This window comes from Aphidius gifuensis, linkage group LG2 (genome assembly GCF_014905175.1).
Source record: "Aphidius gifuensis isolate YNYX2018 linkage group LG2, ASM1490517v1, whole genome shotgun sequence".
Taxonomy (NCBI): Eukaryota; Metazoa; Arthropoda; class Insecta; order Hymenoptera; family Braconidae; genus Aphidius; species Aphidius gifuensis.
The window spans coordinates 24,651,245-25,788,914 of record NC_057789.1 but is presented as its reverse complement, the minus strand read 5'-3'; the positions used below and the strand labels follow the sequence as shown (position 1 = coordinate 25,788,914).

General features: G+C 25.0%; 138 protein-coding genes, 6 long non-coding RNA genes and 1 pseudogene across 212 annotated transcripts; 84 read left to right on the top strand and 61 right to left on the bottom strand.

Annotated features, from left to right (window-relative positions):
• The first annotated feature begins 29,625 nt into the window (after positions 1-29,625).
• Positions 29,626-33,434, top strand: LOC122849841. Of its 2 annotated transcripts, none has more exons than XM_044148683.1 (4): positions 29,626-30,045; positions 30,551-30,825; positions 30,912-31,128; positions 31,225-33,434. In XM_044148683.1, the coding sequence occupies exons 1-4, from the start codon at positions 29,801-29,803 to the stop codon at positions 31,349-31,351; spliced, it is 864 nt and encodes a 287-aa protein (XP_044004618.1). In that variant the 5' UTR covers positions 29,626-29,800; the 3' UTR covers positions 31,352-33,434. The 2 variants fall into 2 exon arrangements, with proteins under 2 accessions (XP_044004618.1, XP_044004619.1); XM_044148684.1 differs by having other exon boundaries at positions 29,659-30,045; positions 31,200-32,689.
• A 33,438-nt stretch (positions 33,435-66,872) lies between these two features.
• On the top strand, positions 66,873-68,169 carry LOC122849840 (probable transcriptional regulatory protein NAMH_0626). The gene is made up of 4 exons (XM_044148682.1): positions 66,873-66,993; positions 67,076-67,259; positions 67,347-67,753; positions 67,823-68,169. The coding sequence occupies exons 2-4, from the start codon at positions 67,085-67,087 to the stop codon at positions 68,051-68,053; spliced, it is 813 nt and encodes a 270-aa protein (XP_044004617.1). The 5' UTR covers positions 66,873-66,993; positions 67,076-67,084; the 3' UTR covers positions 68,054-68,169.
• Positions 68,129-70,854, bottom strand: LOC122849839 (probable ATP-dependent helicase PF08_0048). The gene is made up of 4 exons (XM_044148680.1): positions 70,586-70,854; positions 70,384-70,506; positions 70,093-70,282; positions 68,129-70,013 (listed from the first exon to the last, which is right to left on the bottom strand). Exons 1-4 carry the CDS (start codon positions 70,656-70,658, stop codon positions 68,330-68,332), a joined length of 2,070 nt encoding a protein of 689 aa, XP_044004615.1. The 5' UTR covers positions 70,659-70,854; the 3' UTR covers positions 68,129-68,329.
• A 795-nt stretch (positions 70,855-71,649) lies between these two features.
• On the bottom strand, positions 71,650-81,597 carry LOC122849838 (probable serine/threonine-protein kinase nek3). Of its 2 annotated transcripts, XM_044148678.1 has the most exons (8): positions 78,756-81,597; positions 78,535-78,680; positions 78,179-78,467; positions 77,197-77,298; positions 75,054-75,460; positions 74,096-74,983; positions 73,747-74,014; positions 71,650-73,669 (listed from the first exon to the last, which is right to left on the bottom strand). In XM_044148678.1, the coding sequence occupies exons 1-8, from the start codon at positions 79,156-79,158 to the stop codon at positions 72,303-72,305; spliced, it is 3,870 nt and encodes a 1,289-aa protein (XP_044004613.1). In that variant the 5' UTR covers positions 79,159-81,597; the 3' UTR covers positions 71,650-72,302. The 2 variants fall into 2 exon arrangements, with proteins under 2 accessions (XP_044004613.1, XP_044004614.1); XM_044148679.1 differs by lacking the exon at positions 77,197-77,298 and having other exon boundaries at positions 78,756-81,596.
• Positions 81,598-82,759: 1,162 nt separating this feature from the next.
• LOC122849836 (piwi-like protein Ago3) lies at positions 82,760-86,717 on the bottom strand. Of its 2 annotated transcripts, none has more exons than XM_044148676.1 (3): positions 86,619-86,717; positions 83,345-85,941; positions 82,760-83,269 (listed from the first exon to the last, which is right to left on the bottom strand). In XM_044148676.1, exons 2-3 carry the CDS (start codon positions 85,925-85,927, stop codon positions 82,937-82,939), a joined length of 2,916 nt encoding a protein of 971 aa, XP_044004611.1. In that variant the 5' UTR covers positions 85,928-85,941; positions 86,619-86,717; the 3' UTR covers positions 82,760-82,936. The 2 variants fall into 2 exon arrangements, with proteins under 2 accessions (XP_044004611.1, XP_044004612.1); XM_044148677.1 differs by lacking the exon at positions 86,619-86,717 and adding an exon at positions 86,373-86,438.
• A 6,600-nt stretch (positions 86,718-93,317) lies between these two features.
• Positions 93,318-99,907, top strand: LOC122850659 (heterogeneous nuclear ribonucleoprotein A3 homolog 1-like). Its single transcript, XM_044149791.1, has 7 exons — positions 93,318-93,353; positions 93,787-93,964; positions 94,136-94,438; positions 95,241-95,468; positions 97,834-97,887; positions 98,011-98,106; positions 99,729-99,907. Exons 1-7 carry the CDS (start codon positions 93,318-93,320, stop codon positions 99,905-99,907), a joined length of 1,074 nt encoding a protein of 357 aa, XP_044005726.1.
• Positions 99,908-113,794: 13,887 nt separating this feature from the next.
• On the top strand, positions 113,795-114,582 carry LOC122850658 (piwi-like protein 2). The gene is given in 3 exon segments (XM_044149790.1): positions 113,795-114,263; positions 114,266-114,329; positions 114,414-114,582. Coding segments are annotated over 3 exon segments (702 nt in total).
• Positions 114,583-117,245: 2,663 nt separating this feature from the next.
• On the bottom strand, positions 117,246-117,895 carry LOC122849835. The gene is made up of 3 exons (XM_044148675.1): positions 117,766-117,895; positions 117,377-117,681; positions 117,246-117,296 (listed from the first exon to the last, which is right to left on the bottom strand). Exons 1-3 carry the CDS (start codon positions 117,803-117,805, stop codon positions 117,291-117,293), a joined length of 351 nt encoding a protein of 116 aa, XP_044004610.1. The 5' UTR covers positions 117,806-117,895; the 3' UTR covers positions 117,246-117,290.
• Positions 117,896-127,754: 9,859 nt separating this feature from the next.
• Positions 127,755-136,648, top strand: LOC122850657 (sugar transporter ERD6-like 6). Its single transcript, XM_044149789.1, has 7 exons — positions 127,755-127,871; positions 127,963-128,054; positions 129,782-130,569; positions 135,376-135,485; positions 135,563-135,646; positions 135,709-136,020; positions 136,108-136,648. The coding sequence occupies exons 1-4, from the start codon at positions 127,755-127,757 to the stop codon at positions 135,423-135,425; spliced, it is 1,047 nt and encodes a 348-aa protein (XP_044005724.1). The 3' UTR covers positions 135,426-135,485; positions 135,563-135,646; positions 135,709-136,020; positions 136,108-136,648.
• A 1,110-nt stretch (positions 136,649-137,758) lies between these two features.
• LOC122849834 (cGMP-dependent protein kinase, isozyme 2 forms cD4/T1/T3A/T3B) lies at positions 137,759-160,252 on the bottom strand. 3 transcript variants are annotated; one of them, XM_044148674.1, is made up of 9 exons: positions 149,612-149,830; positions 148,091-148,472; positions 146,207-146,373; positions 139,962-140,181; positions 139,821-139,884; positions 139,568-139,740; positions 139,235-139,381; positions 138,217-138,653; positions 137,759-138,125 (listed from the first exon to the last, which is right to left on the bottom strand). In XM_044148674.1, exons 2-9 carry the CDS (start codon positions 148,366-148,368, stop codon positions 138,019-138,021), a joined length of 1,593 nt encoding a protein of 530 aa, XP_044004609.1. In that variant the 5' UTR covers positions 148,369-148,472; positions 149,612-149,830; the 3' UTR covers positions 137,759-138,018. The 3 variants fall into 3 exon arrangements, with proteins under 3 accessions (XP_044004609.1, XP_044004607.1, XP_044004608.1); XM_044148672.1 differs by lacking the exons at positions 148,091-148,472; positions 149,612-149,830 and adding an exon at positions 159,152-160,252; XM_044148673.1 differs by lacking the exons at positions 146,207-146,373; positions 148,091-148,472; positions 149,612-149,830 and adding an exon at positions 144,168-145,236.
• A 639-nt stretch (positions 160,253-160,891) lies between these two features.
• On the top strand, positions 160,892-190,853 carry LOC122849833 (paired box protein Pax-6). Of its 4 annotated transcripts, none has more exons than XM_044148668.1 (5): positions 160,892-160,989; positions 181,797-182,025; positions 185,504-185,709; positions 187,371-187,786; positions 189,673-190,853. In XM_044148668.1, the coding sequence occupies exons 2-5, from the start codon at positions 181,941-181,943 to the stop codon at positions 190,166-190,168; spliced, it is 1,203 nt and encodes a 400-aa protein (XP_044004603.1). In that variant the 5' UTR covers positions 160,892-160,989; positions 181,797-181,940; the 3' UTR covers positions 190,169-190,853. The 4 variants fall into 4 exon arrangements, with proteins under 4 accessions (XP_044004603.1, XP_044004602.1, XP_044004604.1 ...); XM_044148667.1 differs by having other exon boundaries at positions 185,486-185,709; positions 189,673-190,843; XM_044148669.1 differs by lacking the exon at positions 160,892-160,989 and adding an exon at positions 166,368-166,683 and having other exon boundaries at positions 185,486-185,709; positions 189,673-190,312.
• A 10,627-nt stretch (positions 190,854-201,480) lies between these two features.
• On the top strand, positions 201,481-206,570 carry LOC122849831 (microsomal triglyceride transfer protein large subunit). Of its 2 annotated transcripts, XM_044148665.1 has the most exons (5): positions 201,481-201,695; positions 202,149-202,172; positions 203,144-203,337; positions 203,829-204,479; positions 204,543-206,570. In XM_044148665.1, the coding sequence occupies exons 1-5, from the start codon at positions 201,641-201,643 to the stop codon at positions 206,301-206,303; spliced, it is 2,685 nt and encodes an 894-aa protein (XP_044004600.1). In that variant the 5' UTR covers positions 201,481-201,640; the 3' UTR covers positions 206,304-206,570. The 2 variants fall into 2 exon arrangements, with proteins under 2 accessions (XP_044004600.1, XP_044004601.1); XM_044148666.1 differs by lacking the exon at positions 202,149-202,172 and having other exon boundaries at positions 201,535-201,695; positions 204,543-206,549.
• A 51-nt stretch (positions 206,571-206,621) lies between these two features.
• On the bottom strand, positions 206,622-207,763 carry LOC122849830 (bone morphogenetic protein 10-like). Its single transcript, XM_044148664.1, has one exon. The coding sequence runs from the start codon at positions 207,666-207,668 to the stop codon at positions 206,622-206,624; it is 1,047 nt and encodes a 348-aa protein (XP_044004599.1). The 5' UTR covers positions 207,669-207,763.
• Positions 207,764-217,874: 10,111 nt separating this feature from the next.
• LOC122849827 (long-chain-fatty-acid--CoA ligase 1) lies at positions 217,875-222,541 on the top strand. Its single transcript, XM_044148661.1, is given in 9 exon segments — positions 217,875-218,033; positions 218,236-218,359; positions 219,561-219,599; positions 219,602-219,851; positions 219,913-220,381; positions 220,821-221,111; positions 221,469-221,690; positions 221,761-222,078; positions 222,160-222,541. Coding segments are annotated over 9 exon segments (1,926 nt in total). The 5' UTR covers positions 217,875-217,958; the 3' UTR covers positions 222,298-222,541.
• Positions 222,542-222,806: 265 nt separating this feature from the next.
• On the bottom strand, positions 222,807-223,848 carry LOC122849829 (vesicle transport through interaction with t-SNAREs homolog 1A). Its single transcript, XM_044148663.1, has 4 exons — positions 223,747-223,848; positions 223,505-223,563; positions 223,088-223,435; positions 222,807-223,024 (listed from the first exon to the last, which is right to left on the bottom strand). Exons 1-4 carry the CDS (start codon positions 223,838-223,840, stop codon positions 222,866-222,868), a joined length of 660 nt encoding a protein of 219 aa, XP_044004598.1. The 5' UTR covers positions 223,841-223,848; the 3' UTR covers positions 222,807-222,865.
• On the top strand, positions 223,626-225,444 carry LOC122849828 (denticleless protein homolog). The gene is made up of 2 exons (XM_044148662.1): positions 223,626-224,135; positions 224,206-225,444. The coding sequence occupies exons 1-2, from the start codon at positions 224,093-224,095 to the stop codon at positions 225,378-225,380; spliced, it is 1,218 nt and encodes a 405-aa protein (XP_044004597.1). The 5' UTR covers positions 223,626-224,092; the 3' UTR covers positions 225,381-225,444.
• A 160-nt stretch (positions 225,445-225,604) lies between these two features.
• LOC122849826 (protein ERGIC-53) lies at positions 225,605-228,134 on the top strand. Its single transcript, XM_044148660.1, has 6 exons — positions 225,605-225,838; positions 226,143-226,199; positions 226,271-226,541; positions 226,626-226,725; positions 226,795-227,078; positions 227,193-228,134. The coding sequence occupies exons 1-6, from the start codon at positions 225,637-225,639 to the stop codon at positions 227,827-227,829; spliced, it is 1,551 nt and encodes a 516-aa protein (XP_044004595.1). The 5' UTR covers positions 225,605-225,636; the 3' UTR covers positions 227,830-228,134.
• Positions 228,135-228,650: 516 nt separating this feature from the next.
• LOC122850656 (trypsin II-P29-like) lies at positions 228,651-234,144 on the bottom strand. Its single transcript, XM_044149788.1, has 4 exons — positions 234,141-234,144; positions 229,426-229,801; positions 228,949-229,222; positions 228,651-228,859 (listed from the first exon to the last, which is right to left on the bottom strand). Exons 1-4 carry the CDS (start codon positions 234,142-234,144, stop codon positions 228,716-228,718), a joined length of 798 nt encoding a protein of 265 aa, XP_044005723.1. The 3' UTR covers positions 228,651-228,715.
• A 9,431-nt stretch (positions 234,145-243,575) lies between these two features.
• LOC122849823 (talin-2) lies at positions 243,576-269,143 on the top strand. 6 transcript variants are annotated; one of them, XM_044148652.1, is made up of 11 exons: positions 243,594-243,745; positions 248,707-248,835; positions 258,042-258,234; positions 258,313-259,489; positions 259,811-259,908; positions 260,226-260,314; positions 260,885-261,343; positions 261,431-261,466; positions 261,596-264,466; positions 265,652-266,290; positions 266,553-269,143. In XM_044148652.1, exons 3-11 carry the CDS (start codon positions 258,096-258,098, stop codon positions 268,242-268,244), a joined length of 7,200 nt encoding a protein of 2,399 aa, XP_044004587.1. In that variant the 5' UTR covers positions 243,594-243,745; positions 248,707-248,835; positions 258,042-258,095; the 3' UTR covers positions 268,245-269,143. The 6 variants fall into 6 exon arrangements, with proteins under 6 accessions (XP_044004592.1, XP_044004587.1, XP_044004591.1 ...); XM_044148657.1 differs by lacking the exon at positions 261,431-261,466 and having other exon boundaries at positions 243,576-243,745; XM_044148655.1 differs by lacking the exon at positions 248,707-248,835 and having other exon boundaries at positions 243,623-243,745.
• LOC122849825 (spermidine synthase) lies at positions 268,799-271,914 on the bottom strand. The gene is made up of 6 exons (XM_044148659.1): positions 271,788-271,914; positions 271,059-271,209; positions 270,871-270,991; positions 270,544-270,790; positions 270,242-270,471; positions 268,799-270,163 (listed from the first exon to the last, which is right to left on the bottom strand). Exons 2-6 carry the CDS (start codon positions 271,187-271,189, stop codon positions 269,990-269,992), a joined length of 903 nt encoding a protein of 300 aa, XP_044004594.1. The 5' UTR covers positions 271,190-271,209; positions 271,788-271,914; the 3' UTR covers positions 268,799-269,989.
• Positions 271,915-273,751: 1,837 nt separating this feature from the next.
• On the top strand, positions 273,752-274,317 carry LOC122850655. Its single transcript, XM_044149786.1, has 3 exons — positions 273,752-273,868; positions 273,945-274,108; positions 274,192-274,317. Exons 1-3 carry the CDS (start codon positions 273,817-273,819, stop codon positions 274,315-274,317), a joined length of 342 nt encoding a protein of 113 aa, XP_044005721.1. The 5' UTR covers positions 273,752-273,816.
• A 17,253-nt stretch (positions 274,318-291,570) lies between these two features.
• Positions 291,571-293,445, top strand: LOC122849820 (protein odd-skipped). Its single transcript, XM_044148647.1, has 2 exons — positions 291,571-292,283; positions 292,378-293,445. The coding sequence occupies exons 1-2, from the start codon at positions 291,760-291,762 to the stop codon at positions 292,721-292,723; spliced, it is 870 nt and encodes a 289-aa protein (XP_044004582.1). The 5' UTR covers positions 291,571-291,759; the 3' UTR covers positions 292,724-293,445.
• Positions 293,446-325,771: 32,326 nt separating this feature from the next.
• LOC122849819 (protein sister of odd and bowel-like) lies at positions 325,772-328,137 on the top strand. The gene is made up of 2 exons (XM_044148646.1): positions 325,772-327,079; positions 327,470-328,137. Exons 1-2 carry the CDS (start codon positions 326,070-326,072, stop codon positions 327,810-327,812), a joined length of 1,353 nt encoding a protein of 450 aa, XP_044004581.1. The 5' UTR covers positions 325,772-326,069; the 3' UTR covers positions 327,813-328,137.
• A 30,468-nt stretch (positions 328,138-358,605) lies between these two features.
• Positions 358,606-366,180, bottom strand: LOC122849822 (protein drumstick). Of its 3 annotated transcripts, none has more exons than XM_044148651.1 (4): positions 365,663-366,180; positions 363,343-363,404; positions 362,726-363,150; positions 358,606-360,801 (listed from the first exon to the last, which is right to left on the bottom strand). In XM_044148651.1, the coding sequence occupies exons 3-4, from the start codon at positions 362,953-362,955 to the stop codon at positions 360,786-360,788; spliced, it is 246 nt and encodes an 81-aa protein (XP_044004586.1). In that variant the 5' UTR covers positions 362,956-363,150; positions 363,343-363,404; positions 365,663-366,180; the 3' UTR covers positions 358,606-360,785. The 3 variants fall into 3 exon arrangements, with proteins under 3 accessions (XP_044004586.1, XP_044004584.1, XP_044004585.1); XM_044148649.1 differs by having other exon boundaries at positions 358,606-360,302; positions 365,663-366,177; XM_044148650.1 differs by having other exon boundaries at positions 358,606-360,302; positions 362,726-363,146; positions 365,663-366,177.
• Positions 366,181-379,586: 13,406 nt separating this feature from the next.
• LOC122849821 lies at positions 379,587-380,186 on the bottom strand. Its single transcript, XM_044148648.1, has 2 exons — positions 380,093-380,186; positions 379,587-380,026 (listed from the first exon to the last, which is right to left on the bottom strand). The coding sequence occupies exons 1-2, from the start codon at positions 380,163-380,165 to the stop codon at positions 379,671-379,673; spliced, it is 429 nt and encodes a 142-aa protein (XP_044004583.1). The 5' UTR covers positions 380,166-380,186; the 3' UTR covers positions 379,587-379,670.
• A 1,418-nt stretch (positions 380,187-381,604) lies between these two features.
• Positions 381,605-385,827, bottom strand: LOC122849818 (protein bowel). 2 transcript variants are annotated; one of them, XM_044148644.1, is made up of 3 exons: positions 385,002-385,827; positions 383,743-384,546; positions 381,605-383,503 (listed from the first exon to the last, which is right to left on the bottom strand). In XM_044148644.1, the coding sequence occupies exons 2-3, from the start codon at positions 384,528-384,530 to the stop codon at positions 382,507-382,509; spliced, it is 1,785 nt and encodes a 594-aa protein (XP_044004579.1). In that variant the 5' UTR covers positions 384,531-384,546; positions 385,002-385,827; the 3' UTR covers positions 381,605-382,506. The 2 variants fall into 2 exon arrangements, with proteins under 2 accessions (XP_044004579.1, XP_044004580.1); XM_044148645.1 differs by having other exon boundaries at positions 383,743-384,548; positions 385,005-385,827.
• A 6,531-nt stretch (positions 385,828-392,358) lies between these two features.
• LOC122849817 (gamma-2-syntrophin) lies at positions 392,359-404,091 on the bottom strand. Of its 2 annotated transcripts, XM_044148642.1 has the most exons (16): positions 403,232-404,091; positions 402,177-402,595; positions 401,043-401,335; positions 400,216-400,958; positions 399,985-400,129; positions 399,564-399,921; positions 399,107-399,476; positions 398,470-398,691; positions 397,881-398,399; positions 397,523-397,813; positions 397,138-397,429; positions 396,792-397,064; positions 393,324-393,784; positions 393,059-393,244; positions 392,651-392,997; positions 392,359-392,467 (listed from the first exon to the last, which is right to left on the bottom strand). In XM_044148642.1, exons 1-16 carry the CDS (start codon positions 403,388-403,390, stop codon positions 392,416-392,418), a joined length of 5,130 nt encoding a protein of 1,709 aa, XP_044004577.1. In that variant the 5' UTR covers positions 403,391-404,091; the 3' UTR covers positions 392,359-392,415. The 2 variants fall into 2 exon arrangements, with proteins under 2 accessions (XP_044004577.1, XP_044004578.1); XM_044148643.1 differs by lacking the exons at positions 396,792-397,064; positions 397,138-397,429; positions 397,523-397,813; ... (7 more) ...; positions 402,177-402,595; positions 403,232-404,091 and adding an exon at positions 394,835-395,508.
• Positions 404,092-417,400: 13,309 nt separating this feature from the next.
• LOC122849816 (potassium voltage-gated channel protein Shaw) lies at positions 417,401-439,531 on the top strand. Its single transcript, XM_044148640.1, has 5 exons — positions 417,401-418,190; positions 423,327-423,793; positions 430,483-430,677; positions 433,041-434,028; positions 435,404-439,531. The coding sequence occupies exons 2-5, from the start codon at positions 423,467-423,469 to the stop codon at positions 435,499-435,501; spliced, it is 1,608 nt and encodes a 535-aa protein (XP_044004575.1). The 5' UTR covers positions 417,401-418,190; positions 423,327-423,466; the 3' UTR covers positions 435,502-439,531.
• A 3,271-nt stretch (positions 439,532-442,802) lies between these two features.
• On the bottom strand, positions 442,803-449,595 carry LOC122849815. Of its 2 annotated transcripts, none has more exons than XM_044148639.1 (7): positions 449,303-449,595; positions 449,034-449,187; positions 447,443-447,592; positions 444,620-444,780; positions 444,414-444,516; positions 443,884-444,311; positions 442,803-443,049 (listed from the first exon to the last, which is right to left on the bottom strand). In XM_044148639.1, exons 2-7 carry the CDS (start codon positions 449,176-449,178, stop codon positions 442,834-442,836), a joined length of 1,203 nt encoding a protein of 400 aa, XP_044004574.1. In that variant the 5' UTR covers positions 449,179-449,187; positions 449,303-449,595; the 3' UTR covers positions 442,803-442,833. The 2 variants fall into 2 exon arrangements, with proteins under 2 accessions (XP_044004574.1, XP_044004573.1); XM_044148638.1 differs by having other exon boundaries at positions 449,034-449,454; positions 449,522-449,582.
• A 1,251-nt stretch (positions 449,596-450,846) lies between these two features.
• Positions 450,847-453,273, bottom strand: LOC122849814 (origin recognition complex subunit 2). The gene is made up of 5 exons (XM_044148637.1): positions 453,052-453,273; positions 452,834-452,896; positions 452,697-452,756; positions 451,967-452,628; positions 450,847-451,896 (listed from the first exon to the last, which is right to left on the bottom strand). Exons 1-5 carry the CDS (start codon positions 453,152-453,154, stop codon positions 450,871-450,873), a joined length of 1,914 nt encoding a protein of 637 aa, XP_044004572.1. The 5' UTR covers positions 453,155-453,273; the 3' UTR covers positions 450,847-450,870.
• Positions 453,274-460,274: 7,001 nt separating this feature from the next.
• Positions 460,275-473,893, top strand: LOC122849813 (kinesin-like protein unc-104). The gene is given in 19 exon segments (XM_044148636.1): positions 460,275-460,771; positions 463,602-463,773; positions 464,078-464,841; positions 464,944-464,946; positions 465,035-465,192; positions 465,277-465,416; positions 465,603-465,641; positions 466,366-466,497; positions 466,670-467,319; positions 467,466-467,583; positions 467,862-468,034; positions 468,104-468,282; positions 469,025-469,162; positions 469,234-469,352; positions 469,426-470,984; positions 471,085-471,402; positions 471,692-472,000; positions 472,002-472,135; positions 472,205-473,893. Coding segments are annotated over 18 exon segments (5,226 nt in total). The 5' UTR covers positions 460,275-460,771; positions 463,602-463,673; the 3' UTR covers positions 472,398-473,893.
• A 3,429-nt stretch (positions 473,894-477,322) lies between these two features.
• Positions 477,323-478,195, bottom strand: LOC122850654. Its single transcript, XM_044149785.1, has 3 exons — positions 477,911-478,195; positions 477,718-477,847; positions 477,323-477,625 (listed from the first exon to the last, which is right to left on the bottom strand). The coding sequence occupies exons 1-3, from the start codon at positions 478,063-478,065 to the stop codon at positions 477,323-477,325; spliced, it is 588 nt and encodes a 195-aa protein (XP_044005720.1). The 5' UTR covers positions 478,066-478,195.
• A 2,545-nt stretch (positions 478,196-480,740) lies between these two features.
• LOC122849812 lies at positions 480,741-482,199 on the top strand. The gene is made up of 4 exons (XM_044148635.1): positions 480,741-480,971; positions 481,044-481,106; positions 481,177-481,282; positions 481,367-482,199. The coding sequence occupies exons 1-4, from the start codon at positions 480,879-480,881 to the stop codon at positions 481,753-481,755; spliced, it is 651 nt and encodes a 216-aa protein (XP_044004570.1). The 5' UTR covers positions 480,741-480,878; the 3' UTR covers positions 481,756-482,199.
• On the bottom strand, positions 482,175-489,885 carry LOC122849811 (6-phosphofructo-2-kinase/fructose-2,6-bisphosphatase-like). Its single transcript, XM_044148633.1, has 4 exons — positions 488,213-489,885; positions 484,789-484,953; positions 484,337-484,497; positions 482,175-484,259 (listed from the first exon to the last, which is right to left on the bottom strand). The coding sequence occupies exons 1-4, from the start codon at positions 488,379-488,381 to the stop codon at positions 483,177-483,179; spliced, it is 1,578 nt and encodes a 525-aa protein (XP_044004568.1). The 5' UTR covers positions 488,382-489,885; the 3' UTR covers positions 482,175-483,176.
• Positions 489,886-491,982: 2,097 nt separating this feature from the next.
• On the top strand, positions 491,983-492,671 carry LOC122850653 (probable cytochrome P450 6a14). The gene is made up of 3 exons (XM_044149784.1): positions 491,983-492,095; positions 492,175-492,203; positions 492,285-492,671. Exons 1-3 carry the CDS (start codon positions 491,983-491,985, stop codon positions 492,455-492,457), a joined length of 315 nt encoding a protein of 104 aa, XP_044005719.1. The 3' UTR covers positions 492,458-492,671.
• A 1,040-nt stretch (positions 492,672-493,711) lies between these two features.
• LOC122849806 (probable cytochrome P450 6a14) lies at positions 493,712-495,833 on the top strand. The gene is made up of 4 exons (XM_044148628.1): positions 493,712-494,902; positions 494,972-495,416; positions 495,507-495,535; positions 495,618-495,833. Exons 1-4 carry the CDS (start codon positions 494,038-494,040, stop codon positions 495,788-495,790), a joined length of 1,512 nt encoding a protein of 503 aa, XP_044004563.1. The 5' UTR covers positions 493,712-494,037; the 3' UTR covers positions 495,791-495,833.
• Positions 495,834-499,429: 3,596 nt separating this feature from the next.
• Positions 499,430-502,133, top strand: LOC122849805 (cytochrome P450 6j1-like). Its single transcript, XM_044148627.1, has 4 exons — positions 499,430-501,253; positions 501,323-501,767; positions 501,847-501,875; positions 501,959-502,133. Exons 1-4 carry the CDS (start codon positions 500,389-500,391, stop codon positions 502,129-502,131), a joined length of 1,512 nt encoding a protein of 503 aa, XP_044004562.1. The 5' UTR covers positions 499,430-500,388; the 3' UTR covers positions 502,132-502,133.
• Positions 502,134-502,433: 300 nt separating this feature from the next.
• LOC122850652 lies at positions 502,434-506,769 on the top strand. Its single transcript, XM_044149783.1, has 9 exons — positions 502,434-503,351; positions 503,455-503,899; positions 503,997-504,025; positions 504,106-504,263; positions 504,900-504,941; positions 505,008-505,956; positions 506,031-506,183; positions 506,250-506,501; positions 506,575-506,769. The coding sequence occupies exons 1-9, from the start codon at positions 502,484-502,486 to the stop codon at positions 506,736-506,738; spliced, it is 3,060 nt and encodes a 1,019-aa protein (XP_044005718.1). The 5' UTR covers positions 502,434-502,483; the 3' UTR covers positions 506,739-506,769.
• Positions 506,770-507,104: 335 nt separating this feature from the next.
• On the top strand, positions 507,105-509,045 carry LOC122849803 (probable cytochrome P450 6a14). Its single transcript, XM_044148625.1, has 4 exons — positions 507,105-508,126; positions 508,229-508,673; positions 508,766-508,794; positions 508,873-509,045. Exons 1-4 carry the CDS (start codon positions 507,259-507,261, stop codon positions 509,043-509,045), a joined length of 1,515 nt encoding a protein of 504 aa, XP_044004560.1. The 5' UTR covers positions 507,105-507,258.
• A 180-nt stretch (positions 509,046-509,225) lies between these two features.
• Positions 509,226-511,189, top strand: LOC122849807 (cytochrome P450 6A1-like). 2 transcript variants are annotated; one of them, XM_044148630.1, is made up of 5 exons: positions 509,270-509,318; positions 509,391-510,336; positions 510,406-510,561; positions 510,628-510,879; positions 510,953-511,189. In XM_044148630.1, exons 2-5 carry the CDS (start codon positions 509,415-509,417, stop codon positions 511,114-511,116), a joined length of 1,494 nt encoding a protein of 497 aa, XP_044004565.1. In that variant the 5' UTR covers positions 509,270-509,318; positions 509,391-509,414; the 3' UTR covers positions 511,117-511,189. The 2 variants fall into 2 exon arrangements, with proteins under 2 accessions (XP_044004564.1, XP_044004565.1); XM_044148629.1 differs by having other exon boundaries at positions 509,226-510,336.
• A 70-nt stretch (positions 511,190-511,259) lies between these two features.
• LOC122849804 (probable cytochrome P450 6a13) lies at positions 511,260-514,486 on the top strand. The gene is made up of 5 exons (XM_044148626.1): positions 511,260-512,937; positions 513,001-513,156; positions 513,220-513,442; positions 513,529-513,557; positions 513,624-514,486. Exons 1-5 carry the CDS (start codon positions 512,016-512,018, stop codon positions 513,803-513,805), a joined length of 1,512 nt encoding a protein of 503 aa, XP_044004561.1. The 5' UTR covers positions 511,260-512,015; the 3' UTR covers positions 513,806-514,486.
• Positions 514,202-516,122, top strand: LOC122849810 (PI-PLC X domain-containing protein 3). Its single transcript, XM_044148632.1, has 2 exons — positions 514,202-514,560; positions 514,950-516,122. Exons 1-2 carry the CDS (start codon positions 514,407-514,409, stop codon positions 515,876-515,878), a joined length of 1,083 nt encoding a protein of 360 aa, XP_044004567.1. The 5' UTR covers positions 514,202-514,406; the 3' UTR covers positions 515,879-516,122.
• On the bottom strand, positions 516,018-518,462 carry LOC122849809 (PAT complex subunit CCDC47). The gene is given in 4 exon segments (XM_044148631.1): positions 516,018-516,661; positions 516,720-516,927; positions 516,930-517,626; positions 518,383-518,462. Coding segments are annotated over 4 exon segments (1,326 nt in total). The 5' UTR covers positions 518,392-518,462; the 3' UTR covers positions 516,018-516,249.
• Positions 518,463-518,475: 13 nt separating this feature from the next.
• LOC122849802 (kinesin-like protein KIF3B) lies at positions 518,476-522,019 on the top strand. Its single transcript, XM_044148624.1, has 2 exons — positions 518,476-519,011; positions 519,094-522,019. The coding sequence occupies exon 2, from the start codon at positions 519,116-519,118 to the stop codon at positions 521,426-521,428; it is 2,313 nt and encodes a 770-aa protein (XP_044004559.1). The 5' UTR covers positions 518,476-519,011; positions 519,094-519,115; the 3' UTR covers positions 521,429-522,019.
• A 232-nt stretch (positions 522,020-522,251) lies between these two features.
• LOC122849801 (uncharacterized protein CG7065-like) lies at positions 522,252-528,704 on the bottom strand. Of its 3 annotated transcripts, none has more exons than XM_044148620.1 (6): positions 528,458-528,704; positions 527,178-527,297; positions 526,260-526,975; positions 525,975-526,075; positions 525,739-525,844; positions 522,252-525,665 (listed from the first exon to the last, which is right to left on the bottom strand). In XM_044148620.1, exons 2-6 carry the CDS (start codon positions 527,247-527,249, stop codon positions 522,446-522,448), a joined length of 4,215 nt encoding a protein of 1,404 aa, XP_044004555.1. In that variant the 5' UTR covers positions 527,250-527,297; positions 528,458-528,704; the 3' UTR covers positions 522,252-522,445. The 3 variants fall into 3 exon arrangements, with proteins under 3 accessions (XP_044004555.1, XP_044004556.1, XP_044004557.1); XM_044148621.1 differs by lacking the exon at positions 528,458-528,704 and adding an exon at positions 528,326-528,451; XM_044148622.1 differs by lacking the exon at positions 528,458-528,704 and adding an exon at positions 527,770-527,788.
• Positions 528,705-530,253: 1,549 nt separating this feature from the next.
• On the bottom strand, positions 530,254-530,773 carry LOC122849799. Its single transcript, XR_006373599.1, has 3 exons — positions 530,661-530,773; positions 530,382-530,572; positions 530,254-530,302 (listed from the first exon to the last, which is right to left on the bottom strand). It is a non-coding gene; the product is annotated as an uncharacterized LOC122849799 (long non-coding RNA).
• Positions 530,774-531,557: 784 nt separating this feature from the next.
• LOC122849798 lies at positions 531,558-534,207 on the bottom strand. The gene is made up of 6 exons (XM_044148619.1): positions 534,008-534,207; positions 533,729-533,925; positions 533,586-533,643; positions 532,003-532,140; positions 531,729-531,922; positions 531,558-531,629 (listed from the first exon to the last, which is right to left on the bottom strand). Exons 1-6 carry the CDS (start codon positions 534,072-534,074, stop codon positions 531,585-531,587), a joined length of 699 nt encoding a protein of 232 aa, XP_044004554.1. The 5' UTR covers positions 534,075-534,207; the 3' UTR covers positions 531,558-531,584.
• Positions 534,208-534,642: 435 nt separating this feature from the next.
• Positions 534,643-555,123, top strand: LOC122849797. The gene is made up of 3 exons (XR_006373598.1): positions 534,643-534,859; positions 535,959-535,992; positions 555,018-555,123. It is a non-coding gene; the product is annotated as an uncharacterized LOC122849797 (long non-coding RNA).
• A 16,739-nt stretch (positions 555,124-571,862) lies between these two features.
• Positions 571,863-585,006, top strand: LOC122849796 (speckle-type POZ protein). The gene is made up of 8 exons (XM_044148618.1): positions 571,863-572,660; positions 580,246-580,390; positions 582,777-582,898; positions 583,366-583,517; positions 583,684-583,811; positions 583,999-584,176; positions 584,260-584,581; positions 584,690-585,006. Exons 1-8 carry the CDS (start codon positions 572,560-572,562, stop codon positions 584,832-584,834), a joined length of 1,293 nt encoding a protein of 430 aa, XP_044004553.1. The 5' UTR covers positions 571,863-572,559; the 3' UTR covers positions 584,835-585,006.
• A 10,946-nt stretch (positions 585,007-595,952) lies between these two features.
• On the bottom strand, positions 595,953-596,977 carry LOC122849795 (huntingtin-interacting protein K). The gene is made up of 3 exons (XM_044148617.1): positions 596,731-596,977; positions 596,351-596,458; positions 595,953-596,259 (listed from the first exon to the last, which is right to left on the bottom strand). Exons 1-3 carry the CDS (start codon positions 596,884-596,886, stop codon positions 596,164-596,166), a joined length of 360 nt encoding a protein of 119 aa, XP_044004552.1. The 5' UTR covers positions 596,887-596,977; the 3' UTR covers positions 595,953-596,163.
• A 982-nt stretch (positions 596,978-597,959) lies between these two features.
• Positions 597,960-599,360, top strand: LOC122849794 (NADH dehydrogenase [ubiquinone] 1 alpha subcomplex subunit 8). Its single transcript, XM_044148616.1, has 3 exons — positions 597,960-598,249; positions 598,628-598,803; positions 598,873-599,360. Exons 1-3 carry the CDS (start codon positions 598,121-598,123, stop codon positions 599,087-599,089), a joined length of 522 nt encoding a protein of 173 aa, XP_044004551.1. The 5' UTR covers positions 597,960-598,120; the 3' UTR covers positions 599,090-599,360.
• Positions 599,361-600,409: 1,049 nt separating this feature from the next.
• On the bottom strand, positions 600,410-603,574 carry LOC122849793 (alpha-1,3-mannosyl-glycoprotein 2-beta-N-acetylglucosaminyltransferase). Of its 3 annotated transcripts, none has more exons than XM_044148612.1 (9): positions 603,474-603,574; positions 602,562-602,689; positions 602,392-602,500; positions 602,194-602,315; positions 601,513-602,123; positions 601,338-601,442; positions 601,169-601,259; positions 600,930-601,103; positions 600,410-600,858 (listed from the first exon to the last, which is right to left on the bottom strand). In XM_044148612.1, the coding sequence occupies exons 2-9, from the start codon at positions 602,664-602,666 to the stop codon at positions 600,745-600,747; spliced, it is 1,431 nt and encodes a 476-aa protein (XP_044004547.1). In that variant the 5' UTR covers positions 602,667-602,689; positions 603,474-603,574; the 3' UTR covers positions 600,410-600,744. The 3 variants fall into 3 exon arrangements, with proteins under 3 accessions (XP_044004547.1, XP_044004549.1, XP_044004550.1); XM_044148614.1 differs by lacking the exon at positions 603,474-603,574 and adding an exon at positions 603,116-603,233; XM_044148615.1 differs by lacking the exon at positions 603,474-603,574 and adding an exon at positions 602,781-602,871 and having other exon boundaries at positions 600,628-600,858.
• Positions 603,575-603,826: 252 nt separating this feature from the next.
• On the bottom strand, positions 603,827-617,012 carry LOC122849752 (atypical kinase COQ8B, mitochondrial). The gene is made up of 9 exons (XM_044148561.1): positions 616,879-617,012; positions 616,501-616,706; positions 615,883-616,431; positions 615,607-615,823; positions 615,331-615,455; positions 605,494-605,578; positions 605,287-605,402; positions 605,060-605,222; positions 603,827-604,986 (listed from the first exon to the last, which is right to left on the bottom strand). Exons 2-9 carry the CDS (start codon positions 616,690-616,692, stop codon positions 604,355-604,357), a joined length of 2,079 nt encoding a protein of 692 aa, XP_044004496.1. The 5' UTR covers positions 616,693-616,706; positions 616,879-617,012; the 3' UTR covers positions 603,827-604,354.
• LOC122849767 (toll-like receptor 3) lies at positions 613,783-615,324 on the top strand. The gene has a single exon (XM_044148580.1). It carries the CDS (start codon positions 614,120-614,122, stop codon positions 615,296-615,298), a length of 1,179 nt encoding a protein of 392 aa, XP_044004515.1. The 5' UTR covers positions 613,783-614,119; the 3' UTR covers positions 615,299-615,324.
• A 13-nt stretch (positions 617,013-617,025) lies between the features above and the next one.
• LOC122849750 (vacuolar protein sorting-associated protein 41 homolog) lies at positions 617,026-620,265 on the bottom strand. The gene is made up of 4 exons (XM_044148559.1): positions 620,150-620,265; positions 619,945-620,085; positions 617,549-619,873; positions 617,026-617,468 (listed from the first exon to the last, which is right to left on the bottom strand). Exons 1-4 carry the CDS (start codon positions 620,168-620,170, stop codon positions 617,415-617,417), a joined length of 2,541 nt encoding a protein of 846 aa, XP_044004494.1. The 5' UTR covers positions 620,171-620,265; the 3' UTR covers positions 617,026-617,414.
• Positions 620,266-620,296: 31 nt separating this feature from the next.
• LOC122849774 (non-structural maintenance of chromosomes element 4 homolog A) lies at positions 620,297-622,479 on the top strand. 4 transcript variants are annotated; one of them, XM_044148590.1, is made up of 6 exons: positions 620,297-620,408; positions 620,728-621,094; positions 621,173-621,274; positions 621,337-621,467; positions 621,532-621,970; positions 622,037-622,472. In XM_044148590.1, exons 2-6 carry the CDS (start codon positions 620,977-620,979, stop codon positions 622,204-622,206), a joined length of 960 nt encoding a protein of 319 aa, XP_044004525.1. In that variant the 5' UTR covers positions 620,297-620,408; positions 620,728-620,976; the 3' UTR covers positions 622,207-622,472. The 4 variants fall into 4 exon arrangements, with proteins under 4 accessions (XP_044004525.1, XP_044004523.1, XP_044004526.1 ...); XM_044148588.1 differs by having other exon boundaries at positions 621,155-621,274; positions 622,037-622,357; XM_044148591.1 differs by having other exon boundaries at positions 620,321-620,382; positions 622,037-622,479.
• On the bottom strand, positions 622,465-625,544 carry LOC122849759 (ATP synthase subunit beta, mitochondrial). The gene is made up of 4 exons (XM_044148568.1): positions 625,362-625,544; positions 624,013-624,489; positions 623,135-623,934; positions 622,465-623,050 (listed from the first exon to the last, which is right to left on the bottom strand). The coding sequence occupies exons 1-4, from the start codon at positions 625,456-625,458 to the stop codon at positions 622,877-622,879; spliced, it is 1,548 nt and encodes a 515-aa protein (XP_044004503.1). The 5' UTR covers positions 625,459-625,544; the 3' UTR covers positions 622,465-622,876.
• Positions 625,545-626,323: 779 nt separating this feature from the next.
• LOC122849785 (vesicle-associated membrane protein 2-like) lies at positions 626,324-633,767 on the bottom strand. The gene is made up of 6 exons (XM_044148605.1): positions 633,642-633,767; positions 633,232-633,323; positions 631,878-632,083; positions 631,597-631,676; positions 631,478-631,529; positions 626,324-627,373 (listed from the first exon to the last, which is right to left on the bottom strand). Coding segments are annotated over exons 2-6 (522 nt in total). The 5' UTR covers positions 633,234-633,323; positions 633,642-633,767; the 3' UTR covers positions 626,324-627,191.
• Positions 633,768-633,852: 85 nt separating this feature from the next.
• On the top strand, positions 633,853-637,323 carry LOC122849789 (synaptobrevin-1-like). Of its 2 annotated transcripts, none has more exons than XM_044148610.1 (3): positions 633,853-634,065; positions 635,266-635,588; positions 635,872-637,323. In XM_044148610.1, exons 2-3 carry the CDS (start codon positions 635,270-635,272, stop codon positions 635,916-635,918), a joined length of 366 nt encoding a protein of 121 aa, XP_044004545.1. In that variant the 5' UTR covers positions 633,853-634,065; positions 635,266-635,269; the 3' UTR covers positions 635,919-637,323. The 2 variants fall into 2 exon arrangements, with proteins under 2 accessions (XP_044004545.1, XP_044004544.1); XM_044148609.1 differs by lacking the exon at positions 633,853-634,065 and adding an exon at positions 634,732-634,885.
• LOC122849749 (chloride channel protein 2-like) lies at positions 636,834-647,887 on the top strand. 3 transcript variants are annotated; one of them, XM_044148557.1, is made up of 8 exons: positions 642,015-642,194; positions 642,284-642,368; positions 644,351-644,636; positions 644,707-645,414; positions 645,484-645,837; positions 645,908-646,138; positions 646,459-646,682; positions 646,741-647,887. In XM_044148557.1, the coding sequence occupies exons 1-8, from the start codon at positions 642,046-642,048 to the stop codon at positions 647,698-647,700; spliced, it is 2,997 nt and encodes a 998-aa protein (XP_044004492.1). In that variant the 5' UTR covers positions 642,015-642,045; the 3' UTR covers positions 647,701-647,887. The 3 variants fall into 3 exon arrangements, with proteins under 3 accessions (XP_044004493.1, XP_044004490.1, XP_044004492.1); XM_044148555.1 differs by having other exon boundaries at positions 641,904-642,194; positions 644,707-645,837; XM_044148558.1 differs by lacking the exons at positions 642,015-642,194; positions 642,284-642,368 and adding an exon at positions 636,834-637,597 and having other exon boundaries at positions 644,707-645,837.
• Positions 638,841-640,656, top strand: LOC122849768 (uncharacterized oxidoreductase YjmC-like). Its single transcript, XM_044148581.1, is given in 3 exon segments — positions 638,841-639,173; positions 639,386-639,737; positions 639,740-640,656. Coding segments are annotated over 3 exon segments (1,155 nt in total). The 5' UTR covers positions 638,841-638,855; the 3' UTR covers positions 640,225-640,656.
• Positions 647,888-648,085: 198 nt separating the features above from the next.
• LOC122849754 (carotenoid isomerooxygenase-like) lies at positions 648,086-653,355 on the bottom strand. Its single transcript, XM_044148563.1, is given in 9 exon segments — positions 648,086-648,608; positions 648,867-648,965; positions 649,027-649,497; positions 650,834-651,161; positions 651,163-651,182; positions 651,277-651,421; positions 651,486-651,632; positions 651,693-651,907; positions 653,038-653,355. Coding segments are annotated over 9 exon segments (1,752 nt in total). The 5' UTR covers positions 653,173-653,355; the 3' UTR covers positions 648,086-648,416.
• Positions 653,356-656,002: 2,647 nt separating this feature from the next.
• On the top strand, positions 656,003-660,264 carry LOC122849757 (annotated as a pseudogene).
• Positions 660,265-661,431: 1,167 nt separating this feature from the next.
• Positions 661,432-664,694, bottom strand: LOC122849792. The gene is made up of 6 exons (XR_006373597.1): positions 663,964-664,694; positions 662,924-663,110; positions 662,621-662,782; positions 662,456-662,536; positions 662,263-662,376; positions 661,432-661,515 (listed from the first exon to the last, which is right to left on the bottom strand). It is a non-coding gene; the product is annotated as an uncharacterized LOC122849792 (long non-coding RNA).
• A 2,942-nt stretch (positions 664,695-667,636) lies between these two features.
• LOC122849791 lies at positions 667,637-668,513 on the bottom strand. Its single transcript, XR_006373596.1, has 3 exons — positions 668,280-668,513; positions 668,012-668,205; positions 667,637-667,933 (listed from the first exon to the last, which is right to left on the bottom strand). It is a non-coding gene; the product is annotated as an uncharacterized LOC122849791 (long non-coding RNA).
• Positions 668,514-669,206: 693 nt separating this feature from the next.
• Positions 669,207-670,777, top strand: LOC122849772 (ribosome biogenesis regulatory protein homolog). Its single transcript, XM_044148586.1, has 5 exons — positions 669,207-669,474; positions 669,581-669,839; positions 669,944-670,245; positions 670,350-670,538; positions 670,640-670,777. The coding sequence occupies exons 1-5, from the start codon at positions 669,332-669,334 to the stop codon at positions 670,755-670,757; spliced, it is 1,011 nt and encodes a 336-aa protein (XP_044004521.1). The 5' UTR covers positions 669,207-669,331; the 3' UTR covers positions 670,758-670,777.
• Positions 670,778-670,864: 87 nt separating this feature from the next.
• On the top strand, positions 670,865-675,497 carry LOC122849764. 3 transcript variants are annotated; one of them, XM_044148577.1, is made up of 5 exons: positions 670,865-671,677; positions 672,493-673,222; positions 674,345-674,497; positions 674,587-674,707; positions 674,781-675,497. In XM_044148577.1, the coding sequence occupies exons 2-5, from the start codon at positions 672,707-672,709 to the stop codon at positions 675,230-675,232; spliced, it is 1,242 nt and encodes a 413-aa protein (XP_044004512.1). In that variant the 5' UTR covers positions 670,865-671,677; positions 672,493-672,706; the 3' UTR covers positions 675,233-675,497. The 3 variants fall into 3 exon arrangements, with proteins under 3 accessions (XP_044004512.1, XP_044004511.1, XP_044004513.1); XM_044148576.1 differs by having other exon boundaries at positions 674,560-674,707; positions 674,781-675,316; XM_044148578.1 differs by having other exon boundaries at positions 670,865-671,691; positions 674,781-675,316.
• An 11-nt stretch (positions 675,498-675,508) lies between these two features.
• On the bottom strand, positions 675,509-676,817 carry LOC122849779 (nuclear transcription factor Y subunit B-4-like). The gene is made up of 2 exons (XM_044148597.1): positions 676,533-676,817; positions 675,509-676,458 (listed from the first exon to the last, which is right to left on the bottom strand). The coding sequence occupies exons 1-2, from the start codon at positions 676,636-676,638 to the stop codon at positions 675,920-675,922; spliced, it is 645 nt and encodes a 214-aa protein (XP_044004532.1). The 5' UTR covers positions 676,639-676,817; the 3' UTR covers positions 675,509-675,919.
• A 546-nt stretch (positions 676,818-677,363) lies between these two features.
• Positions 677,364-680,103, top strand: LOC122849755 (kelch-like protein diablo). The gene is given in 5 exon segments (XM_044148565.1): positions 677,364-677,406; positions 677,862-678,163; positions 678,238-678,825; positions 678,827-679,592; positions 679,663-680,103. Coding segments are annotated over 4 exon segments (1,740 nt in total). The 5' UTR covers positions 677,364-677,406; positions 677,862-677,969; the 3' UTR covers positions 679,855-680,103.
• A 148-nt stretch (positions 680,104-680,251) lies between these two features.
• On the top strand, positions 680,252-684,171 carry LOC122849762 (protein hu-li tai shao-like). Its single transcript, XM_044148574.1, has 3 exons — positions 680,252-681,811; positions 681,902-682,027; positions 682,100-684,171. Exons 1-3 carry the CDS (start codon positions 681,500-681,502, stop codon positions 683,156-683,158), a joined length of 1,497 nt encoding a protein of 498 aa, XP_044004509.1. The 5' UTR covers positions 680,252-681,499; the 3' UTR covers positions 683,159-684,171.
• A 1,086-nt stretch (positions 684,172-685,257) lies between these two features.
• On the bottom strand, positions 685,258-686,534 carry LOC122849783 (facilitated trehalose transporter Tret1-like). The gene is made up of 2 exons (XM_044148603.1): positions 686,061-686,534; positions 685,258-685,971 (listed from the first exon to the last, which is right to left on the bottom strand). The coding sequence occupies exons 1-2, from the start codon at positions 686,274-686,276 to the stop codon at positions 685,624-685,626; spliced, it is 564 nt and encodes a 187-aa protein (XP_044004538.1). The 5' UTR covers positions 686,277-686,534; the 3' UTR covers positions 685,258-685,623.
• Positions 686,535-687,083: 549 nt separating this feature from the next.
• On the bottom strand, positions 687,084-687,643 carry LOC122849790. The gene is made up of 3 exons (XM_044148611.1): positions 687,585-687,643; positions 687,273-687,490; positions 687,084-687,203 (listed from the first exon to the last, which is right to left on the bottom strand). The coding sequence occupies exons 1-3, from the start codon at positions 687,634-687,636 to the stop codon at positions 687,153-687,155; spliced, it is 321 nt and encodes a 106-aa protein (XP_044004546.1). The 5' UTR covers positions 687,637-687,643; the 3' UTR covers positions 687,084-687,152.
• A 7,572-nt stretch (positions 687,644-695,215) lies between these two features.
• LOC122849777 (complement component 1 Q subcomponent-binding protein, mitochondrial-like) lies at positions 695,216-696,667 on the bottom strand. The gene is made up of 5 exons (XM_044148595.1): positions 696,327-696,667; positions 695,962-696,112; positions 695,698-695,879; positions 695,531-695,619; positions 695,216-695,417 (listed from the first exon to the last, which is right to left on the bottom strand). The coding sequence occupies exons 1-5, from the start codon at positions 696,538-696,540 to the stop codon at positions 695,268-695,270; spliced, it is 786 nt and encodes a 261-aa protein (XP_044004530.1). The 5' UTR covers positions 696,541-696,667; the 3' UTR covers positions 695,216-695,267.
• A 2,013-nt stretch (positions 696,668-698,680) lies between these two features.
• On the top strand, positions 698,681-700,371 carry LOC122849776. Its single transcript, XM_044148594.1, has 7 exons — positions 698,681-698,762; positions 699,007-699,183; positions 699,280-699,438; positions 699,553-699,648; positions 699,774-699,884; positions 700,029-700,172; positions 700,259-700,371. The coding sequence occupies exons 1-7, from the start codon at positions 698,728-698,730 to the stop codon at positions 700,344-700,346; spliced, it is 810 nt and encodes a 269-aa protein (XP_044004529.1). The 5' UTR covers positions 698,681-698,727; the 3' UTR covers positions 700,347-700,371.
• A 1,037-nt stretch (positions 700,372-701,408) lies between these two features.
• On the top strand, positions 701,409-704,204 carry LOC122849781 (calcium channel flower). Of its 2 annotated transcripts, XM_044148601.1 has the most exons (6): positions 701,409-701,573; positions 701,778-701,898; positions 702,042-702,249; positions 702,423-702,530; positions 702,726-702,903; positions 703,351-703,459. In XM_044148601.1, the coding sequence occupies exons 1-5, from the start codon at positions 701,571-701,573 to the stop codon at positions 702,853-702,855; spliced, it is 570 nt and encodes a 189-aa protein (XP_044004536.1). In that variant the 5' UTR covers positions 701,409-701,570; the 3' UTR covers positions 702,856-702,903; positions 703,351-703,459. The 2 variants fall into 2 exon arrangements, with proteins under 2 accessions (XP_044004536.1, XP_044004537.1); XM_044148602.1 differs by lacking the exon at positions 702,726-702,903 and having other exon boundaries at positions 703,351-704,204.
• An 821-nt stretch (positions 704,205-705,025) lies between these two features.
• LOC122849751 (protein hu-li tai shao-like) lies at positions 705,026-728,800 on the top strand. Its single transcript, XM_044148560.1, is given in 15 exon segments — positions 705,026-705,729; positions 717,157-717,294; positions 717,391-717,961; positions 717,964-718,528; positions 718,622-718,739; positions 720,133-720,156; positions 720,842-720,955; positions 721,025-721,117; positions 721,207-721,540; positions 721,630-721,701; positions 721,927-722,073; positions 722,293-722,367; positions 727,715-727,782; positions 728,448-728,592; positions 728,694-728,800. Coding segments are annotated over 13 exon segments (2,418 nt in total). The 5' UTR covers positions 705,026-705,729; positions 717,157-717,186; the 3' UTR covers positions 728,577-728,592; positions 728,694-728,800.
• On the top strand, positions 722,378-727,118 carry LOC122849748 (protein PFC0760c-like). Its single transcript, XM_044148554.1, has one exon. It carries the CDS (start codon positions 722,809-722,811, stop codon positions 726,925-726,927), a length of 4,119 nt encoding a protein of 1,372 aa, XP_044004489.1. The 5' UTR covers positions 722,378-722,808; the 3' UTR covers positions 726,928-727,118.
• A 1,838-nt stretch (positions 728,801-730,638) lies between the features above and the next one.
• On the bottom strand, positions 730,639-732,442 carry LOC122849763 (tubulin alpha-1 chain). The gene is made up of 2 exons (XM_044148575.1): positions 732,295-732,442; positions 730,639-732,056 (listed from the first exon to the last, which is right to left on the bottom strand). The coding sequence occupies exons 1-2, from the start codon at positions 732,295-732,297 to the stop codon at positions 730,707-730,709; spliced, it is 1,353 nt and encodes a 450-aa protein (XP_044004510.1). The 5' UTR covers positions 732,298-732,442; the 3' UTR covers positions 730,639-730,706.
• Positions 732,443-733,079: 637 nt separating this feature from the next.
• On the top strand, positions 733,080-736,194 carry LOC122849756 (probable ATP-dependent RNA helicase DDX56). The gene is made up of 7 exons (XM_044148566.1): positions 733,080-733,344; positions 733,457-733,853; positions 733,916-734,359; positions 734,435-734,694; positions 734,764-734,956; positions 735,035-735,336; positions 735,407-736,194. The coding sequence occupies exons 2-7, from the start codon at positions 733,764-733,766 to the stop codon at positions 735,765-735,767; spliced, it is 1,650 nt and encodes a 549-aa protein (XP_044004501.1). The 5' UTR covers positions 733,080-733,344; positions 733,457-733,763; the 3' UTR covers positions 735,768-736,194.
• A 216-nt stretch (positions 736,195-736,410) lies between these two features.
• LOC122849769 lies at positions 736,411-738,772 on the bottom strand. The gene is made up of 8 exons (XM_044148582.1): positions 738,481-738,772; positions 738,083-738,254; positions 737,714-737,884; positions 737,462-737,617; positions 737,234-737,344; positions 736,991-737,116; positions 736,702-736,848; positions 736,411-736,615 (listed from the first exon to the last, which is right to left on the bottom strand). The coding sequence occupies exons 1-8, from the start codon at positions 738,653-738,655 to the stop codon at positions 736,522-736,524; spliced, it is 1,152 nt and encodes a 383-aa protein (XP_044004517.1). The 5' UTR covers positions 738,656-738,772; the 3' UTR covers positions 736,411-736,521.
• A 176-nt stretch (positions 738,773-738,948) lies between these two features.
• On the top strand, positions 738,949-741,146 carry LOC122850651. The gene is made up of 8 exons (XM_044149782.1): positions 738,949-739,220; positions 739,452-739,623; positions 739,793-739,963; positions 740,044-740,199; positions 740,308-740,418; positions 740,533-740,649; positions 740,807-740,953; positions 741,038-741,146. The coding sequence occupies exons 1-8, from the start codon at positions 739,052-739,054 to the stop codon at positions 741,144-741,146; spliced, it is 1,152 nt and encodes a 383-aa protein (XP_044005717.1). The 5' UTR covers positions 738,949-739,051.
• Positions 741,147-741,561: 415 nt separating this feature from the next.
• Positions 741,562-742,062, bottom strand: LOC122850650 (phosphate carrier protein, mitochondrial-like). The gene is given in 3 exon segments (XM_044149781.1): positions 741,562-741,801; positions 741,881-741,933; positions 741,936-742,062. Coding segments are annotated over 3 exon segments (420 nt in total).
• A 292-nt stretch (positions 742,063-742,354) lies between these two features.
• On the bottom strand, positions 742,355-743,440 carry LOC122849786 (protein PBDC1). Its single transcript, XM_044148607.1, has 4 exons — positions 743,298-743,440; positions 743,100-743,165; positions 742,975-743,034; positions 742,355-742,907 (listed from the first exon to the last, which is right to left on the bottom strand). The coding sequence occupies exons 1-4, from the start codon at positions 743,316-743,318 to the stop codon at positions 742,542-742,544; spliced, it is 513 nt and encodes a 170-aa protein (XP_044004542.1). The 5' UTR covers positions 743,319-743,440; the 3' UTR covers positions 742,355-742,541.
• Positions 743,441-743,509: 69 nt separating this feature from the next.
• Positions 743,510-745,126, top strand: LOC122849770 (translation initiation factor eIF-2B subunit beta). The gene is made up of 6 exons (XM_044148584.1): positions 743,510-743,694; positions 743,768-743,854; positions 743,940-744,221; positions 744,290-744,446; positions 744,531-744,925; positions 744,989-745,126. Exons 1-6 carry the CDS (start codon positions 743,627-743,629, stop codon positions 745,059-745,061), a joined length of 1,062 nt encoding a protein of 353 aa, XP_044004519.1. The 5' UTR covers positions 743,510-743,626; the 3' UTR covers positions 745,062-745,126.
• On the bottom strand, positions 745,079-746,024 carry LOC122849784 (TM2 domain-containing protein CG11103). Its single transcript, XM_044148604.1, has 3 exons — positions 745,706-746,024; positions 745,555-745,645; positions 745,079-745,493 (listed from the first exon to the last, which is right to left on the bottom strand). Exons 1-3 carry the CDS (start codon positions 745,828-745,830, stop codon positions 745,164-745,166), a joined length of 546 nt encoding a protein of 181 aa, XP_044004539.1. The 5' UTR covers positions 745,831-746,024; the 3' UTR covers positions 745,079-745,163.
• Positions 746,025-746,273: 249 nt separating this feature from the next.
• LOC122849778 (ribosome biogenesis regulatory protein homolog) lies at positions 746,274-747,386 on the bottom strand. Its single transcript, XM_044148596.1, has 4 exons — positions 747,150-747,386; positions 746,818-747,070; positions 746,443-746,732; positions 746,274-746,349 (listed from the first exon to the last, which is right to left on the bottom strand). Exons 1-4 carry the CDS (start codon positions 747,239-747,241, stop codon positions 746,298-746,300), a joined length of 687 nt encoding a protein of 228 aa, XP_044004531.1. The 5' UTR covers positions 747,242-747,386; the 3' UTR covers positions 746,274-746,297.
• Positions 747,387-747,477: 91 nt separating this feature from the next.
• Positions 747,478-751,026, top strand: LOC122849753 (prestin-like). The gene is made up of 10 exons (XM_044148562.1): positions 747,478-747,703; positions 747,807-747,917; positions 748,014-748,286; positions 748,362-748,534; positions 748,626-748,796; positions 748,860-749,098; positions 749,153-749,315; positions 749,372-749,572; positions 749,690-749,938; positions 750,035-751,026. Exons 1-10 carry the CDS (start codon positions 747,691-747,693, stop codon positions 750,464-750,466), a joined length of 2,025 nt encoding a protein of 674 aa, XP_044004497.1. The 5' UTR covers positions 747,478-747,690; the 3' UTR covers positions 750,467-751,026.
• A 1,016-nt stretch (positions 751,027-752,042) lies between these two features.
• LOC122849765 (adiponectin receptor protein-like) lies at positions 752,043-755,041 on the top strand. The gene is made up of 5 exons (XM_044148579.1): positions 752,043-752,442; positions 753,221-753,494; positions 753,576-753,674; positions 754,042-754,213; positions 754,299-755,041. Exons 2-5 carry the CDS (start codon positions 753,237-753,239, stop codon positions 754,994-754,996), a joined length of 1,227 nt encoding a protein of 408 aa, XP_044004514.1. The 5' UTR covers positions 752,043-752,442; positions 753,221-753,236; the 3' UTR covers positions 754,997-755,041.
• Positions 755,042-758,596: 3,555 nt separating this feature from the next.
• LOC122849758 (asparagine synthetase domain-containing protein 1) lies at positions 758,597-760,684 on the top strand. The gene is made up of 3 exons (XM_044148567.1): positions 758,597-759,748; positions 759,821-760,230; positions 760,297-760,684. Exons 1-3 carry the CDS (start codon positions 758,744-758,746, stop codon positions 760,469-760,471), a joined length of 1,590 nt encoding a protein of 529 aa, XP_044004502.1. The 5' UTR covers positions 758,597-758,743; the 3' UTR covers positions 760,472-760,684.
• Positions 760,685-760,704: 20 nt separating this feature from the next.
• Positions 760,705-762,405, top strand: LOC122849773 (malate synthase, glyoxysomal-like; the record flags this gene model as incomplete). Its single annotated transcript, XM_044148587.1, has 2 exons — positions 760,705-760,933; positions 761,002-762,405. Coding segments are annotated over 2 exons (1,599 nt in total), but the record flags the coding sequence as incomplete, so codon positions are not given.
• Positions 762,406-762,595: 190 nt separating this feature from the next.
• LOC122849775 lies at positions 762,596-763,827 on the top strand. Of its 2 annotated transcripts, none has more exons than XM_044148592.1 (2): positions 762,596-763,056; positions 763,117-763,827. In XM_044148592.1, the coding sequence occupies exons 1-2, from the start codon at positions 762,887-762,889 to the stop codon at positions 763,796-763,798; spliced, it is 852 nt and encodes a 283-aa protein (XP_044004527.1). In that variant the 5' UTR covers positions 762,596-762,886; the 3' UTR covers positions 763,799-763,827. The 2 variants fall into 2 exon arrangements, with proteins under 2 accessions (XP_044004527.1, XP_044004528.1); XM_044148593.1 differs by having other exon boundaries at positions 762,901-763,056; positions 763,122-763,827.
• Positions 763,828-763,838: 11 nt separating this feature from the next.
• LOC122849761 (rabenosyn-5) lies at positions 763,839-765,984 on the bottom strand. 2 transcript variants are annotated; one of them, XM_044148573.1, is made up of 6 exons: positions 765,704-765,983; positions 765,497-765,634; positions 765,059-765,433; positions 764,779-764,962; positions 764,315-764,711; positions 763,839-764,256 (listed from the first exon to the last, which is right to left on the bottom strand). In XM_044148573.1, the coding sequence occupies exons 1-6, from the start codon at positions 765,837-765,839 to the stop codon at positions 764,041-764,043; spliced, it is 1,446 nt and encodes a 481-aa protein (XP_044004508.1). In that variant the 5' UTR covers positions 765,840-765,983; the 3' UTR covers positions 763,839-764,040. The 2 variants fall into 2 exon arrangements, with proteins under 2 accessions (XP_044004508.1, XP_044004507.1); XM_044148572.1 differs by having other exon boundaries at positions 764,041-764,256; positions 764,779-765,433; positions 765,704-765,984.
• A 123-nt stretch (positions 765,985-766,107) lies between these two features.
• On the top strand, positions 766,108-804,758 carry LOC122849780 (Kv channel-interacting protein 2). Of its 3 annotated transcripts, XM_044148598.1 has the most exons (7): positions 766,108-766,467; positions 771,189-771,272; positions 772,588-772,857; positions 802,413-802,482; positions 802,579-802,649; positions 802,730-803,002; positions 803,074-804,758. In XM_044148598.1, exons 3-7 carry the CDS (start codon positions 772,693-772,695, stop codon positions 803,119-803,121), a joined length of 627 nt encoding a protein of 208 aa, XP_044004533.1. In that variant the 5' UTR covers positions 766,108-766,467; positions 771,189-771,272; positions 772,588-772,692; the 3' UTR covers positions 803,122-804,758. The 3 variants fall into 3 exon arrangements, with proteins under 3 accessions (XP_044004533.1, XP_044004534.1, XP_044004535.1); XM_044148599.1 differs by lacking the exon at positions 771,189-771,272; XM_044148600.1 differs by lacking the exon at positions 766,108-766,467 and having other exon boundaries at positions 769,804-771,272; positions 772,591-772,857.
• LOC122849771 (ADP-ribose glycohydrolase ARH3-like) lies at positions 766,666-768,274 on the bottom strand. The gene is made up of 5 exons (XM_044148585.1): positions 767,982-768,274; positions 767,743-767,900; positions 767,321-767,655; positions 766,986-767,217; positions 766,666-766,904 (listed from the first exon to the last, which is right to left on the bottom strand). Exons 1-5 carry the CDS (start codon positions 768,166-768,168, stop codon positions 766,737-766,739), a joined length of 1,080 nt encoding a protein of 359 aa, XP_044004520.1. The 5' UTR covers positions 768,169-768,274; the 3' UTR covers positions 766,666-766,736.
• LOC122849788 (ADP-ribose glycohydrolase ARH3-like) lies at positions 771,476-772,357 on the bottom strand. Its single transcript, XM_044148608.1, has 3 exons — positions 772,125-772,357; positions 771,790-772,021; positions 771,476-771,708 (listed from the first exon to the last, which is right to left on the bottom strand). The coding sequence occupies exons 1-3, from the start codon at positions 772,160-772,162 to the stop codon at positions 771,541-771,543; spliced, it is 438 nt and encodes a 145-aa protein (XP_044004543.1). The 5' UTR covers positions 772,163-772,357; the 3' UTR covers positions 771,476-771,540.
• LOC122849760 (dynein regulatory complex subunit 5) lies at positions 798,073-802,271 on the bottom strand. Of its 2 annotated transcripts, none has more exons than XM_044148569.1 (9): positions 802,173-802,271; positions 801,817-802,089; positions 801,556-801,741; positions 801,311-801,487; positions 801,076-801,214; positions 800,777-801,014; positions 800,507-800,662; positions 800,302-800,416; positions 798,073-798,344 (listed from the first exon to the last, which is right to left on the bottom strand). In XM_044148569.1, exons 1-9 carry the CDS (start codon positions 802,217-802,219, stop codon positions 798,131-798,133), a joined length of 1,545 nt encoding a protein of 514 aa, XP_044004504.1. In that variant the 5' UTR covers positions 802,220-802,271; the 3' UTR covers positions 798,073-798,130. The 2 variants fall into 2 exon arrangements, with proteins under 2 accessions (XP_044004504.1, XP_044004505.1); XM_044148570.1 differs by having other exon boundaries at positions 798,129-798,344; positions 801,088-801,214.
• A 10,777-nt stretch (positions 804,759-815,535) lies between the features above and the next one.
• LOC122849746 (vinculin) lies at positions 815,536-823,282 on the bottom strand. 6 transcript variants are annotated; one of them, XM_044148548.1, is made up of 15 exons: positions 822,969-823,282; positions 821,335-821,442; positions 820,163-821,260; positions 820,036-820,056; positions 819,074-819,961; positions 818,901-818,988; positions 818,725-818,769; positions 818,426-818,545; positions 818,246-818,314; positions 818,000-818,038; positions 817,736-817,860; positions 817,413-817,652; positions 817,254-817,344; positions 817,001-817,036; positions 815,826-816,412 (listed from the first exon to the last, which is right to left on the bottom strand). In XM_044148548.1, the coding sequence occupies exons 1-15, from the start codon at positions 823,023-823,025 to the stop codon at positions 816,243-816,245; spliced, it is 3,195 nt and encodes a 1,064-aa protein (XP_044004483.1). In that variant the 5' UTR covers positions 823,026-823,282; the 3' UTR covers positions 815,826-816,242. The 6 variants fall into 6 exon arrangements, with proteins under 6 accessions (XP_044004486.1, XP_044004488.1, XP_044004483.1 ...); XM_044148549.1 differs by lacking the exon at positions 820,036-820,056 and having other exon boundaries at positions 815,827-816,412; XM_044148550.1 differs by lacking the exons at positions 818,000-818,038; positions 820,036-820,056 and having other exon boundaries at positions 815,828-816,412.
• Positions 823,283-824,247: 965 nt separating this feature from the next.
• LOC122849745 (insulin-like growth factor-binding protein complex acid labile subunit) lies at positions 824,248-826,178 on the top strand. Its single transcript, XM_044148547.1, has one exon. It carries the CDS (start codon positions 824,264-824,266, stop codon positions 826,175-826,177), a length of 1,914 nt encoding a protein of 637 aa, XP_044004482.1. The 5' UTR covers positions 824,248-824,263; the 3' UTR covers position 826,178.
• LOC122849744 (insulin-like growth factor-binding protein complex acid labile subunit) lies at positions 824,860-829,364 on the top strand. 3 transcript variants are annotated; one of them, XM_044148545.1, is made up of 3 exons: positions 824,860-824,945; positions 827,043-827,206; positions 827,277-829,364. In XM_044148545.1, exons 2-3 carry the CDS (start codon positions 827,059-827,061, stop codon positions 829,283-829,285), a joined length of 2,157 nt encoding a protein of 718 aa, XP_044004480.1. In that variant the 5' UTR covers positions 824,860-824,945; positions 827,043-827,058; the 3' UTR covers positions 829,286-829,364. The 3 variants fall into 3 exon arrangements, with proteins under 3 accessions (XP_044004480.1, XP_044004481.1, XP_044004479.1); XM_044148546.1 differs by lacking the exon at positions 824,860-824,945 and adding an exon at positions 825,604-825,704; XM_044148544.1 differs by lacking the exon at positions 824,860-824,945 and adding an exon at positions 826,779-826,911.
• A 617-nt stretch (positions 829,365-829,981) lies between these two features.
• On the top strand, positions 829,982-835,127 carry LOC122850649 (chaoptin-like). Its single transcript, XM_044149780.1, has 6 exons — positions 829,982-830,112; positions 830,475-830,592; positions 830,665-831,221; positions 831,297-831,634; positions 832,663-832,820; positions 832,891-835,127. The coding sequence occupies exons 1-6, from the start codon at positions 830,056-830,058 to the stop codon at positions 835,125-835,127; spliced, it is 3,465 nt and encodes a 1,154-aa protein (XP_044005715.1). The 5' UTR covers positions 829,982-830,055.
• Positions 835,128-836,551: 1,424 nt separating this feature from the next.
• LOC122850648 (insulin-like growth factor-binding protein complex acid labile subunit) lies at positions 836,552-839,424 on the top strand. Its single transcript, XM_044149778.1, has 4 exons — positions 836,552-836,699; positions 836,839-837,544; positions 837,587-838,696; positions 839,409-839,424. The coding sequence occupies exons 1-4, from the start codon at positions 836,552-836,554 to the stop codon at positions 839,422-839,424; spliced, it is 1,980 nt and encodes a 659-aa protein (XP_044005713.1).
• Positions 839,425-840,136: 712 nt separating this feature from the next.
• LOC122849743 lies at positions 840,137-840,930 on the top strand. Of its 2 annotated transcripts, none has more exons than XM_044148541.1 (3): positions 840,137-840,320; positions 840,395-840,588; positions 840,680-840,930. In XM_044148541.1, exons 1-3 carry the CDS (start codon positions 840,278-840,280, stop codon positions 840,773-840,775), a joined length of 333 nt encoding a protein of 110 aa, XP_044004476.1. In that variant the 5' UTR covers positions 840,137-840,277; the 3' UTR covers positions 840,776-840,930. The 2 variants fall into 2 exon arrangements, with proteins under 2 accessions (XP_044004476.1, XP_044004478.1); XM_044148543.1 differs by having other exon boundaries at positions 840,683-840,885.
• Positions 840,931-841,403: 473 nt separating this feature from the next.
• Positions 841,404-842,105, top strand: LOC122849742 (U6 snRNA-associated Sm-like protein LSm8). The gene is made up of 4 exons (XM_044148540.1): positions 841,404-841,528; positions 841,616-841,656; positions 841,727-841,854; positions 841,927-842,105. The coding sequence occupies exons 1-4, from the start codon at positions 841,498-841,500 to the stop codon at positions 842,015-842,017; spliced, it is 291 nt and encodes a 96-aa protein (XP_044004475.1). The 5' UTR covers positions 841,404-841,497; the 3' UTR covers positions 842,018-842,105.
• A 299-nt stretch (positions 842,106-842,404) lies between these two features.
• On the bottom strand, positions 842,405-850,355 carry LOC122849738 (protein suppressor of sable-like). 3 transcript variants are annotated; one of them, XM_044148531.1, is made up of 3 exons: positions 848,568-850,355; positions 846,292-846,700; positions 842,405-846,195 (listed from the first exon to the last, which is right to left on the bottom strand). In XM_044148531.1, exons 1-3 carry the CDS (start codon positions 848,609-848,611, stop codon positions 842,641-842,643), a joined length of 4,008 nt encoding a protein of 1,335 aa, XP_044004466.1. In that variant the 5' UTR covers positions 848,612-850,355; the 3' UTR covers positions 842,405-842,640. The 3 variants fall into 3 exon arrangements, with proteins under 3 accessions (XP_044004466.1, XP_044004468.1, XP_044004467.1); XM_044148533.1 differs by lacking the exon at positions 848,568-850,355 and adding an exon at positions 847,675-847,795 and having other exon boundaries at positions 842,406-846,195; XM_044148532.1 differs by lacking the exon at positions 848,568-850,355 and adding an exon at positions 847,010-847,344 and having other exon boundaries at positions 842,623-846,195.
• A 362-nt stretch (positions 850,356-850,717) lies between these two features.
• LOC122849739 (DNA repair and recombination protein RAD54-like) lies at positions 850,718-853,881 on the bottom strand. The gene is made up of 4 exons (XM_044148535.1): positions 853,675-853,881; positions 852,231-853,593; positions 851,999-852,164; positions 850,718-851,929 (listed from the first exon to the last, which is right to left on the bottom strand). Exons 1-4 carry the CDS (start codon positions 853,675-853,677, stop codon positions 851,104-851,106), a joined length of 2,358 nt encoding a protein of 785 aa, XP_044004470.1. The 5' UTR covers positions 853,678-853,881; the 3' UTR covers positions 850,718-851,103.
• A 105-nt stretch (positions 853,882-853,986) lies between these two features.
• LOC122849740 (integumentary mucin C.1-like) lies at positions 853,987-856,530 on the top strand. Of its 3 annotated transcripts, none has more exons than XM_044148537.1 (4): positions 853,987-854,207; positions 854,440-854,934; positions 855,005-855,148; positions 855,228-856,530. In XM_044148537.1, the coding sequence occupies exons 2-4, from the start codon at positions 854,443-854,445 to the stop codon at positions 855,276-855,278; spliced, it is 687 nt and encodes a 228-aa protein (XP_044004472.1). In that variant the 5' UTR covers positions 853,987-854,207; positions 854,440-854,442; the 3' UTR covers positions 855,279-856,530. The 3 variants fall into 3 exon arrangements, with proteins under 3 accessions (XP_044004472.1, XP_044004471.1, XP_044004473.1); XM_044148536.1 differs by having other exon boundaries at positions 855,225-856,527; XM_044148538.1 differs by having other exon boundaries at positions 855,202-856,527.
• Positions 856,531-856,844: 314 nt separating this feature from the next.
• Positions 856,845-859,484, bottom strand: LOC122849741 (HMG-Y-related protein B-like). Its single transcript, XM_044148539.1, has 3 exons — positions 859,354-859,484; positions 857,731-857,973; positions 856,845-857,638 (listed from the first exon to the last, which is right to left on the bottom strand). The coding sequence occupies exons 2-3, from the start codon at positions 857,953-857,955 to the stop codon at positions 857,504-857,506; spliced, it is 360 nt and encodes a 119-aa protein (XP_044004474.1). The 5' UTR covers positions 857,956-857,973; positions 859,354-859,484; the 3' UTR covers positions 856,845-857,503.
• A 2,154-nt stretch (positions 859,485-861,638) lies between these two features.
• On the top strand, positions 861,639-867,187 carry LOC122849734. Its single transcript, XM_044148526.1, has 6 exons — positions 861,639-861,763; positions 862,175-862,284; positions 862,371-862,527; positions 862,629-863,071; positions 863,156-863,462; positions 866,571-867,187. Exons 2-6 carry the CDS (start codon positions 862,192-862,194, stop codon positions 866,927-866,929), a joined length of 1,359 nt encoding a protein of 452 aa, XP_044004461.1. The 5' UTR covers positions 861,639-861,763; positions 862,175-862,191; the 3' UTR covers positions 866,930-867,187.
• LOC122849735 lies at positions 864,807-870,153 on the top strand. 3 transcript variants are annotated; one of them, XM_044148528.1, is made up of 5 exons: positions 864,807-864,922; positions 868,505-868,614; positions 868,701-868,857; positions 868,952-869,394; positions 869,458-870,153. In XM_044148528.1, the coding sequence occupies exons 2-5, from the start codon at positions 868,522-868,524 to the stop codon at positions 870,088-870,090; spliced, it is 1,326 nt and encodes a 441-aa protein (XP_044004463.1). In that variant the 5' UTR covers positions 864,807-864,922; positions 868,505-868,521; the 3' UTR covers positions 870,091-870,153. The 3 variants fall into 3 exon arrangements, with proteins under 3 accessions (XP_044004463.1, XP_044004464.1, XP_044004462.1); XM_044148529.1 differs by lacking the exon at positions 864,807-864,922 and adding an exon at positions 868,004-868,128 and having other exon boundaries at positions 868,269-868,614; XM_044148527.1 differs by lacking the exon at positions 864,807-864,922 and adding an exon at positions 868,016-868,128.
• Positions 870,154-870,639: 486 nt separating this feature from the next.
• On the top strand, positions 870,640-871,753 carry LOC122849737 (U1 small nuclear ribonucleoprotein A). Its single transcript, XM_044148530.1, has 3 exons — positions 870,640-870,773; positions 870,915-871,156; positions 871,239-871,753. Exons 2-3 carry the CDS (start codon positions 870,920-870,922, stop codon positions 871,689-871,691), a joined length of 690 nt encoding a protein of 229 aa, XP_044004465.1. The 5' UTR covers positions 870,640-870,773; positions 870,915-870,919; the 3' UTR covers positions 871,692-871,753.
• A 137-nt stretch (positions 871,754-871,890) lies between these two features.
• LOC122849733 (U3 small nucleolar ribonucleoprotein protein IMP3) lies at positions 871,891-873,076 on the bottom strand. Its single transcript, XM_044148524.1, has 4 exons — positions 872,714-873,076; positions 872,313-872,627; positions 872,163-872,235; positions 871,891-872,075 (listed from the first exon to the last, which is right to left on the bottom strand). Exons 1-4 carry the CDS (start codon positions 872,848-872,850, stop codon positions 872,052-872,054), a joined length of 549 nt encoding a protein of 182 aa, XP_044004459.1. The 5' UTR covers positions 872,851-873,076; the 3' UTR covers positions 871,891-872,051.
• A 1,665-nt stretch (positions 873,077-874,741) lies between these two features.
• LOC122849732 lies at positions 874,742-890,685 on the top strand. 7 transcript variants are annotated; one of them, XM_044148522.1, is made up of 9 exons: positions 874,742-874,939; positions 877,868-877,978; positions 878,041-878,671; positions 878,941-879,098; positions 879,846-880,039; positions 880,277-884,799; positions 885,014-885,088; positions 885,582-889,473; positions 889,560-890,685. In XM_044148522.1, the coding sequence occupies exons 3-9, from the start codon at positions 878,429-878,431 to the stop codon at positions 890,207-890,209; spliced, it is 9,735 nt and encodes a 3,244-aa protein (XP_044004457.1). In that variant the 5' UTR covers positions 874,742-874,939; positions 877,868-877,978; positions 878,041-878,428; the 3' UTR covers positions 890,210-890,685. The 7 variants fall into 7 exon arrangements, with proteins under 7 accessions (XP_044004457.1, XP_044004452.1, XP_044004456.1 ...); XM_044148521.1 differs by having other exon boundaries at positions 874,899-875,785; XM_044148517.1 differs by having other exon boundaries at positions 874,743-874,939; positions 879,846-884,799.
• A 2,916-nt stretch (positions 890,686-893,601) lies between these two features.
• LOC122849728 (gastrula zinc finger protein XlCGF53.1-like) lies at positions 893,602-897,492 on the top strand. 2 transcript variants are annotated; one of them, XM_044148512.1, is made up of 4 exons: positions 893,602-893,719; positions 894,234-895,256; positions 895,325-896,188; positions 896,499-897,492. In XM_044148512.1, exons 2-4 carry the CDS (start codon positions 894,267-894,269, stop codon positions 896,793-896,795), a joined length of 2,151 nt encoding a protein of 716 aa, XP_044004447.1. In that variant the 5' UTR covers positions 893,602-893,719; positions 894,234-894,266; the 3' UTR covers positions 896,796-897,492. The 2 variants fall into 2 exon arrangements, with proteins under 2 accessions (XP_044004447.1, XP_044004448.1); XM_044148513.1 differs by having other exon boundaries at positions 895,325-896,104; positions 896,499-896,989.
• A 5-nt stretch (positions 897,493-897,497) lies between these two features.
• LOC122849729 (bifunctional peptidase and (3S)-lysyl hydroxylase JMJD7) lies at positions 897,498-898,757 on the bottom strand. Its single transcript, XM_044148514.1, has 4 exons — positions 898,642-898,757; positions 898,085-898,573; positions 897,768-897,999; positions 897,498-897,707 (listed from the first exon to the last, which is right to left on the bottom strand). The coding sequence occupies exons 1-4, from the start codon at positions 898,700-898,702 to the stop codon at positions 897,518-897,520; spliced, it is 972 nt and encodes a 323-aa protein (XP_044004449.1). The 5' UTR covers positions 898,703-898,757; the 3' UTR covers positions 897,498-897,517.
• On the top strand, positions 898,684-899,329 carry LOC122849731 (small integral membrane protein 8). The gene is made up of 3 exons (XM_044148515.1): positions 898,684-898,801; positions 898,881-899,013; positions 899,076-899,329. The coding sequence occupies exons 2-3, from the start codon at positions 898,888-898,890 to the stop codon at positions 899,232-899,234; spliced, it is 285 nt and encodes a 94-aa protein (XP_044004450.1). The 5' UTR covers positions 898,684-898,801; positions 898,881-898,887; the 3' UTR covers positions 899,235-899,329.
• Positions 899,330-899,457: 128 nt separating this feature from the next.
• On the bottom strand, positions 899,458-901,886 carry LOC122849726 (aspartate aminotransferase, cytoplasmic). Its single transcript, XM_044148510.1, has 7 exons — positions 901,763-901,886; positions 901,481-901,608; positions 900,892-901,182; positions 900,564-900,820; positions 900,221-900,498; positions 900,014-900,156; positions 899,458-899,945 (listed from the first exon to the last, which is right to left on the bottom strand). Exons 2-7 carry the CDS (start codon positions 901,593-901,595, stop codon positions 899,797-899,799), a joined length of 1,233 nt encoding a protein of 410 aa, XP_044004445.1. The 5' UTR covers positions 901,596-901,608; positions 901,763-901,886; the 3' UTR covers positions 899,458-899,796.
• Positions 901,887-901,968: 82 nt separating this feature from the next.
• Positions 901,969-903,719, top strand: LOC122849727 (DNA polymerase interacting tetratricopeptide repeat-containing, protein of 47 kDa-like). Its single transcript, XM_044148511.1, has 4 exons — positions 901,969-902,156; positions 902,334-902,613; positions 902,677-903,493; positions 903,574-903,719. The coding sequence occupies exons 2-4, from the start codon at positions 902,349-902,351 to the stop codon at positions 903,662-903,664; spliced, it is 1,173 nt and encodes a 390-aa protein (XP_044004446.1). The 5' UTR covers positions 901,969-902,156; positions 902,334-902,348; the 3' UTR covers positions 903,665-903,719.
• An 8,005-nt stretch (positions 903,720-911,724) lies between these two features.
• Positions 911,725-992,798, top strand: LOC122849725. Its single transcript, XM_044148509.1, has 6 exons — positions 911,725-912,708; positions 941,389-941,465; positions 969,732-969,772; positions 987,459-987,622; positions 988,113-991,851; positions 991,942-992,798. Exon 5 carries the CDS (start codon positions 988,885-988,887, stop codon positions 991,792-991,794), a length of 2,910 nt encoding a protein of 969 aa, XP_044004444.1. The 5' UTR covers positions 911,725-912,708; positions 941,389-941,465; positions 969,732-969,772; positions 987,459-987,622; positions 988,113-988,884; the 3' UTR covers positions 991,795-991,851; positions 991,942-992,798.
• A 1,666-nt stretch (positions 992,799-994,464) lies between these two features.
• On the top strand, positions 994,465-996,490 carry LOC122849724 (glycerate kinase). Of its 3 annotated transcripts, none has more exons than XM_044148505.1 (2): positions 994,465-994,534; positions 994,871-996,490. In XM_044148505.1, the coding sequence occupies exons 1-2, from the start codon at positions 994,488-994,490 to the stop codon at positions 996,432-996,434; spliced, it is 1,611 nt and encodes a 536-aa protein (XP_044004440.1). In that variant the 5' UTR covers positions 994,465-994,487; the 3' UTR covers positions 996,435-996,490. The 3 variants fall into 3 exon arrangements, with proteins under 3 accessions (XP_044004440.1, XP_044004441.1, XP_044004443.1); XM_044148506.1 differs by lacking the exon at positions 994,465-994,534 and adding an exon at positions 994,616-994,689; XM_044148508.1 differs by lacking the exon at positions 994,465-994,534 and having other exon boundaries at positions 994,871-994,976; positions 995,083-996,490.
• A 2,597-nt stretch (positions 996,491-999,087) lies between these two features.
• LOC122850647 lies at positions 999,088-1,003,556 on the top strand. The gene is made up of 7 exons (XM_044149777.1): positions 999,088-999,190; positions 999,308-999,484; positions 1,002,447-1,002,617; positions 1,002,749-1,002,847; positions 1,002,970-1,003,068; positions 1,003,194-1,003,358; positions 1,003,454-1,003,556. The coding sequence occupies exons 3-7, from the start codon at positions 1,002,541-1,002,543 to the stop codon at positions 1,003,554-1,003,556; spliced, it is 543 nt and encodes a 180-aa protein (XP_044005712.1). The 5' UTR covers positions 999,088-999,190; positions 999,308-999,484; positions 1,002,447-1,002,540.
• Positions 1,000,084-1,000,668, top strand: LOC122849723. The gene is made up of 3 exons (XR_006373595.1): positions 1,000,084-1,000,175; positions 1,000,314-1,000,478; positions 1,000,568-1,000,668. It is a non-coding gene; the product is annotated as an uncharacterized LOC122849723 (long non-coding RNA).
• A 771-nt stretch (positions 1,003,557-1,004,327) lies between the features above and the next one.
• On the bottom strand, positions 1,004,328-1,008,025 carry LOC122849722 (small G protein signaling modulator 3 homolog). Its single transcript, XM_044148504.1, has 4 exons — positions 1,007,501-1,008,025; positions 1,005,419-1,007,428; positions 1,005,176-1,005,336; positions 1,004,328-1,005,113 (listed from the first exon to the last, which is right to left on the bottom strand). The coding sequence occupies exons 1-4, from the start codon at positions 1,007,567-1,007,569 to the stop codon at positions 1,004,921-1,004,923; spliced, it is 2,433 nt and encodes an 810-aa protein (XP_044004439.1). The 5' UTR covers positions 1,007,570-1,008,025; the 3' UTR covers positions 1,004,328-1,004,920.
• A 190-nt stretch (positions 1,008,026-1,008,215) lies between these two features.
• LOC122849720 (RNA-binding motif protein, X-linked 2-like) lies at positions 1,008,216-1,008,641 on the top strand. The gene has a single exon (XM_044148503.1). The coding sequence runs from the start codon at positions 1,008,216-1,008,218 to the stop codon at positions 1,008,639-1,008,641; it is 426 nt and encodes a 141-aa protein (XP_044004438.1).
• A 42-nt stretch (positions 1,008,642-1,008,683) lies between these two features.
• Positions 1,008,684-1,010,100, top strand: LOC122849719 (GDP-fucose transporter 1). Its single transcript, XM_044148502.1, has 4 exons — positions 1,008,684-1,008,794; positions 1,008,882-1,009,086; positions 1,009,151-1,009,289; positions 1,009,349-1,010,100. Exons 1-4 carry the CDS (start codon positions 1,008,727-1,008,729, stop codon positions 1,009,933-1,009,935), a joined length of 999 nt encoding a protein of 332 aa, XP_044004437.1. The 5' UTR covers positions 1,008,684-1,008,726; the 3' UTR covers positions 1,009,936-1,010,100.
• Positions 1,009,976-1,011,739, bottom strand: LOC122850646 (glutathione hydrolase-like). Its single transcript, XM_044149776.1, has 5 exons — positions 1,011,339-1,011,739; positions 1,011,192-1,011,268; positions 1,010,881-1,011,135; positions 1,010,480-1,010,816; positions 1,009,976-1,010,411 (listed from the first exon to the last, which is right to left on the bottom strand). The coding sequence occupies exons 1-5, from the start codon at positions 1,011,737-1,011,739 to the stop codon at positions 1,009,976-1,009,978; spliced, it is 1,506 nt and encodes a 501-aa protein (XP_044005711.1).
• A 69-nt stretch (positions 1,011,740-1,011,808) lies between these two features.
• LOC122849718 (molybdate-anion transporter-like) lies at positions 1,011,809-1,013,513 on the bottom strand. The gene is made up of 2 exons (XM_044148501.1): positions 1,013,312-1,013,513; positions 1,011,809-1,013,189 (listed from the first exon to the last, which is right to left on the bottom strand). Exons 1-2 carry the CDS (start codon positions 1,013,312-1,013,314, stop codon positions 1,011,918-1,011,920), a joined length of 1,275 nt encoding a protein of 424 aa, XP_044004436.1. The 5' UTR covers positions 1,013,315-1,013,513; the 3' UTR covers positions 1,011,809-1,011,917.
• An 892-nt stretch (positions 1,013,514-1,014,405) lies between these two features.
• Positions 1,014,406-1,018,338, top strand: LOC122849717 (venom acid phosphatase Acph-1-like). 2 transcript variants are annotated; one of them, XM_044148499.1, is made up of 8 exons: positions 1,014,406-1,014,867; positions 1,015,373-1,015,441; positions 1,015,536-1,015,627; positions 1,016,721-1,016,819; positions 1,016,888-1,017,127; positions 1,017,198-1,017,383; positions 1,017,443-1,017,778; positions 1,017,856-1,018,338. In XM_044148499.1, the coding sequence occupies exons 2-8, from the start codon at positions 1,015,390-1,015,392 to the stop codon at positions 1,018,033-1,018,035; spliced, it is 1,185 nt and encodes a 394-aa protein (XP_044004434.1). In that variant the 5' UTR covers positions 1,014,406-1,014,867; positions 1,015,373-1,015,389; the 3' UTR covers positions 1,018,036-1,018,338. The 2 variants fall into 2 exon arrangements, with proteins under 2 accessions (XP_044004434.1, XP_044004435.1); XM_044148500.1 differs by lacking the exons at positions 1,014,406-1,014,867; positions 1,015,373-1,015,441; positions 1,015,536-1,015,627 and adding an exon at positions 1,016,539-1,016,655 and having other exon boundaries at positions 1,017,856-1,018,201.
• A 1,333-nt stretch (positions 1,018,339-1,019,671) lies between these two features.
• LOC122849716 (pescadillo homolog) lies at positions 1,019,672-1,021,727 on the bottom strand. The gene is made up of 3 exons (XM_044148498.1): positions 1,021,532-1,021,727; positions 1,019,866-1,021,457; positions 1,019,672-1,019,785 (listed from the first exon to the last, which is right to left on the bottom strand). Exons 1-2 carry the CDS (start codon positions 1,021,553-1,021,555, stop codon positions 1,019,871-1,019,873), a joined length of 1,611 nt encoding a protein of 536 aa, XP_044004433.1. The 5' UTR covers positions 1,021,556-1,021,727; the 3' UTR covers positions 1,019,672-1,019,785; positions 1,019,866-1,019,870.
• A 168-nt stretch (positions 1,021,728-1,021,895) lies between these two features.
• On the top strand, positions 1,021,896-1,025,755 carry LOC122849715 (lymphoid-specific helicase-like). Its single transcript, XM_044148497.1, has 3 exons — positions 1,021,896-1,022,296; positions 1,022,395-1,022,448; positions 1,022,549-1,025,755. The coding sequence occupies exon 3, from the start codon at positions 1,022,659-1,022,661 to the stop codon at positions 1,025,128-1,025,130; it is 2,472 nt and encodes an 823-aa protein (XP_044004432.1). The 5' UTR covers positions 1,021,896-1,022,296; positions 1,022,395-1,022,448; positions 1,022,549-1,022,658; the 3' UTR covers positions 1,025,131-1,025,755.
• Positions 1,025,756-1,026,051: 296 nt separating this feature from the next.
• LOC122849714 (lymphocyte-specific helicase-like) lies at positions 1,026,052-1,029,660 on the top strand. The gene is made up of 3 exons (XM_044148495.1): positions 1,026,052-1,026,453; positions 1,026,532-1,026,795; positions 1,026,879-1,029,660. The coding sequence occupies exons 1-3, from the start codon at positions 1,026,366-1,026,368 to the stop codon at positions 1,029,311-1,029,313; spliced, it is 2,787 nt and encodes a 928-aa protein (XP_044004430.1). The 5' UTR covers positions 1,026,052-1,026,365; the 3' UTR covers positions 1,029,314-1,029,660.
• A 393-nt stretch (positions 1,029,661-1,030,053) lies between these two features.
• Positions 1,030,054-1,033,036, top strand: LOC122849713 (lymphocyte-specific helicase-like). Its single transcript, XM_044148494.1, has 3 exons — positions 1,030,054-1,030,423; positions 1,030,501-1,030,539; positions 1,030,614-1,033,036. Exons 1-3 carry the CDS (start codon positions 1,030,306-1,030,308, stop codon positions 1,032,953-1,032,955), a joined length of 2,499 nt encoding a protein of 832 aa, XP_044004429.1. The 5' UTR covers positions 1,030,054-1,030,305; the 3' UTR covers positions 1,032,956-1,033,036.
• Positions 1,033,037-1,033,193: 157 nt separating this feature from the next.
• On the top strand, positions 1,033,194-1,035,342 carry LOC122849708. The gene is made up of 7 exons (XM_044148485.1): positions 1,033,194-1,033,497; positions 1,033,692-1,033,875; positions 1,034,115-1,034,285; positions 1,034,408-1,034,566; positions 1,034,692-1,034,796; positions 1,034,912-1,035,082; positions 1,035,238-1,035,342. Exons 1-7 carry the CDS (start codon positions 1,033,341-1,033,343, stop codon positions 1,035,326-1,035,328), a joined length of 1,038 nt encoding a protein of 345 aa, XP_044004420.1. The 5' UTR covers positions 1,033,194-1,033,340; the 3' UTR covers positions 1,035,329-1,035,342.
• A 158-nt stretch (positions 1,035,343-1,035,500) lies between these two features.
• On the bottom strand, positions 1,035,501-1,038,096 carry LOC122849702 (uncharacterized protein KIAA1841 homolog). The gene is made up of 3 exons (XM_044148481.1): positions 1,036,018-1,038,096; positions 1,035,758-1,035,954; positions 1,035,501-1,035,683 (listed from the first exon to the last, which is right to left on the bottom strand). Exons 1-3 carry the CDS (start codon positions 1,038,054-1,038,056, stop codon positions 1,035,568-1,035,570), a joined length of 2,352 nt encoding a protein of 783 aa, XP_044004416.1. The 5' UTR covers positions 1,038,057-1,038,096; the 3' UTR covers positions 1,035,501-1,035,567.
• Positions 1,038,097-1,038,794: 698 nt separating this feature from the next.
• LOC122849704 (GPI mannosyltransferase 3) lies at positions 1,038,795-1,041,286 on the top strand. Its single transcript, XM_044148483.1, has 2 exons — positions 1,038,795-1,039,476; positions 1,039,542-1,041,286. Exons 1-2 carry the CDS (start codon positions 1,039,169-1,039,171, stop codon positions 1,040,707-1,040,709), a joined length of 1,476 nt encoding a protein of 491 aa, XP_044004418.1. The 5' UTR covers positions 1,038,795-1,039,168; the 3' UTR covers positions 1,040,710-1,041,286.
• LOC122849707 lies at positions 1,041,154-1,043,344 on the top strand. The gene is made up of 6 exons (XM_044148484.1): positions 1,041,154-1,041,638; positions 1,041,846-1,041,958; positions 1,042,188-1,042,582; positions 1,042,648-1,042,840; positions 1,042,909-1,042,990; positions 1,043,058-1,043,344. Exons 1-6 carry the CDS (start codon positions 1,041,355-1,041,357, stop codon positions 1,043,263-1,043,265), a joined length of 1,275 nt encoding a protein of 424 aa, XP_044004419.1. The 5' UTR covers positions 1,041,154-1,041,354; the 3' UTR covers positions 1,043,266-1,043,344.
• Positions 1,043,345-1,043,396: 52 nt separating this feature from the next.
• LOC122849711 (SAYSvFN domain-containing protein 1) lies at positions 1,043,397-1,044,302 on the bottom strand. The gene is made up of 2 exons (XM_044148492.1): positions 1,043,863-1,044,302; positions 1,043,397-1,043,733 (listed from the first exon to the last, which is right to left on the bottom strand). The coding sequence occupies exons 1-2, from the start codon at positions 1,043,964-1,043,966 to the stop codon at positions 1,043,397-1,043,399; spliced, it is 441 nt and encodes a 146-aa protein (XP_044004427.1). The 5' UTR covers positions 1,043,967-1,044,302.
• A 65-nt stretch (positions 1,044,303-1,044,367) lies between these two features.
• LOC122849703 (pescadillo homolog) lies at positions 1,044,368-1,046,629 on the top strand. Its single transcript, XM_044148482.1, has 3 exons — positions 1,044,368-1,044,554; positions 1,044,631-1,046,222; positions 1,046,340-1,046,629. The coding sequence occupies exons 1-2, from the start codon at positions 1,044,531-1,044,533 to the stop codon at positions 1,046,215-1,046,217; spliced, it is 1,611 nt and encodes a 536-aa protein (XP_044004417.1). The 5' UTR covers positions 1,044,368-1,044,530; the 3' UTR covers positions 1,046,218-1,046,222; positions 1,046,340-1,046,629.
• On the bottom strand, positions 1,046,264-1,049,162 carry LOC122849710. Of its 3 annotated transcripts, none has more exons than XM_044148490.1 (5): positions 1,049,050-1,049,162; positions 1,048,466-1,048,727; positions 1,048,039-1,048,305; positions 1,047,651-1,047,860; positions 1,047,059-1,047,161 (listed from the first exon to the last, which is right to left on the bottom strand). In XM_044148490.1, the coding sequence occupies exons 2-5, from the start codon at positions 1,048,691-1,048,693 to the stop codon at positions 1,047,069-1,047,071; spliced, it is 798 nt and encodes a 265-aa protein (XP_044004425.1). In that variant the 5' UTR covers positions 1,048,694-1,048,727; positions 1,049,050-1,049,162; the 3' UTR covers positions 1,047,059-1,047,068. The 3 variants fall into 3 exon arrangements, with proteins under 3 accessions (XP_044004426.1, XP_044004425.1, XP_044004424.1); XM_044148489.1 differs by having other exon boundaries at positions 1,049,013-1,049,158; XM_044148491.1 differs by lacking the exon at positions 1,049,050-1,049,162 and having other exon boundaries at positions 1,046,264-1,047,161; positions 1,048,466-1,048,933.
• A 75-nt stretch (positions 1,049,163-1,049,237) lies between these two features.
• On the top strand, positions 1,049,238-1,050,128 carry LOC122849712 (28S ribosomal protein S18c, mitochondrial). The gene is made up of 3 exons (XM_044148493.1): positions 1,049,238-1,049,426; positions 1,049,525-1,049,610; positions 1,049,743-1,050,128. Exons 1-3 carry the CDS (start codon positions 1,049,390-1,049,392, stop codon positions 1,050,043-1,050,045), a joined length of 426 nt encoding a protein of 141 aa, XP_044004428.1. The 5' UTR covers positions 1,049,238-1,049,389; the 3' UTR covers positions 1,050,046-1,050,128.
• Positions 1,050,129-1,050,139: 11 nt separating this feature from the next.
• LOC122849709 (uncharacterized protein PFB0145c-like) lies at positions 1,050,140-1,052,239 on the bottom strand. 2 transcript variants are annotated; one of them, XM_044148488.1, is made up of 3 exons: positions 1,051,506-1,052,239; positions 1,050,733-1,051,437; positions 1,050,140-1,050,669 (listed from the first exon to the last, which is right to left on the bottom strand). In XM_044148488.1, exons 2-3 carry the CDS (start codon positions 1,050,924-1,050,926, stop codon positions 1,050,273-1,050,275), a joined length of 591 nt encoding a protein of 196 aa, XP_044004423.1. In that variant the 5' UTR covers positions 1,050,927-1,051,437; positions 1,051,506-1,052,239; the 3' UTR covers positions 1,050,140-1,050,272. The 2 variants fall into 2 exon arrangements, with proteins under 2 accessions (XP_044004423.1, XP_044004421.1); XM_044148486.1 differs by lacking the exon at positions 1,050,140-1,050,669 and having other exon boundaries at positions 1,050,784-1,051,437.
• A 2,935-nt stretch (positions 1,052,240-1,055,174) lies between these two features.
• LOC122849701 lies at positions 1,055,175-1,056,769 on the top strand. Its single transcript, XR_006373594.1, has 4 exons — positions 1,055,175-1,055,501; positions 1,055,617-1,055,892; positions 1,055,964-1,056,111; positions 1,056,320-1,056,769. It is a non-coding gene; the product is annotated as an uncharacterized LOC122849701 (long non-coding RNA).
• A 2,336-nt stretch (positions 1,056,770-1,059,105) lies between these two features.
• LOC122849700 (TBC1 domain family member 7-like) lies at positions 1,059,106-1,060,835 on the top strand. 2 transcript variants are annotated; one of them, XM_044148479.1, is made up of 5 exons: positions 1,059,106-1,059,515; positions 1,059,732-1,059,986; positions 1,060,052-1,060,336; positions 1,060,413-1,060,542; positions 1,060,613-1,060,835. In XM_044148479.1, the coding sequence occupies exons 1-5, from the start codon at positions 1,059,481-1,059,483 to the stop codon at positions 1,060,700-1,060,702; spliced, it is 795 nt and encodes a 264-aa protein (XP_044004414.1). In that variant the 5' UTR covers positions 1,059,106-1,059,480; the 3' UTR covers positions 1,060,703-1,060,835. The 2 variants fall into 2 exon arrangements, with proteins under 2 accessions (XP_044004414.1, XP_044004413.1); XM_044148478.1 differs by having other exon boundaries at positions 1,059,637-1,059,986; positions 1,060,613-1,060,833.
• A 3,132-nt stretch (positions 1,060,836-1,063,967) lies between these two features.
• Positions 1,063,968-1,071,053, bottom strand: LOC122849698 (hippocampus abundant transcript 1 protein-like). Of its 3 annotated transcripts, none has more exons than XM_044148474.1 (7): positions 1,067,898-1,069,395; positions 1,067,181-1,067,582; positions 1,066,892-1,067,113; positions 1,066,537-1,066,823; positions 1,065,938-1,066,208; positions 1,065,699-1,065,855; positions 1,063,968-1,065,444 (listed from the first exon to the last, which is right to left on the bottom strand). In XM_044148474.1, the coding sequence occupies exons 1-7, from the start codon at positions 1,068,030-1,068,032 to the stop codon at positions 1,065,338-1,065,340; spliced, it is 1,581 nt and encodes a 526-aa protein (XP_044004409.1). In that variant the 5' UTR covers positions 1,068,033-1,069,395; the 3' UTR covers positions 1,063,968-1,065,337. The 3 variants fall into 3 exon arrangements, with proteins under 3 accessions (XP_044004409.1, XP_044004410.1, XP_044004411.1); XM_044148475.1 differs by having other exon boundaries at positions 1,064,852-1,065,444; positions 1,065,720-1,065,855; positions 1,067,898-1,068,200; XM_044148476.1 differs by lacking the exon at positions 1,067,898-1,069,395 and adding an exon at positions 1,070,442-1,071,053 and having other exon boundaries at positions 1,064,859-1,065,444.
• A 229-nt stretch (positions 1,071,054-1,071,282) lies between these two features.
• LOC122849699 (phosphate carrier protein, mitochondrial) lies at positions 1,071,283-1,073,927 on the top strand. The gene is made up of 6 exons (XM_044148477.1): positions 1,071,283-1,071,406; positions 1,071,518-1,071,685; positions 1,072,536-1,072,696; positions 1,072,780-1,073,016; positions 1,073,082-1,073,378; positions 1,073,460-1,073,927. The coding sequence occupies exons 2-6, from the start codon at positions 1,071,547-1,071,549 to the stop codon at positions 1,073,685-1,073,687; spliced, it is 1,062 nt and encodes a 353-aa protein (XP_044004412.1). The 5' UTR covers positions 1,071,283-1,071,406; positions 1,071,518-1,071,546; the 3' UTR covers positions 1,073,688-1,073,927.
• Positions 1,073,928-1,111,038: 37,111 nt separating this feature from the next.
• Positions 1,111,039-1,124,019, bottom strand: LOC122849697 (zinc finger protein with KRAB and SCAN domains 1-like). Its single transcript, XM_044148473.1, has 6 exons — positions 1,123,512-1,124,019; positions 1,121,792-1,122,088; positions 1,121,193-1,121,414; positions 1,120,572-1,120,810; positions 1,116,851-1,117,001; positions 1,111,039-1,111,695 (listed from the first exon to the last, which is right to left on the bottom strand). Exons 1-6 carry the CDS (start codon positions 1,123,516-1,123,518, stop codon positions 1,111,409-1,111,411), a joined length of 1,203 nt encoding a protein of 400 aa, XP_044004408.1. The 5' UTR covers positions 1,123,519-1,124,019; the 3' UTR covers positions 1,111,039-1,111,408.
• Between the last annotated feature and the right edge of the window lie 13,651 nt (positions 1,124,020-1,137,670).

Here is a 1,137,670-nt window from a genome sequence, read left to right as displayed (position 1 = left end):
ACCGAAATAAAACAAGTTTGCATTTTATATTTACACTTCACATCCTTTTCAATTACGATAATGGATCAACTTTAAAAATAGCCTATTGACGAAATACAGATGCAGTTTGTTATAGAATTTGAATCGATATAAATTTATAAATTTGATGCAGCAAGTATATATACTTATTTTAAATTTGAATAATCAAAATTTATATATTTTTTAATGTCTAAATTGAGAAAAGAATAAAAAAAAAAACGAAAAAATTCAACTCCAGTATCTTCCAATTTTACAATCTGCAAATCTTTGTACAAAGTGAAGAAAAAAAAAAAATATAATCTCTCTATATATATATGAAACAAAACGATATCCATCGACTTATACATGAAAACTTTACGAGTATCGATAATGGACAGATTTATGAGACGGCTTATCGATTCTTGGGTAAATCCAATTTTCGAGGTCGACACCCGGAAGGAAGATTCGTGTACGAGTAAAAATAAAAATAAAAAGAATGAAAAAAAAAAGCCAAATTCAAAAGTACAGAAAAAATGAGGAAAAAAAAATTTTGAATAAGTGAGAAGAAACTGCATAGAGATGAAGAAAAAAAAAACAAAAAAAATTACATGAAAAAATATAAGAAAAAGAAAAAGAAGAAGAAGATTGGTGAATTGCAAGAGATGAAAAATGAAAAAAAAAAAAAAAAGACCAAGACTTGTAACATGCGTTTTTCTTATTTTTTTAACACTATTGGATATATATAGATGATGGCCAATAGGAAGAGGGCCAAGACAGCGGCAAATTCAAATCGATAGTACATGGCCAGCCTCTTAAATTGATCCTAACCAATTGGAGACTATCCATCGTACTGTATATATATTTATTTTTATCTATTGTTCATCCTGTATCGCGGTTTATTGCCTCAAATGGACCAAAAAATAGTTTTTTTTTTTTTTTTAAATCTCTTTAAATTGCCATTACACTACTATTGTAAAAAAAAAAAAAAATGAAATAAAATATGAAAAAGAAAAAGAGATAATAGTAATTCTTGAATATACTTGTTACTTTTTTTTTTTTTTTCAATGGAAAACTTTGATTTATATATGATTTTTTTTTATTTAAAAGTTATAAAGTTGTATTTTTCATTTTTATTTTATTTTTTTGACAATACAGAAATATCGAAAAACTAAATTGAATTTCAACGGTTGAAGTGTAAAAAATGTGGATGTCATTGAAAGTCTTTTCGGACAGGATGATATCGCGAATGCTGCAACGAATTTTTACCGTCTACTGGTAGAACTAAGTTAAGGGCAACCGTGCGATGAAATAAAACAAGAAAAAAAAATAAAGCGTGAGAGATAAAAAGAGATAGAGAAATAAAATAAGATAAAAAAAAAATTAAGAAATAAAGGAATGAGAAGGGTAGGTGACTGACGACGAGGCAAAAGATCCCCTGTGAATCCAGAATCACTTTTGAGACAAGAAAAAAATACGTTTTGAATCGAACTAATTTGGGTATCCGAGTGTTTTCCTCTTTTCATCTCTTATCCTCAACATCCTTTTATTTTATTTTTTTTTTGATTTTTTATTTTTATCCTATTTCACTAGCCTCATCTCTTTTTCAACTCTGTCGACTTTTAACAATGAGTGCCTCACAAACAGGCGATTTGACTCACGAGAGAGTTGCATTAAAATAAATTAATTTTCATGAGATTTTCCGAAACATTGTAGAAAATTTTAGTATTCCTGAGGATTTAGAAATAATAAATTCGCCAAGCTGAAGTTTCATGATAAAGTTAAAAAGACAAATTTACATTTAAACCAAAAAAAAAAAATAAAGAAAGAATTTTACTTTTAAAAAAATAAAATGTTTCGTTGAAAAATGCAGGATGTTAGTTTGTGTTTATTAGTTTATTTGTAGTTTTTTTATTTATTTATTTTTTTGATTGTCGAATAAAATGGTTTTTGACACTGGCTTTTTAATATTCACGTTGCGTATAAAGCGACTGTTCATATGAAGGAGCCAGTATGTGTATATATTTGTTTGGCTTATATATACCTGCATTTTGCTAAAGTTGTGATGGTTTACGCGGGTGCAAGTGGTACGTGTCCAGCAATATTTTTTAACAATCAAAAGCGAGAAAAAAAATTTATACACAACACTGAACAAAATCGGTATGCCAAGTGGGCAATAATTTTTTTTTTTTTTTTTTTTTTTTTTTTTTTTTGTTGAAAAAAAAAACACTCAAATTTATTTCTATTGACGAGTTTGAATATTCCAAATAAAACTCACTCATGAGTCATCTAGGTGTTTATTTTTTTTTTGTAAAATATAAAAATTTTAATAATAACAATTATTATTTTATCAATTAATTAATAATAATAATGAAAAAAAAAAAAAAAGAAAAAACAAATGTGGTTTTTAAAATTGATTGATTTTTCTATACACAGCTTTTTTTTTCAAAATCTACAGAAAATGGGTTTTATATTTTTTAGCAATTTACAAAAGCACAAAATATCTATATTAAAAAATATGAAATTAACTCATAAAATACAATACTTATTTTTTCTCACTTGGCAAATATCAAAGTGAAAAAAATAAAAAATTTAAAAACATGAAAAAGATTACGATATCAAAAAAATAGAAAAAAAAAAGACTCAATTTCAGAGTTAAAGTGTAGAATATAGAGATGCCGAGAGAAATGAGTTTATTTCGTGTTTGGTATAGAAACTCAAAGAGGGTCACCAGAGACACACACAGAGTGTACACCAGTGGGTTTTACTGAGAGATGGTGATAGAAGTTCAAGGGAGAAAATCAAGAACTCGTGGGAAAAGTTTTGGCATGTACAATGTATATATATATACACATCCTCGGTTGAGTAATATCAAAACGATTTCAATTGCATATACTGTCTCTATATAGTCACACACAAACACACACACACAAAATTATATATGTATCATAATTCGCAAGGTTTGAGTGTGATACTTCAAGCCCTCATGATCGTTGGTCAGTTTGAGGATACAAATATATATATAAAATAAAGTGAAACACAGTTGTATAACTTACCAAGCTTCAAAATTTATCTCATGAACAGAGATTCACCAGCAATCAGTAAAACTAGTATCCCCAGTAGTCACATAGACGACCCATGGTTATCCGGTTTTAACCTCGAATATTCAAAATGTGTGTAATCCTTGTATTTCCTCTCAAGTGATTAACTATTTCATTTTGTAAATATCACTCCAACACTGTCATATAAATTCTGTAAATAAACAAAATAATATTTAAAAACAACTTCAATACATTATTCAGTAAAATATAAATATCAAGAAATAAAAAATTATATAAAAATTTTTGTAAACGTTAAAAAAGCATCTGTATATGAAGTGAAACTGACCTAGGGATTTGCCTAAAGCCACAAGGGTACCATTTCCATTTTATATATATTCTTTTTTTTTTCATATAAAAGTTGAGAAATTTTTTCGAGTTTTAATCAACTGGGAAACAAGTAAAAACAAATAAAATATTTCTTTTATGTTTGTATATGAAAAAAATAAAAAAATAAAAATAAAAAATACCCAAGAATTTAATATTCATGACAATTTTATGCTATAAAAATTATTTTTATTAAGTATATAAAAAAATAAAAAAAAAAAATAATAATTTAATATAAAATTAATTACTAAAAATTTTTTTTATTCCATCAAAAATGGGTTTCAGTTGATTTTGCAATTTTAAAGTTTAAAATATAAAAAATGTTATTTTTCAAGTCGACAAAAAAATAAAAAAACTTAAAACGATTTATATTTTTAAAAAGTTTCTTGACTTATATGTATATCCAGAAAATATTTTTCCAGATGATTGGAAGAAGTTTGGTTGAAGCGATTCACAGCGAAGGTATCGAATTGAGAAATATGGCCTACAGCGGGGTGGGGGAGGAGGGGAAGGAAAAACCACAAGATCAAAAACCACTATAGCAATAACTCCTGACCACCATCTAAGACGAAAGGCAGCTTCATTCAAAAACCACGAGTGAATATCGATCTACTCAAAAACCCTTTAACTTGTGAAAATCACAAGTTAGAAAATAAAAGCACACATATATATGACGATGGATAAAGTTCAAGTTGGGGAATTTAATCAAGCATTTTCTGGTAAATTATTACGCAATTTGTAATACCAAAGCAAGTAGAAATACATTTTTTACTCATACCACATATTTTCTTATATGGCTTTATAGTTTTAGATGATCGTTAAATTTTTATTGGTCAGATAAAGACAGAAAAACTATATACCACATCATGTTAACGCATATACATTTTTAATATATCACATATAATTTAGCTCACAATAATATATTAAAACTTTTAATAATTATAACCAATGAATTGTCTTGCTTTCTTGATAACAGTATTATGTCATTTTTTTTTTAATACATAATATCTTTTGTAAAATATAATAATAATAATTACAAAGAGGTACTTTAAGATGGGTAAAAAAAAAAAAAAACTTTTTTAAACAGTCTACCACACAATAATTAGTTACATTCTCAGGGTAGACATTTTACGATCGGTCGCTATCTTTATTGCCACACAGCTGAAACTTTACTACTAATTGTTGCCAAGCGATAAATATAAAATACTGTGTACGAAGTGTAAAATATATAAACAGATGAGATATTAAGGTATAGTAGAAAGGTGATGTTTAAAAAGCCAGCAAGGGGGAGGTAAAAAGAAAAAATAAAAGAAAAATAATAATAATAAAAAGGGGTTGAAAGTTGAAAGAAATTGTGTGGATGATGTTTGCCAAGTTTTCTGACTGTAAATTGACTTTGTAATTCACAATTTTTTTTTTTTTTTTTTCAGTTGTAATTCAATATTCTGACATGTTTCATCTCTTTGTTACTTTCACACACCACAAAATTCATATATAAATATATTAACAGTCTTTTGTTTTAATTTTTTAAATGATTATTATATTTATTGAAAAAAAAAATGTATAAAGGAGAAATGAAAATATATAGAGGCAATTTGAAACGTGTGAATTTCTTGGCTCAACCAAAATGACATTTACGAGTTTGAATACTGGTAGTAGCAGTTTAAATCTAAATGCATTTCCGTTGAACATGTGTGCTTACACAAAATGTATTGTATATATATAAACATCCAAAAGCAAAAAAAAGAAAATAAATAAATAAAGTTCAAGACACATTCAAAGATGTGAATTTCTCTCAGTGTATATATATTCTTTGGTACACCCAGTTATCCATAACATATAACCCAGAAACGACCAAGTGTTTACAAGAGCTATTCCGGGGTCTAACTAAAACGGGCTAACATAAGCAAACTTCAAGCAATCCGAGCAACTCTGACTTAACTTATGTATATGTAATTTTTGCTGAAAAGCTCGAGAGAATTTTTGCTCATTCTATTGCTCGAGCTTAATATTTTGTCTCTTTCTATTTCAGCAAGTGTTTGTAGACTATTGTATTGCAATGGAAATGCGCTTATATATGAATTATATACAACATCATAAAATAAGTAAATAAATTTATCGAATATTTGTGTAGCAGGTGTAACAAGTCGACAAAATTTATATTTATTTGAAAGTAGAAAAAAAATATATATTTGATCAATAAAATATCGTAATAAATAAAATAAATTGATTTGAAAAAATTTAATTAATTGAATATATGATTTAATAATTATATATTTATAAAAATATTATAGTTGTTGAAACATTATCTCATATAGTTTGAGAGAAACTCTAGTTTAGATAGAATCGAATTTGTGGTTAACCACGTCACGTGGCATTGCACTGCTTTTGTCCAAGCTTTGTAGGTGTATATAACTTGAATTTGTATATATACACAATGGTATGGTTGAAAAGCCCCATTGGTTATGTACAACATTGTGTGTATCTCAAAATGTGACCATCTCACTCTTATACTCAATAATATACAGCCATATGTCTCGAGTATTCACACACACATAAATAAATATATTTGTGTATGAGTTATGTATTACGCAGAGAATACAGATTCATGAGTACGATGGACCACGTTACTTGGGTATTAATTCCATTGTGGTATATTTTGATACTGGCGTTTAAAACCCCATTGCATAAATGTGTATATATATATTTTCGGAGAATAGAAATTGAGCCTCGTGACCAAGTGAATCACGTGTTTAACCTGATCGTTGGATCAAAGTAATTTTATTTTTTTAAAAATAAATTTATGCAACATCAGCTCTTGTATATATTTGATTAATATTTGGAAAATAAAAAATTACAGGCTTTATGTATTGTCACTCACGACCTGAATTAATTAGAAATTGTCATTTTTTTTTTTGATAGAAATTACGAATCAATTGATGATGAATTTTTATGATAGAAAAAATTTTTATCAATAGTAATTTTATACGCAAAAAAAAAAAAATGATAAATAGAAATTAATTTAATTAATTTAAAAACCATGACAAAAATTGTTTTGTATATTTAATATTTATATATATATGAATGTAAAATATTATTGATCCAAAACTAATTTTCCCCAATCTTTGTATAAATCCATAAATTTACTATATATAAATTATTCTGGCAATTCGTAAAATAACAATACAATAACAACAATAGATTGTTCATTTAAGTATAATAGAACATGCTTGAGTTTGTCTTGTGAATATTCGTTTAAAAGCAAATTGTTGTGTATTTTATATCATCCAGGATTTAAAACAACCAAAGGATACACACGTATACACATTCATACACATGTATACAGTAAAATAAAACAATAATATTGTTTTGTGATGAATTGAGAATACCTGCATTATGACATATATCCAAAAACCTAGCTTGTCACTTTTGTTTTATATATATTATATAAAAAAAAATGGAAAAACATCAAGTTCATATATACGATAGCTTAGGGTCACGTGACATTTAAGAGTTGACATTAAAACCAACTTCCCAAATGGCCAAAAAATAATAATAAAATAATGCGAATGTGAGTTTTAGAAGATAGTGTATTATAACATGAAAAGACATTATACAGTCGACACGGATCACGTCATTTCAAAATTCGTTTCAGCATTTTGCTAATGTCACTAGGTTCTAATGCTTCCTTTTCAAGAGGTAACGAGACCCATCGTTTTTTTTATGACATATTTTACGTCGTCTTTTAAGATCATCGTGTGCCTCGTTTTTTTTTTCTTTTTTATTTTTTTAAATAGTACACTTTGCCACTCCCTACTATAGACTATTTTTAACAGTCATATAATAATAATGGATAATAATAATAATGAATAATAGAGGATGTCAAATTGTGCACAGTATTGTTAATACCTCGTTATTTTCTTTTATATTTTTAAAATAAGTACGATTTTCATTAGGATTTTAAATTAATAGAATCAATACATTGTTATTATATGATATTAGAAAATCAATCAATAATAATATGATATAAATTCAAATTCATGCAAGATGTAATTAAAATTAATAAGTTGTAACAAAAAGTTTATATTTCAATTTAATTTAGTAAAGACAATTTATACAGTTAACAAAATATTTAACAGATAACAAAATATTTAATTTAATTAACAAAAAGTAGAATTTAACAATTTAATTAAAAAGTACGCAATTTAATTATAACATGCTTTAATTTATTTAACAATATAACAAATATTTAAAATTGATGAAATAAACATATATTATTTATAGTCAATACTTAAAAGCTACATCTTGCGGATGAATTTGAATTCAAAAATATTATTATTGAATGTTAATACATATGTTTTTACATAATAAAATTAATGACTATTCATTTAAAACTAATTATGTAGCTTATAAAAGTTCTTAAAATATTGTATAACTAATTAGTAATGATGCATAATATTTTAAATAAGATGACATTTGATAATAGCAAAAGAGGATTATACGTTGTGTCTCTTTTTATTTATATACTTAAAAATGATGCATAAATTTTAGAAAACTTTTAGGGTGATTTAAATATTATTTTGAATTTTACAGTGGTTAAAAAATATACATCTAATATTTCATTTGTGTATAAAGTTCATGTTAACATTCCGTGACAAATTGTTCAAGAGGGTTAGAAATATTATTTTATATTTTTTATTTTGTGTAAAAAATTTAATAATATTAAAAATCAATGAAGCATGATATTTGTACCTCAAGTTAATATCAAGTATAACGTAAATTTTGTAATTGTAAAATTTTAATCTTCTTATGAATATATGTATTTAATAGTGATTATAAATTTAAGATAATTTAAAGATAAATATATAAGTAGATTTTCAAAATATAATTATACATTATATACAAATTATAATTATTATTAAATTTATACTCAAGATTTATATCAATACTTGTAATTTATTGCAACAAATATCGAGAGAAAATTTGTAGAGCAAATAATTTAAAATTAAATTGAAAACTTTGTAATATAAAATTGAAAATTTATTAAATTGAAAATTATAAAAGTGACATTTTTAAATTTATATTTAAATATACAAAGTCAAATATTATATATTATTTTAATTTTTAAAAAAACATAAAACATATTTTTTATTTTTTTTATTTTTCAATTATAATTGCTTTTATCATTTCTTGATTTCAAAGTAAAAAACAACAAAATATTTCAGGCGTATCGAAGCCAGTGGCCTCATTCAACGAGACATCCAATATTCTCTATATTTACCTCTCTATTTTTTTACTCTCTTTCTCTCTTACCCGATACTTATTGATCCCAATATACCTTCGTCAAAGTCACCGCGAATTTTCAAGGAGCAAATGCGAGATAGAATATAACCTCAACTCTTGATACTATATCTTCATTTTTTTTTCTAATTAAAATCAAAAGAAAAATATATATATTTCTCTCTTATTTTATATCAATCAATTGAAACTTGATGGCGATATTATTGTGGTAATAATGATGAGAAATTTTTTCATATAAAAGTTCAAGTGAATTTATAAATATACATGCAGATATTTGATGATGAGAAAAAATATGTATCTATCGTTCAAAGTAAAAATTTTACAAGCTCTAAAAATTTAATACACAAGTCGTCAATCAACTTAAATTTACATTGTTATACAAATGTTAAAATAACACATGTTCATGGCTGAAAATGCGGATATTCAATTCCCCTTAACACATTCGTTAATAATCACGATAAAATTTTTGCATTTTGTACATATTTATTCATGGAAGCAAGCCACCATCGTCAATATCATCCTAATCGATTTTCAATATTTTCCATCTATGAAAACATTAAATTCATATACAGCATTTATAGTCACATGCAAACCAAGACACGAATATTACTGTTTGTAATATCATGATATATATGTGTATACACATTGCCTGGTTTCAATATAACGAGCAAGTACGTGAGACAGAATTACTTATCCTTTTTGACCTAAATAAATTTTTCATATGAATACTAATATTCTATTATTTTACCTTTTAAATTTATGCTTATAAAAAATATAAAAATTTATGATGATATATTTTTTTTTTAAATGTTATATTCATTGATTAAAATAATTTTATAAATTAAAAAACACGTGTGTACGATATTTGATATTTGATGAGAGTTTATAAACAGAATAAAAGATAAAAAAAAAAAAAACTAGTAAATTTTGTAAAATGCAAGAATATATAGCACTATTGTAAATTTCCTTAATGAAAGTCTCATGGGTATATTCCAGAATGATATTAAACCTGCAAAGCTGCTAAAAGGACTTTATACACATATAGTTGGCCATCGCCCTTGGGACACGACATTGAGACTTAATACAAATTCATGGGATTTAAATTTACTGGACCATTGTAATTATTGTTTTATTTTTTAAATATTTAAATTACTTGATTATATATATTTTTAAATATATTATTAAATTTTTATATAGACTTTGGACTGCCGTGGCTGGATGCTCCGTTAACCACAGCTAATCGATGTCTGTTTATTTATTTATTATTTTTTTTTATTTTCATTTATATATCTTACTCTGTTTTACTGAATAAAATTCACTATGTGTCCTACGTTATTTCGATCAACGAGAGAGTAAACGTACTCATTCGAGCCTACAAAATATTATTACATGCTTCAATGAATTCGATTGGTTTGGGTTTGGTTGCGTAAGCTCTTGTCAGCCACAGATACATCGTACTTGGGTTATAACGTCTTGTGTTTCTAGCTGGAAAAACGATGACGACAAAATATATATATTTTTAAAAATTACAACAGACAAAGAGAAATTGCCAAAATACATTTACGTCATTTCATTAATATCAAATTGTTATTATTATTTTTATTAGAGAGAAAAAATAAAAAAAAAACGAGAAAATTATTGTTAACATCGAGTATCACTTTAAGTATATACTTGGTGATTTTAATAAAATCATAAAATCAATAACTTTTTTCCTTGTTTTACTTTGAATTTTATTTTATTCAATTTTCTTTTTTTTTTTTTTTTATTTCAATTGTAGTAGTTATATAAATATATTATTTATAATACGATTGAAAAAGTCTTATGAATAATAAAAAAAAATAAAATGTTCAAAGGATTTTTTTGTTGAAGATTTTATTTGAAACATGAAAGAATAAAAAGTCACATTGTTTTATTCATGATTCATTGAAATTTCATTATATTTTTCTTTTGCTTTTTTTATTAATGATAGAAGAATTTTTAATTGAACCCTATCAGTGTATTGTTTAATTATTAAAGCATGAAGATAGAGAGAGGATTGATTTAAGCTGTTTCGATTTTTTACTGTACTACAATCTAACACTATTGTCATCAGCCACTATTACAATCAACCGACGAGACGTGAATTCATGTTTGGGTTAAGATCTAATTTTGATAATTAGGAATACACCAATATCTAACAACAATTTAATTGTCATCAAGAAATTTCTTGAAAGTGAAAGGTCTTAAAATATATTATAATTTATATTTCAACTTTACTAATTGCAATTAAATTTTTATCATCAACTTCAATATTTTGAAATAAATAAAATTGATAATATTCTACTGTAAATTTTATAAAACAACTTATTAAATTAGAAAAAAAAAATGAATACAATGTGATGATAAAAAAAAATACTTACACGTATGAAAATAAAATACAAACTTATTTTTATTTATCAGTCTTGAAGTATAGGTATATAAAAAAAATATAAATGTCATTCAAACGAAAATGAGTGCACAGTAAAAACTCAGATGAAAAGGGAAAAAAAAAAATGTCAAGTGATTGGAAATAAAATGCGAAAAAAAGAAGAAAATAAATAAATAAAAAAAATATAGTTTCAAGCAATCAATTTTTCTTCAAACAATAGTGATTAAAAAAAAAAAAAAAGATTCAAACTAAAACAATTTTATGTGTTCATATATTTTACTAGACAATGCTGTCTATCTAAATTTTGGGTCAAAATTTGTCGAGTAAAAATAGAAAAAAATATATCAGTCGAGTAACAATGACATGTTGACACTTTTCAAGTGTAATTTTGTTGCAAAATAAAACTATAAACCATTCTGGTTAATCTTATTAAATTCTACGGTTGAATTATAGCAAGTACTTGGACATCAAGTGTCAATACTCAATTTGTTAGAATGTCTTGCTGAAAATATCATTGACAAAATTTTTGTAATAGAATAAATTAATAGTTTCATGAAATTTTAATTTAAAAATATTTTTTTTGGAACAGATATCAAGCATAAATACAAAAAACCCAGCAAATTATATACAATTAAAAAATGAAAATAAATGAAATTAATTTTTAAAAATAATATTTTCATCTTATTTAAATATTAAAAGCATAATTTCATAATATTTTTGCCTAGAAATATATATTTCCAAACAAATATGACTCCCAGCCAAAATAGCGTCGGTCATATAAATATATAAAATTCGAATTTCGAAAAAAAAATAAAAATAATTGAAATTAAATTCTAAAATTTTCAGGGCAATTATATTTAAGTTCTGTTTAAATATTAGAAGTATAATTTTATGAAATTTTTACGTGGAAATATATTTTAAATTAAACAATGGTCTGAAAATACCAAATTTTGGCAAAATATAAAATTCTAAAAAAAGAATAATTATAATCGAAATAAAATTCTGTAATTTGTAGAATAATTAAATCTCTCTTTTGTTTAAATATTGGAACCATAATATCATAATAAAATTAAAATAATCCTGTACAAATACAGCACTGTGTTAAAAACTTTATCAAAAAAAAAAAAAAGTTCTCGTAATAAGAATAATTGAGTCAAATTAATGGACTTTTCGAAAACTGATCTTACACAGTAGCCAAATAATATTTCTAATAAATACTTCACTATGTTTCAAACAATAAAAAATAAAAATAAACAAATATTGTTGTTTTTGTTTAAAAAAAAAAAAACAAAAAACAAAAAAGATCATACAAAATTTATTTTTTTATCTACCCACAAAGTATTTGAACTCTTCTTCTAAAAATTCTACAAGAAAATAAAAATAAAAAAAATGAGAATATATAAACTAAATTATATTATCAAGGTAAATTTGTTGAGTATATATATAACGTCACGTTTATATACCTTGTTTTAGATAGTGTATTACTCTAAAATGATGGATTGTATAATATAAAGTTTTAAAGTCAAAAAGTTTGTTTTTAAACAAAATGAACTATGCAACATCCGTATATATTGTATATTGGAATGAGCTAGCTCTTCTTGGCAATATTCGAAACACGTAATCGTATATATATTTTTTTTACTATAGGGATAGAAAGAGAGTAACTAAACTATAAAAAAAAAAAAAAAAGAAAATAAATAAATATAAAACAACAGTCGAAATACAATACAATACATTTACGTTTTTATATGGAAAACAAACTGCACTTTTGGTGTTCCTGATGGTCAAAGCACCAACCATTATCGGTGCTGAGTATATTTATCGTGGCCAACATGCTCACACGAGTTTCCGGTGTTAACGTTTATTTATGGCATTTGGCTTGAGGCACCAGGACTAGTCTGCGCGTATTACCAATGACTTTTCACTATTTATATATATGTGCACACACGTGTTTGCCTTTACAACATCAAATAATATCAGTTTTTTTTTTTTTTATTTTAAATTTATACATTGGAAAATAAGTAAATATAAATAAAAATATATTTAAATTTAAAAAGAAAATGTTTTTATATCGAAAATAAAACTTTTTGTATTTTTAAATTAATATTTAATTTACATTTTTTTTTTTTTTTGTTTGATAAATTAATTTTTGTTTTTGTTTCAAGTTGAATATAGTGTAGTAAAGAAACCCTGATAAATCACGTTAGTTAGTGAAGCCTTAATGCTTCATTTACTTTTAAGAAACTATAGAGTGAAGAAATAAAAATAAAAAAATAATATTGTGAATAAATGACAAGCGTAAGTTTAAGGCTTCACATTGACGACTTGAAAAATATATACAGACACTGTTCGATAATCATTTATTTTTTAAAAGATTTTATTTTTTGTTTTTTGTTTGATGGTCTTTGACCTTTGATATCTACTATCAAAAAAGTTTTAAGAAACCATATGAAAAACTTTTCTAGTTTAATTCATCATTATAAACTAAAATAGATTTGCCAAAAGTTTTAATAAAACAGATTGACGATAAAAATAACACAAGATTTCACCAAGTATAATAAAATTTAAATGTAACAAAATGGCTTGCATATATATAGACTTAAAAAAAATTCAAAATACCAGTTTAATCGACATTTTTAGCCTCTTAAAAAAAATTCTAAAGTTGTTAAATTTTTTGAGCACGTAGTTTTTTATATTTCAAATTAATTCCCAAAGAGATTTTGTGAGTATAAAAATAATTGTATATCGACAGGTAAAAAAAACAGCCTTAAAAATTAAAATTAAAATCAAATAAATTTCTTAAATTACCTTTGCTGTAGTTGATGATGGAAGCTCTGGATTAATTTTTTTTGTCCCATAGAAATTTCTATCATCTGCAACAATAATGAAAAAAAAAACAATTGGTCAAATGAAAAATTCTCCAACATTAATTATCATTTTAAAAAAAAATTGACAATAATTTTTGCTTGGCTATAAAAATTTTTAAGTATGTTTTGATATTGTGTATTTGATATTTGTAAATTTTCTCAATTTCACATGAAATGTTATAGACGTTAATATAAAGGATATAGTTGTTTGACTAAAGGTTACTTCATGGGGTAAAATGGCCTAGGCTCAGCGATCAACCAACATACAATCATACTGCTATGAACACAAAACTTATATATGTTTGATGACATTTTCTAGGTATCAAAGAACCTTGTGACTAAATATATACATACACGATTAAAGTTACTCGTTAAGGCAAGCATGTTCAATAGTTTGCTTGAGTAAATCAATAAATTTAATGGTCCCATCAGAACCATAAAACGCACATCAACATGTTTCGTTAGTTGTATTATTTTTTTTTTTTGTATTGATTCAATTCACTATCAATTCTATCCATCAAAAATAAATTGTTAAAAATAATTTGTTTACTTTTTTATAATGAGTTAATATTATAAACATTTAAAATAATTTTTTCATATGGAAATTTAAATATAACAATTGAAATATATTTAAAAAAAAAAAATATGCATATTTCGATATTAAAAAATAAAAGTACTTGTATAAAATAAAAATAATAAAGTTACTGAAAAATATATAGCACTTGAGACAATTGAAAATGTATCCAATATCAATTTAAATTGAAAAATAAAAAAAAATAAAATATATATAATATATAAAAAATTTTATTCAGATATAACACGTCTGTATATTGAAATAATATATATCGAATATAATCTTGATAAAAAAAAAAAAATAATAATAAATAAATATACAAGCGCATGTGTACAGTAAAAAATTGATGTTATTATTTGACAAATAAATATTTCATGAACGGATTTGGATTTTTTACGTGACATATATTTTTATATTTATTGTTGTATATACAAGATGATGATGAAAAATAAAAAAACAATTGTTATATGATGGAAAAAGAAGAGGAAAAATTATGCAGAGTGACACGTGCCCATTGACTTTAAGATAAAGATATTTATTTTCCAGGTAGATATAAAATTATAAATATAGTTTTTCAAGAGTATCTATGCCAAATGCACTGAAGGAAAATATATAAATTTGTATTGTGTATATACATGGGGGTGATATAGAGGTTCTTTAAGCAACAGCTGTCGAGTCACCTGTTCAAACAGCCATTTTGTTCCCAATATCAATTTACATTTACTGGGTTGCCATCAGGCTTTAAACATTTCCCGCATTTAAAACTTATCCTCAACTATTTTTTATTTATTTATTTATATATTAATAATTTAATTATTTTATCAATTAAATTTTTAATATATTATTTTTAAATTTTTTGTATTTTATTAACTGAAAAAAATATAGATCGTAATTTGTTCAAAAAGTTTTTTATTTTTAGAAATATATTCAGTAGCAACCTAGATTTAGTGAGTTCACTCAGTAACTCACACTGACACTTTGTTTGTAAATCTGTACTTGCTTTTTATTTTTACCTTTTTCTTTTTTTTTCAACCCCCTCTCCCCCCCTCCCTCCGGGTTTCAACAACTACCATCAAAACATTTTCAACGTGCAATTTTCACTACCCTCTCTCATACAATATTTTCCCTATTTTTTGCTTTTAATTAAAACCTCCTGCCCTCTCGACCTCGTTTTTTTTCTTTTTTTATAATTCACAATGTACAACTTTAACCTCTCTTAATTTTTTTTTTAGATTATTAACTTGCCAACTTGATATACCTACCTTAATAAATTTTTTGGAAATATCATATTATATATATGTGAGGACTGGGGAGGTGGGTTGTGTTGTTTTTTGAGTGACAAGCATTGTTGTTTGTTAAATTAAAATGTTCATTTTTTTGTCGTATATACGGAAATATAATTTAACGAGTAAAAATAATACAAAGTAGATTCGTTGGATAACCATCTGCCCGCATGACCAACTGATGCTTCAATAGATTACCCGGTTTGTTCGTTAAACGCGATGCGAATTGAAAAACAAAATTTAAAAAAAATTTGAAAATAACATGGTACACAGTTGAGTGAAATAAAAAAAAAAATATTTTCATAATTTTAAAAACGGAAAAACAATAATTATAACTAAACGTTGATGGACAAAAAATGAAAAAAGAAAATTTTTTCAAAACTAGTTATTAATAATTATTATTAATAATTTTTTTTTATAAATATATGGAAAATACGGGGGATTGATTGAATAACTTAAATACGTTATTATCAGCTGTTGACACGTGACACTGTACCACGTGCAATGGCAGATGTCTCATCCATGAGTTGAACACACACACACACACCTTGCAACCCTCAAAATTCTACCGCGTCAGTTAATATGCCCCACGCACAGCTGAATATAAATAAATAAAATTTATTTATAAAATAACAGATATGATTACAATGCAATTCATTATTTTAATTTATTTTTATTATCATTATTTATGTTGATATAATTTTTAAAAATAACTCATTTCTTTTTTAATTTATATAAATTAAAATTAATTATTTTTAAAACTCTAGGATTAATACATTTGTTTGAAAAATTTTAATTTTATTTTTTTTCTATGAATATATAATATTATATAATTTTATGAAAAAGATATTATTAAATTATATTGAAAAGTACGCGGTAAAAAGATGAGTCCTACTTTCAGAATGATAATTTTTTAAATCATATTAATTTTTTTAGCTGCTATTATTAAAACTAAAAAACTCATTGGTTAATATTTATAAAAATATCAATTATATACATCCTGATTATAAAAAATTTATAGAAAAAAAAAAAAAAAACTACATCAAACTTTCTTAATTTAGTTTTTTTTTTTTTCTTTTCAATAATGCAGCTGTAGTCTTGACACAAAGATTGCCGGGATATTGAATTTTCTTGGCAATAAAAAAGAAAAAAAAAAAAATGAAATAAACTAGAAAAAATAAAAAATAATAAATATAAAAAAAAAAAAAGCTTTATTCTTGAACGACAGTTTAATTTCCACTCTCAAAAAAAAAAACTTTTCCATGGTAACAAAAATTACAAAAATTGATATTTTTAATATATTTGAATGCGCATTTTTTTTGTATTACTATACAACGACTATTGAGGGCAAGAAAAAATGTATATTATTTAGTAATAGATCGATCAGTTATCCAACAAGAATATACACAAGGAACAAGGATAGTCTGGTTTAGTCATAGACAAGCACCTGGCTTAGCAGCAACCCTAAAATACCCAATAACTTCCCCTACATAGCCAACACCCCCTTTTCCTCACTGCAACCCTCCTCAAAAAGTCAATCTTCATTACCAGCCAAAGTCTAAAGTTGTAGGCTTGGCTCTTTCTTGTGCATTGAGATACCAATCTGTCTATATATATAATGAGAAATGAAGAAGACGACGAGCAAGCATCAAAACCCAAAGAAAACTAAACACATACACAACTCATATCTTTAATAACACTGATACTTTATTTTCAACTTCAATATAATATCAAAAAAAAAGGGCATAATAAAATGTTAAATCCCTAAAAAGTCAGTGAATCAAGCACGCAAGTTTGCGTGTGTTTTTATATTGAAAAAAAAAAAATAATAAAATTTTCCTGGGTGAAATAAAAATAATAATAATAAATTAGACAAATAAAAAAGCTTTAAAATTACTTGTAATTATAAATTAATATTAAATTTATTCAATTAATTTATATATGAATTTTAGTCAACGATTTTTAAATGTGTTTTACCAATACCACCACCATCAACATTGTAGATATATGTTATTTAATCGTGACAACAAAAAAAAAAGGGAGGAAATACGATAGGGCTTGGAAAGAGATAGTAAAATTTTGAAATTCACATACCCATGGTATTGTACACTGAAATTTTGTGTACATATATGGAGTAAATAAATATACAAGTATATGTGAATGTATTTTTGAGATAATGAAGTTTTACCGTCACCCCACACACAAAATATATTGGTGTGTGTAATGGACTCGCAATATTCTGTATAACACAACAAAATTTTCATATGACACTTTATGTATATACACAAACATTATATACAAGTACACATATTGTAATTTTCATAAATGTTATGTACAGATTAATTAATGATAATGTAAAAAAAAACAAAAAACAAAAAAATCAATTTAACAAAAAAAAAAAAAATGGTAATAATTAAAAATCTACCTTGTATAATTGATGTTGAAAAAAAAAAAAAAAAAAACAATTTCAAAAGAGTACAGGAAAAAATAAAAAAGGGTAATAACTTTTAGATTATGATTGCGTGTTGACGCACCCTAAAATCTTCCAAATGAAAATTGACTCTCAGTTAATTTTTATGATTATTTTTATGAAAAATCATTGAATATTAAATGAAAAAAAATTAATTGTTTTTAATATTTTTTTTTTTAAAGCACATGGTGTGAATAAAAAAAGTGAAAAAAATTGTTGTTTATATATAAATAATGAAGATACTACAAAGAAATTTTAGACAAAGATTTTACAGCAATGTGAAAAATAAAAAAATATAAACAACAAGTATATGAGCGGGAATAAGGTTTGTTGAAAAATACAAAAAATAGAAACAAGGATATTGTGCTTTGTTGGTAACGGTGATGGTGGTGGTGGTGATGATGATGATGATGATGGTAATGTTGTTGTTGGTGGTGGTGGTGGTGAAGAGTAAAAAGAGGCACAAGATATGGCAATAAACAATTACTTAAGGCACACGTGGCACACCCACGCATTAACCAGAGTAGCCATTGCCGCACCCATTTAATTTATATATATGTATTTATAAAGATAGAAAAAGAAGTTGGGTTGGGCCGAGGTTTTCTCCATTAGTTACCCAGACTAAATTCATGTGCATCTATTATAAAAAAAAAAAAAATGAAAAAACCCCACTACATTTTAAATATAAAAAATATTGATTTTATTTATTGATCAAAGCTACTGTTAAAAATTATAATTATATTTAATTCAATTAATATTTATGAATCACAACATCAAGCTTAATAAATTATCAATAAAAAATTAATATTATTTTTTTTTTGTTTTTCGATTATAACTTGACCTTAATCTGTTGATAGTAAATTCATTTTTTTTTTTTATTGTAAATTGATTATCAGAAGAATTGATTGTCAATAATAACGAAATGTAAAATTAAAATGGTTAAACAACTACTTCTGGGTATAAATTGATTGTTCAATTATTACTGTGTCCTCAATTTACTCCAAATATATATATACATATACAGGCAGTAGCAATATAATACACACGTGATCTAAAATCCCGAATATTCTCATGGCTATAACTGAAATCCTAGTTAGCCGATTGTAAGTTGAATGTGCACCTGAGTCTCATTATCCTCATGGTCCTTTAATACGCATATATATATTTTACTATGTTGTGAAATAAAACCTCCAACTATAGTATATATCCTCCTCTTTTAATCACTCAACAGATTAACTGCTGATAAAATTCGTATACTATTTTTAACTACATACACATTCAACACCTTTATCCTCAATAAAAAAATAAAATATTAACACATAAATTTATAAATAAATATATAAACTCATGAAATAATAAAACTTTTTTAAATTTAATAAATTAAATATTTAATTTGAATCCATTTTTACGAAAATAAATGTTTTAAAAATTTTATTTTTTTATAATTTGATGTATATTAAAGATAAAACTGACGGTTAATTTTAATAATTAAAACAACAGACTGTTAATTATGTAGAGATATAATTTGAGTGAGATCCGGGGGAGTATAAATATATATAGTGACAGGGTGAAAAGTTCAGAGGTCCAATAGATCCACCCCTCTCGAGTGATCACTTTGTGTATACATCAGACCAGGTCGCTATGAACTCTCAGTCTCTCCCTCTCTCTCTCTCTCTCTTGGCTAATATATATATATGTTGTTGTTTTCAACGTCATCATCACTAATAAGCTCATTAGTGTGATAAACTGTACATATAAACATGCGTGCCATGCACATACGATATGTTGTGCAAGAGACAACGTCATTTATTACGAAAATCACTTGTGACGTTTGTAAGATTAATGATTATTTAAAAGCACTTTGAGTAAAAGCATTTTTCTTTAATGATAATTTTTTTTATTTTTGGATTAAACGATGAGTTAAAAATAAAAAAAAATATATATGTTATCTGTGTGAACGATAAGTAAATAGATTTTTATATAAAAAAATTTATGAAAAATTTTTAACGTTTTTTTATTTTATTCATTTTATTTGAAGATTAAAATTGAAAGAGAATTTTTAAATATAAAAAAAAAAAATTAAATATTAAAAAAGAGGCATGCTGTTAGATCGACACATTGAAAATTGACACGGGCTAGTTAGACACATAAAATTTACACGAATAAAAAAGACACAAATTAATTAGATACAGTTTAGAACGACACAAATTGAATTCCCACGTATTAATCGGACACATAATATTTTAATTATTTTATAAGACACATAAAAATATTATACTCATAGTTAGACACAAAATAATTCGACACAAAATAATTAATAAAAAATATAATAGACACATATTAATTATTATTAGACACATAAAAATACAACAAAAATAAATTAAACACATTAAAAATAGAAACATTGAAGATAGACACATAATTAATCGACACGTAATAATCGGACACATTAAAATAAAAAACTTCAAAGAACGACACAATAAATTAGACACTATTTAAAATGACACAAATTAAATTTACATGTATTAATCGGACACATAATATTTTAATTATTTTATAAGACACATAAAAATATTATACTCATAGTTAGACACAAAATAATTCGACACAAAATAATTAATAAAAAATATAATAGACACATATTAATTAATATTTGACACATAAAAATACGACAAAAATTAATTAGACACATAAATATAAAAATATCAAAGTTAGACACATAAAATATTGACATGTTTTAATCGGACACATTAAAATAAAAGAACGACACAAATAAAATTTAAACTTAATAGTTGGACACATTTGAGTCCCACATAGACAAATTCGTCTATTACAGTGTGTCGGTAATTCAGAAAAAAAATGAGAGATGGCACTGTATGTGTTTTTCTCTTTTCAAATGGTCAATGTTTTAAAAATTGAACGATTTAATTGAATTACATAATTAAATATCACATATTCTTTGTCTTTCAATTATGTTATTCAATTATTTTTGCAATTAATTATGTAATCTAATTAAATTAATTCAATTTTTAAAACGTTGACCATTTAAAAAGAGAAAAACTGCATTATTTTCTCATTTTTAAAATTACACACTGTAAATAATTTTGTAACTATGTATGAACTCTATGTGTCCAACTATTAAGTTTAAATTTATAATGTCGTTAATATTTAATGTGTCCATTAAAATATGTCATATTTTATAGCAGATATTTTTATATTGTGTCTAATGTTACATGCTTATTTTGTGTCAAATATTAATTAATATGACATATATTATTTTTATTGATGCATTATCGGTATTGATATATTTTATGTGATAATATAAAATATTAAAATATTATGTGTCCGTTAATACGTAATTTTGTGTCATTTTAAATACAGTCTAATATTGATAGTTAACGAAGTACAATGTGCCGCGATGTGTTTCTGTCAAGCTATTTATTGGTTTATTATGATGATGAATAATAATTATGTGTCTATTATTTTTTGTCAATTATTTTTCGAATATTATGTAATAAGTGTATGTGTGTTATAAAATATTAAAAAATTATTGTGTCCGTAATAAATTGTATTTAATTTTATCGATGAATAAAATAGTGTAAATTTATGTCTAACATTTAATTAAATAATTGAAAAGAATTTTAATCAATAACTAACAGCATGCAAAATTTATTTTCTTTTTTTTTTTATAAAAAATTAATATTATATATTAAAAAAAATGAAAAAAAAAAAAAAAATTAGAGTCGATTGAATTGAGTATTCTATGTATTTTTTTTTTTTTTAAATTCATTCAATGATTTTATTTTCATAATATTTTAATTAAATAATAAAATATTTAATTATTAACTCAAAAATTTTATTTGGTATACGGAAAATTGTTTTGCATTTTTTTTTTTTACTCCAAAAAAACAAAACAAAAACAAAAATATTTAGGGCGTGTGTGAAGTGTGTATGTGTGGGTGCATTTACCGAATACCAATCACACATGCAAACAACCTTGATGGATGACGTAATTTATTTATTTTTTTTTTTTGCGGGGTGCAAAAAGGAACGCCGTGAGAAAAAAAAAAAAATGAATAAAAAAACTCACTCAAAATACTCCGATAAATAGAAACTCGGAAATTGACAATAAATAAAAATTAACAATCGTTAAAATATGTAATAATTAATAAGCCAAATATGATAATTAATAATTATAAAATATGAAAAAAAAAAAATATTAACCCTCATACCTTGTTTTTCCAAAATCCAGTGAATTAAATAAACTTTTATTTATTAAAAGTATTAATTTCATATCAATAAATTAATTAACACTCAATATAACCGAAAAAAAAAAAATACATATATTCACGAGCACTTTATCCCGCCAAGGACAACTTCAATACTGTGACATAAAATGGCCGGCAATGTCAAATAATTTTTTTTGCTCACAGGGGGGAGGTGACGAAAAAAAAAAAAAAAAGTGCCGAAATTGAAGCGTCATTTGTCAATGAAAATTAATTAATCAATTCAAAATTTTTATAAATAATTCATATTGTAAATAAAATTAAAATAATAATTAATTAATATTTACAATTATATTTTTATTATATGTAAAAACCACATGGCAAGATTTTTTTTTTTTTTTTCTCACCAGCTCCATGAAATACACTAAAATTATTATTTCTAAATTACATCAAGAATATTTCTCACTATCAAAACGACTGAATTATTATGTTCTTATAATATACATTATTTTTTAACAATATAATGATAAACAATTTATTAATAATAATAAATAACAATATAAAAATCACGAGCGACCGGACCTTTGCGCGTGCCACAGGCCAACTGATTTTTTTGTTTTTTTTTTTTTTATTTTATCGGAGTGGGGGAACGGTTGAATACTGCAACTACGAAGAGAAACAAAAATAAAAAAAAAAATTTTTTTTAAATTTTAAAATATTTAAACAATAATAATAACAAATGAAGAAATTTTTGTGAAAATTTAAATAAATAAATAATAAATATAAAAAAAAAAATTATTGAAAAAAAAAAAAAATATAAATGAAAATGATTTATGTTTGTGTGTTGTGAGCAGTAAATTTGAGTAAAAATATTTAAAAAATTTTTTAAAAAATAGTATTTATAAAAAAAAAATTTTAATTTAATTTAAAATATATATAAATTAAATTTTTGTATTTATTTTAAGCCAATAAAAAAGTCTTACAAGTAAAATTATTTTTCCAATTTTGTGTATATCATTAAGAAAATTTTTTTTTTTCAAGTTAAATATATGAGGGTTAATAATGGGTGTTTTATGTAGTCACATAAGCGTGTTAAAATAAAAATCTCTGTACCCGACAAAGGCAAAGTTCAAACACAGGAAATGTATGATCATCCAAATGTAACTTCCGTTTTTACACGTTACGTATCGTTGAATTTTCCTCCACCTTATACCAATAAAAAATTTATATACACCCATCAGTACACCATTAACTTTGCACTTTATTTATTTTTAAAATTTATTATTTGCATTGAAAATATTATATACCCACACAGCTCGTCACATGAAAATATTGTTTTTTCATTAAATTATTTTCTCTGAATTTTTTTTTCATATATAAACCATAATAATGAAGCAAATAAAATGCCATGTAATGGAGGAAAAAAGTAAATAAAGTGACGATTAAATTGTATATATTCGTCAAATAAAAAATAAGATATTAAAATGCAGAAATAAAAAGAAAAAAATAAAACAATAAAGAGATATTTTTCACTGAGAGCGATATACATAAAAAGCCTTTATAATCCTGTATAATGTCCAAAAGAAAAAGCTTTTTAACGTGAAAAAAGATATTTTTAAAAATGTGTGTTTGTTAAATGATAGAAATTTTTCTAACGATTGTGTCTTTTGTTGGTTTGTGATATATAATCACAAAGATAAAACGCGATGTCAACACAAGCTGGCTCTAAAAGGATTTTTATATTTTTTTTTTTTGGCAAACTGCCACCTTAATCGTCAATCTGTAAATCTGTTTTGCGTAAACCGCACAATTTATTTTCCTTTTTTTTTTTCGTTTAATAATTCAGGGAATAATAGCGATATAAGGTGAGGCATTTATTTATTTATTTTTTATATATACATACACTTCCTCGACAAGGAGACTTTTAATGTGACAACAATGTTGCTGTTGTTTTTGTTGTCTTAAATATTTTTTTAATATTATTTATTTATTTACCTAGGGTGTGCCGTAAAGACAGGAAGTACCATGCCATTAGACGACATATAATTTCCTCGTCCTTCAAGGATGATTGCCCTGAATAATGTCTTTCTTACCATTAATAACATCCTTTTTTTTTTTTTTTTTTTGTCTTCACAATTGATCATCAAAAGCAAATTTAAAAATAGCAAAATTAATTTTTAAAAAGTATAAATTACTTGGTTAAAAAATAAAGTTATAATTTCATTTTACATAAATATAAAAAAATTCAAGGAAAAATATTTATGATATACGTTAAAAAAAAAAAAAAATTAATGTTAACAAAGCTTCATGTACTTTTATTATACATTTTCTTTTTTTTAATTTAATTTTTTTTTATTTTCTCTTTTTTTTCTCATGATTTAAAATATAAAAAAATATATAAAGTTAACAAAGTCTTTTTCTCTCCTGCGTGTCAGAATGTATACACAGTCCTTTGCTCAGTAAAGTTAAAAAAAAATAAAATAAAAAGGGTGAATAAGACGAGCAAAAAAAAAAAAAAAAAATGAAATAAATACGAAAAAAAGAGCTTCACGCTCAAGTAGTTGAGAAAAGTATTTGCTCGGACCAAGAGTGTAATCTCAACAAACCACCTGGCTCGTTGTTATTAAAATTTTACCTTGAAAAAAAAAATATAACACTTTTATCAAATGTGTATGATAAAAAGTCAAGATACAAAAAAAAAAAATAAATATAAGTCAAGTGTGAATGAAATGAAAATCAAAAAAAAGAAAAATAAATATAGATATATTTACATAAAATTGAAAATAAAATTCACAATAAAGTGATGATAAAAATAAAACATTAATATAAAATCATGAGTAATGAAATTCATGAGTGAGTTGATATATATTTTGCTGGAATTTTAATATCAAATTTAATAAATTCCAATAGTAACATTTACAAATTGCAGTAGTCGCATGAGACATTGCAGTTTGTGATATTTCTAACTCATCAAGAAAATATTTAGAATAACGTATTTCCTTTATCCATTCTCTAATTTATCCAGCAACTATTCATCCCTCTTAATATAACTACTACATAATCCCGAGGGAACATTGAAGCAACCCGCCCAAAACTGGTTGTACAAAATTACCATAGAAATTGGCGTCAGATGTGAAACACCAACCTAGTTACTCTATGTCCATCCATTGACGTCATACAAATGACAAAATAGTTTTACTCAAATTTATTTATAATGCATTTGTGTATATACATTAAACATGATTGTATATATATATTTTTTAAACACACTTTTAACAAATTAATAGCTCCAATTACTTTGAAAAAAGCATTATCATGTTATATCGATTTGATAAAAGTTTTATTTAATTTAACCGATACAATAGAAAAATAAATTTACTAAAACTTTATTACAAGTCCAGAATAATGGAATATAACAATGACAATATTTTGAAAAAAAATTAATTAATTAATTGAAAAACAAAAAAAAATATAAAACAAAGATTTGTTTTTTTTTTCTTTTTCATTGAGTTTTTTCTTTATCTTAATATTATCCATTATATAATAATGGAATATTATTATCGAAAAAGAAATTAAGACTTCAATTGTTGATAGAACAAAAGATGGTGAAACGAATTTAAGTTGTAGAATCGAATTTAGGTGTATATAACTGAGTTAATCATTTGGAAAATTTACGATGAATTTGTAACGAAATTTTTGAATAGAATCAGTGAGTTAATTTAATATGGTTTGTGTGTGTGAGTTATGATAATCTATATTGATAATGAAATGACATGTGTTCGTGTGTGTATATTTGATAAGTTGGTTGTCATCTTTGTTGCAATTTAAACTGTCAATTGGCTGATGGATAAATCCAATGATATTGTATGTAATCAGGCGAATAGACTGTCAATAAATCCATGAAATTCATTGAAATATAAATATTAAAAATAAAATCAAATAATATATAAATGTTTTTTTATTTTTCTATGTAATTAAATTTTTTTTTATTCAATTTTTTTTATCTAGTATTGATAAAATACAATTGAATTTTTTATTTTATATGAAATCCGATTTTCATGATGATGATATTGTGTATAATAAAAATATATATTTTATTTTTAATATATTTCAAAAGATTTTTAAAAATATAATAATTGGATTTATTTTTATTTAAAATTTTTAATTTATTATTTATAATTACAGTTAAATTGGTATTTATAAATATAATTGTCAATTAATATTATTTTAAAATATAAATTTAATTAGCGGAAATAATTTAAAAATAGAAAAAATTATTTTTTTTTTGGTTATATAAATTGTAAATATATAAATTAGATTATTATTTTTGGAAAAAAAAAATAAATTGTATTTTTAATTACAAATAAATGATTATTTTAAAAATTAAAATTAAAAAAAATATTATGTATTTTTATTTTTAAAAAATAACATTTAAAAAAAATATTTAATTAATAATTAAATTTATATTTTATTATAATTGATAATTTAAAAAAAATATAAATTTAATTACCACCTCAATTAATACTCAATAAATAAATTTTTCAAAAAAATATTTCTTAATTAATTCATAATAAACAGCTTAATTAAAATCTATATCAAAGCTCAAAAAAAAAAAAAAAAATGAATAAAATATTTGTTATTTTTAATTACAGTTAAATCAATAATAATTTTCAAAAAAATTATTTATTTATTTATTTATTAATAGAAAAAAAAAATTTATCAAAAAAAAAAAGATTTTTTTAATAGTCAGTTGCCTGGTTGAATGTTGTACCGTCTTTATTGATCGAAAGCTCAGAGGAGCATAGAGTTACAGGCCACTGGCGCGTCAGCCCTCTTTCTACATATACACATACACAAGTGAATACTACCATCACCATTCCAATACTCTCTTGACGCCTCCCTCAAATACTCCCTCACAATATATATATATTTATCTCTTTTCCTCTCATTTCATCCCTTAACATCAAACTAGATACATATATATTCAGATTCAACACACAAAACTGATGCTGACACGTAACACACAACACATTGCCAACAAATTTTCATGATTTTCAGCTCCACTAACCTTGGAAATTTCCATCAGTTAAATTCTAGTACCCGAGTCATAAACTCGATTATAAAACATGAAAATAATAATAAACTTGTATATGATGATATCCATATAATTATATCAAGTTTATTTCTGATAGATTGTTAATGAAGAAACGCATCAAGATTATTATATTAACACGCAAAAACTTGTATATAACGTTTATGAATATATATGAAAATATTACATGTTGTTTTCCAAGATGTCTACTAGGCGACAAATATTTCTTGATGAGTTTGCAATGAAACGTGCAAAGGGTTAAATCTCATTTACTATTTTTTCGTCAAGATAAATGTCAAAATATAAATATAAATAAAATTTAAATTTAAAAACAATTAATAAACAAAATAATGGCAATTATATTTTTTATTTTGCAATAATAATTATTGTACTCTTGTAAATTGTAACGGTTGATTTTATTGAATTTTTTTTTTTTTATGTTTTTTTTCTACATCGTTTAATGGATAGTTTAAATAAATAAAAAAATTATGTGATTCGCCATCTTGGGATATAGTTTAGTCCAGTATATATAGCTTATATCTCTTGGGAGGTACATTGCTTTGGGTGTGGCGAGTATAATTGGACGAAGGCACTCGTAATTGCTTTGTTAAGTAATTAGCCGGTCGGTTCGGCACGAGCCTCTTCTCTTACCCAGTGCTAATTCCGGCAATTTGATTTTAAACCTAACCCATCCACCCATCTCTACTATCTACCTGGTCTAACCATCAAAAAAAAAAATAACAGTCATTGTGTTGCTTTTTCTGTCGCATGTATTAATTAATTTACAGAAAAAGTTAAATCTCTAATTGAACTTAAAAACTTTGAAATTTTTATATCAAACATTGGATTAAATGTATTTTTTATTTTCCCAATTTTGTATAATTGTTTTTTTTTTTTTTTTTAATTATCTTTGTTGTCTGGTTTGTCAATACATTCATTTAAAATTTAATAGATTAATATTTGTATTTTGAGAGAATATAAAAATATATTTTTATACTTGGAAAAATTTATGTATGTCATTTGAAAATTGTTTCTTTTTTTTTATTATAAAAAAATTGTATGAAACGTCAAAATGACGCTTGGGGGGATGAACGTTCAAAAATCTTTTGTAAACTTTGAAAAAAAAAAAAAAAAGATAAAAATGCAAGGAAAAAAGAAAATAAATAATAAAAAAAAAAAAAAAAAGTGCAGATATTGAAGAAAAATATCGTGGCCCATTTTCTACATCTGGAATGCAAAGTGGAGTTGGATCGATCAAAGTCACGTGCGCCCGTGTTGCGCTGCGGTTGCGAATTCACCTCCCTTAGCAACAGCCTGTTTTTTAAAAGCATCAATTTTATTTTCAACCTCCAATGACAAATATATATACAATCTATTTTGTCTTGAAAGATGAATTTTATTTTTAACTCAATTTTAATTACACTGGCGGCTAATAATATTAAATGATAAATTAATTGTCGACTATTGGAAAAAAAAAAAAAAAAAGATATTACATTTTTTTTAAATTTATTTTTCTTGTTAATTTCTTCCTACTGTTTTTACTTGAAATATTAATCAATCATAAATACATCAATTAATTAAAAAATTATATTAATTTAACAACACGATCAAAACACCAAAAATAGACTTAATTTACGAGCGTTTATTTTATCGCATCATTGAATCATCCAATTAGGCAACCTACGCTCGTTCCATTGTCCATTTTTTAATGATGAACAAAAAATAAAAAAAATATATATTTTTTACAAACCATTGATTAATCTACCCACACAATAAATAATTTTTAAAAACAACATAATTATATTGAGAATATATATGTTTAAAAAAAATCAACAAATGATCAAGGTTGTAAATTAACTGATGATCATCATCAATTGACAGTTTCATAAAAAAATGAATAACATAAACCTTCATGGTTGGACAAATTAATATACGATTGTTAAAATTTTATGACATTTTTTTAAATATAAAAGGCGAGTCAATATGTGCAAGGCGAGTTCAGTGTAGCAAAACAAACTAACCAAAGACGTTTACATTTGTCCTCGATGAAAAAATAAAACGATATATTATAATTTTATATTTCTTGTGAATCCTTTGTAATCCACAACATAAAGACAAGCCTATCTATTAAATTAATTTATAAAATTTGCCTATAAAAAGAATGTCGCAACAAGATATATTAGTCAGTGTAAATAACGACAAGGATATGTCAACATCAAAAACAAATTCATCATTACGTCTTAATCAAGAGGATTTAATTAATCCAGATAGAGATTGGCGTGATCATGATAATGATTCGGAAATAAGTGAAAATGATTTTTTAACAAAAGGAGCATTTTTATTGACACCAAGTCATGAATTATCAATGGAAAAAGCAGCAACAATATGTGACAAAATGAATTTTCGGTAAGATATTTAAAAATATATATTCATTTTTCATTATTGTCATCATTATTATTATTTTTTTGAAATGCCTAATCATCATTATCATTATTGTCAACTAGCACAAGCTCAAGATGCATCCATTCCACCTAATCAAGCAAGAACATTTGCAAGAAAATGAACTTCCTGCTAGGCTTCACTTGAATCACCCTCTTCAACATCTTCAACTTTAACGATATGCTCCCTAACCCAGCTGCATCAGCCAACCACTTTTTCATCCTTCTAACTTTTTTTATTTTCTCTCTTTTTTTTTTTTTCTTTTTTAACCATTTAATCTTCTGTTCTTTCGTTATATTTCTTTCTTTTTTTTTTTTTTTTTTTCTTTTTAATTTTCTACATCGACACTTGCACTAATAAATGCATATTCTCTCAACTTGCTACTTGGTGTTTTTCAAGTATATATACTTGATGCTGATGGGACATGAAAAATTTTCTATTTTATGTTTTTTTTTTTTGCAATTATTTACAGTGGTCCATTTTCATTGACTAAAACAGCAACTGGTATACTTTTTAAATTTAGTAGTATTGATGATTATCAGGCTGTTTATAAAAAAGGATTTCACAAAGTAACTGGTGCAAGATTTTATAAAAAAATTGCAATACCATGTAGACCAGCTAAAACATTTACTGTTTATGTACTTGATGTACCAGAAGAAGTACCAGAAGAAGATATAAGACATGCACTTTTTAAGTATCGTTCAATTGTCGAAGTTATTAGACTACCATTAAATACTGGAACTGCTGGTAAGTTAATTATAAATTAATAAATTATATGAAAAATCAAAAGCAATAAAATATATATTTTTTATTTTGTTTTTTTTTTTAAATAGTCAAAACAATTAATGATAAAATTAAAGCTGAAACACAAAATACAAATGAACCACCGACAATTTATACTGGACCACCAGTTATTCGTATAACACTTGCAAATGTTGAAGAAACATCAATGCTTTTGGGACGTGGTCTTGATTTTTATGGTGCAACATATTTTCCAACTGAAACACCAAATTCATCAACTCAAGGTTTTGGAAAATACAAAAATAGCAGGTAATAATTTATTTTTTAATTTCAATAAAATATTTATAAAAAGAAAAAATGATTTGTATATTGATATGTAGGCTTGATGAACAATTTCATTAACAGATGCTTGGAATTAGCTGCTGTTGGTGCTGGTCAACGTGTACGTGATTTATTACCAGTTTTTGATAACTCAGGATTTAGTAAATTACCACCACCAACAAGCAGAATAATTAAACCACAACGTAATTAAAATATATATGTATAACTTGAAGAAAATTACGTAAATGTTTTAACTACCAATTTTCGAAAATTCAACAGTCTACATTTTGTAATTCTCTATATAAATAACATTCTTTTGTCGTTTGTTCTTCATGACACGCGACTAGAGAACGATTCGTATTAAGGGAGTTACAATTAAGACCAACCCCGTTTATTTTGACTGTCCTTTCTCATCGATCCATGACCCACACTAAAGACCCAGGCAATTGTTTAACTGTTTCTGACAAGTGGCGAATAATTACTTATTGTTTTTTCCTTTTTTTTATTTCTTTTTTCTAAACTTTATGTAACTTAATAAATTTACTATTCAATTTTTATTACATCTAACATAATTAATATATGTAATTTTTATTGTAGAATATTTTAAAAAAGCAAATAAATTAATTAAAAAAAATTAATTGATATTATTTTTTTATTAGTGGATAATAAGAATAGAAATATACACACAATGACTCAAGCTATGACGTCAAATTCAATTACACAATAACATGAACATGCTGTCCTCGAAATCCCTGGGCGGTCAATTTCTAGTGAATCATATTGGAAAATAATAAAATTTCTCCTCTACTAATAATACTTCTTTTATATTTTATTTTATTTTTTTTTTTTTTTTCATGAAAAAACGATAAGTACTAATTACTTGAAAATAGAAAGAAAATTATATACATGAAAAATCCTAATATAAAAAGGACAAACATCATCGGTCTTCCGGACATTTGATTGGTCATTGTTTTTTTCTCACTTACTCTCATACAAATTTCTTTCTGTTTGCCTTTTTCTATTATTTTTTTATTTATTTCGTTAGCAACGAAAAAACAACAAAAAAAAGCGAGTAAACAAAATTTTTTTTGATATTTTTTATATTTTTTTTTTTTAAATTGACATATTAAGCTAGCACAACTTTTTTAATAATTATTAGATCTTGATGCAATTAGGCTTGGAATTTTGTGCAAATTATGTGTTTTTTATGTGTGAAGAAATAAATTTGAAAGAAAATTTTTTTAAATATTTTTTATAATTTTTTTAAAAATTGACATATTAAGCTAGCACAACTTTTTTAATAATCATCGGATCTCGATGCAATTAGACTTAAAATTTTGTGCGAATTATGTGTTTTTCATGTGTGAAAAAATAAATTTGAAAGAAAATTTTTTTTTTATTTTTTACATTTTTTTAAAAAATTCAAATATTAAGCTAGCACAACTTTCTCAATAATCATCGGATCTCGATGCAATTGGGCTTAGAATTTTGTACGAATTATGTGTTTATTATGTGTGAAGAAATAAATTTGAAAGAAAATTTTTTAAAATGTTTCCTATATTTTTTTTAAAAATTGACATATTAAGCTAGCACAACTTTCTCAATAATCATCAGATCTCGATGCAATTGGGCTTAAAATTGTAGGCGAATTATGTGTTTTTTATGTGTTGAGAAATAAATTTAAAAGAAAATTTTTTTTTTATTTTTTACATTTTTTTAAAAAGTTCAAATATTAAGCTAGCACAACTTTTTCAATAATCATCGGATCTCGATGCAATTGGGCTTAAAATTTTCTGCGAATTATGTGTTTTTTATGTGTGAAGAAATAAATTTAAAAGAAAATTTTTTAAAATATTTTTTACATTTTTTTAAAAAATTCAAATATTAAGCTAGCACAACTTTTTTAATAATCATCGGATCTCGATGCAATTAGGCTTAAAATTTTGTGCGAATTATGTGTTTTTTATGTGTGAAGAAATAAATTTGAAAGAAAATTTTTTTTCTATTTTTTACATTTTTTTTAAAAATTCAAATATTAAGCTAGCACAACTTTTTCAATAATTATCGGATCTCGATGCAATTGGGCTTAAAATTTTGTGCGAATTATGTGTTTTTTATGTGTGAAGAAATAAATTTGAAAGAAAATTTTTTTAAATATTTTTTATATTTTTTTTTTAAATTGACATATTAAGGTAGCACAACTTTTTCAGTAAACATTCAATCTTGATGTTATTAGACTAAAAATTACGTGTGAATTATGTGTGATTTATGTGTAAATAAATAAATTAAAAAAATTTTTCGTTAATTTATTTATTCTTTTTTTTTTTATGATAATACTTGTGTTTATAAAATCAATGAACAATGAACCTTTTAGAAGGTATAGATACAGGCGCGCGTATAATAAAATATGACAAATATCTTTTATTATTGTGGATATTTTTTTTTTTTTGTTGTATCTTTTGATATTACAAAAAAAAAAAATAAAATAATAATAAAATAAATGTTAACGACTGAAAGGCAAACTTGGTTATACTGAATTCAGTTACAGGATGAACACAACCCTCTCTTCTTTAAACCGGAAATTGCAGTGAGCAGTATAACGATAAACGTAAGTTTGCAAATGCATCGTTAGTAGTATTGCCAGAGGCACGATATACCAACCCTTTTTTTTTTTTTTTTCTCTTTTTTTTTAAACCCTCAGCACTATGGAGATTGGCTAATTGCTATCAACTTCATTTCATCCACCACTTTGAATGTTAAGAAGAACAAAAAATAATCATAAAAATTTACAAACAAAAAATCAAGAATATCCCACTTGACCTCACTGCACCACTGAATAAACAAAGAAAAAAAATTACCATTTTAATTTTTATTAAAATGAATAAATTTATCAAGATAAAAAGAATAATAAAATTAGCAAATTAAAATTTTTAAAAAACGAATTATCAATGTGCAGTAAAAAAGCTTTCAATTGACATAAAACAATAATGAAATAATTATTTTTAAAATAAGGTAATACCTGTTTCGTTGGATTGAATAAGTATCTCTTGAATATTTTACATGAAAATAATAAAAACCTTTTATGAAAATAATCCAAAGATATTAGACAAGTTGGTAGGGTTCTTGAAAACACCGATGAAACTGTGCACATAAAACAATTGACAACAAGAAGATATTTCTAGTGCATGGTAAATTGACAACCATGAAAAGGAAGTAGGTAAATTTTCAAGTTGAAAACCAAGCTTCTAGAGATGTTGGCATGATGTTGGATTAAATATATATGTCTAAGAGATTTTGAATATTCTTGGTATACAAAATTTTGATAAGCGTCAACATAAAAAAAAACTCCAACACCAGTTACACCACCCTCATTTGCCATTAAACTATATGCAAACTTTATATGACAATCTCTCTTCTTTATCCTTGCCTTCATACCTCAAAAATATTTTTATCATATTGATATACTTCAACATTTATAATCACGCAAAAGTATCAAATATATATTTTTGTATTTTCTCACTTGGATTGGTATTATCATATCGCACATGTAGCAAATATTCACAATCTTTTAATATTTTTTTTTTTTCTTTATTTTCAACTCCCTTTTTTTCCATCAAGAAAGGCTTTTGAATTGTTTACATGGTTTTGCGTTGACGCAAATATAAATCCATGACACATATATGATAGATAATCCGATGGAATATTCGTATGCCCAGTCATGCATAAATATGTATGGTAACAAAATACAAAGGTTCAAGTGAGAAAAGCTCAACACATTGGCCCGTATATACTAAACAAACCCTTCAAAAACCCTTTATCCTCAAAACCCATCTCTATTTCTACACATGTATAAAACTTAACGCTATCTACTCGTTGCCTGTCTGAATCCCTTTGCATCGGTTTTTCGTTCATCCGTCAATCTCTCTCTCTCTAAACCATCATTTTGTCTCTGTGTATGTATTTATATAAAGATGTTCATGTGTGTATTTGATGTACACACCAATACATATCAACAATTCATTCCGTACCGGTTGCCACGGATAACCCAGATGCATCGCATGATCTATCATGCAATATTTGCAACAATAACTCCAATGCCAAATCTAATAATTCAATTCGGATGACAAAAAATTGAGGTTGTTTGTTTATTTTTCATTTTTTGTTATTGTTTACAACTTTAAATGTCGATGAATAATAAATTTATATGAAAATATTGTGTCCGATTTGAGGCATCCTAATTTTCGTATGGTAAAAAGTGTTTATTTTTTTTTTTTTTAGCAATAAATAATGCTTGGAATATGACGAGAATTTTTTTTTTAATAGTTGAAGGCTTTCTTTTATTGTGTGCGAAATTTGAAAAATATCTAACGATGCGTTTTCTCGGGAGAATTTTTTAAAAAATGGTCGGAAAATTCATTATAATATTCTTGTAAAAATTTTAAAAAACTTTTTTAATTTTTTATATGAAATTTTAAAATAATAAATTATTTATATGATTGTTTTTAAAATTTAATTTATTTTATCAAATTATTAAGACAATTTTATTTAAAAATTCAATCAACAATTGTTAAATTTTTATTATTGTATAAAAATTTTTAATGAAATAATAAAAAAGTAATTTATATAAAAAAAAATAGTATGAAATTATTTTATATATTTTTTAGTAAAATAATTAGTAACTCCACAGGGTTTCAACCAATTTATATATGTAATATAATTCATGCTGGGTAAATTTTTTTCTGTCATCTGTTCATCAAATGAAATTATTTGAAATTTATTTTATCAAAATTGATTGAACATCCTGTACGGGGATTATGGGAGTTTCAATATTATTATTATTTCTGTTAATTATTATAGAAATGAAAATTATAATGAAAAATGATAATATATAAAATGAAAAAAAAATAATAGTAAATTGTTGAAGATGAGGTTGCGTTAGTGCAGTGTGATAGTCTAGCTGATGGCGTCCTAAACACAAAAAAAAAAAAAATATAAAAAATAAAATTGTCTTGCAATACCGTTTAATCTATAATCCGCTTGCGTCACCCTGGTGTCCATGGGAACCAACTCAGGTTTATATAAAATAAGAAAATAAAATAGTAAAAAAAAATAGTAAAAAAATCTTACAGCAACTGAAAGTTGCTATAGCGATCAAATTTCATGATTAAAATTTTTTTAAAATCAATATTTTAATTATTTTGTTAAACAATTTATTTATTTTAAATTTACAAAATTATTATTAAAATAAATATCATATTTCTCTCTATTAAAATACATTATTTATAAATTTTAAAAATAAATATAAAATACTATATTAACATTTACATTTAATATAAAAAAATTAAAAAAAAAAAAACATTATTATATCATGTCGAGTATTAAATTTCTTTTTATATAATTAATGTAAGTATAATTAAATATACATGTAAAACATGTAAGTTTAAGGGTTAATAATATAAACGTATATAAAATTCGTCGAAATATTATTTGTTATCATGGTTTTGCATAACAGTTCAAAGTTAAATTTAAATTAAAGCCTAGATTTTGATCTAATACTGATGAGAGAAAATGTATATGTAGCTGTGATGAAGAAGGAAATATGTACGTGCCTATTTGAAATACCTTGGGTAAAACTAACCCGAGGGTACTTGGGTAAAAGACGGAAACGAGAAATGTGCACATTTATATAGGGATGTTAAAATTCGTGAAATGGATGGAGAATGGTTTCGTTCAAGTCCAACGATAAAAAAAAATTTTAAAAATTTAAAATAAAATTAAAATAAAGACAAGCTATATATATATTTCTAGAATATGAAAAAAAAAAATAAATAACAGCCAGAAAAATTCTAGAGATGAATTTTAAAATCTTAGGTTGCTAGTAAATTAATTTTCAAGATATTTTATTTCTACCGCGCACGAAGCAGCCATATTTTTTTTTTTAATTTTTTTTTTTTTCTATCCTCAATCTCATTTTTTCATTTTCTTCAATTTTTCCTTTTTTTTCTTTCATCAATATATAGCTATATATTTTTTTTTTTTATTCAACTATATAACAACTTCTTTTTTTTTGCTTTTTTGTCGTTCACTTTTTTCACACCTATATAGTCTCAAACTACCACCAACACAATCACTACCCACTGAATATTCATCAATCTTACCAAACACATCATTTTTTATTTTAAAATATTATTATTATTATTTCATGTATTTTTTTATTATCCTTCTTTTGACACGTCAGTTTACATGATTTTCTATTGAAAAAAAAAGAATTTTATATATTCATAAAAAATTGAGAAAAATAAAAAAAATTATGTTACTTCAATCAGACTGTCTACGATATTTCTCCGACAGTTCTCTACTTTTTTCCGAAAATGACTCATGGTTGGAGAAATGACGGAGGAATTTATGTATAACTCTGGTGAAAATATTTCTCCGCTATTACTCCAACCTTTTTCCACCTAAAGTTTTTTGCTGTAATATCATTTACTTTTTTTTTTTTTTAATTTGCAACATACGCGGTTGATACAGTGTTCATGATAATTGTTGAACTAATGTGGAATATAATTTGTTTTGGTTTTATTGTTTTAAATTATGTAATGAAAAATTATTTTTATTATATATTACTCTGTGATTTTTTCTTTTTTTTTCTTAAAGATTATTTTTATAACAAAATCGAATTTTTCATTGTGGGATATTTGAATATAAAGAATAGACATGATGTCGAGAATTTTTGTTCTAAATACGTTTTTTTTTATTTCAATTAAAAATGTTTAACAATTTATTTCAAAGTTTTTATTAAATTTGAAGTTTAAATTAGTCAATGATTAACCAATAATTAAAATTTAAATTAAATTGCTAAACATTTTTAATTGAAAAAAAAAAAACTAATGATAATAAATCAATATTGCTTATGTTAAACTTCAAATTAAATTGTTAACAATTTTTAACATAAGTTCATTCGATTTTAACATACGAGATCAATGGGAATCAACTCTGGCTCTCAACAATATTTAATTTCGTTATTGAAAGTAAAAGCATACATTATTTTTACTAAATATTAAATATTAATAAATATTTCTAACAATATAGTTTACAATAATTATTGCGAGAAGCAATCAAATGAATCGAAGCGAGGCTTTATTTCTCGTTTTTATAATAGAAGAAGATTTAATAATAATGGAACATTATGTTAAGTATTTTAGAAATAATAAAATAAAAGTAATAAAATGATTTACTATTTTTTTTTGTTAAAAGTTTTTGAGTGGATAAAAGAGATTCTTGTTCATTGATTTTGGTTTTGTCCTTACTTTTGTTGAATTTTTATTCTCTTATTTTTTACTGGTACTTTTGTGATGTCCACTTTAAGCCATTCTTTGATTTCGCCTGTTGCCAGGGGCTAAATTTACACGATAGGGATGAACTCACACATTGCTAAAAAATTTCAAGAAAAGAATTCCAATCGTCTTACTATTTTTATATATAAACCATTTATTCTTTTCGACTTTTTATTTATTTTTAACTCACACTTTTTATCTGAAAGTGTACTCTTTAGTGAGGGTGGAGTTTCCGGTTTGAAAAAACAACCCTTCCGGACTATATAGTCTCTTTCTCGAGCGTCGATAAAACCTGTTGCCGAGAATCGCAAGTCCATCATCCAAGACAAACCCTTATTTCCCTTTTTATTTTTTTTTTTATTCAATTTTATTTCATTTTGATTCTATTCAAACTTGTCAACTATATAATATAAATTTTCAACTCTCTGTATACATTTTTTCGTCTGTAAAAAATTACCCTGTCAAAAGAAAAAAATAAAATAAATAAATATTTATCCAGAGGGAAATAAAAATATATACCTATAAAAAAAAAAAAAGTCTGCATAGAATTTACAAATTCAAGTTAAAAAAAAAATAATAAAAAATAAAAATAAAGTTATTGATGAACAACAAGGGATGAAGTGATTTTTTGAATAAAAAATAAAAAAAAAAAAAAAAAAACTTTACTTATATTTCTCTCAACAGCATTATATCACAAGATGATTTACAACCCTTCGAGAAAGTCTTGGCAGACTCTTTGGGAGCATCGAACGCAACTTTTCCACTCCTCCCTTTTTCTTATATATATAACCCTCAAAACTGTACATTCTCTTACACCCTCAAACCACCTTTTTCATGGCCCCTTTTGCGTGCATAAGTTACGAGCAACGTGCCTTCCAAAAGCCCGACAATTAACATGATCTATTGCGTGGATGTAATAACGCTGCACTTCCGTACTATAACGTAGACTTTTTAAGTATTTTGTTCAAACGTAATGCGACGATGAAATTACGTGTGAAAATAAAAATAAAAAATTACACAAAACAAAAATTCAAGCTATGAAATTAAATATAAAAGAAAAAAAAAAAAAACATAAAAACTCCAAGACAAATGGAGTTAAATTAACGTAAAAAATTTTCTAATATAAATATATTTTTTTTTCATATATATAAAGTACATTTAAAATACCAACAATTGAAAATAAAATTAAAAAAATAATAAAAATAAATAAATAATATATGAAATTTGTTGTAAATAATAAAAAAAAAAATATTTATGAATAGAGTTTTAATGATTGGATTGTAAGAGTAACGAGTCCCAGTGGATTTAAAATGTCGATGGGGGTTGATGAGATTTTTGGAATGAGAAAGAGGACAAAATGGGTGGATAAAATCAGAGAATTTTCAAAGAGGAAAAAGAGGGAATGAGAAAATGGATTTAGCGTATATCGTGAACGTTAATGGCCAATACATCGTGGCCATTAATTTTCTGGTTGTATAATTACTCGAAATTTGTGGTGATACACACATGTAATGACAAAATAACAATATCCATGCTTTTATATTATAAAATATGTAAAAACATTATAATTCGTTATTTATTTTTAATTATAAATTATATTAAATACACTTGTCATTTGTTGATTTATTTATTCTGATAATTATTATCAATTGAATGTCATTAAAAAAATAATAATAATAAAATTTAAATTATTATTTTTATATTGATTAAAATAAATATACATTTTTTTTTATTTAAACATTTCATTGAGGAGTTATATAACATGATATAAAATAAAAAATAAAAATGTGAAAGTTGAGATTTAATAATAGGACGCGAGGGGAATGTACGACCCTTAATTTGTAACGAAATACTCAAAGTAACGATACAACCTGGTTTGCTATTTCTTATATATAAAATAATAATAATAATAAATTATTGAATAAATTGATAATAAATATTTTAAAATAAAAAAATAAAAGAAAAAATAAATTATTTTTTTATAAAAAACTTTTTCAATTTTAGATAGAAAATAATTTTTTTTTTCTAAATAATTATAAGGATAATTTTAAGTGTAAAAATTTGTTAAATGAAGGATTAAATCTTTGGGACACCCGTTGGTGGTTATCTGGTTGATAGCAGACGCCATCTTGTGGCTTCATTTTAACTGAATACTCAACACGATAACCGAGTAGTTGTGCAAAGGGGTTGAGACAAAAATATATATATAAAAAAAATAAATAAAAAGTAATATAAAGTGGTAAAAGTAGAGAAAAGTTTTAGCAAAGATATTCTCAGTAGAACGCCATGGGGGTTTGTTATAATAATAATTATGATAATTGGGCAGCATTCCATTTCCATTAGTTGAATTTCATTTCAAACCCGAAATCTCATTCTCCAAGTTTTTTTATTATTTCTATTAAAATCGAACGTTGGTACTTGTAATTTTATTTTACTTTTTTCTTTTGTTACTTTGCTAAACTCACAAGTATCCAAATAATACCATAAAAAATAAAAAAAAAAATAAACACTATGCAAAATAGTAATTTTATCATTTCCAATTTAAAAAAGTATAAAAAAAAATGTAAATTTTTTAAATTTAATATTACACATTCAGTTCAGGATAAAATATCTCATATATATTTTGTAAAGAAGGCAGCACACTGGCATTCCAGAGATGTGGTTTTGTGCTGAGATGAAGAAGAACTCATGATAGTAAGGTTGGACGATGTGATGATGCACGTTATAAATATATATATATATAAAACTTGAAAGAGGTATAGTAGTTGCATCAGTATGATGATGATAAAGAGGGATGAAAATGAGAAAATATATATGAAAGTTTTGTGTGTGTGTGTGAGCAAGAAGAGATACGAGAAATTTTGTGGGAAAATAGTGAATAGATGTAATTTGAATTCCGAATGAATTGAGTTCCAAAGCTTGTTCGAAAAGTCGTTTGAATTTTCAGAGGCCAAATGAATGCCCGGTTAACTCGAATGGACATTCAAAATTTTTGCATGAATCCCAGTTGTATTAAAAACTTTTAAATATATATATTAAATTAACAAAATTTACTTGTTATATTATTATTATTATTTTAATTTACTATTGTTATTTAATATATCATATTGCTTTAAAAAAAATCATGTATATATATTTATGAAGTGAATGAACGTGCACGCAACTTATGTACATCAAGACCCTCGACGCACTCAACCACAAACGACAAGTAGTAGAGACCCGAGTTGTGCCAGACAAGTAGTACAACCTATCTTTAGTATTTTTTTTTTTTTTTTATTATTATTCCATTCTTTTTTGGCCCTTATTCAACCTGCTTTTGCCTCGGGGGTTTGACTCGTTTGACGAACGAGACACGCTACTTCACCTCACCGACAATGAGTAAGCAATGACTTGAATTATTATTTTTAAAAATAAATTAATAATAAGTTAAAATAAAAAAAAAGTATTTTCATTTTAGAGCTTTGGTTTTCATTTATTATACATGTTATAAAAAAATATACTCTTTGATAAATCTAAGCACGAAAACAAGATGCAAAGTATGAAAAAAAAAAAAAAAAAGTCAAATAAAAGGTTTGAAAAATATAAAAGTTGATGGAGTAGGATTTTTATTTTAAAAAGCCAAACAGTATATATGTATAAGTAGTACATGTCCCTCTGTAGCCATACCACAAAACCCTTGGAAAAGAAAATTCTCCCTGATTACGTATGGTGAGATGAGACTACTTCAAAGACAAGAGCCCGCGGTGTCTAAAATTAAAGTAGAACTACCAGCTTGTTTTACAAAATCTTTAAATATTTTTTTTTTTTTTCAAATAAAAATACTTCCCTACCGTTAAAAAAAAAAAAAAAAATTAAACTTAAAAGTTTTCTCGTATATACAAAATGTATTTTCACTTCAATTAAAAAATACATAACGAAAAGAATTAATGTGTTTTTTTTTAAAAAATTTTAATTCATTATAAAGATTGAAAATTTAAAATATAAGTTGATTAATTAATTTGGTTTTAATGAATACAAAATAGTGGTTTAAAATCAGTAGATAAATATGATAATGGTCAGACGATAGAGAATTAATTTAATCTTCTTTGTAGGAAAATTTTAAACCTAAAAGTTTCAATAATGTAACGTCAATCTTGCAAGTAATTTAATCCCTTTATCGACAAACTCATATTTAAATTTTTCATTGAAATTAAATCTACCGTTTTGTAGTAAATATTTAACAGATAAACATATACAATATAATTTTTTATCTCTTGCACTTTGAACTACTTTTTTTTTTTATATTTTTTTATCATACAAATATTTTATTCATTTTTATTTTTATTCATTCTACCATCACCACTCGTATAAAAATTTTTTTAATTTTTTTCTGGTTGTCTGTCGGTAACGATTTTCATTTTTTATTATTTTTTTTTTTTTTTCATTCGACCGTTAAAAGTTATGTTCGCGAGAGAGCCGCGACGGTTGTACTGTGCACGTTTATGCCTGATTAAAATTTTTCCCCAAATGAAACTGTTTCTAATGAAAATAAAAAAATAAATAAATAAAAATAAATGATAATAAAAAATTATACAAAGAGAAAGACAGATAGATGAAGATAAATTAAATATAAAAGTTCACGATAATTGCTGATATTTTTTTAATAATAAATCTTAAAATTGTTAGATAAAAAAAATATAGACTTGAATTAATTTATTTATTGTTTTTTCATGCCAAATAAGCTGATTAATTAAATAAGCTTTAAAATGCTTATGAGTTAAATAAACATAAATAAATAAAATTTAATCTCAAGAAAAAAACGCTTACATTGAATTTTTTGTTGACATTTATATGAAAAATTTTAACAATTTATATTTTAATTATTCATTATGAAATCTTACCTTGTTAAAGTCAATGAAATGTATGATTTATTCATCTTTATCTTGAAAATTGTTGTCAATAAAATTCTGTAATCATAGAAAAAATATAAAATTTTATTTTACAAGTATTCAATATTTGAAATAACTGTTTAAATAAAAATTGATCCGTAATAAATATAAAAGAAAAAATATATGTCGTTTTATATTTTATATACACACAAGTAGAAAAACGTGAATTATTAAAAAGTAAGATTGAGAGAGAGTAAAGAAAAAAAAAAAAAAATAAAGAAAAAGGCCATATTGCAAAGGGAAAATAAAAACCGATAGAAAAATATTTTTCGTTTGCTGTTGACTTTGGCATGACACCAGGGGGTTGCATATACTCGTGAAAGGATTTTTCGATCTTGGATATTGAGACGAAAAAAAAAGGGGTTGATATGTATAAAAGCAACGAGGGTGGACGTTAAATGTGTGTAAGAAAAAAATAAAATAAATAAAACTTGGATAGATTGAGAAAAATTTTGTGTACAAAAAAAAAAAAAAAATGCAATGTATTTTCCATCACTCTGGCGTCGAATTTCTCGTAACATGATATGCCTCAGTGTCTTGGAAAATGTGGTGCTTTTAGTGTTGTCATCAGACTGTTCATTTTATTTTTTTTTTTATTTTATCTAACGTCAAAACCCTTTTGCTGATATTTTTTTTTTTTTTCGTAAATAAAACTTGATAACAATTTTATATTTTGAAAAATAAAATTTCAAGATAAACAATTACCCAAAGTAAATGAAAAACTTTGTATCATTTTAGTATAAAGTTTTACATTGTTATATATTTATTACACTTATCCAGCTTAGCTGTAATTAATTATTGAGACTAGTAATTTTGTAATTTACCAGAGGGATTTAATACTTGTCAGTGTATGCATTTAAAATTTAAGTACATACACTAAGAAATATAAATGACAGTATTAAAATATATTTTATGATCAACAAAAGACAAATTTATATACAAAAAAATTTTTGGTTATCCACGAAAATCAAACTATGGTCGATTAACTTAATCAAGCAATCGTCTAATGAATTTTTATTTTACGATGGAAATAAAGTAATAATGTATATCCATAAATAATAATGAAATAATAAGAAAATAAAATTATATAAAGCCACAAGGGAGACTGAATATAACTTGAGATATTTTAGCTGTGTATTTTTCTATTTGTCAAATAGAAAAATATATATTATATTGGTTTTTATCGATCTTAAAAAAATAAAAAACAATCAAATGCGGTTAGAACAATAAAATACAAAAGAAACGATTTAACGATACATTATCGGTTTTTCCCGTTTGTACAACTATTCATTTTTTTATTTTTTTTTTTTTTTTGTTCACTACTACGTTAACAGCATTTTGTATTTTATAAATATATTTTTTATTTTTGTTGGATTTAAGTTTTATATAGAAACGAGAAAAATGGCTGGTCGAAGGATAAGGTGTACAAGGTGGTGGTCTCAACCGAGTGTTTTACGAGCACCTACCTACTTCAACTTGAGCATAAAAATTCAACGTTTTCTCTTTTTTTTTTTTTTTTACCACGTATACCCCCTGACCCATCACAGACGGTTATGTGACTTTTGTGCAAAGTTTCAAACCACCTTTCAACTCTCTTTCTGGTTTTTTTATTTTTTATTTTTATTCAACACCCTCAGCCTCTATCGATCTTCAATTCAGACTCCCTTGTGAATATATATATGTGCATGTGTATTAATAAAACTTTTTTTCATATGCTTGTATTTTTAAAAGGGCTTTAGTTAAAATAGTGAAAAACTCTTTTAAATATTTCATATAATTATAATTTTAAAAATGAAAAATAAAGCACTTTTATTATAATTATTCATAATTTGTATCTTTTTAAATACTGTACTTTTTCAAAATTCTTTTTATAAAATTTAAATACTACAAATTTCTCTGTATGTTAAATTTATAAATTTAAAAATTTAATAATATCAGTGAGGTTGGTAAGACAATGTTAACACAGTATCTCTAGATGACAAAGTCATGAATTTTTTAACATTAAATCACCCTTGACTTGACAGAGAAAAAAAAAGGGCTTTAAATATAAGGGACAAGAAATAACAGGGAGTTAAAAGGGGGTAGGTCAAAAAGGGGGTGCAACAGGTTACACCCTGATGTAAATATACAAAACCTACCCTACATAAAAATCTTATATGCACTTTGTAATGTGCGCGCGCTTTCCTCCACAAAATTCAATCTAAAAATTATTGTTTAAATATTGTATTATGTAACAAAAGTGAAGCCATTTTTTTTTTTTATTTTTTCACTCATCAAATTAGTGCTCAACAGGTGTACAAAATTTGGTAAATTCTGTATAATATAAATGTAATTTTATTTGTAAATTTGCTCGATTTTGTCATTTATTTTTGCTGAATTTTCTTCTATAATCTTAAAATTTAGAAAATTGTTTTTTATATTTACACGATTTATTTATCCCAAGTAAGATAATTTTACTAATGTTATTTAAATGTTATGTATAATAATGTTAAAACAACTTTTGCTTGATTAAAATCGATTAATTTAAATTCAAAGTTAATAGTCAAACTATTGCTCTTCACGTACATCAAATAAGGGTTGTGGACTATTTACTCAAACTCACGTTTATGTTTCAAATATGCTCGCACACACAAACACACAGACTCAATGTATATACAGACAAAAACACGAACACTCTAGCAAAATTTTATATTACACTTGTTTTTTGTTTTTTTTTTTTTTAACAAAAAAGCTTTATGCAACAAGTATACTCCAATCAATCCACTCCCAACTATAATTTTCTATCTCTTTTCAGTTGAATGCAAAGAAGAGAAAAAAAAAGAAAAATTAATTATAAATATTTTAAATTTGGAAAGATATTATTTCCAATTGATAAATTTGATTGAAATTATTTTTTTTTTTTCTCAATTTTATTGTAAATCAATTATATAAAATAAAATAAAGCAACAGGTTAATATTTTTTTAAATAATAATATAACTTTGTGAAATTTAAAAATTTATTTGCTTTTTGATGTAAATTTAAAATTTATTGGTTATATCGTTAGTGGAGTTTTAAAAAATGGTAAAAAAAAAAATTTTGATTAAATTGGTCAGTCAAGTTGTTGGTGTGGGTTCAAATGTGTGTGTACATATTTATGTGAGTCAGTATATTTAAAAGTGAAAATTAGATTGCAACAGGTAGTTTATCTATTGATAAATTTAATTGAAAAATATTAAAAAAAAAGAAAAATAAATTTTAATTGATTTTTAATTTAATTTTAAAAATTATTCAACAGAAATTAATTTTATAATTACGGTATTCATATGTTAAATATAAATTGTATAAAATATTTTAATAATTACTTTTGTATTATTTGAATTTTCAAACAAATGTGCAACGTAACGGAAAAAAAAATAAAAAAATAAAAAAAAGCTCGAGTGGATTACAGGTATGCGATTGTGCTTTTATATTATTTTTCAATTCGTGCACAAGATGATCACTCAAAGTCGACGCAGCCACCCCATTCTGACCAACGCACTGAGCCAGTGTTCGATATTGCAAGAACAGTTATATAATCTCCCCTCTCTGACTGTAATTTCAACGCCCCGACGGCGCCGTTACCACTATCATCGGCCAGTGCAATGTTTGACAAGACAAAATGGCCGACAAACTCACCAAATATCATATAAAAATATAGCGCTTGCGCAAAATCATTAACTTCTCAGCTCAGTTCAAACATAAAAAAAAAATATTATTCATATATCAAAAACTTCAATTATTTCTTCATTTTTTACTGTTAATTATCAGCTGCTTTTTTTTCTACAAAAGATTTTCAAAAAATAACTCAACAAAGAGTATCAATGTAACCTACATAAATATTATTTTTTTTTTTATTCCAATTACAACGATAGAAGCTTTTTATTTTTGATTGAATGATTTTTATAATAACATAACCACAAAATCATTGTTGCGTAATCAAGTAATTTTCCTATAGATTTATATAAATGAATTACATAACTTTACAATAGTAGTTTCTCATCTTGACAATTAAAAATAATTCAATTTTGCATGAATAAATTTTATAGCATGGCTGACTAAAATAAAACTTCATCACTGATTTTGTTTGTTTTTTTTTTTACATTTTAAATTTGCATGCATGTATATAGTTTTTTTTTTTTTTTTTTTTGATAATAAAAATTATTATTCTGTAAATGATGGATATAAAATATAGATTTGCTTTTTTTTTGGTGAGGACACCACTTGTTGGCAAGGGGCACTGGGATATTTCCAAAGTAAAAGGATGAGGGGAAATGAGTGAGTAGTGTGGTTGTAAAGGAGCAACAGATGCCCTCCGGGTTTGAATCCGGGCTAGTCATAGAAGTTGAGGTTGAGATATACTTGGATGGCTTTTTCTTTGGTCGTTGGTCGAGCATAACACCCCTATATTCAACGATTCCTTTCGAATTCCATTTAAGAGTCTTTATAAACTCTACCAATTTTAACCATCCAATTGCATATACAAGTTTTCTCCTTATCCAGGGACTCTCGTTGTCATTTACGATCGTCTGAATAAACTTCCGATTATTATTCCCAGATCGTATATACCTTCAAAGTCTCCAATTTCCACCTCAATTCACTGTAATTTTCTCTGTTTTATCGAATTTCAATATTCCATTTTGTTTGACAAAAAATGTAATTTCAAAATACTTTTCTAGTTCATATTTTAAAAACTTTTTTTTTCTTATATATATACTTAAAGGTCATATGAACGTTTTGAAATTGAGTGCACATCGAGTGTGAATTCGATTTTAAGTGTGCAAGACTTTTGAGTAGGTAAAAAAATAAAAATAAAATAAATAAAAAATTTGAACAAAGAAAGAGTAAGAGGAAATGAATGATATAAAGCAAAAAAAAAAAAAACGTAAAGGGTCGTAGAATTGATAGAAGGGGATGTTTCAAGCTCCAGCACGTGAACTAGGTCAGTAACACTTTCTACAATAATCTCCTTGGCTACAGTATCGCCCTTCGCAACACACTCTGTCTAGTATGCGCCTGTGCATTACCACATGCCTCTATTTCCTTTGTTAAAAAATCCAAAAAAAAAAAAAAAAAATCCACTAATATAATCTTCAACATTAGCTCATTCCCTGAAAATAAAAAAAAAATATTAAAATAAAGATTTCAAATAGAAAATAAACAGTCAAATAAAAAGTCAAGCAACACCTAGATGTCATGAATTTTCCAGGCATCTTTTCATGTTTTATATAATATCATTCAAATTAAAATTAATAAATATATATTAAAAGTTTTGAAAATAACAAATTATCATATAAAGAAAGGAAAAGTTTTAAACGATTTGATTTTTATTTATTTATATTTTTTCAAACGATTTCAGTTAAGGTATATGCAGAAGGGGATTGAATGAGGAGAGAGGAGAGACATTGGTGTGCGCAGCCCTGCAATCAATACGAGCCAGTTCACTCTCGTGTTGAGGTTAGTACTCCTCTTTCTCTCCCTCTTTTATCTGGCTCTTTTACCTCCACTACTATGCACCCTCAATTTCTCATTCTATCTCACCCACTTGCCCACCTTTATATTGACTGCTTCTTTATCTTCTTCATTGTCTCACTCTTGTACTTTTCATTCCATTTTCTCTCTCTCTTGCTTCAATTTTATATACAAGCATTGGAATCCTGGTCATATATATTATCGTGCACACATGCAGCCATGTCATTGGCGTATTGGAAAAATATCCCTCGGTCTGGTAAAGCATAATATATAGTAACCTATACATACAATGAAAATTTTGTATATATGGATCTGTGTCCATAGTTAAACCGGCTGGCTTGAGTCACCGTCGATTTTGCAACAATAAATTTATAAACTCCATAAAATCGAATACTTTTTTTCTTTATTTTTTATAAATATATAGATAAAACAAAACAAAAATTATAGACAAAAGTTTTCGATATATGTACTTTATATTTCTTGCATTTTATAAATTATTTCTTTTTATTCATTTTTGAAGACAGAAAAAAATTTACTTTATCTGACAAAAACCTCACATTTTCTTTTCCTCACTCATCACAGACACACGTACATATTCATCTTGAGTTTGCCTTATTTTTTTTTTCCACCCCTAACATCTGCCACTTTGTCCTTCTATATTTTTTTTTTATTTTATTTTTTCATCTCACCACTTGTACAGCTCACTGGCTAAAACCACTTGATGTATATGAACTCACTGTTTTAGCCTTCATTCCTTACAATTTTTTATTTTATTTTTTTTATTTGGGGAAAAATTTAGTGACAGTATTTTCATCATCAATAGCTGTATCATGTAATATACATTTTTAAAATAGAGCAAAAAAAATTGCCAATATAAATGCGTATCGAGGCAATCATTATTGTAAATAGAATGGGATTTAGTTTAAATGCAAATTTTGTAGTGACGTAGAAAAGAATAATCGGATAATGTTGAAAGAGTTAAAAATGAAAAAAGAAGAGGATTTTTGCCTATTTAACAAAAGCCAAGGGAACAACGAGACGAATTGTGATGAGGGGTGTCATTGTGCAAGGTAATCCTGTCGACTTAACGAAGGATTAACGAGGCAGTAATTGGCACAGAAACTGTAGGAGGCTGAAAATGTTAACGAAAAGAATGATATAACAAAGCTTTGACTTTTTATTCAAAGGGCAACAACAAAAAACAAAAAAACAATCTCATCGTTATTCGCTTGATAATCAACTAGTTGTATTTATAATTTCTGATAAAGTTCATTTTGTTGTCACTTGCTGAGATACGCTGTTCATCTATTTTGCCAATGACTTTGACATGGTAATCACTATTTTGTCTTTGTAAATTAGATTAGCAATGAAAAATATGCTAACAAATCAAGAGAATTTAATTTTAAAATTGATAGCATGATAATTTTATAATTTTAACAGTTATTTAATATTTAAAATAATTTGTATAACTTTTTTGGTTGCGATATTTATGCACATACTTTATGAAAATAAATAACAATAATTATCAGTGTCTATTTAAGAACAAATCCCATTGAGAGAACAAGGAATGATTGTGTTAGTTTATAGTTGGTTGAATTTCCTCCCTTACTTGATCAATGTTCAGCCAAGTTAGTCTAAAATTTATTGATCACGAATAGTCCTTCATGTGGTCAGATAGCCCATTCAGAAGTGACAAGTTACACCGTCCAAGACAACCAATATATGTCAGTATTAGCATATTTTATTAGATCGTATAAATATTAAGGAATATAGATAAAAATACCTTCAAAAAAAAAAAAAAAAAACCTCTCAGCTAGTTATAATATCCTAATACAAGTGATCAATTGAAAAAAAAAAACAGGAAGACTGTAAAAAGAAAAACTTTATAAAACATTAAATACCTCTTTGCCGATTATATTCTCCTAATACGAATTGAGCATTTTTTTTGAAGAATTGCCGGATAAAAATTTAATTTTATTAGGGAATTATAAAATAAAAAAGGTAAAACATAAAAAGAAAAATTTCTATTTGAACAGGATCATAGAACAAACGAAGAAGTATTTAATTTAATGTCTAGTTCACCTCCTGCGTTACCTGCTTTCCTGATATTTTAAAAATAAATTTTATTTCTTTAAAATCAATTAGAAAAAAAATAGTGGCGACATTAATTTTTTAACAGGATCATAGAACAGGCAAAGAGGTATTTTAATTTATTTCTAGTTCACCTCCTGCGTTGCCTGCTCTCCTGATATTTCAAAAATAAATTTTATTTCTTTAAAATTCAATAAGAAAAAAAAATAGTGGCGACATTAATTTTTTTAACAGGATCATAGAACAGGCAAAGAGGTATTTTGTACAATTTCTAGTTCACCTCCTGCGTTACCTGCTCTCCTGATATTTCAAAAATAAATTTTATTTTATTGAAATCAATTAGAAAAAAAATAGTGGCGACATTAATTTTTTAACAGGATCATAGAACAGGCAAAGAGGTATTTTATTTTATTTCTAGTTCACCTCCTGAGTTACCTGCTCTCCTGATATTTAAAAAATTAATTTTATTTCTTCAAAATAAATTAGAAAAAATAGTGGCGACCTTAATTTTTTAACAGGATCATAGAATGAGCGAAGAGGTATTTTGTACAATTCCCAGTTCACCTCCTGCGTTACCTGCTCTCCTGATATTTCAAAAATAAATTTTATTTCTTGAAAAACAATGAGAAAAAAAATAGTGGCGACATTAATTTTTTAACAGGATCATAGAACAGGCAAAGAGGTATTTTATTTCATTTCTAGTGCACCTCCTGCAATTCCTGCTCTCCTGATATTTCAAAATAAATTTTATTTCTTCAAAATTAATGAGATAAAAACTAGTGGCGACCTTAATTTTTTAACAGGATCATAGAACAGGCAAAGAGGTATTTTATTTTATTTCTAGTGCACCTCCTGCAATTCCTGCTCTCCTGATATTTCAAAAATAAATTTTATTTCTTGAAAAACAATGAGAAAAAAAATAGTGGCGACCTTAATTTTTTAACAGGATCATAGAATGAGCGAAGAGGTATTTTGTACAATTTCCAGTTCACCTCCTGCGTTACCTGCTCTCCTGATATTTCAAAAATAAATTTTATTTCTTTAAAATCAATTAGAAAAAAAATAGTGGCGGCATTAATTTTTTAACAGGATCATAGAACAGGCAAAGAGGTATTTTATTTTATTTCTAGTTCACCTCCTGCGTTGCCTGCTCTCCTGATATTTTAAAAATTAATTTTATTTCTTCAAAATCAATGAGAAAAAAAATAGTGGCGACCTTAATTTTTTAACAGGATCATAGAATGAGCGAAGAGGTATTTTGTACAATTTCTAGTTCACCTCCTGCGTTACCTGCTCTCCTGATATTTTAAAAATAAATTTTATTTTTCAAAATTCAATGAGAAAAAAAATAGTGGCGGCATTAATTTTTTAACAGGATCATAGAACAGGCAAAGAGGTATTTTATTTTATTTCTAGTTCACCTCCTGCGTTACCTGCTCTCCTGATATTTCAAAAATAAATTTTATTTCTTTAAAATCAATTAGAAAAAAAATAGTGGCGACCTTAATTTTTTAACAGGATCATAGAACAGGCAAAGAGGTATTTTATTTTATTTCTAGTTCACCTCCTGCGTTGCCTGCTCTCCTGATATTTCAAAAATAAATTTTATTTCTTCAAAATCAATGAGAAAAAAAATAGTGGCGACCTTAATTTTTTAACAGGATCATAGAATGAGCGAAGAGGTATTTTGTACAATTTCTAGTTCACCTCCTGCGTTACCTGCTCTCCTGATATTTCAAAAATTAAATTTTATTTCTTTAAAATCAATTAGAAAAAAAATAGTGGCGGCATTAATTTTTTAACAGGATCATAGAACAGGCAAAGAGGTATTTTATTTTATTTCTAGTTCACCTCCTGCGTTACCTGCTCTCCTGATATTTTAAAAATAAATTTTATTTTTCAAAATTCAATGAGAAAAAAAATAGTGGCGACCTTAATTTTTTAACAGGATCATAGAACAGGCAAAGAGGTATTTTATTTTATTTCTAGTTCACCTCCTGCGTTACCTGCTCTCCTGATATTTTAAAAATAAATTTTATTTCTTTAAAATTCAATAAGAAAAAAAATAGTGGCGACATTAATTTTTTAACAGGATCATAGAACAGGCAAAGAGGTATTTTGTACAATTTCTAGTTCACCTCCTGCGTTGCCTGCTCTCCTGATATTTCAAAAATAAATTTTATTTTTTCAAAATCAATTAGAAAAAAAATAGTGGCGGCATTAATTTTTTAACAGGATCATAGAACAGGCAAAGAGGTATTTTATTTTATTTCTAGTTCACCTCCTGCGTTGCCTGCTCTCCTGATATTTTAAAAATAAATTTTATTTCTTTAAAATTCAATAAGAAAAAAAATAGTGGCGACATTAATTTTTTAACAGGATCATAGAACAGGCAAAGAGGTATTTTGTACAATTTCTAGTTCACCTCCTGCGTTGCCTGCTCTCCTGATATTTCAAAAATAAATTTTATTTTTTCAAAATCAATTAGAAAAAAAATAGTGGCGGCATTAATTTTTTAACAGGATCATAGAACAGGCAAAGAGGTATTTTATTTTATTTCTAGTTCACCTCCTGCGTTGCCTGCTCTCCTGATATTTCAAAAATAAATTTTATTTCTTCAAAATTAATGAGAAAAAAAATAGTGGCGACCTTAATTTTTTAACAGGATCATAGAACAGGCAAAGAGGTATTTTATTTTATTTCTAGTTCACCTCCTGCGTTGCCTGCTCTCCTGATATTTCAAAAATAAATTTTATTTCTTTAAAATTCAATAAGAAAAAAAAATAGTGGCGACATTAATTTTTTTAACAGGATCATAGAACAGGCAAAGAGGTATTTTGTACAATTTATAGTTCACCTCCTGCGTTACCTGCTCTCCTCATATTTTAAAAATAAATTTATTTCTTCAAAATCAATGAGAAAAAAAATAGTGGCGACCTTAATTTTTTATCAGGATCATAGAACAGGCAAAGAGGTATTTTGTACAATTTCTAGTTCACCTCCTGCGTTACCTGCTCTCCTGATATTTTAAAAATAAATTTTATTTCTTCAAAATCAATGAGAAAAAAAATAGTGGCGACCTTAATTTTTTAACAGGATCATAGAATGAGCGAAGAGGTATTTTGTACAATTTCTAGTTCACCTCCTGCGTTACCTGCTCTCCTGATATTTCAAAAATAAATTTTATTTCTTTAAAATCAATTAGAAAAAAAATAGTGGCGGCATTAATTTTTTAACAGAATCATAGAACAGGCAAAGAGGTATTTTAATTTATTTCTAGTTCACCTCCTGCGTTACCTGCTCTCCTAATATTTCAAAAATAAATTTTATTTTTCAAAATTCAATAAGAAAAAAAATAGTGGCGGCATTAATTTTTTAACAGGATCATAGAACAGGCAAAGAGGTATTTTATTTTATTTCTAGTTCACCTCCTGCGTTGCCTGCTCTCCTGATATTTCAAAAATAAATTTTATTTCTTCAAAATTAATGAGAAAAAAAATAGTGGCGACCTTAATTTTTTAACAGGATCATAGAACAGGCAAAGAGGTATTTTATTTTATTTCTAGTTCACCTCCTGCGTTGCCTGCTCTCCTGATATTTCAAAAATAAATTTTATTTCTTCAAAATCAATGAGAAAAAAAATAGTGGCGACCTTAATTTTTTAACAGGATCATAGAATGAGCGAAGAGGTATTTTGTACAATTTCTAGTTCACCTCCTGCGTTACCTGCTCTCCTGATATTTCAAAAATAAATTTTATTTCTTTAAAATCAATTAGAAAAAAAATAGTGGCGGCATTAATTTTTTAACAGGATCATAGAACAGGCAAAGAGGTATTTTAATTTATTTCTAGTTCACCTCCTGCGTTACCTGCTCTCCTGATATTTTAAAAATAAATTTTATTTTTCAAAATTCAATGAGAAAAAAAATAGTGGCGACCTTAATTTTTTAACAGGATCATAGAACAGGCAAAGAGGTATTTTATTTTATTTCTAGTTCACCTCCTGCGTTGCCTGCTCTCCTGATATTTTAAAAATAAATTTTATTTCTTTAAAATTCAATAAGAAAAAAAATAGTGGCGACATTAATTTTTTAACAGGATCATAGAACAGGCAAAGAGGTATTTTGTACAATTTCTAGTTCACCTCCTGCGTTGCCTGCTCTCCTGATATTTCAAAAATAAATTTTATTTTTCAAAATTCAATGAGAAAAAAAATAGTGGCGGCATTAATTTTTTAACAGGATCATAGAACAGGCAAAGAGGTATTTTATTTTATTTCTAGTTCACCTCCTGCGTTGCCTGCTCTCCTGATATTTTAAAAATTAATTTTATTTCTTCAAAATCAATGAGAAAAAAAATAGTGGCGACCTTAATTTTTTAACAGGATCATAGAATGAGCGAAGAGGTATTTTGTACAATTTCTAGTTCACCTCCTGCGTTACCTGCTCTCCTGATATTTTAAAAATAAATTTTATTTTTCAAAATTCAATAAGAAAAAAAATAGTGGCGACATTAATTTTTTAACAGGATCATAGAACAGGCAAAGAGGTATTTTATTTTATTTCTAGTTCACCTCCTGCGTTGCCTGCTCTCCTGATATTTCAAAAATAAATTTTATTTCTTCAAAATTAATGAGAAAAAAAATAGTGGCGACCTTAATTTTTTAACAGGATCATAGAACAGGCAAAGAGGTATTTTATTTTATTTCTAGTTCACCTCCTGCGTTGCCTGCTCTCCTGATATTTCAAAAATAAATTTTATTTCTTCAAAATCAATGAGAAAAAAAATAGTGGCGACCTTAATTTTTTAACAGGATCATAGAATGAGCGAAGAGGTATTTTGTACAATTTCTAGTTCACCTCCTGCGTTACCTGCTCTCCTGATATTTCAAAAATTAAATTTTATTTCTTTAAAATCAATTAGAAAAAAAATAGTGGCGGCATTAATTTTTTAACAGGATCATAGAACAGGCAAAGAGGTATTTTATTTTATTTCTAGTTCACCTCCTGCGTTGCCTGCTCTCCTGATATTTTAAAAATTAATTTTATTTCTTCAAAATCAATGAGAAAAAAAATAGTGGCGACCTTAATTTTTCAACAGGATCATAGAATGAGCGAAGAGGTATTTTGTACAATTTCTAGTTCACCTCCTGCGTTACCTGCTCTCCTGATATTTTAAAAATAAATTTTATTTTTCAAAATTCAATAAGAAAAAAAATAGTGGCGGCATTAATTTTTTAACAGGATCATAGAACAGGCAAAGAGGTATTTTATTTTATTTCTAGTTCACCTCCTGCGTTGCCTGCTCTCCTGATATTTCAAAAATAAATTTTATTTCTTCAAAATCAATGAGAAAAAAAATAGTGGCGACCTTAATTTTTTAACAGGATCATAGAATGAGCGAAGAGGTATTTTGCATGGTAGAAGTACTACAGGTATGGCAGTAGTCCATGCTTTTTTCGTCGCGTTCTGCGCAGCCTTATTTTTTCAACCAATCAACAACGCGCCATCGAGCTGTTTTGCTTTTCTTTCTAACACGCAATCTCTATTATAAGAGCCTCTCTCTTTAACATACTGTTTTGACAACTATTTTTTATATATAACAATATATTGTTGTAAATACTAATAAATATATGTGGAGCATGTTTATAAAAAATCAGAAAAATAAAAAAACCAAGACAGTTTAACAAATAAATTATAATATTTTCATTATTGTTGTTTTTTTTATGCCACAAACAATGGAGGTTGTGTTGTATTTATTATACTTGGATTTATTTATTTAATATAAATAATTAATTTTTAGTTTTGATGTATGTGAATCATTATAAAATATACCAAATCTAGTTGAATAAATATGATAACTTTTGAAAAATTTAAAAAAAACTTGAAAATTTTCTTAACAAATTTGTATCGCGCGCGCATAAAGTCTTCCATTTTTGTGGCGAGAAGGCGATCTTTTGATTGGTCGATTCACAGCGGCCAAACCAGGCTGCGCACTGCCATACCTGTAGTATTTCTACCATGGGTATTTTGTACAATTTCTAGTTCACCTCCTGCGTTACCTGCTCTCCTGATATTTCAAAAATTAAATTTTATTTCTTTAAAATCAATTAGAAAAAAAATAGTGGCGGCATTAATTTTTTAACAGGATCATAGAACAGGCAAAGAGGTATTTTATTTTATTTCTAGTTCACCTCCTGCGTTACCTGCTCTCCTGATATTTTAAAAATAAATTTTATTTTTCAAAATTCAATGAGAAAAAAAATAGTGGCGACCTTAATTTTTTAACAGGATCATAGAACAGGCAAAGAGGTATTTTATTTTATTTCTAGTTCACCTCCTGCGTTGCCTGCTCTCCTGATATTTTAAAAATAAATTTTATTTCTTTAAAATTCAATAAGAAAAAAAATAGTGGCGACATTAATTTTTTAACAGGATCATAGAACAGGCAAAGAGGTATTTTGTACAATTTCTAGTTCACCTCCTGCGTTGCCTGCTCTCCTGATATTTCAAAAATAAATTTTATTTTTTCAAAATCAATTAGAAAAAAAATAGTGGCGGCATTAATTTTTTAACAGGATCATAGAACAGGCAAAGAGGTATTTTATTTTATTTCTAGTTCACCTCCTGCGTTGCCTGCTCTCCTGATATTTTAAAAATAAATTTTATTTCTTTAAAATTCAATAAGAAAAAAAATAGTGGCGACATTAATTTTTTAACAGGATCATAGAACAGGCAAAGAGGTATTTTGTACAATTTCTAGTTCACCTCCTGCGTTGCCTGCTCTCCTGATATTTCAAAAATAAATTTTATTTTTTCAAAATCAATTAGAAAAAAAATAGTGGCGGCATTAATTTTTTAACAGGATCATAGAACAGGCAAAGAGGTATTTTATTTTATTTCTAGTTCACCTCCTGCGTTGCCTGCTCTCCTGATATTTTAAAAATTAATTTTATTTCTTCAAAATCAATGAGAAAAAAAATAGTGGCGACCTTAATTTTTTAACAGGATCATAGAATGAGCGAAGAGGTATTTTGTACAATTTCTAGTTCACCTCCTGCGTTACCTGCTCTCCTGATATTTTAAAAATAAATTTTATTTTTCAAAATTCAATAAGAAAAAAAATAGTGGCGGCATTAATTTTTTAACAGGATCATAGAACAGGCAAAGAGGTATTTTATTTTATTTCTAGTTCACCTCCTGCGTTGCCTGCTCTCCTGATATTTCAAAAATAAATTTTATTTCTTCAAAATTAATGAGAAAAAAAATAGTGGCGACCTTAATTTTTTAACAGGATCATAGAACAGGCAAAGAGGTATTTTATTTTATTTCTAGTTCACCTCCTGCGTTGCCTGCTCTCCTGATATTTCAAAAATAAATTTTATTTCTTCAAAATCAATGAGAAAAAAAATAGTGGCGACCTTAATTTTTCAACAGGATCATAGAATGAGCGAAGAGGTATTTTGTACAATTTCTAGTTCACCTCCTGCGTTACCTGCTCTCCTGATATTTCAAAAATAAATTTTATTTCTTTAAAATCAATTAGAAAAAAAATAGTGGCGGCATTAATTTTTTAACAGGATCATAGAACAGGCAAAGAGGTATTTTATTTTATTTCTAGTTCACCTCCTGCGTTGCCTGCTCTCCTGATATTTCAAAAATAAATTTTATTTCTTCAAAATTAATGAGAAAAAAAATAGTGGCGACCTTAATTTTTTAACAGGATCATAGAACAGGCAAAGAGGTATTTTATTTTATTTCTAGTTCACCTCCTGCGTTGCCTGCTCTCCTGATATTTCAAAAATAAATTTTATTTCTTCAAAATCAATGAGAAAAAAAATAGTGGCGACCTTAATTTTTTAACAGGATCATAGAATGAGCGAAGAGGTATTTTGTACAATTTCTAGTTCACCTCCTGCGTTACCTGCTCTCCTGATATTTCAAAAATAAATTTTATTTCTTCAAAATCAATGAGAAAAAAAATAGTGGCGACCTTAATTTTTTAACAGGATCATAGAACAGGCAAAGAGGTATTTTATTTTATTTCTAGATCACCTCCTGCGTAAGTTTAAGAATATAAACTGTATATTGGAAAAAAAAAAATAGTTTCGTAGCTTGGTGTAGATGATGAAGATTCACGTCAAAATTCTTTCGGTTAGTAAAATAGAATCGCTGGATCCATCGACCTCCTGGCTCGCCTACTCGTTTTTCTATCCAAGAACTAGTTAAAGGTGGTGCCACGATGAGATACGACCTGCAATGGATAAACTCAAGAAGAAAGAAATAACAAAAAAAAAAAATAAATAAAGCTGAAAGAGGTTCTGTCTTCTAGCAATACTCCATATTCCATTTTTATTCTTTATTTTTCATTTTTTACAAGCTTCATTTTCTTCTTCATCTTCACTTTTCTCTTTCATCATTTTATATTCTTTTTCTCACTCCAAATAGTGACTCTATTATTTTTTTTCTTCATCATTTTGCCATGAATTTATTTTACCCTTTATAAAAAATACCAAAATAAAACTTCAATATATTTTATGGTATGTACAAAAATTATAATGTCGAGCAGCTGGAATCAACTGTTGATTTTCAAGAACCTTTTTCAAGAAATTGGTATACTATTTTGTATCAAAGTTTTTTTTCTCTTTTTGATTTGATCATTTATTGGATTTGATGTATATATAACGAAAAAAAAATATAAAAATATATATAGACATGGTGGCATGATAGAAAGCACCCTACTATTTTTGTTTTTATTTCATTTTTCTTATTTATTTCTAAATGGTCACATGCTGAGATGTTGAGTGCCTTTTTTGCTGACATATGTATATGTATGTGTGTTTTCTTGTGACTTGGTATATATGTACACGAGATACTTAAGTGCAATCAATTGACTTTGAGAATCCTAGCTGAAGAAGATCCTCGAAAAAGACGCCAATTGTAGAAAATTTCATTTATAAACGAGTCAATAAGGTGCTAGAATAATGTTAAAAACTCAAATGAATTATTTAATGTTTATTTTTTCAACAAACGAAATGATAAAATTATTTGAAATGTTTACTAAAATTTACTCGATATACAATACTAAAAGAAGACACCATTATTTTGTACTCGATTTGTTTTTTTTTTAATCATAAATTGCAATTTTAAATGGTCAAACAACTAACAAGATATCTAGTAATAACAACTCATTTTGAGTGTTCAAATACTGTCAAACAAGTTCATTTAAATAATTGAGATCATAGTTGTCATACTTTGTGTCATCTGTCATTTCAAATCAATGTTTTCTACAACTTTTCTGTCTATCAATTTCAAAGATTACAATTTGTTTTTAATAATACATATTTTCCTTTATGCTGTATATTTTTATTACATATATTTTTGTATTCATCAAGTTCCAATTGAGGAAAAATATTCAACTTTGAAAAATAAAATTAAAGACATCAAAAAAATTATTCATTCAATTGAAATTAATAATCTAGTTCTGTTATTTTTTTTATTTTTTCATTTCATCAAATTTATACTTGTTGGAAAGATATGAGTTGGTAAAAAGTATAAAAAACTGGTGTAAATATATATCTGTATAAGGAATGAAATATAAAAATGGGAGTGTACATGACTGTGGAAATTACAGATCTCATTAGTTTGTCTCGTAACCCACAAATTATTAACCCAACCCTCAGTGAGGGAGAGTCCAACCCTTGTTTGTTGAACATTCAAAGGTGACAGCCTACATGAACATCACGACTTTTTTTTCAACCCTCAATACTCTAAATTCACACTATAAATTTAAAATAAAAAAACTATATATACTCTCTTCAATAACTAATTTATATATATCATTTTTTTTTTTGTGTCTCTCCCTAAAATAATTTACTGTAAATTAAATTTTACAAAATTACAATATATATTTTATTTTCCAGCAATATTATTTCAATAGCCATGAAACAAGTCATATGGTCAAATCCAATAAAGGCAAAGTTAACGATCAGGTCGTTAAGTTAATAAACCATAGAGAAACATCGTTAAAAAAAAAAAGGGCTATAATTCTGGTTGTTAAATAAAAAAAATAAAAAATTACATTGACAGTGTTTGAAAATGGCATTTTGTATATTTACTCTGTATTTACTCCATGAAATAATTATAGCCATGTTTGTCATCAAGTATATTAAACCCAAGCTATATCAAAAAAAAAAAAAAAAATTTATTTACAATAATAAATATATAAAATGAAAATTAATATTATTGAGCAATCGATTAGTTAAATTTTAACAATATTTATACAGCTAAAATTTAATGGTATGTTATAAAAAGGAATTTAATATGACACATTAATAAGTTGTTGCAAACATAATAAAAATGATTAAAATTGTCATTAATATTTTTAACCCTTAAAACTAAAGTCTAAACTCAACTGCTCATCAACGAGTGAACAATTAAGCAACGTTAATTGCGGTACACAACGAGGACTGACTATTCAACTAAAATGAATTGATAAACACTTTATTTACTTATAAATACTTGAATATTAATAAAGTAAAAATCATGAATTTATAATGATAATTTTAAAATTCAAAGATCATTAACAAGATATTTAACTGCAAAATAATGTCTTTTATATTTAATTTTAATTTTTTTAGATTATAAATATCTGTACAAGCATTATTTTGAAAATAAGAAAAATAATGAGTTTTACATTTTTTTTTTTTTATTTTTAGTATGAAAAAAAATAAAATTGAATTAAGTTTGGACGTTATAAAAAAGCTTAATCATTATAATATTAGTCTTGATAAAGTGAAAAAAATTAATAATAATAATGTACGTTAATATTATGCAAAATAAAAATTTTTTAAAATAAAATTGTCGTAAAATTGATAAAATATGTGAAGACTTAAAAATAATGAAAAATATTAAATTGCAAATTTTTTTCAAATTTATTAATGATAAATAAATTGTTGAAATAATTTTAATTAAAATAAAAAAATTTTACTTTTTTTTGAATTTTATTTTTATTGAATAACATAAAAATAAAATTCAAAAAAATAATAAATCAAATGACAAATTTTACTAGCCGATAACCCAGCTTTGCGTGAATACTAAAAAACTAAAGTTTATATATATGTATTTAACCCTCTATAAAAAATTCTACTGAAGATTGAAAAGTTTTTCAAACATAACTGCCACTTTATTATGATCTCAGAATAACAAAAAGTAACCCTAATAAATTATTTAAAAAATGATTATTTATTTAAAAAATAAAATGACAATAATTAAGTTAAAAAAATTAATTATTAAAATTTTTTTCTTGAATTTTTAATGTATATTAATTTAAATATTTTCCAGTTGAAAGAAAATTAAATTTTACATTCAAGTAAAATTTTAATTAGCAAAATGAAAACTTGTCAGATAAAATTAATATAATATTATACTAAAATATATATTTTATCAATCGAATATTCATATTAAATCAAAATTGTGGTTACAGATGTTACACACAAATGTGTAATAATAACACAAATGTTTGTAAACTTTTGGTGGTAAGTTAAGTGGTGTAAAATTGTTGGAAAGAATAATGGTTATGATGTTTTAATTGACCAACGTTAAATTTTTATTTGAGGATTGTAAATTTTACCAGTATGATGAGTTTGAAATACTAAAAAAAATAAAGCAAGATTAATAGAGAATGAGAGAGAAAAACAATTATTGATAAAACGATATGATATGCGCAAAGTCTGTAGAGAATTTCAAAATGAAAATACCAAAAAAGGGAGTTAAAATCAACATTTAATATAACTGTAACTTGTAATATAAATTTATGATGATATACCAAATATAACGAGTGAAAAACGTAGAAAATAAAATGATACAGTGGTTAAGTAAATTCATCCGTGACCAATAATAAACTTTACGATTTGATATTTGGAAAATTTATTTGTACAAACCATTCCACAAAAGGATTTTTTAAATTATTATTATTAAACTAGCATAAATAATTTTGCAACAACACATCAATGATTCATCAAAAATGCACCAATTCAAAAAAAAAAATCAAAGCACAAATATGTTTAAAAAGAAATACAACACAACATAGCAAGTATGTTGATGTGACGAGATGAGAATGATGAAAAAATATATAAAAAAAAAAAAATAAAAAAACTAGATTATATGGGTTGGAAGAAGAGTTGTGTATACATCGCAGGGTTGATAGGCGTCCAGACGGCGGGCGTCGGCGCTAACTAGCATCCCCATACTTGTTTATATCTCTCTACCCCTCATCAGTAGGATTTTTTTTTATTTTTTATCACACACACAAAAACATTGTATACACATAAACAAATACAAAATGCAGTATCTAGACAAGAGGAACATTGTTGTATATATCCACGCCTTTATTAAATGTCCTGTCGTCTACTTTATCCACATGTGTATATATACACTTTTATAGTACACATTTGCCTTTCGCAAAATTGAACGCAAGTGTGACACATACAGAAGGCTCATGTTTGGTATTACGTTTGAAAATGAAGGAAAAATATGAAGGAAAAAAAAGGATAAGATATATAATAAAATAAATTTATATAAATTTATTAAAAAATCCTTGAAGGATTATCTGTTTGACCATGAAATGAAAAATATAAAAAATTTAGAAGAGTGATACTTATATTCACTTAAATGAAAAATGATAATAATAAAAAAATAATATATATTATCTTGGCGTTTGTAGAATTTTTTAATTAGAGATTTAAAAATATATATTTTTTTTTTTATATTATTTTTTCTTCATTTTATATCTTTATTACTATTTTAAATATTTCATAATGATTATAGTCTAGATATAAATATTTTAGCAGTCACAATTAATGATTTTAAAATATGCAATATAAAAATCCTTTTAACTTGGAAAAATGTATAAGGAAATAAATATTAAATTAATTTTTTTTTTTTTATTTATAACGATAGAAAGACTATTTTTTTTCAAATGTAAAATTGAGTAGAACTTTTTAAAAAATACAAAAATTCATGTACATAACTCAGTTGATAGTCAGAAAAAATAGATAAAAAATAAATAAATAAAATGGCATATCAAGTAACTTTATATGAAAAAAAAATAAATAAATAAAGCGACAAAATAAACGATTAAAAAATAATATAAATAAAAGAAATCTTAATAAAAAATATCAACAATTTAGTTTATCGAGTAAAAAATGTATTTTTTAAAAACCAAGTTTCCTGAATATTTCATCTATACAAAGTTTAAAAATTTTTGTTATTTTTTAAAACTTTTTATTTTAATTTTCTATTTTTTTTATTTTCTCGGTTAGAAAGTACATAAAAGCAATTGTAACGATAAGCAAATTTATATGTATTTGTGAAGAAACAAATAGAAAAAAAAAAAAAAAACTAAAAACTCTTGGTCTCTTGGTGAACAAGTGTATGATAAAATCCGAAATCGATATAGTTTTAATCCGGAGGATCCATGTTTTGTTATCGAATTTATATATTTTTATTTCGAAAAAAAAAAAAAAAGAAATAATAAAAATGTTCAATGGAAATGGCATATATATACTTTGAAAGAAGGAAAAGGATATAAAGAAACCAGAGGGGTTGAAAGAGGGATGGTATTGCGGATATAGAAATTCAAAGAGGGAGGACAAGTTGTAGGTGAAATTGAAGTACCTAGATGTATGTTGTATCTAGAATCTAGATGAAGGTAAGGGTGGATGATGGAACAGAGTTGGTGAGGACAACAGCGACAAGAGGATAATTTATGTTTTGCAGACCGCCATTACTGAATACTACTGCAACTGTTGCTGAACACAAATTTACCAAAAAAAAAAAAGAAGAGAAAAGAGATGCTTACGCAAGAGAGCTTTTGCATTCAATGTGTGGTGTATATCCACACACTCTGCATATCCTGTCGTAACAAAATTGATTTAGGTCGCAAATATATGAGGAAAATCACATGCATGACAACAACAACACACATGCATCAAGTATACTATTTATGATGATAATATAACACACATACTTTTATCATATGCACGAGATGTTATGTCAAAAAAGATATTTGCTAAATTCAAAAAGATGTACTCGAGATTTTATTGGATCTAGGTCATTGTTATTAATTTATGAAATTCATATTTTTTTTAATTTTATAAAAATCAATCACTGGTTTATTAATTTTATTTTTTAAAAAAGTTCTACCGGGATTTTTTTTTCTTATTTTCATTTACATTGATGGATAGTGATTTTTATGTTCAGTAAATTATTTGAGTATTTTTATTTAAATTCTAAATCATAAAATAAATTAGAATATATATAAAAATACAGTTCAAGAGGTCAATTTAATGGCTAAATATTTTTAAAGAATTTTTAAAAAATTTTCAAAATGATGTTATTGACAAGGAAAATACGAGAGATCATTGAATTCAAATGGGAATTCAAGAGTGTCTCTTCATCATAATTCACCAGTCATTAAAATAATTTTTATATTTATTATTATCATCTGAAATAGCTTGATACACTTTAAATATTATTTATATTACTTTGAAAATTATAAAGATAGATTATTTTTTTTCCTAAAAAAGAAAATAAAAATAATTAAAAAAAAAAAAAAAAATTACTTTATGCATTTTATTTTATGAAGGATATACTTTTCGCCTGATTGAATTGGTTCATTGGGCACTCGAGAACTTTGTAATATATAAAATATGGTTTAAGTACTGTAAAAAAAAAAAAAAAAAAAAATAGATAAAGTTAATAAGGGAGTAAACAAAGTAAAAGATTGTCTGTGTGTGTGTGTGTGTGTATTGGTATGTATCGAAAGAGGGTTGAACAGGGTTCAAGCAAAAAAGTTTATTTTTTAAAAAACTAATTTTTAGTAGATATCATGATTCATCGTTTATAAAAAAATATAAAAAAAAAAATACAAAAATAAATGAACGTAACTGAAAAATGAAGGAATAAAAAAATAGTGCATATTTCCGAAAGAAAATTTTTACCATCATCATCCTTCATGCCTCGTCATTTTTCTTTTCAAATATATATTTTTTGGTTTTTTTATTTATTTTTTTTTTTTTATGCTTTTTATTTTCAAATGCTTATATGAGCCACTCCCTCTTTACCGATTGCCTCACCTTGGTGGAATTTTTTTATCGGAAAAAATATATTCAGACCGGATGAAAATGAATACCAAGGGATAATATCAACTGTCATTTTTTTTAATGTCATCAAAATGACAGGATGTGTTATATCAAATTTTGTAATTTTCAATTTTACAAATATCATTTTTTTTTTATTTTTTTAAATTAAAATTTTAATTATAATATCAAGTTTTGAATGAGTTTTTTTTTTGTCAATTAAATTTTATATTCTATTTATTTATTATTTAGTAAATAAATAATTTTTTTTTTTTTAATTTAAAATAACAAAGATATTAATAAAATTTAAAAAAACATTTAATCAATAATTTTGTTGAATAATTTATCAACGAATTATAAACTTTTTAAAATATTTAATTTTTTTCATTGAAAGTTAATTAATTATCTTAATTAAATTATTAAAAAACGAGTAAATTAATTATTTTAAAAATATAATTTACGTATTATCAAAATGACAATCTATTATGTGATAATTAAAAAAAAAAGAAAATTTTTTTAATTACTTAATAGTGTGCTTAATAATGAGCTGTTTAATTATGCAATTAATTTGAAAATTTCATTTCGAAATAGTAAAACCATCTGTGGTTTAAAAAAAAAAAAAATTTTCAAATACGTTGCTTGTATCGATACTGTATCTCTTCTTGATAAAATTACGAATCGAAATATTTTTCTACCAATCGTAGTGGCAGTCTTTTCTCGTAATGACAAAGTTGACAATAAAAAAAAAAAAATAACAAAAATAACTATTACCACATTTTTAACAACATTGTGTAAAGTTTAAAAAATAAATTCACTTGTTGACAGTAAATGTTTTGGACAATCAACAATTGATTTATTTTATATTTTTACCAAGTTAGTATATTATTATATTTCTGTAATTTTTAAGTAACATTAACTTTTGTTAAATCAAACAAACTGTTATAATATTTTTTAGGTTAAAAACATGTATCATTTAACAAGACTATGTGCAAGATCAACTCGTGATGTTTATCGTCAAGAAAAAAGATTTGCTGGTCATAGTAAATGGGCAAATATTAGACATACAAAAGCAGAAAAAGATGGCGAAAAATCAGCAATGATACAAAGTTATGTTAAAAGAATGAAAGTTGCAATTGCTGGTAAATATAAAACATCATCATCATCAACAACAACAAACAACAATAACAACAGTCAAACTAATAATTGATTAATTTATTTTTAAACAGAGGGAAAAAGTGCAAAACCATTGGACAATTTAAAACTAGCACAAATAATTGAAGAAGCAAGAAGTAAATGTGTACCACTAGCAACAATAAATGGAACATTAGAAAAAGCTGAAAAATCTAAAACAGCAACACAATCTGAAATTGTTGATTTTCGTGGTCCAGGAAATGCAAAATTTGCTGTTAAAATATTATCTGATAATTTATGTGCTGTTAGAATGAATTTAAATACAGTATTTCGTAAATTAAATTGTACTGGTGGTGATGGAAAAATGAAAAGTATATTTCATCATCAAGGATTTATAATAACTGAAGCTAAAGATAATTTAGATACTGCAACTGACGATGCAATAACAGTTGGTGCTGAAGAAGTTGAAGAATATCAAGAAAACAACAAGACATATTACAAAGTAAGTTGATTAAACACAAATTCATCAATAATAATGGCATTTTAAAATTAATTTAATTATCATTTCAAGTTTACCTGTGATCCAGCTCAAGTTGGAAGAGTTGCAAGTCAAATTAGAAAATTAAATTACAATATTTTGACAATGGACGATGAACTTTTGCCAAAAGTAACATCAACACTTGACGAGGAAACATTAAAAACAATTGAAAAGCTATTTGAAAAACTCAAAGAAATTGATGAAGTTGTATCTGTATTTCACAACATAGTAGAAGCTGATGGTTCCAACGAGTCTAAATCGTAAACTACAAAAATTTTAGATGATTTTTAATAATTTGGCAAGCTGTATAATATAGATAAAATTATTATTATTTTTTTTTCTAATAATTTAACAAATAAATTTTGTTGATTACTTTGAAATACTTGATAAAATTATCAAATCATTTTTATTAATTTTTTTTTTTTTGTTTTGTTTATTCAAATTCAACCCATGATTATTGATAGAAAAAAAATATCGAAAAAATATTAAAACAAGCATATTTATAATTGTTAGAAAAAAAAAAAAAAAAAATACTTATACTTAATTACCATAACCCACGATGTCATTGATGTTTGATCCATTGAAATTAAAAACTGGAATTTTAGTAAATGATTTTTTTAACTTTTTACGAGTTGTTGGATGTTCTATTGTTGTTGAAATATTTTTATTTGGTATTTTAGCTTCAGTATTTTTAATTTCATCAATTTTCGTTTGTTTTTCTTCATTATTTTCTTTATTGATTTGTTCATTATTAACTTGTTGATTTTTAGATTTATTTTTTTTATTTTTCTTTGATTTTTTTTTATCAAGCACAGTTGTATCTTCATTATTTTCTTTACAATCAATTTTTAAAACTTCATTGTTGTTGTCAATTTCCATAATTTCAACGTCATCTGTTTTTTTATTTTTTTTCTTATTCTTTTTTTTTGTCTCTTCTTCAAGATTAATTATTTCAATGACATCATTGTCATCTTGCTTGACAATTTGACTTGGTGATTTTTCATTGACATCAATAGTTTCAATGGTATTATTTTTCTTTTTTTTCTTGGGTGGTTCAAGATTATCTTTGTCATTTGAATTTTGACTTGATTCTTCTTCAGGTGTTTCTTCAATTGTCTCTAAATTTGACAATCTTCTGTCTCTTTTTCTTTTAGATTTTTTACTCTTCTTTTCATTTGCCTCGTTGTCATTGACTTCTTCATTGACAATCTCAACATCTAGGGCTTCATTAAAAAATACATTATCTTCAACAACAATAACATCTTGTTCTTTATTTTTCTTTTTCTTTTTTTTTTCTTTTTTCTTTAATTTTTCATTATCAACTTCAAATTTATCTAATTTTGCTTTTGTTTTCTTTTTTTTCTTAGAAGAATCAGTATTAAATTCGAGTTTGTCGTTAAATGTCACACGTCTTTTACCATTTTTTTCGTCAGTTAAATCAAGAGCATTATTTTCAAGACCTAAATTTGATCTTGATACTTCAAAATTATTACAAGATAATGGAGTTTCAGTTTTAATATCAATTTTAGTATCTAAATCCAATGCACTATTTACAAAACCCTCAGCTTCAATTTTATCTAATTTTCTTTTTGTTTTTTTTTTCTTTAAAGATTCAGATGTTAATTCAAAATTATTATTTGATATAACATGTTTCTTATCAACTGTTTCATCAGTCAAATCAAGTCCATTATTTTCAAGACCATTATTTAATCTTTTAACTTCAAAATTATCGCATGAAATTGGTGTATCAATTTTATTTTCAAATTTAATTTCTACGTCCAATGCATCATTAACAAAACCCTCACTAATATTTTTATTTTTCTTAATTTTTTTCTTTTTAGGTGATTCAATTTTATTGTCAAATGATTTAGAATCTATTTTATTATTTTCTGAATCATTTGTTGAAGAAGAAAAACCAAATCCAAATCCAACATACCTTTTGTCATCGTCATCTTCATCATCATCACTTGGTTTCTTTAATAAACCCGTAAAACCACCAAGTTTATTTTTAAAATAATCAGCCATATTTCCACCTTTGTATGTCAATACTCCACCAGTTTTATCTTCTGCACCAATTGGTGCAATAACACTCTCTTCAGCTTCTTCTTCTTTTATAGCTTTTTTTTTAATAACTGGATCTGATAAATCTTTTTTACCAAATATATTTGCAAGATCTTTTGCACTGTATTTATTAACATCTTTGCCACGAGTAAATTTACGATAACTATAAAAAAAAATAATAGCAATAAAAACAAAAAATGACAAATTATTTTGTTAATAAATTTAATCGAAAAAAAACTTACTGTACTCGAGCACGACTTTGTTTTGATTTTTGCTCCAATGATACACCACTTAGATCAGTATCTTTAGGCTCAATTTTAACACTTGTACTTGTTGATTCATCAGCAGATGCAAGTCTAGCTAAAAGTTCGTTAAAACTTTCTTGATGTTCAGTCCAATTATTATCCTGATCATCTTTGGAATATCCAATGCCTGAATTTGTTTATTTTTTTTTTTTATTTATTAAGCAGATGTTTCAACAAGGTCACAATTAAAAATTCAGTTGAATTTTGAAAAAAAAAGCATATATTTACCACCACTGTCGTCCTTGAATTTAACTCTGACATGTTCAACCATTCCTTGTTCATTTGCACCAAGGCCTTTACCACTTGTCCAGCCAAATTTTTCTAGCATTTTTTGACCAAATTTATTGGAGTCTAAAAAAAAAATTTATTAACATATTTTAATTGATTATTAAAGCACAGGTGCAAAATAAATAATAGTAATTTTTTTTACCATCACTCCATTGTTTGCCTCGTGGATTAAGCGTCCATTTTTGTTTTCTTCGAGGTTCAGCTAACATAGCCATTGTTAACTATTTTATTAGATACAATTAATTAAAAATTAAACACTTAATTATAATCCAGTATTCACACGTTGAACCACCGATTAAAATATATAAATTATAACCAAAAATCACACCACATTTTTAACAGAAATAAACAGTTGTAACTGTGGCCAACATTGACAAACGAAAACTCAGCCATCAATGACAACAACAACAGACAAGAACGTTAACCGTTAACAAAACAGTTTGGATTTACACCACCAAAGTGGCGCTTGATGTAAACAACAACAATGGCGGCTTCAAGGATTGTGCAATATTTAAAATGTAAATAAAAAAATTAACAACAATTAAATTAGACAAAATTTCAAAACAATATTTTTATAATAGCTTTATTATATTTATTTTTTAAAATTAATTAATTAATAAATAAATTCAGCGTAACATTCTATGCGTTTATTTTCCTTCAATATTATATATTTATTATTTATAGTATGTATATATATAATATATATATTTTCATTAATTTTTATGCGACGACTTAGCTAAAAGGGATTTTTCTTTTTTCGATCTTACAGTTATTTTTTTTTTTTTTTTTTATTATTTTTCATTTTACGATTTTTTTTTTAATTTTAATTTTTTCATCAAATATGTATATTATTTATAAATTCAACTGGGATATTTTAAATGTTAATAAAATATCCAAGTATTTTTTTTTTCTTTTAATCATTAATAGTATTAATTTTTATTTAAATTTTTTTTTTTTTTTTTTTATCATTTTTTTCTTTGTTTATCTCAAAAAAATTTATCTCAGTATTTTTTTCATCATAATTTTAAAAAATATAATTTATACGAAACCAAAAAAAAAAGAAAAAAGAGTAAATTATATATATTTATTTATATAGGAAAAAAAAAGTTTTTAAAAAACAAAAACAAGCACGATAATAACAAATTTTATAACTAAACACTGTTTTTTTTTTTTTTGTATTTTTTTTTTTTTTTTCTTCAACATCTATCCAAAGTTCAGTGATAACGAACTTCTACGAACAATAGTATTTTAAATTTTAATTTCATTTACTCTAAATCGTGATTTTTTTTTTTATCAAATTTTTATTTAATCTTAGCAACAAAAAATATTAATTAAACAACACTCTAACCGATTTCTATAGCACCAGAAAGAGAGGCAAAAGTCGCACAGTAAATTCCAAAAAAAAAAAAATAAAAAACAAATTGCCAAACAAGGCAGTGATAAAATCGTATATATATGTAAAAAAAATAATAATAATATACGATTATTTTTTTATCGAGAACTTTGTGTTCAATAATGTACAAGATTTCATTAGCTTTTTGCATTATTTTTTTTTTTAAATCTTAAATAAATGTAACTATTTTTTCTGTGAGCTCAACACAACATTCGGAATCAATCCATCAAAAAGTTCTCGACTAGAGCCAATATTTCTGGCTAAAAAAAAAAAAATCTATAACTCACTTAACAATCTTGACACGAGAAAAATTTAAAAACACAAAAATAGCCGCCACTTTTTTTCCTTTGCCATTAAATTATTTCAATTCCGACATAAAAAAAAAAAAAACAATGAACGAAAAAAAAAAATATATATATATTTATATTAATTAATAATAATAATTGTAAAAATAAATAAAAAGATTCTAATTCTGTTTGAGCTTTGCGAAATCAATTTCCGCATACCTGAAACCATCCTGAGCTGGTGTTGGTGATAGTGGTGGGACAGATGATGATTCAGGAAGATCGAGACTTGCATAATTGCACATCGTTGCACCTGGTTGTAATTTTTCATATCCCTCAGAGTCAAGTTGACTTGATGATGATGAAGATGATGTTGTTGTTGATGTTGTTGTTGTTGTAGCTGCTATTGTAGCTGTTGTTATTGTTGGCGCCGACGATGATGACGACGACGACGACGAAGATGATGTTATTGTTGATGTTGTAATTGTATTTACATTTGTTATTGTTGCTGTTGTTGTTGTTGTTGCTGATGACACACCACCACCACCATCATCATTGCTATTTTTCAATGTTTTAGTCGGCAATATTTTTAATTGTCCAATTAATGTTGGACTTGTATTTGGTGATGAACCAATTAATTTTGTTTTTGATATTGTTAATTCAGTTAATTTTTTAGTAACTGGATTTTGTAATAATAATTCATTTGTTGTTTTTTTAAAATCACGATTTGTTGAATTTATTATTTTTTTATTAATATCATTTGTTAATTTTATATTATTATCATCTTTTAAATTATTATTATTATTTGATGTTACTGTTACAGGACTCGTTGTATTTTTTGATAAATTATTTTTCTTTTTAATTGTCAGGTCACTGAGTTTTTTATTTAATGGACTTAATGATAAGTCATTATTATTTTGTTGTTGTTGTTGTTGTTGTTGTTGTGGTGAAGTTTTAATATCATTTTTTTGTAAATTTAAATTTTCAATAATTGTTTTATTAATTGTTTGTTTTATTGGACTTTCTGGTCTATTAAATAATTTTTTATCATTATTTATTTCAATTGGTGATGATATTGCTGTTAATGGATGCTTGACAGATGTCATTAATGCATAATCACCAATATCTGGTGAACAATCAGATGATGTTGGTGCTGATTTATCACTAATGTTAAATGATTTAATTGGACTTTGTGGACTATTTAATGTAAATGGAAATATTGTTGTATTTGAGCCAGTTGGTGTTGTTATTGATTGTGGTGTTGATACTGGTGTATTATCAGCACTATCAGTTGATACAATATTATTATTACCATTTAATTGTAGGAAGCACGAATTTTTTGTATATTTTGTTGATATTGAATGTGAACGATTACATTTATCTTTACGACTACCAGCACGTTGATTACGACGATATTTTGATGTATTTTCAATACTCATATTCATATAATTTTGTTCTAAACATGGACGTGTTTTAAATGACATTTCAACATATCCCTCTGGTGGTTTACGAGGTTGAGGAAGATCAACTGGTGGTGTTCTTGCAATTCCTTAAACAAAAAAATAAAAAAATAAAATAAAATAATTACAAATTAATTAATTTGCATGAATGAAATTTTTTTTTAACCTGCTGGTCCTTTTGTATTTAGATAACTTTCTGATTGTTTGGGAATTGTCTCTAATTTTGGCCATTCATCTTGTAAATTATTTACATGATTACAGTTTAAACCTTCAGACTCAACAACTGGCATTAATGTTTGAACAATTGGCTTGTGTGCCACGACTGAGCTTGGTGGTGTTGTTGTTGTTGGTGTTGATGTTGCTGTTAATATTGTCGTTGATGCTGTTGTCATTGTTAGATAATTATGATTATGATTGGCAGTAGTTATATTGGCCTAAAAATAATATTAAAATAAAGTTTAATAAATATAATTATTATATAGATATTAAGATAGCTAAATAAATAAATAACAAACCTTGTTAATTCGAGACCTGTCAATAAATGAGGCAGTGGTTGTAACTGTTGACAGTCCAGGTATCATATCAACATAGGAACTAGTATCAATGGCAGTATTTATTGGTAATTGTGTATTAAAAGAAGACAATGGTGATAATATTGTTGTTGTTGGTGTTGTTGTTGTTGGTGGTGGGGTTGCAATTGTTGTTGGTGGTGTTTTTGAAAAATCCATTTCCATAAGATCTTCCATACGATCAGATGCAACTGAATTATGACCCCATGAACTTGATAATAATGGTGCTGAATTTGATTTATTTGGATTAATATTTTCAACACTTGTTTGTTTTTTAATAATCATTGCATTTTGTAATCTTGATAATTCAGGATGTTTTGTTCTTGAACCAACTGAAAATGCACGTACACGTGATGTATCATTATTAAATGGTTCAAAACGATTTTTACGTGATTGATCTTGTCTTGAACCAACAGAATATGCACGTGCTGGTCTTAAATCATCAATTGGTGGTAAAAAACTTGTAACTTTATCTAATGAATAACCAATTAAACGTGAATCAGTACTTGGTGTACCAGATGTTACTGAGCATGTACTACCATGTTGTGACATATCATCAGAATAATGTCCATTATTATGATTACTTGAACGATCCATATCAATATAGCCAGTATTTGTAATTGGTAATGGTGCCATTGGTACATAACCATCACCTGATAATGTTATATCTTCAACAAGTGATGATGTACGTGAATGATTATTATTATTATGTTGATTATTATGATGATGATGATGATGATGAGTTGCTGGACTCATTGGTAAATATGAACTTAAATCACCACCTTGACCAGGACTTGAATTTGATGGACTATGCATTTCAACATAGGAACTTTGCTGTAAAATTAAATTAATAATTATTATTTTTAAATCAATTTATTTATCAATTTATTTGTCTATTTATTACCTGACAAGGTGAATGTGATTTAAAATTAAGCGAGTATTTTTGCATTTGATTATCATTTGACCATATTGCATAATCATCATTTTCTTCAAATATAACTGGTTCATCGGGTGTTAATGAATGTCCATATCGTGATATTGCTGTTTCTTCAATGGCATTATTATCACAATTATTATCATCCATTGATAGAGATGAACCAGCTGAATCTGTTGAGCATGATGCTGGACTTATTGGCATTGATGTACCTGGTGGTGAGTATGATACACCACGTCCATACATTGAATGTGGACGTGTTGATGTATGGGGTGCTAAATGTACTGTTTTATTGTGTATTGGCATTACTGGATATCCCTCACTGGTTGTACGTGCACGCGATGGAAGACTATCACATCTGTCACGTGTTGTTGTGCCTGTAATATATCAATGTTTACTATTAATTATATTAATCTTTATTTTTGGTAATTTTAAATAATATTTTTATTTTTTTTTAAATTTATTTTCAACAAGTTTTTAAAAGCCAATATCATGATCTCAGCATAATAAAAAAAAAAAAAAAACAAAATTTTTTATTTAAACTTTATTTTATAGTCATGATATTTGTTTTAGTTTTTTTTTTTTTTTTATTGCAAATATGATATGTGAGTGGTTAAACGTCAAGCTAAATAATAAGCACAATAAAGCAAAAAAATAATAATAGTAAGCAGTTAATAAAAACAATATGTTGATTGTCGTTTTTTTTTTATTTAAAAAAATTGCCAAAAATTACAATCAGAGTGGGATTAACGGCAAGCGGCAGGTGGCAAAACAAGCAGGTGATAATAAACTGAATAATCAAAAATAAAATATATACTGAAAAAAAAAAAACAGATATTAAATTTAACAATGCGGATGCAATGCATTTTGAAAGAAGAGAATAAAAGCCAGCTGGTTGAGCTTGGCAGGTGAAGTTTAAAATGTAATTCAACAAAATAAAAAATCATTGCAAGATTTTTTTTGTCAACAAAAAGATTTTAAATATAAATAATTCAACTAGTTATTATTTAAAACATGTACTGAGCAAGTTTCATTTAAAAACATTGATAAAAATTGTTTAATTAAAATCAATTTTGATTTTATTATTGAACAAAGTTGGATGATTCGAAATAATACAGTGCTTATGTAATTTTTGTGATGATTTATTGAAAATGACAAGGATAACAACAGGATATTTCAATGAATTTTTGACATGATTTTTATGATAATAATTGTCAATTGTTGTGTTGTTATAAATAATTTTTAACATCATCAATTAAGTATCATTATAAACACTTGTATTTATGATGATTATTTTTTATTGCATCTGTATGTCGATTGGATTTTTTGTCAAGTAATTTCAAGGCTTCATAAACCCGCACCAAGTCACCAACTGCTAATCAATTTTACGACCCATTTTAGCAGACCCATACAAACACACACACGCAATAATAAATATCACCTTATTTAATCTTTCATCCCCCCAACATCCACACACACACATTGATTATTATCTTTTTAATAATTATTTTAGTATTCCAAGAAAAAGTCACTGGATGACTCAATTTCATTTAAAAAAAAAAAATTAATTATCATCAATTGTAAGTATTAAATAAAAATATTTTCCAATGACTTTTTTTATCGATCAAATATCATTCATTATTATAATTTCAAGGCAAAATATTATTAGAATGTTAATTGGTATTAATTTATGTTGTTATCATCAGCACTGATGGAAAAGATTTTTTTTTTTTTTAACGCCTGGTATTGTTTTGTTTACACGATAGACAAAATAATAATTTTATAATAAATAAATTAAAATTGAAAAATAGAAGATGAGAAATTTTGCGAAGCATTTTTTTGGTTTTTCATTTGAGCGACAACATTCCCAGTTTTTTAAAAAAATTAATTAAATCCCAGTTGAATCAGCAATAGATGAAACACTATCTGATAATAAAAAAAAATTTTTTTAAATAAATAAATAATACTTTGCTTAATTATATTTGAATTATTTATTGATAATAGAGAAAAATAAAAAGCATTTTCATAAATATATTGCTTCTAGAGATAAATTAAATAATAAATTTAAAAAAAAAAAAAACAAAAAAAGTATAATTGTGACAGAGGAACAGACCAGTGAGTGTATTGCCAGAGGATGTACTCTGTGAATGGGAAGATGCTGTGACGTTTTGTTCTTGCAATGGTTCACTCTGATCCTTGTTGTCATTTAGCTCTTCTGTAAATTACCCACAGGCCAAACCCAAACTCAGCGTTAACTTTTTAACTCTCTTTATATATCAAATATACTTACATAATTATTTTTTATAATATATATTTAAAAAAAAAAACTCTGAGACAATTTATCATAATCCAAATAATCTATTTGTTTTTTTATTTTTTAAATATTCTATTTTTAATTTTTTCATTAAAAATAAATTAATCTATTCGAAAACAAGATATTACTATCAGAAATAGATATAACCTAATCAGTTGAAAATAAAAAAACAACTTTTTTCGTCAAAACAATACCCGGAAAAAAAATATTATTTAAAAAAAAAAAAATAACAAGATAAGTAAATTTATTAGAATAGGATTTTTTTTTTTTTTTTCCTTTTAATTATTTAGTGACGTATTTATCGCTTGTAATATATTGTTAAATAAAATATCTAAATTAATAAATAAAATCTATCTACCTTTGTCAATATAAAAATAAATAAAAAAAAATTCCCCAAAATGTTTAAAGTTAATTGGACATTGAAGCAGTAAACAACAATTATTTAACTCAATGTGTGTCACTTGAAATAATTTTATAAATAATAATTTCTAATATCTATAAACATAATGAGTAATGTTGTATTGAAATAAATAAAATTAATAAATTAACAAAGTCAACAATAAAAAATAACAAATATTATTAACTAATGAGACAACTAACTAGTTAGAAAAAATATTTTTTTCATTTGATAATTATCAACACTAATGTATAAATGTTATATAAAAAAATAAAAAAAAAAACACAATAGTTATATTGCTAGGCACTATGAGTGCATTGATAAATTAATAAATGATTAACTATGCAATTATAAATAATAAATGTAGAAAAAAATTAAACTTACCAACTGGTGAAAAGCCAATTTTTTGACCAGTATGACGACGTGGAATAAATGATATTGGTTTACTAGCTTCATTTGCTGATGAACTACGTTTTCTAGCTTGTGGTAAAATATCATCTTTATCACGTTCTTTTGATCTAGTCATTGCATTCATTATTGCAAAATGCATATTTGTTGCAATATTATTATCCTCAGCTTTCATCCAATAATCACCCTCACCAGTCATTGCTGATCTTCCAACTTCCATGTAAAATATACGATCCATACATCCACATCTTCGTATTGTTGTCAACTATAAATTTATAAATAAATGTAATTTAAATTATTGAATTTAAAATAATAATAATTTATAGACTTACTGGAAATTCAAGATAATCAGAATTTTGTTCATTTGTTATTTTAGTCATTGACAATGTTTTATCAGTCAAACGTAATCTAAATGGTCCATGAAGATTTTGTTTTTCACCAAGTCCTTTTTTTTGTAATGACACATGCCACACATGTTCTGTAAAATAAAAATAACAATAATAAAAAACCAAATTCAATTATAATTAAATATATTTAAATAAATTGCAACAACCAAAAGTAGGTCGAGGCTCTTCACCATCCGGTCCATCACCAGTTAGACTTTGAATTGCATCAAACCATTTTTTAACTTCTTCTTCATTATCAAATATTAATGATACACATTCTTCTTTAGCATATAGTGCAATAACACGTTTATTTTTACTTAAATCTTTACGACTAATATCATAACATCCTCTTAATTGTATACATCTTTTTGGCGGTTGTTGATTTATAAATTTTTTTTTACTATCATAATATTCAAGTGATGGTGATTGTCCAGGTCTATCACCACGTAGTACAAAAAATTTTTTTCTCACTGATTTAACTGATACAATTGGTATTGAACTTGCTTTTTTTAATTGTCCAGATAATATTATATTATCTGAATTTGTTTCATTTATTTTATTTGACGACATTTTTTTATCTTCCTTTCAACAATTATACACAAAAAAAAAAACAACTTAAAATAAATAAAAACTTAAAAAAATTGATCACAAAACTCAAGGATACATATTTTTTATAAATCTACATTTTTAATAAAATCAAAAATTTTATTTTTTTTTTTTCAAAATCATCTTTCTCTCTCTCTCTCTCTCTCTCTGTTTACATGAATATTTTAAAAATACTCAAATATCTTTACTCAATTTTTTTTTTTTTTTTATGTTAAATTAATATATCTTGTTGAAATATAACTCGACAAAAAAAAAAAAAAATAAAAAAATAATTTGACACGTGTCTTATTTTGAAATCATCAAGAGGTAAATAAAAACCACCATATAAAAAAAAATAGATATATTCGTCATTTAAATTAACACCTTAATTTTATTATTATAATTATTTTTACACTTGTTAATTCACTCTCACTAAACTCCAAAATTTTGTATATATTTATTCATTCATGAATTATATATATATATTTTTTTTATCAAGATGATTTCAAGCTTATGTGATTTTTATATATTTAAAAAACAAAAAATAATAATTATTTAGCACTTGTTGTTTTTATTATTATGACATACTTATTAATTTATTAAACAGCCCTTATTTATGTTATTGTTATTATTGATAAATAAAAAATTTTTTATACAAGCAATGTTGTGTATTTTCCAATCTACTTGATCCCATTTCCGAGGTTAGGGAACGCCTTTTTGGTCTACACCTTTTTTTTTATTATTTTGCTGGTTCTTATTCGTCTTCTCTTTTTCGTCTTGTTTTGATGCGTCTTCTCTACAAGTTAAATTTTATATCTTTTTCTATTAAATACGTGTTTGTATGTGTTTGTATAATACTGTCTCACTTTGTAACACGCATTTCACTGATATTCATTATATTTGTGTCTTTATTTTGTTATTTTCTTGTACGTCTCTTTTCACCCTCAGTCGCCAGACATACATACATTTACAAATCACATATACATTTATGATTTAAATATATATATACATGCTGACAAAAAATATGCCTTTGCTTGGTTGCGCCTGTATATATAATTTTTTTTTTTTTTTTTATTTTTTTTTCCCTTTCCTTGATACTTCTCCTGTCTGCGTATGCCACGAAAAACTTGGAAGAATTACTTCTCTATATACTTTCTTTCTCGTTTCGTCTTTCACTCACATTTTTTTTTTTTTTTTATTATTATATATTTTATTTTTTTATTTTTTCTTGGAAGGGGCGGGGGGACAAACAACCCTCGTCACGCACCTTGGAATTTTTTTATTTTTATGTTCATCTAATAAATTATTTTATCAACAGAAAATTTATTTTTTAATTTTATTATATTATCGTCTAGACATAATCAAGTAATTTTTTTATATAAACTTTTTTTTTTTTTTTTTGAGAGAAAATATAGAAAAATTCAAATTTTATTATAAATTTTAATTTTTTAATTTTTTTTCAATGCCGCAAAACACGCGCTTTCCCTCTCTTAATTTTTTTTTTTTTTTAAATTATTATTATTATTTTCGTCACTCTTGTTTATTTCCCGTTTCACGACAACACATTAACGTACTCTTATTTTTTTTATTTTATAATTTCGTTAAATGTCGTATAAAAATTGACATGGAAAAAAAAAAAAAAAAAGAAAAAAATTATAATATATAAATAATGTTGATCTATTTATATTATTATTATTATTATAAATTAAATATATATCTGCGTGATAATTACTGGGAGGAGTTGAGTAATGTTGATTTGTTTTTTTGTTGATTTCATTCAGTTATCACTTCATTTGTCTTCATATACATTTTGATTTCAAAGCAAAATGAGATGATGATGATGATGATGGCGAGATTTAGAGGGGGGAATAAAAGGTATATTACATCTCTTTTTATAACACAAATATTATTGTCAATCTGTCTTTATCATTTATATTTTTTTAGTGTTTTTATTATCTCACTCAAAACACAAACTGAGACATAATAACAGCGTCACTCACAAATAATATATTAATTTACCACCTGGTTTGACAATAATAAATTAAAACACACAAAATATAATTAAATTAATTATTATTATTAATAATAAATGCAAAATAATATTTAATTATTTATATATTATATTTTTTTTTACACACTTTTCATCACTAAATATTTTTATTTATTTATTGTTAATTGTTTAATCATAAAATAAAAAAAAAAAAAAAAAAACAATTATTATTATTTACGTAAAATGTTTATCAATATATATTTTTTATTATTTATTTACGTCGCACACGCGGTGTTATTTGGAAACCCACGAATGGGGTACTTGTGTCCATCTTGAAAAGGTCATGTGTGTATTGTACGCGAGAGAGCTCCTTCGCAGTTGTAAACAAGATGTGCGCAAGCGTTAAAAAATTACCATGAGAGTGACAAGGAGAGATTGATAAAAATTACGTTTATCGAGATATATATTTTAAATGTGGATTGGAGGCCAATGGCATTGAATTTTTAACAATAGTGGGGATATAGCAATATGCGACAAATATAACCAATTATATTTAAGAACCAAGAGAATTCAATTTTTTTATTGGTTTAAATGTACCTTTTTTTAACCAATTGAAAATAAGCGCGCGACTTGATTATCATTGAATTTTTCTTGTGATATGACGCAGTTTTTATTTGAAATATACTGTATAACTGTGAAATTTTTTTTTGCGCAGTTTAATTTAATTTTAATATAATTAATTTACATAATTTAAATAATATTTTTTTTTTATATTTATTATATATTGTGAGGAGAAAATAAAATTGACTCTATTCAAATTTTTTATTTGTATTTTTTATTATGAAAATTATATTAGTTGTTACATTATTTGTCAATGATTCTTAAATTTTATTATTTTTGTTTACTTCATTATTAAGGCACCTTTTATTATAATCACGTTAGGATATATATATTGGCCAAAATATATTTCGTCATTCATTACAAAAATATTTTTTTATTATAAAAAAAAAATAATATATATATTTGTTGTTAATCATATTCGATATGATTAATATATATATGTTTATGAAAACCAAGGGCTTTTATTTAGCAAAAAAAATAATAACGTAATGAGTTATAATTTATTGTAATCACTGGATTTAATTGTTGTACAATTATCATCAATGGGACGTATTACTTTGTAATCTTGTCAACATTTTTTATTATATTTTCTTTTTTTTAAACTCAATAATAAATATTGTATACTTTATTATTTTTTTAAATTAAATAACTAACATTCATGAATTAAATGAGGTAAGTAGTTTACTTATTTGCAAAAATAATTTTAAAGAAAAAGAGTTTAATAATAATAATAATAAACATAATAAAATATGTTTGTTGTTACAAGATATAATGTATTTTTTTTTTTTCTTTTTTTTTCTTTGTTTATAACAAATCTAATGTCAACATCAGTTTGCAATAAATTCCCCATTTTTTATTTTACTTTTTGGATAATTTTTCTTTGGGCAATATATATTATTATATATTTTTTTTTCATCAACAAAAGAAATTGCAGTCATAATATGACGTAAAAAAAAAAAAAAAAGAAAAATTAACTCGAAAATAAAAGAATCGAACGACAATATAAAGGATTTACCTTTAACAATAATAAATATTTAAATTTAAGTAGAATTTAAAATTCCGAATAATTATAAAAAAAAAAAAAAATTATAATGCAAAAAAATAAAAAACAAAAATTATAAGAAACGAAAAAAAAAAAAGAATAATAATAATTTATAAAAAGTAAAGTGTTTCAGCTAAGCATTCACTGGGTTTAGCTTGGATATTTTGACCAACAAGACTAGCAAGTTTATGAGCATATTGACAAGGTGCTGGAACGCGAATAGTACCTGGCCAATTGTAGTAAAGATGACACAGTTTGTAAGTCAAACGTTGTAAATGATCTGTCTTGAAATTAGCATCATCAATTAAAACAATATAATGAACTGGTGTAACTGTTCCTTGACGTGCAGTTTGTGGTACCAAAAAAAAATCATACCATGATTTTCTTGTAACCATTGAATCAACAATTGTTCCTGGTAATGGATTATTCAATGTTGAGCCTCTCTAAAATTTATAAAAATAAAAAAACAACATTAATCAATAATTTTAATATCACAAATTAAATAATAAACAACTTACCAATGCCATAATTCTTGTGTTAATTCTTTTTTGTACAATAATCATTGTTATTTTTGGCTCATAACTTCTTTCAACAATTTCAAATGCTTTTTTCAGCTGTTCCACTTCATAACCAGCAACAAGTGATAACTGTCCATCACCAACACCATCACGATAAATAATAATTCTATTTGGATATATACCTCGATATCTGTGATATGCTTTAATTGCTGTTACAAGACATACTTTTAATAAATCAATTAATTCTTGTCCAGGTGCTTGATGACATGTATTTGAATGCCATGTTGTCATATTTTCATCAAGACTTGCAATAAAACCAGCAACACTTGCTGCTTTTTGTCCAACACCAGCATGAAATACATCAATTCCAACAACCATAACATCAGTAAATGGCATTTTTAATGCCCATAATGCACCACCCATTTTACAATTCATTTGTAATGCAATTTTTTCAGTAACACTTTTTACTTTTTTTTCATTTGATATTGTTTTTGTAACAATAACTTGTGATTTTATTGGTGATTCAACACAACATAATTTTTTAATTGCTGAATATCTATCAGCTCTTATTGTTGGTACAACACAAACAACCATTTCTAATGATGGATTAATAACTTTACGTATTTCATTAATATAACTTTGTGTTGAATCATTTTTTAAACCAACAACTATTGGATCTTTGACAATCATACCCATATCACGTGCACATATTTGTAATAATTTAACAAATTCTTTTGCAAATTTAGCATCACGTTCTGTTGAACATATAAACCAATTTGATAAATTGTGTACTCTTAACATTGGACTTTTTGTTGTTGGTCCACCCCAATCAGCTTTATCATTGACAACTGTACGTTTACCACCACCATGTATTATTGTATCTGGATCAAGTGTTCTACCTTTGAATTTTGTTAAATCATTAGCCATTTTTAGTCCCCATGATCTCAATAATTCACCAGCAACTTCATGTTTTTTAACATCATCAATAAATTTTTTAATAACTTGACGACGTGCTTCTGGTACAACTTGTGTTACAGTTGCTAAATCACGCATTATTTTAAAATCTGATCTTATTTTGTCAGTTAAACCAGTCATGTAACATAACTCTGGTATTAATAATATTTCTTCTTCTTTAGTACCACCTTGTGTTAAACGTTTTTTAGCACGATGAAGTAATAATGGTTGTTTAACATCTTTTATTGTTAAATTCCAATGAACTTTATAATATTCAGCTAGTGTTGTTGCTTTTCCTTTACAATCAAATTCAAATAATGGATTTTTATCCCATACAATATCATCAATACGATATGTTTCATTGTTGTATCTTGTTAAAACAGTAACACCAACAAGATCACCAAATACAGTATCACGTGGATTACCACCACGACTTTCTTGCATTGTTAATTTAATAAAATCATAGACTGTATCTGTTCTCATAACTCTATGATTTGCATCAATATTTAATTTTAAACCACCTTCAACTTCTTCAATTGCTGTTATATAACCTGGCCATAATTCCATACGATGTTGTTGTATTTTATGTGCACATCTTGGATTAAAATTATTACGATTAATACGTACCATTTGTAAACAACGCATGACTTTATTTAACAACACATTAAAAAATTGCATACTTTCATGTGGTAATTGTTGACGTTGAAATATAACTGTTATTTCAACTTCTGTTTTATCATGACGAAGTGATACTAAACGTGTTATACGTTCTGGTAATTTTGTTGGTAGATACAATGTCATACCATCAAATGTTTTTGTTTTACCAAGTTGTTCAAGATGTTGATTTAACAATGCATTACGTATTTTTGGTGAATCTGTTTCTGGACTATATTTAACTTCATAACGAAATATTCCTTTACCATCAACAAATTCAAGATCAATATAATTTGACATAATATCAATTGTTTTACCACTTTCACCTTGTCTACATATTGTTAATGATGTACCAGATGTTGTTGATAAATTATCAATATTAAGTAATGATAATGGTCCAGTAACACCAAGATTATCACCAGATGATGGTGGTAAAATTTGTGAGCCTTTTGCTGCTGGTACTGGTATACCAACTTGACTCAATTTTTTACTAGAGCCATCATCAGATGATGCTAGTGAACGACTTAATAATGTACCTCTACCAACACCAGGTGCATCATATACAGATGATGCAACTGAACCAGGTGATACTGGTGGCACATTACTCAATACAGAAGCAAGGATAGTACCACGTCCACGTGGTATTGTTGCTGTTACTGGTGTTGGAGATGGTGTTGGTATGGATGGTGATGGAGTTGATATTGTTGGCGATGGAGTTGCTACTGTTGGTGGTGGTGGAGGTCCTGGAGGTGCTGATACTTGTTTTAATGATGCAAGAAGACTACCACGACCACGTGGTACTGCTGGTTGAGCTGGTGTTGGTAATACAGCTGGACTTGGTATTGGTACTACACTTGGTGCTGGACCTGGACTTGGTGCTGATGATGCATCTTGTGCTTTACGCATTTGATCGAGAAGAAAACCACGACCCATTCCTCGACCAATGCCACCACCTCCACGTCCTGGATCTGCCATTTTTTATTTATTTACTAGAAAATTAAAATTAATTATTAAAAAATCAATCAACAATTAATAAATAATTAAAAACTTTATATCTATTTTTTTTTTTTAATTAACGAATTTTTAATTTTTAAAAAAAACAAAAATTAAATTGCTTTTTATTGAATCTAAAAATTTTAAAATAATATTAATATTATTCATCAAGACAAGAATAAAATTATGGATTTTTTAAATTAAAAGTACATGCACATAAAAAAAACTCCATTAAAAAAAAAAAAAAAATTATGATTAAAACGCAAAACCACGTGAAGCCCTTTGTTCTCGCGTACCCCTTTTTTTTCGACACTAAAATTCATGCAGCTATAAAAATATTTCTATACATTAATTTAACACAATAATTAATTATATACCTATAATTGTTTATAAACAAAAAGAACACAATTATTCAATTTTTACAAACGTTTTATTATTTAGAAGTAAATAGAAGCTTCCTGAGAAACAAAAGAACTCGATTTACAATGTGATTCTAGGAAAAAAAAAAAAAAAGAAAAAAAAGACTGATAAATAAAATGACAATAAATTTGATATGTCATGAATGAAAATTAAATAAAAATAGCGTTAAACAATAACTAAATAATAAGTTAATAATTTTTGGATAAAAAAAATGACACTTGACAGCTTTAATTAGTGTAAAATCAGAACTTACTGTTTTTCCGAATGAAAAAAATATGCCGGTTATCACTTCTCATTTGTTCTCTTATTCAACGAGTCTAAACATGCTCTTATTCACCCCTGTCGTGACGCCGCAGAGGAGAAAAAAAAAAAACATAAAATCCAAGTGTAGCCGCTCTCTCGCGCAAACAAAGGAGCATAAATTACATCGCGATTCGTCAGTTCCAGCAGAATTCAACCAATCATCAAACTCAACATCTAACTTTAACTGAGCAGCCAAATATTTTTTTTTTTTCTATTACAAAGATTAACATTTTTAATTGTCATTTCATTAGTTAATTATTATGTGAAATTGATAAGTAAATTATCAATATTTACAAGTGATAATTGTTATATTTTTTTGTAATAATAATAAGTTTTGTTTTGATTAAAATGTTGAAAAAAAAAAAATAAATAAACAAAATAATTTATCGACTGAATGAGTGCAGGTAAGGTAGAAATTCTAAGGCTCCTCAAAAAATGGCGGAATAATTTTTTTTAAATTTAAAATTCAATATGTATTTTTTTTTTACACCAAAAAAAAAATACATAGAATAAAAAAAAAAAATATATACTATTAAATTGAACTTTAAATTCAGATGAAAAATAAGCTGGTTTTTTTTAAATAAAATTTTCTAAACAATTTATTTATTTAAATAATAAATAAACAAAAAAAAAAATGAAATTTTTTTTTTTTTTTTTTTTTATTTAAAAATAAATGAAATAGTGATATTTAACTTGATTATTACGTAATAAAATTATTTATATTTTAATGATATAATATTATTCAAGTATTATATACAAAACCACAAGATGACCTTTCACTCTCTCTGCCTTTCTCCATTGAAATAAAGCATTAAAATATATATCTAGACATTCCCACCAAAACTCGACACACTTACCTGTTACACATCTTCATATAATTATTTTTCTTATAAAAAAATAAATCCATTAATCATGATGTTTTTTTGATAAAATTTTATATCAACAATCAATGAGAAATAAATAAAAAAATATATTCAAGGAAGCTTGTTTTTATTTGTTTGTTTAAATGTAGTGGGGAAATTATTATTTATTCGAAATCCGGGTTATTCTATTAGGTGGGGAGTAGAAAAACCAAGGCAATAAAACAAATGTAATATTGAAATGATGTAGATTGAAGTTGCAACAGTCATTTAAAGTCACGTATTGAGAGTGGTTGACTTGCCACGACAAGTGGTGATGAAAAAAAGCAAAAAAGAATTTTTTTAAATAAAAATATCAAGTTAAACAAATGTTCAAGATAGCAAAACAAGATAAGACATTTGTAGACGTGCAAAAACACAATATTTAAAAAATATTTATATATATTATTTAATAATAAATATAAATTTTATATACAATTTTTAAAATGGAACCTTGGCAAGTTATTTTATCTTGGCTTGTTGTTATAACAATGCTTGTTGGTGTTGTACTTTTATTTTCATTGTTACACACAAAATATTGTTCTAATGATTATAAAAAAAATCATGATTTATCATCGGATAATCAGAGATCACCTACTTCATATTCCATCAACAATTGTAAGTTCAAATGACATTATTAATTTAGTTTTTTTAGTGTAATTAATTTTTTCATTTTTTGTTTTTCAGCTGCACCGTAATAAGTGATGATTTGGCTTTTCATATTAATATACACCATGGTATTTTTTTTACTAATTTAATAATTAATTTATACTTCAATTGGAAAACGTAATTAACAATATAAATTTATACAAATTATTTTTTTTCTTTTTTTAAATAATTTTTTTATAAATATTTAAAAATAATATAAAAAATTTATAAAATGAATCTAAAATATGTAATTATTATTCTTTTCTTTTTTCTAAATATTTTTCTATAAATATACATCATGAAAATTAATTAAAATCGTGACAATATTTATTGTAATAATTTAAAATTAAAAATCAATTTCAAGTTGATATTTGTTATTGAAAAATAAAATTAATCTATCATTTGATTATTTATAAAAAAATCAAGTAAATAAATTACAAAACAATGCATAAAATTTTAATAATAAAAAATAAAAAATTGTCAATTAAATGCAATATTAAAATGAATCATCAAATCCAAATGTATTTGTCAAAATATATACAATAAAGATTTCCGTTTCGATATCTGTAATCAAGGCTTGTCAAGCTGATAACAAACTCTCGAATAATGATTTACTATCACACACAAAGTAACATTTTTAAAACCAATACACAAAAGGAAAAAATAAAGAAAAAAAATAATAAATAACACAATGCCACGTATGTTTGCTTCGTCAATCGGTCTTAAATAAAATAAAGTCTTCGCACTCAACAACAACGTCAATTTAACACGTGGAACATAAATGAAAATTATGTTGTTATTAATCATTAATTATTATTTATTAAATAAATATTATAACGTATAAAATAATTGGCAAATTTATATAAAAAAAAGTGGCAAATTGTTATGTGAATAAATTGTGAAAATTTAAATATTAAAAGATAAAATTTATTAAAGAAAAAATATGACAAATTTTTGTGAAAAACATCCATCAATTCTTATCATTTCATTGTTGATATATTTTTGGTTATTATTTTCATATTTATTTAGAAGATTTGAAATTAATAATGCAAATTATGTTGCTTCAATTTTTGTTGTTATAATTGGTGTTGTAATTTTGATTGTTATTATTTATAAAAAAATAACAAAAATATATCCAAGTTTAAAGTATTCTGGTTTTTCAATACCTGGAAAAAAAATTGGCATCAAGTATATTAATAACAGTAAGTTTTATTTAATTAACTAATAAGCTAATTAATTTTTTTTTTAGCTGATGCTATTTTTTATTAATTTATTTTTATTATTATTACAGACAATGAAATTTACGAAACAAATAGAGAAAATTGGGAAAATTCTGTTCATGTATAAAGTATTTATTTATTGTTAAATAAATAAATTAGTTGAAATTTATAAATAATCAAATTACTCATAGTCAAGTGGAAATATTGGGTATTTTTTTTTTCTTTTTTTTTTTTCGTTGACCAATTCTTAGAAGATAAGAAATAATAGAAATCTAAAAAAGATAAAAATCAAATGAATATTTTTTATTGTTAAAAATAAACTAATAAATATTAAAATATTATAAATGTATTATTTTATAAAAAAAATAATTGTATTTTATTTTATTTTATTTATAAAATAAAAAATTTTGTAAATGATTTTTTTGTTAAATAAATTTATTTGTCCTAAATTATTTGTAAAAAAAATCATAGGTAAGCAAAAATAGTTTTACAATAATAGTTGATAATTTAAAAATCATTAATAATTTATTTATAAAAATTTAATTGATTATTTATTATATAAATAAAAAAAACTGCTCGAGTCAGGTGATCGGCTAGATGTTGATGGATTTTTTACATCTATTTCTTCAAATTGTTTGATAAAATTCTAAAAAAAACTAATAACAATTTAATGCGATGTAGAAAAATAAAAAATCAGCTGATTAATTAATGATCATGTTGGCTTGATGAAGAAATAAAAAAGCTTCAATATCATTTATAATTAAGAAAAAATATCTGTCGATATATAATTCTCGTGAATTTTTAAATCAGTTGATTTTTTTTAATTTTAAAAAACAATATACAAGTATATTAATTTGTGAGAAAAAAAATCTCAAAATGTCAGACGAGATTAGGTCAATTTTATTGATAACTTTGATGGTGTTTATAATTGGATTGTGTGTATTATTGGCGAAGTTAATGTATAAACAATTTTGTACAAATGAATATGACGTGGATTCAATTACTGGCACTTTTCACAGAGGAGAATTTACCACTTCATCATTAGATGGTTAGTAAATACAATCTAAAAAATAAATAATTCATATGGATATTTATTATTTTGATAATTTTTTTCATAATAATCAAGGTCGTTCAGCTCTCATGGGAACCGTTGATAATGGACCTCGTGGAACAACTACACTTGTATAAAATACAACAAAAATATTAAAAATATTTTACAATGTTTAATAAACAATTTTTTTGAAAAATAAATTTGTTAGTATATGATTTAAATTACATAAATAAAATTTATGATCATTCAAATTATTTTATTTATGTTTTTTTTTATTGATAAATAATTATTTAAACATGACAATTATTTCATTATTGATGTATTAAAATATTATTTTAAAAATTTATATAGTTTAAATAAATAAATGAAATAGTTATTTTTTAATATTATGATTAATAATTTTTGGGAAAATTTTATTTGTCACATACATATGAATCATAAATTTAAAAAAAATATCCTCTTTTAGAAGTTCAGTTAAAGGAAATTCATCTTAAATTAATTTATTTACTCTGTATATATGTATATAAAATAACACCCAGTGATTGTTGAAAGACAAAAAGCTGGTGTGGCTTTTTCTGTATTGAAGCTAATATTTTATTGTTAAATTGAATAATATAATTAACCATGGAGTTGATTAGTATTATGGAATGGATATTATTGATATTTGTCTTCGTAATTATACTTTTGTTTCTTGTTCTATTAGGCTATGGTGGTTATATTTTTTTCTGGTATCATTGCTTGTCTAATAAAGATCAGGGTGAGTAAGAATCCTAATAATAACATAATATATTTATCAACGATTAATCAAATAATAATCCGTTTATAGAAAAATTATTCTCTAACTTTATACTTTTTTTAAATTTATAATTTTAGGTGATTATGAATGCCTTGGGTACCTATTGTTACCATTCATAATCCTGTATTCTTTATTTCTTTATTGGTTTGGAGTATGTCTAGATGTTGTTTGTTGTCGCTGGCTATGTCGAAAAAACCAGCCTCACTCTCCTCAAGAAACTACTCTTCTTTCTTCACTTTAAAAATTATTTAAATTAAAAAACAATAATAAAACATTTTAAAAATACCACAGTAAAAAAAATCAACTTGTTAACCTGACAATTATTAATTCCATCAGACAAAGAAAATAATATGTATTGATATTTTTATCATGTATTAAAATATTATTTTAAAAATTTTCAGGAAAATTCATTTGTCACATGTATATATAAATCAGAATATATAAAAAATAAATTTAAAAAAAAAATATCCTCTTCTAGAAAAATGATAACAAATTATTAATTCTTTTTGTTGAATTAACAATTTGTTTTGTCCGACAGTTTATCTCGTTCAATTGAAGGAAATTTATCTTGAATTAATGTAATTACTCTGTGTATGTATAAAATTACATCTAGTGATAATTGAAAGACAAAAAGCTGGTGTGGCTTTTTCTGTATTGAATCAAATATTTTATTGTTAAATTAAATAATATAACTAATCATGGAGTTTGCTAATATTATGGGATTGATATTATTGTCATGTGTCGTCGTAATTATACTTTTGTTTATTCTTCGGCTATGGTGGTTATATTTTTTTCTGGTATCATTGCTTGTCTAATAAAGATCAGGGTGAGTAAGAATCCTAATAATAACATAATATATTTATCAACGATTAATCAAATAATAATTCGTTTATAGAAATATTATTCTCTAACTTTATACTTTTTTTAAATTTATAATTTTAGGTGATTATGAATGCCTTGGGTACCTATTGTTACCATTCATAATCCTGTATTCTTTATTTCTTTATTGGTTTGGAGTATGTCTGGATGTTGTTTGTTGTCGCTGGCTATGTCGAAGAAACCAGCCTCACTCTCCTGAAGAAACTACTCTTCTTTCTTCACTTTAAAAATTATTTAAATTATAAAAAACAATAATAACATTATAAATTATTTAATATATATTTTTTTTTATTCATAAAGAAATCGTTTAAAACACAAGATTATTTTAATCTTATGATTTTGATGAATAAAATAATTTTTTAATATTACTATGAATCATTTTTAATAAAATTCATTTGGTACATATGAATATGTAAAAAAAAAAATATATTCTATTTCATAAAAGTGATAAAAATAATCTAATCTTTTAGTAAAATTAACGATTCATTTTGGCTGATATAGTTAGTTCCGTTCGATATGAGAGATTCATCTCTCGAGTCACTAAATTTTTTTTTAGTCACTAAATTTTTCAGTACAAGTAAACATCTAACTCAGTATATAAAATTTATAAAAATTAATTAAATTATTTATTAAAATAGCTTATTTAATTATTTAAAAAAAAAAAAAAATAAAATTGCATTTAATTTATTTTTGAAAAATACAAGTTTAAAAAAAAAAAAAAAACAAACGTGAGAATGCAGCACATGTAAATTCTTGAAAAAAAAAAAATACCACACACTCACACACGCAATTATGTGTTTATTATTTTCTAAGTTTTTTTTTTTGTCTTCAGTTTGTTTATGATTTATATATAAAAATACATGTGTATATAGATGTATATTTGTTAATTACCCAAATTAAGATAAGATGGTTTTTGGCTAAAATACACAAATAGAACAGTGCCGAATAGTTGACTGTTATTTATTATAAAATAAAAATATAAAAGAGAAGAGTGTTGTTTGTGTGTAGTCAACTGAATTTACAAATTATTGTTTCACTCAGTTTCGACAAATCAGTGATAGACCACGTGTTTTTTGCTGACGTTAAAAGACAAACTATTTTATCTATATCATTTTACAGCTGTCATAAAAAGCAAAAAACATTAAATAAAATTAAAATGGATAATTATATGGAGCTATCAACTTATTTACAGGTAAAATTTATTATTTAAAATAACAATATAAAAATAACGTTAACTGTCTTTATTAAACTAAATATTTTTAAACTCTTTTTTTCTTTTTTTTTTTACAAGTTAATATTCTAGAAATAATATCAGACTAATTACATAAATAAATAAATATAAAATTTAAGAAAAAAAAAAAAACGATAAGAAATAAAAATATTTACATCAACAATAAGTATAAAGATATTCGTTATATATTTAAAAAATAAAAAATGAATTTTACATATTTTTATCATTGTTTAAATATTGAATTATAAATATATTTTTTTTTTGGATACAAAAAATGATTGCTCATATCGTTAAAATAAATATCTCAATTAAAATTTTATTAATATTTAGAAAAATTGACAAAGATAATGTATAAAAATTTATTAATAATATTTTGTTTTTTTTTTTTTTAAAGCCTGATGTTGTTGAGTTAAAAAAACCAACACCACTGAGACCAACACCAGGAATACCTTTTCCAATAATGCCAATGACACCACCACCACCAGCACCAATATCAGATTTGGAATCTGAATTACTTGATCAACTAATAACAAAACAAATTAATGACAATCTTGCACTTTCATATATTAGAAGTATTGAAACAACATTTAAATATAATAATCCACAAATATACAATGAATTTATTGATTCAATGAAGCTATATAAATTTAAAAAAATAACATTTGAATGTTTACGTGATAAAATAAGTTGGCTATTTAATAATCATCCTGATTTAATTATTGGTTTTAATACATTTCTACCAGAGCCATATAAAATATCAATGGAAAATAGAAAAATTCAAGATTATCAATTGTTACCAAGTGCAGAATCAATTGCACCAGGTCTTCATTCAGGAATGTTGTTTGATCATCATTTAAATAATTACTCAGGAGTACCTTCAATGTCATATTTATCACCAAATAATAATTACGATTATAAAAAACTAAATATTCAACAACATAATTCAATTGTTCAGTCACGTTTTCATCCATATGTTTACACACATGATAATATCAATTCAGCATTTATTGATCCACGCTATGAAACTATCAGTCCAGATCAATCAAGTGCTTTTTATTGATATATGGATTTATTAGATATATATAAATTTTTTTGTATAATAAATTGTTTTGTATTTTTAAATTGATTGAATAAAAAAAAAAAAATGATAATAGATTTTCTTGGAAATAAATTAGAAATTTTAAAAAGCTCTGAAGCTTTAAGCTTTTTTTTGTTGTTTAAAGTTGAATAAATGTGTTGTCCAGATGTTGATAGATTGTATGAATGCTGGATTATCTAAAAATATAAAAATTTACTTTGTATTTTGTTTTTTTTTTTTTTGTTTCTTTTATTTAATGATTCACCTGGGATTTAATTTGATGGTTGGTAAACTTTGTCATGAATTTTTAAAAGCTTATAGTCATTGGGATTTTAAGGCACACAGAATAACCTACGGGATAGAAATTTTTTTTCTATGGCTATTAGAAATGGCATGGATTATAGCATGGACATACCTGTATAATTCTATACTATGGTCAACATAAGTTAATTACGATATATTTATATGAATCACGTTAGAAGCTGTTGAGACACAGAATTGTTGACATCGTCTACTTTGAATTAAATATTTTGTTAAAAAAAAATAATAATTCATCATGGATTGTGAAATTATATTGATACTTACCGGTATATGTATTGTAGTCGCTATTTTCTACGTGTGCTCTTCATTGTGTTTGAGCCAAACCAATAGTGAGTTAACAAAAAAATTATAAATAAATATATTTATTGAAAAATAATAATCATTTATGTTGTTTCAAGTATTATAATTAATTTTCTTATTTAATTTTTTTTTTTTAAATATAATTTCAGGTTCTCATGGTCGCTCTGGATCTGGTCGTGATGATGGTGGTCGTGTAGCCTATAGTGGTGGAAAGTTAAGCAGTCTTACCGGTGTTGCTGTAGTTGCTGGTGGTGGATATTTGATGGGTAGACACTCTGGTGGTATGAACTATGGTGGTGGAGATTGTGGAGGAGGTGGAGACTATGGTAGTGGAGATTGCGGTGGAGGTGGAGATTGTGGTGGAGGTGGAGATGGCTGTACCCAAATTCAGCCCCGTGGCACCCCGTAGTGCCCCCCATGGCGGCTCATCGTGGATTATTAGCCTTTCTACTATCCGTATTTCCCATTGCCTTCATCTTGTTTTGGCTAGTTTTGCCAAGTTTCAAAATACGGGACTTAGTTTTTTTTCGTGAAAAGTTTTTAAAAAATATAGCTAAGGGAAAAACTAAGCTGGTAAAATTATGTAGATATTGTGTGTCTGGCTATAATTGACGCTAAGTAAAAAATCTAGCTAAGTCCAAAATCTAGCTAAGGAAAAGATGTGGCTAAGGAAAAAATTAAGCTGGTAAAATTATGCAGATATTGTGTGTTTGGCTATAACTAAAACTAAGTAAAAAATCTGGCTAAGGGAAAACTTAAGCTGATGGTAAAATTATGTAAATATTGTGTGTTTGGCTATAATTGAAGCTCAGTAAAAAATCTAGCTAAGTAAAAAATGTAGCTGAGGAAAAAATTTTGCTGGTAAAATGATGTAGATATTGATTGTGTGGCTACAATTACAGCTAAGTAGAATAATGTAGATATCTAAGTTTTTTTATTTTTTAAGGGACTTAGTTTTTTTTTTGTAAAATTTCATTTTTTTTTCTAAGTCCATTATTTTGAATTTGGCAAAACTAGACGAAACTAGTCAAAGAATAAAAATGACTACGGATGGTCATGGAAACCAGAATGGACGATAAGTCACGTCCCTCACCATGGGAGTGCCACGGGGCTGAATTTGGATATTGCCGTGGAGATTGCTAAAATTCCATTGTTTTATGCCACATTATTATAATATAGAAAAATAATTTTTAGTTAAAAAAAATATCAACAAATAACCGTAATAATAATTTTTCGAAGATCAATTACTTATTCATTAATAAAACAATTAAAATTATCTATATCATTATCAAAACAATAAAAATATTATTGTCAATTTAATAAATATACAATTTAAAAAAAAATTAAATTCAAACATTTCTTATTGTACAAAAATAAAATGTGTTATTTAAAAAAGGAAATTTCTGTAAATAATTAAATGAATATATTTTAATATTAAATAAAATTAAAAATAATAAAAATGATAAATAATTAGTCATAAATAGTGTAATGAACATTTTTTTTTTTTTATTTTTGTTTTCATTTCGGCGAATCACGACTTAGCTCTTATCATATTATATATTTGATGAATTTTTTTATTTGTGAGTTTAGGACAATATATTTTTTTTTTTTTATAAATTTTAATGCTCAATTCAGAGCAACCAGTTCGGTATCAGCCGTCTGGAGTTTATTGAAAAATTTTTGTCAGCGTTATAGTTATACTATATATTCGTATACGAAGCACGTTAAAAGCTGTTCTCATAATATTGTTACATTAGATAAAATGGATGCAGTTGATTATGGAAAACTAGTAATACTCTTTTGTATCTTAATATTTCTTTTAATTATTGCACTTAGTTTATTGTGTGCTTGCGTGAGTCTAGCTAGATTAATCATCCGTGAGTAAAACCAGAAAGCATTTTAATTTTTTACTTTTGTTTAAATTCATTATTTTTAGATCCTGATTGTTGTAAAAATTGGATTATCAACTGTTGCGAAAAATTGAATGATTGCAATGATGGCAGAGATTGCATTGGTTGCAGAAATTGCGGTAGTTGCTGACTTTTCATGTTGTTAATAAAATATAAAAAATAAATTATATACTTAAAAAAATAATAACATTCAAAACATCAATAAATCATAAAAATTATTATTTTTTAAAGGTAATTATTTAACTTTGAAAATTTAAAAATTAAAATATAAAATTTTTATAGCTTTAAATAACCGTTATAATAATTTTCAAAAACCAATTACCTATTCATTAATAAAAGAATTGAAATTGTCAATTTAATAAATATATACAATTTATTTAAAAATTAAATTCAAACGAAAATAAAATGTATTATTTAAAAAAGAAAATTTCCGTAAATGATTATAAATAAATATATTTTAATTTTAACTAAAATTAAAAATAATAAAATAATACAAATGATAAATTATTAGTCATAAATAGTGTAATGAATATTTTTTTTTTTTATTTTTTTCATTTCGGTGAATCACGACTTAGCTCTTATCATATATCTGATGAATTTTTTTATGTGTGAGTTTAGGACAATAGATTTTTAATGCTGAATTTAGAGCAACCAGTTCGGTATCAGCCGTCTGGAGTTTATTGAAAAATTTTCGTCAGCGTTATAGTTATACTATACTCTTATACGAAGCACGTTAAAAGCTGTTGTCATAATATTGTTACATTAAATAAAATGGATCCAGCTGATGAAGGAATACTAGTAATACTCTTTTGTGTCTTTATATTCTTTTTAGTTATTGCACTTAGTGTATTGTGTGCTTGCATGGATACAGAAACATCAACCATCAGTGAGTAAAACCAAATAATAATAACAATATATATTTATCGATATAAAGAATAATGATCAAGCATCATCAAGGTGGTTCAGAGCATTATAATTTTTTATTTTTGTTTAAATTCATTATTTTCAGATCTTGATAGTTATGGTTATTGTATTATCTGCTGTTGCGAATCATTGGCAGAATGCTGCGTTAATAGCAGAGATTGCAGTGGTTGCGGAGATAGCGGTAGTTGCTGACTGTTCATGTTACTGTTAATAAAATATGAAAAATAAATTATATACTTAAAAAAAAAATAACGATCAAAACATAAATAAATCATAAAAATGATTATTTCTCAAAGGTAATTATTTAACTTTGAAAATTTAAAAATTAAAATATAAAATTTTTATGGCTTTAAATAATCGTGATAATAATTTTCAATAACCAATTACTTATTCATTAATAAAACAATTAAAATTAATAAAAATATTATTACAATTTATCTAAAAAATAAATTCAAACATTTCTTATTGTACAAAAATAAAATGTATTAAATGAATATATTTTAATATTAAATAAAATTAAAAATAATAAAAATGATAAATTATATTAGTCATAAATATAGTGTAATGAACATTTTGTTTTATTTTTTTCATTTCGGTGAATCACGATTTAGCTCTTATCATATATTTGATGAATTTTTTTATTTGTGAGTTTAGGACAATAGATTTTTTTTCAATTCAGAGCAACCAATTCGGTATCAGTCGTCTAGAGTTTATTGAAAAATTTTCGTCAGCGTTAGTTATACTATATTCTTAAACGAAGCACGTTAAAAGCTGTTGTCATATTATTACATTAAATAAAATAGATGCAGCTGATAAAGGAAAACAAGTAATACTTCCTTTAATGAAAAACTAAATATTCAACAACATAATTCAATTGTTCAGTCACGTTTTCATCCATATGTTTGTTCACATGATAATATTAATTCAGCATTTATTGATCCACGCTATGAAACTATCAGTCTAGATCAATCAAGTGCTTTTTATTGATATATGGATTTATTAGATATATATAAATTTTTTTGTATAATAAATTGTTTTGTATTTTTAAATTGATTGAATAAAAAAAAAAAAAAATGATAATAGATTTTCTTGGTGTTGATGATTTTCTTGGAAATAAATTAGAAATTTTAAAAAGCTCTGAAACTTTAAGCTTTTTTTTGTTGTTTAAAGTTGAATAAATGTGTTGTCCAGATGTTGATAGATTGTATGAATGCTGGATTATCAATAAATATAAAAATTTATTTTGTATTTTGTTTTCTTTTCTTTCTTTTATTTAATGATTCACCTGGGATTTAATTTGATGGTTGGTTAACTTTGTCATGAATTCTTAAAAGTTTAGTTATTGGGATTTTAAGGCACACAGAAAAACAGGAAAAATCTACGGGATAGAAAATGTTTTTCTATTGTCTATTAGAAAGTATGCCTATGGACTATGGCATGGACATACCTGTATATTTCTATACTATGGTCAGCATTATATAGCTACGATATATTTATTTGAACCACGTTAGAAGCTGTTGAGACACAGAACTGTTGACATCGTCTACATTGAATTAAATATTTTGTTAAAAAAAAATAATAATTCATCATGGATTGTGAAATTATATTCATACTTATTGGTATATGTATTATAGTCGCTGTTTTATATATGTGCTCTTCATTGTGCTCGAGCGAAACCAATAGTGAGTCAACAAAAAAATTATTAATAAATATATTTATTAAAAAAATAATAATGATTTATGTTGTTTAAAGTATTATAATTAGTTTTCTTATTTAATTTTTTTTTTTCAAATATAATTTCAGGTTCTGGTCGCTCTGGATCTGGTGGTGGACAGTTAAGCAGTGTTGCTGGTACTGCTGTAGTCTTTAGTGGTGGAAACTATGGTGGTGGATATTATGGAGGAGGTGGAGACTTTGGTGTTGGAGATTGCGGTGGAGGTGGAGATTGTGGTGGAGGTGGAGATTGTGGTGGAGGTTTCTAAAATTCCATTGTTTTGTGCATCGTCTTCACTTCGATTATAGAAAAATAATTTTTAATCAAAAAAAAAATATTGATAAATAACCGTAATAATAATTTTTCAAAGATCAATTACTTATTCATTAATAATACAATTAAAATTATCTGTATCATTGTAAATTAAAACAATAAAAATATTATTGTCAATTTAATAAATATACAATTTTTAAAAAAATTAAATTCAAACATTGCTTATTGTACAAAAATAAAATGTATTATTTAAAAAAAAAAAAACATTTCTGTAAATGATTATAAATGAATATATTTTAATGTTAAATAAATCTATTAATCTAAAAATATTAAAATTATAAAAATGCGATAAGTTATTAGTTATGGATAGTCTAATGGACTTTTTTTAAAAATTTTTTTTTATTTCAGTGAGTCATCACCTTTGGCTATATCAACTTGGCTCTTATCATATATTTGATGGATTTTTTTTTTTTTTTTTGTAGATTGAGGACAATAGATTTTTTTTTTTTTTAAATTTTAGTGCTCAACTCATAACAGCCAGTTCAGCAGGGGTATAGCACTACGTGTATTTTGGTAGGGGGCAGTTCAGTATCAGCCGTCTTGAGTTCGTTGAGAAATTTTTGTCAGCGTTAGTTACCAATTACCATATTCTGACGAAGCACGTTAAAAGCTGTTGTCATATCGTTTACATTGAATAAAATGGGTGCAATTGATGAAGTAGTAATGGTGGTAGGACTAATTTAAAAAAAAATAACATTTAAAACATCAATAAATTATGAACGATATTATTTTTTAAAAACAATTATTTAACTTTAAATACATATTTAAATGTTATATGAATTTAAAAAATTAAAATGTAAAATTTTTATAGCTCCACTGGTCTATTGTGAATATTAGTATAACAAAAAATATTTTTATTTAAAAAAAATAGCAACAAAATGATCTTGATAATAATTTTTAAAGACCAATTACTTGATCATTAATATAAAACAATTAAAATATTATTGTCAATTCAATAAATATACAATTATTATTTAAAAATTAAATTCATACAAAAATAAAATGTATTATTTAAAAAATAAAATTTCTGTAAATGATTAAATGTGTAGGTATATTTTAATGTTAAATAAACCTAAAAATAATAAAATAATAAAAATGATAAATTATTAATTATGAATAGTCTAATGGACGTTTTTTTTTATTTTTTTTATTTCAGTAAATCTCTATACTAAGAGTCTAAAAATGCTTCCTATCAGTTCTTATCATATATTCGATAATTTTTTTTTTTTTATTAATTTTAACGCTCACCCAAGAAGCTGACTAGAGGTTTTTAGTCTTCATGCGCTCACCTCGTATCGCGGCAATGTTAAGGAAGAGAGAACTCGCAAAATTAAAATAGGGGTGTATAAGAAAAAGGAGCGATGGGAACCGATTTTATAATACAATATTTAGTAACACCCCGGGAACTATATTTGCTATAATTCGTACAAGATGGTTTCTCTAGACTTCTTGAATTTGTATTGGAACCAGTTCTGAACAATTGGGTCTCAGTTATGTACGTAGTTGCAATGTTGCCATATTCTGACGAAGGATACGTTAAAAGCTATTGTCATCGTTTAAAATAAAATGGATGTAAATAATGAATTAGTAGCGATAATACTTATTGGTACCTTTGCATTTGTTTTAACTGTTCTTCTTGCATTTTGTTTGTATTTTACTAAATATTTTTAACTAAAGTAATGACTACATTCCACAAAAATAATATCAATAAATTACAGAGTCAATAATTTTTTAAACTTATTTAAAACAGCAACTAAAAAAAAAACTGATGTTTTAAAAATTGCTGATAATAAATTCAAGTAATTATTTAAAAAATATAATTCAATTGTTGATAATGATTATCGTAATTGTTAATTTATCACAAATAAATGACAATAAAAAATGAATCAATTACTGTATATTTATTTTATAAAAAAAAAATAAATTATTAACAAGTAAAATTATGTATCAATAAAATTTCTATTATTATTCGTAATAGATATTTATATTTATTTACAAACTTTCATCATACAAATAATGAAAAAAATATTAATAATAATATATATATTTACGAAAATAATATTTTTAATAATTATTTTACATATATTTTACATTATAATCCGAAAAACATGATAGTAAATATGAGCAAGATGATTAGAAAAAAATAAAATTCTACTATATTTCTAGTCTTTATCAAATGACGTATACTTATTTCTTTTTACTATAGTTCTAAAAATTTGTGCTGGGCCATGACGCCATGTTTAAATTCTAACACTAGTGTCTACACTAGTGTAGACTGGTCTAAGCTCTAGCTCAGAAAACTAAAGTTTGTTCTTGATCTGTCTTGATCGCTTGACAGTTGACGTGAGCACTGGCCACTGAGTCATTAGTCATTTCTTGCTATTAAAATATAATTGTTGGCGTTGTGATTAACATTAAATTACATATTATATTGAAATTAAATAATAATTCATCATGGATGATAGTTCAGTATCAAGGATTTATCTATATTTATTTGTCGGTTTACCTGCAACAGTGATAGTTCTCGTATTGTGTCGTTGTTTCTTAAAACAGTTTAAACCATTTATTGGTGAGTAAAAAAAAAAATAATAATCAATGTCATCATCAGTAATTTTTTTTGTAAATTATAATTCCAGAATATGTAGAATACGGAGATGATGATGAAGAGATGGAACCTCCTATGATATTTTGTTCGTTTGGTGAACCTGTTGAAAGAAAAGAATGCAAAGGATATACAAGATATAATTTTTTTTGTTTACCTGATTAAACATACCTGGAACGTGGCACGTGTCTACTACGTCCATCTTGAATCTTGATATTACAACAACAATATTTTTATCTAAATTAATAACTATACTCCACAAAAATAATGTCAATAAATTACAGAGTTAATAATTTTTTAAGCTGAAATTATATGGTCATTATTAAATCCATAAAACTGATGATTCATCACTATCTATTTATTTATTTATTTATATAACGTTATAAAAGCAGTAAAATTTTTAACTAAAAATATAAAAATTTTAAATATGTTAACAGAATAAAATCTATTTAATAAATATTTTTTTAAAGCTTAATAAATTTGTAATAATTAAAAGAAACTCATGTTTTAAAAAAAAATTGCTGCAATAATAAATTTAAGTAATTAATTCAATAGCAAAAATAAAGTTAATAATAATAAAATTAATAATTTTTCACATAAATATTAGTGAACGAAATTATAATTATTTAATAAATATTTAAGATTGGTCAATTTTCGTAGCTGATAATTATTGAAATATTATTGTTTATAGGCATGATCAAAAATGGTCAGAGATTGTTTGGAAAATATGGCTAAACAAGTGGAACAGCTCTTGGTACTCTATTGTTGATAAATATATTTAATATTTGTAATCTATTTTTTTTTTTTTTTATTTATTCAACATTGTTAAAACATTATTGTTTAAATCGTTTAAAATAAAATGGATGTAAATAATGAATTAGTAGCGGTATAATACTTGATGGTACCTTTGCATTTGTTTTAACTGTTCTTCTTGCCATTTGTTTGCATTTTATGGATAGGGATAGATCAACCAACAGTGAGTAAAACAAAATAATATAATAACAACAATATATATGTATTTATCGACAAAAAATAATGATTGAGCATCATCGATGCTGTTAAGAACATTACAATGTTTTACTATTATTATTAAATTTATAATTTTAGATCCTGATGAAGCAGATTGTTGTTCTTGTCTTATTAACGATTTTAAAGGCTGCTGTCAATGCTTTATTGTTACATGTGAATTATGCAGTGTTTGTGTAGATGGCATAGATGCTGCCTCTTCATGTTGTTAATAAAATATAAAAAAAAATTATCTTCTTGAAAAAATAATAACATTTAAAACATCAATATATTTATAAATCATACAAATTATTATTTTTTTAAAGGCAATTATTTAACTTTAAATATTTAATTGTTATATAAATTTAAAATTAATATAACAAATAATTAGATAGCAAAATAATTCTTTCACAGGATCATAGAACAGGCAGAGGTATTTTATGTAATTTTTAGTTCACCTCTTCTTTTACCTGTTTGCCTGATATCTTCAAAGGAAATTTTATATCGTTGAAAAAAATTAGAAAAAAAAAAGTAAAAAAATTAAAACCTCATGGAAATGTTAAGGGAGGAGGTGCTTAAATTTAAAATAAGGGTATATTAGAAAGAGGGGCGATAGGAACTAACTCGAATACATTATGCCCCGGGAACTAATTTGGAGAACAGTTCTGTCTCAGCTGCCTTGAGTTCGTTGAGAACTTTTTGTCAGCGTTAGTTGCCATATTCTGACGAAACACGTTGAAAGCTGTTGTCATCGTTTCCCTTGAATAAAATGGATACAAATAATGAATTAATAGCGACAATACTAATTTGTATCTTTACATCTTTTATATTTGTTCTTTTTGGATGGTGCACTTACATGGATTTGAAAAAATCAACCGACAGTGAGTAAAAAAAAAAATAATAATAACAATATATATATTTATCGACAAACAATAATGATGGAGCATCATCAATGCTGTCCAGAGCATTATAATTTATTTTTTTTTAATTTCATAATTTTAGATCCTGATGGAGTATATTGTTGTTTTTGTTCTACCAGCTGTTTCGATAGCTGCTCATGCTGCCATGATACATGTGGTGATTGCAGTGGTTGCGGAGAACGCATGAATGCTGCCTGTTCATGTTGTTAATAAAAAATATTTTTAACTAAAGTAATAACTACATTTCACATAAATAATATCAATAAATTATAGTGTTAATAATTTTTTAAACTTATTTAAAACGGCATCTAAAAAAAACTGATGTTTTAAAAATTTCTGATGATAAATTTAAGTAATTATTAAAAAAATATAGAATTCAATTGTTGATAATGATTATTTTATTTGTTAATTTATCACAAATAAATGACAATAAAAAATAAACCAATTATTGTATATTTTTTATAAAAAAAAAATAAATTATTAACAAGTAAAATTTTGTATCAATAAAATTTCTATTATTATTTGTAATAAATATTTATATTTATTTATAAACTTTCATCATACAAATAATGATAAAAATATATTATTAATAATATAAGTATGTACTTATTTAAAAAAATAATATTTTTAATAATTATTTTACATATATTATAATCTAAAAAAACATGATAGTAAATACGAGCAAGATCATTAAAAAATTATAGAATCCTTCTAGTCTTTATCAAATGACGTATAGATAACATGGAACTTTTATTTTCTCTTTCCCTCTCTCTTTACTATAGTTTCAAAAATTTGTGCTAGGCCATGTCTAAATTCTAATACTTACTCAAACTGAGGTGTGTCATTGTTTGTGAGAACTTGACATTATAGCCACGTGAGCATTAGTCATTTTTTGGTGTATAATTGTTGGCGTTGTGATAAACATTGAATAAAATATTATATTAAAATTGAATTAATTAATTCATCATGGATGATAATGCAGTACCAAGGATTTATCTATTTTTATTTGTCGGTTTACCTGTAACATTGATAATTCTCGTGACGATTCGTCGTTTTTTAAGAAAGTTTAGGCCATTTATTGGTAAGTAAAAAAAATAATAATGATTGTAATCATCATTAATTTTTTTTAAATTATAATTTTAGAATATGTTGAATGCAGAGATCATGATGAAGAACAAGAACCTGGTATGATATATTGGCCGTGTTGTAAGTTATGAAAAAGTACCATGAACAAGATTAGATTTTTAGATTTTTCACAATGAAGAAGATCAGTAACTTCAAGAGACACAGATTTACCAGGCCAAAGATTATTAATTTCACTGAACCATCTTTTTTTCAAATGCATCGTCAAATAAATTTAAAAATGAGTTAAATAATAAACATTATTTTAAATTAGTTGAATTAATTTTTAAAATAATAATAACTGTTGTTGATTGAGTATTAACAGGTGTTATACATAAAATATTTTATGTTTTTTTGACTTTTTATAGTCTTCTTGAGTGAGTTTAGTCTTCAAGTCAATATCAGTCAACATGTTGAACCTATTTCAAATCATTTTAATTTACAATGAAAAAGGCAAATATTGAATAATGAATTTATATATTTATAAATATATGAATAATATTTATTACTTTAATTATAAATCATAATGAATGAAAAAAAAACAAGAATTAGATGTATTACTGAAACATTTGATAACAAGAATAATAATTATTTATCTTGACTGTGATGATACCATCTTTATGTCAAAGGATGATCATTCTTTTTGAAAATTTTCCCTTTTTATAAATGGACATATATATACAGCTGGTTCTTCATCATCTAAATCCAATTGAATCCAGAGTTCTTGTTTTATAAGTAATCTGTAAAATAAAAAATAATATTAATGATGTATATTTTTATAATAATTTATTAGAAAAAGATTTTAAACTATTGACTAATATTGTAATTACTTATCATCTTCAGGATTTCTTCTTTCCAGTAATAAATCACCACAAAGAAGTAAAATATCAAATTTACCAATTTTTGATTTTTGAGTTTTTACGGTTTTATCACCAATTTCTTTTAGAGCTTGAAGCTCTACTGTATGGTAAATAGTAAACCTGTAAAATAAAAATAATATTGGTCATTAAAAGTATATCAGAGATATAATAAATAATAATATTTTAATAAGACAATTAAAAATTAAATATAACTTACGATTCACCAGTCTCATGTATTTTTACCACCTGACAAAAACCTTGTACAAAAATATTCATGGGATATTCTAGTTTAATTTTTGCCGAATCATCATAAGTTTTTCTAAATAATAAATAATCAAAACTCATAATAGGTCATTTTTTTAAGGATAAAAGTATTAATTAAATAATTTTAAAAAACAAAACATTTTGATACAAATAATTAATTAATAATCAACTTACAATTCATCTTCTTCCATGCCTTCTATTCCAAATGAATATAAATTTGGTGAAGTTGGAAATTCTTCTTGAGGATCGAAGACTCGATCACTAGGTAATAATGGTAATAATAAAATTATTAATAATGTAATAATGTAAAATATTTAATTGAAGATATATAAAAAAAAATTAATTTATTCGTCACTCGTAATAGATAATTGTTAATTATATAATTTATAATCGAGTAATATTTAACTTACATCTTGCCTCCTTTTCCATCTCGTAATTGGAGCAGAGCAGGGAAGGTCGTGATATCTTTTATGATTATTTGTGGTAATTGTTTTATACTATTATATACCTGACTTTCGTTGGGTTTACTATCAGCATTAATATAAAGTGCATGATTCAAAATAAAACTGTAATATAAAAATAATATTATTAATAATGTAAAGGCCTAACTATAGTTATCATTTTAACGTTAATAACTTACGTTTCAGCACGATTATTGACATTTAATTTCAATTTATAACCATCAATTGCAACACTCAACTGATCAACTTTAAATGATATTGTCCTTTTATCTTCAGCAGCAATTTTATTACTGAGTGGTTTAATTGATACTCCATTTAATGTTGTGTTGAATGCAACAGGCAATATAAAACTAAAATTATTATTACAAGTTTATTAAAAGTTGTAGTTTTCATAACTTTGTCACTTAATGTTAAGCATTAAAGTTGAAAATTATTTATAGAAAATTCCACTTACTTTTTCTCAGTTTTTTTTATGATCAATGCTATTTTACTAGACTCAATTGAAACAATAAAACTGCCAAGTTTTGATGATAATACTTCGTCGTCGTCATCATCATTTTTTTTGTATAATTTTGATATTAAAATTCTTGAGGCATCTCTCATTTTCATAATAAGACTTGTAGATTTATTTTTACCTATTAAATAAATAATTTTAAATAAATAATAAGATTTATTTTGGTCTGAAGGTAAATGCTTGGTGTAAAAAAAAGTATAATCAGACCTTGGGTAATTTTTCGCCCTTTATAATAAATCATTGTCGAACCTTTTAACGACATCGTATCTTCATGGCGATAATAAGTCCTGTGACCCATTAATTGATAATTGGTCAAAATATTTGTGGCATATTTTGTTGTGCCAGCAAAACGCAATGTCTGTAATATTCCACTCATTTTTCTCACTATATTTATTCCAATTTTGTCTGCTAAAAATATATCATTAAATAAATTGAGTATGTTATTTAAATAGAAAATATATTTTTCTAAGTAGATCAGTAAATTTTTGACCTCGTTTTCATATTTCAGGGACACTCTGTGAAATCCTAGAGCAGTGAGTCATTTTATTGAAAAAAAAAAAAAAATTTACAAAAGACGAAAAATTCCAAAAGAGAAGCTTTTCAATGGCGCCAACAATGTTGTAAATATGAAAGTTTGTTGAAGTGCATCGTATCGTATTTATTTTTTTTTTTTATTTTTTGAGTCCTTGTCATTTTTTGTGTCTAGAGTTTAGTGACAATTGGGGGTCTCTAAAGTTACGTGGTCACCAGTCGATGGCTAACAGTTGGTGTAAGAGAGATGAAATATTTTGGGTCAAAAATGCAGAAAAAAAAATAGACAAGCTACACAGTTGCAGTGTCTGCATTATTAGTTACAATGTAAAAGAAGAATAAAAAATACCAGGGGATCTTTTGAAGCACATGACGTCAAGGACGACACAGTATTTAAGATTTTGCAAAAAAAAAAAAAGATCCTTCCTTTTTTTTTCGCCTAAATATTTTTAAGCTCTCTTGTAAATATAAAATAAACATAATTGTATTTAATATGATCTATTTGTTGGTTAATAAATATGTCATTATTGTTTTGTTATTAATAAGGGTGATGATGTTGTCCTCACCAACTAACATAAACAACAATCAAAACTTGACAACAATGTCAATAAAAAAACTCGATAAGCAGTCAAATGTGTATCAAAAAACAATCGATATTAATGACAATCATCATAAGAATATAATTAATTGTTAGAATTAATTATGAATATAAAAAAATAATTAATTTAAACACTCTTAGAGAAGCTGGATCAAAGAGACACACAGGTTGAAATAATGAGCAAAAAATTGTGTTGTTTTCAAGATGTTTACATGTGTGTGTGTGTGTGTGTGACAAAAAATCACACCGATATACTCACTTTTTTTTAACAAAAAAAAAAAAAAAAAACAGTATAATTGATTAATTGAAACTATTGTTAGTTAGTTTGTTTAAATATAATAAAAATGAATAAATTAAATTAATAATAAAATAATAATAATACGTACATGACAATAAATAATAATAAAGGAAGTGTAAATACTCCAACAGCTTCGGCTGCTGACCAAAATGTAAAATCAAAGCTGATAAATTGATAAAAATAATCAATTATTTCACTCCATCCAATTGATATTTATTAAAAATATGATTGTCCTTGTGCTGGGCTTTCAAAATATATTAGTTTGGTAATTGATTTCTGTCAATTAATTATATAGAAATGACAAAACTGAGAGCGTCCTTTTTCGTGACCTAGCACTGATATTTATTACGCAGCATTAATGTAGGGTTGTGCAAAATGGCGAACCTTGTTTTTTTTTTTTTTTTTTTTTTTTATTTTTTAATGGCGCGCAAAATAATTTTGAATTTGAAAATTATAAATTAAAAGAAAAATAAAGTTTTTAGAATTTAATATAAAAATAATACCAATTCAATAATTAAATTATGAATAATCAAAAAAAAAAAAGTCATTTTGATAAAAAATTGTAAATTGGGTTTATTAATTATTTAGCAAAAAATAATCATCAGCCCATGACGAAAATTTTTTTGAGAGTCATTGGACTTAGTCTCTATATTCTCTACAAATTTGAAAAAAAATTATCGTTGCGTTTTCTCAGGAGAATTTTTATAAAAGAAAAAAACTTGAAAATACGTTTTTTTTTTTTTTTTTGCAAACGACGATATTCTTATTTCAATAATTAATTAATTTTAATAATTTTTTTTATAGATAATTAGTCAATTATAATATTACTTGAAGCACGTAAAATTTGTCATATAATGTCTTAAAAAAAAATTTTCAAAGAATCTAAATGTTTTTTTTTTTAAACAAAATAATATATGGTCCAGGCGATAATGAGCGTTACAAGTATTTTTAGGAAAAAATAAAAAAAAAAAAAAAACATATCCTGATGGCCTTCAATGCCGATGATCATGGTCATTAGGAAATGTCTAAGGTTGTTGTCGGAAGTTCTTTAGGAGGCAGACCATGAAAGTCTAAAAAATATTTGGTCAAAAGAAATCCCATTGAGTGTGAGGCAAAAAAGTATAAAATAAAAAAAAAAAAACGACCTCCAGCGTTCAATTTGCCTTACTGGGGGTCTCGAACTCTGAGTGACCCCTCTGAGCTAACATATCTTCCGGTATTTTTTCGTAAAAATAAAATAAAAAAACAAGAAAAAAAAAAAAACCAACACACAATATAAATGCTTGCAACAACAGGGGCCTAAAGAGATTCGTCAACGCCAATACTTCCATGTCGATCGAACAAAAAAGAAAAAAAATGTTAAAAGTTAAAAAAAAAAAAAAACGAGGATATTGCGCGTGCCAAGTCACACTTCCTTGTAACTCAGATGAACAAGACATATATAGGTAGGATATATATTTTTTTTGCTCTGTTTTTTTGGTTTTCGGTAACTTTGATGCTTTGTTATTGCAAGCTCCAAGGTCTCACATTCATTTTCAGTAGCTTCCCGATTCTGGTGGACCAGGCATTACGACATGCCGACGAGATGAATAAAAAGAAAAAAAAAGGAACACTAAAAAAAGGGCACGAAAATAAACTAAAGCATATATATTTTGGGTCCATATTATACTCCCTTTTTTTTTAATATATTTTTAAACAAGCATTTCATCAAGATGAAACTTCAAAAGCGTAACATAGGCGCGTCAAAGTATTTTGTTTCAAGTAAACATATCCTAAATCAAAATATCGACAATTGCAAAGTGTCTAAAAAATTTTTACCTTAAAAAAAAAAGGTCATTTTCAAGTTGTATGTCCAGGAGGTGACAAACAAAGCAGGAAAAAAAAAAGATAGCTTAAAATATACTTGTAGCTCTAGAGCAAATATTTTTTCTTTCATTGTGCTAAAAACATGAGCAAAAACATACGTGACCTGATGACACATATATTTTACTAAAGATATACACATGTTTTACGTAAGACCGTTGCAATATAGTGTAACGACCGTTTATTCAGTATCACGATAGGAGGGCCCCACGGAAAATCATCCAAACAATAGAAAAAAAAAAGATACAAAAAAGATATGCTGACACTATTATATATGTAACAAGTATAACAAGGACAAGAATTGAATTCAGTGAGTGACTAAACTACTAAGGTAGTAAAATAGTTTAGTTTCACGACAAAAAAAAAAAAATAAAACTAGATGTTGACCTCGCAATTTTTGACATCTCAAGCAGATAATTTGACCTTTTTCATGCATTATTTTTATTAAATTACACACAATTGAAGGTTACGTACATTTTTTTTGTTTGAAAATAGTTTTTTTTCTTTTTTATTTTGTTAAAGAACAAAACATGCTCTGGAAAAACATTGGACTATATTTTCTAAAAAGCATTGTAAATTTTTTTTTATTTAAGGTGAAAGTTTATTTGTCATGTTTTTAAAACATGCTTTATATTTTAGAAAGATTTAGAAAACATTTTCTTGTCTACAAATTGTTCTGAGTGTCTTTTAAAATTTTTTTTTTTCTATTCCAAGTATATAGACAATAGAATTTTGTTGTGTCACGAAATATTACAAATGATTTAAATCTGAGATTTGATTTTTTTTTTAGATAAAAGATCAAGGGGTCATGTTGAAATCGTGATTGGTATCGCATATGTATGGATGAAAAAAATATCATGGATACAATTAATAAACAAATATATAAAAAATATTATAGATTACAAATAGAAACATATACGTGTATAAAGAAAATGAATAGAAAAAAAAATAACAACAGCAAAATAAAAATTGGTGAGGGTGTTTTAATAAGGGGCTGATTAAGAAGCGTAGGTTTTATAATGTTTACGGAACATGTTCCATATCAAACATGATGAAGACATACATATGGGCTTTGGCTAGACTTATGTCCATCGTAATATATTTTTTTATATGGAAAATTGAGTCATGTTTACGTAAATAAATATAAACATTCGTAAAATTAATGACACATAATTAAATCAAACAGTTCTCTATGCTCCATGTACAATGGTGATTAAAAAAAAAAAAAAAAAGGAAATTTTATACATCTAATTTAATTAAAATGTCATTTGTTTATTTATAATTTTGTTATAATTTATGAAAAAAAAATATTTATAATATGACATGTATTAGTTTGAAAAATTGATGGAAAAAAAATTTTAAAAATTGGTATTTATTTTTTTTTGGAATAAATAATGATTGGCCAACGATGGGAATTTTTTTGAGACTAGCTGGAGTCAGTATCTCATTGCTCTAGAAATTTAAAAAAAAATTACCGATTGGTTTTCTCAGGAAAATTTTTATAAATTCAAAATATTGAAAATACAATTTATACTTGTTTTTTGCAATAAACAATTGCTCGAGGTGAAAATAAAAATATTATAATTTTTAAAATAATGAAAACTTAATGTTAATTTATGCTGAAAATTAATTTTTTATAAAAATAATATTTTCAAGGATATTTTGACTATATTTCTAAAAAATATACAATATTCTTCATAATAAAAAAAAAGAAGAATAATATTTAAATTTTCATATATTTAAATTTTATTTAAAAAAAAAAAAAAAGCGTATGTATTCTCTTGGCTAGATAAGCTTGGTATAGTCAGCGGGATATACCAGGATAAAAGCCAATTGAATTTAAATCATGAATACGAATGAAGCGAGGAGGAACTCACGGAATAACGTCGGCAATCTGGTGGCAGCTTTGTACCCTGTAATGGCTTCAACATTCTCTTTACTATACGCCCCTTAAAACTCTTTTCCCTTCAACCCCCTTTATCACAAGTATATACACATTCAACATCTCGATGGTGCCTCCTCTTCTGATTTAACCCTAAGGCTAAACTACCCCCTCCGTGATTTTAAACCTCTTTGACTTCATCCATTATGGAAAATTTTCAAACTCCAATATTTCCATATACATATTTTATCGAAATATATATATACATTTAATTTTATCCTCTAGTTTTCATCATGAATATATTGATTAACAATTATATTATTTATTTCAAATAAATTAAACTAAAAAATAATTATTTAGAATAGTTTATTCAATTATTTTCTAATAATTGAAACTCTATGCTTTTTTTTTTTTTAAATAAAAAAAATATGTACAACTTTTAGTCGGTAGAAATGTTTTATTTTTTTTCGATTTATTTGGAAATAGCGAAAAAAAAAAAAAGGAAAAACCCGGAAGCAAAATCTATTGAACGACTCTTGGATTATTGTTTATTTTATTATTTTTTTTTTTTCAAGATAAAAGGAATAGTCTCGCTGCTGGAGATCTTTTCACGGTGCTATTGATGACTAAATAATCTCTATAACGATTTACGTGAACGGAGTGTTACAAATTACATATAGAGTGTAAAAAATTTGAATAAATTTAAAAAACGTAAAATAGATATATGATAAATAAATTATCCTATTTAAAAAAATCACTTTTTTTCAGCTAACTTCACACTGAAAGGTTTTTATTTTGTTATTATTTTTTTTGTTATTATTATTTTTTGAACCACGTGGTTCTTGATATTTTGATCATGACTCCACTGAAATATAATAAAACTAAGTTTGACTTGATAAGTCATGCGTTGTTTACAAATGGTACGTATTAATCGTAATAATTTTAATCCAAGATGTGCACATAAAATACAACAACATCGTATGGAATTATGGCCAGGTTATATAACAGAAATTAAAGAAGTTGAAGGTGGTTTAAAATTAATCATTGATGCAAATCATAGAGTCATGAGAACAGATACAGTCTATGATCTTATTAAATTAACAATGCAAGAAAGTCGTGGTGGTAATCCACGTGATCTTGTTGGTGTTACTGTTTTGATAAGATACAACAATGAAACATATCGTATTGATGATATTGTATGGGATAAAAATCCATTATTTGAATTTGATTGTAAAGGTAAAGCAACAACACTAGCTGAATATTATAAAGTTCATTGAAATTTAACAATAAAAGATGTTAAACAACCATTATTACTTCATCGTGCAAAAAAACGATTAACACAAGGTGGCACTAAAGAAGAAGAAGTATTATTAAACCAGAGTTATGTTACATGACTGGTTTAACTGAAAAAATTGAAAAAAAAGGCCCTGATCAAACGTAAGTTGACCAAATAGTTTTTCATCAGATGAAATATCGTTAACAGCTATACATTATTAATAAAATATTATTTTTATTTTACAGTTTTATTTTAAATCACGCAGTTCACGTTGAAGCTCAAAAACCAGCTGAAAGTCTAAAAGATGATGGTATTAAAAACCCACTGCTAATAATTATTGATACTATTACAACTTATCCAGCTAAATTGAAATTAAAACACAAAAAGGCGAAGAAGAGTAATATTTCAAACTAATTTTTGGTCTATTAACTCTTGATAAAATGGTCTTGATAAAAAAAATAACATTATTAACCTATTATCATTTTTTCTTTTAATTTTTTTTTTCAGTTTACATTGAACTGTTTTTTTTTGGCTTTTTTTTTGATCTATTTGAAATTAAATAAATTATTCAATATCTTGTTTTTTTGGGTTGATATTCGCTCTTGCAGGACATTGAGGAATAATGATAATAGAAAGAAAAAAAAACTAAATTTAAATTTTTTAAAAATAACTTGCAGCTTTTACTGTAAGTTTATTTATTTATTATTTTTTTTTTAAATTCAAATAATCGCGTTTTTTAATTAGTTTGAAAAGGAAAAAAAAAAAACAGGGCCTGTGATAAAATTAATTTGGCTGATACACATGCCTGTGCATACAAATTTAAATGTAAAATTTATTTATAAACAAAAAATAAAAATTGATATACTTTTTAATGTAACAAAAAAAAAAAAAATTAGGATTATTATTACGAAAAAGAAAAAAAAAAAAAAAAGAAAAATTATTTGACTGATTGTGCCAGTGTGTCAAGTGCCATTGATAATTGTTAACAATTATTATCCTCATACGATTGAGATAGAAAAATAATAAATATTCTTGGGCAATGTCAAATTTAAAATTAAAAAAAAAATACTGGCAGTATGATCTTGCCAAGAATAATACAAATCAAAAATTATTGCAAACAAAAACAAAAGGAAAGAACTATCATGTAAAGCTTCCAAAAAGAAAAAATTTGATAAATTTGTTGTTTGATTCGTTTTTTAGAGTTTATTATTAATTATTAAACATATTATTTTTAATATAATGTTTATCTCATATATATTATTATTTTTTTCATTATTTGTATGATGAAGGTTTGTAAATAAATATAAATATCTATTACGAATAATAATATAAATTTTATTGATACAAAATTTTACTTGTTAATAATTTATTTTTTTTTTTATAAAAAATATACAATAACTGGCTTATTTTTTAATTGTCATTTGTGATAAATTAAAAATTACGATAATCATTATCAACAATTGAATTCTATTTGTTAAATAATTACTTAAATTTATCATCAGCAATTTTTAAAACATCATTTGTTTTTTTTAGTTGCTGTTTATATAAATAAGTTTAAAAAATTATTAACTTTGTCATTTAATAACGCTAATATCTATGTTTCAACAGCAAAAAATGACTAATCCTAACGTCAAGTTTTAACAAACATTATTTATTGATTTTTTAAATATTATTAATTTTTTAAGTATATAATTTTTTTTATATTTTATTAACAATTTGAACAGGCAGAAATAGAATTCATGCATTCACATGTACCAAAAAAGCATTGACAGCCAACGACAAAGCAATGGCACATTTGGCAGCCATCGGAATCGTTGGAAGGACCAAAACAAGAATCTACTTCATCAGGATCTAAAATTATAAATTTATAATAATAGATATAATAACAATAAAACATTGTAATGTTCTAAACAGCATTGATGATGTTCAATCATTATTTTTTGTCGATAAATATGTATTGTTTTTTTTATTATTATTATTTTGTTTACTCACTGTTAGTTGATCTATCACTATCCATAAAATGTAAACAGAATGCAAGAAGAATAGATAAAATAAATACAATGATAAAAATGAACATTATCACTACTAATTTATCATGTGCATCCATTTTATTTAATGCAATTTAATGTAAACAATATGACAACAGTATTTAACGTGTTTCATCAAAATATGCACAACTAACACTGATGAAAATTTCCCAATGAGCTCAACACTAGTGTTAGAATTTAGGCATGGTCCAACACAAAATTTTGGAACTATAGTAAAAAAGAGAAATAGAGAAGGAAAGAGAACACAAAAGTTCTATGTACTATTTTATCTATGTATACGTTATGTTGTCATTTGATGGAGACAAGAAAATAAGAAATATATGTACTAGTATTTTAATTTTTCTTGTAATCTTGCTCATATTTACTATCATATTTTTCGTATTATAATGTAAAATGTATGTAAAATAATTATCCCTAAATTTTTGCTTGTAATTTTTATAATTCCATTTTAAAAATACATGATCTTTGTTGAGTATTAATTGTCCTTGTTGATCAACTATTTTTTTAAAATCTTGTCTCTCATTTGGATCCATTTATTTTTTTTTGTTATCAGGGTATTGTCTTGCAATTTTAAATGCTGTCATTACTTGAAGCCTAAAATGTATGTGAAGACAGTAGATGTATTTTTTAAAATTTGTTGCATCAAGAAACCCAGGTCTTCTTAGAATTAATTTAATAATTATAAATAATATATAATTTCAATTATTTTAAATTAAAAATTAAAAAGAAAAAATTGTTTTATATCTATTGAGATGATTATAATATTATCAAGTAATATTTAATTGTTAGATTTTTTTTTCTATTATTATTTTTGATAATATTTATTGTAATTATATTTTACTTACTTGTTTTATTTTAACACTTGGAATATTTTTTTTTTATTCTAAATATATATTATAAATTATTATTTAAGTTGTATTATTGTTTGACATTGGCTTTATGAAATAAAAGAACACTTTTTTTATTTTTTTTTAACTCCATAAATGGTATTTATATTATTAAATTAATTTATTAGATTTGTTTTTGTTCTTATACATTTAATTTGTACTTTTGAGTGAGACAAACTTAAACTCTTTAGACCTGGTAGAAAAAAAAATATATTTTAATTAGAATATATTATTGTTTTTTTTTTTATTGAATTTTTGATATAGACTACTTACTTTTTCAATGTTTTTTTCAGGTAATGACATCTTATCTGATTTTGGTTTATCATCTTTCTTTATGGTACGAATCATGTAGGTTATTGACACTCCCAAGAATAACGTAAGTAAATAATTTTTCAAAAAAAGATTCAGCTTATCCCAAAATGATTTCTCAATAGTGACATTAATAACCTTTGCATCTTCAAATTTGTGTGGAAATCTTCTAGCACCTTCTGCATATTTTGATAATTGTGATCTTGGAATAGGATTGATTAAAACTATTTTTGCATTTGAGGCAGTTGTAGTTATTCCTCTTGTAAAAACTGATGGCAAACAAAAAACTTTTAATATTAGAAATAATAGAAATAATAATATTTAAATATATAATCTATTATAATTCAATTTACCTTTGTTGATATTACGAAGCATGGTTATGTTTTTTGTCATTTTTTGTTGACCTTGTGCATCTATTGAAATACAAATTACAATAAATAATAATAAATAATAATAATAAATTGCCACTGGGCACTGAAATATAAAAAATAAACAATAATAATAATAAAACTGGAAGGTGAACTCGATCCTATGCTCAGCTAATGCACGGACGTGTCGCCAGAGGTAGCTACATACCGGTGGGTATATTTTAAAACTTATTTTTCTCTTCAAATAAACAAATAAATAAACAAATTACCCAAATTACTTGCAAAAAAATTTTACCATTTGCAACAGCTATTTTAATTTATTTCATTTTTTTTAAATTAAACATTAAAAAAAAAAAACTATTTTATACCCATTTAGATGATTATAATACTATTAAGTAATATATAATTATGATTAGATTTTTTTTTTGTTATTATTTTTGATAATATTTATTTTAATTATATTTTACTTACTTGTTTTCTTTTCACACTTGGCGTGATTGTTTAGCAGTTCTATTTTTTTTTTTATTTTAAATATATGTTTATAATAAATTATCATTTAAGATGCAATTGTTTGACAACATCTTACATCAATAAATATTCAAGAGTTATATTAATAAAAGTTAATTAAATTTGAGATAAATAATTGCTAAAAAAAAGTGCTCATTTTTTTAAATTTATGTTTGATTATTTATTTAAAAAAATACAAACAATTAAATTATAAATTTTAATAATTTTTGTAATTTTTTATAGAGAAAAGAAATATTGAAAGTTTTTTTTTTTTTTTATTCAATTATTGTTTTGTTCGAAATCTCAATCGAAATTTATTAAAATTATGATTAAAAATTGATAAAAGTTTAGCACCCTGGCGAAAATATTTCTCCGTGATTTCTCAGCGATTACTCCGAATTTCTCCCAAATTGACCCATGCGAAGAAATGAGTGGAGAAAAGTATCCAAATTTTTTTCCGCATTTTCTCCGAATTGACTTGGGTGAAGAAACGTTCGGAAATATTTCTCCGCAAAAAAAAACACACGCGGAGAAACATATGAAAAAAATAATTTTACCGAGAAGTTCTTCCGAAATTAACGACGAGGAGAAATTTTTTCCACTCCTTTCTCCGCATGGGTCAATTTGGGAGAAATTCGGAGAAATATTTTCACCAGGGTTGGTTCAATTCTGCTAGCACTGACGAATTGTGACGAATCGCGATGCAAATTATATTCCTTTGTTTGCGCGAGAGGAGTTATAAATTTTATATATTTTTTTCTTTCTTTTCCTCTTCGGCGTCCAGCGGCTTCACAACAGGGTTAAATATTTAGCAATCTTCGATAATATTATTAATCAAGACAGATGGATAAAATTATGAATTTTTTAAATAAAGCCCATGAAAAGCTCCATTAAAAAAAATAAAAAATAATGCCTAAGTCTGGCGCAGTGTAGCAGCTCTCACGCAAACAAAAGAATAGGTTTTCACGGTGGACTATATGTGTTAATAGTATATATTGCATCGCAATTCGTCGGTTACCGGAGATTGTTACTTAGAAATCGATTATTTGATGTTGAAATGAGAATTCCATCGTCAGAAGATTATAACAAATTTGGTATCGTACGCTTTTCAGAAGATGATGTAATGTAAGTTGATTAATTATCAATTATTTTAAACAAAAATTTTTAATTAACATTTTGATTATAAAAAAAATTATATATTATTTATTATTCAGAAAAACTGCTGATGACCCTGGAAAAATAGAGATACAGTATCCGATGAATATTCAACTGCAAGGATACAAACAAATGATTGCAGGGGAAGAAACCAAAGAAATATAAGTTGAATATTATTCAATAACTTTCAATTAGTTTTGATTAACTTATTAAAGGTTTATTATTTATTTGTATCTCAGATATACTTTCAATGACAAATTTTTTTTTTATTTTACAGATACACTGTCTATCCGACAGTATAAGCAGTCAAAGAATGGCTGGAAAATTCAGAAATAAAACTGCTGATGAAACAGAAAATAAAAAACCAAAGATTGGTAAATACGAGATACACCCTGGTAGAAATATTTCTCCGACTTTTCTCCAACTTTTTTCCAACTTTTCTCCAGCCATGGGTCATTTTCGTAAAAAGGTGGAGAAAGTTGGAAAAAAGACGGAGAAAGTTGGAAAAAGTTGGGGAATATTTCTACCAGGGCAGCTTATGAGTGGGAATTTATTACTCGAAACACGTAATTCTGCAAACAATACGTAAGTACAATATTACCCTGGTGGAAATAATTTCTCCGTAAAACTCCGGAAAAACTCCGTAAAATTCCCGAAAATTCCGTATAACTCCGGAATTGGCCCATTAAAATTTTTCGGTCATTTTTTTTCCTTCATTTTACACAGAAATTCGAGTATTTTGGAATTGCTACCGATTTTTCGTATTTTTCCGAATTTCTTTTAAGTGAGTCAATTCCGGAATCACCCGGAGTAATCCGAAGCAATTCCGGAGAAATATTTCCACCAGTGTAGTTAATAGTTTTAATACTTTTTTTTTTATTAAAAAAAATTATTAGTTAATATATTTATTGAATAATTGTCTATTTTTCCCCGGGTTCCAAATGGGTCGAAATCTTTGGAAGATTGTATTTGGGGTTTATATAATCGACTTCTAGGTAATAATAATATTATTAATAATGTTAATAGACCAAAAATTGGTTTAAAATAATTGAGTAATATCTTCGAATTTTTATGGTTTTAATTTTAATTTAGCAGCATATGTTGTTTGTAATATTATCAATAATTAGTATACTAATCCACTATAGTGGATTTTTCATACCACCATTCTCGAGACTTGCGGCTGGTTTTTCATCACAAGTAGCTTGTTACTTGTTGATCACCAGAAATAAATTAGTCAAACCAATTAATTAATATTATCCATCATCGATTTATTGTATAAACAAAATGCTTTTATTTAAACGTTAACAATAAAAAATAAATAAATATTTATTATATGATTGTGAACATGTTTTTATGATATTATAAAGATTCAACGACAATAAAAATACCTGAATAAAGTCAATTTTATTTTATTATTATTCAAAAATTATGTCTTGTCCTTAATAATATTTAATTACAAACTTAATCAACAACAATTATTATAATTTTAAAAATTAATTTAAGTAATTTTAAATAATGATTTTTATTTAATTTATTTTTAAATTTATTCTTTATGCACTTAATTTATTATTTAAAAAATAATAAAAAAAATAAAACATTTACTCCAAATTATGTGCCGTAAAATAAAAGAGCAATAAATATAAATATTTTTTTTTGATAAAAATAGAACAACAAAAAGATGATATTAATATATTTTTAATTTTAAATTCAATATGTTGCGTTTCAACTTTAAATGATGAGCACGTGGATTAAACTATGAAACTTAATTCGATGCAATAGCTTTGTAAGGAAATAAAAAAATTAATTAAAAAAAAGTAATGAGAAGGGCTAGCAAGGATTAAAACGTGATTTGACTGGACGACATTGTACAGCTGGAATTTTGCTTAGTCAGTTAGTCTTGTCTTGGTGTCAACTGATACGTCACCACCATTGAGACTATTCCTTGATTATTTTTAATATATTAATTTATAAATTTAATTTATTTTTAATTTTTTAAAACTTATTTTTCTTCAAGTTTAAATAAACAAATTACTTGACGATCGATGCATTTAAAAAAGTTCAGTGAAAAATTTAAATATACCAAGATATACTTGTTCTTGGTACTTCTTCTTTCTTCATTTAATTTTTTTTTTTTTTTGTTATTTTTTTCATCTTTTAACTTACATAATTAAACACTATTAATTTATCCAATTACATATTGTAATTTTTATAAATTTCGACGCATTATTTATACTTTTGAAAAGCATTAACGTTATTTTTAATATTTTTCTTTTTTTTTTGTGGTTTATGATGTCCAACAATAGCTTTAATTTATATCACAAAAATATTTCAACAGTGTTGAATAAATAAAAAAAAAAAATAGATTACAAATATTAAATATATTTATCAACAATAAAGTACCAAGAGCTGTTCCACTTGTTTCGCCTTATTTTCCAAATAATCTCTGACCACTTTTGATCATGCCTGTAAACAATAATATTTTAATAATTATCAGCAATAAATTTAATTTCATTCACTAATATTTATGTGAAAAATTATTAATTTTATTTTTGCCATTTAATTAATTACTTAACATTATTTATCGCAGCAATTTTTTTTAAAACATTACTTTCTTTTAATATTGTTATTACAAATTTATTAAGCTTTAAAAAAATATTTATTAAATAGATTTTATTCTGTTAACATATTTACAATTTTTATATTTTTAGTTGAAAATTTTACTGTTATTATAACGTTAAAAATAAATAAATTGATAATGATGAATCATCAGTTTTATATATTTATTGATAACCATTTAATTTGAACTTGAGAGAAAACTATAAAGTCTGTAATTTATTGACATTATTTTTGTGGAATATAGTTATTAATTTAGATAAAAATATGTTGTTATTGTAATGTCAAGATGGATAACATAGACACGTGCCACTCACGTTTAATCGTCTGCACAAAAAACATTGATATTTACATGTCCTCCACGGCCACCATTGTTACAAGTGGTTTTCAGTTGGTGCATTCTCGGGCTGTTTATCGGGCCAATATTGGGAAACATCATCGGGCCATTCATGGCAGCCGATATTAAATTAACGTAACGCTCCAGGTCTGGCGCATTAATGGCGCATTAATGCTTGCCAATGATTGGCGGATGTTTTACAAGCATCGGCCAAGGCTTGGCCATGTTGTGTTCTCCTACACGGGATATCAAATCAGCATCAAATGATCTTGCTTTTATAATCATAAATTTGTAATATTGTTCGTTAATTTTTATTTTTGGTCGATAAATTTGGTTATCGTAAAACGTGCATACGAGATAGCTAAAGTAGATAGCTACAGTAGAGAAAGTTTGGATCCAGAATCTGGATCCATTACTGATCATGTATCTTTACTACAGGCTGATCAGGTATCCTGATCCATTCTGGATCCGGTCCTTACGAAAAATCGTTACATCGTGATCAGATTCGGATCCAGTATCTGGATCCAGACTGGATTTGAAATCAGGCAAGCCTGATCAGCTCTTGATCTGAACGCGCCATCTGTTTTTTTTTCAGGAACTATAGAGGTAAAACATTTAAAATGAATAAAAAAAAAAAATAAAGTGTTGTATCAAGGTTGAAGAACAAGAAGAGAGGTATTTTTTGAGTTAATAAGTTCAGCGCCATCTATTGTTTTTCTAGGAACTATAGGCTGAAAACATTTAAAAATAATAGAAAATAATAGGCTGTTGTATCAGGGGTATAGAACAGGCAAAGAGGTATTTTTTGAGTTTACAAGTTCAGCACCATCTATTGTTTTCTACGGAAACTATAGGTTAAAAACATTTAAAAATAATAGAAATTAATAGGCTGTTGTATCAGGGGTATAGAACAGGCAAAGAGGTATTTTTTGAGTTAACAAGTTCAGCGCCATCTATTGTTTTTCTAGGAGCTATAGGTTAAAAACATTTAAAAATAACAGAAAATAATAGGCTGTTGTATCAGGGTTATAGAACAGGCAAAGAGGTATTTTTTGAGACTTACTACGAAGCGCCATCTATCGTTTTTTTTTTTTGGAACTATAGGGGACAAACATTCAAAATCGAAAAAAAAAAAATGTTTTGTATTAGGATAATAGAATGGGCAAAGAGGTATTCGATGTTTTTAAAAATTCACCTCCTCTATTTTATATTTCCTTTATCCAAAAAAAAAAAAAGTTCGATTTGTATCAGAAACATAGAACGACTAAAAAGGTATTCGATGTATTTGAAAATTTATTCTTTGAAGTTGCCGGAAGAATATCAAATTTTATAATTTAATATTTATAAGTCAATAACTTTATTGTTATGTTATGTGGTATTTAATAAGAGGTATTTAATAAGTTATGATAAATAAAAACTGATTGAAAAAAATTTCAATTACGATGAATAAAATGGTTGCGATAAAGACACATTAGAATATATAGAATCGCGTGCCGAAGGCACGGAGTCGCTCTTGTTTAACAAATAGAATTCATTCGTTGAAAAAGATTATAATAATTGTTAATTTATCATAAATAAAAATAAAATAAGATAAAATTATTTTTGGCCTAGCGGGCGGGAATTGCCCGTTTGTCGCCCTAAATTTGTGGCGCAAAGTATGTCTTTGTCGCCCTACAAATTGCGGGCGACAAACGGGTGTTTCCCGCCCGCTCGACCAAAAAATAGTATGTGCCACGCGGACGCAATATACTATATTGGAATAAAAATTTAATCAGTTAGTTGTTTTTTCGAGCCAGATTTTTTATTTAGCTTTAATTATAGTCAAACACACAATATCTACATAATTTCCTCAGCTACATCTTTTCCCGAGTAGAAACTTGTTCAGGATAGCCTGAACACTGACCCAGGCCTGATAAGGATATCGTAAGGCTATCCCTATTCAAGTAATTCCATCCCATCCTGATCAAGCCTGGATCAAGCACGTACATCTTTTCCTTAATAGGGATGTCCAGAACAGGACTTGATCAAGAAAAAAGTATTCAATTTATTTTTTTTTCAACTAATTTAAAAGAGTACGCATGTTACTATAACAAGCCTAATACGAAGTCTCTATTACCATTGCATCACGAGTTATAGGTTGCCTAAAAAATGAGAACGACACAAGCTATAACTCAAGACAAAGCAGTCGCAGAGGTTTCATATTAGGTTTAAAAAAATCGTTTTCCAAACCCGGGATAAAATTTCGAGTATAAAAAACAAACCCGAAGTCTTTACGACAATTAGTTCGGAAGTTATGAACGTTCTTTTTTTTTTTGGGATAAATCCAATTCTACGAGTGAGCCTTTTTGGCTCCTAGCCTCCGTAAAAGTCATATCTGGAAATATTTCGTTTTAATCAACGAAAATAATACCAGATATGGACAGTGTAATATTTGTTCAATTAACTTGCAAATGCATTCATTAATAAATTTTATCCAGACAAAATATATCATAAATTTGAGTATAAGCAAATTCTGATATAAATAATAATCAGTTAAGATTATTTTTATAATCGTTCATCAATAAATAATTGTCGGTACTAATTTTTATTAATAAAATTCATATCAGATTTTTTATATACTCAAATCTATAATATATTTTGTCCAAATATAATTATTTGTGTAGTATTTATATCTGTATTGCATTTATATTATCATATTAATACGTGGGCCCTGTCAATAAATTTCATCTGTTGGGACTGACTTTTAAATAAATAAATAAATAAATAAATAAATATTTATTCAAAAGAAATGTATAGGCTGTTATTTTTTGTTAAAAAATGAATAAAAATTTATATTCTTTTCATTTAATTTATTTCAGTAATAGAATTTAATCTGTGTCATAAAAGAAGAATAATTCGAGTTATTCGAAATTCGAATAGTTCGAATAGTTCGAATAGTCTCGAATAATTCGGTAATCGAAAACTCAAATTATTCGAGTTTTCGAATATTCGCACACCTCCAAAAATAAAAATAATAATTGTATGTTTTTTAATTAATTCTTTGAATTATCAAATAATTTGTTGGATAACTTTGCAAAATTATTATTTACACAATTTTGATTTACAAGATAATTTTGTAAATAAAAAAATTAATAAAATTATTGAATATAAAAAAAAAAATTGACATTAATTAATCCAAGGTTTTAAACATGTCACTCAAAAATGAAAAATTCATTTGCAAATTGTGTAAAAAAATATAAAACAAATTTTGACAAGCCGGAAGGACATAAAAAACTTCCGTTCTATATGTTGCAAATGAAAAATTAAAAATATCCTTGATTTAAACTTAGTCATATCATGAGTAAATACTTTGAACTAACAAGTTAAATGATAAAATAATTGCAAAAGAGGGCAGCAACCGATCAACAGCTCAGTAAACAAAGGTAAATATTTTTTTTTTATTTGTTCCGCCTTCATTGCATATAAAATATACAATATTTTATTTTTCAAATTTAATCTTAATCTTTTTTTTATATCATAACATTAAAAAAAATAAATAAACAAATTGGATAACAATTTTTGTATCTTGGACAATCAATGTGATACTGACAAACAACCAATATATCGTTAACCAACAAGCAAAATTATAAACAAACAAAATATTTTTAAAAAAAAAATCTACTTAACGTTAATTAATTACATTTTCAATTAAATATTTATATTTTTATTATTTTTTTTATTAATGATTAAACGTATTAATTATTGATAATATTAATTAATTTTTTGTCGGAATACTTTTATCAATTTTTAATTAATTAAATTTCGATTGAGCTGTTAATAATAAATTTTCAAAAATATTTTATACACGACATTGAACGACATGTATATTTTTTTATTTATTCATTATAAATTGTTTAATATATAAACAATTTTTTTTTATAATTCTATTCAAAGAAAAATCCGTTTTCATAATATTTTTCATACGGAAATGATTATTATAAATGCCTTAAGGCTGTTAAAAAAAAATAAGAAGAAATGTTTATCTAATTGTAACAGACATAAATAAATATATAAGGTTTTTTTTTTTTCCTACTATAAAAAGGAGAACGAAGTCTCTCTTCGAGTCATTTGATTGGTTCTCACATTAAACAATGATTTATAATGATATCATTGACATATGTTTCATTTGTTTTTGTTTAATTAATTAATTTTTTTTATTAATGTTGTTTACCCGTTGCTAAGTGACAGTTTTTTTTTTTTTGTTGCATTGATAAATTAAAATTAATAATGTCATACATGGGGTCTCAAGCTGAAAACAAATTATAAAAGGCCAATTATATGAAAATAATTACGGGAGGTGGTTTAGAAATGAATAAAGATAATGTAGGATTTTTTTTATGATTTTTAACGTGATCGGTCAGGAGTATAGGTTGGTGTAGGGTCAGACTTGAACGCGGTTTTTCCGGTAATTTTCAAAGATATAATTTTTTTTTTATCAGATAAAGGGCTGATTATATAAAAAGAGGTGATTTAGAAATAAATGAAGATAATGTAGGATTTTTTTTATAATTTTTTACGCGATCGATCAGGGGTAGAATGGGGTAGGTTTAGATATAAACTCGGTTTTACAGGGATTCTTCAAGAAATAATTTTTTTTTAATTAGATAAAGGGCCGATTATGTAAAAATAATTACTGGAGATGGTCAAGGAATAAATAAAGATAATATCAGATTTTTTTTATAAGTTTCTACGTGATCGGTCAAGGGTAGGTTGGGGTAGGTTAAGACTGGAACGCGATTTTACTGGAAATTTTAAAATGAATAATTTTTTTTTAATTAGATAAAGGGCCGATTATATGAAAATAATTACTGGAGGTGGTTTAGGAATAAATAAAAGTAATGTTGAATTTTTTTTATATTTTTCTATGCGATCGGTCAGAGGTAGATTGGAGTAGGTTTAGATATAAACTCAGTTTTACAGGGATTCTTGGAGAAATAATTTTTTTTTAATTAGATCAAGGGCCGATTATATAAAAATAATTACGGGAGGTGATTGAGGGATAAATAAAGATAATAAATGTTGGATTTTTTTTTAAATTTTTTACGCGATTGGTCAGGGGTGGATTGGAGTAGGTGTAGACTTGAACGCGGTTTTTCCCTGACCGATCGCGTAAAAAATTATAAAAAAAAATTGTACATCATCTTTATTTATTTCTGAACCACCTTCTGTAAATATTTTTATATAATCGGCCATTGATCTGATAAAAAAAAAATTAAAACCCACAAAGAAACGCGCGCGAAGCGCGGGTATGAGCTAGTAAATATTAAAAGTATAATATTTATATTGTTGATATAAATGATGGTATCAGTTTGATGTGTCTATGATGTGTATATCATATACACATCTTATACATGATGTACCAACAAATGTACCAATGCTTTATACGGGAAGATTTATCAGTGGTATTGGTACTGGAATGGCTAATGCACTTTATCTATACGTCACTGAAGTTATTGAAAATACATAAATAAAATAATTATAATATCTCACATAAAAATAATACCTGTACTTTAAAATAATTATTATTTTAGACAGCAGCACCACATCAACGAGCATGGTTAGCAAGTTCTGGACCAATTTTAGTATCACTTGGTGTATTGGGTAGTTATGTTCTTGGTACCAGGTAGGATCCCACAAGGGTGAACGGCCGTGCCAGGCTTGTTACAAGCTTGTGTTTCCTAGCCTTGGTGGACTAGAATGTGCCTAGCTTGGCACAGAAAATTTTTCCAGTCATTGCACAAGACTTGTTAATCTAAGCTTGTACCAAGCCTGTGTCGATTGTTATTTCCAAGCCTCACACAAGGTTAAAAATTCCAAGCTCGTGTCAAGCTTGTATTTGCAGTCATTGCACAAGACTTGTTATTCCAGGCTTGTACCAAGCCTGTGACAATCGTTAATTCCAAGCCTCACACAAGGTTAAAAATTCCAAGCTTGTGTCAAGCTTGTATTTACAGTCATTGCACAAGACTTGTTATTCCAGGCTTGTACCAAGCCTGTGACAATCGTTAATTCCAAGCCTTACACAAGGTTAAAAATTCCAAGCTCGTATCAAGCCTGTATTTACAGTCATTGCACAAGACTTGCTAGTCCAGGCTTGTATCAAGCCTGTGTCAATCGGTAATTCCAAGCCTTAAACAAGGTTGAAATTTCCAAGATTGTGTCGAGCCTGTATTTACAGTCATTGCACAAGACTTGTTAGTCCAGGCTTGTAACAAGCATGTGTTAATCGTTAATTCCAAGCCTCACACAAAGTTAAAAATTCCAAGCTCGTGTCAAGCCTGTATTTACAGTCATTGCACAAGACTTGTTAGTCTAGGCTTGTACCAAGCCTGTGTTAATCGTTAGTTCCAAGCCTCACACAAGATTAAAAATTTCAAGGTTGTGTCAAGCCTGTTTTTCCAGTCACTAGACAAGCCTTGTTAATCCAGGCTCGACACAAGATTGTCCCCTTGATTTTTCCCGCCCTCACACGAGCCTCGTAATACAGCCTTGTTTCAAGCTGGTGCCCATTGTTTCACCAAGCCCGACACGAGACTTGACTTAAGCATATATTTAACTCAAAAAAAAAAAATTATAGTAATTAGATATATAAATTTAATATAAATTTCAAATAAAAATTATTAGGCTTTGACTATTGTGTGAGGCATTCGCGAGGACTGTGTGTTTAGTCTCAATAGAATTTATTTATATAAAAAATTTTGACGACCACTTTCATCAATACCCCGCACCCGTATTCAGAGGATGTTCTCATTAGGGCGTTTTTTTTCCGATGGTGGCGTTTGTGAAGCCTTTCTACATGAAATCTATATAAAAAAAATTTTGTCAAGCGCCATCAGCGGAAAAAAAAAGCCCTAATGAGAACAATTTTGCCCCATATTTTATACAATTTAGGGCTTTTTTTTCCCCACTGATGGCGCTTATAAAAATTTTTTTATATAGATTTTACATATAAAAGCTCCACAAGCGCCACCGGTGGATGAAAAAAGCCCTAAATTGTAATGCCCTGTGAATACGGGTGCAGATGGTCGACATGATAGTGCATTGGACTTCCACGTGAGAGGCCCCGGACCGATCCCGCGTCGCGTCCCTAGTTTTTCGTTTAATTATTATCGTTTAATTGAAATGTCTGAATTTTAAAATAACAATGTCGGAATTATTAAATTAACAATAATAATAGATTAACCATAATAATTTATTTATATTTTTTTTTAAATTGTTTTTGGAAGCTTGAGTCAAGCCCGAGGCACAAGCCTGGAATACGAGTCTTGACACGAGGCTGGGACACGAGCCTTGGCACAAGGCTTGTCATCAAGCTTGTAACATAGGCACATTTCCAATCACTTAACAACCTTGGCACAAGCTTGTAGCACAAGCTAGACACAAGCATGTGAGCCTTGTGCACAAGCTTGTGCCAGGCCTGGCACAATCGTTTACTCCTACCTGGGGTGCATTAACAACTTGGCAATGTACTGCTGCAATAAGTATTATTCCATCAATATTATCTCTGGCTCTAGTCAAATTTTTACCAGAGAGTCTAGCTTGGCTTGCACGTCATGGTCATTCAAATGAAGCTAAAAAATCACTTCTTTGGCTACGTGGTCCTGGTATATCATATGAAAATGAATACAAAGAATTATGTGGTGATGCATCAATTGAAAGACGTAAAAAAAATTCAAAAATTAAACTTAAAACAGCATTGCTCCTACCAAATGTATGGAAACCATTTTTAATATTAATAATTTTTTTTGGTCTTCAACAATTATCTGGTATATATATTATATTATTTTATGCTGTTAATGTACTTAAAGAATTTGGTGCAGATATTGATGGATATATTGGTAGTATTGCTATTGGTCTTGTTAGACTTGTTGCATCAATTATTAATGCATTTCTTGCTGGTCATTTTGGTAGACGTCCATTGGCATGTACAAGTGCAATTGGTATGACAATATCATCAATACTTGTATTATTAATGAAATATAATAATTATTTTTTATTTATACCAAAAACATTACCAATTATTTGTATTGGTTGTCATGTTGCATTTTCAATGATTAGATTTTTAACATTACCATGGGTATTATCATCTGAATTATATTTATTGAGATTTCGTGGTTCTCTTGGTCGTCTTACAACTGGTAAGAAATTCATTTTATTTATTACTAATATTTATGTGAAAAATTATTAATTTTATTATTGTTAGCTCTATTAATAAAGAAAATTAACCCAAAAACAGAATTCATTTTAATTTTTTTTAATTTTAACATAAAGTTTAATAATTTTAAATATTTTATTTTACAATGAAAAAATTTAACATTAGGATATTTTTTTTTATTAACTTATACAATGTGTGAATATAGCAACTGACAGTTTACCAAAGAACGTCTTGAAAAAAGTGGGGTTATACACGTTGTCATATGCGTCTATGAAAAGTTTGGTAAATTGTATGTTCACAACTTTTATTTTATTCGGATTTTTGTCCACTTCCGAATTGCTGTAAAAAAAAAAAAAGGTATAAGTTGATAATACATTGTCAATTATTAAAAAAAAAAAAAAAGAGGCTGATGAATATAAAACTTACGTCTTCTAAGAATGCGTATATGCAGTCGTGAGTAATTTTAGTCACAACAACAAAACCACCCCAAAAAAAGATGGGTTTTAACCATGACGTTTTCTCGCCATGATGGATACTCCTTCCATATGATCTTTGGAGTACTCTTGGAATTGGTTGTGCAACATTTTTGCCACCAACTAAAACAATGAATCAATTATCGAGTATTGATTTTGAAAAATTTTAAAATTAGCCTAGAAAATATTAATATACTTACACTGTGCAATTTTAACAGATTTTATTAATGGTTGACGTAATAGGCCCAACATTTTGACTGATATATTGACTTGAAGACTCAACTAAACTCTGCTCAACTCTCAAAAAGGAAATGGAAGAGAGGACGAGCTATCTCGTGCTAACTCGACTGAACTCGACAGTCGACATGAACTTATTTACTAGACAAGCATCGATTAAATAAAAAACGACTGCCGCGCTACCACGCAGTAGGAACATCAATTGTCGGTAAATTTATCATCAGTGCCATATCACTAGAAAATTACTGAAAAAAAAGCAACAAGCCTTTATGTAACTTACATGATACATCCCAACAAAATACATAGGTTAAAAGATAGAGAGATATTTATCAAAAACTATCAGATAATACGGGAGAAAAATACGAACAAATATCGTAATAGCACGTAATAGTAATAGTTATTAACAAGGTCTGTCGATTAATGCATCAATACTGAGGTTTACGGCCTGTATGAAAGCGGTATAATACCTCTAGAGTTTCATACTATTGAAATACATATATATTAGGTGCTTTCTTTTGTGTATTTATTTTTTTTTCTATTTATTTTTGCGCATGCACAGTTGAGTACGCAGTCAGCAAAAAGTCAGTTTGCAACAGCGTAGGACATGAGGGATTGGATCAGCTATGTTTTAATTGTTGATTTTTAAGAATTATTTGCTCGACGCCACTGTTCTCTCCTCAAGTTTGCATGACATGCGCATGTGCATGATCATGCGTATGAAAGTGAAAAAAAATAAAAACACAAAAGAAAGCACATTTTTCTTTTGGTGGTTCATTTTTTTTCACTTCGATGCGCATGATCATACACATGAGCACATTATGCAAAGGCGAAGAGAGAACAGTAGGTGCTTTCTTTTGTGTATTTATTTTTTTTCAATCTAATGCGCATGATTATGCACATGTCATGTAAACTTAAGGAGAGAATAGTGACGTCGAACAAATAATTCTTGAAAAATAAGAGTTGAAACATGGCTGATCCAGCCCCTCATGTCCTACGCTGTTGCAAACTGACTCTTTGCTGACTGCGCATGCGCGAAAATGAACAGAAAAAAAAACTTACTAGGTGCTTTCTTTGGTGTATTTTTATTTTTCCTATTCATTTTAGCACATGCGCAGTTGAATGCGCAGTCGGCAAGTAGTCAGATTGCAACAGCGTAGCACATAAGGGGCTGGATCAGCTATATGTCAATTCTTATTTTTCAAGAATTATTTATTCTACGCGACTGCTTTTTCTTCATGTTTTTATAATATGCGCATGTGCATGATCATGCGCATTAAAGTGAAAAAAAATAAATACACAAAAGAAAGCACCTAATATCTCTGGGGTTTGTTCAGAAAGTCTCTTTTTTTCGGATCTTCAAGAAGGCGGACATCAGTGTCTATCTAAATTACTGGGCTGAGTTTCCACCATCTTAAAGATCCGTAAAAATGAGACTTTCTGAACGGACCCCAAATTGTTTTTGAAATATTAATTATTGAAAATTGAAAATATCGATATATTTATATAGTAACGAGTTATAACTAGAAAAAACTAGATTCCGTAGTTATATTTTGATTTGGATGGAGGAAAATGTTATGCTTAGCCGCCACATCTTTTTCATAGCGGCTAAATTTTTAACTCAGCTAAATATTTTACTTAGCTACATTTTTTCCTTAGCTAAATTTTTTACTCAGCTGAATATTTAACTTAGTCTCAATTATAGCCAAACACACAATATCTACATAATTTTACCAGCTTATATTTTTTTCATCTACATCTTTTCTTTCACCACTACATCTTTAACTTTGTCGCTACATTTTTTACTTTGCTTGATATTTTTGTCACTAGAAAAAACTGGACTTCATAGTCAATAATAAATATTTCAAAAACAATTAGAGATATTGAACTTATATAATCACCATTGTTTTCTCCGTAAAAAACCCTTCTAAAATTATTATAAATATTTATTTTTTTTCAAATTTATTATAAAAACTATAGTAAAAAATAGCAAATTAATGAAAAATTTCGATATTTTTAACCTTTAAAGCTTAATATCTCGGAAAATATTAAAGATACGATATTGATGTTCATTCCATATCATTTCTCGGAGAAAATACTATTGAAATCGATCCTTAAATTAATTTTTTTCTGAACCATTTATTTATAAAATGATTGACAAAAAAAAAAAATTCGATATATTGTTTTTTCGATATCTCGAAATTCTGTTGCTGCCATCTTTTGTTCGAAAAGACTGCAAAAGATGTTCTAATTTCAGTCATAAAATTTTGTCGCCACGGATATCGTAATCTTGCCTGGGCTCCGTATACTTGGTTGGCAGGATTATAAAAAATAAAAAACTGAGATATAGAATCGTTTGGGAATGATTTGGGAACATTTGGGAAATGATTCTCATAATTTGGGAATGCGTAGTTTATTGATATTCACGGAAACCGGGTGGGGACATGCACGCTTGCTTGCCTTTTTTGCCTGCTCGCCGCGCTAGCAAGCAGAGAAAGCAAGGAAAGCAAGCAGGAACTAATAGAACTAATCCAGTTTAATTATTCATAGAAACCACGGTGCACAATAACATCAAATGCTCAGAATATCTAATGAGCATTTGATGTGTATTTGACCCTTTTTTGCGGTTTCTATGAGATTTTTTTAACTGGGAATATTCTCGCGTATAATGGAGGCGTATATCATCATATATACCTTACATACGCCCTTATAATTATAATTGGTTTGCGGCAGGAAATACAGACACAACCCCTAACTCGCCGTAATCTGTTCTGCTGCATTTGGCGTTTACAGTGATGGCGCACGCCTGCGCACACGGCGCGGCGGCGGCTAGCACGGCGCGCAAATGAAGTTACTACCGCCATGCGGCGATCATATGAAGGGAACGGTTTTTTGAGGCAAGTTCGTCCTCCTGTATTTCTAGTCTTCTTGCATGCACATCTTCCTGCTTGCTTGCTTGCATAGGAATGAGCAGGAATGAACTGAGCAGGAAAATAATTATAATGGCTGCTTTCATTCATGAACTTGGTGTTCAGAACATTGATGTGATCCCCATCAGCGCACGCATAGGCGCAGATACGCAGAATTACTTATTTAAAAATAAATGACGGGGCATTGGCGCCAGCAACCACTGGCATTATATTTATCTTAACATTAGTTTGTCAAATTTCTGTCTTTGAGGATTTAGCATTTTGTTGTATCAACCAATTGCAACTGAAAAACATAAACAATTTATTTAAAATAAAATGAAACTACCCCAAAAAAAAGTATATTTACAAAACCAACAATTTCAATATTTTTAAGTTAGTATACATATGTCAAGAAAATTATAAATATAATACCGGCGCCAATGCACAGCCATTTTTTTTTTAAATAAGTAATTCTGCGCATCTGCGCCTACGCGTGCGCTGATGGAGATCACATCAATGTTCTGAACACCAAGTTCATGAAAGAAAGCAGCCAATATTTCTAGAGAAATAGCACTCACGTGCTTTTTCACCTTTGCGCAAATGCGTGGTCTGACCCGCTAATATAAGGTGCTTTCTTTCGAGTGTTTATTTTTTTTCCTGTTTATTTTCACGCATGCGCAGTTAAATGCGCAGTCGGCAAAAAGTCAGATTGCAACAGCGTAGGACATAAGGAGCTGGATCAGCCATGTTTTAATTCTTATTTTTTAAGGATTATTTGTTTTGACGCCACTGCTCTCTCCTCAATTTTGCATGACATACGCATGTGCATGATCATGCGCATTAAAGTGAAAAAAAATAAACACCCAAAAGAAAGCACCTATTAAGTTCATGAAAGAAAGCAGCCAATAAACACCCAAAAGAAAGCACCTACTTACAAACATTTGAAAACTCACGTGTTTTTTCACCTTTGCGCAAATGCGTGGTCATGATGCGCTAAAAAAAAATTGACGAAAGAACGCTGCCAATGATACTGTACGATACAGTGTATGATACTGCTGTATGATACATTGGTATCATACCTACCCAACACTGACCTGCACTGACCACCCTGACCACTCCTCACTGCTCCTCACATTCATAGACTGTTCATAGACCTCCATGCTCACATTCTAGATAGAAAACTAAAATTCATTGTGAATTGCTTCGGACGTCTATATATTTGAGTCTTTTTGCTTGAACAAAGCTGAAATTCTTGTACATAATGTCTCGTGTAACTAAATCAGGTAATAGTCATAATCTAGTTTTAATAAACTTATTTATATAGTCAAAAATTGTTTAATTAATAATAATTAATTCGTAGTGTTGGGTGTTACCCGTAAGCTGATCAAGAGTGATGGAAAACTGCAAACTCAATTGTTGCCCAACAATGGAATGATGAATTCAAGTATGTAATAAATAAACAATTAAAAAAAGAACGTCATCTAATAAGTATTTATTTTATTACAGTGTGTCGACAACTCGGCACAAGCGGATTGAAAGGTACACGCTTCATCAGCTGCCGAGCTACTCTCAAATTGTGGCTTAACAAGAAGACCACAAGAAAGACATTTAAGTCTACTTTTGAAGAGAATACACCAGCACAAAACATACTCAATTTTGACAAAAAAACACAATACTCTGATGATCTGTTGAAATATTTACGTATTGTAGCAGTGTTTCTAACTATTGTCGGTGCTTTAACAGCTTACGAATGGGCAATAAGTGAACATATTAAAATTTTTTATGGGATGCTAAAAAAGTTGGAATACATTAAAAAACGTAAGTAAATATATTTAATTTTTTACCCAGAAAAACGAAATTTCAATTTTTTTAATTTAATGTATTCAATTTTTTCTTAAAATGTAGTTCATGATGAAAAAACATCAGCAGAAGATAAAAAGACATAAAAAAAATATTTATGATCTTTATAAAAAAATAAAAAAATCATGCACAAATCCACATATGAAAAATCAAATAGATATATTAAAAAAAACATCAATTAATCATGTTTTTAAAAACTTGATGTTATGAATATTTTTTTTGCATAATAATATTGGAGTATTTATATTATATTAATATTTATTTACAAAAAAGTGTTGATTAAGTTATTATGATGTTTATAAAAAAAATAATCAAGAAGTAAAATTTAATTAATAATAATGTAATGTGTACAATGTAACCGGTAAATGTATATACACATTACACACACACACGTATTTACTATTTACACACTAAAAACGTCACAGTCATTATTTATTTACATATGAGAATAAACAAATAAACAAATGAAGGAAAAAACAAATAAATAAAACATGTATTTTTAAAAATGAAATTATGAAAATTACTTACAACAATTTAAGAATAAAGTAAAATTTTGTATCAATAAAATTTATTTTATTATTCGTAATAGATATTTATATTTATTTACAAACTTTCATCATACAAATAATGAAAAAAATAATAATATATATGAGATAAACATTATATTAAAAATAATATGTTTAATAATTAATAATAAACTCTAAAAAACGAATCAAACAACAAATTTATCAAATTTTTTCTTATTGGAAGCTTTACATGATAGTTCTTTCCTTTTGTTTTTGTTTGCAATAATTTTTGATTTGTATTATTCTTGGCAAGATCATACTGCCAGTATTTTTTTTTTTTTTCATTTTAAATTTGACATTGTCCAAGAATATTTATTATTTTTCTATCTCAATCGTATGAGGATAATAATTGTTAACAATTATCAATGGCACTTGACACACTGGCACAATCAGTCAAATAATTTTTCTTTTTTTTTTTTTCTTTTTCGTAATAATAATCCTAATTTTTTTTTTTTTTGTTACATTAAAAAGTATATCAATTTTTATTTTTTGTTTATAAATAAATTTTACATTTAAATTTGTATGCACAGGCATGTGTATCAGCCAAATTAATTTTATCACAGGCCCTGTTTTTTTTTTTTCCTTTTCAAACTAATTATTGATTTTGAAAAAAAAAAAATAAATAAAAAACAGTACAGAAAAGCAAGTTATTTTTAAAAAATTTAAATTTAGTTTTTTTTTCTTTCTATTATCATTATTCCTCAATGTCCTGCAAGAGCGAATATCAACCCAAAAAAACAAGATATTGAATAATTTATTAAATTTCAAATAGATCAAGAAAAAAAGAAGCAAAAAAAGCCAAAAAAAAACAGTTCAATGTAAATTGAAAAAAAAAAAAATTAAAAAAGAAAATGATTTGAAAAAAAATTGATTTTAAAAATCATCGTCCCATCCTGATATGTCATCTGGTGGTGGTGGATCAGCATCTGGAGGATAGTCATCAAAGTTACCAGTGTCAATGGCATTTTGAACACGTGGTAAAATTGGTGGTTCTAATGTTCTTGATCTTAATCCTTCCCAATTAAATCCATCAAACCATCTAAGCAAAATAAATGCAAAAAAAGTTTATCAATAAATTATTAAAACCTAATTTCAAGCAGTTAATAATAAATTAAAATAAATAAATATACTAACTTGTGTTTTTGAATTTCACTAATTCCACCTTTTTGATAACCAAGACGCTCAGCTGGATTATCTCTACATAGCTTTTTAATTAATACAGTTGCATTTTTAGTAATTGTTCTTGGAAATTCAATAGCATCAATTCCTTTTAATATAATATTATACGTTTTCATTGGATCAGAACCAGTGAATGGTGGTGTACCAGTTAATAGTTCAAACATAAGTACACCTAGTGACCAATAATCAGCACTTATATCATGTCCTTTATTTAATATAACTTCTGGTGCAACATATTCAGGTGTACCACAAAATGTCCATGTTTTTCTTCCACCATCAAGACGTTTTGCAAATCCAAAATCAACAAGTTTAACATATCTAAAAAAATAAATAAAACATACAATTTAAATGATTAATTAATAAATAAAGAACATTGTTAATAATTTAATATATATTCATATTTTTATACCCTCGACTATCAAGAAGAAGATTCTGGACTTAATATTTTGAATGTAAATAATCAAATGCTTGTAAATAATCAAATGCCAACAAAATCCAAAAAATGTTGTACTATCATCAAAATATCCTTTGTCACGAAGTACTGTCCATAATTCACCACCAAGACATGCTTCCATCAGCATATAAAGATATTTTCTATCTTTAAATGTTTTAAATAATTTAACAACAAATTCACTATCAGCTTCACCCATAATACGTTTTTCAGACATGATATGTTGTTGTTGACGTGTCTCAACAATTTGAGATTTTTTCATTTGTTTAAGAGCAAATGAACGTGATGAATCACCATTTATTTGTACCAATTCAACTCTACCAAAACCACCAACACCAAGAGTTGCCAATGATTTAAGATCTTGAAGACGTAAATCTCGAAATTCTTCATTTAATCTATAAAAACAAAACAATTAATTATTAATATAAAATAACAAACAATAATTATTTTTAAAAAAAATCCATCAATTTTAATGTTGTTGTTTTTCTTATTTTCACTATTAATTTTCAAGTTGGAAAGTAGAAATCATACAACAAATAAAAAAACCCATTTCTCATACATTAATTTATCTCTCATAATATTAATAAATTATGCATGTAAAAACAATAAAATTACAAGTAAAATAATAATAAAAATAATAGTTTCTTTAAATAAATTTTCAGGTCAACAAGTGATTTTCTATTGATCAATATTCAATTTGTTGTAGCTCAAGTGGTGAAAAAAAAAAAATAAAATAAAATATAAATCTTTCAAGTAGGTCAAAGTAATTTAAAAAATAAATATAGATAATTTTTTTTGTTAACAATCTAAACATGATGTACCTGACATTTCAATGTATAAATAATATTTCGTGACTTACTGTATTTAAAATATATCCAATATTCTTTATGCATGAAAAAAAATGTAATATTTATATTTAAAGCTAACAATATTTGTTGTTTAAATTAATTAATAAATATATATATATAATTTTTACCTTCTACGTTCAACAAGTTCATCTTTATATCTTGTTCTAATTTCATCAAGTGATGAAATAAGTTGATTAAATGTTTCTCTATCAATGACAAGACAACTAACACCTTCTGGATCATCAGCAACAATATTAGCTGTTCTTAAATCGTCTCTGTATGAATTAAACAAAAAATCTAAATTATTTATAAATAAATGAAATGGAGGACTCATGTTTGTCTGTGTTGCCATTGCAGTAGACCTACCAATTTCAATTATTCATTAAATAAATAATGGGGTTAGTATTGTGTTTTAATTTGTTAGTTGATGATTTATCAATTTAAAATTTTTTTAAGCTTACCCTTGAAGTGCTTTTTCACCAAAAAAATCACCTTTACCAAGTGTACGAATGTATTTTTCATCAGTTGTGTCTGGTTGTTTTATTGTTACACGTACTTGACCTCGACTAATTATAAAGAATGTATCACCACGTGCACCTTGACGAATAATATAATCACCATTGTTGTAAAATGTCTAAAATAATCAACAACAATAATTGATTATTATTATAATTAATAAACAATATACAATGTATTTTTTTTTCAATAAATTACCTCTTCTAAAACGTCAGATATTTTAATAAGTGTCTCTTCTGGAAGATTTTTAAATATTGGCACACTGTAAAATAATAATTATTGTTATTAAATATTATATTTATAATAAAGATAATTGTGTTGACATGTTGTTGTAATTACCTCTTGAGAAAATCTGTGTATTCAGCTTGTCTTGATAAACCAGTTCTCATCATAATTGTTTGAAAACATTGACGATCAATTGCCCATAATTGACAATCAGTTGCTGCTGTTATTGTTGCTGTTCTTTTGCAATTATATAATATTGCAAGTTCACCAAGTACTTTACCTGGTGCAAGGGTGCTGAGATATTTTCCATCTCTAGATACTTCAACCTTTCCCTCTATAAAAATAAATAAATTAATTAACAACATATTTAATAAACTTTTAATCAAAAATTTCTATTATTTTTTCTAACTCATTTTATACATTTTTTTTTTATTTTTATAAAATTTATTTGTTGTTATATTCAATAACAACAACCTTTTTTTTTTAACGGTTTTTTTTTAGTTCTTTTAATTGCCGCATCACACCACGAAAAAAAAAAAAAAAAAAATCAAGGTCAATTGGCCATTTTTCATTTGTTTTTGATAGTGTTGTGTCGCGAAAAAAAGAGTAAAATATTCGTCCTGTTTTTTATTAATTTTATATAATTTTTAAGTATAATTAATTGTTAAAAATATTACTGGTTAATAGCCCCGGTCAAATTGACTAAGTGAGTGTAAAAAAAATGTGAAAATTTGTGCAAATTTATTATTTTTGTGTGAGGATAATGACGTCATCGATTGATGTTGATAAATACTCATCTCGTTCATCCTGTTTCCACAAAATGTGAGTACTAATTTTTACATAAATTATTAACATAATAATATATCTAATTTTTTCTATACATTAATAAATTCCAAATGAATTTTATAGATATTTTAATTAATAAATTGTAAAAAAAAAAAATATATTGAGTTTTGCTTTGAAAAAAAATTGAATTGTCGTTTTAAAAAAAAAATATTTACTCAACATGCTTGAAATTTTTCAACTTAAAATATAATTATTCTTGAAGTTAATATAATTATTTATAATAATAACAATTGACAATGTAGACCGGAAATATTTTTTAACTCGTTTGTCTTGAGTCAAAAAAAAATAAAAAATAAATAAGCCATGGAAAATGTGCGTGGGCCAATAGTCTCCGGTTATTAGACCTTGTTTATTATTAATTTATTAATCGTCGTCGGGGAGGCAACATCCGTTTGCTTATTGTTAAAATTGTCTGAGTCAAGAAAAAAATATTTAAAATTAATACATATTAAATGATGAAGAAAATAATGATATTTTAAAAATAAATTGAGATAAAAAAAAAAGAGCAAGATCCGCATTGTTAAAAAAAAATAAATAAATAAAATCGTAAAATTCTTTTAGCAATAATAATCAAGAGCATGAAAAAACTGTAAAACTAAAATCACGTAATAAAATTATAGATATTTATTTAAATAAAAAGTAAAATAATAGTTAAGAAGTTTTTTTTTTTTTTTTATTTTTCAATTGGCTGTAAAAAATTCTGATGATCATAAAAAAAATACACAGATTAATCAATAATTGTCAATTAAAAAAATCATTAAACATAGAAAAATTGTCCGTTAATTATCATCATTATTACCGGCATAAAAAATCAAACCTAATTGTTAAAAATAAATTATAAAAATAAAAAAAAAAAACAAGATGAATTTAGCTGTAATTTAAAACAAGTTTGTAAAAAAAAATGTGGAGATGATTTCCTGGATGATTTGACCCAGAATGTTGATAAAACAAAGAGGCCAAAGAAGTCATTTAATGACGTCTATCAATACTTGATTTCTTTGGTAAAATAATATTATTAGAATCATTATTTTTATGATAAAATTTCCCGATGAAAAACTAGGTTGGATAAATTTCTTGTTGCAAGACAACCTTGCCAGTCTAGATAAATTTTATTTTATATTTTTTTTTTCACACGAGATATTATGATGGACATAAAAAGCAAACCCACTCGAGTTTTAAAAGATTTAAATTACCATTACAAATTATATTTAAAAAAAAATAAAACACACAAGGTCAATTAATATTAAATGTATTATTTGATATATTTTTTATAATTTATTTTGATGAATTATTTATTAATGTTTGAAGGACAAATGACTTTTTTTTTTTTTCAAATATTGATGACCCAATTTTAGCTAACACTTTTAATAGTTTTATTGAAGATTTGCTATTTTATCCGGCAACGGATGTTACCGTTAGTACATCATAGTCTAGAGAAAATATTTTTAAATTAACTTGCGTAAGTCACTAGTTGACTAGTTGATAAAAAATAACAAAAAAAAAAAATTAAAAAAAAACCGTATTTGCAATAATAATTAAAAATTATTTTTGATATTTTATTATTAGTTTAAATTTAAATATACATTTGAAAGTGCAATTTTAAAATGCATTTAAATTCAATATTAAATTACATAAATTTGAATATTTTTAAAAAATAAGTGAAATGTTAAATTTTAAATGGCTTTAATGGTTCGACAAACTCGTGTGGCCTTCCAAGTTGACATGAAAAAAAAATATAAATAATCAAGTAAAATTTAGCAAGATAATATTGCAATAACAATTGAACAAAAAATAATAATAATAAACAATGAAAATATACTTTCAATTTATTTATAAAACAAATTTTTAAATAAAAAATAAAAAATTATTAAATAAAATTACGAGAGTTGTTATATTCTCTTATGGAATATTTTTTTTTTTTATTGTTTCGTAATATGTTTGGGGAAATCCATTCAATGCAATATAATTTTCATTGGTTGAATTAATTAAACACAATAAAAATAATAATTTAAAATAAAAAAAAAAAGTTGAAAATTTATTTTAAAATATTTTAAACCAATATCGATGGGAATTTTAGAGGATGAAATATCAGAAGATTTTTAAGAAGGGTAGTAAAATAAATATTTATCTAAAAAAATATAAACAGAATAGCAAAAAAATAGAAGGGGGGCAGGGGGAAAGACAGCAGGTTGTTGTGAGGATTCCCCTGAATGCGAAAAAGTTATTTAAAAAAAAAATCAGACAGGTCATCTTGTGAAGCCCATCTGCTTCCTCTTCAGCAAAAAATGATAAAGAAGAAGAAAGGAAAAAATAATATTTATGCTTTTAAAGCAACTGGTGGCCATGACGACATATAACAGGACAAAGAAATTCATGCATCGCATACGATATACTTGTTATATTTATATATTTATTATTTTTATTAATGTAATTGAATCCATACGGTAAAATCAAGATTATTATTTCCTCAAAATAATATTTATAATACTTTGCAATATCCTATTTACAAAATGAAAAAGAAAGGAGTATTTAATTTATTAAATTATATTTATATGTATGCACTTACAAGGTGGTCAACCCTGGATATTGTTAAAGAGAAAAAATAATATATTGATGTAGGAAGAGTATATCAAAATTAAAATAAAAAAAAATATATGTATTCTTTGTCGAGAACGGAAAGAGACTTTTATTACGACATTGAGGCGTGTGAAAGCAGCCTCAATAAATGGCATGTTATTTTATATACAATATATAAAAAGAAGATTGAATTGAAAAAAAGAAAAAACATTAAGAAACACAAAAATAGATTTTCATTAATAGCTTCCGGTTTTTTTTTTTTTTTTACTTTATCAGTGATGAAAAAAATGATGAAATTTCGTCGATTAAATTTGTAGTAAAAATGAAATAATAATATTAATTTAAATTGTTTAAATAATGCCTTTTTATTTAAACAATATTTATTTATTTGAAAAAAAAATAGCTAGAAAGTATATTTTATTTATTTAAAAAAAAAAATACAATTTGAAATTCCAAAGTTGATTTTTTTTAGGTGAAAGAGCAGTGAAAGTTTAATTTTAAAATAATTTAAACTATTATTATAAATGCAAAAAAAATAATAATATATATATTTAAAAGTCTAGACTTTAAAATCATGAAAATTGATTTTTAAAAATAAAATTTCTTTGAAGCTATTATTAGTTGTAAAAACTTTCACCATATATGATAAATTATATTCCAAAAAATTCTACAACTATTTATTTTCTAAAAAAAGATTAGATCATAAAAATAAATTAATTTTATCACCACAGATGATCTTAACATCAACAATATGTTTTTATCATTTTAATTTTATAATTTTCTAAACAATGAAAAAAACAATTGATATCCTTTTTTTAAAATTCCCATGAGTTATATCACCTAAATAATTAAATTTTCAAATTAACAAAACAATTATTTATTATATAAATAATATACCTTCACGATTTTTTTTACGTGGTATTGGTGCACCAGTTCTACGTTGTCTAGCATAAGTATGAACTGGAACAATGAGTCTTGGTCTAGGTATAACAAAACCACCACTATTTTTATGAATATTTTTATTATTATCAACAATTAATTTAATATTTTCATTGTCTAAATAATCATCACTATCTGTTGTTGTATTACTACTAGATCTTTCTGATCTATTGTCATTATTATTTTTTGATGTCAATGAACCATCAAGTACATCCTCCAATTGATTTATCACATTTACATATGGTTTTTTATATTCATTATTATCATTTAATAATTTTTTATTAATTTTTTTATGATTATTTTGACTTGACCAATTATTATCACATTCACGCCAACTTGCTTCGTATAATAACTCCATGGCTCTTCCTCTTGTTGCATCTGGATCAAGTAATAATTCTGGATCCTCGAGGACAGCTCTCCCAGGATAATTTCTTACTCTCATCATTTATTTATTTTTATAAATTATCACAGATAAACATTTAATGTATTTTTGTTTATTTCAAGTTTAAGACTTTATCATTTTTTTAAAAAATTATCTAGTTAAACAAACGTCATGATGATTTTATTTTTTTTTTTTTTTTTGTAAATATACAAAGACAAAATAATAAAATAGTAAACTTGGTAAATTTCCAATGTCAATTAACTAAAATAATTTTTTATTATTTCATTTGCAATTTGGCAAATATTATCACAGTTATTTTTATATATATATTTTCAACCCACGTAATTAATTTAAATAAAAAAAATCACACTGACTCACACTCACTTTTAAATATGTATTATAAAAATATAATAGTTTTTTTTTTAAATTTAATAATAATAATTTTATGAATTTTAAATAATTTTTTTAGCATTTGGTATATGGTTTTTTTTTAAAAAAGGTAGTTTACACTCTGACACAAAACGTTGACGCTTCACGACTGCTTGATACTTGCAACAAAACTGTTGGGCTTTTGTATCCCCCGCTCTTTTTTTAAATATATATATATTTTATTTTTATTATAAATTTTATTATTCCCTCTCAAGTATAAATTCTCAATCTCGACTGACAAGTGTCTGTCTTATATGGTGGTCAGCAATATTTATTTAAAAGTTTATAGAGAAAATTTATCTAGGTCTTAGACCTCATCTTTCTATTTAAATGGAAAAAAAATTTTTAAAGTTCATTGTTGACAATCACAGGTAGACAACAATAATTATTTCGATTGGAAAAAAATATTTTTATCTCTCAGAGATATTCATAGAATAAGGGATGATAGTTTTTTGTATCATTGGAAATTTTTTTAAAAGTGAGAACCAATGGTTTATAATGGTCCATGATTTTTTTTCTTTTCAATTCTCGTTTTTTTTTGTGTTGGAATTTTCTTTACGACCTTCGTCTTACAGGAAGGAAAATCTATTTGTTAGTTTTATTTATTTTCAAGGACAAATATAGCCTTTTTTTAAAAAAAATATTTTAATATATTTATTTAATACAGATTGTTGAATATTTTTAAAAATTAATTAAATACATGAATTTTTTTTTTTTTTTATGATTCATGGTTTTTTTTTTTTTTTGTGTTTATTTAACTTTTCGGTGTTTAGATAGATGGTTAATTTAAATACGTAGTTTAGAATCATAGAATTTTGTTTGTAGATGGCTAACAAATGATTAAAAATAAAAAAAAAATAAAACTGATAATAAATATTTGAAAATTTAAAAAAAAAAAAAACCAAGGTTTCGAAAAAAACTTGGATAAAATTTTTTTTTATTTTTCAAGACATAGATAATTTCATAATAATTTTAATGTAAATAAATGTGTTTATTATTGATAAAAAAATTTCGGCGTAGATTAAGTTGATGATATGAAATAAAAGTGGCTCTAGTGACGAATATTAAAAATACATAAATTACGTAACGTATTTTGTTTTTTTATATAGCATTTAATCATTTTAATTTTTTTGATTGATATTATTATCTAAAAATAAATGTGCTATTATGTAATTTGATAATTTACCTTCCATAACAAAAACCGTTGAACCGACATCTCCTTCTCTGATGATAATTGAACCAGCTGGAAATGATACTGGATACATGCAATCAACGATTTCTCGTATTTGCGTCAACTCCAAATTTTTCATAAAATCATTATCCAAAATAGCTGCTTTAATAAGCTCTCGAGACCTTGAATAAAAACGTTAAAATAAAATTAATAATTATCAAAATACATTTAAGATAAAATATTCAAAAATACATTTATCATTTTATTTTTTTTTTTATTTTTAAAGTTCAATATACTATCGATTGATCGATCGAAATTAAGATATCAATGGAAATTTTTTTCACTCAAAAAAAGAGAATAAAACAATCATTAAAAAAATGCGATAATTTAAATAATTTTTATATAAAAGTTTTTAAACAATTAACGAGAAAATTTAAAAATAATTATAAAATTTTTTTTTTTTTTTATATATGTTTTATTTTGAAATCACGACACACTCGATTGACATTATTTTTAAAAAATATCGTCACACGCAAATTACCTCACATATGTAGAAATATCGTGCAAAATTATATTTAAAAAATTGACATGCAAAATTCATTAAAAACATTCCAAACTGTCGACCTATTTATGCAATTTTTTAAAAAATTTTTTTTATTTTATTTAACTGAGAAAATTACTCATTAAGAGATGCGTGTAAATAAAAATGATAATTTCTTTAAAGATCTCGTAACAAAGATACGTGTTTACATATATATTTATACGATTAAATAAAGAAAAAATAGTAATAATTTGAAAAAGAAAATGAGAGCACAGAAATAAATGTGAAAAAAAATATGTAAAATATAAAAACAATTGTTTCAAAAATAGAAAAATAAATAGTTAATTTGTTTTTGATTATTATTTGGAATTAAATCTATTGTTAGAAGCTAAATTATTGGGCAATATATTTATTGAAACAATTGTGAGGCCTTGGCCATACGAGTGGGTCAACAGAAAACAGAAAGGAAAGTATGAGCCCTCATACATACACGCATGGTTTCACTTTTAACAACTCTTTTAACTCTATTTATAAATTATTCATCATGTTTTTTATTTTCAACCTCTAAATTTTTAATTAAATAAATATCAAGTAAATTAATTTTCAAATTTTTTACCCTTGGTTAAATGAAGATTAGCTGTTGTTAAATTTGTCAATCTTCAACATGTAGTTTATAAAAAGAATTAATTAAAATTAATTAAAAGCTGGGCTGGGTATTTTTTTCCATTCACTGGCAATATTTTCAAATGGCTAAAATCAATTTATAATGTTTTTTAATCATATAGAGTGTTTAAAAAAATCAACGCAATTGAAGAATTAAATTTTTGATAATTTTAAATATTATTGCAGTGTTAGTTTGGCTATTTTACAGAGTGTGTAATTTAATTTTTTTAACTAGATGTGATTTTTTAAATGTGTTGATTAATTTTGAATATAAAAAAAAAATTAATTAATGTGACATGAAAATATAGATAGCTTCGTCGACAATTATTTTAATACGAGCTACTTAAAGTAACGAAATTAAAGAAAGTCTAGAATTAAATATCAACATAAAAAAAATAATTAATTTATAATTATACATTATCATTGTGCACTTTAATATGCACTGCAATTATTTTAGAATACATTGAAGTGCACAAAGATAGTAAACATGACTAAACAGGTGTTCTGTTTATTATTAAACATGATGATAATTTTAACGAGTTTTAACCCTCTTTTCTCTCACAATTTGAAAGAAAAAAAAAATAATTTAACAATAGCTAATGATTGGCCAATTAAAATACATTAAAAAAAGAAAATTAATATGTTTGTTGAAGATTTATTGGATAAATAATTTGATGTGTATTGATTTTTAATACCTATTTGGTTTGTTGAATTTAACAATTGGCTTTGTATCATTTCTAAGTGGTTCAGCAGATATTGCCAATCGTTTAAATCTTTGACGTGTACCAAGTGCACCATTTGACATTGATAAATCAACAATTTGACGAAATTTATCAATTTCATTTTGTAAATATTGTATTGTTGCATCACGTTCATTTAATGTTTTTTCAAGTTTTTCAACAAGTTCATCTTTTTGTTTAAGTGTCTCTGTACGTTCATAAAGTAAACGTTTTAAATCACGAACTGAATCCATCTCGTTTAAATTAAATAATCGAGTGGAAGCACAACACTTTGTACAAGATTGCACTTTCACTCTGCACCACGTTGTACCAATTTTGAATAATATTTAAATCATCACTAAAAAAAAAATACAAATAACAATAACAGCTAATCAATTGATACAAATTTATTTTCAAGACAAATTCATCTGCAACAAGATGAAAAGTTAAAATGATTCTAACATTATGATCACTGATTTAACAAATTTATATTTAAAATAATGAAAAAAAAAAAAAAAAATTACGTAAGCCACAATGTCGACTGAACAATAAACTCAATCAATTTATAAATTTTCTTGGAATTTTTAATTTAAAAATTTTTTTTATAACACTGATGCTAATAATAATAATAATTATTTATTTAAAATAAAATTATTATTTTAATATGTATTTATAAAATAAAAAAAAATAGTTTATATATTTTTAATGTTAATTATTTTTGTTGATGATTGAGTGACAAATTGAAGCGAGTATGTTGAAAAATAAATTGATGAAATCAAAGAAGATTGTCTCGAATGGTTTGATGACGATCACAAGTCACGAAATACGATGATTGCTATCGGTATATATAAAAATCATAAGATCATTTAATTTCCCTCCACTCGGTTCAACAAGTATGATCCAATAAGAATGGAATGAAGAAAAAATAAATTACATTTAAAAAAAAAATAAACTAGAAAAATATTTATTTTAAAATTAAATTGCAAAAAGCTGGGTAATGTTTTTATTTTTTTTTTTCATTTATTATTTTCGTCTAATACTTGAAGAATTTTTTTTTTTATAAATAATTAATAATTAAAGTCCTTGATATTCTGTTGATGATGTCAGATTGAGGGGTAAATTTACACTGAACAATTTAAACCACATACACATTAATTTAACAAGAAAATTCATTCGTATGAAAAAATTTTTTAACTCTTTTATTTTTATTAAAAAAAAAAAAAAAAATATCAAGTAACTATTAATAATTCCACTGACAATACGATGATAAATTTATAATTATCATGACTACACTAAAAAAGCAGCCAATTAACTCTAATTATTTAAAAAAAAAAAAAAAATCACAAGTTAAAAAAAAAAAAAATTAAATTAACACAATTTGGTAGTTTTATTTTTCGTTGTTGATAAATTAATTAGATTTTTTTTTTTGTACTGATATTATACGTGAGATGCCAAACATCAAATGAACAATTTAAAAAATATATTGTGGATATATACCATCACGATTAATGGTGCTTCAATGTCTGGTCACGTTTTATTCACACACATATAAATTTTCCCCTCAAAGCACACGTACTTTTTATATTTTAAAACACTATTTTTTTATATTAATATATATTCAACCTCAACCCAAGGAACACAAGGACTTGATAGACATTTTAAAATGTCCTACATATGACAAACCGGCTCATTCAACATTGATATACCTGCAGGCAAATAAAAAAACCGTTCAAATCTCAACATTATCTGGACACAAATCAATTCTTTTTATTATTTTTTTTTTTTTTTCATATATTTTTTTAATCTCATTTTTTTATTTCACTCTTTTTTTATACACTTGGTGTGTGTTTCGTAAAATATGATACACTTTGATTGCGATAAGTTGGTTTTTTTTTTATTTTTTTTTTATCGATAACTTATTGGTTATTTTACAAAAGTTAACAGGTTGAAACTAATTGAAACACATGGACATTTTAAAAGCAAATTTAATTCCACGTAGATTTATTATAATTCACAAAAAAATCTGTAGGTGTCGAACAGTTGGACCAATTTGTAGAATAGTCTTTCGGAATTTTTTCAAACATCAATTAATCATTCAATAGAATTTTTTTTGTAAATTTGTTATTCAATAGTAACATGTGGTTTTTAAATTTTTGCTAAATATTTACAGTGATTTATTTTTTTTTTGTTCTGGTTTTAAATGGTTTTTAGTGTGTGCTATTATTATTTATCTAATTTCTAAAATTATATTGCAAAATTGAGGGATTATTTTTTATTTTTTTATTTAAATTTTTATTACGAAATTTATGTATATATATGGACACACATTATGAGGCCTTGCCTCACTTTCGATACTTTGTCGTCGTTTCTGGTCGTTTTTTTTTTCCGAACAAGGCACGTGTTCTAAAACTTCTCGTATCCCTCTCCCAATTTTGAATCCAGCTTATTATGATTAGCACGTTTTAATCATTCGCGCAGTGAAATTTAATTTTATATTTATCAAACTTCCCTGTAGTGTCTTGCTATCGTTGTAAATTCTAATTTGACCTAATAATTTTTTTTTTTTTTTTGTGTTTTTATTATTATCTTATTTAAATTTCTAAACAAACATAGACTTTTAAATAAATAAAAAGCAAAATACTATTTTATTATTTTAAACTGTTTAAATTTATATTTTACATTGTTGTTTTTTTGTTAAATATTTATTTTTGATTGTTAACGGACCAGACGAAAATAACAAAAAATGAATATTATTATTAAGTTATTTATTCCATGGTCAATGGCTAAATTAAGAAATAGACTTGGTCCATATCAATAGAAATAAATTCAACAGATGAAAAAAATTTATTTGAAGCAGTAGTTGAACCTTGAATAGGTCAAATAATTATACCCTATTTTTGTGCTTTTAATGTTTAAAAATTTGATGTTGATTATATTTATTTATCAAGATAATTTGTTGTTATTATTTTCAAATAAACATTCAAGTATTTTATCTGAAAATTATATAAAAAAAATTATTTATACTTGATGTCGTCTAACAAACAATTAATTATCTGATAATTAAAATAAAAAATAACATAAAACTGGTTCAATATCAACAATTGAATCTCGATTAATTACATTTAATGATAAATGCATTTATGTAAGTCACTTGAATATTGCTGCATTACATTATCATTTGTACAAGATTAAATTATTGTCAAGCTATCTTTATACGTGGCTTATCAGTAATAAACTGTTATTGTGATAAAAACACCTAAAAATAGTCTTTGTACAACAAATATTTGTTGAAAAAAAATAAAAACAAATTTTAAATAAACAAAAAAATCAACTGGATAAATTTAGGATAATCTTACAAATAAATAAATCAATTTATTTATCAATAATTATTTATTATTATAAATATATTTTTATTATTCAAGTAAATTTTTAGAATGTGTTTTTAATATGAAAAATTAAATAAACAATTTTTTTTTTCTATTTAATTTATCATTAAAGATATGAATTTTTACATCGATCGATATTTTATTGATTATCTAAAATCAATTGAACACAAGGGTGCGCTACTTGTCAATGAAAAAAAAATTTTTTTATAAATTAATATAACAGATGTCGCCACAAGGTTGATTGGTAATTTAAAATTTAAAAAAAAAATGTTGTATATCGCCTCGATTCCCCTCCTTGGCAATATCTCTCGCGAAGATCGTAATTCGCGGTTTTCGTTTGTGGCACACGAGGTTTTTTTTAAAATGTCGCCAGTGGCCGTGACAACTGGGTATTTTTAGACTCAGTGAGATAAGCACCACGGGACGAGTTTTACAGAGAGAAAAAAAAAAAATAATAAATAAATAAATAAAAATGAGAGGGAGAGAGAGAAAAAGAGGAACAAGTAGTGTGGCGTGTGGCTTGCTGCTTGATGACGGAGAATTCGCGTTTTGCGGGGACCATAAGGGGGAATTTAAATTATATTAAAAAAAAAAAAAAGATAAAGAGGAAGGGAATAGAAATATTTAAATGATAAATCAGAAAAAGATCCAATAGAAGATGAAAATATTTAAAAAAAAAAAAATATCATCATGATAATAAATTGAATGATGTCGTTGAAATTTTAAAGACAAATATAATAATAATATCTATGTATTTATTAAAAATAATAATAATATAGTTAGGGGAATTAGAGAACTAATTATTTGTGACGTCATTCAACTGGTTTTCATCCTGATCACGAGTTGCATTTCTATGGAACCCGACAAAGTCAACTATATATAACAAATTAAATCATGAAATTGCAGACATACGTTTTACGAAAAAAAAAATAATTAAATATATATTTCATGGGAATTTATTTTTTCATCGAATAAAGAATTTAATTATGAATAATTATTTGTAAATGGCTTTTTTTTTTTTTAATTTTTAAATTTAGTATTATATTTTTTTTTTTATAATGAAAATTGAAAAAAAAAAGGAATTTTTATTTTTTATTTTTTAAGTTTAAATTATATTTGTTAAACTTGAAAAGGGAATGTCTGTATTATGTACAAATATTAAATACAAGTTCATGCGTCAGTAAAAATAAAAAATAATAATATTTTGTGTTTAAAAATAGATTTGATAAAACAAACATAAGTTAAATTTTCCACAAGTGTAAAAAACAAAGAAAAAATAACAATAATATATTTAGATATTGTTAGTGTACAAGGTAGATATAAAAATTGACAAATTTGTGAGTAAATGAGACAGTGAAAGACGTTTTTAAAAATATAGACTGTTTAAAAAGATTGACAATGTTGCGAGTAATGGGGCCTTATTTGACAAGATCAGAAGACGAGCGCGTATACATTGCGAGATGTCGAAGATGGCCATGACGGCTATTTTAAAGTTTCATCTGGATTAGTAATGCCAAGTAACAGTTTTTTTTATTTTTTTTAATAAAAACCAAATAAGAAAAGAAAAAAAAAAAAAAAACCTTACAATGTTATATATAAAATTACCAGGTAATTTTCACAAGGCCCAAAATGTTTTTACTCCATTGCGAATCAAACCCAAGAATATATATATAACATCAAGGTCGTGATTAAATTTTTACATTTTTTATTTTCGTTTAATCTTGGAAAGTTTTCAGATATATTTATTCAAAGATATATCATGATATATTATTTATACTGGCCCAAATAACACCGCCCTAAAAAAGCGTTAAAAAAAATAATTTTTCAAGGTTTTTTAAAGCTCATTATATCTATTAAATATATATTTAATTTTTAATAATTTTTATATATTATATTTGAAATATTAACCAAGTTATTTGAACAAAATTTTCAACTGAATTTATAACTATATATTCGTGACGGGTTAAAGGCCACTTTGGCGAATCTCCAAAGTTTAATGTAATAATACAAAAAACATGTGGTTTAATTTTTTATTTAAACCATAATAAATAAAATGAAATTGGATTTATTGATTGCAATTTTTAATGTCATCAAAGCTTGCACAAGATAAAAGCAAATATATAAAAATCCTTGGATAATATGTCAGCTAAAAGAATAAAATTATAAACTTTATTATTTTCTATTGTAAATTTTTTCAAACAATAAAGGGGAGATTTAAATATTTATAAATATAATATAGATAAATAAATTGTCACTTTGTTTTTATAATTTTATTTAACCTACTCATGTATATACCTAGCCCTCAGCTTGCTTCAGCTCTTCGTAAATTTATCGCTCAATGGCAAAATTATCGCGCCCTCCACTTGCTGTTTTGCGTGTTTTATTATCTTTTTAGAAAGCGTACAAGGCTGTGAATAAAGTCGCATGGCAATATAACGATGGAATTCGAGGAGTGCCGCGTTTGCATTTCACGTGATAGAGGGCTCTTCCTATATCATTTTTAAATTTATTATATTCTCTCCTCCTTAGTCCTCCTACTTTATATATAATTCTTTTTTTATTATTAAAATTTTTATTTCACATGTTTGTATTTATTTATATTTATATATTTTACATCCTAATTAAAAGCAGGTAAATCGAGTCAAAAACAGGTTGACTCTCTTTGCATATATATTAATAATAAAAATAATATAAATTTATTTTTATATAATGACAATTTTATACACAAGAATTATTCACAATAAAACTGCACAAGTCTGATAACGTCCTATCTCAATTGAGCAAAAAAAAAAAATATAAAAACAAAAAATGACGTTATGCTAGACGTTTTTTTTTTTGCTTCTTTAAATAGAATAATATTTTTTTTTTTACTGCTTATCTACATATGACAATATTTAATTTATTTTTTGATTTTATTATAGAATTTATCTGTGGTAATTTCCACTATTATATTTAGCAAAAATTAAAATATTAAATGTGAAATTTATTGATTGTTAATATTGGTAAAGATCCAAAATTAATCAATAATTCGTCATTTATATTTATCATCTAAAATTAAAATGAAAAATATTATTTATTTTTTTAAAAATTATTTATTTAGTTTATATATTTATTGTATTTATTTAAAATGTTTATTGCATTTATATATATTATAGAAAATTATTTATTTCTGGCAACGAGCCATATATCGAAAAATATACATCGAGGAAATTTTTCATGTTATGAAAATGGCATATAATAATTTCCTCAGATATTTAAATAATTTTTTTTTTTTTTTCTACAAAATACATATACACTTGAGTATATGTATAAATTTAAACTGATGAAATCCAACTGCAATCAATTTAAAAGGTCACGCTAATAATAATTTATATAAAAAAAAAAAAATTCTGAACGTTCGAGAAATTAATTTTAAAAAAAATATTCAACTAAATAAAATTTGTATAATATATTAATTCCAAGAAAATAATTTTTATATTTAATTTATATTTAATCACGTATATAAATATTTTTTTTATTCATTGCAATTCATGAGAGTGTTGATAGTTGATGAATTGGAATATAAATTTGCAAAAGAAAAAAAAATATAAAAATAAAATATTGATGATAAAAATTGCAGCAACAAAATGGACCAATAGAAAATTGAAGATGACTTAAAAAATATATCCGGAAAACAAGTTTAAATATATATAAATTTAAGATAAATAAATAAATAAATATATGAACAAGTCAACCGGTTCGTGTCAAAGTTAAAAAGAAAAAAAAATACATTTAAAAATGAATACAACACGAACGTGCCATCAACCCTTTTAGCAGGTGTTTGTTGATTCCTGTCTTTGCAAAACACACTCTCTCTCAAGTCTCATGGATATACACACACACTCATGATAATAATAAACAACATAGTATTTAATGCACAATACTATGTGCATATCCATTAAACACAAAAAAAAAACCAACCAAATATCTCAAGACTGCAACATTAAATTTATAAATTTCAATATATTTTTATCCTTCATTATCAAATTGATCTTCAAGTATAAAATATCCAACGAAAATTAACATCAAAGAGTTAAATTTTACTTTAAATAAATAATTTATTTTTAATCATTTGTTGACAATTCAAGTTGATATTTAAATTGCCAAAATGCATTTATTTAAAAGTCATTTGTGAATACACAAAAATAAACTCTAAAATTATGCGCAAATTAGACATTCATATATATATTTTTTTTTAAATATATAATTACAAGTGTGTATTTAATTATTGCCAATAATTAATGTTAATAAATAAATCTATGAAAAAATAAAATTTGTATATTTTTTAAATGAAAAAATTCAAAGGATTTTTCGAAAATTTAAGCAGAACTTTTCAAAAGTTTCAGCAGAACTTTTCAAAAGTTTCAAAGGATTTTTTAGAATTTCAAAGGATTTTTAATATAATTTGCTTTGATAAATATTAAAAATCAATATTTATATAATATGTAAAAATTATTATAAAAAAAAAAATTAAATGAATAAATATAAATAAATATCGAGCACATCCTTTTCACTTCATTCTCATGTCCAAGTGGTATTCTCTGCACTCTAAGTAGGCGTGATTTAACGACTGGACATAAATAAGATCGAGGGATATATATTATAAATATATACATATACAAGATAAAAATTGCACACATATATAAATATAATATGCGTATACATATAAATATATATAGACAAAAAGGAAACCAAGTGGCAGGACCGGTCGATGGCGCCTTGGACTTCAAAACTTTTTTTTTTTTTTTTATATATTTTTCATCATATATATATCGTTTGTTTATATGTGAACAAATATATATGTATAAATTTCTTCTCACTTAAATAAAGTCTTATAACCAGTTGAGAGACACTGGTTATACTTTGGAGGTGACCCCTTCAGAGCTGCTGTCTCAGGCAACTCTTTAAACAGCTAAAACGAAGACAGAGATATTTAATTCGCGAATCAGTCCTCAACAGAGTCCAATAGCAATAAAATAATAAATATTTAATTCTCTTGTATATTATACATACACAAGCCTTTTTTTTTCTTTTTAAATATCTTAAATTTAATTTCATCAGAATGAAAGAAAAAGTAATTTTTTTTTTTTTAAATTTTTTATCATCATCAAAGAATTTATGCAAAAAAAAATTTAATAAAAATTTTATTAGGGTCAATGTATTATTGAAAATAAAACAATGATAATTTATTTTTTTTTAAATTAAAAAAAAAAGCTTGTATTTTGATTTTTTTTTTTGAATTGCTATTACTAAATTTTTTTTTGTAAATTTTATTTGAATATTTTATTTTGAAATAATAATTTGACTGAAAAGCTTTTAGTGAGAATTTTTGGAGTCATGTTACTGTGCGTAGTTTAAATTAAAAAAAATAAAATTCGCAGAATTTTTACAAAAAGGGCCTTAAAATACCTTTGTAAGTGGTGTTGGATCGATCAAGGATGGCGCCTGTAATGACGCCTGAGTTTTGTGTATATATAACGTGAAATTGAGACAGGTTTAGTGTGAAGATCATTGGTGTGCTTTTTGCACATGATGTTGATACAACTATACCACTTGGTCTCATGATGACGTGCATGGTTCAATAACCATTTTAAATATAATTTTTAATTTTTTCTTTTAATTTTTTTCACATAGATCAAAGATCTATATTTAAATATTATTTTAAAATGCAAAAAGCATCAAGAGCTTTTTTTTAAATTGTAATTTTATATATATATTTTTTTTGGAGATAATAGTTGTCCACCACGCGATGACTGTCATGTGTGATTTAATGAAAGTCAAATTGCCGCAACAACGATGAAGATGACGTCAATAGACGGACACTACTTGTTGACAAGTTACCAGACAATTGTCATTACTGTATTTTATTCAATGAAGATATATAATTTTGACATAAAAAATTCACGATGAAATTGAATCATATATATTTTTTGTCAAGTCTACAAAAGTTTGTTGACTTTTTATTTTTTTTTTTAAATTCAACAAATGATAAGAAATAAAATATACAAGCAAATTTGATTTAATATATTTTTATATATACAATAATTTAGTGCTTTTAAATTGTCATTAATTTTTTTTTTTTCCACAACATTTTGTAATATAGATTTTTGACCTCGAGAATAATTTTGTGGAAAAAAAAAAAATGAATAAATATTTAAAATATAAAAATAAACATAAGGAAATGTAAATTTTTAAAATAATAATAAAAAAAAATGAATTGTAAATGCAAGTGCATGTGTATATTTACATGTTGAAAAATAAAAATATAAAAAAAAAAATGATAGTTATCGCGTTTGGGTTTACAACTCTGCTCCGGATGCAGTTGAGTTTCATCTGGAATACAATCTGTCCATCCGTTAAACTCACATACATTGTGTATATATATGTAAAAAAAAAAATATTCATCGATGGCATTTGTAGTATGCGTTGTATCATGCACTATTGTGCAAAGTCAGATGCCCTCTTATCGAAATGAATATATAAAAATAAATAAAAAGTGAGCGCATGTTAGTCAGCACTTTAACACCGGTATAATGTTAATGTCGCTTATTTGGACTCGTCGGAATGCAAATAAAATGTCTGGCTATATATACACATAAAAAAAAAAAATTAAATTAAATAAATAAATCAATTTATGAGATAAAAACTAGAACAAATCAGCGAAAAAAATTATTATTGCCATTAAAAATCGCCAATTGCTTTAAAATAAATTTAGAAAAAAATTTTACATATACAAATATAAATAGAGCATGTGTTTTTGCAAAAAAAAATAAATAAATAAATAAATAAATAAATAAAAAGAGTATTGCCCTGTATGCGTATAGCAAGCTTACTTGTCATTTTATTTTTGCGCAACTTGTTGCTTCACAGTCTAACCTCTAACGAACTCTTTAAAATAAAACCAAATAAAAAAATTCAACACATGCATAAACCGATAATGAAAAATAGTCTTGCTTATCTTTGACAGATGTATATATGAGTAAAATTTATCAACGACAATAACATTGATCCATTGAATTAAATCAAAACATTTGTCCCTCATTCATCGATATTTTAAAATGGATATATTAATTTAAAAAGAAAAAAATATATGGATTTTAAATTTGTTGATTTTGTTGACTATTGATCTAGTTTATTTATTTATTTATTGAGATAGTTGATATTAACGCCTATTTGCTAGTCACGATACTCGTCGTCGTGACCTGTGCATGCGGAAAACCACTGATTATAATCATCGTCACAGATTGAAATTAAATTGCCTCGTATTTACACAATGCATTTAACAAAAATATATAAATAAATCGAATAATGAAAATGATTGTTTGATAGAAAAAAATAAATTTTAAATTTTTCAATTTAAAAGTACAGTAGTTGTATTGTAAAAAATTTAAAGAGAAAAAAAAATCACGAGTGATGCAATAAAATTGCCAAAACAAAAATAATAATAAAAACAGAATTCTTCGTGTTTGAAGAATACACAGCTGATGGCCAAAAATAAAAAAAAAAAAAGAACAGGTAAAAATAAAAAACGAGTTAAAAGGACTTGGACAATGTGGGAGATGATATGATGAAAATAATAATAAATAAAAAGAGCAACACATGAGAGACTAACCTTTCATTCTTGTCGTAAAAAACAAGGGGTGCATTATGTTGTGGTGGTAATGGTGGTTCAGCTGATATACCCTGTGCACGTTGTTTTCTTGGTCTTGGTTTTGTTGGTGTTAATGGTGATTTAAATGGCAATACACTAAGAAATTTATCAAGATGACTACGTAAATCTTGTATTTCAGCATCTTTTTGACAAATTAAATTTTCTAATTCATCAATTTTTTCATCTTTAATACGTAACAATTCTTGTAAATCACGTAGTGTATCCATTGATGTTGTTAATCTTGTATTAATTTGATTGGGCCCAATCATTTGGGACCCAAAATTATCAGCAATTGTTGATGCCAGTATTGTGCCGGTATTTTGTACACTTGTTGTTTCAATAATTTGTGTTGTTGTTGTTGTTGGTGTTGTTGTTGTTATTATTGTATTTTGTAAACGTGATGAGTCTTCCTCGTCGGCGAGCCTTGGCTGCGGCGACGAGAAGCAAAAATTATCAAAACACACTCGCATAGACACGCAGGCGTCACTTATCAAACCACACTCACCCACCCCGCTCATTCACTAAATATTTTTATTTCTTTAAATATTTTATTTATTTTTATAATTTGTTATAATGCCAAAATATTATTATTATTTTTCTTCTTGGCAATAACGTATTTTTTTTTTAAATTAAAAATTATAATTTAAACTCTTGCTATGACAGGATCAAACAGATCAATACAACAATTGGATCATTATAAATAACCAATCACTAAACTTTTATAAAAATTTATTTTTCTAATTTTTGCTTATTTTTTTATTTATTTATCTATATTTTTATTTTAATTCTCACAAGTTGGGATAAAAAACTTGTCACGTGATTTGGAGTAAAACTTTGAAAATAAATAAATAAATTTTTTCAAAAATATTACTATTATATTTAAAGATTTTTGATTTAAATGAAATTTTAAATTTTTAAAAATAACTTGTTTTAAATAATATTGATAATAAATATTTATAAATTTTATTTGAGATGACAAGATTTGCGTTGCCCGCAACAGCGGCCACGGGCGCCACTTCCAAGTGTCTGATGCATCGTTTCAGAGTCTGACGGTAGCTGGAAATTCAGTGAGCATGAGGTGGGGCTATTTTACCCTCACTCTTAAACTCATCTTGTATATGTATATATAAATTTTTTCCCTAATACACTGGTCCTTACTATGTTTTTTTTTTTTCTTTTTTTTTAAACAACTATCTCACTTTAATGGTCAATGTCTCTGTTAAATATTATTACATAAATCCCTGAAGAGGCGCTTGGGTATTTTATTGAAATTACGCATGCGCAAGTGATCTTGTCTTGTGTGTGTGTGTGGTATCCATAAATGTACATAAATGATTTGACTTTGTATGATACCGTTGCACTTGTTGAATTTTTTTTTTTTTTACTTGTAAATCTACAGTGGTTATTGGAAGTTTTTTAAAACTAGAAGGTAGCGGCATCTTACTTTTACTTTGTACAAATAATACAATGATAAAACAATCAACGAATGATAAGAAAGTAGATACTATTTCTGGCTGATGATATAGACTGCATAAATATTTTTAAATTAAAATAAGACTTGTTTTATTTGTAATTTTCTAACAAGTGTTTTACGTAATTCACTTGTTATTTTTAGCTCAAATATTTGCCAATTAATTTCACATAAATTATTGATAACATCAATATAATCTGAGTAAAAATATTTTTCTTTGTTTCAGATTAAATTGATAAATCAAAGAGTCATTTTTTAAAATTGAAAAAATATACAACTATCTTCCAATCATGCTAGGAGTCATAAGCAACGAGACAAAACACAGCAGGTATTTAAATAAATAAAATAATTTCAGTAGTACAAGTCAATAATTGTCAGACAAAAAAAAATGAAAATTATATTTATAATTACAATGAAAAACCGAGTGATTAGTTGAGAGATATATAGGGATATATATGCATATAATATCTTAATAGATATTTGTAAAGGAAAATTGCCTAAGGCAATTGGTATGGGCATTGTCTCGCGTGCATGGGTGGTAGATAGTTACCGAGTTAGCTAATTGTATGCCCTGAGGGAAATGATGAAGATACTATGTACAATATATGTTGTGCTAGATAAATAGACACCCAATAAGCGAGTGAATGAATGAGTTGGTTAATGCATGTGTGATAGAACAAGAGAATGATATATATAATTTCATAATAAAATAGCAATGTTAGTAGTACCATTGCCAGATATGCCAGATAATATCCTACCTTGGATATAACGATAGCATATATTCAACGATTACAAAATTTCATTTATGTATTGTTGATGCTGGTGGGATTGACTGTTCAAGAGCGTCCATCGTCCAGAGTCGTTTCAATTTGCATTACATTGTCTACTCGTTATACATCCATCTGTCCTGGCGTCGTTCCCACTTCTCATATATATAAACTGATTGAGTATATATCAACCGAGAACCAGCAATCAAAATGAAAACTATATACCAAACGCTATATATATCTATATCAAACCCCTGAAATTATTTACCCTTCAGAATAAAAATTTCTTTATGTTGTATTTGGTGTTTCTTTTTCTCTTTTTATTTCAGTCCCAAATTTCATTTATGATCCTCCATTGGGAACAAAAGCAGCCCTCTTTGCCAGAAAACCCCCGATTCGATTATCCATTTTTGGCATCGTTATCGCTTATTAGTTGCTCCATCGCCCAATTTATATATCAAATACACACACTAATCCATTTATTTTCACAAATTTTCCATCACACTTTATCACCCTTGTTAATAATCTCTCTGTTTCTCTCTCTCTCTCTTTCTCTGTTTCTATATCTTTCAATTGCCAACAAATAAAATTTAATCAACAATTCACGTGATTTATAATTTTATTTTTTATTTTCTTTTACAATACATAATTCATTTGATTTTTACATCTTGTATAAAATACAAAATTACAAATAAATAAAGTATATATATTTTTATAAATTATAACTATTTTTTTGTTGTAAAAAAAAAAATCATCTGAATCATGTAAATTTTACTAGCCCAAGGCGACAGCTATATGCTGTATAGAATTTTTTATTATTTTTTATATTCGTGTAGATATATATTTATTTTTTTTTTTTTTTTTTCTTTTTTTGAAGTCTCGTCCGGGATCAGATCAGATCACGAATGCAAACACTTTTGAATGTGTAAAGAGAAAGAGGAGGTGGTGCTTGGCGACGAAGAATAGAAATTGGGGATGAGAAAAAAAATATATATATAAATTTAAGCTGCAGTATAGAGCAAGTGGAAAGAGGAAAAATAAAAAAATATATACAGCAAGAGAGGTTACCCTCACAGCTTTGATCTCTACCTTATTTTTTACCCCTGGTGCCTCAATCTCTTTTTATCCACCCTTCATCCCTCAGTCTACCAATGTCTATATCTGTTTCACTCATTTTTCCTCTATTTTTTTTTTTTTTCATAATCCCCACTGCGACAACATTTCAATTTTTTTATCTCTCAGTCACTCCTCTTCTTGTATCCTCATTTTAAAATATATCAACTAAACGATAACCACATTTATTATTCATTCAGTTTGTATTACCGTTTCAACCTGCAAATCCACCCTTTCTTTAGAAAATTTTCTTCCATTATATTTACAAAATTCTTTCTTTCTTTATAAAAATAAGGTTTTTTTTTTTTAAAAAAACTTTTTATCTTTATATATGGATTTATTTTTAATCTTACCAATGAGATACGAATTTGTGGTGAAAATAAGAATTGTCTAGAGATGTAAGAAAATAAAAAAAAAAAAAATTGATTTGGAAAACTGTGAAATTGATAGAAAAGAAGCTGTATTTCCTGGAAATTGAGTTACGGATTTTTATGTTGGATGCTTCACGAGGTGAAGGATCGATGCTATGAGATTGATAAAAAAAAAAATACGAGGGGAATGTAGAAAAATCCTTGATATCAATTACCTTATTTCTATCGTTTTATATGACGTCTATGGAAATGGATTAATGGTGAACCTTTGAAATTCACTGATATTTTTCATCTGATTTTTTTTTTCAAATAATAAATTAAATTATCATATTATTGATTTTAAAAATTAAAGCTTTTATATAAACTGGATTATAATAAAATATTTTAAAATCACAATGTTGATATAAAATTTTTAAAATGACACTTTAATTTATCTGTCAATTTGTTTAGTTATTTTGATAAATTAAATTTTCATTTATTAAAACACTGGGGAATTGTGAGGGATCGATCGTGTTAATCTTCTTTGTAACTTTCAAATAAAGTTAACATATTGTTGTAGATAAATTTGATGTATATTTTGTGGTATAAAAGAAGAAAAGAAATGACAAATAATAAATTACAACAAATTGAGTTGTAAAACTTTTATACCATGTTACATAATTACATATACTTTTTTTTGTTATTATAAAATAAAATTGGTGGTTTCAAATTTTATTAACGCTGCTTCTATAGAAGTAAGGAGAAAAGAAAAAATAAATTTTTATACAATCATATAGCTTCTGATGTATTGACAGAGGGTGACCCTACGTTAAATTATCTGTCAAAGTGTATCATTATAGTTATACAAGTCTCAAGAGGTTACAGAGAAACCTGTAGTCCCCAGATGTCTGTTTCCTGTCACTCCTTTTGACCCTGAGCCCTTTTTACGTCAAGAATCCTGTCTAAGGATGACCTATTGCTTTCGCACTTGATTCTAAATATCATTGTCTCATCTGATAAAATACACAATTGCTTTATTCTAGTGCTAATCAAAATACTGCAAATGACATTCCAAATTATAATTTTTAAAAATAATTAAAAACGAAAATTTACTTTAGAGTGTAGATCAATATTTCATATATATTTTTTTTTAATAAACCATAAAAATAAATCCCATTGTGTTTTAAAACAACAAACTAAGCTTTTTTGTTGAGTAAAAAACGTTGTCTGGTTGTCTCATCCTTCTTGGATCAAGTGGAGCAAAAGAAGAACATGGCGTGCGTGTGTTACTGTATAGAAAAGCCGCTCCCTGATATACCATCAGTCTCTTTCCGTTTACTCTTATTTTTTTTATCTATTTTTTTTTTTTTTTGGCTCTCTTCTTTTTTTTTTTTTTTTTCTGTACCAACCCCGTCATGCTTTCCTCCTTCATAATGTCGCCCCCTCGTTCGAATTTTAAATCAAAGCCCGGAGGTAACGCAATCACCAGGCATCACGACGCTTCCACAATTTTCTACTTTAAGCTACTTTATGTATTAGCATCCCTTCTCTTCATCCCTACAGCTTTTTTTTTTTTACTTCCATCTTTATTTTTCAATCCTTGTTTTTTTTTTATTTATCTTTATCACTCTCTAGTGCCTCTTCTCTGTTATTTTTCTTCCCTCACAGTATCTATGTAATTTTATTTTTTTAAATTATTTTCTCATCTAGCAATGTGTATTTATTATCTATCCTTTTTCCACCACTACCTGTCTTGGCAGTAGCCAGTATTGCAACGGGACAAGTATATTCTTTTTTCTTTCTAATTTCTCTTCATTTTGACAGACCTTCCTCGCTTCGTACATTAATGTATCTCTCTCTCTCTCTCGAGATCTCTCCTTTTTTTATCTCCTTTACATTAGCGTTTTTATCCTTCTCACACTCGCGGCAAATTTCTTTCTCGGCAATCATATAAAACTCTTGCTATTTCGTGTACTATTTTTTTCTTTTTTATCTATCTATCTCTCATTCTTTTTTCCCTCACCTTCATTTCAGACCATCTCATGAACACGTCCATCACAAACACCAGTGTAACGAGATTATTTTATTAAACAACCTCATTGCTGTACACTCGCTTTTTATCTTTACTATCCAGTATATATATAGACAACAACAACTCAAATCAACAAATTAAATTATATAATCCACGTATTTTCCTTTTAAAAAATTCTCTTTTTTTTTTATTTCATTTCTAATTTTATACATAAATAAACATTAAAAATTTACTTATCAATTAAAATGAATTTTTATATATTATTCGAGTAATCAATTTGTAAATTTTTTTGGTCATTATAACTACCTGCTAATAATAAAATTAAAATAAATTTCAGTAGTACAAGTCAATAATTGTCAGACAAAAGAAAAAAAAATTATTTTCCTCAAAATTTTGTAATTTGGCTGACAGTATTTCCAATTGTTGAAAAAAATCAAAATATATTGATGATTTTTTCAAATCAATATACCCTAGATATAAAAAAATCTAAAAAGAAAAAAAAAATTGTATTTTTAAACAAGAAAACAAGAAGACAAAACAAAGCAAGTGGATTGTTACAAAAAAAAAAAAGTAAATAAAAAATAAATAAAAAAAGTTGTGTATATAGAATGGTGGTTGTTTTGGAGCCAATATACAAGGAATCACTTTGGACGAGAAGTAAATACGATTTACACCAAAACATAGACCATCAACTTGTCTTATACATTGAATGTAGTTTATTTTCTCAGTGTGTACACACAGGCACACAAAGAGATAGAGAGAGAGAGCGACATGAATGTATTTATAGAGTATACAACATGCAACACAACTGAGCCATAAGACTCAACTGTCTCACTTTAACCAATGTGACATTTACCAACTATGTCCTTTATGATATACATGTATAAAGCTAGATGGGTATATATATTTGTCGTTGACGTTATTTGCCCAATAAAACCACGTGTAGAACCATCCCCACGTTTTTCCACGAAACATGGTGGGTTTTATTTGATAGTAGATATATAATGATGAGAGGGGAAAAGAGCTTTTATCATAAATACGCCCAGTTTTATATATTGCGACTGCGTGAACACGCCTACAATATTATACCAGCATGCTTTTAGTACACTTTTTACATTCCAGACTAATGCACACGTTGCAGTACAACTCATCATCTCACACTAGATGAGACACTGTAACTTTGTACAGACATATTCATTTAAAAAAGAAAAAAAATTAAATCTTGTTTGTTATTTTTTTAAATTAATATATTAATTTTTTTTTTCAATATTATATTAACTGAGTGTTTTTTTGTGAATTAAAATTAAATTAAAATAAAAATTAAGTGTTGTAATAAAATAATGTGTTAAATATTAAAAAAAAAATATTATTAAGTTTATAATTGATTTTTTTGTGATTATAAATACGATTGACTGTTGGTACAATATAAAATTAAAGTGTGAAAAAAAATAGTAGAAGATAGAATTAATTTAAAAAAGTGTTTTTTAAAAATATTAAAAATTGAAAACGTAAGCCCAACGGTTTTAGAATTATTTGCAACATTTTTAAAGCATAAAAACGAATACGAAGGATCTGAAAGACGTGTGTGGAGATCGTGGGAGGTCCGCGAATTCGCGGAGGAGATTGGAAAAGTGTTGTTCAGTCACGAGTCCAGGATTCTCACCCCCGGTGGTGGTTCTATCTCGCCCGGGGGCGCCGGGCCTCCAGCGAGTCCTTCAACCGGACATTATCAAACAAGTCACAGTCCACCACTTACCAAGGTAAAATAAACAAAATAATATTTCAATTATCCGACGGGTTAATATTAACTTTGCAGTGTCATGACAAAATGATGGATTTAATTTATCATTCAGAGACAAGTGCAATTTGATCTAGCTAAAAAAAAAATAATAAAATATTATATCAAATATCTTATCTATCTATGTCCACATACAATCTGTCTGTCCAAGTATTTTTCTAACAAAAAATAAAAATATGTGTGCATGCGGACAGAAGATCAAATGAAAAAAAAAAAAAAACAAAAAATTGAGAGTACAGTGTAACTCAACGATGACGATGATGGGTATAAGGGTGTCTGTCACAACTTATTTTCATCAAACTGCATTCCCCGTGTCTGAATTTCTCTTGGGACTACACCACAGCTGTCTGCGGCTAAGCTTTACCCCCCCCCCCCGTAAAGCTCGTCAAAAACTTTTACAATCAACCCCTATACCCAACTAAATAAATAAAAAATTTTTAACAAAATTTTTAATTCACTATACATAAAAAAAAAAATTGATATACAATCAATTAATATATTATTATTTTTACATTCACATATTTAATTAAAAAATATTTATTTAAATTTCCATTAATAATTATTTTATTTAAAAAATAAATTAATTTAAAATGTAAATAAAAAATCAATTCATTTTGAATGTTGAATATCAAACTAATGAATATAATGATGATAAAAAATAATAATAATTTATATATATAATAATTTTAAAAAAGTCAATGCGGCAATGTGTACTCTGTCTGCCGTCCAATCCTGACAACTTAACCTCATTAATAAATTAATTAAATATTATTGTGTTGGCAGTCAGGGCGGCAGCTGCGGGTATCTTTTCTCTGTCTTTAAATAAAATATATATACTCGCTCACACAATAACAATAAATATATATTTGTCTTTGTTCATTTGTCATATATATACGCGGTTAATATATTTCATAAAAAAATTAAAAACAAGTATGTATTATTTGGACACCAAGACAAACTTACTTGCAGATATGATGTTTTAAAATATGAATCAAGCAGGTCAGGACCTACTGACGTCATTTCTCATGTTTGCTATTTCACTAACATTATATTAACGCATCATAAATTTGTGTCTTGTTAGAAAATTTTATAAAAATTAATATTGTAGTTTTTTTTTTTTCTTTTCTGAGTTCAAGTGATGTCCTGTAAACCCCAGCGTATAAATATATAAATAAATTGGTTATTCAGTTAGATTAGGTTAATACTTGTCACATTTTGCTCATTTTCATCAACTTGATCGAATAGTTTTTTTTTTTTTTTTCATTGTATGACTGACGGGAATGGAACCCTTATACTGAATTTTTTTCTCCAAGAAAAAAAAAACGATAAAATAGGTTTTAATTTTTTTAACAGCAAATAATGCTTGAATCGTGATGAAATTTTTTCTCAGATTAGTTGAAACTCAGCTCTATTTGCCTGATTTTTTTTGAAAATTTCTATCGGTGCGTTTTTGCAGGAAAAATTAGGATAAAAATGCAGTTTTTAATTTTTTTTTTAACAACAAATATAAAGCTCGGGCTATGATGAAATTATTATTGATGAAACAAGATTATAACTTGGACATAGTATAAATTAAATGTATAATTTTAATCAACAAACATTTATTAATTTATATAAATTATATTTTGTATTTTAATATGAGCTGTATATACTCGGTATAAATTAGAGCAGTGATTTTGTAAAATTTACTTTATTGAATAAAGTATTATTAACTGTATGTTATAAGCTTTCTGGTATGTCTCATTATCCCGACACACGGTTACAAATGTTGATAATGATAAAAAAGCACATGCAGCATTATCATTTCAAAGTGTATAATATTAAACTGTAGGGGGTCAGGATTAGGATGTCGGCCATTACCGCGCGTCACTGACCGTTTATTCTGCGCCGCTTTCGCGACACGGTGTGTCGACTTCCTCTGTAAAATTCATACACATATATATATAACACATATATAAATTTGAATCTTTGTTTCAACTTTTAATTTTTTTTCATATCAATCAACTTATATATCATACAGTAATATTATTAATTAAATTTTATATACAATATAAAATATAAAAAGGAATTAATTTAAAAAAAAAATAACAAAATTTATTCAATAAAATAATAATGATCAAATTAATTGTGAATGATTAATTTTATTGAATATGTTGGATCATGAAAATGATAAATAATTAAGTAACAAGTGCGTATGAGTGTCATTTGATGTTTGTAAATTGATGATGATGATTTAAAATGGTTAATCAAAAATTGCCACATAAACATTGGACTTTTATTTTAAAAAATAGTAAATAATTTTGATGATGTTGTTGATGATTATGGTGATGATGATAATGGTGTATTTTTGCCACGAGCCATTTTCTTTCCCTCTCATTTATACTGTAACTAGATTGAGCATGCTTCAATCCTCATCCAGCCCAAATGAAATTAATCAGTCAGCTATTTCCATCAATTTGTTTCGCAACGCGTCAATAATAAATGATCTAGATGAGACATTTTAATTCAACCGCTATATTCACAATAATTATTTACCCTTATTTTTATATTTAAATTATCATTAATTCTATTTTTTTTTTTTTACTCTTTTGGATCTATATGACAAAATAGTTTTACTCTTTTATTTTTGTAAAAATTAGTTTACGTTTTTATTGAATATTTAAAAAATTTAAATGGAAAAGCAGTGTATGCCACAGACAAATGAATAATTGGCTATGTTACAAAATAAATTTGACGATGATTTGTGAATCCGCTTGGTTGTATGTATATTGTATATTCCAATCGGCATTTAAAGAGTGAGAGGGAAAATGTTGTCATTTATTCAAACTCTACTTTTGCAGTTGTGAATTTTTTAAATTTTTTCAAACAACTTTGAATTCTCTCATTGCCAATACATGATAAAACATTAAAAGTAATTAAATTAATTTAAATTATACATATATTTTTTAATTTATAAATATAAAAATATTAATATTTAATTTATATTTTCCAATTAATTTTTGCTTGATGGGTTAATTATCTATTTAACACATTTTACAAATTTTTTTTTTTTCCATTATTCAGTTGAATAATGGGTCTGTAAAGTTATTAAAAAATAACCATAAAAAATATTGAAAAAAAAAAAAAAAGAATTTTATAATAAATGTATAAAAGTAAAATGAATAGTGGGATGTTGGAAGAAAAACTATGGTTTTAAAAAAAATAGATAAAAAATATAAAATATTACATTGTCGGATCAGCCGGGTTAATAATTTTTTTTTTTTTTTTGAAATTTATTATTCATTTTTTATGGTATTATTTAATAAAAATAAAATAAAAAAATAGAGAAAATAAATTGCTAAAAAAAAATTGACAAGGATCAAAAAAATTGTTGTAATGTTTTTTTATTTTTTAAACATTATTTAAACATTTATTTATTATTCTTGATAAAATTCTTTTATTTATACTTTTTCAGTTTTACGCCTTTCGATTTTTTCAAGATTTATAACCACCGCTTCCTTGCTAAATCGTTTTCAGGACAAAATTTACGACCGGAAAATAATACTGAGTGTGTGCGAGAGAGAGTGTATGTATGTTCAACTGTACATAGATTGTGGGCGATCATTTTCACGGATGTTTCAAATGGTGTATCGTATATATATAAAACTGATCCGTATAAAAAAAAAAAAAAAAACAAAAAAAGCTCAAAGATCAGAGTACATTGACCGTGCCAAAAAATGACAGAATAATCACACATTTATTCCTAGCACGTAAAGCTTTTTACCAACGACTCAAACAATCAAAATTTTTATCCTTAATAAAAATATAAAAATCAAATAAAATAAACAACTATTTTATAAATTTAAATATATTTATATAAAATTTTTAAAATGATTTTGTTGATAGATAATTCCCTGATGCATCAATTGTGAAACTAAACACCTTTCAAAATATGTCAAATTTGCATGATTGATTTGTATGCATGACAAAAGTCAATGACAAGTAAATTGTTATAAAAAAAATGACAATGTCAAACATGAAGATAATAATAAAGTTTAAAATAAAATAAAAACAAGGGTGCAGTATTTATTGAAATTGTGGGAGTTGAATAAACTAAAGACGCATGTCTGAGTAAATTGAGCTTGCGCTGTTTAAATTTTTGGTCTAGATGGCGCAACATATTGAGTTAAATTGATGCATATAAAATAGGCAAAGCAATTGGAATATATTTATATATATACGCATGACTATGGTACTTTATCCCTGAAGCAATATTCCATTGGAAATTGTTGGCCCCAGGGTGAGACCACAAGGATTCAAAACCCCTCGACCACATCCTCTATCTTACCCTCAAATTTACAACCCTCACTTACTCATATATATAAATCTATACACTTGTACAAGAGCTAGCTACCCTTTCGATATATATTTTTATTTTATATATATACTTTTTAGCCTGTGGCAAATTTATACTCATTTTACTGTATCAATTCACCATCTCACAAATTTTCTCATCATTCAAATAATATATATCATTATACTTTGTTCAATTTGAATGATGTAAATAAAAAATAATAAAACTATTATTATACCTATAAATAGATTTATTTATTCTTAATTTAAATATATATATATTTTTTTTTATTTTCTAATGTAGCTATATCTAAAATTTCCAAGAAATAAAATAGTCGATTTTTCGAAAATTAGAAAATTCAAGTTGAAAAAAAAATCTAAAATAATTAATTAATTCAATATATAATTATAATTAGTAAAAAAAAAATATAAAGTATTATTATTTAAGTTGAATTATCCTTAAATTTAAATTTAAAATTAAAAAAAAAAATTAGTAGAATTCAATTTTTTTCAATTTTTCTTTTACAAGATTTAAATGATATTATTATTATTTAAAAAAATTCGTAGATTTAAATTATAAATGAAAAAAAAAAAATTTTAAAATATATTTAATAAAATTATATTGATATAATTTAATATATTTTTTAATTTAAAAATTCAGACAATTTAATTGAAATTGTAATGACCTCATTTATATATATATTTCAATTAAAATGATAAATAAATAAATGACATTTAAATTTGATAAATATCAAAAAAATTAAATTGAATATATTTTCTCGAATAACATGAAAAAAAAAAACATTTTAATTGTGTTGATTTTATGAAAGACAAGTCAAGAGATGTAATGACATAATCAATATATAAAATTCTTGTCTTTGGTGGTGCATCAATTGAGCTTGTTGAATCAGTGGTTGCGTATGCTTAACACGCTCACTGGTTAATCAAGCAAATACTCAATAAACATAATATATATATTTCAATTCAAATGTTATAAATCACTAGACAAGCAATACACATATTCTGCAGTATTAAATACTCTCATGTTAAATTGTATGACCAAAGCCTGATCAATAAACACATGTGTACTTTGCCACCAAACAAATTCATCTATATAATTGGTAAATTGAATGATTAATTTAATCAATATAATAGAAATTTGTCGACAGATTTTCCATGTAAAATATAAATAAATAAATATAAATTGCTCAATTTTTATATATATTTGTCACAATCAAAAATAAAATAAAAAAAAAAAAAAGGCAATGCGCCAATTCAAATGCAAATAAACCACCAGTAAAAGAGCTTATAAACTGAAATAAAAACCTGACATTTTGGCTTACCCTTATATATACAAAAACATACAGGGTTTTGTCTGATGGGAGTTTTTACTATTTTTTTTTTTTTTTTGTATGTAACTTTGGATTCATTCGTGCGAGTGCACATCGACGGCTATGCGGGAACGACAAAGTAGTAGAGAGTATAAAAAAAAAAAATAAAAATAAAAAAGAGAGAGAGTGAGAGACAAAGGGATGATTTTATTTTATATATATGTATAAAAGGAGCTAGTGCGAGACGCGCGGGCGTAATGCGGTGGAATCGAGTGGATGTTTTGGGGCTGGAATAACACACAGAGTCGAGTGGCTCTTACTGGTGAGGAGCTTAATCTATATATAAATGTATATGTGATTGTATGTGAAGGGATCTCAATCGTATTTTTACCCTCTCTCTCTCTCTCTCTCTTTTGTAAAGATACTAGAGAATCCGGAAGTAAATTGAAATTTCGATGGCCCTTGGAATAAATCCAACGAGTAGAATTACAGCTATACTCTATTACAGCTCAATTGGCTCAAATCACGTGTCAATATAAATCACTATACTCTATTAAATAAACAAATATTAAAAATATATTTTTCATTAATTTTACAAATTTATTTAATTTATATCTATACAAAAATAATTTTTTTTTTCATTATTTAAAATTGTTTAACAAAAAAAAAAATTAAATGATTTTTATTTTTTTATTTTATTTATTTTAAATTAACTGAGTGTATAAAAAAATTATTAAAATCACAATAGTTAAAATTAATTTACTGTGTACACAATATACTGATGACAATAAAATAAAATAATTTTATTGTTGGGGCGTCTACCGGGCATTAGCCAAATGGACAAGGGATGAATATTTTTTCCGCTTTGAGATAGTCAAATTTGTCATGGATTTTTGATTTGAAAAAAAATATATAATATCACCCCTTATAAATAATTCAAGTGTGACACAATATTCTCATCATGATGAGTTGTAAATATAAAAATATAAAATATTAACTTATATTGTATATTAAATATAAAAATCAACAGCATCATCATGCATCAATCAGTGATAATAATGGACAAGACGCAACATAAACTCGTTAATTGACTTGCCCGCGTATACACATATTTATATATATTATAATATTATATATATACATGCAAAATTAACCTCTATTAAATACGTTAATTTAACAAGGAGAATGATGGGGTCGAGATGCGCTTAACCAAAATACATTACAATAAACTTACTTGATACATAAATTCACCGACATTATGCTGCAGGCACGCGCTATATAAAAATTCACTCACTAAAAAAAAAATTCCATCATCATGAAATAATAATAATAATAATGAAAAAAAATATAACTTAATAATTTTAATACTCATAATATTATATTAATAAATAAATTAATAATTAACAAGTTAAAATAAATAAATAAATATAATTTTTTTTTTCTTTTACATCGCGTGTGACTGTTTAAATAAAATTCAACAACATACGCATTATATTTTCTTTTAAAATATAATTCTCAGAAAATAAATGAAAAAAAAAAAGACAAACATAATAAAAAATTTACAAGTGACTTAAATAGATAAATAAATTCTTGTGATCCCGCATGATTAGTATAGAAAAATAAAAAAAAAAAAAAATATGAGAATTTTATTAAGCGGGTCAGAGTCACAAATTCATACATAAAATAGAATTAAATGAATAAAAAAATATATCAAGATATTGTGGGACATAGTCGACACTTTATTAAATTGTGTCATCTCAACGAATAAGGGCCTTAATATGATGCATCAAATTTGTGATGCTTAATTAATTTCATACCCAACTCAACGCGGGACTTTAGAAGCGAGACTGTTTTAGTTGAATATATATATATGACCACAAAGTGTATCCAACAACTATTCATGTATTATATCAAAGACCACATACATGTATAATGTTTATGTAATAATGCCAACCAACCAGCCAGCATATAGACACTGTTTAAAATACGAAGAGAGACAAGATAAAGCGCCGACGCAAACGCCACATATTGGCTTTAATGAAATCTTCGTTAATCTCAACTGACCAAATTGATTTATATTTAATTCTACATCTATATGTATGCTGGTTTATTTTTTTTATTTTTAATTTTTTATGTTGCATAGTTATTTGTTAATATTTTTATTTTATTCAACTCGAATCAATTAATTATGATTAAATGTAATTTTAAATCGTGAGAATAATATAAATAAATTAATTTGATATTGAAATTAATAAAAACAATATATGGAGGATAATATATGCGTTTGATATTAATTTACAATCAGACAAGTAGATGATTAATCTTCATCAGGACAAATTAATATATAAGGCGATGGAAAAATTATTATTTTTTTTTTTATGTTTTATTTATTAAAAAATATTACGAGAGATTCAGGGCACACGTGATTGTTGGATATTATTGTACTTGTATATAGACAAGTAAAGTCAATTAAAAAATTATTTTTTTTAATTTAAATTTGTGTCATGTATATTTGTTTTTCTATTTTATTTTTTTTTATGTCGCGTGCCAAATTGTTGATGATGTAATGCAATATTCACAGTTGAAAGTGTGGAATTATACTTTGTTCAGTTGACGAGTTTATTATTGTTTAATTATTGATAATTAACAGTGTTTATAATTGTTGTAAATTGGTATAATATCTAAATAACATTTATAATAAATTTCTTATGAAAAATGATTTTTTTATTTTTATAAAATGATATTAATTAGCAATTAATTATTGTTTTCAAGTTTGGTATTTGTTTTTTTAAATTTTCCTGAGAAAAAACATCTCTAGATATTTTTAAAATAATAAAATAAATATTTATGAAAATAATTGAGTCTATTATAATACTATAATCATGATAAAAATAATTTCATGCTTAAGTAAATTTTTAAAAATAATAAATCTCAGCTAAGTGTCAATAAGTAAACATATAATACTTAAAATCCCAGAACAATAAATTAACCATGTTTCATATGTAGACTAAAAATAAACTTGTAATGCTTAAGGCCAAGTTGAAAAATCGAATGATTATGTACAATATAAAATTGGGGTATTAATATTCACCCTATTGTCAATGGGGTACCGCAAATATCGCCTTCCATAGACCACATGCTGTACGCCTTCTTCAACAGGGTGCCCCTCAAAATAAAAATGTTTTTTTTTTCTACTTCTTCTTGTAAAACTGGACCAGTAAAAAGGGGGGAAACACCCACCCTTCAAAAATGAAGGGATTAGTCTCGCTACATTTCATCCCTTCTGTCGACGCGTATGTTAAAATTTTTAAACTGCCTCGAGTAGCGCCACCTTGGCATTCATCATCATCATCATCAAAAAAAAAATAATGTATTTAATAATAATAATGGCAAATCTTGATACAACACAAGGGTAAAAAGTTCAAATATTCAACAATTTTTTATTCGCCTCTCAAGAATAATACATGTCTATTAAAAAAAAAAAAACCTCAATCGATTAAGCAAACCCCCTGGCCTCTTGGCCGATTAATGGCCCGGGACCCCATCGAGTACTTGGCACCACTCTTCAAACATTGTGGCTTATAAACCCTTTTTTTTTTTTTTTATTTTTACATTTTTTTTTTTGCCTCAGGAAAAAGGGATAAATACTTTTTACAATAATTTAAAAATTTCACGCTTATTATAAATATATTTTTATAAAAAAAATTTATACATAGAGCTTTATGGTATTATATAATATAAAATACACTGAAAGCAGAGCAAGGACACTTTGAATAATTTAAAACCTTATGAAATTTGAGTTGGCCGTTGTGTAAATTCATTCGCAAGCAGAGATAAAACTACCCTCAAATATCATCATCTCCCCTTTTTTGTCTATCCCAAGAAAATTGATAAAATTTAGTTAAGTTTCGTCAGCAATTACTTTTGATATTCGACACGCGGATAGTGAATATAATTATGATTTTGTCAAGAGAGAAAAAAAAAGAGAGATGTAAAAAAATATATTATAAACATACGAATAAAGTGTTGTGTCAAGGTGGATAGACAGATATGAAAAAAGAGAGATAGATCAGAGGAAAGGGAGATTTATAATTCGCTAATATCAATTTCAAATTTCAATTAGTATCATCTCGGCGACTGCTCTCCAAGCTCGACGTTGTACTCCCTGGACGCTACGACGAGGCATGATCTAAAATTCAATTTGTCGCTCTTACTAATATATACATGTATAAAATATATTTTAGTAAATGTGTTGGTATTATTATTCAAGGGAATACAGTGATATAAAAATAATTATCGAAACAAAAATAAATTAATAATTCAAAATAATACACTGATATTTTTTTTTATAAATATTTTAATAAATTTTTGAGAGTTTTTATAATTAAATTTTAATAAAATATATATTTTTTAATTACATTATATTAATAATTTTAATTTAATTTATATTTATTTATTTTAATTTTTTTTTTTAGTACAAATACAAATTTGAAATTTATTTAATCAAAGTTTATTTGAGTAAAATAATTACTTTTCTTTGTGTACATTTGATGATTTTAATTATATTATTAGTTTAATTAATCCTTGAAATTAAATTTATATTTATTTTTTAAATATTTTATAGATATTTATTAAATTTTTTTTTTTTTTGGTGGATTAGTTTGACATAAAGTCCCATTATAAATTTAAAATAAACCGGGGCCTGTTTATTAAATTTATCCAATATAATGCGTGTAGTATGATGGTATGAGTTGTAAATATACACGCTCTTTTATACTCCCCACATTTTAGACATTATTTATTTACATGAATTTACAATCCCTATGTCGATAATGGGAAATATACAAGACCCTTCAGGATCAAAATATAATACTCCAAACTGCCATGTACCATGGGGTTTTTAATTTTTTTTTTTTTTTTAAATTTATATATGTTTATTTGAATTAGTTATGTTGTTGTCAAGATCTAAATACTAATCTAAAAATATTTAATCTGAAAAAAGGAAATGGGATAAACTTGATTTTAAAAATTTTTAAAAATTATTTTTCATAAATTGAAATAAATAACTATTTAAAATTTAAAAAAAAAAAAAACACAAAAATTATTTATTTAAGCATTTTATTTAATACATATAATTTTTAAAAATTACAAACTCAAAATTATCATAATGGTATATTTTTATTTTTTAAAAATGACAAAAAAAAAAACAATTTATTTTTTGAATTTTAAAATGAAGAAAAAAAAAAAAAATAAATATATATTTTTTATATAAATTTTATCTAATTTTATTTAATAAAATTTCGATAATATTTTCTAAATTTTAAAATATATATTATAATTTATCAATATGTATAATTAAATTATACAAAAAATTTTTTTGATAAATATATTGTTGATGAGTCATTATAAAATTGTTATTAAAAAAAATTTAATAATTAATTTTCATCATCAGTTGAACAATAAATATCTGGATGAATATTTGGTAAATCTTGACTTGGTAAATTTTTATAAAAATCATGACAATCACTGTCAACATGTTCAAGCAATGATAGCAAATCTTTTTTTTTATCATTACTAATAGCAACAGGTTCATTAAATTTTTCAAGAATAATTTGACTATAGTGTGATTCACTTTGTAAATCAATATATTTAAATACTTCATCTTTTTTAAAACTCATTTTATATTTAACAGTACCAACATTATCACCACATGTATACTGAAACCACCTGATCAATCGTAAATTTAATTTTTCATTTTTAATATTTGTTGCTGGTTTTTTAAATGGTCCATCAACATCAAATAAATTCATAAAATTAAATTGTTTATCAGCTTCCATAACATTAACTCTAAATCTTTCACCAATATTACGTACCAAATTATAATAATCACGTGGTACATAATAAGATTGTGTTTTCTTTTTGGCTTTATTAATCAAAATATGATCATCATGTGATTCATTTTTAGTATGTCCTGAGCATAAAATTTTATGATTAATTTTTTTAATTGTTTTTTTATTTTTTAATGCAATTGTAAACATAGCCATGAGTGATATTATATCATCAATATCATTTGATAAATCAGAATAAAATGTAACTTCTTGTACATCATTTGATAAATTAATTATAAAATTATATATTGCTGATGATATTTGATTGTGATTTCTTGGTGCCATTCCTTCATGCCACATAAAATTATCACTTTTTTTTGTAACACAATTATGACATGTTACATTGTACGTCCACAATAATCTTTTTTTAAATATTGGTGTTCGTAGCATTGGTGATGGCATACATTTTTGTATACCAATTGTTATCATTAATTTTTTATTTTTACTTTTTTTAGCAATATCTTTGTCATTTTGTTTTTCATCATTTGTCAATGCTGCATTTATTTTATGATCATTCAATTTTTTAATAATATCTAATTTAATTGAATTATCATCAGCATGTTTTTCAGATATTGATAGTTTTGAACATGTATTACATGGATTTTTTTTATCACCTTTAACATCTAGACCTAAATTATAAAATTCACGCTCAAATGACCAACGTGATGATGGTGTATCATTCCCATTTAATTCAAGATAATCTTTATACATTTCAGACAATGTTAAACCTGGTAATAATGTTTTTTTATTTTTGTTATTTTTTGATTCATATAATGGGTATGATAGAATATGCTCACGCATTTTTCCCACTTTTTCTTCAGAATATTTTTGTAATATTGGCTGTTGATATTGATTATTTTCACCTGTTACATCAGCTAGATCATTGATTTTTTTGTTAATTACATTTTCAATGAATTTTTTTGTTGCACCAAATATTTTTAAAAAACAACCTTTACATATTAATATGTTTTTTGAATTAATGGTTATTGTATAATCAACAGAGTATTGACGATTACGTTGTTTTGATGGTGAACATTCAGATATTCTTATTGATTTTTTTTTTTTCAATGTTATCAGCGGTGACATAAATAGTCTTTTTGAATAATCATCTGGTAATTTCCAATATTCTTCATGTATTTTTTGTACTTCATTATTGTTTATTTTTTTACAACATTTTTTACGACACATTGTTAATGGTTCAAATTTTCTTATCTTTTTTTTTTTCATTGATGATTCTTCTTCGCTTTCAATTTGTTTTTCAATTTGGTTTTTTTTTCGTAATTTTATTTGTGATTTTGGTTTTTCTTTGCATTGTTTTTTTTGTTTTGGTTCAGTTGTGAGTTCTTTTTTTGTTGTTTCTTCCAAAAAAGTTTTTGAATTCTGTTGTTGTAATTCAGGTGCTGTTGAAAATTTTTTTTATTAATTTATTATTTTATATGGCTGAACAAAAATTAATAATTTTAAATTTTTTATAATAATGGAAATTTATAAAATAAAAAAACAATAATATTATTAATTTACTCGGATAATTTTTATAATGATAAATTCAATTTAAAAAATATTTATTTTACTTGAATTTAATTTACAATTAAATTGTTTTTTCATTTTAAATTAATAAATTTTTGTTTAACTTTTTTTTGAGTTTTATAAACAAAATAACATAATAATTTTACTCACTTTTGATAATTGGACTTTCATTTATCTCTGGCTCCACAAAATATCTTGCATATTTACGTTTTTTCGGTGGAATTGAACTCGTCAAATTATTTTCGTTGACCATGTTATTATCTCTGTCGTCTACAAAAAAAATTAAATAAATTATTAAAAATACACTGACAAAAGAAAAAAAAAAATATATATATTTTCTATATATTAAATTTTACAATACACGTGATTATCAAATTTTACTTGATTTTTTATTTTTAAATACTGTTATGATATTTTTGTCGATGATTTATTATTATGATTATTTTTTATCTCTACATTGTCCCTCATTCCTGATGCTATTGAAATAAATATGAAAAATTTAAAACGCATTTTCTCCTATTTTCGTTGATCAAAATTTATAAATATTTTTCATAAATTTAGAAATAATCACATAAATAAACGAATAGATAAAATATCCTCCAGCAATTATTTTTTTTCTTTCGTCATTTTTTTTTTTAAGGCAAATTTAAAATATATACACAATGAATATTTACAAATACATATAAAATATACATGTAGTTAATTAACTATTAATAAATCACGTCGAATAAAAAATTAATTAATATTGATTTTATTTATTTTTATATGTCAACTTGTCTTTTTTCAATTAAATCCAAGTTAATTTTAATTTAAATTTATATATTTAATAAAAAATGTTTATATAAATATTTAATAAAAAAATTACCAAACATGTTTTAAACTTTTAAATATAATTAAATTAATAAAAATGATAAACACAATGCACTTGTTTCAACCACCGAGACCACTCAATCACTGTTGATTTTTAAAATGGTTGAAGAAGTTCACTTGTTGTTTCCAATCGATTAGTCATTGTATGATAAAAGCCAAAAATTCTACACACACATACATGCTCAGGTTTAGTGGTGAATAGACTGTTATCTAAATTTTGAATAAAGTAATTTTGTGCCACGTAGAAATTTGTTATTTATGACTAGCTTGACAACAACGACACCTCATGTTTACCACAATAAGAAACTAAAATAAATTTTATATCTTTAATTATCACTAGAATTTATTTATACACTAATGATTTTATTTTCTTTGCATTTTTTCATTTAACTTTAATCAAATTTAACTAATAATCTCAAATTTTTTAGAAGAGTTAATTTTGATTTTAATTAATTTAATAAAATTATTCAGCTGGATAAATTTTTTTTTTGTTAATTTTTTAATTATTTTATTAACCAGTTGATTATTATTAGCAGAAAAAAAAATTAATAATTATTGTAATATTTTTTAATACATGGATTTTTATGTCCCTCACCTTATTGTAAATGAAAAATTTTTAAAATTTTTATGATTTTTCCACGTCTGCCACAGTAGTTATGACAAAAAGAAATTTTTTTTTTTCTAAATAATTAACTTGTCGTTGCTTTTTATACCCTGATCATAATCCTATGTCACTTTCAACGAAAAAAAAAAAAAATAAAATATCTTATCTTATTTATATAAAAAAAAAAAAAAAAAAAAAAAACCAATCAACAAAAGTAAATTTTTTTTTTTCTTTACTCGTTTCTATTTTCATGGAAAATAAATTTTATGTATTTATCATTCCAAAAATATAGATCTTGTACTAAAATTTTAAATGCCTTATGTTTTTTTTTTTTTTTTATTTCAAATAATTTTATTTCAATGTTTTTATTTCAAAATTCTTAAATTATCTGTTTTTTTTTCCATCAAAAATATATTTCCACCGCAATAATTAATAAATAAATGATAAAAATATGCAAAAAAAAAAAAAACCTCGCTATTTTTCCAAATAATTAATTAAAAAAAATTAATTTATAATTTTTTAGATTAGCTTGGCACACAGTCATCATTCCCACTCAAGTCCACAACAACAATCAACATCACCACAGCCTCAGACCCCGGTGGCGGGGTCCGGATCAACAGCCGGGGGACCTGGAAATAATCCAGGTGTAACATCAAGAGCCGGTGGTATGTTTTGTTATCATTGTCCACCAGGTCTCCCGGCACCAAGATTACCACCAACACTTGAATATTCATTTGCTCCAACTCATCCTTGTAAGTATATTATTAAATTAAATTTTTTTTTCCATACATACAACGCTTAAAAAAAAAATAAAATAAAACTATCCCACATATATTTTTTCATATGCAATCTATATACTTACAATATATATAGATACCCATCAAATTTATAACTCGTTTTACGTTTTTCAATTTCCCGGGCGGCCTCAATTCTTTATTTCATATATATTTTTTTTTCCCATCTCTGATATACTTTTATATTTTTATTACTAGCCCCATCATGTACAAAGTACTTTAAATTTCAAAAACCCGGGCGTTGGCCATATCAACTCAAACCCCCCTTTTCCTCCCTCTCAACCCCTAACATGTTTTATTCAGAGCAACATTCTTTAAATCGTTGGCAAATTGAACAAAGTGAGCAAGGAAAATTGATACAATAATAAATACACACAAAGCCAAGGTAAAATTCAAGAAAATAAAAATAAAAAAAATATATATACAACAAAAGTGATCGATGAAATGGAATTGTGACCCCCTTCTCAATTTTTTTTTTTTTTTTATTCTCTCTTATTTTACAACCCCCTTTAAAATAATAACCATATTATTCATGTATATACATATAATAGGGTATATTATTTGGTGAATTATTAATCATCAAGCAGGAAATGGCACTTGTGATAAATTATGCGATTATAATGTATCGCAAAATATGACAGTGTGTCTAGTATATACATATATTTAATATGAGGAGTTGAAATTGGTGGTAACTGTTTCTCTGTTGCTTGTGTAAAATATATTTATATGTATAGAGACTTACAAAGTTAATAATGATAGGGACCATCAGAGATGAGAGCGAGGTGGTTAGATTGATTGTATAAATGTATATGTATATATTTTAATATATTTAAACATATTTTTCATATGTGTGTGTGTGTGTTTTGTGAACTGATAATGCGACCCCTAGCCGGACGGAACACATCGATGATGATGATGATGATGTTACATTACCGGGGGGCATGAGGTAAATTTACAAAACATTGCAGTTAAACTATTTTATTATTTTTAAATATATTTATTATATTAAAAACAATGGCTATTTGTTGTTATTAAAAATTTAAAAAGTTGAAAATAATTGGTGAATTTAATACGACAAGTATGCGTATGAATTTGTATAAATAATTTAATTGAATAAACCAAGTGAAGTAGACAACTGGTGTATGATGATCAAATGACATCAAGATAGTTTTGTATGATGGACAAAAGTTTGACTGTATATGTATAAGGTCAGGGAATCGAGAGGTATATATCCCAATGGGTATGTACATCCGGGGCACCCTTCAAGCCACTTCTGCCACCCTGTTGGGATAAACAGATTAGGTAACTACGTGATAAGTCGGTAAGTGGGTTCACTCAATCCACGGTCTACAGCACGACTAGTTTTCCCCCTTTATCACTAATACAACAACATCACCAAGAAGAGAAAAAAATATATATAATATAATATACATACATGCGGCGAGACATTGATGGTGTATGTAACATTGCCCCCCTCAGGGCGGACGCACCAACATTCATTTCAACATATAACTACCTCGTTAGTGTCATTAGTGACGGTCCGAGTGTCATTAGATTTTGTTCTTGCTACGTGTATAGTTTTTCCACTGGCAACTCATACACCAAACTCACCAGCAACTTAGTTACATCAAAATGTGCTGGCTCATGTATTTTTTTTTTTTTTTTTATTACTAATTGTAATTCTCTTGTCCTGATGGAAAATTTAATAATAAGTTATTTTAACCGAGTACAAAATCCAAGTTTATCTTGTAAAATTTAGGATCATAATTTAACTTTTGTTTGATTTTTTTTTTTTTTTTTATTTTTAATGCTGTCATTTTGTGACACACTAAATCACGATAATAAATTGTCAACTCAATAGTACTTGTGATGATACTTGAATAATATAAATATGCTATCGAGCACGTATTTCAGTTAACCATCTCTTGTCCTCCCTTTTTCATTGAAATAAATATTAAAAGAGTCAAAGGATATATCCACTTTTAAATCTTTTGACAATTTTTTTTTTTTAAATAGAAATAATAATGTATATAGAGTCAAGTGTCATCCTTTAAAATAACAATTTTTTAATTTGATTAAATATAGTAAATAAATTAATTGTCAAATAAAATTAAATTATATTTTTTGGTCAGATAATACATTTTATTTTAAATTATATTAAAATATATATCATGAATACTTTTGGTCTATATCAAAAGCTCTGTAGTAAGTTACCTTTATTTAATTTTTTTTATTCTCTTTTATCAAATTGGATCAAGTTTTCGTTTGTCTCGCTTGCATCTTGCTTTCAGTCTTTTTATTTCTCTCTTACATATAATTTTATAGATAGATATATATACCAATATATCCAGGCTTTACTTTACCAAACTCTAATTCAAGATCTTGAGTGGATTTTGGATGGGAGAGACGAGAAAGAAAGATATACTCTTGAAAAAATCAGATTGTACCTAAGGACTTGATCCTTGACAAATAAATTTATCCTCTACTTTTTTTAAATTTTATTTTTTATTATTTAAAATAATAATAATAAAGTCAATTAATTTTTGCAAATATTAAATTTATATTAATTAAGTAAATATAAATTTATTTAATTAAAAAAAAAAAAAATCTCAATATAATTTGAATATCTTTTGTGATAATATTACATTTGTTTTTTTTTTCAATTAATTATTTAATTATTTCAAATAATTATGATATTTTATTATTTTCAGTATAAAATTTAGGAAATTAATTTGTCTTTTTTAATTTACCTGATCCTTGAAGCTCAACATTGTGGTAATTAATTGCGCTGATTGCGTTGAATGATTGATGAGAATATGTGCGCTTTGCTGCTGGTGTATAATCCTTCCATCCATTTCCTGCAAGCTTGAAACATCCATGCTCTTGGCTAGTTGGCTTTGTAGCAAGCTTTCAAAAGCTCCCCCTATATTTCTCTCTTGGTTGATTTTGCATATATATATACATATACAAGTGCATTGCCGCAGTTTCAAAACCACACGATACACAATTTATGTACAAAGGTGATCTACCAATTAAAATTCCATTATCGATAATAATTATTATTTGTATATGGTATACATTAAATATAAATACATCAAACACATGAAATTTATATGCAATTATTATTTACAAAAAATATACATTGACGTTAATCAATTTTATATTCAATTAAAGCACTTGCTTAGATTGATTGAATAAATTTAAATTTATTTATTATCATATAAATAAATTATTTTTTTGTTTAACTAAAAATTATCCTAGAAAAATACATCAGTTTATGAGACAATTAGAAATATAGGCTTTAATTATTTTTTAAAAAATTCCCATCGTAAGTCAAGCATTATTTTTTAATTTAGATTTTATCAAGAAAAAAAAAAGAAGAAATATTTATAAATTAAATATAAAAGTTTTTCTGTAGTTTCATTATTTTTTTCAGACACAAGTTATTCAGCTTATCATCCAGCACTTCATGGTGTTGGTGAAGATTCATTTGTACGACGTAAACAAAGAAGAAATCGTACAACATTTACATTACAACAATTGGAAGAATTAGAATCAGCATTTGCACAAACTCATTATCCTGATGTATTTACTCGTGAAGATCTTGCTATGAAAATTAATTTAACTGAAGCCAGAGTACAAGTAAGTTAATCAAAATAAACATACACATATATAAAAAATTTACATATATTTTCTCAGTTTTAAAATTATCCTCTCATGTGATTTTTCAACACCTTCAAACTAACTTAATCTTTTACAGCATTAAGCTCTTAATCTCATGGATTATATACTCATGACGTCTGACCATAATAAAACCCTGACTACTTTTTTTTTAAATTTAAAAACACAATTAATCTCGTGAGCTATTTAATTTAACTTTTTTATAAAAAATAATTTTAACGTATCAATGAGTAACTAACAAGAGACTCAGTAAAAATTAAAAAATAAAATTTTTATTACAGTGTTAAATAATAATTCAATTGTAACAAAAAAAAAAAAAAACAATGCTTTAAAATAGACACACAAATGTTTAAGTAGTTTATATGTTAAAAAATAATAATAAAAGTGCTAGAATAAAGCAAAATTTATAGAGAGAGAAAAAGGAGAGACAAAGAGAGCCAAGGATTTGTTGAGTGTGACGCAATTACAGCGCAGACTCATTGTTTCATTAGTAAAGAACAAAGAGAATTTAAAATAATGGACAAATAGGCGCGTTTATATAGTGCCTTTCTCCACATTAACATCTTCCCCACTTTTCACTCCAATTAAGGGACTTTTGGGATCAGGGTACATACCCCCCAACAAGGCACGTACTCACGTCTCACTCAACATTTATAAAAATAAAAAAATAAAATTCATTATATCAAAACAAATTTTACATTTAGCTAATTATTAAATAATATCAAATTTGCTGCATCATTTGCTTTAAATTATTGATAAATCTGGATTGATGTTTTTTGTTTAAAATTATTTTACTTTTTTTTTATTTTGGAAAAGACATAAAGATTATTGACGTTACTATTAAATTCACATTGATGGTTAGTTGTTATATATTATATAAATGTAATAGAAAAATACTCTTGGAAAATTCCCTGGAGATATGTGGCTTTGTTCCTGGCTATTACTCGCTCTGGCAACCCTTATGATATTATTATATTTTATCCGTCTGCCATCAAAATCAGTCTCACCCTTTTCTAACATTCTGACACTATAATTTTTTATTTTTCAATTCTAAATTATTATTTATTATTCATCAATGATTACACTAGTAAAAAAATATTTTTTTTTTTTTTAAATTTAATTTATTTTTAATTTAAAAAGCTAGTATTGTTTAATTTTTATTATTATTAATTTGTAAAAAAATTTCAATTGTAAATTTAGTGAATTGTGTGACTGTAATTTTTGGCATTATGTCAAGTTAGTCTCGTTAGTAAAACTTGAAACACTTAGATAATAATAATAAATTTTTAAAAAATAATATAAATAAAATTTAAAAAAAAACACTGAGTGTTGGTGTGGTTGGAGCATGTTGGCTCGTTGAACATGTACGTTCTCCATATATGTTTTTTTTTATCAAGGCTCGTTTCCCATCTGGGAGTCTTGTCGCCTTGGGCAAAAAGTGTAGTTTCAGTACATGCAATTATATCATCATATAACTCTCACCTGACAGATTTTTTTTTAACTCTTTATTCTCTCATATTTTTCTTCTAATTAATATCAAAGAAATATTTAAAACTTGTATTATTATTTTATAAATATTAAATTAAAAATTATGATTTATTAAAAATTAATTTTAATTAAAGGTATGGTTTCAAAATCGTCGAGCAAAATGGCGGAAAAGTGAACGATTGAAGGAGGAACAACGTAAACGTGAGGGTGGAAGTTTACAAACAAGTAGTAGTAGTGGTGGTGGTGGTGGTATTGGTGGTAACGGAGCAACGACTATTGAGGGTGGATTGCCGCCATCTTCTTCAAGTGGACCAAGCCCAACAAATCATCATGATCAAATTGATAATGTTAGTGGTGAGGGTGAAGATAATGGTCAAGATGGTGGTGTATGTTCACGTAGTCCAAGTACAACATCAGCATCAGTTAGTCCAAGACCACAACAATCACAAAGTCAAGCAACATCATTAAGTGGTGTTGCAACACCACCAACACCAACAACACCAGTTAGATTATCATTACCATCAAGTAGTCATGGTCAATCAACAGACAGGTAAAAATTATCAAATGTATATTAACAAATTATTTTATATATATATATTTTTTTCTTGTCATTGATCAAAGAGAGACAGTTTATTTTTTTATATTTAAAAAATAATAAATATTGTTGGTGGTGAAGCGTGGAAAAATAATGAGACAACTATCATCCAATGAAAAGAATTTCAGTAAATTTTGTGGCTATACACCCTTGGGTCAGACATTGTCGCGACAATTTCTATATTTTTTTTTTTTTTTTATCCAACGTAAATGTAGAGATCACACAGTTGGGGGTCCATGGACCACCCGCTGTTAGGTGAGCTTTTAGCAGCTATTCGTATTTACGTCTTTAGGAAATATCAATGCGCTTATAAAGCATCCAACACTATTATTATTATTATTATCATCACCATCATCATCATCAAGTCTATGTGTATATTTCGAGGCTGTGAGTGTGTTCAGTGCAGAAAGTAAACCGAGCGATGCCGGATGTTAGACACGCACCATTAAATCCTGCAACTTTCTTCATTTTTATTTTTTTTTTTTTATATAACTTTGTTTCTTTCTCTGTTTAAAATAATCTTTCTCTCCCTCTGTATATAAGATAAACCAATGTTTTGAACTCTTGGTATTTTTCATAGCCAACTTACTAGACGCATATAACTTTTATGAGGGATGAAACCGGACATCTCACTACCACCCTTGGCAATTTATTTCACTCGATTAATCGCAATAATTGTCGCCTATATAGTTGTACTCAATTTTATTATTCCCCAACAAATTCATCATCAAATATACTTGAAAATTTTTTATATAATAACATTTCATTTCTCAATTACAATTAATTTTTTATTAAAAAAAAATTAATTAAACTTTTTTAATAAATAAATAAATAATAATAATAATTTCTATCGTCAACTTTTGATGGAAAAATAATAATCAGGAAGGAAAAAAGCTTAGCTGTGTAGAATAAAAAAATATAAGAAAAAAAAAAAAAAATGAATGCGTTGAAGGTTTATATAGCGCTGTACTCTTCTATCGTCTTCACCGTTGTAATTTATTTAAAACCGCTCGCCGTAAATATATCCTTATAATTTATTCAACTGAGTCTTGGTGTACTCACCCTGTTTGTTTCTTGATGGGCCAAGTGCGAGGGAAAACATCAAGCTTCTTCTCAAAATATATATAAGGTGTATCCACATGTACATGTATACGATAATATATATTTTTCTTCTTCTTTTTCTTACCCCTTTGTATATGAATCCAGACATCTTTTTACAACATCCACCAACTATCTATATAGCCATTATTTTTTTCGTTGAGTAGATCCTCTAAAAGATCCTTTTTTACATCAGTGAAAAGTCCACTTATCTCTACCAGACGGGATTTAAACTTGAATAAATAAATTCATTATAAAAAAAGATGGATGGAATATAAAATAATAATAAATTAATAAATATATTTAAAGTAAATTATGTCAATAAATTGAATTATCATTATAGTCTTGGTTTTCACGTTAAATCGAGCAAAGTGAAAGTGGGTAAACGTTTGGAAATTGGTTGCAATGTAGGTGTGAGCTAAGCAGTAACGTAATCGGATCCTAGAAATCCCTCGGGCAAGGTTACACACTCTCCGTAATAGTCTCACGTGAGGGCTTTTCCATATATATATTATTTTGATCATGAGTTAACTATGAGCATGGTATGTGTGTATGCGAGAAAATTAAGCAAAGAGCTTTTATACTTTGTGCATCTAATTGCCGTTAATTATAACACTTGTATCTGGATTAAGACTCCGCAGGCACTATTTTATTGGCCACTACTTGAATCAAATTTATCTTATAAATAACATATTTTAAATCACGTTAAATCATTAAATTAAATTTTGATATTTTTGTTACAGTACAACAATAACATCAGCTGGATTTAGGCCAGTTGAAACACCAACATCATTATTTTTTTCACCTCATTTAGCTGCTCAATTTTCACCACCAATGTTTGGTAATAAAATTGTTGGTACAACATCAACATCATTAACATCAACAACACCAAATATATGGACAACAAGTGATCATAGACCAGGTAGTTTACAAGATATGTTATCATGGTCACCAGCTGGATGGCCAAGTACATTATGTGGTTGTTGTAAACCAGGAACAAATGATTTACATAGAAGTAGTAGTCTTGCTGAATTGAGACGTAAAGCACAAGAACATTCAACAGCAACAGCATTACTTGGTGGTCTTGCTGGTTTTCCTGGTGGTTTACCATTGCCTTTATCATTACCACTATTACCACCACTTCTTGGATTATCAAGAAGACCAGAACATCATCATCATCATCATCATTTACCAAGTGTCGTTCATCAAATACAACCTAGTACTAAAGAAAATCCTTAAAAATATATTATTTTTAAAATTAATTCAAGTTCTGCAATATATTCATATAGACCACACACACACACATAATTTTTAATCAAAAATTAAATTGTATTCTTTACAATAATAAATAAAGATATTGTATAAATCAGGACCAAGTTTTTCAATGTGCCTGGTCATTGATTTTTTTTTTAAAAATAAGAAAAAGGTATTTTCTTGAAAATTTTATTTAAATTATATATAAAAATTAATGAAATTAAAATGTTAATTTAAAAATATAATATTAATAATAATTAATAATAATAATAGATTTTCATAGTGAATATTTTGTTTTTTAATTTTAAATTTGTTTAAAAAATTACCAATGATTATAATCAACAGCCAAATAATATTTACCAAAGAATTTTAAAGGAAAAAAAAAATTTAGATATTTTAGCAATGATTTAAAAGCAAAGTTATATTTAAAATGAAAATAAATTTGTATGATAATTTTGCCCATTATAAATGTCAGTATAATTGACAAACAATGTAATAAAAAAAAGTAAATAAATAATTAAAAAAATAAAATAAAATAAACAATTACATAAAATTGATAATAATGTATAATAATATTTAGAATAATGAATTAATAATTTAGATAATAATTGTAGAATATATTACACACAGTAGCCATAACAAAAAAAAAAAAAAAATAAACTTGTTCTCGTGATAATTATGTTGGATTTTTAATTACCTATATATTATTTATCAATTATCATATAAAATAAATCACGAATAATCTGACAACCAATTGAAAAAATATTTCTTGAATTTTATATGTCGCGTGCCATCAAACTGTATAGAAAAAAAAAAAGGTACTATACATATAAAAATAATCTTTTCAAATTGTACCAAGAAATTTTTATTATCCAAAATTGATGAAAAAAAAAAAGAGTAAAAAAAACCAAAGTCCAAAAATAAAAATAAAATAAACAAACAGATAAAACCATAAAAAAGTATAAAAATAAATAAAAATAAAAACAAAAGAAAGGTAAAAAAAAATAAAGCCGGAAGAAGGTCGGACGAGGGTTGTTGGGGCAATCAATGCTTCTCTGAAGAAAAGCTTCTTTCTCGTTTGCTCTTATACACCCCTTACAATATCACACAGTTATATTCTCTTTTAGAATTTTGATATATAAAAGCTGCAAGAAGGGGTTGGTCGTATTCTCGTCCAATCAGACTCGAGACGCCATTGATCGGCACGTGGCTTGGTTTAATACACAGTGGGGGAATTTTAGATACGTTTTATATACCATCAAAATATCTATATATATATTTTACTAACTCCCTCTCTTTGATGATGGGAGGGAATTGAATTTTATATATATGGAGGGGACACTGTGAGCGTTTCTGCACACTCCGTTACACTTACTGGTAAACCGTATTAATCAACGACATCATGGTTTATTCCCCGTGCCACCTTAACCAACCCCCCCTGAAATTTCATCCCTCTATTTTATCCACCTATACTATCAAATACCTATACATTCGTATATTCAACATAGATTCAACATACTTTTATTTACTGGCTACGTTTTTTTATTATTTTTTTTTTTCCTCCACTTTCTTATATATATTTTCTTTTTTATTTTTTTTCTCATTTTAGCTACTTACCCTTCGCGTCCCGTTACTGAAACTCCCACAGCATTACTTTTCTCTTGCAGAAAAAGCTTTTTTATATATACACATAGACAAACGCCACTTTGCTTGCCAACATTTTTAACTATTCAATTTTTTTTATCATTTAATTTTTTTTTCTTTTAATATCAATTTACTTGGGCTAATTATTTAAGTTAAAATTTTTTTAAATAAAAAAAAAAAAAATTATAAATTAAATACACGATAGTTTTAATTAATTTATAAATTAATAAATTAATTTATATTTTAAATTAAAAATTAATATAAAGTTTTGTAAAATTTTTTAGAAATAGAAAAACTTTTTGAATGTCCAATTTTGAGGTAAATTTAATTTTTAATTTTAAAACTATATAAAACTTTTTAAACAAGATTTAGGAGAGAATTTGAAATCAGGAAAATGTTTGATCAAATTTTGCTTGTTTAATTTAAGTTTTATTATTGTAATATGAGAAGCTGGCTTTTAAATAATTTGATGAAAAAATCAAACCAACTAGATCAATCAATTTTCAACTTAAATTTTTGAATTTTTATCTCGTTTAACAGATGATCCGATATTTAAACAACCCTCAAGGTAACATGACAAGAAGGGTAAAATTCATGTCAATAGAAAAGTGAATAAATAAATTCGTGAGACTTAAGAAAATCATAAAAGTAGACAGTGATTAATACCAAGACGTCATCTCTTATTTCCACAACTTGATTTTAATATTATTTTTATTTTTTTACTCCATCTTTTTTGTGATGATCCTCATGTACCATTTATTCATCTTATTTTTTATATGATGTACTACATCTAGCATCACACAAAGCCTACACAAATTCTTATTACATTTCGTTGAAAAAAAAAAAAAACAAATTCATATACACAAGACAGGTAAAAGGTTTTACGAAAATTCATTGTCAGACAATTTGCATGTCAAAGCATTGAAAATTTAGTTGAAGTGAGTGAGAAAATGTGTTTTCTTATTCTTCTTTATATATATTTTGTCTCATATTATCTTTCTCTCACCTTCTGCACTTTTGATTAAATTAACTCAAAAAGTAACGAGAGTACTTTATGCTTGAGTTGAAAAAAAAAAAAAAAATTGAGACAAGAAAATACATGAATTTATATTAACCATTTTTTAAAAATAAAATTTCATAAAGATATTTAATAAGTATAATGTGCCTGTTCAATTTATATTCTGCTTGAAAAAAAAGATGAAATTCTAGTCTGTGTCCCGAAGGATCTTGATAAAAAAAATTTGACTGATAGTAAGGGTGAAGGTGAATTTATTGCAGCTGCCGGTGAAGCTAAGGGGATCAAGAGCCGCAATGATTTTCAATTTTAAAATCCACTTTGAGATTCAGTGCTCAATATACCTTTTTATTTAAAAAAAATATATTTTTTTATTCTTGAATTGTGTATTTTTTATCAAATATCAAATTGACATTTATTTATTTATTATCTATCATGAAAATATTTTTTTTTTCTCTAATTGACTAAATTATAAATTTACTTTTTTTTATATTCAAAAATTTAATCAACCAACTGGCTAACATTATAATTAAAAATTAAAAAATACACTTTTATTTATTATAGTTGTATTTTTAAAAAATAATAGACATTATGACAGGTGGTGAAGAGATAAAAGGGGTTGCCAGCTGAAACACAGCAGGAATTATTGATACTCTCACTAAGCAATCTAACGAGATTTTAATGGTTAGTTAAATCCACCACGAATTGGCTTTGCACACATGAGCATCATTTGCCAATTCATCCTTTGATCAACCAACATATCACAAAAACAAAAAAAAAAACCAACATTTTCCAACACATTATCTATCAAGTAAATCAAATTATTATACAATTTTTTTTTACATTTAAACCAATCAACTTAAAACTCCATTAAAAAAATAGCTTTACGTAATTATATATGTATTTTTTTATCATCTCTTTTTTTTTCATCTTGAACAAATTGCTTTTTCATATTTCATTATATATTCATTTTTAAATTGAAATATGAATGAGCCTTATTGACCAGGTACAAAGTATACCAAAAGAATATTATTTAAGTGATTTATTTAATATTTTTTTTTTCAATTTTATCTGCAACGTTTATCGAAAATTCCGGCAATTTTATATCAGTTTTATTTTTTTATAAATTGATATTTATATACATGATAATATTTGAGTTAAAAAAAATTTTCTGGTATTCTAAAATTTTATTTGAATTTTTATTCCAAAGGTAGACTATAGTGACCGCTAATTATTCAGCAAATGTTATAATTGGCGCATTCCATTACTGGTAATGGATCGCACTTAGCCGGTGGTGGTGTGATTGGGGATAAAAAGGACAGAGATATTTCAAATGAAAGGGGATTTTGCGTGAAGGGTAATCATGTTGATGGTAGTGGTGGTATACTACTCGTCGTGGTGGTGGTGATGGTGATGCAAGTAGGGGTTTTAAAACGAGCGGGTTCAGGTGGAAAGCTTGCTGGAACGTTGAACCAATCTCGATAATACTGCAGCTTGTTACTACATCTATTTTAATATATATATATAAATTTAGAATGGCTTCCACTTGCCATACACACTCATCCGGATTAATTGAAATTCATATTATATCTCATTCGGTCTATTTGTCAACGCTTTTTAGCTTCCTTTATTCAATTTTCAATTATTTTTATTTTTTCCAATTTTTGTTTGATTTAAATTTTTTAAATATATTTATATTATGAATTAATTATATTTATTATTATTTTCTAGTTTAATAATATAGTCATATAAATAAATTTTAAATTGATTTATAAATAACAAGTGAAAGTTATGGAATATTATCACTTTGTCAAAACAAAAGTATCACATATCACATGGTCTCAGATGTGTTTTGTTGTTTAGCTCTTGAATTTATAATTCCATTAGAATTGAGGGGGTTGTGTATACAAAATTTTAGCACGTGCCACCAAACAATATTCACATTCTCACTGTGTTCAAGTGGGGTGCGCGTGTGACGTTTCTGTCACCCGCCACGCGACCATACTCTATGGAGATACATATACAGACCCAAGGGGAGAGATTTATTTTTTTTCTATATATATTGCTCAATCGACAAGCTGCACAACAACAAAAAACATGTTTGTTGTTTTATTTTTATATTATTAATAACCCCACATGAATAACAATTCAAAAATTCAAAGACGATTTATTTAAAACAATCAACTGATTAATGATACTTGCTTGTATCAATGATGCACTATTTAAATTTATACTTTTGTTTTTTTTTTTTATTTTATAAATATTGTATAATAGCAAATAATAAATATTAATTTCAATTAAGAAAAAACAATGGAAAATTGAATTTTTAATTTTAAAGAATTCTTTGAATTTTTAAATATTTTTTGTATAAATTATTTGGAATAAATATATTAAATGACACAACATATACAGAAAAAAAAAAAAATAAAAACACTTGAATAAAAGTCAATGAAAAAGCCCTCTTTTAGGGCAAATATTAATGGCTGTTTTTTTTTGTTAGTTATAAGTTTATCACAAATGAAATCAGTGATATTTATTCGCACGTGTCTTGTACTATTTTATTTAGCTTGTCACGAAGATACTCTGATTACATCCGGGAATTCAACATCATTGAGTTGTCTGTTCACTGACATTTTCTTAATGTCTTCCGTATTTCAAGATGACATTATTTTTTTACAAGATTTTTATTAAAATCAATACTGTTATTACTGGCACATGTGTCAACAATTTATTCATTTATTTATATATTTTTATTTTAAACACAAAAGACTTGATGACAAAAAACATAATGATAATATGACTAACAGGGATGTCCTGGTTGAGTCAAAATTTAATATACAAGCTTGGGAATTATGAAAAGTATGAGAAAACTTGACTGAGGAAACTCTAAAATTAAATATTAATATGTAGAAAATAATTAATTTGTAATTATACATATATTATCTTTATACAGGCTAATGTACTTTTGAATAATTGTAATTATTAATGAAAATTATTAATTACAATTATACGAGAGTACATTATAGTATATTCAAAGATAATAAGTTTCTCGTGGAATCTAAAATAATATTTAAGTGACTTATGCTAAGATGATATTTCAAGATGATGAATTTAATTTTAGTAACATCAAAAATTCTGACAGATTTGAGGTAATTTAAAATAAGATAATTCAAGTTGAATTTTGACCATTTAGATATTAATAATCAATTTTAATATTAATACAAAACTTTATTTTAAAATGATTATTAAATTTAAATTTTACAAGTATATATATTTTAAAAAATTGTATTTATTTTTATAAATAAAAATTAATATAAATTGTAATAAATTATTGTCTAAATTTTAGCTTTGTTATTTATCATTGTAGACACGTGTCTACGCCCAGTCACTTTTAAACATCACATTTAATCACAAAAATAAACAATTCAATTCAAGAATTTCTTAATGTAACTAATATGTTTAAATGTTGAGAGTCCAGTTGTATTTATTACAAACAATACAATACATTTATCACTAAATAGAAAAAATAGAAAATAAATTGTCCAGGATATTTAACAGAATAGTATATAGATAAATCGAAATCCATTGTCTGCATTATTATTGTCTAACGATTTAGCTCGTATCATTTACCCCTAACTTCCGTCTTGACAAATTAACAGAAGCTTTTGTACGCCTCGTTGATTATCATAATCATATATTCTATATATACAAAGAGGCTTAATTGTCCAACATCAATTAATCAGCCATGAAATTCATCCATTTCATATGTTGTCGATAGTTGATACCTGTGGAAGTCAGCAATAGTCTCCCACCCACACAAAAATGATATATACAATTTATATATATTTATATATAAATTGTATATATCATTTTCGTGTGAGCAGCATAATCAATATCACCTTTTATTTTAAGTTTCACTGTTTATTACATTCAGTTTTGTTGAAACAATCAACGCGTTAAAATGAGCAGATTTTTATCCCGGGGAGTGAAGAATTACTTAAACAAGTAACAAGTAAGTTGATATTTTTTATGTTATTTTTTATGTTATTATATTATATTATATTTATAAATACATCTTAATTAAAATATTTTTTTTTTTAAGAAAAAACTCAATTGATTTTGTAACACCAAAGTTGTACGCTCAAAAAAATGACAATGTTTACAAAAAACCAGCAAAAACAATTGTTTATTTGTTTTTCAAAAATTACTTCGGCATTACTCCGACTTTCTCCGGCATTATTCCGATTTTCTCCGGCATTACTCCGTTTTTGGCTCATTCCTGAGAAATTACTCCGGCATGAAATTGATGACGGAGAAAACACTTGACATGAGATCAATGCTGAAGTTTTTTCTCCTTCATTTATCTCATGCCAAAATAATTTGTCTGGTAATAATTTCATGGGCCAAAAATGGAGTAATGCCGGAGAAATATTTTCACCAGAGTATAGGTAAAATCATCTCCTTAAATTTTGATTATGATGGAATTAAGAAATCAATGGAAAAAGTTAGGTTTTTGTATTTTTTTTATTTATAAATTATAAAGAAATATTATCAATACCAATTTCCTCAACTCCAAAAATATTATTATTATTAAATTTTGCAACAAAAAATATATTATTTTTATGATTATCAAGTAAATTAATAAAAATTTAAATAACAAATTCATCATGCAATTAAAAAACAAATTACCCTTTCTAAAAAAATAAAAATCTTATATATTTTATTATGCAATTAAAAAAAACTGTATAAAAATGATTTTCAAAAAAAAAAAAAAAAAATCTCATTTTGCCAATGTACATACACTTTATGATTTTAAGATTATATTTATTTTTTTTTTTTTGAATATAAAACAATTTTAATGTTCGACAATGTATGTATTCAATGAATTATGATTAATTCTAAAGTTGCAATGTCACCTTATATCATAAAAGAATATGAATAATAACAATGATGAGATGACGATGATGATGATGATGATGAATAAAAGGGAGTTGATGGTTTACTCAAAAGGTTGCTACAATATATATAAAGTTATTCTATACTACATCCGCAAAGCTATTATAACCGCTCGAGCGAATCTCTATTAAAACGTGTTTACACTGGCTTAGGGGTTGTCTCAAGCAATCCCTCCCCTAGATTCTTTGGTAGATTTTTTTTTTCTTCTTATTTTTTTACCTCGTTGTTGAAGCATTTATGTATACATGTGTTTATCCTTATCATAGTTGTAGTTTTTCGTCATAATAATCCTTGTTGAAATATGTGTGTGTGCATTGGTGAATAGTGAATATATACTTGTGATGATTTACTTATCTGTGTGTATATATGAATATGTAAATACAAGGCCAATGTGCGAGAGGCCATCCAACATATTTCCATGTACAGAGTAATGCCTATCTAATTGTCGCGTGTATGAATAGTGAATCCCAAAGCACTTGAGGCTATGAGCCACATCCAAGCCAACCATAAGGGTAGAATATTATCTATGTATATATATGAGCTAATCTATATTATGATATAACCAAAACTACCCTTGTCTGTAGGGTGAGAATCGGTGAGAAGATATATGAAATAAACTTATGCTTTATTAAAATAGAAAAATTTTTTAAATATAAATTTTTATATAAAGAAAATGTGTCAATTTTATATTTATATATTTAATTAATACGTAGATTGTCAGTTGTAAAATTTATAAATAAATTATTTAAATAGAAAATTTAATTTTGATAAAAAGGATAAATATAATATTAAATATAAAAATAAAATATTATTTAAATATTGAATCAATTAAAAGTAAAAAAAAAATAACTCCGCATTTAATTTATCTTTTAAAAAATAAAAAATAAACAAAAAGTAATAATAAAAAATAAATAGAAAATTAAAAAGAGGTGAGAGGTTTTTTTTTTTTTCAATTCACTCTTAAATTCTATATGCATATTACTGAATAAGCATCTGGCCATCAAGTGAGTTGAGGATACCAAGGTGAATGCGAGAAGGTTGTTGCAACGAAAAAAAAAAAAAAATAAATAATAATAGAAAGGGGGTTTAAGGGAGTTGAAGGCGAATGATAAAGGGGGAGGGTACTTTGGGCTGAATAATTAAAGCTCTCATTAGGGCGACAAAAGCACCCTGATGGATAGCTGCTTGGACCAACTGGATGTAGTTGGTAACTGTCACCCACTTTTCTCTTTTTTTCTCTTCTTAACTACACAAACCCCATTGCATTTATTTTTTAATTCTAAACGTAGTCTTCAGCATCTCGTCTCGTTAAGAATTTTTATTATTTTCTCTTCTTTTTTGGACTCTGTATATATATTTCAAGTCCAGATATGCGCTTTCGGTGTGCAAACAAAAACCACCCACTTCGAGTGCCATTCAAAATTGTCATTCAGTTTGTGTATGTATATTTTTTGTAAGTATTTTAAAAGTGGGGAGTTAGCGGACTTGAAAATTATAAAAAAAAGCTTATAAAAGAGTCAAGGTATATCTTTATATATATAACAAAAAATAAATATGAAAAAAAATTTACTCAACATGAAGCTTTTGTTTTATTTGAAATGTTCTTTCATTTCTTAAAAGGTTCTCCGATGATAATTAGTACAATGTACGATGGCATTAATTATTTGTCGGTGTAATTACCAGAGGATAAATCGTCAGAAACGAACAACATTACAAGAGGGAGGTGCGAGAGTGAACAAGTAAATATACAAGCCAACTTACGAAAAGCAAAATAAAGTAGTGGCCATTATCGTTATTGCTAAAACAAACGTGATACAACAACAACAACAACAGTTACAACAATGATTAAGTGATAAAGTTATATACAAATAAATTTAAAACACATGCGTTGCTGCGGAAAATAACTTTTCTATTTTATTTTTTTAAATATATAAAAAAAATGGGTAGAAATTTTTGTGTTATATATACGTTTTAGAGAAAATTAAATTCTATATTTTAATTATTATTGCTAAATTGCACAATAACTGTAGAATTTTTTAAAAATATTTTTAAATAAAGAAAAAATTTTAAATTAATAAAATTTTTAAATGAGATAAAAATTATTAACAATGACTTTTAGTGGAAATTAAAATTTTATATTTTAGTCAGTTGATAAATATAATTAACAGAGCTTTTTTTTTTATTTTTATAATTTTTTTTTTGCAATAATAAAGCTTGAAATAATTAATTTTAAAAAAAACATGTCATTTTTTTTTAAGTGTACATTTTATATGTAGATGATATTATCAATTATAATTTAAATAATAATTTTTATAGATTAATAAAATTATATCAAGGCTTATATTATATTTGATATAATTTATAATAATAATTTTATATGATGCATTGTACACAGTATGTATACATGAATATGTCGCACATCGTGTCATATCACTCAACAACAATTGCTTCCGTCCGCCCGTATTTGACAAGAAAATCGCTTATTTAATTCGCCAAGTTCCGAAACAATATACTCTATATAATATTCATAATGAAAATAATAAAAATTAAAAATTAACTTTATTAATTTAATCAATCAAAGTTATGAGTTATAAATAAAAAAATTAATTTAATCAAAAAAATTAATAAAATAATTTACAATTTAAATTTTTTCATACTTTCTATCATTCTTTGAGCATGTGATATTAAATTGAATATAAAAATAATAATTTTAATCAATAACGAAAACAAAGTAAATATAATTTTTTTTTTTTTAATTTATTTTTAAATAAATATTGAATATAAATTTGTTTTTTTAATGATTTTTTTTATAGATAATTTGAGTGTTTATTTAAAAGTTTAAATAGTAGATGTAATTGTGTGTGTGTCAATATTTATTGATGAGTTTGTAAAATTGTTATAGTATTGAGTTGTTTTGGTGTTATGTGTCAATGGTATCAATCTTGTGCATAAGGTCAAAGGCTACATTCAAAGATCAACTTCAGGGTTGCTCAGTAAAATTTTTAGTAAATTTATTCAATCATCTATGTCTATTTTCTAATATTTTTCACTAACAACCATAACCCTTGATACATTTTTAAATAAACAAAAAAATATACATTTTTTTTAGAGGTAATAATTTGTGATTAAAAAATATTTATAAATAAAATTATATTTAATTCAAACAGTAAAATGAAAAATAAATTTCATTCATTTTATAAAACTTGTATAACTGGTTTTTCCTCATTACAAGTTACACAACTAAATTTTTTTAATTTAATTTTATTTAATCTATATTTCAAATATAATATTCAACAAGAAAATAGTATACAAAGATAAAAAAAAATGGCAATATAAAATGATTTGAAAATATTTTCTTTTTAATTATTAATTCCAAGAAAAGTGAAAATAGTATTTAAAAAAAATGCATTTTTCCTTTTGTTGGAAGATTTTTTCAGCACACAAATGACACAAGATAAATGACAGCCAAAAGATAAATTTTATTATTATTATTATTTTGAGTATAAGCCATTTATTTACGCACGTTTTAAAATTTAAAAATTTCAAAGTCATTGTGATTTCTCAAGGCCATCTTTGCATGCTGTGTTTCTGTGAATATTTTAATCACCCAAAGAAAATATATCATTAAAATTATTTAACAATGAAAAACATGTTTTTCTTTTCATTTTATTGTGAAAAGAGGGGAAAAATATATAACGCTGTGGAGTTTGCATGAGCGTCTAATTATTCGTAAATGAAGAAGGAGTGTGGATGTGAACGGTCACAACAAAACGGAATACCAAGAAAATACCAGTTGATCAGTTGTTGTAGTAGTCATCGTTGTGGTGCAACAACGTGTAACGATGATTTTACTCTTTAAATTATTTACTGTAATCATTTACATCACATTAATTTTTGGTAAGTTTATTTTAATCAAATTAAATCATTTAAATAAATTTTTAAACATCAATTTAATTTAATCATTTAATTATAATCATTTTTTTTGTCAACAAATATATTAACTAAATATTAACTGTTTAATTTTTTTTTTTCTTTTTATTTTTTTTATGGTTTTAAAACTCTTTTTTTCCCGCGTTTTATTTTTTTTTTTTCTTTATGTCTTCGGGCATTATGGTTATCGTTTTTGCCGGCTAAAGGTCCATCAAATTTCTATCAAATTAAAAATATCAATTGTCAATAAAAAAAAAAGGGAAAAGGGTTTTTAATTAAATTAATTTAAATTTATTATAATGGGTTAATTTAAAAGACCGGATAAGAGTAATCATTTTAAAAATAAAATATATTTACTATGTGCAATAAAATTATAAATAAATTAAAATTTATAATGTGTTTTTATTGTTTTTTCTTCAGGTCCCAACTGTCAAACAGCACCAGGTAAATATAAATATCACGTGCTGTCATTTGCACACGTGTTTTTTTATTTTTTTTTAAATAAAAAAATATATATGTCGGTATGTTAATTATTAATAAATGCGTAAATAACGGGACGAGACAATTCAAATAGCTCCGAGAATTTTTTTTTTTTTTTTTCTTGCCCAGTAACTGTTGGAATATTTTATTTAAAAAAAAAAAAATAAAAAGACATCAACTTATGTGCATATTGCCCTCGACAAAATGCAATAAAAAAAATTTTTAAAAATAAATTAATAATTAATAAATAATTCTATATAAAGAAGAAGAAAGAAAAAATTTTTTTTTAAATCTTGACCTTGAAGAAATAAAATCAAATGAATTTTAAAAATTTATTTAAATACAGAAAATGATTGCAGTTGAAATTTATCAATGGAATTTAAAGAGAAATAAAGATTGTCAAAATAAGATACCATATAAAAATGAATTTAAACTTATTTTTTTTTTTTTATTTATCAAAACCAGAGAAGGAGGATGAACACTTGGTTGATTAACGGTTCACTGAATGCACGTCGTAAAGTTTTTCCCCCTCGTCACACGCATTCTCTCACAGATTTGGGGTTCTTATGATTGTATTATATAAATATATATATGTAGTTTTTTATATGACCATCAAGAATGTCCAACAAGAGTCCAAAAGCAAAACGCAATGTGTTAAACAGTGGTAGAACCAAGTAGAACCGGCAAACGCGCCTTGTCTGTCAGTTGTGTCTTGACTGTCTTGACTCTTAAAGCCACAAAGTTTAATTTAAAATTTAAAAAAAAAAAATATAATAATAAATAAAAAAAAAACAATTGATATAATACATATTGAAATGAAAATTTTAAAGCTTTAATTAATTTTTTTTTAGCTGTTATATTTTGTGTTTTAAATTAATTGATAAATATTTAAAAAATGTTATCGTTCAAGTATCAATTATTACTATTGATTATAGCTATTGTCGAATCAATTAGAGGATGGACAATTGGTCATGGATATAAATATGAAATAACAACAATTGTCTTGTCTCGTGAATCAGGCATAACAAAATCAGGTGGTGACGTTGGCTTTCAATTGACTGGTCAAATAACAGTCAATCCTGTATGGCAAGATCCAAAAGATCTTGAAACAATACTTCTCGAAATTGAGGTAGGTTTATTTTATTTTTTTTTATCAATTTTATTTTTATCTGTTAAATAATTCAGCTAATATTAGATTTATGATTGTTATCTATTTTTTAATATTCATATTTTATTTTTTTTTTATCACCAATGATAATAATGGGACATAGAATATATTTTTTAAATGATAATATTTAACGCTCTAGTTTTATTGATGGATAATAAACATCAAGGTGATAATTACCAACACTGATAAAGAAATAGAAAATAAAATTGCATAATTGCTATTTTTTCTGATAAATAATATGAGCCTTGTAAATAAAAATTAGCAAGACTGTTAAATAATTTTAATTTCCATAGTAAAAATTAAAATTTCGTTTTATATTTTTATATATTAAGGGTTATCACTTGTTGGTATTTAACATGACCTTCAACATTTGATAAATAATTTAAAGACTTGAATTTAATATTTCATTGATAATTATTTTTTTAAAATATATGTTAATTTTATACTTACAGTTTACATCACCCCAACTTTGGATAAAATCAAGAAAAGCACCAGAGCCAGAAGGTTTTATTGAGCACTCGTCAAAGCTAGATGATGCATCAAAAAAGCCAATTTATATACTGTGGAATAATGGTGTTATAATAAAATCATATTTGGGACAAGAAGAGACAATATCATCATCAAATTTAAAACGTGGTATTGCTAGTATATTTCAATATCGTGTTCATGATGGTGATTATCGAGAGTATGATTCATCAGGTGGTTGTAATGTAACATATCAAACAATTGAAAAAAGTAAAATAAGAAAAATTAAAAATTATTGTGATGAAATAAGTCCAGCAAAAAAAGATGAACATCCAAATCCAATGTTAAGTGTTAATTTACATAGTAAAAGAATAACTGATTATAAATTAAATTCAGCATTGATACCAACATATATTCATGAATTTGAACAACATGAATTAACACTTAAAATAAAAACAGAAGTTGGATCAAGTGTAACATCAGAAAGAATATTAAATGAAATATCAATTGTTAAAGGAAAAAAAATTAAAGCTAAAAATGTTAATGAAGCACTTGCTGATTTACAACCTGGTTATAGAGAAATTAAAATGGATTTACAAATTGAGCCAGTAACATGTCCTGATACTGGATGTCAAACAGTAAGTTAATTATTATTTTTTTTGTACCAATTAACCTATCCTAATTATGTTTATTTTATTTAGTTGGAACAAGCAATTGATGAAAATCGTGAAGCACTTGAAGATTCATCCTTGGGTACAGCAAAATCAGCAGCAGCATTTTTAAAACTATTACCACTTAGTAAAGAAGCAACAGCTGATGATTGGTCAAGAGTATTAAAAAGTCCACGTTATCGTACAGTTAAAACTCAGCTGTTAGATATACTTGGTTCTGCTGGTAGTCCAACAACTCATCAAATAGCCATGAAAATATTACGTCAAGATGATTTTGGTGATGATACTGAAAGATATTTATGGGCATTGTCAATGTCACCATTACCACATCCAAGTGTCATCAAAGATATTCTAACAAGATCTGAAGAAACATTACAAAATGATAAAGTATCAGAGACACTTGCAATGACAGCTGGTGCAATGGCACGACAAACAAATAATCCTGCAATTATTGAAAAAACAAGAATAAGCCTTGAACTAGGACTTGATACTTGTACTGGTGATGATTGTCGCCTAAGATTTCTACGTGGTTTAAAAAATCTTAAAAGTAAAAATTCAATACCAATACTTATTGATTATATTAATAAAGGAACAAAATTAACAAGTATTGTTGCATGGCAAACACTTGGTTCACTTGATGATAAATATATAACAGATAAAATTAAAAATTTAGCTAAAAGAACATTCTTTCAAATTGGTGGATCAAAAAAAGATAGTACAATAAGAACACTTGCTGCTGATATTATATTAAATAATAGACCATCAATTGATGATTTAAAAGAATTTTTAGAATATTTAACTCATCATGATTCAATGTATGAAGTTAGAAAATATATTAGTCAAAGATTGGAACAATTGGCTGATAAAGATTCATCATTTAAGCATAAACTTAATACAGCAATTACAGAAAAATCAAAAAGTATTAATAATTATCATGTTATGGCACATCGTGGACTTAGTACAGCATTTACAAGACAATTTTTAAAATCATCAACAAGTAATGGATCATTAGTTACAATACAAGAAGTTAATTCTGGTTTATTAAAACGTGGAATTGTTGATGTTGTATTAAATACAAAAACACAAACAGAATTATCTGTATTTTCACTTGGTTTATTTGCTGGTGGTCTTGGTAATTTTGTATCATCAAATAATGATAATGATATTGATGATAATAATAATGAAGAAGATGATATTGCAACAGCTGGTATGGAAATTGGTCTTCTTGGTGTTGGTATACGTCCATTTATATTTTTTTCTGGACAAGGTGAATTAATGGGACATGTATGGTCTGGTACAGCATCAGAAAAAACACCAGCATTTCAAGTTATTGCAAATTTACATCATCATCGTGAATTAATACCATTATGTAGTGGTTTTATTGCTGATATTGAAGTTGATGGTGCATTAAGTTTTGATTTATCTGGACAAATACAATTAAGTTTATGGTCAAGAAATGCACAATCACTTGTACAAATGAATTCTGGTATTGCAATACGTGGTGGTTTTAAAATTAAATCTGAATTAGTACAGAGTAAATGTGAATTTGCATTAACTATTGAACCAAAATTAGAGCTATCAACTGATGTTGATTTTTCTGGACAAGTTAATTTATGTATGAAACTAACACAACCAGAAACATCAATGAAATATCAATTTTATAAAGTTGAAAGAATACCAGGTAGTAGACATAAATTAAGAAAAACAAAAAGACTTGTTTTACCATCACCACCAAAATCATATTTTCTTAATAAAAAAAATAATGAAATGTGCACTCAAGTCTTTAGTTAAAGACATTTAATACAGACTGAATGTTTTTTTTTTTTTTTAATTTTATATACATCACAATATTATTCTAAAGAAAAAAAATTAAAAAAATCCATTTGTACAGTGTTTTTATTTTTCAATATTAAAATTAAACAAAAATAGAAATAAATATACTGAATGAAAAATATAAGATTGTTGTTGTAGATAATGATGATAAATATACCATAGTTTTTATAAATAAATTTCAACACTTAAAAAAAAAAAAAAAAGGTTTAATTTAATTTTACATTTGTATTTTTTTTTTTAATATTTATTTTTACTTGTGATGTAGATTGAAAAAGTTCATCGACATCCACACTCAACAACTACCATATCTTCATAACCATATTGATAAGTAAGTGTACCAGTTGAATCTAAATAAAGTAAACTTGTTGGTGCAAGTTTAGTTGGTACACAACATACTTTTGCAATTTGTTTACCATTATCAATACCTTGTGATGCTCCATGAACAAGTGCTTGTACAACAGCATGTTTTGTTGGATTTAAATGTTCACTAAATGGAAAAAAACATTTACCAACACATTGATAAGCATCATAACCAGGTGGTGCAACAATCCATTCATCATAATTTATTGATGCAAAATCAACATACAATGGACGTTTTCTACATGGATTTTTTTTTTTTTTTCTACCATCATTTATTAATGCTGTAAATGATGAATCATCATTATCATCTTCATTAATTGATCTTGTTTTTCTTCTTTTTTTAGGTTTCATATAACTCAGCAGCAAAATTGGACCATCACTATTTGATTGTACATTAACTCTACCTCGTACTAGAAATTTTAATGAATCACCACTTCTCATTTTAACTGGTATTGTCACATCAAATGCTCTCCATAAATCGTCTCTTCTTGATGTTGTTACTTCTGATATTATTGGTCTATTATTATCAATTGTTTTAACTCTCATAATCATACCAGCTGTACCCATTAATTCAGCAGCTTCAAGATACTCATCATTATTTACTGGTGGAATGTTAAATTTTAATATTCTTCCACCACCATTTAATTGTACTGGTGATGTTATGTATATTGGTTTAAGTGCACGTACAATATCAGCATTTGAATGACGATGATAAAGTTGTAACATGTAACGTGATATTCCAGCATGTTTTTTATTTTTATTATAAATGTTTTTTAATTTATTTGATACATTTAAATAACGTTGATGCACTATTGATTGTTTTGGTAATGATAAGTCAACTTTTATTGATGCTTTTGTTACAACACTTGGGCTATTTAAATTAATTATTGGAGTTTTCCAAAAAAAACATAATCCTACTGTTACGAAAATTAATATTAACCAATTTTGCGAAGGATTTATCATTGCTGGGTTGTATTATTTTTATGTATTCATTCTGTGACTATACTTTGCAGACTGAAATGTTTAAATCTACTGCAAGAATATTTTTGTGATCCCAAATAGCAACCACTCATAATTTTAATTTTTACTTATCTTTCAATCCGGTACTTGACGATATTTTTAAGCTATATTTTTTTATTTTATTTATTGAATTTGAATTATTGAAATATCAAATATATACATCAGGTTAAATAAAAAGAAAACATAAATTAAGAAAATTAAAAATAAACTAATTATATTTTAGGGAATAATTTAAGCTTGAAAATGAATAAATAGTTACTGAATATTTATTTTATGACTTTAGCGATTGACTAATATGGAATGTTATATAAAACCTCAACTCTTTCATTTTAAAATTACCTGATGAAGAAAAATTTTCGTCTACCAATTTAGAGAACAATTGGGAATTAGGATTTGGAAAATATAATTGGCAAAAAGGTATTTTATACAGTTTTTAGTTCACCTCTTATAATACCTGCTCTCCTGATATTTTAAAAATCAATATTATTTTTTAAAAAACAATTAAAAACAAATAGTGGCGATATTAATTTTTTAACAGGATCATAGGATGAGGAAGGAAGTATTTTATGAGATTTCTAGTTCACCTCCTGAGTTACCTGCTCGCCTGATATTTCAAAAATAAATTTTATTTCTTTAAAATCAATTTGAAAAAAAATAGTGGCAACATTAATTTTTCAACAGGATCACAGAACAAGCAAAGAGGTATTTTGTACAATTTCTAGTTCACCTCCTGCGTTACCTGCTCGCCTGATATTTTAAAAATAAATTTTATTTCTTTAAAATCAATTAGAAAAAAAATAGTGGCGGCATTAATTTTTTAACAGGATCATAGAACAGGCAAAGAGGTATTTTATTTTATTTCTAGTTCACCTCCTGCAGTACCTGCTCTCCTGATATTTCAAGAATAAATTTTATTTCTTTAAAATCAATTAGAAAAAAAATAGTGGCGGCATTAATTTTTTAACAGGATCATAGAACAGGCAAAGAGGTATTTTGTACAATTTCTAGTTCACCTCCTGCGTTACCTGCTCTCCTGATATTTTAAAAATAAATTTTATTTTTTAAAATTCAATGAGAAAAAAAATAGTGGCGACATTAATTTTTTAACAGGATCCTAGAACAGGCAAAGAGGTATTTTGTACAATTTCTAGTTCACCTCCTGCGTTACCTGCTCGCCTGATATTTCAAAAATAAATTTTATTTCTTTAAAATCAATTAGAAAAAAAATAGTGGCGACATTAATTTTTCAACAGGATCATAGAACAGACAAAGAGGTATTTTATTTTATTTCTAGTTCACCTCCTGCAGTACCTGCTCTCCTGATATTACAAAAATGAATTTTATTTTTTAAAATTCAATTAGAAAAAAAATAGTGGCGACATTAATTTTTTAACAGGATCATAGAACAGGCAAAGAGGTATTTCGTACAATTTCTAGTTCACCTCCTGCGTTACTCTCCTGATATTTTAAAATAAATTTATTTTTTTAAAATTCAATGAGAAAAAATAGTGGCGACATTAATTTTTAACAGGATCATAGAACAGGCAAAGAGGGATATTTTATTTTATTTCTAGATCACCTGCGTTACCTGCTCTCCTGATATTTTAAAAATAATATTTATTCTATTTAAATCAATGAGAAAAAATAGTGGCGACATTAATTTTTAACAGGATCATAGAACAGGCAAAGAGGTATTTTATTTATTTCTAGTTCACTTCCTGCAGTACCTGCTCCTGATATTTCAAAAAAATAATTTATTTTTTTAAAATTCAATGAGAAAAAAATAGTGGCGACATTTAATTTTTTAAACATGGATCTACAGAACAGGCAAAAGTTATATTTTATTTTATTTCTAGATCACCTTCTGCGTTACCTGCCTCCTGATATTTTTAAAATAAATTTTATTCTATTTAAATCAATGAGAAAAAAATAGTGGCTGACTTAATTTTTAACAGGATCATAGAACAGGCAAAGAGGTATTTTATTTTATTTCTAGATCACCTACTGCAGTACCTGTTTCCTGATATTTCAAAAATAAATTTTATTTTATGAAATTCAATAAGAAAAAAAATAGTGGCGACATTAATTTTTTAACAGGATCATAGAACAGGCAAAGAGGTATTTTATTTTATTTCTAGATCACCTCCTGCGTTACCTGCTCTCCTGATATTTCAAAAAGAAATTTTATTTTTTAAAATTCAATGAGAAAAAAAATAGTGGCGACATTAATTTTTTAACAGGATCATAGAACAGGCAAAGAGGTATTTCGTACAATTTCTAGTTCACCTCCTGCGTTACCTGCTCTCCTGATATTTCAAATAAATTATTTTTTTAAAATCAATGAAAAAAAAAATAGTGGCGAATATTTTATTTTTAACAGGATCATAGAAGAAGGCAAAGAGGTATTTTATTTTATTTCTAGTTCACCTCCTGCGTTACCTGCTCTCCTGATATTTTAAAAATAAATTTTATTTTTTAAAATTCAATTAGAAAAAAAATAGTGGCGACATTAATTTTTTAACAGGATCATAGAACAGGCAAAGAGGTATTTTATTTTATTTCTAGATCACCTCCTGCGTTACCTGCTCTCCTGATATTTTAAAAATAAATCTTATTCTATTTAAATCAACGAGAAAAAAAATAGTGGCGACATTAATTTTTTAACAGGATCATAGAACAGGCAAAGAGGTATTTTATTTTATTTCTAGTTCACTTCCTGCAGTACCTGCTCTCCTGATATTTCAAAAATAAATTTTATTTTTTAAAATCAATGAGAAAAAATAGTAGCGACATTAATTTTTTAACAGGATCATAGAACAGGCGAAGAGGTATTTCGTACAATTTCTAGTTCACCTCCTGCGTTACCTGCTCTCCTGATATTTTAAAAATAAATTTTATTTTTTAAAATTCAATGAGAAAAAAAATAGTGGCGACATTAATTTTTTAACAGGATCATAGAACAGGCAAAGAGGTATTTTATTTTATTTCTAGATCACCTCCTGCGTTACCTGCTCTCCTGATATTTTAAAAATAATATTTATTCTATTTAAATCAATGAGAAAAAAAATAGTGGCGACATTAATTTTTTAACAGGATCATAGAACAGGCAAAGAGGTATTTTATTTTATTTCTAGTTCACTTCCTGCAGTACCTGCTCTCCTGATATTTCAAAAATAAATTTTATTTTTTAAAATTCAATGAGAAAAAAAATAGTGGCGACATTAATTTTTTAACAGGATCATAGAACAGGCAAAGAGGTATTTTATTTTATTTCTAGATCACCTCCTGCGTTACCTGCTCTCCTGATATTTCAAAAAGAAATTTTATTTTTTAAAATTCAATGAGAAAAAAAATAGTGGCGACATTAATTTTTTAACAGGATCATAGAACAGGCAAAGAGGTATTTTATTTTATTTCTAGATCACCTCCTGCGTTACCTGCTCTCCTGATATTTTAAAAATAATATTTATTCTATTTAAATCAATGAGAAAAAAAATAGTGGCGACATTAATTTTTTAACAGGATCATAGAACAGGCAAAGAGGTATTTTATTTTATTTCTAGTTCACCTCCTGCAGTACCTGCTCTCCTGATATTTCAAAAATAAATTTTATTCTATTTAAATCAATGAGAAAAAAAATAGTGGCGACATTAATTTTTTAACAGGATCATAGAACAGGCAAAGAGGTATTTTATTTTATTTCTAGATCACCTCCTGCGTTACCTGCTCTCCTGATATTTTAAAAATAAATTTTATTCTATTTAAATCAATGAGAAAAAAAATAGTGGCGACATTAATTTTTTAACAGGATCATAGAACAGGCAAAGAGGTATTTTATTTTATTTCTAGATCACCTACTGCAGTACCTGCTCTCCTGATATTTCAAAAATAAATTTTATTTTTTAAAATTCAATGAGAAAAAAAATAGTGGCGACATTAATTTTTTAACAGGATCATAGAACAGGCAAAGAGGTATTTTATTTTATTTCTAGATCACCTCCTGCGTTACCTGCTCTCCTGATATTTCAAAAATAAATTTTATTTTCTAAAATTCAATAAGAAAAAAAATAGTGGCGACATTAATTTTTTAACAGGATCATAGAACAGGCAAAGAGGTATTTTGTACATTTTCTAGTTCACCTCCTGTGTTACCTGCTCTCCTGATATTTCAAAAATAAATTTTATTTTATGAAATTCAATAAGAAAAAAAATAGTGGCGACATTAATTTTTTAACAGGATCATAGAACAGGCAAAGAGGTATTTTATTTTATTTCTAGATCACCTCCTGCGTTACCTGCTCTCCTGATATTTCAAAAATAAATTTTATTTCTCAAAGTCAGCCAGAAAAAAAATAGTGGCGACATTAATTTTTTAACAGGATCATAGAACAGGCAAAGAGGTATTTTATTTTATTTCTAGATCACCTCCTGCGTTACCTGCTCTCCTGATATTTTAAAAATAAATCTTATTCTATTTAAATCAACGAGAAAAAAAATAGTGGCGACATTAATTTTTTAACAGGATCATAGAACAGGCAAAGAGGTATTTTATTTTATTTCTAGTTCACTTCCTGCAGTACCTGCTCTCCTGATATTTCAAAAATAAATTTTATTTTTTAAAATTCAATGAGAAAAAAAATAGTGGCGACATTAATTTTTTAACAGGATCATAGAACAGGCAAAGAGGTATTTCGTACAATTTCTAGTTCACCTCCTGCGTTACCTGCTCTCCTGATATTTTAAAAATAAATTTTATTTTTTAAAATTCAATGAGAAAAAAAATAGTGGCGACATTAATTTTTTAACAGGATCATAGAACAGGCAAAGAGGTATTTTATTTTATTTCTAGATCACCTCCTGCGTTACCTGCTCTCCTGATATTTTAAAAATAATATTTATTCTATTTAAATCAATGAGAAAAAAAATAGTGGCGACATTAATTTTTTAACAGGATCATAGAACAGGCAAAGAGGTATTTTATTTTATTTCTAGTTCACTTCCTGCAGTACCTGCTCTCCTGATATTTCAAAAATAAATTTTATTTTTTAAAATTCAATGAGAAAAAAAATAGTGGCGACATTAATTTTTTAACAGGATCATAGAACAGGCAAAGAGGTATTTTATTTTATTTCTAGATCACCTCCTGCGTTATCTGCTCTCCTGATATTTCAAAAAGAAATTTTATTTTTTAAAATTCAATGAGAAAAAAAATAGTGGCGACATTAATTTTTTAACAGGATCATAGAACAGGCAAAGAGGTATTTTATTTTATTTCTAGATCACCTCCTGCGTTACCTGCTCTCCTGATATTTTAAAAATAATATTTATTCTATTTAAATCAATGAGAAAAAAAATAGTGGCGACATTAATTTTTTAACAGGATCATAGAACAGGCAAAGAGGTATTTTATTTTATTTCTAGTTCACCTCCTGCAGTACCTGCTCTCCTGATATTTCAAAAATAAATTTTATTCTATTTAAATCAATGAGAAAAAAAATAGTGGCGACATTAATTTTTTAACAGGATCATAGAACAGGCAAAGAGGTATTTTATTTTATTTCTAGATCACCTCCTGCGTTACCTGCTCTCCTGATATTTTAAAAATAAATTTTATTCTATTTAAATCAATGAGAAAAAAAATAGTGGCGACATTAATTTTTTAACAGGATCATAGAACAGGCAAAGAGGTATTTTATTATATTTCTAGTTCACCTCCTGCAGTACCTGCTCTCCTGATATTACAAAAATGAATTTTATTTTTTAAAATTCAATTAGAAAAAAAATAGTGGCGACATTAATTTTTTAACAGGATCATAGAACAGGCAAAGAGGTATTTCGTACAATTTCTAGTTCACCTCCTGCGTTACCTGCTCTCCTGATATTTTAAAAATAAATTTTATTTTTTAAAATTCAATGAGAAAAAAAATAGTGGCGACATTAATTTTTTAACAGGATCATAGAACAGGCAAAGAGGTATTTTATTTTATTTCTAGATCACCTCCTGCGTTACCTGCTCTCCTGATATTTTAAAAATAATATTTATTCTATTTAAATCAATGAGAAAAAAAATAGTGGCGACATTAATTTTTTAACAGGATCATAGAACAGGCAAAGAGGTATTTTATTTTATTTCTAGTTCACTTCCTGCAGTACCTGCTCTCCTGATATTTCAAAAATAAATTTTATTTTTTAAAATTCAATGAGAAAAAAAATAGTGGCGACATTAATTTTTTAACAGGATCATAGAACAGGCAAAGAGGTATTTTATTTTATTTCTAGATCACCTCCTGCGTTACCTGCTCTCCTGATATTTCAAAAATAAATTTTATTTTTTAAAATTCAATGAGAAAAAAAATAGTGGCGACATTAATTTTTTAACAGGATCATAGAACAGGCAAAGAGGTATTTTGTACAATTTCTAGTTCACCTCCTGCGTTACCTGCTCTCCTGATATTTCAAAAATAAATTTTATTTTTTAAAATTCAATGAAAAAAAAAATAGTGGCGACATTAATTTTTTAACAGGATCATAGAACAGGCAAAGAGGTATTTTATTTTATTTCTAGTTCACCTCCTGCAGTACCTGCTCTCCTGATATTTTAAAAATAAATTTTATTTTTTAAAATTCAATTAGAAAAAAAATAGTGGCGACATTAATTTTTTAACAGGATCATAGAACAGGCAAAGAGGTATTTTATTTTATTTCTAGATCACCTCCTGCGTTACCTGCTCTCCTGATATTTTAAAAATAAATCTTATTCTATTTAAATCAATGAGAAAAAAAATAGTGGCGACATTAATTTTTTAACAGGATCATAGAACAGGCAAAGAGGTATTTTATTTTATTTCTAGTTCACTTCCTGCAGTACCTGCTCTCCTGATATTTCAAAAATAAATTTTATTTTTTAAAATTCAATTAGAAAAAAAATAGTGGCGACATTAATTTTTTAACAGGATCATAGAACAGGCAAAGAGGTATTTTATTTTATTTCTAGTTCACCTCCTGCAGTACCTGCTCTCCTGATATTTCAAAAATAAATTTTATTTTTTAAAATCCAATGAGAAAAAAAATAGTGGCGACATTAATTTTTTAACAGGATCATAGAACAGGCAAAGAGGTATTTTATTTTATTTCTAGTTCACCTCCTGCAGTACCTGCTCTCCTGATATTTCAAAAATAAATTTTATTTTTTAAAATTCAATGAGAAAAAAAATAGTGGCGACATTAATTTTTTAACAGGATCATAGAACAGGCAAAGAGGTATTTTATTTTATTTCTAGTTCACCTGCTGCAGTACCTGCTCTCCTGATATTTCAAAAATAAATTTTATTTTTTAAAATTCAATGAGAAAAAAAATAGTGGCGACATTAATTTTTTAACAGGATCATAGAACAGGCAAAGAGGTATTTTATTTTATTTCTAGATCACCTCCTGCGTTACCTGCTCTCCTGATATTTTAAAAATAAATTTTATTCTATTTAAATCAATGAGAAAAAAAATAGTGGCGACATTAATTTTTTAACAGGATCATAGAACAGGCAAAGAGGTATTTTATTTTATTTCTAGTTCACCTCCTGCAGTACCTGCTCTCCTGATATTTCAAAAATAAATTTTATTCTATTTAAATCAATGAGAAAAAAAATAGTGGCGACATTAATTTTTTAACAGGATCATAGAACAGGCAAAGAGGTATTTTATTTTATTTCTAGATCACCTCCTGCGTTACCTGCTCTCCTGATATTTTAAAAATAAATTTTATTCTATTTAAATCAATGAGAAAAAAAATAGTGGCGACATTAATTTTTTAACAGGATCATAGAACAGGCAAAGAGGTATTTTATTTTATTTCTAGATCACCTACTGCAGTACCTGCTCTCCTGATATTTCAAAAATAAATTTTATTTTTTAAAATTCAAATGAAAAAAAATAGTGGCGACATTAATTTTTAACAGGATCATAGAACAGGCAAAGAGGTATTTTATTTTTTCTATATCACCTCCTGCGTTACCTGCTCTCCTGATATTTCAAAAGAAATTTTTATTTTTAAAATTCAATGAGGAAAAAAATAGTGGCGACATTGATTTCTAACAGGATCATAGAACAGGCAAAGAGGTATTTCGTACAATTTCTAGTTCACCTCCTGCGTTACCTGCTCTCCTGATATTTCAAAAATAAATTTTATTTTTTAAAATTCAATGAAAAAAAAAATAGTGGCGACATTAATTTTTTAACAGGATCATAGAACAGGCAAAGAGGTATTTTATTTTATTTCTAGTTCACCTCCTGCAGTACCTGCTCTCCTGATATTTTAAAAATAAATTTTATTTTTTAAAATTCAATTAAAAAAAATAGGCGATTAATTAATTTTAACAGGATCATAGAACAGGCAAAGAGGTATTTTATTTTATTTCTAGATCACCTCCTGCGTTACCTGCTCTCCTGATATTTTAAAATAAATCTTATTCTATTTAAATCAATGAGAAAAAAAATAGTGGCGACATTAATTTTTTAACAGGATCATAGAACAGGCAAAGAGGTATTTTATTTTATTTCTAGTTCACTTCCTGCAGTACCTGCTCTCCTGATATTTCAAAAATAAATTTTATTTTTTAAAATCCAATGAGAAAAAAAATAGTGGCGACATTAATTTTTTAACAGGATCATAGAACAGGCAAAGAGGTATTTTATTTTATTTCTAGTTCACTTCCTGCAGTACCTGCTCTCCTGATATTGAAATAATAAATTTTATTTTTTAAAATCCAATGAGAAAAAAAATAGTGGCGACATTAATTTTTTAACAGGATCATAGAACAGGCAAAGAGGTATTTTATTTTATTTCTAGTTAACCTCCTGCAGTACCTGCTCTCCTGATATTTCAAAAATAAATTTTATTTTTTAAAATTCAATGAGAAAAAAAATAGTGGTGACATTAATTTTTTAACAGGATTGTAAAATGAGCAAAGAGGTATTTCATTCAAAAATCAGCCGTTTTTCTACTATAAGGGTGAAATTATTGTTGATTTCTTAAACCCTCAGGGTATATATTATAAAATAAAAAAAGTTGTTTATCCTATGTTCCTGATACGAACTTTCTTCTTTTAAAAAAATACATAGTCGACTTTTAAAAATCTCAAGGTTTTATAATATAAAAGAGTCAATTTCAATTTATTTTTATCAGGAATACAGAATGGTAACGAAGGTATTTTAACATTTTTCAAATACTCACTTAACATAAAAATAAGTTAACTATTCAAATAAAAAAGCAACTTTTGATTGTATATTTACTTTTGTATATTTTAATTACATTATAACCATTTCATTCATCATAATTGTTATTTTTATCAATCACTTTTATTATTTTTCAATTTTGTAACCCAAATACATTAATTGCCGAAAATAATTAAACGCCGCAATCACAGAACAACATTCAGTAACGTGTCAATGTGAGAGAGAAAATAATAAAAGGGTATAATTATAAACAAATGCTCAAAAATTATCATCTAACAGATTACGAATAAAATACAGTCAAGTTTCTTTTCTATAATAGAGAGACAAAAAAGAAAATTATCATACTTTTGTTTGAAATTATTGAACTCGTGACCTCTCACATTGATGATGATGATTACCTGATGATCATAAAACACCTGACGTCATCAACAAGTTCTCTGTCCAAATCAAATACGCTTATCGTATTAATTTTGGCATTTCTCCAATTGAATGAATTGCCAGCCAGGGGCTCTTTCATACATCTTACTATATTTAAATCTTCCTAATGAAATATATAAGTGTTTTTTTTTTTCTTCTTGTTTTTTACCACCGGTGGATGAGTTTGTAATATACTTGTATATTCGACAGTTTTTCTTCGGAGCATCGTGAGTAAGCGCGTTAATTTCGCAAACTCGTGACACAAAATTAAAAAAAAAAAAAAATACGTAGTTTTAAATTCTTGTAATAATTTTGCATGAGCCAAATTAAATAAATAAAATAATAAATAAAATTAAATAATTTAGTTTGCGCCCGGGCGCGCATTTGCCCGTGTATTATTTTGCAAAAAAAAAAAAAAAAAAACTTAATTGTTTAATTATTTTTAAGCAGCTAATAATTGTTTTAAAAAATATTAATTTTTATTTCAAATTGTGAATTGTTTTATTGGCAATATATTGTTGTTATTTTAGTGGATATTTTTTTTTTTTTTTTAGTGAATTATTTAATTGTGAAAATTAAAAACAAAAGATGCCTGGGTGCAGTAGTTTTCAGCCAAATGTTAGTCCACCCATCAGCCTGAGTGACCAGTCGGATACAATAAAGGTGTTGTGAAAAATTTTTAAAATACATTTCATCATTTAAAAATGAAAAAAAAATATATATATTTAAAATTATTTATATTATTTTAAATTAAAGCAATTTGATATTTTTAAATGAAAAAAATATTAATTTGTTTATGAAAAATAAACTGGCTTTTACCAGACGAGTTATAATTTTATCTTTTAATTATTTTATTTTTTTCTAGGGTGCTGATTTTATTCGCGTATCGAAATTTTATACCGATAGTAAAGACGGTAAATTCATAAGTTTTATTCATGATGATGTCAGAACACTGTATGATTCATTTAGAAAAGGAGCCAAAGAGTCCAGTAAGTATTCTATTTATTATTTATACATATTATTTATTTTTTTTTTTACATTATACAATTAAAAAAAAAAAATAGAAATTTAGAAATTACCAAAGTTTACTTGTACTATTTTTCGATTTTATTTTCTATTATTTTTCTAGTCAAAGATTGACGAATTAAATTTATAAATTATATTTTTTATAATTTACATTATAATATTGTTGTTAAATACATTATTTAAATAAATAGATACTTGTAGAAAAAAAATTAGACAAACTGTAATTTTATATTTCTGGCGGAAGGAAATATTTCGAGTATTTATTGTTGTGAGATAAACATCAAATTAAAATAAGCAAAATATACTACCGGTTTTTTTGATTCATTACCAAATGACACACACAAAAAACACACGTGGAATTTATTTTAGTAACACTTTGTTGCTTATTAAAATTTAAATTTGAAAAAAAAGAGAAAAAAAATTTAATAATCTATTAATTTTTCGATTGATTTCTTTAAATTTATAAATATTTAATTTTTTAAAATAAAAATTAACTTTTGTTATCATTAAAAACCTGATTGATCATTGATCTATTTATTTAATACATTTTGTAGTAAAAAATATCAAGTTTTTATGATGAACAAAGGAAGCATTGACGTTGATTTTGTTAATAATTTATTTCACCGTCTAATAATATATTACCAACTAGTTGTTGTAAGCAATGTACAATTTAATGGTGCTTGAACTAAAGTTGGCATCAACCTGCCAGTGACCCTGAAGATCCAATGTTCCTCTTCCGCGTTATAATTTTTTTTTTTTTTTTTTATAAAACAAATAAACTATTAAATATCAAAAAAAAAAAAAATTATTAAAATTCAATCCTCAATGTACCAATAAATAATGATTTATTTTATAAAAAAAAAAAAAAATTTCAATTCACCTTGAAGTTTATTTAAATAAAAAAAAGAAACTACATATATATTTTTTTTTTTGCAACTTATTTTTAAAATAGAAATAATTTTAAGATAGATAGACGAGACATTGAAGAATTCTTTCAACACCCACGTTTATTTTTTTAAAATTTTATATTTATTTTATATATATATTTTTTTTTTTCATTTTTTTAAAATACTGTAATTTGATATAAATATATATTTATATTAAAAATTCCATTCAAGGTTATTTAAATAGTTTAAAATTAATTTTTAATATTTTATTATTTAGATAATGGACCATGTCTTTTGGGAATATTAAATATATTATTTTCGTTGGTTCTGGTCTTATTTCATGTGGTTTATCACCAGGACCACAAACATTAATTGGTCTATACAGTCAAAATTGTCCTGAATGGATATTAACTGAACAAGCATGTTATACATATTCACTTGTTGTTGTACCACTTTATGATACACTTGGTCCAGATGCATGTGCATATATAATAAATCAAGCTGACATAAGTATAGTTGTTTGTGAAGACGATAAAAAATGTAATTTATTATTGGATAAAGCACCAAGGTTAGTTGAAAATATTTAATTAAATTTTAAAAATTTTAAATAATAATTTAATTTAATTTAGATGTTTAAGAAAATTAATAGTCATGAAAGAAACACGTCCAGCAACAAATCAACGTGCTAAAAATCGTGCTGTTGATATATTAAAATTTGAAGATGTTGAACGTCATGGTGCACATAAAAATCATCAAGAACAACCACCAAAACCAACAGATTTATGTACTGTTTGTTATACATCTGGTACAACTGGTAATCCAAAAGGTGTTATGTTAACACATCAAAATGTTATGGCTGGTATATCAGCTGTGTTATTACAACTTGGTGATGATAAACCAACATCAAAAGATACAATGATTAGTTTTTTACCATTAGCACATATGCTTGAAAGATGTTGTGAAAATGGTATGTATGCTGTTGGTGGTTCTGTTGGTTTTTATAGTGGTAATATTAAAACATTACCAGATGATATGAAAGCACTCAAACCAACAGTTATGCCTGCTGTACCAAGACTATTAAATAGAATTTATGATAAAGTAAGTATTTAAAATAATAAATTATTAATTTTATAAAAACAAAAAATTAATTTATGTTTATTTAATTATTATATTATTAATTTTTCATAAAATTACAACTCATAAATTACGTTATTTTATAAACTTATAAATTTAAATTATTAAATTACTCGTTAAATTGTCATAACACAGTTTTATTTTATTGTTATTTTATTAATGTTTTATTGTTTGCCAAAAAATTATAGTTTTTTTTTTTTTATTTTTTTACGTTGATGAAATTAAAAGCAGGATGTTTCGGATCAAATTAAAAATATAAGTTGATTCAAGTTTAAAGACAGAAACACTTAATGCAATGTCATCAACGAGGTCACATTGACCAGAATAAATATAACAAAACTGTTACTATAAATATAAAAAATAATAATAATGTTTTGCTTTTTAAATTATAAAAATGTTCCAGGTACAGGCTGAACTACAAAATTCATTTTTTAAAAGATTAATACATAATATGGGAATAAGATCAAAAGAAGGAGAAATTAAAAAATGTATTATTAGAAATAATAGTATATGGGATAAGCTTGTATTTAAAAAATTACAAGAATCAATGGGAGGAAAATTGAGATTAATGCTTGTTGGATCAGCACCATTAGCTGGTAATGTGCTAACATTTACAAGATGTGCACTTGGTTGTCTTGTTGTTGAAGGATATGGACAAACTGAATGTTGTGCACCAATAACACTATCAATTCAGGTAAAATAATATAAATTTTTCCACAAATTAATTATCAAATTGATCAATAGTAATAAAATCAATATTAACAAAATATAATTTATAGCCTTGCTATTATTCTTCAACTCATTTAAAATCCCTACCACATAATAAAATCTATTATTAAATTTAAAAAAAAATCATCTAAAATCACACGATGTAAATTATTTCGTCATGATTTCACGTGTTGCTGATGATGACATCACATTTAAATTAAAAATAACAATAATTTCTTTTGTTTAAAATGAAAAAAAATAATAATCATTAAATGCTGTATGACAATGATTGATGATGTAAATATAATTGATGTTATTTTGTTTTTGTTTTTACATTTAAAAGGGTGATCATGTGCCTGAACACGTTGGACCACCCGTTGCCTGTTGTTGTGTTAAATTAGTTGATGTACCTGAAATGGAATATTACGCATCGAATAATCAAGGTGAAGTTTGTGTCAAGGGTACAAATGTTTTTGTTGGATATTATAGAAATCCAGAAAAAACAGCTGAAGTTATTGATGAACAAGGTTGGCATCATACTGGTGATATTGGCATGTGGCTACCAGTAAGTATAATATTTAATTATTTAAAAATAAATATATTTATAAATTTTATAATTAAAAATATATTTACAGACTGGTACACTGAAAATAATTGATCGTAGAAAACATATATTTAAATTATCACAAGGTGAATATATTGTACCAGAAAAAATTGAAAATATATATATTAAAAGTCAATATGTTCATCAAGTATTTGTACATGGTGAATCATTGAAATCTTGTGTTGTTGGAATTGTTGTTCCACATGTTGATGTTGTAAAATGTTGGGCATTGGAAAATAAAATACCAGGTACATTAAGTGTACTATGTGCAAATCCAGAAGTTAAAAGACTTATTCATGATGATATGATTGCTTGGGGAAAAGAAGCTGGTCTCAGATCATTTGAGCAGGTTGTTAATTAAAATTATAATAAATAATGCTTTAAATAAAAAAATTAATTATCTATGTATGTTTTTTTTTTTTTTTTTCAGGTAAAAGATATCTATCTTCATCCAGATCCATTTTCAGTACAAAATGGATTATTAACACCAACATTAAAAACAAAACGACCACAATTAAAAGCATATTTTAAACCACAACTTGAAGATTTATATCAAAATTTAAACTGATGATTTAAAAAGCTAGAAAATAAAATAAAATACTTGTTTGTTTTATTTTTTCACGAATTTATTAGCCACGTGCCTGCGAGGATTTATCGTTGTTTAAATATTTTATTATTTGTTATCTATATAAATAATTTTCACTGACGAGAATAAGCCAAGATACATTATTAAAAAAAAAAAAAAACAACAAATAAATTATTAAATATTTAATCTACATGATTTTCTTCGTTGAATAAATTAACTTTTAAACTCGTCAGTGTGATTATTCATTGTCTACCTAATTAATTTCTATGTACAAATTATTTTTCTTTTTTAAAATGCCATTATTATTTTCTTTTTTATATAAGATCTATCATTAGCACGAGTTTAGAATTTTATATATTGTATATATATTCGATTTAAAGAAAAAAAAAAAAGCGAATAATAATAGTTATTGGAATGGATTCGTCATATCAAATTTGGCATGAGCCTTGTCAATTTGTTTTACAAACAAATATTGTCAATAAATAATGATTAATAGTAATTTTTCTAAATATACATACGTAGATGATGAAGATGATGATGATGAAGATTATTAACTTTTTGATGTAAAGCTAAAGTAAACAACTAGACATCCAACAATTATTAGAACAATAGTAACACCAGCTAATATAAGTCTTTGTTGAATTGCACGAAATATCATTGTTGATAATATTCTTGATCCACGACCTAGCTCTGCATCTGTTTCTCTCAACTAATATAAATAAATAAACAATTATTATGATAAGCTAATGATTATTTTATAATTATTATTTACCCTCGCTCGTGATCTTTGAATTGTTTCTCGTTGATCACTTAGATCTTTTAATACTTGTGATCCAATTTCTTCAGTTTCAAGTACCATTCTATATCCATTTTGTAATGTTCTACCAGTTCTATCAATTTTTTCTGATGTATCTAATAGTCTTTTTTTTTGATCCTCTGTAACACCATTATCCCAATTGTCATCATTATCAATATCAATAATATCTTCTCTTGGTTTTTTAGCTAATTTAAATTCATTTGCCAATCTTTTTAATTCAGCACGATGACTTTCAACACGACCACGTAAACGATCACGTTGATTACCAGCAATTCCACGTACTTCAAGTTCCATTTGTTCCAACTTTAATTAAACATCATATATTTATTTATTTAATAACAAATTTATAATGAGTTTTTTCTTTTTTCTTACCAACTCTTGGGCTTCTTCAAGTTGTCTATCAACATCTTGGATAAATTGTTTTTTTTCTCCTATAACAAAAAAAAGTAAATACTAAATCACTAAATGTACACCTATATGACGTCATGTGTTTATTGATTGTTGTATGACAGCCACGAAAAAGTAACTCTTGTTTGGTTTGATAAATAATTTTGTAGGCAAATTAATAGACATATTTATGAATAAAAAAAGTTTAATTAATTTATAATAAATACCTCCGCTTGTAACTGATATTCGACATATTTTTGCAGTTATGTCAGCTGTTAAAACAGCGTATTGTTGTTCATAGTTGTCAATAAGCGTCGCCATATTTTTTATTGTAATGACGTTTATTTTTTTTCTCTTTCTATGAAATAATAGTTTATATATTTACTAAATGGCGCTAATGTCAGAAACATTAAGAGACATTTACACCAATTTACACCTGCTCTAAAAAAAATGAAAAAATAAAACAAAATACCTGTGTTGACGTTTTAAGTTAAGCACGTGTTTGTTAATTAATTTAATAAGCAAATTTTGTTAATTAATAATTACCTATAATTAAATGTTATTTAATTTATTATGAGTTGCATAGATTATTTAATAAAAAGAAAAACTGGTTTTGGTAAGTTTTAATTGTTAATATTAAATATAACAATAATCATATTATTTATAACAATATTTATTAATTTTAGCATCAGCTGAACAATGGGATATTTCAATTTATCGTTTACAATGTTACAAAAAGTATGATAAATCAATTGGAAATAATGGAAGTTTTAAATGTAAATTTTCAAAGTCAAAAAAAAATTTACAAGTCGCTGTAATTGATAAATATATAAATGTATTCAATGTAAAAAGTTTGAGACACAATGAAATCTATCATTACAATAAAATGACATTGCTACAAGATTTTTATTGGCTTAGTGATCAAATCTTGGTGCTATTGAGTGGTTCTGAAATATATCTTGCAGATCTAGAAATAGGACTTGCAGGTCATGAGAAAACCATAACTTCTACTTTTAGCAAAAATTTTGAAAAAGGTATATTAAATCAAATAATAAATCCATGTCATCAGGATATTATTGCATCTGGATGGGATGACAGTTCAATTGTTCTTCGTGATATGAGAACTCCACAAGAAAAACCAGTTGATTCAATATTTCATACTCATTGTGATGAAAAAAATGTACCACAATCTTTAACTGATCTGATATATTATAATAGAACAATTATATCTTGTTCATTGAATGATGATACAATAAAATTTTGGGATATTAGAATGATTTATCATTCAAACAAACGAAAAACAGAACCATTTTATCAAATAACTGGTACAAATAATAATGCTAAAAATAAAACAACTGGTATTTCTTCATTGTATCTAAATCCAATTGATAAAACAATTTATGCAAATTATATGAATGGAAATATTGATTCATTTAATATATCATCATATGATTATGATGCTCTACCAATTGGTAAATACTATGGACACAATAATTCATCATCATTAATAAGTTCATGCTTAAGTCCAGATGGTAAATATTTACTGAGTGGTTCAACTGATAAATTTGCATACATTTGGCGAACAAATAAACCAGGAAGTCCAATTGTCAAATTGTCTGGACATGATTATGACATGATAACATCAGTTGATTGGTCTGGTTCGACTGATGAAACATGGATTACCACTTGTTCAATGGATTCATCAAATATTTATCCAAATAATTGTTCTCTTCATGTATGGCGAGTTGGAACTGATGATGACAATGATGATGTTGATGATATTGGAAGAGCTCAACAAATTAAAAATCCAATATTTCATAATGAAGATTCAACAAAAAAATACTTCATAATACAGCAATAAACCTATCAAGTATTTTTTATATATTTAAAATTAAATATTAATTAATAAAATGTAAATAAATAAATTTTTTTTATCATTTTAAAAATGTGTTTTTTATGTATATATTTATTAATTTAAAAACTTTATCTATATGACGATAGTAGATGGCGCACCATTTGTACAAGGACACGTCAGATAAATTGAACGAATCAGAGACAAGTAAAAGCACCTTTCTAACAAATATTATATTTATCCAATCGTTAAACAACAAGTTGACATGCGTGGCTCATTGACAATCATTCAGTCAAAAATGAAAATGGCTGCAGAGGTGAGGTGGCTAACATTATTAATTGTATTTACAATAATTAATTGTTTAAATGCTGGTGAACCACATATTAAATTTGAATATAAATATTCATTTAAACCACCATATCTTGCACAAAAAGATGGAAGTGTACCATTCTGGGAATATGGAGGAAGTAAGTTAATTTTTTTATATTTTTTTTATTTAACCAAAATTTATAACTTCCACGTAGACTGTGTTTTTTTTTATTTATTTTTTGTTTATGTCAATTGATTATTAATTTAATAATTTATATTAATTGTAATGTATTTTCTAATTTTTTTATTTAACTATTTGACATGTATTTTTATTATTTTTATTTAACACATGTTTGTTTTTTGTGTCACCGTATGGTTGATCCCGGTCTTTATTTTTTTGACAGCAGTCAATTGACTTTTGGATTTTTAAAACTGATTATTAATTGTGTTGATAATTTACAGATGCTATTGCAAGTTCTGATAGTGTCAGAGTAGCACCATCACTTAGAAGTCAAAAAGGTATGTTGTTTATTCATTAGAAAAAATATATTAATACAAGTGGAAATTAATTATTGTTGTGGTTTTAATAGGTGCAATATGGACAAAAGAACCAGTTAATTTTGAATGGTGGAATGTTGATATGGTATTTAGAGTATCTGGAAGAGGAAGAATTGGTGCTGATGGTCTTGCATTTTGGTATACAACAGCAAAAGGTGCTTATGATGGTACTGTTTTTGGAAGTTCTGATCAATGGAATGGTCTAGGTTTATTTTTTGATTCATTTGATAATGATAATAAACATAATAATCCATATATTTATCCAATTGTTAATGATGGTACACAAATGTTTGATCATTCCAAGTAAGATTATATATTTTCATTATTTAATCAGTTGTTTTTGTTTTTTTTTATTTTAATATTTATTTATTTATTTTATACTTGTAGTGATGGTGCAACTCAGTTACTTCAAGGTTGTCTTCGTGATTTTCGTAATAAACCATTTCCAACAAGAGCAAGAATTGAATATTATCAAAATACTCTCACAGTAAGTTTATCAAAGCTTTAATTAAAAAATAAATTGATTTATATTTTTATTAAATTTAATTTTTTATAGGTATTGATAAATCCAGGATTAACAAACAATGAAAAAGATTTAGAAATGTGTTTCCGTGCTGAAAATATATATTTACCAAAAGGTGGTTATTTTGGTGTATCAGCAGCAACTGGTGGTCTTGCTGATGATCATGATGTATTTCATTTTTTAACAAGTTCAATACATATACCTGGACAAATTTCAACAGATGGACCAAAGGTATCAGTTGCTGAAGAAGCTAAATTACAAAAAGAATATGAAGATTATGAAAAGAAATTGGAGCAACAAAAAGAGGATTATAGAAAGTACGTTTTTATCGACAGTTAACAAGTTACTTTAATAAGATAATATTATCAAACGAAAAAAAAAAATCTTCATTTGAACATACAGATATTGTATTAATGATATTTTAATTTTAGGAGTCATCCTGATGAAGCAGGTCAAGACAAAGAAGATTTAGAATGGTTTGAAAGTGCAAATCAACGTGAATTAAATCAAATATTTGAAGGACAAAGTCAAATATTTGATCAAGTACGTTTATTAAGTAATAAATTGGATGAAATTGTTGGTAGACAAGAACGTACACTCAGTATGTTATCACAAGTACAAGTTGGTGGTGGTGGTGGTGTTAATGTACAAGGTGGTGGACAACCAATACAAATGATTGATACAATAAGAAGACAAGAAGTTGATGCTGTACTTGCAAATCAAAATGTTATATTAAATACAGCACGTGAATTAAAGTCATTTATTGGTGATGTTAATTCAAAAACAGAAACAATATTAAATAATCAAGCAAGACAACCAACAGCTCAAGTACAACCAATGGGTTATGATTATCAATCACTTATATCTGAAATGCGTGATGGTCTTAATCAAATAAAACGTGATGTATCACATAATAATAAAGCTGGTGGTAATGTTGCTGATTGTCCAACTGGTAATTGTTTAACAACAACAATGTTCCTCATCTTTCTTGCTATGCAAATGGTTATACTACTTGGTTATAATATTTACAAGGACAACAAGGAAGCACAAGCTAAGAAATTCTATTAATTACAAGTGACAAGTTAATCATTTAAAAAAAAAAAAAGAATTTATTTTAAATTTATAATACACTTTTTGTGTCCAGAGACTTATACGAACAATCGATTTATTATATATCGTACGTTCATTTTCCAGAATGGCCGAGTAATTATCTAATTTTTTTTTTTTTTTAATTTTTTTCTCCATTCATTCCTGCAACTATTAAGATACACATTTTTCTAAGTAATTTTTTTTTTTTTTTCTTTTTTTGCTAATTTTTTTAGAGCAATGATCAAGCAATCATTTTATCATCAGTGAGATTCATATATTAAACGGTCAATTAATTTACCTTGAACTATATTAAGTATCTTTTTATTTTTTATTTTTCAATTTTTTCAACATATGACTATTGTTTCTTGTATATTTGAAGTTCAATATAATTTTTTTTTTGTTTATTTTCTATTTTAATTATTTTCAAATAATAATTACGCACAAGTGGATTATTAAATTGATAATATTTTTGATTTTTTATTAATTGAAATTTACATTATTTATTTATTATTTGATTTATTTTTCTTTTATATATATTAAAAATAATTGTGAATATATATGTGTCAAGTCATCATATGAATGTAAATTATCATTGGATTAAATAATGTGTGAAATTTTCTATATGTTAAGTATTGGATGATAATTATTAAGACACAATTATCAAATTCCATTGCATTTGTAAGAGTTTATTGAAAATAAATAAATAAAATTTGTAAAAGATACGAACAATAAATAATAAATAAATAATGTCTGAAAAAAAAAAAATATAATTGAATAAAATTTTTAAATTAAAGTTTAAATAATTGCGTAGCAAAATTTATTATATTTTTTTTAAAAAAACATTGACATTTGATAGATTAATTGATTAATATTTTTCAATTGTTTCTTGGATCCATCGAACATAACGCCACACTTTTGTATAAACAAATACATTTTTTATTGTTGGTACATGTAATGACATGATACCATTAATATAAACAGTATGAATAACTCCACCACCACTGTCTCCCTATTGAAAAAAAAATATAAAAAACATTTATCAATTTAATCAGCTATAAAAAATATTTATCAATATAAATTTTATAATAATTTTTTTACCATTTCAATGAGCCCATCTTTTTCGTATGATGTTACACAACCTTGTGAACGAGACATTGTAAAATGAAATTCATTAAAATATCTATTACACGTTGCTGTGCTTTGAAATTTTGCATAAATAACTTGTAAAAATCTTTTATGCTGATTGTTGATCAGATCATAGCTATCACCCCAACCAGTAAATGGAAAATTACCAGCTGATAAAAAAAAAATTGGCATATCAATATTCTTACGAGTATTTGAATAATTAATTGGATTAACCAATTTTAATATACTGAAAATAAATAATATAACAATTAAAATTTTAGCTTTGAAAAATTAAAATTATTTTAATAATTTTATTGTTGATATTTAGATGTAAAAAATGATTGTTTTCTGATCAGCAAAATTTCATAATTAATTTTAAAATAATTATCAAATATCAACAATAAAAATACATTAACATTTTAATAATATAAGGTGTTTTTTTTTCTATACCATATGTCATGGATCCAACCAGCTTTTGGATCATATTTTGGATGATAAATTACATAATTAACTTGGCTTAAATAATCAGAATTTGATGCATCAAATTGATCATTTGTTCCACTTAATACTTCAACATTTGCTGGTAATGCAACGAGTTCATATAATAAACAACTTGCTGTTGTTAAAATGTGGCTTTTTGATATTATACTTCCAGCACATATATGTCCATCTTTCCAGCGTAATGACACTTGACTTGGATGTAACTCAATAGCAACTGTTTTACCTCCAATTATTTTACTTTTTTTCTTTCCATTTACAACTAATTTGGCAATTAATATTTTAATTATATTTATTGTTATTTTATTTTTATAGTTGTAGGGTATGACTTACCATAAATACCAGCAAAAATTATCATCAGTAAAATTTTAAATCTCATTTTTGTGATGGCTTTTTGTCAACTAGATTTATTTTCTTTACCTTGGAATTTTTTATATTCACAGTTTTTGATAAAAACGACATTGTGTAAATATAAAATTTATTAAAATTTATTCATACATAGTTTGTTTTTTTTTTTTATTGAGATATGAGATGCTGACATGCTTATCTTGAATTTCGAAATATAAAAAATTATATATTGTTCGTGTATAGATTTAATTTTTTTTGTTTGTTTAACTTTGAAATTGTTTACACAATAAATAACAGTTTTAAAAATTTAAATATATTTTATGTAATTAATTATTCGAACGAGCTTGAAGTAAATTTGGCAATAATGTGAAAAAAAAAAAAAAGAATATAAATTTGGCGTTTGTTTATGGTTGGCTCGAGCACGAAGCGAACATTTCGAGTATTTGTGGGGTCAAAATTGAGATTTATGACAGAGGGTACGTATATACAATTGCATAAAGTATAGTCAGCACAGTAAATACGAGTTTTCGGTAAGTTGATGTCTCAAATCAACAATGAATCAAGCAATTTTACTTCCAGCTAATGGAACAATTCTAATTCTATTGTCTACACTTGTGAAAAATTAAATTATCGAGTTATCAATAAGCACTCACTGAATAAACCTACTGAATGTAGGTTTATTTTAATCTAAAAAAATCAAAAAATTATCTAAAGTTGAATTAAATCATTGAGAACCAAACTAGATAGCTGTTAATTTTTTTAAGCTGTAATTTTTTTTCAAAACAGAAATTTTATTTCTTAGAAAAATAAATCGAAACTGAAACTAAAAAATTTCGATTTCGATTTTTTTATAATTATCCAAATAATCACAAATTTCATGAAATTTTTATTTTATTATTATAATAGAAGCTAGGAAAATATATCCCATCAATTTTAAAATTTAATTTCAATTATTTTTATTTTTATTTTAACTTTTTATTAATTTTTTTCGATAAAAAATTTAAAAAATCTATTAAATATATTTTTATTTTAATTTTCAGATACCTTTTTATGAAAAAAAAAAAAACATTTTCAATTCAAGTATGTCAGTTGCATGTTTTAAATTAGCTTGAAGAAATAATTTTCTATTTTTTTTTTTAAATTATTGAAACGTTAGACAAAACCTTTAATAAAAATTCAATTTTTTTTTTCACAATTTAATTATTATTTTAACATACTTTATATAACAGCAAAATATCTTTTTTTTCGTTTCCATTTATTTTTATATATATAACAATTGTATGATATTTTTTTTTCGATGATATAAATTCATAAATCCTTGAAAAGTATTTTTTTTATTATTTATTTTTTTCTATGATTTTTTATCATACTGTTATTGCAAATTTTTTTTTGTTATCTTTATCGGCAATTGGGGGTTGTGGCAGCCATCGTGGTTTCCATCCCCTTGTCAAAGAGGAAAGTGCAACCCTCCGGAGGTTTCACCGACCAATAGTATTATCAATATCTCGAGCGCAGAATCCAAAATATTCACCCTCAGTTATCGCTAAATATGATAACAACTCTCATTGGCCAAGTGTCTTATCCAATCGAAATTTACTAAAAAATATATACGTAATATTGATCACGACGCGTTCAAACTATTAAAATTTTTTTTTTTTAAATTTATTTATTTTTTTATCATCTTTTTTTTCTATCTCCAAAGTTGTAAAGTGTTTTATTACCCTGAATATACTATGTTGGTGAATTGTGGATAAATTTATTTCATATTTTATACGATGCCATCAAAAATATGGAGCATTAAAATCGTTCACTGGAATGTTGAATAATAATTTTCACAAAGAAATATATAAATAAATTAATATCAAAATATATTTATTGATTTTTTTTTAATGGATAATATATTTTCATAAAATATAATATGAAATAAAAATGAAAATAAAAGGTGAAATAAATATTTATTATTTTGATAGGTAAGTGGGGAAAGGGGTCTTTAAATAACAGGGTTAATATATATTTGGGATAATATTTTAATAAATAAACCATTAGCAGCACTTAGCTATGTAAATATTAATTTAAAAAAAAAAAAGCCCTTTGAATTGACACTTTTGTCATTGTGATCCCTTTGTTTGTTCAAGGGTTTCATTGTTGATATTAAAAATAAAAAATTGTATCAAATGGACAAAAAGAAAAGCCATATTCGTTTAAAATTTTTTTAACCAAAAAATAATGTTTATATTTCTTTGAGAAATTAATAAACTAGCTTTTAGTTTTTTAAATTTAATGCAAGATTTTCTTTGCAATTTATTTGACGAAAAATTAAACAAATAGAAAATTTAATTTTTTAAAATTTACAAATTGTTTAATTTAATTGTTAAATTATTTCATCGAGATTAATTATTAAAATGATCAACAAAAATAAATTGATATTTCATTTAATTTAATGCAAAAAAAAACACTCGAAAATGTCTATTTTTAAACATAGCAGATAATTATTAATTTATAAATTTTTTAGACGCATACAGAAAATCAAAAAAGTGTGAATTTAAAATTTGATACTACTTTTACAACAGTACCTCAACTTACTCGAGTAATAAATTTAAAAAAAAATTATCAATTTCTATTTAATAACTAACTTTTTTCTACGTTTATTTTACTTTGAATATTTAATCGTGATATCAACTCAATTCATCAGAATCCAATTGATCACAATAGCGATATATATAAATTGAAAATAAATTTATTTTTCAAATTTAAAATTCATTTTAGCGGGTATACTGTCACATATTTAATATAATATATAAATCGTCCAAGGGGGAATTGAAAAAATGAAAAGAAAAAAAAAAATAATAATAATAAAAATGCACACCAATACGAATTTCATTTGAGATAAAGTTGAACATTCGTAGACACTCGCTTTTCATATTCAAACAATAATTCATTGTTGATGCACGGGCGTGTCGAATTATCGATAGTGCAAATCTATAAAAATACAAATACGTATATGAATTAAATTCATGTATTCCCTGTATCATACAAGCGAGACAAATCAATGTCATTTATAATTTTGCTTGACTTCCCAGGGTGCAGTCAATGATGTTCTAAACCCCAGGTTTAATCGTGTATGTAAAAATTTTTTTTTTTTTCATTTTTCTAATACACTAAAATAATATCTAAACTTGTCTTATTTTTTGCAATAAATAATAATATAATAATTAATTTAATCCAATCGAAATTGATTCAATTTAGACATAAATTTTTAATAATTAAATTTAATTTATTTTTGTCTTTCAATCTAAAAATTTCGCTGCTGATAATACTTTTTTTTTCTATCGAAAAAATAGTTGATTGTTTATTTAAATTAAAATCATTGATGTAAAACATTTTTTATTTATTACTCTTGATCCAATAGAACGTATAATTTTCTAACTGATTTGATTGATTAAATTGTTCCCCCTAATATTTCAAAATGTTTTCGATTTACTTTATCTACAAGTCAAAAAGAGCAATGTTTCATTTTCCAATATATGGTAGAAATAAAATTCTATATAAAGTCACGTGTCCTCGAAATATATAAATATATATTGAGTGCTTCTTTTATCCAACAGATAATATATATAAAAATCTTGAAATTCATTTGTACAAATTTTTTTTGTTGATAGAAAATTTGATAAATATTTGATTTATAATTAATAATTTATTTTTAATCTTTTACATGACATAAATATCAAAATTAAATGAAAAAAAAAATTTTTTAAATATAAAATAATTACTTTATATTAATAGTAATTTATTTACATATTTTTTTTTTTATAAAAATATGAAAATTAAATTTATTATTGAGTAAAAAAAAAATATTTAAATTCGCAATAATTATTTGTTAAATTTATATTTTAATTTTCCATAAAAATATAAAAAATAAATAAATAAATTTTCGTTAAATTGTATTTTCATATAAAAATTAAAATATAAAAAATTAACGATAAAATAAGACCAGGATATACGTCAAGTAAAGCTTGGATAATTTTCAACAAAGAATTGTTACCCCATCATCATTTTTTTTAACTTAGTGTGTCTCCTCTTTTAAAACCTTTTGTACATACATAAGATGATATAAAAAAAAAAAAGAGAATAATAATAATAAAAAACATTCATCTCATAAAGTTTCTTTTAAGGGACATAGATCAACGATGTTTTTGCACAAATGACTGGGGTGTATATGCGGCTCGTATAAGTGAAACTAGACTAGAGTTTAATTATAATTAATAGTCGTTGGCAGTCGTGCGATTTAAAACGCTTGACAGCATATTTTTTGTATATACACATTTTGTCTCAACTAAAACCAATTCATGCTTTTTTTTTTTAATAATATTTTTTTTTGTTTGCTTAATTTTTATTTACTCCGGTTATATTTTTTTTTAATCAAATGTTTTTTATTGAATTTAAATTTTTAAATGTCATTGTCATTTGTCAAGATTAAATTGTTAAATTCTTGAGATAATCATAATGATTTTTAATTGAAATAAAGATGAAAATATATATAAATTAATCAAATGAAAAATATAAATTTTAAAAGGATCAATTTACAACATAAAATTGGCTATTAAATTAATTTTTTTTCAAGAATAAAATTCCAATTTTAATATTGTTAAATTAATAGTTAAATAATAATTATAATTTATGAAAAAAAAAAGAAGAAGGCAAGTAAATATTTCAGCAGATTTCGTATTTTATTAGACAGAAAAAATGTTTGAGGATGAAAATAATCCCAAGGTATATCTTGGACAAAATAGCAAACTAAAAAGATCAAAAGAGATCAGGTAGTGGCTAACAGGAAAAAAAAAAAAAAAAAAGACCTTGAATTTTCTATGGAATAAAAAGAAAATAACAATTTCCATTGGCTAAAAATTATCTACACAGAAATTCAGTTGACATGGGTTATATCTTTGAACCAATATTTTCCTGCAGCATTTAGTTTTGCCAAGAAGCGTATCCAAAGGGATTTCTTAAGTTTCAATGGTGTTGAGATTTTCCTTTTTTTCGTTGGCAAAAAAATAGCCTCTCAAACAGGTTCATTTTTCTCGTAAAACTCTCCATGGAAAAGCAAAAAAAAAAGATTCAGTTTTTAATGTGCTGTTGAAGAAACCAGCAGCCATTGCTTTAATTTTTTTTTTTAAATAATACTAAAAACGGTATGTTTTATTTAATAAATTATATGTTTAAGTGAAAAAAAAAATTAAAATAATTATTCAATTAACGAGCTAATTTTCTTGTGAATATAATAATGTGATTTTTATTTTTTTAAATATAATATTTCAGCAAGTTTGATAAATTTTTAGTGTATAGTGTTTATTGCATTTTAAATTTCTATTTTCTCGATTGCTCAATTGTAAATTAAATTAATGAAAAAAAAAAAAATAAATATACATTTTCATGATGTTTAAATGAAAAAAATAATAATAATTTGTTTTTTTTTTTCTTTTAATTTAGTGTAAAAATAATGGCTCAATTATTAAAAATAATTATAACAGTATTATTTTTTGGAGCATTAGCATCTGCTTATCAGCAAGAAGATTATGCAGTTCAAGAAAAACGCCAAGATAATAGTGACACTCCATTGGTAACACTTGCTAAAATGACTGGTTCAATGATTAACTTGATGCATTCAGCACCAGGACCAGCGACATCATGGGCATCATTACTTGTTACATCAGTTGTACCATTTGCAAATTATTTATATGCATATGGTGGTAAAGGAGCAATATTATTGAGTCAATCAATATTAGTTATTGTTGTTGGTCTTATTATTACATGGACCATGTGTACAATGACACCATTTTGTACAATTAATTATGGAGCTATTGGTTTTGGAAATCCAAATGGTCCAAGTAAAGTTATGGAGTACAACAAAATGTTCATGTCTCCAGATGGTATCAACTCATTGACAGCAGCTGTTGCTCAAGCCATTGACACTAATGGACCAAGAGTACCAATTCCAAATTACAGTCAAAGTTATTATTAAAATTTAAACAATAATCTAATAAATTTATAATAAATTCTTAAAAAAAAAAAAAAAGAAAAAATTAACTTTCTTTTTTTTTAATTTTTTGATAATTTATAATTTATAAATTATCAATTTTTTTTTGTCATTTTAATTAATTTAAAATTGTAAATAAAAAGTTAATAAAAAAAACAAGGATAAAATTAAAATAAAGCTAATATTTTTACATTTTTTAAATAATTGAAAAATAATATTACAAAAATTTATAAAATTAAAATGATACTTAATATTTATTTTCTAAAAAAAGTATTTACTTTTTTTTTTAACTTTTTTAAAAAATAAATTACAGTGGATTAAAATGAATGAAATAGCATTTTTAAAATCATTTTTCATATATTTTTCAATGACAATAACGAGACTCAACTTGAAGCATTTTCATTTTTCTTTTTTTCGTATTTTCATTGTTCTTTTATTTTTTTTTTTTGATAAAAACAATAAAAGAAAATTTGAAAGGCTATATGAATTAATCTTCCCTATCATCTCGTATGATTTATTGACAACGCTGACGTAATATTTTCAGAATAAATTCATTTTTGTAAGAGGTTTTGCTCGTTCAGTAAACTAAAGCAAAGTACGTACTTATACTGTTAAACCAAGCCCCAAAAAAAAAAAAAAACCAACGCTTCATTGAATAAATTGAATCAACTAAAATAAATCACTCAATTCAAAATATTTATTTATTTTTCATTTATCCTTTTTGTTGGAAAAAAAAAAAAACCATGTCACTGAACATTTAACAATAAAAAAAAAAAAAAATACTTTAGACATTATAAAAAATATATTTCTGTAAAAATAAAAAATGTTAAATCACCTGGAAAAACAGGATCATAAAATTTCAACATACCGTATATTTAGATTCAGCCGATATTAGCACCCTCTGAAAATTTTCAAGAGTCACTATTCTCTCTGCATTATTCATATTTAGAAATATTTCTAGCTCATATAATTTACGATTGTGCATAACCTTTACTATCCCCCAGTATATAAAAATATAAAAATCAAAAATGTAATAGATACATACACGAGTACGCCCATTCACTACGTAGTGTAACATGACAATGAGAATATTTTAAAATCAAAATATCACTGTGATAAGGGGGTGGTATAAAGGGATGATTTGACGATTAATTTACAACCCCCTCTTTATAAATCTCAGCATCATTTATTTTTCAAAATAAAAAAAAAACCAAAAATCTACATGAAAAAAGTAATATAAAAAATACATCATCAAGTTTATGAAAATTTGATAAAGAAAAAATTCATTTGTACAATAAAATAATATAAAATTAAAAGGATAAAAATAAATAATAAATAAATGAATAATTATTTGATGAAAATAAAGTTCTTTTGAATGTGCGGCACGTGGCTTTGACAAATGGTAAATATCCGATGGATTCTTTTTGGAATAAGTGGACCACTCACGTTTTTATCATGTTGCTGATAATGCAAAAGTAAGATGTAGCTAAATGACGTCCAGAAAAAAAAGCAGTAGCCATTGATTTCATTGAGGAAAAAAAAAAAATAATACATAAATAAAGAAGGAAAAAAAAATGCCGAATAAAAGGCAAAAAAAAAAAAAAAAAAGGAAGATTCCCCTTCTGACAAATGACTAACAGTGATTCTCGGTTTGGCGGATATCTACCCAAAAGTCACCAAATCACTGGCACCCCTTGTACAAGCACACGCTTCCACGCTTTCTTTATTTTATTTATTTTTTTTTTTCTACCCTTGTATTTTGCACAGGCCCACTGTACGCTTTTCGCATCACTGAATTTTCAGATTTCATAGAATCATCTTCTATATATTCTCTACAAGTGATGTTATATTTTTAGATAAAAATACAAAAATTGAGGAAGGGGAGAGGGGGGGATTAAAATAACGACAACGACGACGTATAAAAATCACTAACGGAAACGGATACAGGAAGTCAACGACGACATTTTTCTCTACCGATCAAATGTAACCCCTCGATTTTCTAGGGGGTTGTTTTCTACCCCTAAAAGATTTAAGGGTACAAAAAAAAATTTTATTGGATAAATTTTATCTCAAGATTTTTCTTGATTTTTTTTTTAATATTAATTTTTGTATATTGAGAAAATTATGTAATCAGAATATATCTAACCCCTGGGGTCAATTAAATACTCAAACGATACCCATGAAATTCATTTAAATTATAACGACAATTTACTCGCACGCGTCAATTGACACATTTTAATAATTATAAAATTAAATGACAAAAAAAAAACATCAAGCAAACATAACGATAGGGTGATGTAAATTTTTTTTAAAACCACCCAAGAGAATAATTATAATAATCATCATAAAAATTTAAAAAAAAAAAATAAAAACTTTTTTTTATATTAATCTCAAGATTTATTATAAATATTTTTATATATTTATCAAAAAAAAATTTTTGATTAAATTTATTTTTATATTGATATATATTTTTTTAACAAATACAAAGTGTGATAAATATGATTATTGAATGCTTCATAAAATATAACATTTACATTTGTAATTTAATATTCATTTTATAAGATTGGATGTATATATTTATAAATCCCCTATATTCATTACTTCGTGTTAACAGTTGGTACTTGGATTTATACAATATCTATTCTCCCCTTTACAAGTTATTTTGGTGTATATTATGGTATCGTGTGTAATGGCAACCGTGGATTTGTATATATGTCGATGATCTATGATGAGTCTACCAGGGCTAATGCACCGCGCGACCAAATGTTCAACTCGATTTAAATGCCAGGGTTGTTAAGTAACATTACTCTTTTATTTATTTTTTTTTTTTTATTTAACTATTTCTCCCCTTCAATACCCTCACTGCACCCCTTTTAAAATAAACACCTCTCCCTCATCACTTTTTCATCTCTATTGTTAACTGAGGATTTACGCAAGTCGTCAAACAACACCCTCTAAAATCCTGCCTTGTCATTTAATGTATTTTTTTTTTTTTTAGTGTTCTGCCTATTTAGCACCTTAACACCGTTGTGAATATAATTAAATAACTTCAGTAGCGAGACTAATAAATACATGAATGAGATGTCATTTGTTATATTGAAAAGTTTAAATTTAATTAAATTGAATAATTTTGCTGGAAAAAATTTAAATTTTGAATATTTTTTAGTATTTTTTTTTGCAGTTTTTTGGATATTTTAAGTGGAAGCTTTTTTTTTATCTGGCAGATGGATTTGATGATTTAATTTTGATTAAAAATGGTCAATGAAAGAATATATGAAAAATAAAAAAAATTATTATTGATGATGAATCACTTGAATTAAATCAGGAAAGTTAAATATGTTAAATTCTTAATACGAATCCCGAATATTTTAACAGATAATATATATAAAAACATTTGTAAAATGTTTGCAGTTGTACTTGTGTATTTACTGTCAAGTATAATAGTTGACAGAAGGGCATTTTTGGTTTGTGAAATGAAGATTTTGCTGTTGAAAAAAAAATAAAATAAACCATTGACCGTGAGTTATTTACTGACCAAGAAATACGCCCATGGGGGTTCGTTGAATGGAGTGTTGTCCAGAGGGTGAAAAACCGAAAAAAAAAAAAACTATTTTATATATTATCTTTTATAAAATGAACACGAAGATTTAAAAGTAACGAGAGAAAATAAATAGCTGTCTAATGTGTTGTTAATTTGTATTGTATTTTTTTTTTTTAATTTATATTTTTTAAATCAAATTTGGAACTTTAATTAACATTTTATTATAGATATTTAACAAACACAAAGCTAGAAAATTCTGAAAATTTTTGAATCGATAAAGCAAAATTTGGAGATATTTTTTTTAATTTAAAAAGCATTTTAAATTTTATTTTTTTTACTTTAAAAATATATATTGTATTTTAAATAAAAAAATACAAAACTTTTGAGTGAGATATTGGTGACATGGTACCACACAGTACACAAAAGTAAACCAAGAATTTATGAAAGAATGATATCCGGAAATGTCATACTTTTGCCTTGGAAAAAATATATATAAAAAACAAAAAAAAAAATGATAATAAAAATGAAAATAAAAACTACGAAGGATGGGCAATTCACATTTTGTGCAAAAGTTTTTTATCTATCGATGGTGGCAGTGTGGAAATAGAATGGGAAGGTTGAATAAGAGTTTGAATTTGTTGGCTCCAGACAAACTGGCGTCGTCTAGTCGCTTCTCAAAAATTTTGGCAAAACATCTACCAAACTGCCGAGCTAGAACGAGTGTCTAGCTCTTATTATTTTTTATTTTATATATCTCTTAAAAAAAAAAAATATTTCTCTTTCTTTTTCATACATATTTTTTTAAGTACCACCAACAGATGAATACACGAATTGAAATCTCTGTTTTTACATTAACTTCTCTCTAACCCAATTCAAAAAAATACCCACTGATATTTTTATAAAAAAAAATACTCAACAAACATATTTTAAACTTGTAAAAACAAATTTAAATTCACAAAAAAAAAAAAAGTCCATGAAATAGTAAAAAATAAAAATTATTTGAGCAAAAAATTACCAAAATTTTTCTCTTCAATGATTGATATTAAAAAAATGATAAGTCTTACTGTTATATAAAATAAAATAAATTATGATTAAAAGATAAAAATTTGATGTTAATTAGCTCGTACCAACTGCACCAAGTAACCAAGTTTCAATAATAAATTGATCTTTTTTTCGTTTGAAATTGTCATGAATTCAGTAGCTTGGAATAGCTGAAAAAAATAAATAAATTATCTACGTCATTGGGTAATCTAATCTTAAGTTTCTTGAAGATAAAAATCAACTCATTTTCGAAATTGTCTCCCCTTTATTGGTAATAAATAAATACAAAAGAAATAGCAAATATTTTATTTCATCGAAAATTATTCTTCAGCCTGTTTTTATTTTATTTATCTTCTTCATCAGTATATCATCATTATCATTACACAATATCTTTTAGAAAATAAATAAATACAGAATTTTATTTTTCTCTTTTGTCATTACATGGAAAAAGTCTTCTCATTATTTTTTTTTTTCAAAACTACTGTGTATTACGTAGCATTGGCCAAATCGATTTGCGAGTAAACTTTTGTCATTAATACAGTCAGAAATTTTATTGCTACACTTTAATATTGTGTTGGCTCCCTTTGACAACTATATATAAGACGACAATCGTAAAACCAAATTGTCCATTGAAAGTTATTGCTCATCTTTAGATTCCATTTCATCTAAAAATTATATTCAATAAAAAAAATTATTCTCATTAACAAATTAGCTTGTTAAACTTGTTAAACTACTATTTTTAAATAATTGCAATTTTTTTTTAGCTAAAAAAAATATTGTCGTTATTATTTCGGGATAATTTTGTATTTAAAAAATTTTCTCCAGTTCACTCCAGTCAAGCAGATAGCGCAATCTGTTGTCTGAATAAACGAGCTTACTTCTCCGTTGATAAAAATGTATTAAAAAAAAAATTAAAACACACTATACGCATGTGCCTCGATAAAAAAAAAAATAATACAGGCGGTTTATTTGATTGCCAAATAATATTTATTATTTTTTCTCAAAATATAAAATCCGCTTTTTTATTTATAAAAAAAAGAAACACAAATAAAAAATTGGTTTATATACGAAGCTTTGAAACGATGCCAGACGCTTTTTTATTTATTTTTTTTTTTTTGTTTAAGTAAATAGAACACAGCATCATTCAATTTTTATAAAAAATTAAATTTACTAAATTTTACTTCTCGTTAAAACTGTCTAAATTTTCCCAAATTTATTTTACAAAAATAACCTGAAGAAATTGTAAAATTAAATTGATAAATTTTTGTGAAAAAATATTTATAAAAATCGAAAAAAATTATCAATATAAATTTACCATTTATATAATGTTTTTTTTAAATTTCCATGTGTTTTTATTTTTAAAACTATGAATAATAGTATAAACTATAATAAAATTTCATACGGAAAATTTCTACGAATGTGTGGGTTGGCCTGTTTTTGCAATAACCGGGTGTAATAAACCCACGTTTATTTTAACATCTAATACAGGGTAACTGGGTAACTGTAACCCATCAAAAAAAAAAAAAAATAAGAATAAAAAAATGTCATATAGTAAAAGGAGAAAAAAAAAAAAGCCTCCACATGTTTGTTTCACAATCGTGAGTTTTAAACAAGTGCACATACAAATCGCGGGGTATTTAAGAGTATTTCGACCTCGACCGAGGCGCCTACACTCATAACAGCCTTGCCTTTTTTTTTTTCAACTCCACATATTGCATTTTTGCTTATATTATTTTGATAAGACTGTCTCTTTCTTTTACACATTGTTACAAACTCATTTTTTCAAATTTAAAAACACTTGTTCGCTAATGAAAAATTAATTCATCGAATTTTTTTCATTCGACATATTTCCATTCATTTATTGTTATTAATGTTTTTTTTTATTTTTACTATTACTATTTTTGCCTTGAAATATCATCAATGAATTTACCAATATATGTGTAAATTTATTTTTAACATAAATTGTAATTACGAGCCGACAAAACGTGTCCTTTTTTAGAAAATAAATATTCAACTCGGAAGAAATTTTTTTTTACTTTTATTCACATCATGATTGAACCTTGACCATAATAATTTGATATAAAATTTAAAATTAAATTAAAATATAATCCACTGATTTAAAATAAATGTCTTCATTTATAAAGTTTTTTTTTTTTTAAAGTATATTAATATTTCGCAACAACACATGGTCTTATATATCTATTTAAAAATGATTTTTTTTATATCAGCTATTTTTATGCTGTTGATGTTGTTTATGCGATATACTCTGGCTCAAAGATAAGATACGGTATTTCAGTATATAGTGAATTGCATCATTGGGGCCCTATGTATACGTGAGTGTTGTCTGTTAAATTGTATATATGTTTTTTTTTTTTTTTATTTACAAGAGGGGACAAGAGATATGACGATGCCTCGCATGACCAAATTTGGCGCGTTCTTGTCTCAATCGTATTATTATTATGACACCCAAATATATTCTTCATAACTAATTTATAAAATCAAAAAAAAACATTATTTACAAACAAATAAATTAACTCAAATATTTGTGATGTCATTTTCATTAATATTATTTATTTTTTTTAAACTGTTTGTATGTGTCAGTCAATAAATAAAAACAACAAAAAAAAAAAAGATAATTTTGCATATTTAAAAGGATGACGATATCCGTTACTCATTGAAATAATATATTGTATTTCAATGAAGTTAAAATTTAAAAAACTGTCATTTTAATGAAAAAAAAATGTTCAAAATTTAACCGAGATTTATCCGGGTCATCTGGAATAAGGGTAAAAATTTAAAAAAAAAAAATTAAAATATTCCCACGTGATATATCGGAGCTTAAAAATTATATTTTTAGAAAAATATAATGTTTGTTTGGATTGGCTATATTTGCATGTGTTCAGGCAAGAAACATGTCTAAAATTCACCTTAATCATAAATATAATTATAAAAAAATAAAATATAATTTTTGAAATTAAAAAAAATTAATGGATAAATTTTATTTATTAAAAAAAATTTATAAATAAATTTTATAATAAATATTTTATTATGGAGTTTTTTGTTATTATTGTAATTTAATTTTTTTTTTTTGAGTTGAAAGTAGTTGAAATTGTGATTGTTGATTGGTACGTCCCTGAGTTTTACTCAAGTAAAGGAACATTGAAATTGGACTGGCAAGAGAGTCACAAGAGTGTTGTGTTCGAACGAGTGTAAGGTTGTGAGAATAAAAGTGACAAATTGGTTTTTAAAAAACAATAATAAAATATAAATATTATAATAAATAATATCATACATGGATAATTTAAATTGTAAGTTAATTAATATAATATTTCAATTATTTAAATAACATTTTAATGATAAAATTAGAACTTGGTATTATTGATTTTTTTAGAATTGATAGGTAGACAGATGGGCGTGCGCCGCTTTAGCTCATCTCGTCACAAATATCTTACTTTCAACTTCCATATCTGTTGAACGACTATATTTTAATTAACATTCAAATACCCCCATTAATTTCAAATAACAATACAATATTAATAACAAAAATTCAATAATTAAACCAACTTATTAACAGCGTAGCTAATTTTTTTTTTTCTCAACTCTTTCGAGTAAGCTAACCTCCAAACATTTCATCTTAAAAAAAAAAAAACAAATAATAATTTATTATAAATATATAATAAATTAACATTAATCATATATTTTTATTTAAAAATAAAAATGATTCATTGTTAATAACAAATGATTATCATCAAAACAGGATTTCCTTTTTCCTGAAAATTTTAAAAATAACATTCGAAATTTTTTTTTTATTTAAAAATAAAAAATTTTCATGTCAAGGAAATTAATGTACTTTAATAGTAAATATTTTTCTTTATAATATTTTAACCCTTTTTCTAAAAAAAAACAAAAATATTCACATGTCAAAACAATAGAACAGGAAAATAAAAAAATAGTAAAAAAAAAAAAAAAATCAATAAGTGTTGAAGAGGTTAAATGGACTTGTCTCTATTTTATCTAATTTTTTTTTTTTAATTGTACATATATTAGTGACACTTTTCCAATGTCTGTGTGACAAGTAAAGTATGACAATGTAGAAATTTTTTTTTGTTTGCGTATATAAATAAAAATATACATTGCAAATTGTGTTAAGGTGAAATAATATTTTAATGTATGTGTGTATGTCTATAAATTAAATAGTAGATAAATATATTTGACTGTGTGACACACGGAAATGCAACTAGAAAACTGTCCCTTCGTGGTAATTCATTATTGGCATAATTACACAATGCACTCAGATCATTATCTTCAACAAAATTTACTCCAAAAAAAACGAAATAATAAAATTAATAATTCCAATGGAAATTTCAATTCATATTAATTGATAAAAATTATTTTCATTATTTCTAATTGATTGATTTTGTCTTCATTTAAATAATTAGTTGGAAAGAATATTAAAAAAAATTAATTAAATTATTTAATTGGAAAATATTAGTGTGAAAAATAATTATGTAATTTTTTTCGTTTTATCAAATTGTGGTTAATTTATTATTATTTATTATCAATAATACAATAACAATATTGATAAATAATTATTATCTTGATGGATATTAAGAAAATACTTTTTAAATAAAAAAAAAAAAAAATTAGCACGGTGTGTTGAGTGAAACGGAAAGTCAAGTTCCGGTTGATGAAATAATATTATAAATAGCTTCCAAAAAATTTATGTAAAAAAAGGTTTGTCGTTTATTGGTTTCTTCCTTTTTATCTCCGATTTTTACATTTTTTTATTTTTCTATTATTTCCTTTTTTACATTTTTCTTTTGAGGTATTTTTTTTTTTTGAATTAATGATGTTTAAAAAATAGTGGACACACTGTTCGCATGTGTTTAACAAATTTTACGCATGCGTTGAAAAATAACATCTCAATAAATACAAAAAAAAATAAAAAAATAAATAAAAATATTTATTTTATTTATTTAACTATTAACAATATTTTTTTTTTTACTTTTTAAAGCTGTTAAAATTATTTTTCCATTTTTTTTTTTCATAAAGAAAAATTAAAAATACAAAATTTAAATTACAGTTTGATTATTTAATTTTTTTTTCAATTAAATAAATTTTATTTATAAAAAAAAACAGAAGAAAATAGCTTTTAACAGTTTTAACAATAAAAAAAAATGACTATTTATAATTATTATTATTTTAATTTAAAAAAAAAACAAATAATTTAAAAAAAAAAACATAAAAATTTATTTAAAAAATATTTAAATTGATTACAAATATTTTAAAATAATAATTTAGCGAATAATTATTTTGCTGTGTCATATATATATGCACACATTTACACATGAATTATAACAATTGTATCGATTTAGTCATTTATGAGTAAGCAAGCATTTAGCCTCAGTTGCACTTAATCATCCTCCACATATACATTGCAGTTAATTTTAATCTCTGACACATATAACTACGTAGTTGCAACTTAAATTTTTAAAAAAATTTATTATATTTATTTCAATTGAATTGATCAAGCACAATCAATGTCTTTCAACAAATTTCTCTGCACTAAAAAATAAAAAATTCACAATATCAAAAACACAAAAAATGATGAATAATAATTGACCATGAAAATGATGTCATCAAAAATAATGTTGACGGTCAAGAAATAAGTAAAAAAAAAATCATACATTTCAATACCAGATAAATATATTTTTAAAAATTATAAATTATTTATGACCAGATGCTTGTTGCAGAAACACAGTGATTGGTAGCTTGACATTTTACTTGTAAGGGCTAAAAAAAAATAATAAAATTGTAGGGTTTAAATGAGAGAGAAAGAGAAAAAAATAAAGTAAAAGTAAAGAGGGGTTGATGATATCTGATTTTCAAGAGAATTCATCGTCCTCATCTTGCTTTTTCTATATGATTTTTAACTCACTCACTCAGTCATCTCTCACGATACTTGGTTCATGTGTTTTTTTTAAAAAAAAGAGGGTTGAAATTCAAAGCAATTTCATGCAATCATCCAATTCCGTTTGGTCGCACATGGCTTGTACTCTTCTCTCTGGCAATGTCACGTCTTTCATATCTTGATGCAGTAAAATACATACTCTTGCTCTCTTAGTTATTCACTAAAATAAAAAAGGGGGATAACAAGCCAACCTCTTTGCTTTATATATAACTTTGTGTTAATAATAATAGTCAAAAGGTGCACATACATGTACAATTTTGTGCAGCAGTGTCAAACATTTTGTGAGATATATAGACTGGACTAACCTGCTTCCTCTTTCAAAGGAAACAAATGGATTCGTTAACCATCCTCTTATATATACTTCATCACGATACTATCCAGATACTAAATTATATAATTATAATAATTTATATACTTAAATATATCATTAAATTCATATTTTTAATATCAATTATCTTTTTTTTTTTCTATTTATTTATTGGAAAAAAAAATTGAACGATTTTATCAAGAAATTTTTATTTTTAAAAGCTTTTTTGCGGTGTGCTTACTTGATTTTTTTCGAGATTGAATGATGAAGATTAGACGTTATTTGAGGGGTAAATTGTAACTTTATACCAAGATGCATTAAATGAACATTTTTTTTTTTTTTTTTATTCAACCCTCTATTTTAATTGAATCAAGATGGTTTGTTTATTTATTTACTGATGTAGATTTATATGTTAAAGTGGTATTTTTTTTAAATAAAATAATATTATTGTTTTATTTTATTGAAGGTTAAATAATAAAAAAAAAAAATCAATACATGTGGAATAATTTTATGATTATTATTTATATTATGTAATTTAACAACACACCTGGTCATCAAATTACTTTTGTCATTTATTATACGTATAATTTCGCAAGCTTTTAGCTTTGGATCATCGTATGGATCACAAAATTTTCTTTTATTTTGTGGTCCATTCGTTGGGGCCACGTTTAATCCCGTGGACCACCCCTTGTTTGTCTAGTTTTGGGTTACAACTTGGCTAATGGATTATCCTTATTTTTCTCTATATCACTGGCACTTTTCTCATTTTTTTTTTTTTTTATATTTTTTCACTTTTCCCCATCATATACACTTATTTTATTTTTTTTTTCTTTTATAATCTATAAAACTTTGTGTGTATATATCCACATAAACACAATTCATAAAAAAAAAACAATAATAATTATAATGGGACAAGTGATTTTTCTTATATTTATTTAACTTATTAGTTTCAAAATTTTACAAAAGATTCATTGACTAAAAATATTATCAATATATAAAAAAAATAAATTATAATTTAAAACGTTTTAATTATTTAAACAAATTATAAAAAAATTGATAAATACATTTTTTTTAATTCAAAAGATTTTTTTTTATTTTTTATACTTGTGCTTTAATCCAACACTGTAATTTATGTTAAAAAAAAAAATAATTAAAATTTTTTAGACACAATAATAATAGTGTATTACTATAGTCATTATTATTATCATTGATTTTTTTTAGTTTGTAAAAATATTGAGGTAAAATTTGTGGTACAATGAATTTTAATTTATTATTTTTGTCTGTATATATATAAATAGTAACATGTTGTGCGTGTAAAAAGGGGCAAAAATATTATCATTTGATTGAACTGGATTGAGTTGGATTTATGAGCAATATAAATGATTGTCATATCGAAGTACGTGTCTAACGAGACCATTACAAGATTACGCATAACTGTCTGATGAGTACCTTCCTTATTATCATCATCAGTCTTTCTCTTTTATTTATTGTATTAAATTCTTTTTTATTTTTTTTAATTTTTTTGTTGTATTACAAAGTCGTAATGTGGCTTGTTAAATATTTATTTATATTAAATAAATCTTGTTAAATTAACTCAAATAAATTATTAGAAAAAAAAAATATAAATGATAAATTTATTTATTAGTTTGACAATGATTTGTTAAATATATAATTATCACAGGTATATGCGTTTGTTAACAATGTTTGGGCGTCTCTTGTCAAGTGGTGGCTGATGCTGAGGCAAAAGAGGAGAAATATATATATCAAAGGCGCCAAAGCGTCGCGGCGCCACCCCTGGCGTCCGCCACATTGACGCCATACTCACCCCTTTCTTTATTTTGCCATTTTTTTTTTTATCCAGCATCCATTTTCAACCCTCTCTTAACTTTGTCTACTCTTCTATACTTTCTATACATCGTTTCACAAAATCTCTTGTCTTTTACGACACATTTTTTTTTCAACTTAAATTTTGCATTTTTTTTTGATTTCAGGTAATACTAGTTGAGGGATCAATTGAGCAAGGTGATCAGCAAATTTTTTTTTTTTTACATCAATTTATTTGATAAAAACCGACAAGGAAAAAGAAAAAAAAAAAAATAATTTTTTTTGTTTTTTAAACTGTGAGTAAATATTTTTTTATTAATTTTTTTTTTGTTAATTAAATTATCTGGCTGATTTTTTGAATATATATATAATTTTAAGAGGAAAAAATAAAATGACATAATGATGTCATTGAAATATAGATATAAAGGCAAAAAAAAAAATATATATTTTTCCTTGTTTTTATGTTTATTTTTTATTTGTTGATAAAAAGAGGCTGAAATGAGTGAGTCATATTGTGAATGATAAAATCATACAACCCCCTCTTCTTGAATGGTTTCATGAGGCACGAGCCAGTCATAAAATTGTCTCTTTTATACGATATATAAAACATAAATCCTTCCCTATTTATTACTTCCAAATTTTCAAGTACCACATCTTAAAAATTATTATTATATATGAAATTCAACAAAATGCAATGTATATAACCAATATGAGAAAATATTTTTGCGTCGTCAAGCCACTAAACATAACACTTAATTGCGACAAATATAGACCGTTAAATTTGAATAGGCATGCAATGATGAAGTGAGAAAATTTACAATCTTTCTCATTTTAAAACAACCCTACAAATTTAATATATAGACAAGTTGAATTGTTTGGAATTAAAAAGGGAGAATATATTTTCACATTGAAATATACATTAAACCCATTATTATTATTATTAAAATATTTTAAGGGTTATAATATTCTTGAATTTTACATTTTCAATATAATAATAAATATTTAATGAAAAAATTTTTTTATTAATACAAATTAATAGTAAAATTTAAAAAATAATTTTATATGAAAAAAATAGGAATAATCATGACTATTTTTCAAAGCTTGAATGTGTCTCATTGCTTGGTGTCCAGATGACGCTCGTAAATTCAATACGTTCGATAAAATAGATAAGATCTTTTGTGCAATTTCACAAATATATCAAGAGTTCATTTTAACTTCATTTTAACTAAGTGAATATAACGACATATACACCAGGCATCATCAAACATAAATAAATATAAAAGTTTAAAAAATTTTTATCGACAATATTAAACAGACAAAAGTATTTCAAATATCCCCTTCAAAAAAAAAAAAAAAATAGAAATAGCTAAACCCCACACGTATTTATTTTTATCATTTTTATCTTTAATTGTAATCTACTCATCAGAAAATAGCAACATCTGTTCATTGACTTGACAAAATGTGTGTGTTTTGATGAGCATATAATTTTTGATTTAAATAAATATATATTTAAAATAAATAAATTATATAATTATATTTAAATAAGTAGTCAAAGTTACGTAATAACTTTGATAGATAAATATCAAAGTGGGATATTGTTTGTGGCCAATCAGAGCTCAGACTGTTTGGCGCCAATCGTATGAGCTTTCTCGGAGCCAGGATGTAACAAACAATCTAACTTATTCTATTCTCCCAAAACCATCTTAACATTATTTATTTTTTTATGTTTTTTTTTTTTCACTGTACTACTTCCGTTTTTTTAAAAAAATACACCCTCTAGCTCCTTCAACCCCTTTAACCCCTGAATTGTGCCAGTGTATTGGAGGTCAAATGAGCTTTACGTTGTGCTTTAATTTTCTATATGTTTATCCTCAAATTTTCAACTTTTTTTTTTTTTTTTGAATTAATGAAAAACCTTTTGACCTTTATCTTTTCATCTTTTGTATATTCATCCATATTTCATCCCCGTTTCACATCAATAATCATGAGGTATTATTATGAATTTTATTTTTTAATTATTTCACGAAAATATGTAATTATATTTTCATATCGGTGAATAATTTTGCAGAAACATTATCTCAAAGAAACTCAAGAAACAAATTTTTTTAGAATCAAACATGCGTATTGTTGTGGTCAAGCCACATTTAGATTGTCAATTTAAAAATTATTAAGAGCTTTTTTTTTCATATAATTTTTTTTTGATTATTGGTTGTGAATTTATTGAAGGGTTGTTTAGTAAAAAAAAATATGTCATTATATGATTGTAAAATATTGTTAATGATTTTATTTTTTTGAACTTTTAACTGCAGTCATTTTGGATAAATCACAATTCTCTGCGTTTGACAGTTGTCAACAACTGCAGCATGCAATTTTTATATTAATTATATATTATCATTATATAATACAAATAATTAAATTATAAAATTTGCAATTTTATTAAATATTTAATTATCATTTAATTAATTTAAAAAAAAAAATTTAAATACATTTATTCATATACGATAAATTTTTGAGAGTACGAAAAAAATTAATTACATTGTCATTTTGATTAATCTGTTCGATGATGAAATTGATTGACACTCAATGTCAACTTGACAATTTTATTTATCAAAAAAATAAAAAATTTATTTATCCCTTGTTTGATGATTAGATTTTGAATTGAGCTTGATTAATCAACATGAAATTTTCATGTTAAAAGAATAGTTGTATATGTTTTATAAAAAAAAAAAAATCAACCTTTATGACGAAGCACACGGCATGATGCCACGAAATCCCCCTCAAATATCCGGGGGAAAATACTGCTGCATAAATTCCCGGTACATCTCAATTCACCCCCAATGGTGACCATTTCTTTACACGTCGTGACTCGTGAGTGACATCTTGTACTCTCACAACCCTCTTTTTTTTTTTCTTTCATTTTTCTTTCATTTTTTTTTTTTATCAGTGAGCTGTTATTTTGATAGTGTCTTTTCCATTTTCTGGATATTGTCAACTCTATCACACACTGCTGGATATTTTTTTTTCTAAATATATCCAGCAGTGCGTTAAGCACCCTTTTTCCTTCGAAAATCATCCCTTCAATTTTTATTTATTAACTAATTTTTATTTCATTTGATTTGATATTTATTTTTTTCCTCATTTGGTAGAATGATTTTCAAATTTTCAAAGTAACTATTTGGCTTGAATATTTAAAATCAAATTGTATATTTTGCGGATATAATTTTAATTTTTTTTAGAGAATGAAAATGTTCTTTTTTTTTTTTGAGGAAAAGTAGGGATAATTTTGATAATATGATAGTGGGGTTGAATATAGCAACGTATTTATTTTTAAAAGAAGGGGATGATCACCAATGGGGGTAGTTTCGGCGCGCGCAAATAGGACAAATTCACGGCTGGGTGTCGCGGGTTTTCTCATAGATGCATCACTTCTTTGGCGACAGCCTTCGGGGTAACATCCTCGTTCTCTCTATCCTTATATTTCTCTATCCCTTTAATTTCCTATTACAAATATTTTTATTTTTTTCCATCATTCCATTATCATACTTTGAATTTTGTCGGTTGTACAATTATTTTTATTTTTTCCTTCCTCAGTCTTCAATTGGTCCTTGATATTGTTCTTCATTTTTTAATTTTTTATACAATAATTATTTTAAAAATTTTATTAAATATATTTTGTAATTTTTTTTCGTTCCATTATTAACTTTTTTTTTTTTTTTTACATCAATTTGTGCCTCGAAATATTTCGGTATCGGTTGTCGTGATCGTTGTGCCTTATAACTGCCGTCCAAACGTACATTCAGGTTGGTGCCAAAACAAATATTTAAAATTTTTTTATTATATAGTTTTGAAATTTTAAATATTATTTTTTTATTTTTTCATCGATGATTTTTAAATTTCCCGCGTTATTTTTTAACGTGTTAATTTATATTTAGTTTATAATTTTTTATTGTATTTTTAACTATGATGCCTTATTCTGTTTAAGTCACCCAGTAGCCTTGTAATTTTTTTATCTAAACTGATAAAAAATTATATTTTTATTTTTTCATTTCAAGTTTATATTTATATATAAATATTTTATTGTCTTTTTTTCATTCCCCTTGCCTCTCATACACCTTGTGTGCCTTTTTATAATAAAAAATTATTTTTCTAATACCTTTTTTTTTTACCGGTATAAATCCGTCCTAATTTTTTACATTCCTGAGAGTTCGATTAGTAAAAAAAAAACAAGTCAATATAAAAATCAAATAACCTCGACAATAAAATCTTGATAAAAAATATTTAAAAATCAAAAAAAAAAAAACTGTGAAGCTGAAAATCTTTGAATCATCATGATGAATAAAAATTGGTAAGTCATTATTAAATTTTTCAATGTTGTTTTTTTGTTTGTTAAAAGTGTAGCTTAATTAATGATAAATTACTAAAAAAAAAAGATAAAAAAAAATATATATAATAGGTATACTAGAGAGTTAAAAACAAAAAATCCTTAAATGAATAAAAAAAGAAAAGGAAAAAGTTGAAAGGTTGGATTAGGTATTTGTAACGAGTTTGCTACGATTAGAGGGTATCTCTTGTGTGGCCAATAAATTAGGCTCAATTGTCCCTAACAAGGGGTCTTGTTTGTACTTCTCAATTTGGCTTGCTTCGAAATTTACTATAGGGTGCTAAAAGATGATCAAAAAAGTAAAAAAAAAAAAAACGATATAAATAAATACGAGAAAATAATTGAGGTATATATGAGACAATTAGATAGGGGAATAGAGTAATCAAATATGATGAGTGGTTTTTAGATTTTGAAATTGAATATCATAATTGTAGTGTTAATTTACTGATTGAGGGTTTTATGGTGTTAAAATATATACAATTTGATATACAACACACCAATTTAATGATATATAATTAAATTATTTTTATCAAATAATTGTTTGAATATTTTATTTGTTTTTTAAAAATGAAAATTATTAGTTGGCTGGTTATTTATTTATGTATTTTATTGTGAATTGTAAGGGTTGATAAAATTGAATAACTGAAATGGTTGCAAAATGAGGGTAAATAGTGTTATCCAGTCACGCTATCAATCTAAACCAATGGTTGGTATATCCGATTTCCTTGACTGCCCCAACACTTGCACAAATATATTTACTCAAATATATTCATGCAAACACACACAGATAAAGAAAACCGCGAAAATACTTTACGCAAAGGGATTTTCAATTGGCTCAATCTCATTTTTTTTTATTTTTTTTTCTCATGTTTTCCCCATGAGAAATGAGCCGGAAATAATATGCCAGATTTACTAAAAGTACTTTTCTTTAAATTATCGTAAATAAATTTTAAAAAAATTTGACAAATAAAATGTATATTTTTTAAAATAAATAATAATAAAAAATATTTAAATATAAATTTTCTTCTATTTTTATTAAATAAATAAAGGTAAAATATTAAAAAAAAAAAAAGAAAATAAATTTGATAAATGATAGAAAAATTGTGTACTAAAAGATTTTTTGAATGAATTTTTGATTGAGGACTTTGGATATACAGAATTATTAAATAAAATAATAAAAAAAAAAGTGATTTTTTTATTAAGATCGGGTTACTGGGGCAGTTGTGCGCAGAAGCCTGGGCATTTTGACTCGATTTTACCAATTCTCTACCCTCTTTTCATTTTGCTTTTCATCCCCTAGTCTCTTTCTCACAAACTTTGTACACTTTGGATATGTTTTTTCTCTGTTAAACTTCCCCTTTCCCTGTTTTGCTTTTTTTTTTTTCTTTTTTTTTTCCCGACAACCATCAGGTTATACCCTCGGACGGTCGCGCAACCCCAAAAACAAGGGGTGGTTCCCTGATATTTCTCTCAGTTACGATTCGGGCTTCGACCAGACTCGATGCCACTCGTATCCAAGCTTCATCACCATCATCATTGTTAATATCAAACAGTGCTACGATAAATATTTTTAAAATTCAGTGATACAAAGTAACAATTAAATAAAGTGATTTTTTTAAAAATTATTTTAATCGTTTAAATGAATTACTACAGTATTTATTCAATAATTCAATTGAATTTAGTGAAAATTAAAAATTATCTATTTGAAGTAACTTGACATTTTCAAATTATTAAAATTTTAAATACAAAAATATACAAAAAGCTTTTAAATTTAATTAAAGTGTAATTAAATATTTTCAATATTGATAAAATTATTTCGTTGGATATATTTAAAATTTTCATCATTGTTTATAACTATTGTTTACAAAATGAAGGACAGTTTATGCTGTACTTTTGTTGGCATTGTAAATTATATTTCATACAAAAAGTTTAAATATATAAAAAGACGTCATAATGCTGAAGAAACATCAAGCATCAATCACGGGTAAAAATAGCTAAATAAATTACAAATAATACATACATATAAATTACATAAATAAAAAAAAAGTTTAAGTATTGTATAATAAAGTACAACAGTATATAAATTCACTCAATGAAACTTTTAAAACAATTTTTTTTTTATTTTCTCTTAACGGTCTATAAACTTTGATACTTTGGAATTTCTGAGGTTGCAAAAGAGTAACTATATATGGGGATGTTAAAAATGTAAGGTAGTTTAAATCTGTCAACTACTAAATCAGTAAAAAAAAAAAAAAAATAATAAAAAATATGACTTACTCAGTAGTACACTTGTCATAAACTTGATAATAATTTTTTTTTTTACCCTTGTAATATTTAAAAATAAAAAAGAAATATTCTGCAAGCTTTATTGTTTGATAAAAAATATTAATATATTCTCTTGAACAATTTAAATATATTATTTTACATCTTAAACATGTTATTTATATTTTTTATATATGAATTTGATTTAACAGATGAATGAACGTTGTGTTTATACGTCCTAGATTAATCACAATACACTTATCAATCGATCATAATGTCGATGAAGGCTATAAGAAAAAGAGAGAGGGATGATAATGATGATTATGATGAAGGGTGAGAATATCATAGAATACATAACGCATAAATATATCCCTCTCTTAAAATTTTAGTCTCGTCATTCAGGCGTATATAATCTTGTCTTCAAGGGGCCACTGACTAATATAATAGACAAGGGATGAAGAGAAGAGGGGCTAAAGCGTGAGAGCAATCAATGACAACGATTAATCTGGCGTCATTGAACTGAAATTCAACGCCTATTTTCAAATAAAATTTATCCATATTTATTTATCAATTTATTGTTTTTTTATTTAGTTTATTATTTTATTAATTTATTAGTTATTATAAACTCAATAAATTTATTTTATTTTTAAATAAAAATGTTTTTAATTTAAAAAGAAAAAAAGGTAAATTGGATTAATGAGTAATACATTTAGTAGGGGTTTTATTTTATTATTATTATTTTTTTTTTTTGTGATTAAATTAATGAGGAAATGGGTCAAATAAAAGGTGAGAAAAGGCGTGGATTTTGTAGATAGTTTTAGGAGGGTAGTATTCTGTGGACACAAGAGAGACGATGAAACTTCCCAGTGATTTAATTTCCCACTAGAATACCGCATTACTTGTGTTATCACACATCCATGGCTATCCTTCTTCTATTTTTTTTTTTTTTTTATAATTTTCCTTTTTTTTTTTTAACTCACGTTTGTCATTTTCACCCAGCCCATCTAGCTAACCGGGGCTATAAATTATTTTTGCATATATAAATTTTATTTTTCCACCAAAATATTTGTAGAAAATTTGGTCATACTTGGAGATTATCAATAATAAATCAACATCATCCATACGTTAACATATTTTTTGACCCTCTTGTTCAATTTTCGTTTAAATTAAATTTTATATATTTGCAAACGATGAATCGATTTGATGTTGAGGTGACCACGTAACAATTGGGTAAAAAAAAAAAAGAAATTTATATATATAAAAAAAAAATTGAATATATAGAATGAGGAGGGGTATGATGGAGGTGAAAAGAGAAAACGAGATGAAAATAGGGATCGGTTGTGCTTGAGTTTGACACAGTAAGAGCAGGGGTTGCCTGGCAACTGTAAGGGTGGCTTGAAGTAGTTTCCATTGGCGTGGATACTTGCACAAAATTTATACTCGTGATGGTTTGTGTCAGAGGCACCTTTATATATCATCTACCTCATTCCTTCTTATCGCTACATCAAAATCTATGAGTGTCAACGACTCAAACAACGTCTCAGTCTCTGTATAACTGGTCATCTTTTTTTTCTTCTCTTACTTTATCTTTGACGCAAAAAAAAAATGTGTTTAAATCATTTCAACTCTTTTTCTTTTTTTCCTTGTCACGAAAGAAAAAGTTACTTTATCATTTTCCATTAGTTGTATTCTCTCTTTTTTTTTTTCAAGCTCTTATTATTGTGAGCCACAAAAAAAAAGAAATGGAAAAGACTGCCCATCAAATTCTCGTAATTATTAACAATTAAATTCGTGACAAAATACTAAAATTGAGGATAATTATATTGTATATATTTATTTTAAAAGTCACCCTTCTTCTTGAGAAATAAAAAAATAAAAACCTTCTTTTATATATATAAATTAATATATTAAGTAAGTTAAAAGTAAATAAATGAAATAAAAAGAGAAAAAGAGATAATAAAATAAGAATATTCTTGAAAAAGTATTTGACAAAAATTTCATCCCTCTAATGGTGAGAGTTATTTCCTGAAAAACCTTTCTGGACACTTGGGATTATTTTTATTTTTCTCCTTTTTGTGTAATTTTATTTTCCTATTTTAATTAGAGAAAGAAGCAACACACACAAACAGGAACTCAATTTAAATTTATTTGAAATATATTTTTTTTTTATTTTGTCGTTGTTGTCTGGACGTATTTTATTTTTTTTTATTTTTATGGGAATAGTTATGCAAATGTCTGGACCACTTGAAAGTGAGGTAATGAAAGTGACTTGAAAATTTACTCATGTTGATAGTTGGATCGGTAAAAGCACGTGACTATGCATACAAATTGTTTATTTAAAAAAAAAAAATACGATAATAATGTTAATAAAAATAGATAAAAAATATATATGTATTGAAGAAAATTTTATGGGGTGGTGGGTGAATGGTAAACGACTTAATTGGCAGTCAGAAAAGACAATTTATTTTTATTAGTACATCGACCCCCGGTGGCCACAAAACTACGTCCCTGGAAGCCTGACTGTCGTTTTCCCCATGTCTATTTTTTTATTTTTTTTTTTTATCTTGTTGTATATATATATATGCACAGCTGTGTCAGACTTGTGGGGAAATTTTAAACAGGGTATATATGCACCCAACAAGATCGATATATAGATGCAGAAGTCCCAGAAATGCTTAAACATTTTTTTTTTTAAATTTTCAATTCAGTCTATATTTACCACTCGACACTTATATATAAAATTTATTTAAAGACTATATTTAATATTTTTCAATTGCTCATTTATCAGCCAGATAAAAAATTAATTTAATCAAGTGATTTTAAATTGATTTATATATAATTTATTATGTTTTTTTTTAGTCAAGTTATTCAAGAGATTTTTGGATATAAAAAAATACACCATCAACAATTACAATGGCAACACTTTCATTACGTATCTCCATACCGGAGAAAAATGCAACCAAAATGATGCAATTTGATCCACAAACATCGGTTTATGATGCATGTAAAATTATCAGGGAAAAACTTGCCGAGGCCAGCAACATGGGACAACGTGAGTACCATATTATTATAAAATAATTGAGTTGATAATTATTGTATTTTATAAATTTTTTGTTTATACAATATACAGCACATGATTATGGTATATTTTTGTCCGATGATGACGCAAAAAAGGGAGTTTGGCTGGAACCAGGCAGAAGTTTAGATTACTACATACTTCGTAATGGTGATTTATTGGAGTATCGTCGTAAACTACGTACCCTTAGAGTCAAAATGTTGGATGGAACATTAAAAACTTTATTAGTTGATGATAGTCAACCAGTTGCTAATCTCATGGTTGTTATTTGTACAAAAATTGGTATTACAAATCATGATGAATATTCACTTGTACGTGAATATATTGATGAAGATAATGAAAATCAAAAACCTGGTAATTTTGGTACGTTAACATTAAAACGTAAAAAAGATGAAAAAGGTGAAAGAGATGCTAAAATGGATCAGTTAAGAAAAAAACTTAAAACAGATGATGAAGTTAATTGGATTGATCCAAGTAAAACATTAAGAGAACAAGGAATTGATGAGACTGAAACAGTTTTATTACGTCGTAAATATTTTTTTTCTGATCAAAATATTGATAGTCGTGATCCAGTACAATTGTCATTATTATATGTACAAGCACGTGATGCAATTGTTGATGGTACACATCCAGTAACACAAGAAAAAGCATGTATATTTGCTGGTATACAATGTCAAATACAATTTGGTGATTATAAAGAAGATAAACATAAATCTGGTTTTTTAGATTTAAAAGAATTTTTACCACAATCATATTCAAAAGTTAAAGGAATTGAAAAAAAAGTATTTGCTGAACATAAAAAACATACTGGTTTATCAGAACTTGATGCTAAAGTTGTTTATACTAAAACAGCAAGATCATTAAGTACATATGGTGTTACATTTTTTTTAGTTAAAGAAAAAATGATGGGTAAAAATAAATTAGCACCACGTTTATTAGGTGTTACTAAAGATTCTGTATTAAGATTAGATGAAAGAACTAAAGAAATATTAAAAACATGGCCATTAACAACTGTTAGACGTTGGGGTGCATCACCAAATACATTTACACTTGATTTTGGTGATTATTCTGATCAATATTATTGTGTACAAACAACTGAAGCTGAACAAATATTACAATTAATATCTGGTTATATTGATATTATATTAAAAAAACAAAAAGCTAAAGATCATTTTGGTATTGAAGGAGAGGAAGGATCAACAATGGTTGAAGACAGTGTATCACCACTCAAGTAAGTCAATCATCACATCTATCTTATCTCAATTTATTATTTTATTTACACCTTTCAATTTGAATTTATTACTTGTTGATGTTACTATACATATTCAACTGTAAATTAACACTTGATTAGATTAATTATTTTTATAACAACAATTGTCAATGAAACTCATTAGAGTTTCGTCTAAATAATATCATTAAACATGGAAGATTTTTTAAATACTAAACATGAAAATTATTTAAAGAAAAAAAAGTTAATTTATTAATTTTTTGTTTAGTTAAATATTATTTATACTTGGTTGTTAATTTAGGTTTGGTTTTTTTGATATTTCAGAGCAACAATCATGCAGCACGAGACGAGTAATGTTGGAAGAGGTAGTGTTGAAACTATGTCACTTGCAATACCAGCTGTTATGAGAGCCGGTGGTGATGGTAAGATAATTTTTATTAATTAAAATATTTATCAAAGTTTTCTAGCATCGATCGATCACTGCCTAAATGTTACAAGCACAAATTGTCTTTTTTCTTTTAAATTATTTATTTCTACTATCACTTTTATATTGTGAAAAATTGAAGCAAGCTTTTCGTGTCATTCGTGAATTAGATGAAAATTTATCCAGCTGATGAGGAGAAATTGGCAGAATCAATCGTCGCTAGATATCAATTTTATAATATAGAAATTTGTAAATGTAAAAATATGTATTTAGAATAGATTGTTGATGTTTTTTGCATGTTGAAATTATTTTTAGGTGCAAGACCTTATGGACATGGACATATGGGAAGTGCTCAATACACAACAATCAGTGGACAAGTCAACATTGCTCATGCTGCACCAATGGTAAGATGATTCTTTTTTTTTTCTTCAATTATTTCTAGTAATTTTATTATTGATAAATGTTAGAAGTAAAATTGCAGATAGATTGCTTTTTTAAAAGAATTATAATTTATTGAAAAAAAAAAAAAATATATTCAGTCGTTTTATCGACTAATTTACAATTCAATTTATTTTCATGCTAGGCGCCTTCTATTGCGGACAAAAAGTAGGTAAAAAAAAAAAAGTAAAATGGAATATAATAATTCCAGTAAAAAAATAAAAAAAATTGTAAATGTAATTTCGGCACAATTTTAATATATAAAATGAAGCAAAAATATATTATTTTTTTAGCACATTTTTATTTTATTCTGTGCACGGTTTAAAAAAGAAAAAAATTATATAATTTTTTAATAATTTTGAGGGATTTTTTTTGTTATTTAAATATTTGCTGATTGAATTTTTTTTTGTTTAATTAATTTAAAAACAGTATTAATTTGATGAAAAAAAAAAAAAAAATGTAGTATTTATTGTTTGTTAATAATTAATAGAAGGATAATTAGTTTTAATATAAAATCAATAAATTAATTGCCGCAGATACAACAAACAAAAGTAACATCAGTTCTCAGTGAGCCTCAAAGAGCTCTTGTATCAACAATAACATCAGGTCATGAGATAATAGCATTTGCGGAAACAGAGCTTACAACAAAAGCCCAATTACCCGAGTTAGGTAATGATCCAGCATCAATGAAATGGATTGCACAAACTATGGTTACCCATAAAAAAAATATTGGAACACAAATTGCTGAAATGAATGCAGCAACAGCACAAGTTGTTACATTAACATCTGGATCAATTGAAGAAGTTGATCATACAGCAATTGGTGATGCAATATCAACAATTGCATCAAATTTACCAGAAATGACAAAAGGTGTTAGAATGATTGCAGCACTTTTAGAAGATGATAAATCTGGTGAAAAACTTTTAGATGCAGCTCGTAAACTTTGTACTGCATTTACAGATTTATTAAAAGCAACTGAACCAGAAACAAAAGAGGTTTGTCATTTATTTTTATCTATTATTAACATTGTAATTAATATTTTTAATGATGATAATTTTCATTGAGGACTTTATTGTCCACAGCCTTTCTATATTACCTCAACTTTATATGGACAATATGTAAGAAGCTCTATTAAGCTTCCTAATATTTTTGTTTGTTTTTTTTTTAAAAATTGCCATTTAATAATAATTATTGATGAAAAAAAAAAAATTATATTTGTAGCTAATAAAATAATATTTATTTTTCAGCCAAGACAAAATTTATTGAATGCAGCATCTAGAGTTGGTGAAGCATCACATCAAGTATTAACAACAATTGGTGAAGAAAATGATTCAAATCGTGATCTTCAAGATATGCTATTGGCACTTGCAAAAGCTGTAGCAAATACAACAGCTGCACTTGTATTAAAAGCAAGAAATATTGCAGCAACATGTGATGATTCACAAACACAAAATCGTGTTATATCAGCAGCAACACAATGTGCATTAGCAACATCACAATTAGTTGCATGTGCAAAAGTTGTTGCACCAACATTACAATCACCAGCATGTCAAACACAATTAATGCATGCTGTACGTGAAGTTACAAAAGCTGTTGAAAATTTAGTATCAGTATGTAATGATACATGTAATGATGATAATTTAATTCATGAATTAAGTTCAGCAGCTGCTGATGTTAGTCGTACATTAAATGATTTATTAAATCATATACGTACAGCAACAAAAATAAATCATGAAAAAGCTAAAGAAATATATCATGAAGGTGCTGTTGAAACAATAATATATGCAACAGATAAATTATGTTCAAGTAATGGTGATACTGGTGAAATGGTTAGACAAGCTAGAATTGTTGGACAAGCAACAGCACAATTAATACAAAATATAAAAGGTGAAGCTGAAAAACAAACAGATACTGAACAACAACGTAAATTATTAGCAGCAGCTAAAATACTTGCTGATGCAACAGCTAAAATGGTTGAAGCAGCACGTCAATGTGCAAGTTCACCAAATGACATTAATATGCAACGTCAATTAAAAAATGCTGCTGAAGAATTACGTAATGCAACAAATACAGCAACAACACCATCATTATTAAATAAATTAATAATTAAAAATGATGATGGTATTGTTGATAAAACACAATTTATACGTGCAGCACAAGCAATACATACTGGTTGTGAAAATTTATCAAATTCAAATTCAACAAAACAACAAATATTAGAAGCAGCAACAATGATTGCAAAACATACAAGTGCATTATGTAATGCATGTCGTTTAGCATCAAGTAAAACAAATGATCCAGTATCAAAAAGGCATTATGTACAATCAGCAAAAGATGTTGCAAATTCAACAGCAAATCTTGTTAAAGAAATTAAAACACTTGATAAAGATTATTCAAATTTAAATAAAGATAAATGTGATAAAGCTATTGAACCATTATTATATGCTGTTGATAATTTATGTGAATTTGCTGGTTGTAATGATTATATTAAAACAACAACAACATCAACAATAGCAACAGCACAATTAACACAAGTTGAAGAAATAATAAGTGGTCCAGAAAAAGCTATTATTGATGGTGCATATTCAATGGTACAAACTGCTAGAAATTTACAAGCAAGTCCAAAAGATGAACCAACATGGCAATTACTTGCTCAACATAGTAAAAGTGTTAGTGATTCAATTAAATCATTAGTTGCATCAATACGTGATGATAAAATTTTACCAGGACAAGAAGAATGTGATTCAGCAATTGAAAAATTATTAATTAAAATACGTGAATTAGATTCAGCTAAATTATCAGCTGTATCACAAAATTTATTACAAAAAAAAGAAAATACACAAGAAGAATTTATTGAACAAATGGAATATTGTGCAAATGAATTAAGAGATAAACTTGAGCCATTACGTGTATCATCAAAATATGAAGCTGATAATATTGGTAATTGTGTACAACAAATAATGAATAATTTTGAGCCACTTGTTGCTAATTCAATTGGTGCTGCATCAAACATGTTAAATTCAAAACAACAAATAATTTTACTTGATCAAACTAAAACAATTGGTGAATCAATATTACAATTAATATATATTACAAAAGAAACTGGTGGTAATTCAGATGCAATACCATTACATGCAGAAATTGATGAAATGATTGATAGTAGTAAAGATACAATACGTGAACTTGAAGGTACACTTGAAGTTATATCAACATCACAAGGTGTTGTTAGTGGTTTAATTGATACAATATCAAGAGCAATGGTTAGATTAGATGAAACAAGAATATCAATTGATTCAGTTGATTCATATGTTGATTATCAAACAAGAATGGTTGAAGCAGCTAAAGAAATAGCACGTTTAGCACAAGAAATGTCAACAAAATCAAGTACAGATGCTGCAAGACTTGGTCCACTTGCTGTTGATATATCACATAAATATACACAACTTGCTAGAGATACTGCTGGTGCATCAGCAGCAGCATCAAATGCTGATGTATCACAACGTTTACGTAATAGTGTACAAGATCTTGGTAAATCATGTGCTGATATTGTACGTGCATCTGGTATTTGTCAATTATCACCAATTAATTATGATAATCAACGTGGTGTATCAGAATATGGAAAAATTGTTAATGAAAAAGTATCACAAGTACTTGCTGCATTACAAGCTGGTTCAAGAGGTACACAAGCTTGTATTAATGCAGCAAGTACTGTATCTGGTATTATTGGTGATTTAGATACAACAATTATGTTTGCAACTGCTGGTACATTACATGCTGAAAATGAAGGTGATACATTTGCTGATCATCGTGAAAATATATTAAAAACAGCTAAAGCACTTGTTGAAGATACTAAAACACTTGTTGCTGGTGCTGCATCATCACAAGAACAACTTGCTGTTGCTGCACAAAATGCTGTTACAACAATTGTACAATTATCTGATGTTGTTAAGTATGGTGCTGCTTCATTGGGTAGTCAAAATTCTGAAGCACAAGTTATGCTTATTAATGCTGTTAAAGATGTTGCATCAGCACTTGGTGATCTTATTCATGCAACTAAAGCTGCTAGTGGAAAACCAATTAATGATCCTAGTATGGCACATCTTAAAGATTCTGCAAAGGTCAGTTTTTTTAAAATACATTTATCATTTTCTTCTAACTGAAATGTGATTATCATTAGTTGTTAATATTTTCCAAACTATTATTACTAATTTTTTTTACAAATTAATAGCAACTATCCAATTAAATTTATAGCATCACAAACTTACGTAAATTTAAATCTGCCACTATTAGTTGAGGATTATCTCTTCTGTGAATTTACAAATTTAATAATTCAATATATATACAAAACATTTATCTTTCTAATTAAATTAATGAAACAATTAATTCTTTTTTTTCTTTTTAAATTTTTTATTGTTATACGTCTTTTTATTTTGGTGCCAGGAAAATTATTTTGTATTTATTTATGAATGTGCTTTGGGGTTGTCAATTATTTAAAAAAAAAATTATATATTTTATTACGGTAACTGTATGAAATGATGAGAAATTTGTGGAAAATTTTGATGGGACAGTAGGTTGTTCAACAAGAGGCTAGTGACAATGGTGGCTCCAAGTCCAAGTGGATTTTATCTGACAAGAAGAAATCATGAGAATTTATTCATCCTCACAAACAACACTCACACAATGTGTAGCCAAACTTTTTTTTTATATTTATTTTTTAACTAAAAATAAAACAAACAAAATCTAATATTTAAAATTTTTTTTAAAAAAATTTAATTATTATTTAATTATTTTAAAGAAAAAAAAAACAGATTTTTTATTCGTAAAAGTTTTATCTAATAATCAAAGTTTTTTTAAGTTAAAAAGTTTCAAGAAATTTTTCATCAACACACGAATTATATTATTATTTTAAAAATTCAATTTAAAAAATATAATAATTTTACTTTTTAAGCTTTTCTAAAAGTTGATTGTCTTGTTAATTGTTTGAAAATTAGTTTTAAAAAAATTCCCTGTATACTTAAAAGTTGAATATAAATTTTATCTGACATAATTAAAAATTCAAATAGGTATGTACATGAAAATGTCAAAAGTCCTGTGTGTTGTGTATAATAAAATTGAAAAAAAAATTACAACTAATTACCTCAAATTTTCACAACTCAATTTTGATAAATTGATGATAATGTTTGACTAATGAAAATCACAATTTCAGTTATTTAAAAAAATCAAAAAATTGCACATTTATTAAACACTCAATGTTAACTCTAAAATATAATTCATACTAATATATTTGTATATTGTTAAAACAGGTAATGGTGACAAATGTAACATCACTATTAAAAACTGTAAAAGCTGTTGAAGATGAACATACACGTGGTACACGTGCCTTGGAATCAACAATTGAAGCAATTGGACAAGAAATACGTTCATTAAATAGCCAAGATTATCATCGTACAAATGTAACACCAGAAGATCTTGTTAGATGTACTAAAAGTATAACAACATCAACAGCAAAAGCAGTTGCTGCTGGTAATTCATGTAAACAAGATGATATTATTGCTGCAGCAAATATGGGAAGAAAATCAATAAGTGATATGTTATCAATATGTAAATCAGCAGCATATAATTGTGCTGAAACATCTGAATTACGTGATCGTACATTACAAGCTGGTCATGATGTTGCAATGACATATCGTGAATTATTACAATCAATATTACAAATATCATCAAGATCAAGTGATGTTAAACATACATTACCACAAATATCAAGAAAAATTGCACAAAGTGTTACTGAACTTGTTGCTGTTGCTGAATTATTAAAAGGTAGTGATTGGATTGATCCAGATGATCCAACTGTTATTGCTGAAAATGAATTACTTGGTGCTGCTGCAAGTATTGATGCTGCTGCTAAAAAACTTGCTAGTTTGCGACCAAGAAGAAATGTTGAGGTAAATATATTTTTTTTGTATTTATTTATTTCTTCATTGCTTTAGGTAAATTTTAATAATATTATAATGTTGACTTTACCACAAGATATGTTTGATATTCTTGGTTGTTAATTTAATATCGACCAGGAATCAAACATATTATTATGGTAGTTGACTAAATCATCATCAACATCATCAATTAAATAAAAAATATTTTTGTTTCCTTCTTTTTTGATACAATATTTGTATGTTGCTTATTTGTATTTGTTTTTTTGTTTAATAGGAAACAAGTGAAGATATGAATTTTGATGAAATGATACTTGAAGCAGCAAAATCAATAGCAGCAGCAACATCAGCATTAATTAAAGCAGCAAGTGCAGCTCAACGTGAATTAATAACAACTGGTAAAGTATCACGTGAACCAGTAACATCATCTGATGATGGACAATGGTCAGAGGGTTTAATATCAGCAGCACGTTTAGTTGCTGCAGCAACTCATAGTTTAGTTGAATCAGCAAATGCACTTGTACAAGGTGTATCATCTGAAGAAAAATTAATATCATCAGCAAAACAAGTTGCAAGTTCAACAGCTCAATTACTTGTTGCATGTAAAGTTAAAGCTGATCCAGATAGTGATAGTACAAAACGTTTATTACTTGCTGGTAATTCAGTAAAACGTGCAACAGATAATCTTGTTAAAGCAGCACAACAAGCTATTAAAAATGAAGAAGAACGTTCATTAGTATTAAATAAACGTATGGTTGGTGGTATTGCACAAGAAATAAATGCACGTTCAGAAGTATTAAGAATTGAAAAAGAACTTGAAGAAGCACGTGGTAGATTAACAGCAATAAGACAAGCTAAATATAAAAATCGTAATGATTCATCTGATACTGAAAATGATAATGAACAAATTAATTATGATAATAAAAATGATACAATTAAATCACCAATACATTTAATGAATAATACACTTGAACAATTAAAACCAACAACACAACAAATAAGTCATATTGCAAATGATCGTGATAAACTTGTTAGTCCAGAAAAAGTTTATTCAACACAATCAACACTTGAGCGTAAAATGAAAAATGATCATGTTACATTTAATAAAACAAATATTAATGATAATAATAATAGCTATGGTAGTTTAGGAACATCAAAATATAATAATGATTATAAATATCAAATTGATACATCACCAACACCATACACTGTTACTGATCGTATATTTACAACTGAAAATTCACCAGCACAATATAGCTCAATTGAACGTAAAATAAATCAAGAATTTGATACAACAGAATATAAAAATTCTAATTATGATAATAAAAAATATAACAATGATATTATTGAAGGACCATTTGCTCCATTATCATCACAAATTGCTAAATCAATAATACCAAAATCACCAAATCGTAAAACATTTGATACACATGAACAATCATCATTTAATAAATTTACAAGTGAAATTAATCATTCAAATATTGATAATCGTAGTTATGAACAACGTACATTTGGTATTGATCATACTGATGAAACAGATTCATCAAAATATTATCAAACAAATGATAAATATCAGAGTCCAATGAGTACATTTAAAAGTGATAGATCATTAATTAATGATCAACGTTCTCCAATAACACAAAATCAAAGTTATAAAAATATTGAAAATAATACAATACCTGGTGGACATAGTGAATCAATAACAACAAGAATATATACATCAACACCTGGAAAAACAATGTCATCATCAAATTTTGAAAAAACAGAACATCAAGAATTTACATCAACTGGTAATGACATGAAAACATTTAAAAGTTTAACAGATAATAATAATATTGGAAAAAATTTAAATGAATTAATTAAAAAAGAATCAGTAACACAAAAAATTACTGAACAAAAAACAATAACAACAAAAGTATCAAAACATCTTGAATCACATACTAAAACATTCAGATACGAAGGTAAATAATTATTTTAATGTCAGAATAATTATTTGTATTTTTTAATTTATTATATATTTGTCAATTTTTATATATATTTAAGCAAACGATACTTATATAACGAACGACGTCAATTTTTATTAGTTGATATTGACTTTAACCAATACTATAATTATTACTGGTCAATGTCCTTTTAGTCTATTGACGAAATTAATATATATATATATTTTTTTTTGTTAGACAAATATGCGTGTAGATAAGTGTCCTTAGTTAGACAATAAAACCGAAAATAATATGTGCTTTTAAATTAGCCTTGTAACGTGATTGCCTTGATAAGGACAACAAGTCCAGTTTAAAAATTAATAAAAACTAAATTATATACAAATTAATAATAAAATAATTTATAACGAGGATAATTTATATTCGTTGAATGATAATGATAATTTTAAACCACATGATTGGTAAATTAATTTCAATTTATTTTTTTAAATTAGCTTTTTCGTCCCGCAGAGTCTCAAATAATAAAATTTAGATCAATTTACGCACAAAAAAATAAATAAATTTTATTTCTTTTTTTTTTTTAATTATTATTAAATACTTATTTAATATTATTTTTTATTAATTTAATTTTATGCTTTTATAATTATTAAGTTCGTTGAGAACGCAAGACGTTTAACACATGAGAAACGACATATCATTTAATTTTATTGATTTTCTGAAATTACGAAGATGCCATGTGGCTCCGTGATTCCCTCATTATTATTTTTTTTTTTTTTGACAATATACTTTATTAATACAAAAAATTATTTATATATTATTTTTTATGATTTATTTTCAATTATATTCTTTTTCTTTTTAATTAAACCCAACTGAATCTCATTTTTTTAAATTATTATTTAATCAAACACTTGCGGTCGATGAAAACAGCAGCTTTTTTTTTTCTAAAAATTCAAGTGCAATTTTAAATGTTCCTTGATAAACCGGGACAAGTGATATATAAAATTTACAGTGATTAAAAAAATTTTCTACAAAGAATCAAAGAATTTATGAGATAAAAATCATGAAAAAAAAATAAAATAAACAATTTTTTTTTGTCAATTTATTATACACACATTGGGTTTTATAAAAATTAAATTATTTGCTTAACTAATAATTATTAAACACAATGTATAAAATATTAAAAAATTTATTGTTTATTATTAAAATTTAATACTCAATAATTGTCAATTGATAATTTATTGAATTTAAATTTGGTATACCTTGACGAGCTTGCCACAAAGTCAATCAACTAATTCGAGACTAATTGATGATTTAAAAAAATTATACTTATTCGTAATAATATTATATGTATACACTAGTACATAAAAAAAAAACCACAAAAATTAATGTCAATTTTTATTCTATATACAAGCTTTCAACGCGCAAAAATTGCATAATTTTATTATGTTAAATAAAAAAATATTTTTTAGATAATCTTTGTATTTATATTCTTCGATAAAAAAAAAAAATAAAAATGCCAATAAAGCCTTGTTAATAATTTGCAATAGAATATAAAAAAAAATGAAAAAAAAAATCTAAATTTATGTGTCAATACTGTGAAGTGTTAAATAATTTTATTTATATTGTTTTTACATTAATCATTTCTAACAATTTATTGTACTATTGTTGAAAAATTCATCGAGTTAAAATTTAATAATTAATAAAAAATGAAAAATAATAATTAAAAAAAAAAAATAATGCATAATTTATTTGTCATAATAAAAACCTTTATTCTTCATGAAAGACTTTTTTCAAAAATATGATTATTTTTATTATTTGTTAATATTTTATCAACAAATCTTGGTAAAACAAATGCACCACGATGAATTTTATCATTGTAATATCTCATTTTCATATCATCAAGTTGTTTATCAGTAAATACTTTGATAGGTTCTCTAAAGTTTGTTTCCTGTTGATAATAAAAATCCATAAATACCATTCAATAAATCAAGTTATCAAGTTATAAATAAAAATTGTGAATACATACAGAATTAAGACTACCAAGAACAAATCCAATTTGTCCAGTTGGATATGTTGGTACAGATGCAACACCATAAGCAGCAACTGGATAAATTGCTTTACAATGAGTCAATGTTTCACTGACATGACTTAAATTAGCCCATGCAGTACCAGCTTGACTGCAAATAATACCACCAGGTTTTAATGCTGTCTTCATCAATGCAAAATAAGACTCTTGAAAGAGTACTTCAGCTGGACCTAAAATAATAATTTATAAATAACAAAACAACAAGATTTATCAATAAATTTAAATGTCATTTTGGTTCTTACCAACTGGATCACTACTGTCTGTAATAATAACATCAAATTCATTTGAATGATTTTTCATAAATTGAAAACCACAACCAACATTAACTGTTACCTTTGGATGATCTAAACCTGATGCCATAAATGGCAAAAATGTTCGTGATACTTCAAGTACAGATTCATCAATTTCAACTTGTACAACTTTTTCAACTAATGGATGTTTTACAACTTCTCTAGCAACACCACCATCACCACCACCAACAATTAAAACCTGATGAAAATTATTAGTTTATTATAAATATTAAAATAATTTATTACATGATTATTCATCAATATATATTGTCAACTTACATTTTTAGGATTTGGATGACTACATAATGGTAAAAATGATATCATTTCTTGATAAGAAAATTCATCATGTTCTGTACATTGAATTATTCCATCAAGTACCAATGTTTTTCCATGTGCTTTTCTATAAAATTAAATTAATAATAAATATTTTAGCATAATAATATTTATTATTATTTATAATTACTTACGTATCAAGAACAAGTATATCTTGATATTTAGATTTTTCACGATGAAGAACATCAGTAACTTCAAGAGACACAGATATACCAGGCCAAAGATCATTGATTTCACTGAACCATCCTTTTTTAAATGCATCCATCTTCAGAAAATTTGTTTATACTTGAAAATAAGTTTTAAAAAATTAAATTTATAAATTAATATAACACACAGCCTCAATGGTGGCGACGTATCAGTTGATACCAAGGCAAGACTAACTGAGCAACACACCGATTAAAAATTCCAACTGTACAGTGTCATCCAGTCAAACATGTTTCAATTCTAGACCCCTCTCTTATTTTTATTCTTTTTTTATTTTTAATTTATTTATTTTTTATTTCCTTACAAGGCTATTGCATCGAATCAAGTTTCACACTTTAATCCACGTGCTCATCATTTGAAGTTAAAACGCAACATATTGAATTTAAAATTAAAAATATATTAAAATTATTTTTTTTTTAATTCTATTTTTATAAAAAAAAAAATATTTATATTTAACACTTTTTTATTTTATGATACACAATTTGGAGTAAATGTATTTTTTTTTTTAAATAATAAATTAAATGCGTAAAAAATAAATTAAATGATGAGCATTATTTAAAATTAATTAAATTAATTTTTAAAATTATAGTGATTGTTGTTGATTAAGTATTAACATATGTAATATAATATTTTATATTTTTATTATTATTATTACTTACAACACGTGGCTATCTGGATGTGGCGTGTGTGCGTTGATGACTTGATGAAAGTCAGTTGGATACTGATGGCACTGAAGTATGTCGAGCAGCATTTTGCCTGATGATACAAATCACTTGATAATTATTTTATATATTAATTCAATTTTACACTAATTAAACTATAAAAATATCATAATTTTTTATAAATAATTTGATATTATTTAAGGCAAACAATAACTTTTAAATAATAATAAAATAAAATTGATTTTAATCTGGTATTTTTGTTGTCGTGGAATCTTGATAATATCATGTTGATAATCATATAATAAATATTTATTTATTTTTTATTGTTAATGTTTAAATAAAAGCATTTTATTTATGCAATATATAACGATGATAAATAATATTAATTAATTAATTTGGGTAATTTACAAGCTAATTGTGATAAAAATTTGATGAAACTTTTTGTTAAATTGCTTGGCCAGTTGTTAAACAATTACTTAATAATAGTAAATATCAATTTTTATTATCATAATATTAAATAATGATTTAGTAATGAAAACAATTAAATAATTGGCGTTATCTAGGTAAATTTTGAGTACTTTTCTCTCTCTTTTTTTTTATCTTATCAATTAAAAATTAAAATTAACTGTTGTTTATTTTTATTTTTTTATTAATAAACAAACACCGAGTGGTAAAAATGTTAACTAATGATGGTAAACTAACCGACAATTAATAGTTGATGTTCTTAATACGTGGTGGCGTCGCGATTGTTTTCCTAATAATCGATGGCTTGTCTAGTAAAAAAAATAGTTTCAGTTGGAAAAAAAAATAAATCTATACAACAAATTTTGTTAATGTTTGTTAACAAATATTAATAACATTCTTGATACATTGATAATTTATAAACATCAATATACATAGTTTTCCTGAGGATTCTTGAGTGAGTTAAATCTTCAAGTCAATATCAGTCAATATGTTGGGTCTATTTCGTCTGCCAATATTGAAATCTGTTAAAATTGCACAGTGTAAGTATATTAATATTGTCCAGGTTAATTTTAAGATATTTTTAAAAACAATACTTGATTATTGATTAATTGTTTTAGTTGGTGTTAAAAAATTTGCACAACCGATTCCAAGAGTACTAAGAAGATCATATGGATCAAACGGTCAACGGTTTGTAAATGGACCTAAAGTGTCAACACATGAAAGAATACTGTCGTGGATAGAAACCGAATTATTTCGCATGTATGTCTTCATTTCCGTACTCGCCTTCTTGACAAAAGTAAGTTTTATATTCGTCAATGTTTTTTTGTTTTTTTTTTTAATGACTGACAATATATTATCAAGTTGCTTTTGTTACAGATCATAAATGCTTCACAACCAAAACAACCTGAAAAATATGTTGAAGATATTACCAACTTATAAACATCAGTCAACAAAAACAATGTTAATCTAATTTATATTTTGATAAATAAAATTTATTAATTTAACATGGTTAACAATAAATAAATGGTCAAAATAAAGTGATTAATTCAATGCGTTTAATTATTTAAATTAATAGGAAAAAAAAAATACTAAAACAAATTAAAATGCATGGAGAAAAGAAAAAAGAAAAAATTAGAAATTATTGCTGAAAAAAATCACAAGATTAGTTGATAGTCATGATGAAAAATCAAAATATAATATGAAAAACCTCGTGGTAGTCATGGACAGCCTAAAAAAGCTGTTGTTGTTGTTGTTTTTTTTTATTGTGTTTATTATATACAAACGCCGAAGTGTTTTTTTATTTTTATAATATATGTAAACAAACGCCGAGTGGTTAAAATGTTAACTAATAATTCGGATGGTAAGCTAACCGACAATTGATAAAGTGACGTTCTTAATACGTGGCAGCGCTGTAGTCGTTTTCCGATTGATCGATGGCTTGCGATGGCTTATCTATTAAAAAAAATATAAATATAATATATATTTGAGTCGTGCAAGCACATGCAAGCACGTGCGAGAGAGTTCTTAAAAGTTGAGACTTCCAGTCAATATATCAGTCAACATGCTGGCCCTATTACGTCAACCATTAATAAAATCTGTTAGAATTGCACAGTGTAAGTATATTAATATTTTCTAGGTAAATTTTAAAATTTTTTAAAATAATACTTGATAATTGATTAATTGTTTTAGTTGGTGTTAAAAATTTTGCACAACCGATCCCAAGAGTACTCCACAGATCATATGGAAGCAATAAGTGGATTGACTGTGTGGATCCAGAATTTTTAACACGCGTCTTTCTTTTTGGATCATTTATGATAGTTGTCTGTAGGGCAACTGCCGCCCAATTAAAGGAGGTAACTTGTATATTCATCAACCTTATTTTTTTTTTTTTAATAACTGACACCATATTATCAACTTACCTTTTTTTTGAAAAAAGGAATCGGAAATGGAACCGCTACCCGACGATTCGAAAAAAAGAATATCCACCCCGATAGCCAAAAGTGCAAACGCCAGTGAATGTACATGTACATGTACATGTAGCCATTGTGCACACAACGTATAGTCATCACGATGGGCATAGTGTATTCACCGTGCTTTCAATGCAAGTGTTCTTTAAAAACTTGAAAACTTGAAAATAATAATATTATAATAATAAAAGACTATTGAACAACAGATTATTTTTAAATTGAACAATATTTTTTTTTTAATTTAAAAATCATTATTGAGCTAATGATAATTTAACAAAAATAAAAAATTATTTATAAATAAACAATATTTTTTTGAGCCATTTGTTGATAGCTTTTTATTTATTTAAACAAATTAAGAACCGATGGCAAATGGCTAAGGAATGGATGTTGCTTACCTGTTAATTTTAAAAGAATTAATTGAGCCGAATAAATTTACTGTTAGTTTTTAGAAAATTAATATAGTCAAATAAATTAACAGGTGAGTCACATCCATTGGTTATCCATTTGTCAATAGCTTTTTAATTTATTATGACTATTGTAACTAAGGGATTAATGAAGACTGCTAATTGATTTATTTGGCTACATCCTTTCTTAATAAGTACATTTGCCAAAATTGATTAATATTAAAAAATATATTAGCAAATGTTGCTGAGGAAAGGATGTAACCAAATAAATCAATTCCTAATTCAAATTAATTCCTCAGTTATCTGACACAATATTTTCTATAATCAATTACTTGAGTCATGATCAAAATATCAAGAACCACGTGGTTGTCAATTGTCATGGACAGCTGTTGTTTTTTTTTTATTGTGTTTATTATACACAAACGCCGAGCGGTTAAAATGTTAACTAATAATTCGGATGGTAAGCTAACCGACAATTGATAAAGTGACGTTCTTAATACGTGGCAGCGCTGTAGTCATTTTCCGATTGATCGATAGCTTATCTATAAAAAAAATATAAATAATATAATAATTATTAATAAATACATTTGAGTCGTGAAAGCACGTGCCACGTGGGACTTGGGAGAGTTCTTAAAAGTTGAGACTTCAAGTCAATATATCAGTCAACATGTTGGGCCTATTACGTCAACCATTAATAAAATCTGTTAAAATTGCACAGTGTAAGTATATTAATATTGTCTAGGTTAATTTTAAAATTTTTTAAAAATAATACTCGATAATGGATTAATTGTTTCAGTTGGTGTTAAAAATGTTGCACAACCGATTCCAAGAGTACTCCAAAGATCATATGGAGGCCGTATCGATCGTGGCGAAAAAACACCATGGTTAAAAAACATCTTTTTTTGTGGTGCTTTTATTGTTGTGACTAAAATTACTCACGACTGGATATACGAATTATTAGAAGAAGTAAGTTTTATATTCATCAGCCTTTTTTTTTTTTTTTTTTAATAATTGACAATGTATTATCAACTTGGACCTTTTTTTATAGAAATTCGGAAGCGGACCAAAATCCAACGAAATAAAATGTTCGTCATGCAATCAGCTTATTAAGTAATTGAATCAACTTTATCTAATTTGTATTAATTAATAAAAAAAAAAAAAATTATATTAGCTTTTTTCATTATAAATAAAATAGTTGAAATTAATTTTTATCTTGAAATTTATATGTTTATTAATAATATTTAATACTACAATTGGAGTATTTAAATAAATAGACTAATACTCAATTAAGATTTATTAATTAATTTTAAAAATAACTTATCTTTTTACATAAATTGTTGATTATAGTAAAAAAATAAATTATTTGCATCCTAATAATTTTTTTAATTAATATTTTAGATTTTAAAATACTGACTGAGTGTGAGCATTTGAACAAATTGCTTTATGAATTTCGTAAAAAAAGTAAAAGGGCTTCTGGTCAATTATTTAACCCCTACACATTCAAAAAAAATGCCTTAATTACCTCAGTACTTGAAGAAATTCACCATGCGTTCTTTGAACTATTTTAATATAATTTCCAATTTATTTTTTCATATTCTACTGCAAGCACAGCTTTAATTATCATCAATAGTTTTTTTAAATTATTTAATTTATTTATCATATCTATTTTACATTTTTTACATTCGTTCGAATTTTTTACACTCTATATGTAATTTGTAACACTCTGTTTACGGAAATCGTTATAGAGATTATTTAAAGAGTCATCAATAGCACCGTGAAAAGATCTCCAGCAGCGAGACTATTCCTTTTATCTTGAAAAAAAAAAAAAAATAAAATAAAAAATAATGGGTTCCAAGAGTCGTTCAATAGATTTTGCTTCCGGGTTTTTCCTTTTTTTTTTTTTTCGCTATTTCCAAATAAATTGAAAAAAAAATAAAACATTTCTACCGACTAAAAGTTGTACATATTTTTTTTATTTAAAAAAAAAAAAAGCATAGAGTTTCAATTATTAGAAAATAATTGAATAAACTATTTTAAATAATTTTTTTTTAGTTTAATTTATTTGAAATAAATAGTATAATTGTTAATCAATATATTCATGATGAAAACTAGAGGATAAAATTAAATGTATATATATATTTCGATAAAATATGTATATGGAAATATACTGGAGTTTGAAAATTTTCCATAGTGGATAAAGTCAAAGAGGTTTAAAATCACGGAGGGGGTAGTTTAGCCTTAGGGTTGAATCAGAAGAGGAGGCACCATCGAGATGTTGAATGTGTATGTACTTGTGATAAAGGGGGTTGAAGGGAAAAGAGTTTTAAGGGGCGTATAGTAAAGAGAATGTTGAAGCCATTACAGGGTACAAAGCTGCCACCAGATTGCCGACGTTATTCCGTGAGTTTCTCCTCGCTTCATTCGTATTCATGATTTAAATTCAATTGGCTTTTATCCTGGTATATCCCGCTGGCTATACCAAGCTTATCTAGCCAAGAGAATACATACGCTTTTTTTTTTTTTTAAATAAAATTTAAATATATGAAAATTTAAATATTATTCTAGTTTTTTTTTATTATGAAGAATTTTGTATATTTTTTAAAAATATAGTCAAAATATCCTTGAAAATATTATTTATATGAAAAATTAACTTTCAGCATTAATCTACATTAAATTTTCATTTTTTTAAAAATTATAATATTTTTATTTTCACCTCGAGCAATTATTTATTGCAAAAAACAAGTATAAATTGTATTTTCAATATTTTGAGTTTATAAAAATTCTCCCAAGAAAACTAATCGGTAATTTTTTTTTAAATTCATAGAGCAATTAGATACTGACTCCAGCTAGTCTCAAAAAAATTCCCATCGTCGGCCAATCATTATTTATTACAAAAAAAAATAAATACCAATTTTCCAAATTTTTTTCCAGGCAGCTTTTTCAAACTAATACATGTCATATTATAAATATTTTTTTTCATAAATTATAACAAAATTATAAATAAACAAATGACATTTTAATTAAATTAGATATATAAAATTTCTTTTTTTTTTTTTTCTTAATCACCATTGTACATGGAGCAGAGAAAACTGTTTGATTTAATTATGTGTCATTAATTTTACGAATGTTTATATTTATTTACGTAAACATGACTCAATTTTCTATATAAAAAAATATATTACGATGGACATAAGTCTAGCCAAGGCCCATATGTATGTCTTCATCATGTTTGATATGGAACATGTTCCGTAAACATCATAAAACCTACGCTTCTTAATCAGCCCCTTATTAAAACACCCTCACCAATTTTTCATTTTGTCGTTGTTATTTTTTTTTCTATTCATTTTCTTTATACACGTATGTGTTTCTATTTGTAATCTATAATATTTTTTATATATTTGTCTATTAATTGTATCCATGATATTTTTTTCATCCATACATATGCGATACCAATCACGATTTCAACATGACCCCTTGATCTTTTATCTAAAAAAAAAATCAAATCTCAGATTTAAATCATTTGTAATATTTCGTGACACAACAAAATCCAATTGTCTATACTTGGAATAGAAAAAAAAAAAATTTTAAAAGACACTCAGAACAATTTGTAGACAAGAAAATGTTTTCTAAATCACTTTAAAATATCCAGCATGTTTTAAAAACATGACAAATAAACTTTCACCTTAAATAAAAAAAAAAAATTTACAATGCTTTTTAGAAAATATAGTCCAATGTTTTTCCAGAGCATGTTTTGTTCTTTAACAAAATAAAAAAGAAAAAAAACTATTTTCAAACAAAAAAAATGTACGTAACCTTCAATTGTGTAATTTAATAAAAATAATGCATGAAAAAGGTCAAATTATCTGCTTGAGATGTCAAAAATTGCGAGGTCAACATTTTATTTTTTTTTTTTGTCGTGAAACTAAACTATTTTACTACCTTAGTAGTTTAGTCACTCACTGAATTCAATTCTTGTCCTTGTTATACTTGTTACATATATAATAGTGTCAGCATATCTTTTTTGTATCTTTTTTTTTCTATTGTTTGGATGATTTTCCGTGGGGCCCTCCTATCGTGATACTGAATAAACGGTCGTTACACTATATTGCAACGGTCTTACGTAAAACATGTGTATATCTTTAGTAAAATATATGTGTGGCACATCAGGTCACGTATGTTTTTGCTCATGTTTTTAGCACAATGAAAAAAAAAATATTTGCTCTAGAGCTACAAGTATATTTTAAGCTATCTTTTTTTTTTTCCTGCTTTGTTTGTCACCTCCTGGACATACAACTTGAAAATGACCTTTTTTTTTTTAAGGCAAAAATTTTTGAGACACTTTGCAATTGTCGATATTTTGATTTAGGATATGTTTACTTGAAACAAAATACTTTGACGCGCCTATGTTACGCTTTTGAATTTTCATCTTGATGAAATGCTTGTTTAAAAATATAAAAAAAAAGGGAGTATAATATGGACCCAAAATATATATGCTTTAGTTTATTTTCGTGCCCTTTTTTTAGTGTACCTTTTTTTTTCTTTTTATTCATCTCGTCGGCATGTCGTAATGCCTGGTCCACCAGAATCGGGAAGCTACTGAAAATGAATGTGAGACCTTGGAGCTTGCAATAACAAAGCATCAAAGTTGCCGAAAACCAAAAAAACAGAGCAAAAAAAATATATATATCCTACCTATATATGTCTTGTTCATCTGAGTTACATGGAAGTGTGACTTGGCACGCGCAATATCCTCGTTTTTTTTTTTTTTTTTAACTTTAAACATTTTTTTTCTTTTTTGTTCGATCGACAAGGAAGTATTGGCGTTGACGAATCTCTTTAGGCCCCTGTTGTTGCAAGCATTTATAGTGTGTGTTGGTTTTTTTTTTTTTCTTGTTTTTTTATTTTATTTTTACGAAAAAATACCGGAAGATATGTTAGCTCAGAGGGGTCACTCAGAGTTCGAGACCCCCAGTAAGGCAAATTGAACGCTGGAGGTCGTTTTTTTTTTTTTATTTTATACTTTTTTGCCTCACACTCAATGGGATTTCTTTTGACCAAATATTTTTTAGACTTTCATGGTCTGCCTCCTAAAGAACTTCCGACAACAACCTTAGACATTTCCTAATGACCATGATCATCGGCATTGAAGGCCATCAGGACATGTTTTTTTTTTTTTTTATTTTTTCCTAAAAATACTTGTAACGCTCATTATCGCCTGGACCATATATTATTTTGTTTAAAAAAAGAAACATTTAGATTCTTTGAAAAATTAGAGTACTTGAAGTTTTTAGTCAAATGCTTTAGTTTTATTTTATTTTTTTTTAATTTTAAATACGACAAATTTTACTTGCTTCAAGTAATATCATAATTGACTAATTATTTATAAAAAAAATTATTAAAATTAATTAATTATTGAAATAGCAATATCGTCTTTATTACAAAAAAAAAAAAAAAATATATTTTCAAGTTTTTTTCTTTTATAAAAATTCTCCTGAGAAAACGCATCGGTAATTTTTTTTGAAATTTGTAGAAAATATAGAAACTAAGTCTAATTACTCTCAAAAAAATTTTCATCATGGGCTGATAATTATTTTCTGATAAATAATTAATAAACCCAATTTACAATTTTTTATCAAATTTACTTTTTTTTAAAATTATTCACAATTTAATTATTGAATTGGTATTATTTTTTTATTAAATTCTAAAAACTGTACTTTTATTTCAATTTATAATTTTCAAATTCAAAATTATTTTGCGCGCCATTAAAAAAAAAAAAAAAACAAAAACACAAGGTCCGCCATTTTGCGCAACCCTACATTAGTGCTGCGTAATAAATATCAATGTTAGGTCGCGAAAAAGGACGCTCTCAGTTTTATCATTTTTATATAATTAATTGACAGAAACCAATTACCAAATTATATTATTTCGAAAGCCCAGAACAAGGACATCTATATTTTCAATAAATATCAATTGGATGGAGTGAAATAATTGATTATTTTTATCAATTTATCAGCTTGGATTTTACTTGTTTGTTGGCAGCCGAAGCTTTTGGAGTATTTACATTTTCCTTTATTATTATTTATTGTCATGTACGTATTATTATTATTTTATTATTAATTTAATTTATTCATTTTTATTATATTCAAACAAATTAACTAACAATAGTTTTAATTAATTAATTATCTTGTTTATCTTTTTTTTTTTTTGATGAAAAAAAAGTGAGTATATCGGTGTGTTTTTTTGTCACACACACACATGTAAACATCTTGAAAACAACACAATTTTTTGCTCATTATTTTTTTAACAAATTTTAATATAACAGAATCATTTAAATAATTGTTGTATTGTTGTATGAAAATATTTAAAACAAGCTTAATTAATTTTATTATTCTTTTTTAGGAATTTGTCAAGATATTTTGCTGATGAAAATTGAAAACCTGTGTGTCTCTTTGATCCAGCTTCTCTGTGAGTGTTTAAACTAATTATTTTTTTATATTTATATATTCAATTTTAATTATTAATTATATTCTTTTAATGATTGTCATTAATATCGGTTGTTTTTTGGACACATTCTACTGATTATCGAGTTTTTTTATTGACATTGTTGTCAAGTTTTGATTGTTGGTTATGTCAGTTGGTGAGGACAACATCAACAAAACAACATCGACAAATTTATCAGCCAACAACTAGATCATTTTAAATACAATTATGCTTATTTTATATTTTCAAGAGAGCTTGAAAATATTTGGACGAAAAAAAAGGAAGGATCTTTTTTTTTTTTTTGCAATATCTTAAATACTGTGTCGTCCTTGACGTCATGTGCTTCAAAAGATCCCCTGGTATTTTTTATTCTTCTTTTACATTGTAACTAATAATGCAGACACTGCAACTGTGTAGCTTGTCTATTTTTTTTTCTGCATTTTTGACCCAAAATATTTCATCTCTCTTACACCAACTGTTAGCCATCGACTGGTGACCACGTAACTTTAGAGACCCCAAAAATGACAAGGACTCAAAAAATAAAAAAAAAAATAAAATACGATAAGATTCACTTTAACTAATTTTCATATTTACAACATTGTTGGCGCCATTGAAAAGCTTCTCTTTTGGAATTTTTCGTCTTTTGTAAATTTTTTTTTTTTTTTTCAATAAAATGACTCACTGCTCTAGGATTTCACAGAGTGTCCCTGAAATATGAAAACGAGGTCAAAAATTTACTGATCTACTTAGAAAAATATATTTTCTATTTAAATAACATACTCAATTTATTTAATGATATATTTTTAATAAGGAAAATTGAAATAAACATAAAATAAATTTAAAAAAAAAAAAGTCAAAAAAGCACAGTATTTATCTGATTTGATTGATGAGGATAATGAAAGTGTTCCCATTCACATTAACGTGCCTTTAACTTAACAAACGACAAGTTAAAAAAATATATTTTTTATTATTATAATTTTTTTTTTTAATATACTTGCTTGTTTTCAAGAATAAAAAGATGAATGATGGCACGCGTTATCGAATTATGACTTTGCAGGGAGCCATAGGGACCATATCCACAAGTCTTTTTATTTTAAAAAAATTTTTATTTTATCTTTTTTATTTGTTGCTTATTTTTTTAATGCTTTGAAGATGAGGCAAATGTTACCTACGTGACCTGAAGGCCAGACAAGCACACGATTTGTGGTCCGGTTTATTTAATTTTTTTTTTTTTTTAAACATAACATCGAGTGACACGCTGCAGACCACAATATACAACCACATAACCCACCCACGCATATTAAGATTTTAACATTCCCGCAAAATTGTCCTAAAGTGGTCATACATAATTTTTTTTTTTTTTAAATCTGTATCGTTTGCTTTTTCATGATCGTAATTTTTGTTATTATTTTTACCTTTTTTTTTGCTGTAAAAAAAAAAACAATTACTCGGTAGTTTTATTTTTAGTATTTTTAGTTAATAAATTATTGTTAATTATTTTTAAAAATATTAACAAAAATTATTTATCATGAAAATAGAAAATAACATTTAAATTTTAATTATTATAAATTTATTTTTTTTTATTTTTAAATGAAAAATATAGAATGCAATATTCATATAAAAAAATAAATAATATTTATTTATAATAAATAAATTATTAAAAGATATTTATTTAAACAAAAAATATTGACGTTGAATTTTGTTATGTATTTTTTTTGTTCTTCAATTAATAAATAAATAAAATTTTATAAACAGAAGCTATGCTTATCATACGATTATAAAGACTTTATCAAGAAAAAAAAAAATAAAATAAAATCCGTAATATATATATTATCAGATATATTTTTTAATTCTCTGTATATTATTTCACTTGATGCTGGGCAAGATGCGCTATTTCTTTATGATACATGAGTATCCAAAACAGCTTATCACAAAAGTTTCGTATTTTTTTTTTTTCATTTAAATATTTATCTAATCATAATAAGAATTATAGAAATAATAATCCATCAACAAACTTGGTATTCACTTTTATTTTTCCGAGAATTGGTTCTTTCCGCAAATCATCAAAGTCTTCCGCATATATTTTAACAAAAACAACACCAAACTGTTGCCACCTTTTATTTTTTTGGGGGTGTTAAAAAAGCAAAGGGTGTATTTTATTTATTTTTTTATTTTTTATTTGCACATGAAGATAAGATTTGCCTCACAGCTCAGCCTATGTACACAATATATATCCTAAAATTTAAAAAAAAAAAAAAAAACGTTTTACTTTATATAATCTTGAAATCTATATAAATTTTATTTGCATTTAAAAATTTAATTTCAAAAAAATATTAAAATAACAATTTTTTAAAATTAAAAAATTGTTAATCTATTTTTTATAAATAATATATATATAAAACTATATAAAAAAAAATTAATTAATAAAATTTTCTACTTTTTTATTATAAAAAAAATAATTTATCATTAAATTTTTTAATATTTATTTTTATTTATTTTCAATGATAACTCTATTTAAGTATAAACATGTCATCTTTAAATGTTGACAATCTTGAATGGACTTATATCCCCACTATAATCATTGACTTTGTGGTGTATATATATTAAAAAAATACATAGTGGTAAAATAAGGATGGTTTTGACGGTTAAAAACATCAAAAGACACCGCTATCGACTTTTAACTTACTTCGCGACACGATGCCGCTTTATGCTCTCTCACTTTGTATATGCGGTTACGTATAGCTTATATATTTATATATTGTTCTTTTGACATACCACCGCGACCAACTTTTGTCATCTTTATATACATGTATAGACGTCAAACGGATATTGAAATCTATAAATTTTCTACGATTTTATATACATTCTTCTTTCAAATATTTACCTGAATAAAAAAAGTAAAAAAAAAATAAATCACTTTGCGATAATCAATAATCAATATTTTACAACAACAAATGAGCCATATTTATTAATAATTTTTTCAAATAAATAATAGACCAAAATTATTTTACTATTATTTCTAAATAAAAATATATATTTTTATTTTTTTCAACTGAGTTTTTATATTGTCTAAAAATGACATAAATTAATATACGATAATAAAAATTAAAAAAAAATGTTAAACACATGCAGTTTTTTTAAAAAAAATTTTATTTTTTTTTTTGATAATCTTTCAAAAGAGTTGACATCTTTACGACAAACTATAGACGTTTAGTCGCATGCGAGCTAGCATATGAAAAAAGGAGGAGAATATATTTTTTAAGAGGTTCAAGGAGTTGGTAATAAATTATTAGAATATATCATGAACAAGTTTAGTATATCGTATAAAACAACATATAGAAAAAGATAGATATATTACTGAAATAAGAGAACACGGAAGATTTAATTTCTGTGTGTGGTATTATATATATATTCATATGACTTTGCAATAGGCTACACGACACCATCCATAAAAAACAAGAAAATATATTTTTTTATATTTATTTAAAATAAACTTGCTTTTATGTATAAACAATTTAAGTTTAAAAAATTTTTTTTATTTTTCAATGAATAAATAGTTAATGCGTGTACATTAAAGTCTATTAAAATAGACGAAAATAAAAATTATTAAAATAGACGCAGTTAATTGTACAAAAGAAGTATTTATTTTATATATTTTTTTTGTTTTATAATTGTTTTTCAAGTGTGTTGATCATAATCACGTGTTAAATTAAATATTCTTGGAAAAAATTAAAATAGTAAATTGCATCATTGTGAAATAATTATATGGTATTTTATGATGCAAAAAAAAAAATATTATAAATTGTTTATTAATAGACAAATGATGAAAATTTATATTGAATAAATTTGAGATTTGAGGCTTTTTGGAGGGAAGAGAATCAGCTTGTTGGTTTATTTATTTTTGAGCTATTCGGGTATGATGAAATTAATGAAATTTGAAATGTGGTGATAGATAAAATCATCCCCAATAATATTTGACGCAGTCTAAACAATCCGTGAAATTTGTAATTTTTAAATGGGCCATGAAAAATTATTAGAATCAAAATCGAAACATATGAATAAAAATGCCAAGCATATGTTTTTTAAGATTTTTTTTTTTTGAGACAAAACAGATACACATAAGGGGTGTCATTTAACCCCCATAAAATTTCATCCATGACCACCCGTGTGTTGTCCACTAAATGTAACCGAAAAATAAAATATATAGACCATAGTCTATAAAATAAAAAAAAAAAGAAACATTTGTGGTTTTTTTTTCTTTTTAAAGAAAAAAAATAAAATATTTAGATCGTTTTTCAATTTTTATGATTTTTCTAGTGACTAAAATAAAAATTAAAAAATTTTTAAAACGACTATTTAAAATTTATAAAAAAAAAAAATTATATTTCAAGTGTTTATTTAAACAATTTTATGTTTTTTTTTTTTCAAAGAAATTTAACCATCTATTTTTCCTTAATTTCGACAATGTAAAATGTCCAAGTATATCGAGTGATAAATTATTTGAAAAAAAGTACCGTTACAATTTTATACTTTCTATTTTTTTTGTTTTTTTTTTCTTTATGCTGAAAAATTAGTGAAATTTTCACTGTAACCCCCTGTTGTAAAAACCATTAAGTGTAAAAAAAATCCAGCTAAAAACTGCGGGAGAAATTGGGTCAACTGTTTTCTTTAAGGCCATTCCATTATTGCAAGTATCATTAAGTCAAACAAACAAGTATCCTCCCAACATGAAATATTTGCTCATGTTGATTTTTAAAAATCTTAAAACCCTCTTGGCTACTTTTTCTCTATATATTTTTATTTTTTTTTTATTTTTTCTTTTTCTATTTCTTTTATAATACTGAAAAACGGATGCAGTTTAAAATTTACCAAACAATGAGTTTACTATTTTTCATTGTTTAGCTCACCTGTCGTCACTAACAATACCATTTATTTTATGGCTTTTTTCTTTTTTTTTTCTTTTTTTTTGCAATTTTAAATTTATGACGTTTTTGTGTTTAACTAAAAGACAGCTCTACTTGAAATGTCAAAAAATTTCATGCTCGAATTTTGTGTGTGTCTCGAGGACACATTCTCAAATAACATTTTAGTTTTTACCTCTAAGCTTTAAGATTAAAATAAAAGAAAAAGAATTTTTACAAATAAAAATTATTCGAAAAAAAAAAAAAAAAAAAGAAATAATGAAAGGGTTCAATTCCCCTGTTGTGAGGTTTATTGTAATATTTCGTGTTACAGCATGTTACATCCAGTTGTCATGACATTGATGAATTTTTTCTTTAACTTCTTTTTAATTTTATTGTATCAATTGGTCTCTGAGAAATAATTTAGAGCATATATTCTTGTAACCCTTTTAACAAGTAGTCATGTAACCTTAACATTTACATTTGTTATTTATTGTTTCTTTTTATGCGCATTAATGTGTGTGACTGACATTTTGTACCTGATGGCTTTCACTGCTGCGTATTTCTCTAAAACGATATCTTTTCTTGTCTATTTTCCAACAGTGTGTTTTATCGCAAATATTGTAAAACGTGCCCTGTGATATCTCTAAAGGTAGAAAAATAAAATAAATGAAAAAAAAACTCACCGCTGGACACTTGGTGGATGTTTGGTGTTTTAACTTTTATATAATCCTGCAAACAAAGAATTTATGTTTATTATTTTTACCGAACTTTGCAGTAGTTTGTTTTAAAATATTTAAAAATTTTTTTTTCCCAAAAAAAAAACCATCGGATATTTTTATTTTCCCACATCAGTATATATTTGCCTCAGTGACACATATTCAAATATCATTTAAAATTTTGCATCTAAAAATATTTACTTGGAGAAAAAAAAAAAAAATATCACGTAATAAAATTTGAAGGATTTTTCTTTATTTCTTATACGCGTTGACACCCGCTAAGGGTAAAAGGTTTTTTTTTTTTTTTTATGGTGTTGAAAAGGTGAAAATTTGTTTTCTATATTGCAAGCCGTTAAAAAAAAAAACCCTTTGTACCTGAATACAACAATAAAAAAAAGAGTGACTAAACGACCCAAAGACCGAGTAAAAAAAGAAAAAAAGTGCCGTTTTGAAAATAAAAAAAAAAAAAAAAAGTTTTTTATTTGTTTCCCCTATCATCAGGGGTTGTGTAACCCTCTGTTGACCATTTTAAAAAAATAAAATGATTTTTTTTTTTCTATTCTTTATCTACTGGATAATTTTGTTGAGGTTGCGTTGCACAAAATTTTTCAGGGACAAGATGACTCAAAAATATATATAAGGGTGCAAAATATGAAATGAAAAAAAAAAAAAAGAAAATAAATTGTCAGCTAAGTAGTAGTAGTTATATGTGTATGGAATTTCAAGGTAGCTAAAAGATTCAAGCATTTATTTTATTTTGTTACAATAGAATAAATGGATTGGTTAAAAATTCGTCAGACACACTACACTCTTTCTTATTGTGTGTACCAATGGTACTTTCTAAACGCCTTGTAAACACAATGGGGTAATTTTCATCTATTTAAACGGAAGGATGAAGACAACACTTTGACATTGATTTTTACTGAAAACTTTTTTTTTTCTTGGCTCCTGCTGTTGCTTAAAATAATTTGTTACGCTTAACTCCTTTAGTATCTTATTGAATATTTAACAAAAATTCATGGTCATTTTAACAATATATAAATTACCTCACAAGAAAATTACAGAAGAAAATTATTTTCCAGTTAAAATAAATATATATTATTTTATCTTTACAATTTAAATTATCGTTAAATGATTTTTACAAGAAAATTTAAGTTTTTTAATTTTAAAAAAAATTTCTAATAATTATTTTGCGGAGGTTTTTTCCTTTTTAACGTTTGTGTCCAGCCTGAATTTAATTTTTTACATTTATTTCTTTGCATTTCACGTTTAGATTATCAAAAGATAAATGTGTGTTCTTCATGTTCTTTCAAGAAACAGGCAATTAGTTATAAAATTTATTTCACCAACTAGTCTGTCCTCTCAACACTTTCTTGTTTTTTTTTTAAATATTTTTTTTTGTTTTCTCTGGATATTCATTTATATACCACACATAGTTTTTACTTGTGACCTTCAACAAATTATCTTCATCTTCTCACTGTTTCAAGTGGACCTAAAAATGTTGTATCTTCAAAACGAATATATATATAAAATCGTCATGCAGTCTACTCTCTTGTGTCCACTTGAATTTTTAAATCAAAAAAATATATTCAAATAAATATAAATTTAATAATTATTTCCTTTGTTCAATCAACTCGTTATTATATTCATTTTAAACTCTAAACTATGACGTTTATTTTAGTACATAAATATTTTATTTTTGATAAATGAGAATTGTTGAAAACAAGGGATGATAGAGTTAGAAAAATGCCAAAGAGAAATATAGAGAGATGAGAGAAAAACTTTGAATCAAGGTGAAGCAAAATACATTGAGTTGTTGAACGAGTCACAGGAGTTGAATCATAAAAGTAGGATGGGTGTTTGTCTGATGGATATTTTAAAATTAAATTAACAACCCCTCTATCTCTTGGGTTATATATTTTTCTTTGTTTTTTTTTTATACCCTCTCTTCTTGTTGCCTTTGGGGCGTGCGCTTATATAAACGCTATATATATTTTACCATGGAAAATGTTTGCAAACTCATCTCCGCCTCCATTATATTTGTCTTTGTATGCTAAGCGATTTCAGAGATTACACCAAACAAAATTGTTTTTTTTTATATATTATCAAACTCAATGATGTACAAAGTTGTATATATCAAAAGAGTGATCAAATATTTTTATTTAAAACAAAAAATAATATACATAAATTTATAAATTAATATTAAAAGATAATTGAATGCTATATTTTTTTCTTTTTTAAACTTTGATTTTTATCAAAAATCAGGTGACACGCAGTCTGTCTTTTTGCGAGTCATATAAATCGATAAAAAATATATTTCAACATCAAAGAAATACGTACCGTTTATATTCGTCATTTTGATAAAACAATAAGCCGTAAAATCATAAACAAATATTAATGATAAAAAAAAATTTATATATCTATTTATTAGTGTATATATTTATTTATCATACTCAGCATCTTGCAGTATTTTATTGTTCGACACAAACAGAAGAGAAATAAAAAAAAAAAAAAATAATGAAAATAACAAAATTAAACATTGAATCATTTATATACACTGGCTCTTGTCTGAATTTAATTAACTCGGCACTCATTAAATCAGTACATAAAATAAAAAAATGATAAGTCTGATCGGGAGTCTTGGTTACACCCAATATCCAGCTGCGCAATGTTGTTGACGCATAATGAGATTACTAATGCAGAGGCGTTTACAGGTATAAAAAAAAAAATAATAATAAATATAATGAACAGAGTAATGGTTGTATAAAGAAAACGATGAGGTTTTATGTTAAACAGTGCAAAAAAACATGTTCCAATTAGCAGTATATATTATATTGCCGATCACTTTTGGTATATGTATATTAAGACCTTGCAAGTGTTGTTATTTTATCATGTGTTATTCACCTTATACAGAAGTAACATGTTTTCATGTCATCTTGTCTAACATACATGAAAATAATAAAACATAACTCTAGTGTTTTAATTTAAATATCCATATAAATTTTTAGAAATATGTTTTATTATATATAATTAATTAATTACTTTTTAAAAATGCTAACAATACTTGTGATTTTTTGATTCTTTTAACACAATAATATCGAAATAATATAATGAAAATTTTTTTTTATTTATATTTATTTTTTTTATTAATAGAAAACGATAACTTCTGAGGACAAAAAAAGTTTATTAGCATTCTTATATCCAACGAGTATTATAGAAAAAAAAAATATATATATAAAAAATCATTTTAAATATCCAGATGTCAAGAGCATCAGGTTGTTGTTGATAATAATCAAGTCCAGCAGTCCTTCTGTCACCAGCCATATGATTATTATTTTTTTAAAAACTTTGAAAAATCATTATGGAATATAAAGATTCTAGTGTGTTCTTGAACGTTAAAAAAAATGAAATACATTATAGATATAATCAGAAAAAAAAAATAATAATCGTTGATGACTGGTAAATGATATTCATGTGTGTGACATATTTATTATTATCAGATAAATATAAACTTGTGGCTCCTGTCGATCTTTTCAAGAATTGCGCACATGACTTGTACCGCGTAAATATTTTTATATATTTTTTTTTTTAAAATGATATTATACTCTTTGAATCATTGAATCATAATTCAAAGACATTTATTTAGTGAACACCAAACAGACCAACTGATATGTGTCCAGGCCAATTCCTTACCCCTCAAGTGTCATAAATAATTCGGTGAATTTAATCTAAATAAAATAAACGATAAATGGCGGTATTTTTTTTTTTTTTTTTTTGGTTTATAATCTTTCTCTTATTATATTTTTTTCACGTGTTGGATTTTTTTTTCTTTGTGATTCATCATCACGTGTATATATCAATGAATAATAACATAAATGTGTACATAGAAATCCGACTGTTATCATAAACATTTGAGTCTATTTTATAAACAGTCAAAAGCTGCACAGTTTAAAAATTTTTAAGTATATTATTTAAACAGATATATACACACTGTTATCAATTATTTCATCGATAACGATTATTTTTTTATGTTATATAAAATTTCAAGTCGCAAAAAAAATAAATAAAATAAAAAGGAAAATTGAGACAAAAGAATTAATGGTATCTATTATTGAAAAGTTACTAATATTTTCTTTTTTTTTTTTTTAAATGAAAATTTTAATTTTCATTGTTCATTTTACAATTAAATAATTTAATACTTAAAAAATTGATTAAAAAATATTTTTACTTTTCTAAATTACAGTTGATTTTTTTTTCAAATTTAAATTTAAATTATTTATCATTAAAAATTGATAAATAATTGCAATATTAGCTTGAAAATAATAACAAGAAATTTTAAATTATGACAGAGATAGATTTTATAATAACAACTATATAGAAAAAAAAAATATATATATTTTTTTAACTAGCATTATGTTTCGCGTGGGAGCTTGCAGCCCAGGGCATAATACTTGGTATTTTTTTTTTTATTAATTTATATATATATATAAAATCAAGTAAACATAAAGGTAGCGTCGCGACGCCTGAAGGGGCAATCAGTAAGAAAAGAATGAAAGAGTATGAGTGTCTGAAGAAGGCTCCGCCCCTGTAGAAGTTGTTCACCCAACCGGGAGCAAAACGAACAGGAGGAGGAGCTCTGACTGCTGGATCCCCTGACTGTCTCTCATGCCTGGATAACATTTCATCTCTTCAGTATCTCCTCAGACCTCGAGTCAAACAAACTGAGAGCATAATTTATTATTTTCTTTTTCTAAAAAAAAAAAAAATAACAATTTAAATTTTTTTTTTATAAGAAACATTCATTTCCGTATTTGAAAATATTTTGCAACATCAATTTGCTTTTGATTATATAATTTTCATTTTTTTTTTTTAATAATAAAAGTACTTTCTTTTATTGCGTGTATAAAAAATTATACAGTTAATTTTCGTACAGTGATTTTAAGTGATAAATAGTGATCAATTGAGTTTTTTTTTTTCTTTAATTTCACAAAATTGTGACAAGTGTATTTTGAAATTAAAATTAAAAAAAAAAAATGATGGATACTAAAATGGAACCATTAACACCACCACATACACCACCATCGGGTATACCACATATACAATCACCACCAAGATGGATTAGAAATCAAATACCTGGACATCATCAATTACAACAATCACATCCAACAAATAATTATCATGCTGCATTTTTTGATCATTGGTTACGTGGTGCTGCAATGATGGCTGCTAGAAATTGTTGTCCAACAACATCACCACATCATTCACATTTACAACAACAACAACAGCATCATCAACAGCAACATCATCAACAACAACAACATCATCATCATCATACAATACATCCTGGACTTGGTGTACCACCACCAGCATCATTTTTAACACGAAGATTACCTGGACAAAGACCAAAAAAACAATTTATTTGTAAATTTTGTAATCGTCATTTTACTAAATCTTATAATTTATTGATACATGAAAGAACACATACTGATGAGAGACCATATTCTTGTGATATTTGTGGTAAAGCATTTAGAAGACAAGATCATCTTCGTGATCATCGGTAAGTTTTAATATTATTTTACAAAAAAAAAAAATACAATATATGTAAATTGTAAATTTTAAATTAATTATTTCTATTTTTAAATTTGTTATAGATATATTCACAGCAAAGAAAAACCATTTAAATGTAATGAATGTGGAAAAGGATTTTGTCAAAGTAGAACACTTGCTGTACATAAAATTCTTCATATGGAAGAATCACCACATAAATGTCCAGTTTGTGCTAGAAGTTTTAATCAACGTAGTAATTTAAAAACACATTTATTAACACATACTGATGTACCACAAGATCTTCGTGTTGATACACAATTAACAACAGATTCAATAAATTCAGTTAGACAAGTTACAAGTACGACAACTGAAATTACAATGCCAAGTGTTAAAACAACAACGATACCAAGAAAATTAGGTTTCAGCATTGAAGATATTATGAGACGTTAATATATTATATAATAGTAGAGTATTATTTTTTTCAATTTAAACAATAACAAGTTTCTTAATTTGAATTTATTTCAAATTTTTTGACAACGATTCAAGTGATAATTTTTTTAGATCACAATCTGTATATATTAGATAGTTTTCTTTTTGTTTAATTTTTTTTTTTTCTCTTAAATATTTATTACTAAAATAAACTAGAAAAAGAAGAAGAAAAAAAAAAAAACATCTGCAGGTATTTGAATAAGAAAATTTTCTGGGACAATTGAAAATGCTAAAGAGTTTTTAGATGATGATTATCTGAGGTGCGAAAGAAACACAATTTAGTTCTGAATTGACAGTTTGGGTTTAACTGATGGACCATTAAATTCATAAAACATATTGTCGACTTAAAAAATTAGGTTTTTTAAATCAGATAAAATGTATTTTTATTTGTCATGTATATTTTATTATATTTTTTTATTTTTCAACAGTTTATTTTTTATTATCTTTTTTTTTTTTTTTTTGGGTTTTCCTGTTTCTTGAGTTAGCTGTAAATATTAGTCGCACCCTTAACATACGAAAAACAAAGAGCATAAAATAAATAAAAAGAAAAAAAAAAAAAAAGGTCGTGTTGGACCACCCATACTGTTACTTAGGGGCCTTATTTCAATCGTCATTTTGTCTATTATTTTTATTTTGATTCACAATCTTTTTATCAGTATAAATGAGAAGCTTTTAGTCCTCAGGTGTTACCACTAATTTAGCCTGTATAAATTTATTATAAAAAAAGAAAATTTAAAAAAAGCAGCAGCACTGTTTGATAGTAAAAATATATTATATTTGTGTGTGCATTATTTAATGCACTTAAATTTCAAATGTAATATCGATGTATAGCCATTATTATAAAAAAAAAAAAAAATAATGAAAGAAATTATTGATAAAGTTACCAGTGTTCTTTGTGAATATTAAAAATTATTATATTACACTAAATGTTATTATGTAATTTAATAATTAAAAATACCAAAAAAAAAAAAAAAATTAAATTAATAATAATTGACTATTGGTAGGTTTAAGAAATTTAATCTCAGCCTAGTCTTGTGTATTAAAAATTTATATTGTTAATTGTGACTGGTAAAATTATTTAAAAAAATAAAAAATTATCTCATAAAATAATTGTATTTTTTTTTTCCAAAATATCCTGCATTTAATTTTCCTATTTTTAATAATATAATTTCGTAGAAAAATTATATTATCATGTCTCTTTTTAAAAATAATACCTTTTAACATTTCATGACAAAAAAAAAAAAATAGTCTTTGAAATGAAAGAAATGTTTTTGCATGGTGGTGATAATTTTTAGGGCTTTTTTTTTTTTTATTTTCTTTTTTCTGGATAAAGTGAAAACAGGTTAGGGTGGTGTGTATTGTGTTCTATAGAATTTATACACCATATTCGTGGGTTGAAAATGTTTCTTTATATATTGGTATTCATTGATTTTTTATTGTTGAAATGTACAATACACTCTTAAAGCAAATAATGGCAACCTGTGTGACATATTTTTAGATCAATCGTGTTATTTCAATTATAATTGATGAGTTGTTAATATATTATGTCATTTAATCCCCTCTGATTTACACACATGTTTTATTATTAAATAACAATATGATATTTTTTGGAAAATTTATGGCTTTGTCAATAAACTTGTTGACCAATTAAATTTTGTCCCTTCAATTAAAAATAGGGCTGTTAAATTTTTATTTTTTTTGTATGAGTTAATATGTGTTATGAGGGTATGACAATTTAATGTCATTAAAATATTTACTTGAATGAGGGGGTTTTTTCTCGATACAAATTAATAAACTATTTTATATTTATTTAAAATCTTGAAATTGTTTTTTTTTTAAAAAAAGCTAGAGTTATTTAAATTGCAAAAAAAATTTATTAAATAATAATATTACGAGTGCTGAGGAATTTTATATTGATTTCATTTTTTTTAATTAACAAAAATATTTTTATACTGCTAACATGGAGTCATTCAAGTCACTTAAAATCACAACGATCTGGAATTTTTAAAACGATCCCTTTAGAACCCCAAGGAATCATTAAACCATCAAATCAATTTTCAGCTCCGTGAAAAATCACTCCTGTCAAATAATCTAAAATATCTTGATGGATAATTTTCCCCCAAAAAAAAAGCCTGTTATTAGCTCGAAAAAAAAAAACCGGTCATTTTAAATGACGATAATTAAATAAATATTCCATTTAAATTATTTTTTTTATTCAAATTTGAGTCATTAGAACAACAACTTAATGTTATTATTAAAAAAAAAATTTATAAAATATTTAATTTATATTAAATACTTGTTCTTTAAATATATTTTAATTATTAATTTTTATTTTTTTTATAAAACTATGCGATTATGTAATAATTTAAAAATTATTTTTTTTAATTCCATTTAAAATTGTATTTCATATATCACTTTGTACTTTTTCATTTGATACAATTTGATATCATATAATTATAATTTTGTGATTTATTATTATTTTCATCCAAATATATATATACAAAATACATAATTTCTATTTCTATAAAATTTTTTAAATGAATATAATTGGCATATCTGTCGAAAAAATAAAAAATAAAAATGGGATAAATATATATATTCTATTTATGTATCCCATGATTTTTGTTTTGGCTAATAGTAATAGTGTGTCTGTGAGAAGCAGGTAGCGATGGGATAAAAAAAATGAATCACTTTAATTACAATAATCGGGACACCCGCGGTTCTTGGTATATTGTTGATGGCTCCTCCTTAAATATATTTTTTTTTACTTCTGCAAAGTGTGTAATCGGTTTTTAAAATCGACCGAAATATTATATAGAAAAAGTCACACAATAGAAAAGTCTTCGCAGGTATATATATAAACATATTCACAAGTATATAATATAAAAAAATTCTGCTAGTATTTTTAAAACGATTTTTGGTTTTTTTTTTTTTATCTCGATTTTTTTTTCTTTCGTCGCGTCGTTGTTGTATTCTTCGTTTTTTTTTTTTTTTTTTCGTTAAAAACCTTTGCCCATTTTTCTTTTTCAAACCCTCTCTCAGACCAGTGCATTTTTTTTTTTTTTTTGGAGCAACTTGCCATCACTCTTCATTATCTTTTCAAAAGATATTTTGTTGTATATTTTTTAATCTCATAGAATATTGTTGGGCTTTTGTTAAATAATAATTTTCGATGGTTTTTAATCGACGGTTTTTTGGTTTTTTAATTTTTAATCATTTGTTTTGGCATGGACAAAAAAAAGTTTCAAGTTTTTATATTCTCACTCACATGAATTGAGGGTATTTATTTATTTATTTTTTTGTTGTCTCGGATAGATAATTTTAAAGGAAGGTAGCTAATTTTTCAACATGACAACTGTGAAGCTAAAACAAATGATGATTTCTATGTGAAAAAAAAATTTGACAAATTAAATTTGTAATAATAGCTGTGCAATAAATATTTTCAGGGTTAATTATTTAATTTTTGTCCAAAATTAACTTCAAAATCACATGAAATCGTATAGAAAGTCAATAAAAAAAATTTGAATTATTATAAAATAAGAAGAAAAAAATTTATTATCAGCACCTTTTTTTCTCTATTTATTTTATAATTAAATAATTATTCTCACCAAGTCATTCGAGTCATTTATAAATGAGTTAATTTTATTTAAAAAAATCTCTATATTATTTCACTAATCTGTTGATAAAAAAATCCACCAAATTTGATATTATAGTGCTTCAAAAAATTTAATATCAATGCTCAATATAAAAAAGTCTAATTGTCTATCATAATAACCCAAGTTTTTTTTTCTGCTCAAAATTTAAATTAAATTTCTATGATTTCAAGTCAATGAGTAATTTTGATTTGCCTAGAGATAAATAAGTGAGGAGCAAACCCTCTGGGTTCTTAAAATTATCCCGTGGATATATATATTTTATTTTTTTTTTCCATTCTAGCCCTTTCTCACTCATCAGCGAATATTATTATGTACTCTTTCTTCGCATGCGCGTTATAAACAAAACGCGGTGTTCTCTGTTTAAGTTTCTAAAATGTTAACCACAGTGTGCATGGTTTAGTATTGCAAATTCATATTGTTTTGAAGTTTAAGTTGGAACCTTCGAGAAGCCATATGTGTATACCCACTTATTAGGGCGTGGGTCTTATCTAAAGGGTCACCGGGCGGCTGCGACCCCAAAATCGGGTCCCACAGAGGCCCGGAGGTCGAATTCCAGGAGTTGCCTGTGTGTTGCACTGTTTTTCTTTATATATATCTTTATTTTTTTTTATTAAATTTTAAACCTTTCTTTTTTTCATTTCGAAAACCCTCCGGCGCCACTAAGCGCGCCAATCACGCCCCTTTTTGCACTTGATCGGCGTGCGACAACCTCTGATCGTTATGCAATCACTATTCTCATAGTTAACCAATACAAAAAAACAATCAACTTTCTTATTATGTTTTTAGCAATATTACTTTTTTCTTCGACATTCTTTTGTGCAATTATATTTAACACATGAAATTCAGTATGTGATTTTTTTTTTTTTTTCTTGCCAAAATTTTTATTCTTCTATATCGTAAAAAAAAAAAAGAACACAATGCAGAGATAAAGTTGCAGACATATGAATTGGCGAAGAACTCATAATGTTTCGAATGAGGTCCCTTGCGGGCCTGTGGTTAGGGCGGTACACGATTTTTTGTGACCGGCAATTAGGTAAACGTCTCACGACTCTTCGGGACTCTCTTCATCTATATATATTGTGTTCACATTGTAGAGAGTAGACACATTTCTAGGAGGAAAAAATATCCAATATAAGCCTACTATTATTTAGTAGTGTAGCTTTAATTTTAACGTTGTGAGAGATCTATCGAAAATCAAAAAAAAAAAAAATTATAGATAAACAAGGATAATATACTAAGATAGTGGTCAGTTTGTATATATATAATTTTTTTTTTTTTATCTACCCAAACCCGCACTAATTCCCGGTTAACCCATATACGTCTACTGCCATCACATCTTCTATACAAAAAATATATTCTACACAAGTCCTTTCATATTTAATATTTTTAAAATTATTATCATTAAAAATTCTCATTAGTTTTTGTTTTTTTGGGACTTCTTTTTATTATTATTTATTTGAAATTTTTTTTTTTTCCTCAATTTAAAGATTGTGAAGATTTATAAAAGCTTGCCCCGAAAAAAAAATTGTCATATCAACGGCAGAAAATAGGTATTACCGACCGAGTTGACTAAGGTAAATGAGATGATTCTTGTAGTTTTGATATTCACGTTTGGAAGCCCGGGTGTCGCGCATGTTTTAACAATCATGTTTTTAAAACCTGAATTTTCTACCTATTCTTCTAGCACCCAAATGATCCGCCAGGTGCTGCCACCTGGCGGTTAAATTTTAAAGATTGAGAGCTTTTTTTTTTTTTTAAGTGATATAATTTTAATATGGTCAGCATAAGAGGTAGGCAGTTTATCCCGTGGGAACAACAGGAGTAATTGGAGTAAAATCTTGAGTATTATCTTCCCTTTTTTTTTTTCGTATGTATTTATTTTTTTGCTACAATGTTTGACGTCGTGGTAGCAAAATAAGAGTCAAATCCTTGAGGGCTTTTTTTGGCACACACAACTTGATTTTTTTTTGCTTTTTTTTTTTTTCTCTATATAAAACGTCCCGTGCGAAAAAAGAGTCTTGGGTAGGCGTGACGAGTGGCTATTCTACTATATTGTTATTTAGTATCTCTTTCTTGCTAAAATATATATATATATTTTTTTTCATTTATTTATTTATTTAGTTATTATTATTTTTTATGAAAAAAAAAAAAAAAAAGCTCTGGGCTAAAAACACCCAAACGACTTTTGCGCGGTAGAAAAATCTTTAGGCGATTTATACTACCTGCCGTCGCGTAACGAAGTAATTGTAGGTATATTCTTTGGGGAGGTTGATGCCCTCCAGGAATTTTTGATGGGTTCTGAAAACGTCAGAAACTGAAACTAACACCCGAATCTACAGTTGATCATAAAATATTGTTGTACTATACAATTCATTCTCATGTAAATTATTATTATGTGCTGCGTTTTTTTTTTTTATTTTTAAATTCTTTGTTTCTTTTTCAAGTGTTAAAAATGATAAATTAAAATTATATTAGCTTGGTGAATTATCTTTGAAACAATACTAAGGAATTTTTCGGTATTTTTTTCTTTAAAGAATTCAAAAATAATAATTGCAGCACATCATTTGAAATAGTTCTTTTATTATATACTTTTAGTTGATGCGTTTTTTAACTGAAGATTATGTTGCTTTAATATAATTATTTTTAAAATTAATTATTAATTTTTAGTCAATTGCAATTTGGTGATAATTTTATTGACAATAATATTGTAATTTTAAATTAATAATTTTCACTTGGACAGTCATTTAAACTATTTAAAATTTTTATTATTCTATGAAGCTCAATAATAAATTGAAATAAAAAATAGCTCAGTAGTAATTTAATTATAAATTAAATATATTACCGTTAATACTTGTAAATATTATAATAATATTTATTTAAAAATAAATAAAATAAAATAATTTTCCATGGGAATGGTAATCAATTGATGGTCTGTAACCAAGCATGAGAAGCAAAAAAAAAAATTTTTAAATTAGTTTGTTGAACATTATCGTTATTATTATTTAAAATAATAAAATTATCGTTATTATATTTAAAGAATATTAAAAATATTAAATTATTTTTATTATTTATATCTGTCTTGATTCGATAAATCTATATTTTATTCAAGTTTGTTTTTGGATTTCTATATGTATATTAAGTTTACTTAACCCATCGTTTTATATTTTATCTTGGGTTCACGATTTGCCCCACCCTTTTTAATCTCATTTCCCGCAACTTATTTAAGAAAAAGGTATAATGAGATTTAAGCTTTTTGATTTTTTTTTTTTTCTTTTCTTTCAGTATGTATATAGCTGAATATACTTTTTTTTTTTTTCTTTTTCATTTTGGTAATTTAAGTTTTATGATTTTTATGTCTCGAGTACTTTCGCAGACTTTCATAAATTTTGAAATATATTTTATGCGAGGTAATAAGGCGCCTTTGTTAAGTGGAATCGGTTGAAGGGATAATTGAGTCAATGTTTTTTTTTTTAACCAATGATTATTATATATACACTCACTAATTAGTTCAAAGAACTTTTAACCGTTGATTTCTTATCATACTTAATTAAAACCTATATTTATAGCACTTTATGTTTGTTTTTTCATTCTTTTTTTTGCACAATTTTATGGATTTATTTTACCGCGTAATATTAATGAGTTATAAAATAAATTATTTATTAATTTTTATTATATTAAAAAGCTTCTTTTACTATATATTTTATAATTTATTTGATGGATTTATATATTTATGTAATTATTGATATTCCAAAAAATTTTAAATTTATTAATTTAGACTATTTTTTTAATGGTAAAAGTTAATTTTTTAAATTTTATTCATTCAAAATTCATAAATTATTTAGACATTAATTTAGAAAATAAATAAATATATTTTTTTATATTTTAATGTCTTAATTTGAAGCCAACTGATAAATCATTGATAATCAATTTTATATACATATATATTTTTGATATTTAATAAATCATACTTCAAATTAGGCAAATTGTGTTTATAAATTGCGATAAAAATATAAAATTTTTAATACAGTCGATAAATTTTTATAATTGACTTGAAATTTTTTTCGTTATGAGCTTTTTTTTTAAAAAAAACTAAATAAACACAAGTATTACTGATTGATCTAAAAATTTATTTTGCATTAATTGCTAATGACCATTTTACCCTTGTACTCGAAACGAAAAAAAAAAAAAGAAATCTTATATCAAAATGGAGAAAAGAAAATTACTTCATGTTGTATATCTTGCATCGTGTGAATTCCCTTCGTGACTGTTACATTCTCTCTCCCACTATCAAAATATTCCCCCTGTATATTGCCCTAAAGGCACGCGCTCACCAGCCACGGGGGATCTCCTTCGTCTTTCACCTTATACATATCTTTTTTACTCTCGCAGATAGGCATGCGCGTTAAGACGTCCATTCGTGCGCCATATTTCATCGTACCTTTTGCAAAATAAAATAAAGATAAAAATCTCATACTGTATATATATATATACTAACAAACGCACATATGTATGTATAAACTTATTGGTCCTCTTGGAGCAACCAACTCACATATCACTTGGCAAAGAGGTAGCTAGTAAAATTAAATAACGACTTCATGGAAAATATATACATCGACATGTATTTTGCTATATATAATAAAATAAATATATTAATATTTATCTTGACTTATCAAAACAAAATTGATTTTAATAAATATTTATCATTTTAATGGTTATATAAAATAACTTTCATGCTGCGCTCAAACAACATCTCCAAAACATGAGCATTAAATTCTTTTTTTTTTTTCAAACTTCAATTTAATCTAGTGCTGATAAATCCGTCAAAAATATATTACTCACATCTCTTTCTATCAAGAAAAAAATAAAAATATTTATTTTTTCGCATACCAATATAAATTCTGTCGGTCATACGGAGAAACTTAGGTAATGAAAGGGTTGAATCAGTAAAACGATGCAAGAGAAAAGAAAACAAAAAAAAATTCACCAAGAGAGAATGTTGTTGAAAAAAAAAAAAATATACTGTGTGCGATATAGTTGGTAAGGTTTTTTTTTTTTTTTTGTTGGGTCTTACTTGCGGGTAAGAAGGCCCAACAATAAAGGGAAGAAAAGGGGAGTTTGTAGGTGGGTTTCACGTGGTAAAATGTACAGTGCAACAGAGAAAGAAGCGAGATAAGAAAAATATATAAAAAAAAAAATATAAATAAGTATAGAAGGGGGAGGAAAAAAGAAAGATTCATCGGGGACTGACAATGTTATAAAGGAAGGGGTTAGTTGGGCGCGTGGGTCCATGCACACGTTCCCACGGTTTCAAGCCATATTGCACCACAAACCCCACCCTCTGAATTTTGTTCGCGACCTCCCTTCTCCCTCTGAATTTAACATCCACCACCTTACAACTCCATATATATATATATACTTTTTCTTTGAGCTTTTGCCTCCTCTTCAAACGTTTGCCTCTTATTTATTTATTTATATTTTTTTTACATTCGTTGCCTAGCGTTGGCGGCGCTACAAAATGACCCTTGATCCCCCATTACCCTTAGTACGCCAGGACTCAACTGACACGACTCTTACGGATACATAAATATACCCAAGGCACATGTGCCTCGTGCACCCGTACTCAAAAAAAAATTCATTTCTTTTTTCATTATTGTATTTATACATTGTCTTTGCCAATTTATTTGGTGTTGAGAATTTTCTAAATTTATATTTATTTAATTTTTTTTGGTAATGGGAAAGGTATTAAGAAATTCCAATGAAAGTTTTTGTAATTTTGCAAAGAAAAAGAAGAAAAAAAAATTAACAAATTGTCGTTATGAGTAATGTAATAGTGATTAACCTCGAGATGAATGCTGAGAACCTAAAGCTTCTGGGCAAGACGTGAAATTTAACCAAGATAAATTCTTCATAAAGAAAAAAAAGTATATATGTATCCACCCACTTCTCCACTTTTGGTGAGATCGTTAGGAGATCTTCGTGTTGGTGGCTATTGCCTTAACTACCATCATCCTCGATCTCTTTTTTAAGTATTATTTTATTTTTTTATTTTTTATTTGACCACTTTCCTGAGAAGCCTACTGATGATCTGGCGGCAGTGGTAAACTCCCGAATGAGTTTAAAACATTGTTGGAATTGTATATATACTTTGGCACAAAAAATCAGAAAAGCTTTTGGGTATGTTTTTCAGCTACAAGTTAAAAAAAATTACTATATAATAAAAATTATTTGGGGGAGTTGTATATATGTATACTGCAGGGAGCTTCTTCGTCAGTCCCAAGTGGCGCCTTTTTTATACTTTTGGCATATGTATGTGTATTTTTAAAAAATATTTGTGTATATCCTCAAGGGAGTGAAAACGAAAACCAGGCAAATTAAACAACAACCAAATGATGAGCCACTCATTCCCAAGAGCTTAACCGAGGTCACTCCTCTTTATGAGGAAACCCTCAGGCACCAATGACAACTATTTTTTTTTTTTACCACAATATTTTCCCTCATTCTTTTAATTATTTTTTTAAAACTTTATAATATAAAACAAAGTGAAAAAGAAAAACACTTGATAATTTTTAATAGTAGTAGCAATTTCAAATTTATTTGACATTAAAAATTTGATTTTTAATAATTATTTTATATAAAATATGATTATTTTTTATTTACAAGTTGTATTTATATCGTTAAAATTAACGATTGAATATTGCACCAATTATCAAACTGTTTGGAGAACACAAAACCGCATCAACAACATTTTAAGTAGTATAAATTTTATTTCATCTGGCATGTAGTGGTGCTGTTTTTTTTTTTTATTTTTATATTTTTTATTTTTAATATCCCAGTGGCTAATTAAGACCGTTATCTTTACCATCATTTACCATAAAAAATAAATAAAAATAAAAATTATATTTAAATATATATATGAATGTATATACAGAAGAAGATTTTAAATGGCTTAAAAATTTTATTTCATCAAGATGCACACAGAATGAAAAATATTGTGTATCGTAAAAACCAAGACAATCATCATGCTTCATAATTTTTTCGGTTTTTTTTTTTTTTCACAAGTTTGATTCTTTTTTAAGTATTTTTTGTAAACATCTTCGACAATATTTGTAATTGACCTGTATATCTTAACGCTATATCTCATGCCTACAAATTTTATATTTGCGCTTCTGTATCGAAAACCGGCTTTAAGTGTGTCCGTGCATATACAGAACACTAACATTACTGCTTCAAGTACTAAACAACTAAATTATATGCTTGTGTTTGAAATATTTTTGCGTATAACTTGCCGCGAAAGCAATATTTTTTAAACTTGAATAACTTTTAAAATTGTGTGCAAACAGAACTTATATTTCAAATTTTATTTAGTTTTTTTTATTTACAAATTGATAGAAAAAAAAGTTTTCAGTGAACAACGAATTACTATATATATTAAGAAAAAAATTATTTCTTAATATTCTCGTGTATAAAAAGTTGTCACTTTGTTTCATTATCTATAAAAGCCGAGGCAAAAAAAATTGAAATAAATTGTCAAGATAGATAATTATTTCATTTAAAAAATAAGCCTAATTAAAAAAAAATCGAGTAGAAACTCAAATATTTACAAACAACCTTAAGTATATTTGCATGGATACTTAATCTTTTATACAATTGCTCTTGTAATTTTTTTTATTTGTTTTCTTCACATGCGGGTTATGTACAAGTGCCGATGAACAACATTTCATCATGTATATATGTAGAACAGACACGTGTATGTATATATGAATTTACTTGCTGAAAATTACTTGGTAGCAAAATGAAGAACATTACAAGTATATCATTATTTTTATTATTAATAATAATAACTTGAAAACAATAATAAAAAAAAATTAAAAGAATTCAATGTTTGGAAATATTTTTTTTAAACAGTAATAACTTTTAGCGAGTAGCGAATTTTAGAAATTAAATTTCAAAAATTTTAGAATAACTGTATGTCGACTAATTACTAGAAGCATAATTTCATGAAATTTTTATTTAGAAATATTTTTTTATTTAACAAATATAACCTGAATAAAAAAGTCCGGAATTTTTTTGAGTTAAAATATATATTCAATGAAAATTATAATATCGATAAAATATATATTCGATAAAAATCAATTTTTCACACTTTCAAGTGGGTGTCATGTTGGTGATGAAGGTCCTGCATTATGTGAAATATATAACAGGTGTTTGAATAAAAACCCCCATTGTCATTTATTCAGTTGTAAAAAATAGGCGTTTTTTTCTTCTCTCTTTGTGAAATAAATATACATTAGCCGAGGCGCCAAAAAAAAAAACCATGCTTCAAAATTGAATGAAGCTTTTCTTCGAAATTTAAAATACAAAAAAGCTTTATATAAATACAAGTAGTGTGATTGATACTAAAATAATAATAATGACAATGAAATATTTAACCTGGCAAAATTTTTAAATGAAGTATCAATAATGAAAATATTGATGTATAAAACAAAGTGATGTTTAACTCACGCTGAGTTGATTATTTAAAAATATGTTCGACCCCTAGTGTTACGACCTCTACATGCCATTAGACACCCCATTGACTTACTCAATACATCAAACCAATATTAGATTATCGCATCAATAACAATATGAAAAAAATAAAATCAAAAATAAATTAGAAAAAAAAGAAATGATCGATAAAGGTGGTGAAGAAATCATTGGGGTGTTAAACAAGCCTCGATGATTATTTCTTGCTTCCAAAATATATTAAATACAACAACGCAATTATTCACACCTGATTAATATCAAATATTATTTATTTAAATTATATACATGATTTTTTATTTTTCTATTTCATTATTTTCATTATAAAAATGCTGATTGATTTCAATATTTTTATGCTGACAAAGCTATCAATAATTCAGTCAGTTACAAATTGTTTACAAAAATTATACCAAGTATTATTTTCATATCATTGATGATATATAAAATTGCATTAAATTACTTTGAAAATATTTTTTGTCATATTCTTGTCTTCGTTCTCATTTAATTTAATTTATTTTTTGTTAAATCACAAAAGCTATCAGGTAATATAAAGCAACGACATTTATCCACACTTGAAAATAAAAATAAAATAATTTTTTAACATTTAAATATAAATAAAAAAAAGTATACCTTGGTGATGGCGTGGGTGTGTATCCCCCGAAGACGACAAGCGACGTTAGAACACGGGACCAAGTTCTCCTTCCAGTAATATGCATGGGTTTGTGTCCCGGCGGGGCGGCGTAGCTTTGTAACAAACCGGGCTTTTGACTCGATTAATCTTGCCGATATATATTCGCCGCACGCTGCGACCGCCGATATATCAGAAATAAAGTGTCGTGCTGCGCCAAAGGGACCTCTTCTTCTTTCTTTATTTCTTAAATTTTTTATTATTATTATTATTACTTTTTTATCCTTGCCTTTTTATTCAGTGTATTTTCTTTCTTTCTCAAGTAGAAATAAAAATATATAGGGTGAGAGAAATTTAGGGAAAAGGTGCTTGATGGGCGACTGACTAAAAAATAAAAAAATTGTGAATTTAATTTTTATAATATATATAAACCTATTCTATGAATGAAAATTTTTAAATTGCCTCTTTCTTTTTTGTTAAAAGAAAAAGAAAAAAAAAATATATATCCAGAGAATTTCTGTTGTTAAATTATATTTGTGATATGTCATTGATGATTCAGATGCTCGTTGATGAGTCAAAGGTGTTGAAGAGGAAAAAAATAAAATAAATAAAATGAATTTTAAAAATTTCAATGACATGTAAAAAAGAGAAGAAAATTATGATGATAGAAATAATATTTATGAACAATGATTTTGTATTAGTGTAAGAAAATAATATAAAAAAAAAAAAGGGGAAAATTAAGGGCGGATGATATAGTCGACAGTAGAGAGTATCCATGATCATGCAAATTCATTTAGTTTGACGGGGGCGTGTTGAGGTTTATAACCGCACAGTGAAGAGGTCAATGCCGGCTCATTACTGGCAATTGTGTTGAGATGAGACACCCCGCAGTGGACTACGTTAGCTATATAACCACACATATTATCAGCACCACATACTAACATGACAACAGATTTTAATTGCCCTATCAATCATTATATTTAACTCAATATTTATCGATATTGATATTGATCTCAATATCAACTGGTATTTGTGAACATCTGTCTTTTAAAATAAGAAGAGAAAATCTATATAATGAATATAATTAATAATTTTACTTTTTGAATTCATTAGAAGGTTTGAAAAATTAGAGAAAAATATTATTGATTGGTACATTTTCAGGTGATTTCTCTTCTTTTTTATACTAAACATGCACATTGGCGCGCTACGCGCGCCTGTATCTATACCTTCTAAAAGGTTTATTGTTCATTGATTTTATAAACACAAGTATTATCATAAAAAAAAAAAAAAATTAATAAATTGACGAAAAATTTTTTTAATTTATTTATTTACACAGAAATCACACATAATTCATACGTAATTTTTAGTCTAATAACATCAAGATTAAATGTTTACTGAAAAAGTTGTGCTACCTTAATATGTCAATTTTAAAAAAAAATATAAAAAATATTTAAAAAAATTTTGTTTTTGAATTATTTCTAGGGCTTCATGCGGTACCGAGACTAGTCTCGGTCTCGCATGCGTCGTCTCGCGAGACGCGAGACCGAGACCGAGACCGAGACCGCCTTGAATCAATAAAACGATACCGAGACCGAGACCGAGACTATCGTCTGAAAGTCTCGCTAGTCTCGCGAGACTCTGAAAATTTTAAATAATATTTTTTTTTTTTTTTTTTTTTTCCCTCTTACCGTATCGAATCATATTAAAAAAAAGGACTGTTATATTCCTGCACAGTAAGACACTGCACAGTAGGGCACTGACGCCAGAGTCACAAGATATTTACAAGCCTTATGTATCAATGAAAATTGTAAAGACTTAAGTTACGCCAATTATATTTTCCTCAACTGATATTTTTTGTATTTGATGTTTCAAAAGCAATGATTTACTTCTTGGAAAAAAAATACATATCGATGAAGTAAAAGAAAAAAAAAAAAGAAAATATACTATTTGTTTATGGCATTTCTAAAGACTTTTCTCAGACTAATTTAAAAAACTTTGGTTTAGAATCGGAAGTTCAAGGTATTACAACTGATAACGCCTCTTCAAATATGACATTTGTTGAAGAACTAGAAAATGAGATGGAAAAAATAGGATACTCGATAAAAAACAAACGTCGTATATAAAAATAATTCTCGTCATAATTTTGTATGATTAATCAATTTTATTAATATTAAAATTAATAATCAATTTATTAATTAAAACAATATTCAATTTATATATATTAAAAAAATTAGGTAATACAATATTAATTGTTTTTATTTTACACGAATTTGATATACATGGTATTATTCAATCACTTTTTTTACTTTACTTGGACGAATAAATATTAGTATAAAAGCGAGACCCGGCGATACTTGCGAGACGAGACCGAGACCGAGACCGAGACCGAGACCTAAAATCTTAAAATTGCGAGACCGAGACCGAGACCGAGACCTGGTGCGAACGAGCGAGACCGATACCGAGACTCGTCGAATCTCGTCTCGTCTCGTACCGCATGAAGCCCTAATTATTTCTTCACACATAAAAAACACATAATTCGCACAAAATTTTAAGCCCAATTGCATCGAGATCCGATGATTATTGAAAAAGTTGTGCTAGCTTAATATGTCAATTTTAAAAAAAAATATAAAAAATATTTAAAAAAATTTTCTTTTAAATTTATTTCTTCACACATAAAAAACACATAATTCGCACAAAATTTCAAGCCCAATTGCATCGAGATTCGATGATTATTGAGAAAGTTGTGCTAGCTTAATATTTGAATTTTTAAAAAAAATATAAAAAATTTTCTTTCAAATTTATTTCTTCACACATAAAAAACACATAATTCGCACAAAATTTTGAGCCCAATTGCATTAAGATCCGATGATTATTAAAAAAGTTGTGCTAGCTTAATATGTCAATTTAAAAAAAAAAATATAAAAAATATTTAAAAAAATTTTCTTTTAAATTTATTTCTTCACACATAAAAAACACATAATTCGCACAAAATTTCAAGCCCAATTGCATCGAGATTCGATGATTATTGAGAAAGTTGTGCTAGCTTAATATGTCAATTTTTAAAAAAAATATAAAAAATATTTAAAAAAATTTTCTTTCAAATTTATTTCTTCACACATAAAAAACACATAATTCGCACAAAATTTTGAGCCCAATTGCATTAAGATCCGATGATTATTGAAAAAGTTGTGCTAGCTTAATATGTCAATTTTTAAAAAAAATATAAAAAATATTTAAAAAAATTTTCTTTTAAATTTATTTCTTCACACATAAAAAACACATAATTCGCACAAAATTTCAAGCCCAATTGCATCGAGATTCGATGATTATTGAGAAAGTTGTGCTAGCTTAATATTTGAATTTTTAAAAAAAATGTAAAAAATAAAAAAAAAATTTTCTTTCAAATTTATTTCTTCACATATAAAAAACACATAATTCGCACAAAAGTTTGAGCCCAATTGCATTAAGATCCGATGATTATTGAAAAAGTTGTGCTAGCTTAATATGTCAATTTTAAAAAAAAATATTTAAAAAAATTTTCTTTTAAATTTATTTCTTCACACATAAAAAACACATAATTCGCACAAAATTTCAAGCCCAATTGCATCGAGATTCGATGATTATTGAGAAAGTTGTGCTAGCTTAATATTTGAATTTTTAAAAAAAATGTAAAAAATAAAAAAAAAATTTTCTTTCAAATTTATTTCTTCACATATAAAAAACACATAATTCGCACAAAAGTTTGAGCCCAATTGCATTAAGATCCGATGATTATTGAAAAAGTTGTGCTAGCTTAATATGTCAATTTTAAAAAAAAATATAAAAAATATTTAAAAAAATTTTCTTTTAAATTTATTTCTTCACACATAAAAAACACATAATTCGCACAAAATTTTAAGCCCAATTGCATCGAGATTCGATGATTATTGAGAAAGTTGTGCTAGCTTAATATTTGAATTTTTTAAAAAAATGTAAAAAATAAAAAAAAAATTTTCTTTCAAATTTATTTCTTCACACATAAAAAACACATAATTCGCACAAAATTTTAAGCCCAATTGCATCAAGATCTAATAATTATTAAAAAAGTTGTGCTAGCTTAATATGTCAATTTTAAAAAAAAAAATATAAAAAATATCAAAAAAAATTTTGTTTACTCGCTTTTTTTTGTTGTTTTTTCGTTGCTAACGAAATAAATAAAAAAATAATAGAAAAAGGCAAACAGAAAGAAATTTGTTTGAGAGTAAGTGAGAAAAAAACAATGACCAATCAAATGTCCGGAAGACCGATGATGTTTGTCCTTTTTATATTAGGACTATAAAATTTTATTTGACGCACAAGTTGGGCTGATTAATTTATTTTTATCGAAAAAAAAGGGTCTGTTTTGATTTTTTTTTGCTTTAAATTGTTTCTCAATTGGTTATTGTATTTTCCAGTAAATTTTTAAGCTAGAAAATAGAAAATCCAGCTTCTGAAATTTTGATTTTTAAATTAAAAAAATTATTTCATTTAAAATTTTATAAATGAATTACTAGACTTGGGAGCTTTTGACATTACTAGATCCAAAAATACATTCATCCAATTTTATTAAAACCACCAACACACAAATAAATATAAATAAAACGCATCAAAAAATCTTTTAACTCTTTCATTAAAATTCTAAGAAACAATCTGTTAAGAGTTGTGCTATACGTGAATGGCAAAACGTAAAAAAAAACAAAAAAAAAAATAAATAAAAACTTGTATATTTTTCCCACGTGGTAAAGTCGTTGTTGTCGTCGTTGTTGTCGTCATCGTCATCATCATAGTCAATGAAAGAGGCATATAATTTTATGCGGCAATAAGGAACAACCATGAAAGATTCGTTGCGGAGTAAGATTTTCAACGAAACCAATTATTAGATGCGACTTTTGTGAATAAAAAAGGGGATGGTGCGAGAAGATGAGAATAAGTCTAGCTTTAATAAATGAAAAAGACGAATGAAGCATTTAAAGAAATAAGAGGTGCGTTATATATTAAAAATTGGAAGAAGAGAAATATAACCAATACCAAAATACAAAAGACGGACACATCATCCCGCGAAATAGGACTGCGTTATAACCACCGTCCTGTAGAATTATTATGAAATAGGTCTTCTATTATTCTTGGTCACACCAAACCCAACCATTATTTATTTATTTTTTTTTTTTTTAATTTCAAAAACCATAGTTAAAAAAAAAACGAAAAACGAAATTCATCTTTTGAAATGAATTGAGTATAGAAATGAATTTATATTTGCATCTTTATATTCAGTAATATAATAATTTTAATATTTATTTATTTACATATTTTTTTTATAAATATTATTTTTTTTTTTTCTCTTGATATACATATTTACTATGCATTTATAATTTCTTTGTCGGCAAATGATTTCTTGAGTGAAAGTACAATAATATATAATGTACGATCAAATGTTAATAATATGAATTTTATTCTTAGCTCCACCCGTGATGTAAATATTACAAATATATATATATATATATATTTTGTCTTTCATCCCTCATATTCTTTCGACTTTTTATCTTTTTTTTTTCCCACACTTGTATGATGATAATGATGATGATAATGGTATGTGTCTTTTCATGTGTATAGTCGTAATATAATTTTTTAACAATTATAACTGCTTACATGTATTTATATACCCAACTAAAAAGGACACATATTACACTGAGTTTATTATTTTCTTATGTTAAATTCTTTCAACAATAAAGCACCATGCAGAGAAAGACTCTTAGTATATTGTCAGAAGTCGACGCTATTAATTGTGTCTTTGTAAAGTCAGAATGACCATTCAACTTTTTTTTTTTTTTATTTTTTATTATTATTCTTTCATCGTTATATAGGTTCCAATAAAAAATTCATTTATATATTTTGATGATTTAGAAAAAAAAAAAAAGTAATAAAATAAAATTATAAATAAATAATATCATCTTTAAATAATTTATCAGAAATCAAAACACTAGTAAAATAAAAATATAAAAAAAAACTTTGATTATTAAATTCTTGTCTCTTTATTAAAAATCAAGTTTTATTTTTTGAATTATAGTTTGATATAAAATAATATAAAATTCTATATTTAGTATATCACAGAGGATAATTAACATTTGTCCTTTAGGGCTTATATATTGTAGCTTATCCAGTGTCTAAAGAATGGAATTTAAAAATTTTATGTCGGTTAATATATAATAAAATGCGTGACGGCATAAAAATTAAAAAGTCCAGTCAAGTGTTTCTTTTTTTTTTTTTTTAAATATAACACATAATTTTTAAAGAATAAAGGGATGCAGATATGCACTATTATGTGTTGCAAAAAAATAAAAAATATTAAGTATAAAATGTAGATGAGTAATATTATTTCCCATCCCTCGTGGAATGATTAAATAATTCTCTCAAATATGTGTGTGCCATGATTTCAAATCACGTATATGTATTTTATTTATTTATTATTTTTTTTTTTTAAATAAAAAATTAAATGAACTTGCAAAGAACGAGGGTGTCGCGATTCCCTGCTGTGTTTTGATGGTCTCATCTAGTGCAGGGCCCGCAAGGATCTACCTGTAATTATCTTCTGAACTCATCCTAAAAAAATTTTTTTTTTTCTTTTTTCTTTTCTTGTTCTTCTCTCTAGCTTAAAGTCCTCAAGGTATTTTCAATTATCCTTGAAACTTTTCAACAATATATTTGTATAATAATAATTATAATTTTCATTTAATCTATATATTTATATCTGTCAATATCTATCAATATATGATTGAAACATTTACATATATATTTGAATTTTATTTATTTATATATATATTTATTTTTTGTAAAATACAAATTTCAAATGTTAGTATTTGTTTTTTTTTTTAATTGTTTTTTTTTGACGTCATTTATCAGACACATTGTAAAAATAATTATTATTGGTTAGTTTAAAAAATAAAAAGAATATTGAATTATAAAGTTTATGTAAAATGGAATGTGCTTAGAATTTACCATTGACCTTTTACTCCAACTTGATATTTTTCTTCAGTTTTTCCACTAAAATCTTTATCAACACCGGCTTTAGCATAAACTTCGATATTGTCATTAACTTGATGATTGCAATTTGGATTTGACAATGGTGTAAACGCAGAAGCTCATTTTCAAAGTTATGATTCCCGTCATTATGCAGGTGGTGGAAGTGTAGCCTGCTTTACCACCTGCATAACTGACGATATCACTGAAAATAACTTTATCAAATCATGATCCTATGGCTACTTCCACCACCTGCATAATGACGGGAATCATAACTTTGAAAATGAGCTTCTGCGTTTACACCATTGTTAAATTCATGATTAACTTGTCCCTGAATAGCTGGTCCATGACCCATTGATCCAGAAGCTTGAAAATTATAACCACCATGTCCAGGTCGAGCATGAGCCAATCCAATTACCACAAGTAAAACACAAGTTTCAACGAAAAATTTCATTTTTGTTTTTACTGCAATTAAATATAAATTTAAAAAAATATTTGTTTTTATATTTCTAAATCAATTTACAAATTTATAACATTTTTTTATAATTTTTTATTACTTACATGTGATGTGTTGTCAAACAGCAATTCAGCAATTATTATTACAAATTATAATAACAAATTGACTTAATTTATGAGATCTAATAAACCGTGACCAGGGTAGGTAGTTTATTCGAATCAGAAATCAGAATGAATTTGAGGAAAAAAAATTGGTGTTTTTATATGCTAATTTTCAGGTCAAATGACGCACTTATCGTCTCAAATAGTCGTTATCTAAAATGTTTTAATGTTTTTCAGCTAAAAATAAAAGAATTGATGAACTTTAATTTAGCTTTAGGCATATTAATTATCAATACTTATATAATTATATATTAATAGTCATACACCTCATGTCCAAATATTTATATAAGTCAAAGTTTTTATATAAGTTATTAATTTGAATTTTATTATTGCTAAAATAAAAATATTATTTTTAGACTGTTGTTGATAAATAATAAAAAAATATATATATTTTACACTGTGTAATAAAATTTGAGAGTATGGATGTTTTATTAATTTAAATAATAAATTATTATTATTATAATAATTCATAATTATTTTTAATTTTGTTTATAAATTTTCTCAATTATAAATTTTTTTTTTTTGTTCAAATTATACCAATAATTTTTTAACACTGCGCCTGATAAATTATATCACTCACACAGTCTAAAAATAATATTGTTATTTTAGCACTAATAAAATTCAAATCAATAACTTATATAAAAACTTTGACCTATATTAATATTTATAGACATGAGTCAATAGACTCAAAGTATAATTATATAAGTATTGATGATGAACATGCTTAAAGCTGATAATCAAAGTTCATCAATTCTTTTATTTTTAGCTAAGAAAATTTTCATTATATTATTACTTTATATATTTATTCAAATTGAGTAGTAAATTTAGTCTAAAAGTGACCAAATAATGTCGTAGGGTAATTATTTATTATATATTTATAAATAAAAAATTATTAAAAGTTGAAATAATAATAAAAATGATTTGGCAAATCACGGGTTTCATCCCCGATCGATTCTCTCATTGGGTCTAGACACACTGGACACAGGGGGATAAGTTATGACTGGTCGAATAATTACACGGTCCCACTCTTTCAAATATATATATACCGGATTGTGGTCAGCGGAAGGCAAAAGACAATTTTACACAGCGGGATATCCAGTAAAAAAAAATGAAAAAAATTTGACCAAGAATCATTGGTGTGTGTAGACAGGTACCATGGTTTTAGTTTTAAAAAATTGACAGACATGATATTCGTCAACATATATAAAACAAAAAACATCTTGAAAAATATTTTCATATTTTATTTTTCTCAATGAAACATTGTACATTATAATTTTTTAATGTTGCATTCAGTGTATATAACTGAACAACAAGTGGGAGAGAGGTTCAAGCAAGGTTGTATATATTTTTTTTACAAGGATTTACAGTCAATTAGTTTGAACTACATATATATAACAGAAATCTCTATGTAAATTAGTTTTAACATACACGTAATTGGCAGCAAACTAATAAGAAAAAAAAAATAAAAATAAAAAGCTAATTACTGAAAAATCTTTGTGGGCTGAAAGAATCAACAGAAATGATGAGGCCATCAGTGCACAGCAGGACGTCACGACACCCAATTCTATACTCTCAAGACTAGACACAAATTTTTATAGGATACAAGGCCCACCTTTTTTTTTTTTTCTTTTATTTATTATTATTGTTATTTAAAAAAACTTGGTGGTATTATTTATAATCCAACGGACATTTTGCATCATCACATATAGACTTGATAAATTAATGCTGTTGATTGGTTATTAATTTACGTACATGTTGATAATCAAAAAATAAAAAAATTCAAATAACTGTCAATTGATCGATCGTTGATGATGATGATGACTATGGTAGCTCAATAATTTTATATATTTTATAATAATTTTTTAAACAAATATGAAAAATGAGTTATAATTACGTTGCACATAGTTTTGATCTTTTGGTACTGCCCCTAAAAATAATAAAAAAAAATAATTCTTCAAAGATCAGCAGGGGGCCAACAAAATTTAAACTGCCTTAGGCATATGCATTCTGCATCGAATTGCCAACCCCCCCAACCCAAAATATATATATATAATAAAACAAGTTGTCCCTTTTTTTATTTATCTTATATTTTTTTTTGATTCATCTTTTTCTATTTTTTCATATCATCCTTCTGGTGCTTGAATAGGTGAAGGTGTTCCAACTTTCGATGACTACTGCATGCTCTCCGCCTGGTTCTTTAAAAAACAATTTAAAAAAGAAAAAAAAAAAAAATTATTAATCATTGTCCGTTTGCTAGAAAAAACATTGATGTCGGTAAAACCGCCTCCGTTGGAATCCCAAAAAAATTTTGATGCCACTATTCAGGTAGCTTTTAATAACGAATATAGAAAATATAAGCCAAAAAAAAAAAATTGATATATACTGACCATTTTTAAAGATTTAAAAAAAACCATATGATCCATCCAACAACTGACCCCTTGATCCTACAACATGTGCCTTCTGTCTTATTTTATATATATTTTTTTTATTCTATCCATAAATGAAATTCCAGCTTCTTTTGACTTCTTTCCGGGCTAACACCGCGTTCTCGCGGTGGCTGATCATCATGGCACTCGTGCTCACAACGGGCGTGGTAGTAGTGACCCTTTATTGATCATCATGGTTGTACATATATTCTATTCACAGCTCATTCCTTGTTCACCTTGAATGGTCTACGAAATAAAAAGAAAAATATAACAATAAAGAAAATAAAACTATAAATGATGTATAGTGTTGAAGAGGTGAAAGAATGAAAAGATGTAAAAAAAATAATAAAAATAATATTGGAATTAATAAGTGACATATCTTGAAAAGGGCTTTACGCGTTTTTTCGTGAGAAGGAGCCGCCGGGCGTGTGATGATTCTTCTTCTGGTCTTTGTGTTGTCTTCGCATCACTTGTATCTTGAGTATTTTTTAACTGCATATATTTTTATATATAAAAATTCACTGATTATTATTTCCCAACTGACCATCATAGACTTCTTTCGGCTCTTTTTTTATCTTAGACCCATATAAGACACATCAAACTGCATTTTGTTGTATTATTTTTTATTATAATCATCAATTCTTTCTTTCTTTTTTTTCAAAAAGATTTTTTTTTTTTAATTTATCATTTACTTGCGGTTAAAGAGTCATTGTTCTTTTTTTAAATATTGAAGTGAAAATGATGCCAAGTAATTTTGATAAACGAGCCATACCATTTACAATTAATAATTTTTTTCCTCTCTCTTCAATTGATTTGGCTACAAAGTCCAAAGAGCTTTGTAATATACAATTTTAATTGAATACAGCTTTTTTTTTTTTTAATGTATATTTAAGGAAAATGATAAATTAATCATACGCATTTATTTTATGCTTCCCATTTATAATTAATCACTATCAATTTTTATTTTTTTTTTTAATTCTGTAAGCTTGAATGTTACACTTGAGATATGAGCTTAATGAAATTTTACATTACAACTAATTAATTTATGTTGTTGTCAATTAGGGGCATTAATTTTATACTGATTTTAGACATAAAATTATTACTGTCCAACAAAATAGTCAAAATTATAATCTATATTCAAGAGAAAAAGAACAATAAATAATTTTAAAAAATAAAGAAAAATAAATTTGCGAAATATTTTTTTTATTATTTTGCAATGGATGCAAGTTAACAAGAGGTGGAACCATATATAAAAACAACGTGGCAAGTTGAACGAATTGCTTCCCACGAAGTCGATCGTATACTTCAACTCTTCTCCCACATACACATACGTAAATTTATCCTCATTACATTGAAGGAGTGTTGGCCCCAATTTGGGATTCATGCGGAGGTTATACTCAGAGGTCACACGTCGTCCTGTCATGTCACTTGCAGGGCAGGAAAGACGTCGATTTAACATTACGTGAGAAAATAAAATTGCGCTATATATTGTTTATTGAAGCATTGGATTAATTTAATATTATTAAAACAGAGGCATGATAAATGCCAGATCAACTAGACACATCTATAATTAACTAGAAAAAAAAAAAAATACAATATCCTGATCAGTTTTGTAGCCAATGATAATTATATTATTTAAACTCAATTAGATTCAATTAAAGTTTGTAGGGAGGAAGTTCAAATCATTGAATCTTCATCAAGTTGTTGTAAAAGAAATATAAAAAAAAAATTTATCAAGTCATTGGACTTGAGGAAGCTACTAATCAGGTGTTTTGTAATTGGAAACTATGGTAGTTGATTATCTACCCAGGTAAAATTGAAACTCCTTCAATTAGTCTTGGCAATTGATATAGCCAACATCATCTACCTGTTTGTTTTATCATCATATTACAAATTTAAACCGTGAAATTAGTGTGTTCATTAAATAATTAAAAAACAAAAAAAAAAAAGGTACATGATGATCATGTATATCGATAGCCGTATCAACCAATCATTTAAATAATCATATATTGAAAATTGCAAGACAGCAGCATTTAAATTTTTGACTAATCATTTTGTCTTCATTAAAAAACAAAAAAATTTTTTTTGTACAATCACGCAAATTGATAACGGTATTTTAAAATAATATGCTGAGTTGTTATATATTGATGAATCATATTGATTTTTGACTCTCAAATTTTAAATATCATTTTAAATTCTACTTTTCACCTAAACCCTTCACAAAACAGCAGGGGTATTTTACCACAAAATAAGTAGCATCATCTAAAAATTCTATGAAATTCTCTATCATCTTTTGATGATGAAAAATAAAAAAAATATTATTTTTTTTTTTTCTGTTTAGCTCGTTATGCTTGACCGAAAAATCATTCCATCTTTTTCATATAATTCTTTTTTTTTTTATATTTTTTTTTATTCCGTTACGATTCTTTTATTTATTTAGTTTTTTTTTTTTTCTTTTCTTCGATAACTTCCATCCCTTTTTTTTCAACCCACACGAGTTTATTTTTTTATGAAACCGTCACTCCATTCTTCATATATATAAATGCATATATAAATACCATCATCACTCCCCTTGCCTCGCTCATCTGGCTCACAAGATATACGTATATAGAGTTGCCTGCAACCCCAGTGAAGGATTCATAAATTATTTTTTGGAAAAAAGAAGGAAAAGTATTTCCAATTACAGTTTTTTGTGAAGGGTTGCCGCGGGCCACACAGCAGGGGGTCTGCTTAATGGCGACCCGTGACTATATCGTTCCTTTTTTTTATTCATATAGTTCTAACTTTATTTTTTTTTTTTTTCCTTTCTTTCTCATTCTTCTTCATCGTTGTCTGAATTTTACCTTGTTCCATCGACTAACACTGTCTCTCTTATTTATTAAATTTTTTTTCCTCGCTTATTTTCAGTTGGAACTCGGGTCTGACACTGTTGATAACTCTTTTTTTTTTTTGGCTTTTTTGTAACAACCCTTTTATTTCTTAATTTTCATATTCGCACGATCTTCGAAAATAAAAATCATCTACTAAATATTTTTAAAATTCTCTGTGTTATAACTCTCGGTAATTTTATTATTTCAAAAATATAAAAATGACGAGTTGTAGAAATTTTCGCACCAAGGTTAAATTCCTTTTATGAGTATATAATATTTTTTTTTTTTTTTAATGATATTTATTATTTATTTTTTCTTGTTGATATATTCTTGTTTTTATTTTTTATTATTATTTCTAAATGTTGTGGCTCTCGACTGTCCAAATGAAAAAGAATTGAGTCTGGTGAGTCGATCGATGGTTCGATCTCAGTCCAAGCCGCGGGTGATCATGTTTCGTCCAAAGTTCCTGCTGCTCTTTTCTTTCTTCATGGATATACCAACGACGCAAAATACCGCGGCGATGGACCATTCAAACCACCACTACAAAAACACGTATAGAATATATATTCAACGACAGATTCCGGCGCCCTCTTTATGATCGTCTTAACTGCCGGTTAAATTACGACGAGGCTCGTATGCTAGTGAACTTTACTGACCCCACAATACGACCTCCTCACTTTTTTTTTTTTTTAATATTTTTTCTTCTCTGTAATACCTCTTGTATAACCCTCAGTTCTTTTAAGCAGAATGCAAAAAGAGAAATATAAAAGAATGGAAAGAAAATTTTTTGAAAATTACTTTCAATGTGATTTTTTTTTTTTTTTGTATTCTTGGTAATATATACAAATGAACATAATTTAATTTTTATTTTAGTAAATTATTATTGTAAAAAATTGATTTAACATTGTGAATATAATTTTTTAAAGACTATTCAAAGTGTTAAAACGTAAATAAGGCTGTAAAATTGTATGAAGTAAAATTAAGTACTTCAAACATGTACTAAATTTTATATCAATTTTGTAAAAGAAATTATATTGGAGTTTTATGGTTTTTTTTTTTTGCAGAGAATATATATTGTATATATATTCTCACTTTGTTCTGGTACTTTACGTGACATTTAAAAATAAATATAATGATGGCTATATACATTGAAAGCAATATATGAGAAAAAAAAATATAAATAAAAAAATGAAATAAATGTAAGAGCAAAGACGAAGAAAGCAATCTTCTGTACACACATATTTTCGGGTGGAACGGCGCCTGGTCATGTATCGCCGTGGGCAACATATTCATAACTAATAGATCGAAAAGGTCCGTGTGACAGAGCAATACATTTACGTTATTTTTTTTTTACTCTTTAATATCACCGATATTCAAGTCATTTATTTTTGTTTGTTCTTGGTATATATAAAGATAAGATTCCCATCGACCACGATGATACTCTAGATTTTGAAGATTATTAATTGTGAATTTATCTTTTTTTTTTCGTCGATTATTACATGGTTTTATGGTGAATTAAATATCATAGATTAAACTTTTTCAATAAATTTATCCCCTAGAAAAAATAGAGATATTTTACTAGGAAATTTGTGTCTAGGAAATTTTTAAAAACTTTACTTAAAACTGTAATTATATCGAGCTTTTTTCCAAGACCCTTTGAAATCATAAGAAAAATAATGACGAATAAATTCCATAGCCTTTTTTTTTTATATTTATTTTTAATCATAATGTAATTTTTTACATATTCTGAATATAGTTTATATGTTTTGTCTTGTAGGCCGGCAAAATATGTGTTCATATACAAATGGGAGGATCATTTCTTATTTTACTCCCTTCAACCATCTACAGATCACGAAGTCGGCATCTCATTATCGAATTTACCGCGCGCCCAGTACCTCCCTCCGTTTATCGATATTTTTTTTTTATTCATATTATTTTTTTTTCAGCTAAAATAATAGTTATCAAAATTACGTAACATCCCCTATGGAATGCCATATGTTTTTTTCTACCCTATCAAATGCATTCTTCAATATTTTTTTTATTTTTTCTCAAACTTAAATGCTTCAATCTTAATTTAAAATTTGTATCTTATTCAATTTTTTTTTTTGTATTGTTATTTTATCATTATTATTATTATTTATTTTTATTTTATTTTTGCTGATCTCTCATCTATTTTTTTTTTTTTTTTTGGTCAAGATATTTTCAAGTTGCAGGCTTAACATTGTCTGGACTTTCTCACAGCAATAAAAATTTCTTTTGAGACTTAAACTACCGGGGTCCAGCGTCGAAAAAGCCTAAAATTATTAATGGTAATAATAGCCAGACGTGCGTCCAATGTTACTTGAGGTTAGGAGCCTCTGCTAACTATAAAGCTCTTTTAAAACAAAAAAAAAAAAAATATATATTTTATTTTTACAATATACCAAATGTATCACGAGAACAACAGTCGTGTATTTTCTCTTTATTTTTTTTTTGTTCAACAAACAACAAACAGTCCTAAAATTTTTGAAACAACTGGTGTTAAAAAAAAATTTAAAAAAATAAAAACTTCGAACTCCTGAGTCGTGAGATTTGTGTTCCAGTAGTCTGGTAACTATTATGAAAAATTTTTCCATGAATTTTTATAAATATTGAGGCTTAAAATTATAGCTGTTGTATATTTGAAACTAAAAAAAAAAATATAAAAAAGAGCGATAATAGTTGCTGAAGAGTGAATAAAAGTCAGATATATAGAAAAGATGAAAGAATGGCTACTCGATGGGTACACATAATTTTACAAGATGACCCCTGTTGTGCTAGTGCTGCCTAATCATTCTTTAAACGTGCATAAACAAGTCAAGATGGCAAGTTGTTGAAAAAAAAATATATATATATAAAAAATAATATGAATAGTGTCATTCCTGAAGTGGTTTTTTACTGGCATATATAGTCCCGAAGCAAGTGTATAAGATTGCCCTATCCTCATCAAAAGAAATCTATATGAAAAAAAAAAAAAATAATAATCATCAAGAGAATCAAAAATAAAGACAAAGATAAAAGAAGCTATAAAAGCATTGGACCCATTGGTAATAAAAAAAGGATAGAAATAAAAGTGATAAAAAAATGAAATAAATAAAAAAAAAAAAAAAAACATAACCATGTGCCACTATCAGGCGCGGCAGCCTAAATCTAAAATGCAAATATACTCAACAAATCACAATCGGTGACAGGTATTCTGACTTTCAAAAAGAGGAAGGAGATACCGGTGGAAGACCTCCTGCTAGGGGTTTTGTTGCTGCTCGCGCGTAGGGTCACGAAACCACGGGACTTCTTTTATCTCAACCCTTTAATTTCATTTATTTATTTATAAAAAAAATTGATGATTTTTTTGGTACTATAACTATACTACTATTTTCATTATCATCATAATCATCATCATCATTATGAGCACTAAAAAAAAATTGTTAATTAGTCCAGTAATTTTTTGTTGATGCCTTTTTTCTTTTTATTTTTATTATTTTAGCTCAAATCCAATGATAACTACCTTGAATATTCTCATTTATAAATTTATAAAAAATGGGCCTTATGTGTCTCTTGACTTATAATAATAGGGACCCCTCATTTATACCTCCCACGTTCTCAATTTGGACATTCCAATTCGACAGAATCATCTTAACGACTTTAAGAATTTTTATCTGGAAATTTTTTTTTATTTATACCTCATCTTACAATTGATCCGGATCAAGCTTTTTTGAGACTCATGAGGGCTGATACTTAGTTATTATTATTATTATTGAAAAAAAATTCTTATATAGATATATAAAAAATTATATTTTTTAATGTCTATTTTTTATTTGAATTTTTGAGTTTATGTATATAACATTGAGTTTGGCTTCTTTGTTCCGCGTAAAGTTACAAAAAAATAAAAAATAAAAAATAAATATGTCCCAGGTCATATAGTGAATGTGGTGTTATTTATGGTCCCAATGACTTGGTATGGACCTGGTAAAAGCAAAGAGGTGGTGGTGCTGAAAGTATCACATTTATTTCATCTCATGGGACCACTCGGTGGCGCCATAGGTGGAGTCGGCGAGATGGCACTTTATCTAGTTGTTTGGGACAAAAAAAAAAAATAATAAAATGAATATAAAAAAAAAAAAAACAGTAGGGGACTTGAGTATAATATTTAATAATATATTTATGTATAAATTTAGAAGGATGAATTATTTGAATTTTGAATTAAAACTGCGGGTGCTTTGTACCAACCACTCCCGGAACTTTGTTGTGGTTTGATAATTAATAATTTTAATGTATCTTGCACTAACACTTGTGTGTACCGTTTTAATAGTTTTATTTAAAAAAAAATATTTAATAAATAATTATCAATTACTCATTGACAAAAATTCATTTACAAAACATTTTTCTGTATATAAAGAATTTTTTAATTTTCTCTTGCTTTGATTAAGAATTGTTTTTTTTTTTTTTTTCACGATTACTAGCATCCACAGCAGGTGAAAAATCATTCACTGCAGCTAACGAATCGTTTATTATTTTATTTATTATTTTTTATTTTTTCTCGCTATCATTTTAGCTAACAAATTGTTTAATTCAATGTGTCAAGACTACAGGGGGCTCTTTTCATTTAAAACTTTTTTTTTTATTTATAAATTTTTGTGCATTTGTGCGTGAGATAAATAGACTTGTTTAATTTGATTCAAGTGCAAAGAGTATTACATATTATTTTAGCTAAAATATTTACTCAAATATTTATTTTTTAATTATTGTTGCAGATGCAGATGTGATCTTCAATGGGACCAGTTGCTGGTATCAATTCAGAGTTTCCATCATCAACTCCAGTAAAAGTGAGTTAAGAATTTTTTCAAATTAAATTTAATATTTATATTTTGATTTTTAAATAATTTCAAATTTTTTTTCTGTTGAATTTTTGAGTTATTCAAACACTGCACTTGTTTGTAGCAAAATAATATTTATATTTTCAAAATTTCGTGTTGATTTTGACCTTTGTTCAAAAATAAATAAAATAAAATCTTATTCCTGTAGCGAAAGATTGTTTAACATAATTTGAACGAATCAATCTCGCGTTAATCCAAGCAGGGGTTCCTCAAAATATTAGTGAATGATATCTCCATGTGTTTTTTTTTTTTTTATTGTAATTTACTATCTAAACTGCAGTTGATGTTGTTGGCAGCGTGAAAAAACCTTTCACAAGCGTGTAAACTAAATAAGCGATTGTGCACATGCGGTGAAGTGAAGATGTGCGTCAAAAGTAAAGATGCTTAGTAGCGATCTAATTATCTACGCGGTTGGAAGTCTTGGCCTCCTCCTGTGAACCATATCAAGAATAAGAGCGATATATTTACAATGAAAAGTCTTAATAAATACATGCGTTTTGCGGGGCCTCATATAAAGTTTCAATGAGAAGTCTTTCCTACTTTATTGCACCCCGGGTAGTTTTATTAAAAGAAAATTATCCGCTTGTTTAAATCGATAATTTGATTGACCATAATTTATATATTTTATTTTCAATATATTTAGTAAATAATTTAATAATTTGACTGGGAAATTTGTGCTCAAAACTTGCCGCATCTATAACTTTTTGAGACACAGGTTGTTCTATATATATTTCGTTCGTGTGGATCACTCAGTAAGTCAGTTAATTATTAACCTTGTAAGAATAGAAAAAAAACTGAAAACAAATTATATATGCAAACAAACAAACAAAACAAATGCGAAAAAAGAAATAAAGCTGCGGCTGATTTTTTTTTGTACTATATTATGAACTTTGAAGCGCAAATGGCCATCGAGAAAGCATTCCAACTTGAAAATTGCATAGTGAAACGTCCAGATGTGAAAAGAGAGAGGGAAGGAACCGTCCCGGGTGACGGTCAGCGAGCGCGAGCTGACCCTTGACCCATTGTATGTCTCGTTCCGCATGGTTTTACCTCGTCGCACCCGTTAAACTTTATCCTGGCTGTAGTGTGGCGTGGGTGAATTCGCGGGAGGGGTGCAAGTTGGCCCGCGGGCGTCCCAAGACCGTGAGAACACCACCTATAATATTATTTAGTCTGCCCGTGCTCAGTTTGCTTCATTCCTTCTTTCCTTCTCGCTTCACTTCTTTTTTATATATTACTTTTTTTTATTTTTATTTTAATCTTTCTTGCTTTCTTACACCAGCACCATTACACCATTATATATATTTTCTTATATATATATATATTACTTTCTTGATGTTGCTCGTCTCCTAAAGATCACTGTTGTTGGGCCCATGGGCACTATGGATATACACGGTTTACTCTTGAGCGCATTAATTGCCGTCGTAAATTATTGCGGTCTTTGCAGTCTTAAAGACACAAAATGAAACGATATTACGCTTTCAAGTAATATACGTATAACAATGGGCCTTATGAAATGATGAGAAAGATCAACAAATAAATTGTTAAAGTCTCGTTTAAACTCAATCTTTGCGTCATTGAATATATTTTTTTATTTTATTTTATTCATTTTACTATTTAACAATTGTCGCATTTTATATGATAAACGTGCATTTTGTATAAATGGGCCTTATTATTATTGTATTACAAACATAAATATTAATCAAATAGAAATTGTTTTTTTTTTTTTATCTAGCATAATAAATCGTTCAAGTAATGCTATTAAATATACACACTTGTATACCTTACAATAATAGAAATTAAAAAATAAAAAAAAAAAAACTATATATACTAAACAGATGGGGCCTTATACAATTACAATATATAATACAATAGTTTTTTATTTTTCGTATATTCATGTAAAGCGTTAAGTCGACTATTTTAATTGTCGACAAGCTGGTTCGATTAGCAGAGTAATAAATCTGACATGCGCTACGTCAATATTTTGCGGGGGCCCTATACTCACTATGGGGGTCCCAATATAAATATATATATATTGAAGTTGCGTGATATAGCGTATGCACAAGCGCGCACGCTTATGAATACGCCAGCGGGTCGATATTTTTATTTTCATTTTTTATTCATAAAACTCCCCCGCAAGTTTGGCATGCGCGTGTGTGTTACCAGGCAATGGGACTCATGGATATATAATACATGCTTCTCGTATGCCCAGCTGTCGGGGTCCACAGGCCCCTCATATTCTATCTCACTTTTTTTTAAATTTTCTGTTTCTGTTTTTTCTTGTATAAGCTAAACGCACACGTTAACCACAAGTCCCACCATTGTCTCAAATAATCGCCACCAGGTGGCTTGCCCAGGAAACCTTCGCACTGTGAACACTGTCTGTTTTAAATTGTGTTTCTATTGTTTAATTTCCAGCCGTTTGCCGGCTGGAAAATGTACGTTATAAAAATTTAATTGTGTATCATCAATGTTAATTAATTATCTGTGATTATTATTATATTTTTTTTTTTCAACTTGAAAAATTCAATAAAGATTTTAATTTATTATTATTATTATGAGTGATGATTATAAACATTTAATTGGGAATAATATATTTTGTTTTTCAACAAAATAAATAAAACAAAGTGATTAATGAAAAATAATTAAATAAAAAGTCAATTTAATGGTGACTAGTGAGCTAAATAATAATAATAATATAGTGATAATGCAGGAAGATAGACAAGAAACACCAACAATAACAAATTCGTCATCAACAACAATGACATCATCATCAACAGCAACAATGGATTATAGAAATGAGATTGATTCATCAAATGAATCACTTATGATTGATTCAAATTTACCAAATTTAACACTACAAAGTGTTGCACTTGGTTTACAAGGTGTTATATTAGCAGCATTACAACGTGCTGCATTATTACCACCTGGTCCAGCAGCAGCTGCATTAAATTTACAAGCACTTGATACATACATAGCACTTCATAGATTTCATGCAAATAATAATGCAACAGTTAATATATCATCATCACAAAATTCTAATTTTATTTTACCTGGATTAACAACATCACAAAGATGTACATCACTTAATGTTACAAATTTAAATCCTACATTAACAACAACAACAACAACAAATACAAATACAACATCATTAAAAAGTGATTTAGATATTGATATATTACAAACAACACTTGATGATGATATTGATGATGATGATGATGGTGTATCACATCTTGATTTTGTAACTGATCCAGAAGAAGATTTAGCATTATTAGAAGAAGAAGAAGAAGATAATTTAATACATGAACAATCTAAAACAACATTATCAATAGCAACACAAAATGATAAACTATTACATCGTATTTCTGATGTTAGTCAAACAACAACAACAACAACAACAAAATTAAATTTACCGACGGTATCACAAATAATAATTCCATCAACAACAACAAATAATTCTACAACAACAACAATATCAACAGACAATTCATCATTACCACGTAATTGTCGTGCATCAAGACCAAAAAAACAATTTATTTGTAAATTTTGCAGTAGACAATTTACCAAATCTTATAATCTATTGATACATGAAAGAACACACACTGATGAAAGACCATATTCATGTGATATTTGTGGGAAAGCTTTCCGACGGCAAGATCATCTCAGAGATCACAGGTAAATATCAACACATACTCTATACTTTCACCATATATATTTAAGCTTTTTTTTCTTTTATTATTTTCAAATAAATAAATAAATATAATAAACGCATAAAAAAAAATTCATGGTTTTATATTTATCTTGTTTATATATACGTGTAGCAATTTAGGAAGTACCAAGCCTCAGTGTAGAAATATTATACTTCAAATAAGATGATGATTATATTTCTTGCACTAAACTTTCGCTTGCAGGTCTCTTTATGATCCGTATCAAATTGAGTTTTGCTCGGCTCGTTATATACACGCCTTAGTCTTTTTTTTATTCAATTTTTAAATTTATTTATTTATTTATTTATAATATTTATTTGTTTGTATAAATTTAATAATATTGTTTTTTTTTTTTTAGGTATATACATAGCAAAGAAAAACCATTTAAATGTGCTGAATGTGGTAAAGGATTTTGTCAAAGTAGAACACTTGCTGTACATAAAATTCTTCATATGGAAGAATCACCACATAAATGTCCAGTTTGTGCTAGAAGTTTTAATCAACGTAGTAATTTAAAAACACATTTATTAACACATACTGATATCAAACCATATCATTGTGCATCATGTGGTAAAGTATTTCGTCGTAATTGTGATCTAAGACGACATTCATTGACTCATAATTTGGGAGTTTCATCATCACCACCACCTGGTATTTCTGTTGCTGGTACAAGTACAGCTGTTCTTCAAGAAACATCTTAAAACAAAAAAAAACGATTTATCCTTTTTTTTTTTTATTATTATTAAAAAGAAAACGTTATTTAATTTAAAAATTATTTCATGACTTTTTTTTTATTTTTCTTGAAAATAGACTACACATATTTTTTACTCCATCTGTGATCTTTATCATCAGATTTTTTTTTGTTTTATTGCAATTTTATATTATTAAAAAAATTATTATTGATTTTATTTTCTTTAGAAAAATTAGGCTCGTGCTCATGTAGATCTGTAATTAATCAAATCACAAAATTACATTTGTAAAAAAAAATTTTTATATATTTATAATCATATTTGTTTATGATCATTTGGTGTGTGTATGTTTTGATATATATTTTTTGTCTGTGTTTTATTATTACGATTATTATTGATATTATTATTATTACTATTTTGTATACGTAAAAAATAAATATATTGCTATTTTTTAAATTTATAAATATTAAGAGTTTAAAAAAAAAAAAAACAAAAAAAAAATATTTAACAAGTTTATTTATTTATGTAAAAAAAAAACCATAAATATATTTATTTATTTATTTATATATTTATATTTAAAAAATGATAACCGTAGAGCTTTATGAATCCATGAAATCATAAATGATAATTAAGTATAAGGGCAGAGTTTATTAATTGACCACTTTTGTGTGTTGCCTTTAAAAATTTTACGACTGATCAAAAGAGCGTGTTTGTGAGTTAAATATAAAAATGAAATATAAAACAAAAAAAAAAAAAAAAGGATGATGATGATGATAATATATATGAAGAAAGAAGAAATGCAAGAGACGAAAAGGTGGCTCGTGTTTCAAAGGGCAGGTACCGCCAGGTGCGCGTCATGGACATCAACTCTGGTGATACGATGTCTAAGGTTACGTTAATTTTTATTTATATTTATTTTTTTCAAAGCCATTATCGAGATACCTCAACCAAAAAAATTTTGGTTATTCCTTCTTAAAGTACGATAAGACGTATACAATCGTGTGCGGTCATTTCTCACCTTAACTTTGGAACGGATATCCCAACTTTATATACATACAACTCATCCTCCACATTTTTTTTTTACCGGTCAGTCTTGTTAGGTATCATGAGTAATATCATGCATGATGGTGTGAACTATCCATATATATATTTATCCTTTTTTTATAGTTTTTCAGGAGGGACATTTTTTTTATCTTTTTAGCTTGACTTGAAAATTGATTGTCCAGTTTTAAATAACGTGATAAATAAAAAATAATTTAAATCAACAAAATAAAAAAAAAAAACATCATTTACTAAAATCTTGAAAATTAAATGAAATAAGATCTTTAAATTGAAATAAAAAAAAAAATTTTTTTTTTATATATAAATGTATTTTATTTTTTCGTCACTCATGGGCAGTTGAAATTCACATTAATCGTCACCACATAACATGTTAGTGAAAGATTAGCATTTAGAATAAATCAACGATTCACTAAAATAAAAAAAAAAATAAATAAATAAAATGTTTTTTTTCTCACCTCGTGCGTGTGTGATCTTATCTCATTGATAGAGACCACTTCTAAAAATAAAATATCTCAAGTAGCTTTAGCGGCATGGAGAAAAAAAATAAATAAAAATAAAAAATATTAACAAAGGGTGTCAACGACAGAAAAATCATGGCTCATCATTTTGTATATATAAAATAAAATAAAATATCTCTTGGATTTAAAATATATATAAAAAAAAAATTAAAAAATTCAGCAACAGTGAGATATATATGTATGTAATCTAAAGTTTGTTCTGGCAAAGGTGTGGACATGCCAACATTACAGTGAACATTCCACAAGTTAGCACGAGCATGTCCACATACATGGCTTTTTTTTTTTTATACTCGTGTTTGTGTTTAAAAGACGTAAGACATTTTTAAAAGGCCCAAAAAATATCTTGCAAATCTAAAACACAATAAGTCAACAGAAAAAAAATAAAACTAATTTGCGTTTTAGTGAAAAAAAAAAAAGGAAAATATTGTCGCGTGTGGCCTCTGTGAAATTATATCAATTGGTAGTGGTGTAATATCAAGTATATAAAATTCAGTAAATAAGTTAAACAGTGGGGGTAGAAATTTTTCATAAGGACACACAGGACCACACGCACGCGCCGCCCACCAGATAACCTATCACTTGCAACAACTAACGTGATATCAATGCGCATGTAATTTTTTTTTTTTTTTTTCTTTCCTTCATTTTTAAAACAAGATAACTGCATGAAAATATATTGTAAAAATTTATATTATGGTTTTTTGTTTTAGTATTATTATTTTTTTTTTTTCTATATATTTAATTTAATTTAATTTTATCTTTTAAATCCCTTATTTTAAACAATATCGTTAACATTGAATAAAAGTGTTGATGGTAATTTTTTGCAATCATCATAACCATCAATTTTCCAATTCAAAAATACAAACATACCGTAATCCAACGATAGGTTGTTTTAAAATATATTTTTTTTTTCATTTTTATTGTTATTTTTATGTATATTGGTTTTAAATTTATTTATTTTTCGATTTCTCTTGTTTTTTTTTATTTTTCAAACGAGAAATAGAAATATACTAAATAAAAAAAAAATATATATATTATCAAAAAAGACACACGCATACAGACATTAAACGAGATGCTTTTTTTTTTTTATTTATTTATTTGCGTAGGTGTCCAGATGGACCGGTAAAGAATCGATTTATTTGGCGAAAATATTTTTGGAAATTCTTGAAAAAAAAAAATGTTCTTGTTATCTTTTTTTATAAAAAATATTTCGAAAAAAAAAAAACTCAATGCTCAAGCATTTGAGATAAAATGTTGGAGGCAAAACGTGTGTGTACATTTTTTTTTTTTTTTAAATTTATTTCACGCCTGATACAGTTGAGGGAAGAAAAATAAAAAAAAAAAAATATATACCAGACGTTCTTATTGACCGTGTTGCACTCTGTTACACGAGTGAATGGTGTTACCTGGAGTCTGGACGGTATCCCATTTACACGAGGTATGGTAAAAGCAATGAGAAAAAGATAAAAATAATAATAAAAATAAAGATAAGTGTGTTGAACCTCACACGTATAGTGCGAGCGTAACGTCTCCATACAAACTGAACGAAGTTGTACTTGCCGATATACGATCAGAGATGGTCTTTCATGCGCGCAACTCTTGTTGAGTACGGAAGGAAGCCCACCCGCAATATACTTGAGACCTTGTAAATATAAGATCTAAGTAAGAGAGTCAAGAATGAATTTACAACTGGTGACAATATTGTAATATAGAACCTGGATACATACAAACTTACCATTAACATTTCTCTTTCTCGTGTTAATTCATTTGAAAACAATTTTTTTTTTTTCTTCTCTTTTCTTATTTCCATTTCTGCAGCCAGGCCCACATAAGATCCCCATACTTTATTATATACAGTTTATTTTTTATTTCATTATTTTAATTTTTTTTAATTTTTTTTTATTATTTTTATAATTTGTTTTGTGGTTTTTTGTGTCGTCTTGCATGAGGTGACGAAATACATGTCGGAAAGTTTAAAAGAAACTATAATTCATGGATTTTAATCGGTACTATTTTAAAAATGTGTATATGGCGTAGCCAAATTTTTATGTAGGCGCTTTGGTGTGGACAGTGGTATTGTATATATACATATAGATCTACGAAAAATATATGGATACAGGCGGGTACAATATAATGAACGGGACAATATGTACGCCCCGGGCGCTTGTCGCGCGACTTCTTTTGCGACACACCAGTTTTTAAACTACCCACACACGTGAACTTGTCTGGGGGAAGAAAAAAAATCTTTATGAATGCATCATGTATCCTCTATGATTATTTTTCTATTAAAAAAAATATTAAAAAACATGAACGTCAGCTAACTAATTAACTAACCAACGTTAGCTAATTTTTGATGTAAAGTCTTTTTTTGACTTGTTCAATCAAATTTGGATCAGATTAAACAAATTTATAGCTCCATAATAATTTAGTGATTGTTTTTGTCTTGATAAATCATCTTTTCAACTGATCCATTACAAAAAAAAGTAAAAAACAATCTAATTATATTGATTTCCATTATTTTTTTGTCATCATCACGATATGTTTCATATGCAAAATTTCTCCCTGGCTTCTCACATATTCCCAGTTCGTAATAGTAAGAAAAAAAATGCCAAAATATCTTTTAGTTATATGAAAAAATTTATTTCATCCATATATGATTTGATTGAACTAGTATTTATAGGTATATATTGCATGTGCAGTACATGGATATGAAACTCTTTCTCGCCGCAGTTTGTAATCCATCGCGTATACACTCGTGTCATTTATTGGACCCACAATAATAAAAAAAAAATATTTATTATTATTTTTTAAAACAAAAAGATCAAGAGAAAATGTTGGTCTGTAAAAACGATCTTCATGTAATACGTTAGAACCTGTGGTTAGAAAACTATATATGTTCATGAATTTTGCTTGTTTCTCGTATAGTTCGTTTGCTTTCTCTTTGTCTTAGAATCATCGCTAAAAGTCAATAAAACAGCGAAATAATATTGACAAATAAAAAATATTGATCTGTTCTTTATTTTACAATATAATAATTTCAATTTTAAAGCATATATAATTTTATTTTTAACTCATCCAACTGTGCAATACCGCAATACCATGACGAATTGAAAAATAAAAAATATATATTTATTGTGGCTGTTGTATATATACGACTATCATGAATTATCATTTATCAGACATATTGTGTAAAAAAAAAAAAAAAAAAAAAACATAAATTAAAATAAAGGAGAAAGTATGGTTAAATAAATAAACAGATTCATGATAGAACTCGTTGAGAAAAAGTTCATGAATAAAGTAAAAATAAAAAATGTTTCTTTTTTTAAAAAAAAGATGACCAAAGCCATGTTTTGCAGACGATCAATGGTTCAGTATGGCAGGGTAAATAGGTGTGTGTATATAAGTATATTCATTGGATACCAGTTTTTTTTACCTGCCTCCCAGGGTACCATGAGATAACATTATCTCGCGTGTGAATGCTCCGAGGCGTGGAAGAGCAGGTACCAGGGCTCAATAATGTCGAGATAGCGGTGGTCCGATAATTTACAGAATGATTCGTGCACGGTCGCCAAGAGAATGTCAAGATTAATTAGAAAAAAATATACAAAAAAGAAATTTTTAAAACAAGCTATATAAATATCAACAAAATTAATTGTTTTTATATTTATTTTTTTTCTTCAAATATATAAAAGATATTTCTATATGGAAAAATATAGCAAATGATTTTTTGAAGTTTTTTAAATCTCAGAAAGAAGTCATTAATTGACCGGAAAATGGTAATAAACTGGTCATGAATATGTAAAAATTTATATATACAAAAGATTGATAAAAAATGAAATAAAAAAAAAAAATGCCTTTTGGTTTATTGGAATATTAACCAACGGGCGGGCAATGACGAGACAAAATTTTTAATATTTACCAAAATCAACCCCCGTGGATTAGTAAAATTAATAAATGCTATCATGTAGCAAATAAAAATCAATTTTTATTTAACAATTATGTATTTTTGTATATTTTTTAATATTATTATTTTGACAGTATAATAGTTTTTTTCAAAAAAAAATATCATTTTATAAAAATTTAAAAAAAAAAAAAAACATTCATAAAATCTAAAAAAGGAATCAGAGCTTTTTTTTCGCTTGATAATATACGTCAATTAAATTTTTTTTTCATATTATATGAATGAGTCAATTTAATCCGGATAAAAACAAAATTAACTGTAAACATTATGATGGGTTAAAAAATGAAAAAAAAATAAAGATAAAAAAAAATTTTCCAGTCATTCAAAAGAAGATGAAATAAAAACAAAAAAATATATATATTCAGTGGTACATAGTCACGCGCTGTGTTGTGATGATGCGTGGTGTACCAATATGGTAATAATGTGACATGGTTGTCGGTCGCGCGTCGTCAGCTCGCCCCAGGAGGCCGTGATCTCACGTCGTGGTACCGATCAAGAGCTGGACCCCTGTGTTGTAACATACAGAATTCTCTTGATGGCACGCGGTACACCCCCTCATGTCACGCGGAATTTTAAGATCCACCAAAAATAAAAAAAAATATGATCAGTCATCACCTTGCTATAAACTGTCTTCGATGAATACCGCAAGCCTTTGACCGTACTCCTTCGCAAAATCATTAAATAATATTAAAAAAGCAATTTTTAAAAGATACTAGAATAAGTTGCAAATTTTTTCAAGTGCATTTTTATTCTTTGAGTCGGTTTAATCGTTTTATTTTTTTTTCTCGATCATTGTTGAACACAAGACGAATGTAAAATCTTGCACAAAAAAAAAAAAAAAAACTACATGCCAGCGGCGGCAACATCATCAACAGAATTTATCATTTTGCTGGTCATCTGACATTTCGATATTTCTATACTGTCATTCTGAACATTGGGGGCCTCGGACACTTCAAAGCTCAAGCTTATCTTATTTTAAATAGAACCCACAAAATTTTTATTATTATTTTTTTTTTATTTCTAATATTCAGATTGGTATCAGGATATTTCTTGCATGCCCAAAAAATCAAGACAAATATATATACAACGAAATAAATAAAAAATAATAAAACCATTGTTGAGTTGTCAAATATATTATCAGTATAAATCTGAGAAATATATAAATAGGATATTGACAGATATATATAATTTTTTGTATCCTAACTTTTTTGTTTCAGGTAAGCTTTAATAATCAAGTGTCAAAATGTTGTGTGCAAAGAGTAAATAGTATTTGGGTTTTTGATCTATCTACCAGTCAAATAATAAAGGACAATGTCAACAAGTGATATACAGCTTATCTACAGGTTATTCTCAGGTAGTGTTCAAAAATTTTACTCAGAATTATATTGTTTTCTTTTTGTGTTATTACAACGAGACCTAAATAAAAAGAAAAATATACATATCAAGTAGTATAAATACGGAAAAGTCAGACAGTAAATAAAATTCTCATTTATATTTTTTTGGTGAGATACAAATCCATTAGTTGAAAGCACGAATTGACTTGATAACTTTTAAGTATATTATTTTAATGAAAGAATATACTGTAAAAAATTTTTTAAAATTACCAACAACCATTGAGAAATCTCGCGAGTTTTAAATATTCGTTTTTTTGGCTTCCCTCCTTTCAAATCGTCACTCATTCTTTCAACCCAAATTCCCATACAAAGATGTCATACCGATAAAAATCTTGTGTCTTTTTTTATTGTCTACAAAACTTGTGTCTTCAATATTTTTTAAGAATTTTTTTTTTTTTATTTTTGTCCACTTCATCTGATTCTACCGTAAGTTCCAAGAGCAATTCATTTAAACATTCCCTGAGGTGGTCGCACGACAAATTACTCTACACATGGAAAAAAACCATCAGACCCTACACAATTTACATTAGTTAACACATTCACATATACACACCATGTCTCCATTAAGTATTTAGCTATGAATAATATAAAAAAAAAAGTATCGTCTTTCTTTAACGAGCTTATTGCTCGTAAATTTTATTTATCTGTTTGACACATTTTTCACTTAATCGAATTAATTTAAATTTTTTTTTAGTCTCAATATAACAAGCCAATTATATTAATTTATTTTTTTTATAAACATGACAAATTTGTCAATGTTTATTTATTCATTGTAATTAAATCAAATTAATTTTCATGTTAATTAAATAACTATTTACGTTTGTTAATTATTTATAAAAATTAAAAAATTAAATTCAAAATTTCGTGGTGGTTTGAATTAAATTAACTAATTGAAAGAATTTTTTTAAATCACGTATGACAAGCACGTGCTATTAGATTTATTAATTTCATTATAAAAAATTTAAAAAAATAAAATTTAGTGGTTATTTTTTACGTCAACAAAGCTGTGTGGTGTGTTGTATGTGGTGGGTCTTTTTATTTTGCTCTGTTTTTCCAATGTTTCCCAACCTTTCAAACTAAAATAATTAAGTGCCACAAATTTATATTGGACGTGATGCTAATCGTTCAGAATTCAACTTAATATGTATACATATATATATAAAGTGGTTCTGGCAATACACATAAAAACTGATCACAATCTAAAACCGACGAACTTCGACCGAAGAATTTATTTTTCGCACCCCTTCGAAAAAAACACACACATTCTAAACTTTATTTTGTCTGAATATATCTACAATGAATTTGAACAAGTTTAATCTTGAGATATAAACTTGTATATTGAATATATATATTCACAATTGGATACCCTATTTTGTTTTCAAAAAACTTATGGACCTGGCGGGAGACGGACAGCTTCCGGAAATTTAGAGATATATCGATCAAGATTAAAATAACGTCGGGCGTCGGGTATCCCATTTTGGAATACCGTAAGACACATCAGCAATATACAGGTATATTTATATACACACTGTTTAAATTAAAAAATAAATAAAAAAAAGTCCATATATATTATTTTATTCTTTTTTTTTTTTCTTCTGAATAAAATGTGATTGGAGAATATAAATAAAATAAATAATCTCTCAAAAAGCTAATTGAGCCAAGACACACAAAATGACTTAACCATGAACTCTCTCATTTCATATATACTTTATTCTTTGATCAATTTGATTATCTATGTGTGAATCGACCACCCACTTAAAATTTTTAAAATAAAAAAAAGCCCACACACTTTACACAAAATTTAATTTAAAAAAATAAATAAAACAAATTACAAAATTATTAGATAAATGACCGTAATTTAATTCATTCAAAATTATTTGTTTCATAAATAAAAAATGTATTATAGTTTGTATTATTCATTTTTATATATCTGGACCCTGAACTTGTGGTTCATATATTAATTATGTTGTATTATATATCGATGGGAGTGGGAGCGTGAATAAACGTAAAGTAATAACCAACGACAATATATATTCACATAGTAATAATAAAAAAAAAAACACAAAATTATAATTTTATGTTTATTATTATTATATATATATATATATTTTTTATTTTTGTTATTTTTTAAATTCTGGGTTACGCCTCCAAGTGGCACGAGTTTGTCGCATTATATGTCCCATACAAATTGTATGTGTCTTGTGTGTGCGCAACGGACCCCATTATTACGTGAATATGGCGTGGCAAAATACAAGAGAACCCCAAATGGGTGTCGGAAATAAAATGAAAGATATGCAACAACAGACAACAGGATGAGAGAGTGAAATAAAGGTCTTAGAGGTCACATTAAATCGTATATACACACTATCATATATAAAAGGGTCGCAAAGTCTCTCGTCTTGAATGCACAAGTTTTAAAAAAAAATATAAAAATTACATCTCCCCAGGCAAAATGTTCTTTTACTTTCAACACATAGATTTACATATCTGATAATTGCAATCAAATGAAATTTGCAATGTAATAAGGTGCAGCTAAAAACCATCAGGGATTATTTTATAAATTTTTTTTTTTTTTATTTATTAAATTTAACTAATTATTTAACAATTCAAAATATATATCAACAAAATTTATTTTTTATTATTAACGATAAGAATAAAAGAAAAAATAATAATTATTTTCAATTTTTTCTTTTTTGGTTTTTCTAAATAATTTTTTAAAATTTAATATTGCTTGTTTTTTTTTAAAATGAAAAATTTTTTTAGAATGACACTTATGTCTTTTTAATGCTAGTATATTTTTATGGTAAATTTGTTTTGTTGCATAATTTGTGAGACCTCCCCTGATGCTTGTGATATCAAAGATCGATATTACCAAAGTATATTGTTCTCGAGGAAAATAAAAATATGATTATGGTGGCAAAAAAAAAAAAAACAATACATACGCATTGTCTTATACATACGCTTATAGTGATGAAAAAAAAAAAAAGAAATTTCGATTTTAAAAATTTTACCCACGCATATATGCGTCGCCAGGATAATTGCACGATAGTCTTCTTCTTCTTATTTTTTTTGTTGGTGTATTTACGTATTCTTGAATCATTTGTATGTGATTTTTGTTGGCAAAGAAGGAGGATATAGTAAATAAAAAAAAATAAAAAAATAAGTTTAGGATGGAGAAGAGACGGTAGAGAAGGTCAGAGGTCAGTTATACTCGACGAGGTAGATCCAACGCCCACCAAGCGACACCCACGCAAAAATGCCCTCGTCCTGTGTACTTTTAAAAAATTTTTTATTTTTTTATCATCATCTTCCTCTTCTTCCTTTTAAAGTTCTTCTTGATTTTCTTCTTCCTTTATATTTATTCTGTCTACAAACAGATGATAATTCTTTCTTGCTTTATTTTATATATGTGCATTCACTCACTGCAAAAGGTCTTGCTTCATAATAAAAACCTGCTTACTTATGCCGCACCCAATTGCACTGAGGAAAAAGAGATCCTCTTCTTCTAGGTCGGTTGAATATTATTAATAATAGCTCTAGGGCGTACGTGTGGGCTTGGTGTTATACTAAAAAATAAATAAAAATCAAAAATATTATTTTTTTTTTTTTAAAACAGTTGATTTTAATACTCATAGTTAATATATAATAATGCAACGAGAGAGTATCATGGGAGTTGACTTGCGGTGTATTTAAATGCTCAACAATTTTCTATTTATCCATAGTGAGATTATGACCTTTGACGATCCGTTACTGACGATGAGTACACCGTGACATTCGTACTTGCATATATAGTTATCGTATTGTTGTTGTATATTACATTTATAAATATTATTTATAATAATTTATATTGCTAAATGAAAAATAAAATAAATATTTTTTTTTTAAAAATTATTCCATTGTGTGGTAGAAAAAAAAATCTCTGTACATGTTATAAAAATTATATTTAAAAAATTCTTTTTCATTTAAATAATCATTTTTTATCATCTACCTTTTACTTTTGTTGGTTGGTTGGTTAGTCTGACATGTACCTGTCGAAACTCGTTGATACTTTCGCCTCCTTATCTGGTATATATATACTCTATGAGATATTAAAAAAATCCCTCCAGGTGTGGATGCTTGTATTTAGATTATGATCTTGGTATGAGTTTAAATCCCAGTGTGTATATATTTATTGTTAAAAGGCTTCTTGGCTTGATAAATTTAATATTTCATAATGAATTTAATTGATTAGTCATTTTTTAAATTTTATTTTTATAAAAAAATACTTGAATGTTTTAATAAATATATTTATTTTATCTATTTGATCAGTATCAAATTTAAAAAAGACTTGATCAAGGTTTCATAATTTCATTAATGAATCAAATGTAATTTTTTAAATGTCATCTTCTTTGTCTATTAAAAGATTGATCTTGTCTTGTAGTAAATAAAATAATTTATATAATGAAAAGATATTCAAGTGGAAAAAATAAGATGCTTTGAAAGATTTATATAATTGAATAATCATATTAAATATTAACATCTGTAACCAAGTAGCTGTAGATGAGCCATCAACGAAAATCTCAAAATGATAGCCATGAAAAATCTAATGACATTATAATATACAGTCAAATGTGTTCCGAATAAATTGAGTTATTTAAAATATATATTTTTTTATTTCTTTTATATTTAGAATAATAAAAAAAAAAAAAGGTAGGCAGTGTATAAACGGGAGTTCATGACAAGTGAATCTGATGGTTGACAATGAATTATATATTTTACACTGCACTCAAGTGAGTATTCAAATTTACCATTGTCCCAGCTAGAGATGAATAGACGACAAGAAAAAATAAAAAATGACATATTAAAAAAAATAAATATATATAAGAATGGGCAAGACACAATTGAGATGAGACCCAAGAAAGGATTACACCAGTAAGCTGGGACTAACTGGCATCCTGACGTCATAATCTTGTGAAAAAAAAAATGAAATATTTTGTTGTTGTGTCCAGCACCATCAGTCTCTAACTCCATGTATCTCACAATGTATTTTGCTAGTTACAACAAAAAACATGAATTGATAATGTTCAAGACATTAAACAGACACAAAATATATTATTAATATAATTTTAACATACTCCTCCGACAAAAAAAAAAAAAAATAAAACTAAAAATGATTAATGATCATGGTGACTTTATCAATGACTAAATGTATTTTATGTCACTGATGACTGCTCGAGATTTCATTCTCTTTCATTTTTCATTTTATTTTTTCTAAAAATAGTTATAGTTAATTTTTTTAAAAAATTTATTTAATTTTTTTTCAAACTTATATATAAAGAAAAAAAAAAGATTAGAGAGATTAGAGAATTAAAAAAAAAAAAAAAAATTTTTGATGATGACATGCCAGTGAAAAGAGGAAAAAAGTATAAGAAATAAGAGACGAAGATCATGCCTTTAGGCAATCACTACGATTTTCGAATCGATCAATTAGCAGCGTGTGGGAACCGTCGCTCTCATCCAAAAATCCATTCATCCGTGAGACGTCTCAACGATCGGTACCAGATCACCAGATCTCTCCGCAAACCTGTAATCCCTTGTGGAATCCTTCGATCCTTTTCCTCCTCATGTTCACCTTTTCAAAATTTATATATATTTTTTTTTTTTTTTTATATTTATACTTCTTTGTACTTTATTTTTTTAATTTTATTTATATTTTTTTTTTTAATTTTGCTGATGAATTTTTGGCGATTATTGCAAACCATAGATTTTTTTGTTTCTTAATATGAAAAAAAAAAATTAAAACGAACGAAATGAAATTCTCATCGTGTCATCTATACGAGTCTGATCCTTTTCAGGCATCATATTCAATTTCTTGTCATCTTTTGATCCTTTGGATTTTTTTTTTTTTTATAATAAAATTGTAGGATAAATTATAGCTGATGTCATTTAAATTTGCTTCTAGCAATATATCCTCGTATTATTAGTGAAAAAAGCTCAATGGGTATTTAGAATTTCTGAAGAAAGCTTCCTTTCTATTTTGACTTTGAAAATATACACATCCGCAGATAAAAAAACAATTGATATTTTATTTGTTGATTTAAAGATTCAAGAAAATATTTATATTTATTTATATTGATATTACAACATATCAATAGATGTTAAAAAATAATTCAAATCAAAATAATGGACCACCAAAAGTGTGTTGCTGGATGAATGAATTCCTTCACTTGAAATTAATATTGATCATTTCAGTGAGAATATTAAATCCTTGTAGATTGATTTGCAAAAGATATGGCTTGTAAAGGGATGAAGAAAGGTAAAAAAATGTCAACTAATATATATAAGTTGAATGTCTCAAGTCAATGCAACATTGGTTATTAAAAAAAAAACGACTCTGTCGAGAAAAAAAAAAACACGGGGTGGTCTTTCGTCAGTCTAGTGATCATACCGCTATTATTATTTTTTTTGTGCAAGTATCCTGGAAGCAAGAGATGAAGGTTCCTGGACGTGAGTGTATAAATATATTTTTTTTAAATTATTTTTTTGCAGTCACTGCACGTAACCCACCCGCCTGACTTTTATTCTCTTTCCTTTTTTTTTTTTTTATTCTTTCTATGTGATGTAGGTAAAAGAGATTTATATATTTTCATATAAAGATAGAAAATTTGTGTTGTAAATAAGTATATAAATACAAATCTCAAAAGCATTGTGATTTAATTACTGACAAGGGACAACCCACACACCGGAAAAATCTGACTGATCGTTTACCTAATTGCTGGAAAGTTTTTTCATTTTATTTTTCATCTTGGTGTATATATAGATATATTTATTTGAAAAGAAAAAAAAAAACTATATAGTGAAAAACATCAGATGTTAAATAAAAAGATAAAAAAGAGAAAAAAAAATAAATAAATAAATAAAAAAAAAACAAGAAGAAATGTGGCAAAGACACGAATATTCACAGAGGAAAAGAACAACTTGTGTCGTGAAAGGACAAGACCTCGTAAACCAGTAGATTAAAATCTGAAGACTTGGGCCCACCCACTCTGGGGTCCAAATGCAGTTTCATACAGCAAGTTTTATTTGTCGACATTTTTGACTACACTATGGCGACAATTAACCGTAAAACGTTGACCCAACTTTATTTATATCATTCTTCCATCTCTTCATCCTAAAGTTTCTGTGAGTGCGAGAAAAAAAAAAATAAAAAATGAATAAAAAAATAAATACACATATAAGCTTCAGCAAACCAACAGATTGTCTCTCTGATATAAAGATACTTTGAAATCTATATTGAATGGAAAGTCTTTGTAGCGTGTGACTAAATCAAAAGAAGCAATTCATGTGCACCCATTGCTCTCTTGGCAGAAAGAAAAAATAATAATAAAAGCATAAAATGAACATAATAAAGCTGCAATGTAAGTATACATTGGATGAAAAAAAAAGAGAGACAGATAGTGGTGCTTGACGTACAATGCGCCAACATATACGATTCTCATACGGGGACTTTTGTCATGGGGCCTTATAGTTGTTAATAATGCATTATAAATATAGGCACGCACGCATGAACACCGCAACACAACGAACGCGTGCTTGGCATAGCTTGCACATTGTCATGAAGATTGGGCATGAGAAGTGGAAGATGAAAATGGGCCTCGTGCTGAGTTTTCTCTCTTCACTCTGTGTATTTTTTTTTTATAACATCTCACGAGACATGTTGGGTCCCAGGACACACTCAAGTGTATATACAAGAATAGCGGATAAAGCGAGAAATAAAGAGGGTAAGGAAAAAAAAAAGAGGAGAGGATGAAACAGGACCAACAATCACATTCATCGAGAATGAGGAGAACCCACAATGCTAATCATAAAGACGCCGCCTATTATGGCAATTCACAAGGGGATACTACAACATATGAAGATGGGACTTGCGTACAAATTTTTTTTTTTTTTTTAATTTTTTTTTTTATTTCTTATTTCTCGTTACCTCCCACTCTTGACATTTATTTCTTTATTTTATTTGTATTTTTTTATTCATATACGAAGAAACCACATTTTTTTTTTTTTTTTTTCTTTTAATTTTGTTATTTGGTTATTGTACACGCAGTACAAGTTGACGTTTAAAGAGCCAAGAAAAGTTTATTCATCTGGTATACCAAAAAGAAGGGCCTCAGGCCCTTTCATCCTTTGTCGCTTGTTGTAATTGGTAGGTACGCGTGAAAAGTCGACACAATTAGTGGCATATCATTTTTAAATTCTTTTTTTTTTTTTTTTCATTATATATTTTTGTTTTGTGTGTGGTTTATTATTTATTATTTATTTTTTTTTTTTCAAATATATTTAACAATAGTTTTGATGAAAGACGCACACGCACACTCATGATTGGTGGGTCTGTTGATTTTAAAAAATATATATAGAGGTGCGGCTGATAATGCCAGTGATTTTTATTTTATTTAATCATCAAGTTATCATTAAATTTGGAGCTCAATTTGGTGATGATATTCGATAGATTTTATATTATTAATTGGAGAAGAAAAACAGCATTGAAAAATTTATATACACTTGAGTTTTTGCTTCTGTAATTCGATATGGTAGGCTATAGTTATTTTGAAGAGCTTCAACAATTGTTTAGATAATATATATTTCGATTTTTGAATATTGCTTTTTTGTGATAGACCCTTGAGAGTGGACAGAAGTGGAAAGAGACTCCCTGTGGATAAATGCATACGGTAGCTCTTAGAAGTGTCTCCGCCTTGAGACCACCATGACATTTTCCACCAAAGATTTATCCTTTTTTTTATTTTTTTATTATTTGAATATATATATACGAAAAATATATGTATAAAAAAAAGAATACAAAACGAATGATTTTAAAGAACCTGCTCGATCTTTTTCATTCTCATCTGCGACTTACATTGTACTCAATATACTTCATTCGTTTCTTTTTTTTTTTTTATTTATTCTTTTATAACGTTTTATATTATTATTATATTTTTTTTTCTTGCGGTTCATATGTTTGGACAATACTAGCCATTGACCAATCTTTTGAAAAATCGTATGGCGTTTTCTTATATATCACAGTAGGGAACAAATTTTTTTTTTGGGGGCAGTTTACTAAATTTTTTTATTCTTTTTTTTTTTTTTTTCATTTTGCTATTGTCAACTTTGGTCCAAACGTTATACCCGTGTCAGGCGCCAACTTGCGTGAGCGTGAATCTTACTTTATAAAAAAGAATTTAGAAAAAAAAAAAATATAATAAAAAGACATTTATATAAAAAAAAAAAAATGTAGCTATATAAGAAAAGAATAAAAAAAATTTTATATAGAAACATTGGTGGGCTGAAGAAATAAGATGATCGTGCTAGAATGAATTCTTTGTGTGAATATTTTATGTCGCCTTATTGCGGTTATTTATAAGTGGTATTTGAGGTGTCGATTCCACAGTCGAGTTGAGAATATTTTTTATAATACGATCTTGTTTTTTGCTTGAATGCGTATATTTGCCACTTGAATTTGTCCACTGGACTAAATGCACAAACAAATTTAACAATGAAAAAAAAATTTTATATCCAATATTTTTGGTGGTCTCTTCCATCATCACATCAGGAATTTACAAATCAGTATTTAACAATATCGTTTTTTTATTTATTTATTTTTATACTCGGATATGGTTTTACTATTATTATTTTTATTTAGTTTTGTTGCTCATGTGGCTGTCTGGCAGCTATTATATATATATTGATCACAAAATAGTCTTGCATTTCGAGTTTTTCACGTGAAATATATTTATTGTTGTTGTAGAGATAATATTTATGGAAGATACCTGTCACTCACACCTTACCAATGTGTCTAGCTACCCTTCAATTATTTCCCTTCTCATTTTAATTGCCAAATTGACGGCAATTTTCTAAAGAATGATGATGATTTTAGAAGGATTTTATAACCGTTAAGGCAACATCTATAGCTATGGCATTTTGTTTAATTACGTTTTTGATATTTATTGTGTTGGCAAAATGGCGCCATCATCATTGAGCCAACACACACGTCTTTAAAAAATTCCAACCGAATTTTGTTAACTATATACATGTCTGTTACAAAGTGATTTCTCATCTGAAATTTTTTTTTTTTTTTATTATTCTTGGAAATGACCAATTAAGGTATTTTTTTTTTTTTTTCTTCTAATTTTTTTTTGTTAAATTATAAAATTAAAAATTAAAAAAAAATATATACAAATTATTTATAGAATTGTGTCTGTTTGAAGTTAAAATAAGCTAAAATAAAATTGCCATTAATCTTGGAATTGAAAACTGGATTTACGCAGCATGATTTTAAATCAAAATTTAATAATGTCGGTAGTTTTTTAGTTAACAAAGAAATATAAATGAATTGATACACTCAGCAATCTTTTATCCACCTATATCCCAGGAAATAGCCAATAATTATAGACATATGAGCTCCTCCAGAAGATGTAATAACCAATCGATAAATCTTTAAAATAAAAGTAAAAAAAAAAAAAAAACCACAGGGAATCCGCAATCTACTCTCCAACATGACGATATATATACAAAAAAAAAAAAAACGACAAATATCTGCAGCAAAAGATTCAAAGCTTAAACAAAAATTATCGAAAAGAAATTTCTAAAAAATATAAAAATTTGTGATGACACCTTTGAAGCAAGAAGCCAAGAAATCTTTGTAAAAAACCAATAAGTCCCAAGTTGAAAAAACCAAGAAAGGGCGTGTATTTTTATTTTTTCAAAAAAATAACAAATAATAATAAGCAACATGAAGCTGTGATCTTTGTCCGCCGAAAATTTAAGTTGAAGCTTCTGAAATATTTTTTTTTTGTTCTGAAAACTATATACATAGACGATTGGAATTATAACTGAGCTACCTTTATCTGTTTACGACTTTGTGACGAGAGCATGAAGGCGCCTGATTTCTATATAAATAAAAAATAAAATAATAAAACTGGTTGGTGTATAAGTTAAAAACATAAAAAAATTCAAACAAAGACAAGCGGTATAATTCATTCAATAGTTTACAGTCCTGATTTCTATTCATCCATTCAACTGATTTAACCAACATATATGTGATTCGACGAGAGAGTTCATGTACAAATAACAAATCCAATAAGTTTGTATCCAATATATTTGAATGTCATTTGGACAATGATGTGTCTGATCTATAAATGAGTTTATTGCAGTGTAAATATGTTAGTCATCAAGATAAAAAATTAGCGATGACTAAAAATTGTATTGCTTGTTGGGCCCGTATGTTTCAAGTGAGCTAGGCGACGGTCAATATTTTGTAGTCACATTTAAACATGTTGATCGTGTATTTTAAAAAAAATCCAAATATCAAATTACAAGTCGTAAAATTTATCCAGGAAGTCACATATATAGACAAAAGTATTGTGAATATATTTAAAATAAAAAATTTTTTTATCTCGTTACTTTGTCGTGAAATAGAAAAAAAAATTAGATATAAACAAGTCATACATTTTTATACAGTCATTAAATTGCATGTCAATAAAATAAATAAAAATAGACAAATGATTTAATAAATAAATAAATTAGCAAGAGCTTTTTTAAGTAAAATATATAAATTTTTTGACCAATTGACTAAAGATATATACGATAATAAAAAAAATATATATAATATTATCTTTTTTATAATAATTATATAAATTTGTAATCACGAAACTAAATTGGGCCTATTCAAGTAAAAAATATATGATTTTTTTTTCATCATTTTTCAACTAAATTTAATGAAGAATTCTTGTAAATTGTTTTTTGTTTTTATATATATATATTTTATTATTTTTGTCATCAAAAAAAAAAAAAAAATTTAATGGAATTTGTAAAAACAGCAGCTCATTTACAGGCCCAATTACCCAAGTGACTCAACATTATATACATGATTGTAAAACAAGATCCATTTGAAAATGATGCTTCAGGTGAAGTCATAACCCAACTGAGTAATTGGATGTTCCCACGTATTAATTGGATACTTTAAGTAAAGCCCTGAAGATCTGCAGAGCTCGACTCACTGCGTTCAGCTTCTTGATTGTTTGACGATTTTGTTATATTGTCTTTCGTTGTTGTAAAATAAAATATAAAAAAACAAAACGTTGAAAACTTGAAGCTTTATATACATGATGCTTTGTTACAGACATACTTGACAGACAGTATGATAGTTTCGTTATACCCTGTGATTCAAAAAAAGGGCCCTAGTTTACGACCTTAGTTCCCAATTTTTTTTTAAAAATTATTATTTTTTTTTAAAGAAGATTGCAGAAGTTAGGCCCGAGGGGAACAAGTGAAGGGTAGAAAACATGGGATCGATGACTTAAGAACTGTAAGATGCCAATTATACGCACTAAGATGACTTCAGGTTGTTTTGGGATGTTATTCTAGAAATTGGGCCTTATGCGGACTAAACATATTTATTTATTTTTTTTTTAATTTTTAAGCTATTTATTTTATTTTTTTTATGTCAAAGTTTTTCCGATTACGCATAGCTCCTCCTTCTCGTTTATAAGCTACCTTTGAATTCCACTGGGAGCTAAAAAAAAAAGGCCATATCATATACAAGCACCACAGGGCTATAGATGAGAATTTTTTTATTTTTTGAAAGGTCCCAAAAATGTAAAAAATATGCCTACCATATAATTGTTACGTTATTAAATACCGCTTAAGTCAGCAGGGCCATGAGATTATAACCAAGGTAAAATCATATACACACATCTTGCAACAGATATATATTTTTCGTACCGTGATATTTTGTTTTTTATTTATTTTTTGTTTTTTTTTTTTTGGGACCAACCTTAATTGCCGGGGTCAGCTCATAAGGCACGTCCGTTAAATATCCAGAAAAACGGAGTTTTGATAGACACAAAAAACTTATCGAAGGACAAGATCAAAAAAAAAATTAAAAAAAAATAGACTAAACAATTTTTATAATGCTCAATTTAGACTTTTCTTTATTACTAAAAATTTGTAATATTTCTAAATATTATTATGAATATAATTAGTCGAAAAAATAATTATAAATTTGAAATTTTAAAATATATAAATTATGATTATTCAAGTTAATGAAATTGAAATAAAATATTAAAAAATATATATATAAAAAGAAGATTAAGAAAAATAAAAATATCATGACAAGATGAAGTGCGTCGAATGGTTAAAAACTCATAAATTAAAGTCAAACGACCACTACTCTTGGAGTGTATTACATCCGTGACCGTTAAATTATTTATTGCCGACACAACAACATCACTGGCCATCTTTGTGCGTAATGTTATTATTTTTTTTTTCTTTCTTATACACTATGAAAGTTTTTTTAAATAAAAAATATTAACCAAGACGCTATATACTCTTGAATATCCATTGTCAATATGCAATTTTATCCAGGAAATAGTGTATTTTTATATTTAAAAAAAAAAAACACGATAATCTTATAACCGTGCAGCACTTACCACTCAATATTTTATAGCCATAAGTAGATAGATATTGTCTCAACATTGTTGACTATATAACATACAGAATATATCAGTTGTAGATATTTTTATGATCTAAAAAATATATATATTCATGGTGGTCTGTTATTGGTAATAAGGGTGTGGTATATAATTTTATATACCTCTTAAATTTCAAATATTTTAAGTTAAATGAAAATTCAATCATTACCACAAGTGTGTTATTTTTAAACATTAAAAAATTATACTGAATTGACTTTTAGAATATGTCTCTTTATAAAAATTTTACACTCAATATATTTAAAGTAAAAAAAAAAAATTATGTATTAATATTTTTTTTGTATATTACAAAGGTATATACGCGCACAGTCGCCAAGGTCATGCCTCTGTTGTGGCCTCCTGCCGGGAGTCATGGATAAAGCGGGGCCTGATTTATACGAAATTACGTTACCTGAGTATCTCTCTTTTCTCACTGTCCTCTGGGGGCTAACACTGTGTGTTACCTAATTGAGAAACGCAATGGCCGGTGAGTTATCGCGTTTGCCAAACGAACGACTCTCACCAACTCGATTCTATCCTGTCTGTCTCCACCTCTCGCCCAACTCTCATTATACACATATATATACATTTATTTATTATTTATTTATTTCTTTTTTTTCTTTCATATATATATATATTTTTTAAATTATTTTTTTATTTTATTTTATTCTCTTTATCTGTTCACGAATATATAGTTTTACGACTGAGACGAACCGTTCGCGAAAAAGAAAGATTTGCATTGGTTTTAAAAATAAATGAAATAAAAAAAAAAAAAAAAAATGAATGAGAAAGAATGGAGGGATGTGGTGATGATGATGGTGGTGGTGGTGGTGATGATGGTCACCAAAGAACTTGGATCTTTCCTCTTTTCTTCGTGTTCTTTAGTTTTGCGACCACACGCGTCGACAAGTAGATAAACTGATTGAAATACGACCGGCTTTCTCTATATCCACAATATGTTTATATGGTGGTGACGTTGGTGGTAATGTCACCCTCTTCAGTTGAGTTAACGTGTGTTATTTTTTATTTTATACTTCATTCACAAATCTTCATGGCTCATCAAATTTTATATATTCATTTATTTTTTAATACAAAAACAAAATTATTTAAAACTTAAAAAGTATATGCAATTACACATTATCTGTTTGTTTTTTTGATATACAAAAATATATTTACACACACACACTGTTGCGCACGTGGTATGGTTGTTTTTAAGACAAGGTGGTGACCGGTTCGTGGCTTCTGCTTCTTCATCTTTATACCACTACCTCATATCGTAATTAATCTCGTTTAAAATTTTTCCTTTTTTTTTTAACATGATTAATCCATCGTATATCTCTTGTAAAAAACACACACACATATAGACAGTTTATTTTTTATACAAGTAAAATTTACTAGCTTGTCGATGTGTGTGTGTGTATATATTTATTGACACCTTCTATAAGAACAAACAAGTATTTCAAAGTATCCGTTAGAATTTAAGTAGCTCATAAATTAACATACAAATTTTTTCATACAAAATTCAAATTAAAATAAAGCTTGAGTTGTTTTTCTTGTTTATGAATCAATACAAAATACTTTGGTGCATTAAAATCAATTTTTTCGTGATTTTTCTATATGAAATTTTTTAACAATTATCTAGTCCACATGAACTCCAGTTTAAAGCTCATTTTTTAAAGAAAAAAAACGATCTAGCTGAGCTGAAATTTTCAAGTTCAAATGTGATTTATTTTTCTTTAGATAAAAATATTTTTTTAATTGTTTTTAAATTCATTTTTATTTTATTATTTACATATTGATGATGGAGTTAAATCGTTGTACTATATATACCTCTGGTCAATTTACAATCACATATTTGTATAATATTATCTTTGTGATTATACAGTCGTTTTAATATCATCATTTGATTTACGATATAGTCAAAGAAATGGCAATTTCAACGATGCAAAACACTCCAAACAAATATTAAAATCACATATACATAAACACTTATTATATTCATTCGTAGATTTACATCCGGCATGCAGTTGAATCAAATGAAAAATGTCTTTGTGTAAACACAATATTAAATTGCACATACTTTCCTTTAAAACACAAAAATATACTCAGTATATTTATAAAACAATAATATATATTTATAAAAAATTATGTGAGAAAAAAAAATATCCAAAAGATTTATAAATGTATATATAAAAAATAAATAAATATAAAATTGTTGCGTTGGGCTCCTGACTGTCCCATAAATTTACGTTTGGTCAGTGTTAGCATACAAAAACTGTCACTGGTATACTTTGGTTAACAAAGTAGTCAAACGTCACACATAATTTTTTATATTTTTTAAAAATACATAAAATTTGTAAAAAAAATAAATAGTCATTCTTTCAATTAAACTGATTATTAATGAATTTGATTTAAAAAAAAAAACATTTTCCAATGACGAGAAGACAAAAATTTCTTAATATTAAAATACATTTATAAAAAATTAAAATTATTCATATGCGTATATATACACACCCAACAAGAATATTTATTATCTTGCACGATCAAATGAATTGCCAATCGATGCTATTCGATAGTCAGCGCCATGGACTTGTCTGGTTGTTTTGGAAGAGAGACGACACCCCGCAATGCGAACCGCCTGACACATACAATAACTTAACAAATGGCTGTTTTATATGTCGATGAAGAAAATGAAGGGACCATGACATGATGATTTTTTAAATACATCACAGATAATATTCAAAAGGGGGCAGGGAGATATCCAAGAATGTTGATATAGTCAAAATGTTGATAGTCAAAAATAAAATAAATAAATATATTTATTATAAATAATAGAATATTAATAGAAGATAAGAAAAAAAAAAATATTTAAAAAAGGGAGGAAGAATCTATATGATTTTTTATTTATTATTATTTTTTTCGTTGATGAATTCGAGGTGTTAGTTGTCAGTTGGGCCCTGAGGCAATGACAGCCGTATAGCTGAAGAATTAGCATAGGATAATGGAACGTTGTTGGCACCCCTGACGGAGACCAATGAGCAGCCAAACATCCAAACAGAAACACAGTCATTCTTTACAACAATATTTTTTTATTTATTATTTTTTTATTTTAAAATATCTCTGAGTCATACAATAAAATTTTTGGAATGCATCAAGCGTGTATATTTTCCAGCGTTGAATGTATATTATTTAGAATCCGACGAAAGGTAAAAGTCAACACGTATATCTTCTTAATATAATCCGATTTATAATATTTTAATGTGGTTAATTTTTTTTTTTTTTTATGATGAGAATAATAAGTGGATTTTATATTGGGTCATATTAATCAGTAAAAAATATATACAAAATGATTATGTTTAATAAATTCATCAGTTTTTTTTTTTTGTTTCTTGCAGATTTTTTTTTGAATCGAGTTATTGAATCATTACAGAAATATGTAAAAAATTAACAAGGTCAATTAGCTAAGATGAGAAAAATTAATTGACCATTTTATTATATTTATTTATTGATTGAAACAAAAGGAAAAAATAGTTTAAATAAATTATAAATATACAACTGACTGACACCTGATGTGTCGGATTTTTGGTGACGCCCAATTTACACCTGGTAAATTGTTGTAGGTGTCTATTTAACAAGCCTCAACCATGCTATCTCCCAGTATTGTTTTTTTTTTTTTTTTTTAATATACATATACTCCCCACTAAAAAATAAAATAATAAAAAAATTATCATCAGCACATATACAACAACATCACACCCACATTCTTTGATGACGAGAGAGACTCGATCACACTGGAACCTGATAAATAGTCATCAGACCAACAACACAAAAACACCTTCTTTTATTTTACCTTTTTTTTTTTTTTCTATCTTCATACGTATATGCACAACACCCACATACTAAATTAAAAATAAAAAAAATGTCGTTTACAATATATTTTTGGGATCTAGGGTGTCTTGAAATCGAAAAAAGAAAAAAAAAAAAAACGCCATTATCGTATATTTATATGTTTGGTTAAATAAATATAAAAATGTTAAAATCAGCATATAAAATAAATTGAAATTGTCTACATGTTCAGTCTTGTTTCATCATTGTTAACAATTTAACGATTCAGATCGAGTCGTATGTTGTTTTGTTGACTCTCTCGTTCGAATTAAACTTTAAATTTTTTTTTTTTATTTTTTATATAACCAATACGTATAAACACATCAATTGAAATGAGCTAGGCGCTTAGGATATCAACCATTTATCATTGTCCATTGAATTTGGCTTTGTGTAAGATTCGTGATGCGAATTTTTAAAAAATTTTGATCGGTAAAACTGATAACACACATGGCAATGATAATTTTTTAATATTTTTTTTTTTTTTATTTATTCTTATTTATTGCTCTTTTTATTTATTTTTTTTTTTCGACAGTGGCTGAATTGACTTTCAACCTTAAAGCCAAACGTCATATTAACTATCATTTATTGTGATAAATTTATATTTTTTATCGTTTATATAACTTCATAATTATCAAATGACATTGATGATGAAAAAAAATAAATGAAAAATTATAAAAATGCTGAGTTTATTTAATTGTTTTTGTCATCAAAATTATTTATTAATTTTTTTTTAAATATTTAAATGGACTTGGAACCCAAAAAACAGATAATTTTCAAGGATGTTTAGGAAGAAAAAGAGAGGTCGTTTAGCACAAATTGCCAAGAGGGTTTTGCTGTTAATTTTTTTTTTTTTCATTTTTTTTTTACAACAAATAATACTAACCTGATGATCCCCCTTGGACAAACTCTACTTTGGACTTCCGTGTAGAATATAATACATCAGAAAATGAAAAAAAAAAAAACGAACAAATTTGTAAAAAAAAATATTTATCCTTAGGCAACCCGTGCTACGCGTAAGTAGTCACCATATTGTATATGATTTTCTCACAAAAAAGCTTCCTGAAATGACCATTTCATTGTTGACGTGTGCAAAAATAAATACATGAAAATTAAAAAATAAATAAATATCAAAAGTTAAAAAAAAAAACATATTTTAACTATTATAAACACGCAAGCACGCGATCTCTTCACGGTATATAATACGTCACTAATTCTTAGCTACTATGAACACCGGAAGCCCCAGAGGGTGGTCCCAATGTCTACAATCAAAGTTCTATATATTTCTCAGACTGTTAGGTGTCCCTGATCCAAAGATCTCACGCTTTTTTATATTTATTTCAAATAGATAAAATTAAAATAATATGCGCTTAAAGGCAAAAACATAAAAACAAAAAATAAAATATCTAAGAAGAAAAATTAATAAATAATTATCATATCTATTTATGAAAAAATGTTAATCATTTGAATATTTTATTCAGTGGCATAATTATCAGTTGACGATTACTACCTACATCATAAATCAACTAACAAAACAACAAATCATAAAACAACTTGTGTATAAATTTTCATATAAACAAAAATGATAAATTGAAAATATATTTATATATAAATATTTATAAAAATTTTTTTTTTTTATTTATAAAATTTATACTAGCATTATTTAAATATTAATATATAATTTTAAATAAATAAAATTTTTTTTTTATCATATGGAGTATATTTGAAAAGTGAGGATGATGTTTAAAATTGCCTCTGGTTATAACAGACGGTCTGTGCAAATCAATGAGAAATAAGAAAAAAAAAAGATATATACTAATCAGATTTGCATAAGCGTGTTGGTAATAATATAATGCTCTTGTTGGTAAATATATTTATACTCAAACAAGAGATGCGGTAGCTGATCATGTATAAGTGTGCCATGGCCGTGGTTATTATTTCGCGTGCTCACGGCGCAAACGTTTTATAAGTGCAGGTTTTAAATTTGGCACAAATTTTTTTGACCTTTATAAATATAAAACATATACTAAACTAATAACTTGATATTTTTTAATATTCATATTTAAATTTTCAAACTAAAATATATTTTAATTTATAAATTGCCACATGGGGTCTTATTGAAATATAGATTTTTTTTGGTATTATAATTTTTTGTTATTCAAGATCAAAAGGCCGGTTAATGCTGCCGGAATATTTAAGGTTCTCTGAACTTCACAAAAGTGTGCTCGTAAAAATGCTAATATCTGGGAATCCAGTGTTTGGTTATAGGGTCATTAAGTTTTTTTTTTTAATATTTTTTATTATTATTATTGACAGTGTTTTAAATTTGAAAAATATATTCTTGATCAAATTGAATATGTTTCATTGAAAAAGCTATTTTTTTTTTTCATTTAAAACACAAGGATAAAGACAAAAGTATAAGTGGGGGGTTGAAAAAAAAATGTATATGTTTAAAATGAAACGGGTTGATCAGAAATTTTCAACGATGAAACGACATGCTAAGTGTCCGCCTTGGTGGAGCCTTAAATGTCATCGTCGATGGTCTACCGGTATATTAATAATTGTTATTATCAAAGTTGCCAATGATTCTGGTTGTCGTGATGATTCTTCTTAAGGTTTTTTTTTTTTTTGTGAGTCAGAAATTTTAAATTTTAGAATAGCTAAACGCAGAGAAAAAAAAAAATAAATTAATATTTAAAAGGACAACGAGAAAAGTAGGAGGAGACGCGATGTTGCCTTGTAATTTATAGATTGAAGCAAATCATCTATACCAAGATATAAAGCAATAAAAAATAAAACAAAAGTACAAAATAACACACAGCAGCTAAAAAATATTGTATTATGTTAATTCTAATATTATTATTTTTTTATATATTTATTTAATTATATTTTTTTAGTGGATAAATTTTTTATGTTTCGTGAGAACAGAAATCAAAAAGAAGAATCGTAATATAAAAAAAAAAAAAATTCTCTATAAAAGGCGGTATGAACTTGAAAGTCGTTTAAACATTTTAACCTTTAAAAATATATTTTTTTTTCATCTCATAAAATTTTTCTATTCTGCCACCAATCTATCAAAGATTCTGTAAAATTTTTAAAAAATTTTTATAATTTAATTAATTGACAATCTAAATTTAAATCCTAAAAACAAATTGTAAATTTTTAAAATAGCTAGACATTTTTTAGGCTAATTTTTAAAGTCATTTTTAAATTAATTTAAATGAAATTATGACATTTCTACGTGGTACCATGTAATCAGCAAAGTTTTTCATATATTTTATATTTTTTTCTGTTTTTTTTCATGTCTTTATTTGATCAAAATTAATATATAGATAAACCAGAGAGTTGTTTATACAAGTAGCATCACCAACACCATCATTGCATAAACCTATATATAACATGCATAACATTGATGGGAACCATATTGCCTCTGTATTCACATATTGCATAAATATATATCAACAATTAGGTGAAAGGCGTGTTCTCACAAATGCAATATCATTTATACTTTGTGCATCTAATTCCATCATCAGTCGTTGTTTTTATTATTTATATATATATAAGCAACAAGTTAAAAATAAAATTTAAAATAAAATATACATGTTAAATAATGAGGCTATATGGTATATAAACCTGATCATTTAATACAAACACCATGTATTGAATAAAATAAAATAAAAAAATAAAAAAAAAATTCTTTTCATCTCGAGCGTGAATTTACAAACATATTACAGTCTGTAGATAGTAGTTGAAAGCAATACTATATAAAAAAAAAAAAGAGATAAAAAATTATGAACCTCGTGTTAGCCCAAGGCATACTAATCTGCTCGAGTCTGCAAAATGATTTGATCCAATGATGATCGTTGTGTTGCAGTTTTAACCTTTAGGACACCTTTTAAATTCCACCTTTTTCTTGTTCAATGATCACTAATGCCTTCTGTATGTATCAATTTATTTTTTATTATTTAAAAAGTCAATTTTTATATATACAATCAGCATGTAAATAAACTATATCATAATATTATGTCTAAATTAAATAATATTAAAATCAACAAAATTAATTTACGTCTTTCTTTTTTGATTTTTTTATCAATAATATAAAATTATAACTCTAACATTTCGTATCATTTAATGATAATTGAATTTAAAATTCACATGTAATCAATGCTCATTTATGATGTCAATAATCATTATCATATTGAGTGAAACAAAAAATAAAAATAAAATCAATTTGATATGGATTATCAAGTCACATTAAATTGTAATTTTATTTAAATTGTTTTTTTTTTTTACTACAATTACGAAAATACAAATAATCTTATGCACATTATTTTGTATTATATATATAAAAAAATATATATATTTATTATTATTATTTTTAAATCGTGTGTGTAGTTGTAATATCGTATTTATTCGTGAAGTTCAGTGTATGCCTGAGGAGGTGAGAGTCCATGGGAAGCTTCTGCCCGCTACTTTAACATGTCTAATACACAAGTTTCTATTTTCCTAACTGCATAGATATCAATATCTATTAATAAAAATAAATTAAATTTATAAATGTATATTTAATCTAAATGAATGAAAAATAAATTATCATCATCATGATATTATTTATTAAAAAATTTTAAATACAAAGAGAAAAAAAATCATAAAAATTAACTGTTAATTTTGTATTATTTTTTACGATATAAAATATATTACCTTGATCTGTAATATGATCTTGCAAAATTATGAAAACCTTTTTTTTTAAATTTTATATATAATTTTCAATTATTTTATATTATTTTTTATTTGCCACTGTAATTTACGTTACTTTCTTGTTAATATAACCAATGGCAAAGATCAGGATTATAAATAATAATGATTTTATGAGAAAACTTATTGGCTTCCAGTCTTTTTGTCACCTTGGAACACCCACGTTGCTATTTGAGATAAGAATTCATGACAACAGTTGTATTTTTTAATTTTTATTTTCATTTATTTTTATATAAATTTATATTTTATTTACTTTTATCATATGCATTCAATGAAAAAAACATTAAATAAGAAACTTGTTTCTTCTTTTTTTTGTTAATGTATGATCATGTTTTAAATGTGTGTTTGTGAAAAGATATTTTGTTGAGGCATTATGCAATAATAATGAAGCACTGGTTGCACTTAATCACCAAAAGGTGTTTTTAAACGAATGAAATTTGGAAGTTTATGCTATTTCTTAAGCCCTTGTTCATGGGGGGTCAGTCGGTATTTTTTTTTTTTGTTGTTGTACTACATTTTATTATTATTATTTTCTTTTTTTAAATGTGCCTTTTATATATTTTATTGTTGTCCATGACTCTGAGTGTTATATTCAGAAATCTTACGAGTTCCTAAATGTCTAACAACCAACTTGAAGTGACCATAAATTTGAATTGAATGAAAAAAATTTACCTTACCTTTTTTTTTTTTTTTCCTCTATTCTTTGAAGTTTTTTTTTTTTTCATTTCTTTTCTTGATTTTTCTTTGAGAAAATCAGTGTGTGTGTTTTTTTTTTTTGCTAGTTCTTTTTTTATATTTAGAGCATTATTTTTAGACTATAATTTTTTATGAAAATAATAGAGTGTTTAATTTAATTAGCATTAATATATAAATTTGTTGTTTATGTTATTTATAATTGAATGATCATTATGTATACATTATATTTTATATACTAATTTGTAGCTGAAATGATGATTCAATTATAGAAAGAGAAAAAATATATATAATTTATTTATTTTACTATTTATTTTATTAATATTTTTTTTTTTTTAAATTTTATAGATACGTGGATGTATTTCTTCAAGTTAATATGATGATTGGCAAATGAGTGTTTACCCATTACCAACATAATGCCGCAGTTTTTTTTTATTTCTTGGCTTGAAATATAATAAATCACTGGCTTTTTCAGTATGCTGCCCAGAAAAAATCCTGATAAATTGGTGTAATGAAAGGTAAAAAATAAAACTCATTTTTTTTTTAAATTTAATAATTGTTATAATTAATAAAATTATAATACTAGTGAGTTGGTCATATAAAAAATTAAAAATAAACAATTTTAAATATTTTTTTTCTTTTTTTCATTTTATAATATGACCAACTATTTCGATAATATATATTTATATAATATGATAATTGTGAAATAATATTATTTGATTGATAATATAATAATTAATAATAATAATAATATAATAGTAATATAATAATATTAAAAACACAGTAAAGCTATATACAAAGTGCGACTACAGTCTCATTTTTTTTCTTCTTCTTTTTTGAATAAATTTTTTTTTGTGCTTTTTTTTTTATCTGCAAAAACAATTTTGTATTTTAAATATATATATGGTTTTTTTTTAATTTTTTTTTTTTTTTTTATTAATTCGATGAATATATACGTCGTCGCTGTTCCTAGAGTTACCCGAGAGTTGACTTAATATTTATATGATGACATTTGATTATATATATTTTTTTCTTTCATATAAATTTTTTTTTTTTTTTTCACGTTTTATTTAGGCTGAGATGCTATAATATATCTCGATAAATTCTCGAGTCGCTACAACCACTTAAAAGCATTTTAATATATATTTTAAAAAATATATTTTCTTTATACATTTCATAAAAATTATTGAAATGATATATAACGCGTATAATCTAGTGTCACCAGTGTTATTTTTAAAAAAAATTTTCGACTCAATCGAAAGTCAATTGTGAATTTAATAACAAGTTAACTTTGAAACAAAAAAAATATATTTTTCTTCCTGCTTTGATGTTCATTTAATATCTATCGTTATATTGAAAAAAAAAAAAAAAAACAAATTAATAATAAATAAATAAGAAGCATTAGAAAAAAAAAAAAAATAATAGAAACTATATACTTGATTTTCAAGGCTAACACTCCTATGATTATTAATTAATTTTTTTTTAAATTCTTTTGTTATTATATATTGATGTTTTAAAAATAAAATTATTCATTACTCTTGACATCTGTGTATTTTATACAGAACAACAACAACAACAACAACAACTGACTCTTGACGACCGGTTTTCAAGTCACAAATTAATATGAATATTAAAATTAAAAAAAAAAATTTTTTGTAATTAATCATTTGTGCTGTTCCAATCGATCGATTTCAATTCACATTGTGAGACAGTTGTAGCAGCAAAAATTAATGTGACAACGATCTTGCTATTTATCATGTGGAAAGTATAAACTGCGGGATCTCGCATAACTCGGTTTGCTGGACCACCATGTTGATATTGATTCCCCATCTGTATATATCAAGGTCAACCATCCATAAAATTATTGAACAAGTTTGTCATTGACATGATCAAATGAACGATATTCATATAAATTTTCATTTTATTCCAATAAAAGAAAATATTATTCTTCAATTTATGATTCAATAAAATATCCATGTTAATTTGCAGATTGTTGATAAAATAATGCATCCAAAATAAATACCAGTAGCATTTAGTAAGGCCCAACAAATTCAGATGGTACAAAAAGGGGGGAGCCCAAATGTCGCCCGGGGCCTGGGCGTGGTTCCACAGTAGCACTTCATTGCTACACTTCAGTAGCAAAATTTTTTTTTTGTAACGCCCGGTTATTACGCACTCCAATTTATAATATTTGCCTCAAGGAATTTTGTCATTTGTTTTAATATTTATCCAATAATGCTCCAATAATAATTATTTTTTTCTTCTCGTTGTTGATGATGGTGATCACGATGACGATGATGATGATGATGCACGCCATTAGGTATGATAGGATATGATTTTTTTAATTAAAGGAAAATGAATTTAAGTGGAAACAGGACATGTTGAGTCAGCCAGTCTCTCGTTGTCACATTGTTGTCGTCTTCGTTTGTCAAATCTCGTTTGTATTTCTTTTTTTTTGTTGTTAATCCTCTCGGGTGTCGTAGGGGTTAGCTGAAGGTTGGGTTAAGGTTTTTTTTTTTTTTTTTTTTCAAATAAAAACTACAGATATAGTAGAATGAAAAAAAAAAAAAAAAAATTGATATTAAAAAAATATATATTTAAAAAAAAAAAATGTCTACTAAAGGAATTTGGGGTAATGAATTGGAATGTCGGCTGGATTTGGCTTCTAATACCTAGAGTAGCCATTCGAATAGCCTTTCGAGTATCCATTGGAGCCCTTGTAAGGAACGGAGTGTATGCTCCTGGAACAGAGATAGACCGAAACATTGGGAATAAGGATATGCTTGTTTGTTGTCATCACGAATATAAATTTATTTTTATTTTTTTTTTTGATTTTTAAATTTATTAGATACATGCAACGATTGTAAATTAAAAGTTATTTGCATGCTGGGTGACAGATATTTGTGTCTATATATATTTTTCCTTTTTAATAATAATAATAATGTTTTTTTTTTTTTTCAACAATATTGTCTCGTCTAACCCGGGTGTGTTTGTATGTGTATTTTTTATAACCGAATGCTGATATATTTTTTTTTTAAATTATATATTGTAAAATCAGTTGTAATTTATTATTTGATTATAAGGACAAAGTTAGAAAGAGGGTGGAGGGCCGGGAAATCACATCTGCTTGATATATTTTTTTGATTTTTATCTCTCGTTATTTTTTTTTTTTTTAATTTATATTTGATGTTGTGTGAAGGTGCAGGGGGTTTCAGAGCTCCCGCTCACCGCCACCCACATCTACAACAGAACAGAAAACAAGGCCACCGCCGTTATAAACAAGGTATCAATTAGTCTACCACCGTTAAATCATTGATTTATATACCATCCCTCAAAAAAAAAAATTAACTTTTGTAATATAAATTAAATATTTCGCGCTTCTGCCCCCCAGTTGTCTTATATATTTTTTTTTTTTTTACACGAGTACTTGCAATGGTTTATCACACACTATACATGTTAAATTTAAAAGGCTCTTTATCTTGTTTTGTAGCAATGTTACCATTTGATTTATTATTCACGATTATTTCTATTAAATTCTATTGGCGTTATTGTGAAAGTATAAGGGAACTCTGACAGTATATTTTAAATGAAATTTAACGATTTAAAAAATTTATATTTCAATAAAATTTATAAAATTATTATTTTATTTTTAATCTAGGTCAAATGAAAATTATTAATTTATACTAGATACTGATGTTAATGATGAAATATATAATTTAATTAGCTATTTATAATTAATCTTTTAAATATCATATATATATTATAAATATAATGTAATAAATTATTTTAATGCTTGACTTATTAACCCATAAAATATAAAAATTATGACTCAATTAAGTGAATTAAATGTGACTTTAATAATATTGTTGACTCTACAGGATTATGGTGATGACAGTTGGATAGAAAAAAAAATATAAATAAATAAAAAATTAATAAGATAATAATAAATAAATGTATAAGTAGGATGGCAAAATATACCGAATATTTAAAAATCATGAGATTTATGGCTGGTGGCCCAGAGGACATTCTTATTGTCCCGACGGACAGTGCGTGAAAGCAAAAAACGCGAGAGCTAAATATTGTGGACTAAAGTGAGCGGTGCTATTCCATTCTCACACAGTCTTAAAAAAATAAATAAAATATTAACAAATAAAGAAGAAAAAAATTAACCTACGAATTCACTATGGGTCCAAAAGCTTCATTGCAAATTCGTCCGTCGTTTTTTTTTTTTTTTTTTTTTGACTCTCATCGACTATCGCGATTTGCAATTTTTAATGAAAAAAATCAAAGTCATCCGACCGGTTTTCATGATATCGTGTGCACTATGTGTGTTGCATACATTTATTTATTTATTTATATTTACAAATGAAAAATACCCTGCAGGCCCATCGATCTTTTGCCTCCCTCTTTTTTTGTGTCGTGCAATTGTCACCCTCTGGGCCCATCAATGATACGGAAATTCAGCTGATCTGTACAATAATAGCCCTGACCAAAAATCTTGATTCTTTTCACGATCAAAATCAAATAAATAAATAATATAGAGGTCAAAAATAATAATCATATAAATAATGAAAAAAATTTATGTAATTCTACATCACAGTACTCGATCAAAGTCAAAAAAAAAATATATATTAACTAGGTTTATATGATTGAGAAAAAAATTTATGTATCAAGCTGAACAAAAGCAACAGTATCATATGGAGTCTATAAACACACCGGTCCCATCAAACTGTCATCATCACACAACCATACCGACGGATCGTCTAAATATCTATCAACCCAAAAAATTAAATTGCACTTCAAAAAATATACCCGACTATTATTTAAATAAAATTATTCATTTTAAAAAACATTTTATATTAATGATGATTTATATGATATAAATATTTATTAATTTTTTTTTTTTTTTTTTAGTCACGTTGTATATTTAAATAAATTGAAAAATGACTCACAAATTTTTTTTTTTTTTTTAGTCATCACGTTATAGAAAAAAAAAATTAATAGAAAATATGTAATAATTTTTTAAATATACATACAACACATGTAAAAATAGAGAGAAAGAAAATTAAAAAACTAGTATAATATTAAAATATAAATTTGACTAATTAAATTATTAATAAAAAAAAATGGAGGAAAAAATTTTTTAAAAAATAAATATATGTACCTGTGCTGTTTAAGATTGTCCTGTCGTTTGAAGGACTTTCCGCAGACCTCACAGGTGAAGGTCACGTCGTCCTTGTGACTACGTTCATGTATCATGAGGTTGTAGGGCTTGGTAAAACGCCGTTGGCAGTACTTGCAAACGAACTCAACTGTGCACTTGGCGCGCATCTTCTGCCGGCGGCCGAACTCCCTGCCGTGCCCCTCTGTCTCCATTGGCATTATCGCGAACATCCTTATAATATTCCCACCGCTTCCTCGCGCTTGCTCGATACAGACTATACTTCTCCTCCGTCTATTGCCCGGGGTATATCCCTCTCCTTTTTATTTTTTGTTTTTTTTTTTTTCCTCACAAATCCTCTTCTTAGGCTATATATATTCCAACACACCTCGTTGCTTGTTGTATCAGTTTGACTTTTACCTCTCTGTCTTTAACACACAATCACCAATATATATATACATATAATACACCTCTTTTATTATTTTTTTTTTTTTAATCAAAAAAATTGTTTTCTCCTCTTGCGCTTTTAATTTTACACTGCAGTTGTTTTAATATAATTTTTTTTTATAATATCTCTTTTGCTTTTTTATTTTTCAATATGTATACGTGTGTGATCTCACCTCGATTTGTCTCTTCCTCTTTCTCTCTCAAGGATTATCTCTCTTGTACAATTGGCTGCTACCTGAGAAACATTAAGATGAGGTCAATTGCTTTGCCACAACGAGATGATCAATGATTTAAGATTGTAGCTTGAAATAATAAAAATATTTCAAATAAAAAATAAAAAAAAAAAGATTTTATCATATTGTGAAGAATTTATACAAGTATATTTCCAATGTGTTGCTATATATATAAAACAACTTGGACACTTGTTTTGGAATTTCATTTATTATTTTAGTTTCTTTTGCCCCTTAAAAATATATTTTTAAAAATTTTATTTGGTTTATTTTTTTGTGTGTGGTAGCAAAACACATAACAGCGATTTTGGCAAGATTAGATTGTCACTTTGGAATTCCAGCTTCGAACCAATAAATGTGTTATATAGATAGTCACTAACACTCATATACAACATTGAGAATTCCAATGTTAAGATAAGACACTCTCTCTCTACCCCGTCTACCGTTTTTTATTTTTATTTTTTCTCACATCTTTCTCTACACACAATAAAATTAAATAATAAAAAAAACACCTCGAAAGGTAAAAGGTATGGATTTTTAACACCTCTTTTAATCTGATTGGAAGCTGGAATTTTGACTGGTGACATTTTCATCATCCCATATGATTCCTCAATATACATATACATAGCTTATATAGCTACTGAGGTTCATTGCCACTGTCACTCACACTTGATCATTCAAATATAAATTATTCAATCATTTATTCTACACTCCTTCAAATATATCAACAGATAAATAAACATCAAAATTAAGATAGCATTGAATGATCATTTAGAGAAATTTTTATATTTTTAAATTTCAGGTATTAACTATATCAACTGTAAAAGAATAAAAATGAAAAAAACATAATGATATGAAGTAAAATGAAATTAACAGTTACCCTCCTACGGACATATATAGTCATGGGGGCGGAATAACTTCAACAAAGATGTTATTCACATGAAATAATAATAACAAATAAACGAACAAAAAATAAATGAAATAGAATGAGAAGATGATGATGATGATGATGATGATGATGAGGTAAGAAAAATAAAGAGCAATTATTAAAATTCTAAATCCTAGTTATTGTGCTTTAGCTACTGAATAGTGGATAGAAAGGACATAAGAGGATATATATATGTGTAAACACACTCGAACAAAGTGGCTTGTCCAAATGTTGTGTATAAAAATAAAAAAAAGAAGCGTGCCGGGGCGTATCCCAGTTGGTTAACAAGCCTAACGGCGATGGACTCTAATTGGACAACCGTATTACGCACGCAAACAAAATGTCTTTCTCTTAAAGTCTTAATTTTTTTTTGAAACTATTTGCATGGTGATAGTAGAGTAATTGATTGAATTTGTCATTTATGAATTTTGAATTTATGTATGTAGATTAATTTATTATTAACAATGTGAAACAAATGATGGAAAAAAAAATTGAAATGGTGGTCAAGATAAAATAACGCGTATCAAAGTTTAATATACGAATAAGAAAGGAGTAAGAAGAAGACTGAGGTGAATGAAGGTGAGGTCTTAGCCAACCAAAGAACAGCTACTGTGCAACGCCCTACGTTAAAATGGAGCTACCGGTTTTTTAGGCGGCTACTGGTGAAGAAGACCAACCGCCGCTGTTTCTGCCACTGCCACACGCCGCGGGGACCACACCCTCCCCACCCTGAACACGCGAGCTGATTGTAATGCCACAAGGGCTCCAATAACGCGTCTTTCTATATCATCCTACTTGTATTTGATACGCTTTAAAATGGTGGTTAAATATACACATGCCCCAATAATATACAACAGCTTTTATTTTTCAATACTAATATTTGTAAAAAAAAATATTTTATTAATTTTAAAAATTTTTTATGTTATAGTTTTTGATGATAATCATCCCTCTAATGACTTGGAAATATATGGCCGAACCCTCGAGTGATGCAGGGCAAGTATTGAATGATCATTTTTATTTTTTCGTTTGATAAATGGTCAAATTTACGTTTACACTTGAGAAAAAACTAAACTAGGGATTAATTGAGCGAAACGAATTGGACATTATACGGTTTCGAAAATATCAACTCATCACAGAAAACAAAAAATACAAAATTAAGATGTTTTTTTTTTTTTTTTTGGGTTTTTCTCTTGATAAATTGATGGTTTTTGTTTGAAAAAAAAAAATAAAGAAAATAAACAATTTATCGGTTGCCAAATTATAAAAATAAATACTCGAAAAAAAAATAAAATATATAGATAAATATTATTTAATTAAATGTTTTATTTGACTTACCAATTTAACGTTGTTTAAAAACAGCAAAATAAAAAACTTCAATAATATCCGATGACGTCAATATTATCCTCGATTTAAAATAAAAAAAAAAATTTATAATTTGTTCTTGAATAAATATGAATATATATTTTAAAAAAAAATAAAATAAAATAATAATACTGTTGCACAAGAATTGAATATCGATGTGAAAAAAAAAAAGTTAAATAAATTACAAGTATTGTAATTTACATAAAATAAAAAATATGTTTTCTTATATGACACAAGTATTAAAAAATTGTTAGGAAGGCCTGTTCACAGGTCTGGACCGTTTGGACGCACGGAGTAGACTGAACCTTTGGGTCTCGACGGGTCCGGTTGGTTGGTTACTGCTTCTCCGGCTTCCACGCTCCTTGGTACTTGGTAGCCCGAATATAGTAGACACCCGAAGACAGTAGACCGTTCCCGCAGTGTATAAAGCACCACCAAGATATCCTCTTTGAGCTTCCACTCTGCACTTGTGGAGGAGGGAATCGTTTGTCCTGAATCAAAAATAAAAAAAATTAACGAAAAAAATTTCATATAAAAAAATAAATAACAAAAAAAAAAAAAAAGGGGGGTAGAGGGAAAGGGAATAAAACAGTGGAGGGAATATATATATCCAGGGTTACCTCCCTACCGAATTCGAGCGACTCCTTCCATGCCCTAGCTATATATTCTACCATGCATACACATAACCCTCCCCAAAAATAAAATAAATAAATAAATAAAAAAAAAGTCCACACAATATTCAAAATTGTGTTATAGTATTGGTGCGAAAGACGCTTTAGTGTAGCTCCTTTTTTTTTTTTCTTTAACTTTCTTTGTTGTTGTTGTTGGCTTTTTCCTTTTTTTTCCTGTATTCTTTTTCATTCAAAAAAAAAAAAAATAAATATATATATCCCCTGGTTCGTGCACGGTCCTCGAATAGCAGACGCGCTTATTCACAAATCCTTCGTGAAGGTGGCTTCTTGGTGGCTCCTGCTTGTGAGATTCAAGCTGTAATTTTTAATCCTCACCCTGTCCCTCATCCATCCCTTCTCTTATTTGTTTACAATTTTGGGACCGCCCTCATATCAGGAGCATCCCTCTTTTTCTCCCTCTTACATCTATAAAATTTTCTGCATCATCATCATCATCATTATTATCATCATCATCATCGTCATCATCATCTTGCGACAGAGGTAAACTGTTACTTTGAAACTTTCAGAAGAAGAATAAAAGACACAACTTTATGTGAGGGTTACTTTACCCCCTACTGAGGGGCAGTAGCATAAATATCCTGGCGCCCAAAAAAAAAAATTTTTTCAACTTTTAAAAGCCTTCATTACAATGCTATATAATCATCAAATTTTATTAATTTCTATTTATATATTTTTAAATTCCAATAAAAATAATGTCGAGCTTATATACCATTGACATAAATATATTTTATAGTAGATATATACGTGAATGACATATTCATTTATTCCATCAAAAAATAAAAATAAAAAAAGCATACATCACATTGATATCTTAATTTTAAAAAAATAAATAAATTATTCTCAATGTTAAATAAAACTTCTGTAATTTTTATCAAAATGAAATATTGAGTAATATATTTTTTTTTAGATGAAAAATAGAAATCGCCAATGAATATCAAATACTGCGCAGCTTCTTGAAGGTGATATGTTTGTGAATTGATGTGCGCAGTCTTCCTCATCACATGAGTCCCAACTCTTTTTTAACTCAAGACATGTATGTGTGTGTATTTAAATTGTCTGTGTCAAAGAGAAGAAAAAAGGACAATATTACAATATATAAATATATTGTTTGTATATGTATTTGTGACTTTATACATATATTAGTTATATGCGGCTTGAAGAGAGAAAAAGAGAAAGGCCGCGAAGACTGAAAATATATATATATATACGTATGCGGGGGCCGTGCTCAGTGGAGTTTGCCGCAAGGGTTCCCAGGGCACGTGGGAAATGCACAGTAGTCTTGAAAACAGAGGCTCTCTCTCCCCCCACTATTATTTTTGTTACTAAAAAAATTGGAAGGCAGCCTAGTGGATATTTACTCCCCGCCAAGTTTAACTGTGTACGGCCTCGTGTGTTCCATCAGCAGCATCTTGAAAATAAGAAAAAAAAATATATATATATATAGCCAACAAGAGAGAGGGAATTTATATACAACTTTTACAAACCACAATAATAATAATATTGTTAAAAAGGGGGGTTATATTATTGAGAATAAAAAAGAGGTGGATAACCACGCCTTGTAAGATCATTCACAATCATTTGATTGGTTGATTCTCATATGACTCCACACATTTGTTGTTCAATATATTGAAGAAGCCGCGACAGGGCTGGTCAATACACAAAAGAGACAACAAAAAAATTAAAGGGGTTGATCATACACATACTTGGAATGTTTTTTGATGCACAATGAAACTTGAAAATTTGAATTTTTTTGGTAGATCATATCACCTGCAAATAGACAATATATTGTCTCCAAAAATTCATAAAATATGATCATTATTTTTATCAAAATGTCTCAGAAAGTTAATGAGCTTGTTAAATTATTTTTATGTATATGAAGCCACATGCTGGCTTTATATTTTTGATCAATATGTAGCCACCACCATTGCAATTCTTAAGATCCATAGAGATCCTATTTTTTTTTATTTTATATATCGTTTCTCCACCTCCGCAACTATTACTTGAACGTGACCACAACGTCTCGCGTAATGAACCTTTCTGATATGGTCGTATGGGAATCTCAGCATATATTGTTGCCTGGGGCAGCTTCTGCCAGGGGTATACACACTATCTCTTGGTTCGGCCACACTGATTTTCGTCACGGCCTCTCTTTTCTTTTATATATATAAAACTACCAACAGAACAAAAAATAAAAAATAAAATATAAATAAATTTGTTATATAGCCACATTGCTATATCTCTTTGCTCTTTTCTTTAATGCGCTCTCAGGCATCAAACCATCATGGGCCGGTCGGTATAAGAGAGGAATTGGGTGTGGGATAAAAATGTGGTTTCCCTCGCATGCCGAGATGACCGGGCAATCCGATCGGCCAATTTATTCCGCGTGAGAAAGTTAGTTTGATCATTGGGTGGTAGGAAGTCTGAAAGACTGATTCACATTATTTAGTCTTTTTTTTTTTTTTTTTCTTTTTAAATTTATTTTTTTTTTATTTTTCTAACCATCTATGCAAATAGTTTACCATTGAACTTGTAAATCATTTGACAACCAGAACAAAGAGTTTTCAATTGAAATAAAAATACCAGAGCAAGGTTAATATCCTTTTGATTTTATAAATAATTTTAATGATAAATAATCTGTAAAATATATTTGTGCTTCAAGCCACTGTGTCATCATCTTCCTAGTTTGCCAACAACAACAACAACAACAACAAAGCACATGCAGGTTATTTCTTCCAATCTAGAAGAAGAAAAAGATACCCAACATTTTTTATTTCATTTTTTTTTTTTCTCAGCTCTAATGAGATTGTATTCAAGGATAAAAGAAAATATGAATGGAAATAATGATGATGATGATAAGAAGACTCATCTTTTTATTTAAACTATCTTTCGGTGGGTTTTTATTTTTATTATATACATTTATATAAGATAAAATGTACAACAAAACGAATAATGATGGTTGACACATTCCACATGAAAAATATTTTTGAGTTGTCATTTCACATTGGTCTTGGAAGTGATCATAGGTACCGCCATGTTTACTTGAACAGCGATAATACATAAGTTAAGGTATATTTTAATGTGTGACCGTACAGGAAACGGAAATTGACGGAAACAAAAGATCTCGGTAAATATAGTATAGTTGAATATTACTCCAGCAAATAATGTCTGTCAGTTTTCATCATCATGGGTTTTTTTTTTTTATTCTCTTTTTCTTTTTTCCTATCAGTGATAGTTATTTTTAGTCTTGAGTAACAAATATTGTCACTTCAAAGTTTAAATGAATGAACAAGCCTCTTTTGGCTCCTCAAATAATTATATATATATAAATATAAATAAATGCGTGTTTTGTAGAGAGCTCGCCCGTGTCTGAACAAGTCGGCATTAAAACCTTAGGGAAGATAACGAGAGGTCGATTAACAACCAGCGAATAAGCAGGTAGTTAAACCCCAACTGAAGCTTTGATTTATACAACAAGATATTTTTATATATGTATTATAATCAAGTCTTCAAATTTCTAATTGTCATATGAGTTTATCATTTATTTTATTTAATACTTTTTATATATAAATTATATATTTTAGCTATGATTCATGAAACAGTCATAGACATTGGTCATATGGCAAATAATAAAAATAATAGAGTTTGTATTTTATATATATATATCGTTACCATATAAAACATGTATTATATTTTGACGATGAGGTAGGCGGCACCCTCGGGGACACACACATACAGATGACTCCTGAGACGATGATAATATCTGTCCCCCGCGACGGCGGCTAACATCAAAGCAATGTTACATCTCCCTTCTCTCAACTATACCCCCCCCTTTTTTATTTTTAACGTACTTGTATAAACACAAATATATGTGCACCATGAAAATAACGAGTTGAAGAAACATTTGTTTGCAAATTCCTAATAACAAAATTTACTTGACAAAAAAAAAAAAAAAAATACCTTACATCATTATTTCAACAATAAAAATTCCATTAAAATTATTTATGATTGTTAAATAATTATTTTATATTTTAATTTATATTTATTTTACTTTTTGCTTGAAAAAAAAAAATCATCTTTCAACATATCAATGCGGCATGTTTTTTTCTCTACCTTGAATTTTTATTATTTTATTATGTGAAATAAAAAAGTTAGTGGCATTTTGTTTTTTACTATTTTAAAAAAAAATTTTTTTATATTATTGTTTTAATTTAATTTAATTTTTGATATACATTTATATATATTTATTTTTTTTTTTTATTTTTACATTCATTTTATGATGATTATTTTTTTTTTTTTTTTTGTTTTTAAGTGGATAGGTATATCATTTGATGTATACGAAGAATTTTAGGATATAAATGGAAATAATATATAGATAGACTTTGTTAAGGACAATTTTTATTTTTTTAAATTTTTTTATTAACGAAAGCCGCACCTTGGGGCCGTATATGCTGGTGTGTCATGCTCCGCCCGCAAAACACAACATATATAAGATCTCTCCCTCAAGAAACAATGTTTATTGCGACCACCACAAAGCACACTGGCATCGCTTCGTTTTTTTATTTCATTTACTTTTTTTTTTTTTATTTTTTCATAATGCTATCTATACGTACCGGTGTAGGCCTTCAGGCTGAACCGATAACACGCGGTTTTATGGTCACAGCGTATTGTGAAAAAAATAAATAAAATAAAAAACATAATAACAGTGATACATGCATGCACATTTCAATTTTTTATTTTTATTTTAAATATCTTTTCATAAACTCTAGGAAAAAAAAAAAAAAAAAACGATAACATGTTGAAAAAAATATTTAGCAATATGCTTTTTTAGAAACATTTATGTTAAATTTTATTTTTTAAATCGTTAACAGTAGCATGGTATTTTTTGCTTTTTATTTTTTTTTTCAAATGTTGTGTGTCTTTAGGGGATGAACCTGCTCGAAATTCATTCATGCTTTGGTTGTTGCTCTAGGCAAGTGTTTTAAAATATGAAAAAAAAAAAAAAATGTATAAATAAAAATTCAGAAATTCATGGTTGATTGAAAGAACACTTTTATTATTTGAAAAAAAATTTAAAAAAAATTTTAATGATGATTAAATTATGCTAAAAATAATAAATATATTTTAAATTAATTAAATTTAGTTGAAAAAATATCTAAATAATTATTTATTTCAAATATAAGTTAAAAAATTTATTAAAATAATTTTATGTCTGACCATAAAGGGCTATTTTCACTTGTAAAATAAAAAAAATATTGATTTTATTTTAATATTTAAATTACGTCTGACCATAATGGGTTATTTTCACTTAAAAAATATTCAAATTGATATACTGTATAATAAAATAAAAATAATTTTAACAAAGAAAAACTATTTTTAAAAAATGAGGCATCAATAAAACAATTAACCAATACATAAACATTTTTTAAAAAATTATCAGTTAATTATTTATATAATTATCTTAGACGTATTATCATTTGAGTCATATTGACAATTGTTATAATAAATTATTACTTCTCACGAATATACACAATGATATTGTCATCAATAAAAATAATAAAGCTTTTTAAATATCCCAGTGATGTGTCGTAAATGTTGTCTTAATAACAGAGTCAAATGTATTTTATAAATAACACTATGAAATTATTATTATATTAATGATAAACTGTTGACTGATTATTAGCTTGCGTTACAAATGACATCATGACAACCAATTAATATATACCACATAATTATTATTGCATAACTTGTTTATGAAAAAACGAAATATAATTTTTTTGCTCTAAAATTTAATTTATTTAATTTTTTAAAATTTATAATACGTTAGAATATTGATACTGTGTTTGTTAAAGTTAAACTGAATTAACGGAAATCCGCAAAAATAAAAAGAAAAAAATGAAATAATATAAATATATATTATGTATAATTTCATAACGCACCTATATTTGTTCATGCGGCTTTTTGTGTTACGCCGAAAATATATTTTACAGACAAAATCATCACAGATTTATCATCTTTACTTTAATATGTTGATGTGTTAATGTGTGTGTGTGTGTTATATTACGTGAAACCGTGTTAAATATTATTACCTGGCTGGATAGATTGTTTGTCGATTTTTAGTCGTTCAAAGAAAAGAGGTTGTAAAACTGTAAAGAGCTATCTGAAGAGTCTCATATAGTCATAAACCTTATTATGATGCCGCCTTTAGACGCAATCAGCAAAGAAAGTATTTAAGCAAAAATAATAAAAAAAAAAAATTAAATAATAAAATTAGATTTAGATATGGATGGAAAATTTATTTAAAAAACGAAAAAAAAAAAACAAGATAAGGATCTGTATTTTAAAAAAAAATATATATAATTAAATTTAAAATCTAAAAAGAAATAATTATAATTTTCATTATAGAAATTAATTTTTCTATCAAAGAAAATATTTAAAATAAAATTTATATTATATACAAATTTAAAAATTGGATATTTAAATAATAATGTATATTAGAAATTTTATTTATAATTTATTTATTAAAATGTAATTAAAGAAAAAAAAAAATAAAATAAATTGATTTGCTACATAAGGAATTACTTCCTGTATAGGTTTTTGAGTGAATGATGATGATAATGAATTTACATTCCAAGAATGTGTGTAGTGGATAATATTTTTAAAGGTATATCGTATTCTTCGCCCACGTCTTGTCATTTCCCTTTCCATAAATAAATATATACTGAGGATGTTATATAGAGGAAACAGACCTCCGTGCGGGCGCCGTAATTTTTCGATACGACGGCACTCTTCGATGACCGTCTTGTCTCTTATTTATTTATTATTTTTATTTTTTAAATATACATAAAAAAAAAAAATTTATTTATATATAAAAATGATTGGTTTTTCTGTTAGTATATTAAAGAAGTAGCCACAATCTTACCACCCGGTTCATCATAAAATATATATATCTAAACTTTTATTTTTAATGAAATCAAAAAAAAAAAAAAGATTACTACCTAAAATCAAAAATATGCTAATTTTTATATATTTTTTTCAATGAATTTGTTAAATAAAAAATTAATATATTAATAAAATAAACATATATCATTTTGTATAAATTGATGTTTACCGAATTTTAATTATATATTTCATCATGATTTTTTTTTTTTTAAATACAAATAACTTTATTGTTTGTGAATAACATTACTCTGTCATCATGAAATTTTCGCGATAAATAACGTCTATTATTTAATTATTATTATATTTTTTTTTTTATGTTAAATTAAAAATAATAACTGCTGAATTATTATTGTTTTTTTATTTTAATTTATTCAAAGAGGAAATTACTTTAAACTACTTTGCATATGTATCGTGTATTTATACTGGATTATTTACTTCTTGGTATATCAATGTTGCTCCCACACGTCATATCGATTAATATCCTTCGTCAATCAATTTAATATTTATGATGACTATTTTTCATGCTTTGTAACGTTTGTTAAATTGTATTGATTTTGACATATTACTATTTCTTGTCTATTTATTTTGCAAATGATTAGTCGACTATTTCTATTCACAACAAAAAAAAAAGAATGAAATAGATTTATGTTTGAATTAATTGGATAATATAAATTAGCATGTCAATAAATTGAAGATTATTATTTTTAGAAACTTGTAAATTGAATCAATACAGTGGCATCTTTGAGATTGTGGAAGAATTTATTTTATATTTTTAACTTTGGTCTCGAGGAGTTGATCATTTATCTTTTGATACAAAAACGATTTCTACTGAATCGCTGGAATGGTAAAGAAGTTTTTCATCGTTTCGATTGTTAATAACTTTTCGTGTATAGATAAATAATTTTTTTTTACTTATTATATTGAATAACATTCAAAATGATTAATTTTTTCGTTGTAATGAATTTTTTATAATGTTTTTTTTTGTTTTTGAAATTTAATTAAAACAATTAATCTATCTATTGTCGTATTAGAGAGACGAAAATGGAGACTAGCTTCGATTTATTTGATTGGTTCTCGCAATAATATTTCAGTGGAATTAATTCGTTAATTTATTCATGTTGTTTACCCGTTGCTGAGTGACAATTTTTTATTTTCGTTGCATTATTAAATTAATATTGAATACGTTCATCTTTGATAACATAATTAAATATTGTTTAAAGCCAGAAATGATTACTTAAAAAATTGTTCGTTTGCAAATATTATTTGAATAAATAAATAGAAGAATTATAAGTAAAATTCAAATATATAGAATGGAGAATTAAAAAGAAAAATTGTTTCATTAATTAACTAAAGCACAAAATAAGTACCTCTTTTATTTTAGAAGTCCCTGATAAAATTAAATTTTCGTTGGGCAGTTTTTTTAGGCAGGTAACATAAGAGGTGTACTAGAAATTGTATAAAATACCTCTTTGCCTGTTCTATGATCCTGTTAAAAAATTAATGTCGCCACTATTTTTTTTCTAATTGATTTTGAAGAAATAAAATTTATTTTCAAAATATCAGGAGAGCAGGTATCACAGGAGGTGAACTAGAAATTGTAAAGAATACCTCTTTGCCTGTTCTATGATCCTGTTAAAAAATTAATGTCGCCACTATTTTTTTTCTAATTGATTTTGAAGAAATAAAATTTATTTTTAAAATATCAGGAGAGCAGGTAACGCAGGAGGTGAACCAGAAATAAAATAAAATACCTCTTTGCCTGTTCTATGATCCTGTTAAAAAATTAATGTCGCCACTATTTTTTTTCTAATTGTTTTTAAAGAAATAAAATTTATTTTTGAAATATCAGGAGAGCAGGTAACACAGGAGGTGAACTAGAAATTGTACAAAATACCTCTTTGCCTGTTCTATGATCCTGTTAAAAAATTAATGTCGCCACTATTTTTTTTCTCATTGAATTTTGAAAAATAAAATTTATTTTTGAAATATCAGGAGAGCAGGTAACGCAGGAGGTGAACTAGAAATAAAATAAAATACCTCTTTGCCTGTTCTATGATCCTGTTAAAAAATTAATGTCGCCACTATTTTTTTTCTAATTGATTTTGAAGAAATAAAATTTATTTTTAAAATATCAGGAGAGCAGGTATCACAGGAGGTGAACTAGAAATTGTACAAAATACCTCTTTGCCTGTTCTATGATCCTGTTAAAAAATTAATGTCGCCACTATTTTTTTTCTAATTGATTTTGAAGAAATAAAATTTATTTTTAAAATATCAGGAGAGCAGGTAACGCAGGAGGTGAACTAGAAATAAAATAAAATACCTCTTTGCCTGTTCTATGATCCTGTTAAAAAATTAATGTCGCCACTATTTTTTTTCTTATTGAATTTTAGATAATAATATTTATTTTTAAAATATCAGGAGAGCAGGTAATGCAGGAGGTGAACTAGAAATTGTACAAAATACCTCTTTGCCTGTTCTATGATCCTGTTAAAAAATTAATGTCGCCACTATTTTTTTTCTCATTGAATTTTGGAAAATAAAATTTATTTTTGAAATATCAGGAGAGCAGGTAACGCAGGAGGTGAACTAGAAATTGTACAAAATACCTCTTTGCCTGTTCTATGATCCTGTTAAAAAATTAATGTCGCCACTATTTTTTTTCTAATTGTTTTTAAAGAAATAAAATTTATTTTCAAAATATCAGGAGAGCAGGTAACACAGGAGGTGAACTAGAAATTGTACAAAATACCTCTTTGCCTGTTCTATGATCCTGTTAAAAAATTAATGTCGCCACTATTTTTTTTCTAATTGTTTTTGAGGAAATAAAATTTATTTTTAAAATATCAGGAGAGCAGGTAACGCAGGAGGTGAACTAGAAATAAAATAAAATACCTCTTTGCCTGTTCTATGATCCTGTTAAAAAATTAATGTCGCCACTTTTTTTTTTCTAATTGTTTTTGAGGAAATAAAATTTATTTTTAAAATATCAGGAGAGCAGGTAACGCAGGAGGTGAACTAGAAATTGTACAAAATACCTCTTTGCCTGTTCTATGATCCTGTTAAAAAATTAATGTCGCCACTATTTTTTTTCTAATTGATTTTGAAGAAATAAAATTTATTTTTAAAATATCAGGAGAGCAGGTATCACAGGAGGTGAACTAGAAATTGTACAAAATACCTCTTTGCCTGTTCTATGATCCTGTTAAAAAATTAATGCCGCCACTATTTTTTTTCTAATTGATTTTGAAGAAATAAAATTTATTTTTAAAATATCAGGAGAGCAGGTATCACAGGAGGTGAACTAGAAATTGTACAAAATACCTCTTTGCCTGTTCTATGATCCTGTTAAAAAATTAATGTCGCCACTATTTTTTTTCTAATTGATTTTGAAGAAATAAAATTTATTTTTAAAATATCAGGAGAGCAGGTAACGATAAAATAAAATACCTCTTTGCCTGTTCTATGATCCTGTTAAAAAATTAATGCCGCCACTATTTTTTTTCTAATTGATTTTGAAGAAATAAAATTTATTTTTAAAATATCAGGAGAGCAGGTATCACAGGAGGTGAACTAGAAATTGTACAAAATACCTCTTTGCCTGTTCTATGATCCTGTTAAAAAATTAATGTCGCCACTATTTTTTTTCTCATTGAATTTTGAAAAATAAAATTTATTTTTGAAATATCAGGAGAGCAGGTAACGCAGGAGGTGAACCAGAAATAAAATAAAATACCTCTTTGCCTGTTCTATGATCCTGTTAAAAAATTAATGTCGCCACTATTTTTTTTCTAATTGATTTTGAAGAAATAAAATTTATTTTCAAAATATCAGGAGAGCAGGTATCACAGGAGGTGAACTAGAAATTGTAAAGAATACCTCTTTGCCTGTTCTATGATCCTGTTAAAAAATTAATGTCGCCACTATTTTTTTTCTAATTGATTTTGAAGAAATAAAATTTATTTTTAAAATATCAGGAGAGCAGGTAACGCAGGAGGTGAACCAGAAATAAAATAAAATACCTCTTTGCCTGTTCTATGATCCTGTTAAAAAATTAATGTCGCCACTATTTTTTTTCTAATTGATTTTGAAGAAATAAAATTTATTTTTAAAATATCAGGAGAGCAGATAACGCAGGAGGTGAACCAGAAATAAAATAAAATACCTCTTTGCCTGTTCTATGATCCTGTTAAAAAATTAATGTCGCCACTATTTTTTTTCTAATTGATTTTGAAGAAATAAAATTTATTTTTAAAATATCAGGAGAGCAGATAACGCAGGAGGTGAACCAGAAATAAAATAAAATACCTCTTTGCCTGTTCTATGATCCTGTTAAAAAATTAATGTCGCCACTATTTTTTTTCTAATTGATTTTAAAGAAACAAAATTTATTTTTAAAATATCAGGAGAGCAGATATCACAGGAGGTGAACTAGAAATTGTACAAAATACCTCTTTGCCTGTTCTATGATCCTGTTAAAAAATTAATGTCGCCACTATTTTTTTTCTCATTGAATTTTGAAAAATAAAATTTATTTTTGAAATATCAGGAGAGCAGGTAACGCAGGAGGTGAACCAGAAATAAAATACAATACCTCTTTGCCTGTTCTATGATCCTGTTAAAAAATTAATGCCGCCACTATTTTTTTTCTAATTGATTTTGAAGAAATAAAATTTATTTTTAAAATATCAGGAGAGCAGGTATCACAGGAGGTGAACTAGAAATTGTACAAAATACCTCTTTGCCTGTTCTATGATCCTGTTAAAAAATTAATGTCGCCACTATTTTTTTTCTCATTGAATTTTGAAAAATAAAATTTATTTTTGAAATATCAGGAGAGCAGGTAACGCAGGAGGTGAACCAGAAATAAAATAAAATACCTCTTTGCCTGTTCTATGATCCTGTTAAAAAATTAATGTCGCCACTATTTTTTTTCTAATTGATTTTGAAGAAATAAAATTTATTTTTAAAATATCAGGAGAGCAGGTAACGCAGGAGGTGAACTAGAAATTGTACAAAATACCTCTTTGCCTGTTCTATGATCCTGTTAAAAAATTAATGTCGCCACTATTTTTTTTCTAATTGATTTTGAAGAAATAAAATTTATTTTTAAAATATCAGGAGAGCAGGTAACGCAGGAGGTGAACTAGAAATAAAATAAAATACCTCTTTGCCTGTTCTATGATCCTGTTAAAAAATTAATGTCGCCACTATTTTTTTTCTAATTGATTTTGAAGAAATAAAATTTATTTTTAAAATATCAGGAGAGCAGGTAACGCAGGAGGTGAACCAGAAATAAAATAAAATACCTCTTTGCCTGTTCTATGATCCTGTGAAAAAATTAATGCCGCCACTATTTTTTTTCTAATTGATTTTGATGAAATAAAATTTATTTTTAAAATATCAGGAGAGCAGGTATCACAGGAGGTGAACTAGAAATTGTAAAAAATACCTCTTTGCCTGTTCTTTGATCCTGTTAAAAAATTAATGCCGCCACTATTTTCTTTCTCATTGAATTTTGAAAAATAAAATTTATTTTCAAAATATCAGGAGAGCAGGTATCACAGGAGGTGAACTAGAAATTGTAAAAAATACCTCTTTGCATGTTCTATGATCCTGTGAAAAAATTAATGCCGCCACTATTTTTTTTCTAATTGAATTTTGAAAAATAAAATTTATTTTTGAAATATCAGGAGAACAGGTAATGCAGGAGGTGAACCAGAAATAAAATAAAATACCTCTTTGCCTGTTCTATGATCCTGTGAAAAAATTAATGTCGTCGATATTTTTTTTCTAATTGTTTTTCAAAATATAAAATTTATTTTCCAAATATCAGGAGGGCAGGTTACATAAGAGGTGTACTAGAAATTGTATAAAATACCTCTTTGCCTGTTCTGTGATCCTGTGAAAAAAGAATATTGTTTTAAAAATCATTTCTTTTTATTCTTAAAGAAATAAATTTTGTTTTGAAATATTAGGGAAACATAAACGGTTGGAGGTGAACTAAAAATTGTATAAAATTTCTCTTTGCCTGTTAAAGTATAGTTCTATTGTTTTATCATTCCCTCATAATATTAATTTCTCACCCAGCACAATTTAAAAAAAATAGGATTTTGTATTAGGCAAATACAATTAGCAAAGAGGTTTTCAATGTTTCATAAAGTTCAATTCTTACATTTTATATTCCTCTATTATAATGGTTTTTTTTTCTTAAAAAAAAAGATAAGTTCGTAACAGAATTATAGAAAGAAATGAATTTCCCACGAAGGAAAAGCTCAATTAGTTTTGTCTTGAGTCTCTGATTTTATTATTAATCATTACTTTTTTTAATATTTAAAAAAAAATCATTATTATATTTTAATTGTAATGTAGTCTTCTTTGTACTTGAATAATCCAGAATAATCAAAATTTTCTTTATACTGTGTTTCAATTATCCATTCACCAATAAATTTGTCGGTAAAATTTTTTATAATAAATGAACAAGAATTATTATTCCCATGATGATCTAAATCTTCAGTTCCATTGATCGATATTTCACGTTCACCATTATTATCAGTTGACTTGTAAAAATATGTGTGTTTAATTGCTGGATTCTTTATATTTATAATTAAACATCCAACAATTGGAAGATTTCCTGGTGGACCTGTTATTTTAACAGCCAATTGTTGGCCTATTTCAGCTTGTAGTTGAATTCCTTCTTCAGCAGCTTCAATAGAAAAAATATTGATAGAAATTTGTTTGTTTCTCTAGACCATTTAATTTATATTCTTACCATTTATTCTAGTCACGAAAATTAAACTGATTGTTATAAAATAACATGTAAAAATTAGAAAATTACTTTTCATATTGTCTTTGTATTTTTTTTTAAATTACTGTGATGATATATTGACTGAAACAAGTCAATTTATATATCTGACAGCTTCATTAATTTATCCTTGAATATATTTTTAAATATGTATATTAAATTAATATTAATTTAATTATTCAAATATATTCCCAAGTAATTATTCAATGACTCTGAAATTTTAAACAAACAAAATAAACATAATCAACAAAATTTAGCTGTTTAATTCGTCAGCATTTTTCAAAGGTCATTAAAACTTCTAAAAAATTTTAAAGTAATATTATTTTCTTTTCCTTAATTACCACAAGTCAATATAATATTTTTTTTTATTTATTAAATATGTTGATTTTCTTATATAATAATTTACAATTCTTTATTAATTTTTTTTTTATTTTTATCATCACTTAATTAACAATTCATAAAAATTTAAAAATACAGTACTGACATATTCATGATCATCATAAAAAAAAATTAATTTCTAATACAATAATAATAATAATAATACAGCAAAAAAAAAAAATCAAAAAACAGTGACCATAATAATTTTATAAAACTAAAAATATTACATTTTTTTTTCTTTACTATCTTTTCAATATAATTTTCTTTCATTCGTGAATAAAAAAAATATACAAATATATATTTTTATTGAATGACAAAAAATAAGGATCACCCCAATTTATTTTTACTATTTTTTTTCGATACTGTCTGGATCTTAGATGAAGAAAAAGATAGGGGAGGTTAAAGCTAGCACAAAGGATCTACCTATAAATAGAGAACTTTTGTGTAGAAAACGAGTGTATTGAAAAAAAAAAAAATATATATTAAAAAAAAACCAGGTAGCTAAGCACGAATAAAATAGGCAGAGAAACGAGGTGGCAAGTATATATAAGTAGTTATTGGAAACGATGAAATAAAAAAAAAATATATAAAAAAAACTCGGCATTAACTGAAGAGGGTCAAAACTATATTTTTAGAATAATATAGCTTGGTAGAGGGGCAGGTAGCTGTTTGGAGTTATACACCTTACAAAAGATCCCAGAAGCACAAAAAATTTCGTAGCGTATTGCACCTGCCATGAATTTAACAGTGGCACATAAACCATCAAGACAATTTTATTATTTTTATTATTATATTTATTTCTTTCACCAAAAATTTCACATTTAAACCGTTAAATTTGCATTTTATTTTTTACAAATATTTAGTTTACAATACTTTATCATGAATGATCCTTTGTTTCAATTTTATATATTTTTTTTTTTTCCTTATCAGCTAGAAAAATACTTGAAAAAAATTAAAAATATATACACAGGTGTATTTAAATAATCACTTGTTAAAAAATAATTTTTTTTCTTATGGAAGCACTTTAAATTATTGTCCAAAAATAATTGAAAAAAAATTTGGTCGAAAAATACTTGTTTTTTTTTTTAAATAGAAATATAAAAATTGGCACACTGATATTAATTATGAGCGATAATTATTGAGCTGCCTTGTATTAATATCTATCAACTATATTTACAAAATTTAAATTTATCTTAAATATATGAAAAATAAAAATATATAAAAGTAAATTAACTGATAATACGTGTCGTTATTATTTTTTTTTTTTTTTTTTGTAATATCACCATTAAGTATTTAATTGCACTTGATGCAAGTCAAAAATTAATTTAACGCTTTCACACGCACTTTGAACTCAAGATAAAATTTTAAAAATAAAAAATAAATTGTATAATAATTAATCAATCAATAAGATCATTAATTAAATACATGAATAATTATTATATAATGAATACCATGAAACACGGTGGTTGCACTTTTTTTTTTCTAAAAAAAAAAAATAAATTTTTTCTTTAAATCATTGTACTTTTAATAATATAACACATTAAACACTTGGAATAATAAAAATTGGAGTCTCCATTATAATGGCTGAAGATAATAATAATTTAAAAATTTAAAAAAAAAAAAAATCAAAATACCATGATGAGATGTTTTTATATAGTGGAAAGCGTGACGTCGCATGATCCACAAAAATTCGTCAGTTCACCTCTTGTATAATGGATGACCCTGGGACTGATGAGCCGAGAGTCAAGATGATTGATGGTGATGAAATATTTCAGACCGATTCTATATTTACCTGTGTATGGACGGTACATTCTGTTCGTTAATGGACAAAAAAAAAAGGAGACCCACTTGTGCTCACTAATGTATCCTCCAAGATGTCAAGTAAAAGACTATTTATATTTCAAGTCATATATATTTTTTTTTTTTTGCTTTATAGATAGAATTTATCTTCAAGGACAATTGAACAATTGTGAAAGTCTTGAGTATATAAATATATATCTTTTTTACCGGCGCATAATGTCCGCAATTGTAAATCCTTGTCTAGTGGGAGCCGGTCTTGGTGGTGGTGGTAGTGGTTGTGGTGGTTGTTGTTGTTGTTGTTGTTGTACTGCTGGTGGTTGTGGAGTCGGTGCCCTCGGTGGTCTAGCTTCTTCCTCATCTCTTTGTCTTTCAATTTCACGTTCACGTTCTCTTTCACGTTCTTGTATTTCTAATAATATTCTTGATGGTCCTGGTGAACCAAGACGACGTCTGTATGATTGTAATATATGTGATGATGGTGGTGTTATTAATGTATTTTGTTGATTTTGTATACCAGTTATTGTATTAACACTTGTTATTGTTGATGGTTTTATTTGTAATAGATCTCTTCTAATTTGTAATTGAGGCCTTGTTAAATGATTTTGTTGTGATGATGTTGAGCTATATGATACACTTGAATTTTGTGATGTTGATGGAAGAGGAGTTGTTGTTGTTGCTGTTGTTGCTGACGATGATGATGATGATGCTATTACTGAAGACGTTGACGATGATGATGGTGGTGTTGATGATGATAATGATGATGATGATGATGCTGAAATATTATTATTTGTATTTAAATTATTTGACGATGTAGTTCCAGCTACAGATGATGTTGATGTTGATGTTGATGGACCTGATTCAGGCCCACAATCTTCTTCTGGACTATCATCATCACGTAGTGCTTCTTCAAGTGCTTCTGGTGGCACATCACCAACTGCATGAGTCAATGCATGCCTTCTTAAATCACAATTTCTACGAAATACTTTACCACATGAATTACATTCATATGGTTTATGATCAGTATGTGTTAATAAATGAGTTTTTAAATTACTACGTTGATTAAAACTTCTTGCACAAACTGGACATTTGTGGGGTGATTCTTCCATATGAAGTATTTTATGTACAGCAAGGGTTCTACTTTGACAGAAGCCTTTTCCACACTCACCACATTTAAAAGGTTTCTCTTTACTGTGTATATATCTAAAAGTTAAAAAGAAAAAAAAAAAAACATTAAAATTAAATCCATTGTGTTTATTTACTAGCTTAACAAAAAAAAATATATATGACACATCTATTTTGTCATTTATATCTTTATACATAAAGATAAAAGAGTCAAAGAATAAAAAAATCATTGTTATAATTATATATTTTTAAAAGTACTGTTACTATATTCAATAGCCAAAAAAAAAAAAATAATAATAAAACAAAAAAATTCTTACCGATGATCTCGTAAATGATCCTGTCTTCTAAATGCTTTACCACATATATCACATGAATATGGTCTTTCATCAGTATGTGTTCTTTCATGTATCAATAAATTATAAGATTTTGTAAATTGACGATTACAAAATTTACAAATAAATTGTTTTTTAGGTCTTGATGCTCTACCAGGTGCTCTTAATAATCTTCTATCTAAATGTTGATGTCCAAGTGGTCCACCTGGTGGATACATTGCTGGATTACCAGGAAATGGTCCAGTAAATACTGGATAACCAGGTGGTGGTTCTAATAATGGTGGTGGTGGTAATAATAATGCTCTTGCTGCTGCTAATTCTTTTCTTTTATCAGCCATCATAGCCATTATATCATAACTTGATGAATTTTTTCTAACTGTTGTATCAGAATTATTATCATGTTCTTGATTTGTATTTGTATTTGTTGTTGTTGTTGTTGTTGATGTTGATGATGATTGTTGTTGTTGTTGAGCTGATAAATGTGAATGTATTTCACCAGGATAAAGATGTAATCTTGATGGTACAACTGGAACAAATGCTGATGATTCTCGATGATGTGGATGACCAAGACCAGCTACAAAATTATGATGGTGATGATGATGATGATGATGATATGCTGATAAACTTGATGGATCAAAATTTCTTGATGACATTCCACCATTGTTATTTGAACCTGATGATGATTGACCAGATGAACGTGAGGTGACATGTAAATCACGATTTCTCACTGTTTCATCTGATGTTGATGATGTTATTACCAAATCAGTAGGCATTTTGATTTATTTTTATCTGTAATAATATAAATCAATAATTAAATTTACATTTAAATTGATTTTTTTTACTTAAAAAATAAATGGAAATTTTATACATGTTAACAAAATTGTACAAAATTAGAAAATAAAATAGAGGATTTATTTTGTTTATCATATAATAAACTTTTGGTATTTAATGCATCGCGTAAATTGCGCTCTCTTGCGGTCATACATTGGTATCACATATTTAACCAGGTAAGAATACTCGTTCCACGAATCTAGAAGACTGGTTATCTCCGCGAGCACACCTGCCAACATGGCTTCCGCGGACCGATCATGGCTGGTCCCAAACGGCCATATTGGAAACATAAATGATCCCATAAAAAAATACATATACGTATTTTCAATATAAACTACATTATCTCACAACAATCCAAAACAAATAATAAATGTAAACAAAAAAAAAAAAAAAAAAAAGGATAATTTTCTCACCTTTTTTTTTTTTCTTCTTTAAAAAAACAATTTTCCGAAGAAAAAAAATATAATAATAAAAACTCCGGGATGTTCCCTGAGTCTTTTATTTAGCCTTGTAACTCGAGGCCACAATATTCCATCCTTTAGCCAAAGATTAACAAAAAAAAAACCATAGGACCACTAGACCCCCACACAGCTACACAATAATTATATTTAAAATAACATTTCAATTATGAAAAAATATATATCAAAACACTGACAAATAATTCCATGAAAAACTGTAATTTAATTTTTTTTAAATTCAAAAATATAATTAAACAATAAAACAAATATTAATTCACAATTACACAATTATTAATCACAAAAATTAACACAATATCACAAAACACAAAAAGACAAGATCCGTCCTTGATCCAGATCATTCACTCATGTCCTTAGCAACATTGATTACTCAATTTTTTTTTTTTCTGCAAATTTAAAATACACTTAACAAATATCATAGCACACAATGTATAAAATTAATTTTTACAAATTATTTATATAATAATAAGCACATTAGTAATTAATGAAAAAATAATAATATTTTTTCTTTTTTTTTGTACATGTATTTTTGATTGGGTGGTATAGGTTCGTGGCTGAAAGTTTACTGCGTGCTGGACGCCGTCAGGTAGGCTTTCAAAGCTAGCATAAAACCCATACATATTTGTATAATCACCAACACAGCTGGAATTCCCGTTTATATATATATAAAAAATACCTGTGGAGAGATACCGCCGCGTAGTCTCTTGGCATTTTGATGCCGCTAGTAGCGCTGCTGCTGTTGCTGGATGCTGGGTGCATTTCTTCATCTCACTCAACATAAGAAAAATAAAAAAATAAGAATGGCTATAGCGATATATATATAAAATAAAAAGAAGGGATATGTATTCTAACATTTGCAGATATTGTATATTAAAATTAAAGTGAGACAAAATGATATATCAAACTGAGTTGCAAGGCTTGAACAAAGAACAACTTTTATAACATTTTATGTTGAAGAAAGATAAAAATTGAATGATAGAATTAGTTGAGCCAGTATGGAGACTAAACAAAGATAGTCTAAATTTTTTTTATTAGTAAGAGAAGATACTTTTATGTAGCTATATCTACTTTGTGTATATTTTGCTGCTGTTGATGCTGCTTCTGCTGCTGGGACCACAGGTTGATCGCAGGAGGTGGTTTCAAATTCGTTAAAAATCGTGTCTCAACAGGGCCGTATGTCTTGTAAATTAAAAAAATATTATTCATCAAAATTTATCAATATAAATTATTAAAAATTTAATGACATTTTCATTGATGATATTCTCAAAATTAATCTAATTAAATTTGATTAATTAAAATGTATTTTTATAGATAAGTTTGATGATTTATTATTTCAAAATTAAATGTAATTTTATGGATTTTTGTAATTTGCAATTTAGTGGGACCGTGGAGATACCAAGTCCAGCACTGAATATATAAAATTTTACATGTTAAAGAGAAGGGGTTTAGTAAGAGACAGAAAATATGATAGATAAAGATACAATGATAAAATAAAAAAGTATTTTAAAAAAAAAAATAATAAAAAAACGCAATGCCGGCAGCCAGAGGCAGTCTCTGATGTGCGCTCTCTCCAGAGATCGAGACTTGGTTCCTTGGCGGCAACCGCCGACGCCCCAGCCAGTCTTGAACACTGTGTGTATTAAAAAAATAAGTAAAAAAAAAATTAAAAAACTCGTCTTCGTTGGTATACATATACGCAAAGAGAGATTTTCATTCTATCTTTTTTTTTTTTTTTAAAAATATTAATCTGTCCTTTACCCTCTTGATTCTTTAGTAGTTGTCTCGACTTCCAGTCTTTTAGACACCTGTACTAAGTCTACATTGAGCTGGAAAATCAACTTTAATAACCTGATGAACTGGCCTAACATATATTTTTCCTATAATATCCACTTGTTTATTATTTATTTTTTATATTTTTAAATATCACTTGTGGTATATTATATTCAATAGAAAAAAAAAAATACAAGTAATATACCTTTTTTTCATTTTAAACTACATCAGGTTTTAGAAATGAATCATAAAAATATAAAAGCATATTTTTAATATATATTTTTACCTCATGATAAGTAAGTTGAGGTGTCGCAATTTGTGATAAAGATAACACCTTCAGGGGGCAAGTTCAATATGCAACAATTTACCAATGACTTCTACATTTGTAAATTATTTTTTTTTACTTGTTATTTTATCAAGAATAAAATTTAAATTATTATAAAATTTAAAAGAAAAAATTGATAAACACAATCTTGATGTAATGTAATGGTTTTTTTTTTTTATTTTTTTTAAATCTTATGGTTAACGCTTTTTGTACATGGATTGTCTCTTTCGTTGATGCGTCAGACTCAAGATAAGAAGCACCAAAGAAAACCAATTTTACTCCAAACACATTCTGTTTTTTTTTTTTTCACAATATTTTTTTATAATTTTTTAATGCATTTGTTTTTTTTTTAATTTCATTATGTTTAGGTATATTTTTGTCTGGTAAAATAAATTGGCAATATATTTTTGTTACAGTGAAATTTTTTTTGATATTTTTTTTTTTAAAAACTTGGGACAGTATGCCGTCGGGAGCGTTTAAATTCAGGATTCCAAGGAGGATATATAAGAGACGTTCAAGTGAAAGAAGAAGATTGTCTGGGAATGGTGCAAGTGAGACAATCTTCTTGGCTTTATATGTGTGTGGTATAAATGAAAGAACAAGTTATATATCCCAAAAAGTTTATACAAGAGTTAGAAGAAACAAAGATAAAATAAAAAAAAAAAAGAGATAAACATATTGACTATTGGATTTTAAATGTTGACAAATGGATGAACACCTTTTTGAGGTAACGGGAAAATTGATTTGATGATGATTTTTAATGATACTATTATTATAATTTTTTTATTTTCAAAACTTTGTAACAGCTACAATAAAAAATAATATTTAATAATTTTCATGTCAATGTAATTTGAATTAATCTATAAAAATATATAAAATCTATCATAAAATTTTGTAGCCTAATAGTGGGTGTTAAAGACTTCAAGACTTTGTTGTAATACAGTTTTAAAAAACCAAGATGAAGAAGAAGAGGAAGAAGAAGATGTGGTGGAAGAAAGAAAAGTATTAAAGAAAAAAAAAAAAAAAGACATATATGCAAAGGAATAAAGAAAGATTCAAGGCATCATCTGCAATGTTGCGGGTTGTGAGCAAGTTTGCTGGCGTGTAACCGCCTCCGCTGTCGTTTTGTTCACTGAACTAGTTCCCTCCCGTCTTTCCCCACAATATATATATATACAGACAACCTGGTTTAACCATAGCTATATGTAGTTTATACCTCGTGGCGTTCCTCCACCATGCCCCATAATAAAACTAAATAATACAAAAAAATAAAATTAAAAAACTCACTCTCATATTGGCTCTGGTCTCAGTGTTAGTCTCAACTTAGCTGTTTTATTTTATACCATCAACATCATCATTTTCATACGCTAAATAAACTATATAAATTTTATAAAATAACATCAATATAATATTAGATACTATTTACCAAATAATAATTTAAATATGAGTAAAAAAAAAAATGAAGCCAAGTTTAGATATGAAGAAGTTGGGGATTGTGGTATTTGGCATACCAACATGACTCGTAATGAGAACGTATAGTTGAGAATCGGTTGAGACTATCTTGTATATTGAAGAGCCAAGATCCAAGATCATTTTATGCCCTGCATCACATACAAATATCCTGCACACCATCAATGATGAAATAATATAATTTAAACTAAATAAAATATAAATTTATAAACAAAAAATAATATCAGAAGAAGATGAAGAAGGAGGCAACAGATCGGCATTTGCAAAAGAAACTATATCGGTATATTGCTCCGATACTGCCTCCGTTGAATGACCCAGGACGAATTCCAGAAGGATTTCATTCCTTGTTTTCCCATTCTCAATAACATGATATATACTTTGTTAACTATTATCAACTTACACTTTGTGTTGATGAACCTGTTATTTAAATTTATTTTTCATTTTTATTATTATTATTCATTTTATGTATATTTTTTCTTGCAATTTTTAACAATTTTTTTGAAACCAAGCAATTTATTGGAACTTTTTTTTTCTTATGATCCACATTTTTTTTACTTGTGTATATGAAGTGAGGTTTTTTTTTTTTTTCGATTGAAAATTAATGCAAGGATCAGATGAAGATGCTGGTTTATTTATTATTATTTTTTCGGTTTTTTTTTTTCTTTATGTTCTGCATAATTAGGTTGTGCACCATGGTCCAGTGTGTTTTTTTTTTTTATATTTACGAGCTTCAGGCTGTAATTTAAAATCACAAAAATCTCCATGAAAAAGATTGGATGAGTTTTGTTTAAATTTTATATATCTTCTATTTTATATTTCTTTTAAGATTTTCTTTCATTTTTTTTTTTGATGATTTTCTGGTTCATTTCGTTGGTGGCATTTACACATGGCTGAATTTAAAGCTTCAAATTTATTTTTCCAACCAGAAGAAACATCCTCATTTTTTTTTATCTAAGTGTTACCTGAAACATATATGTTTTTTACCTTTAAATAGAGAATAATATTTAAAAGAATAAAAAAAAAAAAAACAAATCTTTGCGGCAACTTATCCCTCTTGTATAAATATCCAAAGGATTTTTTGTTTTTAAAAGGAAAAGCAGGTTTTTCAGGTGATAATTTTCCTTCATTTATTTATTTTCTTTTTTATTCTAAAACACATAAATTTTTAGTGTAAACATTTTTTTTTTCTTGTTTACTGTATTCGTTTTTTTTTTTTTTTACTAGGGTTGGCGATTCTTTTTTATCACGTTTTTTTTTTTACATTAAATTAATATATGTTTATTTTATATATATATATTTTCGATTTTCTCTACTTTTCGTCGTTACTACCAATTTCATCATTTCGAATACCTTTATTTAGAATACCTTTTAAATTTCTTTAGAAAGAACGAATGTTTTTATTTGATTTTTTTTTTTTAAATAAAAACTATTCGTTCACCGATTAATCAAAGGACGACAATTTATATAATTATTAAATTATTTAAATTATATTTTAATAACAATTTTTTTTGCTATTATTTTATTATTATTATTATTTTCTTATTAAAACAACATTACAAAGTGAGCACATTGATTTCGCAAAATCTAATTGAATTTGCATATTGGTTGTTTTTTTAAATTTATATATTTATCATTATTTTGTTGTTTTATTTTCTTTTGGTTCCTATATATTATTATAATTTTTTATATAATTTATTTACATAATTTATCAATTATTTATAAACAAATTAATTTTTTTTTTTAATATAAACTATAGGGATCAGTGAATGAATAGGTACCGGTTGCGGAATATTTCGAAATTCTCAAAAAAAAAAAAAACGGTCGATAAATTTCTGTGTAAGATATCTTATTTACCGATAAAGTTTATAATTGAAAAAAATTTAAATAAATAAATAAATGAGTAAATTAGGATAAACATAGAAATTATCAATTTGATATTTTTCTTTGAAAATTAATTTGAATGAAATTTAAATTTAAAAAAAAAGTTCGAAAGTTAATACAAATTTTGTTAATTAATTTACAAAAGAAAATTAAACAAAAAAAGAAAATAAAAATGATATTTTAATTATTAAAGATTGTTTGTTGTTTTGTTTTTTTTCCTAATCAAAAATGAATTTATAATTTATAATTAAATGGGGTTTTTATAATACAGTGGCAACTTGTATTAAAGTCTTTATTATCATCTGAAAATTTGAGCGGGTCTTACCCATCAGTTTCTTTAAATTTAATTTAATTTTTTTTTTATTTTTTCTCATTTTCCAAGTCTCGTTATTTATTTCTCAACTTTGTTCGTATATATTTTATTTTCCAATCTGTGTTGGGCCACTTACTGGAACACATTAAATATATATTTTTTTATTTTTTTTGTTTTCACAAATATCAATCACCTCCACAATTTTTTATTATAATTATATTTAAAAATTTATATCAGCCATATTATGACTCAAAACGACGTTAATAAAATTTTACCTTTTATTTTTTTTTTAATCGAAAATTGGACGTCGTAATTTGACAATTTTACAAAATAAAATTTCTAACATTTATTTACATTAAAAAAAATTTTTTCCGTGTTTATATAATTTTGTTTTTTTTGATTAAATTCATTTACTGAAAACAATTAGAAATATCTGTTTAAATTTAATTTTTCTTTTCAATTAAAAAAATTACCTAAAGCACAGTAAATAATTAAAATTTAAAAAATTATATTTTATACACGAAAAGGAATTTCTTTTCAATGTAATATTAATAAAATCATCAATTTTGAAACTCAATGTATGATTTTAAAAAAAAAAATATTTAATTAACTTATTTAATTAGTGAATAATTCATTTAAATGCGAACAAGTGCGCATGACTCATGAGGTACACAATACATCTATGAATGACTTAATTTAATATTCACACACGCTTTGAAATAATATTAATAATTAATAATAAATGTTTCTTTTTGAATTTCAAAAATGTCATTTATATAAATCCTTTCTTCTTTTTATTCTTAAATAATTTATTTTCATTTTTCGTCTGCTAATTATAATTAATATATCGGGATATATTTTAATATATATTTTAACAAATTTATTTAATATTTTTATGACAATAATATATAAACTATCAATAACAACAACTATATATTACTCGACAATTGTTATAAATATTTTATTGATCATTCATTCGTGCAGTCTCGTTTTTATATATTCAATAAAATATTCCAGCCAATATATTGACTACAATTATTATTTGTTTTTCATTTGGGATTTTTTTTTTTGCTATATAATTCTATACAATATAATATATATATTTAATATAATAATAATATTTTAAGTGCTTTTTTTTTGTCATACGATGCTCGACTCATTTTAACAATAATAATATATCTAAGAATACCGATAAAATATTATCAATTGTGCATGAAAATCAATAAATAAATATATTTTTTTTTTATAATTAATAATTTCACATTTATACATTTATAATTATTAAAAAAAAAACAAATTTCTTTATCAATTTAGAATAATTTTTTCATGAGATTTTAATTTATTATTAATTAAATAAATAATAAATAATTTGGCAATAAATTATTATTCAGCTAAAGTTGGCAAATAATAAATATGTGCTTTCGGGACGGTGAGGAATTTTTTATTCTGTTTTATAATGTTTGTAAAATATTGAAAAAATAAAAGCTAATTAAATTATTATATTTATTGTTTTACCTATTATTTATTTTTTTTTTAATATTATTATTTTCTTGGTTGTATATAATTTATTCTTGTTGATTGGTTGAGACACGTTAGCCTACCTTTATCCATCGGTCGATCGAGTACTCAAGTGCTGCCAGCCATCTGGAGTATAAATTATTAACAAAAAGTTAATCAATATTAATTTACAATAGCTCATTGAAATGTATTATAATAAAATCTAGATGATTAAATTTTAAATCATGCATGATAAATACCAATAATAGATGTTAAACTTTATAAATAAATATACATAAAACAAAAGAAGAATATAAAAATAATACAAACCTTTTTTTATCCATTTCAGAATCAGTTGAAAATGTATAACAACGTTGTGTTGGATCAAGTGGTTGTAATTCAAATGCATGTTTTCTACCACCAGAATTTGGTGCACTACCATGTACACGAAAACCATGTAAACATGCAACACCAAATGCTTTATCAGCATTAGCATCATTATAAAAATATAATGCAGCATCTTTTAATACACAATAACGTCTTGACCAACCAGTTGGTGATGATGTTTTCCTAGCACGATCTTGTTGTTTACTTAAATAACCAAAACAATCTGGTCGTTGAATTGATGAAGCTGGCATGTACTGCATTCTCAATGATGCATCAAGCCACGTATCAGCCTGATAATAAATTTATATTTTTAATCTTTTTTTTTAAATTTAAATATTATAAATAATTTACCTGATTATTTCTTTCAACAGCTTCACGTATAACATTAATCCATCTTCTTGCAGCTTCTTCATTATCAGCAGCTAAATGATGAATTGGTGCTCCTTGTTTTCGTATAATAAAACTGTATGGCTTAATTTCTGATGTCGTCTCAACATCATATTTAAGTAACATTACAGCTCCAACTGGCTGTGAATCCTACATTTAAAAAAAATAAATAAACAAGTTAATATCTTTCTTAAAAGCACAATGTAATGATGTAATAAATTAAACTAACTGTATCAGTCTTGTAGTAATAAAGACAATTATCACGACGTAATGAAAACCATCTTCTAACCCATTTATCAGTTAATGAACCTGTGAAATTAATACTTGTTGTTGATGTTGTTGATGTTGTTGATGTTGCTTTTCTCCATAAATATCCTGAATAAAGTGGTACTTCAATATTTTCTTTTTGTCCACTTCTTGTAACACGTGGTGCAAGTACATCACATGTTCTAGCAACTTCAAGTTCTAATATATCTGGTCCAGAATGTGCATGTCTAACAACTTCAGAATGTGTTGCATCCATAACACTTCTTCCATTAACAGACATAATAATATCACCAACTTCAAGACCAGATGTTTCAGCTGGTGTATCTGGTTCAATTGCTGATACAACAACTGGTTTTGAACCATGAATTCTAAATCCAAATTCACCACCAGCTTCACGTTTTACAATAACTGTTTTGTCACTCTCTAAAATATTTAAATTTAAATTATTTTAAATATATATACATAGTGATAAAAAGAAAATAAAGAAAAACAATATACTTTCTATCCTATCAAAATTTGCAATAACAAGACGCATATATAAAATGAGGTCATCTATTCTATTTTAGATGGAATTCCAAATAAGAGACTACAACTTGAAGAAAAAAAATAATAAAAAAAAAAAGGGAGAAAACATTATGCACGTAGTGAAAAATAAAAATATATAAAATAACATTTGAAGGATGTTATTTTAAGTTTCAGACGAGTTGAGAATATATTTTTTCTACATGCTGGATAAATATTGTCAATTTTTATATGCTTTTTTTTTTTTTATGTATCTCAAGCACGATGAGGACAATTTATGCGCATGATAAAATAAAAAAAAAAAAAAGTGATGAGGTAGAATAAAATATTGGATAATGTGTCCCTCGTATTGTTTCATCGTCAATAAATAAATAAAATATATACACAAAGTATAACCAGGACACGCGACATACACACTCATTTAAAATGACGAGATTATTACGTCATAGTATTTTTGTATAATTACAAATGTGTCGTGTACGCATTGCTCTAGCATTAACAAATCATTCACAAGAGTTTTATTTTTGCCAGAGTTACTATAGTGTGTAAATAAATATAAAAAAATAAATTAAAATTGAGTTACTAAGAGGAAATTAAATATTTATTATGCGACTCTTCAAAGAACATGTCAAAGTCCAAAAATACATATCATCTATGACAAACGCCAGACTGTAAATTTAATAAATATATAAATTTTTTATTATAACAATTTTATAATAATTATTCTTGGCATTATAAATTGTAAAAATATATTTTGTATATAATTTTGTTGTCTCGTATGATGTCTAGATGTGGAAAAAAAAAAAATAACAAGGTCGAGGCTTCGACAATTTGCCAAATAATCATACAGCCAATGATCTTCATATGTCATCAATTAAATATAGATATTTTAAATAATAAATTAAATTTTTTTATGAATTTATAGATTGTTAATTTGATGAATATAATTACCAGGTAAAGGAACACCAAGTTTAGTCAATGCTTGCTCTTCTCGACACCATACTCTTAGCATGCATTTTAATAATTCTTCAAGTGAACTTTTTAATGATACATCATCACCTAATTCTGGTGGACAATTTGTACCAGCTGAATCGCAAACCATTTTTATATTTTTTTCAAATACCGATTAAGTCATTGACACACAACACACACCAACGACTCGTGTCGGCAATTTAACTCTTTATTCACAAAATAAAAATTGAAATTGAAAATATATATTTTGTACACTTAATTAAAAATAATAAAATTTTTTAAATGAAAAAAAAAAATATTGAGAAATAAAATGAACACTAGACTGCTTTAGAAATATTTTAAAATGTGATTATTGTTAAAAGGTGTCCTGGGTACTGTGATATTTCAGCCAACGGCCTCTTGGAATTTGACTTGGCGCCCTGACCCACTGACTGCAAGCCAAAAAGCTCCTCAACTAGCTTTGCTGAACTCGTATTATATTCCCCATTTTTTCACTGTCTATCTCTCTTTTATAATAATATTTTTTTATTATTTTTTTTTATGATTTTTTTATGATGATATCACGTCTCTACCAAACTATCTTTAGGTAGTAAATATTATAAATTTTATTATCAATAAAGCCAGATAAATATTAACAATCATATGCTAAAGTGAGATAAACAATTTATATACTGAGCAATATGCAAAAGCTCAAAGTTAAATCACCAAGATATTTATATTTAGATAAACTTTGGTGTGTTACGCGAGTTTTATTTTTAAATATCATATGAAAGGAAAAGAGAGTAGGCATATGAATTATTTCCTTTCTTTTTTATTATTATTTTTTTAAAAAAATTAAAAAAACATTTTCTTCTCAAATATTTTTCATCTCAACGCGTCATTTTTTACTCTAGTGTGAATTTTTTTTTTTTTTCAGGCATGTTTCTTTTAGCAAGACCAATTTCAAAAGCCTGAGAGGTAATTTTTTTTTTTTTTTTTATCTTCAATTTTGTTCTTTTTGAATTGAAAGAAAAAAATGTAGAGCGACTAGAGACAGAATGCCACGTTGACTGAGTCATCGACTCTAGAAGGCATTTGAAATATAGTGAGGGTTGGCAGATGATGAAGAAATTTATTTTTTATTTTTTATCACATATAGCTGACTGAGTCTTTTGAGTTTTTCAATTGCAAATATAGCCAACGACGACACGCTCATTCACTGTTTCATCGAAAATAAATAAAAAAATAAAAAATAAATAATCGATCACAGACACTGACTTTGTACTAGAAGGTCATCAATGTTTTTCATGTTGATAAATATAAAATTAACAACTACATCAACATGTAAAAGAAATATAAAAAAATACTCATCAACATTTTTTTGAGTATGAACAAGTTCAATTACACCCAACGCCTCATTTTATTTATATTTTTTTTTCTATAAAGAATAAAATGAGACGCCTGGAGGAGTAAAACTAAAAACAGTACTTGAGGTACTCGGTGGCCTCTTGGGAAATGAAAGGAAAAAATTAAAATAATAAAAAAAAAAAAAAGTGTTTTGTAAAAGACAAAGTTTTCTTGATGAGAAACTTAGTGTATGAAAGATGAAGAGTTAAAAAAAGCCTTATAAAAAAATCCAAAGAACGCAAAGTAGTTAGTTACTATTTTTTTTTTCTATTTCGTCTTGGGGCATCGTACAACCGAGACGACCCAACGACCGTGGTCGAGGTATCGATTAAAAATAAAACAACCTTCATTTTATTAGTGCAAAAAGAAAAAAATCAAAAGAAAAAAAAAAAATAAAGACATAAATCGACAAATGCCTTGTGTAACAAATAAAAAATTCTCAACAACAATTGACCTAATTATTTCTACAAATTGTTGATTTTTTTAAATACTACCATATATAAATTTACAAACGAAAAAAAAAAATAGTATAAATAATAAAAAAGCTCACCAAAACTCTTGCTTTGAATACGTTTATACATTTCCCCGGAGCTTTTACGATGAACCATTCTATGTGTTGCAGCTTGATATTTTTTTCTAAATGATTTTTCACTTTCAGTTGAACCTTGTGAACCTCTACGATCTTTCAAGGGTCCCTCTGATGATTCATCATCACCATCACGACTATCTGGTCTTTTCCATACATGACTCTCTTCAAGTTCACCAATATAAATCCATTCATTTTCTGTATATGGCTGAATATAAGAATCCTCATCTTCACGATCTAATAAAATAAATATTTTATTTAAAAATATAATATAAATTTTATTATTAATTATTATATAAAAATAACATACAAGCAAGTGCTTCCATACTGACATCAGTACTTCTAGCTTGTAAACGTTTTCTAATACCATCTTCAATTGAACCTTTACTTGATGATCTACCACCACGTTCTTCTGATTTAGCACGTACATCTGATCTACTATTATTACGATGATATTTACGTTCACCACGATCTTCTGATCTATATCTTTTATCAAATTTTTTATATAATCTATGTGTAACATGTTTTGATACAATTGTTGTACGTGGTCCTTCTGGTGAATCTGCAAAACCAGCTGGTGGTTGAACAATTTCCTCTACCACCTATATATGCAAAAATAAAATTTTTTATAATTTTTTAATTTATTACTATTAGCTGATGATGATCTATTTATAAAAAAAGAAATTAATTTTTACCTCTTTACCACAATTTTGACAATGATGAGAATCATGATTGATTGAGCATGGTTCAGCACTTTCACTGTAAAAAACACTGTCACTTCCAGGACTAACTGATCTCAAAGATTCAGCAGATACAGCTTTTAATCTTGTTTCTGGTGTTGATGATTTAATAATTATTGTTGTTTGTCCATTGTGACCAGGACTACGTGTATATCTACCACCAGGACTTAAATGACTTGAACATATATCATCAATTGGTCTTGAACGTCTTCTTGGTAAGCTACCAGTTAATGCTGCATTTTTATCCTAAAATATAAATTAAATTAATTAATTTGTTATTTTAATATTATTTAAATATTTTATAATAAATTACCTCATTACTTCTTCGTCTTGCTGATACATATCCACTTGTTTTTCTTCTTGGACTTTCACGTGTTCTTCTGTGTCTATTATTATCTTGATTATGTACATGATGATGATGATGATATAAATGATAATGATGACTACAACTTGAATCATCAGATGTTGGTATTTGTATTGAATCATCAATAATATCTCGTGACCAATCATCTTTTTGTGATGTTTTTGTTAATATTGCTTGTGCTGAATCTCTTCTTTTATTATTTCTATATAAATTTCTATTATTATTATTTATTTTACCACGTGAACGATGACGATGACTTGGTGTTGGACTAACATCAGCACTTTCAATATAATATTCTTGTTGATGAATATTATTATTACGTTCATTTTCAATACAACTTGAAAAATTTATATTAAAATTTTTACGACGTTTATGACATTCTTCCTCGGTCCATGTATGATTATCTGGTGGTGATTCTGCATATTCACCTGATGATAAACGACGATGTTCTTTATTACGTGGTAAAAACTGTAAAACAAAAAAATTTATATTTTATTATTTAAATAATGTATATTAATAAAATATATAATTTAATTACATCATTATCTATATCAGCATCAGATGTATGTCCACTTAATGGTGCCATTTGATAATTATCTTGTGATGGTTCTGGTACAGCATCATCAAGATCATAACTACCACAACTACTACTACTTGATGAACGTGTTCTTGATAATGGTGGTATTATATCACTGTGTGTAACTGATATTTCAATCTCTTTATGTATTATCCTGGGACTTGGTGGCTCTTCAATGACAGCCTACAAATACACGTACATTTATATTAACAAGGATAGTATTATAAAATCAATATTCTATAATGGTAAATTGAGCTTATGGTCTCTTTTTTTTTTTTTTTTTTTTATATCTTTCAAATCGATAAGTCGTCAAGTTTGAGAAAACGTTTGAACTATAAATCGAAAGTCATCTTGGCCCTTGGGGGAATCACTCTCACGATTGGAAAACCTAGAGATGCGTATGTAAAATTCTCAAGAGAAAAAAAAAGTAAAATAAAATAGCTATAGAAAGGATGACTGAATATTGCAAAACTTTTAACATATATTTTTTCGTTATTTTTTTAGCTAAGAAAAAATAAAATAAAAACTTTTTTTTTTTACGAAGGTAGGATAGACGCGAAGCGTCCTACCATAGTATTATTTTAATATATTAACTTACCTCACTTCTTGCTAAACTGTAAATTGAACTTGCACTTTCAAATGAACTACCATCAGCAGCAGTTGTTGTTGTTGATGTAGGTCCAGATGGTGCTGTACTTGATGAAAGTTGATTATGTCCAGCTTTTGACCAAGAACTTGTTGTTGCTGATGCAGTACAAGTACCAATTGAAGCATTTGCAGTAACATAATCTTCAGTTGTTGATGCTTCAGATAAATCAGTTGTATATGTTCTTCCTGAATCTGTTCTACCAATACTAAGTGCCATTTCACTTGATGATTGTGATTGAGGCTGTGAATATGATGATCCTGGACTTCGACGTTGTAAACTAACTCGAGATCGTCCATTTGTTAATAGTATTGATGGTTCACTGTGTATAAAATTAAGAAAAAAATATTGATAAACCATAAATTATAGTTTAAATAATAATAAAGTTGATATAAAATATATAAAAAACCTTGGAGTAAGTGTAATAGGAGTTGCTGGCTCAAGACGTATTCTTGGACTTGGTGGACAATAATCCATTTCATCCTCAACATCAAGTGCCTCTGTATCCATTGATGAACGTTGTTGATGTTGTAATAATAATAAATGACGTCTACATGATGATGGCGTTAATAATGATAATGAATCAGCTTGAAGTACTGTTGCTTGTGACTCATTCCATATTCCATCACTGTGATCTTTTGTTACGTCATTTGTCAAAGAATCACTTGATGCAAATGGTGATGATACTGTACCGACAATTGGACATGTACGTAAAAAACTTGGTCTTCTTATTTCATATTTTGGATTTTCAATAATTTTACGTGATCCTAAAAAAATTATTTCATTATTATTATTAATAATTTATTTAATAATATTATATTTTAAAATACCTGGACTTGATGTTGGTGATGTTGGTGATGTTGGCAATGAACGAGGAAGAATAAAATCACATGTTTGTAAATCTTGCATTCCATCTTCCAATGATACACTTCTTTTTCTATACAATCCTCGTCTAATAATATTTTCATGAAATTCCTAATAAAAAAAAAATAAAAAAAATCATAAAAATAAATTTTTTATAATATTATAATAATAATGAAAAATATTATATTAATATATACCTCTTCATTGTGTTCTTCTTGAGGGGAATCAACCCTCAATAATGATAAATCATTTGGTGTTGAAAAAAATTGGGTCAATGGTCTTTTAGGTCTGCTCCATGGATCATGATAATTTCTTCGACATGTATGTGGATAACTTGGTGCACCAGCTTCATCAATAAGTTCTCTTCTTTCAATTCTAATTTCACCATCTGATAATGTTTTTTGTAAATTTATTGGACGTCTATAAACAAATGGCATTTGTCTTATCATAGCTTTAATATCAGGTGATACTGGTGCTGGTTTAAAATCAATTAATATTTCTTCATCATCATTATTTTTTCCTAATAATTTTTTAATACCATTGTTTATATAATTTTCAATATCATCATCATCATCATTATCGTCTTCATCTTCATCTTTTTCTTCTTCTTCATCATTAAAACTTGGTGATTTTGGTGGTGTATTAACAAGAAATGGTGATCTTGGTGGTTCTTCACTTTGTGTTCTTTGTAATGGTTCATGTTCAGCATGTTCATTTTTTTCTTCTTTTGATTTACCTAATGGTGTACCAAATTTTCCAGCTTCTGATAAACTTTTAATTAATTTACGTCCATTTATAATGCCATTTGTTTGAGCACCTTGTGATACCATTTTAACACGTTGAATTGTTCTTGGACTAAGTGTTACTGGTATTCTTGGTAGACCAGTTAATAAATCAGTTTGTGTTGCTTGTGCTTTCATAGCACCTCTTTTTGATTTTTCTAAAATACAATTATAATAACAAAATTAAATTACATCATCATCATAATCACAAATTAATATGCATAATATAAAATTATAAATACCTAATACAAGAATTTTTTGTTCTGGTTGTGGTGTATAGATGACTGGTCCAGTTGTTATTGTTGTTGTTGATTGAATTGTTGGCTGTGAATCAATGAGACGCTCTGGATTATGTGCTCTTGGTGGACTTCTACTAAGTGATGTAACATCAAATGATGTCAATGTATGTGAACGTGCAAAACTAACATGTTTTGGTTTGTGTATTGCACTATGTGGTGTTTGCAGTACTGATGGTAGAACAGGCCTCGGTCCCTCAAGTCTTATCGAATCTTCATCCTCAGGGAGCCATGTGTATCTACGAGTTCAAGTCAAATAGCAGAATTATGGCCTGACTTTACTAAATCCTATACCATTTGTTTTAAAATCATTGGATACAGTCACGAGATATCTGGAACACCAATAAATCCTCGTAGAAATAGCCATTGTGGTTTAAAAACTTTTTCATTTACTTTTTTCATTTAATTTGTAAGGTCGTTTAGCTATTTTTTTTTTTTTCTTCCATAACCCATCAATGGTTTTTATTCTTTTATTTTTATACGGATAATTTAATGTTCTACCTATTTGTTTTATTTTTTTATTGATAGAATAACTATACAGTCATACACATTGAAGTTAAATTCACCCACCCACTAGTATACCCGCATCATCAATTGCTTTTTTTTTTTTTTCCACCTCCGTTTATATTCTACAAATGTGACTGGCATTATCGGATTGTTGAAAACGCGCGAGTTTCTTTTAATAAAACTCAGTGTACATAGTCACCCTACATACAAACATGAGTAATTGTAATATAAAAAAAATAAAATAAAAAAGAAATAAAAAATATATCTAACAAAAAAAGAGTACGAGTTTATATAAAGTATAATGATGATAAAGAGGGTTGAATTATAAACTAACACAAGCTTAATCGTTCCACCAAGATCATTAATGTGAATTAGATCAAGTAGATCAATTGTTACACTATATTATTAATTTATTATTATTTATTTTTTTATATTTTTATGACCTTCTAGTATTATTTTTAGATTTCTAAAGATGCACAAGCGACGTGCTATACTTTGTTTATGAACAATTAACAGCAAACGATAAAAAAGAAGAGAAAAAAATGAGAAATAATATATTATGATGATGCTTACCGTTTTGGATCAGATATTGTACAAAATGATGTTGGTCTACGACGAAAATATGATGTATCAACCCAATCATCATCATCAAGATTATATCTTGTTATTCCACGATGATAATTTGAATAAGGCTGTTGATATAAAATTTGAAAAGGCTTTCTTGGATATGGTGCATCACATATATTTTCATCACTTGATGCACCACGTACACATGCTGATAATATTGATACACGTGTTGTTGTACATGGTGATGGTCCTTTTGTTGATAAACAACCAAATATACCACTACTTGATTTTTCAACAGCATCTAATTGTCTACTTGTTATACAATATTGTTCTTTAAAATCTTCACGTGAATACATTGGTGTTGCACGACGATCCCAATCATGAATATTACTTGAGTTTAGGTCAACTTGGGTCGATACATCAACCTATCAAATCATTCATTTATTTATATATTTATATTCTATCTTAATTCTAATAATATTTTAAAAATATTATTTTTAAATTAAATAAATAAATGGTTTAAGTTTTTTTTTTTTCAACTATGTCTGAAGGGAAAAGCTTGAGGCTTTTTAACACGAGAATAGGTAATCGTAACAGTAGTAGCAAAGCAATCGTTGAACATGTTGCAACCCCAAGCGACCTTCTTCATCCATTTCACCCTCATCTTGCTTGCATGTTTTTCTACCCCATGTTACAATCTTCTCTTATCCCCTGCATACACAATCGAATAATCTATTCTTTAAATTTTTTTTTTTTTAACAGCAATTTTACTGATTCTCTTTTTATTTTTTTCTTGATTTATTTTCTTTATTAAATAATTATTATTATAATCATAAAATCACTTTGTTAAATTCAAAAAAAAATAATTTATTTATAAATTGTTATGTAATGTGTTTTACTTAAATTTAATATTCATTGTTTGTTGATATAATTGGATCATTGACCTTATATTTAAAATTAGGTCAAGTATATAATAATATCAAAAAAAAAAGTTTTTTAAATTTATGTTAAATGAAAAGTAAATGTAATATAAATTATGAAAAAAAAAATTTATGCCTGACCTGTGGATGATTTGTAATTTGTGGTGTTGATGTATTTGAATAAACAGCAGCTGGATCAAGATTACGTGGATCCATTGCAATTTCAGAAGCTGGTGAACCGGCACCTCTGTATCCTCGTGGTTTACCAACTGTTCTTGTTATTGGTATCATTCCTGCCATACTCTTGGCCGCACCCTGATGTTTTTTTTAAATATTCTTCAATTTAATATCAATATATTTTTGACATTTAACACATCAATTATAATATTGATACTAGTTTCTTTTTATTTATCAATAATAATTAAATAGACACTGGTCAAGAAGAGCTTCAATTAAATTCACTTCACTTGTTTAATTTAGCCTCAACAATTTCTACTTTTATCTATGGCTTGTTTGATCAACACTCAATCACTGATTAACCACTGGAGAAAAAAAAAATATATATTTCGTTGTTAAGACACCTTGGGATTGTCTTCATAATAATCACAGAAATAATAAAAAATTAAAATAATCAACACACGGACGGATATGGAACTTTGATGAATATTTTTTAAACAAATGTTAATTAATATTCAATAATTTTATAAAAAAAAATTTCAAGTTGTTGTTGTTGTTGTTGGAAAATAGTGAAATATATTTACTTGATTATTGATAATAGATAATGAAAATGTCAAAATAATAAATAAATAAAAAATTTTTATTTTATTATTAAGACGGGCGGCGGCTACACCACGCGCCGCGACGCCTACTCTTACTGATGTGCGTATACAGTTACAAACAAAGTGAGACCGAGAGTTATCTAAAATGTTGAGGGATAAATGGTACGCGCCCCATCAAAAGCATAGGGGATGTTTTTAGGTATACGACGATAAAAGAAAACTAAAAAATCAAGACAGGGAGAGTCGATGGTTGAGATGCGCGCGCTTAGCATCTGGACCAGCCGTTGCCATTAGTTACCAAATGGTATTTTATATGTTTTTTTTTTTATGATCTATTTGGATTTATTTAAAGTGCCATTAAATTATTATTTCATATTATCAATTGCTACTTTGATTATTTAATAATTGACAAAATTATTTAGAAAATTTTATTCTTTTTTTTTTGTGATTATTTTGTTAATTAATTGTTTTAATAATTTTTAGACACATTTAATTATGTGTTTAGGTTTTTTTTTATAGATTAATTGTAAATTAATTAATTTTGTTAAATAATATTTTACAAATTACCATCATTTGGCTACACTTGCAATTTGCAATTTTAACATTTTCGTTAGGTAGAATTCAATTTTATCGACACATGTGAAAGCTCAGCTTTTTGATGGTACTGAAGCTTTTGCAACACAAGATAAGCTTTTTTCTACTTTCACTTCATACGATGATATTGCTAAATAAATTTTTTTTTTTTTACATTGTATCTGTAACGGGAAATATAAATTCAGTAGTTACTCTCAACGTGTAGTCAGACAAAATTAAAAAATACCAGTAAACTTTTGTCATAGACATGAATTAAAAAAAAAAAAGCAAAATAATATTAATTAATAGTAAAAGCATACTCTTGTTGAGTGATATTAAAGTTTTTTATTTTTTATTATATGAAAAAAATGAAAAAGAAAACAAAAAGCAATAATAAAATAAAAATGAAAAATAATATTTTTTCTTTTTAATTTTCATTAAAATAAATATAATAACTGAAATATACCTCAAAGAAATTTATGAGATTTTGTAAATTACATATATTATTTTGTTCTTTGACAGAGTCCTTATCAAAGTATTTAATTACTATTGAAATTGAAATGTACTAATTCAAAGTAACATTTGTATTTAACAAGTCTTTGATGAAAAACTTAAATTCTTCATTATCTATCAATCGGATTTGTTTCAAGGGCTTCACAACTGAATAAACTTGTAGAATTTTTTTTTATTTAAAGATTAAAAATTAAATGAATTAAAATATAAATAAATAAAAAAGATAAATCAAGAATAAAAATGGTAGCAAGAGTACAAATTGAAAAGATGATTGAATACCAGGTAGCCGATAATTCAACTCAATACAAACTCTATTTCCTTTCAGACACAGGTCTTTTCGTTGAACTCTGGCAGTATATATATACTATTAAATATTGAGAAAATGATTAGTGGCTTTTGGCCTCAATAGTCAAGATAAAATTAACTTAATAAAGCTGTCTTAATTTTTTTTTTCAAAAACATATATATTAAAAATGAGATTAATTTATATTTTTCAAATATAGCTGCTAGGATTTTTGTCATTTTCATTGAGATAAATATTTTTAAAAATTGAAAAAAATACTTTTAAAAATTAAAGAAATATTTTTTTAAATTAAAAAAGTGTTTTTCAATGTAACTAATATTTTTTAAAGCTTCTAAAAATATTACTAGGTTTTTTTAAAATATTTTTAAATTTTTCAAAGTATTTTTAAAATTCAATTTAAATTATTTTTTTTTCAAAACATTATTACCTTGACCCAAGAAGCTTTTTTTATCATTCAAAAAAGAAATTTTTTTTCTTAAAGAATATTTAAATCTAAATCAAGAAAAGTTCAAATGAATTTTTTTTCTAAAAATTCTATTTTTACTTTCAATTTCTGTCTTCTATACAAAAAAAAAAAATAAATGATACTATCAAAAATAATTTTTTTTTTTTTATAATATATTGTCATATATTATAAACCATATATTTTTGAATATATTCCTTTGTGGTCTATACTGTACAAGAGATAAACTCAACACCCAACGTGATAAATTATATCCACAATATCGAAAATGTATTAAACTTGTAAGTGTAAATTCAACACCAACCACAATATAATGCTAGTTTTTTTTCAGCATCATAAAATGCTTTTTTTTTAATATCTAACCAAGTGGTCATATAAATGTAAGCATCAATTCTCCTCAACTATATACAAAAAATGTATTTTAAAAATTTAAAATGAAATTCAGATTCAAGCTCTTTGCAACGATGAAACCTTTTATACTATTTTTCATCTTAATACACATTGAACATGATCATAAAATATTTCAACATTTTATCTTTAACCCTTTATTCTCTAGAATTCATAAATACTTATTGACTTTGTATATATTTTTTTATTTTACATACTAAAACTATTTTTAAAATTTATCAAAGTTCATACTGTTCATTTCAAAAATCAATAATTTAATATTTGAAATACTATAAATTCCAATGACTTTCTTGTACGTAAACAATTTATGCAGTCATGAAAATTGACAATTGTATTGTAGACAAGAAATAATTTGACATGTATATACACCATTAACATTAACTTGAAACTTTCAATTGAATACAATTTATATATTGTAAATTTTAAGCAAATTTTGAATACATTACTAAATTCAAATTAACTCATTGAATATTCATAAATTTGTGTGATCAATATGTGTTAATGTCACATTGTTGATGATGAAGTATATATCACATTACACTGTTATTATTATTTTGAAGAAAGTGAATAATACTTGACCATTTTGGTAATGATTAATATACTTGGCAAATAAAATTGTTGAAAATAAAAAATTATTTTAATAGTTTAATATTAAATTGAATGGTACATCAACTTGAATGATGCATCATCAATTTAAATTGCTTTTTCAAGTATCAATTTAAATGTTATGTTTTTGCTCATTGATATTTAATCAAGTGCACATTTTGTCTCAAGATTATTATGAAAATACTTGATGCAAATTGAGGACAAGATCAAGGCCAAGAACCTTAAATATTAACTTGAAAATTTTTATTTATATTTATTCTGGTATTTAACAACAAATTTTAAAGCTATAAAATTTTTTTTTTAAATCATGTTAAAAGATTTAAATTATTTGTTAATTAATAACACTATTTATTTTATATTTTTATAGTCACTTTGTTAATTTTTTTTTTTTTGTGATATTTTATTTTTTATAATACACTATTATCACGAAACTGCAACAAACATGAACTGGAGTGTTGCCAAGATGCTCTTTGACCCATCACCCTACATATTTACAATATTTTATGTTTGTCAATGTTCACCTATTTTTTTTTTATGAATAAAAATTCTAGAAAATTTTTCTACAAGAGGGTAATTATCTTGTAAAAGAGCATCAGTATAAAAAAATAATTTAAAATAATATCAAAAGAAAATAAATAATAAATGAAAAAAAATAAAAATATGGAAGACTTGAAGAGATAGACATATTGCTGGTGTTACTGATGACAAACTTTACAGGTCAGTTATAGCCACAAGCATTTTAACAGTGTCCTCAGAAAACATGATCAATATGAGCTCGTAAAATTTAACTCTCAAAATAATGCTGAACAAAATTTTAAGTCTTGAAAATTTTTATTTTATATATCTTTATTTTCAAGGACTTGTTATTTATTTATTTGATTTCTTTAAATTAACCATCAAAATATATATAGTTTAAAAATAAAATAAAACTTTTGAAGTTTAGCTTAAAAGTTTTATCATTATAAAAAAAAAAACTATAATATGTTTTATTGTCACTCTAAATGTCATCAAGTAATTGCTCAACTTTTTGAATAATTCAAAAGATATGTATAAAAGTTTTTGTATTTATATATAAATAAATTATAATAATTTTGTCAAAAAGTTTAATTGTATTTATTATTTCGAAAAATAAGTGAAACATTTTGTGTACATTTGGCAACTGACAATTAAGACAAAGAACATCTAAAAGTATGTTTACTAGTGGTTTTTGTTCATTTGTCAGTATTTTCTTTAGCAATTGTATTTTCTATGTATTTTTTTTTTTTTTTTTCTCATCCTTACATTGTCAGCATTTTTATTTCATGCTATACATAAATTTTATATATATATTTCTCAACTTAAAGTTGAGCTTTATCATAAGATAAAAAAAAAAAAACTAATAAAATTGAAGAATATAGTTTATCATCAATTTTTATTTTTATCATGATGATGCTATCAGTGCTATATAATCTTTATGACAAACGAAAAATAAAAAATAAACAAGAAGCTATATAACTTTACCAAATTATCAGCTAAAAAATAAATTATTTTTCTTTTTTTTTTTCTTTTAAGTTTTTAAAAATTGTAGCAAAATTTATACAGTATTATTTTCAAGACAATTATAATTATTTATAATTGAAATATAAATTAGTAAACAAAATAAAAAAAAAATTATTAAATATTTTTTAATTAGTTCAATAGTAAATTTAAAAAAGTTTTAATATTATTTTAGTTTGTTTGAGTTGTAAACTTATTTTAAATAATTATTCAAGTCTTTTTTTTTTGTGTAGAATAATGTAAAAGTTTGTTGATAATTTATTAGTGTTGTCAGTGTTTTTGACGCACCAAATAACAAGAAAAAACGGATAGTGTATTTTTCTGTTTCAATAAAGAGAAAAAGGATAAAAAGGTGGAATAAAAACTCAAAGACCATGTACCACTTGTGTGTCTTCAATGAGATTTATCGAAGATACCAGTCGAAGGATTTCATCATCAAAGCTTGCAACAAGCGATGCCTCTTTTGTTACATTCCCGGGAGCGTAAAATATAGGTAAAATCGTGAGGAATAAACGGAAAAAAAAAGTAAAAAAAAAAATTTAAAATAAAAATCATTGTGTGAGAATTCAATCTTCAATTCTTCAAGACATATTTTTTTATTTTTGTTCTTATCTTTATTATTATTATTCTTGATTATTTAAACTCTAAAAAAATTGATGAAAATAATTTTTAGATAAAAAATAAGAGTGAAAAAAATTTTGGGGTGTCTTTGTTCATCCTTTAAATTATGAAAATTAATATTTTCTATTTTTAAAAATTTCTATCTTAAAAAAAAAAATTACTTTACTTTTATTTCAATCAATATCAATTCTGGATATATTTTTTTGTTTCTATTATTTTTACAGCTTGATGTACTGGAAAAAAATAAAATATAACTCATCGTCAGTATGATAAAATATAAAATTCAAGACAAGACCAATTTACTGTACATTTATTTCCTTCAAACTCTCTCAATTTTTTATTTTAATATTTTTTTTTTTTATTCTCAGAGTTATTGTTTATACCACCAATTTATTCAGTCAAATTACTTTTGCAGCTTGTTTTTTAAAAACTTGAAAAAGAATATAATAATAAAAATTAAAAAAAAAAAAAAAACCTACCAAGTTTAGAAGACAAAAAAAAAAAAAAGAATTTAAAATTGAAATAAAACCTTTTAAACAATGAAAAAAAAGCATTAACGCTTTGATGAAAAATTGCAAGAGTTTTTGAAATTTTAGTTAAACACTGAAGCTATATAGTTTCAAAGCGCAAGCGTTGAATCGACCTTAAATAATTTTTTTTTTCTTTTGTAATATATTGTTCTGTTTTATACATATACTTGTTATTTATATTTTTTTTTTATAAATATTTATACGCGTCACGGTTGCTGTATACTGTTGTACACTTAGATTATCGTTTGTATATTCATCCGGGGTTTTAGCTACACATTGTGTTTATGCACAAAAAGAAAACCGACAGGTCTGACTCGTGTCAGGTCATCAAGATTGATTACCCGCTAGTGAAACAAAGATATCACAGTAACATAATGTTTGTATGTGTGCGTAGTTATTATGAGCGGTAATTATTAACAAAGAGAGTCATTGACTCTATGACATTGTCTTATTGGTTGGTGATGATGATGATGGTGGTGGTGGACAAGGTTGATTGTCAAGTTGACTAGCAAAAATTGTAACTTGAAGAGACCACTTTTCAAACTACATGATCAGAAAGAAGAAAAAAAAAAAAAATCAAATATCGTGAGAAATAACGAGCAAAAATGTAAGAGAAAATAAAAAAAAGCTTTTATTTTTCAAGTAACTCAAGTGTTAAAGGGTCATTGTTTGAAAACCACTTGATATGAGCATAAAATCGAAGAGGTTCATTCCGCTCCAGACAGAGTCTCGTCTGCTTCGTGACAAAATATTGATGAGTTTACAATTATTTTTTAATTTTTTTTCTAAATTATTATTATAAAGTTGTTGATTTTTTTTTTTATTTATTGAGAATAAATTAAGACGGATGCTGATGGGTTTGAGATATTTTTGTTTGAGATATTTTATAACCGAGTAAAATCATTCAAGGCTCAACTTATATTTGCCCAACAAGTGCCATCATCAATCAAAAGTTTTAAAGCAACTTATAATGTCTTGAAATTTTATCAAAATCTTTTAAATTTCATTAGAGCTTTTTTTTTTTTTTTTATTAATTTAATTTTATTATGGTTATTATTCATTATGGTGTTTTAATACTGTCTCAAAAAGTTTAAGGGGTTAGTTTGTAAATTAAATTAGCTCGTCAGTTAATGACTTTGTTTATCATCTGATCCAAATTGTTATTTCAAAGTTTAAAATGACAAGAAAAGGTTTCTTATTTTTTTCTTTTTTTTTTTTTGGACTTGGATTGTAAGCAATGATTTCGGTAAATTGGTCTAATCTGTAACCATGATAGTATCATAAAAAAACAAAAAAAAAAACGGATCAGAACAAGTGGCGATTTTATTAGACACACACGTGATTTGTTTTCATGATAAAATCAATTTTCTTTTTTGCCTTTTTTTTTTTTTGGTACTATAAATATAAAAATTTCCATACTTCTAAATATGTATTTATTTTTATTTCAAAGATCATATATTCAGTTTTATTATGAAGAAAAAAAATAAGCTGTATAAATATTATTTTTGAAATCAGTGAATAAATAAATAAAATAATAATTTTATTTTTTTTCTTTTTCATGATTGTGAGAGTTTTCTTTGTGAGATATTTTATGCTAGAAATATTTTTGGAAGTTTCAATTATAAAAAGAACTAAATGAAATTATTTTTTAAATTTTTCCAGTATCAAAAATTCATTAGAAAATAATTTTTATTACGAAAATTTAAGCTCTATTCACTGTCTAATTACAAAGTAATTTTTTTTTCTTTATCATTTATCGATATTTAGAATTGAAAAGAAATAACCATTAAATACCTGATTGAGAAATAAATTAAATTAAATTCTTCAAACTATAAAATTATTGTCAATAATGTTCTGACATTATAATTATATTAAAGCTATTGAGTTACATAAAGATTAAAGTCACGCTTCATCTCTGACAATATTAAAAAAAATTTAAAAAAAAAACACATATTACTATTTTAACTTGAAAATAAAAAAAAACAAATCCTAATATAAAAAGGACAAACATCATCGGTCTTCCGGACATTTGATTGGTCATTGTTTTTTTCTCACTTACTCTCATACGAATTTCTTTCTGTTTGCCTTTTTCTATTATTTTTTTATTTATTTTGTTAGCTTTGTTTTTTCTGTGTGAAGAAATAAATTTGGGAGAAAATTTTTTTTTTTTTTTTTACATTTTTTTTAAAAATTGTTATATTAAGCTAGCACAACTTTTTGAATAATCATCGGACCTCGATGGACTTGGGCTTAAAATTTTGTGCGAATTATGTGTTTTTTATGTGTGAAGGAATAAATTTGAAAAAAAATTTTTTTTTATTTTTTAACATTTTTTGTAAAAATTTACATATTAAGCTAGCACAACTTTCTCAATAATCATCGGATCTCAATGCACTTGGGCTTAAAATTTTGTGCGAATTATGTGTTTTTTATGTGTGAAGAAATAATTTAAAAACAAAATTTTTTAAAATATTTTTTATATTTTTTTTTAAAATTGACATATTAAGCTAGCACAACTTTGTTAATAATCATGAGATCTTGATGCAATTGGGCTTAAAATTTTGTGCGAATTATGTGTTTTTTATGTGTGAAGAAATAAATTTGAAAGAAAATTTTTTTTTTATTTTTTACATTTTTTTTAAAAATTGTTATATTAAGCTAGCACAACTTTTTTAATAATCATCGGATCTTGATGCAATTGGGCTTAAAATTTTGTGCGAATTATGTGTTTCTATGTGGGGAAATATAAATTTGAAAAAAAAAATTTTTTCTATTTTTTCTATTTTTTTTTTAAATTAAGATATAAAGGTTGCACAACTTTTTCAGTAAACATTCAATCTTGATTTGATGTGTAAATAAATAAATTTTAAAAATTTTTCGTCAACTTATTCATTCTTTTTTTTTTTTTTTTATGATAATACTTGTGTTTATAAAATCAATAAATAATGAACCTTTTAGAAGGTATAGATACAGGCGCGCGTAGCGCGCCAATGTGCTCGTCATTTAAAAATTTACAATAATTATTAATTTTAAATTTATAAATAAATAATTATTCCATCAACTTTTTTTTTTTTTTTATTGACTCTATATTACTATCATTAAATTACTTAACAAATTTCTTGACTAGAAATATTTTTATCACGAATATAAAAGTATTATAATCGAAAAATAAAGTAATAAGATAAAAAGCGTTCAGACAAAAAAGTCATTCTCCAATCTTGACTTCCTTATCGACTTCATAATTTGCATAGATACGAAATTTGCATTACAGAATAAAAAAAAAAACAGTATTGCATATAGAAAAATCGTCATCTCACAAGAGACATGTACATAATGTAATTTGACATTTATGCTTTGTTGGATGACAGGTGTACGATCATACTTGATTTCAACCACCTGAGCCAATTTTTATTTTTCTATTTTTTAATATTATTTTTATTATGAATATATATATAAAATTTTTGCTTGAATATTTTAAGTATAATATCTGGTTATAATATTTTATGTATCCAATATATTTTCTCATCGCTTCATTTCCTCTCTTATCGTTAAATAAAGAATGTATTTTTTTTTAATATTTTTAACATTTTTTTTTTTTTATTATTATTATACACATAAAAATAACTTCCGTAAGTTTTTTTATACAGACAAAACAGTAGGTTGAATGAGTTTGTTTATGAGTTAAATTATGGAAGGATATGTGCTTTATATGATAAAGCTCTTTGAGTTGATTATTTGAATTTAGAAGGTATACACTAAAAAGAGAAACAAACTTAATTTACTATTCTTGTTAAAAGCTTAGTAAGCTGACGTTTTCATCAGTTCATTTATAAGTATATAGAAAAATATTTTTTAAAAACTTTATACTTATTTTTTTTTTAAAATACAACCTTTATCTTTTTTTTTTTTTTTTTCTTTGTTTCTGTATTTTATACACTGTGTGTTTGTTTAATAAATATGAAACTTTGTCAACACTTGTATTTCAAGAAACTGTACAGTCTGACCTGAAAACACGTGGACTTGAATTATTTGCCAGTAAAAAAGCTTTTTTTTATATACAGCCATAAATTATAATTTTATTAGAAAATTAAAAAATTTTTTTTTTAAAAACAAGCTATGGCTGATTAAAATTAAAATAACTACTAATTATTATTTAGAGCATGAAAAATATGATATTCGTTTTAGAAAAATATGTATTTTATTTTTTTTTTTTACTCAAAAAATAGTGTCGGTGTGTCATTTGTAAATGAAGAAAAAAAAATATTTTCATTTTGCTAGAATGCTCTACTCAAATATATTTTTTATAAAAGTAGTATGGCGTATACTTTATTGGTCGTTCAATATTTTCTATAAAAATAAAAGAAAGTAACAACGCGATACAATAAAAAATATATTCTGGTTATTTTCATAGAAGATATTGTCTGACTGATAAAATATATTTCTCTCAACATTGTTCACGGTTCATTTTGGTTCTCATTCACTTCAGAACCCTTTTTTTTTTTTTTATTTATTTATTCATTTTTTTTTTTTCTATATTTTATACCCCTACTTTACATTTATTTATTTATTTTTTTGTTCCACATTTTTATATCAAATATTTGATTTATATTGGCTATTTTATTTATTTTTTTTCGAACAACTTGATAAAGATTTTGGGAAAATATATAGAAAAGGTTATATACAAAATGAATGAAATATTTGTGACCTTTTTACCCATATCATTTTGTTGAATTTATATTGGTTGATATGTTTAGCTTGCTGTCAACAACTCTATATAAATTCAAAACAATATTTGCAAAATTTATATTTTAAAAGCATCTTCATTAAAATGTTTAAGCAACAAATTAAGCAATAATAATAAACACGATTATTTTTAATAATATTATCAGGATTTATATTTAAAAACAATTATTAAAATTTATGTTATATTCAATGTGCATTAATCTCTGTCTGTTGAAATATCAAACTCGACACTCTCTCCTTTCAAACTGATAACACACACTATTTTCACACTCTGTACCTGACAGCATCAACAAAAATTTTTTAAAAAAATATTTATGTATTATATGGATGAAAAGAGTGTGCTGATTTTTATATATAAATTTTTTTTTTTCAAACTAAAATAACAATTTTTTTTATTCTGTCAAAATCCTACAAAGGTTTTTTTTTTTCCTTTTTTTTTTTTGCTTGTTTAGAGACACGAGGCTTGATAAAATGATAAATAATGGAAAAAAATTTATTATTGAAAAATAATAATGATATTGATGATATGATAACAAAAAAAAAAAATAATCAAAATTTAATTACAATGTGTTTGTTTGATAAATGATAAAGTTTATTGAAAAAATAATGGAAATTTTCAATTAGAATTTTGTTTTTTTGTATTTTTAAAAAGCTGGAAAGCAAATTGTTTGAGGATATAATTATTTATAAATTTTATCATGGTTAAAATAGATTAACAGTGAAATTATAATGTGTATAATTTTATTAGCATTGTGGTGGATATTGAATGATTAAATTCACTAAAATGCTGACGATAATTATCATGATATATTCATGAATTTTATACGTACTTAAATATATAAATATATACTTGGCCATTTAGTTAATAAACAAACGTATTAAAAAAAAAATAGATAAACAAGTAAATTGTTAATTAAAATTTTCATTAATTAATTACTGATAATTAGTGATTATTAAAGTTTAAAAATATTTAAAAAATAATTTAAAAATATAAAAGAAACATTAAGTTTGTCAAATAATTTCAAATTATAAAAATAAATAAAATTTTTTATATGGATTCTGGAAATAAAGCCATTTTAAACCTTATTGAATTTAAATTATTAAATTTTTTTTTTTTTTACTTGCTGTTTTAATTAATGTAAGTAGAACATCTCAAGTTTTTGTCAGACATAAATATACTATTCTAAAAATGGAGAAAATTTATACAATAAAAAAAAAAAAAAATCAAAGGAATATTTGAGCAGTCAAAGTCAAAAATTAAAGACCGAAAATTTAAATTAAATTTTACTGATTGCAGATTAATTTGTAAAAATTCAAAAAGACTTTGAATTATATGAAAAATTATTTGTAAATTTAATTTGCGTGAGTGGAATATCTCAAGTTTTAGTCAGACATGAACATGGTATTTTAAAAGTAGAGAGAAATACACTCATTTTACAAATTAAAATTATTAAAATGAAAAGTTTTGAATTTGTGAAATTAAACCCTTTTACTATTATTCATAAAAAAATTTCTAAGAATAAAAAATATAGGTTTTAAAAGAGTTTTTATTATATTAATTCGAGGAACTGAATTTTTTTGTTTTTCATATTATTTTTTATATTTAAATATTGTTATTAGTTAAGCTCTTTTGTCAGTCAAGCAATGAAACATGAAATTTTAAATGCACAGATGATATATGCTGTAAAATTTTATTTTCCATCAAATATTGAAAGAAAATGTTTTATATTTTACGAGAATAATAGTAAACTTCTGTCTTTTATATTTTTTCTCTCTCTAGCTTTGCACTTTTAGTTAAAATATTCGATATAACCCACAAGCTGCATTGGCATGTATGCATATTTCAACAATTCCAAAAGAATTTTATATAAAACTTTCAGTCAAATAAAAAAATTATATATTGAAAAAGGTAACAAATAACTTGATAAATATGTTAATGTCAGCAGCATTCAATTGTTAATAATAAATATTTTTGTATAGTCTAAAATACACTGTCGCATGAGAAAAATAAAATTATAATAACAACAAACAAACAAATAAATAAATAAATAAATAAATCAAAATAAAAGAGAGCCGATAGTAAAAAAAAAAAAAAAAAACCATATGCGCTTCGATAAACTGATTTATAGATTTAAATCAAATGAGATAGAAAATAAGTTTAGCCTCGAGATTCCAAGGGGGAATGATAAAAAATAAAATTAGATAAAATAAATAAATAAAAGGTAAATAATATAAATAAAATCAACCATTGAAAATATATATATATATAAAAAGTTGTTCTAAAGTGTTTTCTAAATCAGAGAATTTTTTTTGTTTTTTTTATACCTTTATTTTGTTCTTTTTTATTTTTTTTTCTTTTTGAAATATATTTATTACAGAATTGACTTGACTATTTTTCAGCCTCAATTCTTTAACCACAATTCTTCTCGTATATCTCGTGGTAAAAGTTGTCTGTCGAGTTCACGTGAAAAAAGGAAAAATAAAAAAAAAAAAAAAACGCTGACCGCTGAAGATAGTAAATTTCTGTAATTTGTTTGATTTATATATAAGACAATCAAGCAATTCTCCTGTCACTGACAATTGTTGATATTTTTATTCAACTTAAGTGAAAAACAATAAAATATATTTTACTAAAACCTTGCAATAAATTTTCTAAAAAAAAAAAAAAAAAATCAGTGAAATAACCAACATTTAGTCAGACCAATTTATTAGCATATAAAAAATTCAATATATCAAGATAAATTGTATAACCAAAAAAAAAAAAAAATATATTGTTTTTCAATTCAAACCGTCCAGTAAGAGATTAGCACCTAATTGATAGAAAAAAAAAAAATAATAATAATTAATTTAAAAGAATTACAACTAGAAAGTAAAACGATGTGGTGGAAAGCGAAAAAAAGAAATAAAATAAAATGGAATCACTGATGGACAGTATGTGTATTTGTTAAAACCACCAAGCTACGAATTTTTCACATAAACATATACATATAAAAAAATATATAAACCAACACATTGATATGTATTATCAACGCATGCGTAAAAATATATTTTCAACCCTCCCATTTTAACCAACAGCAATAGCATTCTCTACCCTGTAGTGTTCTATTCTACAATATATATATATTTATCTCTCTTTTAATCATAATATAATATATATTTTATCTCACTCAAATATCAACTACCCTACAATTCTAACCTACCCCCTGTGGCGCCACTTACAGTCGGGGTCAGTTCAGTCAGCTCTCAACCAGAGAACAGTATTGTTGTACTACATAAAATAAAAAAATTTTTAAAAAACAATTTTTTTTTCCATTTAATTTAACAATATATTTATATTATAATAATAATTTATTTATTATAAATAAAATTATATTTTGTACTTGAATAAAATTATTAATAAAAATTGTTAAAAAAAAAAAAATTACATTTATTTATTTAATTGATAAGTAAATAATTATTTGTAATTTTTATTTTTTTTTTTGTTTATTTTATTTTATGAATAATAAATATACACGAGGGTATATTTTTATTATTAATATATATTTTTTTGTCAATGATGGATGTTTGAAGTGAGACACGTCATAAACAAGATTGCAGCGTGACTTAACATACAACAACAAATCTCGGATTGAAGTATATACCATTGTGCTTTGTGTGTGTTTGTGATGAAAAAGTGAAACGAAAAAAAAATAAAATAAATTGTGTTTGAGTGTCAGTGTGTTGAGTATGTGCAAAAAATAATGTAGAAAATAAAAAAAAAAATAAAAAAAATTGCAACTGGTGATAGTAGCCTCGCGTTAGGGGTTGGTGATTTTTTTTTTTTAAATTTTATTTGTTCATTTTTTTATTGTATTTTTGGTAAATGGTATTTTGGTGAAGGTGTAGTATGTGTTGAGGGGTTTTTTTTTTTGGTGGAGGAAGGGTCATGCTCGGTATGTCCGAGATGACAAACGAGATGAAAATGAAACGACTCGAGAACTGAGATGTCCCGGAGGAACACCGAGACATGAAAGAAGACTTCAGGGTGGGTTTATTATATATACTCTGTGTGTGAATTTATTTATTTTTTTTATAATTTTTATTATATTTTTTCAAAAGTTGTATATCTATTTTTCTTTAACTCGCTGTTTTTTTTTTTGTATGTTTTTTTTTCTAGTGTCTCGGGAAACGTTAGTTTGTATATGTTTTTTTTTTATTTATTTTTTTTTTTGACCTTTATATCTACTCGGCTGACACGAAGTCTCATCAGGTCTCATCTGTGTTGGCTCTTCAAGCAGCTTCTTATTCTCTCGACCTTTCTTTTTTGCATCACTTTTTTTTTACTTTATTTATTTATTATTTGTTTATAATTAATATAATTTTATTATTACAAAAATTTTTTACACTTTAGTTTCATTCTTACAACGTCTGTTAATTTTTTAAATTTTTTTTCTTTTAATTATTTAATTTTTTAGACAGTTTTAATCCTCCCCAAACGAGTCATAATTAATAATTTATATTTTATCAAATTTTTTCATCTTATTTTATCTCAAAAAAACCTTTGATATTTTAATATTTAATTTTCATTAAAAATATACTGCATTGCATATTTTTTATTTAATTTTTTAATGAGCACAGAATTGTTATCGGTTGAGGTTACTTTAGCGTGCATTTCACGCAGACTATCGATTGTGGCGGGATTCTTGTTAAATGTTGTTTAAATATATATATATACTTCACGAGACTAACGTATGTTACACATTGCCTCAAGTATAATTTCTCTGTGCGTGACGACACGCGCAACAAAGGCAAAGTAAAAATGAAAAAAAAAATATACGAAAAATCTAGAGGTGGAGGCCATTTAGATCAACACGAAGTTTACAACCACCAGCTTTTTTTATATTACCTATTTTTTTTTTTTCCTCCATAAATTCGTGTAATCATATTATACATGTGGAAAAAAAAAAAAAACCACTGCTCGTGTTCAACAATTACTATCGTCAAAAAGTTGTTTTTTTATTTTTTTATTATATCGTTTTATTTTCCTCCTCGGAAAAACAAAAAAGTCATAAATATATATACAATATAGTCATGAAATTTTAAATATTTTATTACTTTTTAAACTTTAATATACAACGTTGATTTATTTATTTGTTTATTTTTATTTTTTATGATAGTTATGTATTTTTATTTTATTTATAAGCGCAAACTCATTAGTAAATGAATTACATATAAAAAAAAAAATAAACAACATTTTACAAAATTAAATTTCATTAACTTATTGATTTTTTTTTTCATGATTTATTGAGCCAGTGTGACAGTGTAGAGGTTTTTTTTAAAAAAAATCAATAAAATGAAAATTCATTTGTCAAGTTTAATTAATTAAAAAGAATTTTTTTTTTTTTGTTTCAACAACTACATCATTATGTTTATTGAAATATTTTTTATTAAAACAAATGAATTTGATTTTATTTATATTTTTTAATACCTTTTGCATAAACGGTTATAATGAAACTGAGCTTTTTTGAGCTTTAGCATAAAATTCAGACAATTTTACAAGTCCATTGTTATTTTTCGTTGTTATTTTGTATAAAGCTTTTTGTGATATAACAGATTTAAAATCATGGCAATGCAGAGATAAATCAGTGTTAACCTGGTTTTGTTTTTTGTTTTTATTTTTGAATTTATATATCACTCTCTTTTGTACTGCAGAAACGAGATAAATTCTTGGTAAATTCAATTTTTTTTTTTTATTTATTTTTTATTTTGCCAGCTTGATGCATCACCATTTCTACTCTTGAGTTTGTTGTAATGAGGATTGGTGAATATAAAAATAATGAAAAAAAGAAAAAAATATATTTACAGGTCAGGTGTATCTCCCATGAAAGTACTTGAAAGATTCAATATTTCAAACTTATCATTTTTTTCCTCCATTTCATCTCTATTTTATTTTATATATTTAAAAATAATTCCCTTTTTTTTCGACAGCTTTATTATTCTGTTTATTAAAAAATATATTATTTTTCAAGATTATAAAAAAAAGAATATTTAAAAAAAAAATAAATGCAGGGAAAGAATTTAATATATATTGGTTGAAAAAAAATTGACAAAAATAATGAAAATACATTCTTTTGTTGTAAAAAATATATATCGAATTAATTAATTTCCTAAATAATATTGTGTAGCTTTTGAAAGCTCAATGAGCCAAATGAAAAAATTCATATAATTTTCTCGTTTTATTTAACTATAGAACAATGATAATAAAAAAAATTCAAGACACATGAGATTTTCAAAAAAGCAAAATGAAACAAACTCGTCGAGAGTCAAAAGTATAAGGTAAAATGAAGAATGAGTGTAAGGTTCCATGATAAAATAGAATACGATTGCTAAAAAGAAAAAAAAATGAAAAAAGTGAGCTGTAAATGCCTTGAGGGTAAAAAGACTAAATTAGAAATGCACGAGATATACTTTTATCTTGCGCTCAGAAGTAAATTCAAACGTATAATATTTATAAAATTGAAAATTTCATTTTTTTTTTTTTTTATTCAATGAAATATTCATGGTATTATTTTCTTTATCACATTTTGAATATCATAAAATTTACGTTAATCAATCTTTCAATTTATCCATAACTTTGAATATAAAATATTGCAAGAAATAAAAAAATAAATTTTAAAATATGTAAGACACATAAAACTATTGGCATATAAAAAAAAAATATAAACTTGAATTTTGACACTTTATTTTTATTTTTTTTATCTTGAAATTATTTAAGTGAAATATTGATATGTCAAAAGTTAATGGCTGGTTCATAAAGACTCATTTTTCATCGTTTTTTTTACATTGTTTTTCATTTTCATGTACATTGAATTGTTTTTTTTTTTTTAACTTATTTTTGTGTTCTTGTTTCTAACCATTCTTAGAAATGTTTTTTTTATATTAATAAAAAAATCAAAGGTACTTTCATAAATTTACTGACAAATACTTCATATTTTCGATTTTTTTTCCAACGGGTTAGTTTCTTCAAATTAAGGTCACCATTTGAAGAAAAAAAATAAATAAAAAAAAAAAAAGCTTGTTGTATAGGGGAATAGAAATTGGGAAAATAAACTGAGGGTAAAAGTTGGAAAAATAAAAGTAAAACTGTGATACCAAATGTCGGGTAGAAATTTGAGATTTTAGTTTAAAACGAATCAAGTAAGGGATCTCACAAATAAAGTATTAAAAAAAGATATAAAATTGAGAAAAAAAAAAAAAAATGAAAAACATCTTTCTCAGAAAGCCAAAAATAAATAACAAAAAAAAAAAATAAAACAATAGCAATTGCTATGAACTTTCAATGTTCAATTAGAAACAAAAAAAAAAAAAAACAATAAAAAATAATCAGCAGCTTGATAATATCTTGGGTCGTCATTAACGATTGAAATTTTCAAAACTTAAAATTTTCAATAATCCAGTAAGAGGCTGAATTTCAATGAATTTTAATTTTTGTTTTTCAATCGAAATTTACATCTAAAAATACGCCCAATAAAATCAAACAAAAAAAATCAATAATAAAATGAAATTTTTGTTTTTATATATCTGGTACAATTTTTTTTTTTTTTGAGAATTTAAATAGATAAAAAAAAAAAAAATCAGTTTTATGATTTTTGTAAGTGTAATCTTTTCGATTTCGAAATGATTTTTATATTTTTTCTTTTTATGATTATTTTTTATTCTATGAATCGTAAAAAACATTATCACGAGGCTTTACCAAACCGGTGTATTAGGAAAAGAATAGTGAAAAAAAAAGCTTTAACCTTTATGTTTTTATTTATGACTAGGAAGACCTCCCAACCTCGTAAATTTAATCCTCACTCTTGGCAATTTTGACAATTGTAATCCGAAATAAAAATTATTATAAAAGTCATGGGGGGTAAAATGGACAACGAAACAAACACTTGTTATATCATATTTTTTTATATGATTTTAAAAATTTATATTTTTCGATGAGATAACAGTATGTTCAGTTAACCCAATATGATAGCTTTTGATTAATCCCAAGTGGAAATTTTCTATCGATCATTTAATGACTCTAAAATTTGACACAAAAATTTCCAAACTTACCCTCACTGCAATTGACGATAAAAATCATAAATAAATTTCATCAGCTTGTCCAATTGAAACCCACCTTATCTGCAACAATAATATAATTAAAAAAAATTAAAAAACAATTTTATTTTTAAAATAATCCAAGTATAATGAATAAGAGAAAAAAAAAAGCTTCAATTTTTTGTAATTTAATTATTCAAAAATTCAATAAACAATTAAATAATAAAATATATATTTGATATTCAATTTCCCAGATGAAATTAAAAGCTCATACACATCTGATAATTTTACTTCATTCATATTGTCAATGATTCGACATTTTAACAAATTACCTAATTTCCTATTTGAAATCCCTTTTGAAATAACCCTCATACCCGAAGGATGATCACACATGTGATTTATGATTTGACATAATAATAATTATCGTTAATTTAAATCAATCAAGCTAGAAATAAATTTCTACATATCAAAAATAATATTAAATAGCAAAAAAGAAAAAATTATTATTAATATTGTAATTATTCATTTGGACTTTATGAGATATAAATGAGCAGCGGATTAGTCCTCGTGGATTAATATTGGTCAAGTAAGATATATATGATGATGATGACGAAATGAATAATAAAAAAAAAATATATATATATTCAACCCCTGTTTCATGATGTTATACGAAAAGGGCTTATCGATTTGATACGCGCCCGCGCGTTTGCCTCTCAAGATCATTAATTTTATTTTTAGGAAAAGCTCTTACACTCCATTTTTTGTCATCAAAACCACTTTACGTTTTTTTTTCTTTATTTTATTTTTTTCTTTCTCTCTCTCTCTTGTTCAATCGTTTTTTTTAGTAATTTTATTTTTTTTATTTTTTTTTACCTAAGAGGATTAGGAAAGGTAGAGCAATCTCAACTCAAGTATTTCACGCTCAATGAAATTTTTTCAAAAAAGTGTAAAGCTCTTCCCATACGGGTACATGAATATTTTTTTATTTGTTGTTAAAATATATAAATAGATTTGAATAATAATAAATATTGATGGCTTTTAGATTAATTTATTTTATGAGATTTTTTTTTTGTTTATCTGTTGACTATAGGTGACGGGGCTTGGCACGGCAACAGCAAGTAGTTGTCAGCGGTAGCAGTTAGCCAACAATATAAAAAAAAATATATATATAAAAAAATAAAAAAAAGAGCTAATTAAATTAAAATTTTTTTTTTTTAACAAATAATAATCATGACTTTGTCAATTGCTGATGCTGAAAATCGTGTTGTATTAAATGTCGGTGGAATAAGACATGAAACATATAAAGCAACATTAAAAAAAATACCAGCAACAAGATTATCAAAATTAACTGAAGCACTTGGAAATTATGATCCAATATTAAATGAATATTTTTTTGATAGACATCCTGGTGTATTTGCACAAGTATTAAATTATTATCGTACTGGAAAACTTCATTATCCAACTGATGTTTGTGGACCATTATTTGAAGAAGAACTTGATTTTTGGGGTCTTGATTCAAATCAAGTTGAACCATGCTGTTGGATGACATATACACAGGTATAATATATTTTTTCATTTATATTTTTTTTTTATATTTGAATATAAATTAAAAATTTATAAAAATTTTCTATTAATCATGTCAAATATTGAATCAACACAGTTCCAATTTTAACTGACGACAACCAAATGTCACACAAATCGATTCAAATACTAACCATTTAGCAATGTCAAACTTCAACATTTACCCCTATTTATCTTTTGTCATTTATTTCTCATTTAAAATACATTTTATAATATAATTTATCTCTAATTATAACCATTCAAATCATTCAATTAATTGTAACACTATATTGAACAATATATTTTTCAACAATAAAAAAAATAAATATCATACTATAAATTATCGAAAAAAAATATTAATTATTCTTCATTTATTATATATCATGCTAAAGATTAATTTTCGCAAAATGAAATTTAAATATAAAAGTTAAAAATAAGCTTAAAATCAATAGAAAAAAAAATAATAAATTAAAAATCAATGAAAAAAAGCTGAAAAGTAAATATAAATTTTTTTTCATCAAATAATTCAAGTTTAATCATTTGAATAAATATTAATTAAAAAAGGTTATTGATTATATTTTTTTTTTTTTTATAAAATAATTAAATTTATTTATATTGATAGTTTGTTATCAAATTGACAATGTATATATGATGATTTTTAATTTCCCAGGTGCGGTACAACGCGCATAACACGACATGACTGAGACCATTATTAAAATGTTTATCGACCCAACCGACGAATTACTAATTGCTTTGAGACTCAACTATTACCCTCAAGTATAAACTAACCCACTCAAAATCACAACAATATATATATCTAACATAAAGTTATCTTGAAAATTTAATTTAACAAGATATCAACCCCTTCATTTAATATTTTTCATCTCATTTAACAATTCACATGTTGACACACAATTCCCCTTTTTTTTTTTAACACTGAAATTTTAATCCCAGCTTTAAATAAATATATTTTAATATATATTAATTATATTCTCAGTATATTTTTGAAATCAAAACATAATTTATATTTATTTTTAAATTTATATTATTTTTTTTCCAATTTAGATTTTAAATTTTAAAGCCGATTATTTATACAAAAAAATATTTTATAAATTTCATTTATATAAATTATTATTTATTATGATTTTTTTAAATATTTAAATCCTTTTTTTTAAGACTGTTTTTATTATTATTCTTTGGAATTCAAGCTTGTGATGCACTTGGCAAAAACATTCTGTGGTTATATTGCATATTTTAAAATATACTCAAGTTATTTCATGAATTTTAGGAATGATTATATATAACTTTTATACTTTTCAGCATAATGTATATATGACATTTAAATTTATATATGTATCCAATGGTAAACCACCTTTAAATCTCAGTAACCACACTTAGTTTTATGTACACCTCTACTGTGAAAACTCAAATATACAAAAGAAAAGATTATGTAGACTTTTTTATTTACTTTTTTTTTTGTCAAATGAAAGTTTTTTTTAATATCTTTTTTTTTATAAATATCAAAAGTTATATTTATTCATTTATTATTATTATTTTCAATTGAAAAATTATTTAAATAAAAGTTTTTTAATGATGCTATTTGTATTATTCTTGAGAATTTTAAAATTATAAAAATTTTCTAGTAAATATATTCAATAGATCAAGTTTCATATTTATTTGTTCAAGTATTTTTCAAGCTTTGCATATTATTGATCCTTTTGGAGATACTTAAAATATAAATTTCTTAACAACTTATGAAAAAACAAAACGACGTTGATCTTGTGTATTTTTTTTTTGAGAACTATATTTTATATTTTTTTATGTTCTTCTTGTTATGTAATGCTAAAATTCTTGATGTTAAAAGAGATATAAAAAAAAAGTAAATGAGAAAACTGATATTCTAGTTTTTTTTTTTTTTTTTTGGTATAATAAACTCATCTTGAAACACAAAGTAGTATTTTCTTTTTTTTTCAGAGACCATTACTTTACAGAGTAAAAAATAAATAAAAAAAAAAAAACATAAAAATAAAGAGATAAAAAAAAAAAAACTAGAAGAACTAAAGAAAAAAAGCGAAAATTGTTTGGTTGAAAAAAAAAAAAAGAAAAATATAAAACACTTTAATAGAACGAATTATTATTTCATTGAGTTAAACTCGAGTAAAGATGAATCTGTTAAATTTGTCATTCAGGTCAAGCAGAATTGTATTTTAAAAAAAAAATTTTATCATCCCTTTAAAATGAGGTTATAAAAAAGAAAAAAAAAAAAAAATCTTTTTTTTTTTAATTAAGTTTGTAGATAATTTTTTAAATATATATTTAGTTTATTAACTGTTCAAACTTTATATGATAAAAAATAAAATAAAAAAATTGGTAAATCAATTTTCCTTGTTTTCCAAGGACTAACAATTCATTTAGTTTGATTCTACAATTTGATAATCAAGTAAGACAAAATTGTAACACGATAAAATTGATTGAGATATTTAGTGTGTTCAATCGAGGGTCATTGATCGAAATTAAGTTTTCAAACTGTTCAATTCATCAAGTATAGCGATTTGTGATGGAATAGTAGTCACAAGAAATAAATTAAGTCAAAAAAAAAAAAAAAAAAAACATAAGTCTGAGTCATAGGATAATCTGGGTGAAGAGGGTTTAAAGATGCCATCATAGAAACTTTCGAAGGATGATTTTTTGTCATGTCTCCCATGTCCCCCATCCACGTGACCACATTTTTTTTTTTTTTTTCTTTTTTTTTTACCCTCAATCGAATACCTAAATAGGGATTTTACCATACCCTTATTTTTATTTTTCTGTATTTTTCATGCTCGTCTTGAACTTTTGCAAAAATCCCTAAATCGAGGGGTTCGTGAATTTCATGAATTCAAATTTATTTCACGTGATTTTAAACGTCTTAAAAATTTAAAAATCTGTGTCTCGAATAATTTTAATGATTCCAGGTAATTTTAAATGCACTCCAAATTATACTGAGGTCTCTTTTTATCGAATTGAATAGTTTGATGATTTTACACTAGACGCATAATTTTGTTGTTTTCAATTTATTTATTTAACAAACGCAAAGGAAAATTCTGAAAATTTGAGAATATATAAAGCAAAACCCCCTCAATATTATTCACCATATGGATTTTCAATCGAAACGTTGGTTCTAAAATAAATAAATACAGAAGGTCAGCTTCTTGTATATACAGCCGATAGAACGGACGCACCTGGCTATGAATCTGGCTCCTCTCACTAGTGTTTAATTACCTCAAAAAAATAACCAATTGATTTTTTAGATTTTATATTTTATCTGTAACTGAAAATTCAAATTTTTTTCAATATAAAATTTTAAATCGAGATTAAATTTGCATGATATCATTGTCAGTTAATTGAATAATAACAAAATCAAATTATTCCGTTAATGAAAATGGTAATAATCAATTGATTTTTTATTTCTTTTTGATTTATATTTTTTGGATAAGTCAATTTTTAAATTTACATGTTTGTAAATTGAATAAATATAAAAAATTTCAGTATTAAATATCGATTGTCAAAAAAATAAAATCACATTATTTTTATAAACCTGTGCGCAGCTATTTTAATGCGCACTCTAATGTAGAATCAAAGAAAGATAATAAAAATAATTAAAAAAAAATAAAATCAATAATGTAGAATTGTAATAAAAATAAATTCAACACCTGATAGTGATCAAGCACGATGGTATTAAAAATCACTGTTGTGTTAATAATATTTATTTTCAATAACCAAGATCATAGAATTTTTTTTTTTCTTTCATTTCTAATAGGCAATAGCAAAAAAAAAAAAATATATTTTCTCTGATCTTTGATCTTCTATTGTTATTATTTTTTAATAACTATGACTAGATGCCAGTAGTTTTGGCAATGTACCAGAAATTCGATCATCGAAATTACTTTTTACTAAATTACTAACGAGAAACGAAATAGCTGTTGCCAGCCAATGCCTCCAATTTTCCCAACTCTGGACTCAATTTTCACCTTTTATTTTTAAAATATTTTTTATAATTTTTTATCTCTCTTGCTCTTTGATTTTTCATTTATACAACCTTGCTATTTTTTGACTGTCTAGAATTGTAGATTTTATTTTATTGTTTTATTTTTTATGTTTTTTTTTAAGGGAGTGTACGTGTTGTTATCATCCTGTTGCACTCGACACTGTGTAAATGTTATTTTTTCTCACGTCAACTATTGCTTTAATTTATCTGGCAAACTTTATGTGTTTATTCAATGAATTTACTTTGTCCGAGTCTTTTGATCCCTTTTGTCATTTACATTGAAACCTTTGAAGTTTATTATTTTTTTTTTTTCATATCTTTCATTTTCATTCTTGTTTAAACAATTTTTGAGCGATCGATTTCTTGTATAAAATATAAAAATATTCAAGACATTATTGGTTGTCATTTCACAAACATTTTCTTTGATTTCATGATCAAGGTATGCAAAAAACTAAATTCTTGGATCTAAAGAAAAAAAATAAATAAATAACGGAAGACATTTTTTCTTTTACAATTTATATTTTTCAATTCAATCGTATATTATTATTATTTTTTTTTTTTATCTAGAAATACGTGCTCGATAAGATTCCTATTTTTTTTTTGTAATTTTTTTTTTATTTTTTACTATAATCATATACCTAAAATTTACGACTTTTGATTTTTCGATAATTCACTAAGTCTGACATTTGTGTTTCTTTTCCACTTAGACTAAACTTTATGTACAAAAAAAAAATTACTGTTTTTAAATTTATTTTTTCCTACTTTTAAACTGTGCACTTTTAAATTTTTTTTTATTGGATAATTTGATAATATATTATTGTTGTAAGAACATTGTAAAAGCACTTCAAATGTGTTTACTAAAAAATACAAATTTATTGGATGGAAAACGATATTATCTTTCAAAATATATCAACAAGATCATAAATATTTTTTTTTATAAAAATATTTAGGTCAGCTTTTTTTTTTTTGCATTATTATTATCTTTTTTCGAATATGATGTATATTAGATTTCAGAATGATATAGATATATTGAATTTTCTGAATCGCTAAAATTTCTTATTTACACGTTTCCATTTTTTTTTTTATTATTATTTTTAAATAATAAAAAAACTAATTATAAATTTTCATCAAACAAAATAAAACTTTTTCTTTTGTATATATATTTTAAAAATTAATTTTCTCTTTGATATTGAATTTCAATTTATGATAAAGTTAAAATGAAAAAAAAAAAAAACAACAAATAAATAAATAAAAAAATTTACTTTTAAATTAAATTGAGTGAAAAAATATCTAAAAAAAAAAATAATATAAAATAATATCTTGATAAAGAAAACAACAAGATAATAAATATAAAATTGAAAAATTTTTTTAAGAAATAAATGTTGACATGATTTGTCCAACACAGTGTACAACATAACATTTATTGAAGTTAAATTTCGTTACTGAAATACCCATAACCATTATGCAAATGTTATCCGGGTAGTTTGGCTCTTGGCTCAATGACATAGGGAGATAATAAGGTTGATCCAAGTTGAAAATATAATAGTTCTAGTGTGAATGAAGATGATGAAAAGAAAATAGAGATAAATAATATTTGTAATAGCAAAAAAGACAAAACAACAATTTAGTTTTTTTCATGACCTTTATAAATAGCTCAACTGGGTGGAGCTAAAATTATTTGAAATATATATGATTATTAAAACACCCTCACTATTATCAAACTACCCCTCAAACAATTTCTCAAACTTATATTCCATAAAAGTGAGAAATAGATATCGAAAAAAACTCAACGAACCAATTCATATTTTTATTTTACAAAAATTTATCCACCGGAAAAAACAACTTTCAAATGATTTTTTTTTATCATTATCATTTTTTATTCCTTTGATAAACTCAATTATCTTTATGGTAAAAAAAAGCAACGTCAATTATTTTACTATTTTTTTTTTTTTATTCAATTTTTATCTTTTTTCAACTTGATCCTATTAAAGATCATCTAGCTAGTTTTGATAAAGTTTTGATATCTCAGGAGGATTGAAAACTTCTGATCTATCTTGATTCATGCGAGAAATAAAAAAAAACTTGATTTATCAACTTTTTTTTTTACCCTATTGTTCATGAGATGAAGAGGAAAAAAAAAAAAATGTTATAATGATAATGGTGATGATGGCTAAACAGACGTTATAAAGTTTCTTTTGTTTGATGAATAATTTTTATGTTATATCTTGCTGTGTTACATAAATTTTATGTACATATTGTAACACTGATAATTATAATGGGGAAAATAAAATTTACATTATCTGATTATACATATAAAAAAGATAATTTCATCGCTGAAGTTGCAAAATTGTACCACTATTTTAAAACTGTTCATGAATTTATATATATTTTTTTTTTGTTCTTACAAAATTGTTTTATTATAGTTTAAAATTTTTAAATTAAACATCAAATTTAATTTTTAAATTTAATATCCTCGATTAATTTGATAAAAAAAGCTTTCATTATTATTATAAAAATAAGATGAAAATTTTTTTTTTCTGTCTGACTAAATAGGTATACATACTACTGTAGAAAAAATAAAGAAATATTTAAAAATAATATTTGTGTAAATGAAATTTTTAGTAATTTAAAAAAAAATAATATATCAACAATTTTTAAGCATCGGGACACGCAAGAAACACTGACTGTACTGGACAGATTGGATCTTGACACGGAAAAACCAAGTGACGAAGAATTGGCGCGTAAATTTGGATTTGAAGATGCGTATTACGAAGGGAGGCTAACATGGTGGCAAAAATTAAAGCCAAAAATGTGGTCATTATTTGATGAACCATACTCGTCAAATGCAGCCAAGGTCGGTATATAATATTTAATATTTTTTTTTTTACACTATATATCAAGAATGGTAATTAAATTTAACAAAAAGTTTATTTGTATGTTGATCATTGTGTGATAAAAAGAAATTATTTTAAACAATATTAATTTAATCAAAACAACGATGATAAATTGTCCATTAAATTAATGATTCAATTTATCAATTATAAATTTATAATTAATTAATATTCTAATTACTTTGATAAATGTTTTTTTTTATTTTATGTGTAAACATCTTGCTTTATTTATTTTTAGTTATTTTTTTTTTTCTTTTTTCCACTTGTGTCATGTTACGGAAATATCATACTTCAAGACCATATCAAGATATTCGTAAAATTTCTATTTTAATCCGTCACTGACAATGTATTATAGTCAATCTTCTATATATATACAAACTTCTAGTATAAACAACCGTGTCACATACAAGTATGTTTGCGTGCTATTTTTTTTTTTTTTTATTTATTTTTATTTACCCTTTTGTGAGCATTCATAATCTTTGCGTGTTCATAAAATTGATCCGGACAATCGCTTAATGCTTTCTACATAATTGTGTTTTACTTAATTTTTTTTTTACTATTTTCTTAGACTTTTATTATATAATTTTTTGATAAAATTAGTTCCGGGATAATATTGTTTGTTTTTTTTTAGATCGTAAATATCGTGATCGTTCGACAAATATCCTTCAAATATTTAAAAAAAATAAATGAATAAATAAATTTGATAGAAAAATAGATAATTAATTTTTTCAAAAATTTAAAACAATATTATTTAAATTTTCAAAAAGAATTATCAACTTTAACTCAAAAAAATGGCAAAAAATATTTTTAATTTTTTTAAATTTCCAAATTATAAAATATTTTGATAAACTTTTATAATTATTTAATAAAAATTACAAAAAAATAAAGTAATAAATCAATCCCAAGGTTTTTTTTTTCATTAAAAATTTAATTCTATACAATTTAATTTTTCCTTTGAAAATTAATAAATATTTTCCATCAATTTTATTATTCAAAATAAAAAAAAAATAAAAAAAAAACACACGCAACATACAAATTACATGCAAGCATTGTTAATGTGTTTGTCATTTGTTTTTCGAAATCAACATGTAATTTGCCAGTTGCTGATTTGATCATGTACAAATGACATTGGTGTATAAATGAAAAGTGGAGGTTAACGAGAAAGAGGAAGAGTCAGTGCATAATGTGGGTTTGAAGTTACAAAAAAAAAAAAAAAAAAAAATCAAAATACATGGGGCAATGTTGTTGATACATACACAAAGCAGAATAAAAGATGAAAAATCATTTAACATATATATACAATTTATATACAGTATGCAAAAGAGAAAGATGAATATATACAGTATTGAACTGTAATTTTGAATTTAATACGGAAATTCAAACCACAAATTATATGGGTTTTGTGTATAGTATATCATCAACATAGGTCATGTATATACTCCATATATATATCACCAATATTCGTGTATTTGTTAAATTTATCAACAGTTGACATGTTTTGTCAATGTTTAGCCATTAACGATGCAAAATATTTTGACCTTCACCTCTCTTCCTCATCCCGTTACATTCACAAATAATATTTTCTTTAATAAGCCTTTTTTTTCTATCATTTTAACTGTCAAAATTTATTTATAAAAGTATCACCATTTCATCATTACAACGCACTATTTATTCTTTTGAATATTTATTATTATTATTATTATTGAAAAAAAGATTTATCAAGCAGAAAATAATATTAAATATATTTTTAAAAATTAAACTGAGCATACTGATAACAAGTTGTTAATAATTTTTTTTCATTTTTATACTTGATGAATGGTTAGCTCTTTTTCAATTTGCTTTGTACATTTTACTATTTTTTTTTTTTTTTTTTTGTACTTGCTGAAATGTATAGAACACACGGGCGATCGTTACAAAACCATTGGGCTTATTATTATGCAGTCGTCACAGGGCGCTTGTGTACATGTATTTTTATTCATATATATATAGACGAATTGTAGGTTGAAAACGACTGAGATCGGATCGATAAGAGAGTAAAACCAACACAGTCCATCAGGGAGAAAAATAAAAAAAATATAGGGGAAATATATATAAATTGGTATCGAAGGGAGGAGCTGTGAGATAAATACATAAAGAAAATAAATAAAATAATAATAATAATAATAATGATATTAATGAAATACATATTGCAAGGAAAAAAAAAAATGTATTTGAAATTTCCAATGAATGTTTTATGTGTATATAATATATATTTTGATATTAAATGTTAAAAAATAAAAAAATAAATTATTTCGATCGTTAATGCATATATAATTAATTTTTTCAGATAATTGGTGTTATCTCCGTATTCTTTATCTGCATATCAATATTGTCATTTTGTCTAAAAACACATCCAGATATGCGTGTACCAGTTATTAAAAAACGTACAATACAAAATGGAAATAAAACAAGTTTTATGATTGATAAAGAATTAACAAATTCTCATGATGCATTTTTTTACATTGAATGTATATGTAATGCATGGTTTACAATTGAATTTTTAATAAGAATAACAGCAAGTCCATCACGTTGTGAATTTGTAAAATCATCAGTTAATTTAATTGATATGATTGCAACAATGAGTTTTTATGTTGATTTAACACTACAAAAGTTCGCCTCCCATCTTGAAAATGCCGATATACTTGAATTTTTTAGTATAATACGTATTATGAGATTATTTAAATTAACAAGACATTCATCTGGTTTAAAAATATTAATTCAAACATTTCGTGCATCGGCAAAAGAGCTCACCCTATTGGTTTTTTTTCTGGTCCTCGGCATCGTCATCTTCGCCAGCTTGGTCTACTACGCTGAAAGGATTCAGTATAATCCAGATAATGATTTTAAAAGTATACCACTTGGTTTATGGTGGGCACTTGTCACTATGACCACTGTTGGATATGGTGATATGGTACCAAAAACATATATTGGAATGTTTGTTGGTGCATTATGTGCACTTGCTGGTGTATTAACAATCGCCCTGCCAGTGCCCGTGATCGTTAGCAATTTTGCTATGTATTACAGTCACACGCAGGCGCGAGCCAAGCTGCCCAAGAAGAGGCGTCGAGTCCTTCCGGTTGAGCAACCCCGGACACGTGCTGGGGTACCGGGGGTTGGAGGACAGACACAGGGTCCACAAAGACCATGTAGTCAGCAAGTTGCCCTCCTACCCCCGGGGGGTGGGAGATGTGGAGGTGGACAAGTCGTAGGACAAAATAGACGAATGAATGCCATTAAACCAAATCATCCAAAGGATCCATTTGCAATTAAAATTGGTAAGTTTTTATATTTATTCAATTATTAACCATTATTTTTTATTGTCAAGCCAAATTTTAATATTTAATTTTCACTATGTCTGACTAAAGACTGATATATACTACTTGAAAAAAAAATTTTTTAAATCATAATTGGCATAAAATTTTAATAATTATTTATTAAAAAAATTATTATTTATATAAATAAGAGTTTATTTTATTTAATAAATTTCGGTTAGTTAATTTTAAATGTTCCCTCTGGCAATGATTCAAAAGCTTTAACATAGTGGCCAATCACCTCTATGTATATTACTCAATTAGCAAAATATTCAATTACCTTTATACAAATAGCCACCATGTATATATATATACTAAAATAAATAATATGTTTATAATTGGCATAAATACATTTACACATTTGTAGTGTATATTAAAAGGTCAACTGTAATCCTAACAAAGTTATATTCAACTCTCTGCTCAACAATATAATATAAACTCACATTGTTATCACAAAAAAAAAAAGAGAACAATAATTTATATTATATATATAAATTAAATTATATATTAATTAAAATAAATTATTAGTTTTATTATTTATTAATTAATTTTATTTTTATATTGTAATTTATTTGTTACTTCATTAGTATTTCTTGGCTGGTGTTGTATTACTTGGGCCAAGTTTGAAATTGAGTTGCACCAATAGTTCAATAACTATTGAGTTTCGTCACTGAAGCCCCGGGTAAAATTTTACTGATAATTTATCTATCATATATAATTAAATTGGGAAAATATCAAAGTAAATAAAATAAAATTGAAAGAGCATATTAGATGAAGGTTAAAGTAAAAAAAAAATGAGGAAAAGTGAATTGTGGGAAAATTAGATTGACCAGCACCAAAACAGACTATCTCTCGTATTTTTTTTTTTGGCTCCCTTATGTTTTGCCCTTTGGAGCTTCTGTTTCACATTTGAGATGATTCTATCGTCCATTATTTAATCATACAATCAACCATATAAACAACGAAACACAATATCCACCCTGAAGTCAAACATTAAGGGAAAATAAAATATGAAAACCACGTGGCAGTTGAATAGGGCAGCTTGTCAGATTGTATTTATGCCAAAAATATCATTTCAAGTATGTTTAAAACTATCTCTTTTACACATGAAGAGAACACATCAACTTGTAACTTCAACATATGTTTTAAAATTCAAAACTATACTGCTAACTTTTATGCTTTTTTTTTTTTTTTTACTCTATTTACAAAAATAAAAAAATTATAATATATATAGGTCGTTTAAAAAGTTTAATAAAATAACTAAATTTATTATTTAATAAAGCATGGTCAATTAAATTTGCGATAAAATAAATTTTTGTTTTATTTTTTGGTTTTTCAGATGATACTAGGAGAAATTCAAACGTGAGGACCAACGGGACCAAGACAACAGCCAATCAAGATATTGGCTGGAGTAAATCATCTTCTGGCCTCGGTTAATAAGTGAAAATTATAAAAAAAATTTACAAATGGAATGTGATTAAATTAAAATAGATAACAACACACTCCACTGCCGCAAAAATAAAAAAAAATTTTTTAAAAACGGGCTCTCCTGGAGATAATTCGAAAGGAAATTTTAAAAATCTATATTTAAAATGGAACTCAATATAGTGTGATCGTAGTGAATATAAAAAAAAAAAAAATTTTAAATATTATAAATAAATAGGTAAATAAATTTAAAAAAAATAAAGTGTGAGAATGTGTGTGAATAAATAGAGGCTGTTTTGAGTTAAATGCTCAGTGAGATATTGTATTTTAAATAATTAAAAAAAAAAAAAATATATAAATAAATAACAGAATAATTAAATAAAGAGTGTCTTTATATTAAAAAAAAAAAAATTGCGGAATTTAAAAAAGCCAAGTCCAGCATGATGATTATAAACTACTCAAATTATTTCAAGGTATGTTTTAAAATTTTATCGGACCACACGAGGTTAATAATAACAAAAAAAAATATATATAAAACCAAAAAAAAAAAAACAATTAAATATAAATAAATAATTATTAATAATATTAATAATATTAATAATAATTTTGGGCTTGAAGAAAATATAAAAATAAAAAAAAAAAAACGTACATATTCACAATAATCTTTGACGACCACAATTAAACCTTATCTTTTCTCGTTCGTGATAAATTAAATAAATGATTCAAACAATCACAATCATGGGGCCGTTCTAGATATTATTACAATAGAAAAAAAGAAATAAAAAAAAAATTATATAGATATATAAATGAGCGAGCTACCCCTCGGGAAAACGGAAAAAATAAATTGCCCACCCACGCTGCCTTTTGTCATAAATATAAAAAATAATAAATAAATAAAAAAAAAAATATATAAATTCGCAAACATGAAAAATTACATAAACACAAGAATAATATAACTTGTGAAAAATATTTCACATTTGAATGTTATATATATTTTTGTGAAGCCCCCCTTAATTGGCTCAACCATCAAATTTATTTATAAACATCAACCTCAATTTATTTTATTTATTTTTCTTCATTTCCTATATGTTCACACATGATCCACAAATATCATTTGAATTTTTTTTCTTTTATTTATCTATCATTTTGCACTTTTATATGTTTGGGAAAGCCTCACGTTTATTGCAAATAACCCCAAAGAAAAAAAAAAGCCATAAGGAAAAAAAAATTCAAAACCCTCGCAGCCTAATATATTTTCGATAGTCAGTCAAAATTGAGGAAAAAAATAAAATAAAATAAAAATCATATGAAAAATAAAAGGGACGCACGCACAGAGTATACAATTTTTTTTATTTTTATTATTAAAAAAGTTTTTTTCACTAACAGAAAAAGTTTTAAAACTCACCATATCAATTTTTGAATAAAAGAAATGATTTCACTTTTTTTTTTCATTTTCATTTGCCTTTGTAAATGTTGAATAATTTTTTTCATTTTCATTTTCATTTTAAAAAACAAACAATTGACGTAAAAAAAATACTAATTTTGTTATTATATTTCAAAATAAATAAAAAATTATTTAAACAAACAAATGGACATGTAATATTTGACAACAGATTGTCTTTGAGAGTTGAAAATTTAAACGTATACGTGTTTTGAATAAAATAAATACGCGTAATATTAAAAAAATAATAAAAATGACAATAATTCGCGAGGGAATTGTTTTGCAATGGAGGGTAGAATGGTAAATTTTGAGAGATAAGTGGCTTTTCCAAACGCAAAGAATCATAGTTTTTTATTTTTTTTTTTTTTTTTATATTTTTATTCAACACATAGATCTACCCTTACGCCGCTGGGACCAATCATCAGCCACTTTTCACCCCTTACCTTTTTTCCACCCACACATTTACTTGGCCCGGGAATTTTCCCACAAAAGCATTTTTTTTTTTTCATTTTTATTATACTATTTTTATTTCTCCATTTCCACTGTAACTATTTTTTTTTTTTCTACAATTTTGTAATGAATATAAATTCGATTTTTCCAATTTCATGTCAACAAACTTATTTATATTTTCCGCAATACATTGGCTAGATGGACCATAACGCAAAAAAAAAAAAAAACGCCCATATTTGAATAAGAAAAAAAAAGAAATTTAGTAGATTAAAAATATCAATATAATATTGGATAAAAAAAAATTCACCGACACACACATTCATGCACAAAATAATAATATTCAAAAATAAAAAAAAATAAAAAATATATTGTATATAAAAAAAAAATACATGGAGATTATCCGTAATATTTATTCTTCTTTCTATCGACATATCAGTGCAAAAAAAAAAATAATTTTCACAACAAAAAACTAATATAATATAGCTATTATTTTCTTTTCTGTACTTCTCTAAGTGTGTATAATATTTCTCCTGATTAAAAAAAAAATATACATATAAATAGGTATTTCCTGGCGTTTTTCGAGACTAAATTTTCCAAGTAATGGACATTTTCCTCGCTCGATTTTCAACGAGCCGCCAAGAGCAAAAAAAATTGTATAAAAATTGAGTATATTAAATGCACATAAGGCGAATGTTGAAGGAAAAAATTTAACAGTAAATTATAATAAATAAATTATTATTTTATATATATTTAAAGGCCATACATAATTTTTTATTTAATCCAGGCATGATTTTGTAATCGCGTGCACAAAAGCTAGCGTTATATCGATTCTCGGCTTTTGTCGTTGCGAGGAAACCCAAGGCATACAAAAGATCCAAAAGAAAATTTTAAAAAAATGTAATAATATGAAAAAAAAAAATAAAAATACATAAAATGAAAATGACATAATGAAAATAATATTATAACAAAAGAAATAAATTCATCAATCGTATACACATATCCGGTTTATCATCAGGCCTTTTACTATCATTCTTTGACCGTTGAATTAAATTTTGATGAATAGTAAAAAAAAAAATAATAACTTAATTTAGAAAAAAATAAAATTGTAAATTAATAATAATTAATGAACATTTTTTGTATTTTGTAAACTCAAAATAATATAGAGTTTGCTTATTTTTGATTAAAAAAAAAATAAAATAAAATAAATCAATAAAAAAAAAAAATAAAACCAATGACAGGATTTTAAAAATAAATAAATTACAAGTGAGATAAATAAATAATAATAATAATTATAATCATAGTAATAAATATAATAATAAAAAATTCAAAAACATTAATACTTTATAGCACCCATAAATTTCCAAAAAAACTTTTTACACACACGAGAAAAGAAAAAATAAATAAATAAAACCAAAATTAAGCACAAGTGCGTGACAAGTGCTCGTATGTTGAAAAAAAAAAAAAAAATAACAAAAATTATATAAAAATGATAAAACTTTTCCTGTATCATCTGGTCCAGAATAAATTTTTTTTTTTATTTTCTTTATTTCCATTGTCACGGCTGGTGCTGATAGAGGAGCTTTAGATGGTTTGGAAAATTGGGTGGGAGAGCACATAAGTGGTATAAAAGGGAGAAAATAGGGGAAGAGAGTTGACACCAACGATCGATTGTGGTGCACATTTACGCAAATAGACTCTGCTAAAAGTAATAACGAAGAAATGTCAAAAAACAATTGTCCAAAAAAAGAAAGAAAAATCAAGAAAATAATTATTCATTGTTAAAGTTTTTTATTTTTTTTTCCTTTCATAAATCATTTGTAAATTTAATAATTTAAAATCTTGATTTATTCTTTTTTTTTTTTTTCGTTTAACAAATAATCATCAAGTTGTAATTAGAATTTTTAGTTGTTTAATTGATGACGACATTTAGTTCCTTGAATAAAGAAAAATTCATTTGACGAAAAAAAAAAGGAGGAATAAAAACTTAAGCACAGTAACCATAAAGAATCTCACAAAAAGCTCTGAGAAAAAAAAAAAATAAAATTAACGAGTATAAAAAAAATAATGACACACAAAACAACGAAATTATAGGGGAAATTTTTAGAAAAAAAAAAAAATAAATTGTATATACACAGAGGGAACAAAAGGTGATGCATATCCAAGTTGGGTACAGAAAATTTTACGACACGCACTCACATATATAGTTGAAAGTATAAAAATAAAATAATATAATATGAAAAATGGATGAAAAAATTATTACGAAATTTAATGGAGTATATAAATATTTAAGTATGAAAAAAAAATAATATATAAATATAAAAGATTTGAATTTTTAAACATCTAAAAATATAAATAAAATACGAATGACAAAAACATCTGCTGTGTGCATTAAAAAAATAAAAATAAATGCAAAAAAATTATTTAAAAAACAGTATCAATTACACATGCTAAAAGAAAAAAAAACCACTACTAATTTCCATGATAATTTTACACAAGAAAATATTTTAATCAGTTGATAATTAAATGAGGTAAAAAAAATGATACGAAAAAATGAAAAATAGGTATATAAAAAAAGTTGATTATGATTAAAATAAAAAAAAATTTTAATTAATAAAATATATATAAAATAATTGCTTTCTTACGACGATATTATCGTCACTCGACGATTTCTGTTTACTTGTTAAAATTTTTTGCCAGTTATTTAATTAGTCATTATTAATTAAAAAAAAAAAAAAAGTATGAAAGATGAATTAGTTAAAATATATATTAAAAATAAGATAAATGATTTTTTAAACTGTATAAAAAAAAAAAAAAAAAAAACTAATCGAGTTTTGTAATTAAAAAAAAAAAAATAATCAATTTGTTAATTTGACATTTATTTTGTTATGAAAAATGTTTTTAATAATGATAATGGGTTTAATTAAAGGCTGTCCAAACTATCAATGCCACCCAATTTAATTTCCCGAATATTTTATTTGTTTTTTTTTTTTTTTAAATTAAGAAAAATCACTGAAAAAAAAAATGGAGAAATAAAAATAAAAAAACCATTATTATTGCTTTTAAATAAATAATAAATATTTTATTATTAAAATCGTTGAAATACTCGATTTCCGGGTAGACAGTAATATAATGAAAAAAAGAAATAGGAAAAAATTTAAAAAAAAATCCATCGAAACGATAAAATAAATGAAAAAATTACTATTGAAAAAGTTGTTGTTGTTTTTCACGAGTAACAATTAAAAAAGTAATATGCATTTAGAAGATTAAAAAAATTTTAAATCATCATAATGAATGAGTATTAAAATAACATCATCAAAATAAAAAAAAAATAATAACAAACAAAACGAATTATATAAATTATATTGTACGGTAAGCCGATCGTTGAGTTAACGACGGTAAAGCTGGTTTGTAAATAAAAAACTATTTGACTCTTTGAAAAAAAAATAAAACTATTAGTAATAATTTATTTTAATAACCCACAGAAATTAAATACTTGAATTTTTTAATTAATTGTTATTATTATTATAATAGTTATAATAATAATAAGAATATTGTTTTTTTTTTTCTTTTCGATTTTTTAAATTTTTTTTCTATTAATTTTTGACGAGAGGTCATTTGATTTTTGAGTTGGCATTTTTATAGCTGTATATAAATTAACGAGATATTTTTTAATTTGTTATTAAGTCATGGGAATTTTTATTAAGTCATGTGAAATCATTGTAGTCAATTTATTTCAACGAAATTTTTAATTGAAAAAAAAAAACAGGTCCAGAAAATTTATCTTGATGATTGATTTTCATTTAAAAATAATAATAAAATATATTGGTAAATAATAAATTTAATAAATGAATTATTATTTATTTATGTTTTATTTAAATAAATAAATTTCAAATAATTATCAACGTGTCCATCAATGTTTATATTGTTTCATTAATTTGATTTTAATTGAAAAATAAAATTAATTTTTTGCAATTTTCACAAATTTAATTCAAAAAAAAAATCCTCCAATCAATTTTGGAGTATTTTTTTTTTTTTGGTTTGATAATTTATTATTGTTAACTACTATTTGTTGATATTTTAAATATATTTTTGAAAAAAAAGGTCATTGAAAGCCGGGTACAATATTAATTGCCGTCAAAAAAATATTATTTCACCAAAATGATAAATCGACTAATAAATATAAATCATTTATAAAAAAAATAATTATTAATTATTATAATACTTATAGTTTATTAATAATTCTTTTTTTTTTTTTTTTTTTTACTCCAAAATTTATACGCTGGTGTGTATGTGTAAGTATATGGAACACACACATACGCATGCAACGAAAAGCTAAATTTTTTTCACCAAAATTCAATAAAAAACACACAGAATAATATATTGATAATAATTATTTAATAAAAATAAATAATTATTATAAAATATGTGATAATAAAATAAATATATCAAGAATAAATACATACATGAAGACAGAGTAAAAACACAGAATCCATCTCAGCTTTTCATCAACAATGAATGGGCAAAACACAAAAAAAAACACAGGTATTTCACTCCGATTATAAAATATTTATACACAAATGGAATCCACATTGTTTTAGCTTTTAAATCATTATATTTTTATAACTTATTCACTTTTATAAATTACACTAAAATTGTAAAAACTTGGAGATGTTTACGAGCGCGACGTTCCCCCTCAAAAACAATGACGCACTATGTGTAAAAAAAAAATGGCACTTATTTGTTTTTTTTTTTTTTTTTTATTTTCAATTTTTTTTTTTGCGCGCGAATAATTTAAAAATTAAATAAACAATTGGTGGCCATTTTTTTTTGTAAATGTCAATAAAGGATGATTTATAATTTTAATTAATTTATAAATTAATCTTGAAAAATAATTTAAAATTTATTAAAAATGATAGTTAAAAATTTTTCATTTAATTAAATTAATATTTTCATAATTTAACCCTTCATTTGAAATATCTGTTGAATTTTAAAAATCAATTTTTGTTTGTTGTTTTATTAATTAAAAAAAAAATTCAATTGTAAATAGTGTCAAAAAATATATTTTATAACACGTTTGTTATTTTATTTTCTCAGTCTTCCAACAAGTTAGCGAGGAAACCACTTGAGCAGATCGATATCACGCCCAAATCGAGCTGATAATGCCAAAATAAACGACCAGTAGAAAAGCTTGTACATGGATAATGGAAACAAGAAAAGAAAAAAGAAAAAAAAAAGAGGAAACAACAACATGAGCTTTGAGGGATACAGCAAGGGGATAAACACGCCAAACAAGGAAGTATCAAACTCATATCAAATATATTTCATTTGATTTATAAATAAAAGTTTTTAATAAATACAAATAATAATAAAAAATAAATAATAATTTTATTAAATAAATAATAAAATACAGACTAGTTATATATATTTTATATAAATTAACATGTTGCATAAATTTAAGAACAAGGTAATTGTTCATATGTCAAACACATGCCTGCTTTATTTTCTGGTGATGTTGAATCTTCATTACCAGATCCAAATGCAACTCTAATGTGAAATGGAGTTGCTGATGTTTCAACACGACAATTACCCTCAGCATCAAATTCATTTTGTCCACAAAGAGAATTTCCACAGTGCTCAAGATCACAAATACCAGCACCATCATTACCCGGCTAATATGCAAAAATAATATTATCATTAAATAAATATTATTCAATTATTATTTATTTAAAAATAGCCAAGAATAAATATTATTTTCTTTTTAAATTAAATTATATTTTATTATAAATAAATTTAAAAAACAACATTCAAATTACTTGAGGCAAAATCTGGTTTATCATAATATTATTACTTGAAAATTTAATTATTCATAAAAGCTTTGAATTTCAAAGCAATTCAAAATATTTTTTCATATTAAATTTTTTAAAATAATTATTATTATTTAAATTATGAGAAAAAAAAATTAAAAATCAGTTACAAAATTGAGTAAACAATTATGTAATTTAACATTTAAATAATGATTGACATGAAAAATAGGGTAAATGGATAAAATTTACTGAGAATTCAACGATAATTTTTAGCACGCGAAAAAAAAAAGAAATTTTATAAAACCCAAGAGAGTTGTAATAATTTATCAAAAAAAAAAATAAAAATTACTAGTAGTCACGTGATTAGCATTTTAAATCCATGAACTTTGTTGCAGTTTTTTTTTTTCTTTATCGATTTGAATATTTATGAAAAATAAAATTATAATAATTGTAAAAAAAAAAGGGGTAGTAAATATTGTTGATTGTTGTACGTGTTTACAACAAAGACAAATGAAAAAAAAAAAAAATAAAAACAATAGTTTGACATTGGTAAAGTAAGGGAGGAATATAAATTGAATCAATTTTATAAATAATTTATAAACTGGACTTTGCAAAGAGATATGAATGTCGCTTGGATTTACACAAAATAAAAATCAGCATACATGCATTGAATACATAGATGTTTTTTTTTTTTCATACCGTAATAAATTCTTCAAAGTCACATGGTATTAATACACGATCATTGCAACGTCTTATTGATGTTGTTGGATCATTATTACCAGTACCAGAACTTTCAGCATCATTCATATCAATTGTTTGATTAACACTGTATCTCATTGGACCAATACGAAATGAATCATTTGTACATGGTGTATATGCAATGCTACACATACCTTTTTCTTGTCTAACACATAATAAATAATCTTGATTTGCAAGATATCTACCATTTGGTAAAAAATTTAATGTTTTTAATAGCCCACGTGTTGAATCAAAATACTGAAGACAACCAGCTGGTGCACGTTGTTCAAATGGTAATTGTACAATTGACATTTCCCACATTCTTGATTGTAATGTACTTGGTAATATAAAATCTAATGTCACTGGACCATCAGCAACATCAAGGTAAACTAAATTTTAAAAATCATTTGTAGAAAAATTAATTAACACAATTGTTTACAGTCAAGTTGTACAACATTTTTTAAGTAATAAAATTTTTTTTTTATGCTTACTGTGTTGTCCACTGTTCCAACCACATAATTGAAATGTTCTATCACCACTTGTTATCTCCAACATGTCCTCATCACAAACACCTGTCTTTCTATTTGGCTGACCCTGTTTATTTTTTTATATAATTTATCATTTTAATCTGGTAAAAGTTGGCTAGATTATCAAATAACATATTTTGTAAATAAAATAAATATTAAAAAATTCTTACGATATTAAAATGCAAAAAATCAATCCTCAGTTGGCTGACTTGGGGCTCAATCTTTTTTACCACAACTGAACAATTCATGGGTTGATCGATGAGATTTGGAAAATCCGGATTCGTAACGTATGTCAAGTTACTACCAACTTCACCACCACAACTTGTCGTGACTATGAAAAAACATAAATAAAATATATTAAAAACTAAAAGATATTTACAATTTTTAAAATATATTTTAAGTCTTTTAATGAATTATATAATCAACAGAATAAATTGTAAACTTTAAATTGTTTTAGATTAATTTAACAATTTACAAAAGAAAAATTAATTAAAATTAATGCAATTATTTTCATTTGACCTCACGTGATTTCACAATGACTTGATGTAATTTTTTAAATGAAACAAGTAAATTTGTGTTATATCATATATATTTTAACCCTTCGTTCATATATAAATTGCTTTCCAATAATTCATATAGCAACATATGCTAAAAATTTTATCAGCTCGAATACCAAATAGCTCTACACCGAGTGGAAAAAAAATTTCTAATATGCACCAAACGAAAAAAAAAGGATAAAAAAAAAAAAACCAGCTGGTATAAAAATAAAAAAAGTAAAATTGCTAAAACTGCACGAGCCAGAAAAAAAAAAAATTAAAAATGAAGCAAAAAAAAAAAAAATAGAAATGGAAAGAGAAAAAGTGCATTGCTTTGATGGTGTTATTTCCTCAGTTTAAATTGGGTATCTATCTGGACAGCATGCAATTTGGAGATTGGAAAAAGAGTTTTGTAAGTAAAAAATAAAAAAAATATAAAAATAAACTTGCGTGTATTCATGCATTCCAAAGGGAATTCCCCGGTGGTTAAACCACTCTTTCGCTTTCTATCTGTTTTTTTTTTTTTTTTCGAGCTTTTTCTTACTTCTATTCATGGCTCACTTTTTCTTGCTTGGTTTTCATGTAATTTCAGCCTTGAGCACCAATTTCAACCCCTCTACAACTTATATCGAGCAAAAAAAAAAAATTATTATTATAAAAAAAGACAAAAATACACGACCCAACTAAACTTACAAAACTACTCGTTGAAATATTCACGATCATTGGGGAGTTTGCTAAAGTTTTTTTTCATTTTTATTCATCTTCTTTTTTTGGTTTTTATTCATCTTGTGTTTTATAGATATACATATATTTTTTAGTCGTTGAAAGGTGAGTGATAAAAATAAAAAAAAAATAATAAATGAAAATGGTTTTACTAGGCCTCTAGTTGCTACTTAAAATTGAGCTATTTGAAGACGAAAAAAAAAAAAAATATATATATCAACGTTGACATTGAAGTACCAAACTGGGAATCACTTTGAGGTTTTTTTTTTTTCTGGTCAAATAAAATGGACACATAATACTACACATTTTTGAAATAAAAAATAATTTAAAAAAAACGGAAAAGGAAATGAAAAAAGACAAACCGGTTGTAAAATTAAACGGTAAGTTGTGGAATAAAGATGAAAAATAAAAATTGTAAATAGACAAATAATAAACAATATTAAAAATATATTTATTTATTATAAATTGAAAAATAAATAATAATTAAAATATTATTTGTGTAGTAATAATTGAAGAAAATTTACATTATTCAAGTTTATATTTTAGTTAAGTTATAAATATTATATTTAAATATTCAAAGAGTATATATGTATTTGAGTAAGCTTAATATACAAACTGGGTAATTTAAATTCTTTGGTTTACTATACTTTATGTATAAAGAGAAAGATTGAAAGAGAAACACCGTTATATATAAAATTTCATTGTTTAAATCTCCAAAATCCCTTGTGTAATAAATTTGATATTCATACAACGTCACTTTAATCATAAAGATGTATTTATTTAAACTAAAATTTAATTTAAATTTGTTAATTTTTATTGTTATTTGTTAATTTTCTATTGTTGCTTGTTAATTGTTATTGTTGCTTGTTAATGACATATTTATGTACCTGATGATTTTTACTTGCTAACAAAATTTCGAAATTTACATTTTAGTATTTAATAATTTATTGGAAAATATAATTAATTTAAAATAACACAGTTGGGTTCAATCATGAGGCTATTTTTTTATGTGGAACGCAAAGAGTTAACCTTTATATAGTTAGCAATCGTGTAACTGTATCCGAATGCCGGTCAATACCGCAAATGATTCGAAACTTGTTTTGAGATAACAAATTTTTTTTTTCCTTTTTTTGAGGTCGTAATACTAAATTATGTTTTGTTTTATTAAATTTTCATTATAAAATGTATAAAATTAATATTTTTATTTGTTTTTTAAAACAAAACTTGTTTAAAAATTATTGAAGATTCAATTTTTCTCATTTTTATTTTTAAAATTCAATTTAAACATTTTTTATTTTGCTAAAAAAAAAAATATTTTGTTATTAACAATAGCTATTATTTATAATTTATTAAAACTACAAATATTAATATAAAAATAAATTTATAAATTTTTATTAACATAATATCTTTTATATTTAACAAAATGAAAATGAAAAAAAAAATAGAAGCAAAAGTCAATAAGAATTTATATATTTTACTGAATACATAATTTTTAAGTTGAAAATTAAATTGATAAAATATAGAACATGTGCTTAACCAGCGTGTAATAAAAAAAAAAAAATATATCTATATTTCCCTTGGGCTAAAACGTGGAAAGAATATATTAAAGAAAAACTAAAAAAGAAAACTAGACAAGAGAAATTAATATATCATATTTTTTCTACAAACTTTTTTATTTCATTTTCATTTTAATATTATAAAATTTAAAAAATTTTTTATCAGTTTATTACTTACATACACAACAAACACCAAAACCAAGTGCACAAGGTCCATGTGATTTTCCATGATTAATTCTACAAGCGTAGGTATTCATACATGTACCACGTCGACGTTTATCTTCAGATAGACACTCCTCTTCAACTGGTACAGGAAAAAAATTAAGCACTAAAAAATAAAAACAAATAAAAAAATAAATAAATCAAATCAATAAATAATAAACTTAAAATTTTTTAATTTAATATTAAAAAAAGAAAAAAATTTTACCAATAAATTTCATTATATTTTACGACAATGTAAATTTTTAATATTCATAAGGTTTTTATTAGATTGGAATTTTAAAATTTTTAAATTTCATTGACACTAAATCTAGTTTAAATTAAAAAATAAATAAAAAAAATGATTGATTCTTTTTTGAGAGTGGTATTAGCCTCTACACCCCTCATCTGTCAAATAAATCGAAACGCTGAAACAGGGGAGAGACTATACCCAATAAACCAGTCGATATAGAACAAAAAAAAATTCAACAATATTTGTATCAATAAATCACTTAATCATTGATACCTCGTTATGCCAAAAAAAAAATTAAACTAAAAATATTTCTCTATATAAAAAGGAATATAGAAATAATATTTTTAAAAATATTTTTTATCAATTTTACCACAACAAAGAGAGTGGTAAAAAAAAAAAACAAATTAACTAATGACAAAAGTGTAGCATAATTTTCTTTTTTCAATTTTTATTTTACATGTTTTGTTGAATTGAATTATTATCCACAAAAAAAAATTACACACAATGAATTAACGAAATATACCAAAAGAAAAGAAATGGAAAAAAAAAGCTATTTTCTTTTTTGTTTAAAATATTTTTAAATAATAATAAAATGTTGAAAAAAAATGTGGCTAATTTAAATTAATTGTGGCACATTGTGGTGATTAAATAACTCATTAAAAAATGTAGAAAAAAAAAATGTAAAATGAAATTTTAAAAAGAGCAACATGTGTGATATGAATATACACGTTTTGATGGTTTTAAAATTCGTGCTTGGATTATTGAATTAAGGCTTGTTTGTTAATATCCATATTGATGAATATATTGTAAACGAGATTTAAATAAAATCCATGATTTATCAGGGTTTGTTGAATAATATCAAAATTCATAATGGACAACACCCTGGGGAGAGGTTTATTCATTATCAACAATTAAATGATAATTTTAATGACCACGTTTATCAACCAATATTTACAGCTCCACCTTTTTTTTTTTTTTCATTAAATTATCATTATTAAATTGTTCTATTATTTATTGTTAAACTCCAAATAATTAAACTTTTATTTTTTAATTTTCATACGGTAAACAAACTTCATTTCAGAAAAAAAAAAAATTCCATTTTAATTTATTGACAAAAAACTTGAGACATTTAAAATTGGATTTTTTTTTTTTTTTATCATTTCATTTGTTTGATGGAAAATTTGGAGATTGAGATAATTAAAAATTTAAATTACCAATTATTAATGTCATTGAATTGCTCTTTAGAAAATTTTCCATTATTTTTTAAAACAATATAATTTGATTGAAAAAAAAAAAAATAGATAAATAATTAACTCACCTCGTGAATCTTTCATGTTTGATAAACTATTATGTTGATATTTAGTTGATAATGAAGACCACAAATTGATTGTTGGCCACTGTTGACATGGTGTTACCAATAAAAAAATTAACAACATGAGCCATGATGATGAACATTGTCGCATAATGACAAACTACCAATTGACAAAATAAAAACACAAAATTTCTATCGTTAATTACTTTTAGTCACTTTGTCAAATATAAACACAATAAATATATTAAGTGACTTGTTATTTTATGGCAACTAACTGAACATGTTGATGTGATGTATCATCGTTGTTTACTGGTTCAAGGTCTAGGTCTTCATGTGGAATTATTGTACCATACAACTGAGAGATTTCATCGTGTTGAATAACCTGTTGGGTCGTCTCTCCCTCCAATCCTTTTTCCTGCTCTCCTCTCTAATTTATTTTTTTTTTTCTTTATTAATCTTGATTCATTTTTTTTTTTGATGACACACGCGTTTACCTCATCCTTCTTGCATTCAATGACACGCAATATTTTATACTCTATTCTTTACAATTCTTTCGGCCAATGACTCTTTTTTTTTTTCCTCTTTTGTTGGTTTTTTTTTTTTGTAATTAAACAAAAACACTTGCTGCAATGAAAAAATATTAATTAATTTTATTATTTTGTGGACTAAAAGATAGTGTATACAATTGTTTATTAAAATTGTTATTTATATTATTAAACAAGGAAATAGTATAGGTATACCTGACATTGTTTTTTATTTTTTTTTTTTAACATTCTTGTGCTACAAAATCGATCGTCCCCGATCTAAATAATCACGTGAATAATAATAAAATGCAGCTGTCGTAAAAATTTATTTATTCAATAAATTGATTTATAAATATATACTGCAAAATGTCAGATCTCACGTTTGGAAAAATTAAAGAAAATATAAAATTTTAATGAAATTATTCAAGGTGTATTTTGCACTGGACTATTTATAAATTTATTTGTGACGAATTAAATTTTATTGTTGAGATATCAACATTTGTCGACAACAATTTGTGATAACATTATTGTAATTACTAATTACTCGATTAATGATTAATAATAAATGTTAAAAAATATGTTGACTGATGTTGACAACTGATGAACTGATAACAACATGGCTTTTGTGATCACGAAATAGAGAGAGACAGGTTGTCACAGATAGCGCTACCGTTAAGAAAAAAAAGAAAACAAAAAGAGTTAACCAATGACAGATGAATAATTTAAATTTATTACTTACTTAAAAATTAAATTTAATTAAAAAATAATTAATAATTAATCGAATAACTCAGCCAAAAATTAAAGTACATTTCGAAATAAATTAAATAATTTTTAACATTATTCTTTACATAATTTCGAACAATAATTAAAAATAATTTTCTAATTATTAATTAATTAGTTTATAAGAAAATTGAAAGGCTTAAATAATTAGCTGGTGAATTTTTTTTTTCAAATTACAGTGAGTTAAAGCTTACTGGGTTATCATCACTCGGTGATAACAGAATCAAGTTGACTTTTCTACGAAAATAAAACACACAAAATCAATATACGTAGAGTTCAGTTGACGATAAACCAGTAGACTCCAGGTAAATGTTATTCAAAAAAAAAAATAATAATTAAACTAAATTGTAAAATAACAACAAATAAACAACACAAAGTTTAAGAAAATGTATCAACTCTTTTTATTTACTAGCACTTATTACAAGTTATACAAAAATACAAAAATAATTAATGAAAAATATTGATTAAATAAATGAATGAACAACCAAAAAAAAAAATAAAAAAATGAAATAATTAATTGAAAAAAAAAACAAAAAGATTCATGTAGTTTCATGATCTTCTAAAAATTTACTTAAAATTACATTACTTATTGGAATAATGAGATACTCACCACGATCAGCACTTCTTTTAGTTTTAACAAGTTTATGATCAATAAATTCAGTCAGCTGTGCTCTCAATGCACCATCAGAATTAACATAAAAATTTTCTCTAGCACCAAGATATAAATCTTTAAAAGCCATACCAGAATAATGATTACCTTTACCATTTTCAATTTGATATTTAACTAATATTGTATAAATTGCTTTAGCATTTTTAGTTAATGATGCAAATACATTATGAAGTGATGATAAAGCAAGTGCACCATTTTGTTGTACAAGTAATGAACTTTCATACATTGTTTCAGCTTCATATGGTACAAATGTCGTTGCATCCCACCAATAAAAATTATATCTTGATTTTTTAACATTATCCCAAAGTAATGGTGCATTAATATGATCAACTGATGCTATTAATTTAATATTTGGAATAGCAGCAAGACGTGATAATACATCTTGTGCTTTATTTGATCTCAACATAACACCATCAATATTATGAATTAATAAATATAATTTATCATCTGGATTATCTCTCATTGTTTTATCAATTAAATTAAAACAATCATTTTGATTTGCTGGACAATCAATTTCAAGTACATCATTTATAATACCATCAAGTATTTCTTTGATTGTTAAACTTGGAAAAAATCCATTAACAACAAATGTTGGATGATCAGATAACATTACATCATGAAATTCATGAATAATATTTCTTTTTGAACCAAGACCATGAAGAAGAAGACTGTAACCTTCTTCCATAATATAATGCCACATTTTAAAGTGTGATTTACAATTATTTGCAAGTTCACAAATACCATCTTTGTGTTCTTTTGATATATGATCTTTATTAATTAATAATTCCTTTAATTTATCTTCATCAAGACGTGGATTTTTTAAACGATTTAAGGTATTATCTGATGTAACTGCTCGCTCAGATTGTGATGCAAAATAATCATCTGTTTTCATATGCTGAAAATACATAAAAAAATTAAAAAAAACAATCAGCATTAAATAAATTATTGGTAGAATAAATACTTACATATTCATTATAAATAATTTTGTTTCTTGATCTTCCTCGTCTACAAGGTGTTATTGGTACCAATTGATTTTTCAAAAGTTTTCTTTTTGGACTACTATTTTCATCTGGTTCATCATCATTTGAATGATCTTTTTCTTCTTCACTTTTAATATCACCATCACCATCATCGTCATCGTCATCATCATCTTCATCAGTTGGAATAAATTCACTGTCTTCAGATATACTTTCATCTGAATCACTTGCAAAATGAATTTGTGGATGACTTGATCTTGTTGATCGTACTGGAGTTTTAGACGCCTCTAATATTTTTGGTAATTTTTTTTTACTTGATTTTGGTGTTGTTGGTGGTATATTTATTTTTTCAGTTAATACACAAGCAATTTTTGTAATTTTTGGATCAATTTTAGTTGTTGTTGTTGTTGGTGTTCTTGATAATAATGCTTTTTGTATCATTGCATTTTTTTTTGATGGTGTTTGAAAACCATATATTTTATTTCCACTAACATCTTCTTCATCAAGAAATAATTCAGAAGCTTTTTGTGTATCTTCTTCAATATTTTTAAGTTCATTTTCAAGTTCTTCTTTTAATGGACTCAAATTAAAATTTGCTTCATCATCACTATCTTCATTATTAACCTTGGTATCTCTTTTAAAATTTTTTGCTAAAATAAAAGTTAAAAAATTAATTTTTATTCAATTTATTTATATTTTTAATAAAAATTATAATTACATGGACTTGTTGATGAATTATCATTTGAACTTTTTGTTCTTCTCAATCGTCTCTTCCAACCTACATAAACAAATTTAAATAAATAAATACAAATAATTATAAAATAACAATATTTATAAAAATCATTAAATAATTACCAGTTGATTCTTCAGATGTTGGAGATGTCTCATTGTCATTGGTAACACTCCTTGATCTTGTAGCTAAATTAACAAACAAAAATCACATTAAATAGCTAAAATTATTAAATTAAAAAATTGCAAATTTAATTGTTTATTTATTAGCTAATAAACAAGAATGAAAAATTTTAATTGTTGATATTTTGATGATGCTTTAACAGGTTAAACATTAATTTTACCTCGAGTACTTTTTCTTAAAGGTGTTGCAGATCCATCCTCATTGTCACTGACATTTTGACATCTTCTTTTTGATGTTTTTGATAAACCCTTACTATCAGCCATTGTTGAAGTAACAATATTATTTATTTTTAAATAAATAAACGTGCGTTTGGAATTTGTAAACAATATGTCAGTTTTAGTTTATCAGCTCACCTGAAGAGGCCAGATGAATCGCAGATGTTGTTTTGAATTTAGAAATGCACTGGAAATGAACCAAATAAAACGAAGGAATTCATGAAACAGTATGGGAGAAGCGTTTCAGCTGTTTCCATGTCACTTCATCGATTTGGTGAGTCAAAGTTCAATTTTTTTTCATAACAATAACACTTCTATAATCAACTACTTATCATTTTTTAATTTTATTTTTTTATATATTCATTTAATATTCATTATATATCAAATTTAAAAACAAGACAAATGTTATCAAATTTAATGTCTGTAAATTATTATTTATTTACTTTTTTAATCGATCCATAACAAGGACAAAAAATAACAAAAAAAAAATTGACATTTCATTGACACTCTTATATAAAAATATAATTAAATTTAATTTTTATAATTAATTAGTTATCAATTAAAAGCTAAACAAATTTCATTAAATTATTCTTATTTATTTACTTTTTTAATTAAATCTATAAAATTGGTAATACGTAATTTCTATCTTACCGATAAATTGAAAAAAAATTTAAATTTAAAAGCTCAATCAATACAACACAATTAAATTATTTTTTTAATTAAAAATTAATTTATTTTTATTATATAAAAATAATTAAAAATAATTAAAATTTATTGTCGATTTATTGAAATTAAATAATTTGCCATTTTAATTATTTAATTTTGTTTATAATTAATTAATTAATTGTCATTAAATGCTTTAATTAATTATTATTAAAATTCCATTTACTTGACCTAATTTTTAATGAAATTTCGTATTTTTTTTCATCAATTTACATATTGTTTTACTATTCAATATGACACAAAAGCTTATTCTGGTTGATCGATATTGTATATTACCCAAATAATATATACCTATACAATAATTTTATGTGTTAAAATTACAAATGTGTAAGTTGATATGTGTACATGCAATGGCGCACAACAGCACAAAGTTCACAACTCGTGCGTTTTAGTAAAATCGATTTTGCTGCTACATTTTTTCAAATAACAATGGTGTAACAATAAAAGCTCCACACATACGCCCTTATTAAACACTACCAATAAATACATATATTTACAAATAAAAGCTAAATCATCAAACAAATATAAAGCTTCAAGCTCATATGAAATTTAATAATATTTTATTTGATAAACTAATAGAAAAAAAAATTATTGCAAAAATTTTCATAGAATTTTCATAAAGATATTATGAAATACTGTATGAATAAATAAATTTTTTTTTTATCAACCCTTATTGTGGATGAGTAGAAGGGTTAAAAAAAATAGTAGCTATATTGTGGCGCCACTTTTCTATAGCGGTCAATCGATGCTATCTGATGTTGTATCGTTGGGAGAGAAAAAAAAACCCCTTGGGGTAAACTTTAATCTAACTTCTCACTGTTTCACAATGACCTCTTCACATCATCCTCTTCTTGGTTTTTTTTTTTTTTTTTCTATACCTGTATTTCTACCGAGTCAAGAACAAAAGAAAAAAATTCATATGTAAATTTTTTAATACCTTTTTTCATCCCTTAAAAATAACAAATTTATTTTCACAAATTTTTTATTAAAAAAGGAGTATTGTTTGAGAATTTTTTTGTTTTAAAAATATTTATATTAAATACAAGCTTAATGAAAGCTTTTGTATCGTTAGAGTCAAAAAGCACAGTAATTTTAGAAGGTTAAAAAAGGATAATACAAAAAGCTCAGGATAATATTTTATGTTGTTAAAATTTTAGGAAATTTATAATATATTTATATGAGCTTGCATTGGGATGAGCTTGATCAAAGGTCAATGAGGTCATTGACAGGGAAGTTTGTGCTCAGTACAAGTTAACGTTTCACATGAAGTAAAAAAATACACTTCGATCCTGTGAGCTTTTTTATATATATATTTATTTGTAAATATGGCTGGTTGTGCAGCAGACGCCATCGATCTTTTTCATCCTCCTCCGCAAAAAACTTCCATTTTTATCTCTAGAATAAACTCATCCATGTACATGAAGTACACATCTTTGTCTTCCAATTTGCGCAAAAAAATTTTATCTTCACTGGAAGATATAGATAAAATAATCTCACTCATCAAATTCATCTTGAATATTTAATTCAATTTTATCATCGACATTCTTGAGCTTTTTTTTTTTTTAGCTCAGATGTTTTTATTCATCATGTCATCAATTTTTATATTTCATAAAATTTCAATCAATAAAATTAAATTTCATTGAATAATAATTTTATTGAATTTTAATTTTATTATTATTTTTAGAAAAAAAAAAAGCTCTGTTTAATTTAAAATAGCATTAAAATTTATTCAGTAATTTTTTAAATATAAAAAAAAAAGCTCCTGACGTTTTTTTTGTCTTGCATGATTTTTCTCTGGACTTTTTTGATGAAAAAAAAAAATTTTTAAAAGCTTTTTTTCACAAATATTAGGTAAATCATTCAGTTAATAAAATAGAGTTATCAAATTTTAGAAAATACATTTTTAAAATATATATATTTTTTATTATTAAAATTTATTAGAAAAAATATTTAAAATTATAATTAAAATAATGAAAAAATATATTGTCTTACCTTGATAAATACAGGTCATTATTCTTCTCATCCAAGGTCATGGAGAATAATAAACGTCGATCTATTTAATCCCTATATATTTTTACTCCCTGTACCACGTACCATGTGGTTGTTTCTAACCCCACCCATATTTGACCTAAATATTTTAACGTTTCTAGCTCCCTGTGGAAAAGTTTCTTGGGCATAAACATATTTCTTCCTTATAGGTGAATTTAATGTCTAGACTAGCATACACTAAATTTCACCATTAGACAAGGGATCAAATAAACAAAAAAAAAAAAACTACCAATTTAATATCTAGACAAATAACAGGAAAATATTTAAACAAAAAAAAAACCCAAATAGTTTTAATTTATTTACACAAAAGTTGTCATAAAAACCTTTGAGCTTTTTTATTTTCTAAAAATTTTAATCTAAGACAAATCAAGGTCGTGCTTTATTTCAGTCTGGACATTTTCTTTATCCAAAAGTTAGCCAACTTAGATCAAGGTCAAAAGCACAAACCAGCCTCCAACAAAATTTTTTTTTTTTTTCTCTGTATGATCTCGTTAGTTTCAAGTTAAAATGTCTCGTCTAAACAACTCGAGGCATTTTTTTTTTTTTTTTTTTCAAAGAAATTCTTTACTGATTTAAATGATGCTAAAAAACTTTTATATATTTTAACATGTTTTTGTCCTTAAATGTAAATTAAAAAAAAAAAAGCTTTACATATAACTATCGGGGAGAAAATAAGAAAAGAAATTTTAAAAAAGTTTTGAATTTTATATGCGGATGCTAAAAGGCTTTAGAGAAGAGTCTATGTGCATTTACATCTGTGGAGGTTTATTCATTTTTTTTTTTTTTCATTATTTGAGACGTACAAAGTTACAGTTGGGGTTGGAAGATATTACACTGGGTACCAGGAAAATTGCGGTTTCGTGACTTGACGATAAATTGTCACTGCAACATTAACTACGTGGATGATGGTATCTTGAAAAGCTTCGTGTCACTCGTACTCATCTTTTGTGGTGAAAAAAAAATGATAAAAGTTTTATATTTTCATAAAGAAAATAAAAATCCTATACTTGCATGTATATAAATAAATTTACTAAAGCTTTAATTAGAATTGAAGCAAAATAATTGATGAAATAATAATTTTTTGTTGAGCTTTTTTTTTCAGATATTCATTCAATTGAAATCATTGATATTTTAGCTTTTAATTTAAAAAACTTTCATTATATTATTCGTATTTTTTTCACCAGATTTCACACATTTTTCCATGTGAATAGTGACTGTCGGAAACAAACACTGACATACGATTAATGACCCTCCAGTGAACTTTAACTTTTGTCTGTATGTAACCTACTTACTCCTATGATTTTTAGATATATTATTTTTTTTATTTATTAATAATCAATAAAACTATTCAAAAAAAATTTAATTAACTTTTTTTTTTTATTTATATAATTATTATTTAAAATTAAAAATATTTTTTCTCATTTAATTTATGAATAAATATTTTAAAAATGTATAAATTTTTTAACTCAAAAGCATGAAACGATTGAGTGAAAATGTTACATTAATTATTTTTTCAAAATAAAAAGCTCTTTTATATTTGCCTGCCTTGATGAGGCTCAAGCTCGCTTGTGGTAGAAAAAAAAAAAAGCTCGAGTCGAGAGGTGCCTGAGATTGTATAAGGGATGTGAAATTTTGTAATGACGATATCAAAACTTGGCTATATAAATTTCAATCTCTAAAGAATTCAATTAAATTATTATATAATTTTTTTTTTTTTTCAATTAATTTTTATTGATTTATATAAAAATATATTTATAGTATTTTATTATACAAGAAGGAAGGAGATTAATTTTTTTTTTTTGTTTATAAAAACATTAAATTACAGAGAGGCAATTTGACAAGATGTATTTTATCAAATATCCAATTAAGCTTACGTATATATAAGTTTGTGAGTTTCTTAGTTTTGGCATGAGTTAGTGTTGCGTGTCGAAATCCATGCAAGTGTCAAAACTTTTCTGCGAGCTTTTTCATGTTTCAATTCTTTTCATGTTAACACTAAACTTTCTTTTTGATTAACACAAGATGAGTTCAAGTCGGGTCAAATTTCCACGTCATTATTTATTTATAATTTTTCGCTTTTTAAAAATTAATTATATTGCAAATTTTTTAAGGGTTTTCTTTTTGTTTTCGATCTATATCTTTTAAACTTTTCTTTTAAAATTAAAATAAATACATTAAAAGACTTTTGTTATTTTTTTATTTCATGATAGATTACTATAAAATTTATTTTCTTTGTTTTGTTTATGTTCTACAAAAAATACGTTTAAATTTGTTAATAAATAAAATCGTTTTTCTTTGTATTCACAATATAAATTATTACCAAAAACTTATCATCTATTTTCTGTTATTTTTGTTTTATATATACTTTCATTAAAACTTCATGAAAAATTGAACAAAAAAAAATTATTTATTATTCTTTTTATTTATCAGAATAAATAAGCTTTTACAATTTCCTGTTTTTTTTTTATTTTTATTTTTATCGTCAGCTTGTAGAAGTATAAAAGTTCTGTATAAAAAACATAAATGTCGTCAAAAGGTTGATGGCCAAAGAACCTACTGGATGTCTCGTTGAAATGAGCTTTTTTTTTTTCGTCAATTTGTTTTTTTTTTTTAAAGATTAAAGATGATCTTTCTCTTTCTCAGACAGTAATTTTTAGTAAGTTATAAAAACACAAAGCAAAAATGAAAAATAAAATAAATATATACATTTTACAAATTTCCAATCGAAATATTTATGAAAAATTAAATTAGAAAATTATTATTTTCAACACGAATGAATGACTGACAAGACAAATATCCCAAAAGACATTGAATTGCGGCAATAAATACAAATCTCATGAGTGTAATCCATCAATTTAACAAATCCTGTTGTCTCAACTTGTAATGCATTGACAATAAATTAAACAATGACTATTAAATTCTCAATGAAATTTAATACTAAACTTAATTACTTCAACCTATATTCAAGTAAATTTATTGACGACATAATTAAATTTTAATCAAAATATTTATACAATTTATAATATTAAAAATCAATCTTCCATAAAACAATTGTGTGGTAAATGTCATTAAGATTGTTTTAAAAATATCGATAATCAGATAAAAATTATTTCAATCACAATCTAAAAAAAATATTATTTTATTTTTCAAGATCAAGTAATCACCAGGGTAAAGTGTTTTTATTAATTCATCAGATAAAATTTCACCTCAACTAATGTTAAATAAAAATTATTTATAAACTAAAATTAACTTGTTTTATAAATTAAATAAAAAAAAAAAAGCCTTGACCAACAAGTGAGCAACAAGCTGAGCTTGACAATATCCAATACTTGTCAAACTATCAATTACAACAACAACAGATTTATATGTTAGATATTAAACAATACGATGAAAATGTCATGTCAACTTTTATCGACAAAAGTGCCTATAAAAATCATTCAAAAAATTACAGTTATCATTACATAATTATCATTTAAATATCAAGTATCATGTCATCATGATAATTGCATTAAATAAAAATTTAAAGCTTTTTTTTTTCTTTCTTCTTTTGGTACTTGCATATACTTTCAATGCAACGACATTTGTTCAATTGAAAAATTTTAATATCACCACGTGTTTTACGTGACAATATCGATCACCAGGAATTTTATTTAAACCACCCCAAAATTCTATTTTAGCATATATTTGTTCTATATATTGAAACGACACCCCAGTGTTTCTTAGAATACAACTTACTAGGCCATTTCATTGACGTCCATAGCACAATTTTCTGGTATCAAACAAAATAAAATAAATTAAAAAATATATAATAATAATAATAATCTATGGGTATATATATCCCACGTGAATTTGTAACATAAATCTGAAACCCCATTCCAATTCTTTTCATCTCAATTCAAAAAAAAAAAAAAACCCCGATGGCTGATAAATTATTCAAAGATTTTTTTTGATCCTACATGCTTCATACTGATGACTATCCAATCTTTGATATATTTTTTTTTTTATATTATTATTTATATTATTCAAAACTAATCATGAATTTTCACCCCCTATTTTTGTTCATTTTTTTTCGATTTTTTTTTGTTTTTAAAAACCTTGTGTGTTTTTATATACAAAAAAAACAATATTTAAAAAATTTCTTTTTTGTTTTTCAACATTTTGTGTGTATTTTAAAAATAAAAATTTTCCCATCTTAAGTGTATATATATTGATTGTGGTCGAATGGATACGACCAAGTTGAAAATTGGCCGGCGCCGCCCGTCTGCATTGGTCGATCCTCTGCGTCGTTTTTCATGACGTCACAACGTCTTCTGTTAGTTTGTGATATTGATTTTCAACCCCTCTTTGTAGGGTATATTTGTGTGTATATAAATTTTCTTGTATATACCATTGCAATATATGAAATGCAATTGGCTGACAATGTCGTCGTGTTAGCATCACAGTCATGTGACTTAACTAAACACAAATTGATCATGCGTATAACGTTATTCTACCATTTTGTTTTTTAAAAAAAAAAATAAGAAAAATATATAAGAATATATTAAATTGGCGCTACTTGTGCTTTGTAGATATTGGAACAATATTACTAGACGAATCAGTTGGACAGCGACGATCGCGACGATGATCGTTGGACTACTGATATTTAATATTTCATAAATAAAACAATATTAAGGATTATTACAACTTTGTTAATAGTGAAAATGTTGTTAAATCATAGTATTATTTTGTGCGGTGAATTTTTGATTATTATTAAAAAGCTTTCTTTATATTTTTTTTCATTTTAATTAATTCAAGTGACAAGTAGTTTTTTCCATTGTGACAATAGTGACAAATAAAAAATTATTCACCTTGCTAATTTTTGATTATATAATATTTTATTACATTCAATAAAAGGTGAGCTTTTTGTGCTTTGATTTTTGGTAATTTTTAATATGTCATATGAATTTTTTTTTTATTTTGAGCTTTCAGACAATAACGTATCGGATCGATTGCACTTACGGGTGTTGTTTTTCTTTTTGAAACGTCATGACGAGGTCATATACGTTCAAGGCTGAATAATTTTTTAATTTTTTTTTTTTCAAATTGAAAAGCTCTTACATCTCTCTTTTATTTTGTAATAAAAAAGTTTTTAAAAATTAATTAATTTTAAATTAAATAAATTACGTTGTAAAATTTAATTTTTATAAATTTTATTTTTCAATTTTTCATACTGCGTCAACTCATTTTAAAATAAACTCTTCCAAAAAATTTTTTATTTTAAATTAAGGTTATTTAAAAAACAAATAACATAGTCCTTGTGTTTATTTTTATATGTTTTTTTTATGTGATGAGAAATTTAATTTGATGTAGCCCCGTTGATAATCACGTATTAATTAAATTGTTCTCTAATTAATTCCCCTACCCGCATTTTAAAAATGTTTACATAAAAATAATAAAATGTGCTATATTTTAATGTATAAATACTCGTCCTTAACAACCAATTCGATCAGTTATCCAAACATTTTTACTTCGTGAAAACCTTGAAAGAAAAAAAAAGCTCAAATCAACTTTTAATTAAAAAACTATATACGAAAATTAATTATTTCAACCCTCATATACATTGTTTTTCGTAATTAAAAAATTACACACGTGGAGCATTAATCAAATACATTATTATAAACCTTAAAATCTCATTGAAAAATTAAAAAAAAAAACTCTCAGTAGAATAAGTCAATAAATAGTCTGACTGGCGCTGCAATACCGTCGCACGCTCATTCGTTTTTCCCCGACCATTTTATAATTAAATAAAATTATATAAAATTAAAAAATAAAATCTATCAATTCAAGCTTATATTTATCAATCATAAACACATTTTTAATTATCAAAAATAATACAAATAATAATTATAATAATGTCCTATTCACAAAATCAATAGTATTGATGAAAAAAAAATTTTTTTTTATTTACCAATCAACATCTGCTGTGGGTTTTCCTCTGCTGATGTCATCATCCAAACTAGTATTATTTTTCATACTACCTACGTCAGCAAACATGAAAACGGAAATTCGATGAATCATCATTATCATGAAAAGCTCTTCCCACACTTTTTTTGTTTAATAAAAATCTTAAATTACAAGAAAAATAAAAACTTATATTCACATTAAAGATATAAATTGCCATTTTAAAAAAATTAATTTTTATTTATTTAAAAGTTTTTTATAGTATCTTTATTAACTCTCAACTATAATATATATTTTTTTAATTTTTAAAACAACGTAAATAAAAAAAAAACAATTTTAACAAATTTAGAGATTTTATCTTTTAAATATAGTCTTTTTTTTGTGGATTATATTTATTATCTTTAATCAATAATATATCTGTATATTTATTTTTATTAAATGATAGTGTCTTGTATTTATTTTGTAACAATATTACCATTATCTTACGAATATTAAGGTGCAAGCAATTTTAAATCAAATTACTGATAATACAATTTATCGCTAATATCTCCCGGATGACTCATCAATCAATTTATCAACTTGGAATATTAATATATATTGTGAAAATTTGTATAGACCTCATGTTGATATGAAAAATATAATTTCCATGTTGATGAAATTTGGCGAAATTTTTATGTAGCCATGCTTCGTTGGTCATTTATTTTACCTCATACCTTTTAGTCTAGGAAAATAATTTTTTAGATATGTGCCGGAAATTCTATACTTTTATTTATCATGTCGAGAGCTTTTATATTCCCAGGGGTTAACACGCAATATTTTCCGGTAACGATCTTGGATATCTCATGTCCGGACAATATTTTTTTACTATCCAATAATTTTAAATATATATACATATAAATAAAATATCAAATAATAAAAACAAAAATATTTAAACTTTAAAATTAATTAAATTAATTATATGAGCTTTTTTTTCAATCGAAAAGTTGGGAGAGATTTTCAAAATTGCATAGCAACGAGAGAAAAAATAAACGAAATTATTCGACTAATAAAATGACGTTAAAAACTGATACAACCTTTGTTTCTTTTTTTTTTATCAAAAAAGAAGATAATTGTTTAATTAATTTGTCGAATAACATAACTAAAAATTTATTTTTTTTAATTGTTATGAGCTTTCATGATACACACATATAACAATTCTAATTTTTTTATATTTATTTTTATTTTTTTATCAAGGTTAAAACTTGAAATAAATATAATCGTTAATTGAAATCACCCCAGGGTTATATAAAATAACATATGATAATCATCATTATAATTTTTAATATTAACATCGTCATAAATTCAATCAACTTTATCAATTTCTAAACTCTAAAAAAAAATAAAAAATTAAATTATTGGATTAAAATTAGATATATATTTTTTTTTATGAAATATTGAATATAAATTTTTTTTTATAATTTAATTAAGTATAATTTGATGAAATCCTTGCGAGCTTTTATAAGCGTTAAAAAGTTGAAAAAAGTGTCGAAGCTTTTGAGTTGTAAAAGTTAAAAAAAATCCTTGAAAAATTGAATGATAAAATTGATGGTTTTATCTCAAAAAAGAATAACGTTAATTTAATAAAAAGATATCTACCCTATTATCAAGACAAAAAATAATAATAAATATATTTTTATTGAAAAGAAATATATATTTTTGATTACTAGGTCAGCTGATAATTTTATAGAATTTTTTTTTATTATTTCTTTGATCAATTAATACTTAATTCGAATTTTTTTTATAGAATTGAAGGAAGGAGAGACATAAAAGTGTCAAGAATTTATTGATACAAAAGTCGACTTCAAAGTAGACAAAGATGTCGTCGGTGAAAGTGGCAGTGAGGGTGCGGCCCTTTAACAATCGCGAAGTATTACGTGAGGCCCAATGTATCATTGAAATGTCAGGCAACACCACAAGTAAGTAGCACCAATCTCTGAAAAAATATTTTAAAAATTAACTCCTATTATTTCTACTTGATTAACTTTATTCCTCTAAAATCAAACATGACCCCAATAAACTCCAAGTAGCTTTCAGCAGGATTTGAAATGAAAAAAAAAATACACCAATTTAATTTCTCAAGCCTCAAGGGATTTAATTTCTATTATTGTTTTTTTTTTTTTAAATTAGCTAAATAAAATTTTAATCCAATTACCAAAAGTACTTTGTGCAATTTGAATAAATTTATTGATAAATTAATAAAAAATATTTTTATTTTTTTAGCAATTGCTAATCCAAAAGCACCACCAGGCACAAAAGAAGCAATAAAAAGTTTTAATTATGATTATTCATATCATTCAATTGATCCAACTGATCCAAATTATTCATCTCAAATAATGGTTTATAAAGATATTGGTGAAGAAATGCTACAGCATGCATTTGAAGGATACAATGTTTGTATATTTGCATATGGACAAACTGGTGCTGGTAAATCATATACAATGATGGGTAAACAAGAAGATGGACAAGAAGGAATAATACCACAAATATGTAAAGATTTATTTCGTAAAATAAGTAAAAATTCAAGTGATACATTAAAACATTCAGTTGAAGTAAGTTATATGGAAATATATTGTGAACGTGTACGTGATTTATTAAATCCAAAAAATAAAGGTAATTTACGTGTACGTGAACATCCATTACTTGGTCCATATGTTGAAGATTTATCAAAACTTGCTGTAATGTCATATGAAGAAATTCATGATTGTATTGATGAAGGTAATAAAGCAAGAACAGTTGCAGCAACAAATATGAATGAAACATCATCACGTTCACATGCTGTATTTACAATTTTTTTTACACAACAAAAACATGATTCAATAACTGGTTTAGTTACTGAAAAAGTTAGTAAAATATCGCTAGTTGATTTAGCTGGTTCTGAAAGAGCTGATTCAACTGGTGCTAAAGGTACACGTCTTAAAGAAGGTGCTAATATTAATAAAAGTTTAACAACATTGGGAAAAGTTATTAGTGCACTTGCTGAAGTTGTAAGTTTATTTTTAATATTAGGAATAATTTAACATTCAAAATTTATTTATTAATTATTTTTTAAATTTAATTTTTTTACTTGCTCTGGTGAATTTAACTAGGCGGTAAGTGTTTTTTTTGTAATTTATAAAATTGTGATAAATGCTTTCTTTTTCTTGATTTTAATTAATTAATTTTTCATAATTATTTTAGGCAACTAAAAAAAAAAAGAAAGCTGAATTTATTCCATACAGAGATTCAGTTTTAACATGGTTGTTACGTGAAAATCTTGGTGGTAATTCAAAAACAGCTATGATTGCTGCTGTCAGTCCAGCTGATATAAATTATGACGAGACTCTATCAACTCTCAGGTAAATATTAATAAACAAATTAAAATTATTAAAAGACAATAATGTTATTTTAATTAACTTGATTGGTTTTTTTGTTATTTGTAGATATGCTGATAGAGCCAAACAAATTGTTTGCAAAGCAGTTGTCAATGAGGATGCAAATGCTAAACTTATACGTGAACTCAAAGAAGAAATACAAAAATTACGTGAACTTTTAAAGCAAGAGGGTATCGATTTCGAAGAAGGTAAGTTAAACAAAAATTTTATATAAATTTATCAAATATTTTTCGACTCATCAACGATATTAAAAAAGCGAAAATAACAATGAAAATATTCTCTTATCGATAGCTAGAATATTTGTAAAAAAAATCATTTAGAAAATCCACTTACCTTTATTTCTTTTTGTTTTTCACGAATAATCCTCGACATAGGGCTAGGTGGCATTATCTCATATGAAAAGAAAGAATCCAGTAAGTAAAAAGTATCGAAAAAAAAAAAAAAACGAAATAAAATTAATGAGCGCTCAATAAAAAAAATAAAAATACAACAACAGATACACTTGACACCGCAAGCAGACAAAAATTTCAGCATTGATTTTATCCAACTTTTTGCGCTTTTAAAAAGCATTGCTTTTGTATTTTTTTTTTTTTTTTAATCATTAAGCTTTGGATGAAAATGAAAAAAAGAAGCAAAGGATTTTTAGAAAAAAGCTGATCATGCGCGTAGGCATTTTATTTTTCGCATAAAATATAAAATTTTATTTAATTTAGCAAAAAAAATAAAAAATAAAAACAATTACATAATATTTAATTTTGGCTGTGATTTTGCATGACATAATCACACATTTATAAAAAAAAAAATATCAAAAATGTTATCGTAAAGCTAATAAATGAGACAGCTTTTTCTTTCTTTTCTCTTTGTTATTATGTTGCAACTGTTGTGATAAATTTCTCGGCTATTTTTAAAAAATAATATTTATTTTTCGAATGCAGTATGTGTCAGTGATAATAATGGATTGAGCTTATAACAATGTGTCACATGGTCACAGTCGGATAGACGCTGATAACTATTGTTATAATATTTTTAGTATCATTATTATTATTATATTTTCATTATAAAAAAAAAAAGCGAGATATAAATTGTCGTATTGTTAGATGTGAAAGCTTTTAAAACTGTGTGTGTGTCTTTGTGCAGGAGATGAAGCAGCTATTATAAAGTCAGCTAAAAGAGAGGAAGATACCAAGGAGACACGTCAAAGAATTCCATCACATAGAACTGCTGAAGAAGCTGTGGAACAGTTGCAAGCATCTGAAAAACTTATTGCAGGTATAAAAATGATTTTTATTGTGTTGAAAAAATAATGTATATCTCATTTATATTTGATTTTATTCAATTTCTTTCATTCCAAGATGTTGATGAATTTATTTATGGTTAAAAAAACAAAACCCTGATTGAATGAAAAATAAATAAAATACAATAAAGTTGTAAATGATTACAGAATTAAACGAGACATGGGAAGAAAAGTTGAAACGAACAGAATCAATACGTTTACAAAGAGAAGCAGTATTTGCAGAAATGGGAGTTGCTGTAAAAGAGGATGGTGTAACAGTGGGTGTATTTTCACCAAAAAAAACACCACATCTTGTAAATTTAAACGAGGATCCATTGATGTCAGAATGCCTGATTTATTATATAAAAGACGGTTTTACTCGCATAGGATCTGCGGAAGCAAATATACCCCAAGATATACAACTATGTGGTCCACATATCCTAAGCGAACATTGTGTATTCGAAAATCATCAAAATGTCATAACACTTATACCGAAAACAGGAGCTCTTATTTACGTAAATGGGCGGGAAATAAACGCGCCAATTGTGCTGAAAACAGGCTCACGTGTTATACTTGGAAAAAATCATGTATTTAGATTTAATCATCCAGATCAAGTACGTGAAAGACGTGAAAAAAATTCACCAACTGAAACACCAGCTAATGGTGAAACAGTTGATTGGAATTTTGCACAAATTGAATTGTTAGAAAAACAAGGTATTGATCTTAAAGTTGAAATGGATAAAAGACTTGTTGTATTGGAAGAACAATTTAGAAAAGAAAAAGAAACTGCTGATCAATTATTTGAAGAACAAAGAAAAGTAAGTTTTATTTTTTTTATTCATTTGATGATTTTTGGTGACTGTGTTTTATCTTGAAATCTACTTGAGATATTAAACATCAAAAGAAACTTTTTTTTTTTTGATCTTCTTTTATTACTTTTATCTTATATAATGATACTTGACAGAATTACGAAGCTCGAATAGATGCCCTGCAGAAACAGGTCGAGGAACAAAGCATGACAATGTCCATGTACAGCAGTTACACTCCTGAAGACTTCAATAATATTGAGGAAGACATATTTGGTAAGTAGTTCATTCAATCATTATTATTTTTTTTTTTTTCATATTCAAAAAATCACTCTACATTGGCAACACAAATTTTACAACAATTCACAGCAATTGCTTTTCTAAATTAAATTCGAAATAACAAACAAAACAAAAAAAAACAATAATAATAGCTTATTTAAATGATAATATTAATGAAAAATAAAATTTAAATATTTGCTTGTTGTGGATTGGAATAAAAAATATTGCTTTTTGCCATTCTGACTGGTTTCGCCTTGTGATGGCTTGTATTTCAGTCAACCCATTGTTTGACGCAGAGAGCAACTGGAGTGAACGTGAATTCCAACTTGCAGCATGGGCATTTAGAAAATGGAAATATCATCAATTTACAAGTCTACGTGATGATTTATGGGGTAATGCAATATTCCTAAAAGAAGCCAATGCAATATCAGTGGAATTGAAGAAAAAAGTAATTATTATTTATGCAAATTTAACTATTAAAAATATAATTTAATATTATTGTTTATTTTTCTTTTAGGTGCAATTTCAATTTACACTTTTAACAGACACACTATATTCACCATTACCACCAGATCTTTTACCAAATGTTGATGATGATGATGAAGAAGAACGACCATTTCCACGCACAATTGTTGCTGTTGAAGTTCAAGATACTAAAAATGGTGCAACTCATTATTGGACACTTGATAAACTTCGGTAAATAAATTAATATAAAAAAAAAATTATATTTTATATATTATTTAAAATCATCTATCCATGCCATCTCAAAGGCAAAAGAATTTTTTTTTTTTAAAATAAACAAATAGGGAAACGAAATAAAAAATATTTTGATCATGAAAAACTGTAAAATTTTATAGACAGCGCTTGGAGCTGATGCGTCACATATACAATGAAGATCCTTGTTACAACAATCTGGATGACAAAGTGAATTTATTCGACTGTCTAATGCAGCAATCTAATCAAAGGCTCTCAATTGCAAATCTTTTGCCTTCGAGGTTGGTGCACGGTTGCACGATTAAATCGGGATTTAAAAAAAATTTAACCCCCCCTTTCATTTAATCACTTGATAAACAAAAAAAAAAAAAAGAAATCTCACAGTAACAAGATAATAAATGTGGTTGTTTTTTTTTTTTTTAATTTTTATTTGCACGTCCGCAAATAAGCTCCAAGCATTTTGTCGATTTTTAATTTCAGTATTTCGTCTGATATTTTTTATTTTTTTTGTTTTCATTACAGCTGAGGCTTTAGCTTGAAAATAAATTTAAAAAAATCAAAAGATAATTAAAATATAAATTACAATATATCATTCATTCACATGTTTTAATTTTCCTGCATGTTGAATTGATTTTTTTTTTTTAAATGGTGAATATTTAAGACATGGAAATTAATTTGATTGATGTATTTATTTTTCAATGTAATTGGTATTTTTTATAACTAGACAACGATTGGAATTGATGAGAGAGATGTATCACAATGAGGCAGAGTTATCACCAACATCACCAGACTATAATATTGAAAATATAACTGGTGGTGATCCATTTTACGACAGATTTCCATGGTTCCGTATGGTGGGAAGGTAAATAACACCAACATTTAAAAGAAAAAACAATTGTACATGTTAAAACAATGTCTTTTTTTGTTATTTAGATCATTTATTTATCTGAGCAATTTAATGTATCCAGTTCCATTAATTCATAAAGTTGCAATTGTCAATGAAAAAGGTGATGTTAAAGGATATCTTCGTGTTGCAGTTCAAGCAGTTGTTGGTATGTAAAATAAATATAATATTAAATATAAAAAATCGAGAAAAGTTTGTCTTGATCAATTGCTTTGTTCTAGAAGAGGAAAACAGTGAATATTCAAGTGGTGTACGTCAATCAGCTCGTATATCATTTGATGATGATTTATTTGGTAATAATCGTCCAACAAAACGTGCAAATTTATTAACACAAACACTTGAAAAAAATCAACAAATATTTATGCAAGAAGAAAGAGTTGTTGAGGGACAAAATGAAATAAAAGAAATAATAAAAGATGAAGAAGAAGTATGTGATGGTGATAGTGGACGTGGTGATAGTTCAGTTGCAAGTGATATGAAAGAAGAAGAATTACCAGATCATTTACAAACTGGTGTTGAATTTACATTTCGTGTTACAGTATTACAAGCAATGGGTATATCAACTGAATATGCTGATATATTTTGTCAATTTAATTTTTTGCATAGACATGATGAAGCATTTTCAACAGAACCAGTTAAAAATACTGGTAAAGGAAATCCACCTGGTTTTTATCATGTACAAAATATAACAGTAACTGTTACAAAATCATTTTTAGATTATTTAAAATCTCAACCAATTGTATTTGAAGTATTTGGTCATTATCAACAACATCCACTTCATAAAGATGCTAAACTTGATTATGGTATAAGACAACCACCCAAAAGAATGTTACCACCATCAATACCAATAAGTCAACCAGTACGTTCACCAAAATTTGGCTCAGTATTACCATCATCACCAAGTACATCACATATACATGCAAAATATGATGTATTAGTATGGTTTGAAATATGTGAACTTGCACCAAATGGTGAATATGTACCATCAGTTGTTGATCACAGTGATGATTTACCATGTCGTGGTTTATTTTTACTTCATCAAGGTATACAACGTCGTATACGTATTACAATTGTACATGAACAAGCATCTGAATTACGTTGGAAAGATGTACGTGAATTAGTTGTTGGTAGAATACGTAATACACCAGAACCAGAAGAAGAAGATAATGATTCATCAGTATTATCACTTGGTTTATTTCCTGGTGAATATCTTGAAATACCTGGTGATGATCGTTGTATGTTTCGTTTTGAGGCAGCATGGGATAGTTCATTACATAATTCAGCATTGTTAAATCGTGTAACATCATATGGTGAACAAATATTTATGACAATATCAGCATATTTAGAAATTGAAAATTGTGGAAGACCAGCAATTATAACAAAAGATTTAAGTATGATTATTTATGGTAGAGATGCACGTGTTGGACCACGTTCATTAAAACATTTATTTACTGGTAATTATCGTAATCAAGAAGCAAATAGATTAAGTGGTGTTTATGAATTGGTATTGAGACGTTCATCTGAAGCTGGTGTACAAAGAAGACAAAGACGTGTACTTGATACAAGCTCAACATATGTTAGAGGTGAAGAAAATTTACATGGATGGAGACCACGTGGTGATAGTCTTATATTTGATCATCAATGGGAGCTAGAAAAATTAACAAGACTTGAAGAAGTTGAAAAAATACGTCATACATTATTACTCAGAGAAAAATTGGGTATTGATAAGACATTATTATGCAATAAAAATAATAATCATGATTTTACAAAAAGCGAAAAGGTAAGAGCTATATTTATTTATTTATTATATAATTTTTTTGTCGTAAAAAAAATAAGCATTGAGTCTTTTGTTATTTAAACACAATTATATTTTTCAACAGGAGGTTTGTAACATGGTAGCTAAAGCAACAAATGAACAACATGCAAGTCCAGTTAAAATTAAAAAATCATCAAGTAAAGATGTCTATGAACCATGGGAAATGACTGAACGTGAAAAAGAAATAGCAACAAAATATATTAAACTAATACAAGGAAGAATAACTAAAAAAGAAGAACAACAACAAGGAATTGTATTGACAGATGTATCACCAGGTGATGAAAATATAACTGATATATCAACATCAATGATGTCATCTGTTGTTTCATCATCATCACAAGAGTCAGTATTTCAAAGTGATTATGTTGCTGGTTTTGATAAGGTAACACTCCCTGTATATGCCTGAAACGCCATGTAACGGTTGTCCATCATTATCATTAAATCATTTGCATTATTATTTGCTTTTTAGACAGAAAAAAAAATAATATAAATTCAATTTATTATTTGCTTTTAAATATATTTATATATTAGTTTTTTATTTATTTGAAAAAAATATAAATTTGCTATTAAATTATTTTGGACAACCGCTTGACATCAGAGATAAAAAAAAATATATAAAAAAAAGATGTACTGCGTTCTGGGTTATGAAAAGAGGGAGTGTTACCTTTCAGCCAGCTGATGGAATTATTGTGAGGAGCACTTCTAAGTCCTGCATATTTAGGTTGAGTTCACCAGAACGTGCACGTTTACAAGAACTTCAAGAAAGTATGATGATTGGTGATACAGCAAGTCAATCAAATTCAATGGCACCAGCACCACTTGGTTCATCATCACCACTTAAAGATACTATTGTACTTTATGTTCCTGAAGTTGAAGAAATTCGTATTAGTCCAGTTATTGCTAGAAAAGGATATTTAAATGTTCTTGAACACAAAACAAATGGTTGGAAAAAAAGATGGGTGGTAAGTAATTTTCAAGGCGGTACGAAGACCATATGTCTTTATATTTAGGGAAGAAAAAGATCCAGTTGAACGTGCACTTATTAATCTTGCAACAGCACAAGTTGAATATTCAGAGGATCAACTTGCAATGGTTAAAGTACCAAATACATTTAGGTAAATATATATTAATCATAATTTAATAATAAATATAAATATTAATTGTATTATATTTTTTTTAAATAGTGTTGTTACAAAACATCGTGGTTATTTATTACAAACACTTGGTGATAAAGAAGTTTATGATTGGCTTTATGCTATTAATCCATTACTTGCTGGACAAATAAGATCAAAACTTGCACGTAAAGTACCACAAATAAATACAACAACAATAACATTATCAGCACCACCATCAGAAACACAAACACAAACAAAGTGAGTCAAGGATTCAATCGTTGAATATGTAAGTGTTGTCAAAAGAGCCTCTAAAGAAATAATACGTCAATCATATTCAATTTATGAGGCTCAAGACTTTTATAAACTTCGATTCACCGTAATTTTTGAATAAATATATTTTACGTTTTTCATTATTTTCTATAATCATAATTCGAAATAATAATTGATACCAGTTTATTATGATTTTATTGAAACTAAAATGAGATATAAATATTTAAATTTTTCAAAATATTTTTAAATATTTAATCAAATGAAATTAAGAAAAATGATATTCTCACCGGGCGTTTATTTTTTCACAACGTTTCTACGGTTGAGACAAATATTCTTGTCAAATTTCACGAAATTAAAACATCTAGTCTCATTTCGATCTCGTTTTTTTTAAATAAAAATTGAAATTTAAAAAAAAAAATAATTATCAATAAAAGCACTGATCGATTTATAACTCGATAAATAAAAATACTGCAATAATAATTGTTTTTTTTTTTTAGTAGATGTGAATTCTGTCAGTATAAAAAATAAAAGTAAAAAAGAAAAAAAAAAAAAAATTAATAAGCAACAAAACAGTTTATTGGTTTATTTAAAAAAAATTTATATTTTTAAATTTTTCATTAAATTAACTGGAATTTAAACGCAGTCATGGAATGTAAATAATTGAAGTAAAAAAAAAAAAAAAAGTAGTCTGGGATAAATGAGCAAATGACCCCAAATATTAATTTAATTTTTTTTTTAAATTTCTTTTTTTATTTAAAAATAAAATAAACTTGGTTACATTCTATTTATCAATTTTTGTTGATAGTATTTATATGGTTGTTAATATTTATTAAAAAAAAAAAAATAAATTATTTATTTTTATTTATTATTTGTTAAGATTTAATTAATATTTTTAAGACACCATGGGGAGATGATAAAATACCCGACTAAAGAAATGAAAAAAAAAGGAGAAAAATAAAATTCTTTTTCTTGCGTTAAATGTGCAACAAAAATTGTAAAAAATGTTGCAGCACTGAGATAATTATATTCGTGACATTAATAACATAAAGAGTATAATTATTTAAAAATACATAAAAATTATTGAAACATGGTAATATTAACCTTGATAAATACAAATAATTGTGTTTTAAATTTCATTAAATTGAAAATAATAAAGACAATTGTCATCTATGTAAAAGCTAATTAATATTGTATATAAAAACAACACAAACACATAAACGAATAAACTTAAACCATATTTAAAAAAATAAACACTAAAAAAAATAAAAAAGCACGCTTTTTTTATTTTTTATTATTTATATACAACTGTTTTTTTGTTAATTTAAAAAAAAAGCATTTACGCTGAATATTTATTTGCCATTGATAATTTTAAATATATTAAAATTATATTTGGCAATATAATTCAATAAACTCTAGTCACAATTAAACGTAAATTAACTATTTAAAGAAATAAAAAAAAAAAAATACAGGCAACAAATTATTAAAATTCGTTAAGATGTCATTTTGTGAGGAAAAATTAAATATTCTTCTCGGACTGACTATTGACTCGATTAAATAATTAAACAATAATAATAAATAAATTTTAAATAATAAAATTAAAAAAATAAATAACAAACTGTGTTAAAAATTCTCTTGCTTGCTGACTGTTGTAGCGATTAGTTTTATTTTGTTAAACTGTACGAACAAAAAAAAATAATAAAAAAGTAAAAAAAACATATAATTACATTTAAATATTATAAATGAATATATATATAAATTTTAAAAAATATAAATTTAAGTTACCCACAAGCTTCTATTGATGGTTTATCTATAGAAGAAATATTGAAAAAAAAAAATTTCTAATAACAATTTGGCAAATACGAATATTCTGTGAAAAATATTTCCAAGAAAAAAAAATACAATCCAATTGATATATAAAACTTCTATAGATTTAAAAAAAAGAAAAGTTTATATATATGAGAAATATATGTATACATTAATTATTAATTAACATGAAAATATAAATATGAAAAAAAAAATTAATAAACATCCATAAGTGCAAGTAATTAAAAAGTTACAAAATAAAATATAAAAAAAATGAATTACAAGATACAGCAGCAATGACTATGTAATGGATAAATAAATAAATAAATTTTAATCTGTATTTAAAAAATATATATTAATTAAAATCATCACAGTGACGTATGAAAGTTTGTGTATTCATTTTTAAATCAGTAAAATAAATTTAACAGCATATTTGCATTGTAAAAATGCAAATATAAAATTATAAATTAATTAAACATTTATTATTATTATTATTATTATTACTATTATCATTATTATCATTATTATTACATGGCCATGGCTTACAAGTTAGCGACTGATGTAACTGATCAATAAAAGAAAGAAAAAAAAAAAGCTTAAATTAAATGTTTTTTTTATTTTATTTAAAAATTTATGTTTTTCACGATAATTTATTAGTTTGTTGGAGAAAGGTTGGAAAAATGATGGGAAAACGTTGGAATAAATTTCAGGTGAAGGATGGTCGGAGAAATATTGCCACCATTTCTCCAACCATGGGCCATTTTCGAAAAAAGGTGGAAAAAAGTGGAGAAAAAGCGGAGAAATTTGTTTTGAAGAATTTCGTTGGTTTTTATTAAAATCTAATAGAGCATCTCGTAAAAATTGAAGGAATCGTTTTACGTCCTGGGGACTCGTGATACTCTCTGAATTATAAAAGTTTTTTAACGTAAAATCAAAAGGGAAATTCTCTCCGTTTAAGTAGCCCAACAATAGACTTGAAAAAAAAATATTATGACAACTGCTTTATTTTTATGAGCCATGAATGTATGACACGTGTCTTCTTGACATATGATTTAAATTTTTGATATCTCTTCCATTGGCCACTGCGTAGATAAATGCAACTGTTGGTCATATATATATTCATTTTTTCAACAAACGATTTTTCTAAGATTACTTTGCCAGGTTTAACAAGTGTAGTGGTTTCATCTTTTCCTTAGCCATTTGCCAATAGTATTTGAATTTATTTTAGCAAATGTCTAAGGGGTTGATGAAGGTTACTACACAATGAATCAATTCGTGTACATTCAAAATCAATACAATTAACTGGCTATAATAAATGTAGAAAAATAGCACTTGATTTTATGAAAACAGCTGTTAAAAACTTTATTATGATTTTATTTAAATAATAACAACGTTGGTAGAAACTAATGTCAATTTGACGTCAATTGATGCCCCTGAAGTCTAGTAGTTGACGTCAAATTGACATTAGTTTCTACCTGGGACTAGAATGAGAAATAAATATTAAATTTTTAAAAATATTTTTAAATATTTAATCAAATGAAATTAAGAAAGTAAATTTTCTCACCGGGCGTTTATTTTTTATCAACAATGACATTTATGTATCATAATGTTGGCTTTTGATTCATATCTCATTCTACATCAAAATACATGACATAACAAACTTGTACTATTTATCAATATATAGTAAATACTATAGTAAATTATTGCTGTTAAATAATGAACAATTAAAATCAATTGATAACATCAGCAATTTCTTGGGATCTTTTAACTTGATTTTTCATAATTTTTAATGAATTTTTTGTGATTCAACTTGTTGTGTGAATGTATCAAAGCAATTCGATGTTTAAAGACGTAAATTATTTAGCTGTAATAATTAAAATAATAAAAATAATTGAAATTGTTTTATTAGATTTATAAATAATTTTTTTGTATAAATTAAGAACAAACTTTTGATTTTAATTTACATTTTTCGTCTTCGTGTTTGCTACATATAATAATATTCATAGCGATTTTGTAGAAATTTTTTTTACAGGTTGAAGAAAGGTTGGAGAAATAGTGGGAAAAAGTCGGAATAAATTTCAGGTAAAGAAAAGTCGGAGAAATATTGCCACCATTTCTCCAACCATGGGCCATTTTCGGAAAAAAGTGGAGAAAAGGCGGAGAAATTTTTTTTTTTAGAATTTCGTTGGTTTTTATTAAAATCTAATAGAGCATCTCGTAAAAATTGAATGAATCGTCTTACGTTCTGGGGACTCGTGATACTCCCTGAATTATAAAAGTGTTTTATTGATAAAACATATTTTATTATTACTTTTTTGTCTTATCATTTTTATGAACCATGAATGTATTCCCTATGTCTCTGTATTTGAGAGATGTTTTGTTTATAAACAACTGCGGAAATAAAGGTAATACTAGGTCCTATATCAGAGAAAAACCGAAAGTACAATTCGCAAATAAGTGATTCATCTTTTCAAAATTTTTTTTTCGAAAATAACTCCAGAGGCTAAATAGTGGATTCAATAATGGATTCAATCTAACTGTTTGACAGTTTTGCGTAAATAAATGCAGTTGTTGGTCTCTATGGCAAAAAATAGTGAAGTTCTAAGCAATCCCAGGTAGAAACTAGTATTAATTTGACGTCAACTTGATGTCTGTAAAGTTTAAAATTGACGTCAAATTGACATTATTTTCTACCTCTAAGGGGTAAATGAATCTTTTTCTTGACATCAACCTGTTAAATTAATCGTTGATTTCATCCGGTTGAAATCAACGGTTAATTTAACAGGTTGACTTAGTGATGCGAAACTTTTGACAATTTGTTAATTAGTCATTATGTGGCTTGTTCCAACAGAACCTATTGTTGTGCTACCTTAAGCCTAAGCTTAACAAAGTTGTGCTAGCTTAGGCTTAAGGTAGCACAATAGACTTAATAAAAAATATTTGAGACAAATGTCTAAATTTGTTCAAGCATCAGCTTTGTCCTTTTGTAGTGAATTTTTTATTGATCAATATTCATCAATATGATATACAGTAAAACTGTAAAATAAAAATAATATTTATTAAATCAAATGATATTTTATTTATTTAAAAAATTGTATTTTTTGTGATAATTTATTAATTTATTGATGAATCTGTTTGACATTCTTGATGAATTTTTTTATCATCAATTAATTTTAATTGTTCGTTATTTAACAGCAATAATTTACTAACATCAGCAATTTCTTGGGATCTTTTAACTTGATTTTTCATAATTTTTAATGAATTTTCAAGCTGAATTTTATCACAAAGAAGATCATTAATTGTTTCAGCTAATTTTAGATATTCTTTTTTTTGTGATTCAACTTGTTGTGTTAATGTATCAAGGCAATTTGATGTTTGAACACGTAAATTATTTAGCTGTCCAGTTGTTTCTAACAACTAAAAAAAAATAATAATTGGAATTAAAAATAGATGGAAATTGTTTTATATAGATTTATAAATAATTTTGATATATAAATTTTAAAACAAACTTTTGATTTTAATTTACATTTTTCGTCTTCATGTTTGCTACATAATAATTCATAGCGATTTTGTAGAAATTCATTTTTAGTTTCTAGATCAACAATTTGAATTTCAGCATTTTTTTTTGCCAATTTACATCTAATAAATGAAAATATTAACTTAATTACGTAATAATTTTAAAAGAAAATAATTTTTAATTACATTTCAAGGTCATTTATCATTTTTTCAATTTGTTTTTTATCAGCTGGACAAATAACATTTGATTCTTTTGAATTTTCATTTATCATTTTTATATTATCTTGGTCATTTTTTATTTTGACAATATCTTGAAATGATTTTGAGCTTTTTTCTTTCATTTTTGAAGATATCGTTTCACTTCTAATTCTGTCGAGTCTAAAAAAAACAATAATAATTGTTTAAATATTTTTTTTTTATATTTTAAAATCATTTGATAGCTCTGACCTTTTCATTTTTTAAAAAGTCAACTTTTCTAGCCTCTTTTTTCTTTTTTTTATATCAAAATTAATTGACACAAATATTTCTTTTGTTTAATTTAATTTGAAATTATTTCAATCATCATCTCATTTTTATATTCTAAATTTTTCAATTATTTTTTTTTTTAAATATTCAAAGTATATTTTTTTATTTAAAAAAAATTCCAATATGAATTTTAATTATTCATTTTTTTTTTGTTACGTCAATTGATAACAGTAAATAATTTCTTTTTGCATATGTGCAATACTGATAATATCAAGGAAAAATTGTTTAAAAAATGTATTGAAAAAAAAATAAAGAACAATATTAAAATAGCCTTCGTATTTTTTTCCACCACTATTATTGCTGTTTGTTGAAAAAAAATAAATAATTACAAACAAAGATAGGTCATTATTTTGAGGGAGAAAAAGAGTGTCTATAAACAAATATAAAGGACATTATTTTCATGTAAATACTTCATTTACCAGTCAACAGGTATCATTGAATTATTTTTAAAAACAATAATTGGAAAAAAAAAAAAACTTAAAAATGACAATGTCAATTAAAACTGCACTTGTAATTTTTGCAATTGCTGTATGTGTTATTTACGTTGAAGCAGGTAATTTATTTTATATATTTTATTGATAAATTTTTATAAATTTTATTTATTATAATTTTAAAACAATTTGGCATTTATAATAATTTTCGAATATTTATTATTATTAGTAAAGTTTCGTATTGCTTTTTTATATGAAAATAAAATTAATAATTATTTCATTGTTTTGATATTTTTATCAGGTAAATTTAAACGAGATGCTGATGGTGGAGATTCTGGTTCATCAGGAGATTCTGATGAAAAAAAAGGAGGTATTCTTGGTAACATTCCAATCGCTGGAACTCCTGCGGAGGGAATAATTAAATTCGTCAAAAAGATAATAGACTGGATACTGGGAAATTTGTAATTGAAACGAAAAAAAAAAGTAAATAAATAAATGAAAAATTTATTTATTAAATCTAAATGATTTATTGTTAAAATGTAAAATGAATAAAAGTGTATTGAAAAAGTAATTCAATAAAGAAAAATTCAATCGAAATTTACATTGTTAAAATGAATTTATATCGATTCACCTTAAAAAAATTATTTCACTATTTTTAAATATTATTCACCATAATTTACCCTTATGGTTTTATATATTTTTTTTTTCTATTTAAATTCATTTACAAAATTGCATAAGAAAATAATAGTTGATATTAATATTGAATATAAATTAATATATTTATTTTTTTTTCTATTTTTTCCATTTCAACTATATGTTGATAATTAATTTTTTGACCTTGAAAAAATATACCGGTTTAAAAATTGTTATTCACATTTCATTGATAAGAATATTGATAGTCAAACAGGAAAATAAATAATTACAAAATGCATCGAATAGTTTGTTTTTTTTAAATTTTTTTAAACGCACATAAAATGACGAAATATTATCAAGGTAAAGTTTTTTTAATTATTTGCCTTTTCTAGGCATTTTAATTGTTCTGTTTACGCATAAAATAAACAAAACAGGAAAAAAATAAAGGAAAATAATAAAAATAGATAACAATAAATACAGCTATTAATTTTTTTTTGTTATTTTTCAAAATACTTGATAATGTTCCTTCTTTTTTTTCAATTTTTCGACGATTAATTTCTTTGTCTTTATTTTTTTCAAAACTATTATTTACCCTGGGTCTTTATTTAAAAAATATTAATCAAAAAAAAAATATTTGCAAACGTAGAAAAAAATAAACGATTAATTATTGTTAATTTATAAAATTTATTTTTTAATTTAAAATTTGTATAAATATTTATTTGTAAAATAAATTAAAATTTCATAAATTTTCCAAGTTTTATTTGTTGTTATTTTTCAATATTATTATAAACAATATTTAATTGTTGCTATTGTTTAATTATATACAAAAAAAAATAGTATTTATTAAAATTAAAAAAAAAATTTAAAAACTTTTCGATTTCGATATTTTTAAAAAATTTCGTTATCAATCGAAATAATTTTTAAAAAAACACAACGGTTTTTATGGAAATTAAAAAATAATAATAAACATAAAAAAGTAAATTACATATCTAAATAAAAATTGAACAATAACGAAATAAAAATGTTGGTTTTTCGAAAAAGTTGAACAGATGTTCAATGCCATACGAAATATATATCACAGTTGAATCAAGTCTGTAAATTTCTATCAGCCAAATACATACAAATATCAATTTCCTCACCTATATGTACTCCCCGTTTTATAATTTTATTATTATTCCAACACACATACAGCTAAAAAATAAATAAAATCCTTCATAAATGTTATGGAAAAAAAAAAAAAAAACTGGTTCATATGTGTGATTGTTTGACGACCGTTAAACGGCTCGTGCTTGAATATTCTGCAGCTGCTAGGGGTCGATAAAGAGCATGGGGGGTGAATGCAATTTTAAGGGGGGAGAAAAAAAAATATTAAAAAAAAACTAACGGGCACGGGTTTGTACCACTGGGACACCCTCGTAAACCTTCAACCCGTGCCACAATCATTTGAGTAACGGTTCGAATATCACCGAAATAATTTCATCCGAAAAATCAATTAGACTAAAATTAATTTTCATCAATATTTAAGCTCACTAACAACCGTAGTTTAAATTATTCAAGGATAGTTTATGTGTTTTTTAATCATTTATCTAAGTTTCTTAATTTTTGATTTTTTTTTCGGTGAAATATTTCGGTGTAGTAAAATGAAACGTTCTTGTTCGGTGAGTTGATATAACAACTGCTTTTTTTTGTTCTCTAAAAATTTTATTTAATGGTGAATTATTAAATTTTAGGCACCATGTCTTGCTGATGAAGAAAATGGAATTAAAAAATCAAAAGCATTCACCAACGAGACGGTAGTTATTTTTTTTTCTTTTCGTCCAAATAAATTGTGTGATTTTAAATTATATTGTTGTGTTCTTTTAGGAACCAAGTACAAGGGAATATCTTCAGCTTGCTCTTGCTCGTGTGATGGAGCTTCAAAGGGCTGTCAAAGATGACACATATTTTGCAGATGATACCAGTGATTTGGGTAATTATTTTTGTCCTGAAAAGAAATAAAATTAAGTGCTTATTTTACAATTGTTTATAATAATTATAATGTTTTTTTTTAAAGGTGAATCTGATGAAGATGAAGACACAATGCGTCAAGTATTAACAAAAGTATTTAAAGATTTACCAGGTTCATCAGCAGATGTGTCGTCAATAATTGAAAAATCAACTCGAAAAAAATACGGTGAATTAAATCGTGTACATTCAAAATCAATTCAATTAACTGGCTATAATACATGTAGAAAAATAGCACTTGATTTTATGAAAACAGCTGTTAAAAATTCACCAGCTCTTGAAAAATTTGATAAAAAAATGATGAAAAATCATAAAAGTAATTGGCGAAGAGATACAATGTCAAGTGATCATGAAATACGTTCACGTATGCTACGAGGATTGGATTTACACTTGGCAATTAAACAGAGAGATTATACATATAATTTAATGAGATTATAAACAAATTAATTAACTTTTTAATTTTATATATTTCATCATTTTCATTACTTATCAAAAACATTGTATTATCTCTAGTCTGTCATACGCATTCCAAATTAATTTCTAGTCAAAAGAAACAAAAAAAAAAATAATCTAGTCTTCAGTCATCCGCTCACGTGAGCAACTTAATAATTAATTTAATAATATAAATGACAAATATTTATTTAATAATAATTAAAAAATAAAATGATTTCATGTAAAAAATTATTTATTCCATATATTTTTTTTTTTAAATTTTAAATTTTCAATTAAAATTAGCAATCATATTATTAATTATTTTTTTTTTTTTTCATTTTCTTATCTGTTAGTTCATTCTTTGATAAACTCTACAATATTAAAAATCTTGTATTAAATTTTTTTCTTTTTTTTTCTTCTTTTTATCACTACATTTTTAGCTGGATAAAATCTCAACTAATTTAGCTTAACGAGTACATGTTAATTTTGTAGCTAAAGTTTTAATATTTTTTTTATATGGCTAACAATAAATGTGGGCCTACAGGTACAAGATTTTTTATAAACAATTTTTAATTATTTTTTAAATATATGTAGTCACTAATTTTTATTATGAAAGTAAACATTTATCTTTTTATTTTTCGCATTTATAGTTTTTTTTTTTTCTGCCATATAACGTAAAAATTATTAAACTTAGCTACATTTTTTTTAAACATTCTATTATGCATTGTTATGCGGTTTAATATGGACTTAAAAAATCCACCTTAAAAATATATATTTTTATTTTATAATTAAATTGTGCACTGAATAATACAATTGTGATTAAAAATTTGTGTGTCAATAGTAGATTAAACTCAGACAACTGAAATTCATTGAAAAATTTAATTTTTTTTCTGTATTTCAATATGTATTTTACTGTTTTTGCAAATTAAAAATTTATATTTGCAATTTATTCGATCCAGCCGATTGAAAAATTTAAATTCAGATTAATTATTTTCATTATATTTTTCAGGCACAATTTAAAAATTAATTAAAACTAAAAATATAAGTACCAGAATATATTTAATAGTAATAATTATAATTTTATGAAATTCCACACGACCTCCAGGTGCTGCTAGTGGTTATTAAAAAGAAAAAAAAAATATTTGAAAAACAAGAATTTTTAAGTATAAATTTAAATGAATAACTTTGTAAATTAAAAAAAAAATAAAAATAATATAAAATAGTATTAAAAAAAGAAGAAGCCAATACATAACATTACATTGAATTATTCAACTATATAAATTTTTCAATTATTGATATCATTTCATTTGAAATTATTAAAAAATTTAAATTAAGTTTGTTTATAAATATGATGATAATTATCATTCAATTGATGACGAAGATGACGAGTTGGTAGTCATCATTGACTTCTTCTTTTGAAATATCCCTCAGTGTTGTTCAACAAGTGTTGGACCACTTCCAGGATTTCTCCATGGATCTGGTATATCATAATGTGCTGGTACAGTTAATAATGCATCATCAGCAGTACGATTAGCAGCACAATTTTGTGGTTTTGTTCTTGTTGTATTAACACATTCAATTGGTAGCTTAATAAATTCAAGTGAATAATCAAAACCCTTGCTGCTAATACGTATTATTGTGTGTAATGGTACTTCCATATATGGAAATTCTTCTGGTTTTTTATCAAGAAAAAAACCAATAAGACAACGTAAAACAGCTTGATGAGATATAACAAGTACATTATTTGATTGTTGAAGTTCTGATATAACTGGTTCAACACGTTGCATTATATCAACATAACTTTCACCCCAAGGATATCTATAACGTAATTTATCTTGATCTCTCCATGCAAATTCTTGTGGATAATTTTCTTGCATTTCTTCATATGATAAACCTTCACAAACACCAGCATGTAATTCATTTAATGCAGCAATATGTTCTTGTGGTGCTTCAACACCTCTTGCTGTTGCAATTGTTCTTCTTAAACGACTTGTTATAACACGTAAATCATTAATATGCATTGAATTTATTCTTGATGCAAGTGCTTGTGCATAACGTTCACCACGTGGACTTAAACCAGCATCACCACCAATTTTACCAAGTACATTAAATTCACTTTCTCCATGACGTGAAAAATATATTGTATGTGGTTTTGTTGTAACACTACCAAGATAACCAAGTACACTTGATTCAACATGTCCAGATACTTTATATGCTTTTATTTCCATAGTAAATGTATCAATTGTTATTCTTGGATAATTTTTTTCATCCATTTGTTCATATGCACGTATATAATGTTGTACTTTATTACGTAAATCATCTGATGCTGCTATTGGATCCATACCAGCATAATCAACACTGTATCTAATAACTTCTTCATAATTACGTTGTAATGTATCATTATCATCACAAATACATTCAATAAATAGAACACGATAACCAAGTTGATTTGAAAAATAATCATAAACCTCAGCACGTTGATCTTTACGTACAAGGCAACCATCAAGTATCTGTTTTAGCAAAAAAAATTTACAATTAAATCATTATACACTTGATAAAAATAAATAATTAATTTATGAAAACTTACAGCAACAGTATTACCAGATGCTAACCATCCAGCACAATCATGCATTGCATCACGTGTTGCCAATAATCTTAAATCAGAATTTGCAGCATGATCTGGACGAAATAATTCATGTGTACCATATAGCTCCAATTTTTTACGACGATAATCACTAACTCGCATTACTGAAAATATCAAAAAAAAACAACAATTTATTATTTTTAATTATAATTTTTATCTATTTTTATTTTAGATAATTAAAATTAATTTTTAGGTCAAGTATGTCTAATTGTTTGCCAACTAATTTAATGACGTAATGAGAACATTTTGAGGGTCGATAGGCTTCAATGAGGTCAATATACTAATTTCATAATTATTATGATAAATATTGTGATAAATTATTTGGCAATGATTTTTTTTTTTTTTACAAGAAATTAATATTTATTAAAAAAAATATTTTCTATTGTAATTTTTACCTTTTGCTGATTCACCATCCCAGTTGAGACGTCTAGCAAGACATTGTGCAACTTGTGATTTTCCACGAGCTGGAAGACCAGAAGTTGCAATAACAACACCAGCAAATTTTCTTGGTGATTTTGTGATTCCTGCAGGTTTTCTAGCTGATGAATCTTGGCTAGTTTCTTTAAATAAATAAAATATTATTTCAACAAACAAATAGATATTTAAAAATATTTTTTATTTTATAAATTACGTAATTTTATTTTTAATAATTATTGTACAATAAATTTTTCTAGATAAAAAATAATTATTTTATTTTTTTGCATATCATCAATGTCATCATTTGACAACAAATATTTTGATAAATCATGATGCAATTAAAAATAGATTAAATGGAAAAATACAGAATGAATTTTAAAAAAATCTATGAAATAATTTCTAAACAACATCTTACCAATAACACACATTTATTACAAAAAAAAAAATGTAAAAAATAGAGAATAATATAATTAAAATACACAAAGAACAGCTGAATTTATGAAAATGAAAATTTATACTAAATCTAAATTATTATTTTCTGTGTATAAAGTTTTTCGTTGTGTTATTTTTAGATGATGTTTAATATGGATCTTTGTACCTTGTTTTTGGCTCACAATTTTCTTTATAAATTAACAAAAAAAATGAAAAAAACCAGTTAAATCCTTCAAGTACCAGAAATATATTTATAATATTTATTTTTATAATAATAAATGCACATGTTTATCATATTATAAACAAAAAAAAAAAATTAAAAATAATGAGTATAAAAAAATTGTTAAAAATTGTCGATTAATTTACGTTATTTATCAAAACTGAATGAACAAATAAAAAATTGCTGTGTCAACAAGACAATACATCGGAAGTGACTGAAAACAAACATCCGGATAGCTCAAGTGAAAGCAAAAAAAATTAATTAACAAACAAATAAAGCAATAAAACAACTTGAACATTAATTTATCAATAAATTTCATGTAAAAAAAAAAGACTTAAAAATATTTGCAAAGCTGTATTTAATATTGATTGTGATGATTAAATGAAAAATCAATTCCTTGACCGAGTTTTCCAAGAAATAGCTAATATCAAAAGGTCAAATTGAGGGTCACATGACCCCATGTTTGGTAATCATTACAATGATAAAAAAAAAAAAACCCAAAGCGTCACAAAATGATAATAAATAATTTTAAAAATCTAATACACCCTAAATGATTTATCAATGAGGTCATTTTTATTTCTGATAAACATAAAATGAATTAAAAAAATAAGTGAATGAAAATATGTAATTTTTCCATAATTATATATCAAATTGAATGAAAATTAAAATTATTATTTATAATTTATTGTGTTTATGCCAAAATAATATAACGTCACAATTGTAAATAATTTTTTTACTCATAATAAAACATCTCACCAACAATTCCTTGACACATTTTTAAGACTTAAATTTGTTTAAACATTAAATAAAAATTTTACATTTTTTTTTTTAAGGTATTTTTTTTTTGTCGACAATCTATTGATAAAATTTTTTTTTATTTTTAAACTATTATCTTGATAATGTATTTTTTAAAAAAATTTTTTAAATAAAATATTGAGAAAATATTAAAAAAAATTATTATCATAAATTTTATCTACTGATAATGAAAAAAAAAAAAAAAATTGATAATTTTAAAATGATTATTTTAGTAAATATGTATTCAATATTGTACAAATAAAAAGAAAAATTTTTTTATTGTTAATATTTTTATGAATTTGTATTTTAAAAATAGAATACTAAAAATAGTTTAAAATAATTGTGTAAAGAGATGTTTAAAAGTTGAGTTTCTATCAGTGGTAATTTAAAAATTTTATGATAAATATGATTGTATGTCTGCTGACGTATTTTATTATGCTGATGATATATTTTTTATGAAAGTTAATTGATTCTATTTGGCACTGAGGGCAAATGAAGTCCGGGAATGATAATACAATCAATGACTTTGGAGTACAAAGTCAAATAGACTAATGTTAATTTGAAAATATAAAAGGCAATATTTAAAAAAAAATATAAATTGTGGTATCTTAATTATGACCTCCACACTCGTCATCATAATAATTGGTCAAAAAAAAGAAATTAATATCTCAATTATTTTCGTATCAAGTTGATGAACCATGTCGAGATAATTATTAAGATTTATTCATTAAGATCATCAGCAGTTCTTAAGGGAAAAACTGATTATTAAGCTCAACGTATTATTAAACAAGAAAATAATATAATTATATTTGTTTAATTCATTTATTATTAACAAATGATGAGTGTAAATTTCAAGTCAAATTTACCTTTTCTTTATTCATTTTTAATTTGCAGAAGTTTTTTAAAATACATGAAAATAAATAACCAGTTTTAACCGGTTTTAAATTTATAAAATTATTAAAAAATATAAAATATATATTTTATTTTTAAAAATAAAGTAGAGTACACCTGGCAAAGCAATGCAATTCAAAAAAAAAAAAAAAAAAGTAAAATAATTTATTGGATACTAAAAAATAAATAGTAGAGTTTTTATTTTGATATGAGATTTAATTTAGAGTCTAGAATAACATTATGAATTGATTATAAATAAAAGCTACCTGATCAATTTTAAAATTATAAATAAAAAATATAAACAACAACAAATGTGGATCCTTTCCAAATGCTAATTTCGTTATAATAAAAAGTAGCACGAAGACAACCACCACCACCACCGAAATAATTAAAAAAAAAAATTATAATAAATGAATAAATAGATAAATAAATAAAACACAATAAAAAAAGTTTAATAATAATTATTTCAAGTGATAGTCAGCATTCACAACTCATTTTTATCGATCTAAAAAAAAAAAAAAAATCATCAATATTTACAATATGCTTCACAACTTTTTTATTTCCTCAAAACACACAAATAAATTACAATAATCCACGTGTTCTTTTCAACATTTATAAACTAAAAATATCAATAAATAATAAAAAAATAAATAACTGGATATAATTAACAATAATTAAATAAACAAATTAAAAAAAAAAGTCTAGAAATTTTTATTTTTTACTAGCTGTTGACTAATTTAAATTAAAAAACAAAGAAATTTAAAATTCAACTTGATGATTAAAAAAACAAAAATAAAATTTAAATAATTATTTAATTGTTAATTTAAAATGAATATAAAATTTTCTCAACAGACAAACAGTGGCCATGAAATCACCAAGTAGATAAGAAAAAAAAAAAAAAAAGAAAATGCATATGTCAAGATAAATTATTAATAAGATTTTTTTAATATTTATTTTTAATAAATGACCTTTAAAGAATGACGATGATAAAGTACTTGTTTAGGTCAAGTATATAAGGTACTTGTATTTTTAAAAATACAATAAATTTTATATATAAAACATACCATGTTTTTCTTCAGCACAAGGTGCCATTTTATCATCAATTGTTGATGAAGTTGATGATGAATTTTTATCTTGAAGTGCAGCTGATTGTATTGCTAATTTTCTAACAGCAATACAATAATTTAATAATGGACTAGCAAGAAGATCCAAGCATGCAGCAGCCCAAGGCATAACAATATCAAAATTGCTCCTTTTTTTTTTGTTTTTTTTTTATATAAATTTATAAACTTTTTCTTTTATTTTTTAATCAAATTATGTCTTTATCAGAAAATTATAATTTCAGCAGCACCCGAATATTCAAATAATATTTTATAAACGTTTTTTAATATTGCATTATTTTTTCTTTTTGTTATTATTGTTGTTGTTGTTGTTTTTATCACAGAGGTGGTTAGACAAGAGTAAGAAAGATTAAATAATAATTATTTCAATTATATTTTTTTGTGTTATTTTCTTTGTTTTTTAAATCATTAATTAATTATTATTTTGTTATTAATCTTCCTGAATAAAATACGGCTAAAGTTCTTCAGAAAAATGATCACTACTTGTGTGTCGTATAATGGACAAGAGGTCTTCCCTCATTCCAATTTGTTTAATCCTCACCTCTGGAGCCAGTTTGTGTGATTGAATAACTACTTAAAAATTTATTTTTTAAACAATCGAAATGTTTGTTTATTAATTTTTTTTTTTTTCTATATATAATTAAATTATCAAAAAAAAATTAAATTAATCAAGCATTGATAATTTACAACATTGAAAATTAATTTTTTTTTTTCTTTTTATTTATTATGTAAATTATTTAATTAATAATTTACATGTTATTTTAATTACCATCTGTTGTTGATATTTTTGTCTGTCGTTATTTTATCTTATTTTTGTATTTTAATATATATTTTAATTTTTACCAAAATTGAAAATAACCTTTTTATTATTTTTTTTATAATTTTAACATTTTATTTTTTCACTCTATTCATTTTTTTTTTTTTTTTTCAAGAATACGACGTATTTTATGTCTATTTATCTCTGTCACTCTTTCACAAATAAACACTGTCTCTGTCAAGTTGGAGTTTCTCTTAACACCCTCTGAGAATTTTGCTGTATTTTTTTTTTCTAGGCGTTGTTTTATTCTATTATAAAATACTTGTTATAATTTATAAATTAAATTTACACAATTTATTTATTAAATGCTCCAAAAAAAAAAATATCTATTTTTGTAAATTTACCAGCTGAATTTGTGATGTGGTGTTTCGATTTATTTTCAGACACACAATGTTTTATAATGATTATTATTGTTATTTTTATATTTTATTAACACTGGTTATTATTTGATAAGAATAAATGTTGTTTGTTTGTGTGTATATTATTTTTTTGTAGAAAAATAATTATCACACTGTTAATTAACTTTTTTTTCTTTTGTCTTTTTTAATTTTACGTTAATGTTTTATTTTTTTTTATCATCAATGTTTTGAATATTATTTATGTATTTTATTTCAGATCCGTATGATTGGAACTCGTGCGACTAACTGACCTCCTCTTCGCCCCACGCAGGCCTTTTAGTATCGACCGGTCCTAGTTTCTCGTTCAACAACACCACAATGTCGATGCTCACACACACACCACACACTTCCACAAATTTTTTTTTTATTTAAATAATTTTATTATAAACAACCTTAAACAGAAAAAACACAAAAAAATTATTTTAAATAATATGATAAATGCTAATATGTGTGTATTAAAAATTTAATTAATTTTTTGAATTTTTTTTTTTTCTAAATTATTATAAATTAATTATTTATACAAAATTTATATATATTTTTTTTGTTTTTTTGAATTAATTAATATTTATACTTTATTAACCAATGATTTTTTAAATTTTATTTCCTTTTTTTTTTAGTTTTTTTTTTATTTATTTATAAGATATTTCTAAATTTTTCTTTATTTTTTTTGTTAATTATGAATTTGGTTAATTAAAATTTTATACAGCTGATAAATTGTATTATTTATCAAATCAATTTTTGTTATTTGATAGGTTGATTATTTAGTTTTGATTATTACATAATCGTTTTGACTTATTATGTCAAATTTATTGCGTAACCAAGTGGTACCAGCTGTTGCTTGTATTTTTTTTTTTCAACTGATTTTTAATAACACTGTGTAATTAAAAATAATCAAACAATTATTATTTTTTTATCACAACAATTGATTTGTCAAAATGAAAATTTTATTGATAATATTATTGACAATTTAAAAAAATTATCTGACAATTTATTCATTCAGGACAAGGCACTTTGTACTCTCTAATTTTCACAAGTGAAGTTGTATTTCGAATGACCCTATTTTCTTTAATTTACCAATAGAAAATAAAAATAAATTCTCATTTATTTAATTAATTAAAAATACATATTCATCTTTAAAAAAAAACAAACCAATTACATTGTAAATAATAATTAAAAATTGTAAAAGTGAAAATAGCAATATATAAATTAATGTAGTTTTAATTTATTATGTACTTGATATTATCCCCACTATTTAATTCCACGTGGTTCCAAAGTCCACGGTCTGCTTGTTGACGTTGCAAACCCGTTAGACATTTATTTTATCATTTTTTGTTTTTTAAATAAATTATTATTATTGTTTTATTAATTTATACATGGATGAACTTGACGAAATAATGGGGTCTCAATCAATGATAAACGTCACAATTTATCAAAAATTGATTAATTATTATTATTTTTTTTTTTTAATTATATTTTGATTAAATATTTTATGAATAAAATTTAAGGAAAGAAAATATATTTATTTGTCAAATTATTTAAAAAAAAAAAACTTTATGTAATTGATGATACTTTTTATCTGGTTTTTTTTTTGTTTTGATGAAAAATAATTACATGTTATTTATTTTTCAATTGTATATTAAACAATAATTTTTTTTGGCTAAATTTAGAGAAAAAAAATTGCATGTTATTTTATAAAATCCTAGGAAAATTGTCAATTTATTTTATCAGCAAAAAAACAACTCAATTCAAAATAACAACAAGTTTTCTAATTGAGTTGTTGTTTTTTTTTTTTTTTATGATTTTTTTTCAATGTCTGGGAAGTTTATTTGTCGTATAATTATTTATTTGTTAAAGTACGTCACTTATAATTATACATGATCTTTGATTTTAATGAAAAAAAAACATTATCATTTGGTAAAATATATAGGTCTGTTACTGATTAATAATAATCAATGTTAATCAAGGTTTTTTTAATTTTTGAGATAATTATAAAACAACAAACAAGTGAAAAATAAATTGATTAATGAAAACCTTCTAATGATATTATTGATCAAGTTGACATCCTGGTGAAATAATTATTAATTAGCAGCAACAATTGTTGATTGTTATAGCTGATATTTTTATTAATTGTTAAAGCTGTTGACAAAAAAAAAATTAAGGTTATTACAACAACAACATATGAGTGTAATTAAAAATAATTAAATTGATTAAAAGTCCATTAAATAGTACTTGAAATAATGTGCTGAAAACAACAACAAACCCGTCTTCAATATTCAACATCTAAAAACAACAATTATTAATAATAATTAACGCCAATAATATAAACAATTAAAAAAAAAAAATAAAAAACAACTAGATCACTGTAAAAAATGTCAATAAAATAGTTTTCTTTTTGACCGATCATCGGTATTATATCAACAGAAATTTTTAAAAATGATTATAATAATATTTTTAAATATATATCTTGAAAAAATAACTCAATTAAATGATAATGATTAATGATACATGCAATACAACGTGATCCAACATATTTTCCAAATCCAAATGAATTTGATCCAGAAAGATTTAATGATGAAGCTGTTAAAAATCGTCATCCAATGTCTTTTCTAAGGTTTATTTTCTAATTCATATTTTTTTAAAATTTAGTATTACCTTATCTAATAATTTTAACGTTTTTATTTACAAAATAGTTTTGGAGATGGGCCGAGAAATTGTATCGGTAATTATATTTGTAAAAAAAAAAAATATTTAACTAAAGTTTATTACAATAATATTAATTTAAATTTATGTAAAATTACAGGTGCAAGATTTGGATCGATGCAAACTAAAGTTGGAATTGTAAAAATACTTGAAAAATACACAGTTGATATTTGCGATAAAACTGATAAAGATTTTAAAATAAATCCACGTGGTGCTTTATTAACACCACAAAATGGAATTTATCTTAAAATAACAAAAACACCAATTGTATAATTTATTGAAGAATACATTTATATATAAATTTTGAGTAACAATAATTTTTTAAATTAATCAAATGAAAATATATTTTTAAAAAAATAAAAATTAAGTAACATTTTGTATTTTTTTAAAAAAAGACAAGTTCGTATCAGGATTCAGGAACATAGGATAAGCAAAGAGGTATTTTTATTTATGAAAAAATTACTTTCAAAACACTAAATAAAATAAATAAAATAATGTACTCAATAATTAGAGTAAAAAAAATTATTAGTATATACAATGTTACAAAACTAATCCATTAAAAATTTCTTAAAAAAATTAATCTTTATTATTATTTTTATTTTTATTACAGATATGTATATAAAAGATTAACGATGACAATAATGATAAATTTCAATATGACTTATTCATCTGTTTAATTAACCATTGATTAACTACAAATTAATTTATTTAAAAAAAAAAAGAAAATATAAAAAAGCTCAACAAGAATTTTCCTTTGCTCTTTAGAGACTAATAAGTTAATAATATTTCCATTTGAGTTTTCACCTCAGTATACCTTTAATCACTTCTTTCTCCAATTTCATTTCACCTACAACAACGATCCTCGTATTTTAAAAAAGACTACTGAATAACTGTAAAAGATGACAACAAAATAATTTTCTTTTTAATCGATTACCAGTATTATATCAACAAAAATTTTTTTCTTTCATATTATTGTATCAACTGTCGGATTCCAACTATAATAACAATAATACAATGATGATTAGTGCACTACCGGTTGATTATATGATGATTATTATGATGACCTTATTGCAAATAATATAATAATTTTGTTAATAAAAAAAACTAGTCGCATTCATCAGACACATCAAGTGCGTACTATTTTTATAAGGTAAGAAATAAAATCCACTACTTGTTAATACATACTTAAAAGTAAAGCTGATAATATTTTTTATTATATTTATTGAAAAGATAACTTAATTGAATGATAATGATTAATGATACAGCAAAAAACTATTTTATTTTCAACCGCAATTATGACAGACAATATTTAAAACAATAAAAAACGACAATGTATTATTATTATGAATTTATAAATTATTTTAAATCATAATATTTACAATCATACAATGACAAGATAAATTTATTATAAGTAATATCATAAAACAAACACCGATAGAAAAATTGAAAATTAATTTTATAAAAATTTGTAGTTATTGTAAATTACATTGAATAATAAAATTAGTTTGCTATTATGTAACATAAATTATGTTATTCAAATGTAATTAATTTTTCAATTTGAACAATAACAAATTATTGCAAGTGATAATTTATAAACAACCTGTATAACTAAAAACAACAAGATAATTTTTTTTTTAATTTACAAAAAAATCATGATAATACAGAATAAAAAAACTCGTTTTATAATCTTATGTTGGATTAAATGTGCTTCGTCATTCGTAAAGTTAATGATGCTAAAGTGGAAATGATTATAAATTATTCAGAGATAAATACATTGTATCATTAAAGCTTGGATCGAGACAGCAACAAGTTGTGTTAATTTACTTTGAAAGAGAAGAATATATTATTTTAAAATGAGCTTCAGCAGTGTTGAAATATTTATTGGTGTTGTGTCAATAATAATTGGTATATATTATTATTTAACTGCAAATTTTAATTTTTGGAAATCACGTGGTGTACCAGGACCAAAACCCATACCAATTTTTGGAAATATATATGATTTAATATCGATAAAATATTCAATTGGTTGTTATCTTAAAAATATTTATGACAATAATTATTGGCGCAATGAAAAATTCGTTGGAATATTTACAACAAGTGAACCAGTATTAATAATAAAAGATTTAGATTTAATTAAAACAGTTTTAATTAAAGATTTTAATTTTTTTTCTGATCGTGGTGCTGAATTTAATGAATCAGTTGAGCCAATTAATAATCATTTATTTAACTTGGAATCAAAACGTTGGAGACCATTGAGAGCTAAATTAACACCAGTATTTACATCTGGTAAATTACGTGAAATGTTTTATTTATTAAATGAATGTGCTGATCAACTTGATGAATACTTAAATAAATTCAATGGTAAAATTGTTGATATGCGTGAAATATCAGCTCGATTTACAACTGATGTAATTGGTGTGTGTGCTTTTGGATTACAAGCAAATTCACTTGTTGATGATGACTGTATGTTTCGTAAAATGGGAAAAAGAATATTTAGTTTTGAGTTTAAAGCAATGATGAGACATAGGCTTCGTAGTTTTGCACCATTTTTGTATAACTATATTGGAAAATATTTTGCTGATAATGTTCTTGATGATTTTTTTGTTAATTTAACTGTTGACACGATGAATTACAGAAGAGATAATAATATTAATAGGCATGATTTTATTGATTTATTAAAATCACTGAAAGAAGAACCAAGTAAAATTGATGATATTGGTAAGCTTAAATATAGGCAAACTTTAAAACTAATTAATCTATTAATTTATATATTTTTTTGTTGATTAGAATTGACTGATACAATGCTAGCTGCTCAGCTATTTATATTTTTCATTGCTGGATTTGAAACAAGCTCTTCAACAATGAGTAATTGTTTGTTGGAACTTGGTATGAATCATCAACTTCGTGATAAATTACGCCGAGAGATAAAAAATGAATTGGATAATGCAGATGGTAAAATAACATATGAAGGAATTAAAAATATGAAATATCTTGATAAAATAATTAAAGAAACATTGAGAAAATATCCACCACTTACGACGTTGATGAGAAAATCAACAGCTCCATATACATTGCCTGGTACCAATGTTACAATTCCAACTGGTACTAAAATTTTGATACCAATATATGCAATACAACGTGATCCAACATATTTTCCAAATCCAAATGAATTTGATCCAGAAAGATTTAATGATGAGGCTGTTAAAAGTCGTCATCCAATGTCTTTTCTAAGGTTTATTTTTTAATTAATACATTTTTTCTTTAAATTTAATGTACTAAATATTTTATTTAATAATTTTAATGTTTTTTATTTACAAAATAGTTTTGGAGATGGACCGAGGAATTGTATCGGTAATTATATTTATAAAGAGAAAAAATTATTCAACTAAAGTTTATTGCAATAATATTAATTTAAATTTATGTAAAATTCCAGGTGCAAGATTTGGATCGATGCAAACTAAAGTTGGAATTGTAAAAATACTTGAAAAATACACAGTTGATATTTGCGATAAAACTGATAAAGATTTTAAAATAAATCCACGTGGTGCTTTATTAACACCACAAAATGGAATTTATCTTAAAATAACAAAAACACCAATTGTATAATTTATTGAAGAATACATTTATATATAAATTTTGAGTAACAATAATTTTTTAAATTAATCAAATGAAAATATATTTTTAAAAAAAAAATAATGTTGTAAATTTTATTTTTTTAAACAAATATAAGTTTGAAAAGTATAAAACAAAATGTATAGTTAATTAAAGAGGTATTTATACAGATAAAAATTACTTTCAAAAAATTTCCGAAAAATTATTAAATTAATAAATCTGCATAGTAATTCTACTCAAAATTTAGAGAAAAATTATTATATAATTATTTTCAAAACAATCCATTAAAAATTACCATTAAAAATTTAGTTACAATAATATTATTTATTATTTTGGTAACAGATTTATGAAAATTATAAAAGATTAACATTACAATAATGATAAATTTTCATCAATTATTTCTTATTCATCTTTTGTTTAATTAACCTTGATTAACTACAAATAAATTGCATTAATTTATTTTTAAATAAATAAATAAAATACCAAAAAAGTTCCTTGAGAAATGTAGCTAAGAGATTAATAAGTTAATAATATTTCCATTTGAGTTTTAACCTTAGTATACCATTTTTCTCACTTACTTATATAAAATTATTCATACAAAACGAAAATTAATTTTAAAAAATTTACTGAATAACTGTAAATGATGACAACAAAATAATTTTCTTTTTAATCGATTACCATATTAATCACAAAATTTTTTCTTTCAATAATATTATTGCAAATGATAATTTATATATATGAAAAAATAATAAAAAGAAAAGAAAAGTGCACTGATAATCTTACTGTAGATTATATGATGATTATTATCATGACCTTATTGCAAATAATATAATTATTTGGAATAAATACATTGTATCATTCATATCAGAAAAACAATAAGTTATGGAATTTATTTGAAAAAATAAAAATTCCATTATTTTAAAAATGAATTTTAACAGCGTTGATAATATTTATTGGTGTTGTGTATTAATTGAATATATTATTATTGAACTGCAAATTTTAATTTTGGAAAATACGTTATGTACCAGACCAAAATTATGACAGTTAAGTTGGAAATATATATGATTTATTATCGTTAAAATATTAAATTATTTTATCTTAAAATATTTATACAATCATACAATGACAAGATAAATTTATTATATTTATATCATAAACCAATTAACATGAAAGATTTAGATTTAATTAAGAATTTTATAAAATTTTAGTTTTGTAAATTACATTGAATAATAAAAATTAGTTTGCTCATTATTTAACTTAAAAAATGTTATTCCGTTGAAACAAAATTAACACCAGTTTACATCTAACAAATTATTGAAATGATAATTTATTAAAATGAATGTGCTAAAACAATTGAATGATTATTTAAATAAATTTATGGTAAAATTCATGATAATACAGAAATAAAACTCGATTTATAATCTGATGTAATTGGTGTGTGCGTATTCGATTAAAGCAAATTCATTGCTGATAATGACAGTATTTTTCGTAAAAATGAAAAAATATTTAGTTTCATTAAAGCAACAATAAAAAACAGATTACGTAATTTTGCACCATTTTTGTATAGCTATTTCGGTAAATATGTTGCTGATAATGTGCTTAATGATTTTTTCGTTAATTTAACTATTGACACGATGAATTATAGAAAAGATAATAATATTATTAGACATGATTTTATTGATTTATTAAAAACACTAAGAGATGAACCAAGTAAAATTGGTGATATTGGTAAGTGTAAAAATAATTTATTAAATAAATAAATGAATAAATAATCAAACTATTGAATAATACCATATTTTAATTAAAATTTATGATCAATTTTATTGCTCAGCATTTGTATTTTCTTGCGTTGGATTTTTACATTCTTCAACCAGTATTAATTGTTTTTTGTTTGAATTTGTATGAATCATCAGCTACGTGATAAATTTACGCTGAGAGATAAAAATGAATTGATACAGATGAAAGAATAACATTGACGGAATTAAAAAATATGAAATAATCTTATGTGCTATTAAAGAGCATTGAGAAAAATATCCACGTTAAACGTTGATGAGAAAATCAACAGCTCCATATACACTGGTTGATTACCACGTTGAAATTCCAATGGTATTAAATTTGGATACCAATATATTCAATACAACGTGATCAACATATTTTAAATCCAAAATGAATTTGATGATAATTTGATGATAAGCTGTTAAAATCGTCATCCAATGTTTACTAATTTATTTTTAATTGATATTTTTTTATTCATTATATCAAATTTATTTAATAATTTAACGTTTTCATTTACAAAATAAGTTTTGGGAGATGGGCCGAGAAATTTATGTAATTATATTTGAAAAAAAATATTTAACTAAAAGTTTATTGTTTAAATAATATTAATTTAAATTCATGGAAATTTCAGGTGCAAGATTTTGGATCGATGCAAACTAAAGTTGAATCGTCAAAATTTAAAAAATACACAGTTGATTTATGATAAAACTGATAAAGATTTAAAAAATAAATCCACGTGGATTTTTATTAACACCACAAAATGAATTTTTCTTAAAATAACAAAACACCATTGTATAATTAAAAAATTTATTTATATATAAATTTCAAGTAACATTACTTTGATTTAATAAAATAAAAATATATATTAAAAAATTAACGTTATCAATTTTATTCTAATAAACAAATATAATATTTGAAAATGCAAAACAAAAACAAAAATCAATTCGTTATTAATATAAACAAACCATGTATGAAATAATCATATAATAATTTTTTATTTGTTAATTAAAAAAGTAGTAGCCTTCATCAAACACATCAAGTAATGTACCATATTTATTAGGTATAAAATAAAATTATACCTTAATCTAAATAAAACAATGCTGATAATAATAGCTCAAATTGAATGATAATGATACAGCAAAAATATATTATTTTCGACGACGATTATGAAAACAATATCAATAAAACAATAAAATAAGACAATGTCAATATTATTATCATGAATTTATAAATTATTCCAGATACAATATTTACAATCATACAACGACAAGATAGATTTATCAGTAATATCATAATCAATAAGAAATTGATCTACCTATTATATGAAATACAATAAAAATGGAAAATCAATTTTATAGAAATTTTAGTATTTAAAATTACGTTTTCAAGTATTATTTAAGATCAAATAAATTATGATATTTATATGTAATTAATTTTTCAATTAAACTAATAATAAATTTTGAGAGTTGAAACGATTGAGAATGATTTATAATTAATGTATAATTTATAAAATTGTTTTAATTTACAAAGAAATATATAATAAATAAATAAAAATAAAAATTCATCTGATAATCTTACATTATTGATTAAAGATTTGTAATCTGTCATGTTAAAGATGTGAATGAGGAAATATTTATAAATTATGCGGAAATAAATACATTGTATATTCAAGCTTGACACAGTAATAAGTTGTATAAATTTTATTACAGAAAAATAAATAATTTTTAAATGAACTTAAAATAACAAAAACACCAATTGTATAATTAAAAATTCATTTATATATAAATTTCAAGTATCAGTAATTTCTTTGATGAATAAAATAAAAATATATTAAAAAATTTACTTTATCAATTTTTATTCTAATAAACAAATATAATATTTTGAAAAATGTATAAAACAAAAAACAAAAATTAATTGTTATTAAAGAAAAAAAATATGTAAATAACAATAATGCAATGATGACAAATGCACTATCGGTTTGATGATTAATATAACAACCATGTATGAAAAATAATCATATAATAATTTTTTATTTGCTACTTAAAAAAAAGTAGTAGCATTCATCAAACACATCAAGTACGTATTATTTTATTGGGGCATGAAATAAAATTTACTAATAAAAACAAAGCTAATAATAATATTTTTGAATATATTATATTGAAAAAAAAACTTAATCCAATGATAACGATTAATGATACGGCAAAAAAATATTTTGTTATCAACGACATTTATGACAGACACTTTTAAAAACAATAAAAACAGACAATGTCAATATTATTATCATGAATTATTTATAAATTTCCAGATCATAATATTTATAATCATACAACGACAAGATAAATTTATCAGTAATGTCATGAACAGACAAAGAATTCATCTACATATACATATAAAATTTATGATAAAAAAAAGGAAAATCAATTTTATGAAAATTTGTAGTTATTAAAATATGCGTTAAATAATTAAATTAGTTGGCTATTATTTAACATCAAATAAATTATGATATTTAAATGTAATTCATTTTTTAATTCAAAAAATAATAAATCATTGAAACGATGATTTATAAACACATGTATGATTAAATAAATTTTGTTATTAATTTACAAAGAAATATGATAATGAAGAAAGAAAATAAAAATCTCATCTGATAATCTTGCATTGTTGGATTAAATATGTCATTCGTCGGGTGAATGATATTAAAGTCGAAATGTTTATAAATTATTTGGAGATAAATACATTGTATCATTAAAGCTTGGATCGAGACAGCAACAAGTAGTGTAAATTTACTTTGAAAGAGAAGAATATATTATTTTAAAATGAGCTTCAGCAGTGTTGAAATATTTATTGGTGTTGTGTCAATAATAATTGGTATATATTATTATTTAACTGCAAATTTTAATTTTTGGAAAATACGTGGTGTACCAGGACCAAAACCTATACCAGTTGTTGGAAATATATATGATTTATTATCGTTAAAATATTCAATTGGTTGTTATCTTAAAAATATTTATGACAATAATTATTGGCGCAATGAAAAATTCGTTGGAATATTTACAACAAGTGAACCAGTATTAATAATAAAAGATTTAGATTTAATTAAGACAGTTTTAATTAAAGATTTTAATTGTTTTACCGATCGTGGTGTTGAATTTAATGAAACATTTGAGCCACTTAATGCTCATTTATTTAGCTTGGAATCAAAACGTTGGAGACCATTGAGAACAAAATTAACACCAGTCTTTACATCTGGTAAATTACGAGAAATGTTTTATTTATTAAATGAATGTGGTGATCAATTGAATGATTATTTAAATAAATTTAATGGTGAAATTGTTGATATGCGTGAAATATCAGCTCGATTTACAACTGATGTAATTGGTGTGTGCGCATTTGGATTACAAGCAAATTCACTTGCTGATGATGACAGTGTTTTTCGTGAAATGGGAAAAAGAATATTTAGTTTTGATTTTAAAGCAATGATGAGACATAGGCTTCGTCGTTTTGCTCCATTTTTGTATAACTATTTTGGTAAATATTTCACTGATAACGTTCTTAATGATTTTTTTGTTAATCTAACCGTCGACACGATGAATTATAGAAAAGATAATAATATTATTAGACATGATTTTATTGATTTATTAAAAACACTAAGAGATGAACCAAGTAAAATTGGTGATATTGGTAAGTTTAAATATAATTAAACTTTAAAATCAATTAATTAATTAATTTATATATTTTTTTTTTTATTAGAATTGACCGATACAATTTTAGCTGCTCAGCTATTTGTATTTTTCATTGCTGGATTTGAAACGAGTTCTTCAACAATGAGTAATTGCTTATTTGAACTTGGTATGAATCATCAACTTCGTGATAAATTACGCCGAGAGATAAAAAATGAATTGGATAATGCAGATGGTAAAATAACATATGAAGGAATTAAAAATATGAAATATCTTGATAAAATAATTAAAGAAACATTAAGAAAATATCCACCAGTTACAACGTTGATGAGAAAATCAACAGCTCCATATACACTGGCTGATACCAATGTTACAATTCCAACTGGTACTAAAATTTGGATACCAATATATGCAATACAACGTGATCCAACATATTTTCCAAATCCAAATGAATTTGATCCAGAAAGATTTAATGATGAAGCTATTAAAAGTCGTCATCCAATGTCTTTTCTAAGGTTTATTTTTTGATTGATATTTTTTTAAAATTAAGTATTACCTTATCTAATAATTTTAACGTTTTTATTTACAAAATAGTTTTGGAGATGGACCGAGGAATTGTATCGGTAATTATATTTATAAAAAAAAAAAAAATATTTAACTAAATTTCAATACAATAATATTGATTTAAATTTATGTAAAATTCCAGGTGCAAGATTTGGATCGATGCAAACTAAAGTTGGAATTATCAAAATACTTGAAAAATACACAGTTGATATTTGCGATAAAACTGATAAAGATTTTAAAATAAATCCTCGTGGACTTTTATTAACACCACAAAATGGAATTTATCTTAAAATAACAAAAACACCAATTGTATAATTTTATAAAAAATACATTTATGTAAAAATTTTGAGTAATAATAATTTTTTTAATCATGCGATTAATTTTTATCCTATAATAAACGAAAATAATATTTTAAAAAATTTATAAAACATAAACAAAAATAAATTGTAAATTCAAAAATAAAATATTATGTCAATAAACGAATATATTATTGTTTTTCATTCCGTCATTTTATGTATTCAGTCTGTGTTTTTTAAATAAATAATAATACTACTATCAAGATAAGTGAATAAAAAAAAAAAAAAACAATAACTAATCAGAAATTAATTGACAGTCTAAAAATGATAACGGTTGATTGAAGTTGTTGATGATAAATTAAGTGACTAAAATGGTATTTGTAACAGTGGAATTATTAATTGTTACCATATCACTGTTATCAATAATTTACTACTACAAGTGGTTAACATGTTACTTTGATTTTTGGAAAATACGTAATGTAAATGGACCAAAGCCAATACCACTACTTGGTAATGTACTTGATCTTGTGACATTTAAATATTCAATTGGTTGTTTTCTTCGTAAAATTTATAACGAATATAATAATGAAAAAATAGTTGGTTTATTTGTAAATCGTCGACCAGCATTAATGATAAATGACATGGATTTAATTAAATCAATATTAATAAAAGATTTTTCAAGTTTCATGGATCGTGGATATGGTACACATGAAAAGACCGATCCATTGACAATGCATTTATTTAATTTAGAGCCAGCAAGGTGGCGACCATTAAGAGCTAAATTAACACCAGCATTTACATCGGGAAAATTACGTGAAATGTTTTATTTATTAATCGAGTGTTCTGATCAACTTGATGATTATTTAAATAAATATAATGGCAAAATTGTTGATATGCGTGAAATATCTGGTAAATTTACACTTGATGTGATTGGTGTATGTGCATTTGGTCTACAAGCAAATGCTCTTGATGATACTGATAGTTCATTCAATACAATGGCTAAAAGAATATTTGATCCAAATTGGAAAAATTTATTAAAATTTGGATTACGATGTTTTTCATCACCTTATTTATATAATATAATTGGTACTCTATTAACGGACTATGAGTTGTTTAATTTTTTTATAAATCTTACTAAAAATACAATTGATTATAGAATTAAAAATAATGTTACAAAACATGATTTTGTTGATCAATTGAAAATGCTCAAGGAGGATCCAAGTAAGCTAGGAGATATTGGTGAGTTTTATATTTAATTTATATAAACTTTTTTTTATTTTGGGTCGCCCAACTGTCAATTATTTCTACAATATTAAATAATTTATTTTCTCTCAATTTTCAGAAGTAACAGATAGCTTTCTTGCTGCTCAATTATTTATATTTTTTTTGGCTGGCTATGAATCATCATCTTCAACAATAAGTAATTGTCTTCTCGAACTTGCTATGAATCATAAAATTCAAGAAAAATTACGCAATGAAATAAATAATGAACTTGAAAAATCAAATGGAAAAATAACTTATCAAGGAATTAAAAATATGTTTTATTTGGATAAAATATTTAAAGAGACAATTAGAAAATATCCACCATTAACACAAATAATGAGAGTGTCAACAACGTCATATACATTTCCAGATACAAATATATCTATACCAGAAAATACAGTGATATGGATACCAGTATATGCAATACATCATGATCCAAAATATTATCCAGATCCAGATAAATTTGATCCAGAAAGATTTAGTGATAAAGTTATTAGAAGTCGTCATCCAATGTCTTTCCTCGGGTATTTATCATAAATATATTTATCTTTTTTTTCGTTTTCAATAAATTATTAATAAACTAAATAATTATTATTATCATTTTTTTAAATTTATTAACAGCTTTGGTGACGGACAACGTAATTGCATTGGTAATATAATTATTAAATTTTTTTTTAATAAATAAAAAAAGAAGATAAGTTTTTATTTTTTATAAATAAAATTATTTCAGGTGCAAGGTTTGGAACAATGCAGACAAAAGTTGGAATTGTAAAAATACTTGAAAAATACACTGTTGATATTTGTGATAAAACTGATAAAAATTTCAAGATTGATCCGCGTGGTTTTTTATTAACTCCGGAGAATGGAATTTATTTAAAAATAATAAAAACACCAATTGTATAAATTTTTTATTTTTAACTATAGAATATTTTATGTATATTAAAATCAAGATATTAATGCTATATTTAAATAAATTAATTATAAGTAATGTTAAATTGTGTTGAGTAAATTTTATTTGAAGGACATTTCACGTTTTATTAAATATGTTTTTTTTTTATCAACTACTTGTATAACGTGTAACGTATTATCTAGTTGTAAAACAATTTTTTTTTTCAATTTTTTATCTATCTTTTTTATAATAATTAGTATCTCGTCACTCATCACGTTCACAGATAAAGCAATCCATCACAGATAAAGTTTCTATTTCTTTAGTAACTCGTTAACTACTGACGAGATTAAATTCAAATCTAGCAAGGTTTTATTATTTAAGAAGAATTTATCATCAATTTTAATAAATAAATTCTTTTTTTTTAAATAACTGTTTATTTTCTTTTTTTAATTATAATAGTAAAAATTAAATTTTAATAGTTATAGTTTATGTTTCACGTAATAAATAATTTAAAAAAAAAATGATATTTTTTTTTGAATTTTGACGTAATCATCATTAGAAATATTGTCTAAACAAAAAAAAAAAAAAAACCATTTATAATATTTTTCAATCACTATTTTTTCAAAGTTAAAATCAACGTCATTGTTTTTTTTTCACTCATTAAATTACGTGTCAAAGTACGTTATCATCTTTCCTGTTAAATAAAAAAGTTAAAAAATTGTAAATTATATTTTTTGTTCTAGTTGTTAAATCACTTGGTACTAATAATGATACTGGAAATAATTGCTGGTCTATTTGTCTTGATGCTAATTATTTACAAATGGTCGATTTCAAGTTTTACATTTTGGAGTGATCGTGGTGTAACAGGACCAGCACCAACAGCACTTGTTGGAAATCTTGGTGATGTAATACGTGGAAAACAATCAATTGGTGATTGTTTAAAAAAATATTATGATGATAATAGTGATTTACCATGTGTTGGATTATTCTTTAGACGTGAACCAGTATTATTAATAAGAAGTTTAGATCTAGTTAAAGATGTTCTTATAAGTGATTTTTCAAAATTTTCTGATAGAGCACTAAAAACATATGAAAAAGCTGATCCATTATCACAAAATTTATTAGCACTTGAAACAAAACGATGGCGTCCACTTAGACATAAATTATCACCGGTGTTTACATCTGGAAAATTAAAAGATATGTTTTATCTATTATTAAATTGTGGTGATATGTTACAAAAATATATGGACAATGTTATTGATAAAAATAATATTATTGAAGCACGTGATTTAACAGCAAGATATACAACTGATGTCATTGGCACATGTGCTTTTGGATTAGATATGAAAGCAATGGAATGTGAAAATGATAGTGAATTTCGTCAAATGGGTAAAGAAGTATTTAAATTTACTTGGAAAAAAATTTTTCTATTTCAAATGAGAGAAATCATTCCATCAGTCTATGAATTTTTAGCACCAATTGTTAAAAATCATGGTATTACAAATTTTTTTATTAAAATAATGAATGATACAATGACTTATAGACGTGAAAATAAAATATATCGACATGATTTTTTGGATTATCTTATGGAAATTAAAGATAATCCTGAAAAATTGCCTGAGATTAAATTAACTGATGAATTGTTAGCTTCACAATTATTTATATTTTTTTCTGCTGGGTTCGAAACATCGTGTTAGTATTTGCATATAAATAAAATTGATAAATATTACTTTGATCTTTTTTAAATTAATTATATTTATTGATAGCTTCAACAATGGCAAATATGCTTTATGAACTTGCCCAGCATCATGATTATCAAGATAAACTTAGAGAAGAAATACGAGATACTTTGTCTGCCAATGGAAAATTAACATATGATTCAGTGAAAAATATGAAATTTTTAGACATGATATTTAAAGGTATAATATAATTAAGTTTATTATTAAAATAAATAAATATTAAATAAATATTTGTTCTTGTTTTAGAGACACTGAGAAAGTATCCAATAGGAACCATGCTCAGTCGAAAATCTACATCTGAATATACATTTTCTGGAACAAATATAAAAATTCCAAAAAACACAGCTATCGTTATTGCAACTCAAGGGATTCATTTCGATCCAAAATTATATAAAAATCCAGAAATATTTAATCCGTATAATTTTACTGATGAGGCAATTAAATCAAGGCATCCAATGAGTTTTCAAGCTTTTGGAGATGGTCCAAGGAATTGCGTTGGTATGATATTAATATAAAAAAATAAAATAATGTAAATTGATTTTAAAAATTAATTTTTTATTAAATTTATTAGGTGCACGATTTGCCTATCAACAATCAAAAGTTGGAATCATCAAAATGCTAGAAAAATATTATGTAGATGTTTGTGAAAAAACAGAAATTCCATACAAGGTCAATCCAAAAGGTTTTCTACTTGCTCCACTAAATGGAATTTATCTTAAATTTACAAAGATTTAAAAAATAAATTAAAAACAATTTTCCCTTTTCTTTTTTGTTGTCTATGAAATAAATAATCTAAAATTCTTTTGTTAAAATAATTTTACAGATATATATGTATCTGTTTCATATCTAATTATTTAATATCAATAAAATAATAATTCTACTAATTTTTATTATTAATTTTTATGACAAAGATGATCAAAATTTCTATTATAAAAAAAAAAACAATACAATTTATATAAATGCAATTCAAGGGACCGTGAATTCAATATTGATAGTCTCCGTAATCCGTATACGTAAAATAAATTATTATATAAAAAAAAAATGTTTTGTAAATAAATAAATACATTATTGTTTTGAATACGTCATTAATTTTATGTGTTCAGTCTGTTGTTTAAGAAAAGAATAATACTACTATCTAGCCGAATAAATAAAAAAGAAAAAAAACAATAACTAACAATGAATTATCTAAATTAATTGACAGTCTGAAAATGATAACGGTTGATTGAAGTTGTTGATGATAAATTAAGTGACTAAAATGGTATTTGTAACAGTGGAATTATTACTTGTTACCATATCACTGTTATCAATAATTTACTACTACAAGTGGTTAACATGTTACTTTGATTTTTGGAAAATACGTAATGTAAATGGACCAAAGCCAATACCACTACTTGGTAATGTACTTGATCTTGTGACATTTAAATATTCAATTGGTTGTTTTCTTCGTAAAATTTATAACGAATATAATAATGAAAAAATAGTTGGTTTATTTGTAAATCGTCGACCAGCATTAATGATAAATGACATGGATTTAATTAAATCAATATTAATAAAAGATTTTTCAAGTTTCATGGATCGTGGATATGGTACACATGAAAAGACCGATCCATTGACAATGCATTTATTTAATTTAGAGCCAGCAAGGTGGCGACCATTAAGAGCTAAATTAACACCAGCATTTACATCGGGAAAATTACGTGAAATGTTTTATTTATTAATCGAATGTTCTGATCAACTTGATAATTATTTAAATAAATATAATGGCCAAATTGTTAATATGCGTGAAATATCTTTTAAATTTACAATTGATGTTATTGGTACATGTGTATTTGGTCTACAAGCAAATGCACTTAATGATCCTGATAGTCCATTCAAAATAATGTCTAAAAAAATATTTGATCCAAATTGGAAAAATTTATTAAATTTTAGCCTACGGTGTTTTACACCACGTTATTTCTATGATTTAATTGGTAATTTATTAACGGACTATGAGTTACCAAATTTTTTTATAAATCTTACCAAAAATACAATTGATTATAGAATTAAAAATAATATTACAAAACATGATTTTGTTGATCAATTGAAAATGCTCAAGGAGGATCCAAGTAAACTGGGAGATATTGGTGAGTTTTTTTTTTTAATTTATAATTGTATGTCTTCTTTGTAACGACTGTCAATTTCGTTTACAATGTTAAGCTTTTTTTTTTGTTTGATTTATTTTTTAGAAGTAACAGATAATTTCCTTGCTGCTCAATTATTTGTTTTTTTTATTGCTGGCCATGAAACATCAGCTTCGTTGATTAGTAATTGCCTTCTCGAACTTGCTATGAATCACAAAATTCAAGAAAAATTACGTAAAGAAATAAATGATGAACTTGAAAAATCAAATGGAAAAATAACTTATCAAGGAATTAAAAATATGTTTTATTTGGATAAAATATTTAAAGAGACAATTAGAAAATATCCACCAGTTACAGAAATAATGAGAGTGTCAACAACGGCATATACTTTCCCAGATACAAATATATCTATACCAGAAAATACAATAACATGGATACCAATATTTGGTATACATCATGATCCAAAATATTATCCAGATCCAGATAAATTTGATCCAGAAAGATTTAGTGATGAAGTTATTAGAAGTCGTCATCCAATGTCTTTCCTCGGGTATTTATCATAAATATATTTGTCTTTTTTCTTTTTCAATAAATTAATAAATTAAATAATAAATATTATCATTTTTCGAAATTAATTAACAGCTTTGGAGATGGACCAAGAAACTGCATTGGTAATTTAATTATTAAATTTTATTTGATAAACAAAAAAAGACATATGTTTTTATTTTTAATAAATAAAATTATTTCAGGTGCAAGATTTGGAAAAATGCAGACGAAAGTTGGGATTGTAAAAATACTCGAAAAATACACAGTTGATATTTGTGATAAAACTGATAAAAATTTCGAAATTGATCCACATGGTTTTTTATTAACTCCAGTAAATGGAGTTTATTTGAAATTAATAAAAGCACCGATTGTATAAATTTTTTATTTTTAAATATAAAATATTTTTTGTACATTAAAATCAACATACTGATTTTATATTTTAATAAATTATTCATGAGTACTGTTAATTTGAGTTGAGTCAATTTTATTTCAAGGACATAAATTAAATTATTATTATTTATTTTTTTTATCAATTGTTTGAACAGCAGATATTGTATTATTTACTTTTTAAATAAATTTTTTTCAAATTTTTAATTATATTTTTTCAATCAATACGTTTGCATTTAGTGTTGATTGAATTTAGAAGACGGTATAATATCTAGCCTGTTTTATAAGTCTTATTTAATAAAGTTTAAAAATTCTAAGATTATTTTTGTTTTAGTTGTTAAATTACTTGGTACTAATAATGATACTGGAAATAATTGCTGGTCTATTTGTCTTGATGCTAATGATTTACAAATGGTCCATCTCAAGTTTTACATTTTGGAGTGATCGTGGTGTAACAGGACCAGCACCAACACCACTAGTTGGAAATATTGGTGATGTAATACGTGGAAAACAATCAATTGGTGATTGTTTAAAAAAATATTATGATGATAATAGTGATTTACCATATGTTGGATTATTCTCTAGACGTGAACCAGTATTATTAATAAGAAGTTTAGATCTAATTAAAGATGTTCTTATAAGTGATTTTTCAAAATTTTCTGATAGAGCACTAAAAACATATGAAAAAGCTGATCCATTATCACAAAATTTATTAGTACTTGAAACAAAACGATGGCGTCCACTTAGACATAAATTATCACCGGTGTTTACATCTGGAAAATTAAAAGATATGTTTTATCTATTATTAAATTGTGGTGATATGTTACAAAAACATATGGACAATGTTATTGATAAAAATAATATTATTGAAGCACGTGATTTAACAGCAAGATATACAACTGATGTCATTGGCACATGTGTATTTGGATTAGAAATTAATGCAATGAATGATGATGATAATGAATTTCGTAAAATGGGAAAACAAATATTTAAGTTTACATGGAAAAAAGTTTTTTTATATCAACTAAGAGATTTTTTTCCATCAGTTTATGAATTTTTAGCACCAATTGTTAAAAGACATAGTATTACAAATTTTTTTATCAAAATAATGAAGGACACAATGGCTTATAGACGTGAAAATAAAATATATCGTCATGATTTTTTGGATTATCTTATGGAAATTAAAGATAATCCTGAAAAATTGCCTGAGATTAAATTAACTGATGAATTGTTAGCATCACAATTATTTATATTTTTTTTAGCTGGTTTTGAAACATCATGTTAGTATTTTTATATATAAGCAAACTTATTTAAATTACAATATAAGTTAATTATTAATTTATTATCAGCTTCAACGATGACCAATATGCTTTATGAACTTGCCCAGCATCATGATTATCAAGATAAACTTAGAGAAGAAATACGAGATACTTTGTCTGCTAATGATGGAAAATTAACATATGATTCTGTAAAAAATATGAAATTTTTAGACATGTTATTTAAAGGTATAATATAATTAAGTTTATTATTAAAATAAATAAATATTAAACAAATATTTGTTCTTGTTTTAGAGACACTGAGAAAGTATCCAATAGGAACCATGCTCAGTCGAAAATCTACATCTGAATATACATTCTCTGGAACAAATCTAACAATTCCAAAAAATACATTAATCTTTATTGCAGTTCAAGGGATTCATTTCGATCCGAAATTTTATAAAAATCCAGAAATATTTAATCCGTATAATTTTACTGATAAAGCAATAAAATCAAGGCATCCAATGAGTTTTCAAGCTTTTGGAGATGGTCCAAGGAATTGCGTTGGTATGATATTAATATAAAAAAATAAAATAATGTAAATTGATTTTAAAAATTAATTTTTTATTAAATTTATTAGGTGCACGATTTGCCTATCAACAATCAAAAGTTGGAATCATCAAAATGCTAGAAAAATATTATGTAGATGTTTGTGAAAAAACAGAAATTCCATACAAGGTCAATCCAAAAGGTTTTCTACTTGCTCCACTAAATGGAATTTATCTTAAATTTACAAAGATTTAAAAAATAAATTAAAAACAATTTTCCCTTTTCTTTTTTGTTGTCTATGAAATAAATATAAAAAAACAATATACAAAAATGTAATTCAAAGCAAAATATAAAATTAAAAATAAATTTTAAAAATGTCAGGATATTATTTTCTTGTATTTAAAAAAATCGGTTTTATTAAAAAATATTATCATTTTTTAACCTTGATCATTACGTAAAACTTCGCGATATCTCCCACTTTATAATTTACTCTTTTTATTTATGTAATAAAAAAAAAAAAAAGAATACATTATAATATTCTCAGTTGTGTCTCTACAAGTGATCAAAAGTTGAATATTTTTTTGTCTCATTATTTATTTAATCTTCAACTGATTGCTTAAGCAAGTTTTAATTATATTAATCACCAGCTTATATTAATTCAAAGCAAAAAACACTTATATTAATCAGAAGCTAATATTTTTAAAAATTAACTTTTATTTTTAACATTGAATAATACAAAAAATATACCACTTGAGCTCTCTTATCGCATAAACCAATTTTATATATAATTTTTAATAATCATGAAGGCATAAAATATAAAGATAATATTTTATTGTGTGTGGGTATAAACTAATTGACCGTCAACATCATTCATCATACATACGTATACGTATAGCATTGTATAAAAGAAAAAAAAATATTGCGCGTTATATAATCATTGTGAAAAAAAACACAAACAGGTTTCAGCTTTTTGTTTAATCTTGGATTATCTCAGTTTTTTTAAAAGTCATCATGATGATACACTAAGTAAATATGATGTATAATATATAAATTGATTCAACGACATCAGTTTACGTGTGAGACCACAACGAAAGTCACATGAATATAATTTAACTTGACATGAACAAATTGAATTAATAAAATATAAATTCATCATGATATTAGAATTAACAAGTGGTATTTTTGTTTTGGGTGTTTTAATTTATTGTTGGTCAATTTCAACATATAATTTTTGGCATGAACGTGGTGTACCAGGTCCCAAACCTGTACCACTTCTTGGTAATATAAGTGATCTAATAACTGGAAAAAAATCAGTTGGCCAATTGGTCCAAGATTATTATAATGATTATAAAAATGAAAAAATGGTTGGTTTATTTTTTCGTCGTGAACCAATACTGTTGTTGAGAGATTTGGATCTTATTAAAGATATTTTTATCAGTGATTTTTCAAAATTTTCTGATAGACCAATGAGAGTATTTGAAAAAGCTGAGCCTTTATCACAAACATTGCTACATCTTGAGTATGCAAGATGGAGACCATTGAGAAATAAATTATCACCAGTATTTACATCTGGAAAATTAAAAGATATGTTTAATTTAATACTTAATTGTGGTGATAATTTACAAACTGTTATGGATAAAATTATTGATAAAAATAATATTATTGAAGCACGTGATTTAACAGCTAGATTTACAATTGATGTTATTGGTGTTTGTGCATTTGGTCTAGAAATTAATGCAATGAATGATGATGATAATAAATTTCGTAAAATGGGTAAACGAGTATTTCATATGAGTTTTAAAAAAATATTATTATTTCAATTGAGAGAATTATTTCCTTCAATTTATGAATTTTTGGGTTCAATTGTTGATGATACTGAAGTTACAAATTTTTTTATCAATACAATGAGAGATACAATGAATTATAGACGTAAAAATAATTTAACACGTAATGATTTTCTTCAGTATCTCATGGAAATTGAAGATAATCCAGATAAATTACCAGAAATTAAATTAACTGATAGTTTTTTAGCATCACAATTGTTTATATTTTTTTTGGCTGGATTTGAGACATCATGTAAGTTGTTTATAAATTATTTATTTATAAATTTAATAATAATTTGTTTAATTTATTTTTTAGCTTCAACAATAAGCCATGCTCTTTATGAATTAGCACAGTATGAAAATTATCAAGATCAATTGAGACAAGAAATTAAAGAAACAAAAGAAGCAAATGGTGGAAAATGGACTTATGATTCTGTTAAAAATATGGTGTTTATGGAAAAAGTTTTTAGAGGTATTAAAAATTAATAAAGTAATAGTAATATTAAATATTAAATAATAATTTCTACCGTAACAGAAACTCTACGTAAATTTTCTCCAATTCCAATGTTGATTCGTGGATCCAATACTGAGTATACATTGTCTGGAACAAATGTAACAATTCCAAAAAATTCAAAAATTGCATTTCCAGTTTATGGAATACATTATGATCCAAAAATTTATCCAAATCCAGAAGTTTTTAATCCAGAAAATTTTAGTCCAGAAGCTATTCAGTCTCGACATCCAATGAGTTTTCTCAGGTATATTTAAATACATTATTTTTTTTTCTAAAACATTTGTAAATTCAAGTATTATTATTTAATGATAATTAATAATATTATTATAGCTTTGGAGAAGGACCAAGAAACTGTGTTGGTAAGTTTAGAAAATAAAAATGATTGATGAACGATTGAAATAAAAATAAATTATTAAATTTTTTAGGAATGAGATTCGCTTATCAACAATCAAAAGTTGGGCTGATTAAAATTCTAGAACGTTATCGTGTTGATGTTTGTGATAAAACAGATATACCATATAAATTTAGTACACGAGGTTTTTCTTTGGAGCCATTGAATGGAATTTACTTAAAGTTTACTAAACTTGATAATTCGTCTTCAAAATGATTAACTGTGATTAACAACTTGATGATGACAATTTTAAGAATTTTTTTTTTTTTTAATAGTTTGTAATAACTATGTATAATCATTTTTAAATAAATTAAATAAATTTTTTTCTTTTTAAAAATACAGCAGTAATAAAGAAATTCAAGTTAATAATATTTACCTATTTTACGAAATAAAATAGAAATAAATATAATACTTAACGACAGTTTAAATGTATTTACTATTTAGAGGTTAAGTTAACTTTTCAATTGTAAACAATAACAGTGCCGTACATTAAATTGCAATTTGCAGTACTCCAATATGAACAGTATATAAATATTTTATTTTTTTTTTAAATCAAGTAAATAAAATTAAAATAATCAGGTTACAGCTTGTTGAAATGCAGCTAACACATTCACTTGACACTCACAAGTGACACAGTCAAGTGTCAACAACACATCAGCCATTGCAATTTAATTTAGCAAAAAAAAAAAAAAATAGGGAAATAATAATAAACATTATTTTGTTTTTTTACTCCCTTAATATAATAAAAAAAAAATTTATATTAATTGTACAACAGTGTTTAATTATTTTTGTCAATTAAATATCATCGAAAATCGAAATGGATTACATTGATGATTCACCGGTTGTTGTCAACATGGACAATCATCAAAGCAACATAAATAAAATAATTTTAAATGATAATTTGGAATTTTGGATGACAAATCTACCTCCATGTCTCAAATCATTGCCAATAATTAATCTTGCAATTCCTGGTAAGCTCATTAAGATTTTTAATTAATTAATTTAACAAAAAAAAAAATCTTTTTTTATCTTTTTATTCAACACAAATTAGTTGATTTTAATTAACAAACAAAACAAGGAGAATTATGTATTTGTTTTTCTCTTTGTCTATAAATCAATGAGCTCATAAAAATATTAATATCAAATTTCTTTAAATGAGTTCAAGAATAAATTAAAATAAATAAAAGAAAAAAATAAAGCAGTGTTTTACGTAACAAGAGTAAACATGTACATTCAATGTCACCACATTCTCAGTTGATAATAAGACTTCATGTCAAACATAATAAGCTTCAAGATAAAAATTAATTATCAATAATTAATATGCATTCATAAAAAATAATAATAAGTTTTATTTATTTAGGTTCTCATAACACAATGACCTACACAATTGAACGTAACAATGATGTTGGTCCTGATGAATCAAAGTATCTTCGACTTCTTGGTAAATATTTTGGTATACTATTAAAACCATTGATATTCAATTGGTCTGTAACACAATACGATACAATAACTGAACAATTAAATGGTGGAATAAGATACTTGGATTTTAGATTAGCAAAAAAATCAAATAATGACATCTATTTTCTTCATGGTCTATTTGGTGATGAAATAACAAAATATTTATATGAAATATCAATTTGGTTAAACAATCATCCTGGTGAAAAATTAATAATTGATTGTCAACATTTTTATTTATTTAATAAATGTCATCACAATATGTTTGTTGATAAATTAAAAAATATATTTAATCATAAAATATGTCCATCAACAATGGATTTAACACAAATAACAATTGACATGATGAATGATAAAAGTTATCAATTAATAATTATATATAGAAATGATATTTGTAATGTTGAAATTGATTTTTGGCCAAGTAATTTATGGCCTACACCATGGCCAAATACTGTTAATCCACATAAATTAATTGATTTTTTAAATACAAGATTAAAAACAAAATTAAATGATGCTGGTTTTGTATCACAGTGTTTATTAACACCAAATAAAAGTTATATATTTAAACATATTTGTGGATCATTACATCGTGATTTAGCAACACTTTGTAGAACAACATCTGATAATTGGATTGAAAATAATTGTCCTGGTTATGGTGGTCTTAATATTGTCATAACTGATTATGTGTCTTATCAAAATTTTTTATTTTCAAAAATTGTTATTCAACGTAATTCTGTACTTGTTGATAATAATATTGATAATGATGATAAAAAGAACAACTTGTACCTTAATGAAAAACAAAATTATTATGATAATGATTTAAATTGCATTTAAAAATTATTATTTTGTTATTTATAAATGTTTTTTTTGTTATTAATTAAAATCACTAGATTTCTTCCTATTTTTATTATATTTATTTTGATCATTTATTTGTTAAACAATTGTTTATTATTATGTACAATAAATTATACATTATTTTCATATATATATTTTATTTTTTAAATTGTAAATTGATGAAAATTTTGGCAGTTATAATGTACTTTGTACGAAATAATTAAATGAATTTTAAATGGTAAATTTTGTAAATTAAAAATATCAATTTTCTAGATATTGTTATTATTTTTTTTTTATTACGTATATGATAAATTTCAATGAAATAATAATAATTAAAAATTAAAAAAAAAGAAATGAATTGTTTTGATAAATCAAAGTGCTTTGACTTTAAGTTGTTTCATTCTTGGTGCTCTTTTTTTTGCTAATCTTTTTTGTTCTTTTTCTTCCCATTTACGTTGTTTATCAGGATCTTCTTCTAATAATATACGTTCTTTTTCAGCTTGTCTTTTATCTTCACGTTTTTGTGCTGCTGCTTCAGCACGGGCTGCATGAGTTGTTTTTAAAAAAGTTTCTTCAACTTTTAAACGATTTTTATCGGTTTTATTTTTGGCTTCTTTTGATAATCTAAATCTTCGTAATTTATCAAGTATATAAAATGTAAATTGAAGAAGTGATTTCATTTTATCTTGTGTATCATTATTTAATAATTTTCCTTTGACACTTATGTTTAATCCAACAAGAAGAACTCGTTTAACTTCAGGCATTGTTAATGCACCAGCATCTCTGTAAATTAAATTAAATTAACACAATTTTCATGTTATATTTATTGTTTTATACGTACTCTTGTTGCTTGACACCACTGTACTGATCACTTATGTGAATATAGTCAATAAATTGTGGATATTTATTGAATATTTGTAAAACACGAGTATCCAAAATAGCTGATGCAGCTTCAGCAACTTCTGACATGACAAAAAAACCAGCTGGTCAAATATGCAATGGTAAGTCAATTGCTGCAACACCAATATTTAAATTTCTAAAAATATTGCTTGATCATTTTGTGGTCTAATTATTTGTGATATTATTGCAACAAGATCTTGTCTTTTAATTAATTTTAATTCAATTAACATTGATTCACAGCCAACTCTACCAGAACAATATACTGAATATTGTGATTCACTTTCTTTTATAAAACCATCATCATTTGTATCTTCAAGTCCTTTACCAGTATCACCAACAAGTGAAAAATTATCATCAAGTATTTGACGATTTTCATTAAGCCAATTTTCAGCAATATTTATATTTTTTGATCTACCAATAATATAATTTATAAAATAAACAACAAGACCAATTATCATTAATATTTCAAGATAATATGAATCCCATCTATCACGTAAATGAAGTGGTACTTTTGTTATTGTTAATGTTGATGGTTCATCTGTTTTTGATGGATTTTTTGTTGGACCATCTAGTCCCTCAAATTCTTCATCATCTTGAAAATGATCAAACTCAGTATCAACCTCATCCTCAATCTCAATATCATCCTCTTCTGATACTTGATTTAATTCTAATTTATTTGATGATTGTTGATCAACTGTACTGGCTAGCTTTTTTGGTCTATCATCTTCAAAATCTTCAAATTCAGCAAATTCATTATCCTCTGGCATTTCATCATGATAATGAGCTGTTGCCCAGATATTTGTACCAACCAAGGCAATATGCACCAACACAAACCACAGCTTCATCATCTGTAACAACAAAAAAATACAAACACAAAAAAATTACTCCAAATTGAAATATTACAATTAATTAATGATAAAAAATAAAAATAAATTAAAAATTAAATTTTTTATTTAAACAATATATCAATTAAATATTATATTATTAATTTTTTATGTTAAAAAAAATTTTAAGTCTAGCTTGAATAATTAATTTTAGTTGTAAAAAAAAATAAAAATTTGGGTGTTTTCCACGAAAATTAAATATTATCATGACACAAAATTAATAATTCACTTGATTTTATATAACCAATAACTCACCGGTTAATTTTATTTAATTATAAAACAAATTTATTATTAATTTTTGACCACATGAGAGTCATGTAATCGTCACAATAATAATTAGGTCGTACTTGAGTATGCTGATGATTTTTTTTATACAGGCTACGCAACTATATTTGTACTGTCAAAAAAAAAAAAATATAAAATGAAAATAATGGTGATCATTCAGTACCTGAACGTGGCAGCAATAGACAATTTTTTTTTTTTTTTTTATCTAATGATATTGTATAATAATAATAACAACAACAATTGCACTTTTTTTTTTTTTCTCAAGACGTCAACGTCATCTTTGACCCAGTCGGTAAAAAAGCTACACCCTTAATTTATATTAAATAATTAAAAATTTATATTATTAAAATTGAATAGATAATTAATTAATTTATGTATAAATAATTATATTAATTATATTTAACTGTAGGAAATATTTTTTTTATTTAAAATCACCTTGCGCATTTTGGAGCTCTCCAAAGAGCCAAAATGCTCCAAAATCGATAAAAAAAATATTGTGCAACGTTTGTGCGCAACTTCACATATAATTAAAAAAAAAAAAAAAATACGCTGATAATAATAATAAAAAGACACAGGTTTGTTATTCGGCAAAATAATTCCTCGTTGAGGTGAATGTCAAACTGACGTTTTCACACTCATTTAAACGTCATAATTAAAATACAAAAAAAAAAAACACAAAAACAATTAAATAATATTTTATGAAAAATTGTTAAATAAAATTTAAAAATATTATTATTAATATTTTAAAGAGATAACAATATTATTGACTTATGAGTCAGTGTGTGTAATCAATAAGATTGTCGTCAGGGCGTTTTTATGACTCCAATTGTTTTTTTTTTAATCCTTAATAATATTATAAATTATTTTGGGTAATTTGGATGAGGAGGAAAGGAAAAGGGGTGTGTTTTACAAAAGCTATGACAACGGAGTTTTGCCAAGTTGATTCAAAGTGACTCAAACAATGGATCAATATCGTTGACCGGTTATAAAAATTAGCTGGATTGATATATCAACCATTTGTTAATCAGCAAAAAAGAAAATAAAAAAAAACTCACTCTTATCAGGTAACTCGATAAAATATACTAATTACAAATAATTGTTGTTGATGATGATATTAATTATGATAATTTTAAATATGTCTTAAAGGTTTCATTGAGAAAAAAAAAAGATGGATAAAGAAAATCAGGTAAAATTAAAACGTAATAAAACAACAAAATTAACAGCAACATCAATGACAACAACGACATCATCATCATCATCATCGTCATCAACAACAACAGCATCAATGATATCATCAGATATTGTTACACAATGTGTACAAGTTGTGGTGCGTTGTCGTCCAATGGATGATAAAGAAAAATCACGTAATTGTTTAAAAGTTGTTGATGTATCATCATCACGTGGTGTTGTTGAAATAAGAAATCCACGTGAAGATCCATCACGTGAAAATATAAAAACATTTACATTTGATGCTGTATATGATTATAATTCATCACAACAAGATTTATATGAAGAAACAGTACGACCATTAGTATCATCAGTACTTGATGGTTTTAATGGTACAATATTTGCATATGGACAAACTGGTACTGGTAAAACATATACAATGGAAGGTTCAAAAACAATACAAGAACGTCGTGGTATAATACCACGTTCATTTGAACATATATTTAATCATATTGGACGTAGTGAAAAAAATATGCAATATCTTGTACGTGCTAGTTATTTAGAAATATATCAAGAAGAAATACGTGATTTATTACATCCAGATCAATCATTACGTTTTGAATTAAAAGAAAAACCAGAATATGGTGTATTTGTTAAAGATTTATCATCAGTTATATGTAAAAGTGCAAATGAAATACAACAATTAATGAATCGTGGTAATTTAAATAGAACAATTGGTGCAACAAATATGAATGAACATAGTTCACGTTCACATGCAATATTTTTAATAACAATTGAAATGGGTTTATTAAATGATGATAAAGGTGGTATACGTGTTGGTAGATTAAATCTTGTTGATTTAGCTGGTAGTGAAAGACAAAGTAAAACTGGATCAAGTGGTGATCGTTTAAAAGAAGCTAGTAAAATTAATTTAAGTTTATCTGCATTGGGTAATGTTATATCAGCACTTGTTGATGGTAAAACAACTCATGTACCATATAGAGATTCAAAATTAACTCGTTTATTACAAGATTCATTGGGTGGTAATTCAAAAACAATTATGGTTGCAAATATTGGTCCAGCATCATATAATTATGATGAAACATTAACAACACTTAGATATGCTAATAGAGCTAAAAATATTAAAAATAAACCACGTATTAATGAAGATCCAAAAGATGCATTGCTACGTCAATATCAAGAAGAAATATCAAGATTAAAAGAAAAACTAGCACAAAAAGGACCAATATTAAAAAAAAAAAAACGTATTAAAAAAAATGTAATAAAAGATGATAATAATCATGATGATACTGATACTGATAATGATGATTCAACAAAAGATGATAATCGTATTAATAGTAATAATAATAATAACAACAATCATAATGATAATGATAAAAAACATATTATTATTGAACAATTAAAAGCTGAAAAACAAGAAACTGAAAATTTAATAACACGTATTAATGAACTTGAATCAAAAATGTTATGTGGTGGTAAAAATATTGTTGATCATACAAATGAACAACAACGTGCGCTTGAACAAAAATCAGCTGAAATTGCTGAACGTAAAAAACTTGAAGTTGAAATGCAACAAAAATTAGAAAATGAAGAATCAACAACAATTGGTGTACGTGAAACATATACAACATTACAACAAGAAGTTGATATTAAATCTAAAAAATTACGTAAATGTTTTGCTAAATTACAATCATTAAAACAAGAACTTGAAGATATTAATATTGAATATAATAGAGATCGTCGTGAACTTGAAGAAACCCAACATGATTTAATGAAAGAATTAAAATTAAAATATTTAATAATTGATAATTTTATACCAGTTGAAGAAAAAAATAAAATATTAACAAGAGTTAAATTTGATGATGATGAAGAAACATGGATTATTAAAAATACAAATCCAATAAATATTGATATTATTAAACGGCCAATATCAGTACCAGGTGCAAGAAGACCAATATCTGAATATGCTAAAATATCATTAGCAATGGGACGAGGTTATAGATATGCTGGTGAAAATATATTAAATTTAGAATTAGATATGCCAGCAAGAACAACAATGGATTATCGTGGTCCAACAATTGCACCAACAATACAAGCTGTTTTGGAAGAGGCATTAAGAGATGAAGGTGATATTGATGTTGATGCATCAAGTGCTAGATTACGTACACCAAAACCACGTTTATCATCATCATCATCATCAGCTAGACCAAGACCAAGAAGTGTTGGTAAACTTCCACAAATGCAACCACCAACACCAATATATCCCAAGACAAGAGGACTTGTTCCAAAGTGAATTTTCAATGTGATTATATTTATTATTTAGTTTTTTATTTATTTATTTATTTATTAATCAATGTTGTTGATGTTTTTTTTTTTTTTTTTATCTTTATTTCATTGTATATAATTGATGCTTTAAAAAAATAACTTAACACTTTTATTTTTTTTTTTTTTAATTAATTAATTAATTAGACTGAAAAGAAGTAATAATATTTATTAAAATTAAATAAGTTGTCACGTCTAGTCAAGGTGCAATTAGTAAATATGCAATTAGTGTCAAACATATTGTTTTTTTTTTCAATTTTTAAAATGACTTAATTTATTTTTAAAAAATTGTTACTTACAAATTAAAGTCATTTTTTTTTTTTTGTTGATATTTAAACAATATTATTAAATGATTTTAATTTTTAATTTTTATTATCATCAAATTATCATGCACGTACTCTTTTAAAGAAAATTATTATTATTATTGTACAATTATGATGTTAGTTGTTTTTCTTTTTTTTTTTTCTTATTTGTAATTTTAGAGTTACAGAGTCAAAATAAATGCAAATTGATCTCTGTAAAAAATATATATGACATTATTAAATGTAAAAAAAAAAAACCTGTATAAATTTTTTCTTGTTACCCCTAATTATCATCATGAAATAATTTTTAATTTAAGGTTGATCAACAATTAATTAAATTATCAAGTATTTTCAATGTGTTAATTTAAATTCATAAATTTATATTATTCAGTATTAAATTAAAAACAAAAAGTAATATATTATTGTGTCATATATTGAGTCAACATTATTAACAAATAAATTATTGATAAATTAATGAATGACGACATAGGGATTTGTTTGAAAAAAAAAGTTAAAAATAATTATTTCACGTATAAAAAAAAATGAGTAATAAATATCTTGACAAAATTTCAAGCCTTGATAATAGACGTAACGATTCTTCAAAAACCTGAAACAACTTAATTAACATGAACGAAAAAAAAAAAAAAATACGTAAAAATAGAAAGAAACTATTATTCAAATTATGGTCAATAGAAACGCTGTTGTTGTTGTTGTTGCTGTGAATAATTTGGATATTGTGTTTGTTGAGGATAACCAACAGGAGGTGGTCCAGATGGTGGACCTTGTGTCAATTGTCCCTGTTGTCCACCATACTGATTATTATTACCACCACTAAACATTTGTGGTGGTGGTACATAATTTGGTGGTGGTTGTAAATACTGTTGATTTGTATTTAATCCTTGATTATAATTATTTTGATTATAATTTCCATAGCCATTATTTAATCCCATATTCATATAATTTGAATTTGAATTAAATTGTTGTGAATTTTGTTGTTGATAAGCAGCAAATTGATGTTGTCCTAATGGTCCTGGATACGTAACATCTTGCTGTTGCTGTTGTTGTGGTGGTGGTTGAGTTAATTGAATATTTTGATTTTGATAACTCGGTGGATTTTGAAATGACGGTGGTGGCATTGATACTATTGTTGATCCTGGTGGTGGTACATCATTATTTCTTGATATATTTGATGTTGGTTTTGATGTATTATTGTGTGATTTAATAACATATTTATTTGGTAAATTAACCATTAATGTCTCAATCAAACGATTTGTTTCACTCAACATTCCCATTGAGTCATCATTACGTTTATTATTATTATTATTACTATTATTTTTAGGTGGTGATATTGAACGTGAACGTGATCTTGACCATGATCTTGAAAATGATTTTGATCTTGATATTCTTTTATTTTTAGCTTTTTCACTATCAACAACATTTTTATTAGCTGCTTTATAAATATCTTCAAATGAATAATCATCATCATCATCGTCATCATCAGATAATTCAATTCTTCCTCTTTTTTTATCATCATCATATCTATTTTTATTTAATTGTTGTTTTGTTTGTTGTTGTTGCTGTTGTTTTTGTTGCTGCTGTTGTTGTTGTAGTTGTAATTGTTTTCGTTGTTGTTGCTGACGTCGTTCTCTATCTTCCTCTTCTTCTTCATCAGCAAACATATCTAATTTTGGTTTCCATTTTGAATGCTCATCATCTGATGGATTATGACCACCTTTTCTTGTTGAAAATGGTGATACACTTTGACGTGATTTTGTTGATATATATTCAACATCACTTTGTGGTGATATTGATCTTCTTTTATTATTATTTGATGTTGTACTATTATTACCACCACCAAGATTAACAAAACCACGTAATTTTTCAACTCTTTCTGGATCACTTGCTTCTAATTTTTTCAAAAAATTAATTAATCCATGCTGTTCATCAGTACCAAGATCTTTAAAATTTTGTAATAAATCTTTGAGATCATTGTCTGTTAAATTTTCCATTCTTGCAGCATGTGCTTCAATTGGATCAATGATTTTTTGTGGTGGTGGTGGTGGTGGTGTTGGTTCACGTTGTTTAATTATAATTGGTGGTGATATTAATGGTATAACTGGTTGTGCAACAACAACAGCTGGTGTTGGAACAATTTGTTGTTGTTGTTGTGGTGGTGGTGGTAGTGGTGATACTTTTGGTTGTTCTATTATTGTATTATTGGTTGTTTCATGAACTTGTTCATTATTATTATCAGTTAAACTTTTAACAAAACTAGCAGCAGTTATTGGTTTATCACTGTGTTTTGATGCTTCAGCCATACCAACAACAGCATTTATTAATGTTTCTAATTCATCTTGTGATACATTATCACGTCCTTGTGCAAGTAATGCTGCTGCAATTTGTTGTGCAATAGCAATTTTATCAACAGAACCAATACCAGGTACACTAACTGGTTCTGATCTTATTGGTGGTAAATCAATTGTTCTTGAATATGGAATTGTTGTTCTAGCAGCAAATGCAGCAAGTGATTTTGCCATTTCAGCTTGTTTTTGACGTTTTTCTTCTTCTTCTTTTAATTGTTGTTTTTTCTTTTTATCCTCAGTTGCTTTATGTAATAATTGTGCAATATTTTGTATTGCTGATTTTGTTGGTGCAATTGCCATTTTTTCAATCATACCAGCAAATAATTGTCCTTTTAATTTTTCTTTAACTGTTTCAAATAATACATTAACATCTTCATCATCAAGTAGCTCTTCAGCTGAATTTGGTTTAACTTTTTCAGCAGCTAATGCACGTGATAATAATGTAACAACTTTTGGTCCAAGTGAACCAAGTTGTCCTTCAAGTGCTGTTAATAAACGTAATAAACCAACAATTTCTAAATCTTCTTTTAATATATTATCTTCATTTAATATTGGACTTGGTGATTTTTCTTTAATTGTATATTGATGTGAATAATGACGTGATGATGATTGTGGTGGTGGTCTTGACATATTACCACCCCCACGTTGATAATAATTACGATATGATGGTGGTCTTGTTCTAGTATATGAATAATATTCACGTGGATCATCACGTGGATGACGTTCATAATCAAATCTATCTTGTCTATCTGTTGGTGGTGGTGGTGGTAATCTTTCAATTCTTTCAATTCTTTCTGGTTTTATTGTTTTAGTACCAACATATTCAACATCATCATCATCACTTTCAATATGTATTTTTGAACGTTTTGTTGTTTCAATTGGTTTAACTATTTTTTCTGTTTTACGTGATGATGATGATGATGATGACGTTGTTGTTGTTGTTGCTGTTGATGATGACCAATGTTTAATTTCTGGTGGTTTATCTTCTGGTAATTCAAGACGTTTTCTAATATCTTCTTTTCTTGATGCCAATTGTTCATTATGAATTTCACGCATTCTTTTATTCCAAAAATCAATCCATTCTGGTTTAAAATCATGTTTACTTGGATCTTGTCCATCAGCTTGTAATTCTTTATAACGTCTATTCCAAAATTTTTTCCATTCATCAGGATATGATGGATGTTTTTCTGGATTTTTTTCATGAAATTTTAATGATCTATCTAGTGTTTCTTCGGCACGACGTATTTGTTCACGAAATTTATCCCATTTATCACGTTCACGTAATGGCTCTGTTGATCTTGAACGTGAACGTGAACGTGGATTACGTATTTTATTACTACGATGACGTAAACGATCACGACTTGATTGACGACGACGTGAACGTGAACATGAACGTGAACGTGATCTTGTTGGTGATGGACTACTTGATATTGATGATAATGATGATAATGATTTTGTATCATCTGATGGACGTATTTTTTTATCATCTTTTTCAGATTTACGATTTATTTTATCTTTTGTTAATATACGAATTTTCATTTCTCTGAAAAAATTAATATTATTAATATTATATACAATATAAATTTTTATATATTTTATTTATTAATTAAACTAACGTTTTTGTTGTATCTGGTTCAATCTTTTTTGGAAATGCCTTATCCAATTTACTCTCTTCTTTTTTCGTTGTTTTTTCCTCATGTATATTTTCATTTGCAGCATTATCTTTGTACACAAATTCACAAAAAAATAAATATTCCACAAAACAAAAATACATTTGACAAAGAAAAAAAATTAAACAATAATTTTTTAATAATATTTATAGTATAATAATAACAACAATAAAATCACTCACCTTTTTTATTTGATTCACTCGTTATTTCTGCCATTTTCTCTTCAAAGTTTGTCACCCATCGCACATCGTAAACTTCCATAAATGTTAACTCGGGTGTTTCTCTGTTAAAACACGTTGTAAATATATAAAAAAAAAAAAAAAAAAAAGAAAACAAAATTCTTTTTTAATAAAAAATATATATTGTTTGTTATAAAAAAAAAAAAAAAACAAATGAGAGAAAAAATTTTTATATAAAATATTTTAAAAATTATAAATGAAAAATAAATAATAAATCAATTGACCTACCTAAAATGATAATCTTGAACACAATTTTTAGTATATTGTGTTTTATTTTTTTCATATTGTCCTTTATCAACAAGTTGTGGCTGTAAACGACCAAATTTTTCTTGAATTTTTTTAGCAACAAGTATTGATATTTCATTAGCACCACGTTTATAATTAGCAGTACGTGGTAAATCAGTAATTGCTCTTGATATTGTTGGAAAATGACGATGTAAATATGTCATACGATGATTATAACTAGTAATATGTGCCATAACTGTTCTTGGATCACCACGTTTTTCACATAATACACATTTATAACTTGGTTCTGGTGAATCATTATCAATAATTTCTAATAAATATTCAAGACCAACAAGTGGTGAACTTTGATGTCTATCAAGACTAACTTGTATTGATGTTATACGATTAACTTGATCTTCCATACCAGGTGGTGCTGGTTCACCAGGTGCAAGACTATCACTAATATTTATTTGTCCTTGTAAATTTGATTTAATTGGTTCTTTTTTTGACCACAATGATACTGGATATGGCCATTCATCTAATTTTATTCTATGAAGACTTGATATATTATGTCGTAATAATTTTTGTGCACCAAATAATGATATATTACATATGTGACACCATATATCACCTTCATCTGTCTTTGAATATACTGGACGTAGTATACCATCTTCTGATGTTACACTGGATCTCATCAAACGTCTTCTATCAAATTCTTCCTGTTAATCATCAAAAATATATATTCAATTTTTATTTTTTTATTCATTATATTTATTAAATAAAAAAAAAAGATATTATTGTTTTTTAAATCTTCATTGATGACACGAGTTTTATCTTCATTGTTGACAAATTTAATTGAAAAACATTTGAGCCATTTAACAACAACAAAAGGAAACAATGGCTCAACAAATGTTTATTTACCTTTTCACGTTCCTCTTCTGATAAATGAGAAGGATTTCTTCCCTCAATATCAAGGTCATCATAGTTCTGCATTGTTGATGTTGATCCTGTTCTTTTACAGTCAATCACCAATATGCTTGTCTGTAAATAAATATTTATTTTCCACTTTTAAAATTATATTTTGTAAATAAAAACAAAAAAAATAAGTGGAAAAATGAAACTGGCTAATATTAATAATTTTTTTTTTCCAGTAAATCATTACAAATAACTTATAAATTGTTTTTTTTTTTTTAATTAATTGTTTATATAATAATTATATACTTTTTTTTACTCTTTCTCATGTTTTTTTTTTTTAAAGCCACAATTTTCCATTTACTTACCCCATTTTTTAGTCATGATTAAAATCATCAACTCATTTTTTTTTTTTTGAATTTTTATATTTAGATTTTTTTAACATTTAATTATTTATTTATCAATTGTTTTTTCTTTCTTTTAAATATTGATGATTTTGGTGGTGTCAACAGGTGTAATTACATTAATTATTATTTTAAAAATTCACTATTTTTTTCTTTTTTTTTGGATAGCATTTAACCAGCCATTTTAATTTACTTACCAATTAAAATTAATTTCATTTGTTTTTATTTTTGTTTGTTTTTTTTAACTATCATAATAATTAAATTAAAAATTATCTATTATTTTAATTTTTTTATTTTTAAAGCACGATTTAATCACAAAATTTAACTGATATCACTAAATAATTCTTGTTGTAATTTTTTTTAATTGCAAAGTTTTTTAAATAACTCCGATATTTATACTTTGCATTAAAATTCAAGAAATAAATTAAACGAACGAATATATACATTTAACGATAGAAAAAAATTAATTTTTTAATTTTAAAAAATTACAAAATACACAGTCATTAATTTAACATTTTTTTTCGCTAAAAAAATCATCGATGATAAAAAAAAAATTGACATGAGGTTTGTTGACGTTTCTTGATTATCGTTGTTGTTATTATTATTGTTATATTATTTAAACAAAAAAAAATATGCTTGTAAGTAATAATAAACTGTCTAAAATTTATTGTTTTTTTTTTTTTAAATATATAAATAAAAAATAATATAAAAAATAAATTAAACAAGACGCCGGTTAAACATCTTGCTACTTACAAAATTCCCTCTTAGTGTTTCTTCATCTAGACACACACATATTTTTGCACAATTTTTTTTTACAATATAATTTGGTAGTCATATTACATTTATAGAAAATATTTAATTAATTATTAAGGTCCTTGGACTTACCGATTAAATGAAGTTGTCAATAAATTAATCAATAATTATTGATGTTTTGTTGTCTTTAAATATGTTTTTATTGAATTATGCTATCAAATCACTTTCAATAACTCATGATTATGTCTTTGAAGCGTCCATTTTTGTTAATAATAATAAACAAAAAATAATAAAAACAATAATAATTCCGTTCTTCCCAAAATTAGTGCAATATTTCAACGCTTTTTAACAGCGCCAGATGGTAAAAAAGAATACTGTCTAGTTTAAATTTATGTTTTATTGGTTATTTGACTTTTTTTTCTTTTTTTAAATTATTTTTTATATTATTATAAAAACATGTGATCAAGATGATCACAAATAATAGGATAAAAATATTATTAATAAATATATCAATTCATATATATCATGATTAATTTTAAACATTCAATTTTATAATGAAAAAAACAAACTTAACTTTTTTTATTATTAATTAATGTAATTTTTAAATATATAAAGTTCCAAAAGGTTCAAAAAAATTATGAACAACATCAATAGTCCGATTTACCCATCATCTATAAAAAAAATATAATATATTGTCAGTTGTTAAAAAAAAAAAAAAGTTGATGAATATATAGCTGTATATAGTTTATATATCACTTACTATTATGAAGACGTTGTACCAAAACATTACGGAAAATGAACCCAGCCCTCCATATAATCCAAGCCACATGATATTTTTTACCCAGTTTGGTATTTCAGGTATTTTGGGTATTTTGAATAGATGATGTCGACCCGCAGTTTTAGCTCGTAGATAACTACGATATGAATATGATCTTACAAGTACTCTTGGAATCGGTTGTGCAACATTTTTAACACCAACTATAAAACAATTAATCAATTATTAAATATTATTTTAAAAAATTTTAAAATTAACCTGAAAAATATATATTGATAAACTTACAACATGCGATTCTGACAGATTGTAGTAAGGGCTGACGTAATAGGCTTGACATGTTGACTATTGAAGACTAAACTCGCAAAAAGACAATGAAGCAACAAAGCACAACAAAACCGACTGAAACCAGACAAACCAATGTAGAGAGTAGACTCAAGCTTAAAAGTTTCTGCAAGAAGACTAGAGAGTAGAGACTACAAATGATTGTCATTTAATTGTCTAAATGCCATGTGAAATTAATAAATTAATTATCAAAATTAAAAAGTGATGATAGCAGTTATATTTTTTTGTAATAATAAAAAATTTAATTTTGATTAAACAATAAAATTTAATTTAATCAATTAATTTAGATAATAATAAATTAATTTAAATTTTAATTATTAATTTATTGTTGCCTTTATCAAAATAATTAATAACTTTTTATAAGAAAAAAAAAAAATTTCAACAATTTTTTTAAATTTGTTGCTTAAATTAAACAATTTAAAAATTTAGTCCATTTGATAAATTTTATCTTCAATTATCTCAACAATAACTTGATAAATTTTTTACAAAAATATAATTAATAAATAATTAATAATTCATAATTAAACAAATAAATTTTTTAAAAACATGTTTTTTTTTATTATCTAATTATTTGGATTATTTAAATATTTATAAAAAAAGAAAAAAACCTGTAAGGTTTTTACGTCTTTTCTTGTTTTTACATATAAATAATAATTAAATGTTCATTTTTTTTATTTAATTGTGGAAAATTATATCCATGTTTTATTGTTATTTGTTTTTTTTTTCTTTTTTTAATTTAGATTTATATAATATAATATTTTTTATTAAATTTAAAATTCAGTAGGTTTTTTTGAAAATTTAAAAAGACAGTCATGAACCCTTCGTTGGACCGGAATTTTATTTTCTGGACTTGCCAGGACCTAAAAAAAAAAAAGAGTAACATGATAATGTCAGTATTATTAAAAAAAAAAAAGGTTGATAAATATAAGTACAACTTACATTTTTGATAAAGTGGTAGGAATAGAAGAAGACAAGTCCGATCGTCGCCAAACTGATTCCAACAGAAACACCGTCGAATTCGCGATCGCCTTTTGGTTGATTCAGAGGGTCATAATATCCACATTTTCGACAGCTTCCATATGACCTTTGGAGTACTCTTGGGATCGGTTGTGCAACATTTTTAACACCAACTAAAAACAATCAATCAATTATCAATTATCAAGTATTATATTTAAAACAATTTTAAAATTAACCTAGAAAATATATTAATAAACTTACACTGTGCAATTTTGACAGATTTGAGTAATGGCTGACGTAATAGGCCCAACATGTTGACTTGAAGACTCTCAAAGAGACAATGAAGCAATAAAGGCAATAAAGCACGACCAAGCAACCTGAAACTAGCGACAAACCTATGTAGAGTGTATGTAGACTCAAGCATTAAAGTTTCTGCAAGAAGACTAGACTACCACAATTTTTTTTTTTTTAGATAATAATTTTTTTACATTATACCGTTAAAGTGTCTAAAAATAAAAAATTACTAATTGTCATTTAATTACCTAATTGTCATGTGAAATTAATAATTGAATTATCAATATTAACAAGTGATAAATGTTATATTTTTTTTTTTTTTGTTATAATAAATTAATTTAAATTTAAATTATTAATTTATTGCTGCCTTTATCAAGATAATTAATAACTTTTTATAAAAAAAAAAAAAAAAATCTCAATTTTTTTTAATTTGTTGCCTAAAATATTAATAAAAAATTTGAAAATTTACTCCATTTGATAAATTTTATCTTCAATTATCTCAACAATAACCTGATAAATTTTTTACAAAAAAATAATTAATAATTCATGTTTTATTGTTATTTGTTTTTTACTTGTTTTTTTAATTTAATTTTTATACCTACAATATTTTTTATTAAATTTAAAATTCAATAAGTAGGTATGTATTTTTTTTACACAAAAAAAATTATAAATAGAATTAAAAAAAAAATATAGGTACATTTAACTTTAAACTCAGATGAAAAATAAGCTGGTTTTTTTTAAATAAAATTTAGTAAACAATTAATTTAAATTATTTATTTAATGTTTTTATTTATTCAACAATTCATTTGAATATTTATTTAAGTAGTGAATAAACAAAAAAACAGTTATAACTGATATCAATCATGGTCGGAAAGAAGAATCCTCAGAGGACTAGCCTTCTTGGACGGATTTTTTATTTTCTGGACCCTTTATGAGCTAAAAAAAAAAAAAGAGTAACTTGATAATATATTGTCGGTTATTAAAAAAAAAAAAAAAAAAGGTTGATGAATTATTCATCATGAATATACAACTTACATCTTTGATATAGTCGTAGGCGAGGCCGGCGGAAAATATGATCGCCCCCAAACTGAATCCAACGAATGCACAGTCGATGGTTTTTGCTAGTTGATTCACGCCATCCAAATTGCCACTGCATCCACATGTTGAACATTTTCCATATGATCTTTGGAGTACTCGTGGGATCGGTTGTGCAACATTTTTAACACCAACTATAAAACAATTAAACAATTATTAAATATTATTTTAAACAATTCTAAAATTAACCTGAAAAATATATTAATAAACTCACATCGTGAAATGTTGGCAGTAGATTTGAGTAATGGCTGACGCAATAGGCCCAACATGTTGACTTGAAGACTCTCGAAAAGACAATGAAGCAATAAAGCACAACTGAGCACTGCTGAGCACTGCTGAGAACAACAAAAGACTGAAAGGCGAAAGCAGACAATGTAGAGCAATGTAGAGTGTAAACTCAAGCTTAAGGCATGTCCAACGCGGAACGAAAATACAGAGAAGTTTTTGAAATTTCGACAGTAGATTATTTATGTAATAATACACAATCTCTAATTTTTTTATAATTTTTTTGTCGGTGGTTTTTCTTAAATTAATTAATAAAATTTGACATTTTTTGAATTAGGTTATACATAGGCTCTTATGGCCAGCCGAGTACACTTCACAAACCTGGTTAGAAACTTATGAAAAAATACAGGAACTATTTCGAAAAACTGATATATTATAAATAAAAAAAAAAGACGAAAATTTTTTAGCCGTATATGAAAAATTTTTGTCGGTGGGTTTTTTTTAATAAATAAAAATAGACGCGAAAATTAGGAATTTTGACATATTATTGTCGGCATAGTTTGAACATAGAGTAAAACTGACAGAAGAAGTTTGCATGTGTGGTCACACAGACACGTAATTGCCGTGATCTCTTCTGCCAGTCTCACTCTATATTCAAGTTGGCCAACATTAAATTTCAACATAATTTTTAATTTATAGTAAATGATATTTTGGATAAATAAATTTAAATAAAATAAGATAATAAACATTTTTTTATTGTGAAATAAGGTCAAATATGGTAAAAATAACGTGTTATGATTGATTTAAAAAAAAAAAAATTATTTTTTTGGGGTTGGCAGTGCATTTCTTGTAATATAAAATAGATAGGACATTCTCCCCTCCACAACACTCTAAAACCGGCGTTGGACATGCCTTAAAAAATTCTGCAAGAAGGCTAGAATTGTCAATATCAACAAGTGATAAATGTTATATTTTTTTTAAATAATAAATAGTTTAATTTTGATTAAACAATAAAGTTGAATTTAATCAATTAATTTAGATAATAAATTAATTTAAATTTTAATTATTAATTGATTGTTGCCTTTATCAAAATAATTAATAACTTTTTATATAAAAAAAAAAAAAAAATTTCACCAATTTTTTTTAATTTGTTGCCTAAAATATTAATAAACAATTTAAAAATTTAGTCCATTTGATAAATTTTATCTTTAATTATCTCAACAATAACTTGATAAATTTTTTACAAAAATATAATTAATAAATAATTAATAATTCATAATTAAACAAATAAATTTAAAAAAAAAAACATGTTTCATTTTATTATCTAATTGTTTGGATTATTTAAATATTTATAAAAAAAAAAAAACCTATAAGGTTTTTACGTCTTTTCTTTTTTTTACATAGAAATAATTAAATGCGTTCATTTTTTTTATTCAATTGTGAAAAATTATATCCATGTTTTATTGTTATTTGTTTTTTTTTCTTTTTTTAATTTACATTTAATAAAATATAATATTTTTTAGTAAATTTAAAATTCAGTAGGTTTTTTTATTTAACCATCAAAAACTTTACCAAGACAATCATGAACTCTTTGTTGGACCGGAATTTTATTTTCTGGACTTGCCATGACCTAAAAAAAAAAAAAGAGTAACATGATAATATATTGTCAGTTATTAAAAAAAAAAAAAAGGTTGATGAATATAAGTACAACTTACATTTTTGATAAAGTGGTAGACATAGATGAAGGCAAGTCCGATCCCCCCGAAACCGATTACAGCGAATCCACAGTTGATGCTTTTTGCTAGTTGATTCACGGCATCCAAATTGCCACAGCATCCAGTACATCTTGAACATTTTCCATATGATCTTTGGAGTACTCGTGGGATCGGTTGTGCAACATTTTTAACACCAACTATAAAACAATTAATCAATTATTAAATACTATTTTAAACAATTTTAAAATTAACCTGAAAAATATATATTAATAAACTTACAACGTGTGCTAGAACGTGTGATTCTGGCAGTAGATTTGAGTAATGGCTGACGCAATAGGCTCAACATGTTGACTTGAAGACTCTCAAAAAGACAATGAAACAATAAAGCACAACTGAGCACTGCTGAGCACTGCTGAGCACAACTGAGCACAACAAAGCAATGTATAGAGTGTAGACCAGTGTAGACTCAAGCTTAAAAGTTTCTACAAGAAGGCTAGAATTATCAATATCAACAAGTGATAAATGTTATATTTTTTTGTAATAATAAATAGTTTAATTTTGATCAAACAATAAAATTTAATTCAATCAATTAATTTATATAATAATAAATTAATTTTAATTTCAATTATTAATTTATTCCTGCCTTTATCAAAATGATTAATAACTTTTTATAAAAAAAAAAAAAATTTTAACATTTTTTTTAAATTTTTTGCTTAAAATATTAATAAACAATATAAAATTCAGTCCATTTGATAAATTTTTTATAAAAATATAATTAATTAATTAATCAATAATTCATAATTAAACAAATAAATTTTTCAAATCACCCGCTCTGCTGAAACTAATCCACCAGACAGCGCTCTAACCAATATGGCGTCATTTCTTTTTTTTTTTTGTTGTTTTTTTTTTTTCGGTGGTATGTGTGGCCAACTGGTAACGCTTGTCGGTGACAACCGGGTCCTCTCTTGTATATGCTTGTATATTGCAAATAACAATAAATAAAAACCAGAACAATAATATTATAAATAAGTGAAATGTCATGGATAATTAGTATAAAGTGGCAATGATATCGTGTTAAAGTGTAGTTAATAAAAAATCATAAATAATCAAATATTTCACATCAATAATTTGGTAAGCAACAAAAAAAAAAAAAAGTAAAAAATTAACGCCGCAATTCATCCTCAATCACACTCTCAAGGTTGTCAATCTTAACATATTTTTTTTTTAAATCTTATTTTTTTTTTATTTTCATATATTAATTTTAATCATGTTGTATTTTTTTTTAAGTATTATTTTGCAATGTTTATTGGCTACTCGTTAAATAACCTTGACTTATCAGCATTTATAATGTCGAATTTAATTATCTTGTTGACATTACTTACGTTTATTCGAATTATTATTTGACAATTTTTTTATTATTACAACCTAACCTAAAATTTTTTTCAAAATACATTTTTATTTATTTTAAATTATTATTATTATTATTTTAAATGTTCAACTTGACATGTCCTTGTCCCCTTAGATTATTTAAATAAACAATAAATATTAGTTTATATATTTTTGAGCTCAATTAAAATGAACAATTGGCTTCTTTGTTTGATTACTTTATCAATTGCTTTTATTGTTAATAAATTTTTTATATCAACTTGCTTGTATTAGTGTCACATTGATATAAAATTTTTTTAAATAATTATTTCACTAAGTTCGTGGTATTCTTTTGTTTAATTATTATAATAATATTTGAGTTCATTAAACTCGTTACAAAGAAAAAAATTTATATATCATACAAAGTGGAGTAAAAAAAAAAAATATTAATGATAATAATTTTCAATGACACAGATGATTCTTAATTTTATTTTTCAGATTCTCAGCGGGTGAGCTAGTTTTGTTGATTTATTTTCCATTTGAAATATTTAAAATAAAAAAAAAATAATTATTAATGCACGTGTATGTTATCTTAAAATACTCGATACACAATGCCATTATTTTGTCGACTTCTAAACAAGGCCATTCCGGAAATAGAATAATCAACATTATTCTTGTATTGGTTTTAATATACATTTTTTTTTATTTTGCTTTTTTTTTCTGGGTTTAGTTTATCCAGTTGAACCGGATATTAATATTGCAAATAAAAACAACTATTTTTCTTTAATTAAAATCAAAAATTTATATAAACATTTATTATCTTGTTTATGTTGATATTAATTATTTGTTTTTTGTTTGTTTTTAGCTGGAAAAGGAAAAAAAGTGACGTCTATGTTTCGGTGAGTTAATTTATGATAAATTAATTTTTCATTGTTAATAAGAAAACAAGAAATTTGATATTGGACGCATTCTTTTAAAAATTATTATTGTTTTTAGATTGTTTAACAAGGCAAGTGTTTATTGTTGTTTAATAACAAAATATTTAATAAACAATGTAAAAAAAAATCATGAAATTGACCTTGGGAATATAAAAATTGCGCTAATTATTATTTGTAATTAATATTTACAAATTTATAATTTAATATTAAATAATAATTTTTTATTTTATTTTTATTTTATTTATTTAAATAAACACACGGAAGTTAAATATACTGTCGCAAATTCAACGACACTATTATGCATTATGCATAAACGTCCTTCTTCATTTAATTTTATATTTTTTTAATTTTCAACTTGAGATACAATCAAATATTTTAAAACGTATCTCACATTTGTCATTGTTATAAAATCCATTTATTTATTTTTAATAATCCATAATTATTTATTGATAATAATAATTTTATATCAATAATTATTTTTTGATATTTTATTAGCCATTAAAATTTCACTGATATGAAACAAAAATACTACATGATTTATTGTAATATATATAATTTTTAATCATTAAAAATTACAAGTTTAATTCAAAAGTAAATTGATAAAAAATAATTAAGTTTAAAAAGCAATTGTCATTGACAGATAAGAGATTGTTTTTTATCGGTCATTTTAATTTTATTTTTTTAATAGTTTTGATTTTATTTTTTCCCATTGACACGTGTCATTGATGACCTTTACTGATTTTACATAACAAAATGACTGACAATTTTGCTATGTTTTTTTATTTTTTTCTATTTAATAATGTTTTTTTTTTTTTTGTCTTTAAGTTTCTTTGTTTATATCCTCGACATTCGACCTGTCTGGCATTTTAAAAGTTATAAATTATTTATATATTACTGTTATAATGTCGTTAATTTTACCGGATAAATATTCTTTTCCTCGTTGCAAAAATTCAGCCAGATTAATTTTTTATCTCAGTTATTTAATGGCGTAATTGTACTCATGTGAGTTAATAAAAAAAAAACACAATTTTCAATATTATTCTTCCGTCTATAACTATCACGAGGTCGTCTCTATTATTCTGGTATTGTATACGTAATAGATAATCATTTCTTGCATAATACGCAAAAAAAAAAAAGATTAATTTCATTTATATTTTCATTATTTTTAATGAATCAATAATTAATTTTATTTTCAATTTTATTCAATTGTTTGTTTTTAAATTATTCATGTGAGCCATATTTGAATAATTAATACTCAATTTTTACATGATTATGTATTTTTATAAATATATAATTTTTAATAACAAATATTTTAAATTTATATTTATTTAGTTAATTTTTTATAAACCTCAAAAGATAAAACAGAAAATTTGTTACTATTTCGATTTCACTGATGGCGCTGTTTCTTCAAAAAAAATTTCTAATTTCTAAAAAGAAATGAAAATTAATTTTAAATCTAAATTCATTATATTAAACTGCTTTATTATAAACAATAATTTTTTTTTAATTTAATTTTTTTAATTAAATTTCGAATGGTAAATTGATCCAGAAAAAAAATAGTAATTTTTTGACGAGTGAAAGTTCTTGTGTTGTATTTTAAATATCAATTTGAGTTTGTTAAAATAGACGTGTATCCTTAAATCCTGATTTCAGTATTTACTTCAATAAATAAGACTTGAAAAATAGTTTTTAAAAAAAGTTAGATAATTAGATAGAGATAGTGTAGTATCAAACTGGGGAAAGCAAATGGTAAAAAAAGTAAAAAAAAAAAAAAGTCGTCGTTTTCTCTCTGTTCTGGGGTATTTGAGATAATGCACCAAGTGCTGACTGAGATAATGAGGCAAGAATAGACACAACTTGAAAAAAGAAGGTATCAACTGTATATACATTGGTGCAATATAACAAGCACTGGGTGAAAGCTAAAAATTATTTTCACGTTCCCTTTTTTTTTTTTCTCCTCAATCTTGAATTTTTTTTTGACATGAATAAAAATTGACCCAAACAAAATAATTAATATTAATATTTTACTATTGATTCAAATAAATAAATAATTATTATTTTTATTAATTTTAATAATCAATGTTTATTGTGATTTGTTGTTATTGGTGAAAGAAATTGGCTCTTGCCTCATGGCAAATTTACTATATTGTGAAATCGGTCTTGACAAAAGTGAAATCCATCCAACTATAAGGGAACTTTTATTAGCTTTAATTTTTTTTTCTATGAAAAATAAATAAAAGCATCTTCTAAATATATTTATTGGTAAAATTATATATAAATTTTATTATTTATAAATTATTAATTGAATATTTAATTTAAAAAAATGAAATTTGAGGGATATAAAAAAAAATAGATGGAGCATTAGTTGGAGACTTACTGGGGTGGTTAAAAAATTTAATTAATTTATAAATATATTAAGTACAAGTTTATTTACACATTGTTAAAATCTGGGTCCTTTGAAATGTGTTACAAGAACGCTTTTGCCCTGGTAGAGTCGTCGTTGTCGTTGTCGTTGCTGTATTTTGTAGCGCGGGCGCACATTAAGACTCGAAAGTAATACAAGGATTCGAGTGAGTGGTAGCTCTCATTCATTAAACTATTCTTACACGACATGTGATTATTATTTTTTAAAAAAATTTTTTTAAATAAATTAAAATAAGAATTAAATTTTCTATTTTTTCTTTACTTTTTTCTATAATTATTTTTATTATCTATTCAAATCTCGATGAAAAAATGAAATTTATTTGATATAAATATTTGATTTTACTTGAATTTTCAAGATAAATATATCTTCAACTAAAATCAATGAAAGTTTTACATTAAATATTCAGTAAAAAGCTCATTTCCGGTAATTTTGTTTGAAATTTAAATTTTATTTTTTTTTTAAAAATATTATTTCTTTTCTCATTTTTTTTTTAAATAAAAAATTATTCTCGTTTGATATTGATAAACTAGTTAATCAATTTTAAAATATGTATGTCAATATAAATTTATTCATTTTATTATCATAATTATTGTAAATATCTTTTTTTTATAAAAAGAAAAATTATTATTTATTTTATTTCTTTTTAATTGAAATTTTTGCAGTCGAGTTTTTGTTGTTTTAAATATTTATATTGAAGATGTTGTTAATATGCAAAATAGATGTATATATCTAAAAATAAATAAATAATGATAAATTGAAATAATAAAAAATCTTGAGTCACGTTTGACGCGAATGTGTCACGAAGTTTGAATCGATTGGTCGCGTGACACCAACAAGCTGCATCATTGTGGTCATATAATATGTATAACACAAAAAATATATAGATATATTTTTAAATAAATAATATAGACAAATCATTGAAGCATATACAATAATGTTTTCTTTCAAATTGACTAGCTACTATATACGATTACAGCTTATATTTTCATTTTTTTTTTTCTTCATTTTTCTCTTCTATTTTGTCAAAAGTCATCATTGTTTAAAAAATATTTCCAAGTATAATTTTCATGAAATTATTTTTCTATAATTTAAACAATGACTTAATATAATTATCCTAAAAATTATAAAATTTAATTTCAATTATTTTTATTTTTTTTTTAAATTTTACACTATGTCCAGACTTTTAGACGATAGTCGCGGTATTTTTCGCTATGATGGTATTTGTTTAAAAATATAATTCCAAGTACAAATTCCATAATATTATGACTCCAATATTTAGACAACACCTAAATATAATTTTTCTGCAAATTACAAAATTTAATTTCAATTATTTGCATCAAAAATACAGACTGCTGCGCGTGTTGCATATTTTCGATTAGCCCATATCAACTCCTCCGGACTACGTTATGTATAGCACGTCAGTCAATAAAAATACAAAAAAAAAAAAAAAAAACAATAATCAAATAAATTAACTAAATCATCAATAAATTCAAATTTGTTATTATCCAATTTACAAATTGAAAATTAAATATTAATAACAATTATTTAAAAAAATATATTTCCAACAAACTATAAATCAATATTTTTTATTTTCAATTTAAATTAACGATCTATGCAGAAGATAAAAAAAATTGAAAAATATCATTTAAACAATGAGAATATCATCTTCATTGATTTGTTAAAAAATCATTAAATTTAAAACATTGTTGAAGACCGTAATGACAAATAGACTGTAAAGTGATACGCCTCTTTACGTCTTTTTGTTTTTTTTCATCGGTGAAAGATTCTCTTTTAAAAAAAAAAAAATATACATTAATAATGATGATGATAATACAAGTAAAAGACAATATATAAAAGATCCATTGAAAATAAAAAATTAGATGTTGACGATTAATTGTCTTTTTATTTTTCCATCATCCGTTCGATGTATATGATTGTACGCGTCTTCACTTCTCCACGGCCCTGTAACGAGATTACGGTACCCATCAGCCAAACACATTGAATATATTTGCATATATATATATATATACATTGTGTATGTATATTTATATGCCCGGGCCGATTTCCGCTTTTGCCCAAATGGAGGTCGACCTGCATTACCGTTTTGAATGTGCGCGCGCTTTCGAGGTGAAACTATAAGCTGTACAAGTAAAATTTTAAAAAATAAAATTAAAAAAAAAAAAAAAAAGTATTATTAATTTTTTAATACAATGGATCGTGTTGAGAACAAAGAAAGGTAAATATTTGCCATACAGAGAAAGTGTTGTTATATTTAAAATTTCAAAATTAATTTTTAAAAAAAATTATTTGTTTTTTTTTTTTTTAACATAAATAATTGTCAGGGTGAAAGCATGTATATGCTGATTATTTAAAATAAAAAAAATTAAATAATGTGTTGAAATGAAGGCTGGCAAAAAAGTAATCGTATTTTTATGTTCGACTGATGTCCTTGACTGATGGCTGCGAGCTTAACCAGGTATATATTCACTCCATCAGTTGAAAAAAAAAAATCTATATATATTTTTTGTTTTTAACATTGTAAAAGTAGAAATTATAAAAAAATTTTTATTTAAAAAAAAATGCTTAACCGACAATCCATCGTGATGATTTGACACAGATCTTTATCCGTGCTCAGGCTTCGCTCCAGATACGTTGGTTCAACCTCTGCTCTTTTAAACCGATCATCACCAGAAGGTCATGCTCTCAAACTAAAGATATTGAATTTATTTATTTTTTTATTTTATTTTTACTCAATTTATTATCGTTTTATTTCCATTTATTTGAAATTTTTTTTCGTTTTTTTTTTTTTTCATTTAATTTCATACCTTTTGATTTTTAATTTAATTAGTAAATTAATGGAAAATAGATTTTTACAAACATAATAGAGTTGTTTTTTTTTTTTTTTTAAATTAAATTTTTTATTTTTATATTTTTTCGGTTAATAGTCGATTGACTTTGCTTGACCTGGTCCGTAAAAAAAAACTAAATCACCTGACACAATTTTTATGATTTTTTTTATTTTTAGAATTAGAAAAAAATAATAAAAAGAATGTTTATTTAATTTAAAAAATAGCTATTATTTATATTGAGTATTTTGGTGGTTGTAAAAATTTTAAAAATAGTTAATTTGTTAAATTTTAAAAACAAAAAAAATCATTATTTTTTAAATAAAATTCTTATAATAATTTTAATATATGTATTAAAGTTTGTTTGCTTGCAAAGTATAACAAACACACGTTTGTCTATATTAAAGACAGAAATTTGTTTGGAAAATTAAAGCCCTCAAGTAAAATCATGGTTTAAAATTTTGCTGGATTTTGCAGTGAATACGTGCTTGGTAACCATCAGACTGTAAGCACAAAGCACTTTGTATATATTCATGTATTATGTAAATCAAATTGTGTATGTTTAAACTTAAAATACAAGCATACAATGACTATATATCAGATTACATTGCATATATATTTTAACATCAACAAATTGATATTTAAAAATGTCCAAACAATATATCAAAAAATGATAATAATTATTAATCAACTTGCAATTGATTTAACTATTATCAATACTTGAAAAACCATCTAACAATTCATCAGCTTTCATTTTAAATTTACATTAAATTTATTTTTAAATTGATTTAAAATTTAATTCTCTAAATATAGATGTATATTCACAAATTTATCTGACATTTTAATTTAAATAAAAAATACCATTCTCATGGCAAGGAATTACCTTTTTTTTTCCCCATTTTTTTATAACAAAAAAGAATGAAGAAAAAGTGTCATTATCGATGATAAATGTTGAGCTTAAATTGAGTACACAAGAAATTCGATTTTCCTTAGTGTTTACATTGAAGAAAAATCTCCCTAATACCAACTGGATCCTCCAGGCTTTGCTAAGGGTGAAGAAAATAAAATGGCTTCCAAATTTGTGATGTGTTTTTTCCCCTTTATACATTTATCCCTGGTTCTATTTTTTTTTTTTTTTATTGAAAGACGAGGGAAATAATTCGGAACAATAGAAGTTGTTGATGATGCTACTGGAATTTTTGATAACATGAATAGTGTTGATAGTGCTGGTAGTGTTGTTGATGATGATGATGTTGATGGTGATAATTATACTTGATAACTTGAATCAACAAATTTTTTTTATCATAGCTATTATCGTCATCATCATCACCCAGTTTATCCACTTTGTCTGTGATGATTTCTCTGTATGTCGAGGGCAAAATGACTCTCGTTTATAATTTTTATTTTCTTCGATATTTAACACATGTATCTATGTTGTCCTCGATAATAACAGTTATGAAATGTAGCTGCGATAGTGAAAGTGGCCTATGCAATTTTTACAACTTGGCTTTGTTGATGATGGTGATGATGATGATAATGCGTTGACCATTAAAAGAAAATATAAAATTTTTTTTTTTGATATTTAAAAATAATTGTATTTAATTTTTAAAAAATATGTTTTATTCAATTTCTCAAGTAAAAGAAATCATAAACTCTTTTTTTTTTTTTATTGAGCTGATTTTAAACACTCAATTACATGTTCTTAATTACACTTGATGTAACCAGGGCATACCGAAATAACTTTTTCTTTTTTATATATACAAAATATATATTTATTTATTTATTCTATTTTTAATTTTTGTATTTCGTTTTATTTGATTATGTATATTTTTTTTTAATTCATTAGTCATAAAATGCCTCAAGATATGTTCATTTTTTTTTTGAATACACACCGCCCACCTTTCACCTCTTTAAAAAAAAAAAAAATAGATACATGATACGATTGGCTCATTATGAAATCTAAATATATAACGGCCTTTTTTTTTTTTGATAAATAATATTTACATTTATTCATAAATCGAATTATTAAAAATTTTATTGGACTATTAATCCAACAAATTTCCAATCAATTCAAACAATAATAAAAAAAAAATTTCATATCAATGAGATAATCCGTTATCCCACATTGAAAAATAAAAAAAATATATAAAAAATTTTTTTAATCAATGAATCAGTTTATCAATAGAATTAGTCACATTTTTTTTTTTCTTTTTTCATTTAAACTTCATTAATTATATGCCTAAAAAAAGAATAAAAAAAATTCTAAATTTTAACCTACTGACACAGAATGATAAATAAACAATAAATAAAATTTTTTTTTTTTTTAAATAAATAATACCGTGTATTTATAAATTAGCCAATGTATAAAATAAAAAAAAAAAAAAATTATAATAAGCAATTTGTAATTGTGCAATATATATTGAATTTAATAATAAGCCAGAAATTGAGACAGGAAAAATGATTAATATGGCTTTTGTAAATCGAACTGACCCGTAAATCCAAATTTAAAATAGCTTTTATATATCATAATTACATACATACACATAAATAATTAACAATTATCAAATATTTACAATGCAACACTAATACAATGAAAATAAAATTAAATGAAAATGTCCCTCACGTGAGTGACTCTAAAATATCAACCTGTAACACATAATTTCATGTATATTAATTTTTTTTTATGTATGTATTTAGTGTATATAAATATATACATAATTTTATTTAATGTATATATATGTTTATTGTACAACTGACAAGTTGCATTGACATACATGTGTAACGTATATTTTATAATATGTATGTTTATGTGATTGAATGAGTTAAATGGTAACTATGATGGTGTTGATGATGCCGAGGCTGCAACACAATTTTCTGGTGTTTGCACATGTCAGGGCTGCAACTTGATCATCAATTTGACTTCAATTCAAATATAGTTTTTCCATTATTTTTTTTTTTTTATTATTTCTTTTTATTCTCTCTTCTTATTTATTTTTTTTTTTATCATGCAATGTTATATTATAAAACAAATATTAATTTTGTAATATTAAAAATTTTTTTTTTTTTTTTTATTTACTTATTTTTTAAATAAACAATAACAATAAATAATAAATATTTTTTTTTTTTTAAATTTAAATTTAACAGAAATTAATTTAAAAAAAAAAAGTTTTTATTTATTTTATTTATTTTTTAGTAAAAATAATAATTAATTTTTTTTTTTTTTCATTAAATTTTTGGTTAATTCAATTAATAATTCATTTTATTTTTTATTTTTATTTATATTTAAATTTTAATTGACATATTTATCTATTTTTTTTTAAAATAATCATTTGAGTTTTTCTTTTTTTTTTTTTTTTGGAAGGGATGATAAGGTTAAGGGTAGTTTATATAAGGGTGGGAGGGGGAGGTGAATATAAAAATATGAAATTTGTATGAAATAATGTACATGATGTCAAGATAGATATAGAGAAGGTCGAGGCTCGAGGACGATGCACACTAAGAGTCGAGGTCGCAACGTCCTCGAACTCCCTCCCAACGATCTCGACCTCAGCACCCTTGGCACCGCCCTGCACACATACATACATATTTTTTTTTTTTTATATTAAAACAACCCTGTGTGTATATAATGTATATACAAACGCAAAGTATATACTCGACATCGATATCACCTCTAATTGCACTCAATTCAAGGATCAGATTAAAATGATTGTTTTTTTTTTAACAAAAAAAAATTTAATTTATTTCATATTTAAATAAATAAATTTAATAAATATTGTATAAATATTAAATTAATAAAAAATAATAATAACATAAAAATTAATTAATTATTATTAATATAAAATAATTATTTTATGAATTTTTTTAAAAAAAAAGAAAATAATTTTTTATTTTATAAAAAACTTTTAAGATAATATTATTTTTTTCAAGTATAATTAATTTTAATTAATCTAATTTATTTTTTTTCATTAAATATACATTTTAAAGTATTTAAAAAAATATATATTTATCAATTTTTTTATGAATATTTGAATTTTTGCCAATTTTTAATAAAAATGCAACAGCTTTAAATTTATTATCCTTTTAAAATTATTAAAAACCAAAAGTTAATACAATTCTAAGTAATCTTTTTTTTTTTTTTTTAAATTACCAGTTGAAAATTGTTCATGTATACCATTTACAATGTCGTTATTATGATTTTATATATTTTTTTTCGTTGAGTGTATATCATACAAATGCAGGGTTACATTTCCCTCAGTCTTATTGTGTAGGGTGGTTATAGCAAATGCTCCCTGCCTCTTTCGACTTCCATTTTATTAATCATTCAAACCAACCAAGGCAAACAGACATGTCTGGCAGTGTTGGTTATGCTTTGACTGCTTTGATATATATATAGGGTGAAGGAAAATTCTGAAACTCAAGGGGCCCCTGGATTTTTTACGCATTTTTTTTTATTTTTTCCTATTACTTTTCCTTCTTTTTTATATTTATTTATTTTTTTCCTCTTTTCTTCTGTAGACCCTCTCTCATTTATTGTCTCTCTCTCTGTGTGTGTTATTAAATTTCACATGCAGCATTGCGCAAGAGCATTCACCTCGCTCAATACGAAACTCGCGAAACTCCATCGGTTTGTCTAGAATGAAAGTGAACTCATCCAAATTTTTTTAAATCTTCTTTGAAGAATATATTTAATAATTTATTTATATTTTTCATATAGTTTTATCTTATTATTAACTTTTTTTTTTCTATTTTGATATGAGAGAAATAAATTTATTTAAAATTAAACAAAAAGCTACATGATAAAGTTGGCTAAAATAAAAAAATTAATTTGTTTTAAATTATGTACGAATGAGTTAAAATGAGTTCAAGTGAAAGTTAATTAATTAACATTCATTGTTATTTATTTGGCATCCTTTTTAAATATTACTATAACAATTTTGTTTTATTTTTTTGAAATAAAAATTCAATCTTAATTGCTTTGATTTAAAAAATTATTTTTTTTTTATTTTAGAAAATAAATCCTAGAAATCAGTTACATTTTTATTAGGTTTAGCTTTCTATATTAGTGCCTTCAAGGATGTCCACATTTACTTCACGATGAAAGATCCTTTTCTCATATTTTTTTTTTAATTTTAAAATGCCCAAGGCATCTTACTGTGTGTTACTAATAATGTATTATGTTTGACCTCAACCAACAAGACAAGCTTCTTGACCTTTTCTCCAAAATGTCATTTGCTATTTATGTTATATTTTTTGACTAATTAAATATATATATATTTAAACAAATTTAATATTTTTTTATTATTATTTTGCATTATGCAATAAATAATAAAATTTTGTAATATTTAATTTACTCATTGTTTTTTTTTTTGTAATAAAAATTTATTAATAAATAATAATATAATTTTAAATTTTAAAAAATTAATAAATTGTTTAAATTTAAAATTTAATTAATAATTTATCAATAATATTTTTAATTTATTTAAATATTTTATTTCTTCTTTTAAATTTTCATTGAATTTAGTTTCCTTTTTTTTTTTTCTAAATTTGCTACTAGAACGGATATTTCATTTCACGTAAAGTTTATTATAAAATTATTATTTGTATATCGGGTTAACGGGGGCGCATATGCGTGTGTTGTGAAAAAAAAAAACTACTAATATATATATGTGTATTTTTGAGGTCGAAGATATAAATAAGTGTTAATATCAACAGACGTTGGTGGTGGCTTGATATCAAAATTCGTGCTCATTTTTTATTTTCATTTATTTAAAAATTATATGTACAGATTGTGGTATATCTTTTAATATTTATTTATTTATTTTACATTTAATTTAAAGTATATTTATCATAGATAATTGTAGACACACCCGATATACATGTATATCCTCATGTGTAGTCTAAGAAAATTTTAACGTGGGCTGTTATTGTGTTATTTTAAAAAAATACGTTTTATTTATATTTTTATATAATGTTCATGTCAGAATAAATCGAGCCCACGTGTTCGCTTGACAGGCCATCGTACTGAGATTCAAGCACTTATCTATGTAACCTACTCCACTATAACAGTTTTTCTCTTGATGTTACTGGTAGTGCTGATGGTGCTGGTGAACACTTCCTCATTACAAACCTTCACTAGTTTTATAGTCACATAAGAAAACAGGGCTATTTTATAAATTTTAATATCAATCGGTTTTCCATTATAAAACATCTGCAACTTGTTAATAGACCATCTTAATTTTCATCAAAATTCATATTCCACTAGCGCATAATTCAAAAAAAAAAAAAGAATTATATTTTAGCTTGTTTATTATATCTGCTAATGTAAAATTAACATTTACTTAAAATTATACAACTATTATTAATTTAAAAAAATATCATTATATATAAATTTCTCTTCAATGTTTTTATGACATATAAAATTATCAGTTAATTAAAAAAAATTAATTTGAAGAATTATTACTGTGCATCATTAATAAATCATGGGAAAAATAAAAAAATGATTATTCATTGGTGTATATCATATGACATGATAAATGATGAAAATTAAGGTGTAATTAAGTATAAAACAATCATAAACAAATGTACAAGTATTATCCTCTTATAATCGATATATGTGTCTTTGTCATAGTCGTTGTTGATGGTCTGTTGTTGAGGTCAAAATAATTGTGTTTCTGGATGGGCTGATTTGCTGGCTTGGTCATCGCAATACTGTGGGAGTAAATGGCGGTCAGCAATTAACTCACGATGGCCGTGTTGTTTCGCGTATATACATTATTTTTATTATTTTTTATTCTTTTTGTTCAAGAGTCCTCCAATTCACCACTAAAGCTGTGTGTTTGTTGCAAGGCTATGTGTAACTTTATATGTATTATTTTATTCAATCGATTCAACTGTATATTTGCATGTATTTTAATTTTTTTTTTTTTTTTTGTTTTGGAATTTAGCCCTGACCTGCACGTCAACTTCAAAAGCAATTTAAAAAAAAAAGCTTTTTACTGTGCTTTTGTATATTTTACAAAGTCAAAAATATTTTTTTCAATTTATATTTATTTTTTTTCTATAAAGACGTCTTTGAAATTTTTTTTATTTTTTAAAATGACATATCCCACGGTACCTGGCCTTATTATTTTAACAAACTCGTGCTGTTCGTTACTGAGATAATCCAACTGGTAATTGTATCGAGCGACCTAGTCATTCTGGGTGAATAATTCTTTGTGAACAAGCATTAATCGAATTATCTCAGTACATTTATTCGGGTGCCATGACACTAACATGATTGACATTACTAGAACTATTAAAAAATCAAAAAAATAAATACATAAAAATATACACATTGTCCAATAAATAAAACAATTGTTTTTTTTTTTTTTAAATGAAAAAAATTTGATATAAATTTAAAATTAACAAGCTCAATTAAAAATTAAATTTATGAATAATTTTAAATATGTTTTAAAGGTGTAAAAAATAATATTAAAATAGACCCAATATTTTTTACACTTTCATCAATGAATTATTAATTTTTGAAAAAATTTTTTTCATCATATTTATGGTTATTAAAAATATAAATATTAATTTTTTTCAATTAATAAAAATATATATAATTATTTATTGTCGTAATAAATTATATATATAAAAATAAAATATGTATTACATAAATTGAAATGATGTGTTTAATATTAATTCATGTGGCACTTATTTCTTTCTCCAATTTTTTTTTTTTATATATATATAACAAGTTGTATATAGGTATATAGTTACAACTGCATGTTGCTCTCGTTATAACGAGAACGCAGGTGACGGGTCACCGCAACTAAGCTATTTACCTATTTACTATCTGTATCCCTTCACTCCGCAATATCAACATTAACAATAACAAGCTACATCTTTTTTTTATTTATTTTTTTATCAATTTTAATTTACAATAAATCTCTTGATAAACAAGAAAAACCCTCTGGCTATTTTTTGTACATTTTTGATATATATCTTTTATTTTTTTATTGTGTATTGAAACTTTCAATTAATTTTTACATTAATTATATTCATTTTGATTCTTTTTTATAATTAATATTATTATTTTATCATTATGTCATTTATTTTTAACACCTTGTTAATCATAAATTGACATTTTTTTTTTATAAAAATAAATAAAGAAAAAATTAAATAGAGATATATAGAATTTATTTTGTTTAAAGATTTTTAGAATTTCAATTTGATTTTTTTAAATTATTTTTTAACAACGTTATTTCAAGCACGAAAAAATAATGAAAGATATTTTTTTATTTAATTTACTTTTCTCTTTGGAAGGATGTGAATACTTTTAACTAATTTTCTCACAGTAAATAACTTTATTTTCTTGAAATATATTCTTGTGAATTTTGTCTTCAGATTTAAGTGTCTTAAAAGCTCGTTATTTAACATTTATTCAAAAAAAAAAAAATCATTAAAATTCTTTAAATTATTACTGTTTAATTATTTAATTATTAATTTATTTAATTATTATTTTTATCAAGCACAAAAATAATAATAAATTTTTTTATTTTCAATTTAAAGTTTTTCGATTTTTTTTTTTTTAAATTTGACGATACAATTGTCCGGTGTGTTCGATAAAAGTGTTAAATTAAATTTCGAAAAAAAGTGAAAAAAGAAATGAAAAAAAAAAAAAATGATTTTTTAAAAATGTTCCAAATGCTCGGGTGCTCGTTCTCGCCGACGAGTCAGACGTGCCGAGGCTGTGACCGCGTTTCTCGTGGCCAAAGTGGCACGCGCCTACCTGCCCACTCTCAACTGGCTTGTTTTATTATTCCCTCTCTACATTTTTACCTCAGTACCCTCTACCTCATCACAACATACTTAATCATATCGCATCACTATATACATTGCAGATGTACCTATATTATGCAGCCACATTATATCGTTTTTATGTACTTTTTTTTTCATTTTTTTTTTTTCTTACTTACCATCTTCCTCAACACCTCCTCAAAAACATTTTCCTCTTTAATCTAACCCCTACTTTTTTCTACATCGATGATGACTCAACAGGTCTTAAATAAAAATAAAAATTCTTAGACTTTAACAAACTATCCTTTGAAGTTTTTAAATGTCAATTTTAAAAATACTTTTTTTTGTTTTTAATTTTAATTCTCTTTAAAGGTTGTTGAAGATAAATTTTTCTCGACATTTTTAAAATATATTTATTGAATTTTATTTAATTAATAATTTAACAGTATTTTTATATATTAATTTTTTTTTAAATTTATAAATAAAAATTACTATAGGGTTTAAAAAATAAATTGAAAAGATTTTGTGCGTTCATATGTTGTTGGTGAATGGTCTTGTCAGGTTAAAATCACAATGTTCATGTGGGTGTATGTGTGTGTGTATGGTCTATAAAGTCTATTGAGTTGTCTAGTCAACCAAACGTCATTCTCAATTCCGCATAATATATACGAGATGCACTCGAGCGATTAAATTTTCACAGTTTGATGAACGTACCTCTCACATTGTCCTTCGACCTGTCTATCTATGTACTATTATTCCCTATCGCTAAATATGTCCACATAAATTTTATCAAAAATATATTATTCAGTATTATTCAATTGGAAAATATATATTATTTTTTTGTTTTATAAATAAATAATATTCAATTTTATTATTTGAAAATTTTACTATAAAACAATAAAATTTAAAGCACAATTTATTTTACTTTTTTTTTTGTATGATTTTTATTTTATCGACAAATCAATTTTGACAATCATATTTTTAATATTATATTTGAGCTTTATTTTTATTTTTATTTTTTTATTATTCTTTGATTTTTATTCGGCATTCAATGAATCCCTTTTTGTAACCATGCAACCGTGTAAATGTCGTGAGAAATAAAATTCACATTCGACATGAAATTTAACGTGAAATACGATATTGAAAATATATTGCAAAAAAAGGTATATAAATTTGTCAACTGAGAATTTAATATAATCTGCTTGGAAAAATATGCTTTATATTTTTTTTATAATTAAATTTTTAAATATAAAAAAATTGTAAAAGTAGAAAAATGTAATTTCGATTTTTTTGTTTTTTTTTTCTGTTCAACTTTGATAATTTTTAAATTACTTTTAAAATTAAAAAATTCATGAAATTATTTTTTTGATAATTAAATTACATTAAAATTAAAGTACCCTGTAAATTTCATTAATAAATATTTGTTTTTTTTATTTTTTTAACTATTTTGAATATATTACGTAATCGATTTTTTTCAAAGTAATTTTATCTTAATAATTTCGTTGCTGTTTTAATAATTAATTAACAAAAGTTTATAATTATTTCATACATTTAAATGATAAGCATAAATTTAGATTTATATTTTAAAAGTGAAAATGTGAATTTTAAAAAGTTACACCATGTTTAGTTGGATGTTTGGGTTAGAATTCAACGAAACTAGAAAGCCGGTCAATCGAGAGAGTGTATCTCTAATTCACCTCCATAGAAACCTTCAACAAAAACCTTAGCTATATATTTCAAAAAAATATATTATTAATATAAAATTACTCTTTGTTCATTTTGTATACATAAACAAGTTTTAAAAAAATTTTAAATTACATTTTTCATATTTTTTTTTCAACAAATTGACTGTTTTTATCTTTTTAATATATTTTTTTTTTTGTTATCAAGATAGAATAATAATAAATTTATGTAGACAAAGACAAGTAATGCATCTCAGTACTACTATGAAAATCTTATAATTTTAAAAGTAATATTTAAATTAGATGAGAGAATAAAAAATGAACACGTGATGTGAAATATAATCGGTTGAAAATAAATTTATCGAGGTTGACGTAAATTCCGAGGGATGTGATGATGAAGTTTAAAATGGAAAATATATAAGGATGAGAAATGAACACTTGAGACATACTCAAGTGAAAATTAGAAAGAGACATAAATAATATGTCAAAGTGAGATGGAAAATTTAAATTTTACTTCCTCAAAATTTAACAATATTTTACTCAACTAAAATCTTGAATAATCTAATATTTTTATTTTATTTTTGCTCCATTTTTTTAAAAAATTAATAACAAAAGCTTATATATTTATTAATATACAATTTATTATTAATTTATATGCTATATTTTAATTTTTAATTATTATTTTCCAATAATTTTAAAATTACATTTTTAAAAGTTGAAAAAAAAAATTTTCTTTTTTTTAATTTTCAATGTCCTTGTGATCCTTCAATACCACACAATTTTTCAAGCTCAACCACTCAATCGTCCTCGAGTTTATAAATGAAAAAATGAAAAATTAATATATACAAGAAAATATTTTATATATCATTGATCTAACTATTAAAATATTTACTAATGTTAACAAAAACAATTAAAAATTAAAATGTACCATAATTTATATAATCTATGTTCATAAAAATTACAATTAATTTTTACCGATTTATAAGTTATAATTATAAAATTACATTGCAATAGCAAAATATATTTATATTCATAAATTTTACGTACAAAATTTGATCCTCTGAAAATTTACAATATAGTAAAATTTAATTCAGAAATTATATGTCAATATATACAAAATGGTTAAAATTACAATATAAAATTAAAATGATCTAAAATTTACAATATAGTAAAATTTAATTCTCTTAGAAATTATAGGTGTCACTGATCAAAGCAACATTTAAAATTACAATATAGCAAAGCAATTCAATATTTTAGCATAGTCATGATTAATAAAACAAACAAATGTTAGCTTAAATAAATAACTAAATTAATAAATGGTTTATAATAAATGAAATAAAATAAAATAAAATAAAATGAAATAAAAACAAATAAATAAATTATAGATATTGACAATAAATTTTATAATATCAATAAATGAATAAATTTTGCGTTAATAATACTATGGTACAAAAAAAATAAATATTTTATAAATATCATGAAACAATAATACGCATCAAATTGTAAATTTGCTATGTTAAAAATAAAAATTCTCTCCGTGTATATATATTATATCTACAGACAAAAGCAAAAACAAAAAAAAAATTCAAAAATGTAAAAAAAAAATTTATATAGCCTTGCTTTTGATGAACAAAAAAATTATTAATATAAATTAAAATTTTTTCAAAGTCACTATAATTATAAAACTAATATAATATTTAACAAAAAAAAATTAAAAAAATTAAATGATTTATGATTGACATGAAGGCATTAATAGCAAGTTGTTTAAAATTGGCAGCGAGAATGATTAACACCTTGAAATTACTAAAACACGTGTACGTGTTTTTAAATATTAAAAAAAATTTATTAAAAATTTAATAATATATTAATACACTTGTGTATGTAGTGTACAATAAATTTATATTTTTTTTTTTTTTAAAAAAAACATGTACAATATCGTATGACAGGAGTTAGTCTCGGTCCACTTATTAACTCGAGGTGAGCACGTGTGGAAACAACAACTCGTCCACTTTCAAGCATCTCGTCAAAATGTCAGACCCATCTGGTTATGCTCAACTGTCATATTCATATTATCAACACTAACAGTACCTTCAACTACACGTTCTTTATATAAAAAAAAAAAATTTCTAAACAATTAAAAGCTTCAAAATAAATAAACTCTGAATGAAAATTTTGAGTAAAATTAAAAAATTTAAACTAATAACTTATAAATATATTTTAATTGTTTAAAAAATATATAAATAATTAATTTTTATCAATCAACATAAAGCCCATGTATTTTTTCAATTAAAAATAATATTAATCTTTAAATTTTTATGTTAAAAATTATTTTTTTCATCATGATAAATTTATGATTTTATATTTTTTTTTTTATTTATAAATTATTAATAATTAATTAGTATAATTATTAATCTATATATTATCATTTAATAAATAATTTAAAATAAATTTTTCAATTATTTAATTGAAAATTTATAAATTTTTACACAAATTATTCAGAGCTTTCTAAAAAATCATAACAAAAATTAAATAATTATAATTTTCATATTTTTTTTTTTTTTTCATTTCAAGTCTAATGATAATTATAAAATTTACTAAAGAATTTCTTTTGTTCTTATTATATACTATTATTGTTATTATTGTTATCGAAATAACATTGTGTATGAATATATTTTTTTTTTTTATAATTTATATATTGTCATTGTTACTTTCTTTCTTCATATAAATATTTTACATTTTAAATTTTTCTTTCCTGATGTCGATATCAGTGGGTGTACGAGACAAATGTACACACACTTTTGCATAATAATAATACAAACTAAAGTCACCATGATTTCTCATATCCGATTACACTATTCGTATAATATATTTATATTTTTTTAAAATTGAAATATTACATGTTCGTGACTATAAAATATTTATTTTAAATTTTTGTGTTATACATAAAAAATATTATTAACAAAGTTCAATAATATATACAAATAAAATTTAATATCTATATTTTATTATCACTAAATTTAGTATTTTAAATCTATTTACTATTTTATATTATACATGAAAAATATATTATAAAAATTTATCGAAAAGTTCATCTTGTTATTTAAGCTTTACGTAATTTGAAAAAATTTTTTAAAAATAGTAAAATATATATTTTTTAAAAAATTCATAAATTTATCTATATAATTATTTTAATTTCAATTATTATTGTTGACCTTAAAAAATTAATATTATATTTTTATGTTGGTTATTTACAAGGCGAGACAAGACGAGGCCACATTGCCACAAAGGGCCACACCTATGTGTCAACCCCATTGGCTGCCACACCTCATAAAAACCTGTGTACCATCAAAACTTTTGTGTATATATATTTATCTCAAGTATTTTTAAATTTAAAATATAATTTTGTCTCATAGAATACCATCAATTTATTTTACATAATTTTTTTTTTTTTTAGTATCATTAAATAAGTCAGTTTGATATCAATGTGAATTTATTTATCCAAGATCAGCAAGTGCCTCGAACCGGGCAACCTACCTACCTACATAATAAATAAAATGCGTCCGTTCTCGATGCTTTTCTTACAATCTCCGCCTCTGCTACTACTCTTTTTTTTTTTATATTTTACATATATTTTTTATTATTATTTTATTTCCCTTTGATTTTTTTTTTTCATCAATTTGAATGAGGAAAAATTTATTTACTCGTGAAAATCCAAACGATATTGTTATTATTTTTTGTTTTATTTTTTTAATGATGAAAATAAAAAAGAGATATATAGGGTGAAAAGAAATTTTTTTTTTTTTTTATTATCGTCGTGTTCAAATTTGCTGAGAGAGATTCTTTTAGTTTTATGTATACGAAGCAGGGTTTTGTCTGGTAAATTAAATCCCCAAGCGAGTTTACGAGCTTCAGAATTTCCACCCGAGCTAACTAGATAAAATTACTAAAAAGATTTTTTATTTTAATTTTTATTTAGAACTTGAGAATTTTTAGTTAAAATTTTAAGCATTAAAAATTATCTATACAAAGCAATGCAAATGTGAAAAAGAAAAAATAGAAAAAATAATTGAAAGATAGCTTTTAATGATTATATATTTTTTATATTATTTAAAACAAAAAAATTATCTAAACTTATTTTCTAAATCTAGATCAAATTAACCTCCTGATTTTTACTATATTTATTATCATCATAAAAAATAAAAAAAAATCTCATAACAATGAAAAAGAAAAGAAAGTTTAAATATATTTTTTTATGATGAATAAAATCATGGCTCTACTTTCATTGTCTATTTTATAAAAAAATTATCATCTATTTTTATCACATCCCTTAGTTTAACAAACCAATATTGTCATTGTTTATTATTTTTTTATTTAATTGTAATCTCATGACCTACTTTTGTGCTAAAAGTCATCACGATTTGGACGAAGGACAGTAGGTCATTTTCTTTTTTACCAAACGTGTATATTTCTTGCTTTTAATTTCACAATTGAAAAAAAAAAAAAATAATTATTTAAATTATAATAAATTAATTATTAAATTTGTCGCATTTAATTTAAATTTATATATTTTTTTTATTTGATTTTTATCATTTTTCTATTTACTCGATTTTTATATTTAAGCATCGAGTGAAAAGTTTATTTTTTACATTTTTATTATATGAAGGTATATATAAAATATAAAGTACATGTTGTTGATGATGTGCTTTGTTCATATTCATCAGACTGCACTTCCGTATGATGGTGATGCAGAAGGGCGGCGGTTTGAAACATCCAGAGAGAAAAAAAATAAATAAAAAGAGAGTGAATGATGAGATAAAAATTTGAGAGATAAAAAAAAAATTATAAATAAATAAAATTATTACTTGTATACACCTTGAATATTTTTGTGGTTATTTTTAACTGGCAAAGAGAAGGCCCTTCCGTTCTTATTTTAAAACATTTTTTTTTTTTTTAATTTTAAACCTTATGAAAGAAAACTTTCGCCATGCAATCGATCCCGAGGCCAAAAAAAATCACTTACCACTTTGTTGTATTCTTCTTACCGCAAAATATACAAAAATTATTTTAGCTTTTTTTATAATTTTATTTTATTTCTTTGAAATTGTTTTTTGTTTTTTTTTAAATATTATTAATTAATGCTCTATTTAAATTTATATTTTTTATTATTATTATTAATTAAGTTTATTATTTATTTTGTTTTTTTATTTTTATTTTTTTTAGCTAGCGGCAAATTTTGTAATAAATCGCAAAAGCATCACACTACTCTCGAGGTCTACATAACAATTATTCTGAATTAAAAAAAAATTGAAATAATAAAAAAGACAAAAAAAAAAGTCAGTTGCTCACTCATCCTGCTGTGTAATTTCATCAAATTCAATCAAAAATAAAAAAAATGCTGGACATTATCTGCCGCTTGCATCAGAGTAAGTTTTTAAATTTTTTTTTTTCTTTTTCATTTTATTTATTAAAATTTGTTTACAATGAGGCTTAATGAATTTATAAATTTTATATAAAATATTGTCAATATATACATGTTTTCTTGCAATGAGTGTGTCAAGTTAAATACAAAGTGAAAGCAAGATACTTTTACTTGATCTAATAATCCACAGTGTTAATTATTTTTATGATTTTTTTTTTTTTCATTTCTGCGGTAGTCCCTGGCACAGTTTTTTTTTTTTATTTAAAATTTTTATTTTTACATTATATAAAACTGCTAGAAATGATAGAAACATATATCAATTTCAATGTGAAAAAAAAATAAAAGATGAATTTAAATATAAAAAAGTATTTGCAACAAAAAAAAAATATCATTGCAAGGTAAAAAAAAATTCTCAGGAAAATTTCTTTTTTTAAACTGACAGTTGCACAATGGTGCTTGTATAAGGGATGAAAATTGAGGGTAGAAAAAAAAAAAAAAAGACTTCATTGACCATTAGAAACTCTTGTCTCGGAAAAAAATAGAAAAAAAAAAAAAAAATTGGAAGCCCTTGGGCTTTGGCTGTGGGTGTTTTTCATCCTCGCTTGATTTGATAAAGAAACAGGGAAAATAAAAATACATATTGTACATGTGTGTATATTTTTTTAAAGGTACTTTATATACTCTGAATTTGATATATATATAATGCAGCATAAATGTGGATAGATAGATTTATCCAACTAAAGTTTGAACCCTCTATTGAACAACCCCATGATTCTCCTCCTCGACAGCTTTGAGTCACCACCCCATTCAAGTCGTTCTTTTTTTTTTTTATTCTTTTATCATTCTCAACTTGATATTCCACCATTTTTTTTGTCGTATAATAATCACTACCCTTCACCATCAACTTAAATCTCCATCATCAAAAATTAAAGCCCGAAAAAAAAAAATCTCTTACACTTGCGTTCAAGTAATTTGCTATTTATATTTTTTTTTATTTATCCTCATGTAAATATTTTTAGAAAATATTTACAATAATAAATTAATAAATAATAATTCCCATGAATAAATAAAATCCATTTATTTATAAATCATGAATTTATTTTTTTAAGCTATTATTTTATTTAGAAAACAATATGAAAAAGAAATTTCGTATTTTTTTTTTCCATTAACAAAAAAAATCAGTATTTATTTAGTTTATAATTTTTTTTTATTTAAATATTTACATGTTTTTGTGAGTATAGCTATTTTAAAAAAATTAAATTCACATAAAAAGTATTTTTAAATAAAAAAAAAATGAATATAAATAGACTCAATATGAGTTTCACTTTTTTTTGGCATATGCCACCCTCGAATTGGCCTCAATAATATATGGTCATTGTCAAAGGGGATAGAGAGTGGTCCAGAGAGTATAAAAAAAGTATATTTTTGGTTTCTATCTACTGCCACCCAGAGAGTTTCTTTTTCGATGTTTTGTGTGATCAAAATGTCATGGGCAAAGACCACCATACGTGGGGACGACCATCTCTCTTTACACACGACTGCATCAAAAGATATCATCTCAAATAAAAATTAACGCCCCTTAAAAATATAAAAAAAAAATATACACATATAATAGAGAAAAAAATATAATGATCTTCACATATGTTGAAAATAATTTTTGCTAATCATTGGTGGGCTTTGTCGGTTTTAATAAAATACATTTTTAATTTTTTTTATATCTGAAACCTTGTGGTTTGTCATTAGTATAAACAATTGCTGATAAGCAAAATAATAAAAAATAACAATTGACATTTTTATTAGCATAAGTATATAAAAATGTTGGGTAAATTTTTTTTTAATCTTATCGATTTTTTTTGTGTGTTGGGCATCTGGACGACCTAGTGATACAGTTAGACGTTGTTAATGAGGAGGCAAGTAACCTCCTGGAAATTAAACAGAGGATCGAGGTTAACGATAAGACATTTTTTTTTTTTTTTTATAATTATTTTATATATATTTATATTTGCCTTGTCTTTCTTATTTGATGCTAGTATATTTTTTTTTTAGAGCATTTTTTAAAACAAGCAAGAAACAGATGTATTTTATTTATTTTTTTTTTTCCTTTTTTTTTTTTTTATATATAAATAATATGGAGGAGGGTTAAATAGGTCAATTTTTTTTTTTATAAATAATAATTTACACTTTGAATTTTATTATTTATTAAAAGTTAATTTATTTTTTGATTGTTAAATAAATTATAGAATATTAATAATGAAGATGCAACTTGATCGCACGACTGAATATTAAATGAAAACATTCAAGTGAATTCAGTCCATTTAAATTGCAATTACACGCTGGATTTATTCTGGCCTCGAAAGAGCAATGAGTTTTATTGATTATTATTAACTCACTTTTTCCTTTCATCTCTCTATAAATCTCTCTCTTATATTTTCAATCTCTCCATTAGCAAAAAAATAAAAAAATAAAATTCAAAACTTTTTTCATTATCTCTCGACAATTCAAGACTTTTTGCATTGATAAAACTATCAAAAAAAAAAATCACAACAACAACAAAAAAATATGCTATATAACTTTTAAAAATTTTTGCAAAAAAAGACAAGTTAAAAGAAAAAATCACAAAGGGAAATCACGAAGGCAAAATCGTTTCAACTCTCACTTCCTCTTCTTTTTTTTTTTTTTGCCATCCCCAAAAAAGAAAGTCTCCTTCTTCCGCCACTTTCTATTCTTCCTCTCAGTAGTATCATATTATAGATACAAAACCAATATTACACGGCCAATATATGCCTTTAGCACCAGAGTAAAAAAAAAAATAAATTTTCATGCTTTTCCACAATATATAATAGACCAAAAATTAGACATATTTTTTTTGAAAAAAAAAAAAAAAACACACAAAGAAACGACATGAATATGTGGACCAATTCTTTGTATAAACAGTGAATTTTTTTTTTTTTTTTGATGGGTGGGTGGTCATGGGTAGGAGAAGTAGGAGGGAGGGAGTTAGTATGGCATAATGGAGACTCGAAAACGAGGCAAAGTGAGGTGAAGAGAGCTGACCTACTGTCGCAAGTGGCTCAGGGCCATTGCTGTCCAAATCGTCGTCTTTTTCCCTCCTCCCACAATTCAACAACTCACCTCGCCAACATCATCATCATCAGTCTCTTCTTTTCCTATATATATATATATCTTTTTTTTTTACATTTTTTGTTTATAAATTATTTTTATTATTTTTCATTGACGCTTCGTTTATAATTTGTCATTTGACCTCTGATCCTCCTCATCATTTTAATTAACTCTGATGAAGCCTCATTGCATTATCTCATTTTATTGTCTCTTTTTTTATTTCTCCAGTTATATTTATTTATTTATTTATTTATTACACCAACTGTTGATCATTTTTATTAGTAAATAATCAAATTTTTTCGAATGTGTTTTTCCAATTTTTTTTTAAACATTCAAATTGAGTTTCAAATATGATATAATATATTAATTAATTAGTTAAATTTTATTCTTTATACTAAGGTAAATAAATGATATTTTTAATTAATATATTTATTATTATTATTGATATAGTTTTTAATTTTTAAAAAATTATTAATTATGTCAAATGTAAAAATAATAATTGAATAGGTTAAAAATAAAAATAATATGATTGGTATATATATATATTATTGGAAAGGCATATCGTCCTTAAAATAATTTCTAGGCACTTTCGATATTAACTCCCGCCTACCACCCACCAACATTGCCCGAGTGAAAATCAGCAATGCTCTCTTGTGGCACAACTCGTTCTCGTTTGTCTGTCTCATTTAAAGTTGCTCACACACTGAGAACTTTCAAATTTAAACATTATGTGTTATATATATATGTATATATTACGTTTCTCATTCTCAATATATTATGTTGTGCTCAATGTATATTTATGGGGGTCCATTTTGACATATGGCTGTGATAGGGGGTCCAAAAAATATATTAAGTGCATTGCATATATCGATGCACTCAATGCACTCGATTATTACAATACAAATATTATTAATTTATTATTTTTTTTTCTTTGTTTTATATTTATTAAAAATTATATTATTTTATTTTTAATATAATTATTCGTATGTATGTTGAATTTTCACTGCATGCACATTTGCTTTACTTTCCATTCTTCATTCCAGTTTTCATAAATTTCTCGACAAAACAATTTATGTTTTCACTTTTTTATTTATCAATTTTATCAATATTTAATTTTTCATTATTTATTTTAGCTTTATTTAAAATACTTGAAAATAATTATTTATATTTTATGCAATTTATTAAATGTTTTTTTATTTTTTTTATTTGTATAATTTAAAATTGAATTTTTATAATTTTTAAATGTCTTTTTTTTTATTTAAATTATTAAAAAATTATATTACGAGTAAATTGAATTGTAAATAAGAATAGAATGTTAAGAAAAAAAAAGAAATAAATTTGTTCTACTTTTCATTGACACAAAGGTATATACCGTTTTTTTTTTTTTAAATTTTATAAACACATTTGCTATTCTTGGAATAAATTTTAAAATTTCACTTCCGTCAAACTTTTGTATCTAATACAGAAGGTTAGAAATATATGTGCGATTAGCATTTGTAACTTGGTCATATATTAAATTTCAATATAGGAACCCGAAAGTTTTTTTTTTTTACTGTGCAAATCTTCTTACTTTTTATATTTAAATTTTTTTTCTCATTTTTTTACATCCTGTCTAATCAAATCTCACGCTTTCATTTATATATTTCGCAAAATTCATATCAAAAATAAAAAAAAATCATTTGAAAGATTTTATTTATTTTTAGAAATTTTTATTAAAATTTCTATTTAATTTCAAGTATACAAATCAAGAGTTAATTATTCATGTTTAATTATTAAATTATTACTCAATTTATTTTATTATTTTTTTTAGATGATTTTTTTTATTATCAAAGTTCCTGTAGTTATAATTCATTAACGCTGATTTTTTTTTTTTTCCATTTTAAATATCATATAGTAAAAATATTTTGAACATAAAATTCTTGGTTAAATTATCTTAATTGGAAGATTGAGATTTTTTGTAAAATTATTGGTTGAAAATTTACTTTTTTTTATTTTAATTATTGTTGGTTTTTTGTTGTTGTTTTTCATGGATGGTTATATCAAAATTTATACCACAAATAATTGGACATTTTAATTAACACAATGCAAAAAAAAATCAATTGAAATAGTATATTTTTAAGCGCAGGATATAATTACTGATTTATTTATCTATAAATTTTTGACCGCTTTTGTATTTATTTATTTAACAATCAGCGTTTCGGTTGGAAATTCATATGAACATCAAAAACATCAACAAAATAAAAAAATAATATTCTTTCTACTTTATAAATAGACATTTTTCATTATTTTCTTTCAGCTTTTATTTTTCAAAGTTAATTATTAATATTTATCACACAATTAAGTTGGCATTAAAAAAAACCCAAAGCAAAAAAAATTAGTCAAAAAAGTTTATCTGTAAATGTTGAAGTGAATTTTGAAATTTCCCATATGTGCGGCTATATATATAATTTTTTTTTATCTTGAATATTTTCAAATTTAATTAATTCAAAAATAAATTAACTAGTTATTATATTGGCTATAAAAAATTATGACCACTATTCTAAATCATGTAATATATTCATCTTGTAATTTTCATCTTTCACCATACTTTTATTTAAAAACTTTTCAACGCATTTTCTTTTTTTTCTTTATCTAATATTTCACCCTGGACTATGTCTCGAGGGTATTTTATTTCTTTTCCCTCGTCAGCTTCTTTAATCCGAATACATTATATACCCCGCATAAAAGAAATAAAATAAAAAAAAAATCAAATTCCCCTGATATTTTTTAATATTTTTTTTATCCATTTTTATCCTCATTATTTTGTATATCTCGTATATTTCTCACGCAACAATCAATCCAACAATCAAACCCGCCCTTTATATAATCGTCATTTTGATTAGGTAATATTTTTAAATAAAAATTAAACACGAAATTATAATTAATTATATTACAATATAATTTTCGAATCAACCTAATTTTAAAAATACACAAAATTCAATTTTAAAATTATATATTATATTTTATTAGGTTTTAGATAAAGCAATGAGTTTTTTCTTTAACAAATGTTTTTTTCTAGTTCATCTTGAGAGTTTCATTAAACCATATTTCATTGTAACTTCCAATCTAATCGTCGATTGGTTCTACCACACGCTAGTGTGACATCATTCGACCTCGAATTACGTATAAAATATATAAAAAAAAATGTTCATACATACACTTACGTATGTTCAAGTGATTATACACATGTATGTGAGCAAAAAAAGAGGTAAAAATAAAATAAATAAATTAAAAATTCCTATTCCAACAAAACGCGACTCATCGACAATCCCGTCAGAAGCTAAACGGATTTTTTATCTCGCGGAAGTATACACCAATCGTTCCTCAAAAAAAAATTCTATAAATTTTACAATATAAAAATTAATTTATTATATTTAAAATACAATAATATAAATATAATATTATAATGTTTTATCAACTTCGCAGTGACATCATTTAAACACATTTAAAAAAATAATATCCCGATAAAATTTTTGTGATATAATAATATTACTTTTTGGAGTTGAAAAAAAAAAATTTAATGGATTTAATTTTGTGAGTATTGTGAGGTTTTTGAGGATGATGTTTTTTCGTCCACCGTTGTCCTCAGTAAAGGCAACATCAGTTTTCGTTTCGTCAATTTGTCGGTGAGTTGCAAAAATTATTGAAAATTTAAATTTAAAAAAAAAAAACCATGCAACACATAAGAGGATTAACAAACTAATAATAATAAAATTGAAAAAAAATTTTTTTATTTGTATATAACTTGACCTGGATAATATGTATATTACATGTTCACATAAAAAAAATAATAATAAATAATAAAAAAAAATATGACTTTCCGGGGTCGTGGATCCTAACGGACGCGTTTATGAAATGAAATATATAATAAATGGAGACGAATTGAAAATGATGTGTGTGTATGTGGGCTTGTTTAATATACAATGGTCATATAATATACAACTGCGGGTATAAGTGGTTATACGAGCATTTAAAATTGGTTATTTTTGACAGTGAGGTCGGATGCCTTTTTGTATTAAAAAGGCAGTCGAGTATATTGTTTTTGATATTTTATTTGCTTTGTTTACTGTTTAATTCGATATTATAGTTATTATTCACATTTCAGACTTTCTTTCACGACCTTGCGCACTTCCTGCTTTCTTACGCCGTTTTAAAATCAATCGATGGTTATACAGTGTTATTCCTCAAGACTAATTTATTTATTTAATTTTTTTTTAATAAATTGCCACTTGTAATCTTATAAAATTCAGTCTTCTTTTTTATTTATTTTCAATGATTTTCATGTCATTCGAGCTTTCAGTTATGTTTTTTTATTTTTATTAAAAATTTAACATTTGTTGAATTTTAGTTCAATTTAATCCTCAAATTAATAAATTAGCTAGATGGATTTTTAAATATTTTTTTTAACTCAAAATTTAAAGAGTTTTTTAAATATTTATTTTACAGAAATGTAAAGTTTATTGTCTTTTTTTTATATTTTTTTTTTTGCATGAAGGAAAAAATATATGGAATAATAATCATATAGAAATATATGAACTATTTCTCGCGGCTATTTTTGTCGTATATATGAAAAAAAAAAAAAAATATATGCAACGTGCAGAATTCAAAGTGAATAATTTTTATTTACGGAAGACAATATGCAAGTTTCAAAGTACAAAAGCCTTGGGTATACAGTAAAATAAAATAAAAAGATTTTATGTAATTTTTTTTTTATACTAAAAATAAATTATTGGAAAAAAGAAGGAAAAAAAAAAGCATGTAGTTGAGAGTATATTTGACGTGTACTTTCTCATCTTGTTTTAATTCAAGATCTATAATATTTTCAGTATTTTTCAAAGACGAGGGTCTTTTGAACGTGACCTCATATAGCAATTTTGAATCCTCTTTTACTCGTCTTTTATTTTTCCCTGATGTATATATGAAAAAAAAAAAAAAAAAATTCGTGACTTTTATGAAAGGTGGATATAACAACCCCCAAGGAAATCCTACAAGATAGCTTGTTTCAGCGCAAAACTTGAAAATTTCTTTTTTTATTACTTGACTATTTTATGTCAATAAAAGTACTCCCAAGCGTCAAATTAAAAGCCTTATCAAGCCTACTTTAAATTAAAAAATAGTGTAAAATATATAAAACATAAAGTTACTGCAATAAAAAAAGCAAAAGTTTAGTTTAAAAAAAATTGACAAGTACTTGAAGAATTAATTTTAAAGTTGAATTATTATTTATGTGTACACACGTGTTTAATATTTGTTGATTTGAAAATTTGGTTTGTCCTATGAAGACACAGATACTCTCGAGGCTCCTCTGCCTTGACCGAGTTAATTATAAACCATATCGGATCTCCTCCATCTTGACTTTGACCCTATTATAACGCGAGTGACCGTTATGACTTAATTGTACATTTTTAAAAAAATTGAAATTAAAAAAAAAGGCCCTGGTCAAATACCTTCAAAAATAATCGTTACCACTTCCTCAAATAAAATTTCGAAAAAAAAAAAAAAAAACAGTTTTCTATTAGCGTTACTTTTTAAGATAAAAAAATTTAATTTAATGTTGAATTAGTTATTTCATTGCGTCATGCATTTATCATAAATAATATTTTGAAAAAAAATAAAAATTAAATTTTCAAGTGCATAATTTAACGTCAAATTAAAAAATGCAAATTATCCTTGAGAGAAAAAATGGAAAAAAAAAAAATTATCGTGCCAAGATCATCCCTCATTTTGTCTTTTTGCCAAAATTTTTTTACACAATATTTTTTGGAATTTGTACACAAAACGTGTCTACAAAATGAAAAATAAATTTAGCAAAAAAAAAAAATGTGATAATTTGTTCTTGAGGCTTGTGTTATCATCTTGTGAAATTTTGACAACGTGAAAGTACCGGATAAACTTACATCTTATCTTATCTTATTTCATGAGAATATATATATATTTTTTTCTTCTTTGTTTTTTATTAAATATATTAAGTAAAAATGTAAACGAAAATGATATTATTAAGTCTGAAAGTTACTTGAGAAAAAAGAATAGATTTTATTTATCAAACAGCTTTCCCCGAATGAAAAAAAAATAATTAAATCTTCAGTTGAATAATTACAATTTTAAAATCAATATACAATTTTTTTTTTATTCAATTTTTACTCACTCAGTTTCAATTGAATACAGGTATTTTAAATTTTATCAAAAATTATATTTACACTCAATTAAAATATGTGTAATTTGCTCCAGATTAAAAACACCCACTTGCAGCGAACAAAAAAAAAATCTAAAATAAATATAATAAAATACAAAAAAAAATTTAAAATATACAAATATTTATAAATAATTAAAACTACAAATATAATAAAAAATATTTCGTTTATTTTTAGTAAATTTAAATCTTCTTTGTATGCGAAAAAAAAAATATAATAATATATATTTTATAAAATAAAATTAAATAAATATTTCAAGAGTCTAATTTTAGTATAGTTGAATATAATTCTCATGTTTTACAGTTACAACAAGGTCAACTTTCAAAATAGTTCCAAAAAAAGGTTCTCTTTAATTCTTACGTTTAGGTCAAAAAAAAAAACCATTCGATATAAATCTTTTAAAATATCTCAAAACTCACTGTACTTCCCAGAAATTCCAGTTGATGCGCGCGAGAAAAGAACAAAAAATATCAAGATCTTCCTGAGCGATATTAAACATAAAAAAAAAAATCAAATAATAACAATATAAAATTTATAAACATAAAGAATATTATTTATATTATTATTCTTCTTTATGATTTAAAAGTTTTCTATTTTTCGAGCGAAAAAATTCGATAGAAATGAGAAAAGTCAGGGTAGTAGTTTCGAAATTTTCTTGGTTTACTATACGACAAAGCAATATGATATATACACAAATACATGCAACTTTTACAAAGGGTAAAAGTTGGTTTTGTTAGTGTGTGTTACCAAAATGAGAACAGATGGAAAGACGATATATATATATAAATGTACAGACAGTAGTGTAGAGGTGCATATCGACCAGCCAAGTGAATAAAAAAAAAAAGATAGAAAACATCTATAGAGAGTGCACTTTGGGTTAGTACCAAGGATTTACAATGAGACAGAAATATAGATAGAAAAAGAGAGACAATATAAAGAGAGAATGGTTTGTCAGTACGTCCAGGTTCGTCCCATGACCTGACCTCATCTGAACCCTCCATACCATTTGCTCACCCTCAACACAATCACCAATCTTCAGCACGTATATTACTACAAGCTCTTTCTCTTATTATTTCCAAAATGAATTTTTTTTTTCTTTCTTTTATATATATATATTATTATCATTTTTTTAGTTAAATTATTTTCTTGTTTTATTTAAAAATCTTTTGACAATAGTGTATAGCTTGTATTATTTTTTTTTTATAATAAAAGTTTATGTTGAAATAAAAAATGCAAAGTAACTAGAAGGTTTGAAGCACGTGGTATTTTATACACTTGGGTATGTAATTTAAACTGTCTATGTACACTTGAAACTTTAAATTTTCCTAAATCATATAGCCGAGAATTAGTTTCACCACAAGCTGACCATTGTAAACTTTTATATATACCCTAAAATAGTTATAAACTATATACAACTATTATTTTGAACCTTCAATTAATTTTCAATATAAATATATATTCATAAAAATTTATAACTTCGAGGTCATAAGTTCATTTTTAATCAATTTTTTTTTAACTTATCATGCCTTTTAACACAAATTACTATTCTGTCATTCACCTGGTTTTTTATTTTATTTTTTTTAACAATAGATAAAAATTGATATTAAATAATTTTTATATACAAGTGGAACAATGCTACTCGATTGACTTGATAATCTTGTAGCTGAAAATTGACAGTGTTTTGCCAAATTTGTAATTTTTAAATTTATTTATTTATGGCCTTTCCATTGCTCCGAATTGATTGAAATAATAATCCAATTGATAATACGAGTAGGATGTAAAAGTATATATAAAAAAAGTGAGACAGAATGAGAATGAAAGTGTTGAATATATAGAAGGGACAGACATTTTGTTGGTTGTTGGCACATTCACCCTTTCTCACAATATAGTGCTCGTTTATATATTTTTTTTTCTTCAAAGTATATGTGTGTATTACTTTCAGAGCAACATTTGGTAGTGTTGCAATATTTAACAGGCATAAATAGGCTTTAGAAAGCACGTGGTTGTGTCGGCAATAGTGGGCGCCTTCAATTGCACGCGATACATTCATATATTATATGTACTTTTTATATATGCAATTTCCAATATGAAAAATACAAATAAAATCTTGGTTTAAATTGAAATCTGTCTATACAGACGTCTTATATTATATATCACTGGATTTCAAAAAAAAAAAACTTGTATATACATTTTTTTTTTTTATTTTTCATTTTTGCAGCAAAATATATTTCGTAACTTTGATAAAGTTGTCCTTTCGATACTTTTTTTTTTTTTTTTTGCTCTAGATTATTTTTTTTTAAATGTATATATAATTATTGTGAAAATTCATTTTATTATTTACTTTCTTAAATTTATAAACACTGGTAATTAATTTTTTTTTCTGGTCAATTTAATTGGGTACAAGTTTTGATGCAAAATTCAAATTTTAATTGAGTGAGAAGTTGGATGCCTAGTTTAGGGCTAATAATATTTTTTTGATCAATTTTAAATTTTTAATAAATAGTAAAATTTATCTATCAATAAAAATGATTAAAATTCTAAACCTAAAAGACGTAAAAAAATTCAAATATATAATTTTAACAAAAAAAATTTAACCACAAAATTATAGCGCTATTTTAGCAATATTTATTAAATTTTTTTTCCCACTAGTAAAATTAATTTGATTAAAAATTAAAACACTTGATAATAAAGAAGAATTATATATATTTTTTTTGAAATTCTGTTGGGATGTTTATCGTTTACCAATACGCCCCAGTTTCCATGGCGTCGAACCAAGTAAAACTCTAGTTGGACCGTATGCGCGTGCGGCTAAAAGACCATTTTCATTTCGATTTTTTTCCTTTTTATTTTCTCTCCCAAAAAAAAATAAGAAGAAAAAAAAAAAATACTCTTACAGCTCGTGTAAAAGCCAGCAACTTGGTAGTAGTTGGTATAATTCTTTTTTATTCTTCAAAGAATATATATATATATTCTTCACCATGGCTTTCTTCAGTTCCCCTGGAGTGTGTTTAATGTGTGCCCTTTTTTTATTTCTTTTCTTCAGCGAATAACTTGAATATTTTTCGTCTTTTTTTTCTTCTCTTTTATCACCATACCTGCACAACTCACAGCCAAGTATTCCTGTTAATCCTTTCTCTTCTTTAAAATTATATTTCTTGAAATTTTTTTTTCTATAAAATCTAATCACTTGATTATTTAATTATGTGTATATTTATAACTGTATCGATTGGTTCAAGACACCAGTTATTTGGTACGATATTCGTGAGAATTTATCTCTTATATAACCATCAGCAAAATGAAATTTAAAAAATTAATTCAGTTGTAAACACCCGGCGCTAGATTCGTGAAAGTTACGTGACCTGATCGCGATGTATTTTATTTTGAGACTCTCCTAATGAGGGGGAAAGGTTTGTGAAATTATGGGGGAATTTATAAAAAAAAAATTTATCAATTCTGGAGAAATCCCCGACCTCTTTTCGATATAAATATATTTGAAAATATATTAATAGTTGCTTAATTTTTTTATTTATAGAAAAAAAAAAAATTGACATACAAATTTTTATCTACTTTGTTTAACGATGACCCAAAATGTTTGGTTTTTTATTTTTTATTTTCAATACAGTTTTATATATTGGGAAATATTAAGTGTCAATAGAACAGAGACTTTACTTATTGCTTCGATTGTAAGACAAGGTCGTTATTTTAACACGAAGGCCATGTATTATGATGTTAAAATTGAAGCGTGGTCGTTTGGGTATTACGAAAATAATAAATAAAAAATATTATATGTGGGCCGAAGTGACCGTGTTAAATTATTATTTTTCTTTTTATTTATTATAAATGTCCCGCGGCTTTTGACTACCGTTGAATATCGAAATTTTTCGTTTTTTTTTTCGGCTGATTTAAGTAAAAATAAAAATCATTTATTTAAACAAATTAAATATATTATTTTAGCTAAAAAGTTTGTTGTTTGTTAGCATCTCTGTGTTTTCTACTTGAAAAAATAAATAAAAAAAAAAAAAGAAAGTAGAAATGAGAAAGAGAGAGTATTGTTAACAAAACAAAAAAAAAATAATATTAATTGTCGTTATTTTATATAAAAAAGCCAATATAAAATAGCGTAGAAATTTTCTAATCACCCTTATTTCATAATCCAATCATCATTTTATTATTATTATAAATTTAATCATAAATACTTTCGCACGTGTTTCAACACGTGACTGATTATCTCATCATTAAAATAAAAAATAAAAAAAATAAATTGAGGTATTAATGAACAAACTAATAATTTATTTTGAAAAATAATAGCTAAAGATTTAACATCAAAAAATAGTTGAAGAGATAGTAAAAAAATTTTTTTTTTTATATTTTTTCAATTCAAAGAAGTTGACATGTTCAGGGACATACTGCCTAAGGAGGTCAAGGGAAAAACCTTTTAGTCCCCCAGGTCATTCAGTCTCTTTCCGTTCTTTCAAAAAAAAAAAATTATTTAAAAAAAAAAAAAAACTGAACACCTTGTTTTATATCTTACCCTCAATTTAATAATATATTTTGTAATTTTTCATCACGTCATCCCTGTGCAAATTATTACCAAAAAATTGCATCATAATTTTTTAACACATTGATCATCTTCATTGTTGATTTATCATATTTAAAATGTATTTAAAAATTTAACATACAAGAGGATATAATAAAGCAAGAAAAGTAGATCATCTTGAACCGTTATATCCAAAATAAAAGTTGATATAATCTATGATTCCATCATGGTATATTTTTAAGTCAAGTTTAACTTAGCATCTTATACAGTTCCATTAATAATACGCCTCTTTACATTGTTGTATCATTTTTTTTTTCTCAACATTCTTCACCGTAATTTATCATGATGGGTCAAGTTTTGTGCCACTGTACTGCTCCCAATTTTATTGTCATTTTTTCATTGATATTCATCAACAATTCAAACAGATACACCCAAATATATTTGAAAAATTGAAGAAAAAACCAGAAAAATATTTTTAAAAGTCTCTGCAAGTTAAAAACTAAAAAATATATAGAAAAAAGAAGAAAATATTTCTTGAATTTTGTTGATTTAATAATTGTCCATGACTTGTGAATAAATTTTTGTATGTCTTGAACATTTTTTTTGAAGACATTGATGAAAATTATAGACAACAAAAAGGTAAAAGGTAAAAAGTAGGAGAAATCATTGTGAGCTTTTAGTATGTAGAAAATTCAGGGGTTGGTACAAGTGGGGGATGACTCACGGAAATAACCGATGTACATAAACGAGTATAGAAATTTTTTTGATAGTGGGAGAAAACCGGCGAGGTTGGCTGACGCTGAATCAGTCGTGCCACTACCGAGATCGGAGTCGGAGTCGAGACTCGTGATCCATCGGGTCATAATAACAAGTCGTCCGAGCCGCTGATTTTTTTTTAACAAGCGCCTCTTTGTGTATCAATTATCAAAAATAATATCATTATCAAATCTATAATAATTGCCAATTTTACATTGACATATTTTTTTAATATATTAAATTTTTTTTTTTTTCAAATAAAAATTGAGTAAAGTAAAATTTTCCATTAGAATTTTTTTTTATGTTCTTTTGTGATATTTTTTAAACGCCGTATAAATTCCGGCTCTCCAGCTGCGGCATTGAAAAAAACAATTTTCCTTTTTTATTTTATTTTCTTTATACATATCTATATTTTTTTTTTTTTTTTTTTTTATCCCTGGAGGATTTAACTGGAAAAAAAACTTTGAAAAAAAAAAGAAAATTTTTTTGGAGTAAAAATATAATAATAATTAAAGTGAATGAGTGAAGTGATTAGTTTTATGAAAATTTTAAATTTAAATATTGAAAATTATTCCTGACGAATATTTATAAATGTAAAAGAAAAAAAAAAAAAAAAAAAAGAAATAATAAAAGGTTTGTTGGTGTAATTGAAAATATAATAATTTTATTGAATGGTGGATATGACATATAAACTTTTGTGCAATTACGTTATAACGATAATATCAATACGTGCGCATGTGTCCAGTGGGATTTAATAATAAAACACTCGCCGCTTATCTGGATACTTTGACGACGCCTCCAGCTGGACTCTCTCATGTCAGGATGGCGCTGGCGCGGTATGTACTTTATGTGCATAAAGCAAAAAAAAAAAATTATTAATTTTAGTATAAACCTGCTATTGTCCAGCAAATATTATATAAATAATATATATTTTATCAGTTGTATTGGATATTATCAAACAAATTTTAAAAAATTCCTCAACGTTCAATTTACATTCTAATCAAGATCGGTTAAATTTATTAGACAACTGTTTAAGCATTATATTTAAGTAATCAAATTGATTATATTTCCTTGGCTAATTGACGGTAGTATCCTCAATCAGCTACACTTAGTCATTTAAATTAGATTCAAAATTTAATTAACCATTTTGACAAAAAGGGATGAGATGATGATGTAGTTGAACAATCTTACAATTTCATTAATATTATTATCATCAAAGACCTTTGTAATTATCTACCAAGTAATTGGAAATGAAGAAAAATTATTTGAGCTGATTGTGTTTTTCATTGGTATGTTTTCTTTTTGAAAAATTGAAAAACTAAATATGTATGTGACAATTAAGGTCGATTATAATTTGAATAAGTGGTAGTACAAAACCAGGCACACTAATATCAATGTAAAGCAATGATCAGCAACAGCAGCCAGCCGCATAGCCTCGTTAAAGCTCGTGCCTCACTTCGAGCTCTCCAATTGCTTCGAAAATTATTATCGGCCGCGATTCAAACCCGGATCGACCTCCTTGTAACCTCAAGCCCGTTATTTACGGCTGCCCTGAGATTACTCCCTCTTCATCAACATCATCATCATCATCAAAATCATCTCTTTTAATTTTATTATTTATTAAAAATATTTCTATTAATGTTTTTTATATATTATTTTTGCTAAAAAACTTTACTGTCTTGTTAATTTTTTTTTTTTACTGTAACCGTTATACAAGCTAACGATTATCTAAAATCAATTTTTTTTTTTTCTTCAAACAAATAGTCTCTTTGTTCTTTTTTTTTTTTTGTACTTATTATTTGAATGATTTTTTTCCCATAACGTTTATAAATCGACCCACTTTTAGATACCATAGAATTTGGTTTTTTTTTTTTTCTTTAAATTTATCTATGATGGTTTTTTTAGAGATTAAAAAAAGTTACGGGTTTTTAGATGATTCTTTATATTTTACCGACAGCTGACAGTCATGTGGAAAATAAAATAATAAAATTTATCTATTTTCAATTGACAATATGATTTTAATTTAAAAATAATAATATTTTTTATTTTTCATCATCTCGTTGTCTCATTGTTTCTAGAGAAAAATTTCAATTTATTTTTGAGATATTTTCTTATCAATTTATTTTTTATTGATTCAATTATTATATTTTACATTTGAAAAATATAAAAATAAAATAATAAACTTTTCAATGTTAACAATATTTTAAAGTTTTAAAAAAAATATATTTCATTTTTTTTGTTTGATTATGTTCCCTCCTGTTTAATTACTCCAAAATGAAAAAAAAAAATATTAAATGAATCTCGCTCAACATATAGAAAATCGAAACCTCTTTTCAGCAAAATATTATTGAAATTTAATTATTTATTTACTAAAAAGAGTTATGATTTTATTTTTTTATAAATAAAATAAATAAAAATCATTACTCCAATAATTTTTCATTGCTACAAAAAAAAAAAAAAAAAAAAAAACAAAGAAAAACAATAAATTATAACGACAGTTTGTTTTTTCAATAAACTTATTGATACATAAAGAAAAAAAAACAGCTGTAACAATAAACATTGATATTATTTTTTACAATATAATAATTATTATTCTGTTGATCGTCATAAACATATAGCTTCTTTGAATCGTCCTTCAATTAATTTTATTTACATCAAACTTAATGACAAATTCATGTCAAAGAAAAATCCGATATACATGATCAATACGATCAGTAATATGATCTCTTGAATTTTATTATAAATAAATATTATTTACAAGTAAAATATATAAACTAAATAATAAAATAGTAAATTGTTTATTATTTTTTTTTATATATTATTATTTAAAAAATTTAATGCCAACCACGTGTCGCACGTTTCATCAATTTCCGAGGTCGTCTCGTGTCACGTTGATTATTTCCCCTACCTTTTTTTATATATTTAAACTGAGAATTTTCTACACGTGCGGAACACAGTCTAGTGTCACCTCGACATTTTTTTTTTCCTACAATTTATTTATTTATTATTACCTCGAGTATACTCAATCACATGCAATTATATTATTAAATTGATTCATTCGTCATTCAAATTATTTATATTTATTAATAAACAAAATATAATTTATTATTTTTTTTAAACAAATTATCATTTTATCATTCAATTTATTGTTTTTTTTTTAAGTTATATATTTACAAAATCGATAGAGAGCTTTTTTTTTAAAAAGTGTAAGGATACTTGAAAGAACTGGTTGTCCTTTATTGAACCACCGGATGCAGCTGTCGATTAGTTAACCTTGTATTTTTATATTTTTAATATCAAAAATTGTACTTTGTTCAAAACCTTCATAACTATTTAAACACATATTGTACAGAGTAAATATAAAAAAAAAATTTCCGGAGATTACTTTGATAAGATTTCGTAGAAAAAACATTTTCTTTTATCGAAAAAAAAAAAACCAAAGATTACTAACTTTTCGTCGAAAAAAAAACCCTTTTTTATCGAAAAAATATTCATAGAAAAATCAGGCAATATACGAAATAATGATTATTTTTCATTACTAAAAAAATCATTGAAAGCGGTTTCAATTGAAGGTAGTTTGTAATGAAAAAATACAAGTCTGAATTGTCGACGAATCGATGTAGCAGTAAAACGGGTGTGGAATAAAATTCCAACTGCACAAAGCAAGGGATATTCAAGTTGATAAAGGGAGCTTGTTTGATGATTACAGTGAGAGAGAGATAAATAAAATATTTGTGTAGAGAAAAAAAGGAAATAAAATAAAATGGTAGAAGAGGGTGTAGACCATGTCCTCGGTTGCTGTGTGTGTGTACAACCTTCGTTTCAAGGGTACAGGGTTTCGACTATCCTTGTCTCTCCTCTCTCTCGCTCTTTTTCCTCTACCTTCACTGACTTGAAAATTTTTCCTCCAGGTGTATTTTTTTTTACTCAAACTTAAACTACAAATTTATTCTTTTCAATATACTTAATTTATTGTTAAATTTTAAAAAATAAAATACTCAAAATATCATAACTTTAAAAATTAAATAATCATTATAAAATAATCATAATATTAGTAATAAAAAATAAAATCAATATTACATAAACACTTAAATTTTTAATACCATTAAATTGTTTATTACAACATCAAAATAATTTACTAACTTGATTGTTTGAAAAGAAAAAATAATTAAAAAAAATAAAAATATATTTTTAAATTTTATAAAAATTATTTAAATATTTTTTAGTTTATAATATTACCTTGATGTTTGTTTCAAGTTAAAATATATTTTTCTATATGGTTTTAACCCTCGACTTGAATAGAATAAATTGAAATTTAAAAAAAAAAATAAATAAAAAAGGCTGAAGGCTTGTTTCTGAAGGCACGTCTTTTTTTGCATTATATTCTTTCGTCCTCTATACTAGTTGGTTTTTTTTAATATTTAAAAAATAAAATATATTGAGATTTGTTCATTGGTTGGCTGGATGAATATTGTGGTACTTTAGTCTTGAGTGTATGGTCGGGGCCAGTGCCCCGGGGACGTGGGATACCGGACGACCTTGGGACTCACGGTCAATTTGCGAGGTCCTCTCTTGGCAAAGCACATAACACTCTGTGTGCATGGCCCTTGTTTTTTTTTTTTTTTTAAATATTATTTATATATACACTCGTTAATTTCTACTAAACCAATCACCTCATATTAATTTTCAAATCATAAATTTCAAATCATTTCTATTGTTCTAAAAAAACCTAAGAGAAACTTTTAGATATTTTTTTTTTTTGTTTAAATGATTAAATAATATTTTGAGGTCAATGCTATATTTCATTAATTAATTAAATATTATAATAGATTAATTTTGACTATTTTTAAAAATTTAATTTGTCTTTAATTATGTTGAGCTTTTTATTTCGAAACAAATTAATGAGGTTGTTGAAAAATATTTAATACAAAAAGGAGAATATTAATTTGATAAAATATAAAAACAATATGTTTTTTTTTTTTATGATTTTATTATTATTGTGTATATGAGAGTTTAAATGGAGAAACTGATTTGAACCAGAACGAGGAAATGTGCGGATGGGATGCCAATGAGGATATATACACTCATTTTGATTCATGAATTTCATGGAATTAGCTAGATTATTATCGACAGGATGCCACTGAAATAACGTCCCTGAAAATCCATACATATGTTGAAATTTAATTCACAATTATCTTATCATTTCATGCCTTTTATATTCAACAAATAATTTGTCAATTCATCAGCACTCTCTATTCGAAAAAAATAAATAAATTATCATCTATCTATTCTATGAAATGTAATTTTTATAAATTAATTTTTATTTTTGTCATCAATTTTTTTTGTTATCATTATAAATTAATATTTTTATCAGCTAAAATCATAAGCTTCTTGATGATTTATTTTACTGTTAATATTATTTTTTCAATTGGATTTTTTTAATTTAAATTTTAACTCGTAAAGTTTTAGTTGTATTTTATATGTGAATTATTTACGTTAAATAATGCTTGTTAAAAAAAAATTTACATTGATTTTTAAAAGTCCAATCGATATATTTATACCTTGTTTAAATTCAACATGCCTAAAGCTGTGAACATGAATTTGTACATTCAATTGCACTCTGTATAAATTTTTCAATTTTATATTTATCTCGTATAAATTTTCTCTTTGGCATATTTCATTTTACTCTTTTATCTGTAGATTTATATCCGGCGTGTCTCTCGATCGTGATTTATTTTCGTCTGATTGGCCTGCAGACACTTGAACTCTCTCATCGATTTTATACAAATAAATTGAAACTTTTTATAATCAATTCTCTCAAATTAATTAAATCTATTTATATTTAAATAAATTTTACATTTACAATTTTTTATTATTTGTTTATTTTGTCAAATAAATATTTAACATATTAATTAACACTTTTATAGTTATTTCATTTAAAATAAAAATAAATATAATTTGTCGTGTATTGCCCTTGGGATAAATTAGCCTTTGTCTTATCAACATTTGCTTCGGTTAAACCAACTAGCCTTGACTCTACACATTAACACAAAATGCATACACGATATATAAACACATTCACATATAAAATTTAAATTATTCAGTACTAAGTTTTAAATTAAAAATGAAAAAAAAAAATATAAACTCTTCTATTAACTGACAATATTATACTAATTAAAATTTAAAAATTATAAATTGCTATATAAAATTATGGTGAATTTAATTTACATAATTTTATTGGTATAATGTTGATTAACCCTTCAACGACCTGTTGAAAGTCTGTATATATTTTTTTTTAAAACTCACGTCAATGTGATTTAAATCTGACCTTTGTTTATTCAAATGTCATATTTTTTTTTTTTTTTTTTTTATTATTCTTTAACTGATGCTTTTGATAAAAAAAAAAATTTTAAAATATTTTTATTATTATTTTAATTAAACATAAATTAAATTAGATAAACAATTTTTTTTTTTTTTATATTACAGTTTAATGATTATTTATAGTAATGATATTTAAATACACAATGACTGTGTTTTTCTGCAAGTTTATTTGGCAAGCGATGTTTCTTACAGGCCACCTATAATTACCAAACATTTCAAAACAATTTTGAATGGATAGTTTTCACTTAACTTCCTCGTTTTCACTTGTTCTACTTTCCCTTTAAAATTATATTTTAAAAAATAATAATAAGTTTTAATTTTTAGAAAATTTATATTACATAAAATATCAATTATTATTTATTTAAATTTATGATAAATATATTTTTTTAAAAATTTAAAATACTCCTTCAATCAATAATCAATAAATAACATTGAAAAAAAAAATTTTTTTTTTTTAAAAATTCATTTTTCAGGCAGTTAAATAATAATTAACGAAAAATAATAATTTTTAAATATTTTTTCTTCAAGCTTATCATGTTAATTTGAAGAATAAATAGTTGTCTAGTCATTGTGTTAAATTTTTTTAAATAATTAATGATAAATTGAACAAAAAAAATAATAATGAAAAAAAAAAAAAAAATAGTGTAAAGAGTAAAATATTTATAAAGTATATATAGACAATGTTTTTGTAGAATAAAAATACTTGCAAGTTGTATATAGATAATTTAAAAAAAAAAAAAAAATATATATATAAATGCAGTTGTGTATAGTTGTGGTGGTGGGTAGTTTGATGCGGCCGGTTGAACATACACCGGTGGTCGAACACAGGTCCGATGAACCTGCGGGGCTAATGCACTCTGCCATAAAAACTTCAAGATACTTTTCCATAAAAACCAAAACTTTATTGTCTTTTTTTTTTCATTTATTTTTATTGGATCAAACATGTAAGCAACAAACTACCCACTTTTGTTCACAAGATATAAATAAAACAAATAAAAAAAAAATTTTTTTTTTTTTAAATTTTCAAACTTTTTAACAAACAAATGTTCAACAATATCATCATTTTTTTTTTCCCTCGCATTTTATTTTTTCCTTTAAATTACAGAGTAAATTTAAACTTTCATCTTTTTTTTTTTTTTCATTCATTGATAAGCTCGGCTGTAATTTAATTTTTAAATTTTTATTTTTCATGATTTTATTTTGTAATACATAATTTTTTTCTGTTGTAAATTTTGAGTTAAAAATTAGTGAGGATAATCGAAAGAAAGTACGATGAACTTGTGATGGAATTGTAAAGAAAAAAAAAAAGGCTGTGTAATATTCATTTGAAAATGTGTGTTTCCGTACTTGGTGCACGTGAGTACCATCGCGTGCCCTCCCTAAAAAAAAAAATTATTTTTTTATCTCTTACATTCTTGTCCTCTCTTTCATGTTGAATCAGTCGATGACCCCTTCGTCCCTCCTTGATAAAAACAAAGCAATCATTACATGCAATACTTTCACCTCTAATGCTTTCAAAAGTTTTTTTCCTTTTTTTATTTTCAAATATTTTCAACATTTTTTTTTATTGTTTCTTTTGGTTTTTTTTTATACAATAATAATACCCACGCCTTTAGATTTTTTTCGATAAAAAAACTCCATTTTTTTTCGATAAAAAAGGTTATTTTTTTTTATAGAAAATAGCTCTTTTTCTTCATAGAAAAAAGTTGATTTTTCTACGAAAATATTTTGGAGAAATCTCTCTGTATTTTTGTCCGTACAATTTTTTTAAATTAATAGATAAATATAAAAAAAATTGAAGCTTATTTATAAGAATTAATTGAAACATAATTTACTTGTCTCAATAATTTAATAAAATTTTTACATAACGTTTCAAAAATAGCTAAAAATATGAAATATGAAAATATGATTCAGCCCAATCGGCCATTATAAAATCTTTGAAACTTTGTTTTAAAATTAATAATAAATTATAGTACTATTATTTTTGAGTTATATATTTAATAAATTATTAATTTTTGTAATTTTTTTTTATAATTTCAGACTTGCGGTGAGCGACTGTGCGCCTCAAACGTCGCGAGTCAGCTCGAATTTGCACAGCAGCAGTAGTATGGCGGTGAGTCGGGTGCCGAGCCCTCCGCCGCCTGAAGTAAACACCCCCGTTGCTGAAAATTGGTGTTACACACAGGTAATTATCTAAATAATTTTACTAATATTTTTCAAAATCAATTAAATCCTATAGTCAAGAAAAATTACCAAAAAATAAACAAAAAATAAAAAAACATCTTTGTTTTAAAAATTAATAATAATTTTAAAATTTATTATTATTATTTGCATATAAAATATGATGATAGTATGAAAACTGAGCCAACGAGAGTATTCTATTTTTGCAATATAAAACTTGTGACGATGCCAAGTGAACGACCGCAATTTGAGACATCCCATTTTGTTGAAAATTTGTTATTTTATTTTTTTATATATTCTCAAAATAAGATATCTAATTTATATAAAAAAAAAAATTTGTTTAACTTTTTAACAATAGAATATTTATAAATAAAAGAAAATAATATTAAAAATTAAATTGAATAATTAATAAATACGCCATTAGATTTTGAAAATAAAAAAAAAAAAATTTGAGCAAATGAAAAAAAAAATTGATTTTTTTATAATAAAATTAAAATTTGATTGGTAGTTATTAGTTTAGATTAATTATTTATTTATTTATAAGTAATATATAAAAAAAGGGTTTTGAAAAAAATTATTCAAGGCCGATTGGCGCCTGGTGTCGTTGACGAAGTCAAGAGTTGAACGACACTCTCAGGGCGTCGACCGGAGGCAACAGTTTATATATTCCTTCTCTTAAAGTTTATTCGTTTAAGTTTGCCTTATAAAACAACACCTGCAACCTCAACAACTTGAATCACCAATCACATAATCATGATTTAACATAATTTTATATACACTTAAAACATCATTAAAAATTTATTTAATAATGCAATATTTTATGTACTAAAAATTAACTAAAACAACTTATAATTTTTTATCATTTTTCTATTTTTTCTAATGATGCTGTTCTAACGATATTTATTTTTTTTCATTTAATATTTTTTTTATAATATTAAAATATTAAATTTGTGGGTGTTGTTGAAGAGAGGGCGTCGACCGCATTTAAATTCCAACATTCACGTACAACTCTAAACACAATCTCACCTGGTACTTTAATTTATCTTTTTTTTTTTTCAACAAAAAAACTTAAAATTCTTGACTCTTTTTTCATTATTTTTAAACTAACAATATTAAAAATTTTATATAAATATTTAAAAAACATACAAGTTAGATACTTAAAAATAATATTTGTTTTTTTTTTTTTTTTTTTATCAATTTCTAAACATTAAAATGTTATTTAGAAAAAAAAAAATAAACGAAAATATTTAAACAGATAAACTATCAGTATTTTTATCACTAAAAAAAAAATATTTTTTTTTAGATATATCAACTGTAACCTATTGGCATTGATTTATTTTATAAAAAAATATATTTAATTTGTTAATTTTCTGTTTTTAAATTATCGTAACTTTATTAAAGTCAAAGAGACTATCGCACAATGACCGTTGAAGAGATGATGAATGTCTGTTGGGTTCATTGGCCCATCATCATGATGTTGATAATAACAATGATGATGGTGATGATGATGGTGATGTTGATGATGATTTGACTTGCGATAAAATAAAACTAGACAAGTAGATTTGGCGCTTGGTACAAGATCCGTTCGCCAAGGTCGTCACAGAAGACTTGACGTCAGGGATCGTTGACTCCTGGGGGCTCGACCTCGTCTTCTCTTTCTTATTTATCTTTTTTTTTTTTACTTTATTTTTCATATATATTTATTTTCCCCCCATTATCATTGCCCTCGTCTTTTTATTTTTCACGTCATCACAACTATCGAAGGCCAACACTTGAAAATATCAAACTCAAATAACAACATTTTAAAAAAAATATAATTTAAATTTTATAAAAGATAGATCATTTAATAATAATATTTCTTTTTTTTTTTTTTTTTATTATCAAATGAATGGACATTGTATTAAAAACCGTTACAATCCGTTTCACGTTGTTTAATATTTTTATTTCAAAAAAAAAAATAAAAAAATAAAAAAATGTCCCTGACTTATCATCCACAACACGTGGAAAATAAAATATATTCTTGGAATTATTTATTTTTAATTTTTATTTAAATATTTCTACACATGAATTAATTATTTATATTTTTTTTATTTTTTTTTTTTTCGTTGATGTTTATTCAACCAGGCGTGAAATAAAAATTACATAAAAAAAAAATTAATAAATAATAATATTATTTGTTTATTAAAATTAATATTTATAATAATTTTTTGTCGTTAAATTTCTTTGAATATAACAAAAATAATTGAGCGATTTACATTTAGAAAAATAGAAAAGAAAAAAATTTCTATCTCTTTTTTAGCTGTTAATTTTTATTTATAAATTATTGATTAATATTTGTAACAATATATCAACTTGTTTATTAATTAAATTTTAATTTTTTATTTGTTCAGGTGAAGGTCGTTAAGTTCAGCTATATGTGGACAATAAATAATTTTAGTTTTTGTCGTGAAGAAATGGGTGAAGTACTGAAATCATCAACATTTTCAGCTGGAGCCAATGACAAACTTAAATGGTAAATAATTAATTAGACAATTAAAAAAGTCACTTAACTCATCTAAAATATAAATAAAATTATTTATAAATATTAACAATAATTAAAAGCAATTTAACATGAAAATTTCCGATAAAAATCAACATGCAAAAGTAAAATGAATTTTCATTTTTCAATAAATTTTACATAAACAATGAATAATTATTATAATAAAATTTTTAAATATTATTATTGTTATTTTATATTATTTTATAATTAAATTAAAACTAATTTCAAATGAATTTATTGGGGGATGAATAAGAGTGCTTTTAAATTATTGGGGCTTCGTTGATTTTAAAATAAAAAATAGATTAAAATTAGCTATCATTGTATCATTGTTTTAATTTAATTTATATAAAAAAAAAATTATTCAAGTAAATTTAATTAGTCATTAACGTGTCAATCAATTAGTGTAATAATATTTAATTTTTAATTTTTTAATTTTACAGGTGTTTAAGAGTCAATCCAAAAGGCCTAGATGAAGAAAGTAAAGATTATTTGTCACTTTATTTGCTCTTGGTGTCATGCAATAAATCAGAAGTTAGAGCTAAATTTAAATTTTCAATTCTTAATGCCAAAAGAGAAGAAACCAAAGCTATGGGTCAGTACAAAAAAAAATATATATATTAATAAAATTAATAAATTAAATTTTAATGTATAAATGTAACAAGAAAAAAATTAATTTTTTTATTTATTTAATTTATGTTTTGGAAAACAATGAAAAAACAAAAACAAAATTTTGTCAACTGGATTATTGACGTTATCAGAAAGCCAACGGGCCTACAGGTTTGTCCAGGGTAAAGACTGGGGATTTAAAAAATTCATAAGAAGAGATTTTTTACTTGATGAGGCTAATGGACTATTACCAGATGACAAACTCACGATATTCTGTGAGGTATATACCTTTGTATGTTTATATTATTGATATACATATAATATTTTCTTTTTATATTATTTTTTTTTTTCCATTTAATAATTGTATTGTATGAAAAACAATAAGTGAATAAGTGATAGTAAAAAATATGTTATAGGATTTTAGAAAATTTAATTATATTTATTTTTTATTTCTATGAAATTTTTAGGTAAGTGTTGTTGCTGACAGTGTCAATATATCTGGACAAAGTAATGCTGTGTTATTTAAAGTACCCGAGTGTCGATTGCCTGATGATCTTGGTGGTTTATTTGAAAATCAAAAATTTAGTGATGTCACATTGACTGTTTGTGGTAGAGAATTTCAAGCGCACAAAGCAATTCTTGCTGGTAAATATACAAAAATTTATAATTCATTATTTGTGTTAAATTAAATTGTTAATTTGTTTTTTTTTTTTTTAATTTTATTATAGCACGTAGTCCAGTTTTTTCAGCAATGTTTGAACATGAAATGGAAGAACGTAAACAAAATCGTGTTGATATAACTGATGTTGACCATGAAGTATTGAGAGAAATGTTAAGATTTATTTATACTGGTAAAGCAGCAAATCTTGATAAAATGGCTGATGATTTATTAGCTGCTGCTGATAAATATGCCCTTGAAAGGCTTAAAGTTATGTGTGAAGAATCATTATGTACTGGTTTAAATGTTGATAATGCTGCTGAGACACTTATACTTGCTGATCTTCATAGTGCTGATCAGTTAAAAGGACAAGCCATAGAATTTATTAATACGTAAGTATTTTGTACATTTTAAATTGATAAAAAATCATTAATTATTGATTGATTTAAAAGAAAAAACACATTATGTTTAATGTTTAATTTATTGTTTGTGTTGTTTAGGCATGCGGCGGAAGCAATGGAAACCCCAGGTTTCAAATCAATGATACATTCACATCCTCACCTAATGGCGGAAGCATTTCGAGCCCTAGCAACACAGCAAATACCACCAATTGGACCACCACGAAAGCGAGTAAAACAAAGCTGAAAGCAATCATTGCTTATTCCAGGCACAACAACTACTGTGTCATCACCGCCCCACCTACATCCATCATGAACTAAATAAAAATAATTATCTCTCTATCACTCTTAATCTCTCTCGTGTACAGTGAACAAAAAAAAAACATGTTATTAATAATAATAACATCATCATCATCATCGTCATTATCATCATCATCATCATCATAAAAGAGAAACAAAAAAAATTTAAAAAAATGATTAAGTAGTGATTTAAATAAATGTTTTAGTGCGTCGTCTTTGTGGTGAAATTTTTTCAAGTCAAAAAATATATAAAATGATGTTTATTACGAGAGATGGATAATAATATTTTCAAGTTAAAAAACAAATCGTATTAATCCAAAATAATTGAGGAAAAAAACAAAATGTTTTTTTAAAAAATGTTTGAATTATTTAAGATGGATTAATCAACATTTTAAAACTGAAAAAATAAACAAAAAAAAAAACTCTTGTGTTCAGTGAGTGTCGGTAGTGTGTGTCAAATAAAAAAAAAATAGTTAATAAAATTAATTAAAATAAATAAACTCAGTGCAACTGAAATTGCTAACGAGACTGTAGAAAACGATGAGGCCCCAATTAGAGTGTGATGAATTCATAATAATTTTAAAATATGAATAACGTTCGCCCACCTAAATGAATGATTTCTTTTTTTTTTTATTATTTTTTAAATAATAAGAAAGATTTAAAAAAAAAAATTCATCAAGTCAGTTTGGACTGTACGATTATTAAATCTGTTAATATGTATTTAACAAAAACAAAATGATAATAATAATTTAAAAAAAAAAACAATAAATAAAATGTGGAGAATATCCTGGACAAGTAATAAAACTTTTTGGAGATGAAGGACCAAGATGTACGTAGCTTGTCGTCATGTTGCCACATCTACCGACACGCAGAAGTTGTGATAAGGCGTTTGCCCCGATGATGTAACACTTTGTTCCTTTTTTTTTTTTTTTTTATTTTCAAATTTGGATCAATACATTACTTCTTCAACGCCGCATGATTAATAAATGATGATTTATAAATTTTACACCATCGTGATAAACTTAAAGAAAATACTTTTATTTATTATTAATAGTGATTATTATTTTCATTATTTTTAATAAATATATGTAATATAATAAAAAAAAAAAATAGTTAAAAATACTAAAAATTAATAAGAATGTCAAAAAAAAAAATATACTTCCATGATAAGGAAAAGAAAAAAAGAAAAAAAAAATTAAATCTAGTTAGTGTTTTTTATGATCTCTTTCTTCTATGACGTGAATACTATTATTAAATATTAGTGTTATACAAATTGTGCCCCTCAAAAATCCCCCCAATATTCTGCCAATAATATTAAAATATAAATTTTTTTTTTTTCGTTTCATTATTGATATTACTGAAAATGTAAATTATTTTTTTTCAATTGTTTCAATTAAAATCATTAAAATGGCACAGTTTGTTATATTTTTTTTTTATAATATTCCCAACTATTGCATAGTCGGTATGAAGTGATAATATTGGATAATTATTTAATTAAAAAAAAAAACTTTTGAATGATAATTATTATCGAAAAATTAAAATAAGGTTGTCCATAATTTATTATTAATCATTTGTTGATTGTGTAATTAAATGGAGTAATATTAAATTTACATGAAAAACAAAAAAAAAAAAGAAAAATAATTCATAAAAAAACAATCTTTTTGACAAAGAAAATTTAAATAAAAAATTATTAAAATAAATTGTAAAAACGTTAGTCAATTATAGTCTGATATGAATAATTGTTTTGTTTTTTTTTTTTATTATTTCTTTTTTAATTTGTGTAATTAATATTTGATTCAATACGAAAAATAAATATATATTTGTGAGCTGATGCAAAAACTCTGATGAAAAAAAAAAAAATGAAAATGAATGAAAAAAATTGTATGATTATGGGCAACCAAAAAAATAATAATTTGTCATTACTGTACTGGCTTCCCGATCCTTTTGAAACTAGTTATTATCATTAATTAAACTAAACAAAAAATGAAAAGATAAAAAAACAGTAAAAACCAACGAAAATGTATAGAAAAAAAAAAAAAATAACAAGAATGATAAAGAATTAATGCCATACATGTTCTGTGATAAGTCCAATTATAATTTTTCAACAATAACTTCTGCTGACCCACCGAGAATTTCAAGGGATCCAGGATGTCTCGACTATATATAAATATTATTATTTTTTTCTTTGTCTTCTTTCTTACCTCTCTCCCAGTTAGCCAGTGACAATTAGTTAATAAATTTTCTCATTGTTCGGCTGGTCCCAAAGACCTTGCCAATATTATTTGAAAATAATTCATCAAAATATCATGTGGTTTTTTAAATATATCCATCATTTTTTTTTTGGAGCACACATACACAATTACAAGCCTGTTGTACATATCTAATGTGTATTTTATATAATGAAAAGAACAAAAATGAAAAATAATAAGAAAAAAAAAAAAAAACATTAAAGAAATAAAATAATTAATAAGACAGTTATAATTTACGAAATGATAATAGATTTAAAATTATTTTCATTAATTATTAGTTAATTTACTATTATTTTTAATTATTAATTATAATTATTATTATTTTTAAGTTTATGTAGACTGCGAATGTCAAAAACTCGCTCTTGAATTTAAATAGTTATTATTTTTTCAAGATTTATTATCATCTGTGTTATTTTAGAAAGAAAAATAATGAAAAAAAAAAACAAATTGTTTAATTTAAAAATTAATATCATTATGATATTTTAAAATATATATATAAAATTTTTAAACTTTGGGACTGTCGGACAATTGATGATTGTAAAGAAAAAAAAAAAAAAAATGATAAATTTTTGACAAAAAATATTTGTAATGATGGTTTTTTTGATTTTTTTTTTCCTAAAATGGGCTAATGTTTATGACAATTTGTGTACATTTGTTTGTAGAAGAAGAAAAATAATATAAAGTATAAATTCAATCTGCGGCTAGAGTATATGAGCGGTATGACTGGATAATGTTTTTTTTTTTTGATTAAATATAAGTACAAGTAAGACAAGTGTTACCTCATCATGAATATCAGCATATTTGCAAAGTGTCAATTGTCATTGAATTTGTTAACAATGTTGTTATTGGCACAACTTCCATTGTATGTTGCATTTAAATTTCGGATGTTTTTTTTAAATTTTGTTTGAATATTTACAATGAAACATTGTGTGGTATTGATTTGAAATTGTTATTTTGCATATTTGCTGCTCATCGATCCCAGCTCATAGAAGAAGAAAAAAAAGAAAAGAAAAAATAAAAGTTCATTTTTTCCATTTATTTTAAGTCATTGCACCACATCAAATAAATTACATTTTCATTATAAAAATTTTGATAAATTATTATTGTACTTTTTTTAAATTCCATTTCCTAAATGATTATTACTTAACGATTTTTAGTTATAATTTTCAGAGAAATAAATTGTAGAACAACTGGTTACTTTTATGTACTAGGTTGTACTTGCGCTTCAAGACATTTTGGGCGGTTATTTAATAATATAACGTAATTAATTGACTTCATCAAAATTATTCTCAACATCGTGGGAACGGATGACTCTTTCAGTTCAAGGTTTGTCTAAGACTTTTAGTAGGGAAACGAAATAACGTGATGATCGAAGAGATAATTGATGTTTTATTAAGTTAAACGCTTTCATATTATAATTTTCTAATGAAATTATTTTTTCGTTCGGGAGTTTTTTAAAAATATTAGATATTTCTACAAGGAGAATTTAATAAGCAAAGAGGTATCTAATGTTTCATAAAATTTACCTCTTTCATTTTATATTTCCCTAATAAAATTAATTATTCGTCAGACAGTTTTAGGAGAAAAAAATTGGGGATTGTATTAGGAGAATATGATATGCGAAAAGGTATTATGTTTTTTAAAGTTGACCTCCTTCACTTTATATTTCCCTAATAAAATTCGAAATTCGTGCAGTGAATTTCGGAAAAAAAAATTAATTCTTGCATTAGGCAACTATAATAAGCAAAGAGGTATTTTGTTTTTCAAAGTTTACCTTATATAAACTAGAAAACACATGAAATACCTCTTTCCTTGTTCTATGATCCTGTGAAAAAATTAATATCGCCACTGATTATTTTCTAATTGTTTTTAAACAATGAAAGTTTATTTTTGTAGTATTAGGAGAGCAGGTAACATAAGAGGTGAACTAGCAAATAAATAAAATACCTCCTTGCTCATTCTATGATCCTGTTAAAAAATTAAACTCGCCACTATTTTTTTTCTAATTGTTTTTCAAGAAATAAAATTTATTTTTGAAATATCAGGAGAGCAGGTAATGCAGGAGGTAAACTAGAAATAAAATAAAATACCTCCTTGCTCATTCTATGATCCTGTTAAAAAATTAATGTCGCCACTATTTTTTTTCTAATTGTTTTTCAAGAAATAAAATTTATTTTTGAAATATCAGGAGAGCAGGTAATGCAGGAGGTGAACTAGAAAATAAATAAAATACCTCCTTGCCTGTTCTATGATCCTGTTAAAAAATTAATGTCGCCACTATTTTTTTTCTTATTGATTTTCAAGAAATAAAATTTATTTTTGAAATATCAGGAGAGCAGGTAATGCAGGAGGTAAACTAGAAATCAAATAAAATACCTCCTTGCCTGTTCTATGATCCTGTTAAAAAATTAATGTCGCCACTATTTTTTTTCTAATTGTTTTTCAAGAAATAAAATTTATTTTTGAAATATCAGGAGAGCAGGTAATGCAGGAGGTAAACTAGAAATCAAATAAAATACCTCCTTGCTCATTCTATGATCCTGTTAAAAAATTAAACTCGCCACTATTTTTTTTCTAATTGATTTTCAAGAAATAAAATTTATTTTTGAAATATCAGGAGAGCAGGTAATGCAGGAGGTGAACTAGAAAATAAATAAAATACCTCCTTGCTCATTCTATGATCCTGTTAAAAAATTAAACTCGCCACTATTTTTTTTCTAATTGTTTTTCAAGAAATAAAATTTATTTTTGAAATATCAGGAGAGCAGGTAATGCAGGAGGTAAACTAGAAATAAAATAAAATACCTCTTTGCCTGTTCTATGATCCTGTTAAAAAATTAAACTCGCCACTATTTTTTTTCTAATTGTTTTTCAAGAAATAAAATTTATTTTTGAAATATCAGGAGAGCAGGTAATGCAGGAGGTGAACTAGAAAATAAATAAAAGACCTCCTTGCTCATTCTATGATCCTGTTAAAAAATTAAACTCGCCACTGTTTTTTTTCCAATTGTTTTTCAAGAAATAAAATTTATTTTTGAAATATCAGGAGAGCAGGTAATGCAGGAGATAAACTAGAAATAAAATAAAATACCTCTTTGCCTGTTCTATGATCCTGTTAAAAAATTAATGTCGCCACTATTTTTTTTCTAATTGTTTTTCAAGAAATAAAATTTATTTTTGAAATATCAGGAGAGCAGGTAATGCAGGAGGTGAACTAGAAATCAAATAAAATACCTCTTTGCCTGTTCTATGATCCTGTTAAAAAATTAATGTCGCCACTATTTTTTTTCTAATTGATTTTCAAGAAATAAAATTTATTTTTGAAATAGCAGGAGAGCAGGTAATGCAGGAGGTGATCTAGAAATTAAATAAAATACCTCCTTGCTCATTCTATGATCCTGTTAAAAAATTAATGTCGCCACTATTTTTTTTCTAATTGATTTTCAAGAAATAAAATTTATTTTTGAAATAGCAGGAGAGCAGGTAATGCAGGAGGTGATCTAAAAATTAAATAAAATACCTCCTTGCTCATTCTATGATCCTGTTAAAAAATTAATATAGCCACTGATTTTTTTCTAATTGTTTTTAAAGAATGAAAGTTTATTTTTGAAGTATTAGGAGAGCAGGTAACGCAGGAGGTGAACTAGAAATCAAATAAAATACCTCCTTGCTCATTCTATGATCCTGTTAAAAAATTAATGTCGCCACTATTTTTTTTCTAATTGTTTTTCAAGAAATAAAATTTATTTTTGAAATATCAGGAGAGCAGGTAACGCAGGAGGTGAACTAGAAATGAAATAAAATACCTCTTTGCCTGTTCTATGATCCTGTTAAAAAATTAAGGTCGCCACTATTTTTTTTCTCATTGTTTTTCAAGAAATAAAATTTATTTTTGAAATATCAGGAGAGCAGGAATTGCAGGAGGTGCACTAGAAATAAAATAAAATACCTCTTTGCTCATTCTATGATCCTGTTAAAAAATTAATGTCGCCACTATTTTTTTTCTCATTGTTTTTCAAGAAATAAAATTTATTTTTGAAATATCAGGAGAGCAGGTAACGCAGGAGGTGAACTAGAAATAAAATAAAATACCTCCTTGCCTGTTCTATGATCCTGTTAAAAAATTAATGTCGCCACTATTTTTTTTCTAATTGTTATCAAAGAAATAAAATTTATTTTTGAAATATCAGGAAAGCAGGTAACGCAGGAGGTAAACTAGAAATTAAATGAAATACCTCCTTGCCTGTTCTATGATCCTGTTAAAAAATAGACCTCGCCACTATTTTTTTTCTAATTGTTATTAAAGAAATAAAATTTATTTTTGAAATATCAGGAGAGCAGGTAACGCAGGAGGTGAACTAGAAATTAAATAAAATACCTCCTTGCTCATTCTATGATCCTGTTAAAAAATTAACCTCGCCACTATTTTTTTTCTAATTGATTTTCAAGAAATAAAATTTATTTTTGAAATATCAGGAGAGCAGGTAATGCAGGAGGTGATCTAGAAATTAAATAAAATACCTCCTTGCTCATTCTATGATCCTGTTAAAAAATTAATGTCGCCACTATTTTTTTTCTAATTGATTTTCAAGAAATAAAATTTATTTTTGAAATATCAGGAGAGCAGGTAATGCAGGAGGTGAACTAGAAATCAAATAAAATACCTCTTTGCCTGTTCTATGATCCTGTTAAAAAATTAATGTCGCCACTATTTTTTTTCTAATTGTTTTTCAAGAAATAAAATTTATTTTTGAAATATCAGGAGAGCAGGTAATGCAGGAGGTGAACTAGAAATCAAATAAAATACCTCCTTGCTCATTCTATGATCCTGTTAAAAAATTAATGTCGCCACTATTTTTTTTCTAATTGATTTTCAAGAAATAAAATTTATTTTTGAAATATCAGGAGAGCAGGTAATGCAGGAGGTGAACTAGAAATCAAATAAAATACCTCCTTGCTCATTCTATGATCCTGTTAAAAAATTAATGTCGCCACTATTTTTTTTCTAATTGTTTTTCAAGAAATAAAATTTATTTTTGAAATATCAGGAGAGCAGGTAATGCAGGAGGTGAACTAGAAAATAAATAAAATACCTCCTTGCTCATTCTATGATCCTGTTAAAAAATTAAACTCGCCACTATTTTTTTTCTAATTGATTTTCAAGAAATAAAATTTATTTTTGAAATATCAGGAGAGCAGGTAATGCAGGAGGTGAACTAGAAATCAAATAAAATACCTCTTTGCCTGTTCTATGATCCTGTTAAAAAATTAATGTCGCCACTATTTTTTTTCTAATTGTTTTTCAAGAAATAAAATTTATTTTTAAAATATCAGGCGAGCAGGTAATGCAGGAGGTAAACTAGAAATCAAATAAAATACCTCCTTGCTCATTCTATGATCCTGTTGAAAAATTAATGTCGCCACTATTTTTTTTCTAATTGATTTTCAAGAAATAAAATTTATTTTTGAAATATCAGGAGAGCAGGTAATGCAGGAGGTAAACTAGAAATAAAATAAAATACCTCCTTGCTCATTCTATGATCCTGTTAAAAAATTAATGTCGCCACTATTTTTTTTCTAATTGATTTTCAAGAAATAAAATTTATTTTTGAAATATCAGGAGAGCAGGTAATGCAGGAGGTAAACTAGAAATAAAATAAAATACCTCCTTGCTCATTCTATGATCCTGTTAAAAAATTAAACTCGCCACTATTTTTTTTCTAATTGTTTTTCAAGAAATAAAATTTATTTTTGAAATATCAGGAGAGCAGGTAATGCAGGAGGTAAACTAGAAATCAAATAAAATACCTCCTTGCCTGTTCTATGATCCTGTTAAAAAATTAATGTCGCCACTATTTTTTTTCTAATTGTTTTTCAAGAAATAAAATTTATTTTTAAAATATCAGGCGAGCAGGTAATGCAGGAGGTAAACTAGAAATCAAATAAAATACCTCCTTGCTCATTCTATGATCCTGTTGAAAAATTAATGTCGCCACTATTTTTTTTCTAATTGATTTTCAAGAAATAAAATTTATTTTTGAAATATCAGGAGAGCAGGTAATGCAGGAGGTAAACTAGAAATAAAATAAAATACCTCCTTGCCTGTTCTATGATCCTGTTAAAAAATTAATGTCGCCACTATTTTTTTTCTAATTGATTTTCAAGAAATAAAATTTATTTTTGAAATATCAGGAGAGCAGGTAATGCAGGAGGTGAACTAGAAAATAAATAAAAGACCTCCTTGCTCATTCTATGATCCTGTTAAAAAATTAATGTCGCCACTATTTTTTTTCTAATTGATTTTCAAGAAATAAAATTTATTTTTGAAATATCAGGAGAGCAGGTAATGCAGGAGGTAAACTAGAAATCAAATAAAATACCTCCTTGCCTGTTCTATGATCCTGTTAAAAAATTAATGTCGCCACTATTTTTTTTCTAATTGATTTTCAAGAAATAAAATTTATTTTTGAAATATCAGGAGAGCAGGTAATGCAGGAGGTAAACTAGAAATAAAATAAAATACCTCCTTGCTCATTCTATGATCCTGTTAAAAAATTAATGTCGCCACTATTTTTTTTCTAATTGATTTTCAAGAAATAAAATTTATTTTTGAAATATCAGGAGAGCAGGTAATGCAGGAGGTGAACTAGAAATTAAATAAAATACCTCTTTGCCTGTTCTATGATCCTGTTAAAAAATTAATGTCGCCACTATTTTTTTTCTAATTGTTTTTCAAGAAATAAAATTTATTTTTGAAATATCAGGAGAGCAGGTAATGCAGGAGGTAAACTAGAAATAAAATAAAATACCTCTTTGCCTGTTCTATGATCCTGTTAAAAAATTAATGTCGCCACTATTTTTTTTCTAATTGTTTTTCAAGAAATAAAATTTATTTTTGAAATATCAGGAGAGCAGGTAATGCAGGAGGTAAACTAGAAATCAAATAAAATACCTCCTTGCTCATTCTATGATCCTGTTAAAAAATTAATGTCGCCACTATTTTTTTTCTAATTGATTTTCAAGAAATAAAATTTATTTTTGAAATATCAGGAGAGCAGGTAATGCAGGAGGTGAACTAGAAATCAAATAAAATACCTCCTTGCCTGTTCTATGATCCTGTTAAAAAATTAATGTCGCCACTATTTTTTTTCTAATTGATTTTCAAGAAATAAAATTTATTTTTGAAATATCAGGAGAGCAGGTAATGCAGGAGGTAAACTAGAAATAAAATAAAATACCTCCTTGCTCATTCTATGATCCTGTTAAAAAATTAATGTCGCCACTATTTTTTTTCTAATTGATTTTCAAGAAATAAAATTTATTTTTGAAATATCAGGAGAGCAGGTAATGAAGGAGGTAAACTAGGATGTGGATAAAATACCTCTTCGCCTGTTCTATGATCCTGTTAAAAAATTAATGTCGCCACTATTTTTTTTCTAATTGTTTTTTGAAAAATAAAATTTATTTTTGAAATATCAGGAGAGCAGGTAACGCAGGAGGTGAACTAGAAATTAAATAAAATACCTCTTTGCCTGTTCTATGATCCTGTTAAAAAATTAATGTCGCCACTATTTTTTTTCTAATTGATTTTCAAGAAATAAAATTTATTTTTGAAATATCAGGAGAGCAGGTAACGCAGGAGGTGAACTAGAAATTAAATAAAATACCTCCTTGCCTGTTCTATGATCCTGTTAAAAAATTAATGTCGCCACTATTTTTTTTCTAATTGTTTTTCAAGAAATAAAATTTATTTTTGAAATATCAGGAGAGCAGGTAACAGAGGAGGTGAACTAGAAATCAAATAAAATACCTCCTCGCTTATTCTATGATCCTGTTAAAAAATTAATGTCGCCACTATTTTTTTTCTAATTGATTTTCAAGAAATAAAATTTATTTTTGAAATATCAGGAGAGCAGGTAATGCAGGAGGTGAACTAGAAATCAAATAAAATACCTCCTTGCCTGTTCTATGATCCTGTTAAAAAATTAATGTCGCCACTATTTTTTTTCTAATTGATTTTCAAGAAATAAAATTTATTTTTGAAATATCAGGAGAGCAGGTAATGCAGGAGGTGAACTAGAAATCAAATAAAATACCTTTTTGCTCTTTCTATGATCCTGTTAAAAAACTAATGTCGCCACTATTTTTTTTCTAATTGTTTTTCAAGAAATAAAATTTATTTTTGAAATATCAGGAGAGCAGGTAATGCAGGAGGTGAACTAGAAAATAAATAAAATACCTCCTTGCTCATTCTATGATCCTGTTAAAAAATTAAACTCGCCACTATTTTTTTCTAATTGATTTTCAAGAAATAAAATTTATTTTTGAAATATCAGGAGAGCAGGTAATGCAGGAGGTAAACTAGAAATAAAATAAAATACCTCTTTGCCTGTTCTATGATCCTGTTAAAAAATTAATGTCGCCACTATTTTTTTTCTAATTGTTTTTCAAGAAATAAAATTTATTTTTGAAATATCAGGAGAGCAGGTAAAAAAAAAAAATTAGCAGTTCGTATTAGGTGAATATAACGAGGCAAGAGGTAATTTATGTTTTTTAAAATTCACCATCTATTCTTTATAATATTATAATTAATGCAAAAATTATACGGACAGTTAGCAAAAAATCTGCAAGTGTGAGAACTCGTTTTCTAGAAACACAAACAATAACTTAAAAATATCTCATTGCCGAAGAAGTTAATTAGCAGCAGTTGTCCGTAATCGATGACTTAAAAATCAACTTATTCTTGTCTCTAGTACTGTGTTTTAAATAATTATTCATGTCAGTAATAAATAAGAAATGTAAATTACAAAAAAAAATAATTAAAACAGTTTGTTTATTAATTGAATTGAGGCTAAACTTAAAATATTAACAAATGTTCATTGGTGCTTTATTTTTTTAAATTCAGTGTTACGTTTATTAATAAATATTGCTGGCAAAAAATGATAATAATAATAATAAATAAACTGTATCTAAAAATTGATTTATGAATTTTGATAAATTTTAATTATTCATTTATTGGATTTAATTTTAATTTGTTAATGTAACAAGTGCCTCGACAACATTTCCATTGTGTTCCCTGAGAGTTCTTTCAGCTTTATTTCTATTGATTTCCATTTCTTTCATCTGTAATTAATAAAAATTAAAAATTATAAATAATTACATCACAAACAATACAATTTAATAATGTAAAAACAAAAAATATAAATTAACTCACAATAAGATCAACATCTTCTTTTTTAATTGATATTTTTTGTAATTCTTTTTCCCTTGCAATTTTTTCAGCAGCTTCTTTGTTTCTTCTGTCGCCAATCAAGCTCAATGCCTGTAAATTAATCAACAAATAAACAATTAATCAATCTCAATTTTAACATAAATAAATAATTTAAAATCTTCAATATCAACAATATAAAATTGAGGTTATGTTGTTTTAAAATTAAAAGGATATTTAAACAATAATAAAACAAAAATTAATTATAATTTTATACACATTCAACAAATAATAATATTAAATTAAATTCGTTCATTAAATTATTGTTAATAATAATTAATTAAAAATAATACAACACGTGGTTTAATAATGATAATAAAACTTACACAAGAAAATCCATCAGACGAGGTTATTTCTTTTTCCTCAGCATAATCTGTCACTCTTTCTAAATCAGCAGCTCCACTGTCATATTTTGCAATTCTTTTTTGAATTATTTCTTGTTGCAATTCATCTGAATCACCATTATTATCTTCATCAGCCATTGTTTTAATTAATTAATAATATTTATTCCTATTTATATTTTGTTAACACAAAAAAAAAAACCTACTTTAGTCTATATTTTTCTCTCTTGTGTGCAAGGAGAGAGAGGAGAGAGAAATTCCAACTTAATGTCAAAAGAATTAACAAGCAGCGCTATAAATTAAAACGCGCGAAAATTCAAAATACCAAAATGAAAAATTTATTGTTTAATTGAAAAAAAAATATATTTATACAATTTAATTAATTATTAGAAGTATCTAAATAATAAACTGATCTAGAAATTTCATTTTCATCATCTTTTTCAATATTATCATCATTAATTAATGTTGAAATTTCATTTTTATCTTCTTTTTTAACTTCAATATTTTCTTCTTTATTTTTTTTCAATTGTTCGTCAGCTGTTAATTGCCTGTCAATTAATGTTGTTGTTTCTGGTACTGATTTTTTAATAAAATGATCTAAAACCTGTAAAATTAATTTGATAATTAATTATTTATTATGAATAAATTTATGTAAATTTTCTTACCCTTGGATCAAGTGACTCATGAGAAAATTTGCAGTGTTTTTTTTGTGTACATTTTGACATGTGATAAAATTTACATGGATAATCATTGTGCATGTAATGACACCTGTTACCTTTTTCACAATCACCTCTAATATAAAATTTACATAATTCTAATTTTCTTGGTTGTAATATATCATGTGATGATGTACAATTATCTCCCATTTTACAATTTCCATTTATAAAAAATAAACAAATTTGATTTGGCTTAAATGCTTTTTTAACACTTTTTTTATTAATATATTGTTTATATTGTTTTTTATCTTTAACATTGTCTGTATTTTCCATATTATCCATAATTTTTTTGGTTATAAAGTTTATTTTATTGTTGCTTTTTCAAAATAAAATGAAAATAATTTACAAATTATATTTTAAATAATTATTTCAACTGTTTTAACTTGTTTAAATTGTTGTAATAATTTGTTTATATTTATTATTCAATTACAATGATAAACAGTGTTGTTGTTTGTTGTTTTTTTTTGTGTGAAATATCAGCTGATTGTAAATTTAATGTTGGCAACATTGAACAATCTCGAGTGAGAGAAAGAAGAGAGAGAGAGAAAAAAAAGACAAGATAATCAAGAATCGTGGTTTATTGAAACCCGATCTTGTTCTTGGAATTTTTTAATAATCATATTGTTAAATTAACAATATTGTTAATTTAAAAATTAAAAATGGTGGTTACAGATAAAACATATATTCCACCAGATGAAGAATTGACTGTTCAAGAAATTAATTTATCATGGCCAGTTCTCCAGGCAGCTTCTTTCTACCTTGGAAAAGCCTGTGAATGGGAAAATAATGTAAGTAACATAATAAACAAATAAAAACAAATAAATCAATCACTTAAACAACAACATTATTAAATCCACAATTTAACAATTAAATTATATTTCAGCAATAAAAATTGATTATTCTTTATTTTTTTTTTCTAATTAAACGTTACATAATAATGAATTTTTAGCACATAACCTGTCAAACTTCAAAAGTCAATGCTGTCAATTATAATAAATCAAATAAATAATATAATAATTATTATTGAGCCTAAATATATTATTAATAATTTATAAATAATATAAATATTATAAAATTTATTTAAATATATTTTTTTTTTAACTTTTCAAATTACTCCAAAATTTTTTACTGTTATTTATTTGTTTTTGTTGTTTTTTGTTATCAAGGAATTTATGCTTTGTCGTACTGAAGAAAAATGTGCAGTTAAATGTCTTAATGAAGGAAAAGCAGTAACAGCTTGTGCATTATCATTTTTTCAAAAATTGAAAAAAAATTGTCGTCCTGAATTTGATCAGTACTATAATTGTATTGATAAATCAAGTGGTGAAGGAGATTTTACACCGTAAATATAAGCAACATAAATAAAACAATTAAAAAAATATATTTATAATAAATAATAATTTGTTTTTAGATGTCGAAAAACTCAAGCTGTACTTGATAAATGTGTCTTGGACAAAATGAATATTGAACGTCCTCCATTTGGATATTTTTGTGAGGTAAAAGTACATGATACTAAAAGACCAAAACCAGATCAAAATATAAAAGAATATCCATTTATTGATAAATTGCCTGAAGATGCACCACTTCCAAAAGCAAGATATGGTGGTAGATGGATGTGGCAAAGTTAAACAACATTCAATATGTTATTCTTATTTTAATAAGAATATTTATATTATATTATTAGTCGAGGTATGCTGAAATTATCTGTAAATTATCAACAAATAACTACAAAATTTATCTACAATTATTTGGTATTTGATTATTTATCATATTTTTTTTTTTTCTTTTGATTATACAGATAATTTCATTGCTTGTTCAAACATGTATGAATGTATAAAAATGAATAATAACAAGTAAAAGTTGTACAGACATAAATAAAATCATTTGTTTAAATGTCAATTTAATAATTATTCTTTTTTTTTTTTGTTTAATTAAAGTAATCTGAATAATCTCATGAATTAAAAATCAATAAGGTAAGATTTTTACAAGTTACTTATTTATTTAACAATAAAATTCAAGTTTTTTATTATTTTTTTTTTTTTCTACATGTTTATATTTACATTTGATGGTTTATATTATTTGGAATAGAAATTATTAATATTATAAATATATATTAAAAACAAATAAAAAAATGAATTAATATTGATAATAAAAATAATAATTATATTTTTTTTTTTTTTTTTGCTAAAACGTTAATGCAAAGGAAGACGAATTTTTTTTTAATAATGAAAAATTATTTTTTGATTTATAAAATTTTTACATTTTAAATTTGGTATTTATTTATTTAAAAAAAAATTTTTTTTTCTTTCTTTTTTTTATATTTTGTTTGTTTTCTTTTTTTTCTGTTTTTTCTATTCACATGATTTTTTTTTTTATTTACATTTTTGTCATTTATCAGATAAAAAATAATACGAAACACTTTTTTTTTTTTTTTTTCGATTGATTAAATATTAATAACTGTATATTATTTAAAATTGTTAATATTATTTTTTTCTTTTTCGATCAATTATTTTCAAGAAATTTACGTCATTCTAGAGCTCTTGTAATTTTTTTTTTAAACTTGATGGAATTTTTTAAAATATCTTTTATGATTTTTGTTATGTAATTTGTCAACTGGTACATCAAAATTAATTTTCATTAAATTGGTTCATCAGAAGTTGTTAAAAATATGAAATATTAAAAATTTTATTGATCCAAAATGACAATAATTAAGTTATCAAAACTGAGAGTTAATTTTTGAATCTAAAAAGCAAGTCAATCACAAACAACAATAATTTGTACTCTAATTATGTCAAACGAATTTATTAATTATTGTTGTTTATGATAAATTGCTACAAAAAGAATTGACTAAATTAAAACTTGTAACACCAAACAATCAAAAACTAATATAACTAATGAATTATCTACCTAGCCACTACTCATCCAAACATTCACAAGATATTTCAAACCCTTCATCATATTTTTCTATCAATAACAAATATTTTTAATATTCATTTTTTGCTTCTCTTAAACTTGGAGGTAATTTAACATTCGTGTCTTCAACAAGGTACTGTTTAATTAATTTTTAAAAAAATGTCAATTACTATTTCCAGTCTTTAGTATTTTTTAAAAATTAATTTGGTCATTAAAAATCATAGCCATAATAATTAATGAATAAAAAAAAAAGAATATTAATTAAAATACTTTTAAATTCTGGTGTTTAAATGAAAAAAAAAATTAATAAATAATTAATTTATTTAAAAAAAATTACTTAAAGATCACGATTGTATTTTCTAATTATATGTTAGCTCCATGATATATCATATCCATTCCAGTTTGAGCCTGGAGCAAGATAAACTCGATGATTGTTGTAGAAAAATGTGATAACACCTCGATAACCAGTTCTTGGTACTCCACTCTGTTAATAAAATAATTAACCCATTAATAAAATCAAATTTAATATAATTTTTTAAATAAATTTTCATTTACCCTAAAGTCATCCATCAATCCAAGCATCTTTGCTGTTGCTTTGTAAGACGGACGTGTGTAATATGGAATTCTAACAGATTTTGTATTATTTTTAATTTGTCCATTTTTTAAATCAGAATAACTTATTACTGTTGATTGATAAACATCATTGACAAATTTCATGTCATAATTATCCTAAAATAATTAAATTTCATTAATAAAATTACCTCATAAAATTAAAATACAAAAAATAAACTTACTTTTAATAAATAAGTCAAATTAAGATTTGTAAAAGGCACAAATTTTTCATTAAGTTTGATGTATTTTAAATGTTTTTCAAAAAACATTCCACTGTACAAAAAAAAAATATTAATTAGTTTATGCAATAAATCAAATGATAAATATGTAAAATTTTAATTTTAAACATACTTGCTAACACCAACTTTTCCAAATGTTCTTGTTCTTGATAATTCTGGTCTAATACAAGCACGATTATTTCTCTGTTCAGGTTTACGAATCCAATCATCCCAGTATCTAAAAAAAAAAAGACCAAATAAATTATCTCAAAATTATTTATAATAATATAAATAATAAATATACTAACGATTTTGGCCATTTTGGTGATAATTCAAGCCAAAGATCTTTGTTAAGCATCCATCCAAGTCCAGGAAAAAAATCAGTTCTATATAATAAATGTGCAGCATTTTCATCAACTAGTCCTCTTTTACCATTGTCATTCCATGCTGATACACACCACAATGATTTATCAGCAACAAGTAATGGATATGTACCAAGAAAATATTCAAAAAAATCTGGTGCAATATCAAGATCATCCTCAACAATAATTGTCGTTTCAAAACCATAATTAATAAATACTTGATTTAATGCCCAGCCATAATGTCTTGCTATTTTAAAATAACCACGAAATTTTTTTTCACGTGGTGGAATATCAATATCAGATTGATCTGGTTGACGTATATGATATACTTGATCATCATATGATTCAATTACTTTTGATGTCTCTTCATGTTCACAATCTTGTGATACAATTATTGGAAATTGATCAGCACTTGGTCTATATTTTATTAATTGATTTAAACAACGTTGAACTGTTATTCTATTACATGAAAATACTAATACTGCTATTATTGGTGAACCATCTGATAATTTTCTTCTTTGTGCAAGACCATGTAATTTATCAAGATGCTTGTTTATCTAAATAAATAAAAAAAAAACAAATGTATTATTTATTTATATTAATTTTGATTAATTAAATAATATTAACCTCAATTTTTTCATCATTTGGTGATTCAGGTTTTATATTATCTTGAATATTATTTATTTCATTTACTTCTTCAATTTGTTGTACATTTTCCCATGGTGATCTATTAACATCATGATTTTTGTCTGTTTATGATAAATAATGTAAATTGTTAATACATAATAATATACTTAAAAATAAATAGATTAATTAATTTATTACTTATATGATGTGCTTCAACAAGTTTTTTTAATAATTTCTCATTATGAGATAGCTGTTCTTTTATTTCTTGACTCAACCTGTTCATTTGATCAGACCAGGCATCTGGCAACTTGAATAAATAATAAAATATATTATTAGAATGTTTTTATGTATTTAAATTTATTTTTTACCTTTATTTGTGGTTGATTAATTGGTCCATCAACAAAGAAATAATATATTATCACAGCCCATAAAGAAACTGATAAAAATATCAAACCAATTGTTTTGTTCCGCATTGCAGAACTTATTGTCACCTCACCTAGGTAAATTAAATTAATAAATAGTATTATTATTAACTAGTTTAATATATTTTTCAGACAATGAGAAACATGTTTTTAGTATTCTCATACAAGTTTGTAAGTTTGCACCATGCTGTTCGACTGTGGTAAGGTATTAAAATGAACAGGTGTTTTTTTTTCTACAAAAAAAACACCTCTAGAAATAACAGCCTAGACAAATAATAACAATAATAATACTAGAAATTATATTTACTTTTTTTTTTTGAATTTATAAAAGAATAAATTGCGAATTTACAAATAAAATTTGTAAATAATTTAATTGAAATTCTAAATAAAAAAATATAAATGTTACAAAAATTGTCGAAAAAAAAAATTATAATTATTATTATCAATTATTTAATAAAGAAATTAAATATTTTTTTTTAATAAGAAAATTAGCTAATTACTTGTAATAACAAATAAAAATTATTAACAAAATATTGAATAATTTTTGAGCTGGCTAGAAATATACTTGGAAATTTTAAAATTATTACAAGTAAACATAATGACAGGCAGTGTAATAACATAATGCCACGTTATAATTTAGAAATATATAAAAAAAAAAAAAAAAGATAAGAGCAAGTTAGATAAAGAAATAATTACATGGGAAAAAAAAAAATATAAAAATTTAATGTCTAAAAATAATGTGAATGTAAAGGCTGTAGTTATTCAAGAAAATAATTATTGAATTTGTTAATTTTAATTAAAGTGATAGTCATTTGATGAAAAGAGAATTAATAATTTTTAATAAATAATAAATATTACCATTCTTTTTTTAGATTTAATTATCAAAACAATATTATTCCTTTTTGTTTTTTTTGTTGCACAAAAATTTATGTTATGCTGTCATTGTGTGTGTGACATGTTGAGAAAAAAAAAAATATAAAAAAAAATATAACAACATGGCGTATTATTGGCGGTAAAGTTTTGAAATCTTGTAACTTTTTTTTGCAAATAAATTTGATAATTTTTGATTGATAACTGGATTATATGTTCCTAATATTTTTGGGGTACATTTTTCAGGTCACATTTGATTATACAAATTGATAATGAATTAGATAGTTTTTTTTTTGTATAAAATTAGACAATAATATTGTCAGAATTATTATCTAATTTGTTTTTAATATTTTTATTTGACTGGTTATTTACAAGCCATAATTAAAAAGTAGTAAACAAGATGAATTAACAATTGATGATTTTGTTTTTTATATTAATTGTTAGCTTTGAAAATTTAATCAATGAAATGTTGTAATTCTTATTTAATTATTTAATATTTAATAGACAAATAAATTTATAAAAATCCATGTGAAATATCCAGTATATTTTTTTATAAATTTAGTTTATATATTAAGGCAATCATTAACTGGCTTGAACAATTTTTTATTTAGAAAAATAATTATTAATTGAAGGATGAAGTCATGACATCCCAAACAGCTTCTGGTTCACCAAAAATAAACAAATAAATCTCAAAACATTAATTCAGTATCAATTATAAACTGATAAGTATAATCCAGGATTAATTAAACATTAAAAATAATAACCACAATTTAAAATTACATTTCAACATTTTAATTAAAATAAATTTTGTCAATTAAAATATTACACTCATTATGAATAAATTTAAAAATATAATTTGTATATTTTTTTTATCCAAATTTATAATTATTATAAACATCTCTAAACATATCACGACAATTAATTTGTACATTAAGTTTAGCACATAATAAAAATACACCAGATAATTTTCTGTGTAAACTATAAATTTCTTCTGGTGGTGGACATAATCTTTCATTGATAATTGTTGGTACCATTTTAGCAATACCACGTGTTATTTGTTGTTGTCCAAAATTAAATTTTTCAGTATTTTCATTAAATACTTGTCCCAACATCATAACAGCATCAACATGAGAATTTTCCATTGTTTTTGTTTCATATCCAGTTAAAAATTTCATTTTACGTGATAATTCAAGTACCTTATTACGATCATTTTGACTTGCACCATTTATTATTTCAATATAATTATCCATAAATAATTTATCATACTCTCTACATGCACCAAAATCAAGTAATATCATTTTTTTAGTTTCATTATTGTAGAAAAAATTTGACCAATTTGGATCTGTTTGCATATAACGAAATACAAATAATTCATTTAAACATAATCTCATAATTAATTTACAAATATGTTCACGTGTTTCAATATCCATATCAGCACATTTATCAACAGGTACACCATCAATAAGTTCAGTTGTAAATACTTTTTTTCCACATAATTGTTCTGTAATATTTTAATTTATAAATTATATTATTTATCATTTTAAATTTAATTAAATATGTTAATTTATATTTACCAATAACATTGGGAACGTAATAATCAGGATATGGTTCAAGAAAATTTTTAAATTTACGAGAACATTCAGCTTCTCTTATGTAATCAACTTCCCAAGCTAGTTCACGTTTAGCAACTTCTACAACATTATCAATGAACATTCCTTTGGGAAATACATTCCATAGCTGTTGTAAAAAAAAATAAATAAAATTTAAAAAAGGTTTATGATATAATTAATTAATTTCTTACTTTTAGTGTTCCAATTAAATTGTCAATGTCACTTTGAATACCTTCAGCAACACCTGGATACTGAATTTTCATTGCAACTGATTGACCATCAGCAAGTGTTGCCAAATGTACTTGACCTAAATAAACAAAAAAAAATTATTAATTTAATAATTTGCATTTAATTTATATTGATATTTGTTGGAAATTAATTTTCATTAATTATTTTACCTATTGATGCAGCAGCAAAAGGTTTTTCTTCAAATGTTACAACTTTATTTCTCCAATCTGGTCCCAATTCTTTATCCAAAACTTTCTAGAAATAAATTTAATAACGTTAAAAACAAATTGCGAAATAATATTAAATCCATGAGTAAATTTAAATTGCTATTAAATTTAACACAGACAGATATTTTTAAGTTAATAATAATGATAATAATGCGAGAAATTTCCGAAAAAAGATTAACAAAGATGTTAAATTGTACAGTTAAATTAGACGTTTATTTGTCTACGGATTTTTTTTATCGTAAATAAAAGATTAATAATTAAGTATAAATAGTATATTTTTCGTATTCATTCGTCAGTTTATTAAATTAAATTACATAGCAACAATAAGCAAGTGTTTCAAACGAAAAAATAAATTACAAATAAAAATGAATATAAAATTCATTATTTTTGGCTATTTTACAATGGGTTTAATTGTCTCAGTGAGACTGAGATATTTACCAACTGGAGATGAAGTAAATAATTGTTATTCCAAAAATGGTTTAAAAATTTGTTCAAATATCTTGGTGGGCATTGATGAATCAATTTTAAATCGTAATAACAAACAGCAAGTTATTGTTATTGACAAAAGTATTACATCAATTTCTCCAAGTGCATTTGAAAATTTAAATGTCAAACATATAAAGCTTGAAATACAAAATGATAAATTAAGAATAAAACCAGATTTATTTCAAGAAATTTTGATGTTAGAATCATTGGAAATTAATCCAGGAATTGTACAATTGGAACCAAGAATTTTTGCTGGATTAAAATCGCTGCGTTCATTGTCATTGTCAATTGATGGAACTCAACAAGATTTTAAGAATTCCCTGGCAGAACTTGTGTCATTGGAAAATTTAACAATAATTAATAGCAACATGATGAACATTAATCTTCAAACATTTTACAAAATGAATCCAACAATAAAACGTCTTGATTTATCAAGTAATAATATCGCAAAAATTGGTACAGATGTATTTTCAACTTTATTTTCACTCAAAACACTTATTATCAACAAAAACCACTTGGTAAAACTCGAGGAAGGTATGTTTGATGGAATGGATCTACTTGAGCATCTTGAAATAACATCAAATAAATTAACAAGAATAGAAAAAAAAATGTTTAGGGGTTTAGCTAGACTCGAGACTCTTGATCTCTCTGATAATCTCATCATGCATATTGATGATAAATCATTCAATGATCTTAATATTTCAACTTTATCATTGTCAAATAATAAATTGACAATAATAGAACATGGAATTTTTAATGATATAAAATCTTTAAAAGTTATTAATTTAAATAATAATCAAATTGGTAAAATTATTGACTCAGCATTTGCAGGTACAGTACTTGATAAATTAAATTTGACAAAAAATAAAATTTCTCGTATAGATGAGAAGAGCTTTAAAAATATATTTGTAATAGTACTTGATATTTCTGAGAATGATTATCATTTTGTAGCCAAAAATGCATTTGGACATTCTAGAATTACATCATTAATTGTTAATAAAAACGTTAATGTTATTAAATCTTTCTGGGGTCTTGATAAATCAACAAAAATTATTGAAATATAAATTTTTGAATATCTCAAAATTATTTAACTAATTGAAACTATTAGTCGATTTTGTTTTCATTTATGTATAAGCCATTATTAATTATTGTTAATTGAAATATAAATTTACTATTTAGACGTGCATTTAAAAACTCTGAAGAATTGAGACGTTAATTATTAATAAAAGTCTTATCATTATTAAAAATACTTGGGGTTTCCGTGAATCAAAAAAAAATTGAGTTAAAGTCGTACATAAATAATGTAACATGATATTTACATAACAAACACCAATTGAGATAAAATTATTATACTGTTGAGAATAATAAAAAAAAAAAACAGATCTATATTTTGTAATAAAAAGAAATAGAAAGAATTATGTAGGCTCACTTATTAATGACTTTGTTGTTGGAAAAACTAAATGATGTTTCATTTATATAAGCCAGAGATGACCTAAAACTTTCTATTCAACTCATTCATATTATAAAAAATAAACTCAGTTTTATTTTAATTGTCAAAGATACTATACAACTATGATAATTGTTTGAAAAAAAATTTATTATTCAACAAACAAATGAATAAACATGAGTATTAAATATTTAACAATTAACGTGATAATATTAGCGAGTTTATTTTTCACTGTGGAGTTGAGAAGTCCAATAATAAAAGATGCAGAATTGGCTTGTTATTTTCATCGAGCTGGTTACAAAATTTGTAAAAGTTTAAAAACCATGGTGAAGATTGAAAAAGTTAATTTTGATCTTGATGATGATCAAGAACTTGATATAGTTGACAAAAATATATCATCAATAAAACCAGGTGCATTTAATAATTTAAATATTACAAAATTAAGTCTCAAATTAACAGACGGTCAATTAGATTTAAAACCAGATGGATTTGTTGGATTATCAAAGTTGGAATCATTGGAAATTAATTCTGGAATTGTATCTTTAGAACCAGGAATATTTGCCGGATTAGAATCACTACGTACATTGACATTAAGAATCAATGGAGCTCGACAAGATTTTAAAAAATCACTGGCAGAACTTGTGTTGTTGGAAAATTTGACAATAATCAACAGCAACATGATGAATATTAATCTTCAAACATTTTTTAAACTTTATCCAGCAATAAATAAACTTGATTTATCAAGTAATAATATCACAAAGATTGGACAAGGTGCATTTTCAACTTTAAATTCATTGACTACACTTATTATCAACAAAAACAATTTGACAATACTTCAGGGAGATATGTTTGAAGGATCAAATCTGCTTAAACATCTCGAAATGACATCAAATAAACTAACACGAATAGAAAAAAAAATGTTTAGGGGTCTAGCTAGACTTGAGACTCTTGATCTCTCTGATAATCTCATCACTATTATTGATGGTAAATCATTCAATGGTTTAAATATTTCTACTTTATTATTATCAAATAATAAATTGACAACAATAAAACATGGAATTTTCAATGACATAAAATCTTTAAAAGACATTAATTTAAAAAACAATAAAATAAGTTTAATTGAACGTTATGCATTTTCCAATTTAATACTTGATAAATTGAATTTGACAAAAAATAAAATTTCTCGTATAGATGGGAAGAGCTTTAAAAATATATTTGTAAAAGTACTTGATATTTCTGAGAATGATTATCATTTTGTAGCTAAAAATGCATTTGGACATTCTAAAATTACATCATTAATTGTTAATAAAAACGTTAATGTTATTAAATCTTTCTGGGGTCTTGATAAATCAACAAAAATTATTGAAATATAAATTTTTGTATATCTCAAAAAAAAAATTTAGTTAATTGGTTGACTAATATTGTTTTTATTCATGTATAATTATTGTTAATTTAAATATAAATTTACTATTTAGAAATAGAAATTTAGTCATTTATCAAAATTATTCAAGTGTAAATTATTTGTACGATAGAAAAAAAAAAATTGAGTTAAAGTCGTACATAATGTTGACATGAATAAGATAAATTGAAATAAAATTATTATACTGTTGCTGATAAAAAAAAAAAAAACAATTCCATATTTTGTAATAAAAAAAAAAATGTAGACCTAGTTACTAATAACTTTGTTTTTAAAAAAACTAAATGATGTTTCATTTATATAAGTCAGAGATGACCTCAAACTTTCTACTCAAAAATAAAATCAGTATCATTTCAATTGTCAAAGATACCACAACTATAATAATTGTTTGAAAAAAATTTATTATTCGACAAATAAATTAATAAAAATGAGTAATAAATATTTGGCAATTAACTTGATAATATTTGCTAGTTTATTTATCACTGTGGAGTTGAGAAGTCCAATAATAAATGATGCAGAGGTGACTTGTAATCTTCATCGAGCTGGTTACAAAATTTGTAAAAGTTTAAAAACCATGGTGAAGATTGAAACAGTTAATTTTGAGCTTGATGATGATCAAGAACTTGATATAGTTGACAAAAATATATCATCAATAAAACCAGGTGCATTTAGTAATTTAAATATTACAAAATTAAGTCTCAAATTAACAGACGGTCAATTAGATTTAAAACCAGATGGATTTGTTGGATTATCAAAGTTGAAATCATTGGAAATTAATTCTGGAATTGTATCTTTGGAACCACGAATATTTGCCGGATTAGAATCACTACGTACATTGACATTAAGAATCAATGGAGCTAGACAAGATTTTAAAAAATCACTGCCAGAACTTGTGTCATTGGAAACTTTAATAATAATCAATAGTAAAATGAAGATTATTAATTCCCAAACATTTTGTAAACTTTATCCAAAAATAAATCTACTTGATTTGACAAGTAATAATATCACAAAAATTGGTGCAGATTCTTTTTCAACTTTAAATTCATTGACTACACTTATTATCAACAAAAACCACTTGGTAAAACTCGAGGAAGGTATGTTTGATTCAATGGATCTACTTAAGCATCTTGAGATAATATCAAATAAATTAACAAGAATAGAAAAAAAAATGTTTAGGGGTCTAGCTAGACTCGAGACTCTTGATCTCTCTGATAATCTCATCACTTATATTGATGATAAATCATTCAATGATCTTAATATTTCAACTATATCATTGTCAAATAATAAATTGACAATAATAAAACATGGAATTTTTAATGACATAAAATCTTTAAAAGTTATTAATTTAAATAATAATCAAATTGGTAAAATTATTGACTCAGCATTTGCAGGCACAGTACTTGATAAATTAAATTTGACAAATAATAAATTTTCTCGTATAGATGAGAATAGCTTTAAAAATATATCTGTAAATGTACTTGATATTTCTGAGAATTTTTTTTATTTGGTAGCCAAAAAAGTATTTGGACATTCTAAAATTATATTATTAATTGTCGATAAAAACATTAATGTTATTAAATCTTTCTGGGGTCTTGATGAATCAACACACGTTATTGCAATATAAATTAAAAATTATAAATAATTATTTCGTCATTGTCAACTCATTAATAAAGGTACAATTAAAAATATTTTACAATTTATTTATTCCTTCGAATATTGAACTCATTTAAATATTTAAAATCTGAAAATAAAATTATTTATATAACCGTAGTGTTGATTTAAAGTCATTAAGAAATTTATTGGTGTTTTGATACTACGATTGATCTTTGCATTGATCACCTGATGGAAAAAAATAAAAAAAAATTTCAATAGCTATTAACAGTAGTCAGTTGATAAGCATCCTTCGCACAATAATTATTATTAAAAAATATATTTCAAGATGACGAGGCTTAAAAAATTATCCTTGTTGTGCAGTATTTTTTTCTACATGTTGTTAATTGTTAAATATTCAGAGACATGTCGTGAAAGTGATGGATATAAAGCTTATACTGTAAAATCACGCTTTAAAATTTGTTCGTTTCACAATGCATTGGTATCAGTTGAAGATCGTCAACCAACACAAACTTATTATAATGAGCTACACATTATCGACAAGATTTCATCAATAATACCAAATGCATTCAAGAATTTATCGATAACTGATTTACGATTGCACATACCAAATCAAAACTTGACTGTTAGTCAAGGTTCATTTAATGGTTTAAAAATGCTGAAGTCATTGACAATTGATTCTGGAATCATAACTTTAGGACCACGAATATTTGCAGGACTGGAATCACTACGTTCATTGAATTTATCAATTGATGGAACTCGACAAAATTTTGAAAACTCACTGGCAGAGCTTGTGTCATTGGAAAATTTAACAATAATTAATAGCTACATGATGATTATTAATTCTCAAACATTTAACAAAATTCATCTAGAAATAAAACGACTTGATTTATCAAGGAATAATATCATGACAATTAGACAAGGTGCATTTTCAAATCTCAATTCACTGACTACACTCATTATCAACAAAAACAATTTGGCAGCTCTTCAGGAAGGAATTTTTGAAGGATTGAATCTACTTAAGCGTCTTGAAATAGCATCAAATAAGCTAACAAGAATAGGAAGAAAAATGTTCAGGGGCCTGGATAAACTCGAGACTCTTGATCTCTCTGATAATCTCATCATGCATATTGGTGATAAATCATTCAGTGGTTTTAATATGTCCATTCTATCATTGTCAAATAATAAATTGACAACAATCGGTGAAAATGATTTTGAAGATATGTCAGTTAAAATACTTGACCTCTCTAATAACACAATTGATATTGTAGGCTATCATGCATTTAAAAACTCTGAAATTATGACGTTAATTATTAATAAAAATCTTGTCATTGTTAAAAATACTTGGGGTTTTCGTGAATCAACAAAAATTATTCAAGTATAAATTATTTGTACAATAAAAAATTCAGTTAAACTGGTGCATAATATTTTCATTAAAAAATAAAAACAAAATATTAATAATCGAGGCTTCAGAGTATTGTGAAATTGCTGATGGTCCAAAGATCAATTGAAATATAATATATCATACTATCGTTAATGATCGAATAACAAAAAAAACAATTTTATACTTTGTTATAAAAAATAAAATAAGAAAAGGATGTAGACCTAGTTACTAATGACTTTGTTTTTGCGAAAAACTAAATGATGTTTCATTTATATAAGCCAGAGATGACCTAAAACTTTCTATTCAACTCATTCATATTATAAAAAATAAAATCAGTATCATTTCAATTGTCAAAGATACCACAACTATAATAATTGTTTGAAAAAAATTTATTATTCGACAAATAAATTAATAAAAATGAGTAATAAATATTTGGCAATTAACTTGATAATATTTGCAAGTTTATTTATCATTGTGGAGTTGAGAAGTCCAATAATAAAAGATGCAGAGGTGACTTGTAATTTTCATCGAGCTGGTTACAAAATTTGTAAAAGTTTAAAAACCATGGTGAAGATTGAAACAGTTAATTTTGAGCATGATGATGATCAAGAACTTGATATAGTTGACAAAAGTATATCATCAATAAAACCAGGTGCATTTAATAATTTAAATATTACAAAATTAAGTCTCAAATTAACAGACGGTCAATTAGATTTAAAACCAGATGGATTTGTTGGATTATCAAAGTTGAAATCATTGGAAATTAATTCTGGAATTGTATCTTTAGAACCAGGAATATTTGCCGGATTAGAATCACTACGTTCATTGACATTAACAATCAATGGATCTCGACAAGATTTTAAAAAATCACTGCCAGAACTTGTATTGTTGGAAAATTTAATAATAATTAATAGCAACATGATGATTATTAATTCTCAAACATTTTATAAATTTTATCCAGAAATAAATCTACTTGATTTGACAAGTAATAATATTATAAAAATTGGTGCAGATTCTTTTTCAACTTTAAATTCATTGACTACACTTATTATCAACAAAAACAACTTGACAAATCTCGAGGAAGGTATGTTTGATGGAATGGACCGACTCAAGCATCTTAAAATATCATCAAACAAATTAAAAACAGTAGAAAGAAAAATGTTCAGGGGTCTAGTTAGTCTCCAGACTCTTGATCTCTCTGACAATCTCATCACGCATATTGGTGATAAATCATTCAATGGTTTGAATATTTCTACTCTATTATTGTCAAATAATAAATTAACAACAATAACACATGGAAGTTTTAATGGCTTGAAATCTTTAAAAGACATTAATTTAAACAACAATAAAATAAGTTCAATTGAACGTTATGCATTTTCGAATTTAATACTTGATAAATTAAATTTAAATAATAACAATATAAATTTTATTGGGGAAAATGATTACGAGGGTTTATTTGTACACGTGATGGACTTGTCTCATAATAAAATTGATACAATTGCCAGAGATGCATTTAAAAAGTCTAGAATAATGTCAATTATTCTGGATGATTATCTTGAAGTTATCAAAAATACTTGGGGTTTTACCTCACTTACAAATATTACTCGAGTTTAAAATTTTCAACTGATTAACAATGAAAAAATAATTTTAAAAAATGATAAGTAAAATATCGATTAAATAATTTCAACATCGATTATAATCATTTTTTTTTTTTCATTCTATTATTTGTTAATTGTTTCTTTATAAAATATAAATTTAAATCGATTTAGTTTACCAGAATAAAAAAATATATATTTGATTTAAATAAAATCCAGAGAACTGGTTGATAATTTTCTTTTCTCATGAGCAATTTAAATATTTTTTAATAATTGTTAAGAATTTATTTAATTGACCAAGAGTAATTAATACTCTCACTAATGAAGCACAAGTAAAAATATATATATTTTTTTTTATTTTATACTTGATGATAAAATAAAAAAAAAAAAAAAAAAAACAAGTTCGTCAGGTAGCGAAGGACTTTGGCTAATGACTTTGTTGTTTGGAAATACCGGATGTTTTTTTTATTTATATAAGTGAAAGATGACCTGAATGTTCTATCAAAGTTCATTTTGACATTATCAATATCACTTCTTCAAAGATTATCAAAGGTGCCAGAACAATTATAAATCTTGTTGACTAAAAATAAAAAGAATAAATTATTTACTCTACAAATAAATTAATAAAAATGAGTAATAAATATTTGGCAATTAACTTGATAATATTTGCGAGTTTATTTATCACTGTGGAGTTGAGAAGTCCAATAATAAAAGATGCAGAAGTGGCTTGTTATTTTCATCGAGCTGGTTACAAAATTTGTAAAAGTTTAAAAACCATGGTGAAGATTGAAAAAGTTAATTTTGATCTTGATGATGATCAAGAACTTGATATAGTTGACAAAAGTATATCATCAATAAAACCAGGTGCATTTAATAATTTAAATATTACAAAATTAAGTCTCAAATTAACAGACGGTCAATTAGATTTAAAACCAGATGGATTTGTTGGATTATCAAAGTTGGAATCATTGGAAATTAATTCTGGAATTGTATCTTTAGAACCACGAATATTTGCCGGATTGGAATCACTACGTTCATTGACATTAACAATCAATGGAGCTCGACAAGATTTTAAAAAATCACTGCCAGAACTTGTGTTGTTGGAAAATTTAACAATAATTAATAGCAACATGATGAATATTAATCTTCAAACATTTTTTAAACTTTATCCAGCAATAAATAAACTTGATTTATCAAGTAATAATATCACAAAAATTGGACAAGGTGCATTTTCAACTTTAAATTCAATCACCAATCTCATTATCAACAATAATAAATTAACAACTCTTCAACAATATACATTCACTGGACTAGTTCAACTTTCAAATCTTGAACTATCATCTAATCAATTAAAAACAATTGAAAAAAATATATTCAATGGATTGTATCAACTCACAAAATTGGATCTAAGTGAAAATAAAATTACTGATATTTCTTCCAACGCCTTCAATGAAACAAGCATCACACATTTATCATTGGCAAAAAATGAATTAAAAATATTAAAACCAGAATTTTTCTATGGCCTGAATAAATTGAAAATAATTAATTTAGATTATAATCATATTACTTATATAAATGATATGACTTTTTCTAAAATAACACTCGAAAAATTAAGTTTACGACACAATAGTTTACAAACTATTGACAGAGTTGTATTTCGTGGACTTGTTACTGATGTAATTGACTTGTCATTTAATAGAATCAATGGAATAACAATGGATGCATTTAAAAATACAACATTAAAGTCATTAATATTGTCAAAAGATGTCTGGGGATTTACTGGACCAGTCAATATAATTGTCACATAATTTTTTTGTATTTTTTTTAATTATCAACTTACCGATACTTGCCATGTTGGCATGAAGTCAGCACTCTGACGAACACGTTCAAATGCTCGTTGTAATTCTGGACTTATCACAGAATTATCTTGGATACTTAAAATTTGACCAATTTTTAAAGCAGCACCTTGTTTAACAAACAAATATCAACTCATTAATTTAAAAATTAGTAATATAATTAAATTTAAATCAATTTAAAAATATAACAAATGGTGTAGGGTATAAAATTAGTGTTAGAAATTATTTTTAAATTAATTAAAAAACTGAGAATATTTTACCTCTTACTGTGCATAATGTTGATACAATTCTTTCAGCATTTTTTGGAGTTAAAAAAAGACTGTCTAAACTTTCGTTATTTTTATTTTTAATACCCAAAAATCTACGACCATATTCAGCTGCTGTTCCACCACCAAGTTTAACACCAAGTTTTCCAAATTCAAATAAACGTTCAATTCTTGTACTTGGTACTTTTCTTTCTCTTGCATTTTCTAAAAGCTAATAAAAATTAATTTAAAAAATTATCATTGTTATTTCGATTTTTTTTTAAAACTTACTGTTTGTTTTGGTTTTATTGTTGGTTTAATTTTTGGTTTTATATTAATTTTTTTATCATCATCATTATTTACACCAGTTGTTTCAACACTTGATAAACCTGGTGATTTATTTTTAATATTATTTTCCAATTTTTTTTCATGTTCTAATTCTAATTTTCTTAAAACTTCTTTATCTTTTTTTGTTAATTGAATTTTTGGAATTGTTTTTTCTAATTTTCCAATTGTTTCTATTTTTTCTTTAACTGTACTATAATTTTCAGGCACATCAATGATATTTTTATTGTTTAGTAATTTATCATTATCAATTAAATTATCAGCTGTTGTTTTAACAGTGTCAACAAATTTTGTTGGTTTAATTTCACGTGGATCTTTTGCTGGATTATAAATTTCTAATTTTGGAGTTATTTTATTTTCTTGATTGTTTATATTTGATTTAATAATATCAAGATCAATTAATTCTGATGTCTGGTGTTTAGTATACTCCAATATTCCTCTTTCAACAACATAAATTCTGTCAATTATTTCTTTTGTTTCTAAATAAATTTTTTCCTATAGAAAAACAAATAATTCAATAAATAACAATAAATAATAATTTTATTTTAATTTTTTTAAACTTACTGGTATCTTACTTGGATCAATTTCACGTAATTTTTCCAAGGTTTCTGTTAAATTAGCTGCTGCTGCTGATTTAACACTTGAATTATCCAATATTTTTTTGGCACAATCACTTTGTTGTTTTAACAATGTATTTGCAACAATTTGTGCACCTTTTAAAACACCAATTAAATCAGAACTCCAGGGACGTGCCATTTTATAATATTCAACTAAAAATAAATCATTACATGATTATTAATTATATTTATCCTTGAAAACAAACATGATGAAATAACTCAAAAAAATTGTGTAAAAAAAATATTTTAAAAAATCATTTTAAATTAATTTTTTAAAAACAAATTTTAAAAGTAAATTTAATAGTTAATTAGTTTATTGTCTTACCTTTTATTTTTTGTAAATTATTTCAATTTTTTTATTGTTGTTAAACAGTGTATTTATTATGACAGACTGCAGTCACGCGATTTTCTTGTGCCCTTGTAACCTAACCTAACTCTTCTCCCACTTTTTTATTTTAACAATAATTAATGATTTTTTTTTTTTTTCAATTTATATAAACATTTTATTGTTGCACATGATAAAAATTAATATTATTATATAACGATGATTATTTACATTGTTTATTTATATCACACTTGAATAATAAAATTAATCAAAAATATAATTCATAAAAAAATTATTTAAAAAATAAAATTAATAATTTTTTTTTCTGTTCAATTAATAAAAGAGCTAATAAACTGTAAATTACACTGGTTAATTAATTTGTCTTTCTATAAATTTACGTATAAAGTATTAAAATATGAAATAGAAAAAAAAAAAAAATAAATTATTTACATTTGTTTTTTCCAAGAAAAAAAAATTAATAATGGCTTCTTTTTTTGTTATTGTCAAAAATTTAAAAAAATTCATAATTGATGAGATCATTTTCCTAGTGTTGTTTTTTCTTTTTGTGGATTACATATTCCACAATTTTCCTGGAAAAAAAAAATTAAATAAATTAATAATTTGTTTTATGTATTTTGTTGAATTAAATAGAAAAAAAAATTTAAATTACTTGTTCAATATCAGGTAGACACTCTTTATGAAATAAATGTTTACAATAAAAAACGACTAGATTTCTTGGATCTCTAACAATAACTTTACGATGACATGCTCCACACATTTGATCATCATCAATTAATATACCTTTTTGATGTGATCTAACAAGTTTTTCATGTAAATTAAAATAATCATTTGATAATATTGTTTTACATCCTTTTTGTACATCAACTTGAAGATTATAATCACACATCATTTTAACAAGTGCTTTTTTAAGTCCAGGTATTTTCATTGTTGGTTCAATTCTTTGTACCATTAATCTTGGATCAACATATGTACCAATTTTTTGTAATAAAAATGTAATATTTTCTGAATTATTTAATGAATAATTAATAAGATCATTCCATAATTCTTCATCATCATGTTCTTGACAAAATTCAATAGCTGATTCCATATCATTAAGTTCTCTAGTCATAAGTCCAAGTGCCTCAGATGTATTACCAATTCTACCAAGTAAATAAACCATTTCTGGATAAAATTTTTTTTGACTACATATATCAAGTGCTTGTTGAATTGGATAATTATCTGATCTTCTTAATAATGGTAATAATTTATCTCGAGAATAATCAGCATATAATCTAACAAGTAAACCATGATATTTACCTTTTAATTCTTTAGTATCTTTTTTATCAAGTGCATCTAAATAAAGATACAAATAACGATGATTATTTTGTAATTTTTTAACAACAATATCAGATGGTACTCTGTCTTTATCTAAAAAAAATTGTATAGCTCTATCAGCATCTAAATCCATTAGTCCTTCAATCATATCATAAACAGATTGATAAAGTTGATGTTTTTGTATTAATTGAAATACATCTTTATGTCGTAATTTTAAATACATTGCTAATGATTTATCATATTTACCATCATGACTATATAATATTGCTAATGCTTCAAGTAAAACATTTTTATATTGTATATGATTTAATAAATGTTCAAGTACACCATTAACAACAGCAGCAACAGTATATAATTTTGGTGACCATTCTTTAACTAATTGTAAAAAACCATTTGGATCCATTTTTAAATATTCAAATAATACCATTTCATATATTAATGGATCAAGTGTTATTTCACCACGTGGTAAATATGATGATATTGAACGTAATTGATGTACTCTTGCAAATTTATATACTTCATCTTCCCATAATTTTTTATCTCTACCAAGTACTTTTAAACATAGCTTACCAGCATCATTATAATTTTTAGTTGTTAATAAATAATCAAGATAAACTCTTCCAACATTTATTAAATTATATTTTTTACAATCTTTACCATCATTTATTGTAACAGCTTCAAGTGCTAATTCAAATTTACCATGTGATAATAACCATTCAATACGATCATCAATATCATATAAACTAGCAATAACAATATCTTTTGGACTAACAATAAAAAAACGATTTTCATCAGTTAAACAATCAAGATTATAATCATTACAACTGTATTCTTTATATCCTCTTAAACTAAGATAATTTGCACATATTGTTATAAAATCTTGATATTTTGGTTCAACAATATGTAATGTTGGTCTTTGACTTTTTCCATCATCATCAAGTTCTTTTGGACAACCAAGAATAACTAATTGTTTATCAAGTGGTGCAATACCAGATATATAAAAATCAACTTGAAATGTTGATATTGGATCAACAATATATTCTGGTAAATCACGATTAATCATTTCTTGTATTGATCTTTTACGTATTTGACATATTCTAACAGTATCAATCCAACCAATTAATAATATACGTTCATTATTCCAACGTAAATTACAACGATAATGTTCTGGTAAAGCTGATTGACTTTTTGACCATTTTAATAAACCCAATGAACATTTTGCATTTAAATCATAAACACGTACACCAGTATCAGATGCCCATGCAACAAATTGTCCCATCCAAGCAACTGATCTAACACCACCTTCAGCTTCACATAATATTGTTAATTTAATTCTTGAAAATAATGATTTTTCATATAATACTAATTTATCATCACCAGTTATAAATCTTTTATTACCACCATTTAATGAATAACTTGGATCAATTGCAATACTTTTAACCAAACGACCAAGTGGTATATTATGATTATTATCTGATGTATAAAGACCACATATAAATATTTTACCATCATCTGAACATGATGCAATACAATCACCTTTTTGATCAATTGATATTTGATTAACAGCAACTGTATGACCTTGAAGAGTTTTTGATTGTATTTTATTTCCTTGATGATCAAGTACATGTATTCTACCCCAGTGTGTACCCAAACAAAGAAACTGTAATGATTTTTTATATTATTTACACTTGTTTATACTTATTTTTTATTTATGCAATTTATTTTTATTACCTTTGAATGAACAGCAATACAACTTGCAGCATCATTTTCCAATATATCTTTTATGTTATTTTGCATTCTAACATATTTTAACTTTGGCTCAATTTCATCTGTCTCAGAGTATGAATCATCATTATGATTACTCTGATCATCCTTAAAAAAATAATATAAACACTTGTTTATTTGTTGTAAATATTTATTATTTATATTTAATTACCTTTGGAGAATTTTCATCCATTATAAATTAGCTTCTATAAAATTTTCTTTGGTTAATTAAATTAATAAACATTAATTTAAGGAGTTGGCTGTCAAATAATGACAGATTTATTATTATTATTTATTTATGTTTTTTTTTTACGTGTGTTTGGTTATGAAATTCATCACAGCTGATGAGAAAAAACAGTTGCAAACAGTTGTAAATAATTTTCAGGCCAACGACATTTTGTTTGTGTCAGTTATTGATAAAGAAAAAAATAGTAAAAAAAAAATTAATTTAATATCTTTGATTTATTTAAAACATTTTGATATTAGTAAATAATTAATTTACAATAGAAAATTGTACTTTGAACACTGTTATTTTTTTTTTTTTATAAATTAATAATTTTGGTAATGATAATGGCGGTGGTGGTGGTCAATTTGAACCAATCGAAATTCAGAGTTTCGACGCAAAAAAAATCAACTCTGGATAATTTAATATTTTTATGATATTTACAATAATTAAATATCAATTATTTTTATATTAAAAAATAATTAATAATGAATAAATATTGAATAATTTTTTAATTTAATTTTCAGATAAATCAACAACAAAAAAATATTGAAGTTACATGAAAGCGCTGCCTTAAAATCGTCGTGCGTGTTTTTTTTTTTTTTTCTTGAAGAATTTGAACCAACCAACCACACAAAGCACACACAACAACAACTTTTCACATTTTACTTTGTGATCCTGTCTGAGCCTGTTCACTCGTATTTTGTTTTAATTTATTTTATCATTTTAACATTAAATTGTCATTGATTATTGTGTTTAATAAAATAATAAAAAAAATGTCTGCAATATTATCAACACCACCAATGGCAAATCGTGAACGACGAAGTTTTTATGCATCTCCTGTTGATCGTAAAGCAGCACTTCGAGATGCATTAAATAAAGCAACAGATTTACGTATGTTAAATTATAAATTAATTGAATTAAATAATACTTAATGATTTTTTATTTACAAAGGTGCTTATCGCGTTATAGAACATCATGCTGATCCAGAAGCTCTTGATAATTTGACTGAAATGGTTGAGAGGGTTGATGAAATTCATCATGATTGGGAAAATGCTGCGACTGAAGAAAGAAGTATGTTATTTATATTTTTAATTAGCTTGATGAATTAATTATTGTTAAATTTTATTTTACAGTTGAAAATTCAGATCAAGTTTTGATTGATTCTGAAGTGATGACATTATCATCAAATATCATTCAAAGCTGTATGAATTCAATGTCCAAAGAAATGAGTCAATACAAAAGATCTGATTTTGTCAAAAAAATAGTAAGTATTAATTTTAAAATAATAAATTTATGATAAACATGATTAAAATTTATTTTTTGTTCAGATATCTTTTGCTATTGGTCTTGCTGATGAACCACATGATGAGCCAAATTGGAAACTTCTTGAACCAAATATTCTTTGTTTATTTAAAAATACACCACAAGTATCAATGCTTTTAAGTAGCATAAATCCAGTTGCTAAACCAGAAGCAACACGTAGAAATGAAACAGCTGTTGCTCAACGTCGTTTAAATCGTGAAAAAGAAGCTAAAGTAACATTAAAAAAACCTGATACAGTAACAGTACTTGAAAAAGAAGATACTACTGTTGAACAAACAGTTACACAACTTGCTAAAAAAATAAGAATGATTTATAATGATACTGGTAAACAACCAATGAATTATTTTAAATTGGTTCTTAATCCACATGATTTTGGTAAAACAATTGAAAATATTTTACACACAGCTTTTCTTGTTCGTGATGGACGTCTACGTATGCTTCGTGGTAATTAAATATCATTATAATTATTATCCTACTTATAAACTGTATCTAAATAAATTATTTTTCCAGTTGAAGGTGAAGCTGATCTTTGTGTTATGCCAACATCAAACAGAGAAAAAGAAGAAGCAGAAAATAAAGGAATTAACGTCAACATTCAAAATATGATTAGCATTAATTATGAACAATGGGAACAATTGATTCAACACTACAATATCACTGAGCCAACTATTGACTTTTAAAATAACTTTCTTAAAAAAAAAAAAAAAATACTCTGTTCAAGATTAAATAGTATTATTAACGTTTTTGTGTTGTTAAATTCCTTCATGGATTACTTGTTCAAGTGATGAAAAAAAAAAAAAGAAAAGTATTTAAATATTATTAATTAATCAATAATTAAGTGTCATTATTTTTTTATAATAAAAATTAAATATTTGATAATACTTTGATAATAACATGATAATTAATGTTATAATAAAAACTTTTAATAAATAAATAACTAATGTTTATACTTTTTTTTTTAATTTTTATATTTTTTTTCCTTTTCTTTTTTCGATTTGTTTTTTTTTTTTTTTACTAATATACAATACGATTTCGTAATTGTCATGAATACATTACGACGTTAACGATTCCCCCTGACAATGCAGATTAAAAAAAAAAAAATGTCTAATGAATTTACTGCATAGATAGATCAACGTCAAAGTAATCTTTCAACAAATTTCGAAAAAAAAAAAAAACATTTAAACTTGTTGGAAGATTAATTCGACTGATGGGTTATGTATGTGATTATAATTATTTTAATTTTTTTATTTGTTTATGTTGTTTTTTATTTACCAATTTTTTCTTTTTTTACGTTATTTGAAAATTTAAAATTCTCTTGACAAGAGGATTTGTTATATTTTAAAAATGAACTTATGATTTAGCGAGTGTTTCTGCCTTGGCAACGACCTCTTCAATTGGTCCAACCATGTAGAATGCAACCTCAGGAAGATGATCTAATTCACCAGCAAGAATTTTTTGGAAACCTTTTACTGTTTCAGCAAGTGGAACAAGTTTACCAGGATGACCAGTGAAGACTTCAGCGACCTTTTAACAATAAAAAAAATAATAAAATTTAAAAAATTGTTCCTTTAAAATATAAATAATTGATTGATTAAAATTAAAAATTACCTGGAATGGCTGTGACAAGAATCTTTGAATTTTTCTTGCACGTGCAACAGTTATTTTATCTTCTTCTGACAATTCATCCATACCCAAGATGGCAATAATATCTTGAAGTGATTTATAATCTTGAAGAATTTTTTGTACATCACGAGCAATTTTGTAGTGATCTTTACCAATAATATTTGGATCCATAATACGTGATGTTGAATCAAGTGGATCGACAGCTGGATAAATACCCAATTCAGCAATAGCACGTGAAAGTACAGTTGTTGCATCCAAATGGGCAAATGTTGTTGCTGGAGCTGGATCAGTTAAATCATCAGCTGGTACATAAATAGCTTGTACTGATGTAATTGATCCTTTTTTAGTTGTTGTAATTCTTTCCTGCATGGTACCCATGTCAGTTGCTAATGTTGGCTGATAACCTACAGCTGATGGAATACGACCTAACAAAGCTGATACCTCTGAACCAGCTTGTGTAAATCTGAAAATATTGTCAATAAAGAGCAATACATCTTGTCCTTCAACATCACGGAAATATTCAGCAACAGTTAAACCAGTTAAAGCAACACGAGCACGTGCACCAGGTGGTTCATTCATTTGACCATATACAAGTGCTACTTTTGATGTTTTATCTTTCAATGAAATAACACCAGTTTCAATCATCTCATGATAAAGATCATTACCCTCACGTGTACGTTCACCAACACCAGCAAATACTGAATAACCACCATGGGCTTTAGCAATATTATTGATAAGTTCCATAATTAATACAGTTTTACCGACTCCAGCACCACCAAAGAGACCTAATCAAAATTAAAATAAATATATTATACAATTTGTTTAGCAAAAAAAAAAAAAATTAATTAAAACAATTAACTTACCAATTTTTCCTCCCTTTGCATATGGAGCTAAAAGATCAACAACTTTAATACCAGTTACAAGAATTTCTTGTTCAACAGACATTTCAACAAATTCTGGTGCATCAGCATGAATTGGTGCACGTTTATCAGTTTCAACTGGACCACGTTCATCAATTGGTTCACCAATAACATTAATAATACGTCCTAATGTTTCAGCACCAACTGGAATTCTTATTGGAAAACCAGAATCAGATACTGGTTGTCCACGTACAATACCTTCAGTACCATCCATAGCAATTGTACGAACAGTATTTTCACCAAGATGTTGAGCAACTTCAAGAATAAGTTTTGGTGAACGATTTTGTACTTCAAGAGCATTTAAAATTGGTGGTAATGCATCATCAAATTGTACATCAACAACAGCACCAATAACAGCAACAACACGTCCTTGTGCTGTACCAGCTTTTGCTTGAGTTTTAGCTGCAGCATATTCACGTTCTAAAAAACAACAACAAATAAATAAATAAATAAAACAAAAAAAAACAATTAAATAAAATAAACAATCATCAAGTTAAGTAATATTATTTTACAATAAACAATTTAAGATAAATAATAACAATTAATATTATTAACAATTAATGATGATTTTCTTTATGTTTAAAACCAAGTTGTGTAATGGAGAGCTGCATCAATGCTGTTACATAATTCGATTAAAAAACTTGCCCTGACACATTAATATATAATCAACAAATAATTCAAATTGTCATTAAAAATTAAAGACCCACATTGATGCTCCATGATCACCATAATCATCAGCCACATTATCCACATATTTCCATGAATTTTAAAACTTGATAAATCATTAATTAATCCTAGGCTAAAATAATAACATGGCTGCTCCAAATTTTTTTTATAAATTCATGTTTTGATAATGTTTAAAATAAGCCATTAACAATAACAATAATAATAAATAGTTATTGTTAATAATTAATTACAATTGAGATAACTTATAAATGTTGGAAAAAAAAAATGTCAAGCTTTTTGGGATTGACCCGAAGAGGCCGCCATGTTGCGCCATGATGGAACATCCATTTGTTAGAACTTATATAACATTAAAAAATCGAAAAAAAAATAAATAAAATTTAAAAAATATTGTAATTGTAATTATGTCATATTGAGCAAAATAATTGTTAAATTATTTGTTGGGTTGAGTTGGTTTGATGATAAAAATGTCATAATTGTTAATAAAAAAATTAGAAAAAAGGGAGAGAGAGAGGGAGAGAGTAGTGATGGACCCGGTTAGTTCCGGTGTGATTATTATGATTCCAGTTAAACAATATAATTATTAAGTAATTAAATAATTGACTTACTGTTTACGGACAATGCTCCAGATACTTTGGCAACTTCATTTTGTAAAATAGTAGGTTTGACGGCCCTGAGGCACTTTGAAACGGCACTCAACATCATGGCCAAGTGAACAGAAACGATCACAAATATTCGATCGTAGCTCGACAAACCAACTGAACAATTTTTTTTTTTTTATGTCGAGAAATTTTATTTATGCGCAAGTCAATAAAATATATATACATCTATTTCCGGTAGCCATTTTAAATGAAAAACTGGTAATGATGGTAAAGTAGAAAATGGTAAATTTAAAAAAAAAAAACGCGGTTAATTTTTGAGAGGTGAATTAAAAATAGAAAAAATTATTTTAAAAATATATATTTTTTTTTCTATTGTTAAAAAGAAGGATTGTAATTGGTTTTTTGGATATTTAATTGGTTGTTGTCTCTCCCCCTCTCTCGTATTTTTATTTGCTATTAATTCTTTTTTTTTTTCTCTGCTCTCAAATTTGCAATTTTTATAAAAATTCTCCTGAAAAAACGGACCGATAGATATTTCTCAAATTTTTAGGATAAATTGATACTGGATCCAACTATACTCAAAAAAAATTTCATCATGATCCAATGATTATTTATTGCTGAAAAAAAATAAATCGTATGTTTAATTATTTTTCTCCTGCTATCAAATTTTCAATTTTTATAAAAATTCTCCTGAAAAAACGGACCGATAGATATTTTTGAAATTTTTAGGATAAATAGATAAAAGATTCAACTACTCTCAAAAAAAATTTCATCATGATCCAATAATTATTTATTGCTGAAAAAAAATAAATCCTATGTTTAATTATTTTTCTCCGCGTCAAATTTTCAATTTTTATAAAATTTTCCTGAAAAAATAGATCCTCCAAATTTTTAAATAAATTTAAAAAGATAAAACAATTAAAAAAAATCATAATTAAATAATTATTTAAAACAAGACAATATGTATATTATTTTTTTAGTTAAGTATGAAGCTTTAATTACTTTACATTTTACATAAATTGAAAATTAAACAATTAAAATAAAATAATTAAATATTCAATTAAAAACAAGACAATAATATATTATTTTTTTAGTTAAGTATTTGAAAAAAGGAAAATTGAAAATTTAAAATTTTACTTTTTGTTAATTAAATACAATGTTAAAATGTACGAATAATTATTAATGATAATAAAACACATTTAATATTAACTTTTCAGATAATAAATAACTTTCGTATTTAATACTTTTCATCATTCAAAAAACTTTAAATTTTATCATTACGATAATATTTAAATTATTTATTTACAACACGAATTATCAATTGTTTTTTTTTTTTTTATTTTCATGATATTGTATGTTTAATTAGCACAGATTAGTAGAATGCTTATATATTATTATTACCATACATATTTATTTCTTTAAATAATTGTTTTTTATTTTATAATTTTTTAAAATTAATTTATAATTTTCTAACGGGCATTAAACAAGTGCATTGTTGACCGGGTACTGAGCACACAATATAATTATCTAATTTACATATGCATCATTTACATAATCATAATAATTATGATTTTTTTTTTAAATATAATTATTATATTTTTGTTTTTAAAATTGAACGAAAATTTAATTTTTAATTATTTTTATTAATTTGTAATAAATAAATCTTGTTGTTAATTTTTTTTTTTGTTTATTGTTGTTCTTTTTCCTTGGTTTTTGTTGCATTTATCATTATCTATTATTATTTTTTTTTTTATTTATTAAACAAGGCAAAAGATGATGATATTTTTTGTGTTTTTTTTATTGTTGAAAATTAAATTTTCATATTGTTTGTTTATTTTACATAACACTGCGTAAAATTCCTTGATTAATTGAGCCAACAAATGCTGCTGGTGCTGTTTGTTGAGCGCTACCAGCTGGTGCTGCTGCTGCTGGTGCTGGTTGTTGGGGTATCATCATTCCTTGTGGTGGACCATACATGTATGGTCCTTGAGGAGGTGGATTATCTGGCATAAATTTACCTGTAATAATTATTAAACAATTAATGAAAAATATTTTTTTAATTATTAGTATTAAAAAAACAATTAAATATGATTTAGAAATTTTCATTTTTCTGAATTTTATTTACAGAAAATAGATATATTATTTAATGGTTTATATAAATTAATTTAAAAAAAATAATTAGTTGAAAAAAAAACAGAATAAAAATGTAGTTTTAATTATTTAATTATTTTTTTGTTATGTGTCTGTCAAAATAATTAAACATTCAATGAAAAGAATAGTTTCTTTATTTTTTTATTTAATGTTTCTTTTTTTTTTTTTAATAAGAAGATGTAAATTGCAGCCATACAATTCTATAAAATAAAAATGCAAATTTTATTTACAGAACGAGATGAATTCGTTGAAATTTTAATATTGAATATATTAATTTTAAATATTCATTGCAGTGGTGTTAATAAAATATTGTGAAAAAATGGCTGTGAAAAAATTTATTGATTTATCATGCAAAAATAGTAAGAAATTTTAATAATTTTATTTAAAAATTTTAGCATGCTTTTAATCAAATTTCTTACCTTGATTTATAGCTAATTTTTAAAAATATTTTAATTGACCTAATCCAGCATCCATCATCAATCCAAATTATCAAATCAATTATTTTCCTGTTTTTTTTTTTTTTCAAAAACTCAATCCTCAAAAAACTCTAGACAATATATTTTTCTATTTTTTTTTTTCTTTTTTATTTATTATCATTGGTGTATGCGTGTGTGTGTATGTTTTTCTCTTTTTTTTTTTTTTTAATAATTACCATTAATAATTATTTATTAACATTGGTAATATATTTTATAACATCGGTAGATATTTTTTAAAATTATTCCTATTTATTTCAAGCAATTTTTTAAATTTCATTATTTATTTATTTTTAAAATTAAAATTAACTAAACAATTTATCCGCGATGTTCAATATGTTTGCGGTTAATTCATTAGACACAATTTAATCATAAATATTGATTAACATTTATCAAAGATTTTATATCAATATTATTTATCATTTCGTTTTTTTATACCTAAAACTAGGAACACGTTTAAAATTCATTCAATAAAATTTATTTACTTTTTTTTTTTATGAACGAGGAGATAATGTTATTTACATCACGAAAACGCGTGGATAGACTTTTTTTTAAATAATTTTTTCTATTTGAGTATTATGAAGACACACAGCGGGCGCAAAAAAAATTTTTTCTATTTTTTATTTTTTCAATTAATTTATCAACGCGAAATTCAATAAATTGATTTTAATTATTTAATTTATTTAACTCTTGATTATTCTATTTAAAAAATTATAATTAAAAAAAAAATGTGCGTTGTGGATATGTGTTTATTATAATGGCTTTAATAAAAATTTTGTTATTCAATTTTTTAAAAATAAAATGTCAATTGTTATTACGATTATTTACACATATTTTTTTTTTTTTTTTTTCAAGCTGTATTACTCATTATTTAAATAATTATTTCAGTTGTTTTTTTAACTAACAATTAACGGACAGATGTATTATAATTTATCAATAAAAAAAAAAAAATTGTTTAATTTTAATTTTTCCATTAAGAAGATGATTTTAAAGAATCACACTGATAAATTTTTGACGATAAAACGACAATTATTATTGTTAATTTAATTATTTCTTTTTAATTATTGTAAAATTTTATATTTTATTTTTTTAAATTTTTCTCATTTTCATATTATACCTCAAAAAATATTTTTTTTTTTATAATTTTAAACTATGATCATTGATCAGGCTTAATTTTAAATTAAACCCTTAATTTTTTTTTTAAATTTTTGTTAATAAATTTTGAAAAGAACAACTGACATATTCTTGACATAAAATTTATATAATTTTTTTTTTTAAAAAACATGACAGTCCTTTTAAAAATTGATTAAAAAATGTTATTTAATTTTCATCTGATTATTTTGAATCTATTTTATCAATCTGTTAAATTATTTGAATTTTTTATACACAATATATATATATTTTTTTACCCCAATTAATAAATTTTTTTATTGTTAAATATCATCTTGTTAATTTAATATTTTTTTTATTATTTTCATTTGGTAAATTATTGTTTTAACGAAATTTAGTTTGGCGGGTCCTGTCCACCGTTGAATTGTGCTGAAAATAATTAAATGAAATATATGTAATGATAATGTAATTTGTTTTTCAAATGTATATTTAATAAATATATACGTAATCAATGAAAAACAAATATTTTTATCATGCAAAAAATATATTTTAATTAATTTATACATGCTATGATTCAAACCAATCAAAAAACAAGTCAAATAAATAATTTAAAATACATTTTTTCATATTTTAAATTTGTATAATCTTAGCAATAATTTATTATTATAATTTTCGATAAAAATTAAGTGTTTTTTAATTATCTAAAGCTGTGTTTTTTAAAATTATTTATAAGTATTATTTTTAGTTTGATTTTATAATTAATATCATGCATTTATTAACACATTCAAGCAGTTCAATAATAATAATTTTAAGACCAATCACATGCAACTGGGTTAGCAGCAAACTAGACAAAAAATAGGTCACTCGATATGCGCAGAATTCATCTACGCATTACCCTGTAACATCCCTTAAATTAAAAAAAAAATTAAAAAAATAAAAAAAAAAAGGATAAAAATCACGTGAATTTAGTCAAATATTTTCATGCATAGAAAAAAAATTAAATGAAAACCGTCCCAGATTTGAATGAAAGTGTTTCTTTAATTTTATGAATTTAAAAAAAATTTATAAAAGTGTTAATTAATTTTTTTTATTATAAAAAAAATTAATCTCAATTATTCATTAAATAATATTCATGCTAATTATATATTTTTTGTTAATTTAAATTAATTATTTATATTTATTTTCTACGAAATAAAAAAAAAAAAAAAAAAAAGTAAAATTAATTTTTTTTTTCCTTTTTCATGACAATAATTATTGTGAAGATATTAAACTAGGTGCAGTGACGAATTCATCTTACCATTGTTCTTCTTGTTTATCATAAAACAATTGTGTAAATATTGTATAATATATTCTACTATTAAAATTTTAATTGATGACAAATTAATGAATAAAAAAAATGTTCCTTGATTGCCTGGGATCAGCTTCATAAATGAAATTACCTTTACACATTTAAAAAAAATAAACAAACAGACAGACACATAACAATTACATAATTTTACAGGTATACGATTATGTCAATTTTAAGAATTGATTTTGAATAGTTTATTTTATATACTGTCGACAAAAAAAAAAAATAAAAATACACCAGCAAACAGACAGTTATAGCAACCCCTAGATTTTTTATTTAGTATTAATTTTTTTTGTTAATTCAACGTAACATTTAATAGAAATTTAAGGACGACAGCGATAGATAGGCAAAGAAAAAAAATATAGACAATATATACATCCGGATTTTTAGGGTAAACACTTTCCTACGACAATAGCACAACGCAATAATTATCCCGTTATTGTTTATGTATGTTTAAAATGTTGTATTTTATTTTTAACTTTTAAAAATTATCTTTTTTTATTAACTAATGTATTTATGTTAATGTTTATTAATTTTTTAATGTAAGTGTTATTGTGTAGTAATTTTGAAAATACAATCAAACAACTTTTTTTAAAACTTTTTTTTTTCAAACGTTATTCTACCTGACTCACACGCACAAAAGTCTTCCATCTTTCAGTGCGTCTATATGAAGTTCCCTATAGATGAAAAAAATATTTTTTAAAAGTTAATAATAACTTTTTATATTTTTAATAGATTGTTTATTGTTAATAGCTATTTTTAATTATTATCAAGTGTTGTTGAGAAATTTATTTGTGGATTTTTTATTTTTACGATTTGGATTTCTATAGAAATTGATTTAATCGAAATTCATTTAATGAAATCGAAATTTATTTAATTAAATCGAAATTTATTTAATGGAACCTGAGTGTACATTTATGTACTAAATAATAACGATATTTTAAGTGTTAAATTTTATTTAAATAATGTTGATATTTTTTTAAGAAAAATAAACAAAATTCAGTTCTTTTTTTTTTGATAATAAAATTTTTTCTACTTACCAACAATGATGGCTAGTATGATAAGCGCAATGACACCCATAATAATCATCATCTGTAAATTAAAAGAGCCAATAAAATATTTAATTAACAATTAATTAAATATTTTTAAAAAAGTATACCTTTAAATTTTGCAGCCAAAATTTCCTTTTTAATTTTCCTGCTTGTTGTTCAAATTGTGATGCTCCTTGCTGAAGTGCATCTGTAATTAATAAATTTTTTAATTACACTAATTATTAAACTGTAATTTGTTTTACATTAAATTATTTTACTGATGTAAATTAAATTTTTAATTACTATTCTAAAACTTGTTCATTATTTAAATTTTAAATATAAAAATATTTTTTTTTTTTATTAATTTATTATTAATTAATTAAAATTATTTATTTATAAATATATTTACCAGCTCGATCATCAAGTTCCGATAATTTTTGATCACGTTCAAGTACTTTTTCGACATTAGTTTTCATAATGTCGACAACCTCATCAACTTGCGCCTGCGTCTGTTGCAATCTTTTTTGTGAAGCAATTTGTTGAGGTGTCCTAGGACCCCCAACAATACCATCACCAGCACCACCGGCATCTGGTGCTAAACCACCTTCAGAGGCCCTAATTAAAATCCAAAAAATTCATATATTATTATTTATTATAACAGCTTCTATTCAGCTACAAAAAGCGCACTAAAGAAAAATAACAAATAAAATTAATAAATTTGTTTATTTTCCCTTTTACAATGAAATAAATTAAAATTATGATAATAATTGTTTATGTATGGTTATTTTGTAATTATTATAAACAATTAAAGTATTATTTAAAATAAATAATTAATTGAAATTAACGAAGGTCAAACATGCATGGGGTGTCAATCACCAAAAGGTCAAACGTCATGTAACTCCAATAAAATTAAAAAACAAAATAAAAATAAATATTAACAATAATATTATTGTAGTAATTATTACTCTATTAATTTTGATGAAATATTTTTTATTTTTTTTTTGATTATTTATTATTTTTAATGTTGCGCAATGAAATAATCGAACTGAAATATTGATCAGGGTGGTTCGTAAAAGAAAAATGTTTCGAAAAAATAAATATACTTTTTTTTTTTTTTTGTTTAAAAGTTTGTCTATTTTTTTTTTTTTTTTGCTACTTTACATTGTCGTCACTTTTGGCAAAATCAATGACATTATTATTTCAAGCATCTTGAGGTATACCAGTCAATTATTTGCAATAAATTATTAAATTTGAAAAAAAAAAAATTCAAACTAAAAAAAAAACCTTCAATTTCATGATTTTTTTTTTGTTATATTTTTTTTTTTTTGTGGGAGTATTATTTCGTCATTCGTTTGAAAGTAGGTGCATCAATGAATCGATATACTGCGTCTTTGAATAACACCATTTCCCTCCATTGACAAAAATTAAAAAAAAAAAATGTAAAAATAAATTTAAAAACCACTAAAATTATCAAAATAATTTCAACTATTTTTGTTGATTTTTTTTATTTAAGGGATGGCAATGCGGAGGGTTGACTTAGAAGCCATTTTTTCTTTTTTTTTTTTTTCGTTTTTCATTCATCTACAAGGGTGCAACTTAAAGACCAGTCAAAAACTTTTTTTAGCTGAATGATTTTTTTTAAAAAAATACTAATTTAATGATTTTTTTTTGTTTGATAAAAACAAACACTTAGTTGTTAGTAATTTATATAAATTAAATAAATTTTTTAATTAGAAACAAGTATTATTAATTGGTGTACTTACATGTCGTTATGATGAATTAATTTTTAGTGATAATGGGGTTTTTTTTTGGCTCAGGATGCCTGATCCTTCCACCCTTATTTCGTGGATATTTTCTAAACAGAAATAATGAATCACTGACTGGATTGTCTCTCCTGGTTATTGATAAATTTTTTTATAACATTTAGCTTCGACAATTTTTAACAATCGCAAAATTTCGATGAATCGATTAATATTATTTTTTATTAAATTTTTTTTTTCTTATAAATAAATTACACTGAAAGAAATTCTTGGATATTTTATTATTTTTTTTTTTTAAATTGAAGATTATACTACTTGTTTATTATTTTTATAAATTAATTTTTAATAATTGATTTTAATGGATGATTTATTAAAGAAATTTAGAATTTTTTTTTTTATTTAAAATTTGTTACCAGAGGGATTGCTGAAGCTCGATGAATCGACTGTGAAAAAATAATTATTACACCCACCCAATCGACGTGTGTGATGGTCTAGTTTGCGCAGTTCACAGAGTTTGCGCAAAATAATCAGTCAATAACTTGAATTTTTCATCCCCTCTGGTGATATATACCCCTGGATTATGATAAAATACACCCCTCAAATACTTGCTTTTTCTCTCAGTACATTTTATATCTCTAGCACACTAAAAAATATCATTAGAATCATAAAATTTTAGCTATTATCTTAAAAAATAAATAAAATAATTAAATTATATTTTATTTAATTATTTAATTATTAATTAATAATAAACAAAAAAACGAAAATAAGCTTTTTTCGCTTTTTTTATTTTTAAATTTAATTATTTTTTCACTATTTTCAAAATGGAGTACAAAAAGGGTGAGTATTTTTTTTTTTTACATTTTCAAAGAAACTATTTAATTAGCTTTTATTTAAATTAAAAATTTCATTTGTTTATTAATTATTGTTTATTTATTTATCATTTAAAGAATTTATAAATTTTAAAAAATTATTTTTCTATTTTTTTAGAATTAAAATTGGCTAAAATGCAATTTAATTTAAACTAATAATTTTATATTTTTTTATAAACTTAATTGTTGTTATTTATTTAGTAATCAATATTGAGTATTAATTTTTTAAATATAATGTTAATTAAATAAAACATCTGTTGTACCAAAAATGAGTAAAATAAAATTCTTTAAATGAATGAAATTTATTCATAATTATTTAATTAAATTGAAAGAATCTATTGAAATTAACAACAATAATATTATTGTTAAAATTTGGAGTAAATAATTTAATGACAAAAATTTGCAATGATTTTGTTATTAAATATATTTAAAGACATATTTTATTGTCAATAAAATAAGCTGACTATTTTATCTTTACATTGATAAAAGTAAAAATGTTTCTATAGAAATAAAAATGACCTGATGACACATGATGGAAAAAATATAAAATAGCCAAGGTGTGAGTCAAGAAGTTGATAACAAACCTGAGACTTTATTTATTTTTTTTTTTTATTTATAAATTGCAATGACGTCATAATTTTGTTAGCCATTTTGAAAAAACTGTTGCACACACAAAACTTGCAAGACGTGTCAATTATTTTTTTTTCTTTTCATTATTATTTATTTGTGTTATTATTTTAAATAATAATCTTAATTTATTTAAATTATTTACTATAAAAATATATCATGTAAGTATTATTAAACAATGAAACAATATTTTTTTTTTTTATTATTAAAAAAGAAAAAGTAAAAAAAAAAAAAAGGCAAAATTTCGAATATAGAATTATCTACAAGTGTCAAAATCATGTGTTGAAAAATTGATAATTAAATATTTAATTATTGACAATAGTTAATTACAGATTACCATATAATTATTTAAATTTTTTTTTAAATTTTAATCATCATTTGTTGATGAAATTGTTGAAAAACTTTTAAAATTAATTTGAGGTTATGGGCGTGTACATTTGACGTTTATTTATATTTAAAAATAATACGACATTAATTTATTATTAAAAAAAAAAAAAACAAGATGATAATAATTGTTAATTTATTGTGTATTTAATTGCAGAATCATGGACGGTGGTGGATATTCAAGAGATGGTGATTTGGGTGGTCCAAGGACACCACAACAAGCAGTATCAACTAAAAAATTACAACAAACACAAGCACAAGTTGATGAAGTTGTTGGTATTATGAAAGTTAATGTTGAAAAAGTACTTGAAAGAGATCAAAAATTATCAGAACTAGATAATCGTGCTGATGCACTTCAACAAGGTGCTGCACAATTTGAACAACAAGCTGGTAAATTAAAGAGAAAAATGTGGTGGAAAAATCTTAAAATGATGATTATCATGGGCATCATTGGTTTAATCATACTCATCATACTTATCTGTAAGTTTGATATTTAATTATCATATTTTAAGGACAAACAAATTGTTGCACAACTTGTCAATTATTTATTATTATTATTTTTTCAACTTTATATAACATTTTTATTTATTTTTTTCAAGCAAATTTTATCGACTGGAAAAATTTCTTTTCTTGATAATTATTTTTCTAAAATATCCAATTATATTTTAATAATTTGTTAACATAAAAAAATGATTGTTCAGTTTGTTCAACAATTTAAACATTATTCAATTTTTATTTATTTATTTAATTTTAATTTCAACAGCTTCAATCTGGGGTGGCAGCAGTTCAGAATCATCTGGAAACAAGTAATTTTCTACAGCTAATAATTTGATGGATCCCAGGATTTCACATTAAAACGTGTACCATCATCTTGGGTAAAATAAAAAAATAAAAAAACTGTAATTAACATCACACCAATACTATTATAATTTCTTCCAAAAAAATCAGATCAATTCGCAATTAATTCTGTCAAACGCACAATTTTTAAATACAGTTTTTTTAAAGAACAAAATAAATTTTTTTATAACTTAAAGGTTGAAAAAGGATCAAAAATATTAATTTATTTATTTAAAAAATAGATAATATTAAAATATATGCACAATTTATATCCCAAAAATACAAAAATTTATTGTATTTTTAAATAATAATAATAATAATTTTATAAATTAATTAAAAGTGTTTTTTTTTTTTTTTTTTCGGGGAATAAAATGGGCTGCTTAATTTATAAAAATCTGCATGTAAATACGTATAGTTATTTTAATAAATAAAGAAAATATTTAAATTATTTGTCTAGTTGATATTTAAACGTGATAGATTAATTGCAACAAGTGAAAAGAAAACAATTGAGTAACAATTTAATCTTGAAAATAATAACAACAAAACAATGATAAATTATTTCTTTGTATTAAAATTGTCATTATCAGTATTGATTGTTCTCCCTCAATGAGGAAAATCTCAGCAGCTAGATGCTTGTAATTATTGCACATCATGAATTTATTCTCAGTAGATGTTTAAAGAAAAAGAAAAAAAAAATATATATGAATTATCAAGTGTGAAATTTGATGGTTGTTTGCAAATGTTGTATATTTTGTTTGCTTATATTTATGATATTATTGTAAATGAACAAATCACAGAGTGTAGTTTATACATTCATCGAACAGTCGAGTCACGACCGTCTCGTCGAACAGACGTCGTCACGCGTCTCGACGCCTCTGTGCGTCTTCGGAATAACTTAATAAACCAATTAAAATTAATTTTATATATCATCAATAAATATAGATAAAATTTGCAATTTTTAAAATTCAATATTTATAATTGTTTTACAAGAAAAAATTTAAAAAAAAACATTCAAGGAAAATAAGCAATCGGTACAAAGTTCAGATAACATTTTTTTTTTTTTTTTCTACACTTTATTATTATTTTATGATAAAATAATTAATTATTTTATAAACTAATATTTAAATTAATTAAAAAAAAAATATTTTTTAAATAAATAAGAGGTGTATTATTATTTTTTATTTAACATTGATATTAAAATCAAGTTTTTTTCTTTTTTAAATTTTTTGTTGAGAAAAAAAAAGCGATGATTGTTGATATGTATTTTTAAATTAAAGTGAATAATTTGATGGATTGTAAATCATCACGAAAAACTCATTCAAGGTTTGGATAAGAGAAAAAAAAAAAAAAACCGGTAAAAAAAATAATAATAAATAAATAAAAAAAAAAAAGTTGGCACAAGAACCCGATAAGAATTTTGTAATTCAGTCAGATGACTGTTTCGTGAATGTGAAATTGGTGTCACAAATATAATAATTTTCCTGTTTATAAATAAATTATGAATATTTAAAAAAATATATTTAAAAAAGTTACAGTTATATTTTTTTAAAACTAAAATATAATATTTAAAAATGAAGTTATCAAAAATGGAAGGTAAAGAACTTTCGCTTGATGATCCACAAGCTTATGGATTAGGCTATCAAAACACACTGGTAAGTATCAATAAAATAATAATTAATTATCATCAAAGCAAAATCAATAAAAAGAAAAATTAAATTACTAAAAATATTAACTAAAATACTAATTTAACAATACCAATTTGAATTATATAAAAAAAAATATTCAATAAAACTCGTGACTTGAAAATTAAAATCAAGTTTTTTTTTTCTTAAAAAAAATCATTGCACAATTTTACATATCAACATATGCATAATTATCAAGCTGAAATCAACAGGTGTTGATTAATCATAAAAAAAAAATAAAATGCAAAAATTTATTCATGATTTACTTTGGTTCTTATCAAAGTGTCTCGACTTGAAAATAAAATTTAAAGACAATTATTTGAAAAAAAAAAAAAAATTACAAGTTTATCTTGTTAATATAAATTTTTAAAATAAATATTACAAGTATACAAATTGATTATACATATAAAAAAATATATAACACTTATATCTACTCATTTTTTTTATTTTATATATGCACTTTTAAAATGACGTCATTTTTTTTTTATCATGTGTTAGCAATACGTGTGTATTTCAAAACAATTTACACATTGTGATTTTATTAAATCTGTCTCTTTAACTATCACTCATAATTAAATAAAAATATAAATAAATAATAACAATTTATAATACTATTTTCTATAATGTAATATAATTTAATAATTATTTTTATTATTTTGCAATGAAAATTTATGTGAATAATTTTTTTTACAAATAGTAATAAAATTCTTGGGCTATTTTTTCGATAGAAAATATATTTCGATTGATTGTTTAATTAATTAAACAACAATAACAATTATTTAAAATTCGCGGTTATTTAATGTGTAACACACAGTGTTGCCTCGTGTGTTTTTCAATGATAATTTCAAATTGTAATGTAAAAAAAGAGGCCAGTCAAAGCGGATCAAACTTTGACTTGCTTTGACTCGAACAAGTGGCTCCAACAAATTACGATAGACTTTTTCTACATTTACACAAAATTTTTCTATTATAATCAAAATAGAAAAATAGTGTCACACACACACATCAACACAAAAAAATTGTGTGCTAGTTATTTTGTGTTTTTAATTTTCTATTTAATTATAAAATATATTTTTATAAAAAAAGTTTAAAAACTGGTGTTACATAATTTATTGATTATAAATTTTATCATTAATTAATTTATAAATAAATAGATAAAATTAATCAAATAAAAAAATATATATTATTGTTTATAAATTTATCAGATAAAAAATTTTATACATCAAATATGTTTTTAATTAAAAATAAAAACAGTATTTTACTTGCAACAAGTGGAGCAAGATCAAATATTTTAAATATGTCAACAAATTTTGTTGCTAAATCTATGATTGTTAAAAAAGAAGAAGTTGTTAGATTCATCAAAGATTGTATGATAAAAGCTGGTGCAAATAATGATGATTCAATAATTGTTGCTGATCATTTAATGACTGCTGATTATCGTGGACATTTTAGTCATGGAATGAATAGAGTACCAATGTATGTTACAGATATACAAAAAAAATTAACAGATCCAATTGCTAGACCGCAAATCATCAATGACTATCAGGTCTTGTATAATTTATTAACATTTATTTTATTTTAAACAATTGCATGATTGTATGATGATTAAATTTATCATCAGTAAACAAAAAAAAAAAAAATAAAAAAAACCTTGATGTAATTATCATTTTAGAAAAAAATATTTGTACTGATAAGAATCATAAATTAAAAATAATAAACTTGATTAAAAAATGATGATAATGTTTTTTAATTAAACAGGCAATTGCATTGGTTGATGGACAAAATGGTTTAGGTCAAGTTATTGGTAAATACTCAATGGAATTGGCAATTGATAAAGCTAACAAATTTGGCATTGGAATGGTATCAACACGTGGATCAAATCATTATGGTATATGTGGTTATTACACATTAATGGCAGCAAATGAGGGTCTAATTGGTTTTAGCTGTACAAACACAAGCCCACTTCAAGTACCAACAAGAAGTTGTGAATCAGCACTTGGTACAAATCCATTATCAATTGCAATGAAAAGTAATAATGATGAATTTGTATTGGACATGGCAACAACAGCTGTTGCATTAGGAAAAATTGAAATAGCATCAAGAAAGAATGAAAAATACCAGATGGTTGGGCATTTGATAAAATTGGTAACATGACAAATGATGCAAATGAAGCATTAGAAAGTGCTAGATTATTACCACTTGGTGGTATTGAAAATAATTCTGGTTACAAAGGTTATGGTCTTGCGGTTATGGTTGAAATTTTATGTGGTATAATTAGTGGTAGTAAATTTGGACCAAATATACGTAATTGGAAAACTTCAGATGGTATTGCTGATCTTGGTCATTGTTTTATTGCAATAAATCCAAATGTATTTTGTCCAGGTTCACATGATAGAATGAATAAACTTCTAGATCAACTTCGAGGTATGCCAACAAATTCAAATGAACGTGTTATGGTTGCTGGTGATCCAGAAAACGCATCAATTAAACATGTTGATCAAGTTGGAGGTATTACATATCATGAAAATCAAATTAAAGCTTGTAATGAATTGGCTGAGACACTTGGTGTCATGAAACTTCAATTGAATCAAATTTAAATTTATTATTTTACTATCTAATTTGTTTTTTTTTTTTTTTTTTGTAATTTAACAATTGAATGAACAATAAATTATTGATCAATTAAAAATATATTTTCCAATTGATTAGCTTGATATGATTGATAGATTTTAACACGTCAATGATTATTTTTTATTGATGATGATGATGATTTTGTGGTAATTAAAAATGCAGCAATAAATTTTACGCAATGTATTTTGTTAGCCTTGATTTTATCTTTTTTCATTTATGATCTTATTATTTTTTAATCTCAAAGAGAAATATTTAAATAATAATTTTAAGGATTTCATTTTTTTTTGTTTGGTCATTGATAATGTAATGGTAAACAAGTGGGTGATAGAGGGTGGATGACATTTAGCCTTGTAAATACATGACAAACAAACTGGTCAAAGAGTTATCATCATTTAGCCTTCGGAACTTTCCCTCTTTTTTTTTAAATTTATTTTTATAATTTTAATTTGCAGCTAGATAAATAAATAATAAATAAAAATTATTATATTTATTATTTATTTATATATTTTATCAAGCAGTAAAATTTTATTTTATTTTATTTTATTTGTAAAATAAAATTTACTCTTTGATGGGTTTAAATTTAATTTATGTATATAATTTGTATCAATGGGGGTCAGAGAACTCGATTTATTTAAAGGAAAAATTAAATATAATTTAAATTAATTTTTATATATTTTATTGGATAATGCTATTATAAATTAAAACAAATATTGATATTTTTTGTTGAATTTAATTTACGTTATATTTACTGCACCATGATTTATTTATTTATTCTAGTCGGTAAAATATTCCAAGCGGCAAATCTTTTGAAAAATATTAAAAAATATAAATTAAAAAATTTCTACCAAGATGGAATCGAAACGAAAAATTATTAAAAGCTCAGTAGAAATTTTAATTACGAGCTGATATTACCAGCAAGTTGTAAAATGATTTGTTTAAATTTTAATGGACATCATGATGACCATGTCGATGATGATGATGATGTTGATGAGGTAGGTGATGGAAAAAACAAGTAGCAATATATTTAAGATAAAGACAAATAAATAATTCATGTGTGAAAATAAAATAAAAAAAGAAGAGACGTGTCAAGTGGTCGAGGAGGTCATTTTGACCAATATGATAACTTGATAACTAAACTCGTGACTTTGAAGTGAGCTTCCTATTCTGTATGTGACTGATGTTTTTTGTTCATTTTATATTATACAAACTACACTGTCTCCAAAAGGAAGTAACCCATTATATCACAAACATTACTGTCTCAATGAAACCTACACATTAATCAACTAAATAAATATTTATTTTAACAAATTAAATAATATAAAATATCCATCATACTTAATAATAAATATATATTATTAAAATATAAATAAATATTTAATTGACAATAATCATTATAGAATTAATTTATCAGGAAGTAAATATTTTTTTTCAAATCGAAATAATGTTTGGATTTTTTTTTTTGATTAAATTATGATATGGAGATAAAAAAAATTGATGAAATGTTTTATCGAAATATTTATTATTATGCAGTTAAATATTGTCAATTTATGAATTAAATATTGTCGCTACTTGATGTTTAACTTGTTATGGAGTAACAACGATGTCACTTGATAATTTATAAATTCAAGTTGACTTTAGTAGCACGGGCTCAGTATTGTGTGATTCACTTATGACATACCATTCAACAATATTGTGTTATTTAAATTACTACTTGAAATTTTGCCTTAAATATATTTAGCAAGTTTTTTACGATTTGTGATTAAAAATACAAATAAATTTCATATTAAAAAATGTCAGGTAATCAAGTAGGAAAAAAAGAACATCATCATTATCTTCAAAATTATCCAGAAGGTAGTGAAGAGGATGTTGATAAAGAATGGGAAAATTTTACAAAACTAATGTCTAGTTTTAAAAAAAAATCTGGAAATCGTCAACGGAGGTATAGAAAAATAAAAAAACCAATAAATCCAAAAAGTTATTTTAAAAATAATTAAGTAATTTTTTTCCTTTTTTTTAAAAACTTATTAGACCTTCGCAAGTTTTTTATCCTTGTCCACCACCAAGGGATGATGAGCAACCGGAATTTGATCCTTTTGACTACATAAATACAATCGTAAGAAAATAACGATTCGAAATTGCATGAATGCTTATTTAAAATAAATAACATTACAAAATACAACAATGCCAGACAAAAATTATATATAATATGTCTAAGTTTATTATACTATTTGTCATAATGCCAAAAATTATTTTTCGCTGTTATTTTTATTTTATAATACTGCATGATTTAATCACGAAAAAAAAAAACAAATAACTTGTTTTTTTATTTTAATAATGTATAATAATTGATAGAAAAATCCCGGTAATTATAATGAAAAAAAAATTAAATAAATCTATTTGAAAAAAAAAAAAGAGATCATAGAAGCGCGTGGGTTTGGAGACCTTGACTATAACACGACAAGCTTATCCACCGGATAATACAAGTGAATGGCTTTATGATGACCTTGAAAATATTATACACTGATGCATCAAACAATTGTCATTTAAAACAAAAAAAAAAAATCAAATATATATATTTATTTTTCAAAGCAGAAACTAATTCAAATTTTTTTATTATTCATTTTAATTTTTTTCTATTATTATTTTGTCTGATAGAAAATAATTGTTGTATTAATTAGAATAAATAATAGACCATTGTTTCATGTAAATGACGAATAAATTTACAAGAAAAATCATCTCGTTTGAAATATTTTAGAAATATGAATAAAAAAAAAAATTAAACAAAAAAATAAATTACTTACTGGTAATTTAAATATTATATAAGAAATTATTGTTATTTTTTTTTGTTGTATGTAATAAGCATTTTCAGGTGGAATTTAAAATAGTTAATTATGGTTTTTTTAAATAAATTGGATTAGAGGCTTATTGCCCAGTGGGACGTGGTCATTATTGACGTCAATTCCCCGATGTTTAAATTCACTGGCAAATGGCAATGACCACCATTCGTTATTTAATTTAATTTGTCATAATTAATGAATAAAAATTTATTAAAACAATAGAAAAAAAATACAATTAATTTTGAGTATTTAAAATTTAATTGTATCATGAATTTCTTTATAATGATTTTTAAAAAGATTAATGATAAATTGAATATTAATTAAATGAAAATATAATTTATAAATGAACCTATTTATATTTTCGGTTGGCTAGACTAGCAATACGCAGATAACAAGGACTGATTCGTTGCCAAAAAGCCAACAAATCTAATTTACATTTTTTTTTTTTTACACAGTCAATTGTTGTTGTTCATCACAATGTATTGATGGCTTTAATTACTTAGCCATCAATTGTCGCGATCATTCAAAAAATAATTTTTAATCATTTAAAAAAATATATTTATTAATGTTTTTATTACGATAATAAATTTAGTGTTAATTTATGTGATTTATAGCTTAAAATTGTCATCAAATTATTATGAAAAATAATAAAAAAAAAATATTACAATTGAAATAAATATATAAAAAAAAATTGAATAGCTTGTATCTAAAAATAATAATTTAATATTATACGTGTCTTTGCCAAAATTTTACAATAAAATTTATAAAGTGGTTTACAAATAAAAACTAAATAATCATCAGTTGTTTGACAATGCTCACTTGTGATTGTTCATTATAAAAAAAAAAAAAAGTATTTCATAAATAAAATGCTTGATAAATATTGTTACAATAAATTAAGTGTTTCGATTGAAAAATATAAGCTTATTACAAATGCTAAATTAATAATATTATATTTTATTTTTATTTCGAATTGATTCATATGCCAGCTACCTTGTTGAATAGAAATTATTTCGTCTGTAATGATGAATATCTTGTAAGTGAAATATTTAAAAAAGAAAAATTTTTTTTAACCCTTTTGCATGTATTTCTCAAAAAAAGAAATAAAGAATAATTTTTTTTTTAGTTTTAAAAATAAACTAAAAATTTAGTGAGTTTGCTTTGATGATGATTATTAAAATTTTCTCTTTGATATATATATTTTTTGTTATTAAAAATAATTTAAAGAAAATATTATTTTAATGTATTTATTTTTTGCCAGATGTATGGTCGTTATACAAAAGACCTTGGTGAATTTGCTAAAGAAGAAGCACGTAGATTACGATCAAGTGAAAAAACACGAAGAAAACTTGATAAATTACGAGCTGAAGAGTTGAGAAAATCACGTAGAGGACCATTATGTAGAAAAATTGTTGGTCTTGTTGCTTTTACATGGAAACATACTGGTGCAAGACTCGGTGAAGATTGGGTTTTTTTAGCATTACTTGGTGTTATTATGGCACTTTTAAGTTACGCTATGGATCGTGGAATTTCAATGTGTAATAATGGTAAAATATAAATGAATTACTTGCTAATATTTATCAATGAAAATGTGATATTTAAATATTTTATTTTCAGCACGTATATGGCTGTATCAAGACTTGACATCACATCCAGCTTTGCAATATTTAGCATGGGTATCATTACCAGTTATTTTAATATTATTTAGTGCTGGTTTTGTTCATATTGTTGCACCACAAAGTATTGGTTCTGGTATACCAGAAATGAAAACAATATTACGTGGTGTTGCATTAAAAGAATATTTAACATTTCGTACACTTGTTGCTAAAATAATTGGTTTAACAGCAACATTAGGATCTGGTTTACCACTTGGTAAAGAAGGTCCATTTGTACATATTGCAAGTATTGTTGCAACATTATTATCAAAACTTGTAACATCATTTCAAGGAATATATGAAAATGAATCACGTAATTGTGAAATGTTAGCTGCTGCTGCTGCTGTTGGTGTTGCATCATGTTTTGCAGCACCAATTGGTGGTGTATTATTTAGTATTGAAGTTACAACTGTTTATTTTGCTGTTAGAAATTATTGGCGTGGTTTTTTTACAGCAGTATGTGGTGCAACAATGTTTCGTTTATTAGCAATATGGTTTCAACGTGAAGAAACAATAACAGCAATGTTTGCTACAAATTTTACAATGGATTTTCCATTTGATCCACAAGAGCTATTTGTATTTGCTCTAATTGGTGTTGGTAGTGGTCTTGGTGGTGCATTTTATGTATGGTTACATCGTCAATATGTTATATTTATGAGAAAAAATAAAAGTATGAATGCATTTTTACAAAAAAATAGATTTTTATATCCTGGTATTGTATCATTAATTGTTGCATCAGTATCATTTCCAATGGGACTTGGACAATTTATGGCTGGTGAATTAAATACACATGATCAAGTTTATGGTTTATTTACAAATTTTACATGGACAAAAGAACATCTTAATGCTGAAGAAATTAATATTGTTAAACATTGGTCAACACCATATAATGATGTATTTATTGGTTTATTTGGTTATGTATTATTTACATTTATATTTTCAATAATAAGCTCAACTGTTCCAGTACCATCTGGTATATTTATACCAGTATTTAAAATTGGTGCTGCACTTGGTAGAGCTGTTGGTGAATCAATGGCATTATCATTTCCAAATGGTGTTAGATATGGTGGTGTTATAACACCAATTACACCTGGCAAGTTGATGATATTTAATGATTCAATTGATGATTTATTTAATTGATTAATTTGTTTTGTTTATTTAAGGTGGATATGCAACTGTTGGAGCTGCTGCATTTTCAGCTGGTGTAACACATACAATCTCAGTCAGTGTTATTATATTCGAAATGACTGGACAAATAACACATATTGTACCAATTATGATTGCTGTTTTAATTAGCAATGCCATTGCAGCTCTCCTACAACCAAGTATATATGATAGTATTATTCTCATCAAAAAATTACCATATCTTCCTGATCTTTTACCATCAAGTTCTGGTAAGTTTATCAACAAATTTTTTCAATATAAAACCTGGTAGAAATATATTTCTCCAATTTTTCTTCCAACTTTTCTCCAACCATGGGTCATTTTCGTAAAAAGGTGGAGAAAGTTGGAAAAAAGGCGGAGAAATTTGGAAAAAGTTGGAGAAATATTTCTACCAGGAAATCTATGCACATTTTCATACAAAACTATAACATCATTTTTATTTAAAAAAAAAAACATGCTAACAAATTATTATTGGATAAAAAAAGGGTAAGATTTGTAATAATAAAATTGTAATGAATATGATACTGATGGTGCTTTTTTTTCTTTGAAGGAATGTACAATATTTATGTGGAAGATTTTATGGTACGTGATGTCAGATATATTTGGCATGGAATATCATATCAAAAATTGAAAGACATATTAAAAGAAAATAGAAAACTTCGTGGTTTTCCATTAGTTGATAATCCCGACTCTATGATTCTTCTTGGTTCAATACAACGTTTGGAATTGATAAAATTAATTGAAAAACATATTGGTCGTGAACGAAGATTACAGGTAATAATTTAAATAACAATAAATTAATATAAATAAATTAAAATATATTTTGTAAAAGGTTGCACAAAAACTACAAAAAGAAGCTGAAGAACGTGCACGTGAAGAAATGGAACGTGCTCTACTTGAACAAGAACGTTCAAGACGTCCATCAAGATTTGAAGTAATACCAGCACCAGATATACTAAAAATGCAACGACAAAGTGTTAATGATTTATCATCAATATCACAAAATGGTGATCATCATACATACCACTCACCAATATTTGGTTCACAGCCAAAAAAATCAATATTAAAAAAGACAAATTCATTTACATTAAAAGGTTTTAGTCCATTATCAAGTCCAGCAGTAACACCATATACAACAGTTACTGGTGCTGAGAGTAGAATACGTTTAGCATTTGAAGCAATATTTCGTAAATCAGCAACACTACAAGATGTTGATCCAGATCCAGAAGTTGGTACATCAATTAATGATAATAATTGTAATAATATAACATCATCATCACAAATAATACAACCAATGTTAATGACACCAAGTCCAGCAACATCAAAAAAAGTACAATTACCACGTGAAAGAGTTATTGATATGTCTGCTGAAGATCAAAAACATTGGGAAGAAAGTGAAATGTCTAAAGAAGTTGATTTTTCAAGATGTCATATTGATCCAGCACCATTTCAACTTGTTGAAAGAACATCATTATTAAAAGTACATAGTTTATTTAGTATGGTTGGTGTTAATCATGCATATGTTACAGCAATTGGACGTTTAGTTGGTGTTGTTGCACTTAAAGAACTTAGAAAATCAATTGAAGATGCTAATTCTGGTATATTACCAATTCATAATGATGCATTTTCAAATAATTCTGTTGCAAATATTGTTAAAAATGAAGCTGGTGATTATGAAGCTAAAATTGCTCTACAAAAAATTAATTCAATTGATCAAGCTGGTGGTGATGATGACGATGATGATGATGATGATGATAATCATGATAATAATACCAAGGCTGAAACTGTCTAACAACTATTTATCATATTTTTTTTTCTTTTTTTTTGTTGTTGTTTAATTAATTAATATACATTATTTTTTTTTTTTTTCTTTTCAAATTGTGATAGTCACGTCTATGATGACGTGACCTGATGTGCAAATACCACCAGAAGATGTATGCTTATTTTATTTTTCAAAAATAATCATTAACGGCTGGCCGTTAATTTAATTTATATATATTTTTTTTTGTCTTTATTTAAATTTTTAAGCTACAATTATTTTATTATTGTAAAAGGAAAATAATTTACATCTCTGGAGCATGTGTCTATATTTCAATTGTGATTGTGACAAAAAAAAAAATATGCCAAAATTTGATACTGTTGTTGTCAATTAGCGATGAATTTAAAAAATTTTAATTATCATAATTTTAAAAATCTTTTATTTAAGTATTTTCAAATTATGTCACAAATAATTTTTGTTTTATTATTATTAAAAATGAGTCTTCCTTAAAAAATATTATAACATTCCATCCATGTATGCAAGATAGATTGTTTCTTTTTTAAATGGTTTTATTTAATTTGATTATTGACTGAGTGTCATTGGCAATGACATTGACTCATTTTTATAAATTTAATTATCCCAATAATGTCATTTGTAAATAAATTGTATCATAAATACCAAAAAGACAAAAAATAACTTATTAAAAACAAGTAGAAAATTTAAATTATGATAATTGTTGTGTTGTTTAATTATTTGGTATCAGTGGAAATTTTATCTGGGGCAAACCATCCATGAAGACACTTTGGAATTGGTCCTGGTGTTGAGAATGTTGATCGTCCAACTTCATCAAGATTTTTAGCATCAAGTATCAACAAACAAACATCAGTCTCTTGCTCTTGACCAAATACACCAGCACATAATATAACACCATCATCTTCATCCTGTTTTGTAAATTATTATCATTAATATAGATTAAATTTTAAAGCTTGATAATATCATGAAGAGATTTATCATTTATCTTTAATTGAAAAATAAAAAAAAAGAGATTAAATAATTGTGTGCTGGTGATCTCAATACAAGTGCTATTATCTTTTTTAATTTAATTTATATAAAAAAACTTAAATTATATTTTAATCTCATGTTTTATATCAGTATTATAAACAATTATGCTTTTTTTTTTTTTTAAAGATAAGATATACCTTGGCATCAGGTCTTGGTACAAATATTGGCTCACTTGGATATAAATTTTTTTCATAAAATATTTTACGTTTTTTAGTTTTAGTATCAACTTTAATTACCTAAAAAAAAAAATTTATATTATTATTAATTAATTAGGTATTTATTTATAAATATACTAACTGCTCCTGGATTTTCAACATCAACATCTGTTGAAATTGCATAAAAATATCTGTATTTTTTGCCCAAATAAGTTTGATTATATCTTGGTGTTTCACATCCTAAATTACATAATAATTCTGGCTTGATAAATACACTACCATTATCAAGTTTATGTGCACTTGATTTTTTTTTTAATACATTATCTGTATTTATTTCTTTATCAGTTGTAAATTTATTATTCATTGGTAATATAAATCTCAATGGTCTTCCTCGAAATAGCTGTGCATAATTTGGATTTTTATGCATATTTTTCATTGCATCAACGTACATACAATCAAGCATATTTGCATCACGATAACAACAAATGTCTATTGTTATTTTATCACTGTTTTTAGATTCATATTGGTTTATAATGTGGAAAAAAAAAAATGCCTCAGCTGTAAATGTCTTAACAATTTTTCCATTTTTACGAGAAATTATATGAAAAAGTGTCTGGAAAAAAATAAAATTAATAATTATTAATTATTTAATAAAATATATAAATTTTTGCTTTTTTTGTACTCGAAAAAGCCACATTTATTTATTTATTTATTTATAATTTTAGTCTAAACAAAAGACTTGAAATAAATGAAAAAAAAAGTCAAAGGTTAATATAACAAAGGAAAATAATTGAATCTAAATTCTAAAAATTTTAGGATAATTAGATTTGAGTATTGTTTAAATTATAAAAGCATAATTTCATCAAATTTCCATTTAGAAATATTTTTTTTATCGAAAATGAGTTGGAGCGAAAAATGATGAATTTTGTCTTGAGAGTAATAAGGGATATAAAATTTAAAAAAAAATAAAAATAATTGAAATTAAATTCTAAAACTTTTAGGATAATTAGATTTAAGTATTGTTTAAATTATAAAAGCATAATTTCATGAAAATTCCATTAAAAAATTTTTTGTTATCACATACGACCTACAGCAAAAAATCCCAAATTTTTTCTGCAAGTAATGGGAGATATAAAATTTAAAAAAAAATAAAAATAATTGAAATTAAATTCTAAAAATTTTAGGATAATTAGATTTGAGTATTGTTTAAATTATAGAAGCATAATTTCATGAAATTTCCATTTAGAAATATTTTTTTTATCGAAAATGAGTTGCAGCGAAAAATTACGAATTTTGTCTTGAACGTAATGGGAGATATAAAATTGAATAAAAAATAAAAATAATTGAAATTAAATTCTAAAACTCTCAGGATAATTAGATTTAGGTATTGTTGAAATAATAGAAGCATAATTTCATGAAAATTCCATTTAAAAATATTTTTTTTATCAAATACGACCTACAGCGAAAAATCCCAAATTTAATATTGAAATTAATGGGAGATATAAAATTAAAAAAAAAATAAAAATAATTGAAATTAAATTCTAAAACTTTCAGGATAATTAGATTTGAGTATTATTTAAATAATAGAAGGATAATTTTATGAAAATTCTATTAAAAAATATTTTTTTTATCGAAAATGAGTTGCAGCGAAAAATTACAAATTTTGTCTTGAACGTAATGGAAGATATAAAATTAAAAAAAAAATAAAAATAATTCAAATAAAATTCTAAAACTCTCAGGATAATTAGATTTAAGTATTGTTTAAATAATAGAAGCATAATTTCATGAAAATTTCATTTAGAAATATTTTTTTTTATCAAATACGACCTACAGCAAAAAATCCCAAATTTGATCTACAAGCCAAGGAAAAAATCGAGTATTTTCATATTATTTTAAAAACAATAACCACTAAAAATAATAAATAATAATTAAAAAATTAATCTACATACATTTTCATCATCATGCCATTTCAAACAAGTTGCAAGTGGTTTATTTTTCAATTGTGCACCAAGCATATTGATCAACGAAATAGCCAATGGTTGTTCAATAATAATAAAAAAATTATCAGTTATACCAAACGTGTGCATGTACGCCGGATTTAATTTCCACCTTGCTGGTATTTTTGATATTATTTTAGCATTATCAAACATTGTTTTACTATTATTATCAATATTTGGAAAATGTACAATAGTATAAACTGGTCCAGATTTATTGTAACCCATGCCAATATTATATACACCACCATCAGGCATAACATGAGGATGAGACGTATGATTTAACATGATCAGTCAAATAAACCTATCAAATAAAACAACAAATTAATTATTTAATTAAACAAATAACTCTTTAAATAATTTGCATTATTTTAAGTTGATTTAAATTAATATTATACCCTGTCTTTAGTCTCCAATGTTTCTGGTGATATTCTATGAGCAAATGGTGTCTCATTAAATGTATAATAATCATCACCAAATGGATAAATTGATATCATTGAATTATCAGTCATATTTTCTTCTGGATCAAATATTGCACTTACACTAAATTTATCAATAAAAATAAATTAATTATTCAATCAAAAACTTGACTTATAAATTATATTACCGTTTAAATATTGTTTGACAAGGATCAGGTACTGATCTTGTACCAAATTCAGTTAAAACAATTCTCTGTGCTTGTTTATTTTTTTTATAAACATTTGTTTGTATAAAACGATTTTGATATGTTATTTTTCCATTATTAATATGAAATCTAAATAATAAAAAATTAAGTTAAGATAGAAAATTAAAATAGCTGGTAAATGATTTTTACCTGTGTAATAGAGCTGAGCTATCAAATAAATGTTCAAATGTATAATCACCAACTTTAAGACAACCTGGACCATTTCTTAATAAACTTCCTTTTATCCAATTTGGAATTTTACCAGTTATTTTACCACTGATTGGTTTAATTGTTTCATTTTCACATGATCTCATCCAAATTGTACTATCAGTATTTGGCCAATAATAATCATCATTATTTTTATTCTGTAATAATTTATTTTCATTTTTAATATCATGCTTTTTATATCTCTGATTTAGATAATGATTTATCACTTGAAACTTTTCACTCGACATTGAATTTAGATTTTTTTTTTTATTATCTTTTTTACTTGATTGGTTTTAATTTTTTATTCGATATTTTTGAATTGTTTGCGTGGAAATTGATTGAGATTTATAATAAAATTAACTAAACAATTTTTTAAATACATATTTTGATTTTATAATAGAGATTTTATGCTTTTTTTTTATTTTGGCAAACGTTTCGTGAACATGTTGCGTCAACAAGTGTATCATAGGCCAACATAGCTTGACATTTTAAAGGCTACGCTTTAATCTTTTTATTAATTTGACATGGCACATATGAAGCCATACACCCTAAATCACGTGGCATAATTTTATTTTTTTTATAATCAATATAATTTTATCACGTGTACAATAATTCTTTGCTAATTAATTCATATATAAAAATATAAAAAAACAATAATTTTAATTTTATTATTAAATTATCTGTAGAATTTATTTTTATTAATTCTATTAAATAACTAAATAATTAAATAAATATATTTTATAAATTAAATTGATGATATAATATTTAAACAGTATTTGACAATAAAATAAAATCAAATTTAAATAAAGAAAAAAATTTATAACCAGAGTATTTTGAATAATTTAAATGCCCGTTTGAATGCGGGCATTTAAATTTCCAAGAAAATTTATAGGTCACCCTTTATTCCAAGAAACAAAATTAGACTAAATATAAAAAAATAAAAACCGGTTTTAAAGGGAAATAAAATGAAAAAAAAAATACGTCCTTATTCCTGGAAATTATTAATCGTAAAATTTATTAAATGAAATTTAAAAAAAATGCATCATTATAAATTAAATAAAAAAAAAATGAAATATACAGAATATTTAATAGAAAAAAATGTAAATAAATATAAATAAGCCGGAAGTTTTAACGAGTTATTTTCAAGGACAAATATTCCAGTTGTAAAAATCATAAAGAATTCATGAATTAATAATAAAATTACTTGTTTTATGAAAAATAAAAAATAATAAATAAATAAAAATAATGTATTTAATATAAATAATAATATTTTAAATAATATTTATACCGAAAAATGGCTGACTGCGTTGTTAAATTTCCACTGACAAGTAGAAAAATTACGTCGTTTAATTAAAGTTCCATAATATTTGCAATTTTTAATATATTTAATATTTTTGTACAAGTAAAATAGATCAATTTTCATGATCAATAATATTTAAAATACCAGAAGATTTAAATGTACATTAAAATAGTAAAAATGAAAAAAAATAAATTCAATTGCAGAGTAATGAGTATGTGTGTTGTACTGTAGAAATAATATCAACACATATCAACTTGTTACAGATTGCAGTGCACTCTGGATCACAGCCAAAATATATTTGGAACTCAAGGCAATTGATACACTTGGCCTTTCACTTTGAATCACGTGTTGATCAACAAATTAAAATAAATACGCGGCTTCATTAAAAATCAATAATAATTATTAAAAAAAAATATATTTTTCTGTATTTTTATTTCGTCGATAATTTATTTAAAATAAATTATCAATCGAAATTTTTATTCTGCATTACCATCAGCACAATTTAAAATTGACCTACCACAAAATAAAAAAAAAATTAATTAACAAAAAATATACACACATGATTGCTTATATTTTAAAAAAATAATTAAAAATTCTTGTTGATAATAATCATCAAATTTTCAAGGTGAAAAAACTTGTTTACAAAATTCCCAACAACTTTTTCCATAAAAATATTTTTTAATAATATAAAAAATTAAAATGAAAAATACAATATTTATATAAAAATTTCTTGAATATGAAATTCATAAATACCCACGTGAGAAAAAAAAAAAAAAAAGTAAATGAATATATAATTAATTTATTTATTATGATACGAAATAATTAATAATAATTTATTTGTGAAAAAAAAAATGTAGATCAATGTTACAATATTTTAAAAAATACATAAATTGACAGATAATAGTTGATTATTATACCCACATTATCAACAAACTGTAAATAGTTGTATCGCACTTTGACCAGAAGATTATAAAAAAAAAAAAAAAAAAATATCAGCAAATTCAGCCAAGTAAGAGATTATAAAGTCACATGTTTTTTTCATTACGTGCATTAGCACAAAAAAAAATAAAATAATAATAAAAGTGATAAAACAAATCTACACGTGACAAACAAAATAAAAAAAAAAAAATCAACAGAATAATAAATAAACAGCAATATTAATAATTTATTATTCAACAAGATATGTAAAATCGAGCATCGACCTCGTTTGATGGTCATTATTTTTTATCCACTATAATTATGTTACTATTTACTATAGAAAAAAAAAAAGCTCCCACATGTTCTGATGAATATTTAAAAATACGTAAACATTATTATCATCACCCACTCATGAAAAATAAAAAAATTAATATTAAAAAATTATCGATCGATTTGTCAATTAATTATCTTGACGTATAAAATTCTTAATAGTTAATAATAACAATAAATTAATAGAAAAAAAAAAAGGTAAATGTTTTAATTAAATTATAAAAATAGAAGTTGTAAATGTGAAAAAAATATCAGCACGCAAACATGATGATTGTAAAAAATAAAAATAATAAAAAATGATTATTATCTAATTGATTAATAATTTTCATTTATTATTTGAGTTAATTTTACATCGTGTGATTATGACCAATAAATCATTGACATGAATGTTTTTTTAAAAAATAGTAAAATGTTAAAATGCATTTTTTAAATATTTTTAATATTAGAAAATTACAAGTATTAAAATAAATAATTTAAACAAGTGTCCTGAGTATTAAATAAGCATAATTAAATTTTTTTAAAAAGGAATATTCCACAATCCTGCGGAGTGTATATCACGCGTTTGTCACGTGTATATTTATTGAGTAAAAGTTTCGAAATCAATACGCACATGAGGTGTTTATGACGTAACATATTTGTTGGGGTCGTCAACAGAGACCTGTGATAGTTATTACTTATAAAAAACACTTGAATTTTAATTAACTAAATAAATGTAATTTTATAAAATTTATCATGTTTTTATATTTTTATTTTTTTATAAAACCAACATTTAAATATTTAATGATACTCATTTTTGTTTATCATAAGATCAATTATTATTGATTACCAATTTACCCTTTAAACATTGCTACATACTATTTTTAAATTTAAAAAAAACGAATGATAAAAAATAAATTGTTTGTTTAAATTGAGTGCAATGAATGAAATGATAAAAAAAAAATATATATATAGATATAAAAGTTTGAACCTCGTGGTGGTGATAATACAATGCGAGTCACTTGACTTAACTGAGACCTAACAATTTAATAAAATGTTGAGTTGATCCAGACCACCCAGACATTTGCATTTAGTATCAACGCAAATAATAAACAATATGCCATTTGTCAATAACAAAAGTTATGAGACATTTTCTACTCCAAGTACTTCAATGTGAGTTTTTTAAAAAAAAAAATTATTTACTATTATTTTATTTAAGCGGAATTTATGTTTTTAATTATTTTAATTTATATATTTGTTTAAACATTATTATGTAATAATTAAAACATTTAAAAAAGTCGTTAAATTATTTTTAAAAAAAATTTTTTTTCACAAGGTTAAACTGTTATTATTAAAACAATGAGAAAAAAACAAAATAAAAATCAACAAGTTTATGTAAAAAAATACTGTTAATGTATATAATAATAAAAAAAAAATTAATGTAAATATAAATGTAATGTAATTTGCAATTTTGTATGATATATAATTTTATATTTTTCATAAATATCATTCACGTAGATTGAACGTGATTATAATGATGAAAAATAACAACAAAGATAAGATATATATATTTTTTTTTAATCCCCTTTTGCATTTAATATAAAATAATAATTTTTTTTTCAATTGACAAATATATATCCTTATAAATAAGATTGATATAATTTTTTTTTCATAATAATAAATCACATCAACAAAAGAAAATATAAATAAAAAAATAATCTTTTGTTTTTCTATCAGCCAAAAATTAATTTTTTATTTTTTGTTTATAAATATAACAAGTGGAAAATTCGAGTTTATTATAGTGATGACGATTATTTTCTTTGACACAGACAAACAGTCGTCAAATTGTAAAAAAAAAAAGAGTCCAACAAGATAGCAGTGTTATTGTACGAATAAAAAAAGTCGAACAGTTTAGCTCTGGCAAGCAACAGCGACAGTAGACTTTTTAAATTTAATCAAACACGTTTCTATCAAAGACAATAAAATTTCCAAGCAATTTTTTAAAAAACCATAAATTATCAATAGCTATTATAAATGTTATAAATAATTTTAAAAACAATTTTTATCTATCGAAAAAAAATAAAATAAAAAAAAAATATTTACAAATGACTCGTGGACGTAAAAAAAAATACCACGTAGAATTAAAATTTATATGGAAATATTATCTCATTCGTTGAAAAGTATATTAAAAAAATATATATTTATTAAAAAATAATATATTAAACAAGTATTTGTTTACCACTTAAAAGTGATAAAAAATAAAATATAAAAATTAAGTTGTAAAAAAAAAATTTTCACTGTGATAAATATTTAAAAATAAACTCAGGAAGCATAAAGAATAATAGTATTTAAATAATACGTTGTTATTATTATTATAAATAATAATAATAATAATTTAGTTTAAATAAATAAATTAAATAAATAAATTGTGTTGGTGTAAATAGCTTTGAATAGCAATGAATGAGTAAGTACATATAAATATGGAAATGATTAATTTCATTGTTAATTATATATTTTATTGAAACATTATTTTTGGCTTGATTTGAAATATTTTTTCTTGTGATAAACAAAGGTCTATTTAATGCATATGATGCAATTATTCTAATAATAAATATCTTCCTGGTGTTGATAGAAAAAAAGTAAATTCAAACAAAAAAAATTTTTTAAAAAAGTGGTAATTTCTGTGGAAAATTTATTTTTAGAATTGTTTATAACAATTATTTATTGTTTAGTTATATTTTTTTTTTTTTTATTTTATTGTTAATGCAAATTTGGACTTTACATATGTGATATTTACAAATTATATATTTCAAATCCAAGTTTGGGTGTGAGCCAAAAATAATAGGAAATAAAAAAATAGTTAAAATTAAATTAAAGATCGTTGTCCTTGTGTGCAATGTCAACGTGTTTATTCAAAATTTTTTTACTTATTATTGGTTGATTAATGAAAAAATATTAATAATATTTATTTGAAATATATATTAAGATAATTGTGTATGCGGATTTTTTTTAAACATCTGTTTATGACTCAGACGATTTAATGAAAAAAAAAAAAAAAATGATGATAACAGTTTATTTACGGATATATTTAATTTCCTTGTATTTTTTTTTTTTGTCGTTTAACATTTTCTTCGTGGTAATTTAAAAAACAGCGAAAACAAAAAATTATAATTATATTGTTGATGTAAAAATGAATGAATTGTTAATTAATTTATTTTTTATAAAAAAATTTGAAAAAAAAAAAATGAAAAATGTTGTTTATTCATAACGGAGCTTTTTTTTTATAATAAAAACACAATATTATGATTATTATTAATTAAAAATTTATTTTTTTTTTATAAAATGTTAATTGAGTTTAAATGAAAAAAAAAAAAAAAAAAGTTTATCCACAGATAAGCTTAATTTTCTTTTTTATTTTTCATATTTTCCTCATTAAAATATTTTTTTTTCAATTCAAAATTTAAAAAAATAGTAGAAATAAATTATCATAATTATTATTAATTAAAAATGAATGAAAAAATATTAAGATTATTATTAATTAAAAATTTATTAATTTGTTTATAAAAAAAATAATTATTATTTACAAATCAGCTAATATTTTCTCTTTCATTTCATAGTTTCCTCACAACTCAATTCTAATTATTATTAAAAATAAAAAAATCCAAATTATTAATTAAAATCTTATCTTGTAAAAAATATAAATTAATTTGATAATAATATAATAATAATATAAAAATTAAAAATTAATAAAAAATATTAAAAAAAAAATTTCAAAGAAAATAAAAAATGAATAATTAAAACAGCCTCATTTTTTTTTGTTTAATTAAAAATAATTATGATTAATAAATTAATTGTTTAATCAACTGTTTAATGTACTGTTATTATAACAACAACAAGTAATATTTGAATGTTTCTAATTGATCTAATCGAAGCTGCATATTAATGAACATAACGATAATAAAAGTAACAATTTAATTCATATATTTACACTTGTCCTTGCACTGTTTATTGACAATAATGATGATTGTCAATTTATCACAATAACTAGACAATAAATAATTGGTTAAAAAAAGTATATTATCATGATAAATGCCAGTCAATTTAATGATCCATCAATTGACTAAAAAATAATGATAATTTTAATTTTTCAAATAGTAAAACATCAGATAAAATGGCTGATTCAAATAGCCTGATAGATCAATTAGCAGTACCTCAAAAAATCCAGCCAATAGTATGGAAAAATGATGATGAAAAAACAGAAATACAAAAAAATTTAGATGACTTAGAACTTGGTGTTGGACCTTCAATAAATGGCAGTGCATTACGACAAGTATTGGCATCATTTGTAGCACAACTTGGCAAGTTTAATTTAATATAAAAAATATAAAAAATTATATCTAAATGTTTTGAATTAATTTCAGGTACCATAAATACTGGTATGGCATTTGGTTTTTCAGCAATAGCATTACCACAATTAGAATCGTTAAACAGTACAATAACAATAAGTAAAGTTCAATCATCATGGGTTGGTAAGTACCACTTGATAATCATCAAAATAAAATATAACAATTAGCAAATAATATAAATTAAATATTTCAGCAAGTATGTCATCAATTGGTACACCAATTGGTTGTGTATTAACTGGTTATATGATGGATAGTCTTGGTAGAAAAAAATCTCTAATTATAACTGAAATACCAGCATTAATTGGTTGGATATTAATAAGTTTTGCAACAAATGTTGAAATGTTATATATTGGAAGATTTTTAGTTGGTTTAGGATCTGGTATGGTTGGTGCACCAGCACGTGTTTATACATCTGAAGTAACACAACCACATTTACGTGGTATGTTAACAGCATTATCATCAGTTGGTGTTTCAACTGGTGTATTACTTGAATATATATTAGGTTCAATTGCAACATGGAATATTGTTGCAGCATTAAGTTCAATAATACCATTTGCTGCATTATTTTTAATGTTTATATATCCTGAATCACCATCATATTTAATATCACGTAGTCGTCCAGATGATGCTAAAAAAGCACTTAAACAATTTCGTTCAAGTAATTATAATCTTGATAAAAGAAATGAATGGACTTATTAAATTTTCACAAAAATAATATTAAACATTTAAGTGGACCACGTGAAATAATAAAAGCAATATTACAACCAAATAATTTAAAACCATTTTGTGTATTATTATTTTTTTAATTTTATGTCAATGGTCTGGTACAAATGCATTGACATTTTATGCTGTACAAATATTTAATAAATCAGGTGTTACAATAAATAGTTATTTGATAACTGTTGTACTTGGTGTTGTTAGACTTCTATCAACAATAATGGCATGTGTACTTTGTCGTAAATGTGGAAGAAGACCATTGACAATGATATCATCAATTGGATGTGGTATATCAATGATTGGATTCAGTGGATATTTGTGGTATTATCAATATTGGAAATTAAATAATATTGAGCCATCATTTACTTGGATGCCAGTGTTATTTATATTTTCTTATACTATTGCTTGTACAATTGGATTTTTAGTTATACCTTGGGTAAGTTGTTCATGCTGTTCATGTTGTTCATGTTGTTGTTTAGGTTTTGCTTGGTTTTTTTTTAATATAATATTTGTTATTTTTTTTCAGGTCATGATTGGTGAAGTTTATCCAGTTCAAGTTAGGGGAATCATGGGAGGATTAACAACTTTTTCAGCACATTCATTTGTCTTTAGTGTTGTTAAAAGTTTTCCATTTTTAATTGATACAATTACTATGCATGGCACATTTTTAATGTTTGGATGTATATCGCTATTTGGAACAATATATTTTTATACATTTTTACCGGAGACTAAAAATAAAACACTCCAAGAAATTGAAGATTATTTTTCCGGTAGAAATTCAAGTTTAAAAACAGGAAGTTTAAAATTTCGTAAAACAATTATTCATGATGATGATGATAAACAAAATCAAGAAGAAGAAATAACAAAAACATAAAATTTATATCAATAATTTTTAAATCATCATAATGAGCTATTTTATTTTTTTTTTGTTGTTGAATGTTTATAAAAAATAATTAATTATTAAGTGTTTAATTTTAAATACAAAATTTTTTTTAAATAAAAATATTTTAGATCTCGTAAAAGTATTTTAATAAATTGAAAAAATAAAAAAAAAAAAAATGATTATTGTAAATAAATTAATTTAACGCGCAAAAATTACTTATTTTTTTAAACAAAAGAAAGATAAATAATTATAAGAAATATGATAAATTTAATAAAAATTATAAATTATAGAAAAATAAAGATGAGAATTTTGTGAATTTGATAAAAATATAAACTTATATCTTTTATTTTTATTAACAAAAATGACCCCGTGTCACCTCGTTTTTTTAATAATTGTTATTTTATAATTCCTTAATAAAAACGAAAACTCCTCCGATGGTTTTCTTGGTCCTGGACCATCAGTAATTGGCATTGGTTATTCAGATGTTGGACAAAATTATGACGGGCCAAATTATCTACCTAATAATTATAATAATTTTGGACCACATCAGAGTGATGGTATATGGGTAACTGGACAAGCACCAATGAACTTTGGTGGTGATTGGATGAATAATAATAAAAAAAATAATTGTATAATTTATTAATTGATCGCTATTGTAAATATTAATTATAATTATTTGACATGATTTATTGCGATCAATAAATTATGAAATAAAAATTCAAGAATTACGAAAAAAAAAAATGTTAATAAATAACAACAAACACCACACTTTTTACAATTTAATTATCAAAGTTTTTTATTTTATTTAAATAATATTAATTCGTTTTAAATAAATTGCTTGTTCACGTTTTTTTTTTTTATTAATTTTATTATTTTTTATTTATTTATTATTTATTAATAAATAACGTGTTTTTGTAAAATAAAAAAAATTATTATATTTTAATTTTTTTTATTTTACGAAAACACGTACAGCGACACGTATGACTTTTTGCGAAAATTTAATCAACCATAGCGTATTGTCCGGCAAATCTGAAACGTCTTGATACATGATTGATAACACTAAGCTTAGAAGTACGCCTCCTACTCCAAAGCACAAAGTTGAATTGACCAAAATAGTATTAAATTTTTCTGCAGTTGACTTTGTTGACTTTGCTTGTGGTTTTGGAACCCGCCTTACTCCACGTGCCTTGTAGCGTGGTGGATGGATCAATTGAAGAACAAATTGTTGTCCATTTTCTTGAAAAAAAAAAAAAAAACAAGCACAATATCATTTAACAAGGTCAGATGCAACAATTAGAAATTTTTGTTCATACAATTATGTTATGAAATTGAAAGGACAATATACTAAATCACCATCAGTTGTACCAACTGGTACATCAAAAAGAACTTATCCTGGTAAACAACACTACATCAACAATATCAACAGCAGCAACAATTGACTGGTAAAAAAACAACAGAAACAATGACACCAACATCATCATCAAATAATAATAGTAATAATACCAACAATAAAAAAACAATGACAGATTCATCAATAACACAAAAAAAATCAAATACAACATCAACAAGTACAAATATCAAATAACACACAATGTAAACAAATAATGCATACAAAAGTTGTATCAGCACGTCCACATCTATGTGTTAAATCAACACCAACTGATGAAGTACAAAAAATATTAGTACCAATACCAGTACCAATTTATATACCATTTCCAGTACATATGTTTTCATTTCCAGTTTCTATACCCATGTACATTCATTCCAACAACTCGTAATAATGCAAAAGGTATATTTAAAGAAATTAAAAAAATACAAAAAAAAATTCTAACAGATCCATTTGAAGCCTTCAAGATGATTCACAAATACTTAATAAAACTTAACACAACAACAACAATTAATAAATTGCACCAAGTGGTCATTTATCTTGCATGAAATAATGACAGATTAAATATACCTATTAAAATAATTTTTTTAATTTACCTGGCCCAAATTCAGCTGGTCCAGGGTGCGTTGAAAGTTGACGAGATGTGGTGTACTTTTTGACAAGGTTAGACTTGTTTGACCCTTCCTCTTTCATCAATTTTTGATGATGAACTAAAAAAATAAAAATATTATATTATTTTCAATTAATGCATTAATAACTGCAGTTAATTTTCATTTGTTCTAAATTTACCTGTCATTGCAGCTGGAACGTTCACAGGGAAATACACCAACCCTCCCAAATTAATTCTTTTCATCATCATAAAGTTGTTGGCTATATATTAAAAAAAATTTAGTTAAAATATTCTTAGTTATTTAACTGTTAAAATTGAAATTAATTTAATATATATCTAATTACCTTTCATTGTTGTATACATCATTGTTAAGGTTATATACCCAATACACAATATCTATGCTGTTGGATTTTTGTGTGTTTGATTTTTGTGTGTAGATGAGTAAGAATTTCTCCACCACATTTTCCCAACAGACATGGGATAAAGGTGAGTTTACATTTCTTGACCTATAGTCGTTAAAAAAAATTGATTTTAATTTTTAATTTTTGATGATAAAATTTATAAAATTGAACATAGTAAATAATATTTAAAGATAGTTAGCAAAAAAAAAAGTTAGAAAAATAAAAAGAGTATGAGCCCTATCTTACCTCGTGTTTTTTTCTTAATATTTTCAGATATAGTTCGTTCATATTTAAAATTGTTAACTTGCAAAAATAATATGTATTTCTTCTTCTTCTTTCATATTAGTTTCTTTAACATTATGAATTTGATGTAAACCCTCTACTGTGATACTTGTTCCAGTCGAGTTTTTATTAATTATCTGCATTTTATTGGCTAAAAGATAAAAAAAATATATTTAATTTAATTCAATTTATTTTTGTTAAACTCTAAAATAATAAATAGCTTATAATTTATATAGTTATAATAATATATATATAGGGGAGATAAGGGGAAAACGGACACCCTAGGAAAATAATTTAAATAGTTAATTTTTTTTGTTAAAAATCATACAAAATCATAAGGAAAATATAAATGGAAACGTATGTAATGAAAAAACAAAAAATGCCTAAAATGGACACCACTAAAAAAATAGCAAAATATATTTAAAATTATATTTTTTTTTTCCTAGATATAGCAATAATTAACTATTTTAAATTAATAATATTGATGAAAGAGTAATGCCTGAGAACAGCTGACATTTTCTTTGTTGAATTTTTATTACCTAATTATTTTCGTAAAATTTAAAAGGTGTCCATTTTACCCCCATGTCCCCTAATATATAGCTATAATAATATATAAAATAATATATATAGTTATAATTATGTAGTTATCATTTATATAATTATAAAGTACCTAAAGTAAATTCTAACAATTTTCGTAATAATGGTGCGTAGATATTTGAAACCAGTTGTTTTTTCATTTTTAAAAATTATAAATTAAAAATTCATAAATAGGTATATGTAGGTAATTTTGATTTCATAAAATATATTAATATAAAAATTTGGTCGACAAAAAAAAAAGGCGATTAAATATAATTATAGAATGACCAAAAAAAAATGAAAGCACAAAATGGCGTCACACCAAGTACAGAAAGCTAACTTTCAACATTTGTCATAAAAAATCCAATTTTTTTCGGTTTGATTTTAATGCACAAGTAAACATTCGAGAAAATAATGAAAAAACTTACCAGTTGTAGTAAATATTACGAATGACGAAATTAGAGATCAATTAGAGCAGTACTTTGTACTATCTAAAAAATCTAAAAAACTTCGCGTTCAATATCCCACCATCGAATTGCATCGAATTTTTGGACTGGTTTTTTCGTTCACAGTTATAGACGTTACAAAATTTTGTAGTGCAAAATAAACCACTATTTAGTTCGTATACTGAGGGTTATTTGCCAAAATTCTAACCATTGAAACTTTAAGCGGTGGTTTCCGACAGAGAGACTCAGACACGTAGACCTAGTGTGATTTGGCTTATGTCGTTGGTTCAAATCCGACAAGAACAAGAAGCCTCGATTCATGGCTTACTTTAATTGCTCAAGTTTTCTGATGGTATCAAGAAGACTAGGTCTCTAGTCTTCTTGGATGGTATGAGATTTATCTGAGTCCAGGTCCACGCTTTGCACACTCGACTACAATAGGGACTGGTTTCCGAGTTCACTGTTCAATGCTCCTGAATGCTCCATGTGCTCCAGTCTCCACTGATACAATCTCCACTCCATGGTACCAGACTATACCAGCTATCACCAGCTATACCAGCCTCCACCCATTGGGCATTGATCCCATCATCGAATTTGTGTACATAGGCTGGTTTTTTCGTCCACAGTTACATGGTGCGTTCTTTCGTCAATTTTTTGTTGGCGCATCATGACCACGCATTTGCGCAGAAGTCAAGAGGAGTTTTCTTTCACGACGGTCGACCGCCAGAAATACCACCTCCACAACTTGCCCCTTCCATTTTTCTCCCTTTCCATGCTCAAACTGGCTTGCGCGAAAACCGTATTTCCAACAAGTCTGCGCGTAGAGCAAGCAGAAAGGGGAAAAAATGTAAGGGTAAAGTGGGAGTAACCGGCTAATGCTCTTCTGTGCTGCGTCGACGAAAAAATTGAAAAACGCTCCTTATGTATTCGCCAACCATTGAAACCTTAAGCTCCCTTAAGCGGTGTCTCCACGCTATAGAAATCTCATGCAAGTTCTTGCAGCGAGATCTATCATCACTAGATAATTACTAGAAATTTGGTGGAAATCAGCCTTAAAATGCCTTGCAAGACTATCACAGCCAATGGGACATGTTCCATTTTTTCGTGCAAGATCTTGTTGTTCCGAGCTAAGGAATTACAGTTGCCAAAGAAATTCTTTTTTAAGCAACATCAATTCCTTAGCTACATCTTTTATTTATTTAATAAATGAATTACATGTATTTATCGGATAAAAAAAAATTGTAGCACGAAGGTTCCACTTTTATTCGTAGGAGGCGCTGGGAACGCAATGTAAGATACCTCGATGTATGAAACCGATGATGTAAGATACGGTATCTTACATGGTATCTTACCTACCCAACACTGGTGAAATCTATATAAAAAAAATTTGACAAGCGCCATCAGCGGCCAAAAAAAGCCCTAAATTGTATAAAATTTGCCCTGTGAATTGGGCTGCTGGAAGGTGAACTCCTATGCCTAGCCAATGCACGGAGTGTCGCTAGAGATAGCAATATATTGAATGGCTTTCCCTCTCACTCACGCATGCGCACATTAAATCTTGTACAGTCAACGTCAAAACAAACTACAGGCGAGCTACTGAATGTTTGGATCTGAGTATTTTTTCTTGAAGCCTATGATTCCCCTTCTATGCGTCCACTAAGTCACACATACATTTGCATACATTTATAAAAAAATAAACGATGTAAACCGAGTGCTGCCGAGACATGGTGATTTTGGCTGATGTCGGCTATCTCAAAGTAAACTCGGCAGCACTCGATTTACATCGTTTATTTTTTTATAAATGTGTGTGTGACTTAGTGGACGCATAGAAGGGGAGTCATAAGCTTTAAGAAAAAATACTCAGATCCAAACATTCAGTAGCTCGCCTGTAGTACTACACGATATAAAAGTTACATTATATTTCAGTACAGTCTTAACCAACTTTAGTTGACGTGACTGTACCGACAAGGACAAAAGCCCATCCATTGAATCTCTCTCTCGGCGACGCTAAGTTCGGCTTCCAGCAGCTTCCAGCAGTCCAATTCACAGGGCAAATTTTTTACAATTTAGGGCTTTTTTTTGCCGGTGATGGCGCTTGTAAAATTTTTTTTATATAGATTTCACATACAAAAGCTCTACAAGCGCCGCCAGTGGAGGAAAAAAGCCCTAAATTGTAATGCCCTGTGAATTGGACTGCAGTTTTACTATATTTCAGTGAATAGCAATGATTGCAGCACCCGTATTCACGGGGCAAAATTGTTCTCATTAGGGCTTTTTTTTTCCGCTGATGGCGCTTGACAAAATTTTTTTTATATAGATTTCATATAGAAAGGCTTCACAAACGCCACCATCGGAAAAAAAACGCCCTAATGAGAACATCCTCTGAATACGGGTGCAGCACCCGTATTCACAGGGCATTACAATTTAGGGCTTGTTTCATCCACCGGTGGCGCTTGTGGAGCTTTTATATGTAAAATCTATATAAAAAAAATTTTATAAGCGCCATCAGTGGCAAAAAGAAGCCCTAAATTGTAAAAAATTTGCCCTGAGAATACGGGTGCAGTGTAAATGCATGCTTCATGCGCAATATGCTTGTGCGCATACATCTAGTGAATTTTAGCCCATTCTTTAATTATTAATTATTAATTAAACTAAGCATTCCTAAATTATGAGAATCATTTCCCAAACGTTCCCAAATCATTCCCAAACGATTCTATATCTCAGTTTTTTATTTTTCATAATCCTGCCAACCAAGTATATGGAGCCCGAATACCCATCACTGGGCCACAAGGCCTTGCACGAAAAACTTGCGTGTGGACACTACGCTTAAATATGAAAAAACAGAAAATATTAAATCCAATTAAATCAATAAATAAAATACCAAATGAATAATCGGTCATCATCATATAAAATAATCAGCAATTAATAACGACTTCAATTCATCTTGAAAAAAAAATAAAAACTCACTAACACGAATTTGACTGTATTGTTAATGTTATGACATCATTAAATAAATTTTTTTTTTCATCTCGATTTTGACAGTAATTGTTTTGGTGAATTATTAACATATGCCGATTTAGCCAACATGACACTCATGATCAGCTTTGAAATATCCAATAGCTGGGGTCCGTTCAGAAAGTCTCATTTTTTCGGATCTTCAAGGTGGTGGCGATTCAACCCAGCAATTAAGATAGACACTGATGTCCGCCATCTTGAAGATCCGAAAAAATGAAACTTTTTGAACAGACCCCTGTCATTTTTGTCGCAAAAATATTTCAACAGTCTTGGATTAATAAAAAAAAAAAACTAGATTACAAAAATTAAATATATTTATCAACAATTAAGTACCAAGAACTGTTCCACTTGTTCGACCATATTTTCCAAATAATCTCTGACCAATTTTGACCATGCTTCTAAAAAATAATATTTTAATAATTATCAGCAACTAAAATTAACCAATTTTAAATATTTATTGATAATTTTAATTTAATTCATTAATATTTATGTGAAAAATTATTAATTCTCTTATTGTCAACTTTATTTTTACCATTCATTTATTGTTAGAAAATTAATAAATTTTCTTTGTCACAACAACAAACCTAAACTCAAAATTTAATTTAATTTTACAATGTATTGGGTACTGTATAAAAAAGTAGAAATAATAATCAAATTTTTATCTTAATATTTTTATTATTTAATTATGATAAATTTTATGTTTTATTGTGATTATTTTATTTCTTTTTTTTTGAATTAGTTTTTTTTTATAATACGAGATGATTATAAACAATAGAATTATAAGAATCAATAATAATAATTAATATATCAAGATTAATTTCAAAGATTAACTTTACAATAAAAAAAAACTAGATTAACTTTGTTTTTTATTATCAATATCATCAGTTTTTAGTTGATTTTTTTTGTATATGGTTCTTTGATCATCATCCATCATCTTCTGTAAAAAAAAGTAATAGGTATATTGTCAGTTATAGGATAATACATTGTCAGTTCTTAAAAAGGTTAATAATTATACTACTTGAATGTACGCGAACGACATAATGCCGACAACTGAAGCCATCATTACAGCCGTCCCAACTAAAATGAAATCACCCACTTTTTTGAGTATAATCTTTTTATTAAAGCGTGCCGCATGGTTCAATTGTCGAAATCTTCCATCTGATTTTTGGAGTCCATTTGGAATCGGTTCCGCAAATTTTTTAATACCAACTAAAACAATTAATAATTGTCAAATTTTATTTTTAAAAATTTTAAATCAACCTGGACAATATTAATAAACTTACACTCTGACAATTTTAGTAATGGCTGACGCAATAGGTTCAACATATTGACTGATATATACTGACTTGACGACTCAGTTCTCAAAAAGACAATGAAGCAGACTGAGAGTAGCAGACTGAAATGGACTGAAAGCAGACAGCAGACAGACTTTTGCTTGTAGTTGTAGATCTATGTTGATCTATGTAAATACAGAGAGAAGACTTCTCTCTGGTAAATATGTAGATATGTAGCAGAGTTTCCAGATTGTTCCAGATGTTTAGGTGTGTTTGGCAGAGCAAAGCGCCACTGACGCGGTACTAAGGGGTCAAATGGGGGCCATTTTTAGTGATCAAAGCGCCAGATTTAAATTTATTTTTATATGAATATCATCACATTATAAAGGAAAAATTTTTCATTATTTTTTATTTTTTTTATATCATCTATTAATTGACATATAATTTTTATTATTATATATTTTGTATAGTTATATCATGAATTAATTAATATACTATTGCATTATACATTATATGTCATACATATGGTGAACAAATATTTATGACAATATCAGCAATTCAAAATTGTAGCGAAGATCAGCACTTATAACAAAAGATTTAAGTATGATTATTTATGGTATAGATGCACGATTGCACGTGTTGATCCACGTTCATTGAAACATTTATTTACTGGTAATTATCGTGAATTATCGTAATCGAGAGGCAAATAGATTAAGTGGTGTTTATCAATTAGTATTGAGACGTTCATCTGAAGCTGGTGTACAAAGAAGACAAAGACGTGTACTTGATACAAGCTCAACATATGTTAGAGGTGAAGAAAATTTTAATAATATAATGAATTGAATTGAATATTAATTTTTGAGAGTGAAAAAAATAAATTGACTATATATTTTAGTTTCTTTTCCCCCTAATAATTATGGTTTGTTTCCATCACTCATTTTCATAAGTGACAATACTGATTACTGAGCATGCGCTAATCCGAGGTGTTTGCAAATTGCAATTGTTGTGAATCCTCGTGGTCTGGTTACTTGTTAATTGAATAGTGCTGTAATTTTTTAACCATGGATATTGTTAACGAAATTTTAAAAAACAATATAGAAGAATCAATACAAACAACAAGCGTTGAAAAGCTTGTTGAAGTTGATAAAGATTTGGGAAGTCTGATGGTATCAGATTACAATCAATTTGATGTTGAAAATATAAAGTAAGTACTAGTCAAATAACCTCCAAATTCATTGAACACATGAGACATAAAAAAAACAATATTTTGCTGATTATTTATTTATTTATTGTTTGAATTTTTATTTAAGAAAAGACAAAGAGGCATACTTGTTGTCATTAACCAGAGACAACACTCAGCTGCTGTTCAATGATGTGTTTGCACTGGAAACAGAAAGGAGGGATGATGCTTTTGTAGCAAAGCTGCCAAAGCCCACATTTCTTTTGCCAAGGGCAAGATCTGTGCCAAAACCAAAACCCTTGACAAAATGGCAACAATTTGCTAAAGAAAAGGGTATCAAGACCAAAAAGAAGGGTAGATCCAAGCTCAAGTGGGACGAAGAACTCAATGTAAGTTAAATTTTAATTATCAAATCTATAAAAACAATCAATAAGCCATATCTGTCTATTTGTTGATAAATTATTAATTTAATTTTTGTTTAATATTTCCACAGAAATGGATACCAACATTCGGCTACAAAAAAGTTGCAGCTGAAACACAAAAAGATTGGCTGGTCGAAGTTGGAGCAGATAATACTCCAAAAGCTGATCCTCGTGAGGCCAAAAGTTCAGCCAAGCAAGAAAGGATTGCTAAAAATGAGCTCCAGAGGCTTCGCAATTTGGCTAAGGCAAAGAACATCAAGGTTCCAAGGGTTGGTTTACCAACCACAGAACAGTTTGCTTCAGCAAAACACTTGGCAACTGCTAAAACAGTTGCTAGAGTGTCAACTGCATCTGTTGGCAAATTCCAAGACAGGTAAGATCATGAATTAAGTTTTTCTTTTCTCTTTTTTTATTTCAAATTATTAATAAATAAAATATTAATTTGTGTTTTATTTTTTTTAATTGTTGTTTTAATAGACTTCCCAAGGAAAAAGATGCCAAGGACATTGCCAAAGAGGTACCTGGCATGAAGAGGAAGAAGAAGTCGTGCCCACTCAATATGGCTGATGAAAAGCACAGGAACACTGAGTGGGTCAACGACGTCATCCTCAAAAAAAAGAAAACAATTTTAAATAGTGAGGCAATCACTCCAGCTCCAGCTGATCCGTAAGTTTCTCTTTTAAAATTTAAAAAATAAAAACATAATTTAACTTGTATATTTATCAACAAAATAAACTAATAATTTGTTATTAAATTATTTTTTTTAGAGCACCTGTACCAAAGGGTAGAAAACACCTTGGTAAATCTAGTGCCAAAAAACCAAAAGCTGGTAAAGGCAAGAGGGATCCTCACACAAAAGTTGGTGGAAGAAAACGTAGGCTATAATTGTTATTATTTTAATTAATTTTTTTGTAATAAACATAATTTAAAAATAAAAAAAAAATAATCTATAATAATCAATTTATATTCTGTATTTTATTATAACAATTTTAAAATCAATATTTTTAATTAATTTTATAAAATAAAAAATTGATGATGGATAGAAAAAATTGTTATCTTTGAATAATAATTATTAAAAAAGGTCAAAAGTTTTAGCCTCGTGATGAGTTTGTGTGTTGAGAAAATATCGACTAAAAAAGGTAGGATCGAAAGTGGGTGGTTGGGATGTCCTAGCTAAGGGTGACCGAGAAACGTGAAGCATATATAATATAGTCTCTATGTGAAGGTAACGTGCGAAAATAAAAAAAAAAATATATCAAAAAATAAAAAAAATAGAAAATAAACTTGTGCTGATATAAAAAAGTGTCTCAGCCAAAAAAATTACTTGACATTTTTAAATTACATAAACAATTTAATATTTAATATTAATTAAATAAAAATAATTATATATTAATTATATATTTAATTTATTTTTCAAGTATTATTGATGCAATTTAAAGATAAATTTGTGGTAACGCGCATCAGTATTTGCGCGATGTAAAAAAAATATCTAGAAATAATAAAAAAAAAAATGTTTATTATTTTCTAAATGACAGGTTTATTTATTGTGAAATGACTTGTAGTGTATTTGCCATTTGATAGTTTTAATTTAAAAATTATTCAAGTATCGATGGAAGGCATTGTGAATGTTGTCAATTGGATCAATCAGGACAATTGGTGCATTAGGGATGAGGGGCGTGACAGTGATATTTAACAAGCAAGGACAATGGTCAAGTGATTACAAAAATTATCAATTATTTTATTGTTGATTGTAATGATGTAGCATGAAGCCTCTTGAAGAACTATGGTTTAACATTTATCAGATGGTGTGTAACGACTGGTACTAAAAAAACACAAAAAAAAACAAAAAACTAAAAATATTTAAATTACTGGAGAACAGTGTCTTTAATTTTTATTTTATCAATTTAATTTTTTTTTTTTTTTTGTTAATTTAATTTATTAATGAATTATATTGTTTTTTATTTAATTATTTTGTTGGATATTTTTAACGACAACTGGGACCACCAGCCAGCCTTTAACTTGGCATTTTAATTAATAATTTATACCAACAGTGCCGCACAATCACGGCAATCACAATTTTTTAATTTTTCAAAAAAATTATATATCATTTAGAATTAATTAATTATTTTTTATTTAATTATTTGGCTTTTCTGCTTTACCCTATTGACCTGCATTTTATATTTGGCTCGATTATCATCCCTTATCAATGTCCCAATTTTGATTTAACATTTTTTTTATTCCCAAAAATCCATACTGCCTTTTCTTCTGTTAATTTAATTTTTTTTTTTTAATTATAATTTACAGCTGATATTTGTTGATAAAGGTATTTTTGCATTTTTAGAAGTATAAAAATATCTTTATTAAAATTTAAAATACATCTTGTTAAAATGAACGAAAAAAAAAAAAGAGTTAAAAATTTTTTTAAAAAGTAGTTGTTAGTTGCTTTTTATTAGCACAATGCAAAGCTTAAAATTACAGTCTAGAAAAATTATTAATAATATTAAAAAATTAATAGAATATCAATTATATTAATAATGGAAAAAAAATAATAATAGTAATTAATTTCATAAAGAAGAATTATTAATAAAAAAAATAGTATATTTAAAAAAAAATTTTGCAGAAAAATGAAGGAGCATAACTCTTAACGGTGAGTCGCCTGTCCCGGGGGCGTTAAAGCGGGAAGAAAATTATATAAAAAAAAAAAAAAATAATTATTAATAAAAATAATACAATCAAGAAGTAAAATAAAAAAATAAAATAAAAGGTCATCAAGGACTTCAAACGTATCATCCAGTTAAATTGAAGAAGTTTAAAATAAAAAAAAATATAAAAAAATGTATGCAGCAGCAGGTGGTGCAAGTATCGCTAAGCGACGTGAACAAAAACGTTTACAATTAAAACAACTTGGTGGTGCATCATCAGCAGCAGCAGCAAAAAAAACTGGATCTGGATCTGGATTACAGCATCAAAATAGATTTTCACGATCTCATTTAGCACAATTACATCCACCAGCACCAACTGGAGCTTTTCATTCGTCACATGATCATCATCATCATCAACATCAACATCAACATCAACAACAGCAACAGCAACAACATAAAAATAAGCAACGAAGTCATAGTTTTCATCATTTACATCAACACAAAAGAAAACGTCCAGATAAAATAATAACAAATTCAAATCATCTTGTTCCACCAGTATCACCAATACAATTTCCAATATCACCACCACCATTATCACTTGAATCACAAAATTCACAATCTTTACAATTAAAAACATCTAATTTTCCATTTCCACCACCGTCATTTCTTGATCTAAGAGTTGCATCACCAACAACATCAGAATTACAGGTTTGTATTAATATATTTAAATATATATTTTAAAATAACAATTAAATATCATTTATTGATAAAAAAAATTACAGCAGTATTAAAAAAACAATTAACTTGTTTTTTTCTACAAAATATTTGCTATTAATTTTTTTTATTTATTATTAATTAATTAGTTAATTTTAACAATAGGGCTTTAGAGAATGATAAAATATTTTTTAAAAATTTAGAAATTAGTTCTTCTAAATAATGATAGGTATTGGGTTTAATAATTCTATTAGGCATATTATATAAATTAAATATTTATAATAAATAAATCTTCTTTCCACTGTGAATCACTTTATCAGTAGATTATCTATTCGCCTATAATTTCCAACCCTGCACTGCACTTGAAGGCACGTTGTACAAAAAAAAAAAAATACAAAAAAAAAATCATTATCTTTTTTTTTTTATTGAATTAAATAACAATAAAAAAAGAATTTAAATAAACAAACAAATTCACAAGCACAATAATTGGCTGTCTGGTGGAAAAAAAAATTAATAAAATTATTAATTAAATAATTGAAAATAAAAATATACTTAAATTAAAATTAAAAAAAAAATTATTAGCAGTTTGTGTTTGGTGTTGATGAAGAAGAAGACAAACAACATTAAATAATTGTGATGATAAATATAAACAAATGTGTTGTTATTAATAAATGAAATTTAATTTAAAAAAAACGTTAAATTTTCTTTTATTATATTAATTGATATATAAAATAAAAGAAAATAATAATTTTAAAACGTTAAAAAGCAAATGAATGAGCGGAATGCAGGCGGCATTATTAATTAGGAGAGAAAAAAAACGTGTTAGGGGTGGTAAAACGGTGAATTTTAGAGAATTGCCATCAAATTTGGCTACAAGACTAATACCACCATTGCCACGTTATCCCCCCAGGTCATACATTCATGGGGTGAGTAATAATAAAAAAATTAAAAAAAAGGGGTTCATCATAAATTAACAAAAAACAAATGACAAATTAAAAAACCATATATAACTTGACATCAACAATTAATGCAAAATAAATTATAATTTAATTTAAAAAAAAAGAAATTTTTTAATTAAATAATAATGTAATTTATTTTGTTGTAAAATAATTACAGTGTGGCGGTGGCCAGGGACCAGGGAAAGCGGCATGGCAAACTTGTAGCAGACCTTCACCGCTTCCCTTGTCTCCGGCATCACCTCAAAGTTCCCGTGATGGATATAAAACAAAACAATGTGAAGCACACAGACGTTGGATGAAACGTAACAGGGTAGTTAATATTTTTTATCAACAAATATAATATTAATATTTAAATAAATTTAAAAAAAAAAGATTTTTTCTATTTCACATATTTGTCAGATACGTGATGCAAGTTATTGTTATGGTAGCAGTGATGAAGATGAAGAAGCAAGTAGTAATTTTACAAATCGTAGAAGAGGTGAAGTTAATGCTGCTGTTAATACTGTTTTATATGCTGGACGTATGTTGTTAATTATAAATTTATTAAATCATTTTTTTATAATAAAAAATTAATTGTGCTTTTATATTAACAGTTGGAACAACAGCACTTGGACTTGTAATATCATTTGTTGGAACTGGTGAAAAAGGATTTTTAAGTCCAGAATTACGTCTTGTTGGACCAACACTTGTTTGTGCTGGTTTATTATGTTGTTTATTACGTGTATTACTTTGTTTATGTTTATGTCGTTGTTGTGTAGATTGTCGATGGACACCATGTCGTGTTGTTATTGTTGATAAAGATAAAGTTAAAAATATTGATGAACATAATAGCTCATCAAAAACAACAACGACATTATTACCAAAATCAACACAACAAATTATGACATCAACAGCTATTAAAACAATTAAAGAAACAACTAGCTGTAATAAAATACCAATTAATTTGGCAATACCATCATCTTCATCATCATCATCAACAACAAATAAAAATAAATCAACAAAGGGACATGAATTACTATTGTCACCTTCACAATTACCAGAGTGATAAATTATTCATCATTATTTTTTAATTTATTTTTAATTATTTATCTTTATTTATTTATTTATTATGTACGACACAATGTCGATAAAAAAAAAAAAAAAATTAACTACTGCCGGTTTTCGAAATTATTAATTTTTGTTTTAATTTTTTTTTCATTGTTCTTTAAAATTAAAACTTGTTGATTATCAAAAATAATAATAATGAATAATTGGTAAATAATATAAATTTTAAAAATATATATATATATAAAACAGTGTAATAATAATTTAAAAAAAAAAAAAAAAAAAATTATAAAATAGTTTATTGGTGCTTGGATGATATTACAATAAAGGCTCGTCTAATTTTTCCTTTGTATGTATGACCAAATTATTTGAAACCTGTGAAAAAAAATAAAAATAGAAACAAAATGAAAAAAAATAAAAATTTAATTGATAAATTATTAATTATGCCTTGGAGCATAAAAATAAATAAAAGGAAAATTTAAATTAAATAATTTGGAAATGTTTTTTTAAATAATTAATTTGTAATTTTTAGGTATTAAAAAAAAGAACAAAAAAAAACAGACTATCGTTTAATTATAATTAATTAATTATAGACTTAATAAAAAACAAAAAAAAAAAAGAAAATTGATTTTAAATTATTATTCGAGACAAAAAATGAATGACAATAGGTCATTTGAAATTTCAATGATCAGGATAATTGAAATTGCATCTGATCACCAGTTGAATAACTATAAATAACTGGTGTATCTGAAGTTGATGCATTATTTGCTGTTGATATTGTATATAATTGTTCTTCATAAATTGGATTTGTTGTATCTGTTTTAATTCCATTACCAGTTTGTCCAACAGCAATTGGATTGTCACCTTTTGTTGCTTCTCTGTATTTTTGTAAATAAACTTTAAGTGGTTCAACATAATTATCAAAACCAAGTGTTGTCATTGCAAATAATATATCTTCACCATTAATTGTTTTACGTTTTTCCATATGACAACGATCACTTGCTTCAGATGTTATAAATGATATAAATTCAGAAACACATTCTTGTACACATTCACGTGCATCTTTAGCTATTTTACCAGAATCTGGTATTGCACGTTTCATTATTTTAGCAACATTTGCTATTGGTAAAAAACGATCTTGTTCACGTAATGTTGAACCACCATGTCCACCAGAATGTAATGGATCACTACCACCATGATTTGAATCATCAGTATTTTCTGGATCATCTATTTTTCAATCAAACAATTTTCAATTTTCATTGCTCAATTTATATTATTTATTAAAAAACTCAATTATTTACCTTCTAAATCATCTGAATGAACACCAATATAATTATTTGATACACCAGATGCTTGAAAAAAATTACCCTGAGGTACATCATCACCACTTTCACCACTATTTTCCATTTTTAAATATTATTTTTATTATTATTGATCAAAAAAACATTCGTATTAACAAACTACTGGATTTTTATATTTAAATTTTATTGTTTTTATTTATTTTAACAATAAAACAATTGTTGACACAATAATTGGATTAATAACCTTATATTTTATCTGTTTGTTGTGTCAATTTTTTTTTATTTTTTTTTGACACTTAAACAGGTTTCTGTATTATCAACAATAAACATGGCGGATGTAATTCGATTCGATATTTCGATTAGTCGATTTGTCAATCAGTTAATGTCAGATTGTCAGTTAATGCAAAAAAAAAAAAATAATAATAAAAAAATATGTGTACACTGTGTACACTAACAACAATAATAATTGTCAAAATGACATATCTTGAATGTTTTGTTCATCTCTAGTTAATAAATTAATTTTTTTACGTGCAACCAAGCATAAGGATTTCTCCATTTTGTGTTCATCTTATGAAGTGTGTATATAGCTAAAAATATAAATAAACAACCTTGTAGAATAAAAAAAAATATATTAATAAAACAAAAACAACAATAAAGAAAAAAGAAAAAAAAAACACAGCAACTTGATCGGAGCTGAATATTATTATACCTACAATTTTTATTTTTAGGCAAAAATAATAATTAAATAATGTTTTGTAAACAAATAAACAATTAATAAATAAACAACAGCAATAATAATTAAAATAACAACAACGTTAATAAAATTTTAAAGGTGCCTAAATTTTTTTCCTACTGGTATAAAAAATCATTAAAGGTAAATGTTTATTTATAACAATTTCATCTAATTTAACTAATTAATCTAATCAGTACATAGATAATTAATAAAAAATTAATAAACAAATAAATAAGCTAATATTTTATAATTTTTTTTAAATATTTTAAATTACTCCATAATTAAAAGTCAAAAATAAAATTAGAAAAAAAATTCAATTGATACACCTGGTGCTCAATAAATTGCAAATTTAATTTTTATATTTTTAAAATATACCATTAATGATAATTTAATGATAATTTTATAAATCAGTCACAGGTTAGCTGAAATAATCAACAGGCAAGAAAGAACCCAAAAAAAAAAAAACATTTGTTTTGTTTTTTTTTTTTGTTAAAAAAAAAAAAGGAATAATTGTATGAATTATTAATGAATGAAAAAAAAAAAAAAAGATTGGTGAATTATTGAAAAATAAGTAGTCCTGGTGAATGGTGTTGCAGATAGACTCGGTGTGGGGTTGGGCGTCACCCCCGCTGCGCCTTCAGCTAGCTGGGGGGAGCCGAGGAGCCTCGGGTAGCACTGCTGCCCAAGCATCCTCAAATACGAGGATGGGTGAAATGGTTGAACGAGCACCATCACCGGCACGCTTAAGTCATACATCCGAGAAGCATCCTCGTGCAACCCTCACTGAATTAAATGTACTGAGACGTCATCGTGAACTTTGTGATGTTGTACTTAATGTTGGAACAAGAAAAATATTTGCACATCGTGTTATTCTATCAGCATGTAGTCCATATTTTAGGTAATGAATCATCATATTGTAATTGATAAATAAGATGATATTAATTAATGTTAAAATTTTGTTAATTTTTTTAGAGCAATGTTTACTGGTGAACTTGCTGAATCACGTCAAACAGAAGTTACAATACGTGATATTGATGAAATAGCAATGGAACTGTTGATTGATTTTTGTTATACATCACATATTATTGTTGAAGAAGCTAATGTACAAACATTATTACCAGCTGCATGTTTACTACAACTTGCTGAAATACAAGATATATGCTGTGAATTTTTAAAACGCCAACTTGATCCATCAAATTGTTTGGGTATACGTGCATTTGCTGATACACATTCATGTCGTGAATTATTACGTATTGCTGATAAATTTACACAACATAATTTTCAAGAAGTTATGGAAAGTGAAGAATTTTTATTATTACCAGTTGGACAACTTGTTGATATAATATCATCTGATGAATTAAATGTTAGAACAGAAGAACAGGTGTTTAGTTCAGTTATGAATTGGGTTAAATATAATGTTAGTGAAAGACGTCAAAATTTATCACAAGTATTACGTTACGTACGTTTGCCATTATTATCACCAAAATTTTTAGTTGGTACTGTTGGTTCTGATTTACTTGTTAGATCAGATGATGCATATCGTGATTTAGTTGATAAAGCTAAATTATTTATTGTTACCTCAAGAAAGACCATTAATGCAAGGACCAAGAACAAGACCACGTAAACCAACAAGAAGAGGTGAAGTATTATTTGCTGTTGGTGGTTGGTGTTCTGGTGATGCAATAGCATCTGTTGAACGTTTTGATCCAAATACGGCTGATTGGAAAATGGTTGCACCAATGAGTAAAAGAAGATGTGGTGTTGGTGTTGCTGTATTAAATGATTTATTATATGCTGTTGGTGGACATGATGGACAAAGTTATTTAAATAGTATTGAAAGATATGATCCACAAACAAATCAATGGTCATGTGATGTTGCACCAACAACATCATGTCGTACAAGTGTTGGTGTTGCTGTACTTGATGGTTTTTTATATGCTGTTGGTGGACAAGATGGTGTACAGTGTTTAAATCATGTTGAAAGATATGATCCAAAAGAGAATAAATGGTCAAAAGTATCACCAATGACAACAAGAAGACTTGGTGTTGCTGTTGCTGTACTTGGTGGTTATTTATATGCTATTGGTGGTTCTGATGGACAATCACCATTAAATACAGTTGAAAGATATGATCCAAGACAAAATAAATGGTCACAAGTATCACCAATGTCAACAAGAAGAAAACATTTAGGCTGTGCTGTATTTAATAATCTTATTTATGCTGTTGGTGGTAGAGATGATTGTATGGAATTATCAAGTGCTGAGCGTTACAATCCACATACAAATACATGGAGTCCAATTGTTGCAATGACATCAAGAAGAAGTGGGGTAAATAAAACAATCAAACAATCATTTATACAATTTTATCATATATTTATATTTTTTTTTTGATATAAAGGTTGGTCTTGCTGTTGTTAATGGACAATTATATGCTGTTGGTGGTTTTGATGGTACTGCATATTTAAAAACAATTGAAGTTTATGATCCTGAACAAAATCAATGGAGATTATGTGGTTGTATGAATTATAGAAGACTTGGTGGTGGTGTTGGTGTAATGAGGGCACCACAAACTGAAAACTATATTTGGTAGCTCAGGCCCCCCTCTTCAGCTTCATCAGCTGAAACATTATTAACAACAACACCTGCTGTTACACCAGTAACACCAGTTACACCACCTTCACCACCACCATTACCAATATCTGGTCATAATTCTGTATCAAATAATACCAGAAAAAGATATCGACGCTCTATGAGCATTATATGATAAATTTTATTTATTTATTTTTATTAATATTGTTAATTTTTAGTTGACGAATCTCTAGCTAATGAATTTATATATTTTTTTTTTTTAAATCGTAATTAGCATTTATTTCACTGCCAACTTTTTTATTGTTATTTTTTTTTTAATTTAAAGGTCATTTTGACAAGTAGCTTCTTGTCATTTTGTATTAATTACAAGTTGGTTTATTATTTTTTAAATTCAGTCTTAAAATAATTTAAGTAACAAACGAAAATCATGAAAAAAAATAGTTAAACTTTGTCATTTACATTTATTAAATTAAAAAACAATAGCTTTTTTTTTTTCACTAATTAGTTGATAGTTTTTTTTTGAAAGTTTCTTTTGAAATAAAATAATTATCGAGTTTTCCATAATTAATTAGACTTGAATATGAAAAAAATTAATTTTTTTAAAAGTGAAATCTGCTACCAGTGTAAAAAATTAAATTGCGAAACCAAATAAAAATTTAAATAAATGATTATTTTATTAATAAAAATACGCCAAAAAGTAACTTTTTTTTTTTTAATATTGCATTAAATTATTGATTATGAAAAATGTAAATTAATGTTTGTTTGCTTTTGCTGTCAGTAGATAAAATAAATTGAAAATTTAATTTAAAAAAATACAAATAAAAAAGTTATTTAACTTAAAAAATGATTACACTGTGGAAAGTACATTGAAAATAAAAGAAAAATAAATTATTTAATAAATAAACTAAATGAATTTATCAATTTTTTTTTTTCTATAAATAATGTAAAATTTTAAATATCAAATTGACAAATTAAAGCCACACAAATCGTCACAATTTAAACTAAATAATAACAAAAAAAAAATTTATTTATATAAAAAAATTATTAACTTATTATTTATTAATTCTTCCATTATTATTTTTTAAAAATTATTATTATTTAATATTGATAATAAATAATTTTGAATGATGAGAAAATTTGTGTGCTTCTTGATGAAATATTTACTATTTTTCGTCGCTAATTAACAGCTAATAATTAATAATAGATAAATAATTATTTTTATTTTTTTTGTTTAAATAAAAGATTATTTTTAATTATGTATGTATATACGTAAATTGATTGGAGTCTACAAAAATGTGAATAAATGAAAAACAAATAAAAAAAAAAATGTTAAAAAGAAGGAAAAAATAATATATTGTTGAATTAAAAAAAATATTGTTTAAATATATTAATTTTTTTTTAATTAAGAGACCCGATAGAAGACAGGATTATTTTTAATTTTCATTTGATTTTTATATTAATTTATTTCTCCGTTGTTGATCGATTGCCGGAGAAATTACTCCGTTTTTATTGAGCTCACTGCGCATGCTTGTGTCAAATTACATCTGTCATTCATTCGTGAATGTTTGTTTACTATTTACAACGAGTGTTTACTACCTCGTGTTTATTGTTTTGATTATTTTTATTTATTTATTTACATCTTAAGGATGTCTCTTACTTATGAAAAAATGCTGAGTGAAAAAGGTAGACCGTTGCTTGTTGTTAGAGGTCTAAAATTTGGATGGCACAAAAAATTAGCAAATAATTTGCAACGTTGGGTTTGTACACAGCGTAATTGTAGATGTTATCTTAAATTAAATTCTCAAAATGTTATAGTTGAAAGTAATATATCTCATAATCATGTGATAGATAAAAAAAAATTAGAAAGAGAAAAATTAAATAACTCATTAAAACGAAAAGTTGATGAAGATCCAACAGTTTATCCTTCGAAACTTCAACCTACTGGAGAGTTTTTCCAGGTAAATGCAGATGAGATTTCTTCTGCTGTATTTTAACAACAAATATTTTGTAATTAAAATAATAATGACAATGTGATTTTATATTTAAAGGTTTTGTTAACAGAAGAAAAAGACACAAGTCAACATGAACTTGCTAAGCCTCATACAAATGGTGTGGTGAACGGTATAACAGAAGAAGAAGAAAAGAGTAAAAAAAGACCAGCTGATATTGATGCAGTGAGTTTAGAAAATAAATAAACTAATAAAGCTGTGTATATTTAATAATTAATGTGTTTCATTTAATTTTAGAATATAAATAAAACAGACAGAGGGAAGGAAGTATTAAAAATGACTGAAATAGAACCTAGTCCTGAAGCTGAAAAAGATGATAGTGGTTGTGTTGATTTATTACAACAAAAATCAGATATGTTGGGTGGACAAGGAGTACGCTTTAATTCAAATATATTTAAAAATTTGAATTGTGTGGTGCCTATTAATGATATTAGAGGTGGTGATGTTACTGGTTATTTACCTGGTGAAAAACAATTACGTTGTAAATTAGCATCAGTATTTAGATTACTTGATCTTTATGGATGGACACAGGGTGTTGGTGGACAAATATCAGCACGTTTAAATCAAGATCAAGAACATTTTTTGGTAAATCCATATGGTCTTTTGTATCATGAAATAACAGCATCAAGTCTTGTTAAAGTTAATATGCAAGGTGAAGTTGTTGATCAAGGCACAACAAATTTTGGTATACATTTGAGTGAATTTCAATTACATTCAACAATACATGCTGCACGTCCAGATATAACATGTATTATACACATAACAACACCAACAGTAACAGCAGTGTCTTCCTTGAAATGTGGCCTCTTACCAATTGGTAATGAAAGTATTGTTATTGGTGATGTATCAACACATCATCAATTTATTGGTGATGCTATTGAGCCTGAAGAACGTGAAAAAATAACACGTAATTTAGGTCCAATAAATAAAGTTATGTTATTAACAAATCGTGGTGCATTATGTTGTGGTGAAACAATTGAAGAAGCATTTTATAATGTTTATAATACTGTTGTAGCATGTAAAACGCAACTTAAATTAATGCCAATGGGTATTGATAATTTAACACTTATTAATGATGAAAATAAAAAAATAATATATGATGCATCACGTAAATCACCAGCATCAATTAAAAAATTAAAAAAACGTTGGCATATTGGTGGTACTGAATTTGAGGCACTTATGAGACTGCTTGATAATGCTGGTTTTCGTACTGGTTATTCATATAGAAATCAACTTATTGAAAGTAAACCATCAAGAGCTAAAAATAATGCTGAAATACCATCAACTGTAGGATAATTATATTTTAGTGTTGTGGAATTTTGTAGAAGCATAATTTCACGAAATTTTTACTTAGCAATATATTTTTTAAATAAAAAAATTGAGACCCTTTTGGGTAAAAAAAAACGTAGACTTATGGTCTGTTCTTATCATTAGTTTGTATCAATAAAAAAAAAAAAAAAAACTGTTGTAAATATATTACATAAAATATTTATTAGTTTTATTATTTTAATTGCCAGGTACTTTTTTGGCATCTTCTTCCTCTTCTTCTTGTGTAAAAAAAAAAAAAGTTATTTTCTTTAAAATATTTAAAGCTTTTTAAATAATTTATTAATCCAACATTATTATTTACAGACAAAATAATAACAAAATGATGGTTAACGTAGAGAATGTTAAAGTAGAATATATTTTGTTGCTATTTCTTTTTCATGTTCAGTCATTTCCCATGGCTCACAAACCTCCTGTTGAAAAATATAATCGTCTAAATAACAAAAAAACTGAATGCTTATTTTTTTACGACAAAAAAGTCATATAAAAATAAATAAATAATGCTCTTCTCGCTTTTTCTAAAATCATGATTATTATTTTTGTTGTATAATAATGTCTTATCGATAACCAATTTTTCTCTGAGAATGTTAATCGTATTATTGTAAATAAATTTATTTAAATAGATAAATAAATAGCTTTTTATTAATTTAAAAAAATAGCTTTTCATTAATTTAAAAAAATAAAAAGCTATAGGAAAAATGGTAGCTAAGGAAAGGAAGTTGCCTACATGTTAATTTCTTTGGCATGGTTGGTTAAAATATTACATGGTTAGCTAAATCATCCGAAAGAATAATGCGTGTTGCTAAAAAATTTTTCGTTAAATAAAAAAAAAAAAGTTTAATTACTTTTTTGTATTATTGATTATATTATTAATTGATATTACTAATTAGTAATAAATTAATATTATTAAATTTTTTTTCTATTATATTTCTTTTTTCATATGTACAATTAGGTTTCAAAATACACATTATTATTCAATCAAATCATTGTTAATTATTGTTTTCAATTTAATTGGTACTTAACCCTGGTGAAAATATTTCTGAGAATTTTTCTGAATTTCTCCGTGATTACTCCGAATTTCTCCCAAATTGACCCATGCGGAGAAATGAGTCGAAAAAATTTCTCCTCGTCGTTGATTTCGGAAGAATTTCTCCGCGGTAAAATTATTTTTTTAACATGTTTCTCCGCGTATTCTCATCGTGGAGAAATATTTCCGGCTATTTTCACCGTCGATTCGGAAAATGCTGAAAAAAATTTTGATACTTTTCTCCACTACGTACATAATACGTATATAATAATTTTCATTTTTATTAATCATTATCTTGGAAGTATTAAGTCATTTAACAATAATTTTTTCATAAACAAAAAACATTTTATAATTATTAATATTGACCTTTGTTATTTTGCTTATCTTATTTAATAATTCCTTTTATTTTTTTTTCATATAAAAATTTTTTTTTTGCAAATATTAATAATACTAATACAATAGTTAGTTAATTTTATTTCTCTTCACTATTAAATAATGAAAAAAAAAAAGAAGAAGAAGAAGCGCCTTAATAAAAAAATGAAATAAAAAAAAGAAAGAAAATTTTCTTTTTTTATTTTCTTAAATATTAAATACTAATTAATATTAATTATTTATTAATTAAATAATAATTAAACTGGTGATTTATTATCACGATTAACAGGTCCCAAATTCTTTTGTTGTCGTGGTTGTTTTTGTTGTTGTTGATTTCTATTACGATTTCTTTTTCTTGATCGACATTTTCTATTAGAACTACCATTATTATTTTTTTTATTATTATTCATCCAATCACCACCAAAGTTCATTGGTGCTTGTCCAATTACCCATATACCATCACTCTGATGTGGTCCACTATTATTATAATTATTAGGTAAATAATTTGGCCCGTCATAATTTTGTCCAACATCTGAATAACCAATGCCAATAACTGGTGGTCCAGGACCAAGAAGACCATCAGAGGAGTTTCGATTTTATTACGGAATTATAAAATAGAAGAGGTGTACTTTATAAAATAACAAGGTAGCACGGGGTCGCTTTTGTTCACTTTTGTTAATAAAAATAAAAGATATAAGTTTATATTTTTATCAAATTCACAAAATTCTCATCTTTATTTTTCTATAATTTATAATTTTTATTAAATTTATCATATTTCTTATAATTATTTATCTTTCTTTTGTTTAAAAAAATAAGTAATTTTTGCGCGTTAAATTAATTTATTTACAATAATCATTTTTTTTTTATTTTTTCAATTTATTAAAATACTTTTACGAGATCTAAAATATTTTTATTTAAAAAAAATTTTGTATTTAAAATTAAACACTTAATAATTAATTATTTTTTATAAACATTCAACAACAAAAAAAAAGTAAAATAATTCATTATTATGATTTAAAAATTATTGATATAAATTTTATGTTTTTGTTATTTCTTCTTCTTGATTTTGTTTATCATCATCATCATGAATAATTGTTTTACGAAATTTTAAACTTCCTGTTTTTAAACTTGAATTTCTACCGGAAAAATAATCTTCAATTTCTTGGAGTGTTTTATTTTTAGTCTCCGGTAAAAATGTATAAAAATATATTGTTCCAAATAGCGATATACATCCAAACATTAAAAATGTGCCATGCATAGTAATTGTATCAATTAAAAATGGAAAACTTTTAACAACACTAAAGACAAATGAATGTGCTGAAAAAGTTGTTAATCCTCCCATGATTCCCCTAACTTGAACTGGATAAACTTCACCAATCATGACCTGAAAAAAATAACAAATATTATATCAAAAAAAAACCAAGCAAAACCCTAACAACAGCATGAACAACATGAACAGCATGAACAACTTACCCAAGGTATAACTAAAAATCCAATTGTACAAGCAATAGTATAAGAAAATATAAATAACACTGGCATCCAAGTAAATGATGGCTCAATATTATTTAATTTCCAATATTGATAATACCACAAATATCCACTGAATCCAATCATTGATATACCACATCCAATTGATGATATCATTGTCAATGGTCTTCTTCCACATTTACGACAAAGTACACATGCCATTATTGTTGATAGAAGTCTAACAACACCAAGTACAACAGTTATCAAATAACTATTTATTGTAACACCTGATTTATTAAATATTTGTACAGCATAAAATGTCAATGCATTTGTACCAGACCATTGATAAATTAAAAAATAAAAAAATAATACACAAAATGGTTTTAATGCATTTGGTTGTAATATTGCTTTTATTATTTCACGTACGTGGTCCACTTAAATGTTTAATATTATTTTTTTGTGAAAATTTAATTAGTCCATTCATTTTAGCAAGTCGTATATGGAACATAAAATGACAAAAGAGGTATTCGGTATTTTTGAAAATTTACCTACTCGATTTTATATTTGCCTAATACTTGAAAAAAAAATTCGATTTGTATCAGGAACATAGAATGACTAGAGAGGTATTCGATGTATTAAAAAAATTTGTTTTTAGAACTGGCAGAGAAATTTTCAAATTTATTAAGCAAATATAAAATAGAAGAAGTGTACTTATGTTCTAAATTTTATGTTTCTCTAATAGTTTAAATTTTTTGTATATTTCTTTGAAAAAAAATTATTCAATAACAGAGAAATATAAAAAGCAAAAAAGTATTTAATATATGTTTTCAATAATTTACTTCTTATTCTGTTTTTCTAATAATTAAAATTTTTATTTTTATTATTTTTTAATATTTTTTTTATTTAATTGTAATAAATTCCATCTGTTTCATTGTGATTTGTTTTTTTTCTCTTTTTAAATTAGTTTTCACACAACTCGAAATGATATTTTTAATAATAGGATCAGATATTATTAATAAATTAATCAATTCATATAATATATCATGATTAATTTTAGACATCTTATTTTATAATGAAAAAAACAAACAAAAAATAGCATTATTTTTTATCATTTTCTTTATTGGTATAAAGGATCGAATTATCCATGACCTGTAAATAGAGTAAGTTGTCAGTTGTTGAAAGAAAAAAAAAAAGGTTGATGAATATACATTAACGTACCCTTATCAAGACCTGGTACCAGAAAGCGCCAAAAAGTGCTGTCATCCCTGCAGTTAATCCAAACCACATGGTGGTTTTTACCCAACGTGGTATTTGTGGTATTGCAAATGGATGATGGTTCGATTGAACTGCACGTTGAAATGGTCGATGTCGACGTTGTCGACTATATGATCTTGTGAGTACTCTTGGAATTGGTTTTCCAAAATTTTCAACACCAACTAAAACAATTCATCAATTATCAAGTATTATTTTAAAAAATTTTAAAATCAACCTAGAAAATATATTATAATGTATAAACTGGTATAAACTTACGCGGTGCAATTTTAACAGATTTTAGTAATGGCTGACGCAATAGGTTCAACATGTCGAACAATAAAGTTTATTAACAGTTAGCCGACAAGTAATGGGCCGACAAAAAAACAATAATTGTAGCTGATTGTACTTGGATTGTAGATGATTGTAATATATTTAGTTTTGTTTTATGACTCGTAATTTTAATTAATTAATGAATATTTGGAGTTGCCAGATAGCCGACAATTTATAATTTTCAAATGGCTGATATTTTTATAGTAATAAGATGCTTAATCGATAGCAAATCGTTTGTACATCATTATTTTTCGTTTGTCATTGTTCAATAATTTTTATTTTTTTAAATATTAATTAAAAACTATTGTATTATTCATCCCCCTGTTAATTTAGAACTTGCGTGCGCGAGTACACTGATAAAATGACGACCAAATGTCATGTTGGTTTGGACAATGTTGAGGATTAATAAAATGTGTACAATGATAAACAATAACATTTTTTAAATAATAACAACTAAAGTAAATATCAAATTACTATCTTATCAATTCATTTATAATTATTTAATAAAAAAATAAATCAAATTCAATATCTATTATTTTTATCACTGTAACCGCGCATGCGCAAGTACTATAACAGATTGGTAGTACAATGGTTTTAATTAATATTTAAAAAATAAATTTTGAACTATGACAAACAAAAAATAATGATGTACAAACGATTTACTATCGAATTAAGCATCTTAATACTATAAAATATCAACCATTTGAAATTATATGAATTGTCATTATCTGTCAACTTCAAATATTCATGATTTAATTAAAATTAATTAGGGGGTTGACAAACAAAACTAAATATATTACAATCATCTACAATCCAAGTACAATCAGCTACAATCATTGTTTTTTTGTCGGCCCATTACTTGTCGGCTAATTGTTAAGGTACAACCAGGGAAAATTAAAAATAATGACGATTTCACGAATTTTATAGAGTAGATAATTGAAATAACGATACACCTTTTTCTTTAATCAGTTTTTTTGTTATAAGATGTTTTTTTGATTAATTAACTGTTAAAGATGGTCCTTTTTTTTGAGGTTAAACATAGGCTCTTATGGAAAATGATGTTCGGCTTTTTCATAATACCCATCAATACTGAAAAAAATAATGCCATATTTACCAAAAACTAAAGGATAAAACTAGAAAAAGACGAAAAATCATCACAAAATTTATTATAGGTTTTAATATTTAATTTTTAATTAATAGAGGATAATAAATTTTGTCCTTGTCTAAATACTTAAGAGCACTTTCATAGCTAGATTTTGAGGGGCGTGTCCTAATAAAATCTATGCTTTTTTACATTGTAGATTTTGTCATACCAACCCAAAAACCAAAAGTTTGAACTTTTGTGATTATTTTTTTGCCTAAACCATTTTATTTTTCATTATTTATCAATTTTATGCAATACATTTCAATAAAACCAATTATATATTAATAAAAAAATTATCTTATGATATTTATTCATTTCAATATTGCACACAAAAAATTTTTTGTTAGTATGCATCACTGATTTACTGATATTAGTTTTCTAATTTATATCCAATTAATATCAATATTCATTATCAATCTAATACATATCGTTAATAAAACATTTTTATAATATTTTTATTAACACTTGCATTATGATATCTATTATTGTGTAATTGAGTTTCTTGTGTGCTAAGTTTTGCATTACCTCCTATTTCAATACTCCCAGTTATCATGGCTCCTCATTAAAATCAGTAATATCCGTGTTTTTGATAGATAATTTTTAATTATACTCAAAAGCAGCATTAAAACATGTGAACAAACATTAAAAATTCCTTATTATTTTTCACTATTATTGATTAGTTTTTGAAAAAAGTGATTGTTAGAAATGTAATTTAGTTATGTTCAAAGAAATTTCAAACATAGCCTCCCATAGAGCCCATGTATAACCCTCCAAAAGTAGTCGACTTTTAAAATTATTAAGGTTTATAACAAAAAAACTGATTTTACAAAACGATGCATTAATATTTCAACTATCTACTGTATAAATTTTAAGAAATTCTGATTGTTGGAACGTAGCTATGAAAGTACCTTAAGTGGAAGTGAGAAACAGTATTCTCTTTCTAATCTTTCGTCCTTTTCGCACTCATGAATATATAACGTTTTTAGCAAACATCCGCCAGATGTCTCTCATTTTGCCCTGGTTGTACCTTAATAAACAACAATAAATACTGACTTGAAGACTCAAAGCAACTCAAAGTGAATGCGAGTATGCGACAATGAAGGAACTGCCAACTAGTCAGTCAGCAAGAACAGCAAGAATCAGTTGCCGCAGATGTTCGGGAGAGCAAAGCGCCACTGACGCGGTACTTACTACATATAAAGGATCATTTTTTAGTAATCAAATCACTGATCATCACATTATAAGGGGAAAATTTTTTTCATTAATTTTTTAATTATTATTATATCATCTATTAATTAAAATATAATTTTTATTAATATATATTGATATCAAAAAATTATTCAAATAATTAAGGTTACCATATAAAATTATGCGAATTAAGCATGACTTATTATTATTATTATTATTATTATTATTATTATTATTATTACATGGCCACGAATTCTGTCTCTAATAAAAAAATATCATTATAGTTATAACTTATGAGTTACTAATTAAGTTATAACTAATTTTCTGATTACTAACTTAAAAGTATAACCATAGTTATAAGTTATAAATAAATTTTAATTTCTAAAAAACAATTAGAAATAAAATAGTGGCGACATTAATTTTTTAACAGGATCATAGAATGAGCAAAGAGGTATTTTATAAGATTCCTAGTTCACCTCCTGAGTTACCTGCTCTCCTGATATTTTAAGAATAAATTTTGATTTTTAAAAAACAATTAGAAATAAAATAGTGGCGACATTAATTTTTTAACAGGATCATAGAATGAGCAAAGAGGTATTTTATAAGATTCCTAGTTCACCTCCTGAGTTACCTGCTCTCCTGATATTTTAAGAATAAATTTTGATTTTTAAAAAACAATTAGAAATAAAATAGTGGCGACATCAATTTTTTATCAGGATCATAGAACAGGCAAAGAGGTATTTTGTACAATTTCTAGTTCACCTCCTGCGTTACCTGCTCGCCTGATATTTTAAAAATAAATTTTATTTCTTCAAAAACATTTAAAAAGAAAATAGTGGCGACATTAATTTTTTAACAGGATCATAGAACAAGGAAAGAGGTATTTTATACAATTTCTAGTTCACCTCCTCTTTCACCTGCTTCCCTGATATTCAAAAAATAAATTTTATTTCTTCAAAAAATAATAATAGAAATATTATGAAAAAAATTTGAATTATCATAGAAACATTAACGAAAAGGCTATTCATATATCCAACTGAGGACTTAAAAAACTTAAAATGAGAAATTTTTTCGAAATAAACGACGCGGAGAAAATTTTTCCTCTTATTTCTCCGCTTGGGTCAATTTTGGAGAAATTCGGAGGTATCACGGTGAAATTTGGAAAAATTCGGAGAAAATTTCCACCGGGGTAGATTTTTAAGTTTTTAAGTCCTTGGTTGGGTGAATATAGCCTTGTCGATGAATTTATATTATTAAAAAGTTATAAGCAACCAGTACTATTCAAATTAATTTAAATAAAAATATACAATTAATATTGCTGTATTTTTAATATCTTGTATTTTATAAAATTGTTATATTAATAAAAATTATTAATGATAATAATATGAAAATTAACTTTTTTTTAAAAAAAATATTCAATGGTAATAATCTTTACATCTTCAGCTACTACTGAAAGTATAAAGGCAATACTTTTGCTTATAATATTTTCTCATTGAATAATTTTCATTTTCTAGCAATTATGTCAAATTCTGGATCAGCACAATTTTTCTCTTACATATCAATATCAATAATGTACAAGGGTGAGTTAAATTAATAAATAATTAAATTCAGTGTTATCATTTATGTGTTTAACCTTAAATATTTAAAGACAAATTGTTTAATTTTATTTCAAATACTTTTTCATTTTTTATTTTTCAGAAATCCAACGTGGCATTTCACAAAAAACGGTATTAGCTGTACCATTTTATCCAACTCCACCTATTAAAGTAACCATGGAAAAGACTTTTCTCGATAAGTTCTTGTCAAATCAGGGAGGCTATTCTCGAATTCATACGAGTCGACTCGTTCACACGGATCGAGGTCCGTGGACGGATCTTGCCTTGAGAAGATATGTGAGATCCGTTTACGGACCGAGGTCGTCCGACAATCGACAAATAATCGAGCTCTTCAGATTTGATATTACTTGATAATTTATTATCAAGTTACATTCCACCTGTTAAAAAAGAATAAAAAATTCTAATTTTCACAGTGTCATTATTTTTCAAGTTAAATAACTTTGCTATTTGTATTGTTTGAATTAAATTTTCAATTTTTTTTCAACTTCTGTTAACAAAAGCAAACAAATATTAACATAAACATTACATTTTTATATTTAATTATTCAATAAAATAATCGAAAAGGCAATCAACTAAGGACTTAAAAAACTTAAAATGAGAAATTTTTCCGAAATAAACGACGCGGAGAAAATTTTTCCTCTTATTTCTCCGCTTGGGTCAATTTTGAAAAAACTCGGAGTAATCACGGTGAAATTCCGGGGAAATATTTTTCAAGCAAGTAATTCCAACTACCAGGGTGCATCACTGTAAAATTAATTTTTTCACATGTTTCTCCGCGTATTCTCATCGTGGAGAAATATTTCCGAACGTTTCTTCACCCAAATTTTGTTGTTGTTAATTTTGTTTAAGTTTACTTCTTATGTTACCTGCTCTCCTGATATTTTAAAAATAAATACTATTTCTTTAAAAACAATTAGAAAAAAATTAGTGGCGACATTGATTTTTCGACAGGATCGTAGAACAGGCAAAGAGGTATTTTATTTTATTTATAGTTCACCTCCTCTGTTACCTGCTTTCCTGATATTTCGAAAATAAATTTTATTTTTTAAAAAACAATTAGAAAAAAAATAGTGGCGACATTAATTTTTTAACAGGATCATAGAATGAGCAAATAGAGATAGTTTATTCAATTCCTAGATCACCTCCTGAGTTACCTGCTCTCCTGATATTTCAAAAATAAATTTTATTTCTTTGAAAACAATTAGAAAAAAAATAGTGGCAACATTAATTTTCTAACAGGATCATAGAACAGGCAAAGAGGTATTTTATATGATTTCTAGTTTACTTCTTATGTTACCTGCTCTCCTGATATTTTTAAAAGATTGGCGGAATATTAATTAAATATTAAAAGGTGGCGGAATATTAATATTTTTAAATAATAATAAATTCAACCAAAAAAAATATTGAAATACTCCAACAAAATTTTTGTCCCTGGTGGAAATAATTTCTCCTTGAACTTCGGAGAAACTCCGTAAAATTCCGGAAAACTCCGTATCACTCTGGAATTGGCCCATTGAAATTTTTCAGTCATTTTTTTTCCTTCATTTTACACAGGAATTCGAGTAATCCGGAATAATCCGGAGAAATTCCGGAGAAATATTTCCACCAGGGGTGCCAAATCAATTCACGTTGTGGTAATGATGAGTAACATCGCGTACCGATTCATTGTTGAACATTAAACTTGTATTATTTAACATTCGCCCAACAGGGGTTGATCCAATTCTATTTGGAATTTCTGAAAAATCAATTTAAAAACTTAAAAATCTACCCCGGTGGAAATTTTTCTCCGAATTTTCCCAAATTTCACCGTGATACCTCTGAATTTCTCCAAAATTGACCCAAGCGGAGAAATAAGGGAAAAAGTTTTCTCCGCGTTGCTTATTTCGGAAAAATTTCTCATTTTAAGTTTTTTAAGTTCTCAGTTGGATGCCTTTTCGTATTTTTATGCGTTTTTATCGGAGACTAAAAATAAAACACTGCAAGAAATCGAAGATTATTTTTCGGTAGAAATTCAAGTTTAAAAACAGGAAGTTAAAAATTTCGTAAAATAATTATTCATGATGATGATTAACAGAATCAAGAAAAAGAAATATTAAAAACATAAAATTTATATCAATATAATTTTTGAATCATATAATAATGGAGTTATTCGATTATTTTTTTTTGTTGTTGAATAGTTATAAAGAATAATTAATTTTTAACTGTTTATTTTTAAATAAAAATATTTGAAATCTAAAAAGTATACTTAAAAATTTTTTCAATTTAAAATAATATATGAACAATTTAATTTTTATTAAAATACATTTTAATACCTGAAATTTACCAGCTTAATTTTTCTCTCTGCAGCTACATCTTTTCCGCTTAGCTAGATTCTTTACTTAGCTAGATTTTTTACTTAGCTTCAATTATAGCCAAACACACAATATCTACATAATTTTACCAGCTTAATTTTGTCTGATCTAACGAGTACAGACAACCAGGCGGTCTAGACCACCCTCTGATGTCGCACGTGTATATACCCTTAAATGCTTTGCATTATACCGTCACGGCTAACTTTCATCCCCCAAAAATAAATAAAATAAACAAAGAAAAAAAAAAAAGTTCTCTTCAAATGTACAAATATAAGCACTACTGAGGCATACCATGGTGGTTTGAGGCCCAACTAGCCGTATCGAGGGGGTTTATTCTTCCAATGCGTGAAAAGAGGGTAAAAATTCAACATAAAACTATGCTAAAGGGGGTGGTTTTTTATTTGCCAAACATACATAATACAATATATATATGTGTATATTAAAAAAAATAAAATAAAAAATCCGGAAAAATGGAAACGATATCCTTGAGCTTTACAATAAGTATTGTACAGGTGAATGGCTTTTGTCAATATGATAATGAAAAAAAAAAAAAAAAAACAATTTGAAAAGACGAAACATATATTTGTGTATAAATATAAACAGATATTTATTTATTTTTTTTTTTTTTTTTGAAGAGGATTATTAAAGATGTTGAGATGTTGTTTTTTTTTAAATATTTATTTTGATGAAAGAATATTAAAATAAATATTCAAAGTATTTCTCAATAAAATAACCCTTTAAAAATCTATGAATAATTGTGAAATGAATTTGTTCAAAGGATTTTTATCTTTAGTTTATTATTTTTTTTTTTTTTTGTAAAATTAATTAATTATTAATAATTTATAGTTGAGATATATAATTTTATTATTTAAACTGAAAAAGAAAATTTTATCAAGAATTTTTTAATCAGTAAGAAAAAAAATAGTAATAATGAAAAATCAATTTTTTCAACATTCCTGAAATTCATCCCTTGATATAGGGGAAGTTTTAGAAATATTTATTTATTTTTTTTATAGAGATATAAAAAGCCATCTATGAGTCACAGCTAAAAATGTATTTGCATCTCAAATAGAAAAAAATTATAATTAAATTTAAAAAAAATTATTAATATATATATATTTTTGTTGTTATTAAAATTATTATTAGAATAAAGAAACTCATAACTCTCATGAATAATTATTTTATCATTGGTTTTTATTTCAAATAATTAACGTAAATTATATAATAAATTTACTAGATTATTACAAACAACTCGTTTTTTTTTTTTTTTTTTTTGTGAAATTAAAAAAAAAAAGGAAAAAGTTTATTATTTTAAATACTTATGGAATAATTACTTTGAAGCTGTAAATTTAGCAAGACCTTCTAACAAACTTATGTATGCATTATGTTCATGAATTGTACTGAATTTTGAAATTTCATCAGCAAAGTCATTTGAAATACCTTTGTCTTCCAAAAATTCCATAAGATAATCATACAAAACCTTAAGAAAAAAAATAAGAAAACAAAAAAAAAATTAACAACAAATAAATCATCAATTATATTATTTTTCTAAATAAATTTGTTTTATTTAATTAAAAATATATTTCTACTAACCCCATCAATAACTTCACCACCTGCAGCATAAATTGTATCAGTACGTTCACCTTCATGAAGAGTTACTTCATCAATACCAAAAATATAATCTAAAAAACAAAAACAAACAAACACAAAATAAATAATCATCAATTTTCAAATATTATTATTATTACAAGATTACTAACTGTTATTTTCATAAACAATTGCATCAGGAGAAACGTTAAATAAACATGAAAAACCAAGGGTTTGTCTACCACGTGTAATTTCAACATCAAAATTTGGCTTGCTTAATAATGCATGTTCTAAATCAACTGCTTCATTCTCATTGCTATTAATTGTGTGATTGACATTGAAAATAATTTTAATTCTGTAAAAAAATGATATTAATAACATATATAAATAAATAGTCAAAATTTATTTGTATCTATAATGATGAATATTCAACTTACGTTTCATCATTTTCTTTTTTCATTAATGTTACTTCAGCACCATCAAGTGATACATCAAATTTACCAAGTTTTGATGGTATTGTTTTTTCTCTTGTTGCTTCTTTTTCAGCAGCAATTTCCCCATTTAAATATTTAGCCAATTTCTCTTCAACTTCATATATAAAAATAATAAAAATCATCATTACAACATATCAATCAATTGCCCAAAAAATTTTTTATTGATTAGTAATGATTACATAAAGAATAATTTTGTTAAAATAAAAAAATCAATACTTAAAATTAACCTTAAATACACGTGGTATATTATAAGCCAATAATAAATTAATAAATTAATAAATTTATAAAAAAAAAAAAAGATTAATTACCTTGAGTATGTTGGAATCTTCCACATCCACAATTACAAAGATTATATGATTTAATCAATTTAATTGAATTTTTGGTGGTATCATTAAGACGATTACCCATGTGCCACATGGAACGTGAACATTGAGAATTAATTAAAGATTTTGTTGTATTATTTGTAATATGTTTTGCTGTTCCAACAACAAAACGTAATGCATTTCTTACAATTCCACTCATTGTGTTTTTATTTTGACGATATAAATATAGTTATTTAATATTAATTGTTTAAACAATATATATAAAATTTTTGCTATAAGCCGCTAGACAATATCAGACAATATGATGAAATATATTCTTTAATGGCTGCTTGATGGTTTGACCAATCAGAGCAAATAACATCCATCACATCATTTTTTTTTTTTAATCAAAAAAAATATAACTCTTCTTTATATCAAATCAGTGCTGCTCCAAGCGCAGGAATTTCAAATGTATAATTTATAACAATTTAAATTCGTGTAATAAACTCAACTAAACATAAATAAACATTATAATGTATGATTAGAAAATACTTTTGTTTTTTTTTATTTTCTAAATATTTATTTTGATGAAAGGATATTAAAATAATCATCCAAAGTATTTGTCAACAAAATAACCTTTTGAAAATCATATGAAAAATTGTGAAATGAATTTGTTCAAAAGATTTTTATCTTTGCGGTTTATTATTTCTTATTTTTTATAAAATTGATTAATTATTAATAATTTATAGTTAAAATATATAATTTTATTATTCAAACAACAAAAGAAAATTAAAAAAAGAATTTTAATAATCATCAAGAATAAAAAATAATAATGAAAAATCAATTTTTTCAACATTCCTGAAATTCATCCTTAATTGATCTAGGGGAAGTTTTAAAAATATTTATTCATTTTTTTTATAGAGTTATAAAAAAGCATTTATGAATTAAAGCTAAAAATGTATTTGCATTTATACCTATATATTTTTTTTTTGTTAATTAAGTTATTATTAAAAATGAAAAAAATCATAACTCTTATAAATAATTATTTTATCATTGGTTTTTATTTCAAATAATTAACGTAAATTATATAATAAATTTACTAGTCAATTACAAACAACTCGAAAAAAAAGGAGAAAATTTACCATTTCAATACTTATATAATACTTATGGTATAATTATTCTGAAGTTGTGAATTCAACAAGACTTTCTAACGTACTTATGTATGCTTTACGTTTATAAATTGTGCTAAATTCTGAAATTTCATCAGCCAAGTCATTTGAGATACCTTTGTCTTCCAAAAAGTTCATAAGATAATCATACAAAACCTTAAGAAAAAAAATAAGAAAACAAAAAAAAAATTAACAACAAATAAATCATCAATTATATTATTTAAAAATATATATATGTTTTTTTCAATTAAAAATATATTTCTACACTGTAAAAAAAAAATAATTAGTTTCACTATATAAAAAAAAGAATTATTTTTATTATTTTTTCTGGTACTCGGGGACGTTTTCGAAAAAATAATAACATGTACTATGCACATAGTAAAATTCTTTTATCCTAGTATAGTTTACAATGTTTCAATTGGAAAAGATACGATGTATCTTGTTAAGAAGTACTATGTTGCATAGTCAAGTCTATAGCGTTCGTTAAATCTACTATGTTGCATGGTGAGATTTACGATGTACAATAGTACATTTCATTATATTCTATTTGTATTTTCGATAAAAAAAAAACAGAATTATTCGTTTATTTAAAAAATAACTTTAAATTATTTATAATTATTATTATTATCTTTATACATGCTTCTCAACTTGGTTATTTCTTGACCTAACTCAGGATTCGAACCCGGGTTTCTGGAGTTGAACTCTGATGGTTTACCTTTTTTAGTAGCAATTTCATTATTTAAATATTCAGCCAATTCTTCTTCAGCTATACATATACAAAAATAATAAATAACAATTATAAAAATCATCATCAAAACATGTATATTTTAAGCCAATGATATATAAATTAATTACATCCACCAGATGATCAATCAAAATCAGTACGATTACTCAATACTCAAGGTAACAAATAATATACTTTTTTTATAAATTAATTGATTAATTGATTTGTTCATTCATAAAAATTCATCTTTTATTCTTGGCCCAATGCATTTCGCGCCCTGTTTTTCTTTGGTAAACTGGATTTCAACTACAAGTATTTATACAGATATATTTACTCATTTCTATTTATTAACAAATTGTTTTTTTTTTTTTATATAGCTGAGTTAAAACCAAAGAGTCGTTGGGAATGGCTGATGATAGTTTTTGCATCGGAAATATTTGGTCGGAATTTACCTGAAAAAAAAACATTATCATCCATACTTGGAAACTTGATCGTATCACAAAGTAGTGGTACAATGGACATATTCGTAAATAATAAGCGATGCAGCAAGTAAGTGTTTATTCATTAATAAATAATTCTGAACCAATTATTTGATAAAAAAATTATTTATTATTAAGGCCAGCTGGTGCTTATATTTTTAATTAAATAATCATTAAAAATATATCGAAACGTCAAAAGAAAAAAGTAGCACACGATGTTAAGCATGTGGTCAAAAAAAAATTGACAAAGTTTTATTGAATTGTTGATAAAAAAAATATACATTATTAATATTATTATAATTATTATTTTACAGTATATTTCTTCCTACCGTATTTACAACGGAATTAAACAAAAAATTGATTGAACCTACAAGCGATACAAATGCTAGTGAAGAAATAAAAGGACCAAGATATTTTAGAGGTAATGGATTGATCACTATATTACTTGATGGTGATAAATTACAATTCAAATTTGATAATAGTGATGAAACGTAAGTTATCATTAAGATAATAGTAAAATATCCATCATAAAATGATTACTATAGTTACGCCTATACATGATTAATTATATTATTTTTATTTTACAGTTATATCGTGAGTCAAGAAGTTCATGTTAAAGCTTTTAACGACCCTGCAGCTCAAATCCAAAAAAATGGTGGTTTAAAAATCTTGACACGATTGGATTTGGATGATTTGAGAGCTTATGATGCCAAATTAACATTCAAAACACCAACGGGCGGAGACTCGTGAGTTGATATTAATCACTTATTTTATGTTTATTAAAACTATTTAGTTATCATATATATTATTCATGTTTTATTACATAAAGAAATATTAATCAAATTATTATTACCTTACAGACGTACTTATGAAACTCGTCATCTAGCACCTCTCAAACAATGGAACGGATTTGGTGTTGATTGGCTAATGGAAATCGCAAAAAAAACTGCTGAATTGTAAGTTGTATTGTATATATTAATCAATTATTTTAAACAAATTTTTTGTTTTTTCAAATTACTTAATTAATACTTTTATTATGAAAAAAATGACCTATTACGAGTTCTGATTATTTATTATTTAGAAATCCTGCTGCTGTTGCTGAATATCCGGGAAGAGTAAAATTACAATTTCCAATGGATTTGTCACTTCAAGGATTTAAACATATAATAAAAGTCAAAGAAACAGGTGAAACGTAAGTTTTTTCATTAATGATTATTCGATTATCATATTATTAGTGTTCTATTAAGGAATAATGATTGACTTATTAAAAAATTATTATTTATTTTTATCTCTATAATAAACTTGTGATAAAAAATACTATTTTTATTTTTTCTAGTTTTGAAGTGTGTCATACAGTTAATATTAAAGTTTTAAAAAAATCCGGCGATAAAATAAACAAGGAATCAAAAAATCTAAAATTTGATGCAATAATTCAAAGCGGGGATATCTATTTCAAGACCTTATATGGTTCTCATCAAGGGTAAGTTAAATAAATCCTTCTTTTATCAAATAATTTAAATAAAAAAGTTAATTCGCATCATTATAATATTGTTATTTTTATTTTAGATTGCGCCTACGATATGAAGTCTCAATGAAAGTAAATGATAATAATGAAATATATATCATTCCACTCACAAAATATGGAATGATTTAAGAAAAATTTTTGTCACAAAAAAATATTGTCATACTATTTCATTGGTTTTGATTATGATTTATAATTATAGTATTAAATAAATGTCATAAAATAATGTTTATAAAATAAATTTAAAAAATAATAAAACCGAGCATCAATAATTTTATAAATCTGGAGAATTACCAAATAAAACAATTTGGTATATTCTAGTATACAAGAAAAATTTAAACAACCATATCCATGGTTATGTTGGGATGGCATTTTTCAGTAAGACTGTTGAAACTACGTGTATATGTGGTCCATTAGCATGAGTTTATTTACAATATCTATTACAGAAAAACAAATGCAACGACATTTAGGACATTCAGGTTTTGTATTATTTCCATGTTGCATAATTTATTAAAAATATAATGCACTTGAAAAAAATATTAAACAATTATCAGGTGAATTAGTTTTGATAAATAATAATATTATACAAATAAATATATTTGTTGAAAGTCTCAACCAATTGACAGCACTTGCACGACTATTTTCAGGTACAATAATTTCTCTGATAAAACAAATTGATGGATAATAAAAACCAATAGTAAATTCAAATAGAAAAAATGATGCAAGTGTTAAATAAGTACCAAATGAGCTATAATTATTTTGTAAAATAAATACCAATTGTTGAAATTCCAATACTTATAAATACTATGATAATACTAAACACAGAATAATTTCATGTCTTAATTTTAATTTTTTTTTCATCAAAGATGACAATGACAATAACTTCCAAGTGCAATTGACGTCATAAAACCACCAAAAAGTCACAAAACTGAGCCGAGAGACGAACACACCTAATGAACTTTTCAACAATTTATTTAACAATAAAAATCATTTATACAAAATTTATTGGTTCTTTACTCTTTATGACAATTGACAACAATTTAAAATTTATACATTTAGGTAAATAAAAACAAATAAAAAAAACTGTAAACAAATAATTTACGGTGTAAAAAAATATTAAAGTTAACAGCTGGAAACATACCTTAACAATTGAATTATTTATTTATTTTTTTTGTTTTTTTTTTTTTTTAATAGTGTCGCCAACTAGAGGCAATTCAACAAAATAAAACTGGTCGATTTTTCAGAGTACGTCAACAGTGTTTGGCATAAAAAAAAATCGAGTATTATTTTTCCAATTAAAAATTTAATTTTGACAGCTGAATAATCATCCAGTCAACGTCAAAACAATAATTAAAAATGGTAATATAAATTTTAAATATCTACTAAATTATTATTTTATTTTTTCCGCAATTATCCAAAATTATTTTACTCCAAAATTTAATATACTCCCAATGATAAACCACAATTAAAAAAAAAAAAAAAGCACAAAAAAGAAAAAAAAAAAAAAAATTATTAGCTCTAAATGACAATACATGTTAATTAATTTAAAAATTTATTTATCAGTCATTCAGTGAAAAAATAGCTTCCATAATGGAGCGACCTGGACAAGATCCACAATCCCAAGATGATGTACCCTGGTGGATGAAATACGGTGCACGAGCAATGGGAACCGTTGGTGGTTTTTGTAAGTTACAAAAATTATCAATGACAAATTTGCCTATAATCAATAATTGACATGAAAAAAAAAAAAAAAAGCTCAGTCAATATAATTCCACCTGGCATCAGCAATAAATAATTAACATATTTTCTTATTTTTTTGTTTTCAAGTTGGAATACTTTTTGGTGCTTTTAGTTGTCTGACAATTATTGTTGCATCAATTCCAGGATTCTTAAGTGGTGTAACATTAATTATTGCTGGTCTTGTTGTGCTAACAGGAGAAGCTCCTTGTTGTTGTATATTTCTTGATTTTGTTCAAACATTAAGTAACATCATTGAAAAACGACCTTACTGGAATCGAGCTGTTCTCTATTGTGGGTCAGTATAAACATTAATTTTTTTTCTATCACAAAATTATCCTAGATGTTTAATCAACAAGTATTTTCATTCATAATTTATAGCTTCAATTATTTTTGTATTTTTAAAAGCTATCTAAAGTTTAAATTATCTTCAATATAATTAAATTAAAATTATAATTTTTTGTTTATTAGATTAGCAGTATTACCATTATTCTTGGATTTTTCATTTGGCAAATTTCTTGCAAGTGGTTTGATATTTGGAACTGGTGTTTTATACGGAATGATGTCCATTGGAAAAAAGTAAGTTAAAAAAAATTAAACAATTTATAAAAGAAAAAAAACATTGTTTTCTAAAATTCATGTGTATTTGTTTTATTTGTTTTGCTATATTATTGTGTGTATCAATATAAAAACTAACACGGGGATAAATGATGAATCAAAAATTGATTAAATTTAACAAAAAAAAAAAAAAATTGAATATAACAATAAAAACAGAGGATCAAGAGCGGATATGGCTGCAATGGCAACATCACCGTCTGGTGTAGTACCACCTCCTGGTTCAGTTCCATCAACTGATCATCATACAACACTTATGGAGGATCCAGATGTTTGGAGACCAACATAAATACGCCAATATTAATGGCAATATTCATTCCATCACATCGCTAACCAGGCAATAATCATTAATACATTCACAGATATCTTCATTTAATTTCAGCATGTTGGAATTATTATTTTATTATTCTCTTATTATTATGGAACATGGTTACGTTTATTTCAATGCTTTTAATAATATCATTCACACTGTTTTTATATATCTAGTTAAATGATAAATTTCTTCTCTTTTTTTTTTTAATCATCAACATATTGTTTTTTAATTTGGTGGCATATTTTTTAATATAGATAAGCCAAATCTTTTTCAGATAAATTGCATGTTGAATATTTTAATCTATTTTAAATGATTAAAAAAAAATATATATTCTCGTTATGAATTATTTATTTTTTGTGTAGACATAATCCATAACGTAACTTTGAATATAGTTGGATACTTTTTTTGTTATTTTATTTTTTTTTGATTGGTAAATTTTGTTGATTTAATTTTGGATTATTTTATTTTTAGAGCATCGATAGATGAAATGAGATCAGCAGCAGTTGATTCAACAATACCAACGTCAAGTATGAAAGGAAATTTAGTGGAAAATGCTCAACCAATGAGTTTCAGTAACAAACCAGACAGCAACGTTTGACAAGTAACACAAAATATTGATAAAAAATTAATTTAAACAAGTTATTTCTTGATAAATAATATTGAATATTTTTATATTTTTTAACAAGAAATTACTTTTGATCAAGTTTCTTCGAGGCAGCTCAATAATAGTTATGTAATTTTAGTTTTTTATAATATCAAATTGAGCTCCAGTCATTTGGAGCATTAGCCAAATGAAAAAAAAAAAAACCAGCAATAATTAAAAATGGACATTTGATTATTTATAAAATTTAGGAAAATATTATTCTTCCTATTTTTCATATCGTGGATATTTAATTTAAATAAAAAAAAAAAAGAATCAAACAACTGCCTCGGAGAAAGTAACTAGTCTTCAAGATTGATAATTTTGATCAAAAATAAAACTGCTGTTTGTTGTTGTTTCTTCAATTTGATATTTTACATATTACGTTTTTTTAATTTTTAATAAAAATTATAATCGTAGCTCTGGTGATTTTGTAAGAATGCGAATGAATGTGCCAAAAATATTATGAGATTTTTAAATGGCAAATTATAAAAAAAAAAAAAAACATTCACATCTTCCTTCGCATTCCTTTTATGTTTATATTTATTTAAGAGTTACAAGACTACAAAACGATGTTAAAAATTATCATTTTTTTTCATTTTTTATTTGTTTTAAGTCTAGCCATTATTTGTTGACTAAAAATTTCAATTTTATTGAAATAAAAATCAGTGTAATCGTACTAAACGTCGTGTCAGTAACAAATGAAAATATTAATTTCTTGTTATTGTCATTTTAATAGAACAATGTTAAATTACATTAAAAAATGTATGGAAAATATAAAAAAACAATGCTAAATTTAATTTTTAAAAAAAAATTAGTATTGTCTACGTGACATATCGATAAAAATAATTAATTAAACATATGCATAAATGGATTTTGCGTAGAAAATTGTAGTTTAATTTTAAAATAATCATTGTCAAATTTAGAAAAGGCCTCGTTAAAAAAAAAAAAAAAATCACCCGACCACTTGATTAATTAAATTGTAAATTAAGTCTAAAAAAAAAAATGTACAAAATGGTATAAAAATATGTACGCCTCAGTAAAAGTGTGTCTGAATAATGAAAAAGGAAAAAAAATAAAATAAAATATAATACATTTTAGAATTATCAGTGTAAAAACCAAATGAAAATTTAGGCAATATGTACTTTCTTCACTCTTAATAACAAAGAAAAATAAAAATCACAATAATCATTGGATAAATAATTAAAACAAAAAGTATTATCTTTTTGTTTTTTTTTTGTTTTTAGCTGAAAAACTGTTGCTTATATTTAATTTACAATAATAATTAGTTGATAAAATAAATAAATAATCAATTAATAATAACTGAGAGTTAATTATATTTGTCTTTAATGGTTTGTAATTTAAATCAATGACTTGTGTTTATTAAAATACATAATCAATATTGTTTTAAATTTCCCGCCTGGGGGCGATTGCATATGGCGGATCGAATAGCCAATGGCATTAATCAATAAAAACAGCTGACATCTTTAACATTGTAAAACCACCTTTATTCCATAATTTCGGTGTTAAAAAAAGACAGCTTAAATTAATACAAAATTATTATTTAACAATTATAATTAAAAAATTAATATTTCATAAAAATAATATCAAAATTGCGTGAATAATCTGCGCAGTAATTAAAAACAACGACCGACTTGATCGACAGGCATTTTTTTTTTCGTTTCAAAGCTTAAAAAAACCGGCAACCGTCATGACGCTTTTATCCATAAAATAATATCTCAAATAATAACAAGCAAACAATAAATAAAAGTCAATAAAATTGCCAACAATTAAGTACAATTAATTCAATTAATTAATCAAGGATAATTAAGTGAAGTTAAAATACCAAAAACGCAATTTAAAAAATAAAAAAAAATTCATAATAAAATAGGTGTGACAGTGTACCTGTGCTGCTGCGTACAAGTGTAATACACACAAACATACAAACAGTGTGTATTTGTGTGTTGTGTTTTTTTTTTTTTTTTAGAATTTGCGGCAAATTGAGGGGAGAGTGATCGTCAAACGGAACAACCGTGCTACTACATACAATCGGTCCAATCGGGGGCTTACGCTGTCGACAGTCAAACGGTGTTCGGTGTGCCGCGAGTGTGTGTTGTTTCACTTGCGTGTTTTTTTTTTTTTTTTATAATACAAAGTTTGGAAATATATATAAATATATCAAATATATTAACCGGGGTGTCTCTTGACAGGTGAGTTATCAATTATTTTTAATAAATAATAAATCAAACAACAATTATTTGTTTTTATTTGTCATTTTTACGGTCGAAATTATGTGCAACATGTATGGCGTTTGTTTTAATACATGAAAAAATATATGGATAAAATTTATTATTTAAAAAAAAAAAAATATAATCTACAAGGCACCACAAGGTCCTGGGTTGGATTGAGTGACGTTGGGCAGAGGGGTGTGTCACCGACTCTCAATAACCCCATTTTAAAATTACAAAAAATAGATATATTTATTTATCTTGATTTATTTATTATTTTTATTATTTATTTATCATATTTTTTATTATCTTTTGATATTAGTTTCTTTTTTTTTTTTTTTATTTTAAAGATGTCTTTTTTTTTCGATTTTTTTCTATCGAGTTTCCGCCATTTTACGGCCCTGGGGTTTGTTTCATTTTGGAGGTCATGTTTTTTATTTTTTTTTATTTTTATTTATTAATTATTATAATAGAAATTGGTTGATTTATTTTGCAGTTTGTTTTTTTTTTTTTTTTTTTTTACTTTCGAGTAATTTTAACTTGAGACGAAAGTAATATTGATTTTTTTTTTCTTTTTTTTTTTCTTTGGAGAAACATGGTGTATTTCTATTTCTATTCAATCGAAATATTTATATTTATTTTTAAACTAAAAACGTTAAATTTTCATGGTTTTAATAAACATTATTAAATGGCTTTTAGTTTTTATTTTGAAATTTTTTTAAACAATATATAGGTCAAGTTATTTGTTGTTTCGTTTGAGATTTATTTATTTGTAGATTTAATTTTAAATAAATAAATTACAAACACACGTGTCGTTTGAAAATTCACAGGTGGTATTATATTTTCAAGCTCTATTGTCATTTTTTTTTTTATTTATTTAGTTGAATTTATAACATGCTATTTTAATTTTAAACACACAACTTGATCTTATCATTTTTTTTTTCATTTTTTTATCAATCAATTTGAAAAATGTCCTTCACATCTTTACAAAAGTGAAACTTTATTTGCAATATTTTAAATTAATTGTAAACTCCCACAGTTGAATGAAGCTTCATCTTTTTTTTTATTTATTTATTTTTTTAATAATTTTATTCCCTTCCTCATTGAAAGTTAACGGTCGAATCTACCCACACGAGTTATTATGTCAGTGTCTGTGCTTAATTCAAGAAACTAAAAAAAAAATACAAATTTCAATATATCATTAAAAAAAATATATCTTAAATATTTTTACAAATCTAAATATATCAATTATGTCAAATTTATTTATCTTGATTTATTATAAATGCTTTTTTTTAAACAAAACAAACTTGTGTAAAAAAAAAATAATTTGGCAATTGAAAAATTCAGATTTACAAAATTGAGTAAAAATCATTAAATTATTTATTATTGAAATAAAAGAGAATATATTTATGATTTAGTATAATACATTGAAGAAATTTTGTAAGGGGAAAAATAAGATAAATAAAAATTTACGAGGAGGATTTTTGTTTGAAGGGGAAAGGATGATATTCTCCTACCACGAAAACGTGACTCCATGAGTCAATCGAAATTCGAAAACAGGGCAAACGACTTTACGATATCATAGCAAGCGGGTGTGTTTTTTTTTAAAAAAAAACTATTAAAAAATTAAATTATTTATTTATTTCTATTAAAATAATAACAATGATATTTTTTTTTCGAATTTTTAGTGAATTTTTAATCGAAATAAATTAATTTTTTCTAAAAGAAATTAATTTTTTCGAAAAAAAAATGTGATAAAGTGACTTGTGTGTTTCAATACTTAAAAATAGTTTTAAAAAAATAATTTTTTTTTCATTAATTTAAAATCAGTAAGCTTATTATTATTCTAATATTTTTTTTTATATTTTTTATTTACACAATCACGTGTTGCAGATGTTAAATAATACTCTTTTAATTCGACCTTGTTGTATATATTTTTAACTAAATTTTCAACTAATAAAACTACTCAAAAATTATTGCATAGATATTATTAACTTAAAAAAAAAAATACCTAGAAATGTAAATTAAATTCTAGAGTATATAAAAAATTAAATAAACTATTGTTTTTTTTTATTTTTTAGTTAAAAAATAAACCAACTTTCATTCATGATAGAAATTTTTATCGAAAAATTTTTTAATTTCATTCATCTGGGCCAATGTTAATTTCGACACACAGGTTTTACATTTGATCTCTTGCTAAAATTAAAAAAAAAAAAATTAATTTACACACACATACTACAATTATTTAAGCAACACAAATATATTTTTATTTTTTAAATACTTGTTTGACAAGGCTTTATCGCCGGGTAGGATAATCTCTATGTTTAAACCGTGACATCATCATCAGTACATTTATTTACCATCACTTTATTCAACACATAATATTTATCTAAATATTAAAAATAAAAATAATAATAAATTTACTAATTGTTTATTATTAAATACACATTAAATATATAATTTTTTTATATTTTTAATAATTTTTTATAACTATGTTAAAGACAAAAAACGTATTATCATTTTCGTCAATATGATGCTTATAATTATGCACTTGTTTATTTGTTTATAATTTTTTCTCTTTTTAATTTTCATTATTAAAATTTTTTTTAATAGTCAACAGATAGTTAAACAAACAAACTGAAAAGATATATATTTTTTTTTTGTTATCTCTTTTTGTATGTGTGTGATGTCATCATTGAATACGAACAAAGTGCATCTTTTTTTTTTTTCTATTCAATATGAAAATGAATGAGAAGTTACTTTTTTTTTTAGTCAACGTTATTAAATATTTTGTTTTTATTTTTCGGTGCATTAACCTCAAGTTGTTTTGTTTTTAAATGTTACGGTACACGACCGTTACATTTTATTTCATGGTAATTTATACTTGCATTGTTTTTAAAAATGAAGAATCATAAATAGTTTAAAAATAGATTTTTATTTCGACTAGATTTGTCGTGGAATTATTAAACATAGTTGACTCAATTTTAGCTGATTTATTTTCGTAATAAAAATCTAGATATCAATAAAAAAAAAAATAGGGGAAATTGATGAAAATATTTGATGATAATATGATGTCATGTTGTGTGTTACATTAGACATGCGTCATAATCAATTGTCTTCAAGTTTAATCCACCCACTTTAATCAATAATAATATAAAAAAAAAAAAACATTGTACTCATTTAATAATAGCTTCATGCTTGTGGCCTATAAATATAACAAGTAAAAACGTGACCCAGTATTTAAAGCATTTATCATTCAAACGTGACAATTATCATTTAATAATTTACAAAAAATTTCGACAATAAAATCGAAACATTCATTCGAAAAAAATCTTTCAGATATTTTTGTTGACCTCAAAGTTCCATCATGATGAATTATTTAATTTAACATGATTTTAAATGTTTTTTATTATTTTTTTCGATTTAAATATCTCTGTGGTTTCGTTAGTGGTTACAGAATTATTTTTCTTTTTTTTTTGTGTAATAAATATCTCTCATGATCGATAAGGGTAAACATGAAAATACAATACTTTTAAAAATAATTATAAAAATACTATTCTCATCAGGTTATCGTTTCTTTTCTTGTCAACTTTGTAACACGATTTTAATAATTATTATTATTATTTTATCTGTACGAATCAAATTGCGTATTGGAAAAAAATGTGTAATTAAATACTGCCGGTAAATTGTCCAATAATCCAGTTTATTATTTCAAATAAAAATATTTTAAAAAAATATAACGAGTTTAAAATTGAAATTTAATTTTACGCTTATTATTAATAATTTAATGACATAATTATTTTTTTTTTTTAATGAATTAATTTTAGTTAATTTCTCGGGAGAGATTTTTATGATTTAAAGAAATTTCGAGTCAATAAAAAAATATTGAAATGACTGATTTTATAAATTCTAAAAACAATAATAAATTATAATTAATATTTCGAATATAATTTCATTCAAGATTTAAATGAAATAATGATTTTATTTGTAGAAAACTTGAGATGTAATTTTTAATCGAAATTCGCAACAAGTTAATTGTTGTTGATACAAAAATACAAGAAAACTTTGACCTGATTATCTATTTGTAAATAAATTGTCTGATATAAAATTGCAACCGGAAATAGTAATTTATAATGATAATTATTTATATTTATATTATTTTATTAATAATTATATTTATAGTTGAACAATAAACAATGATAGATGATTTTTAAAAAAGAAAATGAATTTTCTCGAGCTGAAAGAGTTGTTACTTTCGTTGTTGCTTTTTTTTATTTTTTTAAATATTTTTTGTTAATTAAATAAACAATGTTATTATCACTTTGGTCAATGTAAAGAGTCATTGTACTGTAAAGCTAAGAATACAATCCAACCGAGCTTCGAATGTCACGCAATCTTTCAGGGCTTCCTATTTTTTTTTTCATTCTATTTTCAAGCTTTGACAAGTTGAGAAACAAAAAATACAAAAAAAAATTACTCACTTTTTTCTCCTCCTGATGAAGATGATGATTTATTTTTTTTTTTTTTTAACATCGAGAAAGTTGAAGAAATTAATTTTTAAAAATTCATCACATACGTAGAGAGTTTTTATTTTTATTTTTTTTTATCTGAATTTTAAATTATTGCACAAATATTATGACTCATATGTATAAAATTATTGAATTTTTTTGTTCGTCATTTAACATGAGATATTTCATCAATGAATAAATAATGTATTTAAAAAATTAATATTAAATTTTTTTTCTTTCAAAATATAGCCATCGTTAAATATTAAAAATTTAGTGAGTCATTTTTTTTTTTCTGTTGAGAAGTTTTATTGAGTTTAAAATTTTTTTAATTATTTAAAATTGAGAAAATACGTCATGCAGTTTATTGAGGAACAAAAAATGAATCGGAAATTTAATCGTTATTTATTTTATACTGATAAAGACGTTAATCTTTTCACAATTTTATCTCTAAAATTTTTTTTAAAATTTATCATTATTTACTGGCATTTTTTATTGTCACACCAAGGCCCAACATCAATTTCATAAAATATTATTGACAAGCTAAACTAAACAAAATAAAAATAAATTAAAGTAATATTTTTAAAACACAAAAAAACAAATTTTAGAGTAACTAGATGATTTTTTTTTTTTGTAATTTAAAACAAACTTGAAACCAATCGAAATATTGATCGAAAAAATAATTTATATTTTCTATTTTTATCACCCTTTTTTTTCTATCCAACTCATCATCAAGTGAAGGGTTGCTTTGATCATTAATTCCAATTAAAAAATTACGATATATTGAATTTATTTATAAGATTAAAAATCATTAATTTGCAAGTAAAAAAAAAAACCTAGACCACACACCAGAAACAAACGGTTTCATTTATTTTTTTTTTTTTTTCGAAGCGATCATTTTCTTGGATAAGAGATTTTTTTAACGACACAAGTACCGTTGCACAACCTGATATATACATTGTGTCTCCAAGATGACCGTTTGAATATATTTTTATTTATTTTTATTAAACATCCATCAAAACTTTCAAGACTACAAAAAAATAATAAAAATAAATCATCAAACTCCTCGTTGTTTTAAAACTCATTTTATTTTTAAATTAAAAATAATTTAAAAATAATTAACGACAATACATTAACACAAATCGAGAATAATAAATAATAAAAAAATTAAATTGTTTCGTGACGATCGATTAGATTGTCTAGACGAATAAACACAGACTCGTTTCCACGTAATCATTTGTGCTCGATATGACGAGATTTTTTTTCTTTAAAAAATTTTTTTTTTGTTCGTTTTTATCACAAGCAGAGTACAATTGACAGTCAGCTTTTATTTATATATATTTAAACCGACATGTGCGTGATTTTGCACGTGTTTTTTAACAGTTAATTCATCTGCAAAAAAAAATTACAAAATGAAACCACAAATACATGAAATTTAACGAAAAAAAAAAAACAATTTATAAAAATTCTAGTTGATTGAAAATATTGTATATCATTTTTTATTTTTACTAAAAATATCTGTATTATGTTGATGATAATATACATTAAATTATAAAATTTATTGTAAAAAAAAAAAAAATTATGCAGCTGTTTGTGAGAAAGGTTTTACGCTTCGCTTGATTTGCTATTTGCGCTTCCGCAATGAGAGGTCAAGTTTCAAGTTGAAAAAAATAATTTTTTTTTTCACAATTATCATCATTGTTTGAATAATAATATCATATATTTTTTTATATTAAAATTATAAATAAATAGAAAAATTATATAATTAATTTAATGGGATTTTCGTTATTATAATTTTTTTTTTTTTGGCCAACCGGAAGTGATAAATGATGTCGCCTGTCTGCAATTATTAAGCATACTTCCGATTTCCGTTGACATACCTTTGCATGTTGTGTTTTAAAACTAAAAAAATTTCCTACATAATTTTTTAAATATTTATTATAGTCAAAAATAATTTTATTTTGTTCTAAAAACTTTTTTTTTTTTCATTGCATTACAAGCATTTCAAGCAACTCCATTTAGTTCTCAAAATAAATCCCCAAAAAGAGGGATATTATAAGAAGACTGCTGGTTTATAGTAGTGCTGAAAAGACTTTTTTTTTTTTTTTTTATATAAAGGTCAATGAACCTTTGAACTCCATCCAACCATTAATTATAATGACCCTTTTTTTTTTTCTTTTGTTTTTATATTTTTTTATCATCACCCAGTTGACTTTTGATTAAAATTATTTTTAAAAAATAGCACAGTATTGTAAAATATATTTTTTTGATGAGTAATAATTTATTAAAATGTTAATTTATAATAATAACAATTTAATAGTGTTTTCATTTAAGTGAAAACTCTCATTTGCATTAATTGACTTTCAAATTTCATGTAACATAAAAAAAAATCTCTCTTAAAAAAAATACAATAAATTTTTTTTTAACATTAGCATTGTTTGTTGAATGAAATTCTACATATGATTCAACGTGTTTTAGATTTTATAACTGATTAATAAATGATGGTGATGATGATGAAGAGGAGAATGTAAAATATATATGTCTCTCCCGGTGAAAGGAACATTTTTATTTCTATTTTTTTTATTACTCTTACTTTCATTATCATCACACTGTTAATATGTTAATGTAGCTTTAGGTTTTACTTTATTTTTTTTTATATATATTTTTGGTTTAATTTATTATTAGTCGGTTCCGGTCGCAGACGTCCCGACGCACCACGACGTTTCGACCGATCAATACAAAAGTCCCGGCAATACGTCGCCAGGTATCCATCACGTATACATCAAAATAATTAAATAATAATAATAATAAATCCTCAGGATTATTATAAATTTAATTTTTTTATTTTTATAATTTATTTTATACAATTTAATATTGTTGAAATATAATTCTTTTGTATTTTTTTAAATCTTTGATAACTTGTAAAAGTCAGGATGTTGAGAATTCAGGTTAATCATCTTCATCCGCTTTTTTTTTTATGATTCATAAAAATCTTGAATCATCGATTATCACTGGGTTATATTATTTTAATATTATTTAAACTATTTGATAATTTTTTTCATGTTTAAAAATTGTTTTAATATTTTAAAAAATGTTTTGATATTTTTTTAAATTTTTCTAATATTTTAAAAATAATTCTAATGATATTTTTAGATTATTTAAATAAACTATATTCATTATTGAATTTATAAAAATTAGATAAATAACTTTTCTATTTTTTTTGCATAGTTTATTTACTTGTTTATTTATATATTTAATTTTTATTATTTCACGATTCGATGAAGTTGCTCTAGAAGACAGCTGAAGCACAAAATAAACTCCCTTTTATACCCTCAATAAGAAAAAAAAAAAAATACACTCTTTAATTGCTCAAAGTTGTGGGAAAATCTTCGATTTATTTGACCTCTTTATTTACTTTCAATCAATGCGTATATATGAATTTATTTATTTTTTAAAATTTAAATTATTACCTTTTTTTTTCTTTTAATTTGTAATTTATAAATACAATGTTAATTAATCAACCACTTGATAACTTTCTTGAAACAGTTAAAGTAAAAGCAACTTGTAAAACTATTAATTAAATTAAAAAAATTTTGCTAATTACTTTAACAAGTGCAACAAAAAAAAAAAAACAAAATTAAACTTCAAAAAAAAAATTTCTTTTTTCATCGCAATATTTCTTTGCAAAAATAATAAAATCAAGTATATTTTATTGATGTATCTAAAAAATAAAAAAAAAAAAGATAATTAATAGCCCTGAAGAAATAAAAAAAACAACTAAAAGTTATTTCGTAAAATTTTTTCATATTTAAATATATTATAAAGAAAAAAAAAAACTTGAGATGAAAAATTGTGGGTGTATCAAGCAAGACTGGACAGATCAGACTAGACGTTAGAGTTATCTTCCAAAGCTGAGTCATTCTCAAAGATAAAAAGTAGAAATATATAAATTTAAAAATAAAAAAAAAAAACCACTGGATGTTGATGATGATGATGATGATGAAGATGAGAAGAGAAGAAGTAAAACAACAAAGACATTGAGAAGTAAAATAAAAACGAGTCTTTCATTTTATTTTTTTTATTTTTGTGGTGTAATACTTTTAGTATATCTATATATATATATTTTTATCATCTTAAAGTTGCAGACTTGTAAAGTAGGCTGCTGTACTAATCGAGCATCAGCCTTTCACTTACTTCAAGCCAACAAATATACTCGTAGGTCGATTTTTGAGACGAGTAAATTTGACTTAATACCCATGACAATTTAAATTTCTCTGTGTTCGTCTGATTTAAAATAATTTATTATAATTAAAATTATACTTTTAAAGTTAGATATATTATATAAAATTAAAATTTTGGTCAATGTGTCGATTGTGTCAAGTCTATTTTTGAGGTCATAAAAAAAACTCTCCCTAGTAACCAAACTAACAGATCAATATTATTTCTATTGTAACCAGCTAGCTCAACCAACAGGATCATTTTACCTAGACCAAATATACGCCCTCTATATTTATCAACAAATAAAAAATTTAAAATACTAAACAATCATTTAAATTTTTTATCTAAAAAACAATTAGAAAAAAAAAAAACCCTGAATTAAATTACTTGACTAAAACATTTTTCTATCGAAACCCTTTTATTATTTTTTCTTACAAGTGTTTTTTTTTTTTGTTTATAAAACAAAGGTTATCGTTATATCAAAAACAACCCTATTTTTTTTTTTTATTTTTTTTTGTTATATTCAAAGTTGATGAATTTGAAATATTCCATTCCACCCTCTGGTTGTGCATGTATTCCTGGAAACGCGAAGGCGTCGGTCTGGCTTCAACAACCCTCGTTGAAAATATATATGTTGTTGATGATGATAATAATAACAGCTTGCTTTTACTAGTCTGATTAAACAAAGGAGTGTACTTGTTTTTCGGGAGAGGCATTTTGAGTGGACAATTGAGGAAAATTTGAATAACATAATGCTTTTTTTTTTTTCGCTTGAGATTAATTTAGTTTTCTTTTCAATTTTTTATTGCTTAAAATATATTTTTTTAATTGTTTATTTAATTTTTTATTTAGTAATTTGTATTTCATAATATTTACAATTATTTATTGCAATTTTTTATCATTTTTTTGTAGTAATTAAGACAACGAGAAAATTGTCTTTTAATTATTACGTTCAACAATAATTTTCTATTAATTTTCATCTGTCTATTATAATTGTTATATTTCAAAAAAAATAACAAGAATTTATAAATTAGACGTATATTTATAACAGACAGGAAATGCATTCTAATTGTTATTGTCTCGAGTACTAATTGAACTTGAAAAAAAAAACATTAATCAAATTTTTTTTTTATATTTTTGGCTTTATTTGTGGGAAAATAAGAGTTTAAATATCAAAAAAAAATTATTTCAAATACAAAAATAGCTGTTATTAATTAACTAATTAATAATTATATAAAATTAATTTTTAATTTATTAAAATATCTAAATTTTAAAGCCTAAAAATATCATAAAAATAATTTTTTATCATTTATTTATCAAAATAAAATTAATATTTTTGTAATAAAAAATTTTTAATTAGTAATTAAATTGATCAATAAAATTCTTTGTATAAAATATCATTAATTTTTATCAACGAAAAATATAAATTTAAGTTTGTATACAAATAGAGATAAACTCAAGAATTTCTAACAATTTCCAGCAGCCAACTGATTAATAGTTACGTATCAAAAATCTAAATATAGAATCTTTGCAACATGATCATAGAAACCTCCTAGTAATAAATTAAATTGTCAATAAAACAGCTTAAATATTATTTTTAAAAACAGAGAAAAACCTCTCCCAACTATTTGAAAATTAAATAATTGATAATCATGTAAATGATTTATCAAAAAAAAAAAAATATATAAATAAATGAAAAATTATTGTAAAGACTGGAGCGATTGGAGCCTAAGGCGTGGCATCCTCTTTGTCGCGTAACCGGCAGTTTATTATTAGCTCAACCACGTCGACAAATAAAATGCCCCATTTACGTATTAAACCAAGAAGTATGAACCCCTCTCAACAGTTACCTCATATTACATATTTATTTGAAAAAAAAATTATAAAATATACATTGATGATCTATTAAAAATAAAAGCATTAAATTTAAAAAATATATATTCAAAAGGTCAATAGTAAAATTTAATATTACAGTTGAATATTTTTGATGAATATATTTTTCATCATCATCATCAGAATCATTTTAACAAATTACGAACACATGACGTCATTTAATTTTTATTTTTCTTGTGACAAAGGTCATCATTTTTTTTATGTCGGTACAATAATTGCTCAATTTTTTTCAACACTAAAAAAAACATAAGAGACATTTAAAAATTGTTGTTATTGATTGATTATTAAAAAATTAGTTAAATTTTAGTTTTATGTAATTATTGATGGTCCATTTTGTCAGGCAGTTTAAATATTTTTACATATCTCTTTGGAGATGATAATAAAAAAATAAAGTCATATACTAGTTGATAATCATTTGACAAAATTAAAATGTTACATAACGATGTAATACTAACAAGAGTATGTCAGTATTAACAAGCAGACTTCCCCTTATCAGTCAACATTATTGTGAAAAGTTTCATAAGATGTTGTCATCTGTCATGATACCACCACCTGTTTATTCATCATCACTTGATGTATATATACAACAAAAATTGTAAAGAAATAAATAAATGAATAATATGTTACATGTGACATTGTGTGTTAATTATTTTCATAGTTGTATACTTGACAATTTAAAAAACTATGTTGATTTTATTCAGGATAATAAAAACGTTGAATTTATTATATACTATTTCTTTTTTTTTTTTGTAATTAAAATGATGATAATAATAATGTGATTTTATATTTACAGATTTTGTTAAAAGAAGGAGGCACAATAATAATGGCAGACACAAGCCAACAAGAACTCACTGAGCCTCATACAAATGGTGTGATGGACGGTCTAACAGAAGAAGAAAAAAGTAAAATGAGACCAGCTGATATTGATGCGGTTAGTATTATGAAAAAAAAAAATAATTAAATATCGATTAATAAAATTGTTGTATTGGTTAATAATAAATGTGTGTGTGTGCTATTTAATTTTTAGGATATGCGTGAAATGGATAGAAGGAAGAGAGTCTTAGAAATGATGAGTTCAAAAACATTTATGGCTGAATTAGAGCGTATTCTTGAAGCTCACAGAGATGGTGGTGGTTCTGTTGGTTTATTACAACAAATATCAGATATGATGGGTGCACAAGGAGCACGTTTTAATTCAAATGTATTTAAAAATTCAAATTGTGTGGTGCCTATTAATGATATTAGAGGTGGTGATGTTACTGGTTATTTACCTGGTGAAAAACAATTACGTTGTAAATTAGCATCAGTATTTAGATTACTTGATCTTTATGGATGGACACAGGGTGTTGGTGGACAAATATCAGCACGTTTAAATCAAGATCAAGAACATTTTTTGGTAAATCCATATGGTCTTTTGTATCATGAAATAACAGCATCAAGTCTTGTTAAAGTTAATATGCAAGGTGAAGTTGTTGATCAAGGAACAACAAATTTTGGTATACATTTGAGTGAATTTCAGTTGCATTCAACAATACATGCTGCACGTCCAGATATAACATGTATTATTCACATAACAACACCAACAGCAGTGTCTTCCTTAAATTGGTAATTGGTAATGAAAGTATTGTTATTGGTGATGTATCAACACATCATCAATTTATTGGTGATGCTATTGAGCCTGAAGAACGTGAAAAAATAACACGTAATTTAGGTCCAATAAATAAAGTTATGTTATTAACAAATCGTGGTGCATTATGTTGTGGTGAAACAGTTGAAGAAGCATTTTATAATGTTTATAATACTGTATTAGCATGTGAAACACAACTTAAATTAATGCCAATGGGTATTGATAATTTAACACTTATTAATGATGAAAATAAAAAAATAATATATGATGCATCACGTAAATCACCAGCACCACCAGCATGTATTGTTACTGAACCACCAGCATTAGCTAAAAAATTAGAAAAACGTTGGCGTATTGGTGGTACTGAATTTGAGGCACTTATGAGAATGCTTGATAATGCTGGTTTTCGTACTGGTTATTCATATAGAAATAAACTTGTTAAAAGTGAACCACCAAGAGCTAAAAATGATGTTGAAATACCACCAACTGTATCATCACTTGGTTATTCACTTGCTGATATTGAATTATACAGAGAAGCGTAAGTTTATTTCCTTAAATATTTTTATATAATATTATATTAATTGATGTAATTGTTTTTATATTATTTGTATCTTATTTTTTATAACTACAGAATATTAAAAAGTGGACGCAAAGGAAATGACAGAAAACTCTGGCTTACAACACCAAATGTTTATCAAAAAGTTGAAGTTCTCGAGACCGGAACACCAGATCCAAAAAAAATCACCAAGGTAGAAGTCATTACTTTTGAGAATAGAACTGAGTAATTATATTATCCCAGTTTAAACATTGATGTTTTTTTAAAATTTTTTTTTAATGAAACATCACATTCCGAAGCTAACAGTCAGTACTAGAATTTTTTTTTTTTTTTTCTATAAACATTAGGCGGTTTTTAAAATTATTTTAAATCTGAGACCAGCAGTATATTTATTTTTAAAATTGCAATAACAATTGCTAGTCATGATTTTTTTTCAATTTATATTTTTCAACGAAACTTATTAAATTTTTACAAATATTTTAACGAAAGAATTTTCATAAAATTCTTCATCAATTTCATGAGATTATTATGCAACAGTCAATTTGTACTGACTGGATTTTTTATCATGAAAACACACAGAAAAAAAGAAAAATCAATTTTTTTTTTTAAATAAATATTTAAGTTACGAAAATTTAATAATAATCAATTTAAATGTCAACGTGTTTTTACTATTAGCACTTATATATTATCAAAATTTAAATGTGCAAAATGATAGATAATCTAATATAGAAAAAAAATTACTACTCAAATGAGACGAAATAAGTCTCATAAATTTTTTTTCACAAATAATTTCTTAAATTCCATTTACACACGTTTTTTTTTTATTTCAAATAATTTTATATTTGTAATTGTTAAATACTCAGCTTTTAATTACGTATTTTTCTCATATTTAATCATGTGTTTTTAGTAGCCAGATTTATTCTATAAAAAAAAACATTTATACATTCCAAAAATTATTTTAAACTTTTTATTTTTTAAAAAAATAATACTCACTTTGAGCTATTTACACTCATGCCATTTTAAAAATTTATTTCAAGTGCCAGATTAACTGTTTCAATAATATAAAACACAAATATTAATTATAAATAATATATTATTAATAAATAATTCTCAAATATTCAAAATTTATTTAGCTTTTTTAAATCGTGATTTTTTAAAAACGCGAATATAGCTTGTTGATTATTTTCCACCAGCGAAAAATATAAATTATAAATATCAACAATAAATAACATACAATATAAATAAATATAAAAAAAAAAAAAAAAATTATTAATTTAAATGACAATTAGCAGCTTGCAACTTTGTGAAAGCTCAACGTACTGTCAAAAAAATACATTATTTTTTTTTCTGTAGCTTTTTGAAATAAAGACAAAAGCAATTATCTAAACCAAAAAAAAATCCAAATTTTTATTATTTTAAAAATTAGAGCATGTCACGTGTGAATGTGGAGCAAGTGAAATTAATTGCGGTCTCAGTAGTACATTAATTACCAATTAAAAACGTAAATAATAAAAATAAAATTTGTCCCTTTTTTAAATTTTCTAATACTGTTTTTTTTTTTTGTTTTATTTTTTTTTTTTACATAGTGGGTGGATCAGGGTCAAGACGAGGTAATCGTAATGACGATTTATTTGAGTCATTTTTATTTATTTTTCTATAAATTATAATTCATGCAAAAAAAATATTTATTTCTCAACGTGGTTTTGCCTTTGGTTCGCATGGGGAACATCAAATAAATAATTAAATTTCACAAATATTTTTAACTCCTCTTCAAGGATATCACTCTAACAAAAAATTAATTCACTAATATTATTTTTTCTACCATTAAATTAATAAAAATAATAATCATAAAAATTATTTAGGTTAATAAATAAATTAATAATTCATTTGTAGATTAATATTTAGTTGTATTATTTGTATATCATGTATCAGCAATGACTCTTGAATGAATGTGTGCCTGTTGGTCAGTTTAATTTGATTATCGGTGACCTTGGTATGCATCCACTGCATTGACAAAACCAGATCTATCGACCCATCAATATAATTAAATGTATCATAGTTATATTCTTTTTTTTTTTTTCTCAATATAATTTATATGAAAAAAAAAAAAAAAAAAGCAGCAACAGCAGCAACATGATACAGGCACACATTACATGAAAGAGTCATTTTAAACTGGTCTTATGTACCAGGTGCTTTTTAAATTCATTCATGTATTTTTTAAATGAAAAAAAAAATAATTAAATAAATTCATTGTTTATGAATGGGTCGTTTAACAAGTACTGGTTTTGTCTGCAGTGGGTGTCTGATGGATCACCGACTCATAGCAGTACACCAGTCAAGATTGATGGTGCATTACAATTTGTACCGAAGAATACCAATCCAAAAGAATTTAAGCAGCTTCAACAACAAGTTAGTATTATTTTTATTTTTAATATATAAATATGTTGAATTAATTTATTAATATTATTTTAATATTAGATCAAGGATTATCGTAGAGCTGATAAAATATCTGCTGGACCACAATCACATATACTTGAAGGTGTCACGTGGGATGAAGCTAAAAAGCTACAAGTAAATTTAAAAAATATATTATTAAATTTTGGTGTTTTTTTTTTTGGGAATGTTGTTTTGAATTTAATGTTGATTTTATTTATTAGCAGGATGCATCAGTTGTGAATGCTGGTGAATCAGTTGTTTTAGTTGGTGCTGCAAGTAAAGGAATAATTCAACGTGGTTTTCAACATAATGCAATGGTATATAAAACTCCATATGCTAAAAATCCATTTGATGCTATTACAGATCAAGATATTGATCAGTATAAAAAAGATATTGAACGTAAACAAAAAGGTGATATTTATGATGAATCACAATCTGAATCAGAAGCACTTTCATCATTTAATATTAGTCGAGCAACACATGAATCAAGCACTGCCAAAAGTCCAATTCAATCACCAATATCTGTTACATCTGAAACTGAAGAAGAAAGCAGAGATGGTTTGTATTTTTTTTTTTGAATTAACACAAACATAAATTGGACAAAAATAACTTGATTAATTAATTTATATTTTTATTTTCGTTATTAGAACCTCGGGTACTCCGGATAGAAAAAAAAAAAGTACCTGCTCCAAGTCAACCAGAAGTTGTCTTAAGTGATGGTAAGCAAATAATAATAATATTTTGTTTAAATAATATTTACATTGATAATTTTAATTTTTATAAAATACACAGGCATGTGAAAAATTAATTTGCATGATTATTTTTCAATGATAAAATATGAAAATTAATATTTTACAATTTTATTGACAAAAAAAAAAAAAAAAGATTTCTTTTCTACTTTTAAAATTTAAGAATACTATTGCATGATAAAATAATTTATTTAGAAACAATAGTGCATGATTTGGGCCAAGTGCATGACAATATACTGCCAACGAAAAAATTGAGCACGATTGTAAAGGAAACTCCCCAGGTTCAGCAATCACAAATATTATTATCAAAAAATTCACAAAATCAAATAACAAATAATAAAGGTAAGACTTTACCACCACATATGAAGGAATTTATATTTACCCTTATGTGAAAACAACAAAATTAAATAAAAAAAAAATTTTTTTTCCTTATTTTTTTCTATTATTTTCTTTGATTTTTTTTTGTTTTATTTTGCTTATTAATTTTTTAATTTATAAATTATTATGTAAATCAAAGTCTCAGCATGTTTTTTCTTCTTGTTGTTTCAATTTTATTCTCAGGAGAAGCAACAACTCAATTCCTAAATGAAATGCGACGAACTGCAATTGAGCCAAGAAATGATAGAAATCAAAGAGGTAAGAAATGCAAAAATTCATGTGATATGCTTCAACCAATGGGGAGATAAAAATACCTTTTCCAATTGCATGTAATAATGTTATTTGTAAATTTAAATAATTTATGCATGGCTTGTTATTATTTATTATTTATTATTTTAAAAAAATTATAATTTTTTTCATCAATGCATCACCAAACGCTCGCACCTTCCAGCCTGGTTAACTCATTAATATTTATTTCATTAATCTGCAAAAATATTTCATTGTATCATTTTCATTATTTATTATTTTCAAAAAAAAAAAAAAAGTTTTTTTTTTTAATTCAACATACCGACGATGAATGATGCGAGCGATTTGTGACAACGATCAACAATTATTAATTACGGTTTTATTATAAAAAAAATAAACAATTTAGGAGTTTTTGGACAATTAAATTTTACAGATGATTATTACAACAACGAGATGTCGTCAATGGACAATGTTAACATGAAGATTGATGACTGGTGGTTGATTCCAAATAATGAAGAAGAAAGAAAACTCGAGGTGACAAGAAGTGTCACAATTAAAAAATATCCAGCACCAAAAATTATTAATATTAAAACAATAGAAATTGTTAATATTCATAGTATTAAAAAACAAAAAATTAATTATTCAATATTTAAAAAACCAAAACCATATGTTATTGCTAAACGTAAATTTTTATGTGAATTTTATCAAAGACCGGTCTTACAGCGTATTAATAATTTACCTACAACATCAAATAATAATGCTAATAATTTAATTAAAGATAAAAAATTAGATTATAAAAATGATAGGATAAAAATTTGTAAAGGATTTGTTAAAAGTATTGTTGATCGTTTTTCAACAAATAATAATGCTGATGATATTAAAAATAATACAATAAGAAAAAGAACATATGGACTTGGTGATAATCATCAAAGTCCAGTTAATGATCATCAGTCAAAAATTCAAAGATTAATTGAGCCAATTATTGAAAGTAATGAAGAGCTAGAAAGTCCAAGACTTGTTGAAGCATTTATAAACACATCGAGTTATAAAAAAACAAAAATATATGATAATACATCAAGTGATGATGATTTTTCTGATTTTAAAATGTTACCACAAACTCCAGATGATACATTTGTCATTGATACAAATAATGATGAATTAAAAATATCAAGTTCATCTGATCATACAATGACTCATTCATCTGACATGATAACAGTTAAAGAAAATATTGAAAATATTAATAATAAATTATCAAAAATACATGATGATAAACATGATGATGATTGTTTGAATGACACAGTTGTTGTAATGAATGATTCACCAGAAAAAAATTCATCAATTTCTAATGAAAATAATGATCAATTGATGATGAAAACAATTAAAATTGAAGAGGATTCAATTGTTGATGAAAAAGAAGAAAATATATCAATTTCTAATGAAAATAATGATCAATTGATGATGAAAACAATTAAAATTGAAGAGAATTCAGTTGTTGATGAACAAGAAGAATTAATAGTTGATATTAAAACTGAAATTAATGATGAGGAGGTTGATGTTAAAGAAGAAAATGAAAATGAATTAATAACAGATATAAAAACAGAAATAACTGAAGAAATTAATAGCAGTTTTGATAATATTAATTGGCTTGATGATTCATTTGATAAAATGGAAAAAAGTTTTCCAGCTGAAATACCAGATAATCAATACTGGAGATTTTCATCACCAATACAACAAATTTATAATCGTGAAGATAGTGTTAGTGAAGTTATAAATAGTATGAATGAAAATTTAACACCATCAAAAGTAATATTTTCAAATAAATTACGTGAAACAAATAATTCAAGCAAATATTATCTTGATTCAAATCAAATGAGTTTAATTTATAGTTTAACACCAACAGCAAATGATGATGATGATATTGATTATGATAATATTGATGATAATAATTTAACAAAAGAACATTTTAATTGTGGTCGTGAAAATTGTTCTGGTTGTCTTATAACAAGTATATCAAATAATCATAATTTTAGTAATGAAAATATTGATAATGATTATTCAGATTATCTTTGGGATGATATTATAAAAAGTAATGATAATTCAACAAATGATGTTATTAATTTAAATAAAACAATTGATTTATTTGATAATTCAATACAATCAAATACGACAAATGAATCAGGAGATATTAATATTGATATTAATTTATCAAATAACAATAATATTGAGTATAAAAATGAGCCAATATCACCAACAGATTCAATTGAAAATGATAGATGTTCAACTGGTGGTTGTTCTTTATTTGGATCAGATCTTCTTGAGCTTCCTCATGCAACATTTTTAGAAATTCAACAATCAAATGATCATGTATTTCACAATGACATTGTTAATTCAGCAAATGAAATTATTGCTGGTATTGATGAACGTGAAAAAATTGTTAAAGCTGAATCAATTGTTCAGTCAATAGTTAATAATATTGAGTCATTAAATATAAATAGTGTTGAAACAATTGTTGTTGAAAATAATTCAACAGTTGATGATGAAAATTTTAATAATAAAACTTTTGATATTGATGATGATACAGATGTTATTATTGTTGAAGAAATTATTCATCATATTATTGATAAAAATGACATTATTAATACCAAAATATTAACGTCAATGGAAAGTATTGATTTAAAAAAAATGAAAGAAAATACAAATGCCGAATTAAAAGAGCTATCAACAAATGAAAATAATAATAATTTAAATAATTTATTTGATAAAGATGAAGAGAATTTATCAATTGATAATGAAGAAATTCAAGAACAAGATTCTGGTCTTGCAACAAGTCCAGATGATTTTATAAATGAAGTTAAATTAATAGTTGATGATGCTACAAATGAAAATGCAATGAGAGAAAATTTAGAAACAATTGTATCATCTTGTAATGAAGTTGAAATAATTGAAAATTTTAAAAATGACAATGATAAATTTAAACATTATACAAATCAAATGAAAATCATTGCAAATACATCAGACATAAATATACTTGATGTATCAGTTATTGAAGGTAATTTAAGCACTCCAACTGATACAAATTTAGAAACATGTTCTGAAAGTGTTAAACAATTTATAAATCGTTTTAAAAAAATTATTGATGGTGATAATTGTTCAAATGACAATAGTTTATGTCAAAATTTACCAAGTGAAGAAAATAATAATTCAAATGAATCAAATAATACAGAAAGAAGTATGGAAGAAATATCATCATCAATTGAAATTAATTTATCTGTTGAAAAATCAGTAATAGCTATTGAAGATTCATTAGATAATGAAACAACAAATGAACAAATATCATCTGGTGATACTGATACTAAATCTGATAATAGTAATGAAAAAATTAACTCAACATTTAAGACATTTTGTATGATACAATATGAAACAACAAATAATCAAATTGATGATAACAATAATGATAATACAGTTGAATTATATGATGATCAAGATTCAATGGAAACATCAATAAGTAGTGTTAAAGAAGATAAATTAATAACACTTTGGGATTTAAATGAAAATGAAAGAGAATGTAATTGGAATAAAATACGTTCAAATGAAGGTATACCAAGTTTTATTAATTACGAAAAAATTGATGATGATGTAACACTTGAAAGAACAATATCAATTGATGATCTTAATAGTAAAAATTTTGATGATAAAAGTTTTAAAAAACAAGTACAACAAGATGATTCTAATGATATTTTATATGAGCTTATTGAGAGAAAAGATTCACTGGAGCCAATACCTGAAATGAATGAAGATGTTGCTGATGAATCAATGGAAGATACTGAAAATATTGATCATTCATTAGAGCCAATAATTGAAGCAGATGAAGGAACAACAAATGAATCATCAAATGATGATATTGAAGATGTTAGAATTAATTCAACAAGTGAATTTTTATCATGCAATGATGATACAACAATGTATTTTGAAACTGGTAATGATAGTGTTGCTAATACACTTAGTCCAGATGGATGTTATGCATCATGTCAAACAACAAATACTGGAACACAAACAGTACAATCATTAAAATCAGAAAGTGATGATGATCAATCATCATATGATAGTTTAGAAAAATTATCAGCACTTAAAGATAAAAAATATACATTAAATTTTGATGATGCTTGTGATGCTTTAAATAATATTAATAACTCGATAAAAAAATGTAGTAATTGTAAAAAATTACTGACTGAAAACACTGTTGATGATTCAAATGAAAATTTGATAAACAATGTTGTTGTTGATGATGACGATGATCAGCCAATTATATGTTCATCTTGTACTATGATATTGTCACTTGATACACAAGAATTTATACGTATTGAAAGTATTGTTAAAAGTGAAGAAGATATTAAATTATCATATGATAATTCATTAATTAAAATTGACATTCCAAAGTATGAAGATACATCGCTCTATCGTATTGTCAGTACTTGTAGTTTTACTGATAACATGAGCACTTGTTCAACATCATTTGACGAGTCATTTGATTTAGATGAAATTATTTGTAGCATTAAAATGCTATTTAATTAAACGACAACTATATTTATCTCAATTTTTCATTTTAAATTTAATTTATCATTTTGGTGGATGAGATTTTTATGGTTTTAATTGAAATGTTTCAATTGCAGGACATTGAAAAATTAAAATCATTTTCATTAACTTGCTTTATTAACTTTAAGTTTCATTATTATTATTAATATTTATACTTGTAATTTGTCAAGTATTTTTTGCACGATAATATTTCGATAATACTTATTATTCAAATGAAAAAAAAAAAATGTTAAAAATTGACACAGGTTTGTCAGTTGATTGTTATATCAAATTGAATATGTATGTTTATCGATATTATTAGTTTTTTTTTTTTTTTTCCTCATTAAGCATAATTTTTCACAATGTATAACGCAATTTAATTGCACATTTACTAATGTTCATTCTTTTTTTTTATAACAAAAAAAAAAAAAAACGATAAAAAAATCTTTATAAAAATTAAAAAAAACAAAATGGAGAATTGGAAGAATAAATATTAAAAAATCTTTCGTTCTGTAATATTGTTTTGGTTTATTATTTTATTATAGATTATTGTTTATTTATTTTTTTTTTATTGTTTAATATTTATGCACGAATTTTCATTTAATAATTGCAAGCTAATATTAAACATTGAGGTAAGAAAGAAACTCATTTTTATTGGTACACATCATAAATAAATAAACTAACATTAATAATATTAATTAACAAAAGTATTTAACAAATTAAAATTATGATTTATTTTTTTTTTTTATATTAAAAAATGTATTCTTATTCGGTATTTATGTTACAGGAGAAAACACGGTTAATGGAGATCATTCAGATGCTCATCACAGCACATTTTCTCATAGCAGTAAAGAGGTCAGTATTAATTATTTTTAATTAATTTATAATTTAATTAATAAATTGATGTTTATCTTGATCAAGTTTTGAAATTAGTTATCATGATATAAATATTAAAATGGTATTTAAATAAATTGTAAAATAAATTTTAAAAATTAAAAATATTTGTTTTTATTAATTTATAAATTTGTTATTAATAAATATTTAATATTATTAATTTTAATTATTTATAAATAATAATATTTATGGATTTTAAAATTTTATTAAATACTATTTTAATTATTTTTATTTATTTTTAATTTTTTGATAATTCAAATTGATTTATTTTTGTTGAGAAGAGTTTCATGAATTTTTACAATTAATTAATGTTATTTATCAATATTGCCTTAAAATTTTATCAACAATATTTAAAATTTTATTTTATATTTATTTTATTTATAAATTTATGTTGATGATTATTTTTTTTTATTGATAATTGTGAATAACACTGTCCAGGAAAATCATTGACAAGATTACTTTGTTCATGTAGTTGTTTAATTTTAATCTGATGATCATCATGTTAATTAATTATTTATAAACATGATAGCCATTTAATTTTAATTACCAATAATCATCGCATGTGCATGATTCATTTTGTGTTTACCTATTTGTTTGTTTGTTTTTTTTGGTACTTTTACTCGAAGGGTTCAATGTCACAGGATGTAAGCGTCAGTGAGGAGTCACCTAAAAAGGAAAAGAAAAAGAAGAAAGGCCTGAGAACACCATCATTCCTCAAGAAAAAAAAGGAAAAAAAGAAGCCAATTGAAGCGTAGATAATCCTATCCTAGGGTAATTATCATTTCTACTATTAAAAAACAATTTAAAACAATCCAAAAATTAAAAAACACTTGTACTAATTTATTTGTCTCTTCTTTTTCTTTTTGTTTTAGAAACTATCAGAGAATAATAATAAGTTAAAATCAAGTTAGACCCAAGATCGAAGTCCACATGAGCAAGGAAAGAATTTAAAAAACAAATTAAAAATATAAAAAACGACGACGGAGATTTCAATCCATGTAAACGACAAGCGAAAAAAATTAATATAAAAAAAAAACACCAGCAACTCTTTCCAGGACTCAAGACTGCCATCACATTAACGTCTACGACACGAAACTATATTGTATTGTTAATGTTTTTACGTTTTTAATTAGTTAAGCATTGCGTAATGTATTTAAAAAAATAACGACGAAAAATATATTATTATATATAAAAATTTTACAGCTAATTCACGACAAAATCATGTCTGTCGTCACGCGAATTAAAAATATATTTTTTTTTTTTTTTTTTAATTTCAATTTTTTTAATAATATACAAAATCAATTTTGAGAAATAATTTTTAAATAATAATTATTAATTTTTAAATATCATGAAAAAATTAAAAATTTATGTCGATAAATTTTTACAATAATAATTTTTTTGAAAATGATTTTTTTTTTTTTTTGTTGTATTTTTTATTTTCTTATATTTTTAACTGTTTAAATATTTTTTTCATTGTTGTAAAAAATAAAAAAAAAAATGAATGGAGCTTGAAAATAATTGTGTGCATCGTAAAAAAAAAATAAAGATAAAATCAATATTGCTCTAAATGATTATAAAAATAAATCCAAATAAAATGTCAAGTGAAAAATAATAATAATTAATAAAAAAAAAAAAAATAAATAAAAGAAACATTAAGGTGATTTTAAAATTAAATAATAACTATATATAATATATTAATTATAAAAAATTTTTCCACGAAAATTCATCATTCATAAACTCATATAAATGAAGATAAAAAAAAAAGTTTTTAATAATAAATTTGTCTCTTAAAATTATTGGCGAAATGGCCTAGCTTTTTAGTACGTGCATAAAAGTCATTTGCAATTTGTAGAATGAAGATAAAAAATATTGTGCATGTTGCTTTGTGAGTTATGATGGACTTTATGAGTATAAATTATAAACACATATAATTATTATAAAAAATATTTAAAAAAATATATTTTTTTTGTTACATCCTTGGTGTGTATTGCTAGCAAAGTGATGACTTTATAAGGATCATTAAAATAATGTCAAATTAATTTTTAATTATCAAATTGATTTTTATTTTTCGAAATTACTTTTTTTAATTTCGAAATTAATTTTTTAAATTTCGAAATTAATTTTTTAAAATTTTCGAAATTGTATTATCTTTTATCACGTAAATTTGAAAGATATTATTTTTTTTTTTAATAATTAAAATACTGATGTGCAGTCGAATTACAAATTCGTCTTTTTTTTTTTTTAGTTAAACATTAAAATATTTTTTTTTTTTACTGTAATAAATTTCTTTTATTTTCTAATTTTTTTTCAACTAAAAATCCCATTTTTTCTTTGTACAAAGTATTGAAAATAATAAATGAAATAACTAAAAAAAAAATCCTTGCTTTGTAGAATGTATAATTATTAATTAATAATAAATTTAATTGATAAATCAACTCGACCTTAAAAAATACAACAAAAAAAATATTCAAAATAATATTGTAACGCTTACACTAAAAAAAAATAGGACAAAGAAACTCATAATTATTTTAAAAAAAAACAATAAATAAAATCAATTAAAACAATGAATAAATGAATAATTAATTTCAATGCAGTATTTGGCATTTTGCCATAAAGTCCTTGATGAAATTTTCTCCAAATGATGTTCAAAAAAAACGAATAATAATTAGCGAAAAAAAAAAAAACAAATTGTACTGAAATTTAAAAAAATAAAATTTAACAATAAATAAATAAATTCAACATAAACAATTTCATTTTAAAACCATGTATTTATTTAAATTGAATTTTGAATAATCATCATAAAAAAAAAAGAGAGATTCTGGAATTGAATGAAGACAAATTTATTTTTTTTTTTTTAATTTTCTTTTTGAATTAAATAATTCAATTTAATATTCTTCAGCACCTTCTCCTTCACCTTCAACTGAATCCATGCCAACTTCTTCGTAGTCTTTTTCAAGAGCAGCAAGATCTTCACGTGCCTCGGAGAATTCACCTTCTTCCATACCTTCACCAACGTACCAATGAACAAAAGCACGTTTAGCATACATAAGATCAAATTTATGATCAAGACGTGCCCATGCTTCAGCAATAGCTGTTGTATTTGACAACATACAAACAGCACGTTGTACTTTAGCAAGATCACCACCTGGTACAACTGTTGGTGGTTGATAATTGATACCAACCTTGAAACCAGTTGGACACCAATCAACAAATTGAATTGTACGTTTAGTCTTGATTGTTGCAATTGCTGCATTGACATCTTTTGGTACAACATCACCACGATAAAGCATACAACATGCCATATATTTACCATGACGTGGATCACACTTGACCATTTGATTTGCTGGTTCAAAGCATGCATTTGTTATTTCAGCAACAGACAATTGTTCATGATATGCTTTTTCAGCTGATATAACTGGTGCATATGTTACCAATGGAAAATGAATACGTGGATATGGTACCAAATTTGTTTGGAATTCAGTTAAATCAACATTAAGTGCACCATCAAAACGTAATGATGCTGTTATTGATGATACAATTTGACCAATTAATCTGTTCAAATTTGTGTATGTTGGACGTTCAATATCCAAATTTCTACGACAAATATCATAGATTGCCTCGTTGTCAACCATAAATGCACAATCAGAATGTTCAAGTGTTGTGTGTGTTGTTAAAATTGAATTATATGGTTCAACAACAGCTGTTGATACTTGTGGTGCTGGATAAATAGCAAATTCAAGTTTTGATTTTTTACCATAATCAACAGAAAGACGTTCCATGAGTAATGATGTAAAACCAGAACCAGTACCACCACCAAATGAATGGAAAATCAAAAAACCTTGAAGACCAGTACATTGATCAGCAAGTTTACGAATTCTGTCCAATACTAAATCAACAATTTCTTTGCCAATAGTATAATGACCACGAGCATAATTATTTGCTGCATCTTCTTTGCCAGTTATCAATTGTTCTGGATGAAATAATTGACGATATGTACCAGTTCTAACTTCATCAACAACAGTTGGTTCCAAATCAATGAATACAGCTCTTGGTACATGTTTACCAGCACCAGTTTCACTGAAGAAGGTATTGAAACTGTCATCACCACCACCAATGGTTTTATCTGATGGCATTTGACCATCTGGTTGAATACCATGCTCCAAACAGTACAATTCCCAGCAGGCATTACCAATTTGGACTCCAGCTTGTCCAACATGGATTGAGATACATTCACGCTATAATTTAAATAAAAAAAAAAAATCAATTAATCAATAATCATTTAATAAATTAATCATTTTATGAAAAATAATAAGTGGGATGATTGATTGAGATGAGTCACTTGATGGGTGTGCCGGCCGGCAACAAAAAAATACCGTTACAAAATGGCGTCATCAAAAAATGACCAACAAAATTTATTAAAAATAAATTAATTAATATTGTTTTTCGTTTAGTAATTAGGATTAATTAACTTACCATTTTGATTTAGTTGTTTTTTTTTAAATTTTCACGTAAAAAAACAAATGAAGATTTATCACAAATTGGATAGTTGGCGGAAGTTGGCAATGAAACTTCTACAAACAACTAAAGTTGTGTTAATCTTGCGACTAATCCGCCATTTGTGTATCACTTGTTTATATACCCTCGGTTCGCGACTGCGCCCATGGTTGCCGAGGTGGAATAATTTTTCCAAATTGAGACATTTGATTGGTCAATTCATGACCGCAGTACCCATCAACGCCTTTTACCAATTCCTACGCCTTTTATGCTTGTTATTAAAAAATAGTTCCATTATTTATTTATTTAAATTTTTTATATTTATATGAATAAAAATTAATGATAATTAATTGCTTAAAATTGACCATGATTATTAAAATAGTTTGAATCGTTTTGAGGGTTTCTATTGGGCTTTTTCGATGGCGAAATTTTGAGATGATTTATCAAGGGATCCATTTAGGGATATCATTTTTTTTTCCTTCATCAAATTGAAAGTTGTGATGTGGATTTTATTTTTTTTTTATCGTTTCTTTTACCTTATATGGAAAATTACATGATAAGATTTTGTGTGTGTTGACGATGAATCATCATATTAATCAATAATTTTTTATTTTTATTTATGACAACATGCTACATGTCGTGTTTGATGTATCAAAAAAAAAAATAAATAATTATTTTGTTGTCATTAAATTGTACAAACAACCCTATAACTTTTTTTTTTTTTTGAGTCATGTATTTAATTATTTATTGACATTATTTTCCAGGAATTTAATTTTTATCAAAAGGGAGAGTAAAAATAATCTTCAAGGTGCACCCAAACAACATGCCTGCATTTGCCTGCATTAAAAAAAAAATTATTTATCAAACTTTGAAGGCAGTGGAAGGCAGCTAGCATGTAATATTATTCCTTGCAAGTTGTGGTGCCTTGCAGGAGTTCCAGATCAATAAATAATTTTTATTATTATTTATTAAATAATAAACAGACCGGAAATTATCAAGACCATGTATGAAATATAAGAAGCATTGAAAGTAAATTAAATTTTGTATTTTTATGATCAGGCAATATTGTGGAGTGATTGATGAATCATTTTACAATAAAAATGAGTCATAAATGGAGTGAAATGTTTATTACAATTTACAGTCAGTCAGCCAGTACGAAGGGAAGGACATATTGATTAAAAAATAAAAATAAACATACACAAAAATTGTTGTGGTGTTGTTGATCCAGTTGATAACGGAATAGCCAGTGTCATCTGGCATTTTTTAAAACAACTAAAGCAGGTTGCACTTCTCTCTCTCTCTCTAGTCTTCTTGTCTCCATGATTGCCTGTTTATGTTTTGAGGTTATAGTTCACAATTGAATAACAAATTAACAACAACTACCACGTGTATCTAATTGTAAAATTAAAATTACATTTAAGTTATTAATTTAAATAAATAAATTAAAAATGTCTGAAGAGATAATTATAAATGACGATGAAAAAGATAAAAAAGTTGTTGGTTTTCATGAACTTGGATTGGATGATAGAATTTTAAAGGTAAGATAAATAATTTTATTATTATCATCATCATCATAATTAATTAATTGAAATAATTTTAGGCAATTGCAAAATGTGGCTGGTTAGAACCAACACCAATTCAAGAACAAACAATATCACCACTTCTTGAAGGTAAAGATGTGCTAATAAGAGCACGTACTGGATCTGGTAAAACAGGTGCATTTGTAATTCCACTTATACAAAAAATATTAACAAATAAACCATTACAAACACAACAAGAAATAAAAGCACTTGTATTAGCACCAAGTAAAGAACTTTGTAAACAAATATATGAAGTATTTATTGAACTGACAATTAAATGTTGTCGTGAAGTTAAAATTGTTGATGTTAGTCCACAAGAAGAATTGAGCAAACAAAAACCATTATTAGCTGAAAAACCAGATATTATTGTTGGTACACCAGGTCGTGTACTTCAACATTTAAAAGCAAATAATTTGAAATTAAAAAAAACACTTGATACACTTGTTATTGATGAAGCAGATTTGGTAATTATATTTTTATTATTAACAATTAAATTGTGTTGCCAATAAAAGCTTAATTTTTATTGTTAAAATTTACAGATGTTTTCATTTGGATATGAAGAAGAAGTTAAAGCTGTTATTGAATATTTACCACAAGTTTATCAAGCTGCATTAGCATCAGCAACGTTATCTGAAGATGTTTTGACATTACAAAAAATGGTACTACATGATCCAGCAATATTAAAACTTGATGAAGAACCACTTGCTCCACCATCACAATTATCACATTACACATTATCAGCTGAAGAAAATGATAAAGCTGCTATTTTATATGCATTATTAAAATTACATTTAATCAGGTAATTAATTGTTAATAAAAAATTAAATAATTTATGCTTATTTTTGATAAAATTTAATTAATTTTTCAGAGGTAAAAGTATTATATTTGTTAATACTGTTGATCGTTGCTATAAATTAAAATTATTTTTGGAACAATTTGGAGTTCCAACATGTGTATTAAATTCAGAATTACCAGCATCATCAAGATCAAGAGCTGTAACACAATTTAATACTGGTACATATGATGTTATAATTGCATCTGATGAACAAGCTTTAGAAGAGGTAATTTAAACTTCATCATCTTGATCATTATTTTATGTTTAATTGTTAATTAATAAATATATTCTTTTTTTTTGTTAGCCACATAAAATTAAACAAAAAAGTAAACGTAAAAAGGACAAAGAATCTGGTGTTGCACGTGGTATTGATTTTCAATTTGTATCAAATGTTATTAACTTTGATTTTCCACTTGATGTTAATTCATATGTTCATCGTGCTGGACGTACAGCAAGAGGTAAAAATCAAGGAACAGCATTGAGTTTTATTGCAATTAGAGAAAGACCATTAATGGAAAAAGTTGAAGAAGAGCTAAAAAAATGTTATGGACGTTCAAATTTATTTAAAACATATCAATTTAAACTTGAAGAGGTTGAAGGATTTAGGTAAGCTATTATTACTTGGCTAATGTTTATTTGAAATTAATTTTAAAATTGTTTGTTTGTTTTTGATTAGATATCGTGCTAAAGATGCTTGGAGAGCAACAACAAGAATTGCTGTACGTGAAGCAAGATTAAAAGAAATAAAACAAGAAGTATTGACATGTGATAAATTAAAAAGTTACTTTGAGGATAATCCACGTGATTTACAATCATTGAGACAAGATAAAGCACTTCATACTGTTAAATTACAAGCTCATTTAAAAGACGTACCAGAATATATTGTTCCAGCATCATTAAAACGTCTCATTGGTTTTGGTAAACGTAAACGTAAATTTAACAGAGAATTAAGTGGTGCAACATCTGCTAAATCAAAACATCAAGCTAGACAGTCAAATCCATTGATAAGTCTTAGTATAAAAAAGAAAAAAAAGTAATTTATTCTTTAAATTAATCATGTAATGTCATTATTATCGCATGAAATAAAAATAACACATTGAATTATTATGAAATTATTATTTTATTTCTTCTATTAATTATAAAAAAGCATTTTTAGCATTTTATTATTTTATTTCTAACATTGACACGTTGCTACACGTTGTTGTGTGGCTGCTACGTTTGTTCATTTTCAGCGATTAATTTATTTGGGTTAGAGATATGCTAGTGAAGCATCATTTATTCAGTTGGGATTTGTAAAAAAAATACTGCAAGTTAATTCACCTAGAGTTTTTTATTTCATTTTCTTTTTTTTTTATTTGTATCATAACAATCATCAACATGACGTTTGTAAATTATCTAAAATCAATTTGCATTATTGATTATAGAAATTATTTTTAATAAATTATGCCACATGGAAATAATGCAAAACCTGAATGTGCTAAATGTTGTTGCATTTGTTTTTCACGTAATAGATATTGTGATAAACTAGCAACCCATGATAATAAACCACAAATTGTTAGCCCTTACTGAAAATTGCCAACCCCACCATAACCATGTGAATTTCTCTTGTATGCTGAATATCCCAAATTGTTTTATTTGAAAATTCTCTAGATTTAAAAATTATTAATGCTCGGTTTTATTATTTTTTAAATTTATTTTATAAATATTATTTTATGACATTTATTTAATACAATAATTATAAATCAATCAAAACCAATGAAATAGTATGACAATAGTTTTTTATGACAAAAATTATTCTTCTATCATTCTAAATTTTGTCATTGGAGTGATATACATTTGATTATCATCAGTTAATGTAATCGAGACCTCATGTCGCAGACGCATTCTGTAAAATGAAAATAACAATATTAATGATGCGAATCAACTTTTTTATTTAAATTAATTGATAAAAGAAGGATTTATTTAACTTACCCTTGATAAGAACCATCTAAGAGTTTGAAGTTAATATCCCCGCTTTGAATTAATACATCAATTTTTGGATTTTTTAATTCCTTGTTTTTTATTTTATCGCCAGATTCTTTTAAAACTTTAAGATTAACTGTATGACACACTATAAAACTGGAAAAAATAAAAATAGTATTTTTGATCACAAGTTTATTGAAGGTAAAAATAAATAATAATTTTTTAATTAGTCGATCATTTTTGCTTAATAGAACACTAGTCATATGATAATCAAATAATCATTACTGAAAAAACTTACGTTTCACCTGTTTCTTTGATTTTTATTGTTTCTTTAAATCCTTGAAGTGACAAATCCATTGGAAATTGTAATTTCACACTTCCCGGATATTTAACAATAGCAGCAGTAGCAACAGCATCAGCATATCTAAATAATAAATAATTAAAATTCATAGTACGTAACATTTTCTTACTGATAAAATTGAATAATTTAAAAAAACAAAAGTTGGTTTGAAATAATTGATTAATATACAATACAACTTACAATTCAGCTGCAGTTTTTTTTCTGTCTTCCATCATATTCATTAGCCCATAATCACCAAAACCGTCCCATTGTCTGGAAGGTGCTGTATGAGAACCAGTTTTATAAGTACGACTGTAGGGTAATAATAATTTGATTAATATTTCTTTATTATGTAATAAAACATGAATAATATATATGATAATTAAATAGTTTTAATAAACATAAAATAATTGATTAATATTAACTTACTGTTCTTCGCCTTCTTGTGTTTTTAATGTTAATTTGGCATCACAAACTGTCATATCATCAAAATGTAATGATGGTAGGACATTTACACCACCACCTTTTAGAATTCGAGTTGGTTTTTTTAAAGCTGTAACGTGAACTGCGTGATTTAAGATAAAACTGTAAAATAAAAATAATATTATCGATAATGTATAGGCGTAACAATATAGTTATCATTTTATGATGGATACTTTACTTATTTCAATGATAACTTACGTTTCATCAATATTTTCAACTTTAAATTTTAATTTATCACCATCAAGTAATAGATTCAATCCATCACCTCGAAATGATATTGGTCCTTTTTCTTCACTAGCAATTGTATCGCTTGTAGGTTCAACCAATTTTCCGTTTAATTCAGTTATAAATACGGTAGGAAAAATAAAACTGTAAAATAATAATTATAATAATATTAATAATGTATATTTTTTATCAACAGTTTAATAAAAATTTGTCAACTTTGTTCTGACCAGATGCTTAACATCAAGTATATTTTTTATGATTATTTAAATAAAAATATAAGCACCTGGCCTTAATAATAAATAATTGCGGTTCAGAATTATTAATCAATAAATTAAAACTTACTTGTTGTAATGTTTATTATTTGTGATTATATCTATTGTACCACTACTTTGTGTTACGATGAAGTTTCCAAGTATTGATGATAATGTTTTTCTTTTATCAGGTAATTTTGGAGTAAATATTTTATTTGCAGAAAGTCTCATCCATTCCCAAAGATTCTTTGATTTTATCTCAGCTATATAAAAAGAAAAAAAAACAATTTGTTAATAAAGAAAAATGAGTAAATATATAAATACTTGTAGCTAAAATCCAGTTTACCAAAGAAAAACAGGGCGCAAATGACAACTCAGTGTATAACTATTCACTTTTCCAAAAGCTTCATTGGTAAACTGAATTTCAAGTGAATATTACACATGGTAATATCAATTAATAAATAAAAAAAAAAGTATATTATTTGTTACCTTGAGTATTGAGTAATGGTACTGATTTTGATTGATCATCTGGTGGATATAATGCCAATGAAGCATTGAAATCATTTTTCGGGGGTGCCATGGTTCGAAAATATTGTGTTGAATTATTTTTAGCATATTTTGCTGTGTTAACAAGACGCAATGAACTTCTTAAAATACCACTCATTTTTTTTAATTTTTGGATTTTTTAATTATCAACACTAAACTTTAATTGTTTATTTTATTTGTTTTGTCGACAAGGTTATGTACGGCAGTCAACATGAGAATGATGAAAAGCCTTCCAAAAGTCCATGTTGGTTGATTGGTTTTGGTTTGTTTTGGTTCAAAAAAAAAAAAAATAATTCAATTGTTAAGGTATGCTTCCAGCTGCTAACTTTAATATTTTCTTACACCGTAAATTATTTGCTTTTATTTATATTTATATTTATGTTTTTATCTTCCTCACGTGGCCGTGTGAATATTAGCTGTAGGTATATATAACCCTGTCGACAAATCAAATAAATTTATATATTGTTTAAACAATTAGTGTTGACAACTGTTTAAATTAAAAATATTTAAAAAAATGAGTGTAATTTTAAAAAGTCCATTGCGTCTTGTTGGCACAGCAAAATATGCTACAAATAATTTAACACAGTATCTTCGAGCCCAGGAGCCTCCGAATAATAGTTTTATTTTATTGACATCACATTCACCATCAGATTATCGATCGGTAACATTCCATCATACTCAAGGTAACAAATAATATACTTTTTTAAATATATTTATTGATTAATTAATTTTTTTCATTCATAAAAATTCATCTTATTTATACTCTTGGCTCAATATGCATGCATCCATGGTCATGGCCATGTGTATTTCGCGCCCTGTTTTTCTTATTGGTAAACTGGATTTCAACTACAAGAATTTATAAATTTACTCATTTTTATTTATTAACAAATTGTTTTTTTTTTCTTTTTATATAGCTAAGATAAAATCAAAGAATTTTTGGGAATGGATGAGAGTTTCTGCAAATAAAATATTTACTCCGAAATTACCTTATAAAAATGAAACATCATCAACAATACTTGGAAACTTCTTCGTAAAACAAAGTAGTGGTACAATTGAATTAATCACCAATAATAAACGTCAAAAAAAGTAAGTGTTTATTCATTAATAAATAGTTCTGAAGCGCAATTATTTATTATTAAGGCCAGGTGCTTATATTTTTATTTATCATCTGGTAAAAAAAAAGTTGACAAATTTTTATTAAACTGTTGACAAAAAACTATACATTATTAATATTATTATAATTATTATTTTACAGCTTTATTTTTCCTGCCGTATTTACAGCTAAATATAACGGAGAATTGATTGCAGTTGAAAGCGATACAATTGCTAGTGAAGAAAAAGGACCAATATCATTTCGAGCTGGTGGATTAAATCTATTACTTGATGGTGATAAATTAAAATTTAAAGTTAAAGATAGTGATGAAACGTAAGTTATCATTGAGACAAGTAAAATGATTACTATAGTTGCGCCGATACATTATTAATAATATTATTTTTATTTTACAGTTTTATCTTGAATCACGCAGTTCACATTACAGCTTTAAAAAAACCAACTCAAATCCTAAAAGGTGGTGGTATAAAAATCTTACCATCAGCACATATTGATGATGTGACAGCTTATGATGCCGAATTAACATTGAAAACACCAAAAAACGAAGAACAGTAAGTTAATATTAATCAATTATTTTATGTTTATTAAAACTATATAATATATATTATTCATGTTTTATTACATAAAAAAATATTAATTAAATTATTATTACCTTACAGTCGTACTTATAAAACTCATTGTCATCGAACACCTCCTGAACAATGGGACGGTTTTGGTGTTTATGGGCTAATGCATACAATAGGAAACACAAAAAAAACTGCAGCTGAATTGTAAGTTGTATTGTTTAAAAAACAAATTTTTTGTTTTTTTAAATTATTTATTTAATAATATTTTATCAGTAAGAAAATGTTACGTACTGTGAATTTTAATTATTCATTATTTAGATATGCTGCTGCTGCTGCTGCTGCTGATTATCCAGGCAGAGTAAAATTACAATTTCCAATGGATTTGTCACTTCAAGGATTTAAACATATAATAAAAGTCAAAGAAACAGGTGAAACGTAAGTTTTTTCATTAATGATAATGATTATTCGATTATCATATAATTATTAATTCGTGTTCTATTTAGGAATAATAATTGACTTATTAAAAAATTATTATCTATTTTTATCTCTATAATAAACTTGTGATAAAAAATACTATTTTTATTTTTTCCAGTTTTAGAGTGTGTCATACAGTTAATATTAAAGCTTTAAAAGAATCTGACGATAAAATAAAAAACAAGGAATCAAAAAATCCGAAAATTGATGTATTAATTCAAAGCGGGGATATCAACTTGCACAGTTTAGATGGTGCTTATCGAGGGTAAGTTAAATAAATCCTTCTTTTATCAATTAATTTAAATAAGAAAGTTGATTCACAGCATTAATATTGTTATTTTTATTTTAGATTGCACCTGCGATATGAAGTATCAATTAAATTAAATGATAATGAAATATGTATCACTCCAATCACAAAACAGAAATTTGATGTAGAGAAACATTTTATAAACATATAATCAATTTTTTTTTCTTTTTTTGTTATAAAAAATTATTGTCATATTATTTAATTGGTTTTGATTTATAATTATAGTATTAAATAAATGTCATAAAATAATGTTTATAAAATAAATTTAAAAAATAATAAAACCGAGTATCAATAATTTTTAAATCTGAAGAATTACCAAATAAAACAGTTTGGGATATTTAGTATACAAGAAAAATATAAACAACAATATCCATGGTTATGGTGGGGTTGGCAATTTTCAGTAAGACTATTAAAACTTAAATTATTAAATTAATTTCAGATGATTTTTTATTAACTTGGTTTTTTGTTTTTCTTTTTCTCAATTTTGTTTTAAATGTTGTGTTATTTTTTTTTTTTTTACTTCTAAACAATTTATTGATTAACTGTACTTTAATACATAATTAAAATCATTTAAAATTTATTGAATTCCAAGTTTTTTTCTTGAGTGATTCTGGCATCTCTGATGGTGGTGGACGTGGCATACAGAGGTATATTTTGACACCATCATAGATAAACCATTGAGCAGCAGTCAATGTACCAATCATAACAATTCTAGGTCCATGACCTTTCCAAACACCAGCAAAACCAAGTTTACGTAAAACATTACCAGCAGTTGCACCTTTCTCTTGGTTTAACTTGGAGACAATCTTAAATAATAAATAAATTTATAAATAAATATCCAAACCTTCTTAATACAATTGCAAAATTAATTAAAATAATAATAACAGAATCAGCTGGATGTAAAACAACAGCATAGAATACACCAGCAATATAACCAGTAACAAATATTTATAAAGAAGTTCAAGGGTACGCTCGAAGCATGCAAACTTCATCATTGTATATGGAATTTGACGAAGCCAAAGTGGTACAAGACCTTAGTAAAAACCACCAAGTCCTTCATCAGCCATTACGTCACATGACCAAATCCAATGTCACCATGGTATGAGTAAGACCACATGATAAAACACCACCAAGACCACATAATAAGAAACATTGATTTGATCCAAATTCACAGCTGTCTAAAATTAATAATAATTCAATAAAATAATTATTTAACAATTTAAAATTAATCATTATTATAAAATCATTTAAATTTTTATTTATATAACAGTTCAAGTTTAGGTCATGACATTGAATGTATATATTTAAATTAGACAACAATTAGAACAGTGATAAATATAACTATTCAAATTCCGAAGCTATTACTTGATAGCTTCGCTTAGGATAATTGAATGGACAAAGAGGTATCCAATGAGTTATGAAAAATAAACAAAGTAATTGATAAAAATTTTAATTATGATGATTCAAATGGTTACAATAAAAATACACAAGAATATATACAATCACACGCTGGAGGCACGGGGTTGCTCTTGTTATCATAGAAAATTTATTGAAACATTGTTTTTTCAAGTTTTTTTGGACGAAATTTAGTTCTGATAATGTCATTATGTCCCTCACGATTTCTTGCCAATTCAATTGCATAAAATTGTATTCTTGTTGATAGTATACTATTTTGTTCATTGTAATCATCACTGCAATCAGTACGTAATAATGTTCCCATGCTGTAATCTTCAACAGTGTCTTTAAAACTCTCACAAAATGGTCTCCATCTATTTTTTCCATCTGCTGACTTCATAGCATCTTCATTGATGTTATCAACTTTCAAAGTTGGAAATGTTTCACGAAATTTTTTGTATATTTCATCATCACATGCTGTTAATTTAAGAATTTTTGGATCCACTGAGCAAAGAATCTATACAAAAAAATTGATTGATCATTTAGTAAATTATTTTTCATTTTTTAGGATTTAATTTACTTACGTTAAAGTATACTTCAGCATGCTCAAATGCTTTCATTGCCCACAATGCTTCAACTGTTGACTAGAATTTAAAAAAAAATCATTATCAATTTGATATATTTTTAGCAATATAAAATTAAATCTTACATCATTCTCAAATTCTTCAGCTGGTCTGGATAAAACACTCTTTCCAGCTAGCAGCTCGTTTGCTGTCTGCAAAACAATAATAAATAATTAAATTAATTTATAAAATCCAAACAATTAACTCTTTTATAACCAAAAAAAAAAAGTCATATTATTTTTTAAAATTAAATACAATGATGTTAAAAGTTTTTAAAAACTTACCAAGTTACCAAGATTTGACATGTTTTATTTTATAAAATTCAACTAAATTGTTTAATAATAATATCTATAAAATATTTATAAATATTTATTTCATATACAACATCAACATGTGATTTGCGTTTTAAATTTTAATAATTTTTTGATTATTATTTGTTGTTGTTGTTATTGTTAATCATGTAAATCAGGTTTGTTAAAAAATGTCGCTGATGATGATAGTGGCTTAAAGTGAGCTTAATCGAATTCTTTTTGCACAAGATTCTATACAATTTCATCATTAAATTGAAATAAATATTAAACACATGTTTTGTTAAAAGACATAATAAATAATCATGGTTAATTTAACAGATAAAAGTATTGACAACAGTGCCTTACAATTAGTAAATAGAATAAATAATGGGTAAATAATAATTAGAAAAATCTCTAACCTAAAAATGTCAATGTTTATATTAATTTAATTTATTTATTTATAGTAAAATAATAAGAACATTTGAGATTGTTGTTGCAACAATAAGTGTCCTCAAAGAAATCATAAATAATTCACAATGGAGTACAGCAAAGTAAGAATTTATATAATTTTTTTTTAGATAAAAAACTAACATATTGATGAATAATATTAATTATGTATTTTTATATTTATTCAAGAGAACTTATGGAGTTAATATCATTAAATGGAAAATATTTAATATCAGCAGTACCACTTGAAGCATCAATTGGCAATATGGTTCGTAGAATATTGCAAATAATTAGAGAAGAATATGTTTCAGAGTTAAAAAATAAACCAGACGAAACAGACACACAAGAATCATTACATAAAATATTAACATGTGAAAGTGATGGTGATGTTGATTTTACAATATCAGTACCAAGTCTTAAAGAAGTAATAATTGAACACATCAATGAATTTGAAGTTGAACTAGAAACATGGTAATTATCTAAAAATATATTCTCAAATTATAAACAATTAATTGTAAATAATATTTTTTTTTTTATAGCTCAGAAAATATAATTGAACAAGCATCAGAACATATTCATGCTAATGAAATAATAATGACATTTGGAAGATCAAGAATTGTTGAAGAATTTTTTAAAAAAGCTGCTGAAACAAGAACATTTGAAGTTATTGTTGCTGAAGGTGGACCATTTTTAAATGTAATTATCAATCAATAATATAAATAATTTTAAAATTTATAATAATTAAATAAATTAATATATTGTTTTATTTAAATTATTTAGGGTCATGAAATGGCATCAAATTTATCAAAATCAAAAATAAAAACAACATTAATATCAGATGTTGCAATATTTGCAATGATGTCAAGAGTTAATAAAGTTATTATTGGTACACATACAACAATGGCAAATGGTGGATTAAAAGCAATAACTGGATCACATACTGTTGCACAAGCAGCTAAACATTATTCAGTACCAGTTATGGTATTACTTCCATTATATAAATTATCACCACTTTATTTATGTTCACGTGAACAAGATGCATTTAATAAACATGCTGCACCAATTCAAGGTGTTATTAATGGTACAAATGCACCACTATTAGAAAAAATACAATCATATAATCCAGTATTTGATTATGTACCACCTGAACTTGTCACATTATTTATAACAAATACGTAAGTTAATTAAATTATCTATCAATCAATAATTTATCATTAATCAACTTGTTTTTTTTACAGTGGAGGAAATGCACCGTCTTATGTTTATCGACTTTTATCTGAACTTTATCATCCTGATGATTATGAATTATAAATATATATTAACTATATTTTGTATAACAATAAAAATATATAAATCAAAAGCTTAATTATTTAATTATTTACATTAATAAATGTTTATTGTTTTTTGCTATTTTCATACATATGGATTCCAATTACTACCATCTTCAGGTAGTAGTGAATTTGTAACAAGTAAAAATACATCAACAATCCACCATACACCAAGACCACCAAGTGTTAATAATTTACCAACAGCAGTACCAGTTTGGCCAAGACAAAATCTATCCATTCCTAAAAAACCCAATAAAATACTGTACAATAATGTCAGTGTAAAATAATGTCCACTGTATTTAACACATGGAAATCCACTACGATTAAATTCACGTTCACCATGACATTCAATGTCTGGTAAAACTCTACATGTTGCTTTGGCTTTTTCAACGTCTTCATAACGAGCACCACCAAACTATTTAAAAAATAAAAATACATTACTATTTGTTTATTAAATTTATTATCTAATTGTTTACCTTGACACATCCAAGACCTTGATTAACTTCTTTGGCTGTTTTGTTGCCTTTATGATCAATCAGTTCATCACACTCAATAAATTCCATAGGTCTGAATAAACGAATAACTTGTTATAATAAATAATCGTAATTATTTAAATTATATACTTACAAAAATGTGCATTTAATAAGTGGACCTCTTGGACGATATTCTTTTTGTGAATCAATTGTTTTGTTAGCTGTTGTTGATGCTGTTACAAGTGTAGCAATTAACAAGTACACTGATAATAATATCATTTTTCATTATACGTAGATACTTGGTATTTAATTTAAAATAATTATTGAATACTTTAGAGTTCAATGTACTTTGTTGATCCTGCAAGTCTATATATGCTTAATTTAATAAATAATAATATTATTGAATTTAACAACTCGTGTATGTGTATGTGTTGAATTTCCAAGAGAGAAAAAAAAAAGAGAGAGAAGAGATCAGCTGATCGTGTCAGAATGTCAGCTGATACGAGTTCAGTGTTTTTTTTTTTTTTAATAACAACACTTGCATACTTATTTTTATGACTGTTTTTTAAATTGTTTATCCTCAATAAATTGAATATATTTTAAACAATTATTTTGTTATTTTTATTAAATATATAAGTTGTTGGTTTAATTTAATAATTATATATGAATAAATAGAATAAAAAAATTTTTTTTATATAAATTATTATATTTTTAAATTATGATTATTACAAAAATTATTAATATTATTAAAATAACCATGATTTGGCAAGATTATTGGCATCTTTCTCCTTGGGAAGTCTATGAGAAATAACAATTAAAAAAACAATAATTAATATTTTATTTATTAGCAAATTGAAATGACAAAAAAAAAAAAAAAATTCATGATTTTACCTGTTTTGAAATTTACCAGCTGATGCGGTGGAAAGTCGTGCAAGTGTCTTGGCAACTGCTAATTGTTTTCCTGAAGCAAATTCTGTTGCTGGCAAACCAACTCTAGGTATTGCAATTTTTTTAGCTCTAGCTAAATTGCGTAATCTTTGCAATTCATTTTTTGCTATTTTTTCACTTTTTGCTGAGCTCAATCTAGTTTCTCGTGGAGTGTCTCCTGTTGTTAATTCAACAACCCAATTTTTTTGATATTCAGCAGCATTCTTTTTATATCCAAATGTTGGTATCCATTTCTGTTTAAAAAATTAACACAAATTAAAATTATCAATTTTATAAAAAGTAATTTTAACATATTTATTGTGAGATAAATGATCTTACCGTGAGTTCTTCGTCCCAATTAAGCTTAGGTTTCTTTTTATTTTTAATGCCTTTCTCCTTGGCAAATTGTTGCCATTTGGTAGGTACCTTTTGCTTAGGCATTGTTCTTGCTCTTGGTAATGATGTACAAATCTTTGGTAACTTGACAATAAGTTCATTATCCTTCCTTTCAGTCTCCAATGAAAAAATATCATTAATGAGAAGTTGTGTGTTGTCCTTGTTTAAAGACAACAAATAATTCTCTGTATTTTCTCTATAATAATAAAACACAACAATAAAAATTAATAAACAATTAAAGCTATTATGATTTTTATTATGCTGGTGGTACTAACCCCAAATTTTCGACAGCAATTTTATTGTAATTCGAAATGGAAAGATTGCCAACATCTTTGTCGACATCAACTACATTTATTAATGTATCCATTTTATATTAATTAACTTTAACAAATAATAATTTAATGTCTTTAATTTATAATCAAGTATAACCTTTCTTTCCAAGATGTTCTTTTGACTTTTTACTACAAATTTTTTAACAAGACCACGAGGCAACCATGAGGACACAACCAACGATTTCTTTATATTGTCTCTCCTCTCTCTCTTCATCATCTCTTTCTATCTTTGAAGAGAGAAAAGCCAGTCAGCTGATCAGCTGTCTCTTTTTTGTTTATTTTTATTTTATTTTTTTTTAATAACAACACAACTCTCTTGCATATTTATTTTTATGATGACTTTTTTTTTAAATTATCCCCAATGAGACAGTTTAACACAAGTTATTAGTGGGAGTATGTGAAACAGGCCAACACTAAAGGAAATTTTTCTATATTAATTACAAGTACATATCAATGCATCTTGTGTATATATTTACAATTCACTATGAGTCTATTGGGTATGCTTAAATAAACAAATCACATGATAATTAATTTCCATTATTTATCATATGATAACTATTAAAATTAAAATTTTATTTCTAATCATTAATTAAATTTTAGATAATGATAAAAAACAAGGAGAGCTGGTTTTACGTCTTCGTGTTAATAGACCAGTCTATGATCAAGATACTCTCAATCAAGATTTCTATTATGAAAAACCAAAAACAACATGTGAGTTTTTAATTAAAAAAAATATCTATTAAATTGATAAATTATCTATTTAAAAATACTAATATATAAATATTATTTTCATGTTATAATTAAAAGTTAAAAACAGCATAAAAAATATAATGAAAAAAGAAAAAATTCAATCATGTTGTTTATCAATATTGCCAGTAATTGGTTGGTTAAAAAAATATAAATGGAAAGAATATTTTCCTGCTGATATTATGTCAGGTATAACTGTTGCAATAATGCACATACCACAAGGTATGGCATATGGATTATTGGGTAATCTTCCACCAGTTGTTGGTATATACATGGCATTTTTTCCAGTACTTGTTTATTTTTTATTTGGTACATCAAGACATGTATCAATGGGTAGCTATTTCAATAATATATCTACTTTTTTTTTCAACAAAAATTATTGATGATTAATAATTTATTTTATCAAAGGTACATTTGCTATTGTTTGTTTGATGACTGGAAAAGCTGTAACTGCATATTCAACAACTCAGCTAGACATTCCATTAAATAATTCAACTCATTTTGTTAATAATACTTTGTCATCTGGTTATACACCAATGCAAGTTGCAACTGCAGTTACCCTTACTGTTGGTCTCATGCAGGTAACTCATCAATCATCATCATTAACTCAGCTTAAATGTAAATTAATTATTTATTTAATTTAAACTTGTTGCTTTTGTGTGTTGTCAACAGATTGTCATGTATTTTTTACGCCTTGGAATAATAAGTACATTATTAAGTGAAACACTTGTCAATGGTTTTACAACTGGTGCTGCAATACACGTATTAATATCACAAATAAAAGATCTTCTTGGTTTATCATTTATTAAACGTGAAAAAGTCGATCATTTCGAAATGATATATGTAAGTAATCATATTCGAAAACCAATTTATAAATATACCTTAAATTATTATTTAATTTTACAGACAACAATTGATATATTAGCTGTTATTGACAAGCCAAATTATGTAGCAATAATTGTATCAATAGTAACAATGATAATAATGACAATTAATAATGAATTTTTTAAACCTTGGTTAAAAAAAAAATGTAACATGCCAATGCCAATTGAATTGATTGGTGTTATTGCTGGTACAGTTGTATCAAAAATATTTGATTTACCAAAAATGTATGGTATTAAAACTGTCGGTGATATTCCAACTGGGTAAGATTATTTATTAATTATCATAGATTCTATATAATAAAATTATTTCTATAGACTTCCAGCATTTGAATTACCACCATTGGAACTTGTACCAGTTGTTGCAATTGATTGCATTGCAATTAGCATGGTATCATACACAATAACTCTATCAATGGCTATGATTTTTGCCCAAAAATTACACTACAATATTGACTCAAATCAAGAATTATTTGCAATGGTAATTAGAATTTATTTAATCATATAAATTAATTGCTAATTGAATTATTTTTTTAGGGTATTAGTAATTTAGCTGGTTCACTGTTATCATGTATGCCAGTTACAGCATCATTAAGCAGGTCAATGATACAACAAACAGTTGGTGGAAAAACTCAAATAGCTAGTATTATATCATGTGGTTTATTGCTTGTTATTTTATTATGGGTTGGACCATTTTTTGAACCACTACCAAGATGTGTTCTTGCATCAATAATTGTGGTATTTATTTATGTTTTTTTGGTATCTTATTAATTAATATTATAATAATATTAAAATAAGATAATTTATTTTGATAAATATCTTGTTTTTTTAATGATTAAATGATTATTATTTTAGGTGGCATTAAAAGGAATGTTGATGCAAGCAAAACAACTTAAACGTTTTTGGAAATTAAGTAAATTAGATGGTATGGTTTGGATTGTAACTGTTTTAACAGTTGTATTAGTTGGTATTGATATTGGTCTTCTTGCTGGTTTATTAACATCACTTGTTAGTATTTTATTACTGAGTATTAAACCGTATACTTGTTTACTTGGTCATGTACCAAATACTGATTTATATCTTGACATGAATCGTTACAAAGGAGTGAGTTATTTATCAATTTTTTTAAATGAAATTATTAAAAAATTTATAAATTAAATTTGTCCATTTTATTTGACATTAATTGTAAATATTTTTTAGATTATTGAATTACCTGGAATAAAAATATTCCATTATTGTGGTGGATTAAATTTTGCAAATGGTAATTGTTTTAAAACAAATGTATTTAAATTAGTTGATGTTGAACCACAAAAAGTACTTAAATTACGAGCTAAAAAAGCTAAAACAACAATTGTACAAGATAAAATTGATAATACCAATGAATTAAATTGTATTGTTATGGATATGAGTGCATTGAGTTATGTTGATCCATCTGGTATTGGTGTTTTGCATTCAATTGCTGATGAATTTTCATTGATTGATGTACAAGTTTATTTAGCATGTTGTTCAAGTCCAGTTTATGAAACTATACAGAAATGTGAAAAGTATTCGAATGGTCAACACAGCTTCGTTATATTTGCTACGATACATGATGCTGTTACTTATTCTCGGGATCAATTTGGACTGAGATGATGATGGTGCTAATTATTTTAATATCAATTTTAGTATATCAAATAAAAATATATATTTTTCGATTGAATTATTCATTAGATCTGTAAAAAAAAATAAGAAGTTATTTTTTTTAATTTTTGTTTAATAATAATTAATGATGGCATTTAAAAAAAAAAAAACAAAAAAAGTTTTATTAAATTTTAAAATAATACAATTGTTTTTTTGGTATTTGAAAAGTGTTTTTTTTTTTTCAAACTAAAGTGACAATAATAAATGTTAATTGAATTAAATTTTAATATTTAAAATAATAATATGATGTTATTTAAATATTGTTAAATTTTGGGCGATAAAAAAAGAAGAAGAAATTGTTGATGAAAATTAATGAATTATTAAACAATTTTAAATGAATTTCCAAAGATCATATAGATTAATAATAGTACATCATTAAATTGATTTAAACGAACAATAAATTATGAACAAAATTGTATTTATTAACAAAAAAACAAAGTACTTATTGTTTTTTAAATTGATGCAAATAAAAAGATGTGTTATATTTGATAAAAATAAAATTTGATGTCTATGAATTTTTTTTTTTAATAATGCTACGAGCTCTTTTTTTTCTGCTCGCTTTATTCTGATTTTTTTACGAAATTCAGCAAAGTCAATCGGAGGTGTATGGAGTGATACGGAGGAATTCAAATGGGACCAGAGTAACGCGGAGAAAATAGTAGAAATATCGGAGGAAAACTAAAAAACATCGGAGAACCATCGGAGAAAAATATTGTTAATTTATTTTTTAAATAAATTTAATGTTTATGATTTAGAATATTTTTAATATTCAAAATAATTATTATTACATGTGTTGTTACTGTTGCTTTTAATTTAATTTTTTTAAATTTTATATTGGCTAATTGTTGGTTTTTAATTTTATTCAGCAGCGTGTGTATAAAATGTGGGTACTGCCTCAAACGTACTCTTGATACTCATGTATTTACTGAGAATTACACTACGCCCAACATTTTTTACCATTTGAATAATAAATATGCATATTCTATTATAATTCGTCGTGATCACCTAATTAAAATACAGTATTGTACTGTTGCATTATGTACATTGTATATCGCCTCAATTAAACTTAAGTGAGTTTAAAAAAAATAAAAAAATTCCATGTAAAAAAAAAAGATTTTTTCAATTGGTCAATTATTTATTTATATAAATTTTAATTTTTTACTAAATAATTTAACAAATAAAAAACATTTTTTTTTTTTACATGAAACTTTTTTATTTTTTCTAAATTTTCTATTGAAATATTATTTAAATGATTGATATTGTTATAAACAATTTTAAATCCCAATTGCAATTTTTCATTTAAAATATTATTTTATTTCAATTTTTTTTTGAATTGGCATTTAAATTGTTTATAAATAATTGTTAAAAGACTAAAGGCTTTTTTAATGATACTTTAAATCACGATTTCCCAGTTAACCCCTCGAAAAACGCTAAAAATGTTTATAAAATAAATTAAAGATAATTTTTTACCCTACAACTTTCATTTGAACTATTTTTCTTTAAACCCCTTGGTTTTTGCGTTATTTCTTTAAAAAAAAAACTCTATTTTTCAACTCTTTTTACCTCAAAAAAATTTTTTACTTTAAAATTTCCCGCTCCAAATTAGTTACTAAAAATAACCAAAAATCAAAATGGTGAAGTGCCTAGTTATTAAATGCTAAAAAAAAAAAAAAAACAAGCAACATGGCTGCCACGTTGATCTGACGGTTCATAGAACTTAATTTAATTTCGGAGCATTCAGTTAGTTTTGATGGATTGATTTAGATTAATTAAAATTGTTTTAAAAAATTAATTAATTAATAAATAACATTAAATTTTATAAATTATAACGTGTACATTTAAGTAGGTTGACATTTCAATTAAAATATCTGTCATTTGATAAAAAACAGTCAATGTGTTGTTATTCTGAACGAAAAATATTTCACCAGGTATGTTACAATATCAAAATATATATATTTTAAACTTATTTTTGTTGATTTAATACGTAACAAATTATTTAACTTGTCTACATCTAAAAATAAATAATAATTGTTATTTCACATGTCAAAGTAACACGCAATTTTATCTTAAAAAACATTTATTTTCATTAATTTTTTTTTATTTTTATAACAAAGAAATATTTATTGTTTGACAAATTACAATGAAAATATATTCTCCATTTCCTTGTCACGTGGTGTTGATTTTTTATTTGCCATTTGATTGACTTTGGGACTTGATAATCTGAGATCACTTTTAGACCGGAATAATTTAATCATTTTCTTATCAAAAATTAAACTTTGCTCGGTAATATAAAAATAAAAAAAAATATATTTAAAAATGATTTTTTTATGTTTATCTAAAAGAAAAAAAATAAATAAATTTCTTGGAAATTTTTAAATTATAAATCGAAATATATTATCTTTTTTATATTTTTTTTTTTTTGGTCAAATAAAATTAAACAACTCAACTGATAAGACTAAAGACGATAAAACAATTTAAAAAATTAGAAAAAAAATATTTTCTACTGATATAAAAGTTTATTAGTCAATTAAAATTAAAATAAAAAAAAAAATACATGACGTATGTGATTCTGTTGGAGTTCATTTATTGAATAACAAGTGGTCAAGGTTTGTGCTGGTAAAACTGCCTCAATAAAAAAACAAAATAAATATTTTTTAAAATATCTTGATAGAAATATTTTAGTATAATTTATAAATCCATTTACAGGAAAAACAATAATAAAATGATGGTTAACGTTGATGATGTTATACTGGAAGCAAAAACAGTTGATGTTGAAAAAAAGCCAGTTGTTGATGAGCTAGGATTGCGACATCGTATTCCATGGACAGATCGAGTAACACTAGATACTGATGTACCAAGACTAAAAGAAGTTGATGCACTATTTGAGGATGATGATGTTAGTTGTTTGGAAGAAGTAGAGGATGGTGTTGGTTGTCCACTTCCTTCAACACCTGAAGATGATCATCTTCTTGATTGTGAAGTATGTTTTATATTTATTAATTTATTATTATCAACAACACTAAGTTTGATAATTTATTGTATTTATTTATTCATCATCTAGATGACTGAGGTACTAAAAGCTGGTGTTCTCAGTGATGAAATTGACTTGGGTGTATTAGCACACAATGCTGCTGAACATGCTGAAGAATTTGTTCGAAAGGTAATTAAAATTTAACAATACACATTTAACAAACACTTGAACATTTTTAAAAAAAATAATCTCGTCAAATTTAATACATAAATAATAATAAATAACATGAGTTATTTTACAGGATAAATATATCGGTACATAACTCAAATTAATTTTTTAATTTGCACAATAATTAACATAGTTATTTGTTTATTTTCATTAACACTTTCATGTAATTTTTATAAGTAGTTAATTTAAAATAGAAAATTAAATTTAAATAACATTTAGAATACTCATGTAGAATATATAATTTAAATGATTAATAATTTTTAATAATTATCAAAAAAAAAAAAAAATATCTAGAATATATCTAATGTTGGGAAAGTATTGGTTACAGGTTTGGAAAGCATCATGGAAACAGTGTCATTTTCATAATTTACCAAGATGGTTACAAGACAATGATTTTCTACATGCTGGACATCGTCCACCACTGCCATCATTTTATGCATGTTTTAAAAGTATATTTCGTATTCATACTGAAACTGGTAACATCTGGACTCATTTACTTGGTAATTAATAACATTAATTGTCTTTAATTTTTAAAATAATATTAATACAAAAAATGATTAATATTTTTTCTTATGTTTTCTTTAGGTTGTGTTGCATTTATTGGAATAGCAATATTTTTTTTAACTCGTCCACCAGTTGAAATACAATTTGAAGAAAAAATTGTATTTGGTGCATTTTTTGCTGGTGCAATAATATGTCTTGGTATGTCATTTGCCTTTCATACTGTTCACTGCCACAGTGAATGTGTTGGTAGATTATTTTCAAAACTAGATTATTGTGGTATTGCAATGTTAATTATGGGAAGTTTTGTACCATGGTTGTATTATGGTTTTTATTGTGATTTTCAACCAAAGCTAATATATTTATCAATTGTTCTTGTGTTGGGTATAACAAGTATTGTTGTATCATTATGGGAACGTTTTGGTGAACCAAGTTATCGTCCATTACGTGCTGGTGTATTTATGGGTTTTGGATTGAGTGGTGTTATACCAGCAGTACATTATTTAATTGCTGAAGGATGGATGAAAGCAATTAGTCAAGCATCACTTGGTTGGCTTATTTTAATGGGAGTACTTTATATTTGTGGTGCAATGTTTTATGCATTAAGAGTACCAGAAAGATTTTTCCCTGGTAAATTTGATATATGGTTTCAAAGTCATCAAATATTTCATGTGTTTGTTATTGCTGCTGCTTTCGTACATTATCATGGTATCACCAAAATGGCCATGTACAGAATGAGCATTGGTGATTGTGCTAATACTGCACAAGTCATGGCATTTTAATTTTTTTTATTATTCAATTATTTATCATGAATTTTTTTGATTAAACAAAAATCAGATTACAGGTCTTTTACGTGACCTTTATTTAGTCAATTTAAATTTTACAATTTTTTTTTTTCTTTTGTTTCGATTATATTATTAAATAAATTCGAAATTTCGATTTTGTTTTTTTTCAATATACAATATTTTTAATTAGATTATAGGGAAAGATAAATTTAAAATTTTTTTGGCTTTTCTTTTTTTTTTTGTTTTTTGATTATTATTAAATTCATAAATTGATTTATTATTATTATTATTATTTTAATGGTTAAAATTATCTCGGCTTTGTGCTTGATAGTTAATGGTTATTTCCATTTTTTTATAAATATATTTGTCTTGTTTACCATCAACAAGCTAACACTCAATCAATTTTCTCTCTCAACCAAAAAAATTATATATTAAGTATTTTTGAAAAAAAGTGATTAAAAGAAAAATAAAAAAAAAAAAATGATACTATTATTTCACTGATGAATTTATATCAGTATGATTTTTGTCACTTGTATATTTTCGCTAAAAAATCTTCCAAAGGTTGTTTTTATTAATGAAGCTTTGTCACAATAAAAAAAATAAATAAAAATTATTAAGCATCATTTTTCTGTTTTCCATGATCGAAATATTGTAGTCCAAGCTCGCTGCAATTTTTTTTACAAAAACAAAAATATAAAACAATGATAAAAATGTATCTAAAGTAAAAAAAAAAAAATATTAATTTGTAAAAAAAAAATAAAGTAAATTATAATGAATTATTTTAAAATGATTTTGAGTTGATAATTATTTCAAATGAAAAAAAAAGAGAATAATAATCTCTTCATGAATAAAATCAACAACTAAAATTATTATTTAATATACTAATTAATGATAAAATATTGTGATGACGATGCTGTAATATTATTAAAATTTATAAACTCAAATAATTAATAAAATAATAATAAATATATGATTATAATAAATCCTTCTTTCATTTATAAAAAATTATTTTTAATTAATTTTTTTAATGATATTCTAGGGATGTTGGGAGATGATTTACTCAGCCAAGTATAAAACTAGATTTGAAAAGATATTTTAATTTTTTTTTGTTTTTTTTCGATTAAAATTTCTATTTGTATTTGAAATAAAAACAGCTGACTATTTTTAAGTTTGTTTATTTATTACTTATCTATTTTTATTTATTATTTGTTATTTATTCATTTCACTTTTTGTTTAATTTATTCTCAAAATTATTAAAAATCTTAAAATTAATCTGACTCATCACACTGTAAGGTCATTACATACATTTTATAAAAACAATATTTTATTTTATTCGAAGACAATTTTCTAGTCAATAGTTATTATTTTAAACTTATATAAAAAATACGTCAAAAAATTTCAAATAGAAATATTATTTTTTCATTAAAATATTTTTTGATCATGAATGCTCCTAATTAATTAAATGTTTACGTTAATTTTTTATATACTCATTGTATATAAAATACTTTTTCTTATAAAATATTGATTATTATTTATCACTGATAAATAAACTATCAGTTATTTTTAAATACCTAATTTTTCATTGTTTTAATTACAAAGCTTTTTAAAACAATATATACCATTAAATTCTTGTTGCAATTTATTTTTCAAGTCCACATTTAGTCCGACGTTTATCAATATTGAAGTTGACTTGAAGTTGGAAGTCGTTCAGGTGGTGAATTTGTTGCAAGTGTTGTTAAAATTATTGAAAATATTGGTCATCTAGAAATTCCAGGACGTCTATTAAATTCATATACACCATAACGAGCAACACCATATATGTAACTGTAAAAATACAATCAATTAATAAATGCAATTATATACAACATGAAAAATAATAAACCATAAAAAATATTTTTTAAATATACCTTCTGACACTCGAAGCAAAATATATGATTCATCAATTTGTTGGCTCCAACTTTTCGTCAAATCACCAATAAAATATTCATACAAAATACTCTTAATACACAAGCCAATCTTCAATGAACTGCGGATTATTAACTTTCTCATCATAGTCTATATAAATTAACAAAAAAAAATTGATTAAAATTTATATTTTTATTGTATATAAATAACATCAACTGTTTTACAAAATTTCTATACTTACATTACTCTCATTGTACGTTAAATTCAAAAAAAACAAATCCATCAATTGCAAAAGCATAAATACCGTTGTTAAAATTGAATTGACATTATTTTCATCATTTTGTATATCAGGCTCTTCTCCGGCATACCATGGGTATGAATTAATTGCTGGTGCATTCAATAAATGAGCCTAAAAATTAAATGAAAAAAAATATATTTAAAAGATAAATTTTATATTTTACAAAACACAATTAATTTATCATTTTTTTTATGTAAAATTTTAATAATAATGACTTGTTTTTTAAACTATTAAACAGCACGATTATATCATAATTATTTTTTTATGATTTAAAAATGTTGAGAGAATATTTTTAAATTTTAATAATTAAATTGACGTTATTTAAACAAATTAATTTACCATTATTGTCAACTGATAATAATAAAATTTAGTAACCAAATTTTTGAATTTATTGATAATATATTTTTGAGACTGACGAGGCAACAGGTTGAGGAGAACTGACTAATATTTCGGACACTATTGTCTATTAAACCATTGGATTCAAAGAATCGTCTTGTCTTTATGACGAGTGTACAGAAAACCCAAAATATAAATAAACTTTTTCAAGAAAATAAAAATATTTTCAAGCAGTTTTGATGAATTGTTTAAATGACTCATCAATGATCGTATGATTACTAATTTTCTATGTTAAAATATTGACTAAAATAAATATTGTTAATGAAAAATAAAATAAAATTTTATATTGTATCAAAAAATATACCCTGATAAATAATTTATAGATATATTAATTGTTGTTGTAATTTAATTTTTTTAATTAAATTGCTGAATTAAATTAATTTATAATGATAATATTTTTTAGAGTTTTAAGCAACAGGTTCAAACAGGTTGAACTGACTGATTTAAACGCGTGTGGAGAAAAAGAAAAAAAATATAAATAAATTAAAGTAAACACAAAAATAAAATATTTTCTAAACAGCAAAACAATTTCGATTTAGATCATTGAAATTAAATTTATAATATCGATTTTTTTAATCGATCGAAATTTATAATTTGTCGTAATTTTTCTTAGAAATCATCATTTCCATCGAAAAATAAATAATGGATTTATAAATTATGACAATGTAATGATACACTGTAATACAATTAAATTAATTAATTAACAAGTAATAATAAATATGTGATATTAATGATAAATCGTTATTGCCATTCATAAATATATTTCAAATATATATTCAATTCTAGATTTAGTTCTATATGTAGAATCAAGATTAACATATCTGATCAGGGTATTTAGTTTCAACATGTGTATATATATGCAAATATGCATATCAATTAGAATAACAATAAAAATGAATTTAACAAATGGAAATATTGTATAAAAGTAAACAAATGTAAGATATAAGATCAAATGAATCACATAACATGAAATGAATGCAAGTAAATGTGAATATGCAATATGAGACAATAACAATAAAAATGAATTTAACAAATGGAAATATTGTAAAGAAAATGTAAACAAACGAGGTCCAGATATTCAATCAGAATGTGCAAAAATAATTTGTAATAAATGGAAGACAATACTTGCTGCAAGTGTATTATGGATGCAAGGAAAAAATCCAACATCACAACCTTGTATTGATGATGAAGAAAATATTCTTCTATGGAATGGTGATATTTTTTCTGGTCCACTTAATGATGATCATGAAAATTCTGATACTTTAACACTTATGTTAAAATTAAAGTCATCAAAAAATGTCATTGAAGTGTTGAAATCAATTGGTGGTCCATTTAGCATTATTTATTATCAAAAATCAACAGATATAATTTTTTTTGGTAGAGATTTTTTTGGTAGACATAGTCTTTTAATTGACATTGATAGTGTTGATAAATCATTGACACTTTCATCAGTTGGAAGTAAAAAAATTGATGGTTTAATTGAGCTACCAGCTGTTGGAATATTTTCAATTGATTTAAAAAATAATAATAAATTTGATTTAACGTGTTATCCATGGGAAAACATAACTGAAAGATCACTAGATATTATTGATAGGTTGAAAGATAAATTTTCAATTGATGTTATCATTGAAAAACCAATTTTATCCTCAAATTTATCTGTCGAATATCCAGTTGAACCTGTTGATACAATATTTTTTGAAACAATTGAAGTGTCTAAATGTTATCAAGATGTCATGGAGCTATTGCTGCAAAATGAAAAAATTAATAATCAAGTTTGTTGTCTTCTTGAACTGCTAAAAAAATCAGTAAAAACAAGAGTATTAAAAAAGCCAAGCTATTGCAAAAATTGTATTGAAAATAAATTGATAAATAATGAAAATAAAATTTGTAATCATTCAAAAATTGGTATACTATTTTCTGGTGGTTTAGATTCAACAATATTAGCAGCAATTGTTGATGAATTCATACCAAATGATGAGCCAATTGATTTGATAAATGTTGCATTTGAAAAAGCAAAAAGTAACGTTGATAATAAATTTAATAAAAATAAGATTGATGTATCATTTGATGTACCTGATCGTAAAACTGGTCATCAAGCTTTAGAAGAATTAAAAAAAATATTTCCTCATAGGTATTGGAATTTTATTGAGGTAAAAAACATAAAAAATCATTTAAATATTTTATTAACACATTGATGATATTATTTTTTTTTTTATTTACAGACAAATGTTAGCCAAGAAGAGCTATTAGAATGTAGAAAAGATAAAATTTGTCATTTAGTTTATCCACTTAAAACGGTACTTGATGAAAGTCTAGGTTGTGCAGTTTGGTTTGGTGCAAGAGGAAAAGGATCAACATTATCAAATGAACAAACAATATCATCATGTAGAATTTTATTACTTGGAATGGGAGCTGATGAATTATTTGGTGGTTATACAAGACACAGAACAACACTACGACAACGTGGATGGAAATCATTGAGCCTTGAACTTGTTGCTGAAATAACAAGAATATCTGAAAGAAATTTAGGACGTGATGATAGAGTTGTTTGTGATCATGGTAGACAATCTCGTTTGCCATTTCTTGATGAAAAATTTGTTGATTATGTTAAAAATATTCCAGCCTGGGAAAGGTAATTTAAAAAATTATTATTTAATCATAAAATTAGCATTTTATAAATTGTTTTGTATATATTTAGATGTAATCCAAGTGAAAAAATGCCACAAGGTCTTGGTGATAAATTGCTACTTCGTCTTGTTGCCTACAAAATTGGACTAACAAATACATCAACATTTCCAAAACGTGCATTTCAATTTGGCTCGAGAATTGCTAACAGCAAAGAAAATGCCAAGGACATATCAAGCTGGCTGTAAGACCAGCCAAATGATAAGATAACATAATTAAATAATTACAATCTTAGGTCATTCACATCAACATATTAATAAATAATTTTTTGATAAAAATACTTTTTAAATAAATTAAATTGTAAAATAAACTTGAATACATTTGTCAGTTGAATCACTTGGTTGTAACAGTCAAGTCGTTGTTGTTTTAAATAAAAAAAATCATGGATAAAATTATTAAAAATAATTCAACAGTTAAAAAACAAAATGTATTTATAAATTTACCTCCAAAAAATTTGGAAAATGAATTTAATAATTTATTAACAAATGATGCAATTGAATTTCTTGTTAATTTAATTGTTGAATTTGATGAACGTATTGATAATTTATATAATCAACGTCAAAAAAGTAAATCTGAATTTAAAAATAAGCCAAAAATACCGAGATTTAAAAAGCTGGAAGTCAATGATGATTGGCAAGTTGCACCAGTGTGTAAGTACAATGTATAAATAAAAAAAAAAGAAGATAAATAATATTAAAACAAGATGATGATATTTTAGGTGAACGTTTGAAAAATCGTCATGTTGATTTGGGTGATGTTAGTCCAAGTAATATGGATCATTTTTCATCAGCATTAAAATCAAATGTTCAAGGTATCCAGGTTGATTTTGATGATGGTCATTGTCCAACTTGGTACAATCAAATACTAGGTCTTCATAATGTAACACAAGTAGTTAAAAATAATATTCCAGGTGTTCCAAATATAACAGAAGCTCCAATTCTTGTTCTACGACCACGTGCCTGGAATATGATTGAAACAAATATGAGTATAAATGGTAAAAATATACCAGGTTCATTATTTGACTATGGTCTCTTGATTTATCATAATGGAATTGATCTACAAAAGCTAAAATGTGGTCCAGCATTTTATTTATCAAAAATTGAAAATTCAAATGAAGCTAAATTATGGAATGACATATTTTCATGGAGTGAGATTTATCTTAATATTCCACATGGTTCAATAAAAGCATGTGTATTAATTGAAAATATTTTAGCTAGTTTTGAAATGGAATATATATTATTTGAATTAAAAGATCATAGTTTAGGTTTAAACTGTGGTATTTGGGATTATGCTGCATCAATAATATCAAAATTTGGTAATGATAAATCATTTATTTTGCCTGATAGAAATAAATATGTTAATATGAATAAAAAATTTTTAAAAAAATACATGCAACTTGTTGTTAAAATATGTCATAAACATGGTGCACATGCAACTGGTGGTATGGCTGCAAAATTACTTCCAGATAAACAAAATTCAGTTGATTATTTACGTGTTCTTCATGATATTTGTGATGGAAAATTAAGTGAAATTAATGAAGGTGTTGATGGTTTTATGATTTATGATATTAAACTTGTTTGTCATATGAATGATTTATGGAAAAATCATGGTGGTCCATTTGATAATCAAATTAATTATCCAGGAACAAAAGAAAATATAAGTGAAGAAGATTTAATGAGTTTACCAAAAGGTGGTGTTACCATGACAGGTCTTGATCATAATATTTGTGTTGCAATATTATTTATATATCATTGGCTAAATGGCAATGGACATTTTATTCATAATGGATCCATTGAAGATTCAGCAACAGCTGAAATATCAAGATCACAAATATGGCAATGGAATAGACATTCAACTGGTATTGAAGACTCTCATGATTTTATAAATAAAAAATTAATTAAAAAACGTGTTGATATTAATTTAATATACATTAAAAATATCAATAGCTTTAATTATGATGATGCTGGTAAATTATCAATTGCTGTTGATTTATTTTATGATTTAATTTATGCTAGAGAATTTCCGGAATTTATAACATCATATATTTATAATGTTTATCCATTTAAAAAAATTCAATCACATTTATAAATTATTTATTTTTTATTATACATTTTTTGTGTAATTTTTTATTTTCGTTTCATTATATGTATCATCTCTTGATAAAAATAAAAAAATACCCAGTGTTATCTAATCAGTGACCACGTGATTAATCAACAATTTTTTATAATTTTATTTTTATACTAAAGTTAAAATAATAATTATATTTGAATTAATTTTATATTTTTATTTTATTTATAATGATTAATTTTAATTTATTATGAATTATTTAGCAAGTCTGTTTTTTTTTCCTTTTATTTTTATGAAGTGTTTCAGTAGATTTCGATTTCGTTTTCAGAACTTTCAAATTTGAGAGTGGGAGACTGATGATCTCACTTTTTGTCATTGTCAGGCTGTCAACAGACACGTGTCATCTTAAAAAATTAATAAAAATTGAAGTATAATATAAATAAATAATTAAAATAAACTGACAGAATAAAAATAAATATCAACAAGTGTTTTATAAAATTTTTTGAATAAAAGTTTGTATTATTATTTGATAAATAATGGTGTACCCAAAAGATACAGAGTTAAGAAAAATAGGTACTGCTGAATTTTTGTATATTGTTAAATTATTAAATGATTCACCAACATCAGAAACAGGATCATGGGCTGTACTGATGAGAAATATCAAGTCACCAGATGGTCAATACAGATTTACAGCTAAAGACGAAAGGTAAATGTTAAAAAAATAAATAAATAATAAATATAATATTAATTTTATAATTTAATTTAGTCTAGTTGAAGGAGATGTTGCTAGTAGAAAAAAATCAGCAGCTGAAATATTTCTTGAAGAATGGTCAACAATGGGAAAAAAAAGGCCAACATTAGAAGATTTAATGAATTTACTTGTTGAAGTTAAATTAATAAAAGTTGCTAATTATGTTGCTGCACTTTTAGGTTGTGATCCACCAAAAAGACCAGATTGTAGAGCACCATTTGATGTTTCAGAAATGTTAGAAAATCAAATTGAAAAGCAAGATAATGGCATAGATAATTCTCAAATTTCACCATCAATAACTGATGCTGCACCATCAACAGCAGCTTGTCATAGTTATGATGGTTGTAAAGATACTAAATTGAAATCATTTGACAATACTGTACAGCCTCCTCAATCTTCATCTTCATCATTATCAACATCATCGTCAGGTGTTAATGAACCACTTCAAAATGATACACGTGAATCATCAGATTCATCATTATCATTAAAAGCAACAAATGCAGAAACAACGTATATACCAAAAATTGAAAATGTCATATCATCTGAAATACCATCTTTTTTAAATAATAATAATCCAACTACTTTTGAATCAATTACATCCGATGAATCAATATCGATTAACTCAAATTCATCAAATTCAAACAGTGATATTGGTTTACCAGTTTTTCTTCCACACTACGAGGAAACAAAAAAATAATAAAATAATATTCAACAAATTATCAATAAAGCAACAATTATAATTTTTATAAAATTGTTTATTTAATTATATTTTTAAATAATCATAAATAATAGACATCTTTTTTCTTTTATATAAAAAAACATTTGTAGCAAATAATTATAATATATTTATATTTTTTTTTTGGCTAAGCTTAGTTGAAATTTGATGTAAACAAAAAAAGAAAAAGCTATTTGGAATGTTGATAATAAATGATTATAAATTTATTCATCATTTTGTTTCATTAAAAAATATGCACTTTGTAATTCACGTAAATTATTTTCAAGTGTTGCAACTTCATCATATTTAAATTCTGATCTTGCTTGTTTAATATATGAACGTAAATTATTCATTTGTTCAATTATTGGATCCATTGATGTTGTTGATACAATAACAGCTGCATTTGAAGGTCCCCAACCTTCATTTTTTTCAACAGCAGGCTTTAAAATAAATAAGTATTAAAAACAATTATCATATTTAAAAATTAGCTAATTTTACCTCATTATTTTTTGATGATTGTCCAGCAGCATTAATATTTTTATTATTATCAATTTTTTGATCACGTTTACGTTCTTTAATAGCTTCTTCAATTTCTAATTGTCTTTCATATGCAATTCTTTGTTCAATTTTTTTTTCTCTATTTTTTTGAAGTAAAATATATTCATTTTCACTTGGTAATGATGGAGTTGTTGATATATTATCTTTACAAAAAATTTCAGCAGATCTTCTAATCATTTGATGAAGTCTCAATACTTGTCCTTGTGGTGGATTATCAATATCACTTGTTCCAATAGCAAGTATACGTTTACTAATATTATCAATATTTTCACCAATTTTAGCAATTTTAATACGTAATATTTGTGCATCACGTAAATCATATGTTGTTTCTCCTTCACTAAATAAAGTAAAAATTTATATAAATTCATTTAAAAGATGTTGAAATATTTAGAAATATAAATTACCTTAATGATTGCCACATTTTCATGTACATTGTTAAAAATCTTGTTGCTTCTTCCATATATGTTCTCATTGTTTCATAAAATTTACCAACAATTGGTTTTGTAAATTGACGTAATTTTAATCTTTCTCTGGCATCAAGTAGATCCTTACAATGTATACATAACCGGAAATGCTGCTCACCACTAGCTGGATCATTCATCAATGATAAAACACTATTTAAACTACCATTTGATGGTGAACATGCAAGTTTTGTTAAACCAATACCAGCACGAAATATTCTACCTGTTAATTTTGAATCCCTTGTTGTTGTTAATAATGATGTATCATCTTCACTTGTTGGATTTGTCATTTTACGTGAATCTGTTATACTTAAAAACATTGTACAATCATTACACATAATAGCACCACATAAACGACAATGATGTTTTCTTCTTGCAACATGAAAACTTTTAGCACAACTTGGACATAATTTAACATCTTTTTCATCAATCCAAGGTACTATTTTTTGTTCATGTAGCTTCCTGTCAATTGGATCTGATGGTAAATTATTTAATAATTTATCTAAACGTATTAGCAATTTATTTGTTTCTGTTGAATAACGTTCAAGTCTTGTGTTTCTTATTTCACGAAAATAATTTGTATGACTATTTGTTGCACCTGAAAAACAAACATTTTGATAACTTATTTTATTGATGATGATGATGATTGATTTATGATTACCAATTTCTTGTGGTCCCCAATTTATTTCTGGATATTGATTACGATTTGATATTGATAAATTGTTTTGATCACTTGAGCTATCATTTATTTCGTCATTTTTTAAATTAGTTATTTTTTTCTTTGCTTTACCAAAGAGATCTGTAAATAAATTATTAAACTTTTTTTTTTTTAATTGTTATTCTATTAATTGTCAATAGTATTTAATACCTTTTAATGATTTTAATATTTCTGGATCATCATTGTGTACTTCCTCAAAATGTTTAGTCAATTGAACTGGTGATTTTAAATCTGTCATGCATATTGGACAGATGAAACCTTCAATGACTTCATCATTATCTTCCATTTTAATTATTGATTATTGTTTTTTTATTAAAGAATGGGCGTAATTACTAATTAGTTACAAACTGTATTTAACTGTCCTAGATTTATTTATTTACTATCAGCTGAGTGGAGCTGTCATTTTCTCTCTCTATAATAATAAGATAAATAATAATAATAAACAAACTTGTTATAGGGAGCAGCACTGAATGCACTTTGAAAAAAAAAAAAAAACAAGAGCCGGTAAAAAAAAAAACAGTAAACAAATGGCGATTGTACAGAGAAGTACAGAGATTTTTTTCCGGTATCGGGCACATTTCAGTGATAAAGTTTTTTTGCAAATAATAAAAAAAGTAATAAATGAATTGTATTTACTTAAAATTAAAATAATAGTTAATTAAAAACAACATGAAATAAGTCATAGTTGAAAGTGTGGATCAGTTTGAATTATTGAGTTAAATGCATTTGAAATATCGTCAAGTGTTAATTGTTAATTAGTTAGTTTAGAAAAAAAATAAATAAATAAAATAATAAAACAGTGTTTTGATATGAATTAAAGTTTGATTTGTTAATTTTATTTTTTTTTTTAAATAAGAGCAGGAAGAGCTCTCGGCTTTTTTCATCAAACAATCACAGTGTCATCCAACATTATTGTAAGTAAAAAGAATAATAAAAAAAAAAAGAAACTCATTATGGAATTTTTTATAACAATTACATGATAAAGTAGATGAAACATTTTTTTTTAAAAATATATATTGTCAATATATTGCCTAAAAAGATGTTGCTCATTATTGTCACTATCGTTTTTTTATTATAAAAAATAAAATAAAATATATTTACACATGAATAAAAATTTATACACGTAAAATAATTAACAAAACACCATACACAACAATAATTTAAAAAATATAATAATTTATTATTATTCTTTGATGGTAATGTCAAACAAATCAACAGCAAGTTTATCAAATTCAGCTGATGCCTCACAATGCCTTAATAATTCTTGACTCATTTTATCATCACCATAAAAAGCACCAGCAATTGCACCAGCCATACTGGCAATTGTATCAGTATCACCACCAAGTGTTATCTAAATAATTTAAAATGTCCAATTAATTTTTAATAGCAATTAAAATAACCAACAAAAAGTTAGACTATATAAAATACTCACCGCATATTGAATAGCTCGTCTCATTGGATTATCTGTATGAATATCATCAATGGGATACTTTGCTCTTAAAAAACAATAAATAGCTGTTGCAACTGATCCAACAGCAGTCACATCATTACCCAGTTTATTTATAACTGTCTCACTTGTAGGCTTATTTTGATTTTCCATGAATTTTTTAACACATGTCAATTGATGTTTGTATGGCATTAATTCGGATTTATCAATATTCAAGCTAACACAACAATAAGTCAAAAATTAATTTGTTATATTATATTAATTTAATTATATTCTTCTTCTTTTTCTTTTTGAGTATTTAAATACAATATAATACTTACAACTCTTCGTCTTCAACTTCTATTTCATCCATTTTGTCAATTAAATTGTCTATGTATTCAGAAGTATCTAGTTCGTCTTCTGGATCAAGTTCTAAACTTTGTTGAATAGCAATTGCTTGTAAAATAGCACCATTAATACCAAGACTATGTGTATGAGTTAGACTAGTTTCATCTCTTGTCATTTTTATCATCTCATCATAATCATGACATGAAAATAATGCTATTGGAGCTATTCTCATTGCACCACCATTACCCAACGACCCTTGTCCATTAAATTGTTCACTTGCTGGCTTTAATATGTCTGTAAATTTATTTGCTCTAAGTTTTTGAAATACCTATTCATCAAAACAAAAAAAATCACAGTTTACGTAACAACATTTAATACCCTTTTAGTCATTTTTTTAAAGTCTATATTTACTAACAGTTATGACACTTTGACCATATCCACGATTCGGTTCACGATAATAACTTTTTACAAATTTTTTAACAACATCAACAAGATCTAAATTTTTTTTTTCAATCAACGATTCAGCAAGACATTTTGTCATTGCCGAATCATCAGTATATTGCATAACTGGTGCTGAAAAAACAAAACAATCAAATTAATTATCAAAAAATTAATCAACATAGTATGAAATAAAAATTATTAATATTTTTTTACCTTTATAATAAACACCCTCTAATTTATCAAACGACTTTTGTAATATAATTTTTTCACCGGCTGAAAGTGGATGATCACCCTCATAAGGTGAACCAAGACAATCACCAGACAAAGCACCAAGCATACATCCACGAAATTTTTTTTTAATCAATGACAAATCCATTCTTCTAATACTCAATTTACTCATTATTTTTTTTTTACCAAATATAAACAATTGTTGGCTCAATAACTCCAGCAACTGTCAAAATGTAAACATGAAAAGTTTTTTTTTTTTCTCTCTCTCTCGATCAGCTGTGTATATTTTTACACGAGCTTCACATGATTATCGTCAGATGGATCAGCCAGTCCAACTGATGACTTGAATAAAAAAAATTAAAAAATGCAAAACATCCAAATTAATAATACTCCAATGATCAATCGAGATCAATTAACAAGAAAATTATTTTATAAACACCCTTATTATTTGATAAAAAAAATAATTAATAATACACAATTAATCAATGAGCTTTTTCCATTTATCAAACTATTAATGCATTTAAAATCGAAAAAACTAATTAACTTCAATTACCTAAATAATAAAAATAAATTGATTAAAAATATATTACTTATTTTTTTTCTCACTCACGCTCAACTTGTCAATTAATTTTCTTTTTATAGACATAAATAAAAATTAAAAATAATTTTTTCATCAATAATACAAGTCATTAACCTTGTGCCAAAAATTAAACCCCAAAAAAAAACAAATAAATTTACTTGATTTTATCAAAAATTTAAAAATAAAAATAATCAAATTTATAAAATTAGAAAGAATAATAATCAAAAGATTTTACAAGAATTTTTAAGATCAATAAATAAAGAATTTCAAGTTAATATATTTAAAAAAAATAAATAAAATAAATGAAAATATGTGTGCTAATTAAAAATGATAAAAAGAAAATTTATTATAACGAGGAAAATGTAGAGGGCGTTTGTGTCTGTCGAATTCGCGGAAAATGACGAAGATAATTTTGTCGCGGAAGGGCAAGAGAGAGAGAGAGCTTTAAAAATGAAAAAAAAAAAAAATAGAGATATATAAAAAGAGGTGGAAATTAAAAGCAGGTATAAAAAAAATATAAATAATAAAAGTAAAATATCAGTGAGTTGGCAAAAGCAGTAGGCAAAAGTACGAAAAATCAACGATAAAAAATAGAAAATATATATAAAATAGTGGCGAGCTTTAACCACCCCCCAGCAAAACTAGTAAAGCTAGCAAACATAGCAAAATAACCCACCCACCCAACACACATATACACACATTGATAATATATTTTCATTGTATATTGGAGTAAAAAAAAAAATGGGAAAAAAAAAAAATAGTAAAAGCTCTGTTCAACTAAAAGCAGTAAGAGTGTAACAGTGTAGCGCCGGCCGTCATTCGCTACTGAATTAATTTTTATTATTAAAAATATTTTTTAATTTAACAATAAATTAATTTTTATTAATTTATTAATTTATAATATTTAGTTATTTTTTAAATAATTATTAGACAAATTGTTTAATAAATAGTGGTCATTTGAAATAGAAATATTTTTCAACTAAAAATATATGAAAATTGAGTTTGAAAAATTGATTAAATATTAATGTTATTATTAAATAATAAATTTTTTTTTTTATATTTTAATTTTGGGATTGAATTGAGAAAATATTTATCAGTGTTTTTTGGTTAAATTGATAATTGTTATATGGTTTTTTAAAGTGAAAATTTTGAGTTATGAATTATTTTTTTTTTATTTTATTTTTCTTTTTGTAAATAATTAATGGTTTTATTGTTTTGGGATTTTTTTTTTTTTGTAAAAATTTATTTATTAAGTGTGGAAATAATATGATTTATGGTTGGGAAAAAAAATATATAAATCTTGTGAGTTGTTGTTTCGTTGGAGGATTTAATGTGTGAATAAAAAGTAGCAGACATTTGGGCGACAGTATTTTAAATCTCATGATAAATATTATCAATAAATAAATAAATTCATGGATTAACAGGGTGATTTACAACTTGCAATATTAAAGGGTAGTTGTATAAATTTATTGATAAACTTAATGAAAAAAATAATAGAGTTAAAACAATGAATAAATAACTAAATCCAAGTGTAAATTAAAATAAAATTAATAACTCTATTAGAATATTAAAAAATAATAATAAAAAAAGATTTAAAAAAAAAAGAAATTGTTGATTTAGAAGCACAAATAAATATGGATTCATACAATAAATAAAATAATAAACATTTATTGTAAAATTGATTAATAAATAATTTAATGGAAAAAAAATTTAGTCGAATATTTAATATTGCTTGATTTGAAAGAAAAAATAAAAAAAAAAATAAAAATAAAATGGATTTATCGAAAAATAAAAGATGCTTTGAGAGAATTGAATTTATATATTTCATTCTGACAGTTGAATCCATTTGATAAATTGATTTTCGAAGGGAAAAATAATTGATAGAAAAAAAAAAAAAAAATTACTATGAATGAGTAAAAAGGATGAATTATATAAAATTCATTGTTTGATTAATTTTTTTTTAAATACAATTGAGATATAAAAAAATTAAGAAAGACTTTAAGTCAGTTGAGAAATTGAATGAATTTATTGTTGAGATGTATATTATTTTGGTGAATAAAGTCACATGAAGAAATAGAAAAAAAAAGAAAAATAAATTTACGATAAAGTGGATTTCCCAAAGGTGGGTGATCCGATAAGCTGACAAGTCATTGCCTTCTTTTGTCAAACGGCTATATTTGACAAAGTATAGCTTGGATGAAAAATAAAAAAAATAAAATAGCTTTAGAAGTATATATAATTTTCTTTATTCATACTGAAAATAGATGTAGTGTTGTTAAACGTGTTACATGATCATAAAAATCAACATAACACACACAATCATTACAATTTGAAATTTATACGAGTTTAAAAAACACAAGTATATCTATCAAATAAATTATTGCTATTATTATTTACATCGATCAAAATAATTTCCGTTCTTGATGAATTTAAAATCAAATAAAAAAAATTATTCCCTAGTTGGATGTGTGGATTATTAAGAGTGGCATGAAAATGCATATCGTCAAGTGGTGTTAATTAAAAGTTTAAAAAATAAAAAAAAGGAATAAAACAGTGCTTTGAAATAATTTAAAAAAGTTTATTGCGTGTTTCATTTTATATTTTTTCTTTAGAATATTTTTGAAAATAAGAGCAAGAAGAGTCAAGTAGTCCTCAGCTTTTTTCATCAGACAATCCAAGTGTCACTCAACATTATTGTAAGTAAAAAGAATAATAAAAAAAAAAAGAAACTCATTATGGAATTTTTTATGACAATTACATGATAAAGTAGATGAAACATTTTTTTAAAAAATATATATTGTCAATATATTGCCTAAAAAGATGTTGCTCATTATTGTCACTATCGTTTTTTTATTATAAAAAATAAAATAAAATATATTTACACATGAATAAAAATTTATACACGTAAAATAATTAACAAAACACCATACACAACAATAATTTAAAAAATATAATAATTTATTATTATTCTTTGATGGTAATGTCAAACAAATCAACAGCAAGTTTATCAAATTCAGCTGATGCCTCACAATGCCTTAATAATTCTTGACTCATTTTATCATCACCATAAAAAGCACCAGCAATTGCACCAGCCATACTGGCAATTGTATCAGTATCACCACCAAGTGTTATCTAAATAATTTAAAATGTCCAATTAATTTTTAATAGCAATTAAAATAACCAACAAAAAGTTAGACTATATAAAATACTCACCGCATATTGAATAGCTCGTCTCATTGGATTATCTGTATGAATATCATCAATGGGATATTTTGCTCTTAAAAAACAATAAATAGCTGTTGCAACTGATCCAACAGCAGTCACATCATTACCCAGTTTATTTATAACTGTCTCACTTGTAGGCCTATTTTGATTTTCCATGAATTTTTTAACACATGTCAATTGATGTTTGTATGGCATTAATTCGGATTTATCAATATTCAAGCTAACACAACAATAAGCCAAAAATTAATTTGTTATATTATATTAATTTAATTATATTCTTCTTCTTTTTCTTTTTGAGTATTTAAATACAATATAATACTTACAACTCTTCGTCGTCATTAACTTTTGTGCCTGCATCCATTTTGTTGAATTCAAAATAAACCAAAAATTTTATATCGAGTCAGCTAAATTTATATTAATATTATCCGAGCAGGGGATGTTCTTGCAAGTATTACCTCGCTTCATCTTACTCATTTTAGTCAGTCAATATATTAGCAGTATATAAGCAAAGTTATGTACAGTGTTGTACTGAATTAAATCCAGGTTGTCTAGTACTCATTTGCTGTCTACATGGCTTATATTTTATCGACTTGCGAGAGAGATATCGGGAAAGCTTAACCAATGGCGCAGGTCACGGCCAAACAAACTTTTTAATACTATTTTTTTAATTTATACCTAATTACTTTCTCTCATATATTTATGTGTGTATATGTGTTGAGTTAGTAATTAGTCATAAAAAAAAAAACTTTTTTCTAATTTTTGGTAAATTTTTTTAATTTGTTTCAGAAGCTAATCATGAAATTTTCTGCCACTAATTGTTGTTTAAAATTTCAATAACAAAAGTAATTTAAAAATAGATAATTTTGATTTAATTTATAATTAATTTGAATAATGGCAACACCACCAGACTCACCTGGTCCTGAAGAGGCACTATTTGAATTTGAAAGTTCACGTGCAAGACATCAAGCAACAAGACCAGTACCCATCGAAGATTTACTAAGACAAACAAAATTTTCAAGACAGGAAATACGTGTTATGTATCGTGGCTTTAAACAGGTAATAGAAAATACAAATAAATAATCAATTTAATTAACAATCTTTAACGAAAATCGAAACACAAATTATTTTTCGAAATAAAAAAAAATATATATATTTATTAAAATTTTGATCTATAAATAATAGCAATTTATTTGACAATAAAAATAAATAAATTTATAAATATTACATTTTATGATAAAATATAAATATATTTAAAAAATACAGGAAGAAATTTTGCGATATTAAATAACTTGGCAAGTAGTATTATCGAGAATAAAATAATTTCCATCTTGAAATATAAATTGCACAAAAACGAGATAAAAAAAAACCTGAAAAATATAAAGAATAAAAAAAAAGAGAAAAAACTAGTTTAAATAAAAAAAATAAATAAGGATGTATATATAATTTTATTTGTACGAATGATTTACGAAATGATTTGCCCTGAATTTTATTTTTCGAAACTTTTTCTATCTATCTTTCTGAATTGACTATAAAAAAAAACTTTTCACTCAATTTTTTTATTGTTATTTATTATTTTGGTATTTATTTGTTTTAAATATTTACATTATTTAATATTAAAAATAATAAAAATTGAATCAATCGAGTGATTTATTTTTCCTCGACAATAATTTCTGAATGGATTTGAATGAAGTGTGCTAGACATTGTCTGGTTAGTTCGCGAATAAGTCTCGTTGCAATGCCAAGTTTATTTTTTTTTTTTTCAATTTTTTTTTTATCTATATAAATATATCATTTAAATGTGTAAAATACATGTCTAACAATTTTGGTGAATCGACGAGTAATACAAAATTCCCAGCCAACAAAATAGCCGAAAAAAAAAATATTTAAATTATCTTGACCTCATTAAATATTTATTTGACAATATTAATTCGGTAAATTAAATTAATTTGATGAAAAATTATTATAATATATTTTTTAAATTGTCCTTATTCGAAGGAACAAATATAATAATATTTTTTTGGTATATTAAAATTAATTCACAGTGAAAAAATTAAAATGAAAAATAAAATTTATTAAAGTGAATAACAAGGTCACCGTACAGCACCAATAAAAACTAATTTTAAACATTTTTATATACACATTGCTTTATATTATTGTGTACTTAAAAAAATAAAAAAAAACACTTAAAGTGTTGTTTGAAAAAAAAACTATTGATATATTAAATTCATTTGATAATAAAAAAATAAATAAAATGACAATAAAATTAACAAAATATATTTATAAATTTTTTTCAACTTTTAAAATTAACGTCTATTTTTTTATGAAAAGTAAATTGAAAAAAATAAAATAAAGTATTTAAAATTTTCAAAAATTAATTTTTTATATTGTTGATTATTGTTGTTAATTTTAAAAATTAATTTTTGAAATTTATTCGATAAATAAGTCTACATTTCAACTGACAATTTGCAAAAAAAAAAAAATGAAAAATGTTTGTTTGTTAATTTAAAATTGAGTTATCAATTTGTTAATTTTTTTTTTTTAAAGGGATTATTTTATAGTCATTTTGAAAAATATTTGTATATTTTTTAAATTTTATTTTACGATTGTTTTATATTGTATGTTTCGTGAAAAAAAAAAAAATTCTATTAGTGTTTTTTTACATCGTGGTTAAACGTCTGAATGTCAACTGGATTACAATCAAGAAATTCGATTTTAGTTTTAACCTGAGATCGGATCAGAAGCCCCAACTTTACAGTAATGAAAAAAAAAAAATCCTATTGTTTTATTTTTCTAGTTTAAAAAGTGAACATTTGGCAAAAAAAAAAAAAAAATTCTAATCAGCCCCAAGCATTTTTAAAAAATATATCCGCGTTCTTTTTTTAAAAATTTAATTTTTCTTTTGAAATTCTTTTCGTATTTTTTACTCTCCCCAATTTTTCATCTTTTTATTTTCACGAAAAATTCATTTTTCAGGTGTGAATTTAAATTTATATTCAAGATTTTTTATCAAGACTCTGACATTTTATATTTCATATAAAAAAACACTTGTAAAAAGAAAAAAAAAAATTCTATTTTATCAAAACAATCAAAAATAATAACAGTAATATTTATTATTTTTTTAGATATAAATAATGATTTTCAAATCAAACTTTTGTATTTATTGTGTAGAGGGTTTTCAACAAGGATGATAACATTGAATAAAATTTCCATTGCAGATGTAGTCCCTTGTATATTTTACCTTGTATTTTACCATTGTTTCTGAAAATATAAATGTGTGTGTATGTGCGTTTATTGTACTCACCGACAATGCCTTATCTACCCGAATACATTGAGACAAAATATTTATGAAAAAAAAAAATAATAAAAACTATAATATCTTTTGCTGATTGTTCAAGATATCTTTCGTGATTTATGATAATAAAAATATACACAATTTATTTTTGAAAATAATAAGATTCAATTTATTCTGAGAACATTAAAATTATTTATAAAATTAATTTACATTTTAATTTAAAAATTTAAATACTCATAATTTTCATCATCAAAGTCGTAAATTATTTACACTTGAATTGATGATTTTGGAAATTAAAATAATATACTGTTGGATCAAAAATAAAATTTTTCAATTGATATATATTTAAAAAGTTGAGTAAAAGATTAAATATAAAATACTTAGATATACATCAAAGAAAAGATTAAAGTTTTTTAATTAAATTTTAAACCCTCGAAAATAATCAAGGTCGTATATATTTTATCGCGCGTTTTACATTTTTTATTTCATTTATTTTTTCAATCTCATTAATTAAAGTTTGGATTTCTTTTTTTTAATTTTAACATTTAAAAATCATTTAATCATCATTGATTATTTAAATGATGAACGTGTATTTTTGGATTTGAAATAAAATAAAAATGCTCACTTTGCAGTTTGCATGCCGCTCGATTTTGATGTAATATTTATTATATCAAATACACATTCGTCATATTAACTTGTACATTAACCGATCAATATTTTTTAACATGCTATTTTATTTATAAAAATAAAAAAGAAAAAAAATTTAGTAGACATGATAAACATCAGTTTAGAATAAAATATTGATTGTTGGAAAATAAAAAATAATAATAAAAATCGGGGTGATATAAAAATTATTAATGTAATAAATCATTGAGATTTTATCGGGGTATTTTATTATTATGACTACGTTAAAATAAAATATTGAAAAAAAAAGACAATATGTATGAAAATAATACAATATTTATTGAATAGGGTATTCAAATTATTTTTATTTTTGATAATGGAAATTTTAAATTAATTATACTATAAAATTTATAAATTTAGTATAGATGTATTATTTTCATATTTATGTATGATTTATAATTTTTTTTTTTGATAATTATTATTTTAATTTTATGTGTAATTATGTTATCAAAAATTTGGTATTTAGAAAAAATGAATTTGATATCATTACATGGATATATTGATTTGGCTGTTTTCATTGTTGGACAAATTGGTATAAATTTAATCATCACAACATGTGCAATGAATAAAATAAAAATGATCAATATAACTGATAAATTAATAAAGCATGATAATCGAATGAAAAAAATTCATAAAAAAATTAATAAAAATGAAAATTATATTTATAATATTTTTTTAATAATTTTAATTAGTATTATTTTTTGGATTATTATTTTTTTAATTAACAATTCAACTTTTAGTATGTGGGAAAATTTTATTTACTTGTTACCTTCAATAATAATGATTTTTTTTTTGTTACAATTTTCATTGAGTTTAATGATTATTAATGATAGAATTATCAAATTAAATAATATACTTGATTCATTTGAAAAATGTCCAATATTATTTCTTGATTATTTAAATTATTCATCAACAATTCAACTTGATGATTTATCAATTTCTGCTACTTTTGAAATAATTAGAAAATAAATAGTTAATCTTGTTGTTATTACAACTTGATTCTAATAATTATTGATGATAAATTAATGAAGCATGGTATAGTTTTAAAAATATATATTTATAAAGTCATGATGATAATAAGGATGTGTTGTTGTTGTTGATGTTGTTGATGATGATGGCGATGATAGATCAAAAACATTCGTGTTCCCCTCTATTAATTGCCCTGAAACTTGCAAAGGTCGTCAAGATAAATAACCAAATTATATGCACACACCCCACATAGTTTCAAGGCTATATATATATATGTGTGTTTATAAATAGATAAATACAAACTTGGATCAACCCTCTTAAATATTAGTAACACTCAACTGCACTAATTTCAAGCCCTTATTTAATTTGAAGGATAAATTAAACTACCTACAGTGTATTACAATTTTACTTTATTTACAAAAAAAAAAAAACAATATTAATTAATTATATAATCCTCTAATTTTTAAAATACCATTTCATTAATTTTTATTAAAAAAAAAAAAAACAAACAAATTATATTTTAAATAAAACCTTGAAAGAAAAAAAAATAAAAATGCTATAACAATTTTTTCTTCACTCTTTTATTAGAGGTAGATTTTTTTTTTCTACAACTCCAGATTAAATTACATATAGAAAGTTGATAAATTAATTATTTAATTAAAATTTTATATCAATATATTATTCATGGATAAATAATTAAATGTATTAGTAACACAAAGTGATTACAAATTTTACTATACATTTGTTTGTCTGACTCTTCAGTGTAATATCATAAAGAACAAGAGTTGATATTTGTCATTGATTTAATGTATAGTTACATTGTACATATATATGTTTATCAATGTATTCTGATTGTATATCCATATATGAATTTAAACAAGGCTTGCATGATGGCACCCTGTGGACTCATCAATTTGTTTGAATGTTGATGGGCTAGGCAACTATGCTTCTAATCCAATTAACTCAACACAACATGATCACAACTCACTAAAATGTTGGCTAATAATTAAAATCAACTACTCCAATAATTTCATACATATAAATTTTGATTTTAATATAAAAAAAACAAAGTAAAATTACAAATAATAAAAAAAAAAAAAAACTAAAACAAATTTTCATGATAAAATGTAAATAAATAAATAAAAAAAGATAAAATTTAAATTAAATAAATTGAAAAATAGCTTAATAAATAATCTGGTTAAAATAAAATTTAAAAAAAAAATTAAATTTCGAGGAAAAAAAAACATGTAAAAACTAAAGATAAAAATCAAATGAGTAAAAATTTAAATTAATTTAAAAAACAAAAAATAATTAAATAAATAAAAGTACTTGGTAGAAAGTTGAAAATGGTACTTTGGTTTATAAATTACACGTGTTATCTATTAATAGAAATTGGAATTTTGCCAAAATTACAAATACACACCTGACCCACCACGAGTATCATCATAATCACCACCACCACAACATAAAATTTTCTGTCTTTTAAATTCTCCATAAAAGCATCTTAATACTCTATGAAAACGTGCTCCTTTATTATACCCATAAACGTGTTTAAAATTAATTTTACATCTCTTAAATTAAATAAATAATAATCGTAAAAAAAAAATAAGGGAAAATAGAACACTTGGTATTTGGATAGTCACTTATGAGCTACTGAATTAAACTAACATTGGAATTTTAATTAATTTTTTTTGTCATTTTTTTTGTCATTATCAAGACTGTTAATAAAATTAATAATATTTTATCTTGATAATAATTTAAATTCATTTATTATTTTTGAGGTTTGTTTTAGGATCAAGGTCATGGTTTTATTTGAAACTTTTTTCAAAGTTATTACACTGACCTTGTTAATATTTTACAAATGCAAATATGACTTTTGGTTATTAATTTTTTTGTCAAAAGAATTTATCTAGTTGTTGAATTTATTATAGTTTTTTTTCGTTTTTTTTTTCATGGTTTATTCAAAAGTCTTAATCTTCTTTTTCTATTTTAAATTTTGCATAATAATTTCGAGGATTATATTCAAGTTAAATGGCTGGAGTTTTACTGTTTTTAATTCAAAATGAGAGCAGCTCATTGTTTCTTCATTTTCAAAAATTGAAATATTACGGTATCGTTTTTTTTTTTTTTTTTTCTTTCTTTTTTGTTTCTAAAAATATGTAGATTTTTTTTTTTTTTGTACATTCCATGTGGTATTATATAAATAGAATTATCTGCAAAGATCTGTCGAAATATTTAAACGTCAATTTTGATTTTAAAAGAAAAAATATTCGATGAATAAATTTGATGATAAAAAATTTACAAATTTAATTACTGTTGTATTGATTTTCAGGAAAATTCAATGTCTCGGTTGTGTAGCTTCACAAAGTTTCAATGTTTATTTGTAGATAAAAAAAAATATATACTTAAATATTTGATTTTAAAAAATTTAAAATTTTTCAATTTTTTGTTTATTACAAATTTTGTATTATAAAATTTATTTTTTATTTAAATAAACATTAATATTTTCTATTATTTAAAACAAACTTTAATTTAACATTTAAATTTTTTTAAATAATTTTAAATGTTTTCTTTTATTTATACAAAATATTCACTGAAGTAAATAAATTGTGTAAGACAACTTGATGATTAGCTCTAGGCTAAAAAAAAAAATATCTCTCTATAATATAGTCTAGTTTTGAAACTGTCATATTTTGTGAACAAACAAGACTATGTGCTATCAAACAAACTAAAGTACTTTATACCAAAAGGTACTTAGAACTTTGCACACAAGATATTTGACATGATATTTTTTCAAAAATAGATAAAATTTAAAATACAAAAAATATATTTTTCTATTATTCATATCATTTTATTATTAATTATTAATTAATTTAATTTATTATTAATATTATTTTTTAGATTATTTCAAAACTTTGCTTTTTTTTTCAATTTAATATTTCACAATTAAAAACACTGCCGCATATGTTTGAATAAATTATTTTTTTTTGCTTTAAATAAATATCGTGTGTTGGCTATTTTAAAATTATTCCACGTACATGATGTTCAGTGCTTGTGGAAATTCCTGTTGGACGTATCGAAACAGGTGGTCTCTCTTTAAATGGCCTACAAACTCCGCCCATTACTATTGAATTAATTACCTCGAAAAATACCAGGAAAAAAATAAAACTAAACAAATAAATATAATATCAAAATGATAATAAATTTTATGAATATTTTTTTAACAATAATTAGTAGCTAAAAAAAATAATAAACATAATAATTTTAAAAATAAAATATAATTGAGATTTTTTTTTCTGAATTGTCTAGAGATCATTCATGTTTTTCTAGTCTTTTTTAATTTTGTAAAAATTGTTTTTGATGAATTTCCATAACCATGTAACATGAAAAAAAATAATCAATATCTTTTTCTTGTTTTTAAGTCTCTTGATATTCGTTTTGTAATGACTCTATTGATTTTTTTCATTTTTTTTTTTGTGGAAAACACGTATGACTACGTGTTTAACATGAAATGAATAAAAAAAAAAAACTAACAAGTAGATAATCTTTCAAGTAGTAAACACCTGTGACCTATTCTTTTCATTGACAAATTTTTATTGATTCTAAAATCGAATTATTTCGACAATTTCATTTTAAAAAACAATAGGAAATAATTTTTTGATTGCTCGAATTTGAGGAATAATTAAAAATCAATTTAACTCAGGATATTTGAGTAATGAAAAAAAAAAAAAAATTATAAAACTATATATTGACTAGTAGCCTTCAAGGCTTTTAAATTTTTACCAATTTTCAAAGAATATTATTTCGAAAATTACGAGTTTGACCTGATGCATGTAATGTCCTTGCGGTAATACAGTTGCTGTTGTTATTTTCGATGCTTTAAGATAATCAATAATGTTCAATAAAGTGTTTTATTTTTTTTTATAATTTGTCTCAATTTACGAGGCTTTGAAAAATGCTTGTCAACATGATTTATATACATGTATATCTGTTAACTTTTTATGCTGCTCAAAAGAGTCAAGCGTGAAACTAAAACTGGCTCACGTGATGTTATTGTCAACACTCATGTTTGACATTTCGTGATTTCACGATTTTAAAAGATAAAATAAAAAAAATATATATGTTCACACAAACAGCTACCATTTATTTTTATTTAAACTATTACGAAGAGCTACCACCAAATTGCAACAGGATGACCATGTACGTAACTATCATTCCAAATATCTAGATGAAAAAAAGTAAATAAAATTTAATATATCATTCAAAGACAATTGATTAAAATTTATAGCAAAATTATTAAACTTACCGAATGTAAAAGTGTACAGTCCAATGAAAACATTCCAAATCCTGTAAATTCAACTTTTTTCTCAAGTAATTCATAGCCAAATTGTATAAACTGTTTAAAAATAAAAGTAAAATTAATTAATGATAAATTTTCTATGATAAATTTATGATTATACTAACTTCCGATTCAATTTCATTGTCTGATGAATATTTTTCCATTACATCAAATACAATTGGACCAGTTGAATCCATCTAATTTAAGAAAAAAGTTATTTAAATAATTATTATTGAGTTTTTATAATAAAAATTAAGGCACCTGATCAATTAAATTTTGAACTTGATAACACATCAGTGTAACTGGAAATACAAGTATTAAAAACCATATAAAATCACTGATTACTCCAATTAATTCTCCATCAAACGATAATATTTGTAAAATAACATCATAATTATTATGAATTAATGAAAAACAATAATGCACTAAAATAAATAATATTGGTATTGAATAATAATTAGAAATTTCACATGACATTTCATAAATTTCATTTCTGCATATTCTTATCATTTTGATATAATAAATAATAAGTTTACATCTTGTTGTTGAATCAGCGAATCTTGAAGACTCAGTAATGTGATTGAAATTTGAAAGTATTTCAAGTGTCTCATTCATATAGGAAAATCTTTTTTCTAGCATGAATAAAATTCCAGCAAAGTTTATCATACAATAACCATTTATTATTTCAGTTAAGCCATAGGTCACAGCAACTGACCATTCAGCAAAAGAATAAAATTCCATTGCAACTCTGATTGATCCAAGTGATCCAAATGCCACAACAAATGATAAAACATTTATTGAATCATCAAATTTGTATGAATTAATTTTTGAAAATTTATTTATCATTAGTTCATCAATAATCTTGAATTTTTCAAGTGTTTTTATGATTTTATTTTGATTTATCATATTGTAAATCATTGTGATAATTGATGCAATACATCCACAAACACCAACTGCATAATCAATTGCTGCGTTCATTGTTATATCACTTGTTGGATATACAACTTTTTGTAATTCTTGTATAGCAACTCCATACATCATTCCAAATACAATAACCACAATGACATTGTACATTATCTTCACGTAAGAATAATGTGAGTTAAGTTTTTTTAATGAAATTCGTAAAACACTCAGATAAAAAGGTGATTGACTTAAAATATTTAATACTGGTGTAATTGAATGATGAATAATTAACTCGTTATGTAATGCCATAGTTTTTTTTTTAAATTCAACAATCTTATTCGAGTGTTCGATTAAAACTGACACCTATTTTTTACAATTTTACAAGAGTGACAAGTTGCTAGGCAATTTATTGATGAAAAAAAATGAAAACAAATGCAATTTTTTTTTATTTTTTTTTTTACAATATTGTTCGAAAGAAAAGCAAATATTGCAATACTTGAAAATTAAATTTTTTTGATCGTGTAAATTGATACGGAAAATTCAGGTGGTTTTGTTTATTATTTTTTCTATTTGTAAATCGTAAAAAAAAAATTATATGTGTATTTGTTGTGTCCTTGCTAGTAGTGTGTTTTTTTTTTTTTAAATTTTAAATTTAATATAGAAAATGTGAGGATGACACGAAAACATTATTATTAATTTTTTTTATAAATATAGTATTTGTTTTATATTTTAAACAGTACTTTTTACATGTGAATTAATTCCGAGTTGTAAAAGTACAAATATATAGGTGGCAATTGAACTGAACATCTGAAAAGTAAAAAAATTAAATTAAGTGCATTGAAGTTACTTGAAATTAAATGGCTATTTATTTGTATATACCATTTTTAATAATTTGCAATTCAATGGAAATAATCGAAGAACTAAAAATTCTTTTGTTTTAAATTGTAATTCTAATGCAAAAATTTTAAGCTGAAAATAAAAAATCAATTGAGCATTTAATGTTTAAAATAAGAAAAGAGCTGTTGAATTAAATTTTAATTATACCTGTGTTTTTTGACTCTTTGTAAAGTATTCAGACTTGATATCAACAATAATAGCAGAAGTTTTACGCATCTAGAATAATTAAAAAATAAAAATTCAATTAAAAAAAAATTATAAATATAAAAATGACACTGGAGAATTACAATAAAAAATAAGAAATATAAATTTTTGAATATCAATTATCATAGAAATAATTTTAAAATTAAATGTTCATATTTATAAAATTAATGTTAAACTAATATTTGATAGAATAAATGTTCATTTGACATTTGAATAATATTAAATTTTACATTTTTTATTTTTTTAATTGTGTAATATATTAAAAATACCTGATTTTCAAGACGTTGAATACTAACGCTGATAAATATCAATGGATACAAGACAATGACGGTCCACAAAATAAGATTAAAAAACTGCCAACCAAATTCGTGTACATTCGTCAATGATCGTAAAAAATATAGATGCAAAGAAGTTAATAACGATAATAAATAATGAATAACAACAAAAAACATAATCAATGAATAAAAATTAGCTATATCATTAGCAATATCAAGAATAATATTTCGAGCTTTTCTAATACTAATTAACTGAATAAAAATACAATCTTCACTGATCAATCGTGCATGAATAGCTGGATGAACATTTACTAAATTACCAATCTTTTTTTTATAAACAAATCGTGATAATGCATCATTTAAAGATTTTAATTTATCTTCAAGCAACATCATTGTCAGACCATAATTAATTACAAAACATCCATTTATAATTTGCGGTACAACAGAAGTGTAAAGAAGACTTTTGGGAAGAGTAAATAATGTTATAAAAAAACGAAATAATATTATAATTAACCACACTAATAAAATAATAATAACTCGATATAATTTACGTTGATTATTGTATAAAATTGATAAATTATTTCTAACAATTTGCTCAAATTCACTTAATTTATCAATTACTTTGATAAATTTTTTTCTTTTAATAATATGCATTGCAAGTCCGATGAGTGATGTTAAACATCCACATGTTGCCACTGTAATATTTATAAAATGTGTAAAACCAACTTGAACTGTTGGAAAAATTTCAGCAATTTTAGGAACCATTATACTGTATATTATCGTCAAAATTATTATCACACTGATACTGTAAATGGATTTTAAACGTGAATATGAATTTTGATTTATCAATATAATTTTATCAAATAAAATTCCAAATACTAAAAAATTAAATGGTGTGTAATTTAATACAATAATTATTTTTGAAACAAATTGATTTAAAAAATTTATTATTTCTTTGTTCAATGACATTTTGGTATTGTTAAATTTTAGACAACTTGTTCTGACAATTTCTTGCTTCTGACTGACTTATTGTATTAATTTTTATGCAGAATATTGACGAAAAAAAAATATAAAAGAATATAATATATTAGTTCTATTTACACAGAGTGTCATATAACTTATTACTTAGATATACACGATGCTATTTTCTGAAAAAAGATTTTATCTGCAAAGTAAACAAAACAATTTTATTGCTTGTAAAAAAAAGGTACTTGTCGACTTGCATATAGGTAACCTTTGTCCATCATGTAAATTGGAAAAAAACCATCTGTATATTGAAAGCCATACAAAATCAATAATTAGAATTTTCTATCTAACTCGAATATTTTTTAAATAACATTTTCTCTATAATAAGTTGAAGAAAAATAACATGAATAAAAACGTCATTATCAAAATCACGTTTTACCAAGAGAAAAAATAATAAAATAAAATAACCTCATGAGTCATGTTTAATTTCTAATGAATGAAAGTGATTTTATTTATTTATTTTTTTTTTTCTTTTATTTTCTATTCTACAATAAAATATATTTTTTATAATTTTTTTTATAGCTCTTTGATATTTATTTCTACAATAGATAAAAATAATAATTATTATATTTTATTATTTTTTTTGTTTTAAATTAAATAAAATAACAGTATATATTTTTTTTTAATTATAATTATTTAATAGAATCTGTTGGATGAATAATTTTATTAATTTTTTCATCATGTAATTTTGAAATCAATTATAATCATTTTTAAAAATTTATTTTCAAGATATTTAAAATTGATTAAATCGCGCTTTTGAAAAATGTATATATTTATTATTATAATAAATGTGAAATATTTTATTATCTAGGTGAAATAATTTATTTTTTAATCTATACGTGAATTTTTTTTATATAAATTAAAATGTAATAATTTATTTTGTGGCTTTTTGAACTTGGAGAAGAATTGCCAGGTACGTTACTGTCACTCCAAATATCTAACAAAATAAATAATATATAGATTATTATATACACGAAAAAATATAGAATTTAAAAATTCAAAATTTATGTTTTATTAACTGAATGTAAAAGAGTGCAATCCAATGAAAACATCCCCAAAGCAGTAAATTGAACTTCTGTGTGTAATAACTCTGCGGAAAATGGAATCATCTATGAAAAAAAAATTCAATTTCATAATGAATATCAATAATTAATTAAAAATCATTTTAAATTTAACAATTGTAAAATATATAGCTACCTGAGATTTAATTTCCCAGTATGGTGAATAAATATTTGTAACTTTGGCGACAATATGAGCAGTCATATTCATCTGTAACAAAAAATTATTATAAATAAATTGATAAATGATAAATGATAAATATAAAATTTAATACAAACTTGTTTTGTAAGTGTGTGAACACGAATACTCAGTAAAACAATTGTCAATGTTTGGGTGAGTGATATAATCCAGCTTATTGATTTTAAATCAGTTAAATTATTACCAAGCAAAACGTTCAAAGAAACTCGATATGTTGTTTGAATTAATGAAAAACAATGACGACCAATAACAAATAAAATTGCAAATGAATGATAATTTGAAACATCTTCAGCTAAATCATGTAAAATATCACGTGAATTTCGTAAAATATTAATACACTTGACAATAAATGAAATATCTGATTTTGTCATTTTAATTGATGGCATTAAAATTAAATCAATTTGATCAATCAAATCATCGTTTGGTAATAATTTTTTCGTGAGTAAAGATATTCCTTGATTAACCAATGACATTCTACTCTCAATCATTAATAAAATTATACAATAATTAATCACGTAACAATTAATGATAATTTCAGAAAGGTTATAAGTCACAAGAAGTTCCCAAGAATTATAAGCCATCCAACTAATCAAAAGACGAAATAAACACATGATTAAATAAATAATTAATATTAAAACAACTTGAATAATATTATTTTTTTTATAATAATTTATATCTAATTGTTGTAAAAGTGATTTGTCAAATTTTTTGAATTTTTTAACTGTTTCAATGATGAATTTATTGTCAATGAAACATGAAATTAAAACAATCATTGATGATATACAACTGCATGCTCTAATACTGTAATCCAATATTTTATTAAGTGTCCAACCAGTATTAAAATTACGTTTTAAATTGACAAAAATTTTAATATGTAATATTAATATTATAATTATTACAAATAAATTGTAATTTAGTTTGTGACGTTGATGCCGTATAGCAGTATAAGATTTTTTAAATAAAAATGGTAAAATGCTCAGATTAAATGGAGCTTGACTCAGCAAAAATAGTATAATTGCACTTGTGTAATTTTTTTTTTGAATAATACGTGGCATTTTTAAATATGCTTCTTACTTCAACTGGTTTTTCACACAAACTGACTCATTGTTTTGCAAAAAATTATTGTGCTTGGTATCAATGTTGCTAAGCAATTTTGTAAAATGATTCTAAATTATACATCATTCTCTGTAAATTCGAGGTAGAATTGTTGTGTGTATTTTTCAAAAGTTATACTTATTTTTTTATTTTCTGATGGCAATATAAGATCAAGCAATTTTAAAATCAATAAAAGTGATATCATTATTTATTTTTGTTTATTTTATTGGCATTGAAAACTTTCAGTATTTATCAGCAATATATTTATTTTTTATTTTGAAGCCAAATATATTTCCAAAACATTAATACTTGCATGTTACATGTTAATCAACACAATATTAATTATCTCTAATTTTATTTGAAATCTCACAATTGTGTGTAATATTAAAATAGCTTACCATCAATAAAATGTGTCAATTAACAATTCCTTTATTGCATTTACATCAAAATCTCGAAAAAAATTATACGTGCATGTATGTTATGTGCTTGCTAGTAATGTTTTTTTTTTTTTTGAATTTTAAATTTAATATAGAAAATGTGAGGATGACACGAAAACATTATTATTAATTTTTTTTATAAATATAGTATTTGTTTTATATTTTAAACAGTGCTTTTAACATGTGAATTAATTCCGAGTTGTAAAAGTACAAATATATAGGTGGCAATTGAACTGAACATCTGAAAAAGTAAAAAAAATAAAATTAAGTGCATTGAAGTTACTTGAAATTGAATGGCTATTTATTTGTATATACCATTTTTAATAATTTGCAATTCAATGGAAATAATCGAAGAACTAAAAATTCTTTTGTTTTAAATTGTAATTCTAATGCAAAAATTTTAAGCTGAAAATAAAAAATCAATTAAGCATTTAATGTTTAAAATAAGAAAAGAGCTGTTGAATTAAATTTTAATTATACCTGTGTTTTTTGACTCTTTGTAAAACAATCAGACTTGATATCAACAATAATAGCAGAAGTTTTACGCATCTAGAATAATTAAAAAATAAAAATTCAATTAAAAAAAAAATTATAAATACAAAAATTACACTGGAAAATTACAATGAAAAATATGAAATAAAAATTTTCAAATATCAAACGAATAATTTTAAAAATTGAATTATCAAATATTAAACATTAAATTATTTATTTTTTTAATAATTAATTATTGTGTCATATATATAAAAATACCTGATTTTCAAGACGTTGAATACTAACGCTGATGAATATCAATGGATACAAGACAATGACCATCCACAAAACAAGATTAACAGCATTCAAATTGAATTTATGTAAACCCATTAATGATCGAAAGAAATATACGTAGAAAGAATTCAACAAAGATAATAAATAATAATTAACAATAAAAAACATAATCAATGAATAAAAATTAGCTATATCATTAGCAATATCAAGAATAATATTTCGAGCTTTTCTAATACTAATTAACTGAATAAAAATACAATCTTCACTGATCAATCGTGCATGAATAGCTGGATGAACATTTACTAAATTACCAATCTTTTTTTTATAAACAAATCGCGATAATGCATCATTTAAAGATTTTAATTTATCTTCAAGCAACATCATTGTCAGACCATAATTAATTACAAAACATCCATTTATAATTTCTGGTAAAACATAAGTGTAAAAAACACTTTTAGGAAGAATAGTTAATGTTATAAAAAAACGCAATAATATTACAATTAACCACACTAATAAAATAATAATAACTCGATATAATTTACGTTGATTATTGTATAAAATTGATAAATTATTTCTAACAATTTGCTCAAATTCACTCAATTTATCAATTACTTTGATAAATTTTTTTTTTTTAATAATATGCATTGCAAGTCCGATGAGTGATGTTAAACATCCACATATTGCCACTGTGATATTTATAAAATTTGTGAAACTAACACGATGTTCATAAGACATTTGAGTAAGTTGTGGAATCATTATACAATATACAATCATCAAAATAGTTATCACACAGATACTGTAAATGGATTTTAAACGTGAATATGAATTTTGATTTATCGATATAATTTTATCAAATAAAATTCCAAATACTAAAAAATTAAATGGTGTGTAATTTAATACAATAATTATTTTTGAAACAAAGTGATTTAAAAAATTTATTATTTTTTTTTTCAATGACATTTTGGTATTGTTCAATTTTAGACAACTTGTTCTGACAATTTCTCGCTTCTGACTGACTTATTGTAACAATTTTTATGCAGAATATTGACGAAAAAAAAATACAAAAGAATATTATATTTCAATATTTTTTACACCGTGTCATACTTTACGAGTTACACGGTACACAATGCTATTTTCTGAAAACTACAATGATCTAAAAGTGATACGTTATCTGTAAAATGAATAAAAAAATTTCGTTGTTGGTAAAAAAAAAAAAAGAATAACATAATAAATGAATTTGAATTTTGTCAAATAAAAATTAATTAATCAACATAAATGTTTAAAATAAAAATCATAATTATTTTGAATAATTAATATTTAATTCAAATTTACATCTAGTTATTTTTTCCAATTTCATAATTATTCCTCAAAAATATTGAGAAAAAGTATTTGCTAATAATGTCGTATAAAAAATGAAGAAAAAAATTTTTTTATTATTTTTTTTTTCAACAATGTTAATGCAAATAAAGTAAAAATTAATTAATTTTATAAAAACAAATTTATAATTATCATTTTACTTGAAATTAAATAATTATATTTTAATATTTTCAAATAAAAATTTAGTCACAAAATGAGGACATGTTTTTTTATTAAATATTTATATATGTATTTTTTTTTTTTTTCGATAACGAAAAAACATAAATATTCGATATTCACTGACACTATATTTATTTCTATATTTTTTTTTATTTTCTATTTTACAATAAAATATATTTTTTATTATTTTTTCTATAGCTCTTCAATACTTATTTCTACAATAGATAAAAATAATACTAATTATATTTTTCCCATTTTAACAAGATATATATTTTTTAATTATAATTATTCAATCTGTTGGATGAATAATTTGATCAATTTTTTCTTCTTGAAATTGCAAGAGAATTATTAAGTAAGTTACTACTGTTCCAAATATCTGTAAATAAAAATTATTTATAAATATATTAATAGCTTCTTTATAGATATTAATTAGCTATTTTAAAAATAATCATTAATTAATTTTATATTAACCGAATGTAAAAGTGTGCAATCCAGTGAAAACATTTCAAACGCAGTAAAAAAAATATTTCTATGCATTAATTCTGTTGAAAATGAAATAATCTGAAAATAAAAAACACATAAACAAATTAAATTTTCATTTTTAATTAATATTTATAAATTAAATAATTTTTTTTTTATTTTTAAAATCATTATATTGAAGAATCTATTTTTTTTTTTTCAATTTAATTTCTATCATTTTGGTAATTTGATGAAAATTAATATCAAAAAATCTCTGTAATAATAATTTTAAAAATTCTATACAATCTTTTTAATATTCAAAACAATTATTAATTGCTTAAATAATTTATATTTAATACCTCTGTTTGAATTTCCCAATACGCTGAATATATTTTTGAAATTTTAAAAATAACACATCCCGTCAATTTCATCTACAAAAAAAAAAAAAAATTACATATATTATAATTCGAAAAAGAAATTAAATATATAGTTTTTTTTCTTACTTGTTTTTGAAGTGTATGAACTTGATAACTCAGCAAAACAATTGGTACAACTTGAAGTGTCCAAAACAATGAATTTAATGTCATAAAACTAAGTTCATTATGACTCATCAATATTTGTAAAAAAATAATATATGCATTGTGAATTAGTGTCAAGCAATGATGTCCAATGACAATTGTTATTGGCAATGAATGATAATCCAATGTCTCTAAACATATTTCATGTAAAATGCTTCTAACATTTCTCAAATCATCAATACAATTGACAATAAATTTAATTTTTGATTTTTTTATTCTCACTGATGACGATGATGATGTTGATGTCAATGTAAAACTATTATTTTCATTGCTAAATAATGATTGATTTGATAAATATAATATTCCTTGATTAACTGATTTCATTCTATTTTTAATTAACAATAGTATAATACAATAATTAATGACATAACAATTTATAATCAACTCAGCAATGCCATATGTTACAACAGCTTCCCAAGAATAAAATGCAAAATACTCAACAATAATACGCGAAATTCCAATAAACAAATAAATCATTATTATAAATAATATATTTTTATTTCCACTTTTTTTACGATATATTTTTGATAATTTTTTAAATACTTTGTTATCAAATTTGCTAATATTAATCATTGTATTTTTGATGAATTTTTTTTTGATTAAACATGATAATAAAATAATCATTGATGTTGCACTTCCACATGCACCAACAATAATTCCAATTATTTTACCCATTGTTGAATCAAGCTCATATTCAACTTGATAAAAATTAATTGTTGCTTTTATATATAATATTAGAATAATAATTATAATAAAAAAATTGTAATTTAATTTATTACGTGAGTATTTTGTTGAATTTTTTTTATTGAATAGTAATGGTAGAATTATAAAATTTAATGGTGCTTGAGTTAATATGAATAATAATTTTTTAATTATTAAATTATTTCTTTTATTTAATTTACGGTGCATTTTTGGGAATTAATGTTGCTTTGAATGATTTTTTAAACAGACTGATGATGGTTGTTGTTTTTAGCTGCGTAAAAATGCTTTTTGTTTGATGTAAATGTTGCTAGGTAATTTTTAAATTTTATTTAAAATTATATGCATTATATTATTTGTGTTTTTATTTTTTTTATTTAATTCAATTATATATTTTTTTTTAAATTATAGATACAAGTGTCATGTAATTTTAAAATCAATAATATTTATTTTCAAGAAATTTAAAATTGATTAAATCGCACTTTTGAAAAGTGTATATATTTATTATTATAATAAATGTGAGTTATTCTATTATCTAAGTGAAATTATTTATTTTTTAATCTACGTGAATTTTTTTTATATAAATTAAATTGTAATAATTTATGTTGTGGCTTTTTGAACTTGGAGAAGAATTGCCAGGTACGTTACTGTCACTCCAAACATCTAACAAAATAAATAATATATAGATTATTATATACACGAAAAAATATAAAATTTAAAAATTCAAAATTTATGTTTTATTAACTGAATGTAAAAGAGTGCAATCCAAAGAAAACATCCCCAAAGCAGTAAATTCAACTTCTGTGTGTAATAACTCTGCGGAAAATGGAATCAGCTATGGAAAACAAAAAAATTCAATTTCATAATGAATATCAATAATTAATTGAAAATCATTTTAAATTTAACAATTGTAAAATATATAGCTACCTGAGATTTAATTTCCCAGTATGATGAATAAATATTTGTAACTTTGGCGACAATATGAGCAGTCATATTCATCTGTAACAAAAAATTATTATAACTAAATTGATAAATGATAAATGATAAATATAAAAGTCAATACAAACTTGTTTTGTAAGTGTATGAACACGTATGCTCAGTAAAATAATTGTCAAAGTTTGGACAAATGAGAATAACAAACTTATTGATTTAAAATCAGTAAAATTATTAACAAGCAAAATGCTCTCAAAAATTCTATATGTTGTTTGAATTAATGTAAAACAATGACGACCAATAACAAATAAAATTGCAAATGAATGATAACTTGAAACATCTTCAGCTAAATCATGTAAAATATCACGTGAATTTCGTAAAATATTAATACACTTGACAATAAATGAAATATCTGATTTTGTCATTCTAATTGATGGCATTAAAATTAAATCAATTTGATCAATTAAATCATCGTTTGGTAATAATTTTTTTGTGAGTAAAGATATTCCTTGATTAACCAATGACATTCTACTCTCAATCATTAATAAAATTATACAATAATTAATCACGTAACAATTAATGATAATTTCAGAAAGGTTATAAGTCACTAAAAGTTCCCAAGAATTATAAGGCATCCAAAGAAACAAAAGACGAAATAAACACATAATTAAATAAATAATTAATATTGAAATAACTTGAATAATATTATTTTTTTTATAATAATTTATATCTATAGTAAGTTGTAAAAGTGATTTGTCAAATTTTTTAAATTTTTTAACTGTTTCAATGATGAATTTATTGTCAATGAAACATGAAATTAAAACAATCATTGATGATATACAACTGCAGAATCTAATACTAAGATCCAATATTTTATTAAGTTTTGAATTAGTATAAAAATCACGATTTGGATTTACAAAAATTTTAATATGTAATATTAATATTATAATTATTACAAATAAATTGTAATTTAGTTTGTGACGTTGATACCGTGTAGCAGTATAAGATTTTTTAAATAAAACTGGTAAAATGCTCAGATTGAATGGAGCCTGACTCAACAAAAATAGTATAATTGTACTTGTGTAATTCTTTTTTTTAATAATACGTGGCATTTTTAAATATACTTCTTACTTCAACTGGTTTTTCACACAAACTGACTCATTGTTTTGCAAAAAATTGTTGTGGTTGGTATCAATGTTGCTAAGCAATTTTGTAAAATGATTCCAAATTATACATCAGTGTCTGTAGAAAATTCAAGGGAAAACTGATGTGTGTATTTTTCGAAAGTTATACTTATTTTTTTTATTTTCTGATGGCAATATAAGATCAAGCAATTTTAAAATCAATAAAAGTTATGTAATTTATTTTGATGAAAAAAGTATTATTATTATTTTTTTCCATTACTTACTGAACCTAATAAGGTTGAATCAAAAGGAAATAATTTACATGCTGTAAAGTCGAATTTTCTATGAAGTAATTCCAAGGAAAATTTATCCATCTATATTATTAAAAATAACAAGAAATTTATATTTTTAATTTTTTTATGATATGTAATTTTCTTTTTTTATAAAAATTACCTGTAATTTTATTTTTTCATTAATTAAATATGCATTTTTAACTTTATAAACTTCAAGTCCACTTATATACATCTGAAAGAAAATTTTTATAAATTGAGAAAATAATTATACTGTAATAATTATTTGTAAATATTAAAAATACATACATTTCTATCAAGATTTTTAACAGTCAAACATAGTGAAATAATTGGGATTAAAAAAATAAATGTCCACAATATATTTGCCAATATATTAAGATAACTAGCATTTAATTTAAGATCCACAACAATTTCATACGTTGAATCAATTAAATTAGCACTAAAAATACTTAAAATAATAATGCTTGGAAATGAATAAAATTTAAATATATCACCAGTAATAATAGCGAGATTAGTTCTTTCTTTTCTAATTATTTCAAAAGTAGCAGAAATTGATAAATCATCAAGTTGAATTGTCGATGAATAATTTAAATAATCAAGAAATAATATTGGACATTTTTCAAATGAACCAAGTATATTATTTAATTTGATAATTCTATCATTAATAATCATTAAACTCAATGAAAATTGTAACAAAAAAAAAATCATTATTATTGAAGGTAACAAGTAAATAAAATTTTCCCACATACTAAAAGTTGAATTGTTAATTAAAAAAATAATAATCCAAAAAATAATACTAATTAAAATTATTAAAAAAATATTATAAATATAATTTTCATTTTTATTAATTTTTTTATGAATTTTTTTCATTCGATTATCATGCTTTATTAATTTATCAGTTATATTGATCATTTTTATTTTATTCATTGCACATGTTGTGATGATTAAATTTATACCAATTTGTCCAACAATAAAAACAGCCAAATCAATATATCCATGTAATGATATCAAATTCATTTTTTCTAAATACCAAATTTTTGATAACATAATTACACATAAAATTAAAATAACAATTATCAAAAAAAAATTATAAATCATACATAAATATGAAAATAATACATCTATATTAAATTTATAAATTTTACAATTTTTTGGTAATATAATTAGCTTAAAATTTCCAGTACCAAAAATAAAAAAAAATAATTTCAATAGTATTAAATAAATTGTATTATTTTGATACATATTTTCATGCGTTGTAACTTGTACTTTGTTCAAACAATAACTGACATATTTAACATTAATTTTGTTGTTTTTTTTTTTATTTAATAATAATCAATGAAAAGCCAGTAATTTATTGTTGGCCTTCAGTAAAATATTTCCTCATAACCACACAGTACTTATTTTGGATCACATTGGTTGATCTCAGTTGAAGCATATATTTTTATTTCTGTAAATCAATAGTAGAGAAATAAAATAAAAAATAAAAAATAGTATACACAACAAAGTAGAGTGTCAATTGAATCGGTACTTACATATATATTTCTTTTTTTCTCTGGTTCAAGTGCATTATTAAGAAAGGAAAAAAAAAGCACTATTGCAAGTAGGATTTTGATAGTATCGAATAAGAAAAAGAAGAAGAAAACTGTAAATGGAGCGAAAGTGTGAGAAAACAGTAGAGGGTTGAATGAAGATGAGCGAGATATGAGAAGTGAGAAACATGAAGGGTCGAGTGCAAAAGAGGGAGTATTTGTGGACAAGCGAGCTGTATCGATTTCCAACAATGACGTCATAAACGTGCAACCTCCACCTTTTTTAAAGAGAAAAATAGAGAAAACAAAATGATGATCATGATAATGATGATATTGATGATGATGTTATTGTTGTTATTGTTATTATTATTGTTATAAAATATAGGGGAGAATTGTTTAAACATAACACCCTTTATTTCTCGACCCCGTTCGATTTCATTCATAGCAAGTCTGAATGTTATATTAGACACCCATGTTTACAAAACTACCAACTTTTCCGGATGGTACTTGATTCTTTATCAAACAAAAAAAATAATGATAATAATTATAAAATAGAAGATGAAAAAACTTAATATTACATGAATAATATTGATAAAATTTATACAAACTTGTTTTTGGATAAAATATTAACACAGTACCAAGTAAAACAATTGTCAATGTTTGGGTGAGTGATATAATCCAGTTTATTGATTTTAAATCAGTTAAATTATTACCAAGCAAAACGTTCAAAGAAACTCGATATGTTGTTTGAATTAATGAAAAACAATGACGACCAATAACAAATAAAGTTGCAAATGAATGATAATTTGAAACATCTTCAGCTAAATCATGTAAAATATCACGTGAATTTCGTAAAATATTAATACACTTGACAATAAATGAAATATCTGATTTTGTCATTTTAATTGATGGCATTAAAATTGAATCAATTTGATCAATTAAATCATCATTTGGTAACAATTTTTTCGTTAGTAAAGATATTCCTTGATTAACCAATGACATTCTACTCTCAATCATTAATAAAATTATACAATAATTAATCACGTAACAATTAATGATAATTTCAGAAAGGTTATAAGTCACAAGAAGTTCCCAAGAATTATAAGCCATCCAACTAATCAAAAGACGAAATAAACACATGATTAAATAAATAATTAATATTAAAACAACTTGAATAATATTATTTTTTTTATAATAATTTATATCTACTTGTTGTAAAAGTAATTTGTCAAATTTTTTAAATTTTTTAACTGTTCCAATGATGAATTTATAAAACCCTAATAATAATAGTTTTAAAAAATCATCCCCAAACATGTATATATATTTTTTTTTTTTAAATTTCTTATTTATTTAACACAACTGACAGAACAGCTTGAAGCATCAATAAATATAAAATTTATTGCCAGCATAAAATTGACTTGTTTTTTTTTCTGATTACTCAAGTTATTTTTATGTATTTTTATATTTATTTTATATCACGTTGAATTGGATTTATATATAACTGCAGGACAAAATATAAACATGCTTTTGCTTTTACCCCTAAAAACAATATAATCTCTCATAGAAGTTAAAGGCATTTATGAGATCAATAGAACAATGTCTAGCCCTCAGCAAAATAAACATGACTTTATTTTTTCTCATATACAAAAACTTGTGTATTTTAAATATATGATATGTTTTTTATTATTTATGCTCGACATATTCATTCATTCTCTCAAATATTTTCTCTGTTAGTAAAAAAAAAAATTCTATATCACAAAAAAATTTCACGTAGGTATTCAAATAAATAAATCGCTCAATTTATCATACTTATTTAAAAAAAATATAATATATTTTTTAAACTACTTGTTCATTTGATTAACAAAATAAAAAAAAAAGTAAGTAGTACAAGTCAATGTTAAATCAGACATGTAATTTCCAAGTTGTTTCTATCGAATCTCAACAATCTACTTGATGAAACATCAAAACTTGAACAATTCAAGGATCCTTTTAACAACATTTCATCATCATTATCATTATAAATACTTTGCTGACTATGCATTCCCATTTGTTACATTTTTTTTTACTCTCATTATATATATTTTTTTTATCAATGAATAAATATTTTTGTAAATTAAAATATAATGATCGCATTTTTGCAGGCTCTTGATTAACTTAATTATTTTTAGTGATGCCGCGATAGACGAGAGAACTCGAGACGAGACGAGAGAGAGGTGACGAGAGACGATAAATTTCGAGACGAGAGACGAATTTTCTCTCGTCGCGAGAGATGAACAGAGACAGAACACCAATGTGATATGCGAGAGAAAAGTCGAAGATAAATATTTTTAGTTCATGTTTTTATTTTTTTGATTTTTATATATTTTTCAATCTACTTATATGATAATACATTTCTTTTAAGACGCTTTTATAATTTCTTTAAAAATTTATTATAATAAATTTACGATTTTTCATCAATATGTTGATTATAATATTATTTTATATTGCTTCTTGTTTTATATATAATACAGTATGATAACATAATATTCTCCATACTATATTTTTTTTTCGCAAAATTACCGGAATAATCGAATAATATCTAAGCATAAAAATTTATTTAAAATTGAAAAAAAAAAATTATAATAAATTCAAAGTAATGAATTATTTTATATTGAAATAAAACACCAAAAATAAATTTGACCGAGAGAAGTCGAGACAGAGCGAGATAGCTGACGAGGAACGAGAATATTCGAGACGAGAGACAAATTTTCTCTCGTCACGAGAGACGAGGCGAGACGAGAGACGATCTTTTAAAGTCGAGACGAGACGAGAGAGGGCTGACTCTCGTCTCGTCTCGTCTCGCGGCATCACTAATTATTTTGTTTTTTCTTTTCATTTTTTCAATGAAAAGAATTTTGAAAAATATTAAACTTGACATGATTATATTGTCAATAGAAAAAAATATAATGATGACTGCAAATTTTATTTTTTTTTTACCTTTTTATTTAGTATTTTTTTCATAGCTGAAAATGTATTGTTTAAAATGTAATTGTACTTGAATTATCATCGTCAAAATGAACATTTAGATTGTCATTTAAAAAATGTACACCAATTGTTGGTTGTTGAGGTTTTTGTACATCCTCAAAACCTGCTGGTGGCAGTAGACTTTTAGCACGTAAAGGAATAAAAGCACTACTTCGTCTTCTTTCATATTCTGACCTTCCTTTTTTTCTACTCATTTCTTCTTTATTTCTAAAAAAAAAAAACAAAAAGTAAAATAAAACCTTCAGCCCTTTGTTTCGCAACTTGATAAATGGAATCCAACAAATGAGATAAAAAAAAAGGAGAAAAATAAATAAGTAAAAGGGTGAAAAAGTAGTGAAAAAATAAATAAAAAAAAAATCTAAATTGAGGAGAAAGTAGTGTATATATCAGAAGAGACAAAGAGGATCTTTTTAGAAAAAACAAAAACGAAAAAAAAAAATTATATGTATACGAAAAGAAAAAAAAAAAAAAGCTGTATGTTGATGATTTTCTTTGAGTTAGATATCAAATGATTGTTAAAAATAAAAATATGAAACAATCAGTTTTGTGTGTGTGATGATGATGTTGGCAAAATGCCAAATGACATTTACTTTTTTTTAAATTAGGCTTCTTTTTTTTTGAAGCTTTAATTGAGATTATTTTTAAAAATGAAGCAAGTATATTTTTTGATTTTTAAATTTTATCATCAATAATTATTAAACCAAAAATAGTATAAAAAAAAAAACTTGAAGAGTTAAAAATATAAATGTTTCTGACATTTGATTCAACGTCAATAACAATTTTACAGGCTGAATTAATTAAATTAGTACTAAAAATACTAAGAATAATAATAGATCAAGATTAGTTCTTTCTTTTCTAATTATTTCAAAAGTAGCAGAAATTGATAAATCATCAAGTTGAATTGTCGATGAATAATTTAAATAATCAAGAAATAATATTGGACATTTTTCAAATGAATCAAGTATATTATTTAATTTGATAATTCTATCATTAATAATCATTAAACTCAATGAAAATTGTAACAAAAAAAAAATCATTATTATTGAAGGTAACAAGTAAATAAAATTTTCCCACATACTAAAAGTTGAATTGTTAATTAAAAAAATAATAATCCAAAAAATAATACTAATTAAAATTATTAAAAAAATATTATAAATATAATTTTCATTTTTATTAATTTTTTTATGAATTTTTTTCATTTGATTATCATGCTTTATTAATTTATCAGTTATATTGATCATTTTTATTTTATTCATTGCACATGTTGTGATGATTAAATTTATACCAATTTGTCCAACAATAAAAACAGCCAAATCAATATATCCATGTAATGATATCAAATTCATTTTTTCTAAATACCAAATTTTTGATAACATAATTACACATAAAATTAAAATAATAATTATCAAAAAAAAATTATAAATCATACATAAATATGAAAATAATACATCTATATTAAATTTATAAATTTTACAATATAATTAGTGTAAAATTTTGCAGTAAATAAAATACTTATAAATTATATCAATCAGTTTTATGATGATATTGGCAATATGCCAATAGATATTTACATTTTTTGACAAATGATATTATTCATGTTTTTTTTTTTTAAGCTCTTGGGATTGATAATTTTTTACATTAACAAGAAAATAAAATGCTTGGTGAATTTGATGATAAGTGGTATAATTGAAATTGTAATAATAACAAGCTATGAATTTATAAATCATACTGATTGTCGAGTTGTCCCGAGGCATATTGGTGTGTAATATTCAAACGAGACATCCTATCAATTAAGGAATACTGGAACCTTGCCAACAATTTTCATGTTAACTTTTTATACCCATTTTTTTTTTTTATTTATTTTCATCAACCCGCAATTTTAATTTTTTTATATAAATCATATTATTTTCATTTTATTTTTTCGTTGATTTGAACCCAGTACTTTGGCACGTTTTTCTCGTTAATTTCCAATAAATATATTTATTTAATTTTGATTTTTTCAGTATAATATTTAAATAATAAAAAACTGTCTTTATATTATTCTAAAAAGTTTTTACTTAATAATTCACACTCAATAAAATTAAAAAAAAAAAAAAAATTAAAACTATATTTTAATACTATTTTTAACTATCAAAAAAAATAAATAATAATAAAATAACATTACCTTGTAATATTTTTACTGATCAAGAACTCAGACTCTTTTTTAAAATTGCACATTCTCATATCCAATTCAACGATTTTTTTACAATTTTTTATTGCAATATTAAATGCTTCACCAGCTATAAAAAAAAAAAAACAGCAAAAGATATAATTTTTTATGATAAAATGTAATTTAAAATAAAATTAAAAAAAAAAAACTAAAAACTTACCAATATGACCTAAATCATTATTAGATAAATTTAAACTTAAATATAAAATTTTCATAAAACCAGATGATAAAACTTCAGCAAGACCCAATCCAGTTTCTGTATTAAAACAACACCCACTGACATTTAATTTTTCAAGACTTGAAATTCGTAAAAGTACTGAAAAAGAAAAATAAAAAAAATCCAACAATTTCATGAATATTAAATTTTCATCAAGTACTTCAACATAATCAACAAAAAAAAATATAAAAAAAGTTGATTAAATTTTATTACAAGCACAAATATGAACACCTCCTTCATCCCGAAGTGGATTTAATCGTAAATTTAAGTATTTTAATGGTGCTGATGAATCCTGTAGTAATCCATGAACAATACCAGCTAATCCATTTGGACCAATTCCATTATTAACCAGATGTAATTCTTTAATACGTTTATGAATTCTCAAAAATTCACCAATAGCATGAGCACCAGTATCACCAAGTTTACAATGTGATAAATCCAACACCTGAATCTAAAATTAAATCAAAAAATATTATTGGCTAAATCATTAAATAATTTAATAAATTTTATACATGATTATTGACAACAACTCCATGAAGAAGAGCAGCAACACGAGGTTGATCAAGATTTGATCGAGTTATTGTTATCTTCACCAACTTCAATGAATTTTTTATACCTTTACCAAGACTCAGACAATCTTCAACAGAAAATCTATCAAAAAAAAATAGAACAATCATTAAATAAACATCAAATTAACATGATAATAAATCTTTTTCAATTGCATGATAATGGATTTTTCGATTATACTCAAAATCACGCCATTCAAATCCATCATTCATGTATATAACTCCAAAATTAATATGTATTTCACAAAGTTCTGGTAATTTAATTAATATATTTTCAAATTGAACATGATGAACAGTCATTAATTCAGGTGTTAAATTTATATCATCATCATCTTGATGGAAAACCTTGACAGGATATCTTTTTAAAAAACAAAAATCATTTTATTATTAATTTGTAATTGATTTTTAAAAAATGTTTATACTTACATGAATGGAATTAATGAACGTATATTTAGAATTTTAATATATGGTGCAACAAGATCAATCAACTTGTCACATTCATTTTTATGATAGTCATCATTATCCATTTTTTCTATGAATTCAGCAAGATGACGTTCACAATAAAGACGACGCCATGAATTTCCATGCTCACCTGGATTATTATATTGCCATCTTAAATTAATAATATTATTAATCATTTGTTAATTAATTTAATTATTTAATTAATAAATTTTTGGGATTTTTAACCTGGCCTTGGCTGCTCTTGACCAGTAACACTCGTCTGGAATTTTTTTGATGATTATATCAAGTGGAATATTTGTTGATAATAATTCCAATAATTCATCTCTATCAGCACTATTTTCAAGCTCATCTAATACTGGATTTATTATCCAATTTTCAGCTAATATATTTAGTGAAATTTTACGTAATTCTGGGACAATATTTTCATCCCAATTTTCATTATCAGATTGTATACTACGATTTATCTCAATGGGAAGTAATTTCGTCTCATTTGAACATCTGTTTTTTTTTTTTTAAATTTAATTTTAGAAATTTAAATAACAGTTTAGAGTATTTTATAGATATTATTATTTTTTTTTTACCTGTAGGCTTCAATAACGTTTCTTGAAATTATCTGTGGTATTTTCATGTTTATTTTTCAAAATTTTCAGATAATTTTAAATTTAATTTTCTTTAATAATTGCCTGTTTTTATATAGATTATAAATTTTATAATATTTTAGGCTTTACCTAAAAAAAAATTAGAATAAATTAAAATTAGTTTTTAAATATATTTACTTGTTATTGTGAAAATAATATTGTTTTTTTTTTTTATTTGTTTAGGAATGCCCAGAGGGTGTAGTACATGAAGAATCCTTCAAGGATATTTATGCAAAATTTTTTCCACACGGAAGTAAGTCAATCATCAAGCTTTCTCAAGCAAAAATAATAATTTTTTATGGAAATGAGACGCTTTAACATGTTGTATTATTTTTTTTTAAAATTGTAGATTCTAGTTCTTATGCACATTATGTATTCAAGGCCTTTGATGTCAACTGCAATGGAGCTATAAACTTCAGGGTAATATAAAAATTTTAATAACAATCTTAAACAATTGTTTAAAAAAAAAAAAAAAATTAATTTATAAAATTTAATTATAGGATCTTCTTGTAACACTATCAACACTTTTACGTGGAAGTGTTTATGAAAAATTACGATGGACATTTAAACTTTACGATATAAATGGTGATGGTTGTATAACAAGAAGTGAACTTGGTGAAGTTGTTGCTGCTGTTCATGAATTAATGGGACGTAAACATCCAGCAGATGAAGAAAGAAAAGCTAGAGAACAACTTGATAGGGTATTTGAAAAATTAGATTTAAATCATGATGGTGTTATAACAATTGAAGAATTTATTGAAAGTTGTTTAAAAGTAAGATTAATTTATCTAAATTATATATATTTTAATTATTGATAATTAATTTAATTATTTAATTTAATTAGGACGAAGTTATTACACGTTCATTGGCAATGTTTGACTGTGAACTCTGATCTCCGTTGAAAAAAAATTCAACATGTTCGGCAATATTAACAACAGCAGTCTCACCAAATTCAGCAACAACAATGTCATCACAATCAATGACAAGTTCATCATTACCATCACCTTCTTATATACACTTGTCATCATCAACAATAATTACTGATGATAATAAATTTTTACAATCATCAATACCACTACCAATCATTCAACCTTTATCAGTTTCAGAATGTTCAACAACAATTACTACGACTGATAATGTTGTACAAGAATCAAATCTTCAACGGTTAAATGGTACTCACTGGTGGGACCAGCCAGAAGAAAAATTATTTTGTTAATAAAATTATATTATTAATTTTAAATTTATTTAAATATTTAAAAGAATTATTAATAGATAAATTGTTTGATAAATTATGAAACAAAAAATGATTATTGTTGCATTGAGAGAGAGCTTTAAAATCAACCCTAAAAAAATATATAAAATGGAAAATAAAAATGAGAATGTGTACCTGTAGAAAAATTAAAAAAAATAAAAATAAAATTTCGTAGTAATTTAGTGGAATAGTTATGAGATTGTTTAATGTTAAATTTATTCAAAAAACTGAGATTTAAAAATAAAAATAACGATGATGATGAAATAAAAATAAAAGAAATGTTTAATTTGCATTTAAAATTAGTGTTTGAATAATTTATATATAATAAAAATGAATTTTTTAATTTTATTAAATTGCACAATATGAATAAAAATAAAATAAATTTAATAAATAAATTAATATTTTGATGAAATCAAATGAAAAAATAAATAATAACACGTGATTTTTGTGTGACAGCAATTTGGAGTGTAAATTTTACGTGTGAATATTGGTAAAGTGCCAAATAATTTATTTGAATTGTAACAAAAAAAAATATTAAATATTAATAATAATTATGTATAAAATTAAATTATACGTGGCTGTGAAATTGAGAATATAAAATGAGTATTGTCAAGGGTAATGAGAAATGAAATTAATTTAAATAGAAATAAGTTTTAAAAAAAAAACAATACATAAGAGTGTTATTGTTGAGTCAGTCATAAATAAATTAAAAAATATATTTAAAAATATTTATTAAATTGTAAAAAGATAAAGATTTACTAAATTCTTTGGTGAGTGTTGCTATTTGTTGACGTAAAAATGTTGTAAAAAATTATAGAAAATAAAAATTAATTAATGATTTTTACTAGAAAGACTGTAGAAATAATTATGAAAAATTTTTATTTTGTTTAATTATTGTATGATTAATTATTAAATACAAAAAAAAAAAAAGTTGAATGAATAATTAATTTTAATTTTTAATGAAGTTTAATTAATAGTTTAACTAAAAATATTGGCATTCGAGTTGATTAATTTAGTTTAGCATTAAAATGTTGGCATTTAATTATAATTGCTAAATTATTAGACTGCGTAAATAAAAATTATAAAATTCAATTTTTCATATCATAATATTTAAAATAAATTAAATATTATTTTTAGTTTTTAGATTTTGCGTAATGCAAATCATCTAATATTCTAAATAAAATGAATTCAAAATATCGTCGATTGATAAAATAATAATTAAAAATTTGAGTAGCTAATTACTCAATATTGCCATAAACTCAATGAAATTTTAAATTTAAATTGACAAAAAGCAAAACAGTAAATAAAAATAAACAAAATAAAAATTTAAAATACATTTGAGGATAAAAGTCGAGAAGAGATGAAACTCGTTCAATACCATACTGCCTCACAATCAAAAATGAATAAGTTCACATTTTTCATTTAAAAAAAAAACCATTTTTTTTGTAGATTAAAAATCAATTATGCAATGGGGGTGTAACAACTTGCCATAAATAATTTACAAATTAATCTGAAATTAAACTACAGGGCAAAACTAAGCTATAAAAAAATTTAATTAAATTTCTCATAAAATTTCTTTACAACTAAATATAACACTTTTTTAATTATAATTTTATTAAATGTTCTAAACACGTTTTCATTTCCATCATAGATCTAATTTTTTCTAAGATTTATTGTTAATCTAATTAGCCATAATAATGAATGAAAAAAATTGCCTGAATTATGTGTTATTTTTTAAATAAAATCACACATTTACCAACGAAAATAATATCAATGAAATAAATAAATAAAAATTGTTATTATTTGCAATTATGTAATATTTAATTTTGATGAAAAATTATCTCAAATATATTGGTCAATTAAAAAATATAATTTTAATTAATATAAAAAATTATTTAGATGCAAAAAAAAATAATAATAATTAGCTGTAGAATTATTTATTGTAAAAAAAAAAAAAAAACCCGAAAATAAATATTTAGATTGATAATGTTTTATTAGGTCGTTGTTTAAATATTTAAATTAAAAAAAAAAAAATTAATGATAATATAAAAAGAGTGTAATTGTTAAGTAAAAAAAAATAATTGTTAATCAATTGATGAGATAAATTTTCATCTAGAATAAAAAAATAATGTTGATTAAAAAAATGAAAAAATAATAATTTTAATTTAATTTCTTTTCGTTATTTTGTATATTTAATTTATTTTATTTTTTGAGTGAAAATGTATACTCATTACAGAGTTGAACCAAAATATAACAAACAAGAATTATTATATTAATTATTGAGTGATTTTTATTTGTGATAAGAATGCTTGTTTCCTATCTTAATTTGTTGAGCTTTTTTTTAGGTCAAATTAATATTATATTTCTGCTTACCTTGATTTGTAATTGAATTATAATTAGTTGTCAGAGATTATGAAACTTTTGAGAGGTTTCTTTACAGTATAAATTTAGAATTGAAATAAAAAACAATTATTGCCATAGCAACAAATATATTTCTATGGAAATAATAAATACTTGAAAAGAAAAAGAAAAAAGGACAATCACTTATTGTTAATTGCTTATCAAAAATAATAGCGAATATACATCTCATTTATTTTCCTATTATAAAAAGGATTGACGGCATTTTATTAGTAATCTAATTGATCGAAACTTTTTAGCATTTTTTAATTACTTTCATTAAATTCTCTCGTTGCTACATGTTGTTGTGTCGTTGTTACATTTATTTATTTCCAGCAATAAATTTATTAATGATGAATGAGAAAAAAAATTGATAGAAATTAAAATTATGATGAAGAGAATAGTTATAATATAATAGAGACACAACAGGATATATATAATCAGTACCAAAAACGAATGATCACTGTTTTATTAAAATAGTTGAATTATTTCAAAACTAAGTTGGTATTCGAAAAATTCGAGAATACCTTCTTTAGCATTCTATACTCCTGATAAATAATTGAAGCAACAAGTATTTTATACAGTTCATTTTCAGGCATTCCTGTTTCCCTGATATTTCAAAAATGAAATTTATTTCTTTGAAAAAAAAAGAAATTATTTTCAAAGAAATAATCTGTTTAATCAGGATTATAGAACAGGCAAGGATGTATTTTATACAATTTCTTGTTCACCTCCTGAGTTACCTGCTCTCCTGATATTTCAAAAATAGATTTTATTTCTTTAAAAACAATTAGAAAAAAAATAGTGGCGACATTAATTTTTCAACAGGATCATAGAACAGGCGAGGAGGTATTTTATACAATTCCTAGTTCACCTTCGAGTTACCTGCTCTCCTGATATTTTAAAAATGAATTTTATTTTTTTAAATACAATTAGAAAAAAAATAGTGGTGACATTAATTTTTTCACAGGATCATAGAATGAGCAAAGAGGTATATTATTTTATTTCTAGATCACCTCCTGCCTTACCTGCTCTCCTGATATTTCAAAAATAGATTTTATTTCTTTAAAAACAATTAGAAAAAAAATAGTGGCGAAATTAATTTTTTCACAGGATCATAGAACAGGCAAAAAGGTATTTTATTTTATTTCTAGATCACCTCCTGCGTTATTTGCTCTCCCAATATTTTGAAAATAAATTTTATTTCTTCAAAAACAATTAGAAAAAAAATAGTGGCGACATTAATTTTTTAACAGGATCATAGAATGAGCAAAGAGGTATTTTATTTTATTTCTAGATCACCTCTTGCGTTATCTGCTCTCCTGTTATTTAAAAAATAAATTTTATTTCTTTAAAAACAATTAGAAAAAAAATAGTGGCGACATTAATTTTTTAACAGGATCATAGAACAGGCAAAAAGGTATTTTATTTTATTTCTAGATCACCTCCTGCGTTATTTGCTCTCCCAATATTTTGAAAATAAATTTTATTTCTTTAAAAACAATTAGAAAAAAAATAGTGGCGACATTAATTTTTTAACAGGATCATAGAACAGGCGAGGATGTATTTTATACAATTTCTTGTTCACCTCCTGAGTTACCTGCTCTCCTGATATTTTAAAAATAAATTTTATTTCTTTAAAAACAATCAGAAAAAAATTAGTGGCGACATTAATTTTTCAACAGGATCATAGAACAGGCGAGGAGGTATTTTATACAATTTCCTTATACAATGTGGCGCGATGTGGCGTGATGTGGCGCGACGTGGCGTGATGTGGCGTGACGTGGCGTGACGTGGCGTGACGTGGCGTGACGTGGCGAGATGTGGCGCGATGTGGCGTGACGTGGCGCGATGTGGAGTGATGTGGCGTGACGTGGCGTGATGTGGCGTGACGTGGCGCGACGTGGCGTGATGTGGCGCGATGTGGCGTGACGTTGCGCGACGTGGCGCGATGTGGCGTGATGTGGCGTGATGTGGCGTGACGTGGCGCGATGTGGCGTGATGTGGCGCGATGTGGCGTGATGTGGCGTGACGTGGCGTGACGTGGCGCGATGTGGCGTGACGTGGCGTGATGTGGCGTGACGTGGCGCGATGTGGCGTGATGTGGCGTGACGTGGCGTGATGTGGCGTGACGTGGCGCGACGTGGCGTGATGTGGCGTGACGTGGCGCGACGTGGCGCGATGTGGCGTGACGTGGCGCGACGTGGCGCGATGTGGCGTGATGTGGCGTGATGTGGCGTGACGTGGCGCGATGTGGCGCGATGTGGCGTGATGTGGCGTGACGTGGCGCGACGTGGCGCGATGTGGCGTGATGTGGCGTGATGTGGCGCGATGTGGCGTGACGTGGCGCGATGTGGCGTGACGTGGCGCGATGTGGCGCGACGTGGCGTGACGTGGCGCGATGTGGCGTGACGTGGCGCGATGTGGCGTGACGTGGCGTGACGTGGCGCGACGTGGCGCGATGTGGCGTGACGTGGCGCGACGTGGCGTGATGTGGCGTGATGTGGCGTGACGTGGCGTGACGTGGCGCGATGTGTTTCTTGTTCACCTCCTGAGTTACCTGCTCTCCTGATATTTTAAAAATAGATTTTATTTCTTTAAAAACAATTAGAAAAAAAATAGTGGCGACATTAATTTTTTAACAGGATCATAGAACAGGCGAGGATGTATTTTATACAATTTCTTGTTCACCTCCTGAGTTTCCTGCTCTCCTGATATTTTAAAAATAAATTTTATTTCTTTAAAAACAATCAGAAAAAAATTATTGGCGACATTAATTTTTCAACAGGATCATAGAACAGGCGAGGAGGTATTTTATACAATTCCTAGTTCACCTTCGAGTTACCTGCTCTCCTGATATTTTAAAAATGAATTTTATTTTTTTAAATACAATTAGAAAAAAAATAGTGGTGACATTAATTTTTTCACAGGATCATAGAACAGGCGAGGAGGTATTTTATTTTATTTTTAGATCACCTCTTGCGTTATCTGCTCTCCTGTTATTTAAAAAATAAATTTTATTTCTTTAAAAACAATTAGAAAAAAAATAGTGGCGACATTAATTTTTCAACAGGATCATAGAACAGGCGAGGAGGTATTTTATACAATTCCTAGTTCACCTTCGAGTTACCTGCTCTCCTGATATTTTAAAAATGAATTTTATTTTTTTAAATACAATTAGAAAAAAAATAGTGGTGACATTAATTTTTTCACAGGATCATAGAACAGGCAAAGAGGTATTTTATTTTATTTCCAGATCACCTCCTGCGTTACCTGCTCTCCTGATATTTCAAAAATAGATTTTATTTCTTTAAAAACAATTAGAAAAAAAATAGTGGCGACATTAATTTTTTAACAGGATCATAGAACAGGCAAAGAGGTATTTTATTTTATTTCCAGATCACCTCCTGCGTTACCTGCTCTCCTGATATTTCAAAAATAGATTTTATTTCTTTAAAAACAATTAGAAAAAAAATAGTGGCGACATTAATTTTTTAACAGGATCATAGAATGAGCAAAGAGGTATTTTATTTTATTTCTAGATCACCTCTTGCGTTATCTGCTCTTCTGTTATTTAAAAAATAAATTTTATTTCTTTAAAAACAATTAAAAAAAAAATAGTGGCGACATTAATTTTTTAACAGGATCATAGAACAGGCAAGGAGGTATTTTATTTTATTTTTAGATCACCTCCTGCGTTACCTGCTATCCTGATATTTTAAAAATAAATTTTATTTCTTTAAAAACATCTAGAAAAAAAATAGTGGCGACATTAATTTTTTAACAGGATCATAGAACAGGCGAGGAGGTATTTTATACAATTCCCTTATACAATGTGGCGCGATGTAGCGTGCCGTGGCGCGATGTGGCGCGATGTGGCGTGATGTGGCGTGATGTGGCGTGACGTGGCGTGACGTGGCGTGATGTGGCGTGATGTGGCGTGACGTGGCGCGATGTGGCGTGATGTGGCGCGACGTGGCGCGACGTGGCGTGATGTGGCGCGATGTGGCGTGATGTGGCGTGATGTGGCGTGACGTGGCGTGACGTGGCGCGACGTGGCGCGATGTGGCGTGATGTGGCGTGACGTGGCGCGACGTGGCGTGATGTGGCGTGATGTGGCGTGACGTGGCGTGACGTGGCGCGATGTGGCGTGATGTGGCGCGACGTGGCGTGATGTGGCGTGATGTGGCGCGATGTGGCGTGACGTGGCGCGATGTGGCGTGATGTGGCGTGATGTGGCGCGACGTGGCGTGATGTGGCGTGATGTGGCGTGATGTGGCGTGACGTGGCGTGACGTGGCGTGACGTGGCGCGATGTGGCGTGATGTGGCGTGATGTGGCGCGATGTGGCGTGATGTGGCGTGATGTGGCGTGACGTGGCGCGACGTGGCGTGATGTGGCGTGACGTGGCGTGACGTGGCGCGATGTGGCGTGACGTGGCGCGACGTGGCGCGACGTGGCGTGATGTGGCGTGATGTGGCGTGACGTGGCGCGATGTAGAGTGACGTGGCGCGATGTGGCGTGATGTGGCGTGATGTGGCGTGACGTGGCGTGACGTGGCGCGACGTGGCGCGATGTGGCGTGATGTGGCGTGACGTGGCACGATGTGGCGTGATGTGGCGTGATGTAGCGTGACGTGGCGTGACGTGGCGCGATGTGGCGTGATGTGGCGCGACGTGGCGTGATGTGGCGTGATGTGGCGCGATGTGGCTTGACGTGGCGCGATGTAGCGTGATGTGGCGTGATGTGGCGTGATGTGGCGTGATGTGGCGTGACGTGGCGTGACGTGGCGTGACGTGGCGTGATGTGGCGTGATGTGGCGTGACGTGGCGTGATGTGGCGTGACGTGGCGCGACGTGGCGTGATGTGGCGCGATGTGGCGTGACGTGGCGCGACGTGGCGCGATGTGGCGTGATGTGGCGTGACGTGGCGTGACGTGGCGCGATGTGGCGTGACGTGGCGTGGCGCGACGTGGCGTGATGTGGCGTGACGTGGCGTGGCGTGATGTGGCGTGACGTGGCGTGACGTGGCGCGATGTGGCGTGACGTGGCGTGATGTGGCGTGACGTGGCGCGATGTGGCGTGATGTGGCGTGACGTGGCGTGATGTGGCGTGACGTGGCGCGACGTGGCGTGATGTGGCGCGATGTGGCGTGACGTGGCGCGATGTGGCGTGACGTGGCGCGACGTGGCGCGATGTGGCGTGATGTGGCGTGATGTAGCGTGACGTGGCGCGATGTAGCGTGACGTGGCGCGATGTGGCGTGATGTGGCGTGATGTGGCGTGACGTGGCGTGACGTGGCGCGACGTGGCGCGATGTGGCGTGATGTGGCGTGACGTGGCGTGACGTGGCGTGATGTGGCGCGATGTGGCTTGACGTGGCGCGATGTGGCGCGACGTGGCGTGACGTGGCGCGATGTGGCGTGACGTGGCGCGATGTGGCGTGACGTGGCGTGACGTGGCGCGACGTGGCGTGATGTGGCGTGATGTGGCGCGACGTGGCGTGATGTGGCGTGATGTGGCGTGACGTGGCGCGATGTGGCGCGATGTGGCGTGACGTGGCGCGATGTGGCGTGATGTGGCGTGATGTGGCGTTACGTGGCGTTACGTGGCGTGACGTGGCGCGATGTTTTTTTTGTTCAATTCCTGAGTTACCTGCTCTCCTGATATTTTAAAAATAGATTTTATTTTTCTAAAAACAATTAGAAAAAAAATAGTGGCGACAATAATTTTTTAACAGGATCATAGAATAGGCGAGGATGTATTTTATACAATTTCTTGTTCATCTCCTGAGTTTCCTGCTCTCCTGATATTTTAAAAATAAATTTTATTTCTTTAAAAACAATCAGAAAAAAATTATTGGCGACATTAATTTTTCAACAGGATCATAGAACAGGCGAGGAGGTATTTTATACAATTCCTAGTTCACCTTCGAGTTACCTGCTCTCCTGATATTTTAAAAATAAATTTTATTTTTTTAGATACAATTAGAATAAAAATAGTGGTGACATCAATTTTTTCACAGGATCATAGAACAGGCGAGGAGGTATTTTATTTTATTTTTAGATCACCTCCTGCGTTACCTGCTATCCTGATATTTTAAAAATAAATTTTATTTCTTTAAAAACAATTAGAAAAAAAATAGTGGCGACATTAATTTTTCAACAGAATCATAGAATGAGCAAAGAGGTATATTATTTTATTTCTAGATCACCTCCTGCCTTACCTGCTCTCCTGATATTTCAAAAATAGATTTTATTTCTTTAAAAACAATTAGAAAAAAAATAGTGGCGACATTAATTTTTTAACAGGATCATAGAATGAGCAAAGAGGTATTTTATTTTATTTCTAGATCACCTCTTGCGTTATCTGCTCTTCTGTTATTTAAAAAATAAATTTTATTTCTTTAAAAACAATTAGAAAAAAAATAGTGGCGACATTAATTTTTTAACAGGATCATAGAATGAGCAAAGAGGTATTTTATTTTATTTCTAGATCACCTCCTGCCTTACCTGCTCTCCTGATATTTCAAAAATAGATTTTATTTCTTTAAAAACAATTAGAAAAAAAATAGTGGCGACATTAATTTTTTAACAGGATCATAGAACAGGCGAGGATGTATTTTATACAATTTCTTGTTCACCTCCTGAGTTACCTGCTCTCCTGATATTTTAAAAATAAATTTTATTTCTTCAAAAACAATCAGAAAAAAATTATTGGCGACATTAATTTTTCAACAGGATCATAGAACAGGCGAGGAGGTATTTTATACAATTCCTAGTTGACCTTCGAGTTACCTGCTCTCCTGATATTTTAAAAATAAATTTTATTTTTTTAAATACAATTAGAAAAAAAATAGTGGTGACATTAATTTTTTCACAGGATCATAGAACAGGCGAGGAGGTATTTTATTTTATTTCTAGATCACCTCTTGCGTTATCTGCTCTCCTGTTATTTAAAAAATAAATTTTATTTCTTTAAAAACAATTAGAAAAAAAATAGTGGCGACATTAATTTTTTAACAGAATCATAGAACAGGCGAGATGTATTTTATACAATTTCTTGTTCACCTCCTGAGTTTCCTGCTCTCCTGATATTTTAAAAATAAATTTTATTTTTTTAAATACAATTAGAAAAAAAATAGTGGTGACATTAATTTTTTCACAGGATCATAGAATGAGCAAAGAGGTATATTATTTTATTTCTAGATCACCTCCTGCCTTACCTGCTCTCCTGATATTTCAAAAATAGATTTTATTTCTTTAAAAACAATTAGAAAAAAAATAGTGGTGACATTAATTTTTTCACAGGATCATAGAACAGGCGAGGAGGTATTTTATTTTATTTTTAGATCACCTCCTGCCTTACTTGCTCTCCTGATATTTCAAAAATAGATTTTATTTCTTTAAAAACAATTAGAAAAAAAATAGTGGCGACATTAATTTTTTAACAGGATCATAGAATGAGCAAAGAGGTATTTTATTTTATTTCTAGATCACGTCCTGCGTTATCTGCTCTCCCAATATTTTGAAAATAAATTTTATTTCTTTAAAAACATCTAGAAAAAAAATAGTGGCGACATTAATTTTTTAACAGGATCATAGAACAGGCGAGGAGGTATTTTATACAATTTCTTGTTCACCTCCTGAGTTACCTGCTCTCCTGATATTTTAAAAATAAATTTTATTTCTTTAAAAACAATCAGAAAAAAATTAGTGGCGACATTAATTTTTCAACAGGATCATAGAACAGGCGAGGAGGTATTTTATACAATTTCCTTATACAATGTGGCGCGATGTGGCGTGACGTGGCGTGACGTGGCGTGACGTGGCGCGACGTGGCGAGATGTGGCGCGATGTGGCGTGACGTGGCGCGATGTGGCGTGACGTGGCGCGATGTGGCGTGACGTGGCGCGACGTGGCGCGATGTGGCGTGATGTGGCGTGACGTGGCGCGATGTGGCGTGACGTGGCGTGACGTGGCGCGACGTGGCGTGATGTGGCGTGACGTGGCGCGACGTGGCGTGATGTGGCGCGATGTGGCGTGACGTGGCGCGACGTGGCGTGACGTGGCGCGACGTGGCGTGATGTGGCGCGATGTGGCGTGACGTGGCGCGATGTGGCGTGATGTGGCGTGACGTGGCGCGATGTGGCGTGATGTGGCGTGATGTGGCGTGATGTGGCGTGACGTGGCGTGACGTGGCGTGACGTGGCGCGACGTGGCGTGATGTGGCGCGATGTGGCGTGACGTGGCGCGATGTGGCGTGATGTGGCGTGACGTGGCGCGACGTGGCGCGATGTGGCGTGACGTGGCGTGACGTGGCGTGATGTGGCGCGATGTGGCTTGACGTGGCGCGATGTGGCGTGACGTGGCGCGATGTGGCGCGACGTGGCGTGACGTGGCGCGATGTGGCGTGACGTGGCGTGATGTGGCGTGATGTGGCGCGACGTGGCGTGATGTGGCGTGACGTGGCGCGATGTGGCGTGATGTGGCGTGATGTGGCGTGATGTGGCGTGATGTGGCGTGATGTGGCGTGACGTGGCGTGACGTGGCGTGACGTGGCGCGACGTGGCGTGATGTGGCGCGATGTGGCGTGACGTGGCGCGATGTGGCGTGATGTGGCGTGACGTGGCGCGACGTGGCGCGATGTGGCGTGACGTGGCGTGACGTGGCGTGATGTGGCGCGATGTGGCGTGACGTGGCGCGATGTGGCGTGACGTGGCGCGATGTGGCGCGACGTGGCGCGATGTGGCGCGACGTGGCGTGACGTGGCGCGATGTGGCGTGACGTGGCGTGATGTGGCGTGATGTGGCGCGACGTGGCGTGATGTGGCGTGACTTGAGGGTTCGATTCCCGGCGGGGGAACTTCGTTATTTTTTCTAAGTTTCTTGTTTTTTTTTTTTTTTTTTTTTGAGGCCTCATATCGTATCGTATCGTATCGCGGCATCACTCGTCATAGAACAGGCAAAGAGAAATTTTATTTCATTTCTAGATCACCTCCTGCGTTACCTGCTCTCCTGATATTTTAAAAATAAATTTTATTTTTTAAAAAACAATTAGAAAAAAAAAAGTGGCGAGATTAATTTCTTAACAGGATCATAGAACAGGCAAAGAGGTATTTTATTTTATTTCTAGATCACCTCCTGCGTTACCTGCTCTCCTGATATTTCAACAAAAAATTTTAATTCTTTAAAAACAATTAGAAGAAAAATAGTGGCGACATTAATTTTTTCACAGGATCGTAGAACAGGCGAGGAGGTATTTTATACAATTCCTAGTTCACCTCTTATGTTACCTGCTCTCCTGATATTTCGGAAATAAATTTTATTTTTTAAAAAACAATTAGAAAAAAAATAGTGGTGACATTAATTTTTAACAGGATCATAGAATAAGCAAAGAGGTATTTTATGTAATTTCCAGCTCACCTGTGTTACCTGCTCTCCTGATATTAAATAATTAAAAAATAGAAATAATTGAAAAAAAAATATTGTGTTCGATCAGGATTATAGAACAAGACAAGAGGTATTTTAATTAAAATTTACCTGATACTTTTTGAAATAAAAAATTTATTCGTATCAGGATTATAGAACACAAGAAAATTGAAGTTTCTTATCAGGATATTAGAATCAGCAAAGAGGTATTCAATCAGTTAAAAAATATATATTTTAATTAGAACTTATTTTATTATTTGAAAGGTTTAATACAGTGTTATCAACTAAAAAACATTGATTAATACATACAATTAAATTGGCAAAAAATTTAATTTATAAACAAAAACAAATGTATTATTTTACTCCCAGTATTTTATACATATTGCACTGCTATTATTTTATAATTTTTTTAGCACCGTTGGAAGATTTACAATTTATAAAATAATAAATTATTAAAGTCAATAATTTTTCATTGACAAAAATTATTATTAAAAATACTATTTATGGTGTTTCTATTTTCTGTTAAAAATTTATAATAAAAATAATGAATTGATTGTCCAAAAAGATTTTACAATATCTCAAATTTTATATATTAAAAATGTAAATTAATAACCAGTCTATAATATTGAAGGCCAATTTTTATTGTTTAATAATATCTAACGCAGTATAATCGTCATTTAAAAAATTGTTAAAAATGTTTTTTTAGTTAAAAATTTACACAATGATTAACGTAGTTTAATTACTTTAAATATACATATATAAATTTATATTAATTCGTGTTAATAATCAGTGACAATCAATGTCAACATAATCTAAAATAATTCAAATATATTTTCAAATATAAAAAGACAAATGAAAGCTTTTAGAAAATGTTGATGAGCAGATATAAAATCTTCACATTGATTATGTCATTTACAATGATTAATAATAATTAACTTTAATATTGATACCATGGTTGACGTCGTACCCATCTCAATTTCATTCCAGATGCAGTACGTATTTTAATACTTGCACATTCAGCAGCACGAACTGTTTCTTTAACACTTTGCATTAAATTTTGTGCATTACCAACAAGCATGTCAGTTGCTTCTTGATCTTCCTCAGTACCTAAACAATTTCAATCATAAAATTCATTTATACAGCTATCATATTTATTAAATTATTTAATTCTACATCATTCCTGATTTTTAATAGTTATCTTTGAAACTATTCTCTATCATTTTACAATATTTAAATAAAAAAAAAAAAAAAAAAAAAGGGCTAGGCTATCAAGACTTACTGCATCCAATTAATTGATCTGTAAACGTTGAAAGAGTACAAGAAGATTCATGAAGCCAACCGCATTCATGCCGTAATAAAGTGTCCAAATAAAGAGACAAAAGTAATTTTAATAATTAATTAAATTTTTTCATCTTATTATCTTTTAATTAAATTAAATTTCTATCAAGTGCAGACAAAAGCTATAATTATATTTACCACGACATTAACTAAATTTCCATAAATTTATTTTACGAAATTTAATTTTAATTTTACTATTTTTACTATCTGTCTCTTTTGGGTTTTTTTTTTTATTACTATTAAACATGCCCATGCAATGAATAATGATATTTTAATGTTTTTTTTTAACAAAACACCTAATTGTGAAGCTAATTAATGCAAGCATGTGATTTTTTTTTAATTTACGCTTATTTTTACCATATAGCATGAGCTCTTCCCAGGTGGGGAGCCTTTCTATACACATAAAAAAAATATTTGATGAGTTAATATTAATGATTTTGATTTGTTTTAAAATTATTTTTATATGAAATTTTTAAAAGCAAACATTGTGTCTAATTACCAATGTTTTTTTTTTTTACTTTAACTTATTTTTAAAGCACCAAAAAATAGCAACATATTTTTCAAGTTTTTTTATGTTTTAAAAAATCATATAAATATTTTAATATTTTACCTTGTGCACCAAGCATAGTTGCTTTAACTGTTGATAAAATTTTCAACTGTGTACCAATTGTTGGAATTCTTTCACAAACTTGTAATAAATTCTGTTAAATTAAAAATATATAAATTAATAAAAAATAATAAATTAACATTGTATTATATATTTTCTTACCGTTCGAATACGTTTATCTGTACATTCACGTGCAAGTTCTTTAGCAAGACGTGTTACTTCTTGTGATGCTTCAGCAATAGCTTTAGCACATGCAATTAAATCACGTTTATTTCCTCCTTCACCTCTAACAAGTCCAGATAATCTTGCCATGAGTATTGCCATTTTTTTAGCTGCAGCAATAATGTCATTATCTTTACTGGACCACTGACGAACTTCTTGATGAAGACCATGAGCAGCCATCTAAATGCAACAAATATAAACATAATTTAATATAAATTCATCAGCTTTTTTGATGTTTTAATTTGATGAAAATATTAATTTACCATGATTGGTTGATTTGGAAGTGGTACATGCATAAATAAATCATCCTCGTCATCTGTTTCTGGTGGTGGTGGTCTTGGTGGTGCAACTGTACCACCTGGTAATGGTGGTCTTGGTGGTGCCAATTCTAAAAAAACATTTAAAAAACATTATTACAATCAATTTTATTATTTTATTTTTATCCCATGCACAGGTACAGGCATTTTGATGCAGTAATTATTTTACTTTTCAGTAAACAGGCAAAATTATCTGAAAAATTTTCTTACCATTGTCATCTTCATTGACATAATTATCAAAATAAAATTCTGATAAATCCATGCAGCATTAAAAAACAATATTAAATTAATAACAAAAATTAAAATTAAATTAAGAAAATTATTAATATATTCATGCGAAAGATGTGGTGGCTGATGGCGAGATAAAAAAAAAAAGGACATTCATTAAAAACAGACAACAACTGGAGCTTTGGATGCTTGGAGTATTTTTTTTTTTTTTTTGACATTACGAATTACCTCCGGTTATGACCGTTTTATCGTTGTCATCAGGTGGAAATTCCTTGCTAAGAAGATCTGAATTATCCCCTGATAAAAAATCACAATGATAAATTTCATAAACAAAAAAAAAAAAATACAAAAATCATTCTATTTATAAAGGTAGATTTTAGATTCATTCAGTTGTTTTTTTTTTTGTACCTCCAAGAGCCCAATTGGGTAGAGGACTGACTGATATTTTCTCCGATTTCGATTCATCCGGGGCGGAGATAAATGCCCCAAGATGACTGGGTGAAGATGAATCCCGTAAATCTTCATCGACTGACAAAAACATTTATCATACAAAAAAAAAAAATATAAAAAATAAATAACATGATATGAGATGAATGAAATCATGTAATCTAATTATTTTTTCACTCTCAAATTATTATCTCTCAATGATAAATAATATATATTTTTTTCATGCTTAAATATAAACACATGCGACATAATAATTGTACCTTTATCAGCAAAATAAGTATGACGAGGTGATGGCACTTTTTCCACTGTAATTATCAATTTAAATTATCAAAAAAAAAAAGGAAAATAATCCATCATAAATTACGAATATTCCAACAAACATCCGAGATATATTAAATTAATTTTATAAAGCTAAATAAAAGACAAAATATCTTACCATCATTAATTCGTAGCTGTGATAAATCTGGTGATGTTCGTTGATCTGGATGAAGAGCTCTACGAACTTGTCCAACACTATTTAAAAGCTGCAAAAATATATTAATTGTATTTAATTTTTTTTTGTTAATTAATAGTCAAGTTAAATTGTTTAATAATAAATAATCAACTAACAGCACGATTACTTTCTCTCCAGTGTGAAATTGATGGTGGATCATTGATATTAATAGCAACACGTTTAGCATCTTGTACCATTGGTGCAACACTACGTTGTAATATATCTGATGCTTGATTAACTCTTTGTATAAATGGTAAATCTTCACTATTATCACTTTCTTGTTTAGCAACAAGTATAACACGATTAGCAAGTCTAGCAATTGATGCTGTATTATCAACCATTTTTTGTGGTTGTTGTTTTGCAATTGAATCTTCACATAAAAATGTATGTTTTTGCATTTGTTCTTCTGATGTTCTAACAAAATCAGCACTATCTGTTGCTTCATCACATAATGCACGTGTACGTTGCATTGTTTCAGCATATTGTTGACGTAAATTTTCAAAATGTTCATCAGCAGCAACACTTTGTGGATAACTCATACGTATTCTACCAGCATTTATTAATTGTGGTGTTAATGATTCAACTTGTGATGCACTATTTAATAATGCTTCAGCAAGTTTTTTATTACCACCACTACCACCAGCAGCAACCATACGTGCTGTTTTAGCAGCACGATTTGAAAAATTTTGTAAACAAAGTGTTTTATCATTAAAATTTTGTTCACGACCAGGTGTACCTTCAACAGTTAATACAGCTTCAGTAAATTGTTTTAATGGTGTTGTTATATCAATAAAATCTTCAACAACACGTGATACAACAGCTTGTTGTATACGATTTTTAAGTTCATATAATTTTTGTGATAATTGACGTGCAATTTCTTGTGCTCTTGGTGTATTTCCTTGACCATGTCCACATAAATTTGCCAATTGATGAGATAAATTATCAACTTCATCACATAATTGAAGTATTTCAGCTTTATGAATACCAGGTAAACCATCAGCAACCTATTGATTAATTAATTAACTTTATTTAATAATTAATAGTTTAAATTTTTCCCTAACAAAATAATAAAACTTACATGTGCAATAATTTTTTGATTCTATCATTAAATTAAATGCAGCAATTATAATAATAAAATAAATTGTTTTTTACTTGTTATGGTTTTTTTTTTAAATGTTAATTATCAAAATAAATATGTTACTTACTTTTTTTCCTTCATGAATAATCATAGCAATAGCACGTTGTCCAAGACCTCTGTCATCATGTTGAGGATTTAATAGCCATTTATTAGCTTGTTCAAGACGTCCAGTAACAGTATGAGCAGTTTGAGCTATACCAGATTTATCAGCAGCAACAAGTGCTGATGCAACAGATGTTCTTAAATCATTTAATTTATCTTTAATTCCACGTGCTAATGATTCAGCTTGTGGTGTTGTTCCTTTTCCATCTTGACGTAATTCACAAAGTGCATCAGTCATTGTTGATATTTGTGATGATAATTTAGCAAGTGGATCAGCTTGTGTTGGTGGTAAATAACGTTCAGCAAGTTTATCTGTTTGTTCAATAATTTGACGTAAACTTTTTTCACCAACACCACCTCTCATTGCTCTACCATCATCAAGCCAATCATGTGCTGCTCTAACACGTGATTCAATAGCACTTTGTGCTTTTTTTAATACAGTTAATTGATCAGCATCCCATTCTTCTTCATCATATGTTGTTAATTGTAATACACGTATTATTTCATTTAATTCATCAGACATTCTACCAGATAAATAATTACGATTTTCAGCAGCTTCATCAGCACCTTTACCACCTTGTGATATAATATGAATAAATATTTTCATTGAACAAATAAGTATTGGTGCTAATGTTTTAATTTGTTCTAAACAACGTACTAATATTTCTCTATGTACTTGATGAGTTAATTCTTTTTCTCTAGCACTTATTTCACGTGATACTTTACTTAAACATGGACTTAAATTTTTTAAAAAATGTACAAGATCTTCCATTGTTTCAATGACTTCAGTAACAGCAAGATAATCTAATACACGTTTACATTCACGTATTATTTTACGTACTTCACTTTCATCAAAACATAATAATAATGAACTTGTTCCTTGTAGGATACCACGTGAACCTTCTATTAATTTTTTACGTGCTGGTCCAGAATATGGATCTTGTTTAAGAAGACCAGATGCTTCTTCAAGAAGACGTGATGCACCCTCAACACGTTGAAGTGCTGATGGCATATCTTGTTTAAGTAATGCATCATCTGATGAATTTATTGTTTCTTTACCAACCTATTTAATAATTTTAATTGTTTATTATTTTATTATTTTATGATGCTGATTTTTTCTAGTAATTATTTACTGACCTTGACCAAATTTGTAACAGCAGTACTGACTGCCTGGACTGGCCGTCCAAGATCTGGCATTGCATTTCCATCTTCAGCTTCTTCATGAAGAATAACTAGCCTTGATACCTATTTTAATAATTAATATTTTCAAAATTAAATTTAAAAATAGTTTGGCAGTGTTGTTAAAATTAAATTTAAATTCTTTTTAATCTTTTTTTTTTTTTGATTTAAAACAAAGACGTGTATTTTATTTATTCATTAATTATTATGGTTTTTATTTGAAGCATAAAAATAAAAATTAATTCATATTTCTAAATGAAAAGTTAAGTCATTCCATATTTGTCTGAATGACTTTTAATCTCAGTGGGTACCAGACCAGAAAGCCTCTCTTAATTTTTTTGTATTTTTAATTATTAGCATTGATGAAAATAAATTTAATTTAGATTATTTAATTATTTATAGGTATATTTTATGATAAATCATTTGTTTTTTAAATTATTTATACAAACAATTGTGCAATAATGTAAAAAAAAAAAATGCTGGTGGTTTTAATCTGGTCCTCTCGGCAAATTTACAACAGCCGGATGGCCTTTTTATATTTATTTTCATCCAAGTATTATTTTTAGAATTACTTCTTCATAACCTTCCCCTTTTTAAATACTTGAACAATATTATTACAAATAAAAATACAGAGGCGTGGTCAAAATTAATCATCAATGATTATTTTTTTGATAATATTTATCAACAAAAAAAAACCCAAAATAAGGAAAAAAAAAAATCCAAGATAAAATTAAAAAAACCATACTAACAAAAAAAAAAAAACCAATTATTAATTTAATTTATTAATTGTTGTATATTAATTATTTATAAAATTTTCAAAATTAATTAACAAGATAAATATAAATAAATTATTTATTTATTTTTTATTTTTGGTTTCTTTAATTTTTAAAAGATATTTTAACATATAAATTTTATGTAAAATTAAATTTTTAATTTACATTTATTTTTAAATAATAATTATGAAATTATTTAAATAATTGCATGATAATCATAAAAATAAAAAAAATAAATTATTGAGAAATCAAATTTAATATGCATCAATAATTCAACGCCTCCAGTTTTTTATTTTTTCATTGAATATCTTGAATTTGTTTATTTATTTTAAATTATTATTATTATTTATTGTAAATAATACACACGAGGGCCAAGTAACTCGCAATGAATGATGTCATATCTTAATATATATGTGCCACATAATGTTTATTATGTTGATTTCAACTAAAATGGTCATTCAATTTTTAGAAAAAAAAAATAACAAATAAACAAGTGTTTCACTTTGTTAATTTAATTATAATTATTGGATAATTTTTTTTTCGAGTTAGTGTCAAGGTAAACATTAATATGATCAACAAAAAAATTTTTTTTTTTAATAAATAAATACAATAATTATTAAACAAATAAATTTTAAAAAAATATTAATAATTACTTGAAAACTTTGTTTGTTTTTTAGTTAATTTAAAAACAATGATAAAATGAAGATGTTAATTTTAGAAAATAGAAAAATAAGTGTAGATCAGTTCTGAGGTCATTTAAAAAAATAAAAATAATATTTTGGAGTATAAAATTAATTTTAAATTATGACAAAATATTACCTGCTGGGCTACAGGCTCAAGAATGCTTTCAATAGTTTTCGTATGAAAAACAGGCATATTGATAATATATTATTAATTAATTAATAAAATCAACAATAATAATAATTGACACTTTTTAAATAACAATAACTTGATGGTGTAAATGTTAATAAAAAATATAGATCTATAAACGACGATGATTAAATAAATTGACAGAAAAAAAAATACTAGAAAAGTATTTTAATAATATTAATTTAACAATTAATTAATATTTATAAATTATTAATTTTATAAACACACTTGACAGATTCAGACACACATCCAAACTGCCAAACGATAATAATATTTTCTTTTTCCTTGCCCCCCACCCACCGTGAAGTTGATTTAATCACCAGATAAAACTAGATCAGCAAATGAAACAAAATTAAATGAAATATCTCTAGATATCTACTTGATTTGAATATTCAAAACAATAACAAACAATAATATTAATATTGATAATTAATTCTTTTAATTGTTGGTAAAATTAGAATATATAATTATTATTATAATAAATTGAATTGAATATTAATATTTAGTATTTACTATTATATTTTAAATAGCATTAAATAGTTTCTTTTTCCCTAGAAAAAAACAATTATGGTCTGTTTACATCACAGTGTTTACTTATTTTTTTTTTTTTTTATATTTTTCATTATTTTTGTTTATAAATAAGACCACATGGTTTTTATGACTTATGGAGGTTTTGTTGAATTTTCCTCAGCTGTCCTCAGCTATGTTTTTCTTGAATTATATGTATTTCTCAGTATTTCTGTACAAAACTTTGATGATAGCACAACGTGTCTTACTGATTTCTTAACAATTTAATATAAAAACTAATTAACTTAAAAAATTGTAAAATTGTTGGTCAATAAAAAAATGCTATTTTGAATTTTTTAAGTTAATTGTTGTGTAAAGAAAAAAGGCAATTTTAACAAACATTATTATTTACAGAAAAAATAATAACAAAATGATGGTTAACGTTGATGAAGATGTTGTGTTAGAAGAACATACAGATGATGAAATGAGACCACTTGTTGATGAATTAAAATTACAAGGTCAAGTTGCAAATGAATCATTTGATAATGACATATCTGAAAAGCAATTGACAACTGAAAGTGAGTTATTTTTATTTTTACTTGAACTGATATTTATGTGAAAATAATTTTTATTAAATTTATGTTTTAGCAACAACATACAAAGAATACTTTTGTGATCCAAGTTTTGTTTTTTACATTGAAAATATTTGTGATGATTCTTCAACCACAGAAATTGATATGAGTAACAAAAAATTAACATCACTTCCACGTGGATTGTTACATAAATTAGATTTACTTACTGAGTTGAATTTGGAATCAAATCAATTGACACATCTTGATGCCAATGTATTCACCAACTTGGTGAATCTCAATGAATTAAAAATCAATGACAATAATTTAGAATCCCTTCCTCAAGAAATATTCAATGGATTGAAATCATTACGTTTTTTGGATTTGGAATCAAATAAACTGAAAGATCTTGAGCCTAAAATTTTTAATAACTTGTCAAATCTTCAATATTTAGATTTGAAAAAAAATAATTTAACAGTTCTTTCAAAAGAATTATTCATTGGCTTGACATCATTACATTGGTTACACTTGGAATCAAATGGACTTACAAGTCTTGAACCTGATACCTTCAATGATTTATCCAACCTCTACCAACTGAACTTAAATAATAATAAATTAACATCTCTTCCACAAGGTGTATTTAATGGATTAAAATCTTTAGAAAAATTGTATTTACAATCCAACTGTCTGAAAAAGCTTGAGCGTGATACCTTTAAAAATTTGTTTAATCTTGATGAATTGAAAATTAGTAATAATAGTATGACATATTTTCCACTTGATATATTCAATGGATTAAATTCACTGACTTGGTTATACTTGGATTCCAATCGACTGCTTCATCTTGACTCTGGTATTTTCAAAAACTTGTCAAATCTTGAATATTTAGATTTAAGAGATAATTGTTTAAGAGAAGTTTTACAATTGAATGGCTTGAAATCACTACGTTGGTTGCATTTAAGCTTAAATGAACTGGCACATATGAGATATCATGAATTATTGGACTTGCCTACACTCTGGGAATTTAATATCAATAACAATTCTTTTGAAACTCTTCCACACTACACTTTTGAAAAAATGGAGCAACTGAATTCGTTGAATTTACAATCAAATAGACTGGAACATCTTGAGCCTAATATCTTTAACAATTTATCCAAGCTCTACAAATTAAACATCAGTAGAAACATTTTAACTTGTCTACCACATGATGTATTTCATACATTAATATGTCTGAGTCATTTATCATTGGGTTGGAACCATCTTGATACTCTTGAGCCTGATATTTTTGATAGCTTGTCCAATCTCAACGAGTTGAGAATCAATAATAATGATTTAACATCACTTCCAAAGGATATATTTAATAAATTGGAATCTCTAACTGTATTGGATTTAAATTCAAACAAACTGACAAGTTTTGAGGCTGAAACATTTAACAATTTGTCCAATATCACCTATTTAGATATCAGCAAAAATAAATTAACATTTCTTCCACCTGGAACTTTTGATGGATTAAAATCCTTACGTCGTTTGAATTTGTCATTAAATCAATTGGATGATCTCGAGCCTAATATTTTCAATGACTTGACCAATCTTCATGAATTAAAACTCAAAGGTAATTATTTAACAATCCTTTCACAAGAAATATTTAATGGATTGAAATCTCTAGAAGAGTTGGATTTACAATCAAACAAGCTGACAATTATTGAGCCTGATACTTTTAGCAGTTTGGCCAATCTTAAACAAGTAGATTTGAGTCGAAATAATTTAACAACTATTTCATCAGGAGTATTTAATGAATTGAAATTTTTAAGACAATTAAATTTACAATCAAACAAACTGACAAGTCTTGAGCCAAATACTTTTCAACACTTGTCCAAACTGGCAACTTTAAATATCAATGATAATAAATTAACACATCTTTCACAAGAAATATTCAATGGATTGGAATCTCTATATTGTTTGGATTTAGACTCAAATTATCTGACAAGTGTTAAGCCTGATACCTTCAGCAACTTGCCAAAACTTGAAATTTTATATATGAATAAAAATATTAGCCCAGACATTTCAACTGACAACTTTAATTAAACACTGGACTTTGAATGTTGAGTTCTGCTCAATGAAAAGCAAGCTTAGCTATAATTTTAAAGCCAACATTTTTTTCTGTTTGAAGCAACTTTTAATAAATCCATGTTATAACAAATCAATTTATTTTTACTATTTTTATTAAAATTTTTCCCTTTTTTTTGCTATTTGTTTCTATATCTTTTGAGATCAACAATCAGTAAATAAAAAAAATTGAAATTTAAAAAACTCCATGTTGTCCAATGAAATATAAATGAAGATGTTGAACAAGTTGTCATAGTTTTACATATTATTATTAGAGGTGATAGTGCTTGAGTATTAAATTAATAATAAATGCAATTAATAAAAAACTGCAATTTTTAAATAATATTATTAGGATCAATTTTGCTTCTTATTAAATTTACAAAATATTTAAATAAAATTAGACTTCTCTCTGGTGTGTTTTTTTGAGGAAAAAAAAAATATTTACTATATTTTCTAGATATTTTTCCCTAGAAAAAACGAATTATGGTTTGTTTCCATCACTCATTTTTTATTTTTCATTATTTTTGTTTATAAATAAAACCACATGGTTATTACAATAATTGCTACAAATTGTCTTGTCGAGTTTTTCTGAGCTATGCTTTGCTTGAATTATGTTATGATGACAGCACATCGTATCTTACTGATTTCTTGACATAATATAACACCCAATTTTTTTTTATCTCAAATTAATTTAAAAAATCACAAAATTGTTGGTCAGTAAAAACTATTATTTTTAATTTTTTTAATTTATTTGTTGTTGTGTAAAAAATAAGACATTTTCTTTAAAATATTAAAACTTGATAATGACATTTTGATATAATTTATTAAACATTATTATTTACAGAAAAAATAATAACAAAATGATGGTTAATGTTGATGAAGATGCTGTGTTAGAAGAACAAACAGATGATGAAATGAGACCACTTGTTGATGAATTAAAATTACAAGGTCAAGTTGCAAATGAACCATTTGATAATGACATATCTAAAAAGCAATCAACAATTGAAAGTAAGTTATTTTTATTTTTATTTAAACTGTTATTAATAAGAAAATAATTTTTATTAAATTTATATTTCAGCAATAACATACAAAGAATACTTTTGTGATCCAAGTTTTGTTTTTTACATTGAAAATATTTGTGATGATTCTTCAACCACAGAAATTGATATGAGTAACAAAAAATTAACATCACTTCCACGTGGATTGTTAGATAAATTAGATTTACTTGTTGAGTTAAATTTGGAATCAAATCAATTGACACATCTTGATGCCAATGTATTCACCAACTTGGTCAATCTCAATGAATTAAAAATCAATGACAATAATTTAGAATCACTTCCACAAGAATTATTTAATGGATTAAAATCATTACGTTGGTTGGATTTAGAATCAAATCAACTGGAATATCTTGAGCCTAAAATTTTCAATAACTTGTCAAATCTTCAATATTTAGATTTAAAACGAAATCAATTAACACTTCTTCCAGAAGAATTATTTATTGGCTTGACATCACTACATTGGTTACACTTGGAATCAAATAAACTTACAAGTCTTCAGCCTGATACCTTCAATGATTTATCTAATCTCTACAAACTAAATTTAAATAATAATAAATTAACAATTCTTCCACGTGGTGTATTTAATGAATTAAAATCTCTAAAAAAATTGTATTTACAATCAAACAATTTGGAAAGTCTTCTGCCTGATACCTTCAAAACTTTGTCCAATCTCGATGAATTAAAAATCAATAATAATAGTTTGAAAAGATTTCCACCAAATATATTCAATGGATTAAATTCACTGACTTGGTTATACTTGGATTCAAATCAACTGGAAAATTTTAACATTGACTCTAACATTTTCAAAAACTTGTCAAATCTTGAATATTTAGATTTAAAAAATAATTGTTTAAGAACCGTTCCACAATTGGATGGCTTGAAATCACTACGTTGGTTGCATTTAAACTCAAATAAACTGACATATATGGGGTATTATGGGTTCTTTGACTTTTCCAAACTCTGGGAATTTAAAATCAATGATAATTGTTTTAAAACTCTTTCACGCTATACTTTTAAAAATATGGAGCTACTGAATTCGTTGAATTTAGAATCAAATAAACTGGAACATCTTGAGCCTAATATTTTTGAAAACTTACTCAGCCTGTACAAATTAAACATCAGTAGAAACAAGTTAACTTGTCTACCACATGATGTATTTCATACATTAATATGTCTGAGTCATTTGTCATTGGGCTGGAACAAACTTATGACTCTTGAGCCTGATATTTTTGATAGCTTGTCTAATCTCAACGAGTTGAGAATCAATAATAATGATTTAACATCACTTCCAAAAGATATATTTAATAAATTGGAATCTCTGATTATGTTGGATTTAAATTCAAACAAACTAACAAGTTTTGAGGCTGAAACATTTAACAATTTGTCCAATATCACCTATTTAGATATCAGCAAAAATAATTTAACATTTCTTCCACCTGGAATTTTTGATGGATTGAAATCACTACGTCGTTTAAATTTGTCATCAAATCAATTGACATATCTTGGGTCTAATATTTTCAATGACTTGACCAATCTTTATGAATTAAAACTCAATGGTAATTATTTAACAATCCTTTCACAAGAAATATTTAATGGATTGGAATCTCTAGAAGACTTGGATTTACAATCAAACAAGCTGACAATTATTGAGCCAAATACTTTTAGCAGTTTGGTCAATCTTAAAGAGGTAGATTTGAGTCAAAATAATTTAACAACTCTTTCACCAGGAGTATTCAATGAATTGAAATCTTTAAGACAATTAAATTTACAATCAAACAAACTGACAAGTCTTGAGCCAAATACTTTTCAACACTTGTCCAAACTGGCATTTTTAAATATCAGTGTTAATAAATTAACACATCTTTCACAAGAAATATTCAATGGATTGGAATCTCTATATTGTTTAGATTTATACTCAAATTATCTGACAAGTGTTAAGCCTGATACCTTCAGCAACTTGCCAAAACTTAAAATTTTATATATGAATAAAAATATTAGCCCAGACATTTCAACTGACAACTTTAATTAAACACTGGACTTTGAATGTTGTGTTCTGCTCAATGAAAAGCAAGCTTAGCTTGAATTTTAAGCCCAACATTTTTTTCTATTTGAAGCAACTTTTAATAAATTCATGCTATAAAAAATCAATTTATTTTTACTAATTTTATTAAAATTTTCCTTTTTTTTTTTTGCCATTTGTTTCTATATTTTTTGAGATCAATAATAAGTGAATAAAAAAAAATAGAAAATTAAAAAACACCATGTTGTCCAATGAAATATAAATGAACAAGTTGTTCTAGTTTTACATATTATTATTAGAGGTGATAGTGCTTGAGTATTAAATTAATAATAAATGCAATTAATAAAAAGCTGCTATTTTTAAATAATATTATTAGGATCAGTATTGTTTTTTTATTAAATTCACAAAATATTTAAATAAAATTTATGTTTTAATGAATCTTGATTGTTAGATATTTTATTTATATTCTTCTTTTTTTTTGTTAATAATATTTCTATAGCTTTGATTGAGAGGGAGAGAGAGGAGAGACACTCTATTGTGTATCTTTCTATTGTAAATCTCTATGCAAAAATGCTACACCTGCGTGTGGTACCATGTGGTATACAGGTTTCTATTGAATTTTTATAGGCTTTCATGGTGTTGAAAATTCATGAATTTGCCAAAAAAGAAAGCACTAATTTCATCTCCATAACCTGTGAAAATACCTGTGCAAAATAAATTTTTTGCAAATTGCAACGTGATCAGTTGACCACTGTTCATTGAAACTCATTATCAAGCTGATGATGATGATGACGAGATCCATAATTATTGCAGTCTTGATAAATTGTCTAATTGGGGTAATTAAAAATAATAATTTAAAATAAATTTTATAACGTTATGGAAAAAAAATTAAATTATCAATTAAAACACGCGTCACGTTAATCATGCAAACACATGGTTTATTTATTTTTTTTTTAAATAATATAAAAATATTTAATCATTATATTATATTTATAAAAATATTTCAAGCTTAAAACATTTTTTAAAATTTATTTTACACAATTATTATTGTTTATGTAAACATGTTTTTTTTAATTGATTTTTTTAATAATAAAAAACAAAAAATTACCATAATTTAATATTATAAATAATTAACGACATATTTTTACTGTGTAATTAAAAAAATTTTAATGCATTTATTTTTAAAATTTAATTTTAGGGAGCATTGTCAACACGCTATTATGAATATCGTGATATAGTAAGTTATTGTTCAATAACTGAGGACCATGTTCTACCTGCCATATATTCCTTGCCTGATGATCAATCAATAGCTCGAAGTAAGTTATTAATTTTTCAACTTTAATTATTAAAAAGATTTTTTTTAAAATTTAAAATTTTTATTGTTTCAGAACAAACATGCCATAAATACTTTTGTAATTCAAGTACTATTTATTATGAACCATATACTTGTAGTAGATACTTAAAACCCTTTCATCGTTTAAGTAGAAGAAATTTAACATCTCTTCCATCAGATATTTTCTATGGATTTGATAATGCAGGTGATGTGATTTTTAGTGAAAACAATTTGACAACTCTTGAACCTGATTTGTTTAGTAACCTGACTGAAATTGAATCTATATTCCTGGATGATAATAAATTAACGTCTCTTCCAAAAAATATATTTAAGGGATTGACAAAGCTAAAACGAGTGTCATTAAAATTAAATAATCTGACACGTCTTGACTCAACTATTTTCAAAGACTTGATCAGCCTCGATGTTTTAGATCTTTCAAATAATAATTTAACATATATTCCACAATGTATATTTGATAGTTTGACAAAGCTAACATATTTGACATTGGAATCAAACAAGTTGACACATATCAAACCTGATTTATTCTATTACCTGGGTAATCTTAAATATTTACTTCTCAGGAATAATAAATTAACATATCTTCCACAACTAGTATTTAATGGATTGAGATCCCTAGAAAACTTGGACTTGGCATCAAATAAAATTACATATATTGAAGCTGATACTTTTAAAAATTTGTATAAGCTTGAAATTTTGCATTTGCAAAATAATAATTTAACATTTCTTTCACGAGAAATGTTTACAAGATTAACATCTTTAATTGGATTAAATGTTAGATCAAATACACTGATACATCTCGAGCTTGATACTTTTAATAATTTTTACAATTTACAAAGCTTAGATTTAAGTTATAATAACTTAACACATCTTCCAATTGATATTTTTAATAATAATAAAGAACTTGGAGATTTGTGTTTACAATCAAACAAGTTTAGTGAAATTAAACCTCAAGTTTTTAACAATTTGACTCAATTATATCAGCTCAATATTCAAAATAATCAATTTAATTTAACTGAAATTTATAAAGAATCTGTTATTAAAAGTATCAAGCAAGAAACATACAATGAATTTGATCAATATGATATTATAAATGACAAGGATTGCTTTTTTCAAACAATTTATTAATTATTTTCAATAATTAAACTAAACAAAATTAATTAATTAATTAATTCCTATTTTGTATGAATTATAGTATCTCATGTAGAAAATCAATAATAAAATTTTAAAAATAAAAAAAAAAACTGTAATTTTAAAGTGACAATATTCAAAATATAAAAATTATAATTTAAACAAAAAACAAATGAATTAATAGAATATGTAATAATTAGGATTTATCAAAACATTTGTATCAAAAAATTAAATATATATCTTTCATTCAAATGTGCAAATGTGCTAATAAACATTTCATTTAAATTTTCTAATAATTAATCTCAATTGTTACAACACTTTTTATGTATTTAATCTACTGATAAATAATATTAATAATAATAATAATAATTAGTTTTTTAATTTTTGGTAATATTAAAATGTATAATAATTAATTATTAATATATAATTATTACAATGAATTGATTTAAATATTAATTTTTGAGGGAAAAAAAAATATTTACTATATATTTTCTAGTTTCTTTTTCCTAGAAAAAACGAATTATGGTTTGTTTCCATCACTCATTTTATTTTTCATTCATTTCATAAATAAAAGCACGTGGCTATAATTTGTGGGGAGTTGCTATTACTAATTTCGAGTTTTCCTGAGGCATGTGTTGGTTGAATCATAAATATTTCCTAGTATATCTGTACAAAACGTTGATGATACGTCTTACTAATTTCTTGACAAATATTTAATTAACATAACCAATTTTTTTTTATCTCAAGTTAATTTGAAAAACCGCAAAATCGTTGGTAAGTAGAAACTATTATTTTAAATTTTTTATTTATTTATTGTTGTGTAAAAAAAAAAAGGTATTTTCTTTAAAATATTAAAACTTGATAATGACATTTGATATAATTTATTAAACATTATTATTTACAGAAAAAATAATAACAAAATCATGGTTAACGTTGATGAGGATGTTGTATTAGAAGAACAAACAGCTGATGATGAAATGAGACCACTTGTTGATGAGTTAAAATTACAAGGTCAAGTTGCAGATGAACCATTTGATAATGACAAGCAATCAACAATTAAAAGTAAGTTATTTTTATATTTATTTAAACTGTTATTAATAAGAAAATAATTTTTATTAAATTTATGTTTTAGCAACAGCATACAAAGAATACTTTTGTGATCCAACTTCGGTTTTTTATATGGAAAATGTTTGTTCTTCAACCAAAGCAATTGATATGAGTAAAAAAAAATTAACATCACTTCCAAAAAGAGTTTTTAATGGACTGGATTTACTCTGTGAATTAAATTTGGAATTAAATCAATTGACACATCTTGTTGCCAATGTATTCACCAACTTGGTCAATCTAAATGAATTAAAAATCAATGCCAATGATTTACAATCACTTCCACAAGAATCATTCAATGGATTAAAATCACTACGTTGGTTGGATTTGGAATCAAATAAACTGAAAGATCTTGGGCCTAAAATTTTCAATAACTTGTCAAATCTTCAATATTTAGATTTGAAAAAAAATAATTTGACAGTTCTTCCAAAAGAATTATTTATTGGCTTGACATCACTACATTGGTTACACTTGGAATCAAATGGACTTACAAAGCTTGAACCTGATATATTCAATGATTTATCCAACCTCCACAAATTAAGCTTAAATAATAATAAATTAACATCTCTTCCACAAGGTGTATTTAATGGATTGAAATCTTTAGAAAAATTGTATTTACAATCAAACAACCTGGAAAAAATTGAGCCTGATACCTTCAAAAATTTGTCCAGTCTCGAAGAATTAAAAATTAATAGTAACAGTTTATTATTACTTCCACAAGATATATTCAATGGATTAAATTCACTGACTTGGTTAGACTTGAATGCAAATCGACTGGCACATCTTCACTCTAGTACTTTCAATAACTTGTCAAATCTTGAATATTTAGATATCAAAAATAATTATTTAAGATCTATTCCAGAGGAATTATTTTTTGGCTTGAAATCTCTACGTTGGTTGAATATAAATTATAATCAACTGGAAAGTATTAGCCCTTATACATTCTTTGTCTTGTCCAAGCTCTGGGAATTAAAAATAAATAATAATAATTTAACAACTCTTCCACCAGAATTATTTGATGAATTGAAGCTGCTAAATTCGTTAAATTTAGAATCAAATAAACTGGATTATCTTGAGCCTAATATATTTAAGAAATTAACCAAGCTCTACAAATTAAACATCAGTCGTAACAGCTTGGCTTATCTACCACATGGTATATTTGATGAATTAAAATGTCTCAGTCATTTGTCATTGGACCGGAACAAACTTTTTATTCTTGAGACTGATATTTTTGATAGCTTGTCCAATCTCAACGAGTTGAGAATCAATAATAATGATTTAACATCACTTCCACCAAGAATATTCAATGGATTGAAATCTCTGACTATATTGGATTTAAATTCAAACAAACTAACAAATCTTGAGGCTGGAACATTTAACAATTTGTCTAATATCACCTATTTAGATATCAGCAAAAATAATTTAATACTTCTTCCATATGGAGTTTTTGATGGATTAAAATCACTACGTCATTTAAATTTGTCGTCAAATCAATTGACATATCTCGAGCCTTATATTTTCAATCACTTGACCAATCTTTCTGAATTAAAACTCAATGAAAATTATTTACCAATCATTTCACAAGAAATATTTAATGGATTGGAATCTCTAGAAGAGCTGGATTTACAATCAAACAAGCTGACAAACATTGAGCCTGATACTTTTAGCAGCTTGGCCAATCTTAGAGAATTAAATTTAAGTCAAAATAATTTAACAACTCTTTCACCAGGAGTATTCAATGAATTGAAATCTTTAAGACAATTGAATTTACAATCAAACAAACTGACAAGTATTGAGCCAAATACTTTTCAACACTTGTCCAAACTGGCATCTTTAAATATCAGTGTTAATAAATTAACACATCTTTCACAAGAAATATTCAATGGATTGGAAAACCTGATAAAGTTGGATTTGAGATCCAATAAACTTACATGTCTTGAGGCTAATACTTTTAAAAATTTGTTTGAGCTTCAAATTTTACATTTGCAATGTAATAAATTAAAATTTCTTTCACGAGAAATATTTACAGGATTAACATCTTTAATTGAATTAAATGTTCAATCAAATTCACTGTCAGGTATTGATCATGATACTTTCAATAATTTATACAATTTGGAAGTATTATTTATGAGTAAAAATATCTTAAGACGTCTTCCAAATAATATTTTTAATGAAAATACAAAACTTGAATACTTGAGTTTTCACTCAAACATAATTAGTAAACCTGAGCCTGATTTTTTTAGCAATTTAAAGACTATACCCTAGCTTAATATTGGACGTAATTAATTTAATTCAACTGAAATTTATAAAGAATCTATTTTTAATAACATCAATCAAGAATCATACAATGCATCTGTTCAGTATGATACAAATAATGAGGATTGCTCACAAAAAATAAATAAATAAAATGTGTAATAATTAGAATTCATGAAAACATCTGAATTACAAAATTAAATATATACTTATACTTTATTAAAATACTCTAATGAGCATTTATTTAAATTTCAATAATTTTAACTATTTAAAAAATTAGATATAAGTTATAATAACTTAACAGATCTTCCATTTGATATTTTTAATAATAATAAAGAACTTGGAGCTTTGTGTTTACAATCAAACAAGTTTAGTGAAATTGAGCCTCGAGTTTTTAACAATTTGACTCAATTATATCAGCTCAATATTCAAAATAATCAATTTAATTTAACTGAAATTTATAAAGAATCTGTTATTATAAGTATTAAGCAAGAAACATACAATGTATTTCATCAATATATCTCATGTAGATAATTAATAATAAAATTTTTAAAATTAAAAAAAAAAATGTAATTTTAAAGTGACAATATTTAAAATATAAAAATTATAATTTAAACAAAAAATAAATTAATGAATATAGAATGTGTAACAATTAGGAATTATCAAAACATTTGTATTAAAAAATTAAATATATATCCTTCATTCAAATGTAGCAAATGTGCTAATATATAAACAATTCATTTAAATTTTCTAATAATTAATCTCAATTGTTACAACACTTGTTCTATGTATTCAATTTACTAATAAATAATATTAATAATAATAAATTATTATACTAGGTTTTTTAATTGGTTTTTTAATTTTTGGTAATATTAGATTGTATAATTATTAATTATTAAAATTTATAATGTATACATATTACAATGAATTGAATTGAATATTAATTTTTGAGGGAAAAAAAATATTCACTATATATTCTAGTTTCTTTTTCTTATAGAAAAAACAAATTATGGTTTGTTTCCATCACTCATTTAATTTTTCATTCATTTTTAAATAAAAGCACGTGGCTATAACTTGTGGGGACCTGCTAAAAATTGCTAAAAATGTCGAGCTTTCTTGAGGTATGCTTTGGATGCTTTGCTTGAGTTATGTGTATTTCCCAGTATTTCTGTACAAAACGTTGATGACAGCACATATCGTGTCTTACTATGTTCTTGACAAATATTTAATTAACATAACACCCAATTTTTTTTTTATCTCAAGTTAATTTAAAAAAGCGCGAAATCGTTGGTAAGTAAAAACTATTACTTCAAATTTTTTATTTATTTATTTTTGTGTGAAAAAAAAAGGCATTTTCTTTAAAATATTAAAACTTGATAATGACACTTTGATATAATTTATTAAACATTATTATTTACAGAAAAAATAATAACAAAATGATGGTTGACGTTGATGAGGATGTTGTGTTAGAAGAACATACAGATGATGAAATGAGACCACTTGTTGATGAATTAAAATTACAAGGTCAAGTTGCAGATGAACCATTTGATAATGACATATCTAAAAAGCAATCGACAACTGAAGGTGAGTTATTTTTATTTAAGCTGTAATTATTAAAAAAATTATTTATATTAAATTTATGTTTTAGAATTAACATACAAAAAATATTTTTGTGATCCACTTTCGATTTTTTACATGGAAAATGTTTGTTCTTCAACGACAGAAATTGATATGAGTAAAAAAAAATTAACATCACTTCCAAAAAGAGTTTTCAATGGACTGGATTTACTTTGTGAATTGAATTTGGAATCAAATCAATTGACACATCTTGATGCCAATGTATTCACCAACTTGGTCAATCTCAATGAATTAAAAATCAATGACAACAATTTAAAATCCCTTCCTCAAGAATTATTCAATGGATTAAAATCATTACGTTTTTTGGATTTGGAATCAAATAAACTGAAAGATCTTGAGCCTAAAATTTTTAATAACTTGTCAAATCTTCAATATTTAGATTTGAAAAAAAATAATTTAACAGTTCTTCCAAAAGAATTATTCATTGGCTTGACATCATTACATTGGTTACACTTGGAATCAAATGGACTTACAAGTCTTGAACCTGATATATTCAATGATTTATCCAACCTCTACAAACTAAGCTTAAATAATAATAAATTAACATCTCTTCCACAAGGTGTATTTAATGGATTGAAATCTTTAGAAAAATTATATTTACAAACAAACAACCTGAAAAAGATTGAGCCTGATACCTTTAAAAATTTGTCCAATCTTGAAGAATTAAAAATTAATAGTAACAGTTTATCGTCACTTCCACAAGATATATTCAGAGGATTAAATTCACTGACTTGGTTAGACTTGGAATCAAATCAACTGGAAGATCTTGACTCTAACATTTTCATTAAATTGTCAAATCTTGAATATTTAAATATCAACAATAATTATTTAAGATCTATTCCAGAGGAATTATTTTTTGGCTTGACATCACTACGTTGGTTGAATATAAATTATAATCAACTGGAAAGTATTCGCCCTTACACATTCTTTGCCTTGTCCAAGCTCTGGGAATTAAAAATAAATAATAATAATTTAACAACTCTTCCACAAGAATTATTTGATGGATTAGAGCTGCTAAATTCGTTAAATTTAGAATCAAATGAACTCGATTATCTTGAGCCTAATATCTTTAACACATTATCCAAGCTCTACAAATTAAACATCAGTCGTAACAGCTTGGCTTATCTACCACATGGTATATTTGATGAATTAAAATGTCTGAGTCATTTGTCATTGGGCTGGAACAAACTGATTATTATTGAGACTGATATTTTTGATAGCTTGCCCAATCTCAATGAATTGAGAATGAATAATAATAATTTAACATATCTTCCACCAAGAATATTCACTCGATTGGAATCTCTAACTATATTGGATTTACATTCAAACAAACTACTAAGTCTTGAGGCTGAAACATTTAACAATTTGTCCAATATCATCTATTTAGATATCAGCAATAATAATTTAACATATCTTCCACCTGGAGTTTTTGATGGATTGAAATCACTACGTCGTCTAAATTTGTCATTAAATCAATTGGATCATCTCAAGCCTAATATTTTCAATGACTTGACCAATCTTTATGAATTAAAACTCAATGGTAATTATTTAACAATCCTTTCACAAGAAATATTTAATGGATTGGAATCTCTAGAAGAGCTGGATTTACAATCAAACAAGCTGACAAACATTGAGCCTGATACTTTTAGCAGCTTGGCCAATCTTAAAGAATTAGATTTAAGTCAAAATAATTTAACAACTCTTTCACCAGGAGTATTTAATGAATTGAAATCTTTAAGACAATTAAATTTACAATCAAACAAACTGACAAGTATTGTGCCAAATACTTTTCAACACTTGTCCAAACTGGCATCTTTAAATATCAGTGTTAATAAATTAACACATCTTTCACAAGAAATATTCAATGGATTGGAAAACCTGATAAACTTGGATTTGGGATCCAATGAACTTACATGTCTTGAGGCTCATACTTTTAAAAATTTGTTTGAGCTTCAATTTTTACATTTGCAAAATAATAATTTAAAATTTCTTTCACGAGAAATATTTACAGGATTAACATCTTTAATTGAATTAAATGTTCAATCAAATTCACTGTTGGGTCTCGATCCTAAAACTTTCAATAATTTATACAATTTGGAAATATTACTTATGAGTAAAAATATCTTAACAGATCTTCCAATCGATATTTTTAATGAAAATACAAAACTTGAATACTTGAGTTTACACTCAAACATATTGAGTAAAATTAAGCTTGAAGTTTTTAGGAATTTAAAGGCTCTACATTCGCTTAATATTGGTCTTAATCAATTTTATATAACTGAAATTTATGAAGAATCTATTTTTAATATCATCAATCAAGAATCATACAATGCATCTGTTCAGTATGATACGAATAACGAGGATTGCTCAAAAGAAATTAATAAATAAAATGTGTAATAATTAGAATTCATTAAAACATCTGAATTACAAAATTAAATCTATAAACATTATTAAAATATTCTAATGAGCATTTATTTAAATTTCAATACCTTTAACTATATCTAAAAAAATTAGATATAACTTATAATGTATCTGATCAATATGATATTATAAATGACAACGATTGCTATTTTCAATCAATGTTTCAATTTTTTTTAATAATTAAACTAAAAAAAATTAACTAATTAATTAATATTTATTTTGTATGAATTATAGTATCTCATTTAGATAATTAATAATAAAATTTTAAAAATAAAAAAAAACCTGTAATTTTAAAGTGACATTATTTAAAATATAAAAATTAAAATTTAAACAAAAAATAAATTAATAAATATAGAATGTGTAACAATTAGGATTTATTAAAACATTTGAATTACAAAATTAAATATACATACTTTATTTAAATATTCTAATGAACACTTATTTAAATGTTTTAATAATTAATCTTAATTGTTGCTACACATTCTATGTATTTAAATTCTTTTTCTTTTTTTTGTTGGCTTTTAAAAAAATTAATTTTGTACATGCATCCTCGTGTATTTAAATGAACATCAAATCAGTGGATAATTTACTGATAAATAATATTAATAACAATAATTAATATACTCAATTGTTGGCAAAATTAAAATAAACAATTATCATTTATATAAACAGTATGAAACGTTCAAGATTTTAATTATTTATTCAAATTAAATTGTCAATATTTAAAGTCAGGTGAAAGCACCAACTATTTTTTTTACATTATATTTTTTTTTTCATATTTATAATTGTTTTTTTAATTGTTATCTATCGAGAAATAGTGACGTAGAGGGGAAGTTAATGACTAAATGAATAGTCAACTTCAAAGTGTCTATATATTGTCTTGAACTGGTCATCACTGGTCATTAGCCAATAGTCGTTAGTCATTATTGGTCAGTGCAGTACTGCATACATATTTACATAGATCTACAACTACACTACTACAAGTAAAAGTCAATCTCAGAAGTCAGACCTCTACTCAGGTCTTCAGTCTGTCTGCTACTCTGCTTTGTTGCTTCATTGTCTTTTTGAGAACTGCGTCTTCAAGTCAGTATATATCAGCAAACATGTTGAACCTATTGCGTCAGTCATTACTTAAATTGTCACAGTGTAAGTTTATTAATATTGTCCAGGTTAATTTTAAATTTTTAAAAATAATACTTGATAATTATTAATTGTTTTAGATGGTGTTAAAAAATTCGCAGAACCGAGTCCAAATGTACTCCAAAAATCAGATGGAAAATTTCGACAAGTGATCCATGCGGCATACGTTAATAAAAAGATTATACTCAAAAAAGTGGGTGATTTCATTTTAGTTGGGACGGCTGTAATGGTGGCTTCAGTTGTCGGCCTTATGTCGTTCGCGTACATTCAAGTAGTAAGTATTCATCAACCTTTTTTTTTTTTTTTTAAGAACTGACAATGTATTATCCTATAACTGACAATATACCTATTACTTTTTTTTACAGAAGACGATGGATGATGATGATGATGATGATCGAAGAACCATATACAAAAAAGATCAACTAAAAACTGATAATATTGATAATAAAAAACAAAGTTGATCTAGTTTTCGTTAATCTTTGAAATTAATCTTGATATATTATTTATTATAATCCTATTGTTTGAAATCATCTTGTATTATATAAAAACTAATTTAAAAAAAGAAAAAAACTAATCACAATAAAACATAAAATTTATCATAATTAAATAATAAAAATTTAATTATTATTTCTACTTTTTTATACAGTACCCAATTACATTGTAAAATTAAATTAAATTTCGTGTTTAGGTTTGTTGTTGTGACAAAAAAAATTATTATTAATTATTTCTAACAATGAATGAATGGTAAAAATAAAGTTGACAATAATAGAATTAATAATTTTTCACATAAATATTTAAAATTGGACAATTAATTAAGTTAATTTAATTGGAAATTCTTTTTTTTTTTTTATTAAACTTTGATAGACATGCGCAGTTGTTTGACAAAGATAAAAAAAAAAAAAACGAGTGAAACAACAACACACAAAAAAAAAATACTCCAAAATATATTTTCAACGTAAACAAGCAATTTATTTAAAACAAATTGATATTATTTAAACAAAATAAATATTATTTTTTAAAACCTGATTGTCTGATAAATAAAATAAAAAACTTTGTTAATTAAATTGTAAAAAGTTTGTTGTTTGAAAAACAAAAAAAATATACAACAAATTGAGATTATTAATTTTTTTATTAAACAAATTAATTATCTTTGTTTATTTATTTATAATAAAAAATAACAAAAATGGCATCAGGACTTGAAAGTTACGTAAATCGTATCCTTTTTAATTAAAAAATAATCATAAAAATCATAAAATTATTTGTCAATATTTATAGGTTAACCTTGACTATTATTTATTTAGATACTGTATCAATAATCACCTCTGATGGTAGAAATTTCATAGTAAGTAATTAAAAAATTAAATAACTAATTAATAATTAATAATTGTATAATAATAAAATTATTATTTTAGGGAACATTAAAGGGTTTCGATCAGACAATTAATTTGATTCTTGATGAATCACATGAAAGAGTTTACAGTATGAATCAAGGTGTTGAACAAGTTGTTCTAGGTTTACATATTATTAGAGGTGATAATGTGTAAGTATTAAATTAACAACAATCAATAAACAATCTAAAAAATTATTAATATTATTTGTATGTTATTTACAGAGCAATTGTCGGTGAACTTGATGATGATATAGATTCAAGAATTGATTTATCTTCAATCAAAGCAGATCCATTAACATCAGTAGCTCATTAAAATATAAATAAATTTTTTAATTAAATATACAAAAATAATAACAGTAAATTATATTAATTAATTAAATAAATAAAAACATTTTTATTAATTTTTTTTTCGTAATTCTTAAATTTTTATTTCATAATTTATTGATCGCAATTAATCATGTCAAATAATTATAATTAAATATTTACAATATCAAAGCGATCAATTAATAAATTAATAACAAATCTCAATTATTTTTTAATTATATATTTTGAGTAATATACGTATATAATAATTTTTATTTAATCATTATCTTGGAAGTATTAAGTCATTTAACAATAATTTTTTTTTTTATAAACAAAAAACATTTTATAATTATTAATATTGAGCTGTGTTATTTTTTTATTATCTTATTTAATAATTCCTTTTATTTTTTTTTTTTCATATAAAAATTTTTTTTTTTTTTGCAAATATTAATAATAATAATACAATAGTTAGTTAGTTTTATTTCTCTTCACTATTAAATAATGAAAAAAAAAAAAAAGAAAGAAGAAGCGCCTTAATAAAAAAATGAAATAAAAAAAAAGAAAATTTTCTTTTTTAATTTTTTTAAATATTAAATACTAATTAATATTAATTATTTATTAATTAAATGATAATTAAACTGGTGATTTATTATCACGATTAACAGGTCCCAAATTTTGTTGTTGTTGTTGATTTTGTTGTGGCTGTTTTTGTTGTTGCTGTTGTTGATTTTGTTGTGGCTGTTTTTGTTGTTGTTGCTGTTGTTGTTGCTGTTGATGTTGTTGATTTCTATTACGATTTCTGTTTCTTGATCGACATCTTCTCTTAGAAGCACCATTATTATTTTTTTTATTATTATTCATCCAATCACCACCAAAATTCATTGGTGCTTGTCCAATTTCCCATATACCATCACTCTGATGTGGTCCAAAATTATTATAATTATTAGGTGGATAATTTGGCCCGTCATAATTTTGTCCAACATCTGAATAACCAATGCCAATAACTGGTGGTCCAGGACCAAGAATACCAGGACCACCATTATTAAATAATGGATCAAATGGATTTATTTGATTTGGATTTATCATTTGATTATTTTGACCTAATGCTAATGGACCTCCAGCTCCAACTCCACCACCTGGTATATTACCAGATTGATTTAACATACCAGCCATCATTGGATTTTGTGCCATACCTGCCATCATTGAATTTTGTCCTAATCCTTGAATATTAATATTACCAGGTACTTGCATACCTGGACCACCAATTCTCATTTGCATTTCATTTTGTTTTTGTCCAGGAATAAGTGAACCAGCCATCATACTATTATTGCCTGATGTTGATGATGTTAATTGATTAGCAAGTTCAAGTGTTTTAATACGTGGATCAGAACGTATTACTGGCTGTACTGTTGTTGATGTTGTTGCTGCTGTTGATAATGATGGTGGTGGTATTGTCATTGGTAAATGTGGTAGTGGTGGTGGTGATTTTGGTGTATCCATTTTAACTGGTGGTGGTGACATTGGTGAATCAGCAATATCATTTTTAGTTAAACGAAATATTTTACGTAAACGTGGATCATATTTAACAGCTGGATCATTTTTAGATATTTTTAAACCAGTATAATTTGGACGTGGTATATCAACAACATATACTTTATATGTTACTGGTGGATGTGAACCAATACTACCATCAATTTCAGGACCTGGTAAATGTGATGTTACTGATTTATATGGTAATGATAATATTTGTCTAAGATCAACATCATTATTACGTAAATCTGTATCACCAAAATTTTGATAATGTTGACGTAAATCCATGTCTTGTCTACGTAAATCTTGATCCATTCTACCACCACGAAAATCAATATCCATATTACTATCTGTAATACCAGATGAATATATACTTGTTTCAAGACTATATGATGATTTTGCTTCTTTTTTTTGTACATCATTTCTTGATGGACTAGTTGGTTTTGTTGTTGCAAATGATTCATCAAGTCTACGTTGACGTGGATCTCTTGATCTTCTTGGATCTCTTGATACTGGTATTGTACTTGTTGATGGTGAATTAATTGGACTTGATGTATTATTATCAATAATTGATGATTGTTTATTTGCATTATCATTATCATCTTTTATTGTTGTTGCTGTTGTTAATTCATGACTTAAATTTTTTTTACTTGATGATACTTGTGGTTTTATTGATGATAATATTTTTGTAACCTCAGCACTAATATCAATTTTACTTAAATGACCAACTGTATCACTAATAACTGCTGGTTGTGGTATACTATTTTGTGCTTCTTTTTGTGGACTTTCTTGATCTTTTATAACAATTTGTAAATTACCATCTTCATCATCATCATCATCATCATCGTCATCTTCATTATCATTAGCATTAGTATCACTATCATCTGAATACCATTCTTCTTGTTCTTTCATTGCATTTTCAACTGCAATTGATGCATTTGTTAAATTAACATCTGGTTCAAGTTTTTTTTGTTGTTGTTGAATTCTTTTAAATAATTCTTGTGCTTTAACTGGTAATTTTGATAATATATCATCATTATTTATTATTTTTTTATCATTATCATCATTAAGTTTTAATTTTTCATCATCATTTGGTACTTCAATGACAAGTTTTGTTCCTTCTTCTTCTTCTTTATCACTAAGTTCATCAAATTCAGCTCTATTCCATTTAGCAGCTTCACCAGCTAAATTTGATACATCATTTAGCCCATGATAATTTATATTACCATCATCATTATAATTATTACCTTGCATTATTGATAATTGTTGTTCATTAGGATTAACAACAGATGGATGTATATTATTATCAGCTGTAAAATCAATACCAGATAGTTCCATATTTTTAAGACATTGTTGTAGTAATAAACGTTGACGCATTTGTTGTTGTACTGCCATTGTAACAACATTTGGAAATGCCATACCTAATTGTGTTACTGATTGTAGTAACATTATTTGTTCAAGTGGTACACGATCTTTATCAGATCCCCATCTTGTTCTTTTATTATTATTAATATTATTCATATTATTCATATTATTCATATTATTAATATTATTAATATTGTTCATATTATTTATATTATTATTACTATTGCTATGATTATTGCTGCTGCCATTATTATTATTATTATTATTATTATTATTATTATTACTATTATTATTATTAATTGTTGTTGATGATGATTTTGGTGATTTTAAATGTTCATTATTATCATTATTATCATCTTTGTCATTATTTAATTCAATACCAGCTGGTGTTGGTAATGCTAAATCAAATAAACTTGGTATTTTTAATGTATTAATATCTTGTCCTTGTCCTGATGTATATCTTGATGCATTATTTATCATTAATAATGCACCTTCACGACTTAAACGTGGAAAATCACCAAGTATTTCTTTTGGTGCTGTTTCAAGATGTTTTAATAATATTTTTTTTAATTGTTCATCAAGTGGTTCATGTGAAAATTTACAATTTTTACCAGCAACACAATCAAGACCAGTATGAAAAAATTTACATGGAAAATCATGATGCATATATAAACATTTATCTCTTTTAGCACAACAATCCATTAAATAAAATTTACATAATTCCATTTTATGTGGTGGTAATGCATTATGTGAAAATGGACAATCATCACCACGTTGACATTTACCTTGCATAAAATAAACACATATTGATTCTGGATCTTGTAATAAATCAATTTGATTACGTCTATTTGAATTATTTCTATCATTTCTATTGTCACTTCTATTATCATTTCTATTATCATTCCTACCATCATTTCTATTATCATTTCTATTATCGTTTCTATTATCATTTCTTTCATGTCCACGATTACTACTACTACTATTATTATTTCTACTATTATTACTATCATTATTATGATCATTTTTAGAACTTTGTGTTCGTTTTTGTGTTGGTGGTGTTAAACTACGACGATTACGTTCACGATGACGTCGTTCATTTCTATCATCAGATGCATTATCAGAATCATAATAATTATCACGTTCATGTGAACGTCTTGATGGTGATCTTCGTGGTGAACGTCTTGATAATGGTGAATTTGATATGTCTTTTTTACTTGGTGATGCACCACGTACAAATAACATTTCATCGTCATCATCAACATTACCATTTTCTTCATCACTTACACGACGTTTCTATATCAATTTAAAACAAATTAATGCAATTATTATTATTGTTATTAATGATGTTATTGTTGTTTATTTATTTATATATATAAAATTATTATTTACCTTTCGTTCTTTTGATCTTTCTTCATCACGTTCTTCTCTTGTTCTTTTTCTACTTTTACTTCTACTATGACTACTGCTACTTTTACTACTTCTTGATGATTTACTATCTGAATTTTTAGGTCTGTCATCTTCAAGTGCTGCTTTTAGAGCTTTTTCAACATCACGTGCCCAATCTTCTGATGGATTTTTACCATATTTACTTGTTTTATTTACATTATTACTACTTGTTGTTGTTGTTGATGATGATGATGTTTTATTTTTACTTTTTGATGATGTTGATTTTGATGATGAAGATGATAATTTTGGTGATGGAGATTTTTGTTTTGGTACTGGTACTGGTGCAGTTGGTGTATCATCTTCATCTGATTGTATTTCACCATCTTCAAGATCATCATTGTCATCCTCATTGCTGTAAATTAATTTAAACAAGAAAAAAAAAAAAAACATTAGAAAATCATATTCATTATTTTTCAATTCATATTTTCCTCATAATCATGATGACAATGATAACAGTGATGATGATTGCCAACGAAACATCTGTATTTCATTTTTTTTTACAAACATATTTGCTTTGATGATGATAAATACTGATAAAAAACATTAATCATCATTTTAAAAATAGAAAAAAGTTTTTTTCTCTTTGTTAAATATAAAATTTAAATATTTACTTGAAGATGATGTGTGTTTAAATAGTATTTATGTATTTTTAAACATTCACCTGATTAAAATCATATCATTCCTTTAAGAAATTTTTTGATAAAATTAATTTCGTTGCTAGGGACAAAAATTGGCTGTTTATATTTTTTAAGTATATAATAAATGTATTTTAATCATGCACATGTATTTGGTGTTTGATTGTATATTTATTGATCAAACAATATTATTAATTTGATCAAACAAGGTCATACGAATCACTCCAAAAACATAAGACTCAAAAACCCAACTCCCTTCTCTCTCTCTCTGTCTATCAACTAGCCTCCACCACTACCATCAATATCAACACCCACACCAACAACACCACCAACACCATCAACTCAATCATGCAAGAAAAAAAATCGTTAGCCATGACAAAGCCAACCCAACAATATATTTTTTTTTAAAAAAGAAAAAAATTAATTTGTTTTTTTTTTTTTCATTTTTACAACAAAATAAAAGATATTTGTTTTTAAATAAAAAAAATATTAATTAATAGATGAAAATAATCTACAGAAAATTAATTAGAAATTTTAAAAAAATTTATGTTAAATTATAACTTAGTTATTATTAATTTATTAATAAGAAAATTAAAATTTTGAAAAAATAAAAAAATAGCCAATCGTTGTCCCCATGACACTAAAAATGATTATTTTTGTGTTTTTTTTTTTGTCTTTTTAATATTTTTACCTTACCGAATTTTCTGTGAAGCATCATCAAGCATTTTCATCATCGTTGCATATATATCAACATTCATTAAATCATTGATAAAAACATTTACTTAAATTTCATTTTTTTTAAATTAAATTTTCGTTTGGCTTCATTATCATCATCATCATTATCATCATCACCATCACCATTGCTAATGTCATTATGATAAAAAACAATAATTAAATAAATGATAAAAATAATTTGATAGAAAATTAAAGATTATTGTTGTTAAACAATTATTAAAATAGATAGTAATAGTTGTTTTTAATTGTCAATTTTCACTTTTTTTTTTTTTTTTTCAATGAACATGCCATTGATTATTTTCAACAAATTTTTTTTAATTAGTCACATGAATTGTCAGTCAGTAAGTCAGTCAAGCAATTTATTTATATGTTTTTTAAATTCCCCCAATGTTTTTAGGTCTGAATGAAAAATACGTCTGTTATAATAAAAAAAAAAAAAAAAATATTTCGACAGTAGAAAAAAAGATGACTGATTATATAATCAATCGAAAAAAAAAAAAAAAATAAAGAAAATTAAATTTTCTTAATTTTTCATTCAATATTATGATCTAATTTTCTTTTTTTTATAAATATATATAATTTTTTTTCATAAATTTTTTGTGTAATTTCACAATAATTAACATCTTCTTTGTCGAAATAATTGACGTCACTCCTGGTAGACATTAACTGGGAACATTGGGCAATCATCTTCATTGACGAAAAAAAAAAAATATATATATAAATTAAAATTAAGAAAAATAGATCAAAATATATTTTATCCTTTTTCTACTAGTCAATTATAAATTCATGTCTCCCATATTTAAACTAAATTAAAAAAGTAAATTTTTTTCTTAGAAATTTGGAGCAAACCTTGGTATCAGACTCTCGGCCGCGGGGACACTTTCAAGTGCCATTATAACGACCTTTTATTATTAATTATAATATTTTTAATAAATAAAATTAATTAATAAATTAATTTTTTTATTTATTTTAAAACTTTTATTTATAATTACCGCCGATACTTTAAACGGGTCTAAATTATCAATATTTATTTGTGTTTTTTTTTTATTGTTTTTAAAACACTTGTTAATAATAAATTGACCCAACACTCTATCGCCCTTTTTATTTATAATTTTATAATAATAATATGAGCAAACTCTTGTTGTTTATAATTAATTTGTCGGGTTATTTTAATTGTTTGATATTATTAACAAACACAAACAAATTAACAAGACTTTTATCAAAATAATAATTTCATCAAATGGATAATAATAAATTTTGTCCTTGGATTATTAATAATAAATATGGCTATTTATTAAAAATATTTATGTGTATATGTGTGTGTGTATGTGTGGTATTATTATCATTCCCCAAAAAAAAAAAAAAAAAAAAAAAACTTGATAATAGTTCCCCTTCTTGAAATTTGTTCGTATTTTTTTCCCCACCAACTCTCTTTCTTTGTTATTATTTATTAATTATTTTTATAAATATCACTAGTTTTTTTTTTAAATAGATATTTTCTCACTCAAATAATTATCTTGATATTCAGAAAAATAAGCCTGGGTATTTTTTAGGTTAGGCGTATTTTTATATTAAATCTTTAGAAAGGATTTTTTTTTAATTTTAATAATTATTTCAATTATTCTTGATGATGACGACGACAAACAACGTCATTCTAGTTGACGTGGCATTGATTTTAATTTTTTTAAACACACCGATGTGTCGATGGACATTAAAATGCTTCTTTTTTTTTTTTTTTTTGATTTACGTAGTGGGGACGTTATTTTCCCTTGCGCAGATAATTTTTTTTTTTTTTGTCAAACAAAAAAATGATTTTGCATCACGTGATTCTATTGATAATAAATATAATTTGCAACGCAAAAAAAAAATGCCTCAAACTAATCTTGAATATATTTAACAAAATTAAATTAGCCAATTTATTTTTCGTTTTTAAATATATTTTTTTCTTTTTTTTTATACTTATTATTTTGTGTAGTTCACAACTCCGATGACCCAAGGGATGATAACAATTGTTTTTTTTAAGATAAATAATGTATCAAGTTATAAATTTCTCCATTTTGAATGCTAAGAAAATTGAAAATGAAAAATAAAAAATGGACGCGAACGAGATGAATAGTCTAATGTCACTATTGACCTCGTTTTTTTATATTAAATTTTTTTTTTTTTTCTAACCAAACGCGTTACCGATGATTTTATCTTCAAGTTTTTTCATTTTATTTATTTTTAAAAAAATAATTTATTATTAACCTTTTGACTAATCTTGTTATTCAAATTAAACCCAACAATAAAAATTTTTTTATATTTTTTGTCAGAAAAATATTAGCGTGCTCTTTTTTTTTTTTTTGGGCAGAGTGCGATCGGCGGTTATATTATTATTATTTTCGACAATATTATTTAGTCGTTTAATAATAATTATAAATTATTTTGTCTTTTTTAAAACGAGATTATTGGTCGTTGAATAATATCGGTTTGGTAAAAAAATTTTTCAATGTGAAATTAATTTCTTTAAATGATAGAAATTATTGTTGTTTATTTTGTTGGATTTGATTATTTTCTTTTTTTAATTAAAATCGATAATTATGAGAAACTTCAAAGATTAACTAAACATGGCCACATCTGGAACTATTGTGAGCATTATTTGGGAGAATGTTCGATGAGGAGAAGTAACCGCTCCCTTAAAAAATTTTCCACTAGTGGGGATATGACACACATTTGACCAATGACAAGTCTCGATTCCAATCACGTGATCAGTATTTCCCCCAGTGAGTTGCATCGTGTTGAACAAAGCTGAATAATAAAACGACGCATTTCGCTTATTTTTTTTTTCCTCTTTCTTCTTCTTCCCCTCTTTTTTGCTATCCCTCTTTGCCATTATATATTACCTGCTGTTGAGAAAAAATAAATAAATTCCTCAACGAATGGGTTAACTATTTTTATTATTATTATCTTGACATTTCGAAAAACATTAACCAAGTTGTTGATGAATTTATGAAAAATAATTTTTTTTACTTTCTATATTGCGTAATTTTTTTATTATTATTTATTAGAAAAATATAAAAACTTATTTAATAATTCATTTTAAAGTTATAATTTTATATTAATTTTATTATGAATTTAAAGAAAAATTATCTATTGTTAATTAAATAATGAAAATTAATAATGAAAAATTATAAATTTTCTAGTAGAAAAAAAGAAATGTCTATGATAATTTTTTTTAAATTAATTAATAAAATAAGAAAGCGAGATAATTTATTATAATTTTTCTACATGTTTAATGAGTTGATTATTTTTTTTTTATGAAAATTGATAACACAGACTTCAATGTTGCCAGCAATATTTGAAAAAATATAGTAATAGAATTATCAGGATAATACAATTTTTCTAATTATTCATCTTCATAATTTTTACATTCATCTTGTGTTATTTCTTGTATAATTTCTTTGGGTTTATCTTTGACAACTTCAGCAGAACGATGATGAAAAACAAATGATATACCACATGACCAACATTGTCTTAATGGTATATCAGGTAAATTTCTTGGATTATGTGAATGTCTCCAATCAGATAAATCAGAATTACAATCTGAATTTTCTGGTGGATTTTTAATTTCAATACCATGTACACATCTTTTACATTTAAATTTTGAATGTGTATCTGATACAGTATTTTCTTCAAGTTTAAATAAATCACGTAAATCAGTCAGTGTAAAATGACGTGCAACATCTTCATCTTGATCAACAACTGTTGAACTTAATGCTTTTTTATGTGCTTGTCGTTGAAATATTTTTTCTTCAATAGTACCAGTACAAAGAAAACGATAAACAAAACATGGTTTTTTTTGTCCATCACGCCATACACGTGCCATTGCTTGATCATCATTTGCTGGATTCCAATCAGGATCAAACATAACTAAACGATTTGCACCAATTAAATTCAATCCACAACCACCAGCTTTTGAACTAAGCATAAATATAAAATCACCACCAACAGGATCATTAAAATTTTCAACAACTTTTGCACGTTTTTTAATTGTCATTGTACCATCAAGACGAACATAACGATAAACACGTTTACGACATAGTTTTTCAAATAAATCAAGTGTCTGTGTGTAATTTGATACAAGTACTATTTTATCAGTTGTCGTTGATTTTATTGATGCAAGAAGTGTATCAAGAACCATCAATTTACCAGACATTTCAGGCAAAACATCTCTGCAACAAAAAACAACAATCAAATAACAATATTTTTTTCATCTAAATCTATCAAAAACATCAACTTACTTTGTTGAATAATTTGGTGGTAATAGCTTTTCAGCACCTTCAAAGCCTTCGGAATTTTCTTTTATTTTTTCATAAACAAGATCAGGATGATTGCACAATTTTTTAAGTAATGTTATAGCTGATAATGCTGATAAACTTCCACCTTTTTTTTTTTCTCCATCAACATCTGTTAAATTAAAATTAAAAATTAAATTAAAATTCATATAAAATTGTCTATAAATTATACACATACTTATCATGGATTTTTTAATAGCTTCACTTGATATAAAATTTTTATATAATTGTGTTTGTAGCTTGGTCATTTTAACACATACAACAAGTTCATATTTAATTGGTAAATATTTTGATAATAATGCAGATGTACGTCTAATTAAACATTTATTAACAACATTAACAAGTTCAGCTAATCTTTCTTCAGCAATACTTCTTTCTTTATCACTAGCAGCAGCATCTTGTCCTCGTAATATTGGATTTTCAAATTTTTTTCTAAATTCTTGTGCAGTACCAAGTAAACCTTGATTAACAAAATGTACTAATGAAAAATATTCTAATAAATCATTTTGTATTGGTGTACCAGATAACAATACACGTCGTTTAGCTTTAAGACCCATTAATGATTGATAAGTTTGATTTTCTGAATTTTTAAGTCTATGTCCTTCATCACATAAAACAAGACCAACTTCATCACTATGTAATACATGTGCATGTAATCTAAATGTTTCATAACTTATTATTAATACTGGATTAACACATCTACGTCCATATGTTTTCATAAAACTATTAAGTTTATTATCAATATCACTTTTACTACCACCATCAATTGCCAATGGTTTTATTTTATTACCAAGCCATTTACCAATTTCATTGTACCAATTTTTAACAAGTGAACTTGGTGATACAATTATTGCTTTTTCAATTAAACCTTTAGCTTCTGGACCTTGTTTTAATAATGTCCAAAGTAATGTTATACATTGTAATGTTTTACCAAGACCCATTTCATCAGCCATTATACAACCATATGCATTTTCAATTCTTTTACCAGTAACACATTCATACATAAATTTAACACCTTCACGTTGATGTGGACGTAATACATTACATAATAATGGATCAACAACAACATGTACTAATTTTTTACTTTCATCTATTTTTAATCTTTCATGTTCTGATAATTCTGGTGGTTCATAAACAACAAGTGCATTTGCTTCATATGGATCCCATAATGATCTTCTTGGACCAGATAATTTTGCACCTAATGCTCTACCAGATAACTGATAACCTGGTATTGGTATTTGAAATTTTTTCTTTAATAATGATCTTATTTTTTGTTCATGTTCAGATATAACTTCTTGTGTTGCTGCAACATCTTTATCTGTTAATTGTACTAACTTTTTATCTTGTATTACTATTGATCTTGGTTTTGTTGTTAATCTTGTTCTTTTGAATTTTGGTTCATTTGTTGAATCATCAGTTTTTGTTGATCCAATAATAACTGGTTTTGGTAAATTTAATTTTAAACGATGTTCTGGTATTTTATTTTCAATGTTAACTAAAAGTGGACGTTTACCAAGTGCACTTGGTGCATGTGAACGTTTCTAATAAATAAAAAAAAGTAATTATTAACTTAACCATAAAACAAAACAAAACAAATATTAAAATTTTTTATTTTTATTTACCATTGTGATGTGTGCTTTTTGTTGATGTTGGATCAATATGACAGCATGTGTTTGTTGATCATGTTGAATCAAATCATTGTTAATAAAATCAGTCTTTGTTGTTGTTATAAATTTTTTTATTTGTTATTCACACACAAAACAACACCGGTCAGACCGCGAAAAATGAGAAAAATGATGGAAAACTCATTAGAGACATTCAAAATGGCGTCACCTTTTGTAGAAAATTTCAAGTTCTTCTTTATCGATAGATAGAGGTACGTTTTAAATCTCGCTATATATATATTTATTATTTTTTTTATTCTGTAATCTTTTATCAGTCGATTGATCTGTTTCCTCAACATTGGAACATTTTATTTTTTAAAGTGTTGATATAATTTGTAAATTTATTTATTGAATGTATATAAAAGTGGATTTATTTATAAATAATAATTACATTGTTAATAAAAATAAATTGCCAAGTGTTGATGGAGAAACGTGATCATATTAAATAATTAATTTTATTAAATTAACAATATTTTAAATTATCATCAAAGGTATTTATTATTATCATTTGACATTAAATAATATAAATAAGATATTTCTTAATCAATTGATAATTCTTATTATTAATTCAATAAACAATCTAAAAATAAATCAAATAATCAAATGTTATATCACAATTCGATTTATAGCTTTAAAGTATTGAACGTAGAAATTGTTAAATTTAATAATTCATAATTCTAAAAATAGTAATTAATATTTGTTTGATATAAAAAAATAAAAAAGGTCATGGAAAATGCAACTACTAATGCATCATCTTTATTAACAAAAATACTTGAAAAAGTTACAACTGATGTTACAAAGCTATTGTACAATGTTACAATGAATGAAGAGTATACAGGATTTACAGATGGATTAAATGATACAACAACAGCATCAACAACATCAACAACAACAACAACAAAACCAACAACAAGAAAACAAACAACAACAACATTATTATCATCAACATCAACAGTAGTAGCAACAACAACAAGACCAACAACATCAACAACAACAACGACATCAATACCATTTGAATTATTTAAATTAATAACAACAAATGAGCCAGATTATGATGTTAATAATAATTCAACAACAAATAAATCAATATGTACAAAATTAATAACAACATCAACAACAACAGAAAAACCATTTGATGAATTTGGACCACCAGAAGGACTTGAGTATATATTTGTACCACTTGGTGTTATGATATTTGTCATTATACTATCTGGTGTGGTAAGAATATTAATATATTTAGATTTTTTAATTAATAAATAATTGTTTAATTATTTTTTCTATCATCTAGGTATTAATTATGTCAAGAAAACGTAAACTTGAAGTATTGAAAAATCGTTTAATGCCATTGTATAATTTAGAGCCTGGTGATGAAGCTGAAGATGATTGGGAAACAGAATTACTTGATGAAACTTTAAGTGGACGACAAAGACGAGTATGATTATATTATTTATAATAAATCAATAAAACTACTCTCATTAATAACAGAAAAATTAATTTTTTTTTAACAGCAGGGTTATCAAACAATGGAACATGAAGATAATCATGAATTATATTCACATTGACAAAAAATAACTCGGATAAGTGAACCGAGTTATTATGATGATAATCCAATGAAAATACCAACGAGATTTTTACCAGGTTCAAATGATAATTGTAAAAAAAATTATACACGTAAAGATAATGATAGCAATGAAATTGTTGAATTACAAACAATTAGTAATGATGAAGAACAATGCTGACAGTGTTCACGTACCACAAAAATATAAATATTATTTTTATTTTTGTGGTATTTACCAAAGAAATATATAATTATTTTTTTAAAGCTGCAATGATTGGGACGGGGGGAGGTTTTAATGGGCCAAAAACATAAAAATCGAAATTAACGAAATTAAAAAAAAAAAACATATATAAAAATGATTATGAAAAATTTAAAATTAAACAGAGAAAAAAAAATAATAAATGATAATATTTTGAGGATAAATTGATAATTAAAAATTTAATTTTTGAAAAAAAAACTACAGTGTAATTTAATTAGTAAAATTAATATTTAAAAGGATAGAAATTTAAAAATTTAGTAGATTCTAAAAATCGAAATAAATATTATATTTAAATTTGGCACTAATTACAATAAATAAAAGTGCTTGGAATTATTAAATTTTTTTGTGGTTTAATTGATGATAATATCAGGTAGAATTTTGAAGATAAATTTAGATATAATTGCTCACGATAATTGCACATTGCACATGAATTTAAAAAAAAATATTTTGCGAGTACCTAAAATTGTTTTAAAACTTGCCAAAAGTTGCAGGTTTGTTAAAATGATTATTCAAATAAAAATAATAAATCTATATTTAAATATATTTAATAAAAATCATTGACTTAATAAAATTGCAGATAATGACAATCTGTCGTGTCAATTTATTTGAAAAATAAATATTAGAAAATTAAAAAAACAAAAGGCCTTTTTCTACTTGGCAATTTGAGTTTGTCGAAATGTCGAAATTACTCTGCGATATCATAGAATAAATTAGTATTAAAAAATAATTATAATGACCGCCTGTGATAGGATCTCTTTCACTTGTTTTATAATTTATAAAAATTATATATTTTTTTTTTTCTTAAATTAATTATAAATACTGTTAGATAATCAATTTGACTTAATTTTTTTCAGTAGCTTCCAAAGCAATTAATTCAAATTAAAAAGTATCCACATTAATTGTAGCTATGCCTAATAGAAATTTAAATAAAAAAATATAATGTATATTAATTTTCAATTAATAAAATATGGTTTTAAAAAATTCATTAATTAAATAAGAGTATTTTGTGAATTTATTTACTTTAATACAAATTTTACATTCACGCAGTTGATTTATTTTTATTTTATTTTTTTCTATTTCAAATGGATCTCCAGTAATTTTCATTTATTCTTGATAATTTTTTTTACTGATAATTAATTATTTAATTTGTTGAATCATCTCACGCACTCATTAACCTATTTTTTTTTTTTTGTTTATTTTGTTGATCATTCGTTTACAATAAAATAAAAAATTCAGATGAAAAAGAAGTCTCATTTTCATCAAATTTTTTAATTCAACTTGATGATCTTGGAATTACCAGTTGTTCATAACTTTTTTTTTTAGTTATTATTTTAATATTGATAGAATTTTATTAAACAATTTGTTGTTATTTTTTTTTTCATTTAATAATATTCAATTTTCTCGACGGTAGCATCAAGAGTATGCACGAGTAGATGAAAATTAAAAAAACGTCGAGCATGCTCATTTAGGTCAGAAAAAAGATTGAAAAAAAAAAAAAATAAAAAACAAAGAAGAGTATTAATTAATTCGAGATAATCACATGTTCGGCATAAAATATTATTATTTGATCTCGTTTAGAATGTTTTGACAATAATAATACTAGAAAATAAAATTGAGAGCTGCTTAAAATTAATTTTCCTTTTTTTTTTTTTTTTCCTTCTTCTTTATCGTCTTAAATATTTCTAATCAATAATTATGAAAAATCGAAGAATATTACAATTATTTTGACGATGACTCAAAAGAAAAAAAGAAAAAAAAAAAATATATATATATATCGAAAAACATTTACGAAAAAATAAAATAATATTCAAGAGTAAATTTAATTTTTTTTTTGTTTTTTTTTTTTGTATCTTTATATAATTTTTCTTTTTTTCCTTTTTTTTTTCACTTGTTTTTTAATTTTTTATTATTATTATTAATATTATTATTATTTATGGTAGATTTTTTTTTTTTTATTATTTTATCAAAGTTCAATTTTCTTCTTCTTCTTCATCTTCTTCTTGTTCATCTTCTTCTTCACCGGTGCTTTCAGGTTTATCTTCTACTTTCTTGGGTCTTCCACGTCCACGACCACCTGAGCCTGCTGATGATGATTTGGGTGATCCCTTTTAAACCAAAACAATAATAAATTAATTATTTATAATAAAGAAACAAGAGGTTTAATAAATAAAAACAATGGATAAAATTATTTGTTTACCTTCTTCTTGTGTGAACCTTTTGGTCTACCTCTACCTCTCTTGACTGGTCCAGCTGGTGCATCATCTTCATTATCAGATTTTGGTGTACGTGGTGAATTATTTTTTTCAGCAACAGATCTACCACGCTTTTTTGGTTCTTTTACAACACCAGTTTTATCTGATTTCGCTGGACGACCACGCTTCTTTTTCTGCTCTTCTACAGCTGGTGAATTATCGTCTGACATTTTTTAATAATTTATACCCTAGATAACAAACAACAAAAATTAATTAATCATTAATTTATAAAATTAAATAAACAAGCTAGAAATTAATCATAAATATATTACAAGAAAAAAAATTAATAATACACGAAAAAATATGGAGATTCCAAGAACAGCCAGATTATAATAAAAAAAAAATATAATAATAATGAAATATAAAAAATAAATAAAGGAGGGCTCTGTTAACAGAATACCTGGGCAACTATCGATTTTCTTAAAGGCGTCGGTCGATTTTTTTTAATAATCTAAAATACCGCTTAAAAAAAAATAAAAAATAAAATCTCATCTCAATTTAAAAAAAAAAAAAAATGCATAAAAAAAAAAAATAAAAAAAATAAAAAAATTACGACGCAAAGATTGTCTTTAATTTTGCAAAATAATTACGCATCATCCTATGGTCCAATAAAAATTCGTTTATCTCACCGTCGCATTGACCATCATCAAAATGTCAGAGCTTCCCGCCATTATATTTCCACAACAAAAAAAAAAAATAAAAATAAAATTTATAAAAAATTCTCATCATCACATAAAAATACTAAAAAATTATCAAAAAAAATACTAAAAATATCAAATAAATTAGTATTAAATTAATGGCGAAATAATTATTGTAAAAAAAAAAATTTTTTTCACAATAATAAAATAAAAATAAATGTCGCCCGCCATTTTCGAAATTGCCAAAGCAAAAATTAAACAAGCTGAAGTTGGAACAAAACGACGCGTGGGTCGCGACGGCGCTTTGCTACATTCACGGAGTATTGTTGGCAAATAATATACATGCACAAATAATATAACCGTGATAATAACAATAAATGAAAAAAAAACCGACGCCACCAAATATTCGCGCGTCATTTAACAACTCACCCAAGCTGACTAAAAACTATGATGAAATAAATTTATAAAATTAACAAATAAATATACTAAATTAATCACCAAATAATTATCAACAAATATTATGTATTAACATTTGTAAAATTAATGATTATTGGCCGGTAAGACGCCATTGAATGAAAGACGCGGCGTCGAGTGTGCGACGCAACACACAAACATTCAACTATTTTTTTTTTTAATTAAAAATAATAATACTTATCAACAGTTAAAATATAATAATAATATCAATAAAAATACTCCAAAAAAAAAAAAAAAAATTTATAAAAAATTATATATTGTTAGTTTAATTGAGTAAATAAATAAATGGAAAAAATAAAATGTCAAAAAAAAAAATGAAAAAATTTATGATAAATATTTATGAGTTTAACAATAATATAAAATTAAAAATAATTATTTTTAAAAAATTTATAATAAATTATATTTAATTTAAAATTTAATTTGATTATTATTTGAGTTTTTTATGATAATGCTTACCTTGGGTTATTGTAAGTTGTATTTATTTGTGATAAAATGGCAAGTTGCCGGTTCACACGTACAATTGTCGGCTTCAAAGCACACTGAGACGCGATTCGAGACTTCGAGTTGCACTATCGCAAATACCCTCTATCACAAATACAACTATATTTTAATACACATATACATGTATATTATTAATATACATATATACATCCCTTCCCTCGCCTACCTCTCAACAACCCCATACTCTGACAATTTATTTATTCGCTTTCTCCCACTATCATTGAAAAAAAAAAATAAAAATTTTTAGCTTTTTTTTTTTTCCTATTTTCTCACTCACTCTCTTGCAAATTCTATTCATTTTTTTTAATTAGGTTTTTTTTTAAATTATTATTTTTTTATTTTAATAATTATAAATATTAATAATTGTTTTTTTTTTTAAATAATTTGGTGATTTTTTTCATTATTATTTTATGTTATAATTTATTTATTTTTTTTTTAATTTAATTATTTTAAGTTGTATATTTATGTGATGGCTTTTATGAATGAGGGGAAAGTTGGGGGTAAAGGAGGGGATTTATACAGCGTGCCGTGGGAATTCCCGCCAAAAAATTACCCCTTATTTTGTGTGTTGTGTGTGTGTCTCTCCCCGATCGATCCTGTCTTCAGGAAGCTGCTGCTGCTTGGCCGACTCCCTCATTTTATATATTTTTTTTTTTTTATTTTTTTTATACTTTATTTATTTATTGTTATAAATTAAAAATAAAAAAATAAACAATTAGTTTATTTAATGAATTTATTATGATATTTTTTTTTTGTAAATTTTAGATGAATTTTTTTTTAATAATAATATTTTGAAAAAAATTTTATAAATTTTTATCGTATTATTTTGAGAATTTATTGGGATAATGAGTAGGGGTAGGAAATCAAGAGGTAGCCATGTTGGTCAGTGTTGTGGCGGGTATCTTGAGCATTGAAGATAAAAAGAGATGAAAGATTTTTTATATAAAATTTTGGTGTTTCATTGTTGCTTGTGGAGTCTTTGTTGATAATTTGTTTGAATTAATTAATTATAGATAATTGAAGGATTGAAATTTTAATTAAAATTAACTCAAATATTTGAAATTTATTTATCAAAGATTAATAATTAATTATAAATTAATTAAATAAATATTTTTGCTCAATATTAAAAACGAAATTTCATGGAACTTTTAAAACTTTTTATTATCCAGGGTTTATTAATTTTATTGTTAATTTATTTTTACTCTTTTTTAGATTAAAGTTTATTATTATTATATGCACACAGATTGAATTATAAATTAAGAAACTAGTTTAGAAAATTAAATTTCAACAGAGGGCTCCAGCTTCCAGCATTTCCAGCAACAGCATTATCCTCCCTGTAAATTCCAGCCTTTTTTTTTTTTTGCTTTTCTTTTTTTCATCAATCGATTTGCTTAATTATTATTTATTTATTAATTTTAATTAACTAATTAAACTTGAATATACAAGCAGCAAAAAAAATTACTCCAATTTTTTTTTGTAGATTTAATTTCATTGGCTTGAATATACTTTTATTTTTAAATTTTTTTCAACCCTCTACCCCTTTTTATTGTTTCAAGCCGTTGGACAGTCAATTTATTATTGTTTTTTTTTTTTTTTTTCTGTTATATTCGATTGCTTTTTTTTTTTTCTTTTTTTTTCCTTTGACAATCGATTTTTAAAGACAAAGAATAAATGTTACAACTCCGCCCTTGAATTATTTAAACAAATTTGTTGTATTTTAATCATCTCTTTATAATAAATAAATTTGAAAATAAATTTTATACAATTTATTTCACGTAAAATATGTCATGAAAATTATGTAAATTCATATTTGAGCGCAGACGCAATTTCATAATTTATTTGCATACATAAATTTTATTTGTTTAAAATAATTTTATACATTTTAATTTTTGTCTTGTTCTATTAATTATCATTGACAAATTATTTATTGATTATTATTTACCCTAATTATTACCCCATAAAAATATCAATAAAAAAAAATGAATCAAATTTTAATTTAATTATGAATGAAAAGTTTCTCAATTTAATCTAATAAATTATGCCAAAATTTTTATATATTAAAACAAATTTATTCATGATAATAAATCATTATAATATCACAATTATTTGATCATAATAATAAATAAAAATTAATAATATATTATTGTTATTATTATTATTATTATGACCAAAAAATATTGTAAACTTGGCTTTGTAAAATTGTCGTCGCCATGGAAATTTGACTTCAAACGAACCTCGAAAATGCTCCAAAAAAAAATAACAAAACATTGACGTTGAATTAAAATTTCATAACAATTAACAATTTATTGTAAACAAATATACCTAAATTGTATTTAAAGTTAAACATTGATCTCCAATATTCCAGGTAAAATTTATAATAATTATTTAATGTTTATGTGTCATATTTTATTTATCAAATATGAGTAAAAAAATTGACAAATATTTGTTGTGTTTGCTTGGACAAATTAATTAAACAAATTTTCATATTAATTTTATTGTTTATAGTAATCATGGATATTTGTCCGAATAATACAATATACATTAATAATTTAAACGAGAAAATAAAAAAAGAAGAATTAAAAAAATCACTTTATGCAATGTTTTCTCAATTTGGGCAAATAATGGATATTGTTGCAATAAAGATATTGAAAATGCGTGGTCAAGCATTTGTTATATTCAATGAAATATCAAGTGCAACAAATGCAACAAAGTTGATGAATTTAATATTATTTTGACGATATAATAATTCATTGATTTTTGTTTTTTTTTTTTCAAGTTAAGCGAAAATAAAATATGGAGACTAATCCAAGTAAGATGAATGAGAAGACTGCAGATTTAAGTCCTACCGAATGGTTTGAAAAATTCAGGTCAATTTCAAAAGAAGAAGTAAGTTTTATATTATATTTTTGCAGCTACTGTTTTTGTTTGTTGTTGATTAAATTAAATAATAAACTAATTTTTTTCTTATACAGCTTGAGTTATCAACAAAACCTCCACATTCTGCAGTATTAATATCTAGAGATGATTATATAAATGAAAATGAATATGGAAAAAAACGAAAAGCAGAGAGTGATTTGCGTATGATTCGCATGGCTCCTCTATTTGTTAGTCAACCACGACTCGAAAAAAGTAAGAAAATAACAACACTATATAATTTTTTATGATAAAAACAAAAAAAAATTTTGTATTACTCTAAATATACTAATGAAAATATTTAATTAATTTTTCAGTATGTAAAGATAGGACGAATCAGTTTCTTTCTTCATGCTTTACAGAATATTCATTTAAGAGCGATGAAGATGATTCAGTTAATGAATTTCATGAAAAAGCAAATGATCTAGAGTACCTAATTAATCTCTGTGGAAGTAATTTAACTTATCTAAATGTAAAAGAATATCCTACTTCTCAAATAATGCCAATAATCAATGCTAATTGTTCAAATCTTGAGAATCTTTATTCAAGATTCAAAGAGATAATGAGTCAAGATTTTGAAAATTGTTTTTCTAATATGTCTCAGCTTAAAGATCTAACGATTGAATGGCAATGTGAAAATTCAACTCTACCAATGACTCTAGCCAAGTCATTGGAACAAATTGCTGGAACCTTGAAAAGATTAGACTTTTTATGTATTTTAGAAGAAAATAAAATTTTCTTACCAGATCCATTGGCTTCGGTGAGTTTAAATTTTAATAAATATTATATTTATTACAATAAAAAATATTATTTAATTTTTAATAAATTATTTTTTATTTTTCAGGTACTTCCTCGACTAACCGCTTTGAATCGTTTAGAAATACGTAGTTTTGGACTAAGTCAACTATTACTACAGTCGATAGGTGAAATTGAAAATTTGACTTATCTATCTTTAATGACTTCTTGGCCGAATAATCATCCAATCCTTGATACAAGGATCAATATGCATCCAATTGGGTATTTGAAAAATCTCGAGAATTTATGTATTGATTGTGATTATGGTGTTAGAGATGAATTTTTGATTAATCTTTGTAATAATGCTAAAAGATTAAAGTTTTTACATATAACTGGCACAAATATAAGTGATTTTGGTATGAGTGCAATTAATAAATTAGAACAATTGGAAAAATTCAATCTTGGTTTAACTTGTTCGTTTCGACCATCAAGAAAAAATGAATTTATCACTGATGAATCAATTCAATGTTTATTCAATCAAAAATTGATCATCTTGAATATATCAAATTGCATCAATATCACTGATAAAGGGGTATTTAAAGTTGTTGAAAATTTACCAAATTTACAATTTTTAAATATTAAAAATACAAAGGTAACTCGAAGAGCTGTCGAAAAAATACTTAAATTAACAGAAGATTGTCCAGAACCACTTATCGTATATGAAAATACTCAATCTGCTGTACCCATTACAAGTCCATCAAGTTTTTTTTATTAATAAATCTAAAAAAATTAGCCAGTGGACATGGAGGTAGAGGCTGTGTTACTCTCATAATCATTACTGTAAATTATCGAAATTATAATAATATATAAAACAAAAATACTTATTTCGTTTCATCAATAAATAGTAAAAATATTAAAAACAAATTTTTATTTAATTTATTATTTATTCATTTATTTACAGATATATTTATATCCATCTGTACGATTGATTCTCATTATTAAAGATAAAACGATTTATCATATTAGAAACGAACCAAGTGGCTCAATTGAAAATTCATTTAATTAATTTTAAGAGATTCAAAAATAAAGAAAAAAATCAAATTCTCAATTTAAACTCATTATATACTTAGGAATATATATTTATTTTTCATCAACAATCCAAAACAACAAGAGAAAAAAAAGTGTGTAATTAATTATTGGGCTTGTTGCTCAATACAAAGTACGTTCATTTAAATAAATATATTTTGTAATCAAATAATCATGTGATTACTACTTGATGATATTATTTTATTAATGAAAAAGTGTGTGCTTAAAACAGATATTTTTATATTTCAATTAGATAATAGCACAAATTAATACTGCCGAATAACCAAATTAATAATTTCTTTTTTATTTATAAATTAATTATTATTTACCCTAGCTATTATCTCATAAAAATATCAATAAAAAAAAATAAATCAAATTTTAATTTAATTATGAATGAAAAGTTTCTCAATTTAATCCAATAAAGTATGCCAAAATATTAATGTATTTAAATAAATTTATTCATGCTAATAAATCATCAAAGTATCACATTTATTTATTCATAAATAATAAATAAATATTAATTATTAATAATATATTGTTATTATTACCAAAAAAATCATTGTAAACTTGGCTTTGTAAAATCGTCGTCGTCATGAAGGCTTGACTTAAACCAGCTTAAACCAACCCAAGTCCCAAACCAACCTCAAATAAAAACAAATAAAAATAAATAACAAGTTGACCCTGACAAAACATTGACGTTGAATTAAAATTTAATAACAATTAACAATTTATTGTAAACAAATATACCTAAATTGTATTTAAAGTTAAACATTGATCTCCAATATTCCAGGTAAAATTTATAATAATTATTTAATATTTATGTGTCATTTTTTATTTATCAAATATGAGTAAAAAAAATTGACAAATATTTGTTGTGTGCTTGGACAAATTATTTAAACAAATTTTCATATTAATTTTATTGTTTATAGTAATCATGGATATTTGTCTGAATAATACAATATACATTAATAATTTAAACGGGAAAATAAAAAAAGAAGATTTAAAAAAATCACTTTATGCAATATTTTCTCAATTTGGACAAATAATAGATATTGTTGCAATAAAGATATTGAAAATGCGTGGTCAAGCATTTGTTATATTCGAGGAAATATCAATTGCAACAAATGCAACAAAGTTGATGAATTTAATATTATTTTGACGATATAATAATTCATTGATTTTTGTTTTTTTTTTTCAAGTTAAGCGAAAATAAAATATGGAGACTAATCCAAGTAAGATGAATAAGAAGACTGCAGATTTAAATCCTACCGAATGGTTTGAAGAATTTAGGTCAATTTCAAAAGAAGAAGTAAGTTTTATATTATATTTTTGCAGCTACTGTTATTGTTTACTGTTAATAAAATAAAATAATAAACTAATTCTTTTCTTATACAGCTTGAGTTATCAACAAAACGCCCACATTCTGGAGTAATAATAGTTATAGGTGATGATGATGATGATAATAATGATTATGATCATGAAAATGAATATAGAAGAAAACTAAAGGCAGAGAGTGATTTGCGTATGATTCGCATGGCTCCCCTATTTGTTAGTCAACCACGACTCGAAAAAAGTAAGAAAATAACAACACTATATAATTTTTAATGATAAAAGAAAAAAAAAATTTTGTATTACTCTAAATATACTAATGAAAATATTTAATTAATTTTTCAGTATGTAAAGATAGGACGAATCGATTTCTTTCTTCATGCTTTACAAAATATACATTTAATAGCAATGAAAATGATTCAGTTAACGAAATTCATGAAAAAGCAAATGATCTAGAGTACCTAATTAATCTCTGTGGAAGTAATTTAACTTGTCTAAATGTAAAACAATATCCGATTTCTGAAATAATGCCAATAATCAATGCTAATTGTCCAAATCTTGAGTCTCTTTATTCAAGATTCAAAGAAATAATGAATCAAGATTTTGAAAATTGTTTTTCTAATATGTCTCAGCTTAAAGATCTAACGATTGAATGGCAATGTGAAAGTTCAACTCTACCAATGACTTTAGCCAAGTCATTGGAACAAATTGGTGGAACCTTGAAAAGATTAGAATTGTTATGTACTTTAGAAGAAAATAAAATTTTCTCACCAGATCCATTGGCTTCGGTGAGTTTAAATTTTTAATAAATATTATATATATTACAATAAAAAATATTATTTAATTTTCAGGTACTTCCTCGACTAACCGCTTTGAATCGTTTAGAAATAAGTGATTTTGGACTAAGTCAACTATTACTACAATCGATAGGTGAAATTGAAAACTTGACTTATCTATCTTTAATGACTTCTTGGCCGAATAATCATCCAATCCTTGATACAAGAATCAATATGTTTCCAATTGGGTATTTGAAAAATCTCGAGAATTTATATTTGATATTATGTTGATGAATTAATTAAAGTAATATAAAAGCCATATAACTATGTTTGGTATGAGTGCAATTGATGAATTGAAACAATTAGAAAAATTCAATCTTGGTTTAACTTGTTCGTTTCGACCATCAAGAAAAAATGAATTTATCACTGATGAATCAATTCAATGTTTATTCAATCAAAAATTGATCATCTTGAATATATCAAATTGCATTAATATCACTGATAAAGGGGTATTTAAAGTTGTTGAAAATTTACCAAATTTACAATTTTTAAATATTGAAAATACAAAGGTAACTCGAAGAGCTGTCGAAAAAATACTTAAATTAACAGAAGATTGTCCAGAACCACTCATCGTATATGAAAATACTCAATCTGCTGTACCCATTACAAGTCCATCAAGTTTTTTTTATTAAATTAAAAAAATTAGCTAGTGGACATGGAGGTAGAGGCTGTGTTACTCTCATAATCATAAGCAATCAAAAAAACTAGAATAATAATTCAACACTGCCAAGTTGCAATTTTCATTTTTTTATTATATTTGTTATTTTTTATTAGATTTATTATAATTATTTGTAAATTTAATTTTCGTTTTTTTTATCGTTTGAAATAAAATGAATAGCTGAATAGTTTTTTGTCAGACAAATAAATCAATTGAGACAAAAAACTAATACAGTAAAACAAAAATACATATCTCGTTTTATCAGTAAATAGTAAAAATATTAAAAACAAATTTTTATTTAATTTACTATTTATTTATTTATTTACAGATTTATTTATATACATCTGTATGATTGATTCTCATTATTAAAGATAAAACGATTTATCATAAGTATTAGAAACGAACCAAGTGGCTCAATTAAAAATTCATTCAATTAATTTTAAGAGATTCAAAAATAAAGAAAAAAATCAAATTCTCAATTTAAACTCTTTATATACTTAGGAATATATATTTATTTTTCATCAACAATCCAAAACAACAAGAAAAAAAAAAGTGTGTAATTAATTATTGGGCTTGATGCTCAATACAAAGTACAAACGTTCATTTAAAATAAATATATTTTGTAATCAAATAATCATGTGATTACTACTTGATGATATTATTTTATTAATGAAAAAGTGTTTGCTTAAGACATATATTTTTATATTTCAATAATTAGATAATAACATAAATTAATACTGCTAAATGACCAAATTAATTATTATTTACCCTAGCTATTATGAATGAAATTATGAATGAAAAGTTTCTGAATTTGATCTAATAAATTATGCCAAAATATTTATGTATTTAAATAAATTTATTCATGCTAATAAATCATCAAAGTATCACATTTATTTATTCATAAATAATAAATAAATATTAATTATTAATAATATATTATTATTATTGTTATTACTACCAAAAAAAATCATTGTAAACTTGGCTTTGTAAAATCGTCGTCGTCATGAAGGCTTGACTTAAACCAGCTTAAACCAACCTCAAATAAAAACAAATAAAAATAAATAACAAGTTGACCCTGACAAAACGTTGACGTTGAATTAATAACAATTAACAATTACTTGTAAACAAATATAAATTGTATTTAAAGTAAAACATTGATCTCCAATATTCCAGGTAATATTTATAATAATTATTTAATATTTATGTGTCATTTTTTATTTATCAAATATGAGTAAAAAAATTGACAAATATTTGTTGTGTTTGCTTGGACAAATTAATTAAACAAATTTTCATATTAATTTTATTGTTTATAGTAATCATGGATATTTGTCCGAATAATACAATATACATTAATAATTTAAACGAGAAAATAAAAAAAGAAGAATTAAAAAAATCACTTTATGCAATACAATATTGTTGCAATATAGAAATGCGTGGTCAAGCATTTGTTATATTCAATGAAATATCAAGTGCAACAAATGCTACAAAGTTGATAAATTTAATATTATTTTGACGATATAATAATTCATTTGGTTTTTTTTTTTTCAAGTTAAGTGAAAATAAAATATGGAGACTAATCCAAGTAAGATGAATGAGAAGACTGCAGATTTAAGTCCTACCGAATGGTTTGAAAAATTCAGGTCAATTTCAAAAGAAGAAGTAAGTTTTATATTATATTTTTGCACCTACTGTTTTTGTTTATTGTTGATTAAATTAAATAATAAACTAATTTTTTTCTTATACAGCTTGAGTTATCAACAAAACCTCCACACTCTGCAGTATTAATATCTATAGATGATTATAATAATGAAAATGAATATGAAAAAAAACTAAAAGCAGAGAGTGATTTGCGTATGATTCGCATGGCTCCTCTATTTGTTAGTCAACCACGACTCGAAAAAAGTAAGAAAAGAACAACACTATAATTTTTTATGATAAAAACAAAATTTTTTATTACCCTAAATATACTAATGAAAATATTTAATTAATTTTTCAGTATGTAAAGATAGGGGGAATCAGTTTCTTTCTTCATGCTTTACAAGATATACATTTAATAGCAAAAGAAATGATTCAGTTAATGAAATACGTGAAAAAGCAAATGATCTAGAGTACCTACTTAATCTCTGTGGAAGTAATTTAACTTGTCTAAATGTAAAACAATATCCTACTTCTCAAATAATGCCAATAATCAATGCTAATTGTTCAAATCTTGAGTCTCTTTATGCAAGATTCAAAGAAATAATGAGTCAAGATTTTGAAAATTGTTTTTCTAATATGTCTCAGCTTAAATATCTAACGATTCACTGGGAATGTGAAAATTCAACTCTACTAATGACTCTAGTCAAGTCATTGGAACAAATTGGTGGAACCTTGAAAAGTTTAGAATTTGCATGTACTTTAGAAATAAATAAAATTTTTTTACCAGATCCATTGGCTTCGGTAAGTTTAAATTTTTAATAAATATTATATATATTACAATAAAAAAAATTATTTAATTTTCAGGTACTTCCTCGACTAACCGCTTTGAATCGCTTAGTAATAAGTAATGTTGAACTAAGTCAACTATTACTCCAGTCGATAGGTGAAATTAAAAATTTGACTGATCTAATGCTAATGTCTTCTCGGTCGAAAAATCATCCAATCCTTGATACAAGAATCAATATGTATCCAATTGGGTATTTGAAAAATCTCGAGAAGTTATATATTCTTAGTGATTATGGTGTTAGAGATGAATTTTTGATTAATCTTTGTAATAATGCTAAAAGATTAAGGATTTTAAATATAACTGGCACAAATATAAGTGATATTGGTATGCGTGCAATTAATGAATTAGAACAATTAGAAGAATTCGATCTTGGTTTAATTGATTGTGATCCGCTATTAGGAAAAAATCAATTTATCACTGATGAATCGATTCAATGTTTATTCAATCAAAAATTGATCATCTTGAATATAGCAAATTGCATCAATATCACTGATAAAGGGGTATTTAAAGTTGTTGAAAATTTACCAAATTTAAAATGTTTACATATTCAAAATACAAAGGTAACTCTAAGAGCTGTCGAAAAAATACGTGAATCAACAAAACATTGTCAAAAACCACTAATGGTATATGCAAATATTAAAATTTGGTAATTGATTATTCTCAAATCATCATAATGGAGTATTCAACTTATTTTTTAAAGAGTTATTTTGTTATCCAGGGTTTAGTGTTTATTGTTAACTTATTTATACTTTTTTTTAGATTTTAATAAAATTTTTTATTATTATATGCCTACAAGTTGAATTATATAAATTAATTAAATTACATATATAAATTAGTTTAGGAAACTAGTTTAGAAAATTGAATTTCAACAGAGGGCTCCAGCTTCCAGCATTTCCAGCAACAGCATTTTTATTTACCCTAATTATTGTCCCATAAAAAACATCAATAAAAAAAATAAATCAAATTTTAATTTAATTATGAATGAAAAGTTTCTCCAATCCAATAAATTATGCCTAAATTTTTATATATTAAAACAAATTTATTCGTCCTAATAAATCATTAAAAAATTACAATTATTTATTTATAATAATGCATAATAATAAATAAATATTAATAATATATTATTATTGTTATTATTACCAAAAAAATCATTGTAAACTTGGCTTTGTAAAATTGTCGTCGATATGAAGGCTTGACTTAAAAGTTAAACCAACCTCAAAAGAAAATAACAAGTTGACGCCGACAAAACGTTGACAATTAATAACAATTAACAATTAATTGTAAACAAATATAAATTGTATTTAAAGTAAAACATTGATCTCCAATATTCCAGGTAATATTTATAATAATTATTTAATATTTATGTGTCATTTTTTATTTATCAAATATGAGTAAAAAAAATTGACAAATATTTGTTGTGTTTGCTTGGACAAATTATTTAAACAAATTTTCATATTAATTTTATTGTTTATAGTAATCATGGATATTCGTCCGAATAATACAATATACATTAATAATTTAAACGAGAAAATAAAAAAAGAAGAATTAAAAAAATCACTTTATGCAATATTTTCTCAATTTGGACAAATAATGGATATTGTTGCAATGAAGACATTAAAAATGCGTGGTCAAGCATTTGTTATATTCAAGGAAATATCAAGTGCAACAAATGCATTAAGATCAATGCAAGGTTTTCCATTTTATGACAAACCAATGGTAAAAATTTACAGCTTAAATTAATAAATATTTAACATCTTGAATTATGGCTAATTTAATTTTTTGTTTTTCGATATTTTAGAGGATACAATATTCAAAATCAGATAGTGATGTTATTGCTAAATTAAAAGGTACATATGCTGAAAGACCAAAAAAACCAAAACGTGTACCAGCACCACAAGAAGAAGAAGCTAAACGTGCTAAAAAACGTGCTAAAGAACAATCTAAAACAACAACTGGTTATACTGAAGGTGCACAACAACATACTGGTTTAATAAATGCTGCTGTACCAGAACAACCACCAAATCAAATTTTATTCTTAACAAATTTACCAGATGAAACAAGTGAAATGATGTTGTCAATGTTGTTTAATCAATTTCCTGGTTTTAAAGAAGTACGACTTGTACCAAATCGTCATGATATTGCATTTGTTGAATTTGAAAATGAAATACAATCTGGTGCTGCTAAAGAAGCCTTACAAGGTTTTAAAATAACACCATCAAATGCCATGAAAATATCATTTGCTAAAAAATAAAATATTTATCTTTTTTTTTCTCCTTATCTTAAAAAGATAGTTTTAATTCTTTTTTTTCTAAATAATAAGTTACAAATGTTTTTTTTTTTTTTTTGCGAATAATTATCAATACAAGTCATTTGTTTATTATTATTATTATTTTCTTTTTATTTAAATATAAATTCCATATACAGTGTAAATAATTAAAGTGAAAATGTTTTTTTATTTGTCGTCTCAAATTATCAATCAATTAATTAGATTAATTATCCAAATTGTATATGGTTTTTGTAATAAAAAAAAATGGATCAAACAAAAAAAAAAAGCCAGAATTTTTAGCTGTTATTTACAGTTTGTTTGTTGATAAATAAATAATTATTTTATTTATAAAATATCAAAATCATCTCTCTGAAAAATAAAAAAAACAATTAAAAATTTAATTTATCAAAAATTTATAATAAATAAATGAGGATTAATATTTTTTTGAGTACTTACATTGTTATTGTATTCTAAAATGTGTTTTTTAATTGCTGAAGTATCAACCCAGGTAACGAAATCTTCCATGTTTCTTTTCGAAAAAAAAATAAAATATAAATGATTATTTTGAGTTCTAGCTATTTGTTATGATGCTTTAAATATATTTACCTGGTTACAAGAAAAGCTGGATCTTTGATAATTTCAGTACCAACTCTAACATGACCTTGTTCAATAAATTTAGTAGCCATTTTAATATTTTGACTCATTTTACTTCTTACCATGACAACTGGTAATCTTCTTCTACAAAAACAACTTGCTGTTAGTTTTTGACAATGTGATAAATCAAATTTTTGTCCAATTAATCCCATGCTGTATAATTTTTCCAATAACATTGCACTGTGTTCAACTCTAAATGGATGAGCTGGATCAATTTCTTTAATTTTTTTTGCAATGTCACGTGCTTCACGTGATAATTTATTATACCTAAAATAATAAATCATATAATCAACTGTCTTTAAACAAATACATTTAGTTTATATTTCAATATAAAGTTTATTTTTAATACTTACATTGTATAGTCATCTCTTTTTTGTATATGATATTTTTTTAATACTTTAACTTCACGTAAATTATTATCAGCAGGCCATGATATAAAATCAACTTTTTTCAGCAATTTTTGCTCGTGAAATTTAAGTTTTCTTACCATTGTTGTTAAATTTTATTAAACAAATTAATGTTGACACGTGAATCTTGTCAATTGTTATTTATTTATTGGTTAGGTTGCTAAATATTTTGCTATTTTGCTAGACAAAACTGCTCATGCGTGATTTCCTCAGTATAAAAATGGAGTACAAGCTCTGATTGGTCAACCAAAGCTTGTCACATGGCCCGGCAACAATTTATCAACCAATTATAATCAAGTAAATATCCACCACGTGACAATTTCATTCTCGGCTTGAATGAAAAATGTGTTAACAATAATTAACATACAAAAAAAATTAATAAAATAATCTACCAACAATTACAGCTCAATAAATACATTAAATTAAAATAAAAAAATTATTTCTCCCAAAATAATATTAAAAGTTACTCAATAAAATTAATTTTTCAAATATTTAGTGTCTAAATATTAATAGATAAAAAAAAAAAAACGACATACAATCTACTCAATTTTCAATGATAAAAATAAAAAAATAAAATTCCTTGAAAATAATATTCTCGGTGACATTATTATCAAGTATCAAATTCCATAACCATCATCCCCTCCAAATGAGATAAAAAATAAATCATATCTATTAATAGAACAATATTACTAATGATATTTAAAAAAAATTAAATATCGAAATAGAACTGGATAGCTTCTCAGAAATCCGATAAGAATATGACTCAAATAATCGCAATTTTAACAAAAAAAAAAATCAACCAACAACTGTGTGTACATAGTTGGCAATGGAAAAAAAAAAATTAATAAAATAAAAAAATAGCAAGCACACACACAAAAATGGATAAAATGGATATAATGAATAAAGAAAGCGAATATTGCATGACAAGAATAAATATCTATGTATGTGTACATAGTCCTCGAATATTTTTATAATGTTTTTTTTTTTTTTTGGTCATGCCAAAGGGGATTTCTATTCCAGTCTTTACGTTGTTGGCTTAACCGGACACGGGATCTCCTTTACTTGTGTTCCATTTTATTCCATTCTGTTCATTTCTGTTACCATGGCACCTACAAGTGTACTCACACACAAATAAATTTTTATTATCAAAAAATTATGTGTGTATATGTGTGCAAGAAAGTTTTATATGTACATGTCTCATTTACTCATCTACCAAGATAATAAGCGAGTGAAAGAAGGGGAGAGACAGCGAGGAAAAATCCAAGGAAAGTCAGTGGGATGACAACAGGATAAAAAAAAAAAAATTTATATTTATACTTATGTATAATCCCTTCAAAAGTTTTTCATAAATTTCATGTGTTGGGGGTGGAAATAAGGATCAGGATAATTTAGGAAAAAATGTTTAACACGCTTCGACTTTGTTCCTTTTAAAAATACAATTGAATAATCCTTGAAATTTTAGCGCCAATTTTATTATTGGCTTGTTCAAAAAATTTCAACCAATCACTGACTTGCAACATCAGAATGAGCCAATAAAAATAATTACAAAAGAAAAATTACAAATTTTTTTTTTATAAAAAAAAAAAATAAATAAATCATTAAAAAAAAAATTGCATAAGTTTATTTAAAATAATCAAATTCAATAATATAATTTATTTTTTAGCTTTTTTAAAATAAACTTTATTTTATTACAATACATTAACAATCATAATAACAATAATATGAAAAATCTATATTATGATAATAATAAAATAAAAAAAAAAAAAATCGCCAAAGACCTTGCAAATTTTCTCTCCCTCCCCGCCCACTTTTTGTCGGTGTTTTCTCTCTCATACACCCCGCGAATCAACCTTCCCCTTCATCAACACACAACAACCCCCGCAAAAATAATACATAGCACCGCAAGATGGCGCAATATAAATATAAAAAAAAAATTATCCAAATGGAAACTTCTTGTCTCGACTGGTCTCGACTGGCGACGTGTTTGATGTCACGACGTGTGTCTCATCCACCCAGTCGAGAGAAAGACCAACAAAAAAAATAAAAAAAAAAAAAAACAATATAAATAAAATAATTATCATCAACAAATAACCAAAGTTTATAATTATTTTAAAATAATAAACAATAAAATTTGTGTATTAAAATGTCGTTTTAAAACTGTATTATAAAAATGTGAGTAAATAATTATGAAAAAAAAAAAAATAAATAAATAAAGAATAAGAGACGAGTAGTCAAGAATGTCGCTGAGGGGAAGTTAAAAGGCACCAAAAGCGGCCGGGGGGTGAAGGGGAAAAATTGTATATATATTGGCGCCGGGGTTCTTCAATAATATACATACAAATTCAATAAATATATACATGCACGCATACCAAGTGTAAAATAAAAAAAAATAAAATAAAACCGGGAAAAGAAATATATATTTATAAAAAAAAAGCGAAATGGTAGGGGTAAAAATGAAGCATGATTTTTGCTGCTGCCGCTAGTGCTGCTGGTGCTGCTGCTGGTGACCGTCAAAGGGGCCGTTTAAGGGGTAATATGGGGCGGGCGGGAGGAAAGCTAAAATATACAGTGTAAGAGAGAACATTGAAATATATCAAGGATAAGGGGTGTGAAGAGAAAGAGAGGATTAATGACGAGAAAATGATGATTATGTAGAGGGGGAATTGTTGCTTCGTTTTCGGTGTTAGTGTGGTGTCGTGCACGCGAAAGAGTTGTCGTTTTTATTAGTCTTCATCTTTTAAATATATATATTTATTATTATTATATGTATATTAGTGTATTTATTTATATACATATATTAACAAATTTAATACATAGACACGAGTTTTGTACATGTCCTATTGACTAGTGTAGTTTTTTTTTTTTTTTTAAATTTATTTATTTTGTTTTTCTAAATAGAAAAAACAATACAAGTTGAGGTTTTTTTTTTTTTTTTTTTTTTTTTATTATTAATGGATATTTTGGTTTATTGAAATTTGGATATTTTGTGTTGATTATAATACACAACATTGTTGTCAGGTAATTTTTATATATATTTATATTGAATTTAAGTTGTTATTTTTTTAGTTGTTAGCTTATGACAAACAGGAAAACAGATAACTGTCAATATCAAAAATTTTTTTATAATAATAATCAGTTTATTTATCAATGTGTGGTTTATTTATTTGTGTTTATTAAAAAATATTCAAGTTCCCGGTTAATGACAGAACTTGGTATTTCTCTAAACAATTTTTTTTTTTTTTCTTTTATTTTGTTATTATTTTTGTGAATGTGTGTGAGTGTGTATACATATGAAATTTACATGTATATGTGTTTGTGGTATTTAAAAAGAAAAAAAAAAAAATTGGAGCAAGTTCATCAACTTGAGGCATCAGCTAAAATTATTAATTATTTTTATTGACATGTTTGTATTTTGGATAAAACGTCAAAATTATCATCATGACTTTGATTTATTTTTCCATGTCAAAATGTGTTTTATTATTTACAAAAAAATAATAATAAAAAAATAGTATTATTATTTAATAATATATTTTGTTTTATTGTTAAACTATTTTATTTATTTACTTTGGGTGGGGATTATTATTCCATGAGTGTATGGGTGAACACATCAATGTGGCAAACTGACGTCTGTGTCTGCCAACATTATATCGCAAATTGGCGAGATAGAAAATAATATATAATAATAATAAATAGTTTAAATAAAAAAAAAAAATATATGCGAGCTTATTTGATTTGCGGTGTGCGTAGTGCCCTCGGTTTTTTACACGCACGTGCCCCCCGTGTTACTTTATCATTTTTTTTTTTTTAAATCTCTTCTTTTTTTCTTATATTTAATTTCTATATGTATTGTACTCAATGTAAGTTAAATTTGTACATATATATATTTAAACTATACAACCGTGACGCCTCACTGTCGCCTCTATTACCTCTTTTTTTTTTTTTTTTTATTATTATTTTTTGTTGCGCACTGTCAAATAGAATTTTTTTTTTTTTTCAAATTTATCTTTTCTTAATTTTTAGCTTCCTTAATCGGTTTTTTTTTTTTATTTATTAATTGATTAATGACAAGTGTATAATAATTTTGAAATTAATTTTGATATTTTTGTTAATTTGATTTTTATTTTAATTGTAAATTTTGTTTTATTATAATTTTTTTTTATTTTTAATAATTGTTTTGATTTATTTATAATTATCTGAGCATGCGTCATTTTATTTCTCGTTAAAATTATGTGGGTGGTATGATGATAATGCTCCAGGTTTCAAAGAATCAATAATACGATCAATTTCATTTTTATTTTTTTATAAATTATTATCATAATACTGTTTGTTTTTTTTTTTATTATTATTTCACAAAAAGATTGTATACACTTTGTTGTCAATTTGTGTATGATAAATCTTGTTGACAATTTTTCTAATTTATTTAACTTCATTAAACTAATTAAATATGGCTTTTAGTTATTTAATTTGTAAAATTAATTTGTGCGTAGTTACACGTGTTGACCTCAAAATAACTGACATTTCTGCGCATTGACATGAAATAATTTGTTGTTAAATTAAAATAATATTATCAGTTTTTTATAGTATAGTTAATTTTAAATATTATATTATATTTTAGTTGGAATTACAAACTGATGACAGCATATAATTTATTATATTTTTTGCGCAGTAATAAACATTTTTAGAAAATTAAATATGCCCATGATACTTTTTGATATGGTTAAGCATAATCAACATATTTTTATATTGAAAAATAAAGAAAAAAATAAATTGTAGTTTTATATTTCATTGATGTACAGTTTGAGTGTCATTTAATGTTCAATTGTTATTAAATATTAATGACATTTAAATCGATAAAAAAATATCATATAATCGTTTGTCAGAATTTGGGGGGGTTGTTGTTGCCAGGTTGATGGTCTTGATAAATTTTTTTTTTCTTTTTATTTTTTTACATAATAGTCATTAATTTTTTAAACGTCATTTGTTGTTCAATGGCTCTATTAACTGGGCCAACAAAAAATCCAACATTAAATATACAAAAAATAATATTAATAATGATTAATTTTAATGACCTTTGATTTTTTTTTTTTTATTCTGTTTCAGATATTCAACTTGATAAGGATTTAAACTTTTTTTTTTTTTTTTATTTTTCTTTCTTTTCGTTTTACCTGGGCACAAGTGAATTATTTTTTTTACATTTAGAAATGATAAAAGGTCAGTATTAATGTTTAATTTTGCTTTGAAAATATATTAATTTTAAATTTTTTATTTTACAGATTTAAATGAATTAAATGATTGTGAAAATGACATAAATAACGATTGTCAATTGTTCTCATGGATTTTGGATAATGCAAAAAATATAAAATTATATGATTATTTAAATAAATATTTTAATTTAGATATAAAATATTTAAATTGATGTATAAAATTACATATAAAAAAAACATGAGAATAAGATATGATAAAAAAATAATAAACAAAACGAGTCAAATTAAATAAAAAAAAATAATATTAGTCAAGTTTGTAAATAAATAAAAAAGAAGAATAAGAAGACGAAACAAATAATTGTAAATAAAAAAAAAATATATCTCAAAGAAAATTGTAAAATCTTGAGACTAAATAAATAATAAATATTTTAAAAATAATAAAAGTTGGAAACATATAATGCCTAGATGTTTCAATGATAATAAATCAGTGAGTCCAACAAATACTGATATTAAAAATAATTCAGTTGACATTCTATTATCATCTAGAGGCTACAATTCAAATAATAGTCAAATTAATATTGTTGTTGATCAACCAGTTGTTGAAAAATCACATAGAAAATTACGTTGTGATTTAAGTCCAGTACAAACAAATCCAACAACAACAACAACAAATTACAATATAAAATTTCTCAGTTTAAAGGTAATTTAAAATTTAATAATTACTATTAATTTAATCTGCCTGTTTAAAAAATAAATCTATATTATTTTTCATTTTTTTTTTTTTTGATATTTCAGTTTAACAACAATCTATAATTTTTAAACAATTTAAATGTCATTAATATTATTTATAAATATGAAATAGCTTGCTAAAAATGTAGGTTTATTAATTTCTGTTTTTTTTTTTTTTTTTAATTTTGTTAATTAAATGATGATGTTACTAATTTTTTTTGATGATTTTTATATATTTAGACTGAACGTGTACATCGTCAAGATCATAAAGTTGTAAGCACTGTTGTTGGTGGTGTTGGTGGTAGTTACAGAGGACGTGATAAAGAGTTTAAAAAACGTGCAGCTATAGGAAACGTAGTGAGAGGACTATTTCCATCTGGCCACACCAGACAGGACAGGTATAATGATGTCTGTATCAAAAATTCATGGCTTAAATATCTTCATTTTAATTGCACGCATTAACATATATTATTTTATTTAATCATCTATTTAATCACATTATTTTTTTATGCTAATTATACAATTGACGTATGACCATTATAATCATTATCATTATCATCACGTATTTATTAATCTTTTCATTTGTGTCTAGATTGTTATCCACTTGACGACAATATACACAGCTGTATTAAAAAAATACATTTATAACTGTTTTAATTTCATTTTTTTTTATTTATTATTTTCACTTGAAAATTCTTTAACTATTTTTTTTTTTTTAATAAATTTAATCTATTTTATCATCATTGAAATAATTTATTTTTTTATTTATAGATTTATCTTGCTTAATTTTCATTTTATATATTTAATTATTTCATATTGATAATGATTAAATAAATAAGTCATTTGCCTGGCGCCACTTTCATCTGTTTACTTAATTTCAAGGTTTTTTTTTGATATGATATATATTGAGTATGTGTTACGTGATTAAAAGTAACAAAAAAAAAAAAATATTTAAAATAAAAAAAAGAGAAATCATGCAATAAAGCTATTTAGAGCACATAAAATAATTCAATATATATTATCATTGTTTGTAAAACGTAGTAGATAATTTATTTAAAAAAATAAATTAAATCATTTTTTTTTTTTGGCAATAATATTTTGTTTGAATATTTAAAAATAAATGTTGAATTTTTTATATTTTTCAGGTATGAGACAAGTAGACAACGTTCGTCAGGCGGGACCGGTGGTGTTGGTTTGTCGAATTTGTGTCCAAAATTGGTGGCAAGTAGTGGTGGTGGTGGTGGCGGTGGTGGAAATACTGGGAGTGGTAACCAAAGTGGAATCAACTTGGGCCACTTAGCCAATCAAGATAATAGCAGTGTTATAACAACTCAAAGAAGTAATAATAATATTAATAATATTAATAATAATAATAATAACAATCATCATCATCATAATCATCATCATCGTCAACGTCAACGTAAAATATCAATTGTAAATCAACCAAATAGTGTTGTTAATAATAACAGTGATCGTAAAGCATCAAATCGTTCATTATCATCATCATCATCGTCATCATCATCATTGTATAGTAATAAAAAAAATCAAAAAATTCATGAACAATTTAATGATTCAGCGTCATCATCATTATCATCAACAACAACAACAATAAATAGTAATGGAACAACAACAACAATTAGTACATCATCACCGAAAAAAAAACGTAATTCAATTGATACAACAAATACTGATATATTGGTTAGTGATATTGATGAAACAACAATGCCTGTACTTGAAACAACAACGACAACAATGTCAAAAATACCAGGCATTTGTACAACACCAGCAACACCACCAATAAATAAATTAAAAAATAGTAAAAAAATTAATGATGAGGATAAGACTGTAGATCGTAATTCTTTAATTGATGATAAAAAAAAAACAGATATATTATTAGATAATAATACAATTGATGATGTATCAAATAAACCAACATCATCTACATCATCATCATCATCAACACAAATTAGAAAAATATCAATTAATAAAAATGTTGTTGATGGAGAAAATAAACGTAAAATATCTGGCACGTCATTATCATCAGCATCATCGTTATCATTATCATCATCGTCATCATCATCATCATCAAAATCAATTGAACATACTGATAAAACGAGAAAAATATCAAAAGATTTATCAGATACAATTATAAATGATTATAGAAATAAAAAAATAATAATTGAATCAACAACTTCACAAATTCCAAAAAGAAAAATATCAAATGATTCAACAATAATAAATTGTATTAATAAAAATAATAATAATAGTAATAATAATAGTTGTAGTAATAATAATAATAATGATGATGATGGTGATGATGAAGGTGGAGGAGAAGGTACAAGTGGAAGTAGTAATAATAGTAGTAAAATTGATAATAATAATAAATTTGAAAGATTAAAAAGTACAAGATTTATGACATCAAAAGTTGATATTGATGAAGAAATAATAATTGATAATAATAATGAAAAACAAGATATAAAAATTGATAATGAAATTAAAAATAATGTTGCGATAGTTGATGATAATGATAATAATAATGCAAGTGATATGAGTAATACTGTTGCTGCTCAAGCACTTGATGATGAATCATTAACGGAAATTGGTAATGTTGTATCATCTCAATTGGATGAAAATCTAATCGTTAATGATGAAGATGGTGATAATAATGACGATGATGATGATGCTGAAAGTAAGACAGAAACAGCAACAACATCGACGACGACGACGACGACAACGACGACAATTACGACACCAACAATAGTTGTTGAAGATGAAGATGATAATACAGATAAAATTGAAAATTCAAATGATGATAATGCAATGTCAATAATAAATAATGAAAATAATGATAATACAAGAGTTCAAGATGATGTTGTTGAAGATGAACAAAAAATAGTACCAATTGATGATGGTAAAAATATAATAATACAAAAAAAAATTCAAAAAGTTGAAGATGATGATGGTGAAAAAGCTGTAGCATCATCACCAGATGAACGTTATTTTAAATATGCTGAAGAACTTGGTCGTGGTAGTTTTAAAACAGTATATCGTGGTGTTGATACACAAACTGGTGTACAAGTTGCATGGTGTGAATTACAAGATAAAAAATTAAATAAAAATGAACGTTTACGTTTTCGTGATGAAGCTGAAATGTTAAAAGGTTTACAACATCCAAATATTGTACGTTTTTATGATTATTGGGAAGTTAATTCAAAAGGTAAAAAATTTATAGTACTTGTTACTGAATTAATGACATCTGGTACACTTAAAACATATTTAAAAAGATTTAAAAGAATAAATACAAAATTTGTTAAATCATGGTGTCGTCAAATATTAAAAGGTTTAAGTTTTTTACATTCACGTTCACCACCAATAATACATCGTGATTTAAAATGCGATAATATATTTATAACTGGTACAAGTGGTTGTGTTAAAATTGGTGATTTAGGTTTAGCAACATTAAAAAATCATAGTTTTGTTAAATCAGTAATTGGTACACCTGAATTTATGGCACCAGAAATGTATGAAGAACATTATGATGAATCAGTTGATGTTTATGCATTTGGTATGTGTATGCTTGAAATGGCAACAAGTGAATATCCATATTCTGAATGTGCTAGTCCAGCTCAAATATTTAAAAAAGTAACAACTGGTATTAAACCAGCATCACTTGAAAAAGTTGAAATACCAGAAGTACGTGATATCATTGAAATGTGTATAAGATTAGAAAAAATTGAACGTCCATTTGTCAAAGATTTATTAAATCATGAATTTTTTGTTGAAGATGTTGGTTTAAAGCTAGAAATGATATCACGTGATGCTGCTGTTGCTGATCCTGAATTATCACGTGTTGAATTTCGTTTACGTGTTATGGATTCTAAAAAACGTAGTAATAAACATAAAGAAAATGAAGCAATACAATTTGATTTTGATATACAAGCTGATAATGCTGATGAAGTTGCACTTGAAATGGCTAAATCAAGTTTAATACTTGAAGAAGATGCTAAAGCTGTTGCTAAAATGTTAAAATCACAAATAACTGGATTACAAAGAGATAGAGAAGAAAAAAAATTAAAAGATGAAAAAGAACGTTTAGATCGTGAAGCTGCTGAATCAACAACAGCTAATGAAAATTTATTACAACAACAACAACAACAAATTTTATTACAACAAGCACAATTACAATTACAAGCCCAACAACAAGCACACATACAATCAACAATAAATATGCAATTACAAAATCAATCAATGAACATGCAAATATCACAACAACAACAACAACAACAGCAGCAACAAAATAATGCCCAAGGACAACCACAACCACAACAACAGCAACAGCAATGTTTACCACAACAAGTTCAAATGTCAACACCACAACAATATCAACAGCAGCCTCAACAACAACAGCAGCAACAACAACAACAGCCTCAACAATATCAACCACAACAACAACAACAACATGTGCCAGTTGTTAATCAACAAGCACTCTCAACAAATTCATCACAATGTTCAACACCACAAACACTACAAGGACCTCCACAATTTCCACAAATAATACAACAACAACAACAGCCACAACAGCAGCAACAACAACAACAAAATGTACAAGAAACATCACAACAACAACAGCCACAGCAATATGTACATGTAAATCAAATGCAAATACAAAATCAAATACCTCAACAAATGCAAGTTATACAAGGACAAGGACAGCAACAACAAGGGCAAACACATATGCAATACGCGCAAACACAAATTCAAACACCACCACAAATGCAACAACAAATGCAACCAATACAAATACAAAATAATCAACCTGGTATGCAAATGCATCATCAACAATATTATCAACAAGGAGCTATTTATCAATTACAAATATATCATCCTTATCCAAATAATACAAGTGGTGCTACTGGACATGTTGAGCTTATGCAAACTGCTCAACCAACACAAACAAATACACAAGCAATATATTCAAATGTATCAGCAACACAAAATTTTATACAAAATACATCTCCAATGCAAGTACAAAGTGTACAAAATGTACAAAGTGTCCAGAATGTCCAGAATGTTCAAAATGTACAGAGTGTACAAAATGTACAAAATGTACAAAGTGTACAAAGTGTTCAGAATGTACAAAATGTACAAAATGTACAGAATATTCAAAATGTTCAAAGTGTACAAAATATGCAAAGTGTACAAAATGTTCAAACAATTCAAAATGTTCAGGCACCAACTGCTGTTGTTAATGTAATGCCAAATAATCAACAACAACAACAACAACCTCAACAACAAATTCAACAGCAAATTCAACAACAACAACAACAAATGCAGCAACAACAATCTGCAATGATGATGCAAATGCAATACAATGCCCAAGCAACAATGCCAATAACAATGACAAATATTAATCAACAAAATCAATCGACAAATAGTCAAGTTAATCCACAACAATTGATACAACAATTAAATGACAATACTCATGTTGGTATATTTAAACAAGACACAATAGAAAATGTTGCTTCAATTGTGTCTGATGGTGGTCAATTAAATTTACCAACTGATCATCAGTTGCAACAACAACAACAACAGCCACAGTCACAGCCACAACAACAAGTACAACAGCAACAGCAACAGCATGCACAATCAGTAGGTCAAGCTTCATCAACAGATGCAACATCTGAAAATTCTGAAAGTATAACACAACCAGAAAAAAATCGTCCAAAAAGATCAACAACAAAAAGAAAAAAATCTGGTATTATATTAACAGTATTATCAGTTAGTAATGGTGATGGACAATCAATGATGGTTGAATGTCAATTAGATACAAGTAAACAAAAAACTGTTACATTTAAATTTGATCGTGATGATGTTGTACCATTGGATATTGCAAATGATTTAATTGCTAAAAATTTAATGCCACAAAGTCAGTGTGATACATTTGTTGAATTAATTGATGATATTGTTAAAAAATTACGTCTTGAACCAACAAGAACACTTCCATTAATTGCACATGGTCCACCTGATCAATCAGCTGGTGGTAGTCCAGTTCATAGTCGTCGACCGAGAGATAGAGATCACAGTCTCGATGCATCCAAGGTAATAAATAATATTTATTTTAATAGAGATAATATAATTAGTATTTATTTATTTAATAAGAAAACGCTGGTTATTTTTTTTTATTTTTGATATTATCCATTTGATTTGATATGTCGTTCGAAATTGTTGTTAATTTTTTTTTTCCTTTTTTTTTCGTAATTTATTGATATATTATTGAGGGAAATTATTGTGTGTATTTCACATTTGGACGCAGCAGGTGAGACACGGCTCGCTGACTCGATCGAGCAGTCATCGATCTGCTTACAAAACACATCGTAGGCATCGTTCGGTGAGTTTCAAACTCCCTCAAACACACAAAAATATAAAAAATATTTTATTTTTGTTTTAATCAATGATTAGACAATTTAATCCTGATGATTTTCGTATTATTTTTTTTTAATTTCCTTTTGGTTTATTCGTTCTTCACAAGTTTTTTTTTTTAATTTCCTTTTTTAAAATTGAAATTTTAATTTTCATTTTATAATTTACTTACTTGTTCCTCTCCTTATCTTTTGGTCTGTTGTAATTTTTTAATTATATTTTTTTTTTTTTCCTTGGTTTCATGTGGCGATTTAATATCAACGTTAAATAAAAAAAAAAACAAAATATATTAATTACATTAATAAAGAGTGTAATTAGCAACTTGCGTTTTCTGTTTACTCATTTTAATTTATGATTTATTTATATAATTTGTTGTTTTAATGATAATTGATGATAAGATTGATATAAAATTTGATTTTTTTTTTTAATTAAAATATTAATAAATAATATAAAAATTTCAGAGAGACGAAACATCAAATACTTCATCGACGACAAAACTTTTGCCAATTGATCATATTATTTCACAAATATCATTGTCTCAAGCTGATAGAAATCAGCAAAATATATTGTCTACTGATCAGTCTGGTGTGACTGGAGATCAGCCTGGTGCTACTGAGGAAATATCGAGGCGTTCATCAACATCAACACAAAATAATGATGTGACATTAATTTCATCTGATCATCCTGAAAATTCTGGTGAGGCAACACAAGGCTTAGAAGATAATTCAACTGATTCGCATAATGTTAGTCTTGATGATTCATCTGATGTTATGACAAAATCATCGGGTACTGATTCTTCAACTTTAATACAAGATATCGTTCAAGTTGATGATGATAAAATACCTGTTGATAATTCAGCTGTAACACAAGACAATACACAATTACAAGATAAAGAATTAACAGTTGATTCATCATCTGAAGTTGCTATTAAAAAATCAACACCAGTTAGAAAAATATCAAGATTTTTTGTAAGTCCAGTTGTTGAAAATAAAGGCTTTACTGGTGAGCCAGAAGTTGTTAGTGTTGGAACTCATGATGGTATTTATGATACTAAAAATATTCCAAAACAGAATGAGATAGAGACTGTTGAAATTATTCCAAATGATAAAATACATCAACAACAAATTCATCAAATTATTCCACAACAATCACAAAATTTTAATCAGCCTGATCAACAACAACAACAGATTCCACAACAAATACAAACATTTCATCAAGAACAAATTCCACAACAAATGCAAAATTTTAATAATCAAGTTGAACATATACAACAGCAACAACAACAACAACAACAAATTCCTCAACAAATATCACAAATGCAAAATTTTAATCAAATTGAACAAGTCCAATTACATCAACAAATATCACAAATAATTTCTCAACCAATACAAAATTTTAATAATCAAGTTGAACAAATACAACAACAACAACAGCAACAACAAATTCCTCATCAAGTACAAAATTTTAATCAAGTACAAATGGGAGTTAAAATTCAACAAATAGTTGGACAAATGCAAACACCGTTAGTTAATCAAATATCACAAGAATCAAAAGCACCGGAATATACACCGAGTGTTGAGGCAATATCTGTTGAACAAATACAACAACAAGTTTCTCAACAGATACAAAGTTTAAATCAAGTTGAACAAATATCTCAACAGACACAAAATTTTAATCAAGTTCAAATGGGTGTACAGATGCAACAAATGGCTGGACAAATGCAAACACCAACAACAAGTTTAATAACACAAACAAAACAAGAAACTGTTGTTGTTATGCAAACAAATGTAACACAACAGCAACAACAACAGTCTCTTCCTCTTCCAGTACAGCTTCAGCAACAAGCAGCAGCAACAACAACAACATCACCATCAACAACAGCTGATAATGTACCAAAAATTAAAGCTGAAGTTGTATCATCGACACTTCCTGATCTTGCACAAAATTTGGCAAATATATTATCACAACCAAAAACAACTGGCAATAATAAAACACCATCTCAAACTGGTGGAGCATCTGCAACACATGAACAATCAGTTATTAATACAAATCAATCATCAACTCTTCCAGCCTATCATTCTGAACAATATTTTCAAAATAATAATCAACCTGATCAACAACAGCAGCAACAACAGGTTAATCAAATACAACAACAACCACAAGTTGCTCAAATTCAACAACAACAACAAGTTGCCCAAGTTGCTCAGCAGCAACAGCAACCTCAAGTCACTCCAATACAACAACAGTCTCAATTGAACCAGATACTACAACAACAAATTGTCCAACAGCAACAACAAGTTGTCCAACAACAACAACAAGTTGTACAACAGCAACAACAGCCTCAAGTCACCCAAATTCAACAACAACAACAGCCACAAGTTGCTCAAATACAACAGCAACAGCAGCAGTCACCTCAAGTCACTCAAATACAACAACAACAACCACAAGTTAACCAAATACAGCAACAACAGTCACCACAAGTCACTCAAATACAACAACAAGTTGTACAAATACAACAGCAGCAACAGCCACAAGTTGCTCAGATACCACAGCATCAACAACAACAGTCGGTTCATGTTCAACAAAATTATTCTGCTGTTCAACATCAACAAGTACAACAATTAATGCATACACAAAATCAAGGACAACCTGGACAAATTCAAGGACAATTAATACAAAATAGTACAAATGTTCAAAATATTGTACAAGGACAATGGATAATGCCAGTTCAAAATCAATATGTTCAACAAATACCAAATATACAGCATGTTCAACAATTACAACAACAACAACAACAGCAACAACAATCTGGTCAGTTGATTCAAGATAATCAAATTGATAATCAATTTACAAATGTACAAGATCAAAATTGTCAATTAAGACTACAAGAAATAAGTCATATTAGAACAGAAACAGATTCAGCAATTGATTGTAATTCAATAAGTCGACGTACAAGTAGTGATTGTCAATTATTAACAGATAATGATTTAACACCAGAACATAATATTATTGAAACAACTGATTCAATATCTTATCCTCAACATCAAGCAATACATCAAACACAACATCAACATCATAAATTAAGTCAACAAAATTCACTAGATAAAGTTGCTGATATTGGTCCACAATCAATTGCTGCACTTGGACAAAAACTTGCTGAATTAACTAGTCATCCATCTGAATCATTGGCTGTAACAACAACAACAATTCCACAACAACAACAACAACAACAACATACAACAATTCCACAACAATCTGATATAACAACATACAATCATCAAAAAATATCAGCTCATGTTGCATCAAGTATACAAAATATTAATGTTAATTCACCACAAACAACAATACATTCAACTCCAACAAATCATATTGATCAAAGTGTTATGAATGTATTTGATAATAATCAATTATTAGATAATCAATATAGCCAAGTTGTTGTTGTTGATAATACAAATATTGAAAATACAACAGCTGTTGAAACAATGAGTCCAAGTAAGGATAATGTTAAATCACGTACACAAAAAACTGGTGGTACACAGTTACATGATTTAGATCGTGAACTTAATAAAATTCATCAACGTAATGATGCTATATCAATGACATCATCATTGCCATTGATACCATCAATATCAGCTATAAATCATATGCAACAAATTATGTCTCAAACATTAATGCAAACACCACAAGGACAACCTATTGTTCCAATGACAAATATGTCTGTTGTTAGTAATAATAATAATTCAGGTATGAGTACACCAGTTAATATGGAATATTCTGATGAACAAAGAGCTGTACAGCAACAAACACCACAACAACCAGTAAGAAAAATATCACGTTTTATGGTATCAAAAGTGGCTGGACCACCTGCAATTGATGTACATCAACAACAACAAGCTTATTGTCAACAAATGGGTATACCATATCAACAATCAATTGATGAGCCAAGAAATAATAATATTCATCATCAAAATGATGATGTACAACAACAACATCAACAGCAGCAACAGCAACACCAACAACAACAAAATACTATTCAAGTAATACACAGTCGTGAAAGTTCATTACCACCACCATCATCAAGTGTTATGACAACGTCAATTGGACATACTGCAATTGATTTAGATAAAGAAGATAGAATAACATCATCATTAACACCAAGTGAAGAATATCAATTGTTAATTAAAAGACAAACGTCTGAATTAGAAACACTACAAAGAAGACACAGAGATGAATTGGAAAAATTTCAACAGCATCAATTGCAGTTATTGATACAACAACAACAGCAAGCGAGTGCATTACATCAACATCAACATCATCCGTTGCTATATCATACTGTGGCGACAACTGTAACAGGTATAAATTATTATTATTATTATTATTTATTATAAATTTAAGTGTTGATTATTAATTGGATAATTTATTTTTAATAAAAATAATAGGACCATCACGACCACTTGGCGTGGAGGATTATCTTATGTTCAGTTCAGCACCACAAGCATCATTTAGACGTGGTTATTGTCCAGATACAGAAGAAACATTACGTTTAGCAACACAAAAATTAATACAAACACCACAACAATCATCATCAACAACAACAACAAATATTCCACATGCTTATGTCATACCAATTGTCATGCCATCAACACAACAAGTTACAAATTATTCACAAACATCTGATGAACAAATAATTGGTTCAACAAATGGATCAACAACACAACAACATCAACAACAACAACAACAACAATGTCAATTTCCTCAAATATTACAAACAGATGTTACAACATCAAATTGTGGTAATTCAAATAGTATAACAACAACACCAATAACAAGTACTGGTACATCTGGATATATACATTATCATGAACCAGGTGCACTTGCTAATTTTCAAGCATTTAGTTATTCACCACATGGTGGTTTATTTTTACCAGCTGGTTATAGAATTGTTTATGCACCAACTTCTGGTACACCACAATCATCACAACCAGCTACACCAGCAACACCACGTCTTGGTAATTCACATGATGGTACACCACCAGCTGAACCACATCATGAACAAACACAATTAAATCATAAAAATATAGAACAATAAATTTTCTCTCTCAATATTATATAATAAATATATAATATATATTTTTCCATTATTACAAATTTATTTTTATTTTTTTCTCTCTTTTTTTTCTATTTTTTATTATAAAATATTTTAAAAAAATAAAAATAATAATTTGTCAAACTTCTGTCTTCTCTTTATATAAACATAAACAAAAAAATATATTTTTTTCCACACAATTCATTATTGATGAATCCTTAAACGTGCCACAAAAAAAAAAAAAAAATGTTTTAAAATGATATTACTCATTTATGTTGGTGATAACGAGTAATAATATAAAAATAAATAATCAAGAGAAATAGGTAGTTGTAGTAAAAAATAAAATTAAAACGTTCGCACTGAAAAATAATTTAAAATTGTAATTGAATTGTGCGAACGAGTGATTGAGAGAGAAATATAAAAAGAGAAAAAATAAATTTGGCAAAAGAATATAAAAATTAAAATTAATAACAAATAGGCATGGTTCATAATAATTGTGCAGGCCTCACCCTAGTCTTTACGATCATAATGGTAAATAATAAATATTTTATTAATTTACCATTTAGCTCGAACATGATATAAATGTAAGACTGTCAAATGGAATATCGCGAATGTTTGAAAGGATAAATTATATAATAATTAATTTTATGAACGCTTGATAGATAAAAAATAAAAAAAAAAGTGTGTGTGCGTGTGTGTGTTGATAAAAAAAAAACAAATAAATATGACAAATGAATTATGATTATTTTTGTTTAAAATTTAATTTCAGTATACGATAAATAAATTATAATTTATAAATTAAGTGAATGAAAGAATGAAAGGATGAACAATTAAATAATAGTTATTGTTATGCTTTAATGTATTTCTAGCAATTTTAAATACTTGAATTAAATTAAAACAATCATGTGTTATTAGTTAGATATTTTCAAGCCCTCATAATTACACACAACATCGACACATTCATATATGATATTCAAATATATTATATATTTAAACACTGTTTATTATTCTTTTTTTTTTATTGATTCAATTCTAGACACACGATTGATTATTATTATTATATTATAAACATATTTAATTTGTTTTTACGAATTGATATTGTCAATTTATAACGATGATTATCAGTGAATTAGTAATTGATTTGTTTATTTTTTTTCTTTTTTTTTTTTGCAAATGGATTAGATGAAACGAAAATATATTTAATATATATAATGTATTAATTTATCTTGATTAATTTTAGAATGATGAAAAGAAAAAATTATTATTAAATTAATTATTGAATAAACGGATATTTTATTTATTTGTTCTTTATTTTTTTTTTTTAATTGGCTAAATGTTATTTTTGTTGGATGGTATTTATTGATAACTGGAATTTAGTTTGGTAAATTTTTAGGTATTTGATAGTTTTTCATCCTAAAAATAGAGTATTTGTATGAAGAAAATATAATGAGAAAAGATAGGTATTATTTGTTTTTCAAAGTTTACCCCTTCTAATTTATTATTCCCTGATAAAATTCGAAATTCGTCCGGCGAAATTCGAAAAAAAAAATTCTTGTATAAGGCAACTATAATAAGCAAAGAGGTATTTTGTTTTTTGAAGTTTACCTTCTTTATTTTATATTTTCCTAATAAAATTCAAAGTCTGCTCGGCGAAATTCGAGAAAAAATTAATTCTTGTATCAGGCAACTATAATAAGGAAGGGGGTATTTTGTTTTTCGAAGTATACCTATTATATGAACTAGAAATAACATGAAATACCTCTTTTCTTGTTCTATGATCCTGTTAAAAATTAATGTCGCCACTATTTTTTTTCTAATTGTTTTTAAAGAAATAAAATTTATTTTCAAAATATCAGGAGAGCAGGTAACACAGGAGGTATGCTAGAAATTAAATAAAATACCTCTTTGCCTGTTCTATGATCCTGTGAAAAAATTAATGTCGCCACTATTTTTTTTCTAATTGATTTTAAAGAAATAAAATTTATTTTCGAAATATCAGGAGAGCAGGTAACTCAGGAGGTGAGCTAGAAATTAAATAAAATACCTCCTTGCTCATTCTATGATCCTGTGAAACAATTAATTTCGCCACTATTTTTTTTTAATTGTTTTTAAAAAAATAAAATTTATTTTCAAAATATCAGGAGAGCAGGTAACTCAGGAGGTGAACCAGAAATAAAATAAAATACCTCTTTGCTCATTCTATGATCCTGTTAAAAAATTAATGTCGCCACTATTTTTTTTCTAATTGTTTTTAAAGAAATAAAATTTATTTTCAAAATATCAGGAGAGCAGGTAACTCAGGAGGTGAACCAGAAATAAAATAAACTACCTATTTGCTCATTCTATGATCCTGTGAAAAAATTATTCTCTATATCTTATTTTCCTAATAAAGTTCAAAGTTCTTCCGGCGAAATTAAAAAAAAAAAAAATTAATTCTTATATTAGGCAACTATAATAAGCAAAGAGGTATTTTGTTTTTTAAAGTTTGCCTTCCTTATTTTGTATTTCTCTAATAAAATTCAACATTCGTCCGGTGAAATTTGAAAATAAAATTAATTCTTGTAATAGACAACTATAATAAGCAACGAGGTTTATAATTCTCAAGTTATACATTTATTATAATTCATTATCTGGATCAGGCATTAATTCATTAAATAATGTATCTCATCTCTATAAAAATTTTCAGAATCACCAAATACCTCAAATATTTTAATTAAAACAATAAATATACTTTATATAAACAATTTTAAAAAATGTTTATTTTATAATTATATCAATATAAAAATATATAATTCACATTTGTTAACAACAATACAAACATCATGGTAAACATTCTTTTCTAATTTATATCTTGAAATTTAATCTGAAAATCGAAAAACCCCAAGAAAAATTAATACAAATATAATTTAAAAAATTCCATTTAAAAATATTTTTCATACCTCCTAAACTATTACATCAAATCGCATCAAATTGAGATCTCCGTCTGGCATATGCACCCATACAAGCAAAAAATGCAATTAATGCAATTATCAATCCAACAATTAATGCCAAACCATCGCCAAAATCAAATCCACTTGACGCCGCGACAAAATCAAACATTGAAAAAACTCCAACCACCAAAATCAACAACATAATAATAAAAAAAAATATAGGTACCACAGTATAAATCCAACAACAATGAATTAATTGTTTATTGTTTTACCAACAACAAAAACATTGCTATCCTGTCAATTAATTAATACAAGAATTTTAAAATGGCGGGATATAAATGCGCGCGCCGTTCAATTTGAATAACAAAAAAAGTACCTAGTAAACTTGATGCTTGATTGGTGAAAATTGTTGATGAATATATTAGGGATATTTTTGTTAACAACAAGACAAATAATTGGCTCATTTCACTCAATTTCATAACGGCGTCACTCAATGGCCGCGTATCGACCGAGTAATAATTATTAACAATTACATTAAATCCAATTCACATCTTACACATAATTGATGTTAATTACAAACAAGGTATGTTAATACAAACATTATATCAATAATATTGTTTATGTTTATTTGTTACTAGTAATTAAAAAAGTGACTAAAATTAACAAACGGCTTTTGAGGGAGAGATTACAATTTATGTAGCCATTTTGCTGTCCGTTGATAAATACAAGGCATACACGTACCGACTGCTTAAACCGCCTTTATCTAAATTTTCAATTTTATTTTTTATTATTGTCAAATGTATAAATATTTTGATTATATATATGTTATTGTTGTTGATTTAATTAATATCTTAATTATTAAACACGTTTGTAATTTTGAGGTTTTGTTACGGTATTTAATGACTAACGCTCATCGTGCTACCTTTTGGCAATTTTCATGTACAAGTTTTCACTGCTTGTTTGTACTTTAACCTTTTTTTTATTTTTGACATAAAAATTATGTATTATTAATAATTGTTAATGATTGTTATTGTTGTTGTTATTTTGAGAATAATTAATATTAAAATCTATAAATTTGTTTTGTTTTTTTTTTTAAGGATTTTTGTATTACCTACCTAAATTAATTAATCATGGAGATTGAAGAACTCCAAGCAATATTGGAGGAAAAAGATGCTGGTGGTGGTGATGGTGTTGTTCATGGAGAAAAAGAAGAAATAAAATATACAACTGAAGAATTTGAAGAGGAAATTGAAGAAGAAATTGAAATAATTGAAGAAGAAATTGAAGTTGATGAGGGTGAAGAATATGCTGAAGGTGAATATGTTGAGGATGATGGTGAAACAGAGTATGTTACTGAAATACTTGAAGAAGAAAAAGAAGAATTGGCTGAAGGAAATGAACAAAGTATTGAGGCAATGGTTGAATCAATGGATTCACTTGGAGAACAAGAAACTGATGTTAAACAACATGATGAACAATTAAATGGTGATAATGCAAATAGTTATGATGCTGTTGTTACTTATCAAGAATGGCAAGAGGATGAAAATAATGATCCTCTTGGAGAACAACAACAACAACAATCAATTAAACAAATTAAAAATGAAATAATAAGTAATGGTTCATCAACAAAATTATATCGTTCTAAAAAATCTAAAAATACAGTTCAATATGAGCAACAAATGCAAATACCTCGTCATGATGATGAAGATGATATGGATAATAATGTTGATGGTGAAATAAATCAAACACTTGTTGAACAAGATGAATATGAAGATGAAAATCCACATGAAATTGTTAAAAATACAGAAAATAATTTGGTGTATACTGTTCTTGGTACAAATAATAAAAAGAAAAATGATGAAGGTGCTAATTTTAGAATGGAAAAACTTGATGATGGTACAGTACCAATTGAGGGAACAGTTTATTATGAGGGTGATGATATGAGAACATATTATGTTGCACAAACATACAATGAAAATGAACAGTATTTTGATGAACAAGTACTTGATACTGATGAACAACAAGATCAACAACAACAAGATCAACAACAATGGGAAGAGTCAACTGATAATATTGTTACTGATGAACTTGAACAAGAACAATCAAATGAAAATCCCGAGGTAAAATAAATACTATTTTGATAAAAGCTAATGTTAAATTTAATTTTTTGTATTTTTTTGTATTTCAGCAAGTATATTTACTTCAGGATGAACAAAATAATTTATATTTTGAAGATGAAAATGGTAAAATGCGTTTAGTTTATATGACTGAAGATGGTAATTATGAATTTCATACAAGTAGTGATGAACAAGAAGCAACTGCTGATGAACAAATGGCAATTCAAGATTATGAAAATCAAAATAATCAAGTATTACAAGATGATAATAATATTGGTAATGATATAGATAATGAAAATGATAATAATACAGTTGAAATATCATTAATAATATCTGAAGATGAAAATGGATTAAAAAGAACACAAGTTATAATACCAACAAATGATAGTTTAAAATGTGAAATATGCCATAGAACATTTAAATCACATACACATTTATTAAAACATAGAAGATTGAAACATGCACGTGAAGAAGATATAACTGTACGTAATTTTCCATGTGATTTATGTGATAAAAAATTTCCAGATCAAAATTCATTAGCAACACATCGTAAAATGCATACTGGTGATCGTCCATTTTCATGTTTAGAATGTTATAAATTATTTCCAACAAAAGAAATATTACGTCGTCATATGATTGATCATAATCCAAATTCAAAACCATTACCATGTATTTATTGTGCACGTAGATTTATGGATAAAGATACACTTGAAAAACATGAAAAATCACATCTTGCTGGTGAACCTAAAAATTTTCATTGTAATTTATGTTCAAAATCATTTATTACTGCACAAGATTTAGCTATACATAAAAGATCAAGTCATGATCCAGATAAAAAACACAAGTGTGAGGTTTGTGGAAGAGAATTTAATCGTTTGAATAATCTACATCGGCATTTGTTGGTCCATGAACAGCCGGGAAATGGAAAACAACCGGTGAGTTGTTTAATTCATTTTTAATAATTAATTTTAAAAGGTTTTTTTTTTTTTTTATTTTTTTCCATATTCCAATTTTATTATTTTTATTTGAAAAAAAAAAAGAAATGTAAATCCTTTTAGAATTAATTTTTTTGTGAATCCTGGTTGTTTTTAATTTGTCAAAAAGAAAAAAAATAATTAAATAGTTTTTTTTTTTTCTTTAAATACAAATGGATCAACTTGCTTTTTGTTTTTTATTTTTATTTATTATTTAATTGTAATTGTAAATTATTTAAATAATTAATTTGTTTGTTTGTTGATTCAACAGGTTGAGACTAATAGTAAAAAAGAAACACCAGATGAAATTTTATCATGTGATGTTTGTGGAATAACATATAAATTCATGAGTTCATTGACAAGACATATGGTTACATCACATGTTAATCCAGAGAGAATGCGTCAACAAGCTGAAGAACAAAGAAGAAAACGTGAAAGTAATTATAAACGTTATTTGGAAAATCGTAAAATGTATGAAACTCAACATGCACCTGTTTATGGTAAACGTGCATTTAGAACAATGAGTGAATTTGAAGATGATGATGATGAAGATTATGAAATGGCCTGAAAATTAATTAATGATTCGTCGATTGATTCATCATCATCATCATCCTCATCATCACCAATATCGACGTATCAAAAAAAACGTAAATTACATGCACGTTTATTAAAATCCAAATATGTCAAATCCTATCGGCGTTAATGCATTTAATTTATAATATTAATAATTATTAGAAAAAAACATATAAATAAACATTAAATGCACAAATTTAAATCATTTTTAAATATTATTATTATATTAATCATTTACAAATATAATTATACTATTCATTTCGAATTTAAAAAATAATTTGTACACATTTTTCTAAAAATGTTTATTTTAATTTTGACAGATTTTTTTTTTTCATTCTCAATTCCAATATTTAAATAATCTCATTAGTTTTAGATAATATCTAATAAATATTATATAGATAATAAAGGCTCCTTTTTTTTATATATATAAATAATTAAATTTGGATTTGTCAGTATTTTTTAAAAAATATAAAAAAAAAAAGAAATGACGAAAAATTCAAATTTGTTTTTCTTTGATAAATTAACGTAAGAAGAAAATAAAAAATTAAAATTGTGTGTATTTTAGTTGTAAAATATTATTCGAATATTAGATTTTAAATATTGATGATGATGATGATAATATAAATTGTGCAGTATGATAATAAATAATGGATAATATAAATGGTTTAATAAAAAAAAAAAAAAGAAAATAGTTTTTGTTAAGTTTCTTTTGTTGTTTTATTGAGTTAAAGCTTCTAGAGTTTTAAAATATGCATATTTTATATCGTATTCCATGTCGTACCAGTAGTTAATTGCAATACAGCTGTGAGATTGTTGAACATGATGGAACCAGAGTGCAGGAAGATAAAGAACATCACCAGCTTCAACTTTGACTTTGATTGTCGTTGCATTTTTATATTTTGGATATCTAAAATTAATTAATTAATTAATATTATTTTTTAAATTAATATAATGAGTGTATATTTACTTTTGATAATCTGGCTTCAATGGATCCACTGATACCCATGGTATTTTATCATCATCATCAGTTGAACCATTTGATTCAATTGGATCAATTTTCCAATTGTCATTTACTTTTTTATAAATTGCTGATTGATATTTTTCATATGGAATCCATGGTAAATCTGTTGGTGGATGTAATGTAAATTCTTTTTCTCCTGATATTACACAATAAATATTTTCATATGGATCTTTATGCACTAGATAAAATATAAAATTCAAAGTTTTATTAAAATTTGTTTGTTTTTTTCTAAAATTTCGATTTAATAAAATAAAAATACTTGCTGGATGTTATTGCTCTTCCATCACCCATCCAAAAATTAATAGCATCTGGATCTTGTCCAAATGCATCATTAGCCCATTTCAGATGACAATCAACATCTTTCCATAGCTCATAATAACAGCTTTGAAAATTTGAATTTTGTTGTTGAATATAAAAAATTTCATTGTCATTTGGATTATCTAAATTATCTAAAAATTCTGTCATTTTTAATGATCTTTCTTCAGGCATTGTAAAATATTTATTTCCTGATGATAAATCAAGTGTAACTGCATCAGCATATCCATTTGGTGTTACAGCAACTGTGACAATTTTATCATTTAATTTTTCACGAAAATAATTAATATTCCATTTTTCATAAGCTTGCCAATTTTTAACTCCATTTTTAATTAATAAAGGTATATTTTTTGATACATAATTACGATAAAAATCAAAGGGATCAATTGATTCAATTGATGCATCAATTTCAGCTATTTTTTTTGGCAAGTAGAGTTCTGTAATAAATTAAATCAATTTAATTTCGAGGTTAGAAATTTTAGTTTAATTTTTATTTCAAACATACCTGCAGCTTCTTTGGATAAAAGTTCACATGCTGTATCAATTTTATCATTAATATTTTTCATTGTAATTTGATTTTTGGCTGTTGATGTTATTGGATTGGTAAACAGTGTCCTGGATATTGAAGAACAACAACATAAAAAAACAACAACAACAATAAACACGTGAGTTGGTGGACTGGTTTTGAGAGTGCCTTGATGTTTTTATATTGAGACTGATTGAGACAGTGATATTTATTGACAGATAAATTATGGCTGATGAAACAGTTAAACAGACAACTGCTAAACCAGCAGAACCTGCTCCAGGTGATGGTTTACGATCACTCAAAAGTACAACACTTTTTAGAGCAATTAACTATGAATTGTATATTAAACCGGTTAGTTTAAAACATAATAAATATAATAAATTGTATTATTTAATTGTTATTTTAAATTTTAGAATTTATGGGTGATGGGACTAGGTCTTATTTCAATAGTTGGATGCTCAGGATATATTTTATACATGAGATCAAAGTATGAAAACAGTGGACATTATGTTGCCATTGAAGCTGATGGTAAACAAAGTTATAAAAAAAAAGTATCAAAATGGGAAATGTAAGATAAAGCATTTCTATTATTTAGAGCATCAAGACATTATCAACATGTAGCTATTTTTTTTTCTGTAAATAATGTATACAATATTGTAATATTAAAAAAAACAACTGTCATAGTAAAAATATTGTTTGATTTTAAAATTGCCATTGTTTTTTATTTAATTTGCTGAAAAAAAAAGGTAAATTGCATCATTAAATTGATAAATTAATAGAAAAAAATATTAACAATCTATCATTAATATTTAAATAATTTTATTTTTACATAAAACATTTATTAATTGGTCAATTTTACAAATTTAAATTTGTATTATTGCTATTATTTTAACAGAAAAATTGATGAATCATCAATGTTTTTGTTTGTTGTCCACTATTAAAATGTGCTAAACCTTGGCACAAATTTACAAATTAAAAAACAATTTAACATTTTTAAACATTAATTATTGGTGGGGTGTGTATTTTTGTACTTGATTAAAATTAATTATTAAATATTCTAATCAACAATATCTTTTATAACTCAATTATTTTGGTTGTTTTTAATTTATGCTTGTTTTAATTATTTAAAAATAATTAAACATTATGTGGAAATTCATTGACTGCTTTGTTGAATGCATTTGCAACATATTCAACATTTTTTTCATTTAAACCACACATATTCATTCGAGCACTGCGAGGCATGTAGATATGATAATGACTCTTGAGATATTCAACTTGGCGTTCTTTAAATATTGAAAATAAAAACAATTAGCATCAATATATAATATTAAAATAATAGTTAGTTAATTACCTGACATTCCAGTGTAAGAAAACATTCCAATTTGATTTAAAATATGTTCCCAATTACCAGGTGTCTTGAGTGATACAAGATGATCATAAAGTGCTTTTCTCATTTCCTTAATTCTTCCAGACATTGTACGAATATGATCCTTCCTATAAACAATACATTAAACAATTATTAATTGTTATTTTTAATTGTTTTTAATTAAACATTTACCATTCTTCATACAAGTCTTCATTTCCCAGTACAGTTGCAACAATACGAGCTCCATGATTTGGTGGATTACTGTACATTCCTCTGACAATTAATGTCAATTGTGATTTTGTTTGTATAACTTCATTTGTATTATTCATATGAACAACTAAATTACCAGCACGTTCATTATAAAGACCAAAATTTTTAGCAAAACTTTGAGCACAAAAAAATTCAATTCCACGTTCAGCAAATAAACGTACAGCAAATGCATCATTTTCTAAATTACCAGTAGCAAAACCCTATTTAAAAATTAAATAAATTGATTAATTAATAATCACTTTAAGTATAAAATAATATTACGTACTTGATAAGCACTATCAAAGAATGTAAATAATTTTTTTTCTTCAATAACATCAGCAATTTTCATCCATTGTTCTGGAGTTGGATCACAACCAGTTGGATTATGTGCACATGCATGTAATATAACAACTGAATTTTCAGATGCATTACTTAAATCTTCAATCATTCCATCAAAATCAATATTTCTTCCAGTTTGATTCCAGTATCTGTACTCGTGAGTATTTTTAAAACCACCATTAACAAAAATAAGACGATGATTTTCTGTAAATTAATATTAACAAATTAAGCTATTATCAATGCTTGAAATTGATGATGATGATAATTTTTCTTACCCCATGATGGTGAACTGTAATATACAGTATCATATTTAAGAATACGTGAAAGAAATTCAGCTCCAACTCTTAATGATCCAGTACCAGATAAACATTGTACTCCAAATGCTCTACCTTCAATAATTGATGATGATTTTTTACCAAGTAACATTTCAACTGCTGATTTACTAAATGCATCAAGACCAAGAACTGGAAGATACTCATGATTTTGTAGCTCATCATGAGCTAGTAATTTTTCAACTTTTTTAACAACTGGTAAAACCCAAGGTTTGCCATCATTTGTTCTGTATGCTTAAATTATAAAAATTAAATTAATTGTAATTAATGCTTGTTTAATAAATAAATTTGATAATAAATATTCCAGATACGTAAATGATTATGTAACAATATTTTTTAACTGACATCTACATGTCGTGTGAGGTCCAGCAAGGTCAATATCATATTATTGTAAATATGTTATGTTTTAATAATATTATCATCATAAAAATAACTTTCTCTTGTTATCTTTAACTTGTTTTTTTAATAATAATTTCATAATAAATTTGTTTGATAAATAATCATTGAGTTAATATGATTTTTAAATACATACCTCCAATTGTTAGATTTACTTTTTGTTCAAATGAATCATCAGTGTAGATTTTATTTAAAGCAAATATTTCAATTGGTGGTCCAACTTCAATACCAGTAAATCTGCTTGTCGACATGATTATTGTTTATCTAAATTGATAATTGATAAAAAATTAAATTACTTTAGTTAATCTATTTAAACAATAAATAATTATAAATTTTTAAATAATTCATTTTGAATTAGATTTATTTATGAATCAAAAAATGAAGCAAAATGTTTAATTTTTTTTTATGTTAAACTTACAAATTATGCTGGTGGTGTAGTTGATACAAATTTAATGAATGATGATCAATTTTATTAATGACGTTTTAGTTGTCAAGTGCTTTGAAGTGCTTAATTTAATTTTTTATATTTTTATTTTTTATTGGAGCACCAAGAGACCTCAAACGATCATCATACAAACTAGAGGTATTTTTCTAAAGTGTGTGATGACACCTTAATGATATTGATGATGTCATTTTTGTTATAAAAAAAAAAAGATAACACGTGCCCCTAATTCCAATAAAAAGGTTCTAAAATTACCGGGAGATAAAAAAATTGCTCCTGTATCTGACGTTGCTGGTACTCTTGTTACAGAAAAAAAAAATATTCCAGTGTTTAAAAATAGCAAAAAAACAATTGACAAAAGGATAATTTGGTAATTACCTATATAATTATTTAATAATTGTATATTGTTGTTAATGAATTGTTATAAATTATATTGTTAATAATTTGTCATAAAATTAATTGTAAAATGAAAAAAAATATGTAAATGTTTACTTGAAAATTTGAGGTTAAGTTGAATGTAAAATATTTCTATTAATTAAATTTTTAGATAATACAAACAAAAATGACTGATAATATGGAAAAGAAAAATTGGACAAATGAAGAAAGAGCAAATTTAGCTGATCAAATGGATAAAGATCTTGATAATTTTATCAATAGTTTAGAAAAAAAAAGATACACAGAAGGATGGCCAGAGGATAAATGGCAAGAAGAATTTGAAAAACATCCATTTTTTATGAAAAAAAGTCCAGAGCCTGGTGATGAAGTGTCACCACTTATGGAAGGTCTTCAACAATTAAAATACGATGCAAATGAAAATACACCAGAAGGTAAAAAAAATTATTTTTTAATTAATAATTCAACAAAATATTTTATAATATTTATATTTTTAGAATTGGCAGCAAATTACAAAGAAGATGGTAATTTTAATTTTAAATGTAAAAAATATCGTTTAGCTATATTGAGTTATACAGAAGGTATCAGATCAAAATGTAATGATGATAATTTACTAGCTCAATTATATAATAATCGTGCTGCTTGTCATTTTATGATAAAAAATTATTTATCATGTTTAAATGATTGCATGACTGCATTAAAATATCAATCAAATTATCCAAAAGCCATGAGTAGAGCAGCAGTATGTTGTTTTAACATAAAAAAATATACAAAATGCATTGATTTATGTAACAAATATATCAATGAATATGGTGATAACAATGAGGAGATAATGAGCCTCCTAAAAAATTCAATAATTGAAAGAAAAAAGAAAGAACGTGATGATAGAATGAAAGATGCACGTTTAAAAAAATTAGAAACAGAAGAAGATAGACTTGTTAAAGCAATTATTGATCGTAATATTAATATTGATATACCAATTGGTAAAATGACAATTGATTTAAATGATTTTGTACCACAAATACCACAGTTATCACAAAATAGAGTTAAATTTGATAATAAAACAAATCGTTTAGTTTGGCCAGTTATGATACTTTATCCTGAAACAATGCAAACTGATTTTATACAAAGTTTTCATGAAGATACACCATTTTTAGATCAACTTGAAGATTTATTTATTGAACCACCAGAATGGGATATTGAACAACGTTATATTGTTGATAATTTAAATGTTTATTTTGAGGGAAAAGATAAAAAAAGTATTCATAAAGTTGACATTAGTAGAACATTATCATCAATTATATCACGTAAACAGTTAGTAAATTAATTTTATTAATATTATAATTAATTAATTAATTGATATTTTTGTAATTTTATTTCATTTATTTTTATAGATTTTCATTGAGATGTGGTACACCATCATTTTTAGTATTAATTGCTGAAAGTGAAGCAGAAAAAAATTTTTTAAAAAACTATAAATTATAACTTTTAAAAAAATGTAATTTTAATTAAATTAAAATTAATAAAATTCAAAATTTAAACTGGTTCATGATGATGTTTTTTTTTTTTCATCAAAGTAAATAACTTTTTTTATTTTTTTTTCGAAATGAAACCGCACAAAACTGTTATGAATTATTGTCCCGTTTGAATTTAATTTTTCTCTAAGTAGATTTTATGTACACAAACATCATATGTAAATAAATCCATGTGAATATATAAAAAATAAAAAAATTGTGGTCAAGCGAATGAGGAAGAGCATCAACTTTGCGTGTTACTACGTTATTATAATAATCGTCACGCACATTTACGCACGCGCTTTGTCAAGCTACCATAGTTAACATTTAACACGATTTTACAAATGTTAACTAATTTATTATAAATCATTATTTATATCTTGATATTTTGTATAAATTAACTTGCCAATATTTTTAAAATTGGTTTATCAAAAAAAGTCACGCGATATATTTTAAATAAAAAAAAATTTATCTATAATTTTATTTGTCTATCTTTTTTTATTATTATTTAGAGGAATTTATAATCAAAGCTATTAAATTAATCTATTTTTAAATGATAAATTTTAAACTTTAAAAAATAGTTTTTTTTTTTTGATAATGTGTGAATTTAATTGTCGTTGCGTGTGTATGTATGATGAGTGGATTTTAAAGAGATTAAGTGTTAAAATGCGCACGTCGCGACCAATTTAATTTGTTGGATAATGTGATTATGGCATTAAATGTAAAGAGGATCATCTAAATGTATACATGTCTGTCTATAATTTAATTGAAAATTCATCATCATTTTCCATTTATATCAAATTTTTTCTACCAATTATTTACAATCGAAATAAATTTACTGTTATTATTTTCGTTTGACATTTATGGATTAAAATTTTCGATAATTTTAATTAATTTTCCATTATACACCCGGGTTAATATAAAAAAAAAAAAAAAGCGTCAATACACTCTAGCCAAATGACAATATTAATGAAAATAAATTTTATATTTTTTCTCTTTTAATTAATATTATTTAAATTTGATTTTTTTTTATAATATTTTATATTAAAAGAAACTTTTTTTTTTTAAATTTGTTTGGAAAATTTAATTTCATTAATAACATGGAGTTGCTTCGTTTTATAGTCAACGAATTTTCCATTAAAAAATGCAAATATCAATAGGGGTATAGTGAAGGTGGGGGGTTGCTTTTATGAGGCATCACAAACTGCGAAATTATTCACCTAAATGCCATGATATTGCAATATTGGATTATACTTTTTTTCAACTGAAAATTGTCATTAATTTGATTTAAAAAAAAAAAAAATCTATAAAATTTATAAATATATTTTTACAGTTTTATTTAATAAAAGAAGATTTTTTTTTGTCTGTTATTTAGGTTTTTCAACATGATGAGTCACTGAGTGCTTTGGTTTTTCAGTGACAATATATAATGATGGATTTTTTTTTCATTTGGAAAAAGAAAAAATGATACCAGACGACAGTAAAACACCTCTGTTCTACAGCTGTGACCATGAGGACCTTGTGTTTGTCTAAAAAAAAAAAAAGATATCAAACTGTGACAATGAAAATTAATCTTAAATACTTGAAAAAAAATTATAAATAATTTATTTTTATACTTGCAAAATTGCCTAATCATAGAAAAATTATAAAACATCAATACCATGATTGTAAATGAATTTTAAAGCTAAAAAAATCATTCATTTTATTTTAAATTTTGGAGTATTTTTTTACTTTGATGATGGTGACTATCATGGACCTCCTCCTGTGTTCAACATGCTGACATCAATGTCCATTAAATTCTCAAAAATACATCTACCTTTTTCCTCTCAGCTACAGTGGTAGTTTTTTTTTTTTTCTTTTTCTTTTTTTTTGCCATAGAGACTAGAATATTTCCGGGTTGTTTTTGACTTTAGACACGCACCTTTGTTCCGGCAACATATCTCTTTTTTTTATTATTATTATTATTATTAGTCTCTATTTTATTTGATTTTAGTTTTTGCGTTCCGCACCACTTCAAACGTTTTTCGAAAGTTTTTGTGTGTGCATGTTGACTTCTTTGGAATTTTAGCATCAGTTGCTATTTCATTGTTCCAAGAAGTTTTCGGTCTGATGGGACATGAACCATCATCCATGACTATACCATTTGCAACTTAACTGAATATTTCTTTTTATATATTTTTTAGCCTCTTTGCTCAGTTAAATTTGTCGGTTATTGAGCTGGTGGTCTATAATACTTACTAGCTTTCTTCCTGGTGGTCTTTTTCTATCGCCACTTGACAAAAGAATTAAAGAAATAAGATTAAAAAAAAATATATATTAAGATGTCTTTAGTGTCAAATTAAAAGCTAATATACCCACAGTTTATTTTCAAATAACAGTAATTAATAAAAAATTTAATTAATCTAAATTTTAATTAATAAAAAAAGGGTTTTTTTTACATTTATTTTTATTCAGGCAAAATTAATTTATTATTTTAAAGTTTAATGATTTATATAACAATGATATTTGCGGTTCTTCAATAGACAATCGGAATCGGAAATATTTGCGGAAATCGATTAGTTCAAATGTTACGAAATTAGTGTGGTTTAATATAGTAAATTGATTATTGATTTGAATATTTGAATGTCCATCTAATTAATTTATATAAAAAAAAAAATAAATAATTAATGTAATATTTAATTATTATAATTTAAATAATTATTATTGTCAATTAAATTGGTGTTTAATTTATGTTTTACACATTGTTATTAATATAAAATTTAATAAATTTGTTGTACAATTGATACAACAACAAAATCATCAGTTTGTATAATGTATTAAATACATAAATTAATATTCATTTTGATTGAAAAATTATACGTGTATACTAATCGATATATGTATATCTATTATTCCACAATTTTCATTTGTGTGTTTATATTTTAAGCCCACGATATTTCACTCAATATGAATTAATATTTCATTTAAACATCGTGGTTGTTATTTAAATATACTTTGATCGTTTGATTTATTTATTTGTTTTTTTTTTTACTTTAAATTATTATATGATAAATTATTTGAAGGTGTTTGGTAAACTTATTTTGGATATTTATAAATTTTTTTTACTTATTAATAAAAGGGCTTAAGTACTAAAACATATAGAAAATTGATTTGAATATAAGAAAGAGATTGATTTCGAATTTATAAGGCTTGAAAAAATAATAAAATATTAATGTAAAATTAAGATAATAATCATTTATAAAGGACCTTATTTTATGGATTTAGAAAGGATTTTTATTTTTAGGATTTTTTATTTTTTAACCAATGATAAATGTAGTTTACTTGGATTTTTATTATTTTTTTTTTTACTAACACTCAAAGAGTAAAACGTAAAACCAAAGATAAGCCCTTTTTCCATTGGTAAAAAAATAAAAAATTTCTACTAAAAAAAAGGACATATATATCCTTGTAATAAATGATTTTTTTGTTAACAAAAAAATAAATGTTAATAACAATTTAAAAGTCAAAAACAATCGAGCCTTTTTAAAGATAAAAATAAATTTCGAAAATAAAATAATTACATAAGCCCTTTTATTACTAATAAATAATTTATTTATAAACAAAATAATAATATTAATTTATAAATAATAAATAAATAAATAAATTTTGAATAATTTGTTACATTTTATAACATTAAATCTAATAAATATACAAATTTTATAAAAATTTTTATTTTCCATTTAAAATAAAAAACTAATAATTTATTTATTTATTAATAATTAATTGATAAATTATTTATTCAATCTAATTTGTCTAATCTAAAAACATAATCTTTATCTTAATTACTTGAAAAAAAAAAAGGTTTTTTTATTTGTTTTTTTAATTCAACCACACACTCAGCTGATGGGAATAACATTAAAAAAAAAAAAAAATTATTTATCTTTTTAGTTTGAACATTATTTTACAGTTGTTGGTGAATGTCATGAATAAGTTAACGATGCCAGAGTATAAAATGAAATACCTAAAATTGTATATATGCTAGTTATATATATGTCCATGTATAAATAAAACTTGAGTGAACTGTGAAGTGAAATGATCAAATGTTGTGTGTGAGTGTATTTTGATACTCCAGAGATGAAATTTGATTTTCTAAACTCCCAACCGTGAATTTTATTTTTCCAATAATTTAAAAAATACATTTAAACAATTGATAAATCTACTAAAAACATTTTTATAAATAAATAAATTATCCAATAATTTTCAACTCAATTCGAAAATCGAAATTAATTTTAAACTCGTGAAAATCGAAATCGAAAAAAAACAATTTCGTCAATTTGATTTGTGTTTAAAAATAATACAATGCAATAAATAGCCAATTGAATAATAAAATTATTAAAATATTAAACAGGTGTTATTAATTATACCCATAAAATTTAATATATATATTTTAATTATATTTTTTATAATGAATTTTTATCGTTTATTATATTTTCATCGTTTGGCTCTTGTTTATCCTGCAATTTTTCTTGAATATAAATTATTTAAAATAGTCAACAATATACCTATGTTTTATGCAAATATTAAAAGGACGAAGTAAATATGTTTGCGCGTGCGGACAAAATTCTTGATGGTGTGTACCTAATTTTAATGGAACGCATGCCCTCGCGTGTTTCCAATGACCGACATCCAAATTGTTTCAATCATAATTTTCCATCTTCACGTCACACGCATCAACAATTTGCCTATTTTATTTTTTATCAATTTTTTAAAATTATTTTTAATCTTCATTTACATTATTTATCCCCCCACACATGTACCAAAAAAACAAAATCAAAATATAAATTTAAACGAAACACACTAAATATAAATTATTTACATAAAATTTTTGATGATAAAAATAAAAAAAAAATTATGACCCTTTTAGATGTGTATGTTAAATTTAAATAATAAAAAGTAAATATAAAATTTTTTTATATATGCAAATTTTAATCAAAATTAATTGGCTTAATTTATTTTTATTTTATGGGTATGTATTTCGCGAGGCTTGATGGAAAAACTAAAATGTCAAAAAAGATTGAATACGTTAATTTGGTACGTGCATATCAATCGTTTACAAAATTCAATTGCAATTTTTTTTTTGTTTCAATTTTAGTGTCATGTTGTGCTTTTATTTATATGTAATCCATTGGAAAATTATCTATGTAATAATTAATTTCGACACGTTTAATTACAGATTATTTAATTATTCAATTTGAAAATGTATTTATTTTTTTTTTTCATTACTTTTTTTATGAAATTCAGGTGACAGTTTTCATGATGAATTAGATTTCATAAATTTTTTGCATATTCTTGTTAAAGGGTTGATTAAGAACTGTGCCATATGTGAATTCAGGTCGACGTAATCTTGCTCGTTGCGCAGAAATCGATTGAAAAAAAAATATATTTAAAAATATACAAGGATTTGTGGTTTTTCAAAATTATAATAGTTATTTTTAACAATGAAATTTTGAGGTAAATAATTTTTACATTAACAACTGTTGCCCTCAATAACACACACATGCAATATGATTTTTTTTTTTATTTTTTATTTGTAAAAAATTTAGTGTTGTATTATATCAAAATAACAATTAAGTGTTTCCTTTTTTTCATACTGAAACATCCGGTTTATATCAAGTACAATATGGCAAACGAATAATTACAATTTCAACCCTTTTTGTTATAAAATAAGAGCAAGTATTATATAAATTTTGCTTATTTATATTGATTATTTTTCATAATTAATCAACTCATTTTCTATATTAATTTGAAGCTTATTTTAATGTTTTTTTTAGTTTTATTTTTTTAGTTAACTTGTCTACTTGACGACGAGCTTTTCCGGTTGCCTAGCATCGCTTCGAAACCTCATTCGACTAAGTACAAAAAATAAAATAAAATAAAAATAACATGAAATTATACGACTCACTTGTTCGACCCTGTCCATCCTCATAATATTATTCAGCTCGTAACGATTTAGCGACACAATATTCCTAATTCCAGAGGTAAGAAAAAAAGCTTCATATAAAAATAATAAATTTCCCTTGTTGATACTAAACCTAATGAACTTTTTAAATTAAAAAAAAAAATAGTAGGTATATATGAAAAATAAATTAAGTTTTTTTATAATATGGATAAAAAAATAATTTACGTTTTTGTAAATATATATATTTATAAAAATAATGCAGGTCACTTGAGTTGACCACTTGGTGGTTTACATTTAATTTGTTAAAAAAGATGCGCATATATATTCATGGCGAGGTCACTTGGGAATATGAGATATACACGCAAGTTAAAAAAAAATAATTAAAAATAAAAGAAAATAAAGAAATTTATATTAAAAAAAAAAAAAACACACAAAGTTTATGCAGAAGAATCTCGAGTGTATAAATATATATAAAACTTGAGAAGGAAAAAATGAAAGAAAAAAAAAATTCAATCAGCTCCAAGAACACGAGGTAATGATCCTACACTTTGGGGAGTAAAATAATCGGGGTGTGTGATGTGATATATTTAATGAAATGGTTTATATATAAGCTCAAAAAAATTTCCATGAAAATTAAGTCTTGACAAGGGTGAAGCAACCAAAATTTCCCCACTGAATTAATATCAGTGATTTAATTGACAGTGTATATATTTATATTAAACTAAAAATTCCATAAATTTCATCAACAAATAAATAAAGAGATAGAATTAAATATCCATGTTTATTGTTTAACAAAGGATTCGAAAAATAAATAAAGCCGGATTCGAAAAATGTAAAGAAATCGAAAAATAAAGTTTACGTAAAAGCGCATATATTTCGGGATATTATTAAACAATGTTTAAAAATGTTTTTTATTGTTGAAAAATATAATTAAATTATACTACATATATGTATAAAAAAATATAAAACATTGATGTGTTTATTTATCATGTATAACCAAGGGAGAGACGAGTTCCAGATGTTGAATTTTGTGGGCTTTTCTTTGGCATCCCTTTGGGGGTTTTCACCAAGAAGACGACATATATACAACCAAGATAACAGCAAAAATATGTTAAATTATATTTCAAACAATTTTCTTTTTTATATCCACAAAAAAAAAAAAAAATAAAATAACAACCAAATGTTGAAAAATAAATAAATTAGGGTATAAAAAAGTTAAAGGATAAATAAGCCTACAAGCGTTGATGTTAATTTTAATATTCCAAGAAATTTTTTAACTTATCAGACGAAAAAAATAAAAAAAAAAAATATTATATTCATATGTTATATATCGTGTTGCATATAGATGCCCATGGATTATAAATAAAACACAAGAATGAAACTATGAAAGGCACCTGAGATTTAAAAAAAAATAAACTTGCAATGTAACGAAAAAAAAAAAAATCGCAAACGAATTACGAAGGATCGGTGTATAATTATCCATAAAAAAAAAAATAAATAAAAATGAAGAATACGATATTAAAGAGGAGTAAAACAAGAAGATGAAAAAAAAAAAAAAAGTCAAAATGAGCCAAAAAAAAAATTGCCTCAAGCAAATATACACGAAAAATATTTGATGAATTATTTTTAATCTTAAAATAATTTATTTTTCAGTCAATTAAAAAATATTCTATTATAAAACAAAAAAAAAAAACTCAATTGTTCTAGTTAAAATAAAACAACCACAATTAATATTATGCAAAAAAAAAAAAAAAATGATTTTCATTTATTTCTTGACCCTTTTTTTACCCCAAAAATTTTTATTTTTGCGTTGTCTCTCCCCTGCTCAACCCCCAAACACACTTGTGCAATTATTTCCCCTTCTTTTTTTGTTTCACATTGCGCGACTCTCTTTCTCTTCCAGTTTATATAAAATTCCGGTTTTTGTATTTTTATATGTATAGCCAACACACACATTCACACAGTTACAGTAAAAATTTAGTTTCTTGCTCACAAGATGGCGGAGTCTGTGTGTCACCAATCACCATTGAACAAAATGGACGTGTGGGGGAAGAGGGGATTGGCCGTGTTGGCGAAACACGCATCAGTTGCCTATGAGGCCTCACAGCGGGTGAAACTATGCTCGTCTGTAGCCGGTATATATTATTATTGTGTATATGTTTTGGTTAATTTATTTTTTTTCATATTCAATTTTCATAAACAACCTATATTTTATCGATATAAATTTTTACAACGTGAGTTAATACTGTTTAATCCATTTAATTATGGTCTAATACTCCAAAAGATAATAAAAAAAAAAATCATTTTAATTTTATCGTGAATTGTTTGTTTCTTTTCAATTTAAAATAATAAATTTAATCTAATAAAATGTAATTTTTTATTTGTGCTAAGTTTTGTTAAAGTGTAGTTTAAAAATTAAATTATAATTTTTGAAAAAAAATATAAAAAAACACACCCCTTTATCGGTCGGTAACATCAACAACGGGTGCCAACTTTTTTAAGCCGTTCTTTGAAACGCATAAAATAATATAAATTAATAAAATTTATTAACGTGAAGTGATTGTTGTATTATTTAATATAATAAAATACACAAAGATTTTTATTGTGTTATTTAATTTATGCTTTAATTTTAAAACTGGAGCAATAAATTATATCAAATCATTTGAAAAAAAAAAAAAAAAATTTTAGTGACAACGAATATTGTGACACAGAAGAAACCGGTGGTTTTTTTTTTAGTTTAATTTTTTTTTATTTATTTATTTTTATACTCCAAAGTGTGATTATTATTATTATTTAATTATAATTATTTTTTGTGGTGTTAAACGAAATTCTGTTATAAAAAAAAAAAAAAAAGTGAAAAAAAAAAGTTTTATTTAAATTTATTTTTCATAATTAAAATAAATTGTTATTATTATTTAATTATTAATACCAAACGTTGGTATTTTAAACACGTTGGATTTATGTTTTAATTTAATTTTTTGTCACGGATTAACAAGTACTTGAAATTGAAAGAAGAAAAAAAAAAGAAGAAAAAAAAAAAAAGCGTAATAATAAGAGCCTACTTACAAGGACTTTGGGTGAGTGAAACTTGAGAGAATCAATCATTACATCTTCACATTTTAATATATAACATTTGTATTATTTTAGTTTATTTATTTATATATTTTTTATTTTTATTTATCATTACATTTCGAGTGAGTGTTTGTTCATTCAAGCAAGAAAAACGATCAAGTATACTCTCTCAGCAATATGCTGCTATTTTTTTTATTTATATTTCGATAATAATAACAATAATAATAATACTTTATCGAGGCGTCAAGAGGGCATAGTTGAAAGAAGAGAGATTTCTCATATCATCTCGTCTTTTATTTTCTAGCATCATGTATATTGACGACGACGACGACGACTACTCCTTGAGAGAAAAGTCAGTTGAGTTCGTGACTCGGTTGCTTTTCCCGACGGGGCTTTTTGTCGGAAGATACGTCAGAATAGCGTTAAAGAGAAGGGGGTGATTCAAATATACGATAAAAAGGTAGATGACGAAGGTCGAATGTAAAATGCCAACTCTAAAAAATATACAAAAAAAAAATAAACGCCGGCTTTCCATAAACGGAGTAAAAAAAAAAATCGTAAAATTTAATTCTTTAAAATTTATCTAATTATTATTAACAATATTTATTATTATTATTATTTAGAATTGATGAGTACAAGTAGGATCCGGTTAACCCCTTGTGTATATATTTTTTTTTTTTTCGGAGTAGTTTTTTGATTGGATAAAATGATAAACCTATGACGAAAGTTGTTTCATGCAAATGACCAACTGCATGTGTACAAGAGAGAGAGAGAAGAGAGAGAGAAAGGTTGAAAAAAAAATAAAAAAATACTGGTTGATTACTGATGATGGTACTTTTATTTTTAAAATTTTTTTTTCAAGCCTTGAGGTTTAAAAATCACAAAAAAGTGTTGAATGATTTTTGATAGAGATAAATCATTTGTTTATCTTTTTTTTTTTATAATTTATATATTTTCTGCACCCTTGTTGGTATAATATATTTGATGAAAAAATAAGTAAAAATAAAATATGTAAAAAAAGGATCATTTGATAATGAATGTTATCATGTTTTAAAATATTTTTTTAGGTGGCATTTAATACTTCAAGTCATTGGGAGAGATTTTACTTAATTTATTTATTTTTTTTTCTTGAAAATTTCTATTCAAGATGGATATTTATATAGTGAAAGAGAGAGAGAGAGTGAGTTAGTTTTATAAATTGGTATAGGTAGGTGAATTTTGGGTGGGTGTTGACTAGTGACGAGGGTTGTGTCTCAGTTGCTTGTCTCGACAGTATCTCAGGGGAAAATAAAGAGGGTACTGCATGAGGGAGTTGAATAAGCATCGTGCCAAAGCCAATGCGACATGAACCAAGAAGAAACGTTGATTTAAACTATCTCTATCTTTATATATATAAACTCACTATTCAATCTCATTTTCGTGTAATAAAATATGCAAACTAGATGTTTTATTCTTGAGTAATTAAACCCGAGGCAACATACAAACTCTCCACTTTTGACTTCATTTCAAATTTTAAAACTTTTTATTTTTTTTCCAAACTTAACTTTATTTGTGTTTATTTAGCTTCTTTTTTTTTTTATTTTTTTTCATATATCCTACCAATAGGTCTTTAATAAACTCCAAAAACTTTCAACTTAAAATCTCACTTTAAAAAAATATTTTCTTTATAAACTATCAGCAAAAATTTTTAACAAAAAAGAAAAATGCTGATTATTTAAACTTTAAATTTGATTTTTATTATTTAATATAGTTTTATTGTCTCTTTGTGTGTGTAGTCGATCAGTTAACTTGATATTCGAGTAGAGAGAATAACGCTGAATGATAATCGAATTCGTTACAGGGGGTTTAGAATTTGCGGAGGGTTTTTATTTTTTTTTTACACAAAATAACATGTGGGGATGAAATTCTGTGTTGCTTTTATGTGCGTGTAGAATATACTGTACATGCAATTGTACATACCTACTGATTGTCACTGTCTTTCTCTCTCTACATGATAGCTGTTCAATACTTGTCTCTCCTTCTCTGCCAAGCATATATATTGGAGAATCGATTCGTTTGGAAATTGTATATCTGTTGTTCTGCACGGACAACACGAGCAATATCGGTGTCAGGCTCTTAACTTTTCTCGCTTGGTCATCTAGCTCTTTTATTTTATCCACTACTATTTGATGGTTTTTTTTTATTTTTTTATATACCCAGTCTACCGAACCAACATATCCTTTTAATATTTAAACTGTCCCTCAATTTGTATATCTACCAATATGGGCATTCTTTATCTGGTCTTTTGTGGTAATTCTAGATTCTCAAATGAAAAAAAATTATAAAAAATATACATGAGGGTTTGAAAGGTTTAAATAAATATAAAAAAAAAAACATAAAATAAAACTGTTGAAAAAAAAAAATCTATGGTTAAATTTATAGATTTTTTTTTTTTTTATTATAAATCTTTTGTTTTTATATTGTGTTGTCGCTTTGTCTTTGGCTTGTGTGTTGTGGTGTCTTCTTCTTTTTTTTTTTACATTTATTTTGTGTGTGTCTTGTTTTTATTCTTCTGTTTCACCTTGGATATAAAGTGTTGCTCGTCGTCGTCGTCGTAGAAGACAACCAAGACAACGACTACGAGAGGTCGAGTCGCATTAGGAATTCTCCCTATCGGGATTCCACTGAATTTATTGAATTTCACGAAGCGTGACACGATCGACAAAGCTTGCACATTTTATTATTATTATTTTATAAATATATATATTTTTGATCTTTGGTAACTGCTAAATCGTGATAAACCTCATTTTTTAAAGGTATGAAGAATTTTTTTTTTTTTTCATATTTATTTTAGACACTTGCTTGCAATTTTTTTTAATTTTTTTTTTTTCGTTTTGAAGAGGAAAAATTATATTTAAACAGCGTGACAAACGAGATGCCAACTTTCGAATAAAGTATGACTGCTAGAAACACAGTTACATAGTTTTTTATTTTATATTATTGTTAAGTTTTTATTTATTTTTTTTTTTTCGGAGTAAAAATATATATATAGATAAAAATTATGTATTTTGAAATTTTTTTTTATTTTTTCTTTTCATGTATTATTGTATGTTGGGTGTAATAATTTTGACGTAAATTAAATAGCAGTTCGTGTCACTTTGATAATTCACAGGTTAGCTATGTGAATATACCGTTTTTATTTTTATTTTTTTTTTTTTGTAACATTGTATCGTGTATTAATGCGCTTCTTCTCTATACACATTAGCTTGATGCTACTATAATCACAACTAACGGACTTAACATGATTATCTGTGCTTAAAAATTATTATATATTTATATTTATATAAAGGAAATAGTAATTTACAATAGAGAAATGAAAAAAAAATTTTTTTTTTTTTATAAAAAGCATTTAAAAATGAATTAAAATAATTTTGAAAATTTTAAAAGAAAATTAATTTTTATGAATAGTTAGTTTTTTTTGAATGAATTTTAATATTTAATTTTTAATTTTTATGAATAACATTTTAAAAATAAATTTGAATGATTTTCTAAAAATCAAAAAAAAGGAAATTGTATTGTTTAAATTTTTTTTTTTTATATAAATTGAGTATAAAAAATTTCAAGAAATAAATATTAAAATATTATTTAAATAAAAAAATTAAAAGAAAATTAATTTTTTATGAATAAAAAACCTTTAAAAAAATAAATTTAAATTAAAAAAAATTAAAAATTAAATACTTCAATTCACAATTCAATATTAATATAAAAAATTCATCATATTTTCCAAAAATTTTTCTTCTTTTTCAACAACAATGTTTTCCATTTTATCAATTTTATTATTTTTGATAAATCAAATGATGCTTGGTTGCTATGACACCACCACCAACAACAACAACAACAACAACCAACATCTCTCCCAGTTAATATCATCATCTAGAATACATATATATAAAAAGACATATCCAGTTATCGGATGATTACGGTATAAGCGACATTTGTCCTTCCTCTCTCAATATCTGTGCCAACTGCTTGTCCATGAAGACTTGAACATATTTCTTCGTCTTATTTCTCAGCCACATATATATATATTTATTTAATCTTAAACTCTCTTTTCATCTCTCGATATGTAATCTCATATCTCTCAACTATTGCCAACATCAATTTTTCATTTTTTTTCTTCTTCTATATCACATTTATTATTATTTTTTTTATTTATTAAAGTGAATCTTCCTATTTATTTTTCTTCTTTTAATTATCTCAATTTTTTTTGCTATTATTTATACGTTGTTATATTCATTATAATAATATTTACAATCTCATAAAGTCTTCAAGACACGATATGTAACAGACATTTATTCATACATCTTGTATTTAATTATTATTTTTTTTTTTCTCTTCTACCTGTATATAATTGCAGTCATATATGAAACTGGAGTACGCACGTGCCGACAGTAATTAGTATACTCGAGAAATTACATCTTGAATATGCACGTATTTTTAAAAATTAAAATATTAAAGTTGTTGTATTTGTTGTTGTCATTTTACTGGTGGTTTTATAAATTTTTTGCCAGTTTTTTTATTATTAATTATCTAGAGGAGAGAGTGAAGTTACTTGCAGTCGGGAGAGAATAGAATATTTAAAAACTTGATTAAATATTTAACACTGTGTGTAATATTATTTATATATAGATTATAATTTCATCATTAAATTGATGATATGTTCTAGTAAGAAATGAGAATAATAAAAATACGAATAATGTCATGGAAAGTAAATTTAATTACTAATACTAAATCTTCATAAATTTCATGAAATATATTATCTAATAAATTTACGTTAAATAAATATTATAAAACTATTTACCATTTTGATATATATACTTTTACATAATTATAATATTTCTTTCATGTATATAAATTAATGCTATATTACTTTGAAATTATTTTTTTTTTAAATCAAAGTTATTGCTCTTGGAATTCATTTTTTAAAGTGAAAAAAAAAAAAAAACTATAAAAGGGAAAATCAATTGTTACACTAAAAGTACTGAGAGTAGATTTAAAAAAAAAAATGATATATAGACTTTTTTATTTTTTGTGTACTAGTGATAGTGTTGAAAGGTAGTGATATATATTTTTTTTTATTTTTGTTGAAAGGCTTTGCACACACCAGGCAACAACATCGTCTGGAAATGTACTTTGGTTAGATTTGTATTTTATTTTCTACTGGTTTTTTTTATTACGAAGTATTCGTCTCGAGAAATCGTATCGGTTTTCAATGGTGTACAGAGTAATATATTTCAATCTTGTGGTGAAAAAAATATTTCCCCTTTTGCTGGACTAGAAATAATAAAATAAATATAAAAAAGTATCAGTTGATTTGATGAGAGGCACCCGGTTATATTTACCTTATCATCTGTACCTTCATAAATCTTGTATTAAAAAAAATAACAACAACAATTTCAACCCTTTTTTTTTCTATTAAAATTATCATATATATATTTTTTTTTTTGTTAACTCTGTCGTCATTTACATTCTCGTTTCTTTGATCGTGTGTCAAAATGAAAAAGAAGATTTATAAAATATATTTTATTCAATTTAATAATTAGCTTGTGTATTTTCAAGTCTCGCCATATGAAAATATATATTTCAATTATAATTTTTACAAAGATGACAATTGTATAAAATAGAAAAATAAAAAATTTATTATTCTTTAGTCTGAGTCACTGTATAAATTTCTTTTTATCATAAAAACTATTGTTGACTTATGCATGTTGACAAAGAAATATATAAAAAAAAAAAATATATAAAGCCGGATATCATCAAACGATTGTATGCATGTACCTCAAGAGTTGTTAAACTCTTAAATTCACTGAATGAATTTAAATTTTATTCATTTAAATGACGACGACGACGACAATCATATGCTTTTAAAATAAATAATATTCAATTAGTCATCATCAAAAATACTTGAATATAAAATTTAAATATAATTAATAAAAAACCTTTTTATTATAAATATTATCAAGTTTTATTTTCAATCAATAAAATTCCAGGAAAACTTAACTCATTAGCATGAGTTCTTTGCCAGTACTTTTAAAGTTGAACTTTTTACCTTTCAAATAACTTGTTAGTGATTCAAAAAATAATAATAATAAATTACTAGTTAAATTAAAAATAAAACAAACAAAAAAAAAAGAGTTAATAAAAAAATAAAATACAAGAATATAATTTTCATTTTTTTTTTTTCAACTCATTTGAGTTATAAACCACATAATAAATGATTTGTTTGTGGCTGATTATAATAAAAATTAAAAAAAAATAATATTTATTTTTAATTATGCCTATATAAAATGTTAAAAAAATAAAATTAATAAAAAAAATCCTTTAAATGATCATCATATTCATTATTTTATTTTTTTTTTCGATTGTAAATTTGGTTGTATATATTTTATAAGAAATCCGGCAACACTGTATGCATTTTTTTCTTTTTTTTTACTTGGTTTTCTCAACAACTTGGTTATTCGTTTTCTTTATATATATATTTTTCCTTTTTCCCCTCTTTCAATATATCAGCTGAGAATTCCACATTCATTCTTTCTTTCCTTTTTCTTTTATCATCTCAACTTCCCTCTCTTGTTGTATTTGATACCTACGATGGTGCATCTTTCCTGTTTTTTAAATGTGTGCATGTGCATCTTGCACTCACATTTTTTCAACAACCACACACGCATAAGTAAATAAATACACAAGTGAAAATTTTGTATTTGTGTGTGTGTTTGTTGGAGGATAGTTACCTTCACTTGACCGTAACAACTTGCCTCTTTTTTCTCTTGATATATTTTTATAATAATCTATCTTTGTTTTATATCCATACCACCACTTTTTCAATTCTCTTATCTTTCCTCCCTTAACCCCTTCTTATTCCCTCTCTTTCCTCTCTTTATTTTATTTTTTAAAAATATTTTCATCTCACTTGCTCTCTTTTTATATCATTGGATTTAAAAATCTTTGCTCACTCAACAACAACAGCAACAACAACAACAACAACAATTTGAGTCTCTTCTCTCCTTTTTTCTCTCTCATCTACCGGTCTTTTACTCATTTTATTTTGTATTAGTCCAGGGGTCGAGGCAGACCGAGGTTGAGGCACCTTACATCAATGCAACCAACCAACCTCGTCCTCTTTCTCTTCTTCTCCTTTTTTCTTCTTCATCAGCATCATCATCATCATCATCATCCAGCAAGTATATTTATCTTTTTTTTTTTTTCTACTTGCTATATTTGATGGGTACTTTTTATCCTTCTTACCTCAATTCAACTCATCTCTCTCTCGAGAGAAAGATACTTTTGTATAAATGTGGTTTTGTTTTTAATTTTTTTTTTATTTTATTTATTATATTATATACTCGATGCGCACGCTTTAGATGTATGATGGGTCATTCGACATTATGGACAAAGATTAACAACACACCTTGTGGCATTATATTGCAGGGAATATTTTATTTGATCGATTCGTTTGAGCATTAGACTGGGGAAAAATTTTTGTCTGGGTATTAATGTGCAGGTGTGAATTACTAGGGTGGCAAGATTATTATTATTATCATTATTTTTTTGAGCTAGTCATAAAGAAAATAAAAAAAAATGTAATGAAATATGTGTTGTGGTTCCTTTTTTTTTTTTTTTTTATTATACCGGAGATTGTCGAAATTATTTTTCGATGCTTTGATGAGTAATTTTGTTTTCGTTTTTTTTTTGTATTTCCGGTATTTTATTTTCTTTTTGGAGTAATTTAATTTAAGATTGAAAATAAGTTGGTTATTTGAGATTATTTATATATTTTTTTTAAATGTATTTTCTTGAATTTAAAGATGTGTTTTAGTTTGAAAATTGTATTACCAAGTTAAATGAAGTTTACTTGTGAAAAAGTGTGTAAACTTGGATCATGATGGATTTAAATTAACTCATTATCAATTGAAAAGTTAAAATTGTTGTGTATTATTATTCGCGTGAATATTTAAACAAAAGTATTTTATATAAATTTAATTTACTTTTTTTTTTCAATTGGAAAATATATATTTAATTTAAAATAAAGAAAAATCAAAGGCGTGAGAAACTTTGGTTTTCTGATCTGGGATATATTACCGCTGGTATACTGCGGTACTTTTTTTTTTTTTTTTTATTTAAATTATTATTATTTTTCTTTCTTTACATTCAACTCGTAGAATTATAAAATCTTGATCCAATCACTCGAGCAATCCAAGTGTATCGAACCTTTCTCTTGGTATTTTTTTTTTACTTTTTTTTCTGTTTGATTCCTTGTCTTACTCAGGATCAGTATGAATTACACATTCATAATATATTTATAGACATGCGTATTGCGATTGGTAATCTAGCCAACCATGTCTATATACTTCCCATCAATTTTTTTTTTTATTATAAAATATAAAAAAACAAATGAATATTAAATATTTTCATTCCACGAAATTTATTTTACTGTAAAGTCCGATTAATTGGAAAAGAAAAATCTATATTTCAAATAAATTTTTCATCATGTTAATTCAATTTTAAATTTATTTTTTTTATTTTAAATCCTTCATTTTATTGTAAAATTTTTTTTTGACCTTTTTTTTTTCACTGTTAATGATAAACAAACAAAATAGAGTACAAAAAAAATATATTGACCATTTGAAAATACGATTTACTCCAATCAAACTTGATAGTATCTACAAAAGTAAAAAAAAAAAAAAAAAAATTCTCGTATAGTCCTAATTCAAACATCCACAATTTGACATTTCTTTCAACAAATAATTAACCTTTCAAAGTTGAAATAAAAAATAAATAAAATACAAAAAATTATCCCCAATTTTGTTACAATTCAAAAAAATCATTCAAAAAAAGAATCCGTGCGTTATTTTAATTCCAAAAAACCATCTGCGTATATTTTTAGCTGTAAATTTTAGTACAAATGTTAAAAGTTTCAAGTGGCTGATTTTCAGTGATGTCAAGTTTTCCCCAGAGGGTAATACAAGAGGGATGAAAATGAATATACAGAAAAAAAAAACAGAGAAATAGTGATAAAAATATACAGAAGAGAAAAATAAAAATAAAAGTAGTATTATTGTAACAAGCTATCCGGAAAACTATTTGTCGATAGTTTTCTATTTTCCATAGCTAGATGTTAATCTACAGGGGGTTGATTGGAGTGTTGAGGGGGTAAAATAGGGGTTTGATAGTTTCCAATACTTGTATTTGGCCTGGCGTCCGCCAATCGACAATAAATTTGTGTTTAACGGCAGTCCGGCGTCCGCGGTACATTGATTCCTACGAAAAGTAATTCGATGTATTTTATATATATACATACTTTGTATATATATGTTACAGTTGAAATTTACCACCCTTGTACTTTTCATTCTCTTCTCTCAATCACCCACAATATCCATTGGTTCTTTTCAACCATCACATCCCCCTAAACCCCCTTGAATCAAGTTGACTGCTTGCCTAGTTCACCGCGCATTCGTTACGCCCGTCTGCCTGAGACAAATACTAAAGAAATAAATATAAAAAAATAAAAAAAAAAAAATCAAGATTGATAGATACCAGATAGATACTTGCAAAAAAAAAAAAAATATATAGAAAAAAATTACATGTCTCTTGAGAGGGACAAAAAAAAAACAGGCTTCTTATCAAAAATGTGTTCGTGTATGGTAATGGAGTTTTATGAGACAGAAAATACCCTGGATCATCAAATTTGAAAAATGATTTATATATTTTTTTTTATTTTTATATATTCATGATTAATTTATTACTATTTTTTGTTTACGGTTTATAAATTTATATGATAGATACTATCAAACTTTTTAAAAACAAAAAAAAAATAGTAATTTTGTATATTTTTTAGTATAATTTTATTTGTATAATTCAAATAATATTATAAAATATGAAAATATATGTTAATAATAAAATAAAAATATAAAATAATATAAAAGAATAATATTTTGACATATTAATGTGTTAAAATGTTTTATGTTGATACAGTTGGTGGACATAATAATCCAGTGACTTTTCTTAAGCTATTTTCTTTTACCAAAAATCTTGTATTATTATTCCAGTATAAATTTAATTTAGTCAGTGTTTTGTGGTTGTGTATAATATCAAGATATACATCTAGTTATTATGTATATGAATATTCAAAATTAACTTTTTGTTTTTATTAATAATAATTATATTTTTTTTTTGTTTATCTTTATGAAATATGAATTCTCAAGTGTGTTGACTGTGTTAAAATAGTAGCACAGTAGTTGTGATAGTTGTGATAATAACAATTGAAATTGCAATTGAAATAGCTCAAGTCGCTTGATGTCATTGTCGTTATTGTCGCATCGTTGTTGTTGTTGCTACTGTTATTGTTGTTGTTGTTTGCTATTTCAACGATGACAAAGAATAGCCATACACTATTGGAGTTGTGTCGGTCACTTTGCAAGTATATGACTGTCATGTGAATTTAATATACATGATACACCTTTTGATGAGTATGTGTGTGTTGGTTGAATCACTTGAATGTGAACACTGCATGCTGATCATTCCGCGGTCAGGTTATCCGGGGGTATTTAAAATTCTTGCTGTCTGAATTACCTATATGCTAAACCAAACTACATCATAAACAAAAAAATTTTTTTTTTTTTATATTTCAACTGCTTGATTATTTTTATTTCTCATTATCATGACTCTTTTTGTTTTTTTTTTACTTGTCTTAATATTCATGCGCGATGATTTATTATCTTGTTGGATTTTTTTTTCTCTTTTTTTGCGGATTGCGTGTAAGTGAAATAAACAGACAATAGTCAGACGTGTTGTAAAATTTATTTAACAATTTTAAAAATACTATTTATTAACTCACTTGATATAGTTTTTTGAGTATACAATTTACTTCTCTCTTCGTTGTCAACATTTTCGTGTGAATTTACATTTTTCAACTATTTCAAACCCTCTTTTATATAAAAATATTGTAACATGCGGACAAAATGGAAAAACTCGAGCAGGGATATAATGTTCCATCTCTTATCATTTTATATATCTATCTACACACAATACATGTAATAATTTCAACATTGAAAGAACTATAAAAAAGACGAATAAATATATAAAAAAAAAAATACCATAGATAATATTCGTCATCGAAAAAATAAAAAAGCAAAATGAAAAAAAAAATATGAAACGTACATTTTTCGTCGATTCAAGCTAATTCCTTTTTTACATTCACAACGATACCTATATATACATCAAAATCGAGTAAAATAAAAATGAAAAAAAATTTGAGTCTGGAATTCAGCGTCAGCGATATGACACGTCCGATGATAAACGCAGGATATAGAAATTTTCGATCCGGATATTTTGCCGATTCTGCAAAGTGAGTAAGTGAGAAAAAGTAAAAGGCATATATATATATTGAGAAGAGTAAAAATAAAAATAAAAAAAAAGATATAATAATAAAAAAAAAGGAAAAAAAAAAAAAATATCCACCAGCGGCGGTCGTCGTCGTCGTTGGTATATAACAGGCCCATTTATACCTATACATGTATAGACATTACACACATAATACACCCTCTATTCTGATGCTTACACACAAATATATATTTATATTATTATATTTTATTATACCTTATATATATGAAATTCTCTCTTCGCACTCAAAGGACGACGCTTGGAATTGTCGAGGATAAATTTATATAAAAAAAAAAAAAAAATACTTTGCGATGCGTGGTAAGCAAAGAGAAGAGAAGAGAAGAACGAAAAATAGAATAAAAAAAGGACAAGAATGAAAACGAGAAAGACGTGTGTGTATACCTTTTTATACATTTTATACATGGTGCAAAAAAAGAAGTTGAAGAAGAAGAAGAAGAAGCAGCAGTTGGGGGCGATAAAATAGCCAGAGGTAAATGAAAAAAAAAAAAAAAAAATTGAGGGAGAAGACAAGGAGGATATTAATGAAAGAATCAGAATGGTCATGTACACATACAATTACACATACCATGAACACATCAGGCGAGTTATTATTGTGAACAAGGTGTGCAAGAGGAATGTAGGTAAAAGAAAAATAAGAGAAAAAAATATATTAAGCAGAGTAGTAGTAGTCCATTGTGATTAGTCTCACGACTTACTTGAGCTTGCTTTTTTTTTGTTCAATTTTAGTCTATTGTGGTCTGTGTAGGTAATTTTTTTTTTTAAAACCAGTCTACTTGTATTAGGCACACACCGAAAACTAGCCACCTTAAACAGCGGATGTACCATTGTTTATTTTTGTGCCAGATTATAAAATTTAAAAAAAAAAAAAAAACAACTAATTGAGGAAAAAAAATTGTATATGTCATTAATTTCTCGTTTATGTTTTTTATATTTTTTTTTTTGGGTTGTTTTGGTAAAGGGGTCTTATTGTTGTTGAATTTTTTGAGGCGTGAATTATCGCGAAATTATAACTGAAAGGACATTTATGATTTTTAAAATAGAAATTATAAAAAAAAAATATTTAAGAAGGCTTTTTAAAAGTCGATTTAGACATAACACACACAATTCTCTCTGGCATTTTAAATTAAAGATTTATTATCAAGACAATTTTTTTATTTTTACCTCTTTTAGTTCACACGATATTATTTACTCGTTTTAATTTTTTATTGTTGATATATTTTTGTGCTTTTTATTACTGATGATGATGCTAAAATATCTCTGGTATATTTTTTTAACAATTTTTTAATTTTGTAACTCGTGGCAATTATGATTCTGTTATCATTTTAATAATCAGATATTTAGTATCAATTTTCAAAATCTTTAACTTGACTAACCGCCCACCCAATAAAATTATATACAAATGTATATTTTTTTTTTTTGTAAATAAATTATACAGCCCAATGTTGGGTCGCATATGTTTTAGTCAGTTTAAATATATTTTTTAGGAAAGGATATTATTTTTTGGCAGTGAAAGTTTTTCTCGAACGTGAGCTTTAACTTGTAAATGATACTTTGGCGATGATATACAAAAAAAATAAATAAAAACATATATGCGAATAAAAAAAATGTCAAGTAGAAATAAAAAAGTGGTAAATAAACATTGCAAAGAAAAAGTATAAGAGAGAGAAATGATCAAGTTGGACTGACAAACGACGTTCGTTCAATCTTTAATCTTGGATCCAATTCAACATCCATACTCACACGTTCACTGTAGATTCGTTGTTATTTTTATTTATTTATTTTTTTTTACCTATACATATGTGCATGATTGCGACCAATGGAATTTTAGATCGATAGATGTCTCGACTTTATTTTTTATTATTTTTTGAATCCTCTTACTTGGTACTCAGTATTGCTAACCGGTCCTGAACAACATTTTTTATTTTTATTTCTTCTTTTGTTTTTATTATTATTTTCACATTGTCGAGGATAAAAAATTCAATGATTATACTCAAATCCAGTTGGTGGTATATTTTTTTTATATATTTTATTTATTGACCAGTAGGCTTGTTGTGATTTGCCCATCACACAGTTAACATCAAATTAAATTATTCAATAAATGATATTGAATGTATATTAAATCACATGTAAACTAGTTTAATAATTTAAATAATATTTTCAACAATAATACAGCTATCTCAATCGGCTTTTAAATAAATGGATTACATTATTTTTTGCTTTTAAATATTTTTTTTACATGATGACACCGGAAGCATTTAAAAGTATCCAAAAAAAATCGGATTAGATGACTTTCTTAGCAAGTGGGATTAAAACTTATGATTGAAAATGAAAAAAAAATAAAAAATTCCATTTATATACTTACATTGTGGTAAAGGTATTTTATTTTTCAAAAAAGTAACATTTATTTTTCTGGTTCTTTTGTGACTTTTTCATTTGAGGTCGTAGGACGATGGGCCAACTCAAGTATAACGCGAATTCGTCACGGTTTGGATAGTGGCCACACACACCGCTATATCAAAGAAAAAAAATAAAGAGAAATCTTAGCTACAAACTTTTAAATTGAGAAAAAAAATATAATATTTAAAAAATAGCTGTAGTTTTGTGAGGGTTGAAGAGAGAATTTAAGCGACCGGTATGAAACGATACGGAGCCATGAAAATCATTCAACCGAAAAGTCCAAGAAAATACTTTTTTTTTAATTTTTTTTTTGTTCTTCGATCTTCATCGACTCACTCTGCAATACCTTTTTATTTATACTACTATTTTTTATTACTCATTTTCCTCTTTTTTTTTTTTTATTTATTTTTATTTATAAACTTTTTTTTTTCATTTTTTATTATATTTTTATTCAGGATATTAAATAGAGTTACGATTGGATGGGGTGAATCACTCGTTCTACTTTTATATATATTTTTATATATATTTTTTAAGTTAAATTTATTATTGTTATTCGTTTTTCATCGTCTTGGTTGTATCCGTGCACGGATTACAACCACCACGACAACCGGAACCATGGTAAAACGCGAGAATTTCCTGGGAAATTATTTTGGCTTTTAAATTAACGTTCCGTTATATTGGCCTGTCGTGAATTTTTTCTGATGATTTTTGCATATTTTTAACAATAAATAAATTAAATAAATTCACACAATTTTTCATTCGTACTTAAATATATTAACAATAATTTTTCTTAATATTTATTGTTGATGATGATTATCATTAATTTATGTGTTAAAATTGACGAATATATTGCTGAAAAAATTGTAGGTGTTCTTCAAGAACAACAAGAAAAATAATAATAACAAAAGGTGCAGGTCGATGAGGATATTCATTTGCTCCTTTTAGATTTTATATATATATTTTTTTTTGTGTTTGCAAGCTGAAGCGCACGCTCGTTCATCCAGAGACCATTTATGGCATATCTTGAAGCAAACTATAGTATGTTTGGTCAGTGAGAAACTGTATACACTGAGAAAAAAAAATAACAATTTTTACTATGCTAGCAGGGTAATCGTCGGGTAAAACTCGATTTTGGGGTTTTTTCATGTTCTGATATATAAAAATTATTGTTTAGATTATATACTTACAGTAAAAATTGGGATATCCAGGGTAGTATTTATTGGTATAACAAATATTGATTTAATACAATTTACAGTTTTATTCAAATTAATTGAGCTTTGATACTTTTATTTGCTGAACACTAAACATTATTAGCGTAAAATTCAACTAATCTTCTGTTCGATAATTATCGTGTCATTATTTCACATTTAGGTATTTGTTCAATCTAACGTAATTATACATAATATTGACATTAATTAATTTGAATAAAAGTGCAGTTATTGATCTACGACTTAATTTAGTACTTTTATGCTAATTATTTATAGATATCTAGTGAAATGGAATGAACATAATTTGTGTAGTTTTCATGATCGTGAATTTGATAGGATGTCTCTTATAAACAATATTTTAATGGAAACATCCACACTATTTTATAACAAAAATTATTATGTATTTTTAAATGAACACACTGAGTATGAAGTTAATATTTTGTCGTGAATTTAGATTTGAATTATAATTATAAGATATACCAAATACAGAATTTATGGATATTACTTTTATTTTTATCGTTCATTTATTTTTAAGCAATATTTGATAATATATTCGATTTTATTAATCATTGTTGTAATACATTTATTATGACACTTAGTGTATGTATGTTAAGTGGCGCGATCGTCCACGAAATACAAAATTAATGGCACATTATTGTTCTTGTATATGTCAAAATACGCTGATAGCTTTGAGTGTAATGACTCAGTGTATGTGTAAACTGGACAGGCCTTAAAAAAAAAATATTTTTATATCCAACTATTTTTTAATTTTTTAAACTGCATTGATTCTTCTTCTTCTTCTGCTTCTTCTTCATCAACTACTTCAATATTGAATGCAACATTCATCAGCAAAAAATACTTTATTTTCATGAAATTTTGATGTAAAAAATTTTTTCCTAATGAAATTATGAGTTGGTTTATTAAGCTGATTTACAAAGGCTTCACGTAACATTTTTTTTTTTTTATGTATTTCATTGTTTGGTGCTGTCGTCGTCGACGATTGTCGACAATATTTTTCCGTTTGAATGAACGCTGATCCGATTTGTCAGAGTCGAGGCCTCGTTACGCTGTCGACCTCGAAGACTGTATAGACGCTTTTTTTATTTTTATATATATTGTTCATTCGATTTTTTGGATTCTTTTTTTTTCTCTTCACTTCACTTCCCTCCCCTCAATTCTTATATATACCTTACCAAGTCCTTTTCTTAATATATTTTTCTCTGCGCTCGCATATATACCTTCACTTCTCATCCATCTCTTCGATCTATATTGATCCTATCGAATTCAGCACTATACTACAATATATTTATAGATATATATCACTTTGTTAACTTTGCCGCATTTTGATTTTGAAGCAACGTCGTAGCAACTCCACGTTATATACACTATACAGACGAGTAAATATAATCTAGGACACAAGAAATTCGAATGGTTTCGATCCTTTTTTTTTCCCCTTTATTTATTCTCTTCTTTCAATATAAAATTTTTTTTTTTTTTAACTACTTTCCGCACTAGATAATTCCAAAGAATTTCATTATTTAACCCTTGTTATTATTTTAAATATTAATTTTATTTAAATAACATTACACAGGCGATTTTAATAATATTATTTTATCGGTTTTTTTTTTATTTTTCTTTTTCGTTCGATGACTTATTTCTTCCTATTTTTTTTTTTTTTTATGGGGGAGGAAGTTTTCTAAAGGACATCTGCAAGCCAGTGTCAAATCCATCGAAATATTTTCCATTAGTTTATATATTTTTTCTATAGATATATATTGCACCCTTGGTTCTCTTGAAATTTTCTTCCACGTGCCCAACAGACGACGCCCCAATATGCATTTGTGGTTGTACATATATATTTTTTATTTATATATATTATGAGAATACAAGGACGACTAGTTTCACCACATTTTTCATCATCCACTTTCGTTATTCTTATTAACGGATTTCCCTGTTTTCAGTGAACCACTTCCGTTCAATGTGACTCGCTACGAATGAACAAATTCAAATGACGCGATGTTTTTTCATTCAGCACAAATTCCCATTTCAAATTATTATTTTTTTATATAACTATATGTATTAGTACATGCAGGGGTAGTTGTAAACCAGTGTCGTTTTGAATACCACTCTATTTTTTTTTTTAAATTCTCCATCACTATTATATTATTATTTTTTTTTTACAAAATTTTTTGTTCGTTTTAATTCCCTTTTTAACTCATTAAAGAACCCACGAGTTTTGACCCTCGTTATACCCTCTAACACACACACATGTACTAAAAATTATCGTCGTTTTATTTAATTTATTTTTTTGTATGTAAAAAAAAAGTATCACTCTGTGCACTTTGTCAATTTTTTTTTCATAAAACTCCATAAGCGTTCTCCATTTTTAGACATTTAAATTATATATAAAAAATAAATTCTTTAAATTTTTTTGTATATTTTAATAAAGAGGGTGTGCATATATGCTGTTCATTAAGATTAATATTATCATCGTGAGAGTGAGTAAGTGTGTGTGCATCATATTGTGTACACATTTAAGCGGAAGATAAAAATGGCACGTGCGTGATGAATAAGACGGCGATGAAGTGGATTAATGGTGACATATATACATTTTTTTTTTTATACATTTACAATCACACACAAGAAGGGGAATAAAGAAAAAATAAAATAAAAATAATTTTTCTTCCGCAATATAATGGGAAGCTGATAATAGTGACTTTGAAAAGCGATTTATTCATCTGGCTATAATTAAATTGGCAATAGTTAAAAAGAAAAAAAACTATAACAAGTTATTATATATAAATTTTGAAATATTAATTATATATAATAATAATGATAATTAAACGCTGACAGGATAAATTAATTTACTTGTTTTATTATTATTTTTTTTTTATACAAAGTTAGTATATATAAAGTTATCAATTTAAAGGATCAAAAAAGTTTGTTAATTGAATTAATATATGGCAGATATTGGACACAAACTTTTGTGGGAGTATAATAATAATTTTTTTTATTTTTGTTTATTAAATTATGATTGTTATGAGGTGGATTGAGGAGTGAGGAGAGGGAGGATGTTGTATTAATACAACGGTGAAATGATGTAGGCGTGGAAGAGTTATTAGACAAGACATGGTACCACATGTCAAAGTGCTTATAATGCAAAATTATATATATAAAAAAATAAAAATAAATTATATTGCTTAGAAAAAAAAAATTAAATTGATGTTCGTTAACGGTGTATAGTATATACACACTCATTAATTAAAATATCATTACTACGATAATATACTTTGAAAAATATAATTTTTATTTTGATCAAATGCATCAGCTAAAATTTATGGATTTTATTTTCGGCTGTTTTAATCTATTGTTTGATGATTTTTTTTTATTTATTATATTACTTTTTCATTTCCTGGTGGTGCACGTATATAAGATTTTTTTTTTCTTTTTGTTGAGTACTCTTCATCGTCTTTTTGATGTCGCGACATACACAAAGAGAGTTGACAAAGTCTCTTATCATCACTATATCGTTATCATAGAATGTTACAGTGTTGTATTTTATTTTTTAGTTTCATCCTGTGTCCATTTTTTTTATTTTTTTATTTTGTCGACATGAAAGAGTGCCGACATGCACGCTCGTGACTGTGTCTAGATCTCAGCCCGACGAGAGTCCAGGTGATCGTCAAGATTGCGTGCAATTTTTACCTCTATTTTTTAAAATACACAAATGAATATATTGTTTAAATTTTTTAAACTTTTACTATTACTTTTCCAATATTTTTCTATGATTTTATTTTTAAAATTATATTTCTTTTTATTTTTTCTTCGACATCTTTATGGGTTGTATTTTTTTACTTTTCATTTTTTGAGTTTTTATAGCAAAGTTGTCAGTACATCTCAACTTTAAAATACGTGTACTTGTATTTAAAAAAAAAAAAATATAATAAAAATGTGCTAGTGTAGCAATCCCAATGGATATACGTTTGTCGCATTCTTTTCTATTTTCACATATATATTTTTCCATTTCTTAGATCACGTATATATATAGTATATACCACCCAGTGTCTTGGTGCACCTGGCGACCAACTCCCGACAGACCTTGTCTTCAAAGGTAGAGAGATGCTTCTATATTTATTTTTTTTTTTTTCACCGTTTTTTTTTTATATATTTTTTTTCCCTCTTTGTCGGTTCAGGTGGTCGGTAATATACGATATATTTTCCGCTCGATTTTCAGTCGTCTACCACACACACTAACATCAAAAAATAATACAAACGAATTACTGAAAATAAAATGTAAAAAAAATATTTATTTTTAATCTTTAAAATTATTTATTTAAATAATATTTTTTAATCAATTGAATTGTCATTTATAATCCATTGAATTGTATATTAAATTGAATGATATTTAAACTCCCTATAAAAATTCAAAAGAGTTTTTAAAAAAAATATATATAAAGTCATTTTAAAGTCGAAAGAGATTGTCCATTTTCTGCAGTTTCATTTCTTTACCCTGCAAGCTCATTGGTCTCCATGAGCTTCATCTAACTGGTGTTACGTTTATAGATGTATAGGTGTATGAGTTTTCACCCTGAGGCTAATTTGACTCTGTATTACATATAGTATGAGACTTTGGCATGTTTAACTTTATATGCTGAGCACTCAATTGCCCACGGGGCCAAAGACAAAGGGCCAACACGCTCGTCTTACAGGGATGATGAACTCAAGACTGAATCAAGTCAAGATGACACTTTTTAATATCTTCAATGATATTACCACCAAAAAATATCTACGTTAGCAATTTATGTAGATCACAATATAATAATAATAAAAAAGATTATCCTCGCTCTTTTTTTTTTTTTATATTAAAATTATATTTTTTTAATTTTTAAAAAACTTTTAATTAACGTGTCGGATTATACACCATATATTTTTTTTTTTTTTTTATTAATTATAATAATTTTTAATTGAATTAACTTGAACAATATGAGGGTGATGTTTATTAATTCTCATTAAATTTAATCATCATACTTGTTGGAAATAAAAAAAACGACAATTAAAATCATCTAATTTTTTTTTTGTCTAAATTGTTAAACGTTTTTCAAGATAATAGTTTTTTGGGTTGGTCAGGTTATTTTCTTTAAAAAGGCTTATACTTTCGTGTCGTCAAAAAAAAAGAATTTTTTTTTTTTTTAACTCTAGTTTCTTTCTTTACCTTGGTGGCTTTCCATAGCACTAAAAAACTTTTTTTTCATTTCTCTTTTTTTTGTTAAAACTACTCTTGATATTATTATTATTTTTAGCACTTTTTTTTTTGTTATTATTTTACCCTCAGCCAAGTGTCACACTGTGCGTGTCCTTTTTTTTTTTTGTTGCTTTTTTTTTTATTTATTTTTCAACTGCCTTTATGTAGCTCTCGCGAAGGGTTTTCCTCGCTTTTGCGAAATTGAGTTTTGCTCGTCGTATATTCTCTCGGACGGTGAATTATATTTAGTGGGATTTTAGCACAGGTATATAGTAGAATATGAGGTCACTTCGTATACAATTTTATTTTAGTATGTGTTATTTTGGTTAAGTGTGTTGGTGGTCATCATATATACATACATAGAATTTATATATGACATAGTTGTGGTGGTCATATAACTGGACACCAGCTTTCAAAGTGCATCACCATTTCGTCTTATATAACAGTAAAAACTATTTGTCATTTATGTGCATACATGTGCATTAAATAATACCCTTAAAAATCTCGGTGTTTAATTATCAAACACATACGACGACAATAATATCACCAAAACATATTAAATTTTTATTTTACATTTTCTTTTTAATGATTTATTCATTTTTATTTTTTTATAATTCAAAATATAAAATATTTTTTCATTTTTTTTTTTTTGTATTATTCTTTGGGGAATGTGATAGTGTTTTTGATAATTATAATAAACAAAGTAAGGACACTTTGTGTTTTCAGTTGAAACAATATATAGTTCATAAAAAAAATTCAAAAAAATATCAAAAATGTTTGATATTTTTTTGGATATTAATTATTAAAATTTTACACAGTGTTTTTTTTAATTATATAAATTTATATGAAAATATTGAAAAAGTATTTAATAATTTATTTTTCACTTGATCAATCATTTGATTTTTTGGCCTCTCTCCAATTTAATATAATTTTTTTTTAAATTAATAAATCTTCAAGACAATATATCTACACGTTTGCTAGTAAATAATTTTAATAATAAATTAGTTTACTAACAACTGATAAGCCAAGAGTTAGAAAATATATATCATCAAATTATTTATAAAATTTATTTATTATTCAAACTGACTCCCAGATTAACTATAATAAATTATTAATATTTTTTTTTGCAAACAGTAATCCTGACACATCAATTTGATAAATAAATAAATAAATTTATTATTAAAAAAATGTGAGTGTTTGATAATATTATTCATAAACAAATTTATAAAAAATAAAAACAAATCCTCAAATGTCCATATGAAAAATTGAATCCAAAAACAGAATGACAAATAAAAAAGAATGACAAAATAGAAAAATATTTTTATTTCTGCATATTTTATTATACCCGTCATTTAAAAATAATAATTCAAAATCTCGTATTATTATTTTTTGAAATAATAATTTCATAGACACATTCAAAGTATTTTAAAATTATTTTTTATACTATTCACATTGAATATATATCACATGGATGATATGAAATATTTTGTGGTTGATGTACCATATAAATTTTACCCGAATACGTAATGCCTCGTCACTGTCCGTATTACTGTTTTTGGCATGGCACTTTATGCCACTAAATATACATACATCCACTAGAAAAATCAAATAAAAAAAAATAAAAAAATTGAGTGATAAGTATTCAAGTTTTTAGGGTAGCAAGATTATTTTTTTTTCTTTTTCATCTCAAAATCAGACATTTATTTTATTTATTTTTGAAAATTTAACAAGTCATAATGTGCGATAAGTCATTTTTTGATGTAATAATTTATTCATCTACTCAAATATTTATTATTCCAACTTGATCAAATTTTTATATATATCGTAAAATTGGATTTAATTGGATTATTTGAATTACCTAATTTATATTGACGATCGTATAATTTATATATGTTCATTTTAACCACCATTGAAATAATTAAAAAAAATAAAAAACTAAATTATAGTAAATAGAATTTGAAAAAAAGAAAAAATAGTGTGAAACCAAAAATTTTTTAGTGAACATTGAATGTATGTTATGTTGAAATTGGCGAAAACAAGCATTCCATTTGAATGGTTATATATTATATATATTTTTTTTAGTGTTAGTTTAAATTGCGTGTGTGTGTGTAAATTATTACTTTAATGTTTGTATGTGTTTTGGAGGCTGGAGGGAGGGTTTGTTAAAGGGGCTATATCACTCTTCAATATATAAAATACTTGTCTAAATTTATGGAGTGAAAAGTCATTGGGTTTTGAGCTTGGTCGCATTGGAAACCACCAATGGTAATATTGTCAACCACCAAATATCCAATTGTAAATATATTTTTCATTTTATAATTTATTAATATCAAATTTATATCAATTAAAAATTTTGTATATTTAATTAAAATTTGTGTATATATTCGCACTTGTTATTTTGATGGAAAAAAAAATTTACAAATTAATAATATTAATTAAATAATTAATTATTCTAATTGATAAAAAATAAAAAAATTTTTACGCTAATGTAATTTCACATCAACACACACAATTGCTCTAATAAATTAATTTTTTTTTAATACTATTTATTTTTTTTTACATGCGTCATTGTCAGGTAAATATTTTTTTGTTATTGTTGAATTTTTTTCTCGACAAAAAAATACAACAAAAAAATTAATGAACATTATATATATAGGATAAAAAATTGTGGTAAAAAGTATTTGAAAAAAAAAAGCACTGAGGGAGAGAGTTGGTATAAGGGAAAATATATAAAAAGGAAGTAGATAAGGGTAGAAGAAAAGCAAGAAGGCAAGTTGAAGGACGTGACAGAAGCACGTTGAGGGTTTTTTTTCGTCATTTTAAAATCTCAAAGTGCATCCAGGCACGGTAATTCTCAGTGGACAGGAAATGAAGTCGGCGTGGGACAAAGTTTTGAACGACTCTTTTGGCCTCTTAAGATTCCACGACCCTTGGTTTACTAATACATACATATATAATTGTACTACTTTTCCCTAGTCATCATTGACGAGATAGAAATTAAAGTTTTTTTAATTATATATATATATTTTTCTCAAGTCCGTTAGTCGAAGAATAGATAGAAAAAAAAAGAGGAAATGTTTTTTTAATTTAATTTTTTTATGATAGGATTGATAGCTTATTTTTTGATGGCCAATTTTTATGATAAATATTTAAATTTATACTTGATATTTTATATGTATTTTTTTTTTCAATCTCTGAGATCGTTTGTATGCATCTTTATGGAGCATCAAATAGCACACATAAGATATTTAGAGCACTCTGCATCTATTGTAACCTTAATGGTGGTATTCAATCGATTTTCGATAGTCTCTTATCCGAATATAAATACATTGCACAAATGGCTCTCTTCAATGTTCATTTTTATATATAAAAAAAAAAAACAATTTACTTTTTAAATTTATATATATATTTATTGCAAGTATGATAATATAATTTTGTTGAAATTTATTTGCGTATATTTGATTTGATGATTAATACAATTTAATTGAATTTAATTTACTTATCTCTCTCTTTAAAGTTAAGCCACAAGTTTTCGTCAAACACATTGATCGTTTTCGCTCGACTGAAAACTTACAAGTATCGAATTCTGTATCTTATACCAACTTTGTTAAACAACTTTTATTCTAAAAAAAAAAAGTTTTTTAAAATATAAATGAGTATCACGTCGTTACATCTATTGTCTATATTTTTGCGAACTTAATTTCATACACAATAGTTTTTTTTAAACTAAAAAAAATTTAAAAAACACAATATACAAACTATTAAAGTATTATTTTTTTTTTTTTTCACATGATAGAGCTTTTATTTTTAAGTTTAAAATTTATTCTTTTCATTGGAAAAATTATATTTAACTAATATGTAAAAATATCTCAAGCGTTATAATTTTTTTTCAAAAAATATTTTTCATTTTTTAAATCTATTTTCTTTCTAAATTTCCGGTCATTAATTTTTAAATATTTATACAAATACGTCATGTGTCATTTTTCAAAAATTTATTTTTATTTGTATATAAATTTGAGCTTTTTATTTTGAATATTTATCTAGTGACAATTTAATTCACTCACTCTATCCATAAATATATATTTCAAAACTTTTAATGAAAAAAAATTGTTAAATTATTGTTGAATATATATTTCATACTTAATATCATAAAAAATTTTTTAAAAAACCTGCAGCTTCTAGCTAAATATATGGTTTGATATAAAAGATGCAACTTTTTTTTTTTTAGTGTTAAACACGCGTAACTATTGTGTAAAAAAGTTTCCGGTTTTATAATAAACGACAAACTCTGAATTACCCATGTTAAAAGAAAACATTATTATTTATTAACATGCTTTTACACCAGTCTTACTTTTCCAAAATACCCAACTTATTTTTTATACACAATTATACGTATACACAAACTAAAAAGTCATATTTTCTTTGATCTTTCTCTCTCGCTCTCTCGCTCTTTATGCACACAAAAATATATAAATAAAATAAACACAATTTAATAAAATACCTCATAATCCTTTTAAATCGACTTTTCACATTAACTATAATTACAAAAAAAAAAAACTAAAAGTTTTATTGTTTTATACCTCGAGTTATAAAAAAAGTTTTTTAAAAAAAAATTAGTCGCAAGCTGCAAGCTATTATAGCAAACTTTATTGCATACAGTATATATGGAAAATAAAAACATCGTCATGCACAGAAGTCTTACTTTTGTGACATGTTATATTTATAGATGAAAAATATGAATAAATGCGTTTCTTTGGTGGAGAGTTTTCAACGGCGGGGTAGTGGCCTGGGAAAAAAATCAAGTTGTAAAAGAAAAAAAAAAAATAATACATATATCAAAAGAAAAAACTACATAGAAAATCTATATATAAAGTTTTTCTCTATGGATATAAGTTGATCGGTTGGTGTCGACTTTTACAAGTCAAGTAAAAAAAAAAAAAAATATACCTCTTATTATTAATGCAAGGAAATTTTTTTTTCTACACAACTTGTCGTCGTCAAAGTTCAATAACCAGATATAAATATTTCAAAATTATTATTATTGTTTTATAACAAAGAAAAAAAATATTATTTTTATCGTAAAAATAATATTGTTTTATATTAAATTTACATTATTTTTTAAATTAAATTTGCAAAACATACTACTACTTGGATAAATTGTATTTCTATATTTGTTAAAATTTGATTTTATATTTTTGAGATGAAAAAATATATAGAAAATTTTATATTTGATATAAAAAAAAAGGGTATTTTATCAAAGGACATGTGGAAAAGACACAGTTATATTCTGAAGGGACCGGTGAAAATTTAAATCCAATTTAGGAAATTTAATTTTAACGCTGGTATGATTCAATCGGTTTATATTTGAAAATATATACAGTCAGTGATACGAATCGACCACGTTTCGACTATACCAAGAATATTTTTTTTTAATATTAAATTTCACATATAGGTATATAAATTTAAAAAATATCTATTTTTATTTCTACAAAAAATGGCAGATATAAATTGATTTTTGAATATATATTTTCATTGCAAGTCATGCATTTATTTAAACATTATTATTATCTTCTAAAAAAAACAAATATTATTTTTATTATTTAACATTAAATATTTTAAAAATAAAAATGTATATTTAATAATAAAAAAAAAAATACAGGGTGTGACTGTGACAATATGGGCGTACAGGGATGACACTCTGAACCATCTATGATAAATTAAAAAAAATATATAAAATAAAAAATAAATTTCTTTGCGGAATTTGCTTGTCATGTCCTGGAGCATATTATTATTTAATAATAATAAATATCTGACTATTCATATATCTTTAATAACAAATGTAAAAAAAAAAAAATGAAAAATAATTTTTTTATTTTATTGAATAAAGCATTTTCTGTGTGCTTCTTTATGTGATGAATATACAACTAACGAATATGTTAGGTAAATATATAAACAGACACACACAATAACTCCTCCTTATGGAAAAAAAAAAATATAAAAATTTTTATTCCATTAGTCATATCATTTGCCTTATCATATACTTGTTATTATTAATTTAATTTTTTTTTTTATTTTTTTTCATCCACTCTCTTTTATATTCTGATTATTGTAAAGAATATTTTCAATGTCATTATATTTTTTATTATTATTTATTTATTTATTTAAAAAACATGATTTTTATATATTTTAATATTAATTTATTATTGTTATGATGAATTTAATGAGTCATCTGTGAATTTACTTGATATTTTTTTTTAATATCTTAATTGTTTCCTTTGTTAAAATTTCAATTCATTGTTTTGTTGTTTTTAAATTAAACATATTGTTTTAACCTGTCAGTTGCAATAACTTTGTCTTGTTATTATTTATTATAGAATAATAATTCTTGGTTAATTAACACAAAATAATAACTCCTTATGAATATTTTAAAACAATAATTGGTTCGTTTTTTTTTGTATTTATTTATGGTTTTTTTTTTTTGTAAGCTAATAAATATATTTTGTAATGTTATATTATTAATATATTTTTTATTATTTAATAATTTTTTTTTTCTTTTGTATTGTTCATCTGTCTTGATAATCTTGTGGTATATTATGAAAAGCACTGCGGGATTGTGAGAGTAATAATGTATAAAGAGTTTTTAAATTTTTTTTTATTATTTTTTTATTATGTCTCTTGTGCATCCTATATTCACATATATATTCATTTCCTTTTATTTTTATTATATTCCGCTTTTATTCTTCAACCATCCTTCTTATTTTGTACTATTTTATTTTTTATTTTCCGTAAATTTCTTATCTACTTGGTTTTTTTTCTCTCCTCACAAAAAGTCCATGGTCTTTTCCATTTTGTTCAATTTCCAATGTTTTTTTTTTTTTTTTTGATACTGACTTAACATTATCTATATTCACACACACATATATATAAATTCATCTGTGAATTTTTTTTTTTTTTTTTTTTTTGTATAAAAAACTTCACGCCATTGCACAAACTCTTTTAGCTTTTTTTTTAATTTTTTAGAGACAATAATTTTTCTAGCTGAAGCCTTTATACTTGCAAAAAAATAATAATAATAAAAAGATATTTTAGAATATTAAAAAAAATATAAAAAAATAATTTACTTTATACAGATATTCTCTTTGACATGAATAATTTAAAAAAAAAAAAAAACATATAATAAAAGGAAAAATCGTATATTTTTTTTCAAGGATTATCCATTTTTTTTTTGGTTCTTTTTGTGATCATTATTTAATTCTGGCATTGCCGGAACACAGACGGGTTTATGAGTGTTTGGAAATGAGTTTTGAACCAGGGTGAAAATGTTAACTTGCCGCAGGCGACTACCTTTTCTCTTCTAGTAATATTCAAGTCACGAAAATCTCGTAAAATTTAACCTATTGTTTTTTTTTTCTGTTAAATTCTATTTTTAATTTTAACTTTTAATTTGGTCTTGAAACACTGTGTGTTTTACAAAAACTTGATCATCGATTGTACTTGAAATTTCAAATTTTTAACGTCATTTTATAATGCATGTATTCAAGCAACCAGCAGCACATGGATAAAGCGACATTTTCTATGATAAATAGTCTCAAAAAAAAAGCACAAAAAGCTAGAAAATATATATACATAAAATAGTGATAAAAAAAATGAAACTAGAAATTTTTTTTGTCAAGGAAAAAGTGCATTAGATATCACGTAAAAGAGTGGAAACAAAAAACTTTTTTATATATGATTTTTGATGATGAGTTGTAGATGTAAAAGGGAGTGATGGGTTAAAGGTGAAAAAAATATATCAGTGACTATCGGCAATGCATCAAAAACAAGCAAACATATCACAAATACTTGGCTGGGATTTTAAAACCCGTGAATATCACATTTATTTTCAGCAAAAAAAAAAAATGCAAAAAAAAAAACCCAAACAAACATAAACATTTACAAAAAAATAAAATCGTTGAAAAAAAAATGGGTATTAAATACATAAAAAAAAAAATTTAATCGCACCTGTTTCGGCGTATCAAAGCGTGTACAAGCGATAAATAAAACATGAGAGTAAAATTGGTACTCATTTCAGCATATATATCCTCATAAAATCAGCGACAGTTATACCAACCCAGCAATGATCATAAAAATTGTCTTTTTTATATTATTTTCATCGAAATAAAAATAATAAAATGAATATAAAATTGAATTAAAAAAAAAATATATATATATTAATACAGAAGCAGACAAACCCAATGACTCACTCGTTTTCATTAATATAAATAAAAATTAACTTTTTTTTTTTCTCACCTCATCTTTATGTCATTTAAAAATCCATATGAATAATTAATATATAAAAAATTAATAAATTTAATATTATGATTATATTATTGACGATATATTTTTCGATATTTTTACAGGAAATTGTGTGGAATATTTTCGATGGCTTCCGGTGACATCCGGTGATAATTTTCAACACCTTCTCAAATTTAAACTGGTAAGTTTTTTTTTATTTAAAATTTTTTATATTTAAAAATTATAAACTATTAAAAAAGCCGAGATCTTTTGATGATAGTAAGAGAAATAATTTTATAAATTTTTTTTGTAATATCTACGATCATTATAAACACGTGTATTTGTAGGGCGTCATGTGGTATGCACTCACATGATGATTCTTCACAATATGTGCTATATAATATCTATAGACACGGCATATAATAATATATCCAGGTTTAATATTGCCACATCCAGCATATGTTTTATTTCATATATAAATATAAACTTGTGTGTGTGTGGATGGGCCTGGTAAAATCAGCAGAGACCTGCCTGTTAGTCTGGCAATCTTGTGTCTGGTTAAACCGGTCACGTGAATTATTAGCATTTTGCCAAGCTGAGTATGATGAGCCATCTCGATTGCTCGTCTTTACCAACTTGCTTCTCATCTTCTTCTTCTTCTTCATCATCTTGAGAACGACTCTTATTATATATATATACCTCCTTAACCCACTGAACTTTCTCTTTGCATATTAGTTATTAAATATTATTATTACTTTGTGCAACTATTAGCACTAATGTTAATATACCAAACATGTTTTAATATATATCAAATCATCAAATTAAAAATACCTAAATGCTCTGAAAGTTTTAAAAAATATTAGTAAATTTTTAATCAAATTTTATGTCTGTCTGTTTGCTCACCCCAATTATTGAGACAACCCTAACAATTTTATTATTTTTTTTTTTCAAGGTAAATTTCATTTTTTTAATTATCAATTATACTGGACATACGCCCCTTGATATATAAATTAAAAACCATTAAAAATTAGACAAAAAAAAGTAAATAATTATTGCGATATAAATTTTTTTTAAAATAAAATCTAAAAAATTTAAAAAATATATTTTTTTTTTTTCGAAAAATTTAATGCAACTAAATGGTTTTTATTTAAACCATTTTATACATTTATCATGGGGATTGATCTGTTCTTCAATAGGGTTTCTAAGAATTAAAAAAAAAAAAAAAAAAAATTTTTTTAATTATATTCAGGTTGTTTTTATAAACACCTGCTCCAAAAAAGGAAAAAAAAAAATTAAAATCAATTTTTTTTTAAATATAATTAATTGATTTATAAAATTTATTGATTTGTTTTTTTTTTTTTTTCTATTTTGAATGATGAATATATATTTGTTAAACACAGAAATATGATATGAAAAATATTTTGAGAGTTTTGATGTTAAATGTATTTTGAATTTTGATGGTTGATCAAAAGCCACGTTAACCATCAATGTGACCACCGCATGACTAGACTATCCACATGAATATATATATGTATATGTATATAAAATGAAAAAGCACATATAGCATCATCACAGTGAGTTAGTTGGTCGAAATATATAGAAGAGAGTGTACACTGGAATGAGTTAGTTGAGAGAATAAAGCAGCCAAAAGTGACAAGGCCATTGCGCCTATATAGCTTAGTCGGTCTGTCTGGCAGGATCCCAATTTTCCAAACCAATGATCTTTAAACACTTTTCTTGCGATTAGGTGCGACCCGAATCGACTCATCGCACTCTATTTTTTTTTTTTGTCTCTATATATGTGAGTTGATCTTCTTCAACTTTATATTCACTTCAATATCTTTTAACTAAAAAAATAATTTTTTTTTTTTTTTTAACCTCTTTACTATAACAACAAAGAAATATTAATTGCCAATTGGATTTTTTATTATCATCATCTTCTTCTTCTCAATTTCTCGATTTTTTATCTATATAAAAAAAAAATTAGTTTGACGATATAGTAATAAGGAAACGAATAACGGTTCAAGATTTACAATGTCTACAATAATTTTATATTTTTTTATTTTCTATCTTAAAAAGATCGTTACTTGAATAAAACCGTCTTTCTCTTTCTCTTTGAAGCACGAATTTAAGATTGTATAGACCTGATGATGATGATGATGATAAAAAGAGTAAGAAAATTTTTTACTATGGTGTGAAAGAGAAAGATAAAATGTCTCATTTCTTCAAGCTAACATGGAGCTAATTAGCGAGCGGCTCTCTTCTTTATATCCTCACTTTATATTAAATATATATACACGTTCATATGTGTGTGTGTGTGTACAGGTAGACTACATATATGTATGTATGTGTGTTGCAAAATATGGCAAAGACCATCTTTCCTTTGCCTCGACACTCTGCATCTTATTGCCACCAGACACGAAGCTCTCTCTTGAATGTATGTGATACTTTTTATATATATATACATAAAAAAAATACACACACACATATATACTTGACTGTTACAATTTAAAAGACACGCGCCAAAATGTTAAATATTCTCTCACTAAGATTGCTTGTATGTATACACTTTACAAGGGCTCATAATGAAAATAATAATAATCACGATGATGATGGCGGTGGGAAAAACAAGTATGTACACTTTTATTTTTCGCGAATAAAAAAAATTGAAAAATTATTCATTACTTTTAAAAGGGAAAATTAAATATATATATATATTTTTTTTTTATATATATTAAAAAAATTGTAGAGCTATCTCTTCTGCAACTGGGTCATAATCATTATCATTTTTGTTTTTTAAGCATCAAAGTGTAAGCTCAAGTATATTTTTATACGACTATTATTATTAAAAATATAAATTTCATTTGAATTTTTATTTAACTTATACAATGAAAATTTTTATTTTTTAATTTATGATAAATAAATTGTATTTTTTTATATTTTGAAATTTTATATAGATGGGTTGTTTGATGTTTGAAATAATAAATATATTCCAGTGGCATGTGTATATTTGCACAGTGATGTATTGTGTAATAAAGAAAAAAAAAAAAAATTTAAAAAAGAAAAATAGAACGACAGTTATAACGACACCATTATTTTTCAAAAAGAAAAAAAAAAAAAAATAAGATATATTGTTTATATCGATGTCGTGTTTAGCATTTATTTTTCATTTTTAATATTTGAAATAAAAAAGGAGGAGGTTTACTTTTCTTTTTGTAGTCGATAGAAGAGAGTACATTAGCATTTTTTGAGACTTAATATACCCCACAGTGTTGTTTGCTTATCTTCAAGAAAGAAACACCTGCTATTTCCATGAATTTTATTCAACAAAAGGTGTAAATATATAAATAATACAAAAAAATTATTTATAAATAAATTTGTTTATATTAACTTTATCTAATTTCAATATTTTATTTATTATTAATGAATGAATTGATAGAAAAAATAATACATCTCGTTTGAATATATATTTTTAAACTTTTTTCTATTTATTTATTATGTCAATTGAGTTATGAAATGTATTAATATTAATATTATTAATAGTTACATATGAATAAATAAGCAAAGAGCGTGTCGGTCAAGTTTGTTGATACAACAAATTATATATAGTGACGAGAGGCGCGCATATAACTATTAACATGTCTGGTTTGTTAATTCCGGTATAAACTTTCCGGTATGACTCAATTCATGTCTGCGTGTTTTGTACTACATATTACACCTCAACTACCGTCACACAACATGACACAAATATACACACACACACATTTTTTTACACTTTTATAATCACAAAATAAATATATGAGATTACTTTTTTTATTTTAAATGATAATGAAGAAACCATTCGCGAGAAATATGACATTGATAGTTGAAAAAATAAAAAAAAGTATTTTTCAAAGAATTTAAATGTAAATAAATTTATTTATATGGAAACTTTAAAATTTACATACATATAAAAACTAAATTTTATAGATTCTTTGTAAAAATTTTTATAGCAAATTTATATATATATATTATTTTAAAAATGAAAATATAATCGATTTTATTTTTTACGATCATTTTTATCACTTAATTTTATTGATAACGATATACTAAAAATTCATAATGATAAAATATATTATTTTGATTTTTACAATATTTGCATGTTAAAAAAATTAGGTGTGATACAAAAAATAAAAAAATTTATAACGATCGCGTGCACCGCGACATTCCACTTTGCTATTTTCCTCAAAAAAAGAAAAAAAACAAATTTAAACAGCAATATTAAATCTACACTCCCTGCATGTTTAATATTATACTTTCATAAAGTGCATGCAAGAAATAAAAAAAAAAAAAAGCCAACAACAATAATTACAAATATAAATTGAGTAAATATTTCAAGAATTTAATTAACTCGTCGATATAAAAATAAGGAAATATAAAATGCACATGATGATGATGATGATGATCCTCTCGAGTGAGCAACCAATATATCTTGGATATGTTATCCAGGGGGATAAAGACGATGGGGGATTTATATTTGATATATAGATAGATATAGTTGACCAAGTGTGTCTGCAGTGTCGGAAATAATTGGTATATCTTGTCTCTCATTCTATTCTCTCGTTTATCCCCTTCAGCGTAAAATTGGAAACTTGCCAGGTTTGTATGGCAACACGACACGTAAACGAGACACACGTGGATATTATATATACTTGCAAAATTGTATATACAACAATGACAACAACAACAACAACAACAACTATCTGCAGGATATTTTATCCTCGCGTGTTGCAGAAATTCGTTCTTGCTTGTGTCCAAAATTCGTAGATTCTTTCTCTCAACCTGCACCATACCAATACATTCTCCAATGAACTTTATATATAGTGTGTATTGTATTATATACCTAGGCAATGTATGTCCCATGTGAGAGCTTAACCCCGAAATTGAAACTTGGCAAAAGCTGATTCAACTATATACACATATAGTTGTCCGCGAATTCTAGATCAAACTCTCTTAGTCTCTTCCAGCGCTGCACACACTCACACACACAGAATAGTGGTGCATTATTGCTTTATATATATATTTTTTTTCACTGGTTTATATAACAAACATATACTCACTCACGTATTTTTATCATCTTAAAAATCCAATATGCCTTGTGTATGTATGTATAGCTGGGCGGTGGTTTAATATGACGGCCTTTTGCCCTTTTGTCTCGCGTCGCTTATCTCATAAATAACAAAATAAGCACCTTCATAGTTGTATGTATATATATTTTATTTTTTCATACAGTGTATAGCTAGTGTAATTTAATATTTGATAAAAATGTTGTATTAATGGAATTTATATCAGTCGTAGTAGCTATGTACGCAGTGGTTAATGATAATTAAATATAAAATAACGGTTTGATAAATATTACATTGAAACAAAATATAATAAACAGTTATAGATTATTGAAAAGTTGAATTAAAAATTAAATTGGATTAATTGATTTGATTTGTGTTTATCTATGATACATCTAGAAAATATTTAATCCATAAAAAAAATAATATTTTTGAGGTTTTTAAATTATTTTTTGTGAATTTCAATTGGCTTTTTTTGTTTGAGGGTTGTTTTTTTATTTAAAGAGCCATCGAAAGGTGTTGTAGTTTTTTTTTTTAATTGTAAAATAATATCAATGATGCAATCACTAAAATAACAAGTGGGTAAACATAAAAATTTTAGATAATTATCTCGTGTTTATGCTCATGATGGAAGAGTACATTGATTTATTTTTCTTGGCTTGATTTTTTGATTTTTTTTTTCTAGCAAAATATATATGCTTGGCTTTTTATCAAGACTAACTTTAAAACTTTTAAAAAATAAAGGTCAAGCTTATAAATAAAAGGGTTGCTTGTAAATTTTTTTATTTTTTAAATTTAAAACCAAATTTTGATAATAAATATTGAACAAAAAATAGCCAGCTTTTTATTACATAAATCAAATTTTTTTATAAAGCTAATTTTGTGTAATTGAAAAGGTTAATAATCATATTATATTTTTAATTTTATTTTAAACAAGTTTATACACTTAAATGAAAAAATAAAAATCATATATGGTTTGTAAAATCAATCGATTTTTTACGCCCATAAAAACATTTTAAAAATAAAAAATTTAAGTAAAATAAAATACTGAAAAACTTTGGGGTTCTTTTTTTGGTATATAAAATAGAAAAAAAAATAGGGTGATTGTGGTTTTAAGATTGGGGTAATATATATAAAATGTGATTGTGAAAAATAATACTAAAAAAATATGTTATATTGTATTTGAGTTAAATAATCGATGAACACACCACGACAACGACTCGATGTGGTGGTTTATTTCAACCAGGTCATTTAAACTCATATATATAAATTTTTTACCTCTCTAATTTTACTATTTATTTTTTTCTTTTTTTAACCCAGCTATTGCTGGTGACCTGGTGGTTTTTTTTCTTCACCTTATTTTGATACTTGCTGTGTGGTTTTATCCACCTTACAACCAAGAAACTCGTTGATCCATATATAGACAATTCTACTTCCCCCACAAGCTCCACGAAAAAAAAAAATTCAGCTTTTTTTTCGAAACAAAATTTCTCTGTAGAAATAAAACAGAAAAAATCAGTTACACATAAAATTAATGATTACTTTTTTGCTAAATGTTATTCAAAAAAAAAAAAGGAGAATTTATGATTTTTTTTGCAGATTTTTTTGGAGTTTAAAAAAATTTGAAAAAAATATTTTTTCCAAGTGGTATATAGTGTAAAAGAACAACTCGATTTAATTAGGCTAATACACCTAACGTGGAGCCGTGATGATGTTGGTAGTTGTGACTTGTGAATGTGTATTTTAATCCTCAATTTAATATTTTTATTTTTTTGTCAACCTTGATATTCTTTCTCATTCCTATCACCATATTCAAAGCCAACGACCATTCACAGTGGCCACATAATTAAATACCCGAGTTGGATAATTAATTCAGCGAGACACCGACGCCAGATGAAAACGGATGCACAAAGATATTCCATTCGTATATAAAGCAAACGTTTTTAAAACATTCACAATGTTATTTATTATTATTAATTTTTATTAGTTTAGTTTTATATATTATTTTTTGTCGACGCGCAATTTTAATTATTTATCATTTAAATATAACGTCGTTTTATATTTTTTTTTTTTTTTGAAAAAATTATATATATCTCAATCTTCATGACTATCATCATCATTAATTTATCAAAATTATTGTGGCTATGTTTTAAAAGGTAACAGAGGGGGTCAACATTCCCAGGGGAAATTATTTTTTCTACTAGATTTTTTCCTATGTCATTATAGATAAGCAACATATGTGCACTTTTTTTTTTCTATTTTTTTTTATCTACAATTTTAAATATATAATTTTTTTCTTTGAAAAGTCATATTTCAATGGCACTCGTGAACCTTCAATTCACTGGTTACATTAAAAAAAAAAAAATATAATTTTACTATTTTTTTTTTTTTTATCAACAATACATCATCATGAGAATTTTCTTTATAAAATTATCTCATTTTTTTTTTTTTTTTTTTTTCAAATAAAAATTCAAAACTCATCATAAAATATATATATTTTTTTTTTCAAAGATATACATCTCTTCCTTAAAGATAAAAAAAAATAAATTTGCACTTCAAAAAGTAGTTACATCGAAGAAAAAAAAAACTTATATATAAAATTTTTTCAACAATTTATTTTCTATAAAATTGAGCATTACATTTTTATATTAAAAAAAAAAATATAATCCGTAACAATATCCATAAAATATAAGTAGATTTATAAAAAAAAAAATAAAAATTAAATGTTTAACCCTTGAATTCCACCATACCCCCACTAAAAATAATAAAAATATTTAACTTATCAAAAAAAAAATTTGCAGAAAAAAAAAAAATTTTATATTTCTTTTGATTGTGGGTGGGAATAAATACTGTAATAATAAATAATCCAAAAAATGATTAAAATAAAAGCAACAAAAGATAAAGAAAATGAAAAAAAAAAAAATAATTCTTTGAGGTTTATTACATTACGAACGGCGAATAATCCACTTGGTACAGTTTTAGTTTGACCGCAACGTGATACTCATCAGTGAGTGTGTGTGTATAAAAAAATAAAAAAACGTACATATAAGAGATAAATTGAGTGTGTGCCGCTGGCCGAGATTAGGCCCAATACATGTAATATAAAAATTTTATACCAAGTACAGTATATAAAGGTGTGTAATATTGCTAAAATGAAGAAAAAAATAAACTAAACGAATATTGAAGTTTAACGGTGGGAGCATGAAATCAAACGGTATATATAAAATAAATCGGTACATACCTGTGGTTGAAATAAAATTCAAGACAGATATGGTTCTTTCATGGTTAACTTTTGAGTACGTCGATTGCAAATACTTCATGTTCAATATACACGCTGAATAATCGTGCTTCAGCATGCCAACAATTTCTTGTCTTTATTTATCTCATTTATTTTTTAATATTTTTATTTTTTTTTCATCTCACTTGGTTAATATACAGGTGTATACATATTGCTTTAACTCTCCAGCTTTATATCTTCTCACACAATTTTTTAAAATAAGCTTAGAAAATTTATATACAAACTTGTTTTCTCACTTTTGCATAGATTTATTTATTTTTTTTTTTTTACTGTACAGAGGCATAACTCGATGGTAAAAAAATATAAATAAATAAAGTTTTTTTTGAAAAATAAAATGTACTTTCTTCAACACATGGCAGACACAAGTGCATGTATGTATATTTTTTTTTTAAGTATATGGCTCGCTATATACACCTCTTGAATTTCGCGTGCATAAAAGCCATAGAGGTACTTGTGCAGCTCACACTCATCTACACCATACTTTATGGAAAATAACCTAACGGTTTTTTGGATAAATTTTTTTTTTTTCATTCTTTTGTATTTTAGATTCATATCCAAGAATTTATTAGAATGTAATTTATATATTTTTTTTTTCTATGCTCACACAAAGTGGCGTGTCAATTTTATGACTCAATACATTGAAATATCTTGATGTGATTGGTATATAAAATTGAAAAAAATAAAATAAGTAGAAAATTTGTTTCTATATAAAATTTTTTATATAGTTACTTTGAGAAAATAATCCAAGTAAAATGTTAAAAAAATATTGAATTTTTATATTATTTTTTTTCATGTTTTAAAAATGAACTAAAATAACAAAGTTTTTTAAAAGTCCCAGTTACAATTTTTGAATACTCAAACATGATTTTTCACATGAACACATGGGTGTTTTTTTTTTTTTTTTACTTGACGTTTTTTTGTGTGTCTCGTTTAAATATATTTGAAAAAAAAAAAAAAAAAAATACAAGTAAAAAAGCTTTATTTTAAACTCACTCATTTTGTGAGAAGAATTTGAATGCTTGAATGGGGTGAGAGAGGGATTTACTTTACACCCGGCACACACAAGATCACTTTTTCATGGCAAGCTTTAAATTTACAAAATGGCGGCACCATCTATTGAACAAATTTTTTTTTATTATTATTATTTTCATTTGTATGTTTTATTTAAAAAAAAAAAAAAGTTAAATCGCGTGCTTCATTGCTTTAACACATTTTTCCAAGTGTCCAATCAATAGTTGCTGTTTAAAAAAAAATAGTAAAAAAAAAAAAATAAAAAACAATATATTAAATAAATACAGTCTATTGTTTATAAAAAAAAAGTAATTAAAATTTATATTTTCTAAATGACTTTTTAATTAGAAGAAAAAAAAAAAAGAGTAAAAAATTTTTGTTATTTTTATATATTTAAGGATGATTTTAATTTGTATTTTCAAGTTTTAATTTACATTATAAAATTCAAGACAATCTAATACATATATCTGTAGTATATTTAAGCCCATAAAATTCACCCTTTTCACTGGAGGTTAAGTTGGCCTCGCGGGTCTCTTCTTATCTGCCACCCAGATTCCCATAAGCTTTATACCAACGAGAACTGTAGAATAAGGCTGTGTGATAAAAAACATTTTATGGACGTATGCAAGGCACGGATGCTGCATTGCAAAAATACATATATATATATACTAAAATGAGCACATAAATAAATATATATTATTTACTATATATTCTTTTGTTATATACACCTGCAACACACTTAAATTTATTCAATTGTAAATTAAACTTTATATATTTTCACATAAATTATTTGATTCAATTTAACTCGCAATTTATTTGTCTCTTTTTTTATTAAATTATTATAATACAAAATAATGTATAATTTTAATCAATTTTGTATACTTTCTATAAAGATATTAACAATTTAATTTTACAAAAAAAAAAAAAAGAGTTTAGATGCTGGTGGTGCATAACTTTGCCTATCGAAAATAAAACAGTCTCTCCTCTTCTATACCCCTTATCCAAAAGTACACCCACAGGAATCCAAAGTACCTGCATCCCTGATAACAACTAACCAGTGACTATTTTTTTTATTTTTTTTCAACTCTTCTCTTCTTTATTTCATTCATTTTTTTTTTATCCATTCTTCTGCTATTATTATCGCTATCTATAAAAGTGTATACACTTTTCTATTCCATCCACAAACACCATCAAATTTTTATACAAAAAAAAAATATTATAGATTAAGCTTGCAGAAAAAAATAAAATATATACACGCAAATTTAAAGAATAATATTTATTTTTCATTAACCAATGTTTTAATAAAATATACACAAAATATTTTTATTATTATTTGGGTTGTTTGAATGAAATAAAATTCAGTGTACGCTTTCGTTATTTTTATTCAACAAACATAACTATAGTTTTTTTTAATTATGAGATTTAATAATTTAAAAAAAATTTTCTTTTTTTTTATTTATTTAATTTTATTGTTAAGTAATGAAATATAATATAGTTGAATGAATTTAAAACTTTATATATATATTAATTCAGTTGGCGGGTATAATTCCAAAGTTTGTATAAATTATTTAAAATTATTCTTGTGAAATATATTTGTATTATGTGTATACATTGAATTTGATGAGTTAAAATTTACGTCATTGAAATTAAAGATAGCATATGTAAAATTTTGAAGTTTGTAGCAGTTTCTCATCAAGCTTCAACCACGTACTTTGAATTAATCTGAAAATTTCATTGAATACTTTAAAAAAAATATAATCTACACCTTGAAATATTCAAAATCTTTATATAAAAAAAAAATTACATGTAAAGTACTAAATGATTACTCCAACGATTCAATATTTTGACCATAAAAAAAAAAAAAAAAAAAACAATTTAAATATGAAAAATAAAATTCCCATCAATGCATCTTTTACATAAATGGAATTTCGAAAGTTAACAGACTGCCTGTATATATATTTTTTTCATTTGAATGTTATTTTTATATTTATTATTTTCTTATTCATATATATTTTTTTTTTTATTTATTTATATTTTCTTCGAACGCGTGCGAAAGGCCACACGAACTCTGGCAACGAGACGATAATTGCAGCAATTGCACAACTCCCGTGAGGCATGAACATACCACATTTACCCCCCTTTTCAGTGTGTGAATGCCTAGTTCAAATACATATATATATATAAATTGCTACACGAGATGAGATAGGTAAATAAACGCTTGTGAAAATTACATATTTATTGACCATACTTTTAATTGCGTTATTCATTATTATTATAATTCCTATTTCAATTTTTAAAATGACTTTTTTTATTTATAAAAAATATTATTATTATTAATACAATTATTTAATAAATTTTTTTATATATTATATTTATTTATTTATTTATTTATTTATTGTAAATAGAATTATTTTTTTTTTTTCTTCTTAAAGTATTTTTTCTTCATTAATTACCACTCTCTCTGCTTCAGACTAATTACGATTTGGATGACTTGTTCTCATCCCCTATATTTCTACTTCTTCTTTTCGAAGTTTTTTTTTTTTTAATATTTTTTTATTTTTGCTGTTACAACCCCTCTGATGATGTTCGTTGTCGTATCTTCTTCTTCTTGTCTTCTTCTTCTTGTCTTCTTCTTCTTTTCTGCCTCTTTCCCGCGAATTTCGAACCAAAGACAACGTAGTTGGCACGTACCACTGACAAACGTTTGTTCTTATTTTTTTTTTTTTTTTTTTTTATTTTCTTCAACTACTATATACTTTTCTTCTTGGTCCCTTTTTATTATATCTGTTTTTATTTTTACTTTCACAGTTCTTTACTTTTATATTTGAAACTTTTAGGTATAGTAGTCCTACAAACTTTTAAACAGTGAATTGTGGCTTTTATATAAAATTGTAGATAAAGAAAATGAAATAAAATAAAAAGGTACGTTAAATAGGTTGAGACAGTATAAAAAAAATAAAAAAATAAACATTAATTTTATTAATCAATTTAATATAATATTGTCATGTTTAATTTTAATAAATAAAATTAATTTTATATTTTTTTATTTTTTAATTAAAACTTTTGTTTATATTGTATTGTTTGTTTATCGGGATGACAAATTGTATTGACAATTATGTTGAAACGTCATAGAGATTTATATCAATATGAAATTCAACAAATTAACGTAATTAATGCATCATTGATTATTTGGTATAATAATTGATATTTACCAGTGGGAATTGTCATTATTCAATCTAGATAAATCAACCTCAACAATAATCAAAAAATTAAAATACCTAAAAAAATTTATTGTTATCATTAGAGAGATAATAAAGCATCTGGAAAATATTTACCGAATGAAAAATAAAACAAGGTATATTATTGAAATAAAAATTTTTATATTCAAAATAGACGAGCTAATATGGTGACATCAATTTATAGATCCACAATAGCCTCTTTCACTTGTGTGGTCATTCAAATGAAAATATTTGTTATAAAATTTTTATTTTTTTATTTTAATATAAATATTTTTTTCATATTTATTATTTTCACCATCAATGGTTATTTTATTTATTTTTATTTTGTTCATTCAACTCTTTGCAAATATAATATCTTGTTGTTTTTTTTTTTATTTTTTTTCATTTTCATTTTTCCTCACGTATATCCATGTGAAATAAAAAAAAAAAAGAAAGAAAAAAAACGAGAAATATATATTCTCTCGATGCAAATGACAATAAAAAATTGAAAAAAAAAAAAAAATATATATAAATATATAAATTTATAAAAAAAAAAAACAGGTAAAAAATGTGGTGAAAAAAAATTGTGTGGAAGTGTATGAATACATGCTCTAGTTATTCGTTCATTTAAATATTATTAAAAATAAGAATTTATAATAAAAAAATGAACAAATTGTTAATACGAAAACAGTATTTATTGGCATTTTATATATAAAATATTTATTGTTACAAAATAATATATAAATAGCGTGAGGAAATTCGAGGGTTGGAGAGATGATAAATGATCCATACACACAATTATTATCATCATCATCATCATCATCACTCGATATTATCGGTTTTATCCAATTTTTTTTTTGCTCTTTTCCGTTTTGTAATAAATTGGTATTTATTTTTTGAATTCAAGGGGAGTGTTGAAGCCTGTGAATTTATGAAATGACAGAGTAAAAATATATAGGGTAGTTTAATTTCATTGTTGTTATTTTATTTTCATCTATATTAACAATAAATAAACTAATTTAAATTTAATTTATTGATCATAAAATTAAAAGCTTTTTTTTTTCTTTTAAATAATTTCAATGTAAATCGATAAAGATTTTATTAGAAAATAGGAAAAAAAAAAAAACATAAAATAGATAAATGAAGAAGAAAAAAAAAAAAAAAGGTTTTTTGTGTTGGATCCAACAAATGTGGAACGAATGTTTTTCGAAGCAATAAGCACGTTGTGTCATTTTCAATGGTTTTTAACCTCGTTTATACCAGTTTTCCATTTTGACCCTGATGAAATTTCAAAACCTCACAATAGCCCAAGAAAAGAAACAATCAATTTTAACATGCAACCTTTAAGTGAAGACATTTTCAACTCACCATGGGTCCTCGTTTGTTGCCCAATTTCCTTGGAAAATAATTTTTTTTTTATATGCATGTTTAGTATATAGTATTCAAGGTTGTCATTTTGACTGTTTGACAATAAAATTAACACCAGGTCATCCATGTTATCCGCATGAAATGTCATTTATGTTTGACAAGCATATTTTCTCTTTTTTTTTCTTTTCAATTTCTTTAACATCTTGTTATATATTTACTTTATTATTATTTTTATGTTTCCATAATGAAAGCCGGAAAATATATATACGTATTTAAAATGACATTTTAAAATATAATATTCTTACCCCAATGTTGTGGTTAAGAAACCAGAGTTGCCAATTTTCATCATCAATTTCCTTCTTCTGGTTCAATCAAAATTCCAATTACCGGAGTGCAAAGAGAAAATATAAATAGAAAAATAAATAAATTTAGCTTTATATATAAAAATTGACGTAAAGAATTGATTAATAGTTGAAAAAAAAAAACCAAAAAAAAAGAATCTTGTTAAATTAAAGATACAATCTCCCTCTCTCTCTCTCTCTCCGCTGTGTAATATAATTTGTTGATAAAAAAAAAATATATATAAAATAGATAGTTAGCCGCCACACAGGTAGTTTAAATTTTAAATATATTTAAAAAAATCATGTTGAAATAAAAGTACAAACATTAATGCCCATATAGTGTTTTAAAATCGAAAAAAAAAAATCAAGTTTTTATATATATTTCTTAACCACCTGTCTCCCCACACTTGTATATATATTTTTGTATATTTTTTTTATGTCTTTCATATAATATCATTAACCTTATCATCATGATAATCATCCTCAGCATTATCCAATCTATCTGTCCATCTATTCATTCATCTAAATATATCTATATTTTTAATCAGTGACTTCAATAGTCATACACAAAATATCTCCCTTTGGTAATATACCAGTATGATGACGTTGATCTGAATCTAAATCCTCATCATTCTACACTTTTTTTTATTTAACTAAAAATATTGAGTGAGAAATCTGGCAACCATGGTCAAGTAACCAGGGGGTCGAGTACACACCAAAGCCGCTAAAGCACATCAGAGTTTCTCAAACTCCAAGGGTGCGCTCTCTTTTTTTCTCTGTCTCTCCCCAATAATACAAAAAAAATATATATATAAAACGACAACCATTCATTCTCACAATTTAGCTATATAACTGCCCTTCGAAACTCAACATGGGACAACCAATCTATCCATATTTTCATCCCCTATTTTATTTTTTTTTTTTTGAATGCTCAAATGCAAAAGCTACCTCAATAATATTAAAAAAAAAAAAATAAAAGAATTATTGTTTAATAATAATATGCTAGGGTGCACACGTTTATTATACCAGTTGAATAATTGATCAGTATAAATATAGATTAATTTTTTTTAATAATAATAATACGAATTTTTTTTTTTTTAATTTTTTTTATGATATTGCAATGGAGATATTTTATTTAATGAAAATAATATTTTTAAGTTTTCTCATCATCATGATAAGTCATATATATATATCTAGATCAAAAGTTTAAAATTTTTACCCTCTATTTTGTGTATATCATGAGGTACTTTTAAATGTCTGTTTGTGTAATTTTGCCAACAAGAGTTACGCGTGCCAAAGGGAAAGCTAACTGCCTTGGCAAACTGTTTTTCGTGTATTTTCTATAGCTCAGTACAAAAATATATATAAGATTGGGGTTCGTTTGAATTCATGAGGGTTGTTTTTATTTCTTCCATGTTGAAGGGAAAAAGCTTCAGATAAAATGGCTCTAGATGAGAAGAATGATGGAAAATTGTGTTGAGGGGTAAAAGACTGGTAGCAGATTTTTATAGCTAAAAAAAAAAAAAATTACATATATAAATATTAAGTTATCGATGGTTTTTAGGTTGAGATCAGAATAAAAATATAATAAAATATAGCCAAAATAAAAAAAGTAAGCACTAAAATAAATAAATAATTTTTTTTTTCTTTTATTTTTCTATTTGATTTAGGATCAATCAGTAATCAATTAATAATACCAAAAATAAAAATACAATTTTCAATATTTTACTTTGACAATAATGTGTTTACATTATGAAAAAAAAAAAAAAAATTTATAATAAATTGGATAATTACATGGTACTGTTAAAGTGACGATGAGAAAATTTTCGTATTTAGGTATACCATAAATTTTGCTAGAAACTAATAATTTTGGTAAAATTATAAACGACACTTGCTGCCTCTTGTTTGTGTGTATGTGTATAATATATTTATGTGAATATTAACTGTGTATATTTTTGTGTTGGTGTAGATGTATCCTTTGTGAGGCTCTGTGAAGTGTAATGCATATAGTCAGCCCCTCATATTCGTTCAAGCATACTTGAAACAATTACTAAACCCTATACTGTTTCTCTCTCTCTCTTGCTTCCTTTTATTCAGGACCATCTATACATAATATGTATATATTTTAAATGCGTACTACTATTATGTATATGTACAATATTGTTTTGATGTATTTTGAGGATCAACGAGTACTAAAATTAGACGACTTACAATTAGTTTTCTCAATTCTCAACTCAAAAGTATTTAATTACTTTGTGCACGATATATATTTAATATATTTATGTTTAATATACTTTTGTGTATGCCTAAAATCACGTTATTCATTTATTAAATTAAACAACTTTTATGTTATCCCTTTTTATAATTAAAAAATATTAAAAATTAATACGAAAAAAATTTTTAAAAAAAAATACAAATATTGCTGTAATATATATATATATAAAAGTAAATTAAAAAACTTTTTTTTTTTTTTTTTGTTTATTTGTCATTGATAGAGTATAAATAATTTTGTAATTTTTTAAATTTAATATTAAAAATTTAGTTAAAGTTTATCAGTATATTTTGTATAATAAATTTCTAAAGATTTTTTTTTAATTTTCTTAGTGGTTTTCTTTGCCAATATTGTTACAAATACCAACAAAAAAATTAAAATTGATTTAACTTTATTTTGTAGAAAAAAAGATGAAAAGTTTTTTTAACTTTAATTCTGATGAAGTGTGTCTATGTATTTATAATATTAAACAAGTAAAATAGAATAGAGAAAATCAATCGGTTTCGACAAACTGAATTCATCGATGCGTCGCATTTGTGCTGCATAGTTTCACCATTGTCTTTTAGTTCAGTACCAATACTATCACCATCACCACCAACACCACCACCAACAACATCACTGGGTGTTGATGTTCACGTCTGGAAACTTTGGTAAATTGCATTGTGCGCACAGAGAGCTGTTTATATGTATAACTCACTTTCAATTCTAAAGCTATATATTGTCATCAGATAATATTATATATACTCCATACAAATTTATATATACATGCTAAATATATACAGTATATATGTAAAAATATAAAACCAATATAAAACTATTTTCATTCAACCCATGCCTTGATGGTGCCGCTCGCGCGTAATCAAGTTTTCGTACAACTTGCTGATGGATTTTATTTTTTTTTTTTTATACTATTTTTTTTTTTTAATAATTATTTATAAATAAAAAAATTCATTGACATAATAAAAATGAGAATCTGATTAATTTTTAAAAAATATTTACATTTTATTTTGAATATAAATTCAAAAATCTTTCATCGAAATTATAGAAATATAAAAAACTTGATTTTTTTTTTTTTTCGAAATATTTTTTTATATTGTTTTTTAAATAATTTATTTAAATTTTTTAAATAAAAAAAAATTGTTGTTTTATTAGCATTAATAAATGGATAAAAAAAAAAAATTTAATTTAATTTTTTTAACGATATTTTAGTGAGTGTTTCGATTTTTTTGAGGACACGTTTTTTGGTGTTTTTTTTTAGAATTTTTGAGCTTGGAAATTTTGATGTCTCATTAGCATTTTGCATTGATAAATGAATGAAAAAAAAAATTTTTTATATTGTGACAGTATATGTGATTAAAATATATATGCATTTGATGCGTCGGCAAATCACTTCAATCGAGTTTTGTTCAATAGAAGCCGCCAGCTTTCATCAGTATACACTTTGTCATTCTGTTTTGCCAATGGATATTTATAAAGCTTTGCCAATGTCCTTTAGAAAAAGCTCTCAGTCATACAAATATTTATTAAAAAACAATTTTCTTTTTTGCATATAAATTTTATTAAATCGATAACGTTATAAATAATTTATTTACATTATTTCTTTGAATATATTTATTTGACATTTTATTTCTATTTAAATTTAAAAATAAAAATTTTTTAGGCAACATTGAAAATTACTTAACAAAAAAAAAATAATATAACTCTTTTTTAAAAATAAAATAACGTGTTTTTTTTTATCGAAATGAATAGATTTTTCTCTTATCGAAATATTTCATAACTTTTTTTTTTTTTTAGATTTTTATTTCGGCTCTGAACTCATAAATTTAAAAAAAAAAAATCTTTAAATAAATTTTATTTATCACAATATTCAAGTTTAAAAATAAAAGTAAACAAAAATATATATTGAATAGATGTAAAGCAATTAAATTTGATATTGCCACAGAAAATCAATCAATTGAAAAAAAAAAAAATAAAAAAATTTTACAGACCAAACCACCCCAAACAATCTAATAGATGGACATTTGAATTTTCGACTAGACAGCTTTTAAAACGTTTTTCCATTATTATTATATTTTTTTTAAATTTATTTTTCAATATACAAATTTATTATATAAAATCGATTTTGCGGTTTTCTATTTCATTTATACATTCATCTTGGACATGTACAAAAAAAAAAAATAATCAATTTTTATAATTTTTATTTTTCAATTTTTCATTGTCTTTTATGAAATTGTTTTTTATATGATTTTTTTTTTCAAATGATATACGTACACAGCTGTTGCTCACGAGCTTGCAGCTTGTCTAACAAAGAATTCACAATGAAGCTTCTGTAAATTTATAGCTATAAAAATAAATAAAAAATAAAACAAAACGAAAAAAAAAAAAAAACCTAATGTAATCAAAAATGAAAGAATAAAAAAATTTATATAATAGCTTAGATGATAATAATGATAAACAAAATTAAGTGGTAAATATGAAAAATAAAAAAAAGCTATTTTTCTCTATTCTATTGTTTTGTTAATTCCCAATTATATTCAAGTTCTTATAGGGTTTTATTAAACCCAAATAGAGCCGAGAATTACACGTGTGTAATTTGATTCTCCTGCGCATGCATATGAAAAAAATATAATTAAAAAATATAAATCGATGACAAAGACAAAAGAGAGGGCTAGTGTTCCCCTTAACTATCCTCTCAAGAAACTCAGTCTTTTTATATTTTGCCAAACCCCTTTTACACACACACACACCCAATTTTCAAATAAAAAAAAAATGTACTTGCATGCAAAAAATAATTCGTTGCAGTTGCAATGAAGGTAGGGCAAAAAAAAATGAAAAAAAAGCTCTACCCCTTAAAAATGAAGTGGAATGATAAAAAAAAAAAGAAATTAAAGAGCAAGAAGATGAGTGAAAATAACAATCCTTTGATAAAATTGATCGTAAAAATTCTGAATATAAAAATAAGTTAAAAAGATACTCAACTTTATGTACCTTTAATATCTTTTTTTTTTTTTAAAATAGTATTAAGCATTAATGATATGATTTTTGTTGAGCTATAAAATGTCGAAATAGTGGTATGAGTTGCCATTTGAATCAGTAAAGTTGCCGCTATCATGAATACTCGTTTAAAGATAATGGTCATCGTGCTAAAGATCCCGATTAAAATGCTAATTATTGCAGTTTAAAACAATGGAATAACGCCATTAAAAAAAAATTATTTAAATTATATTTTAAGCTTGATAAAAAATAGCTAAAAAAAAAAAATTAAATTATTTTTATTTTGTTGTTTGAATTGTCCTTTGAATATATTTTATAAAAATAATATTGATCATGGGTTAAATTATATTTTTTAAAAATATATAGCAGTTGTGTTAATCATCATTATCATCATAATCAACATGTATTTGTAACTGTATATTCATGCATACATATGTACAATGTATAATTCAAAATTGTTCAAAAGTTTATTTTCAAATGTCTCGTCGTGTAAACAAGCTGACAGATGCTTCCGTTACGTTTTCATATACTTGTTCTTCTTCATCTTGTCCCTCTTTTTTATTTATTTATTTTTTACACTGTGTATATATGATATTAAAATATGCTGACGTTGTTACACTGTTGCTATTGTTAATAATATACACAAAAATATTATATAAAATACACAAACAAAAGAAAGAAACATAAACTACTAGAGAAAATTTATAATATTAAAAATAAATATATATATAACACAAAAGAATTACTATATTATTTTCATATGTATTTCATATAAAATTACATATTAATAAATTAATTTATTTATAGATAAATTATGTCTATATTCTCGAGTGATTATATCAGCTTTCGCTGGTTTACTAAATCACCTAGTTTTTTTTTTTTCCATCAGCTATATACAATACCTTTAAGTAAAATGACCTCTCACTTTGTGTTGTGGTTATTTTCAGAACAACTAACTAATTATTTATTGAAAAAGTGAATGCTGTATTGTTGTTATTGTTGTTGTTATTGTTGCCCTCCAAATTCATGTACGTACAGTAGTAATTTTACAGTGAAAAAGTATTTCAAAATCATTGCAGAGAAAAAAAAATAAATATATAAAACACAAAAGAGGAGGATAATTGAGACTCATCGAGTCACTTGGAATGATCGTTGTGTCTTTTCATCTTTTTATAATACCAATGTCTTTTACTCGTTTTACTATTTTACTCCATTTTCTTCATACTTAACTTTTTTTTTTTTTCTTTTTTTCATATTTATTTTTATTTTTTTTTTTCCCTTCAATTTTATTTCTTTCCTTCATCTATAATGTCGTTGCTTTTTTTCTTTTTCTTTTTTCGTCACCACTTTTATTTTCATGCTACATTTCAGTGAATCCCAGACTATTTTCGTTGAGTGTGATACATTGGTCGTCCAATTTTTTTTTATCATGGCTTATGTTCTTGTTCTTTTAATATTTTTTTTTTTTTTTTCCCTCTATATACAATTCACATTTTTTTTTTTTTCACAATTATACTTGTCTCAAGATTTGTTGGGTATTATTTATTTATAGCCATATTATTTTTATTGCAAATTGTCGTTGAATTGTGTGTCTGACAATAAAATGATAATGATTTTTTTAAATGTATTTATTTTTTCCAATCATTTTACGTTCAAATCCATTAAAAGAAAAAAAAAATTCTATATCTAAATGATTTTTTATGTTAACAAAAAAGCGTGTAAATTTGATAATAATAATAAATTGGGATGAAAGTAATTATAAAATTATTGCTGCAATAGCACCAAACTATTAGTCTAGTCGTTCCATCGGCTAATGATTAATCGTTTGAGTTTCTATACACAACAAAATTCTATGTCTATGTAGTGAATCTGATAGTGTCTCTTTCGGTGTTGGACTGTTGGTGTATGTATATAAACTTAGTATAAGATTGCACAGGGATAAGAGATTCCATTTGGCCTCATCCGCCATCTTGCCTTCCGGGAATCCTATGTCCGTTGGAAATCGACGAATTATTCAGGCTCTCTAGGTTTAACTCAGCTTTTACCACTGTAACCACACCAAAACTACACACACACAAATAACAATACATATTTATAAAATATATATACACAATTTACTTTCAATCTCAATAATTTGCTGTTGTATATACGCGCAAAATATTCATTATTCATTCAAGTTGAAAATATACATTTTAAATTACAATGTTAACTGAATATACACCAGTGATTTATGGTAATATTTATTTAAATTTTTATATATATATCACTCAATAAATAGCTAGCAATAATATACATCTCATTGAGATTTTAGTTTTTCCGTGATTCAACTATGAATTTTTAAAATGTTTGTAATATAAAAAAACAGAAAATAAAAATCATGATAGGAAATATAAAAAAATATATATAGCAATTGGCTACGATTGAACACGTTTTGAAATGTTTCAAGTATGTGTATGTTGTAAAGGGTTTGTGGATGATGATGATGGTGGTGTAACCCCAAAATTCAACTACTCTATCCAATAATAATATATAGATATATATTTGGCGTTGTTTCAACACGGCAAACTGGGGCCGACGTTTGTCTGCCAAGTTGCAAGCTCACTGACCCGTGATCTGATGATCGTTACATATCGAAATTATTATTATTTTATATTTTTTTTATGATCAATTATTATATCGGAGTAATAATCAATGTATCTCTATTTTATTTACATGGTTACATTTGAATTGCAGAAATGTATACATGTTGTTTTAAATTCATTTGCGCAATTGCGATATCACGTGTATGTGTGGGGACAATTTGGTGTTACACTTGGAATAGAAACATTATACACATTGCAGAGTTCATGCAAGCTTTCGTATATGTAGATAAATTTCTAGAGACTGATATGGCTTTAGTTTGGTCCCGGGAGGTAGAAGGCTAATATATTTTAGCTTGATTAGATGGACGCCATATATTTAATGATATAATCAATGATTTTGAGGTGCTTTGACGTTAATGTTGTTGTATTTAAATTTATTTATTTTTTATCTTAGTCTCTTAATTCATTGCTCAATAAAATTGCTGTCATTATTGTGTGAATTTTGATGTTAATTGTGCCTCGAAATTTTCAGAAATTTAACGCTAAAATCAGCTGGAAATTGATGAAAAATAATTATTTTGTTGACAATTTTAAAACATATAATATCAATGGTTTTTTTTTTTTAAATTTTAAGGCTGAATGTAAATCCCAAAGTAGGACGACTCTTTGGGTGCAAAAGGGCACCCTTATAACCATAGTTAAAAAAAATAATAAGCGCCCCCTAATGTCTAAAATTTTTATACTTTACTGCCGCGTCTTTAAAAGTATGAGTGTATTTACAATAATAATTAATCTACTCAGTTGATTTTTCAATGTTTCACCCGGTACTTTTTGACTGTTTTAATATTCTTAAATAATTAATAACTTTCAAAATCCGTGGTAGAAATCGATTGACATTTTTATTATTTTCGTAATTTGAAGAAGTATTAGCTGTAGTAAAATAAAGGTTTTTTGTGAGAGCGTTTTTTCAGTAGAAGTGAAAACGTGCCGATGCTTCCTACATGTGTAAAATGTCAACTTTGACCCCAATTATCTCGCTTAAATCGTGGTAGAAAATTGCAAAAAAAATTTGATAAAATAGATCTTTATTTCACTTAAAAAATAAGCCTACTTTGATCAAAATCTGTGAGAGGGAATTTTTTTTCAATATTTTGACATTCAGCCTTAAATAGAAATATAGAATAAAATTTGTTAAAATTAAATTATTTTTTGTTGAAATTTAATAATGTATAAATTTTTTAAAAATTCACAAAATAAATCAATTAATATTCTGAGTTTAATTTAAAGGAAAAATTTATTAATAAAAGTAATAAATATGAAATATTATATTCTTAAACTTTTACTTTTATTAAATATATATTTTTTTTTTTTTTTATATCAAAGCTTTTGGGAGAGAGAAAAAAAAAATGATACAGAAGCGTGATTCTCAGTTGGATATCACTTTGACACAGTTGAAAAAATTCTCCAGTATCTTTCTTTTTGTTATACTTTTTTCTATTAAAAATTTCTATTTTTATATATATATATTTTTTTTGTTTTCCATCTCTTTGTTGTTGTCATAGTTCATCGTTTAACTTTGTGTCTGCAACAGACTCAATATACATTTTATCTATAAAACTTTTGTCTGTATTTGACCAAACATTTTCCAATATTTCAAAATAGATAGTATACCTATTTTAGAAACATAATTAAAGACTCTTAATACATGCTGAAAATTTAACTTAAAACTTTAATACTGTTGTGAATTTAATGTGTTGCAAAAATAAATTATTTACCCTGACATTTTAAAAGGATATACAAAATTTACATTTTAAAAAAAAACCAAGGATAAAACCAATGTCCTTTGATTTGTCGTTTGAGGTTTGTCTTTCAGGGGTGCACAGGAATATATCACTACCGTATTTCACTTATTTACATTTCCCAACTCATCTCTCTTTATATTTTCCTTCATTAATTGCCAAGCAAAAAAAAAAATCAAATAAATCTCTCCCTCATATACAATCTATAATTTCATCAAAAGTTTTTTCATTTAAATTAATTATATACTTGAATCTTTTGAACTCTCAAAAACACATGTCTATATTGTGTTTTGAATTAAATTATATACTTAAAAAATAAATGATATACATATAGAGAGATAAAATGATATCTAAATTGTGAGAATTAATTAATTTAATATATACATCTGTGCTTTTGCATAAACTTATTTCAAAAGTCTATATAAATAATTTTATCCCTTTCTCTGATTATTAAAAAAATAAATGCTATTTATTAAAATGTTAATTAAATACTTTATGTTATATGACAGAATTATAAACACCAAAAAGAGTATTTAAATTTAAATAAAAAAGTTTATTAAAAAGATTTAAAATTAGTCGGTCATTGTGACATGGTGACAATGGATTTACAAATGTTGTAAAGTAGTTTACCACATACATTTACCCTTTTTAGTATTTACATTAACACACATATGGTCAATGAATGTATAAAGATTTAATGCATGTCAACATATAAGTAAAATTTGCGTATCAAGTAGTAGTAACAACAATTTAACATTTCCAAGTTGTGTCTATTGTTTAAAATACAACAACGCAAGTTGTCTATATCTTGTGAATTGTTTGAAATAACACAGCTAATGCAGTCACAAAACTAAGTCATGAAATGTGGTTTGCCTTGATTTGGAATATAACTAGGTTTGTTACATGATGCCTCTTCAATTTACTAAACTTATTACTATATTTTTTTTTATTTTTTTTTTTAATTATTATACTTGTTTATAACTTGCTTGTTTGTGTATTTCAATTTACAACAACACAACAAAACTTTTCTCTTAATATATAAGCCCTTTTACTTCTCAGTTAATTTCTCTCTCTCTCTCTTGTCTCTCTCTACATGTACTTTCACAGACCATCATCAGACAAGCTTGCTTACTTGTTTACTTGTTGCATCTCGTTGTCGTTTGTAAGTCAATTAAGTCTATTAGATTTTATACGAAATTGTATATGAAAAAAAACATAGACAAATAATTTATAATTTAATTGTTTAATAGTTTAATAAATAACAATTATAATCACATGTTTTTATGTAATGTTTTAATATTAAAAAAAAACTTGTGATTAAATTTAAATTCAACTGCAGTTAGCATTAATGAATGCCTTTTTAACAATATTATTTTTTCAAAATAACATTTTAGTAAAATTTATATATACACAATTGTCTATGATCAAGTTATCAAGTTTATCCTTATCACTTTTGTTGTGTATTTTGATTTTAATTTAAAACAATGTTATTTGTCTCTTTCTCCAGATATTTTGCCAGTTTCTTGAACAGTGAAAATCTAATTATATTATTTCCAACACTGATTTCATTTAATTTAAATTTATATATACACATTGTTTAATGTGTGTTTGTGTTTGTTTTAAACATGGCTTTTATTTGAAAAAAAATAACATTTTAAATTAGAGAAAAATTACAACGTTTTATTTCATTTATTTTAACTGGAAAAAATTTTAATAATTATTATAATGAATGCAATTTCATTTGGATAAAAATTTAGTTAAAATTATTAGACCGAATGCTTTTTGTTTGGAAAGGTATATTGTAAATTTTCTTTTGGTGTAAATCCAAATTCATGTAGCTTTTTTTATTTATTTTTTTTGATGTATTTGGCACCACATCCCTTGTGCAGTTCAAAAATTGAGTTGTTCTGTCTCATGGATTTTGCCCTTCTTTTTTTTCGCCAGAAGATTTTAATTTTTTAGCATTGAATTTACAGTTGGTTGATTTTACACGAGGGATTTTAAACTTTTATATATATATACACAGACTGATTAGCCTACAGGGAGAGATATGCGAGTATTTTGGATTAAAAAAATAAAATTATTTCAACTTGTATATTTACTTTTTCAACATCTGCGATAAATCATGTTTTCATTTGACAAATTAAAAATACCAGTTGTTGTAATAATAACAATAAATTAATTCAATAAAAAAATAAAACACAAAAAAGTTAATCAAATATATATACAATAATAATATATAATTTATTTTCCAAAGCCATTTGTGTAAATCTTAGATAAAAGCTTAGCCATTGACCAATTAATCGAAATCATTTATTTTTTTTCTTACCAGTTAGTTTTTCTCATGAGAAAGAAAAAGAGAAATAATAAAAAAAAAAGGGATTGTCTTGGTGAAGATTCTCTTGAAGGATCTGAGCTTGGTCCATTGTTTCAGTGGACGATGAAATATACGATGCCGGTAGTTTAAGAAATCGTTGAGAAAAGCTAAGGACAGGCCAGAATGACGCCAAAAAAAAAATACTTGGCGCCCGATAAATGCTCCAAGAATAAAAGTTAAATAATAAAAAAATAATATTAAAAAAAGTCAAGTCGTTCATGAGACTTTTGTTGATTTTATTTTTGCTTTTTTTACAAACGGAAAAGTATATAAACCGTTATAATATGTTTGAAATATTCAATTGAAATTGTAACCTGAATTTTTATTTCTTAATTGAATATTAAATCTATGTATTATTATTTTTTTTTACTTTCGGATCGGTTAATGTCACTTTGCCATATTAATAGCTTCACTTATATTCGCATGTCTTTTGACAACCCAACTATTCACAATATTTATCTAAATTTTTTTTTTTTTTCATTCTTATTATACTTGAAAACTTCATACTTTATAAGTATGTTTTTTCTATTTTTTAAATTGTAAATTGCAGCTAGTTGGATATATAAAATTGATTCAACTTTGATTTTGTAAAAAAAAAAATATTCAAGTTTGCAAAAAAAACGTTTATTATATCATTTATAAAAGAAAAAAAAAAAAACATTTATAAGTGAAACTTTAAAGTGAAATAACATTTTAACCAAAAACACATTGCATAAGTTTTTATTATTATTTTTCTAGTGCTTTTGTAGATAGCTCTCTTCCAACTGAGAGCACTGAAAGTGACCTTATTGCAAAAGAGGCCCTCGTTTACATACAACACGTTCAAAAAACCTTGCAATATTTTTTTTTATCCCTTTTTTTGTATTTTTTCACTTTGTCTATGTATTTTTATTATTTATTTTTTTATTTTATATTTTTATGTTTAATATAAATATAAAAATAGCTCTAAAAATATTAACGTGAATTTTTTATATTATTTTTTTCTTTATAAATCAAGTTATTTGTCGTTTGAATTTTTGTTTTTTTTTATTCTTCAATTATGTATTTTTGTTGAGATGATAAAGATGAAAAATAAAAAAAAATTCTTTTGATTGGTAAAGACTGAAGAGACACTGTGAAGATGGTCAATGGACCGAATTAATACACACGATATGAATGAAAATAAGGGACATGAAATTTTCTAATTGGACACTTGACATGATCCCCCTTGAAAAATTCAACTCGTTAGTAAAATTAATGTAAATTACAAATTTTTTTTAATCCTTTTTTTCAACCCTTGAAGCGTCATTGACTTTTTTATAAATAATATTTTTATGCAACTTGAGTTAATTGATAAAAGATATATCAAAAAAAAAAATTTGATTACATTTTTTATTCTCATATAAAAATCATAATAATTTATTTATTTTTTTTTTAAATTTAAATAATAATAAATATCATCATAAAAATTAAATTATATACATTTCCGAGAAATCAGAAAGCGGCTTTTTATATTTTTATATATTTAAAAGACAGACTGACATTAAAATTTTCATATAGAGATATTGCAGTGGTTTTTAATAGTCAACTCTTTCATCCTAGTTCTCATGTTAACGATAGTCATTTAAAAAAAAAAAGGAAAAAAAAATTTATTATATTTACTAGACTTTACAGACACATGAGCATTTATTTATATTTTTCATATGACAAATTGTATTTAAAGAATATTTTCTTTTATTTTTTAAAAAATTTATTTATTATTAAAATAAAAATTAATACCTGCTTTACAAGTTACGTCTTTTATATTATTTATTCGAAACATTAAAAAGGCTAAAAGCCAAATAGAATTGCTTTTTTTCTTACTCATGATTTGTATGAAAAAAAAAAATATATTATTTATTTTGCAATATTAATGTACGCAATTTTAACTGACCTTTTCAAATAATTTTTATACATATATTTCACATATTTACGCAAAAATTTTATATATAAATTATAAAAATTTATGGTGTTTAAATGCCTCTGAGGTATGACAACAAATTTATTAAATATAAAAATTTGATGGATATACAGTATTAATGAGTGATCAGCAATAAATTAATATATTTTTTTTTTTTTTTCCCACAGTAATTCAACGAGAGAATGTGAAGAGAGCCTTGAACGAAAAAGTAAGTTTCTTGATAATATTATAAATTCAATGAGTCAACACTGCTCAATACTAGGTCATTCATAGAAACAAAAAAAAAAAAATCTAAAATACATATATCTATGAATTTTTATAATAGAAAAAAAAAATTATTTTTTTATTAAATTTTTATTTATATTTTAACTGGGTGAATTTTAAATTCATTAATGCCATACTAGAATTTAGCATTACTTTTATCTATATAAATAAAAAAAAAAAAATATATATATATATATAAACACACACACACGGATAGACAGGATGAATCGAGTTTAAAGAATCCCGTTTCTCCTGGAGCGTTTATCTTTCACTTTCGCGTTCGCGCTTTATCCTCGCGGGTCTCTCAAACTTATTTCTATCTTTATCTATGGTATCTTTATCTCTTCATCTCTTTTTTTTTTTACATTTACAATCGTGGTATTATTGCCCGTGAGGTAAAAGAGCCAAGTCATTGGCGTTGCAACAAGAGAGTGAGAGAAATATATATATATAAAATTGTTCTTTGTGGTTCAACTTGATGCCGATGCTCCATGATGTTCCCAAGGTATACAACATATATACTGGTTCCAGGCTCATCCTTGTGCTCATCTCTATCTTTTTATCTTTCTCTCTTTTACTCAGGTATAACTGATGCTTTTTTAAACATTACTTGTTATCATAGTCTCTCCTCTCTTTTACTCTTTCATTTTAAAACATACCCCTCTATTTTTCTACACACACACACACACAATCTTGGCACTTGAATGTTGATCGTTTTTTCCCTTTGTTGCTACGGTATTTTTCTTAGCTTGTCTTCACTCAATGCCTTTTTAGTCGGCTACTTTTTATATACAATTTTTTTTATCTCCACAAAAATCTCACTTCTTATTTCGCGGTTTGTAAATTTTATTTTTCATGTGTGTTGCTACTACTTGACAGAGACAAATACTATTTAAAAAAAAATATACATTTTTTTTTTTTACTATTTAAATTGCACATTAGACAAATTCATTTGTCTATTTTTTTTACAAACTAAAAAACTACAAAAAAAACTTCAAACAAACATACAAAATTTTACCTTTAATTTTGTTTTTTTTTAAACCTTTTTTTGTAATTAAAATTTTTAAATAATTTTACAAATATAAATTCAAGAATTTAATAAAATTATTCAATAAAAACTAATAAATATTCAAAATTAAATTAATTTATTTTTTTAAATTATATTTCAAGGTCTATTTAACAATTTATTTTTGGTAATATATTTCTAACAGGATACATAAAAAAAAAAAAAAAATCATCCTAGCTTTAAAATATATAAAAAAAAAATGTAATAAATCCATTTAAAGGATTTTTTCATATAATATTTTTTTTGTTCTGTTATTTAAAGTTGTTACAGACAGACGATATATATAAATGTTTTATCACAAAAGAATTTTTTAAATCCAGACTGTTTTATATAACTTTTTATAAAAAAAAACTTTTTTTTTTTTTTTGAATATATTTACCATATTGGATATATTATTATTATTATTATTTCATTGAAAAGTCTGTAACTGATATTCCCTTTGTGAAAAGGAGGGCTTTGTTTTGAGATGAAGATCTAAGGGTATATGCTTGACTTGTTTAACCATGGTTACACACTGTCACTATCACTATCGAATTTTCCACATTGATGAAGGGTAATCCCTGATCAACTATTAATCCATATATATATATGTATATACATGCATAACACAACACCTTAAACAGCATTGATTTGCAAAAGCAGTATCCTAACAGTTTACCAATTAACAAAAGACCACCCTGTACTAGTTTACTATCAATATAGATATCCATTGACATATCATAGATAAATTTCTTGATATTAATATACACACAAATTTGTAATTAATAATATTAATATTATCTTTATGTTTAATTTAATTTTATACTAGTAAACATGATTATTATTTGTTAACTCGACTGGATAAACTATAATCATACAAATTATTTTACAACTTTTTAAATTGTCTTGTTAATTTGTTAATTTTTAAATTTTTTTTTGCATTTTTTTATCCCATTTTTATTGTTAAATAAAAAGCACATAATTCATTTGCAGAATTTAATTTTCTTAGATGAAAAATTCGTTTAATTTTTTGTCTGATTTATTTTGTTTAAAAATTTAATTGAAAATTACTGCAGTATAAATTAAAATACACATGATCTAATACACAAATATATGAGTGGGTTATCGCTTGATGCATCATCACATAAACCAACATACTTATGGGCTATTTACGTGAATATATATATTTTGACTGAGTGTATTCCATTAGCAATGGCATATCAATCATTTCATACACCCCATCAACTTGTTCGTAATATAAATTTGAAAATAAAAATAAAAATCTAGTTGAATATCCTATATAAAAACATGGAAAAAAAAAATCATATAAAAAGAGAAATAAAAATGGAAAAAATAAAACGTACAATATAAAAGTGAAGGGTCAAAATTTTGTTTGTGTTTGTTTTTAAAATTTTTATATGAAAATGACGCAAAGCAGATTGTTTTTTATTTGATCGATTATTGTTTAGAAATTTATGTGCAACTGTGTTTGTAGAAAAAAAAAAATGTAAAAGATCAAGTTAGTAGGTTACCAATAGAGAAAGGGAGATTGATGATTTTCAATAAAGCCATATTTGAAATAAAATATTTACCAAGTTTCGCAGGCTTCAGGCATTTATCTAGTTCAGTTCTAATTGATCATTGAAATACCAAGTTTTCCATTGACTACATTTTACCAATAATATCAAAATTCTAACATCAAATTTCCATCAAATAAGTTGAACATTCAAGGTATAAATCTTTGAAGAATGAAAAAATAAACAGATGATAAAACAATGAGAAAAAAAAATGATTTAGAAAGGTATATATTGATACAAGAAATTGAAAGTAAAAAAAGAAATAAAAATCAATAAAAAAAATATATTCAATAAAAGAAGTCATCATAAGATTTTTCAATTCGTATATTGCAATATCGAAAATTGAAAAATTCGCAAAGCAGATTTTGTATCATTTTATACAACACACACTCATATTGATATTGCAATTTGCTCTTTTAGCATTGGCTTTAGATACAGATATTATATAAAAAAAAATATATTTCGACATTTACATTTTTACTGAGTAAGGCATGATGATGTGCAAGTCTTTGGCAACAAAAAGATAAGAAAAAAAAAATCTACAAGAACATTATAAAGTGGCATTAAGAAATAAAAAAAAAAAAAAAAAATGATACAAGTCAATTCAAAGAATCACTCCTGTCAAATATAATCATTGTTATTTATATTTGATTTTCTTAATTTTGATTTGTGATTGTAAACGTGAATCACGTTTTCGAAAGTCATATATTGATTTTCATCATCAATAAATAAATGATAAATTTATGATTAGATAAATTTATTTGCCAGAGTTAATTTACACTACGTGTTTTATTATTCAATTCAGATCAAATATATAATTTTATATATGTATTATTCAATGACGATGATTGTTATTAATTTTAAATTTCAATATGAAAATCAATCTCTACAAAGCCTAGAAATCTTGCAATTCATTTTTAATTCAATTTTGAAATTTTTAAGTGAAATATATTGAAGGGATTAAAATCAAAAGCTTTCATGTACATTTGTGTAGATGATTTTTTATGTGTGTATATTAATAATGATCTTTATCAATGTGAAAATACCTAAAAGCCATAATATTATCATGTTTGGTGAATTGAGTTCTATATAACTTGTATAATACTCACTTACAAACTTGAAATTCTATATATTCATTTACGTGGTTTTGATTTTGGTTATATGACTATAGTATATTAATGAAATATTCTATGAATATTATACAATTTCAATATAAAGACACATGTATATTCATTACATTATGTATATATAATTTTACATGGAAAATTATATTAAGAGAATAATAGAGAAATACTTAATAGTATCATTCTCACCTTTGCCAATGTTACCAGGTATATAATATATATGTACTTTAAGCTCTTGTGGTGGTAGTTGAATGTTTACCCTTTAGGTCTTTCAATATCTATGGTAACACCAGTTATGTGGGCAAATGGCACTCGATCGAGAAACCAATATCATTATCACAGGCTGCATTAAAACCACATCAATACATGTTAATATCTTTATACACATTTAAAAATTCTTTAAACTATTATTATTATTATTGGGTAAATTGAAGACAAGATCAAGAGCTTAACTTTCTTTTTTTTTTTTGAGGGGGTTTTTTATAGATAAATTTGTGATGAAAAAATTTCTAGTGTTAAATGATTGATTTTGTTTTGAAAATATTGACGACAAAAATAAATTGACTGTTATATTTTTGGGCTTAAAAAATTGCTGACAATTATTAACGTGTTGGTGATTAGATCTTGATGAAATATTTATTGCAATTTTAATATAATAATTGATCAATCATAACAGCTATCTAAACAAACACATGAAAATATTACTCATCTTATCAATGACAGACAAATAATCTCACACTCGAAAAAAACTATAATTACAATTTTCAAATATATCATTTCAATTGGATAATTAATTACCGACACATTTGCATTTTTATTTTTCAAATATTTTCATATAATTTTTATGACAATTTGATTATTAATACGAGCATCAAATTGATATTAAAATTAAAAGTCAACAGCTGTCACAATTAAAACTTCCTTGAATCAAAATTTTTGTCACAAAAAATTAACAAACCCAACATACCACTTTGTAACTTTTAAATACAATGAAAGTAAAAAAAAAAAACAAATAAAAACAAATTAAAAAGTTTCTTTAATTTAATTATTATTATATTATATTTAAATAATAATCAAATATATTTTTAAACAAACCATAAATCAATATATAAATCATTGTAAAATCAATATCTTTGACAATATTGCTGGTTTTTTAAAATTTATACATGAATATATATCAAACATGCTAATTAAAATTGATATTTTTATGTACACCTAAATATATTTTCATTATTATTATCATGATTATTATAAGGTACATTGTTTTATATATGTTCAATGTAAACTTTTATTATGATTTTTTTTACAATTTAAATTTTTAAATATATTTATGACTTTGATTTTTATGATTGAACTTGCGTTGTAAGTTGTAACAGTCATATATGCTCGTTATATGAGTTATAAAGTCGCTCGTATATCTATTGATTTGGCATTTAATATGCCAGGTGCTTGAAGAATGTTAGATGATTTTTTTTTTACGAGTATTTAACAAATAATTGTATGTGTGTATGTATGTGTATTTCATTTGTTCTCATTCGTATACTCTTATTATTGGATCTTCAACAAGCGCTTCAACTTCAGTGAAAATTTTTAAAACACACAAGCAAAACCTCAAGACGTGATACCGTAAAAGTTTGTTGAGTAAAGAGTTAGAAAGAGATAGTTATAGTTTGGCATCCCTTGAAACTGACGCAAGAATGTCGTAATCAAGATTCTCCACGGGAACTCGCGCGCACATTTTGCTCGTTTCCACACCGTGACCGTCCACAATCACCCATACCATCATCATTCACGTATATATATACATTATATATATATACCTGTATCGCATCAGTACATATCAAACTTTATATTTTTACACATATACATGTATACATTTACACAGCATTACGTCAATGTCTACCGTGGTAATAACTTTTCGATTTTTTTTTAAATTTTTTATTTTTACCTTTATCGGCTGTCGAGGTAGGTACTCGATGATTTTTTTTTTTTTAATTTTATTTTTCCATTCAATGTAACAGTTGTTCGTTATTTTGCTATATCTAACATTAAATTGAAAATTAACAATTAATTTCTATATGAACAGAAATAAAAAATAAAAATTATTCATAAAAAAAAAGATGAAAGAATTTTATCATTTTTTTTCTTTTAAAATAATTATCTACAGTATATATTTACAGTCTGACCAACTTGTTTAAACAATAAATATAAAATAAATTAATAGAAAAAAAATTAAAAAAAAATAATAATAAATATTTGTTTATATATTGATTAACAAAAAAAGAAAAAAAAGAAAAATATATAAAACAATTTTCAAATGAAAAAGATAATTAAATATTCACAATTAAAAGAATTTCTCTTTGATTCTTTTTAAAATAAAAAAAAGGAAAATAAAAAGAAAATGATAGCTTGACAGAGATAATGAAAAATAATAAGAGAGGGTTGAAAAATGAGAGAGGTAGGAGAGGGAGAGACAGGGAGAGACAAAAAAAAATTAAAAGAAAAAAATAGTATTCAACGAGAAATACTCCCCACACGACTTTGAGGGAAGGAAGAGACGATAAATCACAGAAGCATACTTGTGTTTATTTTGTAGAATTTCCAGGCTCATTAAGGTACAATATATACCAAGGGTCGAGGGGTTATTGTATTGTCTATAGATGGCGCGTTGAGCTACTCGTCAAACATTCACAGTAATAGACCATTAATATGCTAAAATTTGCACTAGTTAATGTTTATACAATATGCATCAATATATGCATCATCATAAAGAGACAAAAAAGAGAGAGTAAGAGAGAAATATTTATATACTAAAATTGTTGGTACAAAGGAAAATTGATATTCAGCTTTAAAACAAGGTCAAACCGAGATGATAATTATTTTACTTATAATTAACAATTCAAAATACAAAGCTATACAATTTTACACTGTAATTTTCATTCTAAATGTATTATGAATAATTAAACATTTCATTTTATATATTAATTAATTATTTATATTGCTAGAAACATGTAGTTTCCTTTTTTTTAATTTTTAAAAAATTAGAAAAATTAAATAATTTAATAATTCAATAAAATGTCATTTGATTTGTTAAAAAATTATCATGTAATTATAAAATGAAATTAATTTTTATGTGTTAAAATTAATTACTTTGATAGTTATTTTGAAACAATTTAATTTGAGTAATTATTTTGTAAAAATAATTTACATTTTTTATCGATAAAAAATCAGAGAAAAATCATGCAAGACTCAAAGCTAGGATCATTTATAATTGAATAATTAAATTTTTTTTTTTTTCTATTTATTTTATGTACACACAATTGATTTATATATACAAAAGGTCAAAATAAAACATACAAAGTCAAAGCCAATGACATTAGAAAATACCACAAGTAAAAGTAAAAGTAAAAAAATAAAATGAAAAAAAATATCTAACAAGTCTTAAGAAATTCCAGGTGCCTATTTCCGGAGCGTGTTTCTCAATTTATCTTTTGTCTTGTTTCTTTATTTTATTTTTGTCTGAAATTGCGCCAATTTATGTCGCCCTAACTTTACACTTCCTTTAAAAAAATAAAAAAAAAATATAACAGGCATCTCTCCGCCTTCCATTTCTTTGTTCTACTTTTGTTTCTATCAAAAAAAAAAAAAAAATATATTTATAAAACAAAAATTAATAATAAAATGAATATAAAAAAATAAAAAACCGTAAAACTACATTAAAAGATAATAATCTAAATAAAAAAATGGGGTTAAAAAAGAGTACCTAGTATTTACGTAATAAAAGGGTAAAAAAGTACTTGAAAAAATAGGAAAAAAAAATATTTTTATAACCCTTTTCGTATATGTACTAACTAAATCTCTTGATACATAAATTGATGTATGTATATAGGTAACACACAACTCATACACACAGTATAACAAATGTGAAATATACTCGCATGTAAAAGATATAAAAAATGATTGAATAGAGAATAGGGAAAATTGAAGATATAGAATCGATTGATTTTCATTCACAATAGACAGCAAATGCCGCTTGATGGTTCAATAGATGATCCTGCCTGCCTATTATACATATCATCTATTATATACCTGTACTATATGCAAATAATATTTTACATATATATATTTGTGTAATTGTATCATCTCTATATGACGTATATATTGATACAGTTTATAAAAGCATTTATCAAATGATATAAAGTAAAGAGTTAGATATCCTGTTATTAATGAGAAACATCAAAACTATCTGAAATTGTATATTCAAATCTTAATGAGTACTGTGCAGCTATGAAAATTATCATTTAAATATTTGTATATCGTTACATTAATTATGAAAAAGTATAAGTGCTAGCTAGCGTATTTTGAGATTTATTTAAAAGTTTATTTGTTTTTTTGAAGATTTTGTTTTTTTTTTTTTTGGTGGATCAATAATGTAAATTGAAGACAAGATCAAGAGCTTAACTTTCTTTTTTTTTTTTGAGGGGGTTTTTTATAGATAAATTTGTGATGAAAAAATTTCTAGTGTTAAATGATTGATTTTGTTTTGAAAATATTGACGACAAAAATAAATTGACTGTTATATTTTTGGGCTTAAAAAATTGCTGACAATTATTAACGTGTTGGTGATTAGATCTTGATGAAATATTTATTGCAATTTTAATATAATAATTGATCAATCATAACAGCTATCTAAACAAACACATGAAAATATTACTCATCTTATCAATGACAGACAAATAATCTCACACTCGAAAAAAACTATAATTACAATTTTCAAATATATCATTTCAATTGGATAATTAATTACCGACACATTTGCATTTTTATTTTTCAAATATTTTCATATAATTTTTATGACAATTTGATTATTAATACGAGCATCAAATTGATATTAAAATTAAAAGTCAACAGCTGTCACAATTAAAACTTCCTTGAATCAAAATTTTTGTCACAAAAAATTAACAAACCCAACATACCACTTTATAACTTTTAAATACAATGAAAGTAAAAAAAAAACAAATAAAAACAAATTAAAAAGTTTCTTTAATTTAATTATTATTATATTATATTTAAATAATAAAAAAAAAATAGTAAAAATACATTTACACAATTTATATTTACCTTGAATGCAATAAAAAAAAAAAACAATTAAATAAAAATAAAATATCCACTATTGCGCAGAAATAATGTATTTTTGTTTATTATTATATTCATTTTCTAAAAGTTTATTTATATATATTTTTTATTCATTTTGATTTTTCATATATATACACAGCCAAATGCGGCAATTCACAGTGTTGTGAATTTAAATTGAATTTTGTGAGATGAAAGAGAGAAATAGAGAAATGAGCATGTATATGAGTACAGTCGTTAATTGTTCACTTGTTATTTCCAGCTGATGGGATACATGCCTATAACTGGTCAATCTATATATAGTCATATCTATATTATATACAATATATATACATATATAGAAACACAGTCAGTTTGAGTTTATTTGTTCCATTTGAATTGTTCGAAAATTTCAAAGGTATATATGAGTCACTAGATATAACCAAATGTGATTAAGGGAATCAATTTGATTGGAGTAAAATACACAATAATAAACTTCACTAAGCATATTAAATATTTTTTCAACTGTGTATAAACTTTTTCAATCCACAAAAAATTATATACACATCCATTCAAGCTTATATAATAATTTCAGTAAAATTATTCTCTATTTGCATATTTTTTTTTTTGGCCTTTTCTTTGTCATGCTCTATTAAGAATAACTATATAGTCTTTCAACACTTTAGTACAAAAAAATAAACACGATATAATTTAAATTTTTTTTTTATTTTGAAGGTACTAGTTTTTATTCTAGTTGTCTAGAGAGTTTCAAAGTTTTCAATCTCAATTGGCTGTGAGATGGGCAAACTGCTTAAGAGAAATAAAATAAAAAAGAAATATATATACATAAAAAAGAGGTTTGCCCATATAACTTTTGAGTAAAGAAGATTTGAGAAAAAAAAAAAAGTAAATTGTTTAATGTGTACATAAAATATACATGTAGTAAATATATATATGTGTTTAAATGTCCTCGGGTAATCACTATTCTTTCTTCGAGGATGTTCAATGTTCCATTGGGCCGTTTACTCCAATTTTTACTGAGATTCAAAACTACCCCCGGGGAATTCAACGATCCGTACAAAATCAGAATTTCAAAGTATATCCTAATGCAAAATTTTATCCAGGTGGTAAAGTAGAAAAAATAAAAACTTTTCAAAAATTTTTTTTTTCACTCTCTTTTTCTACTTCTTTTCTTGACAAGCTTGAAAAACTTTTTTCATCGTATATGAAATTTTTGTTTGACTTGAATTTTTTTTTTTTTTTTAACCTTCTTAGGATCATATACAAATTTTTTTATACGCTACATTAACTTCAATATTTACCGGTTATTATCACATGATAGTTTTAATTTAAAAAATATTTTTAAAAAATTCTACTTTTTTTACATTTATTAAATAATAAATTTAATTTAATTGTAGATAATTTTTGTTGAACTATATTATTAGTGTTTTGTTATTTTTTTGTTTTGAAAAAAAGTTAAGATACACCTTTTTACAAGAGTATTTATAGATGACTCAAAAAGATACCATAGAATAAAAAAAAAAAAAAAAATTCTAAAAAGGGTAGAAGACAACTCGTCCTCATCCAGGATGATTATTATTCTTGATGAGCCGAGAAACGCCTTCTGCAGTCTTCTTGTCGGTGCAGAATTTCATTAACACTGATTGCACACTTTGAATCGTTGAGTAAAATTTTTCTTTGTTCTTAAATTTAACACAATACTATTATATAAAAACAAAAGATTTAAATAGTTTTACTAAAAAAAACTATACATAATTATAAAATCATAAAAATAAAATCACAAATATATAAAAAACCTCTAAAAAAAACACCAAATAAATTCATCATTTATATTCAAATAATAATATGATGAGTTAGAACTGATCGTTAGAAAAAAAACATGCTTAAAATGCCAAACCCTATTTATCTAATTCCAGACTTTATATATTATTCCAACCAATTGTTGTCAGATAATCGATCAAGCATGATGACATGTAAATATATTTTGATTTGTTTCGATGTAAATACTTATATTTTGATGACTGTCAATCACTCCTCAATGACACCCACGTGTTTTAATAATTCATAAAAAAAATATTTTAAATAAAATTCTTTAAAAATCAATAAACGTGAATATTTAGTTTAATATATTTAACATGTAATTTTTTTAATTGAATAACATGTTTAAAATTAAATTAGAAAAATCATATATAACGAAAATTAAAATTTTCAATACTCCGGTGGGTTATGTGCAATTATTAGCATTATGATTATTAGTTAGTGTAATTTTTTTTTTTTTCAAATAAAATGTCATATTGTTTAGTCACAACGCTACGAAATTTTATCTGCACAAAACATGATTTTGTTGGGTTCCAATGTAAATCGGGAAAAAAACAGCCACATCAAATTTTTCTATTAGAATTCTAATAACTCCGTGAGTTTTAAAGATATCGTTTTCAAAATAGCGGCGATTTAAAGATCAAAATAAAAGGAAACTTTTAATTAGTCGGTGCAAATCGATCACGCTTACAGATAAAAAGTTATTTAATATTTAAAAAAAAAAAGAAAAAAAGGTTTTTAACATTTTTGGCTCTGGCAACTTTAATAATTATTTGAGAAAAAATCGAAAATATACAAATTAAAGAGATTGAAAATACGCTTCTTTTGGTTCTAACACGAAGTGTCTCTGACAATTACTTAAGAAATAAGAGTGTTTTTTAATTTTCGGTAGACAAATCCAATACGTAGGTGACGCGAAGCGTTCCACCTATATGTAAAAAAAGTTGAATAATTTTTAGATATGTATCAAGTATCATCAAAGAAACCAAGAAAAGTTATTAGCACACACATGAATTATATTTGGTGTCAGTTTGGCTAAATGTCTTTCATTATATAATGACTGTAATTTTACGCTACGCAATTAAATTGCTTTTGATGATGGTCTTGAACAAGCAACCAGTATTATTCACCTACTTGAATTCTCTGTCGCTCAATCTATTTGTCTATCTAACTTTCTCTTGTCTCCATTGTTCTTCATCATCACCATAATATTACTCCAATATATACACAATGTCTCTTGAGCTATGAATCATCATCATCATCATCCTCGTCATCAGCAACATGTTACAATACTGCACACACATGTATATAAATTAGAGCTAAAATCAGCTAACAAAATAAATTGCTAAAGAATAAATAAACAATATTTTTTTTTTTATTGTTTTTATCGCATTAACTTAATTTTATTTTTAATAATTGCATGAGAGTTTTATTTAAATTTATATATTTAAGCCAATAAAAATAATGTTATCAAGTTGAAAAAAACTTGCAAAGCTCCAAATAAAATCATATATAAAATTGGATTTATATATATTGAATGACAATCGTCATATAAAAATATATATTTTATTTTATATATTTACAAAGTTTGAAATACTCAAATAATGTGTTTGCAATTGTTGAAGAGTTATTTCAAGTGAGATCAGTGCAATGATAAGTACCACTTTGTCTCAAGTGTATGACTCAATTTTGTATTCCAAGTTAATGGCTTTTACCTAAACTATTCCCTTCAAAATATATCTATCAAATATTTAAACCCAAAAACCTTTATATATATCAAAGCAAACATAACATAATAAACACAAATAATATTCATCAAACCATGACTTGCAATTTATAAAATATATATTTTTTTTATTATCAAATATTTCAAACAATTTCATACACACTCATTATATAAATAAAATAATATTTATGCAAGTTTATTTATTTATTGTTATTATAATTTTATATAAAAAAATTATTTTTTTTTTTTTTGATAAATAATAAAATATGTAGATGATTTTTAAGTCTGTTCAAGTGGCATGACTAAGGAATATAAATTTTTGTTCTTCTTTGTGCTTTTATATAATATAATAATAATAATAGAAAAATAAATAAAAATAATCATACGTCATCGTTCATTAAGAATCTATTTTGTTGAAAATATTCTTAAAGAAAATATATGACATGTAATATTTACATTATACATTTGATGAATGATGTTGAATATTATTTTTGCAAATAAAAAAATATATTGATTTTTGATAAATAAAGTACTTAAAGTAATGATAAATTTTTTATTGATAATTTTTATTTAAACATTGAGGGTACATATTAGATTCTGTTGAAAAATAAATATATTTATTTCTGAATTTAGGGGATAAGCCATCATCAATAAGTAGCAATCATAAATTTTATTTCGATATATATTTTCCAAGAAAAAAAATACAGCTAATGAAATAAATATCCTTAAAATTACTGGAGTTATATAGGTTAAAATAATTTTATAAATTGTGTAAGTAATCTAGGTCGAATATAGTATATCCAATATAACAAGTAGTAACATACTAAAGATACCCTGCAATTAAAACGTCGAACGTGACATCTGGCAACATTGAACACTATGTACATGAAACTACGACGATGTAAAATATATTTGTCCCAGTAGCTGTACATTTACCCCTCGCTATTTTCACATCCATGTATAAATATATTTACAATAAATATATATATGTATTTTATACAACTACCCTTTTTATACAGTATATACACTGAACATATAAAATATTCTCGCCTAGAGCATTTTCGTCATGCACCGTATGTCAAGAACTTTATAATAATGTTATATAAAACTTTTGAGCCATCAGCGTTTATTCTCAATGAAAATGACATTATATATACATATGCAATTGTCATAATTTTAAATTGAATGTAAATTAATAATACTGTCATTTCCTCTTTTCTTTTTTGTTCTTTTTTTTTTTTACAAAAATTCAGAGAATAAAAAAAATTATTAAAGCTGATATATAATTGAATGCTTGTGCGAATATTCGATATGGTTCTGGCATAATTGTGCTGTCGATTGGAAATATATATTTCTATATAACAATGTCGAAAAAATGAAAAAAAATTTTTTGCTCCTCAATATGTGGGTCATAACTTTGTGAATAATTTTAAAAATTGAATATCAGAATTTTTTTTTTAAAAAAGGTAATTGCTTTTTGAAATAAAAAAATAATAAAAAGTAATTGCTGAAAATGAATGTTTGTCTGCGGGCAATGATGAAGATACACCATTTACCAGACGTCTGAAATTCTCCATTTAATAACTAGACAGTATAATTAACTGTTTTTATTATTGCTTTGTTTTTACGATTCGAAAATGTTGAGAAAAAAAAATATATATATATTTTTTAAAAATGCATAAATATATAGTGTGAGAGATGTTGTTTTCTGTTGAAAAAAAAAATATCATTTATGGGTAATTTTGTGAATGTGTTAGATGAGTTTTTTTTAAAAAATACTAAAATATTTATCCATGAATCACCTAAAAGTATATAGTGCAAGTTAAAAATATTTGTGTTAATATTTTTTTTAAAATAGTATTTGAAATTTTGTCCATTTGGCCAATTACCTTTTGTAAAATAGATAACAAAGTCGAATTATCACTGATGTTCTCTTGATAATAATAAAAAGCACAGAAACGTGCTTGAAAAAAAAAACATTTAATTTTTTTATTTTTCTAAAATGTATAAAGACACATTTGAAAATAAAAGCTAGCAATTTAGAATTTCTGTAATTCCTGTACTTTAGTAAATGCTTCTAATCGTACAAAAACCCTTCAATTCTACAAACCAATTTTGTAGAAAAAAAAAAAAACACTTGTCCCTGTGGCCAATTGTAACTTTAATATAAAATTTTTTTAAATTTATTTTTGTATATATATTTTAAAGATAAAATCCTAGAAATGACACTGCTCGAGGATAAATATTTTAGCAGACGATTACACTTTTGACTAATATACCTAAACAAAATTACATGCTTGACTCTTAATTATAGTGACAAGTTGTAAAATTTTCTTACGGAAAGATTGTTTCAAAATAATCTCCACTGTAATTTCCTTTTATCTCTGTCTCGTCTCTCCTCTCTTTCTCTCTCATATTAATAGTTAAAAGCATAAACTTTGTGTGGCAAATGTTCCTCACTTTAATATACAAATCCTCAATTTCCAAAAAGCATATCAAAACTCTTTACTGAGATAGTTACAAGGATCCTACAAATATATTTTATAATAATACAACATGTAGGAAAATTTCTTATGCTATATAGCTAAACTCACTTTAGGCATTGTCTCGCACCGACTGACACAACAAATCCGCCCTTGGGCGTTTTCTTGCTTTATCAAACAACCAAACACAAAAAAAATCATACATGTTTACACAATACACCTCACCTTCAACACATATATTTTTATATATTTTAAAAACTACTTGAGAAACATCATTTTTTTTTTTTCCCTCAACTTATGCAACTTGCATTTCTCTCTTCGTTTTTTCTTTTTGCAAGGTTGCAGGGTTTTGTGTGTGTGCTTTGGCTTTGCCAAAAAGACATTTCGGGATCATCATGATTATGCGCATATTCAGTCACAGGGTGAATATATACAACTTACTATCATCTTGCAAATAAAAAAAATATATATATACACAGGGTCAACGACACTCTCAACAAATACATTTCACATGGATAAATCCCTCATATCATGTCTCGCAAATTTTACCTACATATTTTTAAAAAAAGCCTCTTCTTTTAAAAAAAAAAATTTATCATTTTTATTATTTAATATAAATTCATCATAAAACTTGAAGAAAAATTATTAATAAAAAACTAAAATTCATTTATTTTTACAACTGACAAATTTTTATATATATTTTTTTTTTATTTGATGGATTTATTAAAGCTGACAGTTTAAAAAAGAGAATGAAAATAATGGCTGAACTTTCATGGGCTATGGGTGTTTTGGATCATTGATGATGAAAAATTTTATGATTTTGACAAAAGAGATAGAGAAAAAAAAAACATGAAAGAATTGAAAATGATGGTATGTACAAGTAAAGGAGAGAGAGGGGCCTGAGGCAAGTCAACTTTGCTGCAATGCCTTATATTCCCTCGTTCCAAGTTTCCAATCAAGACCAGCTGGCGTAGGCTCTTGGCCCCTTGAGGCATACTAGGCACGTCCCCATCACACACACACACTCCAATATTACCTACAACTTTTCTATATACCATATATAACACATGACATACGGAAAGAAACGCTCGATCGAACCATCAAATATCTGTGTGTGTGTGTTGTGAGAGAGTAAAGTGGAACAAGGGGATAGAAAAACAACAGAAAAAAAAAAAATAAAAAATACAGCAGCATAAGGAATAACTGGGCCCTGAAGGCCTGAAGGCACACCAAGCATAAGCAACACCCCAATGAGAACTAATCCCCCTGGTAAGATGATCCTCAGGCTGTCTTCACTGGGCTTCAATTTTTTTTTTCTATTTATTTTTTTAACTGCATCTCTCCCTTTTTTTTTTTTACGATGCACATATTAGCCCCAAAGCTTTATTCACCTTTTCATGTGTCATCCCCTTTTTTTTAAGTTTATTTATTTTATTTTTTCATTTCATTCAACCTGCATACACCATAATACCCCTATGACCTGCAGTACAACGTCATCGCCTTGGTATTTTAAAATTTGTAGATATATATTTAAACTTGACGTGTATAATATATGTACGTTGATGGGTTTAAACATGACACTTGCTAATGGTTGCACAATGAAGCCTATTAAATTTCTCAAAGTCAACGATATGATGGTAAAAGATGAAGAGAAGGAGAATGATGATGATGATTAAGAACAACTTTTAGAATAAGAAAAAGGGTTTCAAATATATTATACGAAAACCACACCAATCAACCCTTGTTTTCATACTTGTAATTCTTAACTTTATCATCGTTATAATGTTAATTGAATAATTAATAATTCCATCAAGTTTTAACCCTTTGTATAATGATTAATTTGTGTAAGCCTATAGATAAAATTTAACAATTTAATTAAATGAAATTTGTGTTTAGACTTGATGTTTAATATATATAGATAACAGAAAATCCATATACAGATATTAGATTTTAAATAAAATCAATTTTCATTTAATCCATTTTCATGATTTCCCCGAAAATTGATGAATATTTTGTTTATAAATACAAATCTATATGGGATTATAAATATTTTTTTTTATTAGATATAATATTTAATTGAAAATTTCAATTGTATAAATGATTTATTTATATTTTTTTCCATTGTGAACAAAAAATAAATGAAAAACAATTTAGAGAATTATAAAGTTTATGATTATTGTTAAAATAAATGAAATGAAATGAAAAAAAAAGAGATAGTAAAGGGTAAAAAGAAGATAAAAGGATTTAAATTTTTTTTTTATTTTTTGGTTGAGAGGGTATATAGGAATGAAGAAGTGGGCGGATGGGTGGTAACATTGAATCCCTTCGATATAAAATCTACGCCCAAGCCGTTGTTCATCCCCCATTTCCGGATGATCCATCACAAGGGAAATTTCTATTTATTGGCTAGCACCAATCTCACATCCGTTTTACATCACAAATGTATTCTTTCGTTAAACTTGATATCTTTGTCTCATTTACTATCAAAAGAAAATTGAAAATAAAAATAAACAATTGGGTGCGAAGAATGAAGATCGTTAACGCAAAAAAAATAAAAAAAAAAATCCATAGACACTTGGTCAGTGATAGTATAATAAATCACCAGCAATTCATCCACAAAATTAAATTTTTTAATTAAAAAAAAATCTATTATTCAACAGGCCATACACAGCTCAATATAAAATTCATTTTTAATAATTTTTTTTTTGTATTTGTGTGTTACAGATTTATGTGAAGAAAAAAAAAAAAAGAAATGAAATTTTTTTTAATCATTGAATCATCACTTGGAATACTGGATTTTTGTAAAATTAATAAACTGGATAAATATTGTCCAGATAGAGATGGAACGTTTGAGTCATCTTGAGTACCATCAAAAAATATTATATCAGGTAATTTATTTTAAAAACAAATAACATATTTTATAAGCAAATTGATAACTTTTTTTTTTTTTTTAAAATACCAATTAAACATTCAGCCAACACAGTGGGCTTCTTTTTTTATATTTTATTTATTTTTTAAACATTCGTGCCAACAGAACGTTTTACTTATTTAGATGCTAATGTAAGCAAATCCGTCGTGTTCATGTCTGATATGTTGATCTTTTTGCTGGCTTAGCCATCACTATCACAGGCTGCGATCATACTTTGCCCTACTTCCGATTATGTGAATAGACATTTTCGATTGCTATCATTTTACCAAAAAAATAAATAATAAGAGAGGGAAAAAATATACACACAATAATCTTCACATCTTATTCAATATATATGACTTTCTTTTTATTTATTTTTCTATTTTTTTTTTATTGGAATTTTTATTTTGAAATTTTTTGTATTTTATGGCTTGTAATTAAATTGTAATTTTGTGATATTTTTATTTTAGATATCAAGTATTCTGGGTGGTCGGAAGTTGGTGAAAACTGAGTGGAGTTGGACTGTCAAGGCTGATCACCACGTTAAATCGACGTGGAGAACAGTAAAACCTTTACAAATGAACTTTGTCTGTAAAACTTTTGTCTAACATTTCAACTATATATATACTTTAAAGTCAAAAAGGAAAAACGTCTTTTAAAGTGTGTGTGTATATATATTAAGTAAGAAATTGTATGACAAGTAGTTGAAACTAAAACTTAACTTTGAATTTAAAGTTTTTTTTTTATGAAAAGGTAGTAAGTAAAAGTACTTGTGTGAACGGAAAAAACCGTCATCTGGCCAAGTTTACATCTACCAAAGAAATATCAACAAGATACAGTATCAAAAAATAAAATTGAGATTTAAAATTTCACATACTGCCACAAATAAACAAAACAAAAAGCATTTAATGCTAATAATTTGCAGTCTCTGTATTTCTTTAAATCAATAAGAAAAAGAACAAACGTGTTAACGTATAAAAAATAAAAAAAATAAAGAAAGTAGGTAAAAGAGATTTTGAAGAAGCCTCAGATAAACTTAATCCCAATAAGAAAAAAAAAAAAAAAAACAAATTGGAAAAAAAAAATCCAGAGCCATTGAAGAAAGAAAAAGTTGAGATTATTTTTATTTTTTTTTTTTTGATATAAGATTTCCAATTTTCCTCTTATAATAAAAGTGTCCTTAATCCAATCATCAAGCATATTCCAGTTTGAAAAAAAAGTAAAAATTAAATAATTAATAAAATGGCACTAAGGATGGGTTTGATTATGGCAATATTATGCTCAACACTAGTTGAAGGTACAAGTAATGGAGGTGAAAGTGGACCAAATAGTCCAGTATTTAATCTTGATCATACAGCACTTGAAAAAAATATTGCAGCAATATTTAATAAAGTTGCACATAGTTCAGCAACAACAAAACGTAGTGTACCAGCATATGAAGCACAAGTATCAGCATCAACAACATTATCAACAATACCATCACCATTAACAACATCAACAACAACAACAACACCATCATCAACACCCCCATCATCATCTTCATCATCATATTCATTATTTTCATCATTAACATCTTTACCTGCATCACCATCATCACCACAATCATTACCACCATCAAGAAATATACCAATACCACGTGTTACAGTATCACCAACATATCGTGAATTACCATCATATGCACCACCATCAAGAGCACCATTTACACCACCATTACCACCAGAATATCTTAATCCATTTGCTGATAAACCAACATTACGTGGTACAAATTATGAAACATCACATACTGGTGTAAGACGTCCAATACCACCACCAAGTTTAACACCAGCACATGAAAGAATACCAATAAGACCACCAGATTTAATACATGATCCAATACAAGATACAGATAAATTTCCACCAGGTTATTCATCAAATTTAGATGGTTCAATTGGTTATAATAATAATAATAAAAATAATATACCAATTATAAATAATAATAATAATAATAATAAAGATGATCGTGATAATGATTCATCTGATTATAATAATGATAGAAAAATTAGTAGTAATAATAATGATTTTGTACCAACGCTACATTATCCAAGTATTTCACGTATTTTATCTGGTAGTAATGGAAGAAAACAAGATATACCAGAAATATTATTAAAACCATTGTCAACAAAAATGCCTGTATCAAATGGTGGAAGTAATATACCAGCATTATCAACAACTGAAAAATTAACAACAATGTCAAATGAAATGAAAACAACAGTTTCAAGTATTGGACATTCAACATATCCAACAATATTTAATTTACCAAATACAAGAAGAAAACAAAATGGCAGAGATGATGATGATGATAATGATGATGATAATAATAATGATAGAAGAAGAAGTAATTCACGTGAAAGTGGACATATAAAAACTGAAGAAATTGAAATAGTTGATGCTGAAAGATTACCATATCCACAAGCACAACCACCATCACCATCAAAAAGACCAAATGAATTATCAACAAGAAAAATAATATCAAATCCAGAAAAACATCCACTTGAATCAACATGGAGAATAGCATGGTGTTTACATGTTTATATTGCAGCAACAATGTTTACAATAATGGCATTATATTCAATATATAAAATAGTACGTTTTAATGAATCAAATAATTTATTAACACAATCATATTTTTTAACAGTACATTTACTATTAACAACAGTATGTACATTACGTTGTTTTCATTTATTTTATGATGCATATAATCTTGGTCATTCATTATCAGAACCAGTATCACAAGTATTATTATATTTACCAGCACCATTATTATCAACAGCATTTGCAACATTATTTTTATATCTTGCAAAATGTTCTGGTGCACCAGCATTAAATACAAAATTATTATCACCAATGAGTATAACATTATGTTCAATAATACATATAACAATGTGTATGAGTCTTCATATATCTGATTATATTATACGTAATCCAAATGATGAAAAACCAACTAAATTATTACCACTTATTTGTCAATGTATTTATATTGTAATATGTGTTAGTCTTGGTTTATTTTATATGTATGTTTATCGTGTTGTACGTACACAAATTAATTTAATAACTAAAAAAACAATTGGTCCAAATGTCGGTAATGATCCAACAACAATTGCTCTTAATAGTGCAATAACAACAACAATTGCAACAGCATTATTATTTATTGTTATGGGATTTTTACAATTATATGGTATATTTGGTATACAAGAAAAATTTAAACAACCATATCCATGGTTATGGTGGGGTTGGCAATTTTCAGTAAGATTATTAGAACTATCAATATGTGGTCTATTAGCATGGGTTGCTAGTTTATCACAATATCCATTACGTGAAAAACAAATGCAACAACATTCAGCACATTCTGGTTTTGCATTATTTCCATGTGGTAGTTCAACATCAACTGAAAATATGGATGATGTATTATATCCAGCAATATGTAGTACAAATCAAGCAATACAAAATTATACATTACGAACTGGTAAACAAGTTTATGATGATAGTTTTCCATTAAATACATTACCTGATCATTTAAATATAACTGGTACATTTGAACGTCATTCAATACGTAAATCTGGTACAATGGCACATTTTCCATCATCACATAGTGCCAATAATGGTGGTGGTGGTGGTAATCCAGCTATAAATAATATTAATAATATTGTTATTGGTGAAGGTAGAGGTTCATTAAATCGTCATGGTAATGGTATACAAACAATGAGAGGTTCTGATACAAGACATTCAACAAGACATATGCCTGAAACAATGCCAATAGCAAGTGGTACAACTGGATCAACAATGCTTGTTGCTGAAGATGGTTTTGTTAGATTTCGTAGTATTGGAGCTGAGGATGATGATTTTAGTGATAGTCAAAGTATTGTTGGTACACATGGTAGAGGTGGTACTACTGGTTCTTTATCTGGTAGTGTTAGATATTCAACAAGACATCAAAATTCATCATCATCACAACAACAACATCATCATCATCAACAACAACAGCATCATCAACATCAACAACATCAACATCCACATCAGTATCAACATCCACATACGTTACAACATTCACATTTAACACAAAGTCATCATCAAGGACATCATCAAAGTCATCATCAGCTTTATAATAATACGTAGAAAATGCCTCAAATGGCATGCGTCAAATGGCGTTCGCCAAAACCAATTTTAAAAAAGGTAAATTTTTTTATTTTATAATTTTTTTTTTTGTGAGAAAAAGAAAATATAATTTCATAAATTTAATTGTATTGTTTTTAAATGTTACAGCTTTTTCCTTCTACAAGGCATGTAATTGTTAAAACTGAGTATGGAAATCCGAGAGTGTGCTCTCTGTCTACTCGACGTTGCACATCCGAGGAGATAATTTAATTCAACGCTAATAAGTGTAAAATATGATCCATCCTATTGTATAGAAAAAAAGAAAATTAAAAATTAAAGATAATGAAAAATAAAAAAGAAAAAGAGATAAATGAAAAGATGAAAATATGAGAGAAATTTTTTCGAAATATTATTCTCACTCTTTCTCAATTTAATTCATCATGAAACAATTGTATTATTAAACTGGAAAAAAGTGAAAATATTTTCATTTATCATGGAAATAAAATGAAAATATTTTAGGTCATTTATAAATAAAATAAAAAATATTGTACCTTTCGCTAGAAAAAAAAAAAAATATATTTGTGTTAATATTGCATCGGTGTAATTTAAAATGTCATTCAAATTATAAAATTAATTTTTCATAAAATCAATACGACAATTTGATTTATTAATTTCATTTGTTCTTTTTTATTTTTTTTTTAAATTTATCTTTAATTTTAATTTGTACATGAACGAGTCATTGAGAAAAAGAAAAACGAAATAAATTGACAAAATGAATGATAGAAAATACAGTGTATTTTCAAATTGTCAATAGACGTGGTTTTTTCTTTTTTTCAGTTAATATATTATTAACTTAAATAAATATATATATATATGGAAAGAAAGATAATATTTAATTATTATAAAATTTGTACAGTCGATATAAAATTATCATTCAGTCTTATCATCTTGGTGAAGACACTAGCAACTAGTTCGTAAAATAAAAAAGCTAAATTAATAAATGAAATTTAAATGAAAAAAAAAAAGTAAATAAACAATTACGAGCTTGCATTGTCCAACCGTGTATACTTGACTTAAGTCACAATTAATTAATAAAATTAATTAAAATATGTGTAACAATATTAATAATTATAAAAAAATAGAAACATGATGGAAAAAAACCTTTTAAATATTAAAAATAACTGGATCGTTAAAATTTAATAAAAAAAATATAAATGTGCCAGAAAAAGACTGTACTTAAACAAATGAAAAAAGACAATTTAATCAATCAATTTTTATTTCAATAAATTGGCCAGCAAAACTCGATAAATTTTTATTTATTTTTTTCGTTATTTTTTTTACCGTATTTTTTTTTAAATTTTCATTTAAAAAATTTATGGTACAAAATAGCTGAATTTTTATTTAAATTTTTTTATTTTTTATTTAATCAATGATGTATATGTTTATACAATTGTAAATAATAATTATACAATTAATTTTTAAGTAAATATTATTAGGTTGTTTAAATATAAAAAAAAATAATAAAAAAAATATTAAAAAAATAAAATTAATTAATTTTCAGTACTTTACGATATTAAAGAAAAAAAAAATTTTAATAAATATTATTAAAATCGTAGTTACTTGTAAATGACAGAATGTGATTTTTCATTATAATTTTTAATAGTTTAAATAATAAAACGATATAGTTATTCGAAGACACGAAAAATAAATTAAAAAAATCGAAATAAATTTAAACGAAATATGTATTGTTTTTATTTTACTGCCAGATTAATGACAAATAAAAAAAAAAAAATTATTTATTATTCAAATACAGTATGTACAATTGCATATTATTCATGTATTTAATACGTGTTTAATTATAAAATCAGGTCACAGTTATTTATCGATGAAAAAAATATAATTTCGAAAAAAAAAAAATCAAATTTTGTGACATAGGAGAAATTAATTTGACTTGACGTACTTAAAAGTATTAAAACACTGTTGGAATATAAAATTTTTTCATTCAAAAATTAACAATAAAATATTAATCAACTAAAAAAATTAACATAAATAATATTCCCAGTGTTTGATTCCAATATATTATTTTAATTATCAAAAACAAACGAAAAAAGCTAATTTAAATTAATTCAAAATTGTAAATTTATTTAGATAAAAAAAAAAATTATATTTATTTATTTTTAATCTGTTTATTATGATGATAATCATAGACGAAAAAAAAAAAAAACGAAATTATATGTAATTTAAAAATACAGTCAAACACATCGTAATAAAAAAAAAACAAATTAAATTTGCAAATTGCTTATGTCTAAAAGAAAATCTGTAAATGAATTTAATAATATTTAATTAATATTGTAATGAGAAGAATGATATGAAAGATTTAACAAAAAAAAAAAACCAACTGTATATTATCTGTACAAAATTAATAGAAGTGAAGATGTACACTATACCAATGAATTGTCTTTGTTTATTTATTTAACTATCATTAATTTTTCTACTATTTATTCTGCTAATTTTATCATCAAATTATTTTTTAAATATTTCATTTATTATAACAAAAAATTAGAGAAATTGATTTCGAAAATATTAATTAATCACTGCAGTGAATTGTCTTTGTTTATTTATTACTATCATCATTTATTTCACAGATAATTTCACAAATTTATCGAGCAATGATACAGTTGTTCTCTTCTCGTAATTATTAACAACAATTTACAATGTTTGTTGCTATAAAAATTATAACCAATAAACAATTCACAATACGGTAAATTAACAAATATATTTTTACAAACAATAACAATATTTTTTTTCTATTTTTTTTTCTTGTATCTTGTAAAAAAATAAACAGCTTACTTAATTAACTCGTAAATTTATCAATAAATTCTCAGCAGTTTGTTAATTATCCAGTTAAATCCCAGTGTAATTAAAAAATAACAATTTAATATTTAATCTGATATTGATAAAATTACCACAACGTATACAAAGCATTTTTTAATTGTCTCTTTTTAATTGATAAAAAAAAAAGTATCAATTTTATTGGTGAAATAATAATTGTTTAGTTAACAAGTAAATATCAATTTAATTTAAATTTATTTTCTAGGAATTTCAAGTGTACAAGAAAAGCAATGGAAAATTTCGAAATAAAAAAAATACGTGATGATATAAAAAATGTATTTTTAGCTGGTATTGAAGCAGTCAAGCCCGAGGTGATAATTAAAAATAAAATAAAAATAAATAATGAAAAATTAATAATTGATAATGATAATTGTATTGAAATAAATAATAATATATATATGATTGGATTTGGAAAAGCTGTTATGGGAATGTCCATGATGATGGAAAAAATACTGGGTCAAAGATTGAAAAATGGAATTGTCAGTATTCCAAGAGGATCAATAAATAATCATGCAAAAAACATTAATATATCCGGTGATAAAATTAAACAGGAAATATCAAATGTTATAAATTATCGTGAAAATGGAATAAACAATCAGCCTGATGAAGAAACTTTGGCAACAACTAGAGATATTATTAATATGTCTAATAATTTATCAGCCAATGATGTTATTATTATTTTAATATCAGGTGGAGGTTCAGCATTGCTAACAATGCCAATAATAAATATATCACTTGATGTTAAATTAAGTATATGCAAAAAATTACATAACGCTGGTGCAAATATTAAAGAATTAAATATGATACGTCAAAAGTTATCAATTGTAAAAGCTGGGGGTCTTGCTAAAGCTGCATATCCAGCAAAAATAATTGGCCTTATTATGTCAGATGTTATTGATGATCCAGTTGATTTGATTGCAAGTGGTCCAACAGTATTTAGTCATAAAAATTCAACTGTTGATGTATTGAAAAAATATCATATTTATGATGACCTTGATGAGAATTTAAAAACTATATTTAATTCAGTTGATGATGGTGATAATGATTTATCAATAATGCTTGATGATAAAGGGAAATTTAAACATGTTAATAATTTTATTATTTGTAATAATAAAACAGCAATTCAAGCAATTCAAGATGAATGTTTTCGTAAAAATTTAAAATCAATTATTTTGTTTGATAACTTGGAGGGAATGGTTGATGATATCAGCAAGATGTACAGTATATTGACGAAATTAATTTGTCAAACTTGGAGCAATGATTTATCAAGCAATGAATTTATAAATATAATTAAAAGCGATTCTAGACTTTCAAAGATTAATGAAGATAAAATTAATGAAATTTTATTGTTGATTAATAGCTCAGATGTTAGAGAAATTATTTTAATTTCAGGTGGTGAACCATCAATTGTTGTAAAAGGTTCAGGAAAAGGAGGAAGAAATCAACATCTTGCTTTATTATTTTCACGTGATTATGCAAATCAGGTGAAAAGTCAATTTGAATCGTTTGATAAATTTAAAGTTGTGTTTTTTAGTGGTGGTACTGATGGACAAGATGGTCCAACTGATGCTGCTGGTGCATTTGGTTATCCAGAATTAATATTAAATAATGATGCAGAGAATAAATTGAATGCAGAATTTCATTTAGAACATAATGATTCTTATAATTTTTATAAGAATATTAATAATAGTGAGGATTTATTGATAACTGGCTTGACTGGAACAAATGTCATGGATATACATTTAATATATATTTTTAAAAAGATATAAATATTTTTATATAATAAATAAACGAATTAAATTTTGAATTATATATATTTATGATACTCAAGGGGCTATCAATGGATAAAAAATATTTTTTTAAGAAGAAAGATTGTAAATTAATTGTTAATATATTATAATGATTAATTTCAGGTTTTTTTTTTTATATATATATTTGATACATGTAAAATATATAACGTAAATACGTAAATTTAAAATTTATACAATAAAAGAGTTGGATTTAGAAACATAAAATACCTCTTTGTTTATAATATGTTCCTGATACAAATATTCAGTTTTTTTTTTTTAATCTGGCTAAAGAATTTTTAAAATGATCGAGGAATTATAAAATGAAAGAGGTAAATTTAAAAAAAAAATAGATCTTTGCTTATTATATTTTCCTGTTATTATATTAAGTTTTTTTGAAAAATATTATGAAACAAAAATTAAATTATTAGAGAAACATAAAGAAAAAGAGATATAATTTTTGAAACATCGAATACCTCTTTGCTCATTATATTTTCCTGATATTTATTTAACTTTTTTTCGAAAAAATATTATGAAGAACAATTAAATTATTAGAGAAATATAAAGAAAATGAGGTAAACTTTTTAAATTTTATAATACCTTTTATAATACCAAAATAATAATATTCAATTTTGAAAAAATTTTGTCCTAAGAATTTTAAATAATATTAAGGAATTATAAAATAAAAAAGATAAATTCGAAAAAAAAAAAAAAAACTGTCCGAAGAATTTTTTAAATTATCAAGGAACTACTTATACATAAAAAAAAACAATCTTAGCTAGGTTTGTTTCGGTAAAGGGACCATTATGGCGGAGAGTGGGTTGATGGTCCACTTTACCGACGCAAATGCAGTTAGAAAAGTAGTTTAAAAAATGCCTCAGTATAAGGAAAATACCTTTTTTTTATATATTAGTTAATTATACTTAATTAATTTTGTTCATTTATAAATTTATTCAAAACTTTTTATGCATTTGGCCAATAATAAAAGATGAATTTTAAAATTTTAAATTTCATCTTTTATTCTTGGCTAAATGCATAAAAATTTTAATTCATTTGTTTTTTAATTATAATCTTTAGAGCAGGGGGGTAGCACTACGTGTATTTTTTAATAAAAAAAAATACACCCATAAAAATTAAAAATACATGTAGTGCTATCCCCCTGCTTTAGAGAGCTATGCCAACATTTTGTCGAACAATACGCATCAAAGAGAAAACATTGTCTTCATCTCTTAGGACATTCATTGGAATATCATAAACCTACGTACAAATATAAATATAATTGGTACACTTATAAACATCATTCAATACGTAAATCTGATATGGCACATTTTCCATTATCACACAGTGCTAGGGTTACCATATGCGAAATCTTATCAGAACATGTCCTAGGATTTAGGAATGAATGTCCTCATCAGTCCTGATAATGTGCTTTTAATTTTAAATGTCCTGATTAGTTCCAATTAATCTGATATCCTTGCGGTGAAAATATTACTCCGCGATTGCTCTGATCGATTCCTCAGTAACTCCGAATTTTCTCCGAGATCTCTGACGAGGGAAAATTTTTTCGGTCGTTTCTCCAAAAGACTTGGGTGAAGAAATATTCTCCGAGTCAAGAATATTTCTCTCAATTTTTATTTTTTCTCCACATTAATTTATTAAAAAATATTAATAATATTGTTATTGGTGAAGTCAGACGTTCATTTAATAGTGGTAATGATATATACAAAGAATTATGAGAGGTTCTGATACAAGAAAATTAAGGTATATTTATATTAAATAAATAAACTAAAAATAAATTCTAATAAATTATCAAAAATAGTCTCTATATAATAATAATGATAATAAATAAACAAATTATATTTTGAAGTTAATATATTTTTTTCTCAAGAGGCTATTAATGGATAAAATATTTTTTTATTGAAAAAAAAGATTGCGTTAATAAATTATTATTTTATTATAATCTTATTATATTTTCAAGTTTTATTTTTTATATATATTTAATTTAGTACAGGTAAAATATAACTAAAAGCTTTTAGCATATACTAGTGGCCACATGTCTATGTATCATTTATATATTTACATTTGGAAGACTTTTCATCATTCCACGTTGACTGTCGTATACATAACCTCGTCGAAAAATCAAATAAATTTATATATATTGAATAAACAATTAGTGTTGATAAATAAAAAATCCAAAAATTAAAAAAAATGAGTGGAATTTTAAGGAGCCCCTTGCGTCTTGTTGGCACAGCAAAATATGCTACAAATAATTTAACACGATATCTTCAAACCATGGTACCACTGAATAATAATTTAAATGGTTTATTATTGACATTAAATTCACAAGATTATCGATCAATACGATCATATGTCTATCATTTATATATTTACATTTGGAAGACTTTTCATCATTCCACGTTGACTGCCGTACATAACCTCGTCGAAAAATCAAATAAATTTATATATATTGAATAAACAATTAGTGTTGATAAATAAAAAATCCAAATATTAAAAAAAATGAGTGGAATTTTAAGAAGTCCCTTGCATCTTGTTGGCACAGCAAAATATGCTACAAATAATTTTTGGAAAACGGTTGGAGCTTCTGTAAACAAAATAATACCAATATTTGCTGAAAAGTTACCTGATAAAGAGGAAACATTATTGTCATCACTTGAAAACTTCATTGCATTACAAAGTAGTGGTAAAATTGGATTAATAACAAAAAAAAAAGAGACAAAGTAAGTGCTAATTCATTCATAAATAATTCGGGTCAAAAAAAAATATTGATAAATTTTTATTAAATTGTTGATAAGAAAATATAAATTATTAATATTATTATAATTATTATTTTACAGTTTTATTTTTCCTGCCGTATTTATATCTACAACAAACAGAAAATTAGTTGAACCTCAACGATTATATGATACAACTGCTGCTGCAAAAGAAAGACCAATATCATTTCGAGCTGGTGGATTAAATCTATTACTTGATGGTAATAAATTAAAATTTAAAGTTGAAGATAGTGATGAAACGTAAGTTACCATTAAGATAAGTAAAATATCTATCATAAAAACATTATATGATCATACATTATTATAATAATATTATTTTCATTTTACAGTTTTATCATGAATCACACGGTTTACGTTAAAGCTTTTCGAAAACCACAAATAGTTCTAAAAAATGGTATGATAAAAGACATGTTACCCTTAAATATACAGGATGTGATTCTCGAAAATGCCAAATTAACATTAAAAACCCCAAAAGGCAAACCCGAACAGTAAGTTAATATTAATCAATTATTTTAAAACAATTTTTTGTCTATTAAAACTATTATCGTATTTATTATTAATTTTTTATTACGTAAAGAAATATATTAAAGTTATTATTACCTTACAGTCGTTTTTATGAAGGTCATTATCATATAGCATCTGTCAAACAATATGACGGTTTTGGTGATTATGGGACAATTGTAGAACCAAAAAAAAATACTAAATTGTAAGTTAAATATTAATCAATTATTTTAAAGCAATTTTTGTTTTTTTTTTTTAAATTTTTCAATTAATATTTTATCGGTAAAAAAATGTTACGTACTATGAATTTTAATTATTTATTATTTAGGAATGCTGCTGATAAACCTGGAAGAGTACAACTACAATTTCCAATGACTTTGTCACTTCAAGGATTTAAACAAAAAATAAGAACAATAAAAGCTCATGAAACGTAAGTTTTTTCATCAACGATTATTCGATTATCATATGATTAATGTTCCATTAAGGGATAATGATTGACTTATTAAAAAATTATTATTTATTTTTCTCTTATAAACTTTTGATAAAAAATACTATTTTTATTTTAAAGTCTCACCATTTACCATAAAGTTGACCTGGAATGTTTCAAAGAATCGAATAAAGAAAATCAAGTGGCTGATAAAATAAAAGATAAAAAATGCAGCATTGGTAAATTTAAAATACTACTTAAGAGCGGGGACTTAAAACTTGGAGCACACGATTCATCTTATCCAGGGTAAGTTATTGAATTGAGATTTTAATTTATATAAGTTCAAAAAATTAAAAAGAAGGAACATCATTAATATTGCTATTTTCATTTTACAGTCTTCATTTCAGCCATGAAGTTTCGATTGAAATTAACTTGGATGATGATGTACCCTTCATTGATATCAACTCCCTGACAGTAAAGGAATATTTTACTCGGGATTAAATTAAAATAAAAAATTATTGTTGTTTTTTTTTTTGTCTAGTAGATTATAATTAAAAAATTTGCAAACTGTCGTCAAGTTGATGATTTTAATGATACAAAGAAAAATAAAATAAAATGAAAAATTCTACGTCATATTGCTTTGCAATTTTTATTTCCATAAAGAAAATTAGAAAAAATAAAGATAAAAAATTTCTTTTTGAACAGGGATATAAAACAAGCAAAGAGGTATTTAATTTCATCTATAGTTCATCTCCTGGTATACCTGTTTTCCTGATATTTTCAAAATAATACTATTTATTTGAAAAAAAAATTCTTATTAAACAGGAATATAGAACGGGCAAAGAAGAACTTAACTTCATTTATAGTTCGCCTCCTGTCTTTACTGTTTCCTGATTTTTGAACAGGCAAAGAGGTATTTAATGAGCTCTGAAAAATAATAAAAGTAATTGATAAAAATTTTAATTATAAAGATTAAAATGCCGCCCTATAGCCGTTATGCGTGAACTTTTTCTTCCATAGTGCTATGGCGTAGAACTATTGTTCGAAAAACCACATGTCTATTAATATCATAAATATATTTACTTTTGGAAGGTTTTTTTATCATTCCACGTTGACTGCCGTACATAACCTCATCGACAAATCAAATAAATTTATATATATTGGATAAACAATTAGTGTTGATAAATAAACAATCTAAAAATAAAAAAAAATGAGTGGAATTTTACGAAGTTCATTGTGTCTTGTTGGCACAACAAAGTGTGCTGCACATGATTCAATACGATATCTTCGAACCATGGTACCCCCGAATAATAATTTAAATCGTTTATTGGCATTAAATTCACAACATTATCGGTTATACGACACTCAAGGTAACGAATAATATTTATTTACTTATTGATAGTATTTATGTATATTTACTCATTTTGCTCATTTTTATTCATAATAAATTTAATTGTTTATTAATACAATTGAAACAAAAAAAAAAGAACATCATTATACATGTATATTGTTTATATTTAAAAATTTTTAATTCATTTGTTTGTTTTGTTTTTTATAAAGCAAACATAAAATCGAATAATTTTTGGAAAACGTTTAGAGCTTCTGTAAACAAAATAATACCAATATTTGCTGAAAAGTTACCGGATAAAGAAGAAACATTAGTATCAAGATTGGGAAACTTCATTGCATCACAAAGTAGTGGTAAAATATTCTTAAGAACAAAAGATAGTAGTCAGAAAAAGTAAGTGTTAATTCATTAATAAATAAATTGTGAACCAATTTTTTGATAATTAAAATTATTTATTATTAAGGCCAGGTGCTTATATTTTTAATTAAATAATCATAAAAAATATATCAAAATGTCAGAAAAAAAAAAAAAAAAGAAGCACACGTTTTAAAAATTACTTGATGTTAAGCACCTGGTCAAAAAAAAATATTGACACATTTTTATTAAACTGTTGATGAAAAAATATACATTATTAATATTATGATAATTATTATTTTACAGTTTTACTTTTCCTACCGTATTTATGACTGAATTAAACGGAAAATTTGTTGAACCTAAACTATTACTTGATACAGTTGCTGCTGCAGAAGAAGAACCAATATCATTTCGAGCTGGTGGATTGAATCTATTACTTGACGGTAATAAATTAAAATTTAAAGTTGAAGATAGTGATGAAACGTAAGTAATCATTAAAATGAGTAAAATATCTATCATAAAAACGCATTATGATCATACATTATTATAATAATATTATTTTTATTTTACAGTTTTATTTTGCATCACGCAGTTTACGTTAAAGCTCAAATTAAACCACCTCATAACAAACCACCTCAAATTAAAAAAAATCGTGGATTAGAATACATGCCATTAGATATTCGTGATAGGTTTCTTTGTGATGCCAAATTAACAATAGAAACCCCATTAAAAGAAAAAGAAGAGTAAGTTAATATTAATCAATTATTTTAAAGCAATTTTTTGTTTATTAAAACTATTCAATTATCATATTAAGCATTAATGTTTTATTACGCAAAGAAATATTAATATTAATAAAATTATTATTACCTTACAGTCATTTTTATAAATTTGATCATCTTATGGCCTCTCTCGATGCATTTGACGCTCTCGGTGATCATGAGACAATTGTAAAACCAAAAAAAACTACTAAACCGTAAGTTGAATATTAATCAATTATTTTAAATCAATTTTTGTTCTTTTTTTTTAATTACTCAATTAATATTTTATCAGTAAAAAAATGTTACGTACTATGAATTTTAATTATTTATTATTTAGGGAATTTGATGAACCTGGAAGAGTACAACTACAATTTCCAATGGCTTTATCACTTCAAGGATTTAAACAAGTAATAGAAATAGCACCATCTAATGAAACGTAAGTTCTTTTCATCAATGATTATTCAATTATCATATGATTAATGTTCCATTAAGGGATAATGATTGACTTATTAAAAAATTATTATTTATTTTTATCTCTAACAAATACTATTTTCATTTTAGTTTCATTATTTATCATAACGTTAGCTTTGAAGCTTTCAAAGAACCCTCTAAAAAAAATGTTATTGCTAATACAAAAAATGATAAAAAAACCAACATTGGCAGAATTGAAATGTTACTTCAAACTGGAGATTTAGAACTTACAACACAAGATCCTTCGAATCCAAGGTGAGTGGATAATCAATAACTTGAAATCTCAATTCGATAAATTTTAAAATTTTTAAAAATGTACATTATTAATATTGTTTTTTTTTATTTTACAGTTTTGATTGCAGACATGAAGTTTCAATTCTGGTTGACTTAGATGGTGATGTACCGCTCATTGAAATGAACCCCAAGACAATACAGAAACATACGCACCGATGAATAAATTAAAATAAAAAATTATTATTTTTATTTATTTTTTATTTTTGTCTAATAGATTATAATTAAAAAATTTGCAAACTGTCGTCAAGTAGTAGTTTAATAAAACGAATACGACAGTAGAAAAAGTTAAAGTTAAAACTATCAATATAAAAATAAAATGGTTTGAATTATAAAGAATAAATTTGTAAAAGTATGAATTGAATCAAATACTTTTTACTCAACTAAATTGATTGTTTGATACAAAGAAAATAAAATTTTACGTCAATGTTTAGCAATGTTTTTTTTTAGTATATATAAATCCCAACTGAATAAATGATGCTTCACTAGCATATATCTAACTCCATCTTTAAGTGGTTGTGATTGTTCTTTTTTTGGTGGTAATTCCCAGTCTGGATTAAGATTAAATACAAACGGACTGAGAATTGTACCCATCCAGGACTGTTGATAAAACTCCATGGTTGATACCTACATTAAAATATAATTAATATTATCAATGAATTAAATTACTACTTTAATAATATATTTACCATTTTTGTACTACTTCAACACATGAACACAGTACTTCAAGCCATAAATGTAAAACTTGTTCATTTAAAACAAGACAAATTAGTGAACGTAGCTTGACATCCATTTGTGCATGAGCATGATCATGTGTTAAATTAACAGACTGGACTGGGGGATATTAACCCCCTGACCATAAGGGAATGTTTTATTCAAGAGTAATAATTAAAATAATAATTAATAAATTAATAATAATAATGAATAAACAAATTAAATTTTTAAGTAAATATATTTGTGATGCTCAAGAGGCTATCAATGGATAAAATATAGTTTTTTTTAAAAAAAAAGATTGTTAATAAATTATTATTTTATTATAATCCTTACTTTCAGGTTTTTTTTTTTCTTTTATATATTTAATACATGTAAAATATAACAAAAAGTACGTAGATTTAAATTTTATACATTAAAAAAAAATCCTAGGCCGATTTATAAATTTTCTATTTTTCACAAACAGTAATAGGTTTATTTTAAAAAAAATTAACTTGTTCTTGGTGAAAATATTTTTCATCAAAAAAAAAAAAAAAAAGATCAAAGAGGGACGGAAGTGATAAAAGAAAATAAAAAAATGATTTATTAATAATATTAAAAGTTTTCTTTTTAGTTTTTAAAAAGCACAAAAGAAAAACTAGTTAATTTAATTTAAAAAATTTCTATAATCAATAATGCAAATTGATTTAAAAAAATTTACAAACTATCGTCAAGTTACAATAATCAGTTGATGATTTTTATGATACAAAGAAAAAAAAAAAAAAGAAAATGAAATAAAAAATTCTACGTCAATGATTGGAATGTTTTTTTTTTTTTTATAAATCCCAACTGAATAAATGATGCTTCACTAGCATATCTCTAACTCCATCTTTGAGTGGTTGTGATTGTTCTTTTTTTGGTGGTAATTCCCAGTCTGGATTAAGATTAAATGCAAACTGACTGAGAATACGTAGCTCACATTTAATTTGTACCCATCCAGGACTGTTGATAAAACTCCAAGGTTGATACCTACATTAAAATATAATTAATATTATCAATGAATTAAATAACTACTTTAATAATATATTTACCATTTTTGTACTACTTCAACACATGAACACAGTACTTCAAGCCATAAATGTAAAACTTGTTCATTTAAACCAAGACAAATTAGCGAACGTAGCTTGACATCCATTTGTGCATGAGCATGATCATGTGTTAAATTAACAGCCTGGACACAACGATAAAGTAACTAAAAAACAAAAAAACAATTAACAAAATTATACAAAAAAAATATTTAAACAATGAAATTAATATTGTTGAATTATTTTTACCTCTTCAGGAGTAAGAACTTTACCATCTTCATCAAGTCTATATGTTTTACAAAGTACTAATCTACTATAAACAGAATTAAAATCTTTTTCAACTTCTCTTATTGATGCTTCTTCAATAAATAACCATGGATGACATGGTCCACCAAGAAATGACGGTCTTTTCATACCATGTTCAAATACAGCTTTAACTGCTGGACAAAGTGTACCACGTACAAGATCAGTAACAGCTTCACTAACAGCATCATCACCAACACATGTATATTGTTTACTTCTTTCATCTAATAACTGAACAAATTTTGCTGGAAACCAACCACGTAAACCATTTAATTCACCAACCCAACAATGTTCATCTTTTTGACTAATTATTGTTATAATATCATTTTTACGAAAACCAAGTTCATCATCATCATGTCTTTCAAAATCTAATAATGCTTTTGCTCTTCTTTTTCTTGTTTTTGATACATTAACATAATTATCATGATCTTTTGAATGACTTTCCATTGTATAATCAGCAATTATTTTAATACAATTATTTGTTGTTGTTTTTGTATCAACATTTATAAAATGACGTGCAACTTGTAATACTGTTTCACGTAAATCAACAAGTATTTCTGTTTGTCTTATATTTTTTGATTTAGCATCTTCTTCAGTATCACCAAATAAAAATGTTTGTAATACTGATTTAGTTTTTTTAATTTGTCTACGATGTAATTGTTGTTTTGGTAAATTTGGTGTTTCATCTGGATTACCAACAAGACCACCTTGATCAACCATTAAATATGCTAAATGACGTCTTCTATGACTTTCAATTAATACATCTGTTAATAAATTACCAACATCAAATGATAATTCAAATAATTCATCAATATTATTAATATCACCAGGTATATCTGATAATACATTAAATATTTGAGCTGAATTTTCTAATTTTTTAATATTATTTTCATGTAATTTTAACATACCAAGAGTTATTTTAAATAATATTATTGAACCATCAAATAAAAATAAATCCCATATTCTTAATAACACTTTCATATGTACAACAGATGCAAATAATGTGAGAAACCAATTTAATGATATTAAACTTAATTCAATATCATGAACAACAAGTACTTTATCAATATCTGGTAAATAATTTGTAATTAATGTTCTTAGTACTTTTTGATCAGCTTGAACACCAAGAAGACTAGATGAATAATATGATGCTGGTAGCAAATCTTCAACAATTGTTGACATCATCCAAAATGTATCTTCTTCCTCAAGAAGAAGTAATAATGATGCTGCAATTGTACCAGTACCTTGACAATAACCAATGTCTGGATATAACCAAGCAATACCTCTCATAACACGACGTAATCTTGGTATACCAGTACTATTTATATTATTAAAACATGCATTTGCTGGCATTGTACGTAATAAATCTTTTTCAATTTGTTTACTTGTCATTAATGCATCACTACTTGATGCTTTAACAATATCTTGATATGTCATTTCAGATGATAATTTTTTTTTTAAACCACCAGATATTTTCATCCATATTTTTGGACGTAATGAATGTGGTATACCATTACGTATCATTTCACGTATTTTATCTGTTCGGGGTAATTGATTATTTAATTTTTCACTTGATGAATCACTCAGCTGTTCTTGATTACGATTATGTTCTAATATTGTTAGCCATTGATGACGATTTTCTGGCTCTTCACAAAATGATATATCATTAAATTTTTTTGTATTTTTATTTGGACTATCTTGCTCCTCAATACGAAAGCCAAATTCATCAAAATGATAGTCTGATTGGTAGCTTTGATCATCTGGTTGAGCACTTAATTTTGCTAGGATATCTTGGGGCCACATTGATGATGTTAATGCAGAGAATGAACCACCTGGTGATGGAGATATTATGTCTGAACTATGACCATTCATTCCATACTTGGATAAATTATTATCATCATCATCATCGTCGTCATCTTCATCGTCATCTTCTGGACCAACTGGTTCTAATTTTCTCTGAATAAAATAAAAATTAACAAATCAATTAATTAATTTATTAGATTTTTAACTTTAATTGTTGATACTCACAACATTGTCTTCTTGATTTACATATCCTTCATGATCTCTAACGTTAAATAAACTTTTAGCAATATCCATTGTGTTTTTTATAATTAAATTTAATCAAAATATATAAATAAAACTATAATTTTTAATATTTTTAATTACAATATATTGTCACTATTATTATTTATAAATAAATATTTATGTTATAATTTTATTAATGAGTATTGATTATTTATTTTTATTTTTAACATAAATAATATTTGTTTTTTTTTTTTTTTTATGACAGCTGTCAGCTGGTGAGAAGAGAAATGTTTTTCTTATTTATCAAGCTTAATTTTCATGACTTGTTGACATTTCTATGTAGAAATTTTTCTAATAAATTTTTTTCTATTTACAAATTATTATTAATTGTTAAACAACAATTTATAGCTTTAAAAAAATAATATATTAATTGTTAAATTATTACAATTAATATAAATATTTTATACAATTGTTTTTTTTTTTTTTTATACACAACAATGTAAACAAATGTAAATCAGCCATTAGATTAAACAAAATGGCTGCTAGTTAATGTTAATAAACATTATCTATTAGTTTTTTTTTTTGCGATTACACGTGTCTTGGAAAAAATTGCCACGTTGATTGTCTATTATCTTTTAAAAGTTAATTTTAAATAATATATTTAAACCAATACATGTTGAGATTATTACGAAATTATATGTAAAATTGTGTAAATGCCATGAATCCATTAACAAATGTTAAAAATATAAAAAAACTAGCAGATCAAGAATTATCAAATAATTCAAAATCATCTTGGCACGATCAGTATCGTGACAGTGCTTGGATATTTGTTGGTGGTTTACCATATGATTTAACAGAAGGTGATGTTATAACAATATTTTCACAATTTGGTGAACCAGTTAATATTAATTTAGTTAGAGATAAAGATACTGGTAAAACAAAAGGTTATGGTTTTATATGTTATGAAGATCAAAGAAGTACAGTATTAGCTGTTGATAATTTAAATGGTGCAAAAGTACTTGGAAGAACAATTAGAGTTGATCATGTATCAGAATATAAAGCACCAAAAGATTCAAAAAAAGTTGATCCAATTACACAAAAATTAAGAATGGAAGGTTGTGCTCCAACAAAACAACAACAATAAACTATTATCAAATAAAAATATTTTAAACTTAAAAATATCAAGTAGAATTAGTTTAGTGATTAAATTGTTAAATAAAAATATAAATATGGAAAAAATTGGTCCAGGTCTTTTGTCGAAATACATAACAATTGGTCTTGTTGTCAGTAGTTATTGGTAAGCATAAATAATATACTAATAACAATTAAAAATTATCAAATATTTTATAAACTATATATAAAAATTTTTGTTTATTTTCAACAGGATTGTTTCGATTGTCACGGTTTTTGTAAACAAGGCTCTGTTATCAAGTGACATGATAAATCTTGATGCTCCAATGTTTGTCACTTGGTTCCAATGTATCATCAGTTTGTCAATATGTTTTACACTAAATAGATTATCTAAAATATTTCCAAGGATTATATCATTTCCTGATGGTAATCCATACACCAGATCAAACATCAAAAAAGTAAATAAATCAATGAATTTTCAATAAAAAACAATTATTAATATAAATTATTTTATTATTTAAGGTCCTGCCATTGTCAATATTATTTTCTTTGATGATTGGAAGTAACAGTCTTTGTTTAAAATACGTTGATGTTGCATTTTATTACATTGGAAGATCATTGACAACAGTATTCAATGTCATTTTTACATATTTAATTCTTGGTAAATAAATTAACAATCAATATGTTATGAAAAATTTAATAATTTAAATAAAATTTCAGGACAAAAAACATCAAATGGCTGTATTATTTGTTGTGGAGTTATTGTTGCTGGTTTTTGGCTTGGTGTTGATCAAGAACATATGTCAGGATCTCTATCAATTGCTGGTACATTTTTTGGTGTTCTTGGATCAATCAGTTTATCATTATATTCAATTCATACAAAACGTGTTCTTCCACTTATCAATGATGAAATTTGGCTACTGTCATACTACAACAATGCATACAGTGTATTTTTATTTATTCCATTGATGTTAATTAATGGTGAATTAACAACAATATCAAATTATGAAAAACTTGATGATTTTTATTTTTGGTTTGCATTGACAATTGGTGGAGTATGTGGTTTTTCAATTGGTTATGTAACTGCATTACAAATTCAAGTAACTTCACCATTAACACATAATATTAGTGGTACAGCAAAAGCATGTGCACAAACTGTCATTGCAACATATTGGTTTAATGAATCAAAACAATTTTTATGGTGGTTTAGTAATTTTATTGTTCTTGCTGGATCAGCAGTGTATGCTAGACTTAAACAACTTGACATTGAACGTCATCATAATAGATCCAAAAATTTAATTAAATAATTTACTTATAATTAATACATGTTTTTTTTTTTATTTTAAATTATTTAAATCTATAAGCTATTCCACCACCTCTGCTATCTGAATGACTTGTTAAGCTTTGGTGGTGTTGTACAATTCCATTGACACTTTTATAAATATTTTTATCAATTGACGTGTAAATTTCAATGAGAGTTTTTATATTTTTTGGATAATTTAATTGTTGATTTGTCGTTTGTGGTTCTAGCTTTATTCCTTTTGACGTTCGATAATAACGTTGATGCTCAATTGACGATGAAAGATTTAGCTTTTCAATGATCATGTTTGTTAATATTTCAGTTGCTAAGATTGGATCATCAACACCAAGAACACCTGTTGTTGTTTTTTCTTTTGTAAATATTATTGGTGTTAAAAGTTTTAAATTGTTATGAGTTTTTATGGTGTCCAGGTGAAATCCAACTCCAGACATGTGTTCAAGACCTGGTGCTACACTCATTCCACTGTCAAATAACAAAAAAATTAATCTTATTGTTCATGAATTTATAATAAATCTTGCGATTATACTTACGTTATGATTGACACAAAATTACCATCAGAATCAGCAGCAACAACTGATGTATAAATTTCTTTTTCAATACATGAATTACCATTTTTATAAGCCAAATTATCAATTAAATTTACAGTTATTTTAGCAATTGTATCAACTTTATTTTTACTTAATTTACTGGTATCCATTAAAGTCGATTGAAAAATTGTTGAATGCTCAGGGGAAAATATTGAATAATCATAAAAATTAATTTTTTTACTTGATATTTTTTTTGGCATGTAAGATGCAAGTTGATTGAGTAAATGAGGACATTTTTTATCGTGGAGTAATTTTTTTGACAATGTACCATTATACAAAACTGTAAATTAAATATTAAAATTAATAATTAATTTTTATCAAAGAATGAAATTTTATTTTTTTACTATTTGTTCCATGTTGAGAAATTGAATCAAGAGTTTCTCCTAAACTTTTCATATTTAAATCATGATTATTTATCAAACGTTTATTAAGTTTTCCATGTTTTTCATTGACATTTTCAGTAAAATGAAAATTATTTTTTGCTAAATTTGCTCCAGGTTTAACGACACTACTCCAAGGTAATTTTCCCTTCATAGAATGTAAATATTCAAGACCACGAAGAACAGATGGTATTCTTATTTTAGCTGTTTCAAAAAAACCTGTAAATATTTCCAATTAAATATATTTTTCATAATTAAATTTATCAAACAATTACCAGTTATTGTGTTTGTTGCAAAATCTATCACCAGTGGATTGTCCCCATTACGACGATAAACCATTGCAATTCCACCTCTTGATAACAAAATAAATATTAAACAATTATTTTAAAAATATTTTAATTGTGATAATTTATGATTCCTACCCTCCAAATCCACTTTTTTCTGGAGCAACAACACACATACATATCATTGATGCAACAGCAGCATCAATAGCATTACCACCTTGTTGAATTTTTTCAACACCAATTTTTGAACATATTTCATTATCTGCTGCAACAGCACCATGTGGTCCATCATCATCATCATTTATATTATGGCTTTTTTTAAATAACGCTTTTGATAATAAATATATCAAAAATATAACTATTATTATTGTTATAAATGTCAGTATACATCCAGCAACACGATATTTCCAAATGCATTTTTTATATCGACATTTTTTATTTGGTGTTAATGGACAATCTTCTGATGCTTCTGATGTTTCATAATCTTCACTTATTTCTTTTTTTGAATCACATAATTTATAGCAATCATCATTCTCCATAATAAAAATTATAAAATAAATAAAAATTGCTTTTCAATGAAAAAACAAATCAAAAACAAATGACAGTTTTTTAAATTAACAAATTAATTTGTCTTTTATAATTTATTTATTTTATTTACAAAAAAACAAACAGATAAATTAATAACATCCTGATATATTTATAATAATTAAAACATATTTATATTTTTTCTATGCTATTATTTAATTGACAATACTTTTGATAATTTGAAAATTCTTTGGTGAAGTTGAGTGTAAATAATGCTGTTACACCAAGTGCAACAGTACTTGAAAAAAATATTAAACAATTATCAGGTGAATTAGTTTTGATAAATAATAATATTATACAAATAAATATATTTGTTGGAAGTCTCAACCAATTGACAACACTTGCACGACAATTTTCAGGTACAATTATTCCTCTGATAAAACAAATTGATGGATAATAAAAACCAACAGTAAATTCAAATAGAAAAAATGATGCAAGTGTTAAATAAGTACCAAATGAGCTATAACTATTTTGTAAATAAATACCAATTGTTGAAATTCCAATACTTAAAAATGCCATGATAATACTAAAACACAGAATAATTTCACGTGTTAGTTTTAATTTTTTTTCTATCAAAGAATGACAATAACTTCCAAGTGCAATTGACGTCATAAAACCACCAAAAATAATACCATAACTTGGTTTAATTGGCTCGACAATTGGTGTCCAAATAAATATAAATATATACATAACAGTTTCAAATATTGTTTGAATAATTAACAAACTAATTAATAATTTTTTCTTTTTAGAAAATAATATAACTTTTAATCCATGAAATAGATTAATTTTTGATATGACAATTATACTTTCATTCCAACTGGTATAACATATTAATAATGTAATGATTGATATTGGTATTGATAGTAAAAATGGTGCTGTTGGACCATAGCTAAAATTATCTGATATCAATGATGATATTAAACCAGCTATTATTGCATTAACACCATTGTAAAATGTTGACTTTGTAAATGTTAAACCAATCAATGATTTATCAAGCTGTTCATTGATGTGTTGACCAATATACCATGATTCAAATGTTGAATATAGAATTGCACTTGATACTCCACCAAATAATCTACCAATTAAATGAATTTTATAATTTTTTGATGTCATTGATAAACATGTTATTGTTGTTGATATAAAATAAACAAGGCACAATTTTTTTCTACCAAATTTATCAGCAATTATTCCAATTATTATTCCAAATATTCCGCTACTTAGAAATCCAATAATATAAAAAAATGATATATCTGTTTTTGTATAATTATAGGTCATGTAGACTCGATATAAATATGGTCCTTGAAGCCAATCAACAAAACTTGCCAGGAGGTAGACAATTAGAAATTTTCTTTGAAGATTTTTGTATGATTTTTCATGATTTGTCTCAATCATTGATATATTTTTCTAAAAATTAATATTGTCATTGTAAATTATCATGATTATTCAACAATTTATCTAATTTAAAAATTTATTTTAATTAGTTATTAATATATATTTTATTTTTATAAACAAACAAACAAACAAACCATTTTTTTTTTTTTAATTTTTCTTTTTCTAACTGAAAATTTCAGGTGAACGTTGTGATCGTTCCAGTATTTAATTTATGACGATTAAACTTCATTTGTGGTTTTTTATTTTCTTTCTATTGTTGTTAAATAAAAATTGTAAATAAATAAACATTGTTTACATTTTTTTTTTTTTACTCATGGCAAATCGAAAAGCTAGGTCAAAATTAAAACCTAACCTGAATTTCGGCAGTGAATAAAAACGCATGCGTGACATTTAAAATTTGAAAAAAAAATACTCGGAAAAAAATAAGAATAATAATAACAGTGTAACAATAATAATATAAACTTTATTTTCTAGCTTGTTGATAAATTTTATTTATTTTATTTATTTATAATAATAGAAAAATGGAAAATTCTTTGATAATAAATCACGCTTGCATGAATAATAAAACTGATTTTTTCTATCCTTGAAAAAAAAAATTAAAAAAATGAAAATTGCATACAATCAAATGCATTTATTGCATTATTAAATTATCATGCAATTCGCTAATAAGTTATATAATTAATTGCATTTGTATAAATTAATTAACAATAGAAAAAAATATGAGCAATAATTTTTAAAATTTCTATGCAATATTTCTCGTTTAAATTTTTATAATTTAATTAATAAAATTTATCTAAAGATTATAAATTACTATTTTTCATTTATAATTTATTAATCACATAAATATATATTCTCATCAAGGTTAAAAATAATTAACTTTATATTGAAGCTATCTTATTTTTCCGGTTTAAAAAAAAAAAATAAAAAAATAACATTTCCTGAATTGATTAATTTCATCATCGTTAAATAAATTTTTTTTTTTTTTAATTTTTCATCGAATGTATGTTTAATGAATAATGCAAATATAGCACTTGATAATCTTGATTTGCTGACCTTCAGAAACAAAGAAAAAAAAGTTGAAAAAAAAAAATTTTTAAAGCAACAATATTACTATTTAACAGTAGACCATTAAATATTCACTAAAAATATATAAAAAAAAAAAAAAATAATAATATTATAAACAATCTATAAATAAATAAAATAAATAGTAAAATAATTTTTTTTTTTCGATTGACATTAACACTGTAAAATAAATCATCAAAATAAAAAATTAATTTAAAATTAAAAATGACTAAAAGACACTAAAAGTCATAAAAAATTGATAAGAATAAAATATAAAAATAAAATATTATTTTTTTTTCATTTACGATTAACATTATAAAATAAATAAATAAAAAAAAAAATTTATCTAAAATTAATAATAGCTAAGAATCATTATAAAAATTGATAAGAATTAAAAAATAGAAAAACATTTTTAATATAAAAGTTAAAAATATTATTGTTAATGTAAAAAAATAATTATTATCATTTTTTAATATGAAAAATAATAATCATGATAATTGCGAGTTTATTCAACAACTTGTATTAGGACAAGTGGGGATTGAGTTTTATCGTATCGTTGTAAAGTCATTACCTCAGTCTCACATATCGAGTACACTCTAAAAGTGCTCCGAATTTTGTTTATATTTTTGTAAGTACTAATCTTACTCTAAAAAAAAAAAAAAATAATTAATTTTGATAATTATTCTTGTTAATTATTTCAATCTAAATGTCATTAAAAAAAAATCATATATTTAATTGGTATACATAATTTAAATTATAATTTTATTTAATTTTTTTAATTTCAAATTTCGCTCAATTTTTATCCCTGCATTCTGAGGATATTTATTTATTTTTTTTCCTTTCCCTTCTGAGTACTTTAGACATCAATTCAAAGGCTCTTCCTTTTTTTTTTTTCGTTTCGATTACTATTATTTTTATTTCTCTAAAAGGGAACCGAAGGGAACCCCTATGTCGAAACATTCTTTAAATTTTTTTCATTCGAGATTATGTCTCTGCCCTCTGGCCAAGAAACACGTGGAATATCTCGTTTATTTTTTGTTGATAATTTTACAGTGAAATGTTTAGTTTGACGCAATTTTAAAAAATTGATAATTAAAAAAATTAATAATATATTTATTTGTTTTTATTTGAAGGATAATTTTGTGTTAAAATGACGAGATTTAGGACACTATGTACCAGCCTTGTGGTCATCAGTCTTAGTGGTAATAAAAAAAATATAAATAATTAATTTTTAACAATTTAAACATTGAGAAAAATTAAATGCTATTATTGTTTTTGTGTTTTTATTATTTTTAGGTGCATCAATTGCTGCTGCATGGAAAAGGGATTCTAAAGAAGAAATGGAAAGTGATGCTGTTAATCAGGATACATTACGACAAGTTACAATTGTAAGTATTAAAAAATAAATAAATTATTAATCAAAGGATTAAAGAACAAAAAAAAATATTTATCATTAATAATATAAAGTTTTTTTAATTTATTATAATAAATTCAAATAAATCAAATGGAAAATTTTTTATTTTTTATTTATTTCGCATTTTCAATTGTCTATGAGTGAATCTATTTATTTATTTTAGTAATGAGTCATTGACATTTGTCATAGAACTATTTAACAAACATTATTAATTTACAAAAAATATAAATAAACAGGTTTTTATATTTTTTTTCTATAGACAATATGAACGAAACGAAATTGATAAAAAATAAAAAACACAAGATAAAGTAATCCAGTTTTTTACAAAAGAAAAAAAAAATTTATTTTGAAAAATAATATAAAGTAAAGATTAATATGCAAGAAAATAATAAATAACATTTTTATTTTTTTTAATAGAAACATAATGGATAGAAAAAAAAATATAAATAGAAAAAAAGTTATATAAATTATGATTAGATAAAAAAACTAGATATTTTTTTTTTTTGAAGAAAAAAAAAAATATTTATTTAATCTTCTAGTTTAAAACGATAATAAAAAATATCTATTTATTTTTTTTTTCTATCACTCGTTCTCTATCTGCATGATAGAAAAAAAATTTATTTCGAAATAATTATTTCGACAATGGCATGACCCTGCCCTTTCGATCAAAAATATATAATAAAAAAAAATGAAATTATTTAAAAAATATAATTTAGTTTATTCCATAATTTATGGAAAAATTTTTAAATAAATATTTTAATAATTATCGATTAAAACCCATGAATATCAGTGTCAAATGAATATTAAAATATTAAACTGTCAATTGTTTAATTAAAACAAAAAAAAATTTATAAATTTCATCATTAAAAAAATAATTATCATTGACATTACAAAAACGAATAAAAAATTAATAAAAAATGATATTATTTGTGTTATTTTTGTTAAAATATATTTGCGCAGCTGTATTGTTAATTGCAGCAATTGGATTGATACTTTATTACAGTATAAATTGGGTTTATTAAATATTAAAAAAAACAACATTATAATATTTAAATTTATTTTTAAAGTTAATGAGACACGGAGAAAGAGCACCAGTTGATACATATCCAAAGGATCCAAATATCAATGGTACCATGGAACCAAATGGATGGGGACAATTAACAAACGTAATTATATTTAAAAACCATTTGCAATTTCATTTCAATTAATTAATTTGTCATTTAAAATTATATAGAAAGGAAAAGAAAATATATCAAAACAAGGAGCTAATCTTCGACAACGTTACAACAAATTTCTCGGTGATACTTATAGTCCAGATGTATATTGGCTTCAAACAAGTTCAGCAGATAGAACCAAAATGACAGGAAGCACATTAAGCTCAACACTTTGGCCACCAAGTGATAAACAAAGATTTAATTGGCAATTAAATTGGCAACCAGTTGTTTCTAATTACTGGACAAGACAAAATGATAATGTTATTAATTTTTAAATATTTTTATTTATCAATTTTTATTGTTATATTAATTTGTTTTTTTTATTTTTAGCTTTTGATAATATGGAATGCTTGTCCAAAATTAACACAAGAAAGAATGAAGCTTGAAACATCAGATGATCTTAAAATTAAAAATGAAGAAAATAAAAAATTATACTCAGAATTGACTAAATTAACAGGAAAAAATATATCATCACCTGCTGATGTTGGTGATGTTTATGGAACATTAAAATCTGAGGTAATTAAAATGAAAAAAATACTTGTAAAAAAATGTTGATTAATTTAATATTTTAATAGGATGCAATGGGAATAGAATTACCAGAATGGACAAAAAATTATTATCCAGATAAATTAACTGGTCTATCAGCTGATAGTCTTGAAATGAATGTTGGTAATGATATTTTAAAAAGACTAGCTGGTGGTCCATTTATAAAAAAAGCTGTTGTAAAAATGCAAGCTAAAGCAAGTGGTAATTTAAAGCCAGAAAAACGTAAAATGTTTGCATATATTGCTCATGACAGTACGATTGTCAATGTTCTTGTTGCCATGGGAGTTTGGGATGGTCAAGTACCAGATTTTAGTGCAATGATTATCATTGAATTACATGAAGTCAATGGAAATTGGAATGTTCAAGTAAGCTATTCAATAATTTCAATCAATCTTATTTATATTTTTAATTATTTATTTTGTTTTGTTTGAATTTGTTTTAGGTCTTTGAAAGAAAATCAGTTGATAAACCTATCAAGTCACTCATCATTCCTGGATGTGAACGTGAATGTCCATTAAATAAATTTGCTGAACTTATGAAGCCAGTTATGCCTGATAATTATTCTGCAGAATGTAAAGTCTCTGATCCACATTATGATATTCCTGCTGCTCCACCAGCATAACTTTTATAATAACTTGAAGTAGTTAACAATTTTATCGTTATAATTATTAATTAATTTTATAAATATTCAATAAATAAATAACAAATTGTAAACTTGATTATAATTACAATAAGTAACATGTTATTTTTTTAAATAAATTAATTTGTTTTAATAATGTTTTCTTTAACTTTGTTTTTATCTTTTTAACAACTCAAAAGTTTTTGTTTACTGCATATTAATAATTGAATATTTTCAATATAAAATTCCCATAATTTTATTTGAGAATTAATTATATATTAAATATAAATTTGCAGATTTAAAAAATTTTCGTTCTTGCTCTCTTTTGAAATAAACATATACCAAAATTAGCACCAGCCCCCATAATCCTGTTGAAACAATAAAATAATTTTAAATTATTTACAAGATAAAAAGGTACTTGATTTATTTGATAAATTAAATAATAAATTTTATAAATAAAATTATTTAACTAACCATATTTAATTAAGCTTATGTTAATTATCAATAGAATTTTTTCATTTGTAAGTGGTTCATCATTTTTTAATGCAATCATATATTTTGCCACAGTAAAAATAAAATCAAGGATGAAATCAACTGTAGATAATAGTAACCATGGAAGCATTAGCTTGACTTGTTCCTGGATGGGAAAAATATTTTATAGTTTGTTAGTTAGTTAATTTAAAAAATATATTTGTTTGATAATTTTAAATACTCACGAAAATTACTCCATAAAGAAAGAATCCAGAGAAAATTAGGTAAAGTATTGTAACAATGCCACAAATGATTTTATCATAATCCAAAATAAAAGTTGAAGGAATAAATTTATTTGGAAATATTTTTCCAGTTTTGTACCATAATGCAGAGAAATCCAATACTTCAATGAAACATATTGCCCAGAATATCTAATGAATAACAAATTGAAATTAAAATTAATATTATAAAACAAATAAAATATAAATATATTACTTACGTATAAAAAAATACCAATAATCAAAACGAAATTTTTTATTTGAAAAAAATTTAAACAGCAATGTTTCATTGTAAATATTTATATGGAAAATTTATTAAATAAAGTTATTTATTTTTTTGCTTGTCACATGTCTTCATGTCACAGGTTTTAATTTAATTGTAAGTTTTTGGTTTCTTCTGTTTAAAATTTTTCTTATTTTAATATGCAAGTCATTGGTTGAATTTCTATTGATTCTTTTTTTCAATTTTATTTCGAGTTATTAACTTGTATACAAAAGAAAATATTCATTGGAAAATTTGTAAGTTTATTATTTGTATAATAAACAAAATAAAATAAAATAATAAAATACTTTGATTGTATGATATTTTTTGAGTAATATAAGTAATTAAAATTAACATTAAAAAAAATATATTCAACTTTTTTTTTTATACAAATAGTATAATGAATTTGAAGAGTTTATTGATGATAGCACAATGACTGAAATTATGATTAAAGAATAATTAAAAATTGTATTTTTTTATTTTATTTACAACAATTTGCATAAGCATCCAAGGTCATCAATGATGATTATTTTCAGCACATTTATTAAATTATCAACAAAACAAACAAGTGTTAACAAGTGTTTGTTAACAATTGTTTGGTAATATTATTCATAATTTTGTATTGTTAAATTAATATTCGTGATGTCTATGAAGGGATCATCTTGACATTCGAAATAATCAGCTTGTGATTCTGGACTGCAACATGAATAATTTTTTTTCTTTCCTTCTTTCAATAGAAATTCTGAAACAAATAATTTAAAATTAATAAATAACATAATTTTTTAATAGACTAATGATAATAATAATGAATAAAATACTAACATTGTTTATTGTGTTTTCATTTTTTTATCTTTTTTGAGTTGACTTTTTTTTTCAGCATCACTACGCATTCTCTTTTTACGTAAAATATGAATTTCTTTTTTACGATCTTTACGTCCTTCAGTAACAGCTTTGTAGAATTTCTTATGTTTTGGCTTCATTAATTTTGCACGAAGATTAAAAGCATGTTTATCTTCTTTAGCAGCAGCCCATGGTACTTCTTTAACTACTTCACCAGCCTTGACTTTCATTGTTTTCTTTTTAGCCAATTTATTTTGTTCTTCTACATCTAATTCTTGCTCTTCATCATTATCATCTTGATCTGATTCTGGACCTTCGGTATTTTCCAGCTCAGCATCTTCCTCATCTTGCTCTATATTTTCTTCTTCTTCTTCATCATCATCATCATCGTCAACATCAGCATCTAATTTGTAAGTTGGATCAACCATTGCACGTTCTTCTGGTGGCATGTAAACGTCATTCAATTGTTCATTTTTGAATGGTGATAAATGTGGTGGAAGTATTGCACCCATTAAATATTCTTCAACTGGTAACAATTCACCTCTATTAATCGAGTCAAATACCCATTGTGGTTGAACATAATAACGTGAAATAAATTGTTTTTCCATGCTTGGTCTATCAACAATTTGATGTGTTATTGTCTCATTATTTTCATCAAATGTTGATCCAGCAAATGATGTTTTATCCCATGACACTTCACCACCAAATGCACGAATAACAAATACCAAAGGTTCACGTGGTACTTCACGATTTAAAAAGAATTTTTTACCCTCAAAAAGAGAAGTCTCAGTAATATAATCTTCATCATCATTTCTTGGCTTTTCAACATTACCAATGGCATTTGATTTAGGTGGATAATACATGTTGAGTGTGTGATAAAGTCTGTAGTTAACAAATCCAAGCATATAAACATAAAATTCAACAAATGTTGACATTATTCTAAAGTCAACTTCAGCCTTTGATTGTGGCTCAAATGAAAAATTATGTGGTACAATCCATGTGACTGTTTGTCCTTTAATTTCTGCCTGATAATAATAACCTTTGATACTGACAAATACTTTTTTCAACCATTTACCAGCAATAACTGCATTCAAGAATTCAACAGTAAGTCTTTTGCAGAGGTCAGTTTGATCTCTTGGTATATGTGGCATTGATGGAAATGAACTAAATAAAAAACACAAAGTCAAACAATCATCTAGGTCCCTTAGAGCATCAATAAATGTTGGATAACGTTCTTTGACAATGTGATCCAACTTGACAACTGGACGATTATCCAAATAACGTTTCATGTCAGAAAAATTTTTCAAGGCTTTAGCTTTACTCATTTTTCTATTGAATATTTTGGTGTCTCTCAATTTCCAAATGATTGCTTCATGCATTAAAAATTGTATATCCTTAATGTGGTACAATGTCCTTATGCCTGATTTTCCTTTTAATGCACGTTTCCATTTTCTTGGCTCTCTTGGGTAAATTCCCTTGATTATGCAAAGTTTTCTAAAATCATTAAGACTTAGCTGCAATTTTTTCAAAGCAGCTTTCCTCGTTAAAAACTGAGCACCCTCCCCAGACTTGTACTGTAGAAAAAAAATAACAATATAATAAAAATAACCTCAAAATAATAACATGATTATAACAACTGATTTTTTACCTTTTTTTGGCCATTAGCAACCATGATTTAATTATTGATAATTTAATTGTTTATATTTTTAATTTTTTTTAAAACCACATGAGTATACAATTGTTTTATTTATCATAAAAATATACTCCACGAAAATCACGTTGCAATTTGTACGGTTTACAATTTTTTTTATGTAGCCATGTGGTAATTTAGTTCGCAACTGTTCGTAGCGGAATCAAACGGAATTAAATTATCGAAAAAGCGCTGGAAAACTGCTAATACCTACAGTGGGCTGAATTCGTGCCCCCCCCCCTTTTTAAAAAGAAAGAGAGAAAAAGCAAGTATTTTTTTTTTTTTCCATGAATCCTTGTTTATTATTTTTTTTTTCATTTTTATGTGTAACGTGTTGCGACTAGTTTCAACGTCTGTTTTTATTCGTTTCTGTTTTTGTTTTTTCTTACCATAACGACCGTTAGATAAAAAAAAAAAAAAAAAAAAAAGTTGAAAAATCCTTTATTATTTCTCTTAAAATTATTAATTATTAATTATTTAAAATATGGATCAAGTTGTGACTGATAATAATTCAAATGATAATAATTTCAAGACTGAAAATCAATTGAATTCAAATATGTTGATGATGGACAAAGAAAGTGATGACAACAATAAAGAAAATTGTAAATAATTTAATTTTTTATGTATTCATTGTTTAAATAAATAATTTAAAAATACAGTCACCTGGTGCAAAAAATCTCGAGGTCAACAAACTGACAACAGTATTAAACATCAATGATAATGGTAATTTTAATTGACATTATTATTAATTTTATTTTATTTGATATATCCTGTAATTTATTTAATTGTCATGTTGTTTATTAATCAAATATTTTTTACAGAAAATCAAAAAGTTGTGACTGGATCACATGAAGATTCAACTGTCAAAGACACTGGTAAGAATTAAAATTTTTATTTTATTAAATTGCATAATTTGACATTCATTTTAAATAATAAATTATTTATGTAATTTATTTGGTGATTTCTTTGTTGTAGTGACAGAAGATTTGAACAAAGCTGCTTTGCTAAATCAACAAATAGAAGAGAAACGTGTATCTGAAGAAAAATTTAAAAATGAACAACAAGAAAATGCATACAAACGTTTGATGCATTTGTTGACTCAAAGTAAATTTTACAATAATTTTTTGACAAAAAAACTTCAGGGTGATGAAGTGACACCAGAAGAACAACAAGAAGTTGAAGATGCAAAAAAAAAACCTGGTACACGTTCATCATCACGTTTGTCATCAAAAAAAGTTGATAGAAAAAGAAAACATGATAGTGCTGATGATGATGATGATGAAGATTATGGATCAGCAAATAAACGTCCAAAAAGAAATACTAAATCAAAAAAGTTGAATAAAATAGTTAACCCAGAATTGAAAAAAAAATTAAAAGAAAAACTTGATAATTCTGATGGTAATATTAATAATTCATTATCAGATAGTGAACAATTAGAGAGTGAAAAAACTACTGGTAATCAAGATAATGGATTTATACAGCCAAAATATTTAACAGCTGAACTTCGAGACTATCAAAAAGCTGGACTTCGTTGGTTGATAGCTCTCTATGAAAATGGCTTGAGTGGAATACTAGCTGATGAAATGGGACTGGGTAAAACAGTTCAATCAATTGCATTGATAAGTTATCTTTTAGAGAAAAAAATTGCTGGACCATTTCTTGTTATTGCACCTTTATCAACAATACCAAACTGGCAAACAGAATTAGATAAATTTGCTCCAACAGTACCATTTGTTATTCTACATGGAAAACCAGAAGAACGTAATAAACAACTTAGAAAAATACGTAAAAAATATACAATTGAAAGTGGATTTACAACTTTACCACTTGTTATAACAACTTATGAAGTTGCTGTACAAGAACAAAAAATAATATGTCAACAAAAATGGCGTTATATTATTATTGATGAAGGACAACGTATTAAAAATTCAAATTGTTTATTATTCAAGGTATTGGAAAAATGTACTTCAATGAATCGTTTGTTATTAACTGGTACACCATTGCAAAATGATCTATCAGAATTATGGTCATTATTAAATTTTTTAATGCCTGAATTATTTGATGATCTTGATGTATTTGAGTCATGGTTTGATGCAAAAGATTTGCTGGACAAAAATGGTACAGATAAATTTTTGGAGCAAGAAAAAGATAAAAAAATTGTTGGACATTTACGAGAAATATTAAAGCCATTCATGTTGAGAAGATTAAAAATTGATGTTTGTCCAGATATACCACCTAAAAAAGAGGTTGTTATATATGCACCAATGACTGATATTCAACGTGAATTATACAAAGCAACATTGAATCGTGATATTGCTAAATATCGTCGTGTTGATCCAGTTAAATTAATAATTGATGATGAAAATGGACGTAGACCAAAAAGAAGATGTACAATGAGAAATAAATATAGTACAAGTTATCAAGATCCAACCATGTCATCACAATCATCACAGTCATCAGTATCATCACAATCATCAGTATCATCAGCATCAATGTCATCAGAATCATCAGCATCATCTGGATCAATGTCTTTAAATGATGAATGGAAAGCTGATATGTCAGAATTATTACCAGCATTGCCAGCTATTGATATGAATGGATTTAATGAAGTTAAACAACTAGCTGATATTAAAACAAATGACTTTGAGATGAAACAGATGCTAAATAATAATCCAGTTATTCTAGATGTGGCAGATTTTGAAAAGCTAGAAAATATATGGGGTGAACATGCTAAAATAACTGCTGAAAATGCTCATTATTTTAAAAAATTAACTCATGGACATCGTCTAACATTGTACAAGCAAATTGTTAATCATCCATATCTTGTAAATGGTCCAATACATGCTGGTAATCTTCCAGTTGTTAATCAAGAACTCATAAATGTATCAGGTAAATTTTTAGTTCTTGATGCAATGTTAAAAAAATTATATGAACAAGGACACAAGGTATTGATATTTTCAACATTTACATCAATACTTGATTATATTGAAAAATATTTAGAAATGAGACCATGGAAATGGACACGCCTTGATGGTTCATATAAAATTGAAGATCGACAATATAATATTGATTTATTTAATAATGATCCAAGTTTATTTTTATTTTTAATAACAACAAGAGCTGGTGGTGTTGGTCTTAATTTAATGGGTGCTGATACTGTTATAATATTTGACAGTGATTGGAATCCACAAGCAGATATTCAAGCTATGGCAAGATGTCATAGAATTGGTCAAACACGTCCTGTTATTATTTATAAACTTTGTACAAAAGGATCATATGATGAATTAATTGTTGATCGTGCTACTGCTAAAAGAAAACTTGAAAAACTTGTCATATCTGAAGATTTAAATTGTGGTAGTTTTGATAGAGACATGCTGATGGTAATGCAACAACTTCTTGAAAAAACTGAGCATGAAATTGTCAACTCAGAAAAAGGGATTTTCACTGATGAGGAACTGGAAAAACTCATGGATCGCAGTGACTTAATTAAGGAAATGAATGATCATAAAAAATCTATCAACTCTGAATTAAAAACTGAAGAAAAAAAAGAAGAATAATATTTATTTTTTATAATATCTTTAAAGCTTTTTTAAGCGTTGCTTGTTAAACTTATTTCTTTTATATTTTGTAATCAGCTTATTGCTTGAAGCTTAAAAAAAAAAAAAAAAATACTAGCTAGGATGAATGCATTGATCCAAATATTTTGTTAGTTTGTAATGTTAGTTTAAAAAAAAAACAAACAAACAAAAAAATTTTATTACAAAATGACAATACAAATTTTATATTAGCATGTCATTTAATAATCAGTTAACAGTTTTTATAAAAATAATAGTTACTGACATTGAAATTTAAATAACTACATGATAAAGCAGAAAATAATTAAATTATTATTCTTGTTTGGTTATCTATATTTTATCTTAAAATCATCAATAATAATATAAATATTATTTTGTTGATGGCAAAATGAATATATGAGTTAGAAAAAAAAAAAAAAAAATGTCAACGTTTTGTTTGAAAATTTATTAATAGTTAATTACTTATTATATTGAAAAAAAAAAAAATCTTATTTTATAAAATGAAATTTATCTCTTTAGAAATTAATCCATTTAATTTTTCTTAGTAATTAATATATCATTCAATACTGTTTAATAAATGCATTTTGATTTTTTATACTTGAAAAAATATTGTGTTTATTTTTTTAGTTGATTAATTTATTTATAATAATTTTTATTCCATGTTAAAAGGCAAGTTGATGTTCATATTGATCAAATACAAAACATTTGGATTTTTGGTGATGATATTTACAGGTCATCTTGGCATTTAAAAAAAAATAAATGTCATCATGGTCACCATATGGTAGTCATATAGGTATATTGACCTAAAAGTTCTCCACTCTCTCTTTTTCTCTCCCTCTCTCTCAACACATTTTATTGGAGTAAAAAAAAACAATAACGACAAAAAAAAAACGCGCGCAAAGAGATAACTCGTGTTCTCATCAAAATCATAATTAAATAGAAAAAATAAACTTAAATAATTATACAGCTATATTTTATATTAATAAATTTCATAATTACAATTTAAATTTTTATATTATTTTATATTTCACGAGGTTTTTCCTTCAATCATCAACCAAATTTAGTTTAATAAATAAACATAACCTATAAAATGTTTATGAAAATAATTTGCATGAAAATACATACTTATTTGTTTACTAAATAAAAAAAAAATTAAGTTTAATTATTAATTAACAATATTTAATTTGATTGATAAAATTGTGATAAATAAAGTAAGCATGATGGATGAAAATTTAAATCCAAATGTCTTACATGAAAATTTTGTCAAAAAATACAATACACAAATTAAAAACACCACTGTCAATGGTAAGTTGTAGAATGTTTGGTTGATTTTATTTTTATCTGGTGATGTTATTGATGAATTAATTTTTATATATTGTTTAGGTCAAGATGTTGGTGAAGGTTGTAAAAAAGCTGCACCTCAACCACTTGTTGCTAAAGGATTATTTACTTCAAGTAAGATTGATGCTGCAAGTGGCCTTGGCAGAAAACAGCAAGTTCAACCTCCTCCAGATGATGATGATATAATGATCATTGATGATGCAGTTGTTACATCAATAAATAATGATGCTACAAAAGTACCACATGATGATAACATCTTGTCAGCTACAAAAACAAATGAAACACAATTGATATCAAATTCAGACGGTAAAAATTTGTTTATTATTTAAATTAAAACAATTTTTTTTATATTGAAAATAAATTTTGATAATATTTTATAAATTTTACAGGCATGATTACACAATTAACAGCATCTCAAATAAGAAATGAAAAAGAGAGAGAAAGAAGACAAGCTATAAAAGAAGCACGAAAGATTGCTGAATGTCATTATAAAAATGAACAAAAAGAAAAAGCATTTAAACGTTTAATGCATTTAGTAAAACGTAGTAAATTTTATTCATCATTTCTTAAGACTAAAATAAATCCAAAATCTACTGATGATGATGATGAAGATGAAGATGAAACTCATCCATCAAAAAAACGTATTAAATTGCACAATAAAGACTCAAGAGATACCAAGAAATTTAAGGATATTGTTTCACCAGAAGTTACAAATAAAATAATTAAAAATATAAATGATTCAATTGCTGAAGAAGATGTTGATTCAATGTCAGACACTGACATTGATGATGAAATGAAAATAGCAACAGTAAATACATATGTTAAACCAGAATTATTGGATTGTGAATTAAGAGATTATCAAAAGGTTGGATTACAATGGTTAATTGCTCTAAATGACAATGGAATGAGTGGAATATTAGCTGATGAAATGGGACTGGGTAAAACAGTACAATCAATTGCATTAATATGTTATTTAATGAGTCAAAAAGTGGCTGGTCCATATTTAATTGTAGCACCATTATCAACAATACCAAATTGGAAAATGGAATTTAAAAAATTTGCACCACATATACCACTTGTTATATTATATGGTAAAGAATCAGAACGTTCAAAACAATTTCAAAGTATTAAAAAAACTTATAAATTACCAAATGGTTTTGCAACACAACCAGTTGTATTAACAACATATGAAACACCAGTTTTTGAAAAAGGACGTATTGTTAGAATAAAATGGCGTTATATTATTGTTGATGAAGGACAACGTATTAAAAATTCAAATTGTTTATTATTTAAATTATTGATAAAATGTACATCAATGAATCGTTTGTTATTAACTGGTACACCATTGCAAAATGATATATCAGAATTATGGTCATTATTAAATTTTTTAATGCCAGAATTATTTGATGATCTTGATGTATTTGAATCATGGTTTGATGTAAAAGATTTATTAGATAAAAATGGTACAGATAAATTTTTAGAGCAAGAAAAAGATAAACATATTGTTGGGCATTTACGTGAAATATTAAAACCATTTATGCTGAGAAGATTAAAGGTTGATGTTTGTCCAGATATACCACCTAAAAAAGAGGTTGTTATATATGCACCAATGACTGATCTTCAACGTGAATTGTATACAGCAACATTAAATCGTGATTTACATGTATTATTTCATACAAAAAAAGAAACATTAATCATTGATGATGTTAATGGTGTTAGACCACAACGTAGATGTGCAACAAGACGTAACTATGCTCGTATTCATGCTGATCCATATGCTGAATTATATGAAGCAGCAGCTCAAAAATATCGTGATGCTGTTGATGATAAAAAAATTCAAGTTGAAAAAACATGGGCTGCTCATGTACAAATAACTGATGAAAATTATGATTATTTATTAAATATAAATGGTCATCGTGGAACAATGTATAAGCAAATTGTTAATCATCCATATATGATTAGTTGTCCAACAAATGACGTTGGACAACGTCGAGTTGATGAAGAATTAATAAAAGCATCTGGTAAATTTATAATTCTTGATGCAATGTTGAAAAAACTTTATGCAGGTGGTCATAAAGTTTTGATATATTCAACTTGGATACAAATATTGGATCATATTGAAGATTATTTGGATATGCGACCATGGAATTGGACACGTCTTGATGGAAAATATAGCACAGATGATCGACAGTATAATATTGATTTATTTAATAATAATCCAGATGTATTTTTATTTTTAATAACAACAAGAGCTGGTGGTGTTGGTCTTAATTTAATGGGTGCTGATACTGTTATAATATTTGACAGTGATTGGAATCCACAAGCAGACATTCAAGCTATGGCAAGATGTCATAGAATTGGTCAAACACGTCCTGTTATGATTTATAAACTTTGTACAAAAGGATCATATGATGAATTAATTATCAATCGTGCTAATGCTAAAAGAAAACTTGAAAAACTTGTTATATCTGAAGATTTAAATGGTGTTACTTTTGATAAAGATATGCTTTTAAAAATGAAACAACTTCTTGAAAAAACTGAGCATGAAGTGGTCAATTCAGAAAAAGATTGTTTTTCTGATGAAGAACTTGATAAACTTATGGATCGTAGTGATTTAATAAAACAAATGGATCAATTCAAGGAATGGAATGCAACTAATAACAAAATTAAAATTGAAAAACAACAAATTAATAATAATAATCATGATGATGATTGTGAAATTATTGATCTTACTACTGAAGATGTCAAGTTTAAAAATGTAGACCAAAAGAAAAAAGAATTTTTACCAATGAAAGAACTACGTGTTCATCTTACAAGATTATAATTCAAGACTGAATCAAATTAATTTAATTTTTTTTTATTCTTTTTTTATTTATTCAATCTTTTTTTCAATTTTCAAGGCACATTTTATAATTGTTTTTTAATTATTTAAATTCAAAAAATTATAAACAATATATTGGTTGAAATTAATCTCAATGAAATTAATAGTAATGATGAAAAATATTGTTATTGAATAACATATTATCTTGCTACAATAATGAGCACTGTCAAAAATATTTCTTACCATTAGGATTTTTATTTTTTTAATGTAATTACTATGATGTATAAAATATTATTTGATATAATTTAAAGCATCTATCTTAATAAATAGTTGTTTTCATTATTAATAAATTGACCATTTTTTTATCTCCAATCTATCCTAATAATTCCTAAATTTATATTGCCAAATGAACAAGTTGGTGGGATGGTTTTATCACAGTATATTTTCGATTTTTCAACAGGGTAATCATCATCATCATCTAGTGGATAAATTGTCTGTTTAAATTTCACTTGGCATTGTTCTCCAGATGATCAAACATGTTGCTTTTTAATTCATCTATAAATCCAATAATAAAATACATCCATCAATAATTTATTTTGTTTGTTTATTTTGATAATTTCATGGGCGCCGCCATGTTTTTTTTTTGGCTCCATCTGGAGTTTACACGAAAGACTGTTGATATTTTACCGCCAGAATGACTCCAAAAAATTAATAACAAAAAAGAGAAAGAGAAAGAGAAAATAGAGAGAAGTTATCAGACATGGAGAACTGTCCAGCTCCAGTTAACTCCAGTTGACTAATTAAAAAAATAATTGGAACTTTTTACAACTAATATTTGACACTGACAAATTACAATTATTATTCAGCAATTTATGTTGTAGGTTTAAAAAAAAAACAACTTTAATTGTGAATAACATTGACAGTAATATTTTAATAACACAATTAGCAAGTACAACAACAACAAAAGCTAAAAAGTTATTAATTTTGATATTAAAATGAATTTAACAAGTGAAGTAACACTTCATAAAATTGTTTCAAATAATGAAAATTCATCACCAAATAAAACAGATATATTACCAATAATAATATCAGGATCATCAAGAACAATAACATGTAAGTAAAACAAACTAAAAATTGATTAAACTATTTGAAAATAATTATAAATAGTAAAATAAATGTTTATTTTTCAGTGGCTGATTTTCAAAATGACCTAAAGCCTGAACAACCTGGTAAATTATTTTTTTAAATAAATAAATAAATTGATTTTTTAATAAGCTTTTAATTGTTGTTATTTATTTTACAGAACTATCGACAGCTGATGAAGAAAAAAAAGATGAAGTTAAAAGTAAAAAAGATATGTTAAAAGCTAAACGTGAAGCTGATAAATTATCTGAAGAACAATATAAATCAGAACAACGTGAACAAGCATACAAACGTTTAATGCATTTATTAACAAAAAGTAAATTTTATTCATCATTTTTATGTGATAAAATAAATGGTAATGATACATCAAAACCCAGTGAAAAAAGAAAAACTAAAGATTCATTAAAAAAACAACAGCCAGCATTAAAAAAACAAGCTAAAAATAATAAATTTGATGATATTTTATCACCACAAGCTCGAGAAAGATTAAAAAATAAAATAAATTTAAATGAAAAACAAATTGAAGCTGAATTAATAATATTATCATCAGATGATTCAGATGACGATGATGAAAAAGTATCAACAAATTACAAAAAGCCAAAATATCTTGAAGCAGAATTACGTGATTATCAAGTGATTGGATTAAAATGGTTAACAGCATTACACGAAAATGGCATGAGTGGAATATTAGCTGATGAAATGGGTCTTGGTAAAACAATTCAAACAATATCATTAATTTGTTATTTAACTGAAAAACATATACCAGGTCCTTATTTAATAATTTGTCCACTATCAACACTACCAAATTGGCAAAATGAATTTAAAAAATTTGCTCCAAAAATACCAGTTGTAACGCTACATGGTAATCACATGAATCGTGAACAACAAAAACGTCAAATAAACAAACAATATATTATTGATAATTATTTTAAGACATATCCAGTTGTCTTGACAACATATGAAACATCATTTTTTGAAAAATCACATATTATTAAAAATAAATGGCGTTATATTATCATTGATGAAGGACAACGTTTAAAAAATAAAAATAGTTCATTATTTAAAATGTTGAGACAATGTAAATCAATACATCGTTTGTTACTAACTGGTACACCATTACAAAATGATCTATCAGAATTATGGTCATTGCTTAATTTTTTAATGCCAGATGTATTTAATGATCTTGATATATTTGAATCATGGTTTGATATTAAAGATTTACTACATGACAAAGGTAAAGAAAAATTTCTAAAACAAGAAAAAGATAAAAATATAATAACACATTTACGTGAAATATTAAAACCATTTATGTTGAGGAGATTAAAGTCTGATGTTTGTCCTGATATACCATTGAAAAAAGAGGTTGTTATATATGCACCAATGACTGATATTCAACGTGAATTATATACTGCCATGTTGAATCGTGATATTCATTCAGCTAGTAAATTTAATAAGCCAGCTGTTAATGATGGATTGATGGAAAATAATCAAACATCAACACGTACGAGTGTAATGAATAAATATTGTTTAAATTACAATGATGTTTGTGATGGTTTAAATAAAAAATCAGCTGTTAATTTATCTTCTACTAGTCATGGAAAATTAGGTGTTAATAAAAATAGTAATAGAAGATCAACACGTTCATCACCAGCACTTGTTGATGAAGATACAAGAAGTGAGCTGGAAAAAATATGGGGTGAACATGTTAAAATAACTAATAAAAATCGTGATTATTTGTTGAATATAAATTCACATCGTGCTGTTATGTATAAAATGATTGTCAATCATCCATATATTATAAATCATCCAAAAAATAATGCTGGTGAGCCATTGATTGATGAAAATTTAATAAAATCATCTGGTAAATTTTTAGTTCTTGATGCAATGTTAAAAAAATTATATGAACAAGGACATAAAGTATTAATATTTTCAACTTGGATACAAATATTAGATTATATTGAAGATTATTTAGAAATGAGACCATGGAAATGGACACGTCTTGATGGAAAATTTAAAACAGAAGATCGACAACATAATATTGATTTATTTAATAATGATCCAAGTGTATTTTTATTTTTAATAACAACAAGAGCTGGTGGTGTTGGTCTTAATTTAATGGGTGCTGATACTGTTATAATATTTGACAGTGATTGGAATCCACAAGCAGATATTCAAGCTATGGCAAGATGTCATAGAATTGGTCAAAAAAATCCTGTTATGATTTATAAACTTTGTACAAAAGGATCATATGATGAATTAATTGTTAATCGTGGTGTTGCTAAAAGAAAACTTGAAAAACTTGTTATATCAAAAGAACTTAATTTAGCTGGTAGTACTGACAATGATTCTTTGATGGTCATGAAAGAATTACTTAAAGAAACTGAACATGAAATTTTTAATTCAAAAAAAGGAATATTTAACAATGAAGAATTGGAAAAATTATTAGATCGTAGTGATTTAATCAATCAAATTAAAAAAAATTCTGAAAAACTTAACGAATAAATTTAGCTAAATTAAATAAAATATACCATGTGATTATTATTTTCATTTATTTTATAATTTATAATAAAATATACATAAAAATAAATTTAAAATATACCTATAAATACTCATTTACAGTCCCCTGATATATCGGCCGATATTGAACATCCCTACCCTAATTATTCGTGGAAGGGTTATCATTCGTGGAAGGGTTCCTTTGTTCTCTGGATTTTTTTTATTTTGTCTTTTTAGATTTTTGGATTCTTTTGTCTTAATTTTTCGTATTTTTTATCCAAATTGTAACACGGCCAAGTAACTGTCTTTTTCTCACGTTGTCTAACAATTCATCAAAACAAAAAATTTATATATTGTTTAAAAAATTAGTATTGTTAAAAAACAGTAAAAAATGAGTGCAATTTTAAGAAATACATTGCGTTTTGTTAGCACAGCAAAATATCTACAAACTATGCCACACATGAGTTATCGTTTGAATGATTCAATGGCATTAAATGGATCGAATTATCTTCAATGTCATGAATCGAAAAGATTGTATCAAACTCAAGGTAACGAATAATATATTTTTTGTTTTATATTAATTGCTTAATTAATTAAATTATTTAATTATTATTATTAAAAAAAGTAGGCCTGTATAAATTACTAATTTATAGAAAAACAAAAAAAAAAATATCATCAAGCATTATTTTATATTTAACTCAAATATTTTTTGAAATTGTTATTATTTATTATTTTTTTAAAGGTATCAACAGTTGGGTTTATGAGAAAACCGTAATAACTTCAGTAAACAAAATATTATCAGTATTTACTGGTAAAGAAAGAAAATCCTCAGATGTTGGTAATTTTATTGTATCACTTAGCAATCGTGAACAATCATTAGTAACACCAGCACCATGGTTTGGACAATTCATAGGACAAAGGACAAGGTAAGTAATGATTTTTAATTAATTATTTGATAATTAAAATTATTTATTATTAAGGCTAGGTGTTTAACATCGAGTGATAAAATTATAACAACTTTGCACCTCGAATTTTTGTCCCATGATAAAATTTAAATTTTTAATTAAATAATTACAAAATATTCAAAAAAAAAAAAATAGCCCATGTGTTGGAAATTACTAGACGTTAAAAATTTACATCATTAATAATTATTATTATTTTACAGATTTTTTTTGCCTCCTACATTCAGCACTAAGCATAATGGAGCAAAGATTGAACAAAAATATTCAAATAGAATTGCTGTTGAAGAAGAAAAAACATCATATGAATTTGGTAAACTGAATATATCACTTGATGGTGGTGAATTAAAATTCAAAGTAAAAGATAGTGATGAAACGTAAGTTTAATTTTAAAATAATTTTTTGATAAATAAGTATTATTAATTTTTCGATTAATTATTTATATCTTTAATAAACTGCTGATGATAAATATACATAATTAATAATTTTTTTATTTTAGTTTTATTTTGAAACACGCAGTTCACGTTGAAGCTCACAATAACCCATCTAAAACTTTGAAGGATGGTGGTACGAAACCAGTTTCAATGCATCTTTCTTCTATTTGTCATAATGCTAAAATAATATCAAAAACAGAATCGGACGAATCGGACTTACGAACGTAAGTTGAACATTAATAAACTATTTTAAACCAATTTTTTGTTTTTTAAAGTTATGAATTTAATATTTTTATTATTAAGTATAAAAAAAAAAAATATCCATTATGAGTTTTAATTATTCATTTAGAACTGCTTATCCAAATGAATATAAATGGATAAAACTACAATTTCCAATGACTGTGTCATTCGAAGGAGCTCGACAAGAAGTAAAAATAGACAATCGTGATGATAAGTAAGTCGAATATTATTCAATAATTTTAAACTAATTTTTTGATTATTAAAATTATCCAGTTATCAATGTTCTATCAAAAGACAAAGATTGACAAATATTATTTTTTGTTTTACAGTCTAATTGTCTATCACACAGTTGACATTCAAGCCTACAAAGAATTGTATGGAAAATTAAACAATGAAACTGCTGATAGAAATGAAAATAGAAAATCAGAAGTTGGTGAAATTCAGATACAACTTGAAAGTGGTGATCTATTTATTGAAGCACGAGAACCTTGTGATAAAAGGTAAATTAAATATTAATCATGAATTTCGAATCTTTTTATTTTATTTGAATTATTAATTAATATATTTATTAATTATTATCAATAGAAATACAAAGGTTCTCCAATAATCTGTTTATAAAAAATATCCATCATTAATAATATTTTTTATTTTACAGTATATACATGAAGCACGATGTCCACATTTTAGTTAACTTGGATAATAGAGTACCATTTATAGCTGTTAAGCCTCATGTAGAAGTACGTTAGAAATGATGATGAAACTGAACTCGTAATTTCTAATTCAAAAAAAGGAATATTTAACAATGAAAAATTGGAAAGATTATTAAATCGTAGTGATTTAATCAATCAAATTGACAATAATTCTAAAAAACTTAATTAATAATTTAATAAAATAAAATATATATCTCGTAATAATTACTTTTTATTATTCAAATAAATATATTCATTATTAATTATCATTAAATTATTTATTTGTCATTATTTTCTTATGATTTTGATGATTTTACTCGTACTGAAACTTTAGTATTATTTGTATTTTTATTTTTAGAAAATTGTGTTGCATGTTCACGAAATTCAGCTTCTAATTTTACATAAGTACCACCTGAATAAACACAAAGCAGTGGTATAATACAATAAATAAATGCTTAATAAATTTATTTATAAATAATAATATACCAATTGGTCTGTGATTCCATTGTTGTCCATAATAATGATGATTTTTTTGTGATTTATGGGCAATATTTGATTCAATAATATTTCGTTTTGTAAGTAAAGCAATCATTTGAGCTGCAGCACGTTCTTCAAAATCACGTTGATTATCTTGATTATATCTGACTAGTAAATTCATGTTCCAATTTCTTGCTTGATCATTTCTATCAACACAAAAATACACAACAAAATAAATTGTAATATTAAAAACAAATTATAAATAATACCTTTTAACTGAATTTCCACATTTAGATTTAATTTTTTCAACTGGTTTAAAATTTTTCCAAGCATGTGATTCTTCACTGTTATCAGAATCTTCATCAATACTACTACCACCACAACCACCACCACCAGCAGTACCAGTATCATCATCATCAGATTCACTGCTTGATAATGAATCTTTCGAACAATTTTCAACTTGTGAATTTTGTTGTTGTAATTGTTTTTTTTGATGACCTCGAGTATCACCAATTGAACAATTTTTTTTAACACTAACTCCACCCCAAAATTTTCCAAGAAGACCAAGCTTTGGTCTTGATGGTACCAATTCAATACCATCCCACCACATGACCTCTTTACATAATAATTTACCATTTGGTATTGATGAATCTTTTGTTGCAAGTCTTGTTATTTTATCTGGATAAAATTTTTGTGGTGGATCCAAAGATATAATATCTCTATACATTGTAAATATATTTAAAATATGTCCATCATAATCAGCTGTTATTTTTGGTATGTGTTCTTTATAACGACAACCTTCACGATTAATTAATACTTCAAAACGATATGCACGTTGACTACAACATGGATAACGACCAATTGGAAATGATGTTCCTCTTTGTTGTTCATTTGCAAAAAATTGTGGTTTATCTGGATGATAACAACACCAATCCATTTGATTTATTGGAAATGATATTTCACATTGACGACATGTTATAAAATGACAATCACCCCATAAATGCCAATAAACTTTTCTCCATGTACGTAATTCATTTTTTAAATTAATAATATAATCATTAAGTGTCCATGTTGTATCACGTGTATGTTTACTATAAATATTACCTTTATTATCAATTTTCATTGAACTTGAAATACATGGTACTGTATCAGATATTAATTGTATAATATATTTATGACATTTACTACATTTAAATAGTGTTGATAATGAACTATAATGTCCAATTTTATTATTTGGTGATGAATCAACTAATGATAATATTAATTTACAAAATAAACGACTTTGTACTTTATCTTTTTTATCTTTTAATTTTTCAACATCAATATTTGTAAATAAATTTGATAATTTTGTAAATATATTATCATTTAAACATGTTAATATTGTTGGTGTTTTTAATATATCAGTCATATTTTCATGACAATAAATAAGACATTGTTCAAGTAGAGGTTCCATTTGAAGAAATGATGCTGATACTGTTATTGGTATAACATTATTTGCTTCTAATATTGGCCATTCACATTTTTTAATAATATCTTTTTTAACCCATCTCATTAACCAATCAAATATTATTATATCACAATGTACTGATATATCCATTTCTTCTAGCTTTTGTCCAGCTGTAACATCACCAAAATAACACATTTTTTGAATTAATAAATTTTGTGGACAACGAAAATCTTTTTTTATATTTTTAGCTTCATCACAAACATGTATTTCAACTTCTGTTTCTAATGTTTTACGATTTAATTTATTACGTTCTTTATCTTTATCACGTGTTGTTGTTAATGATTTATCAAATGATGCTAGCAATGATGTTGTTTTTTTAGGCTCATTATTTATCATTGGCTTTTTAATAATTGGCTGTGATACAGATTGTTTTGGTATCATATATGGCAACACAGAATCCAACAAACCTTCATGTAAAATATCACTTAAATTTGTTTTTAATAATTTTGATAATGAATTATCATTATTTTCATCATTTTTATTGATTACTATATTATTTGTTTTAGATTTTTTATCTAAATCATCTGGATTATCTTTAACTTGTAAAATTTCATTGTCATTTATTAAATCTGTCTCTGTTGATTTTTCATTTGATGATTCATTGTTATTTAAATTTATTTTTGCTAATTCATTCCAATCAATTTCACTGTTTGCTGTTAATACTGCTGATAATTCATCAAAACTATCATTAACTTGATATGCTGTTCGCATAAATTCAAAAAACATTTGTACAGTTAATTCTGGATTTTTTTTATCATCATTTTTATTTGTTAATTTGTAATCTAATTTTTTATTATTCATATTTTATGATTGTTATTATTATCATTATTTAATTGGCTTGCTGAAAATTTTATTAATTTTTATTAATTATTATTTTTGTAGATATTTATATTATTTTTTTACCTTTTTATTTAGCAGCTTGTTGATTTTACTTTGATGTTTTTGTTATCATCCTTGATTAGTATTATTTTTATTGTTTAAATTTAATTTTTTTTTAGCATATTTTTGGGTCTAGAAATAATAGATACATGTATTATTTTTTTTTTATTTATATAATTTATGTTAATGATATTTTTACAGACCAAAAATCCAAGTATCCAAGGCAGATTGTTGATGATATAGATTAAACAAAATGATCCACCAGTGTCATATTGACGTGCGCAAGTTAACCATGTCTAGAAATTAAAATAAACAAATGTTTTTTATTTATTTATTTAAATAAAAAATATATAGGTATATATTTTTTTTTTTATTTGTTTATGTAATTTTAATTTACAAAATAAATAAATAGCCAACAGCTAATTTTTGAATTTTATCTTTTTTTTTTTTTATTGTCATTTGATTTATTTAAACAAATTAATAATTAATGTAAATTTATTTTATAAATTAATTATTAATAAACAATAATTGCATAAAAAAAAATTATAAATAAATTTATTTGAAATTTTTAAGGTGAATTTCCACTCAATTTATTGTCGTCAATTTCGGATCGCCCAATTCAGCCCAATTCGTTAATTTATTATTATTATTTTTGTTTGTAAATAAACATTGAAATATTGTGTGGTTATGTACATTTGTTTATTTTTAAATAAACTAATTAATTATAAATTTCAAATGAAAATAGACAGTTAAATTATTGTAGAAATATTTTGTTAATTATCAAAAGAATTAATTCGTTTCGATTTTTATATGGGATGAGGATTCATCAGCATCATCAACAAACCCTTGACAGTTCTTGGTGTTGTCATTAACATTTAGTGTTTAATTGTTAACTTAGTAATTTAAACAGTCATTTTGATAATGTTTAAATGTAAACGCAGTGCTTGATATTTATTTATTTCAAATCGAAAAATGCACAAACAAATTACAATTGTTTCTGAGTTATAAATTCAAAAATTTCTAACAACTAAAAAATGCTGTTTAAAAAACCAAAATATGTTTTAATTAGTCTCATTATTTGGAGATTAATATCTGTATATATTGTACAAACAAGTCATGTACCAGATGAATATTGGCAGTCTCTTGAAGTAGCTCATAATTTAGCATTTAATTATGGTCATCTAACATGGGAATGGAAGTCAATGATAAGAAGTTACATATATCCATTTTTAATATCAGTATTGTACAAAATTTTAGCAACACTTAATTTAGACTCTGTCAATATGTTGACAACAATTCCTCGAATATTTCAAGCAGCCCTAAGTGGATATGCTGATTACAGGTATCAATCAGCCAAAAATACATTTTACAATATCAAATTTACTAAATGACTTATCTCATTTCCAGATTTTATCTTTGGACGAAAAATAAGCTAACAGTATTTTGTTTAGCAATCAATTGGTACTGGTATTATTGTGCAACAAGAACTTTAACAAATACTTTGGAGACATCATTAACAATAATTGCACTATCAGTATTTCCTTGGAGAAAAAATAAAAGAAACACATCAAATGACACAAAATTTCTATGGATATTAGGATTTATATGTGCAATAAGACCAACAATAATTATTCCATGGATACCACTTTGTCTTTATCATATATTTTCATCAACAAAAAGTATTATACTTTTATTTTTTCAATACACTGGTATTGTAATATTTACACTAACATATTCAACAATAATTGACACATATTGTTATGGTGAATTAATAATAACACCCCTAGAATTTTTTCGTTTAAATATCATTAATAATATCGCTGATTTTTATGGCAAGCATCATTTATTGTGGTATTTTTTTGTTGGCTTACCTGTTATAAGTGGATTGTTTGCCATTTATTTACCATTTGTTGGATATGAAATTATAAAAAATTATCGTAATTTAACTAAACAATTAGTTTGTCTTGTTTCGATTCTATGGACAATTTTTATTTATTCATTATTGGAACATAAAGAATTTAGATTTTTATTGCCAATTTTACCGATGATTATTTATATTTGTACGTGTACACCATTTACAAATAATTTAATGTCAAATAAGTTTAAAAAATTGTTAATTGGAATATTAATTTTAACTAATATTTTACCGGGTATTTATTTTAGTGTTATTCATCAACGTGGTCCACTTGATACTGTTAAATTTTTAGAGGATAAATTGACTGTTGAAAATTTAGATAAACATGATATTATGTATTTAACACCTTGTCATGCTTTTCCACTTTACAGTCATATACATAAAAATATAACAATTAAATTTTTAACTTGTGAACCAAATTTACATTACATCAATAATTATACTGATGAAGCTGATGAATTTTTTCAAAATCCAAGCAATTGGCTTGATGATAATTATAAAAATTTATCATTACCTAGTCTTTTAATTGTTTATGATAATATTGTTAATCGTATATCTGGTTTTTTAAAAAATTATAAACCAATTGTTAAATTATTTAATTCACATTTTCCACAAAATAATTATGGTCATTATATCATTGTTTATGAGCGAATTAATTAATGCTTAAAAATTATAAATAAATAATTTATTATGTTGTTTAAAATATATTAATATTTAATTATTTTAATAAGAATATTATTTTTTTTCTTTTCAACGACTTGGTCTATTTTATTTTTATATTATTATTTTTCAATTTTTTGTGTCGACAGTTAGGAGACCTTGAACACTTGTACTCAAACTATTTTTATAAAGTTTGGAATTTAAAAATATTAATGCGTATTTATTATTTAAAAAATAATAAACTATTATCAATTAATTTGATATAAAAAATGAATATTTAAAATATTTAATACGTTTGATTAATTTATTTTGAAAATTAAATTATATTATTAAAATTGTTGAATATATTTCGGTTTATTATAGAAAAAAATTGATATTAAAATAGTAATTTTAGAGTGGTGGTAATTCAAGTAACTTGAGAAACTTATTTTATTATTTTTTTTTGATTATTATAACAGTCTTGATTCAAGCATTTTGCCAAAAAGTCTTTTTATATTTTATTATTTGACGATATTCAAGTACATCAATGTTTATATTATTTCCAAAATAAATAAACAATTAAATATAAAAAAATAAATTGATATTTGAAATTATTATAGGATAGCTTTTTAATTGGTATATTTATTTAAAAAAAAAAAAATAATAATGCAGCGTGTATTGAGTTATCAAACAGCACGCGGTTTTGAAGAAACAAGTGAATTTATAACAAAAAGAATGTGTATATCATTTTTATTTTCAATTGGATTTTTGTGTCTTGTATGTGGTTTTTGTCTTGGTAGATTTGCTGCTGATACAGCAAGTAATACACGTGTTGAACAAGAACGTCTTGAACATACTGGTAATGGCCTTGAAAATGTTGAATACATGAGACAAATTATTATTGAAAAATTACAAAATAATAATTATTCAATTGATCAATTATCATACAAGTAAGTTTACTCTGGCGGAAATTTTTCTCCGATATTTCTTAAATAATTCTCTGACTTTTCCCTCGAATTTCTCCGAGTTTATAAATTAGGAAAAAATCGGAGAAATATCGGAGGAATCATTTTTGTCAGAGCATTTATTTATCATAAAAAATTATAAATATTAATTAACAAAAACCTTGATATATTATTTATTTTTTTATATAAAAGAAATGGCAGTTTAAAAAGTATCAAAGAAATGTTATCAAGCTTAGAATATTTTGATAAATTAACATTTCAAATGGGATGCATCATTGGTACTGTTACTGGTAGACGTGAACCAGGTAATTAATTACTTTTATTTAAAACGTGATTTATTGAACTTCCGCATCAGGTTATTTTTCTGCAGCTTCAAAGAATCTCATAGAAACCACGAAAATCGACCAAATACACATCAATTATTCATAAAATAATAATATCTCTGAGAATTGAACGTGTAAGTTGATCGTTTTCCATGGTTTCTATGAGATTATTTTGCCTATTTTTGCTAAATTTTCCTATTTCTATTTCAAGATAAATTTGTTGTTCTTCATGCAACAGAATCACCAACAATGTCAATTGTAATTGAAATAATTAAAGAACTAAATAATTTAAATATACAATACAAATGGATCCCAAGAAGAAGTTTAACATTTATCATGTGTGAAAAACATCATGATAATAATGATTCATCAATAAATAATTGCATTGATTATGTTCCAACTTATAGTAGAAAAAATATTGTTGCTTTCGTATCATTAGAGGCTGAATCATTGTATTCTGATGGAAAATATTTGACATCAGGATCTGATATGGTAACATCAGTTGTATTGGAAACCATGAAAGAACATAAAAATATTGAGCATGATATATTTAATAATAAAATTTGTCGGTTAAATATTGATGTACCACATGCAAGAATAAAATATGTATGTACTTTGATATTTAAATTTGGTAGTTTATGTTTTATTGATGATTTTTAAATTTTTTGCAGACGAAATTAGCAATAGTTTCTGATGATCATGATGACATGTTTATTGTTAATTGGAAAAATTTTGCTGGAATAGCAACAACAAGTATTTGGAAGCTTTCACAAATAACATTGTTTCATTGGTATCCTCAAAATATTAAAGACACAATTGATCATACATTAACAGATTTGCATGATGTACCATCAACACTTAAAAGTATAAATAATATTTTGTTAATTAAATAAATACATGATATTTAGCATTAATTGATTATTAATTTGCAGAAAATATTGAGGATAAAATCAAGATAATAACAAAGTTTGGAAATAATTTAAAAGACAAGACAAATTCAATCACACCATTCAAGTAATTATAAATAATTAATTAATATACATTATAAATAATTGTAAAATATAATTTATTTATGTTTCAGACCACTGGATGTTAGAATGATGAATGATTTAATTTTAAATCTTGATATTAATTTACTGTGTTTAGATGAAAATTTAAAATCAAAAACAGATGTTACAATAATTTATGAATCATTTACAAATAAAAATAATATTAATAAATATCTTGAAGAAATGTTAAATTGTTACAACAAAATTATAAATAATTTTACAATAAATATAATAACATGATAATATTTATAACAGTGTATTTATTTTTATATTAATTATATAAAAATTTTTAGATAACAAAATTTAATTTTTCAATAGTAAAATTTAATTTCTAATAATAAAATATATTTATAATAATTTATTATTGTTAATTACAACAATGATGAATGTGTAACTCCATAGCCCATTTGTTTTTCTAGCTGTTCAATATTAATTGTACCTTGTATAGCTTCACAATTTGGATTAAAAACAGAATAAGCACTTATTTCACCTTTTTTTTTCTTTTCTGATCTTGTATTAATCCATATAAAAAATAATGCTGATATTATAAAATAAACAGCTCCAAATTCTACTTGTAAAGCTATCAAATAAACTGTTATCCAAAGTAACAGATATAATAATTTAAGAGCTAGTGATGATTCTTCAGGTAATGGAATATCTGTACTTTCTTCAGAATTAATACTCTCTAGATCATCAGTATCCTGTAAACTTACAATTTTCATTTTTTTTTTTACATAAAAATTTAAATTAATATTCACTGTAAATTGTTATTTAAATAATTCAATAAATTATAATTATAAAAAACAACATCTTGGTTGATATGATGTGTTTATTTACCTTGTATTTCTTTCAACAAAAACATTTTGTATTGAGTCTTTGATATTTGTCATAATTTTTTCTTGACGTTTTTTTAGACGATATGCTTTTAGCTTTTCTTCCATTTGGCATTTATAAACTCAATGTCTATTAATAATTGTTATTGTTGTACTTTGTTTATTGTTATATTGCCAGTGTGCTGTCAAATCAACTGGAACAGCCTTCAAGTATTATTCAAGGTTGACACTTGACATACAAGGTGTATTTTTATTTAATGTTTATTGCAGTGTTTTAATTTCGAAAATATATATTTGATATTATTTATATTATGGTAATAAAAAATATTTAATGATTATTAATTTTATAGGGTTTAATATGAGTGCATATGTTTTTTACGATTTTAATAAACAAATAAAAAAATATGACAGCTCATTGTTTTGTTGGCAATTGAATTTTACATGATAATAGAGGAATCTTTTTTAACACTTCCATTTACTTCCGAACTGTTCCGAACTAATACGAACAGTTCCGAACCAAATACCCACATTGTCAAGAATTTTCATACAAGCCACTGGCCACAACGTGGTTTTGTGGAGTATATTTTCATTTTTAATTAAACAATTTTATACACATGTTGTTTTTTAAATAATAATATAGAAATACATATTGTAATTATTACTAATTAAATCATGGTTGCTAATGGCCAAAAAAAGGTAAAAAATCAGTTGTTATAATCATGTTATTATTTTGAGGTTATTTTTATTATATTGTTATTTTTTTTTTCTACAGTACAAAACTGGGGAAGGTGCTCAGTTTTTAACGAGGAAAGCTGCTTTGAAAAAATTGCAGCTAAGTCTTAATGATTTTAGAAAACTTTGCATAATCAAGGGAATTTACCCAAGAGAGCCAAGAAAATGGAAACGTGCATTAAAAGGAAAATCAGGCATAAGGACATTGTACCACATTAAGGATATACAATTTTTAATGCATGAAGCAATCATTTGGAAATTGAGAGACACCAAAATATTCAATAGAAAAATGAGTAAAGCTAAAGCCTTGAAAAATTATTCTGACATGAAACGTTATTTGGATAATCGTCCAGTTGTCAAGTTGGATCACATTGTCAAAGAACGTTATCCAACATTTATTGATGCTCTAAGGGACCTAGATGATTGTTTGACTTTGTGTTTTTTATTTAGTTCATTTCCATCAATGCCACATATACCAAGAGATCAAACTGACCTCTGCAAAAGACTTACTGTTGAATTCTTGAATGCAGTTATTGCTGGTAAATGGTTGAAAAAAGTGTTTGTCAGTATCAAAGGTTATTATTATCAAGCAGAAATTAAAGGACAAACCATCACATGGATTGTACCACATAACTTTTCATTTGAGCCACAATCAAAGGCTGAAGTTGACTTTAGAATAATGTCAACATTTGTTGAATTTTATGTTTATATGCTTGGGTTTGTTAACTACAGACTATATCACACACTCAACATGTATTATCCACCTAAATCAAATGCCATTGGTAATGTTGAAAAGCCAAGAAATGATGATGAAGATTATATTACTGAGACTTCTCTTTTTGAGGGTAAAAAATTCTTTTTAAATCGTGAAGTACCACGTGAACCTTTGGTATTTGTAATTCGTGCATTTGGTGGAGAAGTGTCATGGGATAAAACATCATTTGCTGGATCAACATTTGATGAAAATAATGAGACAATAACACATCAAATTGTTGATAGACCAAGCATGGAAAAACAATTTATTTCACGTTATTATGTTCAACCACAATGGGTATTTGACTCGATTAATAGAGGTGAATTGTTACCAGTTGAAGAATATTTAATGGGTGCAATACTTCCACCACATTTATCACCATTTAAAAATGAACAATTGAATGACGTTTACATGCCACCAGAAGAACGTGCAATGGTTGATCCAACTTACAAATTAGATGCTGATGTTGACGATGATGATGATGATGAAGAAGAAGAAGAAAATATAGAGCAAGATGAGGAAGATGCTGAGCTGGAAAATACCGAAGGTCCAGAATCAGATCAAGATGATAATGATGAAGAGCAAGAATTAGATGTAGAAGAACAAAATAAATTGGCTAAAAAGAAAACAATGAAAGTCAAGGCTGGTGAAGTAGTTAAAGAAGTACCATGGGCTGCTGCTAAAGAAGATAAACATGCTTTCAATCTTCGTGCAAAATTAATGAAGCCAAAACATAAGAAATTCTACAAGGCTGTTACTGAAGGACGTAAAGATCGTAAAAAAGAAATTCATATTTTACGTAAAAAGAGAATGCGTAGTGATGCTGAAAAAAAAAGTCAACTCAAAAAAGATAAAAAAATGAAAACACAATAAACAATGTTAGTATTTTATTCATAATCAATAAAAAAATTTAACTCAATTTATTCCACAATTTTTTTATTAATTAAAATTTCGTTGTTTATTAATTAGTAATAATTACAAATTAAATATTTCAGAATTTCCATTGAAAGAAACAGGATAAATTAATTATTAATTGTCTTATCAAAAGCTTTATAAAAAAATATTTTTTTCGATTTGAAAAATCTTTTGTCTTTGAATTTACTGGTGAATCAATTGAGTCTGGTTCATTTAATAATTTATCAAGTCTTTGGAAAATTGCTAGTAGCAATAAATGGTCGATTGCATAAAATATTTTCCATTTTGTATTTATTATTTAAATACAATTTTAAAAAATGTAATTGTAAAAAATTTAATTTAATAAAAATATTAAGTTGCTTTTAATTTATTTACAGACAATTTTTATTATTTTTATTAAATAATGTACAAATAAATCGAATAACTAGTTTTGAATTTCTTTTTTCTTGATAGAGTTAATTTCAATTTATTTATTCATTTTAAACAATAATTATATTTATAATTTTAGCAATAGCTTGAAGTTTCAAACATACTCTAGATACTTCTACTAGATGGCTTTTATTATTCAAAAAGGCAATGTCCCTGCATCAAGAACAGTGATGTTCCTGTCCATCAACATAATGAATGGTATATTCATTATCTTGTACAATTTTTTTAATAACATCATGTAAATCTTTGGCATTAATACGTAATGGTAATTTAACAAGATGTGGATTACCAAATAATTTAGTTCCTTCACAATTATTTGGTGCTTCATCAGTCGTATCATGACGTAATACAAGTGGTACATTTAATATTCCAATTGCTGGTCATGGTCTTCCAGTTTGATCAATTTTTGTAAATGACGTACTATCAACTTTACGTGCACAACATGGACATTCACGTGATCTTGTAAAATATCCCTTTAAAACAAAAGAAAAAATTTTATTAGTTAAATATTTAAAAATAAATTTTTAAAATTGATAAAAAAATAGATATATAAAATAAATAATCTCTCAGAAATTGACAGTATCAAATTAGTCTGAATTGAGTTCCAGTTTAAAAAAAAAAAAACTAGCTTGCAGATTGTACTCAAAATGCGGATTACACGAGTTTCCAATTTAACAATAATCACCTCAACAATGTCACATTGACAAAGTATCCCAGGCAATTGAAAATTGTCAAACCATTTCTGGTTCCCATGCGTGTTATTATAACACCACCCAGCTAGAGTGTTTTGATAAACCTTGTCTCAGACCTTCCCGAGGTATTAATTACCATTGGTAACATAATTATGTACCCAGTTTGTAAACCCCAACTGCTAGATTGACACTGTCATTGGTCATCATTGAGATTTTAATTTATTTATATAAAAAAGTATCAGTTAATAAAAGAAAAAAAAAGTTAATTACCTTAATACAATTATCACAAACAACAAATTTACAATTATTTTCATCATGTCTACTCAAGTCACCATCCAATTCTTCAAGGCATATAATACATGGTCCAATTTCAACATAATCATTCACTCGTGGTCTTCTAGTTGGATCAATTTTTGTAAATGACGTTCTATCAACTTTACGTGGACAACATGGACAATCACGTGATACTTTAAAATATCCCTTTAAAACAAAAGAAAAAACAAAACAAAATATTTTATTAGTTAAATATTTAAAAATAAATTTTTAAAATTGATAAAAAAATAGATATATAAAATAAATAATCTCTCAGAAATTATATTATAAAAAAGTATCAATTCATATTTTGTATTAATAAAAGAAAAAACAAAAAGTTAATTACCTCAATACAATTATCACAAACAACAAATTTACAATTATTTTCATCATGTCTACTCAAGTCACCATCCAATTCTTCAAGGCATACAATACATGGTCCAATTTCAACATAATCATTTGTATTATTTTTTGTTAAATCAGTATCTGTTAAACGATCATTACTAGTAGCATCAGGTGTTGTTGTAGTTGATTCAGCTGGTGGTTCAGGTAATTCAAATGCATATATTGTTCTATTTGTATCATCAACATGTCTCAATTGCATATTGTCATCCTGCGAAAAATAATTAAATAAAATTAATCTATCAATAACAAGAGTGTTCTTTCATTGATTTTTTTTTATATTGGAGGGCAGTATCAACGATATTTTAATCTTTAAAAAATGCTATTTTCTTAACCCTCCATTTAGAATGAATAATAAAAAAATTATTTACCAATATTCTTGTTGCGATATGATCTTCTAAAACTTCAGCAAATGCAATATTGTTTATTGATACATCATCAATACCAAGTAATTTAATAAGTTCTTCTTTCATTTTAACAACACGTGATTGTTTGTTTAATGATAAAACACATTTTGTTGCTGGTTCAATTGATGCTGGTACATATGTTACAGTTAATTGACGTTCCATAGCATGTGGTAATGGTACTGACAAATACATAAATGGCTCGTATGTTACATTCAGCGCAAACAACCTGTAAATCACAAACAATTACAATTAATAAATAATTTCATGTAGCTGTTATAATATACCTTGATATCATGAATTTTTTTTTCATCATATTAACAACAATTAATCATTGTATTATTATAATTATTAGCACTAAAAAATTTTTAAAATTTGTTTATTTTTTTTCTTGTTCAATTTAAAAAAATTAATTGACGTAAAAAAAAAAAAAAATTGAAGTATCATAATGAAGGTTGACCACGTGATGAATTGATGATTTGTTAGAAAAAAAAAAAAATTTTCTCTGACTTACCAACTTCACCATCAGGCATCAATTGATGAATTGGTACCAAAACTTCTACAGGGAAAAATTAATAATTTTTTAATTGTTTAATTAGTTTAACTAGTTTAATTGTTTGGTAGGCACACGACAAGGAAAACGATAGAGTCTGCACCGTTGCCCATGGAAAATAAAAAGAAGATTTCTTTGATAGAAAAGCCTACGGACTTTACCGGTAAAACAGGACAACTTGTGTATCCTCTTAAAAACAGCTGATATAGCACACACATTTTTCACTCCATTTTTTTTTTATCAACAAATAATAAAGTTATTGTTAATTAATTATTATAAACAACAATAAATGATTGTCATTTAAAAAATTTCTAAAATAATATTTTATCATTCGAAAAATGGCTTGGTTAGTTCGCAACATTGCTGAGATAGCAAGTTAGTATTTCAATTAAAAAAAATTAACCTAAATTATTCAATAATATATTTGACAATTGATAATTTGTTATTTATTAATTATAAATTTAATTTCTTAGAATTTCCATTGAGAGAAACAAGACGATTTATTCACGTTGCAGCCAAAAATCATCAATTGGCTTCTGAGTCACAAGATGATGATCTCGTAAGTTTAGAAAATTGTTTACAACTTGATAAATTAACAAAAAACAACAACAATGAATATTAAAAAAACAATTGTTTTAATTGAATCATTATACTTTTCATGATTAATAATTATTTCTTCTTTTTTTTGTAGCCAATAACTTTGGAAGAAAATCCCTTCAAAAAACCAAGAAAAATTTGTGTATTATGTAAATATAATGTCGAGCCAAATTATAAAAACACCAGGCTATTATCACAATTTCAAAGTTCATATACAGGACGTATTTATGGACGTCATATAACTGGTCTATGTAAAGCAAAACAAGAACGTGTTGAACGTGAAATATTAAAAGCACAAAATTGTGGATTAATGGCTGTTTATAATAAAAATCCAAAGTGGATGCATGATCCAAAATTATTTGATCCAGATCATCCATTTAGATACCACAAATATTAAAAAAAAATTATCAATAATAATACTAAATAATTATTTGTTTTTTTAATAACAATGGTAAACAATAAATTCAAATAAAACAAATTAAATTTTACAATTTTATTTATTTTTAAATGCTCCAGGCATGATTTTTCTTAATAACTGATGATGAATCAAACAATGATTTAAATTAATGATGCTGTGATGTAAAAAAATAGAAAACAAATTTTTTTTATTGATAGAAATTATAGCTAATCATCTGGAAACTTGACAACATCAGGATCAATATTTAATTGTTTCATAATTTGTTCCATATCTAGTGATGTACCTTCTGCATGATTTTGATTCCATTCTTTTTGAAAATGTATCAATGCTTTGTGACAAACATTTTTCCATTTAATTATTTCACCATCAAGATCTTTTGTTTGATGTTTATTTCTGTAACTTAGCTTAATTTTAATACTTTCAATTTCTTGTTTTTTATTTCTTATTCTTCTTTTTATAGCTGATAAATCTGATCTTGTTAAAACAGCATCAACATCATTTGTTTTATCATCATCTTGATGATGATTTTTAAGCTCAATTCTTCTTCTTTTTAACAGACAACTCTCGTCAATTGAATGAGGTCTTTTTGGTGTTAAATTTTCACTGTAAACATTAATTAATAAATTAAAAAAAACAAAGTTTATTATTAAAAATATAGAAACTTACTTTTTATCAGTCAATGGTTTTAATGAATCAACTGATCTTGAAATTAATTTAACATTCTTATTATTTTTTGGAGTTATTCCAATTGGTGAACAAAATTGTTTATTTGCTGATTTACTATTTCTTAAAGGTGTATTTTTGGAGGTTAATTTTTTATTCATCTTGAATTTACATAAAAAAAAAAAACAAATTGACATTTAAATTTAATTATTTAATTATTAATATATAATTTATTTAACATGTTGTAGTATTTTTATAATTATCAAGTTATTTTTAAGCTTATTTATCAGACAATTGAAAAACTAATCATAACAAACAGTAGCCTTGACAGAATAATACTACAATAACAATAATAAAACCTAGAAGTGTGACGACACAATATCACAACAAATGTAAAATCATCTGTAACAAATATTTTCTTTATTTAATGTCATTAAAACACGACGTTTTAATGATTTTTTATTTTGTTTACTTGGTAAACATATTTCAACTTTTTTAGTTTTATTTATAACAAGTGTTTTTTTCAATTTCGATTGATGTATTCCACTTGAATTTTCAACAATAACTGGTAATTTGCAGTAACGATTTTTAATTGGAAAATCAAATTGACTATCATAGCCAGAATTTTTTGGTAGTTGAAGTAAAGCTGTTGGACTTGTTGATGACATTGATGGATCCAAAGCTTTTTTTAATTCATCCAGATAATTGCTACATGTAAACAAATGATAAATCAATTAAAAAGTGAAACAAAAATCAGAATTAATTTATATGTTTACCTTGCTTTGGTGATGCTAGATGACAATGATGACAAACGTTTTTTTCTGTTATCAATAATTGTCTTTATTTCCTCAATAATCAACAATGAATTATCATTTTTTGGTTTATTTTTTTTTGTAATATCAAGTAGTTTATCATCAGTTTGAGTCTCACTTGATATCATAATTTTATCAGCATCATTTTGTGTTTTTTGATCAACAGTTTGTGTTTCTTGGTTTATCATTTTTTTTTTTATTTTATCAGGTGATGCTGGAGCTTGTGTTTGTGTTCCTTCATCAATAAATATTTTTATATTTGTAAAATCATTGTACTTGCTTCGTTTTGTTGGTGGTTCATCATCAAAAAAATCTATTTCTTTTGATGACATGTTTTTTTCCAGAGGTAATTCTGTGATCTTGTTGATTGACAAATTATTTTTACTGACTTGAAGAGGTACATTACTGTGAAGACTTATTTGTGATATTGATCTTTCAGCTTGTATTATTGATGCTTGTAATTGTTCATCAAGATTTGACAATGGGCAGTTACAAAACTCACTGTTTTCATTCATTTTTTCAGGATAACTTTTAATTTTATTATTACAGTTTTTATTGTCCACTTTATTATCATTGTTGTTGTCTAAAAAATATGAACAAATTGATTTCAAACAATCCATTTCTTCTTTTATATCAATTTCACAGTCAAAATTAATTTCCTCCGACATTTTATCAAGTTAAATTGGAGTAAATATTGTTGTAACTCTTTACAACAATATATAAATAAATACTGCTGTTAAATGTTAATTAGTATTGTAAATAATAATATAATATCGCAAATCTCTCCCCACTCCTTTGTCACTCACTCTATCCAATAGGAAACATTGTTAGAATCACAGCTAATTGGATGATTTTTTTTTTTTAAATTTAAAACTGACAACGATAGAATGATAAAATATATTAATTTATAAATAAAACAATTGATAAACAATGCATTATTTTTAAATAAGTTTAAATTATTTATTTAAATCAGTATATTTATATTTAAATTTATTTTTATGTATTTTATTATATATTATATGTATATAAATAAAATAATTAATTTTTTTATAGACTGGTTGGCATATTCAAAAGTACTTTAAAAAAAAATTTCAACTTTCTAGTACTGCTCTGATAGAAATAATTTCTCCGGGTTTCTCCTAACTTTCTCCGGATTTTCTACGCAATTAAGACTTCCAGAGATATTTATCCGGAGTTTTTTCGGATTTTCTCCGGATTTTTTTGGAAAAAAATTCCTCTTTTATTTTTCGTATGTAAATTCTTATTTCTGGTTTTTTTTATTGATTTTTCCATTTTTTTTTGAGCGAAAATTCTGGTTAAAATTCCGAGATATTATGAAAGTAGTGTGGAGATTACTCCGTAAATATCTCCGGAAGTTTCAATTGCGTAAAAATCCGGAGAAAATTCGGAGAAAATCCAGAGAGATTTTTTCCACCAGGGGAACATATAGAAATTAATTAATTTTTTTATAGACCGGTTGGCATATTCAAAAGTACTTTAAAACAATAAATTTCAACTCTCTAGTACTGGTATTGTAGGTGGGAAAAGGTGGTAAAGATTAAATTTTTTATATTTTTTTAATTAATAAATTATTTAACTTATTAGAAATTAATTTATAAAAATAAATTTTTAAACGGTTAAATAATTCGAAGTTCTAGAAATTATCAACTTCATTTGTTTATTTATTTGGAGTAAATAAATATTAATATAGTTATCTTTGTTATAACAATTAATAAGTACAAATCAATTAAAATATTTATATAAATATTTTATTATATTAATATTCTATTATAATATTCTATTATATAATATTAATATTCTATTATAATATTTTTTTATTTTTTTCCAAACAGATTAACAATAAATCTTCAAGAAATAATACTGACCAGATGGCTTTGTTAAATCCGGAAGAATATGGATCGGTTGGTGTTGAAAATTTGATACAATTAATTAACTCAAGGCGTTATGTTGACAAAACAGAATTTGTGAAACTGTTCGTTGAATCAAGAAGGCATAATTTAATAGTTAGACCCAGGCGATTTGGCAAAACTATGTTCACATGGCTGATAATATCTATTTGTTATTGTGTAATTATGCCAATATTAAAATCACTAAAAATTGGAAACGAAGAAAATAAATACAAGTGGAAGAAATATCCTATTATAAACTTGAATTTTTCTACATCAACAACAAAAACAGCTGCTAAATTTGATAATGGATTACAAAACATGAATAATGAAAATCAAAATGATGAGTATGACCGCAGTATTGTTTGATGGAATTATACCAACTTCTTCAACTGATATTTTCTCAGGTTGTAATGAAGTTGAATATTTAACTTTAGATGAAAGATTTGCAACACTATTTGGATTTACTGAACAAGAAATTTATGATATTTATAAAAATGATTTAGAAAAATTTGTATCTAAATTTTATGATGAGTGTGGAAATTTAATTAATTATAAAGAAGAAGACAATGATCGTTATTTAAATGCAATTTATTTAGAATTGAAAAAATTGAATAAAAATGCATGTTTAAATTCGAAAATGAAGGTCATCATGCAACAAATAAAAATCAAGTGTAATGGGTATAAATTTAGTGCGTCCAAAAAATCAGTTTATAACCCAATTTCTGTTCGAAAATGTCTTGAAAATTTTACTATTTACTATTTGCAAATCAAAAATTAATCAAATTCAATTTACATTTACCACTCCTTACACAATTTCTCCGGATTTTCTCCGGATTTCTACATAATTGAAACTTCTGGAGATATTTCTCCGTAGTTTTTTTTGGATTTTCTCCGGATTTTTTTGGAAAAAAATTCCTCTTTTATTTTTCGTATACATATGTAAACTCTTATTTCTGGTTTTTTTTATTGATTTTTCTATTTTTTTTTGTTGGTTTTTTTGAGCGAAAATTCCGAAAAAAATTCGGAGATTTTATGAAAGTAGTGTGGAGATTACTCCGTAAATATCTCCGGAAGTCTCAATTACGTAAAAATCCGGAGAGATTTTTTCTACCAGCTGGGCTTTGAAGACTATAAATTTTTGATATTTTAAAAACTCTGTCAAAGTTAATATATATTATTTTTAAAATAAATTAATTAATTTGTCTTTTTAAAAAAAACAAATAAAATATTTATATTACAATTATAATTAATTTATTTATATTAAAAATTTTTAACAAATAAAAATCAATTATGATAAAAATATAAATAATAAATTAATAATATAAATATTTTATTATTTGTTAGTAATTTAAAGGAATTTTCAAGGTCAAAGTAAAGTTTAAATAAAAGATATTTTAATTTGTCATGCGTTGATTTTAGTTTTGTCATTTTAAATTGTTTTTATGTGCATTATATAACTATGTATGTTATGTATATAGCCCTAGGGCTCATCGAAATATTATATTATATAATTTTTTTTTATATTTTTAATTTAATATCAAAAATAGACAAAAAAAAGGGGTGATGTATGAGGTGATGTGGAGTGATGTAACGAGACGAAATGATTCTGCGCATCTTCCGATGTTCCCACCACATTTACCTGTCGCGGAACATTGTTAATTAGGTGTTTCTTTATAAATTAAAATACATTTGCTAAACATATTTATTACTGACGTGGCTTTGCCACCTCACAAACCACAGTAAAAATTGTATTTTATTTTATTTTAAAAGTATTTTTTTTAAATAAAATCCACACGTTACATATATTTAATTAAATATATTTAATTCCCAGGTAGAAATTAGAGTCAATTTGAGGTCACTTTTTGACTTTACATGTTAATTTGATAGGAGAAGTCAAAAAATTGACTCTTATTTCTACCTGGGAAAATATTTTATATTATTCGTGACTTTGTCAAAAGTTTCTTCATCACCTGCTGCATATGGCAAAGTAGCTATTGATGCAATTAGTTTCATTTCAAGTGTTATAACAATTGCATGAGCTGGCGAAGATGTGAGTAAAAAATTTGATAAACCTGATTAATCAGGATATACATATGTAATATTAAAAAAAAAAATTAAACAAAATCTCTGAATTGATATCAAATATATTTATGCTTTTAATACAGATTACATAAATAATTTATTATATCACACGAGTTACCACGCAAACAAGAAAAAGGTCATAAATATATTATTAGAATGTTATATAAAAAAAAAATGGTCACGCTATAATTAAAAAATAATCAAACATTATCTATTGATGCTGAAAGTGAACAAATAATATCATTAATAGACAATTTTCCAGAAGGTATTTTGTTGGAAATATGTCGGAATTATTTTTTAAAAATAAAAAGCCAGAAAAAATAACGTTATTAGAAAATAATTACGAAAATATATTTAAGGTAAAAAAAACAATTATTCTATTGTTAATTTAATTTGATAAATAATATTATTTAATTTTGTTTTTTAATAGAGAGATATTATGATAATATGTTCTATGAAATTATCATCACAGAATCAATTATTTTCATTGTACAAAGAAATTGTTCATAATGAAGCAACAAGTTTTGCTGTTATGCCGAATTTTGTCCGTCGATGTGATCCAATTGAATAACAAAAAGGTATATTATTTATAAATTTAAAAAATAATTTTTTGAACTTGGTTTTTTATATGTATTGTTAAGTTATTGATAGAAATAGATTTTTTTTAAAATTATATTTTATCAAGTCATTAGTGGTCATTAGTGTTTTGAAATCTATTTAAAAAATTAACAAAAAATATATTAAATTAATTTTATAAAAATATATTAATCTGTGATTTTATTTTAGATTTAACATATGCTGGATTTGCTAACTTTGTTAATGCATTTGTAACAAATCAAGAAAATTTTAAACCCAAAAATGAAGAAAAATGTGAAAAAACAAAAAATAATTTCAAACAATACGAAACAATTTGTCAAGATAAAATTACTGGTTGTACAAATGATGTTTGTCAAAGAGTTGATTAATAATTTAAACAAACAAATTAATAAAATCAAATTGATTATAAAATTTAATCATTAATATTTATAGCAAAAAAATGATAGTAAAAGTGCAAGAAACTATCATTGGATTAAAAATAAGGACAATAATTTTTGTCAATGTTTGGACGATCGACTTGATACCAACAACAAAACAATTCAAGCATTCAGTTACATGTGGCCTAATACAAGTGGTGACAAATTGAGTACACCAATTGTTTTAAATTATAATTAATTTATTTTATAATGTTTTTTATTTTTTTAAAAAATAGGCAAACAGATATTTTGGAACTATCCAAATGACCTTTGCAGATAAAATACGTCTGCAAGCATTAATTCCCGATGAAAAATATTCATTAACTGGTATGTAATTATTTTAAAATACAATAAAAACAATAAAAAAATTATCATTATTATTAATATATTTAATTTTAGGTATGAGATTTAATGCAATGTATTTTAACAATACTAATGAAGACGAAAAACATTGTTTTAATATTGATACAAATTATGCTGAATTTAATTATGATACAGGAAAAATGATGACTAGAAAATCTTATGATAAACAACAAACACAACCGTAATATAAAATATATAAAATTATTAATTAAAAATAATAAATTTTTATGTTTCATTTAACATTTTGTTTATATTACATAACTGAATTGAAATTAAATCAACCTGATGATCCACTTAGATTTAAAACAAATGTACAAGATTCAGAGGAGAATCAATATATAAAAATTGGAGAAACAGACTTGATCAAGGATGCTTCACAAACAACTTTTCCATTCATCGATCTTCAAGAAGTTACTACTAAACCAAGTGCACTAATAGCTGGTACTGAATCATATTATAAAGAACAACTTGATAAAACATGAAGATAAAACATGAAGTACCAGCTAATAGTGCACTTCGTTCAGTGGTAACTTCTTGAAGATCGATGAATGGAAAAGTTGTTTGTGAAGCATCCTTGATCAAGTCTGTTTCTCCAATTTTTATATATTGATTTTCCTCTGAATCTTGTACATTTGTTTTAAATTGTGTTTAATTTCAATTCAGTTATGTAATATAAACAAAATGTTAAATGAAACATAACAATTTATTATTTTTATTAATAATTTTATATATTTTTTGTTGTGTTATCATAAGATTTGCATCATTTTCCATCATATAAATTCAGCATTTAATATTATTAAAACAATGTTCGTCCGTATTGTTAAAAAGCCAAATGCATCCTAAAATTAAATAAATTAATAATAATGATAATGTTTTTATTGTTTTTATTGTATTTTAAAATATTTACATACCAGTTAATAAATATTTTTCATCGAGAATTAATACTTGCAGACATATTTTATCTGCAACGTTCTTTTAGATAATTATAGAATTTCTATTTGCTATCAATGAATGTCGTGTACCATTTGGATAAAAAGCCACACTTGGAAAATTATTTTGATATTCATATTTCGGTAATGGTATCTATCTTTCACTTGTTTCATTAATTTTACCCAATGGCAAGAGTTTAGCTTTTCTCAGCTGAATGTGAATCATTCGATCTTTAGTAACAGTTGGTATACTTAACATGTTATCACTTGTATTGGATCACATGCAACTGAATGTCGAATTGTTTTGTTGTTGGTATCAAGACGATCATCAACACATTGACAAATACAACTACGACAAGACTTTGAAGACCATGATGGTAACCACGTTATAATATTTGTTGATTCTATTAATTTTGTTGAATCACATGCCTCATTTGCATTACCATAATAAACATCATTTTTTTGCTATAAATATTAGTAATTAAATTTTATAATTATTTTTATTTTATTGATTTGTTTAAGATATTAATCACCTTACTCTTTGACAAAATTCATAGCTAATGGTGTAATGATTTTAAATCAATCGTGAAAAAGAGTAAACAAAATTGAGATTTTTTTTTTTTCTGTTTAAAATTTATATAAAGTAATTTTTTATATCATACATTTGATTATTTTTTTTTTCTTTAACGAATAATAATTGGGAATGAATCAACAACTTTAAACACACAGTAATTTTAAAATTTTGTTTAAAAATATAATTAATATTTTTTTTTTTTTCTTTAATTATTTTTAAAAAAAATTTGTTACATTTTTTCTATTTTTGTTAAGAAAATTATTACAATGTATTACAATGTATAACAAATAAATAAATGAAAAATTAAATGTTTTTTTTTTTTTTGTTTGGTATTAATAGATAATTTATGGAATATAAAAATTATTAATTATGTTAAAGTTATAACAAAAATTACACTGCTTATTTTTGCTTGGAGCCAAGTTTTAATTTTTGTTTTTTATTTTTGACATTTATTTTTGTTTGTCTAATCTAGCTGACTAATTTAGCTAAATATTTACAACAATATATAAATAAATACTGTTGTTAATAATATCGCAAAAAAAAAAAAAAAATCAGAGTACATCGGAGTTGATTCAAATTCTACGGTAAAATTTTGTTATTATTCGGTTCAGTCCAGTCCGATCCAGTCCAACCATCTAATCTGTCAGCTGTCATTCTGTCAATATCAGCTGATAGCTGTAAAGATGGCGGCGAATGTTTATTTACAATCAACAACAACAAGTAGCCCAAAATTCACTCCAACTAATACAGCCTAAACCCTCATAAGTACATTCAATTTAATTCCATTTATTAATTACAATTTTTTTATTCATTAATCATTAATAAAAATATATAATGTACAATTTCATTTTATTTTTTTTACATTGAATACATTGTTATTTTAAATTAATTCCCCACTGCTGTCAAATTTTATTTACGCATGCTTAAAGTTTTAAACATAACCTCAATAAAAAGAGAGTGAAATACTTGACAATTGTTTTATTACAATAAATATAATCTTAAGATTTATTATTTTTTTATTTTACTATTTACAATATATTTTTAATATTTATATAACAACCATGACAGATGAAAGAAATTTTCGTTCTTCGTATTATGAAAAGGTAAATTTTTTATTTATTTATAATCAACACTTGTCAAACAAAAATAAAACAACAAATGCATATAAAAATATGTGTAAAATAATACTCTAATAATTGCTTTTATTAATTAATAAAATTACAGGTTGGTTTTCGAAGTGTTGAGGAAAAAAAATCATTAGAAATATTGCTAAAAGATCGTCCATATGACAAAGCAAAATTAAAATATTTTTGTCTTAGATTTACTGTACCAGTAACACATCGTAATTTTGTATGGAAATTATTACTAGGTATAACACCAATATATACTGAAAGTGATGAATTTATTGCTAAACAAAGAAAAATGGAATTTCATGATTTACGTGGTGCATTAAATAAAACAAAAATAGTCAATGAAACAACAAAACCACATCAGGTATATTTAACAATGTGGTTATTACGTACAAGAAGAGCTAAAATTGAAATGACAACACAATTAGAAACACCATTATTTAGGTAAATATATTAATTAGTAAATGTTAATTAATATTAAAAGTATATTTATTTTATTTTTAATATAGATCAATGAATAGAATGGCTGAAAGTTTATGGCACATAATGGAAGGTGATCAAAATTATGATAATATGGTTGATATGTATTGGATACTACGTGGTTTTTTAGATCATATTGAAAATTTTCATAATGATATTAGAAAACTATTTGAATGTACATTTACATTATTAGATAAAGAAGATACAGATTTATATAAACATTTGCTAAAATTAGATGCATTAAATAATATACCATTTGATGATTGGTTTTGTTCTTGTTTTGCTGGTACAATTAGCAATACATCAATACCAAAGTAATTTAAAGCTATTTTTATTAATTAATAATTAATAAATAATTATGTGTTAATTGGTTTATTTATTTATGAATAGAATTTGGGACAAAATTGCTGTTGGAGCTTATAAAATTTTAATATATGTTGCTGTTGTTATTTTGATGACATTTAAAAGATCATTGCTTCTCTGTGAGAGCATGGATGGAGTACTAGATACAATAACATATGTAAAAATATATTTATTATTTTATTTACTAAGTTGATTTGTTTTGTAATTGGATTGTTTTTTTTCTGCAGATAAATGAAGAAACTTCGGAACTTGTTGTTAATAAAGCTATTGAATTGTGGCAACAAAGTGGCTCTTGTCCACAAATACAATCACAATGAATTATTATAAAAAAACAAAAAAAATATAGTTATTTTATTGTTATTGGTTTTTAATTTTGTTTTTTTTTTTTTCAAGTATTTAAATTTTTTTTTCATTATGAAAATAAAACTTGAATTTTATAAAAATAAAATATGAATCTTCTGGTTTTTATTGGATTTCTTTTTTTTAATTTTAGAATTTCTATGATAAATATAACTTTTTAGTTGTTAAAACATAATTAGAACGAATAACTTGTCATTACATAAGGCTCAACACAAATACGTGGTACTGCATTATCCAAGTCAACTATAATGCGGACTTCTTGCTTCATGTTTATTCTGTAAAATAAAAAATATTATTAATAATAGATATTTTTTATCAACAGTTTATTATAGAATCATTTTATTTCTATTGATAATACTTAATAAATATATTAATCAATAATTCAAATAAAATAAAAAGGTTTAAAATTATTGATTAATATTCAATTTACCTTCTATCACAAGGTTCCCGTGCTTCAATTAATAGATCACCACTTTCGAGTTGTATCGCAAATTTACCAATTTTTGATGTTCTATTTTTTAAATTATTTGCATTATATTCATGGTAAGCTTTAATATCAACTGTGTGATAGAAATTTAAACTGTAAAACAATAAATCTTTAATAAGTCAATCTTTATCCTTTAATAGAACATTAATAATATGATAATTGGATAATTTTAATAATCAAAAAATTGATTCAAATTTATTAAATAATATTCAACTTACAAATCATCACTACTTCTTATTTTTATTACATTTCGAGCTCCTTCAAGTGACACATCCATTGGAAATTGTAGTTTCATTTCTCCACATTTATTTGGAGCAACAGTTCTAAATAAATAATCATAATGGATAATTTTATTATACTTAATAATAAATATATTAACTGAATAATTTTAAAAAACAATTAATTGATTTAAAATAACTGATTAATATTCAACTTACAATTCATCATCATCATCTTCTTGTGCTCGATACTTATATTCAAGTAACTTTTTTCTAAACTCTGGCCGATGGAGTTTATACTGAGTTTCAGAGTGCCATGGAGTTATATAGCTGAGTCGTGAAGTAGACTTGCGTGTGTAAGGCGTACTGTAAGGTAATAATAATATTATTAATAATGTAAATTTTTAATAAAAACAGTTCATTAAAGATATAAATTAATAATCATCTGTAACAAGTAGTTTTTTTTACTTACGAAAATCCACGCAATCCTGTTTTTGTTTTTATTTTAGGACCACATATCAGGCATTGACACAAATACATCGGTGAATTAAGTACTTCTATACTACCATCTTCCAAAGTCTTAGGTGGCTTTCTTTGAGCTTCAATGTGAAATGCATGACTCAAAATAAAACTGTAAAATAAAGATAATATTATTAATAATTAATAAATAATAATGTGCACATATGTCATCAACAGTTAATTAGAAATATAAATAATTAATCAAAATTAATGATAGGACATTTTTTTTACTTAGTAAAAAATTAATAATAAATATATTTAATTATCAAAAAATAGTTTTAAAATTTAACTTACGTTTCACCAGTATTTTTTACTTGTAATTTTAATTTACCATCATCAAGTGATACATCCAATTCACCAACATTGAATGATGTTTCTTCTTCTTCTTCTTCTTCTTTGCTTTCAGGTTTATGGCTTCCAAGTTTAATCTTTTTTCCGGGCTGATCAGGGCTGATTATGATAGGCAAAATTAAACTGTAAAATAAAAATAATACTATTAATTATAATGTATATTTGTCATCAACAGTTTATTATAAATATATAGATAATTAATCGAAATTAATGATAGCCCATTTTTTTTTACTTAAAAAAAAATTAACAATAAATCGCTATGCAATTATCAAAAAATCGTATTAAAATTCAATTAACCTTTCACCAGTATCTTGTCTTTGTAATTTTAATTTACCATCATCAAGTGATACATTCACTCCACCAAAATTGTATGATGTTTCTTCTTCTTCTTCTTCTTTTTTTTCATGGCTTTCAGGTTCAATCGTCATTCCATTAAGTTTAGTGATAAATGTGGAAGGCAAAGTAATACTGGAAAATAATAATTATAAAAATATTATTAATAATGTATATTTTATTATTAACAGTCAATTTTTTTTTTTTTTTACCAGATGCTTAACATCTAGTAGTCTTTGAAACGTGTGCTATTTTTTATCATATTTTGATATATTTGTCATGATTATTTGATGGAAAGTATAAATTTTATCATGAGACAAAATTATTATTTAATATTTATCAATATTCCACTTACTTTTTCTGACGTCCGAATAATTCGTCTGTTAATAATCTTATTTTGCCACTATTAAGTGATACAATAAAATGACCAACATTTGAGGATTTCTCAAAATAAGCCAATTTGTTGTTTGTGTCTGTATAAAAATAAGAATTCTTAAATAATGACAATTTTAAAAATATTTAAACTGAATAAATAAATAATAGATGTTATTTTTTTTTTAATCCATGATTTAGTAATTTATACAGGCTTATATTTTTCTTGAATAATTAAATAATTTAATTTGTTCAAAAAGTAAATAAATATTTTTTTGTTAACCAAAGTTAATCAAAATATACACGTGATTACTTATTGAGCCACGAATAAAAGATGAATTTCATTAATTAAAAAATTATTTAAACAATTAATTTATAAAAAAAAAAAAATGAATTATTTATTACCTCGAGTATTAAGATATAATCTTTTCGATTGATGGTGAAGATAATTTGGTCCATTTAATGCCAATAAATCATTTAAACGATTAGCCATGTGCGGCATGGTTTGTAAATATTTTGTTGAATCATTTGTAGCACATTTTGCTGTGCCAACAAAACGCAATGTATTTCTTAAAATTGCACTCATTTTTTATTTTTTTATATTGAAAAAAATTTTTTTAACAGTTGTCAATACTAATTGTTTAAACAATATATAAGATTTTTTTTTTGTTGGTGAATTGCTAGACCACGTGTGAGAAAAATGCAGTAACTTGTCGACAAGGCCGTGTATGCACGTGTATGGCTACCAGTCACCTGCAAATTCCTCAAAGAAAAATCAAGAAAAAGGAGAGAAAAAGAATCGAAAATAATCCTTCCAGGCAGGATGATTAGGATAGGGATGTGCAATATCGGCCGACATATCAGAGAGCTCGATATTTTTTTTCAAATAATAATTCAGTATGTTCAAACAAAGGAAAATAATATCAATTCATTAAACATAGATACTTTATCTTAAAAATAATTTATTGAAGCTGTACTTTGAATTCTTACATTAACACTGGCTCAATATTTCAGTTTTTTATTTATTTTTTTTCATAACTGAGCACTATTTTTTTATTTTTTTTTTTTTTACTAGGCATCACATTCTTCTTATTTAATAATATTTTTAATTTTTTCATCATTTAATTTCACATTTTTTTTGTATGTCACATTCGTTATTAATTTCTATCGCCAAATTTTCGCCATTTATTATTAAACGATTTTTTTATTTTTATTTGTTGTTCAATTGATATACAACAATTTTTAAAATTTTGCGAAAATAAATTTAATTTTATCTTCTATGAAGATAGGTTTTTTTTTTTATATCTTTCGTTTTTTTTAAAAAAAAGAAATTAGAGAAATGAAAAAAAAAAAAAAAAAATTAATTATTTATTCTAATTTACAGTGGCACTTTTAGCTCAAAGATCCTTTTTTTATTTAATTTTATTTTCATTTAATATACAGGATTTTTGCACATTGACTCTGTTTTTTTTTTTTTTACTATAAATAACTTTACATTGAAAAATTAAAAAAAAAAAAAAAAGAAAATAATTAAAAATAAAGTGATCTGATGAAAATTACAGATCATAATTCGATCTTTGGCATTGATAAATGTTTTCAACAATTGTTGATAGTGCCGATAAAATAAAAATAAAAAGTGAGTAAATTTAATTTGAAAAATAATTAATTATTAACAGGCTTTTACGATTTTAAAACGTGAAGATTGAGGTATTTGATTTTAGTAGAAAATAAAAAATAAAAACATAAAATAGTTATTAATGTAAAATAACAATAAATAAATTAATTGAACTGTTTACTATTTTATCTCATTAAATAATCAAGTATTTTAGATTGTTTTAGTTTTCTCTTTTTTTTTTTTTTTTGTATTTTTTTATATATTTTTAACGAAAATACTGTCAACTTGCATTAATAAATGTTCTTTCGTTGCTGTTATTGTATCATTTTTTTTTTTTTTTCTTTTTTTCTATTTTATTTAACAAATTTATTTATCTTTTTCTAATGACTGATTAATTTATTTTTCACAACAACAATAGTCAGTCATTATTTCGTTAAATCTTATTAGTTTTCTTAAAAAAAAAAGAAAAAAAAAAAATATCCAAAACTATATTTACACACAGTTTAGAATAAAACAAGTAAAAATTGCTTTTCATAAATTTTCATCACGACATTATCACTTTAACATTAATGCCTTGTTAATTTTTTAACAGCATATTATATCCTTGTTAATTGTTGTTTGGATATTTTAAAACACTGTGTGCTGTCACAATATTAAATAGTCAAATTAATTAATTTAAAAATCAATTAATCGACAGCTAAAGTGCTGCTGATTTACAATTGTCGACTAGAGGTGATAATGCTCCAACTTTTTTTCCATCATTACCAAGACCATCAGCATCATAATGTACATCTAATGATAAACCTGAAACAATGATCCAAAAAAAAAGAGAAAAAAAAAACAAAAACACCAATTTATAAATGATAAATAAATAAATAAAAATATAATTCAAAATAAACATAAAATAATACTAAAATTTAGACAAAATAATAACAAAAAAAGTATAAAATAATAGCAAAATATTAATCCACCACCATAAGCATTCTTAAAAATAATAATTCTTTAAAATTTTTTATTTAAAAAAAAAAAATAAAAAAGGTGGTAAATATAAAACGTACATTTTTGATAGGCGTATTTACCGGATGGCCTCCGTGATGTGGAAGTATGATGATGCAATGGACCAGTTGTTGAATTTGAATCTGGTATAAATGCAGCAACTAATAATGCGCCTATAACTAAAAGTGCACCAAAGACAAAAGGAGGTCCAGGCATAAGCTAAAACAAAAAAAAAAGATCAATTAACAAATTAAAACTTGCTGAAAAATATTTAAATAAATTAAAAAAACAAACAAATTACCTCTGGTGCAACGTCATTTGAGTGTATCGACGTTCGATTAATTGTATTTATTGATGTTTTATTAAAATTAAGATTAAGATCAACATGAAATAAATAAAATATAACACCAAACATTGCTGGGCCAAGGCCATTGCAGAGACCTCGCATGCCTGTTACCATTCCTTGTACTAAGCCTTGTTTATCTGCATCTGAATGCATTGACACAAATGCTGATATTGCAGGATATGTTATACTTGCAACTGATGCCAATATACCTGCAGCCCACATCATCCTGAAAACAAGTTTAATCAAAAATTCATTTTAATTAAATTACATTTTTTCATTCGAAATAAAATACAAATAAAATAACAACAATATCTCCTTCTTTCTTTCTCGACAAATATGAATTTATATATTAATTTTTTAATCAATATAAAAATATTATTCATGCTTGTCAAGAAAATATAAAGTAGAGAAAAAAAAATTAGACTAAATGCCACGTAATTATTTCAAGGATATGCGCAAAGTATATCGAAAAAAAAAAAAATAAATTGCTTTATAATAATTGTATTTTTTTGTTGAAGTAATATTAAATTATTTAATTAAAAATTGTTATTTACCATGTTTGTGAGCCAAAACCGTACCACATTAATTCCAACATTTCAAATAATAAACCAAGCATTATAACATTTTTTCCACCACCAAGTCCTTTCATCAATGGACCCAAAAATATTTGTGCACATACACTTAATATTCCAACAACAGCAATAAATACAGCAACCATTGCTTCAGTAAAACCCATTGCTAATTTAAGATATACAAATATACAACTGTATTGACCAGCTTCAGGTAAATAACTTAAAAATACAGTCACACATAGCATCATGATTGTGTGATCTTTGCCAACCTAAATAATAAAATAAAAAAATTAATATAAATATATAAAAAATGTATTTGAGTAAATTATTGATTTACCTTTCCTAATGCAGCAAAAGGATCAGCTTGTTCCCATGAAATTGGAACAGGTGGTCTTGATTTTTCTGGTAAACTTTCTGGCACTGCGACAAGAATAAAAAAAACATCTAGTATAGCTATTGCTGTTGCCAATGTGACTGTTAAATTTTCACCATATGTACTCATTGTCCATGCACCAAGTGCTGGACTAATAACCATACTTGCTGCAAATGTTGCTGATACCTAACAATCAAAACAAGGGTCATTAAATTAAATATTAAAAAATTAATAATAATATATTGATAATTACCAATCCATAAGCAAGTGAACGTTGATTTTCTTCAGTAACATCAGCAACATATGCAAATACAACTGAGAATGTACATGCAAATACTCCACTTATTGATATCATTGCAAAAAACCACCATGTATTTATACTCATAAGTGGTATTGGTGCACATGTAAATGCAACAGTTATTAATAAAAAAAATTTTCTTCCCCATACATCTGATAATGCACCAATTAATGGTGCTGATAAAAATGATAATATTCCTTTTATTCCCATTATTAGACCATTCATTAAAAATGTATGATCTGGAAATGTTTCATTTAGTGTTGATATTATTGGCATTGTCAATAATCCCCATGCAAAAAATTCTAAAAAAATTACAACTAATGCATGGTAAACACTTGCTTCACCAACACCTGAACTCTGTAATCATAAATCAATAATATAAAATTTTTTTTAACTATCATTAACATGTACATAATAACAAAATATTTTATCGAAAAAAAAAATAAGTAAACAATGAAAAAACATTGTCATCAACATTGATGAATAGTTTTCGAAATTGGAAAAAAGATTGAAAAAAATTAATAGAAATGACTCTGAATGATAGAAAAAAAAAAAAAAAGATGATAGACATTTGAAAAGAATTTTTTTTTGTGGTTTTTTTTATGAATATTTGTTGTTGTTTTTGTTTTAGTTAAATGATGAATTTGTCAACGTGGTAAATTAATTGCTGACCTTGAGATGTCTGTAACATCTTTGAAATAGACTTAGTGATGGTCCCAGATGATCAGGAGCAATTTCTTGGTTAATATGAAGTGCGGAACAAGAAGGATCAAGTCCCTCTGCCCCGCCCTTAGCCCCTGGGGGCATGACACTTAACCGATATTTAATTAATACAATAAATTATTGTCACTATTACTATCAATATTCATTTTCCTTTTCTCTTTCTTTTTACACACTTATTTCACCAGTCTCAATTTATATTTCACCTAAATTTTTCATCAATAATTTAAAATCAAATTCATCTATTTATCTATTCTTTTTTCTATTATATTTTTCTAAATTTAATTTCCCAGTAAATTTATTTTACTAAATAAACTTTTCATCTTGTCATTTGTGTTTATTTTTTTATTTCTAAGATAAAATGATAACACACTTGTTGGTTTAAAATTTAAATCCTCATTTATTTCATTTTAAAATTAAATTTTAAATTGACGTTATAAAATTAAATTATAAATTTTTATATTTTTTTTAAATAGTTTATAAGTGGATGATGCTGTATCAACATAACGAAGGTTACTGCCAACTTTTTTGTTTGATAAATCAAGTGTTTAATTAACAAGATAATTATATATTTTTTTTTTCTTTCACACTAGTTATATACTCTGACGCATTTATAAAATAATGATTTATACACTTGAAATAATTATAAAAAATATTAATATTAAATAAAATAATTATGACCTTGAATATATGGATATTTATATATCAAGGCTCATGATGAGTATTGACAACTTCAATGTATATTATAATATTTCATTCATAGTGTATATTAACTCGGTGCATTGTGTATATATACTGCAATGTTGTTATCAAATATCGAACGCATTTTAAAAGTCCCTGTGACCCGGTTTCACCAGGCTACTTTGTGTATTTTTAAAAAACAAACTTCGCTTTTTATTCAACTATTTGTATTTTATTTTTTATACAAAAAATTTCACGATCAATATCCTTAAAGACACCACATCATCATCATCATCGTCTCTAGGATTTTTAAATAAATATTCATAAAATAATAACAATAAATAATAAAAACAAAAATCAATGAAAAAAAAAATTCACAATATGACAAGAATGAAAAAATAAATTGTCATCAAGCTTGTAACACTTTGATGATATTTTTTTTATGATTTGATATTTTTTTTTGACAATGCCATTATTATTTCTATCATCAACAAATATTAATTATATATTTTTTAATTGATAAATTAGTGTATTATTTTTTTTTTATATTGATTTTTTTCTTTTTAGATATAACATGATGGAAATTTTTTTTTGGAGCTTCGTGGCAAGATGGTGTTTTTATTTTTTTACTGTTAATAATTTCATTGTCATCATTGTCATCATCTTGATTAAAAGATGTAGATTAAATTAATTTTAACACTAATTTTCACATTGTTCACATTCGCGGTGTTATCGACGACCGACTAAGTTACTCATTACTCTGAAAACCTTGTTTTATAATCAACCACCCACTTTTTATTTTTTTTTCTACAAATATCAGCAATACCATGTGCGCATGTATTTTCATTATTTATTATTGAAAATTCTCACATGAATTAATGTTAAATCAAATAAACCAACAGCCTGCAAAATTAATTATTAAAAAAAATCATTTCTATAAAGAAAAAAAAAAACCTTAGAAAAATTTGAAAATTAATTTCTTAATTATAATTTAAAATAGCTAATAAATATAAATTATATTTATGAATATTAATGATCATTTTTTAACCATGTGTTTTTATATTTACATTCACTTTTTTTTTTTTTTTTTTTACACAAGATAATGTTGTATGTATTTTTAAATTTGTTTGAACAGCATGATCAAATTCAGGCATCGAATGAGTAAGATTGACATAACCTAGCTTTTATTTTTCGAATTATAAATATGACAAATAATAAAATTGATAATAGCCCAGATGTTAAAAAATAAATATTTTAAAAAAATAATAAAAAATAAATTGTGTACGTACTTTTGAAAATAATGATCTCATTGTTGAATAAATTTGAAAAAAAAAAATATTTTTTTAACTCCAAAATTCATTAGTGTATTTTTATATTATTTGATTTTTTTTTGTCCTGAAAATGACGTTTATAAAAAAACATAAATGACCGCAGGTGGAATTGATAAGGTAAAGATAAAAAAATATAATAAAAATAATATATAAAATTAAATAAAAAAAAAAAAAAATTGAAGAAAAAAAAAATCAAATAGAACACGTCAGAAAATGAGTAATTTTTTTAAATTCGTATTATTATTATTAATAATTTTTGGTATAAAAAATTATGACAAACATTGTTTTTCATTTGTTATCTAATTATAAATTATTTATTTGTTGATAATAATATTTTACATTATCTTGAATTTTAACGAATAAAGGTTAAACAGATAATTCAAAAAAAAAAAAAAAACAGATTAAAATTACTTGGAGATTAATCTCGTATTTTTCCTTGTTACAAATATATAATTTTAATTAATAATTATAATTTTTTAATTACCATTATGACACCATCTTTCATGACGGTTTTTCGATTCCTTATAATCATTCCAACAAGTTTTTTTGACACTTTTGCAGGCATACTAACGCACTGCGCGCAAAAACTCTTACGCTTTTTAAGTTTCATTAAAAAATAATTAATTAATATTCAATTAAACCCTTATTCATTTCCCTTTTTTTTTTTTTTATTTGTCTTTGATTAATAAATTAAAATACACAGATTTTAAAAACATTCACTTGTAAAAAAATATCCACCAAACTCACGTCAAAATTTCGGAGTAGAAATACTTTTTTATTTCGAAAAAAATAAAAAAAAAAACAAACACTAATTGTTTATAAATTTAAATGAAAATTAAATTTAATTAAAACTTCACTGATAAATATTTTCAAGGATTAATAAACGTTACTTAACCTATGTTATTTTTTTTTTTTGTTAAATAAATTTTTGTTTAATTTACATAAATGTTAGTCGAGCTGTCAAAATAAACACGTTAATTAACTTTCTAATGAAATATATTTTAATAATTTATTTAAATAACCTTGTGGTTATTATATTAATTTTTTTTTAATAAATATTTAGAAACATTTGTTGGTGTATAATAAAAAAAAAACACACATCACGTAGATGATGTTGTGTTGGTGTTATTTACGTGTACATATAAACACTGAATTTAATTTTTAATAAAGGCCACGATTGGCCGACGGAAGAGCTTCCAAATTCACCGTCGAAATTCACAACTAATTCATCAATTTCTAATGTAAATTTTACATCAAAGACGGCGCTTTAAATATACCGCCATTTTGTTTTTTAGTTGGGCTAATTTGTTGAAGAATTTTTAACGATTTTTCTTGTCTTGTGTTTGCATACTCTGGGGATATTAAAAATAAATCTTTTGGCTTTTTTTTATCACCACTTCCACTCCGTTTTCACTGTGAAGAGACAAGGGTCGTCTCGTGCACTATCAGGTGTGTTTTAATTAATAAAAAATAATACTAATTACAAATTAATATAACTCTATTAAATATTAACAAAAAAAATATTAGTTATTTTAATTAATTGTTGAATATATTTTACAGTTGAAGTGCTAATTTATTGAACATTGAAAATGTTGCCTTCAATGATGGAAGCCGTTAAAATGAATCCTTTTGTGACACCTTTTTCATCTGCCAAGTGTCAAGGACAAGAGGAAACCAAGAGCCTCGTTGCTAATAGAAATATTGCTGCAGCAAGTGTCCCAGAAGGAGGTAAAAAAATCATCAACAATTAATTATCAATTGTCTTTTATTTTTCATCCACATGTCAATTTCTGTCACGTGATTACAGCATAATCAAATGCCGCATTACAACTATGCTTTTTTTTGTAATTAGATTATACAAAAAATACTGCTAATTATGTTATTATTGCAAAAAAAAATTATCATTTTTTCAAAGAGTTGTTGATTATGTAAAATACTTGGTAATAATCCATTTTTTTTGGGTCTAAAAAAAAGGGGCGAGTTTGTTGGTTGACATTGAGACTGATGAAGCCAAATAATAAATTTAAAAAAAATATCTAAGTTTAAAAAATTAAAAAATTATGTAAGCAATGTAGTAACAGGGGTTAGCTATGTATTTCGTTGTGTCAGTAGGACATACGAGGGCAAGCGCAGATACAGTTTAATCAATTGCGTAATGGCAACCATTTTGTCAAGGTATATGTCATAAAAAAAATTTATCCCAAAAACTGCAAAGCTAACAAAATAATATTTAGCAATTTATTAATAATCAGCATTTTATAAATTAAGTAAATTATTTTATTTTTTTTTATTAATCAGCTAATTCATTGTCATTGAAAAATTTTTGTTCAGTTTTAAATAAGACCTTGATTGACAAATGACACTCAACAATTTGTCATTCAAAATAAAGACAGTCTTGAAATAGAATTTGAATAGTTATATTTATCACTGTTCTAATTGTTGTCTAATTTAAATATATAAATTCAATGTCATGACCTAAACTTGAACTGTTATATAAATTAAATTTTAAATGTTTTTATAACAATGATTAATTTTGAATTATTGTATAATTATTTTATTGAATTATTATTAATTTTAGACAGCTGTGAATTTGGATCAAATCAATATTTCTTATTATGTGGTCTTGGTGGTATTTTATCATGTGGTATTACTCATACCATGGTGACACCATTGGACTTGGTCAAGTGTCGTATCCAAGTTAATCCAGAAAAATACAAGTCTGTTGTAACTGGATTCAAGGTAAATTAATTAATTAATTTGTAATTAATGAATTATTTTGAGAAGAAAAAACATGTTACTAAATAGTTTATTTGTTTAATTAGGTATCTGTCCAAGAAAGTGGTATGCGTGGTCTTGCTAGAGGATGGGCACCAACATTCTTTGGTTATTCCATGCAAGGAATGTTCAAATTTGGTCTTTATGAAGTCTTCAAAGTATATTATTCACAAGCAATTGGTGATGAATTGTCATATGAATACAGAACTGGTTTGTATTTGGCTTCATCAGCTTCTGCTGAATTCTTTGCTGATATTGCACTTGCACCAATGGAAGCTGCCAAGGTAAATTAATTAAAACAAATTATTTAAATTGTTTCTAATATTTTTTTTTCTATTAAATTATTTAGGTACGTATCCAAACAATGCCTGGATTTGCAAATACTCTTCGTGAAGCTCTTCCAAAAATGATGGCTGATGAAGGACTTGGTGGTTTTTACAAAGGTCTTGTACCACTTTGGCTTCGTCAAATTCCATATACAATGATGAAGTTTGCATGCTTCGAGCGTACACTTGAACTTCTTTATAAATATGTTGTACCTAAGCCAAGAGAAACTTGCACCAAGGGAGAACAACTTGTTGTTACATTTGCTGCTGGTTATATTGCTGGTGTATTTTGTGCTGTTGTCTCACATCCAGCTGATTCTGTAATTATTATTTTAATTAATTTTAATGTTGTATATTAAATTGGTTTGATTATTTATTTATAAATTTATTTATTATTCAAGGTTGTCTCAAAGTTGAACCAAGAGAAAGGTGCAACTGCTGGTGATGTTTTACGTAAACTTGGTTTTGCTGGTGTCTGGAAAGGTCTTGCACCAAGAATTGTTATGATTGGTACATTGACTGCTGCTCAATGGTTCATTTATGATGCTGTCAAAGTATACCTCCGTATGCCACGTCCACCACCACCAGAAATGCCAGAATCACTCAAGAAAAAACTTGGAATTCAATAAAATTTTAAATGATTTTAATTATGTATTAAAGTACAGTTAATATTGTTAATCAATTAATTGTTTAGAAGTAAAAAAAAATAACAAAACATTTAAAACAAAATTGAGAAAAAGAAAAACAAAAAACCAAGTTAATAAAAAATCATCTGAAATTAATTTGAAGGTTTTAATTGATTTAATTATTTTTGATAATTTATTAGTTTATTTATTTAAATATAAATATACCTTGTCTTGTATCAGAACCTCTCATTGTTTGTATACCATTACCATGACGAGTTGATGAACGTCTACCTTCACCAATAACAATACTATTAATATTATTTATAGCTGGATTACCACCACCACCACCATTATTGGCACTATGTGATGATGGAAAATGTGCCATTGTACCAGATTTACGTATTGAATGACGTTCAAATGTACCAGTTATATTTAAATGATCAGGTAATGTATTTAATGGAAAACTATCATCATAAACTTGTTTACCAGTTCGTAATGTATAATTTTGTATTGCTTGATTTGTACTACATATTGCTGGATATAATACATCATCCATATTTTCAGTTGATGTTGAACTACCACATGGAAATAATGCAAAACCAGAATGTGCTGAATGTTGTTGCATTTGTTTTTCACGTAATGGATATTGTGATAAACTAGCAACCCATGCTAATAGACCACATATTGATAGCTCTAATAGTCTTACTGAAAATTGCCAACCCCACCATAACCATGGATATGGTTGTTTAAATTTTTCTTGTATACCAAATATACCATATAATTGTAAAAATCCCATAACAATAAATAATAATGCTGTTGCAATTGTTGTTGTTATTGCACTATTAAGAGCAATTGTTGTTGGATCATTACCGACATTTGGACCAATTGTTTTTTTAGTTATTAAATTAATTTGTGTACGTACAACACGATATACATACATATAAAATAAACCAAGACTAACACATATTACAATATAAATACATTGACAAATGTATTTAGGTTTTATTATTTTTTAAACATAATTTTATGACATTTATTTAATACACATAATATTTGTTAAAAGTTACAAAATTATTTATTAAATTATTTACTTATATTTTCTCCAGTGGAAATATTCTCCCGGCATTACTCCGTTTTTGACTCATTTCTATTGAGAAATCACTCTGGCATGACAGCAATGACGGAGAAATGTCGGAGTAATGCCGGAGAAATATGTCCACCAAGATTTATGTTAGTAAAAATTATAATTTATCGAATATTAATTTAATATTATAATTATAAATCATAATCAAAACCAATAAAATAGTATGACAATAGCTTTATTATAAATAAATTATTATCTATTAAACAAAAAAAAAAAAAAAAATTGATTAGATTAAAAAAAAGTGTTCATATGTACATAGATGGTGAAGTAGCGGTTATAGATATGTATAGATGATCTATGTGAAGATTTTCGATATATAAAAACTTCTTTTCCAACATTATTAATGATATCGGTTATCTCTGCATACCTCCATCCCAACTTTATGATTCAAGGATTAAGGATTAATAAACTTCTAAACTGATAATGTTGATAATTTTTGCTTGGAATTTTGACGTAGGCAAGTAGTGTAATAGCAACAGGATTTTCACGCTAAGATTCCAAGCAAAAATTATCAACAATTTCTATTTACAACTATTGTTCAAGAAAAAGAAAAAAAAATTATATTAATAAAATTTTTATTGGTCAAATCGAATAATTGATTGTGGATTAATTATTCTGGAGTAAATTCACTTCGGTTATTGATATTAACCCTTTAACAAAAAAAGAATTTGTAAAAGTCAGGCCTGAATAAGCAATTCCTTTTTTGTAAAAGGGTTAATATTAATAACCGTTACTTCACCATCTCAATCAACTGCAATCCAAGCTTCATGCTATAGTTTATCAAAAAATTTTTTAATAAATATTAAATGCATTTAATATTTTTATTGAATAAGAAAATTGATAAATAAAAATAGTATATAATATTATTTTTTTTATCTATGAATTTTATATTACCTGGTCATTTTGCAAGTGATTATCCAGTTGAAGCCGCGACACTCGCGAATATGGTCGTAACGTCAACGGCTGATCAAACACACGCCATTACGTTATTAATGCTTTTATCAATTCTCAATTATATGTGCCTATTTCTTCCTTCATCCATCTATTTCATTATATCTCCTCATGTCTATCACTATATTATTATCACTATATTTTTTTTTTTCCTTTTCAATTTATTTATTGTTTTTTATCTGTTCCTTTTTTTTTTTTTCACTGATGTTTATACACATTCATTTTGTAATTTTCCAACACTTTATATATTCCATATTAGACTCTCGGGAAATTAAATACGATCAATGTGGTATAAATAAATAATTGCGAGTGATATTGTGTGGACAGATTGACCGATAAAAAACAAATTATAGATATAAAAATTTGATAACACGCATAATTTTTCATTTGATAGAAAAATAAAATAAATTTTCATATAAAAATTTAATTCCATAATTATATTTGATTATTTTTTATTAATTATTAAATTTAATTTTAAAAAATCATGATTAATTCAATTGCAATACGATTATAAAATTAATTTTCTAAAAATGATTTTTTTCTATTTTTCGATAATTATCTTTAATCAAATTTTTTTCCAATTAGTTTTGTTTATTCAGTGGATAATTTTTTATACACTAACAAGTTTTTATATTCATTCATATTTTATATATTGACGGATGTATAAAAATAAAAAAATTCATTTTAAACATTGTTATTATTGTTTTTTTATATTTTTTAAAAAATATCAACATATTGGAATACAACTGTTGTACCGAGTCACGAAAGGAGGCGTTATCATTCTCGTCACTTTTTTGTCGGTTTTTGAATTTTTTTTTTCGACATTTTTGGGATTGCTTATGTATCTCCGGATATATTTATTATTTACATATATTGGTGCATGATTAGAATGTGCTCGTTGTATCACAGCAAAAGCCAAAAAAAAAAATCGAAAATTTCTTTTTTTTCCATAGAAATTATACACACGAATTTTGTAATTTTTTTTGCGTAAATTTACCTCATTTTTTAACACTGCAAGTGTATATTTTAAAATTCTGTAATAATCATTTTTTGCATTTCAAAGAATTAAATAAAAAAATTGCAAAAAACATTACATACAAAGTAAAAAATTATATCATTTTTTTGAGTTTTTACATATGAAATTTTTAAATGCAATTTATATAATTTTCCGTGGCTCAAAAAATGAATCTCACGTGTATAAAATGATAATTTTTTTTATTAAATCAAATAATTGGTTGATAAACAAATAAAAAAAAATAAGGGCTTGTCTGTGTAATCATTGAAATAAAAAAAAATTCAAATGATATTCGAGGGGAAGGATTGACGTGTGACCCGAAAACTTTTATTTAAAAAAATTTCTTTTTTTGTATATTTGTTTCCCCTTGAAAAATATGAAATTGATAGGTTTTTTTATAATGTCACCCTCTCTCAAGCAATAATAATAATTTATTCAATATTTTTATTTAATAATCGTTGATTCATTTTTTTTTTTTTTCTTTTTGTTTTTATTTCATTATTTTTTTTTTTTTTTACTTTCTTTGTCTATATATATTAATCAATGGTGTTCGTTTTAGTTTGTTTATTCAATGTCTTCCGGAAATCAATTTTGTGTAAATTTAAAAAAAAAAAAAAAACATGCAATGTTGAGGGTTTATAGTTGTGTAAATATCAACATCACGAAGAGTTGAGTTGTATATCGGTTGTATAGATCTTCTTTGTTTATCAACTTGAGGTCGTGTGCATTGTCAAATGTGTAAATAAAAATGTTGACAAAACTAGGCTTTTTTTTATTTAGAGCTTTTTTTTTTCAAGTAATTTACAGGTAAACCCTGGAAATTGCGAATGTTATATTTTTTTTTTTGCTACTTTATCTGCGCCAGTGAATTTCTAATTATTTCACGTCTATTTTTTTAACTATATATATATTTTGTTACAGTAAAAAGCTATTTGTCCGGGTTGTTGAGTTTTTTTTTTTTTTTATAGTGTAATACACCGTGGTTATAATATATTTGACTGCCTTGTCGACGTTTGTTTGCTATTCCCGTACGGCTGAATTTCATGCGACTGATGAAAATATTAGATAAATATATATCGGCTTGACGCAATGAGGGCATTTATCATCTCGTATTTTTTTTTTAATGTGATTTTTTTATAATGAAAATTAAATTATAGATTCGATATTTTATTAGAAAATAGCTAATTTATATTGAGGCGTTAGACACTGGTAATTCAAGTGGTTAGATGACTTGAAAATTTGCAAATAAATTTAAATAATTTTGCATATTAAAAATTATCTATAAAATAAATGATTAAATTAATTATTAAAATAAATATAAACTTATTAAGAATTAGATTAATTTGATAGTATAAATTAATTAATAATTATATTAATATTTGTTTACTAATAATATAAGATTAATTTTTTTTCATTCATTTATTATTTGTATTGATCAATGATTTAATCAATAAAAGTTATTGTTGATAATTTTTGCTTGGAGCCTTGACGAGGGCAAGTCGTGTAAAGGCAACAGGATTGCCACGTCAAGGTTCCAAGCAAAAATCATCAAAAGTTACTATAGTATACAAATATGCATTACATAATCTTGCAAGAACAGTCATCGACATAAATTAAACCTTTGGATTAAGAATTTTTGCTCTGGGCATGACTCTGACATTATTTGGTATTAGCTTTATTTTGATGATAACCGATGAAGAAAAAAGAAATAAAATAAAAATTTTTTAACTTAATAAAAAATTCAAATGAACAAAACAAAAAATAAATAAGTTATTAAGCTTTTTTTCTTGTCCGCAATAAAAAACACAACTTTAAATTTATCAAACAATTTATCCTGGTAAAAATGATTTCTCCAATTTTCCTCCGATATTTTTTTCCGTTTTACTTCGATTTTCTCTGCATATTGATCAAGCGAAATTGCGAAGAAAAGACGGAGTAAAATGAAAAATCATTGATTCTGATTATCACTAATATTTCCTGTTTAATTTTATCACCGGATATATTAATGGTTTTTGCATGATTATATTTATTGATCCTCTTGAAATGCTGACAACTCTAATTTTCAGTCTATGATCCATTCTGATTCTTTTCATTATCATGGACATTCCTATATAACAGCTTTTCCAAATCAAATCATATATGTATATATTAAATCCCGTGTTTAGCCCTGAGAAAGAAATGATTCTCTTTATTCATTTGTTTTATAATTTATTTTAATTTTTTTTTGATCTTTTGATCTTTTGACAATTTGATTTTGTCCTTGTATGAAATCAAACAATAAAAAAGAACAATATCAGGGCCGGTTTTTTCGTCCACAATTACAGTTAACTAAGAATTATAAATTCGTAGTTATAGCTTATTAAGGATTAAACTACGAGTTTAATCCTTAGTTAACTTTAATTGTGGAGGAAAAAACCGGCCCTAAAGGCTAAATTAGACATTGCTGGAAATTTTTGTGATTCCCCATAAAGGGAAACCTTGTCTATAATATATGATTAGACATTTTTCAAATATTCTGCTAATAATTGCACACATTAATATGACAAATCATTCTTGGTGTATTCTATTTTTTTATGTCATTAGTAATTACATAAGTTATAAGTATAAAGTCATTTTAAAAATTTTATTATTAATTTTTATACTTCATTATTCAAAATGATTTCAAATGAAAAAAATTTGCCATAAACTTGTCACTATCTAAAGCCCTTAATTAAGTATTTCCAAATACTTCAAATATTTTTAATTATAATATTTTTAATTTACTTATTTATAATGACAGTTAAAAAAAATTTTTCATATACAACATTATTAAATTTTATTTTTAAAATTCATAATAATATTTTAATCAAAAATTAAAAAAAATTAATGAATGATGGATGACTCCCTTTTTCATAATAAATTTTGTTTTTTTTTTTTTTTCGAAATTATTTATTTATTATATTTATTTTTGCAAACTTTATCGATGAAACGTTCGTCAGATGTTGGGTTGATTTTTTTTTCTTCCCATTATTATTATTCATATAAGTATATAAATATGTTTTTTTGTGTTTAATTTATTTTTTTATGTATATGTTGAGTCGATTTTTACGATTAGTGTATATAGGAAAGACGAATATCGAGACGATATGCAATTAAGTTGTCGATGGCATATCGTGATGCTTCTTTGGATCCTTGGTGCCCACACGGCGTATTAATTGTCCCGGTTAGCCGATTAATAAACCGAAACAGACCATCTTAAGGAATATGCAATATTGCCCTGGGCAAATCAGGCGGAAGCTATTTCCTTTGGATTTTTTTTTCATACTTTTTTTTCGGTTACCCATTTATTGCTTTCATCATCAACCTTTTTTTTTTCATTCATTTTTTAATTTATTATTATTTTTTTTTTTGTTATCAAAATTTTTTTGTAAAATAAATTTAATCTATCGAATCAAAAAAATATTCACATTCAGAATATTTAAAAAAAAATTTTTTTTTTTATTTTTTATCATTCTGGTATTCGATTGAGATGTTTAAATTTAATTTGGATAAATTTTTTTTTAGCCTATACACAAAGTGCTTCGTATTCCTCCAAAAGTGTCATCGCCCTTGCAAACAGGTGCTCGAGTATCGCGACGACGACGACCTCCGACAAAATCTGATATCTTTTTCATGATGATTAAAAAAATAAAAATTGTCAATTAGATGATGTTTCAATTTTTTTTTTCTTCCATTTCCCATTTCTCGTTTTGCCAAGAGAAATTTTGAATGGCTTAATATACAAGTCTTGTAATACCGCAAAAAAAAAAAAGAAGAAATATCAAATAAAATTCAGAAATCTTCAGATAAAAAAAAAGTATATTTAATTTTTGAAAATACGTGAATTGAATTGTCGAATTAATTTTGATAAATTAGTCAATTTGTGTGATTTTTTTATCATGAAATTTAATTTATTTATTTATTATTTTTGTTTAATTTTGAGGATATATATTGGTGAAATTTTTGAATGTATCTATTGGCGCGTGGCATCGATTTAAACTGGGGATGGCAGTTGGTGCACGAGCACTTTTAGCAGGTTGTATAAGAGATATGTTCTTTCTTGGCGTGCGGTGAATTATTTCAGGTGCGGGGGTGCCACCACTTTTTTTTTTTTATCCGACCCTTTCTTTCTTTCTTTATTTATTATTATTTATTTTTTTTTTTTCCTCAAACCTCTCTTATATAAGCAAAAAAAAAAAAAAAAAAAATGTATAAAAACGATGATCACGTATTCCCATGCTGGCGGCCACCTGCAGATGAGAAAAAAAAAGGTAATTTTTTTTGAAAACTAAAAAAATCTATAATATTGTCAAAGGTATCATTTACATGTCTTGCGATAATTTTTTTAATAGGATAATAGTTATTATTATTGGACTAAGTGATGTGTAATTTATTCAACAAATTGAATTAGAATTTGTTGGTTTTTTAAATTTTATTTAGCAATTATTTATATTGATAGCGAATTTTTGCTATAAATGTGTTATATAAATTAAAATTAGACACATTTAAGGATAATCTTTGCGTGATGAATTTGTAATTTGGTGACGATGAAATAGGGCTAAAAAAAAGGCGGGAATTTAAAAGTTTTTAGATGTTTAAATTGGTCAATATCTTGGATGTTACCTAGAGAGTTCAAATTACATTTAAAAAAAAATTATTTCGTATTAAAAATGTGTAATTTTCATTTCTATTTATCAGCTAATAAATATTTAAAATTGATTCTTTTACCCGTTAAAATTTTAAACTATTAAAAAAAGTAAAATCCCCGCAAATTAAAAATTATTTTACATTTTTTTTTTTAACTTTATAAATTCATTAAAAATTCAATGAAAAAAATCAGAAAAAAAAAAATGTTTTCATCAAGTGTGAGAACATTTTGATATTCAAAAAAAAAAAAAATAAAAAAAAAATCAATTGTCTGGATGATTGTTAAATGATTTGAAAAAATATACAAAAAATATAATGAAAAGTATTTTTTTTTAAATTTTTTATTTACATCATTTGGATTGATTTACATCAAAAAAAAAAAAAAAAAAAAATATTCACATCATTGACTTTTTAAGCGAGTATAATTGTAACAAAATTAAACACAATGAAAATTTCACCTGAACATGTGAAATATTGTGACAGGCGTGAACACAAATTGACATGAATGTGGCTACACCTCATAAAATCATTGTGTTTATGCGCATATAGATTCTTGAAGATCGAATTTATTCTATTATTATATTTTTCACTATTCTCCTATTTTCCTAGACACATTTTTTGTACACTCATCATAAATATTGGTTTGATTTTATATTCATTAAATTTATTTACAAATTTCAAAGTGAAAAAAAAAAAGCAAATATTTAAAATTTATTACTTTATTTCAACAATATAAAAATTTTTTAAAGGGATGAATTTTTAATGAAATAAAATAAAGGGTCAGTGACTAATGTTGGCTATTCATATATACATACATCGAGAATATTTATCACATGAATTAAGGATGAGACAAGTGTCATTCAGATCACGAAAGAGAACCTCAAACAGACACAATTAAATTTTTTATATTCACTCTGATCAAACGATACAATTTTTATCATAAAAAATATTTAAAAAAAAAAAAATATAAGGGCTATTACAAAAGAAACTTGTAAATAAAAACCAGACAGTTTTAAAAATGTCTTTTATTTTTTATTTTATTTTTATTATACAAATACAACATACAATATTTTTTCAACTGATGAATATAGAAGATTAGGGTAAATTAATTTCCATTGAGAATCATTCATGATGATAATAAAAGTTAATAATTTTTTTTTTTTTTCATTTTTTTTTTTGACTCAAGATTGAAAATATAAACAAGATAAAAATGATCTTAACATATTTTTAAAAATACTATTTATAATCAAAATAAAAAATAATATTTAAAAAAATTTTTGAAGAAAAAAAAGTACAAATATTTATAGGATAAAAAATTTTATTATATTGATGTTTTAAAAATTTATTTACACTTCGTGTCGTGTCATGTACTCGTATTTAAACTTGTTCACAATTTCCTTTTTTTTTTTTTTATATTTTTTCAACAGTTTTATCGTTACTGGTTTACAGGGGATATAAGCAGGTTGATTGTGACATGAGAAGTTGCTGTAAAAATAAAAATTACTATCTGATATTTATCTGATTGTCAAATTCAATATTTTTTTTTTTTTTTTTTCGTACTTGTGAATTGTTATGTCTTTCACAGTGTACACAAATTATGACCCAATTTTATTTTTAAATTTTTATTTGGCTATTTTTTTTTTATTTTGTGGATATTTATTATTTAAAAAATTTTCAGTATAATATTATACTGAGAGAAATATATAGAAAAAAAAAAATTAAATAATATAAATTATTGATTATAGTTTCCAGATTTAAATTATTCAATTTTTTTATTATATAATCTGAATTTAAGGTTAAAAATCAAGTAAATAATTTTTTATTATTTTTTAATTTATTCATTAATATTTTATTGGTATATGCAAATAATTATTGATTGAAAATTTAAAGAAATTATATGAATAATAATTTTGATCGAGGCACGATTTACTCGGTATTTAAACGGACAAATTGTAATTGATTTTACAAATCATTTCAATAATTTTATGTGGAAAAAAAAAAATCTCAAATGATTACAATGATTTGAAATAATATTTAAAATAATTGATTACAATTTTTGTAGAAAAAATTTGAAAGATTTAGTATTTTTTATATGAATTTAAATAAATTTAAAAATACATTTGACATTAAAATTGTTTATTTATTTAATCATATATTATTGTGTCAATGTTGAAAGATGTTTTAGTTAAAATTGCTCAAGATATTGTTGACAAATATTGTTTAATATTAATACAACCATGAAAATTAAAAAATAGTTGTCAATTAGCAATTAACGAGTAGGTGTGAATTTACTAATTTTAATATTTTATAATTTCATTTTTCATTCATGATTCCAATTGATATTTTGATAACTAAATAATTAAATAATTTCAACTGATTCAAGTTATTTTCATCCACTTAAAATTCGATTTACTTCAAAGTGGACAGAAAATTTTACGAGTCAATTGTTCCTGATTAAGTTCACCACTTGATTTTATTTATTTTAAAATTGCATATATTTATTATACTCGAAAAATAATATTGCTCGTCGGCAAAAACAGGTTTTTATATTTCAAGAAAAAATATAAAAATAGGCCCGATTGCATATTAAGTATAATTTTATTATTTATATATTTTACTCCAAAAAATATTCAAAAAAAAACTTTATATACATATTATTTTCGGAAATTTCTTTTTTCCAATCATAAAAAAAAAACTTTTTTATTTTTCTCTTACTGTTAAAATTGAGAATAACTTTTCAACTGCATATATTGTTAAGTACCTTAAGGTAGCAAGACATCCTTTTCAAGTGCTTCAAATCATAATAATTTCAACAACAAGAAATTTACAAAAGAAAAAAAAAATCATAACAACAATAATAATGCTCCAAGGGTCAAAATCCTGTCGAATAAAATCGACATATATCCTCTTAAATATTGAGCATATATTTTTCATACAAACGCACAATAGAAAAAAGAAAATAACAGATTTAGAAAGGTAAAAAGGTAGTTTTTAAAAGTAGCCTTATTGTGTGATGAAAAAAAAAACCAATAATACGTGACAATAACTTTTTGTTAACAAAAGCTGAGAACCTGTCATAAATACATTGTCTCTTTTAAACTTGGCTACATAAGATAAAAATCTCATGGTGTTTATGGTGACACTACTTATGTATTTAACTATATAACACCATAAATTTTTATCCATCAAAATATTCCGACACTTTTTCCAACGAATTTTTACATTTTATTTTTTGTGTGTGTTATTGCTTTACATGAGTATTAATACGAATTGAAATAAATTTATATCAACCAATTATTATTAATTGAAACTCATATATACCTCATTCAAAAAAAAAATTGTTTTAAGAACATGCATACTTAAATGTATTTTATTATTATTTTTATACCCAGCGGAATGACACACATGTATTTTAATTTAAAAAAAAAAATTTTTTTATTTTCAAATTTAAAATGTTTCGGTATTTTTCAAGCATAAAACGATACTGAAAATAATATTTTTTTATACCGTTAAAAATACTAAAAAATAAAAAAAAAAAAAATTGAATCAAAGTGATTGAGCAATTTACGATGATTATGAGCAAGTTGCTAAAAAAATTTTTTTGGCCTCATTCACGTATTGAACATTTTTCATATGATTTTCTATAAATTGAAAAGAATTTTAAGTATAAAAAAAATGAGTGTACATTTTTATATATATAATTCATGTCAATGTATAATTTTTTTATTTTGAAAAATAAAAAATTGACGATGAATAAGGTTTAAAAATTCCAGACTGCAATTTATCGAGTATTTGAGATAATAATTTTTGAATTCTTTTGATAAAAAGATGAGTATCTATATTTTGCAGTAAATATTTCAAGTAAGGATGACATTGAAACAAGTTTTGCTGTGATTATTTTTCCCTTTTTTTTTTTTAATAATTTTCAAGTATTTCAGCACCATGTATTACCTTTAAAATGCGACATAAATAATTCATTTTAGAAAATAAAAACCATTCGCATCAACGCGTGCATACCACAGAAAAAAAAAGCTGATGAAAAAAAAAAAAAAAATATATATATTCAAGTGGCACGTGCGTGTTTCTCAATTGCTTTTTAAAATTAAAAAATAAATATTTTATTTTTTAATTTTAAATATATAATTATATAAAGATTAAATTTGTCTTGGTTTAATTTTTTTTTTTCTTAAATCAAAATATATCTATCTAAATTTAAAGAAATATTATTTTAATTTTAAATAGGGCTTATGTGTAAAATAAAAAATGATGTCTTGACTTGTATATAACAATTGCCCTACAGGTTAAGAAGTTTTTTTTAAATTGAATTTATATATATGTGTGTATATCTTATTTCATCAAAATTTCGATCAAAAATTTTATGAAAACCAGTATGTATATACTTGGTAGAACCAGTATTCAAATGATCATTTAAATCTTATTACCCTATTTGAATGATGCTCAACCACCATCGAAATAAACTTTCATAAAAGGTTCCGCCTTATCACGGCACGCGCGCTTCACCTGCACACATCCCCTTCACCTTTTCCACCTTCATTTATTACCTTCATTACTCATGGCGCCTCCTACTTTCCACTACGGGGGCCTTACCACTCTTTTCATTTTTTTTTTCATGCTTCTGATGCTTCTTCTTCTTATAGTCTTATTTTTCATATTTTTTTTTTTATTTAGTTTAGTTATTTTTAGATTATTATTATTGTTATTTGTTTTTTTGATTTTTTTTTATTGTTATTCTCATTATCGTCAATCTGTCTAACAATAATTTGTGTAGAAATTTTTTCGTTGTTATATTTTTTTATTGCTGTTGCAGATGTGAAAGGGTGCCTTGTTTTATGGATGATTTTAGAGGATTTTTTTGAAGACTGTTTGAAGGAGTAGAGAAATAACTGTTTCAATTTGAAAATTGAAAATATGATTTATATTTTTTAGCTATATAAATAATGCTTGGTTTATGATGGGAATTTTTTTGAGGATAGTTAAAGCCTGCCTGTGAATGCCTGACAAATTTGAAAGATATCTATCGATCCGTTTTCTCAGGAGAATTTTTGTAAAATCGAAATTTCGAAATTACGGTTTTTATTTTTTTTTGCAGCAAGTAATGGTTGAACCAAGACGAAAATATTTCAAAAAATAGCTAAAATTTATCTCTTTTTGACTGACAAATTTTTAGAAAAATCTACCAGTGCGTTTTCTTGGGAGAAATTTCGAGGAGAGTTGAAATGTATCTCTATAATTGCCGCACGAAATCTGTAAATTCCATTTTCAAAAATTTCGATTAAATCGTATTTTTTTTTCTTCATAATTTTGTCTCAGTATATCTTTCTTATTTTTCTATTATTTATCTATAAATCTTTTCATATTATGAAAAGATTTTTTTAGTTTGATTGCTCGATAACGAGATTTCAGTTCTAGGTATAGTGTCACCTCAGGCAACCCAACTGGCAGTGTGTGTGATGGAATTTTTTAAAAATTATTTTTATTATTATTTTTTAAAGTATTATTTCATTTTTGAATTTTAAAATTACTATACAAATATAATAGAAAAAAAGAGGTTAAATATATTGAAAATTATTATTTTATTTTCAATGTTTAATTGACATTTATTTCAAATGAAAAACTTTTTTATTTTTTATTGAATTTTACTCTTATTTTTTTTTCTAGCTGAATAAATTTTTTAAAAATTTATTTCATAAATATTTATATTCAATTTATAATACATAAAAGTTTTTCCAGAATTATTTATAAATTTTTCATAACCAATCATTGAGAATCATAAAAAAATAATTCTCCAAATTTTGCGTGAAATTTTATACAGACTACAGTGATTACACGCTACCATGAAAATAAAAAGCAAAAATAATATTTCAATAAAAAAAAAAAAAAAATCACCAAAGTGAGAAACACATTGATTAAAGCAATACTAATGTATTTCCCCGAATTTAAAAATTAAAATCCAGGTGAGGAAAATTACAACAAACAAATTCCCCCAAAAAAAAAAATGAAAAAAAAAAAAAACTCATAAAAAACTCGAATCATAATTTTATTTTCAAAAAATCAAATATACTAAAAAAAAAAAAATAAAAAAAAAAAGCTGTTTAAAAATGTATTAAAAAAAAAAAAAAAGAATAAACCTTTTTTTTTATTTAAAAGTATACTATTTTTTTTTAAATGAAAAAAATTTAAAAAAAAATATAAAGAACAAGTGGCTCATCATGCATACAGGTGCTCTCTTATCAATCGAATCCGAATGTATACATATTTATAAATGCAGAGTGGAGATTTTTGCATGGGGCCCCGGGATTGGAGCAAATAATTTATTCGTTCTCGTCTTTCAAAACTTATATATATATATTCCCTCAACTCTTTTCTTTGCTTTTCCTATACCCTCTTATCTCGCTTCCTCTTGATCCTTTTTATTTATTTATTTCTTCCCTTTTTTATGCTTCTTTTTTTAACTTTTTGATTTTATATATACATATACGTTTTTTTTTTTATATTTTTTTTATTCTCTACCATCAAAAGCGGTATGTGTCTGTCGGTTGCAACCGCGTCGGGTCCTGATGTGCAGCACGCGTTTAGGAGGTCCTTGCCCTCTACACCAAACGGGTTCGTTTATTTCATACAACCATATGTATACACTAAAATCCTTTTATATATATATACCCCGTTGGTGTTTCGTGTATGCATTCAAACCTCAACCCATCCTTTTTTTTTTTTTTTTAACCCCTTTCTCCCTTTCTTGTCCTTCTTGATCATCATCGTCTTATTTTTTTTAATTTTTATGATTTTATCCAATCATTGAAGTTAAAAAATTGTTTTATAAAAATAATAATAAAAAATATAATTATTTTTTTTAATTACAAAGTATTGCAGGTAGTTTGATGTATAAAAAATTTGTGATTTATATGTTTTTTTTTTTTTTTGTGTTAAGACGCATGTTTTTTGCGTGTAAATATCAATAAAATTATTTGTGATATGTGTAAAGTTTATTTGACACTTGAATGACGTTAATCTGACGGTCAATGTAATTGAAATATATAAAAAAAAAAATTCAGCAATATGAGGTTGATTAAATTTGGGTTGAAAAAATAATAAGAATGATGTATTATAAATATAAGAAAGTAATGATATTAATTCAAGCATTTAACCAATTGGTTCCATTAAATCATGATGATGACGGTTGGTCACAGCTTGAGGCCATTAATTGCAAAGACAAGCGTGTCAGATTTTTTTATAAATACATTGTACATCATTGTAGTAAACGGAAGTTTAAACTAATTTAATTAATTAATTAAATGTTTAAATTATTCAATTTTTTATTATGTAATTTGAATTTAAGGTTTTTGTTGTATCATTTCATTTTTAAACAAGTGTATTTTTGACGAGGAATTTTTTTTCCTTCTGCTGGAATAATAACAGCTTTTAGTTAAACTTGAGGGAGAAATAAAATTTTGATTTTTTCAGTTTGAAGATATTTTTAAAGAATTTTGACAAATCAAATATTGATTGAAAATTTAAGCGTATGCTACTTCTACCTCTACATCATTTTATAATATGTATAACAAAATCCGTTGATCCATTATTACGAGATTGATAAAAATTCATTTGACAAAAAAAATAAATAAATTGCACGCTGGGAGGATTCACTTAACTAGAGTAAATAATTTTTTAGTACTTTTTAATTTATTTATTAATATTTTATTGGTATATGCAAATAATTATTGATTGAAAATTTAAAGAAATTATATGAATAATAATTTTGATCGAGGCACGATTTACTCGGTATTAAAACGGACAAATTGTAATTGATTTTACAAATCATTTCAATAATTTTATGTGGAAAAAAAAAAATCTCAAATGATTACAATGATTTGAAATAATATTTAAAATAATTGATTACAATTTTTGTAGAAAAAATTTGAAAGATTTAGTATTTTTTATATGAATTTAAATAAATTTAAAAATACATTTGACATTAAAATTGTTTATTTATTTAATCATATATTATTGTGTCAATGTTGAAAGATGTTTTAGTTAAAATTGCTCAAGATATTGTTGACAAATATTGTTTAATATTAATACAACCATGAAAATTAAAAAATAGTTGTCAATTAGCAATTAACGAGTAGATGTGAATTTACTAATTTTAATATTTTATAATTTCATTTTTCATTCATGATTCCAATTGATATTTCGATAACTAAATAATTCAATAATTTAAACTGATTCAAGTTATTTTAATCCACTTAAAATTCGATTTACTTCAAAGTGGACAGATAATTTTACGAGTCAATTGTTCTCGATTTAACTTACAACAATGCTCTTCATTTTAAACGCCTGTACAAATTATATTCTACAGTAGAATGATTCGAATTATTTGTCACTTTTTGATGACGTGTCTTATATATAGCATAAAATAATATTCATGTATTTAATATACGCAAAGGGTTTCTTTATATATATACCCGTCTTCCGAGTACTTTCAACTTTCGATTCTTCCTTGAGTTTTGATTCACCTGCCATCGGCAATGTGTATATATTGCCACTATGGAAATACATATGTAGTGGCAACATACACACAACAGTTGTCTGTATATATATTTTTAAATAATAAAAATAAAAATATATAAATAAAAGAATAGGGAGAATCGAGCCAACTCCTCAATCGCAGATGTAACCAACGAACACCGACCACCGACCTCCAAAGAGACCGTTACAACATCAGGTGTGCATAAATAAATGTAGATGTATATTCAAGACCAGCAATGATAGGGGTAGGTTAGGGTTTAATCTAGGATTAGAACAAATTCTGGAATTTTCATTGTTTCGCTTAAACTTTCGACAGGTGATTTCCTCTTTTTTTTTATTTTCAAATTTTAAGGGTTTGTTTTTTTTTTTTATTCAAAACCAAGATCTTTTGATACAGAATTCAAAAAAAAATCTATCTATAATTGTTTTGTTGATTTTTTTATGGTTAAATTTTATTTTATTAAAAAAAAAAATAATATCTATATATTTTTTTGTCAGAATTTAAGATTATAAATTTAATTTTTTTTTTTTATTCTTTCAAAGTTTCGTGTTACTGTTTGTTTTTTCAATGTATTTAAATTTTTTTTTTCTTCGTGAACACCTGTTTAACTATAGAACATTCGTATATTTTTTTTTACAACTGATTTTAGAAATCTTTTTGTGAAATATATTATAGTTTCTTTTATTTTATTAGAATTTATATAATTTTTTTTCCATCGTTCTGGCAATTGTGGAGTTGCTTGTCATGAGATTTTATGATATATAGTTTTTTGTCTTGATACATGTGTCTATAATAATCGCCATACGTATTCTAGAAAAAAAAAAAAAAAGCTCCAATACTTGGACAGTATAAAATCCAATGTTGATGTCACTGAAAAGACATTCACATCGTGTTATTCACACGGTTTATGAATCTATCATGAAGTCGCTTCTAACCCTCTCTATAAATTTATTTTTCTATGTGCAACAAGGGTTGCATATACATAAAAAAATAATCCCTCTCTCTATTACTCACTACATCCACGATAATATCATTTTTTTTTTTTTTTCCATTTTTTTTTATTTATTTTACATAAAGTCAGTATATACATCGATTCAAGATTTATACCTTTATTAAATTTTCCAATAATCAAAATTGTGTTATACATATTTTATTTATATTATACACACATAAAATAAAAACCATGTTGTAAAAAAATAAAATAACACGAACAACTGCGGCATGATCAAAGTAAAAAAAAATTTGTCTTTATCATAATTTTAAAAAATGTAAAAAAAAAGGTTTTATAAAATAAAATTATTCTTTTCACAAGTTTAATATATTATTTATTATTATTTTAAAATATTTCTTGGTATATATTTTTTTTTTTTTTTAAAGCAGTACTTATCCAGCATCATTGTCGACGAGTCACTTTGCTACCAGGTAAATTTTTTAAAGATATGGTAGTACCTCGATAATTGAAACAATCATTCATCGTAAAAATAAAAAAATATTTATTATATTTTATAAAAACTTGCATAATTCCATAAAAAAAAATTTATAATTTCATATAACTGAATTATAACAATTAATTTAAATTTTTTAAAAAAAATTCTTAAATAATAAAAAACTTTCTTAAATTATATTTAAAATTTATAATTTTTATAAATAATTTCTTGGTTATAATAAAATATTATTGAATTATAATAAATATCTTGAATTATAAAAAAAAAATTATCAAATAATAACAAATTTTCTTGAATAATTTAAATATGTTTAATTTTTAGAATAAATTTTTTTGGATTATAATAAAATATATGATTGGATTATAACAAATACTTCTTGAATTATAAAAATTTTAAATAATAACAAAATTTCTTGAATAATTTGCAAAATGTTGATAATTTTTAATTAAGGTTCTTGGATTATAACAAATAGGTTTGGATTATAACAAATTATTCTTGAATTATAAAAATTTTGAAATAATAACAAAATTTCTTGAGTCAAGGCAAAATGTGCTGAATTTTTAATTATGGTTTTGGATTATAACCAAGTAGGTCTTGGATTATAACAAAATGTACGCGATTTTTAGAAGTTAGCTTCTTGTTTATGAAGTATTTGTTATAATCCAAGAAAAATATTGAAACAAATCAAGGAAAAAAAATTCTTTTACATAAATAAATTAATAGAAAAAAAAATTATTTTAATATCATTTTTTTTAATTGTTTTACTATTCAGGCTTTGTTGGTCGAATTTTTTGTATCAGAAAATTTTGCCTGAAGTGACTTGAACTCCTGATAAAACGCTACTAAATCTACCTATTCTAATTCCGACGCTTTTACCAGAAGAAGCTTAACCACGACGCGATTATATATACGACTATGATTTTTATTTTTCATATGATACCAAATTTTTTTATTTAAAAGTGTAAAGCTTGATCTAATAAAATTTATGTACAAATATTAATAAACACAGAATGTGTTTAAATTATTACAAATAATATAATAAAAATAAAAAAATTATTTATTCATTTTATTAAAATGAAATATTTATATCAAAAGAAATTTAGGGAGAAATTTATTTTAATATTTTTATTGTATGAATAATATTAATGCATATAATACACAATATTTTTTTCTAATTTTATATACACTTGTGTTAAATAATGAATTACAAATGAATTGTCAATTGAAGGTATGGATGCAATGATACGTTGAGCGCTCGAGAAATGAAATTAAACGTTGTAATTGAATTAAAAATGCATAAAACTTCTTGATATAATGCTTAACAATATTGCCATTTTTTTAATTTTCAATTTTTAAATTTTCACCGAAACAAAATCGCGTTTCTAAATGTTTTCAATTAGCGCTCAATTGTCATTAAATACAAAAACTCAATTGACAATTAATTCGTAATTAAGTATTTAACGGTATATAAAATTAGAAAAAAAAAAAAAATATTGTGTATTATATGCATTAATATTATTCATACAATAAAAATTAAAATAAATATCTCTAAATTTTTTTGATATAAATATTTTTAATAAATGAATAAACTAATTTTTTATTTTTATTATATCTATTTGTAATAATTTAAACACATTTGTGTTTATTAATATTTCAATAAATAAATTTTATTAGATCAAGTCATTAATTTTTTAAATAAAAAATTTGGTATATAATGAAAATAAAATCATAGTGTATATATAATCGCGTCATTATTAAGTTTGTAAAGCGTCGGAATTAGAATAGGTATATTTAGGTAGCGTTGTTAATCAGGAGTTCAATGCTATTTCGCGAATTTTCTGATACAAAAAAATTCGACCAACAAAATTTCGAATAGTAAAAAACAATTAAAAAAATGATTGTTATAATAATTTTTTTTTCTCTTAATTATTTATGTAAAAATTTTTTATTATTTGTTCAATATTTTTCTTGGATTACATAACAAAATACTTCATAAACCAAAAAGGAAGCTATTTCTAAAATAGGTACATTTTGTTTATAATCCAAGACATACTTAGTTTATAATCCAAACATACTTCTAAAAGTTAACACATTTTGCCTTGACTCAAGAAATTTTTATTTATTACTTTTTATAATTCAAAAGAGGTATTTTATGAAAATCAAGACCTATTTGATTATAATCCAAGAATTTTCTAAATTATATCATTTTAATGATTCAAAAATATAATTTTTGTTATTATTTGAGAATTTTTTATAATTCAAAAGTATTTGTTATAATCAGCTTTATTTAGTTATAATCCAAGAAACTACTGAAAATTATAGCCATTTTGTAATTTAAGAAATTTTTTGTTTATTTTGAAAATTTTTTTATAATTTCGAATATTATTTGTTATAATCCAAGACCTATTTGGTTATAATCCAAGAAATTACTTCTAAAATGGGAGCTATTTATTATGATTCAAAGTTTTTGTTATTATTTAAATTTTTTTTATAAATTCAAGACGTAATTGTTAAATAATTCAAGACAATATTTCCATAATTCAAAAGAAATTTTTTGCAATTTCTCGAATTGCAAGTTTTTATTTAATATAAAAAAGTATTTTATAATCCAAGAAATTTTTGCAAGAACAAAAGTTCTATAATTAAGAAGTTTTTGTATTAGTTTTAGAATTTTTTTTTCTCAGTGTACCAGGTAAATTTTTTAAAGATATGGTAGTACCTCGATAATTGAAACAATCATTCATCGTAAAAATAAAAAAATATATTTATTTATATCTTTACCTACACTTGCAAATAACCATAAAAAATTTATAAAAATATAATAATTTTTTATAATTAACAATAGCAATTATTAAAATGTTAATTTAATATTTTTTTTTCAATTTTAAATTTCTAATAAAATCGAAAATTTGATAATTAAAAAATTATTATATTATTTTTGATAAATAATAGCAATAATTTGTTGTTATAATAAAAATTAATGAATTTGTGTAATAAATTATCTTGACAATATATTTAAAAAAAAAATATAATTATCAACCGGGGAAATAGATTTTTATGTGAATAAATAAAATATTTTTGAATGCAAAAAAATATATTTTTACATTTTTTGAATTAATAATAAAGTATTTTTTTTTTATCACTGATTTTTTATTATGCAAAAAATAAAATAGAATTAGATAGGTTTTTAGAATAGAGGAAAAAAAAATTTGGCCATGAATAAATACAAAATACTGATAAGATTTTAATTTGGATAAATATTTTATTATTTTCGAACGAAAAAATAAAAAGTTTACAATATTATTTTTTAAATTTTGATTTACATATTGATTTTTATTTTGATTTAATAATGATACAGTTATTATCTGGTATTGTGTATCATTTCAAAATTGTGATTTTTTACTTTTATCTACATTGTCCTGAACCGCCATTGTATTGACATTTGTAGCCGGGGCAGCATTGATCGGTGTTTTTCGACTGGTAGTCACACTGTACAAAAAACAAGAAAAGAGTATTAATTATTTTATTTTTTTTTTCAATTAATATCAGTTTAAAATATTAATGCTTAATAATTTTAATAATTACCGTTTTACCAGCTCCCAAACAGGCATCAGCTCCATTCAAAAGTACAGCAAGTACCATGAAAATTGAAGCCAAAGTCAAATAGATAATCTTCATTTTTGTAGAAATTCATGCAAGTTAACACTGACGAGTATAGCAGAATTGAAGTTTAAAAATTTTCAAAATGACACTGCTTATATACCCTGAAAATGAGTCAAAAAATGTCTAGAAACACATCAACTTCATTATCAACCAGGAAAAGATAATAATTTTTATTTAAAAAGTTTATGAAAACAACAACTTTTATTGATGTCAGTTAAACTTTATATCACAACAGCCAATAATATTCATACAAGTTTTATTACGTGCATAGATAAAATTCTTTCGTTAACCGGAAATAATATTTTTCATATTTCAGAACGTATAATAATATTTTTTTTCTTTATTATAATAATAATTAAATTAATGAAATTAATTATTAATCCAAAATCAATTTGAAAAATAAAAAATGAATTATCATAATGATATTTATTTTGATATTTTTTCACCGTTAAATAAATTTGTCAAAATAAATTCAACAAAATAAAATGCAACAAAATAAATCTCAAAAAAATAAATTGAAAAATTGGAAAATAAAAAAAAAAATTATTATTTCGTGATTTATTTTGTTGCAATTTATTTTGTTGAATTTATTTCAAACAAAACGTTTATACAACATTGTACTAATTTTCTTCCTACAATTGTCTTAAATAATTAAACACAAATACTAAAAATTTTTGTGACCAATTAAATGCCATATAAAAATCATGGCAAAACAAAAAAAAAAATAATGCAAAATATAGGTATTGTAATGCTTTGATATGGTAGTACCTCGATAATTAAAACAATCATTCATCGTAAAAATAAAAAAATATATTTATTTATATCTTTACCTACACTTTTAAATAACCATAAAAAATTTATAAAAATATAATAATTTTTTATAATTAACAATAGCAATTATTAAAATGTTAATTTAATATTTTTTTTTCAATTTTAAATTTCTAATAAAATCGAAAATTTGATAATTAAAAAATTACTATTTAAAAATTATTATATTATTTTTTATAAATAATAGCAATAATTTGTTGTTTTAATAAAAATTAATAAATTTGTGTAATAAATTATCTTGACAATACATTTTTAAAAAAAGTGTTTAATTGTGTTCACTGAATATCTGCGTCAATTACTATTTTAAAAATTTGATTTACAGCGTCTCGTAAAATTCAGACGTATATATTATAATTTATTTTTTTCGCTTGAGTATATATACACTTGCATTGCTAATAAATACATGTATATCATCCCAATATTATCACGAATAAACAGCAATAATAATAAATAAAAATAAAATTATAATAGAGTGTGTTTATTATTTTTTTTTTTAACTATATGAAACACAGAGAAGTATATATTATTAGGTATATATAAACTCGTAAAGAGCTGGAGACAACTTCTAAAATACAGCTTATAAATGACTTTATAAATAGGTATACATATATTTATTATATAATGGGTACTAGGTGAGCTAAGCTATATACATTTTCCAACTAGTTCAACTCTTGTTTGTCGATAATAATAACTGTTATTGACTTTTGTTTGTTTAACATAATGAGCACTGTGTTTTCATCGACATTAATGATTTTTAAACAAAAATTTTATTATTTTTTTAAATTATTATTTTATTATTATCATGATAAATAATACAAAAATGTTAAAAGGGGCAAAAAGTTTGTTCATTTATATTTAATATTAAAAACAATTTATATTATCATGAAAATATTTTATTTTTTTTTTTTTCCAATGACTGTGTTATTGAAGCGGAAAATTTTCAAAATCCATTAAAAATATCTGTAAAATGTGTAGCTATATATGGCATATCACGTATGTATTTTTTTTTTTTTTTTAAATAATTTTTTATGAAAGAGATTGAGCCTCGCGTGATCGATGAGTTCGATCGTAAATTGGGGTCTCACGTATTTTTGGAAGAATCAGCGAGAAATGAAAGCGTAAAACGGGATCTGGTATATATTTTTTTTTTTTTTTTTTCATGTATATGTAGTTGAAAATTATTGAGGAAAAAAAAATGTATAAAGACGAATTTTTCATGGGTAATTTGGATTTCTATAAAATGTCTTTTTTATAAAAATTAAAAACGAGTATATAAATGTGTTTTTTGAAAATTTTATAAAAGAGGCAATTAATAAGTCGGATGTATCATATTATATACTGGATCGACATATATTCGAGTATTTTGATTATATGAATTTTGGAGATTACATGTTTACTTCTGGTAGGGAACACCGCGGTGGATTACTTTGATAAAAATGAATCAAAGAACCAACGGCGTTGTGTTTATATGTGGATTCATGATTCGCATCTCACTTTATTACCGTTATGAAAAAATTTTCTGTCGAAATGAGAGAAAGTAGTTAATCAATCGTATTTTGTAATCAAAAAAAAAAATTAATTATCAGACAAAAATATGAAATAATAAAATTGTAATTTTTAAATATAAAAATCATTTAATGTGGATTTTTAATTTTAATTATTTTTTTTTATATATGTATACGCAGTTGAAGAAAAAAAAATATATATAGGTATATATGTCGATAGAAATGAAGGTCATTATAAACCAGGGAAATAGATTTTTATGTGAATAAATAAAATATTTTTAAATGCAAAAAAATATATTTTTACATTTTTTGAATTAATAATAAAGTATTTTTTTTTTATCACTGATTTTTTATTATGCAAAAAATAAAATAGAATTAATAGGTTTTTAGAATAGAGGAAAAAAAAATTTGGCCATGAATAAATACAAAACTGATAAGATTTTAATTTGGATAAATATTTTATTATTTTCGAACGAAAAAATAAAAAGTTTACAATATTATTTTTTAAATTTTGATTTACATATTGATTTTTATTTTGATTTAATAATGATACAGTTATTATCTGGTATTGTGTATCATTTCAAAATTGTGATTTTTTTCTTTTATCCACATTGTCCTGAAAATCCGCCATTGGGTTTACATGTGAGGCCGCTGCAGCATTCGTTGGATCTTGGCGGGTATGTACACTGTACAAAAAACAAGAAAAGAGTATTAATTTATTTTTTTTTCCAATTAATATCAGTTTAAAATAATAATGCTTAATTAATTTAATAATTACCGCTTTACCATATCCCGGGCAGGATGCATCAGCTCCATTTAAAAGTACAGCGAGTACCATGAAAATCGAAGCCAAAGTCAAATAAAAAATCTTCATTTTTGTAGAAATTTATGCGAGTTCACACTGACGAGTATAGCAGAATTGAAATTTAAAAATTTTCAAAATGACACTGCTTATATACCCTGAAAATGAGTCAAAAAATGTCTAGAAACACATTAACTTCATTATCAATTAAGAAAAGATAATAATTTTTATTTAAAAAGTTTATGAAAACAACAACTTTTATTGATGTCAGTTAAACTTTATATCACAAGAGCCAATAATATTTATACAAGTTTTATTATGTGCATAGATAAAATTTTTTCGTTAACCTTCATATTTTTAGAACGTATTATTTTTTTTTTCCTTTGTTATAATAATAATTAAATTAATAAAATTAATTATTCATCCAAAATCAATTTGAAAAATAAGAAAAAAAATTATTATATAATGATATTTATTTTGACTTTTTTTTACGGTTAAATAAATTTTTCAAGATAAATTCCACAAATTAAAATGCAACAAAATAAAGCACAAAAAAATAATTTAAAAAATTCAAATATACTGAAATAAAAAATATTTTTTTCGTAATTTATCTTGTTGAAATTTATTTTGTTGAATTTATTTCGACAAATTTTTTAATCGTCATGTCTTTTATTTTGGCAGATTTCGGATTACTAAATTCGATTAATTTTCTTTCCCTGCAGTTGCATTATTTAATAAAAATAAATAAATAAATGAAGAAATAATATCCAAAAATTTGATAACATAACGTAATAAAAATAAATTATTAATTTTTCAAGGATCAAATAGTATTGTAAAATTAAATAATATGAAACTACAAAAAACTATTTTTTTTTTCCATTTTTTTCATCGATAGTTTGAAACGGAACGCAAAATATATGTCAGCCTGTATGGTGACCTTGACAATTAAAATAATTTTGAAAAATAAACAAAAATAGTAATAAAATATTTAACGATGGCTTCATGACAAGATATATGGGGGAAGTCATGGGAAAATTCATACAGATTACGGGAAAATTTACGGTGAATATGCGAGGGTTATATTATAGCCTGTAAATTTTCCCGTATTTCTCGTAAATTTTCCCGTATCGGTACCAATAACAATTTTGTATATTTAAATAATATTTCATAAAAAACAAAAAAAAATATTTTACCTCGATTTATCAAACATTCATCATTGTTATCTATTTTTTTTCAACTACGTAACCTTCAAATTCTTCGGTTTTTTTTATCTCTTTACTGCGCATTTTGTTTTTTTAAAAAGCTATCAAATAAAATCGTTGTTGATAAATAGGAAAAAAAATAAAAATGCTATTAAATGTTTCGTGACAACAACAACAAACAAGGCCAAAGTGTGATGTATAAATAAATTCCTCAGTAAATTTTATACATATGTATTATTGATAATTATTAAAATGAAATATATAATTAATTTGGCCAATTAATTGTCATGTAATTAGAAAATTTATTCAAAGCCCAACTTCATTATAACTATTCATTTTTTTTATTTACATCAGATTTGCAATTGATGGAAATTATTTGGAGTTAATTCGTCTTATCCAAAGGTAAAATCGCTTGATATTTTTGGCGAGAGAATATTTCAACCGACAATTGCAAATTGGCCAATTATATATGAAGCCGATTCGTCGTCGACACATGAACTACACTTTGAATAAAAAATTCTTGCCTCAGGCCTGATGAAGCAGAACTCATCTGTCGATTTTTTTTTTTTAGGACTTTTATAAATTGTAGGAGCTTATTTTTTTTTTTTTTTGAAAAAACTTTGGGGTGTTTAAAAGGTGGCAAAACGCCCTTTTGACGCTTTTTAAATTTACTAGGTATACAAAATTGAGTAATTACACTCTTGAAAAATTTACCATGCAAAAAATTCATCTTATCATCTGAAATTACATATTAGATACAGAAAAAAAATAAAGATAAATAAACATTTTTTATTACTAAAAATACTAAAATAAAACAAGAAATAAATATTGTTTTTTTTTAATAGAAAAACAATTTATTAATTACAATTTATAATATTTTTTGGTTTTTTTTTTTACTGATTTACAATGCTGTCGATTTTTTTTATTTTACAGTATTTTATATTTTAAAAATGATAAATTGACAAGAAAAAAAAAAAATGTGTAAATTCACATGAGCCTAAAAAAATAGAGCACAAAAAAAAAAAAATAACAAATAAAATATTTAAATACTTTTTGTTAAAAAAAAAAAAATAATAATTTTCTTTCGGGTTTTTTAAAATAAATCTTTGGTGATTTTTTAAATAAATCTACGGCTATTTTTTTTTAGTACAAATTTTGATTAAGTTTTTCTATCCTGCCAAATAATTTTATAATGAAAAAAAGAAAAAGGCTTTGGTATATATTTTTTTTTATTATTTTATATACTACAAATAGGATCAATAGATTTCTGGAATAAAGAAAAAAAAAATTAGCCATAAATAAATTTAAAACTGATATATTTTTAATTTGGATAAATATTTTATTATTTTCGAACAAAAAAAAGAAAAAGTTTACAATATTATTTTTTAAATTTTGATTTACATATTGTTTTTTATTTTGATTTAATAATGATACAGTTATTATGTGATATTGTGTATCATTTTATAATTGTGATTTTTATTTTGGAACACATTCTCCTTTATCTCCATCAGTTGGTTTACAAGTGAGAGCGCTGCAGCATGGCCTGAGTGTGGGGTGACACTGTGCAAAAAGAAAATGTAACAATTATTTTATTTCTTCTTTTGATTAATATCAGTTTGAAATATTAATGCTCAATTTAATCTTTGTATGATTTATATAATTACCGAACTACCGTCTTTCCTGCAGCCTTTATATGCATCAGCTCCATTTAAAAGTACAGCGAGTACCATGAAAATTGAAGCCAAAGTCAAATAAATAATCTTCATTTTTGTAGAAATTTATGCGAGTTCAAACTGACGAGTATAGCAGAATTGAAATTTAAAAATTTTCAAAATGACACTGCTTATATACCCTGAAAATGAGTCAAAAAATGTTTAGAAAAACATCAACTTCATTATCAACTAGGAAAAAATAATAATTTTTATTTAAAAAATTTATGAAAACAACAACTTTTATTGATGTCAGTTAAACTTTATATCGCAACAGCCAATAATATTCATACAAGTTTTATTATGTGCTTAGATAAAATTCTTTCGGTAACCGGAAATAATATTTCCATATTTTTAGAACGTATTGATATTATTTTTTTTCTATCCGAAAAAGTTTAAAAAATAATACAATTATTATAAGAATGATATTTAATTTGATATTTTTTTACGGTTTAGTAAATATATCAAAATAAATTTGACAAATTGAAATACAACAAAATAAATCACGAAAATATAAATTGCGACAAAATAAATTTGAAAATTTGAATATTAAAAAAAAATTATTATTTCGTTATTTATTTTCTATTATAATTTATTTTTTTAATCAATCTATTTTTTCGTAATTTATTTTGTATTGTATACATTAACTTAATTATGTTCATATATTAAATAATTAACTTTTTATATAATATTTTAAGATCATTAAAGAGGAAAATAATTATTTTTAGTATTAGTTTTGACAAAATACTTTACATTTTTGTTAGTAATTTTTTTTAATATTAATTTTTCAAGGATCAAACAATATATCATAAAATTAAATATGTGAAACTACATAAACTATTTTTTTTTTCATTTTTTTTATAGATATTCTGAAATGAAACGTGGAATATGTCAGTCTGTATGTTAACCTTGACAATTAAAATAATTTTTAAAAATAAACAAAAATAGTAAAAAAAATAAAAAATATTTAACGATGGTTTTATGACAAGATATACGAGGAAATTCACGGGGAAATTCATACAATTTACGAGAAAATTTACGGTGAATATGCGAGGGTTATATTATAGCCTGTAAATTTCCCCGTATTTTCCGTAAATTTTCCCGTATCGGTGCCAATAACAATTTCGTATATTTAAATAATATTTTACACAAAACAAAAAAAATATTTTTCCTCGATTTATTAAACATTCATTATTATTATCTAATTTTTTTTCAACTATTTTACCTCAAAATTCTTTGGTTTTTTTTTTATCTTTCTACGGTGCATTTAATCATCTTACCCTTTGAAATTATATTAGATAAAAAAAATAAAAGGATAAGTAATAATTTTTTAATGCTTAAAATAAAACAAGAAACAAATATAATTTTTTTTTTTATGAGAAAAACAATTCATTACTCAGTATCATTATAATAAACATATTTTTTGTTCTTTTATTTTTCCGTTTTAGAACGCTGTCATTTTTTATATTTTATAATATTTTAAAATTTAAAAAATAGATTGCAAAAAAAATAATTAACAAATAAATCATTCATTTTCTTTTGCTTTTTTTTTGAATAAATCTTTGGTGATTTTTTAAATAAATCTACGGTGATTTTTTTTTTTAGTACAAATTTTAATTAAGCTCTTCTAACTTGCCAAATAATTTTATAATGAAAAAAAAAAAAAAAAAAAGGCTTTAGTATATACATATATTTATTTTTATTATTTTATATACTACAAATAGGATTAATAGATTTCTGGAATAAAGAAAGAAAAAATTAGCCATGAATAAATTCAAAACTGATATATTTTTAATTTGGATAAATATTTTATTATTTTCGAACAAAAAAAAAAAAGTTGACAATATTATTTTTTAAATTTTGATTGACATATTGTTTTTTATTTTGATGATGACAAATGATACAGTTATTATTTGATATTATGAATCATTTCAGAATTGTGATTTTTAATTTCAAATACATTTTCCTGGATTTCCGCCAATTGCTTGACATTTTTCGATGCAGCATTTGTTGAGTTCCTCTTTGGGGTCACACTGTGCAAAAAGAAAAAGAATTAATTGTATTATTTTTTCTTTCGATTAATATCAGTTCGGAATATTAATGCTAAATTTTATCTTTGTATAATTTCATAATTACAATTTCACCAGGTTTCTTGCAGACTGCATCAGCTTTAGCTTCATTTAAAAGTACAGCAAGTACCATGAAAATTGAAGCCAAAGTCAAATAAATAATCTTCATTTTTGTAGAAATTTATGCGAGTTCACACTGACGAGTATAGCAGAATTGAAATTTTAAAATTTTAAAAATGACACTGCTTATATACCCTGAAAATGAGTCGAAAATTGTCTAGAAACACATTTACTTTATTATCAACCAACAAAAGATAATAATTTTTATTTAAAAAATTTATGAAAACAACAATTTTTATTGAAGTCAGTTAAACTTTAAATCGCAACAGCCAATAATATTCATACAAGTTTTATTATTTGCATAGATAAAATTTTTTCGTTAACCAGAAATAATATTTTTCATATTTTCAGAATACGTATACGAATATTATTTTTTTTCATTATTATATAATTATAATTGAATTAATAAAATTAATAATTTATCCAAAATCAATTTGATAAACAATTATTATAAGAATGATATATTTATTTTGATATTTTTTTACGGTTTAGTAAATATGTCAAAATAAATGCGAAAAATTAAAATAAATTACAAAGAAATAAATTGAAAAATTTGAAAACAGGGAAAATATATTTTTTCGTTATTTATTTTTTCGCAATTTATTTTGTTACAATTCATTTGTTTTCATGTTTTATACAATTATAATAGCTATAGCTGCCAAGTTGAACATAAAACTACTTAATATACGTTGAGTTTTTATAATTAAAATTTTTTTTTTAATATTAATTTTTCAAGGATCAAACAGTATATTAAAATATTTAATATGTGAAACTACAAAAAACTATTCTTTCTTTTATTTTTTTCATAGATATTTTGAGGAGAAACGTAAAATATGTCAGCCGGATGTTAACTTTGACAGTTATAATAATTTTTAAAAATAAACGAAAATAGGAATAAGCTATTTAACGATGGTTTTATGGCAGGATATACGGGAGAAATCACGGAGAAATTTATACAAATTACGGGAAAATTTACGGTGAATAGAAGAGGGTTATATTGCAGCCGGTAAATGTCCTTGTATTTCCAACGAGGAAAAGATAATAATTTTTATTTAAAAAGTTTATGAAATATAACAACTTTTATTGATGTCAGTTAAACATTAAATCACAAGAGCCAATAATATTCATACAAGTTTTATCATGTGCATAGATAAAATTCCTTCGTTATAACCTTTATATTTTTAGAACGTATTAATATTATTATTTTTCTTTAAAATAATAGTTATTTATTATTAATAAAATTAATTGTTTATCTAAAATTAATTTGAAAAATAATACAATAATTATAAGAATGATATTTATTTTGATATTTTTTTAAGGTTTAGTAGAATTGTCAAAATAAATTCGACAAATTAAAATGCAACAAAATAAATCACCAAAAAATAAACTGAAAAATTTAAAAACAGAAAAAAAATTATTTTCTTGTGGTTTTTTTTTTTGCAATTCATTTTTTCGTAATTTATTTTGTTGAATTTTTAACATTCGTAATAAACGCACAAAAGATTTCCCACAAAATTAGTAGTCAAAACTGTGAAATTGTCTCAACATAGTCAAAATATTATGGACCAACATTTTTTTTTGAATATTAATTGTTCAACGACCAAACTACATATTATTTATTTATTTATTTATTTATTTATTTCAAATACCCAGCGGCTTATTAATTATAAAATTAAATAATATGAAACTACAAAAATCTATTTATTTTCTTATTTTTTTCATAGATACTTTGAAAAGAAACGTAAAATATGTCAGTCTGTACGCTAACTTTGACAATTATACCAATTTTTAAAAATAAACAAAAATAGTAAAAAAATATTTAACGATGGTTTTATGACAAGATATTCGAGGAAATTCACGGGGAAATTCATACAATTTACGAGAAAATTTACGGTGAATATGCGAGGGTTATATTATAGCCTGTAAATATCTCCCTATTTTCCGTAAATTTTCCCGTATCGGTGCCAATAACAATTTCGTATATTTAAATAATATTTTACACAAAACAAAAAAAATATTTTTCCTTGATTTATTAAACATTCATTATTATTATCTAATTTTTTTTCAACTATTTTACCTTAAAATTCTTTGGTTTTTTTTTTATCTTTCTACGGTGCATTTAATAATCTTACCCTCTGAAATTATATTAGATAAAAAAAATAAAAGGATAAATAATAATTTTTTATTGCTAAAAATAAAACAAGAAACAAATATTATTTTTTTTTATGAGAAAAACAATTTATTACTCAATATCATTCTTAATTAATAATTAATAATAAACATATTTTTTGGTTTTTTTTTTACCGATTTACAACGTTGTCATTTTTTTTTTATTTTATACAATATTTTATATTTTCTAAATGATATATAATAAACACAAAATATTCATATTAATTTTAATTTTTTTAAATTTAAAACCAACAAATCAGTAACATTTACAATTTTATAATTTCTTTTTTTTTTATACAAATGATATACATTGAAATTATAAACTTCATTATTATTAATTTTTTAATTTTATTGTTTTTTAAATTTTTTTACAAATTACTATTTTTACGTATTTATTTAATAATAATATTTTTAATATTTCAATAATTAACTTAGATTATTAAATTGTCTAATTAATGGTATATTCTATACAAATTAAAAACGGCTATTGTACACGCGCCAGCATTATGATAAAAACTCGATCGAAAAAAAAATAAAAAAAACCCAACAATAATTATTACAATTAATGTGCATAGATTTTTTCGTTCTAACCTTCATAGCTTTAGAACGTATTATTATTATTATTTTTTTTTAATATAATAAAATTAATTATTTATCCAAAAACAAAGTAAATCACGAAAATAAATGCCAAGCCAAATAAATAATCTTCATTTTTGTAGAAATTTATGCAACTTCACACTGACGAGTATTGCAGAATTTAAAAATTTTGAAAATGACACTGCTTATATACCCTGAAAATGAGTCAAAAAATTTCTAGAAGCATCTAAATTTCATTATTAACCAGGTAAAGATAATAATTTTTATTTAAAAAGTTTATAAAACCAACAACTATTATTAATGTCAGTTAAACTTTATATTTCGAAGAGCCAATAATATTCATACAAATTTTATTATGTGCATATAGATAAAATTCTTTTACTAACCGGAAACATTATTTTTCGTTTCGTATGAAATATTATTAAAATATACGAAATTGTTATCGGCACCGATACGGGAAAATTCAGGGCAAATACGGGGAAATTTACCGACTATAATATAACCCTCGCATATTCACCGTAAATTTTCCCGTAACCCGTATGAATTTCCCCGTGAATTCCACCGTATATTGTGTCATAAAGCTATCGTTAAATTTTTAATTATTATATTTTTGTTTATTTTAAAAAATTATTATAATTGTCAAGGTTAATATACAGACTGACATATTTTACGTTTCTTTTTAAATTATTTATGAAAAAAGTGAAAAAAAAAATAGGTTTTTGTGGTTTCACATATTCAATTTTTATAATAGTGTTTAAATCTTTATTAATCGTTTTGTTTTTTATTCTATGGTGCCCTATACTATGAAGAATACATCTTTTAATTATCTGGTTGGTATTTGAATGTATATATTCTTGTTTGATGAATTTGAAATGGTCATGCAAGAATAGTATGTAAATAAGGTGCAACAAAATAATCTACGAAACAATAAATTGCAAAATATAAATTTATAGAAAAGTTATAATGAAATAATAATTTTTTTTTCTATTTTTATATTTTTCAATTTATTTTTTCGTGTTTCATTTTGTTGCTTTTTAATTTGTCGAATTTATTTTGACATATTGACCAAACCGTAAAAAAATATCAAAATAAATATCATTTTTATAATGTTAGTCTTATTTTTCAAATTGATTTTGAATGAATAATTTATTTTATAATTTATAATAAAGAAAAAAAAAAAATATTAATACGTACCGAAAATATGAAAAAATGTTTTTCCAAGATTTATTAAACATTCATTGTTGTTATCTATTTTTTTTCAACTATTTTACCTTCAAATTCCTTTGTTTTTCTTATTTTTTATTTTACTCTCTGAAATCATATTAGATAAAAACAAAATAACATAAATAAAAATTTTTCATTATAAATCATTATAATTTTATAAAAAAAAAGTTATTATAATTTTTCATTATAAATTTTATTACTAAAATAAAACAAAAAAGTAATAATTTTTTTTTTATGAAAGTAATAATTTATTATTTAATATCATTCTCAACTATTAATTAAGAATAAATATATTTTTTGGTATTTTTCCACTGATTTACAATGTTTTTTTATTTTATAATATTTCGTATTTTCTAAATGATTAATTAAGAAAAAAAAAAAAATGTATAAATTCACGTGTGCCTAGAGAAATAGAGCACAAAAAAAAAAAAATTAACAAATAAATCATATCAATGCTTTTTGATTTAAAAAAAAAATAATAATTTTCTTTTATTTTTTTAAATAAATCTACGGCGATTTTTTTTTAGTACAAATTTTGATTAAGCTCTTCTATCCTGCTAAATAATTTTATAATAAAAAGAAATAAATAAAAAGGCTTTGGTATATATTTTTTAAAATTATTTTATACTTCAAATAGGATTAATAGGTTTTTAGAATGAAGAAAAAAATTAGCCATGAATAAATTCAAAACGGATATATTTTTTAAATTTTGATTTACATACTGTTTTTTATTTTGATTTAATAATGATACAGTTATTATCGTATGTTGTGGATCGTTTCAAAATTGTGATTTTTAATTTTAAGAACATTTTCCTGGATTTCCGCCAATTGATAGACAAGTGCCGAGGCAACATTTGCTGGGTTCCTCTTTGGGGTCACACTTTGCAAAAAGAAAAAGTATTAATTGTATTATTTTTTTTTTTAATTAATATCAGTTCGCAATACTACTGCTAAATTTTATCTTTGTATAATTTTATAATTACAGTTTCACCATATTTCTTGCAGAGTGCATCTGCAGTTTCAGCTCCATTTAAAAGTACAGCGAGTATCAAGAAAATCGAAGCCCAAGCCAAATAAATAATCTTCATTTTTGTAGAAATTTATATGAGAGCTCACACTGACGAGTTCAGCAGAATTCAAGTTTGAAAATTTCGAAAATGACACTGCTTATATACCCGGAAAATGAGTCGAAAAATGTCTAAAAACACATCAACCAGGAAACGATAATAATTTTTATTTGAAAAGTTTATGAAAATAACAATTTTTATTGATGTCAGTTAAACTTTAAATCGCAAGAGCCAATAATATTCATACGAGTTTTATTATGTGCATATAGATAAAATTTTTTCGTTGACCGGAAATAATATTTTTCATATTTTTAGAACGTAATAATATTATTTTTTTTCTTTATTATGATAATAATTAAATTAATAATTTATCTAAAATCAATTTGAAAAATAAAAAAAAATCATTATAATGATATTTTTTTTCACGGTTAAATAAATATGTCAAAATAAATTCAACAAAATAAATTGCAACAAAATGAATTACGAAAAAATAAATTGAAAAATTTGAAAATAGAAAAAAAATTATTTTTTCGTGATTTATTTTTTTGCAATTTATTTTGTTGAATTTATTTCAAGAAAAAAGTTTTTACAAATTAGGCAAATTGAATCTATATAATTTCTTTCTGCCCCTTGCATCATCACCGGTATAGAAAGCCAAAATCAAAAATCACGAATTCACATCCAGCTTTTATAACATACATTTTTTTTAATATTAAACTTTCAAGGATCAAACAATATATCATAAAATTTAATATGTGAAACTTCAAAAAACTATTTTTTATTTTATTTTTTTCATAGATAATTTGAGAAGAAACGTAAAATATGTCAGCCTGTATGGTAACCTTGACAATTATAATAATTTTTAAAAATAAAGAAAAATAGTAATAATATATTTAACGATGGCTTCATAGCACGATATACGGAGTAATTCACGGGGAAATTCATACAGGTTACCGGAAAATTTACGGTGAATATGCGAGAGTTATATTATAGCTTGTAAATTTCCCCGTATTTCCTTATAGTAATTTTTTTTTTTTTATTTTTGAATAAAACGATTTCGTATTTAAATAATATTTTATACAAAGCAAAAAATATTTTTCCTGATCCATTCTGGATTCATTATTATTATCGTTACATTTTTTTCAACTTACTTTGTCTTTGAAATTCCTTTTTGGTTTATCTTACCTGTGATTTTATCATCTCCCTCTATATTACATAAAAAAAATAAAAGGATAAATAATAATTTTCTATTACTAAAAATAAAACAAGAAACAAATATTTTTTTTTTTTATGAGAAAAACAATTTATTACTCAATATCATTCTTAATTAATAATTAATAATAAACATATTTTTTGGTTTTTTTTTTACCGATTTACAACGTTGTCATTTTTTTTTTATTTTATACAATATTTCATATTTTCTAAATGATATATAATAAACACAAAATATTCATATTAATTTTAATTTTTTTAAATTTAAAACCAACAAATCAGTAACATTTACAATTTTATAATTTCTTTTTTTTTTTTATACAAATGATATACATTGAAATTATAAACTTCATTATTATTAATTTTTTAATTTTATTGTTTTTTAAATTTTTTTACAAATTACTATTTTTACGTATTTATTTAATAATAATATTTTTAATATTTTAATAATTAACTTAGATTATTAAATTGTCTAATTAATGGTATATTTTATACAAATTAAAAACGGCTATTGTATCCGCGCCAGCATTTTGATAGCAACTCGATCAAAAAAAAAAATAAAAAAAACCCAAAAATAATTATTACAATTAAGTAATAATTTTATTTATATCGATGTTCTTTTTTTATTGACCAGTTTAATCGTAATTTATGCATGACCGTCGTTACAAGCCTTAAGTCTACATCTTTGGACCTCTAGCCGCTATGAAATCCTCGATTTTATTCCGGCGTTTCAAGGAATCAATTGCGTAATCCGACCGATAAATTAACAAGAAAAAAAAAATAACTATAAATTCACATGTGCCTAGAAAAATAGAGCGCAAAAAAAAAATTAACAAACAAATCATACTTTTTCATTTAAAAAAAAAAATAATAATTTTCTTTTTCAAAATAAATCTTCGGCGAATTTTTAAATCTACCGCGTTTTTTTTTTAGTACAAATTTTGATTAAGTTCGTCTATAGCCTGCCAAATAATTTTACAATGAAAATCAATTAAAAAAAAAAAATATACGGCTTTGGTTTCGATGGACTATGACACGTGTTTCAAGATGTATTTCGAATATTTTTTTTATTTTTTTCTATAGATTGATTCAGAAGTAAAAAAAAAAAAAAATTCAATCAGCTTAAATCATGAATATCAAGTGAACCACGTGTCCCAAGCTTATGTACAGTTTGCAATTATATTGTATTTAAATTTTGACGACAAATAATTATGTGAATAAAAAAAAAATATATATATTTGTATTTGTAAGAAATATATAAATGAATCTATTAATATTTAAATTACTATTTAAATATCACTGCTTTTCATTTAATTTTTGTAAATTTTTACTAGGCACTAGTTTATTTTTAAATAATATATATAAATTTTTTTTTATTCACCCAATTAAATAGTCCACTCTCATTTTTGGTTTTTTTTTTTTTCCTTTTTTGTTTTTTAAATTTTTTTTTTTCATTTTTTTACTTTTTTTTTTGTAATTAATATAGCTAAAATTAAATTTAAAATGAATCAATAAAATTATTTTCTCAACATTAATATTTACAGTTTGTTTTTTAAACAATTGGACGGCTTGAAAAAAAAAAATATATATATATATTTATGACGATGAAACTTGGACACTATACAGTTTGATTAAACTGTATTTTTCTAGTTTTTTTTTTCTCGTTATTTAATAGTTTTTTTTAGAAACTCATTGGTCCAGCCGATATGTAATTTAAAAAAATGTATATTATTATTATTTTTGATTTTTCTAAGTTGATATATATGTTAATATTAAAATGTATTTGGTCTCAGCTGCTGCCTGGTACTGGTATAAGATGATAGTTTGTTGTTGTCGTCAATGATGATCTTGATAAATTATTTGAACTTGGTATTTGTAATGTACGATAGTCAAGTGCGGGTGCAGCTGGATGTTGTCCCTCACGATGTCTTCTTAAATCAACTTTTCTTTGAAATGCTTTGTCACAAAGACCACACTGGAAGGGTTTATAACCCGTATGTTTTCTCATATGAGTTATCAGATTGCTTGATTGAGAAAATGCCTTACCACAAACAACACATTTATGTGGTTTTTCACCTGCAACATAAATAATAAAAACCAACATTAATTTTAAGTCATTTTTTATTTTTTTAAATAAAATATTATTCAAAATAAATTTCATTAGATTTGATAATTTATTAGAAAATAGATAATTTATATTAAGGAGTATAGACACTGGTAATTCAAGTGGTCAGATGACTTGAAAATTTGCAAATAAATTCAAATAATTTTGTATCTTTAAAATTATCTATAATAATTTATTTAATAACAATATAAGATTAATTTTATTTCTATTTTTTTATATTTATTTTTTAAATTATTAATTAATGATTTAATTAATAAAAGACATTGTTGATTTGTTGATAATTTTTGCTTGGAACCTTGACGTGGTCAAGTGGTGTGAAGGCAACAGGAATCAGGATTGCCACATCAAGCTTCCAAGCAAGAATTATCAACAATTTTTATTTAAAAAATGTGTTGTCTTTTCATTTCAAACACACGTCATGTCCACCGTAATGATTAAGACATTATTTGACGCAAAGACATGGACATAGATCAACATATTTTGTTCTGAGCATGACTCTGACATTATTTTGTGTTAGCTTTATTTTGAATTTTCATGATAACCTATGAGGAAAAAAAAATAAAATGAAAATTTTTTAACTTAATAAAAAATTCAAATAAACAAAACAAAAAATAAATAAGTTATTAAGCTTTTTTCTTGTCCACTAAAAAACACAACTTTAAATTTATCAAACAATTTACCCTACTGGTGAAAATAATTTCTCCGATTTTCTCCGAATATTATTGAGGTGAAATTGCGAAGGAAAATCGGAGTAAAACGAAAAATCATTATTCCGATTATCTCCGATATTTTCTGTTTAATTTTATCACCGGATATACCAATGTTTTTTGCATGATTATTTATTGATCCTCTTGGAATGCTGACAATTCCATTTTTCAATCTTTGACCCAGTATTTTTCCCATCATCATTGACATTCCCATAACAGCTTATCCAAATCCAATCATATATATATTACCATTTATCATTTTTAAATATAAAAAAAAAAAAAAAAAATTTTATACAAAAATAATAATAATTTTTAATAAATTTGATAAATTTATTTTAAATAATCAATAAAATTTTTTAATTAATATAAATTAATTTATTTTATTTGAAATAAGATTTTATTATTATTTTTTTTTTTATAAATACTATTTTCAAGTTTCATTACAAAGTTGTATTTAAAGTCATTTTAAAAATTTTATTATTAATTTTTGTATATTTTATAATTCAAAATGATTTTAAATAAAAAAAAAATTCCCATAAACTTTTTTCATTATCTAGAGATTACCTATCTATTGCTGTTTGATTTTAAAAAAATAAAAAAATTCATAAAAATTCTAAGGTTATTGTGACGTTGATATCAAGGTTATTAGTCAGCGACACCTGAATAAACTATCAAATTCTTGCAAGCAATCGTGCGTTTTGCAACATGATTAAAAGGAAATTGATAAATTTTTATTTATTAATGTGCAATTGTATATTGACATTAACAATAATACCATTTTCTCCGAATTTATAAATTTTTATTTATAACTAAACTCATTATTTATCATATTTTTCATTATATTCATTTGACAGTTGTCATTGTCATTGATTCTGAGAAGCATAAACTATCCCTCTTGTCAAAAACCAAAAAAAAAAAAAATAAAAATATTTATTATCTCTCAATTTAAAAGTGCGCTTAGTGACAATGATTTTTTTTTTTTTATTTCAATTTGCATTGACGTAATTTAAATTTATTTTAATACCGATAATTATATATATAGTGCCAGGTGTTTTTTTTTATCTTAATTAATCAGTGTTTAATGATTAATACAAAAAAAAAAATAAACAGATTTTACGTCTGCGAATATTTCAAGCAGTTTACATTATTTTTTTTTCGATTCTATACCATTCATTTGCCGATTTATATTGAGATTAAATAAATAAATATATAAACAATTTTTCAAAATAAATAATGCTCAATCATTCATCAAGATTTAATTATTTTTAAAAAATATTTATTATATGAAAAATATTTTAAATAATTGTTGATAGAATTTAAAATCTCATTGTTATTATTATTTATAATTAATATTGTTGTTAAAAAAAAAAATATAATGGCAATAATATTATGATTGCCTCAATGAAAAGTAAATGTCTGTAAAATTGTTTATCAAAAAAATACTGAAAAAGATTATGATTTATTTATTCAGTAACAAAGAAATTTTTTTAATTTTTATATTTTTATTTTTTTTTTCAATTGGCATTAATAATAAATATGGCATTATCAATGATACAATAACAATAATAATATCATAAATAATTAAATTTTTTTTTTTTCTTCAATCATAAATAACAATAAAATAATATTGATCATCTTATTATTTCCCATAAACAAAAAAAAAATATAAAATAATAAATGTCTCGTTTGTAACATGCTGTTTTAAAAGCTCAATAAAACTTGAATAAATAAATAAATTAATATTCAAAAATACAAAAAATCATCATTAATTGAATATATATTATTTATTATTATTTTTTAATTAATATTTTCATTTAATTATTTTATAAATATTTAAAAAATTTTTTTATTCAAAAGATCATATTTTGTCGTTGTTTTTTTAATTTACTTTTTTTTTTCCTGTTATATTTTTTTTATCAATAAATGTCGATGAAAAAAAACGGCAATTAGTGTTATTGCACAATATACCTTGATTATAAAACCCGCCATTAAAAAAAATGAATGATATTTTTACAATGGCATATGTAATATTGAAAATTTAAGTGAAAAAATTTTACAAGAAATTTTAATTTTACTTAATCAAATTGTTATATATTATTTTTTTAGTATTGAAATCAATATATATATTTAATAATATATAATTATTTTTAAACAATTGTCTTGTTTGTTATTTCGTATAATTATTATTTTTTTTTTTATTTCATTCGTGGGTATAATTATATATTTAAATAGAGCTCGTTGAAAAAATTATCGAAACGAAACTAATGAGTATTTTATAATTCAAATGTTCATTATTTCAAGTTCATTAAGCTTTCGTGTGTTTGCATAATTAAATAAATACATAAATCGTATATTTTAAGTGTACATTAGACACCTATCATTAAATTTAAAAAATAAATTTCTAAAAAAAAAAAGACACACACTGCTTGGTTAATAAATTTTTTAATAAAAATCAATAGTAAAAAAAACCGTCAATCATTAGGCTATTAAAAATTACTCAACGATGATCTAGAATTTTTTTTTTAAATATATAATTATAGTATAAAAACGGTGGTTGATACAATAAAAAAAAAATAAGGCCAGCTTATAAAATTTTCATAAACAAATTGATGTAAATGCGGAAGTTTTGTTAAAAAAATTCAAAGTTTTTATTTTTCTTTGAAGTTTGATTTGAATTATTTAAAAAATAAATTTTAAAACAAATAACAAATAAAATAAGTAAATTAATGCAAAAATAAAAAAAGTTAAAAAAAAACTTTTACTTTTAGCTTGACAATAAATTGCATTCTTAATTTATTCAACAATTTTTTTCTTTTTTTTTTTACTATTGCCTCTAAGTACAAAGGATTAGATCGACTATTTTTTTTTCTATCATATTTCTTTTTTTTTTTTTTTTTTTTCGAAACAGCTATACTGTCATTTAAATATACCCATTATATTTTCCCTTTTATTTCTTTTTTTTCCTGGCAATTTTTATACTTGATTATTCAAAAGAAAATGACGACATAAATGTGCACTTATGATTACAACATAGTTCCATTGCATGCATAAATATTTGATTATTAATTTCGCTAGAAAATTTAATATTTTCCAAATGTCATAAAAACTCTTTGCATATTATTTCTCAGATGTTTTAAATGTTAATAAACCGCCAAAGTTTAAACAAACTATAAAACATTTGAATAATTTAAAAACCCAAAATTTAATTTTTAACATTTACTCTATTTTTTAAGCATTAAAATTTTATTTCTATAGAAAAAATATTTCTATCTCCAAAGACAACGTTACGATATTTAAATCTTGGCAAATAAATTTATAAATTTTGAATAATAATAAATGACCGGAAGGAAGGTGCGATGGGAAATAGTTTGTTTGTTGGGCGTTAAGTGAATTTCCTGTTTTTAAAATTTGTCTTATACAAATGCGTGTATTCATATATTAAATACTATAATAATACATGTATATAAGACACGTGCCATACACAAGTTTGTCGACTATATTAGGGTGCATGTTTCAAGCTAATTAACAAATAGGGGAAATTAAAATAAAAAATTATTTTACTGTGTTATTTAAAGCTGCTAAAATATTACTAGTTTAACAATTTGTCTATGATATATAAGATAATTTCGAATAAATATTTTCTAGCTTTGCATAAAAATTATATATATACTCGGCTTCTTTTTTTATTTTTTCTTTACGAGTCATTCACTTACTGATTCTTCAATTATTCAAAATGCTTTGTCAATTGGATAAAATAAGGGGACAAATTTTACATCACTGTATTATCTATTATTAGATATAGGCTTTTCGACAAGCTAAATAGAAATTTTTCTATACAATTTTTTCGTTGTTAATTAAAAAATATATTATTGATGAGTTTAAAAATATTTAATTGGTTTTACATTGATGTTAAAATTCACTTTAATGTTCTACAAATTTACGTAAAGTATAGGATAAAAAATAAAGTACTCATATCGATTGGAGTACTTAATAAACTTGCGTGATTCTTTTTTAAAAAAAAGGCGAGACAATAAAGGGACATTTGTGTATAAAATATCAATGTCGTATTTTAAACTGTACCAGAAATTTTTTTTCATATTTCCATTGCCATTTAATAATTCACGGTAATTATTGGTTTATGATAAAAAATTTTAAGGTGTTTTTTTTACATGGACTTTGTTGCAAAAAAATAATAAAAGAATTAAAAAAAATAAAAGATAAAAACGATTGAAAATAATATACATATATTTGTGTGAATTTTTAAAAATATAACTTTTATATCAAAAAAACCGCAGGTAAAGATAAAAAAAAAAATTGAGAAAGAAAAAAGGGATATACTGAATGATGGAAGGGTGAAGAAATAAAAAAAAAGTAAAAGTTGTTATAAAAAAAAACTTACCAGTATGTATGTACGTGTGTTTTTTCATGTCTGATTTTTGATGAAACCTCTTGCCACAATATTGACATGGATAGGGTCTTGTATCCGAGTGTATTAATAAATGAGTACTCAATGTGCTAGATCTTTTGAAGGCTTTACCACATTGTTTACACTGTAATCATAATTAAAATATAAAAATTAATTAATTTAAAAAATTTAATATCAATGAGAGATCAATTATGATCGGATGTTTTGATTATAATAAACATAAAAAAAAAAAATGTATAAATAAATTGAGTAGAACAATAAAACGCACAGTAGAAAAAAAAAATAAAATTATGAAAATTGGTATATGAACATTGTCACTTTATTGTAATCATGTTTGTCACGCAAAGACGATCAACAGTCTGGTTAAAAGCGTCAAATCAATGTGAAATCAATAGAAAAAAAAATTATTAAATATATTTCGAATTTTTTTTTTGATAGATAAAACAATGCGGAATTATTTTATTCAATTGTTTATTATCTAACAATAGAATAATTCAAAATTTCGATTTTTTTTTTTACAAAAAATTCAAGCTACTTTTTGTGTTAGTAATTTTTTTTCGATTTACAATTTTTTTTTCGATTTCGAAATTTAATAATTTATTATAGAAACAAAAGTCATGATGAAAAATAAAATCAATAAAAAATAGATAAATAAAATATAGTTTAAAAATAATTTTTTTTTTTATGACAATTCATGTTGAAGAAAAAAAAAAAGAAGGAAAAAACCTTAGACAGGTCAGTTGCACCTGTGTTTGCAAATGTGGTTGACCTCACGTTTCTGATGGGTTATTTCATTGTTAACACCAGGAGGCGACTGGCGCCTTTCTTTATTTTTATATTTTTTTTCTTAAAAAAAAAAAATACGAAACAATGACAACTTGGAATAAGAATGAAACTGCGCCTTTTTGGCACACTTGATATACTGTCTAGACACCTCTAGGATACCAACAATAAATATACATCAACAAAGAAATAATTTTCACTTAAAAATCCCAACTAATCATAATAATTATTTAAATATTTAATTAATTCAAAAAGACAATCTTCTTTTCCTCTTTCATTTGATTCTATTTTTTATATGAAAATTTATTTATAACAAATTGATAAATTAATTATTCGTTTTATTACTATTGTCTTTTTAAAATTTCTATCATTTTTTCTACATAGAAATAAATGGATGGATTGAAATTTCGATTTGAGTCATCAACTTTTGTTAATTATGTTATTGGCCTGGGGATATGGCCACGTCTTCACCTGGTTTGTATACATGTAAAATATCGATTTTGTCAACAAAAATGCACATATGTCCATCAAGTTTATACATATATTAAAACTTAAATAGTCAAATGTACAAACATGTACTTTTCTTTGATTAAAAACACGAAAGAAAAAAGAAAAAAAATACGTTGTAATAACAAAAAAACAATCAAGTTTTATATGTATTCTATTAACAAATATAATTATTATAAAAAAATATATAAATAATATAAACAAAAGTGTAAATTTTTAATTCTATACAAGCTTTTTATATTAATTTATATGCTTTTTATTTTTTTTTCGATTATCTTGCGTCATATTTATTCAACATGAATAATATTTCATTGACACAACATTATCATAATTGTATTATTATAATAATGAAATAAAGCACCTAAAAATATGATTATATTTTTTTTTTATTATTTTAATAAATTATAATGAATTTATTGAATCGATAGTGTAAATATGATTTATAATGTTGGTACTTCATTTGCATGATTCTATGCTTGAAAACATCGTTATAAATATGATGAGGTAAAAAAAAATAATAAAACAAATATAAAATAAAGAAAAATAAATGTTAGAAATTGTGTTAATAAATTGAATTTTTATTGTTTGTTATTATTACGAGACTGTTATCAGGATTCCCGGTGAATTGATAAAAAAAAAAAAAAAATTGTTTCGCTCGTTTTTCTACTCGACACTTGCGTTTGGTGTAATTTGACTAGATGCAAAGTGCTAAAAAAAAAAAATAATAATGCAATAGTAATAATAAATTTAAAATAAAAAAAATGACGGTGATAATATGGCTATTGCGTTTTTTTTTTTTTTTCCCAGATCGATTCGAGAAAGGCGGAAAAAAATACTGATAAAATCTTGTTTATTTTTTTTTTTTTTTGCAGCTTTACTATTGTTATTATTTTGTCATAGAATTTATTAAATTAGTTGGAGAATTTACTCGAAATAGTAAAGAAAAAAAATTACAGGTATTATGTATTGATTTGTTGCATTTTTTTATTAGGCTAAAGTGAAATTAAGAAAATTTTATTGCAAAATTTCGAGCGATTTTTTTTAGTTTTTTAAATGTATACTGTGTAATTTTTTTTTATAATTTTTTATTTTTGAATAATTTGCGTTGTGTTTACATGAAGTTAAAATCGGCCATGGTAAATTTTAAAATAACAACGATATAGCCAGGTTGTACTTTACGATCGTGTGTCACTTGCATACTAAGTGACAAAATAAAAAAAAATTTGCAAAAAAGGTTTTTGCATGGAGGCAGTATATATATATTGAAAATTAAACAAAAAAAAAAGAGAAAAACAATAATAAAAAAATAAAAAACATTGTGTTTATCGGCAATGATCATAAAACTTGTAATTTTACAAGATTCCAAGAGAACGTGCGCGGCAAAAGTAAAAGTAAAAAATAAAATAAATTTTATAAAAAAAAAGAAACAATAATTGGGGGTTGTATATTTATAAATAGACAAATACACTATATGATGACACGGTCATTGGTTGATCTAAAATTTCCATTATCTAAATCTAAATATATTTTTATTTATTTTTTTTCGTTGAAAAGAAAATTAACTATTTCAAAGCTGCAAAAATCTTATCACCGAATAAATCTCGTTCTTTTTTTTTATGCTTAAAATACACAACAAATATTTTTGCATTTTTTTTCTACTTGTGACATGGTTATCTTGAAAAATCAATTGTAAAAAATCATATATAACGAAAATTAAAATTTTCAATACTCCGGTGGGTTATGTGCAATTATTAGTTAGTGTAATTTTTTTTTTTTCAAATAAAATGTCATATTGTTTAGTCATAACGCTACGAAATTTTATCTGCACAAAACATGATTTTGTTGGGTTCCAATGTAAATCGGAAAAAAAACAGCCACATCAAATTTTTCTATTAGAATTCTAATAACTCCGTGAGTTTTAAAGATATCGTTTTCAAAATAGCGGCGATTTAAAGATCAAAATAAAAGGAAACTTTTAATTAGTCGGCGCAAATCGATCACGCTTACATATAAAAAGTTATTTAATATTTAAAAAAAAAAAGAAAAAAAGGTTTTTAACATTTTTGGCTCTGGCAACTTTAATAATTATTTGAGAAAAAATCGAAAATATACAAATTAAAGAGATTGAAAATACGCTTCTTTTGGTTCTAACATGAAGTGTCTCTGACAATTACTTAAGAAATGAGAGCGTTTTTTAATTTTCGGTAGACAAATCCAATACGTAGGTCCCACCTACGTAAAAATATATAATGTATGTATATAAATAAAAAAAAGTTATTTGAAATAAAAAAAAAAATTAAAATTGGCTCAATTTTTAAAAATATTTTACAGGTAATTTTTACAGTGTAATTTTTAAAGTTAAATAAAAAATTAAAAACAAGATATTTATAATAATATTAATTACCTGAAATGTGCGTTCATTTGATGATGGTGGTGTTAGTGGTGAATGGTGAATTTGCCTTGTAATTATTGGTGTTGTTGTTAATGGTGAATTTCTTGCTGATATTTCTCTTGCTTCACGCTCACAAACTGAACCAGGTGACCAAATTTCACTCTTTCGATTAATACCCGATGATATATCACTTGGTTTTGTGCTCAAATTAAGGGGTACTTCTTCCTCATTAAAACGACCAGCACCTTCAACTATACACCAATCAAAAAAAAAAAAAACCAAAATTAATATATTATTTTTCTTTAAAAAAATTTCTTTGTCTTATTATTGTTTTATTTTTCAAATACCGTGGGATTCGATAATTCACCAAGTTACCCGTCAAATTGATAATACTTTAACTGATAAATAATCATGCAATATTTTTTCTATTTTAGCTCAATTAAACAACCGGTTTTTCATTATTATTTTTTCATATTTTTAAACCAGGTAATTCTCATGTTTTTTTTTTCATATTTTTTTTTTTTTTCAAACTTCTGATTAATTTATCTATTTTAAAAATAATTAGTTGAGCAAGTTGTTGACACAATTTAATATTATAAATAGAAAAATGATAATTAAAAAAAATATGCTTACCAGAATATTGTGGTTGTTCGGGTATTGTTGTTTGTGGAGAATTTGTACGAATTGGACTAGGTGGTTCAGGATGTATGGGTGAATGTTGAGCAACTGGTGTCGTTTGTTGGCCTGAAATTCTTGATGGCAGAAGGGAATGCGGCAGCAAAAGGCCCATTGCATGATGGGCCCACCAAGTCGTATTGTAACCACCATATACCAAACCACTTCGCATGTCTGTAACTGTAACACACACACACATATTTATTTTATCTTTTTTTATCTCTCATTCAATAGTATACATTTTCATCATTCTTCTTTCTTAAATTCTTTTTTCTTCTTTCATTTCTTCAGAAGGTTTTTAATCATGAGAATTAAATTTTTTTTTTTGTTTTATTTACTTTAAATTTTACATTCCAAAAAGTTCTAAATTATTTTTGACTGTTTTAAACACTTTCTGAAGTTCTTTTAAAATTTTTAAATGCCGCAAGTGAAAAAAATAAATAATTTAAAAAATTCTGGAGTGACAATAAACATTGTTTTTTTATAATCATAAAAATTTTAAAATAACATTGTAAAACAGTTTAAAATATTTTTAAAAAAATTTTTATTATTATTACCTCTTGATGATGAATTTGTTGGATGTTTTTGCATTATAAAATCAGGATTATAATTTGATACAAAATTAAAAGCACTGAGACGTTGATTATATGATAGTGGAGCAGTACTTTGTATACTTGATATACCACTACTTGAACTATTGCTACCATTAGTTGGACCACCTGGACTCCATGGTGATGATTGTAATATACATGGACTACTTGGTGGTGACAATGTTGCTGGTGGTGATAATGCTCCAGCTGGTATACCACCACTGTGAATATCGTGTTTCATCAACCAACTTCTTGGTACTGTTTCTGCAATTTTTTTTTTCATATATTTATTATAATTTTTATCAATTATTATTAATAAATTATATATTATTAAAAAAAAATAATATTGCGTGTTTTTTTTTATTTGTTATTTAAAAATTAAAATTAAATATATATTGTTTATCACCTTGTAATTAATACAAAACTATTATCATAATTTATTTAATTTTATTTGATAATTTACATTTATTTAAATAATTTGTAAATTGTTTTTTATCATTATACATAAATGTAATTTTTATGATATAAAATTAAAAAAATATTTTCAAACTTTATCACGACCCAACTCAATATGAAATGAGTAAAAAAAATACACGTCAATATGTGTGTAAATTATTTTGTAATTTCCGGTATAGTTAATATCTGTTAAACAACTGTTAATATAATATTCTTGATGGTAGTAAATTAATGACTGATTGAAAAAAAATTTAAAAAAAAAAAATTTCTATTTCAATTGATGCCTAATCTCATGTTCATTTGATATATCAGTGTAAATTTAATATTAAAATAAATTAATAATGTATTATACCGAGGCCACACGTGTTGTTAAAAAAATAATTTTGGTTTTTATATATTTTGTGACGTCAAGGTGTATAGAAACCTGCGGCTAAAACTGATTATACTTACGTGAAAAATATATCATTGAAATCTCTATATAAATTGTGGAAAAATTAAAAAAAAAATTTTTTATTTATGAATTTGAGGATTTATAATATGTCAAATAATGATCAAGTCAAAAATATAAAATGATATGTTTGAAAAGTCTTTGTATGAACAAGTGTATTTATATTTTTTTAAATATAATTTTTTTATTTTTTTTATTCTAATTTTTTTTTTTTTATTTAAATATTTATTTTGATTCAGTTGTTTTCTATTTTTATATCATATTTTTTTCACATTGACGAACTGACAATCTTGTGAAATCTGACAGGTTTTTTTTTTTTATAAAATCGAAAAAACTGTTCAAATATGTCAAAATATTTTAACCTGAATATAAGTTTTTTATTGAAAGTATTATTTACAATGCAGGTGGGGTTTATTTATGACTTTTTCATGTGTCTGATTGTCAATCACTATTTTTTTTTTTCAATTCGCTTAATAATTTAATATGTATTTTTTTTTTTTTAACTTATCGATGATAAAATGTTTCTACGCACGATCATAATTTTGTTTAATCATCAAATAAATTAAATCGTTATTGGAGCAATTCATTTTAGCAAGTGTTTGTCAAGAATAAACGTGGCCATGAATTTAAAATTATACATTTTTTTTTAGCTCATTATTTAAACTAAACATGACCATGAAATTTTTAAAACACAAAATTACACAAATCAAATATTTTTTAATTATAGTTTTAAATTAATTATATTATTTTTTCCATTTAAAAATATTATAAAACAAAACTTACCACACATTTTGAATATTAAATAATTTATTTCAAATTTTTTCCAAATAATTAATTATCATTTAAACAACACTTGATTAAAAAAAATATAATTAATATTAAAATAATTTCACTTTAATTTACACTTCACTTTGTGTTCAATATAATAATCAGCTAAATATTCCAATCGCCTAATTTTTTTTAACGAAGAAAAATATTTTAAAAAATGAAAAAACACAATAAAATTTAATTTAAAAAAAAAAAAAAACACCTACACTTTGTTAATTGTTTTGTTTTTAAGTTAAAAATATATATGATTTAAAATTTATAGACTCGTTGATGATAACAAGTGTTTTTTTAATAATTTTTTTATTTCAAGTAGTATAGACTAGTTATGGTCAGACAAATTTTAAACTACAAATTCGAGGTGAATTTAAGAAAGCATGAGTGTCCCGATGAGTAGCAGGACCCTGACTGATTCAAGTACCTCAAAATCCTCGTGGCTTTACCTTGGTATCCTCATCCCTTGTGTATGTTTCACCTGTGCCGTGTGGCATTTGTGATAGGCGCGCGCACATCTTCTTTTTCATTTGCTCCGCCTACTATAAAAACTCAATTTTAGTATATAAAATATATAACAACATGATTATTATTATCACATATATTCAATCTACATATACATGTATATGTAAGTGCATCAAAAAGTGGGGAAAATATATATACAACTATCAAAATATGTACTACCGTTTTCAGTCGCTTCCAAATGCAATACACCAAAAAAAAAATAAATAAAAAAATATAAGTTTTTGCATGTAAATACGTAATTAAATACTTTCTAAATTTTTTATTTTATTTTGATTAACAAGACGAACAATTAAATGATAATTAAAAACAAAAATTTGATAATTTTCTCGACAATTTTTTGGGTTTTTGGTAAAAAGCAAGTTTTTGAGTGAAAAAAAAATAGTTAATATTTAGAATAAATAGCAAATATTATCGTAATTAAAAATTAAATAGTATTTTGTTTGAAAAAAAAAATTAATTATGTGTTTATTTATGATAATTTTGAGAATTTTAATTTAATCATTTTAACGGTGTATGACTAGATTCAATTGTGGGCGTCACGATCTAGTTGTAAATGCGCATGCGCTAATGTAAACTACGGGATTCGTCGTGTTACCGGATTGGATTAAATTTAATTCTGACTTTAATATAAACACATACTTGTAAAGACAAGATCTATGTATTCATAGATACAATCATTTTTTAAAAATGCATGATAAAAGTTATGCGCAGTTTTCACGCATTCAATTTAATTTGTCTGCGTAAATTATACTTTTAAAATTTTTTTATTTTGATAAAAATATCAATAAACAATCAATAGAACTGTACTAGTTTAATTACAATTAATAATTGACCTTGAAATTATTTTTTTCAATCGGTAAATCATATACAAATTCATATATCAAAAAATTATCATTTGTCAATAATTTGATTGCATAACTGGATTGATAATAATTAATTGCCAGAAGGGGAGGTTCAAATAATACGACTTAATATTTAAGTGAAAAATAAAATGCAAAATTTTTTGTATATTTAGATGTTAGTATAGTGTTTTTTTTAAATGTAATTAGGGTCACTTGTAAAATAGTAAATATTTAACTTAATTTTTTAGATGATAGATTAGAAAATTTGTTTTATATCTTTCGAAATTTTTTATATATTTTTTTTTATATACTCGTTATAATTACGAGTTTATATTTTTATTTTTTTATACATGTTATCATCTAATCAAGTTTTAAACTCGTGTCCTACTGTATTTATTTCTGAGCGATAAATAAAAAAAAAAATGAAATGATAAAGTTGCTTTGAAAAGTTTTTTTTTTTAACGTTGTTTTTTATGTAAACGCGCATATGTATGAAAAAATTTCTAAAGTCTTATTTCAACTTGGAATATTGTGATAAGAAATATTGGTAATAATTGTTGTTTGTCAATGACAATTGCATTGTGTGTCAGGTATTAATGGAGCAACATCTGTTGGCATAATTATTCGCCGTTTTAGTTTGTCAACTATTTTAGCTATTCAACAATCATTTTGTAATATTTATAAATTTTTTTTTTATTTTTTTATTGAACACAGTTTGATTGTTTATTGTTGTGAATTAATATTCAATTTTCAAGATGTTGATAACCAAGGGTATCAATTGATTATGCATGAAGAAAAAAATTAATTTCTTAGTAAAAATAAATTTGCTTCGGAGAATTTGTCTGTAAAGTTGTTGAAAATATGTATTTTTTATTCAACTTGGTAAAGATTTTTATTAATTATTTATTTGTCTGATTAATTTTGATAATTATAATTCAATTTTTGGGAATTTTAACAGTTGTTATTGTTATTTTATGATAGAAAACAATGCAAGAAAAAATTGTGTATAAATTTAATAAAAATCAATTTTTTAAATTATAGTAATTAGTAATTTATTGTTGTTGTTTTTAAAAATTAATTATCAAAATTAATTACGAAAATAAGCCAGTATTTTTACTGACTCACTGCAAAAAAAATCAGACGGAAAAGTTTACCTGCAAACATGCGAACGAATTTTGAATTTACATAATCATTTTTGCCATCACGGTCTGTCAATTGTACTCGATGTCTCGAAGCAAAAAAAATAAATTCAAAATTCGTTACTCCTCTTAAAAATGAACATTTTCAACTAATTTTTTTTGCATTTATTTAGTTGAAATATCAACTTATTAATGTAACAAATTTCAATAATTAACCTTGAAGAATAACAACAAAAAATTTACAATTAATAATTGAAATTTGAATTTTTTCTGCACATTTTTATAGACAGGCAATTTTTATTTCTTTGTTAATTTTTTTCCTGGCTGTCTTGTCATCAAAGACCCTCAAAAAATAATTACATTATTTTGCTTTTATTAATTTTTAAATTAACAAACAATTTCTTACATATTTTTTACATGGTAAATTGTATAACAATATCATCAAACAATCATCGAAACAACCAAAGAACTCTATATTCCTTTTAAATACAAAAAACTATATAAAATAAATTTGTACTTGTATGTCAAATGTATGTGTACTTAGCTTTTTGTTAAACATATTTTTACATTTTATATTTTTATCTGTTCTTTGTTAAACACGATTCACACATCTGGAGCTTGTGGTTGAATCGTTCTGTGATAATAGACAACATTGCAATTTTTCCATTTGAGTCTCAACCCATTCTCAACCCAAACAACTGTTGAAAAAAATTATTAATAATACAACAATGTACACACCATAAAATTTTTTTTTAAAAAATATTCTTTTTATATATTTTCATGTGTGTTACAGTGAAGTTTGTAAGATTGTGTCTGAAGACCCTTCAATGTTATATTTAGAATCGAAAAAAGTATCCGGTGTTTATATATTATTTTTTTTTTTAAAAACCATCAGGTGTATAACGGAGTTATGAATGAGATAAAATAATAAATATATCTCGCTTTAGTAGGTCGAGGTTTTTCAGATGAAATATCAAAGATTTCATGTATTCAAACTTCCTCCATTATGAAGTGGTCCATTCACAAAAATTGTCGAATATCCGGGAAATATATTTTTGCAAAACTCTTTGTTAATAATAAAAGAATTTTTTTTTAAAATCAACTTTTTAAATACATGCATGAAATTTAAAATACATCTTTAATATTTCATTTCCTTCTGATAAATTTCTCTCACGGATACACAAAAAAAAAAAATATAAAAATTTTATAAAACCGACAATTTTCAATATCCTGAATTTGACAATTTAAGTAAAGAATAAATTTTGAGATGAAAAAAAAAAAATACAAACGGTACTCTATTGTTTGGGATAATTGTTTGGGTTGACTTTCTCGTTATCCAAAAACGTCGTTTTGCATGAGTATACATCTTCGTGTGAAAAATGAAAAATATATTTACAACAAACGGTAAAATCTTTTATGAAAAATTTGAAAAAAACATATGAACTTTTTTTTTCTTTTAAATTTTGTGGTTAGAAAGTACAAGATCAGTGTCAGAATCAATTGTTTTTTTTTTTATATTTTAAAAGAAGAAGAAGAAGAATGAATCATCTCGGTTAAAACATGACAATGGCGCTAAAATTTGAACAAAAGAAAAAAAGATGTTATCGTTGCAACAGGTACAGGTGAATGCCACATCCTTGGATTATATGTTCAACTGAATCTGGATGAGGACACTGTAGCCTTGGTTTTTTTTAAAAAAATTTTGACTGAAATGATGACCACCTTCTTTGCGGAAGATTTAAAAAAATATATATATAAAATATATATAAAAAAAAAAAGTGGGCAATAAGATGTGCTTCGAGATAAGATATACCCTCCGACAAGGATCGGCATCAGGTAGGTGCTCTCTTGTGGAATCCGGTATATATCGTTCAACTTAATGGAAACCACTCAATCTTAGCGGCAAATGAAGTGCGCAGCTGGTTCTCGCTGATATACACAGTGCTTCATTCGCATCGCTGCGGGTCCTGCTTTATATACTCTTGTTGAAATTAAAAAATTACAAATTCATTTTTTTTTTAAATTTATTTCTACACGATGTTAGAAAAATAAAATTTTATATTTTTTAAATGTCAAAAATAAGCGCATATTTAATTTAAAAAATTTTTTTTTTTTTTTTATTTTAACGCATGTATTTTTTGAGTTTAAATAAATATTAAAAAATTCAAGGCTGTGTTAAAAATTTAAAATTAATTTACAACTGTGTAAATTGTTTATTTTTTTGACATTGTTTTTTTCATTTTTTTTTTTTAATTAAGTTTTTCAGTTTGTTTTTATTTATTTGACTAATGAGTAAAATTAATAGTTTTAAAATTTTGAATATATATTTTAAAAAATAATAATTTATTACCCGGGAATTATTAAAATTATTTTTATGCAGTGAAGATTTTTATTTTACTTTTAATTGGATGAGCAGTTATCAGTTTCACGTTCGGTGCGAATTGCAACGCATTTAAAAAATGAAAAAAAGGTTTTTTTTATTTTGCTGCACAACTATACTACCGTGTAAATATTTATCGATGCTTGTTACAAAATGTGTAGTTATGATTTTCAGTTTCAATCATGTAAGCAGGTGGTAATTTTTTAAGTAATTGCTGTTGTGAATATACGCACATGAAAATATAATCACAAGTCAGTGGTTGTTGATCAAAGCCGTTAACTATGCAATTTTATTATTATTTTGAGAATTTTTTTTTGAATCTATATTAATTGCATCGGACACGAAACCGCATAAGTTTATGGATCGCAGTATATATATGTGTGTAAAACAAACCACAAAAATTCTACAAATAAAAATTTGGTAAGTTGTTTCACTGATTACTTGATTGTTATCTGCTGCACTTGGAGTATTAGGCTGCGAAGTTGTTTGCAAATTAAACTTCAAAAAAAAAAAAATAACACCAAAGAGATATTTTTTTTTGACATTAAAATATTTTAAGGTGTGCAGTTGGCTATTATGTATATACGCTGCATCTATATACAATGTAAATAATATATAAATACAGGTGTTGTTGCATTACTTGGAAATGATTATATTTTAATTTTTAAACCGACGGGCAATTGACTCGTAAAATCAAGTTGTTGACGCTGAAAAAAATCTAATTTTAAATAACTCGAAATCAGCTGAAATTATTGAATTATTTAGTCATCAAAATATCAATTGGAATCATGAATGAAAAATGAAATTATAAAATATTAAAATTAGTAAATTCACACCTACTCGTTAATTGCTAATTGACAACTATTTTTTAATTTTCATGGTTGTATTAATATTAAACAATATTTGTCAACAATATCTTGAGCAATTTTAACTAAAACATCTTTCAACATTGACACAATAATATATGATTAAATAAATAAACAATTTTAATGTCAAATGTATTTTTAAATTTATTTAAATTCATATAAAAAATACTAAATCTTTCAAATTTTTTCTACAAAAATTGTAATCAATTATTTTAAATATTATTTCAAATCATTGTAATCATTTGAGATTTTTTTTTTTCCACATAAAATTATTGAAATTATTTGTAAAATCAATTACAATTTGTCCGTTTAAATACCGAGTAAATCGTGCCTCGATCAAAATTATTATTCATATAATTTCTTTAAATTTTCAATCAATAATTATTTGCATATACCAATAAAATATTAATAAATAAATTAAAAAGTACTAAAAAATTATTTACTCTAGTTAAGTGAATCCTCCCAGCGTGCAGTTTATTTATTTTTTTTTTGTCAAATGAATTTTTATCAATCTCATAATAATGGATCAACGGATTTTGTTATACATATTATAAAATGATGTAGAGGTAGAAGTAGCATACGCTAATAGGGATGAGAAACAGAACATAGCACGAGACTGTTGAGGCACGCGCTGGCACGCGCCACACACTCACGGAAAGACATAAGCGCGTGCCTCTCGCTTCTCCCCTCTTACCCACACTCATATCAACTTGTTTCATTTCAGCGCCCTCCTGTTACCTTCCACCTATGCTATATACCATTGTCGTCGCGGCTCACCGCTTCTACCTTCACCATCCTCCCCCAAAAACCCCTCACTTACCTGGCCGCTATCCACTCTCATATATTTATATGCTTCTATAGATTGTTTCTTTGTATTTATATACACATTATATACCAGTAGTTTCTTCTGCCCGTTTCACTTTTTAAATTTTATTATTTAAAATTTTTTAACGACTTTTCCCGCTTGAAATTTATTGAGCCAGGTTTTAAATTTTGTTAAATCAATTTATTGTAATCCATCTGCTATGGTAATGATATCATCTCAACAACTCATTGTATACATGAAAATATAAACGATTGTAAATCAATTGGCTGTCAACGGATTGAAGCATTAAATACGACTTTTTATTTCTCTCCCTCCCACATTCATACCAGCAGAATTTAAATATCCAATTTGACTACCCGTATCTTCTCTATTAAACTTTGTTCTTCATCTTATTATTGAGAAATTTTTTTATAGTATTTTTTTCAAGTTATATAAAGTCACCAACAGTGGTTAAAAAAAAATCATCAAATGCTGTAGCAAAAAAAGCAAAAAACATCTGCAGTTTTACCACCCGCACAAAGCCACGCAAAAAAAAAAAACCATTAAGAAAAAGAATTATTATAATGTTAAGACACGCGCCACAGTGTTAAAAGTAAAAATAAAAATATAAACAAGACGCTTTGTAAAAGGGCGATTGCAAAAGGTGGCTCATAAAATTATTCAGATTTTTACGACCCATTGCTTGAAGGCTAAACTCATAAAATATTATGAAATAAATAAATCAGATTTTGTATTTTGCATGAATTTTTAAAAAATATTCTAATAAAATTAAATTTTAAAATTTATTATCTCATTATATAGACAAAAATGAAACGTTAAAAAAATAATAGAAAATTTAAAAATAATTATGTACGTTAAAATTGATTTCAAGTGGATTATTATTTGTAACATTTGTTGGACATGAAGAGATAATGAATATTTAAAAAAAAAAGAACCGTTGGAGTTTATAGTGAGCAAGTCATATAGGGCGTCATAAAAACTCCAACAACAACAACAGCCGAGTGATTCTGGTGCATCAACGAATCCCTTTCTATACTTAATTTTTTTTTGAGGGTAGAAGAGCACCTGGCTATTGATAGGTATACTACATACGTAGGCGGGATTGCTCTTCGTACAGTGGTCGATTCATCCCCCCTGTAGGGTGATTAAATGAAGCACCACACGATTCATAAGACAACCCAAGCGTAAATTTTTTTAACATCCATGTTACTCTTCAAAATTTGCCCTTCATGAAAGTTTATATATACAAAGGTGGTTTTTCACTCACCCTTGGTCATGGAGTCAACTGTTACCAGAGTGCCTTGTACATATATATTTTCAAAAAAATTAATACTTGAATTGGTACAATGAGAATAGCAACAATCAGAAGGGAGAGGGAGGAAGCATAACGACAACCAATAGGCATTTAAAAATGGCGATATTTTGTGGTAGAAAAATAAGGTTTTTTAATTTTTTTTTTTGATGATATTGGAGATGAAAATTAATTGATTATAATTTTCATGTAAATGTATTTGAAATGTATTATTTTGATAAATTTGCAGCTAATTAATGAGTCATTTTTTAGTAATTAATTTGGTTTAATGAAGAATTTACATGAAAAATAATTGATCAAAAATGCAATTCATTAATTATTTGCACCTGAAATTCATCAAGATATGTCTTTATTAATAATCTTTTTTTCATATTGATTATATATCGATATAATGTAGCGGTTATAAATTATTGCTTACATTAAATTATTAATTAGAACAGTAATTATTAAATTTATATATGATACATATTAATATGTACCAAACTGCAGTAGTATGTTCATTTTGTGAAAGTCAATTTTTAATTTCTCTTTCATTATCAATATTAAATGTTACAATTATTTTATCGAAGCAAGCTTAATTTATTTATTTTTATTATGAATAATTTATTCAAGAGTGATATGCTTGAAGTAAATTATTTTTTTTATATTAAACAAAGGTAGAATTTTTGAGTCAATTTAATGTAGATTAGCTGATGTTGGATTTCTGAGTTGAAGCTGAAAAATTTTACGCTAAAATAATTTGAATTGACATTGACAAAAAAAAATACTAACAAATTTACAGATCAAATAAATTAATGCTCATTGGATCCATGTGTTGATTAATTTTTTTCGCAATAAAAAAAATTACTTTGTTGACTTTTTGATTTGACCAAACTCTTTTGTATCACTTCAAGTATATTTTTTTCCCATATTATTTTTTTTTATTGAGCTATACAAGCCATCATTATTTTTCAACTTGGCTTTTATTTTTTTTACTTTTAATATTAAATAAAATAATAAAATTCAGTATTAGCAAAAATATTTACTCCAATATATAAGCTTATATTTTTTATTTCAATAATAAAGATTTTATTTTCAAAATTATTGTTGCAGAAGGTATGAATTTCAATGGGACAAGCCAAGGACATCAATCTAGCTTTTCCAACATCAACTGCAACAATAGAGCGAGTTTATCAATTTTTTCATCTAATTTATTTCAACTTTCAGATGACCAAACTCTTTTGTAGAACTATTTTTTGTTAAATTTTTAAGTCATTTAGTTGAGCGTGTGCCCTCAATTAATATTTTTCATTATAAAAAAATTCCATCATCTATTTTTCGATTTGACCAACCTCTTTTATCTTTCTAAAATCTATTCTCAAAATTTACTTCGTCATGCTAACTGTGGATTCTTGATTTTTCCCTTCACAAAATTTTTTTTCAAGTAGCACTTAGTATATTTAAATAGACACGTGACCACGACACGCGCTTGCGCCCTATTTTTATACAAATAAATATATTACTTTCCGCACGCGCTCTTATACATTTAACGCTTCGACTCAAGCGCTGCACCTGCAAATTAATTCAGCTATTCGATACGAAGCCTGCTCAAAATTTAACATACAAAATATTTAATCCAAAGTATATTCCAGTACAAATAACAATTAATATCATTTTTCTTCAAAAAAAAACTTAATGTCAAATAAATAATAACAACTTTTTAATAATATTTGCAACTGGATATAAAAAAACCCTCTGAATTTTTTGATTACCAATTGCATTTGCCTTTTAATGAACCAATATCACGTATACCAAAATAAAGAATGATTGGAATTATAATCAAAAAAACTTGTTTCAATATTTATCGATGAACAATGATTAATGAAATATAAATAAAAAAAAAAAAATAAAAATTAACGAATATTGGTCATACAGCTGATGCAAAAAGTACACGAGTTCATAATTGTAGAGCATTTAATAAAGAAATGACACGAAATATTCGGGGCCACAACGGTTATATACATCGAATACTAATGAATTAAAAAAATTAAAAAAAATAATTTCAATGTGTATAAGATAACTCATGACCAGTGGTTAGTTTACGCAATGAAAGTACACATATACATTCACAACAAACGGGAGTACATTGGGCAATTAATGTCATACGCCTTCTGACGGTTATTTATTTTAATTTTCATACTTTTTTTTTTTTTTTAATTCACTGACATACGGTGCTTTATTTTTCATATATCGGTTTGTTTGGCACGAGAGTTTATATACAGTATAGAAATCAGCATGATTTTACGACAAAATTATCGAAAAAAAAAAAAAAAAATTATACGCACTTAAATAAAAATAAAAAAATCATCTGTCCAATTCAATTCGCGTCAAATTCATTTCTCATTCAAGTCATGTAGAATCTGGTAGAAAGTTGAGCTGGTCCTTTTACGCCTTTTATTATAGGTTCTTAATATACAAGATATATTTTTCATCGTAATATAGGTTACTGGAATAAAATACAAGACTGTTCGTGACAAATTTTCCAATGAGACTATGCATTTTTATTTTTATTATAATATTTTTTTCGACAAATGTACATGCCATATACGTTTTATTATATATCGATAAGATAATTGGATGAGTACAGGATAATAGATTTTACATTTATTTTTTTTTTTTAAATCAACTTTTACATTTTTTCATTTCGATTGATCGATTGATACCATACATATCGTGGCATTAATGGAAGAAAGGCGTAAGTGCCATTTTTGGGAATTTTTTTTTTTATGAAAAGAAAAAGGGCGTACGTGCAAATTTATATAAATTTTCGGGCATTTCATCTAATTTTAAGGCTTAAAAAAAAAAGGAAGAAGGGCGTAACAACCTTTGAAAAAGGATAAAGGGCGTATGTTCAGGGACTTACTCCGCGTTATCAAAATCATTTTTAACGTGTTACTCGAGTAAACTTGAGACCTCTGGCGGATGGCGTATTAAAACATAATATTTTCTATGAGTGCGAAAAGGATAGAAAAAAGAAAAAAATATTGTTTCTCACCTCCACTCATGTATTTAGACAAAGACAAAAATTTATTTTTCTATACTATGAACAAAATATTTTAGGTCAGAAAATTATTATTTAACTAAAAAATTTGTCTTTTTTTCCTCTACAGACTGATAGTTTTTGAGAATTCTCCAACTTTTAGTTTTGTATGAAAGTTTAAGTTGAACCCAAAAAAAAGTAAAATCTCCCTATCTCACCGTGTTTAACCTCGAAAAAAATAGCGACTTTAATAGTTTATTATAAACAAACAAAGTTACCTAGGACAAAAAAAAAGTTATGAATAGATGTATTTCTTTGCATAGAATCGTTTTTTATCAATTACATTGGTCTCTAATTATTTTGACTTTACTCGAGTAACACCTTAATAAAAAAATAAAGATTTGTAATTATTTTCATGTTTTTCTTATTAATAATAAATTATTTATAATAATCAGTAAACAATCAGTTATTTAAAAAATCCTGCCATTAAATAAAATTTCAAATAAAATTGGAAATACGCCCTTCATCTTCTACAAAAATTATTTTGATAACGGAAAAAAGGCGTAAATCCTTGGACATATGCCCTTTATCAAAGGTTGTTACGCCATTTTTCCCTTTTTTTTTTTAAGCTTTGAAATTACATGAAAAACCCAAAAATTTATAAATTTGCACTTACGCCTTTCATCTTACAATGCGATGATATATCGATCATAAAGACACACCGCATATGTAAATTTTTACAACAATTATAACAAAAAAATAATAATAAAAATGAAAAATTAAATATTAATCTTAAGCTTGATTAAAAAAAATGAATTTTTAATCTTATAAAATTTTTTTTTATTAAAGGATTCAAATTTCATTTGATTCGTATACTTAAGTGGATAAAAATTTGTTCATCTGAACTGTTTAATACATACGTGATAAAAAATAATACAAAAATAAGAAGAGTTTAAGAGAAAAAAAAATAAATTTAGTGGAACCCCAGAAGAAGAGCTTGATGCGGGTATTACAGGAAATCCCGGAAGACGAGTCAGGTCGAATCACCTTTCCCCTGACTTTTTTTTTTTAAAGTTATTATATTTTTTGGGCACGCGATGAACACACGCCGAGTATATTTTTTTTCATCACATATTATTATTATCATTTGTACAAATACTTGAACACAAAAATATACAACACACTGACAAAAATTGAACAAAAATATTTCCCTTATTTCGAAAATTATTTTTAAATTTTTTTTCGAAGCATGTAATTTATAAAAACCTGTACCTTCTGCATTAGCAAATTCTACGTTGTATATGCATTGCTTCACATTTACACACAAAGCTAAAAAAAAAAAATGATGTTCTTATTTTTATACCTTTATTTTTTTTTTTATGTAATTTTTTCATTGTAACCCTCAGACGATGCGGCGCGTGGGTCCGCTGCTGTTTTGCCCCAGCACGGTGTCATCTGGCAAGCATCAGGAGGTGAGCGGGACACACGGTTGTGCCCGTTTTGCTTTTTTTTTTTTCACTCTTATTACAGCCGTGAATATTTCTAAAAGGGCCCCCTTCTTTTTTCTATACAACCACTCTTATAACGGTCAAAAATCCCTTTTTTTTATCAGTTTATTTCAATGCCTCAGTTCGTTGTTATAAATATTATTTTATTGCATTTTTAAAACTATATATAGACACTGATATATAACACAATTATTTCTATACTATATGATGAAAAAAAAATTACTAATGTCAGGAACATTTGTAGCTAATTGAGTCGATAAAATCTCAGAAGAAAAAAAAGCTCTGATTTAACTTTTTCGAGGATTTTAATGTTGATCAATAAATTTGAGCTTTTTATCTAAATATTTTTTTTTTATTATAAAATAGGATTTATTATCTATTTAATTTATTTTTCTATGATTTAATTTCTTATTTTATTAATAATTTATTTTTTTTAATGATTATTTTTCAAATTATTTTCATGACCGATTTTTGACAGAGACCAACACATGTTACCTTAATGAATTTAATTTATTTAAAAAAAAAAAAAGTTTCTTTTCAAAAAAAAAAAAAAAATGTATTTTTGAATACATAAAAAACTTGAGTATAATTTAGGTCAAAATAAATGTTATCATTATTAAGCGATGCTCTTGATTTATGAAATTTAAAAAAAAAAAAAAAAATCAAATTTTCATAAATTAATAAAAATGAATTTAGTGAACGAAAAATAAATAAAAAAACAAGACCTGTTTTTGACAATATCAGTTTGGCATAATGTATCAGATCATAAATGAAATAAAAAAAAATAATTTTTTTTTTTTTGCAATAACACTTGACAATTAATTCACCGGATACGTGCAATAAATTGTAGAGCAGTGGTTGATCTTCATCTTCGTCACGCAGAGTGTACCTTATCAGTTTGCAATGCCGTTGTGTCCTGGTTACATAGCGACATCATTGAAAACAGGTGAAAATAAATTTAAAAAATTGCTCGTATATCAATATGCTGATATTGATACTGATACATATTACATTTATAACACGAAATATTTTACTGGAGACTAAAATAATTACTAAAATTAAATCATCATAAAAAGCAACAAAAAAAGTATTGAAAATATTAATTTTTACAAATATATTAATGAAGCAAAAATATGAAAATTAAAAATTCATATAATTTTATAATTTTTTGTATGATTTTAATTATTTTTATCCACTAAAAATTATCGTTTAATTTTATTTTTAATAACATTATTTTTTTCGATCAAAAAGTGAACGTTAAAAAGTTATTAAATTTTTTTTTTCCACTTGATATACTTTTTAAATTGATTTTTAATTTTTTTTTTCTTTTAAATTTGTCATAATAATTTATTTTGAAGTACTCGGGCATAATGGTGTCAATGTAATGCAATTTAAAGATAAATTCGATGAAATAATGATACGTCTTTATGTCACCTGAGATTAACAGGTACACGATTAAATTTTTCCCATATTAAATTTCAATATTTTGATTTTAAAATTTGTTTAATTATTTATAAAAAAAGTTGTTTAAATTTAAATGGATAAGATAAAATATACATGTTGTATAAAAGTGACAAGCATCATTGCAATGAATATAGAAAAAAAAAAAACATCAACTTTTTATTATTTCAATTTGAAATTTAAAGGGAAAATTGACTGTAAAATTTTTTATTCACCGTGACAAGAATCTGATTTTAAATATTTTA

Excerpts from the sequence above, each read along its gene's own strand:
- LOC122849793 (XM_044148612.1), bottom strand. The coding sequence starts at position 602,666 with ATGCGGAACAAAACAATTGGTTTGATATTTTTATCAGTTTCTTTATGG. Across the intron at positions 602,316-602,391 it reads TGTTGAAGCACATCATATAA|ACAAAAATCATGATGTTAAT; the intron begins GTAATAAATTAA and ends TATCATAAACAG. Across the intron at positions 602,124-602,193 it reads CAAATGATGAAAAAATTGAG|ATAAACAAGCATCTTGATAA; the intron begins GTTAATATTATT and ends TTATTTATTTAG.
- LOC122850655 (XM_044149786.1), top strand. The coding sequence starts at position 273,817 with ATGCTGGCCCTATTACGTCAACCATTAATAAAATCTGTTAGAATTGCA. Across the intron at positions 273,869-273,944 it reads ATCTGTTAGAATTGCACAGT|TTGGTGTTAAAAATTTTGCA; the intron begins GTAAGTATATTA and ends TAATTGTTTTAG. Across the intron at positions 274,109-274,191 it reads CTGCCGCCCAATTAAAGGAG|GAATCGGAAATGGAACCGCT; the intron begins GTAACTTGTATA and ends TTTTGAAAAAAG.
- LOC122849742 (XM_044148540.1), top strand. The coding sequence starts at position 841,498 with ATGGCATCAGGACTTGAAAGTTACGTAAATC. Across the intron at positions 841,529-841,615 it reads ACTTGAAAGTTACGTAAATC|ATACTGTATCAATAATCACC; the intron begins GTATCCTTTTTA and ends TTATTTATTTAG. Across the intron at positions 841,657-841,726 it reads CTGATGGTAGAAATTTCATA|GGAACATTAAAGGGTTTCGA; the intron begins GTAAGTAATTAA and ends TTATTATTTTAG.
- LOC122849719 (XM_044148502.1), top strand. The coding sequence starts at position 1,008,727 with ATGGAAAAAATTGGTCCAGGTCTTTTGTCGAAATACATAACAATTGGT. Across the intron at positions 1,008,795-1,008,881 it reads CTTGTTGTCAGTAGTTATTG|GATTGTTTCGATTGTCACGG; the intron begins GTAAGCATAAAT and ends TATTTTCAACAG. Across the intron at positions 1,009,087-1,009,150 it reads CCAGATCAAACATCAAAAAA|GTCCTGCCATTGTCAATATT; the intron begins GTAAATAAATCA and ends TTATTATTTAAG.
- LOC122849825 (XM_044148659.1), bottom strand. The coding sequence starts at position 271,189 with ATGGATGCATTTAAAAAAGGATGGTTCAGTGAAATCAATGATCTTTGG. Across the intron at positions 270,472-270,543 it reads AGACAGTAGTGATCCAGTTG|GTCCAGCTGAAGTACTCTTT; the intron begins GTAAGAACCAAA and ends TTATTATTTTAG. Across the intron at positions 270,164-270,241 it reads TTCTTGGTAGTCTTAATTCT|GAAACAAACTTTAGAGAACC; the intron begins GTATGTATTCAC and ends TATTATCAACAG.
- LOC122849780 (XM_044148599.1), top strand. The coding sequence starts at position 772,693 with ATGGCAACACCACCAGACTCACCTGGTCCTGAAGAGGCACTATTTGAA. Across the intron at positions 802,650-802,729 it reads ATGGAGCTATAAACTTCAGG|GATCTTCTTGTAACACTATC; the intron begins GTAATATAAAAA and ends ATTTAATTATAG. Across the intron at positions 803,003-803,073 it reads TTATTGAAAGTTGTTTAAAA|GACGAAGTTATTACACGTTC; the intron begins GTAAGATTAATT and ends TAATTTAATTAG.
- LOC122849761 (XM_044148572.1), bottom strand. The coding sequence starts at position 765,839 with ATGGAAGATAATGATGAAGTCATTGAAGGTTTCATCTGTCCAATATGC. Across the intron at positions 765,434-765,496 it reads TTGGGGACCACAAGAAATTG|GTGCAACAAATAGTCATACA; the intron begins GTAATCATAAAT and ends TTTGTTTTTCAG. Across the intron at positions 764,257-764,314 it reads AATCATCAAAAAATAATGAG|CCTGCTGTTGAAAAAAATGA; the intron begins GTAAAATTAGCT and ends TTTATTTTAAAG.
- LOC122849735 (XM_044148528.1), top strand. The coding sequence starts at position 868,522 with ATGGAGACTAATCCAAGTAAGATGAATGAGAAGACTGCAGATTTAAGT. Across the intron at positions 868,615-868,700 it reads GGTCAATTTCAAAAGAAGAA|CTTGAGTTATCAACAAAACC; the intron begins GTAAGTTTTATA and ends TTTCTTATACAG. Across the intron at positions 869,395-869,457 it reads TACCAGATCCATTGGCTTCG|GTACTTCCTCGACTAACCGC; the intron begins GTAAGTTTAAAT and ends TTTAATTTTCAG.
- LOC122849737 (XM_044148530.1), top strand. The coding sequence starts at position 870,920 with ATGGATATTCGTCCGAATAATACAATATACATTAATAATTTAAACGAG. Across the intron at positions 871,157-871,238 it reads CATTTTATGACAAACCAATG|AGGATACAATATTCAAAATC; the intron begins GTAAAAATTTAC and ends TCGATATTTTAG.
- LOC122849765 (XM_044148579.1), top strand. The coding sequence starts at position 753,237 with ATGATGGTTAACGTTGATGATGTTATACTGGAAGCAAAAACAGTTGAT. Across the intron at positions 753,495-753,575 it reads ATCATCTTCTTGATTGTGAA|ATGACTGAGGTACTAAAAGC; the intron begins GTATGTTTTATA and ends TTCATCATCTAG. Across the intron at positions 754,214-754,298 it reads CATCTGGACTCATTTACTTG|GTTGTGTTGCATTTATTGGA; the intron begins GTAATTAATAAC and ends TGTTTTCTTTAG.
- LOC122849835 (XM_044148675.1), bottom strand. The coding sequence starts at position 117,805 with ATGACAAAAAACATAACCATGCTTCGTAATATCAACAAAG. Across the intron at positions 117,682-117,765 it reads GCTTCGTAATATCAACAAAG|TTTTTACAAGAGGAATAACT; the intron begins GTAAATTGAATT and ends GTTTGCCATCAG.
- LOC122849778 (XM_044148596.1), bottom strand. The coding sequence starts at position 747,241 with ATGGATACATTAATAAATGTAGTTGATGTCGACAAAGATGTTGGCAAT. Across the intron at positions 747,071-747,149 it reads ATTGCTGTCGAAAATTTGGG|AGAAAATACAGAGAATTATT; the intron begins GTTAGTACCACC and ends TTATTATTATAG. Across the intron at positions 746,733-746,817 it reads ATTGGGACGAAGAACTCACG|AAATGGATACCAACATTTGG; the intron begins GTAAGATCATTT and ends TTTTTTAAACAG.
- LOC122849804 (XM_044148626.1), top strand. The coding sequence starts at position 512,016 with ATGATATTAGAATTAACAAGTGGTATTTTTGTTTTGGGTGTTTTAATT. Across the intron at positions 512,938-513,000 it reads GGCTGGATTTGAGACATCAT|CTTCAACAATAAGCCATGCT; the intron begins GTAAGTTGTTTA and ends TTTATTTTTTAG. Across the intron at positions 513,443-513,528 it reads CATCCAATGAGTTTTCTCAG|CTTTGGAGAAGGACCAAGAA; the intron begins GTATATTTAAAT and ends ATATTATTATAG.
- LOC122849707 (XM_044148484.1), top strand. The coding sequence starts at position 1,041,355 with ATGCAGCGTGTATTGAGTTATCAAACAGCACGCGGTTTTGAAGAAACA. Across the intron at positions 1,041,639-1,041,845 it reads ATTGATCAATTATCATACAA|AAATGGCAGTTTAAAAAGTA; the intron begins GTAAGTTTACTC and ends TTTATATAAAAG. Across the intron at positions 1,042,841-1,042,908 it reads TGTACCATCAACACTTAAAA|AAAATATTGAGGATAAAATC; the intron begins GTATAAATAATA and ends ATTAATTTGCAG.
- LOC122849704 (XM_044148483.1), top strand. The coding sequence starts at position 1,039,169 with ATGCTGTTTAAAAAACCAAAATATGTTTTAATTAGTCTCATTATTTGG. Across the intron at positions 1,039,477-1,039,541 it reads AGTGGATATGCTGATTACAG|ATTTTATCTTTGGACGAAAA; the intron begins GTATCAATCAGC and ends TCTCATTTCCAG.
- LOC122849741 (XM_044148539.1), bottom strand. The coding sequence starts at position 857,955 with ATGTCAGACGATAATTCACCAGCTGTAGAAGAGCAGAAAAAGAAGCGT. Across the intron at positions 857,639-857,730 it reads AAGGTTCACACAAGAAGAAG|GGATCACCCAAATCATCATC; the intron begins GTAAACAAATAA and ends TTGGTTTAAAAG.
- LOC122849771 (XM_044148585.1), bottom strand. The coding sequence starts at position 768,168 with ATGAGTAAATTGAGTATTAGAAGAATGGATTTGTCATTGATTAAAAAA. Across the intron at positions 767,656-767,742 it reads ATGGTCAAAGTGTCATAACT|GTATTTCAAAAACTTAGAGC; the intron begins GTTAGTAAATAT and ends TTTGATGAATAG. Across the intron at positions 767,218-767,320 it reads GAAGTTGAAGACGAAGAGTT|CTTGAATATTGATAAATCCG; the intron begins GTAAGTATTATA and ends TTGTTGTGTTAG.
- LOC122850657 (XM_044149789.1), top strand. The coding sequence starts at position 127,755 with ATGTGTATATCATATACACATCTTATACATGATGTACCAACAAATGTA. Across the intron at positions 127,872-127,962 it reads CTAATGCACTTTATCTATAC|ACAGCAGCACCACATCAACG; the intron begins GTCACTGAAGTT and ends TTATTATTTTAG. Across the intron at positions 128,055-129,781 it reads AGTTATGTTCTTGGTACCAG|TTGGCACAAGCTTGTAGCAC; the intron begins GTAGGATCCCAC and ends CACTTAACAACC.
- LOC122850653 (XM_044149784.1), top strand. The coding sequence starts at position 491,983 with ATGATACATGCAATACAACGTGATCCAACATATTTTCCAAATCCAAAT. Across the intron at positions 492,096-492,174 it reads CATCCAATGTCTTTTCTAAG|TTTTGGAGATGGGCCGAGAA; the intron begins GTTTATTTTCTA and ends TTTACAAAATAG. Across the intron at positions 492,204-492,284 it reads TGGGCCGAGAAATTGTATCG|GTGCAAGATTTGGATCGATG; the intron begins GTAATTATATTT and ends GTAAAATTACAG.
- LOC122849834 (XM_044148672.1), bottom strand. The coding sequence starts at position 159,708 with ATGAGCGGGGTGGGTGAGTGTGGTTTGATAAGTGACGCCTGCGTGTCT. Across the intron at positions 146,374-159,151 it reads TTTTACGACAAGAATGAAAG|GTCTCGAGAGCTTATTAAAG; the intron begins GTTAGTCTCTCA and ends TTTTTATTCAAG. Across the intron at positions 138,654-139,234 it reads GAACTTGTTGAACGTAGAAG|ATTAAATGAAGAATTTCGAG; the intron begins GTAAAAATTATA and ends TTGTTTTTATAG.
- LOC122849816 (XM_044148640.1), top strand. The coding sequence starts at position 423,467 with ATGACTTTGTCAATTGCTGATGCTGAAAATCGTGTTGTATTAAATGTC. Across the intron at positions 430,678-433,040 it reads ACTCGTCAAATGCAGCCAAG|ATAATTGGTGTTATCTCCGT; the intron begins GTCGGTATATAA and ends TAATTTTTTCAG. Across the intron at positions 434,029-435,403 it reads TCCATTTGCAATTAAAATTG|ATGATACTAGGAGAAATTCA; the intron begins GTAAGTTTTTAT and ends TTGGTTTTTCAG.
- LOC122849779 (XM_044148597.1), bottom strand. The coding sequence starts at position 676,638 with ATGGAAAATAGTGGTGAAAGTGGTGATGATGTACCTCAGGGTAATTTT. Across the intron at positions 676,459-676,532 it reads TCATTCAGATGATTTAGAAG|ATGATCCAGAAAATACTGAT; the intron begins GTAAATAATTGA and ends ATTGAAAAATAG.
- LOC122849805 (XM_044148627.1), top strand. The coding sequence starts at position 500,389 with ATGAGCTTCAGCAGTGTTGAAATATTTATTGGTGTTGTGTCAATAATA. Across the intron at positions 501,254-501,322 it reads AAGTAAAATTGGTGATATTG|AATTGACCGATACAATTTTA; the intron begins GTAAGTTTAAAT and ends TTTTTTTATTAG. Across the intron at positions 501,876-501,958 it reads TGGACCGAGGAATTGTATCG|GTGCAAGATTTGGATCGATG; the intron begins GTAATTATATTT and ends GTAAAATTCCAG.
- LOC122849713 (XM_044148494.1), top strand. The coding sequence starts at position 1,030,306 with ATGAATTTAACAAGTGAAGTAACACTTCATAAAATTGTTTCAAATAAT. Across the intron at positions 1,030,424-1,030,500 it reads ATCATCAAGAACAATAACAT|TGGCTGATTTTCAAAATGAC; the intron begins GTAAGTAAAACA and ends TTTATTTTTCAG. Across the intron at positions 1,030,540-1,030,613 it reads CCTAAAGCCTGAACAACCTG|AACTATCGACAGCTGATGAA; the intron begins GTAAATTATTTT and ends TTTATTTTACAG.
- LOC122849725 (XM_044148509.1), top strand. The coding sequence starts at position 988,885 with ATGGCACTAAGGATGGGTTTGATTATGGCAATATTATGCTCAACACTA.
- LOC122849810 (XM_044148632.1), top strand. The coding sequence starts at position 514,407 with ATGGATTACATTGATGATTCACCGGTTGTTGTCAACATGGACAATCAT. Across the intron at positions 514,561-514,949 it reads AATTAATCTTGCAATTCCTG|GTTCTCATAACACAATGACC; the intron begins GTAAGCTCATTA and ends TTATTTATTTAG.
- LOC122849841 (XM_044148683.1), top strand. The coding sequence starts at position 29,801 with ATGTCGCAACAAGATATATTAGTCAGTGTAAATAACGACAAGGATATG. Across the intron at positions 30,046-30,550 it reads TGTGACAAAATGAATTTTCG|TGGTCCATTTTCATTGACTA; the intron begins GTAAGATATTTA and ends AATTATTTACAG. Across the intron at positions 31,129-31,224 it reads GGAAAATACAAAAATAGCAG|ATGCTTGGAATTAGCTGCTG; the intron begins GTAATAATTTAT and ends TTTCATTAACAG.
- LOC122849774 (XM_044148588.1), top strand. The coding sequence starts at position 620,977 with ATGTCTGCAATATTATCAACACCACCAATGGCAAATCGTGAACGACGA. Across the intron at positions 621,095-621,154 it reads AAATAAAGCAACAGATTTAC|GTGCTTATCGCGTTATAGAA; the intron begins GTATGTTAAATT and ends TTATTTACAAAG. Across the intron at positions 621,971-622,036 it reads ACGTCTACGTATGCTTCGTG|TTGAAGGTGAAGCTGATCTT; the intron begins GTAATTAAATAT and ends TTATTTTTCCAG.
- LOC122849716 (XM_044148498.1), bottom strand. The coding sequence starts at position 1,021,555 with ATGGTTGCTAATGGCCAAAAAAAG. Across the intron at positions 1,021,458-1,021,531 it reads TTGCTAATGGCCAAAAAAAG|TACAAGTCTGGGGAGGGTGC; the intron begins GTAAAAAATCAG and ends TTTTTTCTACAG.
- LOC122849817 (XM_044148642.1), bottom strand. The coding sequence starts at position 403,390 with ATGGCAGGAATGATACCAATAACAAGAACAGTTGGTAAACCACGAGGA. Across the intron at positions 399,922-399,984 it reads ATCACCAACATCAAGTCCAG|GATCACGTAAAATTATTGAA; the intron begins GTATTTTAAAAT and ends TAATTTTTTTAG. Across the intron at positions 393,245-393,323 it reads ATTACTACAAGACTGATACA|GATTCACAGCCAGTTGGAGC; the intron begins GTTAGTTTAATT and ends TTTTAAATGTAG.
- LOC122849839 (XM_044148680.1), bottom strand. The coding sequence starts at position 70,658 with ATGGCTATGTTAGCTGAACCTCGAAGAAAACAAAAATGGACGCTTAAT. Across the intron at positions 70,507-70,585 it reads AGGCAAACAATGGAGTGATG|ACTCCAATAAATTTGGTCAA; the intron begins GTAAAAAAAATT and ends TTTTTTTTTTAG. Across the intron at positions 70,283-70,383 it reads ATTCAAGGACGACAGTGGTG|GCATTGGATATTCCAAAGAT; the intron begins GTAAATATATGC and ends AAACAAATTCAG.
- LOC122850646 (XM_044149776.1), bottom strand. The coding sequence starts at position 1,011,739 with ATGGAGAATGATGATTGCTATAAATTATGTGATTCAAAAAAAGAAATA. Across the intron at positions 1,011,269-1,011,338 it reads GAAAAAAGTGGATTTGGAGG|AGGTGGAATTGCAATGGTTT; the intron begins GTAGGAATCATA and ends TTTGTTATCAAG. Across the intron at positions 1,011,136-1,011,191 it reads TGCAACAAACACAATAACTG|GTTTTTTTGAAACAGCTAAA; the intron begins GTAATTGTTTGA and ends AAATATTTACAG.
- LOC122849714 (XM_044148495.1), top strand. The coding sequence starts at position 1,026,366 with ATGATGGATGAAAATTTAAATCCAAATGTCTTACATGAAAATTTTGTC. Across the intron at positions 1,026,454-1,026,531 it reads TAAAAACACCACTGTCAATG|GTCAAGATGTTGGTGAAGGT; the intron begins GTAAGTTGTAGA and ends TATATTGTTTAG. Across the intron at positions 1,026,796-1,026,878 it reads ATTGATATCAAATTCAGACG|GCATGATTACACAATTAACA; the intron begins GTAAAAATTTGT and ends TAAATTTTACAG.
- LOC122849798 (XM_044148619.1), bottom strand. The coding sequence starts at position 534,074 with ATGTTGAGCCTATTGCGTCAGCCATTACTCAAATCTACTGCCAGAATC. Across the intron at positions 533,926-534,007 it reads CACACGTTCTAGCACACGTT|TTGGTGTTAAAAATGTTGCA; the intron begins GTAAGTTTATTA and ends ATTGTTTTATAG. Across the intron at positions 533,644-533,728 it reads TCTACCACTTTATCAAAAAT|GTCATGGCAAGTCCAGAAAA; the intron begins GTAAGTTGTACT and ends TTTTTTTTTTAG.
- LOC122849818 (XM_044148644.1), bottom strand. The coding sequence starts at position 384,530 with ATGCCTACTGATTTGGTAATAACATCATCAACATCAGATGAAACAGTG. Across the intron at positions 383,504-383,742 it reads GATCATTTACGAGATCATCG|ATATATACACAGTAAAGAGA; the intron begins GTAAGAATTTTT and ends TTTAACTTTTAG.
- LOC122849795 (XM_044148617.1), bottom strand. The coding sequence starts at position 596,886 with ATGGCTGATGAAGATAATAATGGTGATTCAGATGAATTGCAACAAGAA. Across the intron at positions 596,459-596,730 it reads CGTCTGATGGATTTTCTTGT|GCATTGAGCTTGATTGGCGA; the intron begins GTAAGTTTTATT and ends ATTAATTTACAG. Across the intron at positions 596,260-596,350 it reads AAGAAGATGTTGATCTTATT|ATGAAAGAAATGGAAATCAA; the intron begins GTGAGTTAATTT and ends TATTAATTACAG.
- LOC122849733 (XM_044148524.1), bottom strand. The coding sequence starts at position 872,850 with ATGGTAAGAAAACTTAAATTTCACGAGCAAAAATTGCTGAAAAAAGTT. Across the intron at positions 872,628-872,713 it reads AAAAGAGATGACTATACAAT|GTATAATAAATTATCACGTG; the intron begins GTAAGTATTAAA and ends TTATTATTTTAG. Across the intron at positions 872,076-872,162 it reads TTTTAGAATACAATAACAAT|AGAGATGATTTTGATATTTT; the intron begins GTAAGTACTCAA and ends TTTATTTTTCAG.
- LOC122849760 (XM_044148569.1), bottom strand. The coding sequence starts at position 802,219 with ATGAAAATACCACAGATAATTTCAAGAAACGTTATTGAAGCCTACAG. Across the intron at positions 801,742-801,816 it reads TCAAGAGCAGCCAAGGCCAG|ATGGCAATATAATAATCCAG; the intron begins GTTAAAAATCCC and ends TATTAATTTAAG. Across the intron at positions 801,488-801,555 it reads CGTTCATTAATTCCATTCAT|ATATCCTGTCAAGGTTTTCC; the intron begins GTAAGTATAAAC and ends TTTTTTAAAAAG.
- LOC122849720 (XM_044148503.1), top strand. The coding sequence starts at position 1,008,216 with ATGAATCCATTAACAAATGTTAAAAATATAAAAAAACTAGCAGATCAA.
- LOC122849788 (XM_044148608.1), bottom strand. The coding sequence starts at position 772,162 with ATGGATGCAGGCACAAAAGTTAATGACGACGAAGAGTT. Across the intron at positions 772,022-772,124 it reads GTTAATGACGACGAAGAGTT|CTTGAATATTGATAAATCCG; the intron begins GTAAGTATTATA and ends TTGTTGTGTTAG. Across the intron at positions 771,709-771,789 it reads GACGAGCTATTCAATATGCG|ATAACACTTGGTGGTGATAC; the intron begins GTGAGTATTTTA and ends TAAATTATTTAG.
- LOC122849811 (XM_044148633.1), bottom strand. The coding sequence starts at position 488,381 with ATGCCTTGGGCTGCTGCATGCTTGGATCTTCTTGCTAGTCCATTATTA. Across the intron at positions 484,954-488,212 it reads TTGTGCTGAAGAAAAACATG|AAACTAGCCAAGATTCATCA; the intron begins GTATGTTTTATA and ends ATTTATTTAAAG. Across the intron at positions 484,260-484,336 it reads CATCTGGTAATACTGTTGCT|ATACTTGATGGTTGCCTTGT; the intron begins GTAAGTTTTCAT and ends TTGCTAAAACAG.
- LOC122850647 (XM_044149777.1), top strand. The coding sequence starts at position 1,002,541 with ATGCCATTAGATATTCGTGATAGGTTTCTTTGTGATGCCAAATTAACA. Across the intron at positions 1,002,618-1,002,748 it reads CCATTAAAAGAAAAAGAAGA|TCATTTTTATAAATTTGATC; the intron begins GTAAGTTAATAT and ends ATTACCTTACAG. Across the intron at positions 1,002,848-1,002,969 it reads CCAAAAAAAACTACTAAACC|GGAATTTGATGAACCTGGAA; the intron begins GTAAGTTGAATA and ends TTTATTATTTAG.
- LOC122849777 (XM_044148595.1), bottom strand. The coding sequence starts at position 696,540 with ATGAGTGGAATTGTAAGAAATGCATTACGTTTTGTTGTTGGAACAGCA. Across the intron at positions 695,880-695,961 it reads AAAAAAGAAAATGATGAAAC|AATTAAAATTATTTTCAATG; the intron begins GTAAGTTGAATA and ends ATTTTTTTACAG. Across the intron at positions 695,418-695,530 it reads GTGGTGAAGTTATTGATGGG|GTTTTGTATGATTATCTTAT; the intron begins GTTAGTAGAAAT and ends TTTTTTCTTAAG.
- LOC122849726 (XM_044148510.1), bottom strand. The coding sequence starts at position 901,595 with ATGTCGACAAGCAGATTTACTGGTATTGAAGTTGGACCACCAATTGAA. Across the intron at positions 900,821-900,891 it reads TTACAGTTCACCATCATGGG|AAAATCATCGTCTTATTTTT; the intron begins GTAAGAAAAATT and ends ATTAATTTACAG. Across the intron at positions 900,157-900,220 it reads GAAGACTTGTATGAAGAATG|GAAGGATCATATTCGTACAA; the intron begins GTAAATGTTTAA and ends TATTGTTTATAG.
- LOC122849752 (XM_044148561.1), bottom strand. The coding sequence starts at position 616,692 with ATGGCACGTCCCTGGAGTTCTGATTTAATTGGTGTTTTAAAAGGTGCA. Across the intron at positions 605,403-605,493 it reads TTTTGCTGCTGCATCAATAG|GTCAAGTACATTTGGCAACA; the intron begins GTAAAATAATTA and ends TTGTTTATTTAG. Across the intron at positions 604,987-605,059 it reads TTACGTTCCCAATGTTATTG|AACAATTATGTGGAAAAAAA; the intron begins GTAAATATAAAT and ends AAAATATTACAG.
- LOC122849744 (XM_044148545.1), top strand. The coding sequence starts at position 827,059 with ATGATGGTTAATGTTGATGAAGATGCTGTGTTAGAAGAACAAACAGAT. Across the intron at positions 827,207-827,276 it reads AAAGCAATCAACAATTGAAA|CAATAACATACAAAGAATAC; the intron begins GTAAGTTATTTT and ends TTTATATTTCAG.
- LOC122849790 (XM_044148611.1), bottom strand. The coding sequence starts at position 687,636 with ATGTTGAACCTATTGCGTCAGCCATTACTAAAATCTGTTAAAATTGCA. Across the intron at positions 687,491-687,584 it reads ATCTGTTAAAATTGCACCGC|TTGGTGTTGAAAATTTTGGA; the intron begins GTAAGTTTATAC and ends GAATTGTTTTAG. Across the intron at positions 687,204-687,272 it reads GGTACCAGGTCTTGATAAGG|GTCATGGATAATTCGATCCT; the intron begins GTACGTTAATGT and ends CTCTATTTACAG.
- LOC122849717 (XM_044148499.1), top strand. The coding sequence starts at position 1,015,390 with ATGACGAGATTTAGGACACTATGTACCAGCCTTGTGGTCATCAGTCTT. Across the intron at positions 1,017,128-1,017,197 it reads GGACAAGACAAAATGATAAT|CTTTTGATAATATGGAATGC; the intron begins GTTATTAATTTT and ends TTTTATTTTTAG. Across the intron at positions 1,017,779-1,017,855 it reads ATGGAAATTGGAATGTTCAA|GTCTTTGAAAGAAAATCAGT; the intron begins GTAAGCTATTCA and ends AATTTGTTTTAG.
- LOC122849770 (XM_044148584.1), top strand. The coding sequence starts at position 743,627 with ATGGTTAATTTAACAGATAAAAGTATTGACAACAGTGCCTTACAATTA. Across the intron at positions 744,222-744,289 it reads GAAGTTGAACTAGAAACATG|CTCAGAAAATATAATTGAAC; the intron begins GTAATTATCTAA and ends TTTTTTTTATAG. Across the intron at positions 744,447-744,530 it reads AAGGTGGACCATTTTTAAAT|GGTCATGAAATGGCATCAAA; the intron begins GTAATTATCAAT and ends TAAATTATTTAG.
- LOC122849822 (XM_044148649.1), bottom strand. The coding sequence starts at position 362,955 with ATGTTCGCGATAATGCCAATGGAGACAGAGGGGCACGGCAGGGAGTTC. Across the intron at positions 360,303-362,725 it reads GACAATCTTAAACAGCACAG|GAGCATACACTCCGTTCCTT; the intron begins GTACATATATTT and ends TCTCTGTTCCAG.
- LOC122850649 (XM_044149780.1), top strand. The coding sequence starts at position 830,056 with ATGATGATGATGACGAGATCCATAATTATTGCAGTCTTGATAAATTGT. Across the intron at positions 831,222-831,296 it reads TAACATATCTTCCACAACTA|TTTAAAAATTTGTATAAGCT; the intron begins GTATTTAATGGA and ends GAAGCTGATACT. Across the intron at positions 832,821-832,890 it reads CAAGCAATCAACAATTAAAA|CAACAGCATACAAAGAATAC; the intron begins GTAAGTTATTTT and ends TTTATGTTTTAG.
- LOC122849740 (XM_044148536.1), top strand. The coding sequence starts at position 854,443 with ATGGAAAATGCAACTACTAATGCATCATCTTTATTAACAAAAATACTT. Across the intron at positions 854,935-855,004 it reads TCATTATACTATCTGGTGTG|GTATTAATTATGTCAAGAAA; the intron begins GTAAGAATATTA and ends TCTATCATCTAG. Across the intron at positions 855,149-855,224 it reads TAAGTGGACGACAAAGACGA|CAGGGTTATCAAACAATGGA; the intron begins GTATGATTATAT and ends TTTTTTTAACAG.
- LOC122849767 (XM_044148580.1), top strand. The coding sequence starts at position 614,120 with ATGAGTAATAAATATTTGGCAATTAACTTGATAATATTTGCGAGTTTA.
- LOC122849823 (XM_044148652.1), top strand. The coding sequence starts at position 258,096 with ATGGCAACACTTTCATTACGTATCTCCATACCGGAGAAAAATGCAACC. Across the intron at positions 259,909-260,225 it reads TATGAGAGCCGGTGGTGATG|GTGCAAGACCTTATGGACAT; the intron begins GTAAGATAATTT and ends AATTATTTTTAG. Across the intron at positions 261,467-261,595 it reads CAACTTTATATGGACAATAT|CCAAGACAAAATTTATTGAA; the intron begins GTAAGAAGCTCT and ends TTTATTTTTCAG.
- LOC122849708 (XM_044148485.1), top strand. The coding sequence starts at position 1,033,341 with ATGAGTGCAATTTTAAGAAATACATTGCGTTTTGTTAGCACAGCAAAA. Across the intron at positions 1,033,498-1,033,691 it reads AAGATTGTATCAAACTCAAG|GTATCAACAGTTGGGTTTAT; the intron begins GTAACGAATAAT and ends ATTTTTTTAAAG. Across the intron at positions 1,034,797-1,034,911 it reads ATAGACAATCGTGATGATAA|TCTAATTGTCTATCACACAG; the intron begins GTAAGTCGAATA and ends TTTGTTTTACAG.
- LOC122849724 (XM_044148505.1), top strand. The coding sequence starts at position 994,488 with ATGTTTGTTGCTATAAAAATTATAACCAATAAACAATTCACAATACG. Across the intron at positions 994,535-994,870 it reads AATAAACAATTCACAATACG|GAATTTCAAGTGTACAAGAA; the intron begins GTAAATTAACAA and ends TTTATTTTCTAG.
- LOC122849722 (XM_044148504.1), bottom strand. The coding sequence starts at position 1,007,569 with ATGGATATTGCTAAAAGTTTATTTAACGTTAGAGATCATGAAGGATAT. Across the intron at positions 1,007,429-1,007,500 it reads TAAATCAAGAAGACAATGTT|AGAAAATTAGAACCAGTTGG; the intron begins GTGAGTATCAAC and ends TATTTTATTCAG. Across the intron at positions 1,005,114-1,005,175 it reads GTTGAAGTAGTACAAAAATG|GTATCAACCTTGGAGTTTTA; the intron begins GTAAATATATTA and ends ATTTTAATGTAG.
- LOC122849831 (XM_044148665.1), top strand. The coding sequence starts at position 201,641 with ATGATTTTACTCTTTAAATTATTTACTGTAATCATTTACATCACATTA. Across the intron at positions 202,173-203,143 it reads CAACTGTCAAACAGCACCAG|CTATTGTCGAATCAATTAGA; the intron begins GTAAATATAAAT and ends TATTGATTATAG. Across the intron at positions 203,338-203,828 it reads CAATACTTCTCGAAATTGAG|TTTACATCACCCCAACTTTG; the intron begins GTAGGTTTATTT and ends TTATACTTACAG.
- LOC122850659 (XM_044149791.1), top strand. The coding sequence starts at position 93,318 with ATGGATAATTATATGGAGCTATCAACTTATTTACAG. Across the intron at positions 95,469-97,833 it reads TGGTGGAGGTGGAGATGGCT|TTATTGCACTTAGTGTATTG; the intron begins GTACCCAAATTC and ends TATTCTTTTTAG. Across the intron at positions 97,888-98,010 it reads TACAGAAACATCAACCATCA|ATCTTGATAGTTATGGTTAT; the intron begins GTGAGTAAAACC and ends CATTATTTTCAG.
- LOC122849756 (XM_044148566.1), top strand. The coding sequence starts at position 733,764 with ATGTCTGAAGAGATAATTATAAATGACGATGAAAAAGATAAAAAAGTT. Across the intron at positions 734,360-734,434 it reads TTATTGATGAAGCAGATTTG|ATGTTTTCATTTGGATATGA; the intron begins GTAATTATATTT and ends TAAAATTTACAG. Across the intron at positions 734,957-735,034 it reads ATGAACAAGCTTTAGAAGAG|CCACATAAAATTAAACAAAA; the intron begins GTAATTTAAACT and ends TTTTTTTGTTAG.
- LOC122849833 (XM_044148667.1), top strand. The coding sequence starts at position 181,941 with ATGTTTTGTTATCATTGTCCACCAGGTCTCCCGGCACCAAGATTACCA. Across the intron at positions 185,710-187,370 it reads TAACTGAAGCCAGAGTACAA|GTATGGTTTCAAAATCGTCG; the intron begins GTAAGTTAATCA and ends TTTTAATTAAAG. Across the intron at positions 187,787-189,672 it reads CATGGTCAATCAACAGACAG|TACAACAATAACATCAGCTG; the intron begins GTAAAAATTATC and ends TTTTTGTTACAG.
- LOC122849819 (XM_044148646.1), top strand. The coding sequence starts at position 326,070 with ATGGTGACTAGTGAGCTAAATAATAATAATAATATAGTGATAATGCAG. Across the intron at positions 327,080-327,469 it reads GATCATCTCAGAGATCACAG|GTATATACATAGCAAAGAAA; the intron begins GTAAATATCAAC and ends TTTTTTTTTTAG.
- LOC122849758 (XM_044148567.1), top strand. The coding sequence starts at position 758,744 with ATGCAAGGAAAAAATCCAACATCACAACCTTGTATTGATGATGAAGAA. Across the intron at positions 759,749-759,820 it reads GGTATTGGAATTTTATTGAG|ACAAATGTTAGCCAAGAAGA; the intron begins GTAAAAAACATA and ends TTTTATTTACAG. Across the intron at positions 760,231-760,296 it reads AATATTCCAGCCTGGGAAAG|ATGTAATCCAAGTGAAAAAA; the intron begins GTAATTTAAAAA and ends GTATATATTTAG.
- LOC122849764 (XM_044148576.1), top strand. The coding sequence starts at position 672,707 with ATGTATGCAGCAGCAGGTGGTGCAAGTATCGCTAAGCGACGTGAACAA. Across the intron at positions 673,223-674,344 it reads CAACAACATCAGAATTACAG|TGTGGCGGTGGCCAGGGACC; the intron begins GTTTGTATTAAT and ends AAATAATTACAG. Across the intron at positions 674,708-674,780 it reads TACTGTTTTATATGCTGGAC|TTGGAACAACAGCACTTGGA; the intron begins GTATGTTGTTAA and ends TTATATTAACAG.
- LOC122849750 (XM_044148559.1), bottom strand. The coding sequence starts at position 620,170 with ATGGATGAAAATTCTCCAAAG. Across the intron at positions 619,874-619,944 it reads GTATTGCTGTTCATTCAAAG|TTTCTTTGTTTGGGTACACA; the intron begins GTAATAAAAATA and ends AAATCATTACAG. Across the intron at positions 617,469-617,548 it reads GTCTACCTGATATTGAACAA|GAAAATTGTGGAATATGTAA; the intron begins GTAATTTAAATT and ends TTTTTTTTCCAG.
- LOC122849838 (XM_044148678.1), bottom strand. The coding sequence starts at position 79,158 with ATGTCGTCAAATAAAATAAATGAAACAAATTCAGATAATATAATATTA. Across the intron at positions 74,984-75,053 it reads AATCACATTCACCTTGTCAG|CAAAGTTCCTATGTTGAAAT; the intron begins GTAATAAATAGA and ends TTAATTTTACAG. Across the intron at positions 73,670-73,746 it reads AAATACAAAAGGACCAGCAG|GAATTGCAAGAACACCACCA; the intron begins GTTAAAAAAAAA and ends TTTTTGTTTAAG.
- LOC122849727 (XM_044148511.1), top strand. The coding sequence starts at position 902,349 with ATGACTGATAATATGGAAAAGAAAAATTGGACAAATGAAGAAAGAGCA. Across the intron at positions 902,614-902,676 it reads AAATGAAAATACACCAGAAG|AATTGGCAGCAAATTACAAA; the intron begins GTAAAAAAAATT and ends TTATATTTTTAG. Across the intron at positions 903,494-903,573 it reads TCAATTATATCACGTAAACA|ATTTTCATTGAGATGTGGTA; the intron begins GTTAGTAAATTA and ends TTATTTTTATAG.
- LOC122849840 (XM_044148682.1), top strand. The coding sequence starts at position 67,085 with ATGTATCATTTAACAAGACTATGTGCAAGATCAACTCGTGATGTTTAT. Across the intron at positions 67,260-67,346 it reads AATGAAAGTTGCAATTGCTG|AGGGAAAAAGTGCAAAACCA; the intron begins GTAAATATAAAA and ends ATTTTTAAACAG. Across the intron at positions 67,754-67,822 it reads ACAACAAGACATATTACAAA|TTTACCTGTGATCCAGCTCA; the intron begins GTAAGTTGATTA and ends TATCATTTCAAG.
- LOC122849746 (XM_044148548.1), bottom strand. The coding sequence starts at position 823,025 with ATGCCTGTTTTTCATACGAAAACTATTGAAAGCATTCTTGAGCCTGTA. Across the intron at positions 818,989-819,073 it reads GGAGAGAAAGTAATCGTGCT|CTTTTAAATAGTGTTGGACA; the intron begins GTTAGTTGATTA and ends ATATTTTTGCAG. Across the intron at positions 818,546-818,724 it reads TACTTATTTTGCTGATAAAG|TCGATGAAGATTTACGGGAT; the intron begins GTACAATTATTA and ends TGTTTTTGTCAG.
- LOC122849700 (XM_044148478.1), top strand. The coding sequence starts at position 1,059,474 with ATGACAGATGAAAGAAATTTTCGTTCTTCGTATTATGAAAAG. Across the intron at positions 1,059,516-1,059,636 it reads GTTCTTCGTATTATGAAAAG|GTTGGTTTTCGAAGTGTTGA; the intron begins GTAAATTTTTTA and ends ATAAAATTACAG. Across the intron at positions 1,059,987-1,060,051 it reads TTAGAAACACCATTATTTAG|ATCAATGAATAGAATGGCTG; the intron begins GTAAATATATTA and ends TTTTTAATATAG.
- LOC122849769 (XM_044148582.1), bottom strand. The coding sequence starts at position 738,655 with ATGAGTGGTATTTTAAGAAGTTCATTGCGTCTTGTTAACACAGCAAAA. Across the intron at positions 737,885-738,082 it reads AATAATAAACATTACAACAA|TTTTATTTTTCCTACCGTAT; the intron begins GTAAGTTTTAAT and ends ATTATTTTACAG. Across the intron at positions 737,345-737,461 it reads ACACAAGAAGGCGAAGAACA|TCGTACTTATAAAACTGGTT; the intron begins GTAAGTTAATAT and ends ATTACCCTACAG.
- LOC122849776 (XM_044148594.1), top strand. The coding sequence starts at position 698,728 with ATGGACATATTCGTAAATAATAAGCGATGCAGCAA. Across the intron at positions 699,439-699,552 it reads ACACCAACGGGCGGAGACTC|ACGTACTTATGAAACTCGTC; the intron begins GTGAGTTGATAT and ends ATTACCTTACAG. Across the intron at positions 699,885-700,028 it reads GTCAAAGAAACAGGTGAAAC|TTTTGAAGTGTGTCATACAG; the intron begins GTAAGTTTTTTC and ends TATTTTTTCTAG.
- LOC122849781 (XM_044148601.1), top strand. Across the intron at positions 701,899-702,041 it reads GGGAACCGTTGGTGGTTTTT|TTGGAATACTTTTTGGTGCT; the intron begins GTAAGTTACAAA and ends TTTGTTTTCAAG. Across the intron at positions 702,531-702,725 it reads ATGATGTCCATTGGAAAAAA|AGGATCAAGAGCGGATATGG; the intron begins GTAAGTTAAAAA and ends CAATAAAAACAG.
- LOC122849775 (XM_044148592.1), top strand. The coding sequence starts at position 762,887 with ATGGTGTACCCAAAAGATACAGAGTTAAGAAAAATAGGTACTGCTGAA. Across the intron at positions 763,057-763,116 it reads TTTACAGCTAAAGACGAAAG|TCTAGTTGAAGGAGATGTTG; the intron begins GTAAATGTTAAA and ends AATTTAATTTAG.
- LOC122849699 (XM_044148477.1), top strand. The coding sequence starts at position 1,071,547 with ATGTTGCCTTCAATGATGGAAGCCGTTAAAATGAATCCTTTTGTGACA. Across the intron at positions 1,072,697-1,072,779 it reads CTGTTGTAACTGGATTCAAG|GTATCTGTCCAAGAAAGTGG; the intron begins GTAAATTAATTA and ends TTGTTTAATTAG. Across the intron at positions 1,073,379-1,073,459 it reads TCTCACATCCAGCTGATTCT|GTTGTCTCAAAGTTGAACCA; the intron begins GTAATTATTATT and ends TTATTATTCAAG.
- LOC122849729 (XM_044148514.1), bottom strand. The coding sequence starts at position 898,702 with ATGAAAAATATTAATGATAAAATTGATACAGCATGTGAACTTTTATCC. Across the intron at positions 898,574-898,641 it reads TTTATCCAAAGAAGCTGCAG|AACTCTACTTGCCAAAAAAA; the intron begins GTATGTTTGAAA and ends AATTTATTACAG. Across the intron at positions 898,000-898,084 it reads TGGAAGAGCAATAACATCCA|TGCATAAAGATCCATATGAA; the intron begins GCAAGTATTTTT and ends TATTTTATCTAG.
- LOC122849698 (XM_044148474.1), bottom strand. The coding sequence starts at position 1,068,032 with ATGCCCCCAGGGGCTAAGGGCGGGGCAGAGGGACTTGATCCTTCTTGT. Across the intron at positions 1,067,114-1,067,180 it reads GTTCACTTGCTTATGGATTG|GTATCAGCAACATTTGCAGC; the intron begins GTAATTATCAAT and ends TTTGATTGTTAG. Across the intron at positions 1,065,445-1,065,698 it reads TAAATACGCCTATCAAAAAT|GTTTATCATTAGATGTACAT; the intron begins GTACGTTTTATA and ends TCATTGTTTCAG.
- LOC122849830 (XM_044148664.1), bottom strand. The coding sequence starts at position 207,668 with ATGATAAATCCTTCGCAAAATTGGTTAATATTAATTTTCGTAACAGTA.
- LOC122849743 (XM_044148541.1), top strand. The coding sequence starts at position 840,278 with ATGTTGAACCTATTGCGTCAGTCATTACTTAAATTGTCACAGT. Across the intron at positions 840,321-840,394 it reads ATTACTTAAATTGTCACAGT|ATGGTGTTAAAAAATTCGCA; the intron begins GTAAGTTTATTA and ends TAATTGTTTTAG. Across the intron at positions 840,589-840,679 it reads CGTTCGCGTACATTCAAGTA|AAGACGATGGATGATGATGA; the intron begins GTAAGTATTCAT and ends TTTTTTTTACAG.
- LOC122850654 (XM_044149785.1), bottom strand. The coding sequence starts at position 478,065 with ATGAAAGAAAAAAGCTCAAAATCATTTCAAGATATTGTCAAAATAAAA. Across the intron at positions 477,848-477,910 it reads ATGATAAATGACCTTGAAAT|ATGTAAATTGGCAAAAAAAA; the intron begins GTAATTAAAAAT and ends TTCATTTATTAG. Across the intron at positions 477,626-477,717 it reads AATGTAAATTAAAATCAAAA|TTGTTAGAAACAACTGGACA; the intron begins GTTTGTTTTAAA and ends ATTTTTTTTTAG.
- LOC122849802 (XM_044148624.1), top strand. The coding sequence starts at position 519,116 with ATGGATAAAGAAAATCAGGTAAAATTAAAACGTAATAAAACAACAAAA.
- LOC122850656 (XM_044149788.1), bottom strand. Across the intron at positions 229,223-229,425 it reads GGTTGGATCCATGACATATG|TATATTAAAATTGGTTAATC; the intron begins GTATAGAAAAAA and ends ATTTATTTTCAG. Across the intron at positions 228,860-228,948 it reads AAGATGGGCTCATTGAAATG|GGAGACAGTGGTGGTGGAGT; the intron begins GTAAAAAAATTA and ends TTTTTTCAATAG.
- LOC122849820 (XM_044148647.1), top strand. The coding sequence starts at position 291,760 with ATGATGGATACTAAAATGGAACCATTAACACCACCACATACACCACCA. Across the intron at positions 292,284-292,377 it reads GATCATCTTCGTGATCATCG|ATATATTCACAGCAAAGAAA; the intron begins GTAAGTTTTAAT and ends AATTTGTTATAG.
- LOC122849803 (XM_044148625.1), top strand. The coding sequence starts at position 507,259 with ATGGTATTTGTAACAGTGGAATTATTACTTGTTACCATATCACTGTTA. Across the intron at positions 508,127-508,228 it reads AAGTAAACTGGGAGATATTG|AAGTAACAGATAATTTCCTT; the intron begins GTGAGTTTTTTT and ends TTTATTTTTTAG. Across the intron at positions 508,795-508,872 it reads TGGACCAAGAAACTGCATTG|GTGCAAGATTTGGAAAAATG; the intron begins GTAATTTAATTA and ends AAATTATTTCAG.
- LOC122849821 (XM_044148648.1), bottom strand. The coding sequence starts at position 380,165 with ATGAAAAGTAATTTTCTAATTTTTACATGTTATTTTATAACAATCAGT. Across the intron at positions 380,027-380,092 it reads TTTCGTGACTAGAATAAATG|CTGCTGAAGAAGGAATTCAA; the intron begins GTAAGAATATAA and ends TTTCTATTGAAG.
- LOC122849697 (XM_044148473.1), bottom strand. Across the intron at positions 1,121,415-1,121,791 it reads AACAAATTCATCATCAAGAG|TTACAGACATGCGAAGTGGT; the intron begins GTAATAATAATA and ends TGTGTGTTACAG. Across the intron at positions 1,117,002-1,120,571 it reads CAAATGAACGCACATTTCAG|TGTAAACAATGTGGTAAAGC; the intron begins GTAATTAATATT and ends TTATGATTACAG.
- LOC122849745 (XM_044148547.1), top strand. The coding sequence starts at position 824,264 with ATGAGTAACAAAAAATTAACATCACTTCCACGTGGATTGTTACATAAA.
- LOC122849738 (XM_044148531.1), bottom strand. The coding sequence starts at position 848,611 with ATGGCACTTGAAAGTGTCCCCGCGGCCGAGAGTCTGATACCAAG. Across the intron at positions 846,701-848,567 it reads GCCGAGAGTCTGATACCAAG|CAATGAGGATGACAATGATG; the intron begins GTTTGCTCCAAA and ends ATTAATTTACAG. Across the intron at positions 846,196-846,291 it reads AAAGATCAAAAGAACGAAAG|AAACGTCGTGTAAGTGATGA; the intron begins GTAAATAATAAT and ends AAATTGATATAG.
- LOC122849826 (XM_044148660.1), top strand. The coding sequence starts at position 225,637 with ATGCGTGGCTCATTGACAATCATTCAGTCAAAAATGAAAATGGCTGCA. Across the intron at positions 226,542-226,625 it reads CAAATGTTTGATCATTCCAA|TGATGGTGCAACTCAGTTAC; the intron begins GTAAGATTATAT and ends TTATACTTGTAG. Across the intron at positions 227,079-227,192 it reads CAAAAAGAGGATTATAGAAA|GAGTCATCCTGATGAAGCAG; the intron begins GTACGTTTTTAT and ends TTTTAATTTTAG.
- LOC122849789 (XM_044148610.1), top strand. The coding sequence starts at position 635,270 with ATGGACGGTGGTGGATATTCAAGAGATGGTGATTTGGGTGGTCCAAGG. Across the intron at positions 635,589-635,871 it reads CATACTCATCATACTTATCT|CTTCAATCTGGGGTGGCAGC; the intron begins GTAAGTTTGATA and ends TAATTTCAACAG.
- LOC122850652 (XM_044149783.1), top strand. The coding sequence starts at position 502,484 with ATGGTATTTGTAACAGTGGAATTATTAATTGTTACCATATCACTGTTA. Across the intron at positions 503,352-503,454 it reads AAGTAAGCTAGGAGATATTG|AAGTAACAGATAGCTTTCTT; the intron begins GTGAGTTTTATA and ends CTCAATTTTCAG. Across the intron at positions 503,900-503,996 it reads CATCCAATGTCTTTCCTCGG|CTTTGGTGACGGACAACGTA; the intron begins GTATTTATCATA and ends ATTTATTAACAG.
- LOC122849784 (XM_044148604.1), bottom strand. The coding sequence starts at position 745,830 with ATGATATTATTATCAGTGTACTTGTTAATTGCTACACTTGTAACAGCA. Across the intron at positions 745,646-745,705 it reads CTTATTAAATGCACATTTTT|ACCTATGGAATTTATTGAGT; the intron begins GTAAGTATATAA and ends TCGTTTATTCAG. Across the intron at positions 745,494-745,554 it reads AAGGTCTTGGATGTGTCAAG|TTTGGTGGTGCTCGTTATGA; the intron begins GTAAACAATTAG and ends TTTTTTAAATAG.
- LOC122849762 (XM_044148574.1), top strand. The coding sequence starts at position 681,500 with ATGTCTCTTACTTATGAAAAAATGCTGAGTGAAAAAGGTAGACCGTTG. Across the intron at positions 681,812-681,901 it reads CTACTGGAGAGTTTTTCCAG|GTTTTGTTAACAGAAGAAAA; the intron begins GTAAATGCAGAT and ends TTATATTTAAAG. Across the intron at positions 682,028-682,099 it reads GACCAGCTGATATTGATGCA|AATATAAATAAAACAGACAG; the intron begins GTGAGTTTAGAA and ends ATTTAATTTTAG.
- LOC122849731 (XM_044148515.1), top strand. The coding sequence starts at position 898,888 with ATGGCTGATGAAACAGTTAAACAGACAACTGCTAAACCAGCAGAACCT. Across the intron at positions 899,014-899,075 it reads ATGAATTGTATATTAAACCG|AATTTATGGGTGATGGGACT; the intron begins GTTAGTTTAAAA and ends TTTAAATTTTAG.
- LOC122849786 (XM_044148607.1), bottom strand. The coding sequence starts at position 743,318 with ATGTCAAATCTTGGTAACTTG. Across the intron at positions 743,035-743,099 it reads CTGAAGAATTTGAGAATGAT|TCAACAGTTGAAGCATTGTG; the intron begins GTAAGATTTAAT and ends TTTAAATTCTAG. Across the intron at positions 742,908-742,974 it reads ATGCTGAAGTATACTTTAAC|ATTCTTTGCTCAGTGGATCC; the intron begins GTAAGTAAATTA and ends TTTTTTGTATAG.
- LOC122849759 (XM_044148568.1), bottom strand. The coding sequence starts at position 625,458 with ATGATGTTGAGTGCCGTTTCAAAGTGCCTCAGGGCCGTCAAACCTACT. Across the intron at positions 623,935-624,012 it reads TGCAAAGGGAGGAAAAATTG|GTCTCTTTGGTGGTGCTGGA; the intron begins GTAAGTTAATTG and ends AATTTTGATTAG. Across the intron at positions 623,051-623,134 it reads TCTTGTCACAGCCATTCCAG|GTCGCTGAAGTCTTCACTGG; the intron begins GTAATTTTTAAT and ends TATTGTTAAAAG.
- LOC122849728 (XM_044148512.1), top strand. The coding sequence starts at position 894,267 with ATGGAGATTGAAGAACTCCAAGCAATATTGGAGGAAAAAGATGCTGGT. Across the intron at positions 895,257-895,324 it reads AATCAAATGAAAATCCCGAG|CAAGTATATTTACTTCAGGA; the intron begins GTAAAATAAATA and ends TTTGTATTTCAG. Across the intron at positions 896,189-896,498 it reads CGGGAAATGGAAAACAACCG|GTTGAGACTAATAGTAAAAA; the intron begins GTGAGTTGTTTA and ends TTGATTCAACAG.
- LOC122849712 (XM_044148493.1), top strand. The coding sequence starts at position 1,049,390 with ATGGCTTGGTTAGTTCGCAACATTGCTGAGATAGCAA. Across the intron at positions 1,049,427-1,049,524 it reads CAACATTGCTGAGATAGCAA|AATTTCCATTGAGAGAAACA; the intron begins GTTAGTATTTCA and ends TTAATTTCTTAG. Across the intron at positions 1,049,611-1,049,742 it reads AGTCACAAGATGATGATCTC|CCAATAACTTTGGAAGAAAA; the intron begins GTAAGTTTAGAA and ends TTTTTTTTGTAG.
- LOC122849785 (XM_044148605.1), bottom strand. Across the intron at positions 631,677-631,877 it reads GGAACTTGATGATCGAGCTG|ATGCACTTCAGCAAGGAGCA; the intron begins GTAAATATATTT and ends TATTAATTACAG. Across the intron at positions 627,374-631,477 it reads CATACTAGCCATCATTGTTG|GTAAATTTATGCCAGATAAT; the intron begins GTAAGTAGAAAA and ends TAATTATTACAG.
- LOC122849748 (XM_044148554.1), top strand. The coding sequence starts at position 722,809 with ATGTCGTCAATGGACAATGTTAACATGAAGATTGATGACTGGTGGTTG.
- LOC122849815 (XM_044148639.1), bottom strand. The coding sequence starts at position 449,178 with ATGCGACAATGTTCATCATCATGGCTCATGTTGTTAATTTTTTTATTG. Across the intron at positions 447,593-449,033 it reads AAACATGAAAGATTCACGAG|TGCTTAATTTTTTTCCTGTA; the intron begins GTGAGTTAATTA and ends TTTATTTTTTAG. Across the intron at positions 444,781-447,442 it reads TTTTGGTGTTTGTTGTGTAT|TCACGACAAGTTGTGGTGGT; the intron begins GTAAGTAATAAA and ends GTTTTTTCATAG.
- LOC122849753 (XM_044148562.1), top strand. Across the intron at positions 747,918-748,013 it reads TGAAAAACCAAAAACAACAT|TTAAAAACAGCATAAAAAAT; the intron begins GTGAGTTTTTAA and ends TATAATTAAAAG. Across the intron at positions 748,287-748,361 it reads ATCAAGACATGTATCAATGG|GTACATTTGCTATTGTTTGT; the intron begins GTAGCTATTTCA and ends ATTTTATCAAAG.
- LOC122849710 (XM_044148490.1), bottom strand. The coding sequence starts at position 1,048,693 with ATGTATTTGTCAGTACCATTACCACATGCTATGGAACGTCAATTAACT. Across the intron at positions 1,048,306-1,048,465 it reads ATATCGCAACAAGAATATTG|GATGACAATATGCAATTGAG; the intron begins GTAAATAATTTT and ends TATTTTTCGCAG. Across the intron at positions 1,047,162-1,047,650 it reads TTTGTGATAATTGTATTAAG|GGATATTTTACAAGATCACG; the intron begins GTAATTAACTTT and ends TTTGTTTTAAAG.
- LOC122849709 (XM_044148486.1), bottom strand. The coding sequence starts at position 1,052,209 with ATGTCGGAGGAAATTAATTTTGACTGTGAAATTGATATAAAAGAAGAA. Across the intron at positions 1,051,438-1,051,505 it reads TCTAGCATCACCAAAGCAAG|CAATTATCTGGATGAATTAA; the intron begins GTAAACATATAA and ends GTTTACATGTAG.
- LOC122849702 (XM_044148481.1), bottom strand. The coding sequence starts at position 1,038,056 with ATGAATAATAAAAAATTAGATTACAAATTAACAAATAAAAATGATGAT. Across the intron at positions 1,035,955-1,036,017 it reads TGTGGAAATTCAGTTAAAAG|AAATGATCAAGCAAGAAATT; the intron begins GTATTATTTATA and ends TTGTGTTGATAG. Across the intron at positions 1,035,684-1,035,757 it reads ATGGAATCACAGACCAATTG|GTGGTACTTATGTAAAATTA; the intron begins GTATATTATTAT and ends GTGTTTATTCAG.
- LOC122849836 (XM_044148676.1), bottom strand. The coding sequence starts at position 85,927 with ATGGCAGATCCAGGACGTGGAGGTGGTGGCATTGGTCGAGGAATGGGT. Across the intron at positions 83,270-83,344 it reads ACACAAGAATTATGGCATTG|AGAGGCTCAACATTGAATAA; the intron begins GTAAGTTGTTTA and ends TATAAATTTTAG.
- LOC122849812 (XM_044148635.1), top strand. The coding sequence starts at position 480,879 with ATGTGTTTTTTAATCATTTATCTAAGTTTCTTAATTTTTGATTTTTTT. Across the intron at positions 480,972-481,043 it reads AAATGAAACGTTCTTGTTCG|GCACCATGTCTTGCTGATGA; the intron begins GTGAGTTGATAT and ends ATTAAATTTTAG. Across the intron at positions 481,283-481,366 it reads AGATGATACCAGTGATTTGG|GTGAATCTGATGAAGATGAA; the intron begins GTAATTATTTTT and ends TTTTTTTTAAAG.
- LOC122849749 (XM_044148555.1), top strand. The coding sequence starts at position 642,046 with ATGTCAGGTAATCAAGTAGGAAAAAAAGAACATCATCATTATCTTCAA. Across the intron at positions 642,195-642,283 it reads TCTGGAAATCGTCAACGGAG|ACCTTCGCAAGTTTTTTATC; the intron begins GTATAGAAAAAT and ends AAAACTTATTAG. Across the intron at positions 642,369-644,350 it reads TTGACTACATAAATACAATC|ATGTATGGTCGTTATACAAA; the intron begins GTAAGAAAATAA and ends ATTTTTTGCCAG.
- LOC122850651 (XM_044149782.1), top strand. The coding sequence starts at position 739,052 with ATGAGTGTAATTTTAAAAAGTCCATTGCGTCTTGTTGGCACAGCAAAA. Across the intron at positions 739,221-739,451 it reads AACATTCCATCATACTCAAG|CTAAGATAAAATCAAAGAAT; the intron begins GTAACAAATAAT and ends CTTTTTATATAG. Across the intron at positions 740,954-741,037 it reads TTAGATGGTGCTTATCGAGG|ATTGCACCTGCGATATGAAG; the intron begins GTAAGTTAAATA and ends TTTTTATTTTAG.
- LOC122850648 (XM_044149778.1), top strand. The coding sequence starts at position 836,552 with ATGATGGTTGACGTTGATGAGGATGTTGTGTTAGAAGAACATACAGAT. Across the intron at positions 836,700-836,838 it reads AAAGCAATCGACAACTGAAG|AAATTGATATGAGTAAAAAA; the intron begins GTGAGTTATTTT and ends CTTCAACGACAG. Across the intron at positions 837,545-837,586 it reads TCTAACATTTTCATTAAATT|ATCTATTCCAGAGGAATTAT; the intron begins GTCAAATCTTGA and ends TAATTATTTAAG.
- LOC122849796 (XM_044148618.1), top strand. The coding sequence starts at position 572,560 with ATGTGTCCAGTGGGATTTAATAATAAAACACTCGCCGCTTATCTGGAT. Across the intron at positions 583,812-583,998 it reads AACTCACGATATTCTGTGAG|GTAAGTGTTGTTGCTGACAG; the intron begins GTATATACCTTT and ends TGAAATTTTTAG. Across the intron at positions 584,177-584,259 it reads GCACAAAGCAATTCTTGCTG|CACGTAGTCCAGTTTTTTCA; the intron begins GTAAATATACAA and ends ATTTTATTATAG.
- LOC122849734 (XM_044148526.1), top strand. The coding sequence starts at position 862,192 with ATGGAGACTAATCCAAGTAAGATGAATGAGAAGACTGCAGATTTAAGT. Across the intron at positions 863,072-863,155 it reads TACCAGATCCATTGGCTTCG|GTACTTCCTCGACTAACCGC; the intron begins GTGAGTTTAAAT and ends TTTATTTTTCAG. Across the intron at positions 863,463-866,570 it reads CACAAATATAAGTGATTTTG|GTATGAGTGCAATTGATGAA; the intron begins GTATGAGTGCAA and ends TAACTATGTTTG.
- LOC122849732 (XM_044148517.1), top strand. The coding sequence starts at position 878,429 with ATGCCTAGATGTTTCAATGATAATAAATCAGTGAGTCCAACAAATACT. Across the intron at positions 878,672-878,940 it reads TAAAATTTCTCAGTTTAAAG|ACTGAACGTGTACATCGTCA; the intron begins GTAATTTAAAAT and ends TTATATATTTAG. Across the intron at positions 884,800-885,013 it reads ACAGTCTCGATGCATCCAAG|CAGGTGAGACACGGCTCGCT; the intron begins GTAATAAATAAT and ends ATTTGGACGCAG.
- LOC122849828 (XM_044148662.1), top strand. The coding sequence starts at position 224,093 with ATGAGTTGCATAGATTATTTAATAAAAAGAAAAACTGGTTTTG. Across the intron at positions 224,136-224,205 it reads AAAAAGAAAAACTGGTTTTG|CATCAGCTGAACAATGGGAT; the intron begins GTAAGTTTTAAT and ends TATTAATTTTAG.
- LOC122849703 (XM_044148482.1), top strand. The coding sequence starts at position 1,044,531 with ATGGTTGCTAATGGCCAAAAAAAG. Across the intron at positions 1,044,555-1,044,630 it reads TTGCTAATGGCCAAAAAAAG|TACAAAACTGGGGAAGGTGC; the intron begins GTAAAAAATCAG and ends TTTTTTCTACAG.
- LOC122849806 (XM_044148628.1), top strand. The coding sequence starts at position 494,038 with ATGAGCTTCAGCAGTGTTGAAATATTTATTGGTGTTGTGTCAATAATA. Across the intron at positions 494,903-494,971 it reads AAGTAAAATTGATGATATTG|AATTGACTGATACAATGCTA; the intron begins GTAAGCTTAAAT and ends TTTGTTGATTAG. Across the intron at positions 495,417-495,506 it reads CATCCAATGTCTTTTCTAAG|TTTTGGAGATGGACCGAGGA; the intron begins GTTTATTTTTTA and ends TTTACAAAATAG.
- LOC122849783 (XM_044148603.1), bottom strand. The coding sequence starts at position 686,276 with ATGGCATGTGTACTTTGTCGTAAATGTGGAAGAAGACCATTGACAATG. Across the intron at positions 685,972-686,060 it reads GATTTTTAGTTATACCTTGG|GTCATGATTGGTGAAGTTTA; the intron begins GTAAGTTGTTCA and ends TATTTTTTTCAG.
- LOC122849807 (XM_044148629.1), top strand. The coding sequence starts at position 509,415 with ATGATACTGGAAATAATTGCTGGTCTATTTGTCTTGATGCTAATGATT. Across the intron at positions 510,337-510,405 it reads AGCTGGTTTTGAAACATCAT|CTTCAACGATGACCAATATG; the intron begins GTTAGTATTTTT and ends ATTTATTATCAG. Across the intron at positions 510,562-510,627 it reads TTTAGACATGTTATTTAAAG|AGACACTGAGAAAGTATCCA; the intron begins GTATAATATAAT and ends TTCTTGTTTTAG.
- LOC122849829 (XM_044148663.1), bottom strand. The coding sequence starts at position 223,840 with ATGGCGACGCTTATTGACAACTATGAACAACAATACGCTGTTTTAACA. Across the intron at positions 223,436-223,504 it reads TTGAAGAAGCCCAAGAGTTG|TTGGAACAAATGGAACTTGA; the intron begins GTAAGAAAAAAG and ends GTTTAATTAAAG. Across the intron at positions 223,025-223,087 it reads TTCAAAGATCACGAGCGAGG|TTGAGAGAAACAGATGCAGA; the intron begins GTAAATAATAAT and ends TATTTATATTAG.
- LOC122849794 (XM_044148616.1), top strand. The coding sequence starts at position 598,121 with ATGGTGGTTACAGATAAAACATATATTCCACCAGATGAAGAATTGACT. Across the intron at positions 598,250-598,627 it reads CCTGTGAATGGGAAAATAAT|GAATTTATGCTTTGTCGTAC; the intron begins GTAAGTAACATA and ends TTTGTTATCAAG. Across the intron at positions 598,804-598,872 it reads GGTGAAGGAGATTTTACACC|ATGTCGAAAAACTCAAGCTG; the intron begins GTAAATATAAGC and ends ATTTGTTTTTAG.
- LOC122849814 (XM_044148637.1), bottom strand. The coding sequence starts at position 453,154 with ATGGCTGATAGTAAGGGTTTATCAAAAACATCAAAAAGAAGATGTCAA. Across the intron at positions 452,757-452,833 it reads AACATCTGAAGAATCAACTG|GTTGGAAGAGACGATTGAGA; the intron begins GTAATTATTTAA and ends TTGTTTATGTAG. Across the intron at positions 451,897-451,966 it reads AAATTATTTATAATGAATAT|CATATGAAAACAGATGATTA; the intron begins GTAAGTATTTAT and ends ATGTATTTTCAG.
- LOC122849801 (XM_044148620.1), bottom strand. The coding sequence starts at position 527,249 with ATGCAGAACTATGATGACCTTGATATTGAGGGAAGAAATCCTTCTCAT. Across the intron at positions 526,976-527,177 it reads CAGAAGAGGAACGTGAAAAG|GAAGAATTTGATAGAAGACG; the intron begins GTAAATAAACAT and ends GATGATTAACAG. Across the intron at positions 525,845-525,974 it reads GAGTGAATCAAATAAAAAAG|ATAATGCTGCAAATGAAAAT; the intron begins GTGAGTGATTTT and ends TTGTGTACAAAG.
- LOC122849711 (XM_044148492.1), bottom strand. The coding sequence starts at position 1,043,966 with ATGGAAGAAAAGCTAAAAGCATATCGTCTAAAAAAACGTCAAGAAAAA. Across the intron at positions 1,043,734-1,043,862 it reads TTTGTTGAAAGAAATACAAG|TTTACAGGATACTGATGATC; the intron begins GTAAATAAACAC and ends GAAAATTGTAAG.
- LOC122849772 (XM_044148586.1), top strand. The coding sequence starts at position 669,332 with ATGGATATTGTTAACGAAATTTTAAAAAACAATATAGAAGAATCAATA. Across the intron at positions 669,840-669,943 it reads AGTGGGACGAAGAACTCAAT|AAATGGATACCAACATTCGG; the intron begins GTAAGTTAAATT and ends ATATTTCCACAG. Across the intron at positions 670,539-670,639 it reads ACTCCAGCTCCAGCTGATCC|AGCACCTGTACCAAAGGGTA; the intron begins GTAAGTTTCTCT and ends TATTTTTTTTAG.
- LOC122849715 (XM_044148497.1), top strand. The coding sequence starts at position 1,022,659 with ATGCATTTGTTGACTCAAAGTAAATTTTACAATAATTTTTTGACAAAA.
- LOC122849739 (XM_044148535.1), bottom strand. Across the intron at positions 852,165-852,230 it reads TATTAAAAAATCCATGATAA|ATGTTGATGGAGAAAAAAAA; the intron begins GTATGTGTATAA and ends TTAATTTAACAG. Across the intron at positions 851,930-851,998 it reads CCACCAAATTATTCAACAAA|AGATGTTTTGCCTGAAATGT; the intron begins GTAAGTTGATGT and ends TTTTTGTTGCAG.